The following is a 1,153,433-nucleotide window of genomic DNA, read 5'->3' on the forward strand; positions in this document are numbered from 1 at the left end:
TTTATTTTTATTTTATTTCCCTTTTAAAATATGGCAGTGTTCATTTCAATGCAAAGAAAGAAAAAAGACAAAACAAACTCTGACAAATTCCCTTAATAATTTAAAAAAAATTATGTGTTTTTAAAATATACTGTTTATACTTTCTGTTGTTTTTCTCAATTGACAAGATGCATTTTGTCTTCAGATGTATTTTTGAAGTTGATCATCTTGGCTTAGGCAACCCCGGGGGAGCACCAACTTCAAATACATAGTCACAACCACAGGGACTACCAAAGACAAAAATGCACAGTGTTGCTTTTATAGGTTTGGAATAAAAGAAATGTATTTTCTCAGAATACACTTGTCAGCACAGAACACTATAAAACAACATGATGTAAAGTTTTGCCAAGCATTTGAATGAAAAAGAACCTAAAGACTTCTTACCAACTATCCATTTTCTGTATGATAATGTATATATGTTGATGCTACTTTCTCCATTTGTCCCACTCCCTCCCTCCACCACTGTGTCCACAAGTTCATTATCTACATCTGTGTTTCCATTCCTTCCTTTCAAATAGGCTCGTCAATACCATTTTTCTAGACTCTGTGTCTATGTGCTAATACACTAGTTTTTCTCTTGAGGGATGGGATGGGGAGAAGGGAGGGAGGCTTCAGAGGGAGGGCATATATGTATAATTGTGACTGATTCTCATTGTTGTATGGCAGAAACCAACTCAACATTGTGAAAATTAAATATATATACATATACATATATATATATATATAGCATTACAAAAAAAGAACCTAAAGAAACTAAGGGGAAATACCTACCTTCAATATTATGTTAAATACATTGTGGGTCACCAACAATTTGAGACCTTCTTAAAGACTTTGAACTTCATATTTCATACAATCTTAAACAATAACGTGCTTTTTAAGTTGATTTAACTAATATTCTTGCTCATTTAAAGGCCCAGTTCTCTCTTAGCCCTCAGAAATGCCTCACTGAAAGAGGCACCAAGGTTTTCATGAAAAGGTCATTTCATGTGCAAAAAGCTGGATTTCCTACTTACTAAGTACATCATCTCATGCAGGTTATTTCACTTTTAAGTGCTTCAGTTTTCTTCTGTATAAATGTTTGCATTGGAATGCCCATCACATGAAAAGTGTTGGTTGCTCAGTCGTGTCTGACTCTTTGCGACTCCATGGGCTGTAGCCCACTTGGCTCCTCTGTCTATGGAGTTCTGCAGACAAGAATACAGGAGTGGGTCTCCATTCCCTTCTCAAAGGGATTTTTCCAATCCAGGGATTGAACCCAGGTCTCCTGCACTGAAGGCAGATTGTTTACCATCTGAGCCACCAGGGAAGCCCATCACATAGGTATTGCTATTGTAAAATAAGCTTAAATGATGATGTAAAGCAAAGAATTTTGTCCATGTTCCATAGTAGATGCTTAGTAAGTGTTAACTCTTGTAGCCTCCCTTGTATGTCTTTGACTTGGAACACCTTAGAATTCAGCTCAGATAGCAAAGAGAGCAATCCCATGCTATTAATATGTATTTACGAGATGTTGAAGATAGCTCAGATAAGGAGAGACCTACAGTTACAAAACTGTGGTTATATTTTAATAATTAATGTTGGGAATGAACATGTCCTTCGAATTTTCTCAGTGCATTTCTGTGACTGTATGTCAGATTTGATTTGAAGATAACTGTGGAAATCTAAATTTGAGGTCTTTCATGAGTGAGCATCCTGGTCTAAATGACCCTCTCACTTAATGATAGACCTTGATTACAAAGATCCTTTATGTTAGTTTTAAAAGACTGATTATAAAAATAGCTTTATTGGGCTTTAATTTGTATCTGAAATTCATCCATTGAAGTGAACAGTCTGATGATTTTTAGTAAATTTATGGACCCATCATCACAATCCAGTGTTAAAACACACTCTACTCCCAAAACACCCCTCTATGCCTGTTTGCAGTCAATCCCTGCTCCCACCTCCATGCCAGGGTAACACTAATCTACTCTATGTCTTTTTCAATTTGCTATTCTTCAGATGTCTTTTCCTGAAGATTTTAGTCACACCAATTCACACAAGGGTTAGGAGAATGCATGAGATTAGATTTCTCAATGTATTAATACACAGTGGCTGCTGGCTTCCCACTGAGGAAAACCAGCTTCTCAGCAGCAATTTTGAGAACTTCCATTCCTATTGGAGAGAAACAGGGCCAGCAGGCAATTATCTGGGGAACTGTATCCGTCAGGGTCCAGTCAGGAGACAGAGCCACTCCCATTATTTTAATAGTGAGAATTTAATGTCAACAATTGTTAGAGAGTATTAGAAAATTGAAAAAGCCAACAAAGAGCACTAAGATAGCACAGAAGGAAAACCCAATTTCCTAAATAAACAATGTCTCCAAAGAAAGCATACAGATGACCAACAGGCACATGAAAAGATGCTCAGTGTTGCCAATTATTAGAGGCACGCAAATCAAAACTACGATGCGGTATCACCTCACACTGATAAGAATGGCATCATAAATGCTGAGAGGGTGTGGAGAAAAGGGAACCCTGCTACACTGTTGCTGGGAATGTGCACTGGTACAAACACTATGGAAAACAGTATAGAGTTTCCTTCAAAAACTAAAACTAGAGTTTTTGATCCAGGAATCATGTAATCCAGGAATCCCACTCCTGGACATATATCCAGAAAAGATGAAAACTCTAATTTGAAAAGACACATGCACTCCAGTGTTCATTGCAACACTATTTATGATAGCCAAGACATGGAATCTGCCTAAATAAATAAATCAACAGATGAATGGATAAAGAAGATGTGGTGGATATACACAATGGAATATTAGTGACTCACAAAAAAAGAATGAAATAATGCCATTGGCAGCAACATTAATGAACCTCGAGCTTATCATACAAAGTGAAATAAGTCTGACAGAGAAAGATAAATATCGTATTACTTACATGTGAAATCTGCAAAAGTGATATAAATGAACTTATTTACAAAACATAAATAGACTTACAGACATATAAAGCAAATTTATGGTTGCCAAAGGGAGAAGAGGGAGAGAGATAAGTTGAGAATTGGGGATTAACAGATACACACCACTATACATGAAATAAACAATAAGATCTTATAGCACAGGGAGCTATATAAGTATCTTGAAATAATCTATAATGGAAAAGAATATGAAAAAATATATATGAATCCATGTATATATATGTGAATCTCTCTCTATATATGAATTCATATGTGAATCCATAAATATATATGAATATATATAGGGCTGTATGTACATATATATATATATATATATATGGCTTCCCTCGTGGCTCAGACGGTAAAGAATCTGCTTGCAATACAGGACATCTGAGTTCAATCCCTGGGTTGGGAAGATCTCCTGGAGAAAGGTATGGCAACCCATTCCAGTGTTGTTGCCTGGAAAATCCCATTGACAGAGGAGCCTGGAGGGCTACAGTCCATGGGGTTGCAAAGAGTTGGACACGACTGAGCAACTAACACCCACACATATATATGTACATACATACTTCAGTAAAACAAGATATCACAGAAAGGAGCACTAGCAAGAATCTATCAGTTCTTGGGTTGGGAAATGAAGGAAAATCTTGGAATTACTAAAACTGAGAAATTTAGAGGAGGAACTTTCTTGGGCTGGGACCCACACCTTTGAGGAGTGAGGAGAGACAGAGCGTCCTTTTGTCTTCCAGAAAATTTGATAGGACTAGTCTGCAAGCATTTAAAAAAAAAAAAAAAAAAAAGCCCTGCAAACTGGATTCAATTGAATTCAGCTTCTCCTGGTACAAAAAATATACTGCTTCTGAGGTTCAAAGGTGTTGGTAGGATGGTGCTGGGAAAAACAGGAAATCAAAAGAAAACAGGAATGAACGAGTTTCTTTCTTTTTTTTCCTCCAGATTTTCAGTCTTCTTCTAGTGCCCCTTTTTGGTGGAGTTTCACAGATTTGGTGGGGAGTTCTGGAAGCTGGTTCACAGACTCCCAGCCCCAGCATCACAAATGTCCAGCAACCAGGCAGTGGATAAACAAATGTGGTATATCCATACAGTGGAATATTATTCAGCCACAGAAAAGTACTGATAGATGGGTACATCTAGCAAACATTATGTCCAATGAAAGAAGCCAGACATAAAAGGCTGTTTCTTGTATCATTTCATTGATATGAAATGTCCAGAATGGGCAAATCTGTAGAGGCAGAAAGCAAGTTAGTGGTTTATAAGGTCTGGGAGTAGGGAGAGGGAAATGGGTAGTGACTGCTTCATGGGTATAAGATTTCTTTTTGGAATGATCAAAACATTTTGAAATTAGATAGAGATGCACGCACATCATGAGTACAGTAAACACCACTGAATTGTACAGTTTAAAATCATTAAGATGGTGAATTTTATGTTATGTGAACTTCACCTTAAGAAAAAACAAGTGATTAATAGGAAACAGATTCAGATAAAAGAGACATGTAAGATGAAGAAAGGATAACGTGAGGAATGAGAGAACAAGCCAGAGACACAATGTTAGACTCATTAATTATAGGAAGTAAAAACTATATTTCTTTAGTTGTAATCCTTTCTGAAATTTTCAAATAAGACTTTTATTAAAAATGAAAATCTACAAAGGAAAAAAGAGGAAGAATTACTGTGTAATAGAAAATATAAAATATAGAAGTCTATTGAAGGGAATCTGCTTTTTCTTAAAATAATTAAACAAGACAGTATCTCTTGGTCATTGTGATTGGTGTCACCCATAAGCCTGTCTTTCTGTTGTGTTTTTTCCCCTCTTAATAATTTTATAATCTTATTCACACACATTCACAAGTGAAAATTAAAGTGACACTGATTTAAATGTGCAGGTTGAAGACATTAGAGCATATTCCAATCTAATTTATCCATCCAGAGGAGACCAGGGTATAATCAGAAAAGGACATGATTAAAGTCAGAGTGGCTCAGACAGTAAAGAATCTGCCTGCAATGCAGGAGATCCAGGTTTATTCCCTGGATTGGGAGGATCTCTGGAGAAGAGAATGGCTACCCACTCCAGTATTCTTGCCTGGAGAATTCCATGGACAGAGGAGCTAGAGTGCATGGGTTGCAAGCCATCAGACATAACTGAACATGCACAGAATTTGTTGTATTGAAAAAAAGGAGCTAAAGAGTTAATGCCTGGCTCGTCAGACAGCTTGTTGGTCCCAGAGTTAGTGCTTTGGCCGTGCAATTTCTAATAGGCTGTTGCCTGTGCGATGCCACTTGCTAAGTACATTGAATACTATCCTTGGATGGGATTCATCTTTTAAGACCCTGCTCCCCATCCTGACCCTGTGAGTGTACATATTCTCAAATTAGGAAGTCCATCATTCCTGTCATTCCACTCAAACACCCTAGTATTTAGGATAGCAAGTTTTGACCTTTAATGTAGAGCAGAGAGCTTTGTCAGTCTCTTATGGTTTTATAATCTTTATAGTGGAGTGGTGTTAGTGGTAAAAATCCAGCTTTCCAAGGCAGGAGATGCAAGAGACTCAGCTTTAATCCCTGGATTGGGAAGATACCCTGGAGTAGGAAATGGCAATCCATTCCAGTATTCTCACCTGAAGAATCCCGTGGACGGAGAAACCTGTCAGCTTACAGTCCATAGCGTGGCAAAGAGTTGGACATGACTGATGAGCCTTGGCATGCACACATAGTGGGAGTTGAGGGGAGACATTTGATTGGCCACTAGAATGTCAGTTTTCCCCTTGTAACTAGATTGAGGATGAGGATGAGGAGTTTGAAGAACGTCACTTAAAATTTTGCTCTTCCTGTCCTGGTCACCAGGTATCACCAGGAAAATTCAAAGATGGTATCTCTGACCAATCTTTTTTATTTTTCGAATCCTTTCAGTTCTCTTTGATTCAGGACTTCACATTTCAAATTTCTCTCAGATATTTATTAAAATTTTCAGACTTGAGATATAGCCTCAATGTTTTTTCTTTGTAGTGGTTTTGGTTTCTAAGAAATATTCAGCTGGATACCATCAGCTAAAATCATGTGTGGAAAAACAAATAAAAAAACAAATAAATGGTAGTAGGGACCTGTTACGATTTCTGGGCCAGTTTTATTTTTACTACAATGATTGGTTTGGTCTATTACTGGTCAGTAGTAAATGTGGCTGGAGAAGGCAATGGCACCCCACTCCAGTACTCTTGCCTGGAAAATCCCATGGTTGGAGGAACCTGGAAGGCTGCAGTCCATGGGGTCGCTAAGAGTCGGACACGACCGAGCGACTTCCCTTTCACTTTTCACTTTCATGCATTGGAGAAGGCAATGGCAACCCACTCCAGTGTTCTTGCCTGGAGAATCCCAGGGACGGGGGAGCCTGGTGGGCTGCCGTCTCAGGGGTCGCACAGAGTCGGACACGACTGAAGTGACTTAGCAGCAGCAGCAGCTGTAAATGTGGCATTCAAGAATGCCCACCTTATTGTGAGCTGGAATTATCATTTTTCCCCTCTGGAGGCAGTGGAAAAACATCTTGAGCTGTAGGCAAGTTGCATCATTTGGAAGAGGTTGGTGATAGGCAAGGACTGGCAGGGTCAAAGAATAGTCTGGTTCAAGCTCCCACCAATCTGACAGATCCCAGCATCACTGGAACAAAAAACATGGAGATGGCTGATTTCCTGAGCTCAAGCAGTCCTTGCTGAGATTTTTTTTTTTTTTAATGGAACAAAGGGGGAAAAATCTACTCCTTTTCTTCCATCTTTTGTTAGCTGAGAGGTCTGTCAATTGGATAGTTATTTTTGCACTCCTTAAGTATATTTCAAGGGAATTTGCTTTTCAGAAATACTGGAAGAAACAAAGGAGAAATATTGGAAGAAACAGAGAAGAAACAAAGGAGTAATGAGTCTTGTGTATCCTCAGATGCCCACTCATTCCAAATCTTTGCAACCCCATGCACTGTAGTCTGCCAGACTCCTCTGTCCATGGAGTTCTCCAGGCAAGAAGACTGCAGTGGGTTGCCATTCCTTTCTCCAGGGGATCTTCCTGACCCAGGAATTTCTATTTTCTCTCCTTTCTTTCTGGAGAAGATTTTAATTAATACTCAAATTATAGTGGAAAATGCCCTGTGTCTATTATCCCTCTTTTTTTTTTTTTTTTTTTCATAAAAGATTTTAAACTGGAATACTGCTTTCTGGCTAAAAGGCTGAATATCCCAGTCTCCCTTTGTAGTTATGTGTGAGTAAGTTTTGATTAATCAGTGTAATTGAAAGCATGGTTTAGGTTCTCAAGTAATGTGCTATTTTTGTTCCTTCTCTCCCTTCTTCCTTCTGCCTCTGTATGGAATGAGGATGTAGTGGCAGGAACTCTAACAAACATATTGGACCTTGAGGAGAAGGGCCAGACCTAGTGGCTAGCAGAGGATGGGGTGGCAGTGGTCCCTGCACACTTTGTGGAGACAGGATACCTGCCCTAACATTGTGTTCACCCAGACATCCCTAAAGATGTGGATGCGAAAGAAAATTCTATCTTGTTTGAGCCACTCGGATTTTGGATTTCTGTTTTACTCAGAGCCAAACTAATTCTAACTGATTCACCCTCCAGTATTATTTCTACCTTGAAGGACTGAGGTTTTTATCATGTCCTCCTGTTGTATGTAACATTACATCCTTATTTATTTAATAAGGATCCACTGAAAACCTACTATGCATCAGGCGTTGTGTTAGGCACTATATATTCAGTGTTCAGCAGAATGAACATTGTCTCTGCCATCTGGAGCTTAGAGTTTAGTGAGGGAGACATGGTAAGATGTGAGAAATAATCTCTCATTTCTTCCTTTCGTTGCTTTTTTTTTCGTCTCCTGTCTCCACTGAATTTCATTCAATGTGTCTTAAAGTCAGAGGAAGGGGTCATATAGCTTCATCATTTCTTGAGATAGAAGCATATTGGCACATATGATTTTCAAAATAAGAACTCCTCTGACTCAGGCTACTTTCTTTCCTCAGAAGATTTTAGAAAATCTTACAGGAAAAGTCAGTTTTAGCAAGCAGTAGGTCTTCAACTTGAGGGCTTTCTGTCTTAGTGGACCGAGGGGTTTGTGTGTGTGTGTACACAGACACGCATAAATTTGGGTTTCTTTGGTCCCATTGTGATTCATCAGATGTTAGCATTTATTTCTATCTTCATCCTGCCTCTATGAAAATCCATCTTTTAAATGGTCCTCAGTCATGTTATGGTGTTCCTAGTTAGGTATCATCAGCCCACATGTTGTCAGAGTGATGGTCAAGACTACTCTCTCACGCAAGGTCCTAACCCATAGCTAGGACCATAGCAGAAGCCATGTACCCTGTCCTTCTTACTGACTCTGTTGGCCATGTGGGTCTTCAGAGCCATTGGGAATTCACGAAAGAGAGTTGTGCCTGACACTTTGATGTGTTCCCTTGTTCTCTCTACCGATGCTATAATTTGTGGTGTGTATAGCTTCCATTCCCATAACTCCTCATGCTTTTGGCCTACTCCTTCCTTTGTTGATCTGCCCTTTGATTTCAAGCTTTCTTGATCATCCCTTCCTCCAATATGTTGCAGCCCTTGTTCCACTGGTGCTGTCAAAGACTTTGCAGCTGAGCTGGATAGCAGACAAGTGTCAAAGGCCTGATTTCCTTTGACTGTCTGTTCCTCAGAAGAGTGATACATTAATAGACGCTGCATATTTGTATGGCATCTTTCATTTAGCCAAAGAGTATTTTTGTCATTGTGTCCTTATTTTTGGAGTCATAGCTTTAGTAATTATTTTATCACACTTTGGACCATTTCAGAGACTCAGTTAGGCCTCAGTGAGTAAAATCCGAAGTATAGTCCTTTTCCAAAAAGCACATTGCAAGAGGTGAAGAACAATAATTTGGCCAGGGAGACAACCTGAGAGAGAATGGTTGAAGTTTATTTTCAAGACAGGAAATGGTTTATTGACTTCAAAAAGTTTAGTCCTGCTGAAACAATCTGAAAGAAGCAATGGCACTGAGTCCATTAAATTCAAGAAATGATAAATTTCAGTTATTGGCACAAACATTAAGTATCTTGATATGTAGAGACACAGGCTGATAATATTGCTAAATTTGGGTTCATCATGACAAGATATTGAGAAATCCTTGAAATTTATGACATGTTAGGGCAACATGATATGTCACTTAACTGATGAAAAATCCATCCTCTTTGAATCATGTTATGAAAGCTGCTAGCAAAGGAAAAAAAAAGTCCAAAATTCAGGACTGATGGGTGGAAGCTTTGGAGGCAAATACTGATTAGACTGTAGCCATTCTTTCCAAATACCAGCCTCTTCTTTCTGTGTAGTGGGAGTTGTTCGTTTTTGTTTTCTTGAGGGATGTTAGATGCGCTGATGGCTTGATCATCCGAAATAGAAAACCTCCTGTTGCCTTTATTTAAGCATTCTCTATGTACACACATCTGAATTCTTTCAATCCTTAGAAGAGCATAAGTAAACATAAGAAGAACCAATGGTTATAAAAGTAAGTTTTTGTCATAGATTTATCTAGGAAACGGTGGAGAAAGTTTACAAATCTGGACGTTTGCTCTAGTGTTTAATGCCGTATTTTCTCTCTAATGGTGGTGTTAGATGGTCTGTCATGATTTCACGTTGTTTCCTCCCTTGGATACTGTCTCTCCCAATGCTGTTTTCTCCTCCTGTATTCCTGCTTCTTTAGAAGCCTAATCATCATTTATTGGATGCTACCTACTGTGAATTTTCCCTTGTTGGGTGCTGGATTTGTATTCCTATAAATACAATGGAACTTTATTATAGTACACAGTCACGTTACTTGAATGGGTTGAGCCTGGTAGGGCCGGAACACACTGTGGACTAGGGCCCTTTTTTGGTCACTATCCTTTAATATTCTACCCATTCCCTGTGAATTACAATGATTTTCCACCTTGACCCTTGAGGACAGGAGTGATCCCTAGTCCTGTGTGAGCACTCTGAATTATTCCTTCTGATCCCTCTAGGTGATTCTTCCCACGTGTGTGTGTGGTAGCTGCTAATTCATGTCTGACTCTTTGTGACCCCCTGAACTGTAGCCTGCCAGGCTCCTCTGTCCATGGGGATTCTCCAGGCAAGAATACTGGAGTGGGTAGCCGTTCCCTTCTCCAGGGGATTCTTCCCATATCCTCAGGTAATTTTTTCACTTACATGGACTCAGCTGAAGACTTGAGGGGGACCCTCTGCAGATCTCTGGAGTTCTCTCTGCATCCCTCTCCTTCTCTGGTATTCTGCCGTGTGATCACTGGCTGTCATGACTTTCCAAGATTAATGAGTCATCCCCTTCACTCTGTTGGAAGAGGTCATTGAGAGGACCTGACTGCCTCTTGATCTGCCAGCGGGACCAGGCATTTGGAGACTTGTCCCTGGAGTGTGTGGTCCATGCCCTGCTCCGGAACTGGAGTCACTTCAAGGAGCAGCTTCGGGAGAGCCCTGTGTTGTTGAGACCATCTAGACTGCGGATGTAAAGCCTCTGTGTAAACTGTTAAGATTTTTGAGAGCTGTGTGGATGTCTACTCACTTGCAGCCTCCCAAGACAAGCGTCATATGTAAATTCTTTTGCTTATTAAAAGTGCCATCTACCAATCAGAACTGGTCTGCCTCTTTCTTTGTTTTTTCTTGTTCTTCATGTGCAGGAGCCAATTTTTAATTTCACTTGGGCAACTCTGTAGGTTGTGAACGAAGAAACTCAGGGAGAACATCAGTGCCTCTTAGGTTGTTCTTTCCTGAGTTGTAGCCTGGAAACTCTGGAGGCAATAAGGTGGGGCATTCATAGGGCTCACGGTACCTGTCTTCTTATCTCAGGAATTGCTATCTTATGCTGCCTGCCCAGTGTCTGAAAATCATACATCATCTTTTTTTTCTTGTAGTTGTTTCAAGTAGAAAGGTAAATTCAGTCCCTGTGACTCCATCTTGTTCAGAACCGAAGTCCCACTGCTTCATGGATTACAGCAGGCAAGTTCCCTGGGCAGAGTCTCCACACTAAACAGAGATCTTTCCTCAGAGTCCTGGTGTCTGAGAAGGAGGACCAAAGAGGTATAAACTCATCCCAGTATAAACTCAGCTCTTTTTCATACAATTACAGTCCACACAAGTGTCATCTCTTCAATCAGTCTTGGTCCAGGATTACATCCCTAGAAGGTTTGTTCCTTGGTTCATTGATTCATTGGTTCATCCATCCACCCCATCCATTAACTATTAGCTAAATCTCTTTTACATAAAAACACTCTCTTAACTGTTGGAGAATCAGAGAAGAATTAGACAGACTTGGTGACATCCTTCTGAGTACCTCGTCTCTAGTTGGGGAAAATAGCTGAAATGCTCCAGATGGTTAAGTGTGATAGATGCTATGAGAGAAAAACAAAGGGCGTTATGGGAGCACATAAATGGGGGCTTAACCTGATCTGGAGAGTTAGAAAGGTTTCTCAGTGGAGGTGACATATAAATTGGGACTTGCAAAGAGGTGATTATAAAATAGAGGCTGTTTTTTCTCTAAGGGGCTTGTACTATTCCAAAAATATTTTATTGAGCATGTAGCATAAACTCTAGTGTCTTATATAAAAACAATTCCGATTTATTACCCAAAAGACCAACCTCAATTGCAGAGGAAGATAGTAAAATGGAAAATGGAGATCAAAACTTTGCTAAATCATTAGACATAGATTATAAATTAATGGTTAAAATGTTAATAGTGATTCATTTAGACTGTGGGACTCTGGGTGATTTTTCTTTTTTCTTTGTTTCTGTTTTCTTCAAATTTTCTGACACGAACCTACATGACTTTTGTTGTTAGAAAAAAGAAAGCAAGGAGGGGGATGTGATAAAAGAGACATATGGATGGAGTAAACTACAGGTGCTATTCTTTAACAGGTGTATTGTGAACTGTGTTTTAGTACCACATTGTGGCTTTATGTGTCATGTGGCAAAACCTAGATGCTGTTTACAAAGGCATCACAAGCTGATCAAATGAACCATTTGACTGAGCATTTAGAAAACAGTTCGAACAAGGATTTGTCTTCAATTTCTATAAAGTGTGAAGCTTGCCTTTGCTATTGGTCCTGAAAGTCCTGGGCAGGTGTGCTGGGTAAGCTGGTGGTGAGCCTAATGGTGGATGCCTGTCCCTACACACCAGTGTAGTTTCTTGGCATGTGGAAATCATCGCTGCTCTGCTCCTGGGACTGTGTGGCAATGTCAAAGGAAAGGAGAATGGGAGAAAGCTCTTAAAAATAGTACACTGCTATTTTTAAGCAAAACTCTTTTCACAGCAGAGGCATAGCTTTTCTAAGTTTGGAATGTTTAAACTACATGTACTTCTATAGAGCTTGACATGCACAGCCCTTGCGTGTCTAAAGAGAGGAATATGGGGCCAATATGGAGTTTTAAATGAGTTGTATATTGTGTTTGTGAAGAAAGTAAGGGGTTTCTGAGACCATTTTAATTTAGTGTTCAATTTTATATCAATACTAGCCACATTCACAGAACATAACACTTGTAATTTGTGGAGGAGAGTTAACAGAAATTATTCAGCCCTGGACAGGTTTTCTAAACTCATGCATATAAGTACATGATAAATATTAGTAGTAGTAGATTTGAATATTTTAGGTTATCATCATGGGTAGAAGATTGCTAATCTGCTTTCTATCTCTATGGATTTAGCTATTCTGGATATCCTATCCAACCACAATCACACAACATGTGATCTTGTGTGTATGGCTATTTTCACTTAGCATGTTTCTGAGGCTCATCCATCCATGTGTTAGCATGTACCAGTACTTTATCCCTTTTTATCACTGAATAATATGCCATTGTATGGATATAACCACATTTAGTCTATCCATTCATCATTTGGATTGCTTTCTCATCTGTCAGTTGTGAATAATGCTACTTTGAACATTTATGTAGAAGTTTTTGTTTGAATACTGACTTTCAATTCTTTTGGGTATATACCTAGGAGTAGAATGTCATATGGGTCATATGATCCAATTTCTGGGTCATATGCTAGTTATTCTATGTTTAATTTTTTTTTTTGGAAAAGTCAAACTGTCTTCCACAGTGGCTGCTCCATTTATATTACTGCCAGGAGAATCCACTGGATTTTGGGTTTTTTTTTGTTTGTTTGTTTGGTGAACCAGATGTTTGACATCTTCTCCACTCATAATAACATTGTGTGATGGAAGTTTTAGTCCTAAATAATAGTCATTGAACACACATACACAGAAAGAGGGAAAGAAAGGTGTAGCTTTAAGGAACCTCTTCTTGAACTATTTTGACTTGACGGCATAGCACCCAAATAGCAGCATGTCTTAGAGAATATCTGTTCATGCTGCACATGAGGAAATAAGATCACAGGAGTTGGAATGACTCAGGAGATAAAAATAGGTCACTCAACCAGCTAGTTATTGACAGAGTTAAGGCTCAGACTATGGTCTTGCAGTTCTGAGCCCATTGTTCTTTTCCATGCATTATGCACTTGACCCATTTATCTTTTCATGGGCCCAATTCTTAGGTTATGGTTTCCTTCTTTAGCTCAGAAATCTTCATAGGAAGGTAATGGGTATATCATTAATTCATAGATTATTTGTTCAGTTGCTCAGTTGTGTCCAAATCTTTGCAACCCTATGGACTGCAGCATGCCAGACTTCCTTGTCTTTCACCATCTCCTGGAGTTTGCTCAAACTCATGTTCATTGAGTTGGTGATGCTGTCCAACCCTCTCATCATCTGTTGTTCCCTTCTCCTCCTGCCTTCAATCTTTCCAAGCCTCAGGTGGCCAAAGTATTGGAACTTCAGCATCAGTCCTTCCAGTGAATATTCAGGATTGGTTTCCTTTAGGATTGACTGATTTGATCTCTTTGCTGTCCAAGGGACTCTCAAGAGTCTTCTCCAGCACCACAGTTTGAAGGCATCAATTCTTCTAATGTTTTAATAGATTATGGTTTCCTTCTTTTGCTCAGAAATCTTAAGATGGTGATGTGTCTATCATCTAATTAGGGTCAGCTTTACTTGCTTATTTATTTCTTCATGCATTTATTCTACAAACTCCCAAAGAAAGCTTATATATGAGAGAATGTACAAGAGCTAAGGATACAATAGGAGGCAAGCAGTCATAGGACCATTTTCAGAGTGAAGAGTCTGGTAGTAAAGATGGCCACTTGACAAACAGTTACACAAAGAATGGGCTGTAATTGGGCTAAGTGCTGAGAATTTCATGGTGCTGAGACTTTATGGAAGGAGACCTGCACTATTTCAGTGGTTAAATGTGTCAGAGAAAGCACTTAGGTTTATAAAATCTAATGTGGTTTGATTTCAAGGTCACCTGGAAAACTCTCTTCAGCATCTGAATTCTTCCTCCATCTGCTCATTTATGTCAGAATGTAAAGATTTGATGTGCCAGTTCTATTTTTTTCTAATGTACATTTAGATTTAAAAAGCTATTAAATTTAAAAATTTATTTGTGGACTCCCGAAAATGACCTCGTATGCCACCACTGGTCCATAGACCACGCTGTGAGCACTACTGCTCTAGATACTGATGACTTTTCTGTCATTTTGAATCCAAGAAACAGAGCATTCCAACTCCAACAGAGGCATGTCATCCAGACAGAAACAGGGAAGGAAAAGGCTGTGATAAAGTTGGAGGAAAGGAATGGGAATGAGGTAGGGGACTCAGTGAGCAGAAGCGATGCAAACAGACAAGGGGGAAGACAGGAGGTAAAAGGATGAGCCTGAATGGAGAGAAGTAAGCTGGTTCTCAGGAAATCTGTGCTCTGATCATGGGCAGTCTCTTAGAAGAGAATGAAATAAACACTCTCCTTTTCCATGTCATTCCATTTATTCATTCATCAGTAATTTGGATACAACTCATACACCATGGAATAAGAAGCAGTGACATGAATCAGCTCCAGCTCTTTCCTGGTGGGTCAAATGTGAGCATAGTTGGTATTTTGAAGTTCTAAGCTGTTTTTCTCTTTGTTGAAAGGTGGAGATTTGAATTCTTCTTTGGAGCATATCATTCCTTTGTTACATTTTACACATTTATAAAAGTACTTGGGGAAAATCATGAGGTAGATTTTTTTACACTGAGAAGCTTAGTATTTTGTCTGTAAACATAAATGGCTATTTATAGTTGAGCCAGCAACCTGTTTTGGAGATTCTGCTGGCTTTTATTTTTTTTCAGGGAGGTGGGGAATGATTAGGAAAATGATTTTTTTCTATATATAAGTTTTGCATTTAGAATGTTTTGTGCCTATGAACTATTTTTTTGTGGAAAATATCATTTTTCTTTTAGTAGTCATTGGCAAAACCTGTGAAACTAAGAAGACTCAAAGTTTTATCTTTTATCTACCAATGGGAGGAAGACCAAAAAGAAACTGGACTTGGTTTGACACAATTCAAACTTGGCATCTATATTTGTTTGCTAGGATTGCTCTAACAAAGTACCACAAAGTGGGTGGCCAAAACAACAAAAATGTATTTTCTCACAATTCTGGAAGCTACAGGCTAAGATCTAGGTGTTAGGAGGGTTGGTTCCTTCTGAAGACCTTGAGGGAAGAATCTGTTCTTGGCTTGTTGATGGCTGTCTCCTCTCTTTGCCTTTCCACCGTATCTGTGTGTGTGTGTGTGTGTGTGTGTGTGTCTGTATGCAAATTTCTTCTTGTCAGGACATCAGTGGTATTGGGTGATGATCTGCCCTAATGACTCAACTTAATTGATTCTTTAAAGACTCTTCCTCTCAGGCTTCCCTGGTGGTCCAGTGGTTGAGAATCCGCCTGCCAATGCAGTTAGGGGACACTAATTTGATCCCCAATCCAGAAAGATCCCACATGCTGTGAGGCAACTAAGCCCGTGTACCACAACGACTGAGCTTGCTCTCTAAAGCCCATGAGCAGCAGCTACTGAAGCCCACGTTCCCTAGAGCCTGTGCTCCACAACAAGGGAAGCCTCCACAATGAGAAACCCGTGCACTGCATTAGAGAGTAGCCCCCACTCTCCACAATGAGAGAAAGTCCATGTCCAGCAACAAAGACCTAGTGCACCCAAAAATAAAAATAAATACTTTTTTTTAAAAGGCTCTTTCTCAAAAATATAGCCACATTCTGAGATACTGTGGTATAGGACTTCAACATATGAATATTTGAGGTGGGAGGGATACAATTCAGTCCTTAACAATGTTCTCCGTATTATTTAAATTATGTTAACCTGGAATTGATGAGTATTTCAGTGCATATTATTTTGCAACTACTCTGTTGGGGCCATAGTTTAAGTCTATGACTTAAGTCTCACAGTAAGTCCTACTATTTAGGAAAAGACTGATCCAGAGACAGAAAAGAAAATTGAGAAGTCAGGCCAAGGATTGGAGGGAGGGAAAATCCTGTTTCTCTTTGGGCAGCTGGACCTGGATTCTGAGTTGTTGGACTGTATGGAGCACATCCGTCAGTTCAGTTCAGTAGCTCGGTCATGTCCGACTCTTTGCGACTCCATGAATTGCAGCACGCCAGGCCTCCCTGTCCATCACCAACTCCTGGAGTTCACTCAAACTCACGTCCATCAAGTCGGTGATGCCATCCAGCCATCTCATCCTCTGTCATCCCCTTTTCCTCCTGCCCCCAATCCCCCCCAGCATCAGAGTCTTTTCCAACGCGTCAACTCTTTGCATGAGGTGGCCAAAGTACTGGAGTTTCAGCTTTAGCATCATTCCTTCCAAAGTACACCCAGGGCTGATCTCCTTTAGGATGGACTGGTTAATATCACAGTAATCCAAGTCTATGCCCCAACCAGTAACGCTGAAGTTGAACAGTTCTATGAATACCTACAAGACCTTTTAGAACTAACACCCAAAAAAAAGATGGAGTAAATAGTGGTGAGCATAAGGAAAAGTCAGCCTTCTGGAAGCAGGCTGGGAGGTCAGCAGCATGATTCTTTAGGGGATACATCAAGCGTATGTGTGGGGCCCATGGGCTCCTGGAGTATCACATCTAGCAGCAAGAATACATTACTAGGTATAATGTTATTTCCTTCTTATGCTTAAACTTCCAATATTTTTAAAGAAATTCAAGACAGGTCTAAGTGATGCTGTAGAGAATCAAGGGAGAGTTCACTCCCAGACCTGGGTTTGAGACTTACAGGTTTCCCTGGTGGCTCAGGGGTAAAGAATCTGCCTGCCAGTGCAGGAGACAGGGAGACATGGGTTTGATCCTGGGTCAGGAAGATCCCCTGGAGAAGGAAATGGCAACCCACTCCCGTATTCTTGCCTGGAAACTTCCATGGACAGAGGAGCCTGGCGGGCTACAGTCCATGGGGTCACAAAAGAGTCGGACACGACTTGGCAACTAAACAACAACAACAGCGGGACCAACACAACTCCCCAGACCTCCTGGGTGTCCTGTGTGCTGCAGCAGATCATGTCCAGGGACCGGAGCCTGGAAGCTTGATGAAGAACTGGAGCTAGATGAGCACAGACTCAGAAGTAAAGGTGGCTTTGTGTGTGCTTTGAGTTGCAATGTAGTTGGTAGAGGTGCTAAGCCATTGTGGTTTGAGTGTTAATATAAATGTAACTTCATTTTATTGTCATTAGCAGTGAACCTTGGGGATAATGTTCACTGAGGAATCTTTTTAAAATCAGATGTGTCAATTAAATTTTCTTTAATGAGTATTCATCGCTATGAAGGCAGCAAAATATCTGAGGAAAAATGAAAGCTTTGTAACTAACTAGACTTTTGCAAGTGCTAAAAGCAGTGGAGGCAATAGTCTCATTGTTTTGAATCTTTAAATAGCAACTCAGAGGCACTTATTAAGTTCTAACTTTAGCCTACATCAACTGTCCCAGGAATGCTTCTTGTTATTTTCTGGTCCAAAATTCTATCCAAGAGCATGTTTGCATTTAGTTGTTACATCTCATCAGTTTCCTCCAATTTGAAACTGTTCTTCAGTCAGTCTTTTCCCATCTCCCACATCCTTAACAGTCTTAAAGAATATAGACCTTTCATTTTATATTGACTCTTATTTGGGTCTGCCTGATATTTCCCCATGACCAGACTATAGTAGAGGATGTCATTTAGAAACCATCTAGGGGTTCAGCGTGATCATTGCTACTAGTGACCCCTGCATCTAGACGCTCTCAGAGGATAGCATTAAGGTATACATGTATATATCTGCATACACATTTGCACACATTGACATCAGCCACTATTTCCATATTTATCTGAATGTGTTTAATGTATACTTAGTCACCCTGTCATATCTGACTGTTTGAGATGCCATGGACTATAGGCCACCAGGATCCTCTGTCCACGAAGTTTTCCAGGCAGTTTATCTGAATATATACATTAAAAACCCTCTAAGATCACACTGAGGCTTAAAACCCCAGCCTAATACTTCAAGATTCTTTCTAGTCTCCTCTTTTCCATGTTCGTACAATACCTTCTCAGACAGTGACTTCTGTTGTCCTCAATATATTTACTTATTTGCTCTACTAATTAACTTATTTACTCAGTTTCCAAGCACTCCAGTCATATATTTCCTCTGCCACTTCCATGCCACACCTTCTCAGCCAGCTGTTTCGGATGTCAGCATCTCTTTCCCAGTGTGGGAAGTGAAAGGAATGTGAGAGAAAAAGGAGTTGGAAAGGGAAGTAAAGATGGAAAGGGCAGGGAAATTTCTTTTTATTAAAGTCAGTTTGAGTTGACTTTTCTGTTACTTGCCACCTAAACCATGCGAAATGATGCAACCCATAATTGTTCAGTCACTAAGTTGAGTCCAACTCTCTGCAAGCCCATGGACTGCAGCACACCAGCACACAACCCATAATACATTATTGCAATTATTTGTTTGCAAATATGTCTGCCCACTGGATTATGAGCTATGAAAAAGACTCATCTCTTTACCTCTATTTTTTCCAGTGGTTTCCACAGTGCCTGTCACATGGTGGGTGCTTGGTAACTGCGTCTGGTGCAAGTGACACAAAAACAATTGAGACATAATTGTTCTCTGAGAGCTAGTAGGAATAATCAATACAATCAGATAATCTCTAAAATAGATACAAGTGGAAAGAGTTGTGAGCATATAGGAAGAAAGCGTAAGTAGGGCTTCCTGGGTAGTTCAAATGGTAAAGAATCTGCTTGCAATGCGGGAGGCCTGGGTTCGACCCCTGGATTGGGAAGGTTCCCTGGAGGAGGGCATGGTAACCCACTCCAGTATTCTTGCCTGGAGAATTCCATGGACAGAACAGCCTGATTACAGTCCATGGGGTCGCAAAGAATCAGACACGATTGAGCGATTTCACTCACTTACTCAAATGGGACTTTACCAGAATAAACAAATCAGAGCTGTCTTCAGATAATTGTATATGTTTTAAATATATTTCTATAATTTCCATAGAATGTAAGATTGAGAAGCTGACTGAATGGTCATATGTTCTGAATGAGTGGGTTAGAATTAAAACTAGGAGCTGAATGAATACTTGAATTAAAGTCCCTGAAAACTATAAGGTGCTACCTTCCCAGTGGTAAAACCTATTTTAGTAGCATTTACTTAAAAACCTCAAAATCATTTAGTCTTTTCTAGCAGGAGAAGTCAGGACTGATCTCATTTCAACAACACTAACCACAGTGGTGACACCCTGTGTCTCCATAGTCCTTCCCTTTACATTAAAATGTCTCTGACTCTGTGCTCTGAGAGGGCAGGATATGTGTCTGCCGTGTTCATCAAGGCATCCTCGGCACCCAGCTAAACACTTAATGAAAATGCCATCCTGTGTAACTTTGATCCAGTTTTCTGAATGCACTGAGAATGGCAAACATAATACCCAGAATCATAGATATCTATTCTCTCTAAAGAGAGCTAAGGACCTACGTGGCTGGATGGAGTCACCTCCTGCTTTCCTGCTCCTACCTCCGGTTTCTTGTTGCCCTTTCCTGGATTTTAAAGACTCCCTATTCTTGGCTCCACATGTCTCCCTTTCTACTCCACTCAATCCCCCTCCTTGTGGATTGATCAATTTCTCTGGATTCACCTTTCTGGCAGATGACAGTGAAACTTCTCTTTAGGAAGCAGTTGTTGGGTGTTCCAGGCTCAGGCAATAGACAGAAAAGTCAGAGACTAGAGCCTACAGTCACAGACTATGTGGGTAGCAGAGCCTGAATTAGATTTTTCAACTCCAGGACAGTTCCAATAAGCTATACTGAAAAGGAAGCCAAAAAGGGCAGTTTTCACATTTCTGCAGAATTCTTGCAGCATCTGGGACCAAGGTCAGTTCAATTAACTCACATTTATGTGCCTTTAACAACAAGCTCATATCCCATAGTTAGACTGTACCGTCTGCAAGTAAATCAGTTCACGTGGGTCATTCTTTCTGTCCTTATAACTTAAACAATATGGTAGGTGGCCGTGATCAGGGATAACAGCAAACATGGAAGAGATCACTCCAAATAAAATATTAACTAAAGCAGGTCTGCGGTGTAAGTGGCTTGATGCATGGTAAATTGCGTTTGCACTTGGCCAAATGGTAAGTGATGTATGTTGGGCACAAGAATAATAAATACAAGGAACAATCAATTGAATTGAACTAAAGTGGTGTGGTTTTGAAGGACGGCTTAGAGTTATATCTTCCAAACATAGCTAAAAAAAAGGACTCAATTAAAAAGTAAATTGGAAAACTATAAAGTAGCTGACACAAATACAAGGTTAAGTTTATGGAAGTTATAAATGCTAAACAGTTTCCCTCTACGATTCCAATTTCTGCCCACTCTGATTCTTCTTGTGCCTTCCATTTTTTTTTATGAGTATTATTACTCAACAGGAGAACAATCAGTTATATCAGAGCCGTTCACTGTAAAGTTTGTGTCAATAATTTTTATTGAAATAGGACAAAAACAAAGGAGTTTGTAGAGAGAGGCAAATTATTATGCTACCAGGGTACCATGAGGAGTCTTTGAGCTGCAGGGGAAAAAAGGAAAAACTCTCCCTGTGGAGAGAATAGAATGTGTTTCATTTCAATATCTATTACAATTATGAAAGAGCCAGAGCATTCCATGGCTTTGAACAGTCTTTGTGGACAGAGCTTTGTGTCAGGGCTGTGGGTATGATTTTCAGGCCCTGAGGCTGGTAGTTCAATAACCAGCAGAAATAGTCAGGGCTTTGGGGATGGGGAGCAAAATGAGGGGTAGGAATCAGGATGCTTTAGCCTGAGTGATCATAAGAAACCCTTCAGGGGATTTTCATTTTAAATATGGATTTTTTTTTGGTACCCTTATGGAATCTCAATCTCCTGGGGCACTGTAGGGAGGTACATTCCTAAATTAACTATCTTTCTAGTTTCAGGACTTGAAAATTACTAACATGTAATTGATGCCAGGCTTGGTGTCATGGAATGTTCTAATGGGAGGGACATGGCAACTGTGGGAAGAATGAGGTGGGAGATGGGAATCTCTCTTGCACATTTACATGGATGCTCTGCCTCTAGGATGTGAGCTCTTTCAGACAAGGGAGTGTCCTCGTTATTTTTGGGTCTCCAGCTATCCAGTGTCTAGTACATCCTGGCACCTGGTGGATGGATCCTTTTATGCTGGTATGATCACTTCCAGATTCACAGGCAGGTAAATTAACAGCAAGCACATGTTGGTGAAGCTGGTTAAGACCTATTTTAAGTATCCAGCTGAAGGGTTGGGATTAATAGCCAATAAGAGAAATATTGAATGACTGATAATACCCATGGCCTAAAGGATCACCATGAAGTGAAGCACAAGGGAGAAACAAGGCAGAAGGCTTGGGCTCTGTTCGTGTGGCTCTGGGCTCCTCAGGACACCACTCTGCCCTCCGCTCTGCCACCTCCTTGTTTAACTGCTCAGGAAGAAGTTAGGTCTTGGTATGCGAGGCCGGGGCCACTGTCTGCTCTCTTTCCTAGAAGGCACACACAGGAGTTCAATCAGAAGAGCCCTTTGGATGACCCATCAAGGTGGCAAGTTGCATTTTTTTTTAAATAAGTCTTTGGGCTTGTTTGTGTCATATGCAAATAAGCCAGCCCCAGTGTGTTGATCTCAATAGAGATAACTGTTTACATAAAAATAAATGCCAAACCCGACTTGAAGCAAAACCTATTTATAGGTTAATTTCCTTATCTGTCTAGTACTTCTTATTTCTTATCAGGCATATTTCTAACACTGTCCTTGTTTCTCTGTCTTTTATCATCTATGCTTGAAGTCCTCTTGCTCTTGCTAACAGCCTTGACTTGCCTTTTTAGTTCTGATATCAAAAGTCACACTGATGCTAATATATTTTGTGGCTAATTCTTTTCAACGAGGGCTTTGTTAGTGGCTCAGAGGGCAAAGAATCTGCCTACAGTGCAGGAGACCGAGGTTTGATCCATGGGTCGGGAAGATCCCCTGAAGAAGGGAGTGGCTACCCACTGCAGTATTCTTGCCTGGAGAATTCCATGGACAGAAGAGCCTGGTGGGCTATAATCCACGGGTTTGCAAAGAGTCAGACACAACTGAGCGATTAACACTTTCACTTTTCAACAAATATAACATAAACCAGTAGCAGTCAAAGATTTAAAGACCACAAGTTAGAAATCACTGATCCAAAGCTAAGTCATACTACTTGGCCAGGTAAGCAAAAGACTGATTAGCTCTAGATAGGAGTCCTTAGGTGAATTTCATTGTCTCTGCATACAGGTATGTGTGTATGAATGTGTGTGTATGTACGTGTTGGTGTGTATGTGTATTTAGTGGATTCATTGCTAACTTAAAAAGTGAGTAATTTCATATAAAGGGCTTTCCTCATAGCTCAGTTGGTAAAGAATCCGCCTGCAATACAGGAGACCCGGGTTTGATTCCTGGGTCGGGAAGATCCCCTGGAGAAGGGGTAGGCTACCCACTCTGGTATTCTTGGGCTTCCCTTGTAGCTCAGTTGGTAAAGAATCCACCTGCAATGTGGGAGACCTGGGTTTGATCCCTGGATTTGGAAGATCCCCTGGAGAAGGGAAAGGCTACCCACTCTAGTATTTCATATAAAACTGATCTCTGCATCCAAATGCTTTAAAAACTGAGAAGACATGTGGATTGAATTGTAGGGTTTCACAAACACTGGGGGTGTGCTTTCCATTCCCAGGGTTGGCTGCTTCATTGGTTTATATGTCCTGCCTGGCTCTGGTAGGCTTTTCAGTTTGCCACCCCCAACTAGAAAAGAGCAGCCCTGGCCTCTTGCCTCACTTTGAAGATTCTTTGCTATGCGGTCTTCCCTCCAGCCCCTAGCCCATTAGTTATGATCAAAGCTCTTTAACAGCAATGGGCCCTTGAAGGCAGTGCAGGTTCAGATTCAACAGCAATTATCAAATGCCTTCTAGGGCATCAGTTTCTGTGTTTTCATATACACTGACTTTTCCAAACTTGAGCTTACTGTACAACCAGTTAATCATCTGGGAGAGATTAAATCTTATCTGATATCCCTAAGAAGGTTAACCGAGACCCTCCATGACCACTGCCAGAAGGTGTCAAACACCCCCACCCCTGAAACCCCCCACAAAGCTTTTATTTACAAGGAAAGGCTATGGCCAGAGTTGGTAAAGGTCAGGTTAAAGTTACTCTTGAACGCCCTGAATTAACTGCTTGAAATGCCCTAAACTAATGGAGGAGGAGAGGCTTTTCCACACACAGGCCTCTCCTCTCTCCTCTCTCAAGACATTTCTGGAGTTCCTTGGGAGCTGTGAGCAGTGGTGAAGTGGAGAAGTAAGATGCTGATGAGGGAAGAACTGATTTGGTATTGGCCAGCCTGTAGGGGATGGTTGAACTTTGGGGCCAGAGAGGTAGTGCCCACCATGGGGAAATGACTGTGCACTCATGGGCTTCTGGGTAGGGAGGGAGCGCGCAGCAGCGTGAGGGGATGCCACGAGCTACATTGTGTATCTGTCTTCAGTGCTTCCCCATACTTGCCTTTCTTTCCTAAAGGGATACAGTCTTCCATTCTACAATCAAACAGCAATGACAACACCTGAAATCCTTAGCAAATGGCCTGGTATATGTTATACTAGGATAAGACCTTTCCCAGGAGGATAAAGTGAAGGGAGGAGGTGCTGCACAGGGATGGGAAGAGGATGGGAAGGAGGCAGGCTCCAAAGTTGTGGTGGGGTTGCCTGAGGCATGTGGAATCTTCCAGATCAGGGATGGAACCTGTGGCCCCCGCATTGTCAGGGGGATTCTTAACCACTATACCACTAAGAAGTTGGCCTAAAGCTCAACATTCAGAAAACGAAGATCATGGCATCTGGTCCCATCATGGGAAATAGATGGGGAAACAGTGGAAACAGTGTCAGGCTTTATTTTTCTGGGCTCCAGAATCACTGCAGATGGTGACTGCAGCCATGAAATTAAAAGACGCTTACTCCTTGGAAGGAAAGTTATGACCAACCTAGATAGCATATTGAAAAGCAGAGTCATTACTTTGCCAACAAAGGTCCATCTAGTCAAGGCTATGGCTTTTCCTGTGGTCATGTATGGATGTGAGAGTTGGACTGTGAAGAAAGCTGAGCGCTGAAGAATTGATGCTTTTGAAGTGTGGTGTTGGAGAAGACTCTTGAGAGTCCCTTGGACTGCAAGGAGATCCAACCAGTCCATTCTGAAGGAGATCAGCCCTGGGATTTCTTTGGAAGGAATGATGCTAAAGCTGAAACTCCAGTACTTTAGCCACCTCATGCGAAGAGTTGACTCATTGGAAAAGACTCTGATGCTGGGAGGGATTGGGGGCAGGAGGAGAAGGGGACGACAGAGCATGAGATGGCTGGATGGCATCACTGAGTCGATGGATGTGAGTCTCAGTGAACTCCGGGAGTTGGTGAGGGACAGGGAGGCCTGGCATGCTGCGATTCATGGGGTCGCAAAGAGTCGGACGTGACTGAGCGACTGAACTGAACTGATACCACTAAGAAAGTCCTTACATACTTTTTATATAAAAGTTTTTCAAAATATTTGGTGTGTGTTTTATACTTGCAGCATCTCTCTATTCAAACTAACAGTATTTGAAATACAAGCTTGGCTCATGGTGTTAGTGGCTAACATGTGGGCCACCACAGCCTTAGATGGTTTCCCATTGCTTTTAGGAGAAAATCCAAAATCTTTGGTCTGATTCAGTAGGCCCTTGATATGACTATCCCTTTTGTTTTATCTCATGCCGTGGCCTCCTTTGCTTTGGTGCTAGATATAATAATTTTTTTGTTGAACTATTTTCCTCTCTCAGACTTCTGGGGTCTGCACATATAAATTCCATTGCTGGATAACTCTCTCACACACACACATTTGCCTGAATAACTCTTACTTATCCTTATGTATTTATATGTATTTTGGATCCGTTTTGAGCTTTCTGTTTATTTATCTTAATCTGTTTTATTTAGTTATCAGTCCCATTCTGTATGACTTACTATACTTTTCAGTGCATTTTAATATAGATTCTAGAGGCTTGAATCTATATTAATTCTGGGGCTTCTCTGGTGGCTCAGACAGTAAAGAGTCTGCTTGCAATGCAGGAGATCTGGGTTCGATCCCTGGGTTCTGATGATCCCCTGGAGGAGGACATGGCAAACTACTCCAGTATTCTTGCCCGGAGAACCCCATGGATAGAGAAGCCTGGCAGGCTACAGTCCATGGGGTCGCAAAGAGTTGGACACAATTGAGCGACTAAGCATACTAGAGGCATGAAGATCCTTTTTTTCCTTTTCAAAGATTTTCAAAAAATGTTTCTCACTTCTCTATTTCCTGTTGGATCTGAAATTCATTTTCCCTCTTCCAAATAATACCACTGGATCATAGAGAAAGCAAGGGAATCCAGAAAAACATCTACTTCTGCTTCATGTACTATTGTAAAACCTTTGACCATGTGGATCACAACAAACTGTGGAAAATTCTTAAAGAGATGAGACTACCAGACCACCTTATCTGTCTCCTGAGAATCCTGTATGCAGGTCAAGAAGCAGCAGTTAGAACCGGACATGAAACAACAGACTGGTTCAAAACTGGGAAAGAAGCACATCAAGTCTTCATATTGTCATCCTGCTTATTTAACTTCTATGCAGAGTACATCATGCAAAATGCCAGGCTGGATGGATCATAAGCTGAAATGAAGATTGCTTGGAGAAATAACTACCTCAGATGTGCAGGTGATACCACTTTAATGGCAAAAAAGAGGAACTAAAGAGACTCTTGACAGTGAAAGAGAAGAGTGAAAAAGCTGGCTTAAAACTCAACATTCAAAAAAACTTAAGATCATGGCATCCAGTCCCATCCTGGCAAATAGAAGGAGAAAAAGTGGAAACAATGACAGATTTTCTTTTCTTGGGCTTCAAAATCACTGCAGATGGTGACTGCAGTCATGAAATTAAAAGATGGTTGCTCCTTGGAAGAAAAGCTATGGCAAACCTAGACAGCATATTAAAAAACAGAGACATTACCTTGCTGACATTACCATCTAGTCAAGGCTATGGTTTTTAAGTAGTCATGTTTGGATGTGAGAGTTGGACCATAAAGAAAGTTGAATGTAAAAGAATTGATGCTTTTGAATTGTGGTGTTGGAGAAGACTCTTGAGAGTCCCTTGGACTTCAAGGAGATCAAACCAGTCAATCCTAAAGGAAATCAATCCTGAATATTCTTTGGAAGGACTGATGCTGAAGTTGAAGCTCCAATATTTTGGCCACCTGATGCAAAGAACTGAGTCATTGGAAAAGATCCTGCTGCTGAGAAAGACTGACGGCAAAAGGAGGAGGGGGAGGCAAAGGATGAGATAGTTGTATAGTGTCACCAACTCAATGGATATGAATTTGAGCAAATTCCGAGAGATGGTGAAGCTCAGGGGAGTCTGGTGTGCTGCACTTCATGAGGTCACAAAAAAGTAGGAGATGACTTAGTGACTGAACAACAACAAACGATACCCACATTTAATTTGGTAAAAATGTATACTTTGCAATTATTGAGACTTCCCACAAAAATGAGGTTATAACTTCTTACTTGACTTTTCAATATCCTTATATTTTTCCTTGAAGCATGCTTTTTTATTACCTTCTGAGGTATCACAAGATGAAGGATGCATTTACCAGGAAGATGACTTTGAGATCAGCGTGCAGGAAATTGATTAGGGAGTGCTCTTGGAATTGTTATCTGTGAAGAAGGGAAGGAAACAGGATGGGGTGGAAAATATTAGGCCTCACAAATACTCTGACCAACCTTGTGAGAGTTATAAAAGCCTTTAGAGTTGTCTCAAATTGAGCTGATGGGCATAGTCTTTAGAACCTCTGGGTAACCTGGATATGACTATCATGAGATGTGTCTGCCCCCTGAGGAGGAGGTGTAACCCCTGAGAAGGTAGTTCTCTCCAGATGATGACAATTTCCTGAGTGGAAGGAGTAAGTCCTCCAGTCCTAAAGGGGGCTCTAGATAGCACATTACACTCCACTCTTCTGATGTACTCCCCTCATCTCTGGATGCTCAATCTTTGCACATGTTTTGCAGATTTCTTTCCCCTGGACCACAACTCTAAATATTCAAGTATAAGAGAACCTCCTAGGTTCTCTAGTACCTCCTCTCAACATTTCTTCTTCTTCAGTCAATATTTCCTGAATTACGCATTCTCCTTCAGTAATTAAAGTTAATTTTAGATGCATGTTCAACTGGAATGTAACTATCATATTAAACAAGAGATTTTACAGGTATAACAGCTTTGAAAGAGATTAAAGTGTGCATTTAAGTGAATGTTTCGGTTGATTTCTAGAAAAAGTATTAAGTAAATAAAATACATAGATGTGCTGCTACACAGATGTGGCAAAGAGCATGACTCAGTTTAGAACCATTCTCCAAGGCAATTCTATTCTCTTCCTGGCTAAATATGCCATGCTGACAGCCTCCCTTGTGTCTTGAGCTTAAATCTCTCTTTGGAGTTCAGGCTCTTCTAACTGACTGCCTACTTGACAGCTCCTCCTGGACATCTCACAGCCTCCTTAAAGTTATGATGTTCAAAAGTAAACTCTGGGGCTTTCTTCCCCTAAACGCTTCCTTGTCTTCTCTTTGCCACTTCACCAAGACCTGGGTTGTTCAATCCAGAAGGCTGGAAGTCTTCCTTGATTTCTTTTCCTCTTTCATCTTGCACATATAATCCCAAAGAATTCCTTTTGATTCTATTTCTGGGATATTGCATGCAATTATTCTCATCTTTCTAGCTCCATCGCTGGCACTTTATTTTAGGCCATAATCATTTTCCTCTTGTATTCTAATCCTGCCGTCCTTAATGGTCTCTGATCCATTGTGCCTGCTGAGCCAAAGTAATTTTTTTAAACCAAAAACCTGGTAATCTGACTCTTCTGTGTATTAACCACCAATGACTTCCCACTGCACATGAAATAAAATCCAACTTGTTTAATATGGTCTCCTAGGCCACATGGGCTCAGAGGTAAAGAATCCACCTACAAGTGCAGGAGATGCGAGTTTGATCCTTGGGTTGGGAAGATCCCCTGGAGAAGGAAATGTCACCCCTCTCCAGTATTCTTGTCTGGAAAATTCCATGGACAGAGGTGCCTAGAGGGCTACCAGTCAGTGGACTCGCAAAGGGTGGGACACGACTTAGTGACTGAGCATGGCAAAACCACACTCATTTATTTCTCCATTTTCGTCTCACACCACTATTCTTCTTGCCCACTGATCTCTGAAGAAATTGGCCTTCCAGCCCCCTGTTCTTTGAACACCTCTAGCTCTTCTTGAACTCAGGACCTTGCTCATGATACCGCTTCTTCTTAAGATACTGTTTTTCTGGCTCTTTAGTGATGGACTCTTTCTAATGCATCAAGTCCCACTATAAATGTTCTTTTCTCTTACTGTCTTATCAGAGTGTCTAAAGTAGCCTACCTCCCTGTCCCATTGTCTGGGTTATTCTTTAGTACTGCCCTCTATTTGATTTCTAATGTTTATCATAATTTTAATTATAAAGTTTATTTCTTTGCTTACTTGTGCATTAACTCTCTTTCCCACTGAACCTCAAGCTCCCCGAGACTTCTCCATTAGATATCTAGCACTTGTGACAGCAGCCAGCAGAGTAGAGCCTCAAAATATTTTTTTTCTCAGTGAATGGATGAGTAAATAGAATGAAAATATTACCAAAATCTATAATACTTCAGAGAATTTTTTTTCTTCTCCTTATTGGAGACATTGCTATTTACTTGTAAGGAGGGACAAAAGTTTTGTCTCCTGTGTGGCCTCGGAGGCAGTGGCATCCCCCTGTTTGGTAGCTTCGCTGTGAGCTAACAGAGGTCTGTGCGGGCTTGGCTGTAGGACAGCAACATCTCTGACTGATCCAGACAGTAGGCCGAGCTCGGGGTGCCTCAACGTTACTTTTTATAAGAAGGCTCTTTCTTAAAACACAGTTAACTCACATTTAGGGCTTCCCAAGTGGCGCTAGTGGAATGGATAAGAAAGCTGTGGTACATATACCCAATGGAGTATTACTCAGCCATTAAAAAGAATACATTTGAATCAGTTCTAATGAGGTGGATGAAACTGGAGCCTATGATACAGAGTGAAGTAAGCCAGAAAGAAAAACACCAATACAGTATACTAACGCATATATATGGAATTTAGAAAGATGGCAACAATAACCCTGTGTACGAGACAGCAAAAGAAACACTGATGTATAGAACAGTCTTATGGACTCTGTGGGAGAGGGAGAGGGTGGGAAGATTTGGGAGAATGGCATTGAAACATGTGAAATATCATGTATGAAACGCGTTGCCAGTCCAGGTTCGATGCACGATACTGGATGCTTGGGGCTGGTGCACTGGGACGACCCAGAGGGATGGAATGGGGAGGGAGGAGGGAAGAGGGTTCAGGATGGGGAACACATGTATACCTGTGGCGGATTCATTTTGATATTTGGCAAAACTAATACAATTATGTAAAGTTTAAAAATAAAATAAAATTTAAAAAAATAAATTAAAAAAAATAAAACATTGATAAATGGGAAAAAAAAAAAAAAAAGAAGATGCCTGCCAATGCAGGAGACTTAAGAGATGAGACTTTGCTCCCTGGGTTGGGAGGATCGCCTGAAGGAGAGCATGACATCAGCTGAAGTGACTTAGCACACATTGCAAAGACAGTTGGTATTTCCCTCTGCCCCTCCTCCCCCACATAAATAAGTGACGGGCTATGGGGCCAGGGCTTTCTCCTGGGGCCCAGCTCAGCCTAGGTCTGGTGCTCATCATGATAATGAGAGCTTGGGAATCAGATGGATTCTGCTCACTCTGCTTCTGTGCCCCTGCATTTAGAACAGCAAACTGTGAGGTGTATTACAAGAAATTGATATTTGTCATTCCATTACTAATGGGATCCTTTCCCACTACATATTCTAATTCATCACTACTGATATATAGGCAAGCTATTGGTAGTCTACATTTTTTCCTACTTGGCTATCCTCCTAAAATGTTATTTGTGCAAATAGCTTTTCAGTTGATTTGCTTGAGATTTCTGAGTAAAACTATAAATTGTACCATCGGCAAGTAATTAATTTTTTTGTCATTTCCTTTCCAGTGATTATGCACCTTATTTCTTTTATTGTTGTATTTCAGTCTCTAGAATTTACAGAATAATGTCAAAGTGTCAACAATAAGCATCATTGTTTAGTTTCTGATTGGAATGGAAATGCCTCTAGTGTTTTATTGTTGCTGTGTAGTCTTTCCTACATCAGACATGCCCTCCTATTCTCTTACTTTACTAAAGAAATTTTTTTAAGTAAGTTATTTTCAAATGTTAGGCTGTCTACCTTTAGGCTCAGTCTACTTCCTCAGAACTTCTTCCTTTTGGTTCCATTTTATAGATAAGTGTGTTTCTTGCCCATGTTTCTGATATTGAAATCTTAAAATCCTGCTCAGCTTCCCGCCTTCTCAAGATTTCTCAAACTATCCCATGTGTACTTGATTTTCAGGCCTTTCACCATATGAGTTGTTCACAGAAATATATGAGGAGTCCCTTAGGAATACAAGGTGAAATTGGGGACAGTATTGACTGACCTTGATCTGAGGGTGTCACACGTGGGGACAGGGAGAGGATACTCATGCTTTCCAGGTATCATGAAATCTAGGAATTCTGTCTCTCAAATTCTGTCATTTTAGAGCCATGAAAATAAATGTTGTTCCTGACACAGCATAAACACTGGGATATGAAGTTTGTTTTAAAGAAGTTGCTATAAGGGATTTCAAATGATCATAGCCTCAAACTCAAGAAGCAAACGTCAGCTCCAAAGTCCAACATGGGAAAAATATGAGCAGCCCATAGGCATCAATAGCAGAGCTATGGAGCAGTCCTGGGAGAAGATTCTTACCTATAAACCGTGTGAATTACTGTGTGTTGTTGACCATCATAATATAATAATTTTTGCTTTGGGTTTATTGTCATGCCAACAAATTCCTCTATGGATGGAATAAATCGGCTACTTTTGGTACCTCAGAGGTTTATTTCACAACAGCTGGAAGCAGGAGCAAAGGAATGTAAGCTTCTTATCTATGTCTTCACACCGCTCTCCTAATCTCTAGAGGCATGTCACCAACTACCTCCTTGGTGCTTTTCATTAACTGTCCCCATAGATACCTTCATCTCAATTTTTATTTTGCCCTCAGTTGAGCTTGCTTCCCTGCCCTATTCCTTGTCTGGTTATGGCAGAGATTGCTTCTTCTTTCCCCAGGATCTCCTGTATCCTTCCAGCATAGCATAGTGATAGAATCTCTAGCTATTAGCTTGGCACTCCAAGTAAATCTACTGATTTTCCTCCCTTGCTTATTCTTTCTAATATGATGCTAGTGAAAGGGTCACGTGACAGCTTCTCAGAACCTCCTTTAAATAAATGTCATTGAAAGCATTTTTCCCTTTTCATTTGTTTCTTTTTTCTTAATGACTGGAATGAGGAAATAGTGGTTGAAGCTAGAGCTGGTGCAGCAATTTGAATCATGAGGTGACTTTGGGAAGAGGGTCCTTACATGGGATCAACAGATCTAAGGAGCCTTGGTCCCTGACACTGTTGGGCACCCTGCCAGTCAAAAATTGCCTAGCTGTGGACTATGCTTGAGACAGAAACAGACTTCGATGTTTCTAATCTCTGCTTTTTTTTTTTTTTTGCTATTTGTAGCTGCCTCCTAAGCCTGGCTTTGACACATGATGAGATGTTTCACCGTTGTTCTTCTCATCCCACACAGACACTCAGAGCCATCCTGTTACTTAATTGCTCACTGAAACCTAGGAGTTCACATTCAGAGCTGACTCTTGATTCTGGCCATCCCCCTGTTCATCATTAACATTAATTTGACCATCATCTCTTGTCAAATTTGCTGCTGGACACTCTGAATAGTTCACTGTGTTTCTAGGCTCTTCTTGTTTTATTACATCTTTTATGCTTCCTAAGGAGAAGGCAATGGCACCCCACTCCAGTACTGTTGCCTGGAAAATCCCATGGATGGAGGAGCCTGGTAGGCTGCAGTCCATGGGGTCGCTAAGAGTTGGACACGACTGAGCAACTTCACTTTCACTTTTCACTTTTCACTTTCATGCATTGGAGAAGGAAATGGCAGCCCACTCCAGTGTTCTTGCCTGGAGAATCCCAGGGACGGGGGAGCCTGGTGGGCTGCCGTCTCAGGGGTCGCACAGAGTCAGACATGACTGAAGCGACTTAGCAGCAGCAGCAGCAGCAGCAGCAGCATGCTTCCTAACACATGAACACCATCACATTACTCTTTTGCATCCATACCCAGGATCCTCAAGGGAAAATGTAAGCTCCTGAGAGTCTCATTCCAGGCTTTGTTCCCTATTTCCCAAATTTCTTCTTCCAGCGCCTTCCCCTGCCTGTGCACAGACACTCTCTACCAGAAATTATATTCAGCTTTTCTCTCTCTAGAAAACACTGTCTTATCATTCAAGATTCAGCTCATATATTGTAGTCATAAAAGGTATCATTTTTTTTAAGTGCTTACCAGATTCTGGGCACTGTGTTATAAACCTGACATGTCTTGTTTAGTCTTTGGGACAACCCTGTAAGATGGGCTGCTTATTATCATCCCCAATATAAAGATGAAACAAAGATTAAATACTTTGCAGAAGGAAGATCCCCTGGAGAAGGAAATGGCACCCCACTCCAGTACTCTTGCCTGGAAAATCCCATGGACAGAGAAGCCTGGTGGGCTACAGTCCATGGGGTCGCAAAGAGTCGGACACGACTGAGTGACTTCACTTCACTTAGAAGACAGTATGCAACCCTGAATATTCATTGGAAGGACTGATGCTGAAGCTGAAGTTTTAATATTTTTGGCCGCTTGCTGGAATGAGCTGATTCATTGGAAAAGACCTTGATGCTGGGAAAGATTGAAGGCAAAAGAAGAAGAGGGTGGCAGAGGGTGAGATGGTTAGATAGCATCACTGTCTCAATGGATATGAATTTGCGCAAACTCTGGGAGACAGTGAAGGAAAAGGAAGCCTGGTGTGCTGCAGTCCATGGGGTCAAAAAGAGTCAGACGTGACTTAGTGATTGAACAACAGTAGCAACAATAAGATTGTGTAGGGCTGGTCTGTATAGATGGTTTATTCAGCCTAAGCAAGTACCTGTAGATGGTTTATTGAAACCTAAACAGTCTGGCTCCAGAACTCATGCTCTGAGCCATGATGTTATATTGCCTTCATTATTGTGTTTTATTCAGTTGCCCATATGTAACCTCCTCTGTGAAGCTTTCTCCTATTGGCTCGGTCACGATTTAGTAATTCTTGCCCACCTCTGTGATTCTACAGTTTCTGTTCAAATCTAATAGATGGTCTGCTAATGATTTTTTTTGTCTGCCTTCTCCTCTAAGAGCATAAACTTTCCTGACTGGGGTTGTGGCTTCTCTATTTTTGTTACCCAACAGTTAAATACAGTTCCTCATCATAGTAACGATCTCAATAAAGGCTATAAAATTAAAATGTTTAAATCTAAAGAATAATCGAACATGAATATAAAAAAACTTCTACTCTCTTAATTATACACTGAAGCTTTTCTTCTTTTTGAAATGTCTCCCCCACCACCACAAATGCAATTGTGTTAATTCAACTTTTTAAACAGTTTCTGAATTAATCTTTACCTGTAGACTCCCCCTTCCCAGCCCTGTCGCCTCAGCCCTCCAAGTGATCTTTCTACAACATGTGTGACCGTGTTGCTCTCCTGCGTGTACCATTCTCCTTGAACCCTCACAGCCTTCACGTACATGACAAAATTCACACTCCCAGGATGACAGGTAGCGCCTCAAGATCTGCCCATCCCTACCTTTCCAGTCTCAGTTTTACCCACTTCCAAATTTGTGCTCTTTCTCCAGCTGTGTGGAACGACTTATGGGGCCCAACTGAAAAGCCACGTGTGAGCATCCTTTCTTACTTTTCCCCACGCTGTCTCACTGCCTCCATCAATGTTTGTCAAGCTGTAATGTGCTTATGGCATTGGAGAAGGAAATGGCAACCCCCGCCAATATTCTTGCCTTGAAAATCCCATGGACAGAGGAGGCTGGCGGGCTATGGTCCATGGGGTCGCGAAAGAGTCAGACATGACTTAGCGACTAAACGGCAACAATGTGCCTGCTTGTCGTGCCTGGCGCGCGCCTAGGGGCCTGGTCACATTGCAGCATCTGATTTTGTAGGTCTCAAGTGAGGTTTGACCTTCTGCATTTCTAACAAATTCCCCAGTGGTGCTCTTGCTGCTGATTTTCAGCCCACACTTTGAGAGGCATAGATCTAGACTCGTCTTTTCCTCTTCTTCCTCTTGGCAGGTATCACCTCTTCTAGGAATCATAGACGGCTCTCTCTCTCGTGAGGAGAGACAGTGAAGTTTGTCTTTGTATTCTCAGCTTCTAGCTCCCTACCTGCAGCAGAGTATTCAATAGTTCTCACCAAGTGAATGCTGACTGTTCATTTCATGGGCATAGTGTTTATGCAGTGGCAACCTAGGCTAAAGAAATGTGCATGGTGCAATGAGACACAGTCTAACCCACAAACTAACTGCTCGGAAGCCTCTGTTACATTCAAAGAACTGGGGTTGGTGTTTGGGGTACAGAAAGGAGAAAGGTACAGTCTCTGCTCACAGGGTCCTGCAGAGAAGCTGGGGAGAGAGACCAGCATCCGGATTGCTATACAACATGGCAAAAATAATTTATCAGTGACGAGCAGAATGAAGAGGGAGCTGTTTGTTCTTCACTGGCATTTGAGGATGTTTTTTGTGGTTCTATGAATTGAGACTGGAGGAAATAGTAGACACCTGACAGCAAATTGGTGGAGGAAGATGTTTCAGAAAAATGGAATAGGATGCCCACACTTCTCAGCCTTTTCCCCCACTGACACTTACATGGCTCAGTGGTGCTCCCATACACGCTACCATGGATATGTCCATTGTCGTTGCAACTCTTCTTTCTTGTGTTACTCAGCTCTCAAGGGAGTGAGTGCCGTGTTGCTGTTGTTTAGCCACTAAGTCGTGTCCGTCCATTTTGTGGAGTCCCACTTCCATTCTGTGTTTCCCAAGTGCACTGTGCTCAGGATAGCATCGTTTGCTATTATATATTATTAATATATAAATTAATATTAATATAATATATTAATATATTAAATATTAATATATTAAAATATTAATATAAACAATATTATATTATATCATTTGCCTCTCTCTATTATATATATATTCTGGTTTGCTTAGTTTCCCTATCAGGCTGAGAGATTGCTAGGATATGGAAACTGTGCCTGGCATATACATGTTGGTTGAATTAAATAATATATTGTTTATTCTCGCTGCCCAGCATGAGAATAAAAAAAGTACAAAATAAATATTTTCTGAAGAAGAGAGTGAATCAACCAGAGAGATAGGGTAACAGCATGTAGAGGAACTCGTTTAGGAAAAATTGAAAACGGAGGATGATAGGAAACACCATGAACAGAGTGAACTATATGGAGGAACACAACAAGAATACTCAGTTCTGGTTGTATTCTTGTAGCTGCCAGTTTACCTGCAGACTCACAGCACAGAAAAGTAGGTATTTCTCAGCGGAGGGATGTCTAAGTGACCCTAAAAAGGCGAGCCAGGTGGCAAAGAGTGAAGGACTCTTTTTTATTGGAAATGTAGGTGAGTATTCTTGCCTGGAGAATCCCAGGGATGGGGGAGCCTGGTGGGCTGCTGACTATGGGGTCACACAGAGTTGGACACGATTGAAGTGATTTAGCAGCAGCAGCAGCAACCTTGCCTAGAGAGGAGGCTGAACTGCACGAGATCTCTCTCTCAAAGCTGCAGCAAAAGTCCTCGGAAGAGGCTTGTGTGTGATGTAAGCCTGTGAGAAAGGGCACTTCTTCTGAACTTTGAGACTGTCAAAAAGTATGAGTACCAGAATTATGTTTTCCCATTTCCTTCTTCTTTCTATCCCTGTCTCCATGCAGAGCAGCTCAGAGCACAGAGACTGAACTTACTAAATGGTAACTTCAGTGTGTCCTTGTCCTGGGTTGCGGACACAAATGGCATGACTCCTTGGGGCTCAGTCAGCGGGCTAAGTGAGCGAGCACAGGAACTCCTGCAGATTCTTCACCTCCCGTCCCTGGGAGTTGGTGGCTGGACAGCTGCTTCCTTCACTGTCAGGATGATCTTCTTGGAAGACTACACCAAATGAATGACTAGTGAGGAAAAGCTAAAGAAGATGCTTCAAGTCCTCTGATAGCCCACATGTCTCTGTCAGTTTGATAATATTTACAGCGTTCTAGCAAATAATACTGAGGCTGCACTTGTTACAAGAAATCTTACCTCCAAATAAATATTCATATCTGTGCCAAAGATGTCTTGGGAATCTTCCACTTACTCCTATGAGGCTTCCATTGTTCAAGAACATTGGCTTCCCTGGTGGTGCTAGTGGTAAAGAGCCTGCTTGCCAATGCAGGAGACAAAAGTGACGCAAGTGTGATCCCTGGAGTGGGCAGATCCTCTGGAGGAGGACGTGGCAACCCACTTCAGTATTCTTCCCTGGAGAATCCAATGGACAGAGGATCCTGACGGGCTACAGTCCACGGGGTCACAGGAGTCGGACATGACTGAGCGACTAAACCCCCACCAAACTGACTGCTCTTCATGGCTTACATTCTACTGGCTATCAACCGGCAGTAACAGCCTGCTTCTCATTTGGGGCATCACTGCTTCCCCACTGCACATGGTCCTTCAAAAGACTCCTCCACCTAGGCTGGCCAGTCAGAGAATCTTCTTTCCCTGACCACAGTGATTCAGTGATGGCAAGGCTGTATCAACACCCAGTACTGCACAAAGGTGAACACCAAAATCTGTGAGGTTGTAACATGCTATATGATCAGAAATAAACATTAGAACTGGGATGAAGACAGAAAAAGCAGTCAGTTCAGAAAATTATCTATCTAGGGAGAAACCCATCGATTTCAAATCGAGACTCCTATATGGCCTGCTTTGCCTATGGGAGGGTTTGATCCAAACTAAACAGAGCAAATCCCTAGGATACTGGCAGACACCTTTTACAGTTTATTCTTAATCCTTTAAGTCAGTGGTTGATAACATCCTGGTAAAAGGGGTACTTTTGCTTCACCCCTTAGGAAAAAGTTAATTGTCTGGTAGGTTGGAAGGAACGTGGAGGCAATAGGATTCAGTTTATAAAACAGGATTGGAAAGAAATGCACAGTTTGATTTTTTATTCGCTACAGTTGCTACTGGGTTAACAGTTGCTTCTTGGCAGAACATAAGGGGTATAAAGAAAGCCGAAGGTTTGTTTCTCAAGAAATCATACAAGAAACAAAAGAAAGCTGTTTCCATAGTCTAGAGTGGTTTTGCCAGCAATTATGTTTTGTAGAAAATAAATAATGCATTCTGTTTCCAAAAGGCCCTGACAAACCATGATAGAAAAAAAAAAAAAATAAAATCTTTTCTTTTGGTTTTAGGGTGGCGAGTTTCATGATGGAAATAAAGTGAGTCTGTGTTCTCTAAGTAATTTATTACTGCATCTTACCACAGCAGCTCTAATGGGCTGGCTGCCAGGTATTCCGGGCTGCAGTTTGTCATGTCTGACTCTTTAGTTCTTCCAAGCAATTGAAGAAATGGCCTTCTGCAGGCTGTCAGTGACAGATTCTAGCCCACTCACATAGATAAAGCTCAATTAGCTCCTGGAAAAAACATCTTTTAAAAATGCAATGAGCTGCACCGTGAAAGATAGGTAGACAACAGTCCAGAAACAAAATAAAATGTTACTGTGGAGGGGAGGACGTGCACACTATGATCAAGTGTACTGCTGTTTTATGGGACAGTTCCCAGCACTGAAAACAATGTGGTGGTCATTTTTAATTTCTTCAGGAGATAGGATAGCACTTTGCTTCAGCTGCAAGGTAAGGGCAGCAGTCCTAAAGAGTTGGCATACCATTCATTCATGGCAAAGGCCCATACTCTATAACCTGCAAGGAGTTCTAGCCTAGAAGAGAGGTTCTAGAATAGCCTTTCACTGATTAAGTGTAGCCTGCCAGTGCGTTGTTTCATCTATATAGTATTTTAAATGTTGAGCAAACATTTGAAAATCAGAATATTTTACACACAAATACAGCTTTGACATCTCTTAAAATACTGAAACACCTGGAAACTGCGTATTTATTTCTTTGGGGGGAAAAGTGACTTATGCCAAGTACCTACTGCATCCCATAGAAGAGAAAAAGCATCCTCTGTTACCGCGATCCCTGTTGAGCTTGCTTTACTCATTTCTGCTGCCTCCCTTGCCCTGGTCTAAATAGGAGACTAGTTTGAGTTTGCATACCTCTGATCTCCAGCAGTGATTTTGGGGACCTCCTACATCAAAAGTACTTGAGATTCTTATTAACAATGGAGAATCCCTGGTCCTGCCCTGGGCTAAAAAATAAAATGCATGGATATAAAACATAGTGATACTTTTGCTTACTAAAGTTATTGGAATAATTGATGTTGTTGAGTTGCTAAGTCATGTCTGACTCTTTGTGACCCCATAGACTGCACCACGCCAGGCTTCCCTGTCCTTCACTATCTCCTGGAATTTGCTCAAATTCATGTCCATTGAGTTGGTGATGCTATCTAACCATCTCATCTTCTGTCACCCTCGTCTCCTTTTGCTTTCAATCTTTCCCAGCATCAGGGTCTTTTCCCATGAGTTGGCTCTTTGCATCAGGTGACCAAAGTCTCGGAGCTTTGGTCAGTCCTTCTAATGAATATTTAGGGCTGATTTCCCTTAGGCTTCCCCTGTGGCTAAGCTGGTAAAGAATCTGTCTGCAATGTGGGAGACCTGGGTTCAGTCCCTGGGTTGGGAAGATCCCCTGGAGAAGGGAAAGGCTACCCATTCCAGTGTTCTGGCCTGGAGAATTCCATGGACTGTATAGTCCATGGGATCAAAAAAAGTCAGACACGACCGAGTGACTTTCACTCACTCCCTTAGGATTGACTGGTTTGATCTCCTTGCTGTCCAAGGGACTCTCAAGAGTCTTCTCCAGCACCAAAATTCAAAAGCATCAGTTCTTCAGTGCTCAGCCTTCTTTATGGTCTAACTCTCACATCCTTACATGACTACGGGAAAAACCATAGCTTTGACTCTACAGACCTTGGTCGGCAAAGCGATGTCTCTACTTTTTAATACACTGTCTAGTTTTGTCATAGCTTTCCTTCCAAGGAGCAAGCATCTTTTAATTTCATTGCTGCAGCCACCTTCATTGATCCCACTGACCAGATAGAATTATAATCCTTAAAAAAATGGATCAAAATACTAATATCATGAATGGACCCTTTTTTGAACATTACATGGGAATATATTTTTCTTCTAATTACATTAACTTTTAATGGCTCCTTTTTCCCCCCCTGAAAATACCACCTAGCCAAACTTACCCTACTGAGAACAAAATCAAATGACTTAGTGTCTGTTACTGACTTAGGCCAAATTTTCAATTTGGAGATAAAATCCACTACGTTTTATGAACTAATTTGTTCTCCAGGCAAGTGGTTGAACTTGACAGCTATATTTGTTTCTAGCACTACTAAATCATAATTACAGGAAATAGTTCTAGAGTTAGATTCAATTGGCACAAAGCCTAAATGAATTAATAAAAACTCTGTATTTTTCCCCCCAGGCATTCTTCTCTGACTTCTGAAGGTCTTTAGTTGGGAAGAGTCTTGAATATCTACTGTAATAAAGATGATGATGATTCCTCACATTTGTGCGGTGTTTCAGAGCACCCTCAGATACATTATCCCCTTTGATTATCTCAGTCACCCTGTGAGATGGTGGCAGATGAAGGAGTGAAGACTAAATTCAAGGTGCAGATGCTTGTAGAGTGAGGAGAAGATTCTTAGCTTTTTACAAATTCAGGGTTGCTTTTGTTCTATGATCTCAGATCCAAATTTGTAATACAAAAATCTGTCCCCTATTGAAATATCCTTGTAGGTTTATCCCATGTTGGTAACTTACATTGTGCAATTAACCCCTAAGGATCATCAACTGAATCCAGTTGCCTCAAAGAGCCCCAGAATTATGTCTTGCTCACTGACATAATCCTGCAGACATCATCATTATCATGTTCTTTGGGGAGGGGCACAATTTGCACAGCAACTTTAAGGTTGGAACCACTTTCTGTGTAATTTTGTCAAGAGATTGCCTTATCTTCTTATTTCCTTCATATAGGCAATGAATCCCCTATAAAAATTATAACATATCTGATAAATTTCGTGTGATGCCATCATTCAACATGGTAAAGAATCCGCCTGCCAATTCAGGAGATGCAGGCAACATGGGTTTGAACCCTGGGTTGGGGAGATCCCCTGGAATAGGAAATGGCAACCCACTCCAGTATTCTTGCCTGGAGAATTCCATGGACAGAGGAACCTGGCAGGCTACAATCCAAGGGGCCTCAGACTTGGACACAACTGAGCAACTGACCACACACACACCATGCAATATTCTTCCAACATCCTCCCACCATTACAGGGACATATGGCCCTCTTAAAGCCACTGGATAAGCCTTTTAAATTGTCAGAGGTTCTTGGTGGTTTTGACTCTTCTCCAAGTCTTCAGGAGTGGGCTTATCCTTAAAAATGCATATTTGGGGAGCTTAATGCTTGAGTTAATATTTGAGACTGGAAAGGAAATAACTAAGTGGAAACTTGAGTATTAGTCATAATAAAACCTTAACTTTTAAAACTTCCCAAACTGTTGACTGTGTAGACTATAACATGGACCAAGAAATCATCCCTCTTTCCTTTCTCCCCTTCTAAACAACACCGGCCCCTCTCCACACTTTGACTGGGACCTCAACAATTAAGAGTGAAATGCTCTTTAAGTTTGGCTTTTGGAGTCAGGCGGTCCTGGACCACTTCTGGACAGCCAATTGCAAATGCTGTGACTTGCAGTCAGTTAAGTAACCTTAGTTTCATCATCTGTAAAACGGTTTGGTGAGAATTGAAATCACAAATAATAAGCTTTGTGAATATGCAAATTCACAAAGTACACAGCACATTAAAAGCATTTATTTATTTTTAATTGAAGAATAATTGCTTCACAGGATTTTGTGGTTTTCTGTCAAACATCAACAAGAATCAGCTATAGGTACACCCATGTCCTCTCCCTCCCAAACCTCCCTCCCATCTCCCTGTCCATCCCACCCTGCTAGATTGTCACAGAGCCTCTATTTGAGTTCCAGGAGTCATACAGCAAATCCACATTGGCTGTCTATTTTACGTATGGCATTGTAAATTATTCATATTGCCCTCTCCTCCTGTTGCCCTGTGTCAAAGTCTGTTCTCTATGTCTGTGTCTCCATTGCTGCCCTGCAAATAAATTCATCAGTACCATCTTTCTTGATTCCATATATATGCATCTGTATATGATATTTATATTTCTCTTTCTGACTTACTTCACTCTGTATAGGTTCGTCCACCTCATTAGAACTGACTCAAATGCATTCCTTTTTATGGCTGACTAATATTCCATTGTGGGCTTCCCAGGCGGTCCTAGTGGTAAAGAACCTGCCTGCCAATGCAGGAGACACAAGAGATGCGTGTTCAATCCCTTGGTTGGGAAGATTCCCTGGAGAAGGGCATGGCAACCCACACCAGTATTCTTGCCTGGATAATCCCATGGACAAAGGAGCCTGGCAGGCCACAGTCTATAGGGTTGCACAGAGTCAGACACGACTGAAGTGACTTAGCATAGGACAGTACTCCATTGTGTATATGTACCACAGCTTCTTTAGCCATTCATCTGTCGATGGACATCTAGGTTGCTTCCATGTTCTAGCTATTGTAAATAGCACTGCAATGAACACTGGGGTACATGTGTCTTTTTCAATTTTGGTTTCCTCAGGGTATATGCCTAGGAGTGGGATTGCTGGGTCATATGGTGATTTTATTCCTAGTTTTTTAGGGAATCTCTATACTGTCTCCCATAGTGGCTGTATCAATTTACATTCCCAACAACAGTGCAAGCAGGTTCCCTTTTCTCAGTACCCTCTCCAGCATTTATTGTTTGTAGACTTTTTGATGATGGCCATTCTGATGGGTGTAAGGTGGTATCTCACTGTAGTTTTGATTTGCATTTCTCTAATAATGAGCGATGTTGAGCATCTTTTCATGTGTTTGTTAGTCATCTGTATCTCTTCTTTGAAGAAATGTCTGTTTAGGTCTTTTTCCTACTTTTTGATCGGGTTGTTTGTTTTTCTGGTATTGAGTTGTATGAGCTGCTTGTATATTTTGGAAATTGGTTCTTTGTCAGTTGTTTCCTTTGCGATTATTTTCTCCCATTCTGAGGGTTGTCTTTTCACCTGTTTGTAGTTTCCTTTGCTGTACAAAATCTTTTAAGTTTTATTAGGTCCCACTTCTTTGTTTTTATTTCCATTACTCTAGGAGGTGGGTCATAGAGGATCTTGCTTTCATTTATGTCATTAAGTGTTTTGCCTATGTTTTCCTTCAAAGAATTTTATAGTTTCTGGTCTTACATTTAGGTCTTTAATCCATTTTGAGTTTATCCTTGTGTATGGCATTAGGAAGTGTTCTAACTTCATTCTTGTATACGTAGCTACCTACACAGCACGTTTTAAGTACAAGACCATGTTAGTTATTATTCTTGCTATTCCAGGAGGGTTAAAATTAGGTTGTTAATGTCTGTTAATACCCTAGTGAAAATTAATTTATTTTTTCATCAAGAAAGAATGTGAAATGAAGAACAGAATACTGGACAGAGAAGTTTAGATGGGTTGTAAGGGGACTTTCTTGGTGGATCAGTGATAAAGAATCTGCCTGCAATGCAGGAGAAGTGGATTCAGTCCCTCAGTTGAGAAGATCCCCTGGAGAAGGGCAGGGCAACCCACTCCAGTATTCTTGCCTGGAGAATCCATGGACAGAGGATCCTGGCGGGCTACAGTCCATGGGGTGGCAAAGAGTCAGACAGGACTGAAGAGACTTAGCACAGCACAGCACACATGTGTACACATAATACATAATGATGATGGCGTTTACTGGATGCCTGCTCTGTGCCTAGAAACAAGTTAATTAGGTTATATGCATTATTTTCATTTAAGCCTCATAATAGTCCTAGCCCTGGAGGAGGACAGACACAGAGAGTTTTCCTCAATTGTCCAAGCTCACATCACACAGATTGTAAATGGCAGAAGTAGAATTTAAAACTGGGCAGCCATTACTCTAGAGGCGCCTCTCTAAACTGTGTTTGGTAAGAAAGGCATTTTAGCCAAAGAGAACTACCCTTTGCTTTGTTAGGATTCTGGCTGAACTGCTTGAGTCAGCAAACTTTTTGCCAGGAAAAGCTGCTCAGTGGATGTCAGGAAGAAAATGAGGTTATAGATCTTTTCCTGTCTGGGGTGTGTATTTATTGTACAGTAGGATGTAATCTAAATTATTCACATTTTATATTTTATGGAAATTTTAGCCTCTGTAAATCTGAGATTTCAGGACTAGAATTATGTGTAATAAAGTTCTTATAAAATCCATTTAAAAGATTAATGATAGATGTATTTGTAGAAAATTAAATCTGGGTATTTTATTTTCTCCAGTTTCCTGGATCTTCCAATTTCATTTGCAGAGACTATCTTTGTGACAGAATCTTCTCTTAATGCCTCTTGGGCAAAACCAAGTGCAAGGCTGGTCCTGCGAGTATAGAACTTTCTCTCGGGCAGAAGAGATCAGTGAGTTTTTGGAATAGCTTTCTTCTAAGACTTCTTCATAAGTTGTCCTTTGCAAACTGGGAATCAAAAACATTCCACAGTGAAATCCAGTCTCCAGCCCTTATTAGCTGAGTGAATTGATGGAGATCATAAAACTATTAATATTTCTGAGCCTTTGTTGTTTCCTCAGCTGCAAAATGAGGATAATGTATCTTATTTTGTAGGTGGTCATTAGAATTAAATAAATAACAATTGAATGGAAATGGAAAAGGTGGGTGTTGAAATATAAACAAGTCAATATGCAGAGAAACAAATAACCACCACCAATATCATGGCAACTGGGGCTTCCCAGGTGGTACAGTGGTGAAGAAGCTGTCTGCTACTGTAGGAGACGCAAAAGGCTTGGATTCAGGTCTCTTGAATCCAAGAGGTCTTGGTGAGGAAGACCCCCTGGAGGAGGAAATGACAATAGATTCCAGGATTCTTGCTGGGAAAATCCCATGGACCGAGGAGCCTGGTGGGCTACAGTCCGTGGGGTCACAAAGAGTCGGACCCAACTGACAAGTGAGCGCATCCTAGCACATGGTGCAGTCTCATTATTGGTTGATGGGTTTGACATGTGGAGAGTTTGCCATATAGAACAGCTTCTTCTGCCTAATTTAATCAGCCCATTCACTGAAAACAAAGTTCAGTTGCTAAGTCATGTTCAACTCTTTCGACCCCATGGACATGTCAGCCTTCCCTGTCCTTCACTATCTCCCAGAGTTGACTCAAACTCATGTTCATTGAGTCGGTGATGCCATCCAGCCATCTCATCCTCTGTCACTGCCTTTTCCTCCTGCTTTCAATCTTCCCCAGCATCAGGGTCTTTTCCAATGAATCAGTTCTTCGCATCAGGTGGCCAATCTATTGGAGCTTCAGCTTCAGTCCTTCCAGTGAATATTCAGGGTTGATTTCATTTTGGATTTCCTGGTTTGATCTCCTTGCAGTCCAAGGGACTCTCAAGAGTCTTCTCCAACACCATAGTTCAAAAGCATCAATTCTTTGTAAAGCACAAAGCAAAGGGAATATTTGATTATTCAGTCATTTCATCTCAATTAGCATTAATTAGATTGTTCCTTTGCATTAGGCTCTGGGTTAAGTTCTGAAGATCCTCAGATGAGTAACGCATGGATGCCTTGAAGTTTCTTGAAGCCACATGATAGCTCTGGTGGGAATGAGGCTCTAGAGTGACCTTTTCAGTTTAAATTGGTTATCTCTGGTTCTGATAAATGGAAACCTGTCAAAGTTTAAAAGAGAATATATATTCTTTCAGTACACATTTGCTACTGTGATAAACATTACTTAGAAGTATGTAATTATTCTTTAAAAGAGTTTTGATTACTCATCAACTGAGTGCAGGTGAGTTGAAAGATTCAGGGAAAGTGAGGCAGGAAAAAAATGATGACAAAAAAGATCAATGAAGAGGCAGTCTGGTGCTGAGGATGGAACGTGAACTTTGGACTCAGACAAACCTAGATTCAAATCCTGGCTTTGCCCTTTATGAAGGAAATGTCTTTGAGTAAGTTATTCTCCTTCCTAGAGATTTCCCACCCCCATCTGTTAAGTGGTGGCAATAGTACTTGATTTGTGAGATTATTATGACAATTAAATGAAACGTATCTGAAAGACATATGTACTTTATTTTAAGATGCATAGGCTATCATGGTCTGTGATATACAAAGATCATCACTATGTTATTAAACAGAATACTCCTGTTGTCAGCTCACACCACCTCCATCTGTTGAACACCTCATCATCCTCATTTTTCTGGTTAGCTAGGTCAAAAATGATCTCCTCTGTGTCCACGCAGTGTCTATTTTCTTTCCCATGCCTTACGGGTTTTCTCGCCGGCTGTCTGAATTGTAGCCTTGAATCTGCTGGTTTCACTGTTTCAGCTGAATTGCAAGTTCCCAAGGGATGCTGCCCATGTCCGTCATCACCGTGCACAATGTCTGGCACAGGGTAGGTAGTTGATGAATGTGGGATGAATGGAGAACAATTTATAAAGGAGATCACAGCCACCAGGCAGGACTCCTCTCATATTCTGAGTTCCTCCTCTCTCTATTTACTCTCCCCACCCCCATACCACAAAGCCATTTGTGTCTTTTGTTTCATTGTGGACAAGGCTTTCCTCCTGCAGCTGACGCTAGTCCGTTTTCTTGTGCTCAAGATCACACTCATCCTTCTCAAGAACGGCACTCCTATCCGTTAATTTCCATTTTTTCCCTCCTCCTTCTCTCCTGTATTTTTAACTTCTTTATGCCCATTATAGTGAAAAGATCCTACTCTTGTGCGTGGAAGATGCTCAATAAATGTCTGCACAAGAAATGAAAACAAGGATTTAGTTTAAGGAAGGATTTGCGGAAGGATTCCCTTCCATTGTGTGTTCCTTTGGTGCAGTGATTTTCAAAATTCTCAGATGTAAAGTCCTTTGCTCAAATGTATTCTTACCTGAAGATTCTATTTGTAACACGTAAAAAACCCACTGTTTTAGTTGGGTGGAGTCAGGCAGAGAGAATGCAGGCCTGAAGCTTTGCCACCTCGCTCTCTGCCTTTCCCCACTTTGGTGATGGAGTTTTCATGCAGTGTATTTGGCATACAGTGGGCACATTAAAGGGGCTTCCCAGGTGGTGCTAGTGGTAAAGAACCCTCCTGCTCACCCTCCTGCTAATGCAGGAGATGTAAGAGACAGGGATTCAATCCCTGGGTCAGGAAGAGCCCCTAGAGAGGGGTATGGCAACTCACTCCAGCATTCTTGCCTGGAGAATCCCATGGACAGAGGAGCCTGGTGGGCCTGGTGGGCTACAGTCTTTGGGGTCGCAAAGAGTCAGACATGACTGAATCGACTTTGCACACACACAGAGGCACATTAAAAATGAGATTTACTTACAGAAATTATTAGCCACAACTTTTGAAGCTTACATCACTTGCATTTAGATAGCTTGATTATCATGGCTGTTTCTCATTTCTAAAACTTGTTTACAGTGTTGACATTTACTGCCATTAGTGGGTAGCTTTTCTATTCAGGTCAGCTTCAATAGGAGGAATATAACAATCAAACACAAAGTGGTGTCTGAACTCTCCTCTTACTTGAGAAGGGTTGGCAGGGCAACCGGATGGAGCTGTTCTTATCCAGTCTCAGAGTAAAGTAAAGAATGATAAATACATTGTCATACATGAGAAAGAAGAGCCGCATCCATTAATCCTATGCCTTTGATGATGAAGGAACACAGAATGCTCTGTATATGTTGTTTCCTCAATCCTCAAAGATGTTTTATTAAGACACAAAGCCTCATCAAACCTGCTTTTCTTTGCTTCCCTGTTAAAGCGCCAGTGACTGCATAGGATGAATTTGGACGGTGTTATTTGCTGGTTGCTAGGTTTTTTTCCCTCTGGTTGCTCTCACTTATTCTCTCGCTTTTGCGCCTGCTGCATTTCCTTTGTTGGGATGCCTGATGAATATTTGTAATCCTTGTGTCAGATTTACATGAGCCTGGGTTACCTTTAGAGCATCACAGCCATAGAAGCCAACAGAAATTCATATGATTCATCACAGCCATCCAGAAAGCTAAGGAAACTTGTTTGTTGGACACTTGAGTGGCTGTCCCCTGCTCACCCCCACTGATGGTGGGTTAGCTACTATGAACCAAAAGAGATGATTTACTTAAAGTAAAACAAACCACTTCCAATGCCCACAGTTTATTCCAAAATTTACCAGTTTTATCCAGCCTCCAGCCTCACCCTTCACACTTCCCTGCCTCCAAGGGAAACCCTGTTACTCCTGCTGTAGAAGGGAAGAAAAACAGACAAGAATGATCGCTTGAAACATCCACCCATCTCAAGTCCAGATTTGTTCTGATCTTCTTTTACCTTTATTTTTTTGACTTCTTTTCAGAAGAGAAAGGTTCTTACTTCATTATCTTGATTCTGTCTCTTCCTGCTACCTTGCGGACCCCTCATCTATCAGTTATTCTTTTTGACACTTCAATTTGCAATCTCTTCTCTGGCTTGATCTCTTTCTCTATCAAACCCTAAACTGGAAATGTGCGTGTGTGTGTGTGCTGGCTTTACCATCTCAAAACACTAGAAAATTGCTTCCTTTAATGCCAGACTTCTCCAGAGAAATATCTCCTTATATTGACTCTGTTGTCCCAGTCGCTAATTCCCTAGATGCGGCTTCTAACCCCACTGTTATGCACAAGCTTTCCCTACTAATGAAGGTCACTGGTTGCCTGTTTATTGTCATGTCTGTTCTTTCCTTCTTAGCCTTAAAGTTATACAATCTCTATAGTATTTGGCTCTTTTAACCACTCTTCTTTCTTTCTTTTTTTTAAAAATTAATTTTAATTGGCCATTAGTTGATTTACAATGTTATGTCAGTTTTTGCCGTACAGAAAAATGACTCAGTTATACATGTACGTATATCTACTCTTTAGATTCTTTTCTCACATAGGTCATTACAGAGCATTGAGTAGAGTTCCCTGTGCTGTACAGTAGGCCCTTATTAGTTATTTTATGTATAGTAATTTGTATATGTCATTCCCAGTCTCTCAATTTATCATTTCTCCCACTTTTCCCCCATGGGCTTCCCAGGTGGCACTAGAGAATCCACTTGCCAATGCAGGAGACACAAGAGACATAGATTCTATCCTGGACTGGGGTATCTCCTGGAGAAGGGCATGGTAACCCACTCCAGTATTCTCATCTGGAGAATCCCATGGACAGAGGAGCCCAGTGGGCTACAGTCCATAGGGTCAGAAAGAGTCAAACACCACTAAGCGACTTAGTACACACCACCTTTCCCTCATACGTTTGTTTCCTTTGTCTTCTTTATCTTTCTATAAACAATTTCTCCTCTAAATACTGTATAGCTACATTGATCAGGGGCCTGCAAGGGGCTTACCCTCTTGCAGTAGGTAACTAATCAAGTAGGGTAACTAATGATGGTTAATGTGAGACTGTTTACAAAGGTGTGAACAGGGCTAAAAGAATAACAATAAAGGGTGCTGACATTCCCTGGGACTACCACATCCTTAAACCATTACTGGAATGGAAAAGTAGGAAGTCAAGAGATACCTGGAGTAACAGGCAAATTTGGCTTTGGGGTACAAAATGAAGCAGGGCAAAGGCTAAGAGAGTTTTGCCAAGAGAACCCACAGGTCATAGCAAACACCCTCTTCCAACAACACAAGAAAAGACTCTATACATGGACATCACTAGATGGTCAATACCAAAATCAGATTGATTATATTCTTTGTAGCCAAAGTTGGAGAAGCTCTATACAGTCAGCAAAAAACACTGGGAGCTGACTGTGGCTCAGATCATGAATTCCTTATTGCCAAATTCAAAATTAAATTGAAGAAAGTAGAGAAAACCACCAGACTATTCAGGTATGACCTAAATTAAATCCCTTACAATTATACAGTGGAAGTGACAAATAGATTCAAGGGATTAGATATGGTAGACAGAGTGCCTGATGAACTATGGACAGAGGTTTGTGACATTGTACAAGAGGCAGTCATCAAGACCATCCCCAAGGGAAAAAAATGCAAAAAGGAAAAATGGTTGCCTGAGGACGCCTTACAAATAGCTGAGAAAAGAAGAGAAGCAAAAGGCTAAGGAGAAAAGGAAAGATATACCCATTTGAATGCAGAGTTCCAAAGAATAGCAAGGAGAGATAAGAAAGCCTTCCTCAGTGATCAATGCAAAGAAATAGAGGAAAAAATAGAATGAGAAAGACTAGAGATCTCTTCAAGAAAATTAGAGATACCAAGGGAACATTTCATGCAAAGATGTGCACAATATAGGATAGAAATGGTATGTCCCTACCAGAAGCAGAGATATTAAGAAGAGGTGGCAAGAATACACAGAAGAACTATACAAGAAAGATCTTCATGACCCAGATAGCCACAATGGTATTATCACTCACCTAGAGCCAGACATCCTGGAATGTGAAGTCAAGTGGGTCTTAGGAAGCATCACTACGAACAAAGCTAGTAGAGGGGATGGAATTCAGCTGAGCTATTTCAAATCCTAAAAGATGATACTGTGAAAGGGCTGCGCTCAATATGCCAGCAAATTTGGAAGACTCAGCAGTGGCCACCGGGCTGGAAAAAGTCAGTTTTCATTCTAATCCCAAAGAAAGGCAATGCAAAAGAATGTTTAAACTACCGCACAATTGCACTCATCTCACATGCTAGCAAAGTAATGCTCAAAATTCTCCAAGCCAGGCTTCAATGGTATATGAACCGAGAACTTCCAGATGTCCAAACTGGATTTAGTAAAGGCAGAGGAACCAGAGATCAAATTACCAACATCTGCTGGATCATTGAAAAAACAAGAAAATTCCAGAAAAACATCTATTTCTGCTTTATTGACTATGCCAAAGCCTTTGACTGTGTGGATCACAACAAACTGTGGAAAATTCTTAAAGAGATGGGAATACCAGACCACCTGACCGTCCTCATGAGAAATCTGTATGCAGGTCCAGAAACAACAGTTGCAACTGGACATGGAACAACAGACTGGTTCCAGATCGGGAAAAGAGTATGTCAGTGCTGCATATTGTCACCTTGCTTATTTAACTTATATGCAGAGTACATCATGAGAAATGCCAGGCTGGATGAAGCACAAGCTGAAATCAAGATTGCCAGGAGAAATATCAATAACCTGAGAAACACAGATGACACAACCCTTATGGCAGAAAGTGAAGAAGAACTAAAGAGTTTCTTGATGAAAGTGAAAGAGGAGAGTGAAAAAGTTGGCTTAAAACTCAACATTCAGAACACTAAGATCATGACATCCAGTCCAATCACTTCATGGCAAATAGGTGGCAAAACAATGGAAACAGTGACAGACTTTATTTTTTGGGCTCCAAAGTCACTGCAGATGATGACTGCAGCTGTGAAATTAAAAGATGCTTGCTCCTTGGAAGGAAAGCTATGATCAGCCTACACAGCATATGAAAAGGCAGAGACATTACTTTGCCAACAAAGGTCCATCTAGTCAAAGCTATGGTTTTTCCAGTAGTCATGTGTGGATGTGAGATTTGGACTATAAAGAAACCTGAGTGCTGAAGAACTGATGCTTTTGAACTGTGGTGTTGGAGAAGACTCTTGAGAGTCCCTTGGAGTGCAAGGAGATCCAATCAGTCCATCCTAAAGGAAATCAGTCCTGAATATTCATTGGAAGGATTGATGCAGAAACTGAAACTCCAATACTTTGGCCACCTGATGTGAAGAACTGACTCACTGGAAAAGACCCTGATGCTGGGAAAGATTGAAGGCAGGAGGAGAAGGGGCTGACAAAGGATGAGATGTTTGGATGGCATCAGTGACTCAATGGACATGAGTTTGAGTAGGCTCCGGGAGTTGGTGATGGACAGGGAAGCCTGGCGTGGTGATGTCCATGTGGTCACAAGGGTCTGGACACATTGAGTGACTGAACTGAACTGCCACACCCAGGCCTGTAGGGGCCACAGGGAACTGTCTTCGAAGTTGAGTAGTTGACAGGAGTCATGTTCTGTTGGAGTTCCTTTGGCAAAGGAACATGGCTAACCTTGGCTCCCTGGGAGGGAAAGATCCGGGAGAGTATATAGTCTGCTCCCGTCATCTGCTATCTGTGGTCATGGCCAGACTCAGCTGGAAGCTAGAGGGGTGGCGTGGGTTTGATGCAGTCCCTAAAGACCAGCTTTCTCAGGGCACAGAACACATCAGAGAAACAGGGTAACTGACGTGACACATTCAGCAGTGGAAACATGAATGCATATTTACAAAATTAGTGCAGAATATATAGAATAACAACACAACACCCACCTCTATACCGTTTCTCTTACCCTCAGAGTGAAGGCTGGCTTCAGGTATCTGCTTACCCGGATGTCCTCTTTCAGTTCACCACTGGCCCCTGAGAATTTCTTAATTGTCTGCTAGCTCATTGATATACATTATTTATTTTTTGCCCAGCATTCTTTGCTCTTTTCAGTAGAAGAGTTCCTCAGTGCGTCTCGTCTGAGAATCTGCTAGATACGGAAGCTCCTTGTTCCTTTTCAGACTGTTTTTATCCTTGGCTTCTTACTGTGGCAGGGTGGAATTTTCACCTGGCTGCTTATTGCACTTTTTATTCTCACAGGTAGAAGTCAACTTTGGCTTTTGGTAAGACAGAGTAAGAGACAGAGATTTTCGTAAATGTGTAACATATCAAAATTACACTTATGATTTGTTAATTCTCAATGTGAGCAGAAGAACCGTTACTTTGTCCTCAGACCTCTTCATTCTCCTGAGCTTCCTTCTGTGCTTTCACTCACCTAATGGGCAGTGTTATGTAATTAGAATGCTCCAAACTAAACTCTTCTCTCCATCCAATTCTGCTTCTTGTCCTGTCTTTTCTTCTTTGTGTAGGGATTGCACTGTCCAGTCATTAAACTAGACACCTGTGTTAGTAATGGGACTCTTTTTACATGTACTGGTTATTTCCTGGAGCTTCTGAAGAGTAAATTGCCATTTTTAAGATGCAGCATGGCGTGTTTCTTCTTTTCTGCCAGGCTGGTTGTGGGCACATTGACGGTAGAGGCTGTTGGGTTTCTCAGAAGTCAAGTTAGACCTTATGGACTTAAAGGTCCTCCCATCTTTCTTTAAATTGTTTTCATTTTGCTTCCCACTCAGTACTGGCACAGCTAATTTATTTGGTCTGTAGTCAGTTTCCTAGCATGTACAGAGGAATGCGGTTATCTAAGAGAGAATCTGGGTATGTGTATTCACAGGAATATTACGACACTGTGTTCATTTCGTGGTCATGCCTTTTCTGTGAACTCTGTATAAGTCACCTCCCATTCTCTTCCAGCCTTGTTTACCCCAGTGATGGTGTCTCACACTGTGAAATGAACCATGCTTCACCTGTGTAGCCTTATTTTGTCTATTTGCATTCATTGATTTTCCTGATATTTAAACATCTTAGTTTTCCTTTATTTTCTTGTATCCCTCACCCTCATCTCACATCCAGTTGGAAATCAGTTCTTGTCAATTCTTTCCCCTAAATATGCCTCAGATTATATCTCCTTTTCACTTCTGCCCCAACTCCCTTACATAGGCTCTCATGATTTTCTACAACAGACTCCCAGTGATGCATGCTGCATCTACAGTAATCATTTCAGCCTGTGAATCAGACCACAGTGGAGGTCTGTGTGAGAACGTGGGCTAGACCTATAAGTGGGGTAGATGGTGTCTCCTCCTCCCGCAACTGCCATCTAATGTTGGCATCTGTACTCTTGGAGAGAGTTACTAGGAACATCTCAATCTACCCAAGTGATCTCCACGTCCATTGGGATTCTTGGGTTACCTTGTAGTTTTCATGGGCCTGTGCATACATGGCCTAGTATTGGAGGACCTCGTTGCTGTTTAGTTGCTAAGTTGTATCTGACTCTTTTGGGACCTCATGGACTTTTGCCTGCCAGGCTCCCCTGTCCATGGGGTTTTGCAGGCAAGAATACTAGAGTGGGTTGCCATTTCCTTCTCCAGGGGAATCTTCCTGACCGAGGGATCAGACCCACGTCTCCTGCATTGGCAAGTGGATTCTTTAGCACTGAACCACCAGGGAAGCCAGGTCCTTATTACTCCTCAAATCTTTACTGTGGCATTGAGTTGCAGTTTTAACCAATCCGATTATTGCTGTATTTCTGTAAGAGCCAATACACAGAGGAATGAGTCCTGAGGAGGAACATTCCTTCTCCTTTATGCAGAGACATCTCCCTTTATGCCAGACATTTTTCTCTCCTCCACTACAGAGTCAGAGTCATATTTAGATTTATTAATACTGATCTATTTCACTTCAAAGCCAGTAAACCTGTGTTGTCTTTACTTCTGTTTTTTTTTTTTTTTTTCACAAAGGTAGAGCAAATTGGGGGCTTCCCAGGTAGCACAGTTGTAAAGAATCTGCCTGCCAGTGCAGGAGATGCAGGAGACACAAGTTCAATCCCTGAGTCGGGAAGATCCCCTGGAGTAAGAAATGGCTACCCACTCCAGTATCCTTGCCTTGGAAATCCCATGGACAGAGGAGTTCAGCGGGCTACAGACCATGGGGTCACAGAGAGTCGGACACGACTCAGCACCAGCACCAGCACCACCAGAGAGAATCGAAGGGTAAGTCCTGGAAAGCTTGAAGAGTACCCCTTCCCTTAGCCAGCCTTGAGCCGAACTACTCCCACTCTTGAATCCAGAAGCTGAGGATTGTTTTTTCAAACCCAGTAAACGTGGGAGTCATTTCTTTTCTTGTTATTCCAAATCTCCTTCAAATTTTCCTTCTCAGAACTGCTTCATTGTCTCATATTTCTAACCCAGTTTCATCCTCAAACCAAAGGCTTCCTGTCAGCATACTCTAACTTCTCTCTTTCTCAAACAACTCTGAGCTCATTGAGACTTATTTCACCCCCAGAACAACTCCAGGTGGTAGGCAGAAGACAGGATGGCAGTATTAGCTTTGTGTAAGAAGACAGCGAAAAGGAAAGCACTGAATGCCTGTGTACCCAAGGTTAAAGAGACGTCTAAGTGAATTTTAAATATTTTGACTAAGAGGGAGTGGAAAAGCTGTCCATACAATTAAACCATTTTTCAATTAAAAATAAAAAGCAGCAGCAGTCTCCAAATCAAGTGAATAGAAAACAAATTTAAATGCCATGATTATGTTCTTCTAAAACAACCAAGCAAATCTGTGAATTTAGGTAAACACGCAAAGGTCTCCTAATGCCTTTGTTAGTCTTCTGTGCTTTAAGCCATTTGTTTTCCCTTTGTAAACCCAAATTGTCAATCTGATCATGTCTTAAAAACATCAGATATACTTTAAGTGAAAAAAAAAAAAAGCTCACAAAAATTTTACTTTCGAATTCCAAGCCAGGGTGAAATTTAATTGCAGTTATAAACCCTCTGAGCAAGGGTTTATCTGGAATTGCCAACATAACCCCAAGTTCAGCAATGCAAATGACACTGCTATAATAAAAGAAATAAAAAAGCTTTCAATATGTTGTCTAAGAACTTGAGCACATTGAAAGTGATTTATAAGCAGGCAGACTAAACATTTAAATGCCTTTCCTAGCAATGGTATATTTTTCAATACAGCAAGCACTCTCATATATGATTCTGTATTCCAAGACAGCGCTGCTTCTGACAATATAAGTCCTTTCTGATAGGGTAACATTTCCAATCCAAGATTAAAATCTTGGAAACTTGTCAACAGAAAAGGATGATAATATGAGCGAAACTGCAGCTATCAAAGAAAAATGCCTCGCAAGTAATTTCTGTAATGGTCAACTTCTAGTAATTTTCCCTTCCCCTTTTACTCTTAAGTAAAGGGGTTGGCCTGAAGGTCATTTTAATATTTTGGATAAGTACAGTTACAAACCAGAAATTCATGAACACAGGAAAAAGTGAGTCATTTAATACCACAAAAATCAACTTTTTACATTGCCTTTCTTATTTCCATTTCTAATGCAGACCATAGGGAATATTTTTCTTCTGATGAATAGGGGTTTAAGCAATGAGTTGACAATAAACCCTTGAACTTCATGAGGCACTAAAAATTAAAGGATCAGAGACTCTTACGTTTTCTTTAGTATATTTCCATAATTTTTTTCTGTTACTTTATTTAATCTTTCACTACTCCAGAGACTAGAACTGAGTGACCTACTAGGTCTTTTCCATTTTTTTCATATAATTCTCTTTTTCTGTTTAGGATGTGGGTGATCTCTTTAATATCTGGTGTGCCCTTGGCTATACCCAGGTAAATTGGGGTGATTCTCAGTTTTACTAGCTACACAGGATGGAGTATTATGGGCCAAAGAGTATGTCTGAAAAAGTTCAAAACATTTATACACTTTTATTACTGTGATATTTCCAAATTATTTTATTCCCATCACACACTATGGTAGCTAAAGTGAATTTCAAAGTCTAATTTCTTATTTTTCCTTTGGTTGGATATATCTTGCCTCTATAATATTCTTTTTTTCCCTGAATACTCAGCATTTTCCTTATCATGGTTCTGAGTATTTCAAGTCACATATACACACACATACACAGACATTCTGTTTCTTCCTCAAAACTTATGGTTTCATTTATTTGATGATAAATCAAGTATAATTCAACACTAAATTATTAACTATGTACTAGTCTCTGTCCTTCGGGCCCTGTGCTGTCCCTGGGGGATGCACTACCAAAGTAGATGTACACTTGTTTCAGGTAGCTCAAGGTCTGATAAAGGAGCTGGATGTGTTTGTTAGTCATCAGGTTTCAGGGTAATGGTCCTAGGGGAGGGATAAACAGACAGGCTCATAAAGGACCAACGTACCCAGTGTCAGGGGTCAGGGAAGTCTCCCTACAGCAGCGCTTTTCAAAGTGTGTCCTTGAATTATAGCATCATATCACCTGAGAACCTGTCAGAAAGAAACTCTGAGGCTCCATCCCACGCGTACTAAATAAAAAACTCTAGGGAGGGTCTTTTGTCTGTTTTGCAATAAGCCCTCTGGATGGTTCTGATACATGCTCAGGTTTAATAACCACTGCTTCTGGGTCAGTAACAACTTTGTAAGGAAAAGATGCTTTCTTTACTATCAGGCTTATTTACATAATTGATACCTCTTGATAATTAAGTCATCTAAGATCTCCTATTCTTTTCCTTGTCTTTAAACTATACTGAAAAAGTGCAACAGCTTCCATTTTAAACAACTGTTATTTACATATACTTTCCCTGTCCACACACATTTAAATGGTTTAAAGGTAGAAGACAAATAATTAATTACATTAGAGTTACACAATGCAAAACATCATTAACAACAACAACCTGATTCTTTTGAAAACAAAATAGGCCCAATAGTCCAAATTAATCAAATGAGTCTTCCTAGAAATCTAGTTTGGTTTGTGAATGTGAGAATATTTGTGTCCTAGTACTCAATATTTTGAAGCACCATTCTGTTTCTTAGAGATGATGAAGCAGCTGAGAGTCCATTCTTATCCCTATGCAACAAGAGTAGAATTCATATCTTCTTGCCCCACACCCTCTTCTCCATGGGAGTGAAGGCAAATGGAAGAAATGAAATAAACTAGGCAAGAGCTGAACTAAATTGAGTGGTGCTTTAATTATATGCCTTCCTTCTGAGTTGCTTTGGTTGTGTCCCACTTTTTAAATTATAGTTTTACATTATAAGTAAAATGATTTGCTGTTGTTCAGTTGCTAAGTCGGGTCCAACTCTTTGCGACCCCATGGACTGCAGCTCGCCAGGCTTCCATGTCCTTCTCTATGTTCCAAAGTGTGCTCAAACTCGTGTCCATTGAGTCAATGATGCCGTCCATCTAACTCAAGTAAATGGAGGGTCGCAAGAGTCGGACACAACTTAGCAACTGAACAACAACAACAGTTTGAAAATTAAATGGGCATCTTAAAAAACAAAACTCAAAAGTTGTCCATGGGCAGCGGCGGTGGCGGCGGGGCGTTGCGACTGACTGCGCGGGTTGTCTCCGGAGCGCACTCTGCCGGCCACCCTTGCAGCCCTGGCAGACAGTTGTGAGGCTGGCAGCAAGTCCGTGAGTGAGATCTTAGTGGGCTGCAGGGCTTTTTAGCTGCAGGACATCCGAGAGGAAATCCGAAAAGTTGTACAGAGTCTAGAACAAACAGCTCGAGAGATTTTAACTCTACTGCAAGGGGTCCATCAGGGTGCTGGGTTTCAGGACATTCCCGAGGCATTTGAAAGCTCGAGAACATTTTGGTACAGTAAAAACACATCTAACGTCTTTGAGGAGAAGGCAATGGCACCCCACTCCAGTACTCTTGCCTGGAAAATCCCATGGGCGGAGGAGCCTGGTAGGCTGCAGTCCATGGGGTCGCGAAGAGTCGGACACTACTGAGCGACTTCACTTTCACTTTTCACTTTCATGCACTGGAGAAGGAAATGGCAACCCACTCCAGTGTTCTTGCCTGGAGAATCCCTGGGACGGCGGAGCCTGGTGGGCTGCCGTCTATGGGGTCGCACAGAGTCGGACACGACTGAAGCGACTTAGCAGCAGCAGCAGCAGCAACGTCTTTGAAGACCAAGTTTCCGGCGGAACAGTATTACAGGTTTCACGAGCACTGAAGGTTTGTGCTGCAGTGCCTGGTCTTCTTGGCAGCATTTGTTGTGTACTTGGAGACCGAAACCACAGTGAACCGAGAAGCAGTTACCGAGATCCTTGGCACTGAGCCTGATCAGGAGAAGGGATTTCACTTGGATGTGGATGATTATCTCTCGGGGGTTCTCATTCTCGCTAGTGAACTGTTGAGGTTGTCCATCAACAGAGTGGCCGCCGGAGACTACTCCCGGCCCCTGCACATCTCCACCTTCATCAAACGAGCTGGATTCCGGCTTCTGCCTCCTCAACCTCAAAAATGATTTCCTGAGGAAGCGCTACGAGGGCCTGAAGTACGATGTGAAGAAAGTGAAGGAGGTGGTCTATGATCTCTCCATCCAGGGCTGCAACAGGGAGCCGGCAGCTGCCTGCGTGAAGCAGGGGGCTGCCCTCCGGCCCTGCTGACTCCAGTGGTGCCCACCAGGCCCAGCCCAGCGCCTCCCATGGTAGTTAGGATACCCCGTCAGTTTTTAACTGGTTGTGTGGTATTTCAGAGTTGAAACACTTTTTAGGGGGTGACAGAATAGCCTTTACAAGAACAGGTTTTTCTTTGTTGTTTTCAGTGAATTTGCTCTGTAACTCACTATATACTTCAGTTTTGTCAGCAAACGTATGTGTCGATCTCTTGCTAAAGTTCTTTTCTTGCTTACCGCACCCCCCCACCCCCCAAAAAGAAATTGTCCATTGTACAATGCTAATACAAGAGTTTTCATAACTTTGTAAACATTATGCTATGTATTTTATTTAATAATGTTATTAATAATCCAATATACTATTACAATGATTCAGATATGTCATGTCATGAATTGTTCCCTGAAATATAATTACGAATCTAATGGGTCACTAAGTTCTTTAAATATCTCTCATCATTCTTAAAAATATATCTTTGCACATACAGCAGTATAAAAGATATTCTTACTCTGTTCACTTCATTCTGATTTAAGTTCCATCATCTTTTCTAAAAATTTTTTGTTGAAATAGCATTGATTTACAATGTTGTGATAGTTTCAGATGTACAGAAAGTGTTTCAATTATAGATACATATATATGTTCTTCTTAATATTACTTTCCATTATAGGTTATTATAAAATATCAAGTATAGTTCCCTATGTTATATAGTAGGTCCTTGTTGGTTACCTTAACAATAACCTTGTTGGTTATTTATATATGGTAGTGTGTGTGTTTTAATCCCAAACACCTAATTTATGCCTCCCCTCCCTTCTCCTTGGTAATAAGTTTGTTCTCTGTGTCTATAAGTCTATTTCTGTTTTGTAAATAAGTTCATTTGTATCATGTTTTTAAATTCCACATATATGTGATATCATATGATATTTGTCTTTCTCTATTAATATAATATCATATTATATATTAACTGTCTATTAATATGATATCATATTATATCATCAGATCAGATCAGATCAGTCACTCAGTCGTGTCCGACTCTTTGTGACCCCATGAATCGCAGCACGCCAGGCCTCCCTGTCCATCACCAACTCCCAGAGTTCACTCAGACTCACGTCCATCGAGTCAGTGATGCCATCCAGCCATCTTATCCTCTGTCGTCCCCTTCTCCTCCTGCCCCCAATCCCTCCCAGCATCAGAGTCTTTTCCAGTGAGTCAACTCTTCGCATGAGGTGGCCAAAGTACTGGAGTTTCAGCTTTAGCATCATTCCTTCCAAAGAAATCCCAGGGCTGATCTCCTTCAGAATGGACTGGTTGGATCTCCTTGCAGTCCAAGGGACTCTCAAGAGTCTTCTCCAACTTAACTGATATCAGTTAATATGATAATCTCTAGGTCCATCCATGGTACTACAAATGGCCGTATTTCATTCACTTTTATAGCTGAGTAATATTCCATTGCATGTATATATATATATATACCACATCTTCTTTATCCAGTCATCTCTTGATGGACACTTAAGTTGCATCCATGTCTTGGCCATTGTAAATAGTGCTGCTATGAACATTGGGGTGCATGTATCTTTGTGAAGTATGGTTTTCTCTGGATACATACCCAGGAGTGGGATTGAAGAATACTATGGTAGCTCTATTTTTAGTTTTTTAGGGAGCTTCCACAGTGTTTTCCATAGTGATTGTAGTATCTGACACTCCCACCAACAGAGTAGAAGGGTTCCTTTTTCTACACACCCCCTCCAGAATTTATTAATATTATTTGTAGGCTTTTTGATGTCAGCCATTCTGACTGGTATGAGGTACTTTTGATTTGCATTTCTTTAATAATGATGTTTGGCATATTTTCTTGTGCCTTTTGAATGTCTGAATGCTTCTTTGGAGAAATGTCTATTTAGATCTTCAGCCTATTTTGATTGGGTTGTTTGTTTTTTTGATATTGAGTTGTATGAGCTGTTTGTATATTTTGGAGATTAATCATTGTCAGTTACATCATTTGCAAATATTTTCTCTCATTCTGTAAGATTTTTTTTGTTTTATTCATGGTTTTCTTTGATATGCATTTCTATACACTACTGATGAAAGATCTAAAAGAGAAATTAAGGAAACAATCCCATTTACTATTGCATTAAAAAGAATAAAATACCTAGGAATAAACCTACCTGAGGAGAGAAAAGACCTGTACACCACAAACTATAATACATTGATGAAAGAAATCAAAGATGACACAAACAAATGGAGAGATACACTGTGTTCTTGGATTAGAAAAATTAATATTGTCAACATGACTACCCAAGGCATCTACAGATTCAATGCAATTCCTATCAAATTGTCAATGGCATTTTCCACAGAATTAGAACAAAAACTTTTAAATTTTACGAAAACACAAAAGGCCCCGAATAGCCAAAGCAATTTTGAGAAAGAAAAACAAGCTGGAGGAATCAGGCTTCCTGACTTCAGTGAAAAGTGAAAATGAAAGTATCTGACTCTTTGCAACTGCATGGACTGTAGCCCACCAGGCTTCTCTGTCCATGGAATTCTCCAGGCAAGAATACTGGAGTGGGGAGCCATTCTCTTCTCCAGGGGATCTTCCCGACCCAGGTACTGAACCTGGATCTCCTGCATTGCCAGCAGAATCTTTACTGTCTGAGCCACCAGAGAAGCCTATACTGCAAAGCTACAGTTATCAAAACTATATGGTACTGGCACAAAAACAGACATATAGATAAACAGAAGAGGATAGAAAGTTCAAAAATAAAGCCATGTACCTATGGTCAGTTAGTTTATGACAAAGGAGTCAAGAATATAGGAGGGGTAAAAGAATCTCTGCAATAAGTGATGCTTGGAAAACTGGACAGCTACATGTAAAAGAATGAAATTAGAACATTCTCTAATCCTATACATCATCTCTTTATTGGACTTTTTTCAGTATTTGCCAACCTGGCTCCCAGACCACTGTACTTACCCTCCACTCCATTCTAAGCACATCAGACAAGATTTATCTAAAATACATATATTATTCCCCTTATGAATATGCTTAACTGTCCTCTGCCATAAAGGCTTTTGTAATCAGGTCCTTGTTGATTTCTCAATTTTCACATTTTCACACTTCCAACTTACCACTTATTTAAAGCAATATATAAACTTATTTGCAGTTTTTTAAAATTTCAAACTCTTTTCTTGTTTCTGTGAGAGCAAGACTGCTGTTTCCTCTATCTGGAACACCCTCCTTTTCCTGGAAAGCCTGGATAATTCATACCCTTCATTCAACACTGAGCATTATGTCTTTTGTGAAAGTTTCCCACCTCCTCTGCTAAACTGGATTCCTTCATATTGTTTCCTTACAACAAGACAAAATTATTTATTTATTATTATTATTATATGTACACATGGCATGTAAATAAAACATGTAGTAGCTATGGTATACATAGTGCAAACTATCTTTAAGATGATGCTCTCTCTGGGTGGGGAAGAAGAAAGCACAACTATATGTATAATAATTTATTTCTTAAAAATGAAGCAAATGACAAAATATTCAAGTTAGATAAACTTAGGTAGTAGGTATAAGGATGTTGGTTCAGTTGTCTCTGTACTTTAGAATAGTTTTAATGTTTTCTTGATTTAAAATAAGTTGAAAAAATATGGTAGCTTATAGTTAAATCATGGGATAAATAACCAAGCAGATTGTAGAATCTTTGCTTTGGGAGATTACAAAATCTTTGTGTGTGTGGGTGTGTGTGTGTTTTGAAAACCAAAACTCTAAGATTGCAAGTTATGGGTTCCAACCACTCGATACTTGTGTTCCAGTTCACACTTAAACAGCTCCATTTATAGAAAACTCAACATCTTTTCAGGTAGCCCATCGAGAATGCCTGTTCTGTCCTGCTTCTACTTCTTGGAATGCATTGAGGTAGTTGTGAGTTTTCTCTTTTTAATGTTGCATTCTTTCTCAATATGATTTTATTGATGTCTTTTCATCATCCTGATCATCCTTTTTAGGATACAACCCAGAGTTTTTCTTAGTGTATGAAGGAATACAGTCTACATAGACAAGAGCAGAGGTATTCATTGCCTCACTCATTTTAGACACTTTATTTGTCCGACATAATCTCAGGTTTATATGGTACTTTTGAAAGTCAAATCACACAAATGGAGCATTTGAAGGTTGCTGCTGGAGAAGGCAATGGCACCCCACTCCAGTACTCTTGCCTGGAAAATCCCATGGACGGAGCAGCCTGGTGGGCTGCAGTCCATGAGGTCGCTAGGAGTCGGACACAACTGAGCGACTTCACTTTGACTTTTCAGTTTCATGCATTGGAGAAGGAAATGGCAACCCACTCCAGTGTTCTTGCCTGGAGAATCCCAGGGATGGGGGAGCCTGGTCGGCTGCCGTCTCTGGGGTCGCACAGAGTCGGACACGACTGCAGTGACTTAGCAGCAGCAGAAGCAGCAGCTGCCAAGTCTGATTTCCTCTGCTCTCTGTCTGTACACTTGAATCACTAGCCCTTGACATGGGTCAGGAAAACATTGTTAATTGCATTAAAACATTTTGTTGAACTTATGAGGAATCACTATTTCCTTTTGGATACTAACGTTGGATACATCGGTACAACTGTAATATCATTGAGGCTTCTTTTCCTGCATCTTGCCCTTAAGGGTATCAGGAGAGAACTTGTCAAAAGCGTCTCTGAAATCCAGCTACACTATTTCTACTCTATTTCTCTGATCTGCCAGTGTAGTAACTCTGTCACTAGAAAATGAGGTTAGTGTGACAGGATATTCTTAGTGAGCTCACGCTGAGTTTACCACTTCTTTTTCTAAGTGCTCAGAAGCCATTGTTTAGGAAAAAAAAGTGTTCTAGAATCTTGCCCTGAATAGATGTCAAGCTCAGTGCTCTCTAGTTCATGAATACGCATTCTTCCTCTTTTTTATAAATCCAAATGACACTTGCCTGTATCCAATTTCCCAGGAGCTCTTTTCCTCTGTGGGGTTTCTCAGGTGCATTGACAATGATTCAGCCATTTCTACAAGTTCTCTGAGGATGTTGAAACATACTCCTGGGCCAAGAGACTAGGATTCATTTGCCATAGCACCTTTTCATCTCCTTGTTTATTTAAGAATACATCTATCACCTGTTTGAGAAAGGAATAGGAAATCGATGAACCCAAACGGTAGTTAAGGTCATGTTTGGTTTGATGGTCAATGTGAAAGTGAATCAAGTTAAGAGGAAAAACTATTAAAGGGCTTGAAGCACATGCAGCAGTATGCTAGGTGCTAAGAGATGAGAATAAGATAAAGCCAAAGCCCTGGTCTTAAAAATCTGATAGTCAAGTTGGGGGAAATAAAACTTGTAATACCATAACCCATATAGTCTAATTTGGGAACAAAGCAGGACTTCAAAGAACACAATCCTTGCCATCAAAAGGATTTTAAAAATAGCTCAAATTGTTTCCTTATATTCCTTAATACTATCAAAAAGGTATATTAAAAATATTTTAAATGTTCCAATATAACTATGCTGTCTACTGACTGCTTCAGTGGCCAGAGGTTGTTAGTAAATTCTAAACCTAGGTGTGTGCTAAAATGAACCTTCATTTGTGGAGAAATCTGTTTCTGAGTTGAAATGTTGATACATTAATAGGAGAAGGAAGGGGGTAATGGTTCTGCTGCTAAGCCAACCTCTCATGCTACCAGGCTTGTTGGGAGAGGGGAGGGTAGGCGCAGAGAGCAGGACAGCAGGTAGAATGGCTGAGGAAGAGCAACAATGCCTGGTCCTCAGGGTCTTTCCTACATGCTATCTCCTATGCAAGGGGATTCCCATTTATTGAACACCTTGTTATGCCAGGAATGCTGTTAGGTGCTTTGAATGCCATATTACGTTTCTTCCTCCACAAGCCTGCAGGATAGTGCGTGCATCTGTGTGTGCCCAGTTGTGGCCAAGTCTTTGCAACCGGATGGACGGTAGCCCACAGACTCCTCTGTCCAGGGGATTTTCCAGGCAAGAAGATTGGGGCAGGTTGCCATTTCTTTCTTCAAGGGATCTTCCTGGCCCAGGGATTGAACCCACATCTCCCTCCTCTCCTGTATTGGCAGGTGGATTCTTTACCACTACGCCACCTGGGAAGGCCAAAACAGTCAGTGTATCCTTATTTTACAAGTGAGGAAACTGAGCTCAGAGAGCTGAAGTCATTTGCTCAAAGGTCACATTAATGCTAAGTGGTAGACCTGGGATGTAACCTCAGATGCATCTGATTTCAGTGCTATTTTCTTTTTATTACATGACACTCTCTGGATAGAAACAAATTGGGATTTGAAGAGACTTTTCTTCTTGTCCTTACAAAATGTCTTGTCACCTAGAGAAAGGCAAAATTTCACCCATGTTTCAAGCTGATTGTCATATTCTGCTAGTTTTATTAAATGTACTTTAACTTTTTATATCATAGAATAAATACAATATATTTCAATGAAGTAATGTCATTATGTTACCATATATAGATGAATGTATTTTCATAGAGATTCTCTCTATTTGGGACTTGATATCAAGAACATGAAATTTGCAAAGATAACTCCTTGCTACCTGATTATTTACTGCATGAGGACAGCGTTTGGTGAATGGCCCTTGTCTGAACTGAGTTTCCTAGTTATCAATGCAACAGATGCTGCAAAATGAGGTCTGTGAACTGAAGGCCAATTTTTGTGCAGAGGATAAAATGTGAAACAAGAGAAAGCTCAGGAGAGGACATGGTGTATGGGAATACAGTATCCCTGCAAGGGACAGATGCATATTGCTGAGCAAGGGCTGTTCCAAAGAGCCCTGACCGTTAATGCAATCAGAACCCTGAGCTCTAAATTAAAGCAGAAGAAAAACAGCAGAAAGATGCAGCACCTGTAACTGTAACCTAGAGCCTAAAGGTGCTGGGGGAGAACTGCAGGATCAGTAAACCTCTTTTGCTGTTCATTTCTGTTGGTTTCTTTACAGGAATTTGGAATGCCTGGTTGTAAAGAGTTGGGTTAAAAATGCAGATGTGTGAGTGGGGATTAGATTTCGGGAGGGCAACCGACTGGAGACAACAAGAGATGCCAGGATATTCCTCTGTGTGTGTATGTGTGTGTGTGTGTGTGTGTTGAGGCAGATATTAGCAAAGAGGCAGCCATTGTCAGAGAGCCCTGACCATCTCCTGCCTGGGGGGATTTTTCATAGGAATTGGCAGTGGCTGCCTGGACCACCTCTCAACAGCAGAGTGATGCTACAGCCTTTGCACTGGACTTTGTCCACTCTTTTGCCCAATTCTTCCCCTGGCCTCCATGAATGCCTATTTCCTGCGTGTGACATGGACCTTCATAGTTCATTCTCTGACAACATACCTGGCAGTGACCTATGTGGAGTTTCACAGAGTGGGTCTTCCACAGATGTTTTATTCTTCTATCCATCCATCCATCATTCATTCATTCACAAATATTGACTGAATTTCTACTGTGTATCTGTAGCAGTTGTTGGCACTAGGGATCGATAACAAGTTAATACCACTCTTAAGACCTCATGATGTCATGGAGCCATAGGGCCCATTAAAGTGATTACAAGCCTGAGATTCGTGCTATAACACAGATGCATAAAGATTCAGAGTTGCTCCCAAAGAGGGTATGGTTGACTGTACTTGCATGAGGCAGGAAAGGCTACAGCCAGGCTTCATACTTAAGATACCGGGTTGTCGTCACAATCTGGCTCAATGAGTTCAAATCCTGGTTTTGCCACTTTTGAGCTAACAAAACATGAAAAAATCACTCAACTAATTTTGCGTGGCCTCATAAGATACATGACCATTATCTCGTGGATTCTTGTGATTATTACATGAGATGATGTGGGTAGATTCGTTGGTAAATGCCTGGCATGTAGAAATCGGTCAGTAAATTTTCATGATTATTATTGTTGTTATTTCTGTTCTCATTTTTTGTGAAAGTAATAAGGCTTCCCTAAGAACATATTTCAGCTGAGACTGGAAGGGTAAACTGTGGTCACTAGGCCAGCGGTGGGAGGGTAGTGACTGGGGTGGGGAAGGAGAGCACTTTGCAGAAGAGGAACTAGGGTATGCAATGTCCAGGGGCCGCAAGAGCATAATACATTTGGAGGGAGTCAGTCAGGTAGAGTTAGTTGAGCTCTTAGCACTTTCGTTCTCCATCTTCTTATGTATCATACAACCTTGTAGTTGTTTGGACATAATCTGTCTTTCTTGTTCCTCACCTGGTGACATGCTCATTCTTCTGATTCATCTGTTTCGATCAAAGCCATCTTTCCTGTAATGTCTCTGGATTCCTGTCTCGCTCTCTGTCCTTGCTCATCATGCTGCAGTGTAATTACTTGGCAGATGTGTATTTCCTCCTCACTGGGATCCTAGAAGGTCTTATTCAGCTTTGTCTATTCTGCATCGACTGGATGGACATGAGTTTGAGCAAACTCTGGGAGATAGTAAATGACAGGGAAGCCTGGTGTGCTGTAGTCCTTAGGGTTGCAAAGAGTCAGACATCCCTGGCATTCTGCAATCCATGGGGTCACGAAGAGTTGGACACGACTTAGTGACTGACCAATTCTACACTGAGCTGGTACCTGGGATTGTGGACTTGTGCAGACTGTGAATTAAAAATAAAGCAGAATGATGAGGAATCATCCGTAAGAACAGAATATCTTATTCTCTCCTGAAAGATCCAAGGAGTCATTTTGAAACAGAGAAATGGTCTGTTTTCTAAACCAAGTGCAGAGCTTCAGATGTGCTTTTTAAAGACATAGCTCTCTATATTTATTTGAACTTTGCAGTATGTAAGGAAATAGAACCCTGAATCCAATCTGGAATCCAGGCCTTAGGTTAATCATTTATACATAGTCCTGCTTGGTCCTGAGCCTATCAGAATTACTTCATTTTTACTTGCCTTGCATTCTCTCCTCAAATCCTATAATAGCTTTATCTTTTCATTTGGCTGATAAGGTGCCAAATGGTTCTTCTTCATGTGTGGTCTTCTTGCAGCAGTTAGTTAATGAGGAGTGTCCCTGATGACTTTTATCAGATGAGAATTAACAGTCTGATGGACACAGCAATCACCTCTATGCTAACTGAGAGACCCAGAGCCAGAGAGCTGATGGTTGAAAATGCGGGTTCTGTTCTAGGCTGTTCCACATGGATGCTTCCTAGTGCTATAACCTAGATGTGTCCCCTGAGATCTCTGAACCCTCAATTTTCTCCTTTATAAAATGTAGGCAATACTAATGTTAATTTCATAATAAGATAAAAGAAAAACGATGGTTATATCATGTGCCGATTTGAAAAGGCTATGGTGCCCAGTGGACTTCCCTGGTGGCTCAGACAGTAAAGCATCTGTCTACAATGCAGGAGACCCGGGTTCAAGCCCTGGGTTGGGAAGATCCCCTGGAGAAGGCAGTCATTTGGTCAAATGCTAGTTTCCATGTTGCTGAGAAGATACTCTTTAGGTTCATGTTCTTTGAGTAAAGCAAATTACTCTTCATAATGTGAGTGGGCCTCCTCTAATCAGGTGAGGATCTCAAAAGCAAAGACTGAGATTTTCTGAAGCAAAAGCAATTCTGCCTTCAGACTGCAACATAGAAAGTCTGCTTTCCTTTCCAGCATGTAGATTTCAGACTCAAAACTGTAACATCAATTCACCTGAATTCCAGTTTGCCAGCCTGCCCTGTAGGTTTCAGTCTTGCTAATTCCTTAGGTGTCAATTCCTTAAAGCCTCTTCTCTTACTCTGTGCCTCTCTCTGTCTCTCTGTTATATGTACGTTTCCCAGGTGGCTCAGTAGTAAGAAATCCACCTGCCAATGCAGGACACACCAGTTCAGGAAGATCCCCTGGAGAAGGAAATGGCAACCCACTCCAGTATTCTTGCCAGGAAAAATCCCATGAACAGAGAAATCTGGTTGGCTACAGTCCACGGGGTTGCAAAGAGTCAGACATTACTGAGCAACTGAGCATGCACACAAAATATATATTCATATACACACATATTTTCTATGGTTTTAAATGGCAACCCACTCCAGTGTTCTTGCCTGGAGAATCCCAGGGACGGGGGAGCCTGGTGGGCTGCCATCTCTGGGGTCGCACAGAGACGGACACGACCGAAGTGACTTAGCAGCAGCAGCATACACATATATTTTCTATGGTTTTATTTCTCTGGAGAACTTTGATTAATACAGGGAATAAAGCTTAACAGACTTCCAGGCACATAGGCCTCCAATAGTATGAGCAACCTCCGTCCATAGTTCATCAGGCACTCTGTCTATCAGATCTAGTCCCTTAAATCTATTTCTTACTTCCACTGTATAATCATAAGGGATTTGATTTAGGTCATACTTGAATGGTCTAGTGGTTTTCCCTCCTTTCTTCAATTTAAGTCTGAATTTGGCAATAAGGAGTTCATGATCTGAGCCACAGTCAGCTTCCGGTCTTGTTTTTGCTGATGTATAGAGCTTCTCCATCTTTGGCTGCAAAGAATATAATCAATCTGATTTCGGTGTTGACCATCTGGTGATGTCCATGTGTAGAGTCTTCTCTTGTGTTGTTGGAAAAGGGTGTTTGCTATGACCAGTGTGTTCTCTTGGCAAAACTCTATTAGTCTTTGCCGTGCTTCATTCTCTACTCCAAGGCCAAATTTGCCTGTTACTCCAGGTGTTTCTTGACTTGCTACTTTTGTGTTCCAGTCCCCTATAATGAAAAGGACATCTTTTTTGGGGGTTAATTCTAAAAGGTCTTGTAGGTTTTCATAGAACTGTTCAACTTCAGCTTCTTCAGCATTACTGGTTGGGGCATAGACTTGGATTACTGTGCTATTGAATGGTTTGCCTTGGAAATGAACAGAGATTTTAGAAAAGGCAGAGGAACCAGAGATCAAATTGCCAACATCCTCTGGATCATGGAAAAAGCAAGAGAGTTCCAGAAAAACATCTATTTCTGCTTCATTGACTATGCCAAAGATTTTGACTGTGTGGATCACAATAAACTGTGGAAAATTCTTCAAAAGATGGGAATAGCAGACCACCTGACCTGCCTCTTGAGAAACCTATATGCAGATCAGGAAGCAACAGTTAGAACTGGACATAGAACAACAGACTGGTTCCAAATAGGAAAAAGAGTATGTCAAGGCTGTATATTGTCACTCTGCTTATTTAACTTATATGCAGAGTACATCATGAGAAATGCTGGGCTGGAAGAAGCACAAGCTGGAATCAAGATTGCCGGGAGAAATATGCAGATGACACCACCCTTATGGCAGAAAGTGAAGAGGAACTAAAAAGCCTCTTGATGAAAGTGAAAGAGGAGTGTGAAAACGTTGGGTTAAAGCTCAACATTCAGAAAACGAAGATCATGGCATCTGGTCCCATCACTTCATGGCAAATAGATGGGGAAACAGTGGAAACAGTGTCAAACTTTATTTTTTGGGGCTCCAAAATCACGGCAGATGGTGATTGCAGCCATGAAATTAAAAGACGCTTACTCCTTGGAAGGAAAGTTATGACCAACCTAGATAGCATATTCAAAAGCAGAGACATTATTTTGCCAACAAAAGTCCGTCTAGTCAAGGCTATGGTTTTTCCAGTGGTCATGTATGGATGTGAGAGTTGGACTGTGAAGAAAGCTGAGTGTCAATTAATTGATGCTTTTGAACTGTGGTGTTGGAGAAGACTCTTGAGAGTCCCTTGGACTGCGCGGAGATCCAACCAGTCCATCCTAAAGGAGATCAGTCCTGGGTGTTCTTTGGAAGGAATGATGCTAAAGCTGAAACTCCAGTACTTTGGCCACCTCATGCGAAGAGTTGACTCACTGGAAAAGACTCTGATGCTGGGAGGGATTGGGGGCAGGAGGAAAAGGGGATGACAGAGGATGAGATGGCTGGATAGCATCACCGACTCAATGGACGTGAGTTTGAGTGAACTCCGGCAGTTGGTGATGGACAGGGAAGCCTGGTGTGCTGCAGTTCATGTGGTTGCAAAGAGTCGGACACAACTGAGTGACTGAACTGAACTGAACTGAGTATGAGCAACTATTCTTACTAAACTCTCTGGACCCCAGATCCTCACTTATATGATGGGTGAGTTGAGTCAGTAATCTCTGCTGTATTATCTAACTTCATACTCAGAAATCTCAATGGAGAGTCCTGCTTCATCAAAGCTATCCTTCTGGGGCAGGAAAACAAATTAAAGTGGCCAAGTCCTTTTCTATTGATTTTTCTGACTTGATTGCAGTACTGTTTATGCATTGCTACTGCTTAAGTTTCTAGATGTGCTTAAAGGTATGTCTAAAGTGTTCTTGATAAGTTGAGTATAAGACAAATTTTGCAACATCCCCAAAGATTTTCACATTCAAAGAGAGCTGTGCTCTTGTTCTTATTATATCAGAGGCTGAGAATTGCTGGCCCAGAGGGAGAGTTCAGATGAAGAGGAGGTTGGGAAGGAAGCCTCATTTTCTGGGAGCCTCTGTGTCCTGTGCTGATAGATTTCACAGGGGAAAAGGGGAAAAGGGGCAAGGGGAATTATGAAAGTAAAGGCAGGGTCTCAATTTCTGAGCTTTTTTTTTGTTTGTTTATTTTGTTGCTATTTTTCTTTAGAAGGGAATAAAGCAGTACTTTTTTTTTGGAAACAATATCAATGTCCATTTATCAGTGATGTCAACTATATCAGTCCATTGCCCTGCCTCACTCTATTCTGTTATATTCCCCCCCTTTTCTGCTTTATTTTTATTAGTTGAATTCATTCCCTCCTGATGTGTGTTTATTTGTCACTGTTTCTATTGTTGATTATTCCCACTAGAATGTCAGGTCCTTGAGAGTGGCTATTTTGCCTGCTGCATTCTGTGTGATATCCTGAAAGAATTATCCTGAAGACATAATAGATGTTCAATAAATGCTTTTTGAATATATAAAGAGATCTGAAAACAAATTTTCTATTCTCTGACACTCTAACAATGTTATTGTCATGCCCTGAGGCCTTGGTTGCATGATTTACCTCTTTCTCTTTACGAGGCACCGAGTGAACTCGGTGGAGAACGTGGCATATCTGGTCTCATCCTCCGTCCATGGAGACTGGAGAACTTCCAAACTGCAAATCAAATGGAGAGTGGTTTTATTTCTAGGTTCATGTGATGATTATAGCAACGTAGCTCCTCTTGTGTCTTCTTGTCATGTGGTATCACAATTTTAGTAACTCCAGCCTGAAGCAACAGGACAGTCCTGAGATTTACAATCAGATGACCGAGACTTTGGTCGTATCCTAGGTAAACCATCAACATATATCTCTTTGTCTCCATTTGTCCTGTGCTTCAGGACCGTTAGGTGAGATAGGTGTGTAAATAGTCAACACCTTTCGGGTTTCTATGTCTAGTATCGCGTCATCTTCAAACAGTGATCGTTTTACTTCTTTTCCCATTTGGGTTCCTTTTATTTCTTTTTCTTCTCTGATTGCCATGGCAAGGACTTCCAAAACCATGTTGAATAAAAGTGGTGAGAGTGGGCATACCTGTCTGATTCCTGGCCTTAGCAGAAATACTTTCAGCTTTTTTCACCGTTGGGTATGATGTTGGCTGTGGGTTTGTCACATATGATCTTTATTATGTTGAGATGTGTTCTATGTTCTGGAGACTTTTTATCATAAATGGGTGTTGAATTTTATTGAAAACTTTTTCTGCTTCTATAGACATGATCATAAGATTTTTATTCTTCAATTTGTTAATGTGGTATATCACACTGACTGATTTGCAGATACTAAAAAATCCTTGCATCCCTGGAATAAATCCATTTGATCGTGGTGTATGATCTTTTTAATATATTGTTGGATTCAGTTTGCTAGTATTTTGTTAAGAATGTTTTACTATGTTTATCAGTGATATTGGCTATAGTTTTTTTTGGGGGGGTATCTACAGAAATAGACCCACAGACATAGAAAACAAACTTATGGTACTGAAGAGGAAAGAGCAAAAGGGAGTATGGATAAATTAGGAATTTGGGATTAGCATGTACACACTGCTGCTGCTGCTGCTAAGTCGCTTCAGTAGTGTCCGACTCTATGCGACCCCATAGACGGCAGCCCAGCAGGCTCCCCCGTCCCTGGGATTCTCCAGGCAAGAACACTGGAGTGGGTTGCCATTTCCTTCTCCAATGCATGAAAGTGAAAAGTGAAAGTGAAGTCGCTCAGTCGTGTCCGACTCTTAGCGACCCCATGGACTGCAGCCTACCAGGCTCCTCTGTCCATGGGATTTTCCAGACACTACTCTATATAAAATAGATAACCAACAGGGACCTATCATATAGCACAGGAAACTATATTCAATATTTTGTAATAACCTATAAAGGAAAAGAACCTTAAAAGAATATATATGTATAAAATATATGTATGTATATCTATAGTCTCAGGTATATGTATGTGTATATATACATATATCTGAAACTAACAAGACATTTTAAATCAACTATACTTCAATAATGGAGAAGGCTTGGCACCCCACTCCAGTACTCTTGCCTGGAAAATCCCATGGACAGAGGAGCCTGGTAGGCTGCAGTCCATGGGGTCGCTAAGAGTCGGACACGACTGAGCGACTTCACTTTCACTTTTCACTTTCATGCATTAGAGAAGGAAATGGCAACCCACTCCAGTGTTCTTGCCTGGAGAATCCCAGGGATGGGGGAGCCTGGTGGGCTGCCGTCTCTGGAGTCACACAGAGTCGGACACAACTGAAGCGACTTAGCAGCAGCAGCATACTTTAATAAAATAAAAAAAAAGATCCAAGATAGAATGAAGAAAAGTCAGCACCTAGTAAGCTTACTATACAAATGTTCATTACTGTAATACAAAACCAGAAAGAGTCTGAAAAGAAAGGGAATGTTAAATTTCCTAAACATCTATTATATACTTACATGCTATTTAACTTAGTCTTCATGTCAGTCTTGCAAGTTTTACAATATTATCCCTGTTTTAAAAGTGAGGAAACTAGCTCAGAGCTGTACTGAAGTTTCTCAAGGTCAGATGATGGTATAGGTGGCTCATGGGATCAGCTGAAGGTTTTGAAGACTCTCAAGCAGGTGCTTTATTCCCTGTCACAGTAACCAACACGAAGAGCGCTACACCTGGCTTTCAGGAGCATCTGTGTGAATTGGAGAGAGGAGCCCCTTCTGGGTGCTTACAGCCCTGCATGTGGAAGGCGTGGTCAGCACAGGGAAGCTGCTGGGAGGAAAAAGTTGTGCCTCCATCTAGGTGTAGGTGATCATGCACCAGGGCAGGGGTTCTGCAAGGAGAGCATGACCTCTTTTCAGTCCCATTTTCCTCTCAGCTACAGAACCATCAAGTGTAGCATTCAACATGGAAAGGCTTCTCCTAACAACCTAAGACCACCTAGCAACAGCTGACACAGCAAAATTAAACATTCATCTTCCCAAGTGTCACTTCTTGAGAAGTTATGATGTAATTGAACTCAGTTGTATCTACCACACTTTAGAGGAGAGGACCTAGAATTGTTCCTCTAATCATCATTTGGGTGGAAGCCTGTTCTGAAAACCCAACAGGAAGTTGGGGTGTGTAGGCAAGAGCCCTGTCATTTTTGGACTCTGTGACCTTAGCAATTCGGGCATCACTGTATTATTTCTCACTGATCAGACACCTTCAAGTCGGCATCAGCTTTCAGACCCATTATGACTGCAGAGAATTACCCAGGTGTGAATACAATATTGAGGAACCTGTCTCACTGCCGGCACCCATGACCTTGCAGAGGTGCCCTTGCTTAATTTTCAGGAAGTGCAGCAACATGGAGGGGCGTGTAAGGCACCCACTCCAAAAGAGGCCATGCAGATCTGCATTTTGAGATGCATTACTTTGGTCCTTTTTTGACATTGGTCAAATAATGCAAAGGAGGAATTGAAGACTAGTAAATACCACAGGAAGTCATTTAAGAGAGTTCTAGTGTCTGAAGTTAAGCAGCGTACCTGAAACGTGCTCTTCAGGCCACAGGATGAAATTGGGTTTTGGACCGCATCTGGCTGCAGACCTTTCGCCACTGAAGGGTGTTTTCTTCCACTTAATGGGGCCCCATAGTGGTGAATAGATTCCCGGGGTATGAGGAACCCCTTTCCCATCTGACCTTCAGATCTGCTTTGAGGGTCTTCATGCTCTGAGAGTGCTTCCAGCCACAGCACCCTGTTAACAGTTACTGAGCTTATCTTTATATCTCATTAAAAAAAAAAAACCAGAATTGATGACATTTTGAACACACACCTGAGATAGAGCTAAATATCTGGTTGATTAGCCATGCCTTTACTGTGGCTATATTTACTGTGCTTATATTCAGCAGGGACTTTATTTGTGTATCTGTCGTCATGGCACATGAAAAGTGTCCACCCTGTACTCCTGAAGGGTGAAGACCATTCCCAGTCTCTAGAATGTTTGTTTCTCCAGCTTCTCCACTAACACAAGTATTACCATAATGCTTTCACTGAACTCTTCTGAAAAATCTAAAAATCATTTCAGTTTTTACTGTTACAGCTTTTGGTGGGCTTGTTCACCAAACTAGGTAGAGTGCTGGTTTTGAGAGACAAATTATGTGTTTCATTTTAATCTGTTTTTTTAAAGTATTAAGTTGATACAAAAACATTTAAAAATGTATGTGAGATATAAAAAGTAGGCACATAATGAACACCTCTATACCAGTTACCTGGTTTAAGAAAAGGAATATTAGCACTACTTTTGAGGTTTCCTGAGTGCCTCCCATCACTTTTTTAATTTATTTTATCGCTTATTTATCACTTATCACTTATTTTATCACTTATTTATCATTTATCTCATGCCCCCTTTATGTATCTGGCTATTCCAAATTTTGTTTTAACTTTCTCTTGCCTTTAATAATCAGTTCAAATATGTGTACTTGTAATCTTAAAATATATTGCTTTTTTAATGTAAAGGGCTTCCCAGGTGGTGCCAGTGGTAAAGAACCCACCTGCCAATGCAGGAGACTTAAGAGAGAGGATGCAGGCTTGATTCCTGGGTTGGGAAAATCCCCTGCAGAAGGAAATGGCAACCCATTCCAGTATTCTTGCCTGGAGAATTCCACAGACAGAGGAGCCTGGCCAGCTACAGTCCATAGGGTTGCAAAGATTCGAAAGCAAATTGATTATGGGAGATGTATTTTAGTAACTTTATTATTAAAATTTTTTGCTCAACAGCATGTTCTTAAGCTTCATCCATGCAGTAATTAAGTAGTTTTCACTGTGTAGACTATGTGACTATTTACTCATGTGAGTGGATGGGCATTTACTTTGTGTTCCGTGTTTTGATATGGCGCACATTGCCATGATGGATTCTTGTTCATGGCTCTTGGAGTTTATGTGCAAAAGTTTCTCTGAGGTACATGCCCAGGAGCAGAATTGCTGCATCAAATTTGCATCCTTCTTGCTTCATCACCTAGATAATACCTAGTTAGTAGCTAAGGTGTTACTTAACAACTGATATTTTAAGCTGCTGCTGCTGCTGCTAAGTCACTTCAGTCGTGTCCGACTCTGTGCGACCCCATAGATGACAGTCCACCAGGCTCCGCCATCCCTGGGACTCTCCAGGCAAGAACACTGGGGTGGGTTGCCATTTCCTTCTCCAATGCATGAAAGTGAAAAGTGAAAGTGAAGTCGCTCAGTCGTGTCTGACTCTTAGCGACCCCATGGACTGCAGCCCACCAGGTGTTACTAAGGTGTTACTTAACAACTGATATTTTAAACTGCTGCTGCTAAGTCGCTTCAGTCGTGTCCGACTCTGTGTGACCCCATAGACGGCAGCCCATCAGGCTCCCCAGTCCCTGGGATTCTCCAGGCAAGAACACTGGAATGGGTTGCCATTTCCTTCTCCAATGCACCCAGGAGCAGAATTGCTGCATCAAATTTGCATCCTTCTTGCTCCATCACCTAGATAATACCTAGTTAGTAGCTAAGGTGTTACTTAACAACTGATATTTTATTTTATTTATTTATTTTTTTATATTTTAATTTTATTTTATTTTTAAACTTTATATTTTAAACAGTAGCATATAAATGTCTCCTTGCTCCCAGATGTTTGCAAACCCTTGATTTATCAGTTTTCCCAGTCTGATGAACATCAGTTATCATTCATATTGATATTGATTTGTTTTTCCACAATTGTATGACATGAAAGTATTAAAATATATTTACTAACCATTTTTGTTTCCTTTTCTGTGATATATATGTTTTAATGTTTTGCCTAAATTTTTAATTTGCTTGTTTAAGGAATCCTTTATATATTAGAGGTATTAATGTGAAGTTGCTCAGTCGTGTCCGACTCTTTGTGACCCCATGGACTATAGCCTACCAGGCTCCTCTGTCCATGGGATTTTCCAGGGAAAAGTACTGGAGTGGGTTGCTATTTCCTTCTCCAGGGAATCTTCCCGAGACGGGGCTCGAACCCAGGTCTTCCACATTGCAGGCCCACGCTTTACCGTCTGAGCCACCAGGGAAATCTATGTTGGAAACGTCTTCTTCCATTCATAATTTGTTGGCCTGTTTTTCTTTTAACTTTTTAAAATGATGTATTTTGGAGAACAGATGTTTTTGATTTAAAATATGCAAGCTTATAAATTTTTCCCTTATAGTTTGCCTTATAATCCTTGTTTGTAACTTTGTTTCTAACACTAGTCTAAAAAATATTCTCCTGTATTTTGTTTCCAAAGGAGTAGTCGTCTAGCCTTTTGTATTTAAGTCTGTTCAGATTTTTGAGCACATGGTGAGGCCAAGATAGTTTTTTTTTTTTTTTTTTATATGGTTGTCTACTTGTCTCAGTGACTCTGAAAAGGCTGTTACTTCTCTGGTAATCTACATTTTGCGACACCAAAAATCAAGTAAGTGAATATGTGTGGATCTGTTTCTGAACTGCTCTTTTCCACTGATCACTTTGTTTCTGCATATGCTAATCCCATACTGTTTTTATTCTGTAGTTTGCATCAGTTTTGATATCCATTATGCTTCTTTGGGAGTTTTTCTTTGCTTTTGCATATAAATTTTAGCATGAAGTTTTCACCAAAAAAGTGGCATTTTCTTAGAACTACTTTGGATTTATAGTTTAATTTCAGGAGAATTGACATTTTAAATATTGAATGTTTAAATCAATGAAAACAATCTACTCCTTCATTTTTAGTCTTTATTATCTTTCAACAAAGTTTTATAATGTTCTTCAGGAAGATCTTGAATATCCTTTGTTAAGAGTTAGTCAAAATTTATTCTATATATATTTTTATATTACCAAGTGGAATCTTTTAAAACTACATTTTGAGTCTTCTAATAGATCAAATAAATGCAATTTATTTTGGTGCATTGATCCTGAGTTCAGCAAACTTGCTATGCTCATTTATTTTTCTGTTTTCATTATGAAAATAACAGTCTGTTTCCCCTTCAAATTCTTATATCTTTATTTGCCATAATATACTGTCTAGGCTTTGGATGCTGTGATAAATAGAAGCAGTCATAGCAGACAATCTTTCTGGTCTTCAAAGCAAAACTTTCAACATTTTACCATTTAAGATGATGTTAACTGTCAGTATTTTGTCGGTATTCATAATTCAGTTATGAATTGATATTGAATTATATTGAATGTATTTTCTTTATCTATGGAGATAATAATTTATCACCTTAAACTTTTAATATAGTGAATTATATTACTAATTTATTTTCTAATGTTAAAATAGCATAAACATTTCTGAGATAAATCCAAGTTGGTTAAAATGTATCATTGATGTACTGATGGATTTAGTTTGTTGATATTAGGTGCATGAATGACACTCATTTATAATTTTACTGTCCTCTATGGTTCTTGTCAGATTTTAGTATCAAAGTTATATTCGCTTCGTAAATTGAGTTAGAGAATATTTCTTTTACCTACTTGGAGTTTTTTAAAGTGATTGGAATTCCTTGATTATTATGTATAACTCATGGGCAAATCCTTTAGTGCTGGTAATTTCTTTTTGGTAAGACTTTTAAGTACTGTTTCAGTTATTGCTTAATGGCTATTAAATTTTTTTTTAATTATCTCTTCTCATTTAGTTGGTATGCTTTATTTTCTCAGAATTTCTCTATCTCATCAAATTTTCAAATATTTATTGGCATTAAGTAGTTTCATATTTATTGATTAATAATGTGGCTTATTTGTTCGTTCTTTCTCTTTTTTGCTATGATTTTCAGAAGTTGGGGTATTGTATTAATCTTCTCAGTTAACAGTGTTTCAATTTATTGTTTTTTATTTCATTATTCCTGCTTCTATCTTTATTATTTTCTATTTTTTTTGTTTCTGTTTTCCTCCTAATATAATAGGTTTGATACTTGAGTTATTTATTGTTAGGCTTTCTTCTTTTTTAGTATAAGTATTTAAATGCATATCTTTCTTTCTTAGTAACCCATAAATATTTGTGCATAGTATTTTTTTACCATTCAGTTGTGAATGTTATTTGATTTCACTAATTTTTTCTTTGACCTAGGAGTTATAAATAAATGTATTTCCTATATTCCCTAAACTTTAGATTTTTCTAGTAATATTTTTGTTATTAATTTCTAGCTGAAAGGGTTACCAGAGAATGTGATCTTTGATTTCAACATTTGAAATTTGCTAAAATTTACTTATTGGCCAGGTATGGGTTCATATTTGGTAAATTTTCTGTACATGCTTGAAAAGAATATGTGTTTTGCAGTTTTCTGTGTATATCCAGTGATCCAACAATTCTATTTTTCAAAACTGCTATATTCCTACTTATTTTTGTCTACTTGACAAAATTACTCAGGTTGTTTATATTAAAATTTGTCACTCAGATGCAGGATTTGTGTATTTTTGTAATCCTTTCACTTTCATGCATTGGAGAAGGAAATGGCAACCCACTCCAGTGTTCTTGCCCGGAGAATCCCAGGGACGGTGGAGTCTGGTGGACTGCCGTCTATGGGGTTGCACAGAGTCGGACACGACTGAAGTGACTTACCAGCAGCAGCAGCAGCAGCAGGGTTATTTTATCAATGTATACACATTTAGAATTGTTATATTTTCTTGGTCAACTGAAACTTGTATCATTATGCGGCTACATGTTTTTTATCTGTAGTAATAATGCCTTTTGTTCAGTGTCTGCTTTGTCTGATATGAGTACAGGTATACCAACCTTGTTTTGGTTTAGTTTCATATCTTTTTACTTTCATTCTTTTTGGAACATACACGTTGTTTATATGTCTCAGCAACAGCTACACCCAGGTGACAATCTGTCTAACAGCTTTGCTAACTAGAATATTGAATCTATTACATTTATTGTAATTACTGATTGAATATTTTTTCTAGCAATTTATTTGATGACGGTCTCATTTATGTTTCTTTTTCTCCCTCTTCTTGACTCCTTCAGGACTGATTCGTTTTCTTCTCATTCCTTTTTTGCTGTCTGCACACTATTGGTATAAATGCTGTTTGCTTATGTGATGTGGTTAGTCACTCAGCTGTGTCCAAGTCTTTGTGACCCCATGGACTGTACCCCACCAGGTTTCTCTGTCCTTGGAGATTCTCCAGGCACGAATACTGGAGTGGGTAGCCTTTCCCTTCTCCAGGGGATCTCCCCAAACCAAGGATTGAAACCAGGTCTCCCACATTGCAGGCGGATTCTTTACCATCTGAGCCACAGGGAAGTTGTGTCTGACTCTTTTGTGCTGTATTCTTTCGCTATATTTCTTTACATTTAGTTGCTGTCCTATAAACATCACTATGATTACTTCTCAAAGGCTGAAGTAGCTCAGTATTTCTGCCTTTCCCCCAATAATATTAAGACCGTCCCACACTTCAGCTCCATCACTGGCCTCCCTCATCATCTCTTGTGGTTTCTGTGCTATTGCTGCCTCATATATTAGTGCCATTTGTATTTTTTTCCCCTAGCCACACAGACCTTCATTACTTTTGTTTTATATACTCTGTGTTTGGATTATCCCACGTATTTATTTCGGCCTTTGTCCATCACTCCTTCTTGAATCTCAGAATTTTTGTTTGGAATCACTTTCCCTCTGCCGGCACTTCTTCTTTTGGAATTTTACTGTTGTCTGGTATCACTATTGCTGTTGGGTTTCATCTCTTCCTCTTTCAGTAGTAAACTGCCTCTATTCTTTATCTGTTTATAAGATTTATTGTCTTTGGTGCTTTTCAATTAAATCTTGGTATGTCTAGGAATGGTTTTCTTGTTGTTTATTCTGCTTAGGATTTGTTGACCTTCCTGAGTCTGTGGTTTGATGATTTTATCCATTCTTAAAAATTATAGCCATATTTGTTTTTAGTATATTCTCTCTCTTTTCCTCTGAAATTTGAATTAGATATTTATTAAACCATCTCAATCTATCCTCAATGTTTCTTATCTTTCCAGTTTTCAATATCTCTGTCCTTATGTCCAGTATCCTGAATTTTTTTTCTCTGTGTTCTAACTCTTTCTGTTTTCAGTTACGTCTAAGTTATCCATTAGTTATCCATTTCTATGTAAACAGTTACTCTAAGATTTGGCAGTATAAAATAACAAGTCATTATCTCTCAGAGTTTCTGAGCATCAGGGGTCCAGAAGCTGTTTACCTCTGTGATTTGGCTCAGGGTCTCTAATGAAACTGTGTTCAACCTGCAGGCTAGCCATGCAGCCATGTGAAAGTGAGGGAGGACCTACTTCCAGGCTTCCCCGTGGGGATGTTGGTAGGAGGCCTCCTCATTGTATGGTGGTTGGCTTCTGCTAGTGTGATGAGGTCATGAGGATGGTGATGATAATGATGTGTGAGGACCACAGCACACAGCATCTTTTTTCTTTTAATGAACTCTGGTTTATTTTCCTTATGAGCTTATAAGCTACACAGGAAACAGTCATGAATACTTGGCCAGAACAATGTTTTGTGATACAAATTTTGTCATCTATCTTAACAGGAGTACTTACTCCTGAGTTCTGGGGTGCTGAGGTGTCCTTAGCTCTGCTATTACTGACCTTGACCAGCATTCTTTCCTGAGACCTCCCTGCAGGGGGTTGTGTTCCTGTGGCCTTAAATGCTGCAGATCTGGTACAACATCTTTTAAAACCTAATCTCAAAACAAACAAACAAAAACCTAATCTCGGAAGTGCATACCATCTCTTGTGCCATATTCTGTTGGTCACAGAGACCACTTCTGGCGCATTGTAGGAGTGTATCATACAGGGGTGTGAATATCAGTAGGGATTATTTGTGGTCATTTCAGAGGCTGGCTACCATAAAGTGAAATCTACTCATTGAATTTTTAATGGGAATGATTATATTTTTCATTTCTGGATATCTACTGTTTTAAAATATGCTTTTCTCTTCATATTTTTAATCTCTTTTTAAAAGTACATCAAATACATTCATATTTTATCTCTGGTAACTTCAGTATCTGAAGATTTTGCTGGTCTGCTTTTGCTGACTATAATTTCTTCTGGCAGCCATTCAAGGTGTCTTGCCCAGGTCCCTTTTTATTTTATTTTAGTACCATTTCCCGCTGCCCCGCCCCTGCCTCGCCCCCCAGAACTTCATTAGTAGGCATTCTTTGAGAACATATTTGGGGCATGCTCTTTCAGAGAAAATTTACATTTGACTCTGTCAGTTGCCTGAGGACACTGTTAGCCCAGAATCACTTTAAAATAAAGTCTTGGTTTGTTTATTTATTTAATTTTTTTAATGTCACTCAGGTAGTGTAAAGTGAAGCTACAAAACTTCATGAGGATTAGTTTATGTTTATAAACTCCGAGGGAAATCTCCCTTTCAATCAGTATCAAATTTAAGATGAATAATTATTCTTGCATCCTCTTGAACTAGGTTTATTTCTGGTTTGCCTTTACACTAAGGTCAAGTGCAGTCTTCTGTTATTATTCCATTATCTCTCTGCCTTTCATGGTATAAAACTGAAGTTCAAGTTCGCCTGCAGCATATGTGCTCAGAGTTCTATTTCACCTCACTTCCTAATTTGCCTAGTTTTTTGACCTCTGAGTGTAACTTACTAACTCATCAGTGCATTTTTAGAAACATATTCTTAATAGCTTATTTTAGTCAGTATTTTAATTATTTTTCAGTTGGGAGGGTTGGTCAGGGTGTCTCTTCCCCTATTTTGTTGGAAGTAAATTTTCTGCTCTTCATCACTTTCCAAGTTCTGTTGGACTTCACTGTATACAGTCCAGAATTGGAATATAGTGATAGTTTACATGATGTCTTTTGACTATTTTTACAAGATTATATTCCAGAACAGTATGCAAAGAGTAGTCTCTGGCTTTCTGGTCTTCTCAATAGATATTCAAAAAGAATGTCCGCATTTCCTGGGATTTAGTAAGATTTCTAAAGCAGAATCTGCTGGCCTTGGAGAAATGTAACTTCTTTAATTTAGTAAGTGTATATTCTGAATGTTCAAAATATGTAGAATATACAGTGATCTGAATAGGAACACAAAGCATCATTCTTTCCAAACGCAGAAGGATGGGCTAGTGATAATGGAGAACCTTTTAAAACTATGATTTCTCATTTATTCTTGATATGTATTTTCTCTTTTCTGGTTCCATCTTTCACATTAAATATCCAATTTTAAATTCTATTGTCTAATTGATTTAATGATTAAGGAAATTTTCCTGATATTCAGCTTAAATTTTTCTTCCTAATTTATTCCCATTACTCCTGGTTAAATCTTGAATAACTAGGATTGATGAGGTGCTGAGGACTAATTAATTGATCGCTAAAGCATCATGGTGTTTTCCAGTTCCACAGTGAATTCTCTTAGTTTTAGAAACACTTTTAACAGTAAACTTCATCGTAAGGCTGTTTGCTTGTTGTTATTTCTGTTATTTTCCCCAAAGATGTCACATGAAGGCATAAAGTAGTCAAAGACTCAATTTTTACTTAGACGTACTTATTCACTTGTTTTTTATGTAGCGGAGTTTATCTTATTTGTGGAAAAGGCTTTCAAATTTAAGTGACCCTCAAGGAACCACAGTCTTGATGATGCCTTGTAGGTACCCTTGGGACATCAAATGACTCTTACTAAACATGCTGTCCGCTACTGGGTCCAAAACTTGCTGTTTCTTTTTACTCTGAACTCTTCTTACACTCTGCATTGTACCATTAAGTACAGCCTTATGTGGTTTTCTTTGGTGAATTTTCTACCCCAAGGTGTCTGAAGCTCCTTGAAGGAGAGTCTTCCCATCTCTTTCAGAATTTTCCACAGTTTATTGTGATCTACACAGTCAAAGGCTTTGGCATAGTCAATAAAGCAGAAATAGATGTTTTTCTGGAACTCTCTTGCTTTTTCTATGATCCAGAGGATGTTGGCAATTTGATCTCTGGTTCCTCTGCCTTTTTGAAAACCAGCTTGAACATCTGGAAGCTTGCAGTTCACGTATTGCTGAAGCCTGGCTTGGAGAGTTTTGAGCATTACTTTACTAGTGTGTGAGATGAGTGCAATTGTGTGGTAGTTTGATCACTCTTTGGCATTGCCTTTCTTTGGGATTGGAATGAAAACTGACCTTTTCCAGTACTGTGCCCACTGCTGAATTTTCGAAATTTGCTGGCATGTTGAGTGCAGTACTTTCACAGCATCATCTTCCAGGTTTTGAAATAGCTCAATTGGAATTCCATCACCTCCACTAGCTTTGTTCGTAGTGATACTTCCTAAGGCCCACTTGACTTCCCATTCCAGGATGTCTTGCTCTAGGTGAGTGATCACACCATTGTGATTATCTGGGTTGTGAAGCTCTTTTTTGTACAGTTCTGTGTATTCTTGCCACCTCTTCTTAATATCTTCTGCTTCTGTTAGGTCCATACCATTTCTGTCCTTTATCAAGCCCATCTTTGCATGAAATGTTCCCTTGGTATCTCTAATTTTCCTGAAGAGATCTCTAGTCTTTCCCATTCTGTTGTTTTCCTCTATTTCTTTGCATTGATCTCTGAGGAAGGCTTTCTTATCTCTCCTTGCTATTCTTTGGAACTCTGCATTCAGATGCTTATATCTTTCCTTTTCTCCTTTGCTTTTCGCTTCTCTTCTTTTCACAGCTATTTGTAAGGCCTTCCCAGACAGCCATTTTTCTTTTTTGCATTTCTTTTCCATGGGGATGGTCTTGATCCCTGTCTCCTGTACAATGTCACGAACCTCCGTCCATAGTTCATCAGGCACTCTATCTTTCAGATCTAGTCCCTTAAATCTATTTCTCACTTCCACTGTATAATCATAAGGGATTTGATTTAGGTCATACCTGAATGGTCTAGTGGTTTTCCCTACTTTCTTCAATTTAAGTCTGAATTTGGCAATAAGGAGCTCATGATCTGAGCCACAGTCAGCTTCCGGTCTTGTTTTTGCTGACTGTATAGAGCTTCTCCATCTTTGGCTGCAAAGAATATAATCAATCTGATTTCAGTGTTGACCATCTGGTGATGTCCATGTGTAGAGTCTTCTCTTGTGTTGTTAGAAAAGGGTGTTTGCTATGACCAGTGCCTTCTCTTGGCAAAACTCTATTAGCCTTTGTCCTGCTTCATTCTGTACTCCAAGGCCAAATTTGCCTGTTACGCCAAGTGTTTCTTGACTTCCTACTTTTGCATTCCAGTCCCCTATAACGAAAAGGACATCTTTTTTGGGCATTAGTTCTAAAAGGTCTTATAGGTCTTCATAGAACCATTCAACTTCAGCTTCTTCAGCGTTACTGGTTGGGGCATAGACTTGGATTACTGTGATATTGAATGGTTTGCTTTGGAAATGAACTGAGATCATTCTGTTGTTTTTGAGATTGCCTCCAAGTACTGCATTTCGGACTCTTCTGTTGACCATGATGGGTACTCCATTTCTTCTAAGGGATTCCTGTCCACAGTAGTAGATATAATGGTCATCTGAGTTAAATTCACCCATTCCAGTCCATCTTAGTTTGCTGATTACTAGAATGTCAACGTTCACTCTTGCCATCTCCTGTTTGACCACTTCCAATTTGCCTTGATTCATGGACCTAACATTCCAGGTTCCTATGCAATATTGCTCTTTACAGCATTGGACCTTGCTTCTATCACCAGTCACATCCACAACTGGGTATTGTTTTGCTTTGGCTTCATCCCTTCATTCTTTCTGGAGTTATTTCTCCACTGATCTCCAGTAGCATATTGGGTACCTACTTACCTGGGGAGTTCCCCTTTCAGTATCCTATCATTTTTCCTTTTCATACTGTTCATGGGGTTCTCAAGGCAAGAATACTGAAGTGGTTTGTCATTCCCTTCTCCAGTGGACCACATTCTGTCAGCCCTCTCCACCATGATCCGTCCGTCTTGGGTGGCCCCACACAGCATGGCTTAGTTTCATGGAGTTAGACAAGGCTGTGGTCCATGTGATCAGATTGGCTAGTTTTCTGTGATTATAGTTTCAGTGTGTCTGCCCTCTGATGCCCTCTCCCAACACCTACCGTCTTACTTGGGTTTCTCTTACCTTGGACGTGGGGCATCTCTTCATGGCTTCTCCAGCAAAGCGCAGCCGCTGCTCCTTACCTTGGACGAGGGGTATCTCCTCACTGCTGCCCCTCCTGACCTTGAACATGGAGTAGCTCCTCTTGGCCTCCTGCACACGCACAGCCACTGCTCCTGAGATGGGAATACTAGACCGCCTGACCTGCCTCTTGAAAAACCTATATGCAGGTCACGAAACAACAGTTAGAACTGGACATGGAACAACAGACTGGTTCCAATAGGAAAAGGAGTGTGTCAAGGCTGTATATTGTCACCGTGCTTATTTAACTTCTATGCAGAGTACATCATGAGAAATGCTGGGCTGGAAGAAGCAAAAGCTGGAATCAAGATTGCTGGGAGAAATATCAACAACCTCATATATGCAGATGATACCACCATTATGGCAGAAAGTGAAGAGGAACTAAAAAAAGCCTCTTGATGAAAGTGAAAGAGGAGAGTGAAAAAGTTGGCTTAAAGCTCAACATTCAGAAAACTAAGATCATGGCATCTGGTCCCATCACTGCATGGGAAATAGATGGGGAAACAGTGGAGACAGTGTCAGACTTTATTTTTCTGGGCTCCAAAATCACTGCAGATGGTGATTGCAGCCACGAAATTAAAAGACGCTTACTCCTTGGAAGGAAAGTTATGACCAACCTAGTAGCATATTGAAAAGCAGAGACTACTTTGCCAACAAAGGTCCATCTAGTCAAGGCTATGGTTTTTCCAGTAGTCATGTATGGATGTGAGAGTTCGACTGTGAAGAAAGCTGAGCACCAAAGAATTGATGCTTTTGAACTGTGGTGTTGGAGAAGACTCTTGAGAGTCACTTGGACTGCAAGGAGATCCAGCCAGTTCATCCTAAAGGAGATCAGTCCTAGGTGTTCATTGGAAGGAATGATGCTAAAGCTGAAACTCCAGTACTTTGGCCACCTCATGTGAAGAGTTGACTCATTGGAAAAGACCCTGATGCTGGGAGGGATTGGGGGCAGAAGGAGAAGGGGACGACAGAGGATGAGATGGCTGGATGGCATCACCGACTCGATGGACATGAGTTTGAGTGAAGTCTGGGAGTTGGTGAGTTGGTGATGGACAGGGAGGGCTGGTGTGCTGCAATTCATGGGGTTGCGAAGAGTTGGAAATGATGAGCAACTGAACTGAACTGAAAGGAGAATCTTAATGCCACCTTCCATTTCCTAAGGACAATGCTGAAAAATGCAACAGTAAGTTCTTGTGAAAATGTTAGTTGCTCAGTTGTGGCTGACTCTTTGCGTCCAATGAACTGTAACTTGCCAGGCTTCTCTGTCCATAGAATTTTCCCAGGCAAGAATACTGGAGTGGGTTACCATTCCCTTTCCAGGGGATCTCCCTGATTTAGGGATTGAACCTGGATCTCCCACATTACAGGCAGATTCTTTACCTGGTGAGGCACCAGAGGCTCTAGTACGTTCTTAGTTAGGGGCAAAATGTGCCCTTAATAATCCGAATAATGATAGTAACTTAGGTTTTAAAATCAAGAAAGACTCTCAAAAGAAGTTAGGTGTGACCTGAATGTAGATGGTTGTGTAGGTTTCAGGCAAATGGGGAGGTGAAGACAGCCTTTTTCAATAAAGGTCACTGACTGTGGAAATTCTATGCTGTTTGGGAAGTTGCTGGTGGTGGAACAAGGGGTACGTGGGTGAGGCAGATGAAGTCAGGTCTCAGAGCACCTGTGTGTCATGATTAGAACTTAGAATGAATGAGAGGGGAATTTTCATCATAGGGCACTTCATAAGTATTGGTGTTTATGATGATAATGATTTTTTAATATATTTTTTTTTGTTGTTCAAAAAGAGTGGGTTGAATAGGAGAAAAACCACTGAATCTTTTATTTGCCGCATGTATTCGGTGCAAGCTGCTGCAAGATTTCACATCAAAACACTGCTTTGCTTTTCCCTGTTCAGATGCTTTTAACATCCTATTCATGAGAGAAGTTCTTGTGGAAAATTCACCCCTCTCCTCCCCTCCCTCCCACCCCATGCAGCAGGTCTTGGGGAAGAAAAACGAGCCAACAAACAAACAAAAAACAGACACCTGACACTTCTGGTGTGTTCAGTTCTTAGATACTGAGCTGACCTGGAGGGCTGTTAGACATTTCTTTTCTCATCTGCTTGACAGACAGGTGAAGCATATCATTGCATCTAAGGAAAGAGCATGAAAAGGATAGACTTTAGCTTTATAATTTGAATATTATTAGCAGTAGGATGGAAATGGCATATATTTTTATTGATTTATCAATTTCTTTTAAAATTTTCTTTATTAGCCTTTCGAAAAAATAGCTTTTTATGTTCTTTTAAAATATGGCATGGCATTGAAGTCTGTCTTTTTAGTAGTCTTCTAGAATTTTAGGCTTCTGTCTTCATTCTGATGAGATCTGGGAAATGTTGCCTTGTAAGTGCCTCATCTTGGTGGTGTATTAAAAACATGACGGTGACATTATAAAATTATTTCAGCACAGCCCAAAGGATCCTTCTGGAGTTCACCTTTTCCTGCTAATGAGCAGTGTGTGGAAAGCAAACAGGGTCAAGTCTATTCAACTATATTTTGTGTATAGCTTTTGTTGGCCAATGTGGGATTCATCTTGATACAGTCAGAATTTATTGGTTGGTAACTATATTAATAAGGAAAAATATTTTTTTCTTTTCTAGGAGCTCTGTTAGAATCACTGTGAGATCCTTTATATGTTGTTAATCTAGTTTTGGATGAGAAGCTCATGGATGCTCCACACCTTCTTCCCTTCAGACCTTCCTGACTGCTCACTCAGGTATGTTGAGAAGGAAAGAAAGAAGGTGTTCATGGAATAAGAAGCTGGAAGATGAGAGATAGAGGGAGGTGGAGGAGAGGAGAGTAGAGATGGGAGGAAGGAGAGGGAGGCCAGAAAGGAGGGGAAACATGAAAAAAAAAAAAGGGAGGATAAAGGGAAAGAGAAAATGAAAAAAGAGATTCTCTTTTCCATCTTTGAGCATTTCAGTTTACTCAACACATATTCATGGAACAGTGCCTTGGGAGCATGGAGGAAGAAAGAGAGACTTACTGGGTACTAAGCAAGAAAATTCAGAGGAACTCATGGCCTCTGAAACCGTTTGAGACAGTAGCTGTAAAGAAAAGTAATAAAACTAAAATACATTGGACACGTGGTTGTAACTTTCATTTGTATGAAGGCAAAATGCATTCGTGATTTATGTCCTTTTTGATTAATGCCTTGAAATGTAAATGTTTACACGCAGAGGCACAGCTTATTTACAGCTTTGTTTTGTCAGTCATCTGGCATCTAAACCACGTATTGAAATATTGCATGGGGTCAAAGAAACAATTCTTAAAATTGGTAATAATGGAAATTAAAAAGGTAAAGGAAATGGAGGAAGGCAGTTTGCCACGGAGACATCAAGTTTTATTTTAATTTTTCAGCCTGAAGTTTAACGCAAAAGATAAATCTTTCCTGACAGGATAGGCTAAGGAATATATCATATCAACTTGCAAGTTGGTAACTGGGTTTTTGGAGACAGATATCACCTTGGTAACTGTTGCAAATGCATTTACTTTATTTTAAAGGTTGTTCTTTCCATTATTAATGCCATACTGAATCACAGAGCCGTTTATGATGAAATGTGCTACTCTAAAAATCCCGTAAATGCATTTGCTATGGTAGCTAATGTTTCAACTCATCCTAAGATATACTGTAAATTTTTGGAAGATGTTTTTATCTTATTGCATATTCTCTGAAGACTGTTAGAATCCAATTTATTAACTCTCTGGAAGTTGAAAGCCACGCTTGAATAAAGTGATACCAATATTTGTCAGGATTGGCTCAAATAATGTATTTTATGGGGTAACAGCACAATTCCAGGCTTTGAATGCCTTACGTCCATAATGATGCTGGTGTTGGGAGCGTAGACAGTTTTTAATGAGTTTCAGAAGGTATTACTTTGCTCATTAAAGTAAAAAAAAAAAAAATATATATATATATATATATATATATATATATATATATATATATATATATATATCTTCCCTGTAGTACTTTTGGTGTCCCCACTAAAATTGGGACATTTTACTGAAGAAAAAAAGAAAGGCTTTACTCAACTCAATAAATGGTTTTAAAACTTACTCAGCTGTAAAGATACACAGAGAAGTTGCATGGGAAACTTTAGCCAGGATCCCGGAGGTTTAAGGATCCTGAGTTTAAGTAAGATTTTTTTTCTCATGCTGGCTGGACAACTTTGGCTAGTCACGTAACCTCTCTAAGACTCACTTACATCAACTATAAAAAGGGAAAGCTGAACATGCTGGTCTTTATTTCAGGACATTTAGTCTAGACTAGTTATTCGATCCCTGGGTTGGAAAGATCCCCTGGAGAAGGGCATGACAACACACTCCAGTATTCTTGCCTGGAGAATTCCATGGCCGGAGGAGCTTTTTGGGCTACAGTCCATGGGTTGCAAGGAGTCAGACACAGTTGAGTGACTAACACACATACGGTCATCTCTCTAGATCAGATGGGGTTTTCCAAAGCTCTCAAGCAAGAGAATGTGTAGATGTTCATTTACTGAGGTGTGTGTGCCTGTGTGATGCCAAAGCTACTTAAGGAAAAGAGAGGTGAATAATGTTAATCTAGATTCCACATTTGGATTCTAGGGCCATAGAAAACAAAATGGCTGATCTATGGGCTCTTGTTGAGATCACCAAGGTCAATTTGATCCATGCCTCTCACTTCACAGGTGAGGAAGCTGAGACCTAGAAAGAATGAGGGAGTTTGGAAGTTTCACTCCTTCATCCAATGTGGGCAAGGCCTGAAATCAAGACTCCTAAGCCCTTGGACTGGATGGTATTTGGTAACCCATTTCCCTTTTTCTACTCTATTTTCAAAGTCTGTTCTCCAGAAAGGACAGTATAACCTCATTGTAGGTACAGATGTAAATGACTCATAAGTCTTCAGTTCTTTTCCTGTGGGGGGCTGTAATAAAACTTGATTATTGACTGCAGTCAACTGAGAGAGATCTGGTATTTGGAGGGTACATGAACATTATTTTTAATGTCTCTCAAATCAGTCTTTCAGACTTTCTTATTACCCGCATCATCATCATCATCATTATTTTTTTTTTTCTTCTCTTGCTGTTCAAGTAAAAGCAGATTGCTACTCAAGCATTAGCTGAAAATTCAAAAACTTGGTCCACATGTTTGCAGAGCAAGAAAACCGATTTTTCGCTTATTTAACAAGCATTTATTGAGGGTCTGTTATCTCCAGGTACTGTCTGGGTCCTGGGGATAATAGCAATGAGCAAGACTCAGAAATTGAGCTGGGAAGTTTTTAGTCCAGGGTCAGATGTCTGTCTCTTGGGCCAGCAGAAGAGGAATCAGCTGTGATGTACATGTTCAGGAGTTCCTGACTGAGTCTATACCATCCTGTTTTCCCTCACCTGCTCTTTCAGAGACAGAAATGCCTTTAGAAGAGATAAAATGACAGAATTCTTTCTCACCATCATTTTTCTTGGTATCCATTCTAAATATCAGATTTTCTTAAAAGAAATGCCTTAATGTCAGTTCATCCTTCCTGACTTTTTTGCAACCTATGTTGAACCCAACCTGGGGAGCACAAAGGTGGCCATCTTCAGACTCTCAAGATTCAGAATGGGTCAATAAATATACAGTTTGCAGAGGGAAGCACAAGACAGACTGCATCTAGTATATTTTCAAAACCCGTAGCCCGCAGTCTTTGTCACGGCAATATTTTGGTTCTGCATCAAACAATTTCTTCCACCTTGTATAATCATGGCAGTGAATAAATGTTCAACATTAAAACAGTTACTGCTTTTCAGCTCCAGGATGGCTGTGTTTCAGAAGCGAGGGAAGCCTGTGCTTTCTGGATGAAAGGTGTAGTATAAATGCAACTTATTACCATTTTAGGCAGGATTCCCAGGCTGGCATTTAGCAATTAAAAAAGCAAAGCTAAACAAGCCCAGGAGATCAACATTCCCTTTTCTTCCAGCCCAAGATGCTCAGTTATTGTGGACAAAGAATGAGAAGGCCCCACTGTCCTTTGTCAACTCTCCTCGGCGCCTCTAGAGCAGCGCCGGTGGGAGGGGCGAGAAGTATGTTTTCATTTCCATTAATCAGTGGAGAGTCTAAATGAAGAGGTACAAATGGCTCTTTCAAGAATTTGTCAAAGCAGAATTCACGTTATAAAAGATGTACTGATTTTCTCTTCTCAGTTGAATAATCTCTCTTGATATTTCCAGCCTTTATCTTCTCTTCAAAGAATGCTCTGTCCTAGGCTTAACTTTGCAAGGTACATGGTTGAGTGGGAGAGATTAACCTTCATAGGACAATGTAGATTTAGAAAAATTTACTTCTGGGAGATCATGGTTTAATAAAATAGATGTTTTTCCTAACTCAAAGAAAAGAAACTCAGCATTTTCAAAACCTCATATACTAGTGATTCTGGAGTGATGGATAAAGTATTTTCCTCAGAGATATACATTCTTCTCTGTTTGGATTCAGGACTTTGCTGTGAGACTAAGTTTTTCACCCAAAAGTTGTTACCTTTAAGTATTCATATTGATTTCTGCCTATTCTCTCTCCCCAGTGCAAGGTGATGAGTTCCTTGATTAGTGTGTTAGGCATCTGTACTTAAAAGGAAAATGAGGGACCTTCATAATGTCTCTAATTCTGCTGATATAATAAATCTGGGAAATCTAATGTTAAGGCCAACTAATTTACCATTTGTGACCCATATTTGGGGAAAACACACCATCAGAAGGTTTGATGATAATTTTCATCATCAAAGCAAGTGTATTGGTTACAAGTTTATGAACCTAAATTTCTCTTGAACATATTTTAAAATCTTTTATCTGTGAATTTCCTCAGGAATAAGCAACAATAGCATAGAAATATATATTAAACTGAAGAAAAAAATCTTTCAAATGGAGCCCTAGCTGCTATCTTTTTAACATTTTTGTTCTGTTTGCTATTTACTGGGCACCATGATTGTGAACTGAGTTTCAGTTCTTCCTTAAATCTCAAGCTCTGATGCTTTATTTGATGTTTTTCCTGGAGAGCAGCATCCCATTACACCGCACACTTAAGGACAAGTCGGAGTGTTACATGCCCAGACAAAGGCCCATACAAGTGTTTGGTTACAATCAACTTCAGAGTTAATGCTTGGTATTTGCTCTAGGACTAATGGTAATTAGATTGAGCAAAGCAGGCATGAGGAGGACAATGCATTCACTAAAGCAATGACATCATGCGAGAGCACAGTATTCTAAGTCCAGCCGAAACTGTCCTGCATGACACTGTAATGATGGACATAAGACCTCGCACATTTTTCAAAAGCCCATTGAACTTTACAGCCCAGAGAATGAGCCTTAATGTATGTATTTCTTAAATCTGAGACAGTCATTTAGGAGGTCAGAGGATCCTTGAGTGGAAAGAAATCTATGACAAAAGAATCTAACTGCATTACAAATGTGTGACATATCACTAAAGGAGCTGAAGAAAAACCATCTGAAAATACCCAAGAAAAGTGTTTCTCCTGAGAGGACCAGGGAACCAGTGATATACACGAATACAGCCTGTATCAGAATCACGTGTGTAGCTTTTAAATTCTGTGTTTAAATACACGTGAAGCCATCCCCACAGCTCAGATATTCCGTGTCAGTAGGTGTTGGGTGGATCATTTTTTAAAGAGGTCAATGATGGTTAATAAAACAAGAACCTAATATTAATCACAGAGAGGCTTAATATTCATACAGAATTGGGATGAATTATGCAGAAAGATTTTATATATCTTTCTTCTCCCTTTTCATCTGGGTTTCGACCAAAAAGCTCTGCAAGTTACACATTCCCTGAGGCTGAATTGACTTGTTTATGTAATTGCCCTTTTTCTTCTCCAAGTTAAAATTTTTATGATGGAAAATATATTTCTTTCTTTATCTTCTGTATCTTTCATTCTATCAAAGGCAAATTTATGCATTAGACTTCAGTGGTTATGGCACAGGAAAATAATATATATATATATATTTTCAAGTTTTGTTATAAGAGCTATGTGAAAAAAGATTTTTCATGTATTTGGATACTGGTCCTTAAAGAATAATACATAAGACATTAAAATACACATGCCAGGAATTTGGAAATATTTAGAAATGTAAAATAGGCAGGGCTTATGTAATGCTTTTGCAGTGGTAGAAAGAAAGTCATAAAGAAGATAAGACCCCCGATGATGCAAATTTCACTAACCTCCCTCTCCTGGTACTGGTGTTAGCAATGGTTTGAGTTGTTTTCAGTGGAATTTAGGTGATTTTAGTGATGAGTTAAGGGGGAATTGGGAGATGACAGTCAAAAATACTGTAACATTGGGCAGTGGCTCTTCATAAAATCTTACTGAAGTGTTATTTTTCCTGTCCTTGTTACTCTTGAGATGGGGCTCAAGGGTTTTGATTGGGGCCATAGGTATGGCATCATATGGTCAATTAAACCTCCTACAGCTGTGTGTCCATCTGGCCTATGCTCACTCCTGTGCTCTATGGTAGCCCCAAGAGGCCAGAGGAGATGCGGTCTGGTGTTACCCTCAAATCCCCTCAAATCCATCTCTGGATTTGCTCCAGGAGATACTGAAGTAAACAGCAGTTTGAAAACCTTCTGAGAACCTTCCATTCATTGATGCCTTGGTGTATTATGTGAAATGGCATTTTATATGGTAGTATCTATCTCCATGAAACTTTTATATATAGCAATGATTTTAGAAATCATTTATGAAATCTGATTTTACAAAGAGGAAATCGAGATGCCATAAAGAAGCACAATGGCAATTCTTATACCCATTAGGATACGGGAAGGCAGGGCTTGAACCCAGCCCAGTGCTCTTTCTGCCATGATAACAAGAAGAAGTGGATCTGAAGATATAGATATACCCATATCATAAAATTAGTTGGAAACAAATAATTTCCAAACAATCTAGTATGAAACAAAACCTACTTATTCTAGCTTGAGTCTGAGTATTTTTTATTAATTTTTTTAATGGAACACATACATCCCATAGAGAAAATTACTTAAAAGCCCCAATAATCTTGATTACTTAATGTCATAACTGATGCATACAGGCTTCAATAAATGCCTTAGTTTTGTAGATTCTGTGTAATCAGACTTTGTAACATTTATAATACCTACTACTGAGTTTTGACTATTAGTAGTTCTAAGTAAATCTATATTAATTAATTGAAGGGATGAAAGGCAGGCATCTCTCAATTTATTGTTAATGAGTGACAACTTTATCTCATCTCATCACAGACTTCTGTGGCGCTTCCCTGTGGATGACTACCTCTGCAGGTACACTGTAATGAACCCCTGCTCAGTGTTGCTGCTGTTGTTCAGTCACTAAGTTGTGTCTGGCTCTTTGCGACCCCGTGGACTGTGGCATGCCAGGCTTTCCTATCCTTCACTATGTCCCGGAGTCTGCTCAGATTCATGTCCATTGAGTCAGTGATGCTATCTAACCATCTCATCCTTGCTGCCCTCTTCTCCTCTTGCCGTCAGCCTTTCCCAATGTTAGGGTCGATTTTTTACTGTCTGAGCCACCAGAGAAGCCCTGCCTACTAAGTGGTAATCACTTTATATCTATTGTCTTATTTAGTCCTTAGCACATCCTTATGCCATAAGAATATAATCTCTATTTACAGGTGAGAAAGTACATCAAACAACAAGAGAGAATATTTTCAGGATTGGAAACAAATGATCTCTGACCACAAAATCCATCCATTTCTCATACTCAGTCAAATCCATGATATAGTATAAAGGCTTCATAATATGCTTTTTCAATAGTTCTTTTCAAATGCCTATGTGCCCAGGTGGATCATAAAAAGAAAAAGAAAGCAGAGTCAAGAATTTCAACCCAAATGGTATACACTTTCTTTGTATGGTTTCTCAGAGCATCCCAATACTGTGCAACTCTATTCATCTCAAGACATATGGAAAGAGTTTTATGTTTTAAACAATTAGACTTGACAGCACCATTGTTTCTTTCCTATCTAATATCCTTCATCCCTGGAGCCAAGCTGGAATCTGTATTCTCTCTCCAAATTTAATTCTGATTCCTTGTACATATCACTTGGTTGTCAGGAGACAGCAACTTAATGGCATTTGTTCCTGTGGCTTAGGAGCATCTGGGTTATGTCACTTTTTTAGCTGACCTCTTAGCTCAGAGGGAATTAAATTCTTTGTCTAATGGTCTTTCAGAGGCCCTTATCATTGGTGATTTGGCTTTCTAGATCCTATGTTGTTCTATAAATGTCATGAGATGACAAGATTTCTAGATATTAATTTGTTTCTGTTCAAAGGAGGATGGCAGTTATAAATGTAGAAGAAGCAGTGAACAAGGAAGGATATTATAGAGGAGAAACTAACAAAGTCATAGTTGCTGGTGTATAACTTGATGGATTGACAAGTCTAAAATTCCAGAGGACGTGGAGACAAAGGCTGTGTAATGGGGAAAAAAAAATGCATCTCTAAATTTTGTGTCCTTTCAACGCAATTCAGTTCACTTTCAGATCGGTTCAATTCAACATATATTTCTTTGAGCCTTCAGTGAAGAGCAGGTACTATCCTAGATGGTGAAAGAACTGTTGTTTCCTTAAGATTTCTTGCGGTTAAGCAAAACAGAACTATCCTGTGGATAACTTTGAGAAAGTCATTTCACCTCCATGGGTCTCAGTTTCCTCATCTCTTAAACGGTGATCTCTTCTAGTCATTCACATTTGGTGACATTCCTTATGGGAAGGCTGTATTATAATTGAAAGAGAGCACTTGCTTTAAAATTGGTGATTCACATTTTTGTCCAACTCTGCTACTGTTTAGCTCTTTGCACTTGGTAAGTCACTTGGTTTTTCTGGGTCTCTTCTGAGAGATCAAAGAAAGTGATTTTGAAGGTTCCCTTTTTGCTATACAAGAAAATTTATATATTTCTGTGACTGGCTATAACCTCACATGTCCACATTCATATTGCATGGCATAAGTAAGCAAACTAATGGAGATTTTTTTGTTGTTGAGCTTAATTGTTATTCTTTACTGACAGGTGGTGTACATACTGGTATGATTTGTGAGACTGTAACCACACAGACATGCAGCTAATAGCTATGGCAGAAAACATGATTTTGTGAAAAAAGTCAAAAATTTCTAAAATGTACTCAATATTCTGTGATAACCTATATGAGAAAAGGGTCTGAAAAAGAATATATGTATATATAAAACTGAATCACTTTACTGTGTACCCAAAACTAACACAACATTGTAAATCAACTCTATTCCAAAAAAATTTTTTTAAATTCCAAAATGGATATCTCTTTGAATAACAGCGAACTTTTTGGCCAGATGGTAATTGGTGTGGGGTTTATGTTTGTCAACTTGCAGCAAAGAAATATTTTATTATTTCTTTGCAATCTGTTGTATCTATTGTAGTAGGTGTTGTTCAGTTGCCCAGTCGAGTCCAACTTTTTGCACCTTACGGATTGCGGCATGCCAGGCCTCCCTGTCCCTCACCATCTCCCTGAGTTTGCCCACGTTCATGTCCATTGCATTGGTGATGCCCTCCAACCATCTCATTCCCTGTCGCCCTCTTCTCCTTGTGCCCTTGATGTTCTCCAGCATCAGAGATTTTTCCAGTGAGTCAGCTGTTCATATCAGGTGACCAGAATGCTGGAGCTTCAGCTTCAGCATCAGTCCTTCCAATGAGTATTCAGGATTGATTTCCTTTGAGACTGGCTGATTTGATCTCCTCACTGTCCAAGGGACTCTCAGGAGTCTTCTCCAGCACCACAGTTCGAAGGCATCAATTCTTTGGTGCTCTGCCTTCTTTACGGTCCAGTTCTCAGAGCTGTATGTATCCCCTGGAAGACCATAACCTTGAATATATGGACCTTTGTCGGCAGAGTGATGTCTCTGCTTTTCAACACACTATTGTATCTACTACAAGTCACTAAATATTGTAGTTTCCCTGTTTGTAGCAACCTTTCTGCATAGGGATTTCCTATCAGATTGACATCAGGTTTTGCCATGTAACTTGCCTGAGCCAATTAAATGTGAAGTGAAATTATATGTCCCACTTCTGAATGGAAGTTTTACAAGAGGCAATGAAAAGTTACCAAGTTTCCTTTCTTTCTACCATAAGATAAGCAACATTTTAGGACTTGGGGCAACCATCAGCCTGAGACTTGGCATGAAAACACTGTGGAGACATCCTATGATTACTGTAGTAGAATCAAGTGTGAAAGTTACTCAGTTGTGTCTGACTCTTTGCGACCCCATGGACTATACAGTCCATGGCATTCTCTAGGCCAGAATACTGGAGTGGGTAGCCTTTCCCTTCTCCAGGGGATCTTCCCAACCCAGGGATCGAATCCAGGTCTCCTACATTGCAGGCAGATTCTTTATCAGCTGAGCCATAGGGAAGCCCTGTGTGATCAAGGACTAATCTTAAAGAAAAAGGCTTTGCTGAAACCCATCTGGGAGTTTGGGCTTTTTGAGCACTAGCTGTGCCAGACTCCTTGTTTGGCACCTTTCCATAAACACTGCACTTTCCTTCGCCACACACTCAAACACGCACACACACAAAGACTAATCTTTTGTCCCTGTAATCTGCTAAGATTTCTTTCTCAGTTGTGTTATAATCCAGTCTACCCTGAGTACCTGTACTTGCTACTGAGAAATACAGTTATGAGCAAGGCATATCTAATCTTGGATCCTTTATGGACATTTCAGTTAAGAAGATTATAGTAATGTATGATGCATCTTACAGTAGAGGAATTGCAATTGGGGGAAGCAAACCTTGATAATAGGCATTTGAGCTAACAGTTTATGTATTAATAGGAGAGAAAGTGACCAAAGGCAGGAGGAAGAAGAGAGTGTTAAAAACAGAAAAAAAAAAAATCACAAGCCGAAACATAAAGACAAGAAAGATCATGGAAAAGTGAGGAACTCATTGCCGAGTGTGGCTGCAAGATAGAGTCCAGGAGAACAGAGAAGAAACAGGGCTGGCGAGATACCATCAATAATAATAATATTGAATGTTGATTAGCTTTGTGCTAAGTGCTTCACTTATATTTCCTCACGATTATTATCACCATTTTATAAAAGAGGAAATTGAGCCAGAGAGAGGTTTAATAACTTGCCTGTAGGCACACAGCAGGAATGTGATTTTATCTGAAGGGCAGTAGGAAATCGCTGAATGGTGTTACACAGAGGAGGCTTGTGAACAGATTCACGTTCTAGACAGATCATGCGGCTGCAGTAGGTTCCCAACTCCAATTCCCAGTCTGGTTGGAGGAGGCGTGGGCCTCAGCTTCTGTCTCTCTTATCCATGTGACTCTGTTGACTAAGACCATTGGCAGGAGGGAAGCTGGTAGCTACAGCTGCAGAAAAGGTCACTCTTAATTTTTGTTCTTTAAATTTATAAACTTTATTATTTTTTAAGTTTTAAAAATAGGGAGTGTGTCACAGATTTTCATGTCATCCTCGCACTGGGCCATGCTTGTCTTCTCTATAATGTTCTGATTTTAGTATGTGTGCTGCAGAAGTGAACACTGAAAAGGTCATGATTTGAAGGAATAAGGGGTGTTCTATGGGCTTCCCAGGTGGTGCTAGTGGTGAAGAGCCTGTCTGCCAAGGCAGGAGACATGAGAGATGCGGGTTTGATCCCTGGGTCAGGAAGATCCCTTGGAGGAGGTCATGGCAACCCATTCCAATATGCTTGCCTGGATAATCCCATGGACAGAGGAGCCTGGAAGGCTATGGTCCATGGGGTAACAAAGAATTAGAGACACGACTGAGCGACTTCCCTTTCACTTTTCACTTTCATGCATTGGAGAAAGAAATGGCAACCCACTCCAGTGTTCTTGCCTGGAGAATCCCAGGGACGGTGGAGCCTGGTGGGCTGCCATCTCTGGGGTCGCACAGAGTTGGACACGACTGAGCGACTTAGCGGCAGCAGCAGCAGCAGCAGCGACTTAGCACATGTGCAGAGGTGTTCTATGAAGGAAAATATGTTGTGGGTCTCACGAACATTTAGATTTGGGTAATAGTTTTAATAACAATATAAAAATAATGAATTGATTTGCCCCAATGAGCACTAGTACCTAATTCAAATAATGAATGTGATGTTACTTTAATATTTTGAGCATTCAGTTTACTTTTGACTATAAAGTAGGTAATATAGTGCATGAGTTAAAGACAGAGCTAAAAGTCTTTAAAGCAGATTTAGTGGTCCACGTGTTATGCCCTTGTTGTTGACTGAGGTTGAATGATAGCAGTCATGATTTGCACTTCTCTTTGTCATAAATAGGAGGTGTATAGACCTTGCAGGGAGAGGGCCTGTGTGAAAGACAGTGACGTCCCTGACAGTTGTTATCTGTCACTTGTTTGGTATCTGTCAAAAGCTTCCTGCGACTTGAGCTTGACTGAAGAGGTCTCCAAGTCAAGATGCTAGGGACTGTGATTCATATGTATGCTATTCAGGTTTTTGCAGTATCTCTTCTGTTTCAACAGAATTCAGTTAGAATTGTAGGTACTTTTGACAGTTTGGGTTTGTTTCTTGTAACCTCCTCTATACATCATTCCTGGAATCCAGACTCTTGCTCTTTCCCTTTTCTCCCTCCTGTTTTATTTTTCTTCTGCTCTTCCCTCCTTGCTCCTTTGACTACTCTCTTTCTTTTTTTAAAACAACCAGAAAAAAAATCCAGTGTCTGCGGAAAATGACATACTAGAAATGAGCTGACTGCCAATATGCAGAGGAAGATTTATTGCAGCAGAGAAAGGGTGCTATGAGACATCAAACATATTAATCTTTTGCTTTTGCTCTATAAAGATCCAAGTTTGGCTCCTTTCACTTACTTACTCTTAAGGAGATGCTGTTAGGTCACAACAGGAGGTTTGGGGGTGGGGTTGAGAGGCAGAGATTTTTCAGCTCAAGTGTCTGGGAACACAGGTTGGCTCTGTGATCGTGGCCTAACAGTCCCAGGCACTGCATCCTTTGAGGTACCATTTCTAGGGCCAGGCTTGGCAGAGGTTTTTAATGCCTGCTCTTTTCAAACCAACTGTCTGACCAGGGAGATTGTCTGAAAAGATCAGTGCAGGTTTGGGGATGGTTTTTTGAAGTTTTCTTGAAATAACCAATAATGAGTTGCCAGCTTTGATAGCTCTTTTTATAGATCTTGCAGCAGCTGGATCAAAATCTAATGAAGATGTTTGCATCTGACAATGGCAGGCCTGCACGTTCCTATCCTACTTCTTGAGTGCGCGAATGCATTTCATTTGGGAACATGAAAGGCATATTTAGTGACAACTGATGGCTCTTTGTTTTTTAATTCTCAATAATGTCTCCAGTAAGTGCTTTTGTTAACATTTTTGCATTATACAATAGGTGACATAGAAAGATAATCGGTGTGCTGAAAGCAATTAAAGAGTTTATATCCAACTTGTTCTGCTTATTAAATGGATCCATTCTGCATAGAGGCACATTAACATCTTCACAGTGGAATGACTGTGGAAATAGGTTATTCACGGGGCCTGCGCATCCTCCTCCTGCAGCCAGAAGACCTGTCTTCAAGACTGGAGCAAAGGAATGAGCCATTTTTCTCCCCTTGGAACTGTAAACAGAAGTAAAACTATTAATAGATGCTGTAGCTAATCCTAAGAAGCTGCAAGTGAGAGATTAAATAATGTTGTGAAGAGAGAAAACCGAAGTGAACGGAGGGGAAGGGAGGGAGGGAGGGGGACGAGGCGGGGCGGGAGCCGGGGAGAGTTCGCTGACGACAGAGCTGAGTCAGATAAGGACAAACTGAAGGGCTCCAGCTGATCCAAGGATTGCCAGTTGGTGTAAGAGGGGATTCCTGGTTGCAGCAAAGTAAATATCACTTCGTCTGTTTCCTGAAAACTGTGCTCTAAGGGGGAAGATTTATGTTTTATTTTTTAAGTAGTAGTCAAGATGATTTTAAATGGGGTTTCCATGCAATGCTGATGCAGCTGAGCCTAAGAAGAACGCATGGACATTGTGAGCAAAAAATTGTATTCTGTGATTAAAGAGAACCGGGAGGCCTTTCGGTGTATTCACAATTTGAGACTGGGATCCCATTTTAATTGCTATGGAGAATGCATTATAACAAGGGGGATTGAAATGTAATTAAGTCTTGTACCTGGCATATTAGAAATGATTGAACGTCCCCAACTTTTCTTCGTACTAATACACTTGGACTTTTGTTCTTCTTTTCAAAGAATACATGTTAATTGAGAGGTGCTCTGAGTCAGCAGCTCTGCTAAGCATCCTCCCATCGTTTCAGATCTTTACTCGAATTGTGACATTGAAGTTACTGGGACAGTTTGGGACTATTCAGAGTATGCTCCATGGACAACATGATCATTATCATGACTTGGAAACTTACAAGACATGCAAGTCCTCTGGCTCTTTACTAGACCTAGTAAATCAGAATCTCTGAGCTCAGGCACCAGGAATATGTTTTAATAGGCTCTATGGGAAAAGCTGGAGAAGCAACATTTTATAGTTGAAGAATCTGAAGCTTAGAGTGTTTGAGTAATTTTGATATTAAGACTACACACTGTCAGAAACACAGGGTTGAATTTTGGCTTATGTCCCCAGTGGGATCTTTTACAGGATCACTGAAATATCTGCTCAGGGACACACTTGGTCTCTGAAGATGGTTTTTCATTAGGGAATGGTGACTAAGGATGCTTGGAATCTATGACTGATTTGAGCTGTTGTTTCTTTACCAGAATATAAACTCTCTTGTCTCTGCCAGTGTGCCTTGCGTTTGATGGAGGCCCAGCTGGCCCCACTCCTGTTGTGTAAAGAGACTAGGAAAACTCAAACAGTAATTGGCAGGTGGGCTAAAGGATGAAAGTGTGTGGTCCCCTTTGAGTTCACCCACTGAAACATCATGGAGCGGACTGAATGTTGATCATCTCTCAACCTTCTTACACTTATTAAGCTCTTGAGAAAAGAATAGCTCCCAGCATGTTATAGAAGTAAAGGAGATTTATTTGAGATTGCAGATCACTGAAAATCAGCAGTAAATTGACCTAGATGTGGGAGTTTATTGGGTGCATGAGAATATAGACCAGCACATGGGGAAAGATGCTTGTTGAGGCCTGGCCCTATTGACTGTCATTCTCCACACTTGAATAAGCATTAATTCAGGCTTGTAGTATTCGGGCAGCACTGAGTCCTTAGAAAGAGCCAGATATTAGCTAGCATGTGATGCCTTTACTGGCCTCATTTGGCTTTTACTTCACCCTTTTCCTCCCTATTTCTTGATAGCATTTGAAAATCATAACTCAGAGCTTGAAATGTGTTACTCACTCAAGGCAGGCTATCAAAACAAAATTAATGCTCTTGTTTGGCAGGTGATATCATGACTGATGAATTCCAAGAAGGGAGGTAGGTTAGAGGAAAGAAGCTTTTGTGTCTTACACACTGAGGTTCAACCCTGAGTCTGCCACTCACTAGTTTGTAGGTCGTTGGGCTCATTTCCTTTAACCTCTCTGAATCATAGTTTCCTCCTGTAGAACAGGGATTGTTTCATATCTCATTCATGAGTGATTTCATGAATTAAACAGGGGGGAGCCATGCAGTTTGCCCATCCAAGACCATCTTGCCAATCCTGGTTATCTAAGATGACACCTGCTGTCTTGAAGGAAGTGTAGCATCCCCTTTCACTCTGAAAGTGTCCTTATTTAAGTGATAAATTAGATAGTCATGTTAATTAAATAAGGTACTGTTTACAATATGTCACGTCTCCTTGGTATTCAGTAAACGAGAGCTATTATTTGGAATATTCCCTCTGGGAATGAGTTGTACCTTCTCACTAAGCCGGACTTAGTTTTCTTCCCTTAAAATGGAGTGTGGAAACAGTCCCATGCCTATCTGTGCTAGAGGGTCTGATGAGGCCATACTTCCATTTGCCCCTCCTTCAGCAAAGGAGGCAAAACTCACTGGTCACTTCTGCAGGATCAAATGTTGCCATGGCCTGTGGATAATTGGGCCATTGCTATGGTGTTTTGGAGCTTTTACATGGCAACTCATGATTCAGCATGGAAGTATATTACATTTATGAGTATACATTTAATGTACATTTACACTCAATGCCAGCTGCTATAAACCTCTGAACTCAATATGGGCATTATTAATTCTATCTCACACAAGGAGCCAGATTCTGACATGTTAATAAATGTTTTTAAGGTCACCCATTTACTTAGAGGAGAAAATAGAAGTCAAACTTTTGTCTCTCTGTTTCCTGAGCTCTTTCCACAACAGTGCTCAAATGCCATTTTGTTGTTCAGTCACTCAGGCATGTCCGACTCTTTGTGACCCCAGGGACTGCAGCATGCCAGACTTCTCTGTCCTTTGCCATCTCTTGGAGTTTGCTCAAATTCATGTCCATTGAGTCGGTGATGCCATCCAACTATCTCATCCTCTGTTGTCCTCTTCTCCTCCTGCCTTCTATCTTTCCCAGCATCAGGATCTTTTCCAGTGAGTTGGCTCTTCACATCAGGTGGCCAAAGTATTAGAGATTCAGCTTCAGCATCAGTCCTTCCAATGAATATTCAGAGTTGATTTCCTTTAGGATTGACCGATCTCCTTGCAGTCCAAGGGACTCTCAAGAGTCTTCTCCAGCACCAGAGTTTGAAAGCACCAATTCTTCGGCATTTGGCCTTCTTTATGGTCCAACTCTCACATCCATACGTGACTACTGGAAAACACATAGCTTTGACTAGATGGACCTTTGTTGGCAAAGTGATGTCTCTGCTTTTTCATTCACTGTCTAGGTTGGTCATGGCTTTTCTTCCAAGGAGTGAGTGTCTTTTAATTTCATGACTGCAGTCACCATCCACAGTGATTTTGGAGCCCAAGAAAATAAAGTCTCTCACTGTTGCTGTTGTTTCCCCATCTATTTTCCATGAAGTGATGGGACTGGATGCCATGATCTTAGCTTTTTGAGTGTTGAGTTTTATGCCAGCTTTTTCACTCTCCTCTTTCAGCTTCATCAGTGCCATTAATGAGGAATAATGATAACACCACACAAAATGATGAGTAATACTAATCCGCTTAATATATCCTTGGCTTCCTGTCTTTGGCAGGTGGAGTAGACACTCTGTGTCTCAAGGAGGGAGGATATTTCTAAAATCAACCTACTACTTCTTTGATCTTTCTCCCCCACATGCCCATCATGGATACAATTGTTCAAAGATCATTGAGCACCCTGGGTATAAATTGCTGCTATCCTGTTGCCTCTGCCAAACATCCTAAAGTTAGGATTATTCAAAAGCAGAAGGTTTCATTTGGGCTTGACGTGGGAGACATGAATGGATGAAATGAGAGCAAGAGGACAAAGAGGAAGAAAGGCAGGCTGGCGGTCAGATCAGACCCATCTATGCATAAACAGATGGAGACTTTTTGGAGAAATCTATTTCTTCCCAGTTCTCTAGCCATTTTAGGCTCATTCTGACCTGCACTAGGTAGATAAAGATAAATGTGAATTTTAAATTATATTTAATCTTCATTAAAGTAATTATCTCTCTTAATGAAGAATTTGCTGGGTTGTGGTTGTGCAATGAAGTATAAAATCCTAAGTGAATAAAATCAATTTCATTTTCAGGCTAGCTTTTCTGTCCATTAATAAACAAGGCACAGAAAATATATTTGCTCAGAGTCATGCAGCCTGCTCATAGCTCACACAAAGCCAACACCACTTTCAAAATCAAGGAAGTTGGCTCTCTATTTCTTACCCTTCATTTTTCACCCTGAAGGAGATTTTTCGCCCTAAGGAAGTTCCATGTGTTTCCATACAGGGGCTCCTGACTGGGCCAACTGTGGGTGATATCTCACCCCCAAATGACCACTCTAATGGGATAGTGTTTGTGTGATATAGTGTATTTCATCTAAGTGCTCTGGTTTATTAATCACATAAGTATGAATTAGACTCTGGCATGCTTATGTTTCCTAATGTATGAAAATTGCTTATTTATTTCCATGCTGTTACAATGGAAAGAAACAGACTGGCTCTGAATAGCAGTGTACTGTAGTGTGAAGCAATTAAGTGAGTTCCGCATGCCCTTCAGGAGGATGATAATGGGGAAGTGGCACCAGCTAGTCCTCATGGCTGCTGGTGAAAGGGAGAAAAGGACGTGGCACAAAGGGACAGAGACTTGTCCATATTTTGATGCAAACATATGAGCCTATTATCATAGTTTAATCTCAAGATCTAGCTCTTTTAAACTTGATGGGCTTAGTTGCAACTTGGAAAAAAAATACAGTAGAGATGAAAATTACATCACCCATGAGACAGTAAGAATTAACAATGTTGATAACAAACTTCACCTTTATCTTTACTTTTCTCTCTTTCAGGCACCACTTTCCCCCTAAACTTTGACAAAAAGAGACACAAACCGCAACCTCCCCAGCCACACACACCCAAGACATAGTGTCTGCCCGCCATCATCCCTGCTGGATGGCAGCTGGAATTCCACGTAAGGAGAAGCTCTATGCCTCCTTCCATGGAGTATGCATTTCCATATACTGGGTTAACTTATTAATTAAATTATGCAGTACTTATTCTATGCCAGGCTGTTTGAAGTACTTATTTATATAACATTAATAACAAGCATATGAAAGAGTTTCCCTTACTGTTCTTGTGTTACATATGTGGAAACTAAGGCACAGAGAGTTAATCAACTTGCCTGAGGTCACGTAGCTGGGATTAGAGCCCCGCCAGCCTGGCTCCAGAGTACAGGCTCTTCACTGCCACGCCTCTTTGATTCTGTCATTTTTGTGACCAGCATCACATCCCTGAGCTCTTCAGGACTTCCATCCCTTCGACTATAAAAAGGAGGTGGTAACGTTCACTGAAGTCTTTCTTGGGTCCATGTTAGACAGTTTTTAGACGTCATCTTATTTGACCTTTACCTTAACTTGTAAGGTAAGCAATTTCTCCCCATTTTACACATGAGAAAATTGATTTAGAGATATTTTGTAACTTTAAGGTCACATGGTTTGTAAAGGACACAACAAAATTTCAGGTTCAAGTTTACCTATTTTAAAGCCTCTGTTTTCTCTACTATATTACACTATAGGGCTCTGAAGGGTCATATGAGACAATATATGTGAAAGCACCTAACACCTCCATTAAACAAACCAGTAAAAGTTGACCTTGCAAGTTCTTGGCAAATATATAGAAAGGTTTGTTATTATTATCACTTTCTTGGTCTGATGGTTGCAGAGCACTGTTGCTTATGGGAGGATAAGCTCTATAGAAGGGCTTCCCATGTGGTGCTGCAGTGGTAAAGAAGCCACCTACCAATGCAGGAGACATAAGAGACTCGGGTTTGATCCCTGGGTCAGGCAGATCCCCTGAAGGAGGAGTACTGGCAACCACTCCAATACTCTTGCCTGGAAAATTCCATGAATAGAGGAGCTTGGTGGTTATAGTCTGTAGGGTCGTAAAGAGTTGGATGTGCCTGAAGTGACTTAGCATGCACACCCTGTAGAAGGCTGATCTGTTAATAGCCAACAGTGATGTTTACTGCACTTGTCATTATGAGACTTTAGAAAGTTATGAGATAGAGAAGGCTGGTCGAAATTGCTTAATCACAAAATGATAGACCACATTTTCTCCTGAGTTCTTTCCTAAAGACGTGGCCTCTGTGGCTATCCAGGAGATGGATAGGCAAATTGCTTTTTGAAATCTTTGTTTTGGGTTGAGAGAATAAAAGAATGTAAAAGCACACTGGATCAAGCACCAAGTACTCACTGCCCAAGTTGTTGCTGTTGTTCCATCGCTCAGTTTTGTCTGACTCGTTGCGATCTCATGGACAGCATGCCAGGCTCCCCTGTCCTTCACCATCTCCCAGAGTTTGCTCACATTCATGTCCATTGAGTCAGTTCATTTCATTTTCTGCCACCTTCTTCTCCTTTTGCCTTTGTTGTTGTTCCCAGTTATCAGGGTCTTTCCCAATGAGTTGGCTTTGTGCGTCAGGTGGCCAAAATATTGGAGCTTTAGCTTGAGCATCAGTCATTCCAATGAATATTCAAGTTGATTTCCCTTAGGATTGACTAGTTTGATCTCCTTGCAGTCCAGGGAACTCTCAAGAATCTTCTCTAGCACCACAATTCAAAGGCATCAATTCTTTGGCCCTCAGCCTTTTTTTGTGTGGTCCAACTCTCACATCCATACATGACTACTGGAAAAACTGTAACTTTGACTTTATGGACCTTTGTCAGCAAAGTGGTGTCTTTGATTTTTAATACACTGTCTAGGTTTGTCATAGCTTTCCTTTCCAGGAGCAAGCATCTGTAGATGAGCATATTATTAGTAATATTGATTTCAGATCATTAAAAAAATAATAAGTAACTACAGATAGATTAAATTCCCCTATATTCCTGTTATATAAATCATATTACTCTCCTCTTTCCTTCCTTTTTTCTTTCTGTTCAACCACCATCATAAATTGTATGAATATACAATCCATATCATTTACTTAAAAATTCTTTTTATTGATGTGTAGTTGATTTACAATCTTGTGTTAGTTTCTGCTGTACAGCAAAGTGATTCATCTATGAACCAGAAACAGACTCAGGGACATAGAGAAGAGACTTGTGATTCCAAATGAGAGTGGGGTGGGGAGAGAAAGATTGGGAGTTTAGGATTAGCATATTATTTACTTTTTAACTAATATGTATGTAAACACAAACACAGAATGGCATTGTTTTTGTTTAAAGTGGTATTTCCATAAATAGTAACATAGTTCAACTTGATATTTCATTATCAATTTCATGTAAGTGAAATTTAACCATGTAAATACACATATCTCTGGTTTAATCTGCTGATTTCTGGATAGCCTTTTATTCTCTGAATATGCCAAAATTTATCAATATCCCCCTTTTTTTGGACAGCTGAATTGTTTACAGTTTTGATCATACAAAACTGATTACTGATTTTTCACTTTCATAATTACTATTGTGTTAGTATTGCTCACAGCTGCACGATTAGATTCCCATTTCTTTTTCTTTTGGTAATATTCCTGGATTCTTTGGCCCTCTTGCTTTGATTTCTACAAGATCTGGTATTTTATAGTCCTCCCAGACTTCTCTTCACCATCATTCTGGGAATCTCTTTCCTTTCTCTCTGGTTGGCCTGTTTCTGGGTCCCACATCTTGCTGTTGCTGTGAAAGATTGTCTGTTGTATATGTTATTGTTGTTTAGTCGCTCAGTCATGCCCACTCTTTTGAGACCCCATATTGCCCACCAGGGTACATGGGATTTTTCCCAGCAAGAATACTGGAGTGGATTGCCATTTCCTTCTCCAGTGGATCTTCCCGATGCAGGGATCAAACTTACGTCTCCCATGTCTCCTGCATTGGCAGGAAGATTCATTACCTCTGAGCCACCTGGGAAGCCCCCATATTACTCTAGATTATTGCATTAATGCTATTAATGCATTTTCCTTTAATTTTGTTTTACCTAACAGAAATAGTGCTCTGCCAGTTCATTTATTCTTTCATTGACTAACAATTTCATTGAGGCAAAATGCATAAAGATAACTGCATCTGTTTATTGGAGAAGGCAGTGGCACCCCACTCCAGTACTCTTGCCTGGAAAATCCCATGGATGGAGGAGCCTGGTAGGCTGCAGTCCATGGGGTCGCAAAGAGTCGGACATAACTGAGCGACTTCACTTTCCCTTTTCACTTTCATGCATTGGAGAAGGAAATGGCAACCCACTCCAGTGTTCTTGCTGGAGAATCCCGGATGGAGGAGCCTGGTGGGCTGCTGTCTATTGGGTCACACAGAGTTGGACACGACTGAAGCGACTTAGCAGCAGCAGCAGCATCTATTTATAATGCACAATTTGCATACATCTCTGAAATCCTTATAAAGTGAACATATATAACATCTCAGAATTCCCTTGTGCACTTCTGGAATCATCCCTTCCTGGATTTTCCTGCCCTCTACCCTGGCAACTGTGATTTACTCTCACTATAGATTAGCTTGTAGTTTTCAGAATTTTATCTAAATGTTATTATACATTGTATACTCTAGTTTGAATGGCTTCTTCCACAGTACAATTACTTTAAGATTCTTATTGCTTGCATTCTTCTTGTTGACATCTATCTTGGTTTTGTTTTTCTATTCAGTCTTACAGTATCTGTCTTACTTGAGGTGTGTACACCATATACATTAAAAAAAAACATTTTTATTGGAGTATAGTTGATTTCCAATGTTGTGTTAGTTTCAGGTGTACAACAAAGTGAATCAGTTATACATATATCCACTCTTTTTTAGATTCTTTCCCCATATAGGTTATTGCAGAATACTGAGTAGTATTCTCTGTGCTATACAGTAGGTCCTTATTAAGTATCTGTTTTATATATAATAGTGTGTATATGTCAAGACCCTGATGTTGAGAAAGATTGAAGGCGAAAGGAGAAAGGAGTGGTAGTGGTAGATAAGCAAAGCATCACTGACTCAATGGGTATGAATCTGAACAGACTCCAGGAGATGGTGAGGGACAGGGAAGCCTGGTGTGCTGCAGCCCATCTGTCACAAAGAGTCGGACATGCTTTAGCAACTGAACAACAGCAACAACAAATATGTCAACCCCAGTATCCCAACTTACCCCTCCTCTCTTTTTTACCCTGGTAACCAGAAGTTCGTGTTTTGCATCTGTGACTCTATTTCTGATTTGTAAATAAGTTCATTTGTACCATTTTTTTTTTAATATTCCACATATAAGCAACATCATATGATATTTATCTTTCTCTGTCTGACTTGCTTCACTTAGTATGACAATCTCTAGGTCTATTCATGTTGCTGCAAATATTCCATCGTATGTACATGCCACATATTCTTTATCTATTTCTCTGTTGAAGAATAGATTTAGGCAACTTAAATGTCCATCAATATACAGTTTACATTTAATGTCAATTTGTAAGTCTACCAACTGACTATTTATTTTCTCTTTGTCTCACCTATTATTTGGTTCTTATTTCTCTTTGGTTCTTTTTTCACTGTCTTCTTCGGATTAACTGAATATTTAATCCAAAATAGTTTCATTTTATCTGTTCGTTTGGCTTATCAGTTTTAATTATTATTTTAATATTTGCTTTTGGGTTCAAAATATATGTACTAAACTTTTCAGTCTACCTTGAAGTGATAAACTTCTTCATATATAGTATCTAGAATTTCTTTCCCCTATTATGTTTTAGAAATACCCATATTAATAGTGGGACTTCTAATGGTCTAATTTTCATATCTCTCTAAACTTGGTTAATATCTGCCTATCTTTAGCTTACAATTTTTGTAATTTTTGTATACAATATTCTTTGTTTGAAGACATTAAACCTATTTTATGTCAAAGTGTTTCTGAGAGTTTTCCATTATTTCCATTGTCTTGGGGCTAAATTTATCTCATTTATTATTGTTTGTGGTAATCTTTCTACATGTTATGAGCATTTCTTAAACATTTTCTTTACTATCTAGCAGATAGACATTTGTATCCACCTAGTTTTCAGCTCCCCTAGCCTCATATTAATGGCCCAGGCTCCTATTGGGTTTTAATTTTAATCTTTCTTAAGGAAGATGCAGGCCCCTGGACTAGAAAGCAACTTGGCTCTGTTATTCTTCATATCTGTTCATGTGTGTGTGTGCGTATGTGTTTTAACACAGTGGTTTTCAACCACACTTAGTTCTAGAAGCACTTGGAACTTTTATTCAGCCTTCTTCTTCAGAGGTAAGCTTGTACCAGTCCTCAATTCAGTTAGTGATTCTATATCCATTTTGTGTAATGAAAAGTACTGTTTTCCCCTGTTACTGTGCAGCAGGGCAGGAATTAAATGTATAGTTACTTCTGTCTGCTTGCAGACCTGCAGCCCAGGAGGCTCTTGGCTTCAGCCCTGTTTATCATTTTGAGTTTCCATTCCATTTCTTGTGCACTGTACTACATATCTAATTTATGGGCCTAAATATGTCTTTAATTTTAGTGTTAAATATTTTATTTTCCATGCTTATTTTGGAGTAATATATGGAGAAACTCACAGAGTCATAGTTACTTGGTGTTTCCTCTCCTTTTCTTTCTGAAGACATTGATGATAAATAGACATTGATGATAGTTTCATTCTTATGTGTTTACACAGCAACAACAAAAGTATATTAAAAAAGTCACCCAAAAGTGAGGAGAACCCACTTTACTTTGTTCCCAGAGACTCTTATTTGTGATACAAATATTCTTAGTCCTTTCCTTAACTCTATATGAATTTGCCTTTTGGTGTAAGAATTTGAGAAGAAGTAGAAAATCAGTTATAGGTCTAGTAAGACCTATACTGTAGGTTAAGGATGATTTGTAGTTTTTTTTTAATAGTTATATTTCAAATTTCAAATTGAATTGAACTAGAAAAATAATTTACAGAGACATGCCATTTTCTCCAAGCAAGATAAGCCTGTTCAATAGAGTGAGAAACAAATGCAAGTCTTCTTGGGGTGTTCTGGGCCTCTCTCTAGAATCAACACTTTACATCTTATATTTCCCATCACCAGCCTCTGCTCTCCACTTCCAGTAGGGGCCGTCACAATTATGGAAATTCTTCACTTAGAAGAAGCAGTTCATTGTCTGTTTCCATCACACGAGTGCTTCGATGTGTCCCTTTTCTCCCAAAGATAAGCTGGAGATGGAGGGAAAGAAACACCTCATTTTTGCTATTCTCTTTCCCAGCAAACTCGCACATCCTCATTAAAGCTCCACAAACTTGACAACACCTGCATCGGGGCACCTGCTTCTGTTTGTGTGACACAAATAGATTCCTCTCCGAGGTGACATTGGAGCTGCTACAATGCATCTGAAGATAGGAGGGATTCTTGATCCACCTTCCTTTAGAAAGGAGGTTCTTGCCTTGGTAGAATTTAGGCTTATGTTTGAATTTCTAATACTTTAATAGAAAAGCTTAGATGAAAGGTAAAAATAAAATCTTCACTAAAACACTGAACTATGTAGCAATGATTCATAAGTGATTTTCTGAGATGATCTGCATATTTAGCTGTTTATTTTTGAGGAGTTTCCAAGAGCCTGGATTCTGAAGACAGGCTATCTGTGCTCAAATGGTTCTGCCATTTATTTCCTGTGTGGCCTTGAGCAGTTTACTTAACCTCTCTGTGCCTTGCTTTCCTCATCTGTAATATATGAGATTGTAGCTGCATCATAGGATGTGGCATGTATTTAAAGAAATGCTTATAACAATGCCTAGAGTATGGTTCAGTTCAGTTCAGTCGCTCAGTTGTGTCCGACTCTTTGTGACCCCATGAATCGCAGCATGCCAGGCCTCCCTGTTGATCACCAACTCCCAGAGTTCACTCAGACTCACGTCCATTGAGTATGGTTAACACTTAGTAAATGAAAATTTTTTTATCATCTATGATGTATTAAGCTTTGGACACTAGGCATACATTGATAAGCATGATACAGAAATTCTCCGGTGTCAAAGAGCTTCCATTCTGATGGGAAAAAACGTAGTAAATCAAGATGATTTCAAGTAGTAATATGTGCCATGAAGAAAATAAAGTAATATTTGTAATTCCTAATACAGGAATTGAAATTGCTAACTGGAATTGAGTGTTTCCTATGAAGCTGAGCAAAATATAAGCCCTCTGCTCAGATCGTGTCAGATTCTCAGAATGGTTTGACCTGAGGCCATATAAAAGGTATGGATAGTAGGTCCAGAACTTGAACTGCCACACTCTATGTTGGAGAATTTTGTGTTCATTTTTTGCCACCCTCTTCTATTGTCATAGACCACTCTTCTTTAAGGATTTCCCCTTAGATCACTGATCTTGACTATTCTCAATTTAATAACTTACATATAAGTGAGATCACTTGCTTCCAAACTCACCATTGCAGTGGGCTGCAGTTCAGATGAGGGCTGAATCAATATAAAGTTTTATCTTATGTTTATTCTTTTATATGCTTGATTCCAATAAATATATATCATAACCCATGAGCTCGTGCAATAGAAATGGAATTACTTCAGAAATAAAAATATAAGCATATAAAACTTTGCAACTAAAAATGATGGGGCAATTTATTTTGCCTATGGTGCAAATGGTGAATTCACAAGACCCCAAATGATAATGCTTCTGAACCTACAGTTTATTTTCAGAAAAGGACACGCAGGAGAAACAGAATGTTGTGGCAGAATAGCAGTAAAGATGTTTTGGGCAGCCAGAGGCTCCTTCACAGAGAAGGGTTTGAAGAAGCCAGAAGTCAGCTCCATTGCCCTTCCTCTGCTGGGCCATATCAGATGTGTCTTCCCTCTCAGATCAGGAACAAGTCACGTATGTGTGTGGAAAGCCTCAGAACCAGAAAGCCCAAGATGGCTTCTCAAGTGAGGCTCTTACCTGGTTGGGTATGTTGGTATATTATTGCTGTATGACCAGACCCAATGGCAGAGTCCTCTGGGAGTTTTGCTGAAATTGCCTGCAAACCATCAATCGTGCTCTAATTAATAAACTAGGCTAATGGGCTGGTAGAGATAACCCCCAAATTTGCTCCAGAACAATGCTATTAAAAACTACACTTCATGCCTTGACCAGATGTCAGTACCATGCAGGTATTTCAGAAAAACAGATCAGACCAATTCCAGGCCTGCTGAAGTTAACTCAGTACACCTATTTTAATGATGAGTTAACCTAATCCCTTTAAGGTTTCCACAGTTGTCTCTATATTTAGCACAGAGACAATTACTACAGATTCCTGAGTTAGAGTATTGTATAGACTATAAATGTAGCTCTGCTCTGGGAAATACAGATAGTAGAAATACAGAGTGATGGAATTTAACTGATTTCTGTTAAAATTCTTGCAGTATTAAGCGATTTGGGAAGACTTAAAAGAGAAAGCACTGATCTTTAGACATCACTGAGAGTTCATTAGAACATGTCACACTATAGAAATTAATTTTATTTCTGATGTCTAAATAATACACCCATCTGATACATTTTTTTAAATTATGAAAATATGATAGCACATTTACAGAAGGCTTAGAAAATGCAGAATAAACTTACATATAGCTCCACTATACAATCTGGTGCATTTCTAATTTGCAAAGCATTTGACAAAGGACATTCTGATATTTTTGTGGATAAGATGAAGTAATATAGTATAGACAGATATATATCTGCTAGAAAAATTGTGCCCAATTTGTTTTTTTTTTGTTAATGAATTCATGCTAATGTGGGAAAAGATCTTTAAGAGGCATGCTCCAAAGATGCAGAGATGGTGATAAATTGTAAATCTGGGCCAAAATGATTAAAACTGAATTTCATTGGCATCTATCTCTCATTTATTGGGCTTCCCTGGTTTCTCAGATGGTAAAGAACCTGCCTGCAATGTGGGAGACCCGGTGCAATCTCTGGGTCAGGAAGATCCCCTGGAGAAGGGAATAGCAACTCACTCCAGTATTCTTGCCTAGTGAATTGCATGGATGGAGGCTACCGTACACGCAGTCACAAAGAGTCAGACATGACTAGGCGACTAAAAATTGTCTCATTTATTAATAACACTGCCTGCCTCCCTGCTAAGTCACTCCAGTCATATAGGACTTTGTGCGACCCTATGGACAGTAGCCCGCCAGGCTCCTCTGTCCATGGGGTTCTCCAGGCAAGAATACTGGAATTGGTTGCCATGCCCTCCTCCAGGGTATCTTTCTGATGGGATTGAACCCATGTCTCTTATGTCTCCTGCATTGGCAGGTGGTTTCTTTACCACTAGCATCACCTGGGAAGCTCCATTAATAGCACTAACTACTATTTATCAAATACTTACCAAATGCCAGGCATTCTGTTAGGCCTTTGTAAGTGTTAACTCACTGTGTCTTTATAACCTGATGAGGTAGGTATTACTGCCTCTGACATCTAGATGTGATCATCAAGGCCCAGAAACGTTAAATAACTTGCTTGAGTTTATAGAGTCTGTACTGGAGGCAATTTACTCCAGTTGCATTTACTAATGGCAACCCATTCCGGTATTCTTGCCTGGAAAAGTCCCATGGACAGAGGAACTTGGTGGGCTACACACAGTCCATGGTGTCTCAAAAGAGGCAGACATGGCTGAGTGACTGAGCACACACCCATACAGCCTCTAAGTGGTGAAGACATATTTCAGTTTGTTTCTAAATCTCATAGGTCTCAGTTGGATTCAAGAAAAGGATTAGGAAAACTTGACTGATAATCTTAACAAAATATTTGAAATATACAACATGCTTAATGTAAACATTATGAAATACCCTCTACAGCTACTGAAAAACAAGCTGCATTCATTTTCCTCCTGTTTTTTTCCCTGTTCATTCATGTTGCTTTACGAGTAGGTAATAAAGTCTGGTTTTATGTTATCACTTTGCTGAAAAACTTTGGATAACTCTCCATTGCTCACTGAAATCCTTTTGTTCAACGTTCATTCTAGCCTCATCTCCCATTCCCCTTCCTACACTACACACTAGTCCCTTGAGGCTATTTCTGTTTGCACAAATCTGTCCTGGAAGTTCCTATCCCCTTGCAAATTAAACTGTTGAAACCTTATCTTCTTCAATGTTCCAGGTCAAATACTCTCTTCCCCAGGGGTAGCTGAGAGGCTGACAGAACTATGTAAGAGTAGAAATTATTCTTATGTTTATGATGTGTTAATATTAATTATTCGTGTGCCAAGGACACCACATACTTGTTTTTAGTTCAACCGCCCATGGAGCCTTAGTCCTGCTTACTCTCGAGAGAAACTGGACTCAAATATGCTGGCCTTTTATACACATACAGGTAAAGCTGAAGCACAGCCTACCTAAGGCTATCACAAGACACAAAATGTCCCCAGACTGCTATAGCCATGTAGTGGACCTCAGCTATGTAATCCTCAGCTGTGTAGCCCTATATGATGTCCTCAGGGTTTTAGAAGTGGGATGTACTATGTATCTCATCAGCCTATCAGAGTTGTCAGTAACCTGTACCTGAACATTTTCTACATGCATTTTCCCCCAAGAAGTTTCTTAATCTTGCTCCTAATGCCCCAGCTCTATGAATTACTTTTGCCTTCTGTTTCTTATATGATTCAAAATACATAGTTATTATTAAAGAAACATTTGACACTTGAAAAAAACTTAAGAAAACATTCCATCTCAATTCCAGATATGAGTTTTCTTTTTCTTACTGCTATACCCACCAGGAATTATCTTAGATTAAAACAGACATTTATTTTTATTTTTAAATTGAAGAATAGTTGACAAACAATATTGTATTAATTTCCGGTGTACAACATAGTCCTTCAGCATCCATATATATTATCAATATTATAAGCATCATGATAAGTTTAGAAACCGTCTGTCATTGTACAAAGTTACTGCAGTATTATTGATTATATTTCCTATGCTGAACATTATATATCTGTGACTTATTTATTTTGTAATTAGAGCTAAGAGTCGGACACGACTGAACGACTTCACTATGACTTTTCACTTTCATGCATTGGAGAAGGAAATGTCAACCCACTCCAGTGTTCTTGCTTGGAGAATCCCGGGGATGGGGGAGTCTGGTGGGCTGCTGTCTATGGGGTCGCACAGAGTCGGACACGACTGAAGCGATTTAGCAGTAGCAGCAGCAGAGTTTGTGCCTCTTAATTCCCTTCACCTGTTTTGCCCAACTCCCTAAAGTAATGCTCAAAATTCTCCAAGCCAGGCTTCAGCAATACGTGAACCGTGAACTTCCAGATGTTCAAGCTGGTTTCAGAAAAGGCAGAGGAACTAGAGATCAAATTGCCAACATCCACTGGATCATCGAAAAAGCAAGAGAGTTCCAGAAAAACATCTATTTCTGCTTTATTGCCGATGCCAAAGCCTTTGACTGTGTGGATCACAATAAACTGTGGAAAATTCTGAAAGAGATGGGAATACCAGACCACCTGACCTGCCTCTTGAGAAACCTATATGCAGGTCAGGAAGCAACAGTTAGAACTGGACATGGGACAACAAACTGGTTCCAAATAGGAAAAGGAGTACGTCAAGGCTGTATATTGTCACCCTGCTTATTTAACTTCTATGCAGAGTACATCATGAGAAATGCTGGGCTGGAGGAAGCACAAGCTGGAATCAAGATTGCAGGGAGAAATATCAATAACCTCAGATATGCAGATGACACCACCCTTATGGCAGAAAGTGAAGAGGAACTCAAAAGCCTCTTGATGAAAGTGAAAGTGGAGAGTGAAAAAGTTGGCTTAAAGCTCAACATTCAGAAAATGAAGATCATGGCATCTGGTCCCATCACTTCATGGGAAATAGATAGGGAAACAGTGGAAACAGTGTCAGACTTTATTTTTGGGGGCTCCAAAATCACTGCAGATGGTGATTGCAGCCATGAAATTAAAAGATGCTTACTCCTTGGAAGGAGAGTTATAACCAACCTAGATAGCATATTGAAAAGCAGAGACATTACTTTGCCAACAAAGGTCCGTCTAGTCAAGGCTATGGTTTTTCCAGTGGTCATGTATGGACGTGAGGGTTGGACTGTGAAGAAAGCTGAGCACGGAAGAATTGATGCTTTTGAACTGTGGTGTTGGAGAAGATTCTTGAGAGTTCCTTGGACTGCAAGGAGATCCAACCCGTCCATCCTAAAGGAGATCAGTCCTGGGTGTTCTTTGGAAGGACTGATGCTGAAGCTGAAACTCCAATACTTTGGCCACCTCATGCAAAGAGTTGACTCATTGGAAAAGACCCTGATGCTGGGAGAGATTGGGGGCAGGAGGAGAAGGGGACGACAGAGGACGAGATGGCTGGATGGCATCACCAACTCGATGGACATGAGTTTAAGTAAACTCTGGGAGTTGGTGATGGGCAGGGAGGCCTGGCGTACTGCGATTCATGGGGTCGCAAAGAATCAGACACGACTGACTGAACTGAACTGAACTGAACCACCCCTTACTCCCTTAATGACCAACATTTTGTTCTCTGTGTCTATCAGTTTCTGTTTTGTTCTATTCATTGTTTGTTTTGTTTTTTTTTAGATCCCACAAATAAGTTAAATCACATGGTATTTGTCCTTCTCTGTCTGATTTCTTTCACTTAATGTAATACCTCCAGGTCCATCCATTTTGTAGCAAAATGTACAGCAAATAGTACATTCATTCCTTTTATGGCTCCATTGCATGTTTTTACCACATCTTCTTTATTCATTCATCTATCTATGGACACTTAGGTTGCTTCCTTATCCTGACTATTATGTGATGTGATGAACATAGGGTTGCAGAATTTTCCCAATTAGTGTTTTTGCTTTCCTAGGATAAATAACCAACAGTCACATTGCTGGATTGTATGGTAGTTCAATTTTAAGTTTTTTGAAGTATCTTCATAGGGGTTGTTGTTTTTGTTGTTGTTCAGTCACTCAGTCATGTCCTTTGTGACTCTTTGTGACCCCATGGACTGCAGTACGCCAGGCTTCCCTGTCCTTCACCATCTCCTGGAGCTTGCTCAAACCCATGTCCATTGAGTCGGTGATACCATCCAACAATCTCATCCTCTGTCATCCCCTTCTCCTCCTGCTTTCGATCTTTCCCAGCATCAGAGTCTTTTTCAATGAGTTGGCTCTTCGCATGAGGTGGCCAAAGTATTGGAGCTTCAGCCTAAGCATCAGTATGAGGTGATATCTCATGGTGGTTATAATTTGTGTTTCCCTGATTATTAGTTATATTGAGCAGCTTTACATGTGTCTGTTGGCCATCTGTATGTCTCCCTTGGAAAAATGTCCATTCATGTCCTCTGTCCATTTTTGAATTGGGTTGAATTGAGTTGTTTGTTTTTTTGATATTGAGTTGTGTGTATTCTTTTTATGTTTTGGACAGTAACACTTTAATAGATACATGATTTGCAAATATCTTCTCTCATTCAGTAGGTTGCCTTTTTGTTTTTTTGCTAGTTTCCTTTACTGTGCAAAAGATCTTTAGTTTGATGTTGTCTCACTTGCTTATTTTTGTATTTGTTGCCTTTGCCTGAGGGGACAGAACCATAAAGTATTGCTAAGGCTGATGTCACAGAGTGTAGTGCCTAAATTTTCTTTCAGGAGTTCTATGGTTTCAGATATTACATTTACTTCTTAAATCTGTTCTGAGTTTATTTTTGTATATGATACAAGAAAAAGGTTCCCTTTTATTCTTTGGCATGTAACTGTTTGGTTTTCCCAACACCATTTGTTGAAGAGACTGTCATTTTCCCCCTGTATGTTCTTGGCTGCTTTACTATAAATTAATTGACCATATAAGCATATGTTTATGTCTGGACTCTCTATTCTGTTCTGTTGATTTGTGGGTCTATTTTGTGCCAAAGTCACGCTGTTTTGATTACTGTAACTTTGCCATATAGTCTGAAGTCAAGGAGCATCATACCTCCCCCCTTCTTTTTTTAAGATTTCTTTGGCTCTTTGGGGGTCTTTTGGGTTTTGTACAAATTTTAGGATCATTGTTCTAGTTTTGTGAAAAATTCCATTGGTATTTTGATAGAAATTGCATTGAATCTGTATGCTTTTGCTTTAGGTAGTATGGACATTTTAACAATGTTAATTCTGAGTACAGATCTTTTACCTCTTTGGTTAAATTTTTTCTTAGTTACTTTATTCTTTTTGATAAAATTGCAAATGGGACTGCTTTCTCAACTTCTCTTTCTGATAGTTGGTTATTAATATAGGAATGCAGTAGATTTCTATATATTGATTTTATATCCTGCAACTTTATACTTCTCTCAGGTTAGATTCAGTTTATCTCTCATTTTTTTGGTCATAATTATTGTTACCCAATAATGTAGCTGACACATATGATCTTTATTCATTTCCAAGGAAGCAACTAGGGAGTGAATGAAAAAATCAGACCTTTCCATAGAGGGGGTGACTTTTTGACCCTTTGTCCAAACTTAGGAACTTCTATAACTGCTAAATTTCTGAATTTTTTAGGGGGAAATTTGATTTTGGGAAATTTGAAGCTTTGTGAGTAGAAGGCAAGGTACAAAGTGAAAGACTTATGGTCACCTATCATTAATCTCCTTAGATAGTATTTGGATGATTATCATTGTCACAACTTTTTGAGATAGGATAAAAATAGTAGTTTCACAATTTTAAGGAACTGTTTGAAAGATAAATACTATAATTTCTGTAATTACAACAATGATTATGAGCCAAATCTCTATAATTATGTTGTCACATGGAATCTTCACAATGATAGGAAGTAACTCCATTTTATTAATGTGACATTAGGACTCAGGAAGATTAAACTATTTGTTAATTTCCTGTAGATAAACCTCATTAGTGTTATTAATCAGATTATTTAAGGTAGTGCTTGTACTTACGATGAGTATATACGATGTTCAAAAGTTACAAAATTTTACCATAAACATTGCCAATAAATTTTCCTAGCCTTAATGATCTTCATTTATAAATTCAGACATGAAAGTGAAAGTGAAGTCGCTCAGTCATGTCCGACTCTTTATGATCCCATGGACTGTAGCCTGCCAGGCTTCTCTGTCCATGGGATTTTCCAGGCAAGAGTACTGGAGTGGGTTGCCATTTCCTTCTCCAGGGGATCTTCCCTACCCAGGGATCAAACCCAGGTCTCCTACATTTTAGGCAAACGCTTTACAGTCTGAGCCACCAGGGAAGTCCAGAAAATTCACGCATACTCTCCTAAAAATATTAAAATAAAATAAGTTACTTAACGATACCCTGTTTTCACATGTATGTTTTGTTTTCAATATTTATTTACATGGTTAGTGTTTCTAGAACATCTTCTTGAGTGTAATTTCTTTTTATTTTGGGGGGGAGCAGCTTATTAGTTATTCCTTTCACAATTTCTTTTGTTGTAATGCAAAAAGAATGATCATCTCTTCTGATATCTGATAAAGCACATTGGATTATGCTAATTTTACCATGATTTGACTTTTTTATATTTAAATTTTTTATTGCATATGAGATACTTCATTTTTCAGATAAAGATATGGATTACTTTGTTCTTTTTCATATTGCTATTCCAAAATTTCAGTTCATATTTAAAATAATCATTTTCAGCTTATTTTTAAAAGTGTAATTATAATAGAGAATGTTCTTATATGTATTTGGGCCAATTCTAATCTTTCTCTCCTCTAATCCACTATAGAATATATCCATTTCAGTAGTAGTGACATGGAGTTTTCTTGTTTATTTCTATGTAACACATTCTATTACCAGCTAAAGTAGTCCTTCCTTTTCCCCTACACACTGTTGATGTTATTTTTAGGTATTATGTGATATTTTCCTTGTTTATAAATAAATTTCAGAATCATTTGGCTTCAATTTCTCACACACATAGACAAAAGTCTTGATCAGATTTTAACTGAATTCCATTAACTCTATAAATTTACTAGATTAGACCTGATTGGAGAAGGAAATGGCAACCCACCCCAGTATTCTTGCCTGGAGAATCCCATGGACAGAGGAGCCTGGCGGGCTACAGTCCATGGGGTCACAAAAGTGTCAGGCACAACTTAATGACTAAATAACAGACCTGATGGCAGCATTTACTTTTCCTTTTCTAAAATAAGCACACTTATCTACATGTTTCTGTCTACCTCTCTATCTGTATCCTAAACTATGGGTTATACATTCCTTTTTCTTTTCTTTTTTTTTTAAAAAAAAATTTTGTTTAATTTCAGGTTAAACTAATGAACTGAGTACAATTTTTTGGTGTAATTATGTTCCATTCATATATTTATTATTATCTCAAAACTTTAAAGTTTTAGAATAATTTTAGATATGTTATAATAATTTAAAAATAACTATTTTTTAACTTTCCAAAACTTGATAATATTAGTTTTCATCCTTACTAAATTTCCCAGAACTCTTCAAGTAACACCATAGAATAATACTTGATTTAAAATTGTTTTAAAAGTAAATGGTGGGATATGTATTCTTCATTTTATAAAAAAATAATTTCTAAATAATGTAGATAATATTTTATCACTGAGTTGGTGTTGTTTTAGGCAAAGAGATTCCTTAACAATTAAAGATAAGTTAAATGCCCTGGAGAAGGGAATGGCAACCCACTCCAGTATTCTTGCCTGGAAAATCCCATGGACAGAGGAACTGGTGGGCTACAATCCATGAGGTCACAGAGTCAGACACGGCTGAGCGACGTTCCCTCTACTGCTATTCTATTGTATTTCTCATATATTTATTGAGAAGGCTAAAGTTATCAAATAAGTTTTTTGAATCTATTGAAGAAGTCACATGATTTATTTTATTTAGCTTTCTTGTATTGTACATTACATTTACAGATTTGATGATAAACTACTCTGATTTATACACTGAATTACTATTCCTAATATAATATACTTGGTCAAGGTGTAAGAGCCATGTTTTTAAGATTTTTTTTTTAATAAGAGGGAATAAATTCAGGTGGGTGACCAAGATGGTAAAAGATGTGGGAATGACATCATATGAAAACTAGAATATTTAGTCTGAGGTAGAGTGCACTTAGATTATCCCTCTTTGGGGAAAGAATGGTGGTTGATAGGTAAGTTTAAAAATCTTTCATGTTAAAAAATTATTTTTGATTCAAAATTTTCCTAGAGGGAAGACCTCAATAAGTTACAGAAATAAAGATTCAGTAACATTTTTAAAATTAAGTACAAAGTTTTAAAATCTAAATGTCCTGATTCATAAACAAGTGAGTCTTCTTATCAGTATAAATGTTGAAGCAGAGACCAGATGAACTGTGATCTATAGAAAAGCACCTGCATCTCTCTAGGTCGTCCCAGTGCGGGGAGGGAGGAGGGAGGAGGGTTCAGGTTGGGGAGCACATGTATACCTGTGGCGGATTCGTTTTGATGTTTGGCAAAACTAATACAGTGTTTGAAGTTTAAAAATAAAATAAAATTAAAAAAAAAAAAAAGAAAACACCTGCATTGGTTAGGGGGTTGGTCTGGATAAACATTAAGGTCCTTTCCAATTGAAAAATTATAAATCTGTAGTTCTTTGGGGAAAAAAACACATTTGCTACATTATCTCTGCTCTGTAAATGATTTTTTTAAACTGATGTGATAGGCAGAGTTCTAACAGGGCCCCCTGATTCTTTACTCTTGGTGTAGTTAGATAGGAGGGTAGAAAACCAAGCCGTCACAGACATATCACTAGTTAGGCAGTACAGAGTGCCTCAAAAGACCAGGGGGAGAGAAGAGTCTCAAGAACATAGATATCTGGATAGAGCAAATAATTTAAACTGTGGAGAAAAAGCACTAGTCTTCGAGTCTTAAAGAGACTAGAAGAGTTGGCCAAAAGGTAATTTTCAAAAGGGTATTAAAACTAATGATAACTATATTTTAACCAGAAGTAAAAGTTTGAATAGAAATGGGGGAGGGATAAAAGTTAAGTTCATTTCAGAACACTGGACCAGAGACTAAAATGTTGGAGGGCAGCTCCTGAGTAGAAAGGCAGGGATGACCAATGGCCAAAGACTTCTGACTCCTAAATTTGTGAAGAAGGCCTTCATTATATTTTAGGAAGCATTATTTTGCTTCCTAAATTAATAGGATTGTTGTGGTTTACAAATAGCAAGTGGAGCCAAGTACTATATATACTGTTTTTGTTAATATTTATTCATGTACCTTTTATTATAGGTTTCCCAGGGGGCGCTAGTGGTAAAGAACCCTCCTGCCAAGGCAGGTAGACATAAGAGACACAAACAGGTTCAATCCCTAGGTCGGGAAGATCCCTTGGAGGGTAGCATGGCAACCCACTCCAGTATTCTTACCTGGAGAATCCCATGGACAGAGGAGCCTAGCAGTCCATAGGGTTGCACAGAGTTGGACACGACTGAAGTGACTTAGCATGCACGCACATCTTTTGTTATGGGTACAATGTAAAAATAAAATATGTATACATTTTACTTTTTAAAGAGTACTAGGGAAAGTATCAAGTAGTATAACACTGCTTTCTTCAGTAACTGCCTGTTGCATGAATAACCATAGTAGCTTAAGATGAGGCACTTAAATCATCTAATAAAAACGTTCTCTGAAGAAGGCTTGATGTCTTGGAGGTAACTAGGAAAATGTATTTATAATTTGCTATGAAATCTTGTTGGTTCACACTCTTGGGCATTCCCCTGGGTAAAATCTGAAACTGGCCCCTGTACCCAGAGGGCAAGGAGAAATTAAAGAAAGGGGCAGACCACTTCAGATTGGTAGGTGATGGTTCTAATAAGCAAGGAAACTTATGCATGAGGCTTGTCTTGGGCAGCCTCAAGACAGATAGATCTCTGAACCTGCTCACCAGAATCTTAGAAGTTTCTAGAGAGGCCTTAACAGGATTCGTTCCCTGGAGGTTGCATCCCTGTGATGGCTCTGGCTAGAGAATGATGAGCTTCCTAGGTGGAGTTAGTGGTAAAGAATCTGCCTGCCAACGAGGGTAGACATAAGAGACACGGGTTCGATTCCTGGGTTGGGAAGATCCTCTGGAGGAGGGCACGGCGACCCACACCAGTATTCTTGCCTGGATAATCCCATGGAGAGAGAAGCCTGGGGTCCATAGGGTCTCACAGAGTCGGACACAACTGAAGTGACTTAGCATTCATTCATGGAATGATGGGGAGAATGTATATTCCCAGGACAGGGAAGGAGGAGAGGAGCCTCAGATTGCCTGTGTCCAGTTCATCTGGTGACATCCTCTCAATTACTTCCTTGGTCAGATCTCAGGATGTTTTCAGAGATAGAACCAACACCATGTCCTACAATAGCTAATTATTGATACCACAGTTAGTCCCCTACATACCAATGAACTCCATTCCCAGAGTATTCATAAGTTCACTTTGTAAGTCCAGCAAAGTTAACCTAGGCACCCAACTAGCACAACTGGCTATGTAGTACTGTACTGTAATAGGTTTATAATACTTTTCACACAAAAAATCATTAAAAAGACACAAAAAATAAAGAATTTTAAATCTTACAGTAGAGTACCTTGAAAAGTACAGTAGCGTAGTACAGTACAACAGCTGGCATACAGGGTCTGGCGTTGAGTGAACAGGCAAGAAGAGTTACTGACTGGAAGAGGGAGGGGAGGTGGGAGATGGTAGAGCTGAAGGACTGTCAGCAGTTGGAGACAGGGGGCGAGCTGCAGTTTCTCATGCCTGACCTCGATGGAACACGTGTTCCCATCTTTGAAAGTTTGTATCTTGAAGGTTCGTATGTAGCAGACTTACTGCACCATGAACTGAATTGCGTGGTGGTGAGCGTTCACTCATAGTTGTTCCTTTTTTTCCGCCTCGGGATGAATTCCCTGTAGACAGAACACACTTCCTTGCCACACTGACTTTGGGGTTGCCCACGTGGCTCACTATGAGCAATAACAAGTGTGTAGAAGTAATAGTGTGTGAGGTGTGAGCAAATACCCTCCAGCTTTCTCATACTTCTGCTATCCACAATGAGAAGAGCATGCCTGAGATGTTCATTTGTCCTGAACCCCAGAAAGAAAGACTTACGGAGCAAATCTGAACCCAAACTGCTACATGTAGGAGCCGAGTGCAGTTGAACTGGACAAGTGGGCTCTAACTGACTCAGTGCAGTTCAGTTCAGTTCAGTCGCTCAGTCGTGTCCGACTCTTTGCGACCCCATGAATTGCAGCACGCCAGGCCTCCCTGTCCATCACCAACACCTGGAGTTCACTCAGACTCACGTCCATCGAGTCAGCGATGCCATCCAGCCATCTCATCCTCTGTCGTCCCCTTCTCCTCCTGCCCCCAACCCCTCCCAGCATCAGAGTCTTTTCCAATGAGTCAACTCTTCGCATGAGGTGGCCAGAGTTTCAGCTTCAGCATCATTCCTTCCAAAGAAATCCCAGGGCTGATCTCCTTCAGAATGGACTGGTTGGATCTCCTTGCAGTCCAAGGGACTCTCAAGAGTCTTCTCCAACACCACAGTTCAAAAACATCAATTCTTTTTTTTTTTTTTTTTTCAAAAACATCAATTCTTTGGCGCTCAGCCTTCTTCACAGTCCAACTCTCACATCCATACATGACCACTGGAAAAACCATAGCCTTGACTAGACGGACCTTTGTTGGCAAAGTAATGTCTCTGCTTTTGAATATGCTATCTAGGTTGGTCATAACTTTCCTTCCAAGGAGTAAGCGTCTTTTAATTTCATGGCTGAAATCACCATCTGCAGTGATTTTGGAGCCCCAAAAAATAAAGTCTGACACTGTTTCCACTGTTTCCCCATCTATTTCCCATGAAGTGATGGGACCGGACTCAGCAGAGCCACAGATAACAGGAAGATTTCTGAGTAAGAGGCAAACATTTGCTGTCATAAACCACTGAGATTTCAAGATAGTTATAGCTTCTTTATTTGAGCAAAACCTGACTCATACAAATATTCAATTTTCTAGGTGTGAGGGAGCTCTATTTTTGTTATTTTGACTCTACAAAGCTATTATAATAAACTATTATAACAATATAATAATTATTAAAATAAAGTAGTATTAATCTCTCAGTGTTATAAATGAAAATACAGCCTCTGAAAGATTAAAAAATTTAACTTATGTCATGCAGATAATCTGTGGTTTAATCTGAATTGTGTCTGAATCTAACAGCTATTTTTTAAAAAATTCTTGCGGTGTATTTAAGAAGGGGTCCTTCGTTATTTTCCTGCTGCTGCTGCTGCTAAGTCACTTCAGTCGTGTCCGACTCTGTGCAACCCCATAGACGGCAGCCCACCAGGCTCCCCTGACCTGGTGCCTGTTAAATACACTTCATGTTCTGACAGTCAGAAGTTTTTCTTTATTTGAAAAAGAGATGTTAGCTTTTCAAATTAAATAGCACTTTTTGAGTATGACTATACATAGGAAGGTATTTGCAAATGCATAAATTTTGGCTCTTAATGAATTATAACATAAAAACGTACATTGAAGTTACTTTAAAAGTGCAATGCACGTGAAAGGATAATATGTGGCAACCATATGCAGTAAGTGGAGATGAGATGAGAACGTCATTCTGTTACACTTACATGAACTCTAATCACATTTTGTAGCTGATGCTCTTATGAGGGCTGCCAACTAACATTTTAGGTAAATGAAGAGCTAGGATATATAGCCTCCAGAAAGCAGGCACCTCTCCTGTCAAATAGGTAATTACAGAGGCTATGACTCCATTAGGAAAATGGTGGCCAATCAATGTAAACTCTAAGAGCTCAGATCCTTTGTAATTGATTGAGAGATTCCGTGACTTCAATGCAATTGAGTTTCAAATGTAAGAAGCCAGTATTTGGCTGGATGGCTGACGTGAATTCCAGAGGGAGTGTGTGAATTTTGATGAGAGTGACAGCTACACAATTTGAGTCACATGTGCTAATACTGAATGAAATATGCAGATCAATATTGAAGCTGCAGCCTGGGGTAGCCACGCTTTCATTTTTCATGTCCTAATACTCATGTTTATTTCTGCAGGTATGCAATTGCTATCATACAAGTTCTGGAGGAACTTGTTAATGCAAATCACAATTGATATTTGGGATTATAGCCTACTTCTTATTTCTGCTGAGATTTCTCATTATATAGTTTAGGATAATTTAGAGGTTCTATTTCAGAAGTGTCCAGTTTATGCAAACAAGAAGCATCTGGGTTCATTCATTCACTTAACAGTTCCTGCAAGGTTAATGTGAGTAAGATGCAGGATACGGAGGTAATCCATAGTTGATTCAGACATGATTATGGATTCTGTCCTAAAAGAGCTTCAAAATCTAATAAAGGCAGAGAGAGAAATATAAATATTTTTAAAAATCATTACAATACTAGTTTGCAACTGATGAGTATTGTAGGAGAGGTGGACATAAAGCAGTAGTTCTGTTTAGTAACTGGGTCAACTTACGGTGAGTAATTAACAAATACGAATAAGGGAGAAACCTGCACTTCTGGTAATAGCATTTGAGGTAATTCTAACCAACATTCTCAACAAAAATAATAAGAATAACTGGAGAACATTCTGTACTTGAGGGTACAAATGTGTTGAAGGATTGCGGAGCCAAGAACTGGGTGAAGGCAAATATTTAGAGAGATAAGGGCAGCATTAAGGTTGCTTTACATTTGCAGATTATTGAAGAGATGATCAAAATCAGTCAGTTCAGTCACTTAGTCATGTCTGACTTTTTGTGACCCCGTGGACTACAGCATACCAGGCCGCCTTGTCTATTGCCATCTCCCGGAATTTACTCAAACTCATGTCCATTGAGTCGGTGATGCCATCCAACCATCTCATCCTCTGTCGTCCCTTTCTCTTCCTGCCTTCAATCTTTCCCAGCATCAGGGTCTTTTCCAATGAGCCCGTTCTTCATATCAGGTGGCCAAAGTATTGGAGTTTCAGCTTCAACGTCAGTCCTTCCAATGAACACCCAGGACTGATCTCCTTTAGGATGGACTGGTTGGATCTCCTTGCAGTCTAAGGGACTCTCAAGAGTCTTCTCCAACACCACAGTTAAAAATCATCAATTCTTTGGCACTCAGCTTTCTTTATAGTTCAACTCTCACATCCATACATGACCACTGGAAAAACCATAGCTTTAACTAGATGCACATCTGTTGGCAAAGTAATGTCTCTGCTTTTTAATATACTGTCTAGATTGGTCATAACTTTTCTCCCAAGGAGTAAGCGTCTTTTAATTTCATGGCTGCAGTCACCATCTGCAGTGATTTTGGAGCCCCCCCAAATAAAGTCTGTCACTGTTTCCATTGTTTCCCCGTCTATTTGCCATTAAGTGATGGGACCGGATGCCATGATCTTAGTTTTCTGAATGTTGAGTTTTAAGCCAACTTTTTCACTCTCCTCTTTCATCAGGAGGCTTTTTAGTTCTTCGCTTTCTGCCATAAGGGTGGTGGCATCTGCATATCTGAGGTTATTGATATTTCTCCTGGCAATCTTGATTCCAGCTTGTGCTTCATCCAGTCCAGTGTTTCTCATAATATACTCTGCATATAAGTTAAATAAGCAGGGTGCTAATATACAGCCTTGATGTACTCCTTTCCTGATTTGGAATCAGTCTGTTATTCCACATGTAGTTCTAACTGTTGCTTCCTGACCTGCATACAGATTTCTCAAAAGGCAGGTCAGGTGGTGTGATATTCCTATCTCTTTAAGAATTTTCCACAGTTTGTTGTGATCTCACAGTCAAAGGCTTTGGTGTAATTAATAAAGCAGAAGTAGATGTTTTTCTGGAATTCTCTTGCTTTTTCGATGATCCAGCAGATGTTGGCAATTTAATCTCTGATTCCTCTGCCTTTTTAAATCCAGCTTGAACATCTGGAAGTTCATGGTTCACATACTTTGAAGCCTGGCTTGACAGACTCACAAGGCTAAGAGGACAGAAGTTGGAGTCTAGGGTCTGTCAGAAAACCTCGCTTTGTGCTTTAAGTTTGGACCCTGAAGGGCCACACTGAGCAGTAAGGAAGACTGGAAAGCTTAGAGTCAGATTTGTGGTTCAGAAAAGCTCAATCCTTACAGGTGATTTCTGGTTCCTCAGGGTGCCTGACTTAAGCAACAAAATAAATCCTTTCTGTAAGAAGATAGTATCATTGGAGGCTTAAAATTATTTCTAGGAATACAATGTCCATTACATGATATAAAAATTTCCTGGAACACTGAGACACAAGCTGATAAAAATGAGACTATACAGAATTATTAAAGATTTAAAAATAACTTGACTTAGTAGATTCAAGGAAATAAAAGCAAAGCTTAAAAATTTTAGCAGAGTTGGAGATGATTAAAAAAAACAAGAAATTCTAAAAAGAAGGAAAAATTAAAAAAAAGTTAAGAATCTGAGTAGTAGTCGTTGCTTTAAAATAATTTATTTCAGCTGTGCATTTAAGTGTCCTTTTCTCTATATGTAATATTGTTGCTGTTTAGTCGTTTCCGACTCTTTGCAACCCATGGACTGCCGCCACTAGGCTCCTTTGTCCATGGGATTTCCCAGGCAAGAATATCGGAGTGGTTTGCCATTTCCTTCTCCAGGGAATCTTCCTGACTCAAGGGCTGAACCTGTGTCTCTTGCATCTCCTACATTGATAGGCGGGTTCTTTACCACTAGCATCACCAAGTATATTGCCTAATAAAAATGTGTAAAAGATATACAAAAGCTAAATTATATGTTTTTTGTCAGATTCTAAAGAATATTTTAAATCTGTGAACCTATTATTTTCTATAAATTTTTGTAGCAGTTTAAAGAGATAAGTGATGTTATTATTTCACCATGAAAAGTGAAAGTATTAAAAGGTTTTCTGGGCACGGAGTGAATTTCTGCAAGCTGTATAAAGGTCATAATGCTCACTTTGCTGCTACTGCTGCTAAGTTGCTTCAGTAGTGTCTGACTCTGTGCAACCCCATAGACGGAAGCCCACCAGGCTCCCCTGTCCCTGGGATTCTCCAAGCAAGAACACTGGAGTGGTTTGCCATGTCCTTCTCCAACGCATGAAAGTGAAAAGTGAAAGTGAAGTAGCTCAGTCGTGTCTGACTCTTAGAGACCCCATGGACTGTGGCCTACCAGGCTCCTCTGTCCATGGGATTTTCCAGGCAAGAGTACTGGAGTGGGGTGCCATTGCCTTCTCTGTAATGCTCACTTTAGAGGGCGATAAATTGAGGGTACAAGCTGCTAACCAAACCTGTTAGCCATTCCTGCTGCTCCCCTAACAGAAAGGAAAGGGGCTCCTCATAGCTGCCCAGGCAGACTAAGGCTCTACAGACACGCAGGGACAAGTGGCAGCACCTCTGGTTAGGAGTACATTACTCCACGAATTGGTCATCGCCCGCTTCTCCATTCCGACTCACCCATCATTTCTCGTCGGCCTCTCAAGGGCTTTCCACCTCCAAGGTTCTCAAATCGCATTGTAATTGCCCTGAGAGTTTTTTAAAAAAATGGCTCCAGAGACTCGAGTTAATTGGTGCAGCCTGGGCAAGGGGAGTTTTACGAGCTCCCCAGGCGCCTCTAATGTGCAGCCACGTTTGAGCGTCAGCACTCCACCGCGGCAGCGCAGGTCTGCTTGCTCTTTCCTGAGTGAACACACCCAGCGTGCTCACTCACACCTGTGCCTTCTTCGTTTCCTTCAGTGTCCCACTCCCACCTGGAAAACTTCTCATTCTACGACACTCAATCAGAAGAAGCTCTGCCAGAAACATCGCCCCATTTGGAGATGGCAGATCACCTCATATATCCCTTTAATAGAGCTAACAGAGACCATGTAATCTATGATCCCAACCAACACACTGTTGAATGTAAACGAGGACACTACTAATAATTATGCTGGGTGACAGGTGTCAACTAGGACTACCCCAGGCAAACTGGAACGTCAGACCCTTCTGATGATAGCTCCTATGATATCAATCAGGAATCACAAACTTGTCTTCTTGTCGTCCACTCTTGTGTGAAAGTCATTAAGGCAGGGACAGCCCTTCCTCATCTCTCTAACCTCAGTACCCAACACACGTTAAATATTGAACTGATGTTTCTTTAAGAAGTCCTCTATTTTATAATGATTAAATGCATGGGCTGTGTTACCAAAGAAAGTGAAAGTGAAAGTTGCTCAGTTGTGTCCGACTCTGCGACTCCATGAACTATACAGTCTGTGGAATTCTCCAAGCCAGAACACTAGAGTGGGTAGCCTTTCCCTTCTCTAGGGGATCTTCCCAACCTAGGGATTGAACCCAGGTCTCCCTCATTGCAGGTGGATTCTTTACCAGTTGAGCCAGAAGGGAAACCCCAAAATACAGAGTGGGTAGCCTATCCCTTCTCCAGCAGATGTTCCTGACCCAGGAATCAAACCAGGGTTTCCTGCATTGCAGGCGAATTCTTTACCAACTGAGCTATCAGGGAAGCCCATATTTCACCATCCAGATGGGAAAATAAGACAGCAAAGAAAAGTTTATGGTCACACAGCTGGGAAATTGCAGAGCTAGGTCCCCTAGATTTGCCTGACCTTACTCCAGCTTTCAACTCTAAGTTAAAGAGTAAAGGGCTAAGTTCTTTTGAGGAGGAATTGTTTCTGGTGGTGGTATCAGTGATGTTGCAATGGTTAAATCTTCTGCTCCAGTTAGTCATTCTTAAAGGTATAGATGATCTTATTTGCAAACCAGAAATAGAGATACAGACATAGAGAACAAAGGTATGAACACCAAGCGGGTAAGGGGAGGTTGAGGTGAATTAACAGATTGGGACTGACATATATACACTATTGATACTATGTATAAAATATAAGATAGATAACTAATGTGAACCTACAAATAGCTCAGGGAACCCTACTCAGTGCTCTGTGGTGAACTAAATGGGAAGGAAATCTGAAAAAGAGGGGCAGGGTATATAGGTACAGCTGATTCACATTGCTGTACTGTAGAAATTAATGCAACATTATAAAGCAACTGTAATCCAATAAAAAATTTTTAAAAAGAGATGATGATCCTACTGCTGCTACTGCTAAGTCACTTCAGTCGTGTCCGACTCTGTGCGACCCCATAGACGGCAGCCCACCAGGCTCCGCCGTCCCTGGGATTCTCCAGGCAAGAACACTGGAGTGGGTTGCCATTTCCTTCTCCAATGCATGAAAGTGAAAATGGAAAGTGAAGTCGCTCAGTCCTGTCTGACCCCTAGCTCCTGCATCCATGGGATTTTCCAGGCAAGATTACTGGAGTGGGGGGCCATTGCCTTCTCTGGATGATGATCCTATTCTATTGCTATTGGGCCTCTTGGTTCTCATGCAAGGGATTTCCATGACAACTGACTGGGGCCTCTAAGCTGACGGCTTCCTGGGTTTATCCACAGTCTCCTCTTTAGAGCCTAAGGGTATGTCCCTGGGGTTGGAATGGGGAGCATGGGGTCCCAAGTTTTGAAAACTTCCAGTTCTGTTTTCCTCCTTTAACTGCAAGGAGAAAGCAGCTGTCTTCTCATATTGCTTGGTAGTTCCATGCTAGTGTGCTCAGACGTGGCTGAGTCTTGGTGATGCCATGGACTGCAGCCCTCCAGGTTTCTCTGTCTGTGGAATTTTCCAGGCAAGGATACTGGAGTGGGTTGCCATTTCCTTCTCAATTTCAGGAGCTTGGTTGCTTTTTCCTACCACTTGGTCCTTTCTCTCTCAGAAGGTGCCCTCCTCCACACACACACACACACACACACACACACACACTCTCTCTCTCTCTCTCTCTCTGGGCAACTTGCACTTTTCCTGTTCCACACCAGAGCTTGGAGCAGCAGAGGTTGTTGGGAGAAACAGACTTGGCCAAACTATAGAGACAAAGATTCTCCATGATGCTGGGCAAAAATTTGCCTTACGATTTTATTCCCAAGGCCATCCAAATGATTCTTCTGGAAATTAAGGACTTATTTTGAGGTTATTTTCTGGTTTTATTTCTAGATATAAAAGTGGCTGGTGTTTTCGGTTCTCAGCCCTCTGGTTTAAAAAAAAATAAGTTTCCCTCACTTAGGCATTCTGCCACACAAGATATACAATGAGGCAACCTAAAAAAGGCCCATCAACAGCTGTTTGGACTTCCCAAGTGGTCCTAGTAAATAATCCACCTGCTAATACAAGAAACTCAAGAGATGCTGGTTCAATCCTTGGGTTGGGAAGACCCCCTGGGGGAGGAAATGGCAACACTTTCCAGTGTTCTTGCCTGGAAAATTCCATGGACAGAGAAGCCTGGCAGCCTATAGTCCATGGGGTCACAAAGAGTCGGACACGACTGAGCGACTGAGGGTGCACACACACACACACACACACACACACCGGCTGTTTGTGTCCTTCAGTGACTTCATATTCAGTAAAACAAAATAAAACCCCACTGTCTGGGCTGCGGTAATCAGTGCCCTACTGTGCTAGCCACACATATCCAGTTCTCTCCAGCTGTGCACATCACATTACAGAAATGGCATTCGAAATGAGACGGAGCATATTCAGGGGCATGGGCGCCGGAAGCCCTGTCAGGAGAAGTAATTCAAGGAATGGGGCACGTGCACAGTGGAGAAGTGGAGATGAAACTAGCAGACGGCTCCCTGAGTCGTGATAGGAGGATCTGCCAGGTGGCAGGGAGACTGTAGCTGAATGTGAGTAGTTTTTAGCTCATGTACCAAGAGAGATGTCCAACAAAAGAAATGGCCTGCCTTAGGAGCCATGAGTGCATCAGTAAAGTCCTTTAAACACTGGGGGTTCAACCATCTGTTATGGAGCTTAGATACAAAGTTTTCTTATTGATACAATATGCTGCTGCTGCTAAGTCGCTTCAGTCATGTCGGACTTTATGCGACCCCATAGACGGCAGCCCACCAGGCTCCCCCGTCCCTGGGATTCTCCAGGCAAGAACACTGGAGTGGGTTGTCATTTCCTTCTCCAATGCATGGAAGTGAAATGTGAAAGTGAAGTCGCTCAGTCATGTCCGACTCTTAGTGACCCCATGGACCGCAGCCTACCAGGCTCCTCCATCCGTGGGATTTTCCAGGCAAGAGTACTGGAGTGGGGTGCCATTGCCTTCTCCAACTGATACAATATGGGTATAATAATATGTGGACTCGCCTCCGAAGTCAACAGGTATAGTTTCTGTGGGAAATATGTTCTGAGTTTTAGTCAGCTAATGTACAACTTTGAGATGATGGCCCTCTTGAAAGTGGGAGTTTCTTATATAAAATGTTATGCTTTCCATGATTCGGAAAAAGTGGGAAGAATTATAAGTCAGTGACTATATCAATGACCTTAGATGCTATATCACTGACCTAGGAAAGAAATTTAAGGTTGCGTTGGTATTCAGGAGTTTTCAGGCATTATAAAACTTGAGGCTCAGAAGAGAGCATTAGGGTTTTATTTATTTCCTTCCATGTCTTTATTTTTTAACTCTCTTGATAAATTGTATAGCTGCCATGATGCCAGGTGGAGTCCGTAGAAGTCACTTTGCAGTTGAATCAATAAGTGGCGTGGCGTTCACCAGTTTAACCCAGAATTGGATCAAGAATCTGTGCTCTGAGTGTTGTGTGTGGCAACAGAGATAGATGTGTTGAGGCATTGCTTTTTGAAACCTGGTATAGAGCTAATACAGCTTTCACTTACCAGGGGGAAGTCTTTTAATAATAGAAAAGTGGGAGAGCTCCAAGCACTCTGCTCCCTGCTTCTCTGACCCATTTGGTACTGGGAGTTAGAGAGGCTTGGTTTTCTAATCAGTTTTATCTCAATAATCCTGACTTCAGAAGCAGCAGTAACAGAACTAACTGGGCAGAAAAAAATTCCCTTGAGAACCATTTCAATTTGTAAACCCTTGGTAAGCAGTTTAGCACGAGGATCTTCAACCCTGGAGGAATCATATCAAGGTTTAATAAACCTAAGCCACAAAAGAGACTTTTAGATCTGTGAGATTTTATTTGAAGGCAAAAGTGAAGACAGTAAGGGGGAAAGTAGACTTCTGGTTTCAACATAGAACAAAAGCCATTGATGGTTTTATTTTTAAACTTAATCACAGCTTAAAAGAATGATAATTCACCTTAAGTTTTAGATTTTTTTTTCCATGTTGTGCCTGAAGACCTGAGCTCCTTACCATCTTAATCATATGCCTCTGAGTAGGTGGATTTGCACAATGGAAGAATAATTCCCTTTTTCCAGGACAGGAAAAAAAGTTAGATATGGAAATGTGTTTCTTTGACTCTATTACCCAATACCTGTACTTCTCCTGATTGAAAGAGCCATATTTTACATTTGTAATGTGCAAAACACAAAGGTTTCACATCAAAGTTTCTGGTGGTTTAAAATATTTCTTGAGTCTGATCACGAGGGTTTCCTCCCACTTTGAAATTTCCACCATTTACAATCTAGCTCCAAATATTACAACTCTGGAATGGCTGCTTTTATACTCAGTTTTTAGATATGTCCTTTTCTCCTTGTATATGCATTATGCATTACAAGTGATTCAGAATGTTGGTGAAGTTTCCTTCTGAAAATGATTCCCTGGGAGTAAGGTATAAATGAAGGGAGAGTGGAGGATGGGTGGGAGGGTGAGCTGGGTGATGGATAATTCCAAGGAAAAAGATTGGAGTTTTAAAAAATAAATTGCAACTTAATTGCATTTTTTAAGATTAATTCTGTACTGTTAAACTTCTTCTTGACCGTAGGCATTTTACCCAAGCCTGTGGCTGTATCATTGTCTTACTTGCCAGCAAGTCTGTCAGCTAGGATCCTGCATTTTATAAACAATTTATAGAAGTAACCATTTCCTTTGTGATGGTTTTTCAGACCCCAGTAGTGATTAGATTCAGGGTATTTTTTTTTTTTTAAGGCACATTTATATAAATGAGGCAAGTCAAAGTGACAGGAATATATGGAGAGCAATATGAAAAACGATCCTCTGTTTTAAGCACTGGATGGTCCTTTACAAAAGAAGTTTCTCTTACGTGAGTGAATTTAATCTTACATGAGTGAATTTACAGCTGGCCTCAAAACGGCTAGTCAGTCCCATCTAATCACTTTAATGATTTCAAAACGTTTCCTACTTTCTATGTTTCAGAATAATTTCTGGTTTAAGTTGAATAGTTCTGGGACTACTCTTCAGTTCTTACGATATGTCAGCCAATATGCTAAGCACTTTTGTATGAATTATATCACTTAATCCTCATAAGAGGATTAAATCATAAGAGGATCACTATTTAATCACATGTGGTGGGTTCTATTATTATTTTGATTTTATAGATGGAGAAGTCGCTGAGGCTTGGAGAGGTTAAGTTGCTTACAATCATAGGGAAAATGTTTATTCAGCTGGTACATTGAGGAACCAGGCTGGAGGGCCAGGCAGTCTAACTTTGGGGGATGTATACTTAGTCACTCTGCTCCCCTGCCTTGTGATCAGTTATTTCATTCATAGAGAATGGGAAGGTTAAAGTATATATTATATATCTTTATATATGTATATAGTATATGTACATACATATACATTTATTCCTAGTTTTTTTTTCATGATATTTACTGTTAAATTTTATGACTTCTTATGGGCATAGTTCTCCTCTCTAGTAGTAGGCTATGTGCACTTTTTAATGAAACCAGACAGATAAATGCTGTCTAGATCTCCGTTCTGGCAAGTGTACTTTATAAGCTTAGTTCAGGGTCAACAGGAAGTATTGTTTTTTATCCTTTTATGGCCTCCGCGTTTCTCCAGGGCCTATGTCAGCTTGTTCCTATCAGGGGCAGAGACTAAGAGGAAGACTGAGCTGACAGCTTTTAACCAGTTAACAAACAAAAACAACTGTGGATTTTGAGACCACTTATGAAGTTGAACTAGGATAAGATCATACTTTGGCAGATGTTTTTGTGTTCACGTGTGCACGGCATATATATTTTTCACAGAGCAAACATTTTGAATGCTTCTTGGGTTTCCATGTACATTAAAGTAGTGTAGAGCATGCTCTGGGGCTTGCCTGCTGGCTCAGTGGTAAAGCATCTACCTGCAGCTGCAGGAGACGCAGGTTCTGTCACTGAGTCAGGAAGATCCCCTGGAGAATGAAATGGTGATCTGCTCTGGCACTCTTGCCTGGGAAGTCCTGTGGACAGAGGAACCTGGCAGGCTACAGTCCATACTGAAGCAAGTCAGACACAACTTAGCGGCTAAACCACCAAAACATGCTATATGCCTTTGTTTCAGAAGTTCATTAATAAATATGCAATATCTTTATTATCTGGAATTCTCTTGAACAATATAAATAACAATAGCAAAAAAAAAAAATGATCATTTCCCTTTCCAGGCTTCTAAGTATTTCCTTTCAGAGGATTTTGTCTCCCTAATATGATCCCAGTTTTCCCATCCTTCATCTCTTACAATTTTGATTCTCTTTCTTTTGAAATCCTCAGTCTTTATATCTTTTAATTTAACACCTACTCCCTCCCTTTCCCATACAGTTGTACTGCTCTTGAGGCCTTTTCTTCCTTTTCTCCCCCTTTGTAACTCTTCTTGATTCTTTAAGACTCAACTTGAGCAATCTCTTTTCTAGAAACGCTTCTACCATCTTGCTCCCATCAGCTTTGACCAGTCTAGTTTGAGTAAATGACCTTCTCTGGGCTCCAGAGTATATCAGACAGAGAATAGCTTCTCTGCCATAATGATTCACATGACACTTGGGTTCTCTGTTCACAGGTCTTATTCCCTTTCAGGACATTCAGCATCTTGAGTGCACCACTCTAGACGACTTTTTTGTCTCCACAGTTCCGGTGTGCTGGAGAGGGACTATTGATGGGTGTCGGTGAAAGACTGTTCAAGTGACGTTTAAAGACACAACTCTCATATCCTCTCAGTCTCTTTTCTTCAGAAGTCCTTTCTTTCCTGACCTTCTGTGGCAGGTACCAACTGCACCATTTCCTGGGGAATTAATGGTGTTGCTTTGAGACTCTCCTTTACATATGTGTACGTGCATGCTAAGTCGCTTCAGTTGTGTCTGACTCTGTGTGACCCTATGAACTGTAGCCCACCAGGCTTCTCTGTCCACGGGACTCTCCAGGCAAGAATACTGGAATGGGTTGCAATGCCCTTCTCCAGGGAATCTTTCTGATCCAGAGATCGAACCCATGTCTCTTACGTCCCCCATGTTGGCAGGTGGGTTCTTTACCATTAGTACCACTGCTGCTATTTAAATCCTATAGTGTTATTGAATGTTTTCTCCATGTTCTCAACTAGATTTTGAACTCCTTGGGAGTACGAGGAAGATTTTATAATTTGGGGTGTAAGCTAAGTACCCCTAATACTGCCTTGTACATATTACCTTCTTGATAATGTTAGTTCATGAATTGTTAAAGCACTTCAAAAAGCAACAAACATGAGATCCTTCAAAAGCACATCTTTCAGGGCAATTGCCTTTTCACTCTCCATTTCCTCAAACAGTGGGTACATTGTGTGATTACAGAGACTTCAGACAAGTCCTTTTATTTCTCAAAGGACTCACAGGAAGCTCACAGTGCGAATAGATTTTAGTTGCTTTTTTTCTTATAGAAAGATAAAACCCGGTGACCGTGGATATCTTCTTCATTTTTGAGCTTTACTTTCCTTATCTGTAAGCTTGGTGTAATAGATAACATACTGTCCTGCTAGGAGTCGTGATGAAGGGTAAATGGAATAATGTATGCAAAGCATGTGATGGTGCCTGAAACTAGTGACTCATCAGTGTATGTTATGATGAGCATTCACTACGGGCATGGTCATTTAGAGGAGTTCCATGGGAAAACTCATTCAATTTGCTTATCCATTCTTTTTACAAATATTAAGAAAGACTCATACAGTGCTTCAGAAATTTAAGTACTATCCTCTAAACACTTTGCATATATCAACTCACTTAAACTTTTAAACAGTCCTATTAAGAACATTCATTCCATTATTATCTACATTTGAGAGATGAAGTCACTAAATCACAAGAAATGGTCCAGTCACACAGCTAATAATAAGTGGCAGAGCTGGAATTTGAGCCCAAAGACTCTGCCTGCAATGTAGGAGACTCCGGTTTGATTACTGGGTGGGGGAGATCCCCTGGAGAAGGGATAGGCTACCCACTCCATATTCTTGGGCTTCCCTTGTGGCTCAGCTGGTAAACAGTCCACCTGCAATGCAGGAGACCTGGGTTTGATCCCTGGGTTGGGAAGATCCCCTAGAGAAGGGAAAGGCTACCCACTCCGGTATTCTGGCCTGGAGAATTCCACGGACTGTATAGTCCATGGAGTTGCAGAGTCGGACACAGCTGAGCGACTTTCACTTTCACGTTTTACTTTCTTTGATAACACAGTCCATGCATTTAATCGTTATAAAATAGAGGACTTCAATTCTCATTGTCTGATAATTCTCTGTCCAGTAACAAGTAAATTATCACTGTATTTGAGGTTATATAAGTTTGAGTTTTAAAAAGCAATCTGGAAGTCCCTTTAATTGAAGAAGTATATGCAAATCCATTTCTTCCAGTCTCTCTCACTGTGAAAAACAAAATCTAGAAGCATATTGTACAAGATTCAGAATTTTCATATTTTTCATTAGCAAGTCATTTGCAAGTTTCGAAGAAGGAAGGGATATATTTTCAGTGTGTCTTCCACAGAGAGTTTCATAAGGAAAATAAGTAGTTGATTTAATTTTTATTGTATCCAATTTAAAATTTTTAATGGTATTTAAAATCTAATGTTAAAAATTTAAAAGTGTTGCTTTAAAAAATGAAGTATAATGTATAATATTATTATACGTTACAGGTGTACAGTAGAGTGATTCACAATTTTTAAAGGTTACATTCCATTTATAGTTATTATGAAATATTGGTTATATTCCCCGTGTTGTACTGTATATCCTTGTGACTTATTTTATACCTTATGGTTTGTACCTTGTAATCCCTTGCCCTGCATATTGCCTGTCCCTTCCTTCTCCCCACTGGTAACTACTAGTTTGTTCTCTGTATCTGTGCGTCTGCTTCTTTTCTGTTACATTCATTAGTTTGTTAATTCTGCATGCCATACCATACAGGGTTTGTCTTTCTCTGTCTGACTTCTTAGCATAGTGCTCTCACAGTCTATTCATGTTGCTGCAAATGGCAACATTTCATTATTTTTTTTTATAGCTGAGTAGTATTGCATTGTGTAATGGAATACCACTTCTTTGTTCATTCATCTGTTGATAGACATAAAAGTGTAGTTTTAATATGATGTCTTCAAATGGTGGTGATATTGGGTGGAGAATAGACTTAGCATAGGGAACATGTTTATTAATCAATTACTGTTTTAATATTCATAAGATGAATAGCATTGAGTTCTCCACTGGAGTAAAAAAGTTAACTTATTAATAAAGATAACGGATAAAGTGCAATGGAAAAAAAAATAGAGGACTTCTTAAAGAAACATCAACTCAACAGTTAACGTGTGTTGGGTACTGAGGTTAGAGAGATGAGGAAGGGCTGTCCCTGCCTTAATGACTTTCACACAAGAGTGGACGACAAGAAGACAAGTTTGTGATTCCTGATTGATATCATAGGAGCTATCATCAGAAGGGTCTGACGTTCCAGTTTGCCTGGGGTAGTCCTAGTTGACACCTGTCACCCAGCATAATTATTAGTAGTGTTCTCATTTACATTCAACAGTGTGTTGGTTGGGATCATAGATTACATGGTCTCTGTTAGCTCTATTAAAGGGATATATGAGGTGATCTGCCATCTCCAAATGGGGCGATGTTTCTGGCAGAGCTTCTTCTGATTGAGTGTCGTAGAATGAGAAGTTTTCCAGGTGGGAGTGGGACACTGAAGGAAACGAAGAAGGCACAGGTGTGAGTGAGCACGCTGGGTGTGTTCAGGAAAGAGCAAGCAGACCTGCGCTGCCGCGGTGGAGTGCTGACGCTCAAACGTGGCTGCACATTAGAGGCGCCTGGGGAGCTCGTAAAACTCCCCTTGCCCAGGCTGCACCAATTAACTCGAGTCTCTGGAGCCATTTTTTAAAAAAACTCTCAGGGCAATTACAATGCGATTTGAGAACCTTGGAGGTGGAAAGCCCTTGAGAGGCCGACGAGAAATGATGGGTGAGTCGGAATGGAGAAGTGGGCGAGGACCAATTCGTGGAGTAATGTACTTCTAACCAGAGGTGCTGCCACTTGTCCCTGAGTGTACTTCTGTAGAGCTCTATTTCTGTAGAGCCTTAGTCTGCCTGGGGCAGCTATGAGGAGCCTCTTTCCTTTCTGTTAGGGCAGCAGCAGGAATGGCTAACAGGCTGTACCCTCGATTTACCGCCCTCTAAAATGAGCATTCTTCTGGCCTTTATACAGCTTGCAGAAATTCACTCCGTGCCCAGAAAACCTTTTAGCAATACTAAGTGTACCAAGGATGATTAGACATGTGAGGCAGACTGCGCTTTTATATCATAAGGGTGGGCATAAAAACCCCTTAGAACAATTCTTTCTGTGAAAACAAAATCCCTAAAGTACGTTATGTATAAAACAACATTCTCTGTAGATTCCTGGGAAGTAAATCGAAGGTTAATTAGCTTGTCCTGTCTCTTGCTTATTTACCAGTCTAGCTAATTGTTTAGAAGGTGGAACCTGCTAATTATCAAGACTGATGTGATTCAGAAGGTGAAATTACCAGGGTTAATAATAATAGCCACATTTTCTATCGCAGAAGGACGGTCTGCTCTGGGGCCACTTTAAGGGTACTATCCAGCTCCCTTGCAGCGAATTTATTAACACCCTGCCCTTCAGGATGGCAACTGGACTGAGTAGATAAATTCACTCTACTGAATAAATGGGTTTTACTGAGCTAGGGGAAAGCGACCCCTGCACGGGCTCTGTGTATCGGCTTCCTCTTCTTTAGCTCTCCACTGGTTCTTCCCACCTTTCTCCATGTGCCGTGTGTCCTCCATGGCCACTTGGAGCCTGCCTCCCCCACTTCTGGACAGATCTTTGGATATTTGGGACCCCGAACTTTCCAGCCTAGGTAGTACTGAGCCTGCTTCCAGAGCCCACATGGGCCTCATTCCTAGAATTTTCTCTTGAGGGAGGAACAACCAAGCTGTTGGTGGGCACACCAGTGGGCTTGAAAGATGGTCTTAGGTGGCTGTTTGGGACAGCAGGGAGTGGAGGTGGAATTTGGACGTGAGGATTGGAAGGTCCACATGCATGCAAGTTGCCTCGCAGTGTAGGACAGAGCCAGGGTGGGAGTGAAGGAGGAAGAGTTGGCTCTCCCCATGTGCCATGGCTCAGCACAGAACTCCTAGGGGTCTGAGAATTATGGTGCTTTTGTTTAGGTAAGAGGAGTGTGTGCCTGTATGAGTGTGCTAAGTCACTTCAGTCGTGTCCTACCCTTTGTGACCCTATGGACTGCAGCCTGCCAGGCTCCTCTGTCCATGGGATTCTCCAGGCAAGAATACTGGACTCGGTTGCCACTTCCTCCTCCAGGGGATCTTTCCGACCCAGGGATTGAACCCATGTCTCATGTCTCCTGAATTGGCAGGTGGATTCTCTATCACTAATGCCACCTGGGAAGCCCAGATAAGAAGATAGAAAATATTTAAATTTTGTTAACTGTTTTATAAATTTTAAATATATAAGTATATGGTTTTCCATTTGGTTTCTTGCTCTGGGCCTTTAAAAACTTAAGGATGTCACCTGAAGCCTGGAGCTGGATCACATCAATGATACGTAAAGAAACATGGAGGGCTGGGTGTCAGACTGTATACCGTTTCTTTGAATGGGTTTTATCATTCCCATTTCAAAATGTAGGAACCTTTGTTTGGAAGATTAACAACTTGCCTCACATCCTATAACAAATAACAGGATTTATTTGTTGGTCTTCAACAAAGACTCAGCTTCTTGAAGTCAAGCTTTTTTTCTAACCCTGATTCTCCCGCCGCCCCCCGCCCTCCCCCCGCTCCCCCATCAGAGATATCTATTGTGGTGAAATTATCCTAAGATGTTAAGTTTAACTCTTTCAAATTGACTTTTGTTTTCTTTTTCTCCTGTCAACCCCTACCCAGCTGTCTCCCTTCCTCTTCCTCTACTTCCCTTGCCTTTTGAGTAAATCACCCTAATTATTAACATTGTAAGTGAAGTTCTAAATAAGCTATTTAAGTTTATTCCTATTAGATGGGACAACAGATTAGAAATCCAGTGCCACCTGGGGTGGGAACGTGTTAGATTTCCATGCTAATGCCTCATGCATGTTTTATGCCTTAGATTAGCAGCTAATGTGGTCATTGATCATCTCATGTCATATGAACTACAAACCTGCTGCTTTGAGCTAATTCTTTCAAAAGCTTGTTTCCAAATCAGTATTCAAAGTCCAGACAAAGATTTCTGGTTGACAAACAAGGTCATATTTGCTTTGGGTAGCACTCAAAAACATTTTTCTAACTATTTATGCTCTTTGTAGATAATAAACAGGGTGTAATATATCATTGAAGCAAGTTAGGTTTGAGAAATTGCCAAAGAAAAAATATATCCTAAAATGTAGTCCTAGGAATCCTTTTTGTACCCTATATAGTTTCTTTCTATGCTATGTATAAGTAAAAAGTATGTTAAAAGTTATCATTTGAAAGCCTATTCAATTTGTACTTAAATTAGCTAAGGATTTACCCCATTAAGTCGGAAATTGAGGACATTTTTATTTAAAGTTATATGGCTCTTCCATTACTGAGGTCTAGTTCAAATTCTGGTCTGTTCACTTAGCAACTGGGTGACCTCAAGGAAAATCCTTATCATCTCTGAGTGTGTTTCTTCATTGAAAACATGAGACTCATGAAAGCACTTATCTCACTGGGCGATTATAGGGTTGACCAAGGCATTGCATGGAAAGCTTTTACTTACATGTTTGGCACTTAGTAGATACTCATATAAACATTTGTGATTACTTGATTCCTCTTCCATGTAGAAAGTCATCTTGGCTAAAATATATGATGAATGAAAATTTCACTGATGAAGCGGGGCAGTAATTGTTTGCCTTTTCTTTTTTCTGAGCAAGTGTAGAAACCAGCCATATGTCAGTAATATGCATTGGAAAACTGGTAATGGGTTAATATGGAATTATGTTTATGCTTCAAGAAGGACCTTTCTATCTCTTTGGAATCTGAGCTGGACCTCCAGCTAAGTCAGAGGTAGAAGAAGGAATAGAGGACCCCAACCAAACCCAGGCAATGGGGGAGCCATCTCAACACTGAGCAGGAACACCACCCCTTCAGCCTAGAAAGAGGGCAAGTTCAAATTGTGATTTACACAGTTGGTCATGGAGGGTATGGGTCATCACTTGGCTATGACCACTATAGGGGGAGAAGCTAAAAGTTGACTGATGTCAACTCCTCTCCTTAATACCATCCTACCTCCCCCTCTCTCTGTGCATACATCTCTGTAAACCTTGAAATTAATGCAGCCCTATGGAAAATGGGCAGGGAGAGCAGGGTGGTTTTGTTGTTGTTGTTGTTGATTTCTGGGGAATTTCTCCAGGAGCACCCATGGGTGCCAGGGCTGCTCTGGCGCTGGCAGAGAGCAGGCAAGGCAATCTGAGCCCTGGGTTGGGCTTTCAGTTCTCTCTCTCGCAGCTGCATCACAAGAGCCTGGGGAGCATTAGGCAGCTGTATGAGGCTCTGGATGATTCTCTGGCTGCCAATAACCTCATGCATTTGAGATGGAAGAATAGAAGTTTTGGCGATTAGGGAAGATTTGATTCAACAGTAACATCCCTGAAGTATAGAGGAACCAGCCACTGCCAGTGACAGTGGGGCGTGGTCTGCATGAGACAGTTCTTTCTGAAAGTGTTTGCTGGGCAAAATTTCCTGCATAATCTTTTTTTTTTTTTTTTTTTTTTTGCTTGGTGGTTGAGGGGATTGGGATGGAGCTGTGTCACCAAATCAACAAAACTATTGCAGAATTCACTTATTTAGATTTGTTCTTTCCCTTTGTAGAACCTCTGCCATGTGCTTTAAATTATAAGGAATTGTTTCAGAGACAATTACTGGATAATGTCTTCACAGGAAACCTGAACTTTTCTTGATCCATTTGACTTCTATATATGGAAAGAGTGACTTTAAACATACGACTATATATATATATATATGAGTTAGGCTTTTCTAAGTAGAGACCAGATGTATAATTTCATAATTCATTGAAAACAACTTTCTTTAGATATGTTATCCTCACTATTGGGTGTATAATTAGGACCTTTGTTAACAAATCAAAATAGTGTTCCCATTTAGAAATGCTATCCAAGCTCTTAGCATAATGCTGAGAACATGATATGTACTTAGCTCATTGATTAATGAACTAGGTTGGATTCAGTAAAGAAAAATGCAAGGTATTAAACATGATAAGGAAGAAATATTCAGAGACTCAAGATGGTAATGGGCTTCCTAGGTCACAGAGTTGAAGAATATTAGACTGCAAAAATAAATCAGAATAAAACTGTGATTGTAATTGTTATGAAAAGTATGGAGGCTAGAAATTGCCTCTTGTATTAAAAGATGGACTGACAGACAGTGACTGCAGCCATGAAATTAAAAGATGTTTGTTCCTTAAAGGAAAGCTATGACAAACCTAGACAGCAAATTAAAAAGCAGAGACATCACTTTGCCAACAAAAATCTGTATAGTCAAAGCTATGATTTTGCCAGTAGTCATGTGCAGATGTGAGAGATGGACCATAAAGAGGGCTGAGAGCCAAAAGATTGATGCTTTCAAATTTTAATGCTGGAGAAAAATCTTGAGAGTCCCTTGGACAGCAAGGAGATCAAACTAATCAATCCTGAAGGAAAGCAACCCTGAATATTCATTGGAAGGACTGATGCTGAAGCTGAAGCTCCAATTCTTTGGCCACGTGATAGGAAGAGCCAATTCATTGGAAAAGACCCTGATGCTGGGAAAGAATGAGGGCAGGAGGAGAAGAGGGGGACAGAGGATGAGATGGTTGGATAACATCACTGACTCAATGGACACGAGTTTGAGCAAATTCTGGGAGATGGTGAAAGAAAGAGAAGCCTGGCGAGAGGCAGTCCATGGGGTTGCAAAGAGTCAGACACAACTGAGCAACTGAATAACAACAACACTAGCAGGCTGGTGGATGTCCTAGATTACAGATTCTGAAGACAGACTGCTGGTTATAGATCCCGAGAATGCTCTTTCCATCTATGGGATCCTAGGCAAGTAGCTTAGCTGCTTCTCTGTAAAATAACCATAGTAATAATATCTGCTTTAGAAGATTGTTGGGAGTATTAAGAAGTCACATAAAAGGGACTGGGTCATAGTAAATAGTTACTAACCAGGGCCATTATTATATCCATTCTTTGAGAGCATGATAAACCTTTCAATAAAGTTGTCTTGATGAGACTTGTATATTCTTCTGGGCTGCTGCATCAGATTTCTGACTTGAAATCTGATTTCTTTACAGATGCCAGAGTCAGAGTATAGGCTGGGCTTATAGACTCTATAGTGGCATAATAGGGTGTTGGGTATCCGATAGATACAGATCTCTGAATCCTGTACGGGCACTGCTGCACTTTCTCTTTTCCCTTTTGATGCTGCTCCTCCCTGGAGCGACTTCCCGGGGTTCAGCTACTGCCTTAGGGGCATAGCCAGGTTGGTTCCTCTTCCTCCCTTTCTATCATGCTTGAAAATTATAAAGGTAGTATGCTTATAAAATCTGAGGCTAACACTGCTCTGAGAGGAAAAGCTAATGTCCTGGATAACCAAACAAGTATTCAGAGGTTAACAGCTAATCTGAAAGATAATATTCGCTGAAGATAAATACATAGTCTATCATTTATATTAAGATTAAAACAATAAATTATCCAAGCTTGAGCTTGAGAAGAATGACTCAGTAATCCAGAGAATTTTCTTGATTTCAAGGTCAGGATGAGACAGAAATATGCCTTGGTATGTTCCATACTACAGTTGACTGTTGGCATTCATTAAAGAGTTGGTCTGCACGTCTCATGTCCCCAGATCTAAAATGACAATCGCTGATGTAGGAAGACTAATCAGCCAGCTAGGCTGATGCATTATGGAAGCAGCTTACTACTAAACACTTGTCTTGAAGTGCATGTGCTGTAATTTGAGCCACCCGTTTTATCTTCATTATCTAATTTAATTGATGTGTCCTGTAAAATACATGTCATTTCCTCGTTAGTGTACGTGTGCCATGGAACTGCTGGTTTGCCTTCAAAAATTCAGAAGAATCAACATTCCATCAGAAATGCTAAGTCCTCTGGTCCACCACTCAGGACAAGGAAGGGCAGAGTCCAAGGACAATCTCAAGGTCAGTTCATACCTATAATATTGCTCTTCAGTTTTGATGCCCCCACTTAAATGGTTGTTGGCAAACAGTTGTAGTGATGGAAGAGCAATCAGTGTTTTCTGAAGACTATGTTGTATGAAAAAAGTTGAAGGAACTTAGAAGTATTTCACTTAGAAATAAAGGAGGTTTGGAGGAAATGTAACTGCCTTCTTCATAAACATGAATGTCTTTTATGGATTGATATGGCTTATTTTGTGCTGTTCCAAGGAATTAAGTCAGGACAAAGAGGTGTATCAGTTACACAGATTCAATATAAGGGAGGACTTCTTAAACTGGAGATGTCCAAAATACTATGGGTTGCCTAGAGAGAAAATGAGCGTCCCTTCTTCAGAATTGCTTAAGCAGTTACTGAAAGGCTGTGCCTAACCACAGAGGTGGAAAGGCTGTCAAGTGTAATGGATAAACACAGGAAACCTGCCACCAGAGGGTCTGAATGCTCTTCCTGGCTCTGTCTGCCCCTTACTAGCTGGGAGATGATGGGAAAGTTACTCTCTTTCTTAGTAAAGTGAAAGTTGCTCTATCGTGTCTGACTCTTTGCAAAACCATGGACTATACAGTCCATGGAACTCTCCAGGCCAGAATACTGAAGTAGGTAGCCACTCCCTTCTCCAGGGAATCTTCCCAACCCAGGGATTGAACCCAGGTCTCCCACATTACAGGTGGATTCTTTACCAGCTGAGCCACAAGGGAAGGCCAAGAATACCGGAGTGGGTAGCCTATCCCTTCTCCAGCAGATCTTCCTGACCCAGAAATTGAACTGGAGTCTCCTGCATTATAGGCAGATCCTATACCAGCTGAGCTACCAGGGAAGCCCTCTGTCTCAGTATCCACCTCGTAAATCCTTATGGATGTTCATGGATGTAAAGTGGCATTTATTAAAAACATAGATAGTATTTCTTATGATTATTTTCTAAAATGCTGTAGAGAGATTTCTGTAAAAAGCAAAAGGTTCACTAGAGCTCTTTCCCACTCTAAAACAACTACTTATAATAATATGGTCAGACTCTTAATTTTATGGATGCACCATTGAGTCTATAAAACACCATCTATCCTTAGACAGGGTCAATATGACATATTTTACTTCATCACTATAAATACAACCTGAATACAAATGGAGACATACAAATAAAAGAAAAGAGATGGGCATGCATTTTATAAGGCTGGTACACTGATAGCTTTTCCGAAGAGACTGGCTTAAATGTTAACTTTGTTAATTTCATTTGCCCATTCCACCAATGAGTTATAGTGTACATAAGTAGCATAAGGTGTTTTATGTTAATTCTTGTGGATGGTTTTTTAAATTTCATGTGAGTAAACCAGGCATATTGTTAACAATATAATTTGGGCTAAATTGAGCTCTTAGTAAATTGTGAATGGTTTATCATTATTCACTGGAATGCATTTACTCTGCTAATGCAATATTGCAGCTTTTTAATTATATGTTAATAGTTTAACAGCCAAAGTTAAGTGCTATTAATAAAATGGTATAACTAAAAGATCCCATTTGTAGTGTTCTATGCTTTTCTTCAGTGTTTTATTAGAAAAGTTGAAAAATGAGATGTGACAAAAAGAATACAAACAAAAGCAATTATTACACTCAATGTAATGATGGAAAATTTGGGTTGTGTGCTCTCAGCTAAAGCAAAGCAAGATGTAACACAGTGCCTGGTCCATTGCTCTACAATGGCTGAATTAATGGTGGTTGATCAAGAAACAATTCTATTGACAGTTTCATTCCCTTAATTTAGAATTCTTGTTCCAACTGTGTCTCTACAGGTAAAACGAAGCAGAGAATTGATATTTGTTTGGTAAATTAAGCAAGAAGAAAAAGAATGCAAACAACACATTCCCTCTCTCCATTTTCTCCTGGAATGAAAGATCTGTGTCCAATAGTTAGATGTGTTCTACTGTTTTTCCATTTTATCTGTGAAGAAGAGGATGGTGTGATCACCATATGTAATGGAGAAGGAGTGTGGCAGTTTTCAGGTTTTTTTTTTCTGTCATAAGCTGGTTGTTCTTGAGTAATAAGTATATCCATGTTAAATAAATATCTGGGATAAATCTAGAATCCTGTGAAGTGAAGTGAAGTTGCTCAGTCATGTCCGACTCTTTGTGACCCCATGGACTGTAGCCTACCAGGCTTCTCCGTCCATGGGATTCTCTAGGCAAGAATACTGGAGTGGGTTACCATTTCTTCTCCAGGGGATCTTCCTGACCCAGGGATCGAACCCAGGTCTCCCGCATTGGAGGCAGATGCTTTAACCTCTAAGCCACCAGGGAAGCCCTGTACTTATACCTAAGAATATAGTGATGTAATTACAGAGAGGAGATAGGACTTCATGAAAATAAATTAAAAACATCATGGGATTTGCTCTGCTCAACTCAGTGTCAGTAAAGGATGCAATTAAAACTCCAGGAAGATGAACATTCTTCTATTGCCCTGGTACCCAGAGGAAGAGCCATGAGTCCTGCTCTCTCAGCACTAATCAGTGCAACTGGGAGTACTGAGTGCTATAGTAGAAATTGCAGCTTATGAAAGCTGGAGATGAATGGCGATGATTGAGCAGAATGGAGAGAAAACCCAAACTGTGTCAAATGAGTTGTTATGGGGAAAACCTAATAATGGGGGGACAATCAGGGGGACAGTGATAGCCGTGCTCAAATATTTTAAGGGCTATAATGAAGAAGATGGAATAGATTCATTTGGTATCAAGGGTAGCCAGTAATGCATATGTGTGAAAACCATAACAAGAAAATGCATTAATAGTATATTGTGATGTGCTACTTTTCTAGTGCTAATTCCACTATTTAGGGTTCTTTTATCAAAACCTTTTCAAAACTTGAAAAGGATGCTATGGAAGGTTTTCAATCCTAAATTGAGTGATTGACAAGATTATCTTGTGATTTGGGGAGTTTGCAAGTTAAATAATCAAATTTTTATCCCTCTGCCATAATCTTGATATGAAAATGAAAGTCACTCAGTTGTGTCTGACTCCTTGTGAGTCTATGGACTATACAGTCCATGGAATTCTCAAGGCCAGAATACTGGAGTGGGTAACCTTTCCCTTCTTCAGGGGGTCTTCCCAACCCAGGAATTGAACCCAGGTCTCCCATATTGCAGGCAGATTTTTCACCAGCTGAGCCACAAGGGAAGCCCAAGAATACTGGAGTGGGTAGCTTATCCCTTCTCCAGGGGATCTTCCCAGCCCAGGAATCAAACTGGGGTCTCCTTCATTGCAGATGGATTCTTTACCAGCTGAGCTATCAGGGAATATAATAGTTGTTAAATAGTTTGAATTTCCTAAGTGAAAAATTCTATAAATATAGAGATTATTTTTTCATAAGGAGTTCAATGAAAAAAAGATAAACAAAGCTATAACTAATATTGTTTTCCTCTTTTCAACATGGTAAATTATAAAAATTATGAACTATTTTTAAGTAGCAATAGGTTTTAACTAAAATATGTGAGGGTAATATTAATATTATGAAAGTAAAAATGCATTTACTAATTAAAACTCAAAGGAACTGTTTTCATGGGATTTTCTGTCCTTTTCCACCACACATTTCTCAGGAGAGGTCACATGATCACTGATATTGTTGTTCAGTTGCCCAGTCTTGTCTGACTCTTTGCAGCCCCATGGACTGCTTGCAGCATGCCAGGCCTCCCTGACCCTCACAGTCTTCCAAAGTTTGTCCAAGTTCATGTCCATTGCATTGGTGATGCCATCCAGCCATCTCATCCTCTGATGTCCTCTTCTGCTTCTGCCCTCAATCTTTTCTCAGCATCAGGGACTTTTCCCGTGAGTCAGCTGTTCCCATCAGATGACCAAAATACTGGAGTTTCAGCTTCAGCATCAGTCCTTGCAACGAGTATTCAGGGTTGATTTCCAATAGTATTCAAGGTTTATTTCCCTTAAGATTGACTGGTTTGATTTCCTTGCTATCTAAGGGACTCTCAGGAGTCTTCTCTAGCACCACAATTCAAAGGCATCAATTCTGCCTTCTTTATATCACTGATATAAACACCATCTAAAATAGTGAACTTTGTGCACATAAAACTAGCATTGATTTATATAGTTTTGGAGATAAAAAGGGAGATAAGTAGAGGATAATGAAACTCATTTAAACATTTTCATAAAAATAATTGCAATTATATCTATCTATCTCTATATATGCACATATATATGTGGCTTCCCAGGTGTCTCAGAGGTTAAAAATCAGCCTACAATGCAGGAGACCTGGGTTTGATCCCTGGGTCAGGAAGATTCCCTCGAGAAGGAAATGGCAACCCACTCCAGTATTCTTGTTTGGAGAATCTAATGGACAAATGAGCCTGGTAAACTACATTCCATGGGTTTGCAGAGTTGAACATGACTTAGCAACCAAGCAATAACATATATATATATATAAACAACTATATATATATATATATTAAACAGGTATATGATGTTTAGCAACTAAGCAACATATATGTATATGCAACATATATATATATATATATGTAAAATGATGTGGATATCATCATTGGATAGTGAATATGAAAAATCAGTTAGATAACAGCAGTTGGTATGAATTTCTGCCATATAAACTAGTGGTAGAATATAATGCTGTTCTTATGGTTGTTATTGTGCTTTTCTTTAGAATTGCTTCTGTTCTTGCATCCGTGTTTATATAAAAGAGGTTTCAGGCATGAAGTGCATTTTAATATCATATAAGGCCTGTATGTAAAATATTTTTTCAGTGAGAATTTGAGTTGAATTCTCTTTCATCTTCACACCATTGACCTGAAAGGCTAAGACTTTACTTAAAATTGTTGTAGTAAACAGAAAGCTTTCAATCTTCATTGGCCATTTATTAGAGATACTCTGCCTCTCTTGGGCTTCCCTGGTGGCTTGGATGGTAAAGAATCCACCTGCAATGTGGGAGACCTGGGTTCAATCCACGGGTTAGGAAGACCCCCTGGAGAAGGGAAAGGCTACCCACTCCAGCATCCTTGCCTAGAGAATCCCGTGGACAGAGAGCCTGGCGGGCTATAGTCATGGGGTCCGAAAGAGTCAGACATGACTGAGGGACTTTCACTTTCACTTTCTTTCACAGCCTCTCTTATGTAGCCTAGCATTTGTTTCTCAGCTCTCATAATTTATCAGAGAGTTTGCATTACCTACTGGACGTTTATATTAAGATGAAAATTTTAGCTATGGACAAGTCCAAAGAAAATGTAGGTTTTAACAACTTTCTGATATGGGGTATATATAGTCATGACCTCAGGAAGCTACTGTCTAGACTATGATTATATAGCAAGTAAAACCATGGAAATAAGCAGATCCCTATGTAACATTTTATTTTTTAAAGAAATTCACGGTGATGTATTTGTTTCTTTTTATAATTTTTATTTGTGTGCTTATGTTTTGGCTGTGCTGGGTCTTCGAGGCTGTGTGAGCTTTTCTCTAGTCGCCTCGAGCCAGGACTACTCTCTAGTTGAGATGCGTGGACTTATTGTGGTGACTTCTCTTGTTGCTGAGCACAAGGCGCTCAGGCTTCAGTAGTTGTGGCTCTCAGGCTCTGGAGCACAAACTCCATGGTTGTGGTGCATGGGCTTAGTTGTTCTGCAGCATGTGGGATATTCCTGGACAGGGATTGAACCACGTCTCCTGCATTGGCAGGCAGAGTCTTGACCACTGAGCCACCAGAGAAGCCCAGGACAGTGTATTTATTACCTTGAGCAAGGTTTCCACATAACATTAATCATAGCTCTTGCCTTTGTTGTTGTTCTAGGATCGTGTTATCAAAGTTTTAAAAGAAAGATTATTGGATAATAACATTAAATTAACATAATTTAAATAACTATACATTTCATAATAGATATCTGTATATTACATGCATCATATAGCTATGTTTAGAAATTACTTAATTTTAGACATTCATACATATTTTAAAATATCTCAGTTGAGAAAAAAATCCAAAGACATAAAGAGGCATCTGAAAAGAGAATTGTTACCATATATTAAGAAAATTATAATTTAAATGTAAAGTTAACTGCGTCAGAGATAAATTTAATTAAAAACAGGAAACTCACTTGCCTGTATTCATGCAATATTGAGACTTGGCAATTTGATTTTTATGGCATTTTATTTTTTCTGATTTTGTGTATTTTTCTTTATTTTTAATCAGAAAAAAGTTTCATTTTTTTCTCTTTTCAGTCAACCTTGCTAGAGGCTTACCAATTTTTAAAAAATCTTTAAAATATTTATCTTTTAATTTTGTTGATTATCTCTGTTGTACTGATATTTCCTATTCATTTCCTTTTGCCCTTCCTCTTCTTTCTGGTACTTTCTTTACATATGATATATTCTTAGATTATGTTTTATACTCTCTTATTTCCTACTATACCTATTTTAAAGCTATATGTTTTCCTTTAAACGCTGCTTTAGTGCATTCTCCTGAATATTGATCTGTTCCATCTTCATTATTATTCAATTCAAAATATTTTCTAATTTCTATTGTTATTTATTCTTTGACCCATTGTATAGAGAAATATTGACTAAGTTTCAGGGAATTAGGGTTTTATAGTTGTTTTTTTGTTTAGCTAATTTCACTGTGATCAGAAAATATATTGAGTAATTAACTCTTTGAGCATTGTTGAGGCTTTCTATAAGGATTCTTTGTGGTTGATATGGTAAATATTCCACGGGAACTTGAATGAGATGTGAATTCTACTGTTGTTGTGTGCAAAGTCTTCTCTCTGTTTCTATATGATATTTGGGTACTGTGTTAATTGTGTGATTTTTAAGACAATTTCATTGAGGTATAATTGACATATGACAATGTAAAGTATACATAAAGTGTACAATTTCATCAGATCAGATCAGATCAGTCGCTCAGTCATGTCCGACTCTTTGCGACCCCATGAATCACAGCACGCCAGGCCTCCCTGTCCATCACCAACTCCCAGAGTTCACTTAAACTCACATCCATCGAGTCAGCGATGCCATCCAGCCATCTCATCCTCTGTCGTCCCCTTCTCCTCCTGCCCCCAATCCCTCCCAGCATCAGAGTCTTTTCCAATGAGTCAACTCTTCGCATGAGGTGGCCAAAGTACTGGAGTTTCAGCTTTAGCATCATTCCTTCCAAAGAACACCCAGGACTGATCTCCTTTAGAACGGACTGGTTGGATCTCCTTGCAGTCCAAGGGACTCTCAAGAGTCCTCTATAACACCACAGTTCAAAAGCATCAGTTCTTTGGTGCTCAGCTCCAGTTGAGCTATTTCAAATCCTGAAAGATGATGCTGTGAAAGTGCGGCACTCAATATGCCAGCAAATTTGGAAAACTCAGCAGTGGCCACAGGGCTGGAAAGGGTCAGTTTTCATTCCAATCCCAAAGAAAGGCAGTTACCTTAGAGATTACTAAAAGTATTTTTGACTTGTTACTGTCCAGTGCAGGGCTCGGAGAAGGCAACGGCACCCCACTCCAGTACTCTTGCCTGGAAAATCCCATGGATGGAGGAGCCTGGTAGGCTGCAGTCCATGGGGTCGCTGAGGGTTGGACACGACTGAGCGACTTCACTTTCACTTTTCACTTTCATGCATTGGAGATGGAAATGGCAACCCACTCCGGTGTTCTTTCCTGGAGAATCCCAGGGATGGGGGAGCCTGGTGGGCTGCCGTCTATGGGGTCGCACAGAGTCGGACATCACTGAAGCGACTCAGCAGCAGCAGCAGTGCAGGGCTTCCCGGGTGGTGCTAGTGGTAAAGACTCTGCCTGCCAGTGCAGGAGACTCAAGAGACGTGGGTTTGATCCCTGGGTTGGGAAGATCCTCTGGAGGAGGGCATGGCAACCCACTCTAACATTCTTGCCTGGAGAATCCCATGGACAGAGGAACTTTTGGGCTATCGTTCATGGGGTCACAAAGACTGGGATAGTTCTGAAGTGTCCTAGCATGCATGCATGCAAAGTCCAATGTATATTATTTCTTTCCAATGCCCTGATAATAGTGGAAACTTACCACCCTCTAGTTCCATTTGCCCTCTATTTTTAAAATGTGTTTAATGACATTACCAGTATAGTTTTTAAATGTGTTTTAATTTCACCTATCTTTTAATTTTAAACATTGGTACTATTATTTTATGTTGAACATTAATTTATATATGTATACACATTTAGCTTTTTCATCATCTTAATTGCTTTTACTTCCATGTTTCCATTTGGTATCATTTTTGTTCTACCTCAAAAACTCCTTTTAGTATTTCTTATATGTCAGGTCTACCAGTGATGAATTCTCTCAGTATTTTTCTTTGATAATGTATTTGTTTCAGTATAAATTTTGAAAGGTTATTTTGCTAGGCATAGAATTCTAGCTTGGCAGTAATTTCCTTTTTGTGTTATAGAGATGTTGATTTTGCTGTTTTTTGGATTATACTATTTCCTTTGAGAAGTTGGTTGCCAGATTTATTGTTATTCCTTTCAAGATAACAAAGGTCTGGTGTCATAAAAATTTTCTGTTTGTTCTGGGTTTTAGTAGTTTGACTCTGATGTGCCTAGATGCACTTTAAAAAATTCTACTTAAGCTGCACTGAGTTTTTTGAGTTTGTGTGTTGGAGTTTTTTCTTTTTTTATCAATTTTGGAAAATTCTGGGCCATTATTTGTTCATATAATCACTTTATTTCTATGTCCTCTCACTCCTCTCCTTCTAGGACTCCAATGATATAATTTATATTATCTGAAATTTTCTTTCTTTTCTGTCTAAGCTTCAGTTACACATTTTCTATTAACCTTTCAGTTCATACCTCTTGTCTATTTCTCTCAGTATGCTCTTAGACACATTCCTTGAATTCTTAATTTCAGTTATTATATTTTTCAGTTCTAGAGTGCCTGCTTGGGTATTTTAAAAAACTAATTCTCTTTTGAAATCCTTTTTCCTTTAATTTATTCTACGTATCTTTTTTTTTATTTTTTTTTACTATTTTGAACAAATTAATCATAACCATTTTGAAATCGTTAATTTCTCTCTGTGGATTATCTGTGGGTTGGCTTCTGATCTTTGCTTATACTTCCTTTTAGTTACTGATTGTATATTCCTATCTTTCACGTCCCTTGTAATTTTTTGATTACATATTGGAAACTGTAAAATCTGTAGAGGTACTAGATGATGCTCTTTCTCACTAGAGATGATTTGTCTTTTCTTTTGCCAGGCAGGAGAGTAGGGAGGGAGACAGCCATAACTTTAATCTAATCAGATACTGCACTATGTTGGAAAAGAAATTTCTGTTCTGCTTCTCAGGGATTTTCAACTTAGTTCTTTAATCTCGAGTTATGTGTAGTTTCACAATTTGACAAGAGTTTAAAGGGGAGACGGGAAGTGTGTTTGAGACACCTGAAGTCTCCAATGTTGCCATTCCAGGCCTGTGCAGTCACCAAATTGCTAGGGTCTCTTGGTCCTTCTGCAGTGGCTGTGGTCAGGGCAAAGTATAGATTTCAAACCCCTAGGCCATGCCTGGGATTGGTAAATGGACCCAAGAAGAGAGGCAGCTTCAGAAATTCAGTTCACCTCTGAAGGCTTAGAATTTATTCAATCTCAAAAGTTTTGGTCTTAGAGATGTTATTTTCCTATTCTTTCTTGTTTTTACATTTTATGGTGTAATACCATAATTCTTGCTCTTTACCTGCCTTTTCTAGTTGTCGTCATTGGAGTAAATTACTTCATCATATCTAAAAGCAGAAATTTGTATCCCTTTTTATTCCAAAATAAAAATATAGGGATGCATGTACCCCACTGTACCAAATATGCAAAATTATAAAGTAAGTCCAGATTTTTGCTTATGTCATGCTGAAGCTAGACATACTTATGCGTTACTTTCAGCATTATTCTTTTTACCGTCTTCCTTTCATGCTCTTTTTCTCATTATCCCATAAAATTCTAATTTCAGGACTTAAGTATATATACATATGTGTATACATATGCCAGAGATTCCCATTGTTTGTCTTTATAGATATACTACACTTCTTCTGCCTTGCATCCTTTCCCATGTTTATTCTTTCAGGATCCTCTAAAGGAACCAGTTGATTATTTGCATAAATTCATTACAACCAAAGAGTTCATGACTTATAAACTGTTATGTTAAAATGGCATTTCTAATGTTTTCTCACATTACAGTAGAAACAATGGGTGAGATATACGGAAAAGTGTGTTCCTTCTAGCCATTCATGTATTGTAAACATTAGAAAGTTCAACTTCTTTTATTCATTGACCTATTTATTCATGCAGCAAGTATTTCTTAGACTGCTACTATTTACAAGTCATTTTGATTCCTGGGTAGCTCAAACAGTAAAGAATCTGCCAGCAAGGTGGGAAACCTGGGTTTGATCCCTAGGTTGGGAAGATCCCCTGGAGTAGGGCATGACAGCCCACTCCAGTATTCTCGTCTAGACAATCCCAGACAGAGGAGCCTAGCAGGCTACAGTCCATGGGGCACAAAGAATTGGAAACAACTGAGCGACTAGCACATACACATACACAGAGAGTATAGAGATGAGTAAGACTGATCTCTTTTCTTAAGAATATTATAGTCTAACAAAAGAGATAAAACAAATACACAACTAATAATAGTATATAAGGTATAATGGGATAAGCACCAGAGGAGGAAGAAAATAAAATAGTGTGGGTGGACAGAGAAAGAGATCTTCTGTCAGTCAATCATACTAGAGTTTCAAACTTGCTTCTCAGTGGGTTTTAATAAGACGGTTGAGATTTCTAATTCAGATATGTGTGGAGGTTTGGAAGGGAATTTCAGATAGAGAGAACATGATGAACAAACATGGGAAATGTGAGAAGTATAGGGAGAAGCGCTGTCACAGGGTCTTGCTTGCTCTAAGGAAAGAGAGGAAGATCAGTGACCTTTAAATGGCTTCTTCTAGCATACTGAAGATTGAATCCTTGTTATCTGTACTAATTAGCTTACCGCGCACTGCTGTTGAATATCAACAGGCCCTGTGCTATCAGAACCTGACATTTCTAAGCTCATTGCATAGTGAGATTCTATTAAGGTATTTTATTTACTACAAAGAGAAGAGAGAAAAGTGCTAATAGACGTGTGAACAAAGTTTTATTTCAGCAAAAGAGGCCACCTTGCCCAGGGGTTTTTCTCTTATTTCTAAACACAGAAATCATCGTTAATTTTTTTCAGTGTTATACAAGTATTTATACCATCTGTCTTATTTTATCAATGCTTCCAGCCAAACTTAATCCTTTAGATGAATATATTCGTTTTGTATGTCTCAACTTTTATCACTTTATCCATTTATTTACCCTTTCCCTTGACCCTTTCTGCCTTCCCACCCTCTTTTCCTTTCTTCCACTAATATTTTCTGGGTGAACCTGTAAGACAGATACTGTAATGGAGGCAGAAGATGCGGTTATGTATGAGCCATGGTCCCAGGTTTCTGGTGACATGGTCCCAGACCAAGCTGATGGGTGCTGTGAACTCCGGAGAGCAGCAAATATCCAAGGACAAACATTTATTTTCCCCAAGTATCAGAAGCCTGATTCCAGAGCTTGTGTAGCATATACATAGTTTTGCTGAATTTGGACCTCTGGAAGGGCTTCCTCGAGTATCAATTAACCCCTCTTTCCATCTTTCTGCTTCTGCTAAGTCGCTTCAGTCATGTCCGACTCTGTGCGACCCCATAGACAGCTGCCCACCTTTCCATCCTTAGATCTGCTTATTCCTGTAACTGCCAACAACAAGGAGAATGTTAACGAACAAAACCCTCAAACCTCATATCCGAGTGCAAGGCTTATCCCAAAGTACAACCACCTCTCATCTGAATTTCTTTTCTCCTCACATTCACTTACAACCCAGATATAATGAAATGCCAGGCTTTGTCACTGAAGCTTTATTTTTAATGGCTGCAAATGGAAACAATTTAAATATCGATCATAGACAAATAAAAGAACAAATTGTGATATATTCAGACAATGGAGTACTACTTAACAATGAAAGAACAGAGTATGTACACACATGATGAATAATTCTTAAAATAATAATGCTGAGCAAAAGAGGCTACATAAGTAAGAAAATATACTGTGTGACCTCACCTACACAAAACTCGAGACAACGCAAGCTTGTGACAGAGACCAGATCGGTGGATACCAGGGAAGGAGGCATGTGGGGAGGGTCAGGAGGGAAAGATTACAAAGATGTACAATACAAGAAGACCTTGGGGAGGGTTATGTATATGGAGTTTAGGTGTGGTGATGTTTTCATTAATGTATACATATGTCAAAACTTATCAAATGATATACTTTAAATATGTGCAGTTTATTGAATGTCAGCTATTTCTCACTAAAAGTTACTCTTGTATTAAGACAAGCACAGGCTCCTATTTAATTATTTGTTTAAATAGACTAAATGACCTGATGAGAGTGACCAGGGCTTTTTCATTCAATATCTCTGCCAGTGACTGGTCCAAGGTGGATTTTCAGAAGATACAGGATAGATGACTATAGCAGGAGTTACGATATACTGCAGTTGAATGATGTACTATTTTGGCCTTGCTTTGGTTCACACATTAAAATGCTGATCAGGCTGTAGTTAGCTGTTAACCACATTATTTCCCTTGTTGTAAAGCCAACTATAGTATAAATGTCCTTGAAGAATGTTTTTATCTTTAAAAGCAACTAAAATAAGCCCAAACTCAGCTACCAATTTTAATAGAAATTTATGTTAGAAATGAAAGCCACGAAAGGTTAGTAAACATCAAGAGACAGTGAAACATCTTGCTTGTAATATTTAGAGATAAGTTAGCTGCTAACAGCATCCCATGGTGTGTAATCCCATCTGGATAGGTGAATTAGTGTCATGATGAAATGACTAACTTCTGCTTTGCCAAATGTTTATGACACAGATGATGTCCATCACAACAGTGGGGAGACTTACTGCACTTTCCTCTGTCTACGATGATCGTCTCAGAACGGTGTTGTGAATGGACACTCAGTAAAGAGTCTCTGTGCAGCCCTTTCAATGGCTCCCACTGTCATCAGATTTAAATTCTGATTTTTTTTTTTTAAGGCTTAGAGGTTGTTAGTTATTTAGGCATCCCCGTACAAAAATTTCAACTCTGAGCCATCGGAGAAATTGTGAGGGAGTTAAACCTGGAGTCTATCTTGGAAACTGATCTATGGTTTTCTTCCCCATAGTCTCAACAGTGACACTGTCATGCATTAAAATGGTTAAAACATACTTTACGACAATCCCATCAACCATCTTCTCCATAAATGCAAACACAGAGGCCGAATTACCTTAGAAGTCGCAGCCCTTCCTTTTTTCACCCTGTTTTATATTCTCCATCCTGATTCATTTTATCCTGACTCCCTCTGCCTGCCAGCTTCCCTCGCCTTAAAATAGTTGTTTGAGCAGCTGCGAATGTGCTCGATGACAATTGCTTTTGTGATTTACTTGAAATTCTGCCAATTTTTAGGCCTGGAAAAAAAAAAGCCTAAGATCTCTGGGGATATCACTGTTCGAGACACTATTTAATCTTCCTGTAGTATCCTCTCTTAGCCCTTTCCTGGTGCAGTGTGCTGCTGTGGGAGTTGTGGAAACACCCTCTACTGTTTTCTTTCTTCTGACAGGTAGTATTTTGAAGCCCGTTCTTTTATTTCATTTGTTTTATTTCATTTGTATGCTAAGTCGCTTCAGTCAAGTCCAACTCTTTGAGACCCTATAGACTGTAGCCTGCCAGGCTCCTCTGTCCATGGGATTCTTCAGGCAAGAATAATGAAATGGGTTGCCATTTCTTCCTCCAGGGGATCTTCCCGACCCAGGGATCAAACCCGTATCTCTTATGTCTCCTGAATTGGCAGGCGGGTTCTTTACCACTAGCACCCCCAACAATGTCTGAAAATTGTCTTTGGCTCTGTTCACCTAAAATAATACTCCTCAGCTTGCAGGGTATAATCTGTCCTTTTACATTCTTGTTCTAAGGTCCATGAGGATTAAAAAAAGAAAAAAGTGGTCACTGTTACTGGCCCATCTTTGACTGACAGCTGGAAACTGAGAAAATGAAGCAGGAATAGTCGGTTTTGTATCTAAAAATTCTAAATTCATTATAAATAGAGACCTCTAATTCACGGAGTTTGCCAATGTAATCTTATAATATCTTGACAAGAAGTAATTGCATTGTCTAACTTTCCGAAGTTGTCACTTTTCCATGGGCAAATTAGTGAAGAAAAAAGGTTTTTGTAATTTGGTGAAAAGTCCAGATAAACATGGCTCCCCTGGTGGCCCAGCAGTAAAGAATCTGCCTGCAATGCAGGAGACGCAGGTTTGATCTCTAGGTCAGGAAGATCCTCTGGAAAAGGAAGTGGCTACCCACTCCGGTATTCCTACCTGGGAAATACCATGGACAGAGGAACTTGCAGGCTGTAGTTGATGGGGTTGCAAAGAGTCAGATATGACTTTGAGTCTAAACAGCAACTATGACCACAAGTATACAAGGATCAAAACAAGTCAAATGTGTGTTTCCCCATTTGAATAATAATAATTCCTTCTATTTTTCAAATTGTTTATGTAAGTTTCTTATGAGTTATGAGGGTTTTGCAAATCTTTTAGAATATTTCTCTGTTCACTGTTATAAAAACATTTTACACTGGGTATCATTGTCCTAAAAAAACTGGAAGAAATAATACTTTGTTCTAACAGCTTACATATTTCATTTTATTACCATAAACAAAACAAAACCTACTGAGCTTATACTTTGATGATTCTAATTTTACAGATGAGAAGATGAGAAAAAATGAATCTTGGAAAACTTATAAAGTTTTCCCAAGGATCCATGTCCAATAGCTGAATATAGTACCAAGGCCTGTATCCATCCATTTTAGCTACAATGCCCCACTGATACACTGAATTTCCTCTAGAATTCTGAAGAAAGAGGAATTAGTGGGTTCCCTTGCCATTTTCCCCTGAAAGAGGAAATGGCAACCCACTCCAGTATTCTTGCCTGGAAAATCCCATGAACAGAGGAGCCTGGCTAGGTACAGTCCCTAGGGTTGTGAAGAGTCAGACAGGACTAAGCACATAGGCGCTCCATTTTGGACGCTTGCTATGAAGCAAGCCATGCAATACTTGTCATTGTTCAATCTCTCAGTCATGTCTGACTCTTTGCAACCCCTTTTTGGACTGCAACACACCAGGCTTCCCTGTCCTTTACCATCTTCTGGAGTTTGCTCAAACTCATGTCCATTGAGTTAGTGATGTCATCCAACCATCTCATCCTCTGTCATCCCCTTTTCCTCCTGCCTTCAATCTTTCCCAGCATCAGGATCTTTTCCAATGAAAATTGTGAGTTTAAGTATGGAATTGAAGTGTAAGAGGTGTAGTGAACTACTATTGCATGACTATGAATAAGAATAACTTGGACATCTTGGGAAAAATCTTACTCAGCCTCATGTTTAAAATAACAATTCATTAGGCCTTAGGGTTCAGAGGGTGAGGGGCGATTTAAAATTTTTCCCAGGTGATTCTCATGCTCACTCAACTTTGGGAGACATCAGATTTGATGTGTTCTGAAGGGGGCAACAGAGGATGAGGTGGTTTGATGATACCAGCAAATCAAGGAACATGAGTTTGAGCAAACTCTGGGAGATAGTGAATGACAGGGAAGCCTGGTGTGTTGCAGTCCATGGGGTCGCAATGAGTTGGACTCGACAGAGAAACCAAATGACAATGGGACCACTTAACTTCCGATTTTGTTTATGTGACTTTAAGGATTCTAGGAGTTCATCTCACCTCCCTAATCTAGACCCTCACTATTATTTCCCAATCTCAGAAAAGCATTCCTTTGTTATATGGAAATTTCTCTTGTTCTAATATAGAAATTATTGGGATGGTCATACTTTAAACTAGGTCTCCCACATTGTAGGCAGATTCTTTACCATCTGAGCCACAAGAAAAGCCCAAGAATACTGGGGTGGGTAGCCTATCCCTTCTCCAGCAGATCTTCCCAACCCAGGAATCAAACCGGGGTCTCCTGTATTGCAGGCAGATTCTTTACCAGCTGAGCTATCAGGGAAGCCCCCTGAGCCTGATCAATCATGTATCATTTGGAGAGACAATGTGGTATCTGAAGGCCAACACTAGAAGTGAAAGCTTTTCTTTCCCCACCGCAAGATGACCTTATTTTATTCAACCTTTTATATCCAGTGCCTCTCAAACAACCTGAGGAACAGGTTTTCAGTATTGTTTTTCTATGCAGTTGGCACATTTTAAACCAACTGTCATCAAAGTTCATTCAACCATCTTTTTTTTTTTTTTTTTTTTGACAGCTATCTGTATCTTGTATCTAGCACCAGGCAACGTGCCAAGTGTTGAGGATAATTTGGTGAGCAAAGTTGGTTCAGTTCTTGCTCTGACACTGTGCATTATCCAGTGAAGCTAACAGACCAAAAAAAATCATCTAGAAATAGAGACTTACAAACAGTTAATTTCACTGTCAAGCGTTGGACTTGTGTAAGAGGCTGCTAGTCTCAGAGAAATCCTCCAAACCTCCACACTCCCAGAGGAGCCTGGTGAGGGGAGAAACCCCCAAGCGCTGGATCAAGCCAAGGGGCCCTGCAGAACCTCCTGCCCATGATCAGATCCCAGGCGAGCCCCAGGTTTGTTAGCAAAGTTCTGACTTACTGTGCACCAATGCCAAACAGAAATACAGAGCCAATCACTGTAGAAAGCTGTGTTCTCCAGGCAAAGGAGGAACACAATAGGCTAGCACTTCAAAAGCTGTGTCTGAACCACCCTCCTGAAAAGAAATGCAAGAAGGCAGAGTGGCTCTGAGGAGGCCTTGCAAATAGCTGAGAAAAGAAGAGAATCAAAAGGCAAAGGAGAAAGGGAAAGATATACCCAACTGAATGCAGAGTCCAGAGAATAGCAAGGAGAGATAAGAAGGGCTTTGTAAGTGAACAATGCAAAGAAATAGAGGAAAGCAATACAATGGGAAAGACCAGAAATCTCTCCAAGAAAATTGGAGATATCAAGGGAACATTTCATGCAAGAATGGGCACAATAAAGACAGAAACCATAAGGATCTAACAGAAGCAGAAGATAATAAGAAGTGGTGGCAAGAATACACAGGAGAACTATACAAAGAGGTCTTCATGGCCTGGATAACCACAGTGGTGTAGTCACTTACCTAGAGGAAGACATCCTGGAGTGTGAAGTCAAGTGGGCCTTAGGAAGCATTACAATGAACAAAGCTATGGAGATGATGGAATTCTAGCTGAGCTATTTAAACTCATAAAATGTAATGCTTTTAAAGTGCTGCACTCAATAAAGTGCTACTCAGTTTCAGCAAATTTGAAAAACTCAGCAGTGGCCACAGGACTGGACAAGGGCAGTGATAAAGAATGTTCAAACTACTATACAATTGCAGTCATTTTACACGCAAGCAAGGTTATATTTAAAATCATTCAAGCTAGGCTTCCTCAGTGTGTGAACCAAGAAATTCCAGATGTACAAAATGGATTTCAAAGAGGCAGAGGACCCAGAGATCAAATTTCCAACATTTGTTGGATCATGAAGAAAGCATGGGAATTCCAGAAAAGCATTTGGTTCTGTTTCATTGACTATGCTAAAGCCTTTGACTGTTTGGATCACAAGAAACTTAAAAATTCTTAAAGAGATGGGAATACCATGCCACCTTACCTGTCTCCTGAGAAATATGTATGCAGGACAAGAAGCAACACTTAGAACCAGACATGGAAAAATGAACTGGTTCCAAATTGGGAAAGGAGTACATCAAGGCTGTATATTTTCATCCGACTTATTTAACTTCTATGCTGAGTATATCATGCAAAATGCCAGGTTGTATGAAGTACAAGCTGGAATCAAGATTGCCAGGAGAAATATCAAGATTGCCAGATGACACCACCCTTATGGCAGAAAGCAAAGAGGAGTTAAAGAGCCTCTTGATGAAGGTGAAAGAGGAGAGTGAAAAAGCTGGCTTAAAATTCAACGTTCAAAAAACTAAGATCATGACATCCAGTCCCATCACTACCTGGCAAATAGATGGGAAAAAAGTGGAAACAGTGACAGACTTTATTTTCTTGAGCTCCAAAATCACTGCAGATGGTGAGTGCAGCCATGAAATTAAAAGACACTTGCTCCTTAGAAGAAAAGCTATGGCAAACCTAGACAGTGTATTATAAAGCAGAGACATCACTTTGCTGACAAAGTCAGCATAGTCCGTATAGTCCGTATAGTCAAAGCTATGGTTTTTCCAATAGTCATTTATGAATATAAGAGTTGGATCATAAAGAAGGCTGAGTGCTGAAGAATTGGTGACTTCAAACTGTGGCATTGGAGAAGACTCTTGAGGGTCCCTTGGACAGCAAGGAGATCAAAGCAGTCAGTCCTAAAGGAAATCAACCTTGAATATTCATTGGAAGGACTGATGTTGAAGCTGAAGCTCCAATACTTGGTCCACTTAATATGAAGAGCTAACTCATTGGAAAAGACCCTGGTGCTGGGAAAAATTGAGGGCAGGAGGAAAAGGGGATGAAAAAGGATGAGCTGGTTTGATGGTTGGATGGCATCACTGACTCAATGGTCATGAGTTTGAGCAAACTCCAGGAGATAGTGAAGGCCAGGGAAGCCTGGTATGCTGCAGTCCACGGGGTTGCAAAGAGTTGGACACGACTTAGTGACTGAGCAACAACAACAAGAGACAGCCAGTTGTCCTCTAATATTTTTTTTCCTTATATTCCAGAGTAGCAGAATTTGTAGCTGTCAATATGGTGTTTTTTTTTTTTTTTTAATCGAAGTGTAGTTGATTTATAATGTGTTAGTTGCAGGTGTACAATAGGTGATTTACTTGTACATACATATATCTAGTTTTTTCAGATTCTTTCTTTTCCCCTATACGTTGTTATGAAATATTGAGTATAGTTCCCTGTACTATGCAGAAGGTCCTTGTTGGTTATCTGTTTTATATATAGTAATGTGTATACATTAATTCCAAGTTTCTAATTTATCCCTCCCTTTTCTCTTTCCACTTTGGTAACCATAATTTTGTTTTCTATGTCTGTGGGTCTATTTCTGTTTTGTATATAAATTCATTTGAATCATTAAACCTTTTTTTTAGATTCTACATGTAAGTGATATCACATAGTATTTGTCATTCTCTGTCTGGCTTACTTCACTTAGTATGACCATCTCTAGGTCCACCCATTGCTACCAACCTTTTTTTTTTTCAATGAAGGAGGTCATGTAACTAAGTTCTGATGAATAGGATAAATGTGAAAATATCATGGGGCACTTTCCAGCAGCCATCCCCAGGAGCACCTGATGGGTATCCTGTGGCCCTTGTTTTTGTCCTCTCCTCTGTTTTTGCTGATTGGAATGTAGTATTGGTCACAGCTGCATCTTGGATCATGAGAATATGGGTAACTTCTTTGGGTCTTGGAGTAAAAGACCAGAGTGGGCTTGAGTTCCTGAAAAGTTTGGGGAATGGCACAACCATACCATCTCTAGGTTACCTTCCTTAGAAGTTTCACAGAATAAGTGAAGGGAAAATGGAGATCAGATCTAGTCTGGGAGTCAAGGAAACCTTCCCCAAAAGACGTTTCATTTCAGCATATGTTTAGAGGTTAGATGGGTGATGTGTTGAAGATAAGGTGAAGCAGAGAGGACGAAGGATAATAGAGGATTTCAATCTACAGAAATTAGGTTACTGGGAGGAAATAATGCACGCGAACATTATTTGCAAAGCAACACTGCTCTAACCATAAGATATTCTTATTATGAAACCTGTGCTTCTCAGCACATGTTTCCAGGCCTGCTGGAGTTAATCTCATATGCATAATCTCTTAATGCCCATATCTCACTGCTTCCATCTCTCGTTACACCCTGCCATGGATTTCAGACCAGGCACCTCAGTTTGCAGTTGCCTTCTAGCATCCTTCTCTGCCAAGCTACACCATTTTAGACCCTTTAAACTTTGCCTCCTTCATGGAGAATATTTTCTTAATAACTCTGCCTCCTCTCCAGAGCTCTGATAATGAGAGTCCTTCCACTCTTTTCCATTTACCATCATTCTTAGGCGGAGTAATTTTCCCTGTATCTTTCTTCTTAATCCATTTCCCCTATGGGTTACCCAAGAGCAAGGTCTAGGCTCTGTATTTTCGTTTATTTCTGGGAATACCTGTCTCCAACCTCTGCTCCAATACATTTTGGTGACTGAATGTCTGGAGTCCAGGTTGAAAGTCCCGTCCATTTGTGTCTTGCCCCTAGATGTGGTCCTGTTCTGTGATGAGATTCTTTGAGGACCAGTCAAATATAATCATTTCTCATCTTGAAAGCTCCAATATTAAGAGTGGCCCTGAAAAATTCATCAGGGGAATAAAGTTTTACTTGTCACTTCTGCTTCCCTGCAGGCTTTTGGGTAAATAATGGTGAATGTATAGGAGCTCTGATGGCCAAATGCAATATTAAATCTACTTTCTGTCTCTCTCTCTGGTCTGCCTGGTGGAATTTGATGTATTGAATTTTACATTTAGGAACCAATTTCCTTGTGATAAATTCGTGCTCCAGGCTATACAGTGGTGACCACTGCATTAGGGGCTTTCTGACAAATGAACAGGTATGTAGGTTGCTTGTGTCACCCGTGATGTGGGTGACTTCCCCTGAGTCCTTGATCCTAAAGAGATTTAGACTCTTCGTACTCACTGCTGGCTGTCAAAATGGATACAGAAAGTCTGTCATATTTGGGAACTTTTCTTTCTCATCTTCACTGAACCATCACACTCGAGTCCTTCTATAAGCATACAATGTCAGGACTTCCCTGGTCCAGTGGTTAAGACTTTGCCTTCTGATACAGAGGGTGTGGGTCAGGAAGCTAAGATCCACATGCCTCACAGCCAAAATCCAAAACATAAAACAGAAGCAATATTGTAACAAATTCAATAAAGACTTTTAAAAACTGGTCCACATCAAAAGAATCTTAAAAAAATTATTCAGTGTCAGCCCTGAGAAGGAAAACCTCAACTATACAGAGTCAGGGGCAGAAGGAACTATTGTGGATAATTGAGATGGTTCCATATTAATCAAAAAACTGACCAAGCTAATATAATTTTTTAAAATATAAGCTCTATTGAAGAGCCTTTCTCTAATTTTTTTCATTTGTCTCCTTGCCTTCTTTCCTAGAAAATGTGTGACATAGTTACCTTTTCTCATTCATTTATTCAACTAACAGTTGCTGAGTATCAATTAAATGCTAAGTACTAAGAACAAGACTGTAAAAAAAGAATTTTTCTGTGACCTACAAGGGCTCATAGCCAAGAAAGAAATAGGCAGACATTTTCTGTTAAGGGGCAGATGGTAAATGTTTGTGGTTTTGCAAGCCACAGAATGTCTGTCACAACTACGGTGGCGTTTGTCGTACAAAAGCAGCTTGAAACCCTAAGTCCCGTTTTGTCTGTCTGCGAAACACCTACTCATCATTAAGACTCGGCTCAAAGGAACAACTTTATATGAAACCTTTTCTGACCATGACAAATGGAAGAAATTGCTCCCTCTTTTGTGTCCTGCCGTATTCTGTCCAGCTCTTTCTCAGGGCACCTCTTAATACTTGATTGCACCCATTTGTTCCTTATTTGTGAAAGGCCATCCAAGCGGAGGGAGCAGTGTCAGCAAAGGCGTACAGGCATGTCCTGGGATGTTTGTTACACTGACTGGCTGGATCCGGAGTCCTGAAGGTGGGAGGTGCTGGTACAGTGAAGAAAAGTGCTGCAAGTGGGTGCAATCGCTAGTGTTAGGCGTTGGCCAAGCCGTTTCTAAAATAAGGTCTACTCAGGCCTTCTGATGCTGGGAGGGATTGGGGGCAGGAGGAGAAGGGGACGACGAGGATGAGATGGATGGATGGCATCACTGACTCGATGGACGTGAGTCTGAGTGAACTCCGGGAGTTGGTGATGAGAGGGAGGCCTGGGGTGCTGCGATTCATGGGGTCGCAAAGAGTCGGACACGACTGAGTGACTGAACTGAACTGAACAGGGCTTTCTGAAGGAAAATGTGTGATCAGATGAATGTTCAGAAACAGCATTCCAGTAGTCTTGTGAAGTGGGTTAGGGCTCGAGGAAAGGAGATGAGATGGATGGATGCCGGCCTGTTAGGATGACAGCCGCGGAAACCAGAGCATCATTTTTGGTGTAGAAGTCTTGGTTGCCACCACTGTGCAAACGTAAATTGCACAATAGAACCCTGGCTTTAGTTGGCTCTGAATCAGAACTCAGAAAAAGCCCTTCTAGGTCTAGTGTCAGCTTTCTTAAATGTATGACCCTGGAAAAGCCATTCACCCTCTCTTGAGTTTATAGCCTCAGCAGCAATATGAGGAAGGTAGTTTAAGTGATTTCTAGGCTATTTTCTAGCTCTACATGCCTGTGAGTTAATTGCTTGATTCCTGGTATCATTTTTCATATGAGAATTAGTCTATGTCTTCCTGATCCCTTTTTGCTAAATTTGGACAGCCTTAATTGAATCCTAATATTTTTAAAGAGCATAGTTTAGAGTTTAATTTTATGAAAGCTGTGTTGAGGAAATTTCAGAGATAACTTAGAGTGCTTTTGTTTTCTTCTCGTTCCCCCTCCCCTCCCAGTGATTCTCCTGTGAAATATTTCATGACTCTACCCTGCCTTTTTTTAAATCTCCAATTCCACATTTAGCTCCTGAGTCTAGTTCATTATCCTATAGCTTTTGTGGCTCTTTACTCTGGCACTAATTGCTCTTTCCATGCTTATCATCTCTTCTTCCCCATGCTCCAGTTTAAAAAAAAAAATATTCCCCACTTTGAACCTATTTTTTTGTCCTATTTCACATCACCTTTTAGTAATTTGTTTACTTGTCTGTCTCCTGCCTGAGGGTGTGACTGTGTCTTATTGATCCGTATCTCCAGAGACCAGCAGAGTGCCTGATATACACAATGAACCCAATGAGTGAGTGAACCTGGAGACGGTTTAGGTTTATGCCAGTTCTTCCCTCTTCCTAGGGTATCTTTCTCATCTCCCAATCCCAGCCCATGCCCAGGCTTCTCAAATACAACCCTCTTCTGCAGAATGTTTTTTCTGTCTCAGCAGGTCAGTTCTCTTTTCTTAGAGTTTCTTGTAGCATAGTTTTTTATTTCTCTTCGGCATCTCTCATTGTTGCTTATATTTACTTATTATGTAGGGATCTCTGCCCTCTGTGGGACTGGATTACCTGGGATACACAGAACCTGTGTCTTACTTTGCTTCTTCTGAAGTATCTATGGCAATGCTTTCAATTAATGGGTGTTCAATTAAGGTGCTCAAGCATAGATAAATCCAACTTCCTGTGGCAAAGACTCAACAAACATCAGACTGTCTGTTTTATGCCAAACAAATGTGATTTTTGTAGAAATGAACAGCACCACTGCCCTCTTCCCTTGTGGTCTGGTTCTGATAACCTGGGAGCAGTTGAAAGTAGGCTTTCTCGAGAAAAAAATAAGAGCACCCACAATCTCTGCATTCTAAATGCTGGAAGGATTTACCTATGGGGTCTACAAGCAACAATTTACATCTTGGTTTATGTGAAGGATAGAAAGCATAAGCTTGTGAGTGGGGTTGCTGACACAGCGGGGAGGCAGGAGGCAGCAGAGGGAGCAGGATCTGGGGCTCAGGGCCAGGATGAAGAAATTAATAATCCACTTATTATTCAGAACAGCAAATGGCTGCAGGCTATTGGCAAGAGGTTCAGCAATTATCTGATTAACTGCTAATGTTACACCAAGAAACCTCTTCAAGACTGCACTTTTTTTTTTTTTTTTGGCCAATAGCAGAATGGCAAGAAGCTGCTATTTTGTGTGAAAAGCTGAGAGCTGCAGGTAGGTGGGCTGTACCGAGACCCTGGTGGGCCGTCATTCTTTCAAAGTTGGAAGCAAATGGCCCTTTTTGCTGCAGTTATAACTCTTCCTGGAAATATCAGCTTCTCTGTAGCACCATAACTCAAATTTAATATGAGGCTGAAGTTGTTGTCCTTTTCATTTTGAGCTCCTGCTTAGGATAGGAGATCCAGGTATCTATCTATCTGAAAACAGTGGGAACTTAGAAAACAGCTTGCATATCTCTCCTGGTGACACCCACGCCACACCAGGGCAGGAAGATACCTCCCCTTGCTTTGTAATGTTGATTCAAAGCTCACCAGCCTCTGCACTCTGTTGTAGTTGCTCCTAAGAAATTACCCTTATTTTAAAGTCAGATGCCACCACTAGAGCATACAGATCCTTTATTCACCGCCATGCCTGCCTTTCTTTAGGACACTGACTTTTGAAGTAGTCACCAAAAGACTTGGAAAGCCCACTCTGTCTTGAGATTATGCTATGCTATGCTATGCTATGCGAAGTCACTTCAGTCGTGTCTGACTCTGTGCGACCCCATAGACAGCAGCCCACCAGGCTCCCCTGTCCCTGGGATTCTCCAGGCAAGAACACTGGAGTGGGTTGCCATTTCCTTCTTCAATGCATGAAAGTGAAAAGTGAAAGTGAAGTCGCTCAGTCGTGTCCGACTCTTAGCGACCCCAAGGACTGCAGCCCACCAGACTCCTCCGTCCATGGGATTTTCCAGGCAAGAGTACTGGAGTGGGGTGCCAATTGCCTTCTCCTGTCTTGAGATTAGAGCTTGATTAAGATTCATTGAGACTGGACTGTGTGAGTTGATTGTAAGCTACCTTTGCCAACATTTAAAAATAAACTCAGTTCTCAATTATTTAAAAATAAATGTGAAAGTGCTTATTTCAAACTGGCAATGATCACCAGAAACATAATCACAATTGATCCCCCCCTTAGTTTGTGTTCCTGATGATTCAAGAATCTGTAGGAAGTCTGTAATAATGTTCAAAAGCAATTTTCTATTTCTACTGATAATATCCTGAGTATTCTCAGTGAGGCCTACTCTACCCTTCAGTTCTCTGCTGCAAATTCTTCCCACTCTCTCCTAGAATCTGTGGGGGGAAAAGTGACTTCTCAAATGCAAACATGTGGTGTGGTTTTCAGCAGGATAATCACTGAAGCCAGTATCAGGCAAAAGTTAACCAGGAGAACGTTCATGTAGAAACCTTTCACTTGGTCACAGTTCATGAAACAGAGGTGCTTTGAAAGCAAAGGCATTTTTGCAGCTGAAAAGGCCTTTAAGTAAGAAAAATCAAATTCTGTATAGACGTATTACAGTAGCTTTATTTCCAGAATTGGTTAATGGAAAGTCTTTTATGTGGATATCAATTATACCACGGCTAAAAAGTCAATTATGTAGTAATTGGAGGATAAAATAATGGATTTACCTCAGGTAAATTCAAAGTCGTGTTTGAAATGTAACTCTTCATTATTGCATTCTTGATGTATGAAATTACTTTTATCTATATAATGGTATTCATTAAATGTAAAAGTTTAGTGATAAATGTCTTATACAAATTTGAAAAACACAGTATAAAAACAAAGAGGGTGTTGAATTTTTAACTGATATTTTTTTCCAATTACTAACCTCACTTGCTAACTTACTCCTTAGGTTAAGAGTTTATATTTTCTTAATGGAGTACATTAAGGGTGAACTCCCAATTCCTATTTGGTAATTACTCAAGCTTTGTTTTAGTCTTGGTGAGCCTTCAGTAAGAACAACAATAAGGAACAAACTTTATTGAATATAGTTCTCTGTGTTGTACAGTAGATCTTGTTTATCTGTTCTACATATGAACGCTTGCATCTTGGTAAGCCATAGATGGAAAAGAATATGTATTTGAAAGTATATATATATATATATATATATATATGTATGTATATTCAGTTATACATATTTGTGTATCTGAATTTCATATATATGTATAACTGAATCACTTTGCTGTATAGCAGTAATTCATATAACATCGTAAATCAACTGTACTTCAATAAAAATAGAAGATCAATAAAAAATGGTCATAGAGACAAAAAGGAGTGAGATTTAGCTGAGAACTCATGTTGTTCTACACACATCATTTCTGCAGTCTTGCCCTGACACTTCACTCCCTTCCCTGTGTGAGCACACTGCCTTGTTACAAAGCAGCAGTGATCTTGTTAGAAGAACAGCAGGCTCAGCCTGGGCTGTGTCCTGCAACATTTCAGAGGGAAGACAGCTCTTGTAGGTCTCGAGAATAACAGGTATTTCCAGAAAACCAGGAGGAAATACCTAGAATTCTCTAATGTTTTGCACAAACTAAACTGACTGAAGGTCAAACACATTTTCCTCTGAGATGTAATCAACTTGTGTTCTGTCTCTAGTTAATCCCTGAAACCTAGAACCTAGAACTGATTAAAGCTGTCTATTCATTATCCTTAAAGATTTAATTTAACTTTAAAGTTAAGTTTAAAGTTAACTTAAAGTTAAAATTCTCCTTTAAGTTAAAATCTACTTCCAGGTTTGGAGTTATAATCCCAAATGCTGTTTCATATTCAATTATTCATTCATTAAACAAATCACTGTTCAGTGTCTACCTAATATGTTCCAGACATGGTTGCCTTTGGGAAAATAACTTCTTAATGTAGAATATTAAGATGTAACTATTTGAAATCTTCTCTATTATAGTTATCTGATATCATTGTTGTTCAGTTGCTCAGTTGTGTCTGACTCTTTGCTACCCCACGGACTGCAGCATGTCAGGCTTCCCTGTCCTTCACTATCTCCCAGAGTTTGCTCAAACTCATGTCCTTTGAGTTGATCATGCCACCCAATCATCTGATCCTCTGTCACCCCCTTCTCCTCCTGCTCTCAATCTGTCCCAGCGTCAGAGCCTTTTCCAGTGAGTCAACTTTTTGCATCGGATGGCCAAAGTATTGGAGCTTCAGCTTCTGATATTATTAACTAACCTTTAAAAAGAGATTAAAAATAGGGAAAAGAAACCCACCCTAAATATTTTAGATATTAACTGCTGCTGCTGCTAAGTCACTTCAGTCGTGTCTGACTCTGTGCGACCCCATGGACTGCAGCCTACCAGGCTTCTCTGTCCATGGGATTCTCCAGGCAAGAACACTGGAGTGGGTTGCCATTTCCTTCTCCAGTGCATGAAAGTGGAAAGTGAAAGTGAAGTTGCTTCAGTCGTGTCTGACTCTTAGCGACCCCATGGACTGCAGCCTACCAGGCTCCTCCATCCATGGGATTTTCCGGGCAACAGTACTGGAGTGGGGTGCCATTGCCTTCTCCTAGATATTAACTAGATAATCAATTTATAATGTCTGAGTTGCAATTCCAATTATAAAACATATCACAGCCAGTGTCATAATAGAGCTCTTTTTGTCTGTTTCCCCTTCTAGGCTGTAGATGCCTTCATTCATGTCAGAGGGCTTGTTAGTCGTGGTCATCATAAGTTTTGAGGTACCTCAGGAAGTTCTTTGCACATGGTAGGAAGAATATAATGCTGATTGAGCTGAGTGGCAAGGATTTTACAGAGGTGCCACTGGGCTTTAGTTCCCTTCAGGATAGCCTTTTGGGAGCTTATGTGCCAAGACCCTGCCTAGTGTATCTGCTAAAGAGAGGCAATAGGAAAGGCTCTGTGCATGGAAAATGCGAGCTGGGGTTAGAGGAACAAGACTCACAGCATGGAACGATTAAAAACACGTACTGGTCACCTTGTGAGTAAATGTAGAGGATAGAGTGATGTCCTGTAATGTTGCCCAAACTTGAAATGTCATGGATCCTGAGAAAGGCTCTTTGAATTGTGTGACATCTGTCAATTGCTTAGATGTTGTTTAATTTTTCTGGTTATGAAAACAAAGCATTTTTGTAGTTATTATAAATGTATAATTTGTAAAGATGCTGTTAAAATAAAACTTAACATTCTCAAGAGAAAATTTTTCACAGTGGAAAACTCTCAGACTTGGAGAATATGACTGAAAAATCCTGGAGTGTAGAAAGACTACTGGACTCTGTTCCCGCTCAGTTCTTCTATTGATTGGCTTCAGGATCTATTGGCCAAAGCCCTGATACCTCTGCAGTTGCTCTACCTGTGAAATAAATGTCTCAGATCTGGAGAAAGTCAGTCTGTTTTAAATGGACTGGTTCTTCCCATTTGTGTTTTTGGATTGATGATTCATTAAGGCAAGCTGAGGCTGGTATGGGAAATCATTTATCTGTTCTCCAGAATACTTTTCCAAAAAATCAATAAAGGGCAATATTCCACACAGGAATCTGAATCTTTAAGGACAGCCGAATGCTGCAAGTGTTTTGTGTGTCTGTGCTAATAATTTGAGCTTTTATTTCCTCTGTTATCCTGACAAACAGAATTAATACCAGGTTCAGGGGTGTGTCCCTACACGTATTTCTGTGTATAAATGTTTAAAGGCTGAGGAACTCTTTAATGCTGAATGTTAGAGAACCAAAATGTAGCAAATTAGCCATATGGGTTACCCTCAGTTGTCTTATATAGATCTGAAAAATAGTGTTGCTTTGTAATCATAGAAGTCATATTTGGTGCTAAACAGATTATGCTTATCTTCCTTGTCCAGAAATGCCTCCAGTTTTTCAAAATGATGCTTTGGCCACCTGCTGTGAAGAACTGACTCATTGGAAAAGACCCTGATGCTGGGAAAGATTGAAGGTGGGAGGAGAAGGGGACGACAGAGGATGAGATGGTTGGATGGCATCACTGACTCAAGGGACATGAGTTTGAGTAAGCTCCAGGAGTTGGTGATGGACAGGGAGGCCTGGCGTGCTGCAGTCCATGGGGTCACAAAGAGTTAGACACGACTGAGCGACTGAACTAAGCTGAACTAAACTGATGCATTTGGCTAAAAAGTTGTTGATAGAAAATCTGGTGTTTCTTATTATAAATTTTGTGAGCCAATATTCAGTAATTGATGACTCATTACATAATTGTTTCATTCAATAAAAATTGGATAAATATTCTAGAAATTTAAATATCCAGTATAATTGGTGGTGCTAGTGGTAAAGAACCCACCTGCCAATGCAGGAGACATAAGAGATGCAGGTTTGATCCCTGGGTTGGGAAGATGCCCTGGAGGAGGGCATGGCAACCCAGTCCAGTATTCCTGCTTGGAGAATCCCATGGACATAGGAGCCTGGTGGGCTACAGTCCATAGAGTCACAAAGAGCCAGACATGACTGAAGCAACTTAGCACACACACACGCACACACAATCTAATCAGAATGCTGAGTTAATGATAAAATACTCAAACTCAAAATATTTGCAAAAATACACATTATTCTGAATAATAAGAATGCCCAACTGCTATATAGTTGCACATTTGACCTGCTTATTTGGTTGGAGACTTGGGTATTTTTCTTATTCATTCATTTTTTCAGTGAATCATGCCTGGGAACTCACTTTATGTCAGACAGTGTTCTAGGTGCTGAAGACAGAGCAGTAAAAAAAGAAAAAAAAATCATAAAATTCATAGAGGAAGGAGAAGAAAAATAGGAAATATAAAAAGAATTACATAATGTGCCAAATGGTGAAAAGTACTGTAGTTCAAAATAAATAAGCATAACAGGGGATACTGCAGGGTGATCAGGGAAAATCCTCCTGGATGTGATGACATTAGAGTCATAAAGAAGGTGAGGAATAATATATGCAGATGGCTGAGCAAAGAGTCAGAGAAAAGAACAGCAATTGCAAAGGTCTTGAGATAGAGCCTTGAGAGAGTTCTCGTCTCACTAGCTGTGCTTTCTTAGTGAAATAAGAAGCCAAACGTCATTAGGATGTGGGTGCAGAAGAAAGTATTAAGAGATTTGAGAAGAGAGGAGTAGATATGAAATGGTCTTCTAAGACCTTGGGATAAATAATGGAACATGGAATGGTAGTAGCATTTCTTGACTTTGGGAAAGACTTGCTTGAAATCGGTGGTCATAAACCAAAACCTGTTGGCATAGTCATGTATTTTCCTTCAGTTATAATGACCTGTTCGGGGGCTGCTGTGAATAAACAGAGTAGGATTTATCTAGGCTTCCCAGGTGGCTCAGTGGTAAAGAATCCGCCTGCCAATGCAGAAGTCAGAGAAGATGTGAGTTTGATCCCTGGGTTGGGAAGATCTCCTGGAGGAGGAAATAGCAACCCACTCTGGGATTCTTGCCTGGGAAATTTCTTGGACAGAGGAGCGTGGTGGGCTACAGTCCATGGGGTTTCAAAGAGTCGGACAGAACTGAACAACTGAGCATGCATGCATGCAGGATTTGTCTAGGGTTAGTTTTGTCAGATGTATAGGACTGAGGAGAGAGAGATGAGGGAATTGAAGATGTAAGAGGGCAGTCAAAAGCAGGTTGGAGCAAGGGAGTTTACATGACATGGTTACATGGTTGGTTGTCTCAAATACTACTATTGATCACTGTTTCCCCTCCCACTCATCCGTGAAGTTGCTCAAGTCATGAACCTATGAGTCATTGACTCCTTGTCTTGGATTAGGTGGCCTAGAAGCATATCTCAAGAGTCCTTGCAAATGACTTATTAGAAAGGGCTCACGGGGGAAGGGAGTAAAGAAGTTGGGGATTCGAGGATGATAGGAAAAGACACCTAGCAGGAATGAAATGTCAGGCAAAATTCCATAGAATCTCTCAAGGAAGCTCAGGTCTGTAATTTAAGTCTCAGGGTTGTCTTGACCCTAGGAAGGGAGTTGGAGCTTTCATACTCCTTGGCTTGTTAGTCATTGGTTAAATTCTCTCCCAGCAGCATGTGCATTCCCAGGATCTAAGCTTTCTATGCCTGTAAGTCAAGTTGGTACCAATAGCTGGAGATCAACACTTCCCCCCAAATCAGAAGTACTGGCTGTTGGAAGCAGAAGTACACACAAAAAAGAGGTGTGAAGTGCACGAAAATTGTTAAAAAAGGATCCAAGGGGTTCTAATCTTTCCTCTTTTTCATCTTTAGTATCTAATTTATCGTTTAAAAACTGTCAATTTTAACTTTAAATATATATTAATTCTCAACTCAGCCAAACAATGTTTTCAGAATATAAGTCATAATGTGTCATTCCTTGACTTAGAATACGATCTAAATTCTTCTGGAACTCTTCACATTCTGCCCCTATCTCTTCCATCTAACTTGTTTCACTCACTCCCTTCCTATTTTCTCTAGCAGAGTTTTAGTTTAAGTCCTTTGAACGCCCCAAGCTACTTGCTGCCTTGGGCTTTCTTTGCCTGGGGAACTCTTCCCATGCCCTCCTGCACAGATGCGCCTCAGCTACCACTAATGCATTCCAGCCACGGCACTGTGTGCACCATGTAAAATCAGACAGTGGCTATTCCGTCACAGTGCTTACTGCAGTCCCGGGGACTCATCTGACAGTAAATAATTGCCAAACTGAGTTGATGCCAGGGTGGACTGGTTGTTGGCTGCTGTTTCCTTGTCCTTAGCATAGCTAAATAGGAAGATCACTTCCTGTTAAATATTTTTGACATGCATTCCTGTGCATTTCTGGTGTTGACTGACTCTGAGCCTAAATCCTGATGCCTTCTAGACGTGCAAAACCCTCTAAACCTAAACCTGCCAGTTACTGTGATCTTTGTATGAATGCATGCTAAGTCCTTTCAGTCCTGTCCCACTCTTGTTGACCATATGAACTGTATCCTGCCAGACTTCTCTGTCCATGGGATTCTCCAGGCAAGAATACTGGAGTGTGTTGCCGTGTTCTTCTCCAGGGCATCTTATCGAGGGATTGAGAGCTTCCCAGGGATCGAGCTTGTATCTCCTACAGCTTCTGCACAACAGGCAGATTCTTTACTGCTGAGCCACCAGGGGAAGCCCAGTCTTTGTATAACTGGTCATAAATTGATAAGGCTGTAGATAGTTGAGGATTTTGATACATTTTATTATTATGTTAATTATCTTGTTACTACTCAACAGACAATATTTGTAGCTGTTACAATAAACAAGTCAATTATTTATTTGCATATATGCATTTGAATATTTTTATTGTAGGGTTGTTATTATTACACAAATGATTTAAGTGCTGGGAATTTTGAAGTACAACCTCTACCATGGAATCTGAGCTCATGAATAGATGCTAAGAGAAAATTCTTTGAGGACCAAATTACAATTTACTCACATTCATTTAGATGGATTCCTTTAGATGATAGCCTAACAATGGAAATAGACAAAATTGTTTTAAAATATAAATTAAAATAATTAGAAATATTATGTGTATTAAAAAATTCCAAGTCTTGAGTGGAATTTCAAGATCTCTAGTAAGGAATGAATTGTGTCTATTCTTTTACATTATATATATATATATATATATATATACACACACACACACACACACACATATATGCATATCTTTGTGTGCGCTTCAGTCGTTTCCAACTCTGTGACCTTATAAACTGTAGCCGACAGGTTCCTCTGTCTATGGGATTCTCTAGGCAAGAATACTGGAGTGGGTTGCCATTTCCTACTACAGGGAGTCTTCCTGACCCAGGGATCCAACCAGCCTGCATCTCTCATGTCTCCTCCATTGGTCGGAGGGTTCTTTACCACTAGTGCCTCCTGGGAAGCCCATATATACATATAAAGCTATGATCAACCTAGACAGCATATTAAAAAGCAGAGACATTACTTGACCAACAAAGGTCTGTCTAGTCAAAGCTATGGTTTTTCCAATAGTCATGTATGGATGTGAGAGTTGGACTATAAAGAAGGCTGAGTGCTGAAGAATTGATGCTTTTGAACTGTGGTATTACAGAAGACTCTTGAGAGTCCCTTGGACTGCAAGGAGATCCAACTAGTCTATCCTAAAGGAAATCAGCCCTGAATATTCATTGGAAGGACTGATGCTGAAGCTGAAGCTCCAATACTTTGGCCACCTGCTACAAAGAACTGACTCACTAGAAAAGACCCTGATGCTGGGAAAGATTTAAGGTGGGAGGAGAAGGGAATGACAGAGGATGAGATGGTTGGATGGCATCACTGACCTGATGGTCATGAGTTTCAGTAAGCTCCAGGAATTGGTGTTGGACAGGGAAGCCTGGCATGCTGCAGTCTATAGGGTTGCAGAGAGTAGAACACGACTGAGTGACTGAACTGAACTGAATATATATATGTACATATATATCTTTACTGTTGGCTAAAATATAGACAATTATTAAAGCATGATTTTATTTTAAATATCCAGAGGGAAACATTAATCCCACATTTGTCATTTTACACTCATGAAGCCTATTGATTTATAAACTGCTTGGCTACAATGATACAATTTAGAATTTAAAATCCCACAAAGATGAGATTGTCAAGTTATGAGGAAATTTAGATGCTCAGTACCCAAGTCACTTTTTATTATTAAGCTAGACACTTGGGGAGCCCATCAGCTCTTTTCAACTGCAAGAAAACCATCAATGCATTAGAGCTGCACTTAATCTCACTGTGGTCTGACCTCGCATGAAATTTCAAGAATCCTGGCTTTTGATATGGAAGCAATATGTTTGTTTATGACTCTGTGAACAAAGCATAGACCCAGAGGGCCTGTTCTCTCCTATTTTGAACTGTTCAAGGCTTCAGCAGTATTAACACCTACAAGAAGCTGACATCAAAGGAAAAAAACCTGAATTCCACTGAGCAAGCAGGTTTCTGAAAACTTTTATTGAGGCATAATTTACATATCATAAAATTCACTCACTTTTAGTGTACAATTCAATGATTTTTAGCAAATTGACTGAGTTATGTAACATTTTTATCACTCCTGTAAGATCCCTCATGCCCATTTACAGTTACTCCCCATTCCCACCCCAGTCCAGACAACAGCTAATCTAGTTTTTATCTCTATAGGTTTGGTTTTTCTGAGCATTTAATATGAATGGAATCGTACAGTGCATCATCTTTTATGGATCTGACTTCCCTTACTCAACATAGCATTTGTGAGGTTTGTCTGTGTTGTAGCGTATGTCAGTGCTTTAGTTCTTTTTATTGTTGAATAGCATTTCATTCATTGCATGGGTATGCTACACTTTGGTTATCCATTCACAAGCTGATGAGCAGTTGGGTTGTTTTCAGTTCTCGACTATGAAGAAAGGTGTTTCTCTGAACATGCATGTGCAACTCTTTGTGCAGACATTTGTAGTCATTTCTCTAGGAGTGAAGTTTGGGGTCGAATGTTAGGTCTTACAGTAGCTGAACTTTTAAGAAACTAAAAAAAGAAGTTTTTGAGTACATGGATTGGTGAACTGCAAGGTTTACAAAGATAAGTGTGAATAAACAATTATTTCCTTCAAGAAGCTTATGATTCATAAAAAGATAAAATAATTTTACAAGTTGATAGACTCCTAGAAATGATTAGACTATGAGATAGAGTGTGAATACTATAGAAAGGGTATACGAGTTTCTAAAAAACAGGTCTCCTTAATTTGTGAGTAGAGAGAGAATGTGGTCTGAAAAGTCCCTTTGAGATCTATCTTTAAAGATAGGAAATGGTTTAAAGAACTTAGGTTGATGACAATATAAGCAAAGAAAAGAAGAAAGGAAAATACTGAATGTGCTGAGCAACCTGCAGGTGGCCTAGGAGAGCAGGATGTTCAAACAGGACTCTTCGATCTCTTTGGTTGAGACCAAAAGACCTGGAATTTTCAATAGGCACTAAGTCACCAACATTCTAAGTGGAGTTGCCATGGACATATACAGAAAGTGCAAAGAAATTAAGAAAGCTATTTTGGCAGCAACCACTTATCAACGGGTATGATCAGAGACGTGGAGAAAATAAATATTCGGGCACGAGAGAGTTTTCTACACTGTGATTGTCTTTGAGCTTTCCATTTCTCAGTCAGTTCTGTTCAGTTTAGTCACTCAGTCGTGTCCAACTCTTTGTGACCCCATGAATCACAGCACGCCAGGCCTCGCTGTCCATCATTAATTCCCGGAGTTCACTCAGACTCATGTCCATCGAGTCCATGATGCCATCCAGCCATCTCATCCTCTGTCGTCCCCTTCTCCTCCTGCCCCCAATCCCTCCCAGCATCAGAGTCTTTTCCAATGAGTCAACTCTTCACATGAGGTGGACAAAGTACTGGAGTTTCAGCTTTAGCATCATTTCCTCCAAAGAAATCCCAGGGCTGATCTCCTTCAGAATGGACTGGTTGGATCTCCTTGCAGTCCAAGGGAGTCTCAAGAGTCTTCTCCAACACCACAGTTCAAAAGCGTCAATTCTTCAGCACTCAGCCTTCTTCACAGTCCAACTCTCACATCCATACATGACCATAGGAAAAACCATAGCCTTGACTAGACGGACCTTTGTTGGCAAAGTAATGTCTCTGCTTTTCAATATGTTATCTAGGTTGGTCATAACTTTTCTTCCAAGGAGCAAGTGTCTTTTAATTTCATGGCTGCAGTCACCATCTGCAGTGATTTTGGAGCCTAGAAAAATAAAGTCTGACACTGTTTCCACTGTTTCCCCATCTATTTGCCATGAGGTGATGGGACCAGATGCCATGATCTTCGTTTTCGGAATGTTGAGTTTTAAGCCAACTTTTTCACTCTCCTCTTTCACCTTCATCAAGAGGCTTTTTAGTTCCTCTTCACTTTCTACCAAAGGGTGGTGTCATCTGCATATCTGAGGTTATTGATATTTCTCCTGGCAATCTTGATTCCAGCTTGTGCTTCTTCCGGTCCAGCATTTCTCATGAAGTACTCTGCATAGAAATTAAATAAACAGGGTGACAATATACAGCCTTGACGTACTCCTTTTCCTATTTGGAACCAGTCTGTTGTTCCATGTCCAGTTCTAACTGTTGCTTCCTGACCTGCATACAGATTTCTCAAGAGGCAGGTCAGGTGGTCTGGTATTGCCATCTCTTTCAGAATTTCCCACAGTTTATTGTGATCCACACAGTCAAAGGCTTTGGCATAGTCAATAAAGCAGAAATAGATGTTTTTCTGGAACTCTCTTGCTGTTTCGATGATCCAGTGGATGTTGGCAATTTGGTCTCTGGTTCCTCTGCCTTTTCTAAATCCAGCTTGAACAACTGGAAGTTCGTGGTTCACGTGTTGCTGAAGCCTGGCTTGGAGAATTTTGAGCATTCCATTTCTCACACTGACTCTATCAGAGAGGAAAGTGGTAATGATCTTTTTCAGATACAGGTAAATTAGAGGTGCTTCAAGGAGGCCACGTGATTCAGCTGATGTATGACTCCTGTGATTTCAGCTTGAGGGAGCAGAGCTAGCATAAAGAGGCTGCTTTGGGCACCAGCAGGACGTGTGCTGCCTGTGAGTGGGTAATATGTGTGAGATTTCCGTGGGCTAAGTATGTAGATAGGATGGCCAGGGGTTATTTTAAGAAGGACTTGCCTAAGAGGACTGTGTGATGGAGCAGAAGACTGTAATACCGATTCTCGATGGGGTGAACTGCCTGAATCCCAAAGGAAGAGGGTTGGGTTCTTAGATAGCCAGCAAGAGAAGGCCTTACTCCATCATAGGTTCTCCCCCAAAGCTGTAGAGCCCCTGCAAGGGAAAGAATATTTCCCTTTCATCAAATATTTCCTTTCATCACCTTCAAAGGGAGCCTGATCAATATCACCCATGCAAGACTGAATTGAGCTCTCTTCTGTGAACCCCTTACCTACTCCCTCAACCCCAGGGTTGTAAGAAGCCATGACTCCTTAGATGGGAGTAGATAGAACAGAATGGTCCACAGTGCCCTTTCCTCACTGTAAGTTCTGAACTTGAAACCCACATGGCCTGGAAAGAGAAGAGAGAAGTTTTAGGTTGAATGGAGGGGCTGGATGGAAGTTTTGTTATCACAGTGGATGCCACTTTTAATTACAAAAGTACCATTGTTCTTAAGATGGAAGGAAACTAGAGGATCCTTTATTATCCACAGATGACTAGGTGAGCTATGAGACTTGCCTGAGCTTTTCAACAAGAGTAGAGAAAGAACGATTGGCAGTGTATTAATTAATGGTGGAAAGATGGGAAAGAAGTGATTTCCTTTGCTTGCACTGTGTCCCTACCAGCTTATTCAAGACAATGATTGAGGACTTGTGTAGAGTGTTGGGGAAGCTGAACACACAAAGGTAAATTGGAACCAATCTTTGAAAGATGTTTTAGGCCACTCGGAGCAATTTACATGGGAAAAGAGAAGATATATGACAATAATTCTGTGTTTTGAAGATCAATCTGGAAGTTATCTGTGCAGTGGTTAGATAAGGTAAAATTCAAAATCCAAAAAATCCCGAAGACTGTGGATTAGTCAAAAACACATGATGAGATTACAGGGGTGGTAATAAAAAAATTAAGATGGCTTCTTTTAAAAGAGATATTTACAAGAAAACTGCCTTTCAAAGTAAGCAGGGAGTTTCACAGCCATTTTTTTCCTCACTCTATTTAACATCTTGGGCTTCTCCACTGGCTCAGAAGTAAAGAATCCATCTGCCAACTCAGGAGATGTAGGTTTGACCTCTGAATCAGGAAGATCCTCTGGAGAAGGAAATGGCAAGCCACTCCAGAATTCTTGCCCGGGAAATCCCATGGACAGAGGAGCCTGGCAGGTTACATCCAAAGGGTCGGAAAAGACAGGATTTAGCGACTAAGAACAACAACAATTTAACATCTTAGTTCCCCTAGACTATCCCCTGGAGGCTTGGAAGAGTTAATATTCCAGCCTTAGAACAAGGGACTTCTTAGAATGGGTGGCAAAGGAGAGAATTTAGTCTGTTTATTCACTGAGCTCTCACAGGACTATGAATAAACTTATCAGAAAAAATCCAAGAAAGGGAGTAAGATCAGTGTCTATCACCTCACTGCCAAAATTTTAAACCAAACAGCATGTTTCTACACATCTCTACTCCCCCAAAGACCAAGAGGAAATGAGAAAGTTCAGACTGTAAATGTCAGTGAACTGCTTGAGTTACTGGGAAAATATATTTGCAATCCTTCATGTGGTTAAGCAGAGCTTCAGGGAAAATCTGGGATTTTCTAATAGAAGCTTTGATTTGTAATCAGTGTGCTCTGTCTATTGTTAGAATAGGCTTGATGTAGTGCAAGGGTGGGGCAAGTAGTGTCCCAATTTCCATTTAAATACAGTGTTCACTTTTACTTTTTAAGAACAGTCAGACCTATTCAAAATCTATTCCACTTTTGTGGAGGGACTTTTGGATATTCCGAATGACCAGGCTCATGTGATTTGTAGGTCCATGTCTCCTGCGATCCTTTCATTTCACAATTTAACAAACCTCAAACACAGCAATCTCTCCCCTCCGGTTCTTTATTTGAAGAATTAAGTCCTTGTATTAGGTTGGTGCAAAAGTAATTGCGGTTTTGCATTGTTGAACTTTGCTATTTGATACTGGAATACATTCTTAAATAGATGTAGTTATGTTGTACATCATTTTGATGCACATTTATCGCTTAATGGTTTTTTTTTTTTTTTTTTGCTAATGATATTACTTGCTGTGTATTTTAAATTTATTTTAGACTAGGGAAATGATGTCAGACAAAGAGCAAATTCAAGCGATTTTCTTATTTGGGTTCAAAATGGGTCACAAAGCAGTGAAGACAACTCACTACATCAGCAATGCATTTGGCCCAGGAACTGCTGACAAATGTCCAGTGCAGTGATGGTTCAAGAAGTTTTGCAAAAGAGATGAGCGCCTTGGAGATAAGGAGCACAGGGGCCAACTCTCAGAAGTCGACAACGACAAATTGAGAACCATCATCAAAACCGATCCTCTTACAACTACATGAGAAGTTGCTGCAGAACTCAATGTCGACCATTCTATGGTCATGCAGCATTTGAAGCAAATTGGAAAGGTGAAAAAGCATGATAAATGGGTGCCTCATGAGCTGACCGAAAAAAAAAAAATTGTTGTGAAGTGTTGTCTTTTTTTATTCTATGCAACAACAAACAATTTCTCGATCCAATTGTGATGTGTGACATAATGTGGATTTTATATGACAACCAACTCAGTGGTTGGACCAAGAAGAAGCTCCAAAGCTCTTCCCAAAGCCAAACTGGCACCAAAAAAAGAAAAAAAAGGTCATGGTCACACATGGTTTAGTGGTCCGCTGCCCATCTGATCCACTACAATTTTCTGAATTCTGGTGAACCCATTACATCTGAGAATTATGTTCAGCAAATTGGTGAGATGCACCGAAAACTGCAATTCCTGCAGCTGCCATCAGTCAACAGGAAGGGCCCAATTCTTCTCCACGACAACGTCTGACTTTACGTCCTACAACCAACGCTTCAAAAATTGAATGCATTCGGCTACGAAGTTTTGCCTCATCCACCATATTCACCTGACCTCTTGCCAACTGACTAACTCTTCTTCAAGCATCTTGACAGCTTTTTGCAGGAAAACCAGCTGGAGGCAGAAAATGCTTCCCAAGAGTTCATAGAATCCCTAAGCATGGATTTTTACTCTACAGGAATAATCAAACATTTCTCGTTAGCAAAAATGTGTTGATTGTAATGGTTCTTATTTTGCTTAATAAAGATGTGTTTGAGCCTAGTTATAATGATTTAAAATTCACGGTCTGAAACTCCAATTATGTTTTTACCCACCTAATAGTCCCGACATGAGGTTGTTAATAGTAGTTGTTACTGTTTATTGAGCACATGACTAAACAGCATACACCATCTCATTTAATTGTAGTAGAATCTGCAAGAAGTGTGTTTTTACAGCTTAAGGACTCTGAGACTTGCCTGTAAACACTCAAGTTAAAGAAATGATAAATCAGGATTAAAAGTAGGTCTGTTTTACTCCAGTCTGTTCTTTCTCCAGTGAGTCACTGCCAGAAGCAAAACTGTAAGGACCACAGGGATCCAGAAGTGATGTCCACACCTGGAGAAGAAGGTCATTGCCATGCTGACCTAATACCCAAAGCTTTATGTGCTGGAGAATGAGCCCTGTCATTTGACAGGCATTGTCATATAGGCCTTTTCATGAAATAATCTACATGTACCTGTTTAAATCCTACCTCTGTTTCCAGTAATACATAGTAACAGTAATATATCAATTTTTTCCCTTTTCCTTTTTCTAAAACATGATCTTTAATTCCTAAGGCATTACTTTGATCTTCCATGTCCTGAAGTTACGTCCTGTGTGCTTATTTCAAGCATGTTGAACTCATGCCTTTTGAGGTTAAATTTCCCCCTTTTGGTCTTTCCTCATTTCCTCTTTTTCTGCCTCTTATACCGCTGGTCCTTTTTTTCTATTTCTTGTGATTTTGCTTAAACTTTGTTCTTTATCTATGTTAATGGAATAGCCACTTCTCTCTTCCCTTTATTTTTCCTTTATGGACTTCCTAGGTGGCACAAGTGGTAAAGAACCTGCCCACCAATGCAGGTGATGTAAGAGATGCAGGTTTGATCCCAAAGTCAGCAAGACGCCCTGGAGGAGGGCATGGCATCCCACTCCAGTATTCTTGTCTGGAGAACCCCATGGACAGAGGAGCCTGGCGGGCTACAGTCTATAGCGTTGAAAAGAGTTGGACATGACTGAATCAACTTAGCCTGCAGGCACGGAGTTCCCATAATCTCACTGTTTATGAAAGGAGCGCTTCCTATCTCCTTTCTCTTTCTTTTCTACTTCTTTGGCTTTCAGAATAAATCAAGTCTGGAGTCAAATAACTATTACGAGAATTGAAATCCTACTAACTGTAGGGTATTGGACAGTTACCTAATGTGTTTAGCCAAAGTTGTTCTGTGACTAAAATAAGAATATTCACTTCACAGTGTTGCTGGGAATAATAAAACACATCACACATGTGATGTTTCTAGGTTTTAGTAGGTTTTCTTCTTTATGCTTTCTTTTTCTTATCCTTGTTTTACAGTCTTAAACCACTATTTTAACTTCTTTCTGTAGTACTTCCTCTTGCCTCCAATGATAGTCTACTCTGATCATGGTCTAAGAAATAGCTCTAAGTGTTGCATTGATGCACTGAACCTGACCTTTCTATTATCTCCTATTGCTGTTTTTATAGGTTTAAAACTAATTAAAATAGTTTTTAAAATATGTGCCAGGCAGCAAGGATACAGCACTGAACCAAACAGGCAAAAATCCTTACCCTCCTAAAGCTTGGGCTTCCCTGCTAGCTCAGATGGTAAAGAATCTGCCTGCAGTGCGAGAGACTTGAGTTCAGTCCCTGGGTTGGAAGATCCCCTGGAGAAGGGAATGGCAACCCACTCCAGTGTTCTTGCCTGGAGAATTCCACCGACAGAGGAGCCTGGTGAGCTATAGTTCATGGAGTCACTGGGAATTGGACATGACTGAGCAACTAACACATAAAACTTATATTCTCTTGGGATTGGGTAAGGAAAGACGGACAATTTAAAAAGAGTTAAAAAAAAAGTGTAGAACGAACTTCTGGATTGGACACATTGAGGTGCTGAAAGGGTGGTGTACATTGAAGAGGGCACGGAAGCTCCATGCCTCATTCCATCCCCATAATGCACCGCTTCCATTTGGCTTTGCTGGCCTGCTGCGATTCATGGGGTCGCAAAGAGTTGGACACGACTGAGCGACTGAACTGAACTGAACTGAACTGAGTTACATCCACACACACACAAAGTGAGTCTAGACAGAGTTTACACCCTTCACAAAAATTAGTTCATAATGGATCATAGATCTGAATGTAAAATGCAATAGTATAAAATTCCTGGAAAATAACAATGGTAAAAATCTAGATTACTTTGGGTTTATTGATGATTTTTTTGGATAGAACACCAAAGGCGTAATCCATGAAAGAATAAAAATTTGAACTTTATTATAATTGAAAACTTCTGTTATATAAAAGATACTGTCAAGGCAGTAATAAGACACCTACAGACTGGGAGAAAATATTTGGAAAAGTCATATCTGGTAAAGAGCAATTTTCCAAACTATTCAAAGAACACTTAAATGTCTACAGTAAGAAAATAAATCTCTTGATTAAGAAATGGGCAAAGGTTCTAAACAGAAACCTCAACAAAAGAGATATATAGATGATAAATAAGCAAATGAGAAGCTGCTCAATACCTTATGCTTCAGGAAACTGCAAATTAAAATGATAATAAGATACCACTACACACCTATTCGAATAGCAAAATCCAAAACAATGACAACACCAACTACTGGCAAACATGTGGATCAACAAGAACTCTCTTTCATTGCTAGTGAGAATACCAAATGTACAGTACGTCATGCTAAATGCCAGGCTGGAAGAAGCACAAGCCAAAATGAAGATTGCCGGGAGAAGTAACAATAACCTCAGATATGCAGATGAAACCACCCTTATGGCAGAAAGGAAAGAGGAACTAAAGAGCCTTTTGATAAAGGTGAAAGAGTGAAAAAAAATTGGCTTAAAATTCAACATTCAAGAAACTAAGATCATGGCATCTGGTCCCATCTCTTTATGGCATATTGATGGGGAAACAATGGAAACGGTTGACAGACTTAATTTTCTTGGGCTCCAAAATCACTGCAGATGGTGACTGCAACCAGGAAATTAAAAGACGCTTGCTCCTTGGAATAAAAGCTGTGACCAACCTAGACAGCATATTAAAAAGCAGAGACATTACTTGACCAACAAAGGTCCGTGTAGTCAAAGCTATGGTTTTTCCAGTAGTCATGTATGGATGTCAGAGTTGGACTATAAAGAAGGCTGAGCACCAAAGAATTGATCCTTTTGAATCGTGGTGTTGGAGAAGACTCTTGAGAGTCCCTTGGACTGCAAGGAGATGAAACCAGTCAATCCTAAAGGAAATCAGTCCTGAATATTCATTGGAAGGACTGATACTGAAGCTGAAGCTCCAGTACTTTGGCTACCTGAAGCCAAGAACTGACTTATTGGAAAAGCCCCTGATGCTGGCAAAGATTGAAGGCAGGAGGAGAAGGGGATGACAGAGGACAAGATGGTTGGATGGCATCACCGACTTGATGGACATGAGTTTGAGCAAGCTGCAGGAGATGGTGAAGGACAGGGAAGCCTGGCGTGCTGCAGACCATGGGGTCTCAAAGAGACGGACATGACAGAACAATACAACAGTCACTTTGGAAGACAGTTTGGCAGTTTCTTACAAAAGTAAACATATTCTTACTCTATGATCCAATATTCTCACTCCTTGGTATTTGCTCAAATGAGTTGAAAACATGTCCACAAAAACCACATCTGTACCCAGATGTTTATAGCAGCTTAATTCATAACTGCCAAAACTTGGAATCAACCTTTCACTGGATAAATGAACTGAATAAACTGTTATATTCATTCAGTGAAATATTATTCAATGTTAAAAAGAAATAAGCTATCCAGGCAGGAAGAGATATGAAGGAAAAAAATGGCATGTTGCTTAGTGAAAGAAGACAGTGAAAAGGCTACATATTATATAATTCCAACTATAAAAAAGCTTTGAAAAGGCAAGACTATGGTGACTGTAAAAAGATCAATGGTTGCCAGGGGTTATGAGGGAGGGAGAGATGAATTGGCTGAGCACAGAGGATTTTTAGGGCAGTAAAACTATTCTGTTTGATACTCTAATGGTAGATTCATGTCATTATGCATTTGTCTAAAAACACACAGACTGTACAACACCAAGAATGAACTCTAATGTAAACTTTGTGCTGTCAGTGATAATGATGTATCAATGTAGGCTTATCAATTGTAATTAACATGCCACTCTGCTATGAAATGTTGATGGTGGGGGAGGTTGTGCATCTCACGGCTGGAGGTGGAGGAGGTGTGGGCAAGTGGTGTATGGTGTGAAGTGAAGTGTTAGTTGCTTAGTCGTGTCTGACTCTTTGTGACCCAATGGACTGTAGCCCGCCAGGCTGCTCTGTCCATGGAATTCTCCAAGCAAGAATACCGGAGTGGGTAGCCATTCCCTTTTCTAAGGGATCTTCCCAACCCAGGGATTGACCCAGTGTCTCCTGCATTTCAGGCAGAATCTTTACTGTCCGAGCCACCAAGGAAGCCCTTTATGTGGTATACAAGATATTATCCACTCAGTTTTGCTGTGAACCTAAAACTGCTCTAAAATAAAGTAAAACAGAGAATGAATATTCTTCTGAGTATATTTTAACTTCACTTGTTTTCTGACCTGTTGGCATGAGTGACTATGTAGTGTCCAAATCCTACCATTTTTTTTTTGGTGCCAATAACATTGATACTCTAATGGTAGATTCATGTCATTATGCATTTGTCTAAAAATACACAGACTGTACAACACCAAGAATGAACTCTAATGTAAACTTTGTGCTGTCAGTGATAATGATGTATCAATGTAGGTTTATCAATTGTAATGAACATACCACTCTGCTATGAAAAATGGCAAGCTGTTTTCCTTCTTTATGGTAAGTATTCTCTCAAGTAACTCAGTGAGTAAAATGTATCTAGGTTCCTAATAACTCTACGAGGCAGGAAGAACATCTAATATATTTCTGTTTGATGACAGAACTGGTTTGCAGGGAAGTTAAGTGACTTGTTATGGCAACTTAGATTGTTCAGGGCACAGTAAAATTAGAGTTCTAGTCCTTTAAATCCCAATCTTGCATCCTCTTCCTTCTTTCTATAGCTTGTGATGGGCTTCTCAGGTGGCTCAGTGGTAAAGAATCCATTTTTCAATGTAGGAGACATAGGTTTGATCCCTGGGTCAGGAAGATCCCCTAAGAAGGAAATGGTGACCCACTCGTATTCTTGCCTGGGAAATCCATGGACAGAAGAGCCTGGTGGACTACAATAGTCCATGGGGTCCCAGCAAAGTCGGACATGACTTAGCGAGTAAACTACAACATAGCTTGTGGTATAATTTATAAATAGTACTTTTATTATACACTAGAGAGTTGGACTCATCTCATACGCTAGTACAGTAATGCTCAAAATTCTCCAAGCCAGGCTTCAGGAACATGTGAACTGTGAACTTCCAGATGTTCAAGCTGGTTTTAGAAAAGGCAGAGGAACCAGAGATCAAATTGCCAACATCCGCTGGATCATCGAAACAGCAAGAGAGTTCCAGAAAAACATCTCTTTCTGCCTTATTGATATGCCAAAGCTGTTGACTGTGTGGATCACAATAAACTGTGGGGAATTCTGAAAGAGATGGCAATACCAGACCACCTGACCTGCCTCTTGAGAAACCTATATGCAGGTCAGGAAGCAACAGTTAGAACTGGACACGGAACAACAGACTGGTTCCAAATAGGAAAAGGAGTACGTCAAGGCTGTATATTGTCACCCTGTTTATTTAACTTATATGCAGAGTACCTCATGAGAAACGCTGGGCTGGAAGAAGCACAAGCTGGAATCAAGATTGCCAGGAGAAATATCAAGAACCTCATATATGCAGATGACATCACCCTTATGGCAGAAAGTGAAGAGGAACTAAAAAGCCTCTTGATGAAAGTGAAAGAGAAGAGTGAAAAAGTTGGCTTAAAGCTCAACATTCAGAAAATGAAGATCATGGCATCTGGTCCCATCACTTCATGGGAAATAGATGGGGAAACAGTGGAAACAGTGTCAGACTTTATTTTTTGGGGCTCCAAAATCACTGCAGATGGTGATTGCAGCCATGAATTTAAAAGACACTTACTCCTTGGAAGGAAAGTTATGACCAACCTAGATAACATATCAAAAAGCAGAGACATTACTTTGCCAACAACGGTCCATCTAGTAAAGGCTATGATTTTTCCAGTGGTCATGTATGGATGTGAGAGTTGGACTGTGAAGAAAGCTGAGCGCTGAAGAATTGATGCTTTTGGACTGTGATGTTGGAGAAGGCTCTTGAGAGTCCCTTGGACTGCAAGGAGATCCAACCAGTCCATCCTAAAAGAGATCAGCCCTGGGTGTTCATTGGAAGGACTAATGCTAAAGCTGAAACTCCAATACTTTGGCCACCTCATGCAGAATTGACTCATTGGAAAAGACTCTGATGCTTGGAGGGATTAGGGGCAGGAGGATGGACTTGATGGACTCGATGGACATGAGTTTGAGTGAACTCTGGGAGCTGGTGATGGACAGGGAGGCCTGGCATGCTGCGATTCATGGGGTCGCAGAGTTGGACACAACTGAGCAACTGAACTGAACTGAACTGAACTGAAGAAGTTGGAATATTTGACAACTGCATTCAGAGTGACTGGTTGATAGTAGTATTAAAACCCCTGTGATTTTTATGCAAGAGGTGAGTCTTTTCAGGTCAGATCTAAGATGTATATTGCATTCTATGATAAGCTACTAAAATTTCCTGCTCTTGAAGGGCATCAGAAGTTCTTAGAGAACTGAAAACAGAAAATATAGCAAATACATTGTAGAGGACATTCTCATATAACCCTGCATAAAGACACAGATAACAATTTAAAGCCTGAATTTTGGGTATTTGCTGAAAATGGAAGGGTTTCTTATGCAACCATCAAATGAAATATTAGGAAGTGACATTTTAATGCCCAACTTTAAACCAAAGGTACAACAGGAGTACAATTGGATCAAACAAGAAACCAATTCCCTTAGCAACACCTGCTAAGGATCTTCATCACTTTTTATTTTTTCAGTTGCAGCAGAACATCCATTCTTCCTTAGTCATAAGGTACTGGGCACAGAGGAACCTGATTAAACACTGCATTTCTCAGCCTTGTTGCAAGGTTTACATGACCATGTGACTAAGGTCTGGCCAGTGGGTTATTATTGAAAGTGATATGTTCAAGTTCCCTGTTGTATCTGAAAAGGTAGGGGTTTCACTTCTCCCAGACTAGAATGGGTATGTGATCATGGGATCTGGAGCACCCTTGCTGGACCACAAGATGGAGCCAGATGTTGAGGATGGCAAAGCAGCAGGATGGAAGTCTGCCTACCTACATTTTAGTGAGAGAGAGTAAACTATTCTCTTCTTTAGGCAAGTGTCATTTTGGTTTCTCCATTCCAGCAACTGAAGCAGTTCCTAACACAGAAGTCAATGTAAAAACTATATTTTATTCAGTTTATAATTTGTTACATATTATTGTTCTAAAACTAACAAGAGTAACCATGCATATTGTTCTCTCTCCAGAGTGTTACCTTAGGCATTTTCATTCTTGTTGATGTCCTTTTGAATGTTACAGTTAACGGGGCCTTCTGTGTGTTATTATAGTTCATTATTTGGGTTGAGTGGACCTCCAAATGGGAAAGAAAGTGAGAGCAGGTGAGAGAGCACATTCAAATGATAAGAGTAAAGATCTGGTGCCTCGTGTGGGCACATCACTTCCAGTGCTGCACACAGCGTGGGGTGTTGCCCTGACCTCTTTTAGCTAAGTGATCCAAATGCAGCACTATTGTAAATTTCCTGAATTAATTAATCTTTGCTGTGTTAGGCCGATAGTTTCAAATTGAAGCAACATGTCTAAGATTTTTTCCTTTATGTTTAAAATGCAGATAATACCTTTCCAGTTTCCCTCAAGCCCCGTTTGGTGGTCCAATAATGTTAGTGTCTTGTGATGAGTATACAAACATTTAGCACCCAATGATAATGCCGTATACATAGAATAATAATAATAAAGCATATATATAGGGCTTTCCAGGTGGTACAGTGGTAAAGAATCTACCTGCCAATGCAGGAGATGCAAGTTCGATCCCTGGGTCAGGAAGATCTCCTGGAGAAGGAAATGACAACCCACTCGAATATTCTTGCCTGGAAAATTCCATGGACAGAGGAGCTTGGCAGGCTATAGTCCATGGGGTTGCAAAGAGATGGACACGTATATATATATATATATATATATATATATATATATATATATAATACCATACACACACACACACACACACATATATATATATATAAACTTTTTTTTTCTATTAAGTAGTAGAGTTGATTTACAGGAAAAAAATGACAGGGGAAGGAGAGCAATGTTGGCTGCTAATGCACAGACCCATTCACTTTCACACTTCGGGGTTAGTACCTTGATCCAGGTATCCTTAGTACAATAGGCTTTAATTTAGGCTGGCAGTTCCACGAAAAGAAAGTAGGCACATTGTGGAGAGACTTTTCGATTTAATCTGCATCTATTTTGGATGTGTTAGTTAGAGCTGAAAGGAATAAGTACATAAGCTGAGAATCTATTGATTCAAGCAGGACCATTCTCATATGTTCTTTTTCTTCCCACTGCTTTCTCATTATTCTTGCCTTTTTACTTGCTCTTCAGACCTCTGTTGCTTAATGAGTTCACATCTTCATTGAATTCTCCACCAGGATGCTTATTTCCTGATCCAGGAAAGTTCATTAACATGTACAAATAATAGAGACTCAAGGTAGAAACGTCCAAAGCAATGGATTGGCTCCTTGTCACAATTTTGTAGTCTTTCCTATCCCTTGACCTGTGGACTTCTTTTGTCTATAGAGAAAGTTCAAGAACTAGTCTGGGATAGTTTTCATATGTCAGAAATCAGTTCTAGGAATAGACTGAACTAAGAAAAACTGCATGTGAAAGATTGGACTTTAGTACAAATTTATAAAATTCGCCTACGGAAAGAAACTAAAAAAAAAAAAAAAAAAGAACTAGTCTGGAAAGAAAATAGAAGGAAAGACCTGGAAGGTATTGTGTGAAGGTATAGGATTCAGTTGACTTGTTTTTGTCTGTTTTTTAGTTGCTCTGTTGTGTCTGACTGTTTTGTGACCCCCATGGACTGTAGCCCACCAGGCTCTTCTGTCCATGGGATTTTCCAGGCAAGAATATTGGAGTGGGTTGCAGTTTCCTCCTCCAGAGGATCTTCCCAACCCGGGAATTGAACCTGCGTCTCCGTGTCTCTTGTATTGCAGGCAGATTCTTTGCCGCTGAGTCACCGTTTATGAATAGAATTAAAGTTGCAGCTTGAAAAACTTCATACATGTAACATTTTCTAAAGGAGTACGTTTCCCAAACTTTGAGCTTTAGTGTGTTAGTCAAATTAAAAAGAAATGTGAAGACTGGCACATAATCATGAACTCCTTTTCTCTTTCCCTGAATGGCTATAAGTTGTGATGGGAACACAGAATAAACTTATATCATCTTAAACACATAAATTTCATGTTAGTTACAGCAGAAAGGAGAGAACATTAGAATATACTTACCCTAATATAACCAACCAAAAAATTAAGAGATATAATTTTAATGTTAAGAAATGAAAGTCCTTTGGGGGTGAATATACTTGTCTCTATTAAAAACTCCATATGTGGGTCTTGTTATATTTTTCTGAATTTTAATCAGGGTAGGGAATGGTGAGATATCCCTTTTAACCTATAACTAGATTGCCTGCATGCATGCTATGTCACTTCAGTTGTGTCCTACTCTCTGTGACACCTGCCAGGCCCCTCTGTTCATGAGATTCTTCAGGCAAGAATACTGGAGTGTGTTGCCATGCCCTCCTCCAGGGGATCTTCCTAACCCAGGGATCAAACCTACATCTCTCACATTTCCTGCATCAGCGGGCGGGTTTTTACCACTAGTAACTGGTGGCTCAGACAGTTAAGAATCTGCCTGCAGTGCAGGAGACCTGGGTTCAATCCCTGGGTTGGGAAGATCTCTGGAGGAGGGCATGGCAACCCACTCCAATATTCTTGCCTGGAGAATCCCCATGGACAGAGGAGCCTGGTGGCTACAGCCCATGGGGTCACAAAGAGTCGGACATGACTGAGCAACTAAGCACAGCAACACCACATGGGAAGCCCTATAACTAGATTATGGATACACATTATTGAGTGCACATACAAACAACTCCGTTTATTGAGAGTTACCTGAATCTGCTTCTTGTGCGAATCCTTTTTGCCCAATTACCCACATTTGCATTCCTTCTGAGGCCTCATGCTTCTTCTTGGTCTGGACCTGATCTTCCATTGTTGGCATATTTTGCCTTCTTGCTTTCCTGGCTCCTTTTGGTCCTTGGGATGTTAATAACAATATTGAACACCATCACATGGTAGTTATCCATCAGTTTAACCTTGTATCTCCCAAGAACCTTTCCTGAGATACAGCCCCACTGAGCTGGAGCTTAAAGTCAGTTTGCACAAATCACTGTGACTGGCTTCTTGCTAAGGTAGGGGAAGCTTGAGAGCTGTGACAGAATGCTTCTGGATAAAATGCAGTGAGGGAAATGGCTGAAACCATCGTTTTAAATAGAATCAATGTTTGTCAGCTGCCTCGCCATCTTGTACCAACATGACATTGGTAGCTAGAATATAGGTAACAAATGAAAAATACCTCTCCTAGGAACCCTCTCCTCAAACAAATATTGTAAAGTAACCTAAGTGAAGTGAAGTGAAGTGAAGTGAAGTGAACTCGCTCAGTCATGTCCGACTGTTTGCGACCCTGTGGACTATAGCCCGCCAGGCTCCTCTGTCCATGAGATTCTCCAGGCAAGAATACTGGAGTGGGTTGCCATTTCCTTCTCCAGGGGATCTTCCCAACCCAGAGATCAAACCTGGGTCTCCCTCATGGCAGGCAGATGCTTTATCCTCTGAGCCACCAGGGAATGCCTACCCGAAGAACAGAGTTAACCAACAATAGAAATGACATTTTGAAACTCCTTTTTCAAATGTTTATCTCTATTAGTTAACTGAAATTCCTTATGAGAGAGCTATAATAAGCAAAATGTAAGAAAATATTTGTCAGACTTCTGTTGCTCAGTAAGTTAAGATCACAGGCTTATGGTTATTATATGATTTCTGTGTATTTTATGTGCAATGCATCTTTTTAGAATTTAAACAAATGTCATTGCACCTGCTTTCCTTGGGGTCCCTTTCTTGATATTAACCATGTGAATACCATAAAGCCCGAATAGTAAGGGTTTTGCTTCTTTCCATTATAAGAGTTCTAATAATTAAAGCAGAAGGATAATTGTGACATGGCGGCCAAAAACAACAAGAAAAATCTCAAGATGAATTCCAGAAACACTAGGGAACAGCTGTATTATCACACCTAGAAAATTAATTCAGATGAAAATTAATTCAGAAATAAGTCCCCCTTCAATCTCTCTTCTTGAAAAGAAAACGTGGTGAAAATTATGGCTTGGGAAAACCCAGAAAAAATTTCCTTCATGTGCCCAACTTAGAAATTTCTCATGCTTTTGCTTGCTGTTTCACATCTAATGACAAGGAAGTAATTAACTATCTTATTTCAAAGAAAGGACTTTAAACATTGTTCTTTCCAAACTACTGGCTTATAAAATTGAAGTAGCAGTGGCAGCAAAGGTATTATTTAAGGAGAATGAGATAAAGTTAAAACTTTTTTATATTAATTTAGCTAATAATTATTTATTGAGAAACTCACATGGTAGTCATTTTCATGGTTATTGGAGAGACAGAGATATGAAATATGCTACCACAGCCTTCAGTGAACTTGAATTCTTTACAGTGAATGATATTTTGCTTTATATGTAGCAGTTGACACATTTATTGACTATAGTACCTAAATTCTAGATTTTATAGGAGTGGCTATGTTTGGGTTTACTTGAAAGCAGAACTCGAAACACAAGCCTTTTATGCAGGTAGTTTAGCTGGGGGATGATCTCAAAGGTCAGGAGTGCCTGGGATAAGAGAGGAGGGACCAGTATAAGGATGGCTACTGCTGCAGGCAACCGCTATGGTAGCCAGTACAAAAGATGCAGAGAAATGTGTCATTTATAATCAAGAACTGAATACATAAAATTACCGTTCTAAAACTACAGTGAATAATGTGGACAACATATAAATGAGGACAAAACTGTTTCATTATAGATCAGTGGCTCTCAATTGAGATTGACTTGTCACCCCTGAAGGTGATACTTGGCATTGTCCGGAGATACATTTTGTGGTCAAGAAGGTGACAGGGGTGGGTATAGAGAGATGAGGGATGGAAATGGGGAGGGATGAGACGGTAGCTACTGGTATATTGTGGGTAGAGGCCAGGGATGCTGGCCTTCTATAATCACCTTATAATGTACAGGATAGCCCTCCCCTTCCCCAGTACAAAGAAATATCTGGCAAAAATGCCGGTTATACTGCTGTTGAGAAACCCCCCCCTCAAACATTACTATATAGCAAAGGGAACTCTACTCGGTGCACTGTGGTGACCTAAATGAGAATCGAAAAGAGAGAGGCTATATTAATATGCGTCTGTTCAGTTCAGTCACTCAATCGTGTCCAACTCTTTGTGACCCCATGGACTGCAGCATGCCAGGCTTCCCTGTCCATCACCAACTCCTGGAGCTTACTCAAACTCATGTCCATTGAGTCGGTGATGCCATCCAACCATCTCATCCTCTTTTGCCCCCTTCTCTTTCCGCCTTCATTAATATGTATGCATATAGCTAATTCATTTTGCTGTACCACAGAAACTAATACAACTTTGTAAAACAACTATACTCCAATAAAAATTAAAAAAAAAAAACATGGAAATGATCATGCTATCAGGGCATCTAGTTGAAATGTAGACTCTATTTGGTAGGTCCAGGGTAGAACCTGACATCTTATTTCTTATAACATTTCTCAGGACTTTTCTAAATTGATTGCTCTTTACCTGAAATTTTCAGTTTTATAGAGGTCAATATAGGTATCTACAACCTATCCTCAATGTTTCAAAATGCCTAATATACACCATATATTTATGTCATGATAATAGGACACTGGTCTACAAAAAATATCAAAGTGGTAGGTTTTTTAATGGAATTATACAACTCATTGTCTCAGAATATATATCTCATACTAATCATAAAGTAATAATAAAATTTCTTACAGAAAGTGTGGGAATCTTTGATCTATAATATTGTCCATCCTTGTCAGGACAAGATCAAGCCAATTTACATATAAAATGCTTTTTGTCTATGAAAATCTGCACTCTCATCAAACAGAATCACCAGTTTTCCTGACTCTTAGGGACATTTTTGACTCATCTGAGGAAGGCACCTGGGTTGAAACCTCTTTGACTCCGACCATTTCTGAACATGTCACATAGTCCCTTGTCTCCCTTGGAAAGGAGAAATAACATGGTTTTCTTTCAGCAGCAGAGACTGTGCTTGGGCAAAATGTGTCATCCCTGGTTTTCCATTCTTGATATTCTCTGAGGGGGATGTAGGTGGGACAAGAACATACTTGGGATTTTTAAAAAAATAAATGTGTCATAAAATCTATTGTGACAGGTTTTAAAGAAGTCCCTGTAACTGGGCAAAAATGAGAAGACAACACTGGGAGACTGGACAGAAATACAACAGCCCTGCAAATTTCTTTATTTCCTTTGTCTTTGTCTCTCCTGCTGAGTTGAAATGTTCCTTCCACGGAGTCTGTGATGCTTGCAGAGTGGAAGGTCTCTGGCACTCCAAAGCAAAAACCCTCCAACAGCCTCCAGTTCCTAAAGAAGAGGCAATTACAACCCCTCTTTCCTGGGAAGTGTCAGTCATGAAGGCAAAGGAGCCTTTGGAAATGGGTTGGAGTGTGCCAGTCATTCAAAGGGTAAATCCGATAGTGAGCGAATGGTGCAGTCCTGCGTGCAGTGCCAGCAGGCAGCTTCTGGCTACAAACTCTTTTGCAGGGATAAAAGCCTTCCAAGTGGAGTTTGAGCAATCCTAAATATTTCATGCCTGTGTTTGAACAAAAAGTTGCCATGGGAAGGCTGGCATGAAGATGTATTTTATCAGCTTGGTATTTTCTAAGTTAGTTTCTCATTAACTTGTCCTTCTCTGCCCCATTTCCACCCAAGTCAGAAACTGATGGCAAGCATTCTTTAGAAATTACTGTTCCTATCTTAGGTATCTTCTGTTGAAACCTGTCAGCTCTACTTTGTGAGTCTTGCTAAAGCTATTGCCCCTGCTCATAGGAGAGGAAGCAGAAGCTGCTGTTAGGGTATGTTTAGAAACATTTGTGAAAATCAAGTTATATTAGTGATCAATTGTTTAACAACCCTAAAACTGAATAGCTTAAAAAATATATATAGCATCTCTCTTGGTTCCTGAGGGTTGGGATTTCAGATAGGGCTCCATGGGGCTATCTTTGTCCACGTGTTCTACCTCAGATGGAATATTTGAAGGCTGGGCCTGACATCATCTCAAGGCCCATTTGCTCACATGTCCAGTAGCTCATATTGGCTTTTAGCTGAAAGGCTATGTAGGCTGACCATGTGGCTTCACCTTCCTGAGTCCAAGGAGGCTGGATTTCGAGAGCAAGTCTCTTGAGAGACATACTGACTTTTATGGCCTGTGGAAGTTATGCAAGGTCATTTCTGTCACCTACTTTTGGTTAATACAGTTATAACATCCCAAATTCAAGGGAACCTCTCCATGAAGGCATGTTAACATTACATTGTAAGAGAATGTGGGATGGGATACATATATATGTAATATTCCATGGAAAATGCAATCTATTTCTCAAATGCAGTTGAGAAAAGTGTGTAGCTAGGACTTTGGGAGTATTGCTTATGTTTACTAATTTTGGGCCAGGTAACTTACAAACTGATGAAAACTGTACAGTTGTTATAATCTATCATATCTAGATAATGTTTTATAAGATCTCAGTTGTCTTTTTATTTGGTATTTAAGTATCACTTGAAGTTGGTAAGTCAAGGACTGTCACTTCTGCATTATGAATAAAGTTGCTGGAACTCAGATATAACATCTTAAAATCACCCAGGTATTTAATGATGGATTTGGGACTAGAACACAGCTTCTCTAACTCCTAGACCATTGTTCTTTTCATCAGAATTTGTAACGTCTACAAGCTGTAACACCCTCAACGCATGAACAGCTTACTGAATACTTTTCATAATGGAGTTACAGTGGTAGACGCTGAATTTATATGCTGATGAATATGACACAGTCTCTCCCTTTAAAGAGCTCATGGACAGATGGAGAAAGTAAACACATAAACTCAGATATTCAAGTGTAGAGATGAAAGTAGAATGTAGAGATGAGCATAGAAAGCCACTTAGTTCATTGGGGTTCAGGAGTGACTTTTGGAGGGGTAATAAAATATTTGAGCTTAAATTTTCATTGCTCAGCTCTCTAAACTAGACAGCTGTCTGAAAAAGGGCACATTGGGTGCTTAAATTTCAATATACCGTGTGTATATTTAAATAATATATGTTTTACTTGATATATGGTAAGGCAAATTCCCTTTCCTTTTGTCCTTCAATAATTGTGTACTTTTGTAGTATTTTTGATTGTGTGTAAGTTTTACTTTTTTTTTTTTTTTTTTTGCTATTTTAGATATAGCAGTTTCTAATTGGTTGTTACTGGTTCATAAATTTCCAGTGCTTCACTTGTATGGATCCTGCTGACTTCTACCTACCCGAGCAGGATGCTTAGCTTATTAATTTTCGGCTTCTCTTCTTTCCTATTGTGTGCATTTAATGCTATGTGTTTCCCTTTTATTATATGTTACTTCCTGCAAGAAAGGTATTTAGTGATTTAGGTTTTCTTCATTTCTGTGTATTATAATTATCATTATAAATTCTTCTTGAAATCAATGCATTTTTAAGAACAGTTTCTTTTACTATATATTTAATAAATCTTAAATATATATTTCTGTACACACACACACACACACACATTATTTTACTGTTGGTCTTGTTTATCTGAAGAACCCTAATTAACACACTTGGAGATAATGTATTAGTCTTTTTCTATAATGCTGGACCCATACTCCTAATATTTTGGTGACAATTTCTATGTTTGTATTCATATGGGAGGGTGGTCTATACTTTTTTTGTTATTTTGATGCTTTTGTTAGGTTTGATATTCAGGTTATACTGGTCTCATAAAATTATTTGGAAAATATTTCTTCCCTCAGTATTGCCTGAAAAGGTACTCATGCCTTACATAAGTAAGGTTGCTGCTGCTACGTCGCTTCAGTCGTGTCCGACTCTGGGCGACCCCATAGATGGCAGTCCACCAGGCTCCCCCGTCCCTGGGATTCTCCAGGCAAGAACACTGGAGTGGGTTGCCATTTCCTTCTCCAACGCATGAAAGTGAAAAGTGAAAGTGAAGTCGCTTAGTCGTGTTGGACTCTTTGCGACCCCATGGACTGCAGCCTACCAGGCTCCTCTGTCCATGGGATTTTCCAGGCAAGAGTACTGGAGTGGGGTGCCATTGCCTTCTCCTAAGTAAGGTTAGTAGTTCTTAAAATATTTGATAGCACTCACCAATAAAGCCACCTGGACATGGAGATTCTCTTATGACAAGTTTCTGACCAACTCTTTGTTTTTTATTTATATATTAAAAAAATTATTTATATATTTTTTTATTTTTGCCTTGCTGGGTCTTCACTGCTGCATGGGCTTTTCTCTAGTTGTGGTAAGGAGGGGCTGTTCTCAGTTCTGGGGCACAGGCTTCTCATTGAAGTGGCTTCCTTTCTGGTGGGGCATGGATTGTAGAGCGCCTGGACTTCAGTATGTGCATGTGGGCTCAGTAGCTGAAGCTCCCAGGCTCTAGGGCACAGGCTCAATTGTTGTGGCGCTGGGCTTAGTTGCTCTGTGGCATGTGGGATTGTCCCGGTTCAGGCATCCAACCCGTCTCCTGCATTGGCAGGTGGATTCTTTACCACTGAGCCACCAGGGAAGTCCAGCTTTTGTTTTTTAAAAGCACATGTAATGACTGTTCATAATTTTTATTTGTTATTGTATCAGTTTTGGTAAGTTTAATCTTTCAAGGAGATGCTTCCTTTTTATCTAAATTCTTCCATATAGTGTCATAAAGTTGGTCATATTATCCTTTTATTTTCCTTTTAATGACCATTGGTTCAGTGTGTATAATCTCTAATCTTTATTCCTCATATTGATAGTTTGTGTTTTCTCCACCTTTACCTTGATTATCCTTTCTTAGGGTTTACTAGTTTTGCTAATCATTTTCAGAGGACCAACTTGTGTGATCCTGTTACTATCTATTTTTCACCTTCTTTTCTTTTTTCTTTGTTGTTAGTGTTGCACTTCTTTTTCTGCCTGAGATATAAGTTTAGATGATTAATCTTCAACTCTTCTCACTTCTAATACAAGCATTTAAAGGCATAAACTTTCCTCTAATAATTTTAGCCATATTCCCTAAATTTGGATACATTTTATTTTCATTACGTTTCAGATTGAAATATTTTCTAATTTCCTTTATACTTTCTTCCTCACCTATGAATATTTAGAAAGGTATTGCTTAATGTCTAAACAGTTAGATATTTTATTGTTTGGGCTTATAGTTGAATTAGTATGATTGGAAAATGTATTCTGAATGCTTTAATTTTTTAAGAAAAATTTTGGGGGACTTCTCTATGGCCCCAAATATGGTCTTGGGAACATTTTTGTTTGCTTGAAAACAATATATATTCTTTAGTTTTTTGAATGCAATGTTCTATAAATCTCAGTTACACCTGGTTGGTTGAATGTGTTTAGATACTTTATATTATTCGGATTTTTTTCTATTTGTTTTTTTTTTCAATTACTGAGAGAAGAAGGTTAAAATCTCTGATTATGAATATGAGTCTCTCTGTTTCTCTCTTTTATTCTTTCAATTTTCCTAGTTTAAGTTTCTGTTAGTATTTTGCCAGTGATAATGCAGGCTGCTGTGTTTCTTGCCTCTGAAATGAATTTCATTCCTTTAACCATCCTATTACTAAACAAACACCACATAATCTAAATTTCATTATGAAATCATTACATGTCAAGGTACTGATTTCTCTGTTAGCCTAAGTAGGCTAAAGGTTAGTCCAAAAATTGCAGTGATTTAAAGTTTACTTCATGCTCATGTCACAGTTTAATGTGTGTTGCCAAGAAAAAGGCTCTTGTTCACACAGTCGCTCAGGAATTCTTCTTCGAGTGGCTACGCACTTCCCTATGGCACCAGAGTTACCAATGGATTCCTTGAATCTGGCTAACAGAAGAAGAAAGAAAGTGGACCTGGAGAGGGGGGATTTCTCTTTGCCTATATTCCGTGGTATATAATGCAGTTTCCCAGCCATTCCTATTAAAGCAGAAAGCTAAGAAGTGTAGACTGGCTATGTGACCAGTTCAGTTCAGTTCAGTCACTCAGTCGTGTCCAACTGTTTGCGACCCCATGGACTGCAGCACACCAGGCTTCCCTGTCCATTACCAACTCCTGGAGCTTACTCAAACTCATGACCATAGATTCAGTGATGCCATCCAACCATCTCATCCTCTGTCATCCCCTTCCCCTCCTGCCTTCAATCTTGCCCAGCTTCAGGGTCTTTTCCAGTGAGTCAGTTCTTTGCATCAGGTGGCCAAAGTATTGGAGGTTCAGCATCAGTCCTTCCAATGAACACTCAGGACTGATTTCCTTTAGTATGGACTGGTTGGATCTCCTTGCAGTCCAAGGGACTCTCAAGAGTCTTCTCCAACATTTCAGTTCAAAAGCATCAATTTTTTGGCACTCAGCTTTCTTTGTAGTCCAACTCTCACATCCATACATGACTACTGGCTGTGTGGGTAGCAGAAGGAAATGTATTTTGGTGCCGTGTAGCATTCTTTCTACAACATTCTCTATTTCCATCAAGATCAGCTCGGCATTATGCTTAAGTTATATTATATAACTAACATTTCATTTCATTCTAAGCACTGAAGCAAAAGTAAAGTTTAGTATAGTGGGTTGCATATAATAAATTGAATTCCTTATCACATAAAATGCCAGTCTTCTAGTACCTGGACTGAAATTAATTATTCTGGCTTCTGTCGTTTTATGGCTTTTGCTTAGAAACTTGGTTGAAATATTTACCATGGTCCTTCTTGCATTAAAGGTAGTTGTAGATTCATTTTTGTTTTTTCCTCTAGATGGTGAACCCCTTGAGGTAAAGAAATTATGAATTATTAATCTTTGTATCTCCCAGATGCCTAGCACAGAGTTTCAACCTCTGGTTCATAGGCAACCAACAGATGTTTGCTGAACCAATTTGAGGGAAGACTATAATTCAAGGAGCTATCAAACAGTTTGTAGACTTTCCATTTTTTATCATTTGATTGCTCCACAAACTGAGGACCAGAGAAATTACATACCATACCCATGCTTATATAGCTAGTTAAATGTTCAGACTGGAAGTCAAACCCAGGTGTTCTGATTGGTATTTGGGTTTTTTTTTTTTTTTTTAAGTTTTATTTTATTTTTAAACTTTACATAATTGTATTAGTTTTGCCAAATATCAAAATGAATCCGCCACAGGTATACATGTGTTCCCCCTCCTGAACCCTCCTCCCTCCTCCCTCCCCATTCCATCCCTCTGGGTCGTCCCAGTGCACCAGCCCCAAGCATCCAGTATCATGCATCGAACCTGGACTGGCAACTCGTTTCATACATGCTATTTTACATGTTTCAATGCCATTCTCCCAAATCTTCCCACCCTCTCCCTCTCCCACAGAGTCCATAAGACTGTTCTATACATCAGTGTCTCTTTTGCTGTCTCGTACACAGGGTTATTGTTGCCATCTTTCTAAATTCCATATATATGCGTTAGTATACTATATTGGTATTTTTCTTTCTGGCTTACTTCACTCTGTATAATAGGCTCCAGTTTCATCCACCTCATTAGAACTGATCAAATGTATTCTTTTTAATGGCTGAGTAATACTCCATTGTGTATATGTACCACAGCTTTCTTATCCATTCATCTGCTGATGGACATCTAGGTTGCTTCCATGTCCTGGCTATTATAAACAGTGCTGCGATGAACATTGGGGTACACGTGTCTCTTTCCCTTCTGGTTTCCTCAGTGTGTATGCCCAGCAGTGGGATTGCTGGATCATAAGGCAGTTCTATTTCCAGTTTTTTAAGGAATCTCCACACTGTTCTCCATGGTGGCTGTAGTAGTTTGCATTCCCACCAACAGTGTAAGAGGGTTACCTTTTCTCCACATCCTCTCCAGCAGTTATTACTTGTAGACTTTTGGATCGCAGCCATTCTGACTGGCGTGAAATGATACCTCATAGTGGTTTTGATTTGCATTTCTCTGATAATGAGTGATGTTGAGCATCTTTTCATGTGTTTGTTAGCCATCTGTATGTCTTCTTTGGAGAAATGTCTATTTAGTTCTTTGGCCCGTTTTTTGATTGGGTCATTTATTTTTCTGGAATTGAGCTGTAGGAGTTGCTTGTATATTCTCGAGATTAGTTGTTTGTCAGTTGCTTCATTTGCTATTATCTTCTCCCATTCTGAAGGCTGTCTTTTCACCTTGCTAATAGTTTCCTTTGATGTGCAGAAGCTCTTAAGGTTAATTAGGTCCCATTTGTTTATTTTTGCTTTTATTTCCAATATTCTGGGAGGTGGGTCATAGAGGATCCTGCTGTGATGTATGTCAGAGAGTGTTTTGCCTATGTTCTCCTCTAGGAGTTTTATAGTTTCTGGTCTTACATTTAGATCTTTAATCCATTTTGAGTTTATTTTTGTGTATGGTGTTAGAAAGTGTTCTAGTTTCATTCTTTGACAAGTGGTTGACCAGATTTCCCAGCACCACTTGTTAAAGAGATTGTCTTTAATCCATTGTATATTCTTGCCTCCTTTGTCAAAGATAAGGTGTCCATATGAGCATGGATTTATCTCTGGGCTTTCTATTTTGTTCCATTGATCTATATTTCTGTCTTTGTGCCAGTACCATACTGTCTTGATAACTGTGGCTTTGTAGTAGAGCCTGAAGTCAGGTAGGTTGATTCCTCCAGTTCCATTCTTCTTTCTCAAGATAGCTTTGGCTATTCGAGGTTTTTTGTATTTCCATACAAATTGTGAAATTATTTGTTCTAGCTCTGTGAAGAATGCTGTTGGTAGCTTGATAGGGATTGCATTGAATCTATAGATTGCTTTGGGTAGTATACTCATTTTCACTATATTGATTCTTCCAATCCATGAACATGGTATATTTCTCCATCTGTTAGTGTCCTCTTTGATTTCTTTCACCAGTGTTTTATAATTTTCTATATATAGGTTTTTAGTTTCTTTAGGTAGATATATTCCTAAGTATTTTATTCTTTCCGTTGCAATGGTGAATGGAATTGTTTCCTTAATTTCTCTTTATGTTTTCTCATTATTAGTGTATAGGAATGCAAGGGATTTCTGTGTGTTGATTTTATATCCTGCAACTTTACTATAGTCATTGATTAGTTCTAGTAATTTTCTGGTGGAGTCTTTAGGGTTTTCTATGTAGAGGATCATGTCATCTGCAAACAGTGAGAGCTTTACTTCTTCTTTTCCAATTTGGATTCCTTTTATTTCTTTTTCTGCTCTGATTGCTGTGGCCAAAACTTCCAAAACTATGTTGAATAGTAATGGTGAAAGTGGGCACCCTTGTCTTGTTCCTGACTTTAGAGGAAATGCTTTCAATTTTTCACCATTGAGGATAATGTTTGCTGTGGGTTTGTCATATATAGCTTTGATTATGTTGAGGTATGTTCCTTCTATTCCTGCTTTCTGGAGAGTTTTGATCATAAATGGATGTTGAATTTTGTCAAAGGCTTTCTCTGCATCTATTGATAATCATATGGTTTTTATTTTTCAATTTGTTAATGTGGTGTATTACATTGATTGATTTGTGGATATTGAAGAATCCTTGCATCCCTGGGATAAAGCCCACTTGGTCATGGTGTATGATCTTTTTAATGTGTTGTTGGATTCTGACTGCTAGAATTTTGTTAAGGATTTTTGCATCTATGTTCATCAGTGATATTGGCCTGTAGTTTTCTTTTTTTGTGGGATCTTTGTCAGGTTTTGGTATTAGGGTGATGGTGGCCTCATAGAATGAGTTTGGAAGTTTACCATCCTCTGCAATTTTCTGGAAGAGTTTGAGCAGGATAGGTGTTAGCTCTTCTCTAAATTTTTGGTAGAATTCAGCTGTGAAGCCATCTGGACCATGATTATTGCTTCTCAGTTGACATATAACTATAAAAGTGACATGTTTAAAAAAAGCTTTTGTTGAAAACACCTCTGTTCAGAGCTATTGCATTTTCATGATAATGTTTGTTAATATCACCTGTGCATCTCCAAAATATGTTTCCCTGCAGCTTTTTGAAGATTGTTTTCATTTTGGTAGTTGACAGATAGGAATGATATATGTCAAAAAGGAGCAACAGTGTATCATCTTTGCAACAAAGAAGCATAAATCGTATACATCAGACATAAACTATGCTTAATTTTTACAGTTGAGAAAAACAGATCATCATGAATTATTATTTCCTTTTCTGGTTATTAGAGTTAAAACTGAATCTCGTGTTCTTTTTGAGACTATGTAAAATGGAAAGAAATTTCTAACATAATTTAGCCCATGTCACTTTCACCACAAGGCGCCCAGACATTTGATCCAATATTATTCTGGATATGTCTTCTGTGAGGGTGTTTCTGAATAAGATTAACATTTGAATCTGTAGACCAAATGAAGCAGATTGCCCTTCCAAGTGTGGGCGGGCTCCTTCCAATCAGTTGAAGGACAGAATACAATGAAAAGGCTAACCCTACAGTGAGTAAAAGGGAATTCCTTCTGTTTGACTGTCTTCAAGGGGAGATATCACTTCTTTCCCATTTTGGACTTGGAGTGAAGCATTGGCTCTTCTTAGATCTTAAGCCTGCTGACTTTTGGACTAGTGCTGTATCTTTATTATTGTTCAGTGGCTAAGTCATGTCTGACTCTTTGCAGCCCAATGAACTGCAGCAAGCCAGGCTTCCTGATCCTTCACTATCTCCTTGAGTTTGCTCAAACTCAGTGGCCAAAGTATTGGAGCTTCAGCTTCAGCATCAGTCCTTTCAGTGAATATTCAGAGTTGATTTCCTCTAGGATTGACTGTTTTAATCTTCTTGTTGTCCAAAGGACTCTCAAGAGCTAATGCTTTGGCCTTCCTGTTTCTCAGGCCATTGGACTAGGACCACAATGACACCATCATTTCTCCTAGGTCTCCAGAATGCCTTGCCAACTGCAGATCTTGGGACTTGTCAGCCTCCATAATCACATGAATCTAACCCTTATAATAAACAAACAAACAAGTAAATAATACATTTTCCTTTGTTAGTCAGCATTCTCCAGAGAAACAGAACCAATAGAATGTGTGTGTACACGTAATGATTAAACTTGGGTTCTATAACATTTCTATCCAGCCAACAGTGCTACAAGAGGGGCAATACAACTAGGTTTGCCCAGATAACAAAGAGTTAATTGAGCCTCTTCAGATAAATACATGAAAAAAAATTATGCTTGGGGTGCTTCCCAAAATAGCAATGCTTACGTTTAAAATTCTAAATAAAAATGTAATTACTGAGTAATTCCTCTTGATTAGCACCTCTGTTCTCATGATGAGCTAGGATTCTATAATAATGTTAGAAGAATGACACTTAGTCAAAAGTTCAAGTGATATGCCACTGTATTAGCAGTACAATGTGGATCTCTTCAATTAAGTATATTTAACAGCAAGGGAGAAGTTATTTTTCTCTACAGAAATAGAAGGAAATCTTTTCCTGATGTTCAAACCGATTGTTTTGTTAACAGTCTATCTAAAACAAAAACTCTTCCTTGACGGCTCAAATGTCCAGTATTTTATTATTCCATATATCATCTTGAGGAAATTATTGACAAATAACCTCTTTCTAATGAGAATACTGGATTATTCTTTCATTTATGGCAAGGAGTTATGCTGCTACTGATGAGAAACGAATACCATCTGGAAATGGCAACCCACTCCAGTCCTCTTGCCTGGAGAATCCCATGGATGGAAGAGCATGGTAGGCTATAGTCCATGGGATCGCAAACAGTTGGACACGACTGAGTGACTTCCTCATTCACTCACTCATTGAGAGAAAATGTCCCTGTGCAGGTCTGAGTTGTTGAGTTTGTGTGTGTGTGTGTGTGTGTGTGTGTGTGTTTTCCATCTCCAAGTGATTGTGACTTGGATTAACACTGACATTATCATTTTAGCATAAATACACTTGACCTTCAAGGAGAGTCTGTTGATTAGTACCCTGAGGATACAGCTGGAATTTTCTTCAAAGGTTTGTTCAGCTCCACATTTATTGTGTCATATTATAGACAGAATGGTTTCCCAGGTGGCACTAGTGGTAAAGAACCCGCCTGCCAATGCAGGAGACATTAGAGACTCAGGTTCCATCCCTGGAGAAGAAATGGCAACCCACTCCAGTATTCTTGCCTGGAGAATCCCATGGACAGAGGAACCTGCAGAGTTATGTCCATGGAGTCGCAAAGAGTTGGACACAACTGAAACGACTTAGCACACAGAAGACAGAATATGGAGACTCAGGGTGCTGTCTGAAGATCAAGGCTCATCTGATTGTGGAACTTCTTTACCACTGACAGATAACAGAATCTTAATAGAAGAAAGCTTTTTCTCTTTTCCTCCTTTGCCTGGAAAATTTCCTTCTGTGAAATGTATGCCTCCCAAGTTATTAGCTACCTTCTGAGACTCAAATTCCATCTTCTGAGCTCTCCTGAGACTCAGACACAGTGTTATTTTTCTTATTTCTTCTTGAAAATCTCAAACGGTGCCTATGTAAATATTTATAAATGGCTTATTACACATTTGAACAAATGTATTGGTGGTGGATTTTTGTGATTGCTGCTTTACATAATGGTAGACTAATTTGGTTAGAAACTTTTTCTCACAGATGAAAATTACAAAATCTATAATATGTGTGTCTGTGTCTGGGCTTCCCTGTTGGCTCAGCAGTGAAGAATCTGCCTGCCAATGCAGGACACCCGGGTTTGACCCCTGGGTTGGGAAGATCCCCTGATGAAAGAAATGGCTACCCACTGCAGTATTCTTGCCTGGAAAATCCCATGGACAAAGGAGTCTGGCAGGCTACAGTCCATGGGGTTACAAAGAGCTGGACATGACTTAACGACTAAACAACAACATTTATCTATCTATCTGTCTGTCTGTCTATCTATCTACCAGGCAACCTGAAGGCAGCAGATAATGACCAAAAGTAGGTAAAAAATTGCAGAGGATGTTATGCTTGAAAGATGAAGTTTAACAGGTGAGATTTGCTATTTTGAAGCTCTCTTTTTTTTTTCTTTTTTTTCGGTACATGTCCAAATCTCCCGAAGGCTCTGAAGGCAGAAAGCCACTGTCTTACTGGCTTGAGGCATCAGAGAACAGTGTGGATCTAAAAAAAAAAAAAAATAGCCACAAGGTTAGGAAGAAGTCCTGAAAAGAAGAAACACAAAGTAATTCAGGTCCCAAACCTGCTTATAAAATCCGCTCAAATCTTTAGCTGGGTGCTGAACTGGCTGGCATGCTTGGAGAGAACCATATGGGGCCCAGCAAAAAAAATAAAAAATAAAAATAAATAAAACACAACAGCAGCATTTCATCTGGAAGTTGAGAGAACTGTGCAGAAGTTTTAGAGAATGTGATCTCTGCAAGGGGAGAAATTTGGAGTTTAAATCCAGCCAAATTATCTGGTTCTAGAAGAAAAAATTCTCTCATCTTACTAACATAACAATGCCTAGTCTGTATAGTGTATTATCCATAATATCTAGTATATGAACACAATTCATATGAAGAAGTAGAAAAATGTGACCCATAATCAAGAAAAAATGCAGTAAATATAAATTGTTCTTGCAATAACCCAGATGTTACAGTTAGCTGAAAAGGATTTAAAAGCAGCTATTGTAAGTATTTTTAAGGACATAAAGGAAGATATATGTATGATGAATAAAATGATGAAGAATCTCAGCAGAGGAATAGAAACTAAATTAAAAAAGGAGCTTAAACATACAATAACTATAATATACAGAAACTGCTCATTGAAGGTGACAAGAAAAAGACTATATTTGAAGATGGATTAATAGAAATTAGCAGTGTGAAGAACAGAGATAAAAAAAGATTGAGGTAAAATAAATAGAACCTTATAGATATGTGAACAATATTAAGTGGCTTTAACATACCAAAAAGTATGGTCCCCAGAAGGAGAGGAGAAAGAGAATGGTGTAGAAAAAATAAAAATCCAAGCTCTACAGCATACAGCCAGAGTCAGTCTTGTTCTCAGTTGTATGCCCAGCGCCTAGGATAATATACATATTGTGCAAGTACACATTTGATGATTATTAAAACTTTGATGAATAAAAATATAGAGCTTCACAGATTGAGCAAACACATTGTCTAAGTATTTGCTCTATAAAACCATGGTGAATAATTTAGTGAGTGTATGTAGAGATTCTAGTAAACTGAGGTGGTAGGTGAGGTCCAGTAATCTGACTCTTTAGACTACAGAGGAAATACTGGTAGCTATGGAGAATTCTTAATTTTATGATTTCACAAAATTGATTTCTCTGAGTTTTTTCTGATTCCAGTGACTAGCTTTATTTTCCTCTCATGTTCTGTTTTTGAGGTCTTAACCTAGGAACCAAAATAGAAGTGTACCATTGCTTACTGAGTAGTATTGGCTGTCTGGTCAATAGAATGGCATCAAATTGCATTATTTTGACATACTTTACACTTGGGTGAAGGACTTACAAAACAAAGTGAGTTAAATATGGAGGAGGGAGACTGCATCAGAACATAGGCTGGTAGGAACAGGGACCAGCTATGATAACTTACCATTCCCACAGTGAAGACCTAGTATCCTTTTTTGAGTTGATTTCAAGAGGTATTGTTAAGCTGTGGACATTGCAAAGCACATGCATGGGAACCCTGAAAAGATACTGTAAATCTGAGATCTTGGTTCCTCCAATTCTAATTTTGGGTTAAAATAAAGCCAGATATCCTGAAGTATATTTTGTATGCAGGGAAGAAAGTGATGAAAAGAAAAATTTCACCCTTCGTACAGTGAAAATAACACTTTGCCTAAAACCAAGTGACCTAGCCACATACCTGTTTTTCCCCTCTCAGTTGTATGATTTGGGTAACCATGTCATCTCTCTGAACTTAAATTCCTCATGTATAACCTATGAGTTTTTTAGTCCCTTTCAGTATTATGAAAGAGACAAAAAAATGTATTATAAGTGTTTGTAATTATTTTCTATAATGAGAACCACTTAATTACTCCAAAACTGCTTCTGCTGTTGTGTGCCCATGAGTATCACTATTGTTATATTTAAGCAAAAGCATAAAAGGGTATGGGGGATAAAATGGTTGGACAGCATCATCAACTCAATGGACACGAGTTTGAGCAAACTCTGGGACATAGTGAAGGACAGGGAAGCCTGGTGTGCTGCAGTCCATGGGATCATAAAGATTCAGACATGACTTAGCAACTGAACAGCAACTACAGAAGGCGAGGGCATAGACTTCTTTGAGTAATCTTGTGATATATTTGGTAAATTGAATATTTGAGGGAAGAAATATAAATAAGTAACAAAACGCTTAATGAGTTTGAGGAAATAGCCCGGAGTCTCTCTTCATCTTCATTCTACTTCTATGGTGTTCTTTGGAGGAATGAATTCTTGTTTATTCAACAAATGTTCAATGTTCAACTACATAGTAGAGACTGTTTTAGAAACTGTAAATGGAGCAGAAATCCCTGCCTTCATGGCACATGTAGTTTGGGGCTTATTCCTTTTTGTGACCTGTCCTTGTATATGCCACTTATGTTTTTAAAGAAAAATAAGTTTCAGTATAAACACAAACAGAGGAAAATGTTTAGTATTGAATAAAAAATTGTTCTGGGAAATTAAATAATTGGAGACAAATTTTCCTGCAAGAGATCTGAGAGGACAGAATTCAACAAAACTTGACTCACATTTCATGCTTATAAATGGAAAGAGCCAACAAATGGCTCTTTGGATGGATCAAAGCCAGATCTATCCAAAGTCACCCATCTTTATATAAAGCCATCTAGCACAAATGCCAGAGAAGGCAATGGCACCCCACTCCAGTACTCTTGCCTGGAAAATCCCATGGATGGAGGAACCTGGCAGGCTGCAGTCCATGGGGTCACTAGGAGCCGGACACGACTGAGCGACTTCTCTTTTCACTTTCCTGCATTGGAGAAGGAAATGGCAACCCACTCCAGTGTTCTTGCCTGGAGAGTCCCAGGGACGGGGCAGCCTGGTGGGCTGCCGTCTATGGGGTCACACAGAGTCGGACACGACTGAAATGTCGCAGGGGCAGCAGCAGCAGCAGCAGCAGCACAAATGCAGCCGTCATCTGTTACAGTTTTCCCTGCCAAAAAATTAATTGGCTCAATCTGACTTTGAATTCATCCCAGATGCGTAAAACTTGCTGAAAGGTTTGTCTACCTCAAGAAAACTTTTGATAAACCAGTTCCAAGTTTCTGAATTTTACAAAAACCTGAAATCAAGCAAGATTTTCTTGGTTTCCTGTTTGGTACAGCAAACTCTAATTATGAGGCCTCAAGGGAACATAGGGAAAGACAGATACACAAAAATGTCTGAAACAGGTAATTAAGGAGGAAAAACACATCAGGAAAACAAATAAGAATCAGGAGTTTAGCTGAAATCATAAAATTATTAATAATATATTTACATTGAAAAAGTTTATGTGGCATAATGGAGCCTATGAGATATGCATTTCTGGATGCATTGTGTTGTTAAAAGTTAAGAATTTTCAGAATGTATGCCAAACCTGTACAGAGGATGATCAGTAATAGATAATACAGTTATTATAGCACTTTCTTTCTTACCCTCAACATTGTAAAGTTTTACATTTTTTCTTCTTATTTGCTGACATTCAAAGATCAATTAGCATAAAATAGAAAAATGATTCAATTGGAGATGATATTTGAATCATATTCAGGACATACCGCACAGTTGGGATTTAAATGATCAAATTAATTTGCCTTTGGGTGACTTAACAAAATTGGTCCCAATATTTGATTTCAGTGTTTTTATTCAAAATGGTGCCAGATAATCAAATTGTGTTATTATGTTTCCCCATCCATCCTCAGTTTTAGGTCAAGATGTATCAAGGGAGTCAACTCAGATTGTTTTTTCTTTGACTCTCTTAAATTTGGAGACAGTTGAACTGTTTTTATTTTTGTTTAAATTTTTATTTTTGTATTGGAGTATAGCTGATTAAAAATGTTGTGATAGTTTCAGGTGGCCAGCAAAGTGACTCAGCCATAAACATACATACTTTCATTTTTGAGTCAGGGAGTATTATTTCCTATAAGTATTAGTCTGATATGTAAGATGTGTTGGGTTTCTCATTGAAATGGAAACATCTGTGAATATGTTGTAATTTCATTAATGAAGTAGATTTTTGAAAACTAACTATATGCTCAATCTCAGGAGGAATAGAAACTCAAGGATTTATTCACCAGACACAACAGAACTGTGCTAGAGTACAAAACCAGACAACAAATTATGTTGAACATTTACAGTGTTTAAACAAATATTAGAGTGGGAAAGGAAGGGTAGCATAGCTGAGGATATAATTTAGCTGGATAGTTAAGGACACAGAAGTCTTGAAAAGAAGTAATTAAGATATTAAGACAAGAAATTGGTAAGATTAAAGACAAGGAGGAGGAAGACTAAGTGACTGATAAAGACATATTTACTAAAGTTATTTTTCCTACTTAGGAAGTGTCTGAATTGCCCAAAAGATTACACTTGGGGAGCCATTGTGGGTCTGGAATTCTTTTCTTTACTAGATTTTTGAGTCCCCCTGGTAGCAGGGGCTTATGAATAACTGTCCTCTTGAATAATGGGATTATTTGAAGCATCCTAACCTCAAATCCCATCTTGAAGACAAATCTCATCTTGAAGACAAATATCATTAGTTTTCTCTAGTCAAAGGTGCAGACAGTCACTGGTGAGTTTGGCTACTGTTGTTGCTGTGTTGTTTTTACCTGGTTTTTATTTTCCATGTATAACAATAATACAAAATATGCAGGTAGTGCTTACTCTTTGTTTGCCACTGTTTTGATCACATATATTTACTCATTTGCACTTCATAACAACCTCACCATAAAGATACTCTTAACAGTCGCATTTTTCAGCTTGTTGTTCAGTCGCTCAGTCGTGTCCAACTCTTTGCAATCCCATGGACTGCAGGCCTCCCTGTCCTTCAGTACCTCCCAGAGTTTGCTCAAATTCCTGTCCATTGAGTCAGTGATGCCATCCAACCATCTCATTGCCTATTGTCCCCTTCTCCTCCTGCCCTCAATCTTTCCCAGCATCAGGGTCTTTTCCAATTAGTTGGCTCTTCATATTGGTGGCAAAGTATTGGAGCTTCAGCTTCAGTAACAGCCCTTCCAATGAATTTTCAGGGTTGATTTCCCTTAGCATTGACTGGTTTTATCTGCTTGTTGTCCAAGAGAGTATCAAGAGTCTTCTCCAGCACCACAGTTCAAAAGCATAAGCTAAGAGAAGATAATAATTTGCCTAAGATCACATAGTAAGTGGTGGAGCTGGAATCAGAACCCATGTAGCCCCATTTAAGAATCTGTGCTCTTCCTCATTATGGGAATCTGCAGTTTCAGAATCCCAAGTCAAAATGGATGAATCATCATGTATTAATTTACTTACAGGTGCAATTGGGAAGTAAATGTGCAGTCAGGACAGCCCCCTCAATTTAGAAATACAAGGTCACTAAATCTAGAAAGTACCTTCTTCCTCAAAGCCAAGTCTCAATTCCAAGACTGCCCAAGTTATTAGTTTCCTAATTCAACAGACAAAAATGGTAAAAGATAGATCAAGAGTCATTGCTAAGATTAGGAAAAATTGTTTCAACTTTCTGATCATATTAGGTACACAGAGATTTTGAAAGATAGAACATATATTTCAAATAAAAGAAATTATCAAGAGATTTTTAAAAAAACAGCTAAGAGGACAGGTACTGTTACTATATGAGAACAATGGATTTTAGATGTGAGGTACTCTCAGTTGGGAATTAAATAATTCAAAGAACTTCCCTCTGTGGTGCTTAATATTTACTTGTTTATGCCAATTTACTAAGCAGAGATAAGCAACTCTTCATTTACATAGGAAGTTAAAATTTCAACAAAATAAAGCACTAAAATGTGGTTCATCCGTGATGACACCCTGGAGTCAGATGTTTCTTATCAGTGTCTACCGGAAAGCCTCAGGGAATTGAGACAGCATATTAAAAAGCAAAGACATCACTTTACTGACAAAGGTCCATATAGTCAAAGCTATGGTTTTTCTAGTAGTCATGTATGGATGTGAGAGTCAGACCATAAAGAAGGCTGAGTGATGAAGAACTGATGCTTTCAAATTGTGGTGCTGAAGAAGACTTGAGAGTTCCTTGGACTGCAAGATCAAACCAGTCAATCTGAAAGTGAAAGTGAAGTTGCTCAGTCATGTCTGACTCTCTGCAACCCCATGGACTGTAGCCTACCAGGCTCCACCGTCCATGGGATTCTCCAGGCAAGAGCATTGGAGTGGGTTGCCATTTCCTTCTCCAGGGGATCTTCACAACCCAGGGATCAAACCTGGGTCTCCTGCATTGAAGGCAGACGCTTTAACCTCTGAGCCACCAGGGAAGCCCAGTCAATCTGAAAAAGAAATCAACTGTGAATATTCATTGGAAGACTGATGCTGGAGCTGAAGCTCCAATACTTTTGCCACCAGATATGAAGAGCCAACTCATTGAAAAAGATCCTGATGCTGGGAAAGAGTGAAGGCAAAAGGGAAAGAGGGCAGCAGAAGATGAGATGGTTAGGTAGCATCAGTGACTCCGTGGACATGACTCTGAGCAAACTCAGGGAGATAGTGAAGGACAGGGAAGCCTGACATGTTGCAGTATATGGTGTTGCAAAGAGTCAGACACGACTTAGGGACTGAACAACAAATATTTATATTTTCTAGTATCCTGTACAATATTTTTTCTTTATTTTTTTCCCTTTTGCCTACAAATAACTTTTTGTTCTCAATATAATTAAACACACAAAAAATTAAGTGATAGCCTAATAAGAGCGTATTGAGGGCAAAAGCATTCAAAACAGAATAAATAACATAGAAAGAGAGTAGGCTCAATTTAAGGTGAATATACCTGAATGAATAAGCACATTGGAAATCTAACTTGTTTTCTAAACTGAATTGACTTTCTAAGGGATATGGGTTTGTTTCTTCTCTTCGGTGCACGTACAAGCTTAGTGGTATGGAATGAAGGACATGAAAGGTGTTCGGGTTGTGGCCAATGCTTTGGTTTCCCATCTTTACTGGCTCACTTCTGCTTGTCCTTTAAATGTTTGCATCAAGCATTGTCTCCAGCAAGGCATTCTTTCTTTGATTGCTTGTTTTGTCACTTTCCTCCAAGCTATTAAAGCACCTTGACATCTCCATTTTGTATTTATCTAGTTGATCTGGAATTGTCCATTTATGCATATCACATATACTTGACCCTCTTTAAGGACACAGGTTATATCTTGTTAATATTTGTAGCATAATGTTTAGTTTGATGTAGATATTTCATAAATGTTGAAACAAACTGAAAACTAATACATCAAACTATTACATTGATATTATTGGTGATGCAGCAATGATCAAAAGCAAGTTGTACTATTTTTTTAGACTTCTTTTTATTTAACAAATAGTTTATTATTTATCAAACTTTTTAGAATATAATTGAACTTGTTTAGCCTGGTTCCATGGTGTGAAGTTCAGAGCTTGTACAATTTAAGCATATCTTTGCTTAAGCTTATTTGCATAAGTTTATCTAATAAATGACAAATGGCCTTGGATGGTAAAAGTGAAAAAATTCACTTCACCTATTTACTTTTGACCCCGACTAGACATTAAATAAAACTTTTAAAAAATGAAGATGTATACAAGTATTATCATACTTGTTTTATATAAGTTCATGTGTAATATATATAAATAAAGTATTTGTAAAATGCACAGTTATATAATTTTAACATAGTGACGTAAGGAAGTCATCAATTTAACCAAGAATAATATAATAGACCCATTTTTTTAATGCATAGGGTTTACATTTCAACAGCTATAGAACTTGAATTGTCAGTCTTTAACTTACGAGCTTTGTGATTTTGGACAAGTTATTTAAGCTGTTTCATTCTCAATATTCCTCACATATAATGTGGGGCCAACTATATAATATGTGTCTTGTAAAATTCTGATTAGGATTAAATTAGATTATTTAAAATGCTTATGATAATTCCTGCCATCTGGCGTATAGTCAGTAAATGGTGGGCTTTGTGTCTTTGTGGCTGTTGTTACAGCATGTGTGTGTGCACTTGGCACTCACATCCGACTCTTTGTCACAGCACAAGGACAAGAAGCTGAAGTCAAATGGCTCTATGAAGACCTGCAAAACCTTCTAGAACTGATGCTCAAAACAGATGTCCTCTTCATTATGGGTGTCTGAGGAGGCCTTACAAATAGCTGAGAAAAGAAGAGAAGCTAAAGGCAAAGGAGAAAAGGAAAGATGCCCATTTGAATGCAGAGTTCCAAAGAACAGCAAGACAAGATAAGAAAGCCTTCCTCAGTGATCAGTGCAAAGAAATAGAGGAAAACAATAGACTGGGAAAGACTAGAGAGCTCTTCAAGAAAATTAGAGATACCAAGAGAACATTTCATGCAAAGATGAGCATGATAAAGGATAGAAATGGTAGGCACCTAATAGAAGCTGAAGATATTAAGACAAGGTGACTAGAATACACAGAAGAACTATACAAAAAAGATCTTCATGATCCAGATAACCACGATGGTGTGATCACTCACCTAGAGCCAGATATCCTGGAATGTGACGTCAAGTGGGCCTTAGGAAGCATCACTACTAACAAAGCTAGAGGAGGTGATGGAATTCCAGTTGAGCTATTTCAAATCCTAAAAGATGGTGCTCCTAAAGTGCTACACTCAATATGCCAGCCAGTTTGGAAAACTCAGCAGTGGCCACAGGACTGGAAAAGTTCCATTTTCATTCCAATCCCAAAGAAAGTCAATGCCAAAGAATGCTCAAACGACCACACAGTTGCACTCATCTCACACGCTAGCAAAGTAATGCTCAACATTCTCCAAGTCAGGCTTCAACAGTATGTGAACCATGAACTTCCAGATGTTCAAGCTGGATTTAGAAAAGGCAGAGGAAGCAGAGATCAAATTGCCAACATCTGTTGGATCATTGAAAAAGCAAGAGAGTTCCAGAAAAACACCTACTTTTGCTTTATTGACTATGCCAAAGCCTTTGATTGTGTGGATCACAATAAACAGTGGCACATTCTTAAAGAGATGTGAATACCAGACTACCTTAGCTGCCTCCTAAGAAATCTGTATGCAGGTCAAGAAGCAACAGTTAGAACTGGACATGAAACAACAGACTGGTTCCAAATCGAGAAAGGAGTACATCAAGGCTGAATATTGTCACCCTGCTTATTTAACTTCTATGCAGAGTACATCATGTGAAACGCTGGGCTGGATGAAGCACAAGATGCAATCAAGATTGCCAGGAGAAATATCAATAACTTCAGAAACACAGATGATACGACCCTTATAGCAGAAAGTAAAGAAGAAGTAAAGAGCCTCTTGATGAAAGTGAAAGAGGAGAGTGAAAAAGTTGGCTTAGAACTCAACATTCAGAAAACTAAGATCATGGCATCCTGTCCCATCACTTCATGGCAAATAGATGGGGAAACAATGGAATCAGTGACAGACTTTAGTTTTTTGGGCTCCAAAATCACAGCAGATGGTAACTGCCATGATGAAATTAAAAGATGCTTGCTCCTTGGGAAAAAAGTTATGACCAAACTAGACAGTATATTAAAAAGCAGAGACGTTACTTGACCAACAAAGGTCTGTCTAGTCAAAGCTATGTTTTTTCCAGTAGTCATTTATGGTTGTGAGAGTTGGGCTATAAAAAAAGCTGAGCATTGAAGAATTGATGCTTTTTAACTGTGATGCTGGAGAAGACTCTTGAGATTCCCTTCGACTGCAAGGAGATGAAACCAGTAAATCCTAAAGGAAATCAGTCCTGAATATTCATTGGAAGGAATGATGCTGAAGCTGAAACTCCAATACTTTGGCCACCTGATGCAAAGAACCGACTCATTGGAAAAGACCCTAATGCTGGAAAATATTGAGGGAGGAGAAGGGGACGACGGAAGATGAAATGGTTGGATGGCGTAACTGATGCGATGGATGTGAGTTTGAGTAGGCTCTGGGAGTTGGTGATGGACAGGGAAGCCTGGTGTGCTGCAGTCCATGGGGTTGTAAATAGTCAGACACAACTGAGCAACTGAACTGAACTGAAGAACAAGTAATTTCATACTTTTGTTTTCTTACCTGACTTTAGTTTCCTCATCTGTCCAATGGTAATCATACTTTTCACCTCACTGATGGTTACAAAAGTCAAATGCGATAATGTCTCAGAAAGTACTTTCTAAAATGTAAATTTTTGTCACATATAATAAAGTAACAGTTAAAGCTCATTTCTTTTTATTTTAAAGCATAGAATACCGGCTAGAGACGACACACTTTTAAAATGTTTCTGAAGTGTAGTTTTATAAGCTACAAAACAATCTCTCTAAATTTCCTGCTTCACTTCATTTTCATTTTCTAGTATTTGGTCACCAGGAGGTTTTTTTTTTTTATTTCCTTCACGTCTCACTGTGCGGGAGACCTAATCAGTATTGAAGCAGGCTCTGCCAATTAATTGGAGGATGCACTTGTCTCTTTTTTTGATTGTGTACAAAACCCTGGGCTCTGTTTTATCAGTTTAAACAGGTTTGCTACATGACTGCATCTTCAGAAATGTCAATAAGTGTATTTAGACTTCTTGAAAAAATTGAGGTCCATGTAAAAGTTTATTTCTTCCTGGTAAACATTCTTTCCAAGTGAAGGTTTATTTATTCCTGTTAAACATTCTTTCCAAGTCTGCAGGGGTCACTTTTTTTTTTCATATTTCTAATGTTTCAGTTAAACTTGGTTTCGTTCTTTAAGCTTTTTTTCAAATTCATTCTTATTTCTAGTTTTGGTATTTATGTAATCACAGTAAGTCTGAGTGTTTCAACTTGACAAAATTCTGCCCCGAAACACTCCAGCCCTAGTTATTTTTGAGAGCTATATTTTCCCTTCTTGGAATTCAATAGCAATTTAGTGTCCTTTAAAGTTTTGAAAATATTGTATGGCAAAAAGTCAACATGTTATATTTATACTTGTTTCTGAGCAAGAATATTATCAGAAACTTGATAGAAGCTTTAAAATTATTTTGTGTTAGTAATGCACTTCCAGAGGGCTCAAGATACCACACCATAGTTTTTATTTTCCAGTTTTTATATGCCTCCCTTTGCTATCTGTTTATAAATGAGGCATAAAAAGAATAAGATCTTGACTTGACTTCCTTGACTACCACTGAATACTCCTCTTTGGAACTGCCAGGCTGTTCTTATGCTCTCACTGTTCAATACTAGGTCTTCCATTGGTCAAAATTTCATACCTTTCTAGAATACGATGTGCAAATAGGTGGACCATGGAATTCCAAGTATGAATTCCAAGATATTTGACAAAATGTTCAAGAAATGTCTTTTAATCTTAGAGATGCCATGGTTAAGAGCATGGACTTTCTAGTTAGATAAATGTAGGTCCAATGAAATACTACTATGCCATAAAAAATAATGAAATATTGCCATTTGCAACAACATGGATGCAACGAGAGATTATCATACTAAGTGAAGTAAGTCAAAAAGAGAAAGACATATACCAAATGATCTCATTTAGTGTGCAATCTAAAATATGACACAGATGAACCTATATATGGAACAGAAACAGGCTCATGGGCACAGGGAACAGACTTGCGGTTGCCAAGGGGGAAAGGTTTGGGGGAGGAATGAAGTGGGGTGTTGGAGTTAGCAGATGTAAGCTATTATATATTGCGTGGATAAATAACAATGTTCTACTGTATAGCACAGAGAAGTATATTCATTATCCTACCATACACCATGATGGAAAAGAATATTAAAAAATAACATGCATATATGTATAACTGAATCACTTTGCTGTACAGCAGATATTATCACAACATTGTAAATCAACTGTACTTCAGTTTACAAAAAAGTAGGTTCAAAATCTAGTGTTACGCCTTAAAAACTGGCTGATATGGTGCAAATGACTTACTTTCTATGAGTTTCAGTTTCACTTTCTGTGAAATAAGAATAGAAGTACCCCTTTTATGAGGTAAATTTATGTGAAAATAAAATAAGACAATTGATGAAGCACTACTGCTATAATTACTGTTTATTCATAACATATAAAAATATCAAATCACCATGTTATATACCTGAAGTCAATACAATTGTAAAAAAATAATGCAAAAAATGTTGAAGTGAAATTCCCCTATATTCTTGAGTAGTTGTAAAATATGCCATTCCCCACATTGCACTTAAATCAGATAGGGATGCTTTTTACTGCTAGTGAGAGGAATCCCAACTGTTCTGGCTTATACAAACAGGGATTTAATTTTGTTTTAAAAAACATTCCAGAGGTAGACAGTTGTTGGCCTTGGTCTCAAAGTTTAATAATGTTGGAATGAATATCTCTGAAAATCTCTTGTACTTTATAATTGCAAAAATGTTGCTGCAGCCCTGGCTATGATATAGATGCAAAAATCCTTAACAGAATATTACCAGGTTGAATCATGTAATATATAAGAAGGAGAAAACATCATGACTAAGTGAAAAACATCATGACTAAGTGATATTTTTCCCAGCAAGACTTCAATATGATGTATAATGCTAATCAGGCTTCTCTGGTGGCTCAGACAGTAAAGAATCCACCTGCAGTGCAGGAGACCTGGGTTCGATCCCTGGATTGCGAAGATCCCCTAGAGGAGGGCCTGGCAACCCACTCCAGTATTCTTGCCTGGAGATTCCCCATGGACAGAGGAGCCTGGCGGGCCATAGTTCACGGGGTCGCAAAGAGTCGGACACAACTGAGCACTCACACCAAGCACACACACATAATGATAATCAATGGAAGCAATTGGATTAATGTTTTTAACAACAGTAAAAATCAGTTGTTATTGTTCAGTTGCTAGGTCATCTGACTGTGACCCCATGGACTGTAGCATGCCAGGCTCCCTTATCCTCCATTCTCTCTCAGAGTTTGCTCAAATTCATGTCCTTTTTTTTTTTTTTTTTTCATTTCTTTCCAGGCTTCTTTTTTTTTTTTTTTTTATTTTTTTTTTTAAATTTTATTTTATTTTTAAACTTTACATAACTGTATTAGATTTGCCAAATATCAAAATGAATCCGCCACAGGTTTACATGTGTTCCCCATCCTGAACCCTCCTCCCTCCTCCCTCCCCATTCCATCCCTCTGGGTCGTCCCAGTGCACCAGCCCCAAGCATCCAGTATCGTGCATCGAACCTGGACTGGCAACTCGTTTCATACATGATATTTTACATGTTTCAATGCCATTCTCCCAAATCTTCCCACCCTCTCCCTCTCCCACAGAGTCCATAAGATTGTTCTATACATCAGTGTCTCTTTTGCTGTCTCGTACACAGGGTTATTGTTACCATCTTTCTAAATTCCATATATATGCGTTAGTATACTGTATTGGTGTTTTTCTTTCTGGCTTACTTCACTCTGTATAATAGGCTCCAGTTTCATCCACCTCATTAGAACTGCTTCAAATGTATTCTTTTTAATGGCTGAATAATACTCCATTGTGTATATGTACCACAGCTTTCTTATCCATTCATCTGCTGATGGGCATCTAGGTTGCTTCCATGTCCTGGCTATTATAAACAGTGCTGCGATGAACATTGGGGTACTCGTGTCTCTTTCCCTTCTGGTTTTCTCAGTGTGTATGCCCAGCAGTGGGATTGCTGGATCATAAGGCATGTCTATTTCCAGTTTTTAAGGAATCTCCACACTGTTCTCCATAGTGGCTGTACTAGTTTGCATTCCCACCAACAGTGTAAGAGGGTTCCCTTTTCTCCACACCCTCTCCAGCATTTATTACTTGTAGACTTTTGGATTGCAGCCATTCCGACTGGCGTGAAATGGTACCTCATAGTGGTTTTGATTTGCATTTCTCTGATAATGAGTGATGCTGAGTATCTTTTCATGTGTTTGTTAGCCATCTGTATGTCTTCTTTGGAGAAATGTCTATTTAGTTCTTTGGCCCATTTTTTGATTGGGTCATTTATTTTTCTGGAGTTGAGCTGTAGGAGTTGCTTGTATATTCTCGAGATTAGTTGTTTGTCAGTTGCTTCATTTGCTATTATCTTCTCCCATTCTGAAGGTTGTCTTTTCACCTTGCTAATAGTTTCCTTTGATGTGCAGAAGCTTTTAAGGTTAATTAGGTCCCATTTGTTTATTTTTGCTTTTATTTCCAATATTCTGGGAGGTGGGTCATAGAGGATCCTGCTGTGATGTATGTCAGAGAGTGTTTTGCCTATGTTCTCCTCTAGGAGTTTTATAGTTTCTGGTCTTACGTTTAGATCTTTAATCCATTTTGAGTTTATTTTTGTGTATGGTGTTAGAAAGTGTTCTAGTTTCATTCTTTTACAAGTGGTTGACCAGAGTTCCCAGCACCACTTGTTAAAGAGATTGTCTTTAATCCATTGTATATTCTTGCCTCCTTTGTCGAAGATAAGGTGTCCATATGTGCGTGGATTTATCTCTGGGCTTTCTATTTTGTTCCATTGATCTATATTTCTGTCTTTGTGCCAGTACCATACTGTCTTGATAACTGTGGCTTTGTAGTGGAGCCTGAAGTCAGGTAGGTTGATTCCTCCCGTTCCATTCTTCTTTCTCAAGATCGCTTTGGCTATTCGAGGTTTTTTGTTTTTCCATACAAATTGTGAAATTATTTGTTCTAGCTCTGTGAAGAATGCTGTTGGTAGCTTGATAGGGATTGCATTGAATCTATAGATTGCTTTGGGTAGTATACTCATTTTCACTACATTGATTCTTCCAATCCATGAACATGGTATATTTCTCCATCTGTTAGTGTCCTCTTTGATTTCTTTCACCAGTGTTTTATAGTTTTCTATATATAGGTCTTTAGTTTCTTTAGGTAGATATATTCCTAAGTATTTTATTCTTTCCGTTGCAATGGTGAATGGAATTGTTTCCTTAATTTCTCTTTCTGTTTTCTCATTATTAGTGTATAGGAATGCAAGGGATTTCTGTGTGTTGATTTTATATCCTGCAACTTTACTAATAGTCATTGATTAGTTCTAGTAATTTTCTGGTGGAGTCTTTAGGGTTTTCTATGTAGAGGATCATGTCATCTGCAAACAGTGAGAGCTTTACTTCTTCTTTTCCAATTTGGATTCCTTTTATTTCTTTTTCTGCTCTGATTGCTGTGGCCAAAACTTCCAAAACTATGTTGAATAGTAATGGTGAAAGTGGGCACCCTTGTCTTGTTCCTGACTTTAGAGGAAATGCTTTCAATTTTTCACCATTGAGGATAATGTTTGCTGTGGGTTTGTCATATATAGCTTTGATTATGTTGAGGTATGTTCCTTCTATTCCTGCTTTCTGGAGAGTTTTTATCATAAATGGATGTTGAATTTTGTCAAAGGCTTTCTCTGCATCTATTGATAATCATATGGTTTTTATTTTTCAATTTGTTAATGTGGTGTATTACATTGATTGATTTGCGGATATTGAAGAATCCTTGCATCCCTGGGATAAAGCCCACTTGGTCATGGTGTATGATCTTTTTAATGTGTTGTTGGATTCTGTTTGCTAGAATTTTGTTAAGGATTTTTGCATCTATGTTCATCAGTGATATTGGCCTGTAGTTTTCTTTTTTGTGGGATCTTTGTCAGGTTTTGGTATTAGGGTGATGGTGGCCTCATAGAATGAGTTTGGAAGTTTACCATCCTCTGCAATTTTCTGGAAGAGTTTGAGCAGGATAGGTGTTAGCTCTTCTCTAAATTTTTGGTAGAATTCAGCTGTGAAGCCGTCTGGACCTGGGCTTTTGTTTGCTGGAAGATTTTTTATTACAGTTTCAATTTCCGTGCTTGTGATGGGTCTGTTAAGATTTTCTATTTCTTCCTGATCGAGTTTTGGAAAGTTGTACTTTTCTAAGAATTTGTCCATTTCTTCCTCGTTGTCCATTTTATTGGCATATAATTGTTGATAGTAGTCTCTTATGATCCTTTGTATTTCTGTGTTGTCTGTTGTGATCTCTCCATTTTCATTTCTAATTTTATTGATTTGATTTTTCTCCCTTTGTTTCTTGATGAGTCTGGCTAATGGTTTGTCAATTTTATTTATCCTTTCAAAGAACCAGCTTTTGGTTTGTTGATTTTTGCTATGGTCTCTTTTGTTTCTTTTGCATTTATTTCTGCTCTAATTTTTAAGATTTCTTTCCTTCTACTAACCCTGGGGTTCTTCATTTCTTCCTTTTCTAGTTGCTTTAGGTGTAGAGTTAGGTTATTTATTTGACTTTTTTCTTGTTTCTTGAGGTGTGCCTGTATTGCTATGAACTTTCCCCTTAGGACTGCCTTTACCGTGTCCCACAGGTTTTGGGTTGTTGTGTTTTCATTTTCATTCGTTTCTATGCAAATTTTGATTTCTTTTTTGATTTCTTCTGTGATTTGTTGGTTATTCAGCAGCGTGTTGTTCAGCCTCCATATGTTGGATTTTTTAATAGTTTTTCTCCTGTAATTGAGATCTAATCTTACTGCATTGTGGTCAGAAAAGATGCTTGGAATGATTTCTATTTTTTTGAATTTACCAAGGCTAGCTTTATGGCCCAGGATGTGATCTATCCTGGAGAAGGTTCCATGTGCACTTGAGAAGAAGGTGAAATTCATTGTTTTGGGATGAAATGTCCTATAGATATCAATTAGGTCTAACTGGTCTATTGTATCGTTTAAAGTTTGTGTTTCCTTGTTAATTTTCTGTTTAGTTGATCTATCCATAGGTGTGAGTGGGGTATTAAAGTCTCCCACTATTATTGTGTTATTGTTAATTTCTCCTTTCATACTTGTTAGCATTTGTCTTACATACTGCGGTGCTCCCGTGTTGGGTGCATATATATTTATAATTGTTATATCTTCTTCTTGGATTGATCCTTTGATCATTATGTAGTGACCATCTTTGTCTCTTTTCACAGTCTTTGTTTTAAAGTCTATTTTATCTGATATGAGTATTGCTACTCCTGCTTTCTTTTGGTCCCTATTTGCATGGAAAATCTTTTTCTAGCCCTTCACTTTCAGTCTGTATGTGTCCCCTGTTTTGAGGTGGGTCTCTTGTAGACAACATATGCAGGGGTCTTGTTTTTGTATCCATTCAGCCAGTCTTTGTCTTTTGGTTGGGGCATTCAACCCATTTACGTTTAAGGTAATTACTGATAAGTATGACCCCGTTGCCATTTACTTTATTGTTTTGGGTTCGAATTTATACACCATTTTTGTGTTTCCTGTCTAGAGAATATCCTTTAGTATTTGTTGGAGAGCTGGTTTGGTGGTGCAGAATTCTCTCAGCTTTTGCTTGTCTGAAAAGCTTTTGATTTCTCCTTCATACTTGAATGAGATCCTTGCTGGGTACAATAATCTGGGCTGTAGGTTATTTTCTTTCATCATTTTAAGTATGTCTTGCCATTCCCTCCTGGCTTGAAGAGTTTCTATTGAAAGATCAGCTGTTATCCTTATGGGAATTCCCTTGTGTGTTATTTGTTGTTTTTCCCTTGCTGCTTTTAATATTTGTTCTTTGTGTTTGATCTTTGTTAATTTGATTACTATGTGTCTTGGGGTGTTTCGCCTTGGGTTTATCCTGTTTGGGACTCTCTGGGTTTCTTGGACTTGGGTGATTATTTCCTTCCCCATTTTAGGGAAGTTTTCAACTATTATCTCCTCAAGTATTTTCTCATGGTCTTTCTTTTTGTCTTCTTCTTCTGGGACCCCTATGATTCGAATGTTGTAGCGTTTAATATTGTCCTGGAGGTCTCTGAGATTGTCCTCATTTCTTTTAATTCGTTTTTCTTTTATCCTCTCTGATTCATTTATTTCTACCATTCTATCTTCTAATTCACTAATCCTATCTTCTGCCTCTGTTATTCTACTATTTGTTGCCTCCAGAGTGTTTTTAATTTCACTTATTGCATTATTCATTATATATTGACTCTTTTTTATTTCTTCTAAGTCCTTGTTAAACCTTTCTTGCATCTTCTCAATCCTTGCCTCCAGGCTATTTATCTGTGATTCCATTTTAATTTCAAGATTTTGGATCAATTTCACTATCATTATTCGGAATTCTTTATCAGGTAGATTCCCTATCTCTTCCTCTTTTGTTTGGTTTGGTGGGCATTTATCCTGTTCCTTTATCTGCTGGCTATTTCTCTGTCTCTTCATCTTGTTTAAATTGCTGAGTTTGGGGTGTCCTTTCTGTATTCTGGCAGCTTGTGGAGTTCTCTTTATTGTGGCGTTTCCTCGCTGTGTGTGGGTTTGTACAGGTGGCTTGTCAAGGTTTCCTGGTTAGGGAAGCTTGTGTTGATGTTCTGGTTGATGGAGCTGTATTTCTTCTCTCTGGAGTGTAATGAAATGTCCAGTAATGAGTTATGAGATGTCTATGGTTTTGGGGTGACTTTGGGCAGCCTGTATCTTGAAGCTCAGGGCTGTGTTCCTTTGTTGCTGGAGAATTTGCTTGGTATGTCTTTCCCTGGAACTTGTTGGCCCTTGTGTGGTGCTTGGTTTCAGTGTCGGTATGGAGGCGTTTGATGAGCTCCTGTCAATTAATGTTCCTTGGAGTCAGGAGTTCCCTGGAGTCAGGGATTGGACTTAAGCCTCCTACTTCCAGTTATCGGTCTTAATTTTACAGTAGTTTCAAAACTTCTCCTTCTATACAGCACCACTGATAAAACATCTACGTTAAAGATGAAAAGTTTCTCTACTGTGAGGGTCACTCAGAGAGGTTCACAGCGTTACATGGAGAAGAGAAGAGGGAGGAGGGAGTTAGAGGTGACCCAAATGAGATGAGGTGGAATCAATAGTGGAGAGAGTGGGCTAGCCAGTAGTCACTTCCTTATGTGCACTCCACAACTGGACCACTCAGAGATGTTCACGGAGTTATACAGGGAAGAGAAGAAGGAGGCAGGAGACAGAGGTGGCCAGAAGGATAAAAGGGGGAAATGAAAAGGCGGGAGACAGATCCAGCCAGTAATCAGTTCCTTAAGTGTTCTCCACCATCTGGAACACACAGAAATTCACAGAGTTGGGTAGAGTAGAGAGGGGTTAGGGAGGAGATACAGGTGACCTGGTGGAGAAAATGGAGAGTCCAAAGGGAGAGAGAGCAGTCAAGCCAGTAATCTCGTACACTAGTGAAAAATGGGTCCTGAAGATTGGGTTCTTAAAGGTACAAAATTGGTAACAAATACATAAAAACAAAAATTAGAAATCTAGAGTAGAGTTTGGAATTTCAAAAATGCGATGTTAATGAAAAGGAGAAGGAAAAGAAAGAGAGAAAAAACGAACAAAGAAAAACAAACAAGGTCGTGAAAGTAATAAAGAAACTACAGGTACAAAATTGATAACTAATACCAAACAGCAAAAATTAAAAATCTAGAGTAGAGTTTGGAATTTCAAAAATACAACGTTAAAAAAAAAAAAAAAAAAGAAGAAGAAGAAGAAAAATAAAGAGAGAAAACAAACAAACCAACAAAAACAATGTCGCAAAAATTATAAAGAAAATACAGGTACAAAATTGATATCAAATACCAAAAAGCATAAATTAAAAATCTTGAGTAGAGTTTGGAATTGCAGATATACGATGTTATATAAAAGAAGAAGAGAAAGAAACAGAGGAAAAAAAAAGTCACAGCAATTATGAAAAAAACTATAGGTACAAAATTGATAACATATATCAAAAGGCTAAAATTAAAAATCTAGAGTAGAGTTTGGAATTTCAAAAATGCAATGTTAAAGAAAAGAAGAAAAAGAAGAAAAAAAAAAAACCACGGTCAAAAAATTATAAAATATATATATGAAGTTTGCTGAAGAAGAAGAAAAAAAAAAAATAGGGTCTTTTTTTTTTTTTTTTTTGCAAAGTAATAGTTATAAAAGTGAAAATTAAAGGACAATAGAGGACTTAAAAAAATTTTTTTTTTAATTAAAAAAAAAAGAAAGAAAGAAAGATTGATCGTAAAAATAGTAAAAATATATCTAGGTCTTTCTCTGGTTTTGTTGTGAGTATTGTGGGTTCAGTTCATTTTTGGCAGTTCCTTAGTCCGACTTATATTTCTCAAGATCTATAGGCCCCTTCCTATGTAATCCGTAGTAACCACAGGGTTTTAATCTATGGCCTGTAGCTTCCAAGGCGTTTCCCTCTGTTATAGCTTCTTCTGTTTGCTGGTCTCTTCAGTGTCTGGTTCCCGCCCTGACACAAAGGGGACGGTGGAGGACCCTATTTTTTTTTTTTTTTTTTAAATTTAGGCTCACTTGTTCAGCCGCGCTGTGGGGAGGGAGGGAGGGATGCTGCAAACAGATAACACTGGCGTGCGCTCGCAGTGCCTCAGCCACACTGGGTCTGCCCCCACTCACGGTGTGTGTAGCCTCCCTGCCCACACTGCTTGGGCTCTAGGTTGTTCCGCCGGGAACAATCAGAGGCCGGCCCTGGACTGAGCTCCCAGGTCCAAGCCGCTCAGGTTCAGGCACTCGGGTAGTCCTCAGAGGCGCAGACTCGGTTGGGCCTGCGTTTTGTGTTCTTCCCAGGTCGAGCAGCTCAGGTGATGAGGTGTTTGGCGGGCGCCAATGCTGCGACTTATCACCTCCCCGCCACTCGGTTATCTCCTTTCGTAGAGTTGGGCTGCTTTTCTGGGTGCCTGATGTCCTCTGCCGGCATTCAGAAGTTGTTTTGTGGAATTTACTCGACGTTTAAATGCTCTTTTGATGAATTTGTGGGGGAGAAAGTGTTCTCCCCGTCCTACTCCTCCGCCATCTTGGCTCCTCCCCTCCAAATTCATGTCCTTTGAGTTGGAGTGATTCTATCTAACCATCTCATCCTCTGCACCCGCCCCCCTTCTCCTTTTGCCTTCAATCTTCCCTGGCATCAGGGTCTTTTACAGTGAGTCAGTTCTTTGCATCAGATGGCCAAAGTATTGGAGCTTCAGTTTCAGCAACAGTCCTTTCAAGGAATATTCAGGATTGATTTCCTAAGTTTATATAATAATCTTAATAGGTGTAGGAAAAGCATTTGATAAAATGCAACAGTTACTACCTAGGAAATAAAAGGGAAATTCCTCAACCAAATAAACAACATCCATGGAAATCTACAACTGGTATCATGCTTAATGATAAACCATTGAAGGTTCTTTCCCTAATATTGAGAATAAGACAAGGACTTTTATTCTTACGATTCATTAAACATTGTAATGGAAGTCCTAGCTGGTGCAATGATGGAAGAAAAATAAAAAGGCATAATGATTGGAAAGAAGGAGTAAAGTGTCCCTCTTCACAGATGATACAATTCTTTACGTAGAAAGTCCTAAGAAATTAACCAAAAGGCTGCTAGAATAACTGAATTTACAAATATCACAAGATACAGTCATAAAAAATTTAATTGGATTTCTGTATACTGGTGATGAACAACTAGAAAAACAGCACCATCTACCATAGCATTAAAACATAAAATACTCAGAGATAAAGTTTAGAAAATATGAATCCAAGAAAAATGAAAATATATATCCACACAAAGACTAACATATTAATAATAGTCCCAAACTAGAAACACCGCAAATGTTCATCCAAGATGAGTAGGTAAAAAATCGTTGTATATCCAAACAATGTGATGCTACTTGGCAATTAAAAAAAATAGACCACTGATATATCCAACATCATGGATGAATCTCACAGGCTTTATGCTAAATGAAAGAAGTCATGTAAACAGAAGGCTTATTGTACATATCCTTGTCTATACAAGGCAGATCAATAACTATTTTATTTTTGATTTCTAAATAAATTTTTATTGGAGTATAGTTGATTTACAAAGTTGTATTAGTTTCTGCTCTACAGTAAAGTGAATCAATTGTACATATACATATATTTATTCCTTTTTAGATTCTTATCTGGTATGGATCATTAGAGAACACTGAATAGAGTTCTTGTGCTATGCAGCAGGTTCTTATTAGTTATCTACTATATATATCAGTTCAGTTCAGTTGCTCAGTCATATCTGACTCTTTGTGACCCCATGGACTGCAGCATGCCAGGTTTCCCTGTCCATCACCAACTCCCAGAGCTTACTCAAACTCAGGTTTGTTGCGTTGGTGATGCCATCCAACCATCTCATCCTCTGTTGTCACTTTATCCTCCCACCTTTAATCTTTTCCAGCATCAGGGTCTTTTCCAATGAGTCACTTCTTCGCATCAGGTGGCCAAACTATTGGAGTTTCAGCTTCAGATACATTCCTTCGAATGAATGTTCAGGACTGATTTCCTTTAGGATTGACTGGTTGGATCTCCTTTCAGTCCAAGGGACTCTCAAGAGTCTTCACCACCACAGTGCAAAAGCATCAATTCTTCAGTGCTCAGCTTTCTTTATAGTCCAACTCTCACATCTATACATGACTGCTGGAAAAACCATAGCTTTGACTAGACAGACCTTTGTTGGTCAAGTAATGTCTCTGCTTTTTAATATGCTCTCTAGGTTTGTCATAGCTTTTATTCCAAGGAACAAGCATCTTTTCATTTCCTGGCTGCAGTCACCATCTGCAGAAATTTTGGAGCCCAAAAAAGTAGAGTCTGCCACTGTTTCCATTGTTTCCCTATCTCTGTGCCATGAAGTGATGGCACCAGATGCCATGATCTTAGTTTTCTGAATGTTGAGTTTTAAGTCAACTTTTTCACTCTCCTCTTTCGCTTTCATCAAGAGTCTCTTTAGTTCTTCTTTGCTTTCTGCCATAAGGGTAGTGTGAACTGCATTTCTGAGGTTATTGATATTTCTCCCAGCAATCTTGATTGCAGCTTGTACTTCATCCAGTCCGGCATTTTGCATGATGTACTCTGCATAGAAGTTAAATAAGCAGGGTGACAATATATAGCCTTGATGTACTCCTTTCCCGATTTGGAACCAGTCTGTTGTTCCATGTCCAGAACAACTATTTACATATAGTAGTATGAATATGTCAATCCCAATCTCCCAAATTTATTCCTCCCCCATACACCTTTCCTCTGGTAACCATAAATTTGCTTTCTACATCTGTGACTCTATTTCTGCCTTGCAAATAAGCTCATTTGTTCTAGATGACTAGTATGAAGAATATTTACATAGAGCGGTACAAGAAAACTTGGGGCAGGTGCTAGAAATGTTCTATTATTTTAATTATGATTATATTTTGTCAAAATACTTTGTCAAAGCCTTTGATTGTGTGGATCATAACAAACTATGGACATTTCTTAAAGAGATGGGAATAGCAGACCACCTGACCTGCCTCCTGAGAAATCTGTAAGCAGGTCAAGAAGCAACAGTTTGAACTGTACATGGAGTAACAGACTGGTTCCAAATCAGGAAAGGAGTACATCAAAGCTGTGTATTGTCACCCTGCTTACTTAACTTATATGCAGAGTACATCATGCGAAATGCTGGGCTGGATGAAGCACAAGCTGGAATCAAGATTGCCGGGAGAAATATCAATCACCTCAGATATGCAGATGACACCACCCTTATGGCAGAAAGTGAAGAGGAAATAAAGAGCCTCTTGATGAACGTGAAAGAGGAGAGTGAAAACGTTTGCTTAAAACTCAACATTCAGAAAACTAAGATCATGGCATCTGGTCCCATTACTTCTTGGGAAGTAGATGGGGAAACTGACAGATTTTATTTTGAGGGGCTCCCAAATTACTGCAGATGGTGACTACAGCCGTGAAATGAAAAGACGCTTGCTCCTTGGAAGGAAAGCTATGACCAATCTCAACAGCATATTAAAGAGCAGAAACATCACTTTGCTGACAAAGGTCTGTCTAGTCAAAGCTATGGTTTTTCCAGTAGTCATGTATGGATGTGAGAGCTGGACTATAGAGAAAGCTGAGCGCCAAAGAATTTGATGCTTTTGAACTGTGGTGTTGGAGAAGACTCTTGAGAGTCCCTTGGACTGCAAGAAGATCCAACCGGTCAATCCTAAAGGAAATCAGTCCTGAATATTCATTGGAAGGACTGATGCTGAAGTTGAAACTCCAATAGTTTGGCCACCTGATTCAAAGAACTGACTCATTGGAAAAGACCCTGATGCTAGGGAAGATTGAAGGTGGGAGGAAAAGGGGACGATAGGGGATGGGATTGTTGGATGGCATCACTGATTCGATGGACATGAGTTTGAGCAGACTCCGGGTGCTGGTGATGGATAGGGTAGCCTGGCATGCTGTAGTCCATGGGGTTGCACAGAATCAGACATGACTGAGTGACTGAACTGAACTAAACTTATATTTTGACAAAATTCACTTAAACATTGATTCTGGGCATATTTTTCTGTGTGCAAACCATACCTCAGTAAGATTGACTTATTAAAAAAATAAACATTATCCTTTCTAGTCACAGTTATTCTTAGAAAATGTTCTAGGTAGAAAGGGCAAGGATGGTGGTGCATCATTGACTGGAAATGATACAAGTGTCCTCAAAAGTCGGGGAGTTAACTCTGGTGCCTCTATGCTAATCAGAGCCTGTTGAGCCTCTTAAGGGGAAAAATTTACTGAGTCGCAAGATTCTAAACTGAATGAAAATATGTCCAATTTACAATCAAATGAAAATGCTATGGGCATAGAGCCAAAGAATATTCTTAGATTGGACTTTGTTTAGCAGTCTAAATTTAACCAGCAAGAATTTTTTAAGGACATTTTTATTCAACATTTTGAAGTGGAGTATTTACTTTTCATGTGAAAAATTATACTTCCTCTGAAAGACAGAACAAAGTGCTTGTTTTTTTTTTTTTTGTAATAAAGAATGGGCTAACATATTATAGGTTTAGTATATAGTGAGCACAAATTGCAAGCATTTCCTTCCCCTACTCCCAACCCTGGGACAAATTTGAGGCAAGAGTAGTGAAAATGTAGAAAAAGTAAGTTGAGCTGCTCTACTTGTGGGAGTGACGTTGTTAACCTTCACCTCATGAATAGAGATGTATGTAGGTCAAATGGATGGAACAAGGAAAGAGCTCTGTGATATGTGATATTATAATTGTTGATAGTGAACAAATGTATAGGATATGGGAAATTCCCCAGCACCATAATACTATACCTCTTAGATAAATAAAGTTGAAAGGCTCTTTTATTATTTTTCTATTTTTTAAAATAAGCTTTTTTCCCAACCCAAATGAATGAAATATACATTTAAAATTATGAACTTCTTTAATACTTCTCAATACTCATTGGTGTGCGTTGGTTCATAGATGATCTGTGACAATGAAAATTCTTTTCATTGTAGTGCTTCATATAACGAAGCCAACTATTGAACTAGTTTTAACGAATTTGGGGAAGCATTTTAGTTTCTCTGTCAAGAGTTATTATTTCCTTTAGGGAATTGAAAATTATATCTGAGATAGTAATTTCCTCATAAAGAGATTTGGAGGGATTATTTTTCCCATAGAGCCAATATTCCAATTAATTCATCCAAAGAAGGAGGTTTCTCATGTTGAGCCAAACTCAAAGCACCAGAGTATGATGTCATGAATTTTAAAAAGGCAGCCACTCTGCCAGATACTTGAGGTGCCAGTGCACACGCTCGGTGATTCACAATTAGGCTGGTTGACTACGTGATTTGTCAAATAGTCATTCTGCTAGGTAAACATCTTCCAATGGTGAAACCTTATTATTTTTTCTTTTCTTAAAAATTTTTTATGACAACATTGAATGAAATTCTCATTCTTTAAAATGTTCAGCCTTTTTGAAAAGGCTTCTAAATATTCTTTGCCTCAAAGGAGTGGCTTCCCTGGTGGCACGGTCGGTAAAGAATATGCTTTCAATGCAAGAGACTGCCTGCAATGCAGGAGATCCGGGTTTGATCTCTGGGTCAAGAAGAACCCCTGGAGAAGAAAATGGCTACCCACTCCAGTATTCTTGCCTGGAGAATCCCACGGACAGAGGAGCTATGGGCTATAGTCCATGGGGTCGCAAGGAGTCAGACACAACTTAGTGACTAAACCACAAATCACCACAAAGGAATAAAGAGAAATATAAGACAAAAGGAAAGATAGATACTATTGATGACTCACCTGATTCATGTACTTATAAACACTTCCACTAACATAGATCTGATATTTGGTTGTGTGTAGTTCTCATCAATTCAGGCAAACTGATTACTGGTCTGAGTGTGGCTCTGTGGTATAGAACCCTCTGTATGGAGAACTATGAAGTTTCAAGGCGTCTCATGTCCCTGGCTGAAATGGAGCAAGGATCTATGCATCTAAGTGTCAGGGACAGAAATTAACAAAAACATGAAGGCAATGATATTCCCACTTGATATGTTGAGTATTTTCCCACTTTGCTTCCAGGTAGAAATATGAGCTATGAAGCTATCTGGCTCAAAATTTGGTGTCAAGGGATACTAAGTGAGATAGTGTTAGTCACTCAGTTGTATCCAGTCCTTTGTGACCCTATGGGCTGTAGCCCACCAGTCTCCTCTGTCCACGGGATTCTCCAGGCAAGAATACTGGAGTGAGTTACCATTCCCTTCTCCAGGGGATCTTCCCTACCCAGGCATCAAACCCAGGTCTCCTGCATTGCAGGAAGATTCTTTTCTATTTGAGCCACCGGGGAAGCCCAGTAGTACCTTGATGAAAAGTCTGTTATTCTACTTAAGCAATATTAAACAGGAAGAAGTAAAATAATTTATTTTTAAAACAAGGATGAACAGTTTTAATAAGAAGTTTGTGAGACATGTTTTCAAGAGGCTTTCATGTCACAATACAAAAGCAGGATTATGTTTATTCACAAATACTCAGAAATACTTCATAGAACATTCAGAGCAACAAATGAATGTAAAGTTAGAGAAACACACAGAGAGGTACCCTGAGCAGCACTGCCTGGAATTTTACAAAGTTTATCAGAAGCATAGTGGACTTCCTAAATTAGTTACAATTAAGAATAGATTTCAGTTATGGAATGTGCTATCGAGCCTTTGCTTCCTGATATTTAAATGTGAACTAGTTTCATAGGGCTGCTGCTGCCGCTTCAGTCGTGTCCGACTCTGTGCGACCCCATAGACGGCAGACCACCAGGCTCCGCCATCCCTGGGATTCTCCAGGCAGGAACACTGGAGTGGGTTTCCATTTCCTTCTCCAAAGCATGAAAGTGAAAAGTGAAAGTGAAATCGCTCAGTCGTGTCCGACTCTTCACGACCCAATGGACTGCAGCCCACCAGGCTCCTCCGCCCATGGGATTTTCCAGGCTAGAGTACTGGAGTGGGGTGCCATCGCCTTCTCCGTCAGGCCACTAGGACAAGCTTATTATACACAAGTCCCCTCCTGAAAGTGTTAGTTGCCTAGTCGTGTCCGACTCTTCGTGACCCCATGGACTGCAGCCCACCAGGCGCCTCCATCCAAGGGATTTTCCAGGCAAGAGTACAGGAGTGGGGTGCCATTGCCTTCTCCGGTTTCATAGGGAGAGAATGAAAATTCTCTCAGTATTAATAGACTTTACATGAGGAAGTATGTATGTAAACATACACTCAATATTAAATCACTTTGTTGTGGTAACTCATAGTCTCTACATTTCAGTGACTTAAAACAGTAAATATTCATTTTTTTGTTGCCAAGTCTGCAGACTGGCTGCAATCCCATTTGGTTTTGATCATGTCTATTTTATATATCTTCTCATTCTCGAATCTACGGTGATGACATTGTAGTTTCTGTCTGGACTGTATTGTAATTGTTCTCATGGCCTAGGGAGACCACACAGACACGCAAAAGCAAGTCCACTTGGAGCTTCTTTGGATATGGCATGCATCATGGCTGCCCGCATTCCAGGCCAAAGAAAGTTGCATGATCAGACCTAAAATTGACATAGAGGAGTATCTGCCACTTACTTTGGAAGAGTAACACGTGGGAAACAACATGTGAATCTCATCCTTAAGGATTAAGCAGCGAGTTGGAGAATTTCAATACACCAACCATGGTTACATGTGCTGTTTATTAAGCCCCCAGTAAAGTGTGAACTTCCCTTGTGCAAGGGCAAGTGTCAGTTCCTCAGCTGTGTGTGGCTCTTTGTGACCCTGTGGACCATAGCCTGCCAGGATCCTCCGTCCATGGAATTCTCCAGGCGAGAATACTGGAGTGGGTTGCCATTCCCTTCTCCAGAATGTCCCATTACAACATGTGATTTTAGTTATTAAAATTTTTGACTTTTTTCCTTATAATTCCCCTGTTAAAAACCTGTCAAACATTTAACTATCTGCCTAGGACTTTGGTGGATGTGATAAAATTTTCTGTGCTCAGTCTGGGTAAGTTAGACCCCTTTGAGAAGATTTCCTTAAGAAATTCTGGGTATGATGGACTATACATAGAGATTTTTTTAAAGGGAGTTTTAAAAATGTGTTAACTATGATACCAAGTTGAAATTTCTGAATCCTGCTCAAAATTTGTTTTAATACAAACAACAGCACCTTGTTATAGAATTCGTCCATCTAAATTCTAGACATTTTTCACAAATAAATTTCCATATTTATTTCCATAGGCCTGATATTATTTTACTACTCTTTTTAGCCTAGAGAATAAGCATGATATGAAAATCAAACTGGAAAATTTGAATGTCAAAGACATTATTAAAGCAACAGATATATGCTGTAAAGGAAAAAAAAAAAGTAAATAGGAAAACATGTGTTTAATTTTTTTACCTCATTGTTGAAGCAACCACTGAACAACTTCAAATGCAGTCACCTCAAGGGTTTCTATACTGAGGACAAGTTTTTCCCAATGAAATTTCTATTTTCCTAGGTTAGGGGGTATGCCCTTCGGTGGAGGTATCAGTCCTTTTATGGTTTGTTGGTGTGAATCTCCTTTGCACGCTCTGGTCCTTTCTGACACTTTCAGGGTAACTTGGAAGAGTGTTGGAGCATTGGTCAAGCAGCTGACTAGGAGTCAATGGAAGAAACAGAGGAAGCATGTGGGGAATTACAAGCTCTGTAGAGAATTGAATTCATATGTGAAATATGCTGTGATGGAAAACATAAAATGCGGAGATTTGCAAATTATATATTGATTGCAAAGTGTGAAGACAAATAGTGACTATTTGCCTGAAAAGGTGTTTATACATCTTCCATCTGGGTTGCAGTAGAAAGATATTACATCAAAAATATATATTTAAAAATGTAATCCAATCAAAGCATATGCACATGAGGTGTATGGAGTGACTTATTTTCTCTCCTGTGAATCTGGGCTTTCATCTGGCATTCTTTCCCTGCAGCCTGAATAAATTCTTTCATCACTTTTTGTCCTGCAGGTCTACTAGTGATGTATTATCTCCATTTTTGTCTCTGGAAAAATATTCTTTACTTTTTGCCTTAACTTTGAAAGATATTTTAGCCATTGTGGAATTACATTTGATTGGTTTTTTCTTTCTGTTCTTTAAGTTTGTTCTTTCATTGTCTTTGTCTTCAATTGCTTCTGATACATCAGCCATGATTCTTTTTTTTTTTAATTGATAGATAATTGCTTTACAGAATTTTGTTGTTTTCTGTCAAACCTCAGCATGAATCAGCCATAGGTATACATATGTCCCTCCATCATGAACCTCCCTCCCATTTTCCTCCCCATCCCAACCCACCTAGGTTGGTGCAGAGCCCCTGTTTGAGTTCCCTGAAACATGCAGCAAGTTCCCATTGGCTATCTATTTTACATATGGTAATGTAAATTTCCGTGTTACTTTATCTATACATCTCCACCTCTCCTTCCCTCTCCCTGTGTCCATAGGTCTGTTCTCTATGACTGTTTCTCCATTGCTGCCCCGCAAATAAATTCTTCAGTACCATCTTTCTAGAGTCCGTATATATGTGTTAGTATATAATACTTATCTTTCTCTTTCTGACTTACTTCGCTGTGTATAATAGGCTCAAGATTCATCTACTTTCTCAGAACTGACTCAAATGTGTTCCTTTTTATGGCTGAGTAATATTCCATTGTGTATATGTACCACAGCTTCTTTATCCATTCATTTGTCGATGGACATCTAGGTTGCTTCCATGTTCTAGCTTTTTTAAATAGTGCTGTAATGAACACTGGAATACATGTGTCTTTTTCAATTTTGGTTTCTTCAGGGTATATGCCTGGAAGTGGGAATCCTGGGTCATATGGTGGTTTTATTCTTACTTTTTAAAGGAATCTCCATACTGTCTTCCATAGTGGCTGTATCAACTTACATTCTCACCAACAGTGCAAGAAGTTTCCCTTTTCTCCACACCCTCTCCAGCATTTATTGCTTGCAGACTTTTTGATGATGGCCATTCTGATGGGACAGAGGACAGAGGATGAGATGATTGGATGGCATCACTGTCTCGATGGACATGAGTTTGAGCAAGCTCTGGGAGTTGGTAATGGACAGGGAAGCCTGGCATACTACCAGTGCATGGGGTCGCAAAGAATTGGACATGACTAAGTGACTGAACTATCACTAACTATTCTGATGGGTGTGAGGTGATATCTCATTATAGTTTTGATTTGCATTTCTCTAATAATTAGTGATATTGAGCATCTTTTCATGTGTTTGTTCGCCATCTGTATGTTTTCCTTGGAGAAATGTCTGTTAGGTCTTTTTCCCACTTTTTGATTGGGTTGTTTATTTTTCTGGTATTGAGTTGTACGAGCTGCTTGTATATTTTGGAAATTAATCCTTTGTCAGTTGTTTCATTTGCTATTACTTTCTTCCATGCTGAGGGTTGTCTTTTCACCTTGTTTATAGTTTATTGTTGCCATTCTCTACAGAGTATGTCTATGTCCATTTTAGCTTTAAGTTTTCCTCTTTATTTTTGATTTTAGCATTTTGGCTAAGACATGATTGTATGTGATTTTAGTTGTAGCATATTTATGCTGCTTGGGGTTCATGACATATTTGGCCTGTAGTTTTGATTTTTTTGACAATTTTGGAACTTCTCAGCCATTATTTCTTCAGGTAGTTCTTCTGTTTTATTCTCTTTCTCTTCTTCTTTGGGGACTATAATACCTAAGCATGAGTCAAGAGCATTAGATATTGCTTTCCTGCTCTCATGTGGTGTTTATTTTCCCATTCTTTGTCACTTTATTTTTTAATTTATATAATTTCTGTTGAAATGTATTAATGTCCACCGAGCCCTTCTCTTAAGATTTCCGGTCTTCTCTGAAGTCTACTGAGTGAATTTTTAAAATTTCTGTGTCATATTTTTCATTTCTAGCATTGGCACTTAGTTGTATTCTTGATGCCTCAGTTTTCCTCTTTGTAAAATTAAGTTGAGTTAGATGATTGTTTTTAATTTTCTCAACTCATAGTATACTACAGTTAAAGCTCAACTTTTCAGCCAGGCATTTTGTAAGGAGACAGTCTAGGTCCGAGCCTAGCTGATTAGCCTCTTCCCTGAACAGGTGAGTGTACATTTTTTTACGGTTGCCAATCACAGGTTGGATCATGAAGAGAGCTTCTGTGGATAAACTGACAGAGGTAGAGGCTAAGAATTTAAACCACTTACTTTGCTGCTTACTTTTTGAATGCAAATTATAGTTTAGCCTAGCGAAGGAGAAAGTGAAGAAAAATGTAAAGCCTTGCAGCAGATTGACAAGCTTAGTCATTGGTACTCTGTGAAATGGATAATTAACCCTTAGACTTTGGAAAGTAGTTTATAAATAGACAGCTGCCTACATTTCAAAGACTGGTAAAAGAAGACCATATGTGAGCTTTAAAAACTTTTGTTGCTTAACACAGAGTGAATATGTATAGACAAAACAACTGAATGAGTTACGCATCTCAAGTAGAGTCAAAATCATGGAAAGAACCTGAAAAGCTATAGTTGTTTTTGCTTTCAGCTACTCCTTGGCTGAATTGACTGTGAGGCTCAGCCAAATCTCTATAGTTGCTGAATAGTTTTTATAGTAAACAGCCTCTGAGATGGCCCCAACGGTCTACTTCCTGGCATCCACACACTTGTGTAATCTGTCTTGAGTGTAGGCTGGACTGAATGACTTGCTTCTAACAAAAGTATGCAGCCAAGATGATGGGAAGCTCCTTCTGAAATTAGATTATAAAAAAGATTGTGGTTTTCCCTCGGGCATTCTTTCTTGCTTTCTCTTGGGTACCTCATCCTGGGAGAACCTAATTGCTATTCATGTTAGTGAGGCAGCCCTGGAGGAAGGCCCATGTAAATGAATATGAAAACAAGTCTTCTGAGGCCTGCAAATAGCACATGAGTGAGTGTGGAAGTGGATCTTCTGCCAGCTTCCACATGAGTGAGCTTGGAAACAGATCCTGCCCTAGTTGAGCCTTGAGCATACCCTAGTTAATACCTTGACTGCAGCCTCCTTGAGGGTCCCTGAGCCAGAGCCTTTCAATGAGGCCACTCCCAGATTCCTGATCCCTAGAAAGTGTGAGATAAGAAATGTTTGCTGTTTGTAGCTGCTAGATTTTAAACTAATTTGTTACATAGCAATAGATAATTAATAGTTTTAAGTAATGTTGATTCTCTGTATTACTTCTCTTTTCATAGTTTACACATGCCTTCCATCAAGTAAATTGCACAATGACTCTGTGTTATTGTCACACTTTATGATAAAAGAACTGAGGTTTGGAATCTTGTTTAAGTTTTCAAAGCTAAAATAAATTGAATCAATGTGTGAATTTATACCTTCTGACTCTAAATATAATGTTTTTTCATCTATGACCCTGTTCTTCATTCCTCTTTTTACTAAATGCTGACCAAAAAAGGACACCCATTAATTTAATTAATGAGTTTGGTGAATATACTAATGGGTTGTGATTTTCTATCTTCAGTGTCCAGTGGTTCTTATAAGATCAAATAGTGGCACACATATCATACTAAGCAGTTAAATTCTTGGTTTAGAGGTTATTGTCATGTATGACAGTGGAATCTAGAGTTGAATCCCTAATTTCCTTGGGAGATATGTGAGCCTTTTGATTTCATTAAATTAGTTCTTTCTGCTCCATTTCAATGAGTTATGTGGCCCCATTTTAAAGGACTGCAGTTTGCCTTATCAGTATTAAAATAGTATCTGCATGAAGGTGACATTTTGTGCCATCTCTTTGGGTTCCTCTGCCATTGACTTCCATCATAATGTCCCCAGTGCTTTTCATCTCCTCATTCTAATTGCTGTACTCTTGGATGCTGGTCCTGATTGGGACAGGCAGTTGAAATGACATGCACTGGGTGATTGACACCGCCTGTATAAATACCTATTCTCTTAAGCCCACACCATGTCACAGGCTGTCAGAGCTAGTCTACTGCTAAGGCCTTTTCAAAATCATAATTAAAGCATGATGCTCACTAGTCAATTATAAGTTCATAAATTAGGTTCTATGAAAAAAATCTACAGAGAAAAGTTGAATACTCTTTTCCTTTCCCTCTGTTTTTGAACAGACTTGGTATTTCAGTCCATGGTTCTGGATAAAATTGTTATTTGAATTCATCATATTTGAGTAGCTGTAAAATCTGCTAGAGTGTCAAGTACTCTGTTCCGTCCCCAGTAAAGATTGTTGATGGGTGGACAGCTGTTTTATATGAAAAAGAGGAAGCTTATGTGGCTTATAAGAGAGTTTTACTGGGTAGGGAGGAAGACAGAGGATATGGGGTGTCATACAAATGTGGGAATGATTCTGAAATAATTCTCAGAATAAATCATGGTTATTAGAGTCCAAGAAGTCAGTAGTAAAAGGAAAGAACATATTTCTAAATGCAAAGCAATCAATCAGACACAAGTTGAATAAATTGCTTAATTTTCAGAATCTTTAAATAGAAATTTCTAGAAAGTCTTGTGGTTAGAATTTTATTTCCTACTCCCTGTTATTTCTTATTGTCTTTCATCCTTTACTTTGTGGTCTAGGATTAACTAACTTAAGCCTCAGTTTCCACCTTTGTAACATTGGTAGTCTCACAACTTTAAGGTTGTGAGAGTTAAAAGAGCTATATAGGTAATGCAACTGCCACAGAGCCACAGAAAGGGCTCAGTAAGTAAGAGTTATAAACACCAATTCTATCTCAGAGCCTCCATGCTAACTATGAGTCTGGACTTACATGTCTATGAGAAACTATGGTAGAAATCAAGTGCTGCTGTTCCTGATAAGATCCCTGACCCCACCCCTTGAGGTGGATGAGGGTGCCCATCACAGGAAGAAGGAGTTTAGGAGATTCTCCTTACAGACTTTGTCCCCTCTACATAGTGTCCTCACTTGTCCCTGGCAGCACCTGTGTGGTCCTGGCCCCCCTGGTTCCCTCTGCTGATGTCTAGTGGTTTTATTTCTCCATCTTTCTGTCTAACGTGGATACAAGGACCTCAAGTCCTATTGCTTCCTACATTTGATATTGGGTTTAAATACTGTGCATTGTGGTGTGAAGTGAAAATTGCTCAGTTGTGTCTGACTCTTTGCGACCCCATGGACTATACAGTCCATGGAATTCTCCAGGCCAGAATACTGGAGTGGGTAGCCTTTCCCTTCTCCAGGGGATCTTCCCAACCCAGGGATAGAACCCAGGTCTCCCACATTGCTGGTGGATTATTTACCAGCTGAGCCATAAGGGAAGCCCAAGAATTTTGGAATGGGTAGCCTATCCCTTATCCAGGGATCTTTCTGACCCAGAAATCTAACTGTGGTCTCCTGAATTGTAGTCAGATTCTTTTCCATCTAAGCTATCAGGGATTGTGTTCTGAAATTAAAGTGCCAAAAATAAAAATGTAGTTTTAAACAAACAAACAAAAAATGTAACTACCATACAATCCAGTAATCCACATCTAGGAATTTATCCTAAAGAATTGAAATCAGGTTTTGAAGAGATATTAGTACAATCATATTAATTGCAGCATTATTCACAGTAGTCAAGACATGAAAACAAGCTAGATGTCCATCCATAGATTAATGGATACAGAAAATATGGTATATACACACAATGGAATATTATTTACTCTTTGAGAAAAGAAAAGGAAATCCCACCATGTGTGACAACATGGATGAACCTGGAGAACTGTATCTGAAGTGAAATAGACCAGTCACAGAAGGACAAATACTGCTGGGGGATGAGTTTGCTGCCTGGGAAAGGGGATCTGGCTTGGGCAGGACTAGGAACCCCTGCAGTTGCCGTGCTCAACTCGCTGTGTTAAGTCAGTGGGGCAAAGAGACTGGAGAAGGTGGTACTGAGTGCATATACTCTTCAGAGTGGACTAATGAACTTTGGAAAAACTGGGCCCTTGAAGGGAAGAGTCTGATAATTTATTCAGGCAGATTTTTAGACACTGAAGCATCCAGCAACAAACAGTTCAGTTGTGGAATGGGTTCTGTTACTGTGAGATCCCTTTTCCCTTAACAAATCCACAGTGTTGTCAGATGAAATAGACCCTATCAGACAGACAGCATCTTTTCTGCTTCTTCTTTCAGCAGCTTTCCCTCTCATTCCTTGAGGCATGTCATGCAGCAGTGAGGAAGATGGCTGGGAGCTGGAAGATGAAATCAGGGAGAATAACTCCTGATCCCTAACAGATGATGATGTAAATAAAAATGCTAGTTGTTTTCTTGGATATAAACCATCAACACCTCTGTTTATGTTTTTTATTTGAAATTGTATTTACGAAATTACCCTGCTGGGCAGAGAACATCTAATGTAGGGTTGGATGTGTTAAGTATTAAATAATACTCATTATCATCATAATAGACTTGTTATTAGGGTGTTTCAATACAGAATGAGAAGGCCAAAGCACTGTATGTTAATGATGCAGGCAATGATTTCTAATTGTCTTGCACTCCAATAAAAATATTATTTCTGTCAATCATAGTCCAAAAGATGTAATCATCTGCCCAAATAACTATTTTTACCCAAAATTTTCAAAGAAAATTATATTTGATTGAAAATTATCCTCTAGGCTCCTGTAGCTACTGTACTGGATAATAAAAGGTTTAAACCACAGATTAAGATAAGTGATCAGGGAAAACAGCAGCATTCATAGGAGGGATACCTTCAAAGTTCAGTCTCATGTGTGTCCTGCCCTCTAATTAATGAGCTCATTTCCAAAGGATAATTCTTATGTCCGAATTTCAGGGTATGATCTACCCCACCTCTCCTACCCTTTCCAGAGTGTCCCTTGGAGGCTTTCGGCTTTCAGTTTCTTGAGGGTACGTGTGTAGAGGTGATTAGCTAGTAGATGGAGAGCCTATTGTCAAGGTGTCTATCCTTTTCCTCACATGACCTCTGACCTTGTTTTGAGTAAACCTGTCTCTTCCATCGTATTCTGCAGTTATGCGGTAGGGCAAGACGTGACTTAAGTGTTACTTTACTGACCGACCCAGGAATCTTTTATCTTCTGCTCACATTGGGAACAGAAGAAACCTTTGAGAAATATATTAGAAAGCAGTGTTTCCTAGAGCGTGTTCTGTCGGTGTCCCCCTTCTGTAGGTGCGGACACCTACAGAACACCCCCACTCCCCAAGGTTCCTGGTCAAAATATTTGAGGACCACTATTTGACCCCTAAAGACATCACAATGCACAGAAGCCTATTAAATCCTTTATCTGATCTAGTGTCATCCCAACATATTTAACAATGAAGTCCTGTTTACCTTGAGACTCTCATTCATCCTTGAAAGGACTCATGTATTTTCTAGAAAAGTGTTTCTAGCAATGAGAAGTGACAACAAATAGTCTTTGTCAAAAGGACAAATGGTTGGGATTACCGTTTGGATACCCTGTGATTTTTCCCATTTCATTTGTCTATCCCCTCTGACCTCTATTGCCCCTTGCCTTTGTAGCACCTCCATCCTTTCAAATGAAAAACAAAGCAGGAAACATTGTGGTCTTTTCAGAAACACATCATGGTCCTGTTTTGAGATCCAAATAAGAGGACATCAGTGTTTTCTATATCTGAGATTCTATCTGTACATCTTTGCTTTTCACAAGTGAAAATTCTTGGGTACCAACAGGGATAGAGGAAGAGAAAGAAAAATCATAGTTAGCATATTTCTTTCCTCTAGTACCTAACCATTTAAACAATATACATGCATATAGATATATTAAAAGCCAAACAGCCCTAGCAGAGATGAAATAGTATATTTAAACATTTGAACATCAAAATCTATTAAATGAAGGCTGTGATGGAGAAATACCCAAAACATTCAATAAAGCTTTTCAACCTGAATATAGGGTTACCATGACAACGGAACTCAGAAATCCCTCTTCTTCATATAAAGTTGTGAAAAAATGCCCATGGTGGAAGCAGCATGGAGTCCTCAAATTTATAACTATTGAACAGAGGTACAAAGAATCTCCAAAACATTTGATAAAGCTTCAGGGTGAACATTTTAATATCCTCCTTTTAAAAATAATAGTAATAAAAAGACCCAAGCCATTTCCGCACTACCTCATTCCTCTTTCATCTAAACCATTTTGAGGATTTCATGCTATTTCAAAATAATTTTCTATGAAAGAAAACTGTCAATTACAGCGGCCTAATGAGGAATATTAATAATATTGATCTTAAATATGTTTGGAGAATACCAAGCATGACATGGAAGGAGTTTCTACACAAATCAAGCAGCAGCTGTCAGATTGATGCTGACTCAGCACCATCAGTGTGGCCTCATATGTCCCATGTAGTCCTGGGAAGCCTTTAAAGATGCAAAAGACACTTGGTCATCTCTGTCTGCTACAGCAAATAGAAGCAAGACACTTGGCTATTGTTTTTCCAACACTCAAAGAACTTTTTAGGAGGATAATATGTATGCGAACATGCAGGTGTATGCGTGTTTTCATCTCATGTACTTATCTGTGTGAATTTTATGTATGCAGCTGTGTGCATTGTTTGTGAATATCTTGGGTCAACACAAAGGAATGGTTGTATACAGGAAGGGTGGACTTACTGGTAGTTCAAATTTCCTCTCAATAAGGGGTGTCAGGAAGGAAATTGAGATAATGCATTTACCATCACGGATGCAATGGACATGAACTTGGGCAAACTTCGGGAGATGGTGAAGGACAGGGAGGTGTGGCATGCTGCAGTCCAGGGGGTCGCAAAGAGTCAGACACGACTGGGCAATTGAACAACAATAATAAGTAGTTTCCCCTGTCTTTTTACTCCAAGTGGAAAAAGGTAGAATTTAGAGAGGAAAAATTTCATCCCAATGTTCTCACTAAGAAAGCTTTAGAGTCAGGTAACTGGTATCCAGATGTTCTGAAAAATACACATCAAGGAGAAAGGCATCAGAACTTAGATATCATTTCTCATTTTCTGGAAGAAATTTATGACTAAATGGTCTGAGAAGGTGTTCTTTAAGTTAACCTGCACTGCTCTTGGATTGATTTTGTTTGTATGTTAGCTTGATTGTTTATGCTTTTCCCAGCTCAAGCCTGGTAAGTTAGTTCATCAAACTGAGGGGAATGGTGCTTCTTTTCAGACTGTTTTTATTTGGCATAAAGGAGCTGACCTTATACTCTCTTCTTACAGTTGGTACCATATTGCATGCCAGGAATGGAAAGCAATGACGTTTTCCTCCAAGTGCATTGATCTACAAGGTAGGTCAGGCAGAGTTTTCTAAAAACACACGTGTAAAAACTCCTTAATATCCCTTAGGCAGTGCACTTTTGGAGTTAAGTGCCCATTTTTCTCCCACATGTAATGCTAGTATTCTAATTTTGCTTTTGTGAATGCATTGAGCGGTAGTTTGCAAACTGTGGGCTGGACCACCAACACCATCATTATCATCATCACCTGGGAACTTAGACATGTCAATTCTCAGGCCCTACTCCACACTTAACGTACCACACATGCAGGGGATGAGGCTCAGAACCTGCATTCCAATAAGCCATACTGGTTCTTTGGATATATACTAACGTTTGAAAATAACTGCTCCACAGGAGAGATTTTGAGAGGATGACGATGTTGAGGACATGGATAAAGATAATGGAGGGTGGGAAAAGGCGAGGTGGAAAAGAAGGGGAGAAACTTAAATCTTGAGACTTGAAAGGGAGGTGGGGACCACTTGAGGGATGATTTGGTCACAACCTTACAGAATCTGCCTGCCAATGCAGGAGACACAAGAGATGCAGGTTCGGGTCCTGAATCGGAAAGGTCCCCTGGGGTAGGAAATGGCACCCCACTCCGGTATGCTTGCTTGGACAGTTCCATGGACATAGGAGCCTGGCGGGCTACAGTCCCTAAGGTCACAAAGAGTAGAACGTGGCTGAGCATGAGGACTGTCTCACTGTTAGACTGTTTCATTTCCTATATGATCCACAGAAAGATTAAGTGGCTTCCCAAGGTCAGAAGCACAGTTAGTAAAAGAAATAACATTTGCTGACTCCTGACTCCAAGATGAATAAAAGTGGAATATTAAATAAGAAATATAGAAAGGACTTTTCCTATCTGCGAAGCACATGTCTTCTTTGACACCGCAGTCCTTTCACGCAGTGAGTTCAGCATCCAATCAAACCCAATAACTCACAGACTTTACTCCAAAAGAGCCATTTTCAACCCACAGCTGTGAATGTTGATGTTGCTTTCCTATTTCTGGAGAAATCAAAATCGATCACTGTGGGAGAAACATGCAATCTTTAGGTCTGTACTACAAAGGCTAATGTCTTACCATTGCAAAGAGCATCAAAATTATGTGAGAATCGCCTACAAAATGTATGCTTTCTGTATAAAAATATGAGCAGACCTTTTGGGACCCAAACTTCTGTGTCAGCGCTTCTCCAAATTGGAAGCTCATTAGTATCACCTGAGGAGTTTTAAAAGTCCTGAGACTCAGCCCAGACTAATTAAATTGAAACCTCTGGTAGTGGGACCCACGGATGTGTGTTTTAAAAAACTCTCCAAATGATTTTGGGGTACAGCCACATTGGAGAGCTAGAGTTCTACGCCCTTAACCCTAAAGTTGTTGTTGTTTTTTAGCTGCTAAAATTTTACTCATGTCTGACTCTGTAACTCCATGCACCTCTAGCCCACCAGGCTCCTCTGTCCATGGAATTTCCCAGGCAAGAATACTGGAGCTGGTTGCCATTTCCTAGTCCAGGGGATCTTCCTAACCCAGGGATTGAACCCATGCCTCCTGATTGGCAAGCATTCTAACCCTAAGTGGGGTCCTTGAATTGGTAACACTGGCATCACCTGGGTTCTTTTTAGAAATGCAGAGTCCCAGATCCCCTGCAAACTAGTAAATCAGATTCTGCATTTTAAAAAGATCAGTAGTTGATTTATAAGCATATTAAACTTTGAGAAGTCCCGGCTTCTCAAAAGAAAAAGAATTCTCTGCTGATTAGGTAATTTTTTAACAGACTGAAATTAAGAGAGGGAAGTAAAAATTATCCAAAATCTCACCATTGTTATTTCTAGCCTGTCTCTATAAATATACTATTTACATTATACTTTTGTACTTTGTATTTCATATGCATTATTCATGCATTTCATACAGTTCATATCTTCATTTTAGTTGTTGCTACATCATGGGACACTGCTTTGGGAGAATTTTTCCACAACCAATTGAAAAAGTATTTGTAGAAAGTCCTACAATGTGTTTATTATTTACATGTAATAAAATTCAATTATGATTTGAAATTCATTTTTGACATCACCAATATTAAATTAATTTTTTAAAGTCCCACTCATATCTGATCCTAGGGCTTCATGCTACTGGTCTTAGCCTCTAGCTTCAGTGGATATAAAAAAAGTGAGAAAAAAATATTTTTTAATGATGAATCAAGACAGAACAACCTCAACCTGCAAATAACACTTAGAGAGATATAATTTCCCTTTGTTTATTTTGTTATTCCCAGGTATCTTCATGCTTCCCAAAATTCTTAAAACAAATCCATTCATTAAATTTGCTTTAAAGAACACTCAAACTTTTATGGAATGAAAGTGAAGGGGGGTGGTGGTTAATACTGAGCAGTTGTAGTAAAAAGAGAGTTTTATGAAATCAAGCTGTCTATTTTTATGGGCTGTTGACTTTTATGGACTTATAATATGCATCCAAGGAATTATGAAATGAAAGAAAATTGTTTGAATAACACTTTAGACTGACTCTCACTACTTCACTGTGCTCAGTAGAATGTGGGCTCCTGGGCAGTGTGGTATAGAGATAGGGCTAGTCAACAGAAAAGAGGTCAGACCATCAAGGGACTGGGGGCTTTGAAAGCACCACTAAGTCCCAGTTTGCTAAAGACAGTTCAGGTTGTTACTTGTCGTCATGGAATAACCTTAACACTGCTGTCTTTCACTTTTAAAAGTGCCCTGATTTAGAAATAAATTATATGATTTTACACAGAGAACACAAAATCCAGCTCCATTAATTTATGGGAGAGGAGTTTCTGAGTGGCTGACTGTACTCAGCAATAACAAACACATCTCTTGTCCTCTGGATGGAGTCCAAACTCTTTAGGGCACAATACAGAATCCTGCAGGATTGAGCCCTGGTTCCCACTGAGTCTCTCTTCCTCTCTCTCTCTGCTTCCCCATATTTCTCTTTCACTTTTGCACTTGTTCACCTCTCATTATTTTATGTCATATATTTGTGGGGACACACCAAAGTAGTATTAGTATTATTTTCTCAATATTTTCAGCTACTCTCTTTCTTTTAGATACCGAAGAAGATTGAACCTACCAGCTTCTAGGTGATACCAGTTGATCACACTGAGTAGCAAGCGGGTAGGCATTTTCTTCTTGAGCCATGTATCAGAAGCTGAAAATAATTCCATTTTGGAGGTCATCCATTTTTATATGCTCTAGTTTCTGTGGGTCTATCAGATTGTCTTATTCCCATTTTCCTTTAATTTCACTTGTTTTTGTGGCTTGCTTTTCAAAGGTGAGGCATAAACGAATATTGAAATGCCAGGCATAGTGCTGGATGCTGGAGATCCAAGAGTCAATAAAACAGGGACCCTGCCCTGGGAGACTTCATCATCAGTGGGGAGAGTTGCACCAGTCCCAAGCAAGGAAAGAGGTGTGATATTTATGGGGACCTCTTGGAGACTCCAGCACTGGGTGCATGGACCAGAATGGTGAACACTAAAAATCAAAGGCTTGAAATAAGGGGAATCAAAATACACCCTGGAAAAACTTTTGGTAAGCCAGGCTGTTGTGACCTTGACAGTTTGCGGAGGCTTCTATTAGGCCAGGGGGAGTGTTATAGTTGGGTTGTTTGCTTTTAACTGCTGTGGCCTGGGCAAGAGGCTTTAAACCAGTCACATGGTCTTCTGACCTTGGCGATTGACTATATGGAAGTGCCTATTATAAAAGTACTTGGCTGTGGTCAAACTGTGCAGAAGGCCCACATGAGTGCTGTGAGAATGGGCCCGGCTGAGCCAGAGAGCCTCGCTGGGGGACAGTGGGCCATAGAGTTCTTAGTGAAGAGGCACAGTGGAGGCAAGGATCCAATCAAACCATGCGTTTCTGATCTCCACGTGCAGGCAAGGGAGCAAAGGCATGGGCCTGAGAGCCTCATCACGAAAGGATTGCAGGCTGGAGCTACAGCTGGGGCTGAGGCAAAGAGTTATTAGAGGAAAAGAGAACCTTCCAGCCTGTTAAGCATGAGTGAACAGAAACGATATTTGCTGTTTTGAGACGGTAAGGCACCCAGCTTCCGCAGGGACCTCTGAACACTAAGCCGGTTTTGAATTTAAATTGTCAGTGGAAGCCTAGAGAGGCAGGGCCTTGATGGGCTGCCCGGAGTTCCATTCTGTACTTGGGACCAGGGATAAAAATGGGGAGACTGCAGGGACTTTACTGACGGTCCAGTGGTTAAGACTCCGCTCTCCCAATGCAGGGGGCACAGGTTCCATCCCTGGTTGGAGAACTAAGATCCTGCATGCCTGCAGGGTGTGGCCCAAAATAAAAAACAATAAAAAAAAGTGACTGTAGTTATATTGAAGTGGATTCACCTGGCAAGAGGCCCCACCCATATGCTGTATCGCGTTGGCTCTGGCTTGGTTAATTACTCAGAACACAAGGAAACTCTGGATTGGTTAATACTGAAAACACGAGGACTCTTCCTCAGGTGTCCCGTTTCTGACCTGCAGAGAGCCCTGGTGGAAAGAGACGCTGCCGGTGCCCGCTCACATGGGAGTAAGGATGCTATACCACGACAAAGAACCTTTGTTCAACTTGGAATTATCAAAGCTGGAAACCAAGAGGTTTTAATAAACTCCGTGGGAGAAAAAAAAAGATACGACCTGGTGAGTAAGACGGCTACAGTTGTAGATTTCTAAAGCATTCTAGCTAAAGGGGCTGTTTCTGAAAAGTGATGAGGCATGCATTATAGACCTTCTTCCCCAAAATTATAAATGGAAGGGTACCAACATTAATCTGTAAAGGAGAGATTTCTGGAGTCAAGTTCACAGGCTAAGAATTCTGAATAACTAGCATTGGCTGACAGTCAGTGAGGCTGAAGCCAGGATGTTCTCCATTTATCCTCTTTCCTCTAGATACTATTGAGTTTCTGTTGTGGTCTTTGCAAATAATACTGAAGTTTGGGAACATAATTTTGAAGTTGTTCAGATTTGGTCATAAGATGAATTATAAGATTCTATATATGGTGTTGTGGCTTCCCTGGTGGCTCAGTGGTAAATAACCTGCCTGCCAATGTAGGAGATGCGGGTTCCATCCCTGGGTCAGGAAGATCTGCTGGAGAAGAAAATGGCAACCTACTCCGGTATACTTGCCTGGGAAATCTCATGGACAGAGGAGCCTTGTGGGTTGCAGTCCATGGGGTCGCAAAGAGTCTGACAGGACTTAGTGACTGAGCACACACACATATATGATGTTTAATGTAAATTCTCAATTCTGGTTGTTAGCTAAGACGTCCATGTGGACTTATTGGAATAGCTAAAAGGTACTATAACTCAGTGGCTACAATTGCATTATGCGTTGAAGGCTGTTCTCTGCTTTGGAAATCTGGCTTGCTCTTCTTGGAATCAAAGCAATTGAACAAACTGAGAAGACATCCACATTACCATTACACATACAGTATAATAAAAAGCATGCTGTGAGTTTATTTTAAAATTGAGTCTATGACTGCAGTCAGATTGCTCGCTAAGGATTTTTAACACAGCTGAAATCCATTCTCTAGAGAGATTCTTTTGTGTTTCTCTTGATTCTACATCCACTTCTTTGAGTATCTGGATAATATCTGTGTGCATTCTGTTACGTTTATATCTTGCATTGTATACCAAATGTCTTCATTCATTAATCTGTGCATTAATATTGTTCCTTTACTAGTTGGTTAAATGTTTTTCCATTTGTTTCTTTGTATTTAAAAACATGTGTTTCCATTTGCCCCTTGGTGTTGATAAAAGGTTGGAGTTGGAACTGAAACTGGGTGGATTTAGTTTTGCTTGAGTAGTAATAAGAATCAAGAGTTTACAATGATTTGAAATTGTAATATTTAAGTCACTAGAGTGGCAGCAGTAGACAATGTTGTGGCAAATATAAATGTTACTGTTCTTTGCTTTCTCTCTTTAATCAGAGGTTTTTTAGTCCTTAAAAGCCAGCTGCTGAGCAGGTTATTTCTGTGTTACTGCAAGCAGGAAGTGACCATTTTCAATCTCAGAGGCAGTGGAGTGAGCTACCTCAGACACTTCCAGAGATCTCACCCAGTAAGGGTTAAAGGTGCAAACCAAAATGTTTTCAATGAAAGGCTTTTTGGTTTTAAGAAAATATTCTGCTTTTGTTTCCTTAAAAAAAAAATCTCCCCAAAGGATTGTATCTAGGATACACTTTGTAGCATAGACTTTGTGTAAGATGCTTTTGTTATCTCTCTTCTCTTGTTCTGATTAGTAGGGCTAAGCCCCTGTAAATTTCAGACAGGAAACTTCCCTTTGCACTGCAGTTAATCCTTTAGATCGGTCTTGTCAGCAGAGTGGACGTGCACCACTTTTCCAACAGAGGGCAGTATGTATTTGCTGAACAACGGAGCTCTCCCTGAGTCCCAAGGTGTGGAAAACTGTCCTCGGCAAAGAACAGAAAGGACACCAGGAAACAATTTCTTTCTTTCAATTCTGCTTCTTCTGTAACTTTGACTACAGATGCCATTTTTTTTCTTTTTTTTTTTTTGGTGAAATTTATTAGAAGAAAAACCCGAGACCCGTTTCCTTTCATGGGGGGATGCCCAAAGAAAAAGTGGAGAAAATAAAAGACAAAATGCACAGAGTCCTAGGCACCCTGTTTGGCATGCCACCCAGATTTGCCCCCTGCTGTGCCTGCCCTCTGGTCCTTTTACAGATACTTCTTGTCTGGAGATAAGAGAGTCCACGATGGGCTCTCTCAATGCTGGGATTCCTTTTGTACCTTTTCTGTGCATTTTGAGTATTTCCTTGACAGCAAAGCAGCTTGGAGTAAATTGTGAAATAAAATTTGTAGGTAAGCTTAAATGTTAGTCACTTAAAAGATGTTCAATTTGTCCACATAATGAGCTCTGAACTACCTTCTTGGTCAGGAATCCTCATGAAATTGCAGTTGATTAATGTAAGAAAATGAATATTTATTGAATGTTGTAGTGGCTGGAATTAAAACCTTATATAGTTTATCCCATTTAGCTTTCATGACATCTTTAAGAAGTGGGCATTGTGAATATTATTTTATAGGGGAAGAGAGAGAGAGGCAAGATGACCTCTTTAAATCTTGGCCAGCAAATGGCAGAACTAGGAATTGAACTTGGGACTGTCTGATGTCAAACGCCAGTTCATTCCCAGTTTCTCATCTTTATTACCCTTCTGTTAAAGGACTGGTTCTGGGAATTCTTGAGTACTAATGCTATTGCAATTTGAAATCATAGAAAACCTTGACTCAGTGTGTTGGAAACCTACCGTATGCATGTAGGGTGCTCAGTCTTTCTCTTCTTCTCAATGTATTTTTTAATTTTTTCTCTGCCCTTAAAAAATATGCTTTTTTCTATGGCTTCTTTTCTGCTATGTGTGGATGAAAAGGACCTATAGGCAAAAAAAAAAAAAAAAAAAAAAAAAAAAATTAATATGTGGAAACTGAAGCTCAGCAAATGGATCCAGAAGTTCTCTGTATTTATACAGATCTTCCTCAAATTTTGTAACTTGAAAATACCCAAAGTGGAAAATGCATTTAATACACCTAACTTACTGAACATCAGAGTTCAGTCTAGTCTATATAAAATGTGCTCAGAACACTTGTCAGCCTCCAGTCAGGCAAAATCATCTCACACAAAGCCTATTTTATAATGAAGTGTTGAATAGCTCATGTAGTTGACTGAAAACTGTACTGAAAATGAAAAACAGCATGGTTGTCTGGGTACAGAATGATTGTAAAGGCATCAGCTGTTTACCCTTGAGATCATGTGGCTGGCTGGGAGCCACTGCCCAACATCACAAAAAATCCCTAGGAAAAAAATCTTAAAGCTTTTTCTGTCATTAAAATTTCATGTATAGTTAGAGAAGGGATCCCCAGGTGGCACAGTGGTAAAGAATCTGCCTGCCGATGCAGGAGATGTGGGTTTAGTCTCTGGGTTGGGAAGATCCCTGGAGAAGGGAACGGCAACCCATTCCAGTGTTCTTGCCTGGAGAATCCCATGGACAGAGGAGTCTAGAGAGCTTCAGTTCACAGGGTCACTTTTGGAGTCTGACACGACTGATCTGACCACACACACACACATAGTTAGAGAAGCAATGGTATATACTAAAGGAAAGGGAAGAGATTTTCTAAAGCACCACTTATAAAGGAATATTATCTCAACCTCCTGGAAGAAACAGCCAAAGAGGAGGCCAGTAGCAGAACCACTGAAAATTCTTGAGCAGAAAGCAAGTGAGCAACTGAGCACAGACCAGAGGGACTCAGGCTTCAGAAAGAAATCAATATGATCTCAGACATCCTCATCAGCCACCAGACCACCAGACAGAGTGGGCGCAGATTGCATTAGCCTCTCCATTATTTGAATTTCTTTCCCCTAAACACGGCAGTCTGCCTTTTGAAGGGTATTCCTATTGTCACAGAGAGCCTCTTGCCTTTTCCTTCCCCCGCTTTTTTTCCCATAATGAGTAAACACAGAGGTCCAGGCAGTCAGAGGTGGAAGCCAACTGAACACAAGTGTTTTCAAAAAGCCTCTGGAATAAACATTGAAGTGCTGTATTTCATAACCCTACACAAAACTGACAGTAGCCAGCTGTTGTCTGAACTAAACACCATCCTAAAGAGCCAAGAGCCACGAGGCAAAATGGGAGAAAGTGAAAATAACTCCTCTTCTACTGAACCATAGATGACAGATCAGCCAAAAAGGATCCTGGAGGGAGCAAAAGTCAATGAGGCGAAAGTCCTTGCAAATGACCCCTGCCTGCTTCCCTTTACCTTTCTAGAAATCATGCACCCACATGGCCTTTGATTTGTGTAGCATCCGAATGCAGTCTCTTCCTTTAGGATTCTATGTATTTATTCATGGAATCTTGCAATAACTAGATCTCCTATCTCTAACTTTCCCCCAGTTTGGGGATTTTACTTATGGTTTTTCCCTTATCCTGTTTTCTGTCTTTCCATCTCTTCACCTCTTTGGCTTCCTCAAAGCACAAAAAGTAAGAAAAACTTGAGAATGCTTGTTATTCTCACTTTTATGTACTCAGTGATCAGAAAAATTTTCTCAGCTGCTGAAAGGCTTTCTAAACTAACCCTGTAAGTAGCTCTTCTCAGAAAACAGAAATTAACAATTATTTAAAATAGAAGTCCTGGTTGGTAATAGACGGAACTCTGAGAGTTTTGTTTGGCCTAAGGTGAGAAATGATGAATTTCAAGGCTCTTTTTAAAAATCCTAGTTTGTAGTAAGAGTAGAGGTGTGTGCTTGTCGTTGTTCAGTCGCTCAGTTGTGTCCGACTCTTTGTGACCCACTGTGTGACTGCAGCACGCCAGGCTTCCCTGTTCTTCATCCTCTCCCAGAGTTTCCTCAAATTCATGTCCATTGACTTGGTGATGCCATCCAACCATCTCATCCTCTGTTGTCGCCTTCTCCTGCTGCCTTCAGTCTTTCCCACCGTCAGGGTATTTTCCAGTGAGTCACTTCACATCAGGTGGCCAAAGTATTGGAGCTTCAGCCTCAGCATCAGTCCCTTCAGTGAATATTCAGGATTGATTTCTTTACGATTGACTGGTCCTTTGCAGTCAATCCTAAAGGATGTGTTGTAGGCAGCTATTTTACTAAAACACCATAAAGTTTATTTTCTGAGTATGTGTGTGGTTATATGTGAAGGTGTACATCTGGGAGCTATGCATTAATAGGAAAAGGTTTGAAAGTTGAATTTTCATTTATAAAAAAAGGTAGCATCATTTTTCGATATCCCTGGTGGTCCAGTGGCTAAGAGTACATGCCCAACACAGGGGGCCTGGGTTCAATATCTGCTCAGAGAATTAGATCCCATATGCCATAACTAACAATAGAACAATAGAATGGGGAAGACTAGAGATTTCTTCAAGAAAATTAGAGATACCAGGGGAACATTTCATGCAAAGATGGACAAATAAAGGACAGAAATGGTATGGACTTAACAGAAGCAGAATATATTAAGAAGAGGTGGCAAGAATATACAGAAGAAATACACAAAAAAGATCTTCATGACTCAGATAATCACAATGGTGTGGTCACTCACCTAGAGCTAGACATCCTGGAATGTGAAGTCAAGTGGGCCTTAGGAAGCATCACTACAAACAAAGCTAATGGAAGTGATGGAATTCCAGTTGAGCTGTTTCAAATCCTAAAATATGATGCTGTGAAAGTACTGCACTCAATATGCCAACAAATTTGGAAAACTCAGCAGTGGCCACAGGACTGGAAAAGGTCAGGTTTCATTCTAATCCCTAAGAAAGGCAATGCCAAAGAGTGTTCAAACTACCGCACAATTGCACTCATCTCACATGCTAGCTCAACATTCTCCAAGTCAGTCTTCAACAGTACGTGAACCGAGAACTTTCAGATGTTCAAGCTGGATTTAGAAAAGACAGAGGAACCAGAGATTAAATTGCCAACATCCGTTGGATCATTGAAAAAGCAAGAGAGTTCCAGAAAAACATCTACTTCTGCTTTATTGACTATGCCAAAGCCTTTGACTGTGTGGATAACAACAAACTGTGGAAAATTCTTAAAGAGATGGGAATATCAGACCACCTGACCTGCCTCCTGAGAAATCTGTATGCAGGTCAAGAAGCAACAGTTAGAACTGGACATGGAACAACAGACTGGTTCCAAATTGGGAAAGGAGTACGTGAAGGCTGTATATTGTCACCCTGCTTATTTAACTTATATGCAGAGTACATCATGCAAAATGCCAGGCTGGAGGAAGCACAAGCTGGAATCAAGATTGCCAGGAGAAATATCAATAACCTCAGATATGCAGATGCCACCACCCTTATGGCAGAAAGCAAAAAAGAACTAAAAAGCCTCTTGATGAAAGAGGAAAGTGGAAAAGTTGACTTAAAACTCAACATTCAGAAAACTAAGATCATGGCATCTGGTCTCATCACTTCATGGGAAACAGATGGGCAAACAATGTAAACAGTGACAGACTTTATTTTTTTGGGCTCCAAAATCACTGCAGATGGTGACTGAAGCCATGAAATTAAAAAATGCTTGCTCCTTGGAAGAAAAGCTATGACCAACGTAGACAGCATACTAAAAAGCAGAGTGATTACTTTGCCAAAAATGTCCGTCTAGTCAAAGCCATGTTTTTTTTCCAGTGGTCATGTATGGATGTGAGAGTTGGACTATAAAGAAAGCTGAATGCCAAAGAATTGATGCTTTTGAACGTGTGTTGTTGGAGAAGACTCTTGAGAATCCCTTGGACTGCAAGGAGATCCAACCAGTCCATCCTAAAGGATATCAGTCCTGCATATTCATTGGAAGGACTGATGCTGAAGCTTAAACTCCAATACTTTGGCCACCTGATGCGAAGAACTGACTCCTTAGAAAAGACCCTGATGCTGGGAAAGATTGAAAGTGGGAGAAGAAGGGGATTACAGAGGATGAGATGGTTGGATGGCATAACCGACTCGATGGACATGAATTTGAGTAACCTCTGGGAGTTGATGATGGACAGGGAAGCCTGGCGTGCTGCAGTCCATGGGGTTGCAAAGAGTCAGACATGACTTAGTAACTGAACTGAACCAAAAAACATAGCATGTCTTTGAATCCATTCTTGTTAAGAGGAGACAGGGACTTATGAGGCCATGAAGTGTAAAGGAGAAGGGGTGTGTCTTTAAAAATGTGGTCTACAACATGGTAAGATACTGGGGCTTAGTAAAAAGCGTATCTGTTAAGCCATAATCCTGTGTTGACTCTGTCCAAGAAAGAGTCCATGTTACCTGCTGTTGACTTTCAAGTTGGCTACTCTTCTGTGCTCTGGTCCAGTCACCCTGTGATGTCTTTAAAAGCACCGATACAAGTTCACTGTGTGCAGCTGCCTTATAGTGGTGATACTTTGATGGATGCAGAGGAGGGACAGTAGCCAAGTGTAAGTTACACTGAAGGACTTTCTAGAGGGTCCAAAAGAGGAAGACAGACACAAAAATAGGGACAATGGAAAAGTTCTGAGAGATCATTGAAAGCAGAAGTTCATAAAGGGAAGTAATGAGAACAAAGAACACCACCCTCACCTCAATCTACAGGTGCTCCAGGAGAGTACAGACCGTACTACAGTACATGGAATGGGGGGCCTAATTCATTTTGTTTCATCATTAAGGATAAAAAAGGGAGAGAGAGCTGTGTATCCCTGAGAGCTGTGGATACCTAATTATATTTGTTTCTTTATAAATTTTTCCTTTTTTTAGCTTGGTGTGAAGTTGTTTATCAGCTTTGAATTTCCTCTGCTGAATGTTGTCCTAAATTAAATTGGAGCTTAAACTTAAGGTGATTTTTAGTTTGATTATCATTTAATTTTCAGGTGGAATTTAGCCCTGGTTTTGCATTTTAATAGAGAAATGTTGAGTTTTTTTAAGGTCAGTAATATCCACTTAAAAGTTTTAATATGCTCCAGTTTATCTTTTAACACCTGGTATTATGGGAAACATACGCATCCTAGAAAAGAAGTGGGTGAGAGGACAGGGATGGAAGTCTATAAATTATCATTATATGACTATTAACAACTCATTTTTTTAAATTCAGAAAGTATATAAAAGTAAATTTAAGAGTCTATTTGAGGAAACATCGGTTCAAATTGAGCAGCATCCCATCTAGCAGATAGAAAGGAGTTCCAAGGAGCTGTACAAAATGCAAGACTTTATAGGCTGAAAGAAGCAAGAGCAAGGAAGTTATACCAGGCAAAAATCAGGTTGGTTATTACAAGATTGTTTTTGGTGACAGAGGACTTAGCATAAGCAACTCTCTTTTAGCATCCCCCCTTTTAAATTCTGGTATACATCATTCTTTATTGCTGTGAAAAACAAAAGACAAGCTTGTCATTTCTCACACCAGATATTGTTAAAACACATGATATAAGAATGGACACATGATACAAGAATGGAAAAAGTACTATTAATAAATTAATTAAAAAAAAAAAGAATGGAAAAAGTAAAGTCTTTTTCTGCTCCCTAGGTCCTGCTATGATGCTCTAACATAGAATTTTTTATTCAGAAAAAACATTTTGATGAGCTAACTCTGTTTTTGTTCATTCAATATGCCCAAACTCTTTCCTCATCATCATGCTTGAGGACATACTTCTTTTCCCTTCCCAGTTATGATCATGGTGCTGATGGTTTAGTTGCTCAGTCATATCTGACTCTCTGAGACCCCACTAGGCTCCTCTGTCCATGGGATTTTTCCAAGGCAAGAATACTGGAATGGGTTGCCATTTCCTTCTCCAGGGGATCTTCCCAACCCAGGGATCGAACCTGGCTCTCCTGCATTGCAGTCGGATTCTTCCCTGACTGAGCCACCACAGAATCAGTCATTGACACCTTTGATTGTTTCCACCTGGAGATATTCTACAAGTTGGCAAAGAAAGTTTCCTGATTTATTACTGTTTGTTTTATTTTACAGTGAAACATTTACTTCCTCCAATTTTATTTACTTAATCTTTCTTTAGGGATTTATACTTTGAGTTTGAACCCCCCTGGTACTTCCTCCTTGTCATTTGTCTGACTGTCACCGTAGACCTTTCTGTCTTCCAGTTCTGCTTTGGGTTGGCAGAACAGTTACATTGTGGTGATTACTTACCCCATACTTTGCATAGTTCTCAGGGTATCCTGTTCCTGGCACATCTACTTGAACAGTTTCACTATTTTCTTCCATGTGTTTGTTCTTTAGGTGAATGTGCCAGATTGAAGACTCCTCTTTGGCAGAGGTCGATCTCATTCCTGCCCGTTGGCATTTCTTACTGGTACATTACCCATCTCTCTGGCTTTGGGTTCTCTGTCTGGTGCATGGCAGGGTTGTTCCTGGGCACTTCTGATGACTGCACCTGCCACTGGTCTCTGGTTCAGAACATTGAGATTGCTTGAGCAGTGCTAGCCATGACCTCCTATCTCATAGTGGACGGAGTTGCCTATTGTAAAAAAGGTCAAGTTTGGCCTTCAGTTCTCTCTCTGTGGTGTGTTTGGGTAACTTCTTTTCAGAACAAACAGATACAGAGTTCCCTTGAATTAAGTTGTGTATCTTACTGGTGTAAGTGACTGTAATTCTGGGTGGATAGTGCTGGGTTGGGGGTTATGTATTGCAAGAAGGAATGAATGAAGCAGATTCAAAGATGAGCCCTTTTAACTCTATATTCTTTGCAGGATCAGTTTGATTAATAAGTAGAATGTGACTTTCAGAGCTTCAATTGGTAGAAACCTTTCATCTGCTCCATAGTTAAGCTGAGTACATATTCTGATTTGCTCAGGTTTTCACCCCTTATCCTGGCATTTTGGCCATTTATCTCAGATTTTCTACTTTCAAATAAAATTTTTATTATTCATAGCTGCATTAAAATAAGCCATGATACAAAATCCAAAATTACTAGGTATACAAAGAAAAGGAAATTGTAACCCTAAAAGGAGTCCATTACAGGTGGCGCTAATGGTTAAGAACCCACCTGCCAATGCAGGAGCCATAAGAGATGTGGATTCAATCCCTGGGTTGGGAAGATCCTTTGGAGAAGAGAATGTCAACCCACTCCAGGTTTCTTACCTGGAGAATCCCGTGGACAGAAGAGCCCAGTGGGCTACAGTTCATAGGGTCTCAAAGAGTTGGACACGACTGAAGTGACTTAGCATGAGCATGCAGAGACCAGCACCCTTTTCCAAAGGAGCTAGGACACTTGTAGCAATAACACAAATTTAAAATGAAGTGCCTGAGAAGAATTTTACAAATTTTTTTTATTGGAGTAAGATATGCTTATACTCTAAAAATGAAATACTCTGTGAAGCACCAGAAAGCACAGCAGTTCGTAAACACCCTCTGCACACTCCAGCACTTTTCTCAGAAGACAATTTCTTCTTTTAGGCATTCTTTCATTATTTAGAAATTTGATCTCATATTTACCTGTCATTTTTCTGAACTGATACTGTGTTTCTAGAATTTTAAAATGTAAATGTAGACATCCTTAGCTAAGCCATTGTTTAAGTCAATTGTTATAAAACATAGTTAATGATTATCACTAAATGTGGAATTAATGAATATATTTAAATCTATACCTACTTCTAAGTACTATAATCAAAAGAGGTAAGATAGGAAAAATAATTACCAGCCATCACTATATTTGCAGAGTTGAATTTCTTGCTAGGAGGCAAAATTTACAAATTTCTCTTCCAATACCAGATTTTTTTTTTAATTTTATTTTATTTTTAAACTTTACAATATTGTATTAGTTTTGTCAAATATCAAAATGAATCTGCCACAGGTATACCTGTGTTCCCCATCCTGAACCCTCCTCCCTCCCCATACTCTCCCTCTGGGTTGTCCCAGTGCACCAGCCCCAAGCATCCAGTATCGTGCATCGAACCTGGACTGGCGACTCGTTTCATACATGATATTATACATGTTTCAATGCCATTCTCCCAAATATCCCCACCCTCTCCCTCTCCCACAGAGTCCATAAGACTGATCTATACATCAGTGTCTCTTTTGCTGTCTCGTACACAGGGTTATTGTTACCATCTTCCTAAATTCCATATATATGTGTTAGTATACTGTATTGGTGTTTTTCTTTCTGGCTTACTTCACTCTGTATAATAGGCTCCAGTTTCATCCACCTCATTAGAACTGATTCAAATGTGTTCTTTTTAATGGCTGAGTAATACTCCATTGTGTATATGTACCACAGCTTTCTTATCCATTCATCTGCTGATGGACATCTAGGTTGCTTCCATGTCCTGGCTATTATAAACAGTGCTGCGATGAACATTGGGGTACACGTGTCTCTTTCCCTTCTGGTTTCCTCAGTGTGTATGTCCAGCAGTGGGATTGCTGGATCATAAGGCAGTTCTATTTCCAGTTTTTTAAGGAATCTCCACACTGTTCTCCATGGTGGCTGTAGTAGTTTGCATTCCCACCAACAGTGTAAGAGGGTTCCCTTTTCTCCACACCCTCTCCAGCATTTATTACTTGTAGACTTTTGGATCGCAGCCATTCTGACTGGCGTGAAATGGTACCTCATAGTGGTTTTGATTTGCATTTCTCTGATAATGAGTGATGTTGAGGATCTTTTCATGTGTTTGTTAGCCATCTGGATGTCTTCTTTGGAGAAATGTCTGTTTAGTTCTTTGGCCCATTTTTTGATTGGGTCATTTATTTTTCTGGAGTTGAGCTGTAGGAGTTGCTTGTATATTTTTGATATTAGCTGTTTGTCAGTTGCTTCATTTGCTATTATTTTCTCCCATTCTGAAGGCTGTCTTTTCACCTTGCTAATAGTTTCCTTTGTTGTGCAGAAGCTTTTCATTTTAATTAGGTCCCATTTGTTTATTTTTGCTTTTATTTCCAATATTCTGGGAGGTGGGTCATAGAGCATCCTGCTGTGATGTATGTCAGAGAGTGTTTTGCCTATGTTCTCCTCTAGGAGTTTTATAGTTTCTGGTCTTACCTTGAGATCTTTAATCCATTTTGAGTTTATTTTTGTGTATGGTGTTAGAAAGTGTTCTAGTTTCATTCTTTTCCAAGTGGTTGACCAGATTTCCCAGCACCACTTGTTAAAGAGATTGTCTTTAATCCATTGTATATTCTTGCCTCCTTTGTCAAAGATAAGGTGTCCATATGTGCGTGGATTTATCTCTGGGCTTTCTATTTTGTTCTATTGATCAATATTTCTGTCTTTGTGCCAGTACCATACTGTCTTGATAACTGTGGCTTTGTAGTAGAGCCTGAAGTCAGGTAGGTTGATTCCTCCAGTTCCATTCTTATTTCTCAAGATAGTTTTGGCTATTCAAGGTTTTTTGTATTTCCATACAAATTGTGAAATTATTTGTTCTAGCTCTGTGAAGAATGCTGTTGGTAGCTTGATAGGGATTGCATTGACTCTATAAATTGCTTTGGGTAGTATACTCATTTTCACTATATTGAGTCTTCCAATCCATGAACATGGTATATTTCTCCATCTATTAGTGTCCTCTTTGATTTCTTTCACCAGTGTTTTATAGTTTTCTATATATAGGTCTTTAGTTTCTTTAGGTAGATATATTCCTAAGTATTTTATTCTTTCCGTTGCAATGGTGAATGGAATTGTTTCCTTAATTTCTCTTTATGTTTTCTCATTATTAGTGTATAGGAATGCAAGGGATTTCTGTGTGTTGATTTTATATCCTGCAACTTTACTATAGTCATTGATTAGTTCTAGTAATTTTCTGGTGGAGTCTTTAGGGTTTTCTATGTAGAGGATCATGTCATCTGCAAACAGTGAGAGTTTTACTTCTTCTTTTCCAATTTGGATTCCTTTTATTTCTTTTTCTGCTCTGATTGCTGTGGCCAAAACGTCCAAAACTATGTTGAATAGTAATGGTGAAAGTGGGCACCCTTGTCTTGTTCCTGACTTTAGAGGAAATGCTTTCAATTTTTCACCATTGAGGATAATGTTTGCTGTGGGTTTGTCATATATAGCTTTGATTATGTTGAGGTATGTTCCTTCTATTCCTGCTTTCTGGAGAGTTTTGATCATAAATGGATGTTGAATTTTGTCAAAGGCTTTCTCTGCATCTATTGAGATAATCATATGGTTGTTATTTTTCAATTTGTTAATGTGGTGTATTACATTGATTGATTTGTGGATATTGAAGATTCCTTGCATCCCTGGGATAAAGCCCACTTGGTCATGGTGTATGATCTTTTTAATGTGTTGTTGGATTCTGATTGCTAGAATTTTGTTAAGGATTTTTGCATTTATGTTCATCAGTGATATTGGCCTGCAGTTTTCTTTTTTTGTGGGATCTTTGTCAGGTTTTGGTATTAGGGTGATGGTGGCCTCATAGAATGAATTTGGAAGTTTACCTTCCTCTGCAATTTTCTGGAAGAGTTTGAGCAGGATAGGTGTTAGCTCTTCTCTAAATTTTTGGTAGAATTCAGCTGTGAAGCTGTCTGGACCTGGGCTTTTGTTTGCTGGAAGATTTTTGATTACAGTTTTCAATTTCCGTGCTTGTGATGGGTCTGTTAAGATTTTCTATTTCTTCCTGGTCGAGTTTTGAAAAGTTGTACTTTTCTAAGAATTTGTCCATTTCTTCCACGTTTTTTTATTGGCATATAATTGTTGATAGTACTCTCTTATGATCCTTTGTATTTCTGTGTTGTCTGTTGTGATCTCTCCATTTTCATTTCTAATTTTATTGATTTGGTTTTTCTCCCTTTGTTTCTTGATGAGTCTGGCTAATGGTTTGTCAATTTTATTTATCCTTTCAAAGAACCAGCTTTTGGCTTTGTTGATTTTTGCTATGGTCTCTTTTGTTTCTTTTGCATATATTTCTGCCCTAATTTTTAAGATTTCTTTCCTTCTACTAACCCTGGGGTTCTTCATTTCTTCTTTTTCTAGTTGCTTTAGGTGTAGGGTTAGGTTATTTATTTGACTTTTTTCTTGTTTCTTGAGGTATGCCTGTATTGCTATGAACTTTCCCCTTAGGACTGCTTTTAAAGTGTCCCACAGGTTTTGGGTTGTTGTGTTTTCATTTTCATTCGTTTCTATGCAAATTTTGATTTCTTTTTTTATTTCTTCTGTGATTTGTTGGTTATTCAGCAGTGTGTTGTTCAGCCTCCATATGTTGGAATTTTTAATAGTTTTTCTCCTGTAACTGAGATCTAATCTTACTGCATTGTGGTCAGAAAAGATGCTTGGAATGATTTCTATTTTTTTGAATTTACCAAGACTAGCTTTATGGCCCAGGATGTGATCTATCCTGGAGAAGGTTCCATGTGTGCTTGAGAAAAAGGTGAAATTCATTGTTTTGGGATGAAATGTCCTATAGATATCAATTAGGTCTAACTGGTCTATTGTATCATTTAAAGTTTGTGTTTCCTTGTTAATTTTCTGTTTAGTTGATCTATCCATAGGTATGAGTGGGGTATTAAAGTCTCCCACTATTATTGTGTTATTGTTAATTTCTCCTTTCATACTTGTTAGCATTTGTCTTACATATTGCGGCGCTCCCGTGTTGGGTGCATATATATTTATAATTGTTATATCTTCTTCTTGGATTGATCCTTTGATCATTATGTAGTGACCATTTTAGTCTCTTTTCACAGCCTTTGTTTTAAAGTCTATTTTATCTGATATGAGTATTGCTACTCCTGCTTTCTTTTGGTCCCTATTTGCATGGAAAATCTTTTTCCAGCCCTTCACTTTCAGTCTGTATGTGTCCCCTGTTTTGAGGTGGGTCTCTTGTAGACAACATATGTAGGGGTCTTGTTTTTGTATCCATTCAGCCAGTTTTTGTCTTTTGGTTGGGGCATTCAACCCATTTACGTTTAAGGTAATTACTGATAAGTATGATCCCGTTGCCATTTACTTTATTGTTTTGGGTTCGAATTTATACACCATTTTTGTGTTTCCTGTCTAGAGAATATCCTTCAGTATTTGTTGGAGAGCTGGTTTGATGGTGCTGAATTCTCTCAGCTTTTGCTTGTCTGAAAAGCTTCTGATTTCCCCATCATATTTGAATGAGATCCTTGCTGGGTACAATAATCTGGGCTGTAGGTTATTTTCTTTCATCACTTTAAGTATGTCTTGCCATTCCCTCCTGGCTTGAAGAGTTTCTATTGAAAGATCAGCTGTTATCCTTATGGGAATTCCCTTGTGTGTTATTTGTTGTTTTTCCCTTGCTGCTTTTAATATTTGTTCTTTGTGTTTGATCCTTGTTAATTTGATTAATATGTGTCTTGGGGTGTTTCGCTTTGGGTTTATCCTGTTGGGGACTCTCTGGGTTTCTTGGACTTGGGTGATTATTTCCTTCCCCATTTTAGGGAAGTTTTCAACTATTATCTCCTCAAGTATTTTCTCGTGGTCTTTCTTTTTGTCTTCTTCTTCTGGGACCCCTATGATTCGAATGTTGTAGCGTTTAATATTGTCCTGGAGGTCTCTGAGATTGTCCTCATTTCTTTTAATTCGTTTTTCTTTTATCCTCTCTGATTCATTTATTTCTACCATTCTATCTTTTAATTCACTAATCCTATCTTCTGCCTCTGTTATTCTACTATTTGTTGCCTCCAGAGTGTTTTTAATTTCATTTATTGCATTATTCATTATATATTGACTCTCTTTTATTTCTTCTAGGTCCTTGTTAAACCTTTCTTGCATCTTCTCAAGCTTTGTCTCCAGGCTATTTATCTGTGATTCCATTTTGATTTCAAGATTTTGGATCAATTTCACTATCATTATTCGGAATTCTTTATCAGATAGATTCCCTTTCTCTTCCTCTTTTGTTTGGTTTGGTGGGCATTTATCCTGTTCCTTTATCTGCTGGGTATTCCTCTGTCTCTTCATCTTGTTTAAATTGCTGAGTTTGGGGTGTCCTTTCTGTATTCTGGCAGTTTGTGGGGTTCTCTTTATTGTGGCATTTCCTCGCTCTGTGTGGGTTTGTACAGGTGGCTTGTCAAGGTTTCTTGGTTAGGGAAGATTGTGTCCATGTTCTGGTGGGTGGAGCTGTATTTCTTCTCTCTGGAGTGTAATGAAATGTCCAGTAATGAGTTATGGGATGTCTATGGTTTTGGGGTGACTTTGGGCTGCCTGTATCTTGGAGCTCAGGGCTGTGTTCCTTGTTGCTGGAGAATTTGCTTGGTATGTCTTGCCCTGAAACTTGTTGGCCCTTGTGTGGTGCTTGGTTTCAGTGCAGGTATGGAGGCATTTGATGAGATCCTGTCAATTAATGTTCCTAGGAGTCAGGAGCTCCCTGGAGTCAGGGTTTGGACTTAAGCCTCCTGCTTCCAGTTATCGGTCTTATTTTTACAGTAGTTTCAAAGCTTCTCCTTCTATACAGCACCCTTGATAAAACATCTACGTTAAAGATGAAAAGTTTCTCTACCGTGAGGGTCACCCAGAGATGTTCACAGCATTACATGGAGAAGAGAAGAGGGAGGAGGGAGTTAGAGGTGACCCGAATGAGATGAGGTAGAATCAATAGAGGAGAGAGTGGGCTAGCCAGTAATCTGTTCCTTATGTGCACTCCACAACTGGACCACTCAGAGTTGTTCACAGAGTTATACACAGAAGAGAAGAAGGAGGAAGGTGACAGAGGTGGCCAGGAGGGTAAAAGGGGGGAATCAAAAGGAGGGAGACAGATCCAGCCAGTAATCAGTTCCCTAAGTGTTCTCCACCGTCTGGAACACACAGAAATTCACAGAGTTGGGTAGAGTAGAGAGGGGTTAGGGAGGAGACACAGGCGACCTGGTGGAGAAAAAGGAGAGTCCAAAGGGAGAGAGAGCAGTCAAGCCAGTAATCTCGCTCCCTAGTGAAAAATGGGTCCTGAAGATTGGGTTCTTAAAGGTACAAAATTGGTAACAAATACATAAAAGCAAAAATTAAAAATCTAGAGTCGAGTTTGGAATTTCAAAAATACGATGTTAAGGAAAAGAAGAAGGAAAAGAAAGAGAGAAAAAATGAACAAACAAAAACAAACAAGGTCACGAAAATTATAAAGAAAATATAGGTACAAAATTGATAACTAATATCAAAAAGCAAAAGTTAAAAATCTAGAGTAGAGTTTGGAATTTCAAAAATACAATGCTAAAAAAGGAAGAAGAAAAAGAAAGAGAAAAAAAAACCAAACAAGAACAAAGTCGCATACATTATAAACAAAATACAGGTACAAAATTGATAACAAATACCAAAAAGCATAAATTAAAAATCTAGAGTAGAGTTTGGAATTTCAGATATACAATGTTATTTAAAAGAAGAAGAGAAAGAGACAGAGAAAAAGAAAAAGAAAAAATAAAAAAGGGTCACAGAAATTATATAAAAAAAGTATAGGTACAAAATTGATAACAAATACCAAAAAGCTAAAATTAAAAATCTAGAGTAGAGTTTGGAATTTCAAAAATACAATGTTAGAGAAAAGATGAAAAAAAAAAAAAAAAAAACCAAGGTCAAAAAAATTATAAAAATATATATATATGAAGTTTGCTTTAAAAAAAAAATAGGGTCTTCTCTCCCTTTTTTTTTGGCAAAGTAATTGGTTATAAAAGTGATAATTAAAGGAATAATAGAGGACTTAAAATTTTTTAAAAAAAATTTAAAAAAATTAAAAAAAAGGAAAGAAAGAATGATCGTAAAAATAGTAGAAATATATCTAGGACTTTCTTCTGTTTTGTTTTGAGTATTGTGGGTTCAGTTCATTTTTGGCTAGTTCCTTGGTCCAACGTATATTTCTCAAGATCTATAGGCCCCTTCCTATGTAGTTGGTACTAACCACAGGGTTTTAATCTATTGCCTGTAGCTTCCAAGGCATTTCCCTCTGTTTTAGCTTCTTCTGTTTGCTGGACTCTTCAGTGTCTGGTTTCCGCCCTGACACAAAGGGGACGGTGGAGGACACTTTTTTTTTTTTTTTTTTAGGCTCACTTGTTCAGTCGCGCTGTAGGGAGGTAGGGAGGGATGCTGCAAACAGATAACACTGGCGTGTGCTCGCAGTACCTCAGCCACACTGGGTCTGCCCCCCCCCGTTCATGGTGGGCGTGTAGCCTCCCTGCCCACGCTGCTCAGGCTCTAGGTTGCTCCACCAGGAACCATCCGTGGCCAGCCCTGGGCTGCCTGCACTTCCCAGGTGCAAGCTGCTCAGATTCAGGCACTCGGGTAGTCCTCAGAGGCGCAGACTCTCAGTTGGGCCTGCATTTTGTGCCCTTCCCAGATCCGAGCAGCTCAGGTGATGAGGTGTTTGGCGTGCACGATTGCTGTGACTTATCGCCTCCCCGCTGCTCGGTTATCTAGGTGTGCACTGGCGCACCTTCTCAGGCAGATGTTGACCGTCCAGACCCCCAAGAAGTTTTAGTCAGCAAAGAAGCCTGCTTACAGTTTTATAGATAATGTCTCTCTGGGGCTGCGATTGTCCCCTTCCGGCTCTGGCTGCCTGTCACCGGAGGGGGATGGTCTGCTGCCGGCTATCTCTGTTCAGTCCTTTGTTCCGTGCGCAGGCCTGCCGGTGTCTTAGGTTAGGGCTGGCTTTTCGCGTGGTAGATATCCCACAGTCTGGTTTGCTAGCCCAAATTATTTCACTCAGATAGCGCTCGGGGTATTCAGGCCAGATCCTTGTGATGCAGCCTGCGCTGTGCCTCCCTGCCCAGCCCCCGCTTGCTAATGGCGGATGCAGGTGTCTGTGCTGCTTCTCCGCTGGGGGAGTTACTGTAGGGCTCGCAATGTGCGGGTTTTAGTTGTTTGTTTATTTTTCCTCCCTGTTATGTTGCCCTCTGTGCTTCCAAGGCTCGGCACAAATTCGGCAGTGAGAAGGTTTCCTGGTGTTTGGAAACTTCTCTCTTTTTAAGACTCCCTTCCCGGGACGGAACTCTGTCCCTCCCTCTTTTGTTTCTTTTTTTGTCTTTTATATTTTTTCCTACCTCCTTTTGAAGACTTTGGTTGCTTTTCTGGGTGCCTGATGTCCTCTGCCGGCATTCAGAAGTTGTTTTGTGGAATTTACTTGGCGTTTAAATGTTCTTTTGATGAATTTGTGGGGCAGAAAGTGTTCTCCCCATCCTACTCTTCCGCCATCTTAGCTCCTCCCCCAGATTTTCATTTTAGTTGCACAGTATTATAATTAGTTAAAGCAATGATAATCTGAGTATTACATATTTTTTTATCAGGTCAGCTTCTTGATCATAGGAATTATCAATGGATCATGATTTTAACTTCAGGGGCTTTGAAAAATTTAATGGCTTTTCATTCCTTCTCTCTTCCATCTGAAATCACTCAAACCTAATGTGTTATACGGTAAAGAATTCTGAGCTTAAGGAATGAGATTTAAGTTTCAGTTTTGTTATTGATTGAGTCAATGATTTTGGCAAAATAATGAATGGTATTTTCTTCAATGAATAAAACAATGCAAGCCTATTGTAAAGATTAGATGGGAAAGCACATCTGAATGAAAATATCATTATATCTTGCTTAATGTAATAATTCATTATATATACATATTATACTCAGAATTGCTAGTATGGCAATGTGAGATAATCCTGTTTTTAATTTAAACCATATTGTTTAAATGTTGAGAAACTTCTCATTTTTTGAGTTCCAACTGTAATTAAGAATTGGAAGATTTCCCTTTGAGGGAATGCTTGTTTCTGGAGGGTACTGTGGCAGGCAGGAGACTACACTTTGATGTAATTCCTAGATGAATTGACAGAACTGTCATTACAGAAATGTTCATAAGTGCCCTGCTGTTGCTGCTAAGTAGCTTCAGTCGTGTCCAACTCTGTGCGACCCCATAGACGGCAGTCTACCAGGCTCCCCGTACCTGGGATTCTCCAGGCAAGAACACTGGAGTGGGTTGCCATTTCCTTCTCTAAGGCATGAAAGTGAAGTCGCTCAATCGTGTCCGACTCTTCACGACCCCATGGACTGCAGCCTACCAGGCTCCTCTGCCCATGGGACTTCCCAGGCAAGAGTACTGGAGTGGGGTGCCATTGCCATAAGTACCAAATGGTTCACACCTCCATGAAGTAGGTGGAGCATATGGAAAGGGCAGAGTTGTAGATGCTCAATATTTCTGAATGAAAATCGGGGATTCCATCCATCCATAATCCACATTCACTGTTAACACTTTAGGGCAGGATTTAGCTAAGCAGATTAGTAATAAAGTTGAATGTGAAAATAGAAGCCTTGTAACCTATTGTTAAGGAAATTTGTTTTCAAAGCTATTTGATAATCCTCTGGTCAGACTGATATAAGACTGTATGTTTTTATAAACAGAATATTTTATTTTCTCTTTATTCCTTAAATTATAGGAGTAACTTATCACATTATTGAAGCAGAATATTCAAATAACAGGACAGCATATAGAATAAAATGTATGCCATAGGCTGAATGTTTATGTCTCTTCAAAATTCATGTGTGGAAGCCTAACCCCTTATGTAACAGTGTTTGGAGATAAGGCCCTTGGGAGTTTAACAGGTCATAAGGGTGGAGCCCTCACATGTAGGATCAGTGACCTTATGAAGAAGGACTCTTGAGAAACCTATATGCAGGTCAGGAAGCAACAGTTAGAACTGGACATGGAACAACAGACTGGTTCCAAATAGGAAAAGGAGTACATCAAGGCTGTATATTGTCACCCTGCTTATTTAACTTATATGCAGAGTACCTCATGAGAAACACTGGGCTGGAAGAAGTACAAGCTGGAATCAAGATTGCTGGGAGAAATATCAATCACCTCAGATATGCAGATGACACCACCCTTATGGCAGAAAGTGAAGAGGAACTAAAAACAGCCTCTTGATGAAAGTGAGAGAGGAGAGTGAAAAAGTTGGCTTAAAGCTCAACTTTCAGAAAACTAAGATCATGGCATCTGGTCCCATCACTTCATGGCAAATAGATGGGGAAACAGTGGAAACAGTGTCAGACTTTATTTTGGGGGCTCCAAAATCACCACAGATGGTGACTGCAGCCATGAAATTAAAAGACGCTTACTCCTTGGAAGGAAAGTTATGACCAAAACTAGACAGCATATTCAAAAGCAGAGACATTACTTTGCCAACAAAGGTCCATCTAGTCAAGGCTATGGTTTTTCTAGCAGTCATGTATGGATGTGAGAGTTGGACTGTGAAGAAAGCTGAGCATGGAAGAATTGATGCTTTTGAACTGTGGTGTTGGAGAAGACTCTTGAGAGTCCCTTGGACTGCAAGGAGATCCAACCAGTCCATTCTAAAGGAGATCAGCCCTGGGTGTTCTTTGGAAGGACTGATGCTAAAGCTGAAACTCCAATACTTTGGCCACCTCATGCGAAGACCTGACTCATTGGAAAAGACTCGGATGCTGGGAGGGATTAGGGGCAGGAGGAGAAGAGGGCGACAGAGGATGAGATGGCTGGATGGCATCACCGGCATCGATTTCACATGTACATCATGTACATGTACATCATATTATTTGTAGACATTGGTACTTCCAAGTAAAGGAAGGCTGCTCTAAGGTTTCTTCCTATCCTCCTCATCTTCCCTCCTCTCTACTCAAAGGAAAGCAAATTGTCAAATCAGAGCATCCTTAAATTCATTGCTGATCTACACCATACCACCATACTTGCTATGTGAACTTTAGCATATTTCTTCAATTTTCCAATCTCACAGTTTACTCACCTTTGGAATCAAAGTGAGAATACTGTGCAAAGTTTTGTAAAGAATACATTAGGGAGGAGTTGTGGGTTGTTGGAAAATAAAAATAAAATACTGTACACATAACTGCTAGCATAATGCAGAAACAGTATGTTTCTATCTTTCCTTCTTTGTCTTAATCAGTTTTCTTTTCTTCCTTTGCTAATTACTATTGTGTTAAGGATGGATTAAAAAAAGAGAACAGATTGCTTTCTCCTTGAGAAAGATATTGTGTCTGTAGTGTTAAAAATTATCAGGGCAAAGTGAAGAGGGACATCTCTAACCTTTTAATTCATAGAAATTTAAAATTGGACAGATGCAAATAGAAGATCATTTAGTCTAATATTTCTCTCTCTCTCTTTTTCATTTCCTCTTCTGAGTAGTGTTGTTTAAATGAGATTTGACTGGAGCTGCTGGTGGGGAGGTGGTGTGTGTGGACAGAATAGAGTCTCACAGCTTAGCTTCTACTTTATTTGCTGAAGAATCTAAGGTCCCAAATTCTATATTAATCTGAAAGATGACCCATCTGGTCCAAACTCTCTCATCTGTCAGATGAGGAAAGTCCTGTAGACTTTTTATTTCAGTCAGTGATCACCAAAATTTAGGGCATTCAGCCTGCTTGGAAATTATCATTTTTGACCTTTCAAACTTGCATACCCCACACCTTGAAAAATCGCATCAATGATGCTGGATCTGCAGGTGTTCATGTTCATGTCCAGTTTCCAGGACAGCAGAGGGGAGCCAGTGACCTCTTCAGTGGTTTATCAAAGACCCCTCAATTTTATTCTGGCATTCATTTTATCTGCCACAGAAACCATTTATTGCTTCATCTTCCTGAGTAACGTGGACACTGTCACTTAATTAACTTACCATTTGAGTGCATGTTTAAAACTGTCAGGTGGGAAGTAAATTTAGTGCTGTCTTATGATTAATAAAATGTTAAAAGTCTTTTTTTGTGAGAGCCAAGTAGCTGGCACCTCAACAAAAACGGCTAGGTTTGTTGATTGTTATTTTGGTTACTGTAATTATGTGGACTGGCAGGAAAAACGCTGTATTTATTCGTGCTTTTTATATATTTGTTTTTAAGACAAGTCAGTATGTGTGTGTTGATGGTGTGTGCAGTTGATTAAACATAGGATTACATCATATCTTAACAGGTGAAATGAATTATTGTGCTCTTTATAGGACGGGGGAGCCTGGTGGGCTGCCATCTATGGGGTTGAACAAGTCAGACATGACTGAAGTGACTTAGCAGCAGCATAGGTATGCTTTGAAAAGAAATGCCTCAGGTCCTAGAATTGATAATTGTATATTTATTGAGTGATTATTTATGCTAAGTGCAGACCTAGGCTCATTTACTTATGTTGTTCCAACTAAACTTCCAAGAAATCTGGGAAATAAGCATTATTTTACCCATATTACAGATAAGGAAACAAAGCTCTGAGATGTTCAGTTGTTTGCACAAGGTCACATACCTAATATTGACTGAAATAATATCAAAATAGTTTTATGTCTAAAATCAGTACTTCTAAAAAATAAGTAAAATCAGTACTTCTTTTTATTCCACTGGGAAAATTGCTTTGATTAAACCCAGTGAAATTGTTATGCTTCAAATATACTTGAAGGCCTTGGTCATTGTTTATTTTTCCTCCTGCTTCATGCTCCACTCACAAAGGGATTTGGACTGGGGATTCCCAAGATCACTTCTGTGTTTGGTGATTTGCTAAAAAGAAACACAAGACTCAGCATATAGTTGCACACATGGCTAAGATATATTATAATGAAAGGATAAAAAAGCAAGATAAGCAAAGCTCATGGCTCATGGGCAGTCTGGAGAAAACCCGACACTTTCAAAACTCCTCTCCTAGTGGAGGCACGGTAGATGCGCTTAATTCCTCCAGCAATGAGTTGCGACAGTGTGTGAGTCTGGTCTACAGAAAAGCTCATTAAAGACTCAGCACTCAATGCTTTTTGGTAATAGTTACAAAGGTACTCTGATTAGCACGCACCAAAATTCCACAAGGACAGTAAGTGTTCCGCGTAACCACATTGTTTGCATAATTTAGGCACAGTGAGATGTTCTTATCCTTTAAAGAAAGTTTTACAACAGAGTAGGGAAATTTAACCAATCAAGCTTCCAGATGTTGGTTAGGGGCCATGTTTATAAGAAGGCCTTGTAAAGTATAGCAATCTCAGGGCTAGTATGTTAATTCTCACACAGGATTCGAATAATGTTATTGAATGACCCCAAATTAAGCTATTATGTCATTTGTAATTCTTGAAATTAAATCAAAAAAGGAGTAAGGCTCATGCCTTGGAGTGCTGAAAGGGACTTGAAACATGTGAGAAATATATCAAAATGTCATTCATTTAGAGATTTTATTCCTTCCTTTATGTATTTATTCTCAAAGTATTTACTGAACACTTACTGTGTTAGGTAAGTTCCCCACAGCAAAGGAAAAGGACAGTTCTCTTTCCAATCCCAAAGAAAGGCAATATCAAAGAATGTTCAAACTACCATGCAAATGCACTCATCTCACACACTAGCAAGGTAATGCTCAACATTCTCCAAGCCAGGCTTCAACAGTACATGACCCGTGAACTTCCAGATGTTCAAGCTGGATTTAGAAAAGGCAGAGGAACCAGAGATCAAATCGCCAACATCCGTTGGATCATTGAAAAAGCAACAGAGTTCCAAAATAATATCTACTTCCACTTTATTAACCTTATCAAAGCCTTTGACTGTGTGGATCACAGCAAACTGTGGAACATTCTTAAAGAGATGGGAATAGCAGACACCTGATCTGCCTGCTGAGAAATCTGTATGCAGGTCAAGAAGCAGCAGTTAGAACTGGACATGGAACAACAGACTGGTTCCAAATCAGGCAAGGAGTACATCAAGTCGGTATATTGTCACCTTGCTTATTTAACTTCCATGCAGAGTACATCATGTGAAATGCTGGGCTGGATGAAGCACAAACTGGAATCAAGATTGCTGGAAGAAATATCAATAACCTCAGATATGCAGATGCTACCACCCTTATGGCAGAAAGCAAAGAGGAACTAAAAAGCCTCCTGATGAAAGAGGAGAGTGAAAAAGTTGGCTTAAAGCTCAACATTCAGAAAACGAAGATCATGGCATCTGGTCCCATCACTTCATGGGAAATAGATGGGGAAACAGTGTCAGACTTTATTTTGGGGGGCTCCAAAATCACTGCAGATGGTGACTGCAGCCAAGAAATTAAAAGACGTTTGCTCCTTGGGAGAAAAGTTATGACAAACCTAGATAGCATAATCAAAAACAGAAACATTACTTGACCAACAAAGGTCTGTCTAGTCAAAGCTATGATTTTTCCAGGAGTCATGTATGGATGTGAGAGTTGGACTATACAGAAAGCTGAGTGCCAAAGCATTGATGCTTTTGAACTGTGGTGTTGGAGAAAACTCTTGAGAGTCCCTTGGACGGCAAGAAGATCCAACCAGTTCATCCTAAAGGAAATCAGTCCTGAATATTCATTGGAAGGACTGATGCTGAAGTTGAAACTCTAATACTTTGGCCACCTGATGCAAAGAACTGACTCATTGGAAAAAACCCTGATTCTACAAAGATGGAAGGTGGGAGGAGGAGACAGCAGTGGATGAGATGGTTGGATGGTATCACCGACTCGATGGACATGAGTTTGAGGAAAATCCGGGAGTTGGTGATGGACAAGGAGGCCTGGCATGCTGTAATCCATGGAGTTGCAAAGAGTCAGACACGACTGAGCAACTGAACTGAACTGTGTTAGGTGACATCAGAGAATAGTGATGAAGATCATAGGCTCTGTATCCAGATGCCTGGGTTTAAATTCTAGCACTGCCATTCATAAGTTACATGACCTTTGGCAAGTTTCTTAACTTTTCTGTGGTCGGGTTTTCTTATCTGTATCCTAGGTGCCACCTTGTAAGATTAGGGAAGGTAAGAAGCTGTCTGGTACTTGGTAACTAAAGAGAACAACATAGATGGTAGAGGCAAACAAGTATGGGATTATCTTAAAGAGTGATCGCTGCTTCAGTGGGTGAAATTTGACATGCTTTGAGAGCACATGGGAGAAACTGTGTACAGTTTGGAGGAAGGTCTTAGCTTAAGTGAAGGTCTTAGCTTAAGGCCTGTTTCATAGCAGGTCAAAGGAACATCACAGTTAGAAGGCATTGGGTAGAGAGATTGGTCTGTTTGAATAAAAAATAATAAGTGGTATGTCTGGAAGATAGATGAACTTGTAGAGACAAGCAGAGACCATATAGTGAAGAGTCTTACCAGTCCTGTTAGGAAATTTTTACTTGGCATGAGGATAATGAGACATCCTAGGAGAACCAGTGCCTTTTGGAAACAAGTCAGCATGACCCTCATAGAACTTTCTTCTAGAACTTTCTTACATAGTGCTTTCTTACTAAAGATTGCATTGGCAGCTTCTCTTTTCAAAAGACAGTCCTGACTCCTCTTTCTCTGCACTTCTCTCTGGGTAGAGGTCAGGAACATTCTGGGCTGAGTTGAGACAATTTTAGGGACTGCCAACAATAGATCAGATCAGTTTCAATCTGCCTCATCCTATGAGAAGTATGCATGTGAAAATAACAGAAGGACAGAATGGGGAAGTTTTATTTTATTCATGTCTAGCAAAGGAAGCCAAGGAAGCCACCTCTAAGCACTAATACATTAGTGCTCACTGAACTGAGGCAGAGTGCAGCCCTAGACTGAAGCCCAGTGGAAGGTCATTTCCATGTGTTATGGGAAGGTGCTCATTCTGCAGTTTCTTGGCTTCCTACATTTTTTGACTGATGGTTTATTCCTCCCAGTTATTAGTATCTCTTAAAACTTTATGTTATTTGCTTTTTCAATCTTTTTTTCACACACAAATGCATACAGGAAATGATTTATAATGAGAGCACCAGCTATAATAATGGGTCTGTCGTTGTTTGTGGGGTAAAGGGAAATGGAAATTAGTAATTTCCTGCTGCTTTTGCTGATTTTACTTTGGTAATAATGCCACTTTATGTGAGATACATGTTTCCATTTGGCTCTAAGTGAAAATATCATCTTAAGCTAATTTTATACAACATATAACCATTAAACTAAATTTTCTGATTGCTTTTTAGTGTGAGGCCACTGTAGTACTTCTTAGACAAAAGGGTTCTCAGCCAAACCCCCACATTTTACAGAGGTCCTTTATGTTTTTCTGTCTCTCACATTTATGGAGGGATATACAAGCACCTCTGTCACAAGCAGTTGGCATAGAGAAGCCTACTGTGCCAAGCATTTCATCTCATGTTCAGCACTGGCCAGCCAGGGTAAATCGTCTCCGTACCTTTTGCCCCATGTCTTTGAAATAAAAGGTAGTTGAGTAAATACAGTGAATGTTCGTGAGTTGGTCTGCTGCCGACAGTGCAGATGGACCTTGCTTCAAAGACTGGAGCGATGGAAGCACTTTAATAGATAAAAGGCAAATCAATTTAAGTGTCAGCTTTCCCTCTGTTTTCATGAACATGAAAGATCTTGCATAGTGAAGAAAGTTTCCCATACAAATGTCTGTATTCCGGTTGCTTATTCTAATGCGTGTTTCTCATGAATAGCACAGTTTTGGCAACCATTGCATATGGCATCTGAGGAACATTTTGTAGGTCTATACCTCGCTGCCTGATGTGGAAACCAATAGCTATAGAAGACTATTGAAATAAAGTAACGTTAACATTTAGTTCCTCAGTTGTACTAGCCGCATTTCAGGTGCTCATTCTGCACACATGGCTAGTGGCTAGGATACGGATGACGCACTTATGGGACAGTTCCATCATGGCAGTTGTGTTGAACCACACTTGCCTAGATGTAATGTGTATTTCAGTTCTTTATCAGTGCTGTATGCTGGCACCTGTATAGACACTGCATGCTAGAATCATTAATATGAATAGTTAGAATTAAGTATTTAATTTTCTTGTAAGTTTTAAATATCTAGGCATGTGTTATGTTGGCCTCCCTCTGTGCTTTTCCCCAGAGCCTCACAAATAGCAGCTGAGGTCCAGAGGCCCTTGTCCTTTCTTAAGATGACCTGTATATTAGGAATACTGATTTCTGTGGGTCTTTTGCTAATTGCACTATTCTGAAATCTTTGGCCATGTGTGAACTGGATCCACGATGACAGTGAGTGGAAACATAACCACTTGAAACTGTAATTTTGTTGTACAACTCACCTGATAAATAATTTCAATGCTACAGATAATCTTTCATTAAATATATGTTAGTAATCGGTGTGCTAAGACATTCTGGCATGGCTTGGTGAGATCCGTGTTATGTTAGTGCCTCTTGGGTTTGCTAATCATATTCCATATTGTGACCATTGAAGATGGCAGAATATAATTTCCACTTGACTTTGATTTTAGGGCGGTGAGTATTGCAGGAACTTAGAGATGGATTCCATTTTATTTCATGATTAATTCTCTCACTTTCTTTCCAACACCACGCAAACACACACACGAAATTGCACTTTTTCTGTAAAGGAAGAAAAGATATTTGGCTGTAGGAATGACTGACTGACAATGTCATGGTCTCTGCGGTGTGTCTGTCACGTGATCTTTAGCTTGCTTTAAATCCTATTGTATGGTTTTTACCCTAAGAGAACATCTCAGCATGCAAGTTTCATAGAGGGGTTTGTTTGGGGGAAATAATACCAACAAGTCTGAAATCTTTACATCAAGTGATGAATTTTTTCCCTTCCACTAAGACCATGAGGACCTATCAAATAGGAAAAATTTTTTGTTCTTGTTGTTTTGTTAGAGACCTAAACACCCTCCGTGTATTTAAGGAAACCTATAGAAAGACTCTGATGCCGGGAGGGATTGGGGGCAGGAGGAGAAGGGGATGACAGAGGATGAGATGGTTGGATGGCATCATCGACTCAATGGACATGGGTTTGGGTGAACTCCGGGAGTTGGTGATGGACAGGGAGGCCTGGCGTGCTGTGATTCATGGGGTCGCAAAGAGTCGGATGCGACTGAACTGAACTGATAGAATGTGATACTTCTTTAGATTTTTAAATCTTCCCCTGCAAGTATACTTAATTTTTTTTTCCAAAATGAAAGGGAAGAATTAAAACTCTTTTAATTTTTAGTAAAAATAAAGATGTTCAGCTTTTCAAAAGAACCATGGAAAGGACTAGAAGCAAAGGTGGTCAATATTTTAGGGGAAATTGCATTACATTGTTTACATTTATAACACAGGCTTTTGGTTTTGTTTATGGAACATTTCCATACAAGGCTCATTGATTCTCAGACTGCTGAATCACAAAGCAGCTTCTTCTATTAGAAGCACAGTTATTTAACTTACTACTGATTACCTCATAAGTACATAATTTCTCAGTCACAGTCTCTGGTATATATTTCTTTCTCTTCAGGTCATCTTTAATGGGGCAGAAAAGCTCTTCCCATAACTTGCCCATCAATGTGGCGATATTTTGATGTCATTTGTCCCTGTTTATCATCTCTGTTAGGAGGCTTCTTTTCTAAGAGAGAAGAGGTATTTGTTGTGCCAGTTCAAATCATCTCTGGGCCAACATTCTCTTAATTTTTAAAATTTGGAAAAACAGAATTAGAACTGCCATAGCATTTGTTTTGGTGTTGAAGTGGGGATGGGATAGGAGACTACTAGCAAATTGCTTTGTAAGTGCTTAATGATAACACTAATAAAAATTTTAACAATATTGCAAACACTCATTAACTAGACAGGGCAATGCTTCTGTAAAACTATGATTCATCTCCTTGTTCTGAAATGATTCACGATGGCAATGATTTTGGGTGAATTGTCCATTGTGATACAAATTTTGGATCCATGACTTCATTAATTTTAAGTTTCTATGTAGATTGTCTGGCATCATTACACTAATTTGCGTAGACTGAAGAACACCTTCAAAAGTTTGCTTGCATTTCCTCTAATGTGGCAGGTAGGTCATTCTCTGTCCCAATGGAAAAGATGAATCCACTGCAATGGCAGAAAGCCCTGGAGTGGCTAAGGTACCATTTGGGGGTAGAAGGCAATGGCACCCCACTCCAGTACTCTTGCCTTGAAAATCCCATGGACGGAGGAGCTTGGTGGGCTGCAGTCCATGGGGTCACTAAGAGTCAGACACGACTGAGAGACTTCACTTTCACCTTTCACTTTCCTGCATTGGAGAAGGAAATGGCAACCCACTCCGGTGTTCTTGCCTGGAGAATCCCAGGGACGGGGAGCCTGGTGGGCTGCCGTCTATGGGGTCACACAGAGTCGGACACAACTGAGGCAACTTAGCAGCAGCAGCAGGATATTTTTTGGAGAAGGCAATGGCACCCCACTGCAGTACTCTTGCCTGGCAAATCCCATGGATGGAAGAGCCTGGTAGACTGCAGTCCATGGGGTCGCTAAGAGTCAGACACAACTGAGAGACTTCACTTTGACTTTCCACTTTCATGCGTTGGAGAAGGAAATGGCAACCCACTCCAGTGTTCTTGCCTGGAGAATCCCAGGACAGCAGAGCCTGGTGGGCTGCTGTCTATGGGGTCGCACAGAGTTGGACACGACTGAGGCAGCTTAGCAGCAGGATATGAAGGCTTTGGACATGAAGGCTAGGCTCTGAATGATGAGGGGATTGAGATGTTCCAACTCTACTTTCAGAGGAAATTGTTAGGGAGAACATTAGCTTTGAAACCAGGGGAATCTAAGTTTCAGTCTCAGCTCTGTCATTCAGGAGCCTGTGGATTATTAGAGCACACAGCATGTGTAAGATAGCGATTGGTGGTGGTGATGGTGAGGGTGGTTGTAATTATAGTGTGATGTGCTGTGCTTAGTCACTTCAGTTGTGTCCAACTCTTTGTAACCCAGTGGACTATAGCTCGCCAGGCTCCTCTGTCCATGAGATTATCCAGGCAAGAATACTAGAGTGGGTTGCCATGCCTCTTCCAGGGGATTTTTCTGACCCAGGGATTGAACTCACGTCTCTTATGTCTCCTGTATTGGCAGGTGGGTTCATTAAGACTAGCACCACCTGTGAAGCCCATTATTTCTGGCACCATCTTCTCTTCCATAATATGCTGTATCCCTTCTGACTTAATCTTTTAAACTTTTTACTTCCTTATTGGAGGACAGTAACATCTACTCGATAGGGTCAAATTAAAGTGAGAATTGAAATTTGGAACCTAGTAGGGGACAGTCAGTGGCTGGAGGGCATTGCACTAGATTCAGCTGTGTGCTTCTGCTCACTGTCAGTTCTTGACTCCAGCCTGTACTTGTGAGCATCTCCTCCCCTAAACTTCCTGATATGTATACACGTATATCCATGTGTTGTTCAGCTACAGCCTATGGAGACTTTGTGAAAAGGACATTCTTGATAACATATGAATTCAAAATCCCCTGGAGGAGGCATGGCAACCCACTCTAGATCAAAGAATCCATTGACTGATTCTGCAAAACCGTTATTCCTTTTTATAATTCCGTTGGGATGTGGTAAGTAAAGGCTAGAATTTGAAATATGAAAGAGAAGAGCTAAACACCTTAACTCTTCAAAATTCGTAAGTGAAACACAAAGACAGAGTGTTTCATTGTTATCAATTATTCATTGATTCTTAAAAGTAATAATAAACATCCTCGAGGCTGCTGTGCAGCATGAGCTCAGGGCTAGGGCAGTGGCAACATAAAGACGTAATAAATAGAATTGATACTCAATTCTATGTAACTATAGATTCTATGTAACTAATAAAACAATGTAAAAAATATGTAACTAATAAAACAAACTACATAACTGAGCAGAAAAGATGCCTTTTAAAAGGGACTAAAATTGTCTCCTTTGGGTTTGAAAAAGTGTATTTCTCCCCATGGAAATTGTTGTGAACCAAAATAGCACATACTAATAGTTATCATTTACAGAGGACCCACTATGTAATGATGCTTTTTATTTCTAATCCCTATGGCAACCTTGCAAAGCAGATTTCATTATCCCTATGTTCCTGATGAGGAAATTGAGCTTGGGAAGGGTCATATACTTGTCTGAGGAAAATTTTACAAAGCTACTAGGAAAACAATTATGTTTGGAATGTCTCAGATGTCACTCTTACTAGATCCTTTGTCATTCTATCCATAATGACATAGTAATATATCCTCTTATTAATCAAGTAATGCAGATGATATTCAGGTACTTAAGTATTTATCTTTCAAGAACCAGAAAAGAATGATTATGGATTCTTATATGTGGTGTTATGGATTAGGATGTGTGGTTCTTGATGTTTGTGCTGGGCACTGTGGCAGGCATTGAAATGAAAAAATAAAACACATTTCATTACCTTCCAGGATTCACAATCTAGGGCAAAGATGCCAGACAGTGGGTCCAAAGACAGTTCTTCTCCCTTCTGGTTCCAATAGTAGACAGAGCTTGAATGCAGGTCAAGTAAGCTTCTCAACAGTTCTCTCTCAATATTGATTCCAGGCAACCTCTAACCATTGATTAAAATTAGCATACAACAGAAACAAAACGAGCTTGTCACTCTTCTCTTAGAGAATACGTATAATTGGTCACTTGCAACATACTGTGACAGGCTTAGTGAAGAGCTGTGAATAGTTGTGTCTCTAGAACTGTGGGTCACTATGGATTCCCAAAGGACAGGATGATCACTTCTCACTCTAGACATTGGGAGAGAGCAAACAGAGAAAGCTTCACACAGATTATCTTCAGGGATGGTAGAGTTATCACAAGGAATGAGATGAGTGATTTAGGCAGTGGTCAAAGAATGGAGGGATTTATAGATTACTCTAAGGGGTTTTGATTCTATCTTGTAAGTAAAGGGTTTTCTAGAAGATTTTATAAAAGGAGTAAACCAATCAGGAAAACCTTATAAAAAAAAGGGCAAGATTCACAGGAATATGACTGAGTGATGACCCTCGAAATACTGCAATCCATCTTGGGAAAAGTAGGTGAAGACCTAGATTAGAACAATAAAGTCAGTAATAGAGACTGGAGGCATGATTGGAAAGCAATCTACAGAGTTTATATATGTATAGATATGATAAACATTAGTGATTTAGATATAGTGAAGGATGATGTGATTGAGAAAGTAATACCTAGGATAACTTTTGATTTCTGATTTGGGCTAATGAGTTGACAGGAAGAACAGTGAGGTTTAGGAGAGAGTCAGTGATTTCAATGGGAAAAACTACAAAAGTATTACTTTCTGTTATACAGGAATATTTTTTTTTTTGGGGGGGTGTTAAAAGACAGGTAACTGTAAGGCAAACTTTAGAATATTCTCATTGATATATTCAAAATTTAATTTTGATGGCAAACATAAGTAAATTTTGCATGCTACTCATCTTTATTTTTATATCCTTTATTTATTGGTAAAAGTTAAAATCTGTAGAGACTTGAAGTTTATTGATTCAAGACTGAGTATGGAACTCCTTAGAGGCAATGATTATTACAGAATCAGGTGTGTTTTTTTCATGAATACCAGGGATCATTGTGTTCTTCCCTGTGGATATCCATTTCCACTCTGGTTTAGGTCGCCTTTAGCTTTCTGGGTTATCATGACTCCAAGTAGACAACTCAATAAGTTTTTCTTACTGGGGCATTCAGTCATGCCAAATTCATCAAGGAGAGTTTACAGAAATCTTTTATTCTTTGCTTTTATTTGAAAAACACTGAACACGCAAATAGAAATCACCAAAACTCTAATCAAAAGTGGAAATATTATGAAATTGGTGATCCTCATTTATTATGGTCTGACCACAGTGGATGTTCCAAGTAGCTCCTAGAAAAAATCCATTATATGGAATATCTTGTGTGTAGCGAGGGATGTTGGCTAGAACAGTCTGCATTTGAGTTGTATGGTAGCTCTTGATTGTATCTGAATCTTTTTACCTCTTGTGATGGTAAAACTGTGTGTTTGTGTGTATACCCATGAGCACATGCACATTGGAACTTGATTTTTTTCAGAGAACTTCATCTATGTGTTTATGGAGAGGAAGGACCACTGAAAATTCCTACTATTTAGAAAACATTTCCACTATTTTCCTGACTTGAAGATAAAGATGACATTGAGTAGTTTTACTAATCCTTTGCTTTTGTGAAGACTCGTGTTAGAATTCCTTGATTTACTTATTTATATTAATTTTGTTTATTTAGACTGTATTATACAACACAGAGACAATTTAACTATTGGAGAGAGTCATTAGTTCTGCTCAACCTATACGAGAATTACTGAGTGTCTGCTTTTCAAATAATATTCTTCCACTTGCCTGGTGGTCTGAATAAGCCTTTTTTGTTTGTTTGTTTGTTTTTTGTTTGTTTGTTTTTTAAACAGCCTAAGCTCAGAGAGCTTTGGATCCAATTGTTAAGACAAGAGACGTAGTGTTAATGCTATAAGAAATCTTATATTGGTCTTCAACTTATTGTAGATGTAGACAAGGTTTTTTTTTTTTTAATCATCTAAGTTAAAGGCTATGGTTTTTCCAGTGGTCGTGTACGGATGTGAAAGTTGGACTGTGAAGAAGGCTGAGCGCTGAAGAATTGATGCTTTTGAACTATGGTGTTGGAGAAGACTCTTGAGAGTTCCTTGGACTGCAAGGAGAGCCAACCAGTCCATTCTAAAGGAGATCAGTCCTGGGTGTTCTTTGGAAGGAATGATGCTAAAGCTGAAACTCCAGTACTTTGGCCACCTCATGTGTAGAGTTGACTCATTGGAAAAGACTCTGATGCTGGGAGGGATTGGAGACAGGAGGAGAAGGGGACGACAGAGGATGAGATGGCTGGATGGCATCACTAACTCAATGGATGTTGAGTTTGGGTGAACTCCGAGAGTTGGTGAGGGACAGGGAGGCCTGGCGTTCTGCAATTAATGGGGTCGCAAAGAGTTGGACAAGACTGAGCGACTGAACTGAACTGAAGTTTTATCATCTTCAAAATGAGAGAGTTAGGCGAAGTAATTTTGGACCAAGTGTTCTGAAATGTTTTCCCAATGATAATAATCACAATTTTCAACCTTATTGATTGTGAAGTGGATGAAAGAGAAAAATGCAGTTTCAGAAATTGAAGAGAACCCTGGTTGGACTTGAAAAACCATTCATCAGATTTGGTTGCTTTTAATAAAGGAAGAAACCATGTGAGTTGATAGAATTCTGTACCAGAGGATAGCTTCTGAGTTTGGGCTTTGATTTCCTTCCCTCCACTTCTACTCTCACATGGAACTCATGAGTATCAGTTTGATGTAGTGATCTTCCAGACTGAGTGTGCTTCAGGACAATCTCAGCTCTAATGGACCCTTACCCAACTAACTTTGTCATGGTGGGGGAGGGGGGAGGAGTATGGGGCACGTTGTAAGAAGTTGTAGAAGTTTTGGAAGAGGGAGGGGATAGAATTTTTGTTTAGAGGACAGAACTAGAATTTCATGCAATTTCTGTTCTATCATCAACTATTAATAAACACAGTGAAAAGAGATTAAAGATGAGGGAAAATGATAGTGAGGATGAATAAACGAATGAATATGAATTTATCAGCTATTTTTTTGCAGTTTGTGGCATTATGTTTATCAGCTGGGTTTGGTTTTCTTTTATTATTATTCTTTTCTCAATACTTAAATGGTTTCCCTGGAAGAATTGTATGATAAATAGCAACAGATACATGGTCTAGAATTTGGATCTGTTGTAAAAGCATCTCCCAAATTGGTTGAGTTACTTACTTGTCTATGACCTGTTTCTCTTGAGTATCCTTTTAGTTATTGTTTTCTTTTCTGCCTTATTATGACCATGGGTAAGAGTGAATTTAGACTTGCAACGTATGGTTGTTTACACCAGAAGATTATAAGGACCGGTTCTGAATAGAACATGTTTTATTTCCATTAAGTGCATGTTCTTTTTGTTTGCTGAGTTTTGTATTTGTGTTTAAACTGTCCTTAAAAATCTGCTGTGCATTTCCAGGGGTGGAAAACATGCTTTTATATGTAGTAAGTCTGGCTAAGGTTTGGGGATGAGTTTTGTTCTTCATTTTTTGCTCTCTGTCTCAGAAATAACAAAACCTAACTGTTATTCTCCCCAGTTCTATCATATTGTTGCACTTAGTAGACAAGAAGGTGTTCCTATGTTTTAAATAGAATTGAAATCTACATGGCTGTGTAATTTTACACAGCCAATCCACTTCATAATGTCAAAACACTTTTATTTCTGCATGGAAGATTTTTCTACCTTGGTCTCATTAATGTTGCACCTGTTTCTTTAACTGATGGAGTGCTAAATAGAATCCAGAGAGAATCTTTATAAGTATAGTGAATTTGGTTTGAACTAATTGAGAAATTATGAATTATTTTTAAGATTTGACCTAGACTTAAGGTAACTTTTGCACTATTGACACTAAAAAGCTCTGTGAAGCAATTTAAAATAAATCAAAAGATTGCAGACAAGCAAATACTTTCTTTTGATTTTTTCATTTATAACTTTAAAGTTTTCTGGGTATATAAGTAAATCATACTACTTATAAATTCTTAAATAAAAAGCAAGAATAAATAATTGTGTATAATCCTACCAAAGAGGAAAAGCCACTCTTAAATGTTTAAACTCAAGTCCTTTTGTTTAAAAATAATATACTTCATACTTCATATTATTTTTAAGTGCTATGTTGTTACATAAAATATTCCATACAACACTTTAAATGTCTACATAATTGTATATATAAAAGTTTATTAGATCAGCTTATTATAAGATCTTTAAGCTGATATTGAATTGTTTATAGTTATTAATTTTAGATGAATGATTATATGTAAGAAAAGTAATGCTGAGCACTTATTAAAGTCCATGCTCTATTCTTTATTCCACTAATTTTAGCCTCCTAATAATCCCATGAAGGAGATGATATAATTGTCCCCCTTTTAAAAAGGAAATGACTTAGGGTTAGAGATTTTTTGTAACTTGATAAAAGTAGCTCAGCTAAGTGTGAATTTAACCCTTGTGCTGCCAGACTCCAAAGTCCATGTCTCCAATTACTGCACCCTGTGCCTGCCAGTGCAGGAGACATAAGAGATTCAGGTTCGATCTCTGGGTCAGGAAGATCCTCTGAAGAAGGATATGGCAACCCCTCCAGTATTCTTGCCTGGAGAATCCCATGGACAGAGGAGCCTGGTGGTCTGCAGCCATGGGGTCACAAAGAGTCAGACACGAGTGGTCATCTGAGCATGCAACACATCTGACTTCACAATCTGTAGTCCTAACCAATAGGGAAAATTGGGATGACAACTGTTCCTTTATATTTCAGTGCAACTTATCTGGACAAATGTTATATAAAGGAAAAGAAACCTCAGAGTTAGAGGTCCATTTTTTTTTTTTTTCATTATGTGTAACTGTGGGCATTTGAAAATTAATTATTTTTGCAGTATAGTTGCTTTATAATGTAGATTGTTTCTACTGTACAGCAACATGAATCAGCCATGCATATACATATAACCCCTCCCTTCTGGACTTTATTCCTGCACAGGTCACCAATCATGGACATTTGTTAATCTCTGAAATTCAATGCCATTGCTTATCACATTGGACTCATAATTCCTGCTTCCTGGTCATTTTGTGAGAATGCCTCTTGTTCACTACTTCAGCCCTCAGAGGCTGGGGACAGAGTTCAATGTTCATGAAGCAATAATGAATACAGATGTACTTGATGCTTGGATCTACACAGGTTAATTATTTGTTTCATATCAGCCCACTTCATATTTGTGCTCTAAATTTCTGAAATCTTTACAAAACTTTTACCCCTAAACTATTTCAAGAAAATCTTTTTGTTCCTTTGGTATCAGAATCTAGCAATCTTTCCTGTAGAGAAAATAGTTTTGATTGCCCAGGGTCTGGTCCCTTGTCAATATTAATGACTTTTGAATTATTTTCTCTTTAGCTCAACAAACTCATTGGACTCAGTTTTCTGCTTAAAAAGATTTGGAAATGCCTACCATTGAGTCAGTGTGATCTTGCTTATTAATCTTATCATTTCTAAGTTAGAAATGTTGAATCAAGGCTAATCTTCATAATTCATAGTCTTAAAATTTCCTATCCTTTGGGAACATCTGTTTATGTTCTTTTGCAGCTTTAACAATATCCTTCCCATTTGTATAGTGAGGCTTAGCATGAAGTGATCAGGTCTAAAAAGTATTAGGCAGAGGGTGTTAGCCATAGGTGTGCTTTTTTGACATTTATCTTGAATGTGAACTCTAGAAAAATAGAATGTGAATTCTAAAGATTCAGTGGAGCTTTTTAACAGACATGTATCTAGGCTTGATAGAGCATAAAGCAGACTGGACAAAAGATGAATTTTCATTAAGAGAAAATAGCTTTTTTATTGGGCTGACCAGGTGGCATTTGTGGTGAAGAACCTGCCTGCCAATGCAGGAGATGCAAGAGACATGGGTTCGATTCCTGGGTTGGGAAGCTCCCCTGGAGAAGATAAGTTACAAGATTTACTTGTATTGAAAGTAAATAAGATAGCAAAATCACAAAGCAAGAACAATGGAGAAAAAGTGTGTATGTGCCTATGCAGTAATTCCAATATTTGATTTCATTCAAAAAGGATAGGTATGCAAAGTTAAATAGAGGTAGATGAAGATTTATATACATTAAAGATTAACTGCAATGGGAAAAGAACAGTAGGAAAGGCAAGCAAAGAAATAAATGTAGAAAAAATATAATAGGTTTAAAAAAGTTAAAAATTAAAATTATAAAAAAGTGAAAAAAAAGGGGGAAGAAGAAAGAAAAAAGGGAAAAAAAAGGAAAACTCCTCAGAACTGCAAAAGTCCAATGTAGAGGCAGGGGTTTATAACAACAATAGAAAATGTGACTGAATAGACACATATACATATACACCCATGAGCATACTGAAGAAATTATTTACAGGGCAACAATGGAGAAACAGACATAGAGAATAGACTTATGGACATGGGGAGAGGGCAGGAGAGGGTGAGATATATGGAAAGAGTAACAAGGAAACTTACATTGCCATATGTAAAATAGATAGCCAACAGGAATTTGCTCTATGGCTCAGGAAACTCAAACAGGGACTCTGTATCAACCTAGAGGGGTGGGGTGGGGAGAGAGATGGGAGGCAGGTTCAAAAGGGAGGGGACATATGTATACCTATGGCTGATTCATGTTGAGATTTGACAGAAAACAGCAAAATTCTGTAAAGCAATTAGCCTTCAATAAAAAATAATTTAAAAAAAGATAGGTAACTATTAAACATTTTCTTGATCATACTCAAAAATAAGCCCAAAGAAGAAGGGAAGACTAGGTCATGCAAATCAAACAGCATCCTATAGTTTCTTTATAAATCATTGCTGAGGTCACAGTTGATCCAAATGTTAAAAGGTTCTTTTCATGGTTCAGAAGCTAATAAACTGAATAGATTCTTAACAGTTAACCTAGGAATCCAACTTCCCCTTTATAAAATTAACCTGAGGATTCATCTTTTTAACCAAAAAGAACACATTGAAAAATGAACTCTAGTAGCAAAATAAACTCTGAAGCTGGAGTTTGCATTTGAGTAAGTGTAAATGTATAACTTTGAGCCATATAAAAATAAATGATTATGTGTATTTCATTTATGTAGAATTTCATAAATACTGAGCATGACCTGCATGTCTGACACATGCTAGACTGAATAGATTTTAAAATGATTAAACCGTGATTTCTGTAGATGCTGCTTTGGGATTGCCTTTAGAATATAAAATAGAGAGATTTCAGAATAAAACTCTAAAACATACTTTAAAAGAATATGTGGGAATGTGGAGGTAAAACCCATATTTATTCAATTACTTATCCAAAAATCATCCGTTGAATACCTACTATATGCCAGGTACTGTATTAGACACTAGGAATATTGCGGGAAGTGAAATAGGCAAGGTTTCTTACCTCCTGGGACTTACATAGTGTGAGAAAAGAGAGAGGATAAACACATAATTCAGAATGTACCAGATAATCTTAAGAACTGTTAAGAACAAAATAGAGGTGATAGAGAGTATCTTGGGTGGCTCCTCTGGATCTCATGCTAATAGGCTTTTAGAGGCAGTGTCTGTGGAGCTAAGTGAGCCGAATAAAGATTGAGAAGCAGAGCGTTTCATGCTGAAAGGATGGTTGGCTAAATGTCCTAACCTGAAAATTAGCTGTGTGTTCTGGGATCACTGTGGTTGAGGTACAGTGAGTAAAAGGGAACAGGAAGCAGGTGAGATTGGGGACATGTGCAGGAACATTCTTCTTAATAGAAATCATATCACCAAGGCCAGGAAAGGGAGTTTGAATTTAATTCTAAGTGCTGGTGAAAAACCATTGGAATAATTGACTCTGGGAAAGGCCACATTCTAATTTATGCTCTAAGAAGATCAGTCTAGCTGCTGTACAGAGAATGGACTTGAGGGGTTTGTTAGTACAGAATGGAAGCAGTTAGTATGGGCATTAAGTAAGGGAGCAATGAAAACACCATTTCTAAGCAGGATAGACCCAGGCTTCACTGTCTTAATTCTAAGTAGTGGAGGGCTCTGCAGAAGAGAGAAATCCAAATGTTTATTTCTTAATGAACTTTTATGTACTGCTGCTATATTGACAATACTGGTCAACACATTCAGTTCAGCTCAGTTGCTCAGTCGTGTCTTACTCCTTGCAACCCCATGAATTGCAGCACGCCAGGCCTTCCTGTCCATCACCAACTCCCGGAGTTCACTCAAACTCATGTCCCTTGAGTCGGTGATGCCATCCAGCCATCTCATCCTCTGTTGTCCCCTTCTCCTCCTGACCCCAATCCCTCCCAGCATCAGGGTCTTTTCCAACGAGTCAACTCTTCGCATGAGGTGGCCAGAGTATTGGAGTTTCAGCTTTAGCATCAGTCTTTCCAATGAACACTCAGGGCTGATCTCCTTCGGAATGGACTGGTTGGATCTCCTTGCAGTCCAAGGGACTCTCAAGAGTCTTCTCTAACACCACAGTTCAAAAGCATCAATTCTTCGGTGCTCAGCCTTCTTCACAGTCCAACTCTCACATCCATACATGACCACTGGAAAAACCATAGCCTTGACTAGACGGACCTTGGTTGGCAAAGTAATGTCTCTGCTTTTTAGTATGCTATCTAGGTTGGTCATAACTTTCCTTCCAAGGAGTAAGCGTCTTTTAATTTCATGGCTGCAGTCACCATCTGCAGTGATTTTGGAGCCCAAAATAATAAAGTCTGACACTGTTTCCCCATCTATTTCCCATGAAGTGATGCAACCAGATGCCATGATCTTCGTTTTCTCCATGTTGAGCTTTAAGCCAAATTTTTCACTCTCCGCTTTCACTTTCATCAAGAGGCTTTTTAGTTCCTCTTCACTTTCTTCCATATGGGTGGTGTCATCTGCATATCTGAGGTTCTTGATATTTCTCCTGGCAATCTTGATTCCAGCTTGTGCTTCTTCCAGTCCAGTGTTTCTCATGATGTACTCTGCACATAAGTTAAAAAAGCAGGGTGACAATATACAGCCTTGATGTACTCCTTTTCCTATTTGGAACTAGTCTGTGGTCCAGTTCTAACTGTTGCTTCCTGACCAGCATATAGATCTCTCAAGAGGCAGGTCAGGTGGTCTGGTATTCCCAGCTCTTTCAGAATCTTCTGCAGTTTATTATGATCCACACAGTCAAAGGCTTTGGCATAGTCAATAAAGCAGAAATAGATGTTTTTCTGGAACTCTCTTGCTTTTTCGATGATCTGGCGGATGTTGGTAATCTGATCTCTGTTTCCTCTGCCTTTTCTAAAACCAGCTTCAATATCTGGAAGTTCACAGTTCACATATTGCTGAAGCCTGGCTTGGAGAATTTTGAGCATTACTTTACTAGTGTGTGAGATCAGTGCAATTGTGAGGTAGTTTGAGCATTCTTTGGCATTGCTTTTCTTTGGGATTTGAATGAAAATATAAACACAAAAAAGAAAAAGTGACCTTCATTGCCCTCAAGGAATTGACGGGACAGCAAGAGACAAATATCATTTGAACAAGTTTTTCTATTACAGATAGAGAAATAGGAAGTGTGAGAGAATTTCCTCTAAGATGGGCAACCAAGGGAATGGCTTTGCTGCTACTTAAATGATGGAAGAAAGGGGACGAAGGAGAGAAGGAATGAGGCAGTGTCTGCTGTCAGACTGGAATTTAGATTTTTAGAGGGTTTTGATCACTCCAAAATACTGCAGATAGTGATTGCAGCCATGAAATTAAAAGATGCTTACTCCTTGGAAGGAAAGTTATGACCAACCTAGATAGCATATTCAAAAGCAGAGACATTACTTTGCCAACTAAGGTCCGTCTAGTCAAGGCTATGGTTTTTCCTGTGGGCATGTATGGATGTGAGAGTTGGGTGAAGAAGGCTGAGCGTCAAAGAATTGATGCTTTTGAACTGTGGTGTTGGAGAAGACTCTTGAGAGTCCCTTGGACTGCAAGGACATCCAACCAGTCCATTCTGAAGGAGATCAGCCCTGGGATTTCTTTGGAAGGAATGATGCTAAAGCTGAAACTCCAGTACTTTGGCCACCTCATGCGAAGAGTTGACTCATTGGAAAAGACTCTGATGCTGGGAGGGATTGAGGGCAAGAGGAGAAGGGGACGACAGAGGATGAGATGGCTGGATGGCATCACTGACTCGATGGACATGAGTCTGAGTGAACTCCAGGAGTTTGTGATGGACAGAGAGGCCTGGCGTGCTGCGATTCATGGGGTCGCAAGGAGTTGGACACGACTGAGCAACTGAACTGAACTGAACTGATCACTCCACATCTAGTGGCGGAAGGACATAAGGGAGGGAGGCAGGAGTCCTGACTTCCTGATGAGGGATTGTGACCTGGAGACTGGGATCTGACCTGATAGATTAGTACATGAACAACATGGATGATTTATTATTAGAAACAATAATAATTCTCAGGTATTTGAAGGTGGCTGTTTAAGGTGGCATAGAAATTCATGCATAATCCTTTTATACATTTTCAGAACACTTAGAGGTAATTGTAATCCTTAAAACAGCCCATGAGGAAGGTAGAAAATCATCCCCATTCTAGAGCTGAGAAATAAGCTGTAGAAAGTTTCTCTGCCAACAAGCTAGTGGTTGACAGAAGAATAGAGTTTGGACTCCTACTCTATTTCCAAAATACATTACAGGTGCTTATAAATGTGATTAACCTGTAGACAGTATATCACATGGGGCAGATTACATTTATGATCTTCACAATTTTATGCCATTTTGGTAATATACAAATCTTTTAAGGATATTTGATTAAAAAATGATATTTTCGCCCTTGCTATTTTCTACTAAACTATAATCCATAAATGTTTGCATCTGTCAATGACTTCTACCTTTATTCTGTAACTGAAATCAGTTGCTATTGTTTTCTTAGCTCTTTTTATAAAAAGCAGGATTGAATTAAGCCCTTTGGAGGGTACTTACACAAGATGGTTAAAGTGTTAAAGCATGGGGTAGCATTAGCCTCAGCTCTATTCTCACTAAGAAAATATAAACCATTTAGGATTTAAACCTTTATTTACTTTTTAATACAGAAACTCTTGTCTGATATTCTGTTCTTCTGGAGTGATAAATTGCTTTCAGTTAAGCTCACCGGGTAAGAGAAGTTTCTAACCATTTCTGACCTTCCACTTTCAACTGTCTTCTAATTTCTGAGCCTAGTCATCTAAACATCGGTTTGCCTGATATCTTCAAGACGTCCCGTGTTTGTGGTTGCATCAACAATTCAAAGACTTACTGCTTCAGCAAACTTGTCAGTATTTTTGTTCTGTGTCTCCTTTACCGTGACACACCATGGTTCTAGATGATAGTTGGAAAACCTCTGCTGTGTCCCCTGTGTATGTATTTGAAATGTAGCATGTATCATCACTATTCAGTGCGTTGCAGAAAATGAAGAAGGTGTTTCAAGGTATTAATACTAAAGCTACCATGGCTTTCCAGAAAATGGGATCAGCATGCACAAGTGGCGCCAGTGGTAAAGAACCTGCCTGCCGAGGCAGGAGACATGAGAGACCCGGGTTCAATCCCTGGGTCTGGAAGATCCCCTGGAGGAGGGCATGGCAGCCCACTCCAGTATTCTTGCCTGGAGAATCCCAAGAACAGAGGAGCCTGGTGGGCTTACAGTCCATAGGATTGCAGAGAGTAGGGCATGACTGTAGCGACTTAGCAGACATGCACACATACAATGGCACAGAGTAATAAAAGGGCCAGTGATGTTGCATGCAATTCTGTATAACTACTAGAATGTTCATTATTGTGGATCCTTCCAGACAGTGTCTGTGACATTTGTCTTTGGTGCTCTAAAATCTTAAAACAACTGTTAAATGGTAAGTGCTTAAAAAATCAGGTCAATTTACAAAAGAAGGAATAAATGTGTTTTATATATTAAAAGATAATAAAAATGCAAATTTTATCTGATATTGTTTGTTGAAGCTCAGAGTTACTATACCAGAAATATGACCCATATAGAAGAGCTGCATAATCCATTTTCTGATCTAAAAATATTCTTTCAAATATTTATGATGCATTGTCTAGTTATTAGGGTCTGTGATAAACACAGTCCTTGTTCTCATTGAGGTTCCATTTAAATGGAGCAGATAAACAACTAACAAATGATTATATTTGCAAAGAAAACAAAGAGGTTTTAAAGGATATAGCCCAAGCCAGATGCTGGAAGTTGGTGGCCTTAATATTTGAGTCCTAAAGGATGATGAGGAGTTAATCATGGGAAAAGCTAAAGGAAGAGCATTCCAGGCTGGGTGTATGTTATTTTAATTAGTTGAATTTTACAGTTAATAGAAAATAAAAACTTATTGATATTTTGTTTTCTTCTTCCTTATTTGATTTGCAACTTCTGATACGTTTAAATTTCAAATGCAGCACTAAATCCACTATGTCTTACTGGAAAATGTTCTTTAAGAACATGCAATGCTCAGTTGCTTTCCAGTATTAGAACTGTGAATGAAAGATTAGAGTTTCAGTACAAGTCAAAAGCCTGCCTGGGGACCAGGTAGGCTTCAGACTAAGCTGGATTTCTGGCTTCTTTATGATACAGAGCAGAAAAACTGTGTTTACTAGATTGTCTAAAAGATTGACAATAAGACACAGTTCTGCTTCCTAAACAGCAGTGAGAGAAGCTTGCCCCTAACTGATTTCCCACATGATCAGATTCAGCTTACATTTCCCAGTGATCTCTTTATTGAAGCCTTTCTATATTGAAGTCTTTGCAGTGTGGCTCCTCCCAAGACATAGAAATTCCTTCCTCACCTCTTTTCTGGTCCTGCTACTCTACAGTCATCTTTTCCTGTCTTCACTCCCTTGGTTTTCATGGTTCTTGTATCTCCAGAGAGTAGTTCTCCTGTGGGTTTTAACAGCCTCAGATGCTCTTATGGAAGGAGTGTGCTTCCACATCGCATAGAAACCTAGAGGAAAATGTGTTCACCTTAAGCATATATGTAGGTGGATATAGCCATGCTGCTGCTGTATTTTGCCTTCACAGTCAAGTTGCTTAAAACAGTCACAATCATATAGAATTTAAATCTCAGGATGCTCAATTTGACTTTATTAGGTGGAAGTGCAAAAGCAAAATGATAAACTGCTGGCAGGGTCTCTTTCAAACCACACCGTCTCAGTGCTGCGATTTATAGCAGCAGCAATGGGAACATACTAAAATTGTGGAAGTTTTATGCCTCTTCCCTTACTACCATTTTCTTCAGAAGCTATTTTCTTGCTTACTTGACTTTATTTTAAAAAGACACCACTTGGAGCAGTAACTTTTTCTGTTGCCAGCTGTAGAGGGAAATGCGGGCGCTAGGACCTGAGGAAGTCTACCAGACCCACTGAAGTATGGACTCCTCGAGATAACAAGGCATTTCTCTTCCTGCCCAAATGCTCTTTGGTGCCTTTCCACCTAATCAGTTACAGTGTGATGCATTGGGAAGGGCAAAAACTCCAGTGCCAGATTGCAACGGCAGCCCTCCATATCCCATTTTTATGCCCATCCTCTCTGGAGATGATCACAGCAAGAGTTGCAAGTGGAACAGACAGCTGCTGCGACTGGGTGATTGAAATGATAGCCAGTGGGTTAAATACAGAAAGATGGGTGTTTCTGGTATTTAAAGTATACGGACCAGTGCCCAAATGGAAGAGTTAGACTACTTTAGAATATAGGGCACCCGAGTCACTCTGAAACGCTGACATTGTCCTTACTGTAGGAACAACTAAGATTCTGTTGCAGCATGTTCAGTCCTGGATAACTCACAGAAATGCTTTTGTAGAAGTTCTATTCCTTTGCAATGAGTCAGTCTCTATAGACTCTTTTTTAAGCATTAAAAAAAAAATTTATTTGGCTGTACTGGGTCTTAGTTGTAGCACACGGGATCTTCCATCTTCCTTGTGGCATGTGGAATGTTTGGTTGTGCATGTGGGATCTAGTTCCCTGACCAGGGATCAAACCCATGCCTCGTGCATTTAAGCTGCAGAATCTTAGCCACTGGACCACCAGAGAAGTCCCTGTGTGTAGATGGCACTTCCTTGCTTGTTTGTTGTAAGCTTTGTTTGAAATGTGGATATTTTGAATGATATATTGTAGCACCAATGAATTCTGATCTCTTACTCAGGGTTGGTAGTTGCTGCTGGTGCTTTTTGTTCAATTATTTAATGACTTGATTGGACAAAATTTTGTAGATGTCTTTCATGGATTCTATGGCCACTGATATTTCAGATCATCATTTTTATTCTTGACTGGCTTCTTAGCTATTGCTTCCTTCCTAGGATAGCTTTGTTGTTGTTAAGTGGCTAAGTCGTGTCTGACTCTGTGACCCCAGTGACTGAAGCAAGCTAGGCTTCCCTGTCCTTCGCTATTTTCTGGGGTTTGCTCAAACTCATGTCCATTGAGTCGATGCCGTCCATCTTCTGTTGCACCCTTTTCCTCCTGTCCTCAATCTTTCCCATCATATCACATCATGCAGTTGCTCAGTCATATCTGACTCTTTGGGACCCCATGGTCCACCAGGCTTCTCTGTCCATGGGATTCTCCAGACAAGAATACTGAAGTGGGTTGCCAATTCCTTCTCCAGGGGATCTTCCTGACCCAGGGATTGAACCTGGGTCTCCCATCTTGCAGGTGGATTCTTTATACTAGCATAGTTTAAAGGTCAGCCAGTGATTGGTTAGAGGTTATACATAGACATTTTGAGCCAATGGCTTTCCAGTTGTTGCTGAGGGGTTCTATGTGTGGGGTGGGGCATACGTTCAAAGTTCAGTTTACAAGTCTTCCCCAGCTTTCACTTCTTGCTTGTGCGAGTCTCAGATTTAACTAGCAATAGATATATAAGTGGGAACTTTTCCAGTCCCTTTTAAACTTCCATGTAACTTTTCCAACCTCTGCCCCTGGGAAGTTTATCAGAGTTTATTTGGGAGCTTATCAAAGCCCACTACGACTATCTCATTCCCCTAGAATTAATTTTTTTGCTGGTTACTTACTTTCCCCAACCAGTATTGAAGTCTCAGGCAGTGGTAATGTTCACCTTCCTTGATTGTTTGCCACTGAGATTGAGATCCTTTCATTTTCAAAAAAGCACTTAGGCTTTTACATAGTGTTCCAGGTCAGATCATACCAATACACAGCTGGGGGTGCACCTCTGGAATAGTGAAGTAAAGATTTCTGAAAAAAAAAAAAAAAAAGGAAAAAAAAATCTTCATAAAAGCAACAAGAGCACTAGCAAGTGTCAAAGTCAACTATTTCAGAATTCTGAAAATTAATGAAAGGCTTGAAACAGTCTGAGGAGCATTTATCCCAAAAAAAATGCTGTTTTGAGATTATGTGATTTTGAAAACATATGAGATCTTTAGAAAAAAATTAATTTTGCCATTATTTTTTGAATAATTGAAGTTATATGACAATCAACTCATCTTAGAGGTTTAATTATTCTGTTTTTAACTACATTTTTAGCTCTAAATCTGTGGTTCTTAAAAATTTCTTGGTCATAGACAGCTTTGAAAATTGATAAGAACTGTCAAACTTTTCGTTAACAAAATGTAGAATTTGCAAAATTTTGTATATAATTTCCTGAACTTCATGGAGTTCTAAAAGTCCATCAGTGACTCCCTCCCACCACCCAGGGTTTAAGAAAACCTACTGTTATGAAAAAGTTCATAATGTATACTGCTTTCTATCCTTTTAATATTTAACATTAAACATTTTAAATTCTCAGTATATAAGTATTTTTTAAAATTATTTTCAGTGGAGATAGCTGAATATTTCCAGTTAAATAATTACTCAACTGGGATGGGATAAAAGTATTTTAATATTAATTAATTTTGCTGTGTGACCTTGAGAAAATCTTCCAACCTCAGTTGAACCCTGTTTTTGTCTACCTCCTATAATCATTGTTATGGTCACATGAAATGATTGAAGGAATTCTCAAAATGATACATTATGTACACATGAGGCACTGCAATCATTTCCTGCTTAATTAGGTTTCCTATAAATTGTGAAAGATGTACCAGAGGCTTTCTTTGCTTTAAGCCTGAATGAATCATATCTGTCCTTGGCTACACAAGTTAAAAAGAAAAAGAAAGTGGGATTCTCTGGCATCTATTTGTCCCTGGATTCTGCTAACTGAAGTTCTCAATTTTAAGTAGCGATGCAAGGAGAAAACAAGTTGATGTAACTGATTTGCATAGTTTGGGCAGCAAGTACTTGCGTGCCTGTGATAATGTTTCATGTAGGAAGGACATATGAGGAAGGACGTAGAATTAGGAAGCTGTGCACAAGACATGGAGGAAAAGAACCAGGATGTGGAGGTAATAAGATATGAACAAATGTTTTCAGAAAGCAAGAAGAGCTAGTAGCCCACCCAGGCCAAGACTAAATCTCTTTTTAGTGGTTTACATTACAATTTCTCTTTGTGGAAGGACAAATTAAACTAAGAAGCAGTGTGATAATACAAGGAAAATACAAGTTTTAAAGCCAAACATCACTTTGAATACAGATTCCCTGACTTAATAGCTATATGAACTTGGATAGGTTATTTGAACCTCTGTAAAGCAGTTGCCTCATACCTAAACTTACAGAAACATAAACAGGTCTTGCTAGATTTCTGTGAGGAGAATAATGCTCTGGCAATTGATCTGGATTCATGATTGGTGCTCCGTAAATGTAAGCTATTGTTTTTACCAAAGGTTGGATAAGAATGGATTAGAAGACAACGAGAGGTTTAACTAGTAAATAAGAGCAAGCAAGGTCTTGGGTGGTGTTGTGTTGTATATGAAGTTGAGAGTGTGTTCATCAATAATGAGTAAAAATCATTTCCAGTAAGAGTGAATATATCAGGTAATTAGAAGTTGATAAAATGAACCATCTTAGTTGTCACATATTTTTCATCCACTTTGAAAGTAGATTTTGATTATAGTATGGTAATTACTTTGAGACCTGAGTGAACCTCTGGATCACTGAGTTCATGGGACTCATTTTAAGTCACAGTGGAGTGTACAAGAATAAATCTAAGCAGTGGCATACCACTAGTTATCTATTATCCCAGGAGATCTTAGTGTGGCCTTTAAGTAAGAGATGGCACTGGGCTAAAACTGGTGTCTTGGTGAAATTTTTCACATAGGAAGAAATGTCTATAGTATGGGATGAACTAGGTACTTGCATGTAGGTGATAACATGCTACTTAAATATTGTAGAAAAGGATTTAGTTGGATTACAAAGTCTCCCCAGATGGGAAGAATCTTCAGAAAAATGACTATTGGAGAATTTAGGGTCATGTATCATAGGAACTGTAAACTGATTTTCAAGTAGATATTAAAAAATGTGTTGGGTTGGCCAAAATGTTCATTTGGGAAAAACTGAATGGCCTTTCTGGCCAACTGATACTTTCCCCCTCCACCTTACTAATCATGTCTATGCTTAGGAAAGCAACCCTCTTGAGTCTAGCATGCTCCGGGATGTTCATGCAGCCTCCTTTCTGGATGTAGACTAGCATTGCTCCCCATTAGGCCATCCTCTCATTCTCCTGTTGGTTTCTAAGATTGATGCTCTTGTCCATGTTTTAGTGTTGTGAGAGTTGACTCTTAAATGAGACTCCTTTCCCCACTTGTGGCCTTTTCTGCTCTAGAGACAACAAAGCTATGCTTTCTTGGACTTTTAATATCTTTAGGTTCAGTTCTGTATTTTTTCCTGTTTTCTTTGCCTGGCTTTTGACAAAAGTTTCCATCAGAAAAGTTCAGACCAGAGACCAGGTGGAGAACAGTGCTACCACTCCGATCACCTCTTCTCTTTTTTTGTGGATTTAATTCCCTCATCAGTCTTGGTCTTCTACATCCTAGTCTTTTATGGTGATTTTCCTTGCAGACAACATTTTTCCCTAAATAAATTATTCCAGGATAAATTATCCTTTGTTTCAGCAAATATTTTCAACTTTGAGAATAATATTCCAAGTAATATTTAATGGAACTTGGGTGAGAGAGAAAGAGGAGGCTCTTTCTGAAGGTGCAGAAAGTAAATTAAATCTGTCAATTAAAAACTTAGTGGAAGACTGGCATGTTTATAAAAGTTCTTACATGTAATAAGCCAAATGATGTCTAGCTGTGAGATTAAGTTTGAATTTCACATTGCTCACTTTCAAATAGCAATTTCTGCATTGTGTTTTGGAAAGCTCAGGTTTGCTGCCGGCCACTTCATTAATAAATGCTCTTCAGTTTTCCCTTCAATGAGAAAGGAAGACATTAAGTGTCTGTGGCATGCATAGAAATGAACAAACCTCCAAATTTTAATGGGAACAATGCCATATTTCTAGAATCATTCATTCCTTATCTTGTGGCTGCATGCCTGCTAAGTAGGCCTCTGTATTTGCTTCAAATTCATCAGTTTGAGATGGCTGCTGTATTCCATTCTTGCAGATGGAAAAAAAAAAATGGATCCTTTACTGAGAGGAGAAACACATATTTTTAGTTTCACACCATGCCACATCGTTGTTGAATAGGTTTTTATGTTCAGTGCTTCAACTCTTGTAGGTGATCAATTCAAAATTTACTCAGAAATCATTGAGATGATTATGAAGCCATAAAAACCAGAGAGCTTGTTTTGTTTTTTTAAGCACTAAACTTTCACGTTAACGCTGGGCTGTTGCACGTGGCATCCTTTTCACAGTATCCTCAATTTGTCTCACAAATGGATAGGCCCAGTGGCCCCAACTTCACTAGACAGCTTTACCATAGGTTAGTTAGGAATGTAAATGAAACGGGCATTAGGATTTTTTTTTTTTCTTTTCCTGGAGATAGTTTTCTAGGAGAGAGTGATAATTTCTTATATCATGTTCAATTAGAGCTGAAACAAAGATCTTTTCTTTCCTCCTCTTTAGTTGTCACATACTCCTGTCCTCTCATTCACAAAGGTGATAAACAAGGCTCAGAGACCCACACAGGGTCACCTAACCATAATGTGTCAAAAGCAAGCCTAGGACCAGATTTTCTGGTCCCAGTTGAGGGCTATATCATCAATAATTCTGAAATAGCTGGTTTAATATAGCCCCACAGTAGATTCAAAGAGCCAACACATTGGAAAAAGGGAGAAGGAAATGGCAACCCACTCCAGTATTTGTGCCTGGAGAATCCCATGGATGGAGGAGCCTGGTGGGCTACAGTCCATGAGGTCGCTAAGAGTCAGACATGACTGAGCGACTTCACTTTCACTTTTCACTTTCATGCATTGGAGAAGGAAATAGCAACTCACTCCAGTGTTCTTGCCTGGAGAATCCCAGGAACAGAGGAGCCTGGTGGGCTACAGTCCACAGGGTCACACAGAGTCAGACACGACTGAAGTGGCTTAGTAGCATTGGAAAAGACTCTGATGCTAGGAAAGTTTGGGGGCAAGAGGAGAAGGGGTGATAGAAGATAAGATGGTTGGATGGCATTACTGACTCAATGGATATGAGTTTGAGCAAACTCTGGGAGTTAATGAAGGATAGGGAAGCCTGGCGTGCAGTTCAGTGGGGTGGAAAAAGAGTCCAATACAACTTAGCAACTGAACAACAATGGTAGATTAAACAATATTTAATACATTTGATGTAAAATTAAGAAAGGATTCTTACTATAATTGTAATATGAACTAAAGTAAATAATGGTGATAAGAAGCCCAATACTGAGATGGATAAGGACTTGGAATAAATGAACTAACAATTCCAATTAAGGACATTTAGACCACCAGGTGGCTCAGTGGTAAAAACCCACTTGCTGATGCAGGAGACATGTCACTGTCGGTTCAATCCGTGGGTTGAGAAGATCCCCGGAGGAGGGCGTGGCCGCCCACTTCAGTTTTCCTGCCTGGAGAATCCCATGGACAGAGGAACCTGGTGGCCTACCATCCATGGGGTCACAAAGAGTTGGACATGATTGAAGCGACTTAGCTCACATAGCACACATGCATGTATTTATAAAAGCAGCAGTTATTGAAAGTATCCATATGTTGAAAATGGATACTTGGGCAAAATAATACTTCTTGACAACTATAGTGGTTGATCTTGAGGAATCCATTCAGATCTACATATTAAGGTTCTTCTACCCAATGGGCACTTGGCATGACTATGCTCTGATGCTACCAGGTAAAAGTCAAAGTCTTCTCTTTTCTTGAGTTCTCCCATTGGTATATCATGGTCATTTTTTTTTTTTTTTTTTTTTGTTAATCCTAAAGTCCACCAACTGACTCTAAGCTCCTTCTTTTGTTGACATTTTGCTTATTTGAAACAGTAACGTAAGTCCTACCATCTGTGATCCTACCAGCCCATATGTGTTTTGGAACGTCTGCACAAAAGAACATTTTTAAAAAAGACGACTACTCCTCCATAGTACTTGGTCCATCACATACTTTAGAGACTGCATGACATAACAAAGCTTTGTCCACCTACTCAGCCACCTGTGATCTCCTCCCTCAACACTTTGCAGGAAGCAATGAAGCAGTCTGATGGATGGCCACAATTTTGGTTCCCTGGCTGGCTAACATAGGATGATATGTCCATACTGATGAGGCAAGATCTGAAAAAGGATGAGCTGATGAGTGGGCTGTAATACTCAGAACTTATGTTCTTAATGTTTATGCCAAATTTTAATCTTCTTTTCATTTAATTTTTTTATGCCTACATTTTTAGATTTGATATTTATATTTTTAATAATCAAATAATTTATTGTTTACATTTCAACTGAGATTGAGGAGGCCAAGTCTACATTAGGTAACAGGAGTGATTCATTCCAGGGTATGCAACTCTTATTTTCCACAAGGCTGTGGTTAAAATTATTAACCTGTTTTAGATTTCAGAGTCGCTAAGTATATAACTGATATTATGTCTATAAAAATGAGGTAAATAATATTTACACAAATCAAGTAAGATGCTGCAAATCAAAGCCTTATTACAGTGCCTGGCACATAGTGAGGCATTCGATGAATTTAGCTATAATAATATTAATAGTAGTAATGATAATAGTAATGTCTTTTGCAGTTAGAAGAGGATTGAGGTAATTAAGTTTAATTGTCACTAAGTGAATCTGTGTGTGACTAGGAAGTAAAATTCAATTTGTAGAGAGTATTTTTAATAACTGCTAAGATATTTTATTCTTTATAATTTTATATGCTGTTTTAAACTTATAAAATCATGCTCTCTTGACCAAAGAATTTAAGGAGGATTGTAATAAAAACAAGATGTTTTGTATATGGTAGGAAGTCAGAACTAAGAAATAGAAAAGAATAGTATACCCAGCACAGGATCCTTCATTGTTCCTCTGTTGAACATCAGATTGGTTTAAAATTTGATGCAGCTAGGACAAAAGGGTCATTTCATTCAGGCCTCATAAGCATGAAAGGCCTTGAATTTAGAATAGTAGCATTATCTACTAATTCATGTATATCTGAAGACCCAGAAATACTCTGAGGCCAACATCTCTATAATAGAAGTTTAGTTCTGTGTCCTTTTGCTGAACCCACTGTCTTAAATATTTTAATTTATTAATTTTTATAAATCCTGCAAGTATCTTGGATAGCCTAATTAAATTTTACTGAATCTGTGTATATGCCCAAGACAAATCATAATTTCTAAAATATAAACATTTTAGGTATACCACCATTTTTATAACTCTGTTTTATTATTTCTTTTTTTTTTTTCTTTAATATAAATCGGGCCTCCAAAAGTAGAAATGAGCCAGGCTTCTCCTGACCTTTGGGATTGTTTAGCCAAAAGATCCATATAGGATTTTATCAGTATTTACTGGGAGAGGAGGGAGCAGGAAACCAGAGAAATTGTGGGGTAGCCCACTTTCATGCGTTGGAGAAGCAAATGGCAGCCCACTCCAGTATTCTTGCCTGGAGAATCCCAGGGACGGTGGAGCTTGTTGGGCTGCCGTCTATGGGGTCGCACAGAGTCGGACACGACTGAAGCGACTTAGCAGCAGCAGCAGCTTGAAGGCTTGTTAAAAATTGCTGCAGAAATGGAGATGGTTAGTTCTACTCTGTAGGAAATAAGAGTTAGGCTCCTACAGAATGTAGCAGTAAATACTGCATCCCTCAACAAAAATTATTGAAAACCCTTTCCCTGGAGTTTTAAGTCATTAAGCCAAACATTTAACCTTCTGTCTCAATGTGCCTAGTTGATATATACTGCTAAGACACAAAATACATAAAAAGTGTAAAAATATCAAAGTGATAGATTTGCAGTTGAGATGTATGAATAACTTGAGTTATTCCTATTTGCAACACAAACAAACAGCCCATTACCTGATCCTGAGTATGACCAGATAGGATGCATAAATAGCAGCAAAATTTATGTTAATTTTAGAATATGTAAATTCTGTTTATGAATGCATCGCACTGAAGGTGAAATGTGTGCTCCACCACTGCAGACCTTTCATAAAAAAGAGCAACAGAAAACCCATCGTTTATATGATGGACATAAAATACAAATTAAAAATCAAACAGAGTAGGGGAAAAAGAAAATTGTTAGATGCTGAAAAGGAATCTGTTTATTCAAATATATTTGTCCTTTAGCACTGATAAATTTTGTATCTGCATCAAAGAACAGAAAATATTTTTATTATTTTGCTTTGGGTTAATACAGCCATATGTAGGTCTCAAACAAATTTATTACTAGAAATTGCATTCAAATTGATTCCAGTATATTGATTGAAGTTACAGAAAAAAAGATATTACTTAACACTTGAATTTTTTATTGCGTTGTTGTCCTAAGCTCAGGTAAGGTCATTTTTGTAATCTAGAAGTAAAACTCTCATTTATAAAGCCTTAATTTTAATACAGGCTTATTGCAAGAACTCTTCTAGTTTATAAATTATATACATATATATACACACACATATTTATGCTACATATATATAGATCCTGATTATTAAAGTATGGGCACTTGGTATATTTCTACTTAAACAAAGGTGACATGATCAAATGTCTTATAATAAGTGGAGGCAGAAACATATCTTTTTATAATAAATACTCAGTAATTACTCCTTAAATCAATGCATGCATAAAGTGAAGGATTAGAAAACTGAAGCAGAATGGCAGTAGTCCGCATATGAATTGGTAAGGTGCTATATGTAAAAGCACTATTATGGGTAAGCAAAAATGTAAAGAAAAGTAGTTACCCAGGTTGTATGGAAACTGTGGATTCTGCCTCACTATTACTATAAAAATACTTCCCTGGTTCAGTTCAGTCCAGTCGCTCAGTCGTGTCCGACTCTTTGCAACCCCATGGACTGCAGTACGCCAGGCTTCCCTGTCCATCACCAACTCCCAGGGCTTGCTCAAACTTATGTCCATCGAGTCGATGATGCCATCCAACCATCTCATCCTCAGTCGTCCCATTCTCCTCCCTCTTCAATCCTTCCCCAAATCTGGGTGTTTTTCAATGAGTCAGTTCTTCACATCAGGTGACCAAAGTATTGGAGCTTCAGCATCAGTCCTTCCAGTGAATATTCAGGACTGATTTCCTTTAGGATGGACTGGTTGGATCTCCTTGCCGTCCAAGGGGCTCTCAAGAGTCTTCACCAACACCACAGTTCAAAAGCATCAATTCTTCAGCTTTCTTTATAGTCCAGCTCTCACATCCTGCATGACTACTGGAAAAACCATAGCTTTGAGTAGTCAGACCTTTGTTGGCAAAGTCGTGTCTCTGCTTTTTAGTGTGCTGTCTAGGTTGGTCATAACTTTTCTTCCAAGGAGTAAGCATCTTTTAATTTCATGGCTTCAGTCACCATCTGCAGTGATTTTGGAACCCCCCAAAATAAAATCTGATACCGTTTCCACCGTTTCCCCATCTATTTCCCATGAAGTGATGGGACCGGATGCCATGATCTTCGTTTTCTGAATGTTGAGTTTTAAGCCAACTTTTTCACTCTCCTCTTTCACTTTCATCAAGAGGCTTTTTAGTTCCTCTTCACTGTCTGCCATAAGGGTGGTGTCATCTGCATGTCTGAGGTTATTGATATGTCTCCCAGCAATCTTGATTCCAGCTTGTGCTTCATCCAGCCCAGCCTTTCTCATGATGTACTCTGCATATAAGTTAAATAATTAGGGTGACAATATATAGCCTTGATGTACTCCTTTCCTGATTTGTAAAGTGGTAAAGAATCCACCTTCCAATGCATTTTCAGTCCCTGGTGGGAGAACTAAGATCCCATGTGCCCTGGAGCACTAAGCCCACATGCCACAACTAGGGAAGACTATGCTCCTCAAGAAAGACCCAGCACAGCCAAAGAAAAAAAAAATAACAAAATCCCCAAAACATAAAGACAAACACTGTAATAATGTGTAATAATGCTTAATTTCAACTTCCTAGATAATTGCTAGAACTTTATTTTCTAAAAAAAGGCATTGGGTAAAATTATGATTAGTCTCTGAAACAGTTTTATCTGTTAGTAAGTAAAGAAAGTGATGACATCTTAGAAGGCACATGGATGTATTTGAATTCTGACTCAATCATTACAATCGTGAATTCTGATCCCAGATCCCCCCACCTTTAAAAGGAACTGTAGTAATGTTCAGTCTAGATTAATTTTGTGTCAATTAAACAAAACAGTGCTTTTTTCCCCCTAGTTCATAGCATGACATATAATATTGAAGTAAATGTTAACTATTTTTCTTCCTAAATCAGAGAAAGAAAAACAGTGAGTTCTATGAACAACAGAAACCTTAGGAAACGTGAAAGTTGACAGTATCATTTGAGATTCTATTATGGACATATTTGTACATGTATCATACATTTTAGGAGAGTCAATAAAAATATGCAAATGTCAGTGTAATTTCATGGCAAGTGTCACTAAAGTAATTGCTTCTTCTTTTCTCCATCTTTTCTCTGTTTTCTTTCGACAGACTGACCCAGTCAGTGCATACCTGTTGGCTTAGCTTAAAGCCACTTCTATCTCTGTGTGTCTGAATCATTGGATTCCTTTGTCACATTGCAGTTTTCTGTTTTATTCTCCAAGTGACTTATACTTTGGCTTTTATTAATCCTAATAACTGAGTTTTCCATAACCTATTTTAAGTCTTTAAGTCTTACTGAACATCAGTTCGCTTGGTCTCTACTCATTTTTAGATATTAATTCAGTCATGTTTCTCTTTCTTACCCAACATGGTTTTCTGGTATTCATCTAACTTGATTCTTTCTTTGCAGATTGGCATTCTTTTCTCTTGTTGCCAGAATAATAGCACCTTGAACTCTTTGCCAAACATTCTTGGCATGATTTGAGTTTGCATGGACCTAACATCTCATGTGTTGTTGTTCAGTCACTAAGTCACATCAGACTCTTTGTGACCCCATGGGCTGCAGCACTCCAGGCTTCCCTGTGCTTCTCTATCTCTCTGAGTTTGCTAAAATTCATGTCCAATGAGTCAGTGATGCCATTCAAGGATCTCATCCTCTGTTGCCCCTTCTCTTCCCATCCTCAACCTTTCCCAGCATCAGGACTCATCTTTTCCAATAAGTATTTGTTGTAATACGGTATTAACATTGTTACCTAAATCCAATTATGACCAGAAGCTGAGGCACCTAAGGCCTCAGACTTAGAACCAATAGCCTGAAGGTGGCAGGAAATCAGTATACCAGATTTGTAAAGAGAGATCAAAAGTCAGTTTTAGATGGTGGACTTCTTTACCTTCTTAAGCTACTTTGCCTGGGAGCGCTTTCCTCTGGTGACTCCTGATTATAAAAAATGATACTTCCTTCCTACTCCTTCCAGTAATTTGTTTACTACCAAGAAAGTTCTTCCTTTCTACCCTATTTTTTGGAGAAGGCAATGGCACCCCACTCCAGTACTCTTGCCTGGAAAATCCCATGGGCGGAGGAGCCTGGTAGGCTGCAGTCCATGGGGTCGCTAAGAGTCGGACACGGTCGGACACAACTGAGCAACTTCACTTTCACTTTTCACTTTCATGCATTGGAGAAGGAAATGGCAACCCACTCCAGTGTTCTTGCCTGGAGAATCCCAGGGATGGGGGAGCCTGGTGGGCTGCCGTCTCTGGGGTTGCACAGAGTCGGACACGACTGAAGAGACTTGGCCGTACTTAGCCGTACCCTCTTTTTGCCCAAGAATTTGGAAATAACAATTTTCTTTTAGAATTAAACTAAAATATTATTATATTACTATATCATAGATCACAGTAAAAATACATATTACCTTGTAGCAATTTAGGACTCATTATTTAATAATAAAAAAAGTAATAACAAAGGAATTCAAAGTAATAACATAAAGAGGAATTATTAGCTGTGTAGATTAGGCATTCCAGAGGTTGGATCGCATATTATTCTTCTAATATTGAACAAATTATGCCAAAATTTAGCAGATTAAGACAATAAACTTTTTCCCCCCCATAGTTTCTGTGGTTCAGGGATTATGGAAGGACTTTCCTGGGTGATTCTAGCTCAGTTTCTCATGAGATGGCAGTCAAATGTTAGCTAGGGCTTCCATTATTTCAATACATGCCTAAGCTTGGAGAGAATCCCCTTCCTCATTACTCATGTCATGGTTAGGAAAAGGCATCGGCTTCTTCCTGGCTTTTAGTAGGAGGTCCCAGTTCCATACCATGTGGGCCATTCTATAGGCCACTTTGGGTGTCCCCTTGGCATGGCAGCTGTCTTCCCCAAGAAACAGGGAGAGGATGGGAGAGAGGGGAAGAGGGGAGGAGGGAGAGAAAGAATGACAGAGAGAACAAGAAGATGCTGCAGTGTCGTCTCTGGCCTAATCTTGGAAGTTACGGTTACTCTGCCACACTAATTGTTACAGGTGAGTTACTAGATTCAGTTAAAGTGAAAGGAGTTAATTTTAGATTTTAAAGGAAGATGTATCTGACACTTAGTGGACAGATTTTAAATCTTCCACAGTTTGTCTTCGTATATTTGTCTTAATCAAATATGATTTGATTAAGCATATCAGTGATGTTACCTTAGAGCAATTCCTGCCTTTGGGTTCTGCCTTTGCAGAATGAGCAAAGCCATCCAAGCCTGGTTCTCTATGTGATAATAAAATGACCTTAGTATCTCACGTTACACTTTCCAGAAGAGAATGTGTAGTTTTCTGAGTGGAACAAGACATCATCTTTCGCAAAGGTTACTAGCACACCATGCTTCATTTTTCATTTGCTTGAGCTCGTTCACATGCTTTTTTATAAATCAGGTTGATGGGAATGAGGCATTTTGATCATTGCCTTTGGGATGGGTTATCTGCACCAATCAATATGGCAGAGGTTTTGGGAGTATCCTGATTGTTTTGGAAACTCTAGGGTTGACCCTGAACTCAGGTGGAGTAATCTCTGTCTACCCCTTCCATATTCCTACCCAAACAGTGTGGCTGCTCTGCTGGGGGGAAAGAACTGAATGGATATTAGTTGGGCAAAAAAAAAATCTGTCTCATGCCGTAAAAAGATCAGATTTTGGGCTGGTAAGAATAGACTAAATAACTAAAAGAAATAGTATATTTCACATTTTCTTTTTTAGTTTTCTAAGGGCAGGCATAAACAAAAATTAAGAGATGTAGGCAGTGGCGATTAACCTGTTATCAAGGCCAAATTAAAAAGACCATCCCTACTGGGGAGGTGGATATAGAAAGCCTTATCCAAAAGATTTTTAACATTCCAGTGGGGGAAGCTTCTATGAGGGAATAGCTTGAGGCCAATAAAATTCAATTAATATAAATCCTGTTCTGAGGCCAAGCACCTACCAAATGACTCTTTGGCTCAGAGAATGGAGATTAAGAATTTACTAGTCTGTATTACCTTCATATTTTTCATCATGCCTTAGCAAATTAGAATTCTGCTTTACATGTTAGGTTTATGAACTAAACTAGTTAAGACAAGTCTACAGGATTTTACATTCACTTGATGTACTGTCAGAATCTGAGCCTAAAAGGCAAACTGGCCTCAGATAAATTTGGCTATAGAATATCAGGCTTATTACCAATATTTCTGAGACAGTTAAATATTAACCTTCAAATAAATCTCAGTATCTGCATTGACCATATTTTACTCATTTTTTTTTTTTTAATTTGACTTCTGTCGGATCTTAGTTGCAGCACAGGGTGTTCTAGTTGTGGCAGGAGGGCCCAGTTGCCCCATGACACGTGGGACCCCAGTTCCCCAAACAGGGATTGAAGCCATGTCACCCACATTGCAAGGCAGATTCTTAACCACTAGAAGCGGCTTGTCCCACTTCAGATGGAAAGGAAAGTCCCAACTTTACTCATTTTGATAAGGATCTAGAACCCCCTCTAATACTTACTGCTCTACCCCCTCTAACTTACAAACATTATATCTAGTTGTTAGTAAAGAAAAATAAGTGTAAGCACTTCTCATGGTTTCAGTTTTTAATTATTCTTTGTTGAGGAAAACTTTTTGCTGTGTGTCAAGAAATGCTTATTTTTTTCTTTTTCAGAGTAACTTTTTCCATGATTTCTCATGACTTGAGGCTATTATATTTTTATTTTTTTCCATTGGCTCCTTTAGATTCAATAATGGAAGCAAGCAGTTTGGCATTATGGGAAAAAATTTAAATGACTGTACCACATCATCTCATAGTTGAAATATTAAATGATTTTTACTTTCTAATGAAGAGTGCCTAATCTATCATACTTAATAGTGTTAGATGTAGAATTCTGTGCTGCTCAGAATGAATAATGCTATAGGATAAATAAGTTAATATCTTGATGAATCCACTTTGGTGGTTATTTAACCAAATCCATATGATTTTGAGAAGAGGACTTGGAGTATGAATTTTGTACATGAATGACTGATTTGTTCCTAATGTGGACTACTCCTTATGTTCAGATTTTAAGTCTAACAAAATGCTGTTTATGTTACTAAGGAAGTAATATACTACTATTTTTGCAACTTTTCCCTTATAATACTAGAGTGTCTAAAGTTCTGCCTGAACAAAGTCCATATGTATATATATAATTTAAATTTATATTTGGCTGCACTGGGTCTTCATTGCTCACATGGGCTTTCTCTAGTTGCAGGGGGTGGGTAGTGGTGGCGGGGTGTGGGGAGGGCGGCTACCTTTCATTTTAATGCAGCAGCTGCTCATTGTGGTGACTCCTCATTGCTCAGCATGGGTTCTGGGTATGTGGGCTTAATAACTGTTGTGCACCAGCCTAGCTGCTCTGCAGCATTTGGATCTTCCCAAACAAGGGATTGAACCCATATCCCCTGCATTGGCAGGTGGATTCTTCACCATTGGACCATCAGGGAAGTCCCCTAATATGGTTTTAAAGACATTTGATAACTGTACATCATACCAAGAATATAAACTATGATTTATATGTAGATAGATTTGTATATTTATGTGTGTGTATGTATATTTTGATTATACCTATTGATAGTTTTATATAAATACCCTAAATCCTGGATATCTTCCACCAACAAACATAGATTTCAAGATTTCTGACTTACTATAAGTGCTTTTATTTAAATTTTTCTTGTCAATGAATCCATAAGGGTAACATAAATTTGTAGATAATATTACTGAATTATGTAAACAGAAAATAATTTTTATAAGTGTTCTTAGGTAAATATTCTGTGTAAACTCATCTTTTACCCACTTCACCTTTGATCTGTGTAGACAATAATGTGATCAGTGTTAAAGGTCATGAGTACAAAAAAAGTGAATTAATCCTCTCCCCTCCACACAATATAGTTAAGTGGAATATATGAAAAGATTAAACTCTGTTCTCAACAATAGAGGAGGAGGAAAATTGAAAAGAATTTAGAAAATTAAAAATTCATTGAAACATCTAAAATATTTTCTTAAAGGGCAAGTACAAAATACTTGAAAATATAGCTCTACATATGATTGGAAATAATCTACTTAGAGGGGAAGAATCAATATTCAAACACACACACAAAAAGTAAAAAACAGCTTGACTTAGTTTCTGAACATACATATTTGGGATTTGTCTTTTATGCCCCTCCCCCCCTTACACATAAATTGTATTGTTAAGAAAGAACTAAATTTAAATTGAGCAGTCATTACTTATTGGGCACCTGCTGTCTGCTAGACCCTGGACTTGCGTTATATATGCCTGATAGCTGTTCTTATGTCACTCAGTGGTGTCCTACTCTTTGCAACCCCGTTGACCGCATCACGCCAGACCTCTCTGTCCTCTACTATTTCCCAGAGTTTGCTCAAGTTCATGTCCATTGAGTCAGTGATACTCTCTAACCATCCCATCCTCTGTTGTCCCCTCTCCTCCTGCCTTCAATCTTTCCCAGCATCAGAGTCTTTTCCAAACAGTTGGCTCTTCACATCAGGTAGCCAAAGTATTGGTGCTTCAGCATCAGCCCTTCCAATGAATATTCACAGTTGCTTTTTAGGTTTGACTGGTTTGATCTCCTTGCTGTCCAAGAGACTCTCAAGAGTCTTCTCCAGTACCACAGTTTGAAAGCATCAATTATCTGTGCTCAGCCTTTTTTTATGCCTAATAGTATTACTTCTATATAAGAATGTATCATTGAAACACATACTCTTTTGACACCACTTTCTAAATAGCAAACTCGTGTTTAGAGAGGGTAGTAAATTGGTGTAAGATTAAAAGCTGATAATTGTTGGATCTGAGGTGTAACCCTATATCCATTGTGTTTTACTATTTTAATTTTTTTAAATTGACTTTATTTTGTAAGAGCAGTTTTAGGTTTACAGCAAAATTGAAGGCAAGGTACAGAGATTTCTTTGATATCTCTTGGCCTCACCTATGCATAGCTTCCCCTATTATGAACATTCCCTACCAGAACAGAACATCTGCTACAACTGATGAACCTACTTTGACTCATTATAATTACCCAAAGTCCACAGATTATATTATTGGTTCACTTTTGCAGTTGTATATTCTGTTGGTTTGAACAAATGTATAATGGAGATGTATCCATCATTGTGGTCTCATACAGGGTATTTTTGCTGCAAATCCTGTGTTCCGCCTATCCATGCTTCCCTCCACCATTAACCTCTGGCAACCACTGACCTTTTTGTTGTCCTCTTAGTTTAGCCTTTTTCAGAATGTCATTTTGGTGACATTGTATAGTTTGTAGCCTTTTCAGATTGACTTATGTTTTTTAAAAAGTTGTAAAATTGTCAAGGCTTTTGACATTTCTAGAAAATCATTGAGCTTGTTTCTAAAGTTCAAAGACTACAAAAGAAGACATGTTAGATAGGTGGTTATCTGTGTCTGGCAGACCCACTAAGTGTGGATTTTAAGTACCAAAGCAGCTAGAAAATAAAAAAGATAAGTCTGCTTCCTCTCATTCCTATATATCAGATCATTTTCTTAACCCATGCAGTAAAGTCATGTATTAGAAATGCCTCTGAACCTGGATGGTTGGCTGCAAAGGAGGAGAAACAATTGTTTGGTTCTTGACTTTGACACTGAGTTGGAATTTAGGTACCTTTTTTCTACTCTTCCCTACCCGCCTTTCTTTTATTTTTTGTCTCTTCTTCCTCTTTTTAAAATTTCCTTTTCACAAACACTTAGATATTTATTATAGCCCCAGAGATCCTGCTTTAAAGGCTGGCCAGCCTAGGTGGGCTGAGGATGGGGCAGGGGTCCTTCTCGGGGCACAGCTCAGCTCAGTGTCCAAGCTGCAGCAGAGCTGGGACAAGGTCCTGCTCAGAGCTGTCCCCGATTTCCTCTGCAGACGTCAGCACTTGATGGAGCTCCTCGGTGTCCAGGGTCCCTTGAGGGCAGCACAGATGTCCCAGATGGCCTGGAGGCTGGGAGTAGGGTACTGGAGCCATCTGCCCAGCTGCTGTCTTTTCTCCACTCATTCTTCACGCTTGTTTCACCCTCAGGGCAATAGCTCCCGCACAGATGGGCTTATTCTAGACAGCTCCCGCACAGAGGGTGAGGAGAGAGCAGAGAGCCTGGTGGTCCCTGATTCAGGGTCCCCTGGGATTCTGCAGGGGTGACTCCATGGGGTGTGGCCCTGGTAGAGTCCCACCAGACCCCTCAAGAGGGCCAAGTGGGGAGCAGACTCCTTATTGTCCTCTGCGCCCTCCGCAAGGAAGCCGTGGACCACGTGGGAAATGGAGACAGCTGGCAGCAGCCAGGCTCTGCCACCCTTGCACTCACTCAGTGCCAGGGGATGCTGTGTGGCAGCAGGAATAGCACTCCCAGAGGTGGCCTTGGCTGCCACCTCCTGCACTCGACCATGTGGTCCTGGACTAGCTCCCTAGGCTTCGATGCTGGGGCACTGGGCCTGGTCTCCTGTACCACCCACATGAAGTCCCCAAGTGCCGCTTGCATAGCCTGTGGGTGCCATGCAGCCACTCGACTCCTAGGCCTGTGTGTGGCAATATTGGTTTTGCTGAGGTCCACTCTGCACACAGCGGAATCTGTGCTTCAGGCCTGGCCCCATGGTGAGTTCTTTGCAGTCAAATGTAGGATGGCTTTGATGATGCATCATTTCGTAACCTAGTTACAGCTCATAGAGATGAAGGATCTCTCAAAGTTTCTTCACAAGTGATGGCTTTAAATATATATGTGTATATATATGTCACACATTATGAACAAAATAACAAGCATAATATTTAAGGGTCAGTGCCATTGGTGGTTTTGTAATTTATTCTGTAGAGGTGGGCAGAGAACTTAGGGATTACTGTTTTTCACCAGAGCATATGACTGCCACACCCAGTTATTACTGAAGTAAATTTGACTTTCTTTTCTAGATAACATTAAGTAGAAGGTGTGTTTTTACCCCTTCAAGCATGGCTTTTCATTGAAAGTTTTTTTTTTTTTTTTAAATCAGTTTGGAACTCTATAGCTAATATTGACTACATCTGATTGTCTAATAGATGAGTCATAACTGTTAGTTTAGGATAATCTACGTTTTTAATTCAACTTAGTCTGAATAAATGCTTTTTTGTCTGCCCATGGTCAGAAATTGATTAACTGAACTCTGGGAAAATTATGCATCTTTTGTGCTTTGGGGGTCGTTTAGATGTCACATATCATCACATTTCTCTATAGAGGAAAAAAATTACAGCATTTTTGAGATTATTTCTTTTGATTTAGGACTTCTTCCAATTCTTTAGTGTAAATTGAATTTATTTTGGTAATGAAGTACAAGACAATATGATTAGCCAAGAGAAACTTGAGACCAAAATGATCTTTCAGTTTTTAACCTGATGATCAAAAATCTGAGCAAAAATGGTACAGAAGTCCTAGGAATTATTTCTGATAAAAATAGTCCTGTTCATTGCAGTAGAACCACAAGCAAGGGATCTCTCACTAGGCACACATGCTCCCAATGATTGTTTAATACAAAGACATCAATGTAACACGCAGAAAGTTTACTTTCTAACTTTTGATGACTTTCTAAAATAATATGAAATAAAAAAGTAGCACAAAAATACTTAGATATTCCCTAGAGTATCTAAGGGGTTTTTGGCTACTTACTTAACTTCTCTCATTATCATACTTCCAGTTGTGAAATGAAAATAATAAATTCTACCTTGTTGAGTTGTTGGATCTAATGAAATGTTGTAGGTGAAACACCAAACACTTGGCAAAATATGTTATTTGTCTTCCTTGCGTTCCCTTAATCCTATGAAGTTATTGCAATTAGTGTGGACAATTTCTGGTATTAGCATATAATGAACATTTTCTTGTAGAACTAAGAAGAAAACAGCAAGCTATATGCATTTTAATATTTGGATATTTTGAATGGAAGCATTTTACAGATTTTACTCTAAGAAATTATTTGAAGAATCTTGATATTTGTAACAGCAAATGCCTTTTCTTAAAATGGCCTTTCTAGAGCATAGGATAAGCACTAGATATTTGCAATCTCCCAAATTTCTGTCAGATAAGTCTTATTCATTGTCCTTTTGGAAAATACTAAAGGGCTACAACTTGTTCATAAATATGTTCCAGGAAAGTGTTCTTTGTCACTTTCAAAACTTCAACATTTTTTCCCCTCAGGTATATCTCATAGGTATTTCATTTCTATTTTTTATTTCCTATCCTTATGATTTAACTTTTGTCTGGCATAAGTCTAGTTTACATTTTCTTTTTTGGCAAATATTTATTTAACTAAATGAAGCTATTGTTAGCTCATTATATCTGAATCAGATAATTTTTTACACTTATCAATGGTCCTTAAGTATATGTTTGAAAGTTTTGCCTTGAAAAGAAATATGAGCAACATGCTTGCAGATTATGCTAAAATGAGTTGACTCCTGATGAAAAAGATAAGGTGGTAGTTTTGAACTTTCAGAGTTCAAAATACAGCATTTCCCTCAGTAATTAACTAGAATTTTTAAAAAAATTAAAAGAGGAATCAATTTAAGCTCAAAATATTATATATTTTAAGGATTTTTTTCACCACAGGTATTTTTTTTTCCTGATATAATAAGAGCTTGACTATCTCTGAGACAGTCTGCCTCAGTCATCAAGTTGGGGAGAGCTCTGACGTTATCGCCAAGGCATATGGACAGCAGATAAATATGTTTTTGATGACGGTGGTATTTTATATATTAGGAACAAGACACATCTAAAACTTTCTATTATACTCGGGGGGTTTCTTACTAGGTAGATTATGAAGAAGCTGAAAGTGAAAGAGGGAAGTGGAAGTATGATGGCCACCAGGTCTCATCAATACCCCAAAGCCCAACAAAGGAAAGACAGAGATGCAGTTCTACTATAATTTAACTGAACAATGTGTCTCCAAGGGGAATGTAGATTGTAATCTGAATAGATGGTGCCAGTATTTTTGGCTCGAAAGAACTCCTGAGATAGAGATTTTATGTCTTTTACTCAGGTACATAAACACAAGGACTTAACAGCATTTACTATACAAGTGATTTATCCTCAATCTCTCTGGATTTAATATCATTCTATATGTTCCCTCCAGAAATGGGAAAGAGATGGCTTAGCTCTTTTTGTAAAATCTCATATGTTTCAATTATGAGGCCCATGGAATTCCTGAATGTCCATATGATAGCTCTCCAAGGGATTCTTTTACTTTAGCTGAAGTCTCCATATTAGCAAAGAGAGGGAAGCTTGCATCATATTCTGAATTTAAAAAGTTCTGGTAGAAATTTTACTGTTCTTTGTGATGTGTTATCCTGGGTAAAGAAAATGTCAAGTTACTTTCCTTTTAGCTAGAAGGATATGAATTCAGTGTTGAAATGGTACTTAACCTTAATCTTAATGATTAGAGGGCCCAATTGACAGAATACTATTTAAAAAAAAAAGAGATGAATTATCTTTAACAAATAAAATGTTGAAGTGGATATATTTAATACCTACAGTTACTGAGCATAATGCATGAAGGATGGACATGTACCTGGGGCCTGAAGAGGGTAGGTATAAACAAATTTTGTAGGAATAATCTGGGCTACTGACATACAGAATATTCTGGAGTCATGGAATTTTTTGGATGAACTGAAGTGTTTTATGAGTTAAAGAGTCTTCAACTTCATGAAAGTGAAACCCCCGGTGATGTATTGATTCAAAACTCAAACTGAGGGAAAATTTTAAGAAGGGATGGAGTCTAGAAGGAGCTATGTGATGATGAAGCATTTGATGAGGAGAGAGTAGTGGTGGGCTGTGAGGACTATTAGGACACACCCTGGAGGAATGAACAGGATGATATGATACTGCGGGGAAATTCTGGAAGGTCTTCCTACATCATCACATTGCTCACCATTCATCATGTTGTATCCTAAAGACAAAACCATTAGGTGCTGTGGGAGCCTAGGGAGGATTAACTCCAAGGAGAGTTGTCGTTAAAAGAAATCAGTTTCTGTGACCAAGTCCATAAGAACACTATTGGCACTAGTAACAAAGAACCTACATGGAGTCCAGGAAAGTGGGACCCAGGACCGTTAGCTGCAAGTAAGCACTTGGAGTTCTATGGAAGTGTGGGTGAGGATGGAACCATAGAATGTGCAAGTCTTTGGTAAACATAATCACAGTGGAATCTCTCAGTAAAAACACATATAGAGAACAGTAGTGGGTATTTTATATTTGTTAATGGGATGAAATTTTCTTTTAAGAAAAAGAATTGCCAAGACAGTCTCATTTATCACAATTGTTAATGGTCTTCTCTCAAACTGTATATTCTAGCCATGTTGATCTATTTATAGTCCCTTGTTCTTGCCTGGTTCTCTCACCACACTTGGTACTGTGAGCTTGCTATACCTCCAGCCAAAAACTCTTTCCTTGTAATCTTTGCTTCTTTCTCTTAAACCTCGATGGAGACTCCTCTGCAGTAGGCCTTCCTTGAGTCATCCTGGCCAAGCCTGTTTTTCATACTCTCTTGGTTCTCTGTGCTTCCATCTATCATAGCATCGGACACATTGTCTTGTTTTTAGTGAAGTGTGAGTGCTGTCAGATCAGAGGCTGTTTCCATTCTATTGTTTACATCATGATGCTGGGTCCTGAGTAGGTGTGCTCAATAAATATTTGTTGAGTAAATGAATAAATTAATGAATGAAAGTAAGCAGCACCAAGTACTTTCTGGCACTATGTGTACTTAGAATTCCATAGTCTTTGAACCATGAGACTAAAGTTTTTGCAGACAGAATTTTTTTCTGAAGTTTGAACACGGGCTTTTCTTCTCACTGAACAGGGGAAAGATTTCTCCTGACTTTATGCAAATTACATAGAGATAGAAGGTTATCTGACAGATGAATCAGTGTATCAACTGTCCCAAACTGCTGTGTTTGTGTGCTTTTCTCCTCAGTTACACACCAAAGTCTCTAACCTAATTAGTGTCTAAGGATATGTGGGTTTTAATATTAGGTTAAGCACCAAACCTAGATAGCACATTCAAAAGCAGAGACATTACTTTGCCAACAAAGGTCTGTCTAGACAAGGCTATGGTTTTTCCAGTAGTCATGTATGGATGTGAAAGTTGGACTGTGAAGAAAGCTGAGCACCAAAGAATTGTTGCTTTTGAACTGTGATGTTGGAGAAGACTCTTGAGAGTCCCTTGGACTGCAAGGAGATCCAACCAGTCCATCCTAAAGGAGAACAGTCCTGGGTGTTCTTTGGAAGGACTGATGCTGAAGCTGAACTCCAATACTTTGGCCACCTCATGTGAAGAGCTGACTCATTGGAAAAGACTCTAATGCTGGGAGGGATTGGGAGCAGAAGGAGAAGGGGACGACAGAGGATGAGATGGCTGGATGGCATCACTGACTCAGTGGACGTGAGTTTGAGTGAACTCCGGGAATTGGTGATGGACAGGGAGGCCTGGCATGCTGCAATTCATGGGGTCGCAGAGTTGGATGCAAGTGGCCACCTCATGCAAAGAGTTGACTCATTGGAAAAGACTCTGATGCTGGGAGGGGTGGGGGACAGGAGGAGAAGGGGACGACAGAGGATGAGATGGCTGGATGGCATAACTGACTCGATAGACATGAGTCTGAGTGAACTCCGGGAATTGGTGATGGACAGGGAGGCCTGGCATGCTGCAATTCATGGGGTCGCAAAGAGTCGGACACGACTGAGCGACTGAACTGAATTGAACTGAGCAACTGAACAGAACTGAACTAAGCACCAAAACTGAGAATAAATGTAGATACATTCTTTTAGTGTTCTATAGCCATATTCACATTAAGATAATCATATTTCTTCTTTTTTTTTGTATGCTGCCTCAAAGCCTTTGTAGAATGGAAAAGGAAAAGTGAAGTCACTCAGTTGTGTCTGACTGCGACCCCATGGACTGTAGCCTATCAGGCTCCTCCATCCATGGGATTTTCCAGGCAAGAGTGCTGGAGTGGATTGCCATTTCCTTCTCCAGGGGATCTTCCCAACCCCAGAATCAAACCTGGGTCTCCTGCATTGCAGGCAGATGCTTTACCATCTGAGCCACCAGGGAAGCCTCAAAATAAGGATGTAAATAAATTCAGTACAGCTGCCACATGAATATTACTCTCTAGGGATAGTGTTGGAGAAGACTCTTGAGAGTGCCTTGGACTGCAAGGAGATCCAACCAGTCCATTCTAAAGGAGATCAGCCCTGGGTGTTCTTTGGAAGGAATGATGCTAAAGCTGAAACTCCAGTACTTTGGCCACCTCATGCGAAGAGTTGACTCATTGGAAAAGACTCTGATGCTGGGAGGGATTGGGGGCAGGAGGAGAAGGGGACGACAGAGGATGAGATGGCTGGATGGCATCACTGACTCAATGGACGTGAGTCTGTGTGAACTCTAGGAGTTGCTGATGGACAGGGAGGCCTGGCATGCTGCGGTTCATGGGGTCGCAAAGAGTCGGACACGACTGAGCAACTGAACTGAACTGAACTGAGGGATGGTTTGGGAAATTGTGTTTCAGCCTATCCAGTTGGGTAATAAAATCTTTCTGTTGGAGTCTTCTGAAGGAGAAAGTACACAAACAGATAGACTCATGAAGTATCCAGATTTCACTGGAGAATATTGACACACCTAGTGTGAACCCCAGTTGAGTTGTGTCTCTAGCTGTCAGCATTCCCCTCATCTCTAGCACTATCTCCTCCTGTCTATAACTCACTTGATTATAAGAATAGCAGTCTGGCTTCCCAGTATGATCTTGGCTCAAGAGTAGCCAATGGTATGGAATTGAGTCTAAGAGATTCTATTGTCTAAATACATCTTAGTGACTTGGTATGGAGGAGACGTACATAAGCTAGAGAAATGTTGGCAGTAGTTGTTTGCCTTATGTAAACCAGGAAACAATGGAATCTGCTCTTCACAGAGGGAGAAGAATGAAGTAGAAATGAATGAATAAAGCAGAGAGGCATATGGAGAACTTGCTGGGTTATCTGTATTCGTGAGGTATTGGTTCATTTTTCCTAAGGATATCCCCAGATACTCTGTATTCCTATAACAATTAAATCCCAATTATGAGTTCCAGCTCAAGGACATTTCCGTTACTTGCAGCCTAAAGAATCTAATTCTTAGGTTACTCTTGACTCACTCATCACAGAGACACAAACCTGTGCTTCCTATCACGGCTGCAGGCACAATCAGGAGTGGTAATGGGTGTTAAGACTTGAACACTACAATCAGAACACTGTGGAAAATGTGCCCTAGTTTTCAAAATTTGCTCTCAGGAAAGAGAACATGACTGATAATATCTCAGAACCCAGTCTACCTCTAATCAAACATCTTAATTTGTTAAGGAATTCAGAATTTGATCTAAAGAAATGGCACTTCGTGAGAAAATTTAGGAATCATGGGTTGTTTCCTTCCTCCTTTCTTCCCTCTCTTCTAAGCTTCCTCCATTTTTCATTGAAAGAATTAGTGGAGAGAGAATGCTGGACCTCTTAACTCATGGCAGCAAGTAGATTTCTATTTTGTCTGAGGGTAGAATACACTTGAAAATCTTGAGCCCCTCATTGGCAAAGCAGCTTCAATCCCTGTTTCTCCACATTTGTGAGTTTTAATAATGCAGTATGGTGGAGTGATTAAGATAGAAACTCAAGGGTCAAGCCAGGGATCCATTATAGGAGATGTTGTAAGTTACACTTCTGATTCTCAGTATCTTTCTCAGCATACCAGACACAATGTTACCTACAGTTAGGACTGTTGTGAAATTAAATGTGATAAAGCATGTAATACAGCTTTATCACACTCATAGACGGCACTGCTTCATCCTAATGCACTCTTGTTCATAGCTCATCTCTATTCATCTTCCACTTCCAGCTTGAGACCAGATGTCTTCATCTCTCCCTCAAGCAGCATGAAGAGGTGCCTCTTCTGGTAGCTTTCCATTCCCTAACTCTGCCCATGCATATCATGGATTGGTGTTGAAAGGTAACTTAGAAGCCTAACCTGGTCACCCTGTTTCTCTGTTGAGGAATATGAGTATCAGAGAGAAAACTTGGCCTGAATTCCTAACAGTCACTAGTACAAGGTCTCTAATAAGTGATATTTTCCTGTTGGTGTGACTGGATGACAGAAAGCTCCGAGATAAACACCTCCTGTCTAGTTGGATTTCTCAAGAACCCCTTAGCCCAGTGCTCCCCCAACTTTTGCCCTGGGACACTTCTGAAAGTGGATGGGAGATAAATCATCCTTAGCAACCTGACAGAAGAAATTTCCCAATCACTTAAAAAAGTTTTTTTTTATTTTATGTTGGAGTATAGTTTATTAATAATGTTTCTGCTCGTTTTATGTGTTCAGTAAAGTGATTCAGTTCTATGTATGCATGTATCTATTCTTTCTCAGATTCTTTCCCCCATTTAGGTTATTACACAGTATTGAGCAGAGTTCCATGTACTATATAGTGGGTCTTTGTTGGTTATCCATCTTAAATATTTTTTGAAGTCATGTGTTATCTCTAAAATTCCTATACATTTTGCATTTTCTTTAGAATCTGGCCATGTCTGTTTTAATATAAAAGATAAATTGTAAGTAACATACTATTGAATAACATTGTTCCACATAGTTAAGATTATCCCATGGCTTCTATGTTCCCAGAACACTACTGTGTACTCAGATTTCTACAACTTGAAATAAGAAGGCATTTGGATGTCATGTTTTAATAAGATGGCTATTTTCTCCCTGGCCCTCTATGTATTCAGACTAGAAAGGCTGACGCTAACAGTAGCTTGCCTTACAGGAATAACAGCAATAAAACAACAGTTATAAGTAGATTGCTGTTTATGCGGTGCTTATATTTTGCAATGTTAGTGATGTAATCTCACATTTCTTGACTCTGGTGCTTTGGAAATATCATTGGGCTAAACGAGCTACTTTCTGGCTCTAATTTATTCCTATTTTAATACCTTTAATATTTATCTATATTATAAGCATAATACAGCAGTTGGTTTACAAGTGGAAACTAAATTCATACTTTTTGAACCATGGAGTTAATATGTTGGGTATTGAAAAATGAGGGGGAGGGGTGGATATTGGTTCCATAACCAGACAGAAAAGGAATAAATTTATTCATAAACTCAATGAATTGCAAAGGGTAGCTTCCAGGAAGGCATTATGGGCTTCTATGCATGGATTCTTCATTACATAGAGGGCAAGTGTAATTAGCAGAATATGTTTTTAAAGTACACATCAACCCCAAGGATGAAATGCAGCTATGAAATAGGCTTCTCAAGTTCTGGAAGCCATAAATTACCAATGCTGTAACTTAATCTTCCGGATATTCTCCTCATGGCAGCCCTGAGTTCCCCGGAGTGATAGGCTCTCCTTTTCTCCCCATGTGCATTCAACTCTATTCTTTATTGAATTAAACAAAAAGGATTTTAAAAATGTGCTTGGTTTATTGCTCCTAATAAAATAAATGTAATCTGAATACTCAAGGATATAATCAGGTCATAGCATTTCAATTGTATTACTAACAGGGCCGTAAAATAAGTTGTACACTAAAAAAGCCCACCGTGCAAGCTCATCTTGTCGCGGTGCCCCATCCATCTTTTCTTACCGTTTCCAGTCTGTCAGCATTTTCCTTCCACTCTTAGGTTGCACCTAGTGATTTTTCACACATCTTTCACTGACATCTTATTACCTTCTAGTTTAATATATAGAGATAGAAAGAGTCTGTTGTACTCCATCTGTGCATCCTTAGGCTTCTCAGTTGCTCAGTTGTGTCTGCCTCTTTGCAACCCCTTGTGCTGTAGTCCGCCAGGCTCCTCTGTCCATGGGATTTTTAAGGCAAGAATACTGAATATCATGTATGAAACGAGTTGCCAGTCCAGGTTCGATGCACGATACTGGATGCTTGGGGCTGGTGCACTGGGACGACCCAGAGGGATGGAATAGGGAGGGAGGAGGGAGGAGGGAGGAGGGTTCAGGATGGGGAACACATGTATACCTGTGGCGGATTCATTTTGACATTTGGCAAAACTAATACAGTTATGTAAAGTTTAAAAATAAAATAAAATTAAAAAAAAAAAGAATACTGGAGTGGGTTGTCATTTCCTTCTCCAGGGGATCTTCCTGACCCAGGAATCGCACCCGCATCTCTTGTATCTCCTGAATTAGCAGGTGGATTCTTCACCACGGCACCACCTGGGAAACTCCTGGATCCTTAGGCTTTGGACTCCAAATTCATCACCTGACCACTACACCTGTTCATTTCTGTCTTTGCTCATCAAATCAGATGCTAATGCAGGAAAATGGATATTTTTCATATTCATATTTCTCAGTGACAAACCTTTAAATTCTTTAGAAAATGAAGCAATAGGAAATGTTTCTTTAACTTCCTAAGTAAAATTTGAAATCACAGACAATATAAAAGAATTTCTATATAAAGTTTTTAAATAAATCTTTATAAGAAACAACTTAACTGGTACTTTAATTTTTGGAGGAGAGAGGCTAACTAGTATTTTTCCTCTTAGCTTTGTAAGCTTTAATTTACATGGGGCAGTTTATTTAAAAATATTCTTATTAGAGCATCTTAATTTTGACCATTACTAAACCCAATTCCCAGATTTAGTACAGCATAATTCATTTGAATCTGTAGATCCTTACTCAGTAAAAATTTGAGCAATGTTATATAAATTCTATTAAAAGAGAGATTAAGTTCTAAAGTGGTCAACAGCATTCACTGATGGACATTCCTATTGCTCAGGTGAGAAATATTATTTAATAAAGAAAATACTTCAGATAAATGAATATTTTATTTTTATACTCAATTCTGGAATGATACTCTACTTTCCCCTGCCATGTGGGTACTAGAAGGGAGCCATATGACAACACAGTTGAGTTTCAGCTCTAGTTATTGACCCCTGGTAGTAAAGGAGATGCCCCTGGAGTTGACTGACTCCTATGAGAGCCTTCCCAGACAGAGAGATTTAGGACAGATCTTTCTTTCCTCTATTCTAGTTGAAAAACCATCAAGTTACAATAGTATCTCAAATATACCACATCATTGAGATTTGTTCTCGGAAGCAGTCTCCTTGTAATGTTCTTTTGTGCAAAAAGCTTTGTGTTACCTTTGGAACTGAGTGTGTTCTCTAGGGGAAAAAAACAAAGCAAAAACGAAAAACTCTCCATGTCTGCTAAGGATTATGGGTAGAACTCTTGTTACTAAAGTATTCAGTCCAATAAGTCACTGAATTGACGCCTCCTTCCCACATTAGGATTGGTTTGTAGCTTGCCTGATTTGAATAGATAGTTGCTGTGCCTTATATGGGCAAAGTCACTGCCACCATAGGAAAGTACCTTTAGAAAACATGGCTGTGGTAGTCAAAAGAGAAAAGAGCGTTTCACATTCACAGGCCTGCTTTGAATCTCACAGTATTAAGTCTCCACAAGTCCTTCAAATCAGCCAGCATTTTAAAGTGGTAGACAGTCTGAAATGGCTCACCAAAGCCATCCTTTCTGGTGTTCCAAAGAGCATGCATGTGACAGATACTTAGTTGGAGAAATGTCAGCTGTCCTACAGATCCTTAGTCTTTGAATTCCCTGACTGCAGATTTCCAGACTTCCTACTCTTGCCACTGCTCCTCTGCTGAACAGTCATAATCCCCCATACTCAGGGTTACACTGTCCTTTAGTGATTATATTATTGTGTTATATTGTTTCGGCCAGAGAATCTCTACAAAAGATAGGCACTTTGAATGTGGGCATAACTGACCTTTGATAAAGCAAAAACATCAAACCTAAACAAAAGCAACACACCAAAGGAGATTTCCTGGATTCCAGGAGGTAAAAAGGACAGAAAAAGATTATGTCAAATAGTATTGAAAAATCAAAGTAAGTGAATAAAGATATTGCAACGTAAGTTGAGAAGGTGGATACAGGAATAAAAAGAGGACAACTAGAGGGGCGATTCATATTCTGGTCTCTCTATCTGGTACTTTAGCTTGACCTTGATTAAAATGACTTGAAAAGTTAATTGATGGGGAGGGGGGCAATAGGAAAATACATTGAGCACTGGCAAACTTGACACTGGATGTTGAAATTCCTTTACATGTTATGGAAAGGATAGCCCAGTTGGAACACATTTTAATTTACTAAAAGCTCTGCTTGTCATTTTCTGGGTCTACTTTCTGTATATATCATATGCAAAAGCTGTAGAGGTAAAAGCATTCTTAATTTTAGTGTTACTGATATTATTCATTTCAAATAAACTTGAAATAATTGTTTTTGTATATATTTTGGATCTCTGAATGTTGTACACTTTATTTGAAAAATGTGCATTACTCACATACTAATTTATAAACTTCAGTGTATAGTTCCGGGCTTCACTTCTTTGTAAAACAGAGTATCTCAAACTTTGAGAGGATAACTTATTTGATCTTTGGGTCTTTCAGTTCAGTTCAGTTGCTCAATTGTGTCTGAGTCTTTGCCAGCCCATGGCTTCCCTTCACCAACTCTTCACCTTCCTTTACCAACTCTCAGAGCTTGCTCAAACTCACGTCCAGAGAGTTGGTAATGTCATCCAGCCATCTTATCCTCTCTCATCCCTTTTTCCTCCTGCCTTCAGTCTTTCCCAGCATCAGGGTCTTTTCCAATGAGGCAGTTCTTTGCATCAGGTGGCCAAAGTATTGGAGTTTCAGCTTCAGCATCAGTCCTTCCAATGAATATTCAGGACTGATTTCCTTTAGGATGGACTGGTTGAATCTCCTTGCAGTCCAAGGGACTCTCAAGAGTCTTCTCCAACACCACAGTTCAAAAGTATCAATTCTTTGGTGCTCAGTTTTCTTTATAGTCCAGCTTTCACATCCATACATGCTGCTGCTACTGCTGCTAAGTGGCTTCAGTTGTGTCCAACTCTTCACAACCCCATGGACTGCAGCCCACCAGGCTCCTCCGTCCATGGGATTTTAAAGGCAAGAGTACTGGAGTGGGTTGCCATTGCCTTCTCCAATGCATACATGACTACTGGAAAAATCATAGCTTTGACTAGATGGAACTTTGTCAGCAAAGTAATGGTCTCTGCTTTTCAATATGCTGTCTAGGTTGGTCATAGCTTTTCTTCCAAGGAGTAAGTGTCTTTTAATTTCATGGCTGCAGTTATCATCTGCAGTGACTTTGGAGCCCCCCAAAATAAACTCTGTCACTGTTTCCATTGTTTCCCCATCTATTTGCCATGAAGTGAGACCAGATTCCATGATCAGCCTTGACGAACTCCTTTTCCTATTTGGAACCAGTCTGTTGCTCCATGTCCAGTTCTAACTGTTGCTTCCTGACCTGCATACAGATTTCTCAAGAGGCAGGTCAGGTGGTCTGGTATTTCCATCTCTTTCAGAATTTTCCACAGTTTATTGTGATGCACACAGTCAAAGGCTTTGGCATAGTCAATAAAGCAGAAATAGATGTTTTTCTGGAACTCTCTTGTTTTTTCCAGGATCCAGCGGATGTTGGCAATTTGATCTCTGGTTCCTCTGCCTTTTCTAAAACCAGCAAATAAATAAATTGAACAAATCAGAAACAGATTCATAGATATAGAGAACAAACTAGTTTACCACTGGGGAGAGGAAAGGGGAAAAGGGTAAGATATAGTTAGGAGATTAAGAAATACAAACTATTGAAAAAGCAAGAGAGTTCTAGAAAAACATCTATTTCTGCTTTATTGACTATGCCAAAGCCTTTGACTGTGTGGATCACAAAAAACTGTGGAAAATCCTGAAAGAGATGGGAATACCAGACCACCTGACCTGCCTTTTGAGAAACCTATATGCAGGTCAGGAAGCAACAGTTAGAAGTGGACATGGAACAACAGACTGGTTCCAAATAGGAAAAGGAGTACGTCAAGGCTGTATATTGTCACCCTGCTTATTTATCTTCTATGCAGAGTACATCATGAGAAACACCAGACTGGAAGCAGCACAAGCTGGAATCAAGATTGCCAAGAGAAATATCAATCACCTCAGATATGCAGATGACACCACCCTTATGGCAGAAAGTGAAGAGGAACTCAAAAGCCTCTTGATGAAAGTGAAAGAGGAGAGTGAAAAAGTTGGCTTAAAGCTCAACTAAGATCATGGCATCTGGTCCCATCACTTCATGGGAAATAGATGGGGAAACAGTGGAAACAGTGTCAGACTTTATTTTTTTGGGTTCCAAAATCACTGCAGATGGTGACTGCAGCCATGAAATTAAAAGATGCTTACTCCTTGGAAGGAAAGTTATGACCAACCTAGATAGCATATTCAAAAGCAGAGACATTACTTTGCCAACAAAGGTCCGTCTAGTCAAGGCTATGGTTTTTCCTGTGGTCATGTATGGATGTGAGAGTTGGACTGTGAAGAAGGCTGAGCGCTGAAGAATTGATGCTTTTGAACTGTGGTGTTGGAGAAGACTCTTGAGAGTCCCTTGGACTGCAAGGAGATCCAACCAGTCCATTCTGAAGGAGATCAGCCCTGGGATTTCTTTGGAAGGAATGATATTAAAGCTGAAACTCCAGTACTTTGGCCACCTCATGTGAAGAGTTGACTCATTGGAAAAGACCCTGATGCTGGGAGAGATTGGGGGCAGGAGGAGAAGGGGACGACAGAGGATGAGATGGCTGGATGGCATCACTGACTCGATGGACGTGAGTCTGGGTGAACTCCGGGAGTTGGTGATGAACAGGGAGGCCTGGCGTGCTGCGATTCATGGGATTGCAGAGAGTCGGACACGACTGAGTGTTGAACTGAACTGAACATATAAGTGATAGTGTGTTTGTCTTTCTCTGACTTATTTCACTAAGCATAATACCCTCCATGTCCATCTATATTTTTGAAAATTGCAAAATCTCATAATTTTTATGAATGAGTCATATCCCATTGCATATAAATATGCCACAACTTCTTTATCCATTTGTTGGACACTTAGGCTGCTTTCATGTGTTGACTACTTTAAGTAATGCTACTGTGAACATTGATTTTTTTTTTTTTTTAATTAGTGTTTGTGTTTACTTCAAATATATACCCTGGAGTGGAAATGCTGGATCATGTGGTAGTTCTGTTTTCAGTTTTATGAGGTATCTCCATACTGTTTTCCATAGTGGCTCCAGTGTTTTCCATAGCTGTGCCAGTTACAGTCCCATCAATAGTGTACAAGGGTTTCCTTTTCTCTGCATCTTCCAACATTTGTTATTTGTTGTTATCTTGATGACAACCATTCTGACAGGTGTGAGATGGTATCTCATTGTGGTTTGATTTGAATTTCTAGTTAGTGATGTTGAACATTTTTTTAATGTGCCTATTGGCCATCTGTATGTCTTTTTTGGGGAAAAAAAAGTCTATTCAGGTCTTATACCCAGTTTTAGTTGTTGTTTTTTTTTTTTTTGATATTGAGTTATATGAGCTGTTTATGTATTTTGGCCATTAATCCCTTATCAGTCATATGATTTGCAAATACTTTCTCCCATCCAGTAGGTTATCTTTTCATTTTGTCAGTGGTTTCCTTTGTGCACAAAAGCTTTTTAACTTCAGTTAGGTCCCGTTTGTTTAGTTTTGCTTGTGTTTTCCTTCCCAGAAAAGATAGATCCCAAAAGATACCGCTAAGAACTATGTTAAAGAGTGTACTGCCTGTGTTTCTACCCTGGAGTTTTATGGTTTCAGGTCTTACACTTAGGTCTTTAATTCGTTTTCTGTTTGTTTTTGTATATGGTGTGAGAAAATGTTCTAATTTCATTCTCCTACATGTCGCTGCCCAGTTTTCTCAGCACCACTTACTGAAGAGGCTGGCTTTTCTGTTTTGTATATTCTTGCCTCATTTGTTGTAGATTAATTGACCATAGGTGCATGCGTTTATTTTTTGATTCTCTATTCTGTTCTCTTGATCTTTGAACAGTACCATAATGTTTGATTGCTGTTGTTTTGTAGTATAAAGTCAGGAAGCATAATATCTCCACCTTTGTTCTTTTTTCTCAAGGTTGCTTTGACTATTGTGTCTCTCTTGGTTCTATATAAATTTTAGGTTTATGCTTTCTAGTTCTGTGGAAAATGTCATGGGTATTTTGATAGGGACTGCATTAAATCTGTAGATTGCTTTGGGTAGTATGGACATTTTAACAAGATTAATTCCTCGAGTCCTTGAATCCAATTGTCTTTCATTTCTTTGATCAATGTTTTATGCTTTGCAGGGTATAGATCTTTTACCTCCTTAGTGATGTTTATTCTTAAGTATACATTGTGATTTAATTTTAAATGGAATCACTTTTTTGCTTTCTCTTTCTGTTAGTTATTACTGTATAGAAAAACAAATTTTGGTATGTTTTGTATTCTGCCACTTTGCTGAATTCATATATTAGTTATAATAATTTTTGGTGGATACATTAGGATTTTCTATGCATAGTATGATGTCTTCTGCAAACACTTATAGTTTTACTTCTCTCTTTCCCATTTCAATTCCTTTTAATTTTCTTGTCTGATTCCTGTGGCTAGGACATCTAACACTATGTTGAATAAACATGGAAAAGGTGGGCCTTGTTGTCTTGTCCTATTTTTAGAGGAAAAGCTTTCAGCTTTTAACCTTTGAGTAGGATGTTAGCTATAGATTCATTATAAATGAACTTTGTTATGTTGACATATGTTCATTTTCTCCCAGCTTTGGGAGATTTATCATGTTAGATGTTGTATTTTTGTGAAATACTCTATCTATTGAGATGATCATGTGATTTTTATTCTTTTGTTAATATGGTATATTGCTTCTTGGCCTTTTGCTCAGATCAAGTGTTAATGTCATTTATCACATTGATTTGTAGATACTCGACCATCTTTGCATCCCTGAAGTAAATCCCACTTGATCATGGTGTATAATCCCACTTATATATTGTTGGATTCAGTTTGTTAATATATTCTTGAGGATAATTGCACCTGTGTTCATCAGTGATATTGGCCTGCAATTTTCTTTCTTTCTTTTTTTTTTTTTTTGTGGTATCTTTGTGTGGTGTTGGTATCAGAATAATGCTGGCCTCATAGAATGAATTAAGGAGTATTCCTTCCTCTTCAATATTTTGGCATAGTTTGAGAGGATAGGTACTAGTTCTTTTTTATATGTTTGGTTAAACTTTTCTATGAAACTGTGTGGTCCTCAACATTACTTTGCTGGGAGTTTTTATTGTTGCTATTTTAATTATGGTATTTCTTCATGTGACTCTTTTTAAGTTCATCTTGTCTGGGACTCTTTGTGCTTTCTGTACTTGAATATCTCTTTCCTTCATCAGATTTGAAGTTTTCAGCCATAATTTCATCAAATATATTTTCAACCCTTTACTCTCTCCTCATTCTGGGACCTTGCTAATGAGAATGTTGGTATGCTTGTTGTTTTCATAGAACTCCCTTTAAACTGTTCTCATTTTTCAGAATTTTTTTTACTGAGTTCTGTTTGGGCAGTTTCCATTTTTCTGTCTTCTACATCACTTGCATATTTTTCTGTATTACCTAACTCTGTTGTTAATTCCTTCTGTTTTTTTTTTTTTTATTTCAGTTATTGTATTCCTCAGTTTAGACTGGTTCTTTTTCATATTTTATATTTCCTCATTAGAATTATTATTGTCTTTATCTATTATTACCCATAGTTTAGTTAGTGTTCTTATTACTAATCCTTTGAATGATTTATCTGGTAAATTATCTCTGTTAAATTAGCTATTTTTTCAGTTTTCTTTCTTTGTTACTCCATTAGAAACAAAATCATGTGTCTTCTCATTTTGCTTAACTTTCACTTTCTCTGTGAAATTTAGGGGAAACACTTACCTACCTTGATCTGGAAGGGGTGTTTTTATGTAAAGTCTGCATGTTTACAGTGGCTTGGGTGGGAGAGCTGGACTTGAAGTAAGCACGGATCTTGTCTTCCCCCACAGTGTCCTGCAGCTATTGTCTTGGTAACTGGTGGGGCTGGAGATGGAAGGGCTATAACTAGAGTCAGGTGTGAGCCAACACTTCTGCTCTTCTCAGGGGTTAAACCCCCACCCTACCTGAGGTAGGCTCAGATTCCGCACTGCTGGAGCAGAAGCCCTGAGTGTTGGGTCTGATCAGGCTCAAATCCTAGGAATGTGTACTCTTCTCAGCTGTACTGTGCAGCAAGAAGGGCCTGAAGAGATGCTTGGTGTCGGCTGGGGCAACTGCTGAGCTGTTCCCAGCACCAGTCAGAGCACCAGACTAGTCTTTGACCTTTGTGTTGGCCTTTATGAGTATCAATGATGGCTGCCTTTGCCCTGTTTGGATGCTATGCCGTGTCTAAGCTGTCTCCAGGCCCTGTAGTTACACATTCCTCTTGGCTGGGACAACCTTTGCCCTTCTTTGGATCTGTACTATAGGGCAAGAGGCGCCAGAGCAGAAATTCGGCTTGGGCTAGGATACTCACTGGTTCAGGTCCCAGCAGTGTCAGTTTGCTTCCTTGGCATTGTTTCAGGAGTAAGCAAGAATGTACCTGTTTGTCATGGGTGGAGTCTAAGTTTCTTATATCCTTGATGTCATACCCATTGGTTTTCAAACCAGTTAAGAGCACTCAGCCTTCTGTGTGGGACTTCACAGTTTGGGATCCCAGTATGTGTTTCAAACTGCTCACTCCCCAGGGAGCATCTCTGAGCACGTGTAATCACCCTCCTGTGTGTCCTCTTCTAACTGTGCAGATTCTGACCTGATTGCTTCACTTCCATCCCTACTGGGTTCTGTGTGGATATTTCTTATAGATTTGGTTGTATAAGAATTTTTCTGTTCTATACATCATTGTCTCTTTTGCTGTCTCATATACAGGGTTATTGTTACATCTTTCTAGGGAGAGGGTGGGATCATTTGGGAGAATGGCATTGAAACATGTATAATATCATATGTGAAATGAGTCGCCAGTCCAGGTTCAATGCACGATACTGGATGCTTGGGGCTGGTGCACTGGGATGACCCAGATGGATGGTACCGGGAGGGAGGAGGGTTCAGGATGGGGAACACGTGTATACCTGTGGTGGATTCATTTTGATATATGGCAAAACCAATACAATATTATAAAATTAAAAAATAAAAATTAAAAAAAAATAAACTTTCTGATTTTTTGGCAAAGAAAGAAAAAAAGAATTTTTCTGCCAGTCTTCATTTTGTTTTCAGTGAAAATACTCCACACTTGGATATATTTTTGCTGTGTTCATGGTGGGAGGGGATGTGAGCTCTGCATCCCATTATTCTAACATCTTGATTTCCTCCTCTGTAATTCTTGAACTAAAAAATTCAGTGCCTATTGTCTGAGCACCTGCTATGTGATAGTCTTATATTGATTCATTTATGTACCCAGCAAAACTGTGAAGACCTTAAAGTTCTACATGAAATTCAAGTAATCAATAACATAAATAACCTAAAATACTTTTTAGTTTGAATCTTCAGCCATATTTATATTTACTGCTCCCTTTGTCTTTGAAAAGTATTGTAATAAATATTTTGCTCAGTTAGCTTACTTTTTGGATAAGAAGATACATCCAATGAGATTTATTGAATATTTTCAGGAGGTGATTGTATAAATAAAGGCTTTAAAGGTGGGCAACCAAGAAATATCCAATTTTCTTCATAGAAGACAATATAATAGAAAAATTAATTTCATACCTGTCAGTTACTGAATCCATATCATGGGATGGAACTGATTTCCTGTTTAAGAGAGACAGGCTTTTGTAGCATGCTCACTATAGCTGTTGAATTTGATTTGGAAACTGTTCAGACAAAAGAGTTCCTGTTAGATTCTCTCAGAATTGACCTGAGTCCCAAGGCTATTCTGAACAAAGTGTATCTGCCTTCTTTAATACTGAATGGTTTCTGGTTTGGAAATTGTGACTGAGTGTGACCAAACCTCCTGGCCAAATCAGTCTAAACTCTGAATGCCCTAATTCTTGAATATTTCTGTAGGGATGCAGGGAGACCATTCTTGAGGTCAGTTGGCTTATACAAGATGTCCATAAACCAGAGTACAGCTTGCCAAGACATCTGCTCAGTTTCACCTCTAAGCATGTGTATGCCAGGGTAGAGTTGAATTAAAAAGGGGAGCAGCCACTCCTGAGATATTTTGAGGAAAAAAGTACTGGTACATTGGCATTCATCTCAGGTTACAGCTGTTCTCCAAAACAGACACTGTTCCAAATCACAGACTTTTGAGGAGAACCAGTTATATGTTTCCTGACATATAGTTGTATCTTATTTTTCTAGACCACATCATCGGTATTGTACATAAGTAACATAAATGAGTAAATTAGCAGTTTTATATTGATCATGTAAAGAGTACCTCTCCAATGTTAATATATTATTCATGGTCTTAGTGCTTTATTTTTTGCCTAAACCGTATTCAGTCATATTTTACAGAAATTAGGGATGATAACTTTTTTGAAAAAAATTTAAGTTTTTTTAAAACTTTTGTTAAACTTTTATTTCATATGGGGGTCTCGCTGATTCACATGGTTGTGATAGTTTCAGGCGAGCAGAGAAGGGACTCGGCCATGCATATATATGTATCCATTCTTGAGGAGTGATAACGCTTGAGGTTCAATTGTCCACGAGCAGTTAGGAGCATCTCATGTGTCAGAAATCGCCTTATTTCTTCGCAGATCAGTAATGGTTTTATGCTTTTTCATCTCAATGTCAAAATTCTAGCCGTGGCTAGCAGTTGAAGACTTGTCAACATTCCTGCTCATTTTCAATCCCTGTAATAGCTCAGCAATTATACAGCAGGTACATTGGTATTTTTCTTCCAGATAGTAGTCTCCTCCAAAGCAAAGGTGTCATTTTCAGAAGAGCTAAACACAGGAGCTTCAAATAAGACCTTAAATATACAAATATTTTCTTCATGTGCTCTTTTACTCTCTTTCCCTGAATGGAAAATAACCTGAAGAGAAATGGTGAGACAGATGATTCAGAAAAAAACACAAAAACTAATAAAAGATGAAATAATTATACACACACACATATCTCTATGTGACTTCATAACATTTTAGTTGCTTTAAAATAAAAATGAGCTATGTAAAAGGAGAACTGTGTTTGTAGCTTGGTAGGAAATGGAGAAGACGAAAGAAAGGATGCAGAAATAAGAAAATGGGATAAAATACTGTCATGAGTAAAGAGAAAGAGAACAAAAATATGCCCTTTACACCTGTTCCTCTAACATATTTGCTATCCTAGAACCTCTGGATTATATTGAGAAGTTTTTTAAAGTCAGGAATACTAAAGCTGGCCAAGATTTTAGATATCATTTAGGAGTTATACATTTAGAGACATTATATTCATCATAATATGCCAAAATAAATGATTGACATTTTAATTAGATGAAAAAAATATAATTATATTTTTAACTTTGAAAGGTGCCCTTGTAAGAAACATGGACATTAAATAAATTTAAAAAGAGCACCTCATCTTAGGGAGAAAGTAGACAATGAGGATAGAGAAAAGAAGTAGAAAATCAGAACTGGTAAAAATGATAATAATAATTGAGAATAGAGGAAGAAGAAAAGAGTCTAATAGACAATCTTCCAGTATGCATTTCTGGAACTTTTTAATTCTGAAACTCAATATACAAAATTACAAGGGGTGGTAGAGAAGAAAGTTTATATGCATTTATTTCCCTGCCAGTGTATAACATTTTGGTTTCCAGCTGTTTATTATCCAAATCATTTCATGCACTAGATAAAGCACTACCAGCAGGACTCTAAGATGTTTTATGCTAATGAGGGGAAAAAATCTTGGACAAGTTGCAAAGCATAGATTTTTGAGTGACATGACAAAATAATCAGAATCTAAATGAAAAGAAAACTTGGGTAACAGCCATTATACTTAATATGCCAAAATAAATGATTGACATTTTAATTAGCTGGGAAAATATGATTATATTTTTAACTTTGAAAGGACCCCTTGCAAGAAAGATGGACATTAAATAAATTAAAAAACACTTGCAGGAACACAAAGGAGTACAAAAATGTAAAGATGCACTCCATTTTCAGTGTTCATGACATGAGTTATTAATTCCATGGATCATGAAGCAAAACTTTTTAAAAAGTTAACTTGCATTTACCCTTTTGACAACAGTTTGCATCATAGTGATTGAATTTTATTAAGAGAATTGTTTGCTAGAGCTATTTGTCTTCATTTTGGCCACTCTGGCATAAATATTTAATTTATGTTCCCAAATTTAAAAAATGTCTCATAAAAACTGAGTGGCTGTGTGGTACCTGTTCACTATAAAAAAAAAAAATGAGGCTTACATATTGCTGCACATGATGTAAAGTACATCTACGTGAAAGAAGGCTTCATTTGACTTGAGGATATTCCCTATTTCTAGCGTCTGTGGAAAAGAAGAGCTGGAAAGCGACTTCCCCAGACAAACCTTGCTTTTAAATTTTACCTCTTGTCATGTACTTCTGATTCCTACTTAACACAGATACTCTCCTGAAAATAATTAAGTAGAAAATTTATATACGGGAGGATGGTAATGATTATTGTTGTTGTTTAGTTGCTAATTTGTGTCTGACTCTTTGTGACCCAGTGGACTCTAGCCCAACAGACTCCTCTGTCCATGAGATTTCTCAGGCAAGAATACTGGAGTGGGTTGCCATTTTTTTTTACCAGGGGGCTCTTTCTGACCCAGAGATTGAACCCAGGGCTCCTGCACTGGCAAATGGATTCTTTACCACTGAGTCACTAGGGAAGCCTTTTCCAAACAATGAGCTTGCTTGCATTTTAAAATTTCTTCTTGTATTCTCAGTTACCTGTTTATTTGCATTTTCCCTTAGTCTACATGCCGATTGTAATTTGGATCTTCAAAGTGGGAATATGTAGCAAATACTTCTGGGAGTCTTGAAGGTTTTAGATGGTAATGCTGTATGTTCACTTCTAAAGTATAGGTTGTAGTTTCCATTACCGAAAAGGGGATATTACGACCATACAATGATTTTGTTCTGTGTGCAACAGAATTCATAAGGGAGGATTCAGGCAGTCAGAAATACAGAAGAAACCTGACTGTACGATGTTATCATAGTCTTGTGTGCAAGTACTGACCTGTGTATATCTATATGCATATATACTTTGTGGATCATAGAAGGGTTCTGGCAGACTGAGTTTGCAAAGGTGGCCACCACAGTATCTCCCATCTCACATGGTCCAGTGTAATGTGAGCAACAAGACATGGAGTCTGATTATCTTGCCTTTGAATTTACAAGGTTGATTTCTGTGACTCACTTGTTATGATCAAAATACAGTGAAGTAATACTGGGTGAACTTTGGAGTTTGTTGAAGAGGAACCATACAGGTTTCTCCTCATACTTTTGGAACGCTTGCTGTCAGGACACTCCATCTCAACTCAGCTACGGGGCTGTGAAAAACCCAAGCCACCTAGAGAGATTCTGTGTAGATGCTTTGGTTCAGTCTCAACTGAATCTAGCCTTTCGGTTGTCCCAGTCTAGGTGCTAAACATGATGCTGTAAACATTTCCAGGTTAGGGCTTGGCCGACTTACCGTGTGAACCAAATCCAGACTGCAGGCTGCTCTTGTGACACCTGTGAGCTAAAATTTATTGTAAAATGAATTATAAGTAGAAAAATACAAAATGCAGCAGGCATTGTTTGTGAACCACAAGGCTGTAAATATTTATCATCTGGCATTTTAAAGAGAGACGTTTACTGACTTTTGTTCCAGAAGATTCTAGTCCTAAATGCCATGGAGCAGGATCAAGTCATCTCGCCTGTGGGTTGTGCACATGCCTGAATCATAGACTCTCTGAGAATGATAAACTGGTAGTGTTCTACTGCAGGAAATTTTGAGTGATTTGTTACACATTAGTTGGTAACCCAGAGAAGAATTAGGTGCTTATTACTAAAAATTGAAAAGCTATAATAAGCATGGCCTCCATGCAGTAGATACCTAGTGACCAAGTGTTAGCTGCTTAGTCATGTCCGACTCTTTGGGCTTTCATGGACTGTAGCCCACCAGGCTCCTCTGTCCATGGGATTCTGCAGACAAGAATACTGGAGTGGGTTGCCAGTTCCTTCTCCGGGGTATCTTCCCTACCCAGGGATCTCTTATGCTGCAGGCTGAGTCTTTACCGTCTGAGCCACCAGGGAAGCCGGTGGAAACCTAGAGATGACTATAATAACAAATTGTCCATGACCGATGATGCCCAAGTTACTTGGTTGATATGATCTTGCTATCATGAATCTGGATTGCTCTTAGCTGAATTTGTAGTTTTAGAATATTTGCCCACATTAGCTTCTTAGTTAAAAGTAAATTTTTTGTTCTATATTGTCTTAAATGTTTAAATGGACAATAATGAAGACGGTCTCCTAACAGTGTCCTTAATTACAATAATTGAGAGTTACACGATGCAGAAAAATCTGTCTTGTTGGCTGTATTATTCTAAAGCTATACAAATTCAGATGGTGTGCATGTGCCATGCAGCCATTCTTCTCTGCAGTGTCTTCATGTCCAATATTGAACTTCCAATATATGAGCTTTCCAGGTAGTAGCAGTTAAAGCATTACCATAGATTAAAAAGTCCTTTTTAGTAACACACTGAAAAGTCAAAGTGAAGTCGCTCAGTCGTGCCCTACTCTTCGCGACCCCATGGACTGCAGCCCACCAGGCTCCTCCATCCATGGGATTTTCCATGAAGAGTACTGGAGTGGGGTGCCATCGCCTTCTCCGAGTAACACACTATGCTATGCCATGCTACGTCGCTTCAGTCGTGTCTGACTCTGTGCGACCCCATAGACAGCAGCCCACCAGGCTCCGTCATCCCTGGGATTGTCCAGGCAAGAACACTGGAGCGGGTTGCCATTTCCTTCTCCAATGCATGAAAGTGAAAAGTGAAAGTCAAGTCGCTCAGTCGTGCCCGACTCTTCGCGACCCCATGGACTGCAGCCCACCAGGCTCCTCCGTCCATGGGATTTTCCAGGCAAGAGTACTGGAGTGGGGTGCCATTGTCTTCTCCAGTAACTGCATTTAGGCTAGTAACACACTGCTGCTGCTGCTGCTAAGTTGCTTCAGTCGTGTCCAACTCTGTGCAACCCCATAGACGGCAGCCCACCAGGCTCCCCCGTCCCTGGGATTCTCCAGGCAGGAACACCAGAGTGGGTTGCCATTCCCTCCTCCAATGAAAGAAAGTGAAAAGTGAAAGTGAAGTCGCTCAGTCATGTCCGACTGTCAGCAACCCCATGGACTGCAACCCACCAGGCTCCTCCATCCATGGGATTTTCCAGGAAGAGTACTGGAGTGGGGTGCCATCGCCTTCTCCGAGTAACACACTATGCTATGCCATGCTACGTCGCTTCAGTCATGTCCGACTCTGTGCGACCCCATAGACGGCAGCCCACCAGGCTCCGCCATCCCTGGGATTCTCCAGGCAAGAATACTGGAGTGGGTTGCCATCTCCTTCTCCAATGCATGAAAGTGAAAAGTGAAAGTCAAGTCGCTCAGTCGTGTCTGACTCTTAGCAACCCCATGGACTGCAGCCTACCAGGCTCCTCTGTCCATGTATTTTCCAGGCAAGAGTACTGGAGTGGGGTGCCATTGCCTTCTCTGGAGTAACACACTAACCTTTCCTTATTATTCTAGCTCTTTGAGGGATTAGATGGACCTCTCTTAGACTAATACTCTAGTTTAGCCTTTTATATTTTCATAAGAAAATGTCACTTTTGCTACTTTATGAATCTAAAATCTAAACTGTTGGACATTGTTTAATCAACCTCTGACTGGTTACACTGCTGATGTTTGTAAGTAAATCCTTAATTGGTCTTTTTTTTGTCCATTGCTAAAGAGGTGACATTTTAACCATTTCTATTTTTGGGGAAATTTTATGCATATATATAAACATATATTAATATATAATCTTTTTCTCTTACACAGTTGGGCATACTGTGTATCTCATCCTCAAATTTGCAACCTTTTAAGAATATCTTTTCATAGTAACACACATAGATATATATTATTCTTTTTGATGATTATGTACTTTTCCAGAATATAATTTTATCAAAATGTATTTAACTAACTAATGGGCTTCACAGGTGGTTCAGTGGTAAAAAGTCCCTCTGTAAATGCAGGAGATGCAGGAGAAAGGGGTTCAATCCTGGGTTGGGACGATCCTTTGTAGAAGGAAATGGAAACCCACTCCAGTATTCATGCCTGGAAAATGCTATGGATGGAGGAGTCTGGTGGGCTATAGCCCATGGGGTCTCAAAGAGTCGGACACGACTGAGGGACTGAGCACATGTACTCATTTCACTAATCCTGTATTGTTTTTCACGTTAGACAGTTTTCATGAGCAGCTTTTAGAGTAACCTTGCCCAGGCCCTAATGAGATGTTTGATTTTGTGCCAAAGACTTCTGGTCTGAGTTCTAAATGTCACATTTAATTATTCACATGAATTAAACAGGTACATCAGTCTCCACATGGAATAAGCAGAGTGGACCAAGTTCAAGGCAGTATCGAAAAAAGTAAAATACTCAATGATTTGGTTGTTGTAGCCACGGGTCTTAGAGAAGATCCTCAGGTTGACTGAACATTTGATTTAGTGCTAACAGTAGCCCAAATGTTGTATCCTTTCTTTTACCAAAACTTGGGAACTGTTAGGAAAATGTCTTATGCAGGTATAAACAAGAGTAGCAGCAGAGTCAATTTATTTCCAGTTCATAGTGGATGACTCTAGACACGTGATCCAGAGTTGGTCACACGTCTGTCTCCAGACCGTGCTCTTCTCTTTTCAACCTTTCACCAATGTGTAACACAAAGAGAAAAATAAAGGTGGTGTAGTGGGTTTCTGTGAGACTAGATTTAACTGTTCAACCTAACTGTTCAATTTAAGGGACTGTTTTTATTCTAAGATTGTCTTTTCTCATTTTGGCAGTTAAAGTGTACTTAATCATGAACTAATCATAAATAATAAGTTATTGTAGGCCTTTCCCCCTCCAAATGTGCTTCTGAAATATGTAAATGCCAGGAACCAATGGTTTGATCATCTCTTATTCACCTTGTTGATGAATTCACCTTTTTTCCACCATAGTCTGAGATGGCTGAATATATGATGCCTGGCATTTGACAGGTGAACTTTACAGTAGTTTATTAGGCACTCTCATGGCGTGGGTGGGGGGAGAGTACACTGCACACCATGCTGAGCCATACAAAGAGAGAAGAAAGGGCTGTTGGAGACACTCTTTGTAGTAACAGGAGGGTGGGGTACCCTCTGATCCCTGCACGAGTGTGTAATTGAATTATTGGAACAACTCCATGGGTTGGCAGCAGATTGAAACTTATTGGGTTGAGGACCAGGTGGAGTAAAGCTAATCTGGCTGGTGGGTTAAGTTGCCAGATGAGAAACCTTCCCCATTGGGTATGGGGTCAGGGTATAGATCTATTGAGAGTAGAGGGAATACATGGTGAGGCCCTTGTGGTCCTGTGAGGCTCAAAGATGTGAAGGCAACACTTGAAATTTTAGGTCTTAAAACCATTCATTTTAATTACGACCAATTCAATGTGCAGCCTTAGGTTGGCTGCTTTTTAACTTCTAACCAATTGTATACATTTTGACTTGTGGAGTTCACATCGATGCCTCAGGCGTTGCCTCAGGCATTGCCTCTGGAGGATGAGATAAGGAACTTAATAAGAATCATGTGGGGGGATCAGAGCATCCCTTCAACGGAACAGACAGCTGGAAGTGACTTGGTGAGAATAAGATGCTGAGTGGTAATGAGCAAAAAGGCTAGGACAGTCTCCAAGGCTGCAGGCAGTTTTGGAGTTGGTTCTGATTTAATAACCAATGTTCCATGAAGCTAAGGAAAATGTTTTCTTACCACATATACACAGTAAATGGACCTACTATCCACTGCCAAGCCTGGAGGAGATGAGTGGCAGGAAGAGAGATCTCCAGATAGGAAAACACAGACTCACACTGTTAGTGATAGAGTGGAAAGGGCGGTTTTGCGGTGACAGCGGATGCATACCAAACATATCTGTTATCTCTGTGCTCATTATTGACAAGACTCACTTAGACCAGAAAACTCTTGGGCTTTAGGGTCAAGAGCAGTGATTGAACCTCTTTTAAGTCCAGTTTTCTCCTGTGCAGTGTAGTGATTGATGTTGCTATCAGCCTCATAGGGTTGTCACGGGGAGTGTATAAAATAGCACATGCAGAGTTCTCCACAAGATTGGTTCACAGTAGGCGTGCAGTAAAAGGGAGACTCAAACAATGAGAGCCAGTGGCAAAGTGACACTGATTCTTGGTTTTTAAAGTTGTGTCCAGATTTTCAGGAACATTTCTATTCTGAATGCAGAGGTCACAGCCATAAAGCTTTTGCAAGTAACCCTGTAAAAAGACTTGAATTAATGTCAGGAAGCCAACAAATATATCTATATGTATAAAACTCCTCAGATGCTCATTTCAAAGTGTGAAATGTGCACAGGGTAATTCAAAACAAATTTTAGGGAGTTTCGGATCATAAATTCCCTTAGCCTAGATCAATGTCTTCACTCCACCACTGCTTACCCCCCCCCCCCCCACACACACTTTAACATGGGTTTTGCTAAAGAGGAATTAAAAAAAAAAAAGACCAGAGCATCCTGATTTATTTTGGAATCACCTCACACATTTTAATAGCAATTAAGTTATCAACAGGCATTCTGCTGTCCCCCTCATTTTCTGTAGGTGCAAGAGGGCAGTGTCTACTTGGCTGTCCCTTGCATACTTTGTTACAGTTACACAAACTTTCTGTGAGTCATAGATTTGTCCTAATGCACCCCCAAATAATTTCATGTTAGGGTTTAAATATTATGGCATACATTCAAATGACATTGTATATCACATTATTTCCCCAAACCATATTTCAAGCTATCTGTATATGTAAAAAAGTGTTGGATGAAAAGGTAAAAAGAAGTGATGATTTTAATAATAGAAAATAGCCTTTAAGAAACAACTGTACACTATCACTGTGAAGTTAATTAGTATCCGCAGAAGGTATTTATTTATTTACACATAATTGGAAAAGGATCAAGAATCCATAGGGTCAGTTAAGTTCAGTCTCTGAGTCATGTCAAACTCTTTGTGACCCCATGAACTGCAGCATTCCAGGTCTCCCTGTCCATCACCAACTCCCAGAGTCCACCCAAACCCATGTCCATTGAGTCAGCGATGCCATCCAACCATCTCATCCTCTGTCGTCCCCTTCTCTCCTCCTGCCCTAAATCTTTCCCAGCATCAGGGTCTTTTCAAATGAGTCACCTCTTTGCATCAGGTGGTCAAAGTATTAGAGTTTCAGCTTCAGCATTAGTCCCTCCAATGGACACCCAGGACTGATCTCCTTTAGGATGGACTGGTTGGATCTCCTTGCAGTCCAAGGGACTCTCAAGACTCTTCTCCAACACCACAGTTCAAAAGCATCAATTCTTCAGCACTCAGCTTTCTTTATAGTCCAACTCTAACATCCATACATGACCACTGGAAAGGCCATAGCCTTGACTAGATGGACCTTTGTTGGCAAAGTAATGTCTCTGCTTTTGAATATGCTACCTAGGTTGGTCATAACTTTCCTTCCAAAGAGTAAGCATCTTTTAATTTCATGGCTGCAATCACCATCTGCAGTGATTTTGGAGCCCCAAAAAATAAAGTCTGACACTGTTTCCCCATCTATTTGCCATGAAGTGATGGGACTAGATGCCATGATCTTCGTTTTCTGAATGTTGAGCTTTAAGCCAACTTTTTCCACTCTCCTCTTTCACTTTCATCAAGAGGCTTTTTAGTTTCTCTTCACTTTCTGCCATAAGGGTGGTGTCATCTGCATATCTGAGGTTTTTGATATTTCTCCCGGCAACCTTGATTCCAGCTTGTGCTTCTTCCAGCCCAGCGTTTCTCATGATGCACTCTGCATATAAGTTAAATAAGCAGGGTGACAATATACAGCCTTGACGTACTCCTTTTCCTATTTAGAACCAGTCTGTTGTTCCATGTCAACTTCTAACTGTTGCTTCCTGACCTGTATACAGGTTTCTCAAGAGGCAGGTCAGGTGGTCTGGTATGCCCATCTCTTTCAAAATTTTTCACAGTTTATTGTGATCCACACAGTTAAAGGCTTTGGCATAGTCAATAAAGCAGAAATGGATGTTTTTCTGGAACCCTCTTGCTTTTTCGATGATCCATCGGATGTTGGCAATTTGATCTCTGGTTCCTCTGCCTTTTCTAAAACCAGTTTGAACATCTTGAAATTCATGGTTCACGTATTGCTGAAGCCTGGCTTGGAGAATTTTGAGCATTACTTTACTAGCTTGTGAGATGAGTGCAGAATCCATAGGCTAAAAAAAAAAAAATGAAATGTAGAGTCTGGATGTGTTTGGATCACCCTGCTAAACAGACGAAGGAGAACTGACCTCATAGTAAGTTCCAGATACTCTATTAAACTGCCTTAAGGTGGAGCTCAGTTGGTAAAGAATCTGCCTGCAGTGGAGGAGACTGGGTTCAGTCCCTGGGCTGGGAATATCCCCTGGAGAAGGAACCCACCCCAGTATTCTTGCCTGGGAAATCAATCCCATGGACAGAGGAGTCTGGCACGGTACAGTCCTGGGTTCATGAGAGTCAGACACGACTTAGTGACTAAACCACCACCATCAAGTTTCTTACAGTCATCAATTTATTTTACCCCTCACTTGCTCTTTAAAATAGATTTTTGTATTAGTTAGAGTAGGCTTACTGCCGTAATAAATCTTCACAGTGTATTAGTGGGTCAACTCAGTAAAATATCCTTACTCACGTCACAGTCCAGTATAGGTCAGTGGGGGTTGGCCTGATGTGGAGGCCTGAACAAGCACATTCTATTCATTAGAATTATTCAGAATCCAGGCTTCTTCTATCTTATGATTCTACCACCCTCAATGACCTTGAGGTCTATACAAGAAGACTGATTAGCAGGTGAAAGGAGTATGTGCTGTGCTGTGCTGTGCTAAGTCACTTCAGTCATGCCCGACTCTTTTCGACCCCATAGACTGTAGCCTGCCAGGCTCCTCTCTCCATGGGATTCTCCAGGCAAGAAGACTGGAGTGGGTTGCCATGCCCTCCTCCAGGGGAATTTTCTTGACTCAGGGATCCAACCCTCATCTGTTTTGTCTCCTCCATTGGCAGGCAGGTTCTTTTCCACTAGTGCTGCATATGAAACATTAAAAAGGATGTTTTAGGAAATCAGTTCAGTTCAGCTGCTCAGTCATGTTCAACTCTTCACAACCCCATGGACTGCAGCATGCCAGGCCTCTCTGTCCATCAGCAACTCCCGGAGTTTATTCAAACTCATGTCCATTGTGTTGGTGATGCCATCCAACCATGTCATCCTCTGTCGTCCCCTTCTCCTCCTGCCTTCAATCTTTTCCAGCATCAAGGTCTTTCCAAATGAGTCAGTTCTTTGCATCAGGTAGCCAAAGTATCGGAGTTTCAGCTTCAGCATCAGTCCTTCCAATGAATTTTAGGAAATAAGACCAGGCTTATTAATGGCTTATTTACTTTTCCCCAATGTTTCATTGACCAGTTGAGTCTCATACCCCAAACTTACCATAATGGAGGCTGAGAAATTTAGGCAGCCAGTCTTCGCAAGATAAAAATGACTCTGGTTTCGGTGAACATACTGCCCTGTTTTGGCTGCAGTGTAATTATGCCAATTTTATGTACTGAGAAAAATGAACTTCAGAGAAATTAATTTACCTAGGGTGACATTTTAAGTCCGGTTTGTCTGTCTTGAAAGCCAGTGTAGTATCGCTGCATCTGAAATTCTCTTTAGAAAAATTTGGAAAAGATAAATTTTCAAACTTAGTAACTTTAATAAAACTGTGTAAAGATGTCTTGACAGCAGAAAAAATCAGAACATTTTAGCTTTTAGTGGACAATTCTAGACAAATCTAATACAGTGCTTGAGTTTCAAGACTTAAATATGTATGATACATATATTTCTTAAATTATATATATCTTTATCTGGCATTCATTATTTCCCCTAAATCATCGTATGGCTTTTTAGAGACATTATGAATTAGGTTATCAAGGTGTTCAGCCACCTTTCTTACAGTGTTTCCGTTTATGTAGCAATTGGATGGATATATTATCACCATACTTTCTTTTTGATGTCTCGTGATAACTCAGGCTAGGTTGTGGTTTTTACGCTGGCATGAAATTCGGCTATTATAAATCTGAGCTGTTCACTCAGTAACCTTAATGCGTAGGCAAAGATGCTGACTGATCGCTTGTGTAATGATCTACTGCATTCATTCTCCATGATCCATTTGTTTCACTCCCGAAACCAAAATCTTAAAAACATATTGGAATCCTTTGATACTAACTGATGTAGAATTTAAGCTATGCATTTTTCTGTGCCCTAAAATTATATAAAATACAGGATGAGGACATGCTAAGAAAAAATCTGACATCTTAATCTGGTATAACATTTTTTCCTTTCAAACCTAACAATAGTATATTCAGACACCTATAGTCTGTTTTGATATTTAATTTGGATAAGTGGAAAGTACTGTGAAGTTGGTCTGAGAAATCTTGAATTTAGGTTCTGGCTTTGTGAATATTTGTTATAGATTTTGATGGATTGATTCATTCATTCATTTATGCAATATGCTTTGTGCATTAATTTATTCAACACACATCTAACAGGGCCTGCAATGTGCTGCCGGTATACAAATACCCTAGAGAGAAAAGGGAGAGAGCGTTCCGTGATAGTAATACCTTGTGCTTAGTCACTCAGTCGTGTCTGACTCTTTGTGACCCCATGGACTCTAGCCCTCCAGTCTCCTCTGTCCATGGAATGTCCAGGCAAGTTATTGGAGTGGGTTTCCATTTTCTACTCCTGGTAAACACTTTAAGACCTACAAATCCATGAAGGATCAGGGTAGAGATACATACAGTTATCATGTAAAGACAAATTAGTCTCCAAATACCCTGACTAATCCTCGCATGCTGCGATTCACAGGGTCGCAAAGAGTTGGACACGACTGAGCAACTGAACTGAACTGAACTTAATAGTAAGAATGAAATATATAAATCATAAAAGGGCATAATATAAAATTTTATATATTTATCCTTACTTTAATGATAGTGGAAGAATTACAGGGACATACTAGGTGGTTGTACTAAAGGTCAAAGCTATAAAAATAAATCCTTATGGTGGAGTGCATTAGAAGAGGAGAGGGCAGCATGAATAAATTACTGAGACCACCTCTGTTATCTAGATGGATTTGGATTGTCCAAAGTTTCAGTGACTTTCCTTGCAGTGACTTTCAATTGGTAAAGAATCTGCCTCCAATGCAGGAGACCTGGGTTCGATTCCTGAATTGGGAAGATCCCCTGGAGAAGGAAATGGCAACCCACTCCGGTATTATTGCCTGGGAAATCCCATGGACAGAGAAGCCTGGCGGGCTACAGTCCATGGGGTCTCTTAAGAGTCAGACACGACTTAGTGGCTAAACCAGCACCACCAAATTTGTAGTAAAGCAGAAAGACCTAGAGAGGCACTGAGACTACAAGAGAGTGATGCGCACCAAACTTCAAAGAGGGTCTCCTGGTAAATTAGTCTAGTTTAAAGGGATGATGAGTTGAACTTTAGCTCTACTGGTAATCCCAGGTGGTGCTAGTGGTAAAGAATCTGTCTGCCAATGCAGGAGACATGGGTTTGATCCCTGGGTCAGGAAGATGCCCTGTAGAAGGAAATGGTTACCCATTCCAGGATTCTCGCCTGAGAAGTCCGATGGACACAGAAGCTTAGGGGGCTACAGTCCATGGGATCACAAAAGAGTTGAACATGACTGAGCACCAAAAAGGATACCTCAATACAAGACACCAAATTTTTATCCACTGTTCAAAAGCAGTGGACAGGATATATATTGATTTATTGTGTTTTTTTTTTTAACTGTGCAGATGTGAAATTTTTCTTAAATTAGAAGAGGTTTTTAGTAACAATTGGTCATAAAAGAAACTAGAATGTTAACCTCTTTTTATTATCTATGGGTCCAAAGCATGTTTTAGGCATTCAGCCAGCCTAAACTTTACTGAAAATGGGCATAACATGAAATGTTTGCAAAATAGATGGTGTACAGTTTACCCTTGAACAACATAGCTTTGAACTTTGTGGGTTCACTTATATGTGAATTTTTCTTTAATAAATATGTAACTGGACTAACGATCTGTGGTTGGTTGAATCTGTGCGTGTGAGACTGGGTACAGAGTGCTGACTGCAGAGTTAATTTCCGATGTGTATAGATTAGCGGTCACCTACACAGGTGTAAGCCACCTCTAACTCCTCCATTGTTCCAGGGTCAACTGTATTTTGAAATAACATTTAAGGATGGGCATTTAATGAAGACTCATAGTATTATTCAAAGATGCCAAGTGTATTTTGTTACTATCTGGTGGTGTTTTCCTTTGTCTTGTCCTTTCTCCACCTTTCTTTTTCCAGCCTGTTTTTCTTTCTATTCCATATTTTTTTTCCTCCTGCCCCTCCTCCCTTTCTTGCCTTACCCTTTTCTATCACTGTTCTTGCCCTCATCTTCACTCTACAAGGTCCTGAAACCTGTATTGACTCTACGTTTAATATTGGACTTTAACCTTTACCTAATATTCAGTGGAACTACAAAATACAGGCATATAGTGTTTTGTTGCCCTTTTTTTTATTGTACTTTGCAGATCTAACTTTTTTTTTTTTTTAAAGAATTTGGTGGTTCATGGCAATTCTGTGCCAAGCAAGTCTATTGGTACCATTTTTCCAACAACATTTGCTCACTTTGTGCCTCTGTGTCATGCTTTGGTAATTCTTGCAATATTTCAAACTCTTTCATTATTTTATTTGTCGTATTGATCTATTATCAGTTAAATTTGATGTTACTATTGCAAAAAAAATGATGATTTGCTGAAGGCTCATATGATGATTAGCAGTTTTTTAGCAGTCAAGTATTTATAAATTAAGGTATGTACATTTTCTTTAGATATAATAAAATTGGGTCCTTAATAAACTATAGTCTAAATGTAACTCATATGCACTTGGAAAACCAAAAAGATTGTGTGGCTCACTTTATTGCGATATTCACTTTATTGAGATATTTACTTTATTGCTGTGGGCCAAGATGGAACCTGCAATATCTCAGAGGTATGCTTGTCCTGTGAACTGTGCTATGAGAACAGGAGGAGTCAATATTTTCACCAAGGAAGAAAAACGAAATTATGATGCAGCTGGGTCTCTTTTCCCTGTGAAACATTTGGACACTTTTTGTTTTTTGTTTAAATCCAAAATCAGAGAGACGCTATGTTATTTTTCTTCCCCACACTAAGCTATCCTAGGAGAATGAAGTGAGGGTGTCAAAGAAATGTTATCTAAATAACTTTCCGTGTGGGGAAAACTTCAGGTAGGAAAAGAGTTTCTTAAGGCAGCTGTGTCATAAATGTACCACCACAAGGCAGATTGTAAACACTGACTTAGTTCTATAAAGATTTTTTTGAAAATTTAGGTATTATGTCCATTGTGACCTTCTAAAGAAGCGATGTATATTTTTTCTTTATAATTTTAAACTCTCTCTTTTTCCCTCACCCATAGTCAAGTAGGGTCATCACTCAGTATCTAAGGGGGGATTGGTTCCAGGATCTGCCACCAATACCAAAATCTCTGAATGTTCAAATCCCATAGTTGGTCCTTTGTACCCAAGGATTCCACATCCTTGGATTCAGCCAACTCCAGTCATAAGCATACTAAATGATGAAAGGTTGGTTAAATCCCTGGATGTAGAGACCCTGGATATGGATGGATGACTGCAAATAGATTACTATACTATACTTATTGAAAAAGTGAGAATTTTTCTTCCTCAAAAGACACTTGAATAGAGTACAAACCTACTTTTTAGAGTCAGATAAAATGTTTGAAGTGCACATAACCAACACAATATTGATATTCAAAATGTTAAGTTTTCTGTGAATCAATAAGAAAAAGTGATACCCCCTTTCTCAGCGGGCAAAATATTGAACAAGACTTTCAGGAAAGAGGAAATTCAGTTGATTGATTAACGTATGAAACGGTACTCCACCTCATTAGTATCATGAAAAGTTTAGTACAGCTATTGAAGTGTATACACTAGAGTGTCTCAAGTGAAAATGATTTAGAACGTTATTTCAGGTTGAGGTTTCTCCTCCTAACTGCACAGGAGCGAGAAGCTAGAGGGTGGAAGAAGAACCACTGGGGAAAGGAGGATGTATCTGACTCACCCACGGTTGCAAATGAATTCCCCGGTTGCCATTAGAATTCCCAGACGGTGCTGGCGGGATTATAAATTGGCCCAGCTACTTTGAAAAACTATTTGTCAGGGTCTAGCTTAATGGAACATGTGTATTCTCCTATTAGCATAGTGAGGTAAGTTTCTTGCTTGTGTGTGTGTGTAAGTGACTGGATTATTTCACTTAATAAAAGGGGAGTTGCTGTCTAATGATTATAGACTTAGAGATTTGTAAGATGAAAAAGTTCTGGAGGCCTATTTCACAATAATGTGAAATGTGCTTAACACTGCTGAGTTGTCCACTTCAAATGGGTAAGATGATAAAATTTATGTTTCTGTGTTTTACCACAATTAGAAATATTTCCTGCTCTGTGTTGCCAGGCTGCCTTAGGGTTAGCTGATCTAAGCTGAACTCAGCATGACTCTGCTTTATGCAGCGTGTCTCTTGGGTTTGGCCCCTTTGGGTAGGTTGGGATCAGATGTGTACTAGCTGTTTTCATTCTGGAGCCCAAGTTTAAAAAGACATTAGCTACTCAGAGAGCACTCATTTCATAGTGATAGTAGAAAATCTGCAGTGCTTCTTGGCCTGGGCGTGCAACTGGCAAACTATCACTTCTGCTTGCATTTCATTGGCCAACACAAATTCCAATACCAAGCCCAAAGGTTAAGGCTGGGAAATTATATTCTGCCTTTAATGCAAGCAACTACAAAGTCACATTGCAGAGGAGACAGAATGGGCTAAAGAGCTTCAGCTAAAATTTCAATCTACGACAGTTAACTATGACCCAGCAATTCCACTGGGTAGACCGGATAAAAAATCATATGTTAGTAGAAGGCATATATGAAAGTATATTCTTAGCCCGAACCTGGAAATAACCTAAATATCTAACAGCAGTGGAATTGAAGTACATCGTATAATTTGTTAGCAGTGAAAATTTATTACAGCAGTTAACATCATGGGTAGATCTCATAAACATAATTTGAGTGAAAGAAGCCCAAATGAAAACAATATACATTTTGTTCTCTGTCCATACATTTTAAAAACTGGTCAAGTCAATTCATGGCGATGGAAGTTAGAACAATGGCTCTTCAGGCAAGGAGGTGAGCAATGTTCCACTTCTAAATATGGTTGTGGACACATAGGTGTGTCACTTGTAAATTCAAGTATAGATATTCACTTACTTTAAATAGCATATCTTTGACAATTTTGTCCCTTCCTCATCTGGGAAGAGGTGGGAGATGGAAGGAAAACAGATATGCAGAAAAGAAAGATCAAAGAAAATGTAAGATGTCCTTTCTATTAATACATAGAAAACTATTTAATATAGTGAGAGAAACGTGGTGAATGAAATCAGAAAGTTTGGATTCAAACCTCTTCTCCCGCCCTTTGAGATTGTACAAATAGCTTCTCGTTCCTTATTTTGCATATATCCTTTTATAGAGGTGTTTAATCGTTCCCATCTCTTGCATTGCAGTGAGAAGCACCTATCATAGGTATTGGTTCATTGTGGTGATTAAACTATGTTAGTGTCTTCTCCTCTTCCTTTGCAAATTCTCAGTTTAGCCCAGATATTGTTGCTGCCAATGGAGGTTTACAAAAAAATCCATATTTAGAAACTTATTTTGGGATTGTGTGTTGCATTGTCTTTGGTCACATTCTTTTTATAGGACCAATGATGATTTTGGTACTTATTCATTTGGTTTCTGATTGTAGTAAACAATAAGAATTTTAAATGGATTTCTCATTTTACAAAGCCCCCAGTAATAAACTACACATCATGGTATATTAGAATTGTAGGAAATATTAGATATCATCCATTCATCCATCTCATCTTGAAATAGAAAAGTTGAGTCCTAACACTTATAAGTCACACTTAACATAGCTAGTTAGGAAAGAGTTGAGGTATGCATTCAATTCTGATTTTAGTTATGCTGGCTTTCCATCACATCATACTACCTGCTTAATATAGGAGCCTGAGTATCAAATGTTTCTGATGCTGATCCATGAGGGTATGGATCCTTGTTGTACTTCTAGTGCCCAATATAGTAAATGACATGCTGTACACATTCAATGCAGAGAAGGCAATGGCACCTCACTCCAGTACTCTTGCCTGGAAAATCCCATGGACGGAACAGCCTGGTAGGCTTCAGTCCATGGGGTCGCTACGAGTTGGACACGACTGAGCGACTTCACTTTCACTTTTCACTTTCATGCATTGGAGAAGGAAATGGCAACCCACTCCAGTGTTCTTGCCTGGAGAATCCCAGGGATGGGGGAGTCTGGTCGGCTGCCATCTATGGGGTCGCTAAGAGTCGGACATGACTGAGCGACAAGCACACACATACTCCCATCAATTCCATGGTGTATAAAGGTACAAAACCCTTTAAAATATTTCTGCAAATTCAAGGGGTCATTTTCATGTCTTCTTTGGCCTTTGTACTCTTGTTTCTACCCTTGCAAACTTTACTCTTAATTCTATTCATCCTGATGGAAAATTTCACATTTGCTTTGACTTATACACAAACATAGGCTTAGAAATGTTACTCAGAAAAAATTTATACATGAAGTATAAATTCATACATTTATATGTGAAATAGCCTTATTTAAAATTTGGAAAGGGAGAAATATCTCAATAATACAAGTAACTTTAAACATTTTCATCACTGTTCTTAAAAATCTTTTAGTCATACTGCTGCTGCTGCTGCTGCTGCTGCTAAGTCGCTTCAGTCGTGTCTGACTCTGTGCGACCCTATAGACGGCAGCCCACCAGGCTCCTCCGTCCCTGGGATTCTCCAGGCAAGAACACTGGAGTGGGTTGCCATTTCCTTCTCCAATGCATGAAAGTGAAAAGTGAAAGTGAAGTCACTCAGTTGTGCCTGACTCGTAGCGACCCCATGGACTGCAGCCTACCAGGCTCCTCCACCCATGGGATTTTCCAGGCAAGAGTACTGGAGTGGGGTGCCATTGCCTTTTCCTTAATCACCCTACACCATGGAATTTCACTGGTCCTCCTTCCCAATCAGTTTAGCCACTGTTCATCTTGGTGAGCTTGCCTGTCACTTCTGGCTTTTACATCCCCTCTGTTTCTAGAGTCAAAAATATCAGGGTTCTTGTGTCATGCAAATCAAGTTTTTTCTTTCAGTTGACATCTTGAGTAGACTACAGTCCTGATTCCTTGGGTTATGGAGAGGGCTGAGAGGAGCGGAGGTGCTAACTCTTGTCTTCTACCTCAAGTCTAAGATATTTTCCCTTCTCATGTGTCTGTGTCACCCCTATTCATTCTATCTCTTTGAAAAGGAGTGACTTACCTGATTGATAAGATATGTCTCAAAGATAAACTGAATGTGACAGGCTCAGTTTATTTCCCCTGTGTATCTTAGACTTGTCTGCACAGAGAGACCCATTTTGGAACAGAATTATGAGTATATTGCACACTAGTTAATATCCTGCTTTTTTTCACTTAACATTAGGTGGTGGGCATTTTCTAAATAGTTCTTTTAAACTTTGAGCTTTTTAAAAGCAACAAAGCATGAATTGTGTGGAACCAGTAATATATCAATCATCATCATACCTGCAGAAGCTGATAAAAATATTCTGTTGGCTTCTCTATAGGATTTAACATGTTTTCTTTCCTATTATACATTGATAACATATCCTATGTATAAATTGATACACACTCACTTCCTTCTTTGAAAAGGAAATAAATATATTTATCCTCTACTTATTGATATCTTTTCAAATTTCTACTGTTTCTAGTCTATTTCTCCTGTTTTTGCCTTCTTCGTCTAATGTGATATTTCTGTGAAGTCGGACAAAGAACACACAGAGAAAGACAGGGTGTTTGCTGTGGGTTGGAAAAAAGTAACCACCCTTGAAATGATTGACATACCAAAGACCTGGAGCCAAGAAAAACCTGGAGATAGGGTATCAAATAATCTACTGTATCAAGACCTAGACAAGCTTTGCCTATGGGCACATTGGGGAACTCAGCAAGGACTAAGCAATGGGAGTGGGAAGAAAGAATATTTGCAAAGCGAGCTCTGCACAAGACCAAGATCAGAAAACTCATTGGATTATGGAGCTGGCCACAGGAAGGATAGTCAGCAGTTCTGACTACACTGTGGGAAGAAAGGGATAAGCTCAAAATTGATCTGTCATCTAGAAGTGTCCAATGGGATGAGTCACATTTTTAGAGGTCTCCAGATGGTGATAACTGAAGCCAGAAGGTGATAGGGATCTTTGTGGTCTACCACGTTTAAGACTTCTTAGTGGCTAATAATGAAGGGTTTGGGATCAAGATCTAGTTTCTAAGAATTCCAGAATGGGACAGGCTAAGAGGTTGTCACAATTCCTGTTGAGAGGGCTCCAGTTAGCCAGGGCACAAATCAAATACTGAGATTGAAGTCCAAGTGCCTCTTGGAGCACCTACTCCAAGGTGCTCACCTTGGAGCACCTACTTTAGCCCATGAAATGTAGGGGCGAGGGTAAGGCCCAGAGACCTTGACGTACACACCTAGGATTCACCCCAGGCACAGGACATTTTGTGGTTGAAGAAACATTTTTCTTTGAAGTTTAACTTCTTTGCTTATCTCCATACATTTTAGTATTTCTGTTTCATACCTCCTCAGTTTATCTTGGATATTGATTACTTTTCTTCCAGCTTAAACTTATAAAAGCTGGGTATGGAGGTGTATACTAATTTGTATATGTTAAAGGTAAATATATACACCCAGACAAAGAAAACCCACCTTCAAAGAAAAGCTCCCAGGGTTCAAAGAACCACTTTGTGTGACAGTGCAATGAACGCTTGTGTGATCACATTGGTAGAGAGGAGGCTACAGTGAAGTAGCTATTTCTGTATCTTAGCTGCAGAAGTCAATGTTCAAACTGTAGTCTGAACACTATTGGGGAAAAAAAATACCCACAGTGGGTTAATTTTTAAATATTTGATGCCCATCAGAATAAATATTCATTAATTTTTTCCTACGTCTTTGAGGAATACACCATTTGACCATTCACATCATCCATAGATCCTGTAGACCTTCTAACTGTTGCCACTCATTCCTGAGAATTTCAGACAACTGGCTCACTGTCTCTTGCAAACATTTCTTCTTCATAAATCTTGAACATTCCAATTTTCACAGAAGAGATGCTCCCAGTAAGTTGTCCTCTGAGTTTTTGAAGCACCTCATCTCCAGTGATGTTCTCCTGCACTCCACCCTAGCTGTCTAACTCCATTTTTTCCAAACCCCTATTTCAGACACACAATTTCCAACTGCAACCCCCAACTTGCCATCTTACTTCCTCTAATGTCCTCACAGCCAACAGTTCTTCAATCCCTCTACTGTTTCCAACCCACTGGACTATTTTCATCTTTCACTCTCTCTGACCACAACCTAGCCTCTCCTCCCTCTTAGCTGGCTGGCATCATAAGGCCTATCATTACACTCTTTTTCTTGCATACACTCTCAATTCCTCTGCCCCTCATTCTCTCCCTCTGTCATCATCACCTGGCTACATGTAAATACCAGTCTTCTCTCAGCTGTACTGACAGATAATATAAGTAAAAAAAAATCACGCAACCACACTGTCTGGTCTCACTTTAAATTCATGGCAGATATGTGTTGTCCTGTTATCCAATTATATTCCCCTTGTTTCATCCTGTCTTAGGCAAATATTTTAAAATGTCTCCTATGCCTTCAAGTCACCAATAACTCCTTCCTCCTCATTATTTTTCCTTGATTTTTTTTAATGTTTGACTAAGAAAATAGAGACAAATGCAAGAGAACTTTTATATATTTCTACAACAAGTATGCCAGTTTATCTGAATTTGAACCTGTGTTTTGTCTTTCTTCTTTATAATATTGTGTTAATATTTCTTTTTATGGCTGATTCTTCTGTTTACACTGAAATCCACCCTCTCTTCTATGGCTATGACATCTGCTTTTTCCTTCTTCCCCATATTATCAAGTTTTCTTTTTCCTGGATCATTTCATCTAATACACATATGTGCTAATATCTCATTAAAGTAGTTCTCTTGGTCTTATATCTGCATGTTGCCCCCCACCCCCATTTCTCAGATCTCTTGCTTAGCAGAACATCCTTTCTTCACTCAAAAAAAAACTGGAAATAGAACTGCCTTATGATCTAGCAATTCCACTGCTGGGCATGCATACTGAGGAAACCAGAATTGAAAGAGACATGTGTACCCCAATGTTCATCACAGCACTGTTTATAATAGCCAGGACATGGAAGCAACCTAGATGTCCATCAGCAGATGAATGGATAAGAAAGCTGTGGTACATACACACAATGGAGTATTACTCAGCCATTAAAAAGAATACATTTGAATCAGTTCTAATGAGGTGGATAAAACTGAAGCCTATTATACAGAGTGAAGTAAGCCAGAAAGAAAAACACCAATACAGTATACTAACGCATATATATGGAATTTAGAAAGATGGTAACAATAACCCTGTATACGAGACAGCAAAAGAGACAGTGATGTATAGAACAGTCTTTTGGACTCTGTGGGAGAGGGAGAGGGTGGGATGATTTGGGAGAATGGCATTGCTGCTGCTGCTAAGTCACCTCAGTCGTGTCCGACTCTGTGCAACCCCATAGATGGCAGCCCACCAGGCTCCCCCATCCCTGGGATTCTCCAGGCAAGAACACTGGAGTGGGTTGCCATTTCCACAAGTCGCCAGTCCAGGTTCAATGCACGATACTGGATGCTTGGGGCTGGTGCAATGGGACGACCCAGAGGGATGGTATGGGGAGGGAGGAGGGAGGAGGGTTCAGGATGGGGAACACATGTATACCTGTGGTGGATTCATTTCGATATATGGCAAAACCAATACAATATTGTAAATTTAAAAAAAGAAATTCACTTTGACAGCTCTCTGCCACATGGTCTTAATAAGGCATTGATGACATTACCTTTGCCAAATTTGATCAAATCTCAGTCCTCATCTTACTTTTCCTGTGAGCAGCAATGAGCAGAGCTGATGACGTTTTTTCTTGAAATACTTCTTTACTTGATCTCTTAATACTTCTAATAGTGATCCTCTCAGTTTACTCATCTTTAAAGTCTCTTACTGATATCTTAAACTTCGGGACTTCTGAGCAAGGGAATATTACAAGCTCCAACTTTCTTCCTCTCTATTTTCACTCACTGCATGGTTGATCACATCCAATATCATGGCGATAAATAATTTAAGTACTTTGTGTATTCTGACTCAACCTTTCCTCTGAATTCTAGACTCATATGTATCATTGTCTATTTATATCCCCACCTGGATGTCTAATGAACAAACTTAAAATGTCTGGAGGTGGACTCTGGATTCACATCCATCTCCTGATATACTTCTTCCTTCTATAATCAATTTATCTCTACAAGTAGAAACTCACATCTCTTAGTTTCTTAGGACAGAAAAATTAGTCACCTCCTCTCTCATGCCTTACATCTGAATCTTCATCAAGTACAGCAAATCTTATTAGCTCTAGATTTGAAATAATTCTGCAACTTGGCTTCTTGAATAATCATTGTTACTATTACACTTTTCTAAGACAAATACCCACTAAACACAGATATTCAGACACATGTATTATATATCTATCTCTCCATCCATCTACACAACTTGAATTTACACACAAACACACACTTTCAATGGCTTCAAGATGTACAGCTGAGTTTAAGAAAATATTTAATTTATTGGGGCTGGTTAGAGTCCATATTGGTATAAATCAATAATTGTAGAGTGCCTATAATTCATACTTGAGGACTAGTTATTTTTTCCCCTTTGGGCTTACCCATTTTGCTATTAAGTCAAAACCAGAATATTTCTGGGCTGGGAATCAGAATAATGATTTGTAGCAATGCTATTAACAAGTTGTATTATACAGATATATTTGCTTTACCACTTTGCTTCAGTTTTCTCAGCCATAAAATAGGCCCTGAAATATATTCATCATTAGTGTTTTAAAAAAAAATGTGGCTCCTTGGAATAACAAGAGGAAAATATTTTGAGAATCTGAAAGAAGAAAATCAAGATACAGTTTAAAATATTATATACCCACTGGGGATCTTGGAGGAAAGCAATTCCATTTCTCACCTCTTTTTCCCCAGCTCTGCTTCCCTGTGACTGGGCAATTTAACATCACAATCTGATGCCCAGGAAGTAAACTTGTGCACTGTCTATTCATCCTGCCAATCAAAAGCAGGGTGAAATGCAATCCCACCCTGGAAACGAGACCAAAAAAAAAAAAAAAAGATTCAGTTTAGAGAGCTGGGGGAGGAAGAGAACTATTTGAAGATTATTAATATCAAAGACTTAATTTTGTCATTTTACAGAGTTGACTTAATGGATTGAACTTGTGGCTGTTTAATGTAGTTTTGTCAGAAAGTGATGTGTCAGAATTTTTACATCTGAGATACTTGCTGTTTTAAGCTGACTGGAAGCATCAATCATAGGTAAAAATTTCCTGCTGATAGTTCTCTTTTTCTCTCGTTATCAGAAAAGAGGAATTTATATGTGATTTTTTCAATGGAAATAGGAGGAGAAGAAAGCCAGCTTGTTTCAAAGACACTTTAAAGCTGCCTGCATTTCTATTTAACTTTGAAAACAAACTTAAAACTGATATTCTGAATTCTATTAGCAATCATGACTGCCCAAGACCCTATTATCATTCCTTACATCTTGACTTAGGTGTTGTAACATGAAACCCTCCAAAGTATGATGTTATATTTTTGGGGGATTGGAGTCTGCAGACTCTGAGTGAGAGAAAGGAAGTTAACTTTTTTATGGACTTAGTAGGTTCTGAACTCTGTTCTAATTTGGCTCTTTGCATTCAGAGTTTATCTCATATATAATCATCACGGTAATTATTTGAGATAGGTGTTAACATTTCCCATTTAACAAATGAGGTTACAGAGGCTCTGAGAAATTGAATGACTTGCCCAAGGTTATTCAGCTAATAAATAGCAGATTCAAGAATGAAGCTCAGATCTTTTTCTTTCAAAGCCTGAACTCTGGCATAATCTATTTATAGTTAGGATTACTTTCTAAAAATTATGAAGTGAATATAGCCCAATTTTAGATATACATTTGCAGTCATTAATTTTAAAATGAAATATGCAAACAGAAAAAGAATAGAAATCTACCCAAATTAGTGTGATTTAATACCAAATGGATTAACATGGAATTCAGGAGAGATTCTTTTTGGTCTCAACTGTCATACTAACTAGCTTTGTGACCGGGGGCATCACTTGGGACCTTAGATTTCTCATCTGTAAAATGAGGATATTGAACTCAATGATCTTTATATCATTGCTAGCATAAAAATATTCTGTGTTTCTGAGTGGGAATTAGTTGCAATGCATTTTCCTTGTCTCAGAATCACATTAGTAAAGCAACTGAAGGGGAGAAAAAAATGGACAGGGGAACAAAACCACTTGCCACACTTCTATGCCATTGCATAATCTCTTTAAATTCCTATAACCAACTTGGGTGTTCAGTTTCACTGAAGGAAAAAGACTCAGAAGTAAAGCAGTTTACCCAAGTTCACTAGCAAGATACAATACTGGAGTGTTTGAAAATAGCTGGAGGGAAAAAAAAAAAAAAAAAAAAAAAAGCCCTGTTACCATTCTGTGAAACAAAGTGCTTTGAAAGTCTTATTTACTTGGAGTAGACTCATGTGATCATATAAAGTTAGGTAAATATGGGTTCTAATATGCAAGGCACCTCTTTATTGTATAGTTTCCATGTGAGTAGAGCATGTTTGGAGAAGACTCTTGAGAGTCCCTTGGACTGTAAGGAGATCCAACCAGTCCATTGTGAAGGACATCAGCCCTGGGATTTCTTGGGAAGGAATGATGCTAAAGCTGAAACTCCAGTACTTTGGCCACCTCATGCGAAGAATTGACTCATTGGAAAAGACTCTGATGCTGGGAGGGATTGGGGGCAGGAGGAGAAGGGGATGACAGAGGATGAGATGGCTGGATGGCATCACTGACTCGATGGACGTGAGTCTGGGTGAACTCCAGGAGTTGGTGATGGACAGGGAGGCCTGGCGTGCTGCGATTCATGGGGTCACAAAGAGTCAGACACGACTGAACGACTGGACTGAACTGAGAGCATGTTTACACAGTGAAGGAAAGAAAATTTGATCCTGCATGTTTCCAAATGTTTATGAATGCCCAGATCTTAGTTCTTAATGTGGTGAACCAAGTTTATTATTTTGAATGTTTCTTTAAAATATGTATATTAATTATCTCTTTGCAAAGTAATATGGAGGAGAGCAACTATTGTACAATACAGTTTTAAGCATCTGTTCTTGTTGAGATCAGTACGGAAAGGTAGGAGGAAAATAAAGCCCAGTGGAGATTGGTGAGGTAGGGAGAGAGGCTGGGGCAGGCCTCACAGGGCTTATTGGCCAACCTGTGGATTTTTATTTTTTCCTTAAGGAAAATAAGACATTTTTTAAGTATTGCGTGATCCAGATTGAAATCCAAAAAGGTAATTCAAGCTGCACTAAGAATAATGGTGTTGGAGAAGACTCTTGAGAGTCCTTTGGACTGCAAGGAGATACAACCTGTGCATCCTAAAGGAACTCAGTTCTGAATATTCATTAGAAGGACTGATGTTGAAGCTGAAACTCTAATACTTTGACCACCTGATGCAAAGAAGTGACTCATTGGAAAAGACCCTGATGCTGGGAAAGATTGAAGGCGGGAGGGGAAGCGGGTGACAGAGGATGAGATGGTTGGATGGCATTACCGACTCAATGGACATGAGTTTGAGTAGGCTTGGAGAGTTGGTGATGGACAGGGAAGCCTGGTGTGCTGCAGTCCATGGGGTCACAAAGAGTCGGACACAACTGAGCAATTGAACTGAACTGAAGAATAATGGTGAGTTTAAGTGAAAGTCGGTTGGTCGTGTCCGACTCTTTGCAACCTCATGGACTGTGTCCATGGAATTCTTCAGGCCAGAATACTGGAGTGGGTAGACTTTCCCTTCTCCTGAAGATCTTCCCAACCCAGAGATTGAACCCAGGTCTGGTTTTAGAGTCTCTAGAGAGGGTCAGATGAACTAGTTATGATGGTATTGCTATAAACCATGGTAAGAAAAACCAGGTAAGAAAAAAAGATGACATACGTTCAGATAGGTGTGTCATATAGATAGAGTGAGGTGGATTGACTTGATTGACAAATATATGGGAAATGAAGCTGACAGGACTTGCATATAGTTGTTGAAGCAGAATAACTCCTACATTTCTCTCTCATGCAACTGTATGACAGTTCTGGAAAGGCACCAGGTTGAAAGGTTGATCATAGTGGGAAATGGATATTCCAATAAATACATTACAGAGTGTGGTGCTCTGCAGCTGAAATTTCTTCTAAAGAATGCTTTCTGATATAGCCTCTTGTTAATGCCACTATCCTCCTTAGAACACAAAATTCTCAAGAAGAGAATGAGTATAATAAACATAATGATGTATATTTGAGAGAAAAAAGTCTTGATAACTTATTATTCTCTATTTCAGTCTAGCATTTGTACTTTCCCCTTAATAGGCTTGTCACAAAATGTGAAATCCCATTTATTGTGGATAACTAACAGCTGGCATTTCTGAAGAATGAGAGAAATACAGGTGCATTTGGCTTGATGAGAAGCATTAAACATACATGATTATCAACTTTTTTTTTTTATCATAGACGTAGTTAGGTATTCAGGGGCTTAAATGTATTCAGGGTTATTGACTCTGTAGTTTCTCAGTGGTCAAGGAGGTGTATCCTCTTCATTTGTTGTATTGCTTAACTCTTGATGTCTTTTGGATGGAATGCTCATTTAACATTTTTGTAGTGGGCTTTAGAAATTATTTATTTAATTCTGGCATGGTCCTGGCATTGGCTCTCAGCAATTTCCATTTGAAATTGGGACTCCTAGAAATTGACCTGGAGAAGGAAATGGCAACCCACTCCAGTGTTCTTGCCTGGAGAATCCCAGGGACGGGGGAGCCTGGTAGGCTGCCGTCTATGGGGTCGCACAGAGTCAGACATGGCTGAAGCGACTTAGCAGTAGCAGTAGAAGCAGAAATTGACCTAAACTTGTAGAAGCTCTTATTGGAAACACTTCCAAACTCATTTTATATGCTCTAGGTGCACGGTTAGTATAGTGACTATTTTCTAAGCTCTCCTGCATTTTAGATCTTATGCTGTTGTAACTGGGAAGGGTCAATTCTGAATTTATACTGGACCTGATTATGTGACTTTAACCCTTATTTTGCTGCTTTTGTTATTATAAGCATACACAATGGCCTGCCTCAGGGGAGATAACCTGAGCCCCAGGTGTGAAGGACTGACTGTAAGGAACTAAAACTAACACATTCCCCTGACTGAAGCTTGCCATTCTAGGGGACATTTGCAAGGATTGAATAGTCTTTTTTCTTTGTTTCCTTACCTCCCCCCCATCTCTGATCTAGAAAAGAACCTGGCAACCAGGCACCCACAAGATGGTTATTTTGAGTCACTAGCCTGCCATCTTCTTGGTCAGCAGGCTCCTGAATAAAGTCCCTTTCTGACCCTAACACCTTGTCTCAGATTCACTGACTTACCTTGCTTGCATTGAGTAGAGCGAGCTTGGACTTGGTAACACTATGTACTTTCAGATGTTATCCTGTTTATTTCCTAATGAAACGCTCTGAGGCAGGTACCATTTTTCTAGCCATTTGACACAAAAATGACAACTCTGGATCTCTATTTTTGTACCTTGTTACCGCCAAAGCATTTGTGTAAGAGAGAAAAGTAAGAGGTGGAGGAAAGAGAGAAAAGGGAAAAGGAAGGGGATTACCTCAGTTATTTCAGAATAAGGAAGTGCTTTCTGTTATAAACACCTGCCAAGAATCATAGCTCTTTGTATATTCGGTCATGTTGATTCTCCTCATGACAGCTGTTTGGAATGTTCATTCTGTTCTTCTGAGGCTGTTGGAAGAGTGGACTCCACAAGTGGCCAGAGACAGCCAGAGAACATAGGACCCAGAAATCTGTCAGAGGTGACTCACTCAAGTCAATCTACAGGGGAACCTACTTAACTAAGAAAATCTGCCCCATGGAGTCATAGAAATACAGCATTCTTCTGGGGACACAGAAATGTGGTTGAAATATCACCTAAATACAAGACTTCTTCCTAGAGTTCTCCCCAGAGTAATGAGAACTTTTAATAGTCTCCTTTCACAGCGCCACTCCTCTGGCCTCTTAATCTTCAGATACTAGTTAACCCTGGTGAAATGCCTACTTCATTCTCCATACTGTGCTGCATATGAAGGATCCCAGATGAAAAGCATTTTGAAGCAAAAATTAAATGTAGACCTCGAATAAGTAGAGGGACAAAAGAAACAGGTAGAAAGGAGAAAAGATAGGGTACAGAGGATGTGGGGAAGACTTCATCCAAGCTTAGAATTGTCTAACTTTGCCAGTCTGTGATGTTTAAAATCAGCAAACCAAAATATTTTATATTTCTTATTCAAGCCCTGTTGTATTCTAGAGATTAGATTTCATTTTTTTTTTTTTGAAATACCACTAACATTCTGATTTGGGGAATATGGAATAGGGCCCACAGATCTGCATTTTAAATACAGCCTTCCAAGTAATTCCACTAAAGGAGGAGCATCAGTTGTCTACAGAAGTCAGTTTTTGTCTACACTGTGTCTTTATTAAGGAACAATAGTCAGCCAAGTCACAAAAGTAAAAGGGATTTAAGTAGAAGAAAATACACTTGTCTAGATGAGTAGTCATTGGGGGCATAAATTTCCAGTGAGTTGTACTTGAGAATTGACTTGCTGCCCATTTTTAGTTTGGATGAAATGCTGCATTTCAAAAAAGAAAAAAAAGCCCCAGTCTTTTTGCTGTAGCTATTAACAATCAGAAGCATATGCTGTCCCCTGGAAGTTAAAATTTACAAGGAGATCAGAAAGTGGGGTTGGTGAGTAAGGTGGGAAGTGAAAGCACTTTCATCGAGCAGCTCAAGATTGGAAATGTTAGAAGGTCATTCACTCAGGTACAACACTTTATTTTTATCTCCTCCCTGGAATATTTAGATCTGACCGTTGTGCCTGACGGCTTCTCTCCCAGAGCTGCCGTGGGCTGCCTTAAAAGGAAAATGCTTATGTAAAGAAGACAAGTGTGGGAAGGCAGGCATCAGCTTAACAGACCAAGGAGCTCAGCAATTCCACCCACTGCTTCTTTCCTGGAGCATACTCCCGAGAGATGCTCTTCTAGCGAGATGTCTGGTGCTTTACAATGCTTCCCCAGCCCTGATGCGATGATTTCCCCCTGATAGCTTAATTTTATTAGATCATAGGAGCACAGCCTGGAAATGTGAAAACACTTAAAGGGAAAGAGAAACTTTCAAAGCAGCTGTTTAATGTAGGGTTTAAGGGAAAAGAAAGAATCTGGGAGGGGAGGGGAAAAAAAAAAAGAAAACACCTAAATCTGAAACCTTACAAAATAAAAGCTATTTAGGCAGGCTCCTTTTCCCTGTATGAGTAAAATATTCATGAATTTCGCTGCTATGGTATTGTATGCTAGAGGCAATCAAGACTCTTCTGCAGAGCAAAAATCACTGAAAAGCATACTGTTACCTTAGAATGCTTCATGGAAAATCCATGAAATCTGCATTGCAAGGCACTGTCTCTTACTGTAGCAATGTTGCTTCCTAAGTTTCCAGGAGAAGGAGCAATGATCTTTACTTTCTGTTATGCTATTCATAACAAGATGCCTGGGGGAGGTAACTGGCTGCTGATGGGAAGATAAAACATAGAAAAGGGTGAATGATCTCACGCATAGCCTAGTCAATATCAGTGCCCTGTGATTCAAGCCAGAGAAACATTTGATGATTTAGAAAGCAGGTATACTTCTTTACGGGGTAGAAAGACAACTCCAAAGGCAGTCTATGTCAAAAGAGAGCTCTTTTTTTCTCCATAGGTGATAGTTCACACAGTCTCTTTGAGCCACGAAGAAGTTGCTGTCTCTTGTGTCCATCCATCTACCCATCCATCCATCCTTCTTCCATTGATCTGTATGTTCTTGTATTTATCTGTTCATTTAGTGACTGTTTTAGAGTGCCTGTCCTGTTTGATGCACTGTGCACTAGAATCAAAAGGATGGATAAGATCCCTCCATCTCACTGCTGACTAGGAAAAAAAAAAAAAATATATATATATATATATATATATATATATACACCACCTAAAAGTTGTTTTTTATTTTTATCTGGGGAATGCACTTAGAGCTATAGCCTGGGAGACAACCTCTCTGCTCTGAGATGCTGTTCCAAAGAGGTAAGAGAGGAACCAGGTTTACAGGAATTTTTCCTGGGGGGAAAAACCCCACATAAGGGAACATCAAAATATAACTACTAATCACAAAAACCAGGCGTCTCAAGTAAATGAGTTTAGTGCTTTTCTATGTATGCTTCTGCTGCTGCTAAGTCGCTTCAGTCGTGTCTGACTCTGTGTGACCCCATAGACAGCAGCCCAACAGATCCTCTGTCCCTGAGATTCTCCAGGCAAGAACATTGGAGTGGGTTGCCATTTCCTTCTCCAATGCATGAAAGTGAAAAGTGAAAGTGAAGTCGCTCAGTCGTGTCCAACTCCGAGCGACCCCATGGATTATAGCCCACCAGGCTCCTCCGTCCATGGGATTCTCCAGGCAAGAGTACTGGAGTGGGTTGCCATTGCCTTCTATGTATGAGAAGACCCCAAAATCTGAACTCATTAAGATAAATCCTTTGTGCATCTCAGGTATCTAGGACTGGTATCCTGTTTTTCTCCATCCCGTCAGGGTGCACTGTCCTTGTGGGCTGCTGTGGCTAATGGCTTGATGGTGAGCAACATTTGTTGTTTACTGAAGTTGCAGGCAGTGTTCTTTGTCTACTAAAACCCCTCACATTTAAATAGAAAGGTGTATTGACGTATTTCTGGTTAAAAATAATAGACTGAACACATAGTTACCTCAGCTCAACCTTATCAGAAAGATGGTCAGAACAGGAGAGGATGAGTAGTAATTTAATTTGATTTATTTTTGGCTGTGCTAGGTCTTTGTTGCTGCGTGAGGGCTTTCTCTAGTTGCAGCAAATGGGGGCCATTCTCTAGATGTGGTGCTCAGGCTTTTCATTTGGGTGGCTCTTGTTGCACAGCATGGGCTCTAGGGTGTGCAGGCTTTAGTAGATGTGGCCCATGGGCTTAGTTGCTCCATGGCATGTGAAACCTTTCTGGACCAGGGATCGAACCCATGTCCCCTGCATTGGCAGGCAGATTCTTCAGAATAGTAACTCATCTAGAAGTCTCTAGAAAGCAGACTAATACATGGACAGCAGGGAGGTCTAAAAAACCCCCCAGTTTATTTGTGGTGACCTTTGAAGGGCTCAGGTGATACTTAAATCTTAAGAAATGGCTGAAAGTTTGCTTAAGAAGCATTTAGAACACCAAAAGTTTCTCCATCCCATCCTGCAGACAGGCAATGGTCTTTCTATCTCTAGATAGAACACATAGGGGTTTCATTCTCTGGCGAGTAATACCAGAGGATCTGTGTACTGTAAATGCAGGAACAGTCTTCCCTATTGAAAACAGGCCACATTAGTACTAAATTATATGCTGAAGGTTGAGACCTGCGTTCTACTGTTGTCCTCTGTCAGCTTTTTGGACACCTAGAGCTGGATATGCACAGACCAGCCAGATGCTGAGAAATGTTTTCTGTTGCATCTAACAACCTGAATGAGTTGACATGGGGGATTCACTAACTGTAAAAATAAACAAGTCAACATTATTTGTCACTTCCATGTGCAAAAAAGACCACCATCCACAAGCCCTATCCACAAACATGTACTTCTATTCGGATGTTAATTTTCACACTTTCATGTTGTGGGGAGATCCAAAGATCAGGTTAGAAGGAAATCTCTAATATGAAAAGGACCAAAGCAAATAAAGAATAGAAAAAGCGTCTTGAGAAAGTAGCCTCTTGAGAAAATAGCATCTCTATGGGAGAAAAAGAATACTAAAACAAAACTATTCTTGAGCAAACTGAGATAGGAGAGAAGGTATTGAAGTTACTGGAAAAATAAAGTTTCTCAGGTGGTGCTGGAAACAGGGGTGTCATTCTAAATCTATACTGTAGAGTGCAATGTAGCTGCCCTCTACAGTAATCACTGGCCACGTGTTGCTATTTAAATTTGATGACATTAAAAATTTCCTTTCTAAATATTTGCTGAATGGGATCATGTCAGTGCTAACAGAGTGGTGGAGGAATACTGAAGAAGGTATTAGTATCTTTGGCTCAGGAAGCTGAAAAGGAGCCATTTCACCTGAGTCATGCTTTGACAAATTGGAAATGGGTAGAGAACATCCTCAGAGAAGGCAATGGCACCCCACTCCAGTACTCTTGCCTGGAAAATCCCATGGACGAAGGGGCCTGGTGGGCTGCAGTCCATGGGGTCGCTAGGAGTCGGACATGACTGAGCGACTTCACTTTCACTTTTCACTTTCCTGCATTGGAGAAGGCAATGGCACCCCACTCCAGTGTTCTTGCCTGGAGAATCCCATGGACGGGGGAGCCTGGTGGGCTGCCGTCTATGGGGTCGCACAGAGTCGGACACGACTGATGCAACTTAGCAGCAGCAGCAGCAGTAGCAGCAGAGAATGTCCTGAGTTTGAGACCAGCCAAGTCTTATGTCCTGTCAGGCTTTGGTCCTCCCTGTGCCCTTTCCTGTGACTTGAGAGTTTGAAGAGGCTGTGAAAGCAGAAATGAGTGCTCTAGGGAGGGATGCAGACGTAGGAAGCCTGAGAAGACCAGAGGACATAATGTTAAAAAAAATTCTGAGTTGTTGGTTAGTTGGAAACAGAAGTGAAATATTGTCGGATAAGCCTTGGGTAAGAGTATAAAAGACCACAAAGAACATGGGTAGTGTGACCAATGTTGTAAAGGTGGAGCAAAATCTGGTTTAGTTACTGTTCACAGAATCATGTTCTAACTCTGGCTATTATATGTTTAGCACTCCATTCAAGTATAAGGTTTGCACCTGCATGATGGAAAATAGTGTTAAAATACAGATTAAAAAAAAAACACACAAGAAAACGTTGCTCCCTCTAATTACATTCAAAACTGTTTATGACGTCTCACATGTGTTCTGTTGAGAGCCACTGTTTTCTGGCCAGTGATCCACAAAATAAGAAGATAGAAAGGACCAGAAGGGCAGTTGTCAGATGAATTCAAATCAACTTTAAGGTAGGGAAAGAATGAGAAGATGAGACACATGAGTCAGCAACAAGTTTCTGAAGTAAAACAGACAAAACTTGGGGCTTTCTGAAGTCTTTTTTAATAGAGATAGGTGTAATTTATTATTCATAACTGTTATGAGTAAGAGCAAGTTAAAAACTGAAAGCAGAAAGGTATTCATGATTTTATTTCTAACACAACAGAAATATTATTGATAATAGCAGGGGTTTAATTTTAAGACTGCTTATTTATGATATTAATAAATTTACATATTTGCAATTCATATTAGCACCTTTCAGGATTTAGGCATTGGATTAACTATACAAGGTATCATTGGTCCTGTTAGAGAATGTCTATTGCAGGATTCATTAATTTATTAAGCATGCTTTGAGTAATTATTAAGAGTTATGTTTCTATACTTTAAAGACAAATGTGCCTAAGACAAGGTGTTTGTCCATCATTGAAGATAAATAGGGAGATATTTTACCATTAAAGTATGTATGTGTACATGTGTGATGGGAGAGAATTCAACTATTTCTGGTAGTTGATAAACAAAATTTACTAAACTACTTTTCAGTCGCAGACACTATGCTATATTATTTAGTCATTTAAACCATTTTGATAAGGAACTATGATGTTTTTCCTTTGAGCATCAGATGAAGTTCAGGCTTTTTAATAGGCACCATATTCTGCAAAGTGAAATGTAAAGGGATTGAAATGCATCTTGAACAATTAGTAAATTATTTAATTTAGTTATCTAGAAATAATACATTTATTCAACAATTATTCATGATCACTTGCCAAGAGACCAGCTCCATTCTAGAAGCTGCAAAACAAAACAGGCTGAATAGGTTTTCTCGTATTCTAACGGGAGAAATAAGATAACAAATAAGCAAATAAATGGATATTATGCCAGGTGGTGATAAGTGTGCTGATGGAAAATGAAGCACGCCTGGGCACTTTCTAAGGGAATTAGAAAAAGAAAGCAGAGTGAGCCTCCACCCACTTTCTGTATTTCAAGCCTATGAAGGTATCCAGAGGAAAGTGTCACTGGCTTTCTAGCAACATTCCTGCGCTGATGGGCTGACCAGCATTACTCTCCTCCTGCCTCTAGAGGGCAGTTCACATCAGTGTGACAGCTGCTTCTCTGAAAATGAGTCTTCTTAGGGATAAAGTTATATTTACACATAGTAAGTTCCAGATATGTGCTGTACATCATAGTTCCTATAGTTAACATAAGATGTTGCACACTTAGCATGAGATTTGCTCTCTGCTAGCAAATTGCTCTCTACACACATTAATTGCTAATTGCTCCACACACACACACACACACACACACACACACACACAGAAAATAAAAACCGACAGAGGTACACAGGAAAACTTTTGGAGGTGATACATCTATTACCTTGATAGTGGTGATGGTAAGGTGAGTGTATACATGTGTCCAAATTATGTACATTAATTATGTGTATTTTTGGCATACTGTTTATACTTCAATATAGCTGGAAAAATAAAATGTTTAAAAAGGAATCTCTTTGAGCTGGATTGACCAAACTCCTGGGTGATAGCCAGTAACATCACACCTTTGGTCGCCCTCCTCAGTTGTCTTCTGCCCTGTCCTGGATAGGGGCTTCTCCTAAAACCATGAGATCCTGAATCCCCCCAGTAAAACCTGTTGGGGGCACTTCCCTGGGTCTGTTGATTTCATCAGTTCTTGGATCTTCACGATTCCCCTGTAGCCATGGAGACACCTGTATACACTGGGTCAGACAACTACACAGGGTAGGTTATATTTCCCCAAGATAGAAATGTGAATGTATGTCAGATGTGTACTCTTGTGATTTTTCGTGTGGGTTTTAGTCTCTCCAGAGGTAGAAGTAAGTCCCTTGGGGAGTGGGGCCACGGTTTTTACATTTTTTTTTATTACCTCCATTCCCTTTCCTCCCTCTCTTGTGCTTTGAGTACAGTCTGTTGCCATTCAAAGAGGTCTACTTAATTATTCAACAAAACTTCCTGAGTATGTACTGCAATACCTCCCCCATAGTTCATAGCTTTAGGGTTGCAAAGGTGTGGGCAGATTGGTTGCTGCCTTTGAAATGCTCGTAAACTGTGAACATAAAAACAATAAATGTATGGATAGCTATAGGGCATCTAAAGGCAACCTATGGACAGGAAAATTATTGTGGTGAGAGCTTAAAAGGTCAGTGTGGGCTTAGGCTCAGGGCAAAGTTAATTTGTGAATCATGAACTATGACAATGAAGATCAAGAATTGAAATTGAGGAGGCTATTCACAATGTGTGGAATGTCATAAACAAAGGCGTAGCTTCTGGAAAGTCTTAAACACACGTGGAACATCGAATGTGCATCAGCCTGGCTAAGCCACAGTACTAGGAATGAGGAGACACGAGATCGGATAGGCTATTTGTTAATAGAAGGTGAAAGTGAAGTCAGTCAGTCATGTCCAACTCTTTGTGACCCCATGGACTGTAGCCCACCAGGCTCCTCCATCCATGGAATTTTCTAGGCAAGAGTACTGGAGTGGGTTGCCATTTCCTTCTCCAGGGCATCTTCCCGACCCAGGGATCGAACTTGGGTCTCCCACATTGTGAGCAGACGCTTTACCGTCTGAGCCTGGAAGCCCAAAAGAAGGATCTTTTATGCTAAGTAGTTTTATGCTAAGTAGAAGGAGCTGATATCCATTTGTAAGTTGAATATTCATTTAGGGAAATGAGAACATTAAAAACATCTTAGCATTTACAACTGGTGGTCATTTATATGTTGTTCTAAAATAATAGTAATAAACACTCTGGCATATGGAACAAAAATGCTAACTATGGCCCATCTGCAACTTAGTTCCTGGTGAGGATGGCTCAAGCACCTAGAACACATCTGTACTATGGCAGTCTACCTCCCACTCCTGTGTGTGTGAAAACGCACACCCACACACACTTGATTCTGCTCATATAGGACCTTCTTTATGTGAAGGAGATCTCTTTCAAGTGTGAGCAGATGAAGAGCCTTAGTTCATAGACAAACTTAGTGTCGAATGTTAATCTTTCTTAAAAATTCTTGTTTAATAATCCTCTTATATATCCCCTCCCTTCTTGCAACCCTTCTTTGCTCTTTCCTTGGAAACAAAAATTAACTATAAGTAAAAAATTAGTACAAAAACTGTCATGACTCTCTGACCTCATGAACAGAGATACTCAACTTCTCCACGCCTGTCTCCTGGCCACTTTTAGAACTATGGGTTCCCCTGCAGTGAGGAGACCACTTAACTGGGAAACGAGGGAGGAAGATTCTGAGGTCTGTAAGTTGCTCTCTCCCTGACCCTGTAGCTCTCCAGGTTTTCCTACCAAGTTGCTGTACCTAGTAAATACAGTAAAGGGAGGCATGCCTGTCCCACAAATTATTCTGAAGACAGATTTACAGAAATAAAGAGCCTGTTAAACATGCAGCTCTGGAGGCCACCAGGTAACAGCAGATTCTTTGCTTCATTCCTTTTGCTGGCAAAGCCATCACTTCATCTCTTCCTCCCTGCACAGACTTTTGTTTATCTCTAAGGGTAGCCTTTGCCCGTGTTTTTATTTTTGAATGTCATAATGGGAAATGAAAACCTCTTTGGGTATCTTAATGAAGTGGATGATTCAAACACAGTATCTCTATTTCAGAATCACAAATCCTGCCTCCTGGTTCAGGAAATTTCTAGACTTCTCTCTGGACACTCGACAGTGCTTAATTTCAAGAACCCAGTATCTCTGTAGAAGGGCTTTTGTGTGCTTTCAGAGCAACGCTTGTGGCTGTTCAATTCAGTTACACCCATTTGTCTGCTCATTTTCTCCGTCTCTGATTTGTAGAACTCAGCATTCTCCAAAACACGGACGTTGGCACAGGGCTTGAGGCTAGTCTGTCCTGTCTACTGTGGCTGGGCTGATGCCCTCCGTGAGGAGGGCTGGGAGAGTTCTTTTTTCTCCACCAAGGGCTGGGTCTGAATGTTCACTGCTGCCTATGCAGAACTCAGCCTAAATGATATAGGACGTGAAGGGGCGGCAGCCAGTACAAAGCAGTGAAATAAATTACCATATAGATCATGTTCTGGTGGCTAAGATAGAAGTGATGTGTGTAATGAATCAAAGCTGGAAGGGGTCCTGGTGCGTGGTGATAGTGAGGGAGACAGAGTCCTCTGTGGCTCAGCCTGCGCATCAGAGGGCCCTGTGAGGAATGTGTGAGTAAGCAGAAAGTGCTCTGTCATGTGACAAGGGAAGGCGTTTGTGAGGGCCTGGGAGGCTTCTCGTTACCATAGTGGGGATCCGTTATTTCACCAGCCCAGCACTTTGACTCTCTGGTGGGGACGTCTCCTCCCCTGGCATGCGCAGCCTTGCATAGATTCAATTTTTGAGCCCTCCTCTCTCCTGCCGGCCTCAGCCCATCACCCAGGTGGGCGCACGGCCTCCCTCTCTCCCTCGACCTGAATCTTGAGTGGGGATATCTCATGATGCAAACAGTCAGCGGCTCATTTGTCCTGATAGCAGAGCCCTGAGGACATGGCCCATTTGCTTCTACTCCCCAGAGTTAACCTGGTTGCTCTCTATGCTTGAGCCCTGGCTCTTCTGGTTCCTTTTGATTATGTAAGCTAACATGTATGCCGAGAATACCTTTTGTGCTCAAGTTAGCCTGGGTCGGTTTCTTTTGTTTGCAACAAACTCTTCCAATTGTTGAAATTTTCAGAATATCAGGGTCATCAGTTTCCTTTCTTTTAATTTTTATTCAATTAATATTTTTTAATTGGGAATGATTGCTTTACAATATTGTGTTGGTTTCTGCCATATGTCAACGTGAATCAACCATGTGTCCTATGGACTAAGTTGCTTCAGTCGTGTCCCACTCTGTGCGACCCCCCACGGACTGTAGCCTGCCAGGCTCCTTTGCCCATGGAATTCTCCAGGCAGGAACACACTGGAATGGGTTGCCATTTCCTCCTACAGTACAGATGTCCTCCCTGTCTTGAACCTCCCTTCCACCTCCCACCCGTCCCATTGCTCTAGATTGTCACAGAGCACCGGGTTTGAGCTCCCTGAGTCATCGAGTCCCACTGGCTCCTCAGTTTCTTAGTGGTGTGTTGTGCCAGCAGGTAGGCTGTTAGCGTAAAGGTTATCTGCATGCATCTCTTGTGCTCAGACTGGAAGAGAGACATGGGAAGATAGGGTTATGGTTAGACTTAGGGTATTGTTCTGACAACTTTCATAAAGAAAAGAGACAAAACATGGCCTCCTGTGGATGATGTCACAGAGGGTTTTCTAAGGCTAATTGTAGGACAAGTGTATGAACTGAATTCTGCTTCCTCCGAATTTGTCTATGGCAGAGTGATCATTAATCCTTCTTCTAGCTGATGTAAGAGTTAGGTGGTATCGTTAAATGTCTGACACAGGTCTTGGTATATTTAAGGTGCTTCATTAACAGTTAATCCTTAATCTCCCAACTTCCCTTGGACGAGTCTACTGCAGCTGGCACATTAAACAATGCATTGGGATCAGATATGTCTTGTTTCCAGCTTCTTCTTCACCTGGGCTGCTTTCCACAGTGGGTGACGATGGGGAGTGTTCAGATACATGAAATATATTGCCGGCAATCATCACAGCAAAAGTCTTTTAAGAAACTGTTTGGTTTAAAGATGATATATATACAACATGTTATATAAATTTCATGGCCAAGGTCTGACTGGATGTAGGTATGAATTATATTCCATTAACATGATTATCTTCATTTCATTTTACCTCTAAAATCCATTTGCTAATGAACAACCCCCCAATCATGTCTCCATCAGGGCCCAGTGAGAGATCTGCACTGGGCCTGCCATTAGTTGCAGTAAGTGAGCACTGCTGCTGTTGTGTTTCTACGTTGCAGGCATAATTCAGTTCTGCTGCTGTCCTTGGTCCTGATGTGAGGAGGCACACTGTATCCTCCCATTGCCCAACACCCACCTTATCCTGAATTCATGTATTATTTGGTTTTCGTGCTCCAAGGCAGTCCTGATTGTCTTGAGTCAGCCTGTTCAGTTTTGAACTCTCTCCCTCCTCTTTGAGGCTTCCCTGATAGCTCAGTGGGTAAAGAATCTGCCTGCAATGTGCGAGACCCTGATTCGATTCCTGGGTCAGGAAGATCCCCTGCAGAAGGGATAGGCTACCTACTCCAGTCTTCTTGGGCTTCCCTTGTGGCTCAGCTGGTAAAGAATCCGCCTGCAATATGGGAGACCTGGGTTCGATCCCTGGGTTGGGAAGACCCCCTGGAAAAGGGAAAGGCTACCCACTCCAGTATTCTGGCCTGGAGAATTCCATGGACACAGTCCATGGGGTTGCAAAGAGTCAGACACGACTGAGTAATGTTCACTTTCAGTGGCTCAGTGGTAAAGAATCTGCCTGGCAATGATGGAGATGCAGGTCCCTGGGTTGGGAAGATCCCCTGGGGAAGGAAATGATAACCCACTCCAGTATTCTTGTCTGGGAAATCCCATGAACAGAGGAACCTGCTGGGCTATAGTCCATAGTGTCACAAAAAATTGGATATGACTTAGCAATTAAACAACAGCAGCCTCCTCTCTGAGACTCAAAACTAGCCTGGTAGGCCAAACTGAGGATAAGAGTATAGCTGGACAGAGGCTATATCATGATGACAACCAATGGCATTTTACCATTTTCTCACATTCATGGCTTAATTATTTCATTCTTTGTGTGTGTGTATATGTAAAATTGAGCAAATGGATATGTTAAGAGGATGGTTAAGTTAGATGGTTAAGCATTTAATTCCATGCTCCACATTCTAGACCTGTCCAGTTTCAAACCTAGACCGGTTAGGATACCATGCTACATCTCTTAGAGAAAGCTAAATCAGGGGATACTGTTTCAGTGACTAAACTATTTTTGTGCTCAATCATTATTTGATGGAAATTCTATACTGTTAGCAAAGAGGACTATTTTAACTATTGAATATAATCTTTGAAAGAGTAATAATGTAAGTATTGATGGTGCATTTTCCCATCTATTGCAAAGAGGTTACATTAATGATTAACAAACAATCTGCAGGTACTGAAAAGAGAACATTATATTAGCCAAAAAAAAAAAAAGGTGGTTTTCTTCAGAGAAAGGTAAAGAAGCTCTGGCTGCTTTGACTAACTTCTGCTTCTGTTCAACATAAATTATGTGATTTGATATTACTGTAAAAATTTTTAAGAAATTAAAAGCCAATTTTTGCTGTTATATTGAAATTAATTGTTAATTATAAATTTTAGCATTTCACCTTTTTTTTTTTTTTTTTGGCTAATATACAGAGAGCATCTGACCATTGCCAAAACTCTGGAAAACAAATTGAGTTTACGGAGGTGCAATTTGTGAAATTATTGTCAATTTATTAAAATTTATGCTGACTTGGAGGACTTCTTTTCTGAGACTGAATTATGGCAAATAATGCTGGCTGTTTTGCTCATCGGTAAGGCTTTATCTTATTTCCTTTCTTTGTATACTGAATTGAGATTCCAAAATTCTGTATGAATTCTTTTTAAAGTCTGCTGCCATATATTTGTTCAGTTGCAAGTTCTTGGATTTTACACTGTGCCTTCCTTTTTGCTAGTGGTTATTAAATTACAGTTAATTTGACATACAGATACTTTGCAAGGGAAGGAGTAGAAACTTTCTTGTGGTTACTGCATCCTACTATAATGCAGAAAAGAGGAATTTTGAAATCTGGTGGCAATCAGTTCAAACTGTGGATTTCCCATTTGTTTGCTGTATGACCCACTTCCCCCAGCACCTCATTGCCTTTAGGTATAAAATGACAGTGAGTCTACTTACCTCAAAAGGAAAAAAAATATTTTGGAAAAGTTAAAGATGTTTTGACTCAGCATTATCTCCAAAATAGAAAAGTAAAATGTTTTTCTCTGTCTTCTTCTTGAAGGCAAACTCACTTTTCCAAACCACCCAACTGCCATTTGAAAAATGATTTTTTTCCCATTATCAGAGGAGCTAATGACCATTAAAATGGAAGGTGCTTAATATTTTTACAGAAGGAGCAGTTCTGAGAGACACAAGATGGGTCATAAATGCTCCTTGTTTGCATAGATTGAACAATGGGCCAGTTGATGGATGTTCTTAAGGAACTCATCTTCAACTCAGGATTTTGATGGTTAGGATCTGAATAGTACCTTTTCTAAGCACTTAATGCATTGTTGAGTACATGCAGCTGGTTACTGAATATACTTGCTGAATGCATTTTAAATTATCAGAAGTACACTAACTGTGTGTGTGTGTCTAAGCATGCGTATATTTTAATGCGATATTTAATATTTTTCTGTTTGTCCCAAAGAGAACACTGTAATATTTCATGCGGTCTTTGAAAATAAAAGTGATTGAAAGCCTTATTCGTAAGAAAGACAAATATCATATGATATCACTTATATGTGGAAACTAAAAAAAAGGTACAAATGAAACTGTTTACAAAACAAAATAGAGTCACAGATGTAGAAAACAAACTTACACTTACCAAGGGAGAAAAGGGTAAGGAGGGATAAACGGGGAGGTTGGGATTGACATATATACACTACTATATATAAGATAGATAATGATTAAGAGCCTACTGTATAGCACAAGAAACTCTACTCAGTACTCTGTAATAACCTATATGGGAATAGAATCTAAGAAATAGTAGATATATGTATATGTATAACTGATTGATGTTGCCATACAGCAGAAATTAATACAACATGGTAAGTCAACTATACTCCAATAAAAATTAGTTTAAAAAAATTTAAATGAAAAAAATGTATGTTGCAAAATTATTTAAAATTGGGTTAGTTAATAATTAGTAGACAATGCTTAGGTTAATTACTCTTTACCTTTATAACAGGAAATGAAAATATTTTTAAAATTTTGTGTATATTGTAAAGACAAATAGGAAGAAAAAAGAAGATGTTTGTGCCTTGAGGATGTTGCAAAAGTGCTTCCTGTCATAAAGATAGGAGACGTTTGTTTTTTCTTTGGTAAAGCCCATTAGCTAACAGATGGTCACCTCAATTGCCAGGTAAAGTTAGGAACAGTTTGTGACAAATGGTGCTGTCAAGTCATCTTATTTGAGGACTAGTTATTATTTATCTTGAAAACATGTGTGTGATGGGTTGTATCTGCTTGGCTGTATAAAAGGGTGAGATGTCTTTCTGTCTTTGCAATCCCTTGGCAGATTGCTTGCAATGCAGATCACATTTTGGTTAAATGGTTATTCAATAATACAAGTGTCTTCTTTCTCTTCTGTCTTTGTTGGAGAGGATTTTGGGGTTAGGAGAAGATATTGTTCTTAATTGTATTACCCCAACAAATGTCAAGGTCTCAGTAATGTAGAAAATATGTATGAAAGTGTAAGTTAAAATCCATATAAAATTATATATACATGTATTTTTTCATATATATCCCCTACATCTTCAATATATATAAAAAGACTAGAAAGGCATGCACACATTTTTTAAAAGGTGGTATTATGGGTGATTCTTATGTTCTTATAACTGTTTTCAATATTTTCCTATAATTGCACACAGTACTTCGAAGGCTAGGAAATTATTATTTTTTTAAATTTGATCTTTTTAAATGATATACTAGAACTTGAGTGTAATCATCAAATTCGTGAGAATAAATTGCATCTCTGTTTTTTTTTTTCCTTCTAAACATTGCACATGTCTCAGAGAGCTGTTATTCATGCATTGTGGAAGAGGCCTTGTCTTCAGAACTGAGGAAAAGAAGTCGTGGGTGGGAAACGTCAGTAAGCTTTTAGACGAATGGTCTCATCTGACGGTTGAGCACGTAGAGTAGACATCGTCCATACACTCTGGCAAAGGAGAACAGAAGACAAAAAGTTGTAAGGAAGTAGGCAGAAAATATCTTTCAGCTATTGGGTATCATGTTACCTCGGCCCCCCTGTTGAGCTTCTCTCCTAGTGACCACATCAAAGGTAAAATAATAGATGATTAAAAAGAGGGGACTCCTATGACTGTGCCAATGACAGCGATGAGTTAAAAGCAGAAAAGAGCACATGGATTCTGGCACAGGAGAAAATCCAGTAGCAACCCTCCACAGGCAGCAAATAATTTGTTTGAGTGCATAATTAATAGATTTGTCAGAAAGTACTTAGATTGTGAAATATTGCACGTAGCCCTCTTTCCAGATGGATTAAGATGAATGGGTCCTCCAGCAGCGTATGAAACCTCATTGCTCAGCGGCTGGAGAATTGCTGCATCTAGAGTTGTTTGAATCTCTGCCTCTCTGCACTCTACTTTCTCTTTCCCTGGCTGCAGGGGGAGAAATGAATAGAATGCTTCTAATTCTGATATTGAATGGTGTCCTTTACCTAAAGGGCATCCAAGCAGACAAAATTAAATCAGATGCTCAATGGGGGAAACTTTCCACTAAGCAGGAATTTAAAATAGGGAAATGTATTAACATGTTGAAAAATGGGTAAATTAAGCCGATCTGTGGATCAGAGGTGTGACTTTTCAGCAACAAGCCACAGAGGTATTTTATGTGCAGTTGCCTGCACATTGAGAGGTGACACATGCCTTCTTTACCCTTGGAAATATCCGTGTAATACATACCTGGGGGACTCATATAAATTGGCTGGTTTAAAACAGTAGGATGAGAATCCAGATTCTGTTTCTTTTTAGACTAGAGTCGATGTGATGGAATTACCTATCAGCATTTTCCATCTGAGAATTCTTGCAAAGGATGATGATTCTTGCCTTAATGAGTGGAGGAAAAGTTCTGTTATTTTTGGTCCCCAGAATGGTTAAATGAAATTGTTTCATTTTCCAAGCTTTCATTTATGGTAAAAATTATGCTATGTTTTAAGGAAAATGGACAGTGTTTTTAGGCTTTTGTGTTTGTTTCGTTTTTCTCTTTTAGTAAACAGAGGAGATGGAGACAAGGGCCAGCATCTCTCCAGGGACCTGAGGCCACGCTCTCATGTTACTCTTTAGTCTTTTCTCCTGAGCAGGTACATAGCAGAGCCAAGGTCAAAGCAACTTCTCATCTCAAGGGGAGGGGCTTTTAAAAATGATTGGTCCTTAGTGGCTTGTACAGATTATTTGCTAGGGCAAACCACTGTGAATAGTACTGCTGCTGCTGCTAAGTCGCTGCAGTCGGGTCCAACTCTGTGCAACCCCATAGACAGCAGCCCACCAGGCTCCCCCGTCCCTGGGATTCTCCAGGCAAGAACACTGGAGTGGGCTGCCATTGCCTTCTCCGTGAGTAGTACTAGTAAGCACTTAATAAATTGTTAACTGTTATTTTATCTTCCATTAGAAAGTATTGACTTATCTCCTAAATCACTGAATTAGATTCTTTGAACGTGTGGACTTAAAACATAGTTACAACTTAAAAGTTGAGAGTTATATTTTATTCAGTGGGAATTTTTAGGATTTCAAGCTTGGGAGACAGCATGTCAAGTGACCCTGAGAAAACTGCTCTGAGGAGGTGAGGTGAGGAGCCATGTTACCTAGAAGTTTTACAACAAAGGGCAGGTAGTCTAGACATCATAAGATTACTGTTAATTAAAGAAGACCAGATAACCCAAGTTAAGGAATTTAGCACTTTTTATGTATGGGAAGAGTCTGGGCTCACTGAAATCGTTCCTTTGATATGTACCTCAGCTATCTAGGGCCAGTATCCTGTTTTCCCATCCTGAGCTTCCTCAGGGGTCACCATGGAGAGTGGCTGTGGTCTGATTGCTGCTAGATGGCAGGTATTCTTCTTTCTGAGTTCCCTCAGGGCTCACCAAGTCACCGTCCATGGTGGCTGCAATCGCTGATGGCTGTCACATCCTTGTTTACTGAAACGGCAGGAGATAGTCCCTTTCTCAACTGTTAGGCCTGAGAATCAGCATTCACCAAACTTGTTTGGGAGTACTTTTACATACTAAGACCTTAGCATCTTTGGCTATATGAGAAGTGGAATGTTTTATCCCTTCAGCCATTTCTGGACCACTGCTTGGAACCTGAGCCAGGAGATCTCTGATAAAAAGAAAAGAGATGGATAGACATGGTTTCAGAATTTAGAGAGACTTTTCAGTTATGTGTGGTTTGCTGCATTAATTTTTATTTATTTACCCATTTAGTTATTTTTTCTGGTTTTCAATAAATATTTCTTGAGAATCTGTTCTGTATCAGATACTTGGTAAATTCTGGAGATATGAAGGAAATAAGATGTTGCTTTCACCATTTGCTCTGGAATCCATCCAGGTACAAGTTCTCTAAGGCTCAGAAAGCATAGTTGACTCTCAAGTCTGATGGGGTTCCTGTCTCAGGACTCCTGCTTTTACTTATTTTAGAAATTTCTCTACATTGACCTTCTGAAGTTTCTGAGCCTCAGCTTTCCTATACGTCTTTGCTTTTTTTATTTTTCCTTTGGTTTCTCAGGCCTAACAGTTGAGAAAGGGAATATCTCCTGCCATATCAGTAAACAAGGATGTAACAGCCATCAGCGATTGCAGCCACCATGGACGGTGACTTGGTGACTTTTTTTTTTAATTTTGATTGCTTCATTATCTCAGAGGTTGGGCAGTTGGGAATTGACATGAGGGAGGAGAAGAAATTATATAATGTTACCAGAAAATTCAATAAATGAAACTAAGCCTTCATTTAAGAAAATGTGTTTTAGATCAGAGAAATCTAATAACTAGGGATCTCAATAGCTTGGGATATACTTTAAGAGCAAATTAGTATTAAAATAAAAAATGGACACCTGTGATATTTTGACATCACTTCAGTGTAAGGAAAAATGCAGGAACTTACTTCATGATAAATTAGATTTATTAAATATCACCATTTTCTGTTTTCCCATAATTTGCTGGTTAGAATCAGATAGAACTCTGGATTTATTCAAATAAATATAACCATGATGCTGAAATCCTAGAAGTCTAGTCAAATAAATTACCTTGACACAGGGGTTTCTGATAGATGAAATAAAAATATTCTGGAAATAGAAGAATTGTGGGCATTAGATGACCTTTTTAAGTCACTTTGGGAGAAAAATTAAATGGCAAATGAATTCTAATTCTTATCTCTCTCAATATATCACAGCAAACTATATGGAAATATATTCCCATGGTAAGCTAGAGGGAATGGCTTAATGATTTAAAACATCAGGTTTGCAATGATTAGAAACCATGGAACAGTCGGTTTGAATATCAAAACACTTAGCTTAATCTTCCCTCCTTCCAAAACATGTCAATAGAATATCTAATTCAGGCTGGGGGTGTGTGCGTGTGTGTGTGTGTGCATATGTTATAAATGAAGTGATACCCTGACAGAGCAAAAGATAAGGAGTTTTAGAGAAGTAAAAGTTTCAAAGGATTATTTTCTTTGGAAACAATTGTTCTCCTTTTATGATTTCTGTAAAGCACTTGATAAAGCTGGGAAAATTCAATGTTATTTCTCCATTCCAGGAGAGGAAGCTTAGATGTCTTTGCATAATGTTACAGTGTCCATTTTTAATTAACCTCAAAGAATCGTGAGAATATGTGATCGTCTAAAGGGCTTGCTTGATGCCTAAGCCCATTGCACATGATAAAATCATATATTCTCAGTCTAGGGAAAGAGATGCTGAGGGTGACAGTTCCTCTCAAAAACATCAAGGTTTTGAAAGACCTTGAAAAAAATCAATAATCATCTAGTGGTATATTAAATGCCTGTGCAGCAAATGTAATTTTTAGATATAACTATTGCAAAAAATTCCTAAAATATAACCAATTTAGGTGTAAATTGTGTCAAATAGGCATGACTGGGTGCTAGAGAAGATATGGATGCACACTATGCTTTCTGCAGATCAGAAATCCATTTTCTCCTTCGATGTGTGAAGTTTGGTGTTTTACTCGGTACAAAAGTCCTACCAGTTTTAAAAATCAGAATATATCAATTTAAGAGCCTAGTATCATGAGGAACACTTATAAAAGTCCTCCCTGTAACTCCAGGCAAACAAGTATCAGTCAAAAACCAGGCAGGAGACATTGATCTTACTTTAGCAAAGCAAACTGCCTGAATTATATAGTCCAAGTCATCCTTAGAAATAGAAAAAATAGAGGCTTAATTTGATCATTTGCATTCTTTGGTGAAGTTTTCATCCTTGAGGACCTAAATTTCAGTGCCAGGAATAAATCATCCTGCCCCACTGATTCAGATGATAATAAATCTCAGCATCCATGTCAGTAGTTAACAAAGTAAAGGCAACTCTTTTAATGGTTTTGAAAGGAATCCAAAGTAAACTTCTGTTAACTCTTCAAAGAAATGATACCTTCTCTAACCGAATCACCTTTAGTGTGATAGCAGCCTAGTTTAAGAAGGAATCTTCGGAGGAGAGCCCTAGATATGTTTTTAAAAAAGTAAGTAAAGTGAAGTGAAAGTCACTCAGCTGTGTCTGACTCTTTGCGTTCCCGTGGACCATGGAACTCTCCAAACCAGAATACTGGAGTGGGTAGCCTTTCCCTTCTCCAGGGGATCTTTCCAACCCAGAGATTGAACCCAGATCTCCCACATTGCAGGTGGATTCTTTACCAGCTAAGCCACAAGTAAGATAAATTTTATTCTAAAAATAAAATAAAAATATTCTTATTGAAGAAAAATTAGGAAAAGTTAGATGTAGAAAGAAGTATGCAACAAAAGTGCAATTCCTTCACCAAGAAACAACTCTTAGTAATATTTTGGTATACATCCTGTTACCCAAGGAATTTTTCTTGAAATTCTGGATTATTTCTATGTGTAAAACACTATAAATAACACACAAAAAATACTATGTATTCACAACTCAGATTTACTAAAAATGAACAGTTTGCCATAACTGCTTCAGGTGTTATTTTTAATTTCAAATTTTCCAATCTATTATTGAAACAAAGTATAACTCTCTCTTTGCTATCCCTCTCCATGGAGATGTAGCTACTGCCTTGACCTGAATATAATTTTACGAGAGACACATGTATCCATGACCAAACAATATAGAGTTCTTATTTGCATGTATTTACATTTTACATAAATATATTGTATATGTTTCCACATCTTTTTTTCACTCATAATTATTTCCCATATTCATCTGTTTAATTAGGTAATATAGCCCTTTCATTTGAACTGTTTTAAAATGTTACACTGTATAAATATTAGTCACTTAGCTATTCCCCTATTGATGAGTACTTAGGCTGTTTCTTTTACCTTTTTAATATACTATAAATAATGTTTTAATGCCTATATTTGTGCAAGCATGCACACATTGCCTATATTTAATAATACCAACTTGTTCTCAGTAGTGGTTATAGAGTAGATAATCCCTCTGGTTATGGAAGCTGGTTCATCCTCTACCTCCTTGTCAGCAGGTGGTATATTCAGGTTTTATTTATTTCCCTATAGCTCTCTGCAGTAATGTGTTACCTTAATGTCATTTTAATTTTTTGTGTCTCAGACTACTAGTGAGGTCAAGTGTCCCTTCATAAATATAATGACCATTTTTATTTCCCCTTTTATTGCCTGTCATATTCCTACAGTTTTCTTCTACAGAAGTCTTTGATTTCTGTATTGATTTCAATGTACATATTAACCAATTAATTTTGACAATTTTATGCCTTGAAAATATCTCTCAATCTGTTATTGATTTTTAAACTTGGCACATAGTTTCTTTGGGTACATTAAAAATAATATATCCATATTTACAAGTGTTTTTAATTTATGGTATGCACTTTTTATGTCTAAGAAATCCAACTCCATCCCATTATCATAAAGATTTTCTCCAGTATTTTCTTCCAAGAATTTAAAAGTTGTTCTTTTTCTTTTCACACTAATTAATGTATTTTGTTTATATTATTTTATTTGTTGTGAAGTAGAGATTTGCTTTACCATATATACAAATATTAGCCTAAAGCCACTTCATGATTAGAGTATCACTGTGTGTATGTTTTTAAGAAAGTTAATTTTGCTATAAATACTTAATTACTAGATACACAGAGTTTTCATTATTTTAAATAAGTTCTGATCTCAATGGTGAATTCTTTAAAACATTAACTACTGGAAAGTACTCTTTAATTTCTAAGGTTTTTGTTAACCCTCCATTTTTTTTTGTTAATTTCTAGTTTATAACATGATCATCAAATAACCTATTCTGTAAGACAGTTGTTTACTATTGTTAAGACTTCCTTTGTTGCATAGTTTATACTCAATTTTTAGGGATTATTTTTCTATGCTTAAAAAGAATAAAACTGCTTTTAATGATGCACAAAGTTCTGTAATTCAGGCTTAACATTTTATAAAAATTTGATGCTATACACCAAATCCATGCTATTACAGTTAGAACAGCTATCTCCTAGAAACTAATGGAAGCAGCAGATAACAAAAGTAATAAGAATACAGGCTTTTTGCATGTCAGTATAAAAAGCTTGATCCTATGGATGTATCTAAAATCCTCTGACCTTTAGATTTGTTCTTACCAAGAATAAGTGACATTCACAAAATGTCCATATACAAGGCCAAAATGAAGATACTGTGTATCCTGAATAGCAGGTTTCATACAGCTGTAGATGTGATGCAGAAGTTCTGTAGGTACTGGAGGGAGCAGAATAACATAAAGTAAATATTGTGCCTTTACCATGAGAAGGGAATGCTGTCGCTTCCTCCCATGAGGCTTGATCTAATCAAGTGGGAGACTGGGAGAAGATAAGCAGTTACGGTGATTCAGGACATGCTTGCTGCTGCTGCTGCTGCTAAGTCGCTTCAGTCGTGTCCGACTCTGTGCGACCTCATAGACGGCAGCCCACCAGGCTCCGCCGTCCCTGGGATTCTCCAGGCAAGAACACTGGAGTGGGTTGCCATTGCCTTCTCCGCAGGACACACTTACCTCACAAAATAACACCTGGGTTAGGGATAGAGCAGCCTATGGAACTAGAAACGGACGGTGGAAGATTTCAGCAGCCACGTTGCTCCCTGGATGTTCTCAAACCAGTAGAAAGGAGGAAATGGTCAAGAGAGCAGAGGTGGGGACCATCACGGAAAGGAGACTTGGGTAGGTACCTCTCCTCTGCAAAGACAGCTGTTCAGTGTTTTGCAGCTGAGAGGGTGGAGCTGTGACAGAATGATCTTGTGTTGCCATTTGAGTTGTAATTATGTTGCCTTTATCACTGATTCCTCCTGGAACCTCATTTGTGAGTCACACATTAATTCCATTCTTTCTGTACTTAATTAAGCATGCCAAAGGAAATATTTGTCACCTTTACCTATGACAGTGCTCCTTTTACAAATACAACTTCCAGCTTAATATAGAATACATTTCTTAATATCTATGGTTTTATATATGAAACTGAGAACCAAGCAGGAGACCCTGAGCCCCCTCAGAATGGATTCCCTGTAACGTTATTAGTTCTACAATGATGTTATATTGATTGTCATTGTTCTCTTGACTTCTGATGGTATGTTTTTGTGTCCATCTTAGTTCAGGATATTATATCATCATGGTGAATGGTTCCTTTAATGATTATGAAACATTTCATCTCTTCCTTAATAATATATTTTGCCTTAAAGTCTTGTTCATCATTTTCCATCCATTATTTTCTGTCATTTTTTCATTGTGCCTAAAGTGGGAATCTTGATTTTTATATTCAAGGCAAGTGTGGATTTATCCACAGATTTATCAGCTTCTGTATACCTATTAATTCTTTTATCTCACATGTTCCTTACGTGTTGAATTTCCTCTTTTCATTGTGTACTTTATAGTAATTATCAGTCATTGGTAGGTTTTTCCTGAAAATTTTGCCCTCACTCTTGAGTGATAGTTGAGCAGGTCATAGACTTTTAAGCTTGTGTTTCTTTCCTCTTAGTTACTAGAAGACATAAGTCTCCTGTCTCAAGGCTTCTGAATTTGATCTGGAATACCTTTGTCTTCAATTGTCCTTCAATTTTAGGTAATTTGTCTTTTTTCTTTGACAGCATTTGTTTGCCTTATTCTTCTATGGTATTCTGCATACAATATATGATATATATGACCCAGCATGATTTTTTTCTATCAGTTATTCTTGGGAATTCAAACTTCACACGTTTCTTAATTTCATTATTTCATTAAGTGTATTAATATATTTTCTCATCCAGATTTTCCTTTCTCTTTCTGGAGATGCCATTTACATGATTTTGAACCTTTTAAATTTAATACTTCATGCCTATTAAGAACTTCAGTATATATTTTTGATCTTATCTTCCTGGACTGCATTTTAGGTGATTTCTTTAAACCTGCCCCAAAGCCCACTAATTACATCTAGTATTTTTTTAACCGTCTTACATGTCTTCTAAAATTCCTATTTGTACTTGTACAGATCTACTCAATATTCTTTTAAGAGCATGGTTTTGCTTCCTGATGGCTTTTAGATTTCTTTTAATCCTTTTAGTAGCTTTCATACTACTTTTACTGTCTATGTTATATTATTTCTTATACTTTGAGTGTCAGTTCAGTTTCTGTATCTATATTTGTGGACTCTTCTGTATGGATTTGTTTGTTTTGTGTGTTGTTGGTAACCTTTTATTGTAGACTCAACTTCAGCTGGAGTTGTCTTCTGTCTACAAAGTCCTGTGTACTGGAAGCAATAGAATTCCCTTCTGCTGGGGCCCAAGTGTATCTTTGGTTTTAGATCCTACTTTCAAGGTTATATACCTTTGTATTCCACGTATGAGCATGGCAAAGGTTTGAAGGAAATGCCTTCACCTCCTTCTACCCACCTAGAGCCCAGAGCAGTTACCAGGTTTCTTTCCTATTGCTATGGGTCTGTGTACAGCTCTTTAATCTTCCTCACACAGAGGAATTAAGAGTCCTAGATTTATGGAGCATTGATCATTTCATCTAACTTACTTATCTTTGTTATATATTTTTATCCAACTTTCTTAAGTGTAGCAGAGGAAATGGTCAATATTAAAATATTCATCACTTTGTTGGCAGAGCTATACTATTTTTTCCTATTCAGTTTTCCTCATAGTTGAAATCATATTTTGTATGCAGCTTCAGGCCTTGGTTTTCCACTTAATAGTATAACAGTTAATATTATATATGTTATTACAAACTGTGAATACAGCTTAATTGGTTACCCAGTTTTTCCTTGCATGCGTGTCTCATAAGTTATTAGCCAGTTTACTATGTTTTGACAGTTAGATTGTTTGTAAGTTATGTACTCTCATAAATAAATCTACAGTGAGCATTTTTGTGCTCCCATTTTTTCAGATTATTTCTTGAGGATTATGTAGGATTCTAAAAATTCTAAGCATTTAATAGCAATTTTTTAAAAGTAGTATTGATGGATGATTCAGATATGTGTTTATATAAATATGCTTAAATTGTGCCTTTTAAAATCACTAAAATTTAAAGTAATCTGAAGAGGATATTCTAGATAAATATCCACAGATGATAACCAGAAGATGTAATTAGCTCTAAACCATCATTTCCCAACAGGTGGCCATTTCTTCTTTGAATACCTCTAGTGACAGTCATTATGCAACCTTTCTTAGCAGTTTGTTCCCTTACTTAATTTTCTAATATTACTGTTATAAAGATTTTCATAATATTTAATCTAAATTACTGCAAGCTTTCATTTGAGCTATAAATATGTATCTGTGCCCTCTCACCTACACATTTAATAATTAGCAGCTAATCGGTATTTATGTAAAAATGTGTAGCTCATAGTAAAAAAAAAAAAAAAAAGATCATGTGTTCAAATTTCTTCACATAAAGAAATGTAAGCATCAAGAAATAAAACAGAAAATGGAGCTCAGAGGTAGTATCAGAGAACCTCAAAGAGAAATAAATTATCTAGCTGCCCAGCTACAAGCCAAAGCTGGCCAAAGATCAATAGTAGTTACAAAACATTAAGTCTTCTGCCTTCAGGCAAGCAACTGAAATCTCTACCAGCAATTAAATAGCCCAAAGCAAGAATGTGAACCAATTGATCAAAGTTATAGGAAGGCAGATTTTGGCTTAGTGGGAGACAAACTTTCTAAAAGTTGAAGCTATCCAAGCCCATAATGAGGTGGTGAATTCTTAGCGTTTAAGGTTCTCTTGCAGAAGTTGGATTGTTTCTTATCAGCATGTTATAGAGGAGATTCTCACATAGGTGGCCTTCGAAGATATTTTAGAATCGTTACTTTGGACAAAAACTTTAACAAGGAAAAGCTATATAAAACAGAGGGGCTTTCGTTGAAGCATGAGCTAATCTTATCCATATGGCTGCCTTCTTCTATCCCCAGTTGATGCTAAGGCAGCATAGAACAGTTTTTTATTTAAGTGAAATATAGTTGATTTACACTGTTATGTAAGTTACTTGGGCCATTAAACCAGATGACCTCCAGAGTTTCTCCATGAGCCGAGATGCTGTGAAATTCCCTCTTTCTCATTGCCTGTGTATTTTGTAGTGAAATGAGGGATCTGTGTGGTGAAAATCTGATAATATTTTTGAAATCATAATCTGTGTTATCTGGGACTTGTGGTTTCAGGGAGTGGCTCAAAATGACAAGGAGACCAATCGCATGAGCTTTATTTCTTCATGAACTAACCAACTTTACTGTATGCTATGTTCAGTGTTCTTGGGACCTAGCCTTGATAAGCAGAGGGGCAATGGCACCCCACTCCAGTACTCTTGCCTGGAAAATCCCATGGACGGAGGAGCTTGGTGGGCTGCAGTCCATGGGGTGGCGAAGAGTCAGACACGACTAAGCGACTTCACTTTCACTTTTCACTTTAATGCACTGGAGAAGGAAATGGCAACCCACTCCGGTGTTCTTGCCTGGAGAATCCTGGGGATGGGGGAGCCTGGTGGGCTGCCGTCTGTGGGGTTGCACAGAGTCGGACACGACTGAAGAGACTTAGCAGCAGCAGCCTTGATCAGAGGCATTTAAAAAGAAGTATTTTAGTGACTATTTACCTTTAGCAGAAAATTCATCCACATAGTACAATAATAAACATATATAGATGCGTATAAACAGAAAAATAATTCTGTATCTAAACCATTGTGAGCTATCTAGTTCTCCTTCATAGTCTACCACGCTTACCAGTTTCTTATACTTACTGTTGATCCTTGAACAGTGGGGCTCAGAGGCACTGACCCTCCACACAGTAGAAATCCCGCTCTAATTCATAGCCAGCCCTATGTATACTCTACACACTCATTTCCTCTGTATCCATGCTACTGTGTCAGTGGATTCAACCAACCATGGATCATGTAGTACTGCTGTTTTTACTATGGAAAAAGAAGCTGCAATAAATTGACTCATGCAATTCAAACCCACTGTCCAAGAGTCAGCTGTATACTTACATAGGTATTCTGTGCCTTAGCAAACATACACACGTTTTCTTATTTTCCTGTAATCATCGTACACATTGTTTCATCATAGAATTATGAAAATGACATTCTTCAGTGAATTGTCACCGAGGACACCATGATTTCAAAAACAGCTCTGTAGTGGATATGTTGAACAGAAACAAGAAATCCTGAGAGGTTCAAAATAGTGATTGTTTAATCATCCTCAGAGCAAAGCTCCCAGCTGATCCAGGATGGATATGAAGAAGGAACAATGGCATTTTTTTTTAGAATTTTACTGAGATTTGGAGATTATTATTATAATTATTATTACAGCATAACCTAGTATAGCTTTACTGTACTATTGATTCTAAAGTCACTCTACCCCTGAAGGAATTTACTGAACATTAAAATCACCATTCAATACAACTTAAAAAAAAAAAAAATCAGTAAAGCTTCCCAATAAGTAGAAAGGAAAAAAAGGTAAGAAATCCCTCTTTATTCCATCAACTGAAAAGACTATACTGGCTTCTACAATTTTAATGTGATCTCTGATTAATAATAAATAATGGGCAAAGTAAATATTATTTTCTCTGAATAGATTATATCAAAATTTGTAGCAAGAATGATAATTTTTTTGGCTTGGCTTTTGACTTTATCCATTTTAACTCTCAAATTTTAAAGAAATAGGCTCTTAACTGTCCTTAATAAGAGATTAATAAGTATTTCTATTTTGTTATTGCAATTTGAGAATTTGTAAACTTTTGCTGTGACTTAAATTAAGATTATATTGAAGAGGGTATTCAAGAAGCTCTTATCAGAAAGTTTCTTTCTGTGAGCTCTCCTCATCTTAGCTGAGGGTTCCCAACTGTCTCCTTCTGTAAAGCCTCAGGCCAGTTACACCTGGGAGTTATGGGTCCTTCAGAAAAAATGATAAAAACTAGGATAAAATAATCCTTTGTTTTAAATCCTTTCTCTTTACCATTGTCTCAATTATGTTCTTTCCAAATGTTTATTTCTCAATAACCTAATACCATTTTGACGTTCCCATCTGTGCCAGTTATTTCTGAAATCTGTACATTCAAACAGGTAAAGGCTTAAGTGATTTCTCCCCTGCTTCCCCCAACCATATCTTGATTGAAAATGACACTTCCTTCCTCCCACAGAGCCCCAGAAGATACTCTGTTCTCTGACTGCCTTTGCTTGGTCATTTCATTGTAAGATAAACGCTGATTCTGAAATTGAAACATAGAAACTTCTGAAATTGAAACTCAGAGGGTAATATGCCAAACCATGTCAGACTGAAAAGAAAGCTAGCAAGAATTTTGGATAGAGAAGGAATTCTAAATAAGCCAGTTTATAAAGAAGAAAATGAAACAGGCTCAGAAAGAAAAACAGAGGTGACAGGGTGGAAGGGAGGGCAAGGGAGGAAGAGACGGCAAGGGAAACCAGGCAAACAAGGAAAATGAGAGAGCATGGCGATTTCCCTTGAATGTAGGGAAAAAGGGAACAATTTAGGGGAAAGCCAAGAAAGCAAGCTCTATCTAACCAGACATTTGAAACTTTGGGGTGAGGGGTAAAGCATTTTCTAAAAATGGCATAAAGAATACCCCCAAATAATTGTGTATGCTGTGAATTTCTATCTGTAGTTAGCTATGTGGTTGAGAGTTTGAATACTTGAAATATTTTCTAACACAGTGGTTCCTTCATTAGGTGTTGATTTAGTACCTTCAATCACTTTGGAGAAAAATATGTATACACACACACACACACATATATATATATATTTACAGTCCGTGGGTATATGTATACACACATATATATATTATTATATGTATTAAGTGTATCTACCAGATGGTGCTAGTGGTAAAGAACCTGCCTGCCAATGCAGGAGACATAAGAGACACTGGTTCAATCCCTGGGTCAGGAAGATCCCCTGGAGAAGGAAATGGCAATTCACTCCAGTATTCTTGCCTGGGAAATCCCATGGAGAGAGGAGCCTGGCAGGCTACAGTCCATGGAGGTGCAAAAAGTCAGACACGACTGAAGCGACTGAGTACACATATGTATTATTAAGAATATACTATATATATATATAAAAATATACACTAAGTTTCTAAGAGTTTAGTAACTTCTCCAAGATCTCTTACAGTAAATTTCCAGTTGGACCTGAGTTAGAGCCAGGTCTGTGTTTGAAGTTCAAACCATTTTTCATCACACTGTGCTTCCTTTTTCTGTGGAATTACGATAGCAGTGACAGAATTATCAAAAGAAGCAATGTTTTATTCCATGTATTTGCTTTACTAAGTAACTGCTGATGAGTTATATTTTCATCCCAAAGTTTATATCCGGAAATACTTTTATAAGATCTGTAGAAACATTGGAAAATTTGCATCAACTGTAGAATGGGAATGGCCACTGATTTGCATAAACCTACTTTTCTCAGATCAATGATTTTTAAGGAGATAGTCTTTTTTTTCTTAACTATCAAATTTTGCTTCTGATCTAACATTTGTAAGAATTGCTTTTTGATTAGAATCTGTCTACCTTAAACATTTCCATGCAGGTTTTAGAAAAACAGACAAAAACATTTATAGAGCAGACTTTTACAAAGGAAATCTACACTGAGACGCCTGTCTCAGCAGCCTGCACCCAGCTTCTCCATCCCCATCAAAGTGTTGAAGGACAGACTTCACCACATTTTAGATTTGTGTAGATTACGATGTGATTAAGTCCACAGTCTCAGAGATAGCTAGATCCTAAAGAGATTTGAGAGCGGAGTTACTCACCTAAACACCTTGAAAGTAGACTCAGTATTGAACTTTCTTGCCCAAGGCTAGGCAGCTAGTTAATCATAGAACAAAATGAACTGTATTTTATCACCGCATGGATTTGTAAAATTTCCTTTCCACCACTAAAATAAGTGAAAATACAAAAAACAAAGGGAGAGAGATCATTTACTGAGCTGTAGTTCTCATGAAGTAATGTAACTCTGGCACGGTCAGTTGTTGTTCAGTTGCTAAGTCGTGTCTGACTCTGCGACCCCATGGTCTGTAGCCCGCCAGGCTCCTCTGTCCATGGGATTTCCCTGGTGAGAATACTGGAGTCGGTTGCCATTTTCTACTCCTGACCCAGGGGTTGAACTTGTGTCTTCCTTATCTCCTGCACTGACAGGCAGATTCTTTACCACTGAGCCACCAGGGAAGCCCAGCATGGTCAATTACCACTGCAGTATTTCCACGTTGGCGGGGGGAGGCTAAAGATTTCCTGACTCAGGATGAGCAAAATCATACTTTCTAAATGCCAAAATGTGTTCTAAAGGTGCTGATGACTCAGGCCGACCCCCTTCTGAGGATCTCTGAACCACAGTCTTGGGCTAAGAAGACTCTGCAAGATTGAAATTAGATATTCGGGTCAAGGCACATACACATTTGAATTCACAAACGCAATGAAGGGATCCACTATAGATTTGCTTTAGACTATGTGTTCCTCTACTAAATTCAAAATCTGATTTTTTTTGGGGGGAAGAGGTATTTCCCTCAGTTTTTAGAAACATTGCTGTGTTTAGAGTGTCGTTACTTCTTTGAGTATATACTGCCTTGAGCACAAGGATGAATGTGTGGAAGGAGCGTGAGCCTGAGATTCAGGGTCCCTGGGTTCCCATTAGGTGTGTCTACTTACTGTGTGTGTGTTAGTCACTCAGTCGTGTCTGACTCTTTGCAACCCCATGGACTGTAGCCTGCCAGGCTCCTGTGTCCATGGAATTCTCCAGGCAAGAATACTGGAGTGGGCTGCCATTCCTTTCTCAAGGATGGTCTTCCCCACCCAGAGTTTGACCCTAGGTCACCTGAATTGCAGGCAGATTCTTTACCATCTGAGCCACCAGCAAAGCCCTTAGTTTGTAAAGAGGAGAAAACAAAATTATAAACAAAAACAGGTGTTTGTCATATACCCGAAACTCCGGGGACAGGGCTGGCTTTGCACAAAGCAGCACACAGGAGCTCTTTGTCCTGAGTTGGACACCACTGTCCAGAAGGTATCTTCCAGTAAGTAACTCCAGGCTCAGCCCCATCCTGTCAGTAATTCTAATGGATTAACCTACCTCTAACCTGAAGGCTTGCTTAAAAGCCCTGGACTGAGTCTTTTGGGCTCTGATCTGCCTTAAGTCATAAAAATTTTTTTCTAACGAGTTACTGTGGCCAGAGAGGTTGAATAAAACTAATTAGCCAAATATCTGCTACTGCAACCAATTTGATAAGGACAGTGAGGGAACTGTGGCATCTTCAGGCAGTTCAGGGACCCAAAGAGGCAAAAATAAATGCTGGGAAAGCAGAGCAACAGATTTCCGTCTCAAATGATTAATCATTTTCTTAAAAGGCCTTCAAGTTTTACTATTGATGGACTTAACATAGAGTTGTTGTTGTTTTTTAATACAGTATGTGAAATAAGGTAGGGACTTCCCATGTGGCTCAGTGGTAAATAATCCTGCCAATGCAGGGGACTCGGGTTTGATTCCTGGGTCAGGAAGATTCCCTGCTGAAGGAAATGGCAAGCCACTCCAGGATTATTGCCTGGGAAATCCCATGGACAGAGGAGCCTGGCAGGCTACATATAGTCCATGGGGTTTCAAAGAGTCAGACACGACTGAGCACACATGAGATAAAGAAGAGCTGCTCTGTTTAAAGCTGGAGAGGGTGCTAGAGACTTTTCTTTTGAACTCATCTTCCTTCCTTTCCTATGGTAGGACTTACAGGAGGACAATTTGAAAGCTACCAGACCTGATAAACTCTTTAGGAGACTTTTAAGTAGCACATTCTGTTATTGCATCTCTTCTTGACTCAGTCCTAATCTCCTGGGGGAGAGTACTCTGTCTTTGCCCTTCAGCTCTCATATGCTCTTATCCTCTGGTCTGGGTATGTACTTATAAAAGTATAAGTTGTTTGATGTGTAGATACCTGTTCTTCTGCAGTATCAGCCTCTAAATACTTTGCCCAGTTTACTCTGCCTATTTTGGTTCTTTAGGACCCAGAGTGCTCATAAAACTGTAAGATAAATGGAATGGTACCCTCCCCCCACCCATTCAGACAGAAATTGCTCCTTGCTGGGGAGGTAAATGCTACTTACCAGTCTGGCTCTACAGAGGTAGCTTTCTTTTTTTTTTTTTCCCCCTCCAAATGGTAAAGACATTAAATCTTTCTGCCTAGATGCTCCATTCCATTTTAGCACAATGTGGAGTGAAGACTAGGGAGAGTTTTAGTCAGATCTGGCCCTTGAGATAGCAATAAAAGTCAGCTGCCTAAGCATTAAACTGCCTTGTGAAACTCTCTGTAAATCTCCACCAAACTCGTGCAATGATTTCCTCTTCCCATCTCACCATTCAGATTTAATACTGCCATTGTGCTACTAATAATGCCTATTTTTAATGGTGCTGGTGTCTTGATTTTTTCCCAAACCTTTTGGGATATTTTAATGCTTAACCTGCATAAACTACTTGTTTTCCTTCAATTTTCTAGTAAGCAAGACTCTGATTTAGTTCTGTATGAGCTATAGGCTATAAACATTTCACACTGCAATGCATTGTGAAAAAGGAAAGAAAAGTACATACAGATAACTCCCATAGTAATATTAGCTTTTTGTTTGCCAGAATTTCATACATCATTGCATGCTTTTATGTATTCTATTATGCATTCTAACATAGCATAAACAAATCACATTGTCATTCTTTTGAGTCTGAACTGTGAAAGGAAATTAATTTGGTTTCTTTATATAAGGACCCTTGCCTCAGACGTGCTCTCAGAACACAGAAGTATGGTATATCTGCATGATACCGTGTGCCACATAGGTGATACTATGGCATTATACTATACTTAGGCATTGAGAAGAAAAATAAGCTTTTTTAACCTTCAAGAGTTCCTATTATTGTAGAGAAAGGGAAAAAATATTAGAGGTGCGTCTTTGGACCGGTTTTCTTGGCCTTATATGTTTGTATGACTGACACAAGTTTTGAAATTATGTTCTTATTCATTGAGAAAAGGTTGAAGAAACATTAAATGAAATGTGATTTAGTGTCAGGGTAACTGTAGAGATATTGTTGAAATCAGGGTATCCTGATGTCAGTCTTTGAAGAAATATATTTTTCAAAATTCTCTGACAGAATAACTTTGTTTCTCCTTTGCATTGAAAATGTTTTCACTTTCTTTAAGAAGCACACATGGTTATTTCCTTTTGCCCTTTAGTTGTCTGGAAGCTCAGAATAAAATTCAGTTCATCAACTATTTAGCATTAATTTGACTATTCATAATTTGTTACTTTTATTCTGCTTAAATTTTCTCTGATGCTGGACTTATGTACATATTTTATTTTTCATAGAGTGTGAATTGTCTTGCTTTTGAACCATTTTAAATATTTGATGGAAGAAGGAGATTTATCTATAAAAGAATGCATAGTATTAGATTTGTATCTTCCTCATTTAACACTTACTCAGAACTTTGTATCAGGAGTGTTCTGCCTTGTATGAATCCTTTTTGTTTGAAAGGATATGATAAAGACATATCTTAGGTCAAATTGAAGCCTGAGGTAAGAAGTTTATTCTTGAAAATCCCTTAGGGAGATACCACCTTACAAACAAAAATGCCTTTCTCAGTCACAATACAAGAAGGAGTGAATACAGCTTAGTTAGATATCCCCCCAGAATTAAATATCCATTTTGGTCACCCATCACGTAAAGTCATTGATTTGTGTTAGTGAGCATGATGCAACTGTACGTATAATCTTTTTTTTTTTTAATTTTATTTTATTTTTAAACCTGAAACACTGTATTAGTTTTGCCAAACATCAAAATGAATCCGCCTTGAAACATTCGAATAACACTGAGCAGGTGAAGTGCTCCAGTATTAAAAGGTGGATTTATACCAGGCGTTTTATTCTCATTCTAGAGGTTCACAATTTCAGATGTTTTTCTTCTCTTGTTCCCTCACTACACCTTTTTCCCGTTCCAGTTATTCACTATTATGTAATAAATGTGGAACATTAGTCCAGATTCAAGGGTATGGGAATTCAATTTCACCTCTTTGTTGGAACAGTGTCAAGGACTTGTCATCATCTTTAATCTTATCTTCTCACCTCTTTACTTGGCTCAGATGGTAGAGGAGGCATCTGTAATGCAGGAAACTCACGTTTAGCCCCTGGGATGGGAAGATCTCTTGGATGAGGGAATGGCAACCCACTCCAGTATTCTTGCCTGGAGAATACTCTGGACAGAGTAGCCTGGTGGACTACAGTCTATGGGGTTGCAGTCGGATTAGTGAATAATCTTAATCTATCACACTCCTCTTTCTTGTTCTCCTACCTTCTTTCTTCTGTTTTTCTATTCCTAGACCCTGTAGCTTGAAATTTATTTATTTTGCTGATTTTTGCATTAGTCAGAAATTTGAAAAAGATTTTTCTGGGGCAGTTGGTAATTTACACCTTATGTCTAGAAATCTCTTCAGGCAAATCCAAGGGTTCATTATCTGACAGGCATCCAGGTTGCCAGTTCATAATTATGACATCCTTTTTGGAATATGATGTTTTCTTTCCTGATTGTTCTTCAAGCCATCACCAGCAGATTCCCCAAAGTCCCTCCAGTTTCTGCCTGCTACCTGGCCCAAAGCCAAGGCTATATATTTTAGGTTTTTATCATGTAACCCACCTTTAGGTACTGGACTAAGCTCCATTTGTTTATTACCATGTAACAAATTACCAGGAAACTTAATAGCTAGAAACACTTTTATTTTGCAGATCAGGAATTCTAGATGGAGTTGCTTAGGCAGATTATCTCAGAGTCACAGTGTCAGCTTCCACAATGACTTCTTCCACCTGCACCCTGTTGCTTCAGCAGGGATTTCCCAGTGGTTGATTCTCCCTGTTGACTGGAAGCTCAGCTAGGGCTGTGGATGGATGTCCACATGTAGTTTTTCCATATCGCTTGTGATTCTCATTATATGGATGGGTTGTAGGTTCCCATGGGGAGCATTCCGAGACCAGATGTTTCTGTTTCTTGGGGATGAGTGGCTTAAAACAGCAAAAAAATTATTCTCTCATAGCTTTGGAGGCTAGAAGTCCAAAATCAAAGTGTTGGGGGTATGGGGGGGGGTGGGGTGCTCCCTCTGAAGGCTCCAGAGAGGAATCCTTCCTCACCTGTTTGTAACTTTTGGTGGTTGCCTTCCTAGCCTGTTTGTAACTTTTGGTGGTTGTCAGCAGTGCTCCACATTCCTTGGCTTTTAGCCGGGTCAATCCATTTTCTTCCTTTGTTTCGAGGTGTCTGTGTTCCCTTTCTGTCCTTCTGTCTCCTGATAGCTCTTTCCATATAAGGATATCATTACATTTAGGGCCCACACGCATCCACTATAATCTCATTTCAGCTTTATTACAACCACAAAGACTCTATTTCCATATAATATCACTTTCACAACCACAAAGACTCTATTTCCATATAATATCACTTTCACAGTTGAACTTCAACAAATTCATTGGGGGGAGGGGGAGAATGATTCAATCCACAGTACTAAGTGTTCCAAATAGCCGGGGCTAATGCGGCAAGGCTAAAAGGTATAGTCGTCTGCCCTCACAAGTCCTAGAACGTCCCTGAGACTGCATTCTATATATTGATCAAGAAAATCACTAGGACCAGTTCAAAGGTCGAGGGCAGGAAAACTAGACTTCGTGTCTCAGTGGGAGGAGGGTCAAGGATTTGCCACTGTGTGTAATCTATCGGGCTCCTCTTTTCTCTTTTTCCAACCCTCCTTCCTTCTACTTCTCTTCCCTGTCCCTTTCCTTCCAAGGATATGTGTGAGTGTGTGCTAAGTCTCTTCAGTTGTATCTGACTCTGTGCAACGCTATGGACTGTAGCCCGCCAGGCTCCTCTGTCCATGGGATTCTTCAGACAAGAATACTGGAGTGGGTTGCCATGCTCTCCTCCGGGGATCTTCCTGACCGAGAATACTTGAAATTAAATATACATATTATGTAGCTCCACTAAATGATCCTTAAAGCATTTGGTAAAAAACCAAATGTTTTTTACCAGTGTTGTTTTATAGTGACTTCTGTGATTTTTATAATGTTAAATTTTCCTGAGAGAATGTAGGGGTATATTTGTGTGTGTGTGTGTGTGTGTGTTTGAAAGAGAGAGGGAGGGAGGGAGAGAGAGATGATAAAGAGAAGGTGAGGATGAGAGTTGGAAGTGAGAGGCAATGGTGGCAGAGGGGAGAAGGGAGAGGAGGTTTGTGCGGTGAAAGCATTACAATGAGTAACTTTCATTGTAATGTACACATTGTGATGAATACTCTTACAGACACCCATAACTGATGCAGTATTTTCTCACAAAATAGCAAACACAAGCACCCTTTATTTTTTTCCAGTTTTACTGAGACATAATAGACATATACAGCATTGTTTATGTTTAAGGTGTACAAAGTGATGATTTGATATACCTGTACCTTGTGAAATTATACCACAATAAGGTTAGTAACACATTCACCACTTCATATAGTTACCTTTTTATGTGTAGGGTGAGAACTTTTTAAGATTTACTTTCTTAGCAACTTTCAAATATGCAATTCAGTAGTGCTGACTGTGGTCCCCATGCTGTATGCACATTACATCTCTAGAAAGTGTTCGTCTTATAAATGGAGTTTGTACCCTTTGACCACTCATTTCCCCCACTGTCTCGCCCTGGTGCTGACCAATTTACTCTTTCTATTTTCAGAAGATTACCTTCTTCTTACTTAGAATATCCTAGGACTCAGGCAGAAGTCGAATAGCTTTTTTAGAGCTTCTATTTAAGAGACGATGGAATGGGTTCAGAGAAAAGGAAAGAAATTTGTTGAGTCTCTCAAAGGAAGGTGGTGAAAAAAAGAATCAGAAGATCCACTTTCTTTGGGGACATCTCTGCTGTTTTACTGTTTTGAGATTCTAAAATATGGAACATGTCCATTTCTGGCATTTAGATGCCACATCAGAAATGCTTTCTCCAACAGAAACCACTAGGAAACATACAGATATGGGCATTTTGAATAATAAACAAGTTGTTTTTTAAATGACATTACCTCTTATCACTTTTCAGTGTATTTGTATGAAGGCTGTATTATTTTTCAAAAATTTTATTCTTTCCTGCTAAGAATGCTCTTCACCTGGCCTCTCCCTAATGCCTAGCCTCCACCCCTCAAGGGAAGGTACAATTTCCTGCCCACTGTCTTTACACTTGACCGCCTGGTTGGCTTTGACCATGATCTGTGCCACTTCTGAGCAGAAACATTGCCTCTCCAGATAGTTTATCACCTTGCGAGAGACTGATCTGTCCCCTGAAAGTCCTCATCCTTGACTCACATCCCAGGACGATGGAGGAAAGACATTCAGGCCACGTGAGAGTGACAGTATATTAATAACTGGAGCCAGAAACAAACTTTTGATGCTCTAAGCCACTAAAACTTTTACCTTCCTTGTGTCTGCGGCATAACTCAGTGACTCATACATTGTACATGTAAATAAAAATTTTGCAGGGAACTGATATGTGCCCCTTTCTGAAGGAGTCTCTCCATTTCACTGTGGCTGGGAAGATGTCTGTGGATACATAGAACTTGATTTTATGTTCATCTGGGTCCTTGAGTGAGGTTGTCTCATCCAGTGATTAAATTATGGGCCATTTGCCAATGATTGGATTTCCACTTTCTGTCTGTGTGACCTTGGGCAAATTGCTAAACTCCTTGTTTCTCTCATTTCATCTACAAAATGGAGACAATAATATATACCTCATGGGATTATTGAGAGAATTCAATTATTGAAAGCAGTGGTTCTCAACAGGAGTAATTTTGCCACCCAGGAGATATGTGGCAATGTCTGGAAGCATTTCAGTTAGAGGGCTGGCTTCTAGAAGGTCAAGGCTATGGATACTGCAAAACATCCTATAATGCACAGGACAGCTCCCTACAAAAGATAATGCCCCAATCCCAAGTGTCAGAAACGCTAAAATGGAGAAATCCTGAGCTACAGTGATTATTTAACACAATTCTTGGCACACAGTAAGAGAAAATGAATTTTTGTCATGTATGGGCTTCCCAGGTGGCTCAGTGGATTCAGTGGTAAAGAATCCACCTAACAATGCAGGAGATATAGGTTTGGTCCCTGGGTCTGGAAGCTCCCCTGGAGAAGGAAATGTCAAACCCTCTCCAGTATTCTTTCCTGGAGAAGCCCATGGACAGAGAAGCCTGACAGGCTACAGTCCATGGGATTGCAAAGAGTCGGACATGACTGAGCAACTAAACAGCAGCAAGAACACAGCCTGGTGTTATTCTTATGCTCATACTAAGAGCATAAGCATTATACTCAGTTGTGTCCAAGTCTTTGTGGCCCCACGGACTGTTTCCCCCATGATATTATCACATGGGCTTAATAACAACCTGGGAATGCTTGCAATGATTTGTTATAAATCAGTCCTAGTTTTGCAGATTTATTCTGAAGATCTGTGTTCAAATGTAAATATGTAAGTAGAGGAAAATCATTGTTCTTTCAGATGAGTTGGCGATGACATTCTGTGAATTCCACAGTGGGTATATCAATAGTAAAATAAAAAAGGCTAGAAATTCTCTGAATTTCTTACAGTGTTTCATGATATGCTTCAATTTCTAATAATTATTGTCAGCCTATAGTGTACATTAGACAGGGTTTATGAAACTATGTGCATTTAAAATGTTATAAAAATATGTAATGCATGAAAGTAAACTGCCTGAATGATATATTTACCCAAAGTATAAGTAAAACAGCTCATAAGAAGCTGTTCCAATTATTCAGGTAAACACTACCCTTTATGCTTGACTTTCTTTCATTGCTTTGAGTCATGAGAATAAAACCTGGAAATAACGTCTTGCAGTGGAATTGGGAAATGACACCATCTAGAGCATCCTCAAATCTGATATAAATCGTCCTGACTCTTTCTTTTTGTCAGTGTTCAAGGGCAATCCAGGATTGCTTTAGAGATCTACTCTTCCTCACAAGAAACTTTGCTGATAATTAAAGCCAGGAATGAACAGTATGGAAAGCTGTTGGTCTCAATGGAAAGACTGGCAGACACTCGGCTTGCAGTGTTAGTGACCAACCATCTGGTAACCTTGGGGGAGACATTTTCTAGGCGTGAATTTATTCATCTTTAAGATGAATATGTTAAGTGAGTTAGATCTCTGCCTTCCTCTCCAGTTTATATATAAATTACATAAATCATATAAATTTGTGTCTTTGCGTGCCCATTTTATATACACACAGCTTTCAGGTTCATGGAAGGACCGCCCTTGTTTTGAGTGTCTTTTCAATGCGAAGGCAACTGAATTAAGTATCTTAAGATCATTGCTGATCGACTGTTTTCTTCTATGTTTGGCTACTGTTTTGCTTTTAGGCTGTGGCTGACTTTTTCTTTTTCTTTTAATTTGAAAATGTAGTGGGAGATTAACCTCTAGCATTGAAGGATAGGAAAGCACAGTAAAAGTTCCTCTTAGATACTTCCGTAGCAAATAATAATAGTAATGATAGCTATCACAGTTCTGATACAGGGTTCTATGCTGTAGTTTACATACATTATCTAAGTAAATTGTAACAATAACCATGAGATGGAGACATTATTATCCATTTTTCCTTGTGTGTAAATGGAAACTTAATGAACTTTCAAAGCCAAGTAGCATGTGTGAGTCTAACCAAGGCTGTCAGTACATATCTTAACCATTGTGCCTTCATAGCTAAATGCCCCTGCTTGATTCCTTTCACAAAAAGCGATAACAACATGGACTTCTTAGAAAGTGAGGACATATTTCTTTTCTCTGAATATGTGGTTTACTTTTGCTTCTCTGAGGCCATTAATTTTTCTTTCCATGTATATGCTTGCATTTATCTGTACACTTGCGTTGCTACCCTGGAGGAGGAAATGGCAACCCACTCCAGTATTCTTGCCTGGAAAACCCCATGGATGGAGGAGCCTCGCAGGCTACAGTCCATGGGGTCGCTAAGAGTCGGACACGACTGAACGACTTCACTTTACTTCCTTTCGCATTGCTAACTTTGCAGTCATAATTCTTGCTCTCAGGCCAGCTGAATGGCAGTGAAGAGGAACCATAGACCAGCCCAAAGGTTGCGGCAGTACAGAAAGTTGATGAAACACTAGCTATTTACCAATCACGATAGCTCATGTCTTTGAATATCCTTTCTCTCTACATGGAAGAAGATGAGTTTTGAGCATTTTGGGGGAAAGATAAGACTATGGTCTCCAGATGACATTACTGTGGACTTCAAGACCCAAGACCTCTGTGTCCTGTTCAGGAAGATGGCTCAAACTATGAGAATGCCTATTTAATTTTTTCAGATATATAAATTGTCGGTCAACTATCGGATATATAAATTGTCTATAAACTATCAACTTCTTGGGGAAAACATAAATAGTATTTCATTTCTGTTAGTTATTTGATATTAAAAATCTCTAATGTCTAGACCACCAAAAATATATATTCTAGGATTTTTTATTTCCACCTTTACAGACTGCTTACTGTGTGCCACTTTCTCATGCATTATGTTGTTTAATCAACATAACTCTCTGGGTTAATTGCTGTTGTTATCATCATTTTACAGATGAGAATACTGAGGCTTAGAGAGTTAATAACTTTATCAGCGATCCACAGCTAAGAGATGGTAATTCCAGGACTCAAACCCAGGCCTGTGCCCTTAAGCATTATATCACTCTACTGGGCAGAAAGAAATCAGATTCAACCAGCTCCCGAATTCTTCCATCCTAAATTTTTAGAAGTCTTGCTGAGGAGGCATTTGTTATTCAAAAAAATCAAGCATTTTTTCAGAGTTCAAATCTGAGAAACTTATAGAAAATTACTTGAGGAATTGATATTTGTGAAGGGTGGATTCATGAAAATGTTTGTATCATTTCATACAAAGGTCTCTCTGACTTCCATGAACACTTTTTGCTAAGGAGTAAATATATTCTAGTTTACTGCCCTAGTGGCATTGCTTTCTGTTAATTACTTTGGCTCTGAAAGTCAAATTGTGATCTGAGTTTCATTATTATGACTGATAATAATTCTGAGCTTCCCTAGTGGCTCAGACGGTAAAGAATCTGCCTGCACTGTGGGAGACCTGGGTTCTATCCCTGGATTGGGAAAATCCCCTGGAGGAGGGCACGACAACCCACTGCAGTAGTCTTGCCTGGAGAATTCCATAGACAGAGGAGCCTGGTGAGCTATAGTCCATAGGGTTACAAGTCGGACGTGACTGAGCGACTAAGCACAGCATAATAATTTTGAAGTTAGAAATAGATTTGGTAGACTGCCCATTAGGCTAACAAAAGTTGTCACATGTTTATAGGCTGGCTTGGAGCTTGAACGGGCTGTAATCCGTAGCTCAACTTAGATGTCAGAAGTTCTATTGGTGTGTACATTGATCTTGCTTAGTATCTTAAATTGCATCAAGAAACAATTTGTTGCACGGTTCTTTAAAAGTTAAAGAAGAAATCTCATGGGGCAAAATAAAATTGTTTACTCCACAGTAGTTTTGTAGATTCAATTTCATAATTTGTATGCTTATCTGTTATTGAATTTATAGAAGAGTCCTCGGATTTTTTTTTTTTTCATTTTATGGTGTCTGCATTTGTTTATTTGTATAATTAATATAAAATGTTTTCTTTTGGCTTCTATTATTTGATTTAGAAAATTCCTTGAGATATGGTTGTATCCTTCAAAAATGGGAAAGCTTCTGTTTAATCTTAGTACATTCTTACTTCCACTCTTATGGAACATTTGTTTCTGGCATGCTCCATTCCTTTTAACTCTTACTCAGTTTCACTATTTCTTTTTCACTCAGTCATTCCTGGAATCAGCACATTCCCTGGAAATTTTGTAAAGAGAAGATTTGTTTGAAAAAGTAGGGACGGGTTCTTCAGAATTTTCCTAAAATCGAATTTAGGAACATTCCCTGAACATAGCTAGAAGGAGGAGCCTTAAAATGTAAAGCCTGTCTTGTTTTGAGGTGCTCTGTTTATGATTCAGGCCTATCCTGAGAAAAATTTACAGGTAGTGAAAGCATTGTCTTAGGGAGTCCTGTTTTTTTCTGTCTGTGTTTTACACCCACTTCTATTTCCCATCCTCTTCCACTCTAACCCCAATACCTTGACAGGTTCTCAGAATCCACACGAAGTCCTACTCATGCTTCAAGGGGAACTCACTTCAAGGGAAATGATACTGTTCCGTGTGTGTGTGTGTGTGTGTGTGTGTGTGTGTGTGTTTGTATTCTTTTAAACAACCAGTGAATACATTGATTTTCAATCTGGATATTGGGATTAAATTCTGGAATAGAATATGAATAAAATAGAGTCCCAGAGTTCCAGGATATTAACAAGAGAGTTGAATGGGAGAGATAAATCAGGGTACTATTTAACTGTGTGAGTTCTGTGATATGCTCAAATAAGATGTAAGCATTTATACATTTCTGCAGTATACATTATAGATAGAAATTTTGTCTTTCCCAGGAATATGTTAAATATAGTCTATATTCAAGGCATCAGTGCTCTTAAAGTTAGCCTTTAACAGATTAATCAGTCCTGAGAGCGTTAACAAAAATCTACTGTGGCTAAACAGAGTAAACTAAAACTACCCTTAAAGCTTTATGGTATAACTCTCAGTAGTAAGACAGATTTTTGAAGAACTAGAATTAACGTGTTGTTCAAATGCTGGTTTGAACAGATTCACTCACATATTTTTGGTGGCAAATAGGGACACATGAGGTTACTTATCCTGAAGACATTAATTATGTAAATCATCCAGGCCACTCTCTTGTCTTTGAATCCCTATTCTCGAAGTGGTTATAGTTTAGTATCCAATGCAAATCTGCTCAAGAGATACAGAATATTCTGGTTGTATATTCTACATGATTATTGCAGTTTTCATTTTGATTAATAAAGTGATAGTTTGTTTTACATGTCAATCTCTATAAGCTTGGCTAATGTGGAGGGCCCTCTTCTCTCCAGATCTGATAAATTAGGTTTCTGTGCAGCACTGGAATGACTTTGAGGAGATACCCCCTGTCCAAGGGTGAAGGAAAAACCCCAGAAAGATGATAAGAGGGGTGAAATCACATTTAGAATCAAGCCCCATACCCACCAGAGATGCTCAGAGGGCTCAAACAAACCTTGTGGACACCAGGACCCAGAGACCCCACAGAGAGTGAGACAGAACTGTGTGTGAGTGTCTTCTGTGGAGGTATGGGTCAGCAATGGACTGCCGCAGGGGCAGGGGCTCTGGGTGCAGTAGACTTGTGTATGGCAAAAGTCCTCTTGGAGGAGGCCTCCATTAACCCCACCATAGAGCCGCTGGAACTTACACAACACTGGGAAACAGACTCTTGGAGGGCACAGATAAAACCTTGTGTGCACCAGGACCCAGGAGAAAGGAGCAGTGACCCCACAAGAGATGGACCCAGACTTGCCCATGAGTGTCCAGGAGTTTCTCTGGTGGATGCGTGGGTCAGCAGTGGCCTGCTGCGGGTTGGGGGCACTGCATGCAGCAGTGTATGCATGGGACCTTTTGAAGGAGGTAGCTATTATCTTCATTACCTCCACCATAGCTTGGCCCTCAGGTCAAATAGCAGAGAGGGAACACAGTCATCAACAGAAAATTGGATTAAAGATTTACTAAGCATGGCCCTGCCCAGTTTCCCCCTCAGTTAGTCTCTCCCATCAGGGAGCTTCCATAAGCCTCTTATACTTCTCCATCAGAGGGAAGACAAACTGAAAACCACAATCACAGAAAATTAATCAATCTGAACACATGGACCACAGCCTTGTCTAACTCAATAAAACTATGAGACATGCCGTGTAGGGCCAACCAAGACGGATGGGTCATGGTGGAGAGTTCTGACAAAATGTGGTCCATTGGAGAGGGGAATGGCAAACCAATTCAGTATTATTGCCTTGAGAACCCCATGAACAGTATGAAAAGGCAAAAAGATAGGACACTGAAAGATGAACTCCCCAGGTCAGTAGGTGATCAATATGCTACTGGAGATCAGTGGAGAAATAACTCCAGAAAGAATGAAGGGATGGAGCCAAAGCAAAAACAATACCCAGTTGTGGATGTAACTGGTGATGGAAGTCAAGTCTTATACTGTAAAGAGCAATATTGCATAGGAAACTGGAATGATAGGTCCATGAATCAAGCAAGGCAAATTGGAAGTGGTCAAACAGGAGATGGCAAGAGTGAACATCGGCATTTTAGGAAACAGCAAACTAAAATGGACTGGAATGAGTAAATTTAACTCAGATGACCATTATATCTACTACTGTGGGCAGGAATCCCTTAGAAGAAATGGAGTAGCCATCATGGTCAACAAGAGAGTCTGAAATGCAGTACTTGGATGCAATCTCAAAAACGACAGAATGATCCCTGTTCATTTCCAAGGCAACCATTCAATATCACAGTAATCCAAGTCTATGCCATGAACAGTAATGCTGAAGGAGTTGAAGTTGAATGGTTCTATGAAGACCTACAAGACCTTTTAGAACTAATACCCAAAAAAGGTGTCCTTTTCATTATAGAGGACTGGAATGCAAAAATAGGAACTCAAGAGATGCCTGGAGTAACAGGCAAATTTGGCCTTGGAGTAGAGAATGAAGCAGGGCAAAGGCTAATAGACTTCTGCCAAGAGAACACACTGGTCATAGCAAACACCCTCTTCCAACAACACAAGAGAAGACTCTACACATGGACATCACCAGATGGTCAGTACCGAAATCAGATTGATTATATTCTTTGCAGCCAAAGAAGGAGAAGCTCTATACAGTTAACAAAAACAAGACCAGGAGCTGACTGTGGCTCAGATCATGAACTCCTTGTTACCAAATTCAGACTAAAATTGAAGAAAGTAAGGAAAACCACTAGACCATTCAAGTAAGACCTAAATCAAATCCCTTATGATTATACAGTGGAAGTGAGAAAAAGATTCAAGGGACTAGATCTGATAGACAGAATGCCTGAAGAACTATGGACAGAGGTTCCTGACATTGTTCAGGAGGCAGGGATCAATACCATCCCCAAGAAAAAGAAATATGGAAAAAGGCAAAATGGTTGTCTGAGGAGGCCTTATAAATAGCTGAGAAGGAAGAGGAGAAGTGAAAGGCAAAGGAACAAAGGAAAGATATAAGTATATGAATTCAGAGTTCCAAAGAATAGCAAGGAGAGATAAGAAAGCCTTCCTCAGTGATCAGTACAAAGAAATAGAGGAAAACAATAGAATGGGGATGACTAGAGATCTCTTCAAGAAAATTAGAGATACCAAGAGAATATTTCATGTAAAGATGGGTACAATAAAGGACAGAAATTGTATGGACCTAACAGAAGCAGAAGATATTAAGAAAAGGTGGCAAGAATGCACAGAAGAACTATACAAAAAGATCTTCATGACCCAGATAACCACGATGGTGTGATCACTCACCTAGAGCCAGACATCCTGGAATGCTAAGTAAAATGAGCCTTAGGAAGCATCACTACAAACAAAGCTAGTGGAGGTGATGGAATTCCAGTTGAGCTATTCCAAATCCTAAAAGATGATGCTGTGTAAGTGCTGCACTCAATATGCCAACAAATTTGGAAAACTCAGCAGTGGCCACAGGACTGGGAAAGGTCTGTTGTCATTCCAATCCCAAAGAAAGGCAATGCCAAAGAATGCTCAAACTACCACACAATTGCACTCATCTCACACACTAGTAAAGTAATGCTCAAAATTCTCCAAGCCAGGCTTCAACAGTATGTGAACCATGAACTTCTAGATGTTTAAGCTGGATTTAGACAAGGTAGAGGAACCAGAGATCAAATTGCCAGCATTCACTGGATCATCGAAAAAGCAAGAGAGTTCGAGAAAAATATCTACTTTTGCTTTATTGACAATGCCAAAGCCTTTGACTGTGTGGATCACAACAAACTGTGGAAAATTCTTAAACAGGCAGGAATATCAGACCACCTGACCTGCCTCCTGAGAAATATGCTTGCAGGTCAAGAAGGAACAGTAAGAACTGGACATGGAACAACAGACTGGTTCCAAATCGGGAAAGGAGTACCTCAAGGCTGTATATGGTCACCCTGCTTATTTAACTTATAGGCAGAGTACATCATGTGAAATGCCAGGCTGGATGAAGCACAAGTTGAAATCAAGATTGCCAGGAGAAATATCAATAACCTCAGATATGCAGATGACACCACCCTTATGGCAGAAAGTGAGGAAGAACTAAAGAGCCTCTTGATGAAAGTGAAAGAGGAGAGTGAAAAAGTCGGCTTAAAGCTCCACATTCAGAAATCTAAGATCATTATGTTTGGTCCCATCACTTCATGGCAAAGTGGTGGTGAAATAATGGAAACAGTGACAGACTTTATTCTGGGGGGCTCCAAAATCACTGCAGATGGTGACTGCAGCTATGAAACTAAAAGACGCTTGCTCCTTGGAAGAAAAGCTATGACCAACCTAGACAGCATATTCAAAAGCAGAGACATTACTTTGCCAACAAAGGTCCATCTAGTCAAAGCTATAGTTTTTCCAATTGTCATGTATGGATGTGAGAGTTGGACTGTAAAGAAGCTGAGCGCTAAAGAATTGATGCTTCTCCATCACATCTATGGTATTCGAGATGACTCTTGAGAGTCCCTTGACTGGCAAGGAGATTCATCCAGTCCATCCTAAAGGAAATCAGTCCTGAAAGTTCATTGGAAGGACTGATGCTGAAGCTGAAACTCCAGTACTTGGGCCACTTGATGCAAAGAAGTGACTCATTTGAAAAGACCCTGATGCTGGGAATAATGATTCAAGGCAGGAGGAGAAGGGGACAACAGAGGATGAGATGGTTGGATGGCATCACCGACTCGATGGACATGAATTTGAGTATGCTCCGGGAGTTGGTGATGGACAGAGAAGCCTGGTGTACTGCAGTCCATGGGGTCGCAAAGAGTCGGACATGACTGAGCAACTGAACTGAACTGAGCCTATATAAGCTGAAGGGCAGACCTTTGACTATGATGAATTCAGTAAAAGAAATGTCCTCTTTTAGCCTCTTGGTAGTTAGCCTGCCTGCCTCTCTGGAGACATTGTCATTTTACTGTGTCCCTTTATTTTGAAATTCCACATTTATAATTAGAGGAGAGAGCTCAACACGTAAAATGGGTTTTGTTGCAGGGCATTTGTCTCCTTCCAGCTAAATGTGTAGAGAGAGGATTTTTTCCTTTCTTTCTCCTCCTTTCATTGTTATGAATTTTACTTGGATCTTGCCTCTAGAATTAACTGAGATTAAGAAATATTTATACCAATACCTTGAAAACCCTAAGAAGAGTTTGTAGGGCTGTTGATGGTAGGAAGAGTAGGAGGAGAAAGAAGTTTCAGCATCATGTTTTCATATTTTATGAAATAGTTCTTTTCTGTGCAGCTGAAAGATGTATAATGTATATTGTAGCTGTTTATGCTGGTGTCAAAGAGGGCAAAGACAACTTAAGTACTTGGTTAGTTTGTAAGTATGTTTGATGCAAAGGACAAATAAACATAACTTCATGAATATATAATGTTGCTGATGGCAGCTGAAATTATTTCTGACCATCGTTATGGCTTTTCTCCAAGGTCAGTGCTGCCTGTTTGCTGGTAAAATTGTCGAATGGTTTTGTTATCCTATTTGAACTGTGTCAAAGCAGCCACTTGATTTCTGGATAACTTATTTGGGATTCTGTGCTTTGAGTTACTTCTTTTCCTGGAGTCTCACAGGATTCCAGGACTTTGAAGGACTGACTAGGAAACAGTATGTCTTGTCCTTCTCCTGTCTTTAGATTGGAGAAGAATTACTCTGTCAAATTCTAAGTGAAAGTGGCTTCATTTCCATATTAAAAAGGAGCCTTCATTGTGGTACTGTGGGGACATTTCTCAAGGCACTGATCAGTTTTATGAATAAAATACAGGGACGTGAGTTAATACATAGAGACAATAATGGTGTGGTCACAATAATCTAAGTAGCATGCTCTTTTTTTTTTTAAGTTAATTCTTCTCCCTCACTGTAAATGCAAACCCATATATCCTAGAGAAAATTTGAAAATATTTTTGTCCAGCATTTTTTCTAGACACAAAAATATTCAAATATATGCATTTTGAATGAGTATTAAAGGAAACATAAATGCATACTTGCAAGGTAAACATTCTTAATTTCAACATTATCATTGACAACCCCCTAGCTTTTTGTAACATTTTAGGATTTATCAAACATTTTCACATATTTGCCATTAGGGAAAGGCAACATTATAATTTTTGGATTGAAATGAAGGAACTAAAATCAATTAAATGTCTAATGTCCAAAACCAATATCACATATCTTGTGAATACTATGATCAGTGTAGGGTTATACAGAATAACATGGAAAAAGGCTCTCAATTTTTTCTTATTTGTCTCATACTGTTTTCATTACACTGTACTTTATATTAATGTAAGAATACAAAAATATAAGCTTAAGTGAGAAAAGTGTAAAGTTCATTATACTGTACTGAAATATGAAAAATTAATGAACTTGTAACAATAGCTCGTAGAATACAGGGAAGGTGTGAAAACAGTATCCAACAGTTATATTCATTCATTCATTTAACCATTCAACAAGTACCTAAGTTGTATTTGCCAGTTGTTATTATTCTAGGTTCTAAGACATCATCATAAACAAAATAGACATGATCCCAGCTCTCAGTGTTTAGTCTCCGGGGGTATGCTGCTGCTGCTAAGTCACTTAAGTTGTGTCCAACTGTGCGACCCCATAGATGGCAGCCCATCAGGCTCCTCTGTCCCTGGGATTCTCCAGGCAAGAACACTGAGTGGGTTGCCATTCCCTTCTCCAATGCATGCATACATGCTAAGTCGCTTCAGTCATGTCCAACTCTGTGCAACCCTATGGACAGACATTGATTATATGAATACATAGTTACTAACTCACACAAAAGCAAAGGAAGGAAATCAATGGAGAGCTATGAAAGTAAAGAGCAGAGGCAGCTGTTTTGGTTAGAGTTATCAGGGTAGGTAGCTTTGACCTACTGGGCTTCTTGGTGAATTCTATAAAAAATTCAAGCAAAGAAAAATGACCAGTCTTTGACAAATGGTTTCAGAAAAAAAGAGGAAGAGGAAACATTCTCCATTTTGTTTTTTGAAGCCTGCATAATTTCTGTGTCCATATGTTCATTACAAGAAAACTATAAATACTGGCCAATTTGGAAAACTCAGCAGTGGTCACAGGACTGGAAAAGGTCAGTTTTCATTCCAATCCCAAAGAAAGGCAATGCCAACAAACACTCAAACTACTGCACAATTGTACTCATCTCACATGCTAGGAAAGTAATGCTCAAAATTCTCCAAGCCAGGCTTCAGCAATATGTGAACCATGAACTACCAGATGTTCAAGCTGGTTTTAGAAAAGGCAGAGGAACCAGAGATCAAATTGCCAACATCCGCTGGATCATGGAAAAAGCAAGAGAGTTCCAGAAAAACATCTATTTCTGCTTTATTGACTATGCCAAAGCCTTTGACTGTGGATCACAATAAACCGTGGAAAATTCTGAAAGAGATGGGAATACCAGACCACCTGACCTGCCTTTTGAGAAACCTATGTGCTGGTCAGGAAGAAACAGTTAGAACTGGACATGGAAAAACAGACTGGGTTCCAAATAGGAAAAGGAGTATGTCAAGGCTGTATATTGTCACCCTGCTTATTTAACTTCTATGCAGAGTACATCATGAGAAACGCTGGGCTGGAAGAAGCACAAGCTGGAATCAAGATTGCCGGGAGAAATATCAGTCACCTCAGATATGCAGATGACACCACCCTTATGGAAGAAAGTGAAAAGGAACTAAAAAGCCTCTTGATGAAAGTGAAAGAGGAGAGTGGAAAAAGTTGGCTTAAAGCTCAACATTCAGAAAACGAAGATCATGGCTTCTGGTCCCATCCCTTCATGGGAAATAGATGGGGAAACAGTGTCAGACTTTATTTTTTGGGGCTCCAAAATCACTGCACATGGTGACTGCAGCCATGAAATTAAAAGATGCTTACTCCTTGCAAGGAAAGTTATGACCAACCTAAGCAGCATATTCAAAAGCAGAGACATTACTTTGCCAACAAAGGTTCGTCTAGTCAAGGCTATGGTTTTTCCAGTGGTCATGTATGGATGTGAGAGTTGGACTGTGAAGAAGGCTGAGCACCGAAGAATTGATGCTTTTGAACTGTGGTGTTGGAGAAGACTCTTGAGAGTCCCTTGGACTGCAAGGAGATCCAACCAGTCCATTCTAAAGGAGATCAGTCCTCGGTGTTCTTTGGAAGGAATGATGCTAAAGCTGAAACTCCAATACTTTGGCCACCTCATGTGAAGAGTTGACTCATTGGAAAAGACTCTGATGCTGGGAGGGATTGGGAGCAGGAGGAGAAGGGGACAACAGAGGATGAGATGGCTGGGTGGCATCACTGACTTGACGGATGGTGGTTTGGGTGGACTTCAGGAGTTGTTGATGGACAGGGAGGCCTGGCGTGCTGCAATTCATGTGGTCGCAAAGAGTTGGACATGACTGAGCGACTGAAGTGAACAGAACTGAATATACCTAAAAAATATAGGTATAAAAATCTTTAACAAGATGTAAGCAAGTGAAATAAAGGCATATATAAAGAGTAATACATCATGCCATGTGAGGATTATCTGAGGAATGCAAGGTTGTTTATTTACTTTTAATTAATTTATTTTTGGCCACATCCTGTGAGATGTGGAACTTCCCTGACCAGGAACTGAACTCATGCCACTTGCATAGGAAGAGTTGGAATCTTAACCACTGGGCTACCAGGGAAGTTACCTGCAAAGTTGTTTCAGTATTTTACGTACAATCAATCTAATAAGTCATAAAAGGTAAAGGAGAAAAAGTCATGATTATCTTAATCAATTCAGAAGAAGCATTAGATAAAAGTCAACACCCATTCATAAATAAGACCTATCAAAATTTAGAAATAAAGGAGGGAAATTCCTTATCCTGATAAAGGGTATTTTAAAAATCCATAAGTTACCTTATATGCACTCTTTCATTTAATACTATCATCACTGCTAAGAGCCAGAAGATGTGAATGCTCTTTTCAAGTCTTTCACTCACTAGCACGATAGTTTTATCAGTAACTCATTAAACCTCTGGCGGAGTCTTCAGTTCATATATTAATATTGAAATGTGTATGTTGTGTGTGTGAGTCGCTCAGTCGTGTCCTATTCTTTGAGACCCCATGGACTGCAGCCCACCAGGCTCCTCTGTCTGTGAGATTTTCCAGGCAAGGATACTGCAGTGGGTTGCCATTTCCTTCTCCAGGGGATCTTCCCAACCCAGGGGATCGAACCTGGGTCTCCTGCATTGCAGGCAGATCCTTTACTGACTGAGCTATAAGGGAAGCCCCCAATATTAAAATGGGGCCACTGAAAATACTTCATACAGTTTTTTGGAGGCTCAAATAATTTAAGTATTTAGAATTGCTCTAAATCTTATAAAGTACTAAATAAGCATGGTTTGTTGGTGATAATGATTATGAACCTAGAGAATTAAAATTCTAAAACTTTCTCTAACCAATACCTGGAAGGCCCTAGAATAGGATTTACTCACTGTATATTACTTCAAAGTGGTTCCATTCTTTATAGCCTAGAAAGCAGTCTAGATATTCAAAATTCTTGCTTGTCCACTGTCTCCTTTTGAGTTATTTGACTTGTCATTAGCTCTTTCATCATAGCCAGATAGACACTTTCTAACCAGGAAGATTGTTCCATAATGAGGCCACTTCCTTGACCCCCTCGTATAGAGCTATTAAAAGGAAGTAGAGAAATAACATTTAAATTATTATTTGTTAATTTGTTGATAGATCTTAATTTTTTTAGATTTTTCTCTAGCCCCCACCAGCAAGGACCATTTGTAGTCACTCCATCTCTTTTTCTTGCAAAATAAGTCATATTCTTCTTTTTCTGTATATGGGGTGGGGAAGGGAAGGAAGAGAGAGAGAGAGATTTCCTAAAAAGATCTGCAAAATATAGAAAATGACCTTAATATTTTTTAATATTCCTCACTTCTTGCACTATATTGATTGTAAAAGTATGCCTTTGGTACTTGGCAAAAGTTTATAGCAGAAGAAACTGGAAAGTGCATGATATTTATGCAGAAATTAGCATGTCATTATTTTTTAAACCTATTTCTATTATTGATAACATAAATCTTAATGAGATTTCACCCCTTAGGGCTCAGGTACTTTAATTCAGATGTCAAAATGTAAGAAATTATAATTCCATAACAATAATTCTTTTTTCACATGGCTCAAAGAAATTCACAAATCTTACATTAATCCATTGATTGTCACAAGTCCTGCCTTGCAATTCAGAGACATTTCTCCATTTTTATTATCATTTGGTCTGAGTCAGCCAAAGGGAGGTCTAGATCAGAGACTTTAATGATGAACCAGACATTTGATAGACCCAAATGTAATAGGCTTTGGGATTGGCAAGGGCTTTAGGAATCACTTCTTTATAACCTCTTATTTTAGACACAATTAAAGAGTATTTATCTGGAAATAGGGCCTCAGAGGTCAGTGGCTTGACTTTGGACTCCCAAAGAATGTATGGGTTAGGTTGGGAAGAGCCTAAGATTCAGAGATACTGTCATATGGGGTAAGAATCATTAAGCTTGGATTCAGTTGGCTTGAACTATAACCTAGGAACTGGAGGTGAGTTTTAAAGCAAGATATTAGCCTCATCTTGCCAGGCTAGAACACAGGTACTTGTTCATTCACTCAGTTGTCTCTGATTCTTTGTGACCCACTGACTGCAGCATGCCAGGCTTCCCTGTCCTTCACTATCTCCTGGAGTTTGCTCACACTCATATCCATTGAGTTGATGGTACCATCCCAGGTACTGGGATTAGTATTTAACCTCAAAACACTCACAGCAAGAGTGGTCTCAAGTGAGCCAGAATGTGGTAGACTGAAAATTTCTTCTCCTTCTCCTCTGGTGAAGGAATGCTCCCAGGTTCTGACTCCACACTGGGACATAAACCTTCTGAAGGGGAGATTTGAAGCCTGGGGGTCAGTTTCTAAGGAGTGAGCTTCTAACTATAGTTGGTTGGGCCAAGAATGAAGAATACTCTGGCTGTTGTTTCCCTGCCTGTACCCTACCTCAACCCCCTGTTCTTCTACTTTGCCCCTGTCCCACTAACCTCATTAATACCTCAAGGACCATTCCTTTGGAATGACATCACCTTGGTTATATCCACTGAGTTAGTTCACAGTGTGGACTATTTCATTAGACCTAAAGAATTTAATCACTAATACCATGTGATTGTCACAGTGGTGACTTCTCTATTTTGGGCAATCACAAGGACTGAATATAGCCAGTGAAGTGAAAGTCACTCAGTCGTGTCCAACTCTTTGCAACCCTATGGACTGTAGCCCATCAGGCTTCTCTGTCCATGGGATTCTCCAGGCAAGAATATTGAAGTGGGTTGCCATGCCCTCCTTCAGGGGTTCTTCCCGACCCAGGGATCGAACTTGCATCTCTTATGTCTCCTGCATTGGCAGGCAGGTTCTTTCCCACTAGTGCCACCTGTATCTCTTAAAGCACATGAAAGATCTGAATTATAATCCGTAGCATGAAATTCTCCAGGCAAGAATACTGGAGTGGGTAGCCATTCCCTTCTCCAGGGCATCTTCCCAACCCAGGGGTTAAACCCAGGTCTCCCTCATTGCAGGCAGATTCTTTACTGTCTGAGCCACCAGGAAGCCCATAACACATAGCACTAATTCTTAAAGTCTATGGTTTTTCCTTCCCAGTTCGGTTATACTATAAAGCCTCCCGAGAGGTGCTCATCCTTTGAATGCTGACTGTCTCACTCTTAACACTGTAGACACTGCTCCCACCTCACTTACTGTTTCTCCACTGTGCACCACAGCTCTGGCTTCTTGCCTGGGAGAGGCTGCAGGATTTCTTAATACTGAACTACTGAAAATATTGAATGGCTCCAGAATGACAGAAGGACACAGGAAATTCTATTGCTTCCCTAATCATAATCCCTGGGTTGGAAAGATCCCCTGGAGGATGAAATGGCAACCCATTCCAGTAACCTTGCTTGGAAAATTCATGGAAGAGGAGCTACAGTCTACAGGGTTGTAAGAATTGGACATGACTGAGCATGCCCAAGAGAGAGCCATAATACACAGAATCCACGGTGCAGGTTTTTACAGTCTGACTCTTTCTCACAAAATGTCTAGGAAGTATTTCTAGGTAATTAAAATTCTTCACTTCATTGATAATAAAGTGAAAGTCAGGGACTGTGAGACTGCTTCTAAATTTGAAATTGAGTGTGAGTGGACACAGAATGGAAATTTATATGTGAGTTTAAATTTGAAATATCAAGGAATGATCCCTTAAGTTATGGTTTAATTCATCAAAATTAGCAGATACAATCACTGGGTGGTTCTATTCTAAGAATGTTCTAGCCTTAATTCTTTCTAAAATACTAAGTAAATCCATGACCTTCAGTAATTTACTTAAACTCTGGTCTGCATTTGTGTCATAAGTTGCCAGGAGCCGGCGAGAGACATTCCACTCATGACAAAGGTCATGAGGAAGGAGGCTCGGCATATGCAAAGGTGGGATGGAGCCTCAGGAGTCCCCCTGGATATTCTCGAGCATCTATCCCCCAAAAACCAGAGTCTGCCTACTTTATTGCTTTGTGCTCTCACCTCTGACTTTACTGGGGGCTGCCCCCCACCACCATCTCACTCTCTCTGTCAAAGAGTTAACTTACAGCTCCAATTAATAAAGTTTCTGGGCAACTAGGAATGTTTAAATCCAAACCCCTCAGATAGCTCTCTAACTCGCCTGACAAGTTTACCCGGACTCCTACAGCTATGCATACGATTGTTTACAGTCTCCCAGCCTCGAGAGGCACGGGAAGCTTAAGATATTCAAATAGCTTAGAGCCTCTCAGAGAGTTAGAAACTGTCAGAATAAAACTAGTAAAAGATTTCATTGATGAGCCAATGCTTGTTGCCAAGTTTTCACATCCCCTGTATTGTATCCTTGAATATGTATTAATTAATAGTTGGTATGTAGAAAAAATAAGTAGTGGCCTTGGTGTTAGCAACTTTAGACCCTTAAGGTAATAAATTCTTTCCTTTGTTGTAAATGCATTACACATCTGCCCTATAGGAATGCAATTTTATCTAACACCTTCAGAAGATGGCGCCAAACCTTAAAATAATTACTCTTAGAGAAAATAAGTCTTTGTTGATAAGTCTTTGTCAAGAGTCATAAAATGTTAATAGGCCTTCTGGCCAGAAGATGATGTAAATCACCTAAACCATTTGTATACCATAAATTTGCAGGAAAGAAACCCTGGTTTTTGATAAGGATCAAAGACTGCTGACTTTGCATCCCCTATTATCCTCTATGTGTAACTTAAGGTATAAAAACCCCTGTTGAAAATACAGCTACGGGCCTTGCTCACCAAAGCTTGGTCTCCCCATGTCATTCTTCCCCTCAATTTCCAGCTGAGTCTCCACCTGGAGCGCGGAGGTCCTCTGCGACCATTTATTTGCCTGGGCTTCTAAGACCCACTCGAGAAGGTGTCTAAGGTAGGGCACCTTCCGCTATTCGAGAGGGCGCCTGCGGCCTCCGTGGTCAGAGCTAACCTGGTGTCACAGGTTATACTGATTTTCCACATAAACCAAGCTACTCAGCTTCTTTTCTCCACTGAACTTTCCTACTGAGCTATCCTCATTCTATTACTCTTTATATCTCTAATTAACATTTAAATAGGTCGCCGAAGCTGTCTCTCCTTCGAATACCCTGGATCAGCCGGGGCTGGACCTCGGCAATAAGTAAATGTAGGGAATTAGTCTACATTTCGGAGAAGGCAATGGCACCCCACTCCAGTACTCTTGCCTGGCAAATCCCATAGACGGAGGAGCCTGGAAGGCTGCAGTCCATGGGGTCGCTAAGAGTCGGACACGACTGAGCGACTTCACTTTCACTTTTCACTTGCATGCATTGGAGAAGTAAATGGCAACCCACTCCAGTGTTCTTGCCTGGAGAATCCCAGGGATGGGGGAGCCTGGTGGGCTGCCGTCTATGGGGTCACATAGAGTCGGACACAACTGAAGTGACTTAGTAGTAGTAGTAGTAGTAGTCTACATTAATTTCTCATTTTCCTATGAGCTATAGAAGTGTACAAAACAATAACCAGGGATGGAATAAATTTCTAGGATAGCTGCTATTTACATGTAGCATTTTCTCTTTGAGTTTCCTATAACTTTACCATTCATCACCTTTTACTTGACATCATTCATGCTAAGTCACTTCAGTCGTGTCTGACTCTGTGCAACCCCACAGACGGTAGCCACCAGGCCCCCCCCGTCCCCAGGATTCTCCAGGCAAGAACACTGGAGTGGGTTGCCATTTCCTTCTCCAGTGCATGAAAGTGAAAGGTGAAAGTGAAGTCGCTCAGTCACGTCCGACTCTTAGCGACTCCATGGACTGCAGCCCATCAGGCTCCTCTGTCCATGGGATTTTCCAGGCAAGAGTACTGGAGTTGGGTGCCATTGCCTTCTCCGGACATCATTCATACTTAACTGAAATAAGTTCTCAAAATTTCTTTTAAATACTTTTGAAACACAAAATGTTTTTAAAATGTCTTTTTATGTGATGATTATCAAATTTGGAAATTATCATTAAATTACTTTTAGGTAATTAATTAAAATGAATTATGCACATCTTTCTCCTTAAAATTACAAGGAAATATGTATCCTTCTATTTTGAGTCTTGGTGATATTTCTTTTGGTTCCAGTGTGTTATTTTTAAACACTTACTCTTATTCTTTTCCATGGAAATCAGCCTCATATGACATGTTGGATTTTAATGCAATTCAAGTGTTTTGCATAAAATAACATTCATTTTGACTTATTGTTTTCAATTTAAGGCCTAATACAAAAATAACATCTTCCAACTAAAGCTAGTTATTAGCGCCAGAAGAAAATGGAAAGGAACTAGGTGTGTGTGTGTGTGTGTGTGTGTGTGTATATGTATTCATTTATTTATTTATTTTTAATGAGAAGTTGCTGTTGCCTCCAGAGTAGTAGACTTTTATTTCTTAAGGACTAAAAAACTAGACCTTTGGAAACACATGTTTACAACAAAGAAACATCATAATAGGAAACTGTCTCAAGTGTCAAGTTCATTTACTAGGTATATGATCTTAGGAAGATTTCTTAAGCTCTCTAGTTTATTCACCTAGTAAAATGTGAACTATATTGGCTATCTCCGTATATAAAGAATAAAGATAATACATATAGAGTATTAGTACCTAGTGAAATACTCAATGGCTAATAATTCTGTTCCTTTAAAGGGGTTTCTTATGGGTTATTAAGAATAAGTAAAGATAGGATGATTCTCAGAAAGAGAGATGGACGAATGGGGCTTGTGTAAGGTGATATAAGAATCATCTTTATTGAATCATCAGTATTTTACTTATACCTGTGTTGTCTTTTCAGATATTACAGATAAAACTGAGTTAATGTAGGCATAAATCATTGTTTCATAAACTGAGTCGTCTAAAAGTTGTTCAGTTGATGTGAATTGCCTTACTCTGTAAAAACTGATGTATGCAATAGGCCCAGATATCCAAACTGACATGCACTTAGTATTTGATGGCCTATTTTTCTGTCTCTGTAGAGGTAAGGATATTGGAGTTTGCTGAGGTATTGAGTTGGGTAGGGGGGAGGCAGCATTTGCCTAGAAGTTAGCAAACCTGACTTCTGCTCTCATCTTCAGCCAAAACTCTATTCATTCTTCCATTTATTCAAGGGCTTCCCATGTTCAAAGCACATAATGAGGTGCTTTCAGAGAGTTTCCTAATATGAAGCCTAGCACAGAATGCATGCTTATTTGATATTACATAAATGATGTCACAAGGAAGATGATATGGACAATCAAAGGAAAACATGATTCTTAAGAAGTACTAAGGTGGTCCAGAGGAATGAGAGAGCAAATCTTGTTGTAATCACGAAGGCTCAGTAAGGAGGTGATATTGATGGATGCAATCAGATATGAGTAGGATTCAAAAGGGAGGAATGGAAGTAAAGAGACACTGGATTCTGGAAGAGAGGATCTGAAATGGTGCTTAAACCATCACTGGGTCACTGTGTTGTCAACAGGCAGAGTTATATGGACCCACACTAGTTTCCAAGGAGGTGGGCCTGACTCATTTCCTCTGTCACTGCATTTGGCGTCATGTTGCCCCAGACAGAGGATTAGTGTCACTGTCAATTTCTGCTGGACTTTTCACTCCAGACCTTCAGGCAGTATCTTTACCTTGTTCTCTGCGATGGAGAAACACTTTGCCCAAGCCACCATCACGCTCTATCTTGAACACTGCAATAGTTGCATTAATAAGCTGGTGTCTCTACATCCTCTCTTGGCTGCTTTCCTTTGTTTATTATCAACCTAGCAAATAGAGATTGTGTGTGTGTATGTGTGTGTTTGTGTGCTAACTCACCGCAGTCATGTCCAACTCTTTGTGACCCTATGTACTGTAGCATACCAGGCTCCTCTGTCTGTGGGATTCTCCAGGCAAGACTACTGGAGTGGGTTGCTGTGTTCATATTTAAGTCATAACATCTCTTGCTGTTGTTCAACCCTCCAATAGATAAGGTAGATTCAGGATCTACAAAGCCCTATGGATGTGACTTTTTATTACCTCTTAGACTATTAAAACAATTTCACCCTAAGGACCTCGTACCATCAAGGCTGGTCATATCCATCAAGACTGGTGACTGTTTCTTGGTAAATTCATTTGATCTCTCTAAATTTTTATTATCAAAGTATCAATGGACTTTTCAGTAGAACTTTTCATGAAAGATAGCATTTACCATTGGCTTTCAATTGTGTATTGTTAGTCTCCAGTAGGGAGTAGCTGAGTGGAAATGACACGAGTGGATGAAGTGATGGGGTGAGAACACTTTAGAGTGTGTAAGGTAGGGAAGAATCATAAGTATGTACTGAGGCATAAGATATTGCTTCTTGTTGATGTCAAATTGGGTTATGCATTTAACTACTCTGAATATGCTCAACTAAATTTAGCAAGGTAGAAAAAGCATTATTAAGAAAGTAAGGAAAATATAAATACTGCGTCAAGAAAAATAGTCTTTAGATGAGAACTTCTGCTTTCTTTCTGTAAGACAAAAGGAGAGAATTGCGCTTTTTTTTTTTTTTTTTTTTTTTTTTTTTGATCCAAGGCATACCCACAGGTCATTCTCAGCCACTGAAATCATAATATAGTTTAAATGTGGAGAAATGGCATAAATCAGACACCTCACATGAAATATATTACTATTTCATGCTTCCCTCATTGCCTTTGACTCACATACCTTATTTAATGAAATAAACCATCTAGATTTTTACATCTTTCACTTCTAAAGCAGTCTGCTTTTCACTGACTCCTGGAGATCTTTGCCTCCTTACTGGACTTCACACGCAGCTCTTTAACTTTATGTTGAGATCACTCTTGGCTGTCAGTGCTAAAAATCTTGTTTTCCCCTCTTACTCACCATGTATCTGTGTGAATCCCAATATCCAAAATAATAGTAGAAGCAAATATGGAAGGTGTTGTCTCCTTCCCTGAAATCTACCTTTATCACCATCAACCTCAACCAACATCTTTTTCACAAATATGCTGTTTTACTTTATTTCCTCATTTCCTCTGTGTTGTAGGTAATATTGTGTAGTAGGTGGAAAGAGAAAGATGGATTCAGACACATTTTGACTGGAGTTTTGCCTCTGGCACTTAATATCTGGGCATCTTGGAACAATTTGCCTAGCTACCTTTTCTTCATTGATAATAGAGAAATAATTATGTCTGTCTTTAGGTTGTATTACGAATATTTAACAAGAATATGTTAATATTCAATAAAAAGCTAAGAAGCCATATATTCGTAAAAGATGTTGATTTATTTTCTCTCCCCATTCCCACCTTCCTTTCTTCAATGAACGATGACAAAGTGATTGTTAAGATCTCACAATTTAGTTCAATGTATGGCTGCTGGTGGGGGTGGGAGTAATCTTATTTTCCTTTTATAAACAATATTGCTTATTTACTAAAGGTTTTTTCCTGGCTGGCTTATAACTGTTTCACTCCTCTTCTAAGCAAGATACTGCTTTTCCTCTGGCTTAGACTATTTCCAGGAAGAGCAGGGTGCATTGTTTGGGAGCAGCAGGCTTCTTTATTCTCTCCACTAAAACCATGAACACAAAATAGAAAACTGATAAATAATTTTTATGAATTCAGTTCAGTTGCTCAGTCATATCTGACTCTTTGCAACCCCATGGACTGCAGCACACCAGGCCTGCCTGTCCATCACCAAGTCCTAGAGTATACTCAAACTCATGTCCATTGAGTCGGTGATGCCATCCAACCATCTCATCCTCTGTCATCCCCTTCTTCTCCCGCCATCAATCATTTCTAGCATCAAGGTCTTTTCAAATGAGTCAGTTCTTCGCATCAGGTGGCCAAAGTATTGGAGTTTCATCTGCAGCATCAGTCCTTCCAGTGAATATTCAGGACTGATTTCCCATAGGATGGACTGGATGGATCTGCTTGCTGTCCAAGGGACTCTCAAGAGTCTTCTCCAGCACCACAGTTCAAAAGCATTAATTCTTTGGCACTCAGCTTTCTTTATAGTCCCACTCTCACATCCATACATGACAACTGGAAAAACCATACCTTTGACTAGATGGACCTTTGTTGACAAAGTAATGTCTCTGTTTTTTAATAAGCTGTCTAGGTTGGTCATAACTTTTCTTCCAAGGAGAAAGTGTCTTTTAAATTCATGATTTCAGTCACCATCTGCAGTGATTTTGGAGACCCCCCAAAAAGTTTCTCACTGTTTCCCCATCTATTTGCCATGAAGTGATGGGACCAGATACCATAATCTTAGCTTTCTGAATGTTGAGTTCTAAGCCAACATTTTCACTCTCCTTGTTCACTTTCATCAAGAGGCTCTTTAGTTCTTCTTCACTTTCTGCCATAAGGGTGGTGTCATCTGCATGTCTGAGATTATTGATATTTCTCCTAGCAATCTTGATTCCAGCTTGTGCTTCATCCAGTCCAGCATTTCTCATGATGTACTCTGCATATAAGTTAAATAAGCAGGGTGACAATGTATAGCCTTTGATGTACTCCTTTCCCAATTCGGAACCAGTCTGTTGTTCCATGTCCAGTTCTAACTGTTGCTTCTTGACCTGAATACAGATTTCTCAGGAGGCAGCTAAGGTGGTCTGGTACTTCCATCTCTTGAAGAATTTTCTAAAGTTTGTTGTGATCCACACAGTCAAGGCTTTGGCATGGCCAATAAAGCAGAAGTAGATATTTTTCTGGAACTCTCTTGCTTTTTTAATGATAAATGGATGTTGGAAATTTGATTTCTGGTTCCTCTGCCTTTTCTAAATCCAGCTTGAACATCTGAAAGTTCACAGTTCATGTACTGTTGAAGCCTGGTTTGGGGAATGTTGAGCATTACTTTGCTAGCATGTCAGATGAGTGCTATTGTGCAGTAGTTTGAGTATTCTTTGTCATTGCCTTTCTTTGGGATTAGAATGAAAACTGACCTTTTCCAGTCCTGTGGCCACTGTTGAGTTTTTCAAATTTGATGACATAATGAGTACAGCACTTTCACAGCATCATCTTTTAGGATTTGAAATAGCTCAACTGGTTCCATCACCTCTGCTAGCTTTGTTTGTAGTGATGCTTCCTAAGGCGCACTTGACTTCTCATTCCAGGATGTCTGGCTCTAGGTGAGTGATCACACCATCATGATTATTTGGGTCATGAAGATCTTTTTTGTATAGTTCTTCTGTGTATTCTTGCCACCTCTTCTTAATATATTCTGCTTTTGTTAGGTCCATACCATTTCTGTCCTTTATTGTGCCCTTCTTTGCATGAAATGTTCCCTTGATATCTCTAATTTTCTTGAAGAGATCTCTAGTCTTCCTCATTCTATTGTTTTCCTCTATGTCTTTGCATTGATCACTGAAGAAGGCTTTCTTATCTCTCCTTGTTATTCTTTGGAACTCTGCATTCAAATGGCTGTATCTTTCCTTTTCTCCTTTGCCTTTTGCTTCTCTTCTTTTCATACCTGTTTGTAAGGTCTCCTCAGGCAACCATTTTTTTTTTTTGCATTTTTTTTTTCTAATGAATTAGCTGATTGTTTTTCTAGGAAACTTCACATTTATGTATGCTGTTTCCCTTGGGTCCATTCCCAAATCAATAATTCATATTTAACTCTCCTTAAAGCTTCATATGGAGAAGGCAATGGCAAGCCACTCCAGTACTCTTGCCTAGAAAATCCCATGGATGGAGGAGCCTGGTGGGCTACCGTCTATGGGGTTGCACAGAGTTGGACACAACTGAAGCGACTTAGAAGCAGCAGTAGCAACAGCAAAGCTTCATATAGTTTTTTCTTTTATCACTCCTGCTCTATTTTCTTCCACATTAGAAAGTCTTCAATCTGGTTTGATGATTCTTGCTAAAATTGTACAAATTTCAGCAATGTCTTCTGACATTTTCCCCAGAATGTGTAAAAGTATTTTTTTTCTGTATTTTTTATTTTAGGCTAATTGCTTTACAGAATTTTGCTGTTTTCTGTCAAAGCTCAACATGAATCACCCATAGGTTTACATATATTCCCTCCCTTTAGAATCTGCCTCCAGTATCCCTCCCATCCCACCCTCTCCTCCCCTCTCTCATGTCCTTAAGTCTATTCTCTGTGTCTGTTTCTCCATTGTCCCTGTTTTCAGGAAGCTTTTAGATACTGGAGCTTTATATGCAAATAAGGGTTAGTCATTCAGTCGTGTCTGACTCTTTGAGACCCCATGGACTGTAGCTTACCAGGTTCCTCTGTCCATGGAATTCTCCAGGTACGAATACTGAAGTGGGTAGCCATTCCCTTCTCCAGGGGATCTTCCTGACCTAGGATCAAACTCATGTCTCCTCCATTGCAGGCAGATTCTTTATCATCTGAGCTACCAGGGAAGCCCATATGCAAATAAGGTTACAGTAATTCAGTAGATACTCAGGGAGATGTCTTTTTAGGCTATAAACAAATACACAAAGAAAGAAGAGACCCTTTGTCATCCCGGCTGAAATGAAAAATAATTAAGATAAACTAATGCTAATGGTTACTGCTGTGAAAATTCAGGAGGATTGATAAATATATTTTATAACTTGATATAATCCTTAAGCCGTAAGATAGTATTTTAAAAATTAAGAAAATTTGAGAAGAGCTCCATGCAGATGAATTTTCAGTTCACAATATTTCTGTATTTTAAGTTGATGTGTGGCAGAAGTTCTCAATTACTGAGTATCTATAAATTCCTTGAAAAGATAGGTCCCGGTATGTGTAGGAGTTCAAGTGCATTCTTGTGAGTAAAGAGTCAGTAGCTTGTATTAGAGTCCCAAAGGGGTTTCTGACTCAAAAATGATTAAACACCTTTTTGAATATTTAAAATAATTTGGTAATTCAAGTTTCACCAATGGAAGTTAAGTATTAATTTCAATGATTAAAGTTTAAAGCCCAAATACCGTGAAGTGCAGAGTATATGGAGTTGTAGCAAGTGATAGATTTCCAATAAGTAAATGTATCTGCTATTCCTAAACAGATTAGGAAATCTCTAAATCCCTAAACATAGCAGAATTAGGCCATTTTCATTTTTATATTTTGACTTCTATAATTCTAGTTAAAAATAATAAGACAGATATCTGTAGCCTGATTTACTGTTTAGCAGATATGAGACTAACAAGCATTTGTCTTGTATTGATGTTTCAAGAACTTAAGAAAATAGTCTTTCCATGTATCTACCTTGAAAATAGCATTACTGTATTATATAGTAATAAATTAATTCTATATTACCTTGATTTACATTGAATGTTGTATGTACTGTTTCCTTCTCTTTATATCATTAAAATGATAGGTTATGTAAAATTAACCTTCATTTAAAGTTATGATAGAAGCATTTTTACAATTGTGTTAACATACATCTTTATCATTAAATTCAACCCCAGCCATAACACATCAGACTTTCCTGGTAGCTCTGTTGGTTAAGAATCTGCCACCAATGGAGGAGACCTGGGTTTGATCCCTGGCTTGGGAAGATCCCTTGGAGAAGGTAATGGCTGCCCACTTCAGTATTCTGGCTTAGAGAATTCCACGGACTGTATATCCATGGGGTTGCAAAGAGCTGGACAAGACTGAGTGACTTTCATTTCACATAACACTTCAGGCAATCACAGGATAAAGTTATTAATGTTTTGAGAAACATTTGTAAACTATGGTATACCTGGATATTAAAAAAAAAAAAAAACACAAAACTTCCAGTTTTGGAAGTTAGTTCACTGTTAATTTGGTTCACTGTTTTAAAATAACAGTAATATTAGTCATGGAAATAGTGCAGCAATGTGTTGAAGCAAATGATAGTTTCACTTGCTTCTGTGACTAAACTTGAGTTCATGTTATGAAAAACTTGACAGGTACGGTTTTTATTTCCCCTTCTCAATTATGTTGGGTCAGATGATATAGCCAGTCTCAGGGGGACCCAGAATCGCACAGCGTAACTGTACAGACTTCGATGGTCTCATCCTGCCATTTATTGGCTATGTGGCCCAAAACAGGGAGTTCAGTTCTGTTTCTGAGAATCAGACTATTCATGTATAAAAATAACACTAGCCCTGCTATGATAATTGATAATGCACATATGTTTTACATATGTAAGTGATTAGTAATATTATCATTATTAATTGTCATGTAGAAAGAAACAAATTCAGATGATTAAAAAAATAGTATGTACTGAAAAATGAATGAAAAATCATGCATTTTTCTCTAAACTTCAGGTTTTCATCTACAAAATGAAATTGTTGAGGCATTCTAACATCCCATCCAACTTGAATTTCCCTACTTTTATGAAAAAGAACCGAATGTGTGTCTGTATTAGAAATAAACCTATTCACTTCTTTTAGCTCAGTGATTTGGGCCAATGGAGTAGATCTGATCAGAGAGTAAGAAGGTGCATTGTTCACAGAGATGAAAATAGATGATGTGACACCAGAAATCATTGTTATCTAACTGGATGTGTTTTTAAAAATAAATTGTTTAGAGATATCTTGATCCAATTTTATGGTAGAGCCCGTAGAAAAATAGTATTATTTCTTCATTGTGCCACTTTCTAAAAATGTTTTCGGCATTTAGGCTGTTCTGTGTCTTACAATGCTCCCAAGTCTTGGGAGCATTATCTTGACAAAATATGATAGATATTATACGTCAGAAGCCACAAGAGAGAAGTAAGTCTTACTTTTAAGCAACTCTTCAGTATTAGATATGTTTGATTTTTGCCATTATTCTTTATTCTGTCCTCCGCAACTTATTCTTGTAGGTTGCTTTATTTAGCACGACTCCCTCAAGGAAATGAACTGAGCCTCATTTAATGTTTGGCTGTATAGGTGGGTGAATAGCAACCTTATCAAATCAATTTGACAGGGTGGTGTTTCTCATCTCAGGGGACTTCCAGGTGAAGAGAAATCTATAAATAAAGTAATGGGGATCAAAATAGTGCACTCATTTCAATCAGTATGACTGACAGAAAGAAAACTTTATTAATGATTATTTTGTAACTAATTTGGTTACTGAATTTATTAACACAGGGCGAAATAATACTGCATTTCCTGAGCAATAAGCGACTGTTGCAGGAAAAAAACATTTCTCCTGCCACAATTCTGATTTTTTCCTTATAACTCCATTTCCAAATACACACTACCAATAATTTTCTTTGAAAATGAATGGTTTAAATGGGAAGAACTATAGGAAAGTTAAAACTACTAAATATATGTGAATCTATGTTTGCTGAGGGAAATTTGGGGGTCTAAAAAGCTAATGAGTCAGTTTATAAAAGTTATTTATTATAGTCTATGTTGATTTATTTCATGATGTAAATACATTTGAAAAATATGTCAATAAGAGAAGGATTTTCATTTGAGGAAAGAGTGGTTAATTTAGATGTTAGCTACATTATCAATAAAAATTGAACTTAACTAACTTATTTCAAATCAAGGTCATACACGTCTAAGATTTTGAGTTAAATAGACCTATGAGGCAGATGAAGAAAACGCTCAGAAACTTGGTCAAATTCATAGGGTAGCTGTCTTTGTCCTTTGCTTTCTTTTTTTTAACTGTAGACAGTTTCTCTGAGTTCTCTACCCCATCTTCCAGTCTTGTTTTACTGATTTTTAAGCCCTCTGAACAGCATTTTCCAAGAACACCCATTTACTGATCCTGAGAATGCCTTTCACCTCTCAAGACTGTCTTAATCCTTATTCCACCATGCCCCCAACCACCCCCAGGTCTGAGATCTTTTCTTTTTTGGTTTACTCTCTTGATTTGGTGACTTAATCCCCAGTAGCTTCCTAAGACATAAAACTTTGATGTTAAATATTGAGTTTACCCTGCTACATATGATTGCTGTTTTATCTGGGAATAGAGTTCTGGGTTAAAGATCATTTTCATATAATTTTAATGGCATACTTCACTGACTTCTGACCTCCAGTATTGCAGTTGAAAGTCAGACAGTGTTTTAATATCTGGTCTTTGGTTTGTGATGGGACTCTTTTCTTTCTGGAAATTTTGATTATCTCTTTCATCTTGGTGTTCTGAAATATCATTATGATATCACTTAATGTCATTATATTTTTGTTTTTATTCATTTTATTATCCTCAGTGGGTCTTTTCAACCTGAAAATTCTATGTTTTAGTTTTAAGAAAGTCTCATGCTACTTCTTTATCTCCATTTTCTGTGATCTTTCTTTCAAGGCCTTTAATTACTCTGATATTGGCATTCCTGCATAGACATTCTTATGTTTACCCATACTCTATTACCTTTTTTATCTCCTATTGCTCTTCTCTTCACCTTTTTGTTTTTCATCTTGCTGGAGATTTCCCAACTGTATCTTCTAATACTTAATGGGGTTAAAAAATAATTATTCTGCAATCCTATTTTTAATTTCTTAAAATTCTTTCTTGTTTTTCTAAAAATTCATATAGCATCCTGCTCTTATTTTGCACACATGCAAATATATTTTCATGTCTTATCTCTCTGATAACATACATGAAAGTTTTTAATATTCTTTTCTTCTCTCTGACTTAACTCCACTTTCCCCACTTCTAGTTGTTCAAGTTGGTCTTTGTTTTCCATGTAAGAGCTATTCCTCAAAGGTTTAAGGAATATTAGTTGTGTATTCTGACTCAAGATGGAAGGACTAAAAAACTGAGTTTTCTTTTTCTGCATGGGGAGAATTAATGGACTGGTGGTCCTCAGGATTGTATAGTTAATGTAGAGCTTTTCTATCCCATTGGGAAGATTCCAGAAGTCAGCTCCTGAAGCTTTCTTTCTCTAGAAGGGTTAATTTTATTGGAAAGAAATTATGAAAAAATACTACTTTTGACAGGTTCAATTGTCAGTTTCCTGAAAGCCAAGAATAGAAAAACAATTTTAAACTTCAGTGTACAGAGTTTCACTTGCTCTACCACTGCCCTCATCTGTGCCAGATATCCCCAAACCCAGTGTTTGTTGGTTCAGGGTCTCCAGAGAGTAACCTTCTATTATTCTACCTGGGCAGGCTCCTAACTTCATGGGCTTAGGAAGAATTCTGGAAGATTAATCTATTCTACTTTAAACCTCCACCATTAGAGTCTCCTGGTGCTTCTGATTCCTGAGCTTTTATGGGTTACATGGTCTGAATCCATTTTTGTAGTTGTCTTGTGACTTAATCACTTGGGTTTCAGCTTTTTCTTGTCACTTGTCTGTATCACTTATTCTATCTTTCTGTCATCTAAAATTTTAAGACTCACTGTTTTATTTTTTTATCCGTGTGGTTTAAATTTGGCTATTATTATTATTTTTACTATTTTTTAGTGAGCTTTCGAGAGAGCCGAAATAAACAGGAGTATTGAATCCACCCTGTTTAATCTTCATTCTATAGAAATGTTGAAGGAAGGAATTAGAATATTTGCATTGCATAAATTTAGGCTTATCTAAATTCAGATTTTGTGGGGCTTGGGGGCAGGGGATACTTTCTTTGTTAGGGGTCTCTTTTGCTGTTCTTCAATAGTAATTGGAGAAGGCAATGGCACCCCACTCCAGTACTCTTGCCTGGAAAATCCCATGGATGGAGGAGCCTGGTAGGCTGCAGTCCATGGGGTCGTGAAGATTCGGACACGACCGAGTGACTTCACTTTCACATTTCACTTTCATGCATTGGAGAAGGAAATGGCAACCCACTCCGGTGTTCTTGCCTGGAGAATCCCAGGGACAGGGGAGCCTGGTGGGAGGCTGTCTATGGGGTCACACAAAGTCGGACATTACTGAAGTGACTTAGCAGCAGCAGCAGCAATAGTAATTGTTAGATGTTACAACAATTGATGTTGTTTATGCTCAGACAGTAAAAAAAATCTGCCTGTAATGCAGGAGACCCAGATTCGATCCCTGAATTAGGAAGATTTCCTGGAGAAGGAAATGGTAACTCACTGTAGTATTCTTGCCTGGAGAACTCATGGATAGACTATGAGGTTTCAAAGAATCAGACACAACTGAGCACCTAACACTTTCACTAACACTTCAAGCAGTTGTAGGATTGAGGTCTCCATTCCTTTGCTGTTTGTCGATGTAAGGCCATCTTGGCTTCTAAAGGCCACACTCTTGTGCTTGGCCATGGTCCATATATCTCAGAACTCACTATATACACTGAACTGTCCTCGCGCTTGGAATCTCTTTGATTTACTTACCTGCTGCTGCTCTCCTGTTTTCCTCTTCTGCCTCCTCTCTGATTGATTCTTATGCTTTTAAGTGAAAGAAAGGGCTTCCCTGGTGGCTCAGGGGTTAAAGCCTCTGACTGCAATGCAGGAGACCTGGGTTTGATCCCTGGGTTGGGAAGATCCCCTGGAGAAGATCTTCCTTTCTGCCTCCTCTCTGATTGATTCTTATGCTTTTAATGCTTTTAAAGGCTCATGTAATTACATTGGGTTTACCTAAATAATCCAGAATAATCTCTTTATTTTTAGGTCAGAAGATTAGTAATCTTAATTCTGCCTGCAAAGTCCCTTCATCATGGTACCCAGTTAAGTGTTTTATTGAATAACCAAAATAATGAGAATTTTGGAGAAGGGGATGTGTTTTTGGAATTTTGCTCCCCACAGGGCCCATAGACACATCTCATCTATATTCATTTTCTGGCCAATGGAAACTTCCAGACCTCCTAAAATAGGATTTCTCTAGACTAGCTGCTCTCAAGTTTTAGTGTGTTTATTAGAAACACCTGAAGAACTGATATGGAGTTCAGAAGCCCCGAATTCTAAAGGAGTATAGAGCCTCAGTCTTCATATTTTTGCCAAGTTCCTTGGTGATCCCAGTATGCACCAAAGTTTACTTAATTTGGGCTACAGCATTACTTGTGGAGCCTTTTAAAAGCCCAAAACATAGGATGTACCCCCATCAATTAAGTCAGAACCTCTGAGGGTGGTGGTCTATGTGTCAGTATCATTTTTCTTCTCATTTTACAAAATTAGGCATAAGTGACATATGATGTTATTAGTTCCAGTGTGCAGTATAATGGTTTGATATCATGGAATGATCATCACAAGAAGTCTAGTTGTCATCTGTTACCACACATAGTAACAGAACTTTATCATGTGGTAAGAACTTTTAAGATTCACCCTTTTATGACTTTTAAACATGCAATAAATTATTATTAGCTATAATCCCAGGCTGTATATCACGTCATCGTGACTTATTTTAGAATTGGAAATTTGTACCTTTTTACTCCCTTCACCCATCTTGCCTACCTCCACTCTACTACCTCGGTCAACCACCATCTGTTCATTACATTTTCATTCTGCTTTTTCCAAGATTCCATGTATGAGTGAGATAATTCAGCATTTGCTTTCTCCGGCTGATCTACTTCACTGAACATAATGCCCTAAAGGTTCATCTGTGTTGTTGCGAATGGAGAGATTTCTCTCTTTTGATGGCTGAATAATATCTACTGCACTGAATAATATACCACATCATCTTTATCATTTCATTTACTGATGGACATTTCGGTTGTTTCCATATCTTGTTGTGGTGGTTGTTTACTCGCTCCGTCATGTCTGACTCTTTGCGACCCCATGGACTGTAACCTGCCAGGCTCCTCTGTCCATGGGATTTCCCAGGCAAGAATACTGCAGTGGGTTGCCATTTCCTTCTCTGGGGGATCTTCCCAACCCAGGGATTGAACCCGTGTCTCCTACATTGTAGGCAGGCTCTTTAATACCGAGCCACCTGGGAAGCCCTTATATCTTGGATATTGTAAATAGTGCTTCAGTGAACAAGGGTCTGAATGTACCTTTTCTTGTTAGTTATTTGGATAGATACCCAGAAGTGAAGTTGCTGGATCACTGGCTAATTTTATTTTTAATTTTTTTTAAGGAATCGTAGTTTTTCTGTAGTGGCTGTTCTAATTCACATCCCTGCCATCAGTGCACGAGAGTCCTCTTTCTTCCATATCCTTGCTGACACTTGTTATTTCTTCTCTTTTTGATGCTAGGCATACCAGCAGATGTGAGTTGACATCCCATTGTGGTTTTGATTTGCATTTCCCAAACTATTAGTGATGTCAACCATCTTTTCATGTATCTATTGGCCATCTGTATGTTTTCTTTGAAAAATGACTATTCAGGTCCTCTGCCCATTAAAAAAAATCTTTTTTGGCCACACTGCATGGCTTGTGGGATATTAGTTCCCCGACCAGGGATTAAACCCAGGCCATGGCAGTAAAGGGAGTAAGTCCTAATCACTGCACCACCAGGGAGTTCCCACTCTGTTCATTTTTAATTAGATTGTTAATTTTTTTTCTAACTAAGGTTTTCCAGAGCAGTGCTTCTCAAATGTTAATCCACATAGGAATGACATAGGGATCTTGTTAAAGTACAGATTCAGATTCAGTCCGACTGTGGTGCGGAATGAGATGATGTGTTTCCAACAAGTTCCTTGACCCTGGCATGCTGCTGGTCCATCAACACACACTGATTAGCAAGAGTGTCAAACATTTTTGTTATCTCATCTTGGAAGTACATCAGAAACAATGCCAAAGTCTCCACATATATATCTGTTTTAGTTAGATTGAATGTTTCATGTACCAAATTATAGCCCAAGCATTAAGATAGTTAAGAAGAATTGGCTTAAAAAATGGGCTTAAAATTCAGGCAAGAGTTAGTGGTGGCAGTAAATTGAAGTGTGTGTGTCTGCACACACATGGATACTTCTTTGTTTTTGTTTTGTTCTTGGTTTTCCATTCAAATGCATTCTGACATCTGGAAAGCACACTATGGGATTTGACATAAAACAACCATATACTCTAATATCTACTGTAAGTGAAAACATAGAGATTAATCCATTACTCTGTACACCTTTGACCATAGTGTTACTCAGTGTGGTATCTCAAACTTAACTGTTGCAGCTGTTAAAAATTATACTATTTATACAAAGGCAAGAGCAACAATATAAAAAAAAACTGTGCTATGTTGCTAAAGTTATAAATACATGTGGACTAAAACGGTCTTATGGATTCCTCATTATAATCCGTTATTAAACCAAGAGTTACTGAATCCCTATTATGTTGAAGCACCCTAAGTCTAAGGGGTTATGAAGATGAGAAAGCCATATTCCTCAAAATGCTGAATAACGGTTGCAGAAAGAGATGTGTGCTGGGAAAGAAGTTTTAAAGGCTGTGAGAAGGCTGAAGAGGGACTTCTCAGAAGTGCCTGAAAATATTCCAGAAAGGCAAATAGAGAAAATGGCGTTTGTACTGGCCTTTGATATAGGAGTGTAATTGGGGCCAATGCAACAGTATATAAGAAAGACTAGTTCAATTAAACATAAGAGAGATAGAGTATAATAGAAGTGGTAAGGAATGTTTGCACTGGGAAACTTTGAATGGTAGCATTCAAAACTCTCAGAATTTATTTGCCAGGCAGTTGAGAACAGAAAATATTAGAGCAGAGAGATGATATGATCTGAATTATACTCTAAAAATTCACTCTCACATTGCACCTTGATTAAAAAAGTCACTGTGACAGTGATGGAGAAGATAGATTAGGGCAATGCCAAAGGGCTGACTTCACTAATTCAACATAGAACTCCTTCCTACTGGGGCTAAATGTGTTCTTAGAATCTTTCTCAAGGTGGCACTCTGGGCTTCCATTCCCAATCAATTGGAGTTGGCACAGGGAACAAAAACAGTTTGCCATTCTGGGTTAGGAGGCAGGGGAGATACATTGGGATATTATGATGAGAGTAAGGATGTAAGTAGGACATGAAATAGCTATTAATAGTGGGAGGGTATTATATAAGAAGAGAAAGATTCTTGGGCTCTTGAGGTAATAGGTTTGGCAGGACTTGGTGACTACTTTTAACTGGTGCTTGGGGAGAAGAAGGCTGGACTATTTCTTTCATGAAAGAGTAAAGCTAGAGTTACATAATTGGTTGCCAGTAAATAGAGATGATATTTGAAGAAACAAGACAAGTTTACAGTATCGGGTACAGAGAGGAAAGAGAAGAGTGGAGATAAAATCCCTGGAGAAATCTAGATTTCAGAGGCAGAAGCAGGCATAAAAGTTAAAGTAACAGAATTAGTAAGTGAACTAGCGTGTACTAGATACCAACCGAGAAGAAAACTTGAGAATAAATAAATGGTTACACACTGTCAAATGGCCACAAGGTTGAGAAGGATGCTGCCTGAATAAATGTCATTGGTAAAAACGAAAGACCACTATAGCTCCAAAATAAAAAGCAAGGGCAGATTTATAAGAATGTCCTTAGACATGAAGACCTATAATACTACCTAGATGAAAGATCTGTAAATCAAGATTCTGTTGTGTTTGCAGTTTGGATGAAATTGAATTAAAATCAATAATCAAAGAAATAGTCTGACCAACCACATGTACTGAAATTGAAACTGCAATTTAAAGACTTGAAACAAAAGACCAAGACCAGATGGCTTACACAGGTAAATTCTATCAAGCATTTAGAGAAGAGTTAGCACCTATCCTTCTGAAATCCTTCAGAAAATTGAAAGGAAGGAGTAACCCCAAGCTCATTCTATGAGGCCACCATCACTCTGATACCAAAATTAGACAAGGATAGCACAAAAAAGAAAATTTGTAGGTCAATATCACTGATGAACATAGATGCAGAAACCTTCAATAAAATACTACCAAACCAAATCTAGCAATACACTGACAGGATCATATACCATGATCGAGTGGGTTTTATCCCATGCATGCAAAGAGTCTTCAATCTTTGCATCTGGTGCAAAGACTCAGTCTGATCTGGTGATCAGATAGCAAACTGAGAAAAAAACATATGATCATCTCAATAGATTCAGGAAAAATAAACACACACACACACACACAACTGTTGACAAAATTCAACACCCATTTATGATTAAAAACTCTCCAGAAAGTGGGCATAGAGAGAACCTGCCTCAACATGTGCTGTGCTGAGTTGCTCCATTATGTCTGACACTCTGCAACCCTGTGGACTGTAGCCCACCAGGCTCCTCTTTCCATGGGAATGCTCCAGGCAAGAATACTGGAGTGGGTTGCCATGGCTTCCTCCAGGGGTCTTCCCTACCCAGGGATCGAACCCAGGTCTCCTGCATTGCAGGCAGATTCTTTACCATCTGAGTCACCAGGGAAGCCAGTAAAGGCCATATATAACAAACCCACAGCTAACATAATTCTCAATGGTGAGAAACTGCAAGCATTTCCTCTAAGATCAGGAACAAGGCAAGGTTGTTCACTCTGGCCAGTTTTATTCAGCATAGTTTCAGAAGTTTTAATGACAATCAGAGAAAAACAACAAAAAATAATCCAAATTGGAAAAAAAGAAATAAAACTGTAACTGTTTGCAGATGACACAATACTGTACACAGAAAGTCCTAAATATGCTACCAGAAAACCACTGGAGCTCATCAGTGAATTTGGTAACAGATACAAGACAGATACACAGTAATCTCTTGCTTTCCTATACCCTAACAGCAAAATATCAGAAAGAAAATTAAGGAAATAATCCCATTTACCACTGAATCAGAAAGAATAAAATACCTAGGGAAAAAATATAGCTAAGTAAACAAAAGACCTGTACTCAAAACATGATAAGATGATGATGGAAGAAATCAAAGATGAGACAAACAGATGGAGAGATATGCTGTGTTCTTGGCTTGGAAGAATCAATGTTGTGAGAAAAAACTATCCAAACCAATCTATATTGTGAAAATGACCACACTACCCAAAGCAACCTACCAATTCAAACCAAGCCCTATCAAATTACCAATGGCATTTTTCATGGAACTAGAACAAAATATCCTACAATTTTTGCTGCTGCTGCTGCCAAGTCGCTTCAGTCGTGTCCGACTCTGTGCGACCCCATAGACGGCAGCCCACCAGGCCCCGCCATCCCTGGGATTCTTCAGGCAAGAACACTGGAGTGGGTTGCCATTTCCTTCTCCAATGCATGAAAGTGAAAAGGGAAAGTCAAGTCACTCAGTCGTGTCCGACTCTTAGCGACCCCATGGACTGCAGCCTACCAGGCTCCTGCGTCCATGGGATCTTCCAGGCAAGAACACTGGAGTGGGTTGCCATTTCCTTCTCCAATGCATGAAAGTGAAAAGGGAAAGTCAAGTCACTCAGTCGTGTCCGACTCTTAGCGACCCCATTGACTGCAGCCTACCAGGCTCCTCCATCCATGGGATTTTCCAGGCAAGAGTACCGGAGTGGTGTGCCATTGCCTACAATTTTTATGGAAATACAAAACCCTGAGAAACCAAAGCAATCTTGAGAAAGAAAAATGGAGCTGGAGGGTCCCTAATTTCAGATTATTTTACAAAGCTACAGTCATCAAAACATCATGGTACTAACACAAAAACAGACATATAGATCAAACAGAACAGAATACAAAGTCCAGAGATAAACCCACACATCTATGGACAACTAATCTATAATAAAGGAGGCAAGACTATACATGGAGAATATAAATGGAGAAAAGATAGTCTCTTCAATAAGCACTGCTAGGAAAACTGGACAGCTACATGCAAAAGAATGAAAATAGAACACTAACACCATACACAAAAATAAACTCAAAATGGATTAAAGACCTAATTGTAGGCTGGATACTATAAAACAGGAAAACATAGGCACAACCATCACTGATATCAATCACAGCAATATCTTTTTTAATCCACCATGTTGGGTAATGAAAATAAAAACAAAAATAAACAAATGGGACCTAATTAAACTTAAAAACTTTTGCACAACAAAGAAAACTGTAAGTAAACCAGATAACAATCCACAGAATGGGAGAAAACATTTGCCAGTGAAGTGGCTGACAAGGGATTAATCTCCAAAACATACAAACAACTCACGCAGTTCAATATAAAAAAAAAATCAAAAAATGATTGGAAAATATAAATAGACATTTCTCCACTGAAGACATACAGACGGCCAAAAAGACAGATGGCCAAAAAATATGTGAAAAGATGCTCAGCATCACTGACTTTTAGAAAAATGAATTGTTCTTTTATTGAGTCACTTTCAAAGATGTGTTAGTAAAAAATCATTAGTTTAATCTTTAATCAATAATAGAGTAAAATGGTATAGTGTCTGATGAAGCAAAATCTAAAAGTAGTTGGCAGTTTCACACATGTGTTTTTGATATAGTTGATATATTCAGCTTTAAGTTTTTGATGTCATTGATTAAAGATTACTGATCTTTTACTGAAAACTCATCTTTGGAAATAACTCAATAAAAAAAATTCAGTGTAGTCAATACTTCTGACCAATTTTGACTTGAGTCTGGTGCTGCTTTTTGTACTTTCCCAATTTTTGTTGAATTTTCAAAAATCTATGTATGGCTTTTTCAACCATATATAACAACTGCTAAGTGAGGTTTCTCATGGGGAAAAAAAAAGGGGGGGTTTACCTCAGAAATAATTTTGTCAGCTTTCAGGGAGCACTCAGGAGAGATTACTTGCTGTGTTTTGATGCTGTATAAATTCAACTGAGACATATATTTGAAACAACAAGATGTTAACACTTTTAGATTTTAAATGACATACAGAGATTATGTTATTTTATGCAATATTTTAAATTGATCTTTGAATTTCATGGCGAGTTTGATTCCTCTAGTCTGACGTGCCACTGCCTTAGATGAATACCTTTTATTTGCCATTAGAGGCAAACTATTTTTCTCTATGATTTTAATTGAAATATTTGAGAGTAAAGTTTTGTTTTTTTCAGGCACACTCAGCTCAACCATCAATTACATCAGCTCCTGTAATGCAGAAAGGAAGCGATAATATAATCCATCTTGTATTTAACTGAAGCAACTGTAGAAAAATGAAAACATTTAATATCATATGTTTTGAGAACTCATATTTTACCTAAAAACTTTTCTTTCAACTAACAAAAAGTAAAAAATATGTTCAGTTCAGTTCAATCGCTCAGTCATGTCCAACTCTTCGTGACCCCATGGACTGCAGCATGCCAGACTTCCCTGTCCATCACCAATTCCTGGAGCTTACTCAAATTTATGTCCATTGAGTTGCTGATGTCATCTAATTCTCCTCTGTTGTCCTCTTCTCCTCTTGCCTTCAGTCTTTCCCAGCATCAGGGTCTTTTCTAATGAGTCAGTTCTTTGCATCAGGTGGCCACAGTATTGAATCAGTCCATCCAGTGAAAATTCAGGACTGATTTCCTCTAGGATTGACTGGTTAGATCTCCTTGCAGTCCAAGGGATACTCAAGAGTCTTCTCCAACACCACAATTCAAAAGCATCAATTCTTTGGTGCTCAGCCTTCTTTATGATCCAACTCTACACCCCTACATGACTACTGGAAAAACCATAGCTTTGACTATATGGACCTTTGTCAGTAAACCTAATGTCTCTGCTTTTTAATATGCTGTCTAGGTTGGTCATAGTTTTCTTTCAATGAGCAAGCAATTTTAATTGCACAGCTGCAGTCACCATCTGCAGTGATTTTGGAGCGCAAGAAAATAGAATCTGTCACTTTTCCCATTGTTTCCCCTTCTATCTGCCATGAAGTGATGGGATTGGATGCCATGATCTTATTTTTTTGAGTGTTGAGTTTTAAGCCAGGTTTTTCACTCTCCTCATTCACTTTCATCAAGACGCTCTCTAGTTCCTCTTTGCTTTCGGCCATAAAGGTCGTGTCATCTGCATATGGGGTTACTGATATTTTTCCCGGCAATCTTGATTCCAGCTTGTGCTTCATCCAGTCTGGCATTTCACATGATGTACTCTGCATATAAGTAAGATTAGCAAGATGGCAATATACAGGCTTGATGTACTCCTTTCCCAATTTGGAACCAGTCTGTTCTATCTGGTTCTAACTGTTGCTTCTCGACCTGCATACAGATCTCTCAGGAGGCAAGTAAGGTGGTCTGGTATTCCCATCTCTTTCAGAGTTTTCCACAGTTTGTTGTGATCCCCACAGTCAAAGACTTTAGCATAGTCAGTAAAGCAGAAGTAGATTTTTTTTCTGGAATTCTCTTGCTTTTTCTATGATCTAATAGATGTTGTCTATTTGATGTCTGGTTCCTCTGCCTTTTCTAAATCCAGCTTGAACAACTGAAATTCTCAGTTCATGAACTGTTGAAGCCTAGCTTGGAGAATGTTGAGCATTACTTTGCTACGTGTGTGAAATGAGTGCAATTGTGCGGTAGTTTGAACATTCTTTGGCATTGCCTTTCTTTGGGATTGGAATGAAAACTGACCTTTTCCAGTCCTGTGGCCACTGCTGAGTTTTCCAAATTTGCTGGCATATTGAATGCAGCTCTTTCACAGTATCATCTTTTGGGATTTGAAATAGCTCAACTGGAATTCTATCACCTCCACTAGCTTTGTTCATACTGATACTTCCTAAGCCCCACTTGACCTCTCACTCTAGGATGTCTGGATCTAGGTGAGTGATTACACCATCATGGTTATCAAGTCATTAAAATCTTTTATATATATATTCTTCTGTGTGTTCTTGCTACCTCTTCTTAATATCTTCTGCTTTTGTTAGGTCCATACCATTTCTGTCCTTTATTGTGCCCATCTTTGCATGAAATGTTCCCTTGGTATCTCTCATTTTTTGAAGAGATCTCTAGTCTTTCCCAGTCTATTTTTTTTCCCTCTATTTCTTTGCATTGATTACTGAGGAAGGCTTTTTTTTTTTTAATCTCTTCTTGCTATTCTTGGGAACTCTGCAATCAGATGGATATATCTTCCCTTTTCTCCTAGGCCTTGCACTTCTCTTCTTTTCTCAGCTATTTGTAAGGTCTCCTCAGACAACCATTTTGCCTTTTTGCATTTATTTTTCTTGGGGATGGTTGTGATCACTGTCTCCTATACAATATCACAAACCTCTGCCCATAGGACTTCAGGCACTCTATCAGATCTAATCCCTTGGACCTATTTGTCATTTCCACTGTATAATCATAAGGGGTTTGATTTAGGTCTTACCCGGATGACCTAGTGGTTTTTCCTACTTTTTTCAATCTAAGTCTAACTTTTGCAATAAGAAGTTCATGATCTGAGCCAGAGTCAGATCCTGGTCTTGTTTTTGCTGACTTTATAGAGCATCTCCATTTTTGGTTGCAAAGAATGTAATCAATGTGGTTTCAATATTGACCAACTCTTGATGTCTACGTGTAGAGTTTTCTCTTGTGTTGTTGGAAGAGGGTGTTTGCTATGACCAGTGCATTCTCTTCACAAAACTCTGTTAGTATTTGCCCTGCTTCATTTTGTATTCCAAGGCCAAGTTGGTTCAGTTCAGTTCGGTTCAGTCTCTCAGTCGGGTCTGACTCTTTGCGACCCCATGAACTGCAGCATGCCAGGCCTCCCTGTCTATCACCAACTCTCAGAGTTTACCCAAACTCATGTCCATTGAGTCGGTGATGCCAGCCAACCATCTCATCCTCTGTCATCCCCTTCTCCTCCTGCCCTCAATCTTTCCCAGCATCAGGATCTTTTCAAATGAGTCAGCTCTTTGCATCAGGTGGCCAAAGTATTGGAGTTTCAGCTTCAACATATTCCAAGGCCATACTTGCCTGTTATTTCAGGTATCTCTTGACTTCCTACTTTTGCATTCCAATCGCCTATGATGAAAAAGACATCTTTTTTTTGGTGTTAGTACTAGAAGGTCTTGTAGGTCTTCATAGAACTATTGAAGGTACTAAAAATACAAAGAAATGACTGTGGTACGATCTTATACCACAGGTGTTTGGAATTATGTCTTAAAGGATATTTTTCTTAGTGACAACATGATCTGAAGGTTTTTTTTTACTGGAGAGGTGAAATATGCATATAAAATATGATTTATACATATCTTCATTTTCTGAAAGTAAAACAAAGCTGGATGATGGTCAGAAGTAAAAAAATTCAAAACTGTATTTGATTTTTGTAGTTAACATTTTGGCTTCCTGGAAGTAACCATTTGCAACCAAAGATACAATTATTTTTAGAAGAAGAAAGTTTTAATTTCTTCATTTTACATTTTGATTTTGTTTACAGACAAAACATGGTTAAACTGATTTCAGTTCCTCATATTTAGTTTTAAAAAAACTATTTATTATGATTGAGGGAGGTTTGCAATATTTTTCATATGGTTGTTTATAAGTTTAAAATATGAGTTACTGTTTTCATCAGGCAATCACAGTCCTGAATCAAGTCATCAGGAAACGTGAAAATATATAAATACTTCAGATGGGTTTAATAGAAAAAGTGAAATGACTTATCTTAATATAAGCTTTCAGTTCAGGTCAGTCGCTCAGTCTTGTCCGACCCTTTGAGACCCCATGAATTACAGCACCCCAGTCCTCCCTGTCCATCAACAACTCCCAGAGTTCACTCAAACTCACGTCCATCGAGTCCGTGATGCCATCCAGCCATCTCATCCTCTGTTGTCCCCTTCTCCTCCTGCCCCCAATCCCTCCCAGCATCAGAGTCTTTTCCAATGAGTCAACTCTTCACATGAGGTGGCCAAAGTACTGGAGTTTCAGCTTTAGCATCATTCCTTCCAAAGAACACCCAGGGCTGATCTCCTTTAGAATGGATTGGTTGGATCTCCTTGCAGTCCAAGGGACTCTCAAGAGTCTTCTCCAACACCACAGTTCAAAAGCATCAGTTCTTTGGTGCTCAGCCTTCTTCACAGTCCAACTCTCACATCCGTACATGACCACTGGAAAAACCATAGCCTTGACTAGACGGACCTTTGTTGGCAAAGTAATGTCTCTGCTTTTGAATATGCTATCTAGGTTGGTCATAACTTTCCTTCCAAGGAGTAAGCGTCTTTTAATTTCATGGCTGCGGTCACCATCTGCAGTGATTTTGGAACCCCAAAAAAGAAAGTCTGGCACTGTTTCCACTGTTTCCCCATCTGTTTCCCATGAAGTGATGGGACCAGATGCCATGATCTTTGTTTTCTGAATGTTGAGCTTTGAGCCAACTTTTTCACTCTCCTCTTTCACTTTCAACAAGAGGGTTTTTAGTTTCTCTTCACTTTCTGCCATAAGGGTGGTGTCATCTGCATATCTGAGGTGATTGATATTTCTCCCAGCAATCTTGATTCCAGCTTGTGCTTCTTCCAGCCCAGCGTTTCTCATGATGTACTCTGCATATAAGTTAAATAAGCAGGGTGACAATATACAGCCTTGACGTACTCCTTTTCCTATTTGGAACCAGTCCGTTGTTCCATGTCCAGTTCTAACTGTTGCTTCTTGACCTGCAGACAGATATCTCAAGAGACAGGTCAGGTGGTCTGGTATTCCCATCTCTTGAAGAATTTTCCACAGTTCATTGTGATCCACACAGTCAAAGGCTTTGGCATAGTCAATAAAGCAGAAATAGATGTTTTTCTGGAACTCTCTTGGTTTTTCCATGATCCAGAGCATGTTGGCAATTTGATCTCTGGTTCCTCTGCCTTTTCTAGGAATTTAAAAATAATCTTTGCCATTAAGATGCTAGGAGAGTCACTTTCTGTTGAGGATCTTAACCTATAAGTTCTGTCTCCAACTTTTTATTTTGCTTTAGTTTATACGATTCACTGTATATACTATCTCTTCTGAGATGAAAATTCAGCAAAGCAATTTGAATTTGAATATTAGTTTAAGAGCACATACTATCTCATAATTAGGTATGGTGTTGCCAGTTTCCTTCCAACCTTTTCATAATCTATCTAATGGATATTTTAACTCTGTTTCTAACACTTGCAGCCCTTTCTTAAGCTTCCCCTTTGCTTATCCCTCTTCTTGACCTCCGCCTTTCAAATTTGCTCTGAGAGGGCAATGACCAGCCTGATGAGTGGGGAGACTGGCCTTTACTGACTCCATTTAATGTTGGGTGATTATCGTATCTAAAAAGATGGACTCAAGTTCAGACCCATAAGGGCATGTTTCATTTCAAGTCTCAGCTTTTAAGTTAAGCAACCTGGCCATTTTTGTTCTGGCACAAGTACACAGGAATCTTTGTACCTAAAGCATGTTCTTCAGTAGAGCTTTCATTTAAGCAGTTTGGACTGGATGCTGAGGGGTGGAGGGGGTTGCTGTTAGAGATCTCTAAACATGTATTATTAATAAATTTATGAACTACTTCTGAGTAGGCATTTTTTCTCACATTTCCAGTGAGATGGTAAACAGTAGGATTCAGGTACCAAAAGCCCACCAGAAACATTTTAACAGACACATAAATGTAAGTGCTCATATTCCCTAGGTAATTAGAGTCAAGGCACATTTTTGAGATGTTGTGTCCCATGTCAGAAATGGACAAAGAACCCTCCTTTTATTTGCCATTCCCTTTAAAAAGCCCCTCCTTTTTAAATAAGACTAATACTGCTAAGAATATACTGCCATTTAAAACATCTTTAATATCAAATAATAGCAGATAATAATTCAGAGCAAACATTTGAAAAAATATTAGCAAGGCACGGCTAGAAAGAAGGTCAGTTCATTCAAGATTATCTCATTCCATTAAGAGTTAGAAGGTAAACTGAAATTCTCTGAATGGAAAATGTTGTTCATTCGCTAAGTCATATCTGAACTTTGCCCCCTGTAGACTGCAGCATGCGAGGTTTCCCTATCCTTCAGTCGCCCGGAGTTTGCTCCAACTCATGTCCATTGAGTCAGCGCTGCCATCCAACCATCTCATCCTCTGCCACCCTCATCTCCTTTTGCTCTCAATATATCCCAGCATCAGGGTCTTTTCCAATGAGTTGGCTCTTCCCATCAGGTGGCCAAAGTATTGGAGCTTCAGCTGCAGCATCAGTCCTTCCAAAGAATATTTAGGGATGCTTTCATTTAGGATTGATTGGTTGGATCTCCTTGCAGTCCAAGAGACTCTCAAGAGTCTTCTCCAACAGCACAGTTCAAAAGCATCAATTCTTTGGCACTCAGCCTCCTTTTGGTCCAAATTTCACATCTGTACATGATTACTAGAAAACCCATAGCTTCAACTGCATACACCTTTGTTGGCAAAGTAATGTCTCTGATTTTTAATGGGCTGTCTAGGTTTGTCATAGCTTTTCTTCCAAGAAGCAAGCGTCTTTTATTTTCATGGCTGTAATCACCATCAGCAGTGATTTTGGAGCCCAAGAAAATAAAGTATGTCACTGTTTCCATTTTCCCCCATTCTGTTCGCAGTGATGGGACTGGATGCCATGATCTTAGTTTTTTGAATGTTGAGTTTTAAGCCAGCTTTTTCACTCTCCTCTTTCACTCACCTGTGGTGGATTCATTTTGATGTTTGGCAAAACTAATACAGTGTTTCAGGTTTAAAACTAAAATAAAATTAAATTAAAAAAAAAAGAAAATAAGAACAGGAAAAAAAAAAAAAAAGAGGCTCTTTAGTTCCTCTTGGCTTTCTGTCATTAAAGTGCTATCATCTGCATATGTAAGGTTGTTGATATTTCTCCTGGCATTCTTGATTCCAGCTTATGATTCATCCAGCCTGGCATTTCTCATGATGTACTCTGCATATAAATTAAATAAGCAGGGTGACAATATACAGCCTTGATGTACTTATTTCCCAATTATACACCTTAAACTTATCCAATGTTGTCCAAAAACTGGGAAAAAAAAGACCAAAACTTTGTGTTTTGTTGCAAAAAAGTGAAGTCCTGCAAGTTAGTGAAAAGATGAACTAAAGAGGGAGTTGTTTGAGAGACTTTGTAAAAGTGAAATAGTTAATCCCATTTTACTTAAAATCGTAAGGCATGCCCTGTGAGATTTAAAGAGAGATACATTTCAAACATGTGTGAGCTTCTTTAATAAGAGTGATTTCTTAAACAGGGTCTCTAAAAGGCACTTGCATTTGCTTATCTCTTGGAAACAGACACTAATCTATGAATTTAAGGCAATTGTTTCTCCAAAAATGCTGTTGAAATCACCAGCATTCTAACTTGTCATTTTCTGCTGAGGAAGTAGGTGGTTAAGGCAACAGAACTCTAAAGTAGTAGCTGCCACGTTTCATGATGGTCTTCCTACAGAAATCACAGGCACCTCAAAGTTTAAAAGATTCACTTCCTACATGGTAATTTCTGGTACTGCCCACCAGTCTATGGTATCTGAAAATTAGGGCAGTGTAAATATATATCATTGTCTATTTATGCAAATGCCTTTCAGAAAAATGGGAAATCTAGATATTCTGGTACAAATTTTGTGCTAATGCATAAATTTAGGTAATGCACTTTATCTGTTTGAATCAACTTTTCCTTCAGACTAAATTGAGAAACTTGATTATATCATTTCCTGCTGCTGCTGCTGCTGCTAAGTCACTTCAGTTGTGTCCGACTCTGTGCAACCCCATAGATGGCAGCCCACCAGGCTTCCCCATCCCTGGGATTCTCCAGGCAGGAACACTGGAGTGGGTTGCCATTTCCTTCTCCATATCATTTCCTAGGTCACTTTATATTTAGACTGTTGTTATTTTTCTATGACTGCATAAGAGTGATAAAATTATTCTTATTTCTTCCTCTGAAAGATATATTGATCCAAAGCACATCATTTAATGATGTGTTATCCTCCTTTGAGCTTGATGGGGAGTTAAGTATAAGAATGTTGCTGTATTTAAAAAAAATGTATATGCCTGACAGTGGTAAAGAAGCAATTGAAGAAATTTAGATACAAGAAAGTAAAAATAGGAAAATAATAAAGCCAACAATAAAGTTAGTAGAAATTAATATCATACAATCATACATTATTGTCACAGGTGGGAGCAAATTTGGTTCTAATCTTTCTGCAGCCAAAGAAATAGAGAAAAACAATAATTTAAAAAATTTATTGAATAAAGAAGTATGACTTTTCCTGAGAAAGTGCATTTTTTTCTTCTCTGTTCTCAAAGGGAACAGTGTTTGGTGTGGTAGATTACATCTTCAATATCTCAAAATTCTGTAACAGCTGAGTCTCATAATATTTTCAATAGCTTGAGGGTGAACGTCAAAGCACACATTCAGAGTAGCTCTAATGCCATCAAGCTAGGCAGAGCTTCTGAATGTTGGCTGTAATGTCATTTGGGGCTTGGATGACTTTTTGTTCTGAGGGGTTGTCCTATGTGTTATAGGTTATTGGGGAGCATCCCTGACATCCCTCCACTAAATGCCAATGGAAGCCTTCCATCTACTCTTGCTGTGACCACCAAATGTGTCCTGTGGGGACAAAATTCCCACAGCTGAGAACCCCTGAGCAGTGGTAATTAACTAATTACCAATTATTCAGCTACAATGGTAGAAAATGCTGTAATAGGGCTGGGGCTTAAGAAATGCTTTCTGAAGGAAATAAGATCTAATTGGAGAACTGAAGCCTAAGGCATTCAGTTCAGTTTCAGTTGCTCAGTCATGGCTGACTCTTTGCGACCCCATCGACTGCTGCATGCCAGGATTCCTTGTCTATCACCAACTCCCGAAGCTTGCTCAAACTCATGTCCATTGAGTTGGTGATGCCATCCAACCATCTAATCCTCTGTTGTCCAGTTCTCGTCCTACCTTCAATCTTTCCCAGCATCAGGGTCTTTTCCAATGAGTCAGTTCTTTTTGCATCAGGTGGCCAAAGTATTGGAGCTTCAGCATCAGTCCTTCCAATGAATATTCAGGATTGATTTCCTTTTAGATTTACCGGTTTGATCTCCTTGCAGTCCAAGGGACTCTCATGGGTCTTCTCTAACACCACAGGTCAGAAGCGTTAGTTACACAAAAAGTGGGATGAAGTATATTCCAAAAAGGGGAAGAACGTGTGTGCTGGCCTTGAATTAGTAGGGCAGGCATAACTTGCCATTGAATCAATACCAATGACCAAGATGACAAAATCAATTTCTTGTCATTGTCCAACCAAGAAATGTTGACTGAGTAGTGGTCTCCTGGCACTCTGGAAGGTGAGGTCAAGATTTTTTAACTAGTAACTTTCAATCTGGTCAAGAAAGCTAAAATAACAGACAATCAGATCAGATAAGATCAGTCGCTCAGTTGTGTCCGACTCTTTGAGACCCCATGAATCGCAGCACGCCAGGCCTCCCTGTCCAGCACCAACTCCCGGAGTTCACTGAGACTTACGCCCATCGAGTCGGTGATGCCATCCAGCCATCTCATCCTCTGTCATCCCCTTCTCCTCTTGACCCCAATCCCTCCTAGCATCAGAGTCTTTTCCAATGAGTCAACTCTTCGCATGAGGTGGCCAAAGTACTGGAGTTTCAGCTTTAGCATCATTCCTTCCAAAGAAATCCCAGGGCTGATCTCCCTCAGAATGGACTGGTTGGATCTCCTTGCAGTCCAAGGGACTCTCAAGAGTCTTCTCCAACACCACAGTTCAAAAGCATCAATTCTTCGGTGCTCAGCCTTCTTCACAGTCCAACTCTCACATCCATACATGACCACTGGAAAAACCATAGCCTTGACTAGACGGACCTTTGTTGGCAAAGTAATGTCTCTGCTTTTGAATATGCTATCTAGGTTGGTCATAACTTTCCTTCCAAGGAGTAAGCATCTTTTAATTTCATGGCTACAGTCACCATCTGCAGTGATTTTGGAGCCCAGAAAAAATAAAGTCTGACAGTGTTTCCACTGTTTCCCCATCTATTTGCCATGAAGTGATGGGACCAGATGCCATGATCTTCGTTTTCTGAATGTTGAGCTTTAAGCCAACTTTTTCACTCTCCACTTTCACTTTCATCAAGAGGCTTTTGAGTTCCTCTTCACTTTCTGCCATAAAGGTGGTGTCATCTGCATATCTGAGGTTATTGATATTTATACTGGATAATAATTAAAGATTATTTGGGAAGTAATTACTCTAAGTTAAACAGGACAACAGAAGAGGAAGAGGTCAGTATGAGCTGGGGAAATTCCAAAGAGCTGTGATGGAAATTGCCATTTGCAGGGGTGGTCTGATTGTGAAAACTAAATAGTAAAATTAGGCACCTATTAGGATATGTGCATGCGAAGTTGCTTCAGTTTGTCTGACTCAGTGAGATCCTGTGGACTGTAGGCCATCAGGCTCCTCCATCCTTGAAATTCTCCAGTCATGAATACTGGTGTGGGTTGCTATGCCCTTCTCCAGGGGTTCTTCCTTACCCAGGGATTGAACCCATGTCTCCTACATCTCTTGCATCAGCAGCCAACCTCTTTACCACTAGCAACACCTGAGAAGTTCACCTCTTAGGATGGGAATAGCTTAAAGTGGCTGGAGATAGAAGTGAATTTGAGTACTAGTCAAGGACATACTGAGTTTCACAGTCCTTGGTTAGGGATTCAGGAAATTTTGGACTCCCAAAGCCAGTCCTATCTTTTCCAGGGCCAGGAGATTCTAGCCTGGTTTGCAACATTATTTTAGGAGCAGGTTAAAACTGACATGAAGGTTAGCAGTGAATAGGAAAAAAGAACCTCAAAAACAGCTGCTATGATAGAGGCTTCCCAATGGTAGAATCTCTGCAGAACTGTCATGGTGATTTTGATAGGTTAGTGGCTTAATTAACACAGAAAAGATTTTTACTTTGGGGGGGGCATAATTGTAACATGAAATAGCCTTGAAATTTTGGAGTCCAGGGCAATTGCCCCAATTATTTTTCCTCTCTTAGAGATTAAACAGGATTGACTGTACTAGGATGTGTGTGTACTATCTCACTTCAGTCATGTCTGACTCTTTGAGACCCTATGGACTGTAGTGCACCGGGCTTCTCTGTCTGTGGAATTATCCAGGCATGAATACTGGAGTGCGTTGCTATGCTGTCCTCCAGGCTTTATAGGAAAATAGATTAGAAGTTGACATCACACACGAAGTTTCACAAACCATCAAACCTCCCATCTACATCCCATCAAACCTCCTACATCCCACTCCTCTTTTCCTATTGAGATGGCTTTCATTCCTGAATTCTAAGCTATGTTGAAGAGATAGTAATTTTTCCTGGGCATCTCTCATGTATGGGAGGTTTACATGCTAATAAACTTCTTTTTTTCTCTTGCAAATCTTCCTTTTGTTACAGGGATCTCAGCTATGAACTCAAAAGGGTAGAAAAGTTATTTTTATTCCCTACCAAAAATAAAAAAATAGGTGATGGGAGTACCAGCAGGGAGGTCAGTCTTAAAAATGATTTGATGGGCAAGAAGAAAAAATTTATGTTTTCTAGCTAAAATGATGAATATAATGTTATGATAAGGTGAGTTTGCAGTGATGCTCTGGAAGAGAGGGAAAATGGGGCCAGGAACACCTGCCAGTAGGTATTTAAAATAATAAGTTGGATACCTGTGGATGCAGGATCACTGGAAACTGGGAATGGGAGTCAGAACAGTTTGAATTGCTGCATCAATACAAGTACTTTTCTACTCTACATTTCCTGGTTTGATTTCTTAAATTTTGTTTAATCAGTGGTTTGCTAAATACAATTTATGTTGTATACCTTTCCTTCCGACTCACTGAATCTTAATTAAAGCTAATTGCATTCTTTTGGTTTGTGAGTAGTAGAAACCAATTCTGGCTGGCTTACTCAGAAAAAAGAATATTGAGAGATTGAATTTATTGAATTCAGTGGGTTTATTTATTAATCTTTGCTATTTATTGAATAGCAAAGTAAAGCCTTAAGAAGTAGGAAACCAGGTCGACTCTGGGATGCTCAAGAATATTGTTTGGTAGTCAATTTTCTAACGTGCTTCTATTCCAAACACTAAGCTGTCAAGAATCTCCTTTTTCTCTATCACAGATCCTCAAATTCAGGGAGAGAAAATCTTCCCAATCCAGGGTAGTCCATGAAACTATATTACAGCATTGGAATGTGACTGCTGAATGTCTATACCCTGTTCAGAAGGGAAAGAAATTCTCGGAGAAGGAATCATTCTGAGCTGTGAAGATGAGCGTCACATCCTAGAGTTGATGGGGTGGTAAGCAGGAAGGGAATGCCATAGCAGTCTGCTCCAGATACACATTCCCTTTGGGCTTAGCAGCACAGAAGAAAGAATGCAGAAGTGCTAAAGAGCACATACCAGCTACCCTTTAAGATTTCCCCAAACTGTCATATGTTTCTGCTTACGTATCACATCACTCTGTGTGTGATATGTACAAGGCCTGCACTTGTGCTTGGTCTGTCTGACTCTCTGCTATCCCCTCCATGAGGTTTCCCAAGCAAGAATACTGGAGTGGGTTGCCATTTCTTCCTCCAGAGTATCTTCTCAAACCAAGGAGTCAAACCTGTGTCTCCTGTGGCTGCTGCATTGGCAGGTGGATTCTTTAACACTGAAAGCGCATGGGAAGTGCATTCTTTAACACTGGGAAGCACATGATATGCATGAATACAAGGGAGATTGTGAATGAAGGCTTTGTTCTTGGTTGCAATTTGCCTAGCTAAAAACTGGAATCGTTACCAGAAAAGAAGTGTAGAGTGGATATTGAGATAAAGAGCTAGCAACTTTTTGCTACTCTTGGGGAAGTACATTATACATGTACACATATGCATATATACACATATAAATATATATGGATGCGTATGTAGAGTATTATGTAAATGTGTGTATATGTATGTGTATATACATATATACACACATATATGTAATCTTTAATATTTTACCTGGTGTTTCCAGGAAATGTAAACACTGAAAGAAGTTATTTCATGATTTTTAATTCAGCCATTATTTATGACGATCTTGTAAATTGTAGTGTGGAGATGCTTCATAAAAACAAGTAACTGATGATGAACTATTCTTAGGAAATGCTTTATGCGGTTCTGGAGGATACAGACTCGGGATGCACATCAGCATGTTAAAAGTCATAGAAAGGTCCAACAGTAAACAAGCTTAATAATGTTAACTCGTAGTAGTTTGAACCTAAGCACATTTTTATTTTTGTAAATGTCTATCTATAGTACATGTTTCCATTTTGAGAAAACTTGAGCTAGCACAACCCAACTAGAAATTAGATTAAAGAATAAATGATTGAGTTAATAAATTAAGAAACATAGTTTAAAAACCATAGATAGGGAACATGTTTTGTGTTTAATTTTATAAATTATATTGATATAATATTTTATTGTTGAAAGTACAGGGAATTATAAAGCAGAAAATGCCTGCTTTAATTTTTGTCAAACAGATTTTATTTAAAAAAATTAACTTTGAAATGAATATTTAATATTTTGTTTTCAAATTATTTCAAAATTAAAATTTAGGATATCACATCTATACTTTTACTTACAATAAGTTGAAATATTCAGATATAATGTTGTATGACCTATACAAATTACCTGAAAACTAGTTGTCATGGTGTTTATAGAGACAGCTCTATGAATTCAAAGATTGTCACTTTTATGCAGCATCCTTTGGGCAAATCATTTGATTTTAGTAGTCCAACATTTTAAAAGTAAAAATCTCATTGAAGTAGTTGTCCTTTAATTTTCTTTAATAAGATGGAAAGGTCATTAATTTTAATAGGTCTTAAATGTCCCTGTATCTCACACCTTTGAAACTGACAAGGGAAACAGTTTAACTGTCTGAAAATTCCAAAGGCAGTATTACATTAAATGTATGTTATGTAATTGCTTGTGGCAAATTTTCCTATTGATAGAGAAATATGTACTCAAGTTTCATGTGGTTATTATTTCTTTGAACATCAGAAATGATTTTAAATGAATGTCTTCAAAGTAATCTTTTGAAATGAGTTAGCTGTCTTTAGTTTGTAAATTACACAATATGTACTATTTTCAATCAAATAGTGACCACTAGAAATCAAAGAATTTGTATATTAGAGAGATGACTTTCAAAGCTCACTGCTTGAAAACTCACCTAGAAATTAGTTTTATTTTATCTCCCAGATGCAGAGGTTTAAAAAGATGTGATGCTATTGAAATTATGTTTCAGTTTTTTAAATCAGCTTTTCATTTTAATTCCTGTAACAGTGAAGAGAGACTTGAGAACAGACTTTACTAGAGCTTGAAATTTTCCCCCAAAATGCTTTGTAAATAAACTCATTGATTAAAGTTTTGAGGAAATGTTATATTTTTGGTTAAGTAAACATTAAGAAAAAAACTTTTCTTGTTATAACTCCTATTTTCAAAAAATGTCCATTGTCATGAATATAAAAGTTGGAGTAAGATTTATGTAACTTTTTATGTTTAACTGAGATTTTCCTTGTCTCAGTACGTGTAATTTCATAAGCACAATTAAATCTTTTCCTTGATATACACTGATTTTGAAAATGTTTCAGAGGCATAATTGAAGAATTCATTTATGGTGTATGCTGCTGCTGCTTCTAAGTTGCTTCAGTCATGTCTGACTCTGTGCGACCCCATAGATGGCAGCCCACCAGGCTCCCCATCCCTGGGATTCTCCAGGCAAGAACACTGGAGTGGGTTGCCATTTCCGTCTCCAATGCATGAAAGTGAAAAGTGAAAGTGAAGTCGCTCAGTCATGTCCGACTCTTAGCGACCCCATGGACTACAGCCCACCAGGCTCCTCCGTCCATGGGATTTTCCAGGCAAGAGTACTAGAGTGGGGTGCCATTGCCTTCTCCGTTATGAGAACTGTATTTATGTATGAGAACTGTTATTAACTTGAAATTGAGTATAATATTTGAATTTGTGTAGATCACTTAATCTCTTTGATCCTCTATTTGTTTATTTGTAAAATTATTAATCTCTGAAGTCCATTCTAGAGTTCACATTTCTTTAGATCTAAAAACTATGACACTTCACATTGTAAGTTTTCAAGATGTCAAAGATTTGAAAGATGATCATTCAGTCTTGAATATACTGTAGAAAACTCTTTTAAACAAATTGTTGTTATTGTTCAGTCGCAAAGTCCTGTCTGACTCTTTGCGACCCCATGGACTGCAGGGTGCCAAACTTCCCTGTCCTTCACTATGTTAGGTAGTTAGAATAGGAGACAGGAGTCCAAAATGGCAGTGGCTAAAAACAAGGAAGGGAAAACCTGCGAAAATAGAACAAAGGAAGGTCAAAAGAAGATCTGAGGACCGGAGTGAGGACCTCAGGTAGAACAAACAGCATGGGGCAGGCCCAGGGGGAGGAAAAAACATATGAAAAGAGGAGCCAAAGGGCTCGCTCACTCTCTCTCTCTCCCCCTCTCCTTCCCGCTTGCTGGGGTGCTGTTCTTTTCATGTCTTTGGGTCAGCATGCCCTCACTCCTTGAGGATGGATTCTCCTGCTATTTTCTAAATAAAATAGAGCTGTAACGCGGAGCTGTAATACTGATTTATCTAAGAACTATAACACGGTCTGTTCAAGACCTGAGAGCTGTGATGCACCGAGGGCTTTAATGTCCGTCACTCCAAATCTTTGTTGTGACGAGACAGAACCAAGGAGAATACACTCGCTTGACAACTATCTCCCAGGGTTTGCTCAAATTCATGTCCATTGAGTCTATGATGCTATCTAACCATCCAATCCTCTGTCACCCCCTTCTCCTTTAGCCTTCGATCTTTCCCAGTATCAGAGTCTTTTCCCATGAGTCAGTTCTTTGACTATATGGACCTTTGTTGTCAAAGTGGTGTCTTTGCTTTTTAGTACACTGTCTAAGTTTGTCATAACTTTCCTTCCAAGGAGCAAGCATCGTTTATTTTCATGGCTGCAGTCACCATCCACAGTGATTTTGGAGTCCAAGAAAATAAAGTATGTCACTGTTTCCACTTTTCCCCCTTCTATTTCCCATGAAGTGATGGGACTGGTTGCCATGACCTTAGTTTTTTGAATGTTGAGTTTTAAGCCAGCTTTTCCACGCTCCTCTTTCACTTTCATCAAGAGGCTCTTTAGTTCCTCTTCACTTTCTGCCATTAGAGTGGTGTCATCTGCATATCTGAGGTTTTGTATAACAAGAGAAGCCTCAAAGCTATCCTCTAACTTTTTTGAATTGCTAAAAATAAAAGAACAGCAAAGAAGACTTTTGTCAGGAAAATACCTGTAATTTGACCATTCTAAATCAACAACCTTTCATGTATATGGATTTTTTATGGTAGCTATACATGCTTATATGTATTTTATATATTTATTAATATAGCATGCTGCTAAGTCACTTCAGTCGTGTCCGACTCTGTGCAACCCCATAGACGGCAGCCCTCAGGCTGCCCCGTCCCTGGGATTCTCCAGGCAAGAACACTGGAGTGCGTTGCCATTTCCTTCTCCAATGCATGAAAGTGAAAAGTGAAAGTGAAGTCGCTCAGTCGTGTCTGACTCTTCACGACCCCATGGACTTCAGCCTACCAGGCTCCTCCATCCATGGGGTTTTCCAGGCAAGAGTACTGGAGTGGGTTGCCATTGCCTTCTCCGTAATATAGCATAATTGGGTATTTTTAATGCTACTGCTGTTACCAAATGTTTTGTAAAATATTGCAATAAAGTCTCTCTAGTTATTTCTTTTAGGTAGACATAATATCACTTTATAAAATGTCATAATCTACTCAAACAATTCTATTGTGCTAAATATTTACACTTTTCAAATAATATCGCCCAGCACAAAACAGCATTATGGGTAGAGCTATTTTTCTGTTGAATTATTTCCCAGGAGTAAATTACAGGATCCTAGAGTATGAACATTTTAATTTCTCTTGTTGTAGAGTCTCCATTGTTTTCCAGAGATTCGGAGACAATATCCTGTGCCATTATAATTGTATATTTACCTTATTTTGAATAATTTACTCCTTTTATTCAACAAACATTTATTGGATACTCAGTGCATCCAAAGTCTTGAGTTGAACATGTGAGTAAGATTTAAAGCTAATCTTATCTTCGGGATTATCCGAAGGGCTGGGACAAGATACAAGCCATTTGGTGCCATAAAAAGAAACCCAGGGGATGCAGGGGAAGAGTTTGTTTTAGAAAAGCATTTCACAAACTCTATCACAGTGAAGCATTGAAACATGATCTCTTTCAAGTCTGGTTTCAGCCAACATTGACCTCTGTGCAGCTTCCTGGTGATCCATCCAGCTCACTCTGCTTCTCCCTGTAGACTGCTTATGGTACAATCAGCTTTTCCAAGTGGTCTTCCTGCTTATTGATGTCCTGTCTAAAAAAATTCAACAGATAAACACAGTGCTGGCCTGAACAGCGATAGCAAGGTAGCACAGCTGTAGCTTAGCCAGAAGATTATTTTAAAATAGTCAGGCATTATTAAGGCTTCATATTTTCATCTCTATTTGAGGAAGAATCACCAAGTCAACAGAGCTTCTTTCATATTCCATCAACAGCTGCTGCATCCCAGCCTACATACAAATGCTGCACTATTTAACCCTTTTATGCTTCCTCTCCTATTTATTAAATTTCAGAGCCTTACTTATGCTATTTCCCTTAATCCTCACCACCTCTAGGTCATTTGTTATTAACTCCTTTTTAGAGATAAGGAAATGGAGGCTTAGAGAAATTAAGAAGTCTGTTTAATTTCATACAGTTTGTAAATTGTGGGTCTGGGAATCAGACCCAGAACCGATTGACTCTGAAAACTTTCCACTCGGTGCCACTGCTCAATTTTTCTTTTGATGTCCTCTTAGATGAGAACAGTCTATAAATGGGACTTTATTTCTCACTTATTTTCCCTCTTCTTGGTGACGCAATCAATTTCTAATGTTTATTGATCAACAGTTACCGTCTTTGCCCTAACCAATTGTCTCATTTAATTCTCACAACAACCCTAAGAAGTAAATACTATTGTTATTACTATTTTGTTAATCCTCAGAACAACCCTAAGAAGTAAATGCTATTGTTATTACTATTTTGTAGTTGAGGAATTTGAAACGTTAGAAAAGTATAATAAAATACCAGGATTCCTTAGTAATTAGGTGGAAAAACTGGGAATAAATTATCTCAATAGGGGTTCAAACTTATTGTTACAGAATCAAATCATTATATTGATCACGAGTTAGATCAATAGTTTTAAGGTTTTAGTCTTGAATATATCTTTGGCCCCTGACTAGGGTTGAATTGGAGGGGCAGCCAGGCAACAACCTTAGACCTAAATCTACAAGCAACAATAAAACATCACTGAGGTGAATCAGAAAAATAACTATTGCCAATTAACTCAGGTTTCCACCTTTGGCTGCTAGAGGTTGAACCACCAAATTTATAGCAGATACATGAGTCTCTTGATAATTGTGTGAGATGAAATTTTGTAACTGAAAAGTGCATGGTATAATGCTATTTATCTATAATGGAATTTTAGAATCTTATTGTTACCTTTATTCTGAGAGTTGGCTAATGACATATATTAATAATTAGGAATTAATAAATACTGAAATAAAAGACATCTTCAAGTAATTAAAAATGTTATGTTGAACGTTTAGCACATCTATCATATTTTAGACATGATGAGATTCAACCTTTTTTTTTTTTGAAACAGTTAACTTCTTTGTACTTAAACAAGTAAATTTTGAATAAGACATTTAAAGCAGTTATTTTGTAGGACAGTACAGTGTACTCTTGTCCACTGTACCTCAATATTTTCTCCAGCTCCTGCTCCTGGTAACAGTAGACTTGTTCTACCATCTCTGATTCCTTAGGCATGTTCTGTGTTGGCCACTGTCTACAAGATACATGGAGTCCAGTTCACATTTTTTTTGTTCAAAGGGAACTTAGAATTTTTCTGTGTTTGGAAAGGTTCAGCAAGTATGATATACTAGATTCATGTAAGTTAAATTATGTGTAAATAGAATCAGAATAGATCTCTGTAGATATAACACATTAAAAACCTTTAGGAAGCTATACTATCCACTGGCTTAAATATTTTATCCTGGGGATTCATTTCAGTCCTACCAAAAAATTCTTGCTGTAAAGTACAAGGCTCTGAGCCAGGCATCACAATGGACACAGGTAATAGAACATACTTCTTTCTCTCTGGGATTTTATATTCTAGAGGGCTTGACAGAAACAAGTAACTCATGGATCTGAAAGAACTTTTTAATTGCCATTTCGAACCACAGGCAATGTGCTGTTTGAGGATGGAACTTCTAGAGACCATTGACATTAGTCTGGTTAGGGAAGACAGTAGAAACAGCCTTTAGATGGTATTTTAAAGAGCATGGGATTTACCAAGGCTCAGGTTGGGGTGGGGGGAGAGGAGTAGGAGTAGAAAGTGAAGGAATGCTTCAGTTGAAACACTTACACAAATAGTGGAAAGGGGATAGCATTGCCTAGGAAAAGACTTGTAGGTGAAATGTAGCCAGGAGTGGAGCTAGTGCTTAGTAGAGGAAGGTACAGCTTAAAGACCGTGGAAGTAGTGTCTTCAGATGGTACTGTTGCCGGAAGACTACAGAGTGGTAGCATGTTCAGGGCATTTGCTCTTGTATGTTCCTCCAGCAGTGAGAGTGCAGCACATTATGAACTGTTTTCCAGATGGTTGGCTAAGGCCAGATGAGAAATATGCAGACAGATAATATACTCTCCATTCTTTTCCTTATTGATATACTTTTATTTATTGAATCATTGACCTTTTTTCCTATTGTCCTCCAGTTCCAGACTCCAAGGGCTGAATCACAAACACCATCTCCCCATCCTTTTGTTCACCCAGCAGATATTGAGTACCTGCTGTGTTCTACTTTCCGCACTAGACATTGGAGTTACAAGCGAAGGCTCTGACCTCAAGAAGTTTGTGGTAGTCTAGTGGGGGAAAATAAATGCTCCCAAGTAATTAATGCTCCCAAATGCATGTTGTTCCATGAGGCAATAGAAGGGAAATGCATAGCTATGACTTTATATTAAAAAAAAGGTGATCTTTTAATTTGAGTTACAAAGGATAAATAGATGTTGTTCATATGGAGAAGGAGGAGAAGGAATGACAGCCATTGAGTGAACTCTGCTATGTAGCAGGTGCCAGATTGGGTTTTATTTTATTTCAGTAATATCGGTTAACCATGGGACGAGTTGTCTTATCTCTATTTTACAGATAAAGAATGGGATCAGAGAGATGAAGTGACTCTCAAGATTAATGGGCAGGGTTGAAACCAAAACTGAAGCTTAATCTGCAAAATCAAGACTCATGGTAGTTCCACTCTGACATTGTGAAAAAGTGAAGATGTTAATTGCTTAACAATGAGAGAGAGGGAGAAATAGGGAAAAGGCCAACCCCAGCTGTGGAGGAAGCAGTTTATCTCATCTATGTCACTGTCTGCTGCGACTTACCATGGCAGCTGTCTTTCATACTAAAGAAGTGTTCAATGATCTGGACTTTCAGTCATCTTCTCAATAGCAACATTCACCTGTCATATTTTCCCTATTCTCAAAGCCTCTTGTTCTGCCAATATGGCAATGAAACTAATGGTTTTAAATAGGTTGATGGATAAAAAAAAAATCAATAAAATTTCCCAATCCATTGTCTTTAGCACATCAAAATTATTTTCCTAGCATAGCAATTTTCAATAAAACGTTGAGTCACAAATATAAATTTCTATAAACTACAATAAAAAGCGAAAGTGTTATTACTCAGTTGTATCGTCTCTTTGCAACCCCATGGACTATAGCTCATCAGCCTCCTCTGTCCATGGAATTTTCCAGGCAAGTAGACTGGAGTGGGTAGACATTCCCTTTTCCAAGAGATCTTTCCGACTAAGGATCAAACCTGGGTCTCCTGCATTGCAGGCAGATTCTTTACTGTCTGAGTCACCAGGGAAGTTGACAATAAAAAGTGAACACAAGTGAAATTATTTTTATTAGTATATTTTTCCATCCATGGTCAAACTATTTCAATAAGTATTCAACATTATCATTTTTGTGTTATCTCTTATTCAGTCTTTGAAATCTGGTGTCTAGTTTACTCTGAGAGTATCTCAGTTTGGACTACCTACATTTTAAGCACTCAATAGTCCATGTGGCTAATTGCTGTTGTATTTATTGGACAGTGTAGCCCATGGGAGATGTACAATGAATTATTTTAGTAATGGACTATCGCATACTGCAGCAAGTTAGCAGAAAGGATACTTCTGTTCTGGAATGGTTTTCTTCTCACACCACAACAAATTAGTATGTGAGGATTCTCAACCTTACTTGTACTTTAGAATTACTTGGGGAACTTAATAGCTCAGTGTTTCACCAGAGTTTTGATTTGGTTGCCTACTGTAGGGTGTAAACATCAGTGTTTTGTTTTGTTTTGTTTGTTAAGTATCCTGGATAATTCTAGTATGTAGCCAGGGTGGGAATCACTAATGTGTATAGTGATATGTATTTTTCCTCTTGCTATGACTAGTGCCCAAAAAGGATCAAGGCAAACATATGAATAGAAAGTGCTTTCTTGTTCTTTACCTTAGTGAGAAATAGACTGAAAACAGACTTTCCTTGGGAATTTCTTTCTTTTTTTTTTTTTCCAGCTTTAATTCTTTTTTTTTTTTTTTTTAGTATTTTTTTTTTTTATTTTTAAACTTTACATAATTGTATTAGTTTTGCCAAATATCAAAATGAATCTGCCACAGGTATACATGTGTGCCCCACCCTGAACCCTCCTCCCTCCTCCCTCCCCATACCCTCCCTCTGGGTCTTCCCAGTGCACTAGCCCCAAGCATCCAGTATTGTGCATCGAACCTGGACTGGCAACTTGTTTCATACATGATATTTTACATGTTTCAATGCCATTCTCCCAAATCTTCCCACCCTCTCCCTCTCCCACAGAGTCCATAAGACTGTTCTATACTACTAACCTAGTAATGCATATACTCCTTTGGTTTGAAGATGCTGAATCCCGAGTAGGAATTATGTACTTGAAAGTATGGAATGGGATTGGTAATCCCACCCTTATCAACATTTTATTGATTTTGGCTCTTTTTTGAAAAGTTAGATTTGACTCACCGATGCAATGGACACGAAATTGGGCAAACTCTGGGAGATGGCAAGGGACAGGGAGGCCTGGTGTGCTGCAGTCCATGAGGTCGTGAAAAGTTGGATAGGACTGGGTGAACAACAACAGAATTGACTCAGATCTTAAAGATTTGTTTTAAGCATATGATAAATTATTTAACTAAAAGGCTTTAGTTAAATAATTTATATTATATTTATATTAAATAATATTAATTTAATTAATATATCAAATATTAAATAATATGTATTACTTTATTTAACTAAAGGCTTTAACTAAAATACTATTTACATAGTGAAAAGTTAGGAGTATATAGCTTTATGTAGGAACTGAGTTCTGTAACATTGGGGGAATAATGATGCTTTAGACCTTTGCATTATGTGAAACAATTTAGACCTCTGCATTTGCATCTCTCTGCTTGATCGTCATGGTCTTGATCTTTGTGATGTGACGAGGATCAGGAAAAAGACAGAGTGTAAATATTTGCTGTCTGTGCCATAGGCCTGATCCTTTGTCAGCCATAATAGAGCATAAAAATTCATGATTGTCCTCCACTCCTCCTTAGCTAATGTCCCATTTGTATCTAACGTTATAGACACCATTGTAAATTACCCTTAAATTAAGAATTTCAATCTCTCAATAACAGGGTCAAGTTAATAACTCGAGTTTAAAAGGAAGCCATCAGGCCTTCCTAATGCTGAAGCAAATACCATTCAAATGTGTAGACCAATATGACTTTGTCTTCATTAATATAATAAAATTATTAGCACCTGGTTACCCAGAGACTATCTAATACCAGTATGCAATTGCTTTTTTTATGATTATTACAATGGTGATTTATTCTCTTTTAACTCCTAAGCATTCTCTTTGGAGAGTACTTTTTTCTAATGTTTATGAAGAAGCCTTAGGCTCATGAAACGATATTTACAACTCTCAGTATTAGGATGTTTCTCTATTTTGTATCCGCTTACAACATTCATAAAACATCTGCCAAAGTGCTGAAATCAGCTTTGGGAAAGTAAACTGATGGTGCCCTGTGAAATGAGGAGGTTTGAGAGCTTAGGATTTGGAAGGCTGTAATTACTCCCGTACTCACACTGTAATCTGTATGTTGAGCGCTGGGACACATGGTGACTCATGAAAAAACACTGATGTCCACATAAGCCTCCTGTAAATGAAGCTACTGTGCTAAATGGAAGCACGACCTGAACCTATGCACACACACATGCAGAGACTCACCAACTCCAGAAGCAGAATTGGAAAATGCTTCCAAGAGAGTTTAAGAACTTAGAAGCTTCATGACCTGTATTCATTGTTTAAATGGCGAAGTAAGGTATCATTAGTGATAGCCTTTATTTCCACTTTTGTACCCTCCTGATATTTGCTAGTGATATGGCCATATCCTCAGATTTGAAATTAGAAATCAAAGCTTTAAGAAAAGAGCTAACTTTCCTGAACACAGGGAACCAAATGTAGAATCCAAGTATAGAATCTATAGTCTATAATATTATGATATAGTCAATCAGATTAGGGACAATTTAATATAGCAGGAAACCAGTCAGCTGCATTGAATCAGACCCCAAGGGTTCCATTAAAATCAGATGAATCAGAGCAATATGGCTGCTAATCTTGTGCTCATCCAAATTATATATGAATAGGCTGAGCCTGCAGATTTGGGTTGAGAAAACTAAATGCAGTCTCCCCTTAGATATTTAGTACACAAGCTGATTGGCACATTTCTAAATGGGCTTCAGTTAGATTCACTGAACAAAGTTTGTCAGGAACTTCCAGTTCCTCTCAGACATACATTTAGAGATCGATCTGTCATTTTTAATTTTTTTTTTGTTGTTTGTTTGTTTTTGATTCACTTGGTAGGAAGCCTGATGTAAAGAGTGTACAAAGATTGAGTCTATTTATTCAGTCTGTAGGGGTATGCCTGAGTTCATCAAAGGTGACACACATCTCCAAAATGTTTTGCTTTGGTTAAATACTTCCTACCCAAGTTTTTTGACATAGACTTCATCAAGTCTCTCTGGATTAATCTTCTCTCAGCTAACAACTGTAAATCATGGCAGTATGATCATTAAAAAAGATTTTTTTCCTGGTTGAGATGAATACCTATTTGAAGATGCTACAGCATGTAGTGGGGAGCATTCTTATCAGCAAGGATAATGGAAGATTTCTGTATAAATCATTTCATGGGAGACAAGCAGAGTTTAGGTTCATTATGAGTTGGAGGAATTGTAGCAGCACTTAGCAAAGAGTATCTAAGACACATGGGACACTTAAAAATATACCACTGAATTATTAGGCACCTTTTCTTGTTGAAATTACTCATGCAAAATTCCTATTAGTTTCAGACTGTCTGCTGTGACTAGTGCGTAGAATTATATTTGACCCAGGTCCGCAGCTGGCATTTTTAACCACTTAGAAGTGATACTATTGATAAAAGAAAAAACAAGTTAAGAGATTTCCAGGCAAAAATACTTGTCAGATTCACAATGGAAATTCTAAAAGTACCTTTGCAGTCAAATTTGAAACAGAATACTTTATTTTACCAATAATGTGTCAGCGATACTTTAAGGGGAAAGACATTTGATGTATGTTAATTTTATGAAAACTCATCATGTCTTCAGTTTTTCAGTCTTGTGTTCCAGCATTGTAGAAGCAAATCAATATCTTGGTTTCCATATATAGTTTAGAATTTATCCACACTGGAATGTGGAGAGAGGCAAAAAACTGTGATTCTGGGAGAAAATTAGCATTTTGTTGATCACCTGTTTTGAACCAAGGTTATGATGAATATTTTTATATATTCATCATTTCAGTTTAGCTCGTGAAGGATTTGATGCCCATTGTAATTAAGGAACACATGTACAACTCCCCAGTTATACAGTATAACAGAGCCAAGAATTTGTCCAGAACCAAGTTCTGGTTAACAGGCACTGCAGAAAAGCGCTGAAGTTGAATCTCTCAAGCCACAGTTTTATTTCTGACTCATCCAAATTAAACCAACATTTACTGGGCAAATGGACTGTGCAAAGTACTGTGTTCTCATAGTTTACAATTGAGTAGGTGATAAGGAAAAACATCATGCATGCTCATGTATATACAAGGAATCGTTTCCTGCCCCACCCTAGCTTGGATTAAATATGCTTTCTGTATGCCCCATGTGGCATCCACACAAATCTGGATGATTTCGGTTATGGTATAGTAACAAACAAAACCCAAGATCTCAGAGGTTTGATAAATTATATGCTCATGTCTTACGTATTCTACATGTTTATCAAAGCTCTGCTAGGAGACCTGTTCTGCGTTGTTTGCACTGCATGACCCAGGTTTCCAGGTCAAGCTCCCTTGGGAATGTCAGTACTATGGGAAGGAAAAAATCAAAGGCATGGTAAATTGTATCCTGGTTCCTAAAGATTTCATCCAGTAAGCGGTTCATACGACTTCCACTCCATGTCATTGGTCAAAGTAAGTCACTCAGCCACCACTGACTTTAATAGGGCAGGATGTACAAGATACCATGTGCATGGGAGGAGAGACAGAAGAACTTTTTGATGATGCTAACCACCGTGGCACTGTGTTTTTCCTCTGGTATAGGACTCATTAGCCTTTACTGTAATTGTTATTTAGCAGAAATTCCGCCACGGTTTTATTCTTTTTTTTTTTTTTTTTAAAGAATTATTTATTGCAACAATTCTCAGTTGTGGCACACGAGATCTTCATTGCATCATGTGGGGTCTTTTGCTATGGCTCACGGACTCTAATTGCAGCACCCAGGCTTTATAGCAGGCACGGTAGTTGTGGCAACATTCTATCTCAGGAAATTTTATCTCATATCTTTGTCCAAGTGTGATTCCTTTCCCCTTTTCATTTTGAGATGAAACTGCAATCAGTGGAGCCTGTATCAGTGTTTTTACTTGACATAAAACCATTTACTATCTTGTCCTTATCCTCTTGTTGTATGAATTAGGGGATTTATAATTTTTGAAACTTTAGTTTCTGAAAACCATAGATTTTAGGCCCTTTGCGGCACTTGGGATCTTAGTTTCCCAACCAAGGATTGAACCCATGCCCCTTGAATTGCAAGGCAGACTCTTAACCACCGGACCACCAGGAAAGTCCCTCATTATGTTCTTTATTATGTCTCCAACACCTACCACAGCGTTTGGTGTCGTCAATATTTGTTGAATGAATGGCAATGCTGTTGTGTTTGCATATTCACAATAGTTTTAGGTCTATGGTCAGGTGGAAAATTTAGAAAATCCTTCAGTATCTGGATTAAGATCTCAAGAGAAATCCTTGGGCTATTCCGACATATGATACCACAAAGGATATTTCAAGGGGAAAAAAAAATCAAGTGAAGATTCCAATGCTCTAGAGAGCCTGAGTTTAACTTCAGAAAATGATTGGAAAATGTCCACCCATCTTTCATGAAATGAGGGCTTATTTTTCCTGCTTGTCAAGTTTTGTTGCACCAATCACATATAAACAGTCACATCCAAGAGACATGTTCATCAATTATACAGTGCTCTAGCAGCATTCTATCTCAGGAAACTTCATAGCTTTTTCCAAGTGTGATTCCTTTCCCCTTTTCATTTTGAGATGAAACTCCAATCAGTATAGCCTGTATCAGTGTTTATACTTGGCACAGAACCATTTACTAACTTGTCCTTATCCTAAAAAAACATCTTCTTGTTGTATGAATTAGGGGACTTATCATTTCTGAAACTTTAGTCTCTGAAAACCATATTTGGGGTAGATTTTAGTACTACAGAACCTCTTCAATATATTTAAAAACTTAAATTTACCTGACATAACGTTAAGCATGCTAACAAAAGAACCAAAATTCCTTTGCTTTGAGTCATATAAACAACCTCAAAAACCTAGTTATTTGGTCAGAAGCTCTGATTAGAAGTTATAAATAGGAGTAAGCAAGATTTAATAAAAAATTAAATTCTTAAAGATTTCAGGTTGTTTGGAAGACACATTTTTTAAAAAGTTGGGCTTGTTGGTTATTATATATGTGGTAGATGGGTAACTGCTCCACTGAGACTACTTTTGATGTATTTATAGGGACAAAAGTGCTTACCAGGCAAGGGATGGAATGCTTGAAGACACTTGTGTTACTTGAAGTCCTTCTTACATGCATTCCCCTGCCATCCATCTTTGTTTCTTTGTTGAGTGGGAAATGGACTGTCTAACCCAATGTTATTGATCATGGATTATTGAAAAGTGAGTGAAAGGAAGGGGGAGACAACAAGAACAGAACAGAGAAGGTAGAAGCTGTAGAGGCTGGGGGTGGGGGGAGGGGTGGAGATAAAGAGGAGGGTGAGGGAGAAGGAAATTGTGTTCTCTGGAGCTGCCCAATTCCTTCACTCCTAGAGCTAGGATTCCTAATTTTTAAATAAGTATTGTTTCCATAAATTGTTTGTTTTTCATTGGTAACCTGAGCAAGACTGTGGTTTTTGCAAACAGTGACCAAAAATAACCTTATTAGAATCATTTGTGTAAACAGTGAGCTCTCCTAGGACATCTAAAAAGGAACTGATGTGCACTGAACATTTTAGGAAACACAGCTCGTAGACAGTTGTTTCTGGACTGGACTTTTGTTTTCTCACCTTCTGGCATGCCCCGGTGGTGGCCCTCTTGTCACTCATGAGGCAGTGAGGATTGTTATGAACTGTCCCTTCTTTTGATATATTCAGATGCTTTAAAAAGAAAATGAAACAAAAACAATCGAAAACATCAACACACTCTCCCCAACCATAAACCACTGCCTTTGCTTGACTTGACATGAATATGGCCTTATGAGTTCTATTAGTCACATCTTCAGGTATTTATTTTCTTTATGCAGTTTTATTTTTTATTAGTAATGCCTTAGAAGCTTTTAATAACTTAAAATAGACAAAGTGCTAATAATAGCTTGGATTAGACGCCAGGTCGTCTGATTTTAGAGCCACTTTACCCATCAAGCAGCTATGGTTACCAGGATCTTTGATCATACCTGGCTGTAAGGATCTTTAGAGAATGCTAAGGTTCAAACTTTGAATTTTTTTGTGCATATGTTAACCCTTTAAATATCATTATTAGGAGGTTCACATGTGTATTGTGTTCTCTCAAGAATAACCTCACTCTCAATTTATTTTCTCCTAAAAGCATAAGCTTTTCATGTTCTGCTTGCAGACTACTAATCTTGTTTTTTAAGAGAAGCTCATCTACTGTTCATAGAAAACATACTGCCTTTTTCCCTCTTTAATCCATTGTTCCAGACACGTATTACCCTATTAAATTCCTACTTGAGCACCCTGGATGGAAAAATAATTCAGAGTGTATTGTACTTAAAGAGAAGCTTGGATGAATTTAGTTACCAGACTAGCCATGCCCTCTTCTTCACAACTGACCTTCTTCTCAAGGCTTATATCTATCTGTCTTTTTTTTCAACCTGTGTCTAATTTTTGTTCTATACTTATAGAAAGCAATGGCATCAGTTCTTATGGATCCAAGTGTAAGCATTTATAATTCCTAGGGAAGGTTTGAAACCATTGCTTTCGCTTCTGTTGGAGCAGAGAAGAAAATGAAGGGGTTTCCGTGGTGGCTCAGATGGTCAAGAATCTGGCTGCAATGAGGGAGACCTGGGTTGGATCCCTGGGTTGGGATGATCCCCTGGACGAGGGCATGACAACCGACTCCAGTATTCTTGCCTGGAGAATCCCCATGGACAGAGAAGCCTGGCGGGGTACAGTCCATGGGGTCCCAAAGTCAGACGCGACTGAGCAACTGAGCACAGCGCAGAAAGTGAAGGCTATTTTTTTCTAGGTGTGTTGTGATATACATGACAAAAATTATATATATATAAAGTGTACAACACGATGACTTGATGTGTAATACAATATGAAACGGTTACCACAACCAAGCTAGTTAACAGATCCATCACCTTACACAGTCACCACCCCTTTGCATGTTGCCTGTGTTGAGAACTTTTAAGACTTTTAAGAACAGCACACTTCAGGTACACAATACAGTATTGTTAACAGAACGTGAAGCTTAATTGCTTGAGTAACTGGTCCTACTACCCAAAGGAAATGCCAAAATTCTTCCTTCCCATTAAAACTGTAAATGCAAGGCCAATGCCTTCATAACTCATTAAATCTAAGTAACTGGCAGTTTGCAAGTCACTGAGAATAAATTTGAATGTTCTCAGTAATACATGTAATGCATTATGTTTGCATCACTGGATTATTCAAAGGATAAAGAAATATTTAAATTTTAGTCTTTGGTCTTTTTATGTAAGGAATTTTTTTGTCTGTTAGAAAATATAATCACCTGCCTATAATATGCTTCATCTTAGAGTTGCTGCTGCTACTGCTGCTGCTAAGTCGCTTCAGTCGTGTCCGACTCTGTGACCCCATAGACGGCAGCCCACCAGGCTCCCCTGTCCCTGGGATTCTCCAGGCAAGAACACTGGAGTGGGTTGCCCTTTCCTTCTCCAATGCATGAAAGTGAAAAGTGAAAGTGAAGTCGCTCAGTCGTGTCCGACTCGAGTGAACTCATGGACTGCAGCCCACCAGGCTCCTCTGTCCATGGGATTTTCTAGGCAAAAGTACTGCAGTGGGGTGCCATTGCCTTCTCCGATAGTGCCTGCAGAGGTGGTCAACAGCGTGAGATCTGGAGAAGGAAGAACCAAGTGAAATGTTTCCATTCTGGGATCTTAGGTCCATGGCTCACAATCTCTAAGCCCCAGCCTCCTAACCTACAAAAATACATGTGTCATATTGGGACCTACTCAGGGTAGTTTTGAGACTTGAATGAGATAATGTCCCTTAAACCTTGATAAAGGGATTTGTGATTTGAGTCTTAAGATTTGTGGCAAAAGGAGAGCAGTTAGTAAATGTAACTGATTCTGATATCCATGTCTAAAACACACTGGAGGCTTAATGCTGGGGGTGGGGGGCAGAATTTATGCATGTCCAGGAGTTTGTGTTGAGATCTGTGTAGGACAGATGCCCGAAAAGGTAGCCCTTGCTCTTTAGAATCCTTTGTAGTAAAAAATGACAGCAGTAGAGATAGAGATAAAGATAAGAAACAGGCAGAAGTAATAAAATCCTATATGACTTTACAAATGTAGAACCAGTTTACATGTAGGTGAAGGCATCAGGGAAACTTTTATGGAGGAGGTGACTTTGGATAGAAACAGAAAAACTGAACATTTAGATTTATGGAGGTACCATGATTTTGGAGATAAAGCTCTGAGAATATAAAGATGTATTTTTCCCTGAGGGTTCTGTCCTCAGCAGAGGATGTGGAGAGTAATGGTATTATATTTGGAAAGAGAAAATACCATTTCTTTCTAAGAACTGGCATGAATTCCTCTCCTAAATGAATAGTTGTGGTAATTGCATAGGACTTAGGAAATTGGCTAGATTTCTCTTGGACTTGTTAGGAAAATTAAAACCAAACTGGGTTTAAATTTTTAAATGTTCTTTCCTTTCAAGTTCTCTAGCTTATTAAATACTTTTATAAAATTGTTGCTGTATTATAATTTTATAATATTGTCTCGGAAAGAGTAAACAGACCCCATTCCTATGTACTAAGGTCTTGGCTGTATTTAAACTTCTTCATCTCCTTTCCACTTGATTGTGCTTATAAAACACAAGCCTGTCCTTGCAGCAGAGAGAAGGTTGGTAACAAGTACCTGGCACCTGAAATGCAATTAAATAGGAGGTGCAATTTAATCACACAGCCTATGCTGTGATTTATCTGCATCTGACTTAATCATTAGAGCCTTTTGAAAAACCAGCACTTTATTTGAGGTCAATCTCCACGCTTGTTGCAGAGTCTAAAGCGACCATTAGTGCCTCGTGCTGGATTTCCAAATGGCATTTGGGACAGAAACAATTTATTGAGCATGTTTCCTATGTTAGCCACTGTGCTAACTGGATTATTTCAGTGCTCTTCTCGGTGATTCTGTGAGGTAGGTAATAGCATCATCCTTTTCTCCCTAATGGGACCATGAAAAAGGCTTAGGAAAAGGAACTGGTGCTAATCTCATACCCAGGTCCTGGCAGGGTAGCCTGGAAACTTAGTTCTGATTTTAAGGACTGTGTTCTTAATTACTGTCTGAACTGAGGTTGCCCGAGGAGAAATTACTCTTGAAGAAGTTACATTTGTACATGCATAAATATATTTCACACAATATATAAGATTTTCTCTGTTTATGTTTCATTGTAATCTAGCTGCCTGCTGGTTAAGGGATCAAAAAAAAGACATTTCTTATAATAAATTGAGTTTTAATACTTGTGTGTTTTTGCTAATGTTCAGTCAGAATGCATTGAGATGGATTTGGAAATGAAAGGAAACCTCATCATTTTCTGAGGAATGCAACTAGATATAAACCAATTGTGACGTACTATAATCAGCAAAATCGTTGGACCATTGATACTCCTTGTCAAAATTTATTCAGTGATTATGCTTTGCTTTCTCTTCTTGTGTTTGCTCAGTTCCCTGGTGCCTCAGCTTCCCTTGGGGAACCACGTGTGTGATGGGAAGAGTGTATCTCCAACAACCAGGATTCGGTCCCTGGTAGTTGTGTTAGCTTCAGCAAATCATTAAACCTCTTAATGCTCCAGTTTTCTTATTTTAGAAGATGGACTAAAAATATATGCCTTCCAGGGTTAGTCTAAAACGGGAGCAGATGATGCATGTGAAAGTACTTACCAGTAGATCTGGGACATAATAATCTACTTAAAAAGTGGAAATATTGTTTTATTTTTAACCTCAAACTTCTGTTTCACTTTTTTTTTTTTTTTTGGTAGCAAGTGAATGATGCCTACTTTCCAGGTGTGTGTGTGTGTTTCTGTTTGTGTGTGTATGAGATGACTAAATATAAATATAGACAGCATAGCACCAGGTAGGGTCTCAGTCACTGCATCTCCTCTATTCCCATTAATTCACATTAAAAACAAATTCCAGTCATCTTTATTTTCTTTTCCTTACTGGTGTTCCTATCTCTTTATTGTCCTCCACAATGTGGTCGGCTTGTATGAACCTTGCGGTTTCCAAGTTTTAACTTTAATAATCAAGGAAGAGGAAAGCCCACACAAAATGCAATTTCAACAGGAAGAGAATAAGCCACTTTTCAAGCAAAGAGAGATGATGAACTTAAAATGTAGGCTCCTTTTCAATATTTCAGGGAAACACTTTACATACAGTTCTGGGAATGTAGCCAAAATGAAAAAGCCAAGAGTTATATCCAGCAGATATTATGAGAGGGTAAGAGGAGTCGCAGATATCCAATTACTTCGATAATAAAAGTACAACATCCCATACCTTTCTATCCACATCTTTAATTTAGAAGGAAGGGTGGCGGTTATGAAGCACATCTTTAAAGCTTCTTTGAAAAGCTTCTCTCTTTTCCTCTCACACTCTCTGTCTGCTGGTGCAGGTGTAAGCTCAAAGCCAGACGAACTCCTGTACACAGCATTATTCTTAGGGAATTCTCTGGAATCAGATTTAATAGTGTACACAGATCCATTCAGTAAATTTTTTGAACACCTACTATATGCCGGGCACTGTGGATGATGTTAAGAATTCAATTAAGGAATTGGAGGAAACTTTCTATATGCTCACAGGCCAAATCTACCGATGTTTTACCAATGTCCCTGCATCTGTGCCCAAAACACTCCCTTTTTTCTTCTCCCCCACTGCCCTCCCCGCCAGCTCCTGATCATGGCCTGTTCCTTCTGTTGAATAGTGTGTCTCTTGCCTGCTCGTCTACTCAAACTGCAGTCTTGCAATTGCCCCCGCCCATCAGTTTTCTTCACTTTCAGTAAGCAAGATTATCCTTTTTGATAAAGTAGGATCCCACTAGCAAAATCTCTCCCCATGACTCACATTACTCTCCATTTTTCTAATTCCTTCTCTTTGTGGGGGGGGCAAAATCCCTTGAAAGTGTTGTCTATACCTGGTTTCCTTTCCTTCCAGGCTTTCTTGTAACTGCTTCATCTAAGCATTCATCCCTGTTAATTCCTAAGACTGCACATGTCAAGGCTGTCTGGCACTGGCCATATTGCTCCGTTCTCAGTCCTCACATTACAAACCCAGAAGCAGAAATAGACCCTTGGTTTCCAGGATGCCAGCTTCTCCTGGCTTTTCATCTACCCCATAGGTGAATCCCTCTCAGTCATCTTTGTTCTTTCCTCTTCATTTCCCCAAGCACTAAATGCCTGAGTACCCTGAAAGTCAGCACTCACAACTTTACTTTGTTTTCTTCATAACTGAATTCATCTATTCCAGTGTCTTCAAGCACCATCTATATTCCAGTAACTTCCAAATACATATCTCCAGTCTCAAAACTCTTTTCTTAATCCCACAATTGTGTAGACAACTCTTTACTTGATATTCCCACAGCTGAAACTTCACCCAACTCAAACTTAACTCATCATTTCTACCTTTGAGATTTCTCTCCAAGCATTTCCTGTTTTGATCAGTGCAACTCTAATCTTTGAACTGTGGATGCCAAAAATGTCACCCTTGATTCCTTCCATTCTGTCCTCCTCCCATCCATTTTGTCAGCAAATCGAATCATCTCTATTTTACAAATAAATACAGAATCTGACCAGTGTCCATCACTGCCACACCGATCACTGTATAATTCTATCATAATCACTTAATGCCGTCATGATCTTTCACTTTCCTGCAATAATCTCTTAACTGTTCACCCTTGACCAATCTTTGCCAGGGTATTCTCCACACAACAGGCAAAAGCAGTTCTTTTAAAACATAAATCAGACGCTATCATTCTCTACTCAGAACTCTCCAATTTTGTCCCCACCCCAGCCAGAATAAAGTGAAAAGCCTTATCAATAGGGCTTCAGAGTGCTATGTGCTGTTCTGTGCTTAGTCACTCAGTTGCATCTTACTCTGTGCAGCTCCATGGACTTCAGCTCACCAGGCTCCTCTGTCCATGGGGATTCTTCAGGCAAGAATACTGGAGTGGGTTGCCATGCCCTCCTTCAGGGGATCTTCCCAACCCAGGGATCAAACCCAGGTCTCCTGCATTGCAGGAGGATTCTTTAATGTCTAAGCCAGCAAGAAAGCCCTTGTAGTGCTCTATATCCTTGCAATATCACCTCTTCCTTCTCTTCTCCTTTTCCGTCTTGCTGTAGCTACAATGCCTGATTCCTAGATCCTATGCTCCCAGTTTTTGCACCTACTGTTTCCTCTATCTGGAATGCTCTTCATCCTCTTTTCATCATGGGTCCACTTATCAGGAAATTGAAAAAGTGAAATTGTTAGTCAGTCAGTCATGTCCAGCTCTTTAGCAACCCCATGGACTATACAGCCCGCCAGGCTCCTCTGTCCTTGGAATTCTCTAGGCAAGAACACTGGAGTGGGTAGCCGTTCCCTTCTCCAGGGGATCTTTCCAACCAAGGGATCAAACCCAGGTCTCCTGCATTGCAGACAGATTCTTTACTGTTTCAGCCACCAAGGAAGCCATTCCTTAATCACCTTTGATGAAAAAGACTCCACCGTGTCAACAACTTCTCATTGCTGCAATGCAGGAGCCATCTTTAGCCCCTTCTACTGTCGATTCTTCATAACATCATTGGCTATCATTTTTTTTTGCCCTTTGTTTGTTTCTCACAGCTGGAACATCAGTTCAGTGCTGTGTCCCAGTGCCTGGAAACAACCCCTGGCACTGTATGAACTGAGTAAATATTTCTGAACGCTGATGAAGATGAATGTGGTCCCTTGCCCTCATAGAATTTACATTGTAGTTGGTGCTAATGACAAATATAAAATAAGCAGACAGAATAGCATATAAATTTTGAGAAATAATTTTGATAAGTATTTCAAAAGCAATTGCCAAGGCATTGAGATGGAAATTTATAGGGGAAACTTAATTTAGATTGACTGGTTGAGGAGGCTTTTCTGAGGAGGTGGCAATTCATGATGAAAAGGGGCTAGACATTCTGAAATTAAAGGGAGAACACTTTATTTCTTACACATGCTAAAAAGTGTAATGATTATCAACAATTAGTCTATAACCTTCTGACAGCGCAAGTACACACACCTTTTAGTAAAAATGTGTGTAGGATTGGAATAGTAAAGAGCATGTTTTTACTTAGTGAATAGTAGGAAGAAAATCTTATATGGACATCAGTGAGATGACTGTGTACATAAATGGGAAATCCTAACTCAGGGTATATAACAGGTATGAATTTAGCCTAATGCAAGGTACTTGTAGTCAGTCTAAATGTTTTGGATCTCCTTGAGAAGGAGTATTTGTCTTAAATTTAGGCTAGAATTAGAATCAAAATCCTTCATTCCAATTTTGTCTGGCATTAGGGTAGTGATAGATATGTGTTAAGAATATCTTTGAGGTTAGGGACTAACTAGGTAAAAAGAATAATTTCAATGCCAGTATTAATGGTAGCCACAATTTATTGAGCAACTAACTAAAGGAGCTCAGTGGTAAAGAATCCACCTGCCAAGCAGAAGATGCAAGTTCAATACCTGGGTTGGGAAGGGAAGGAAATGGCAATTTACCGCAGTATTCTTGCTGGGAAATCCCATGGACAGAGGGCCTAGTGGGCTACAGTCCACGGGGTTGCAAAAGAGTCCATCATAACTTAGCAACTAAATGGCAACACAAAATAGGAGTCTAGCACCTTAAAACAGAACTTCAACTCTGGTACCTCATTCAGTTTTGAGAATTGTTTAAGAGAATTGATTTAATATGCTTGTGCATATATAGAGTGCCAATTCAATCTTAGCTTTTAATAGTAATAATAAAACCATCGTTTCTTTGTTATACATAAACCAATTACATATGAGAAAATTAATAATTTAAAATTGGTTACAGTAGAGCCAAGTCATTCATTTTAAAAGCATCAGATCTTAGATTACTCAGATTAGTCTGCTTTTTAATATGTATCTGTGTACTATCTTTCTCTTTTTTACATAATGATCTTGTTTTCCTGTCCTTCTTTTCTTTGGTGGTGGTTTAGTCACTAAGTCTTGTCTGACTCTTGCAACCCCATGGCCTGTAGTCTGCCAGGCTCCTCTGTCCATGAGATTTCCCCAGGCAAGAATACTGGGTGGGTTGCCATTTGCTTCTCTAGGGGATCTTCCTGACCCAGGAATCAAAACTGTGTCTCCTGCATTGCAGCTGTCTCCTGTATGGGCAGGCAGATTCTTTACTGCTAAATTACCAGGGAAGGAATTGAGTGGTGATTCAGACAAGAAAGAAACTGTCTGCAATGCAGGAGACCTGAGTTCAGTCCTTGGGTTTAGAAGATCCCCTGGAGAAGGAAGTGGATACATACTCCAGTATTCTTGCCTGGAGAATTCTATGGACAAAGGACCTGGTGGGCTACAGTTCATAGGGTCAGAGTCAGACATGACTAAGTGACTAAAATTTCCTTTCTTTACCCAATGATTTAATGTAACTGGTACCAAATGAACTAGACCAGGCTCCCTTTATGGAATATGCTAACTGGCTAGGTTTCTTAAGTTCACGGAAGCTGACCTCTTTCTGTCCATTCCTTCCAGCTGTCCATTTTGCTTGATTGTGTTACTGTCCTGCATCTGTTTCTGGTCCCCCATATCCACACATCAGCCTTCTTTGCACATTTCAGGAGTGAGTGTTCCGTACCCTCCATGTGCACTGGTCTCCATCCTCTCACTGGGCACCACGGTTCCAGTTGGCACACGACCTTGCAGCTTGTTTCCCCCCTTGGTTTCAGTACACAAGTGCCAATATCTCCTGGCAGCTCTTTGAGCAGCCACTCGTTGTCAGCCTCCTTCTGATGCACGTGGCGCTCCCCTGAGTAGCCGTAAACTATTCCCAGCTGCCTCCTCTACTTCTGGGTCTTGCCAAAGTTTTCTTTATACCAGCCAAGTGTCTAATCTTCAGAAAATTACTTGATGACTGCAGATGGATCTTTATCCCTCATGAGCTTTGTCCTTTCTGAACCACCACCAAGCCCACACATGTGGAAAATTTAGGATGTAAAATGCCTATGAGGAATCTAGGTAGTGTTTTAAAATTGTAAGTGCAGCTATTAAAGGCAAACACACATGTTTCTGAAGTATGTCATTCAGGAGTATTGACTTTTATGACCCCAAACCCCAGAATTTCTTTTTACTTTGTACTAATATGAAGGGGCAGGTATGCATTACAGGCTCACATTTCCTTTGAGAAGAATCAGCAGTGTAATTGCCAACACTGAATTTCACCCAGCCTACTCAAGCTCATGGTATAGATGCTACAGAACTGAAGATGAGATAGCTCTGGAGTCAGAAAAACTTGGGACTGAAGCTAGAACCATCATAAACTAGCTAGGCTATCTTGAGAAGTGACTTAAATATCTTTATCTAGGTTTTCTCATCTATAACAAGGGAAGGAGTAATTTGTAATTCATAATGCTGTCATAGGGATTAATTGAAGCTTTAAACATGTAGTGTGAATGAATCTGGACTCATAAATCCAGGGGTGGAAGAAAACAAGCTTTTTTCATTTGCTGTAACTGGTCATTTCTGATTCTGAACCCTTCTTCTCTTGGGCTAGGAGAGAGACAAAGATAAAAACTCAGTATCCTCTGTACCTGAAATACTCACTTTCCTTGAGCAGCAATATGCGCTCTTTGAGAATATCGTGCAGTGGTAAGATTTTGGCTCTTTGGTCTTGGGGGGAATGTTAGGTGTCTTGTCTAAGGTCATAGATTAACCCATACGGCCTCCGAGATGTCCATTGCCTCAGTACATGTGACCCCTTCAGATAACAGGATTCTCAAATTCTCTCTTCATTGCTCAGCTTGAGTGCTGAGTATTTGATGATATCCTTTAGAAGTTCATATCCAGCCCTTTTGCCCAGGGGGTAGGTTTTCTCTGCTCTCAGGATCCATAGAATTTTCTTTCTTTGTTTCTTACCCAAAACAAAGAAAACATTTTACTAATATAGGTATGGAGAGTTCCCTGCCTCTCCTAGTTGTTTAGTCTATATATACCAGTACCTTTTCCCCATGTTTCTCTAGGGAGCATCCAGCTTTATTTGCTTAGTAGGTGTGGAAATTCTGAACACAATCACTCTTCCCTGAACTTCTTTGAAGAAAGCAAACAAATTCTGTCATCAACCCTTGAATGAAAGTTGGGAGAAGTGTGCATTTGTTGTTGTTCTTGTTGCTTATTCACTCAGTTATGTCCCAACTCTTTTGCGATCCCAGGGACTGTCACCTGTCAGGCTTCTCTGTCCATGAGACTTTGCAGGCAAGAATACTGGAGTGTGTTGCCATTTCCTTTTCCAGGGGATCAAGTCCATCCGGACACTAGCATCTCGTCCAAGGCCATGGGAATCATGAACTCCTCTGTCAATGACATTTTCGAGCGCTTCGCTGGCGAGGCATCGCACCTGGCACATTACAACAAGCGCTCGACTATCACATCCAGGGAGATCCAGACCGCCATGCGCTTGCTGCTACCTGGGGAGCTGGCCAAGCACACCGTGTCCGAGGGCACGAAGGCTGTCACCAAGTATACCAGCTCCAAGTAAATATAATATGCCTAGCTGCTGTTAACAGAGAAGGCAATGGCACCCTACTCTAGTACTCTTGCCTGGAAAATCCCATGGACGGAGGGCCTGGTGGGCTGTAGTCCATGGGATCGCTAAGAGTCAGACAGGACTGAGCGACTTCACTTTTACTTTCCCAACCCAGGGATCAAAACTGCATCTCTTGCATAGGCAGGTGGATCCTTTACCACTGTGCCACTTGAAAAGCCTGAAGTGGGCATTAAAAGGGGCAAAATGTCAGAAAAGAAACACCTAAATTAATACTCTAAATTATTATCCTGCCTCACATGTGAAAGCACAGTGACTGGTCCATAGTAGGTGCTCAAGAAACCAGAGCTGCTATTGACATTGAAAATGGGTTCTCTAATTCTTCTTTCTTTCCTCACAGAAATTGAATTTTCTTGTACCTCTCTGCAGAATATCTGATTCTGGGCAGTCATTTTGAGACAGTTGACTGGGGTCAGAAGAGCAGTCTGTGACTGTGGAACTGAGCAGATTTCATTGGAACAAAGTGATGGAGGGATGGAGAAGGATCCAACTCAAACTTTAGGTTTCCTGTATCCCATGGAGTCCAGCCACCTACAAGTCACAGTCTCTAAGACACCAGAGACGAGATCACTCTCCAGGGGACACTTAAGCCACTCACATAATCACCTGCTGGTACATTTTGGCTTGCTAAGCCTAATTCATTTGTGAAGAGTGCTAATGAGGATGGGCATTTGCTTGTGTGGACAGGCTAAGGATGGTCCAGCATCCTTAAGTGGTCAAAGGATAAGACGGTGATGGTTAGAAGAACCAAGATGTCATAGGGGCCAGACTGCTAAATATTATTGAGGAATGCCAACAGCAAGAATTCTGCAGAACACAGAAAATGTGATTGTCTCCTCGGGTAAGTAGCAGCAATTCATATTTATGTAGTGCTTTTCAGTTTTATAGCACTTTTATATACTTTAATTTTCTCTTACACCCTTACGATATTTGTCTAAAAATATGTTAGTGGTTCTGATAATTTCTGCCTTATGGGTGAAAAAAAACCCACAAAAAAAAAACAAAAAAAAAACCAAAACCAAAAATACAATGTTCAGAAGAAGTTACCTAAGCTCCACCAACTAAGAAACAGTTCAGAGGTCAAAAGAAGAGTGCTTTTTCCATGACACTCCACAGTCTCTTGAAATAAGTGGAAAAGATTCCTCTGCATCTAGTTTTTGATCTGCAATCTTAAGGTTGACAGGAGCTTTATATGCAATGGTGGCTTCTCAGAATTACTCCTTTATGAGACTTCTTAGTTGTTATATGGGACAATTACTGCTTTACAGAATTCTAAAAATTCAGATGAAAGGCTTTGTTTGATTCTTTAATGTTATTTGATATCTGGATCAATTTGTGTGCTTGACCATAGCGCACTCTCTCTCTCTCTCTTTTTTTCCCCACTGTTTGATGTTTTATCATGCCTAGACTAGTATCTTAACCTTGTCATGTTTTATTCATTATTTTCTATTTTGTATATTACTTTTAAATGAGAATCAGAAAGCATGGAGAAAAAATGATGTGGTTTTAAAAATAAGTCTTGCCACAAGCAAGTGAAACTGACTGGATTCTGATTGTATTATCTAGGATCTTTTTATTCAGTTCCTTAAAGACCCTTAAAGAATCTCAGAGCAGATATTCCATGTAATTCCCACTAAATACCTTGATCCTAAGTTGAGTCAGCTAGAACACCCTGTATTTCAACATAAAAAAGTCACTGAAGATGGTATGCCACGTTAACCACAGACACCATTTTTTAATTTTAAGAGATGCTCTGGAAAAGCAGTGAAGCAATGTACACTCACTTCTAGAGTATAGATCACTGATTAGTGACCTTATGATCACGCTTTGTTCCAACCCTGGGATAGTATTAATGCTAACAGGTTGTCTTCAAACTGGACTTAGAAAATTTAGTTTGCACTTCTATCTCTGTGATTCCTACGGGGTGATAGAGTGAAATGATAAAGTCACTCTGTTAATGAAAGATATCCAATAGCTTCACTTTCTTATACTTCAGGTTTTGTCTTTGACCTTGGCACTTTAAGTTTGAAATTTGTACTTCTCCCTAGCTAACTCGGACATGTTCTTCCATGTCCTACTACTCCAGGAGTACCTGAGCAACCTGACTGATGTTAGCATGGATGCCTTGGCATTCTGTTCTGATTCTCACTATCTGGCTGGTACTCTGCCTTCTCTGTGGGGAGAGCAGTGAGAAAGATTTCACTCAGGTCAGCCTTACCATGGGTGGAAGGTGCCGGTTAGAAATACTTCACCTTCAGTTGATACTGAATACTATCTTTGGACAAAAAGCCTAATGGAAATTGCCATGGAGTATCGTATCTATCAGGTAAAAGAAAAACAGCCCTAGCTAAGATGGGGTTTGAATCAAAGCATTCTCTAAAAGAGAAATATAAGTAAAGTGAGGCTGGGTTAAAAGAACACACTGCTTTTCTTCGATTAAATCATATACCTTGATCTGTGAGTCTGCTCAGTCTTATATTAGGAGATATGGGCCAATTTATGTTTATTTTATTTTTAATACTTTGGTATCTTTTACTCAATTGCAACTGTGATATAATCGTATAAACTACTGGGATTATACATTGGTATAATCTTCTCCAATGTAGCTAATGCTTCTTCCTTTTCCACCAAGTTCCAGAGTTGGAGCAAATTTCTATCTTTTATTGAGAAGCAAGGTAGGGAATGCACATTCATGTTCTTTAACAAAAGAATCAGTTCCACTGGAGGAGCCACAAAACATAGAGGCATTATCAACATGCCTACTCCATATATTTTTTTAAGTATAGTCAGTACAATGAAAACTCTATTGATTTGTTTATGAGCTCTGTCATCATAATAAAAAGTCAGGCTATTGGTTTGTATAATTGATGAAGTCCTGCCACTCAGTTTGCAGAACTATAATTATTACTTGCTCTTCAGCTAAAGAAGAATGGTTTCATATGTTACATTATGAAGCATTTTTGCTTTTTCAGTTAAAAGAGTAAAACAACACAAGTTAAACTGTCTTACAGGATAATCGCTATCATTAAAAACATCTTGAGATAGGAAGAGACTGGAGAGGCCATCAGTCAGTCCTTTTCCTTGCCTTATATTTACACCAAAACCTTCAGGAATGCTTTGATTGTACAAAACATTATTTTTATTTTTGCCTCACATATAATTTAATTGTTAATCTGTTACCCTTGGATGTGCCCCATCATTCTATTTGCTGTCTTGGATCGAGATATAGTGTATATCCTTAGAATGACACACTTAATATTAACCTCTTGTGTAGATGGAAGGCTACTTATATCCAAATAATATTGAATGATTATTAAAATAGTCCCTGAGCCTAGAAGTTTGCCTTCTAATAATCACACCAGAAAATTTCACTGTGACTTTGAAGATCCGCTAGTAAAACTATTTGTGTATGACCCCAAAGGTGCTTGTCGTATAGTTAAATATAATTCATTACTTCCCCAAGTCACTAATTAGAGCCAAGGGTCCTAGATTTAGGGTATGTGTCCTTAGTGAATGAAGAAGGGGATGTGGCTACTCTCTTCATCTCAGAGTGCCATTTGCTCTTTAGACATGAACTCTGCAGAAGCCTTGTTTCACTGCATTTTATGAGAAAGTTACATGCTTTTTGAATGTTTGAGATGTTCTCAGGACCCTCATCAGTATCAAGATCCTGCCATTTTGTAACTTAAAATGCCTTAAAAAATATGTTTTGGCTAATTTTTCCCCTGGTTTCTTCTTCACAGTCTTTACACTCCCTCTAGAGATTGTAGCTTGTGTGTGGCATGGTTACCTACACATATAGAAAGGGTTCACATGTATGATTCCATGATGATTTTTTATTCCATCTGTTAGCTAATGGTACCTTTCTATTATTTGCTAATATCACCTTATCGTTCTTATTCGATTCAATGTACATTTGGTACCTAATCTTTTTTTTTCTTTCATGCAACTTTTCGTTGATCCTTCTCCAGCTGAATAGGTTTGTATTCGTGATCATTTTTATACATTACTTGAACCTTTTCAAGTTTATCTCATCTTGTTATTTCTTTTTTTTTTTAATTTTATTTTATTTTTTAAACTTTACATAATTGTATTAGTTTTGCCAAATATCAAAATGAATCCACCACAGGTATACATGTGTTCCCCATCCTGAACCCTCCTCCCTCCTCCTTCCCCATTCCATCCCTCCGGGTCATCCCAGTGCACCAGCCACAAGCATCCAGTATCATGCATTGAACCTGGACTGGCAACTCGTTTCATACATGATATTTTACATGTTTCAATGCCATTCTCCCAAATCCTCCCACCCTCTCCCTCTCTCTCAGAGTCCATAAGACTGTTCTATACATCAGTGTCTCTTTTGCTGTCTCGTACACAGGGTTATTGTTACCATCTTTCTAAATTCCATATATATGCATTAGTATACTGTATTGGTGTTTTTCTTTCTAAAGAAGACATACAGATGGCTAACAAACACATGAAAAGATGCTCAACATCACTCATTATCAGAGAAATGCAAATCAAAACCACTGTGAGGTACCATTTCACACCAGTCAGAATGGCTGCGATCCAAAAGTCTACAAGCAATAAATGCTGGAGAGGGTGTGGAGAAAAGGGAACCCTCTTACATTGTTGGTGGGAATGCAAACTAGTACAGCCACTATGGAGAACAGTGTGGAGAGTCCTTAAAAAACTGGAAATAGACCTGCCTTATGATGCAGCAATCCCACTGCTGGGCATACACACTGAGGAAACCAGAAGGGAAAGACACACGTGTACTCCAATGTTCATCGCAGCACTGTTTATAATAGCCAGGACATGGAAGCAACCTAGATGTCCATCAGCAGATGAATGGATAAGAAAGCTGTGGTACATATACACAATGGAGTATTACTCAGACATTAAAAAGAATACATTTGATCAGTTCTAATGAGGTGGATGAAACTGGAGCCTATTATACAGAGTGAAGTAAGCCAGAAAGAAAAACATCTTGTTATTTCTTGCCCTATAAGTCAAATCTTTCTTTTTCCTTTTATATGTTTGCTCTGTCCTGCTTGGTACTGACTCTTAATTGATTATGTCCCGTGATTTAAAGCATTTCTTTCCACCTCTTCATGTAGATCATTATTAACTGCTTAAAAATTAGGACAGGTTAATTTTTGCTTCCATTATTTTTCCAGCCACTTAAGATTTTGCAAGTCATTGCTTCTCTAGGTTTCTTGTCCTTCTTATGAGTTATCCTATGAAGCAAATTTTTACACTAACGATGCACAAAATGTGTTAGCTAGAACTCACTGGTTAAATTGAGTCCAGCCTTTAGATTTAATATATATCTAAGGAAATCAGTTTAGCTTGCTCAGACTTACCTATGTAGAACATTTATGACTTATTTGTTAATGCAATCTTTTAGTAAGATTTTAAAAGCCACGTGTGTATACGTGTGTGACAGAGATAGAACTTTATTGATTCCCCTGCTCAGTGATGATTGCCGTTATCATCCTTGTCCTTTTTAGAAAAGGTCATATCAACAAATAATAGTCCTTGGAAAACAAACAAAATGCTTGATAGGGATGATCAATGCCCAAATAGAGCAAATACTTAACTAGTTCCGAAATAACTGCTCTTCTAAGGTCTTGTCATCATCCTGAGATGACAGGTACAGCCTGGCTTGCATTTATTCTATGTGAGTGTGAAGTCACAGACATCTATCAAGTCTGAATAGTTACGGCTTCATTAGCGATAAGTGAACGAAGGACAATATGCAGAGCCACGTGTTCAATGAGGAACAGAATCCTCCTTTTTATTTATCCTATTTTGATTAAGTTATAAATATAGAAAAATCTCTATTGTTCAATCGATCCAATGTAACATTTACAGTACCTACTAAGTGCAGAGCATTATGCTAAGCCTGGAATAATACAAATATTGTTCATGTTAATGATCACGTGGAATTTTACCTCTTTCCTCAGCAATGTTACCCTCGTTGTAATCATCACCTGATAAAATACGACACGTTACTGTTTCTTCTATTCTCACCACCTCACTGAGTATTTCAGTATTCATTCCTAATGGCTTGTAAGAGTGCCTGGTATACACTATATGTTTAACAAATATTAGTTAAATAAGCACATCAGTTCCACCATATTCTGTTGGTCACGAGGGTGCAGGAGGGACTATACAAGTGTTATACAAGGGTCTGAAGGTCTTTGTGGGAAATCCTGGCTATGGCAAACAGCATCCATATACTCATAAAATTATCTACCACATCACATTTTCCACACGTGTGACCTCTCCACCTAGTGGAAAAAACTAAAGGGCAGTCTACCAGAGCCATGCCCTCCTTGTTTACATGTACTTTCTTTTATTCCCTCTCAGGAAGGATTTCTTAGAAGAACCAGTACATGTAGAAGTCAGAATGTGATACCTATCATAGTACATCATAGTACTTCATACTTAGGGTAACTTTTTCTCTCTCCCTTCTGACCCCGATCAATGCTTAGCTGTCACTCACCATCTCTTATCTCCCATATCTAGTCCACCAACAAATTTAAGCAAATAAACCCGCTTCACAGCTCTGGAATCCATTTACTGCCTAGTTTAAGCTACCACATCTCTTTATTGAACCAGCTGCATGAGCCTCAGCATTGTTTTCCTGGCCACAAGTTGTTTCTCCCTCCAGTTCATTGTTTGGGAATAGTCAGAGTTAGTGTTTCACAATGCAATTTCATTAATGTCTTTCCTATGTAAAGTCCTTCAGTAATTAATATAAGGAACAAAATCTTTGCCAAAATCTGTATGCTTTAAATTTTCTAGCTTCTTTCTTCATTCCCTAGATGGTATTTTGCCCCCTTGCCCTTCCGTTTCTGTGTTTCAGCCCAACTGTCACTTCTGTGGTTTTTGAATGTTCCCATGTTCTTTCTTAACTTGAGCCCCCAGTACAGGATTTTTCTCCCCACCTTTTGACCTAGTTAATCCCTCTCCATCTCTCAGATGTTGGCCAATTTGTCTTCTCTTCGTGTGAGTTGTTCTGATCCTTGGACTTAGATTTTCCGTGAGTATTCTCTCAACATTTAGTATATTTTTTCTTCATGTGACTCAATACATTATAATTTTTACATATATATATATAAATAAATATATATATAACTCATTTATATACTCGAATATGTAACTCATTTATAATTATGTATTTGTGTGATTTATTTTGATTATTTTATTTGTCTTTACTGGACTGTAAGCTTCATAAGTCAGGTATGCATCTAGATTTTATTGGATTTCCAAAGTACATAGTAGTGCTTCAAACTATTATATAAATAACTGACTGAATAAAATTTGTTTCATTTTCTTCTCTTAGGAGGAAAGCAGATCTATCACTGGAGAAATGTGTTTTTTATTTTCCCTTTCATTTATAAATTCTCGTGATTGTGAATCATGAAAATGCCCTTTCTGTGGTTTGACTCCATCCATCAGATAAGAACTATACCCTTAGGGAAACAATAAGGAACAAGTCAAAACCAATTAATGTGCAAAATATTACCATGGCAAATCTCCACTATAGTCTTCATCTTATCTTTTTCCTTTCTTGATAATACTTTTTCATCTATTATTTTCAGAATGAAAGCTATTCATGATTTCCCTTCTTTTTTGTCTAAGCAAGAGAAGAGTTGGTATACTAAAAGAGATTGGATTATGTTGAACATTAGAAGCAAAATACCTGCATACAGATCCTTTGAGTGAGATTAAAACAACTTCTTCACAGTAACATTGTTTTGTAAAATTTCTATTCTATTCCAGCCACTGTTTTAGGGACTTCATCTCATATATCTCAATAAATGTCATAAGAAATCTTTGAAAACCTTATCAAATATTTCTGTTGTAGAGAGAAAGAAAGAAAGACTCAGAACATTAGGTAACTTCCTTAACATCACTCTAGTTTAATATAGGGCCTCCCAGGTGACTCAGTGGTAAAAAATAAATAAATAAATAAAAATCCTCTTGCCAGCGCAAGTTCAATCTCTGGGCCCTATGTTGGAAAGATCTCCTGGAGAAGGAAATGACAGCTCACTCCAGTATTCTTGCCTGAGAAATCTCATGGACAGAGGAACCTAGAGGGCTACAATCCATGGGGTCACAAAAGAGTTGGCCACGACTGAGCAACTAAACAACAATCATTTGGGGAAGGGATCAGAGTCTTCATCCTTTTCCACTGTGTGCAGACTAGCTGGCTGCATTGTTCTCCTTTTCTGATATTGTCTTGTTTGGGTAGCCTAGTCACAAGTCTGATGTGGAGAAAGGGTCTTGATATCCTTTAATCACATACTCATCATTTCCCTACCCTTAATCCAAGAAAAGGATGAACATGTTAAGCAAGGTTGCTGCTGCTGCTAAGTTGCTTCAGTCGTGTCTGACTCTGTGCGACCCCATAGACGGCAGCCCACCAGGCTCCCCTGTCCCTGGGATTCTCCAGGCAAGAACACTGGAGTGGGTTGCCATTTCCTTCTCCAATGCAGGAAGATGAAAAGTGAAAGTGAAGTCGCTCCGTTGTGTCTGACTCTTAGCGACCCCATGGACTGCAGCCTACCAGGTTAGGGGTTAACATATAACTCGGTTCTAAGGTCAAGAGGCTGCTTATTTCCATGACTTTCCCCCACATGGCCAAAATGTTATCCTGTAATCTTACCTACTTGAGATCTTCAGGTTAAATGATTGACCTTGAATTTCTCTTTCCAATCCAAATTCTGTTGCAAATCATCCACTTCAAGTGGTGAGATCCTTGAGTGTTACTTAGTAGATCCCAAATAATTTCTAAACTGTATCTTACACTGTTCTCCATAGTGGCTGTACTAGTTTGCATTCCCACCAACAGTTTAAGAGGGTTCCCTTTTCTCCACACCCTCTGCCTTATTATCCAGCAATCCCACTGCTGGGCATACACACTGAGGAAACCAGAAGGGAAAGAGACACGTGTACCCCAATGTTCATCGCAGCACTGTTTATAATAGCCAGGACATGGAAGCAACCTAGATGTCCATCAGCAGATGAATGGATAAGAAAGGTGTGGTACATATACACAATGGAGTATTACTCAGCCATTAAAAAGAATACATTTGAATCAGTTCTAATGAGGTGGATGAAACTGGAGCCTATTATACAGAGTGAAGTAAGCCAGAAAGAAAAACACCAGTACAGTATACTAACGCATATATATGGAATTTAGAAAGATGGTAACAATAACCCTGTGTACAAGACAGCAAAAGAGACACTGATGTATAGATCAGTCTTATGGACTCTGTTGGAGAGTGAGAGGGTGGGGAGATTTGGGAGAATGGCATTGAAACATGTATAATATCATGTATGAAACGAGTTGCCAGTCCAGGTTCGACGCACGATACTGGATGCTTGGGGCTGGTGCACTGGGATGACCCAGAGGGATGGTATGGGGAGGGAGGAGGGAGGAAGGTTCAGGATGGGGAGCACATGTATACCTGTGGCGGATTCATTTCGATGTTTGGCAAAACTAATACAATATTGTAAAGTTTAAAAATAAAATAAAATTAAACTTAAAAAAAAAACTGTATCTCATTACTGAAGTCTTTGTGTGTGTGTGTGTGTGTGTGCTTAGTCGGTTAGTCATGTCTGACTCTTTGCCACCCCATGGACTGTAGCCTGCAAGGCTCCTCTGTCCATGGGGATTCTCCAGGCAAGAATTCTGGAGTGGGTTGCCATGCCCTCCTCCAGGGGATCTTCCCAACCCAGGAATCGAATTCAGGTCTCCTGCATTGCAGGCAGATTCTTTACCGTCTGAGAAGTCTCTGCTGCTGCTGCTAAGTCACTTCAGTCGTGTCCGACTCTGTGCGACCCCATAGATGGCAGCCCACCAGGCTCCCCTGTCCCTGGGATTCTCCAGGCAAGAACACTGGAGTGGGTTGCCATTTCCTTCTCCAATGCATGAAAGTGAAAAGTGAAAGTGAAGTTGCTCAGTCGTGTCAGACTCCTTGCGACCCCATGGACTGCAACCTACCAGGCTCCTCCATCCATGGGGTTTTCCAGGCAAGAGTACTGGAGTGGGGTGCCTGTCTCTAGGGGTTATTAAACCTTTTGTACTAGTTCATTTGATTGTTGTTTTTCTGTTGTGAAAAACTGGGTATATTTACCTTATATGACATTGTGCAAAGGACTTGTACCAATATTCACAGTCTCAAGACATTATAGAGTTTTCTTCCTTAAAAGATGTAACAAGGGACAGAGAAGTCAACTTTCTCCAGTGTTACAGTTTCTTTAGAGTAATTATAGTACTCTGAATCACTAAAGATTCCTTTTATCCCTAACAGACTCTCTTTTGTCTTTCCCCAGAGACTTAGTTCATACATCTACTAGGCAGTCACCAGGAAAAGTTGTTTTTCAAATGACAGAAATAAGCAGAACTCTCAAATTCATGGATATGGCACAAGAGAGAATTTGGGTAGCCCCTAGCAATGCTTCTTGTTGTAATTGAAAATCTGGCACCGTACTTTTTCAGGGAATCATACTAAAGGATGAAATAAAGGGATATTTCTAAACTACTGATGAACTGGCAAAGTGTCTAGTTAGCCACAAGTGCAAGAAGAGGAATCGAATGTGTCTGTACAGATGTAGAGTGTAAGGACTTTGATGAAACTAATTAAAATGAATTTTCCCTTGGCATGGATATCCATATAAGATATTTATCTTCCATTTTGGAGGAAGCTAAACAAAGTCAAGTCAAATAATTTACAGCTTTTTCCCTGTGTGAGCTTGCAAAACTTGGCAGTAAGAACAGATCAAGAGGCCACTCCAAGCTTCTCTCACCTAGTAAGAAGAGTGGTGTCCTGAGAAAATATGTGAATCCTAGAGACTTGCATCTCTGGATTCAGGTCTTATCTATGCAACTTGGATCTATTATCCTGGAAATATTAAATGGCTTCATTACCCTTCATTACCTTTTCTGACTCTTCCAAGATGGTTACATGATTTGAGCTAGGTCGGTACACATATTATCATAATTATACATTAATTTGCCCATTTTTCTTTCAAGTTTCTAAATTCTATGAAAGAAAGGATAATGCCCATCTTTTCATATTGCACTTGAAGGTTCTTTTCTGTGACTGGAAATAGTATGTGTCCAGCAAATACTGGTTGAATGATTAATATTTTAGAACATAAAATGGTGTCTGATGCTTAATAGATATTTGAAAATTCAGAGGTCTTTTTCCTTTTTGTATCCTTCCCTTGCACCTGAACTATGTTAAAAGAAAAAAAAAAAATTACATCCAAATTGGCCATATTGATTACTTTCCTATAGTCTTAAAATCCAAACCTACATTTCTCTACCCTGAGTTTGGATGCTGGGGTTGGGACCCTGAAAACTACATTTCTTAAGACTTCTTGCCAAACGGCCTCTGGTAGTTTCAGTTACTAAGAGGCACCAGATGGAGACTGAAAGGCGGGACAAGGGCAGCAGGTACCTTCTCACTGTTGCCTTCCTCTTGTCAGTAATTCTTTGGCAGAAGTAATTACCTGCAGGTTCTTTCGGGCTCATGTCCTCTCAAAGGTAGTACCTCCTACTCATAGGTCTAAACAGCAGTTGTCTCTAGATTTTCTTCCTTGAGCTTTTAAATTTTAGCAGTTTCACTTCTTCCTTTTTGTTTCCCAAGCAATGTAGATGATAGCCACTTTCTGAAATTACTGTCTGTGGTTTTATCAGTGCTGCTTTTAGACTCTTAACTTTTCACCACCTATGGGATCAATTTTCCATAAATTAAATTTCTTTCTGCTGAAAGATCTGATAAGGCTTTGGTTTCCCTGAATGGATCCTGATTGAGATAATGTGCTACTGTGACTACATACACACAAAATTTAACAATGTCCACAAATAAGTGCTCATGTATTGAATGTATTGAATTCTGCCAATTTGTCTGACAACAGGTCCATATTTGGAAAATCTAAAGATGAATAGGTATAGCCTGTGTCCAAAGGAAGTAAGAGCCTAGTGGGAGAGCAAAAAAGTCTGATCAAACCAGTTTATCACAGAGTTTACAGATGTATGTACAGAGTGCTAAGGACAAATAGAACATTGAAAATTAGCAGAATCATGGCAGATAAGAAAGATAATGTTATTAGAAATTTTGAAGGAGTTAGTGGAAAGTGGTTAAAGGATTTTGAATGGAATTTACAGAAAATATTGACATATATACATGAGACTACAGATAGATTTATTAAATAATATTTTTATTTTGCCATGGTCAACAAATAAATATCAAAAAGTTAATATGTTGAGACTTAGAATGTTCCCTTTAAATAAAGAAAGTAGATAAACTCTTTCCTTTTAGTAAATGCTTCCATATTTTACTTCAGAGCTCTACTTCACTAAACAAGATTTATTAGAGTTTTTAAAAAAATAACAGACTAGTCTGAGAAGTGAATAAACTAATTTTAAATGAATTATGACTTCTGTACAATCTTTGGATAAGAAGGACCACTGGTAAGCATAGCCTCTTTATGAAGACAGAAACACAACAAAACCTGTATGGACCAACTGAGCAATAATCATAGGCTTGACTTGAAGGTTGTATGTCCTGCGCTTTAATTCATGCCCTGAAAATGGACTTAACTCCTTGGAGTCATCCCCTTGACCAAGCTACAAGAGGTAGAGAGGCTAAGTGATATTCAAGATGTTGTCCAAGAGAAAGTGCTGATATCCTTTGCCAAGTGGAGTCTTCTGTAGCATATTACGTGCATGCTCAGCTGTGTCCAACTCTTTGCGAACCTTTGGACTCTAGCCCACCATGCTCCTTTGTCCATGGAATTTTCCAGGCAAAAATACTGGAGTGGGTTGCCATTTCCTTCTCCAGGGGAGGGATTGGACCCACATCTCTTGCATCTCCTGCTGTTTCTTTACCACTGAGCCACCTGGGAAGCCATCCTGTAGTATTAAAAATGTCTGGATTTTGGAACTGAGGTGGAACAATATGAGTGATGGATGCTATTACTTTCTACTTTCCCATTGAATCTCCTAATAACTAAGACTCTGCTTTTAAACATCTAACTATGATGAATAACAAATTTAGCTAACCAATGGTTAAGGATACAAACAACAAGTTTATTTCCACCGCTGAAATCATTAAGTCACATAAGCTCGGCTTTTGGTCTGAAGATATACATCATGACATAATTTGGAGAGGCTGAGGTTTTGGGTCTTTAGCCCAGAAAAAACAAAGGCCAATATTATTTATTAAGTCACCCATCCTGATGACCTCTTCTGAAGCTGATCATCTGCAAAGACCTATTTCAGAAAAGAGTCACATTCATAGGTACTGGAAGTTAGGACTTCAGCATCTTTTGGGAGACACAGTTCAGCACACAACATGGAATAAATCTAAAAGAATAAGCACAAAAGTTTAATTGTCTCTTTAAGATAAAAAGAGAATCCTCAGTGCGAAAAAGTATATAAGAGCCAGCATAAGAAAAATATTTTGTTCCAAGTCTTGATTAAGTTAAGTCCATTTTCAGGGCATGAATTAAAGCGCAGGACATACAACCTTCAAGTCAAGTCAAGATATCAGTTTAATATCAACTGTGTTTTGGTGGGCAGGGGGTGGGGTACATGCACACTAGCTTTTTCCACTGAGAAGACCTAGAAACAGTATGAATCCATAGCCCAAGTATATACAGCATATTTAGCATATTATATTTACCTCCCAAAGCATATGTACATCTGCAAATGAAGCAGTTATCAAAGAAAATTTAAGCGTAAATAGTGTGGTTCAACTGCAGAAAACTCTCTAATAGGCACCATCTGTCTTTATTTTTCAAACGCATTTGACTGGGCTCCTTAGCTTTACAGTACTTTTCTCATTTGGTACTTGACATCAGTCCTGTTTAAATACCTCAACTCAGTAAAGTCTGGAAACAGATTTAATTGGATGCGCAGATCAATATCAGGGACAGAACAGAAAACTTTCAGGGCCTAAAGCAGGCATTGCACTAGGCTATGGTAAAGAATTCACAAGTTTAGATCAAAAAGTGTTAGCTTTCTCAGTATTTAAAAGCTACCCTCCCCAAATGCTATTTGAAAAAATAATAGAAAATGTGGGGGAAATAATTTAACTTTTAAAAAGTCAATGTACCTTTGAATAGATTTGCAAAATATTGCCTGGGTTTTTCTTCACATAGTAACCCTCAGGAATAAATAAGTGTAAACTTTGAACCCTTGTGAGTCATTCAGTCTAAACAGCTTCAAGAAAATGTCTGATTGCATTTATGCACATAGTTTGATAATAAATTATTTGTTACTTGCAACAGTCTATGCCCCAGTTGACCACAAATACATAGAAAAAGTTGTGAATGACAAAATCAAATACATTTTAATCAGCTGCTGAGGGAAGAGAATAGTGCTGGAACAGGCGTAGTTCTTTATTGCAATGATGAATATGGTAACTTATTTTACATGTTAAAGAAACAAGAATAACAAAGCTTGCTGGGCAAACAGTAAGTTAGCCTATCCCAGTGTGCTTCAATAAAAGAACTGAAGAAGCAATTCAAGAAATGTATTCAAGAGGGAAACAGTCTTTTAATATTAACTAATGCTAATTATAGGTAGCTCACATTATCATATGCAGCAATAGAACCTTTACTGATTACTGATTAGTATAGTCTTTTCTCACATCTGAATCATCATTGTAATTATTTTGCACCTTTATTTTGTACAGTTAACATTTTCCCTTAAAATGTCTTTGCAATACTTTTCAGTCAGTTCAGTGCTCAGTCACGTCCGACTCTTTGCGACCCATGGACTGCAGCACGCCACGATTACCTCCATCACCAATTCCCGGAGCTTGCTCAAACTCATGTCCAGTCAGTCAGTGATGCCATCCAACCATCTCATCCTCTGTAGTCCCCTTCTCCTCCTGCCTTCAATCTTTCCCAGCATCAGGGTCTTTTCCAATAGGTCAGTTCTTTGCATCAGGTGGCCAAAGTATTAGAGTTTCAGCTTCAGCATCAGTCCTCCAAAGAATATTTGGGACTGATTTCCTTTAGGATTGACTGGTTGGATCTTGCAGTCCAAGGGACTCTTGAGTCTTCTCCAACACCACAGTTCGAAAGCATCAATTCTTCAGTGCTCAACTTTCTTTATGGGCCAATTCTCACATCCATACATGACTACTGAAAAAACCATAGCATTGACTAGATGGACCTTTGTTGACAAAATGATGTCTCTGCTTTTTAATATGCTGTCTGGGTTGGTCAAGCTTTTCTTCCAAGGAATGAGCATCTTTTAATTTCATGGATCCTATCATCATCTGAAGTGATTTTGGAGCCCAAGAAAATAAATTCTGTCACTGTTTCCATTGTTTCCCCATCCATTTGCCATGAAGTGATGGGACCAGATGCCATGATCTTAGTTTTCTGAATGTTGAGTTTTAAGCTAGCTTTTCCACTCTCCTCTTTCACTTTCATCAAGAGGCCCTTCAGTTCCCCTTCACTTTCTGCCATGTGGGTGGTGTCATTTGCATATCTGAGGTTATTGATATTTCTCCTGGCAATCTTGATTCCAGCTTGCGCTTCCTCCAGTCCAGCATTTTGCATGATGTACTCTGCATATAAGTTAAATAAGCAGGATGTCAATATATAAACTTGACATACACCTTTCCCAATTTGGAACCAGTCTGTTGTTCCATGTCCAGTTCTAACTGTTACTTCTTGACCTGCATACAGATTTCTCAGGAGGTAGCTAAGGTGGTCTGGTATTCCCATCTCTTTAAAAATGTTCCACAGTTTGCTGTGATCCACAGTCAAAAACTTTAGCATAGTCAATAAAGCAGAAGTAGATGTTTTTCTGGAACTCTCTTGCTTTTTCTATGACCCAACAGATGTTGGCAATTTGATTTCTGGTTCCTCTCTCTTTTCTGAATACAGCTTGAACATCTGGAAGTTCTCAGTTCATGTACTGTTGAAGCCTGGCTTAGAGAATTTTGAGCATTTCTTTGCTAGCATGTGAGATGAGTGCAGTTGTGTGGTAGTTTGAACTTTCTTTGGGATTGCCCTTCTTTGGTATTGGAATGAAAACTGACCTTTTCCAGTCCTGTGGCCACTGCTGAGTTTTCCCAATTTGCTGGCATATTGAGTGCAGCACTTTCACAGCATCATCTTTTAGGATTTGAAATAGCTCAACTGGAATTCCATCACCTCCACTAACTTTGTAATGATGCTTCCTAAGGCCCACTTGACTTTGAATTCCAGGATGTCTGGCTCTAGGTGAATGATCACACCACTGTGGTTATCTGAGTTATCAGGATCTTTTTTGTATAGTTCTTCTGTGTATTCTTGTCACCTTTTCTTAATATCTTCTGCTTCTGTTAGGTCCAAATCATTCCTGCCCTTTATTGTGCCCATATTTGCATGAAATGTTCTCTTGGTATCTCTCATTTTTTGAAGAGATGTCTAGTCTTTCCCATTCTATTGTTTTCCTTTATTTGTTTGCATAGATCACTGAGTAAGGCTTATTCAGTTCAGTTCAGTTCAGTTCAGTCACTCAGTCGTGTCTGACTCTTTGCGACCCCATGAATCTCAGCACACCAGGCCTCCCTTTCCATCACCAACTCCCGGAGTTCACTCAGACTCACGTCCATCGAGTCAGTGATGCCATCCAGCCATCTCATCCTCTGTCGTCCCCTTCTCCTGCTGCTCCCAATCCCTCCCAGCATCAGAGTCTTTTCCAATGAGTCAACTCTTCACATGAGGTGGCCAAAGTACTGGAGTTTCAGCTTCAGCATTATTCCTTCCAAAGAAATCCCAGGGCTGATCTCCTTTAGAATGGACTGGTTGGATCTCCTTGCAGTCCAAGGGACTCTCAAGAGTCTTCTCCAACACCACAGTTCAAAAGCATCAATTCTTCAGCACTCAGCCTTCTTCACAGTCCAACTCTCACATCCATACATGACCACTGGAAAAACCATAGCCTTGATTAGATGGACCTTAGCAAAGTAATGTCTCTGCTTTTCAATATGCTATCTAGGTTGGTCATAACTTTCCTTCCAAGGAGTAAGCATCTTTTAATTTCATGGCTACAGTCACCATCTGCAGTGATTTTGGAGCCCAAAAATATAAAGTCTGACACTGTTTCCACTGTTTCCCCATCTATTTCCCATGAAGTGATGGGACCAGATGCTATGATCTTCGTTTTCTGAATGTTGAGCTTTAAGCCAACTTTTTCACTCTCCACTTTCACTTTCATCAAGAGCTTATTAATATCCAACATTTATTGAGCTTACGGAAATGGCAACCTACTCCAATGTTCTTGCTTGGGAAACCCCATGGACAGAGGGACCCAGAGGGTTACAGTCTATGGGGTCGCAAAAATGTCAGACACAACTAAGCTACTAAACAACAGCATCATGTATCAAGCCTTCCTTAAAATGATTTACATATATTCTTTTTTTATGATATTATTCATGTTTTAATGCCATTCTCCCAAATCATCCCCCACTCCCTCTCCCATAGAGTCCAAAAGACTGTTCTATACACCTGTGTCTCTTTTGCTGTCTCGCATACAGGGTTGTCGTTACCATCTTTCTAAATTCCATATATATGCCTTAGTATACTGTATTGGTGTTTTTCTTTCTGGCTTACTTCACTCTGTATAATCGGCTCCAGTTTCATCCACCTCATTAGAACTGATTCAAATATATTCTTTTTAATGGCTGAGTAATACTCCATTGTGTATATGTACCACAGCTTTCTTATCCATTCATCTGCTGATGGACATCTAGGTTGCTTCCATGTCCTGGCTATTATAAACAGTGCTGCGATGGACATTGGGGTACACGTGTCTCTTTCCCTTCTGGTTTCCTCAGTGTGTATGCCCAGCAGTGGGATTGCTGGATCATAAGGCAGTTCTATTTCCAGTTTTTTAAGGAATCTCCACACTGTTCTCCATAGTGGCTGTACTAGTTTGCATTCCCACCAACAGTGTAAGAGGGTTCCCTTTTCTCCACACCTTCTCCAGCATTTATTGCTTGTAGACTTTTGGATCGCAGCCATTCTGAGTGGCATGAAATGGTACCTCATTGTGGTTTTGATTTGCATTTCTCTGATAATGAGTGATGTTGAGCATCTTTTCATGTTTTTGTTAGCCATCTGTATGTCTTCTTTGGAGAAATGTCTATTTAGTTCTTTGGCCCTGATGAACATAGATGCAAAAATCCTTAATAAAAATCTAGCAATCAGAATCCAACAACAGATTAAAAAGATCATACACCATGACCAAGTGGGCTTTATCCCAGGGTTGCAAGAATTCTTCAATATCTGCAAATCAATCAATGTAATACACCACATTAACAAATTGAAAAATAAAATCCATATGATTATCTCAATCGATGCAGAGAAAGCCTTTGATAAAATTCAACATCCATTTATGATAAAAACTTTCCAGAGAGCAGGAATAGAAGGAACATACCTCTACATATATTCTTAAGTTGTCTCCAAATCAATCTTCTATAAGAGGTGCTATTTTGTTTACCTTATAAATTGAGGACGCTGAAGTATGGAAAATATAAGTAACTTGTTGAAGTTCATCCAAACTCAGGCAATGTGAGGTGACCTACTAAGAGCAAGACTGGAATTTAACAAATCTATGAATACCTTGTACATATCACCTACAGCACTTCCCAGAGCAAGTGACCCCAAAACTGTGGTAGGTGAGCTGTTTCTTGACAGATAAGGAGATGTTTTCCAAGTTGATAGTTTGGGTGAAGACTCTTCAGGCACAAGTAATCAAAGAGACCAAGCAGAAGAAAACTGACAGCGACTTTATTTTATTGATGTCAATTCATAAGATATACATTTCTATTAAATATTAAAATTTTTATATGAAACAGTAATATTGTAACTGTATATAACTCTTTGTTCATTTTCTACTAAGGAAAGACACAGAGGAGAGTTTTAACTGTACTATGTTTATGCACATCGTATAGTTAACCTTTCAACAATGTAAAATTTGAACAGTATTGGTTCACTTATATGTGGATTTTTTCCAAGAGTAAATATTGCAGTCCTATGCAGTCTGTGGTTGGTTGAATTGGAAGATGTGGAACCACAGATACTGAGAGCTGACTGTAAATAATATGGGGATTTTTCGCTGTTCAGGAGTCAGTGCCCCAAACCTCATATTGTTCAATGGTTAGTTGTATACTGAGTGTAGAATATTTAGACTGTAGTTTATTTGGAATAGAATCACAGTTACATTATGATTTTAATGATCTTGGTTGTTATGTATGGTGACAGCTGATTAGTTGAAGGCTTAGACTTGGAGAAATCCTAGAGCTTTGGAATTAATTCCGTGACATTATTATGAGACCTTTACCCTTATATTGCACAATGTGTAAACTTACCAAACCAGTAGATTATTATGAGTCAGTAGTGCTCGGACTGCTGTAAATGCATAGGCCAGAGGCTAGGATTCATTTGGGTGATGAAAGGCATAATTGACAATCTAAATAATAGAGACTACATTGATTTTTAGCCCTATGCTGAAATGAGTCTGCATGATTGCAGTGGGTAAAAAGCCAAAACTAATTGCCGTTGATCAAGTTGTCTACTTTTACTACTAGGACTGATTAGCATGGTGGTCGTTATTAATGCTATCATCTAAAATAACTTCCTTCTGATTTTTAGGGCTAATTAGGGCCAATATGATTGAAGTAGTTACTAATTACTGGTGTCCAGTAAATTTCTGATCATTATTGAAACCACTGTAAAACAAGAAATCCATTACTTGAGGAATGGAAAAATGAAAAAAGAACTTCTCTGTGTAATGAGGCCCAAAATAATTAATAATCGCATTAATGTCAAAATGCTTTGGGAGGAATTTGGAAGTATTGACAATTGGTTCATCAGCAACATGTCTACATATTCTCTAGACTATCATGCAATTAACACAATGATTTCAATGTCCTCATAACCACAGATAAATATGGAATAGTTTTAGTGTGCATTTAATAGAGAAAATATTAGTTTAAATCAAAAAATCTGCTAATACCTTGCTTAACTGATAACATAATTAAGAAACAAGTATTCAAACATTATTTCCAATCTTTTCAAATACTTTTTTATATTTCAAATAGAAATATAATACTCCAAGGATTTTAAGGCAATTTGGAGAATTATTATCTTTGTGTGTGTGTAGTCAAACACACATGCACATCTATTGTTCATATTTAAGAAGGGGAATTGGCATGTCTGAGCTTACAAGTCATCCAATGAGGAATAATAAAGTAAAGTAAATTTGTTTTATGGGGCTATAATCAAGTCTTAAAACTGAATCATATTCTTTCCACAGATAGAACATCATGGGAATTATTAAAGGACCCCAAACTAATAGCCATCCTAGTAAGACTTATAAAATAATAGCAATACATAATTTCATCCTCTTTCAATATTGTGCTATAGTAATTGAAATGTCACTGAGCATTGATTTCCCCAAAAGCACCAAGAAATATATGAAGAAAAGGCTCAGAGTAAATGTTCTTCCCAAATGGAAGGTAAATGAGAAGGCTAGAAGTGGTAATGGGTATTTCAGAAATTAAGACAAGTTTAAAGCACTGGTTTGAGGGCAATGTGAAGTTTGAGTGATTACAACAAGCCTTATTCTATGTATATAAAATCTTCTTTCATATAATAATCATACTGGTATTGGGGGAATTTTCTGCACAGGTATTTAGCATATAACTGTGGTGGTCAAACTAAGGCATACACCATTTGAACTTGTATATTTTAATGCACATGAGTGTGTGCTAAATCGCTTCAGTCATATCTGACTCTTTACGACTCTATGGGCTGTAGCCCAGCAGTCTCCTTGGTCCATGGGATTTTCCAGGCAAGAATACTGAAGTGGGTTGCCACGCCCTCCTCCTGGGGATCTTCCTGATCTGCATCTCATTGTCAGGTGGGTTCTTTACCACCAGTGTGCCACCTGGAAAATCCATTTTAATGCACACTTAAGCCTTAATGTGGTAATGATATGGCATCCTATTTGATAATTTTGTTCTTTATTTATTAAACAACACTCAAGTGGATTAAAAGAGTTAATATTGCTTCTTTCTTCTGATATATAGTCTCAGTTCAGTTCATTTCAGTCGCTCAGTCTTGTCCGACTCTTTGCGACCCCATGAAACGCAGCACGCCTGGCCTCTGTGTCCATCACCAACTCCCGGAGTTCACTCAGACTCATGTCCATCGAGTCGGTGATGCCATCCAGCCATCTCATCCTCTGTTGTCCCCTTCTCCTCCTGCCCCCAATCCCTCCCAGCATCAGAGTCTTTTCCAATGAGTCAACTCTTCGCATGAGATGGCCAAAGTACTGGAGTTTCAGCTTCAGCATCATTCCTTCCAAAGAACACCCAGGACTGATCTCCTTTTAGAATGGACTGGTTGGATCTCATTGCTATATTGTTTTCAGGTATACAACATAGTGATTCCATTTTAAGTTATTGTATAGTAAAACATTGGCTATATGCTCTGTACTATACAATATATCCTTGTAGCTAATTTATTTTATACACTGTAATTTGTACTCTCAGTCTTCTTCCTTTTTCATGCCCTTCCACTTGCCCTCTCCCACTGGTAACCACTAGTTTGTACTCTATAACTGTAAGTCTGTTTCTGTTTGTTATAATCATTTATTTTAAAGATTCTACATATAAGTGATAGAGTATTTGTCCGTATCTCTCTTTCTCACTAAGGATAATGCCCTATAGGCCTATCCATGTTTTTGAAAATGGAAGAATTTCATTCTTTTTGATGGCTGAGTAGTGCTCATTGTATATCTTCTTTACTCAATCATCTGTTGATGGACACTTGTATTGTTTCAATATTTAAGCTATTTTAATGATGATATGAACACTGGAGTGTATTTATCTTTTGAATGTTGTGCTTTCATTTTATTTTAGACATATACCCAGGACCAGAATGGATTTGTCATATATGGCCTTTATTGTGTTGGATTGTATTCCCTCTGTACTCACCTTGTTGAGAGTTTCTATTATAAGTGGATGGTATATTTCATCAAATGCTTTTTATGTATCTTTTGGAATGGTCACGTGATTTTATTTTTATCCTTCACTTTAAGTTGTATCACATTGCAGTTGTTGAACTATTCTGATATCCCTGGAATAAATCCCACTTGATTGGGTATATGATCCTCTTAATGTATTGTTGAGTTTGGTTTGTCAATTTTATTGAAGATTTTTACATCTACTTTCACCAAAATTGTTAGCCTGTAATTTTTTTTTTTTTTTTTGGTGGTGTGTTTGTATGAGAAGAGTTAACACTGGTCTCATAAAGTAAATTTGGGTTCTTTTTTCCTTCAGTTTTTTGAAAGAGTTTGAAATGAATAGACATTAGATCTTTGAATGTTTGGTGGAACTCATAAGTGAAGCTCTTTGGTCTTGGAGTTTCATTTGTTAGGAGTTTTTGGATTACTGATTCAGTCTCTTCACAAATGATGGGTCTGTTCTGATTTTCTAATACTTCATGATTCAGTCGTATAAGATTGTATATTTTCAGGAATGTATCCATTTCTTCTAGGTTGCCAGTTTGTTGGTACATGATTGTTCATAGTCATCTCTTTTGTATTTCCATGGTGTTAATTGTAACTTCTTTCACTTCTAATATTAATTATTTAAGTCCATTCCCTTTTTTCTTGGTTAGTCTGTTTAAAGGTTTGTTAGCTTTATTTTTTCAAAGAAAAATATATTGAACTTTTTATCTTTTCTATTACTTTATTCTCTGTTTTACATACTTTCATTGTGATTTTTATTATTTCCTGCTTTCTCTTAACTTAGGGCTTAATTTGTTTTTCTAGTTCCTTTATGCAGAAAGTTAGGTTGATTATTTGGGACTTTGTTTATTGAGAAAGGCCTGTTTTGCTAAGAACTTTCTTCTTTTTTTTTTAAATTTTATTTTATTTTTAAACTTTACAAAATTGTATTAGTTATGCCAAATATCATAATGAATCTGCCACAGGTATACATGTGTTCCCCATCCTGAACCCTCCTCCCTCCTCCCTCCCCATACCATCCCTCTGGGTCGTCCCAGTGCACTAGAACTTTCTTCTTAAAACTGCTTTTGCTGCATTCTATAGATTCGGAATGTTTTATTTTAATTATTATTTGTTTTGATGTATTTTTATTTTTTTAAATTTCATTATTGACCCTTTGGTTGTTGACTATCATGTTTAATCTCCATGTATTTGTATTTTTTCCAGTTTCTTTCTTATAATTTTTAGTTGCATACTATTGTGGTCAAAAACATATTTGATATGATTTCAGTCCTCTTAGATTTATTGATACTTCTTTTGTGGCTTAATATGTGATCTGTTCTGGAGAATGTTTATGGGCATTTCAGAAGAATGTGATTCTGCTGTTCCCCAGTATTTTTAAAGAGTTGTGTGTGTTTTAATATATTTTTAGAGCTTATAATTGCTATCTGTTAATAGATTGTCTAAGGCTGCTTACACCGTATTTGGAACCAGACCCCCAAAACACGGGGTTTTAATTATCTCAGTTAAGTAAAAGTCAAAGTATAAGCTTACTGATGTTTGCTTTCTTCAGAGCATCTGATTTTACCCTATGTGCTAAAGGCATCAATGGTTGGTTGATTGATGATTAATTTAATCTGAGCTACTGAGCCATATTAGAGAAAATGACACCACAAAGCAGATTGATATCACTATAAATTCATGATCACTAGCTTCAGGTCCAAACATTGCCTCACAGTTCCACTATATTTCTGTTTTCAACTTGTTCTCATTTTTATGACTGTTTTAAAGTTTGTCATTTTTCTTAGATTTCTGGCAACCTCTTCCCATCAAACCCAATATGCCATTGCTATTAGTATATGACCTCACTTTTTACTGTATAAAGAATAGAAAGCCATCAGAAGGAAATGCTTTCAATGTTTTGTTATCAAGCCTACAGTCTACCAATATCCCCATCTAACGTGTAAAGGGATTGAAATAGTGACTGGCACATAGTAATCACTAAACAGAAACCATCATCATCACTATCATCTTATCATTTTTATTATACTAGTCAGTGTTTTATTATGTATATATTATTATTTTTCATCTTGTTATTAAGTTTTTCTTAATCACTTAACTTGTCCTTCCAACCATATTCTTTATTGAGTTTTCAAAAATATTATGTTATTATTTGATCCCTATCCTCTTTTTCCTTTTCAATTGGATTGTTAAATACAATTCTAAACTTAAGCTCTATTGATCTATTTTTAAAGAAGATTTATTCTGTTAAAAAAAAAAAACTTTCTTCTGTTCATGCATTTCTTCAAATTTCACCCATTTCCCCCCTATTCTCTGTTTCCCAATGAAATTTCTTTAGTAAATCATCTTTACTTAAAATCTCTATTTTCTCCCAGTTTACTTCATCCATGCATCACCACCTCAGTGGACTGAGTTTGAGTAAACTCGAGGAGCTGAAGGACAGGAAATCCTGATGCAGTGCAGTCCTGGGGCTCACAAAGAGTTGAACATGACTTAGCAACTAAACAACAACTTAATCCATAAGCCAGTCTCCTAGATTGGGTAAATCAAAATAGCTCTCTTTATGCTGAAACATGACCTAAATTAACCATATTCAATAACTTTTATAATCCTCATCTTACTTAATCTTGCTGCAAATTTTGACATAATTTACCACTCTATCCTCTGAAAAGTTAGTTTTCTTTAGGCTTCTTCACTTGTCATGTACTTCATAATGATCCCTACCAAAACATACATCTATATATCTAATTCTGTGTCAGACCTCAACTCTCAGTTCCTGATGTGGTCATTTGGCTGTATATTCAACATTTCCATTTCGATGTCTGAAATGAAACTCAAACTTCTCATGTCCAAAATTGATTTTATATTTTCCAAATAACATTTTCCAGTCACTTCTGACTTCTTTCTTTCCTTAATATCCAAAGTTAATCCATTATTATATGCGTAACCTAAATGCTTCTCGAGTCTACCACCACTACCATCCAGCAATGTCCATTACCACTGTTACCATCACTGAAGTAGCTCATGTTCTTCATCTTTCACAGTAACTATTACAGTAGTCCACTTAACTGAATTTCACATTTCTTACCCCAACGATCAAATATATTGCATCCACAGTGATACAATAGAAAATGCACAAATATGTAAGACATGCACTAGCTATAAAACTTTTAAGACCTTTCCATCACTTTTAAGATTAAATATGGCTCTGAAGACCCCAGATATTCTGGTCTCTGTGTATATTTCTTATCAGAGTTAATCCAGTCATATTGACTTTCTCTCACTTGCTCACATGTTTTATTTCCCATTACTTTGTATCTACTGTTCACTGTCAAAAATTGATTGTATGGAGCTAGACTTGAAATAGTATCTAGTTGCTCAATTTTTATAAACAGAAGTATTATTGCAGTGTGTATTATCTGATTAATTCAATTTATCCTTAAATTTTCAACTTTAGAGTCACTTTCTCAGGGAAGCCATAATTGACCCTCTCCTTTGTAGGACTGATTCTATTATCATGCATTCTCATAATACAATATTCCTTTTTTCAGTGTACAACTCTATATAATTTGATTGTTTTACTGATGTCTGTATCTAAGTAGGTTAAAGGTTACATTAGAACTTGAACCACATTCAATGGTGTTCAAAATTTTATCCCTAGAGCCTAGCACAGTCCCTGTTTCAAATATGCTCAGTAAATATTTTTTTAATGACTAATTCACTGAATAAAAGAACAAAACTTAATTACAGCATATTCCTAGAATAGGATTCAAGTAGAAATAAGAAAGAGCTTAAGTGGAAGAAAAAAGAAAAGCTAAAAATTGAATACTTTCATCAATATTGAAATCTGCCCCAACTGAATGAAGAGGTAGAAATTAGGTCTATAACTGGCATTTGCTCATAAGTTGAATTTTTTTTATCTTTGTCCTTTTTTTTTTAACTACAAAAACTCGATTTCATATGAGTCAACCTAATAAAATTCACTGGTTCATTAATTTATTAAGTGATACTCTAAATAGTTATTAATAACTATTCTTGAGGCATTTTACTAAGTACCTGGCATAAGCACAAACAAATCATGGGCCCTGGCTTCATGTTGCTGAGACTTAGAAGAAGATAGACATGGGCAGACGACAGAAGTGTGATAAAGGCCATTTTGATTCAGTAGGAATGGAAAAGTAAGTATGTATAAGAAGATGATGACTTCAGAGTACAGATTGACTGGGAGTCGTGCACCCCATATTATCTACAAAGGAAATGAAGAACGCTGACAGTGGCATCCATTAACTGCTGAATTGAGCTGACAAGGAAATCTGTGACATCCTGGCAGAAGTAAAAGTGATAACTAAATGATTAGTTTGAAACTCCAATTTTGCTTTTGATAACAAATAAGGGTAGTACTTGGAGAAGACAATGGCACCCCACTCCAGTGCTCTTTCCTGGAAAATCCCATGGATGGAGGAACCTGTGGGATGTATAGTCCATGGGGTCGCAAAGAGTCAGACACAACTGAGCGACTTCACTTTCCCTTTTCACTTTCATGCATTGGAGAAGGAAATGGAAACCCACTCCAGTGTTCTTGCCTGGAGAATCCCAGGGACGGAGGAACCTGGTAGACTTCCATCTATGGGGTTGCACGGAGTCAGAAACGACTGATGCAACTTGGCAGCAGCAGCAAGGGTAATACTCCATGTTTAGAAGTATGTATCAAAGCCGGTGAATCAAGGATTGTGGAGAATGCAAATGAACAGTAGGGAATTCTTTATGGGTCACTTGGCTGATCAGTGCTGTATTTCCTTACCTATTCTTAGGTTTGGTTAGCTATGAGATAATTGTTAAAGTCTTGTACAGCTAGGAAATGGTATGATTCTAAGGCAACTGTGTCTCAATGTCTGTCCCTATAACTGTATAATATCAGGCCTGGACATGGGATTATAGACCATCCAGTAGCCGGTGTAGTCATGTTACACATGAAAGATTGGAAGCTCAGTTGAGAAATCCAAATCTAAAATTGCATAATTAGACAATTCTAAAACTGAGACAGAAACACAGCTCTCTTATTTCAGTTGTCATTTGAAAGACAACACAATTTGGATGAGCAAAAGCAATGTATAAAAATAAATACTTATTAGATGCTTACTATGTGTCTGTCACTGTGCTGAGTGCTATACATGTGTTATCTCATTTAAAGCTCTAGACTCTGTGAGGTTAGTATCAATACTATTCTTATGGCCATTTGGCACCTTAGGACACCAAGATTTATGAATATTAATTCAGTTGCCCTATATCAGCCAGTAAGGACTGAGACTCTCACATAAATTTATTATATGTAAAGTTATCTCTCTCACTTTCTCATCTACATATCAAAAAATCTATTGTGGTTTTTTCTACTTCATGTTTCAGGTAAATCCACTTACAAACATGTTATCTTTTATTTTTAAATCTCTTGCATAGTGTTCACAATTTCAGGGAGTGTGAGCTATGTGTGCGCAATGAATCTGCCTTCAGAAACTGTATCCTGATCAATGTAGGGCAAATGATATTTCCTTGCTGAAATAAAAATGATAGGTACTACCAGAGTAAAGGCAACCAGGTTTGATTATGGTTTTTACCTCTGTGATACACACTTTAGAGTCCACAGGATTCCTGCAAAATTATAGTTCTCCAGCCTTCAGTGTTTCTAATATGTTTTTATTTTTACATTGGCAGCATGTCCAGTGAAAGACAGTTTCTCTATTGATATATTCTTGCCCAATGCATCCCAGAGAGTTTTTTCCATCTTCATTATACAGGTAACACATATAAATCTCAGATCACAAATGAACATTGCCACAAAATAATATAGTGTTTTGTTTCGTTGAAGACAGGACTCTTTTTCTTGCATCTCTCATTTCTTCTAGTGTGAAAATATTTAATCTTAGTCCATCTGAGGTAAAATCATTCATTTGATTCGGTGCTTCTCAGTCAATTCAGGTGTTTTTCGTTTCCAGTTTATCTTTGGGGTACATCTGATATGTATTTTCAAAAGGTTTCAAGTAGCATCAAGGCTTCAATGGGAGAAGAGTAGATGACTGCGGTTCTCAGTCACCTATTCATCTTGATATCCTCTTAAATTTATATCACTCCATATAATCATGTGCCTTATTATCTATACTCTTCCATTTGCTGGGAAATTCATGTTTCTCTAATGATGTCTGAGCACATAAAAGGCCATCACATGTGCTTTCTCCTGATGATGAGTCCCCCAAAATTCTAGCACTCTCTCTCATCATTTACATATCACTCTTGGAGGGTATGTAAATAATTGATTGGTTTCCAGTTCCCCTCCAGGGTACTAAAAGCTCTCTGTGATTGTCTGACTTTCATATAAACATATTGTTGTCGTTTAGTCGCTAAAGCACGTGTAACTCTTTGTCACTCTATGGACTGTAGCCCACCAGGCTCCTCTGTCCATGGGTTTTCCCAGGCAAGAATACTTCAGTGGGTTGCCATTTCCTTCTCCAGGGGATCTTCCTGACCCAGGGATCAAACCCACATCTCCTGCTTGGCAGATGGATGGCCTTTTATGGGCTAAATTTTGTATCCCAACAAAAGATGTGTTGAAGTCCCAAACTCTCTTATGAATGTGATCTTATTTAGAAATAGAATCTATATAATAAATACATAAATTTATAAATATATAAATTAAATAAATCTAATTAAGTTGAATTCATTAGTTTGGGGCGTAATTCAGTATGACTGATGTCTTTGTAAGATAATGTGGAAACAGACACACACAAGGAACCAACAGGCATGTCACGACAGAGGTAAAGGTTGCAAAGATGTATCTACAAAGTCAGGGCACATCAAAGATTGCTGTCCACCATCAGACACCAAGAAGAGGAAATGAAGGATTCTACTCAGAGTCTCAGAAAGAGGAAAAAGCCCTGCTGACACCTCGATTTGAGATTTCTAGCCCCTCAAACATGTGAGGTAGTAAATTTTTTTTAAGTTATTAAACCTGTAGGTGGTATTACAGCAGCCCTAGGAAACGCATATAGGTCCTTATGCCATGCTGGCAGAGACATTTATCAACTCCACAAGTCCCAAGAATTTGCCCAGCTTGAGGTGTGCAAGTTCTTGTATTTTTGGATCCTAAAGCTCATTTATGAACCTTATTATATATCTAATCCTGGAAATTAGTCTGAGGAAGAAGTTATTAGAAAGACTTGGTATGAGTCCCTTTCTTTGGGCAAATATGTAGTTCTAATTCTCTTGCCTTTGGCTGCATCTCCATTCCAGTTTCATTTAGAATGGGTTTATGAAAAAAAATATTAAATGGATCACTTATTCTTCTATGTCTACTGTTTGGTATAGGCATTATTTCTTGAACTGTTAGGATTTTGGTCTTCTTATACAAAGTCGAGTTTCTAACAACTTTAGCGTTTTGTTCCCTCAAGAATTTGTCTCTGTCAGGTATTTCCAAAGCATATTTTGAAACCTAATGGCTGAGAATTTACCTTTTCCACTGTGCTCTTCTATTTAATCATCCTTCTCCCAAGTGGCATGGATTGAATGCAGGAAGACAAAGAGGAACAGAAACTTCCAGCAAAAGAATCACTTTGATTAATCTTGCAAAACATCCTATCATTATTTGGAAAAATCTTCTGAAGTTAAATCATTAGATTTGGTAATTTTGTTTATTAACAGTGTATATGGTTTCACAAAATTCACTCTTTGGTTCTGTTATAACTGAGAATATCCTCCCAGATGGTAGTGGAATTGCACTTGAAAATGTTAAAGGGAATTAAAATGTATCACTTTCTTCTTTATAAAGAGAACTGAGAAATCTTAAGGGAAAGTGTGGGTTTAGGAGTGAAATTTTAGATTGTGCTTTACATCTTACTGGGGGATTTTGTATATGCTGGTTCTGTTTAGGACTTTAAGTTGGTATTAACCCTAGGATCAAGGATTACCTGATTCTTGATATTGACCCATTTTTACATGGGCCCTGAAGGAGAGAGATGAACATAAGAGGGAAATCAACACAAATGAATATGAAAGCTTTTGACCTCAAGCCACAAGCATAATTCTGATGAGCTAGACTGAACCTTGTGGAGAGGTCTGTGTGAAAGACTTATATTATTTGGCATTTATGCTAGACTTTCTGTTGGCTTCTTGACACAATTCCATGATGTATTTTATTCTGTAGAGGATAGAACTATAGATTCTATATTTCAGATATCTTGACAGTTTAACTTTTTACCAAGGTGGGATATTTTGGCTCAGGCAGCCTATCGTGAACATTTACTTTTTGGGTGGCCAAGGGAAGTTCAAGTCTATCTTCTTCTCCTATACTTGGAGGAATGTGTTTGACTTTCAGAATGTCAAGTGACATATGATAGGGCTCTGATCTTAGAGTAAAATGATAGACAATTCAGTCTTAACCTTCTTGGTAATTTATTATTAATTTGGGTATGTCTGGGCCTAAACATAATTATCTTTTTCTGTAAAGTGGAAGAGTCAGGACAGTTGACTTGGAATTTATTCTGGTTAGTCCTTAAACTTTCTCACGAATAATGCATTTGTTAGAATAAACATTGCCTTTAAACTCCTATTCAGTTTTAATTCCTTAAACTTTCCCAAAAGTTCTTATATAGTGAGAAAAGATACTTGGTATAGACATCTTATTTTAACAGAGAGACTCCATACTTTTGAGTACACCCAGATCCTGATTAGAAGCTGAATTAGTCTTATACATTTATGGATGTTAATCTCATAAATCCTTGGGAAGTGTCATCTGCTTCGATTGAGCCCTGTATTGACTTCCTCTTCTTGATCGCTTCAGATGAGCACTGCTCCTTGCAGGAAGAATTGGCAAGAAGAGGAGGAACCATGATTTCCTTATCACTTCTCCACTATATCAAACATATATATTCCCATTTATTCATTTCCACAGTGCTAGAAAGTGAGTGCTATTATTTCCAACTCATAGATAGTATAGATGGTATAAGTAACCTGCCCAAATTTTGGTCTTCATGAGTTGGAAGACACTTTATTTAAGTGTTATGGTTTCACATCCAACTTTCTGTCTACCATGCTCCAGCCAGTTTGCTCGTTTACTATCTACATGCAGAGAAAAAGGCATTCTCTACTCATCGCTTTCAGGGTTTGTTCTTAAGTGTTACTGATTTGATTATATACTTAAACTGCCTCACCTCTCAGACACTGTGTTCTTTTATTCAAAAATGGGGATAATTATTGCTGGCTCCTAGACACTTCACAAGAATAGTTTCAGGTTTAATTAGAAAATGAGCAATAGTTTTAGAAACCTCAGTGCATCCTTGGTTATTAATGGACTGAACTATTTTCAGCCAATTAATAAGACACTCTTTTTCTATTCCAATTTAAATCTTCAGTTGTCTCTAATTGTGAACTTGCATCACTCCTTTTACAGGGACTCTATGTAGATGCTTCTCTTTTTCTTATATAAACTTATTCTTCGCAAGAAAACTGAACATAATCATTCATACCTTTATTTGAATTTCTCAGTGAACTAACTCCTCCAGAATAGTCTCTATTCCTTGTAAAATTATCTGAGTATTGAATTTACCTGTCAAAAGGAATTCAGATGTTAGTAAGGAAACATTTGGAAAAGTAAAATTGTCATCTCCATGCCCTTGAAATTGGGCATGTTTCTAGAAATAACCATCTATACTTTTTTCCATTTATCATATAAAACAGAGAAAAGTATTTGATAACAAACACGAAGTTTGATATCCATGCTTCACCCCAATTATAATTTTCCAAGTTCTAATAAGGAGATAGCAGAGTATGGTTCCTATTAGAAAATCTGTTACTTGATTCAAGTTAAGCATGTTTTCTCTTTGGTCCTCAACAAGGATTGCAATTAGTCCCTTCTAGCATATACAGGAATACCTGACAGTTTTGTTTGCACAGTGCAATGTACCATGACTATTATGGTAAAAAAAACTCCACTTAGAGTAAAAAAAAAAAAAAATCAGAAGAGGAAAATAACTGTTTCAGCCAAGATCACACAGCTTGGAAGTATTGTGGCAGAGCAAGAACTAGATTGTAGGTATATATGACAAACCCAAGTTTTGCCGATTACACCTCAAAATTCTCCAAATGAGTCTTCAACAGTACTTGAACCAAGAACTTCCAGATGTTCAAGCTGGATTTAGAAAAGGGAGAGGAACCAGAGATCAAATTGCCAGCATCTGTTGGATCATAGAAAAAGCAAGAGAGTTCCAGAAAAACATCTACTTCTGCTTTATTGACTACAACAGAGCCTTTGTCTGTGTGGATCACAACAAACTGTGGAATATTCTTAAAGAGATAGGAATACTAGACCACCTTAGCTGCCTCCTGAGAAATCTGTATGCAGGTCAAGAAGCAACAGTTACAACCAGAAGTGGAACAATGGACTGGTTCCAAATTGGTAAAGGAATACATCAAGGCTGTATATTCTCACCCTGCTTATTTAACTTATATGCAGAGTACATCATGAGAAACGCTGGGCCTGATGAAGTACAAGCTGGGATCAAGATTGCCGGGAGAAATCTCAATAACCTCAGATATGCAGATGACACCACCCTTATGGAGGAAGTGAATAGGAACTGAAGAGCCTCTTGATGAAAGTGAAAGAGGAGAGTAAAAAAGCTGGCTTAAAACTCAACATTCAAAACTAAGATCATTGCATCAGGTCCCATCATTTCATGGCAAATAGATGGGAAAACAATGGAAACACTGATAGTTTTTTTTTTTTTTTTTGGCTCCAAAATCATTGCAGATGGTGACTGCAGCCATGAAATTAAAAGACACTTGCTCCTTGGAAGAAAAGCTATGACTAACTGAGACAGCATATTAAAAAGCAGAGACATCACTTTGCCAACAAAGGTCTGTCTAGTCAAAGCTATGATTTTTCCAGGAGTCATGTATGGATGTGAGAGCTGAACCATAAAGAAAGCTGACTACCGAAGAATTGATGCTTTTGAACTGTGGTGTTGGAAAAGACTTCTGAGAGTCTGTTGGACTGCAAGATCAAACCAGTCCATCCTAAAGGAAATCAGTCCTGAATATTGATTGGAAGGACTGATGCTAAAGCTGAAACTCCAATACTTTGGCCACCAAAGTGGCCAAAGCAAAGAGCTGACTTATTTGAAAAGAGCCTGATGCTGGGAATGACTGAAGGCAGAAGGAGAAGTGGATGTCAGGGGATGAGATGGTTGGATGGCATCACCGACTTGAAGGACATGAGTCTGAGTAAGCTCCGGAAGTTGTTGATGGACAGGGAAGGCTGGTGTGCTGCAGTCCATGGGGGTCACAAAGAGTCAGACATGACTGAGCGACTGAACTGAATAGGGAGGATGATGATCAATTCTAAATGAAGATACTCTAAATCTTGTTCAGAGTTCTGTCATCAGAAGATGTTAAACATGGAAAAGAGATTTACAACAATTTATTCTGGTGCTCTTCTGTCAAGAAGAGAAACACAGACTGAGAAAGTTTAGTGGACTTACCTCAAATTCAGTAACCCATTATTGGAGTGGGTTCATGCATAGATGGAGTCTCAAGGCCCCTGACAATCTCTCTGGCGAATCTTTGTGGTGTTCTGATTTCACAGCATGAGAATGCTTTATGTCTTCCCACATACAGATATGCCAGTGAAACTGCAAGAAGGGAGGCTTTAAAATGAACCTTTTAAATTTCATTCTTTAGTACGTGTATGAGCAGAATGCAAATAGTGTCAATTTCATTATCTTTCGCACAAAATGTTCCCTTCTCAGGGCCAAATCAGGGGTAGGAGATATGGAACTGTGCCCCAAGTACCTCAAGGGCAGCTGGCCACTTCTATTTCCAGATCCCAAACACCTGCATTTCTCAAAAGCTGGGGCTGTTTCTGAAGAGACGTTTGGAAGTCATCAATATACTGCTTACTTACTGTGGATTTGAGAACCTTGAAATGTCAAGTTTTAGCTTCAGGCCACGTTGGATTTGTGAGCCCTCATACTGATGGGTGATGAGATCATTTACATTGGATTATACCTCTGGTGTGTGAGCAATTCAGTAAGTGATGAATACACTGGAATTACTGCAGTGCGTCTGCTGGACACTTTTATAAAATAGCTCTCTCATCTCACCTCCTAGGTGTGCAGTCTTCAATCAGGAAACATATTTGAAGCAAGAAATCAGTTCTCAACCTGGGGCTGTATCATCTGCTCCTGTCTCTTCTGCAGACTGTAATCTTGTCTACTGACACGCTGCAGAGTAGACAACTATAGAACAGGGATTCCTGTCCATCAAATAATGCCATCTGGAAAACACCTCCAAAGTTATGACTGACCGTTTGCTGACAGTTGTTAGGAAATTATGATTAACATGCCGAGAGAGAGACGGAGACAGATCCCTTTCTTTCTTAAATACACAGACATGTCAGGCACTGAGCTAGATTCTTGCAATTCAGTCAGTTGTAATATGAACATGTCCCTGGTTCTCACTGAGTTTTCAAACTACCTGTGATACAGGCGATTTTAATGTGATAAATTCTGCCACAAATTAAATAGAGTGTTAAAGTAGTGAATAGTAAAATAACTTAAGTCAGGAATACCTTTGCAACTTGTTCCTGAAGAAGATACATTTCAATGGACTGTTGAATTGGTCAGGTGAGTATTGGGGTAGAAACATTGAATGTTTCTAAAGAAAAATGCATGCGTGTAGGATTAGGGTAGAAATAAAACCATAACTGCAAGGGAAATGTAAATAGGACAGTAAAAATGGAAATATTCATTCAGGCAATAGTTATGTAGAGTCCTATCCTCTATCAGCTGCTCGCTGTGTAATAAGGATCATTTTGAGTTCAGTTCTACTGGCTTCTACTGGTTCAGTTCTTCGTTCATTCATCAATCCTGTATTCAGTGTTTGGTGTGTTTCTAGCACTATAACGGTCATTGGTCCTTTGAGCTGAAAGCTGGAGATTCATCTAAATTCTTGATATGTTTAAAGTCAACCATTGAGTCAACTAATAGTTTTGATTTGATACCAGTAATAAAAATGTAATTACAGTGGTTTAAACACATAAGGGTTTATTCTCCTTTGTAGGAATCTAAATGTAGCCTGTTGTGGAGAAATAAAAGTTTTCTTTAGTATTTAGTACTCTTGAAAAGCATCTGCCTGCAATGCAGGAGACCTGGGTTTCTATCCCTAGATAGGGAAGATCCCCTGGAGAAGGGAATGACAACCCACTCCAGTATTCTTGCCTGGAAAATTCCATGGGCTGAGGAGCCAGGTGGGCTACTGTCTGTGGGGTCTCAAAGAGACATGACAGAACAACTAACCTTCTTGTAAAAAGCCCTGGCCTCCCCAGTCACAGGTATTGATGTCATATGAAGGTAGGAAATGCTTGCTTTCACTTTCCCTAGGAATATTTTACTCTTTATTACCATGAAGATTTGATTTATAACTATTTGTCTAGTTAATTGCTCTGATCTGAGGGAACCAGCCTGGACTAGGTCTCTAAGTTAAGACCTGAGATGTTAGGAAGACTGGAGGCAATACCTTCTTAGGCATTGTCATTTTAAAGTGGAAATGAGATGAAGAGGAAGAGATGAAGCTCAGAACTTGAAGACATCGTTCTTGCTTAAAAGTCACTAAAGATACCCAGTGGTTTCTCTGACACCTGGAAAGATGTATTTACCTTCTAAAAAGGTTCCCATCCTTTTTCAGAGAGATTATTATCCTATCGGCATAATTTTTCTCCTCCCCTTTCTGGAGGAGTAATGGCTATCTCTTTTCTGAATATAAGTGGAGAAAATCTATTGTCTGTCCCTCTGTGCAGTGTCCAACTACCAACATTGGATGGTTTGACCTGGCTTTCACCAGGTCACTCCAGGGTTAAGGCCTGGGTAAGTAGAGGTAGGGTGACAGACTTAACTACTACAGAGTAATTAAGAAGAAACCAGTCTGATGATCCACAGAACCTCATGTTACACATTCAAGACAAAATTAATAAACAGTAATATTAAAAACGGAGAAGGCAAGGGCAACCCACTCCAGTACTCTTGCCTGGAAAATCCCATGGATGGAGGGGCCTGGTAGGCTGCAGTCCATGGGGTCGCTAGGAGTCGGATACAATTGAGCGACTTCACTTTCACTTTTCACTTTCATGCATTGGAGAAGGAAATGGCAACCCATTCCAGTGTTCTTGCCTGGAGAATCCCAGGGACGGGGGAACCTGGTGGGCTGCCGTCTATGGGGTCGCACAGAGTCGGATACGACTGAAGCGACTTAGCAGCAGCAATATTAAAAACTTAACATTGGTTCAGCCCAGGTATGGTAATACCAGGAAGCCATTAAGAATCCAGGGTTCTTCAATAATTTCTTAGCTTGTGGTTCCTGTTTTCAAGATTATGATATAGCTTCTGGGTCTCTCACTATTATAGTCATATTTCAGGCAAGAATTAAGAGTCCAGAGGTTCAAAATGATTATTTTAGAAATCTTTCCATGAAACTACTCAGATTTAATTCCTCATCCCCATCTGCAAAGGACACTAAGGAACACAGCATTAGTTTCCCTTGGACAGTATTTAGGGGATCAGTTAATAAAGGAGTATATGGTTGAAAGAGATAAAGCATTTCCTGCCTCCAGTACTCGTGCCTGGAAAATTCCATGGACTGAGGAAATCTGAGGAAATCTAAGGTAATCTGTGATTACCTTAATCACAGATAACATTAGTCTCTCTTTCAACTGTATACTTTAAGAGAGAAGAAAACTGATGGAAAATTGAGTCATTTAGCACAAACACGTTACTTTCCTGGAAATTTTAAGGCCACAGGTAGGTACAGTGGGTTGATTAAGGACATAACATTTCATGACAATGAATGATTGCTATCCCAACTGATTTTTCTGTAACAATCTTTGTTTTCCCTGCAGATTTCCATATTTTCAAGTATTGGCTAGTTTAGTAGAAAAAGTAGTGTTTCCACAAGACTACCTGTGAACATGTATTTTAACATGCCAATACACATCACAGTAAATAAAAAATGGGGGAGTGGAAGTATTTTTCATATTTCACTGTTTCCAGAAAAGTTAGTATTCTTAACATAGTTTTCTTCTGGATCTCTTATTTCAATAATAGTAAATGTGTTAAGGACAGTTTTGACATCTTCGAAAGCATGAGCTGGCCAGATTGCAGCTAAAGTCAGAACATTCCACTTAATCAGTCTTTTTTGAACTATAGTTATTAATTCTTTTATGCATTGAGCATTTTGTTGGGGACTCCTCTGTGTCAGGCATTGTGTTAGATATCTGCTTTAACTAGGTGACTCGTAGCTCTTGTTAACAAGGGTAATGCCAGATGCTCATGAACACTTTGTCTTCAGACAGTTAGTGTTATTTATTAACCTAAGTTCAACCATCTCCACAAAACTGTATTATTAAATGATGAGTGAAATCTCAGATCTTATTTGCAATCTGCATCGTGGGCCGTGTACCCCTGATATTATACTGGCCTTTCCAGTCCAGCATTTGAATTAGGTCGTGGTAGAGTGTTGATGCAATGATCATGTTAGATATTTAAAAGTGAAAATATGATAACCTGCCTTGGTTAATAGATTTATTATTAGCAGTCCACTTTTCATGCCTACTAAAAACAAGCTTAATATTAAGTGGTGTAGAAAGAAAAGCATGATGGTATAAACTTGATTTCAACTGTTCTGAAGCTATGCAGTATTGGATGTTACTTGAACTTTCTGATCTTTTGCTCCTCAAAAAAAAATAGAGAAAAGAGAGACAGAAAAGAGAGTGAAAGACACAGATTTAGAGAACAAACTAGAGGTTCCTAGTGGGGAAAGGCAAGGGGAGTGAGGGGTATGGGATTAAGAGAGACAAACTGCTATGTATACAATATTAATAAGTGGCAGGGTATTATTGTACAGTACAAGGAAATATAGCCATTATTTTGTAATAATTTTAAATAAAGTATAAACCTAAAAATATTGAGTCACTATTTTATATACTAAAACTATAATAATATTGTCAGTTGACTATATTTCAATTAAAAAAAGGAAAGAGGGAGAAGAGGGAAGGGGAGACTAACTTTCTCATGAGCTATTATTGAGAATTAATATGAGGTTTTATGAAAATTGAAAATAAGATTTAGAAAATGTTTATTAGATTATGAAACAAATTTTAGACCCTCAATTAATGGTAGCATTTATTCTAGCACTTTCTAACCCTCCCCTCCTTCCTTCCCTCCCCCATTCCTTCCCTCTCCCACTTCCTTCCTTCCCTACCTCTTTCCTTTTTTCCCCCACTCTTCTTCCTTAAAAGAAATACTACACATGTAGTTTTATTTCCTCTTTCATCTTTTAATGGAGTTACGATGTATAGTATCAAAATCTTAACTGAAAAGGCATATGGAAGGACAGGGAAGTTTCATAAATTACAGAGTCAGACTTGGTAAAACAATGACGCCTCTCCATCTCTCTGCACATGCAGTCAACCTCCTATAACTGTTCTCAGTTCTTTGTTTCCCTACTTCACTTCTTTTCTCTTTTCTTTCTCCCTTTTCACTTTTCTTAGTTGCACTAACTATTTCTTTCAAAGGCATGCCATTTATCTTTGTCTTAATGGTGTTAAAGTTATTAACAAAGGAAGCAGTAAAAGTTGGGTAGTTTGTATGTATTACATTGAAAATCTTTGTTCTGTCTGCCAAGGCTGAACAATCCTAACTGATCTTAATCTGGAAATCAAATTGCCTCCCATTCCTTCTGCATGTGAAGAAGTGTTGTCTTTGGCATGGTTTGTAATCCCACTGAAGTCTTTAGAACCAAATAAAAGTCAATTCAGGCAGACAATTATCTATTATTTCTGTCTCTTTCACACCCTATCTGGTATCTTTGCTTAAGACTGCATAGTCTAAAGATTAGACGGATATCTTAATGGCAAAGAATAATATGATTTTGAGCTCTCCTGGAAAATGACCAGAAAACAAATTAAGGATTTGGTGGTAGTCTTAGTTTGTCCTGCTCTTTCCTGTTTTGCTGTTTCACTTCAGCTGAGGCAGCTCAACAGTTCTGTCTTCACCTCTTCTCAACAGTGGAGAGTAAATAAATAGCAAAAGCTCACAGGGTTGTTAAAAGGAATGTATCAACTTATTTTTAATAAGGGTTTTTAGGCAAGAGAATTGAGTTCACTGACTTTTACAGTTGTTCTGGGATAAAAATTCATTACTCCCAGTGATACATTTAAGCTACTACGATGCATATTTCAAATGATTCTCCTTCTGAGGAGCCTGATTCTTTCCAAACATTCTACCTTTGTATTTATTCTTTGTATAAGAGTGTTTTTAAATGATGAATAGTTACGACTTCTCTTTCTGCAGAAATTTGAATTTGATAATGAAGATAGGCCTCGTGATTTGCTGTCTGTGGACAGAGACTCCTTTAGACTGAAATAAATTCCCTCAGATCTGAATTTTGCTTTCCTTGGCAGAGGTACCCATGTTCAGGTAGAAATATCTTGGGGAAAAAATAATTAAAATATTTTCTTTTCTTTATATGAGCAAAGGGGAAGGTGGAAAGTCAAATAAAATCATAGACTGTATTGTCAAAGAGTGTTTTTATTCAAAGAAAAATAGTTTGTGGTAGTTTGCTTCTCTATGGTAGAGTATTTGATGATTCTTTTACACTGAGTTCAGTTAGTAACTTCAAAAGTTTTATCATATATTATGCAACAATCCTTTTCACTTAAAGTCTAAACTAATTTGTGGATCTTTACACTGGTGGTAGAAAAGGGGTTGGTCAAATTTAAATTCCGTGTGTGTGTATGTATATGATTAATTTAACCTTCAAACCTTTTCTTTCTAATCACAAGTACTTCTTGACTCTTTCAACTGAACTAAATTTGTTGAAATGTTTTGCAAGATAATAACAATGTAATTTGACAAATCAAGACCTTGTATCTGATGCCTCAGGCTTACTAAATTAATGGGATAGTGTCTCTTAAAGTCAGTAACTTTCATCTCAACTCCTGGGGCCTTTTGTAGATCTTTTCCAGCAGTCCTGGAAAGAAGAAGTTCACTTTCTTTTTTAAGGCTCTTGGGGCCAACAGTCTATTTAAGCACTGCCTCTAAGTAACAACTCTCCCATCATAATATTACAGTCATGTATTAGAGGGTGATTTCTCTAATGATGTATTACTCAAAATGTGGTGTCAGTCAGGGTATCAGCAAGGGAGATCATAAAATTTTATTTAACTTTTTGTTAATTCAAAGGTTCCAATACGCTCTAATTTCTTTATTATGCATGGGGAGGGGGGAATGACAGCAACCTCAAAAGCTACAAAAGCTACAGGCTATTGTTTTCACTGTGTTCAGAAAATATACCTCACCAATGGAGCAAGGAAAAGATTTAAAACCCCCAATTAAAAATGCTTGTAAGACTCACAAGAACAAAATCACTGAGTGGAGACCATGTAGAATATATCTGAGAGGCAAACAAAGCTTACTGGTCTGGACATTAGGGGAGAAAAACTCAATAATACTATTTTTAGTCTTTCTAATTAAAGCATTTTCAAATAAATTATACTTTTTCATCTGTATACCAAGGAAAATAAATCATTTCTTAATTCCAGAAAGATTCCAAGATGCCATTTTACTAGTGACCCATGGGCTGCATTCTGGGCCCGTTATGGAAGGATGAGCACCAAGCTCTGCCTTCTGTGCAGACCTTTCTGAGACAGGTGGGAATAGCACTTAACATTGCCATCATGGCGATTTACGAATATGCAAGAATGCACATAAAGCTATTAGCACAGTGCTTGGCATGGAGTAGTAATTCCTCAAAAAATGTTAGCTATTCTTTTTGGTTAATTGCTACTTAGTGTTAAATTAAATCATGAATGACATTCTGCAATAATAATGCATTTGTTAGACTAAACACTACCTTTAAATTCCAATTCAGTTTTAATTCAAAAAGTGTAAGTCACTTCATATTAGTAAAGGTTCTTTTACAATATTATTCCTTAGAATGTAAATGGAAACTCATGACACTCAATTATTCCAAAAATTCAATACTAAAATGTTATTCATGCTTAAATTATCTGGCTTCATCTGACAGGAATGCATTTTATCTGAATTATCAGATCAATTATCTTGATTTCTGCACTCAACTCTGCAAGCACACACATACTCTGTGTCCTCTGTGTGGTGCGATTGGATTTCTTCAGGTTGAAGTGTGACCCAGTTAGCTTCCAACCAGGCACTTAAGGCCTGTTCTGAGAGGAGGCCTTTGAAGCCTGTTGTCCATTTCTGAAATAGTTCTAGCCTTTTAGAAATGTGACAATTAGTGATTGCAGAGACAGAACTCAATTATTGAAATATGCTTAGGAAAACTTCCTCTAAACCAAAAGAAATGTATACTCACAGTGCTCCCATTGTGAGTTAATCTGCAAACTCTGTTTTGTAACTTTCGTTGTTTGAAATTTTATTTAGTTTAAAGAAAACCTCTTTTCATCCAAGCAGTAATATTTATTTCCCTGTTTTCTAGGTGATAGCTCAAGGGGAAATTGAATTGGCCATTCAGTCCCAGGTGAGCAGTGAGCCAGACCTTGAAAGTATGGCATATTTTAGGGTAGACTCAAGAAGAAAGGAACATAACAAGCAAATCTTCTCAATAGGAGTTTAAATATTCATGATTTGCTTATTAAAACATTTTTAAAATTGTGTCTCTGAGCATCAGGTTCTTAATATGCAGAACAAAAGAGCAAAGTACTGAAAACAACAAGCATATTGTCATGGAATGTGCTTAAAATATCTCAAAGCTAAAGCTTAGTGTTTTTAGTATGTATTTGATACATCAAAACTTTCTTCAGAAACTAGAATATAAATATATATATATATATATATATGCTGTGCTTAGTCACTCAGTTCTGTCTGACTCTTAGTGACCCCATGGACTGTAACCCGCCAAGCTTCTCTGTCCATGGGGAGAACTGAAGTGGGTTGCCATGCCTTCCTCCAAGGGTCTTCGCAACCCAGGGATCAAATCCAGGTCTCCTGCATTACAGGCAGATTCTTTACTGTCTGAGCCACCAGGGAAGCCCATATAAATTGTGTGTATGTGTGTGTGTATATATATATATATATATACACACACATATATAATTATGCTTTGAGACTTAATCTTTAAAAATCAACATGTGTTGGGAGAGAGAAAAGTCATGCAATTTGTAATAACAATGGATAAAAGGCCTCAGGCTGTGGTCATAAATTTTATGGGTCATCTTGACTCGCCAAGGGGTGCCCAGATTAGATATGACTTGTGGGTGTGTCTGTGAGAGTGTTTCTGCTGGAGATTAGCATCTGAATTGCTGGACTCACTAAAGTAGACTGCCCTCTCCAACATGAGTGATCATCATCTAACTCATTGAAAGTCTGAATAGACCAAAAGGCTGAGGAAGGAAGAATTTGCCCTGTTTTCCTGCCTCACTGCTTGAACTGAGCCATCTCATCTCTGGTGCTTTAATTCAGATCACTCTATTGGCTCCTCTGGTTCTCAAACCTTTGAACTCAGACTGAATTACACACCCCCCCCCCCCCCAGCTTTCCTGGATCTCCAGTTTGCAGATGGCAGACTGATTATATATATCTCTATATCTCTATATATCTATATCTTTGCTGGTTCTTTGGGGAACCCTGACTAATGCACAGATTTATTACATTAACATGTATAATTATAGATTCAATTAGAAGAGGTTACTCAACCATGGGAAAAGAGAGTAAATGCAAACCTTGGTGATGCCCAATGAACCTTCAGTCAAGAGATTTGCAATATTCTACTTCCATGTGGTCATGTATGGATGTGAGAGTTGGACTGTGAAGAAAGCTGAACGCCGAAGAATTGATGCTTTTGAACTGTGGTGTTGGAGAAGACTCTTGAGAGTCCCTTGGACTGCAAGGAGATCCAACCAGTGCATTCTGAAGGAGATCAGTCCTGGGATTTCTTTGGAAGGAATGATGCTAAAGCTGAAGCTCCAATACTTTGGCCACCTCATGTGAAGAGTTGACTCATTGGAAAAGACCTTGATACTGGGAGGGATTGGGGGGCAGCAGGAGAAGGGGACCACAGAGGATGAGATGGCTGGATGGTATCACCAACTCGATGGACGTGAGTCTGAGTGAACTCTGGGAGTTGGTGATGGACAGGGAGGCCTGGCGTGCTGCGATTCATGGGGTCAAAAAGAGTCGGACACGACTGAGTGACTGAACTGAACTTCCATTATAAAGTCATTTACAATATGGGGTAGATTTAATAACTCAGGTTAATACCAATGATCCCAGTGTGTTAAACCAACCTCAGCAGAAAGTAGCTAGAAGTAACTAACAGGATGTCACAGGGCTGTCTAAGGATTTAAATGCACCCAACTATTTATTTAACTTATATGCAGAGTACATCATGAGAAACGCTGGACTGGAAGAAACACAAGCTGGAATCAAGATTGCCGGGAGAAATATCAATAACCTCAGATATGCAGATGACACCACCCTTATGGCAGAAAGTGAAGAGGAACTAAAAAGCCTCTTGATGAAAGTGAAAGTGGAGAGTGAAAAAGTTGGCTTAAAGCTCAACATTCAGAAAACGAAGATCATGGCATGTGGTACCATCACATCATGGGAAATAGATGGGGAAACAGTGGAAACAGTGTCAGACTTTATTTTTCTGGGCTCCAAAATCACTACAGATGGTGACTGCAGCCATGAAATTAAAAGACGCTTACTCCTTGGAAGGAAAGTTATGACCAACCTAGATAGCATACTGAAAAGCAGAGACATTACTTTGCCAACAAAGGTTCGTCTAGTCCAGGCTATGGTTTTTCCTGTGGTCATGTATGGATGTGAGAGTTGGACTGTGAAGAAGGCTGAGTGCTGAAGAATTGATGCTTTTGAACTGTGGTGTTGGAGGAGACTCTTGAGAGTCCCTTGGACTGCAAGGAGATCCAACCAGTCCATTCTGAAGGAGATCAGCCCTGGGATTTCTTTGGAAGGAATGATGCTAAAGCTGAAGCTCCAGTACTTTGGCCACCTCATGTGAAGAGTTGACTCATTGGAAAAGACCCTGATGCTGGGAGGGATTGGGGGCAGGAGGAGAAGGGGATGACAGAGGATGAGATGGCTGGATGGCATCACTGACTCGATGGACGTGAGTCTGAGTGAACTCTGGGAGTTGGTGATGGACAGGGAGGCCTGGTGTGCTGCGATTCATGGGGTCACAAAGAGTCGGACACAACTGAGCGACTGATCTGATCTGATCTGATCTGAACTGTATTTATCCATGTCAAGGGAACCCATCAACTAAAGAAAGACCCTCAACTCTGGGTGAGAGGAACAGATATGGTTCTGAAGGACCCACAAAGGTGGTAAGAAAGGAAGAAGCAATTTTAAATACCTGACTCCCAGAAATGTCAATGCTTGATCATCACAAGCATCTGGTAAAAATTTCCTGCCCTTCTTCTCATCTCTCTTTATACTTTGCTTTTACCCTAGAGATACAAAGCAAAACAAAACTGTGGTTAGGAAGATTGGAAATAAGAGTTTGATATGGTTGGGGTTTTCCTGGCTGCGTGCTTCCTACATAGAGCAGGAAGAAGAGATTTGGAGTTTTGATTATTACATGAGACTAAACATTTCAATAACAGAAGCATGGGTAGATTTGCAACCTGAAAGACTGAAGACCTGCAAACTGAAAGACTATAGAATGACTAAGGAAGTCAGGGAGCTAGTTGAATTTATTTTCAGGCCAGAGAAAGAATACTCTATAAATAAATGTGAAGGCATAGTAGAAGGCAAAATAAAGTTGCTTTCTATTTGACATAATACACACAGAAGGTGATGGAAGTATATTGAAAGGAAACAGGGTGATGAAGGGAGGTAGGACATTTTTCATAAACTATGTGCCAGGCCTAATGGATAACTGAAATGGTATTTTAGACGGTACTGCATCTTCACTGGCCAACTGATGTTTTGAGTAGCCTTCTGTTACCTCCATTCAACTTCTTTGTTTAGATTTGGTGCTAGTGTTTTTACTAGTCACTGATGGCTTCTCTGTATCTGTTTGTTTACTTGATGGCTTCTGCTTATTCATAATTCCACCTCCCTACTACTTCCTTTGTGTCTCTTGACTGCTGTTAACCTTTCTGCCTATGCCCCACTCTTTCTTTTTTATTGCGCAAATGCCCAAAGAGGTAGCTGAGTGGCCTTGTTTATGAGCACAGAGCCTTCTTTTTGAGCTTAGTTCTTGTGACAGAGTACTTCATAGACCACTGTCAATACCATAGAGGTGCAATGTTCAGTACGACAGCCACTAGCCACAGGCGATCACTGAGTAGTTGAAATATGGCTAGTGTGAGCCGAGATGTGGTGGAATTATAAAATGTACACATGACTTTTAAGACTTCCAGTGGGCAAAATGCTGTCAGTATCTCATTAATAAATTTTATATTGACCACATAAAAGCATACATTTGATTACATAAAGTGATATTATAAAATTTTGAAACAAAATATATATTAAATTAATTTCACTTATTTATTTTTATTTTTTAATGCAGCTATTAGAAATTCTAAAATAACGTATATGATTTGCATGTGTGATTTATACCACATGTATCTGTTGTACTGATGTCTTTCCTTTTAATCCTAGACCAGTTATCAAATCGTAATAGTGCAGAACAGGTCACACTTTGATTAAGGAATTACTTCTAGACACATTTTTTGAAAACTAATCCATATTTCATGGATTCCTCTCAAGAGAGAATAAAGTTTATTTTTTACCATTAATACATATAATGCAACATATTTTCTATATTAGATGCTATTTTATGCATGTGTGCTAATGCTCATTCACGTCTCTTTGGGACCCCATGGTCTGTAGCCCACCAGGCCCCTCTGGGTATGGAATTCTCCAGGCAAGAATACTGGAGTTGTTTTCCATTTCTTTCTCCAGGGGATCTTCCTAACCCAGTGATCAAACTCACATCTCCTGAGTCTCTAGCACTGGGAGGCAGGTTCTTTACCACTTTACCACCTGGGAATCCCAGATTCTATTTTATAGTACTTTCAAAGTTTTTTCACAGATATTTTCCTTTTATCTTTACAAATGACTCTGTCCTTTTGCAGATGAGAGAACTGGAATTCAGAGAGGAAAAAAACAAAAAAATGTTACCCCATGGACAGATGTATATGGTGGAACCTGGTGGCTCAGACATTAAAGAATCTGCCTGCAATGTCGGAGACTTGAGTTTGATCCTTGCAGAAGGGAATGACAACACAGTTCAGTATTCTTGCCTGGAGAATTCTATGGACAGAAGAGTCAGATGGGCTGCACTCCATGATGGTTGCAACGAGTCAAACAACTGAGCAACCAACATTTTCAATTGTCGTATATATAGTAGAACCAAAAATACATCCCCAGTTCACTAGCATTATGGAGTTTGTCTTTTGAGACAGGCCAGTCTGGATTTGTGTAGTGTATCTGCTGCTTACTAGCTTGTGACCTTGGAGGAAGTTACTAATTTGTTTGTTTGTTTTTTTAATCACATAGTGGTAGTAGAAGGAGTGAAAAATACTGGCAAACAGTTGCTGCCTAACAATGATCATTTACAGCCAATTCCAAACCTGTGTTTCTCAACAGAGATAGCTAAACAAAACTTATTAGAGATAAAAGCGTTAGATTTTTAAAATACATTCGTTTCTACATAGTGGCATAACATGTTCATCCATCTGTTAAGGGATATTCTCTGAATATTCAATTTTTAAACATTTTAGTTTGTATTATGAAAACATAAAAGTAAGTCATCAGTTTTGATGTGTGATAATTTGGAGGTAGAAATTGAAAAATTTATCTTTCATATTTTAGTCTGGATTAGTGATATGGCATTATTGTCTGGGGAAAAGGGAAATATTTTCATGAAAACTAAAACCACCCTAAAAAGATGCAAATATGTCTATTACTTAATCTGAACCAGTTTATTTAACCTGTGTGTGTATCTATCTGCTGCATCGTCACCACTGTTTCCTTTAAATTTCTTTAAGTTTCCTTTAAATTTCCTTCCTAAACATTTCTTAGGACTTGCCTTGTTTCAGTGAATGATACCATAATTGTGCTAGTCACTCCTGAACAAAATGCTTGTCATCTGATTTTCTCTTCTTTTTTTTTTCACTCATTGGGTTTAATTAATTGTGAGGTTCTGCAGTCTCTGTCTCAGCAATATCTACCAAATTTGTCTTACCACATTAACTCTCAGACAGCTTTTGAGCTGCCTTAATTCAAGTTTCCAACATTCCTCATCTGGATTATGGCAGTAGTTTTCTAAATCTACTTTCAGCTTCCCTTCATATCCACCTCCAAATATCCTTTTCACTGAGCCTATGGCACTATTACTAAAACCCAATACTAGTTTTATAAAATACAGTTCTCTCCTTCATCTATGTATTCTCAAACATTCATCTTTATCTATAGGAATAAGGCCAAGTTTCTTAACATGTCAGGGATGCAGCATGAATGCCCCTTTCTTGTTGTTTAGTCCCTAAGTTGTATCCAACCATTTATGACCCCATGGACTGTAGGCCACCAGGCTCCTCTGTCCATGGGATTTCCCAGACAAGAATACTGGAGTGGGTTACCATTTACTTCTCTAGGGGATCTTCTCAATCCAGGAATTGAACCCAAGTCTCCTGCATTCCAGGTGAGTTCTTCATCACTGAGCTGCCAGGGAAACCCTTATATTTATTTATTTTTCTTGGGGTATAATTGCTTTACAATGTTGTGTTAATTTCTGCTGTACAGTGAAGTGAATCAACTATATGTATACATGTATCCCCTGCCTTGTGGACCTCCCTCTGCCCTATCCCACCTCTCTAGGTTACTGCAGCGCACTGAGCTGAGCTCCCTGTGTGACACAATAGGTTCTGACTAGCTGGTGGCTAAGAGTCAGACACGACTCAGCGACTTCACTTTCACTTTTCACTTTCATGCATTGGAGAAGGAAATGGCAACCCACTCCAGTGTTCTTGCCTGGAGAATCCCAGGGACAGCGGAGCCTGGTGGGCTGCCGTCTATGGGGTCATACACAGTCGGACACGACTGAAGCGACTTAGCAGCAGCAGCAGCAGTGTATATATTGGGCTTTCTAGGTGGCGCTAGTGATAAAGAACTTCCTTGCCAACGCAGGAGACACGTAAGAGACGTGAGTTCTATCCCTGGGTCAGGAAGATCCCCTGGAGGAGGGCATGGCAACCCACTCCAGTATTTTTGACTGGAAAATCCCTTGGACAAAGGAGCCCGGTGGGTTGTGGTCCATGGCATCGCAAAGAATTAGACACGACTGAAGCAACTTAGAATGCAGTGCATATATGCCATTTCCAATCTCCCAATCATCCCACCCCTCCTGCTCATCCTTGTATCTACAAGTCTGTTCTCCACGTTCTCTGTGTCTCTCTATTCCTGCCCTGCTAATAGGTTCATCTGAACCATTTTTCTAGATTTCACATATACATGTTAATATACGATATTTGTTTTTCTAACTTACCTCACTCTGTATGACACAGTCTAGGTCCATCCACGTCTCTATGTATCACCTGGTTTTGTAATTTCACGGCTGAGTAATATTCCATTGTGTATATGTACCGCATCTCATCTCATCTTCCAACATATTCTCACACATACCTTCTGCTTTTACTCGAGTTGTTCCATTAGGTGGAGTAGTTTCCTGACTCTCATATCTCTTAGTCCTGCCTTGTAAACCCTGTTTTAACACTGTTTGTTCTCTATCATTGATATTCTTGTATTTTTGAGTTCCTTTAGTTTTTAACCCAGCAAACCAAATTTTGTACTAATTGAATTATGGATTATTCAGGTGTGGCTCCAGTACTGGCACAATGCATGCTGTACACATTAAATATTTTTTTGAAATTAATACAAGAATGAATAAATGAATGAATATCAGAGTCTAGTGCTTAAAATTGATTTCACTAGAAAATGAGTCCAAAACAGTATGCTCTGCTTAGCTACCTATAGGAAACCAGTCAAAACAATTATTTTGGTCCCTTAATTAATTTACTCAAGGTTTGTAAAAAATATCTAAATCATAGGAATTTGGAATGTCTTAAATATTTAAGTTTTATTTTACTTAATCATTGCAGAGACCAGATAGGGGATTTATACTGTGATACTAATGGGGAAATTATATTTATTGTTTTCTTCTTACTCACATGATAGGAAAATGCTAGAAAAGAAAAATGCATGTACTTGGTGTATTCCAGATAAGAAAAATTATTTTTAATCCTTGCGTAATAAATTTATCACTGTCTAGATGATTCCCAAATGATTAGAGGAATAACATAAGAGATCTCTGTGTAATAGGAAATATGGTTTAGTGAAGATCTGGAAGATTTTCCTAGATTGTGATAAGCTACTTGAGCAAGTCGGGAGTCTAACAGCTGCCTTTGCCATGATCTAGTTCAAGTTGGGGAATGAAGTCTTACCCTCTAATCCTAGCACCCTCGGGACTACAGGAAATTACAATGATAGAGTGCTCTCTGTTAAGCTAAGGACAACGTGCCTTGGCCTCAGCTCAAGTGATTAACTCATGCTTATTCCTTTAGCTTTAAAAACACCTTATTCTACCTTTCTTCCTATCCCAGTAAACTAAATTTACTATTTATTAAACAAAAGTTCTTAAAGCAGCTTCTATTTTTTAAAAAGATATCACAGGGCTTGTGGACAGAAAGGAAGAACTGGCACTCATTGTACATCCCTTTCAAGTCACTCATCACTATCAGAAGGCAGGATGCAATTGTGGAGTGTGCATTTTCCCTTACTTAGGATGGGCATTGTTAGGGATAGTATTATACTAGAGAAGGGTTGGACCAAAGCATTACTTGAACCATAGTGTTTCTTCTGTTGAGTATCTTTATGCAATACATGAATCAAAGGGCGGGGGGGTGGGGGGAGGGAACAGTGAAGTTTATCAGGTCTCAGGGAATCATCTGAAGGATTAGCAAGAATATTTTAATGCTTCCAGTCCAAAAACAGTCTTAGCTTATGGTCAGAAATGGAATTAAGCATACAGGAGGCAACAGTTAGAACTGGACATGGAATAACAGACTGGTTCCAAATAGGAAAAGGAGTACATCAAGCCTGTATACTGTCACCCTGCTTGTTTAACTTATATGCAGAGTACATCATGAGAAACACTGGGCTGGAAGAAGCACAAGCTGGAATCAAGATTGCTGGGAGAAATATCAATCACCTCAGATTTGCAGATGACACCACCCTTATGGCAGAAAGTGAAGAGGAACTCAAAAGCCTCTTGATGAAAGTGAAAGAGGAGAGTGAAAAAGTTGGCTTAAAGCTCAACATTCAGAAAACGAAGATCATGGTATCTGGTCCTATGACTTCATGGGAAATAGACGGGGAAACAGTGGAAACAGTGTCAGACTTTATTTTTTGAGGCTCCAAAATCACTGGAGATGGTGACTGCAGCCATGAAATTAAAAGACGCTTACTCCTTGGAAGGAAAGTTATGACCAACCTAGATAGCACATTGAAAAGCAGAGACATTACTTTGCCAACAAAGGTTCGTCTAGTCAAGGCTATGGTTTTTCCTGTGGTCATGTATGGATGTGAGAGTTGGACTGTGAAGAAAGCTGAGTGCCAAAGAATTGATGCTTTTGAACTGTGGTGTTGGAGAAGACTCTTGAGAGTCCCTTGGACTGCAAGGAGATCCTACCAGTCCATTCTAAAGGAGATCAGCCCTGGGTGTTCTTTGGAAGGAATGATGCTAAAGCTGAAACTCTTAATACTTTGGCCACCTCATGCAAAGAGTTGACTCATTGGAAATCCCTCCCTCCTGGGAGGGATTGGGGGCAGGAGGAGAAGGGGACAACAGAGGATAAGATGGCTGGATGGCATCACCGACTCAGTGGGTGTGAGTTTGAGTGAACTCTGGGAGTTGGTGATGGACAGGGAGGCCTGGCGTGTTACAATTCAGGGGGCTGCAAAGTGTCAGACACGACTGAGCGATTGAACTGAACTGAACCCTAAAAAAAAAAAAATTTGTTAGTAGTAGGAGTCTTTTTTAAAAAAAATTAGTTCAATTGCTTCATCTATTAAAGTAATCAAAGATTAGCAACATAGGGGGAAAAAGAAAAAAAGATATGGAGCCGTACCTAATGATGAGTATGTGAGTTTAGCTAGCTCTTTGATTCAGAAGAGTACATTCCGAACATAAATGTTCTTTCCTTTCTCATCATCTTCACTTTCCCTATGCCTCATGTGAGACAAACTAAATAATTTTGTTAAGAAACTTTATTTTCAATCAAAAGCAAATATTAGCCTTGATTCTAGTTTTAGTTATGCCCTTTGACTAGATGAGCCTGGGACCATCTTTTGTTGCCTCTGTTTAAATATTCATAATAAGAGGTTCCCCAAATAACTGAGATCCCTAGCATTGAGAACAAGCTCCTGTCTGACATCTAGCCTAATCTGACGGTTCATTTTGGTGGGGTGGGTGGAGTCTGGACTGCTGCTGAGAATCCTGAGAGGCAACATGTTGCAGGGAAATGAGTTCCCTATTAGCACCAGGGGAATTTCAGTGACTCCATTAGTGTCATTGTCATTTAAAACATGCCCACAACCTTGGATTTGGTCCTTGAGCAAGGCTTTACACATTTATAAAGAATCTCATTTGAGGAATTCTCTCAGGCAACTGACTTCTGCAGCCATTAAAGTCCTAGCTTTCTTAGTACAGAGAACTCATTTTGTTTAGTCCTAGCTTTCTTAGTGCAGAGAACTAATTTTGTTTTACATCAACCAAAGTACTATGGCTGAAGCAACGCCTGTCATGATTCGTCCAGCAGTGGCTTGAACACTGGGCTTCCCATGTGGTGCTGGTGATAGAGAACCTGCCTGCCAGTGCAGGAGACATGAGAGATGAAGGTTGAATCCCAGGGTCAGGAAGATCCCCTGGAGGAGGGCATGCAACCCACTCCAGTATTCTTGCTTGGAGAATCCCATGGGCAGAGGACCCTGGTGGGCTGCAGTCCACTGGATCACAAAGAGTCGGACACGACTAACGCAACTTAGCTCCTACGCATGCCTTAAACACTGATGCCCCTTTTACAGCCCTGTTAGTAGAAGCGTTTTCTGGAGAAAAGCTGGGCCTGGGAGGTTGGTATAACCAACTTTTCCTTTTGATATTACAACTCAGATTCCCATTCCTGCACAGTTTTTATTTAACCAAAAGTATTTCCTCTCCAATGGACACTGAGTGAATGAAGTCGCTCAGTCGTGTCCCACTCTTTGTGACCCCCTGGTCACTCATGTGACCAGGCTCCTCCATCTGTGGGATTTTCCAGGCAAGAGTTCTGGAGTGGGTTGCCATTGCCTTCTCCAGAGGATCTTCCTGACCCAGGGATTGAACCCACGTCTTCTGCATTGTAGGCAGACACTTTACTGTCTGAGCCACCAGGGAAGTCCAAGTAAGATTTAATTTGAAATCAGTCTAATGGTGTATAATCAACTGCTTTGATTAATCATGGCTGTTATTCCCACTAAAAGTTTATTATAATAGCAGCAAGTCACAGTCTAAAAGGGATAATAAAAAAAAAAAGCTTTCACAAATCTGGGATTTAAATGACAAGCTCCTGATTTGTAGTTTCAAGAACTATTTCAGCCTAATTTAAAATAATGTAACAGAAGGAATGTCTCCTACTTTGGGAAAGTTTAAGAGTTAAGCTTTTGAAAAAAGTTTGAGTAATTAGGCTCCTGATTTTCTGAAACATTTCTGCATTCTTTTTGCTTTTTTTTTTGGAAACTTTTCAACCCTGCAAAAACCTAATCTTTGCCCAGCATCCCCACATTCTTTTTCACTTCGCACTAAAAATAAGATCTTTATCTCTATATTAGAAACAGTGAGATACCCATCTCTCTTGGCTTGGCTGTTTCATCTTTCTGGAGGAAAAGCAACCACGCAATTATACACAGCCATAAATTAACTTGACAAGCTGCATGCTGGAACCGCCACCCTCACCGGAGGTGTTTAAGTTGCTCCTGAGTTCCGAGTCTCTTTTTTGCTTCCCGAAGAGCCTTATATGCCCCTGCGGAAATTGTTTTCTTTCTGTTTCAGAGGTACAAACAGTCCGCTCCCTGCCATAGGTTCAGCAGTTACATGCTTCCCTTTCTCAGTGGACTCATTATGCAAAAGACATCACCTCTCTCCTTCTCACAACTCTATCCCCAGTAAGTGGGTGGAGGTCCCCAGTGGGCCATTCATCATCCATTGCAGAGGGCTTGGATACCCAAGTCTGAGAGCTGACTAATTTCATGGGTTTGCAATTTGGGAATGTCTCACTCCTCTCCCAAGTCTCTTCACTACACTTTCATTGTGAATATTATTCTGAAGTCTTGTGATATCCAGAGAGGCTACTCAGGGAATCTAACATATAAGTTAAGTGATAATCCAGTTCATCTGGAAAAAAGTGAAACTATGATTGCCTTTGAGTATGCCTCTGTGTTAAATTTATTATTTGCTTGCTCTCCTAATTAAAGGAAAATGCAATGTGTAATAGCTTTACACTTATTTTACAGTAAGAGTTTGCATACACCTCATACATAATGATATAGATTTTAAAATAAATAAAAGTGAATTTTCATGCCCATTTGATGGTCAGTAATGCCATTTCTTTTACCCACCATCAACTACTCTCACTTCAGCACCTTGCTTGATGTTCCTTCTACTGGTTACAAAGTCCTAAAATGGAAAAAAAAAAAAAAAAAATCAGAAGAGAAGCCATCTTGTGATGCCTGGAAGGGCTGTTTCCATTTCACCCATTCTCCACCCAGACTCTGTGATTAAAGATAGCAGTTCAGTTCTTCTCCTATTTAGATGGACTTTAAGGAGGATGGAGGGAGAATTTTAGCTCCATTGGGCTGCATTAGTGGTGAAAATTGCCCTCAGAAACTGTTTGCTCTGCTCTGAGAGCCCAACAGCCATTCCCAGTATGCCTTCCTCTTTGTGTCCTCCTCCTGTGCAAAACTTTCTCCTTGCCTGGTACACCAGTTCATCAACAGCATCTCCCACTTTTCATTCTTCTCTTTGCTATCTAAGTCTCAATTCTGCAACCTTTGGGGGGAATTTATTATACTCCCCTGTCATCACGGTGCAAATAAAAATGTCAAGGTTGTTAGCAAATGTTTGGGGTAGTAAAACCCATTACAATAAAGGCGCATGTTCTATGGCAAACATCTCAGCCTACACTGCATGAATATGAAACAGCTTAGAAAGGACTATTAGAGAGACTAGTTGGAAACCCTATATCAGTAGGAATGTGTTCTACCTGAAGGGAGTTTTCATAAACTCTCTGGGAACATTTGGTTCTTCCTTCTCTGATACTGAAAAAAATCTGAGTATCTCTTTACTTTTTCCCTTCCTAAATTAAGATCTTCTCTTGTGTCAAAGTATCCCAAATTATCTCTTCTGACTCATCTTTCCTCCTGATCCTTTTATTCCTTGAACATTTGTCGTGAGGGTGAAAAAAGTTTGTTTCTCGCTAGGTTATATCTTCCTGGATTACTACAGCATAGTTGATATTAAACTCTTAGTTATTCTTCAACACTGAGTCCCAAAATAAATTGATATTCAGCTGTCCAAGTTCAAATTGCAGCTATAATACAATTAATATTTCTTCAGAGAAGGTATTTATATCTTAAAATGAGACACTGAAAGAACCACCAAGTGGTTCTTAGGGCTGCCCTGTTGGCTTTTCCAGACAAGTTTAAGATAGCCTGGTGTATGACCTCGGCAGGTGCTAGCCTAGTTAGAACCACCCAGATTCAGCTCATGTGAATATGGTCATTCCTTTAAGGGCTTCTCGCCTTTGCCTTTGTTATCCTTGGATACCTGCTAGTCTAAGATCTTCCTGCCCTCCTCCCTCCCTACTCCTCCATCAAAATTGGAAAATGACTAACACTATTCATTTATACTTTATTGATTACATTTTATCTGAAACTTACTAAAAATTTTACCCTCCAGACAGGCGTTTTCTTTTTTCATCCTCTTCTCTTTAATTTTGGACTAAAGGCTGCCCCACTTTTGCATATGAAAGCAATCTCAAGCATCAGCAAATAGATTTTTCTCTCACTCAGGGACAGTACAGAAGTGTCTCTGAAATCACTCAGCACCTGGTTCCGCAGAAACATCTGATTTTGTCTTTGTAGGATTATTTAGGTGGTGATCAATGAGTTAAAGGAGCTGGTCTCAGTTTTCTTACTCTGATATCTTGATCCAGTCTTCCTTGGGGGTAAGGGTGATGACTCAACAGGAATAGTTATGCTGGGGCAGGTGGAAATACCGACTGAGAACGTCACCCAGAAAGTCCCCATCTCTGATCCCTTTCTAAGTATTTGTCCTTATAAACCAGTAGTTGTGCCAGTTACAGACCTGACTCTTCATTTCTCCCATCAGCATATTGAGGCCCTACCCTTCCCTCTCTTTCTTTGTTCTATTCCTTATTATCCTGGGCTTCCCCTCTGAGTGAAAACAATATATTTTAACTGCAGGTCTAAAATACATCTGTATCCACTCTCTATAATTTCTACCTGTGGCAAAAATGCTTCCAACAAGATAAGCTTTATTATAACATTGAGTAACTGTAACAAAACATTTAAGGTAATAATTATTGTTGTAGTTTTTTTTTTACTGAAACCTCATTGTAGGTCAGGTATGCTGATAAAGAGTTAATGTGTATAATTCCTACCTCACAGGTAATTGTACACATCAAATAAAATATATATATTTAGCTCCGTATTGGGCATACAGTAATGCTACAAAATTTGGTTAGTGAATTACCATTATACTCATTCTTATAAAGTTATTAGAATCTGCCTGCAATGAAGGAGACCCCAGTTAGATTCTTGGGTCAGGAAGATCCCCTGGAGAAGGGATAGGCTGCTACCCGCTCCAGTATTCTTGGGCTTCCCTGGTGACTCAGACAGTAAAGAATCCACCTGCAATGAGGGAGACCTGGGTTCAATCCCTGGGTTGGGAAGATCCCCTGGAGGAGGGAGATGACAACCCACTTTAGTATTTTTGCCTGGAGAATCTCCATGACAGAGGAGCCTGGTGGGCTACAGTCCATGTGGTGTCAAAGAGTAGGACACGACTAAGGACATCAAGTTATTAATTACCATCATTGATATAGTTGACCCTGGAACAAGATGAGTTGGAACTATGCAGATTCACTTATATGTAGATTTAAAAAAATCAATACAGACTATAGGATCTGCAGTTGGTGGAACCCTTGAATGTGGAACCACAGATACACAGAAGAACTGAAGATATGGAAGGCCGACTGTAAAATTATATGCAGATTTTTTTTTGGGGAACATATTTTGAGAACTTTATTCAGTCTAGTATAGCCAGATAAAGTGTGTAAAGAGAGTTTTGTGAGTTTTGTTTACATGTGGTCTGTAAGAGTCTTCTGCTGCTGCTGCTAAGTCGCTTCAGTCGTGTCTGACTCTGTGTGACCCCATCGACCGCAGCCCACCAGGCTCCTCTGTCCCTGGGATTCTCCAGGCAAGAACACTGGGGTGGGTTATATGCAGATTTTTGATTGAGCAGGGTTTGATGCCCCTAGTCCCAGTGTTGTTCAAGGTCAGCTGTATTGTTCCCGCATTTGACATCATCCCTATGTAGTATGAATCATTATTATTCCTCCACTTTAGAGATGAGGATGCAGCAGTGCCCATTAGTGAGGTGAGCTAGAAATAACCCTGTCCACTCACAGCCTGTGTTTCACAAATGTAGTGGTTAAAATTATGTGTGTATAGTTTTCGTCTATCCTGGGGTGTGTGTGTGTGTGTGTGTGCGTGCGTGCACGTATATGTATGTATGCATGCTCAGTTATGTCCGACTCTTTGCAGCCCCATGGACTATAGCCCATCAGGCTCCTCTGTCCATGCAATTTTCCAGACAAGAAATACTGGAGTAGGTTGTCATTTCCTTCTCCAGGGGATCTTCCCCACTCAGGAAGATCCTTGTGTTTCACACAAGATACACAAGATCCTTGTGTTTCACACAAGATACACAAACCTGCATCCCTTGTGTTTCCTGCATTGGCAGGTGGGTTCACATAATCTTTATTTAGTTTTGAATCAAATCTTTTTTTCCCCATTTTATTGATCTCATTGATATTAGCACAAATGGTACATATCCAATGAATACAATTTGATGAGTTTGACATATACATATACTTGTGGCACCAAAATGGCAAACCGGGTAGTAAACATACCCATCACGTCCAAAAGTTCCCTTACATCCATTGTTTCTTATTTTTGCGGAGGGTCACTTAACACGAAGACTTACCCTCTGAACAAATATGGGCCACTTATGTCGTTTCCTTTGGCAAGTGAGCCAGAAACCTTGATTCTCGAAGCATGCCAATCATAGATCACCAGTGGTGTTTCTTCAGCACAGAAATAATCTAGAAAGGAAGAAAATCAAAACTATAAACAGGTGCACATACCATATATTATTACCTATGAGCACCGTGGTGTATTGTGTATCTTCAGAACTTATCTTGTATGGCTGTAACCTCATACCCAATGAACAACTCCCATCTCCAGTTCCATGGGAACCACCATTCTATTTTCTGCTTCTGTTAAGTTTGCCTGTATTAGATACCTCATATAAATGGAATTATGCAGTGTTTGCCCTCTGTGACTGACTTATTTTGTAAGTAGCATAATGCCTTTCAGGTTCATCTGTGTTGTTAAATATCATCCTTATCCATGTTCTTTCATTTCTACCTCCAAAAAGTAAACCTTCTGTAAAGGATAAAATGTTCTTGAAACAGCTATTAAAAATAAAAAAAATGTTCCACTTGTAATTGTGTTCCGTTCAAGTGCAAGGTCATTTCGTATTGACACTGCCAGAAATATTCCTCCTGAACATACCACAGTATAGAATTCATTGTCATGTGTTCCCCTTTTCCTCTGCCCCGTTCTCTTTACCTTATTTTCTCTCCAACAAAGGACAACCATAAAAGCAATGAAGGCAACTACTCTCCAGAAAGCAATCAGAGCAGAAAAAGAACTTCGAGCCCAGGGGTGTTTTCACGGCACACAGAGGTGATGTGTGGGGAGCAGGTTATAAAACACTAAATAAGCTGGCCCAGAACAGAGAGAAGGCCACAGGACCCAAGCAAGGGAGGGTGAGCGAGAGGAGCAGGGGAAGGCTCTTGAGAGTTTCAGAGGGTGAACTGTTCCTGGACTAGCTTTGGTTTTGTTTCACTTTTTGTTTGAGGAAGTTTTAGGAAGAGCATATAATCCTGTGAGCCAGATTCCTTTCAATGCGGTATAGTCTGAATCAGGAATGGGTTTGTAATGAGTGTGTAAGTGGGTGAATTTTAGGCGGTGTCATGGATTTATAATCATCATAGACAGAAAACCAAAGTATCACATTTACAGGTAATGTGGGTATAGAGTAGTTTAGGAGTATTCCAAATTCACTCTCTGGTTTTGGAAAACCATAGGTAAGTTATATTATCTTGATGCTTATAGGGTTTGAAAGAAGACATTAGTTTAGTGAGAGATTTGAAGAAATAATATTTATAAAGTGTCTAACAATATCTGATATGTAGTGTGTACTAACTAGATGTTAACTTCTGTTGTTATATGAATGCATAATAGACATGTGTATGTATTTGTGGAAATTGAAACTTAAAGACTTACAAAATTACATTTATTTGTGATATTAACTAATACTTAAAACTTTGTTTCCCCTTGGTTGTACAAGATCCTCTGTACTTCTGTCCTCTACACATTCAGTTCTTGCAGTCCCAAATTACAACACTGTTTACATGTATTTAATATTCTCAAGTTTCCAGAACACTTCCCACACAAATATGTTTTTTAAAGTAGAGTGCCTGAAATTTCACCCCTAGGAATATGTGCGTGCGTGTGTGTGTGTGTGTGTGTATATATATATGTATGTGTATATATATATATATATATATATATATATATATATATTTGAGCTTGGGAGAGGCTTTGTGGGAAAAAAGTAAGACGTAAGTTCAGAAATGCTTATCTAGAGGAGAGGAGAGGGTGAGATATATGGAGAGAGTAACATGGAAACTTACATTTCCATATGTAAAATAGACAATGAACGGGGAATTTGTTGTATGGCTCAGGAAACTCAAATAGGGTCTCTGTATCAACCTAGAGGGGTGGGATGGGGAGGAACATGGGAGGGAGGCTCAAAAGGGAGGGGATATATGTATACCTGTGGCTGATTCATGTTGAGGTTTCACAGAAAACAACAAAATTCTGTAAAACAATTAACCTTCAATTTAAAAATAAATAAAAGAAATGCTTATCTAATATTTTGCCTCATTGATCACGTCAAGAAGCACATAGGGAAGTGATTACCTAAGAAACTGAGCCAGACGTGAATGTAGCGCTTCCCCAGCCCCTTGGCTTTGTCTTACCCATGGAGAAAACATGGGGATGAGCATTGAGTTCTGTTCTGGGCTCATCTTGGGGAGAGGAGAATTAGGCAAATACCTGAGCCCCCTGGTAACAACTCCACATGAAATGGTCTCCAAGATGCATGGTCAAGAGCAGAATTCTAACCAATTAAATTTTCTTAGACTGACTTCACCATTTGACTACTTGATATACTTTGGACTCTCTAGCTATTCTTTCCTAAGATATCATGGGAGGAGATCTTCATGGATCCTTTTGTTTGTTCCTGGGGACCTATGAAAAGTAGCCTTTCTTGTGTGTCTCTTATGCCTGCCATTGGTCTTGGGATGGCAGGTGGAAATTATCCTTTCATGGAACATAGGTCCTGCAGCCCCTTCATGTTTCTGTTTCAGGGCTATAATGCAGAGGAGATTCCAGATTGTGGTCTGCATGCTGCAACTTAGGCATACACAAGTTTACACAAAAGATGTTAATAATCCTTCAACAAAGTGAAGTTACCTGCAATGGGAACTATCTAGATTATATTTACAATCATTTTAAATAAGTTCTATTACCAAACAGCTTATTGTAGTATAATTGTTTTGGTCATTATTAATTTTATTAACCTCTGATAAATCAATATTGATCTATAGTGTGGATAATTAAGTTCATATATGTGTGTGTGTGTGTTTATATATGTATGTATGCATGCTCAGTCATGTCCAACCCCTTGGACTGCAGCCCGCCAGGCTCCTCTATCCATGGGATTTTCCTAGGCAAGAATACTGGACTGGGGTGTGATTTCCTTTTACAGGGTATCTTCCCAAGCCAGGGGTCAAACTCACATCTCCCACCTCTTCTGCATTGGCAGGTGGATTCTTTACCACTAAACTACCTGGAAATCCCATATGTGTGTGTGTGTGTGTGTGTGTATATGTGTGTGTGTGTGTGTATATATGTGTGTATATATATATATATATATATATATATTTTCTCTTAAGAAAGGACATTGTCAAAGAATTTAACACAACAAGGAAATTTCTTAATCAGTAATGCATTAAATCAACCATATCTCAGCCAAGTTTATTTAAATTGCAAATAGTAAAACCACTTCAAAGCAGCTTAAGAAAGAGAGTCCTGGGCCAAGGATGCTTCCAGTTCTCACAAGAAGTAAAAGCCATCAGATGTCAGATAGTAATATCTCTTGCTCTCTCTGCACATAAAAAACAAACAAACTAAAAAAAAAAAAAACAACAACCACCTTTTACTCCTCTGCTGTCTCATTTTGCTCTCTTTTGACTGGCATTGCTTATGTACGCAATCGGTAGTTTTCCAGTTTGTATTTCTCGGTTTACAAGAAGAGCATAGGGCGATCTTATTTGTTGTTCAGTCCATAAGTTGTATCTGACTCTTAGCACACCAGGCTTCCCTGTCCTTCACTGTCTCCTGGAGTTTTCTCAGATTCATGTCCATTGAGTCAATGATGCCATCTAACCATCTCATCTTCTGCCACCCTCTTTTGCCTTCCGTCTTCCCCAGCATCAGAGTCTTTTTCAATGAGTTGGCTTTTTGCATCAGGTGGCCAAAATTTTGGAGCTTCAGTTTCAGTCCTTTCAATGAATATTCAGGGTTGATTTCCTTTAAGATTGATTGGTTTGATCTTCCTGCTGTCCATGGGACTCTGATGAGTCTTATCTAATCCTCACTTCTAAATTTTCAAGAAAGAGTCCTGTTTGTTCCAGCCTGGTCCAGTGTCCATTCGGATCCAGCCAGCCCTGCAGGACCCCTGCATCGAAAACTGTTTCCAGCAGAGTCCCTGTAACTGTCATCTATGCAAAGGGCTGCACTTACAGCCAAGCAAGACTGTTATGGTGATGTCTCCCGGGGTTTTGAAAGTGAAAGTCTCACCGTTGTGGCCAAGGGTACAAGGTCATATGGAAGAAATGTGGAAACAGGGAACATATCCCATTTTTAAGGGATAATGGGAGACCCAAATTTGTATCCTATTACAATCAATGAAAAAAGATTCCAAAGATTGTGTTCTAACTTTAGAAACCATGCTGCTGCTGCTGCTGCTAAGTCGCTTCAGTTGTGTCCGACTCTGTGTGATCCCATAGATGGCAGCCCACCAGGCTCCACCATCCCTGGGATTCTCCAGGCAAGAACACTGGAGTGGGTTGCCATTCCCTTCTCCAATGCATGAAAGTGAAAAGTGAAAGGGAAGTCGCTCAGTCGTGTTCAACCCTTCGCGACCCCATGGACTGCAGCCTACCAGGCTCCTCCGTCCATGGGATTTTCCAGGCAAGAGTACTGGAGTGGGGTGCCATTGCCTTCTCCATGCATGCATGCATACTAAGTTGCTTCAGTCGTGTCCAACTCTGTGTGACCCCATGGACAGCAGCCCACCAGGCTCCTCTGTCCACAGGATTCTCTAGGCAAGAGTACTGGAGTGGGTTGCCATTTCGTGTATATAAATAGGTTCGAACAATTTTAAAAGGCGGTCTAGCTCATGTCCTAATAACTAGGTTGGGCATTTTGCATTTATAACATAGAGATCATAAATCACAGCCCATTAGAGGTGGAAGGAGACTTAAAAATATTCTGGTCTATTTCCCTCATTTGACAAAAGAGGGAAGTGAGGCTCAATTAGACAGAGGACATGCCCAAGTTTACATGGCTCATTAGTTGCAAAGCTAGAATTAGGAGCTGGTTCTCCTGAATCCTGAAGAATGAGTGGATGGCTGCCTTTGGAACTTTGGCCCAAAAGTCTGGTATCACACTTACTTGCTTGGTTTGCTTTTTGGAGATAATCCAAACCTGGTTATAAACAAGAATTGCTTTTTAATTGGAGTATTTTGGTAAGCCTGTTGCCTTTTAAAACGGTCTGCCTTTCAGGGTTCCTTGGCAAGCTCTTGGCAAGAAATGCCACTCTCTCTACATTCTCTACAGTTGATATCTTCTGATATGCTGGGTTGAATACTGTCCCTCAAAAGTTCATGCTTACTTAGAACCTGTGAATATGACCTTACTTGGAGAGTCTTTGTAGATGTAAACAAGTTAAGACAAAGTCATACAGGATAAGTGTGGGCCCTATATCCAGTATGACTGGTGTTTTTATAAGAAGAGAGAAATGTGGACAAAAATAACAGACGCACAGGGAAAGCATCATGTGACAATACAGGTAGAGATTGAAGTGATGTGTCTGTAAGACAAGTGAGGAAGGATGAGGATTAAAGGCAATCATCAGAAACGAGGAGAAGGACCTCAGAGCACCAAGGAGACATCAACCCTGCTGACACCTTGATTTCAGATTTCTAGTCTCTAGAACTGTGAGATAGTAAGTTTTTGTTTAAGTCACCTTGTTCATGGCAGCTTGTTGCAGCCACCCTGGGAAGTTAATTTGCCATGTGATACACATCTATATATAACTTTCTTAACAGATTGGTATTTGGAAGTTGTACAAAATAAACAACAGAATAATGTTAATTATAGATACATGCAAGGCCAGTTCTGGGTTTTCTTAAGCAGCAGTTCTGAGTGAGATGTGGGCAGGTCTTTACTTCTTTTCAGCCTTTTGTTTTCAATGGCAGGGAAAATTATGCAAAATAGCAGAATGAAAAAGACACTGTCTTTAGTAGAAAACTAGGCATTATCTAGGGTACCTTTTCAGGTTGTCTCTGCCTTTCACTTTCCACCTCTGAGTTGTAGAAAATTAATACTGATGTAGATGATTCTTGTCCACAGCAGTGCATATTAATTGTATTCAGGGAAGTGCAGTTATCTAGTTTTTCATCATCTCTTTGCAAATTCACTTAGCATTCCTGATTGCCTATATGTGTGTTGTTCTTTGAATCCTCTTTTGAATTCCTTGTAACATCCTACTGTTTCCTCATTAACTGAGTTAAATATTAATAAAATCTTTGACATATGCTTATTTTGTATTTTCATAAAGGTCATGGCTTTACTCTTTATAGAAATGTATCCTTTAATAAGAATCTAGTCTGAATTCAGCATGTAATTCTTAATTTTGATAGTCTCCTTCAGAACCTAAGGGAGAAAAAAAAAAATCACAAGGACAAAACTTCCATTTTTTTCCCTACTACCCTGTGTTGAAAGCCTTTCGAAATTTCCAAAAGCATTTTTGTAAGATTCTGACTTCCTGAGTACTTTAACAGCTAATATCTATTATGGATGACAAAAGTAATCGAAGAAATCTTGAGAGACACATTCTGGATTATTAATCCAAGACATGCCCATGGTCTTTTGAGCAGTGCCAATCTAAAAAACAAAGTTCAAAGTTATTCTGCTCCTTTTCATACCTTGGCTAAAAACCAGCTTCCATGACCTAACACAACCCTGAGATAAGTTGACAACAGGAACTTAAATCTAATTTTCAAAGCTTCTCCAGTGATGTGAAGCAGCTTTGAAAGGATAATTGATATCGCCCTTTAAATTCTTAAAAGCTGTGATGAGGCTCACACAAGCATGAAAAGCGATATAGTGATGAAGTTGTATCGGCGTGACAATTTCATGTCCAATTGGGATAAGAGAAACAAGAGTATTCAGGGGGCTTAGGGGGGAAAGGCAGCATGCCAGATGTGTCCTGGGCAGGATGCAGGCTATTTTGCAGAACATAAGGAGAAGTAATGACCCATAAAAACTCCTGGTTGCTGCTCTAACACGAGAGTGGACTGGGAAAAAGGCAGAACATTTCCTTGCAGCTTGGGCTACCCCAGAGGTTTTTTTTTTTTAATAGTTTTTTTCACATGCTGAGCTGCAGAATCAAGAGTCTGGCTGAGAAACTGACTCAATTTTTAGGCCCTGGACATGTTTGATGCTTAAGTTTCTTTTTATTCTTCTTATATATTTTCTTAAGGGGGGAAGTACGAGAATCCTAGAGAAGAGTCAGACACGACTTAGCAACTGAACAAGAGACCTATAACCTAATGGCTTAGGGTGGCTAACATCCTACATTTGTATAGTCAGTTTTTGAATATGGTTGAGTTTATTTTCATGTCTTAAGTTTTTTCATTCCTGCTGACTTTGTTACTCAATTCAAAAATGCATGGAGTTTTTTCTTTTCGGCTGACATAAGGGCCTAGGATGTTTGCATCTCCTCTGGATATTCCTGCAGCTCCTGTCTCTGCAGCTCATACCAGCTCTGGCTTTCACAGCTCCTCAGGTGGCTGAAATTTTCACAGCTTGTTAGGTGGCTCTGGCTTTCACAGTTTGTGGACCCAATGACTGCTTGGGGAACAGTGTTTGCACTCCCTCCTTCCCAAAGCCAAGCTTCACAGTGGAAATGTGTGAGTCGTGCCAATAGCCTCCCTGAAATCCTGTGGTTGTGGCAGATGCAAGCTAACTCAGCATGGAGATGAGAATTCTTCCAGATTGGGAATTGATGTCCCAGACAGAAAGTGAATGTATTACTGACTTTATTCTCAAGTAAGTTGTCACGAGTGGAAAGAAGAGCATCACCACATAAAATGGCTGGCAGAATAAACAGCACACAGCATTATCTGTAGAGTACTGGTCCCTGTGTATCTTTTTTCTTTTAATAGTTGTTAATATGGCCAAGATGGTAAAATGTATTTAATAGAGGTTTCCCTTGATATAGCACCATTTTCAGGAGCCAGGGAAAAGTAGTGTTTTATCAGGAAGAAGGTAATAAGCAGGAATTAAAATGTTTTCATTTGGATCCTAAGTGGTGCCTGAGGTAAAATTGCATAATGTTAAAGCAACAATAATTGGTTCCTCCTGGCTTTCTCCATTGAAGGAAATTGAAATTCAATTGACTTTCAATGGAATAGTCATGGAGTTCCAATTGTCATTGCTCTGACTTTGTGCTTGTCTATCCCAAGAATGGTATGGGAGCCAAAAAGAAAAGATCTGAAACAGCTGGGAGAATAGTACAATTACATTAGGACAGATTGGAAGGGAATGGGGTATTCTAAATATATGAATAAATTTCAGTGTTTCTCAAGCCTATAGCTGATTTGTTGCCAATGTCTATATTAATTTGGAAACATTGGAAGTGGGATGCAATTTTTGTCTTGTAATTTTTATTGATGGTAAAGCAAAATTTAATAAGAGGTTAAATTATGACAAAAGAGGATTGGAGACAAAATGAAAGAGCTGCGTTGAGTCTGTTCCTGGAAAACACCAATCTGCTTTCTGTTATGATGTTATTGTTTTCTAGTTGATTTCCTTTTTTGCTCTTAATATTCTGTAAAATTTATTTTAGCTTAATTTTCTCTTATTTCTAGCTTCCTATGGTAAAAGTTTGATAACTGATTTAAATATTTTTTGCCAAATGTAAGTTTGTAAAACTAAATTTCCTTCTAAGCACAACTTTTGTTGCATCCTATAAACTTTGCTATATTGCATTTTAATTTTTTCAAAATATTTTAAAATTTCTTTTTTTCCTTTAACCCATATGTTATTTAGAATCTTGTAGTTTAATTTCCAAATATTTAAGGTTTTTTTCCATAAATTGTTTACATAACTTACTTCTAATTATTCTATGTACATCTATTTTAAATTGCTATGTCCTCTTGAGGCATTGATACATTTATCTTTTATTCTTTTTCTGATATATATTTTACCTCATATTTATATAGCTGATCCACTTTTTTAACCTTTTATTTTTATGTGATATATCTTTTCTCATTTTTTAATTTTCTGCAAATGGTCTTCAGAATTTAGTGGTTGTCTTGTAGAGAATTTATAATTGAGTCCTGTTTATGTTGTTTGACACTTTTTGCTACTTAATTGAAGTATTTAAAACATTTACATTTAATGTAACTATTGATACGGTTGAATTTTAATTTGTTACCTGTTATTGTATATTCTATTTTTCCTATTCTTTTTTTTTCTTTTTAGCCTTGTGTATTATATTTAAAATAATTCTACTCATTTATTTTATTCTTTTCAACTGTTGCTTTAGGATTTAATTTGTTGTAGTCCACTTTCAAATAATAGAATACTGCTTGACGTATAAGGTCTTTAAAATTCTCTACTGTCTCCATTTTTCCTTTTTGTGCATTTGTTATGCATTTTAGTACCACATATAACTCAAAAATGATACATTGTTAGTATTTTTCATTGAAACTGTCAATTATCTTTAAAGTAAGTTTAGACTGAGTAAAATAGTTATAGTCATACATATATAAGTTTATCTGTCGCAAGTTTTAACCAGTAGTTTTTCTAAGAGATAATAGTTTGTTTTAGTGAGAAATTAAAAATCTAAAGTCTGGGTGCCAAGGTGCTTATTGCTACTACATTGTTCATTGTACATTTTCTCCTAATAATGAGATGTTTTAGTTGTCTACTCTTTCATAATGATTTTCACAATCCTAGCAAATTTAAACAATACACATATATATATGTGTATTGTATTTCATATATACAGTTTCTATTCTTTAATTACTTTGGATGGATACAATTGCCAGTCTTTCTTTTTTCTTCTTTATTTCTCTACTTTTCAGAGCTTCTCTTTTTCACTGGTTTTGAGTTATTTGTTAGTATTCCATATCTTGATATTGTTTTCTTTGTGTTCATCCCTTTTAATGTCTGATGGGCTTCTCACATGTGTTGGTTTCTTATTTTCATCAAACATGGAAAATTCTTATCAGTTATTTCTAAAAAACTTATTTCTATATCTATTTGGGGGATTAAAATTACATATATATTAAACCATTTGATATTAGCTCACATGTGAAAAAAAGTCTCTATTTACTTTTTTCAGTCTTTTATTTATCTCTGCTTCCTTTGGATGGATTCTGTTGTATGTCTTAAAGTTCATTTGTCTTTTATTCTGCAATGTCTGATCTGCCATTAAGCCCATATATTGCATTTTTCATTTTAGATATGCTATTTTTCACCTCTTTTCTTTTTGGTTCTTAGGGTACCATTTCTCTCCATTTCTCGTATTTACATTTTCTTTTCTGTAGACCTAGACTAAGGTGTGAATCTTCTGAGATCTCTACTGAGTGTAGGCTCTAGTCATGTATTGCTTATTCTAAATGTATAATCAGTTATTTCTCTAAGAAGCATTAGCTTATTCAGGAAAAAATTGAGTCTGCCCTGGTTGTTAGAGTGTTTGTTACTTCTGAGTTAGGCATTGTAAGTTTTTTAAAAAAAAAAAGTTATATGTATACTTTTTTATTTCTACATAATAAATTATCACAAACTTGGCTTAAAACAATATATATTTCTTATTTCATAGTTTCCACAGACCTGGTTTCTGAGCATGACTTGGCCTTGTGCTTTGCAGTGAAAGTAGTAACCCACCTGTATTGTCATCTGGAGGCTAGGTGGAGAATATACTTCCAGGCCCAGTGTACATTCGTGTTTTGGAATCCATCTTTTGCAGTGTATGACTGAAAGCCCCAACTTTTTGTTGGCAATTTACTGGAAGCTGCTTTTATGTTCTCCCACTCCAGTACTCTTGCCTGGAAAATCCCATGGACGGAGGAGCCTGGTAGGCTGCAGTCCATGGGGTCACTAGGAGTCAGACACAACTCAGCGACTTCACTTTCACTTTTCACTTTCATGCATTGGAGAAGGAAATGGCAACCCACTCCAGTGTTCTTGCCTGGAGAATCCAGGGACGGAGGAGCCTGGTGGGCTGCCGTCTCTGGGGTCGCACAGAGTCGGACATGACTGATGCAACTTAGCAGCAGCAGCAGCAGCAGCAGCAGCTTTTATGTTCTAGTAAGTGTCAGTTTCTTGCCTTAAGAACTTTTCCATCATGGCTACTCACTTCATCACACTGATAAGAAAAATCTCTCACTCTGCTAAGATGGAGTATGATATATTCACAGGAGTAACCCTATCACATTTGCCAAATAAAACACTCTAATCAAGACAGTGTATCCAGCAACCTTGGCCATATTCTCTTACTGAGAAACAACGCAGATCTCACTGCTACTTGGGGAGGATATTTTACAGAAGTGTAAACATCAGAAGTGGAAAATCATTGTGGTCTGTCTAGGAAATTAGAATTTTTGTTAAAATAATCCATGAATTCATAGTAATCAGTCTTATATAAATTCAGGAGTATAAGATTTTTACTTTATTAATATATCTTATATGTATACATCCTCTTTCCTATGTCCATAATCCTAGTTCTCAACAACATAATTTTCCATTGTCTTTATATCAAAATCTACATACAGCAAATTGATGATAACAGTATCATCATCATGTTCAAGAAATAGCTTCTAAGATTTTTCCTGCATTGCTTAATTCTTAAAATAGGTTAAAATAAACCACTAGATTTATTATAAAAATGTATTAAGTAGACAAATTGTCTTTTTTTTATTGAGATGTAATTGGCATATAACATTCTGTTAGTTGGAGGCTTCCCATATAGTGATTCAATATATGAATATAATATGAAATGATCATCACAGCTGTGAAAGTGCTGCACTCAATATGTCAGCAAGTTTGGAAAACTCAGCAGTGGCCACAGGATGGGAAAAGGTCAGTTTTCCTTCCAGTCCCCCAAAACAGCAATACCAAAGAATGCTCAAACTACCGCACAATTGCACTCATCTCACACGCTAGTAAAGTAATGCTCAAAATTCTCCAAGCCAGGCTTCAGCAGTATGTGAACAATGAACTACCAGATGTTCAAGCTGGTTTTAGAAAAGGCAGAGGAACCAGAGATCAAATTGCCAACATTCACTGGATCATCAAAAAAGCAAGAGAATTCCAGAAAAACATCTATTTCTGCTTTATTGACTATGCCAAAGCCTTTGACTGTGTGGATCACAATAAACTGTGGAAAATTCTGAAAGAGATGGGAATACCAGACCACCTGACCTGATTCTTGAGAAACCTGTATGCAGGTCAGGAAGCAACAGTTAGAACTGGACATGGAAGAACAGACTGGTTCCAAATAGGAAAAGGAGTATGTCAAGGCTGTATATTGTCACCCTGATTATTTAACTTATATGTAGAGTACATCATGAAAACGCTGGGCTGGAAGAAGCAGAAGCTGGAATCAAGATTGCTGGGAGAAATATCAATAACCTCAGATATGCAGATGACACCACCCTTATGGCAGAAAGTGAAGAAGAACTAAAAACCCTCCTGATGAAAGTGAAAGAGGAGAGTGAAAAAGTTGGCTTAAAGCTCAACATTCAGAAAACTAAGATCATGGCATCTGGTCCCATTAGTTCATGGTAAATAGATGGGGAAACAGTGGAAATAGTGACATACTTTTTATTTTGGGGGCTCCAAAATCACTGCAGATGGTGACTGCAGCCATGAAATTAAAAGATGCTTACTCCTTGGACGGAAAGTTATGACCAATCTAGAGAGCAGATTCAAAAGCAGAGACATTACTTTGCCAACAAAGGTCCGTCTAGTCAAGGCTATGGTTTTTCCAGTAGTCATGTATGGATATGAGAGTTGGACTATAAAGAAAGCTGAGCAGCGAAGAATTGATGCTTTTGAACTGTGGTGTTGGAGAAGACTCTTGAGAGTCCCTTGGACTGCAAAGAGATCCAGCCAGTCCATCCTAAAGGAAATCAGTCCTGAATATCCATTGAAAGGACTGATGTTGAAGCTGAAACTCTAATCCTTTGGCCACCTGATGTGAATAACTGACTCCTTAGAAAAGACCATGATTCTGGGAAAGATTGAAGGCAGGAGGAGAAGGGCATGACAGAGGATGAGATGGTTGGATGGCATCACCGACTCAATAGACATGAGTTTGAGTAAACACCAGGTTTTGGTGATGGACAGGGAGGCCTGGCGTGCTACAGTCTAGGGGGTCACAAAGAGTCAGACGGGACTGAACGACTGAATTGAACTGAACTGATCATCACAGTATGTCTAGTTAACATCCATCACCACATAGAGTTAGAACCTTTTTTTCTTCTGATGAGCACTTTTCCCTTAGCAACTTTCAAAATAGAATACAGTGTTATTAACTATAGCCACAAATCATTCTTTTTTAACTACATTGGTGTAGTTTCTGCGAGTGAGTATATAATACAGCCTTTTTGTTTCACTTTAACTTTTAGGATTTACTTTTTTATTTTTATTTTATATTGAAGTATGGTTGACATAAAATATTATTGGGCCTGTGAGTACAGCATATTAGTTTGACATTTATGTACAGTAAAAAATCATGATGTCTAGTAACTATCTTTTACCATACAAAGTATTGCAATATTGTTGACCTATGCTATACTTTCTACCCCATGACTTATTTAATGACTGGAATCTTGTACACTTAATACCCTTGCCTATTTCATTTATTCCCCAACACACTCTCCCCTCTGACAATTACTAGGTTGCTCTCTGTATCTGCAAATGTGTTTCTCTCTCTCTTTTTTAGATTCCACATACATGTAAAAATATGCAGTATTTGTCTTTCTCTGTCTGATTTATTTTTTTCACTTAGCATAATGCCCTCTAGATCCAGTCATATTGTCACAGGTGGCAATATGTCATTCTTTTTATGGCTAATGTTCTATTAAGTATGTATACCACTGCTTTATCCATTCATCTATACATGGGCACTTAATGTTGCTTCCATATCTTGGCTATTGTTAATAACACTGCAGTGAACATAGGAGTGGCTGTATCTTTTAGAATTAATGTTTTTGTTTTCTTTGGAAAAATACACAGAAATCAAATTGCTAGATGATATGGTAGCTCTATTTTTAATTTTTTGAGGAACTTCCATACAATTTTCCATAGTATCTACATTATTTCAGATTTCCACCAATAGTGCACAAGGGTTCCCTTTTTTCCTTATCCTCATCAACACTTGTTATTCCTTTATTTTCCTTTTTGATAATAGTCATTCTGATAGGCGTGAGGTGATATGTCATTACAGTTTTGATTTGAATTTCCTGATAACTGGTTTTCAAAATTGTTCCAACAGGCAAAGTCCAGGACCAGACACTTTCACAGGTGAATTCTACCAAACGTTTAAACAGTTACTACCTATCCTTGTCAAACTATTCCAAAAAATTGAAAAGGAATGATCATTTCCATTATTTTTTTCTATGAGGCAGGTATTACATTAGTATTTAAATCAAAGATACTATGAAAAAAAAAAGAACTAAAGGCCATTGTCCCTGATGAACGTCGATACAAAAACTCTCAACAAAAAATTCAGTACTCGCAAACCAAATTCAACAATACATTGAAAGGATCATACACCAAGATCAAATGAGATTCGTCTCAAGGGTATAAGGATACTTTGATATTTACAAATCAGTCAAAGAGCTATATCACGTTAACAAGACAAAGGATGAAAAATCATATTATCATCTCCATAGATACACAAAGAATATTTGACAAAATCCAATATCCGGTTATGATATAAACTCAACATAGTGGGTTTAGAGGGAATGTACCTCAACATAATAAAGACCATGAATGGCAAATGAAACTTGCTCAGTCGTGTCTGACTCTTTGTGGCCCCATGGACTATACAGTCCATGGAATTCTCCAGGCCAGAATACTGGAGTGGGTAGCCGTTTCCTTCTCCAGGGGATCTTGCCAACCTAGGGATCAAACCCAGGTCTCGCACATTGCAGGTGGATTCTATACCAGATGAGCCAGGTATGGGAAGCCATTCCAGGGAAGCATGGCAAACTGATCGCTTAACATCATACTCAATGGTGAAAAGCTGAAAGCTTTTCCTCTTGGGATCAGGAATAAGACGAGTTTGCCTACTCTCACCACTTTTACTCATCACTGTTCTAGAAGTCTTAGCCACAACAATCAGACAAAAAAAAAAATAAAAGGAATCAATATTGTTTAGGAAAAATTAAAACTGACACTATTTGCAGATGATTTGATACTGTATATGAAGAATGCTAAAGATTCCACCAAAAAATGTTAGCGCTTTTCAAGCTAATTTTAGAAAAGGCAGAGGAACAAGAGATCAAATTGCCAACATCTGCTGGATCATTGAAAAAGCAAGAGTTCCAGAAAAACATCTATTTCTGCTTTATTGACTATGCCAAAGCCTTTGACCGTGTGGATCATAACAAACTGTGGAAAATTCTGAAAGAGACAGGAATACCAGACCACCTGACCTGCCTCTTGAGAAACCTATATGCAGGTCAGGAAGTAACAGTTAGAACTGGACATGGAACAACAGACTGGTTCCAAATAGGAAAATATGTACATCAAAGCTGTATACTGTCACCCTGCTTATTTAACTTATATGCAGAGTACATCATGAGAAACACTGGGCTGGAAGAAGCACAAGCTGGAATCAAGATTGCCGGGAGAAATATCAATCACCTCAGATATGCAGATGACACCACCCTTATGGCAGAAAGTGAAGAGGAACTAAAAAGCCTCTTGATGAAAGTGAAAGTGGAGAGTGAAAAAGTTGGCTTAAAGCTCAACATTCAGAAAACAGAGATCATGGCAACCGATTCCATAACTTCATGACAAATAGATGGAGAAACAGTGGAAACAGTGTCAGACTTTATTTTTTTGGGCTCCAAAATCACTGCAGATGGTGACTGCAGCCATGAAATTAAAAGATGTTTACTCCTTGGAAGGAAAGTTATGACCAACCTAGATAGTATATTCAAAAACAGAGACATTTCTTTGCCAAGAAAGGTCCGTCTAGTCAAGGCTATGGTTTTTCCAGTAGTCATGTATGGAAGTGAGAGTTGGACTGTGAAGAAAGCTGAGCGCCAAAGAATTGATGCTTTTGAACTGTGATGTTGGAGAAGACTCTTGAGAGTCCCTTGGACTGCAAGGAGATCCAACCAGTCCATTCTGAAGGAGATCAGCCCTGGGATTTCTTTGGAAGGACTGATGCTAAAGCTGAAACTCCAGTACTTTGTCCACCTCATGCGAAGAGCTGACTCTTTGGAAAAGACTCTGTTGCTGGGAGTGATTGGGGGCAGCAGGAAAAGGGGATGACAGAGGTTTAGATGGCTGGATTGGCATCACCGACTTGATGGACGTGAGTCTGAGTGAACTCCGGGAGTTGGTGATGGACAAGGAGGCCTGGCGTGCTGCGATTCATGGAGTCGCAAAGAGTAAGACACGATTGAGTGACTGAACTGAACTGAATAGATGAATTAGAGTATACTTTCAAATATTTATATTGTTTTATAAAGATATACAATTTACATGACTCCAATGTCAAGTCTATAAAACATGGTACATTGAAAGCTTTAGTCTATATTCTATCCCTTTGCATCTACATGGCCTCAATCTAACTGCAAAAGAAGTGAAATAAAGAGGAGTACATTGACATTTGATTTGTCCATAGGGATGAATCATAAAAGCCTTTTCTTCACCGAAGGTCAGGAATCTGAGGATTGCCTTATGGCAGTTGAGAAGAAATAGATTTGGGAAATATGGGAAAGAGCAGAAGAAGGAAGTGTCTGGAGAGAGAGAAAGAGAGCCCCACCATCCCCAATATTGTAGCAGTCCAGCTTATATTGAAGTCACAAAGCAAATGAAAAATTCCCTGTTTTTGCGATTACATGATACAGTTTTGGGAACAGTTATATCTGGCATCTGTTTTAAAGTTGTATTTTGCTTTATGCTATAATTATTTTTAATTACCCACAAATATGCCATGACGATACTACAGAGAAACAGCCTTGTGTGCTAGTAGATGATCATTTAGGGAAAACACATGGAGAAAGATTTCTTCAAGTATGGCATAAAATGGGGTTGAGAGAAACATTCTCAGAAATTGAGACAAGCTAAGGAAGATAATTAAAATTAAGTTTTCAGCAGAACAGAGTGAGAAATTACAGGAGATCATAAACCAGGTCTTCCCTCACTCTGTAATCCTGGCAGAAAAGTATGGTGCTGAAGCTTCTGCCTCTTTGCAAACATGACATGGTTCTAACCATTGAAAGGTGAGAGTGACCCTGTAAAGGTGCAAGATTTAGGATTTTTGTGTTTAAACAAATTATACTCTATTTACTGATTTCTTAGTATTCAGTAAAAATTGTTATGTAATTTGCAAATTATCTCATTTAGATCTAACATAGTAGATATCAGCTTTTCTATTTTATAGATTAGATAACTGAAAGTTGAAATAACTTGCCCAGAATATATATGCAGTAAAGGAAAAAAGGAGGATTCAAATCAAGATGAATGCTTTGGCTCTGTTCTTATTTAAAGTATATGCTGATTTGCAGAGTTTTTGCCATCAGTAGAGTCTGCACTTACAGGAACTTGGTATTTGTGAAGCACTTATTTTGGTTGGGCTTCCCTGGTGGCTCAGGCAGTAAAGAATCTGCCTGCAATGCAGGGGACCTGGGTTTTATCCCTGGGTCAGGAAGATCCCCTAAAGAAGGGAATGGCAACCCACTCCAGTGTTCTTGCCTGAGAAATTCCATGGACAGAGATATAGTCCATGGGGTCACAAAGAGTCAGACACAACTGAGAGACTAACACTTTCACTTAATTTTGATTAAGAAATTTAAAGGACTACTACTGTACTTTCCAAAGGGTTGATCAGATCATTTCTAGATTTATTTTGAACCTGTAGATTTTGAGGCAGCTTTTTTCTTGCTAACTAAGTTATAATGGTAACTAAACACATCCTAGGTTCATGATGCATCTAATTAGGTAAACACACAGGTGGCTGTCAAAGGGGAATAATTAAATGTCACTAAATAATTAAATGTCACTAAAAATATTTAATGGCCGAAGTTAGGATAATATAGAATGCTTGTTCCAAGGCTTTAGGAGCCAGATTGTCCTCATTCTTCACAAGAATTCACTCTTGAAAAAAGTTAATCTATGGAGAAATCCTTTTACAAATTGCTTGATTCCAACCAGCTACCAGTGGAATAAGCAATCTGTTCTTGCATTAACAGGCTGCTACCTAGAGGAAACACTTAGGCAAGACTGCAAGCTGTCTTTTAAAATTCTGGATAGCAAAAATATCAAAGAGGCCTGATTTCTCCAAGTTGGCTGCTGAATCCTAAACTGCTTATTAACACTTGTGTGTTTGGAACACATGTAGAGTGAACAACCCATTTATTTCATGTAGGACAATTAGCCAAAACCGAAATCACTAACTGCTTAGTCCTTTGGTTAGGAAACAGAAGTTCATATGTTGTTTACTCATTTTGTAAAATTTTGTTAGGCTTGAATAACATTTTTGTTTGCTCTTGACTTCTTTATGTTGAATATTAATCTCTTCTTTAAGTAAGAAGGCTTCTAAAAATACATATAAGTTTACATATCCAGAACCACTTCCTAAAATCCCAGTTAGCTCCATCCTGTTTCATAGCTCATCCCTGGTGCTGATCAAAACTTGTACTTCTTAACTACATTATATATTTTAGTACCTATATATTCATTTAAGAAATATGCTGGGATAATTCAATTCCAAAAACATATATGGTTATCTTCCATTTCCACTGAGGCCTGCTCTGTAACACATAAGAAAAACTGATTACAGAAACCACACAATGCTCTCCTAAGTAACTAAATCCTCTTGAGGTAAAATTATCTTTTTTCTTCATGAGCAGAAATAACAGGTTTATATAAGCAATATTAAATGTGTTGCTAAATATTAGTTAAAAAAATTCAATTGGAAAAAAAAATAGGTAAGGCTGAACAATCGATTTATATCTGGTTCTGAACATGTTACAAATACCAAGAGATTTCAAAGTGTTGAAATGAATCACAGCAGCATTCATGACTGAGCAGCAACAGGAAATGATATAAAATAAGTTCCCAGCTTGGGGTTTTCTGTAGGTTTCTCTGTTTGCCATGTAATCAATCATGTGCAGTATTGCATTCTTCCTATTTCTGCATTCATCACTGTACTAGCAATTGCACTGGGGAAATTGTACAGAGCAGAGGAGGAAAGGAGTATGCTGGATTGCTTACTGACATAGGTGTCAGGCCTTTTCCTTTGAACTTGAGGTTGGGAGTTCCATTTGGTTTCAAGACGAATTTATAGGCATGGAAACTTGAATATTGGGAATATTCATTCTTGCTAAAAAGCAGAGTGCAAACACTTAATAAGGGAATTCTGATCTGGTATAATAAAGACAATTGTGTCCCAACATGGAGTTTTAAGGACATTTGTGTTTAGGATCTAAAACTTAAGTTGGGTTAAAGATTTACTGAGCATGTCCCCGTCCATTAGAACAAGACCTCGTTTCCCCCACAGTCAGTCTCTTCCATCAGGAAGCTTCCATAAGCTTCTTATCCTTATCCGTCAGAGGGCAGACAGACTGAAAACTGCAATCAGAAAAAAATTAATCAAACTGATCACATGGACCACAGCCTTGCCTAACTCAATGAAACTATGATCCATGCCAAGTAGGGCCACCCAAGATGGGTGGGTCATGGTCAAGAGCTCTGACCAAACGTGGTCCATTGGAGAAAGGAATGGCAAACCACTTCAGTATTCCTGCCTTAAGATCCCCATGAACAGTATGAAAAGGCAAAAAGACAGGACACTGAAAGATGAACTCCCCAGGTTGGTAGGCGCCACATATGCTAATGGAGAAGAGTGGAGAAATAATGAAAAAACAGAGCCAAAGCAAAAAAAAAAACCCAAAACGCCCAGTTGTGGATGTGACTAGTAATGGAAGTGAAGTCTGATGCTGTAAAGAGCAATATTGCACAGGAACTTGGAATGTTAGGTCCATGAATCAAGGCCAATTGGCAGTCAAACAGGAGATGGCAAGAGTGAACATTGACATTTTAGGAATCAGTGAAATTAAATGGACTGGAATGGGCGATTTTAATTCAGATGACCATCGTATCTACTGCTGTGGGCAAGAATCCCTTAAAAGAAATGGGAGTAGCCCTCATAGTCAAAAAAGAGTCTGAAATGCAGTACTTGGATGCAATCACAAAAAGGACAGAATGATCTCTGTTTGTTTCCAAGACAACCATTCAGTATCACAGTAATTCAAATCTATGCCCCAACCAGTAATGCTGAATAGCCTGAAACTGAATGGTTCTATGAAGACCTACAAGACCTTCTAGAACTAATACCCCGAAAAACCCCTTTTCATCATAGGGGACAGGAATGCAAAAATAGGAAGTCAAGAAATACCTGGAGTAACTGGCAAATTTGGCCTTGGAGTACAGAATCAAGTAGGGCAAAGGCTAATAGACTTTTGCCAAGAGAACACACTGGTCATAGCAAACACCCTCTTCCAACAGCACAAGAGAAGAATCTACACATAGACATCACCAGATGGTCAACACCGAAATCAGACTGATGATATTCTTTGCAGCCAAAGATGGAGAAGCTCTATACAGTCAGCAAAAACAAGACTGGGAGCTGACTGTGGCTAAGATCATGAACTCCTTATGACCAAATTCAGACTTAAAGAAAGTAGGGAAAACCACTAGACCATTCAGATATGACCTAAATCAAATACCTTATGGCTATATAGTGTAAGTGACAAATAGATTCAAGGGATTGGATCTGATAGACACTGTGCTTGAAGAACTGTGGATGGAGGTTTGTGACATTGTACAGGAGGCATGGATCAAGACTATCCCCAAGAAAAAAAGACGCAAAAAGGCAAAATGGTCATCTGAGGATGCCTTACAAATAACTGAGAAAAAAATAAAAGATAAGTGAAAGGCAAAGGAGTAAAGGAAAGATATAGTCATTTGAGTGCAGAGTTCCAAAGAATAGCAAGGAGAGATAAGAAAGCCTTCCTCAGTGATCAATGCAAACAAATAGAGGAAAACAATAGAATGGGAAAGACTAGACATTTCTTCAAGAAAATGAAAGATACCAAGAGAACTTTTCATGCAAAGATGGACACAATAAAGGACAGAAATGGTATGGACCTAACAGAAGCAGAATGTGTTAAGAAGAGGTGGCAAAAATACATAGAAGAACTATACAAGAAAGATCTTCATGACCCAGAAAACCACGATGGTGTGATCAGTCACTGAGAGCCAGACATCCTGGAATACGAAGTCAAGTGGGCCTTAGGAAGCATCACTTTGAACAAAGCTAATGGAGGTGATGGAATTCCAGTAGAATTATTTCAAATCCTAAAAGATGATGCTGTGAAAGTGCTACACTCAATATGCTAGCAAATTTGGAAAACTCAGCAATGGCCATGGGACTGGAAAAGGTCAGTTTTCATTCCAATCCCAAAGAAGGGCAATCTCAAAGAAAGTTCAAACTACTACCCAGTTGCACTCATTTCACATGCTAGCAAAGTAATGCTCAAAATTCTCCGAGCCAGGCTTCAACAGTACGTGAACCATGAACTTCCAGATGTTCAAGCTGGTTTTAGAAGAGGCAGAGGAACCAGAGATCAAATCACCAACATCTGCTGGATCATCAAAAAAGCAAGAGAATTCCAGAAAAACATCTGCTTTATTGACTATGCCAAAGCCTTTGACCGTGTGGATCACAACAAACTGTGAAACGTTCTTAAAGAGATGGGAATACCAGACCACCTGACTGTCTCTTGAGATATCTGTCTGCAGGTCAAGAAGCAACAATTAGAACCGGATGTAGAACAACAGACTGGTTCCTAATTGAGACAGTACATAAAGGCTGTATATCGTTACCCTGCTTTTTTAACTTATATGCAGAGTACATCATGTGAAATGCTGGACTGGATGAAGCACAAGCTGGAATCAAGATTCAGTTCAGTTCAGTTGCTCAGTCATGTCCTACTCTTTTCGACCCCATGAACTGCAGCACGCCAGGCCTCCCCATCCATCACCAAGTCCCGGAGTCCGCACAAAACCCATGTTCATTGAGTCGGTGATGCCATCCAACCATCTCATCCTGTATCGTCCCCTTCTCCTCCTGCCCTCAATCTTTCCCAGCATCAGGGTCTTTTCAAATGAGTCAGCTCTTTGCATCAAGATTGCCAGAAGAAATATCAATAACCTCAGATATGCAGTGGACACCACCTTTATGGACAAAGTGAGGAGGAACTAAAGAGCCTCTTGATGAAAGGGAATGAGAAGAGTGAATAAGCTGACTTAAAACTCAACATTCAAAAAACTAAGATCATGGTATATGGTCCCATCACTTCATAACAAATAGATGGGGAAACAATGTAAACAGTGAAAGATTTTATTTTCTTGGGCTCCAAAATCACTGCAGATGGTGACTGCAGCCATGAAATTAAAAGACACTTGCTTCTTGGAAGAAAAGCTATGACCAACTTAGTATTTTAAAAAGCAGAAACATCACTTTGCCAATAAAGGTCCATCTAGTCAAAGCTGTAGTTTTTCCAGGAGTCCTGTATGGATGTGAGAGTTGTACCATAAAGAAAATTGAGTGCCAAAGATTTGATGGTTTTGAATTGTGGTGTTCAAGAAGACTCTTGAGAGTCCTTTGGACTTCAAGGAGATCAAAGAAGTCAATTCTAAAGGAAATCAGTCCTGAATATTCTTTGGAAGGACTGACGCTGAAGCTGAAACTTCAATCCTTTGGCTACCTGATGTGAAGAACTAACTCATTGGAAAAGACCCTGGTTCTGGGAAAGATTGTAGGGAGAAGGAGAAGGGGATGACAGAGTTGGTTGGTTGGCATCATTGACTTGATGGACATGAGTTTGAGGGAGCTCCAGGTGTTGGTGATGGACATGGAAGCCTGGCATGCTGCAGTCCATGGAATCACAAAGAGTTGTACATAACTGAGTGACTGAACTGAACTGAAGATTATCAAAGCTCAGACATAGTAGATTAAATTTATTTGGCTTCTACCAAGTGCAAAGCTCCATGGTGGATATTTAAGAGGATACAAACTGTCTCTTTTAAGGAGTAGGAATTCTTCAAGACGATTGTGAAAAGCTATTTTGTGACTCAGCTGAGTCCATGGCAAGGGCTAGATAAAGCTCCAGAAAGATCAATGTCATCAGTCCTTGAAAGAATTTGGAATAGGGAAGCCTACGAACATTTGATGGAAAGTGTGAGAAAAGTGGTTCAAAAATGAGCATAGGGCAAAGGAACAGAGGAAGGTGTGACAATGTTCATGTCCAGGACAGAGTAGGAACCAACCCATCTGGAATGGGGGCCTATTACAGTCCTGCTTTTTTAGTATCTTATTGGTCACAGGGACCAGAGGAAGACAACAACATGTAACATAGACAATTTTTATCCTTTGAAAAAAAGTGTCATGAACAATGGTAAAAGTTTTTGCAGGAAAACTGAAAATACCTGACCTTCCGCCTACCAGATAGTCAACATATCTCATGTATTCATACTAGTAATAGGGGACATATGATGTGAGAACAGAGAGCCTAGATTTAGGTCTGTTATTTACTCCTACATGAAGTGTTTGCTTATGTTTATTTTACATGTGAGACATTGATCTGTCAATTAATTTTGATATATTCTAGCCATTCAGTTTTGTAGCAATTTAATGTTCACTCTTGGATGACAGATTGTATTTTATGAAAGTTGTTTGGTACAAAAAATGGTGTTCTTTTGAAAGTATATTTGAGGAATCAGTGGCTCAAGGCTATGTCTCTAAAATCTGCTAATTTGAAGTGGGATTATAAACTTGTGTTAAAGGGCCAGTAGATTCTTATATTACTAACTATGGTTTAAAGTTTGGAGTTTCCACTATGAATTCTGTTCACAAGATTTATACCTGGTCTCTTCTAGAAGTACCTGGATATGGTGTTTCTTTACAGAGGAGTCCATTTAGAATCTGGTTTCTGAAAAAACAAACTTATACTTAACCAAACAACTCCGAATTAATATATTCCAGAATGATTTTCTGTCATATTCTTGTTTTTATGTTTGGAACAACTTGCACAGAAGTTGGAACAAAGATGTCACGCCTGGGTTTCTGAGTTCTTGAGTTTCTCAAATAGGTACACCATAATTAGGAACTCACTTTCTTTATACAGACATCCTAGTTCAACCTGATAGTAAGGAACTTTCAGTCATTTTCTATTCATCAAGAAAAGGTATAGGCAATTGGCCAGAGAAGGAGTTAACTTGGCTTTATGCACACTGTTGGCCGGTAGACATGATATTTTCCCTTAATTTTTATTCAGTATTGATAATGAAAGTTATACAAGCAAATTTTTCTTTACATTAAAAAAGCCATCTAATTTATCTGGTTCCTCTATGTCTAAAAGACCCGTGCTGCTGCTGCTAAGTCGCTTCAGTCGTGTCCGACTCTGTGTGACACCATAGACAGCAGCCCACCAGGCTCCGCTGCCCCTGGGATTCTCCAGGCAAGACCACTGGAGTGGGTTGCCATTTCCTTCTCCAATGCATGAAAGTGAAAAGTGAAAGTGAAGTCACTAAAGTCGTGTCCGTCTCTCCGTGACCCTGTGGACTGCAGCCTACCAGGCTCCTCCATCCATGGGATTTTCCAGGCAAGAGTACTGGAGTGGGTTGCCATTGCCTTTTCCACTAAAAGACCCATAGTATATTTTTAAAATAAACGAATTTAATACTAAACACATTACTTTCATAATCTTCTTAGAAAAGTAGGAAGAAGGCTACGGTCAATTCTGTGTTATTTTTGTGTGTATCTAAAATGACATTAGAATTTCACTGATATGATATGACTCATCTAGGTATGTATCTTAGAGAAAAAATAAGTGAGAAGAATGCCACCCAATTTGGGATTTTTGGCAGCACAGGGATACTTGAATTTCTATATGAATTACCAGTTTATGGTATTCATATATTATTCCTCTTGGTTAATATCAATTTAGATAATTTCTTTTTTTAAAATTTTATTTTATTTTTAAACTTTACAATATTGTATTCGTTTTGCCAAACATCGAAATGAATCCGCCACAGGTATACCCATGCTCCCCATCCTGAACCCTCCTCCCTCCCCATACCCTCCCTCTGGGTTGTCCCAGTGCACCAGCCCCAAGCATCCAGTATCGTGCATCGAACCTGGACTGGTGACTCGTTTCATACATGATATTATACATGTTTCAATGCCATTCTCCAAAATCTCCCCACCCTCTCCCTCTCCCTTATACAGAGAACTTGTTCTGATTTTCAGAAAGGCTCAGGAGTAATAAGACAGATAAAAAGAGTATTATGTGATAATAATACTCCAAACATAAATTTCTTTGGGAATTTGTGAGAGTGTTCTAGATATGAGCTGATGTAGAGGCATTTAGGTTATTAATTTTTTATAGATTTTTCCTGTGGTTTAAGATTAGATATTTAACAAGAAATAAAAAGTATATAAACTTTAAAGTCTTAATTTTGATTTCCTCAAGTTCTAATTATTCTTAAGGACGATTCCTAGGACACATCTATACAAAGGTTAAATGTGAAATATATTATTAAGGAAATCAATTATCTGAGTAATATTTTGGTTGAGTGAAACTTTGTTTCTAATATCACTGATCTAAGGGAAATAAATTGATGCGTGTAGAGTGAGATGGAAAATTAGGTGGTTTTACAGGCAGTTTGGGTCAAATCGATATTGATATTTCCTTAAATTACATAAACAATGTTTTTTTTATATTATCAACATCATTCTAGAGTAGATGTTCCCAAGTGTCTCTGGGATATCCCATTTATGAGAGATCCATAACAGTATAGGAGATATCTTCTAAAAATCTCATAGTTAAGTGACTTTCGGAACACAACTTACATAGTTAAAGAATTTTATTTTCCTTAAAACTTCTCAGGTATCTCAATATAGGCAAGTACTTTGGGATTCTCTGAGTAAGAAAGAGTGTATATTAGATACAATGGTTGGTTTTGGTAGCATTAGGAGTTTATGGCCAGGAGACACAAGAGTGTCCTAACTTGGTCTTGTAATAATCACATCTTCTTTCTGTGAGATCCCCAGAGGAAACTGTATATAGGGTAAGCAATAATAATAATAAATAGGAACTCAAAGCAACATCTTAATGTATGCATGCCTGACAATCCAATGAAGTCTCTTAAGTATACTAGTAAGATACACAGGAATAAATGATTGCTGTTTGTTTACACAAACTTACCAGTCTGATTCTATTCATTTTAAGACCAATACGGCCAGCTGAGCCAGGCTGCAAGTCCATTACCATCCATTTCAGTGAAAATAGGAAGTAAATGACAGAATATGGGGACTTCCTCTGAGTGAACACTAACACATTTCCCAACACAGTCCTTGAAGGGAATGTATACAAGAAAGAAAAGGAGAAAAGCCAGAGTCAGACAGCCTAACTCACCAAGCTGCCTGGCAGCTGGAAGAAAAGTGTGAAAAACACACTTACCAGCCCCAAACCAAGAGATGAATTTGGAGACACGGAGCACAGCAAAAGTGAGACTTTTAATGATGATCTTGCAAGATTGGGTGCCTGGTGGGCAGGCATACCCAGAGCAGTTACAAAAAGCGAATTATTCCCTAACACGCAGGTCCCTCCCGCAGTTCCTTATTGGCTGAGTGCTAAGGGGGTGAACAGTCTTCCCTGAGGTCACCTAAGTTTCATTATTTCCTTATTGCATATCTTCTTTCTCCCTTCCCAACTTACATCTGCATTTTTCAACAAAGGCTTTCTTGCTAGTTTATCCCTTCCCCCAGCATCTTGTTTGCTTAGGCACTGTCCATGTGCACGAGCTTTGTGTCAGGTTCCCAAGTCCTTAGGCAAGTTTAGAGCCAGGGCACAGGCAATGGGTGAATTCCTATCTCTTTAGAATCCAGTCTGATGTGCCTCCCTCAATGCTGACTTGATCTAAAGTGTCCAGGCTTCAGCTTTGCCTTGAAAATGGACCACTTCAAGTTTCTATATCTTACAAAAGAACACACAGAAAGAGAAAGGTCCAAAGAAAGGAGCCAGGTTGGTGGACTGGCTCAGCTATACCCAAATAGGTGTTAAAGTGCATGGTGCCACAGGTATACCCTTTGGAGCGTCATTTACCCAACCCAATAATCAAATAGATTCAAAGACGTGTTCTGAAATATGTTCAGTCAGAACAACAAATCATCATCTTTGGAGGAACAGGGAGGGATAAGAGACATTAAGAAAAAGGAGCATCCTCCATTCATACAGATTTATCATTGGTCAAATTTATTGACCAGTCTTTTTAAAATAGAGAATCTCATTAGGATCAGCTCTTAGAGAATATACTTGAGAAAACAATGCATTACACTGTACACATATCCTTAAAGCCACAGCTAAAATGAGTGAATCTAAAATACAGAAGTTGCCCTCCTTTCCTTTAGTAGTATTATAATTATACATCTCAACTAACTGGGGATTTTGAGACCTGAAATTTGAAATATTATAGATCAGGAAAAGCTCTCATCTTTCTAGCAATGGATAGTAGTAGAACCTTTCCTGGATCAGTTACCTTGATGCTGAGTATATGGAGGATTATGAAGCTGGACAGAGGGAGGAATTCATAAATCTCGAAGAGCATCTGGCCACTTCTGATACTTCACAGCCTATTGAAGTTAACTTGAATAGAAAGAAAACACAATGCATGGTTTGGGCCGGATGACTTTGTGCTTTACTTTCTACCTAGGATGCTGTTTTATCACAGGGCAGTTATTTATAATGGTAAAACCTACTGCTTTTGTGATTAATTTAGGGTGCTGTTTTGAGTGTTCCTGCTAGGGTAACAAAAAATCAGCCTCCTAAAGCCATCATCATTTCCTTTGTTATATATTACTGTTTTTACTATTCATAGTAAAGAATATATTAGTACAATTGCCCAGTCAATTCTTAACGTTCTTGAAGAATTGAAAAATAGCTACAGTGGGCGACACACTGGTTGTTTTCTATGCACCAAAAAGCAAGTTCACCTTGTATTTTGTTTGCACTGTTTTCATTTCCTTGCAGTTCTGGATAACCTTCCATCAGCATATTCCTTGAAATGAGCCTGAAGTATTTGTTCTATATTTTATATTGAACTTGGGCTCCTGTCTTTTGCAGACAAATGACTTGTTAACATATTGTTTTTGAAGCACAATTAGCATTTCTGTGAACCAGGGATTAGGTGTTGTGTGTAGATTAGGAATAATTTATGTCTAATTAATAATTGATGTTTTCGCTACTCTGACTGAGATTTTGTTCTGCATAATATGAGAAGAGCAGAGTACTCCCTAGTGATGACAAGAGAAAGCATTTTTCAAGTGCAAAGAACACTAAAACATTGAAATCTGCTTCAATGGGATTTTTAACCTCTTGACTGCTAAATAATGGAAATTATTGGATCCCAGATTTTTTGGTCACTGTTTTGCCTTTTGAAATTAGAAAATGTGTGCATGTAATAATGCCAGAGTTCAAAATTCAAAAACTCAGTGACCTCACATATGTAGAGGGTACCGATAAAGTGAAAAGGACACTAAGAAGACCTGGGGGCAGTCTGAAAAAGGAGCCACAAAGCTTATACATTAACATTCACTAATTTTTGTTGGGAGAAAGTCCCTCAGATGCTCATAAAAGTAATCAATCTACATATATTTTTTTCAAATAGGCTTTTTAAATTTAAAAGGAATTATAGACTTATTATAATAATTCCAATAATACAGAAGTATTTACAGTAAAACATAACTCTGCTGCCTCCCCTACTCCCATTCAGCTTCCCAGCAAAAGTAAGTGTTATTTCTAGTGTGTAAAATTCAACAAGCCTGAGTATTTTATTTCTTAGATTAAAGCAAGCAATTAGTATTGCTGAGAAAGGCACCTGGAAGGAGCTGCTGCTGCTGCTAAGTCACTTCAGTCGTGTCCGACTCAGTGCGACCCCATAGACAGCAGCCCACGAGGCTCCCCCGTCCCTGGGATTCTCCAGGCAAGAACACTGGAGTGGGTTGCCATTCCCTCCTCCAATGCAGGAAAGTGAAGAGTGAAAGGGAAGTCGCTCAGTCGTGCCCGACTCTTAGTGACCCCATGGACTGCAGCCTACCAGGCTCCTCTGTCCATGGGATTTTCCAGGCAAGAGTACTGGAGTGGAGTGCCATTGCCTTCTCCATGGAAGGAGCTAGAAACCCTAATAGTCTGTCTATGAGAAAGGAAACAAAATAACAAGGTAAAAAGAAAACAACCAAAACACATTTACACAGTTGCAAATACTCCAGAATCATGACACTCCGTAACATTTAGTTTGCACCAGGCTTCAAGCAGTAAATGAAGCATTGCAAGAATGTGTTCAAATGTGACAAAAATCTTCCAACAGCTTTTTCCAAAGTGTGGGATTAGAGTTTGTTACATGCAATATGTTTAGCACAGAGAATATCCCTCCTCAAAAAAAATCTCATTAGTGTTACAATAGATCACCCTAGCCTCAGTTTTACTTTTAATATTTTCACCCACCTGTCATTGTCAGAAACCCACTTTCATGGTCCATGTCAAAATGCATTCCAAAATGTTAAATTGAAATATAGAAGCATATTAATATTTACTGCCATCTCCTGTACATTCACCTGTCTGTCATGTTCTATACTTTGTTCTTAAACTCATGAAAACACTCCATGTCTTAACATTTTTATTACCTTTCAATCTACCACTTAGATTTGACTCTGCGTATAGCAGAAGTCACTGTCTTCCCATTGACCAAGAGGACCTTAATATTCCTCCCATTTTGACTAAAGCTGGCTCCCTGAGTCTAGGTCTCTGACTTTCCTTTTTCTAGAACATTTACATAAGAAAACTTAAAATTGTAAATTCTCTTTGTCCCCCTTTGAGATTGAGAGCTTTTAAAATGGTTTTTGCCTATTGTGCTACTTGGTAATGTGTTTCTCTGTCTTGGGAGGCATTCCAGTGATAATTAATCTTCAAGGAATATGGTGCCCCTATTACCCAGTCTGTGGGAGAGTATACCTGAATTTCAGTGGGTACTTTGCTCCAAGATGTAAATCTGCCTCCTGTTATGAAAATATGAAGTATCCTTTTCCTTTGGATAGTATCACCGATTCAATGGACATGAACTTGGGCAAACTCTGGGAGATAGTGAGAGACAGGAAGGCCTGGTGCGCTGCAGTCCATGGGGTCACAAAGAGTCGGACACAACTTAGTGACTGAACAACAACATCCTTTTTCTTTGGCTACAGCTGATTAGCAAGCAAAGGTGGTCTAAGGGTTTCCACTTTTCTCAGAGGAGTTGAGTGGATTAAGACTGAGCTCTCGTCTTTCTCCCCATGTTACTGCAATAGTCTTGAAGAAAGTGTTTCTTGTCTGTTTAAATATGTCTAGTGCTGTTTTTGATTTCATATTGTCAATATATTGATCCACTTTACCTTCTACTTTTCTAGTCTTAACCCTCATATCAAGTCAATACTTCACCTTCTCTACTGTCACATCATGCTTGCTTTGTATGACTGTAGAGAATTAAACAAGCTTTTTCACATTTACATGGGAGTTTTCCCAAAATTTTAACATTTTATTCAATCTAGATAGTTATCAGCTATGCTAATACTAGGTATTTACACTTATTAAAGAAAACTTTATCAATTTGATAGCATGAATGACATTTCAAATTAACTTCATTTATTTCTTCCTTACTCATTGCTACAGTTGTAATCTCAAATATATATGTATATCAGTTCAGTCACTCAGTTGTGTCTGACTCTTTGTGACCCCATGAATCGCAGCATGCCAGGCCTCCCTGTCCATCACCAACTCCCAGAATTCACTCAGACTCATGTCCATCAAGTCAGTGATGCCATCCAGCCATCTCATCCTCTGTCATCCCCTTCTCCTCCTGCCCCAAATCCCTCTCAGCATCAGAGTCTTTTCCAACAAGTCAACTTTTCGCATGAGGTGGCCAAAGTACTGGAGTTTCAGCTTTAGCATCATTCCTTCCAAAGAACATCCAGGACTGATCTCCTTTAGAATGGACTGGTTGGATCTCCTTGCAGTCCAAGGGACTATCAAGAGTCTTCTCCAACACCACAGTTCAAAAGCATCAATTTTTCGGCGCTCAGCTCTCTTCACAGTCCAACTCTCACATCCATACATGACCACTGGAAAAACCATAGCCTTGACTAGATGGACCTTTGTTGGTAAAGTAATGTCTCTGCTTTTGAATATGCTATCTAGGTTGGTCATAACTTTCCTTCCAAGCAGTAAGCGTCTTTTAATTTCATGGCTGCAGTCACCATCTGTAGTGATTTTAGAGCCCAGAAAAATAAAGTCTGACACTGTTTCCACTGTCTCTCCATCTATTTGCCATGAAGTGATGGAATCGGTTGCCATGATCTTTGTTTTCTGAATGTTGAGCTTTAAGCCAACTTCTTCAGTCTCCTCTTTCACTTTCATCAAGAGCCTTTTTAGTTCTTCTTCACTTTCTGCCATAAGGGTGGTGTCGTCTGCATAACTGAGGTGATTGATATTTCTCGCGGCAATCTTGATTCCAGCTTGTGCTTCTTCCAGCCCAGTGTTTCTCATGATGTACTCTGCATATAAGTTAAATAAGCAGGGTGACAATATACAGGCTTGACATACTCCTTTTCCTATTTAGAACCAATCTGTTGTTCCATGTACAGTTCTAACTGTTGCTTCCTGACCTACATATAGGTTTCTCAAGAGGCAGGTCAGGTGGTCTGGTATTCCCATCTCTTTCAGAATTTTCCACAGTTTATTGTGATCCACACAGTTAAAGGCTTTGGCATAGTCAATAAAGCAGAAATAGATGTTTCTGGAACTCTCTTGTATTTCAATGATCCATTGGATGTTGGCAATTTGATCTCTGGTTCCTCTGCCTTTTCTAAAACCAGCTTGAACATCAGGACGTTCACGGTTCACATATTGCTGATGCCTGGCTTGGAGAATTTTGCTCATTACTTTACTAGCGTGTAAGATGAGTGCAATTGTGCGGTAGTTTGAAAATTCTTTGGCATTGCCTTTCTTTGGGATTGGAATGAAAACTGCCCTTTTCCAGTCCTGTGGCCACTGCTGAGTTTTCCAAATTTGCTGGCATATTGAGTGCAGCACTTTCATAGCCTCATCTTTCAGGATTTGGAATAGCTCAACTGGAATTCCATCACCTCCAGTAGCTTTGTTCGTAGTGATGCTTTCTAAGGCCCACTTGACTTCACATTCCAGGATGTCTGGCTCTAGGTCAGTGATCACACCATCATGATTATCTGGGTCATGAAGATCTTTTTTGTACAGGTCTTCTGTGTATTCTTGCCACCTCTTCTTAATGTCTTCTACTTTTGTTACGTCCATACCATTTCTGTCCTTTATTGAACCCATCTTTGCATGAAATGTTCCCTTGGTAGCTCTAATTTTCTTGAAGAGATCTCTAGTCTTTCCCATTCTGTTGTTTTCCTCTATTTCTTTGCATTGATCACCGAGGAAGGCTTTCTTATCTCTCCTTGCTATTCTTTGGAACTCTTCATTCAGATGCTTATAGCTTTCCTTTTCTCCTTTGCTTTTTGCTTCTCTTCTTTTCACAGCTATTTGTAAGGCCTCCCCAGACAGCCATTTTGCTTTTTTGCATTATATATGACAGTGATAGTCCTCTGTCAAGACCTAAATTATTCCCACTGCCTTTACTGCTAAAAATTTACTTTTAGTTTAGAACAGGGGTTTTATCATCTAACCCTGCCTGTATCACAGTCTTTATATGCCCTACAGTGTAATCTGTGTTCCTGTCATACTGACTGACTGACAACTTACTAATGTTTCAGAGTGTTTTCTCTATCTTTGACTTTGCTGACACAATTCTGTCCCATCATACTACTACTACTACTACTAAGTTGCTTCAGTTGTATCCGACTCTGTGAGACCCCATGGACTGCAGCCCACCAGGCTTCTCCATCCATGGGATTCTCCAGGCAAGAACACTGGAGTGGGTTGCCATTTCCTTCTCCAATGCATGAAAGTGGAAAGTGAAAGGGAGGTCACTCAGTCGTGTCCGACTCTTAGTGACCCCATGGACTGCAGCCTACCAGGCTCCTCCATCCATGGGATTTTCCGGGCAACAGTACTGGAGTGGGGTGCCATTGCCTTCTCCCATCCTATCAGAGGTATACCCATTTATTCACCCATTCATTCAAAGGTTCTCTGAAATATTTATTAGCCACATATTAAAGATCTGTCAGAAATTTTCCTTCCGTTTGTGCCTCATGACGTGATCTCCTTTTCAAGACTCAGGTTAGTGCATATTCTATAAAGCATTTTTAATGCCTCCTATAATGTTGGATTAACCTCTCTCCCTTTTGCCCAACTTTGTTACCTTCTACCGTCATATAACCTATAGCAATTTTGGGCACATTTAGCTTATATGCAGAGTACATCTTGAGAAACGCTGGGGTGGAAGAAGCACGAGCTGGAATCAAGATTGTCGGGAGAAATATCAATAACCTCAGATATGCAGATGACACCACCCCTATGGCAGAAAGTGAAGAGAAACTAAAAAGCCTCTTGATGAAAGTAAAAGAGGAAAGTGAAAAACTTGGCTTAAAGCTCAACATCCAGAACACAAAGGTCATGGCATCTGGTCCCATCACTTCATGGGAAATAGATAGGGAAATAGTGGAAACAGTGTCAGACTATATTTTTTTGGGGGCTCCATAATCACTGCAGATGGTGACTACAGCCATGAAATTAAAAGACGCTTACTCCTTGGAAGGAAAGTTATGACCAACCTAGACAGCATATTGAAAAGCAGAGACATTACTTTGCCAACAAAGGTCCATCTAGTCAAGGCTATGGTTTTTCCAGTGGTCATGTATGGATGTGAGAGTTGGACTGTGAAGAGAGCTGAGCGCCGAAGAATTGATGCTTTTGAGCTGTGGTGTTGGAGAAGACTCTTGAGAGTCTCTTGGACTGCAAGGAGATCCAATCAGTCCATTCTAAAGGAGATCAGCCCTGGGATTTCTTTGGAAGGAATGATGCTAAAGCTGAAACTCCAGTACTTTGGCCACCTCATGCGAAGAGTTGACTCATTGGAAAAGACTCTGATGCTGAGAGGGATTTGGGACAGGAGGAAAAGGGGATGGCAGAGGATGAGATGGCTGGATGACATCACCGACTCGATGGATGTGAGTTTGAGTGAACTCTGGGAGTTGGTGACGGACAGGGAGGCCTGGCATGCTGTGATTCATGGGGTCGCAAAGAGTCAGACACGACTGAGCGACTGAACTGAACTGAACTGAACCGAACATATTTAAGGACTGACAGGCCAGAAACTGCTTTGATTCTAGTAAACAATGAGTGTTTTAATGGGTGGAGGGCCAACCTTGTCTATTTTGACTAAATTTTAGTTATTTTTGTTTCTTTTTGACTGAATTAGTTTGGCTGCCTCTACCTGTTGGTTTAGTGCTGTGAATGCAACATCTCCTACAGGTACTGCTTGCATAAGTTGGGTTTTGATCCTTGGTCAATGACCTCTTTTAATGGTCTATTCCTTATTTAAAAATATGATGCAAGTTCTTCATAAGATAGTCTGTTGAGGAAAAAAGTCCTTGAACCTGTTTAATCTTTGAAATGATTATACTTCACAAAAATAATTACAGAAACATCTTGTCTAACAAGAGCCCTCCATGCATGAATCATTCTGGGTATATAATTTTTTTCCCCAGTAGCTTAGCACTTTAAATACCCAAATGTTAAAATGTTCTAGTGAAAGAAAATATTTCATATATTTATGATATATGCCATTTATTTTAATTAGAATTTATGGGATTGAATTAATATCTTCTAATATTTTCTTTACCATATAGGGTCATCAGTTTGGACAGCCTGTGACTTCAAGTTATGGTACTTTCAGGAGCTAGTCAGTGTTCTAGAACTGTGAGCCCTCTGGCTGCTCTTCACATATCCTGCCTTTCATAGAATTTCTCTATTCAATAATACACTGCTTTTTGGAAGCTTGAAAACCATTCTCTAGTTTGTAAAAGTTTTATGTCAAACAATAGAAAGGACACACTAACCTTTTGGCCAGTAGAATTTCTTATAATGTTATTACCTCTTAAAAAGTTAAAAAAAAAGATCATTTTATGATTATCATTTGAGATTGCAGATGGTTCCATTTCTTGGACAGTTGAGTTCTTGGTAGGTAAATTAATTTTGATAGGTTCTGATATTGAGATATTAGCAATGGAAACAATTCCTTACTACACAGTAATGTTTTATGATAGCTAAGTAAGATTAGAAACACCCTTTTTGGTCATTGTGAATCTAACCTGGTACACTATGATGATTAGGGATTAATAATTATAATGCAATTGGAATTTTCAGAGACACTTAAAAAGAGCATGTCCTTAACCTCCTCTAAACTTGCTAATAATCTGAAATTACAGGCTAACCATCAGTTTGCATATTGCACATAATTCTTGTCAAACTTGGCAATATCCATAATTTGAAATCTTAAGTATTTGCAATTTTGTGCCAATAAAACTGAATTGATTTGGAAAGCTGGAAATTTTACACTATCACTGCCTCTTATTTGCTGTCATTTATTCAACAAATCTATAAGGAAAATGGTGCAATGGATAGTATGATCAATTTTATGAATTTCAAAATCTAAAATGAGCATATAATTAAATTGCCTGTTTCCTGGCTTTTCTTGAGTGAATTGTGTATGGGGCTAAGAAGGACATCCAACAGACTTGCATTTCCTTAGGCATGCAGTTTTATAATGAGATGCTTTCTTGAGCAAATGTATCTGTGTAAGGGGAGAGTGTTAGGGATGGCAAGGGCTTTAGGACGTTCTGTAGAAGTGCTCATGGACAGATTCTATGCATGTCATGAACTCCTTCTAAAAATGGAGGTGCACACTTGAAGGGAAGCATCCTGCTCTGTGAAATGTTTTAACTGACAGGGGTCAGTAGGGACAAATCACATTTTTGACTTGCTGTTACTGGAGAGGAACATTTGAATTTAAAAGTCAAATGTGAATTAGTGGCGGGATAGGATCAACATGGCATCCCCTTTCCAACCTAAACTCTAAAAATGACAGATGATATTGACACAATTATGGAAAGAAAGTAAGCTGATATTGAATAATGCATGGGGGTTAGGGATGTCAACTCCCCATGAAGTCAAAAATCCACAGCATAACTTTATAGTGGGCCCTTATTGGGTCCTATAGTGTCTGCAGTTTCCTATCCTCGGGTTGTGTAGTACTCTAGCTTGTATTTGTTGAATCCATCTTGTTCAAGGGGCACCTGTGTAGATATATATATATATATATATGAGCATAAAGGTAGAAATATAGATATAAATGTCAGCCTTGAAGAACAAGTGTACTATCAATGGAAATACCCTAAAAGAAACCTCCTACTTATGGCTACCCATGCCAGTATTCTTGCCTGGAGAATCCATGGACAGAGAAGCCTGGCAGGCTACAGGCCATGGGATCTCAAAGAGCCAGACATGACTGAGTATTTAACCCACGCATCTGTTACTTTTTTCTCCCTCATAACCGCCCCATCTCTGGACCTAAGCAACTACTTATCTACTTTCTGTCTCTCGAATTTACCTATTCTGGACATTTCATATAATCTTTGAACTATTTTTGCAACTCTTTAGGAAGTTAAAAGTTACCTCAGAAAAGAAAAACAGTATTCATTTTTCTATTATCTTTTTGGATGAATATTTGTCCTTGTATAGAACATTAAATATGTTATATAACTAATATGAAAATAGAAGGTGCAGAAACATAGACTAATGTCTAGTTTGACTCTGGATATTAAAAAAACAAAAATCCAAGTGTGACTCAACACCCTGCATTTTAAGCACTACACTGCATCGCTACATATTGCACAAACCTTGTCCTTCTCTACATCTGCTCCTGCATGTAGCAGTTCTGGCATACTCTAGGTAATTAATAAATTCTTGTTGAATAAATGCCAGCATTATGGCATATATTAATAAATGAATAAGTGAATTAATCATTTCATTTTATATAAGCAAAAAATACTGGTTTAATTGAATGGACTTTCAAAATGAGTTCTTTTAAAAACCATTTGCATATCATCAATCCTTTGTATTGTTTTTAATCAGAACATGTAAAACTTTAATCCTGATTCTGCCCTTTACCATCTTGATCAAATGATCTAATCTTGTAAATGTGCTTTAGTTAATTTACCTAAAAATGACCAAGGTAATATGTCCCCATAACATTGTTATTCAAAATTTCTGTAATGATGTAATTTTTTGAAGAATCATGTGAGGAATTACTGTATGAAGAGCTGTGAACTGGAAGATACATTTTCATATGATGGTATGAAATGTTTTTAAACATATCTGATGCATTCCTATATGAATTCGCTAGAGTACCTCACAGTAATAAATGGTTGAATTTTCTTGAGCAACATAAAACCATTCTTAGACTTATCTGGCTGGCCCAGATGGGTCCTAGAGAAGATTCTTTCCATAGAAGAGTTTTCATTTACACATGTGAGTTCCCATTGATGTCAAAGCAAATATCAACCAAGAAAGGATGCTCTTAAGCTGTCTAGCTGCTCAGATGTCTGACACAGGGATTCAGAGGGAAGAAGGATAAAATATAAAAATAGGTCTCATGGTGTTTGAGAAACAAGTAGATATAAGTTAAAATGCAAAAAAAAAAAAAAAGGTTTTTGCCATGAGTCAGAATTAAAGGTGCAAGACGAGCAAATGAACAACAAATACAGATCAATTTAATTATAATTGGTATCTAAAATGTACATAAGGAATAGAATAGAGAGTTCTTTCATAGTTTTAATCACACAACAAAGCACATTTTAGCCAATATGAGTATGCTTATATGTTCTGAGAAAGGAAAGGCAAGCAAGTGTCAAAGAAGATGACGTAGGACACCAAGTGACTCTCCGTATTAAAATAGCATAACAGTAGAAAGATGAAGATTATCATGGGCCTAACATAGTCTCAGTGGAGAAGGAAATGGCAAGCTACTCTAGTATCCCAAGAGTTGGACGTGACTTATGAGACCAACAGAGTCTCAGTGTGTCCCGAATGAAAACCTGGAAAGGGAACAACAGGGAAAAAAGGAAAGCAGTTTTAGTATTGTGCCTGTTTATTATGTAATGTTGTCAAACCCTTGTACTCAAACTTGAAAACTTAACTGCTTCAGATTTGTTTTCCTGATTGAAAGTCAGTATTGCTTGCAAATCATGTGTTTACAAATTCACATCACTTTGCCTGAGAAGGGGGAACGGTTTTTATTTAGTCGAAGCTTTCAGGTAATTTTGAACTCCTATTTAGCCTATCAAGCATCATAAGAAACAGAGAAAGAGAAATAAGTTTGAAGTCAGTCAATTCAGTTCAGTTCAGTCGCTCAGTCATGTCCAACTCTTTGACTAGACAGCCCTTTGTTGGCAAAGTAATGTCTCTGCTTTTTAATATGCTGTCTAGGTTGGTCATAACTTTTCTTCCAAGGAGCAAGCGCCTTTTAATTTCATGGCTGCAGTCACCATCTGCAGTGATTTTGGAGGCCCCCAAAATGAAGTCTATCACTGTTTCCACTGTTTCTTCATCTATTCACCATGAAGTGATGGGACCAGATGCCATTATCTTCGTTTTCTGAATGTTGAGCTTTAAGCCAACTTTTTCACTCTCCTGTTTCACTTTTATTAAGAGGCTCTTTAGTTCTTTGCTTTCTGCCATAAGGGTGATGTCATCTGCATATCTGAGGTTATTGGTATTTCTCCCAGCAATCTTGAAGTCAGTGGTGACTTCAGATAATCTACATAGGAGTGGCTTGGATTATGGCTGATTCACATTGCTATAGGGTAGACACCAGCACAACATTGTAAAGCAATTATCCTTCAATTAAAAGAAGAGATTAAAAAGTGGCTTAGAAGAGGCAGCATTCTGGTTGGAAATATTTGTTTAGGGAGGAGGTTAGGGATTTTGTCTGGAAACCATATTTGCATAGTAATCACAACCTTTTAATTTAGTTTGAATGTTTGTTTTGGGTGACTTTGGGTACTTGATTTCAACATAGAGTCCACGAACTCTCCCCACCACTAACACAAGTACTGCTGTTTGCAGTACAAAAAGTTGGAAAGAAAACAGTAACAAAAAATAGTAGGTAACTCTGTAAGGTAATGTATGAGTGAGTGGTGGATAATCCAGTATGAATATTCTGTGCTAAAAAGGAATTGAGAGGTAAGAGATATCTTTGTGCCTTAGAGCAACTAGGGGGCTTAACATAGGAGGTAAGAAGAGCTCGAAATAGAAGTTGAAACTGGTGGCATTGGAAGAAGATAGAAGAGGGAGGACTTGTTACTGATCAGCATTTGGAAAAATAATTATATAAGAAGTAATAGGAAATGTACCATCTCTTTAGAAGTGGGGCTTAGCCATGTCTTTGAATTTCAGAACATACCTCTATAATGTTTGAACATTGTTCTAATTCTATGCAGGATGGAGGACCTTGTAGACTTCTTTTAAAGTTTGCAATGTGTGTGTGTATGTATTATCTAGCATGTAAAGCTTAGTGCAGAAATGACAGTTTTTATCTAATTTATCAGATCTGGTCCAGTAGTGACTTATTGAAGTACTCTCTGGGCCTTGGCCCAGTTCAGCAAGAAAAACATCCCTGGAGGGTATTAACTTTATGCCCTGAGGAGAGATGAGACAGTGGACAATAATACTATGTATACCAAAACCCAGATGTAATACAGTGAGCTTCACACTTTAAAAATGAGATATTTGATTGAAAATTCTAACTCCTTCACTTTTACCTGGGTGACCCTTGATCCAACATTCAATAATTTTAGACCAAAGATTCTGCGTGAGTGAGATGAAGTTACTAGTTACATTACAGAAGTTGTATAGAAATTAAATGAGATCACAAGTACTAAACCTCAAGTAGTTCCTGAAAGTACAGAAGCACTCAATATGTGTTAGATTTCTTTCTAGTTTTTCATCAGAAACATTACAGAAGCTGTTAAAGAGAACGTGAAACTGTATTTCAAGATGTGACATATATAATCATCATAAAAAGAGTAAATTTTAATCTTTTCATGTAAGCATCGTGGGACATGGCTACCATTTTCTCCCACAAGTGTTTATTTGTATATATCAGACATATATCACTTAGCTGGTGTATCATTCATCTGAACAAGTATGTTATTTTTTAATGCTTTATAGAAGACATGGATTGACTTCAGTGCTAGTCAATTTACCATAAGCCTATTGTAATATTGCCAAAACATCACAATATGTTTTTATTTGGACCTATTCAATATTTCCTGCTTTTTCTTCTCCTTATTGAAATTCTAAGATTCATCAAATGTGATCAGTTGTCTCAGTCTCCTGAAGAACTGTTTAGGTTTTTATTTTTAATCCTTCTATTTGATTTTTTAAATTAATTTATTTTAATTGGAGAATGATTACAGTATTGTGATGGTTTTTGCCATCCATCAACATGAATTGGTCACAGGTATACATGTGTTCCCCCCCATCCTGAACCTCCCCCATCTCTCTTTCCCCCCCATCCTTCTGTATTGTCCCCGAGCACTGGCTTTGGGTGCCCTGTTTCATGCATCAAGCTTGCACTGGTCATCTGTTTTACATGTGGTAATGTACATGTTTCAATGCTATTCTCTTATGCTAAGGCATCAGTCTTACATTGAAGCTTCGCTCTTCTCATGATTTAATGTTTGATCTGGGGCAACTTGCTTAATACTCATGGGCTTGATTTCCCTGTCTGTAATGTAATGTCCATATTTGCCCATCATAGTGTGAGGCTTATAAAAGATTAATAGCCTAAAATATTTTCAGAATATCAGGAGCTGCTCCTTTATCATTGACATTATCCTCTTTGATGGGGTGGGGATGGGATTTACATTTACATTTTAGTAGCTGGATCTCAGTGACTATTAGTATCAAAGATCCAGTGAGTTTAAAATTGGAAAAAAAACAAATAGGCAAACCTCTAAAGATCCAGAAATGTCTGGAATATGTTGTATTTATATAGGGATTAAAACTGAGCAAACCAGTTTTAGTGTCTGATTTTGTCTTTTTTTTTTTTTAAATGTGAACAATGAATTGATGATTGCTTTTGTTCTTTTTAAACTTGGGTGTAGCCAAGTTTCTAATCTTGGGTAGAAATTATTTTGAATGTTTCTTAATGTTACTCATCGTCTCTGGAGAATCTAAAGAAGGTTCATCAATTTTGACTTTAAATAGTTAAGAGTCACAATTCAGTGGAAGAGCCTGGAAATTATGAGGAGAGCCAGAGGAAGGAAAAGAGCTATGGACTGGTTTGACGATAAACATGTCCCAATTCTGGTGTGAATGGAAGATAGATCACATTCCCCTGGCTTGCCTTACCTCTTACATGGAGGGGGAATGTTTCCTCTAGTTGCTGAAGTGACAGTATTTTGGTAGGTTGTTTCCAATAGAAACTGGAAAGGAAGCTCCTTTTCAGTAAAATCAAAGTGCTATTGTTTATCATCTGGGTATCACAATGAAATATGAAGGTGTTTGGGAAGTTAGCCTTTTCTGAGAGTCCTGAAATACCAGAAGAGCTGATAGGCTTCAACTCTTGTAGATTTGTTTGCTTTAACCAGATAGGAGTCTTTGACTTGTGGATAAAGTCAATAGAAAAGGATCAGTGGAACTCAGTGGAAAACCATTAGCTATTGGGAGAAGAAGGTATAGGATATTTACTGAAGAAATACCAATTTAATATACCAACCATTGAATTTGCATATTATTAATTATGCTTCCTATTATAACTTGTCACCAAAAACTGCTGGCAAAATACAGTGATGTTTGGGGGTGGGGTGATTATGAAAAACTACCTTATATAGCTTAATAACTATCTCGAGTATAATTCAAACCAAACAGGGTGAGGTGTTAGCAAAGAATACTTATACATTTGTGACTTCAAGAATTTTCAAAGATGTTATATTCAAATAGGGTTCTCTGGTGTCTAGGTAAGATTATTTTGTAGATGCTGTATTGTTTCTAAAGGTATGAACCGTGATTCACATGGTTCAACATTTTCTGTAATGTCTTACAGCTGGATGTGTCACAGTTGATGGTCAATAAGTGCTAGTAATTAATGGATGAGTTCTTCATTTCTTTAAGACTCCAATTTCCTTCTCATTTTGATTCAGATACGGTATTCCTGGCATCTCCTTGGGACATTATTTCATTTGACTTTACATGGGAATAGAGGAATTCTTGGGAAGAGGAAAAACTCTACACTTTTTGTCTTGCTGTGTTGACTCTGTGGGAGCTGGAGGGGTTCATAAAAACATGGAATATGCAATAATTAAATATTTGAATGAAGATAGTCACAAGATCATAAGATACTGTTTCCTGGTTTTAAAGATAAAGTGAGGCCAACTAGTAGGACTTCCCTAGTGGCTCAGCTGTAAAGAATCTGCCTGCAATGCAGGAGAGGCGGGTTCAATCCCTGGGTCAGGAAGATCCCCTGGAGAAGGAGATGGAAACCTGCTCCAGTATTCTTGCCTGGGAAATTCCCTGGATAGGGGAGCCTGGAGGGCTACAGACCATGGGATGGCAAAAGAGCTGCACGTGAGTTAGCGACTAAAACAACAACAGAGAGAGGAGAGGATTTGTGGCAGGCAGCATTAGTGTTTCAAATACTTCAGTATTTTAATTTAGCACTGATTCTTTTTTTTTTTTTTTTTTTTTGCTGTGGGAATCATGTTTTTTATTCTGGAACAATTACAGACTCTTAAGATGATAGTAAAAATTCAAATTGTAGTGTAATAAGTATATATATCATTTAAAGTACTTAAGCTTTGTCAGCACTCTTGTGCTCTATCTGTGAAATGGGAGAGATCACTTTAATCCTTTTACTGGCTGGAATCACTGTTTGAAGATGTGAAGCATCTTCATTTTTCTGAAAGTAAAGCAGAGTGCTTTCTACTAAGTCTTAAAAGCAGAGTTTAGAGAGGGTGGTCATTCTTCACACCTATGGTCTGTCTTTGTAAATGGGCCTCCTACTGAATCAAAGATTGTGTGGGTGCAGTATGATGAGAGCCTCTTTCAATTTCCTCCTGTGCTGCCAACTGTTTAATCTGAGGCTGTTTACACTTCCTTGGATATAAATGATTTTATCTCCATTGCTGACAATGTTGAATTCAATGTCCTTCTTTTTGATACAGTATTTGCTGAAGAAATTGTATTGATTTACAGAGTCTCTCTTCTGTAATTCCCCCAACATCTCAAGGCCTTTTAGGTTAACCAGTTTCTTTCAAACACCCTTCAAGACAAAAACATATTGGTTTTCAAAATCTCAGCAGGATCTGGCACTATGGGAATCAGTGTTGGCCCTCGCAATTAATAATTTAAGTTTATACAGCTATCTTTACAGATCCAGTTCTAGCAGCATTTAACTTTTTATACCTCAGTTTTTTAAACCACCAATGGTTCTTTTTTTCATGATGTGTTTCCTTCAGATGTATAGGTTGAAAGCAATGATTTATATGTGTGAAGTAAGGAAGAAGCAAGGGAAATTAACTGCCCCCACCCAGTCCCCCTTTAGACAATCAATAATTCTTGTTCTCATCCCAGGTTTAATCATTGCCTGTGTGGGTTATTGCAGACTACTTCTTGGTCTTCGTATCTATGACCTCCCTTCTCACTAGAGAGTTCAAAAACTTTGGCTAAATTCGTCTTCTTCTCCCTGAAACCGTATTACTAGTCTTCAAGTGTTTCTCTCACTTTTGCAGTTAAGTTTGAATTTCTTGATTGTGGTCAACCTAGTGGAAACCAATTTAATTTTCTTCTACCCTGAAGTCAGAGTGCTTTTTAGTTCATCTGTTTTCTTTAAGTCATCAAAAGTTCCTTAAGAGAGTTTTCTAAATGGTCTGTTGAATGTGAGAAGTGATTTTTAAATCACACTCTTTTGATAAAATCTGAATCTTAAGTGTGAGGTTAGCCCAGAATCTATATAATATCTTACATATTGTTGCCAATAATGCACGTGACTCTAAGCAAGCATTTCATTAGTGTTGTAAGATGCTTTTTCACACCTGTCATTCAAATTGGGATAACTCATATGGTTCTGGTGATGGCTTGCTGGCCATAATAAATTCACCAGAGCTTCCTTGTTCTTACCCCCTGTTTTGTACTCCTTTGGGATTGCTTTTGAATAAAAACTCTTTGTTCAAAATCAAGGGGCAGGGGCATAGGTGACTGGAAAAATGAATTAGGAAAGGTAAAAATGAAAGAAAGTGTGGAAGCGATGAGTCATATACCAGATCCACAGAAGCTATCTTTTCAGGTGGTGGGTGACCAACTAGAATCTTATAGGATGTATTAGAATTGTTCTGGGCTATTTGACCTACACCCACTGATATTTCCTCTACTTTTTATTGATGGAGCTACCTTTTGTTTAACCCATTTTCACTTCGTTGATTAACAAAGTGAGAGATTGCTATGCTCTTTGCATTATTCTGAGAACCTGGGCATGGACAAGGCAGACAAGCCCTTCTAATGGTGTTTATTTTCTAGAGAAAATTGGGGATAAGATAGAAACATGAGAAATAATAAATATGTGATGATTGAAATTGCACTAAATGCAAGAAAAAAAGAAAAATATAGGAGGGTGAGGCGTCCTAGAGCGACAAGAGAAATCTCTCTTAGTTGATGTAGACAGAGGAGGCCTCTAGGAATGGGAGAAATTTTGAATAAATCCTGATGATAAAGGGTCCTGCTATATGAAGAGCTAGAAACAAAGCATTTCAGGCCAAAGGAGAGCAGAGAAAAAAGGCTAAATCATGCATTGTGTTTGAAGAAAAAAAAGACATTGTGGCTAGGTCAGGTTGAGTGGGCAGGTTCCTTCATGGCTCAGACACTAAAGTGATCTCTCCCATTTCACAGATAGAGCACAAGAGTGCTGACAAAGCTTAAGTACTTTAAATGATATATATACTTATTACACTACAATTTGAATTTTTACTATCATCTTAAGAGCCTGTAATTGTTCCAGAATTGAAAACACGATTCCCACAGCAAAAAAAGAAAAAAAAAAAAGAATCAGTGCTAAATTAAAATACTGAAGTATTTGAAACACTAATGCTGCCTGCCACAAATCCTCTCCTCTCTCTGTTGTTTTAGTCGCTAACTCACGTGCAGCTCTTTTGCCATCCCATGGTCTGTAGCCCTCCAGGCTCCCCTATCCAGTGAATTTCCCAGGCAAGACTACTGGAGCAGGTTTCCATCTCCTTCTCCAGGGGATCTTCCTGACCCAGGGATTGAACCCGCCTCTCCTGCATTGCAGGCAGATTCTTTACAGCTGAGCCACTAGGGAAGTCCTACTAGTTGGCCTCACTTTATCTTTAAAACCAGGAAACAGTATCTTATGATCTTGTGACTATCTTCATTCAAATATTTAATTATTGCATATTCCATGTTTTTATGAACCCCTCCAGCTCCCACAGAGTCAACACAGCAAGACAAAAAGTGTAGAGTTTTTCCTCTTCCCAAGAATTCCTCTATTCCCATGTAAAGTCAAATGAAATAATGTCCCAAGGAGATGCCAGGAATACAGTATCTGAATCAAAATGAGAAGGAAATTGGAGTCTTAAAGAGAATGAAGAACTCATCCATTAATTACTAGCACTTATTGACCATCAACTGTGACATATCCAGCTGTAAGACATTACAGAAAATGTTGAACCATGTGAATCACGGTTCATACCTTTAGAAACAATACAGCATCTACAAAAAATCTTACCTAGAACACCAGAGAACCCTATTTGAATATAACATCTTTGAAAATTCTTGAAGTCACAAATGTATAAGTATTCTTTGCTAACACCTCACCCTGTTTGGTTTGAATTACACTCAAGATAGTTATTAAGCTAAATAAGGTAGTTTTTCATAATCACCCCACCCCCAAACATCACTGTATTTTGCCAGCAGTTTTTGGTGACAAGTTATAATAGGAAGCATAATTAATAATATGCAAATTCAATGGTTGGCATATTAAATTGGTATTTCTTCAGTAAATATCCTATACCTTCTTCTCCCAATAGCTAATGGTTTTCCATTGAGTTCCACTGATCCTTTTCCATTGAGTTTATCCACAAGTCAAAGACTCCTATCTGGTTAAAGCAAACAAATCTACAAGAGTTGATGCCTATCAGCTCTTCTGGTATTTCAGGACTCTCAGAAAAGGCTAACTTCCCAAACACCTTCATATTTCATTGTGATACCCAGATGATAAACAATAGCACTTTGATTTCACTGAAAAGGAGCTTCCTTTCCAGTTTCTATTGGAAAAAACCTACCAAAATACTGTCACTTCAGCTACTAGAGGAAACATTCCCCTTCCATGTAAGAGGTCACCATCTGCAGTGATTTTGTCCCTCATACTCAACCTGAAAATGAAAGTGTTGGTTTCTCAGCCGTGTTCGACTCTTTGCAATCCCATGGACTGCAGCTCACCAGACTCCTCTGTCCACAGAATTCTCCAGGTAAGAATACTGGAGCGGGTAGCCATTCCCTTTTTTAGGAGACCTTCCCAACCCAGAGATTGAACCCCATTCTCCCACATTGCCTGCAGATGGTGACTGCAGCCAGGAAATTAAAAGATGCTTACTCCTTGGAAGAAAAGTTATGACCAACCTAGATAGCATATTGAAAAGCAGAGACATTACTTTGCCAACAAAGGTCTGTCTTCTCAAGGCTATGGTTTTTCCAGTGGCCATGCATGGATGTGAGAGTTGGACTGTGAAGAAAGCTGAGTGCTGAAGAATCAATGCTTTTGAACTGTGGTGTTGGAGAAGACTCTTGAGAGTCCCTTGGACTGCAAGGAGATCCAACCAGTCCATTCTAAAGGAGATCAGCCCTGGGATTTCTTTGGAAGGAATGATGCTAAAGCTGAAACTCCAGTACTTTGGCCACCTCATGCGAAGAGTTGACTCATTGGAAAAGACTCTGATGCTGGGAGGGATTGGGGACAGGAGGAGAAGGGGGCGACAGAGGATGAGATGGCTGGATGGCATCACTGACTCAATGGACGCGGGTCTGAGTGAACTCCGGGAGTTGGTGATGGACAGGGAGGCCTGGCATGCTGCGATTCATGGGGTCGCAAAGAGTCGGACACGACTGAGCGACTGAACTGAACTGAACTGATGAGGGACAATGGTAGGAGAATGAAGATGGAGAGACAAGCAAGGAGTTCAGACTACAGAAAGGAGTCTGGATCTTATTTAGATGCAGTTGCAAGAATTTCAACCAAAGACTGGTTACCTGATTTTCAAGGAAATGACTGGCATTTATATGGAGGAGTATCAAAGAGGAGCATGTGTAAAATCAGTGTGTGTATTTCCTAGTCCATTTTACAAACCTGAAACCATTCCTAGTCTAATAAGCTGACTTTCTGTATAATCAGCAAGAATTAAATTATTTTCTTTTGATTCCAAATATTTGTAGAATATTGTACAGTTTCTCATGTGAACAACAGTGGTTTTCCAAACTCTTTTATGAATGTTGACTAATTAAAAGTTGTGAAAAAAAAAAAAAAAAAGTTGTGAGGTAACTGGGGAGGCCTTGCAGTCTTCTCTCTTTTATTCATTTTATTTGTGTATAAATTGCTCTGCTCATGTTTTGGATACAAAGAAGTATGTGACTAAACTCTGTATGGAAACCACTGATTGGTAGACTGCTGTCCGTGGTGTAATACCTGGGTGTCTTTTAAAACTCATCTCTTGGCACTCTTTCCCTGGCGCCTCATACTCAACTCCTTCTCTGTATACAATCACACAGAATTCTCAAAATATAACTTCCTGCTTTACACTTCACTGCTTTGTATATTCTGTCCTAGCTGCTTAAAATGCCTTCTCACAGGCAAATGCCTTTTTCAGTCATTAAAACTTGAAAATCTTTCTTTTATTCTGTTACTTTATTCCAACCTAACACTTCACAAGAATCATTGTACTAGAGCTTACTTCTTATAATCCTATATTGTATTGTTTATACTTGTTTCCCAAATTTATTCAGTTCTTTGAGGACAGGAACAATGTATTTTTCACTTTTCCATCACTGGTGCCTATAATAATGTCCAACACTTAGAAGGTCAAAAATGTCATTGGATAAAATAATCATTTAGCATGCAAGTGAATGAAAAGTGATTATTTAAGCATGTTCAAACCACTTACTGATATTATTCCATTAAATTAATAATACTTGATACCATTGGAATATTTCTTTTTTCAAGCCTAGGATCATACATAGAGGAGAAGCAAGAATAGAAAATATAGTCAGGCTGAATTTTGAAGCAGCATTAATGGTTACTGGTAGATGTACAAGCAATAAAATGTTAAGATTTCGGAGTATATTGTCAGTCTTAAATAAAAGCCTCTGTCCCAGTCCAAATAGACCTATTCACTTCAGTTCACTTAGTTCAGTCACTCAGTTGTGTCTGACTCTTTGCAACCCCATGAACTGCAGCACACCAGGCCTCCCTGTCCATCACCATCTCCCAGAGTTCACTCAAACTCACATCCATCAAGTCGGTGATGCCATCCAGCCATCTTATCCTCTGTCGTCCCCTTCTCCTCCTGCCCCCAATCCCTCCCAGCATCAGAGTCTTTTCCAATGAGTCAACGCTTTGCAGACAAATAAGTAAAAGGGAGTTAGGATTTGGCTTTTAATTGTATCTTCATCACTGTACTGACTGCATCTGATAAGTTTGATAAATATTAATTGAATAATAAATTTAAGCAAAAGAGTATAAAGCTTGTACACTAAGGAGTACCAATCATTGCTGAAAGAAATTAAAGAACTAAATAAATAGAAAGATATCCATTGATCCTGGATTGGAAAAATTAATACTATTAAAATGACAAACTCCCTAAATTGATATACAGATTTAATGTAATTCCTGTCAAAATTCTAAAAGACTTCTCTTTCAGAAATGGAAAAGCTGATCTGAAAAGTCATGTGGAACTTCATAAAAATCAGAGTAGTCAAAATAATCTTCAAAACAAAAAACAAAGTTGGAGGCGTTAGACTTTCCAGTTTCAAAACTTACTGCCAAACTACAGTAATCAAAACAGCTGGTAGTGGTATAGGACAGGTGTATCAATCAATAGAATACAATTGAGAGTCCACAAATAAACCTATACATCTCTGGTCAATTGGTTTTCATCAAGGATATGAAAATTGTTTAGTGTAGAAAGAATTGTCCTTTTAATGAATGGTCCTTGGACAACCGCATGCAAAGGAATTAGCTTCGACCCAAACTTCACTGTGGACAAAAATTAAAAATGGATCAAACGCCTAAACTAAGAGCTAAAACTAAAAACCTCTTACAAACATACATAGGGGTAAATCTCAATGACCTTGGATTTGGCAGTGTGTTCTTAACATGACATCAAAATTGTAAGCAACAACAAAAATAAATAAATTTGATTTCATCAAAATTAAGACTATTGTACATCAAAAAACACTATCAAGAAAGTGAAAAGATAACCTGAAGAATGGGGGAAAATATTTGCAGGCCATATATCTGATAAGTGTTTAATATCTAGAACATGTAAAGATCTAAAACTCAACAACTCAATTTTTAAAATGAGCAAAAGACTTAAAATCTGCATTTCTCCAAAGAACATGTGCAAATTGCCAAGAAATAATGAAAAGATGCTTAATGTTATTGCTTATTAGGGAAATACAAATCAAAATTATGAAATATCAATTCACACCCCTTTAGGATGGCTATAACTTAAAAATGGAGTGAAAAATGTGAGTGATGACAGGGAAAAATTGCACTCCTCATACATTGCTGAGGGTCAGACAGGACTGAGCGACTTCACTTTCACTTTTCCCTTTCATGCATTAGAGAAGGAAATGGCAACTCACTCCAGTGTTCTTGCCTGGAGAATCCCAGGGATGGGGGAGCCTGGTGGGCTGCCATCTATGGGGTCGCACAGAGTCGGACAGGACTGAAGCGACTTAGCAGCAGTAGCAGCATACATTGCTAATGCATTTGCTCTAAAAAAACAGTTTGATGACTCATCACAAAGTTGAGCATAAAGTCATCAGGTGAACCTGCAGTCCCACTCCTAAGTAAATATCCCAAAGAACTGAAAGTAAGTGTTCAAACAAAAGCCTGTACATGAATGTTCACAGTAACATTATTCGTAATAGTAAAAAGTAGAAGCAGTTCAAATGCCCATCAACTGAGAATTGGATAAACAAATCATGGGATATCCATACAGTGCGATTGAGTTCAGCCTTAAAAAGGGAAGAAATATGGATTCATGGTGCAACATGGGTGGAGCTTGCAAGCATTATGCTAAGTAATGGCCTCTTGTGTCTGGCTTGTTTTACTTAGCATAATGTAGATTAGTGGTTTCCAGGAACTAGGGGAAAAGGGGGATGGAGAGTGTTTAATGAGTACAAGATGATTTTTAGGATGATGAAAATGTTCTGGGATTAGGTAGTGTTGATGGCTGCACAACATTTTAAATGTACTAAAAGCCATAGTTTCGTGTACTTAGAAGTTAAAATGATGGATTTCATGTTATATAAATTTTATCTCAATTTAAAAAGCAACCAACTAGGTTAAAATATTATTGTAATAAAAAAATTAAAATTATATTTTATATAAGTATACTAAATTAAATTATAATTATATTTCATTACTTTATTCATATAATCAATAAGAAATTATTTGAGGACCTTCTACTAGCCACTGAACTTAAATCATGGATATAGATGTATAGACAGATGAGGGGATGATATAAAAGTAAAGAAAGTATAAAAGGAGAGAAAGATAGATGGACTGGTGAATGAATGAATGAGTTACCTACTAAGAATCATTGGGTTAATAATGTTGTAGATCTTTAATCACATTTAATTATCTCAATGTTTTTCCTGTTCCATTTGGCTTCCCCAAATGCTTGATCTGACCAATGCAGAGACTCCTGTCTTTTAATGCTTGTGTGTATTTTTATAGGGAATTTTCTGAAAATACTATGAACTCTGATCTGCATCTTTTTGATATTCCACACTTCACCACTCACTCAATAACTTTTTTTTTCTTTCCTATTTGAACTCAGTTTAGTGACAGGGACAATTTTAAAATTCTCTGTTGCCTTATGATTATTCTTAATATACATGATATATGTTTATTATTTTCAAATGTGAAAGACGTTTCAACATTTAAGAAAACTTTATAGTTAAACCTTTAAAGTTATCAGTATCTTACTACATTTGGATTTTGGTGTTATAGATGTTCCCAATTGGAGTTATCCTGAAATAAGAGAATCAGTGGAGAGAATAAAGGAAAAAAAAAAACATGTTTGAGAATTGATTAAACATTGTTTTAAAACAAGTGTAAAAGTGTTTAAATTGAACTTAGTTGGTCCAGTATTTTCATTTCAGAGAGAAAAGGGAGAAAGGACCAAAACTTTCAAATAAAACATAAGGGGGCTGATCCTAACAATCAGATGGGAGTGAGCTGTTCTCTTTTTGGAGGATCGTTAACGCTTCCCAGTCACTGGAATGTCATTTAGTGCATTGAAACTGACAGGTGATACACACAATCTGAGTACAAGGCGTGGTGATGGGCAAGCCCTGGCTGATTTCCAGGAATGTGGGAACTCAAAGATGGGCTGGCAAACCTGATCTCAGCTCTGTCATAGAAGTTTTGACAGGTGGGCAGATCTGCTCCACCCATGTGAAAACCAACTCTATGTATTTATCAGGTTTGCCTGTGATGACTTGAAGCTGGCCAGTATTAAGAAGATAAGATAAAATATGAACATTTCCATTTGTTACCAGTTTTGTTTAAAAAGAAAAGTTTGGGCACCATTCCGTTCCCATTGTGTGTGTGTGTGTGTGTGTGTGTGTGTGTTTTCATTTATTCTTTTATTTTTTAACTTAGCAGACATACTTTGAGCATTTACTCTTGATGACACTGTGCTAGACCTATTTTGGGAATTGAGGATGGATACTTCAAGGGCCCTTTATTCAAAGTGTTTTAAATGTAGTTGGAGCAATAAACCGATATAATTGTTGTTCAGTCACTAAATCGTGTCCGACTCTTTGAGACCCCCATGAACTGCAGCAAGCCAGGCTTCCCTGTCCTTGACCATCTCCTGGAGTTTGCTCAAACTCATGTCCACTGAGTCGATGATACCTTCCAACAATCTCATCCTCTGTTGCCCCCTTTTCCTCTTGCCTTCAATCTTTCCCAGCATCAGAGTCTTTTCCAATGAGTTGACTCTTTGCATTACGTGGCCACAGTATTAGTTTCAGCATCATTCCTTTCAGTGAATATTCAGTGTTGATTTCTTTAGGATTGACTGGTTTGATCTCCTTGCTGTCCAAGGGATCCTCAAGAGCCTTCTCCAGCACTACAATTTGAAAGCATCAGTTCTTCTTCATTAAGCCTTCTCTTTGATTCAACTCTTATATCTGAACATGACTATGGGAAAAACCGTAACTTTGACTATATGGACCTTTGTCAGCAAAGTGAGTCTCTGCTTTTTGATATGCTCACTAGGTTTGTCATAGCTTTTCTTCCAAGGAGCAAGTGTCTTTTTATTTTGTGGCTGCAGTCAACAGCCAATATACAAAAAACTAAAATAGAAAGGAATTATATTTTTAACTGACATTTCAGGATGCCAGACATGGTTCCCAAGTAGAGATGGAGATCATAGAACTGCTAGAAAGATAAATATTGATAAGAAGCAAAAATAACTGTCTTTCTCAGCAAGACAGAAAGATGTGACTTGCTCAGAAATACCAAGTTGGCATTACAGAGAAAAGGAAAGACTTTGCTCTTCTTATCTTTAGAAAGCTATGACATCTCTTGGACTGACATCAAAATAACACAGGAAACCAAACATTTTAGTGATATATGTGGGATTTGACCTAGAAAAGAGTGCTGCATCTCCTCCAGACATGTGACAGGAGTCAAAACAAATCTACAAATGGAAATTTTGATAGAATATGTTATTTTCAAACCTTTGTGAAAATTCTGGATCATAATTTTTTGGCATGCTATTTGGAAACAACAATTCATTTTTCATTCCAAAAACATCCCATATTTACAAAATCCCCAGGAGGCAGAAAAGGAGGTAATTAAGCCAACATGGCAAAATTCCATTAAATAATTATCTGAGGGGATTAATGGAATAACATACTGAGATGACTGCTACATTTGTAGGAGACACACAAAAACAATGCACTCAGGACTAGGGGTCTTGCATCGCAGAAGACTGGAGCTGGGGTGCAGAAAACCTCACTGCCGTTACCAGCATGTTTGTTTCCCTGCCTCCAGCCCTAACATTACTCATTCTGTCCTCTATTTTTAGAAAATGTTTGGAAAAGTGGCTGCAATATCTACCAACCTCGGAAAATAACATTTGTAGGAGTTAGGTTGGACACCAGTTTTATGAATGCTTTTTCCCCATTATGGGGCTTTGGAGGATCTGAGATGCTTTTTTCCTTCTCCCTGATAATGGAGTTCCTGGGTGCATGCGTGTATGCTTAGTCGTGTCCAGCTCTCTGTGACCCTTTGGACTGTAGCCTGCCAGAGTTCCTGTGTAGCATTAGATAAATCACAAAAGCTCAGTTTTCTTTTTCTTAAATCTGTAGTTGCACAGTACTCTCAATACTTCAGTCATGTAGAAAAACTTACTTAATATACCAAGAGAACTTTGATATTCTTAGATTAAAGGCCTATGTATAAGAGGGAAGAAAAGGATTATCAGAAATTATCCATCTAATCAAAATTAAGTGATTGAAACAAATAAGCCATTGGGATATTAAAATACCATTTGGAAAAGTTATATTTGTGTTTGTTTCCAGAGTGGTATTTATGCTATCTATTTTTCCCTCTTGCTAAGTATGCCATTATAAAAATCATTCCGAGTTATGAGCCATTTCTAGGGGAATATGAATTCACTGTATCATCAGAGGGGTTTATTTTGTTGTTACAGCCAGGAGTTCAATAAAGACTTCATAGAGGAATTGGCATTGAGCTGGGTTCAGAAGAATGAGTGACAGGCAGGCAGAGTAAAAAGTGCGTGTGAAGAGCCACAGTTATGACAAAGTTTGGAATGTTTGAAGAATGATAAGTTCAAAATTGCTGAGATTTGTAAGTAAATAGCAAGAGATGGGAGCTTGGAAATATGAAGTAGATTGATAGCCAAGACTGCAAGTATTCCACGCCTCACTAATACAGTAGGGGTTTATTTTACAGGTAACTGACATACTGAAGAAGTTCTAGGTACAGGGTCAGGTTTTAATTTGAAAATCTTAAGTATAGTGCCAGGAAAATGTGGGGATTGAAATGCCCACTCAAGAAAGAAATTAGAAGGCTTTTACTGTAATCAGGGAGAGTTTCATGATGATCCTGGTAACTAGAGAGGAGGAAATCTAGAGATATTTACAAATACCCCAATCTGACCAGATTGGATGACCTTTTGAATATGGGATGGAAAGATGCCAGCTTTGAGATGTAATGCAAAGATCAGTCAGTTCAATTTCCACCAAATTCTCTTGTTGAGCTATGGAAATGTTAATAAAAGCAAAAGAGACATACGGCTCATGTCTGTTGCCAACAGAATATCAACAAACAACACAGTTGGACCAGATGTAAAATCAACTGGAAATAAATCTAGGGAGCCAGTTGTGACTGTTATCATATTTTCGTAGTTCTCTTTCTTTTTTTCCCCCACACATCTGTCATTCTGCACTGTTGTTAAACAAAACAAAACAACAACAGAAAGAAAAAAAATAGGAGAAAGACACAGATTTTAATAGGGTAGAAGCCAGTGCAATTTTTGCCTTTTCAAATAATTTCAATAATTGAAAGCACTTTTCATCCTAACAAAGTGAAGCATTTTAAATTTATTCATATAATCTTTTAAAAGAGTGATTCACTCAATTCCTTAAGAAGTGGCATTTTAGGAGGAGCTGGTTCAGAGAACATAACATTCATTTCTCTTATAGCCTCACTTTTATTTGATTTTATGTATCTCCTTGAAGAATTCATGCTTTTGAACTGTGGTGCTGGAGAAGACTTTTGAGAGTCCCTTGGACAGCACAGAGATCAAAGCAGTCAATCCTAAGGGAAATCAGTCTGAATATTCACTGTAAGGACTAAGGCTGAAGCTGAATCTCCAGTACCGTGGCCACATGATGTGAAGAGCCAACTCATTGGAAAAGACCCTAATGCTGGGAAAAATTGAGGGCAGGAGGAAAAGGGGGCAACAGGTTGAGATGGTTGAATGGCATCACCAACTCAATGAAAGTGAGTTTGAGCAAACTCTAGGAGATAGTGAAGGAGAGGGAGGTCTGGTGTGCTGCAGTCCACGGGCTTGCAAAGAATTGGACATGACTTAGCAACTGAACAACAATCTAGGAAAAATACTTTTTCTTCTAGCCTAAATGTTTGTTCATTGTCTCTGCTTTTAAATTTGCTTTTGTATTATTTCAAAAATTCTATTAAAACCTTGTGATGTAGTGAAAGAAGGTAGAGGCCCCTTTCCCAAAGCTCAGAGAACAGTGAAGAGAAGTAACTGATGTCATGTAACAATTTAGACTTGGAAGAAGAATTCAACTTTACAGACTCCTAGACCTTTCATTAACAGACTGCTAGTGACTATATAGGAGAAGGTGATGGCACCCCACTCCAGTACTCTTGCCTAGAAAATCCCATGGATGCAGGAGCCTGGTGGCTGCAGCCCATGGGGTTGCTTAGAGTCGGACACGACTGAGCGACTTCACTTTCACTTTTCCCTTTCATGCATTGGAGAAGGAAATGGCAACCCACTCCATTGTTCTTGCCTGGAGAATCCCAGGGATGGGGGACCCTGGTGGGCTGCCACCTATGTGGTCGCACAGTCGGACACGACTGAGGTGACTTAGCAGCAGCAGCAGACCATATTAAATGATAATACCTGAGATAAAAAATGGTGTGCACTTTCAGTAGATGAGTCTGTTTAAATCTACTAACATTTGGAATATTTGAATGAAAAGAGAACCAGAAGATGAATTTTACTTTTCCTTCTTTCTCTACGTGTTGATTAGTCATAGAAACATTTCAATGCTCTGTCTGTCAGGAACATGTCTGGAGCTTATAACAATGCTTTCTAAACTTGTTTACCAAAATAACTAGTGGCATTGCAGAATCATGTTATTTCCTTGGTCTAATAAGTTAGATGAATTGACCATTTGTAAGACACTTTTAGCTGAAACTCCAGTACTTTGGCCACCTCATGGGAAGAGTTGACTCATTGGAAAAGACTCTGATGCTGGAGGGATTGGGGGCAGGAGGAGAAGGGGACGACAGAGGATGAGATGGCTGGATGGCATCACCGACTCGATGGACATGAGTTTGAGTGAACTCCAGGAGATGGTGATGGACAGGGAGGCCTGGCATGCTGCGATTCATGGGGCCGCAAAGAGTCGGACATGACTGAGTGACTGAACTGAAGACACTTTTATTTGGGGAGGGGAGTGTTCACTTACTTGTCAAAATCTCTGTGATTTGAATTCTGCCCTATAATTTATTTATACATTTTTTTCATTATCTATAATTTATTTATACTTATCTAAACATACAGATGGTAGTTTTCACTAGACTTTGAATATAATCTAAGCTCCAGAAAGATAGGTATATTATTCTGTAGCTTCACCTATTCCTTGAGAAACTTAAGACTTCTCATCTGTAGTACATAAACTCCAGTTTGAAAATAATGATACTGTTCCACTGCATGGCAGTGTTTGGTAAAGTACCCAGAAGCAGTGGGGATCTGGTAAACACTGCCCAGCCACTGCTGTGTTAGCCTGCCCAGGTTAACCTACTCATACAATTATGTACTTCTGGGACTCAGGCTATGATTTAAACCACTTAAAAGAGATAACTTGATTATATCACTCTTTACTGACACATCATGAAAAAAAATAAACAGACAAAAAGAAAAGAAAAAAAAGAATACCTCCACAACAAGCAGAGGATGGAAAGAAAGTAAGAGAAACATGACAGCCCTCCCATGGCTGCCTGATACCTGGAGACAATTGTATAGACCCGCTCACTTATACCTCAGCACTCGCACCATAATCTTCCTAATGATTATCCCCTTCAGGAATTTGATGAGGGGTCAAATCCTGTCCTGTGTAGTGAGCACTGCTGAGCAGCTGATAAGCCATCTTAGAACATAATGTTATTGGTACATATTCATAAGTGACTCCTGTGTTAAAGACTCAATTCCCTTGACTAAGTAGCAATGGCAGTCTTCAGAATAGACTGAGTATGGTGGCGGATTGTATCACATGTAAGTCTGGCTGATGCAACGGAGGCTTAGCATTGGATCACACTGAAATTTCAGAACTGTACTGAATTTTCCACTTTTGTTTATGGTAGAACAAAAAAGATTCTTTAAAGTACAGAAACTACAGGTGATTCCTTTGATTACCCAGTCTTTTTTAACCTGTGATATAATCCCATGGATGGAGGAGCCTGGTGGCTGCAGTCCATGGGGTCGCGAAGAGTCAGACACGACTGAGTGAGTTCACTTTCACTTTTCACTTTCATGCATTGGAGAAGGAAATGGCAACCCACTCCAGTGTTCTTGCCTGGAGAATCCCAGGGACGGGGGAGCCTGGTGGGCTGCCGTCTCTGGAGTCACATAGAGTCGGACATGACTGAAGCGACTTAGCAGCAACAGCAGCAGCATGTAGATAAGCTAAGATTATGAATGAATTTGAGTTAAAAAGGATATGTGTAAATGTGAAGTTGCTCAGTCATGTCCAACTCTTTGTGACCCCATGGATTGTAGCCTACCATGCTCCTCCATCCATGGAATTTCCCAGACAAGAGTACTGGAGTGGGTTGCTATTTCCTTCTCCAGGGGATCTTCCCAACCCAGGGATCAAACCTGGGTCTCCCACATTGCAGACAGATGCTTTACTATCTGAGCCACCAGATAAGCTAGATTATGATTGAATTTGATTTAAAAAGGGTAGTTGGGTACTTTTATTTTGGAATCTGATGACTTTTTCTGGCCTTTGAAAAATAAGGACTAGGTGCCTCTCTTTTAAAGCTCTCAGTTTGCTGATAAAGAAAATGGATGAGTCTTAGGCTCAGGTATCTCAGTATTTGGAGATGATAGTCTGCCTCCAACGGGACATCTGTTTTTGAAAGTGAGATAGAGGAGTACTTGTGCAGACCCAGTGTTCTCAGACTGAGACCTGTGTACCAAACCCACTCACTGCCTTCTTTCAATTCTCCATGGACTGTAGCCCAATGGGGTCCTCTGTCCATGGAATTCTCCAGGCAAGGATACTGGAGTGGATTGCTGTTCCCTTCTCCAGGGTATCTTCCTGACCCAGAGATTTGAACCTGGGTTTCCTATACTTCAAGAAGATTCTTAACCATCTGAGCTACCAGGAAGCCCTTTGAAATGTTTGGAACATATCAAAAGAAGAATAATACTTTGTGACATGTAAAAATTATATACAATTCAAAATTCTTTGTTACTGATCATGTTTTTTTTTTTTTTTGAACGAAGTCATTCCCAGTCATTCCCATGTTGTCTAAACCTGCTTTCACCTCCTTGACAGAGTTTGCAGTTGTGACAGAGACGATATGGTTCACAAAGCCCAAAGTGTTTACATAACCCTTTATAGAAAAAGTGTGTTGACCCCTTATGTACACTGATGAGAGAGGAATGCAAAGGGGTATGAGGGCTTCAATCATGAGGCCTCTGAAGTGGAATTCACAAGATCCTTTTATTTGCAGAAACAGCTTTTAAATGGAACATAACAATGGTCTGAGCAGGTCCAAAAGGCCTTCCTTGTCAATAAGAGAAGAGAACCTTCTTTTCTAATGTAACTGAAAGTTCTACATTTGACAGGTGTTTTTCCTTCCCCTCTCTCCACACCATGGATTTAGTACATTATTTGTTTTCTCAGCATCCGAATACAGATGCAAAACACAAAAATATAAAGCCTATCGATAGACAGCTTTCTTAAAAGAGGTGGGAGAACAGAGCACATAGGAAGCCTCAATTTAGCATCCACAGCTGTCTCTATCAAAAAACGATGCCCCAGGCATCAAATCTGACAGTTGTTGTGTCTGACATTGCTATTTTTATCTGAGCACATGCAGCAAGAATATGCTACTGATATGGCGCATAAGGAGTTATGCCATTACGGAGCGTGCTGGAAAATAATTTTGGCTTAATGAACCTTTCAAATGTTGTCAGAATAGGATAAACCAAAAGCAAGATATCACTGTGACTATAGGGCATTCCATTTACTGGTTGTTTTAGTTAATGTAGTAGAAATATCACCAAACTAAGGAAAACAATCAGTCACAGTGGCTATTTGATTCCATGTACAGCAGCTTATCTAAGTAGCTTTTCTACTTTTAACTAATCATGTTATCTATTCAAATTTTACTACTACTAAGTAACTATGGAGAAGTTTCAGTGGGGAAATAGTCTAGGTGTGTATAGTTGCATGGAGTAAGTAGAACTCCTGCTATGCCTTGAAGAATGTTTGTAGATACTGATCTGAAATAGAGGAGTCCATGGGGGAAAAAGACAGAAACATGCATACCGTCGGCACTGCAAGGAGCTCGATGTAGGTAGAGAGTAATAAGGCAACTTGACTCTGGTGTAAAACTAGTTTGTCAAGAGAACTAGAAGAAAATATTAGATAAAAAGTTTGAAGTCAGGTAATAGGAGGCCTGGAAAGTCAGCAGGGAAGTTTATCATGTCTAAAATTATAATAGGGAATCATTGTATATATCTGAGCAAAAGTAATATCTGATAAAAGCATTTTTTTAAGCCAGCAGGATCTGAAGAACAGAGCACAGAACATTAAAGATGGGGAGGGAAGCCTGACATTTCAGAGGACTAGCATTTGGGAATCACGTATGATGGTGTTTTCTGTATTGCATTTGTTATCTAAGCATGGGAATTGCCAGCAACAGATTAAAACCCGCAACTGAGTGACATAAGAAACACATTTCCCCCCACGGCAGCACTGGGTCAAGTTTGAGTCTGAATGTCAGTGATTCCCTTTGCTTGTCTGTATGCTCACCAAGTCTTTACCTACTCACCCTCATCTCTTTTTCCTTTCTTCCGTTTCCACATCAGTAAAGCATCATTCTGACTAAGCTCTTCTTTCTTATGCTTTTTTATTTTCTCACTTCTGTGATCATCAGTAGAGTTTTGGGGTTGTTTTTTACACTTTATTTATTTTTAAGCTTTTTTCTTTGTATTGGAGTATAGCTTATTAAAAATGCTGTGATAGTTTCAGGTGGACAGTGACCGGACTCAGCCATACATATACCTGTGTCCATTCTCCCATCCAAGCTACCGCAAAACATTGAACAGAGTTCCGTATGCTATACAGTAGGTTCTTGTTGGTTATCCATTGTAAATATAGAAGAGTGTACATGTAGAGTTTTAAAGAATGTATTAGTTTGCACCCTGTTTTGAGTTATTATCTGATTGGCTTTTGAAAATTCCCAGGAAGCCTTGGAATACTGGGCTAGTTTGATTGTAATTAGGATCGAGTCAAGTTTCAGTTCTGTGGACATTTCAGAGGCACATCCGGAAAAACTTACAGACAGATGAGACTGAAAACATGGAGGAAAAATGAAAGCTCAAGGTGAAATAAAAGGTATATGAAAGGCTCACTATAAATTTGAGGTTCCACTGGCAGAAAAGCTAGGATATTTGAGATACAAAGTGTATTTCTCAGGAAGAGAGAGAGTGGTTTATTTGAGTGTACTCTTTTTTGAAGTGTCAGGAGGAGATTGTCCAGATGGAGATGCCCCCTCTGAAATGATTAAATCAGAAGGAAGGGTGAGACTTATCATTTGGTGAATACTCATTTTGGAATTTATCAACTTGGTGGCAGAGGTTGAAACCACAATTAGATGACAACTTTAAGATGATGAAGATTCTAAGTGGTAGATGGCAAAGCAGAAAACACTGAGGGAGAGCAGTATCTAGAAAATGCAGATGGGAAAAAGTAAAAGCAATCAGAAAAGGAAAGTGAAAGGGAGTGATAAAAAGTGTATGGAACAATTTGAAAGATACTGTATCCACTTCCTGGATATGGAGTGGTAGGTGAATAGCAAGATACTTCTATAGATATTTGTTTGATTTTTTTTTTTCAAAATGTAGAACTAAATGTATTGTAGCTCAAGGATGCCATGTGTGGCTTCCCTCATGATGTTTGTATTTTTTTCAAACCCTTGGCAGATTACTCTGAAGGCAAGAGCTTCCAATTTCTTAAATGCCTACCAAGGAGAAAGTAGTAATGGCTTACATTAATATGTTCCTACCCAATGTAAATATGTTTGAATTTATTTTATAACTTTTAGTGCACATAATAATCCCATTAGATAGATCTTCTAGTCAACATTTCACAAATGAGGAAAATGAGATTAAGAAATGTGAATTTGGAATAAATATTTTCCAAATGCTCAGATTCAATCTTAAAATCAAAAGGCAAGAACTACACACACACACACACACACACACTCATTCTTGCACACACTCCAACCAGGGATATTTTCAAGACTTACTAATGAAACTTCTATAAGTTACTTGCTATTGAATAATCCTTTTAATAATTCTGTCTGCAAAGTAACTCATATGTAAACATCTGATGTTTTCCTGTGAAATGAACTCTCTGTTTTCTAAAAGTTACAGAAAGATATACCTGTGTCCTTGTGTAGTTATTGTAGCTACATGACTCTTTGGTCAATTTAATGATTTTATTGCCTTAGCCTTTTTATTTTTTGTGTTCAGCATTTTAATGGCCCCAATATATCAGTATGCAGTATACATCTGAAAGTTAAATTGCCATCTTTCTTATCTTTTATTTTTTGCCCTTCTTTGTACAAAAGGCTTATTTTATGGTCAAATCAATTAGAAATCTTTGAGTATGAAACTGTTATCTCACTGACATGAACATAAAAGATATTATGGAAATATTCACTGATTCTATTATAGCTGCTTGGAGAACAGAAATTAGATTTGAACTGTAATGAATATTTTTGCAAGCATCTGGTAACAATAGTTCTCATTAGTTTAAGAATGTGGATTGAATTTGACCTATTTTAGAAGTACTTTTTTTTTTTTTTTTTAAATCTAATGGAGTTCTGTTGTTTCTGCCTTTGTTCATTTCGTGAGAGGTACTTTTTGTGAATAAGAAACATTTAATTTGGTCTTTGTTCTTGCGTTTGTATGTATATTTGTGATTTTCACTCAAGGGATTGTTAACAATGTAAAAAAAAAAAAGTAACTTGAAACATACATTATGAAAACTGAGAAGGGAAATTGATTTTGGAGAGAGTGTTGTCCAAATTGCTTACTTTACAAATGAGGCTATTGAGACATGGACTAAGAGGTAGAATTCATTCATAAAAGCAGGAGGCAAGCTGGAACACAATACCTTCTAATTTCCAGCTAATCAGTATTTTTCATAAAAACTTCATTTTTGACCATTAATAATTATTCCCACGCTACAGAGATACTTTTAAAGGCATATTTTTGTCCAGCTTTTTTTTTTTTTTCTTCCTTTTTCCAGTTATGTTCGTATACAAGTAATTTTCTCGGTTTAACTTCTGAGGAGAACATCAACCTGAAAAATAAATAAATGAAACATAGACAGATGAAAAACACAGAGAATGTAGGAGCATAGAACATAAAGGAGGAAGATCCAAGATAGTTCGAGTCTCAAAAGGAGACGAAAGAAAAACTGGGAAAGAAGAAATACTGGGTTGTGAATAAGAATTTCCCTAATCTAATGAAAAACGTCTGTCCAATAAACCCCTGGGATTATAAAAACAAATCAATAAATAATTCCTGTCTGTAGTATCACAATAAAATAAAGAATACCAAGTATCTTATAAGTAGCTAATGAAAAAAAACCATGTGACTTTTGGAGGAAGCAAAACTTAGATTACAGTGGACTTTTCAAAAGAAATAATGAACACGAATGAGAGTGTAGCTTCAATGTGTTGAGAGAAAATAAATCCTAAGCATGAATTTTATATTCATTAAAATAAACTTTAGGTATAGAACCAAAATAAATGTATGTTTACAAAATCCATCTGAAATACTTTGTCACCAGCATGCTTATATTAAAGAATATTTTTCAGGTATGTAAAAAAGTTTCTAAATGGAACTCTGGAGATCCAGGAAGAAGTAAAGATTAATATTTTGCCTTCCTATCTGGTTCATGATTCACATATTCTAATTAATACTTGAAGTATTAACTATCTTATTTGGATACATGGTAAACATGTTGTTTATTAATCTCATAGAATATGCTCTATTATCTAAAAAAACAATTAGCAAATTAAACAATAGTGTAAAGTATTTATCCTTCAAAAAATCAATGTATATTTCTTATTAAAAATAGATAACATGTCAAATTTGTATGGATAGTTGTATAACAATAATTATTTCAGCAGTTTTTACTTTGCCAGAGTATCACATGTTCTTTAAAATTTCTTGAAAAGTATTTGAATGACCATAATATAAAGTTTAATCATTTTATGAAATTTAGATTCTATACTTTGGGTCTTCAAAGGGTAACCTGAATTATACCTGTATAGTTAAATTGATAATAGATAACAAATATTGGGTTGGCCCTTAAGATGTTACAGAAAAATCCAAATGAACTTTTTGGCCAATCTGATATTATCTGAGGGAATAGAAATATTTTTCATTAAAAAAAATTATGTATTTTATTTTCATCGCGCAGGCTTTTCTCTAGTTGCAGGGAACAAGGGCTATGGTCTAGTTGCGGTGCGTAGGCTTCTTGCAATGGCTTAGCTTGTTGCAGAGCATGGGCTCTAGAGCACGCAAGCTTCAGTAATCACAGCTCGTGGGTTCCATAGCTGTGGCTTTCAGGCTCTAAAGCGCTGGCTCAGTGGTTATGGGGCATAGGCCTAGCTGCTCCGGGGCATGTGGGATCATCCCATGCCACGGATAGAGCTCCCATCTCCTGCACTGGCAGGTGGATTCTTTACCACTGAGCTACCAAGGAAGCCCTGTTTTTCATTTTTGAGTAGCCTAGGGAATGGAAGTTTATAAGCTAGAATAAACTGATATCAATTTGAACAAATAAAAATCAAGTAATTTAGGAGATTCAAATTTTAGCTGAATTAAAAATATCAAAAAATATTTAACCTGATTGTTGTTGCCCATTGTGGAAACGCAGCAAAGTATAGGTATGTCATATTTTAATTTTTTTAATCATGTGTCTCTCTTTCTCTGTGGCTATAGCCTTTAAATGACTACTTTAGAATGAATTGATTGAAAATATGAATACCCCAAATGAAAGTCAATTTGTCTCTTAGGTCAAACATATGTTAAGGATTAAAAATAATATCTAGAAGCTATCATTGGTTATTTAGTGGATGGAAATAAATAGACGCACACAATTTGTGTATATATATTTGAGACATGCCAACAATTGTTGGCTGTTTATCTAAAATATAGTCTTAATTAGGAAACCTGTATTTTATGTGGTAATTCTATTTTTCAGTCTTATGAAATCCCTGGAACTGATTTGATAAAGCCTACCCCTAACGATTAGCAGCCTCTAGACAGCTACATCTAATTTGACTGAAGTAAAATTGCATTTGCCCAGAACTTTTTGTATTTCTGCAGAGACATCAGAACATTTTGGATAGATGTACTGACTCTGATTTCATTTGTCTAAGTAGATAAATCTTTGGTATTGAACTTGTCTCCATCAGTATGGCAGTACTTCTCCCTCATTTAATTTTCAGCCCCCCTCCCACTCCTAAGGAAAATAAATGTTTAAACACAATAAACATGAAGGTAATCCAGGTCATTCTGTTTTATTAAGGACTTCCAGGTCAAATTTTAGCAAAAATATGTCCCCCAATTGATCATTTTCTCTCTTCCCTAAGTCATTCATTTGATTTAACTTCTGGAGACACAGAAGAATTGGAGAAGAAAATGACCTCTTATGTGAGAATACACTGGCAGCATTATTTTATTTGCTGCATTTTTCCTTTAATAATACTGTAATTTTGTTGTTTTTGTTTTTTAATTTTCATAAAATAGCTTAATAGAGTCTAACAAGGAGAAGGAAATGACAACCTACTCCAGTATTCTTGCCTAGAGAATCCTGTGGACAGAGGAGTCTGGTGGGCTGCTGTCCACAGGGTCACATAGAATCAGACACAACTCAAGCGACTTAGCATGTATGCATGCATTGGAGAAGGAAATGGCAACCCACTCCAGTATTCTTGCCTGGAGAATCCCAGGGACGGAGAAGCCTGGAGGGCTGCTGTCTGTGGGGTCGCACAGAGTCAGACATGACTGAAGCGACTTAGCAGCAGCAGCAGCAGCGTCTAATAAAGAGACATCACTGAAAAGGATCAAGAATTATAGGCCGCATGTAATTGACCACCCAATTACTTTGTTATTACCATTTGCCTCAAGTCAGTACTATTAATAACATCTGAAAAAAAAAAATCAGATGTTACTAATTGGAATTTTGGACTTAATTAAACTCAATACTCTATTATGAACCAAAGCTTACACATTTAAGTTGTGGATTTCCACAGTTCCACTGGCTGGGACTAGAATCAAATAGTTGTTACTGTTTAGGCGCATTTTCTTAATAATCATTATAATGACTGAAGAAACTGAAGAGTGATGACGATGCTTTATTCTGGTGTTGAATGCTCACACCACCATATTGGATATTAACACCAGTGAGAGTTTATTTAGCACTGTAGGCGACACTAGTCGTAAAGAATCCATCTGCAATGCAGGACACACAGGAGATGTGGGTTTGATCCCTGGGTTGGGAAGATCCCCTGGAGTAACCCCTTCAGTATTCTTGCCTGGGGAATCCCACGGACAGATGAACCTGACAGACTGCAGTCCATGAGGTTGCAGAGAGTCAAAAAGGACTGAGAGGCTCAGCTAAGCTAAGCACCTAAAATGTGTTTTCTGTATCATGATTAAAGCAGTAGAAAGTTAGGGATTATTACCTATGATTTTCCTAATGAGGAAGGGAGACTTTGCAAAGCTAAGCATCTCAGCCAAATTCATAACTGTAATTTAATGCCCCAAGTCACCTTCTAACTAAAGAATTATTCATGTTAATATAAGTTAACTGGATCAAGTCACTATTTGTACTGATGCTCCTGGCTTCTATTTATGACTTTGTCGTACATTTTTCGATGCTAAATTTATAATCCTCTACATAGTTATGCAGCATTTAGGAAAATATGCATTCAAGTAAATAAAATAACACAACTAATGGCTAATAAATGTTCCCAAACAAAGGCCCTGAATAAAAATTATTACTAATTTGCATATGAATTGGTTGCATGCAAATGATTGCTCCTCAGGCACTTGAAGATCATTTGTCCTTTAGAGTAGGTTAATCATCCCTTCATGTTTTTCTTATATTGCCCAGTTGACATTGTCTTCTTTAATGATACAAAAATAACATCTAGAGAACACTGAAGTGGCCTTCCAGGGCTCTAAAGCTGCTTGTTCCTCACAGTGGGATCTTGGGCTATCTGGTGAATAACTTTCCTTGAGACTTGTGTTATCTCACTTGAAAAATGAAATAGTTTTCCTAAAGTGTTTCTAAATGTATTTTTAAAAATACAGTTTTAGGGAAAAAAAAATCAACATATAAAACAGATTAAAGACAGAATACTTTGAGGAAGATGTGGATGGGGTAGGCGTGACCTGTAGGTCCCCTGGGAGACTCTCTCTCTCTCTCTCTCTCTCTCTATATATATATATATATACACACACACACACACACACACACACACACACACACAAATTCAGTCAGAAAAATTATATCAGATGGAATTCAGTAGATAATAAAGACTTTATTTATGACTATTTCTATAAGAGTCAAGACTATTGTAATGGGGAAGAGAGATTCAGCTCAACTCTCCTGAGAAAGAAAGGTGGGAGGAGTTTCCATCCCTGGGTAAACTAGTGGCAAAATTCTGGGGCACATTAGCCGTTAGTGGGGAAGTTGGTCAGTGTGGTCAGGCCATGAGTGTTTGCTAATTGGTGCCCGTTGCAGTTCATTGATATTAGGCTCCTCCCTACCCACAGAGTCTGTGAGGGGGCCCGACAGTCATTATCCGTTTCAAAGGGGTGGCTTGCAGTTCCTGGAGTACAACAATTCCCAGGCTGAAGATTTATATCTCTAAGGGACAAAGTAAGAATTTACAACTGTAAGTTTTCTAAGACAAAAGCTATAAGATACAAATCAGGGGACTTCAGTCAGGGAGAAAGCCGTCTAAAGTTGAGTCAAGTCCAGGGAAATCTTAAGACTGTCTTAATCAGCACACACACAAACCCCAGCACAGTGGTCAAGCATTCAGCCTTGACGTTCTCTAAGAACTCTTCCACTGCCAGCAACCTAAGAGCCTGTGAGTCCTCATCCACATTACCATAAATTCTAAGTTAATGAGTCAAAATTAATGAGTTTGTATGTCGTGTGTACTTAGATGCCCTATAATTCTATGTATAGTTATAGTGATTGGTTTTTATGCATTATATAAAACTTGCAGGCTTCCTTATTTGAATTTGTAATTGACTATTCTTTTAGTTAAATTGTCTAGATGATATAAAATAAATATCATGAGCTGTTTGTTGTTGATATGACCTCCTCATATTTTTGATCACACACCCTGTGGTACCTGGATGTCTTGGTCTTATTTCAGTGCTTCAGAAAAATTTAAATTCTAAGCAGTAAGAGATTCCAAATCTATGATTCCCACGTCAATTATAATTTAGTCTCTTGGCACATCTCATTGGTAGTATTTTCTATTACTATATAGACTCTTATATTTATGCTTTAATATATATTTGCCTTACAGCCAAGTTATGATTCCTTTGAGGACCATAGCTTTACATTTCATGATGCTTGTTTCAAAATTCTCAGCCATAAAATTACATTAATATATTTTCTGTTGCTCTTTCCTCCCTTTGTTTTAAAGAATATGTAATGTTTATGTGTTCATCTTTTCCTTCTGCATACCAAAATGTATTCCAGAATGTGATTCAGGGTTATATTTGAAATTCTCACCTTTATAAATAAATGAATGTGATTAATCCTGAGCAACATAAGGGCCAATGTGCAAGAATAATTTTACATAGGTCACACATAGGGCAACACTTTCATTCACTCAGAAAATCTGTTGTCAAAGCAAATATTTAGAGAGGGAAAAAAAAAAGTCCTTCCCTTTGAAGAGCTGCTGTGTAGGAAGTATTGTAAATGATCAAAACCAATGCAAGGAAGTGGTGAGAAAAGGTTATTTGCAGAGGCGTGATTTCAACCATGCTTCTCAAACTTTAATGTGTCCTTATATCCTTTTGAAATCTTGTTAAAACGCGACTCCTGGTTCATTTATTCTGGGTGGGACCTGAGGCCCTGCATTGGTAATAGGACAGAGCAGATACTCTGAAATTTACCACAGCCCCTCAAAGTCCTTGGTTTCTCACAGCTGGCTATCTACACTCATTTATCTATCTGGGTCTGCTTATTAGAATTTGACATCACCAAGAGGATTTCTAGATAATCTACATTCTACCGTCATGTCAGTTGTCAGCCTGTCTGCCTCCACTTACTCTGATCGGTGCAGTTCTTTTGTTCTTTATCATAGTTATACCTTTTCTCTCACTCATAAACAGTCACTTTACACTCTCCCACCTCTAAAGACACATCTGACTCTCATTTTTCTATCCCATCTGCAAGGGGCTATATCTCTTTTTTTCCTTCATTTTTATTTTTTAAATTACAAAAGTATAACACATTTACAGGAGACTTGGAAAATACAGAACAAAGTTACATATAGTCCCACTATATATTACAATTATATTTCATATATTTTAATTGTTAAGTGAATTAAGAGTTCTAGTTGGAGTTTCAACATCAACTCTCAAAAATTAATAGAATGAATAGACAGAAAAGTAGAAGGATATAGTAGACCTGAAAAGCACTATCAACCAAGTCAACATAATTTGGATTTATACAACTTCCAGACAACAGGATACAAATCCTATTCAGGTTCAGGACTATGTCTCCTTTACAAACTATCTTAGGAACTTAGCCCTTTGAATACTGACCAAAGTGACTTTGACTTTCCCCTCACTTGTCTGAAATTTAGACAGACTTTTCCTGACCATAGCCCCTGATCTCCCTTTTCTTAGAGCTTTTCTTTAGAAAACTTGAAATTGTAAATTCTTTCTCTGCTCATTTAAGATAGGATATGATGTTCTATTACCCAGGAATGTCTTTCTCAAGAAACTGGGAACCATCCTAGGACCCCTGACTGCCATTTTCTCTTGGATGGTAGGAACCTAACTTCTATAAGCACCAGTTAACAAATGCCAATGACCTCTCATGTTAAAAGGTAGCACTCCTGTGAATATTTTGCAGTCTTGCTTTTCCCCTCCTGACTTCATCTTGGCCCCCTCCTCATGATGTAGATGGTAAAAGGAGAGGAATCCAAGGACAGTGTTGGCTGAGTGGGCACAGAAGCAACAGTGAGGCTGGGATCTAAAGATATAGTTTTAATATATCATATGTTAAGTTACCAGTAAACAAAATCTGTGAATTCTGGTGTCAACTAAAAAGCACAACCTAAAAGTTGAGAATAATGTTTTACTCCTAAAGATTTATGTCCAGGAGACTGTCTCTCATATAGCTCTGAGGGGCTGTTCTGAAGAGGAAAGAAAGGAGCCAGGATAAATAGGAGTTTTTGGAAAACAAAACAAAACAAACAAACAAAACCCCCAGATAACCAGAACATCAAAAGATTGTGTGTCTGTGTGTGTAGCTCAGTGGTGTCTAACTCTTTATGATATCATGGACCCATGGACTGTAGCCTGCCTGGTCCTCTGTCCATGGAGTTCTCCAGGCAAGAGCACTGCAGTGGGTTGCCATGCCCTTACTGTTAATTAAGGAAAACCAGAAGCTTTCTTTGTGGTTCAGTGGCAAAGAATCCACCTTCCAATGCAGAAGACATGGGTAAGATCCCTGGGTCGGGAAGATCCCCTGGAGAAGATCCCCACTCCAGTATTCTTGCCTGGAGAATTCCATGGACAGAGGAGCCTGACAGGCTACAGTCCTTGGGTTGCAGAGTCGGACATGATTGAGTGATTAACCAACAACAAAAAAATCAAACATCTCAACTTAAGTGAATTTAGTGCTTTTCTGTGTATGCTGCTGCTGCTGCTACTGCTAAGTCACTTCAGTCGTGTCTGACTCTGTGCGACGCCGTAGACGGCAGCCCACCAGCCTCCCCCGTCCCTGGGATTCTCCAGGCAAGAATTCTGGAGTGGGTTGCCATTTCCTCCTCCAATACATGAAAGTGAAAAGTGAAAGTGAAGTCGCTCAGTCGTGTCTGACTTGTAGCGACCCCATGGACTGCAGCCTACCAGGCTCCTCCATCCATGGGATTTTCCAGGCAAGAGTACTGGAGTGGGGTGCCATTGCTTTCTGTGTATGGGAAGATGCAAAAGTATAGTCTTACTGAAATCATTCCATTGATATACAGCTTAACTATCTAAGGCCAGTAGTATCCTGTTTTTCTCCTTCCTAAATCCCCTGATGATTAAAATAATGACTCCTATATCTTAACATAAATATAACCTTTCTTATTGTTAGAATTATATTTTGGATGGTAATATCTGATGTAGTAAAGCTATATTTCCCTGTCTGTTCTTTCTTCAGTTCTATGTGAATTTACTTAAGTTAAAATAGAGTAAATTAATTTTGCTATAAAATTCAACTTTATGAATATATTTATCAGCTAGTTATCTATTCCATTAGTGTTCCAAGGTGGAGTGTCATTGGGAGGAATCTATTCTGATGGGAGGAGTGTTGTAATTATAGTTATTGTTTAGAATTGCTGGTATAGAGTGATAATAAAAAGCAAATTTTAATTTTATTAATATTTCCAAATTATCTATAGTCAATATACTCTCTTATTGACTGTATCCAGAATGGAGCACTCCCATTGCCCTCCACTTCATGCCACAGATGATCTATGACATCATCTTTTTAACTCCATTAATACTCAGAAACGTGTTATCAGACATTAATTTTTTCTGGGTAATTCAATTTGGAGATTCATTTTTAATTTCTTTGTTGTTCTCTATATAACTTTGCCTTTAAAATGATCTCTACCATATTTCCAATAAAATAAAATTGTGATTTTTTTTTTAATTAAGGGAAATTAAATACCATATTTTCAAGTGTCACAAATGGGAATTGATGGGGTATTTTCTTTGATGAACATTCAATTAAAATAAGCTCTACTTTGATCTATTACTGCATGCAACTACATGACCTCAGTTTATTAAAAAAATACATGTTGGAAACAAATGTATTCTTCCTCATATATTTTGATTATGCATACCACCTTTCACTATTTTAGAAGTATGCTTAGAGGAGCTACATTTGTTTTGGGACTTCCCTGGTGGTCCAGTAGTTAAGAGTGATAATAAGTATGCTTATATAAGTTACATTTATTAAGAAGGCAATTTATTATTGCCTTCCAGTGCAGGAGCACAGGTTCGACCCCTGGTCGGGCATCTAAGATCCCACATGCCTTGTGGCCAATAAAAGAAAACATAAACAATAGGTGCAATGTTGTTAACAAATTCAATAAAGACTTTGAAAACAGTCCACATTAAAAAAAAAAATCTTTAAAAAAAGTTTCATTTGTGTCTATCTGACCTCTAAAGTGGAGTGTATTTATGACACAGTACAGTAAAGCTACTAAGATCTGAGAGAAAAATGTTTCTATTTATACTCTGTCATTTCTGAATTTCTACTTTGGAGTATGCCTTGAAATGTTAACTCCATATTAATGCAGAAATGTGTGTGTGTGTGTGTGTGTGTGTATGCATATGCGTATATATACATGTATGTGTATATAAGCACAATCATAATCAGTTGTGTGCACACACATGGATGCATGCATCTATGTATCTAAGCATAGACTGGAGTGCTAATAATTATTTTAGAAACAGAGTACATCATTGGAAACATTTTGAAAACTAGCATTTCTGTTATAAATTGCATTATTATATTAAGAAAAGCATAGTCTTTGCCTTCAATAAAGCTCTATTTTTAGAAAAAATAATCGTATCATTTTATTTACTTATTTTTGGCTGTGCTGGGTCTTTGTTGCTGTGTGGTCTTTCCTCTAGCTGCAGCAGGTGCAGGCTTCTCATTTGGTGGCTTCTCTTGCTGAGCAGGGGTCCTCAGGCATGCTGGCTTCGGCAGTTGCAGTGCGTGGGCTCAGTAGTAGCTGTTTTGGGCTCTGGAGTTGCTGTTTTGGGCTCAGTAGTCGCTGTTTTGGGCTCTGGAGTGCAGCTTCACTAGTTGTGGTGCAGGAGCTCAGTTGCTCCGAGGCACATGGGGTCTTCCCAGATCAGAGATCAAACCTGGGTCTCCCGCGTTGATTGTCAGGTGGATTCTTTACCACGGAGCCACCAGGGAAGCCCTCTATATTTTAAACTCTATTTTTGTCCACATTTCCTTTTTACCTTTAAGTCCTAAATTTGTGATATTTGAAAGCCATGTATGGTATTAGCTCAGTAAATCACTCATCCAGAAAACAGGGTCATTCACATTCGAGTTAAAAACTGGTATATCTTAAGTTGCTACTCTCAAGCCTAGACATCTGAACTTTCTGGAAAATTTCTTTGAAATATTAAATTACCTGGAAATTTTATTCCTACATCCTATTACATAAATGCAGGTTATATTTTCAACATTTGTCCTCATGCTCTCCAAAATGTAAAGAAAATGGGATTTCTCAGATCCTAGATCTGGGAAATCATGTGAAATTTAGTTTGTCTTGTTTTAGATTTAATCTGTATTCTCAGTTTGGGTCTTACCTGGGTCTCTTCTTGGATTTTATTGTACTTTCCTCTCTGATGTCCTGGGTGGATCCTCATGAATTCTATTGTCTCTATTTCAATAATATTTTGCATACTTTCTTCTTTTAAGTCATACTGCACTGGGTCCTATGATATTGTAATGCCTTAGAATATGAGATACCTTATTTTCTAACTTTAATCTCAGTGATTTGAAAGCATAGCAATACTGGGATGCAATTGTAATTAAACTACTACTAATTATAATAATTCATGTGGTAGTACTTTGTTACCCTAAGTAATAATTCTCTCAAAAAGATGCCAAAATATTCCTTTATAATATCCTTGTATAATTCTACGATTGAATATTTGAAGTTGAACAGAAATGTATCAAATAGAACTACTTTTTAAAAAAAGAAGTGAAAACCCAGCAAGAACCTTTTTCCTTTGAAGAAAGTTCAAAGTCCTGATAAAGGTGATTTCTGATGATTCTAATTGCTGGATGTGATCCTGCTGCTTCACATGCTGGCTACTAAAGGCCTTTGAAGTCTTCTCCAATCTAAGAAACAAAAATATCTACAAAATTTTCATTAATTGAATGAGGAAACAGACATTTACATTTATTTTTATTTAAAAAAAGTCATCTCAGAGAAAGTAAAATGACTTTATCTCATCCAGAGGACAATTTAACCTATATGCAAATGAATGTGTGCTTTTGTAGTTTTCTCTTAAAACAATTTGGAAAAGAATTATTGTTATCTGAAAACAAAGCCTCTCAAAGGAGACAAAGGAGGAATGTTTAGGGTTTTTTGCAAATTAAAATTAAGTTCTAAATTTTCATGATCGATGGAAAATCTACAAAATCTATAGAATTTTATAAAAGGAAATACCTTTTTAAAAATACCTAAAACAAAGGTTTTGTCAAATTGAATTCTTTAAGCTACCATTTTCTTCATGGAGACTCAAAGAGTTCAATTCATTTGAAATGAAGGATTTCAGAGTGTTTTAACAAGACAGATACATGATAGACTTTTGCTTTTTGACATACCTGATTGGTCAAAGAAACCAATTCTTAAACTAATTGTGTGTGTGTGTGTGTGTATGTGTGTGTGTGTGTGTGTGTGTGTGTATATATATAACATATGTGTATATATATAAAATATATGTATGTGTGTGTGTGTATACATATATATATATATATGTATATGCTGCTGCTAAGTCACTTCAGTCGTGTCCAACTCTGTGCAACCCCATAGAGGGCAGCCCACCAGGCTTCTCTGTCCCTGGGATTCTCCAGGCAAGAACACTGGAGTGGAGTGGGTTGCCATTTCCTTCTCCTATATATATATATACATATATATATATATACACACACACATATATATATATACACACACACATATATATATATATATATACATACAGTAAATGATATAGCCTGACAGTTTTTTGTAGCCAGTGGCCTAAAATTGAATATGAACTGGTATATATCCTTGAGTCAAGAATGCTATCAACTTGACAGTATTGTAGCTTAGATCTTAGGCTGGAGTTGTGTGAACCTGAGTTTAAAATATGACTCTGGTCCTTCCTAACTCTGACCTTAAAAAAGTTACTCATTTAAACAAAGTGAAAGTCACTCAGTCATGTCCGACTCTTTGTGACCCCATGGACTGTAGTCCATGGGATTCTCCAGGCCAGAATACTAGTATGGGTAGCCTTTCCCTTCTCCAGGGGATCTTCCCAACCCTGGGATGGTCTCCCTCATTGCAGGCAGATTCTTTACCAGCTGAGCCACAAGAGAAGCACTCATTTAACTAGGTATCTTCCTAAAAGGGTTGTTATCAGGATTTCAGGATTGCTTTTTCTATAGGTTGAATTATTTTTGCAGATTCACAGTGCCCTCCCTGTGCTCCACACATTTGAATGTGGGCAGAAGTGACCATGGTCTCTTCTGGGCAAACATCTTCGCAGACTAGATGCTTTGTCACTTACTCTTGTATTCCTGCTATTCACCTTAAGAAAAACATGGTCCAGGTAGCATTTGGTCCAAGTAAAATGAGAGTTATATAGAGCAGACCTAAACCCAATCTTCAGCCTTGAGACTGGAACATAAAATACAGCTTATGCCTGCTGAGTGGCTGATAACTCACAAACCTGTAAGTCAGAGTTAAATACTTCTTGCTGTAAGTCAGTGAATTTTAGTGCTGTTTAGTATGTAACCACATTGCAGTGATAGCTGACCAATGTACTTTTAAAATGCATATATGTATTTGACAGTCCCTGGTACATGCTAAGAGCACAATAATTATTAACAATAAAATTTTTAATGAATATTCTCTATCGCCTAGTTTATAGTAATAAATGCAACTTAAAATCAGGAAATAACCCATTCTTTAATTGGCTTACTGATGAATATGACTTCAGAATATTTTTTTCAACATTTCTGTTCCTTGTAGTTGATAAAATATAAATATAATCATTGCTTTGAGATAAACTTGAGTTCACTTCTGTGATTTGTGACTTTGTACATGTGGTCATTCAGCTAATTATAGACAATTTATTGTGTTTCTTTGGCTGTTGGACTTTTAGCTTCTCTTTATATAAATGGGGAGGTTAAACACTTTTTATGTCATAATGAGATTTATCATAAAGTAAATAAAGAACAGCACAGATTATGGCACATGAAAAATGCTGAGATTGTTGTAGTGCTGTTATTTTTAAGCAACCCATTAACATGTTGTGTTTGTGAGCCATCTGATACCTTTGCTAAAAGATAAATCACCTTTATGTTTGCCATCAGGCTAAAATTGTCCCTTATTTTCCTTGCGTCAGATTTAATTTGCAACAGGTTACCAAAGAGATACTTTGTTAATGTCGTATTGTCTCTCTATTTTCTAGAAAACAGAATGACCAAAATTTAGGACAATTAATTTTCATTAAAAAATATTTGAAATTCAGTTGATCCCATAGGAACATGAATTTTGGAATCAGAGATGGTAGGCTTCAGTGTCTGACATTTGTAGCATCTTGGTTTTAGTTCCATGCTGAATGACGGCAGGCAGGGTTTCTCACTTGAATCTCCATATGCCAAGTCTTGTATTCATTCATGCATAGTTGGAAACTAGACTTTATTGGTTCATTCAAGAAAAAGAATCTCAAAGGACAGACTCATTCTAGCTTAATCCACATGAGACAGGTTGTGACAGAGGTTATTTATCTGCTTAATTGTCTTGTCTTCTCTCCCTGGGAACACAGGAAGGCTATTTGCCAAGATTCCCTTTTATTAATTTTGGTCCCATGTGCTTGGTTTCTGATCAGTATTATCTGGAGGTAAGCAATGTGTATTATCCCCATGACTGGTTCATATAATGTCACATGCAACTGTCCATCAGTTCAGTCCAGTTTAGTCGCTCAGTCGTGTCCAACTCTTTGCGACCCTATGAACTGCAGCATGCCAGGTCTCCCTGTCCATCACCAACTCCTGGAGCTTACCCAAACTCATGTCCATTGAGTTGGTGATGCCATCCAACCATCTTATCCTCTGTTGTCCCCTTCTCCTTCTGCCTTCAATCTTTCCCAACATCAGGGTCTTTTCAAATGAGTCAGATCTTTGCATCAGGTGGCCAAAATACTGGAGTTTCAGCTTTAACGTCAGTCCTTCCAATGAACACCCAGGACTGACTTCCCCTAGGATGGACTGGTTGGATCTCCTTGCAGTCCAAGGGACTCTCAAGAGTCCTCTCCAACAGCACAGTTCAAAAGCATCAATTCTTCAGTGCTCAGCTTTTTTTATAGTCCAACTCTCACATCCATACATGACCACTGGAAAAACCATAGCTTTGACAAGACGGACCTTTGTTGGCAAAGTAATGTCTCTGGCTTTTTATTATGCTGTCTAGGTTGGTCATAACTTTTCTTCCAAGGAGTAAGCGTCTTTTAATTTCATGGCTGCAGTCACCATCTACAGTGATTTTGGAGCCCCCCAAAATAAAGTCAGCCACTGTTTCCACTGTTTCCCCATCTATTTCCCATGAAGTGATGGGACCGGATGCCATGATCTTAGTTTTCTGAATGTTGAGCTTTAAGCCAACTTTTTCACTCTCCTCTTTCACTTTCATCAAGAGGCTCTTTAGTTCTTCTTCACTTTCTGCCACAAGGTCTTAACACACCAGCTAGGTCAATGGACCCAGAGGATGACTCTAAAGAGGGCCCGCATCCGACAGAGCCACAGAGTAATTGCAGAAGGAACCCTTCAGTCATTGCTTAGAAAGAAGTCACAATACTTTCTTTTTTAAAATTGCTTTTTATTTTTATTAACTGGGACAGAATGGCTTTACAATGTGTTAGTTTCTGCTGTACAACTTCACGAATCAGCCATATGTGTGGAGAGTTGTATTGACATATATACACTACCATGTGTGAAATAGTTAGCTGGTGGGAAGCTGCTGTGTAGCACAGGGAGCTCAGCATGGTGCTCTGTGATGACCTAGGAGGTCATCCGCCTGTGGATGAGGAGGTGGGAGGGAGACTCCAGAGGGTAGGAAAGTATGTATACATGAGCTGCTCAGTTATGAAATGAACAAGAAATAAACCTTTCTTGTTTTAGGCCACTAAGATTTGCGTTGTTATATAAAGTTGGTGGCATTAGTAACCCTGGCTAATTCCGTGATATATTGATCAGGATGTATATTTGTCTCTAATCTAGATATCTTTCTGTCTAGGGGGTATAATACTTTGATTTCCTATTCAGAGAATACCCAGTTGCATTGTATGGAGTGGAATATGGCCAGAACTATGAAATATGAAGAGAAGAAAGGCTGCTTCAGGAAATTTCCATGGGCAGAGGCTAGGAAGAAGAGTTAATTTGGGATTCAAATGACTTTAAGAATATCAAGCTGGAGGGCTAGATTAAATACGTAATATCCAGAGAACCAGAAGACATATCTCCAAGTCTGCAGATGTATATGTCGTAGCACTTCCACATACATAACTTTCTTTGAAACAGTATGATGCAAAAGATCCAGAGTAAGTAAAATACTAACTAGTACCTACTTGTTGTTCAGTCTCTCAGTCATGTCTGACTCTCTGTGACCCCATGGACTTCAGCACACCATGCTCGTCTCCCAGACCTACCTAGACCAAACTCATGTCCATTGAGTTGGTGATGCCATCCTACTGTTTTGTCTTCTGTTGTCCCCTTCTCCTGCCTTAAATCTTTCCCAGAATCAAAGTTCTTTCTAATGAGTCGGCTCTTCACATCCGGTGGCCAAAGTGTTGGAGCTTCAGCATCAATCCTTCCAATGAATATTCAGGACTGATTTCCTTTAGGATTGACTGGTTTGATCGTATTGGTTATATTTAAAAAACTGCTGGATAAATATTCATTTCTTTCCACTCTCCCTTGTTCTTCCCAGAAGAAAAAAGGCCATTGCTATACCTACCACCTCATGTGGTGAAAGCCAGGATATGGGAGATAGAAATGGGTTAAAAAACCAAAACCTCAACAATAAACTGAGTAACTTGGGTTATTGCCTAATCTCTCCGAACTACGAAATGTGACCAATAATGCTTTTTTATATCGTTGCTATGCACATTAAATGCAAAAATTATTTAAAAGTAGTCCATTCATTCACAAATAATTTTAGAGATTCAATAAAGAGTGAGTATGATCTGGTCCCATCACTTCATGGGAAATAGATGGGGAAACAGTGTCAGACTTTATTTTTTGGGGCTCCAAAATCACTTCATATGGTGATTGCAGCCATGAAATTAAAAGACGCTGACTCCTCAGAAGAAAAGTTATGCCAACCTAGATAGCATATTGAAAAGCAGAGACATTACTTTGCCAACAGAGGTCCATCTAGTCAAGGCTATGGTTTTTCCAGTGGTCATGTATGGATGTGAAAGTTGGACTGTGAAGAAAGCTGAGCGCTGACAAATTGATGCTTTTGAACTGTGGTGTTGGAAAAGACTCTTGAGAGTCCCTTGGACTGCAAGGAGATCCAACCAGTCCATTCTAAAGGAGATCAGTCCTGGGTGTTCTTTGGAAGGAATGATGCTAAAGCTGAAACTCCAGTACTTTGGCCACCTCATGCGAAGAGTTGACTCATTGGAAAAGACTCTGATGCTGGGAGGGATTGGGAGCAGGAGGTGAAGGGGATGACAAAGAATGAGATGGCTGGATGGCATCACCCACTCAATGGACATGAGTTTGAGTGAACTCTGGGAGTTGGTGATGGACAGGGAGGCCTTGCATGCTGCGATTCATGGGGTCACAGAGTTGGACATGACTGACCAACTGAACTGAACTGAACTGATGATAGGAGTGTTGATTTTGAGCAGAATAAAAATTATAACATAAGGAAATGGCACTAATGGTAAATAATCTACCCTCCAATGCAGGAGATGCAAGAGATGTTGGTTTGATCCCTGGCTTGGGAAGATCCCCTAGGGTAGGAAATGGCAATCCACTCCAGTATTCTTCTCTGGAAAATTCCATGGACAGAGGATCCTGGTGGGCTAGAGTCCATGAGGAGGCAAAGAGCTGGACATGACTAAGCGACTGAGTACACAAATGTAGTTGGAGCTTTCCTTTTAAATTCCCCTAAAGGATATCTCTATGAGTCTAGGTCTAGTTCATTTATTTATATAGTATTCCAGGTTCTAAGACAATTACTTATAACTCACAGTCTCTTGGAAGTCTTTAGCGAAATAGACTCACCCTCCCTCCTATGACGAAGAATCAGGAAAGCACTGGGAGAACCACTTACCTCCAAATTTCAAGCACCTAGTCTACACAGAAATATGTTAAGGTTTATTTTTAAAAGTTTACCTGTCCCTTGGAAGCAACCTAGATGTCCATCAGCAGATGAATGGATAAGAAAGCTATGGTACATATACACAATGGAGTATTATTCAGCCATTAAAAAGAATACATTTGAATCAGTTCTAATGAGGTGGATGAAACTGGAGCCTATTATACAGAGTGAAGTAAGCCAGAAAGAAAAACACCAATACAGTATACTAACGCATATATATGGAATTTAGAAAGATGGTAACAATAACCCTGTGTACGAGACAGCAAAAGAGACACGGATGTATAGATCAGTCTTATGGACTCTGTGGGAGAGGGAGAGGGTGGGAAGATTTGGGAGAATGGCATTGAAACATGTAAAATTTCATGTATGAAATGAGTTGCCAGTCCAGGTTTGATGCACGATACTGGATGCTTGGGGCTGGTGCACTGGGACGACCCAGAGGGATGGAATGGGGAGGGAGGAGGGAGGAGGGTTCAGGATGGGGAACACATGTAAACCTGTGGCGGATTCATTTTGATATTTGGCAAATCTAATACAGTTATGTAAAGTTTAAAAATAAAATAAAATTTATAAAAAAAAAAAAAAAAAAAAAAAAAAAATAAAAGTTTACCTGTCCTTAAATAAATGTGTTTCATGTATTTGTTTAAACTCTGTGTTCGTCTTTTATTTTCAATATTTTCCCACTGTCCATGATAATATTTTACACAATGGATTATTTAAAATCTCTGTGAAATTTGCCTGGAGGCAAGCTTGCAGTTCAAGAATAATTAAAGTGACAGTTTAAGAGCAACTTATGCAAGCCAGAGATGTACAGTGGGTTTGCCACTCTCATCTCTGTACTCTGTAAAAAGAAAGTGATTCAACTTAATTTTTCATCAAGTAGCATCTTCCCAGGAGGCATTATGGAAAAGTGGGGTATGAAAGAATATATCAACTTTCACAAAGTGATGACATGAATAGCATATGGTATTCATATTTGTATGTGTGTGAGTACACGTGCAAAAAAGAATGGACATAGCTCAATTTTACTTCCTCTTTGACATAATTTGAAAAAAAAAAAATCACATGGCCTGTGTTAACAGCAAAACAGGCCATGTGTTATATTTGTTAAATAAACTGTTTTCTTCTATTTATACTAAGAACATTCTTAAAGCTCTTGAAGATTATAATCTTTAATCTTGTTTACAATTTGATGATTAGACTGATTAAAATCCTTCTTTAAAAGCTAGACCTGTAGTCTCATCCTCAGATATTTCAGTTTTTCTAAAATTTTATTCTGGGTGAGTTACATATTCAGCTAAATGATATACTTTAAATATTTTCTGTATGGAAATTTTTTAATGAAAATAAATTATTCTCCTGAAAACATTGGGAGAATGTTTAATTTCAGTCAAAAGATCATGACCATATTTGTTGTTAATCTGAACAGTCCAGTATGATAATCTTCATGATGGTCAGTCTTAATCATGGACAGATGTTTTGTAATAATTTATTTTTTCCTTCTATACTTTTTATGCATTCAGGAACTGGGATGTAAATGTAGTATCATTCAAAGACTATGACTTTCATAGGAATGACATCTTTTTTGGTTATTAGTTCTAGAAGGTTTTGTAGGTCTTCGTAGAACCATTCAACTTCAGCTTCTTCAGCATTGCTGATTGGGCATAGACATGGATTATTGTGATGTTGAATGGTTTGCCTTGGAAACGAACAGGGATCATCCTGTCGTTTTTGAGACTGCATCCAAGTACTGCATTTCGAACTCTTTTGGTGACCGTGATGGCTACTCCATTTCTTCTAAGGCATTCTTGCCCACGGTAGTAGATATAATGGTCATCTGAGTTACATTCACCCATTCCAGTCCATTTCAGTTCACTGATTCCTAAAATGTCAACGTTCACTCTTGCCATCTCCTGTTTGACCACTTCCAATTTACCTTAATTCATGGACCTAACATTCCAGGTTCCTATGCAATATTGCTCTTTACAGCATCAGACTTTACTTCCATCACCAGTTACATCCACAACTGGGTGTTATTTTTGCTTTGGCTCCGTCCCTTCATTCTTTCTGGAGTTATTTCTCCAGTGATCTCCAGTAGCATATTGGGCACCTACTGACCAGGAGAGTTCATCTTTCACTGTCCTGTATTTTTGCATTTTCATACTGTTCATGGGGTTCTCAAGGCAAGAATACTGAAGTGGTTTACTATTCATTTCTCCGGTGGACCACGTTCTGTCAGAACTCTCCACCATGACACGTCCATTTTGGGTGGCCCTACATGGCTTGGCTCGTAGTTTCATTGAGTTAGACATGGCCATGGTCCTTTACCTTTATCATTTATTAATTTTTATAGTGCCTACTCTGTAACATACATGATACTAAGTATTTTATTCATAATCACACATTGAATCTCAACTATATAAAGTTGATAAAATTATTACCTATAATAATAATTTCATTATTATTATTACATATGGGGAAACTAAGGCAGAAAGATTGTTTTTCCTGTGCTTCTACAGCTGGTAATGTAGAAATCCAAACTCAGGAATTTTTTTTTTTCTAACAGTAGACTCTTAATCATTAAGATCCATATGCATAAAGTATACATTTTTCAAGGGAAGCAAGACCTAGTTCTTTATCTCTCCTAAAATTAAAAAAAAAAAAAGATTAAAAAAAAAAACAACATTGTCTCAAGATATTTGGGGGAAAATATTCTCCATGCTAATATTATTTCCTTATTCTGACATCCTTTTAAAAATAAATATACCACTTTTGATAGTTTTGAGTGTCTTGACCTGTGAAACACATGTGTTTCATACATGTGAATATCTAAGTACTAGGAAAGTAACTTCTCTGTCTCTGGTTGCCTGTATGCATTATCAGTTATCAGTATCCAGGAGAATTCCTTTGGAGGAAGAGAAGACCTAGACAATTACTTTAGAACAGGAAAATTGCCTTTAAAATAGAAATAAGCTAGAAGAATGTGCAGAGCCTACATATAATTAGTTTTAATAGTAAATTCAACTTATATATTTTAAACCTACAATTTTCTTGTCCTCAGAGTATCTTTATGATCACTCTTTTTAGACAGCTCAAAGAATAGAAAGGCAAAGTTTAAAATACAGAGTTTCATGTATTCCTGAAAATTGACAAAAAGTGAAGCTTTAGTAGGAGAGATTTAAGTTTAGCCCTTATTCTAGAAAAGTATTTTCTATTAGCATTGAGTGTGGGGTTAGATTTACCATGAATTATGCCACAGATTGGGTTTAGATTTGGAAATAATCTCTTCCAAAAATAGAATCCAATAAAAACTTTTCTTCTGTATAACATTTTTCTATTGGGAAAATGCTCAAGTCCAGTGAATGTTTTTCTCAGGAGAATCTAAGCAGAGAATTTTGTCCATTTTACAGATGGTCATGAGAAAGAAATGCTATAGTCTAACCTATTTTCTCAATTTTATAACTTGAAATGGTGTGAAAACTTGGGCTTTGATGAATTTACTTCTTTCCTGTTTCTGAGGAAGAAGGAGGCATCTGTATAACATCCGGAGAAGGATTCACTGGTTTCTCCTCCTTTATGGGTTTCCCAGGCAGTGCAGTTCACCTGCCCATGCAGGAGCTGAAAGAGATTTAGGTTAGATTCCCGGGTCAGGAAGATCCCCTGGAGGAGGGCGTGGCAACCCTCTCCAGTTTATTGCCTGGAGAATCCCTTAGATAGAAGAGCCTGGTATGCTATAGTCCATGGCGTTCCAAGGAATGGAATACAATTGAGCATGCGCACACACACACACACCCTCCCTCAGAGGAGGCTTAAGCTTGACCAGTTGGGGTATAGACCTGATCTTACTGTGACATAGATTTTATTTTTCCTACATTACACATTAACTAGAATAGATATAGACTATGTAATGTAACAAATTTCACACAGTATAAACAGGGGATTTTTATTCAGGTCAGTCTCCAAATTCTTTCTCCCACTGAATCAAGCTGACTTTCATCATCCTGCTTAGGAAAATGTTTGTCATGAAGCTATAGCTAAATAAAACACTAGCTTCCCTGGTGGCTCAGATGGTAAAGGAATTATCTGCCATGAGGGAGGCCTGGGTTTGATCCCTGGGTTTGGAAGATCCCCTGGATGAGAGCATGTCAACGCACTCCAGTATTCTTGCCTGGAAAATCCCATGTACAGAGGAGCCTGGTGGGCTAGAGTCCATGGGGTCACAAGGAGTCAGACGTGACTGAGGGAGTACACACATTGATCATCCACTTTAACATCGAATGTGTTATCAGGAAATAATTTAGGCAAGCCCTTGAAATGAATTCTGAGACTCAATATATCAGCAAATTTGGAAAACCCAGTGGTGGCCACAGGACAGAAAAAGTTCAGTTTTCATTCCAATCACAAAGAAAGGCAATGTCAAAGAATGCTCAAACTACCACACAATTGCACTCATCTCACACGCTAGTAAAGTAATGCTCAAAATTCTCCAAGCCAGGCTTCAGCAATATGTGAACCATGAACTTCCAGATGTTCAATCTGGTTTTAGAAAAGGCAGAGGAACCAGAGATCAAATTGCCAACATCCGCTGGATCATGGAAAAAGCAGGAGAGTTCCAGAAAAACATCATCTATTTCTGCTTTATTGACTATGCCAAAGCCTTTGACTGTGTGGATCACAATAAACTGTGGAAAATTCTGAAAGAGATGGGAATACCAGACCACCTGACCTGCCTCTTGAGAAACCTGTATGCAGGTCAGGAAGCAACAGTTAGAACTGGACATGGAACAACAGACTGGTTCCAAATAGGAAAAGGAGTGCGTCAAGGCTGTATATTGTCACCCTGCTTATTTAACTTATGTAACTTATATGCAGAGTACATTAAAGAAACTAAGGGCTGGAAGAAGCACAAGCTGGAATCAAGATTGCCATGAGAAATATAAATAAACTCAGATATGCAGATGACACCACCCTTATGGCAGAAAGTGAAGAAGAACTAAAGAGCCTCTTGATGAAAGTGAAAGAGGAGAGTGAAAAAGTTGGCTTAAAGCTCAACATTCAGAAAATGAAGATCATGGCATCTGGTCCCATCACTTCATGGGAAATAGATGGGGAAACAGTGGAAACAGTGGCTTTTTAGTTTTTTGGGCTCCAAAATCACTGCAGATGGTGACTGCAGCCATGAAATTAAATGACACTTACTCCTTGAAAGAAAAGTTATGACCAACCTAGACAGCATTTTAAAAAGCAGAGACATTACTTTGCCAACAAAGGTCTATCTAGTCAAGGCTATGGTTTTTCCAGTAGTCATGTATGGATGTGAGAGTTGAACTATAAAGAAAGCTGAGTGCCAAAGAACTGATGCTTTTGAACTATGTTGTTGGAGAAGACTTTTGAGAGTCCCTTGGACTGCAAGGAGATCCAACCAGTCCATCCTAAAGGAGATCAGTCCTGGGTAGACCGATGCTGAAGCTGAAATTTCAATACTTTGGCCACCTGATGTGAAGAACTGACACATTTGAAAAGACTCTGATGCTGGGAAGGATAGAGGGCAGGAGGAGAAGGGGAGGGCAGAGGATGAGAAGGTTGGATGGCATCACTGACTCAATGGACATGAGTTTGGGTAAACTCTGGGAGGACAGGTAAACTCTGGGAGGACAAGTGAACTCTGGTGATGGACAGGGAGGCCTGGCGTGCTCAGTCCATGGGGTCGCAAAGAGTCGGATACAACTGAGTGACTGAACTGAACTGAATAATGCCATGTTTACTTAGTTGTACTACTTTTGTCCTGTAAACATGTATGACCACGTTAATGCATGTAGTGATGAAGGGAGGATCAAGAGGACTGGAATCTTCTGTGTATAATACTATTAATATGTTTTCCAGCAAAGTCTGCTTCCCATGGATTTTTCTGTTTACCTTGTGTGCCTCTTAATGACAACTGCATGTGGCCTTTGGATAGATCAACTGATAAAAGCCTTACCCTATGTGGGCTCATGTCTGCCTTTTGTTTTATAACATTGTATAATGTTATAGATCATGCACTGTTATAACATTGTCACTCATCAGATAATCAAAGATGAAAAACATAATATTTTTCATCAGTCAGGGTATGAATATGAGAGCTACAAATCCTTGGCCTTCTAATGGACTGAAATTCAGTCCAGTTGTTTTGAAATTTGGCAGTATGTATCAAGAACTTTAAAGAGTTCGTAACCTTCAACTTTGTAAATTCTTCTAGAAGTTTGACCTAAGTGATCAAAGATATTAACCAATATTCTATACACAAAGATGTTTCATAGTCATTTTTATTTTTGTGAAAAACACTGTAAATATCCTGTGTCTAGGAGTTTGGGATTGGTTAATTAAATGTATTTATGTCTTGAAAAGACTGTAGGGGAATTAGAAAATATTAATCAATTTTTTTCTTGATGGTGCGATTACAGGTGTTTCAATCTTTGTTCCATTCTGTATTTTTATCTGGTGTTTCAACCTTTTTTCTCTGTTCCATTCTGTACTTTTATCTAAGGTAAACAGTTGCTATTTTAATTTATTAGTGAACAAGTTATTTTTAAGACAGAATTGGTCAAGGTTACTTCTGATTCTCCTAGTTTTCTGTGTTTTGGAAATTGCTTCAGCAAATGTATTTGTTAATGTTGTTTTCAAGCATTCACACTAACACATGCACACGTGCATGCATGCAGGCACACCATGCACACACCAACACTCCAGTCCTGTTGTTTACCCTCGCCTTCCACAATCAATAGCCAATGTGTTTTTATAACTTTATGTGATCATATCCAGAACTTGACTGATCCTCCCACTGGAAGGAAGTATACTAGAGCATCTGTTCTGTCTTCACTGGCCTAATAGTTAACATACTAATAAGAGTTGGTAGAAATTTGATTTCTGAAGATTAGGTTAATATGCTTGAGAGAATATCCCAGGGTTTTCATGTATGCTGGTGTATGAACAGAGAATGTTGCTGTTAATTAAGTTTATAATTGAAATAGCTGTCTACTTTGAAATATTTCAGCTGTATTTTTGTGCATGAATCATAGGATAGATTTGGTTGTGTTTTGGAAGGTGATATTTTTGTCTGGTTTTTGTATCAGGGTAATATTGAAAAGTGTTTTCTCTTTTTAACCAATTCTCTGAAAGAGTTTGTGTAACACTGACGTTATTCTTAAGATTTTTGAGAGAACCAACAGGGAATTTAACTGTATCAGCATTGTCTTCATGGAAAGTTTTATAGTATCCAATTGAATGTCTTTACCAATATTAAGATATTTATATTTTCTCTTATACTTTGTGTCAACTCTAGTATTTTGTGATTTTGAGGGAGGTCTGGTATTAATGTAGGCACTTCAGCTTTCTAGACTTAACCTCTTTTGTGATTTATGTTTTCTAATCTTTTTACTTTTTCTGTGTATTTACATTTAGGATATTTCTCCTAGGTACCATAAAGGTGGTCTTATATTTTTATCCCTCTGATTAAGTAATTGGATTGTTAAATCCATGTAATTTCAATATAATACTTGATATGTTAGTATTAGCTTTATAATTTTGCTATTTGTTTTCTTTTAATTTTTCCCTTATTGTCCCTTTCCACTTGATCTTTATTAACTATTTTTATTCAATTGTATTTCTTCCATTGACATTTTTGGGTAGAAGTTTGGTTTTTTAAAAATGATGGTTTAGGTTTGGGATTTTTTTTTTTTGGTATAATCAACTTACAATATTGTGTTGGTTCATCTGTGACTTTTATAGATTATCCTCATATGAAACATTGACTTGAATCTCTATACATTACATCCATTTATTTTATATCTAATAGTGTGTGCCTCTCTGTCCCCTTTCCTTATATTACGTCTTCCATAATCCCTCTCCCTGCTGGTAGGTAACCGCTAGTTTCTCCTCTTTGAGTCTGATTCTATTTTGTTATATTTATTCATTCTATTTTTTTAGATTCCACATATAAGTAAAGACATATGGTATTTGTATTTCTTTGTCTGACTTATTTCACTGGTCATAATATCCTCCAGGTCCATCCATGTTGTTGCAGATGGCAAAATTTTAGGGCTATTTTTTAAATTTTATTTATTTAGTTAGTTAGTTTTGGTTCCACTGGGTCTTCTTTGCAGCATACGGGCTTTTTTGAATTGCAGCAAGGAGGGGCTGCTCTTCATTGCAGTCCTTGGGTTTCTCATTGTGTTGACTTCTTTTGTTGCAGAGCATAGGCTCTAGAGCACAGGCTCAGTAATTGTGGCATGTGGGCTTAGCTGCCCTGCAGCATGATAGGATCCTGCCAGACCAGGGATCAAACCTGTGAGCCCCACACTGTCAAGCAGATTTCCAACCACTGGACCACCAGGGAAATCCATGTCTATTTTTAATGACTCAGTAATACTCCATTGTGTGTGTGTGTGGTGTCGTATTTTTCCATTAAACTGTTGATGGACACTCAGGTCGCTTACATATCTTGAGTATTGTAAATAATGTTACTTTAAACATTGAGGTCCATGTATATTTTTGAATAATATTTTTGTTTTCTATAGGTATATACACAGAGGAAGAACTGCTGGATTGTATGGTAGTTCTATTTTTTATTTTTTTGGAAACCATATTGTTTTTCATAGTTCAGTTCAGTTCAGTCACTCAGTCGTGTCCGACTCTTTGCGACCCCATGAATCGCAGCACGCCAGGCCTCCCTGTCCATCACCAACTCCCGCAGTTCACTCAGACTCACGTCCATCGAGTCACTGATGCCATCCAGCCATCTCATCCTCTGTTGTCCCCTTCTCCTCCTGCCCCCAATCCCTCCCAGCATCAGAGTTTTTCATAGAAGTTGTACCAATTTACATTCCCATCATCAGTATTCTTGGGTTCCCTTTTCTCCACTTCCTTGCCAACACTAATTATTTTTTATCTTTTGGATGATAGCCATTCTGATACGTACAACATGATATCTCATTGTGGCTTTGATTTACATGTCCCTGGTGAAGCAGCATCTTTCCATATGCCTATTGATGATCTACATGTCTTCTTTGGAAAAAGGACTATTTGCATCTTCTGCAATTTTATAATTGTGGTGTTTTTGTTTGTTATGTTACATGAATTTGTATATTTTGGCTATTAACCCCTTATCAGATATGTCATTTGAAAAATATCTTCTCCCACCTTGTAGGTTTTCTTTTCATTTTGTTTATGGCTTCTTTCACTGTGCAAAAGCTTTTTAGTTTAATGTAGTTCCATTTGTATATTTTTGCATCAGTTCCCCTTGCCTGAGGAGGGAGATTCAAAATATATTGCCAAGTTCTATATCAAAGAGAGTATTGTCCATGCTTCTGTCCAGGAATTCTATAGTTTCAGGTCTTATATCTTTAATATATTTTGAGTTTATTTTTGCATATGGTGTAGGGAATATTTTAATTTCATTTTTTAAAGATACTATCTTTTCCCCATTGTTTATTCTTGCCTTCCTTGCCATAGATTAATTGACCATATGCATGTAGATATGTTTTTGGTTCTCTATGTTGTTCTGTTGATCTATACGTCTGCTTTTGAGTCAGTACTATTCTGCTTGTATACTTACTGTAGCTTAGTTGTATAGTCTAGTTGGGGGACATGATACCTACAACTTTTTTTTTTTAAGATGGCTTTGGCTTTTTGGAGTGTTTTGTGATTGCATGCAAGGGCTTCCCAGGTAGCTCAAACAGTAAAGAATCTGCCTGCGGTGCAGGATACCCAGGTTCAATCCCTGGGTCAAGAAGATCCCCTGCAGAAAGGAATGGCAACTCACCTCAGTATTCTTGCCTGGAGAATTAAATGGAGAGAGGAGCCTGGTGGGCTACAGTCCATGGGGTCACAAAGAGTTGGAGATGACTGAGCAACTAACAGATACACACATAACAAGGATTATTTGTTCTAATTCTATGAAAAATATCCTGGGTATTTGAATAAGAATTGCATTGAGTCTATAGATTGCTTTGGGTAGTGTAGACATTTAACAAAACCAGTTTTTTTCAATCCACGAACACAGGGTACCTTATTTGTATGTTACATAGTTTTTATAGTATAGATCACTCACCTCTGTGGTAAATGGGACTATTTATTTCTCTTTCTGAAAGTTTATCATTAGTGTATAGAAAGACAACAGATTTCTATATATAAGTCTTGTATTCTGCAGCTTCAATGAATTCACTTATTCTAATTGTTTTATACTGGAGTCTTTAAGGTTTTCTATTTTATATATATTTTATATATATTATATATATATAAAATATCATGGCATCTGCAAACAGTGACACTTTTACTTCTTCCCTTCAAATCTGGAGGTCTTTATTTCTTATTCTGGTCTGATTACTGTGAGTAGCATTTTCAATGCTGTGTTTAAATGGAAATGGTGAAGATCGACATGCTTGTAATGTTTCTAATCTTAGAGGAGAAATGTCCAGCTTTTCACCATTAAGTATAATATCATCTGTGGGTTTATCAAAATGGCTTTTGATATGTTTTAATTTTCCTCTTTTTTTTGCAGTTGTCATTATCTTTCAGTTCAGTTCAGTCGCTCAGTCGTGTCTGACTGTTTGCGACCCCATGAATCGCAGCACACCAGGCCTCCCTGTCCATCACCAGCTGCCGGAGTTCACTCAAATTCATGTCCATCAAGTCGGTGATGCCATCCAGCATCTCATCCTCTGTCGTCCCCTTCTCCTCCCGCCCCCAATCCCTCCCAGCATCAGAGTCTTTTCCAATGAGTCAACTTTTTGCATGAGGTGGCCAAAGTATTGGAGTTTCAGCTTTAGCATCGGTCCTTCCAATGAACACCCAGGACTGATCTCCTTTAGAATGCACTGGTTGGACCTCCTTGCAGTCCATGGGACTCTCAAGAGTCTTCTCCAACACCACAGTTCAAAGGCATCAATTCTTCGGCACTCAGCTTTCTTCACAGTCCAACTCTCACATCCGTACATGACCACTGGAAAAACCATAGCCTTGACTAGACGGACCTTGGTTGGCAAAGTAATGTCTCTGCTTTTGAATATGCTATCTCAGTTGGTCTTAACTTTCCTTCCAAGGAGTAAGCGTCTTTTAATTTCATGGCTGCAATCACCATATGCAGTGATTTTGGAGCCCCAAGAAATAAAGTCTGACACTGTTTCCACTGTTTCCCCATCTATCTCCCATGAAGTGATGGGACCAGATGCCATGATCTTAGTTTTCTGAATGTTGAGCTTTAAGCCAACTTTTTCACTCTCCTCTTTCACTTTCATCAAGAGGCTCTTTAGTTCTTCTTCACTTTCTGCCATAAGGGTGGTGTCATCTGCATATCTGAGGTTGTTGATATTTCTCCTGGAAATCTTGATTCTAGCTTGTGTTTCATCCAGCCTAGTGTTTCTCATGATGTACTCTGCATATAAGTTGACTAAGCAGGGTGACAATATACAGCCTTGACATACTCCTTTTCCTATTTGGAACCAGTCCACGTCCATTTCTCAGTGTTGCCTGCTGACCTACATACAGATTTCTCTAAAGGCAGGTCCGGTGGTCTGGTATTCCCATATCTTGAAGAACTTTCCACAGTTTGTTGTGATCCACACAGTCAAAGGCTTTGGCGTGGTCAATAAAGCCCAAGTAGATGTTTTTCTGGAACTCTCTTGCTTTTTTGATGATCTACCAGATGTTGGCAGTTTGATCTCTGCTTCCTCTGGCTTTTCTAAATCCAGCTTGAACATCTGGAAGTTCATGGTTCATATACTGTTGAAGCCTGGCTTGGAGAATTTTGAACGTTACTTTACTAGTGTGTGAGATAAGGGCAGTTGTGCAGAAGTTTGAGCATTCTTTGGCATTGCCTTTCTTTGGGATTGGAATGAAAACTGAACTTTTCCTGTCCTGTGGCCACTGCTGAGTTTTCCAAATTTGCTGGCATATTGAGTGCAGCACTTTCACAGCATCATCTTTTAGTATTTGAAATAGCTCAACTGGAATTCCATCACCTCCACTAGGTTGTTTGTAATAATGATTCCTAATGCCCACTTGATTTCACATTGCAGGATGTCTGACTCTCGGTGAGTGATTATCTGGGTCATGAAGATCTTTTTTGTATAATTCTTTTGTGTATTTTTGCCATCTCTTCTTAATATTTTATGCTTCTGTTAGATCCATACCATTTCTGTCCTTTTATTGTGCCCATCTTTGCATGAAATATTCCCTTGGTTTCTATAATTTTCTTGAAGAAATCTCTAGTCTTTCCTATTCTATTTTTTCCCTCTATTTCTTTGCATCGTTCACTGAGGAAGGCTTTCTTATCTCTCCTTGCTGTTCTTTGGAACTCTGCATTCAAATGGGTATATCATTCCTCTTCTCCTTTGCCTTTGCTTCTCTTCTTTTCATAGCTATTTGTAAGGCCTCCTCAGATAACCATTTTGCCTTTTTGCTTTTCTTTTTATTGAAGATGGTGTTGATCACTGCCTCCTGTACAATGTCATGAACCTCAGTCCATAGTTCATCAGGCACTCTATCTATCAGATCTAGGTCCTTAAATCTATTTCTCACTTCCACTGTATAATCGTAAGGGATTTGATTTAGGTCATACCTGAATGGTCTAGTGGTTTTCCCTACTTTCTTCAATTTCAGCCTGAATTTGGCAATAAGGAGTTCATGGTCTGAGCCACAGTAAGGTCCCTGTCCTGTTTTTGCTGACTGTATAGAGCTTCTCCATCTTTGACTGCAAAGAATATAATCAATCTGATTTCAACGGTATGGACAGTATGAAAAGGCAAAAAAAAAATAAGACACTGAAAGATGAACTCCCCAGGTCAGTAGGTGCCCAGTTAGCTACTGGAGATCAGTGGAGAAAAACTCCAGAAATACTGAAGAGATGGAGCCAAAGCAAAAACAACACCCAATTGTGGATGTGACTGGTGATGGAAGTGAAGTCTGATGCTATAAAGAGCAATATTGCATAGGAACCTGGAATGTTAGGTCCATGAATCAAGGCAAATTGGAAGTGCTCAAACAGAAGATGGCAAGAGTGAACAACTTTTTAGAAATCAGCATACTAAAATGGACTTGAATGGGTGAATTTAACTCAGATGACCCTTGTATCTACTATTGTGGGCAAGAATCCCTTAGAAGAAATGGATTAGCCATCACAGTCAACAAAAAAGTTAAAAATGCAGTACTTGGATGCACTCTCAAAAATGACAGAATGATCTCTGTTAATTTCCAAGGCAAACCATTCAATATCACAGTAATCCATGTCTATGCCCAACCAGTAACGCTGAAGAAGCTGAAGTTGAATGGTTCTATGAAGGCCTACAAGACCTTCTAGAACTAACACCCCCCAAAAAGTTGTCCTTTTCATTATGGGGGACTGGAATGCAAAAGTAGGAAGTCAAGAAATATTTGGAGTAACAGGTAAATTTGGCCCTGGAGTACAGAATGAAGTAGGGCAAAGGCTAATAGAGTTCTGCCAAGAGAATGCACTGGTCATAGCAAACACTTTCCTCCAACAACACACGAGTAGAACATACACATGGACAGCACCAGATGGTCAATATCAAAATTTGGTTATTTTCTTATTTCACGTTACATCGTTTTACTTTTCACTTGAAGGAGACTCTTTGTCTTCTCTTATAAGGTTGGCTTCATGGTGGCTTGTCTGGGAAAATCTTTCTTTCTCTTTCAGTGATCATCTTGCCAAGTAGGGTATTCTAGATTGTAGGTTCTTTTCCTTTTAGCACTTTGGTGTGTATCATCCCACTCTCCTCTGGCCTGGAAAGTTTCTGTCGAAATCAGTTGATATTCTTATGAGAGTTCCTATGTGACTCTTTCCACTTTTAAAATTCTCTTTTTAATTTTTGCCATTTTAATTATGATATGTCTTTGTATTGTTCTCTTTGGGTTCACTTTATTTGGGACTCTGTGCTTTCTGGATGTGGAGATATGTTTCCTTTATCAGGTTAGGAAAGTTTTAGTCATAATTGTAGCAAATACCTTTTCTATGAGTTTCTCTCTTCTCCTTCTGAAACCCCTATAATGTGAATATTAGTATGCTTGATATTCTCCCAGAGGTCCCTTAAGTTCTCTTTATGTTTTACTATTCAAAAAATAGTAATAGAAATAGCATTTCTGTTACTATTTTTTTAACTCTTTATCATGTCCATTTTTTTTCCCCAACTGTGTGCATGTTTGTGGGCTTCCCTGCTGGCTCAGACGGTAGAGAGTCTGCCTGCAATGTAGGAGACCCAGGTCAATCCTTCGGTTGTGAAGACTCCCTGGAAAAGGAAATGGCTACCCACTCCAAGGCTGTGGTGGTTTCTGTGCCTACTCCTTCCCTGGAGTATGCATGTGCACATAGGCGTTTCTTGTGACAACCTTCACCTTGGCTGTGACAGGAGCCTGGTGCAAGCTGAGGGCACACTGGGGTGGTCCTGGCAGGCCATCCAGAGCAGGAGGCTGTTTTCAGTCTGTTGCTTCTGTGCTGGTACTAGGAGTAAGCAAGTCTTTGCTTATGCCTTTCATTAGCAGAGTCTCAGCTTCTCATAGCCCTCTGGTAACCTCCATTGGTTTTCAAGTTAGCTAAGGGGGCTTGTCTTCCTGGTGTCATACCCCTGGGATGCGGTGTCTATACATGGCTCAAATCCCTCACATTCCTCAGGGAGGATCTCTGTGCCTGTGATATGCCCTTCTTTTCTGGGTGACCTTCTAGGGATGTGGACCTCAACTAGGAGAAGGGATGTCTTCTCCTTCCCTTCTACCAGAGTCCATGTCCCATGTGTTTTTATATATATATATATAGCCTTGGTTGAAGATTTATTTTGCTCATCTTCAGTCCATTTACCATGAGGTTGCTCTATATATAGTTGTAGTACTGATGTAATTGGTGATGGAGGTATGGGGAGAGAGAAGCTTCGATTCTTCCCTCTACCATATTGATCCTGCCTCTTAGGGGTCTATATTATGCTTTATTAACTCATTTTCATCAACTTTGAATTAGTATGATGCTACTTCAAGTACAATGCAAAAGTCACATGAGATATATATATATATATATATATATATATTTACCCATCACATTATCTGTGCTATTATCATACATTTTATTTCTACAAATGTATTAAACCATACAAAACATTTTTATTACTTTTGCTTTAGTCATTTTTGTTGCTTAGAATTTTGCATTTATTAAAATAGGTATTATAAATAGATTTTTTTGACATGTACCACTCTTGAGAAAACAAGAAAAGAAAACAGAAGTAAAAGAAATTGGCTGAAGAATGTCTTAAGGTAATGACAACTACATCCTGGCTGCCATCTGTCTGGCTACAGTGTTAAGACCATGCTGATTTCAGAGATGTGAAAATGTGAAATAATACAAACATAAACTTCCATGTACCTATCACATTGCTTAAAAAATAGAACAAGTCCCCATGCTGTTTGAAGCCGTGTAAATATCTACTTTATCACATCTCCTTCTCTTTCTTTTCATTCAAGAGATAACCACTAATTGAATTTTATATTTGTTTATCCTTTTTTTCTGTAGTTTTAATAAATATGTACTCAAAAATACATTGGTCTTATTCTTGAACTGTTCTATAAATGTAATTTTATCTCATATATTTTGTGATTTGCTTTTGTAAACTCAACACTATGTCAAATCCATTCATGCTTATTTTCATATCTGCTATTCATTTTCATTGTTTTATAGTTTTCCACTGTATATACACACCCAAATGTATTCATGTTTCTGTTCATGGAAATTGGGGTTTTGTTATTACAGATGATTTTCTTGCAAATATCTTTTTGTCCCCTATAACACATTTAAAACTTATTCAAATTATATATTAAGGGTGAGATTGTTAGGTCTAAATAATAGATTAGCCTATTCCAATTGCCAGCAGAAGCTGCTGAACAACTGCCATTCCCCATTCTTCCTCTGAATGTCCTCTTAGGACATGAGTCTTTTCCTTCCTTGATCTGTGTACATGCTCAGTTGCTCAGTGATGCCAATTCTTTATGACCCCATGGACTGTAGCCTGCCATGCACCTCTGTCTATGGGATTTTCCAGGCAAGAATGCTGGAGTGGTTTTCCATTTTCTCCTGCAGGAGATCTTCCTGACCCAGGGATTGAATCCATGTTTCCTGTGTCTCCTGCATTGGCAGGTGGATTCTTTACCAATAAATCACCTAGGAAGCCTTTCCTTGGTCTATGGATACAGCTAAATATCTGTATTCAGAGAACTTCAGGAAGAAGAAGAGGAAATGGAAGAGATTTATTTTTTCTACCCTGAAATCTGTGACTTTTTGAAAGCCATATCTTTGGAGAACAGAAGCCAGAAAGAAAATAAGATAAATCACTAATAATATCTCTGCTGGGCATGAGTGTGAGACAGGGGCTGCAGATAGAGGAGGGTGTTTCAGGCTATACTAGAGTTAAAAATCACAAAATCTACTGTGAAGTTACTACTAGACTGTGGTATATAAAAATTCAAACAGAAGTGAACATTTCATTTTTACGAAATTTAAGCTGTGTAAGGAAAGCTGGAACTAGCTCTCTTGGAATACATCTCTGAATCTGTCTTCATTACAGCTCCCTGCTTTATTTCCTATTTAACCGGCTTCAAAGGTTACTGACTCCTTGCTCTAAGATGTGTCATTACCGAGGAATTCAGCCTTTCATGTCTCTTGTCCTCCTAATTGCCTATGTTGCTCCCCCAACAGTCTGAGATGCAATGCACAGTTCTCTATCAGAGTTTGAATCAATGATTTTGTAGTAAGGTTGACTGAAAATGTTCTCAAAAAAAAATCTTATCCCACCAGGTTACTCACTTGAAGAACCTGGACTAGTTGTAGATTAGTTGTTCCCTCACTTGTGAAACAATTTGTCGGTCTCCAGCCGGCGCTTTTGTAAGGAGAAGAGCTGTGTCTGGTGGCCTGGGATGCAAAGCCTTTTTCCTCCGTGTCAACTCCAGTAGTTCCATGGCTAGCTATGGGCCAGTTGCAGGATGCAACTTGTCCTCCTGTATCTTGTAGTGACTTTGACCCCTCCTGTAGTATCGAGAACTCCTTCTGCTGTGAATTCTGTCTTTCTTTTCTTTTCTCCCTTTTTTACAGGCTTCAGCATTGAGCCATGATTCTTTCTGACTCCCATCCCATTAAATCGTGTAGTCTTCATTCTGAAAGTTTGAGACAAGGGGTCCTACTATAGAACCTTTAACTGTTTCTGCAGTATGCCCTGCACAGTGATCTCTCCCTTTGTTGGGAAAAGACTGACAACTTCACCAACATGCTGGATGTACTTACCAAGGATATGCTTGCAGTACCCACCATGAATGTGTTACAGCCACTGATGACACAGTAACAGCACGCACCGGGGTCATACCAGCTGTTTCCTCCTGCACGTCCACTAGCTTGCTGTTGTTGTTCAGTCACTAAGTCATGTCCGACTCTTTGTGACCCAATGGACTGCAGCACAACAGGCTTCCTTGTCCTTCACCATCTCCCAGATCCTGCTCAAAACCATCCTTTGAGTCAGTGATGCCATCTGACCATCCCATCCTCTGTCATCCCCTTCTCCTCCTGCCTTCAATCTGTTCCAGCATCAGGGTCTTTTCTTTTCCAGTGAGTCAGCTCTTTGCATCAAGTGGCCAAAGTATTGGAGCTTCAGCTTCAGCATCAGTCCTTCCAATGAATATTTGGGTTTGATTTCCTTTCAGAGTGACTGGTTGGATCTCCTTGCAGTCCAAGGGACTCTCAAGAGTCTTCTCCAACACCACAGTTCAAAAGCATCAATTCTTCAGCACTCAGCCTTCTGTGTGGTTCAACTCTCACATCCATACATGACTACTGGAAAAACCATAATTTTGATTATACAGAACTTAGTTGGCAAAGTGATGTCTCTGCTTTTTAATACCATGTTCTTGCCGTTGCTCCTGAGTGTGTCTGTCCTGGTTCTGCAGACTTGCTTGCTGCCATGCTCACAGTACTTTCTTCTGGGATTGTGGATTTCCCCACTGCTGCTACCTTTACTGCTCCTCCCCACTCTTCTACTGCTGAGAAAATAAACAGTTTATGATTATGATTGGGAGAAACTTTGAAATTATCAAGTGTAATCTCCCATTTGATTCAGGAATCTCACTATAGTACCCTTGTCAGATGATAATCTCTGTTGTGTGTGAACAGCTTCAGTGCCAAAGTGTTATTACAGTTAAGTATGCAAGAGGAGAAGGGGGTGACGGAGGATAAGATGGTTGGATGGCATCATCCACTCAATGGACATGAGTTTGAGCAAGTTCCAGGAGACAGTGAAGGACAGGGAAACCTGGCATGCTGCAGTCCATGGGGTAGCAAAGAGTCGGACACAACTTAGCGACTAAACAACAATTCACGTATACTTATATTCTGCATACTTGCACTAATATTTTTATAGAAAGATTCCTATAAGAATGGGTTCAAGGGATATGTACACTTTACATTTTGACAGCTACTAGCAAATTATAGGTGGGTACCCCTACACATTGCTGCTGTTTTGTTACCATAATTAATGCATTTCCAAGTTACTATAGAGGCTTAACACTGGCACGCACTTGGCTATGTCTATTCAGTGCACAGATGAGATGGCCTCAATACACCCATCACCCTCCACTCGTGGTCTCAGAGATAAGTGAGTTTTTCCAAGTTCTCAAATAGTCTTTCCCATGTTTCTGAAGTGGGATGCAACTGTGAATAAAATGTTTGACAACTGACAAGCTATTTCTTATGATCACAAACAGAAGTCTTTATAAAATTCAAGAGAAATTGCCAGATCAGCCCTAAGATCTTTGTAGGCTTGTACTTCTTCTCTAGATGACCCAGCTCTATCCAACATGCTTTTTCACAGCCTGTTGTTGTTTAAACCAGAAGCCTGACTTTGTATAATAGGAGAGGCTGGTGAATATGATACCCACAGTAATCATTTGGATATAGTTATAGAAGTCAATTGCTTCTTTTTGCTGACCTGGATAAAAATAGTTTCAAATATCTGTTTCTTGAATATACCATTCCTTCTGTTGTGTAGTTGTTACTGTGGATCCACTGTTGAGGTACAGAATATATCCAGCAAACCATTGCTATGGACAGAGCAGGGCAATAACATAAATGTTCATGGCTGCCTTTATCTTTCATCAAAATAGCTCTGTTTCTGGTTTTTGATTGTATAAATCCCAGCATCCATTGGAGGAGAGACCTCAACCACCTACTGCTCTACTCTTGTTATTTAGTCTCTCAGTTGTGTTTGACTCTTTGCATCCCCGTGGTCTGCAGCATGCCAGGCTTCTCTGTCCTTCACTATCTCCTGGAGTTTGCTCAAAGTCACATCCGTTGAGTTGATGATGCCATCCAACCATCTCATCCTCCGTCATCCCCTTCTCCTCATGCCCTAAATCTTTCCCAGCATCAGGGTCTTTTCCAATGAGTCGGCTACCCTATGGGTCTGCTTTTATGTTCTACTGTTTTCTGTTATGTGTTGCCGTAATAAGTCATCTTTGTCTTTATTTCTGTAGCCAACTGCTCAGGGTGGGACTAACACAGCCTCCACTGGGCACAGGTAGATCCTGCCATAAACATGAGCAGGCAGGAGTGAGACATATATGTATCTATTGATAGTTATGTTATAACCTCATTACAAAAGGCGAAACCTTTTAAATTATTCATATGTTTACCTTGGAGCTGTTATTTGTTTTGTGTAGTTGTAATAGCATATTGAAAAGCAGAGACATTACTTTGCAACCAAAGGTCCGTCTAGTCAAGGCTATGGTTTTTCCAGTGATCATGTATGGATGTGAGAGTTGGACTGTGAAGAAAGCTGAGCACCGAAGAATTGATGCTTTTGAGCTGTGGTGTTGGAGAAGACTCTTGAGAGTCCCTTGGACTGCAAGGAGATCCAACCAGTCCATCCTAAAGGAGATCAGCCCTGGATGTTCTTTGGAAGGAATGATGCTAAAGCTGAAATTCCAGTACTTTGGCCACCTCATGCGAAGAGTTGACTCATTGGAAAAGACTCTGATGCTGGGAGGGATTGGGGGCAGGAGGAGAAGGGGACGACAGCGGATGAGATGGCTGGATGGCATCACCGACTTGATGGACGTGAGTCTGAGTGAATTCCAGGAGATGGTGATGGACAGGGAGGCCTGGCGTGCTGCGATTCATGGGGTCGCGAAGAGTGGGACACGACTGAGAGACTAAACTGAACTGACTGAACTGAAGTTTTCATCTGGTATCATTTGCCTTTGGGCTAAAGCATTTTCTTTGACATTTCTTATGATTCATAAGAATCTGGTGATAGATTCCCCCAGCTGTTTATCTGAAAACAAATAGATCTTGTTTCTCTAGAAATGTTTGATTTTGCCTTTATCCTTGAAGGACACTTTTGTAGGATATAGAATTGTAGGTGATTTTGTTTCTAGTACTGTAATGTCTTTATTCTTTTGTCTTCTAATTTACATTATTTCTGATAAGAAGTGAGTAATAATATTTGTTCCCCTATGTGTAAAGTGTCACCGTTTGTGTGGATACTTTTAAGATTGTTTTTTCCCCTTAACTTTGGCTTTGATTTTTAGCAATTTGACCAGAATAATCCTAGATGTGATTTTATTTGTGTCTATCCTGCTTCATATTTGTTAACTTTCTTGGATTTGTGGGTTGGTATGTCTTCATTAAATTTGAAATATTTCTAATGATTCATTTTTCAACATCCTTTAATTTTTCCTGCCCCAATCTTTTTCCTGTTTCCTGTTAGATCACTTGATATCTTCACTAGTATTTGAACAGGGACACTTTGTTTGTTGCTGCCTGTCTGTTTAGTTTTTACCTCCTCAGTGTGCTTTAATTTCCATTAACCTGTCTTCAAGTTTATTGCATTCCCTTAGTCTGCTGTTAAACCCATTCAGTACAGGTATTGTAGGTTTACATTTAGAATTACATTTAGTTCTTCTTAATAATTTTTCTCTGTTGAAATCCTCTGTTTGCATATTTGTAAATTCTTTTAGTATCTTTAATGTATTTATTATAGTACCTTTATAATCCTTTCATCCTAAGTCCAGCATCAGTGTCAGTCATCTCTTGATCTGTTTCTCTTAACTGTTTATTTTTCCTGGTTATGAGTCACATGTCTTCTGCTCCTTTGCAACATTTTTTTTAAAATTATATACTATACATTATGGATGATACGTGAAGTGTAGATTTTCTTTAAAGAATATTGAGCCTTGTTATGGAGAGCAGTTAATGTTTTCATGGTTAGAACTCATGCTTTGTGGAGACGTTTAGAATTTGTTGGGGGCTCATCTAATGAAGTTTCTCAAAGACAGTGGAAAACCTATGCTTATACTGTAGCCTTTCTGGGATCTTAACTAAATGCCTTGGTTTTCTCAGCATTTCTGACTGGTTCTAATTCTAATGCTTCCCAGTACTACATATCCTTCAAAGTTTTATTTTAGTTTCTAGTCTCCAGTAGCTGTTCTCTGCAAAACCTCACAGAGTCTTGTTTTCAGCTTGCATAGCTTAGTCTTTGGCCAAAGACTAAAGTAACTCCTATGCAGTTTTTTTTTACTTAGCTCTTTCCTCTCTGGGACCTGGACATGTAATTTTAAGCCACCTCAGCACCTCCATATTGTTATTTTGGTTTCCTTTTCTTAGTGAGATTGCTGCTCTATTTGTCCTCTAATTCCCTGTGATGTTATTTAGAAAGTGCCCCAAAGCCAATGTGAATGTTTAGAAAGTGCCCCAAAGCCAATGTGAAGGTAGAGCTCTCTATCTGTTTCTCATCTCTCAAGGATAATAGTCTTGTGCTCTTAAGGTCCAATGACTGAAGACTGTTGTGTTACCTGTTTTGTAATACACCTTGTATTACAAGTTGATGGTTGCTTATGGTTAGATGATCAATTGTCTATTACTCTGTCATGCTGTATCTTCAAACCTGATTTTGAGTCCAAACTCTACAAATTTTAAATGTTGTGACCTTAGACAAATTTCTCAGACTTTTTGCATTGTGGTTTTTTCATCTCTTAAAATAGGGTAGTAATTCCCAATTAACTATAAACCATGTAACATAGATTTGCCACCATGGTTCACTAATCACTGTTATGTTCATATCATCTTTCTCCATCCCTTTATTACTTTCATCTTGGCTTAAGAGCACTGTGGCTAATTCAAATAACTAACCCTTTCAGTTTATTCTAAATATTTCAGGACAGAGATGTAAAGAAAAGAAGGAAGCTGCTCGGGGAAGACACTCCTAAGAACTGTGTGTTCCAAGACCTAGAGTACTTAAAATCCCATGTTTTACATGTCACTGTAATACTGAGGTCATATTACCACCCATAATTTTGCTCTATGTGTATGGAGGGTTATTATCGTCTTGTGGCTTTTGGAATAACCAGTACCATGCCCTAGGCTTAAAGGGAAGTTTTGCCTAACTATGTTTCTATGTGGAAGTCTTCCAGAAGAGCTCAGGGATTGTTCAGTGGAGCAAGACAGGAATGATTCAAAAACTCTTATTTATACTCCACAGCTTTGACAACAATTTTATTTTAAGGTTTTTTTTTTTTTTTTTTTAAACTTGAAGAACAGTTCTAAGAATGAACATATTTAGAAATACACTATATCGAGACAACATTAACGCCATGTATAAATGCTTTACAAATGATTTATGATGTATTTTAAGTGATGTTCAGTTATAACACAGCAACAGCCATTGCAAATACATTTACTTTAAGTCACCCTATTGATTATAAATAGCTCACTTGAAAATGCTAAGCAATTATATTGAAATGTGACATCCTTTTTGAACAACAAAAGAGAATATAGTTCTTATTGATGTTAAAAGTGTTCTACCCTGTAAATAGATTGTTCTTAGTATTCACAGATTGCTATATACTATACACAGTGGAAAAACAAAGGAAAAAAATGATCATCCATGTTTTTTTAGAGTCATCCTAGGATTTGAGAAGAAATCCAGTTTATTCTTAATACAATAACAAGAGGAGTTTGTTTTTCTGACAACTCTAATGACTCCTAAAATGTCTGCATTGTTTATCCATTGCATCCACTCTCCCTTCCACCTGCTCATCCATCTAGCCATCCCATTATTAATATTAATTAAATAATAAATATTTATTAAGAGTTTACTAGGTGCCAGGACCTATGCTCAGCTTGGAAGATAAAATTGTTGCCAACATAAGGTTACTACTCACTTGCAGTTTACAGTTCAGCCAGTAATACAGAAACACAGGGTAACAATGCACTGTGCAAAGACTGCAGGCAGGCGTGCAGAATGTTCTAAGAACACATAGTAATGAAACATCCTGGTCTTTAGGGATTAAGGGAGAATATATTATTTAAACCAAAATATCCAAGGGAAGAGAAATGCTAAGGGTCCTCCAGGCTGAGCGAATAGCATATGCACAAGCCTGGAGGCAGGAAAACGTGGGATTGAAAAAAACATTTGGAAGTTGGTCAATGTGGAAGGTGATGTAAAAAGTGATACAGGCTAAGGCTAGAGAAGCAGATAAGGATGAGGCCTGGGGAGTCTTTTAAGGAGGGTGGACCTAATTCTGAAAGTAACATTAAGATGATGAAGCATTTCGAGCACGGAAGGAATTAATGTGATCTGATTTTAAGTGAACTATTCTGACTGGTCAGCATTTGCAAACATCTATTCTATTAAAGCAGAGATTTATCCCTACCCAGTTGCTGAATCCAGACTAACCTAGAAAGATCCACTGTCACTGGGAGAGGAGATTAGAATCTGTTTTGTGGCTTTAGATTAGCTGTCCACTCTACCTATCAGATTCTCAACCGCGTTCTTGCCATGTTCTTACCTTAATGATCTACTCAGTCAAAACGGCAGGGCTTCTACCTTGATTGCTAATTAGCCTTCCTGCTTCACTGCCCCCAAACCATTGCAGCCTCCTTGAAGAGAGTGCCTGTTACTCATGTCCTTCTAACTTTTTTTGGTACTGTATGAGATGATTTGTCTTTATTTCCTATGACTAGCTAGGACTTTGAGCAAAACCAGGGACTCTCGTAAAAAGTAAAATGCATATCCACATATTCCGATCTGGGTTTCCCAAATGTTTGGACCTAAGCCTCAGAATACTTTCTTGTTTTCTTCTGTGGATCCGTGTCAGTCAAAATAATGTTTCTGATCTTTATTGTCTGGAGCTTGGATTTTTAAAAAGTAAAGTTACACTGGATATACTTTTCACATGACTCCTGCTTTTCCCTTCTGGCTGATTGTGGTATTATCCAAAACGTTGATCCCTTTTTCTTTTCAAATGCACATACTACAGACTCATGGTATATGCATGCTAAGTCCCTTTAGTCATGTCTGACTCTTTGTGACCCTGTGGACTGTAGCCTTCCAGGCTCCTTTATCCATGGGATTCTCCAGGCAAGAATACTGGAGTGGGTTGCCATCCCCTTCTCCAGGGGATCTTCCCGACCTAAGGATTGAACCCGTGTCTCCTGCATTGCAACTGGATTCTTTACTGTTGAGTCGCCAACTCACGTTAAATCTGACCCTGTTGAATACTTATTTCAGACAGATAAGGCCCTAATTTATTACATATTCTTGGATACTATAATCTGGATAATTTAATAATATACCAAAACTGTAAAACCCTTAGCCCTTTAACAGTCTAGTCCTGTGTTTCTTTTTCTTTCTTTTTTTATCTTGTTGTGATACAAGTTGCTTTAAATTTAAACTTATTTGAGTCATTGAACTGTGATCTCAGACACATGAAAAGATCCTCTGAGTAGCAATGATGTACAGCTGAGTCCAAATGACTTATTTCATGGGAGATTAAAATCATTCTAAAACACTCATCAGGTTCTCATAATTTGAGTCAAAATAAAGCAACAGATTAGAAACAATGGAGCATACTAGTATAAAAGAGAAAAAATGACAGCCATCCATAGAGGATGAAGTCCAATTTACTTAATGCAAGCCCAGAAAGTATAAAGCATTATCAAGGTATATAAAACAAAACACTTACGCAGTTTAGTAATACATCTTAACAATAAGACTGAATCACCAAGAAATAATAATATTTTGACTTATGTACTCTGTGGAAGAAACTGTAGAAATGCTGGTGCATTTTAAAATGTTTTTCATCATAAGTAGCTAAAATATAAATAGATGGCACTTAAATAAGTGTTTGTAATAACTGAGTAGAAAATGCTTTAAGGTTTGAACTATTGTTTCTAATGGCAGCAACATGTCATGTTCAACTTTGTTTCTCATATAATATTTGAATGCTGTAAATAAGACATAATTCAGTGGAAAATAATAGACATAGGCAATATCCAAGAGACTTGGGTATTCTGACTCTGTTTCTTATCAATTGAATGATCTATGGCAAGATATTAAACCTGAGCCTCAATTTCTTCATTGGTAAAATGAGAGTAATTAATAATCAATTTCCATAATGCTCTAAGAATTACACACTGTAAGTAAAGTACCAAATTCAATATCTTATATATGATTACTGAGTAAATGTGCCATCATAAAGGGGGGTAAAAATTGTACAAGGCTATATTTATTCTTAAGATAGCATTTCCCATCTGGGAACTTATTGCATGGATATTAGAATAAGATTTATATAAACACCACATGGTATCTCCTTAATTTCGGATGCTCTGTATGTGAAGTGTTGCCAGACTTCACTTACTAGAGGCTTTCTTAATACAACAGGAGTCGGACAGTCTTTTGAGAGTTCCAAGGTCTAGGAAGGGTAAAGAGAATTGGCTGAGATCATACAGAAGACAGCAAGTCTCTGTCCTCTGCCAAGAATATTTACTCAACCTCCAGCCCTCCAAGGTTCTCATTGGCCTCTTAAACATCTTGCTGAGCATTTCTACTTTGTGTTCTGACATTATTTGAAATTAGCCCAGAGGTAGCCCTCTTGTTTCTATGTCTGTGGCTTATAAAGAAGCATTTGATAGGGGGTATACCAGACCACCTGACCTTCCTCTTGAGAAACCTATATGCAGGTCAGGAAACAACAGTTAGAACTGGACATGGAACAACAGACTGGTTCCAAATAGGAAAAGGAGTACGTCAAGTCTGTATATTGTCACCCTGCTTATTTAACTTATATGCAGAGTACATCATATGAAACGCTGGGCTGGAAGAAACACAAGCTGGAATCAAGATTGCCGGGAGAAATATCAATAACCTCAGATATGCAGATGACACCACCCTTATGGCAGAAAGTGAAGAGGAACTAAAAAGCCTCTTGATGAAAGTGAAAGAGGAGAGTGGAAAAGTGGGCTTAACGCTCAACATTCAGAAAACGAAGATCATGGCATCTGGTCCCATCACTTCATGGGAAATAGATGGGGGAAACAGTGGAAACAGTGTCAGACTTTATTTTTTTGGGCTCCAAAATCACTGCAGATGGTGATTGCACCCATGAAATGAAAAGACGCTTACTCCTTGGAAGGAAAGTTATGACCAACCTAGATAGCATATTCAAAAGCAGAGACATTACTTTGCCAACAAAGGTCTGTCTTCTCAAGGCTATGGTTTTTCCAGTAGTCATGTATGGATGTGAGAGTTGGACTGTGAAGAAAGCTGAGTGCCGAAGAATTGATGCTTTTGAACTGTGGTGTTGGAGAAGACTCTTGAGAGTCCCTTGGACTGCAAGGAGATCCAACCAGTCTATTCTAAAGGAGATCAGTCCTGGGTGTTCTTTGGAAGGAATAATGCTAAAGCCGAAACTCCAGTACTTTGGTCATCTCATGCGAAGAGTTGACTCATTGGAAAAGACTCTGATGCTGGAACGGGTTGCGGGGAGGAGGAGAAGGGGACGACAGAGGATGAGATGGCTGGATGGCATCACGGACTCGATAGACATGAGTTTTTGTGAACTTGGTGAGTTGGTGATAGACAGGGAGGCCTGATGTGCTGCAATTCATGGTGTCGCAAAGAGTCAGACACGAATGAGTGACTGAACTCAACTGAACTGATGTAAGAAAAATATCTTTAACATTGGATTTATATACCCAACAGATAGCATACTTAGATTAAAATTGAAGTTGTATTTTCAAGGAGTAGAATGTGAAAGTCAGTGCTAAAATCTCTCCCAGCTACCCTTATCAATGCTACTTACTAAATTTGGCCATTATTTTGTCAAAATAAATCAAAACTTGGTCATCCACATTTTTTTCAGTGAGTGAACGTGCAGTGCTTTGCCTTAAGTTGACTTTTCAGAGTCATCCTTTTCTTTACCTTTTTTTCTTCTCATTCTCTGCGTCCTTTTAGCCATTGTTTGCTGCTGTCTCTCTGAAAATATCTGTTTTTTTTTTTTTTTTTTTTTATTTAACTTTGTGTTCTTGCCCGTATGGCTCTAGTCCAGGTGCTACATGTTTGCCAATTAGACTTGTGCAAAATATTTTAATTGGTGCCCTGTCGCACATGCTCTCACTTTGTTATTTTCTGTATTGTTTTCAGACTGCTTGTATGAAAACACCTCTTTCCTTTTGTTAGTGTCTTGTTGAGAGCCCTTTGCTGGATCCTCCAGGACTAGAAAACAAAAGACAGTCTGCCTGGACCAACACACATTCTGTTTTCTGATTTCTTTGTTTCATGTATTTTGTTCTTTTTCTATTTCTTACCTCAAATACTTAGTTTCTTCATTTTCTAAACTTTCTTCTTACATGAATGAGGGGGTGTTTCCAAGACTGCCACCTGTGATTATGAATCTGGACAATATTATTTTAATGACTGTATTCAGCATATCATGCTGTATTATTACATTATTTAAATTCACATGTATAAAAGATATTTCTAAGAGTGTTATTTATTCATTGCATGAGGGTAGATTTGTTTTTTATTGTGGTAAAAAAATCTCATCATATGGTATCTAAACACTAAAACAAATTTAAGTGTATAGTATATTGTTAAGTATTTGCACGATGTTGTACCGATATCTAGAACTTCTCCATCTTATGACTGAAACTCTATACCCTGTGAACAGCAGCTCTCCATTTCTCCCCTACTCAGCACCTAGCAACTACCATTCTACTTCTTGAAAATGAAAGTCATTTGGTTGTGTCCAACACTTTGTGAGCCCATGGACTATATGGTCCATGGAATTGTCCAGGCCAGAATATTGGAGTGAGTAGCCTTTCCCTTCTCCAGGGGATCTTTCCAACCCAGGGATGGAACTCAGGTCTCCCACATTGCAGGCAGAATCTTTACCATCGGAGCCGCCAGGGAAGTCCATAAATACTGGAGTGGGTAGCCTATCCCTTCTCCAGCGGATCTTCCTGACCCAGGAATAGAACTGGGGTCTCCTGCATTGCAGGGGAATTCTTTACTAGCTAAGCTACCAGGGAAGCCCAATTCTACTTCTTAATCTTATGAATTTGACTACTTTGGATGTCTCATGTAAGTAGAATCATATTTGGCCTTCTGTGACTGGTTTATTTTACTTAGCATAGTATCCTCAAGTTTCTTTCATGTTAAAGCATATGGCAGGGTTTCTTTTTTTATGACTGAATAACATCCCATTGTATGCATATACCACATTTTCTTTATCCTTGATTTGGCTGATAGACATTTAAGTTGCTTTCATCTCTTGGCTTTTTTAAGTAATGCTGCAATAAACATGGGAGTGCACATATTTCTTTAACATCTTGATTTCAATTCTACAAAATTAAACATCCTATTTGTTGTTCATTCTCTCAGTCGTGTCATGTCCAACTCTTTGCTACCCCATGGACTGCAGCATGCCAGGCTTCCCTTTCCTTCACTATCTCCTGGAGTTTGCTCAAACTCATGTCCAGTGAGTCGATGATGCCATCCAATATCTCATCCTGTGTTGCCCCTTTCTCCTCCTGCCCTCAGTCTTTCCCAGCATCAGGGAAAGTTGGCTCTTTGCATCAGGTGGAATGCGATCTAGAAATCCTACATCTCGGTATTTACCCAAAGGAGTTGAAAACTTATGTCTACAAAAACCTAAACGTGGATGTTTATAGCAGCGTTGTGCATAATTTACAGAGCTTTGACGCAATCAAGCTGTCCTTCAGTTAGTGAATGGATAAAAAAAAAAATGGTATATCCATACAGTGCAATATTATTCAGTAACAAAAAGAAAGAAGCCATCAAGCCATGAAAAGACACAAGGAAATGTTAAATGCATATTAGGAAGTGAAACAAGTCAGTCTGAAAAGGCTATATATTGCATTATTCCAACTATATAACATTATGAAAAAGGCAAAACTATGAAGACTGTTAAAAGATCAGTGGCTTTCAGGGGCTGGGGAAGGGAAGGATGACTAGGTAGGCACATAGGCTTTTTAGGGTGGTGAGACTACTCTGCTGCTACTGTTGCTAAGTCGCTTCAGTCGTGTTCAGCTCTGTGCGACCCCATAGACGGCAGCCCACCAGGCTCCCCCGTCCCTGGGATTCTCCAGCTTCTTGCCTGGAAACTACTCTATATGATCCTAAAATGGTGAACACATCAGTAAATTTATCTAAATCCATAGACTGTACAGCACTGAGTGATATATCTGTGATATCAAATGTATATTATTAAATTTCAATTTTATTTTTTTCTACTACTGTCCAATTACTGAGCGATTTTCACTTTCGCTTACTACTTTTTTTCAAATCCATAAACAGTATAGCACTTATAGTGATATATCTGTGATGTCAAATGTACTGACATTATTTCAATTTCAATTTCATTTATTTTTTGCCTACTATTCTGTGCTACTATTAGAGAAGTATACTGAAAATATCACTTCAACTTAAATTTTTACCAAAATTTCCTTATAAATCTGATAATTTTATTTTGTGTATTTGGATGTATTGCTTGGTACATATGAATTTGTAACCTGATATACTTTCCTTATCACTTTCGCCTTTTCTTTGTTATAGCCTTTTTATTCCATCTAGTACTTTTAACCAAAAATTCTTCCTTTTGATAAAAAAAAATCACGTCTGATTTTTTTCTCTTAATTGTTTTTTGGTTTGCATTTGTCTGTCTCCTTCCTTGTAGCCTTCATATTCAGTATTTCACATTTCTTTTAAATGCATAATTTTAAGTAAGATAACTGAGTTTTCTTTTATATTTGACCTGTTTGCCTGATGATCTTTCTTTTAATGAGAAAAGTCAGTTCTTTCATGTATTGTGTAGATTGATAAAATTTATTTTACTTACATATTTTACTTGATGTCTATTAATTTTTAAAGTTATTGTTTGCCTTTTTCCTTTTATGTTTTCTTTTTCCTTTTTAGATCAGCTTATTCTCATTTTTCCTTTATAACTCTAAAACTGTTATTAAGGTTACTATATTCAAATTAAGAACATATCATGTAAAAAGGAATATTAATAGCAATCTCAACAGAGGAAAGAAGACAGGAAAAGCAGTATAAGGAGGCTATGTATAAAGAGGAAATAGTAGCCCAAGCCACCTAGTTTAAGTAGCTGAGAATGTGGCATATATTACACATAAGAATTCAGGTTTGCCTTAAATCTAAATACAGTTTCTTCCCACTCCACTATGAGCTGCCTCTCAGAATCTCTGCCCAGTCAGTCAGCATCTGGAGTGCTCCTGGTGTGGAGCCTGGCTTCAAGGGCCATTCACTGGGTACAAGGCTGGTGGATTTTATAGCTGTTGAACTAAATTTCCCCTCAACTCCTTCCAGCTCAAGAAACTTTGATTCTATTAATACAACTAGCCTCATCTTCTCTGGAACAATTAAAATTCTTTATCTACTACCTTTTTCTAAAACCTTAGTGAGAAAAATTCAGAGAAAAGATATAGCGATGTCCTTTAACTCAATGATTACTCAAGATCTTTTACCTTTATTACTTTTCTTCCAACGTGTACCTTTCCCTCTTATTGTCTGGCAACTCTTCCTGATCCATGGAGCATGCCCCCCTGGAATCAGAACATAGATTTTTACTATGAGCCTTGGGCAGCAAAGTCAAGTGGAGAGCTGGAAATTTCCAAATGAATAAACTGCAATGGTAGGAAAACAAAACCAGTATGAAAAATTATTTTTAAAATATCAATTTTAATGCAGTAGTATGAGTTGAACACATTTTGATTTCTTTAATATTTTTATTTGGATAGGTAAAGAATATATTTGTAATAGTAAGAGAGTTAAGGTCGCATCTTATGATTCGCAAACCAGCTGTACATCACAGTCTCCTGGGCAGGTTACTTTTAAATGTGAATTTTTAGACTGTACTCTAGAGAGTCTGACTTAGAAGATTTCATGCAGGCCCCATGAATCTGTAGTTTGAAATTTCTCCTTAAATGACTCTCTTTGTAGAAAGTTTAAAGAACTACTAAGAAAAAGGCAAAACCCAGTTTGCTGTTTCTTTCTCTAAGATTCTAATGCATGAAACTTTACTCAAAAATGTTGATATTTTTGAATGAACTGTACAGCCAGTATGAATAGGTCAGAGTAGTGGTAGTCACTCAGTTGTATCCGACTCTGTGACCCCACGGACTGCAGCTTGCCAGACTCCTCTGTCCATGGGCTTCTCCAGGCAAGAATATTGAAGTGGATTGCCATTCCCATCTCCAAAGGATCTTCCCAACCCAGGGATTGAACCCAGGTCTCCTGCACTGCAGGCAGATTCTTTACCATTTGAGCTATAGGGAAGTCTATGAATATGTCAAATGCAATCAAAACAAATAATTATGTAGTCCAAGTGTCACATTTAAAGCAGTTGTGAAAATTTACTGGAAATTTTCACAATTGGCTGTCCATCTAGTGACAGTCTAAAACCCAACAGAGTTTCTATCTTAATTTAATTCATCTTAGCAGATTTAGCATGATCCTTTTTTCAGTCAGATCACATATTTAGAGTACATAAGAATGTACTCTAAACATATTATAACACCAAAAAGGTAAAAAAGTGAAGGCTATGTTAAAGTGGAATAGCAAATCACCATTTACTATATACATATCAATCCTGTAAGAACCAAAACATGTACCTCCGGCTTTGATTCAAATATGTTATTGGTCACAGAGCATATACTTCTTCCAGTTTTTTACATGCCAAAATGCAGTGACTTTTTAAAAAGGAACTGGTGATAATTGATATTGCAAATTTGTATGGCCACCAAGAACATGGAAATACAAGCTAAGGTAGATTGTTGATTACTGTGGATGAGCAAGCCGTTCTTTCCATTTTGGTCTCATGTTTAGAGATTTAGAATGAATATATATATATATATGTATATAGAAAAATCCAATGTAGCATCAGAGATTAATGTTTGCAACTGGATTTGAACCTGCCTTTTTACTTTTAACATGTATCATGTATTCATATTTAGTTCACAATTAGCATCTACTAGTACTCTTGCCTGGAAAATCCCATGGATGAAGGAACCTGGTAGGCTGCAGTCCATGAGGTCACTAAGAGTCAGACATGACTGAGCGACTTCACTTTGACTTTTCACTTTCATTCATTGGAGAAGGAAATAGCAACCCACTCCAGTATTCTTGCCTGGAGAATCCCAGGGATGGGGGAGCCTGGTGGGCTGCCATCTCTGGGGTCACACAGAGTCGGACACGACTGAAGTGACTTAGCAGCAGCAGCAGCAGTACATAAATAGTAATAATCCAAAATTGAAATTATATGCAAATAAAAACCATCGTTTCACCCAAAACGCATCTTTACTTTAGTTTCAGACATGAGCTTTCTATCCTGTATCCCTGAGCTGGTTCAAGGATACTTAGAATATTTAAGAATGTGAAGAGCAGCTATTAAGCCAGAAGAATAATTATTATCAAAGAAGGAAAACTAATCAAGTTGTTTGGAGAACTTGGACTTAAAAGATTTCATTGTTGTTCAGCATATCCCCACTCCTCTTACTGAGTGAAGTATTGTAACACATAAATGAGCTGTCTTGAATGGTATTTTTAGTGTTTAATATACAGGGCAGCAACTTTATAGCTTATCTTCCTGATTATTCACATCTCTGAAGTGAGTTACTCATGATTTTCATTGGCACTTGACAAGTAAGTTGATTGAAAATTAATGCTATGTATATCATATGTTGCTCTTTAGCTTTTCAATATTGCAGTTGCTTCTTTGGAGAAACTAAAGTACCTTGGATGATATATTGATATTTTAATCTACATGAGTTTCATGGAAAGTATTCCATGTTAATAAGAGGACCCGTAGTCTGAGAGTGCCAGTGGTCCACTTCAGCATCAAGTACTCTCATGTTGCCCATTCAGGGTACAGCTGGAGTAGCAGATATCTAAGAAGTATTTGATCTGATGAGAATTGCAATGATTCTCATGCTCCAGACACTACAGGCAGCAGCACAACCTGCTAAGCAAATGATGCACCAGGTCCCAGGCACCCTTTATTGTCTCATCTCTTAGACTGTATTATCGTTAATCTCTTTATGTTTTAATTAATTTATTTTTTAATTGAAGGATAACTGCTTTACAGAATTTTATTGTTTTCTGTCAAACATCAACATAAATCAGCCATGGACTTCCATGGTGGCTCCAACAGTAGAGAATCTGCCCGCAATGCAGGAGACGTGGGTTCTATCCCTGGGTTGGGAAGATCTCCTGGAGAAGGGAATGGCTACCTACTCCAGTATTCTTGCCTGGAGAATTCCATGGACAGAGGAGCATGGTGGCCTATGTACAGTCCATGGGGTTTCAAAGAGTCAGACACAACTGAGCCACTGACACCTTCACTTTCACTTTTCAGTCTTTGCTTTGACCTGTCATTTCTCCAGCCAAACAGAGCAGAAATTCACTTTGCAAGGTTGTTTACGGGGAAAAACAGGAAATTTCCAGTTCTCCTAGGGAATCAGAATATTTATGAAATAATAAATAGCAAGTGAGAGTTGTATAGACTAAGCACCAAGAGGATGATACAGAAAATTCATGGAAAGAAAGGCTTGTGAGCACAGGAATGTTTAAGAGAGGATGTGGCTCTAGTTCATCCTTTAATAGTGAAAGTGTATACGTGCTAAGCTGTTTCAGTCGTGCTTGACTTTTTGTGACCCCATGGACTGTAGCATGTCCACAGGTTCTCCAGGCAAGGGTACTGGAGTGGGTTGCCATTTCCTCCTTCAGGGGATTATCCTGACCCAGGGATCAACCCCATGTCTCCTGTATTGCCGGTGGATTCTTTATTGCTAAACCACCAGCTGCTGCTACTGCTGCTGCTGCTGCTAAGTCACTTCAGTCGTGTCCGACTCTGTGCGACCCTAGAGATGGCAGCCCACCAGGCTCCCCCGTCCCTGGGATTCTCCAGGCAAGAATACTGGAGTAGGTTGCCATTCCCTTCTCCAATGCATGAAAGTGAAAAGTGAAGTTGCTTAGTCATGTCCGACTCTCAGTGACTCCATGGACTGCGGCCTACCAGGCTCCTCCATCCATGGGATTTTCCAGGCAAGAGTACTGGAGTGGGGTGCCATTGAAGCCCCTTAATAGTGAAAGGGACTTAGGTCAATGTGTGAGAGAGAGAAGTGAAGGAAAGTCTATGGACGATTGACAGGATAAGCACAAGCACAGCAATGTTAGAACCCTTGACATATTTAGAGACAATTAAAAATCTGTTTGGGTAACTATAGGTTTTTATGACAGAAAAAATGAAAAAGCTGCAAAGGGAGGTTAATGCCAGAAAATAAAGATACGAATAGACAATTCATAGAACAAATTGACTGGAGAAGGCAATGGAAACCTACTCCAGCACTCTTGCCTGGAAGATCCCATGGATGGAGGAGCCTTGTGGGCTGCAGTCCATGGGGTCGCTAAGAGTCGGACATGACTGAGCGACTTCACTTTCACTTTTCACTTTCCTGCACTGGAGAAGGAAATGGCAACCCACTCCAGTGTTCTTGCCTGGAGAATCCCAGGGACGGGGGAGCCTGGTGGGCTGCCGTCTATGGAGTTGCACAGAGTCGGACACAACTGAAGTGACTTAGCAGCAACAACAGCAGAACAAATTGAAAATGTCAATTAGCATATGAAAAATGTTCAAAGTCATGTTGGTTAGGGAAATGCTAATTAAGTTATCAAGGTTACCATTTAAACCCTTCAGTGAGGCAACAATTTGAAAGATTAAAGTACCTGTTCTAGAGAGGATATGGAGTAAATGGGGCTGTAATAGAAACACCTAGTGTACACTGGTGTCTGGTCTTCCTTGCTGGGCACACAGGATTGCACCCCCCACCCCACCCCTCTGGAGTCCAGATGTGGCAATTTTCCTAGTTCTGACTAATCACTGGGCAATATGGACATGTGTGAATTCTGTGTCCGAGCACTCACTTGTCCTTGCTATTAGCCTGTCTCTCTTTTCACTTGCCATCATAATTGTGGATGAGACTTCACATGATTGAGGCTTCAAGATGACTATTGAGTTGATAGCCCCAAATTCAAAGAAATCAGAGTTACTTCATAAGGGCAGTTGGCTTGGAGAACTGTCTGGGCTTATCTATGATTTTTAATAAGTGAAAGTAAACATTTTTGTATTACCCCCAGAAATTTCAGAATTGTCGTCACCAGAGCACTGTCGAGTCTCCTCAGATGGATACAGTTGTTTTCTCACATTGATGGAAGAAATGTGAAGGGGTAAGCCTCTTCAGAAGGCAATCTAGCAGCACCTACTTTAAAAAAAAAATACATAAACCCTTTGATTGATCAAATTCACTGTTGGGAATTTATCCCATAGAAATAAAATGCCAGTTAGTAAAGCCATTACAAGGATACTTATTGTAGCATTGTTTCTTAATGGCCAATAATAGAAAATGCCCCTAAATCAGGGAATGTTTCCATAATTGTGCTTTTCAAACCCAGCTACATATCACAGTCTCCTAGGCAGATTATTTCTAGATGTTAATACACATACCTCTTAGAATGAGTTTGAGTCCTGGAAGAGATTTATGCAAGGTTTAACTATGTATATATTATGATCCTATTTTTGGAAATAATAACAAACAACTGATTAAAATACTTATACATATATCTCTATGGGATTATGTAAGTATGGATAAAAATAGGGAAAAAGGCATCTTATATTGTTGACATTGCTCACCTCGGTAGGGATAGAGAATGGAGTAATAATACAAGAGAAGAAGGAAGAAAACAAGTTGAGCCTATCCTGATCTCTCTCTGTCTCTTACAGACAACACTCATGCACACACATATATTCATATATATTTTACACATATGAAACATTCATATATATGAATACTATTTTAAAATTTAGGAAAGGTTAACTCCCCTGTGGGAATGAGTTAGTAACTGAAGGAAAACAGTCAACTGATCACAAAGGATACATTGATCACAGCAGGTCATGCTTCCATGAGTCCCATTCTTCCTGAAACAACCCTGCAAATAACTCAAGGCTGTGAATTGTATAGACCCTGAGAAAAGACCCTGATGCTAGGAAAGATTGAAGGCAGGAGAAGGGGACAACAGAGGACAAGATGGTTAGACGGCATCACTGACTCTATTGACTCAGCTCTGGGAGATGAAGGACAGAGAAGCCCGGAGTGCTGCAGTCCATGGGGATGCAGAGAGTCAGACATGAGTTAGCGACTAAACAACAACATGGAGAGTGTAAATTGAAGGAAATCTGGAGGAAAAGATATTTTGGCTTCAGGGGCTTCTCCCACATGTTGTCTCTCTAGAGCTCCTATTTAACATCAATTTAATGTCAATATCCTATTTTAATATCAATGTATATTAATATAATTTTAATATTAATTTTGATATTTTTGCTTAATTTTCACTTAAGATAGTTCTTGCTTCTTCTATACTTTGAATCTTAAAAAAAAATTTGGTCTCAAATTCTGAACTATTGCATTTTTACATTTTTAGTCATTTTTATTCTTTGACTTCTTTCCGTTTGCATTTCAAAAATATAAATTTTTACCTGTTGTCTTCTTTTATTAAAGGATAAACATTTGATCCCTTTACCTTTATTTTAGAGGCATGATAAGAGGATTTTCTAAGTCAGAATTCTGTGTGTGGTCTCTCACAATATTCTGACAACTTACTTTGTCCTGGAACTTCTGAAGAATGCAAATGCCATATTCCCAGGACACACTCACATGGATTATTTTCCACATCTCTTTGATTTTCAAAAGGCCTCCTAATTACTTATTTTGATATGTCCCTTTCTTAAATTCACATAATAAAGGAAAACAATAAGTTTTAATTTTCAAAGATTTACATTGCTTTAGTGTTTTTGGCCAATGCCAACTATTTGGATTTGATGAGACTTCTGTTTGATCCATTATTTTTGACTTTCCAGAATAAATAGATGGAATAAGAAACAACTAACAAAATGATTCATTATGATTAGTACATCAAGGTTTAACAGGCCCATTGTCTGAAATTATTTGACATGCATGAGTTAATTTCTGTATCTTTCTTAAGAAGCTGACCAAGAATTTTGGTTGGTTTAGTAAATTCCAAAAAGACTGTAAGAATAGGTTACTTGGTAGCATGTGGCCTGCTGATCTACTGTTACTTGACTGAGATTTTGTCTTATAACACTCATATTGACTGTATTTGAATACATATTAACGTGTTGCTAGAGATGGAGATTGTTATGTCCATAAGAAAGTAATTTTTTTTTTTTACTGTTTGGTTTACTATTCCATACAGAAGCTAAAGCAATGCCAGGCACATAGTAGGAACTCAATAATTTTTTTTCAAGGACATTAATACTAATTTAGGAAACACTGAAAAATGAATGTGATGAATCTGGAGTAGGGTTTAAATAAGACAAGCTCTGTGGTGGTCACTGTGTCCTGGTTTCAGTGGTTAAGTGGGATAGAGCCTTTAGAAAGTGACAGTCAGATGGCTTGAGAAAATATCCCAACTTCCAAATTGGGGATACAGTAAAAGGTTTTTTGTTTGTTTGTTTTTTAAACTGTGGTAGAGTACATATAACATAAAATTTACCATTTTAAACAATTTTGTGTGCACAGTTTAGTGTCAATAAGTACATTCACAATGTTGTACAACCATCAGCACTAGCCATCTCTAGAACTCTGTCATCTTCCCAAAGTGGAGCTCTGCTGCTGCTGCTGCTAAGTCGCTTCAGTTGTGTCCGACTCTGTGCGACCCCATAGACGGCAGCGCACCAGGCCCCGCCGTCCCTGGGATTCTCCAGGCAAGAACACTGGAGTGGGTTGCCATTTCCTTCTCCAATGCAGGAAAGTGAAAAGTGAAAGTGAAGTCCCTCAGTCATGTTTGACTCTTAGCGACCCCATGGACTGCAGCCTACCAGGCTCCTCCCTCCGTGGGATTTTCCAGGCAAGAGTACTGGAGTGGGGTGCCCTGCCTTCTCCGAAACTGGAGCTCTGTACCCATTAAAAAATGCCCTTTCCACCCTCCTCCAAACCTCTGGTAACCAGTATTCTACTTTCTGTTTCCACAGAAAGTAGAGTATTTGAGTATTTCAGGTAGCTTGTATAAGTGAAATCATACAACCTTTGTTTGTCCTTTTGTGTCTGGTTTATTTCATTTGGTAAAACATTTGTTCTTCAACCTAGACATGATATACTTAATAGGTAATTTGTACCAGTGGAATAGTAGATCATCAGATTTTTATAAATAGAGCCCCTTAGTCCCTTCTTGGAGAAGGCGATGGCAACCCACTCCAGTGTTCTTGCCTGGAGAATCCCAGGGGCGGGGGAGCCTGGTTGGCTGCCGTCTATGGGGTCGCACAGAGTCAGACACGACTGAAGCGACTTGGCAGCAACTTAGCAGTAGCAGTCCCTTCTTAGAGTTTTCCATCAGGTGTGAGTTAAGTGGGCACTATAATTGGAATTTCTTTATTGGAGTTTATGATAAATGCCTTGTTCCTATATTACTTGAAGCATAGTAATGGCTTATCCCTCGAGGGTGATATTGGATGTTGGTATTACTAGAACAAGGCCTTTTGGATATATTTGTCATGTCAAGAAGTTGTTTACTATGTTTAAGAACGGAAAGTTTATCAGACCTACTGACCTTTTGGAGTATTTCCCAATAAGAAAAGTTGCTCACAGTTCTTGGTAGCATTAATGTAAATTTAATTACTTGGTATGCCTGTGGTATAATTTTTCTTCCTTATAAAGGTAGGTCAGCACATTAGAAAGGTTAAGAATCTCATTCTAATTGGAGCCACAAAGTATCATTAATTAAATCCCCACAGGAGTCCCTCCAGATTGAACTATGTATATATATTGAACTCATAGAAGATTAAACAGTGTAATCCTTTTATTTCTCTAAAGGAGTATAGCATATTTTCTTTTTCAATTATGATCTTTAAAATGCACACTTACATCCTTTTCCTAGCTGACTGGAAGACTTGTAAATCTCTTTCACGAGAAAAATGTCTCTTTAAGTGCATATTCCATTAATAATACTAATACTATTAAGAGACCATGCAATGCCTTTCACCCAAACCAAGATCCCCTATGAGTAGGTTCTCATTTTCTATTTTCTGATGGGACAAAATCATAACCAGGTTATCTTTATATATTTCAAGTCCTTTTACAATAAATCCTTGTGTAGAATATAATAAAAGAATTTCAGGGTCCCATCAGAGAAATTAGCTGATCTTATCCTGTTCCTTCTAGCAAAATTGTGCTCACAATGCCATATACCCAACTTCCCAAGTGTACTTTGAAACATTTTTACTGTAGGTAAATTCAAAGTGTAATTTTACCCTTCTTTATAGCTCCATTTGCCCTCCGGTAATCTGTATGAAGTTCAGGCAATTCTATACAGTTGTTTTAAAGTTTATATGATTTTCCCTGGAAAGAGTTTGATGTGTCAATAACTTGCCTATGGAGTTTTTTTTTTTTTTTTTTTTTAACTGTAAATTGTAGACAGAATCATCGATAGAACTCCCCTACAATTGCTGGCCACCTGTGAAAGGTGCATGTCCAAACTCGCTTGATAATACCAATAAAGCTGCTGAAGACCTTTTCAGAATGACTCAGACTGTTCCCTGGGGGTTCTGAGCCAACCAGGACACAGGCATAAAATTCAGGTTCAAAATATAAGCTTATCCCATCCCCCATCCCCTGAAAAAAATCTGTTTTGAAGGAAATGGCTTCTATTTATGATCAGAATTGCCATCTTACTCCCTGAATCATCCAGTTACTGAGCTGAGAAACCTTGTTCCCAGCCAATCTCTGGGTCCTTACCTATCACCCCAAGATAGGAAAGCAGAAAACAGTTACTAAGGGTGCTAAAGCTTGAGCGAGAGGTGGGCTGAGTCACTCAACATGTTGCTGCTGCTGCTGCTAAGTCACTTCAGTTGTGTCCGACTCTGTGTGACCCCATAGACGGCAGCCCACCAGGCTCCCCCGTCCCTGGGATTCTCCAGGCAAGAAAACTGGAATGGGTTGACATTTCCTTCTCCAATGCATGAAAGTGGAAAGTGAAAGGTAAGTCGTTCAGTCGTGTCCGACTCTCAGTGACCCCATGGACTGCAGCCTACCAGGCTCCTCAGTCCACGGGATTTTCCAGGCAAGAGTACTGGAGTGGGGTGCCATTGCCTTCTCCGACTCAACACGTTAATCCTGCCCAAAAGGGAGTATGAGCCAGCAGATCCCAGAGTCGTTCCCTCTTGGCAATCAGATACAGGATTAGGCATGTGTTAGTTACAAAGAGTGGAAAAGGAGAAAGGCAACCCACTCCAGTATTCTTGCCTAGAGGAGACTGGTGGGCTGCCGTCTATGGGGTTGCACAGAGTCAGACACAACTGAAGTGACTTAGCATGCTTGCATGCATTGGAGAAGGAAATGGCAACCCACTCCAGTGTTCTTGCCTGGAGAATCCCAGAGACAGAGGAGCCTGTTGAGCTGCCGCCTATGGGGTCGCACAGAGTTGGACACGACTGAAGCGACTTAGCAGTAGCAGTTACAAAGAGATTAGCTAAAAAGAGATGTTCTCCAATACCTCTAAGAAAGCAATAGTTGTTATTTTATGTGCCAGTCACAATTCAGGAAGAAGAAAGCAATGATGACCCCTAATGAGGCCATCAATAAACTTGACTTTGCTTTTATTTTTAATTTTTTGTTGATTCTCTTGCCCCAGTATTATCTATGTAATGGTGTGAATTAACTCAGGCATTTTCCTTTGCCTCTTATCCTATGCTCTCTTATTCTTTGCCTGCTGAACTGGTTATTATGTGTCCTTTATGACCCAGTTCAAGCACCAGTTTCTACAAGAAGCCTTTCTTGACTCCATCAAATAGACAGGACTGTTTCATATGTCCTTGTGGTACCTTTATCCTTACCTCACTCTACTTCACTAAACCAACCTGCAAATGTTTTTTATTGTCTGTCTCCCTAAATTGATTGTGAAAATAGAAAATATCTAGCATGTAATAAATGAATAAATTATAATAAATGAATGAATGAATAAGGAGTGAAAAGCTGTAAGTCCAGGGCCCTAATATTAGTTTTGCCACTAACTGTGTTATATCTACTCTTTTGTCAAATGAATGTATAAATAACCCTTTATATAATTTTCATTGTTATCTGCATCTGCCATGGATAACATTATTTAACCAATCTAATTGACACATAGTTAATGGGCACCTTGGTGTGTGTGTGTGTGTGTGCCATTGTGCTTTATGTTACATAAAATTAGTTAAGGGGGCAAGCATGGTCTTATTCACTTGAGCTTACATACTAACAAAGAATGCTAAGAAAGCAAGAATATTTCTATCAGGATAAATATAATAACTGTGAACACTAAACTGAATATGGAAGAACATTGCATATTAATACATGCTAGACTGCCGAGGTGTGGGGAACCAGGCTGTGTGAAATTCATCGTGGCAGAAGGGTAGCTCTTCTGTGAGGTAGATTATAATAGCTAGTAATCATGGATGGGCAAGGGACTCATGTGATAATCACTAGAATTCCATTTCATAGGTGAGAGCTAAAATGAGGTTGGATGTAAAATAAGGGAATGGCTGACATATAACCTTGTATCTTAAGTTAAGTGGCTTGAATTTTAGTCTGTGATAGTGGGGAGCCATTGTTTGAATTTTTTAAAGCATTATCATATTTGTTTTTTTAGAAAGAGTGGTGGCTGTGAGGAAAACACATTAGGCAGGAGAGGGCAAAAAGTGAAGTGAAGTCGCTCAGTCATATCCGACCCTTTGCGACTCCATGGACTGTAGCCTATCAGGCTTTTCCATCTATGGGATTTTCCAGGCAAGAGTGCTTGAGTGGACTGCCATTTCCTTCTCCAGGGGATCTTTCCAGCCCAGGAATCGAACCCGGGTCTCCCACATTGCAGGCAGATGCTTTACTGTCTGAGCCACCAGGGAAGCCGCCAGGAGAGGGCAAGACCTTAGCAACTCAGCAACTTACTGCCATCTTGGTAGCTGTCAGTTTAACAAAGTAGAGAGTGTTGACTGGAGTAAAGTGAAATATCAAAGAGACTGTAAGGAAGAAATACCAGGTTGGATGATTCACTGGGTGTGTGGTGTGAAAAGTAAATGTTAGCAAAATGCCTAATGTGATAGATTTGGAAGCAAATGTTACCTTTTACTGCTGCTGCTAAGTCGCTTCAGTCATGTCCGACTCTATGTGACCCCATAGACTGCAGCCCACCAGGCTCCCCCGTCCCTGGGATTCTCCAGGCAAGAACACTGGAGTGGGTTGTCATTTCCTTCTCCAATGCTTGAAAAGTAAAAGTGAAGTTGCTCAGTCGTGTCCGACTCTTAGGGACCCCATGGACTGCATCCTACCAGGCTCCTCCATCCATGGGATTTTCCAGGCAAGAGTACTGGAGTGGGTTTACCTTTTACTAGGGAATGCATAAAATAAGAAATATGGAAAATCAGGAGGTTTGAGCAGGGGAGACATATGTTTCGAAATGTTGAACTTGAGGCTCAGTGCATCACAAGTAGGAGTGTCCAGTTTGTATTTGTCTGTACAGATCTCACTACCTGCAAATGCAGGAGACTTAGGAGACCCAGGTTCAATCCCTAGGTTGGGAAGATCCCCAGAAGGGAGTGGCAACCCACTCCAGTATTCTTGCCTGAAGAATCCCATGGATAGGGGAGCCTGGCAGGCTTAGTCCATGGAGTTGCCAAGAGTCAGACACAGCTGAGCACGCACACACATATAGACCTAGAGAGACAAATGAGGAAAGAACAGTGTGACCAGTACTAGGGAACCAGTACTGTGAGAGCTCATAGAAAGAATTCCTAAGCTGTCATGGCTGGTGGCTAAACAAGGCTTTTCTGAGAACATGATCTTAAGTGAGATACAGAACGTCTCAACAGAGTGGATTTTTTTTTTTTTCCCCAAATTTAAATCAAAACACTTGAAATTTAAACTTTTCACAAGTTTTTTGATACTACAATAGGCACGCCTCAGAAATGTAATAAGAATTGACATCTGGTAGTCAGTGAAAATGACTTTGAAATGCTCTCGTACTCAAGATGCCTTCTAAAACACATAAGAAAAATCATTATATGCTTGGCATCAGTTCAGTTCAGTTCAGTCGCTCAGTCATGTCTGACTCTTTGCGACCCCATGAACTGCAGCACGCCAGGCCTCCCTGTCCATCACCAACTCCCGGAGTTCACGCAAACTCACGTCCATCAAGTCAGTGATGCCATCCAGCCATCTCATCCTCTGTCGTCCCCTTCTCCTCCTGCCCCCAATCCCTCCCAGCATCAGAGTCTTTTCCAATGAGTCAACTCTTCGCATGAGGTGGCCAAAGTACTGGAGTTTCAGCTTTAGCGTCATTCCTTCCAAAGAAATCCCAGGGCTGATCTTCAGAATGGACTGGTTGGATCTCCTTGCAGTCCAAGGGTGTAACATTAAATATATTCCAATATCCTTGAGACTAAAATCTAATTTCTGACAGATATGGAAACTTTTCATCAAAATATTTGCTTAATAAGTATTATAATAGCTAGTATTTATTGAGTGCTCACAATATGCCAGTCAGTTTTATACGTTTCTTACATGGATACACTTGTGTAAGTCTCACATCAACCTCCTTTACAGGTAAAAAAGTTGAGGCACATGAAGGTTAAGAGTTAGTGGAAGGAATCCCATCAGCACTTAGGCAGATTGGCTGCAGAAACTGCACTGATATTGATGATTCTGTGGCAGGCCTCTCCCCAGTCTCTCCAAGTAAACAGCAGATCACACTCTCGGCTACCTTAAGCACTGATAAAAGTATATTAATAGTGAAATTTGAAGGCATTAATTTTTAAACATTAGCTTATCTGCCCCAAAACAAAATGGAAGGTATTTTAGTGCTTTATTCAGCACATCTAAAATAACTGGACAGTCATAATGGCTTCGTGTTCTGCTGTGATTAGACTCTGGGAATCCCACAAAGGGCTGAGTTTGGGGGCACCTTTAATCACAGCAAGAAGAGTGTATACCAGAAGAGTTCAAGAAAATGTAAAGGTAATTGAAATCCCACATTAATTTTTCTGCTAAATAAATGCTTTTGTAGCAAATAACGGCAAAAAAACAAAAACAAAACAAAACAAAAAGACAGGGAAGAAAAAATGTGTTCGATCAAACATTATATATGCAGAGATGTGTTGTTGGGAACCTGAAATTTATCAGTAAGCCTCAATTGTTTTTAAACATCTTTGTGATTACATAACATAATAATGGGGACTTCCTGGGCATTCCAGTGGTTACGATTCTGCACTTCCAGTGCTGGGGTCATGGGTTCAATCACTGGTTGGGAAATTAAGATCCCACATGTCATGTGGCAAAAAAAAAAAAAAAATGTTATTTGTTTCATTACTAGTCGCAAGAGAATTATTTGTCTGCAGCAAATGTGCTGAGTTTCAACTTCACTATAGGCTAAATAAGCTTTTATGTGTGGGCTATGGGAGCCACCCTACCACCATTTATAACACATTTTATGGGAGAAAATGCTGTGAGTTCCACACAGTCAGTTTTCAAATGAACCACAGGAGCATCACCTGTTTGTCATTTGGGAACTGCCTTTAGGAGTCTGACTGTCCTGCCTGGTCCTGGGTCTGTAATGAAAAGTCCATGTGTTTGGCTGACAACCCTCAACCTCAGTTCACAGAATGCAGTTTCACTCTTCTCCCTCAGCATATCATGCCTGAAAGCTTCTGACCAGAGCAGGAGTTTACAGGCCCTCTGCACATGACTTTAACACGAGCAGTATGGAACTGGATATGCCAATTTTTCATCTTTTAGTTGATAGATGCTTTACAGCTTCCTCTTCCTAATTTGTCAAGATCCTTAATAATTGATTGGCGTTGTCTGTATATATATGTATAAATGTGTGTGTATATATATATTTATTTATACACATACACATATTTATTGTTTGTTGTTCAGTCTCTAAGTTGTGTCAACTCTTTGCGACCCCTTGGACTGCAGCACATCAGGCTTCTCTGTCCTCCACTATCTCCTGGTGTTTGCTCAGATTCATGTCCATTGTGTTGGAGATGCTATCTGACTATCTCATCCTCTGCTGCACTCTTCTCATTTTGCCTTCAACCTTTCCCAGCATTGTGGTCTTTTCCAGTGAGTCGGCTCTTTGCATCAGGTGGCCAAAGTATTGGAGCTTCAGTATTGATGCTTCAGCATCAGTTCTTCCAACGAATATTCAGTGTTGATTTCCTTTAGGATTCACTGGTTTGATCTCCTTGCAGTCGAAGGAACTCTCAAGAGTCTTGTCCAGCACCACGGTTTGAAAGCATCGAATTGTGCTGGAGAGGCACCAGCCATTGGCGCTCAGCCTTCTTTAAGGTCCAGCTCTCACATCTGTACATGACCACTGGAAAAACCATAACTTTGACTATATGGACCTTGCCAGCAAAGTGATGTCTCTGCTTTTTAATATGCTATCTAGATTTGTCATAGACTTCCTTTCAAGGAGCAAGCATCTTTTAATTTCATGGCTGCAGTCACTGTCCGCAGTGATTTTAGAGCCCCCCCAAAATAAAATCTGTCATTGCTTCCCTTTTTTCACCTTCTGTTTGCCATGAAATATTGGAACTGGATGCTGTGATATTAGTTTTTTTAATGCTGAGTTTCAAGACAACTTTTTCACTCTCCCCTTTCACCCTCATCAAGAAGCTCTTTAGTTCCTTTTCACTTTCTGCCATTAGGGTGGTATCATCTGCATACCTGAGTTGGTTGATATTTATATACATGCACACATATATATGTATATAAATTTGTGTGTAATTCATGTGTGTGTATGTGTAGATGTATACACATATATACAGTTGACCCTTGAAAAACATGGGTTTGAACAGTATGGGTCCCTCTATATGCAAATTTTTCTGTAATGTGTACTACAGAAATATGCAATTTGCATTTGGTTGCATTTACAGATGCAGAGGTTTGATTGTAAAGTTATATTTGAATTTTCAATTGTGCCAGATTGTGCCTCTAACCCTTGAGATGTTCGAGTTTCAGCTGTATAGAAGCGTGTATTGGTGTGTGTATACACATTATTTCTGCCTTTTGTATTTTGTTCACTGTTTAATTCCAGAGCATAATCAGATATTTCTGTACTATTCAGTAAGCATTCTTAGAAAAAGTCACAAATAGGCCTTAACTCAGTTGTTCGATTTATTTTTCCATATGTAGAGAGAAGTGTTGATAAAATAAGCTGTAGTAAATTGATCCACTTGCATTAACAGAGGCATTTAACATGTTTCTTTTTCTGTCATGAGAAACACACTGTAGTCAAGCAGGGGTAGAGACCAGAGGAACCATAAGGAGGACGTTCAGCTGTAATCCATGTGCAAGATGTCAGTAGCTTGAATGAAGATGGAAGTGGCAAAAATAAGTGGTTGAATTCTAGATAGATTCTGAAGGCACAGCTGTCAGGATATGGAATATGAGAGAAGAGTCAAATATTTATTCAAAAGTTTTTCCTTTAGTTCAGTTCAGTTCAGTCGCTCAGTCGTGTCCGACTCTTGCAGAACGCCAGGCCTCCCTGTCCATCACCATCTCCCAGAGTTCACTCAAACTCATGTCCTGGATTTTACCTTTACTAACTGGGAAATCAAATTGCTGAAATTCTTCATGAAGAGTAAGTGGGGTGAGACGAGCTACCAAGAAATCACTGTTAGGTATGTTTCAGTCAGTTCAGTTCATTAGCTCATTCCTGTCCCACTCTTTGCAACCCCATGAATCGCAGCACGCCAGGCCTCCCTGTCCATCACCAACTCCCAGAGTTCACCCAAACTCTTGTCCATCGAGTTGGTGATGCCATCCAGCCATCTCATCCTCTGTCGTCCCCTTCTCCTCCTGCCCCCAATCCCTCCCAGCATCAGAGTCTTTTCCAATGAGTCAACTCTTTGCATGAGGTGGCCAAAATATTGGAGTTTCAGCTTCAGCATCAGTCCTTCCAAACAACACCCAGGACTGATCTCCTTTAGAATAGATTGGTTGGATCTCCTTGCAATCCAAGTGACTCTCAAGAGTCTTCTCCAACACCACAGTTCAAAAGCGTCAATTCTTCGGTGCTCAGCTTTCTTCACAGTCCAACTTTCACATCCATACATGACCACTGGAAAAACCATAGCCTTGCCTAGACGGACCTTTGTTGGCAAAGTAATGTCTCTACTTTGAATATGCTATCTCGGTTGGTCATAACTTTCCTTCCAAGGAGTAAGTGTCTTTTAATTTCATGACTGCAATCACCATCTGCAGTGATTTTGGGGCCCAAAAAAATAAAGTCTGACACTGTTTCCACTGTTTCCCCATCTATTTCCCTTGAAGTGATGGGACCAGATGCCATGATCTTAGTTTTCTGAATGTTGAGCTTTAAGCCAACTTTTTCATTCTCCTCTTTCACTTTCATCAGGAGGCTTTTTGAGTTCCTCTTCACTTTCTGCCATAAGGGTGGTGTCATCTGCATATCTGAGGTTATTGATATTTCTCCCAGCAATCTTGATTCCAGCTTGTGCTTCTTCCAGTCCAGTGTTTCTCATGATGTACTCTGCATATAAGTTAAATAAGCAGGGTGACGGTATACAGCCTTGACGTACTCCTTATCCTATTTGGAACCAGTCTGTTGTTCCATGTCCAGTTCTTTTTTTTTTTTTTTTTTTGGGGGTTTAACTGAATATAATTTTATTTTATTTTTAAACTTTACATAACTGTATTAGATTTGCCAAATATCAAAATGAATCCGCCACAGGTATACATGTGTTCCCCATCCTGAACCCTCCTCCCTCCTCCCTCCCCATTCCATCCCTCTGGGTCGTCCCAGTGCACCAGCCCCAAGCATGCAGTATCGTGCATCGAACCTGGACTGGCAACTCATTTCATACATGATATTTTACATGTTTCAATGCCATTCTCCCAAATCTTCCCACCCTCTCCCTCTCCCACAGAGTCCATAAGACTGTTCTATACATCAGTGTCTCTTTTGCTGTCTCGTACACAGGGTTATTGTTACCATCTTTCTAAATTCCATATATATGCGTTAGTATACTGTATTGGTGTTTTTCTTTCTGGCTTACTTCACTCTGTATAATAGGCTCCAGTTTCATCCACCTCATTAGAACTGATTCAAATGTATTCTTTTTAATGGCAGAGTAATACTCCATTGTGTATATGTACCACAGCTTTCTTATCCATTCATCTGCTGATGGACATCTAGGTTGCTTCCATGTCCTGGCTATTATAAACAGTGCTGCGATGAACATTGGGGTACTCGTGTCTCTTTCCCTTCTGGTTTTCTCAGTGTGTATGCCCAGCAGTGGGATTGCTGGATCATAAGGCATGTCTATTTCCAGTTTTTTAAGGAATCTCCACACTGTTCTCCATAGTGGCTGTACTAGTTTGCATTCCCACCAACAGTGTAAGAGGGTTCCCTTTTCTCCACACCCTCTCCAGCATTTATTACTTGTAGACTTTTGGATCGCAGCCATTCTGACTGGTGTGAAATGGTACCTCATAGTGGTTTTGATTTGCATTTCTCTGATAATAAGTGATGTTGAGCATCTTTTCATGTGTTTGTTAGCCATCTGTATGTCTTCTTTGGAGAAATGTCTATTTAGTTCTTTGGCCCATTTTTTGATTGGGTCATTGATTTTTCTGGAGTTGAGCTGTAGGAGTTGCTTGTGTATTCTCGAGATTAGTTGTTTGTCAGTTGCTTCATTTGCTATTATCTTCTCCCACTCTGAAGGCTGTCTTTTCACCTTGCTAATAGTTTCCTTTGATGTGCAGAAGCTTTTAAGGTTAATTAGGTCGCATTTGTTTATTTTTGCTTTTATTTCCAATATTCTGGGAGGTGGGTCATAGAGGATCCTGCTGTGATGTATGTCAGAGAGTGTTTTGCCTATGTTCTCCTCTAGGAGTTTTATAGTTTCTGTTCTTACATTTAGATCTTTAATCCATTTTGAGTTTATTTTTGTGTATGGTGTTAGAAAGTGTTCTAGTTTCATTCTTTTACAAGTGGTTGACCAGAGTTCCCAGCACCACTTGTTAAAGAGATTGTCTTTAATCCATTGTATATTCTTGCCTCATGTCCAGTTCTAACTGTTGCTTCCTGACCTGCATATAGGTTTCTCAAGAGGCAGGTCAGGTGGTCTGGCATTCCCATCTCTTTCAGAATTTTCCACAGTTTATTGTGATCCACATAGTCAAAGGCGTTGGCATAGTCAATAAAGCAGAAATAGATGTTTTTCTGGAACTCTCTTGCTTTTTTGATGATCCAGTGGATGTTGGCAATCTGATCTCTGGTTTCTCTGCCTTTTCAAAAACCAGCCTGAACATCTGGAAGTTCACGGTTCACGTATTGCTGAAGCCTGGCTTGGAGAATTTTGATCATTACTTTACTAGCATGTGAGATGGGTGCAATTGTGCGGTAGTTTGAGCATTCTTTGGCATTGCCTTTCTTTGGGATTGGAATGAAAACTGACCTTTTCCAATCCTGTGGCCACTGCTGAGTTTTCCAAATTTGCTGACATATTGAGTGCAGCACTTTCACAGCATCATCTTCCAGGATTTGAAATAGCTCAACTGGAATTCCATCACCTCCACTGGATATGTTTAGAGATTCCTAGAAGTCTTCCAGGGAAGACATTGAGACAGAAATTGGATATATGGTTATTTAAAGTTCAGTATTATGAGGTCAAAGTAGCAGAGATTCAGGACAAAGGCTAACTCTGGTAATGAAGAATGTATACTAGCATGGTATATATCCAAGACCTGAGAACAATGATAGGTTGCTGGGCAGGGAAACTAAACAGCAAAAAAGAGAAATCTCATATTTAGGAAAGTCAAAATGATTTGTTCACAAAGAATGGTAAAGTCAAGATCAAGGCCTAGATGTGATGAGCTTGGCAATCTGTTCTTACCCACTAGAGTGGTATATGTCATAACATTTAGTTTGTTTTTCTAACATTTCTCCAGTGAAGAATTCTGCTGTCTTTTTCAAGGCATTTAACAATTATTTTGAACACATATGCCCAACAGATCCATCATACATTTTTACTGTGTTACATCATGGATTCACCAAACATTTGCTTGGTACTGGTTTTGGAAGGCTTTCCTTTCTCCCCATATTCAACCAGTATTGAACCCTATCCAACATAAACACATTTTTTTTTTTAACCCAGGGCTAATTACTGAACTGTTGTTGTTTAGTTGCTAAGTTGTGGTCAGCTCTTTTGTGACCCCATGGACAGTAGACTACCAGGCTCTCCTGTCCATGGGATTTCCCAGGCAAGAATATTGGACTGGGTTACATTTGTTTCTTTAGGGGATCTTCCCAACCCAAGAACCGAACCTATCAACGTTGTTTTGACAGGTGGATTCTTTACCACTGAGTCACCAGGGCAGCCCATTTATTGAATTGAGTTCCTTCAAATTCATATATTGAAGCCCTAATCCCTGCGATGGCAGTTGGAGATGAGACTTTTGGGAGATGAGATTTAGATGAGGTCATGAGAGTGGAGTCCTCATGATGGGATTAGTGCCCTTACAGAAAGAGCCACCAGAGGGCTTTTTCCTTTTCTGTCTCTTTCTGCAACATTTGAACACAGTGCAGAAAGCAGCTATCTTCTAGCCAGGAAAATAATTCTCACCAGGTCCTTACTATGCTGGTGCCTTGGTCTCAGACTTTTAACATCCAGAACTGTGAGAAAATACATATATGTTGTTTAAATCATCCAGTCTATGCTGTGCTGTGCTTAGTCACTCAGTCATGTCCAACTCTTTGTGACCCCCTGGACTGTAGTCCACCAGGATCCTTGTTGATAGGGATTCTTTATACAAGAATACTAGAATGGGTTGCCATCTAGAGGGATGGATCTTCCAGAGGATCTTCCCAAACCAGGGATCAAACCCAGGTCTCCTGCATTACAGATGGATTTTTTACCAGCTGAGCTACCAGAGATACCCTATAGTACTTTGTAAAGCCAATATGCTGATTCTCCCAGGAAATGAGATGGAGTGCTTTGAATGCTCATCTATGTACTATGCTATGTCCTGGATTTAATTTCTCATATGTATAATGGAGTTAGCAGTTTGTAAAGCATATTCTATGTCTTTCCTTTGCATGTTTGGTTATAACAACAACCCTAGACAGTAGATTGTAGATCATGTATGTCTTAGTAGGAAAAGAACACACTTTCCCTGGTCTCAACCTTGGTAAGTGATGGAAGTGGATGGAAATGAAATGCTGCTTTTTTGGTTTTAAGCCTCATGCTCTGTCCATGATTACAGGACCTCATTACCACCTGCCCATCAGGTAGTGATGTGAGAGAGAAGTAGCAAGCAAAGCAGTTAATAGCACAGGCTGTGGAGCTAGACCCTTGGTTTAAGTCCTGCCTCTACTTCTTTCTATATTTATGATTTTAGGCAAGATGTTAAAGTTTCTGTGTATCAGTTTCTTCTTTTGAAAAAATGAGATAATAATAACAATATCATGTGGATTTAAGGATCAAGTGAGCTAATTCCTGTAGAACATCTCAAACATCTTAAAACATGGAAAGTACCCTATAATCATTAATGATGGTTAATATTATTTTTTGTTTTGATACGTTTCTTAAAGCTGTGTACAGTGCCCTCACAACATCCTTAATACAAAAAAGCAAGAAATGACTGTTAAATTTCCTCTTTCTCATCTTTTGTTTTATTTCACAATTATAGTTACATATGGTATTTATCATCCTCTATTTTAATGCCAAAGAATAATTTTCTAATTCCTCTGATGTCCAGTTTGAGAGATATTAGTAATCAATTATGGTCTCCTCTAATCATCCTCATTATGGACTGTTTGGCAGAAAACAACTAATCTCTCCCTCTCCACCTTTGCCCTCTTTCTTTCCGTAGATACGTTTTTCTATTGCTTACCATTTAATCATCATAAAATAAATCCTTCTCTCATTAAAAAATAAATTTATCTTCCCTAGCGATCATTATTTACTATTAATAACTTTCTAAAAATGAGGCCAGTTTTTCCTCTGGTTTACTTTTACCTGTCTGTTTTATTCTATAGAATATTGTCATAAAAATTGAAATCATTTTCTCTTACTCTTATCATTCAGTTGAGCTCTGTGTTTCATTTGTTATCTGCAGCATACTAAAGGTAGGATCTTTCTAATTATGATGCCAGTATTTCTGTACTATTTTCCTCAATTTTTTTCAAGTGTGCCATGATAGAAAGTGTTGACAGAAGATGGAGCAAAGCAGAGTCCAGTTTATGGCTCAGTGGAATTGCATTATAGCAGTAATTTCTCATATTGGAATGTAAAAGCAAAGTATGACTCAGAATGGACTGAGAAGCAGCTGTCTAGCACAGGGAACTCAGCTTGGTGCTCTGTGATGACCTAGAGGGTTGGGATTGGTGGGGAGGGAGGGAGGCTCAAGAGAGAATTGATCTATGTATACGTATAGCTTATTCGTGATGTTGTACAGCAGAAACTAACACATTGTAAAGCAATTATTCTCCAATTAAAAAAAATTTAAAAAGAATATTCCAATAGAAAAAAAAAATGAACTGAGTAACTTTAATACTGCACGTCAGTATGTACTGTCCTTGTGACTGTAGACATCAGTGGGCAGGTGGTAGGTAAGAACACAGTCTCTGGAGTGGGCCTGCCTGACTTTGCATCTGGCATTCCCATGCCCTGTCTCTGTGACCTGCCATTGTCTCTGGGCGTCCCTTTTCTTATCTGGCAGTTCTAAGATGATTGGAAAGATTAGTGTGTGTTACATATGTGTTACAGGAGGTGTTGCCGTACTCTGAGAAACAACTTAAAAATCTGTGTGTCTTAGTGCAACAAAGATTTATTTCTCTTTATACGAAGTCATTTATGGAATGGGGTAGGCCTTGGGGGCAGTGAACATGCAGCTGCTCAGCCATCCAGCCTGCTTGAATCCTGTCCCTTGGCCATCTGGACAAGAGAAAGGTGGTCCAGGCTCTTCCCTGGCAGAGCTGAGCCGTGACGCCTGTGCCACTTCATGCCTCTCTGGCTAACTGAAAGAACCTCCAAAATGAGAACAGGAAAGGAATGTTTGATAAACATCACTGGTTCTGCCCCAAGATATAAAACCCTTAGAACACAGATTCTGGCCACAGAATCAAAGCCCAGCTCACACTCGCTGTTGCTATTTTCCATGAAAAAGAATATGGTGCTCAGGAGTTAAGAAGCAGGCTGTGACTGAAGGGCTCTTTTTAGATTTCAGTGAAAGGGGACTAGGAAATGAATTTGCATGTTTAGAGCAAGTGTTATAGGAAAATTATGTAGGTCCAACTTGGGGTTCTCATCCTCATCTGCTGTAAATTAAATTTTCCTTTCCCATTTCTACTACCTAAAAATCGTATATCATTAGAATAGCCTTGTAACCTTTCCATAATTCAGTTATATTATCTGCAAAAGGGAGATAATTCTAGCTCCTTCCTCAGAGAATGAGTATAAATGGCTATTTGTTCTAATGTTTTAGATCACACATTGTAGGAGCTCATTTCAGTTGTTATTACTCTATGGTGTACAAATTTGGATAGGCTCTCGGTCATCTTTGTTCTCAGCTTCAAACATCTGTATCTTGAAGGTATGATTGATATTATCTCTAAGAATGCCTCTATTTACAAACTACTGAGTAAATAATTATTTTTCTAAATTGGAAAGTCTTTAGGCAGCAAGGTCCGTTTCTGTTGGGATTAAACTCACAGGATACCCAGTCTCCTGCCTTTCCCTTCACACTGAGTCACCCCCAATTCCCAGGATAAAATCTGACTGAAGAAATATGTCACTCCCTCTAGCCCTGATTCCCATCCCATCCCCATTCATGATATTAATTCTGATTACTGGGACCTACCTTTTTCTAAAATCACACCCCCGTATGTCCCATTGCTTCATCTTTCAGATGAAGCCCATTAGGTCTTGAGCACCTGTCACTAGCGTAAAAGCTGAAACTCAATCCAGTGGCCAGAGCCTGCTGCTCACTGGTAGCCATTATTATCAGAAACGGATGCCTACATGTCTCTACATCTGAAGATTACTACTTTGAATTCTTTAGAGATATGTTCAGCCTATTTGTTGAGACATGCTGACACTTCACTAACCACTGAGGACCTGGTCCATGGCAACAGTTACATGTATACTAGAGTGCCGTGCAAATCCACCAGAGTTAACTGAGGGTGTGATGCAGGGTGTCTCTTCTGGTCATTTCTTCGTGATAAGACACCCACACTGCACTGAGGCCCAAGAGGTCACATGCATGGTAACTATCAGAATATTACTGACAGCATGCGTGTGCTCTGTGCTCAGTCATGTCCAACTTTCTGCGAGCCCATTGATTATAACCTTGCAGGCTCCTCTGTCCATGGAATTTTCTAGGCAAGAATATTGGAATCAGTTGCCATTTCCTACTCCAGGGGATCTTCTGGACCCAGCAATTGAACTTGTGTCTCCTGCATAGGCAGGCACATTCTTTACCACTGCGTCCCCTACAGTCCCTTAATAAACATGCTCTATTCTCTGGGATGAGTTTATTTCTGAATCTTTGTGGCTTTAAAATTGACTAAATTCTAATGCATACAAGCTCATGTCTCATTATTTGTCATACATTTTAAGAAATAATTTTTAAAACCATGTTTTTGCAAAAGTTTTAAGTATGGAAGATTAGCCTAGATACTTACAAATTAGATGCAAATTTATATGCATAAAATAGTAGATAGAAATCTATTTAAGTCTATTTGTTTTTATTAATTCAATTTCTATCATGCAGAAATATTCATGAATTTCACATTTTAGCTTTTTCTATTCTTCTGTATTTTAAATAATTTTTTAATGTTTCTTTTTTCTCTTGTGAACTTCCTTTCACCTTTATCCTTCTCTCTACATAAAACAGATGTTCTAATATTCAGGCATAAATTTATATTGCTTGATGACGGTGGAGAAGAAGAGAAAACAGCAGGAATCCTGATTTATTTCACTGGGCTTTTAGGAAGTTTTGAAGTATTATTTGAGTTGCCTTCTGAAAGAGGTAGTTGTGGTCAAATGTTGTTAACTGTGTTTCCTTATAATATTACAGTTCAGACGCTTAGAAAAAGGCTCTGTTCTTATTATTTTTGTTTTTGTCATTGAAAGTTTTTCAGACGCTACACAAAGAACCCTGAAAATCTAAATGGGACAGAGTTAAACATTATACATTTTAAAGCCCAATACTACAATTATTCTAATGTAATTAAGCATCATGAATATGGTATGCAAATAAAATTGTCAAGAACTATACCAAAAAGAATTGTTCTTGAACACAGAATAGCTTGGTTCTGAAATTCTTATAAGGATCACTGTTTTATGAATTCCTAAGCAGAATATCGTTTTGTACAATGGAAAAAATACTTTAAGCACATCATCAATATTTAACCTGCACATTTTTCTTGAAAGTGGCATGTTTTGATATAAACAGGAGAAAAATTTTGTCTGTGTGCAATGGAAAGGTTTGAAGTATCAATATCTAGAAAGGGTTTAGATGTTAATCCTTTTCCCAGGTTTATGAAGATATAATTAGCAAGTAATATTATATAATTAAGTATACCTTGTGATGATCTGATATATGTATATATTATGAAATGATTACAACAACAAGGTAAGTTAACACATCCACATAACCACTACCTCACATAGGTAGCCTTTGTGTGTGTGTGTGTGTGTGTGGTGAGAAGTTTTAAAATTCACTCTCTTTGCAACTTAAAAGTATACCGTATAATGTTTTTAGTTATAGTCACTGCATTGTACATTACATACCCAGGACTTAGTCATCTTATAACTGCAAGTTTCTGCCTTCTGACCACTTTCCCCTATTTCCCCCATCCCCTAAACCCTTCCTCTGGTAACCACCAATCTGTTCTCTTTCTGTGACTTAGGGGTTTTTGTTTAGATTTCACATATATGTGAGATCATACAGGATTTATCTTTCTCTGTCAGATTTATTTCACTTAAAAAACACCCTTCGGTTCCATCCATGTTCTTACAAATGGCAGGGTTTCTTTATTTGTTTAATGTCTGAATAATATTCTATTATATATACACCACATTTTCTTTATCCATCCGTAAGTTGATGGACACTTAGGTTGTTCCTATGTTTTGACTATTGTAAACAATATTACTATGAACATTTCTTGGCAGTTTAATTTACTTCGGATACATATGCAGAAGTGGAGTTGTTGGATCACCTGGTAGTTCTATTTTAAAATGTTTGAGGAATTTCCACCCTGTTTTCTATACTGACTGCACCGATTAACATTCCTACTAACAGTAGAGAAGGATTCCCTTTTCTCTGCATCCTGACCAGCACTTGTTAACTCCTGTCTTTTTGATAATAGCCATTCTGACAGATGTTATATCTTAAATGTAAAGTTTTTTTTCTTCAGGTGGAATATAACCCAATACACTGTGCTTCTTGAAAAATAGCTTCAACAGAGATGTTTTATGTGGTGTTGATTTCTACCCTGTAAATATAATAACAAAAAGTCAGGCTTGTGCCATCAGAGTGACCTGAAATCCTCCAGCAGTTATTTCGTGAAGGTTATGAGGAGCCATTTGGCACGCTCAGCGAGGAGGCAGTTGACAGCAACCTGGGTTGCTTCCTCTACCGTGGCGCTTCTTGCCTCTCACGTTGGCCCAGGCCTCGTGGCTGGCGCTTCTTGCCTCTCACGTTGACCCAGGCCTCGTGGCTGGCTGCTTGCTGTGACCCCTTCTCTGTTGATCACCCCTTGAACCTTCCAGTGTCTTTAGCCTGCAGAGAATTAGCCCAGAACAGAATCACATGGAAATCAATAAAAAAAAAGAGCTGGTTTGTTTGTGATCTTCTCAATTTTGTGATTATAAAATTAATTTTAGAACAAAGAAAAAGCTTTCCCAAATCCTATAACTCTATCACCATGAAATTATCTTTGATATCATTCTAATATTCTGTCCAAAGTTTATTGTTATCTTTTTAGTATAATGCAGACATGTCTTTTTCTTTGGTAGTTTTGGTTTTTTAAACTGAAAATCAAATCCTATGTATGTATATTCTTGTGTTCTTAAACATGGTTTTTCATATCAGCATACCATTGGCCATATGGGAATAGCTTTATGTAACTGCTCCCCTGGCATTGGCGGGGTCTGAGGGCAGCGGCAAACTGCTCCTAGGCTTCACCTTTGGATGTAGAAAAGGAAAGCAAATGAAAAATTGATCTCCTGTCATATTTTTACATTTTTTTCCCACATCACAGTGAAATAGTCTATGAATTGACTACATCTAAACAAATTAAGAGTAAAAGTAGTTCAGTTCTTTAGGCACCAGAAATTGGATTATACCATGCACAACCTGTGCTTTCTACTAATGTTTTAAAAAATTACGTATTTCACTTTGAGAAGAACGAAACTCATTATTGATAGTGTTATCTGCTCAACCAAAAATGATGATTGATTGATGGCAGTGGGTGGTGTTTGAATTAGTTACTCTACATTAGCTTAATTAAATAAATGGGTGTACTGATACAGAGCTTATGTCAATTCATTTCCACCAGAGAATCACTAGGCTGCATACCTTGACATCTCTTCCCCAACCTTCAGTTTTGCAATAAGATTTTTAAGATGAGTCAGGCACTGGGTAGGAATCTGTACCCATTCACAGCAGCCTGACCTTTGCATGAGAAGACAACATCTCAAGTGGAGACTCCTTTGCAGCGTAGCAACTCTTTTGTCCACAGATCCCCAGAGGTTTCCTTCAGTAGTTTCTGTTAAAACTTTTATTTTCATTTCGTATTGGCTCTTTGTGGTTGATAATCAAAGGATAGTTTCCTTTCCAAATGGTCTATAATGTAATACTAAGAGTATTAAAGCCTACCGCTGTTATTGTAGAAATTAGCCTCACACGGTGAAGGATGCAATAAGCAGGTGACCGGGGTGGGGACTGTTTCCTTCTTCCTCTGCATTCCATCCCCAGCCCCATTTCTCTCCTGAGATCATGCCTGTTGCTGCCCATTTTCTCTGGGTTGACCCCCTGAAGCCTAAAAACTAGCAGCTGCAAACTGAGATATATCATCAGCACCACTTAAACCAACTGTTGTTAGTTACTGTTTTCTTTTTTCCTCTCTTTCACTTGTTGGCTTCACCATCTTACCAGTCACCCAGACTGGAAACCTGGGGGTCACATGGGTTCCTTAACCCCCTTATTCCTTGCACTTAATGAGCTGGAAAGTCCTGACATTTCCATCTCTACGTGTGTCTCAAGTTTGTCCCCTCCTTTGAATGCTCTGTTTTACCTCATCACTCAATTGTGCTATTTTCTCGGCTCCTAACTACTATCCATATTTCCAGACTTTTCTACTTTAAACCAATGGCTCCACAGTTCAGTTCAGTTCAGTTCAGTTGCTCAGTCGTGTCCGACTCTTAAGGACTTTCCAAAAAAAACACCTCATTTCTCAGGATACAACTCCTCACTCCTGCACCGTCTGTGTCTTTTTTCCCAAGGGGTAGATTGCTAATCACCTACTTCACTATTGCCTGAGGAGGGCATTGTTTAAAAATGTAGATTCCTGTACCAAAGGCTTTAGAATCTGAATCTAGTGGGGGTTAAAGTCCAGTAATCTGGATCCTAAAGAAGCTCTCAAGGTGATTTTAAGTATTCAAAGCATATGAATCACTCACCTACCTCTACAATAAAACTCAAGTTCTTGCTCAGGACTGGTTCCTGCCTACCTGTTTAGATTCTTTCAGTCTCATGCCTGTTCCTATAAGAGGGATCTGTTTTCCACCTTCCCCCACAGATCATTGGATGGTTCACGTATGCTTGCCTTCCCTCAGCTCTTGCTCAGGAAAGCACCAGTTCCCAGCTTCTTGGTGCAACTAGTCATGAAGTCAGTGGGCTGGCGTGGTGGTCTCCTCTCACGTGGACATTCGGGATGTAGTCCTCAGACTTGCAGCTACTACTTACATGGGAACTTGTTAGAAATGTGCACTCTTGGGTCCCACCCCTGATGTACAGAATACGAATCTACAAATTGACAATCCTCACGTTATCTGTATCTACAAATACCTGTAAGAAAGCCTGCTTTGGAAAAAGTTACTAGAGCTCTCCAGCTGGACACAGCTGACCTTTTGCAGAGCACTTGAGTACACTCTCTGTACATGTCTGTCTCTGCTACTAGACTGTGGGCTCCCAGAGGGCAAGGACTCTTCCTGATCATCTCTCTACTTTCAGTCCCTCTTATTGCCCCTGGCCCATGGAATGGCTCAACAAATGTTTGTTTATTTAAACTGAACTGACCTGCGTGTCAGCCTGGAACTAAAAACCTGGATCCCTGATGCAATGTTCTTTTGCACAGATTGGTTGTACTTTCATTTTTGGATACTCTCGCTTTTGGCTGAGCTGATGCTGTTTTTGCCTCATCTTTCTAAATTCACAGATGGTCTAGAGCATTTGCTTTCACAGAGTGGATTGCTGCCCGATGTGGATTGCTGTGGGCCAGGCAGCTGGGATTCCCTGTTGGTTACCAGCCAGGCCCTGCTGATTGAAACTTCCTTTAGGGACCAGGTATCTGTTCTGCTTCCAGGACGAGTTTCATTTGAGTTCAGGTGTTTGTGTGTGTGTGTTGTTGGGGGGTGGGGGGTGGACTGGTGGCTCTTGGTTATGAGGATATTGTTTACCTTCACATACATCTAGGTTATTCAAGTTGCTAAAGCTGTTTTCAGTTCAAAACACTTTAGCATGAAACCTCCATGATTTGACTCAAAATAGCTTCATAGTAAATTTCCATTTTCTCTTTCCTATACCATTAGACTGCAAACTGCATAAAAGCTGAGTCTATTTTTGTGATCATTTTAGCATGATGCTTGGGAAACGTGTGGAATGAATGAATAAATGAATGTCATCTATCAAGTTGCTAATCTAGGTTATAATCTCAGGTACTCTTATATAGCCTTATATTCCTCTTTATGTATATATTTATTTAAAATAAAAATAATGTTTTGGGGATATATTATACTTGAGAAGATATTATGCTTTAGAAGAACAATCTGATTACTATTCTTAATACCAGTCAATATATATATAACCCTTTTTAATCCAAGAAATGTTTCTCTTGATTTAAATTGTACTGCCTTCATCCAGCCCCTAGCAGCCAATGATCTGTTTAATTTCTTCATAAATTTACCTTTTCCAGGAAATTCTATAGTTGGAATTATACAATATTTAGCCTTTTCACATTGATTTCTTTCACTTAGTAATATGCATTTAAGTTTCCTCTATGTCTTTTCATGGCTTGATAGCTCATTAATAAATAGCTGCAAATATTAATTAATTCAGTCATTTAAAACTCTAAAGAAAAATCATAGAATGCAGATGCTATAATATAAAATTTAAGGGACTGGATTTGGTTCACACATACTTTTTTAATCTTACATAGTTTATTTCGAGATTGAACATTTAAGTGTTTTGGATAGGCCCATACTCTGTAGTTTGATGCAGGACCAACATCCCTGACTGTCTCAAATGCAGCCTGCTTATTCCACCATTTTTTGAACTCTAAGAATGTTTGGATTTGCAATCCATGATGTAGAGGAAAACACATTTGTTTTGGAGTGTTTCTAATACTAGCTCTGGCTTTCACTAATCTTAAGGTCTCAGTAAATCACCAATACGTATTTTATATATAAAACAGATAGAATATCAGTGCCTACCTTCTTAACAGCTGTAAGAAATTAGTAAATTTATCACAGACAACACTTAGACATTCTCCAAATAGTTCCTGAGCTCCTATAATTCCTTTGCCTTTATAAAACATCTAGTGTATCTGCCTGAAATGTCCTTGCTATCTTTTTTGTGTAGCCTTCCTAGATCACCAGAGTCAGAATTCATCAATCCTAAATCTGTACTCCCAATTTATATAGAATCCCTAGTGCAAAGTTATATGTAGAACTTGTAAGTAGAGTTGAAAAACAGTATGGTGAAAAGCAGGCTTCCCTGATGACTCAGATGGTAAAGAATCGGCCTGCAATGTGAGGGACCTAGGTTCAATTCCTGGGTTGGAAAGATTCTCCTGGAGATGGGTATGGCTCTTCCCTGGGGAATTCCATGGAGAGACAAGACTGGTGGGCTACAGTCTGCTGCTACTGCTAAGTCACTTCAGTCGTGTCCAACTCTGTGCGACCCCAGAGACAGCAGCCCACCAGGCTCCCCCCATCCCTGGGATTCTCCAGGCAAGAACACTGGAGTGGGTTGCCATTTCCTTCTCCAATATGTGAAAAGTGAAAGTGAAGTCGCTCAGTCGTGTCCAACTCGTAACGACCCCATGGACTGCAGCCCACCAGGCTCCTCTGTCCATGGGATTTTCCAGGCAAGAGTACTGGAGTAGGGTGCCATTGCCTTCTCCAGGCTACAGTCTATGCGGTCGCAAAGAGACAGACACGACTGAGCAACTAACACTTTCACTTTCATGGTTAAAAGCATGGAACTTGGGAGTCTCGGGTTTTCTATGGGCTCCATCAGTTATTGACTGTGTGATGTTGGCCATCTTACTGTGAAATTGTGAAATGGGGTAGAAATAAAACCGATCTCCTAAAGAAGTCATAAGCATTAAATGAATTAATCTATGTAAAAAGTTAGCACTGGGCTTCCCTGATAGCTCAGTTGGTAAAGAATCCACCTGCAATGAATCAGACCCCAGCTCAATTTCTGGGTCAGAAAGATCCATTGGAAAAGGCATAGGCTACCCACTCCAGTATTCTTGGGCTTCCCTTGTACTCAGCTGGTAAAGAATCCGCCTGCAATGTGGGAGACCTGGATTTGATCCCTGGGTTGGGAAGATGCCCTGGAGAAGGGAAAGGACACCCACTCCAGTATTCTGGCCAAGAGAATTCCATGAACTGTATAGTCCATGGGGTTGCAAAGAGTCATACACGATTGAGTGATTTTCACTTTCACACAGTCTCATGATTTTATATATTCCTTTTGATCTTCATATTTTCTTTGTGTATGGTTACAGACTGCCAAATAAGCCACCATTGAGAAACTTGGCATTGGTGATTACCAATCCTCCCTAACGATTCCATTTCAGTAGGACTTATAACTGATATCAGAGAAGAATCGTTGTTGAAGGCAAAGCTTTAATTCAAAAACCATAAAAACATTTTTGATGGGGAGTTTAAGATGCAGAAGGTCACTTAACCATCAGGGTATTTTGGCTGCAGTTCATGACAAATAAACCTGTAATGGATAATTTATGTTGAAGCTGTTCATGTCGCATGTAAGAGGGTTCAATTTGCGCAGCACATACTTTATTACCAGATGATTCATTGAAAATCACAATTTGCAATGATCTGCCTAGTGGAAGGGTTGCTGGTCATAAAAACATCATAGAAGAAAATTCAATGATGGATATTATTTATGCCAAAGACATACATTTGTATTAGCTACACACATCCCAATGTGTGTGCATTAAAATGATAACAGCATTGACAATTCAGATGAGACTTGGGGAAGGGTGAGTGTCAGCATTTCTGATAAGCTGTACAAGATAATAGCTTTTTATATAAAAAGGAGTGTAGCAATACATATACCAAAGGATACCTTTCTTAATAACAAAGTAACATTTTCTTATATACTACTAGTAGCAAAATAACTAAATACATAAATAACTAGGAAGAGGTAAAGGAAAGAAAGAAGTAAAGGATGATCTTCTATGCCAGATTTCTTGGTTTCTTGAAGGATTCCATTGTACTTACATCTACACAAGAGAGCCTATTAACTCATTCAAGCCCCAAGGCTACCATTGAGTCCCTTCTAAGAAGCAGTGGTGTGAAAAGAGGTGATAATACTTGCTAAGTAATAGTATTTACTTTGCAATTAGATTGCTGGTATAAAATATCTTCTACAGATAAAAATCTTTTTATTTTTAAACTTTAGAAAATCCCATTTTATTTTGATATGCAGCGTTTTCTCCTTGTTAATTTTATTTTTTATTGTAGTTTTGAGTTCTTCACACCTATAGAAGAAATTAGACCCATCTTAACCTGTTCTAATATGCTCAGGTGGATCCCAATATGGCAGGGGCACATGGTGGTTTTGTGAGACACAAATATATCCTGATGCACCTGAGTCACTCCACATTGTAAATTCTTTATTAGCAAGTCACTTTGTTCCCTATAGGTACAATCAGAAGTTCTGACAACTTCAGATTATAGGAAGTATTACAGCTTTATACTAGGTTAATTGTATATATTGTAGTTACATGACACTTTTTAAATTCATGTGATTATGAAAACATGGAATAATAAAACAAAAATGCAAATCAAGAAAAAAATTATAATACGTAATATTTTTTTTCTAGCTGATGTACTAGTTTAAAGCTTGTCAACATTCTCTCATTTAGTCCTCAAAAAAGTCCTCTAAAACAAATCTTACATTTTTGTTTTACTAGAAATGTGTAGTTTTTTTCTTTAAATAAAGCAAGTGCAAGAAATATGAAGTGAAATTATTTCTCTAATTCTGCTCTTTGATTTTCCAGATAGAATTAACACTTTTATATAAAAGTCCTTTCTTTTTAGCATAGGTATCATTTTGCAAAAGAATATTATATGTTCTGTGATGTACCTTTTTTTTTTTTTTCATTTAGCAGTAGCTCACAAGCATTTTTTTTATGCTGGAAATATATATATATCTTATATACTTTTGGGCTTCCCAGGTGGCATTGGTGGTAAAGAACCCACCTGTCAATGCAGGAGACCTTAGATACATGAGTTCAATCCCTGGGTTGGGAAGATCCCCTGGAGGGAGGGCATGGCAACCCACTCCAGTATTCTTGCCTGGAGAATCCCATGGACAGAGGAGCCTGGCCAGCCATGGTCAATAGGATCATAAAGAGTCGGGCATGACTGAAGCTACTTAGCAGGCACATAGCATGCATGCATATACTTTTGGTATTATATACCAGATTTATAGGCAGAAAACTGATGCTTTGAAAGAATTAATTTTCCAGTAAATGGTATAGCCGAGATTGCAGCTTGCACAGTCTGATTCTAAGTCTGATTCTAGACCCATGCTTATAATCACTACATAACTGCCTCTTGGAATATACTGGAAACACCTAATTATGGATATTCTGAACACTAGAAAATTCTTTTTCAAATGTTTTTGTAAATTATTTAAATTTTCCTGATCTCTCCAATTCAAGGTTATTAATGGCTCAAAATATATAACTTTCAGTTCAGTTCAGTTCAGTTCAGTGGCTCAGTCGCATCTGACTCGTTGCGACCCCATGAATCACAGCACACCAGGCCTCCCTGTCCATCGCCAACTCCCGGAGTTCACTCAGACTCATGTCCATCGAGTCAGTGATGCCATCCAGCCATCTCATCCTCTGTCGTCCTCTTCTCCTCCTGCCCCCAATCCCTCCCAGCATCAGAGTCTTTTCCAATGAGTCAACTCTTCCGCATGAGGTGGCCAAAGTACTGGAGTTTCAGCTTTAGCATCATTCCCTCCAAAAAACACCCAGGGCTGATCTCCTTCTGAATGGACTGGTTGGATCTCCCTGCAGTCCAAGGGGCTCTCAGGAGTCTTCTCCAACACCACAGTTAAAAATTATTTATAATGTGATAATAAGTCTATCAGGAATGGCACTGAACTACTCAAGACAAAATGAAATTGCTTTATCCATCTTAAGAACTGCATCTTTTTTTGAAAAAAAAAAAAATATTTTTAACAGCCTATTCTATAACTAAAATTGGTGGTGTTAAATGAGAACATTTTATTTCATGAAATAATTCTACCCTTTCCTTTATGCTTTGTCTGGATGGGATGGAGAGGAGATTGACAAGGAAGCCTTTATAGAGAGCTTTCATAAGGCCTGTTAGAATATTCATTCATCTAGTAGTATTCATTGGTTACTTCCTGTTTTCTAGGCACCAAGCTAGGCTCATGCATTTAAACTGAGAACAGTGAGGATAATCCTGGTTTCCACATTCTACTGGACAGTTACATTCCACTGGCAGTAGTTGGAGACTGGCTAAGAGCTACCTACCGCTCATTTTGAAGTTTGGTGTAAATTAATTAAATACAAATTTTGACTGATACTAATCACTTTTTCTTCAGTTCTGTTTTTTTTTGCCAGATACCAAAAATTTTATGTAATATGTTAGATTAATAAATAAATTATGTCTTTAAATAACCTGAATATCTTCTCCTCATTTGTGCCAGTGAGTTGACTAAGGTCCTCTGTTAACCTAATGCTTGGTATCACTAAGTGATAAGTCTAATTTGGTATCAGTAGCCAACAGAGATTAGAGTTTTCTGGCTTAATTCTGGATCAGAAGGCCAGGAGACCCTCATAATTTATTATTTTTAAAATTTTTCTCTTAAACTTCCACTTTGGAAACAAAATGATTGAGAGGCATATTCTTAGAGGAACTCATCAGGATGGGCTCAGCCTCCCTGGCGATAATTTGGAAGTTGATGTTATTTTTGGAGGGCAGATTAAGATCTGGCATTTTGCCAAGCCAAATCCTCTGTTTAATTACAGAAGTGAAATAATTATCAGGGGAGCAGTTCGGTTAATAGTTATAGAAATCCTAATTTAGCAAGGAAAACAGGATAGAATAAAAGCTGATTTCAGCTTAACTGATTGTCAAAAACGGGAGGTTTTGAAAATTCCTTATCCATTGGAATCAAATTGAGTCACTTAATGGCAATGGCAGTGCTATTGTGGAAAATCTTCACTCGGTTTCTCCTCCTCTATTAAAACTGAGTTTGATTTGTAAAACAGTTGTAAAGACAAAGACCAGAGAGGAGGAAAACTGTATTGGCAGGTTTTCTTTATAATGAAGGTGGGTCATGTTTTACTGAAAAAAATAGAAATAATATTTTACTCTAATAGTTTACACTACTGAGCAAATTCTAGACATATATCTAAAGAGAAGATAAGGCAGGAGTCCACAAAACTATTCAAGATACTGATTTTTTTTCCCCAAATCAGTTAATTCTTTGTAGAGTTGACTTGCCAGGATCCATGTTTTCATTTCATAGTTAACATTCTTAACATTTTTGTGATTATACTGTATAATAATACCTTTGATAAGTTTTGTTTCTTAGTTTCTAAGTTCTGCCCAGTTCTTTTATGACCCCTTGAGCTGTAGCCCACCAGGCTCCTCTGTCCATGAAATTTCCCAGGCAAGAATACTGAAGTGGGTTGGCATTTTCTTCTCCCGGGGATCTTCCTGACCCAGGGACTGAAGCCACATCTCCTGCTTGGCAGGTGGATCCTTTACCAGTGAGCCACCTGGATAAGTTTAGGTTTATTTTAAACCTAAATTCTGTCTTTAGTTCAGTGGTTGTTAAATGTAGCACTTTAAAGAATAGCAAAAAGTCATGTCTAAATAGGAAAATGCCCATTTGTACTTAAAGTGTTTTGCATACTTAATTATTATATATACACATTATATGTAACTGTGTATAATAATATAGCATTTCCATAGGTAATTAGAAATATGTTATTAACTTCTGTCTTAAATTAAGGAAATTAAAAATTTTAAAACAAAATTTTAAAATATTTCCTCCTACTTTTAGGATACAGTTAATTGTAGCAACTTTTTTTTCTATTTTCTTAATTAGAGAAAACATTATATCACTTCACAGTTTTATTGTTTTTGAATATTTAAAAAGTCAGAGTCAATTTGAAAGAATTATATATAACTACCTATGGTAGTTAGGGATCCATTTAAAAAAGATATTAAAGCTGAGCCAGAAAAGAAAAAAAAGAATAAAAGAGATTCTTCAAACCTTCTCTACAATATTATATAGAATATTTGAAATAGGGGTTATGAGGGAGGGACACAGCTCTGGCATTGTGCAATATAATTTTATTGTAATGTACCCTTCCAAAGAAAAATATAAGTCACTTCTGGTCATTTCTCCTCAAAATCATTTAATGGCTTCATGTTGGTTTGGGTTATCAGTTCAGTTCAGTTCAGTTCAATTGCTCAGTTGTGTCCGACTCTTTGCAACCCCATGAATTGCAGCATTCCAGGCCTCCCTGTCCATCACCAACTCCCGGAGTTCACCCAAACTGACATCCATTGAGTTGGTGATGCCATCCAGCCATCTCATCCTCTGTCGTCCCCTTCTCCTTCTGCCCCCAATCCCTCCCAGCATCAGTCTTTTCCAAAGAGTCAACTCTTCTGCATGAGGTGGCCAAAGTACTGGAGTTTCAGCTTCAGCATCATTCCTTCCAAAGAACACCCAGGGCTGATCTCCTTCAGAATGGACTGACTGGATCTCCTTGCAGTCCAAGGGACTCACAAGAATCTTTTCCAACACCACAGTTCAAAAGCATCATTTTGATATTTGGCAAAACTAATACAGTTATGTAAAGTTTAAAAATAAAATAAAATTAAAAAAAAAAAAAAAGCATCAATTCTTTGGCCCTCAGCTTTCTTCACAGTCCAACTCTCACATCCATACATGACTACTGGAAAAACCATAGCCTTGACTAGACAGGCATTTTGGGTTATAGGAGATGCTTATAATGGGAAATGCTTATAAGGCTGTTGCGATGGGCCTTGTGTGACTTGTGCACACCCACTTTTCTCTTCATACTTTGGATGTCATTTTAGCTTTTGAATGTGCCAGCTTTATCTCATTGTCAACTGTTCAGATCCTCTGTCTCAAACATTCCCGGCCTGCCTCTGTACAGAGCTAATTCATACATATTCTTCAGAATTGAGCTTTACTCACTGTCAATACTTTGTGGGACCTCTTCTGAAATCTTATCTCCCTCTTTCCTGCCCCTTTACTTGCACAAATAGAACAGCAATGAAAAGCTGGGGTAGGTACTTTTATTTGGAGCTGTCAGAGCATATGTACTTCTTTAACATAGGAACTTACAGTAATTGTTCATTTAATGATCTACCTTCTCTAGTTTAGACAGTAATTATAGTTTAAAATTAGAGTGTATTTCTATTAGGTGTATCAATGTATACTAACAGTGTGTTGAAAATACTTCCACAGTGCCTGACAGAAAATGGGTGTTCAACAATATTTGTTGAATGGTATTATATGGGTCTTGTTCATAAATATATAAAAGCTAAAGGGGATAATTCCTAGCTCAAAGGCTACTTTGAAGTATAAAACAGACAATGCCTAACACAGTGCCTGACTCCCTCAAAATGTTACTTCCATAGCTTTTTCTTTCCTTCATGGAAAATACTGTTCACTCTACCAGATGATATGTTAATTTGGTTGACGTAGATCTCCAACAAATGCCAGTTACCATCTATGGAAAAGAAATGGGGTGTTTAATTTTTACTTGAAACATATTTAGAATTTTGGATATGGCTAGATAAAACCAGATGATAGGATCTTTACAAAGGAAAAAAAGAAATCTTGGACTGATTTTATGTCTTAATGTTTTATCAGTTTGACTAGTTATATAGTAATGGACTTGGGGGAAAACTCCATTTTAAATAGCCTATTTCTGTTTTCAACCAACTCTAAAGACCTCATTTATATGCATCCTTTGTCCTTAGGCTGCATAGTTACTGAAAGGAAATGGGAAACTCTTATAGGAAAGGAATTTGATAGTGATATTGATGGAATTAGAAATAGGGGAGGTTTTCATCTATTGGCATTAACTATCATTAGTCTTGCTACAGCACCAATTCTTAAAAAGATATATATTTATTTTAGATTTTATTTATCTTACATTTTCTGAATGTAGAATAAGCCTACTATTTAATGATAATTATAAAATCAATAAAAGATGCTGCATTCTTACAAACAGGTTAAAGAAATGGCAAACTCAGCTAGTGCTGTTGTGTCATAAGAAGAGTGAAAGTTTTCCTCTTCACTACACAAAAGCCCTTAAAGATTCACTGGACAGTTAAGACACTCTAAATTTTTTCTCATCAGAAAAATGACCAGCAAACCCAAATGATTTGAAATGTTTAGGACCAGATTTATAGAGTGGCAAAAAATCTTGCTAAGAAAGACAAACTGTGCACACATGGTAGGTAATCTTAATTGCCACATAAACTGAAGCTTTGATTTCATACAGATACTTTTTAGTGGCATGTCCATAGTAGGCAGGGGATTCTTTCCTTACTTTTGTAGGAATGATCCATGATGGATGAGTATTGAAGACTGAGATCCTCTCTGGCTTTAAAAAGTATTCTGTTTAAGTCATATGCAAATTATTTTAAATTATGTGGCATTTAAACTTAAAGGTGAAAATATAACACTGATTACCTGCCTGCTTTTCCCCACATTCCCTACCTCAATAAATGGCATCACATTTCAGTATGTGATGAAATACTGAAATAATGAAATACTGAAAATATGTTTTCTTGTCTTTAGTTTCCTAACGTTTAATTATAAGGTGTCTTGGTATAAATTTCTTTGGGCTTATTTTATTTGGAGTTTGACCATCTTCTTGATTCGGTAGTTTTGTGCTTTCCATAAAATTTGGAATGCTTTTAGTTATTAATGCTTTGAATATTCTTTTAGTCCCCTCTCTTTCTCTTCTTCTTCTGAGATTCTGATGATATGAATGTTGGATCCTTTGTTAGTCTCATTCAAATCTCTAAGGTTCTGTTTAATTTTTTTTTTTGTCTTTTTTTTTTTAAAGTCTATTTAGATTGTTTGATTCTCTTTATCTGTTCTCCAGTTCACCCATGTATCCTCTTTCATTTCTACTCTCTACTATTGAGTGTATCCAACAATTTTTTATTTCTATTGTTGTCTATTTTAGTTCTGTAATACCATTTGGTTCTGTTTTGATGACTTTTTTGGGGGGGTTGTGCTGGGTCTTTGTTGCCGCACAGACTTTTCTGTAGTTGTGGCGAGTTGGGGCTACTCTTCCTTATGATGTGCAGGCTTCTCATTGCAGTAGCTTCTCTTATTCTGGAGCACAGGCTCTAGACTGTTTGGGCATCGGTCGTTTCAGCATGCGGGCTCCGTAGTTGTGGCTCCCTGGCTCTAGAGCACAGTCTCAATGGTTGTGGTCGTGGGCTTAGTTGTCCCACGGCATGACATGTGGGATCTTCCTGGACCAGAAATTGAACCAGTGTCTCCTGCATTGACAGGCAGGTATTCTTTGCCGCTGAACCACCATGGAAGTCCAACTTCTTCTTCTTTTTTTTATTTTTTACACAGGATTTTCTACTTTCCCATCTATATCAGAACATGTAATTGGTTGCTGAATCATTTCTGGGAAAGCTGCTTTAAAATTCTTGTCAAATAATTAAAACATCTGCTCCATCTCAGTGTTGGCATCAGTTAACTGTCTTTTTTTTTTTTCATGCAAGTTATGTTTTTTTGGTACTTCTGTATCACAGATAATTTAGTGGTTTTCTGTTATATCCTGGACATTTGTTCATTATGTTTGGAGACTCTGAGGTGTATTTAAGTTTTTTTTTTTTTTTAATTTAAGCTTTATTTACGTTGTTTAGTTTTAGCAAGCAGGTCCTGGCCTAGTTTTTTGTGATTCCAATGAGGGTTTAATTTTAGAGAACTTGCATTATTATTTTGATCTGCTTTGCTGTTGCTGGGGCTCTTACTGGTCCCTATTGTTGCTGCTTGGGGTGATGGAAGATGTTTCCCCAGGAAGGGCTCATGGAAGATCAAACTGTAGGAGAGGGGACTCCCAGGCAAGTAATGGCATGTGGCTCCTGGGGCCACATGCTCATTGTGGCTGAGTCCCTCTTGATGATGCTGCCTGCCAGCCACAGATTTCTTGAAGGAGGTGGCGTATCCCAGGCTCTCATGGTTTCTTGTTGGTTGGGCTGCCAGTTTATCCCCGGCACCAGTGGTGTCAGGAAGCTGATTTCAGAGGAGTTCCTTTTCTTTCCCCAGAACTGGGCTGCTTTCTGTTGTTTTGCTGGAGTCCAGGAAACACTGTTCTTGGTTCACCTTCTATTGGGCTGGGCGACAAGACACTCTGCTGCTGTGTTGTTCTTTTAGACTTGGAGTCAAAACTAGTTTGGCTTCTCCTTTCATTGTTCTTTTCTGATTGTCTCTTGCACAACTTACAGGGTTCATAGTCATTCTTAGAGTGGAGGAGGAAAGATCAGTGGAGGAGAAAAGATGGGAGGGAAGACCCCATTTTATCTAAACTGGAATTCTTATCCTGTGTTTTTATTTGCTAAATACAGCAGCCTTAACTAGGCCACAGGTAACCTGGATATAAGGAGTTATATCCAGGTTTCCTTACTTTTTTTGGTTTACTTATGCTTCGTGATGAAAGCTGATTCAATGAACTTAAAACAATCACTAATATAGGACTGGGGTCCCAAACTATATCCCCTGCCCAAGGGCCATACTTGCCCTATAGGCTGTTTTGGAATGGCCTTCAAGTTAAGAATGGCTTTCCATTTTTTAGGATTAAAAAAAAAATGTAAATACTCCATATGTGGTCAGTAAGACTTAAACCATTACTCTCAAACATTATAAAGAAAAAAAAAATTGCTGACACCTAGTCCAGGAAAATGGGGGGAAAAAAATTAAAAAACACTAAACTTGGGATTCAGAAAAGGAATGTTTGGTTCTTATCTTTGAAACTGATAAGCTCTGTAATGTTGAGCAAGTCATGAAAATTCCCTGGGCTACATTTTTCTCTTTATAAAATAAAGCTTTATATAAAGTAATTCCTGAAATTCCTCCAGTATGAAGTTTTCAATTACGCTGTCATAGAACTGTCAGGTAAATTTCTAAGTGAGGCTTATTTTTACCCCCCCTCTATGTTTTTATTTTGAAAAAATTCAAATCTGTGAAAAAGATGAACAAATACTACAATGAGTATTCATACACCTTTCACAAATATTCAGCAATTTAAAATATTTTGCCACATAAGATTTTTTCCTAATAATTTGTGCATTTATTTGTCTATGTATAAATCTTATTTTTTCTGAAACATTGAAAATACACTGCAGTCATCATAATGCTTTGCCACTAAGTACTTTAGTGTGTATTGTCTAAGAGCAACTTGAAAGGAGGTGGTATCTCTTAAATCTTGGTGGTATGGAAAGAGAGCAACAGTGTAAATTTTTGGCCCTCTAGAAATGAAGGAGAGTAAAAACAGAATGCATATAAAACAAATTCCAAGAATTAAGAGTGTAATCTTAATTCCACTAGAATTAAGAGTACAATTGCTAGAATTAAGAATGGAATCTATATATTGAAACTGACAAAATATCATACATCAGAAAAAGCTGACGTAGAAGCAACATCTCCAAGACATATCTTAGTTAAGCAATTAGACTTTGAAGATTAAAGTCAAAATACCATGTTCATTACTAAGTAAAGAATACATTGCCATCAAATTTCTCAGTTGCAAGATACAAAGCAAAACGGTATTTCAGCAATGGGTCTGAAAAATCAAGCAATGGAAGTATGAGACAAGAATTTCATATACTATCAGGCTACCCATCAAGTACTGAAACTATAAGGGAAAAAAATGGAAAAATGGAGTTTTAAATATGCATGCTGTAGGGTAAGGGAGTTAGAGAAGGCGAGGTTTAGAAAAAGAATGAGACTGGCACTTTATAGGAACAGATCACCTTTAATGAGGCGAGAAGGGCCAGCAGTCAGATTAGTGAGCTTCTACACTAACCCAAGAACAGAGTAAATAATATAGGTATATATGTGGAAATCTACTGTCTTAAGGGGGCCTGTTCTTCTCCAAGGTTGTTCGGAGTAGTTATCTCTTAAACGGCTGGGGCAAGGAATTCTGGAGATCAGCCAGAGGCTGGGACCAGCTGGGCCCAGCTGGGAGCTGGGCAAAATCAACCTTAATGTCCATTTTTTTTTCCCTTCTGGTGAGAGAGTTCTTTGTTTTGCATAGAATGGTGCGGAGGACCCGGAGGGGAGTTTAACTCCAGGCTATTTTGAGCCGTGTAATTTTCCTTCACATGGAATTGAAGTTGGCATGTTAGTTATTTACTTTTTATTTTACATATTATTTTTAGTGGAAGAGATTTTCAAAGTCTTAGATAGGAGGGAAAAGACACTACTTTTTTGAGTATTTATTATAAAATGGATGTATATAAATTTGAATTAGGTCTAATTACCTTTATTTTACAATGAAGAAACTGGGACTCAAAGAAATCAGCTACTGTGACTCAGTGAAAGTGAAAGTGTTAGTCGCTCAGTCATGTTCAACTCTTTGCAACCCCATGGGATGTAGCCCTCCAGGCTCCTTTGTCCATGGGATTCTCCAGGCAAGAATACTGGAGTGGTTTGCCATTCCCTTCCCCAGGAGATCTTCCTGAACCAGGGATCAAACTCACATGCATTGCAGGAGGATTCTTTACCATCTGAGCCACTGGGAAAGTGATTCAGTAAATATCTGTCAAAGCCAGGATTCAAACCCTTTTTACTTTCACTCTAAAACTTTGATCTTTCTTCTGTATCATGCTCATTGATGTTTAGTTGTTGTTGTTACAGTTAAAAGAGAGAGTGATCCTCCTTACTACTCTATTTAGCACATTTTTCTCTAGCTGGTGAAGCTATTCATAATCTTGCTCAGTTGACAAGTAGTACTACTATTTTTGCAGGAGTTTGAGCTCCAAAGATTATAAAGAACAGAATGATTTAATTAAAGGTTTGAAAACAGTTGATTTGAAAATGTGACGGTTTTACATGCTCAAATTTCCTCCCCCAGAACCAATCGCATCTGAAAATAAAGACTAGAACTGAAAATCCTAACTTAGCTTTTCAAACATTCACTGAGTCTGTTTTTGAATACATGTATAATAAGCAACACTTTTGTTACAAGTATATCCCCAAGAGAAAATTAGCAGAGCATATTAGATTATAAATGTTAATAAACTGGTATTAGTATTATCACTTTCAAGCAAAGCACAGGGATCCTTTGGTGCTGTTTCTGAGGCTATAGTGTCTTATCAGCTTCTGTGACAAACCACTCTTAATATCTACTGTCCATGGTAATTAGTTTATAGCCTACCAGCCATGTGTCTACACAGAAGACAACAGAGTCTATTCAAAAATGCTCCCTCCTTCTTATAAAATGCAAAAACAAGCAATTCTTATTTAACATATATGCTAATGCAGGGAAATATAATAGCGTCTGGCTTCCAGAAGACAATAAAAATATATTACTAAATTAAATTGCACACATTTTTCGAAAGTTGGTATAAGATTTGTATCTAGCTTCAGAACTTCTAAAACACAGCCTTACCTTAATAATCCAATGAATGGGGGGAAAAAATCTCTGAGAAAGAGAATTAGAATGCTTCAAAATGCCCCAGTCAGCTGCAGGCTTTGTACCAGTGATACCATAGCAGGACCTAGCCTGGTCAATATGTATTTTTAGCTGAACTGCCATTTCCATTACTAGAACATTTTTTTTAGCACTTTATAACTAGGACATTTTCATTCTCACCATCCTGAAACTTGACAGAAAGTGTCAGACCACATGTGTTTTGAAGAATACAACAGATCTACTTTGACTCATAGCCAGGTCATTTATGAGAACTCTTTACTCCAAAAACAAAGGACAGGTATTAAGATGATTTGGGTAAAAGTCTTCTTTTTTCAAAATAGTAATCATACCATATATTGCATTGCTGCCTTCTCTGATTTTGGCAAAATATCAAAGTCACCTTGTAAAGATAGGAAAATTTATAGGGGTTTGTGACACCAGCTTCATCAATTTGTTATAAGACTAATGGGAAATGACATAGGTCAGGTGCCCAGAACCGGGTCCGGCAGACAGCAGCCATCCCATTCATATGAGTTTATCTTCGCCTCTGAAAAAATAGAAGGCCACTGCTTCAGGTTATTAAAAGAAAGTAAAAGGCAATACAGCAAACCCGCATTTCAAAGGAATTCACACTTAATATGAAGTATAGTGCTTGGTAAAGATTCTGTCACATTTTAGTTAAACTAGAAAAAATATTAGAGCGATTTAGAGACAGAAGCAAATGCTAATAGCCTGGACACTTACTTTTAGCCACTCCTTAACTAAAATTACGAATTTTATTTATTAATAAGTAATAAAATCACTAGAATTTCTCAGTATGGTTTGCTTCCTGTGAAAGAGCTGCCAAAAGTTCGTGAATAGCTAACTAAAGCAATCACATGTAAAAACAAGTGCAATAAAAAGGAGTCATAATCTCTTAGGATGTATATTTCTAGACTGCTTCTGGGAATTTGAATTAACTCTTTCACCACAAGATGATATAGCTCTATGTGATACAGTATCAGAGTAACAGAGAGCATTCTACCCAGCAACTTTGTAGAGGTGTCAGCTGAGAAGCAGGAAATAGCATAGGCTCTGGTGGAGACTTATCCAGTGTTCTTAGATGACCTATGTCATCTCTTGTCAGTCTTACTGGATAACTGAGATTGGTTTTAATTTTTTTTTTTTTTTTGGTAGATCTAGAAAGGATGTTACATGATTTTTCTGGGGTATCTGATCATGAAGAAAACTAAGGACAATATGACCTTTTTAGAATTGACTGCCACTGCTTAAATTCTGCCCCATAGGGCAAAAGTCAAATTTATTTATTTACTTATTTTCCTTTGGTGGAAAACCAGTAGATGTAATAATCTGCAATGAATCACCCCATTTCCAATGTAGAATTAGCCAAAGTTGACTGTATCCTTGGATCCCAAAGAGAACCAGCATGGGCTCATTTTCTATGACAGTGTCTGTCACTTCAAAATTAAAGTGGAAAATTGAGGCAACAAGTCGTGGAATATAAATTCATCAATACTTGCTCTTACCTCAGTTTACCAGGCTATTTTAAATGAAAGATTAAAGTGTAAACATGAATATTAGTGATTCTAATTAGAATTAGAGATTACAACATGGGGTATCATAATTCTGTGTAAATAAGATATTAAGGTAACCCCCTAAAGTAAGAGTAGATAGATCAATGAATTTGGTGTTTTTCCTCCATGATACCAAGTAAGTGATATGATAAATGACTGAACTGTAAGTCAAGCCATAGTCACACATGAATGGTGTAAAATTTGTTGAGATTAGAAGAGTGAACTAGAAAACCTTTAATGGCTTTTATGACTCAAATCATTTTTATCTTGAATATAGAATGATCAACTAATGATCATTATGCCAAAACTAAGAATAAACCAAATATAAGTGAGAATATACCAAAATTAAGTAGATGGTGGTTAAGGAAACAGAAGAGTCTCATAAATATACTTAATTTTCAGAATGCATTTGTTATTGTTGTTCAGTCACTCAGTTGTGTCTGACTCTTTGCAACCCCATAGAATGCAGCATACTCCCTGTCCTTCACCATCTCCTGGATCCTGCTGAAACTCATGTTCATTGAGTCAGTGATGCCATCCGACCATCTCATCCTCTGTCATCTCCTTCTCCTCCTGCCTTCAATCTCTCCCAGCATCAAAGTCTTTTCCACTGAGTCAATTCTTCACATCAGGTGGCCAAAGTATTGGTTCTTCAGCTTCAGCATCAATCCTGCCAATGAATATTCAGCTTGATTTCCTTTAGGACTGACTGGTTTGATCTCCTTGCTGTCCATGGGACTCTCAAGAGTCCAATAGTGCAGTTTGAAAGCATCAGTTCTTCAGTGCGCAGCCTTCTTTATAGTCCAACTCTCACATCTGTACAGAATTAATGGAAAAACCATAGCTTTGACTATATGGACCTTTGTTGGCAAAGTGATGTCTCTGCTTTTTAATATGCTGTCTCGGTTGGTCATAGCTTTTCTTCCAAGGAGCAAGAGTCTTTAATTTCACGGCGGCAGTCACCATCTGCAGTGATTTTGGAGCCCAAGAAAATAAAGTCTGTCACTATTTCCCCATCTATTTGCCATGAAGTGATGGGACCAGATGCCATGATCTTCATTTTTTGAATGTTGATTTTAAGCCAGCTTTTTCATGCTCCTCTTTCACCTTCATCAAGAGGCTCTATAGTTCCTCTTTGCTTTCTGCCATAAGAGTGGTGTTATCTGCATATCTGAGGCTATTGATATTTCTCCTAGCAGTCTTGATTCCAGCTTGTGCTTCATCTAGCCTGTCATTTTGCATGATGTACTCTGCATATAAAGTTAAATAAGCAGAGTTACAATATATGGCCTTGACAAACTCCTTTCCCAATTTTGAACCAGTCCATTGATCCATGTTCAGTTCTAACTCTTTTATTAACCTGCATGTAGGTTTCTCAGGAGGCAGGTAGGGTTATCTGGTATTCCCATCTCTTGAAGAATTTTCCACAGTTTGTTGTGATCCACAAAGTCAAAGGCTTTAGCAGTCAATGAAGCAGAAATAGTTTTTCTGGCATTCTCTTGCTTTCTCTATGATCCAACAGTTTATGGCAATTTGATCTCTGGTTCCTCTGCCTTTTCTAAAACCAGCTTGTACATCTGCAAGTTCTCTTAAAAAATGCATAAATATCCTCTTAAGAACACTGTTATGTCTTTATATTTTTAAAAACATAGTAAACTATCTCTGTTACATTGCCAGCTTTCTGTAAAGATTACTTCTATGCAATAGCAACAAAATTTTTTTAATGTTTCATAGTTAAATAAAACCTATAAATATGGTTCATGAATTTATAGTGATGGCAAAATTCTCTCAGTTCCTCAAAGATTTAGATCAGCTCTAAGAAGTTCTGAAAAGAGCACTGAAGAGACATTTACATCAGATAACTCATTTTGAATCTGGTATCCTTTTTAGCACACAGACCAACTCTGGCTGTTCAGAATGTAAATTTTTAAAAATTTTCCTGGCCTTCTGTTTGCTTATTTTCCTTTGTTTGGTCTGTGAATATTTTAGTGAGGATTCACTTTAAAAGCAATCTCAGTCCTTGTTGTTGCTTTGCAATGTTTGAGAAAATGACTAGAGGAGCTTTAATGCTGTCTTGTTCATCAGCGTGAATCAGATAAAAGATTAAAAACAATACCTAGAGAGCAGCTCTTAACTTGGGTTTCTGTCTGTTGAATTTTAATTACATAATAAGATTCTTGTTCAGACAGAAGGTAAATAAATAAATAAGTTCATAAATTCCACTGATTTCAGCAGGCTATGTCACAGGGGATGCAGTATTTTTAAGCCAAAATATCATCAGTGTTTTACATGACTGCATTTGAGACTCCAGCCCTCCATGATTCCTTTCCAAGGCCAGCACCACCTGCGTACCACACAACCACACAAAGTCTTTGAACATTAACGGAGGAAGCAAACAGAGAAGGCAGTAAGCAGTCTCCACAGACGGCTGGTAAGGATGTGACACAGACAAGTCACAGTTTATCTTCTTGGGCCTCTCAGACATTTTAGCAAGTACCACTGGTTTCCACTGCCTTCTCTTCCGTTGTGTCTCCTACTTAGGGAGACAGAGAACAGTGGGTGTCAGAATTGAGGTGGAGGCCATGGAACGTGAAAACAGGCAGCCTTCGGTCCCTGAGTGCCAATCATTTTGCCTCTAGAGCATGTCAGAATTCCTGAAGAGACTGTATTTACTTCTCACCTGGCTGGAGAGGAAAGGAGTGTGGCACGAACATCTGTCAAGGAAATTACATATGCAAGCAATTATTGGGGCTGGGGGCATTAAGGAAAAACAATTATATGCATTTTCAGTCTAATTTGATGAGAGAGCCTTAGGTTTCTGGAGCCTTGCCAGGCCAATTGCTTGAGCTGTAAAACCTGAGGCACCTGGCTTTTCAAAGTTAAGGCACTCTCCGTTTTTAAGTCTATCGATTGGTTCACTGCAAAAGGAATGTAAAGGATGCTGCCTTTTTTAGAAGGGAGTTTGATAGAATTTGCTACAAAAACTTACATTGTAAAACAGTGCTGCAGCAGGTTTCTAGCCTTTACTCTGGTTTGCACTTGGAAATCTGTTTATATCTTCAAGATTTATGTATTTCAGTCACCTGCAAATGTTTGCTGAGTATATCCCCTCATGTCACAGTACAACGATCAACAGCAACAAAAGAAGCATAGCCCCCTTCCTCTTGGATCTCACAGTTGTGAAAGGACTGCATTGCTATACCAGTGATATATACGATAAAAGTTATTAAGGATGTCGTAGAATTATGCAACTGGGGATACAGTTTGGTTGGGGGGGAGTAGCAGAGAAAAGTTTCCTAGAGTAGTGGCTTTTAAAGTGAAAATTAAGAGATGAGTTTGAAAGGTTGTTGTTGAATCATGAGAATACACCGGGATTCTTGGCCCCCGGAGGAGAAGAATTCAATCCGGGGCCAGAGACGAGGCTTGATCGCTCAGAGCTTTTGTGTAATAAAGTTTTATTAAAGTATAAAGGAGACAGAGAAAGCTTCTGACATAGGCATCAGAAGGGGGCAGCAAGAATACCCCCCTGCTAGTCTTCAGCTGGATGTTATATAGTCACTAGCAGTCTGTTAATGAAAGAAAGGAATGTCTTAAAATTCAGAATAGCACCAGGCCCCTCACCCATAAGATGCATTTTGGGATAATCTTGGCACCAAATGGTTTATCCTGGGCCATAAAATGATTAACTTGAATCTTAAAGAAGGGCAGACCACCATACAAATAGTTTCATTTACATAGATTAGGGGAACAATATCTGAGTATAACATACTGGTTTGTCAAGTAGGTTCTGGGCCAAGAGGTGGAACCTACTTGGAGGCAGAGTTTGGGGTAAAGGCATAGTACATTAGCATAGCTTAAGACAAACATTTCCATAAGAAAAAGGCATTGGTTATCTCTAGGCTCAAGAATAGCTAACTTCAGGTGAAACCAGGTGTCATTATGGCAACACAGTATTTTAAGAGAAACCTCCCTTTAAATTTGTATAGAGAAGGAAAAAAATATTGCTAGTTTGTTTCCTCCTGCAGCTTAAGAGAGATAAAAATGTCTGACACTTGCAGGCTATTTCCTCCATTTGGAGACCCCTCTCTCCTTGGGGACCCCTAGATTTCCTATCAAGCTGCCTAGGAAATGACTCTCTCAAGTTGACCAGGGGAAGAGTGATAAAGAATATTTCAAGCATTGACATGACGGTGTACATAGGCCCCTCGATAAGGAGTAATTTGGGGAGCAAGTAAAATGGGGAGGTTGGCTCAACAAGAAGCTCAAGATGAGGTCAGAGACCAGCTTGCCTGCCTAGGACTTTGTAGCCCAGAGTAAGGAGCTGGGCTTGATTTTAAGACAAAGAGTAACTGCTGAGAGATTTGAGCATAGTCATTTGAAGAGCAAGTTAATGCAGTAACAGATCTGAGCACCTACTGGATACGTCATTATGCTCAAAATTGGGATATGGTGACCGTGAGTTGGTCCCTGTCTTCAAGGAGCTCACCACTTTACATGGAAAACAGATAAGAAAAACTCTCAGTACAATGAGAGGATTTAGATTTGCATAAAGGCGTGAGCCAGTCTTCCCTTGTGTCTTAGTGGGTAAAGAATTCAAATCCTCCAGTCAATGCAAGAGATGTGGCTTGGATCCCTAGGTCAAGGAGATCCACTGGAGAAGGAAATAGCAACCCACTCCAGTGTTCTTGCCTGGAGAATCCCATGGAGCCTGTCAGGATACAGTCCATAGGGTCAGAAAAGAGTCAGGCACGACTTAGTGACTAAACAACAACAAAGGCATGAATCAAGTGCTATGTGAACTCAGAGAAGAAACCCAGAAGAGACTTTAACTCAGGATTCAAGTATCAGAATGTGTCCAGGGGAGATGGTATTTGATTCAAGTCTGGAAGAACTTGTAAAAATTGACCACATGGATCAAGGGTCAGAAGGGCCTTCCAGATATAAGGAAAAACATACCCAGTGCCCTGTTTGGCACACTTAGAGAACTGCCTGTAGATTAGGATAACTAGAGAAGGTATGAGTAGGAATGAGGCAGGAAATGTGGCTGGAGAAGTTTATGTAACATACTCTTGCCCTGTTAAGGAAAGAGATATTAAGGAATTTATATGTCGTATCACTGTCCAATTTTAGTGAGCAGTCACCAAAGAAAAATTGCAAATTTTACCTTTGAAGAGAAAAAAAGCCATTAAGTGGGCCAACTTTTAGTAATAGAAGTTACTGTCTTAACCATTTCTGTCACTTTTCAAAAGTCTACAGAAATTTATACCTATTCAACAAAATGTTAATTTATGCTTCAGGAAAAAGATCAGTGGAATGTGCATATATGTTAAGGTGATCGCTTTTTCATTTTGGATCTGAGTTCTGCATCAACCTGAAAAACGGAATAAATTCCCAAAAAAAGACATCAAATACTCAACAGAGAGAAAGAAAAAGGTCCCTATTTATCATGTTGCTCCAATCACCACTGAGTGATGTATTGTGATTACAACTTTTTTTAATTGGCAGGCTTCTGGGATGCTGTGGGAATTGGTGACACGATGATGAATCAGTTTCTCCATATTGTCTGGTTGACCCAACAAACCTAAAGCAGATATTGACATTTGTCATTCAGCAGTGGAGTCCTACAGACTTCTCTGCTGATTAGTCAAATACTTCACCTCCCTTTAATTAATGTCTTAAGAGCAGAGCCTTACAGGGATGCTCAAGGGAGCAAAGTTTTACAATATAATGGAAAAGAAAGGTTACACAGTACCAGATGAATCAGAAGAAGTGAGCATGGCGGGGGAAGGAAGAAATCAATGACAATGTTTAAACAGCTTAACCCTGTTAGCCCTGCATGTTAATAGATTATTTATGCATCACTTTGCCAGTGAGAAGTAATTAGTATGATTAGCATTTTCTGTTTATTGACTGCTCATCACAAATTGGAAAAAATGTTTATATGTATTTTTGTTTATTACCTTGAAAAATCATTGACAAGAAAGGTCAGGAGAAGAACTCATCCTCTCATAAAAACTCAAAGAATTTTATACTAAAGAAAAAAAAGAGTGCAAATGAACAGAAATATATTTCTCATTGTGCTGTGAAGAAAAAGGAAACTATTTTATTTCCAGAGAAAAGCCTTTTGAAATAGGTGGTTAAAGAAGGAGCTTTGAAGTTTGACATGAGTCTAATCTCATTCTTTAGTTAATAGTCAAGGATTTTCAAAGAGTCTTTATGATGTTTGCAGAAAATTTTCACCTCTTCTCTGTCTCCCTCCACCCTGATCATTTGGAAAGTTTCTTTTACCATACCACTTCAATCATGCCCTTTTTGGAAGACAGCTGCAAGCTAATCCCATAATAAAAGCAGTGAAACAAAGATACTTAAGGAAGGATCCAGAAAGGGTTTAGATTTCTACCTTAAGTACCTTAAAAATTCACAGATGTAGGTTAGGTATTATTTAGGGAAAATGAATGTTGGCATCTAGAGTCCTGTGAATAACAAGTCCGCAAAGATCTCTGCTGTATTTAGAAACCATAGAAGCAGGACCCAGATGTAGGATCCCAGACTTGGGAGAGATTTCCAGTTGTCCTGTCTTGGTTTTTGGCAAACTAGAAATGTAGACTCTGGAGAAAGATTTGATACAGAGTCTCAAGTACCTTAATTTCCAGTAAGTAACCTTGGACAAGACTTACAAAGTCGAAGCACCCTAGAGACGAGTTTTATTTTGTTTTGCTTTTTTAAATCTCTCCGTGCCTCCATCTACCTACCTACCCATCATCTGTATAAATACAAGTAAATTGTCCTTCCCTTCACGTTTCCATCCACCTGGCCCAACTATTCATTGTTTAAATGAGACTGGTAGAGCAAAGAAGGGTCATAACACTTCCTGTTGCTGCTAAGCCTCCAACTTGCTAGGAATATGATGATTTTCTTTACTCTTACTGAAGCAACCGCTGAATTCAGGATAGGATTATGCATTTGGAAGTCATATTGTTGAAAAATAAGTGCTTAGGATTCACATGACTTTAAAAGGCAGTGTTACCTTTTAGGAAAATATTTAGGAAGAGTTTCTTGTGATATAAAATCACATTTTCTTCCTAGGAATAAAACAAAGAACTGTCTCATCTATTTTTAGAATATGTTCTTCTGAAATCTAGTCCTGATCATCAGATTGAATACTAATGTCTGAAATCTATGGTTCTCTAAAGTTAAAGGAGATAACTGCCAAAACAAAAATTATGCTGCAAAACCAATATGAAAAGAAAAATCAACATGAGAAAGGTTTATACAGATTTTATTCTTTAAAACATCCTGAAAAAAGCTCTAACATCAATTGTATCTAGTTATAGTTAAATGTGATTTTCATTTTATCAAAGAAATATATGATATACATAGATTATAAAAGGCAAGTAATAGTACAAACCTTATAAAAATCACCACAAATCCCATTTTCAAAAGCAACCCCTTTCATTTTTTATTCCCTCTCCCTCTTATTTCTAATTCTATTATTAAATAACAAAATAACATAAAATTTATTGGTTTTTAATTTTAGCCATTATTTTCTTTTTGTTTTCTATTATAAAGGATTAGCATTTAGATATTTTTTTGTGTGTGTTAATACACATTTAAGCATTTCCCCTTGTCTATAGTATCCAAACCATTTTTGGCTCAATCAATATTCAGTGTTTATCTTATTTTAACTAAGGAAATCTTATACACAGAGGAGTTACATGGTATATTATGATTATATGTTTTAAACATTTGTTTTTCCCTGAAGTTAACAGTTTTGCACATATACACACACACACACATACATACAATTTTCTATTACTGGCTGCCGATTCTGGCAACTTTACCTCTCACTTATCTTTCAAGACCCATTTTTTTTTTTTTTCATTAACACTTTCATCTTTTTCAAATAAATAGAAAGGTTGCCCACATCAAGTATATTTTCTACCCCAAACATACCATTTTTATAGAAAACATGTAAGCTCTGTATGCATATTTTGATTATCGACTCCAGATTTATTTATCTTTGCGGCTAAGGAGACCATATCTTTTCCAGCTTACTGTGAAGAGGCCTTTTCTAATCAGTGTGGATTTCTTTTTTTTTTTTATTTTAAATCAATTTATTCATTTTAATTGGAGGATAATTACTTTCCAGAATTGTGATGGTTTTTGCCACACATCAGCGTAAATCGGCCATAGGCATACCCGTGTCCCCCCCTCATCCTGAACCCTCCTTCCACCTCCCTCCCCACCCTGTCCCTCTATGTTGCCCCAGAGCACCGGCTTTGAGTGCCCTGCTTCATGCATCGAACTTGCACTGGTCATCTATGTAGATAGCTCTTTACTGGTAGAATACTTTGCAGATGCAAGTTTAAAAATGAAGAAGGCTAACTTAAAGACTTACCTGGAAATATACTATTTTTTATTTAAACTAGTATTTCACAGTGGTGGCATCAAATCCAGTCTGAGATGAGATGAGAGTTTTTCCAGACCCTGAGCAGTTCCCTACTTGTTCTTTAATAGGGAAACACAGTATTTCTTTTTTGTCTGCATTAATATTGAAAAAAATCTTCAACACTGTCCTCCAGTGATCCATCTCCTTAAACCAGATGACTACTCTAGAAATTCTAGAACTCTTGCTGATATTTCATAGTTTGAATGTATTCTGTTTCCTTTTGTGATTCATTTTGCAGTTTAGACTTGAGGACAAGACAATAATTTTCTGTCACAATTTAAAGGCAGACATGAATGGAGAGGAATTCGAGATGTGACTAAGTGGGAGCCCAGGACCTCAGCAACAGCTGATACAGAAGGAGTCAAAGGTCATAGCAGGAAAAGCCAAGTTTTATTATGCCAAAATCTGAATCTTTTATTAACATCCTCACTGTTTACATGTAACCCATCAGCTAGAAGAATCTGCTGTTAGGTGACTCAGACATCCTGAGTCAGACCTACTGAAATTTGAGAAGCACTGGTCCAGGTCAGTTACTGACATTGAACTTGGTAGAGAGTGAAAATTATTCAAGTATTTTTCTTTATCTAGGTTAGTCAGAGAAAGGTTGGGATTTGAAATTAAGGGAAAGAAAAGAAAGTTGCTAAAACAAACTGGGAAATGTACATGCAAAAGGAAAATAGAAGCATATTAAACCAGCATTTGACATTACTTTGCCAACAAAGGTTCATCTAGTCAAGGCTATGGTTTTTCCTGTGGTCATGTATGGATGTGAGAGTTGGACTGTGAAGAAGGCTGAGCGCTGAAGAATTGATGCTTTTGAACTGTGGTGTTGGAGAAGACTCTTGAGAGTCCCTTGGACTGCAAGGAGATCCAACCAGTCCATTCTGAAGGAGATCAACCCTGGGATTTCTTTGGAAGGAATGATGCTAAAGCTGAAACTCCAGTACTTTGGCTACCTCATGCGAAGAGTTGACTCATTGGAAAAGACTCTGATGCTGGGAGGGATTGGGGGCAGGAGGAGAAGGGGACGACAGAGGATGAGATGGCTGGATGGCATCACTGACTCGATGGACGTGGGTCTGGGTGAACTCCGGGAGTTGGTGATGGACAGGGAGGCCTGGAATGCTGCAATTCATGGGGTCTCAAAGAGTTGGACACGACTGAGCGACTGAACTGAAAGCAGCATAGTTTTGGAATGAAAAGGAGCACATTATGACTTAAGAATAGAGTGCAGGTTTAAGCTAAGACTGAAGGTGTAGCAGGGAGAATTGATGGACTTCCTCACATGTTTTACTAAGGACTTTAAACTTTCTCCTGTAGAAAATTTGGAATCCTTTGGAGAGTATTAAGAAGCAGAGCTTTGATTATGTTTTAGGCAGGTTAATTTGTCTACACTGTGGAGGATATTTGAGACTTGGAAAAGAGGCTGGAGAAAGAGACTATTTGAGAGAGATTACCATTGCCCAAAAAATGTTGATGATTTGAATTAAAAGAACAATAATGAGAATTGATAAGATGAGATACATTGGGGCCAAGTTAAGGTTGTAGAATATTAGATTTGTGTGGCTTGATGATAGAAGTAGTTGGGCAATAGAATGGATTGCAGAAAAAAGTAACTCATATGATTCTAGTTTAGTTCTCTTGTTGGTAGAGTAAGTTAAATTTTTTCATAGTATTAGTAGACTTAATTGTATCCTCACAAAATATGTGTTCAGCAAGATACTACAAAAATTACTGGAACTACCAGGGACATCATAAGGATAGAGAAATGTCATAAAATATTATAGTTTTGTAGGGGACTCTTGTCCATTGGCTACTCAGCATCCAACGCCTTCTTTCTCCTTTCTAAAGAAATTCTGATTCTGTTCATCTATTAATCTCCTGTGCAGCCCTTTTGACTCAACAGATGCTTACCTCCTTACCAACTCTGGATGGGAATTTTGGTTAATAATATAAGTGCTTGGCACTCGGTGACTCTTTTATTCATCAGGGTGTGGACAAGTGGCCTAAGTTGGTCCGGACTTTATGTTTCATGTTTGAGATAGCCAGCTCTGTTGCCTTCTCCATTTATTCATTAGCCTGTCCTTTTCTCTCTCACCTAATATGAAAGCAAGGTAGAGTTTCCATTCTCTGTTGGCCAGCTAGGGCCATGAGGAGAACTCATGTGAAGATGAAATGATATATGAATGAGAGATCATAGATATGAGCACAGCATAGCTCCTTGTTGATATTTCTGAGCTAGTGAGTCAAACAGCTCTGAAGTTGGCCCTACTTACCAACTTACTGTTATATGAGATGGTAAATGTCCTGTTTAAGCAAAAAGAGAGAAAGATGCTTAAGCCCTCAATTCTGGTACGTGTGACCTTTTTGGAAATGGGGTATTTGTAGACGCAAGTAGTTGAGATGAGGTCATACTAGATGAGGGTGGGTCCTGATTCAATGGATGGCATCCTTAAGAGAAGAAGCGAGTGCAAAAAGAAATGCAGAAACAAGAAGGTCATGTAAAGACCGAGGCAGAGATTGGGATTGTGCTGCTATGTGCCAGGGAGCACCAGAAGCTGCCAGATGTTGGGAGAGAAGGCAAAAACAAAATCCTCCTTTGGAGCCTTAGGAGGGAACCTGGCCCAGCCAACACTTTGATTTCTAGTCACCAGAACTGTGAGAGAATAAATTTCTGTTGTTTTAAGCCACCCAGTTTGTGGCAATTGTTATGGCCACCATAGATAGTTCTACTCATAATTTTGGAAGGATCTTTTTATAAATTTGTCTCATAAATGTAATAACAAATTGTCTAGAGCTTGTGATTAATACTCTGTCTCCCCTTTTTGGCTGAGAAAAAGGAGCAAGATGAGGTTTTTCTATTTTAAACTAATCTATCATTGTGACTGAGGAGGAAAGTGGGTAGTTTTAGTTTTCTGTTCTCAGGATAGAAGTTTGCAATGGTTGGAGCACAAACAAAACAGCATGATGTTTGAGGTACAGGTTTAAAAAGATAAGGAAATGTTTTGTTTTACCAAGTATAAGTTTTCCTCTAAGGTTAATGAGGAGAAAATTAATTAATTAAAAATAATCAACCTTCTGTAAGGTTGATAAGATTATCAAGAGTTTCATCTATAAGCTGAATTGAATAACTTTAGAAATATTAAAAGTTTACGTTATATAGTTTGCTTGATTGATCTGTAAAGCTTATTAAAGAATTAGATTGTTATTAATACCTCTTATATTCATAGACTCCATACACTGTGCAGTGTTTGATTCTTTAGGTTAAATTTATCTGGTCAGTAAAGAATGACCTCTGGAATGTCTTTAAATTGCTGGAATTTGCATAGGCTTACACTTTTGCTTTCTAATTTAAAGCCCCTGAGTTCCTTCTTTATCTCGTCTTATTTTTACTCATTACAGTCTCCCTTCATTTCCTTGAAATATGCAAATAGCCACTTTCTTATCACTTTTATAGGGAGGGAGAGCTATGATTCTTGAACACTGTTATTGATTTCTCTGTGAATCTGTACTATTCTATTTAGATGTAATTGTTTATTATTGCTTTGGGATTTAATTTTCTTGCCTTTGGAATGAAAAAACCTAGAAGTACTCCCTGGTTAGTCAAAATATTTATATTGAAAGGATGAGATACTAGCACATATGCAGTGAATTAAGCAGGCCATTTATATAATATATGTATGCATAGGCATAAACACATTTGAATCCTGAGGTACTTTTATGCTAAGGATGAACAAATGCGTATTTTAGGTTTATGTAATTATTTAAGTGTGGAGTTGGAATACACAAATTTTGATTTCTGCTCAGAGAAGGAACAAGCTAGGGTTGCTATCATCACTGCTGCATGGAAATTAACCTGAAAAAACTATAGAAGTGTTACAGGAAAACATATATTTCAGGAACCAACTTCAAAATAGAAAGCTGTAGGGGTAACAGAAGACCATCTTGAGTTGGCATGTATTGGGAAGGGATATTTAGGTACGTCCTAGGATGAAAGCCACTGAGGCAATAGTGAGAACAGGTTGGAAGAAAATGTTTAAAATTTTGTTCTTTCCTTCTCCCCTTATGGAATTGTGACAGTCGCCTTCCCCATCAGGGCAGAGTACAACAGTAACATCTGCAGTTGGCCTAGAGTAGCATCAGTGTATATGTACTGCTGACCTGAAGCTGTAATGAAAACAGGACCTACTGATCAGATCTCCTCTACCCTTCTCCTCTTGTAAGCCCATCATGGCTTATGGATTATAACCTAGTCTTTCTTTCCTAACACTGCTTCTTCCAAAGAGTTTTAGAGTAAATACTGACCGGGTAAGTTGCCAGGAGCTGTGACCACAGAGTCTGTGGTCAGCAGTTGCTCTGTGGTTCATTATTTGTGATACCTGAGGCTTTTCCCTTCTCCTCTGCTTAGATCCAGTGGGACTGAAAAAAGCAGGGGACATGGCCTTTCTCTAACAGATACTACTGGACAGGGTAGCTAAACTTCACAGAGAATGTGAGCTTATAAGCTGCAATAACTGCACATCTGGAAAGGAACCATACCTTCATAAGAGAGACAATGAGCTGGGCAATATATACCAATTGTGATGGAATTAACAATAATTTGCACTAAGGAAGATAAGTATTTTTACATAAATGGAGAAGACAGCTGGACTGTGAAAGCACGCTGCTGCTGCTGCTAAGTCACTTCAGTCGTGTCCAACTCTGTGTGACCCCATAGACGGCAGCCCACCAGGCTCCCCCGTCCCTGGGATTCTCCAGGCAAGAACACTGGAGTGGGTTGCCATTTCCTTCTCCAATGCATGAAAGTGAAAAGTGAAAGTGAAGTCGCTCAGTCGTGCCCGACTCTTCGGGACCCCATGGACTGCAGCCCACCAGGCTCCTCTGTCCATGGGACTTTCCAGGCAAGAGTACTGGAGTGGGTTGCCATTGCCTTTTCCATGTGAAAGCATGAGAAACTATGAAAAAACAAGTAGAAGTAGTAGATAAGAAAATATAATAGTTGAAATAAAGGACACGACCAAGAGCAATAAAATAATGGATTCAGCTAAATAGTGAATTAGGGAGCTAGAAGATAAGGTTGAAGAATTTTTTCAGACATAACAAGAAAAGATAAACTGGAAAAATCTATTGGGGAGCTATGAAATGTGAAAGATATATGTAGAAGTGCCAAGAAATATTTGAAGTAATAGTGACAAATTTTGCAGAGTTAAAGATAGAAGACTTCATTCTGAAAAAACATTGAATTACTTAAACCAGACACATTATAATAAAATTCAAGAATATAAAAAATGAAGAATTCCAGATGTTTTCACAGAATCAGAGAAAGTCCTGCCATAGAGATTTAAAAACAGAAAAAGAAAAAAGTTATCTACTAAAAGAAAAAAAAATGATTGGAATCAGATTTCTCAAAGCATTACTAGATATTAGAATAAAATAGAGTAATTTTTATTGTGGTAAAATGTACATAACAAAATTTACCATTTAACCACTTTTAGGTGTACAGTTCAGTGACATTAATGTCATTCACACTGTTGTACACCAATAGAGTATTTTTAAAATAACAAGGGGAAATGATTTTAAGCTAGAATTTTATATCTTACTAAAACTTTCTATATACCCTGATGCAAAAGGGATGATGAATAGGATGGTCAAGTTACAAATACATTGATAAAAGTTATTGTGGTCTTTAAATTATGACTAAATTTGTGAAACAAAAACAATTCCAGCATAATATTAAATCAGGTGTTTTTGTTTTCCATGATTCAGTGTCTGAGCCTTGGATTTCTCTTGCTTAGTTGTTACTTTTTTCTTAAAAGGCTAAAATACTGAAAGCTGTTTATTTTTCTCTGCCTCTACCAGCACATAATGCCATTTTTTGGTCACTTTCTCTCCATTAGATGGTGAGAACTAGAAAAGAGAGACTGTGTTTTGGCATAGAACACAAGTATAGGAAGGCAGGAAATCAACGGGCACATGTGTCTTTGTTTGAGTTTGCTAAGGCTGCCACAACATTCAGATGGTAAAGAATCTGCCTGCAATGGAGGAGACCTGGGTTCGGTCCCTGCAGGGGAAGATCCCCTGGAGAAGGGCATGGCAAGCCACTCCAATATTCTTGCCTGGCGAATTCCTTGGACAGAGGAGTCTGGTGGGCTACAGTTCATGGGGTCATAAAGAGTTGGACACAACTGAGCAACTAACACTATACCATATACAAACACAATACCAGACTGGATGGCTTGAATAACAAACTTTCATTTTCTCACGGTTCTGAAGGCTTGAGGCCCAAGATCATAGTGTGAACAGGTTTGTTTTCTCGGAGCCTCTCTCCTGTCTGGCAGGCAGCCACAGTCTCCCTGTGCCCTGACATGGCCTTTTCTCTTTCTGTTCCTCTGAGGACACTAGTCCTATTGGATTAGGGCCTTACCCTATGACCTTGTTTAACCTTAAGAACCTCTATAAAGACTTTGTCTACCAATCAGGTTACATTTTGAGGTAGTGGGGGTTGGAACTTAAACATATGAAATTTAAGGGAGTATAACTCAGCCCATAACAGTCCTGCTTTAAAAACTTTTGCCCAAAGGACTTAAATGCTAGTATCAAGGTAACAATCCTGAGAGTCTGTGTCAGTAAGTATCAGGCACATATGCTTCTGAAAGCTTCAGGTAAATCTTCTCATTTAATGCTTACAACAAGGCTGCGAAGTAGGTGCTGCCCTCCCCCTCCCTTTTTAAAATTTTTATTGGAGTATAGTTGCATTGGCTTCCCTGGTGGCCCAGAGGGTAAAGATTCTGCTGGCACTGCAGGAGACCCAGGTTCGATCCCTGGGTCGGGAAGATTGCCCTGGAGGAGAGCCTCACAATCTACTCCAATATTCTTGCCTGGATCCCATGGACAGAGGAGCCTGGCGGGTTACAGTCTTTGGGGTCACAAAGAGTCAGACACGACTGAGTGTTCACACAACTGTAGCCAACCAGGCTCCTCTGCCCATGGGATCCTCCAGGCAAGAATACTAGAGTGGGTTGCCAGGCTCTCTTCCAGGGGATCTTCTTGACCCAGGGATCAAACCCACACCTCTTACAAGGCATCTTCTGTCTTGACAGGTGGGTTCTTCAACACTAGCACCACCTGGGAAGCCATAGTTTACAATAGTGTCAGTTTCTACTGTACAGCAAAGTGAATCAGCTACACATGTGTCTTTTCTTTTTGTGGATTCTTTCCCATTTAGGTCACCACAGAGCACTGAGTAGCATTCTCTGAACTATACTCATTAGTTCTCATTAGTTATCTATTTTATACAAAGTATCAATAGTGTATATGTCAATCTCACTCTCCAAATTCATCCAACTGCCCTTCCCCACCCCCAACCTTGGTGGCCATGCATTTATTCTCTACATCTGTGTCTATTTCTGTTTTATAAATAGATCATCTATCCTAGTTTTCTAGATTCCACATATATGTGTTAACATATGATATTTCTTTTTCTGACTTACTTCACTCCATATGACAGTCTCTAGGGCTACCCATGTCTCTTTTTTAATCTTCATTTTACAGTAGACAAAGCAGAATCTTTAGGTACCTCTCTAAAATCAAAAAGGTAGGAAAGGTGGGAACCAGGATTCAAAGCCAGGCAACCCACCTCCAGCACCTCTCCTCTCATTCCTTGATCTTGTTCTGCTCTCTTCTCAAGTTGAGGAAACTGACATACATTTATTTATTTGACTTCACAAGCAGTGTTGTTGTGGATGTTCTCTGTCAGAGCTGAGATGCTAGTTCAAAGAGCACTGGCTCACGATTCTTTGCTCACCTGACCCAAGGGCTTGTTTTGAAAGACCTTAAAGATGAGCTTAATTGAGGAGCACAGTTCTCCATGCAATATATTTTATACCAAGCAAAATAAACTCTGGAGTGTCAGTGGGAGAAGAGTTGAGAGGAAGTTTTTCCTGTTTTTATCTTTAAGAAAATGAAAAATGTGCATCAGAACACAAGCTCAGAAGCAGATCAAGGATGAGAGCTTTGAGGACAGAGGTAAATAGTTACTTCCTTGCTCCTGCAACTCCTTCTGGGTCTAGGAGTTCAGTGATGTTTTTGTAAAACCACAGAGTTCAGCGAGGCGCAATGTTAAGGTATATGTCTTGGGAGAAAAGATCTGAGAGAATTAATTTGTTGTTTAGAGGTAAAGATCAGATCCCGTAGGTTAGCTGTTCTATTTTGGGCCTGGGGAGAAGTGATTAACATTTCTATCTGTTCTAGCAGGCTGTGGAATAAGACTTGGAGTATAAACAGAAGGAAATATCACACTTCTTGCAGACAGAAATCAAAAGCAAATGGGAGCTAATCAAAGTCCAATAAAGACAATTCAGGCATTCTTCTGACCAGTTCAGGAAAGAAAAAAAAAAAAAGAAAAATGCTGGGATTTAATTCAGTTTAAATAGGTAAAGCACATTTCGGGAAAACATACTTCAGTCTTCAACTACTTTGTAAGAATTACTTAAATTGCTTAATGTATTATATGAGGAATCTGAATTAGAATGCCAGTGAGTGATTTCTTCCTTAACTTAATCTCAAAATCCAACGTTAGACCTTTGTGAATGTATGTAGCTTTATATTCTCTAAAATATTCAACTAGCCTGTGTAAGCAAAAGAAAACTCCACTGAATTGTCTGGCTCATTCCTAAAGAATGAGATCCATGAAATAAATAGCATGAATGGCTTTATACTTATTAAGTATCATAAGTTATTTATGAAAACATTTTATTTGTAATAGAATTAAGATAAACATATATTGAAAACGTGAGTTTCTTTCCACTCTTTCATATGATGCCTCCAGAGGTATCTACAATTATTAATTTCATGTTTTATTTCCTAATTATTTTTCATATACTTGGTATATACTCACATATACAACCATCTCATCCTCTGTCATCCCCTTCTCCTCCCACCTTCAGGCTTTCCCAGGATCAGGGTCTTTTCAAGTGAGTCAGTTCTTTGTATCATGTGGCCAGAGTATTGGAGTTTCAGCTTCAGCATCAGTCCTTCCAATGAATATTCAGAACTGATTTCCTTTGGATAGACTGGTTGGATCTCCTTGCAGTCCAAGGGACTCTCAAGAGTCTTTTCCAACACCACAGTTCAAAAGCATCAATTCTTCAGTGCTCAGCTTTCTTTATAGTCCAACTCTCACATCCATACATGACCACTGGAAAAACCATAGCCTTGACTAGACAGACCTTTGTTGGGAAAGTAATGTCTCTGCTTTTTAATATGCTATCTAGGTTGGTCATAACTTTTCTCCCAAGGATCAAATGTCTTTTAATTTCATGGCTGCAGTCACCATCTGCAGTGATGTTGGAACCCCCCCCAAAATAAAGTCTGTCACTGTTTCCATTGGAGGTGATGGAATTCCAGTTGAACTATTTCAAATCCTAAAAGATGATGCTGTGAAAGTGCTGCACTCAATATGCCAGCAAATTTAGAAGACTCAACAGTGGCCACAGGACTGGAAAAGGTCAGTTTTCATTACAATCCCAAAGAAAGGCAATGCCAAAGAATGCTCAAACTACCGCACAATTGCACTCATCTCACATGCTAGCACAGTAATGCTCAAAATTCTCCAAGCCAGGCTTCAATAGTACGTGAACTGTGAACTTCCAGATGTTGACGCTGGATTTAGAAAAGGCAGAGGAACCAGAGATCAAATTGCCAGCATCTGTTGGATCATCGAAAAAGCGAGAGAGTTCCAGAAAAACATCTACTTCTACTTTATTGACTATGCCAAAGCCTTTGACGGTATAGATCACAACAAACTTTCGAAAATTCTTAATGCACAGTACTATATTTTAACTATTGGCACTTTAGAACTTACTCATCTTGTCTAACTTTACACCCAGTGAACAACTCCTCTCCATATTCTCCCTCCTCCACCCACCACCATTCTCATTTGCTTCTGTAAGTTTGACTTTTAGATGCCTCATACAAGAGGAGCCAAGCAGTATTTCTCCTTCTGTGATTTATTTCACCTTTAGTATAATGTTTTCCAGATGCATCCATGTTGTTGCAAATGATACGACTTCCTTTTCTTTTAAGATTGATTGATATTCAATTGTATGCATATACTCAACAAAAGTGATTTATAGATTCAATGCTGCTGCTGCTGCTAAGTCGCTTCAGTCGTGTCCAGCTCTGTGCAACCCCATAGACGGCAGCCCACCAGACTCCACTGTCCCTGGGATTCTCCAGGCAAAAACACTGGAGTGGGTTGCTATTTCCTTCTCCAATGCGTGAAACTGAAAAGTGAAAGTGAAGTCGCTCAGTCGTATCAGACTCTTCGCGACCCCATGGACCACAGCCTACCAGGCTCCTCCATCCATGGGATTTCCCAGGCAAGAGTACTGGAGTGGGGTGCCATTGCCTTCTCCAGATTCAATGCTACACCTATCAAAATGGCATCTTTTAAGGAATATCAATGGCGTACTTTATAGAAATAGAAAAAAACAACCTTAAAATTCATGTGGAACCACAACAGACAGAGCCAAAATGATCTTGAGAAAAATGAATAAAGCTGGAGATGTTATACTTCCTGATTTCAAAATACATTGCAAAGCTACAGTAATTAAAATAGTATGGAACTACTCCAGTACTCTTGCCTGGAGAATCCCATGGACGGAGGAGCCTGGTGGGCTGCAGTCCATGGGGTTGCAAAAAAGTCAGACACGACTGACCAACTTCACTTTCATTTTTCACTTTCATGCATTGGAGAAGGAAATGGCAACCCACTCCAGTGTTCTTGCCTGGAGAATCCCAGGGACAGGGGAGGCTGGTGGGCTGCCGTCTATGGGGTCGCACAGAGTTGGACACAACTGAAGCGACTTAGCAGCAACAGCCTAAACTTAAACCAATAGATCAGTGGAATAGAATATACAGCCCAGAAATACTCATGAATATATAATCAGCTTATCTTAATAAGGGTGCCAAGAATACACAATGGGAAAATGATAGTTTCTTCAACAAACAGTGCTGGTAAATTGCGTATCCACAGGCCAAAGAATGAAATTGAATTCCTATCTTATACCATACACAAAAATCCACTCAAAATTGAATGAATCATTAAGCATAAGATCTAAAATTGTAACAATCTAGCAGAAAATACAGAGAGAAATCATCATGATATTGGTTCTGACAATGATCTCATTGATAGGAAACCAAAGGCAAAAACAAAAAGTAGACAAGAGAGACTGCATCAAATTCAAAAGCTTTTGCTCAGGAAATATAATGAGCAGGATAAAAGACCACCTAAGGGATGGGAAGAAATATCTGCAAATTATATATCTGATAAGTTGTAAATATCCAAAATGTATAAGGAAATCCTACAATTCAATAGCAGAAAACAAAAAACAAAAATTCCCAAGGCAACCTGATTTTTAAAAGGCCTAATGACACAATTAGACATTTCTCCAAAGATGACTCACAAATGGCCAACAGTTATATGAAGAGGTCCTCAAAACACTAATCATCAAGGCAATACAAATCAAAACTACAATGAGCCGTCACCTCATAACTGTCAGAATGACTATTATCAAAAAAGCAAAAGGTAGGTGTTAGTAAGGTTGTAGAGAAATATGAATACTTTACACGTTGTTGGTAGGAATGTAAAAAACTATTTGGTAGTTGTATGATCTTGGCAAGTTATTTAACCTTTCTGTGACTTGATTTCATCACTTGGAAACAGAGGCTAAAATGAGTACTTGTCTTATAAGGTTGTTAAGAATATACATGTTTATATTCTATAGATGTGCACACCAACAATACTTCCAAAGTGATTACTAAAAATCAGGTGATGATTTATATATAGCTAGATAGTTAGGTATCTGTATAGATATGTATTTGTATTTATTTTAGCTGATATATGTCTATATATGTATATTTATATCTATATATGTCTATATATGTGGGTGTGTGTACATATACACACTCAAAACATTTCCTGGTATATACTAGTCAATTTGAAAATATTGTTCTTTTGTATTAGTGCTTAGAACATGTGCATTTTTCTGTATTCTAAATCACACTGAATATCTCAAACTTAAAGAATTTTAAACATGATAATACATGGGAAAAAATGCTATTTTTAAAGATTTCTAATTTTCTGCTCCTGATAAGGGAGTACTGTTTTATCTATGTGGGTTATTGTAATCTTCCTTTTAAGTATTGCTTGCTAATATTTTAGCCATTTTCATTGTTTTATTTACATATTATTATTCTATTTCAGTTTTTCAATATATTCTCTTTTTTGCCAACAAATCATCATATATTTTATTTTTAAAATTTATTTTCATTGAATTATAATTGATTTACAATACTATATTAGTTTCAGATGTACAACATACAGTTTCAATCTTTTTATAGGTTATATTCCAATGAACTGATTCCAATTTTAAGTTATAAAAATAGCTGTTTTTACCTGTTTTGTATATTTTTGTTTTTTTAATTTATATATAGTATGTTATGCCTCTTAATCCCATACCCTTATCTTGCCCCTCCTATCTGGTAACCAGTAATTTGTTCTCTGTATCTGTGAGTCTCTTTCTGTTTTGTTATATATTCCTTTATTTGTTTTATATTTTTATATTCCACATTTAAGTGATATCATATTTGTCTTTGACTAATTTCACTAAGTATGCTGCTGCTGCTGCTAAGTCACTTCAGTTGTGTCCGACTCTGTGCGACCCCATGGACGGCAGCCCACCAGGATCCGCCGTCCCTGGGATTCTCCAGGCAAGAACACTAGAGTGGGTTGCCATTTCCTTCTCCGATGCATGAAAGTGAAAAGTGAAAGTAAAGTCACTCAGTCATTCCCGACTTTTAGAGACCCCATGGACTGCAGTCTACCAGGCTCCTCCGTCCATGGGATTTTCCAGGCAACAGTACTGGAGTGGGGCGCCATTGCCTTCTCCGAAGCATAATACACTCTAATTCAGGCAACATTATGGCAATGGCAGAATTTTATTTTTCTTTGTGGACGAGTAGTATTCTATTGTATATATGTATATCATATCTTCATTATTCATTCATCTGTTGATGGGCACTTGGGTTACTTTACTGACGTTTTTTGTAGTTAGCTGCAATTATTTTTAAACTTTATTTTATATTAGAACATAATTGATTAACAATATTGCATTAGTTTCAGGTATACAGCAAAGTGATGCATTTATACATATAAATGTATCTAATTTTTTTCATATTATTTTCCCATTTAGGTTATTACAGAATATTGAGCTGCATTCTCGGTGCTATATAATAGGTCCCTGTTAATTATCTATTTTAAGTATAAAAATGCATACATGTCAAACCCTAACTACCAGTCTGAATTTTGATGAGAGCCATTTTAACAGGTGTGAGGTAGTATCTCAATGGTTTTGATTTATACTTCTCTAATGATAAGTGAGGTTGGACATTTTTTATGTGCTTGATGGCTATCTGTACGTCTTCTTCAGAAAAGTGTCTATTTGAGTCTTCTGTCCATTTTTGAGTTTTTTAATATTAAATTGTATGAGCTGTTTATATACTTTATATATTAACCCCTGGATCACAATAAACTGTGGAAAATTCTGAAAGAGATGGGAATACCAGACCACCTGACCTGCCTCTCGAGAAACCTATATGCAGGTCAGGAAGCAACACCTAGAACTGGACATGGAACAACAAACTGGTTCCAAATAGGAAAAGGAGTACGTCAAGGCTGTATATTGTCAGCCTGCTTATTTAACGTCTATGCAGAGTACATCATGAGAAACGCTGGGCTGGAAGAAGCACAAGCTGGAATCAAGATTGCTGGGAGAAAACATCAATAACCTTAGATATGCAGATGACACCACCCTTATGGCAGAAAGTGAAGAGGAACTAAAAAGCCTCTTGATGAAAGTGAAAGAGGAGAGTAGAAAAGTTGCCTTAAAGCTAAACATTCAGAAAATGAAGATCATGACATCTGGTCCCATTACTTCATGGGAAATAGATGGGGAAACAGTGGAAACAGTGTCAGACTTTACTTTGGGGGGCTCCAAAATCACTGCAGATGGTGACTGCAGCCATGAAATTAAAAACACTTATTCCTTGGAAGGAAAGTTATGACCAACCTAGATAGCATATTCAAAAGCAGAGACATTACTTTGCCAACAGAGATTCGTCTAGTCAAGGCTATGGTTTTTCCACTGGTCATGTATGGATGTGAAAGTTGGACTGTGAAGAAAGCTGAGCACTGAAGAATTGATGCTTTTGAACTGTGCTGTTGGAGAAGACTCTTGAGAGTCTCTTGGACTGCAAGGAGATCCAACCAGTCCATTCTAAAGGAGATCAGTCCTGGGTGTTCATTGGAAGGACTGATGCTGAAGCTGAAACTCCAATACTTTGGCCACATCATGCGAAGAGTTGACTCATTGGAAAAGACACTGATGATGGGAGGGATTGGGGGCAGGAGGAGAAGAGGACGACAGAGGATGAGATGGCTGGATGGCATCACCAACTCAAAGGACATGAGTTTGAGTGAACTCCGGGAGTTGGTGATGGACAGGGAGGCCTGGCATGCTGCAATTCATGGGGTCACAAAGAGTCGGACACGACTAAAGCAACTTAGCAGCAGCAGCAGCAATGGTTATATAATTTGCAAATATTTTCTCCCTCTCCGTAGGTTGTCTTTTTATTTTGTTTATCCTTTCCTTTTCTGTGCAAAAAGCTTTTACGTTTAATTAGGTCACATTTATTTATTTTTACTTTTGTTTCTTTTGCCTTAGAAGACATATTCAAAAAATATTGTTACAGTTTATGTCAAAGAATGTTCTGCATGTGATCTCTTCTAGGAGTTTTATGGTTTCAGATCTTACATTCAATATATTTTGAATATATTGTTGTATATGATGCATGTAGTGTTCTACTCTTTCTTTTACATGTAGCTGTCCTATTTTCCCAGCTCCAGTTATTGAAAATACTCTGTTTCTCTATTATATGTTCCTGCCTTCTTTGTCATATTTTAATCTAACATAGTGCATGGGTTTACTTCTGGGTTTATTGTCTGTGTGTCTGTTTATGTGCCAGTCCCACATGGTTTTAATCACTGTAGCTTTGTAGTATAGTGTAAAGGCTTGGAAGATGATGCCTCTAACTTTGTTCTTTTTCCTCAAGATAGTTTTGGCAATTCCAGGTCTTTTGTGGCTCCACATAAGTTTTAGGATAATTTATTCTAGTTCTACGGAAAATGTCATAGGTTTTTTGAAAGGAATTGTATTAAATCTATAGATTGCTTTAAGTAATATGGACAGTACACCAATATTAATTCTTCCTATCTAAGAACAAGGTATAGCTTTCCATTTTTGGTATGATTTTCAAATCCCTTCATTAATATTTTATGATTTCACAGTGTAGGTCTTCCACCTCCTTGGTTAAGTTTCTTTCTAGTATTATTTCTGGTGTGATTGTAAATGGAACTTTAAAATAGTTTCTCTAATAATTTATTATTAGTGTATAGAAAAACAATAGACTTCTAGATATTAATCATGTAACTTTGTTTAATTCATTTATTCAACTTATGTTGAATTCTTTGTTTTATGGTGGAGACCTTAGGGTTTTCTATATATAGTATCATATCATCTTTAAATAGCAACAGTTTTACTTCTTCCTGTCTAATTTGGAGGCCTTTTATATTTCTTTCATGTGTATTTGTTTTATGTTGTGTGGCTAGGACTTCAAATACTATGTTAAATAAAGAAGGTAAGAGTGAGTATCCATGTCTTTTTCCTAATTTTAGAGTAAAACCTATTATACAGAGTGAAGTAAGCCAGAAAGAAAAACACCAATACAGTATACTAACGCATATATATGGAATTTAGAAAGATGGTAACAATAACCCTGTGTACGAGACAGCAAAAGAGACACTGATGTATAGATCAGTCTTATGGACTCTGTGGGAGAGGGAGAGGGTGGGGAGATTTGGGAGAATGGCCTTGAAACATGTATAATATCATGTATGAAATGAGTCGCCAGTCCAGATTCGATGCACGATACTGGATGCTTGGGGCTGGTGCACTGGGATGACCCAGAGGGAGGGTATGGGGAGGGAGGAGGGAGGAGGGTTCAGGATGAGGAACACATGTATACCTGTGGCGGTTTCATTTTGATGTTTGGCAAAACTAATATGATATTGTAAAGTTTAAAAATAAAATAAAATTAAAAAAAAAAGAGTAAAAGATTTCAGCTTTTCAGTTTCGAGTATGATGTTAGCTATGGGTTTGTCATAAATGACTTTAATTATATTGGGTTTTATTCCCACTATACCAGCTTTAATGAGAGTTTCAATCATGAATGGATATTAAATTTTGTCAAATACTTTCTCTGAGTCTATTGTCATTATCACATGATTTTATTCTTCCTTATGTTAATATGGTGTATCACTTTAATTAATTTGCAGATTGAACTATCTTTGCGTCCCTAGAATAAATCTCACTTACATGGAGCATAATCTTTTATATATATAGTGTTCGATTCAGTTTGCTGGTATTTGTTAAGGATTATTGCCTGTAATTAGAGAAGGAAATGGCAACCCACTCCAGTGTTCTTGCCTGGAGAATCCCAGGGACAGGGGAGCCCATTGGGCTGCCATCTATGGGGTCGCACAGAGTTGGACACGACTGACGTGACTTAGCAGCAGCAGCATTGCCTGTAAATTCATCAGAAATATTGTCTTATAGTTTTCTTTTTTGTAGTGTCTTTATCTGGTTTTGGTATCAGGGTAATAATAGCATCATGGAATGAATTTGCAAGTGTTTCTTCCTCTGCAGTTTTTTTAATTAATCACTATAGCTCTTTATATGATTGGTGGAATTCACCTGTGAAATCATCTGGTTCTGAACTTTTGTTTGCTGAGAAATTTTTTTTTTTTTAATTAAAATTTTTCTTTCACTCCTAGTGATTCATCTTTATAGATTGTCTAATTTTTCTTGATTCAGCCTTGAGTGTTTATATGCTTCTAGAAATTTATCCATTTCTTCTAGGTTGTCCTGTTTATTGGCTTGTAACTCTTCATAGTTTTATCTTATCATTTTTTGTAACTCTGTGCAATCAGTTGTTATTTTCCCTCTTTAATTTCTTATTTTATTTGAGGCCTCTCTGTTTACTTATTGGTAAGCCTGGCTTCAGGTTTATCAATTTTGTTTATCTTTTCAAAGAACAAGTTCTTGGTTTCATTAATACTTTCTATTGCATTTTTTATCTGTATTTTATATTTTCCGGATCTTTATTGTTTCCTTCTTTCTGCGGACTTTTGGCTTTTTTTTTGTTTTCTACTTCTTTAGATAGAAAGTTAGATTGTTCATTTTAGATTTTTTTGTTTCTTGACATACGACTGTAAAGCTGTATACTTATCTTGTAGAACTGCTTTTGCTGTATCTCATATATTTTGGAAAGCTGTGTTTTACATTTTCATTTGTCTTGTCTTTCTTCATGTATTTTCTGATTTCATCTTTGATTTCTTTACTGACCTTTTTTTTTTTTTTTTTTTAGTAATATTTTGTTGTCTCCATGTATCTGTGCTTTTCCCGTTTTTCTTCCTGTAATTGATTTCTAATTTTATACCATAGTAGTCAGATAGAATGCCTGATAAAAGTTCTATTCAACTAAATTTCTTGAGACTTGTTTTTGTGTCAAGTATATGATCTCTTCTGGAAAACGTTCCATGTGCAGTTGAAAAGAATGTGAAATTTGTTCTTTTGGGATGGGATGTCCATATCCATTAAGTCCTACTCATCTGTTGTGTAATTTAAGGTCACCGTTGCCTTATTTATGTTCTATATGGATGAACTGTTCACTGATATAAGTGAGGAACTAATATCCCTATTTTTGTTGTATTGTTGTATATTGTCTTCTGTATATATTTATGTGTGCCTGTATTTGATGCATCTAAGTTAATGACTGTAATATCCTCTTCTTGTATGAGTTCCTTTATCATTATATAATGCCTTTATTTGTCTATTTTTCGTTTTAAAGTGTATTTTGACTGATATGAGTACTAATGCCACCTCCTTTCTTATTATTTATGTTTGCATGAAATATCTTTTTCCATCCCCTCTCTTTCAGTCTGTGTGTGTCTTTAGTTCTTATATGAATCTCATAATTAGCATGTAAATGTGTTTTATTTTATTACCCAATCAGCCACCCCGTGTCTTTTGATTTAGTTGCTCAGTCATGTTCAACTCTTTGTGACCCCATGGACTGCAGCAAGCCAGGCTTCCTTGTCCTTACTATCTCCTGGAGTTTTCTCAAACTCATGTCCATTGAGTTGGTGATACCATCCAACCATCTCATTCTCTGTCACTCCCTTCTCCTCCTGCCTTCAATCTTTCTCAGCATCAGGGTCTTTTCCAATAAGTTGGCTCTTCACATCAGGTGGCCAAAGTATTATAGCTTTAGCTTCAGCTTCAGCTTCACTCTGATGAATATTCAGGGTTGATTTCCTTTAGGATTTACTGGTTTGATCTCCTTGAAGCCCAAGGAACTCTTAAGAGTCTTCTCCAGCACCATGGTTTGAAATTATCAATTCTTTGGTACTCAGCCTTCTTTATGGTTCAGCTCTCACATCTGTATATGACTACCAGAAAAACCATAGCTTTGACTATACGGACCTTTGTTGGCAAAGTGATATCTCTGCTTTTTTTTTTTTTTTTAATTTTATTTTATTTTTAAACTTTACATAATTGTATTAGATTTGCCAAATATCAAAATGAACCCACCACAGGTATACATGTGTTCCCCATCCTGAACCCTCCTCCCTCCTCCCTCCCCATTCCATCCCTCTGGGTCATCCCAGTGCACCAGCCCCAAGCATCCAGTATCATGCATCGAACCTGGACTGGCAACTCATTTCATACATGATATTTTACATGTTTCAATGCCATTCTCCCAAATCTTCCCACCCTCTCCCTCTCTCATAGAGTCCATAAGACTGTTCTATACATCAGTGTCTCTTTTGCTGTCTCGTACACAGGGTTATTGTTACCATCTTTCTAAATTCCATATATATGCGTTAGTATACTGTATTGGTGTTTTTCTTTCTGGCTTACTTCACTCTGTATAATAGGCTCCAGTTTCATCCACCTCATTAGAACTGATTCAAATGTATTCTTTTTAATGGCTGAGTAATACTCCATTGTGTATATGTACCACAGCTTTCTTATCCATTCATCTGCTGATGGACACCATACACAAAAATAAACTCAAAATGGATTAAAGATCTAAACGTAAGACCAGAAACTATAAAACTCCTAGAGGAGAACATAGGCAAAACACTCTCTGACATACATCACAGCAGGATCCTCTATGACCCACCTCCCAGAATATTGGAAATAAAAGCAAAAATAAACAAATGGGACCTAATTAACCTTAAAAGCTTCTGCACATTCAAGGAAACTATTAGCAAGGTGAAAAGACAGCTTTCAGAATGGGAGAAGATAATAGCAAATGAAGCAACTGACAAACAACTAATCTCAAGAATATACAAGCAACTCCTACAGCTCAACTCCAGAAAAATAAATGACCCAATCAACAAATGGGCCAAAGAACTAAATAGACATTTCTCCAAAGAAGACATACAGATGGCTAACAAACACATGAAAAGATGCTCAACATCACTCATTATCAGAGAAATGCAAATCAAAACCACTATGAGGTACCATTTCACACCAGTCAGAATGGCTGTGATCCAAAAGTCAACAAGTAATAAATGCTGGAGAGGGTGTGGAGAAAAGGGAACCCTCTTACACTGTTGGTGAGAATGCAAACTAGTACAGCCACTATGGAGAACAGTGTGGAGATTCCTTAAAAAACTGGAAATAGACCTGCCTTATGATCCAGCAATCCCACTGCTGGGCATACACACTGAGGAAACCAGAAGGGAAAGAGACACGAGTACCCCAACGTTCATCGCAGCACTGTTTATAATAGCCAGGACATGGAAGCAACCTAGATGCCCATCAGCAGATGAATGGATAAGAAATCGGTGGTACATATACACAATGGAGTATTACTCAGCCATTAAAAAGAATACATTTGAATCAGTTCTAATGAGGTGGATGAAACTGGAGCCTATTATACAGAGTGAAGTAAGCCAGAAAGAAAAACACCAATACAGTATACTAATGCATATATATGGAATTTAGAAAGATGGTAACAATAACCCTGTGTACGAGACAGCAAAAGAGACACTGATGTATAGAACAGTCTTATGGACTCTGTGGGAGAGGGAGAGGGTGGGAAGATTTGGGAGAATGGCATTGAAACATGTAAAATATCATGTATGAAATGAGTTGCCAGTCCAGGTTCGATGCATGATACTGGATGCTTGGGGCTGGTGCACTGGGACGACCCAGAGGGATGGAATGGGGAGGGAGGAGGGAGGAGGGTTCAGGATGGGGAACACATGTATACCTGTGGTGGATTCATTTTGATATTTGGCAAAACTAATACAGTTATGTAAAGTTTAAAAATAAAATAAAATTAACAAAAAAAATAAAGAACTACAAAAAAAAAATAAATAAATAAAAAAAAATAAAAATTTCCAAACATTATAGTTTATCTTTAATGTTCAACCATCTCTATGACATCCACAGTAAAAATGTCTTTATTAAAATGAAAACACCAATACAGTATACTAATGCATATATATGGAATTTAGAAAGATGGTAACAATAACCCTGTATACGAGACAGCAAAAGAGACACTGATGTATAGAACAGTCTTTTGGACTCTGTGGGAGAGGGAGAGGGTGAGATGATTTGGGAGAATGGCATTTAAATATGTATAATATCTTATATGAAATGAGTCACCAGTCAAGATTCGATGCACAATACTGGATGCTTGGGACTGGTGCACTGGGACGACCCAGAAAGATGGTATGGGGAGGAAGGAGGGAGGAGGGTTCAGGATGGGGAACACATGTATGCCTGTGGCGGATTCATTTCAATATATGGCAGAACCAATAAAATATTGTAAAGTTTAAAAATAAAATAAAATTAAAAAAAAAAAAAATAGAACTGCCTTATGATCCAGCAATCCCACTGCTGGGCATACACACTGAGGAAACCAGAAGGGAAAGAGACACGTGTACCCCAATGTTCATCTCAGCACTGTTTATAATAGCCAGGACATGGAAGCAACCTAGATGTCCATCAGCAGATGAATGGATAAGAAAGCTGTGGTACGTATCTCTGCTTTTTAATACGTGGTCTAGACTTGTCATAGCTTTTCTTCCAAGGAGCAAACATCTTTTAATTTCATGGCTGCAGTCATCATCCATGGTGATTTTGGAGTCCAAGAAAACATGGTCTGTCACTGTTTCTATTTTCTTTTCCTATCTATTTGCCATGAAGTGATGGGACTGGATGCTATGATCTTAGTTTTCTGAATATTGAGTTTTAAGTCAGCTTTTTCACACTCCTCTTTCACTTTCATCAAGAGGCTCTTTAGTTTCTCTTTGCTTTCTACCGTTAGGGTGGTGTTATCTGCAAGTCTGAGGTTATTGATATTTCTCCCAGCAATCTTGATTCCAGCTTGTGCTTTATCCATCCCAGCATTTTGCATGAGAGAAGGGGATGGCAGAGGTTTGGTGGTGTCAACTAAAAAAGATGTACAACTTGAAAGCTGTGAATTAAGTTTTATTTGGGGGCAAATGAGGACTGTAGTCCAGGAGGCAGCATCTCAGATAGCTGTGAGAGACTGGTCCAAAATGGCAATGGGAGAAAATGAATATATAAGGTTTTGGTGAAGGGGGAGTTCAATACCATGAAGCACTCATTTTACAAAAGGCTTTTTTTGTTAGTCATGAAGATCTGATGTCATCATGAAGCAATTTAGTGCTTCTATAAATATGAGGTACTCATAGTCAATAAGTATGTCTCAAAAACGACAGAATGATCTCTGTTCATTTCCAAGGCAAACTAGTCAATCTAATCACACTAGGACACAGCCTTGTCTAACTCAATGAAACTAAGCCATGCCTGTGGGGCAACCCAAGATGGGCGGGTCATGGTGGAGAGATTTGACAGAATGTGGCCCACTGGAGAAGGGAATGGCAAACCACTTCAGTATTCTTGCCTTGAGAACCCCATGAACAGTAGGAAAAGGCAAAATTATAGGATACTGAAAGAGGAACTCCCCAGGTCAGTAGGTGCCCAATATGCTACTGGAGATCAGTGGAGAAATAACTCCAGAAAGAATGAAGGGATGGAGCCAAAGCAAAAACAATACCCAGCAATGGACGTGACTGGTGATAGAAGCAAGGTCTGATGCTGTAAAGAGCAATATTGCATAGGAACCTGGAATGTCAGGTCCATGAATCAAGGCAAATTGGAAGTGGTCAAGCAAGAGATGGCAAGAGTGAATGTTGACATTCTAGGAATCAGCGAACTGAAATGGACTGGAATGGGTGAATTTAACTCAGATGACCATTATATCTACTATAGCGAGCAGGAATCCCTCAGAAGAGATGGAGTGGCCATCATGGTCAACAAAAGAGTCCGAAATGCAGTACTTGGATGCAATCTCAAAAACGACAGAATGATCTCTGTTCGTTTCCAAGGCAAACCTTTCAATATCACAGTAATCCAAGTCTGCGCTCCAACCAGTAATGCTGAAGAAGCTGAAGTTGAACGGTTCTATGAAGACCTACAAGACCTTTTAGAACTAACACCCCAAAAAGATGTCCTTTTCATTATAGGGGACTGGAATGCAAAAGTACGAAGTCAAGAAACACCTGGAGTAACAGGCAAATTTGGCCTTGGAACACGGAATGAAGCAGGGCAAAGACTAATAGAGTTTTGCCAAGAAAATGCACTGCTCATAACAAACACCCTCTTCCAACAACACAAGAGAAGAATCTATACATGAACATCACCAGATGGTCAACACTGAAATCAGATTGATTATATTCTTTGCAGCCAAAGATGGAGAAGCTCTATACAGTCAGCAAAACCAGGACCAGGAGCTGACTGTGGCTCAGACCATGAACTCCTTATTGCCAAATTCAGACTTAAACAGAAGAAAGTAGGGAAAGCCACTAGACCATTCAGGTATGACCTAAATCAAATCCCTTAAGATTATACAGTGGAAGTGAGAAATAGATGTAAGGGCCTAGATCTGATAGATAGAGTGCCTGATGAACTATGGAATGAGGTTCATGACATTGCACAGGAGACAGGGATCAAGACCATTCCCATAGAAAAGAAATGCAAAAAAGCAAATGGCCATCTGGGGAGGCCTTACAAATAGCTGTGAAAAGAAGAGAAGCGAAAAGCAAATGAGAAAAGGAAAGATATAAGCACCTGAATGCAGAGTTCCAAAGAATAGCAAGGAGAGATAAGAAAGCCTTCCTGAGCGATCAATGCAAAGAAATAGAGGAAAACAACAGAATGGGAAAGACTAGAGATCTCTTCAGGAAACTTAGAGATACCAAGGGAACATTTCATGCAAAGATGGGCTCGATAAAGGACAGAAATGGTATGGACCTAACAGAAGCAGAAGATATTAAGAAGAGGTGGCAAGAATACACAGAAGAACTGTACAAAAAAGATCTTCATGACCCAGATAATCACGATGGTGTGATCACTGACCTAGAGCCAGACATCGTGGAATGTGAAGTCAAGTGAGCCTTAGAAAGCATCACTACGAACAAAGCTAGTGGAGGTGATGGAATTGCAGTTGAGCTATTCCAAATCCTGAAAGATGATGCTGTGAAAGTGCTGCACTCAATATGCCAGCAAATTTGGAAAACTCAGCAGTGGCCACAGGACTGGAAAAGGTCAGTTTTCATTCCAATCCCAAAGAAAGGCAATGCCAAAGAATGCTCAAACTACTGCACAATTGCACTCATCTCACACGCTAGTAAAGTAATGCTCAAAATTCTCCAAGCCAGGCTTCAGCAGTACGTGAACCATGGACTTCCAGATGTTCAAGCTGGTTTTAGAAAAGAGAGAGGAATGAGAGATTAAATTGCCAACATCCGCTGGATCATCAAAAAAGCAAGAGAGTTCCAGAAAAGCATCTCTTTCTGCTTTATTGACTATGCCAAAGCCTTTGACTGTGTGGATCACAATAAACTGTGGAAAACTCTGAAAGAGATGGGAATACCAGACCACCTGACCTGCCTCTTGAGAAACCTATATGCAGGTCAGGAAGCAACAGTTAGAACTGGACAGGGAACAACAGACTGGTTCCAAATAGGAAAAGGAGGACATCAAGGCTGTGTATTGTCACCCTGCTTATTTAACTTCTATGCACAGTACATCATGAGAAACGCTGGGCTGGAAGAAGCACAAGCTGGAATCAAGATTGCTGGGAGAAATATCAATAACCTCAGATATGCAGATGACACCACCCTGATGGCAGAAAGTGAAGAGGAACTAAAAAGCCTCCTGATAAAAGTGAAAGAGGAGACTGAAAAAGTTGGCTTAAAGCTCAACATTCAGAAAACGAAGATCATGGTATCTGGTCCCATCATTTCATGGGAAATAGATGGGGAAACAGTGGAAACAGTGTCAGACTTTATTTTTGGGAGCTCCAAAATCACTGCAGATGGTGATTGCAGCCATAAAATTAAAGACGCTTACTCCTTGGAAGGTTAGTTATGAACAACCTAGATAGCATATTCAAAAGCAAAGACATTACTTTACCAACAAAGATCTATCTAGTCAAGGCTATGTTTTTTCCAGTAGTCATGTATGGATGTGAGAGTTGGACTATGAAGAAATCTGAGCACCGAAGAATTGATGCTTTTGAACTGTGGTGTTGGAGAAGACTCTTGAAAGTCCCTTGGACTGCAAGGAGATCCAACCAGTCCCTTCTAAAGGAGATCAGTCCTGGGTGTTCTTTGGAAAGACTGATGATGAAGCTGAAACTCCAATAGTTTGGCCACCTCATGTGAAGAGTTGACTCATTGGAAGAGACCCTGATGCTGGGAGGGATTGGGGGCAGGAGGAGTAGGGGATGACAGAGGATGAGATGGCTGGATGGCATCACCGACTCGGTGGATGTGAGTTTTAGTGAACTCCGGGAGTTGGTGATGGACAGGGAGGCCTGCCGTGCTGCAATTCATGGGGTTGCAAATAGTCGGACACGACTGAGCTACTGCACTGAACTGAACTGAACTGCGCAGTAGTTTGAACATTCTTTAGCATTGCCTTTCTTTGGGATTGGAATTAAAACTGATCTTTTCTAGTTCTGTGGCTACTGCTGAATTTTCAAATATGCTGGCATATTGAGTAGAGCACTTTAACAACACCATCTTTTAGGATTTGAAATAGCTCAGCTGGAATTCCATCACCTCCACTGGTTTTGTTTGTAGTAATGCTTCCTAGAGCCCACTTGAGTTCGTACTCCAGGATGTCTGGCTCTAGGTGAATCACCACACCATCGTGGTTATCTGGGTCATTAAGACTTTTTTGGATAGGTGTTCCGTGTATTCTTGCCACCTCTTCTTAATATCTTTTCCTTCTGTTAGGTCTGTCCTATTTCTGTCCTTTATTGTGACTATCTTTGCGTGAAATGTTCCTTTAATATTTCTAATTTTCTTGAAGAGATATCTAGTCAGTCTTTCCCATTTTATTGTTTTCCTCTATTTCTTTGAATTGTTCACTTAAGAGGCTTTCTTAACTCTCCTTGCTATTCTTCGGAGCTCTGCTTTCAAATGGATGTATCTTTCCTTTTCTCCTTTGCCTTTCACTTTTCTTCTTGTCGTCTAGTTGTTAAGGCCTCCTCAGACAATCGTCTTGCCTTTTTGCATTTGTTTTTCTTTGGAGTGGTTTTGATCACCACCTCCTACACAATGTTGTGAACCTCCATGCATAGTTCTTAGGCACTCTGTCTATTTGGTCTAATCTCTTGAATCTGTTTGTCAGTTCCACTGTATAATTGTAAAGGATTTTATTTAGGTCATACCCAAATGGTCTAGTGGTTTTCCATACTCTCTTCAATTTTTATTTATTTTTTTTACTTTCTTCAATTTAAGTCTGAATTTTATAATAAGAAGTTCATGATCTGAGCCAGAGTCAGCTCCTGGTCTTGTTTTTGCTGACTGTATAGAGCTTCTCCATCTTCGGCTGCAAATAATATAATCAATCTGACCATCTGTTGATATCCATGTATACAGTTGTCTTTTCTATCGTTGGAGTTGGGTGTTTGCCATGAACAGTACGTTCTCTTGGCAAAACTCTGTCTTTTGATTGGTGCATTTAATTCATTGTTATTTAAATTAATTATTGATAGGTATATTTCTTTTGGTTTGGTTATTTTATTTAGCAGTATGGTTATATTCTCATTTTTGTGTATCTGCTATAGTTTTTTGATTTGTGTTTATCATAGGATTTATGTATGTTGACATATTTGTTTGTTTTCTACAAGTATTCATTTAGATTCAAACACTTTCTAAAAGATCTACATTTTTTTGTACTCTTTTCCCCCACACTTTGCATTTTGGGTGTCATATTTTATACCTTCATGATTATCCTTTATTGATTTTTATAATTTTACTTGATTTTCCAATTTTTTGTCTTTTAATGTTTATGTGGGGCATTCAAACGGTTGATTGTCAGCATTTGCTATATATTCACCTCTACTATTTTAATTTTTTCTTTCCTATAGACATTTACTTCTTGTTAGTGTTTTCCATTTAAAGAAGATCCTTTAACATTTATATTAGGATCAGTCTAGTATCAATAAACTCTTTTAGTTCTTGCTTGTCTGAGATGCTCTTTATCTCTTCTCTACTTCTAAATGATAATCTTGCTGTATAATATGTCCTACAGAGCAGGTTTTTTCTTTTTGGTCCTTGTTGTTGTTGTCAATTTTAAATATATCATGCTATTCTCCTCTGGCCTGTAAAGTTTCTGCAGAAAGATCCGCTGATAGACTTATAAGGATTTCCTTGAATATGATCTTTTGGTTTTCTCTTGCTGCAAATGGGATTTTCAGTTTATTTTACTTTTATCCATTTTAACTGCAGTATGTCTTAGTGTGTGTCTATTTGGGTTCATGTTGTTTGGGACCCTCTGTGGTTATTTTCCTGGATATCTGTTTCCTTTTTTAGGATTGGGAACTTTAATTATCATTTCATATGTTTTCAACCTCCTTCTCTCTTTTCTACTTTTGTAACCTATAAAGTGAATAAGTAAGTAAGTAAGTTTGATGTTATCTCAAAGATATCTTAAAATGTTCTCATTTTAAAATTTGTCTTTTTGCTGTTCTGATCAGATAATTTCCATTATTTTATCTTCTAGATAGCTTATGGGTCCTGTATCACCTACCCTACTGTTCATTATTTCTAGCCTGTTTTTCATTTTAGCCATTGTATCTTTCAGTTCTGACTAGTTCTTTTTTATATTTTCCAGTTTCTTGTTAAAATTCTCACTGTATTCATCTATTCTTTTACCTAATTTCAGTTAGCATTCCCATTGCCAATTGTTTGAATTATTTTACTGGTAAATTATTTATTTCTGTTTTATTTATTTGTTTTTAGGTTTTTTCTCTTGGGTTAATTGAGACAGATTTCTCGATCTCCTTATTTGGCTTAACTTTCTGTCTGTATAAATAAGCCTAAACAGTTACCTGTTGCAGCCTTGAATGGGTATCCTCCTATGGGAATATCCCTATATAGTCTGTATGTTCCCAGTGGCTTTGGTGGGAGAGCTAAACTTGACATGAGCATAAGTCCCATCTTTGTTCAGGATGTTCTGGCAGCTCTGTCTTGGCAGCAAGAGGAGTTAGGGCCAGAGCCATGTATGAGCTGGGCCTTCCCCTCTCCTCAGTGGTCATCACTGCTGTATCAGGGGTCGGGTCATTTCTTAACCTGTGGGCCAAGGAGCCCTGAGCGTTGGGTCTTAGCAGGCTCAGTTCGCTGTAAGTGTTACTCATCCCTCTCCAGCACCAGCACACTTGCCCCAGAGAACAGTGCTAGAGCAAGAGGGGTTGGTGTGGGTATTTGCCAAAAGCTGGGGCATAGGCTGTGGGGGTCTGGCAACCCTTTGAGGGCTGGACTGTCTCTGATATGCCACCTGTGCAGTATGCCACCTGGGGCCAACCACTCCTTGCTCAGATGCTGCTGAGGGGTTCAGTTGCCTCAGCACTTCATGGCCAAGGTCTTTCCCCATTTGTGGCAGCTCACACTTCAGTGTGAAGCTGCCATGTACAGCAAGCAGTGCTGGAACGTCCACTCTGCTCAGACTGGGGTATGCACTGAGGTGGTTGTAGAAAGCCCGTCAGCCACCCATGTAATTTAAATCCGCCCTCTCCACTCTGCTTTGGGTGAACACAAGCATTTGTGCACTATTCATGTCAGGAGTCCAGGCTTCCCACAGTAATTCTCTTAGTCCCACTGGCCCTTCAACCCTGTCAAGGGGACTCTTCTTCCATTTGTCAGAACCCAGAGCTAGGGCACACAATATGTGTCTCCCTTTCCTCACTCCTCACGGAGGGTTTCCACCCATGTAACGTCCCTTTTCCTTCTAGTTCCATCCCAGGACACAGATTCCAACCTGATCATGTTCCCTCCCTTCCTGCCTGATTCCATGTGGGTCTCTCTTACAGCCTTGGTTATACTGGAGTTTTTCTGCTAGTCTCCAGCTAGTTTTCAGTGAGAATTATCCCACCTGTAAATGTATTTTTGATGTCTTCATGAGGGTGAGTTCCATGTCCTTTTACTTCAACATCTTGATTTGAGTCCCACCTTTTTCAATATATTCTTGACCTTAAACTTTTGTGGTTTGTACATATTCCAAATAATTTCCTCTGTTACATAACTTATCCTTTAATTTTACTTGGAATTTTTGTAGTTGCATGTAAGGATTCAGTTTTCATTCAAACAGATATGTTACCTCTTTCTTTTATTGTTCTGGAGGGTTTTATTTCCTTTGGAAGGTCCTCCATATTCTCATATAAATATACATTGTATTTTATTCTAATGCTTTTTGTTATTTTATTATTAAAACAATAACTCTTTAACCCACATGGAATTTAGTTTTATGTACGTAATGAGTTTGGTATATAACTTTATTTTTTCTCCAAGGGGTTAGTCATTTGTCAGCAGTCCCTTTATTGTATGCCCAGTTTTTCTTATTGATCTGAACACACACACACACACACACACACACACACACTTACTGTTTCTCTTCCATTAAACCATTTATCTATTCTTATTGCAATACTGCACCTTTTTAATTTCAGTTATTTTTCTGATGTTTTTATAGAGAAAGCCTGCCTTCTAGTTCCTTTTGATACTTGATATTTTGACATTGGAACCAGGTTAATTCCCTAACTTCAAATCCAAGGGCCTTTGTAACAAAGCAGTTGGACTCCTGTTTGATAGATTTATTAGGTTGTTACTGTTATTACTGTTATTATTAAGGACTGCAGAAGATTAGGAGCCAACATGGAAACATTCACCTTTACTTTTAGATGGGGACTTTGAAACAGCTTGTCAGTTCCTACTTCTTTAATACCATTGGAGAGAGGCCAGAAAGTGAAGTTTAACTAACTAGCTGGTCTTATGAAACCATAAAACATATTTATTGAACACATTACCAACCAGGCGCTCCAAATATGTTATTTCATTTTATCCTCCTGACAATGCTATGAAATGAACATTTTCATCCCTATTTTCTGAAAAAGAAAATGGATTCTTAGAAGTTAAGCCCCAGATCTCACTACTCACACATCTCATACTCAGAACTGTATGAATTCAGAATTTTTTAATATGACTGTTGTATGCTTTTGACTATTTTTTCCATCCATATCTTGTCCCATTAGCCCATTGGTATTTTTTAAGGTCACATAAGTTTTATAATATAAACCAAACTGAAACTGATGATGCTGGGAAGATTTTTATTGGAAGATCAAGGCAATTCTATTCATTTCACAATTAATATATAGGGCAGGGATTGGTCCTATAAAGGACCAAATAGTATGCATTTTCTTGTAACGAACAGAGAGTAAAGGACCAGAAGTAAGTACTGTAGACTGGGCCACAGGGTAGTGTGAAAGCAGATGCAGCTCACACACAAACATGCATGACTCTGTTCCAGTATGTTCCAATAAAACTTTATTTACAAAAGAAGTGGTAGGCATGATTTGGCCCATGTTCTCTAATTTTGGAGCACTCACATAAAGGACTAACAGTGCCTTTTGAGGGTAGTCCCCCTTCTTTTCCTTCTGTGATTTCCAGTTCTGTTCAATAAGCAATTCAATCCAGTCAGCGTATATTGAGCATCTCCTAAATGCCTTGCTGAACTTAGAATAGATATTGTGAAGACAATACTTTCCCTATTCTCAAGGAGCTCAAATTCATTTTCTTTTCCTGTTCTTTCCACCTTAAACTTGTTGCTCAGATTCTTTCCGTTTGTAGTTTAGCTGCAAGGTTTTTATTTAGTTGCACTTTGCTGGTCTTTTATGAATAGTCGTGTTTATTAAGTAATAGCTTTTTCTTTTCTGCATACAACACCTTTTATACAACCTTTTAAAACACTGCATTATCATGAGACATAAATGTGTATTAAATGAAGAAAATATTTTAGTAAAGACAAAGTAATTAATTGCTAAGATTACTTACCTTCGCTCTAGTTTTAATCTTGCCTTGTGAGTGATGATAAAAAAGATTAAATTCTTTCTACTCACGAATTCATCTACAATTCAACCTGGTAGTTTGCTGCTATCAAAGTCTTTTTTAAAGTCTTGGTTAATACATATGTATGATCTCTCCAAGGACAAGTTTATTTGATTCATCCTGCAAGCAGCTCCTGTTGCATATGTAACTTCAATAAGCTTCAGAGGATAATGAGGTTGTGTGGTCCACTGTGTAGAGCAATTACTGGGCTTCCAGAGCTTCTTAATCCTTGCTGAGGTTCCAGGAAAACTCTCCCCGGGCCCGTGGACACGGGTGACAGTGTGTGCTATCCTCAAAGTAATCAAGAGGTTGGAATTCCATAGTGATTCTTTACCATGTCACAAGGCTTGGCTCAAAGACTTTATAGAATTCCACAGGTGGTCTTCCCACTCAGTCTTTTATAGATTTTTATTTTACTGTGTTACCTCTTGTGGGATTCACAACAAAATATACCATCCAAATTTCCTTTAGCCATGAAAAATAAATGGCAGCGCTTCAGCCAGACATCAAGGGGTTTGCTCCACTGACCAACATCAGGTTGATTAGTCAGCTATCACATTGTTCATCCACATAAAAGAGGCTTTTGTGTGTGTGTGTGTGTGTGTGGGAATTGATAGGATTGCTTTGTACTTTATTATTCAAATATGAGATCTTTGGACTGCCTAAGAGAGAAGGAAGCTCCGAAAGAGACAGGAGTGGTGAAGAAGAAAGGCAACTGAAAGGGGGCCAGTATTTATTGGATACAATACTGGCATTGTAAAACTTAGATTCTGTGGATAGGTAGACCCGAGTTCAAACCTTGGCTTCACCACTAACTCACATATGTCTTGTGCAATATCTTTACCACTCTGTGCCTCAGTGCTATATCATTCCTATATCATTCATAAAATGGAAATAATAAGAATACTACCTAACAGAAAGGGTGCGTGGGGTGTCTTTAAAACACACCTGATTGAGAGTAATTGTTATTTTAAGGTAGTCTATTATCATTAGCTATTGATCCTCAGTTATAATCATCATTAATAAAAGTCATCACAAACCTACTTATTTTTATTCAACAGATGTTAATAAATTGTTGCAATTTGCTAAAATCTGTGCTGTAGCTATTTTGTTACAACAATAATATAATTCCTGCCCTGTAGAATTTTAAAGTCTATCAGGAGATGTACACACACAAACTCAATATTGCAAACCTGCAAAAAATGTTAATTATACGAGTTTGCACAGGGTTTTAAAGTTAGTACACAGGAGAGGTGTTTAATCTAAAGATGGATGGGTGTTAGGAGAGGCATACAGGAAATAGTGACACATAAATTGAGAACAGGAATATGGATAGGAAGTAGGTGTGTGATGGATTAAAGAGAGAAGTATTTTAGGCAAAAGGATATGCTGGGAGAACATTGCTTATTTTGGAAAAACAAATATTTTACCTTGACCAGATGAAGAATGGGAGTAGGGAACTGATGCTAGATGTATATAAAGAGGAAATCAGAAAGAAAAAAAAAATCAAGGTTCTTAATTTAGGACTATGGAATTTGATGCTTATTTTGAGAGCAGTGGAAGTTTCAACCAGGGGAGCTGTCTCCCATAAGACAGGTATTATACCCATTTTACAAGTGGCAAAACTGAAGTTCAGAGATGATACATAATATTACAAAATTATAGGAGACTCTAATCTGCCACTTTTACCATGGAAGGAGACAAATGAATGCCAAGAACACTTCTGGGTCTGTATTGTGGTGTTGGAGAAGACTCTTGAGAGTCCCTTAGACTGCAACGAGATCCAACCAGTCCATCCTAAAGAAATTAGTCCTGAATATTCATTGGAAGGACTGATGTTGAAGCTGAAACTACAATGCTTTGGCCACCTGATGCGAAGAGCTGACTCATTTGAAAAAACCCTGATGCTGGGAAAGATTGAAGGCGGGAGAAGAAGGGGACAACAGAGGATGAGATCGTTGGATGGCATCACTGACTTATGGACATGACTTTGAGTGAACTCCGGGAGTTGGTGATGGACAGGGAGGCCCGGCGTACTGCAGTCCATGGGGTCGCAAAGAGTCGGACACGACTGAACTGATACTAACTAGGTGTTTTATGTTCTTGTGTCATATCTCAGTTGAATAGTCATGTCTCACTCTTTGATACCCCATGAACTGTAGGCCACCAGGCTTCTGTCCATGGGATTCTCCAGGCAAGAATACTGAAGTGGGTTGCCATTTCCTCCTCCAGGGGATTATCCAGATACAGGGATTGAACCTATGTCTCTTGCATCTCCCGCTATGGCAGGCAGATTCTTTACCACTGCATCTGCTGGGTGTTTTATGTGATATTATCTAATTTAAACCTACCATTCCATTTGAGAAATGTTCACAAAAAAGCCAATAAAACACATTCTTTAGGAGTACCTCCTGATGTGGCTTAATGTGGGGAGGAATGGGGTCTCAGTCCTCTGGTGGAGACAGAGAGGAAGGAAAAATGATATAATTGCTGATACACAGATAATTACCCATGAGGATGACCATAGCTGTCCTTTAAACTTACATCATAGCATTTAGATGGCTCCAAATGATCTGACTTCACTGGCACCTACATCAGGGGCAATTCAAGAGAGAATGGCTCTGATGTATGGGCAGGCACCTAGGCATGGCTTTTCATCCATAAACAGGGTGTATTATCACTTTATCATGTGGAAGATCAAACGAAGAGGCCTAGGACGTAAAACCCTAAGGTACATACTTATGAGGATCCCACAGGATCCTATACAAAGCAGAAACATTTAATCTATGGTGACTTTAGGAATTTTGTTATCATGTATCAAGAGACTCCTCCTGGGAGGAAAGCAACTGTGATTTTCTCAATCTTACCTCAGAAAAGCATACTTTGATCAACATTTATATAGATTACAGAAACCCCTTTTTGTGTATGTGTGTAAGGTGTCATTATACAGGTGGTCTTTTATCTTTTTGGTGACTTTTAAAATCTCTTTCTTTTTGATGATTGGCCACTTTAATCTGATATGTCTACATGTATTTGCCCCGTTTAGAATTCATTCTTCTAGCTGAGTCTGCATAGTCACATGTTTCATCAATTATAGAAAGTTATCAGCTGGTATCTTTTCTCCCCCTAGGCTTTCCATTCTTCTTTAACTCAAATGAGATTTATCTGCCTTTATGTGTCTTTCATATTTTCCATCCCTTTGTTCCTCTGAGATAGTTTGTGAATTTCTACTATCTATATTACAATTCAGTATTTATCTCTTAGTTCTATCTAATATGCACATTCTGTTTTAATTGTGTTTTTTTTATATTTTTATGCCTAGAACATCTGGTTAATTTTTCTCATATGAGCCTGGTTGTCATTTTTAATATTCTATTCCTCTGGCAAGTTTTGATAACTTATACTAACCCAAACATTTAAATATACATAGACATTGTTTTAGGTTTTTTTTTTTTTTTCCTGGTGATTATATTATCTGCATTTCTTTGAGATCTAACTGTGCTCTTTATTTTTCTGCTCATCCTCTTGGGGTGGCTTCTTTCCTCATGTGTGTTTCGGTTTTATGGTATTGTGAGTTCATATATGCTGAAGATCTAATGGGAACCCTCACAAGGCCTGAAATGAAGATGGGCATTCCAGAAAGAACTTAGTTTCTGCCAGTTGCCCCAAGAAACTACCAACTAAAGACTAACCTAACATGTGCTACTTTTTAATGTTCACTTTCCATAAAAATAGCCAAATCTGCCAGGTGGCACTAGTGGTAAAGGATCCACCTGCCAAAGCAGGAGAGGTAAGAGACTGAGGTTCCATCCCTGATTCAGGAATGTCCTCTGGAGGAGGAAATGGCAACCCATTCCAGTATTCTTGCCTGGAGAGTCCCATGGATAGAGGAGCCTAGTGGGCTACAGTTCACAGGATCACAAGTCAGGCATGAGTGAAGAAATTTAGCATGCATGAGTCGGGGAATTTCTGAAATGTTAAATTCTCAGGGTAGACCTTTAACTTTTCTTAGCAGACTAGAGGCTAAGATAGACAAGTTTTCCTGTCAACTAATCCCTTTTCTCATGAGTCTTTTCTAGTCTATCTTTGAATAGGGGAACAGTGCAACTCCATTCCTGCCCTTTTGATGTAAACTCTGTTCTCACACATCACCTTGCTTGGGCTCAAGGTCATTTCTGCTGGTCTGGGCACAACCATTAAAACCTAAACTTCTTGGTTACTGACATTGACAAGCTCCCTTAGGGCATCCTTGGCATCAGCATCAGCCTGCCATTCTGATTCCTATCTCTCTTTTGAATTCTACTCTCTGGAGACTCTCCTTACTTTCTAGTTAGTTCAGTTATGCATTTGGAAGGATATTTGTTATATTTTATCTAGCATTTCTAGATATGTTAGCATTGGGATGTTTTTGAGAATTTAGTTGAAAAGTGGTGCCAGAAACAAACTTGGAAAGTAGGAATTAGAGGTTTTTGATGACTTCTGTTCTAGAGTCTTTGTGGCATCCATAATTAATTCCACATCTAGATATTTTCCAGCCAGCTCAGATTGGAGTTGGGGTAACAATTCTCTTTTTAATGTCTCAGTTTTTATGAATTTCAGAGATCTGAAGGACCATCACAAGAATATTGGACACAAGCAAGTTTTTTTTTTTTTTTTTCTCTCCACAATTACCTAGTTAACCAAAGTTAACCAAAAGTAATAAAGTCAAGTCTAGAGGTGGAAAGCTGAGCATTAAAATGTTTAAGCTTTAAGGTAATTATTTCCTTATAGTGGGGAAGAATGTGAATGTTAATGTGTTTTTACTTGTCTGCATATCTTATTACATTGTTTTAATATTAATTTGTGTAGATTGATATTTATAATAGTAAGAATATTGATGAGAAAGTTTGTGTTTCTAGAGAGAAGGGGAAGAGGAAGAAGTAAAAAACTGGCATGAGATTCATGCCAGTCATCGTTTCCCCATAACAATTGGTAATCACAAGCTGGAATAGGAGTGTTGGAAATATAGCAGGATCAACATGTGTCCCCTTTATCAATCAGTATAGTCCATATTTTGTTTATAATATAGTAAACATAATATAAAAGTAAAACATTTTAAAATGCATATGAGTTGATTGATAGCAATATAAATATGGATATAAATGTGGTTTAGTTTGTAAAATCATAATATATCCAGACTGACAAACACCAAGCACAATGCAAGTACAAGAAAATCTTAGTAGACAAAGCAGTTCTTTGAAACTTTATCTTATTGAGAGTTGAACAAGTACAGTTATGGAATACAATTCACTGAACATCTCCTCTATTTCAACATGATAAGTCATCTGGCTGGGAGTCAGGACTCCCCCTTCTTAATTAACTTAAGCTATGGCAAAGGTTCTTTTTATACAGTTCATGAGATTTCTACGGCAGGTATACTGGGGTGGTTTGCCATTCTCTCCTCCAGTCAGTCTTAAGAGAAATCAACCCTGAATACTCATTGGAAGGACTGATGCTGAAGCTAAAACTCCAGTATTTTGGTCACCTGATGTGAACAGCTGACTCATTGGAAAAGTCCGTGATGCTGGGAAAAATTGAGGGCAGAAGGAGAAGAGGGCATCAAAGGATGAGATGGCAGGATGGCAAGACCAATGCAAAGGACATGAACTTGGGCACACTTCAGGCCTGGTTTCCTGAGGTCCACGGGGTCACAAAGAGTCGGACATGACTGGGTGACTGAACAACAACAGCAGAAGTTGAGATAGGCAGATAGTAAATTTTGGCTAAATCAAAATATATTAATCCTTATTCATATAAATTAGAATACTCAGTGTTTTCTTTGTGCATCTAGATTCTATAGTTCATCAATCTGGAGCTAGTCTGATACATTGCACAAGTTAAAGGGCATCGTTCACATTTTCCAAACCTGGACTCCTGTATGTGATGGTCCTGCCTGCATAAGAAGATTAATATCATGTTTCTTTATCATATTTTTGCCAGTATAGGGAAATCTTTTTGTTCTGTTCCAGAATTCCTTCTCCCATCATTATTCCAAAATGGCTGTCTCTTTTTTTCTTTCCGTCTCTTCCTTCCTTCTTTTCTTTTTCTTTTTTTGTCTTTTCTTTGTCAGAATCAACCTGGACTTAATGCTTGTCCTTTTGTGGTCAGACTCAAGCCTGTACAATGAAGCTGCCACCGCTGCTGTCTGAGAGCCAATGGTAGGCAGCAAAATGAGGTGCTGCGGCTGAAGCTTAAGGCAACCACAAGCTGGAACGTGAGCAGACGTGTCTGATCCACTGGTGGTGCAGCAGGCACTGCCCTTTCTGCCATGGTTGCTGGTTTTCCACAGCCAGGCCATACTCAAAGCCAAATCAGTGTTCCTCCATTTGACTTGTTCTAGGACTTGGGTGCATCTTCTGAATGCAGGGATCCTGCCATCACTATGATTAGGAGCTTGTCACAGCCTAACATGTGCAAGGGACAGTCCTTTGCTAAAAGCTCAAAGAGAGGAATTCTGCAGTTGCTGCCACTGCTGCTAAATTAATGTTTGCACAATTTGATGTTGGTGCCTTTTTCCTGAAGACACTGTGAGGGCACATTGCTGTTGAAGATCTAGAGAAGGAGCAAGAAGAGACCTTGCTCAGTGTTAGTATAGCTACTGCTGTCTCTTGCCTCTATTAGAGTGGGATCTTATAATTGCATATTTTCTTTTATTTCCATGTGCATAGTCACAGCTAGAGTGTTCCTGCGGTGCTAATGTTCTTCAGTCAGAAAAAAAGTCTCAGTTTCACCAGATATAAAAGTATATCTGTCCTTACTGTTCTCATGATGAGTACCTTCTTGAAGATAGCAGCTTTCGTTAGATATTATCTCATTTCACCAGAAGTATGCTTTCTATGAGAGAACAGATGGGCCTTTTCCCCTGCCTCTTCAAGATAATTAATGTATCTTGACTAACTTACCCCAATGCCGTTAAAAAAAAAGCCAAAACAAACAAACAAACAAACAAAAAAACGCCAAATAAGTTTCCTTATATCTATTACTCAGAACATTGTTATCTACTTTCATTTTAGTTTCACTGTCGGATAGACCATTCAGATAATTCTCACAAGAACAAAGGAAATTGGCTCCGAAGTGACTTGTAAATGAAATTGCCTGGCATAAATATGGCTGGCAACTTTTGAATAGCATATTTCTGGGAAAGAGAGAAAGATAGCAATAACAGGAGGAATAAAAAAAGGACTTGTACATTACTAAATACCCTGTGGGAGGAAGGTATTATAGTAGGTACCCTGCTATAAATTCACTCTTTACCAGAGAGACACCCTTAGAAAGAAAAGGATGTGAGTGGGTCTAATCTCATTGACTGGACTCCTGGGTAAATAAATGCTTTAAGGAAGGACTATTATATGCAGAATGCCCTTAGCAGGGTGTTCATGATTAAAGAATTACTTACTGTGGTGTTGGAGAAGACTCTTGAGAGTCCCTTGGACTGCAAGGAGATCCAACCAGTCCATTCTAAAGAAGATCAGTCCTTGGTGTTCTTTGGAAGGAATGATGCTAAAGCCAAAACTCCAATACTTTGGCCACCTCATGCGAAGAGTTGACTCATTGGAAAAGACTGATGCTGGGAGGGATTGGGGGCAGGAGGAGAAGGGGACGACATAGGATGAGATGGCTGGGTGGCATCACTGACTCGATGGATGTGAGTTTGAGTGAACTCCAGGAGTTGGTGATGGACAGGGAGGCCTGGTGTGCTGCAATTCATGGGGTTGCAAAGAGTCTAACACAACTGAGTGACTGAACTGAACGGAACAGTAAATAAACCCATAGTTTATATGACATTGCTCCCTTGAGAATGTCACTTAAGCTATATAGCTCTGTGTGTGAAATGAAAGTTTTTTGTTTTTTCTTTTCATATCACTTTGTTTCGTATTGCACCAGGTGGTACAGTGGTGAAGAATCTGCCTGCCAATGCAGGAGAACTCTCTAGGGATGAGAGTTTGATCCCTGTGTTGGGTAGATCCCCTGGAGGAGGAAATGGCAACCCACTCCAGTATTCTTGCCTTGAAAATTCCATGGACAGAAGAGCCTGGTGGGCTATAGTCCACAGAGTCTCAAAGAGTCGGACATGACTGAGCGACTGAGCACATACACACAAATACTCCTATTGTAGAAGAAATATCACAAAACCTCACTAGGAGAGTGTGGCTGTTATTCTGTGCCAGAGAGTACGTGACCAATGTAAAAAGGAAGGGCCTGGGGAAATACCCTTGGATGTTTTCACATGTTAGAAATATTTAAAAGAAAACTGAGCAAAATTCCAAAGTCTCTGAAGATAGGTGGAATAAATATATGTGGACTCCCCTCTTCCACATCAATTTCTCTAATAGCTTGTGAGTTATAAGTGTAATGGGATAAGAACTTTTTTTCTGATGCAATAAATTAATTATAAAAGTATATGATTGATATGAATGGAAGCCATCCTAATGAGATGGTGATGAGAATTGCATGAAGTATAATGCATGACAAGTGTACCATTATAAGGTTGTATTTCTATTGAGGGATTTAAGAATTTTATACTTATTATTTATAAGATATTAAAAAAAACCCCATTATAAATACAGCTATAAATTTATGCATTTCCCTTGAATTATCCTGTATAGTGTATTGTGTGGAATTTTAAAGCTGGTTAATATGTATTATGTTGAAGTTAATAGTGACTTGAACACTACTTGATGCATTTCTCCAGATGCTGTGACATACTCAACAGGGATAACTCATTTCATTTCATATTTGAAGGCTAACACGCAAAGAATACAAGGACTTTTTTAGTTTTCAAAGCCATTTCTACTCTGTAATGTTTTCCTGAATTAGATAATTATTTAACTATTTAAATGCCATGCATGCTTTTTTCAAAATGAGGTACAGATGATATAGACATAACAGATAAATGAGCATGTGGTCTATGTTCTTTAAGAGCACACTGATCTCAATGAAATCATAAGGTTATAACATTAAAATATAGCAAAGTAATGTTTGGGGGTAATATGAGAGACTTGACCCTTTCCTAATGAGATTTTGTGAGATTTCTCCTACAATAGGAATTATTTGTATGTATGCGCTCAGTCGCTCAGTTGTGTCCGACTCTTTGTGACCCCGTGGACTATAGCCCACCAGGCTCTTCTGTCCACGGAATTTTCAAGGCAAGAATACTGGAGTGGGTTGCCATTTCCTCCTCCAAGGGATCTTCCCAACACAGAGATCGAATTCTTGTCCCTTGAGTCTCCTCCTAAATTTAAAACTGTAGTAGGTTTTATAGGGCTTTTGCTTGTAGAATATCTTAAAATAACGAAAATCTTTATTATAATGTTTATTGTGAAATGCCTATGAGAGAGCAATGCTTCATAGATAAGATCAGAGTCTTTCTTTATTGAGAAAAGAAAGTATAGTTTTTCTAGTGAGGAATGGCAGTACACCCCATGGGCTCCACATACTATTTCATTCAGTCGAGAAGTGAGGTGCAGCAAGATCTCAGGATTAGCCCAGAGATGATGTGTGAGCAGTACACCGGACTAGGGATCAGAGGATCTGGGCACTAATCCTCCCTGTGCTGTTGCTGAAGGAGGAGAATTCTCGGCTGTGAAGGAGGGGATTGCAGTAAAACTTAGCAGCCTGATTCATCAACCTAACTCTGCGGGGTCAGATGAGAGCAGCCCTATGGAGGGAAACTTCCTCAAGGGTTGACGTGGGGGCCAAGTAATCAGATGTCCCCTATGTTCTGTCTTTTCTTCCTTAAAGGAACAAAAAGGATTTTTCTCTTCGGTGAATAAAAACCACCAAATTCACCAACTTATATTATCAATCGTTGATGAGTTAAAGCAAGTAAAAATCTTTCATGAGAAGGTCAAGGATAGACTAGGGCATTACAGTAACAATACATGAAGCAAGACAGATTGCAGGAAGGACTACTACAGAATATCTGTCTACCTAAAAGACATTCTGAGACGCTGTGACCTCTCAAGGTCCCTCACAGGTCTATTATTCTAAGAATTTTATCTTCCTTTCCATTTTAATACTGTCCTAGGTCTGCTTTTCTTTCCAGTTTATTTTCTCTCACTTTCTTCATCTTAGCTGCGTTTTGATCTCTATCTCCACTTTCTTGGGGGAGATCGATAGCTTGTTAAAAAAAAAAAAAAAAATAGATAGTGACACCTGAAAGGGCAGGGCTAATAGTCCTACTCAAGAAATCATTGTGCTAACTGGATTTATAAACCGTATCTAGTCTCTTCCTTTCCGAAAGGACCAGGGATTCAAATGAATGATAAAAAGAAGAATTATTTTGGTGGGTGGGAGAGGGACAAGAGAGGAAAGATGAAAATTTTTACAGTAGTTTTTAAAAATACTGGAAGAGACTTTTTAAGCAGTTAAGAAAAACTTGTTTTTAAAGAATTAAAATATAGTAAGGGAGCATAGTCCTCTAAAACAAGGGCTATAGGAACACTATACAAAAAATTATTGAAAATGCCTCCTTTTGAATGAACTATATTTCTAAGATGTTGCTTTCAGAAACAGGAATATAAAATTAGATGATTTGAAAATAACAATATTATGTTTTTACTTTATTACAAAAGCAGTAGAAAACTAAGGAAATAATCAGAAAATCAGAAGTATCTATCTCCTCAGAGATGACTGTTAGATTACCATTTTAGACATTTTCCAGATAGATGACAGATGTTTGATCAACAACTCTTACTTGTAAATTTTTATTTTTCACTTCATAGAGCCAGAATGTTCTTCCATATCTTAAATGTGATTCTACAAAATGTAGCTCATTGCTACATAGTCTTACCTGTGCTGCACCAACCTTTATGTATGTGTTTCTTCATGATTGCAAAAAGAAGAAGACAGTGGTGGGGAAAGAGAGCAAATGGAATAGAGGCTGGTGAAGGCAGAGGAGTAGAGATAAGCAGATTGTAGAGAACAGAAACAGAGAAGATAATTAGGACGTAAATCCTGTGGATTTTGGGTTTGGGTCTCCATTTACTAGGTCTCCTGATCCAAACCATCTTCTGTTTGTTATCTAATTTCCTAGTGGGCTTCCCGGGTGGCTCAGTGTAAAGAATGCAGCTGCCCATGCAGGAGAGGCAGGTTCATCCCTGGGTCAGGAAGATCCCCTGGAGAAGGAGGTGGCAACACACTCCAGTATTCTTGCCTGAGAAATTCCATGGACAGAGGAGCCTGGTGGAATGTACAATCCATGGGGTAGCAAAGAGTCAGACATGACTTAGCGACTAAGCAACAACATTTCAGAGTGGCTATTTTCTGCTTAATTGCTCAATGTATAGATTAAGACTCTTGCAAAATTCTCCAGCTTTGCAACCAGAGAGGTTATAATTTATTAGTAGCTTTCTCTCCTGCGGTATTCACCCAGACCCTTAGATCTCTGGTTTCCTCCCTGTAGATCTGAGATTTAGCTTGTAAATTTTAAATTGCATTTGGTAATGTCTTTAGAGTCTTCAGGCTTCCCCTGTGGCTTAGTTGGTAAAGAATCCACCTGCAATGCGGGAGACCTGGGTTTGATCCCTGGGTTGAGAAGATCCCCTGGAGAAGGGAAAGGCTACCCACTCCAGTATTCCGGCCTGGAGAATTCCATGGACTGTGTAGTTCATGGGGTCTCAAAGAGTCAGACATGACTGAGTGACTTTCACTTCACTTAGAGTCTTCAGGAGACTGATAGATCCTAGGTGAGCACTTTGCAAATATTAGACTCAGTTCAGTTCAGTTCAGTCGCTTAGTCGTGTCCAACTCTTTGCGACCCCATGAATCGCAGCATGCCAGGCCTCCCTGTCCATCACCAACTCCCAGAGTTCACTCAGACTCATGTCTATTGAGTCAGTGATGCCATCCAGCCATCTCATCCTCTGTCGTCCCCTTCTCCTCCTCTTGCCCCCAATCCCTCCCAGCATCAAAGTCTTTTCCAATGAGTCAACTCTTTGCATGAGGTGGCCAAAGTACTGGAGTTTCAGCTTCAGCATCATTCCTTCCAAAGAACACCCAGGACTGATCTCCTTTAGAATGGACTGGTTGGATCTCCTTGCAGTCCAAGGGACTCTCAAGAGTCTTCTCCAACACCACAGTTCAAAAGCATCTATATTAAATTTCTATGTTTCAGGTCACAAAGATCATATACTGGCAATTTTGTGTAGTTCAACCTTACATTGACTGTGTCCTTTTAAACAGCTAGGAAGACATAGACCAGCACTCAAGACACCTAACAGTACAGTCCTGTTCGACAGTCTGCTCGGACCCTGCTCCTGCTCTCTTGCCCATGAACCAGATCCAGTTTTGCACTCCTGAAAGTAGTGAAGTGTTGCACTACCAGATGTGAAGTGTGGCCTGCTAGTCACCCTACCTGTGTGTATTTCTTCCTCTTGCCAGAATGTTGGGCCTCTCACTGAGACCTAGGACCGGGTCAACTTCCACTGGACCCATTCTACCACTAATGGAGCTATAGCTCTATTTTCCCCCTTGATGGCTATCTGGATTTCATTTCAGTTGAGCTCAATTTAAACTTATCATGGCTCAGGAGCACTATGCTTTCAGGAACTAAATAGTCTACCCTTCAAGTGGCAATAATTAAAAACTGAGCATTGTTTAAATGGAGCCTGGGCTCACATCATAGCAAACATCTTATAGTTTCTTGAACTCAGCATGCTGTGTCTGTGGTTTTGCCTGTTCCTCTGCGGGCAGTGCCTTTTTTTTTTTTTTCCCCCTCTCTTGACTTAACAAACTCCTCCTCCTTCAAGTGATAGTTCATATGTCCTGTACTCCGTAAAGGCTTCTCCAAATTCCATAGGCCGACAACTTGCACTGCCCCCTTATGCTAATGACCCCTGTGTATAGCAGTCTTGGCAATCACCATGCTATATTTGGGTCTGCCTCCCTATTAACTGTGAGCTCCTGGAGATCAGGAATAGTATCTTTACAATGAATTATTCCCAGTGTTTGGCACTTTAACTGAAACACAGTGGGCACCCTCTTAAAATATTTTCTCAAAATATAAATGAATGAACCAACCTCTTCTAAGGGCCCAAGAGAAGATCACTTGTGTGCGTGTATCTGTGTGTGTGTATGTGTATGTGTGTGTGTTAGCTATGTCTTCTTTCCTCCTCCCTACCTCCCTCCCTCCTTGGCTCCTGTTTTTCCTTTCTTTTTAATTCAGGGTTAAAAATTCCCAGATTATTTCACTGTTCAGAAGCTTATGGGAGTTTTGAAGGTTCTGAATTGCCCAGGTTTACAGAATGAAAAAAAAAAATCACACACAAAAATTAAGTGATTCCTTGGCATCTTTCAACTGATGGCTGTATTATCTCCTTTAATAAGATGACTTAGAGTCTGCACATTTCCCTGATAAGAATAACTGCTGTCATATTTTTTGTTTCAATTTGAACATTTTTAAGGCATTTGCTATTAGCACTAATTAGATGTAAAAGAGCCTTCCTGAGCAAAGTAGATAGTCACAGCTAATTCATAAAAAATTAATAATGGTAGCTAAATTGCCACATAGATTTGCACTTTGAGTAGGGTTAAATTACCAAATAATGTGAATACTGTTTAAAATAAATGTAATGTTTAATGCAAGTCTAGTTTTACCAAGTTCATGGTAATTTTGAAATTTTCTCAGTATTGTTCCCAATGAGCATCTGTATAAAATATCTTTAAAGTAAATAAGCTGCTGATGTGAAAACACTAGTATTGGAGATAATAACATTAGTGATTTGTAGAACACATTATTACTATTATTATTACTCTCATAGTTTTGATTTTCTATTTGTTTAAATGTCATAGATACAGTTCAAACCAAGGTCCTCAGTATATATGTTCAACATTTCAGACTATTCTTAACTTTTTTGAGTCATTAGAATATTGATAGCTGAAGCCAAATATGATTTCTTACTAGCCTGAGAATGATCGGCATACTTGTGTGCATGTCTCAAAAGTTATGCAGCTTTCTCTTAAAGTAGTCTATATACTGAAATAATATAAGTATTTACTTACCTTTTATTAAATACAAATTGAGTTGTGGTCCCATTTATTAAAAAGGAAAGCTAGAGAGAGTTTTAAAGCAAGAGTGACACCCAAAGTTAAGCTGCTGACTGAAAGAGCGCTCAAAGAGTAATAGAAACAGGATCCTTACAAACAGGATTTGAGCACTCGTCTACAGTTACTTCCTGCACTGGAGATCATTTCTTGGTTTAGAGAAGGCAGCCATTTCAGCAAAGCAGACCCACAGCCCACTTTTTGCATATGGATCCTACTTTTCTGCTGATATATACAAGTGGGGAATAGGATAAAAGGGAATTGAATTCACCCTTGTGTCTGCCTACTGTCAGCCAAGTTTTGTTCCAATGCTTTACCGTGTTACTGGGCTCATCTCAGCGTTGGTTGCCTAGTGGGGGGAAAAGAAGGATCTCTGAGAGCATTCACATTTCCATCTTTCATTCTGACCATTCTCATAATGATGGCCCCACATTCTACCAGGTTGAAATTGTTCTTAACACATGGTTTTGAGTCTAGTCCAGAGTATCCCGTAGACAGAAGGAAACAAGAAGACTGCTAGAGGTCAATCCACCTGGCCAATGGATCAGGTTTTCTCTCTATCCACTTTGCTAGGGACCTGGGCAGTACTTGGAACACAGTAAATTATGCTTAGTAATTGTTGAGTGAGAGAATAAGAACATCAAATATAAGCATTTGGGTTTGGTTCAATGATTAGAAGGTTGTAATTGACACCATTGCTTTGCTATTGGAAAAATTAAGTTTTGGTAGTCAATGGCATGCAGTAGCAAAACCAATTACTTATCAATTGTAGCTACTGGGATTAAATACTTATGATAGGGAAGCCTGAGAAAGACCAATTTTTTTTTCTTTTTTACAATAGAATGTTGTTCAGTTTCCCGGTTGTGTCTAACTCTTTGCAACCCCATGGACTGCAGCACTCCAGGCCTCCCTGTCCCTCACTGTCTTCTGGAGTTTGCTCAAGTTCATGTTCATTGCATGGGTGATGCCATCTCACCTCATCTTCAGACTCTTTCTTCTCCTTCTGCCCTCTATCTTTCCCAGCATCAGGGACTTTTCCAATGAGTCATCTGTATGCATCATACTGTGTAAATACTGGTTTCAGCTTTAGCATCAGTCCTTCCAGTGAATATTCATGGTTGATCTCCCTTGACAGTGACTGGTTTGATTTCTGTGCTGTTCAAGGGACATTCAGGAGTCTTCTCCAGCACCACAGATTGAAGGCATAAATTCTTTGGCATTCTGCCTTGTTTATGGTCCAGCTCACAAGCACATATGACCACTGGGAAGACCATAGCCTTGACTATGCAGACTTTTGTCAGCAGAGTAATTTCTCTGCTTTTCAATAGAATATCAGGGTGAAATTAACTGGAGTACCTTCTTCTGACTGTCCTATAAAGCTTAAATTTAGCCCTCAGATAGTGACACAGAGAACTAGTCCTAAAATATACTTTATTTTATGTATCTAGGAAGGTTGAGGCTTTTGAAAATTATATCGTGTTTGATCATGTAATTGGCTCGGTTACAATGTAAATTGGATTCATAGCCTTATCTGTTCTCTTATTTAAAATATCAGGGCATTTATCAGAATTAAGTAGAATTCTGAGAATTAAATAACATGTTCACTAAGTTTATATGACTATATAAAGTTTTTATCCCAACAAGTTTATAAGAATAGTTTTTTGTTTACTTGGGATAATATGGTGCACTATATTAATATTTAAGTTCCTTGAATTCTGTGAACTCCTCAAACGTATCTGAATGAATGACTGAGCCTTTGTAAATTAAGGGACACTTGTGTGAATAAAGTGATTTTATGGTTTTAACTAAGGTCAGGTCTAAGTAGGTCTTGAAATAGGATAAGACTTTGCAAGCTGTCCAGGTTGCTGTTAAAATCTCGCATTAGGACAGTATCATATAACAGATCTGATAGTGTCTGAACTAGTTTATGGACACTGTATGGTGCATTTGATAAATATTAATAAAATTACAGCACAAGGCAGCACCCTAAGGTTTTGGAGCCAAGTCCTGCTGTCTTATACATATAAATATTATCCTTTTGAGAATTACTTCCTGGCTGCTACCAAACCCTGGAATTAACTGAATTCTTGACAATGGGATGCATTCAATCCAAGCTGCTCATAATGTAGTGGATGGACCTGGGTCATAAAACAGGGCATGTAAAGCAGCATTCAGTCATCAAGGGTGACTTCCCTGGTGGCTCAGACAGTAAAAGCATCTGTTTACAATGCAGGAGACCCAGGTTTGATCCCTGGGTCAGGAAGATCCCCTGGAGAAGGAAATGGCAATCCACTCCAGTACTCTTGCCGGGAAAATCCCATGGACATAGGAGCCTGGTAGGCTACAGTCCATGGAGTCACAAAGAAGTGGACATGACTGAGCAACTTCACTTTTAGTCATCAAGTGTAGGTGACATATGTGAGATTTGAGTCAAGTGGGAAATGAAGACATAAGTAAACATCATGTACATGTGTCTCAGGCTTCCACGACATGTATTCCTGCTCCATTAGCATCTCTCCCTCAACTCATACACTATGGCCTCTTGAGTAACTCCCTATCACTTGCTGAATGTGAAAGGGAAAAAAGTGGCCTCCTATATAGATGACTGTGCATGATATGCTGATGTAACCCTAAAGTGTGTGATTGTGTTACTAAAGCTTCTTTTAGGGGTGGTATTGAAGATCAGAACGAGAGGGCGTTCCATCAGATGGGCAGAGTTTTGTGCCATGCATCTGTTGTTCACTTACATGAAAGAAGAGATGGCTAGAGATAGAGATCTAAATCAATTTGTGGGCAATGATAAGCGTTTGGAAGAAACACCACTGGAAAACTGATGAAGGCTTAGGTCAATAGATCTCTCAAAATGGCAATGAATGGAGATAGCTGTATCCTGTAGGAATATTCACCAAAAGACATCCCATCCCAAGGAGATTTTCAATAGATGAAAAAACAGCAGGCTCTGTGTATTCTCAGTGGATTTATGGACAATGTGATTGACTGTAGTAATAGGGGTGGAAGTTTATCCGCAGGACCAGTAGACATAGGTTATCCTTGCTGCTAAGTCACTTCAGTCATGTCCGACTCTGTGAGACCCCATAGACGGCAGCCCACCAGGCTCCCCTGTCCCTGGGATTCTCCAGGCAAGAACACTGGAGTGGGTTGCCATTTCCTTCTCCAATGCATGAAAGTGAAAAGTGAAAGGGAAGTCGCTCAGTCGTGTCTGACTCTTAGCGACCCCATGGACTGCAGCCTAGTAGGCTCCTCCATCCATGGGATTTTCCAGGCAAGAGTACTGGAGTGGGGTGCCTTGCCTATACTTAGGTAGGGATTTTCCAGCTGCCATCACAATTGCATCTCTAATCTCAGAAACCCATGCTGGGCCTCTGATACAGTATCTTTTCTCAGAGCAGAACAGAACCAGCCATAGGGGGACAAGATAGTTGGATCTCTGCCGTCATAAAAATGGCAGCAATTTGTCCTCACTGGAATAGATTCTTCTTCCAGGTATAGAGTTGCCTTCTCTGTTCAAATCACTTATTCTCACATTTCCTTGAATTGTTTAAGATCAAACTGTCCCAAATAACAATTTGCTGTTAAATGAGTACACATTTAACAGCAAAATAAGGGAGGGAGGCCATTGACATCCCTGGAATTCACTCGCTAACTCTATCAGACCTTAACCAGTAGCCTGGTGAAAACAGTGAAATGGTGTGATGAAGTCTCATTTGTGGCAATTCTTGAGTAACAACATGAAGAGCTGAAGTATTGTGCTACAAATGAGGTGTGTTCTTTGATTCTCTAATACATGGTGCTGAAAACTCGGCCTCTGTGTACTGGTGCCAAATCGAATCTCACGGGCAGAGTTTTGGGTGAAGTGGTAAAGAGTAGCTTTATTGTTTGCTCTGCGAGGGGGGACACAGGGGACTTATGCCCTCAAACACTGCGTGCGTGTCCCAGCCTGGAGGATCTGATGGGTTTTGTAGCAATGGTTCAAGGACAGGCTTGCTGATAAGATTAGTGCAGGGCCTGCTCTCCTTTAATTTGGTCTTAATTAGTCTTCTGATGAGTTTTTCTGGTTCCTTTAATCTTGCCTCAGGTGGTCCTCTCTGGAATGAACAATGCTAACATCTTCCATTTGTTGGGAGTTCTAGAAGGAGCTCAAAGATATTGTTCCCTGTATCCCTTGAGGGGAACCAGGATTCTGCCCCAAGGCTGCACTATTGTTTCTTGACTGCTTCTCCCTCATCTCTGCATCCCCTACCCTCCCTGATTAGCAGCTGTTTGAAACTGTCCTTTGAAACTCAGGGAAGGTCATAGAGGCTGGAATCTGTTCCTTAAAAAGAAGAAACAGGGGACACAGAAAGATGTCTGTACCCAGGAGCCCCATAGGGTCCTGCTCAGTTTCATATGTGGCTCCATTTCTCCCCTATGGAGGAGGGAAAAAACACATAATTTGAGAACAAAGGATGAAAATGGAGGTGGTTTCTCTTTTTATTGCCACAAAAGTCTCAGTACAAATTTTTGCTTTCTGTCCCTACAACTTTGAGTTTGCTTGTTTAGGGGATATAGTAACAGTGGTGTACCTGTCAGGATGCAGAGCATCACTACTCTACTGACTGAGATGATTGCCCCAACAGGCCATGGAGGAAATAGTCTGGAAGTCAGGAGGTTTCTTAGAACACTTCATAGTACTTCCTCTCCAATAGTAGCATTTAATGAAAGGCTATCATCAGTTATAGGCAGAATCCCAGATGTTTCATGAATGACAGTATGCTGCTGCTGCTAAGTCACGTCAGGCGTGTCCGAGTCTGTGCGACCCCATAGACGGCAGCCCACCAGGCTCCCCCGTCCCTGGGATTCTCCAGGCAAGAACACTGGAGTGGGTTGCCATTTCCTTCTCCAATGCATGACAGTTTAGGTCACCATAAATAGTAATCAACAGAGGTACAAGCACAGGACAAGGGAAATGTGGAGTGGGCAGCAGAGGCAGGAATTATGGCAATATTTCTACTTGCAGAAATGAACATGGTAGTTATTATTAATATTTTTCTTATTTCATTATGTATTTTTTTATATATCAACCATTTTCCCTCTCCATATTATTTGTTATAAGCTGTGTTAATAATGTTGCTGCCGCTAAGTTGATTCAGTCGTGTCTGACTCTGTGCGACCCCATAGACAGCCTCCCACCAGGCTCGCCCGTCCCTGGGATTCTTCAGGCAAGAACACTGGAGTGGGTTGCCATTTCCTTCTCCAGTGCATGAAAGTGAAAAGTGAAAGTGAAGTCGCTCAGTCGTGTCCGACTCTTAGAGACCCCATGGACTGCAGCCTTCCAAGCTCCTCCATCCATGGGATTTTCCAGGCAAGAGTACTGGAGTGGGGTGCCATTGCCTTCTCTGGTTAATAATGTTAACAGTGATTAATTTTAGAAATTTAATATTAAGTTACAAGATAACAAAGGGAGATCTTGACTGTGCTAGAAAAATAATTATAGCCAAATATGAATATAGGAACATAGTGGAATGTCCATCTCAATCTTTTGGGAAGAGGAAGGGCAAGTCATCATTTGATCAAGGAATAGTTCCATCATGCTAGATAAAGGAAAGGTATTGTTTTTGTTGTTATTTGAAAGTTTAATTGTATCTTAAAGGGTCAATATGGATGTTGCATGGGCCAAACTGCATTGCAGAAGAGATCCTGTGAACTACACTTCCCAGAATCCATTTCCTTATACTCTCACAGATTCTTGTCTGTTAATAAGAGGCACTAGTGAGATTTAGAAGACAGAAGTGGAAAAGCACCAGAGGGAGTAGGAGATAGGTGACTGGGGAAGACAACGGGTGTCAGGTTCAAAGTAATGGTGTATACTCAGGATACATAGAATGACGTTTTTCTTGCTGAAGCCAGGCTGATTCAGTGCAGGAGGGGGGAAAAAAATCCCTCCTCTGGATTAAAAATAAAATGAATATTCCTCATCAGCTTACTTTCCTCCAGTTCAAACCCTGGAGGCATTTAAATTTGTGACCCTAGAATGCATGATAATTTATCATGGGTGATAAAAATGACTCTGAACTAGTTCTCTGCTCTCAAGCACCTTTGGGAACAGAACATATACATTAAGAGAGAATAAAAGTATTAAATACAATGACTTAAGAATGAAATGAAGGTACAGAGGAAATCCCTCTAAACTTTCAGGAGGTAGACTCAATTTCTCCTCACTTCAGAGCCTTTTCAGGAACTTTTTCTACTGCCTGGAGACAACTTCATTCAAAGGTCAGTCCTCTTGCATCCTTAAGGTCTCAGCTTCAGTGTCAGTTCTTCTAGACTGACCACTCAATCTGAATATAGTTTTCTTTTTCTTTTTTTGAAGCACCTAGTGTCTTTGCTGGAGAAGGCAATGGCACCCCACTCCAGTGCTCTTGCCTGGAAAATCCCATGGACGGAGGAGCCTGGTGGGCTGCAGTCCATGGGGTCGCTAAGAGTTGGACACGTCTGAGCGACTTCCCTTTCACTTTTCACTTTCATGCATTGGAGAAGGAAATGGCAACCCACTCCAGTGTTCTTGCTTGGAGAATCCCAGGGACGGGGGAGCCTGGTGGGCTGCCGGCTAAGGGGTCGCACAGAGTCAGACACGACTGAAGCGACTTAGCAGCAGCAGTGTCTTTGCCTTCACAGTGTTAATTACTTTATCTCCCTATCTATGTTCTTAGCATGTGTCTATCTCCTCTATTAGACTGTAAACTGAAAGAACTAAGGTCATTCACATCTTTTTATGAACCGCTTCATATCCATTGTGTAGGGCTTCCCGGGTGGTGCTAGTGGTAAAGAACCTGCCTGCGTAGGAGATGAGTGTTCTATCCCTCAGTCGGGAAGATTCCCTGGAGTAGGAAATGGCAATCCACTCCAGTATTCTTGCCTGGAGAATCCCTTGGACAGAGGAGCCTGGTGGGCTATGGTCCATGGGGTCACACAGAGTCAGACACAACTGAAGTGACTTAGCACAGCACAGGGAACAGTCAGGTGTTCAGTAAATATTTGTTGAATAAATAAGTGAATGAATAAGTTTTTATTGAAGTAGAAATAGTAAGGGATGGTGAAAACGAAGCATCTTCTCAAAAAAGAAAGACATTGGTATTTGGTTCAAGGATATCAGTCAATAATGTGAAATAATGATAAGGCTTGTTCCTTCATTCCCTATGTGCTGAGAAAACAGAATAGTGGCCTTCTAAAAGATAGACTTTCTAGGAAGTAGTCCATATAGTGTTCAATTTCTATTGCAGTTTAATTCCAACTGATTTTTTTTATTCATAAGCCTTCATTTTGCATAGTATCTGTAAAATAAAAGTGTTTTATATGATATTTATAGAAGAAAAGTTCTCAGGTACACTTAAAATAAATATATCTGGGGTTACACATGGAATTATATAACAGTTGCTATTTTTCAGAAGGTTTTTAAAATAGAAAAATTTTGCTTGATAAAAAAAGAGAAAAAGTAAAACAGTGTTTTGATAATTTCAAGATATATTGTTTACACCATGAAAAGACCTGCCTCCTTGTTTGAAGCTGTGCTGATCAATGCATTGACCTCTGTCTGGAACTGCATTAACCTCTTTCTACAGTGAAGAAATTTGAGAGCTCTGCTATTTTTCTTCTGTAGAAGCTTTCACAAAGATACAAAGCATTTTTTGGCAGGTTGTGTTATTTCCATTTTCTCTTAGACAAGAGTGAGCCTTGTCTATGTCTGCATGTAATACATAAAGCTACAGTTTGTCTAATCCAAACTACATTGTGAACATGTGTACACCCGTGGCAGATTCATGTTGATGTATGGCAAAACCAATACAATATTGTAAAGTAATTAGCCTCTAATTAAAATAAATAAATTTCTAAAAAAATAAAATAAAATAAATAAAAATTGAAAATTGGCATTATTTCAAAAAGCCTTTACAAAAATGTGAATTCATCAAAAATAACCATAAAAATTCCAAGGTGATAAAGGCACAGTGGAGCAATGGTCCCAGCCCTAGGAAATTGTTTTGTTGAAAAGAATAAAACTCTTTTCTGTCACAAAAAAAAAAAAAAAAAAAAGAAAGGACTCTTTGACGTCTTCAGACCCAAAGCAAGTTTGCACAGTTCTCACAAGCAGGGTGTGTTTAAATTGTGTGCATCATCATTACATTATTTGTAATAAACTGCATCCACTTCATATTTACAGACAGAATCTTCTACTTACTTGTTCCCTATTAATCAGTTGAGTTCAGTCACTCAGTCATGTCCGACTCTTTGCAACCTCATGAACTGCAGCACGCCAGGCTTCCCTGTCCATCATCAACTCCTGGAGCTTGTTCAAAATCAGGTTTTCAGAATGAAAACCATAATCCCTACTAATGGACTCTCCCAAGGACATGACATTTTATTTTGATTAGATCAAATTTAAGAATATTTAAGCTAGGAAGTCCTCTGTAATTACTGGATTCTAATGGCCCTCTCTTTTTAAACTTGGACATGTCTTTTGAGAATGAGGTAATAGTATTTATATTACCTTAAAAAAGTAACAATACAGACAATGCAATACAGATGAAGTATTACATGTTTGGTTAACTTAGTTTTAAGTGTAGATTAAAACTAATTAAATAATTTTAAAATTGCTGTTTTAATTCTCTTTATTTATGCTTTCCTGGTGGCTCAGACAGTAGAGTCCATCTACACTGCAGGAGATCTGGGTTTGATCCCTGGGTTGGAAAGACCCTCTGGAGAAGGGAATGGCTACCCACTCCACTCTTCTGGCCTGGAGAATTCCATGGACAGAGGAGCCTGGCGGCTGCAGTCCATGGAATCACAAAGAGTTGCACACAGCTGAATGACTAAAGCTTTCACTTCACTTTCATTTATAGTCAACCAAAGGTTATCTTTACTGATGCTGTTCTGGCCCCTTAAGAAGTTTTACATTTTCATGATTTGAGCAGAGAGCAACACTGGCAAGACTATATTACCTTAAGTCCACTTCCAGTGTGTCAGTCAACTACTGACAAATTTTGTCATGTAACAAGCAATTGCAAATGCTTCCAGGTCATTTAACACTAAGCATTCCTTTCTCTCAGATCTAAGTGAGCTGGAGTGGCCCTCCAAGCTGCATTTGGCTGCACAGGGGTTCTGCTCCCAGCCTGTTTAGGCTGGGTCCTGAGACGAAGGGAGAGCAACCATCCAGAGAAGTTGCTTTCATGACAGTGATGGGAGTGTGTGTGTGTACGTGTGTGTGTGTGTGTTAGTTGCTCAGTCATGTCCAACTCTTTGCAACTCCATGGACTGTTGCCTACCAGGCTCTTCTGTCAGTGGGATTCTCCAGGCAAGAATACTGGAGTGAGTAACCATTTCCTTCTCTAGAGGTCTTCCCAACCCAACAATCTAACCCTGGTCTCCTGCATTGCAGACAGGTTCTTTACTATCTAAACCACCAGGGAAGCTCAACGATGGTAGATCAAGAAGCAAACTGGAAACAGACAAAGCCTGTCAATGCCAAAGTTTGGATCTAGCACTCTGTCACTTATGCCCAAATTCCTCTGAGCAAAGCAGTTCTTTGGCTGAGCTCCAGGGTTACTGTAGCCCAGTTTGTATTTTTGTAAGAGGAACTGCAAAGTTGCCTGGAAAAGAGGACATGGAAAAGCAATAATAGTTCAGTATAACTGCCAAAAACTACTGACTTTCATTGTCTTCAACCACCTGTTAGGCCTTAGGTAAATAGTGTTCAAGATAATGTTCTCTGTTAAAATCATGGCAACCCCAAATCCTTTGGATATGATGACAGGAACAGCGGCAGGGACAGTATTAACTTCACTCTACAGAAAAGAAAAAGTTCAAAGGTTAAAATTAATAATGACTTAACCCAAAATTAAAAGAAAACAATTAGCAGAATTCTTAACATATAATTAGCTCTTATATTTTGGTGTCTTTTTTGTGTTAAATTGGAGACAGTAGGACCCAGAAGAAATAATCCTCAGTTTTATTCCCTTAGTCTGAAATGGCCATTTACCAGCGAGTTCCTATAAGATAAATATTTACTGCTGGGCATTTAATATTTTATTACCTAGGAATCTCTGAAGGACAAATAGCATTTTCATTATTTTATTTAAAGATATTTCATAGTTAATTTACCTGTTTTTAGTTTTGTTTATAGTTTCATAGCTAAGTAATCAGGTATATTTTTGAGCATGGGTCCCCAGCCTTCAGGCCACAGACCAGTACCTCCTATCAGATCAGTGGTGGCATTAGGTTAGAAATGAAGTACACGATAAATATACTGAGCTTGAATCATCTCCAAACCATCCCCCCGACCCCGGGTCTGTAGAAAGATTGTCTTCCACAAAATTGGCCCCTGGTGACACAAAGGTTGGGGACTGCTGTTTTTGAGGATATTTCTAAAGGTACATCAGATATAATAAAAAATTTTTGAGGATAGTACTAATGATATCGAACTTTTAAAATGCGTTGTTCAAGGAAATATACCCATTCAGTTTCCTCATATTCCTTGTGAATGGTGCTCATTTATCTGAGATTGAGTTAGCTTCAGAAACTTTCCTCAGTGCATTTCTCTGCACTCCTCTGGAATATTTGTCCCCTCTTTTCCTTCTTCTCCTATGATTGCCAGCTATCTCAAATGAAATATCATGCTACTCTTTGCACACTAGGGAATATCATGACAAAAATGACCAGATATTTTTTGAACCAGTTAAGCAGTATACTAATATACCTAAAGTATAAACTCATTTTAAGAGACCAAATTCTGTTCATTTTCTAAATTTTCTTCCATGAACAATTTATTTTCCAAAATATAAGGAAAGAAACCAACAAAGAATATTAGCTTATTTATAAATTTATAGTAGTCATTATTCAATGCAGATTTTTTTCAGCTCTGAGAGAACTGAGATTCTCTGCTGCTGCTGAGTCACTTCAGTCATGTCCGACTCTGTGTGACCTCATACATGGCAGCCCACCAGGCTCCCCGTCCCTGGGATTCTCCAGGCAAGAACACTGGAGTGGGTTACCATTTCCTTCTCCTATGCATGAAAGTGAAAAGTGAAAGTGAAGTCGCTCAGTCATGTCCGACCCTCAGCGACCCCATGGACTGCAGCCTACCAAGCTCCTCCGTCCATGGGATTTTCCAGGCAAGAGTACTGGAGTGGGTTGCCATTGCCTTCTCCGAACTAAAGGGCTAACCTCTGTCATTTCAGGGACTTGTGGGACCCTTCTCTGCACTAACCCTATGAGGCATATATGCTGACTAGTCAACTCCCAAGCCATACTGTTTTTTTAAAAATAATTTGATTGGAGTTTAATTGCTTAACAATGTTGCATAGAAAGTGTCATGCAGAATGAAAGAAAAAAACAAATATTGTATATTAATGCATACATATGGACTCTATAAAAATGGTATAGATCTTATGCAAAGCCATACCGGGTTTTAAATATTTTTAGTATCATCGTTGTAGAGATGGGGAGAAAATGTTTCATAATAAATGATATTTTATGAAGGAAATAGGAAGAGAGAGACTTGACTCCTGGGCAGGAAGTGGTAAGGTGACTGTGAGAAAAATCACAGTGTGTAGGACCTGACTGGTGAAGTCAGTTAGTGTTTGGCATGTACCAAGGTCGTGTCACATAATAGTTATATGTTCTTGGTGAGAATTCAACCACACACTGAACCTCAAGTTTCTCATCTTTTCTTTTTTCCACTAGGCCAATTTTATTTATTTTATTAGGGGATCATGTTGTTGTAATCTCTACTGTGCATCAGTGCGAATCAGTCATGTTGCTCTTCAGTTGCTCAGTCATGTCCAACTCTTTGTGACCACATGGACTGTGATGTGCCACACTCCCCTGTCCTTCACTAACTCCTGGAGTTTGCTCAGATTCTTGTCCATTGAGTCAGTGATGCTATCTAGCCATCTCACCCTCTGCTGCCCTCTTCTTTTTCTTTCAATCTTTCCCAGCATCAGGGTCTTTTCCGATGAGTTGGCTCTTCGCATCTGATGTTCAAAGTATTGGAGCTTCACCATCAGTCCATCCAATGAATATTCAGGGTAGATTTCCTTTAAGATTGACTGGTTTGATCTCCCTGCTGTCCATGGGACTCTCAAGAGTCTTCTCCAACACCACAGTTCAAAAGCATCAATTCTTAGGCGCTCAGCCTTCTTTATGATCCAACTCTCACATCTATATATGACTACTGGAAAAACCATAGCTTTGACTATAAGGATGTTTGTCAGTAAAGTGATGTCTCTACTTTTTAATACATTGTCTAGGTTTGCAATAGCTTTCTTTCCAAAGAGCAAGTGTCTTTTCATTTCATGGCTGCAGTTACCATCCTCAGTGATTTTGGAGCCCAGGAAAATAAGATCTGTCACTGTTTCCATTGTTTCCCCATCAATTTGCCATGAAGTGAAGGGACTGATGTCATGATCTTAATTTTTTGAATGTTGAGTTTTAAGCCAGCTTTTTCACTCTTCTTTAACCTTCATCAAGAGGCTATTTAGTTCCTCTTTGCTTTCTCCCATTAGGGTGGTATCATCTGCATATCTGAAGTTAATATTTCTCCTGGCAATCTTGATTCTAGCTTGTGTTTCATCCCGCCCAACATTTTGCATGATGTACTCTACATATAAGTTAAATAAGCAGGTGACAATATATAGCCTTGTCATACTCCTTTCCCAATTTTGAACCCATCAGTTATTCCATGTCCAGTTCTGTTACTTCTTGACCTGCATACAGGTTTCTCAGGAGGCAGATAAGGTGGTCTGGTCTTCCCATCTCTTCAAGAATTTTCTACAGTTTGTTGTGATACACACAGTCAAAGGCTTTTTGCATAGTCAATTAAGCAGAAATACATGCTCTTTTCTGGAATTCCCTTGCTTTCTCTATGATCCAACAAATCAGTCATAATTATATCCCCTCCCCCATGCACTTCCGTCCTCTCTGCATTCCACCCCTCTTTTTCATCACAGAGCAGCATGCTAGGTGCCCTGTGTTACACAGCAGCTTCCCACTAGCTAGCTATTTTACACGATAATGTATATATGTCAATGTTACTTTCTCAATATGTCCCATCCTCACCTTCCCCCACTGTGTCCGCAAATCGGTTCTCTATGTCTATGTCTCCATTTCTTCTCTGTAAATAGGTTAATCAGTACTATATTAATGCATATATATATATGCATATATATATGTACACATATGTATACATATATGTACACACATATATACATATATATGTACACATATATATATATGGAATCTAGAAAAAAAGTTTCTCATCTTTAAACTGAGCATGATGAAACCTATTTTGCCTAAGATAATATTTGAAACATGAGATAACATTTAAAAGGGCTGATCCCATTGTAAACAGTTAAGAAATAACATCTATAATCATCACTGTGCTCAATATAAAAAAGCAAGTAGAATTTGCATCCTTAGGTTCCTGATACCTCTCCTTCAGGCAGTGCCCTGAACACAGCTGTTGTAACAAGCATTGACAGCAGAGGGGGCTTCTGTTTGGCTCTGAAGAATCTGGCATCTAAGGTTTGATGGAAGACAAAGAAAACCCTATTTACTTCTCCTGACTTGCTGCAGGGTATTGGCAGTCTGGTTGTCTGTGGGTAAACTTAATATCTTGATTGGCTCTCCTGAGAATGCCTCTGGAAATTGTTACATGAAGTGGGAGGTGGAAGACTAGCTAATACCTATGGTGGCTTCAAAATAGTCTGCAGAGATCTGTTTGCTTGGAATTGTAAGATGTTTGTTACCTTGACAACCACAGGCAGCACAAGGCTGGGTTTTGAGTGACTTTAGATGCTTTTGCAATTCCTTATAGGGATGAATGATTTGTATGTCTAATCAATGAATGGCAAAGACATGTTATTTAACAAGATTAATAAAGCATTCTGTATGCTATGCCCAAAGGCATGGCTTCCTTAGAAACTCAGTTAACATTTCTGGAACATTGGCTCCAGGGAAAACCAAAACCATCTTTAATTCCAGGTGAAATTCCAGATTGGGGGCATAAGTATATTTTTCAGTTCTCTCTGATATATAATCTCAGAATTTGGATTACTCTCAAACACTGTGAATAAGATTTTTTCCCTCTTTTTTGTTTCTTTTAATTGTTGATGATTTGGATAAGACTTGGATGACTTCTACACCTAGTACCTCACCTTAATAAATTGATTTTGACCCCATGCTTTTACATTTGACTAACAAACAATGAAAACACGCTTGATGTCTTTTCTCTGGGGAAATTCTGGACTCTCACTTTCCTTGTCCTGGTCTTGACTTTCTGTTCTTTTTGTGTGTGTGTCTGTGTTCAGTCCTGTCTGACTCTTTGGGACCCTCATGGACAATTCTGTCCATGGAGTTTTCAGTCAAGAATACTGTAGTGGGCTGCGATTGCCTGCTCAGTTGTCTATCATGGTCTGGTTTTTATCTTCTTTTCTCAGGCTCAGTCTTTTCAGTCTGACTGTGACAAACACAAATCTCAGTCTATAAGCACAGAAATGTACTCCCATTTATCCATAATTTAAATTATTTTCTTGGATGTTGTGTAAGTTATTTCTTGCTGTGCAGCAAATTATCCAAAATCTTAACAGTCAAACAGCTGACACTGGTTATCTCATACAGTGTCTGAGGATCAGAAACCTGGGGGGCCCATAAACTGGGGGATTCTGCCTCAAGGTCTCCCATGAGGTTGCAGTTAATCTGTCAGCTGGACTTGTGATCCCTAAGACTTGACCAGCATGGGAGGATCCACTTCTAAGGTTAATCATGAGGCTGTTGACAAGAGTCAGTTTCTCCCCACAAAATAGGTCTCTCTGCAGGGCTGTTCTTTGGCATGGCAGCCAGCTTCCCCCTAGAGGAAACAATGAGAGAGATAGCAAGAAGGTCTCTTTTATAGCCTGATCTCAGAAGTGGTGTACCATCACTTATGCTTTATTCTGTTGGTCACACAGACCAACCCTAATACACTGTGGAAGAATACCAGACAAATGATGGAGGTGGATCATGGGGAAACCACACGTATTTTCCCTCCCCAATTTGCTAGATATAGAAACTTAATTACAGTCAATGGAAGATTCCCCCAGACTCCATTCCTGGAGCTGTGTGTAAATCTTTACATAGCAAGAAATCTATTTTTTTTTTTTTTCCTTTAAGAGAATGGGGTAAGGGGCAGGTATATGTGGCCTTTAGTATTATTATATATCTACTCTGTAAACCAATGACAAACTATTATAAACATTGGTAGCACACCTCCCACTTAATATTCTAGGAGTGTGAATTGTTTATGCCCTTGTAGATTTACTCATCTCACTTTTAATGTAGTAAGACAGTGCTAAGCACTCCTTGTTGAAGATGGAGGCTGGGGAAGCTCCAAATCTGTCCTGTCCAATATGGTAACTACTAGCCACATATAACTGTTGACTGCTGGAAGTATAAAATATGCATCTATTTGGAAGACTTTACCTGAGAAAAAGCAAAATATCCCATTACTAGTTGTATATTAATTACATGTTGAAATAATATTTTAGTTACATAGAGTAAAAATAAAATGCAAAATTCATTTCATGTTTTTTTAATTGAAAAACATAACATTACTTACATGGCTTGCATTTGTGGCTCACCTTACGTTTCTCCTGAACAATGCTACTCTAGAGACTCGGGTAGAAGATGGCGACATGAAGGAAATGCCTTTTTCTTCAATACAAGAGCCTAAAGTATCCCTTCAAAGGTCATATTTGGTAGAATAGGCATAGGAAGGATCAGACTCAAGTAAGAAAAATCAGAAGTCAACATCATAGAGTCTGAGGACAATGGTATGGCTAGAAGATACTGTCAGCTTCTTGCCCATATGCCTCCCCACTCATCATCCCATAGACGCTGACTACTGCTTCCTAAAAACACTCAGACACTTCCTGAAGGGTGTCCTGATTGCAGGAATATCCTCAACGTGTAGGGACAGACAATGGAGGGGCTATGCATTAATATCCTTGAGATCAGCCTTCAGCCATGATGAATGGAGACTAATGGATGCATGTCCCAGTTTCTTTGCCCCTCTGGTGGGATTACACTGTGGTGGGTTCTGCACCTCTCCCAGCGTTGTCCCTGACGTGGACTCCCCGTAGCCTGGAGCGGCAACCAGCCCACTTACACACCTTGTCTAGGTTTTCTTCTGTTCCTGCTCCCCCACTGGTAATTCCTGAGGTCACTACCCAGCAAAACTTGCTCAGTCCTCTTTGTAGGGTCAATTTATGGAGAAATTTAACCTAAGACAGAATGTATATAATATGTATAGGTCTTCATGTAAGTGTATACAGGCATGAAGACAGTCAGATGCATTTCCAGTTAGTACTCGTGTTCATGGGTAAACTCAACATCATCGTTCTCAGGAATGTTTTCTTAGTGTACTTGCTTTCTTGTCTTCTGGTTCTGCATTCATGTCTCACTGTTCTGTCCCTGGTGATGCCTCACCTCCTCCTCTCAAAACCACATCTCATGGATGGCTGTGTTCACAAAGCCCTTATGGTTGCTAAGTTGGACCAGGTTCTAGAAATACACACTGTATGTGACAGCCTAAAAGTTTTCCTTGACATCTGTTGAAAGGAAAATCAGCTTCCTTCCTCTGAAGGTAGCATGAAATGACACTTTCCCTTCTAGCATCCTCATATTGTGACGAGTTGATAAGCACTCTATTTTCACCCTCCAATTTTCTCCATCATAAATAGGCTTCCATTTGTAACCCATGTGTGCAGTTTCACCTAGAAGCAGGAAAGAAAGCACACTGCCCTATTTTAGCTCCGCAGGAACAGAGCCTTGGAGAAGATGAAAGGTCAGAGGTACCCACCACAAGAGTGTGTGAATGATGGTGCCGACAAAATCAAAGTGTGCTTTCCTGGGGAGTGTGGCCCTTGTGACGTACACGTCAGGCTGCCTCAGCATCTAGGTTGCCTTAATGCAAGCACAGTAATAATAACAATAGAGAGTAATAACAATATTCAGGATTGGCAGAGCAAGTAAAACTGTATGCAAGAATCATGTGACATGTCAACATTCAATATTTGCAGCATTAATTTCCAACAGGAATTTGACCAACTTAGCTCACTTTACCCCAGCCCATAACCATTTTCTTTATCTTGCTTTTGTTCATAAACTGTACGAATGTGAACCACTCACTTTAATTCTTGATCAGTACACTAATCCTTCCCATTAGCATAGAACTTGACTTAGGAAGTACTCTGGGTCATAGACTCCTTGGTTCGAAAGTAGCTTGTCAGAAGGCTAAGTTTTATGGTAGGAAAATGCTAAGTAAATGACTGAATAAATGGACAAAAGTGAAAAAGACCTCCACATGCCATATAAGGTGGGATTAGTGTGCCATAAAATGATGCCGTGATACCAAGCAAGGTGGGTTCATGGCAGTTACCTGAATATCCCGGTGTTGGTCAGCATTCCCGGTGGACATATTTGGTTTCCATTTATCCAGAGGGCATAGAGCTCTGCTAGAATCTGCAGAAGGACCAGACTTTGCGTCTCTTGTTTCCCACTGTATCTCCAGCTTCCAAACAGTGTTTGGCAAATAGAGAGCATGCACATGTTTTTAAAAATAAATGTGTACCTGAATGATTAAGGAAACTCAGCATCTAGTCTGTACTTGTTGCATTTCCATTCTGAAACCACTGGTATCTCATGGTGTCCTAGAAAGAAAAATACAGGCTTGTTTTAAGGAAGAAAGTTGAACAGCCCCTTTAGATTTTCTTAAGCCTCCACTACTGAAGCAAAGGAAAATTCAGTTACACTTTGTATTTTCCAGTCAAGAATGGTCTGGCTACAGGGCAGAATGATGTTTTTAACATGCAAGGGAAATAATCCCCCAGTTTAATCTGTACAATATTTAGCCCAAATATCCCCTCTATTAACAATATGGTGCAAGCGAGAGTCCGGGGGTCATTAGAGGACCTGAAAACACCCTGCAATGTGTTTGTACGAGATTAGCCCTTTGTCGAAAAGATGCATTCATTCCCGATGTGGCCTATGTCAGGGTCGCTGGCCTCAATGTGTGGAACTTTTCCAGCTCATCAAGGCAAGCGTGCCCAGAGCTATTTTCTAGGTTTGAAATAAAAGAACAAGCTGTGGTTAGCCTGAAACCTTTGTCACTATTCCTATTCCCTTTTTCTCTCTCTTATTTCCTGCTTGCTTTTTGACCCACCTGTTTTTTCCCTTGCTCAGTAAACAGAGCTGCCCATATGGCAAGTCATGATAATCTTCCTCGCCCCACTCCCCATCTGTGCATTTGGTTTTGGTTTTAATACCAGCGAGTTTCAAATTTTGAAACAGAGGCAGCCATTCTTCTCTGTTCACTACAGGCTCCACTCAGAGCTGTTTCCTCAAAGATCTGAATGAAGCCAATATCTACCCAGTGTGCCTCTAGTGTGGCTTGTATACCTGCCTTCTCCTGCTTGTCTCTGGCTGGTCTTGACTTTATTTTCCTGTCAATGTGAATCTTTGATTCTGGTGCTTTAAAAAAAAAAAAAAAATGTGTGCTAGTTGAAAATATTCACAAATGTTTTGATTTTCATTTGACACTGTGTATTTTATGATTTTATATATATATTAGTTTTTGGTTGCCCCATCTTCATTGCTGCACGGGTTTTCTCTAGGTATGGCAAGTAGGGGTTCCTCTCCAGTTGTGGTATGTGGGCTTTTCATTGTGGTGGCTTCTCTTGTTGTGGAGCGAGTGTGTGCTAGGTTCTTGGAGTGTGCTAGGTTCTGGGGTTTCAGCAGCTGTGGCACATGGGCTCAATAGTTGCGGCTCGTGAACTCTAGAATGCAGGTTCAGTAGTTGTGCGGGGGCTTAGTTGCTCCGTGGCATGTAGGATATTCCCAGATCAGAAACTGAACCCATGTCTCCTATATTAGCAAGCGGATTCTTTACCACTGAGCTGCCAGGGAAGCCCCAACTTTGTGTTCTAATTGAAATTATTCACAGATGTTTTGATTTTAATTTGACACTGTATATCTTATAACTGAGTACAGAGAGAAGGAGTTCAAGAAAATAAATACATCCTAAAGCTATCTAAAGCTAAAGTCAGTATGGGACATGTTATGCTGCAGAGTCCAGCCACACAAACATCTTAAAAGACAAAAGTTTAGCTCATGCTACATGTTTCTCCCCAGTTGGCCTGGAGCTCTGCCCATCAGAGTCATTCAGTGTTCCAGGCTGGCAAATGGGCCACCATTTCTACCACGGGTACTCCAGCCAGTATCTCAGTCCAAGAAAGCTTGAACTCGAGAGCAGTGTTTTTCAAACTTTAATCTGAATGAGTTCACCTGGGGATCTTGTGCAAATGCTAGTTTTATTTCAGTGCATCTAAGCAGGGTCTGAGAATTGATGTGGTCTAAGAAGAGCTCACAGAGAAGGCAATGAGAACCCACTCCAGTACTCTTTCCTGGAAAATCCCATGGACGGAGGAGCCTGGTAGGCTGCAGTCCATGGGGTCGCTAACAGTTGGACACGACTGAGCGACTTCACTTTCACTTTTCACTTTCATGCATTGGAGAAGGAAACGGCAACCCACTCCAGTGTTCTTGCCTGGAGAATCCCAGGGACGGGGGAGCCTGGTGGGAGGCCATCTATGGGGTCACACAGTGTCGGACATGACTGAAGCGACTTAGCAGCAGCAGCAGCAGCAGCAGTAGGAAGAGCTCAGATGATACTCCTGCTGCTGCTGGTCCATCCACCATTTTTTCAGTAGCAGACTTTGAACTAACCAGACAATGATATGTTCAGGCCCAGAAGTGCAGTTTCATTGGCACATGGATCCTCCCAGCCACAAGGGAGCTGAGAAGTACAAGCCCATCACATCCCCAGATGTGAGAACTGAGAATATTTGTTGAAATCCAGAAACCTTAATATGGTTATTTACATAGCACAGAAGTAAAGTGAATACTTTTTCACAGTTTGTAAGCTCAATTGGTCAATGTGTTAAAATGTTCATCAAAAACAAACAAACAAACAAAAAAAACAGCAGGAATTCTTAATACTAGGCTGTATATCAGATTTAGTCATGGGGATTTTATATTTTTAAGACACAACTCACATACATCTGATAATTCTAGGATAGGTGTGGGGTAGGGCTTGGATATTTAGAATTTTTATTTTCATAAACTTCTCTGGTAAGTTTTTGAGGCAGGATTGAAAAACACTGAAACACTAAGCATTTTTTGAAGGTGTAAAAGTACAATATGAAGAATGCTTTTGATCATTGATATCCCCCCTTATAGATCAATGAAGTGTATTATAAAATCTGCTGTATTTTAATTGTAATTGAATATTAATGTATGTCTATGACAACAGAAACATTTCTTTAATTTTTCCTCAATTAAAAAAGTCTTACATTTTTTTTTGTGTTTTAATTATTATTAGTACCTAAGGGAAATTGTCCCATTTAGGGAGTCACCTGTATCACAGTATTCAAATTGCTCCAGTGTGAAAATGTGTTACCCTAAATGCTGATCTATTTACGTTTGTGAGATAGTTGAAAGAAAGAAAGGTTGTTGAGCAAAGATGGAAGGAAGGCAGTGAAGGAAGGAAGAGGGGAGGGAGGGAAAGAGGATGGGAGGAAGGATGGAAGGAGAGAAATGGAAGGAGCTGACATGTGGCCCAGAACCACAGCACTTGAGGAAAGACATTGAGCACAAACACTGGGATCAGCAAATAGAAAACTCAATCTCAGATTCAAGTTTTAATGGTTTATAAATATCATTAGAGTGAATCTCCTTGTGCAAGTTACTTAGCCTCTCCAACACTCAGTTTTCTAATATCTAAAATGAAGAATGTAACTACTTCACAGACTGTTGTTAATTAAGCTAAGTGAGAAAAAAATGCAAATCTCTTAGTACGGAGGTTGACACATAGTTATCCATCAAAATGTATAGTTATTGTTTTTGTTAGTGTGATAGGAAGGGTCTGGCTTTTGCTCATCATCTATTGCTCTGATGGCACAGGTAATAGAAAAATACCAATCTCCCTAATTTTCTTTGGCGTCATATAGGATATATACAAAGGATTTACTGTCATCCCTTGGTGTCTCTGAGGGATTGGCTCCAAAACCTGCAGATGCTCAAGTCCTTGACATAAATGGCATAGCACCATGAATACAGTTGGCCCTCCATATCCACGGATTTCCCATCCCGTGCATGCTGTCACTTCAGTTGTGTCTGACTCTTTGTGACCTCATGGACTGTAGCCCACCAGACTCCTCTGTCCCTTGGATTCTCCAGGCAAGAATACTAGAGTGGATTGCCATGTCCTCCTCCAGGAGATCTTCCCAACCCAGGGATCAAACCCGAGTCTCTTATGTCTCCTGTATTCGCAAGTGGTTTGTTTACCACTAGCACCACCTTTGGATTCAACCAATTTCAGACTAAAGTTCCGCAGCTGAGAATCTGCAGTTGGTCTAAAGCATATATACAGAATCTAGAAAAATGGTACTGAAGAACGTATTTACAGGGCAGCAATGGAGAAACAGATATAGCGAATAGACTTATGGACATGGGGAGGGGGGAAGAGAGGGTGGGACGTATGGAAAGAGTAATATGGAAACTTACATTAGCATATGTAAAATAGATAGACAATGGGAATTTGCTGTATGGCTAAGGAAACTCAAACAGGGGCTCTGTATCAACCTAGAGGGGTGGGATGGGGAGGGAGGAGGGAGGGAGGTTCAAAAGCGAGGGGATATATGTATACTTATGGCTGATTCGTGTTGACATTTGACAGAAAACAACAAAATTCTGTAAAGCAATTATCCTTCAATAAAAAATCATTTTAAAAAAGAAAATCTGCAGTTGGTTGAATCTGCAGATATGAAACTTAGGATACAGAGGGACAATGGCATAGTTTCTTTTAGTAGTCTTTATCATTGAATTCTGGTGATGTTTGGGGTTAAAGATTGCTATTAACATGTACAAAATTTTTGAAACGTAGGTTAGTTTGGTCGCTCTTCCCAACATGATGATATGGATGAAGGCCATACAAGATACACAAACAAACAAAACAAACAAACAAACAAAAAAACGGTATAAAAGTGGGAAATTATGTGATGAGATCTATTTCATCTCTGACATGGTGGTTAGGAAAACAGGCTTTTATATCTTGATGATAGACATCAGCCACTTCCTAGTTACATGAACAAAGTCAAGGAACTTGCCTTATCTACGTAAGGGTTTCTTCTTCCATAAAGTGGGTATGAAAATATGACTACCATAGAGATGTTATGTTGTTGTTATTTCCCTCAGTACTGGCTGAAGGGAGAAAAAGAGAGAGATTGAAAGAGGTTCTGCATGATATCACACAGGTTTTGAGCTAGGCTGTGACTGGTGTGCTAGTCGTTCAGTTGTGTCCAACTCTTTGGGACCCCATGGTGTGTCCATGGAATTCTCCAGGCAAAAATACTGGAGTGGGGATTCAATAGGGATCTTCCTTCTACAGGGAACTTCTACAGAGATCTTCCCGACCCAGGGATCAAACCCTGGTCTCCTGCCTTGCAGGCAGATGTTTTATCATCTGATCCACCAAAGCAGCACCCCTCAACTTGATTAAAGTTTAAATGAGCTTCTTTTTATTCTAGCCCCTGACTTCCCTTTTCATAGAGCATTTACATTAGAAAGCCTCACATTGTAAATTATTTTGAGGGAGCGACTCATGGCAAACCAGTACCTCTGTTGAAACAATCAGAAAAGCTGGATACAGTTTTTTAAAATCTGACTGGAAAGGTCAGATGGCTGGAATTTAGGCAAAAATCACCAGACATGTCACATGAAAGAGGAGCACATGAAAGGAGAGAAATGGACAATAGAAGCTTCTGTGGGCTGAATTGTGTTTCCCCAAATTTATATGTTAAAACACTGACTCCCAATTTTGTGACTGTGTTTGGACATAGGGCCAAAGGAGCTAATAAAGGTTAATTGAAGTCATGAAGGTGGACCCTTGATCCCACAGGGTTGTGTTCTTATAGAAAGAGATACTGAAGAGCTTGCTCTCTCTGAGCTGTGTGAGGGCACGAAGAAGGAGCCATCTATAATTTGGGGTGAGAGCACACATCAGGAATCCAGTCAATGGGCACTTTGATTTTAAACTGCCCAGCATCCAGAACCATGAGAAATACATTTTTGTTGTTGCAACTATCCAGTCTGTGGTGTTTTGTTATAGCAGCTTGAATAGACTAATACAGAAGCACAGAAAAACATCTATTTCTGCTTTATTGACTATGCCAAAGCCTTTAACTGTGTGGATCACAATAAACTGTGGAAAATTCTGAAAGAGATGGGAATACCAGACCACCTGACCTGCCTCTTGAGAAACCTATATGCAGGTCAGGAAGCAACAGTTAGAACTGGACATGGAACAACAGACTGGTTCCAAATAGGAAAAGGAGTACGTCAAGGCTATATATTGTCACCCTGCTTATTTAACTTCTATGCACAGTAGTACATCCTGAGAAATGCTGGACTGGAAGAAGCACAAGCTGGAATCAAGATTGCTGGGAGAAAGATCAATAACCTCAGATATGCAGATGACACCACCCTTATGGCAGAAAGTGAAGAGGAACTAAAAAGCCTCTTGATGAAAGTGAAAGAGGAGAGTGAAAAAGTTGGCTTACAGCTCAACAATCAGAAAAATAAGACCATGGCATCTGGTCCCATCACTTCATGGGAAATAATTGGGGAAACAGTGGAAACAGTGTCAGACTTTGTTTTGTGGGGCTCCAAAATCACTGCAGATGGTGACTGCAGCCATGAAATTAAAAGGCGCTTACTCCTTGGAAGGAAAGTTATGACCAACCTAGATAGCATATTGAAAAGCAGAGACATTACTTTGCCAACAAAGGTCCGTCTAATCAAGACTATGGTTTTTCTAGTGGTCACGCAGGGAACTGAGAGTTGGACTGTGAAGAAAGCTGAGTGCCGAAGAATTGATGCTTTTGAACTGTGGTGTTGGAGAAGACTCTTGAGAGTCCCTTGGACTGCAAGGAGATACCACCAGTCCATTCTAAAGGAGATAAGTCCTGGGTGTTCATTGGAAGGATTGATGCTGAAGCTGAAACTCCAGTACTTTGGCCACCTCATGCAAAGAGTTGACTCATTGGAAAAGACTCTGATGCTGGGAGGTATTGGGGGCAGGAGGAGAAGGGGATGACAGAGGATTAGATGGCTAGATGGCATCACTGACTTGATGGACATGAGTTTGAGTGAACTCCGGGAGTTGGTGATGGACAGGGAGGCCTGGCATGCTGTGATTCATGGGGTTGCAAAGAGTCGGACATGACTGAGTGACTGAACTGAACCCACAAATAATTCAGTTTTACTTTTGATTCACAGTTTACTATCAACAGTAGACTACAGGGTACTACAGAAATCTTGTTCCGATCCCAAGAGCTTTTGGTATGTCATCTTTGATGACATATCTTACGTATCCCAGCTGCTTCAGCCTAGTCAAACTTTGATATCAGGCTCTTCAATAAGATGGCAATGTTCTCCTTGAGTTTCTTTTGTTTGCACTGTAGTCTAGAAATGTTTTTAAGAGGAAAGCTAGAAACTCATAGGTACTTTATTCATTTCCCTTTTATCAGGAATTGAAACCCCACACTACTTGTCTCAATGGCTAAAAACAGTTGTTTCATTAATGTGACCAGTTTTTAAGTTGTTTACGCTGGGAACACAACTTCTATACTCCTTCATGGTCAGAAGATAATTACTCCTTATTCATGTTAAAGACTTTTATCAAACCATAGGTAGTAATTTTAAAAAGATGATAAAACATCTACAGAACATCTCCAGCAAAAATAATTAGACTTACTATGGTTATCATTTCCCAATATGTTCAAATATTGAATCATTATGTTGTATACTGAAATTAACATGTCAGTTGCATTCAAAGTTTTTAAAAATCATCTTGATGATATAATATTGAAGAGATTGAGAAAGAGAGGACAAAGATTCCTTCTATAATTGTTTAAATCAATATCATTAGGAAGTTCTTGCTGGTCCAAAAAGACAAGAAAAGAAAGTAAATTCAAACATCTAGGAAGAACACTAAGGAAAGAGATACAAGACTTCCACATAGAAAGTGACAGAGCAATTCTGACAAAGAAACACTTTAAGACCTTTATAAATAGATGAAATATACTGTATTTGTAGATTAGAAAACTCAAAATTTTAAAAATACTAATTTTCCTAAATTAATATGTAATAGGTTTAATGTATTAATGTATTCCTAACTATAACACTATCAATTAATTGACAAGAATTGCAGAGAAAATCTAGATGAAGGAAAAAGTTGGTAGATTTACCACACCAGACATTCAGATTTATTATAAAGTTATAGTAATTGTGACAGGGTGGTATTTGGTACAAGAAACCACTCAACAGAATGGAAAGTTCAGAAACAGAAGCACATATATACAGTCTCGTCCAATTCAGGTGGAGAAAACATAGTTGTATCCCCTTCATAAATCTAAGTATCTGGAAATACATATACATTGTTACTCAGAAATTCCCTGGTTAAGTATATTACTTGACAGCAATGTATCCAGAGTGCCCCCAAACACATATACAAAAATCTTTATACTAATGTTATCCATAACAGCAAAAAAAAATTAGAAGCAGATTGAATGGTTATCTTTAGTAAAATGTATAAAAATTGAAGTATATTTATCAAAAAGAAATACTAAATTCATAAAAGGGAATACATTACTGATATATGAACAATATGATTATGACTCATAGGTATATGCTAAGCAAAAGAAGCCAGTCACAAAATAATGCATAATGAATGATAACATTTATAGGTAATTCAGAGATAGGCAAAACTCATGTGCGTTTATGGAAATCAGAGGCACAGTTACTTTTGGCTTGGGGTGGCCAGTGAAGAGAGGTATGAAAAAGGTTTCTGGGTGCGGGTGATGTTCTATACATTTATTTAAGTGGTAGGTATATAAAAGTGTGCATGGTCCTAGAAATTTATCAAAACGTCTATACTTATAATTTGTATACCTTTCTGTATGTAGATTATAAATTTCTGTGTGTATTAGGTTCAGTAGAGTTTATGCAAGCACAGATAAATATTACTGCAAAGATATTAGAATAAATAAGACCTATACATAGAACCTTATACTATTCAGCAGGATATGTAAGCTACTAGAAAATTACAAGTACATATCTATTATAGTTGAGAATAGAAGATTGGTTCTACCTCAGTGGGGCTGGATGGAACTGGGGACTGAATAAAGCCTTTTGAGAGGCGATGAAATGTGAGATGGAACTGAAAAGCAGATGATTGACAGTCAAAATGAGGAGCAGCAGGTCATTCTAGTAGGAGAAATAATATCTCGTCCCCAAAACTGGTTAGATATGCAAGAAGAGTTGAAAGCAGTTTTATTTATTTGGATTATAATCAATAATGTGAAATTAGGTTGGAGAGGAATATTAGGGTTAGATTTTTGAATGATTTCAAATAACAGAGTAAGGAATTTGGATATCTGAAGACACCTGGGAGCCATTTAGCATTTATGAGCAGAAGAAAGTCATGATCAAAATTATGCTCCAGAAAAATAAATCCATTGACCTCAAGATTATTGGAAGGAGAAGAGAATTGATGTAGCAAGAAAACATAAACTGATATTACAAAAATCTAATTCATTTTCATTTAGCAAACATTTATTAAAGGTCTATTGACTAACTCAGGCAAAAATTAGTGAACCCCTAAATTAGATCACTCAAGTGGGAGGGTAAGTGTCATACATGACATTGTTGTTAAAGAACAATTTGAAAAATTGTTGAGTATAACCAATAAAAACTTATAGCAGTATATGAGTTAAGAGTATATTCGGCTGCCTTAAACTAATATCTCAATTAATAGTGTCCTAGGAAACCCACACCAGTGTTCTTGCCTGAAAAATCTCATGAACAGAGGAGCCTGGTGAGGGTTGCAGTCCTGCAAAAGAGTCAGTCGTGACTGAGTAAATAAACAACAAAACATAGACGTTTTTCTCTCCTAATAAGACCACAGGGAGATATTACTAGTGTTGTTTCCATTTCTGAGCAATACCATCACACCCAGAATTGCTAAATTTCCTCCAGCATTTTGTTGAATTCCATTCTTTTGTACGATACCTTTTCTACAGTCACAAAATATTGGATTGGCCAAAATATTTGTTCCAGTTTTTCATGAGATGGTATGAGAAAACCTGAGTAAACTTGTTGTCCAACCCAATGTCTTGTCATATCTTCAACCCGACTCCTTGATCAAGAAAAGTAAGAGAAGGGAATTCTGTAAGATTTTTATAAGAAAGATTAAGTTTTCTGAGAAACTCTTATTGGATGCTTGGTTTTCTTTGCTGTGACTGATTACATGTCTGACCCCAGCCAAGACTATGAAAGTGAAGAATGAGAACAGGGTCACATGACACATTGCCCTGGACTGGACACACTGCTCTTCAAACAATAATGATTCTCATATGCAACATCTTTGTGAACCCCTGGACTAGACAGTCCATGGAATTCTCCAGGCCAGAATACTGGAGTGGGTAGCCTTTTCCTTTTCCAGGGGATCTTCCCAACCCAGGGATTGAACCCAGGTCTCCCTCATTGCAGGAGAATTCTTTACCAGCTGAGCCACCAGGGAAGCCCAAGAATAGTGGAGTGGGTAGCCTATCCCTTCACGAGTGGATCTTCCTGACCCAGGAATTGAACTGCATTGCAGGCAGATTCTTTACCAACTGAGATAGCAGGGAAGCCTGATAAATTGGACTATACCAAGCTAAGAAAACTTCCACAAAGAAACAACAGACTGAAACTATGAAAGAAAAATCTACAAAATGAAAAAGAAACCTATAGAATGGGAAAAAATGTTTGCAAACCACATACCTGGTGAGGTTATGTCTAAAATTCATAAATGATTCATACAACTTAACAGCAAAAAATAAGAATGAATTTTAAAATGGACAGAGGATTGGAGAAGACACTTTTCCAGAGAAGACACACAAATGGCCAACAAGTACATGAAAATGTGCTCAACATCACTAATCATGAAGGAAACACAGGTCAAAACTACAATGAGATAACACCTCACACCAGCAGAATAGCTGTTATCAAAAAGACGGGGGATAAAAAATGTTGGTGGGCAAGGATGTGGAGAGAAGGGAGCCTTTGTATACTGTTGTCACGAATATAAACTGGTACAGCTACTATGGAAAACAGCGTGGAGGTTCCTCAAAAAATTAAAAATAGAGCAACTATATGAAGCAGCAATTACACTTCTGAGCACATATTCAAAGGAAATGATAACAGAATCTCAAAGAGTTATCTACATTCTGATGTTCATTGCAGTATTATTCAGAGTAGCCAGTATATGAAATCTGCCTATGTACTATCAACAGATGAGCTAATAAAGAAAATTTGGTATATAAACAAAATGGAATATTATTCAGCCATCAGAAATAAAGAAATCCTGCCATTTTGCTACCACATGGCTGAATCTGGAGAGCATTATGCTAAGTGAATAATGTCAGAGACAGACAAATGCTGTTGGATGTCATTTATATGTGGAATCTTAAAAAGCCAAACTCAGTGAAACAGAGTAAAGTAGTGGTTACCAGGGGATGAAGAATGGAGGAAATGGAGAGATGTTAGTCAAACGGTACAAACTTGCAGTTTATGAGATGAGAAAGTTCTGAGGATTTAGTGTACAGCATCATGATTATAGCTAATCATACTGTTTTATATACGTCAAAGTTGTTGAGAGAACTTTAATATTCTTATCATAAAAAAAATGGTAATTACATATGTGATGGAAGTGTTAGCTAACTCTATGGTAGTGAGAAATCTGTATGCAGGTCAGAAAGCAACAGTTAGAACTGGACATGGAACAACAGACTAGTTCCAAATAGGAAAAGGAGTACGTCAAGGCTGTATATTGTCACTCTGCTTATTTAACTTCTATGCAGAGTACATCATGAGAAATGCTAGGCTGGAAGAAGCACAAGCTGGAATCAAGATTGCCAGGAGAAATCTCAATAACCTCAGATATGCAGATGACACCACCCTTATGGCAGAAAGTGAAGAGGAACTAAAAAGCCTCTTGATGAAAGTGAAAGTGGAGAGTGAAAAAGTTGGCTTAAAGCTCAACATTCAGAAAATGAAGATCATGGCATCCGGTCCCATCAATTCATGGGAAATAGATGGAGAAACAGTGGAAACAGTGTCAGACTTTATTTTGGGGGGGCTCCAAAATCACTGCAGATGGTGACTGCAGCCATGAAATTAAAAGACGCTTACTCCTTGGAAGGAAAGTTATGACCAACCTAGACAGCATGTTCAAAAGTAGAGACATTACTTTGCCAACAAAGGTCCGTCTAGTCAAGGCTATGGTTTTTCCAGTGGTCATGTATGGATGTGAGAGTTGGATGGTGAAGAAGGCTGAGCACCGAAGAATTGATGCTTTTGAACTGTGGTGTTGGAGAAGACTCTTGAGAGTCCCTTGGACTGCAAGGAAATCCAACCAGTCCATTCTGAAGGAGATCAGCCCTGGGATTTCTTTGGAGGGAATGATGCTGAAGCTGAAATTCCAGTACTTTGGCCACCTCATGTGAAGAGTTGACTCATTGGAAAAGACTCTGATGCTGGAAGGGATTGGGAGCAGGAGGGGAAGGGGACGACAGAGGATGAGATGGCTGGATGGTGTCACTGACTCGATGGACATGAGTCTGAGTGAACTCTGGTAGTTGGTGAGGGACAGGGAGGCCTGGCGTGCTGCGATTCATGGGGTCACAAAGAGTGGGACACAACTGAGTGACTGAACTGAACTGAACTGAATCATTTGAAAGTACATATGTATCAAATCAACTCATACACTTTAAATTTGCAGAATGATTTATGTCTATTTTATGTCAATTAAGCTGGAAATAATTATTATCTTGTTATCAAATGAAAAGTGGAAAATTGATAATGATCCTAACAGTTTTTCACGAATGGAACACAAAAAAAGTGTATATAAGGGATAGTGACTGCTCTTAAAGAGTTTATGACAACTTTGAGAACTCTGTATGTGTCCGTAAGAAATAACTACATTTAATATGAAATTGAGGCTTTCCACCTAATGTGTGAGACATATTTTCCATTTGTTTGCTTATTTTTAATTAAGTTGGCCATAAAAAATTATCTTTGATCAGATACCATGCAAAACTTAATATGAAATTGGACAATAAATCATTATAAAAGATAGTGACCTAATGAGAGAAGTTATGTGACATGTGTTCTGCATTTCATGACAGTTTAGCCAAATAGGTTTAGTAAAAAACAAATTAGGAGTAACCTTCCCACTACTGAAAACATTAAGGATTGTTATGAATCCTTTTTTTTTCTGAGAAATATTAATAGCAAGAAGCTGAGGCAAGTTGCGATCTAAATAAGAGTAATTTCTTATAGACTGCGGAAGGAGTTAGATTAAGTTTTCAGGTGTAATAAATTTTGCTTTCTTTCCCTTGGGCTTCATTGCCTAAATTCAATTATTTTACATTTGTGTTAATGGCCGTGAGGTTTTAGTATGGCTACATCCTTAATTGCCATGTTTCTGTGACTTAAGTGCATTTTTCCTTAAAGTAGGAGCTAAGTCTGCCCCAGTTTTTACTATATTTCTGATGCACATGAAAGGTGATCAATAAATATTTATTGACTAGATAAATATGTAAGATAACAATAATAATAAGGGATACTGTGTTTTCCCCCAGTAGCAGTAAAGATATTAGTATGTTAATATTCCACGTATGCACATTTTTGCTGTTAACCCTAAGAGTTTCAGTACACGTTTAATGTTAGTCATGCGTGTCTCTTTTTCATCTGATGTTCCAGATCACTCAGTAGAGTATATGCTACATCTTGGGTCAATAGTTCTCATTTTGTTGTTCTTTAGTTGCTAGGTCGTGTCTGACTTTTTGCAACCCCATGGATTGTAGCCCGCCAGACTCCTCTCTCCATGGGATTTCCCAGGCCAGAATACTGGAGTGGATTGCCATTTCCTTCTTCAGGGGAATCTTCCTGACCCAACAGCTGGCTCAGTGGTAAATAATCCACCTGCCAATTGTTCTCATGAACAGAGGCATTTCTGAGGACAGTTAAAATATTATTACAATGGCATATAATTTCAGATTCCCTCAATGTCAAAGTAGAGTTTATTGAACTAGAGAAATAAAAGATTAACATATCCATGAGGCTACTTTTCCTAAGTATTAGATGCTCCAGGCAGCCTTTAGAAAATGCTGCATCATAGCTAATTCATAGTTTGTTCTGAAATTAGTACCTAAATAGTGTTATATATTATAAAGGGATATATATATATATATATATATATATATATGTATTATATATGTTATATTATAAAGGGATACATGTGCTTCCAAATGGTGCCAATATTGAGGAGGTTGACTTCCTTTCTTGCCCAGATATATAACGTTCACCTTTCTTTACAGAGACAGCCCATAAGAATATTTGCAACCTTGTGGCTCAACTGGTAAAGAATCCACCTACAGTGCAGAAGACCTGAGTTCAATTCCTGGGTTGGGAAGATCCCCTGGAGAAGGGAAAGGCTACCCACTCCAGTATTCTGGCCTAGAGAATTCCATGGACAGTCCATGGGGTTGCAAAGAGTCAGACACAACTGAGCGACTTTCACTTTCCAGTGTTTCTCTACAATAGAGCATTGAATCTACTAAAATATTTGGAAAGTAAACAAATTGAAATGTCAGATTTCTGTACAGCATTTTATGCAAAAGGCTATTTGGGCATAAACAACTTTAATGATGGGTGGTCACTGCTCCCCTAACTTGACCGTGGGAGAGCTCAGCTGCAGTGCCTGGATACCATAACTGTGCATGCCTACGTGTCATACAGTCTTCAGTGCATTGTATTCAACTTTTAAGTATAACATATCTCACCATTTTTTAATGGATTGGGAAAGTAAGGTTTGGTTAATAGAAAGAGAATTGAAGACTGTAATTCTGAAATTTTGATCCCAGGTGTAAGTACAGTAAGTATGCTTCTGATAGAAGACATAGGAAAGTAAGGAAGGAAAGTTTAGTCCATTTCAGGATTTCTAATTGGCAATGCAGTATGAAATTCTTCTTAAAGAATTATTTCAGAGGGTGTGATGAATTGAGAGTATAGCATTGACATATATATACTACCATGTGTGAAATAAATAGCTAGTGAGAAGCTAGGGAGCTCAGCTCAGTGTTCAGTGATGACCTAAAGGAGTGAGATGGGGGAGTGGGAGGCAGGGTCAAGAGGGAGGGGATATATATATATATATATATATATATATATATATATATATATATCTTCCCTATTTGGGCTTCCCAGGTAGCCCAGTGGGTAAAGAATCCACCTGCAATGCAGGAGATGTTGGTTCAATCCCAGTGTCCACGAGATCCCCTAGAGGAGGGCCTGGCAACCCACTTCAGTATTCTTGCCTGGAGAATTCCATGGACAGAGGAGCCTGACAGGCTACAGTCCATAGAACTGCAGAGTCAGACACGACTGCAGTGGCGGGGTGTACACGCACACACAGCTGATTCACGAGTAGTGCAGCAGAAACCAACACAACATTGTAAAACAATTATACTCGTGAAAGTTGCTCAGCCGTGTCCGACTCTTTGTGACCCCATGGACAGCACAGTCCATGGAATTCTCCAGGCCAGAATACTGGAGTGGGTAGCCTTTCCCTTCTCCAGGGGATCTTCCCAACCCTGGGATCAAACCCAGGTCTCCCGCATTGCAGGCAGATTCTTTACCAGCTGAAATCTAAATAAGTGGATCCACCACACACACACATAAATTAAATTAAATTATAAAAAAAACAAAAACCAATTATTTCAAGCCTGAATTAAACAGAAGTAGAAGAACATGTGCACCAGATCCTAAGCAAAGCATTTAGTGAAAAACAGTCATTGAGAAGGAGTTGTGGGCAGACAGGAGAGAGATCCAGGCGGTTCAACTAATCCGACTATCCCAGCTTGGTCCTGCTTTCCTCTATTTCCTTCATTTGTCTCAGACCTCTGGCTTCATATTCCATTTCCAATCCTGAACTTGCATCCCTTTACCTGACAGCCGATTTAACATTTCTGGCCATCCAGACCTTGTCTCAACATTATGCTCTTCTTATGTGTGTCTAATCCAGACCATCTAAGGGGAATATGGACACATAATATTTATCTTTCATCTTTTTGGAGGAAGAAAACACAGTGTTTAATAATACCTCTACAGAAAGGCCATATTTACTCCAAAATAACACTTTATTAGGGCTGTAAACAATGCAGTTAATCATGCGCTACTTTTTATGGTATGCAAATACACATACCTAAAAAAGAGATTACTTAGAGCACTAGCTATGAATCACACAGTGCCTCTGTGATATACTTCAGAGTATACCAAGGAAGAGAGTGGGAAGTGCTTCTGAAATAAGTTATATTTGCTAATATGTATTGAATTGGGGTTTCCAGGTGGCCCAACGGTCAAGACTCAGCCTGCCAATGCAGGAGATACAGGTTCAATCCCTGGGTTGAGAATAGCCTCTGGAAAAGGAAATGACAACCCACTCCAGTATTCTTGCCTAGGAAATCTTATGGACAGAGGAGCCTGGCAGCCTATAATCCATGAGACTGCAAAAGAGTCAGACATGAATTAGTGACTAAACGATGAGAACAATGTACTGAATGCTTATTATGTATCAGGGATTGCCCTACACTCTTGTAGGAAATGCTAAAGCAATAAAACTATCTAGAACACTGCATTTCTGATAGGTCCCTAGTCTCAAATTAATTATGATTAATTATGAGTAACTGCTACTTGAATTTACACATTTCAATATTATAAAACATTTCTGAAATGTGAGGTTTCATAGCATGATATTTGGCTTTTTCTGTCTACCTGAGGTAAAAATTATAGAAGGAAAACAATTTTCACTTGAATTTCCTGGTTAGAAAGTGGCATTTGGTAATGCTCAGGGTGTCTCTGCTGAGTAGTAAAGATAATATAAATAGCCCAAACACATTATATGGTAAAGAACTTATTTGCATGTTATTTCGATCCAATTCCTTTTCACATGTTTCTCTTCTCTGAAGTTTTTTTTTTTTTTTTTTTTCCCCACTCTGTTCTCCATCTCGAAACTTCCATTCATTCTCTGAGACCTAGCAGCTAAGGCAACAGTAGAGTACTGAAATACTCTCTAGGACTTACAGACTAGACCACCTGCTCTTAAACCTGAACTTATAAAATTCACCTACAGGGCTTGTTAAAAGAGATAGCTGGTCTTACCCCTGGGGCTGCCGATTCAGTAGGCCTGAGGTGGGGCCACAAACCTGTATTGTTAACAAATTCCTAGGTCATGTAAACTCATTTGGATGTCACGGTTTGAGAGTCCTGGATAACATAAAGAAAGGAAAAAGGCAAAGAATATTCTCCTTCTGTTACGTCTATTGATTGGTCTTCTTCAGTTGAATAACGCATGTTGTGTATGTGTGTTAAATCACTTGGTTGCATTATCAAGATAAATAATATATATCCTCTCACTGATCTCTTCCCTGAACTCCAGATGTACATAATTTATTTCTCCACTTGACTAATAAACACTGTAAACTTAACATATCCAAAAGCAAACACATGATTTCTACCATCCCTCTGATCCCAGGCTGAGCATTGCTCTGAATTTCTGACAGATCCTAAGAGCAAGTCCCAAAGGATCACATATTTTATGGGTAACTTAACTGTGTCTCAGAATAAAAAAAGCTTAAGAATATTTATAGAGACATAAAAATATCCAGGCCCAATGAAGAAAAATTTGTTTGATAACTAATTAGAAATTACCAGGCTTACAAAGCAGCAGGAGAACACAAGATCCAATCATGAAAATAATTAGTCAAAACTGACTATGAACGATCACATATGTTAGAACTAGTAGACGACACATTACGGCAGTATTTATAACTGTATTCCATATATTTATAAAAGTAGATACAAATTAAAAGACATTTAAAACTTCTAGAAGTGAAATTACAATGTGTGTGGAATACACTGGGTAGAATTAACAGAAGGTAGAAGAATAGGATAGTTAACTTGGTCGCTGCTGCTTCTGCTAAGTCGCTTCAGTTGTGTTCAACTCTGTGTGACCCCATAGATGGCAGCCTACTAGGCTCCTCTGTCCCTGGGATTCTCCAGGCAAGAACACTGGAGTGGGTTGCCATTTCCTTCTCCAATGCATGAAAGTGAAAGTGAAGTCTCTCAGTCGTGTCCAACTCTTTGCCACCCCATGGATTGCAGCCTACCATGCTCCTCCGTCCATGGGATTTTCCAGGCAAGAGTACTAGAGTGGGTTGCCATTGCCTTCTCCGAGTTAACTTGGTTACATAGCAGTAAAAATAACTGAAAATTAACAGAAAATAGACTAAAAAATGAGCAGGACATGAGTGAGCTATAGGACAGTTTCAGAGACCTAATATATATATGTGTTCAAATTCCCCAAATGAATGAAGGAGAACAGAAAATGTATTTGGATAAAGTGATAGGGAGACTTTTAACATAGTCCAAGATTTCCCAAGCCCTGGTGTATTTACCCAGGGAAATGATGCTGTAGATTTCATTCTCTTGAGTATATGGCACAATTAACCTTAAAATGGGGTGATTATTCAGGTGGGTCTGACTAATCATCTGAAGACCTTGAAAGAAACTTTCTCCAGAAAGAAGAAAAAAGATCTGAAGCACAGGAACGGTTCAGTACACCGCTGCTGGCTTGAAGATGGAAGAGGCCATGTGACATAGAATACAGGTAGCGTCTAGGAGCTAAAAGCATTCCCTAGCTGACAGCCAGCAAGTAAATGAGAACTCCATCCTAAAACCACCAATTCTACTGACAAAAAGAATAATTTGGGAAGAGGATTTTGTCCCCAGAGCCTCTAGAAGAGAACTTAGACTCTTTATAGTTAAATTAGTTATAATTTAATTTCAAGGGTATAGAGGAACTGAAACCTTCATACACTATTGGTGGGGATGTTAAATGATCCTAGCATTTTGAAAAATATCTTCATTCCTTAAACAGTTAAACTTGTACTACTATTTGATCCAACCATCCCATTCCTAAGTATCAGCCCAAGATAATTGAAAGTGTATTTTATAGCAATATTTGGTATGTTCTGGAAGCTTTATTTGTAATAGTCATAAGCTATAGACAACACAGATTAGTGAAGAGATAAGCAACAAACTCCGTCATATCCACAGCATGGAATGATTCACGGAATAAAATAGTAAAGAACTATTGATATGTGCTTCAGCCTGGGTCAGTCTTGAAGCAATCATGCTGTGTGAAAGTCAGACCCAAAGAAGTGCATATTACATGATTTAATTTGTACAAAACTCAAAAAAAGTGCAGTTCTAATCCATAATGACTGAAAACAGGTCAATGGTTTTATGGGAATGGGAGTAGGACAGACACTAGCAGGGGAAAGTACTCACAAATGTGCATAAGAACACTTGGGAGTGATGAGTTTATTGTTTTGATTTTGATGATAGTTTAACAGGTGTGAACATACGTTAAAATATAGCCGATTGTGCACTCTGAATATATGCAGCTCATTATCTTCAGTTATACTTTAATAATGCTGTTTTATAAGTAACCTCATGTATATTGTTTAAATAAATGCATCTATTTCATATATGGAAATATACTTTTGCATAATATGGACACAAACCCTAACTTGCAAAAGTATAGCAGTAGACATTACTCTTCAGATCCTAGATCCCTACTCAGTTCAGTTCAGTCGCTCAGTTGTGTCCGACTCTTTGTGACCCCATGAACTGCCGAATGCCAGGCCTCTGTCCATCACCAACTCCCGGAGTTCACTCAAACTCATGTCCATTGAGTCCATCCAACCATTGCATCCTCTGTCGTCCCCTTCTCCTCCGCCTTCAATCTTTCCCCAAATCGGGGTCTTTTCAAATGAGTCCCTTCTTTGCATCAGGTGGCCAAAGTATTGGAGTTTCAGCTTCAGCATCAGTCCTTCCAATGAATATTTGGGACTGATTTCCTTTAGGATGGACTGGTTGGATCTCCTTGCAGTCCAAGGGACTCTCAAGAGTCTTCTCCAACACCACAGTTCAAAAGCATCAATTCTTCAGTGCTCAGCTTTCTTCATAGTCTAACTCTCACATCCGTATGTAACTACTGGAAAAAACCATAGCTTTGACTAAATGGACCTTTGTTGGGAAAGTAATGTCTCTGCTTTTTCTAGACTAGGAGTGTACAAAGGTATGCTTGATTACTTAATGGGATGAATGCAATTTTTTTCTGCAATGTAAAATTTACTCGATTTTTAAAATATTTATGATACTAGCATCTATATATAAGTATATTTATTATAATGTTTATTGTTCTATAACAAACAGAACTTGAGGTGGCAGAGAAGTGTGACAGTTGTTTTAGAGTGTTTCTGCTATCCACAAAACTACATCAATAGAAAAATTTAGTAATCCCCTCATTTGAACATCCTATAGCTGTATTCGAAGATCATGGCATCCGGTCCCATCACTTCATGGGAAATAGATGGGGAAACAGTGGAAACAGTTTCAGACATTATTTTTCTGGGCTCCAAAATCACTATAGGTGGTGACTGTAGCCATGAAATTAAAAGGCGCTTACTCCTTGGAAGGAAAGTTATGACCAACCTAGATAGCATATTCAAAAGCAGAGACATTACTTTGCCAACAAAGGTTCGTCTAGTCAAGGCTATGGTTTTTCCTGTGGTCATGTATGGATGTGAGAGTTGGACGGTGAAGGCTGAGTGCCAAAGAATTGATGCTTTTGAACTGTGGTGTTGGAGAAGACTCTTGAGAGTCCCTTGGACTGCAAAGAGATGCAACCAGTCCATTCTGAAGGAGATCAGCCCTGGGATTTCTTTGGAAGGAATGATGCTGAAGCTGAAACTCCAGTACTTTGGCCACCTCATGCGAAGAGTTGACTCATTGGAAAAGACTCTGATGCTGGGAGAGATTGGGAGCAGGAGGAGAAGGGGACGACAGAGGATGAGATGGCTGGATGGCATCACCGACTCGATGGACATGAGTCTGAGTGAACTCCGGGAGTTGGTGATGGACAGGGAGGCCTGGCGTGCTGGGATTCATGGGGTCGCAAAGAGTCGGACACGACTGAGTGACTGATCTGATCTGATCTGATCTCTGATAGCTGTATTGACGGGAACTAAAAATACACTGTTGTTAAAAATGTAAGCACTAAGTTTTGAACATATCCACTTATTCAGCTATTTTTCAGCTATTTTTTTAAACAATGATGCCAAAAGATGCAATTATGCAATGTCACATTTAAAACAAAATGCACTCGGTTTCCTTCTCTTCCTCCTATTCTTCCTTTTTCTCCTCCTGTCCTTCCTTCTACTCTTTTGTAAGTGTGGCATCAAGTTCCCCTTAAATTCAAAAGAAAATTTAGTGTTTGGACTAATGGATCAAGAGACAAAGAAAGGATTGAGTATAATTGACTTATAATACTGTGTTAGTTACAGATATATAGCGATGTGGGGCTTCCCTGGTGGCTCAGACAATAAAGAATCTGCTTGCAATACAGGAGACACGGGTTCAATCCCTGGGTCAGGAAGATCTCCTGGAGAAGGGAATGGCTACCTACTTCACTATTCTTGCATGGAGAATTCCATGGACTAAGGAGCCTGGCAAGCTACAGTCTATGGGGTCTCAAAGAGTCAGACATTACTGAACTGCTGATGGAATGATGCTAAAGCTGAAACTCCAGTACTTTGGCCACCTCATGCGAAGAGTTGGCTCATTGGAAAAGATTCTGATGCTGGGAGGGATTGGGGGCAGGACAAAATGGGGACGACAGAGGATGAGATGGCTGGATGGCATCACCGACTCGACGGACATGAGTTTGAGTGAACTCCGGGAGTTGGTGATGGACAGGGAGGCCTGGTGTGCTGCGGTTCATGGGATCACAAAGAGTCAGACACGACTGAGCGACTGAACTGAACTGAACTGAATACAACACAAATATAGCAAAGTGATTCAGTTATATATTTTTCAGATGGTTTTCCATTATAGGTTATATATTGAATATAGTTCCCTGTGTTATACAGTAAATCCTCTTTCCTTATCTATTTTTATGTATGTAATTTGTATACGTCAATCCCATGTTTCTAACTTACCCTCTTGTCCTCCCTTTCACCTTTAGTAAACTTGTTTGTTTTCTATTTCTATAACTCCATTTCTGCTTCATATTTAGATTTATTTGTATTATTTTTTAGCTTCCACATGTAAATGATATCATGCAATATTTGTTTTGACTGACTTAGTATGGTATTCTCTAGGTCCATCCATATTGCTGCAAATGGAAATATTTCATTCTTTCTTATGGCTGAGGAATATTCCATTGTGTACGTGTGTGTGTGTATAGTATGTCATCTTAAACTACTCAGTTCTGGATGGACCTTTGAGTCGTTCCCATGTCTTTTTTTTTCTTTTTCTCTCTTTATTTTATTTTTTTTTTAACTTTACAATATTGTATTGGTTTTGCCATATATCAACATGAATCTGCCACAGGTATACACGTGTTCCCCATCCTGAACCCTCCTCCCACCTCCCTCCCTGTACCATCCCTCTGGGTTGTCCAGTGCACCAGCCCCAAGCATCCAGTATCGTGCATCGAACCTAGACTGGCGACTCATTTCATATATGATATTATACATGTTTCAATGCCATTTTCCCAAATCATCCCACCCTTGATTGCTGTATATAGTACTACTATGAACATTGGGGTGCAGGTATCATTTTAAAAAACTTTTTATTTTGTATTGGAGTATAGCTATGAAAAATGTTCTGATAGTTTCAGGTAAACAGTGAAGAGACTCAGCCATTCATATACATGTATCCATTCTCCCCCAAACTTCCCTCCCATGCAGGCTGCCACGTATTATAACATTTAGCCGAGTTCCATGTGCTATACTGTAGGTCTTTGTTGGTTATCCATTTTAAACATTAATATAGCAGTGTGTACATGTCCATCTCAAAACTCCCTAACTATCCCTTCCCCACATCCTTTTCCCCATCCCGCCACAACCCATAAGTGATCTTTTTGAAGTAGAATTTTCATCTTTTCTGGATCCAGACCTAGGAATGGGATTGTTGGATTACCTAGGAATGGTAATTCTATTTTTAGGTTTTTAAGTAATCTCCATACTATTTTCCATACTGGCTGTACCACCCACAGTGTAGAATGGTTCCCTTTTCTGCACACTGAGATGTTGTAATTTTAACATATGTGAATAATAATTACAAATTACCAATATACTTTAAGCAGACTTCAAACCTACTGTGACTTTATGGCATAGATCAGCACCCATAGGGAAGACATTAGGACTAGATGAAGCTAGAAAGAGATGGACTACCAGGGGGAGGTTATCAGTGGTACCGTATGGTCCCGAGGGCCATCATGACCATAGAGTTGAATTGGGTTGGTGTCTCTCTTGTACTGACTTCATGTATATATAGACTGAAGATATGAAAGAAGATTTCTGGCCTTTGGGGGGCTGGACATGAGCTAATCATGTTAGCTCCAGTGGGCAGCAAAACCTGAAGCTGAGGCCCCCTATGATAGCTAAGGCAATATAGACAAACACTATGGCTCCATTGGCCTCTGAATTCTTGTAATCTCATCCATGTATTAGGTCCACTGCAACCAAATTAATTCTAAACTACTCACTCTGGGGCTGAAATTTTCTTCCTTGATATAAATTTGTTAAACAACTTAGAAACACTGTTTGACCTCTCAGTAAAGTCATCATGGCAAGAAATGTAACGACTATCATCAGTTGGCAGTTTGGAGAATAATAATGCAGGAGAGATGGAGAGATTCCTTCTTTTCCTAATTAATTGTTCTTTTGTTCCAAAAAACATCCTTTTCTTGAAAGAAAGAAGGAAATTGTAAGAAAGGGAAACACAGAAGAAAGCAATCAAAATCTCAAGGATACAGATTTATTTCTTATTATCACTAGTCAAAAGAATGATATACCACTCTGTGACTTTTGCTTGAGAGAGACCATTAATAAAACTAATAAAAATGAGAGTTAACACTGAAGACTTAGCCATGAATTAGCTACTAGACAGAGACATGTTTAAATTGCAAATTACTTTTAAAGTCATTAACCACCCCAAACTTAATAAAGTGAAATCTTCACACTATTAAAGGGAGTAACAGATGTTGTTTTTAATGTTTAATGAAAAATATTTATCTGTTGCTATAATGAAATCCTGTTTCCCTGACCCTCTTTTTTCCTCTTGTTAGGTTTCTTATGTTACATTAGAAAGCTCTTTTGCAGGATGATCAGTACATTGTTTTTCACAGTTACTAAGGCTCAATCTTAAATATCAATAAATGCGATTTTTCATGGAGCTCTCCGTGATGCATATCTGTGAGAGTGAAATGGAGAAATGGCATTTTTTCTGTAGCCAACATGGCAGATGAAGATCTGTAACCACAGAGAAGCATGTCTAATTAGTGCAGCTTCAAGCTAGGAGAGAGACTTTATTGGCAACTATGCTTTCTCTTGGATAATCTTTTCTTTTTCTTGGATTATTTAAAGGAGACAAATTTCTCAAAGCCCTAGGCAACAGAGGGGTCACAAGCAGTAAGCAAATTCTGTATCAAAAGAATAATGGTATTTCAATGTTGGGGGAAAAAGACCCTCATGCTAGGAGGAAAGCCATCAGAGCCTAAAGTGCTGCCATCTGGAAGATTCGCTTCAGGACCTGTTCACGGCTGGTTCACTGTTCTCTTGAGCAGCATCATGTGCCAAAAAAGAGGCAGGTGGGAAGGTTATGTAAAAAACTGTCTACTTGACTGAAGTGACTGTGCAGGTGCAAAAGGCAGATGCAGAGAATAACCCCCCTGAAATAAAAATAAACATGTTGATAATCCCCTCAACTAAGAGACAGCTCTGACCCTATGGACTGTAGCCCACCAGACTCCTCTGTCCGTGGGATTCTCTAGGCAGGAACACTGGAGTGGGTTGCCATGCCCTCCTCCAGAGGACCTTTCTGACTTAGGGATCGAATCTGCATCTCTTATGCAGGTTCTTTACCACTAGTGCCACTTGGGAAGCCCAAGGTATTAGTCACTCTGTCATGTCTGGCTCTTTGCAACCCCATAACTGTAGCAGGCTCTTCTGTTCATGGAATTCTCCAAGCAAGAATACTGGAGTGGGTTGCCATTTGCTTCTCTAGGGGATCTTCCTGACTTAGGGATCAAACCCAGGTCTCCTGCATTTGCAGCAGATTCTTTACCATCTGAGTCACCTGGGAAGTCCAGCAGAAATGAATAGTGTGTATTATTTTGTTAGTCAATGCAGAAATAGCTCCTTCTGACTTCAAAGTGTGTGATAACTTCCCCAGTTTTGTGGAATAACACAGAGAATACACCTTGACTTTACTTTCTAGCTCCTAATTCTTTTATTTCCAGCTCTAAAAAAGAAAAATAGCAATCAAGGGGGTAAACATGAGAGAAAAGTATAAAATGTCATTTTAGCCTCCCTGGAACATCTGCTCCCATAAGAAAAGAATGCTTTTTTCTTCTTTTAGATCCTTACAGATTGAAATATTAAACAATCAAAGTTTGCTCTTATCAGTTACATTGTGATAAAGTACCCAAAGTAATCTTCTCCTTGACCATAGATGAAAAGATCGTTACCTTTCAAGAAACTGCAAAGATGACCTAGAAGGTGGTGTGGAATATGAAGATATTATAGTTAAAATGCTATGAGTAACAATTTAATTCTATAAACATTTACAAGATATAGCACTTATCATAGACCAAGCACTATGCCGAGTACTTCAGGGAGGAAACACGAAGATGGAGAAAGCACAGCCTCTGATTCAAGAAATCTTAACGTTTAAAAGGAAGGTTAGAAACAAGCACATAAACTGCGATAGGCAGCAACATTAAAAACAAAAAGTTCTTTTTGAGCTGCTCGGAGTTGTTCAGGTACAGAGCTCTGTGGTTTAGAGAGACCAATTAGTCCCTCACAATGGGCTTTGTGGACTGAGTGGGGTTTCTTCTGGTCAGGGTGAAGGCAGATGACCCCGGTTGGGGGAGTACATGAGCCATCACATCAAATATGAAGCATGAGGATACGTGGAGATGGCAAATTGTTCGCTGAAGTGTGGAGCACGCTGGTTGGAATGTCAAACGTGAGAGTTGTTGACAAGAGAATTATTGTCAGATATTTCTTCTACATATGACGTTCATGGTTAGTATGTGTGTTTGTTTTAAACTCTTCCCTCAGATGAATCACATATATAACTAAAAAAATGAACTAGTCATATAGGTGGATAAAATTTCCCAAAGTGATTACATTCTTGTAACTAGCATGCATGTGTGTGTGCCAACTCGCTTCAGTCGTGTTCGACTCTTTGTGACCCTATGGACTGTAACCCTCCAGGATCCTCTGTCCATGGCATTCCTCAGATAAGAATTCTGGAGTAGATTTCCATGCCCTCCTCCAGGTGATCTGCCCAACCCAGGGATCTAACCCACGTCCCTTATGTCTCCTTCATTGGCAAATGGGTTCTTTTGAGCCACCTGCAAAGACCCTTATAACTAGCATCTAATTCAATAAATGATGTTACTAGCATGTAGAGGCACCCCCATCCCTAGTATCCTTTAGTCACCTACCTCCAATGATAACAATTATCCTTTTCTACTATTTTATCACCATAGATTAGTTTGGCTTGGGGTAGTACTTGGTATAAATGAAATAATATAGTAGATACATGTGTTTATTCTTTTACTCAAACTTTTTGTTCAGTGTAACTATAGTTTATTCTTTTTTAAAATATATATACACACATATAAATAAACACACCAGATTTTGGTTGCAACATGCAGGATCTTTAGTTGCAACATGGAAACACTTAGTTGTGGCATGTGGGATCTAGTTTCTTGACCAGGGATTGAACCTGAGCCCCCCTGCATAGGAAGCATGGAGTCTTAGGCACTGGACCACTATTGAATAGTATTCAAATTGTATGGAGTTATAGGGATGTCTATTGTTGATGTACATTTGAGTAATTGAATTTTTTATTTGTTTTTAATCTTAACTTTCCAATCAAGTAAATGGATTGGAAACAACTCAATTTCAAAATGGGTAAACAAATACAGCCACTGATGAACTTAAATATGTACGCAATCATCTACTTACTGTATTCAAGTATGAATATTGACTTCCTTTTCAGAGATAAGTATCAACTTCAGTAAGAAGAGTAGGGGATGAATTGGGTCACTTCTGCATTCTCCTTGATTCTTTCAAGTTGGTTTCATACTCCAGCCTGTGTTAACTTTTCTTTTGAGTTCTGTGTTACTGTCCCTGATTGGTTCGGTGAGCTGCCATCTATGGGGTCGCACAGAGTCGGACACGACTGAAGTGAGTTAGCAGCAGCAGCAGCAGACATACTATACATGTTGTATTCTGTGGCAAAAGTTTTTTTGTCGCACTGCAGAGCATTGGACATATGTACCAACTGTATTATGTAAAAAAAAAAAAAAAAAAGGAAAGAAATTCATTGCACTAGGTTTGTTTTCCATTTCCACAGTAGCTCTGTTGAAAACTCTCTGTCTCTCTGATGAAAGTAAGTGTTATCTTCCTCTTGAGGAAACTCTGTGTTTGAGCAGGAAAAAACTTAACTTTCAGGGATGTCATCTGGAAGGTTTCTCACTCAGGAAACTTGCACAAATCCTCTCCCTATTGTCCTCAGAAGGATCGTCCATCCCTGGATCTGTGACTCTTATTGTGTCTTGCGCTGTTAATGTTTATCTAGGGGAAAATAGAATTTCTTAGGATCATAGGTAGAGATTCCCATCTCAGTTGCCAATCCTGAGCATTACCTCCTTCAGTCCCTGATCTCTCTCCTATATGCTTTTGAGGGGAATAAAAAGCTAGAACCAAGAAAATGGGGAAGGTAAAAGGTAGTGCTTTCATAGTACATCACATACACATTCAGAAATTCAATAAGAGAGTGAGCACTACTGGACAAGCTGTTCCGAATACCACTTGTACCTGTAGAGTGAGATCATTTAATTATTTTTTCAATTTTGGAGAACAAAAAAGTAAAGGTTAGCAGAGGGAGAAACTTTCCTCTTTTAATCTTTCTTGCTATTGTATAGCTATGAATTTCTGGGAAGCATTAAAGTTTATTTATACCATCCATTCAAGCTGCAGTTCCATTTGGTGTAAACACACTCAGTACCTTATATGACTAGTGTGTAAAGAGATGCATTAATCACTTGAGTACAACTACACGTGGTTTGGAACTGAAATAACACTAACACTATTTCCATAAGATACAGACACAGGACAAATATCTTAAGGAAAATTAGTGTTGTGCTTTTCAAGCCTTTAGCAGGATTTTTTTTTTAATGGAATTTTATTTTACTATTCAGTTTATTACAGAAAAACACTTTCCCTAAATAAAGTATCTCTCATTATATTAATAATACTCAATATAGTAATGTCAATGTTAGAAGGGTCTATTTTATTATTTCTAAACAATGGAGAAAGTGTTGAATTTTAATATGTGATAATTATAATAGAATTTTCTCTATACTCAGCATCACTTGGATGCCCAGTATTGAGCTATCTAGTTTAACTCTACAAGAACTTATTGAGTACTATCTAACAATTGTCTCGTGTTGTGAATATAAAGTTAATTAAATCCAAAAGATGTGGTCAAGATGATAGAGTAGAAGGACCCTGAACTCACTTCCTCCATAGACGTACAAAATTATAGCTGCTTACAGAGCAACTCTCTGTACACGTGTCCTGAAGACTAGCAGAAAAGGTTTCTCACAGCTAAAGACATAAGAAAGAATCACAATGAGATGTGTTGCAAGCGGGGAGATGAGGTATAATTGGATCCACTCCCTTGGGTAAGTTTTATGATAGAACAATCCTGCTCCTAAGCCAGAGAAGAGATGTTTATGTGTTGTTTATTTGTTTTTGTCAAGCATTTATGTGTAAAACTTTTAAAAGCTTTGAGTTGGACAGGTTTGGAAGACAGAATGAGTTTTAGGCAGTGGAAGCTGGAGGGAGAGACAGTTCAAAGATAAACATTATCTCATTAATTCTCACAGCATTCCTAACTGTTTGATGTTATTCACCATTTCACAGAAGACATATGTAAATTTTGATACTGCTTTTTGGTATAGATCTGTTGTACATAATAACTTGTTCACTCTTCCATTCTATAAAACTGAAATCTAAAATCGGTCTAAAGAATACTTATTTTAAAACCACCATTTTTCCTATACTTCACAGTTTCAAAGCATCTTCACATTAGCTACCTTTTTTTTCTTTTTAAAATTCATAGTAATGTCCTAAAGCAGAGGGTAGACATTTTTATTCTGATTTTCCTGTGAGGGAATAGAGGCTGAGAGTGATACAAAAACTGGCTCAATATATCACTTCAGATTGACGAGAGTACAATCTAAGTCATCCTGACTCCCTATTTGTATTATTTTTGTACTCAGTTTCTCAGTCTGGTAAAGAAAGAAGGTGAAGTTGCTCAGTTGTGTCTAACTCTTTCTGACCCCATGAACTGTAGCCTATGAGGTTCCTCCATTCATGAAATTTTCTAGGCAAGAGTACTGGAGTGAGTTGCCATTTACTTCTCCAGGTGATCTTCCAGACCCAGTGTTCGAACCTGGGTCTCCTGCATTGCAAGAAGACACTTTAACATATGAGCCACCAGGGAAGCCCCTCTCAGTCTGGTAGTTATTGTGATAAAATGGAACATCACTGTGGCATATTCATTCTTACATGAAGTTTATGATCTCTTTAAATTAAGAGTTTAGTTCAGTTGCTCAGTTGTGTCCGACTCTTTGTGACCCCGTGAACCGCAGCACGCCAGGCCTCCCTGTCAATCACCAACTCCCAGAGTCCACCCAAACCCACGTCCATCGAGTCAGTCGTGCCATCCAACCATCTCATCCTCTGTTGTCCTCTTTCCCTCCTGCCCTCAATCCTTCCCAGCATCAGGGTCTTTTCAAATGAGTCAGCTCCTTGCATCAGGTGGCCAAAGTATTGGAGTTTCAGCTTCAACATCAGTCCCTCCAGTGAACACCCAGGACTGATCTCCCTTAGGATAGACTGGTTGGATCTCCTTGCAGTCCAGGGGACTCTCAAGAGTCTTCTCCAACACCACAGTTCAAAAGCATCAATTCTTCAGTGCTCAGCTTTCTTCACAGTCCAACTCTCACATCCATATATGACCACGGGAAAAACCATAGCCTTGACTAGATGGACCTTTGTTGGCAAAGTAATATCTCTGCTTTTTAATATGCTGTCTAAGTTGATCATAACTTTCCTTCCAAGGAGGAAGCATCTTTTAATTTCATGGCTGCAATCACCATCTGCAGTGATATTAGAGCCCAGAAAAATAAAGTCAGCCACTGTTTCCAATGTTTCCCCATCTATTTGCCATGAAGTGATGGGACCAGATGCCATGATCTTCATTTTCTGAATGTTGAGCCTTAAGCCAACTTTTTCACTCTTCTCTTTCACTTTCATCAAGAGACTCTGTAGTTCTTCACTTTCTGTCATAAGGGTGGTATCATCTGCATATCTGAGGCTATTGATATTTCTCCTGGCAATCTTGATTCCAGCTTGTGCTTCCTCCAGCCCAGCGTTTCTCATGATGTACTCTGCATAGAAGTTAAATAAGCAGGGTGACAATACACAGCCTTGACGTACTCCTTTTCCTATTTGGAACCAGTCTGTTGTTCCATATCCAGTTCTAACTGTTTCTTCCTGACCAGCACACAGGTTTCTCAAGAGGCAGGTCAGGTGGTCTGGTATTCCCATCTCTTTCAGAATTTTCCACAGTTTATTGTGATCCACACAGTCAAAGCCTTTGGCATAGTCAGTAAAGCAGAAATAGATGTTTTTCTGGAACTCTCTTGCTTTTTTAATGATCCAGTGGATGTTGGCAATTTGATCTCTGGTTCCTCTGTCTTTTCCTAAACCAGCTTGAACATCTGGAAGTTCATGGTTCATAAAATCTGAAAAAACACAAAGTTTTAACTGGATCAATTCAGAAAGGAATAAGAGGAGATGTTTGCATGCATACTGAAACATGTTAGAATGCATAAAAAGAGGCAAGTATCTTGGGGTAGGGGATATCAAAATGATTGTCACATAGTTTTACTTTTGTAACCAGGGAAACAGCTTTTTCAAGCAGCTTTGTGAACCATTTCCTACAAAACAAGCTGAATAGAATATACTCACATGTCTCAATGATGTTTGGTTCCTCTCATGGGACTGCTGTTAGTTGGTCCTTCTTCCAGTTCAGGTAGGATTTGTCCAGTTAATTATTTGAAAAAAAGAAAAAGAGTCCATGGGAATTTGTCTTGAAAGGAGGGATGCTCCTAGAATCCTAGAGAACATGGAGTCAGCTAGCCAAATTTAATATAGAGGACCACATTATATGCATTAGAAAGAATTCCATACATTCTATAGTCCTCTCAGATATACCCAAGGAGTTATGCAGAATACTGTAAAGCTATTTCAAATCACCTGTGTTCTGAGACCGACAGTCATGAGGCAGGGCTAACGAGTTGATCCAAAAGATGTTTAAAAACCATAGTTAAATTAGTTTAAATGAGGCTGTAATTCTCATTTTCATCATGGATTTTATTTTCCTCTGTCAGAGATGTAATAATACTAAATAGACTTTAAATGATTTAAGGCTTCATAATAGTTTCACTCTTCATATCTCATTAATTACTTAACATTATAGTGATGACTAAGTCGATCATGGAAATACAAAAGTAGGCTACAGTGATGGACTATAAACCTTGATTTTTTCTGAGATAAATTCAAATGAAGCACAGTATTTAAGATGCTTTGATAAGATCTAAGAGGAAAAAATTTTTCAAAAAATTAAATTCAGTGATTTTTGCATGAGGTAATGAAAAGTCTGTAAAATAGCATAGAATCTTTTTTCTCCAATTAACAATTTTTCTGGCATTATCTTCCAATTGTGGTGAAAGGAAATACAGTACTTCCTACATTTTATCATGTGAAGGGCCATACTGTCTCTTTCTTAGAGACATGTACATGAATATATCAGAAGAGAGAAAAACTAAAAAAACTAAAAAATGAAAAATGTCTTTTCACTACAAAGTCATATTAAGTTTAAATACAGGAACTGCTATAGAACTGTAATTCCCATACCCGATTATGTATCAGACAGTAATTTTCAAAATGTAGATTTGGGAGTCCTACCATTTCATGCTGATTCAGAACACCAGGGCTGAGTTACCTGTGAACATAGAAGGTGATATTAAGCACAGTTAGATTTGAGAACTGTTGTGATAAGATACTCATATCAAATATTAAGTGGGTATACTTGGGCTTCCCTTGTGGCTCAGCTGGTAAAGAATCTGTCTGCAATGCAGGAAACCTGGGTTCAATCCCTGGGTTGGGAAGATCCCCTGGAGAAGGGAAAGGCTACCCATTCCAGTACTCTGGCCTGGAGAATTTCATGGACTGTATGCAAAGAGTTGGACATGACTGAGTAACTTACACTTTCACTTTCATACATACTTAACCCTGGAAATATGCATAAAGTTTCCTTTTAAGTTGTAAAGTATATAAAAGAATGATTTTATAACTACTCTCAATCCAGCATCACCATGTTAAATGCTGAAAAGTACTGTATAATGCTTCTCAATAGTGAGTTGTGTTGGTCTAGTTGATAGGTGATAGTTAGCAAGAGGGTTTCCAAAAACAAACTTGATGAACTCTTCTGCACAACATTGAAATAAAGAATGGTGACTTCCAAGGATTAAGAGCTTAGGTCATCAGCTCAGCAGTAGCCTAAGGAACTCTCTTCAGAGGTTTTCACATTTGTTATTGTTTAGTCGCTAAGTCATGTCCTAGTCTTTCGATTGCAGTCACGACCCCATGGACTGCAGCATGCTAGGCTTCCCTGTCATTCACCATCTCTCAGAGTTTGCCCAAACTCATGTCCATTGAGTCAGTGATGCTATCCATCCATCTCATCCTCTGTCATCCCCTTCTCCTCCTGCCCTCAATCTTTCCCAGCATCAGAAACCCATGAACAGTATGAAAAGGCTTTCACAGATCTGCATATAATTATAGAATTCATTGATTATGGGCTTCCCTGGTGGTGCAAGTGATAAAGAATCCGGTTGCCAATGCAGGAGACGCAAGAGATATGGGTTCAGTCCCTGGCTTGGGAAGATCCCCTGGAGGAAGAAATGGCAACCCACTCTAGTATTCTTGCCTAGAAAATTGCACAGACAGATGAGCCTGGTGAGCTACAGTCCATGGGATTACAAAGAGTAGGATTCCACTGAGCACACACAACGCAATGCATCATTGATTGATTCTTAAGGTTTTTCTAGGTACTCTTAAATATTTGCATGAATTATTTAACATAAGCTTCACAAAATGATCATGAATTATTTGTTATTGAAACTGCATTTCAGTCTGTGAAAAGAATTCCACAGGGACATCTGACTCTACTCTAACTCTATTTTTAAGCCAGCAAGATAAAAAACAAACACAAATATAGTCACTTCACTGGTAACAATATCAAAATATTGTCTTCTTAAATACTGATGAAACCACTAAGAGGAAAATATGGCAGAGTACAAGGGACCCTTCCCTCACACTCCCTCCCGTGGCTCTGATGTGCTTGGTTTCATGAAGGTAGCCTACTTAGTCTGGGACTACATCAATCAGCTACTGGAGAGCCAGTGGGCATTAGAGACCTTCTATTAAGTTTTCTTATGAGTCACTAGTGAAGCATAGTAGTTTTCTGCCTCTGGCACTCTTTAGGAAAAAATAGAAACAAAAGAAAACAGGCAATTTGCCCCTGTCACATAGATTAATCAAGAAAGGCATAACCTTTGTATCTTTGGCTGGTCTCTGATAAGGGGAAAAGGGCATTATGATAGATACAGGCAGAAATCACTTCAGTCATTTTGTACAGTCCTGAGACATAAGGCAAGGGGTTTAAAGCTTTCATTTAAAACATGTATTTTTTTTCTTCTGTTGAAGTTTCTGTAATTATTACCTGTGCTCCTTCTATCATGCCCTATTGTGGACAACTTCAAAGAAAAGAAGCAAGTTCTTTAGATCAAAGAAAAAAAATTGACTGGGGGAAAAATGGATTGTCTTTCTACTAAACACACGCACATATTCTGTTGTTATGGCAACGTAAGATCTAAGAATGACACACCAAATAATATGGTACCAAGGCACATTACTATCATCAGCTCAGTTCAGTTTAGTTGCTCAGTCATGTCCGAATCAGATGTCACAATAAATGTGCTTCAGCTTCTAAATATGACATATCAGGCTGTTTCCTCTTTTTCTCAGTTCTTTCACTTGAGGCAAAAACAGTTTACTCTAATGGGGACCAAATAGCATCCACCACCCATCTTTAGTGGATTTTTCTTGCATGAATAGATCTCAGTAATTCCACTGAAGGGATATGCAGTGGGATGAAAACTGAGCTAGTTCCTAGGGGAACAGCTGCTTAACCTTTGAAATTACATATCTGTATGACAGTATGTCCAACTGAGGGGTTTGTTTGCATATGTATTATGTGTGCGTGTGCTCAGTCGCTCAGTTGTGTCTGACTCTTTGCGACTCCAGGGACTATAGACAGCCAGGCTCCTCTGTCCATGAAATTTTCCAAGCAAGAATACTGGACTGGGTTGCCATTTCCTCCTCCTGATTATTTGTGTGTACGTATGTAAAATAAAACTTTGAATGGGCTGAATATGTGTAGATGAGCTAAATCATACTCTTTGAGATGAAACAGACAGAAATAGCATATCCTCCCACATACTTTATTTTTGTGTAGTAAAGAAGTGGAGGGAATTTTACCATTTTGGAGGGGTGCTGCTTTTCATATAGTAACTTTATTCCTCATATTTTCTGTAATATTCTGTAATATGCTCATAATTATATTTCATTATTGGTATTGACATCCATATTGTGTAACTTTGCTGATGGAAAGACAAAAAAAATAAAGAAAGGGTGGGTTATAAGTCAACATCAGTTTTTTGTAAAAGAATATGAAGAGATCACAACAGTGAGAAGGTCAGACATCTAGGCGATCTTAGAGATGCTAGAAAAAGATCACACGTTTTAAAGAAGCGTGTGTAGTACTGAGCACTAAGCTTCGGTGCTGAAATTGGCTCCAGGGACTGTTCTTCTTTCACATGGGAGCAGAAGCAGACTATAAAGGAAGGGCTGTCATGAAGTGGAACCTGTCCTTGGGTGTATGTCATCACCATGCCCCCTGCCTGCCCTTCTGCCTCTGATATTTCACACTTACGCTGCACCTGGGGATGGGGGTGGAGTTTTAGACCAAGAATTTGTCTCTAAGATGTGTTAATATAGATTTCTGAATCACGGCAGTCCATTTCCCAAGAGTCTTCTACATTTATTCTTAGGAGTTCATTTAAACAGAAAAAAAAAAAAAAAATCCATAAAATAGCTATTCAGTTGGTGTCAGCTAATTCCACTCTCTGGTCCCTATTTATCTGAAAAATGTACTATCACACAGTATATTTGTGATGGGACTGAATTAAGGGTGATAATACTAAACATACTAATTTAAAATATATGCTAGAGCTCTTAGCTTAGTCAAACACATTTAAATGTTTCTCTTCTCAATATTATTCTCACCAGCTAACTATTTCAAGACATAATTTAACACAGAATGGTGAGCTGTATGCTGATAAAAGAGTTCTATCATCCCCAAAGCCAGTTTACTTAGACTATCTTAAAATGCCGAAGAAAATGAAATTCTAACCCAGCAATTTAGCCATTGTGCTAAATGTATTTTCTGATGAGATCACTGCATATTACTAAAGACCAAATTAAAAAGTCGGTGAAAATGGATTTGAAAGTAGAAGGATTGTATAAGAAAGACAAAGGCAATAAGCACAGTGAACATGGATTTCTGTGCATGTTGAAACAATACTCAGAACTGTCTTTTTTATTCAGAAGTCCGGAGCAGTACGGAACATGTGTGACTTTCCCATAAAAACCAGGCAAAGGGGACATAAAACCATCTTAAAAACTCCTACAACATCTCTCTAAATGGAGTTTACCTATCACTGATAAAAAAATGAAATGTTGATTCAGGAAGGCTCCTAGGCTCCACCAGGAAAGAATGCTGTTTTGAATGGGACTTGGACTTAGCACCAGACATTGAGGTCCCCACTAACTTCTGAAAGGTTTTCCTCTTCTATAGAAAGACAGAGGAGGAAAAGGCAACACTCTTCTTATTTTTCATTTGTAGTTAGGACCAGAGCAGATGTGCTCTTGTTCCCTGAGGTTGCTAGTTTAGCAATCCTGAAGAACCTTGGATTTCAAAACACTGTCCCTTATTAATCATCAATTCCTCATGCTGTTACATGGAATCCACAGTGAGTTCCCCTAACAGAGCTAGAAAGGACGGTGTATGGAGAGACAGCCATGTACACACACACACACACACAGAAACACACAAACAATTGATTTTGCCATCCCTTCCATTTATTTATTAGTCTACTCATGATGAAAGTGAAAGTGGAGAGTACAAAAGTTGGCTTAAAGATCAACATTCAGAAAACAAAGATCATGGCATCCAGTCCCATCAATTCATGGGAAATAGATGGGGAAACAGTGGAAACAGTGTCAGACTTTATTTTTTTGGGCTCCAAAATCACTACAGATGGTGACTGAGCCATGAAATTAAAAGACGCTTACTCCTTGGAAGGAAAGTTATGACCAACCTAGACAGCATGTTCAAAAGCAGAGACATTACTTTGCCAACAAAGGTCCATCTAGTCAAGGTTATGGTTTTCCCTGTGGTCATGTATGGATGTGAGAGTTGGACTGTGAAGAAGGCTGAGCGCCGAAGAATTGATGCTTTTGAACTGTGGTGTTGGAGAAGACTCTTGAGAGTCCCTTGGACTGCAAGGAGATCCAACCAGTCCATTCTGAACGAGATCAGCCCTGGGATTTCTTTGGAGGCAATGATGCTGAAGCTGAAACTCGAGTACTTTGGCCACCTCATGCGAAGAGTTGACTCATTGGAAAAGACTCTGATGCTGGGAGGGATTGGGGGCAGGAGGAGAAGGGGATGACAGAGGATGAGATGGCTGGATGGCATCACTGACTCGATGGACGTGAGTCTGAGTGAACTCCGGCAGTTGGTGATGTACCGGGAGGCCTGGCGTGCTGCAATTCATGGGGTCTCAAAGAGTGGGACACGACTGAGCGATTGAACTGAACTGAACTCTACATAAATGATGTCAATGACTAAATATAGCGAGGATTAATGCTACTGTGTACCTGATATGTAAAAGGAATTGTAACAGGATTGTGATCATTTTGAGGGGTTACATCCTTGAGGTTTTTGACCACATAAACACCTATTACCTCTAGTAGGAAGAGTGTCATGAAAATGTTGATTTGCTTCCATATAATTGCTTGGAAATATCAACCCCATTTATATTCTTACATTCCCTCCTGTGTTTCATATTCATCCACTTTCATTTTTCTTCTCACTTTCTTTCTCTCCCATAATGACTCATTCTCCTCTGGCCCTTCTCACTCTCAGTGTTTCTCCTTCTCTCAGTCTCTGTCTCTCGTGTATTTCCCTCTAATTCCTACACAATAATTTTCTTCTAACTATCCATTCTACTTTCTAAGTAAGTTACTTCCTTTCCTTCTTGATAATCACTTCTCTATTGCCAGTATATTTATACTTATCATCTATCTTTTTTCCCTCTGATCTTTTCCTCCCATCTATGACAAATTTATGTTCCTCATGTAATGGGTATTTTACTTTTTCCTCACCTTTAGAGGTTTCCTTTCTCCTCCTTTCCATGTTTAATCTATTTATCTCCTGTGTTTTTCTCCCTGATATTTTTGTTTTCATTTCCTTTGTTCTTTCCTTCATTTGGCCTTAACCTTCTCTCTCTTTTTATGAGAAGACATCCCACTCACACAGTACACTGTTTCTTGTCTTTCCCCATGTTTTTAAGAAATTTTCTGGTTCATTAGCTCTACCCTCTGTAGTCCCCTCCACAGGTATTGGAAGTGGTATTACTAATCCCTCCATCCTTACAAAGGACATTTTCCTTAATAAAATGTCCTAGGCATGATTTTTCTCCTGTGTGTGTCATTAAAAGCATTATTACCCAATATCTGATAGTCTACTTTAGATTTGAATGGCTTATTTCTGTATTTCCTTATCTCTATTTAGAAGTTAATCAAATTTGATCACAATTTCTTTTTTGCCACATTGTCTTTATGTAGTTATCAATTAAATAATGTGAGATAATTTGGAAACTAAGTTGGTAATAAGACAATGCAGAAATGCACACATTTGCATACACATACATTTGAATAGTCTATCTTTACCTTCATCTTGTGTAGATTTTTTTTTTCCTAAATGATGAAGTGTCTCTGTTGAAGGTCACCTGTACTATTTAATGACTGATACTCTTTTGAACTTATAAACTAATTTAGGAATAATTGATATCATTTGTAAACATTCATCACATAATTTTTGCAGGCTAAACTCACAGACACACTGGAGAAAAACAATGATCAAAAAAAAATGATTATGTCCTTTATTGGGGGAAGTAGATAATAATGAAAGAGCAAATCATATAAAGATACCATTTTTAACACCATAACTAGTAATAAGGGTACATGGAGCACTTATAGCATGTCAAGATTGAGTCCAATTTAATAAACCTTAGGGAGGCTTTCTAATCAAATGGAAATGAAGGGATTGTAGAAAGCTTAGAGGGTGCTGGATTAAGAAATTTCTCACACATTTGTTAAGATCTAGACCCACAGTTTATTTTTAAATTAGCTTATTTTTGTTTCCAAAATTTATCACTACCAAGAATTGGGTCCTTTTTCTAACATTATTTTCCATATCTATAAATAAATTCATATTCAAATAATTTTCACTTGATTATCACCGAGTTTCTCTTAAAATGCTATTTTTCTTATATTGCAGTAGTGATATTGTGAAATCTATTTTAGTTTCCTACTTCTGCATAACACATTTCTCGAAAATAGTGGCTTAACACAGCAGATATTTGTTATGCCAGTAGGTGAGAGGTTTTACTGACCAGTCACACCAGGATAATCTCGCTTTAATAAAGTGAAAGGAAAATGAAGTCGCTCAGTCGTGTCCGACTCTTTGCGACCCCATGGACTGTAGCCTACCAGGCTTCTCTGTCCATGGGATTTTCCAGGCTATACTACTGGAGTGGATTGCTATTTCCTTCTCCAGAGGATCTTCCCGACCCAGGGATGGAAGCCAGGTCTCCTGCATTGTAGACAGACGCTTTACCGTCTGAGTCACCAGGGAACTTCTCTCTTTAATAATCTAAGGTCAATTGATTAATAATCCAGTCATTAGAGTGATACCCCATTTTAGACCTAGGTTCTGCCTTCACTCAAAGATGTGTATACCAGGGGGCAGGAAAAACTTGGAGGTCATTTTAGAATATCACAGATTTTTACCTCATTCTGGTCTTAATGGGAAAGCCACAAGTTATAGCATTGAGTTTTGGGCTTAAAATCAATATCCTTCATTATGTTTGGGAAATCCATATTTATATTCATCTTTTTTGTAAAGGATTTATTAAACAAAAATATATTTGCATTTTATTACATGCATTTTGGCATCTTTGAAAATGATGACATAGTTATTACTTATTTGACCTTTTAATTTTATGTGTTATATTAATAGACTTTTTTAAAGTTTTAATAAATTATTTTTACTGTATTGGATAATAGCTTTGTTAGTTTTAGGAATTTGGATCAACATATATAAATATTAGTCTGTAGTTTTACTCTGTAGGGCTTCCCTAGTGGCTTAGATGGTAAAGAATCTGCCTGCAATGCAGGAGACTAGGGATTGATTCCTGGGTCAGAAATAGCCCCTGCAGAAGGGAGTGGCAACCCACTCCAGTATTCTTACCTGGAAAATTTCATGGAGAGAGGAACCTGGCAGGCTACAGATCCTATCATTAGGATCACAAAGAGTCAGACACAACTGAGCAACTAACACTTTCACTTTCTATAGTTTTCTGGATTTTGTTATACTTTGTGCTTTTTGGTTATTCTTGTTGATAAAATAATTGAGAAACTTATTTTTTCTCCTATTTACAAACAGATTATACACTATTCCTATATATCTGCACATGATCTCCTTTTCAAATGTTAAGTATCTTTTTTTAATCTTTTATTATACCCTCTTATTTTATTTTGGTTATGTGCATTTTCCTTCTTTTAATTAAAGTTTTTGACATACGCATGATACCCTTACCATATGTGCTCTACAACAAACAACCAAAAATCTCAGGGGCATTTGTTTAGTCAATAAATCTGTATCCTTCAACAGATCTGGGATTGGCTCATGTGATCCCATATGTATGGGCTCATGAATCTGTGTTTGGCCATGGGTCACATACACAGGTTTTTTGGCTTTGACTAGATTTATACACATGTCCGGAGAAGGCAATGGCACCCCACTCCAGTACTCTTGCCTGGAAAATCCCATGGACAGAGGAGCCTGGTAGGCTGCAGTCCATGGAGTCACGAAGAGTCGGACATGACTGAGTAACTTCACTTTCACTTTTCACTTGCATGCATTGGAGGAGGAAATGGCAACCCACTCCAGTGTTCTTGCCTGGAGAATCCCAGGGATGGGGGAGCCTGGTAGGCTGCCCTCTATGGGGTCACACAGAGTTGGACATGACTGAAGCAACTTAGCAGCAGCAGCAGCATGGAGATTAGTTGGCTGTTGGGTGATCTAGGATGGCTTCTTCTAGAGAAACAGGCAATTGAGCTGTATTCCACATGTCACTTATTCTCTTATGGGCTACACAAGGTATGTTTTTATGGCCCTGATAGAGGGCAGGAGCAAGAAACTGCAATTGTGCAAGTATATTAAGACTCTGCATACATTACACTATAACTCCCAGTGGCCAGAAGGAGACGCAGTGATAGAGTGGGAAGCCCTGATAGTTCCCGTGACTAAGGGCTCAGATGTGAGCAGGGTTGAAGATCTGACACCATTAATGCAATTAATAGTTCACAGCATACGAATTTGTTGACAGTAGTAGAAGCTCAACTTCAAACAGGCATAGTAGCAGCTGTGGCTGGATACTTACATTAATTTATTCCACTAAGATTCACAAACCTATCTAATTCCTATTAGAAGTTGACATGAACTCAGGTAAAAGGAGTTCTTCTTGAGGTTTTTCTTTGCTACTCAAGATCCTCATTGGTTTCCATCTCACTCAAAGTCAAAGTTCTTTTAATGGTCTCTAAGTTTCTTATATTATCTATTCATCTGTCATCCATCTTATCTTCTTCTTCTCATCCCTACCCACACTCTGCTTTTGTCAAAATAGTCTTCTTTTAGTTCCTTTAAAAAAAAATGGGGCACCACATGACTTGTGTACTTTCTGTTTGTTCTGTTGGGAATACTCTTCCTCCACCATGAACAGGTTCAGGTTTTACTCAAAATGCCTTTTCAGAAACACTTTTATCAGTACTTGCCCTGCATTATTTTTCTCCATAACTTCCATGAAAATCCAATACGCTATGCATTTTATTGATTGTGTGTGTGTGTGTGGGTGTGTGTGTGTGTTTCTACCACCACTACTATATACACTTATTAGGGAAGGGCTTTCTTCCTATTTTGTTCATGCCATCTACCTAAAACATGTAGGTACTGGAACATAGTGCTCAGTATATCTTTTTTGCATGGATTCCTGTGTCCATAATAATATAAATCAGTCTGAATTCTTTTAGTTTTGTTCATTGTTTTAGAAAACCTTCATCCTTCCTTTATGCGAGATATAAGATGCTACCTCAAATTCTGGCTGTAATTATCAAACAGAGCATAGTTTTTGAGCAATTTCAGAAGCAATATACAATGTTTGGCAAATGAAAGACTCATGTAAACATCACCATATTTCCCTGGGCATGGGGTCCTTTTCCAAATATAGTCTGTGTTGTGTTTTAATAAACTGTCTGAATAACTCTGCAGATGCCAGACTCCTATTTCACAAATTTTCTGAATTAAAATTACTAAATTGGTATTATGACCCTCAATTATATTAAATCAAGAAGACAGTAAGGCCTTTGAGCAATAGCAATTGAATTATGTTTCAGGCACTCTGCTAGGCAGTGAAAGTAAAAAAATGAACAAAACATGTTTTCTACCCTCAGGTCTACATCATATTACAGAATCTGTTTTCAGTAGCTTTATCTTATATAAAAAGACAAACTTATAAGAGCTCATTAAGATTATTATTAAGATATTATTTTGCTTATTTAATCAAATTTCTCATCTTCTGTATTAATTATAGTCTGTTGGTTATTCTCCACCATTATGTCCATTTCATTATCTTAAGGAATTTTGCTCTTGCCCCCCAGTTTGGATCCATTCTTTCCCTTCTTGATCTTTGTCATCATTCTTGTTCAGTATGAGAGTTGATTGGAACATTATTGTAATGCTTTACTACCTCTTCTGGAGTGTTTCAAATTCTTCAACATTACTCACCCCCTTGTGCACTCTTTAACCCTTTACACTTTGACTTCCAGTCACATGTGCTTATTTTTGCTTCCTCCCAAATGGCTACTAAAACGATACTAAGAAATATAAAATGATGTAAACTCACAAGGACAAAGATTATTGGACCGCTGCTGCTGCTAAGTTGCTTCAGTCGGGTCTGACTCTGTGCGACCCCATAGACGGCAGCCCACCAGGCTCCCCCGTCCCTGGGATTCTCCAGGCGAGAACACTGGAGTGGGTTGCCATTTCCTTCTCCAGTGCATGACAGTGAAAAGTGAAAGGTAAGTCGCTCAGTCGGATTATGGGACAGAGGCAGATAAATGGAAAAACCAGTAGAAGAGCAATAATGAACTCAACTGGGTGAATGCCTGAAACCAAGATGCAGATGCATGGGTAGGAGAAAACTAGATGAAGTGAGTCACTCCTTGGCCCTGGGCTTGTAGAAAGTTTAGGACTTGGAGAAATCAATTCCTAAATTAGTGAGAGGAATGAGTTGAAGGCTGAAATCAGCGCAATTTTTGCAAGTCTGTGTATGATCATGCCATAGTCCCACCTAGCCAAATGAATACCACCAGGCAGGGGGCCACAGGGTTATACTCTGGAGAAACTTAATAGAACAGAACTGGCAACTATAGATGCAAGTGGACTAATAAACAGACAAGTTATGTGACTAAAAGTGGTTTCACTGAAAGCCCCATTCCTAGTCCTCTTTGTTCATAGAATGGCTGTAGCTAAGCTGAATTCTCCCAAGCAGAAGTCTATCAATTCTTCTCTGAAAAGACTGGATAACCACAAGTGAAAAAAACACTACATGTTAAACTGAGGGTGTCCCCTTGTTAAATAGGTGGCCCTTCCCCACCCCAGTCTATCACTAGACAGTGAAGCTCACCTATCAGCAACCTAACAGGCACTTTAAGTATGAAATGGATTATTACTCAAGTATTCACTGGCTCTCCCCATGAGACCCTTGGAGGATAATTTATTTTATCCATTGACAAAAACTGTTCATGTGATTCGATTTGGCTAATGAAATGCAAACAAAAGGAATGTATACTCCCTCTGAACTAAATAAAGCTTAAAGGCCTGTCATGTGGGTTTTTTAATTTGTATTTACCTTTTGCAGTCACTGGAGAAGGAAATGGCAACCCACTCCAGTGTTCTTGCCTAGAGAATCCCATGGACGGAGAAGCCTGGTAGGCTGCAGTCCATGGGGTCGCACAGAGTCGGACACGACTGAAGCGACTTAGCGGCAGTAGCAGTTTGCAGTCACACCAATAATGTCTTCATAGAGGACTGAGAAAATCGAGAGAAGTAGTATAAGAAAATTTTGATAATCAAAGTGCATGAAATACTATATTGAAAATGTCTCTCCAATTCCCAGGACAGTAGATAAAAGTAGACTCACACAAAGACGTATCTTTATATTTCAGAACACCACAAATTGAGATAATCCGGTAACATGCTAGATTAAAATAAACCATGGCTGCCATCACCATGTCACTTAACAGCATTGGGAAGCAGGATGGAGTTAGACTTCCAAACAGCAGTGCTGAAAGCTAGGCGACTACGGTGAAATGCCCTTTAATCCTTGGGGAAAATCTATGCTAGAATCCTGTACATAACCAAAATATCAATCATTTATGGGATTAAATATTCATTTCTCAGGCCTGCAGGCACTCAGAAAATAGATCATATACATACTTTTTCCTTAGAAAATTAGTGAGGGATATTCAGCAAAATGAGGCTTTAAACCAAAATATTAGATTCAATAAAAAAATAGATCTAAGGTGGGAGCCAAGTAAATGGTAAAAGAACCCACCTGCAATGCAGGAGATGTGAGTTCAATCCCTGGGTCAGAAAGATTCCCTGAAGAAGATAATGGCAACCCACTCCAGTATTCTTGCCTGGGAAATCCCATGGACAGAAGAGCCTAGCAGGCTAAAGTCCATGGGTTCGCAAAAGAGTCAGACATGATTTAGTGACTAAACAATAATTTCTGATAAAGCACTTAGGAAAAATTTAACAATAGAGAGCCATTTATTGAAGCCTAGCAGATAAAAAACAAACATGAATATTTATACACACACACATGCACATCCCCACAGACAATTACTAAAAATTACCAGAAAAAATATAATAAGGGTATTTATATATACATGAATATTTGGCTTTATAGTACAAACAATGAATATAGCTCATAATGAACACTGACTTTTTTAACTAAAAATCTCACATAACTATATCGGAAAGATAAAAATATTTAAATCTTATCTATAATTAAAATCAGTTTATAATATGTAAAATTTTTAAGTCAATTAAAGTGGAAGTACTTCACTTAGAATTTGAGACAAATACCTGAAGAACTAGACAAAGCAATTAAGAAGGATTACCTTCAGAGAGCAGAATTTAGAACTTGAAATAGAAGTGGCTTTATTTTATTATAACACTTTCAGTACTGTTTGATTTTTAAACCATCTACATTTATTTAAAAAATATCCAGTAAGAGACAAAATACCTTTTAAAACTGACAGTATGAAAAAGTAATGCTTCTTATAACTTACATGCATATATTAAGTGCAAAATAATTGACATATGTTTAGCATCATGTGACGTAGAAAGTCCAAATTTGTTTTTCTTAATAATAGACAAATGCTTCAAAATGCATACAATTTTTATGAGCAAACACTACTACTTGTCAATTACAAGTGAATAAACTTGTAAATTGACTATAAAGTTGTTTACTATTATATGATTTTGATCACAAAAAAACCACACCTACCTGAAACATAAGGAAATATGCCCAAGCTTTTTTGACATATAATTGAAAATATTAATAAAGCCAGATGTGCTGTACACAAATATACTAGGAAAAAGTATGGCACAATGGAGAAGCCAACATTTCAAATATATTTTGATCTAATTTAGTGAGACACTATGAATTTTATCAGAAATAATAATAATAACATACATGCTATATGACTAATAACCATTGTACTCTCAGTGAGAGTAATTCTGAAAGAAGTCTCAACTGATTATTTGTAAGGAGAACACAAAAGGAATTTACAATTGAGAATAAACTAGTCATGGGATATGTTACTGTACCAGCAATTAAGCATACAGAGGAGTAAAATCAGAAGGAAGCATGTAGAAATTAACACCCAGCCTATTCAGATGATATGAACCTTAGGCATGTGTTAAGAGCTATTTAGGGAGCTCTAGGGGAACCAACAGAGAAGGCAATGGCACCCCACTCCAGTACTCTTGCCTGGAAAATCCCATGGACGGAGGAGCCTGGTGGGCTACAGTCCATGGGGTTGCTAAGAGTCGGACACGACTGAGCGACTTCACTTTCACTTTTCACTTTCATGCATTGGGGAAGGAAATGGCAACCCACTCCAGTGTTCTTGCCTGGAGAATCCCAGGGACGGGGGAGCCTGGTGGGCTGCCGTCTATGGGGTCGCACAGAGTTGGACACGACTGAAGCGACTTAGCAGCAGCAGCAGGGGAACCAAATTATCCTTTTGCTTCATTGATGACATTTAGCTCCCACTACAGTACTCTTCTCACCACACAACTGAGCCTGCAGGATGGCATAGTACTTAAAATTAATTCCTTGTTCCTTAGTATCTAAAGAAAACCAGCAACCAGTATCAAATTTGAGCAGCCAGGGGAACGTTTCACTGTTAGGACCATTTACAAAACTTAGGCTGGCAAAAAAGGGAATTCTGAAAATTGAAAAACAAAGCAAAACAAACTCTTTACCTTTCTTTGTTAGAGATATTAAACAAATTCAGTCCAATCCAGTGATTTCTTTGTCAGATTTGTATTTGATTAACTGATTCTCAGATCAAACTTCCAGCTCAGCATTCCTCTTCATTTTCGTATAGGTTTTTTGAAAGTGTGAAGGAAGGGGATAGAAGATGTAGCTACTTCCTAGGTTCCATCAGCTTCCGGGTCCTACCCTGTGCAGCTCCCATAATCCCTCATGTCTGTTCTCACAACACATGGAGTACTCAGTGTTGACTTTAACAGATTTCACCTTCAGCTGAATTACAAGAGTGCCTTGTGACGATGCCGCTGGTCCCTGCTCTGCCAGGAGGGCATTCACACACACTCATCTATAGCCACCCACCTTGTCTATCAGTAATTCTTCACGGGTGTGTTAGCTCAAGCTCCTTGTAATCTTTGTACACCAGTTTCGAGTCACAAGCATGCCAATGTGATCACTGTCTTTCACACACTGCTGCTGCTGCTGCTAAGTCGCTTCAGTCGTGTCCGGCTCTGCACGACCCCATAGACGGGAGCCCACCAGGATCCCCCGTTCCCGGGATTCTCCAGGCAAGAACACTGCAGCAGGCTGCCATTTCTTTCTCCAATGCGTGAAAGTGAAGTCGCTTGTGTCCGACTCTTAGCGACCCCCTGGATTGCAGCCTATCAGGCTCCTCTGTCCATGGGATTTTCCAGGCAAGAGTACTGGAGTGGGTTGCCATTGCCTTCGCTGCTTTCACCCACTATTTCCCATCAAAACATTACAACTAAAGTTAACTAGGCAAAAATGCTATTTGCTGAGTACCCACTATAAACCAAATCTTCAAAAAAGTGACTTAAATACTTTTGATTGCTGAATACTCTTCTTTGGTATGCATGGGTCATGATTTGTTTCACCCTGGGTTGTTCACTGTAGAGTATGTTAGTTTCATGTACAGATTTTAAGGTGTACATAAATTTTCATTTTTCTAGGATAAATTTTCAGAGGCTCAATATCTGGGTAATAGGGAAGTGGCAAAGACTATTAAAAGCATTCTTAATAAATATTTTAAAATTAATAAACTGGTTCACATATGCTTCCTGAATGAGAGATCCAGTTTCTCTGCATCCTCTGCAGCATATGTTGTTAGGACTATATTTTATTTTGACTATTCTCATGTGTGTATAGTGACATTTCATTGTGGTTCTCATGGTTCTCATTTGCATTTTCTTAATGGCTAATGATATTGGAAACATTTTCAGGTACTTGCTTAATATCTGTGTAACTGCTTTGGTGTTGCTCATAGTATTTCCTTATCCTTTTGACGTCTGAAATGTCTAGAGATAATCCTTGTTTTATTCTTGGTATTGGTGCTTTGTGCCTACTCTCTTTTCTTTGTCAGTCTAGTTGTGTTTGTTAATATTATTACTCTTTCCAAAAATGAGCTTTTTGTTTCATTGATTTTTATTATCTTTTAAATTTATTTTTTGTCATTTTCATCAATATTTGTATTAGCTCTCTTTTTCCGTCCTTTACTTTTAACCTACCTGTAATGTTATATATGAAATGAGATTCTTGAATTTGGGTTGAGTTTATTAATCCACTTGCTAATACCAGACTTTTAAGTGATATGTTTATGCCATTTGCATTTAATTTAATTACTGATATATTAGAGTTTATCTTCCTTTTTATTTTTTATTTCTTGGTTCTTCTCTTTCTTTTTTATCTTTTATCTCTTTCCTATCTTCCTGTGGGTTACATGAAGAGTTTGTTAGAATTCTGTTGTGATTTATGTACAATGTTTTTGAGCTTATCTCTTTATATACTTATTGTTGTTTTTGTGCTTGGTATTATATACATGACTTATCACAGTTTGTGGGTGTCAGTATTTTACCAATTCAAGTGAAGCTCAGAAGTGTACCTCCCTTTAAATTCCTTTATCCTCTTAATAATTATTTTAAATATATCTACTGTATTCACTTACCACTACTTCAGACAATGTTAAAATTTTTGCACAACTGTCACATATAATTTCAAAAAGTCAAGGGGGAAAGTAAAATGTCTTGTATTTGCTCATGTTTTTACTATTTTCTGGTTCTTTCTTCATTGATAATGCTGTGAGAATCCTTTATCATTTTCCTTCTGTTTAGATAATTTCCTTTGCCCATTCCATTAAAGTAGGCTGTTTGGTGACATACTCTTTTAATTCAGGTTTGTTTTTTTTTTTTTTTTTTTAATGATATTTACTTTACCTCTTTTTTCTTCAAGGATATTTTCACTGCATATAAAAATTTGGATTGGCAGTTCTTTTCATGTGGCCCTTGAAAAATACCATGTCTCTTCCTTCTGACCTCCATGAGTTCTGTAAACTTACACCTCTTGCCAGATTTGGAAATTTTCAGCCAAGTAATTTTTAAGACTAGCTCTTTCTTAAAGGCTTGTTCATTTTTTTTTCCCAGTCTATTTTTACTCTGTTGTTCAGACTGGATAATTTTTATTGTTCTCTCTTTAAGTTCACTATTTCCTCTGAGTCTTTATTTTGGTCCTGGGCCCTTACATTGTTTATTTCAGTTATATTTTCAGTACCAAAATTTCATTTGGTTTTTATTTGCAGAGTCATTTTTTTTTTTTCATTTTTTCAACCATTTTTATAATTGATTTTTGAAATACTTTTATGACAACCTCTTTAAAATATTTGTCAGAGGGTTCTAGAATTTCTATATTCTTAGTGTTGGCATTTATTTGTTGTCTTTTATATTTTATTGACATTTTCCAGTGATAAGTCATTTTTATTATTGAATCATTATGAAACTTATGAAATAATTCTTGTGGAATTGTTATGAGTGATGTTTATAATATTTATTGTTTTTATGTTATGACGTTTTGGATGTTATTTAAGCCTTCAGTTTTATGTGATTGACTATGACACTAATCTGATAAAGGAAATGGAAACACTGCCTACTGTGAGGTACTGGTAGAAATATATGTTCCACACTAGACCAGTGTTGATAGCTGAAGAGGCGAGGGGTTTTCCTTTACTGCTGGGCAGGGGTAGGAGTTTTGGCTCCCTCCTAGACCTCTGCTGAGACCACTTTGGCTGGCAATGGTATCCACTGCTTCCATCAGTGTATGTTTTTTTTTTACCACTGGGTGGTGTTGAGTGTCTTAACTGTCCACTTGGCTTCCTTTGACATCACATCAACAGCAGAGGGAGATGAGTAGATATACCTTTTTAGAGCTTGGAATGAATATCTTGTCACCCCACTCAGTCTTATTAAAATTTGGTGAAGGTGGATGAGGTGGATGAACCTAGAGCCTGTTATTCAGAGTGAAGTAAATCATAAAGAGGAAGACAAATATCATATGTTAACACAAATATGGAATCTAGAAAGATGGTACTGATGAACCTACTTGCAGGGCGGCAGCAGATACACAGATGTAGAGAACATACTTGTGGAAACAGTAGGGGAAGAGAGAGTGGGACGAATTGAGAGAGTAGCATGGACACATATACATTACCGTATGTAAAATATATAGCCAGTGGGAATTTTCTGCATGATGCCGGGAGCTCAACTCAGTGCTGTGTGACAACCTAGATGGGTGGGATAGGGTGGGAGGTGGGAATGAGATTCAAGAGGAATGGGACATATGTATACCTATGACTGATTCATGTTGATGTATAGCAGAAATCAATACACTGTTATAAGGCAATTATCCTCCAATTAAAAATAAATTAAAAAAAAAAAAAAAAAAAAAACCTTTGAGAAGGTGGACATCTGTTTTCCTGCCTTTGCTAGTGGGAGTGTGAGTAGAGCAAGTGTTTTCTGTGTCATTGGCAGGAGAAAAACAGTTATTGTCTAAAGTTTTCTATCTTTAGAAAGAGGCCCAGATTTCACCTTTCTGTTACCATTGGCTAGAGAGGATAGGCTTTTATTGAGGCTTGTTTTATCATTATCCATTGGCATTTCTGGGTTACCAGTTTTGCCATGTGGTTCCTTGAGTCCCAAGGTTCCTATTGAGAGTACCTTCTTTTCTCCACCTTTCAGGATTTATTAGTCTTCTAGGGCTGCCTTAACAAAACACTGCAGACTGACTGGCTTATACAAGAGAAATTTATTTCCTCAGAGTTCTGGAGGCTGGAAATCTAAGATCAAGGTGTTGGCATGTTTGGTTTCTCTTGAGGCTTTTCTTCTTGGCTTGCAGATGACTGCCTTCTTACTACGTCCTCACATGGCCTTTTCTTTTTGTGTGTGAAGCACATACCTTTACTGATAAGGACATCAGTCTTAATAGTTTAGGACTTCACCCTTATAATCTCATTCAATCTTCATTACCTCTTTAAAGGCTCTGTCTCCAGTTATAGTCACATTGCATGGTTAGAGCTTCAAAATATGAATTGGAGGGGATAAATTCAGTTAAAAACACTCTGCCTTCTGAAATTACAAGATTCATGTTCTTCTCACCTGCAAAATACATCCATTTCAATACTAACAGTCCCAAAAGTCTTAACCCATTTGAGCAACAGTTTTAAGATCAGACAGAGTCTTATCTAAATACCATCAAAATCCAGATATGGGTGAGATTTAAAGTATGATTCTTCATGAGGCAAAATTCCTCTCAACCTGTGAACCTATGGAGCCAGACAAATTATGTACTTCCAAAATACAGTGGTGGAACAGGTGTAGAATAGACGTTTCCATTTTAAAAGGACCAGTGAGAAAATGGTCACAAGTTCCAAGCAAGTCCAAAAGCTAGCACGGCAAATTCTGTCAAATTTCAAGGCAAGAGAATAAGCCATTCTGGCTCTATGTTCTGTCCTTTGGGCCCTACAGAGTGGCTGCCATGCCTTCTGTAGGTCCTATAATCAAATAGAAATGGGTGTGCAATAAAGACACATTGGATAGATTTGATGCATGTTCCTTGGAATGTCTCACTTTCTACCAAAGGAAGGCTACAGAGAAACTTGAAGCTATAGTTTGGAATGGGTTGTGTTGCTTTTTCTTCATATGTTTGTCAAACAAATGATTGCTTTTACTTTCCTTCTAAAGTTTATTACTGTTGAAATACATCTGTCAGATTAGGAGAAGAGAAGGATGCACCATCTTTGTGAATAATGATATTTCAACTTCAAAAATATCTTAATGACCTTTTGCAAAATATTGTTCTTAGGGCAATAAAAGAAGAAAGGAATGGAGGGAGGGGACAAAAAGAAGAAAAAAAAGAAAATAGGAGAAAAGTGACTACAAACTTTGATGTTTCTTTTATGACATAAAGGAAAACCAGTATGAGATAAACCATTATTCTAGCTCTTGCTACAGACAGCCTCAACAAAGTTTTGTAATCCTGCATGTCAACATTAGGATCTGTCCTGAATTTGTGGCTGAAAATCTGTTAGCACTTAAAGAAGAAGGAAACTTGGGATTTAAATCTAAGTCATTTTTCATCAGCACAGCTGGTCAAAGACCATGGTTAGAAATGTGTTGTTTTCTTTCTTAGGAGACAATTTAGAAAGTTCAAGTTTCAATATTTTGGAACATTTTTATCATTTTTTAAGTGTAAAAATTAAATATTTCTGGATTATAGATTTTACAGTGCATCTGGATAAAAGATTTTCCGAGTGGGCTCTAGCTACAGAACTCTATTCCATTCCCTGAAAACTGTGTCTATTTAATATCCCCAGTGACCATTCCCTCTTCCTTATACCAGTTTGAATCCACGGCCCTCCTGGCATATCTCTTTCTTACTTCCAATAGTGATTTTCTTTCACAACTCAAAATCTGAAATGTTTTATAAAAGGACATAGGTGGAGGCTTCTGCTGTGGCATCAGGAATTCAGTTATACAATATATGACATCTGTGTCAGACATGACTAGCTTCTCGTTTGTTTCACAATTGATTGATATTGATTTGAGCACTATGGCCTCAAACCCTGGTGCCACTTCACCTACTGAACATGTTGTCATGCCTCTTCTCTTAGACCTGCAGCACTTCTGACTTCAGCTGTGGGGATATCTGATTGTAAAGATAATGTTAGATATTGACTTAGAGCGATTGGTGCTGATGGAGCTCTCTGATTGTTAGCATTGCTATAGTTGTGTCAGTCTTTCCCATTATATCCCAAAAAGGGATGTAAAGTTTCGACCTTCATCTTTCATTGAAAGAGTCAAAGTAGGGGGAAATATAAAATTCTGCTTATTTTTTCACTTCCTTAGTAACAGCCACCTGTACAGTTTTTTTCTGGGAGTTTATTTTTTGAGTTGTTAGTTTAGTAAAATCATCCACCTTTCAATACTATAATCCCAACAAGTCCAAAAACTCAATTTCATCAGTGTCATTGTTTTGTTTAGCTTTAATGGGGAATTGTAATTCCTGGGGCTATCTCTATCCCTAGTAGCTCTCTTTTATTCATTTCTTTAGGCTCTTGAAAAGCACAAATGTGATTGTACTGTGAAAATGTTAAACATGATTTATACATGCATACCTGCTATAATTATACCCCAGTCAAGCCATTAGAGATTTGAGAGCTCCCTCTCTTCTCTGATTCCTATATTCCTAGCCCAATCTAGCTTTCAGCAAGGCAGACAGAGCCAGCGCTACCTATGTTAATAGCTGGGGTTCATCAGCATAAATTGCTAATTGGGTGCTCCTCAGTGTGCCTGATGCTGTATTTGATGTTATGATTTGTAGCAAACAACAGAGGCACTCAATGATTTAGCAGCCTGTGCTCAGTTGTTGCTGCAAGGGAGCTGAGGGGCTTTTAAATAAACTGTGTATTATTTGCTCACATGAGATGCTATTTAAGTGCTACACATGACAGAAAAGCACATTTAAAGGAAGCCCAAAACCATCAGTTGAGATTTCCAGAACCAATCCAAGAATCAGCTGCACAGTGTGGCCTGCTGAATCAGTGATGGACTTAGGAAAGCCGCTGAATGAATTAAGCAGTGGGCAGAGGGCAGGAGCTGACTGTGGCTCAGACCATGAACTCCTTATTGCCAAATTCAGACTTAAATTGAAGAAAGTAGGGAAAACCACTAGACCATTCAGGCATGACCTAAATCAAATCCCTTATGATTATACAGTGGAATTATGATTATACAGAGAAATAGATTTAAGGGCCTAGATCTGATAGATAGAGTGCCTGATGAACTATGGAATGAGGTTCGTGACATTGTACAGGAGACAGGGTTCAAGACCATCCCCATGGAAAAGAAATGCAAAAAAGCAAAGCGACTGTCTGGGGAGGCCTTACAAATAGCTGTGAAAAGAAGAGAAGTGAAAAGCAAAGGAGAAAAGGAAAGATATAAACATCTGAATGCAGAGTTCCAAAGAATAGCAAGAAGAGATAAGAAAGCCTTCCTCAGCGATCAATGCAAAGAAATAGAGGAAAACAACAGAATGGGAAAGACTAGAGATCTCTTCAAGAAAATTAGAGATACCAAGGGAACATTTCATGCAAAGATGGGCTTGATAAAGGACAGAAATGGTATGGACCTAACAGAAGCAGAAGATATTAAGAAGAGATGGCAAGAATACACAGAAGAATTGTACAAAAAAGATCTTCATGACCCAGATAATCACGATGGTGTGATCACTGACCTAGAGCCAGACATCCTGGAATGTGAAGTCAAGTGGGCCTTAGGAAGCATCACTATGAACAAAGCTAGTGGAGGTGATAGAATTCCAGTTGAGCTATTCCAAATCCTGAAAGATGATGCTGTGAAAGTGCTGCACTCAATATGCCAGCAAATTTGGAAAGCTCAGCAGTGGCCACAGGACTGGAAAAGGTCAGTTTTCATTCCAATCCCAAAGAAAGGCAATGCCAAAGAATGCTCAAACTACCGCACAATTGCACTCATCTCACACGCGAGTAAAGTAATGCTTAAAATTCTCCAAGTCAGGCTTCAGCAATACGTGAACCATGAACTTCCTGATGTTCAAGCTGGCTTTAGAAAAGGCAGAGGAACCGGAGATCAAATTGCCAACATCCACTGGATCATGGAAAAAGCCAGAGAGTTCCAGAAAGACATCTATTTCTGCTTTATTGACAACACCAAAGCCTTTGACTGTGTGGATCACAATAAACTGTGGAAAATTCTGAAAGAGGTGGGAATACCAGACCACCTGACCTGCCTCTTGAGAAATTTGTATGCAGGTCAGGAAGCAACAGTAAGAACTGGACATGGAACAACATACTGGTTCCAAATAGGAAAAGGAGTACGTCAAGGCTGTATATTGTCACTCTGTTTATTTAACTTTTTGCAGAGTACATCATGAGAAACGCTGGACTGGAAGAAACACAAGCTGGAATCAAGATTGCAGGGAGAAATATCAATAACCTCAGATATGCAGATGAACCACCCTTATGGCAGAAAGTGAAGAGGAACTAAAAAGCCTCTTGATGAAGGGGAAAGTGGAAAGTGAAAAAGTTGGCTTAAACCTCAACATTCAGAAAACGAAGATCATGACATCCAGTCCCATCACCTTATGGGAAATAGATTAAGACTTTATTTTTCTGGGCTCCAAAATCACTGCAGATGGTGACTGCAGCCATGAAATTAAAAGACGCTTACTCCTTGGAAGGAAAGTTATGACCAACCTAGATGGCATATTCAAAAGCAGAGACATTACTTTGCCAACAAAGTTTCGTCTAGTCAAGGCTATGGTTTTTCCTGTGGTCATGTATGGATGTGAGAGTTGGACTGTGAAGAAGGCTGAGTGCCGAAGAATTGATGCTTTTGAACTGTGGTGTTGGAGAAGACTCTTGAGAATCCCTTGGACTGCAAGGAGATCCAACCCGTCCATTCTGAAGGAGATCAGCCCTGGGATTTCTTTGGAAGGAATGATGCTAACACTGAAATTCCAGTACTTTGGCCACCTCATGCAAAGAGTTGACTCATTAGAAAAGACTCTGATGCCAGGAGGGATTGGGGGCAGGAGGAGAAGGGGACGACAGAGGATGAGATGGCTGGATGGCATCACTGACTCGATGGACATGAGTGTGAGTGAACTCCAGGAGTTGATGATAGACAGGGAGTCCTGGCGTGCTGAATTCATGGGGTCGCAAAGAGTCGGACATGACTGAGCAACTGATCTGAGAGGGCAGGGAATCAAAGGAAAAAAATGTGTGACAGATACAAAGATTTTGCAAGGATTTTAATGTTAGTCGTAGGATGAGACAAGGGGAAAATACAGAGTTTCCATGGAAGAATGTGAATGTTATACAAAGTGAGATTGTTGCTGTTCAGTTGCTAACTCATGGCTGACTCTTTGAGACCCCTTGGCCTGAAACAAGCCAGGCTCCTCTGTTCTCCACTATCTCTAGGAGTTTGCTCAAATTCATGTTGTTTGAGTCAGTGATGCTGTTGAACCATCTCATCCTCTTCTATCCCCTTCTTCTTTCACCTTCAATCTTTCCCACCATCAGGGTCTTTTCCAGTGAGTTGGCTCTTCGCATCAGGTGGCCAAAGTATTGGAGCTTCAGCTTCAGCATCAGTCTTTCCAATGAATATTCAGGGTTGATTTCCTTTAGGACTGACTTGTTTGATCTCCTTGCTGTCCAAGGGACTCTCAAGAGTTTTCTCCAGCACCACAATTCAAAAGCATCAATTTTTTGCCACTCTGCCTTCTTTATGGTCCAACTTTTACACCCAATATATGGCTACTGGAAAACCATAGTTTTGACTATATGGACCTTTGTCAGCAAAGCAGTGTCTGTGCTTTTTGATATGCTATCTAGGTTTGCCATAGCTTTCCTTCCAAGGATTAAGTATCTTTTAATTTCCTGACTGCAGTCAATGTCAATAGTGATTTTGGAGCCAAAAAGATAAAATATATCACTGCTTCCATTTGTTTTGGAAAACCAAAGTGAGACAGAGGTGACCAAAGCATGCTGAGATGTAGCCTTCACTGTGTGCAGTCCATATAAAAATTGTCACATAATTACAACTGAACAATGGGAGAAATTCCCATAAGTTATCATGAAGGATGTTGATTCTATCAAGAAAAAAGCATACAACACTTATTTTAAAAACCCCAATATTTTCTTTGCATTTGCAATATTACGTAAAACTTGCTCTATAAATGCTAGTAAATGCATATCCCACCAAAGTGTTCATAAAATTGGACTATCTACCTAAAAATGGAAATATCAATGATTTCTTCTGTTTCTTGCTACCTAAATTAAAATTTTGAATTTCTGTCATCAAACTTCCATACCACATTTTTGGGTGTTTTACAAGCATTAATATATTTAATATATTAGGTAGGTATAATAATATATGGTAAATATATAATATATTTAAAATATAAATTTTTCATTTCTCATTTATTCAGTTTTTTTAGTTTTAATATCTCCCTCACTACACACTCATAAATAGCTTATTTTTTCTTATTTCTTAGTCATTTATCTCTTTTTAGAAACATGTTTTGTTCTAAGAAGTACATTCTGTTGTGTATCTGTTGATACCATATGATTTCAAATTCTAAAGCCACTCAATTTATGTGTCTATATTTTAGCCCTTGACCATATACTCTGTAGATAGATATAGATGTGTAGCTATATAAGTATATATCTTGCCATTAGAAAGTGATTCCTTTGATTCTCAGATCTTATCTTGGCATCCCAGCACCTAGTACAATACCTGGTTATAATAGCTACTCAATGAAAGTACAGACAACATTTTAAAATTGTAGCTTTGTAAACATCTTCATATCTAAACCCGGCATCCTAATTCAATTCCTGTGTGATGTAAGTAACTATGTATCTGTGGACTTCGGCCCCAGGTATGCATGGCCAAAGGTTAAGTTAAATCCCCTCCAGGAGATCAGTGTTGGACAATGGAGGAGTAAAGGAAGAGGGGGTCATGGTATCCCATGGCATGTATTTCTGTCCAATGTGGGGGATTCATCATCTGCCTGGAACCCACTGAAAATATCTTCCTTCTATCAGAGAATTTTCAATTCTCCTGATTATCTTACAGTTCATTAGATGACATTGAAGGCATTCAGAGGTCAGAAAACAGGGTATTCAGGAAGATGAAAGGTAGCAAGGCACAGGATTGAAAAGAAAAGAAAAAAAAAAAAAGGAAAATCATCTTTTGGATAATATGCAAAGCAGGCATCCAGCTTCTTCAAAGGAAATAGGAAAATATTTTTATGCAAATTTATTGAGAACATTTTATTTTTTTAATGTATACAAAAATATAGTATTGGTTTAAATTTATTTTTAATTTAAGTATATTTGCTTTACAATGTTAAGTAAACTTTGAGAAATCATGTAAACAAACACAACAACAAGGGCTATACCTACAAGAGAATTTCCACTAAATAATGAATTATATAAACAGCACAGGGTATCCACAAGAGGATGAAGAAGGATAGAAAATGCTAGAAAATCAGAGCCATATTTAACTGACAATGGATTTTACCAATTTTTAGGGGACAGCTATCCTATTGAATATAATTTTTATAAATATATTTTCCTAAAAATATGTCTCCTCACTATGGGAAATCCTTGGTAGAATAGTTGTAGGCTTATTTCAGAATAGCAATTAAATCATTGTTATGAAGTACTTTTTGTTATCTTTGGAAGATTCTTTTTAAAGAACCCTCTTCAGAACTACTGGGCTTTCTGGGTGGCTCAGTAGTAAAGAATCTACCTGCCGGTGCAGGAGACGCCAGAGACGCGGGCTTGATCCCTGGGTTGGGAAGATCCCCTGGAGAAGGGAATGGCAACCCACTCTATACTCTTGCTGGGAAAATCCCATGGTTAGAGGAGCCTGACTGACTACAGTCCATAGCATTACAAAGAGTCAGACATGACTGAGGGACTAAGCACAGCATACTTCAGAACTATTAGAGATAACCATCGAAACTATTTTGGCCAGAGTTCCAGAGCACAGAGTAGACAGAATTAAACAGCCTCATCCATGAAGAAAGTTGCCTCAATGAAGATTATTAGTAGATTGGTGTTCAATATGCTTTACATGCTTTATATCTACCAGGGGCTCTACGATTCCACCTCTTCTCTTTCATACCTCCTGGGAAGTATTGTGCCCTACACCCACTTTATTGGCCAATGAACTGAAAGATTAGGAGATATATATCGGAGAAGGCAATGGCACCCCACTCCAGCACTCTTGCCTGGAAAATCCCATGGGCAGAGGAGCCTAGCAGGCTGCAGTCCATGGGGTCGCTAAGAGTCGGACACGACTGAGTGACTTCACTTTCACTTTTCACTTTCATGCAATTGGAGAAGGAAATGGCAATCCACTCCAGTGTTCTTGCCTGGAGAATCCCAGGGACGGGGGAGCCTGGTGGGCTGCCATCTCTGGGGTCGCACAGAGTCGGACACAACTGAAGCTACTTAGCAGCAGCAGCAGCATATATATATGTATACACACACACACAACTCCTGCCAAGCTGCTGCAAACACAAGGCACTGTAGCTTAAGGAATCTCTTGGGGAAATACAAATCATTGCACTTAATAGCCTGACTAAACAAACAGGCACCAAATGGTGTTTATTTCTGGATCCAAGGCCATAAAATTTGTCAGTGGCCTTCCGTGAAGGAATAGCCTGCTAGGACATTTCATTATGCGATCTAACTCCCCCAATTTCCAATGCTTCACATGAAAATGAACCCAGTATTTTGTAAATGGTGGAAAGCAGCCTGAGTCTGACATCCAATGAAGACTTTATTTTCTCCATTTACATTTTTAAGAAATAGCACAGCTGTGTGGTATGTTCATTTTATGATAATCAGACATAAAAGAGAGAAGGACAAAGTGACAGAGGGAAAGAGTAGCAGAGGAGGGAAAAAATAGGTGGACTCAAGATAGCAAATGCGTTAAGAGTTAGCAAGTTGGCAAACTGGTATCACTCAATGGAGCATAAAACTAGACCACTTATCTGATTTGGCTCCCAATGAATATTTTTCTGAGATTTTAAAGGCAGTTTTATAGTGCAATTTTTTTTTAATTCTAGAATCAAATATCTAGGGATTTATTTTTTCTTTCCGAAATATTATGATTAGAGTTGGATACACATGTATTTGTTTATGCTTGGCTTCTAAAGAGTATTATGAAGCTGCTTGAAAAACATGCTGTGGTGAATTGCTCAGGTGTTTACACTTTTGTGATCAATCTTATCCATTCACTCTTACGACTCTGGCCAAGCTTACAATCAGTGGCCATATAATTACATAACTAGACTGCCAAGAATTCTAAACTACTGTCTCTATATGTGTAATGGGTACCTTTTAAAACCAGTCAATAATAACATTATGACACTTTCCTCACTAACATCTGATTACTACCCTCATCCCCTTGGTTCGTTTGATTCTAAGTGTATTGCTGTTGACTACCTGTGCAACCTTAGTTTCTTATCTTTAAAATAAGCATAATAATAACTATTTCACAAGGATATTGAAAGGTTGTTGTTGAATCACGCGACATCAGGATTCTTGGCCCCCGGAGGAGAAGAATTCAATCCGGGGCCAGAGACGAGGCTTGATCGCTCAGAGCTTTTGTGTAATAAAGTTTTATTAAAGTATAAAGGAGATAGAGAAAGCTTCTGACATAGGCATCAGAAGGGGGCAGAAAGAGTACCCCCCTGCTAGTCTTCAGCTGGATGTTATATAGTCACTAGCAGTCTGTTAATGAAAGAAAGGAATGTCTTATAATTCAGAATAGCACCAGGCCCCTGGCCCATAAGATGCATTTTGGGATAATCTTGGCACCAAATGGTTTATCTTGGGCCATAAAATAATTAACTTGAATCTTAATGAGGGCAGACCACCATACAAATAGTTTCATTTACATAGATTAGGGGAACAATATCTGAGTATAACATACTGGTTTGTCAAGTAGGTTTTGGGCCCAGAGGCGGAACCGACTTGGAGACCGAGTTTGGGGTAAAGGTGTAGTACATTAGCATAGCTTAAGACAAACATTTCCATAAGAAAAAGGCATTGGTTATCTCTAGGCTCAAGAATAGCTAACTTCAGGTGAAACCAGGTGTCATTATGGCAACACAGTATTTTAAGAGAAACCTCTCTTTAAATTTGTATAGAGAAGGAAAAAAATACTGCTAGTTTGTTTCCTCCTGCTGCTTAAGAGAGATAAAAATGTCTGACACTTGCAGGCTATTTCCTCCATTTGGAGACCCTTGGCCTTCCTGCCTGTTACCCTCTCAATATTATGAAGTTAGATGAGCTAATATAGAGTCCTGTATATAATAGGGACTCCATAAGTGTTCATCCTCTTTTCCTCATATCTTCCTATATAAATATCCCCTTCCTGATTGTATTTTTATTGCTCTTGTTGAGGAAGAAACATTTTTCCTCTGCCCTTCTCTTGGTCTTCCCTTGTGGCTTAGCTGGTAAGAATCTGCCTGCAATGCAGGAGACCTGTGTTCGAACCCTGGGTTGGTAAGATTCCCCTGGAGAAGGGAATGGCTACCCACTACAGTATTCTGGCCTGGAGAATTCCATGGGCTGTATAGTCCATTGGGTCACAAATAGTTGGACATGACTGAGTGACTTTCACTTTCATTTTTCTAGGTTCTTTGGCTGGTCTAATAATTAAATTGACATAAGACAGATTAACAAGAGAATGATACATTTAATTACCTACCTACCAGGACTCCACCAGGACAATGAGACCCAAGAACAAGTCAGACAGTTGAGACTTTAATGCTGTTTTGAACTAAAGAATGGGACAGTGTCCTGGGTCTTGAAAGGGGAAGAGGGTGTGTCACCCAATGATAAGAAGAGCAGACACTTGGTAATTACATATTCGTCCTGCCACACAGGTAGGTCATTAAAATAAAACGTTATCTCTGGGTAATAATGCTCTTTCTGGGCCGTACCTCCTATCTAAATTCTTCCAGGTAGTGAAGGAAGAGGTAAAAGTTTGTCTTGGGTCTGCTGAATCTGATTTGTGTTGCCTAAAACCTGGTCTTCGTTCACCAATGCCAGTGGAAATATGGCAACAGAGTTTTGGAGAAGTAGAAAGGTGTAGCTTTATTACTTTGCCAGGTAAAGAGTACCACTACAAACAAAGCTAGTGGAGGTGATGGAATTCCAGTTGAGCTATTCCAAATCCTGAAAGATGATGCTGTGAAAGTGCTGTACTCAATATGCCAGCAAATTTGGAAAACTCAGCAGTGGCCACAGGACTGGAAAAGGTCAGTTTTCATTCCAATCCCAAAGAAAAGCAATGCCAAAGAATGCTCAAACTAGCACACAGTTTGTACTCATCTCACACTAGTAAAATAATGCTCAAAATTCTCCAAGCCAGGCTTCAACAGTACTTGAACTGTGAACTTCCAGATGTTGAAGCTGGATTTAGAAAAGGCAGAGGAACCAGAGATCAATTTACCAATACCTGTTGTATCACTGAAAAAGCAAGAGAGTTCCAGAAAATCATCTACTTCTGCTTTATTGACTACACTGAAGCCTTTGACTGTGTTGGTCACAACAAACTGGAAAATTCTTCGAGATGGGAATACCAGACCACCTGAGCCGTCTCCTGAGAAATCTGTATGCGGGTCAAGAAGTCACAGTTAGAACTGGGTATGGAACAACAGACTCGTTCCAAATAGGGAAAGGAGTACATCAAGGCTGTATATTGTCACTCTGCTTATTTAACTTATATGCAGAGTACATCATGAGAAACGCTGGGCTGGATGAAGCACAATCTAGAATCAAGATTCCTGGGAGAAATATCAATCACCTCAGATATGCAGATGACACCACCCTTATGGCAGAAAGCGAAGAAGAACTGAAGAGCCTCTTGATGAAAGTGAAAGAGGAGAGTGAAACAGTTGGCTTAAGCTCAACATGCAGAAAACTAAGATCATGGCATCTGGTCCCATCAATTCATGGCAAATAGATGGGGAAACAGTGGAAACAGTGGCTGATTTTATTTTCTTGTGCTCCAAAATCACTGCAGATGGTGACTGCAGCCATGAAATGAAAGACGCTTGCTCCTTGGAAGGAAAGTTATGACCAACCTAGACAGCATATTAAAAAGCAGAGACATTGCCAAGTGCCATCTAGTCAAAGCTATGGTTTTTCCAGTAGTCAAGTATAGATGTAAGAGTTGGACTATAAAGAAGATTGAGTTCCGAAGAATCAATACTTTTGAACTGTGGTGTTGGAGAAGGCTCTTGAGAGTCCCATGGACAGCAAGGAGATCAATGGAAATCAGCCCTGAATATTCATTGGAAGGACTGATGCTAAAGCTGAAACTCCAATACTTTGGCCACCTGATGCAAAGAACTGACTCATTTGAAAAGACCCTGATGCTGGGAAAGATTAAAGATGGGAGGAGAAGGGGATGACAGAAGATGAGATGCTTGGATGGCATCACAGACTCAATGGACATGAGTTTGAGTAAACTGTGGGATTTGCTGAAGGACAAGGAAGCCTGACGTGGTGCAGTCCATGGGGTCACAAAGAGTCAGGCATGACTGAGCGACTGAACTGAACTGAAAGAGTGCCACAGCCAGCTAATGCTCTCAAGACTCTTCCTGCCTTCCTGGGAAGTTGGAAGAAGTCTAATCCTTTTAGGGTGGAAAAGAGGGCAGAAGATTCAGATGTGGTCTTGTATTCTCCTCTCCCTGGGGGCATTGAGATCATCAGGACTGGAGTCAGGTGACTCCAGAACAGGTCCCAGTGGTCCTTGAGGTCATCCTCAGGTGACATTCTTTCTGGAATGAAGGATGCTCCCAAAGGAAAGGGGTATTAGGAAGTGTTTTCTTGGAGGGGTGAGCATCAAGTGTATAGTATGATCTTAGCTAGAGAGCAGTCATTTTCAGAGTGCAATTAAGCCAGAAACAGAAGGAAAACAAAGATCTGTAGGTTGAATGGGTAGGATGAATAAGGGCTGAATAAAGGCTAATATGGGGCTTCCCTGGTGGCTCAGCTGGTAAAGAATCTCCCTGCAATGTGGGAGACCTGGGTTCGATCCCTGGGTTGGGAAGGTCCCTTGGAGGAAGGCATGGCAACCCACTCCAGTATTCTTGCCTGGAGAATCTCTATGGACAGAGGAGCATGGTGGGCTACAGTCCATGGGGTCACAGAGTCAGACATGATTGAGCAACTGTGCACAGCACAAGGGCTAACATAATGGGGTGCCTCCAGTAGTTTCTGTGATAACAGTTGCCTTCAGCTTAAAATACCATGCCAAAGTGATTCATTTTGGGGAGGCTCATTCAGAACCTCTTCACTCGTAGGAGTCATTTTGTTTGAATAGAGTGAGATGTGTCTGTGATCTGGAATGGACTTAGTTGATACTGAAATCCTATCAACATCAACAAATTCAAATCTAGTTGTGAACTGTTAATAGATTTCCACAACATGATGAATGTAAAAACTCACATCTTTGTTTAAGAACACCATTTTAGATGTTTTAGTTCTTAATTACAAAGCCATTGTTTTTACTTATATAATTTGTTGCATGAGATATTAGTAACCTAATTATAATATCTTATGTTTATATGTGGGCTTCCCATGGGGCACTAGTGGTAAAGAATCAGCCTCCCAGTGCAGGAGACACAAGAGATGCTAGTTTGATCCCTGAGTTGGAAAGATCCCCTCAAGTAGGAAGTGGCAACCTACTCATACTCTACTGAAAAATTATTTCATAATGATATTTGAAATAAACTGTAGTTTTGTATAACAGTGGAATAACAGCAATATGATTCTTGAGAATAATATTGATGAGATTAGTTACAGAATTGTTTCTGTGAGAGCTGGTTATGTCTTTTTTTGGAGGAGGAAATGGCAACCCACTCCAGTATTGTTGCCTGGTTATGTCTTTACAAGGGTATGTGCCTGGAAATCAAATTATTATAATTTTTCTAATATGCTTGAGAACACTACAGTAAACACTCTACAAACACCCTGAATTTTGCTTGTGGGATAAATGCATTTCTCTTACAACAATCAAATGCTACCTGGTTATTTTATTTTTTTAATTTATGTTTTACAGATACAGATAGGTTTTTAGAGTTTTTTACTGTTTCATGATATGCTTTGCTATTTTAAATCCATATGCACTAAGAACCACTATTTTTAATTTTCTGCATCAAGTATCATTCTAAGATCTACTTCAGTGTCCTCTATGTGGCTTAAGATCCTAAAATCATTTGAAAAAAATCTATTTGAGTAAACAAACATTTATTTCCCTTGGATTGAATGTTCTTGCTTTCAGTAGATTCTCAAAGAGATACTGTAACTTTTTCTACACCTATCACATAATAAGAAACCTCAGTCCAATTAAGTACCTAAATAGATACCAGGCAGACTGTTAGAAGCTTTCATGTTATTTTATTGTTTCATCCTTGTAGCAGTCATGTGACATGGCTGTTATTAATATTTTCATTTGTGTAGTTTGTGAATGATCTCTCTGAATTCATAGTTTCTTTCTGCCATACTTGACACATCATTTTTCCTTATCTGGATTATTAATTATGGACCTGTTAGACATTTTTATGTCCCCCACAGTGATAAACACACAGCTACTAAGCCAAAATGCAGGACTGCTGCTGCTGCTAAGTTTGCAGCTGCAACAATTTAAAGGTTGGAATATCAGTGATCTAGGGTCCCACACTCAAATCTCCACGATTCCAGCTCATACTATAAATAAGCAGATGAAGCCAAGTTTAAAAACTGAAGGACATTGAAAGGACTAAGGCAAATTGTTGAGTGGGCGGCTCTGTTCACTTCTGGCCAACTAGAAGGAATACAGCCTGAAGGAATACAGAGACACTGTTTCTAGACCTTCAGACCTTAATTTCTCTTTAAAACCACCAGATGGGTTAGATAAAACCAGCCTATCAACAGGATCTTGCCCTTGTACTTTTGTTTCTTGGCTTTGTGCAAGCTGATTCCATCTTATCTTATAGGGATGACTATCATCCTATTTTTTTAAGGCATATAATTAAAAGTTTTATTAATTATTAAAGGGGTCAGTTGTTCTAGTTGTGGCTTGGTATTTGTCAGGCAAGCTGGTCTAACAGAAGTTTTCTTCATTTACAAAGTGAGACTGGCTGGTTAATTACAATCATTGAAGGCTTTAAGAAAGAGATGGGATTTGATTTGTGTGTTTGGAAAATCATCTTTGTGGTTTGAAGATAGCACAGAAGGTGTGGTGTGTTAGGGTCCCCTTCAGTAGAGGCTGGAGAGACACAGTGTACTGATGCTAATGGGAAGGAATAAAGTAGGCTCACTTGGCAGGTTCTGAGACGGGGCCATTAGGATTTGCCAAACAACTGGATGGGGTAGTGAGTGAGTGAGAGGTGAGAATTTATGGGGTATATATTCTCTCATCAGATTATCTGTTCCAATCCCAGCTTTGCTACTGAACAACTGTAGAAACAGAAAAAGATATTTAACGTTTCCATGCTTCCTCATCAGATTGTTAAAATGATTTAATGAACTGTTAAAAAAATGCAGACACATGAGCCTAGCCAAGTGTGAGTTTCCAAATCAATGTGCCCTATGAGCAGGGGCTTGCAGGACTCCAAGCTTCCTGTCTTCGCTCAGTGATGCAGTGGTTGGCTGTGCTTTAGCCAACCAGTAGTTTAGCCAGGGGTCAATGTTTGCAAGTCTTTTGACTTTCCCTCAAGGCAACAAGATGTCTGCTGTGGTTTCTTCCTTTACATCAGTACTCCAGATAGAAGAAAATATGTAAAAGGAGACTTTTGCCCCTCTTGTCAGGAAAGAAAATGCTTTTGCAAGAGTGTCTAGGAGATATCTGCTCACTTATTTTACTAGAGGTTTATCAGATGGTCGGTCTTAACAACAGATGTGGCTGAGATGTTAAAAATTTATTTAGATATCTTTGCAATCCTGTCAAACTGAAGATTCTGATAATGAGGAGAACAGATTTGGAGCTTGGATAGAGGATTTGCCACAGACAGAAAGAACAGGAAACCCCTTTATGCAGTGTTTTAAAAGGGATTTTGCTACTGGGAGACAAGAATGACTAGTTCATCTATGAGATAATTTTTCAGCTATTGGGTTCTATCATTTTATCTGGCTCATCTTCAAGAGCAGCATCATGTAGTTAATTCAACATTGTCATTGGGCAATAACATTTTATTAGCAAACAAATCAGCAAAATAATAAATACAGAGTAACTGCATTAGTCCTCTGCTGGTTAAATGTTGTAAGATGTCTTAGCATACATTTAAGCATTTATTAATGCAAGGCTTTATTCCCTCCCCTCTTTACCACCGCCTCTCCTACCCCCACCCAATAACATAGATACCTATGGCTGGTCATTTATGTAATTTTTTTTTATTCACTTACTTACAAATTATTCAGAGACATTAATGCATTATGTTTCATTTCCTAAGCAAATTGTAAGTGTAATGACTTCACAGTACCATTTTCCTCCAGTCTAATAGCCATGTGTTAGAATGTTTTTTTGTTAAGATGTCAGCTTATTTTGTAATATGTACTATTATCACTTATTATACTATACCATATAATTTATGTATTACAGAAGTAATTATTACAAATTAAATTTGTATTAACTTGGTAGATTGCTGTGCACAAGAGCTAGGGACTAAGAGTCTTAATTTTTATTGTAGTTTTTCATAATAATTAATATTTATCATTCAGCAAAAGTTACAAACACTGCACAATATTCAATATAACCCTTGCCTCATTCAGCAAACTTCTGAGAGAAAATTGAACAAAAAAAAAAAAAGAGAGAGAGAGAGAGAAACTTTTCTACACAAATCCTTTTAGAAATGGAGAGAGAATAGTTGAAATCCAGCTAAGAACTTTCAATAAGAGAATAATTTCCCAAAATCATTTGACAAATAGTCAACATGTAGACTGAACTGATATTAATGTGACTTTAAACTGTATTTGGGCCATGTTTCACTATTATTTATTGGCTAGAAACATATGTAGGAAGTGTGTATATTATTGGCAATTGCTATAAATTTATATGAAACAAAATTATATAATAAAGGGATTAGCTATCTAATGTAAGTTGTATCAAAATTCCAAATTATTTGATTAAGATTACATTTCTGGTGAAGGTTGAAATTGAAGTTAGGCTACGTATAGTATATTGTAATGTACTGTTATATAAAATGGGACAGTGCAATGCATTTATTAGTTTCTCCATTGTTAGTTGAGCAAGTGACCATCCTCACATACATGGGGATAATACAATAACTTTCTTCTCCTACATAGTTTATTCCAAAGGAGACTTAAAAAAAAAGAGAGGAGAGGAAAAGCCTAACTGGGAGATCAAAGGAAGCCTTGAAAGGGAGAAACTAGAGTATAGGCTTTTGTTTTCTTTAGTCAGAGAACTGGAGGAAAAATTGGTGTCTTTTTGAGTAGAACCTGAAGATTTTGCTGAACTCTTTGGGGATCACCTGAGAGAAATTGTGGCTTGGTGAAACGTGTAGCTATACAATCAATGAAAAATGAAGGCCAAAATATTGTCAGACTAATTTAAGTTATAGGAAAGGGCGGGGGGTTTCACTTTTACTATAAATTTTCATAAGATGTTGGGAAGAGTATTGTTTGACTAGACTTAGGATGTACAAGGGCATTTGAGCAAGAGTCTAGAAAAGACCTACACAAAAACATAAAGTAAATGATTGCTTTAAAAAAAAAAATCAACCAAATACACTTAAAGATCTAATGTTTATTCAGCAATTCATGACTTGGGCAGCATGCCTTCTTGCAACTAGAAGCATGCTCCAAGGAGTTATACAAAATGGAAGGCTTTTGTTGAAAGGAGGAGGGGGCAAGAAAGTCATTAGCAAAAGAAAAGAAAGGGTTATTGGTGGTTGTGGCATCTTTTTGGAGGGGAAGGGAATGGCATGGGTTTATTACTTAGGTTGCTTCTTCATCTGGGGAGTTGGGGAGTGAATGAAGAGGGCCCGTGTTACAGATAACCTCATTGGTGCTGACAAGAAAATTTCAAACTGTTTGATTAAGATTACATTTCTGGTGAGGGTTGAGACTGCAGTTAGGTTATGTATCTAGTTGAGGTACCATAGCCTCTAGCACAAGTTATGCCTTTTGGAGCCTGTGGTTTTTCTCTTTAACAAGGGAAAGAAACAGAAGTTTAAATATGTGTTTCCTCTACTGCTTTGAGGTCCTCAGGATCTAGAAACTCTTATCCTTGGAGAAAACCACAACTTAGGTCTGCATAAGAACCATGCCCTGTTTACAGAGCTTTACGTGGTGAGCTCTGGAAACTGGCCTCCCCTTCTCACCACCCTCCCTCCGTTTCTCTTTTGTCATTAGCTGAAGGCTATTAGCTGAAAGTATTTATGGTAATAGTTTGGTCCATTTTGAGGAGTTACTCAGTTTTTCTGGGTGCCACTTGTGTACACAGGAGGTATATATGGTACACTTTCAATTTTTCTCCTGTTAATCTCTTCTTATGTAAGTGGCAGGGAGGAGGAAGGTGGTTTCAGCCAAGAACCTAGAAAGACAGAGGTAAAATTATTTCTCCTCCTCTACAGTACATAGTGTAAGCTTTCATTTATAAAAATGTTAGAATCATACCAAACAATATAATCTGCTGTTTATGGATGGGTTGTTTGGGGAAAATGAACATTAAATTCAGTATAATCATTTGCTCTGGAGGGAAGGGAGAATAAGCAATTGAGGTAAGAGGGTTCAACTTCATTTTAATTGTTATTTACCCTAGGCCGTGGTAAATGAGTCTTTTTACATTACATTTTACATTTTTTGGTATGTCTGAAGTATTTTATATTGGAAAAAGGCACATTCATATTGAAAAACTAAACAGAAAACATAAAGTGGAAAATGAATCCACTTGTGAAAAATAGCCCCAATATGAAATGGAAGAGGAACAATCTGAATAGAACTAGACAAAGATAAATGAGGGTAGACAATAAAATATATTGGAACCTATTTCAAAATCTGTTCACAGAAACAACTCTGTTACTATAATGTAGACAACAGACAAAAGAGAAAACCAAAACAAAACCGTGACAGAATCAAATAGAGCATTACAGAAAAAAGAGGGTAGGAGAAGGTGGGCAAGGAATATTTGAAATAGTGGGAACTTGCCTGCTGAGTCATGTCTGACTCTTTGCGAGCCCATGATCTGTAGCTTGCCCGCCTTCTCTGTTTATGAAATTTTCCAGGCAAGAATACTGGAGTGGGTTACCGTTTTCTATTCCAAGTGTGAACTTACTGAGCTGTAATCAAAACTGTCAATTGAGCTGATCATATAAGTTATTGCTTTCTTGGGAGGATATGAATATACTTGTATTTGTTGGTGGCATTTGACAATATCCATCTCCCTTTCCCTCAAGTTGCAAGCAGTTAACAAGGTGCCCACTTCTTCTTCGATTGCCCAAGAGTTCTCTAGTTTTTGCAGTGAAAAATCCTACTCCCCCCCAGATTCCTTAGTCTCAGACAAACTGAGATGCTTGGTCACTGTTTAGGTGGATTTGAACAGCATAACATTTTTAATGGAAACCAAATTGTTCTTCCTTAGAATGGTTTCATACTCTTCCCAGAAATACAAATTTGAGCATCATTCAGCAATTTCCAATACTTATGACTTTACTTACTAATTGCATTCAAATGACTTGCATTAATGTGAGAAGTCTAGACAGACCCTCTATATAATAATTTCATACCTAAGGCTGTAGAAAGCATGTGTTTAACATTGTTTCAGTCTTACTTTCTTGTGGGTATTTTAGCTTTAAATTGGCTTGCACCTTGTATCTTTCAAATATAGACTTTGATGATGTTTTCTCCTAACTACAGAAATAACTACCTGCTTCAAAAGGAAGGAGGTGCTTTCAGGTACTGGTGTTATATAAAAGTAGTCCTGATAATTCTAATGTGTGCAGGAAGATATCTGCATGTTTAGAGGATGAAGGAATAACTTTTATGAATGGTGACATCTTGAAGGTTTCTTTTGGTGCTTTATTCATGTTTGTTAGATGAACATAAATTTTACATTCCAGAACTATCTTTCCATATTGATTTGGAGATAACAATTCCTGTGTATATGTGTTTAGTTGGGACCTCATCAGAATTAGAATATTCCATTTATCATGAGAGTATTAATCTAAGAATTTTACATTTGATTTCTAGAATTAGAATTTTGCAGTATTGGATTATAAATTGGCAGCATTATTTGACTATAAACCTTTTGGGCCATCTTAGAGCAAAAGAAAGTTTTGATCGATGTCTGCTTAACATCTCTTTTACCAGAACTATATCAAAGAAAATATACAAGAATTTATTATTTTCATTGACAAAAGCAGTGATGTATAGAAATCTCATCCCTTTATCTTCCATATTCTATGGTACCCAATAAAACCGGCTTTGCTAAATGATTAATTCCTAAATTTAAAATGGAATGTCTGCTACAAAACTAAATCATGACCAGAAGACTGCATGGCATAAATCCTTCACAGGGTGCTATAACCTTTATCGTTTTTGAAATGTGCCCCCATGCAGGAGCCCTCAGGCAAATGTACAAGGAACCCAGATGACATTTACATAGCCATTGTGTCAGATTAGACTCTGTGATCCTCCCACATCATCAGGTAAGGCCTGAACAGAGCAGATGCATGACAGACTGCCCAAGCCTGATGCAGAGCAAATTACTAATACTAGAGAAACAACAGAGTTTTGTTTACACTTAGGCCCCTTGTCCAAGGGGGTCCATAATCAGAGGCAATCTTCAAGTTCAAGCCCTTCAAAACTAAAAGGTGCAGGACATGCATTCAATACCAGTTCTTTCCTTTTCTGTAGCACATGATTACCTAGTAACAAGCACAATCGTCTCCTTCCCAGGGCTAAAGAGCAGGCAGCAAGTATTTTGCATCTGGCATATTCCTGAGTCACTGGAAGAGCCCATTTATTTGATAACTGATGGATTTCTGTATGGTGAAACAAATGATACTGCCCTTGGTGCCTAGCGACTAAAGAGCATTCACTTATATTTAAGGAAAAAAAGCAGTTTTTGGTGTCAGCATATCATTCTAAAAATCCCCTGTATAAAATAATAATATACAGTAATGTATAAGAAGGTAAGTTGAAAACATTTTAGTTCCTTTTAGGTAGAGATGGTTGAGTGTTGTAGGAGAAATTGTCTACTTCTTATAATGAGATTTAGCCTTTCTGCCTCTGTTTAAAAATCATTCATGAATTGCAATGACTAAGAAGAAAAAGTGGTAGGAACCCTGGGTATAGTGACTAGAAACTTAGGAAAAGAGTCGGCAGGTCCAAGTTCTGGCCCTAAAGGCAGAGGTAAATAATTATTCAGATTTGAGCAAGTCCCTTGACTTTTAATCTTTGATTTTCCATGCCTGCAGGGTGACTGTAATTTATCATCCAAACCAGGACAGGCTTAAGAGCGAACAAGGGTGCTAACAATAATTACAACACTATAACAAGCCTAAACCTGGATTGTGTTAGACGAACCAGGGTTTGTGATCACCTTGTTTATCTGTAAAATGAAATTTGTTATTAAATGATCCCTGCTAACTAGTATAAAAGACTGTGATTTTAGGTAAGCTTCTCTTTAAAAATAAAATATTATGAGAGATAGAATCTAAAAGTAAAAAGGGATAAATGAAGCAATAGTTAAGTAATCAAAAGTCAATTAAAAAAGCCCTCCTTTAGCATTTTTATGTCATCCATTTATCATTAGAGTGAAGAGAGCATAGTTTCTTATAAGCCTTTAAAAAGTATTGTGTGTCTATGTCATAAACAGTCATATTTTATTCATCATATCTTGCCAATTTATTGAAAGGCTGGATTTTTGACAGTTTAGTGACTAAAATTATCCTTTAATTCTCCATTTTCCCTTCCAATATCACACTTTCAATATACTATCTTTACAGTAATTGTTCTCCACCTCTCCCCTGTCCTACCATGCCTACACTGCACACACACACACACACACATATCTGAGAGTGGGAAAAGTTAGGTATGAAAATCAACCACTCCAGTATTCTTGCCTGGAAAATTCCATGGACAGAGAAGCCTGGAGGGCTACGGTCCATGGGGTCACAAAGAGTTGGAAATGATTGAGCATTCATGCACACACAAATAAATCCTAGAGCCTAGAATATTTATATCCCAGCTCTGGGTATTTCCATTTCCCAATAGAAAAGTTGGCATTGGAATAGCCTTCCGAAAAAGTGTCTTTCATGGCTAGAAAGTAATTGAGATAGAAAAGTCTCATGCTGCATCAAGGTTTAGTGGCAGAATATGTAACCTTGAAGAAAGCAACTTTATAATAAGTAAATAAGTTACAATATTAATTTTTTAACACTGGAATTGTGCTTCACATTTGAAATGGCAATTTGACATAAATTATCTTACTTACAGCCCCACAAATTTGTAAATATTTATTATCATTGTCCTTTTAACATCTAAGAAAACTGAAGCTTGGGAGGTTAAGTGACTTGCCTAAGCATATTTAACAAATACATGGGAATTCCAAATGTGATTGCAAATCTTCTTACTCAGCTAAAAGTAGGATTTCTAGAGTTGTTGTTTTTCAGTTATTCAGTCAAGTCCAACACTTTGTGACCCCATGGACTGCAGCACACCAGGCTTCCCCGTCCTTCACCAAATCCCAGAGCTTGCTTAGACTCATATCCATTGAGTTGGTGGTGCCATCCAACCATCTCATCCTCTATTGTCCCCTTTTCCTCTTGCCTTCAATATTTCCCAGCATCAGGGTCTTTTCTAATGAGTTGGCTCTTTGCATCAGGTGGCCAAAGTATTGGAGCTTCAGCATCAGTCCTTCCAATGAATAGTCAGGACTGATTTCCTTTAGAATGGACAGGTTTGATCTTCTTGTAGTCCAAGGGACTCTCAAGAGTCTTCTCCAACACCACAATGCAAAAACATCCATTGTTCAGCACTCAGCTTTCTTTATGGTCCAACTTTCACATTGATACATGACTACTGGAAAAACCATAGTTTTGACTATATGGAACTTTGTAGGCAAAGTAATATCTCTGCTTTTTAATACATTGTCTAGATTTGTCATAGCTTTTCTTTTAAGCAGCAAGTGTCTTTTAATTTCATGGCTGCAGTCACCATCTGCAGTGATTTTGGATCCCAAGCGAATAAAGTTTCTCACAATTTCAATTGTTTTCCTATTTATTTGCCATGAAGTGATGGGACTGGATGCCATGATCTTAGTTTTTTGAATGTTGAGTTTTAAGCCAGGTTTTTCACTCTCCTCTTTCAGCTTCATCAAGAGGCTCTTTAGTTCCTCTTCGCTTTCTGACATAAGCATGGTGTTATCTGCATATCTGAAGATATTGATATTTCTTCCGGCAATCTTGATTCTGACTTATACTTCATCCAGTCCAGCATTTTGCATGATGTACTCTGCATATAAGTTAAATAAGCAGGGTGACGATATACAGCCTTGATGTACTCCTTTTCCAGTTTGGAAGCAGTCTGTTGTTTCATGTCCAGTTCTAACTGATGCTTCTTGACCTGCATATAGGTTTTGCAGGAGGCAGGTAAGGTGGTCTTGTATCTCCATCTCTTGAAGAATTCTCCACAGTTTGTTGTGAATCACACAGTCAAAGGCTTTAGTATAGGCAATGAGCAAAAGTAGATGTTTTTCTTTAATTCACTTGCTTTTTCTATGGTCCAACAGATACTGGCAATTTGATCTCTGGTTCCTCTGCCTTTTCTAAATCTAGCTTGAATATCTGGAAGTTCTTGGCTCTAGAAGTTTTTGGCCTTCCCCACCAGAGCAAGACCCAGTTTTCCCCACGGCCAGTCCCTCCCATCACAAAGGGCTTCTGGAGACCTTGAAAAAAAAAAAAATATTGCTCAACAAGATAAGGTCAGCCATGTGTGAATTTAGGGTAATGGACAAGATGACCACAGAAAGCTTCTAAAGAAAGTTAAAGCATGCTATTTTAAGATCCACATTTTTTTCCTTATGTCAAATAGCTTAATTCTGGATAGGAAGAATTATAATTTCCCTAACATTAAAAAATGCCTAAAGCTTAATTCAAGAATGGAGAATTCAGTCCTTCCAAAATAGCACTTACTAGAGCAAAAGATTGCAAAATACTTGACCATGTGCAAGAACATAGTTCCTTTACTTCTCTGTTCTAGTGCAACCAAGCCTTCTTCACTTTCTTTGTGTTATTATCTCAGTAGGATCTCTAATGAGGGTCTAGTTTACTGACAGTCCTCACTAAACTCCAAATGTGATAAAATAGACTTCCTAGAGGAAGTGAAAACATGTGTGAAGAGGTGCAGGTGATGTAAAATAGAACCCAAAAGTCATTCCTTCATGGAATGAAGACAGATACTCACCACAGTTATGAGTTTTATTTTAGAACTATATGGTGAAACCCTAATTAAGAAAAATGCTTGGATTAAATTTTTATTTCTTGAAACGTATTTTTTGTCTCAATTCTTAGCAATTATTCTAAAATGTGATTCATACAATTTTCTGAAATAGTAGTAGAGTGTCTAAAAAAGTAAATACATTTTTTTCCTTGATGACTTTAGACCTTATTATGCTGCAGGGTCATATTTCAGAACTTTGTTTTTCCTGTTTAAGATCCTGATGTAGACATTTTAAACAACTGGCCTCAGGGCATAGTCTGGACATTTCTTTTAGCAAAGAAAGCCCAAATATTAGCTTGTCAACTGCTGACATTTCCCTTGCTCCAAAAAAAAAAAATAGAATGAGTAGTTCCAAATTCCTATTACTGGGATCTTTGGCAGGGGTCGGGGGCGGGGGGGGGGGGGTCTTACTATTGTGAATAATCAAAGACCTGAGACAACTTCTCTTGAGGAGACCATCTAAAGACATCATGAATATGCTTTTGGATTTAAACAGTGACTGACACTATATTTAAGGTTTTTTTTTTAATAATTTCTTTCATTGGAAACAGAATTTCACTACTAGGTGGCCAAGATGGCCTGAATGTTTCCCTCAGGTTGACTAAACAGGCTTCTTTCAGGCTCAAAACCCTGATCTTCCTTTACTTAGAGGATTTACTTTAGAAAACCTGAAATTGTGAATTCTCGCTCTGCCCTGTAGATGTACATTTTAAAAAAGCTTCTTGCCATTTTTATAACCCAGGAATACCTTCTTCAAGGATCTGGGAAACATGTCTGAAATGTATTAATCAAGATAGAGCCCATATTTCCTGGTCTCTGGTGGGAGGAATGGAGAGCTTAACTTCGTTGGGCTCCTTGGTTCAAGTTGTATGTAGGTTACCATGTGTGTGCAAGCCCCAGACAGCGCCTCTGCTCATTGGATTGGCTACTTTTAATTCTACCTGCTAACAGTCTTGTTTAATAGGAGAGGTTCAGACCTCTTCTATTCAGTCCTCAAAAAAGTTCAGGCCCAAAAAGGGGGGTTATAACTTGCGCTGAACAGAATAACTTAAACAAACAAACAAACTTGGAGCTCTCAGAACAAAGATCCCTAGGGGAATTTGGGCCCTTCAGAACTGATCCGGGAGACTGAAATCCCCTAGGTACACATGTCATCATTTTGTCTTTCAAACTACATCTTAGTAGCTTGAGCTTAATTTTTCTCCTTTAATTGTTAAAGCAAATTAATACCCAAGTGGATCATTCTCTTGTATCTTATCTCCTTGCTAAGTGGTATAATGTAATAATCCATTGTACATTGCATGTAGACATGTAGAGGAGAATGAAAAATTGAAAATAATTTTTTTAATGGTATGTATGCTCACTATTGTCCCTTATTTCCTTAAGTTAAAGAGAACTAGAAAAATATAAACAGGTGGCAGAGCTGTACAGAGGGAACATAAAGAAATTCAGTTGTCTCATCTAAAGGAGAGTCAATGTAATTCATCTCTTTCCTCTGCATCTGGCTCTACACTTCCTCTGAGAGTAATAAAAACCAGGAAACAAACAAAATCCCTCCAAGTAGGCAAAGACAAGTGCTGAGGTTCCTGTCCCTCATGCAACATACAGATTACTAGGAATAAATGTAACTTGTACAATATTGAACCAGAAGTGGGTAATGACCATTACCTGCTGTTTTCAGGGGTGTTAAATAAATTATTAGAGGAAGTTACATGGTGTTTCTAGGAAGGAAGTGACTTACTCTGCTGAAAAAAAAAATTAAACAGTCCTTCTATCACTCTAATTCACTGGAGAACATTAATCTCACAGGGAACAGATATCCAGAAGAAAAATAAACACAAGTTTCAGGTTTATGTACAGAGAGATTCAGAGACATGGATTACCCTGAAGCATTTTTTCTTAATGAATAATACAGTGATCCTTACCTTTGTCAACTCAAATAATAAACATATTTAATGAGTGTAGTTTAAGAAAAGTTACAAAACGTAAAATTAACTGTGATTAAAAATATGAACACAGTTTAAAACAAAAATCTTTGCACCAATAATAAGGGAAAAGAATAGAATGGGACAAACAGAAAATATCCTGATTTGATCTGAACCTTTCCCCCTGACAAACTGATAGGATGGACAGATTTCCCAAAGCCAAGTTCTCTTGCAGAAAAATCAGAGGAACCACTTTTATAAACTTCCTCCATCCGCTGCTGCTGCTGCTGCTTCTGCTAAGTCGCTTCAGTCATGTCCAACTCTGTGCAACCCCACAGACGGCAGCCCACCAGGCTCCCCCATCCCTGGGGTTTTCCAGGCAAGAACACTGGGGTGGGTTGCCATTTCCTTCTCCAATGCATAAAAGTGAAAATGAAAGTAAAGTCGCTCAGTCATGTACAACTCTTCGTGACCCCATGGACTGCAGCCCACCAGGCTCCTCCATCCAAGGGATTTTCCAGGCAAGAGTACTGGAGTGGGGTGCCATCGCCTTCTCCACCTCCATCCGCTACCCCTTGCCAAACCAATCTTGTGGGGTAGTGCTAAGATCCTCAGATGACCTTTAGATACATCAGAATGTCATTGGACTAAATGTTTTATCTACCATGCTTCTTGGTTTTCACATATCCTTTTGTATTGATTTTCATCCAAGTTTCTGAGGAAGAGAATAGGAATGTAGTTTTCTTTATTTTTTATTTTTATACCTTCCCTTCCTTTTTGTTTTTGTTCATTCTTCCTTCTTCTTTGTTTTAACTTGTTCTGAAAAAATTTATGAAAGCTTTAACAATACTAATGAAAGAATTAAGATACCTACTATATAGCTGTTACAGTAGCTATAACATTTTCAACAAATATAGTTTCCAAAGTTATTGAATAAATGCTCCAAAGATAGACTGTGGATTTTACTTTATACCACTGAGAAAAGTTCCCTCTTCAGATAAAAAAGCTGCTATAATATGAGAAAGCTGAGTTCTATTGTCTTAGTGCCTCATGACAGAACATAGCATAGGTAATTCTGAAATATTTTATGAGAAGAAGTGAGTTCACATTTATTACTTTGCTTTTCATTGCCATACTACTTACAGATTAGTTTCAGAAATGTGTAGGAACAGGACCTCAGCAGCTGTATGACTCTGAATCAATTGCTTTCTGGAGATGAGTGTCAAGGCAAGTGAGGGCAGATGTTAGCAAAGAATAAAGAGATGTGAGTCACATGACATTCTGCAGTTGTATACACAAATCAACCCCGTGAATATTGACTTGTTTGCTAGTTGTTAATATATATAGTACCAGATAAGGTCCTTTTCAATATAACTGTTTTTCTCTCACCTCTTCAAGTAGACCCAAGTTTCTAGATTTTAAGTCATACAAATTTTTTTTTGCAAGGTTGGGAAACGGCCTTCTATAAGCTTTGATGGTAATATTGTCTGTATCCCATATGTCCTCTACATTAGGGGTCCCCAGCCTCCAGGATCTACTGCTGACCATCTAAGGTGGAGCTGATGTAATAATAATAGAAATAAAGTACACACTGAATGTAAAATGCTTAAACCATCCCCAAACCATCCCACCTCCCACCCCATCCCCTGCCCGTGGAAAAATTGTCTTCCTTGAAGCTGGTCCCTGGTGCCAAAAAGTGGGGTGGGGAACAACTGCTTTATATTATTTAGTCATATTTTCTTGCCAAAATACAAAAAATCTAGGATTAGAGATGGTAGTCCTAGCTATATAATTCTACTAATGTACTAAAGACTTACTGGGCTTCCCTGGTGACTCAGGCGGTAAAAAAAATCTCAGGTGGTAAAGAAAAAAAAAATCTGCCTTCAATACAGGAGACTGGGGTTTGATCCTTGGAGCAGGAAGATGCCCTGGAGAGGGAATGGCAACCCACTCAAGTATTATGGCCTAAGAAATCCCATGGATAGAAGAGCCTGGTGGGTTACAATCCATGGGGTTGCAAAGAGTTAGACATGATTGAGCAACTAACACTTTGACTAATGACTTACTGGGCTTGGTAGGCAGCACTAATGGTAAAGAACCCACCTGCCAATGCAGACTATGTAAGAGACCCAGGTTTGATCCCTGGGTGGGGAAGATGCCCTGGAGAAGGTGGATCCAGTATTTCCCACTCTAGTATTCTTTCCTGGGAAATCTCATGGACAGAGGAGTCTGGCCGACTGTAGTTCACAGGGTCGCAGAGAGTCGGATATGACTGAAGCAACTTAGTACTCAATGATTTACTGGGCTTCCCAGGTGGCACTAATGGTAAAAAATGCACCTACCTATTCAGGAGAGGCAGGTTCAATCCCTGAGTCTGGAAGATCCCCTGGAGTAGTATTCTTACCAGGAATATTCCAGGGGCAGAAGAACCTGGCAGGCTACAGTCCATGAGGCCACAAAGAATCAGACATGTCTGAGAATATGCACATTCACAATGACTTAACTTATAAAAGCAGAACTGGTGAACCTCCAAAAGAAGCTTTCTTATTATTACAAAGTTAGAAGGAATAAACTAAGGGAAGTTTATGTCTTTCTCAAAGTTTTGGCTAATTTGAGAGTCTGATTTGTCCTTTCTTCTTTGCCTAAAGATCAGATTGTGTGCACAGCAGTTTTTGAGCAAACTGTAATGCCTTGCAGAGCTCTTTAATGACATTCCAGGTTCCTATGCAATATTGCTCTTTACAGCATCGGACCTTGCTTCTATCACCAGTCACATCCACAACTGGGTATTGTTTTTGCTTTTGCTCCATCCCTTCTTTCTTTCCGGAGTTATTTCTCCACTGATCTCCAGTAGCATATTGGGCACCTACTGACCTGGGGAGTTCCTCTTTCAGTATCCTATCATTTTGCCTTTTCATACTGTTCATGGGGTTCTCAAGGCAAGAATACTGAAGTGGTTTGCCATTCCCTTCTCCAGTGGACCACATTCTGTCAGACCTCTCCACCATGACCCGCCCATCTTGGGTGGCCCCACGGGCATGGCTTAGTTTCATGACTTAGACAAGGCTGTGGTCCTAGTCTGATTAGATTGACTAGTTTTCTGTGAGTATGGTTTCAGTGTGTCTGCCCTCTGATGCCCTCTTGCAACACCTACCGTCTTACTTGGGTTTCTCTTACCTTGGACGTGGGGTATCTCTTCACGGCTGCTCCAGCAAAATGCAGCTGCTGCTCCTCACGTTGTACAAGGGGTATCTCCTCACCACTGCCCCTCCTGACCTACATGGAATAGCTCCTCTAGGCCCTCCTGTGCCTGCGCAGCCACTGCTCCTTGGATATGGGGTTGCTCCATTTAGAGTTATTCAAATAGGCTGAGGATTCAGCCATGTCCATGCCCTCCCTTTAAAAGTTTGTCAGTGTTATGTTTTTGGCAGGTGAGAAGTGTGCCAAAGACAGCGTGTCCTTGTGACTTGGGGAGATCTCATCTGGATTGTTGCATGTTTCCACTTGAGATCTTTGGGCATTACTAGGTGCCCTCCTGGGAAGCCTGGATTATCTTTATGTAAATTTTATCCAGATTCCTCCTAACATTTTTTTCTTTAATTTTAGGATAGAATTTGATTTAAATATTGGCTTCTATATACCCATTATAGAGGCATAACACAATTGCAGAGGCAAGAAACTTTGTAAGAAATGTCTTCTTGACATCATCCATTTCTTTTAGTTTCTGGATCAGATGTTTGTTTTAGTGAGCTTCTGCCTTAAAAATAGCAACTTCCTTTTTGCTGCATTAAGGCATCTAGAATATTTTTCCACCTGTTGTTCAAAAGTTAGTTCATAGCCAGTTTGTTAATTTCTCATTTCTGATGACTAATCAGCTAACAGGTTCAAGTCTGAATTACCCCAGAAACTTTCTAATAACTCTTCCTCATTGAACACTGGCAAGCTTCAAAGGTTAAATAGTCAACTGTTTCCTCATTTTGGGTGAAGGGGTCAGGAAAGAAATTTGTCCCAGTTCAAAGTATCATAATGATGGATAAAATCATGAGGAGAAAGAAACAATACCTCATAATATATGTCAGCTAACTGAGAAATACTCTGTATTTGCAGTAAGTAGGGAGGATTTTACAGCTTTGAGACTCCTAGAATCAATGAAGAACTCAAGACCTTCATCAGAATCCTCCACAAGTTTGGTGGTGGCCAGTGGTTGGCAGTCCTCTCTTTTTTGAGAATCATCAAATTTTTGATTCATCACAGATTCTTTTTCTTAATTTCTATCATGGCTACATTATTATTTTCATTTTAAGATGTATTTGTGATTGCATCTAAAATGTCCAAAATCAGATCATAAGGGAAGTTTCAACACTTCTACAAGAATTCTCCTCTATTCAGGTATATGCTTATTTTTCCTGCTCAGTCTTTCAGGTGAATATCACTTTCACCCCAGTTAATCTATTTGATGATGTATAAAGATCTGTTTTACTGATAATGTTAAATAACTAGACTTCAAGTACCTTCCAGGAGATATAATCTTGACATTACTAATTTTCAATAACTTTCATAAAATTGGTTGAAGTAAGCAATATTTATGCAGCATTTTTGTAGCATATATAACCTATTTATTAATTTTAATTCTCAGAAAGAGAATTGGCAAACTACTGAACAAATCTTTTTTTTTTTAATCTCTAGACTTGCTTTGTTGTGTTTACACAGTTTATTTCTTTTTCATTGCATTGAAATCCCTTTAGTTTAGACATGCCATCATAGATCTTCCATCCCTACCTGTCTTACTCTAATTTTCCTTATTTTCATGACTTTGAGTGAATTTTATCTTGTACTCTTCTCTGTAAAACATTCCTTTTGTGGAGCTATATACATGGAATGATATTACACAGGGACCATATAAACTGATCTGTCTAAACAAGTGACTTTTAACTTTGGCATAAAATATCAAGCTATATTGGAAAACATATCAAAAGCAGTTTCATAGCATTCAGCATTGTACTTAACTCTGTGTTGTTGACTTTTTTTTTCTTTCCATTGTATAGTGTCCTTTCTAGGAAAACCTGTAGATAAATGTATGTCAGTGTTTATAGGAATAAATCTTCTTCTCTAAACAATCAACTTGTTTCTATACTATAGATGCTATGATTTAATATTACTGATTTTATTTTCTTTTGCAGCTCTAGAGAACTTAGAACAATTTAATTGTTTTCTTTGAGCAAGTATTCAGGGCGTGTTGCCTAGATTTTGAGTTTTCAACACTTTCCTGCCTCTTTGTTGGTTTTCTATACTTAATTGGTCTTGGCTCCATTTTCCTTACTTGTTATAGATGCATTTCACCATGCAGCATTTACATAGCTATGCAATTCCCCATAAACCCTGTTTATGTGTAGTAAAATACCTACATAAATTAACAAGTAAACATTATATTTTCCAATGATATATTATGGCTTCAAACTTGATATGCTTTTTGAGTCAATATCCTATTACTATATATTTATACCTGGAAAGTGGACATCACTTTTTCATCAGAATCAAAAATCTGCTGCCGCAACTGGGCAAAACCTATAAACAGAGTGCCTATCAAATTTGATCTTGAGAAACTTGTCTTTGAATATGCTACACATGACAATAACTAGGGATCTCAAGTCCAATAAATAGTTTTCATTTCTACCTGGCCTATTTTAAGATCTAGGGTATCTGAATATGACAGCCTGTAAGGAAATCTGTATGGTTATCTCTAGATTTATTCCTTTAAAAATAAATATTTGTGTTTTTTAATGCTCTCAACTAGTATATAAAGTATATATAGAGAATTTCATGAGTTTTGAGATTATAGATAATTTTGATTAATTTGGTTAAACAAGTAATTTAGTGAAGAATGAATACATTTAGTGAAATGACTAACTTGACATGTTCTTCCCTTTTTTCTTCCATCAAATTGGCCTATAGTTTTATATAACTGACTAAACCCATAAAATTGTTTGAATATCAGATTGACAGCCCAATATACATACCATTCAGTTGCAATTCTCTTTTTATATATATTCTACCTGTCTGCCTTATCTGTCAGTTACCATATTTAAACTCAGCTATGAAAATCCATGCATATACAGCACACAGTCTTCTTAGGAGAGTGGGAGGAGAAGCTCCCAGTTGTGTGATTCTGAATATGTTACCCACGCCTCTGGGCCTTTATTTTCTCATCTGAAGCTTGAAATAATGCTTACCTTGCAGCATCATCTCCACAGCAGGAAAAAAAGCTAAAAGGCAGATAGGGTACAGAAATACGATGGTCCAACTGATTGTGGGGATCGAAATTTACCCAAAATTGACTAATTTACAATTTAAAATTACAATTTATAATCTCAATTTACAATTGAGACAACTGGTGAATTTTAAGCACAATAATGGTATTTAAAAAAATCATTGCAATGGAAGAGTGAAGATAGATTTAGGGGGAGAAGTGTATAAAGGCTGCTGTCATTGTAGTTATCATCTCCCAAAATAAGAATGGCTCCATGTAGACAATGGAAGTGGACTGGAGAGAAGAAAGCAGATTTGAGAGACAGATGGTAGAATCAATAGACATCTATAATTGAGTAGAGATATATGAGGGAAAATGATGAGTCTAGAATGCTTTGACATTATTAACCTGGGGAACTGAGTCAATAGTGGTATAATTAACTTATATAAAGAAATGGAAAAGCAGCTTTGGAGGAAAGATGGGAATTGAGACTGAAGTGCTTGGGGAGGTACAAGAGGCATTTTAAGATTATGATTTGGAGCTTATGAGAGAGGGCTCAACAGGGGTGTGCATGGAATTTCTATCATAATCAGATGAAAGAATAAGTGAGGGTAAGGTCTTCAGAAGTTTGTATGGAGTGAGAGCAGAGGACAGTCATGGGAACCGACAGATAAAGGTCAAGGTGGAAAAAATAGGAAGGAGGTTAAAAGAACAGTCATTTTAGGAAGGAGAAAATCAGGAAGATACATCATAGAAACAAAAGAAAAACTTTCAAGGAAAAGTAATCACCAGGGTTCAATGGCAGAGAAAGGCCCAGAAAAATAGGATTTGAAATATATGCATAATATTTAGCCTTTGGGAAGTTATTGATCATTTTTTTGATTAATTTCAATGGGGAAATAGAATCAAAATCCAGTTTCAGATTTGGGCTAGTGTATATAATGAGGACAAAGAATAAGGAGCAAGAGAGGTTAAAGATGCAGAAGAGTAGAGGAAAAGTTGATAAAACAAGGACCAAGAGGAAAGAGGGGATAAGATGCAGGGCACAGGTTAAAGGATTAACTGAATACAAGAGGAATATCATCTGTGAAAAAGTTGGCATAAAGCTTAACATTCAGAAAACTAAGATCATGGAATACAGTCCCATCACTTCATGGCAAATAGATGTGGAAAGAGTGGCTGACTTTATTTTTGGGGGCTCCAAAATCACTGCAGATGGTGATTGCAGCCATAAAATTAAAAGACACTTACTCCTTAGAAGAAAAGTTATGACCAACCTAGACAGCATATTAAAAAGCAGAGACATCACTTTGTCAACAAAGGTTTGTCTAGTCAAGGCTATGGTTTTTCCAGTGGTCATGTACGGATGTGAGAGTTGGACTGTGAAGAAAGCTGACCACCGAAGAATTGATGCTCGTGAACTATGGTGTTGGAGAAGACTCTTGAGAGTCCTTTGGTCTGCAAGGAGATCCAACCAGTCCATCCTAAAGGAGATCAGTCCTGGGTGTTCATTGGAAGGACTGATGTTGAAGTTGAAATTCCAATACTTTGGCCACCTGATGTGAAGAGCTGACTCATTTGAAAAGACCCTAATGCTGGGAAAGATTGAGGGCAGAAGGATAAGGGGACAACAGAGGATGAGATAGTTGGATGGCATTACCGACTCAATGGACATGGGTTTGGGTAGACTCTGGCAATTGGTGATGGGCAGGGAGGCCTGGTGTGCTGCGGTTCATGGGGTTGCAAGGAGTTGGACACAACTGAGCAACTGAACTGAACTGAAACCGGAGTGGAAGAGGTAGATGGGGATTATTGCAGATGAATTTATAGGTGGGCTGCAAGAAATTGAAGAAATGTATATAATCAGAGAGCAAAGCTGTGAAATAATTATATGATAAATAATAATGAATATTTATGTTTTATTTTGCCTTAAAGTAACCTTCGTCAAATAGTAAAGCATAGTCCCTCAACTTGAGCTCAAGTATTTTCAAAATACAGTGAGAAAATTCTCACATATTTTATCCACATTCTTCAAGACTTACTCACATAAAAGCCTCACTCCTTTTAATTGGTTTTGGAGACATTTAGTAAAAATTCAAATGCAGCTCCTTCTCTCCACATTTACTGTAGTAATTTAAAAGATACAATCTGTTATATTTCAAAATTGAAAGTAAAATTTATATTTCACAGAAAATTGGAAAGCAGTGTTATATGCTACAATGATGAGCTTTATTCTTTTGATCTTCCCTTTTCAGGATGTATTACATTGCAACATATATTGCAATTTTAACTTAGATTTTTAAAAATAAATAGTTTGATCAATTACAGAAAGATGAGCAATGGTCTTAAACACACAGAGAAAACAAATAAGTTACTGTAAATAGAAGGCCTTTGTATTTATATCAAACTCAGTGAGCTCATTTATGCAGAATGTAGGCTATCAAAAAGCTCTGAAAAGATTTTAATCCCTCAACCATATTCAGTAGAATTGAGAGAGGATGAGGAAGAGGGAATAAAGTCACAGGTCAGATATAGGCTGCTAATCAACAGAGCAAATCTGGAGGAAGCAGATTTTATTTTAGGCTTCATGTGCTAAAGGATAGAAATTAACCAAATTATTCGTATCTTAAAAATCATTTTTTCTTGGAACAATGAGTCTCAAGTATATAGCTCCAGTATTAAATATAACTCTGGCTCGTGGAGTCTTATGTTAGGTTTTAGTAAAGGGAAAGATGTATTGCATGCCCTTGTTAGAAGACAGTAGAGAAGAGAAGGGAAAATTATAACAATAACAACAAAAACTCAGTGAAGACAAATGAAATGTTTGACTCAATAATGACGCTAAGAATTCAGTTGTATTGATAATACTTAAAAAATTGTTTAATCTCTTTTCCAAACTATTAGCTGAAAGAAATGGAAAATAAACTCTAGTAATTTATTGTGGTAATACAGGGACACTGTGAAAATATCCATACGTACCCCTTACATATTTAAGGCCAATGACTTTCCAAATGCTTTACCTGTCAAAGTTATTCCGCAGAAATAAATAACATGACTAATATATTTAAATTTCCCTGTCTCTTCCTGTGGTTTTTGCCATCTCTTAAATTCATTATTCAATAAGGGGCTATGAAACCAAAATTATTGAAAAGATGTGCATTCATATTTGCAATGCTGTTCATGTTTCATCTGTAAAAGTGTCAAAGAGTAACAAATCTGGGATGTTCTTTTTGCGTAGGAAAAAGCTAATGGGACAAAATAGAAGTGACTCCCAGGAGATTACATAACATTGTGAGGGTTCTGTCACTAGTGTAGTGTCCTAATTAGTTTTGCTCTAGGAGATGCAGTGTGAGAGAGCGGAATCTTTATTGAAGACTGTAGCCAACTTACTTCGAGTATAAAATTTATATTGTCTTAGGTAATAGCATCAAGCAGCAATATGAACACTGGATGTAATTTATGTCACCATTTAGAGGCTATGTGTATTCTGCTAAAGTCATATTAACAACATTGTAGCCATTCTTAACATGACAGCTCCTGTATATATTAGTAATAACATTCTAGACACATTATTTTTCTCTCCAAACCCTTCCCCAGATGCATTTACAGAAATTCAGTAAATAAAAATAAAGTTTATGGGGTTAGGACAATATTGGCTTTCAGGATTAAATGACAGGAAAATCAAAGGATACAGAAATTGAGATGTCTACTCCAGCAATCAATTAACTCTTACAATAGGCTTTCCTTGCATTGCAGGAAAAACAACAACAACAAAAAAGTGCTGTGGTTTTGTTTGTGTTTGTTGTTGTTGTTAACTGATGCCTTGATCAAATATAATAGGAAATAAAACATTAAAATACTTAAAATTATGCATGTGTATGTTTCCATATTTATATAGCCATATATAATATATAGCCATATATATGTATATGTATGCAAATTTCTAGATATCTCAGATATAAATTCATTTACTAGGTAGAAAAGAGGGAAGAGAGGTATTAATATAAAAGCAAATTAAATTTTAATACACTTTCAAACAGAAGATCCATTTCTGTAGGGATCTATTTGGTTTTGCTTTTGTTTTTAATTTTAGGTCAACAGATATATTTTTTTTCCCTGTGCTTATCTACTGTTGGGTAAAATTAATTAGGTTTTGGGGATATAAGATTGACTGAGTCAGGTTCCTATTCTTAAAGAATTCCTTATGTAATTAAGAGAAGTGCTATAAAGACAGTCTTAGGTAATCTTTTCTTAATATTGATAGAAGTATATAAGGCCAATGGTGATTTTTACTGTATTTCTAGTGTTTCTCTTACTTTATTACATCACTAACTTTTAGTTGGTACACCATGATATTTGGTATCATATCATCCTTAGGGCAGTTTCATATTCTAACTTCCCTTTTTCTTCACCTCCATTTTTTCCAGCAGGAGAATTAAGGTGTTTGGAACTAGGATGCTAGGACAGAGAACAATAGATGGTATATTTGTAAGAACATATGGGTGAAGTTGGGAGGCTGAGTGAACAGATGCCAAAGACTGATGGCTCCCTGTGAGGTGAAGAGCCGGGTGGGGATGAATGCAGCATAAAGAGGAGAGATGCAAGCTTTCTTCTCTCCCCTGTCTTCTTTCCTGTATTCTTTGACACCCCCAATGTTAGAACAAGGTACTATATCACATAACTTCTTATAAGAGTAAGTTGGAAGCAACCAATTTCTCTAAGATAGAATGACTTCCAAATGGAATTCTGGATGTTTCTTTAGCTGGTAATCTGTATGGAAGAGAGTGACCAGTGTTGTGCCTTGAACCTTTCCCTTTTTGACTGAAAGCATCACTATCCATCTGAATAGGGTTCTCTCAGAGGATGGACCCTCTAGAACACCACCAAGTACAAAGCAAAATACTCTTTTTTACCCCTCCAATGCTATTCTTAAGGAAAACTAAACCAAACAAAAAGCTAAGATGATCTACTAATCATTATAACTAGAAGAAGCGTAGTCACTGTTCAAAATAGTCCATTTGTTTTTGCAGTAGAAGCTGATATATTGGGTGGCTTTTAGCCACAAAGGTTGAGTTCATGCTCTACTTACATGTCCATTTCAGGTTTGCTGAAGTTCAGTTCCAAATCACCTCTCCTCTGAGAACTGGCTGATAGAGCTATGGATCCAGAAAAAGGGAAATGAGAATATGGTGACCCATGTGCTAGGTGTTAAAGCTTCTGTCTGAAGGGACACAGACTGTGTGTGCTCACAGCACTAATTAGAGCAAGTCACACTGCCCCACACATGGCGTTAAGGAGGAAGAAAGTAAATTGTCCTCCAGGGAGAGGTGGCAGATACTCAGGAACAAGAATAGGACCCGTTATAGTGAATTTCTTCAGAGGAGGCAATGGCAACCCACTCCAGTTCTCTTGCCTGGAAAATCCCATGGACAGCGGAGCCTGGTAGGCTTCAGTCCATGGGGTCACGAAGAGTCGGACACGACTGAGCAACTTCACTTTCACTTTTCACTTTCATGCATTGGAGAAGGAAATGGCAACCCACTCCAGTGTTCTTGCCTGGAGAATCCCAGGGATGACGGAGCCTGGTGGGCTGCCATCTATGGGGATGCACAGAGTCGGACACGACTGAGGTGACTTAGCAGCAGCAGCAGCAGTGAATTTCTTCAAACAAGGCTCTACATGAACAGCTCCTCTGTTATTTCTCTACTGCTCGTTCCTGCTGCTTCTGCTACTCTCCTTTTTTTTTCATTCTCTCTCTTCTGACAGTCTTCCATGAGGACTTTTCTAGCCACCCTGCAGAGAAATGCCTCCACTTCTGTGATCCTTATCTTTGCCCCTTGCTTTACTTTTCTGTACTCTCTAACCTACTGTCTATGCCATCCACATGTGTGTGCTTAGTCATTCATTTAGACGCTTTGTAGTCCCATGGACTGTAGCCCACCAGGCTCCTCTGTCCATAGAATTCTTCAGGCAAGAATACTGGAATGGGTAGCCATTTCCTTCTTCCAGGGATTTTCTGGATCCAGGGATTGGACCTGCATTTCCTGTGTCTCCTGCAGTGCAGTCAGATTCTTTACCCACTGAGCTATCAGGGAAGCCCTATACATATTTACTGTCTTGCTTCCTTATTATATTGTTAACTGCTTGAAAGGAAGAATTTTTATTCAAATCTGAGCCACCATCATCTAAAATAGTGTCTGGAATGAGGCAGACATGCGATAACTGTTTGTTGAATGAATCAGCTCATAAATGGATGATTCTCTCAGTTTTCACATTTCCCCTGCTAGCTTAGCTCTTTCTCCCTAAAAGCTGCAAATTTGAAATTCTCCTCTCTTCCAAACCTGGACTACTCCTTTCTCCTAAGCATGATCTCTCCTCTTCTCTAGGAGGCATTTTTGAGTTAGTCTGATATACAGAAAAAATGATAAATTGGATATTTCAAAAGAAGTAGTTTTTTTTTTTTAAGGTTTTGTCTGTGAAGTGGTATGTGATTCTGGGTTATTTCACTTGTTTGGGCTTCAGGAAATGTGGTATAGTGAAAAGAGCATGACATTTATAATCAAGATAAAGTGTGAAAGTTGTTCAGTCGTGTCCAACTCTTTGTGACCCCATGGACTGTAGCCTGCCAGGCTTCTTTGTCCATGAAGTTCTCCAGGCAAGAATACTGAAGTGAGTTGCCACGCCCTCCTCAGGGCTTCTTCCCAGCCCAGGGATTGAACCTAGGTCTCCTGCATTGCAGGTAGATTCTTTACCACTGAGCCACCAGGCAAGCCCAAGAAAACTGGAGTGCGGTAGGCTATCCCTTCTCCAGGAGATCTTCCCAACCCAGGGGTCAAACCGGGGTCTCCTGCATTGCAGGCAGATTCTTTACCAGCTGAGCTTCCAGGGAAGCCCTATAATCAAGATATATAAATGTAAATCTCAGTGCTATCACTGGTGCTTTATTAACTTAGAAAGATATTTTACACTGGCTACATTCTCTTAAGCCTTATTTTCCTTCTTTTGTTTCCTTGTTTTATTTTGTAAAGTCAGGTTAGGAAGATCATCTGTTCCACTTGTTAAGTTCTCCGCCTTAACCTCCACACCCTCCGCTTTGTGACTTGGGCTGGGATCGGCTCTGCTGGCTAATGCTGGGCTCTAACAGTAGCGAACGCTAGGGGGAGATCACGCGCCTGGAGGAAGAAGCGCGGGACCAGCTTCCTCCCGCCCGCGGGCACCTCTGAGTCACGCTGGCGGGACTTCATCAGCAACTACTTACATCAGCAGCGATTCCTTCCCGCAGCAGCCACTGAATCCTGAATTCTGTTTGCTGTTTTCCCAAAGTTCGCAAAACCGGCTTCACGCTGCCTTTCCCTGCTCCAAACATCAGCACCAGCCGGAGCTTCCACCTCTGAGGTCTGGCTCCCGGCCCCCAAAGATCCCTCCTTCCATCTCAGAGATGCCAGCATGATCAGGGCTCCAGGGTCTCCTGAACTTCAGTTCCTCAGGACCCCTCTTTCAAGCTCCTAAATTGTAGTTGTTGTTCAGCCTCTCAGTCGTGTCCTACCCTTTGCGACCCCACGGACTGCAGGACGCCAGACTCCCCTGTCCTTCACTATCTCCCTGAATTTGCTCAAACTCATGTCCATTGATGCCATCCAACCATCTCATTCTCGGTCATCCCCTTCTGCCTTCAATCTTTCCAAGCATCAGGGGCTTTGCCAGTGGGTCAGCTCTTAGCATCAGGTGAATTGTAGTACTTGCCACCTATTCTCTTTGCTGCCTCTGTCCTAAGGGCTTTATAGTTACTTTTATGACACTTAGTTCTTTTTTGACCACTTTGCAATAGTTAACTGAAAGTTAACTACTAGTTAAGCCTTCACATTAAATTCTCTCTTGTTCTCTAGCCCCTGAGACAATCCTGACTGATACACTACCTGTCCTGTCCAAGTCACAGGGTTACTGGGAGCCTCAGATGAGATCATGTCTAGGAAAAACACTCTGTATAACTCAGTGTTGTCTGGGGTTAAAAAAAAAAAAGAGTGAATGAACTGGGGTCAGCCCTGCAGTGTGTGGGTTCCATGCATTTCTGAGTTTCATCCAAACAGCCTATAATCAAATATCAAGTCTGAGAGTGAAAAATATTTAAGTCACCAAATAATAACCCCACTCATTCATCTGTATGAATCAGAAAAAACAAAGGAAGACTTGCCACTTGCCACTCTTGAAGTGTGGGTGGAGGGGATGGCACAGGTTATCCCCGTGGGAAGGAGATGTGTGAGGTCCAAAGTAGAGGGAATTGCCTCAACAGAACCCATTAATCAGCATCTGGGTTTTAAAAAGTTAAAAAATAGATCTGTAGTTAAGTTTCAGCCTGGAGCTCAGTTCAGGTAACTGAATTGTGGAGTGAATGAGTCTGGGATTGCTGGCGGGCAGTGATGAGAAGTTGGGCTAAGCAATAGAAAGATAAAGTTAGAAACAGTGAAACTGAAATGAGTTGGAATATACCACTGCAAAAGCAAAGCAAGCTCAGGTTTCAGTTTGTGTAATTTGTGTTGCTGCAGCAAAAAAAAAAAAAAAATCCTGTCAACACTACCTTCAGTGAAGTCTGCCAAATGCATACACCTTGTATGAAAGGTTCTCAGTGTTGTTCTCTTTGTTCAGAAATCAAGGTAAAGGAGCTGAAGGCCAGTTCAGAGGAGATGGATGGAACTACCCATGAGAAGTGATAGCTCAGAAGAATGAGAATCCCAGGGAGGCAGGAGTTCTGGGCCTAAAAGAACCAAGTAGAACTTAAAGTTCATGAAAGGACAGTTGAAGCTGTTAGCACTGAGGCGTGGAAAGAAGCTGCCATCGAGAATGAGTCATTTGAAACCGCCTACATATCTCATATGACACAATTGTTGTTGTTTAGTTGCTAAGTCATATTTGATTCTTTCGTGACCCCATGGACTGTAGCCTGCCAGGCTCCTCTGTTCATGGGATTTCCCAGGCAAGAATACTAGAGTGGGTTGTCATTTCCTTCTCCCTGGGATCTTCCCAACCCAGGGATCAAACCCATGTCTCCTGCTTTGCAGGGGGATTCTTTACCACTGAACCCACCTGTGAAGCTCCCGTATGTCACAATAGGCATAAACTAAAGAAAGTTGTGTAAAAATCATAACTAAGTTTTATTTGTAAAACATACAGAATCCCCCTTTGCCTTCCCAGCCCTGCCTTTGACCCCAGTCATCTCTTGGAGAAGTATTCAAAAAGATCTCAACTTTCTGATGGCTGTGTAGTTTGGAAATAGAAAATGAATTTGTGGGCTGTTTTTTTCCATCCTCTTTCTTCATGACAACTGCCCAGACAAACTTACATATTCTCCAGAGCACCTCTGCTCTCCTCCCACTCCCATGCCTGCCACATGCATGCCGTGATGTCTGTCTGTCTTCAACTTTTATAGAGCCATGTTATCCTCTAAGAGAGGGCTCCCCAACCTCCAGAATCGAATGCCTGATGATCTGAGGTGGAACTGATGTAACATAAATAAAACGCACAAAAAACATAATGCAATTGAATCATCCCCAAACCACACCACCTCCCCGGTCAGTGGAAAAATTGTCTTCTGTGAAACTGGTGCCTGGTGCCAAAAATATTGGGGACTGCTACTCTAGGAGTACTGTGTATTTTCTCCCCAGACTAGCTGAATGCTGACACCTATTATCAATTCCTATATGTCCTTTCCTGTTCTACCACCAAGTCTTGTCACATACACATGCATATACACAAACATTTAAAAAATATTGCTTTACAGTAGCCATTCTAGCAGGTGTGAGGTGATAGCTCATCATGGTTTTGACTTGCATTATACTGATAAATGGGGCTTCCCTGGTGGCTCAGACGGCAAAGTGTCTGCCTGCAGTGCGGGAGACCTGGGTTCAATCCCTGGGTGGGGAAGATCCCCTGCAGAAGGCAAAGGCAATCCACTCTAGTACTCTTGCCTGGAAAAATTCCACGGACGGAGGAGCCTGATAGGCTACAGCCATGGGGTCGCAAAGAGTCGGACATGGCTGAGCGACTTCACTTTCACTTTCACTTTCTTTCATACTGATAAATAGTGACGTTGAGCATGTTTTCATGTAACAGTTGGCCATATGTATGACTTCTTGTTGAAATGTCTGTACAAGTCCTTTGCCCATTTTTCAATCAGATTATTTGTGGATCTTACTATGGAATTATAAGAGTCCGTTACAGTTTTTAAATACTAAGCCATGAACTGTTTATCAGATAGATGGTCTGCAAGCATTTTCTCCCATTCTATCAGTTGCCTTTTTATTGGTGAGGATGTGAAGAAAAGGGAACCCTTTACACTGTTAATTTATATGAGTAACAGTTAACTTTAAATTAATTAAAATTATTTAGATTAATTGATGTAGACACTATGGAACTCAGTATGAAGTTTCCTCAAAAAATTAAAAGTACAATTACCATTTGATCCTGGAATAGGAAATGGCAACCCACTCCAGTAATGTTGCCTGGAAAATTCCATGGACAGAGGAGCTTGGCCTTGGGGGTCACAAAGAGTGAGACATGACTGAGCACACACATGCACCATTTGATCCAGCAATCCCACTTCATGATATATATCCCAAGGAATTGGAATTGTGGACTTGAAGAGATATCGGAACTCCCATCTTCCCTGCAACATTATTCACAATAGGCAAGATTGGGAAGCAAACTAGCTGTCTATTGACAGCTGAATGGATAAAGAAAATGTGGGGAATATGCATATATGTATATATATACGTATATATGTGGATATATCTCTACATATATATAATCTCCTGGAGGAAGGCATGGCAACCCACTCTAGTATTCTTGTCTGGAGAATCCCATGGACAGAGGAGTCTGGTGGGCTACAGGCCATAGGGTCATACTGAGTCAGACACAGTGAGTATGTCTAGAGTGACCTAGCACACACACACACACACACACACACACACACACACATATATATATATATATTAATACACACAACAGAATACTACTGAGCCTTAAAAAAGAAAGAAATCTTGTCGTTTACAACAACATGGATGAACCTGAAGGAGATTATGCTAATTGAAAGAATAAGTCAAGACTCAGAAACACAGATACTGCATCATCTCATTTGTATGTGAAATCTAAAATAGTCAAGCCAGGAACGAGGTGAAAGGTGGGAACAAGGAGGTGTTGGTCAAAGGGGTACAGTGTTTACTCTATAAGATCTTTAAGTTTTGGATGTCCAGTGTATAAATAAGGTCTATGGTTAACAATACCATATGATATAATTAAAAATTTGCTAAAAGGGTGTATCTTATGTTCAGTGATCTTATCACAGAGGGGAAAAACAAAACAAACAAACAAAAAACAAAGAGGGCCTGAGGGAACATTTAGAGGTCATGGATAAATTTATGACGTTGATGGTAATGATGGTTTCACAAGTATATAGTGGCTTCCCTAGTGGGAAGCTTCACAAGTATATACTTGTCTCCAAATACATCATTTTACATTATCAGTTATCTTCAGCTTCTTAAAAAAAGAAAAAAGAACAGCTCTCAGTTCTGTATGAGCAGATTTCAGGAATTTTAACCTCCTCCCTAAGGAAAAGGAAATTCTTCTGTGACTAGGGGAAAAAAAAAAAAAAAAAAAAAAACTATCCACAGTGGCAGATACTGCATTGCCTGAATAAAAATTGCAATCAAGCTGCCAACAAGGGCTGCAGTCCTGTGAAGCCTTGGCTGGGTTGGAGGATTGACTTCAGTGCTCCCGCCTTTGGCTGTCAGTAGGGGGCTTCCATTTCTCACCTTCTGGCTCTTCTACCACCCTGCTTCTCACAGCATGACAGTTCTGTTTCCCCAGAGTGCAAGATCCAAGAGAGAGGAGGAGTGCCTAAGTGGAAGTACACTGTATTTTTTTTTTTTTGTAAATTAGTTTATTTATTTTAGTGGAGGCTAATTACTTTACAATATCATAGTGGTTTTTGCCATACATTCACATGAATCAGCCATGGGTGTACATGTATCCCCCATCCTGAGCACTCTGTCTCATGCATCAAACCTGAACTGGCGATCTATTTCACAGATGGTGATATACATGTTTCAATGCTATTCTCTCAAATCATCCCACCCTCACCTTCTCCCAAAGAGTCCAAAAGTCTGTTCTTTACATCTGTGTCTCTTTTGCTGTCTCACATATAGGGTCATCGTTACCATCTTTCTAAATTCCATATATATGTGTTACTATACTGTATTGGTGTTTTGTTTTGTTTTTTTTTCCTGACTTACTTCACTATGTATAATAGGCTCCAGTTTCATCCACCTCATTAGAACTGATTCAAATGCATTCTTTTAATAGCTGAGTAATATTCCATTGTGTATATGTACCACAGCTTTCTTATCCATTCATCTGCCGATGGACACCTAAGTTGCTTCCATGTCCTGGCTATTCTAAACAGTGTATGCCAGTGTTCATTGCAGCACTGTTTTCACTGTCTTTTCTAATAATCTTGCAAGTAAAATACTGTTACTGTCACTGTGAATAGCAGGAGACGGGGCCCCTGGGCCATCTTGCCGCTGGCACCACTGGGAAGACTCTAGTGCATTCCTTTTCTTTAAATTATAGAGCACCCTCTAACCTCAGCCCAGGGTGAGTGAACCAGTGGAGGGAGGGCAGATAGCTTCCTCTTATTTTTCTCAATGCTGGAGAGTCTGCCTGCCCTGTGTTACTTCTCCCTTAATTAGAGAAAAAACAGTGGCTTTTGGTTCTAAATTTAGAACTGTAAAATAATGTTTACTTCTTAAACGCCTGTCCTTCAAGTCCTGACCTACAACAATGCATATTTTCAGAGATTATTGTAAGGATTAAATATATTACATGTGATAAGAGTACTTAAAAACTGTTCCCCTTTACTTTTTTCCCTCTATGTGCAATGAGAGAAAAGGAGGGATGAAGGAAACCATTAGTGTTCCTGGACCTGGATATGTTGAGCTTCTCTGGTGTCTCAGCTGGTAAAGAATCCACCTGCAATGTGGGAGACCTGGGTTTGATCCCTGGGTTGGGAAGATCCCCTGGAGAAGGGAAAGGCTACTCACTCCAGTATTCTGGCCTGGAGAATTCCACGGACCGTATAGTCCATGGGGTTGCAAAGAGTCCAACATGACTAAGCAACTTTCACACACACACACACACACACACCCATAGACACAGATATAGACAAAGATTTGTTTAAAATAAAACTTTTAAATGTAAACAAAACAATGCTATAATGTGGTTGTATATTGTTTGTATTCTTTTCAAGGAGGGATGGTTACTGCTGGGGAAGGTGTCAAAACTACTTAAGCTGAAAAAGAAAAATTTTAACAAGAAGCAATCTTGCTTTTTTTTTTTCCCTGGAGGAATCTGGAAATGAGGGGGTCTGTACACAGAATATGGACTGATGTCATTCCTAAGAGATAAATCTAAGAAGTGGCTGTGTTTTCAGAATCTGGAATGCATGCCCTGGAGAGCAATGTGAAGCTCTTTACACTTCTCTTCACTAAAGGGGCAGAGGGTGGAAGTGATGCCATGGAGGTAATCATTGTAAATAGTCACCAAAACCAATAATACAGCAAGTGAGTGAAGATGCCTGCACAGAACTGGCTTCTCTGCAGCTATAACACTTAGATTGCTGGGCCATGACCTTCCGCGATTGGCATTTCTAGTCTCCAAATCATATCATTAAGGACCATGCAAATTACCAGTTAAAGGCTTCAAATTTAAATTGTTGCCCTCTTTAATTTTAATTGAAACCCAAGTACATCATGCTTTTCATTATGTGCTTAGTCAACAAAATTTATGAGCATTTTAGAAAATTTCACCTTATTTGCCTATGTCGTTAGTCAGAGAATATTAGAAACAATTGAAGCCATGTTTCAGTACTGCCTTACGTGAAACTGACCACTTATGTTTTGTACTGCTGTAAGCTTATTTCCTGCAAACACGGGTATTGAACAATTCTACTTTGTCTGATTCCTATAAAAATTATGCTTTTATAATTATATATTCTGCCTTGGAAAGTATATTTCTGACAGGAGGTGGCCTCCATCTTAATGAAACACCCCAAATAAATACATCTTCAACTTACATTTTACATATGTATTTCTTGGAAGGATTTTTATAGAATAGTTTTTGGTCTCTGCATTTGAAAAGTATTTCTCATCTATTTACCTAATATTTCCAGTGCTGAGGGTTGTGGACACTTTGTTTTATCTGTATTCTCTCACACACCAAAGGACCCTCAGAGAATTCCTAGAAGTCATTCCTCTACAAGGACAGCAACCGATAATGTAACCTCTATAGAAGTGGTTGCAAACTACATAATCTATCCTATTATCGAATGCAGAATGAATTAATAGATGCAACTCAACTTCCTTTTAGCTGGATCCTCAAAATGTCCTAAAAGATTAAAATTAATTTTTTTTTTCAAATACATACCCATGAGTATGGTATATATTCAGTTTAAGCACATTACTAGATCCCTTCCAGGCATACGTCCTCATCTGGGCACTTATAACAATTACTTTTCAATGTAAAGTTTTTATTGAAGATAGCTTTCCTTCTTCCCAAATCATAAGTGTATGCATAAATTTTCAGGTGCACACACTCTTATTACTAGTACTCAGATAAAAAAACAGAACAGCACACCAGAAGACCTCTTGTGCCTCCTCCCATCACTGTCCCTGACAGGGTTAACTACTTTTTGACTTGTAAAATCACAGATTAGGCTTACTTGGTTTTATAAGCTTTATATAATGGATTCATGTAGACACTCCTATGTCTGACCTCTTTAGCTGAACGTCATCTGTGAAATCCACTTACATTGGTGTATGCTGTAGTTCCTTCATTTTCATTGCTGTACGCCCTTTCCCCATATGAATATGCCACTATTGGATACACTTGTTCTATGATTGACAGGTGTTTTGGCAGATTCCAGTTGAGACATTTACTAACAGTGCTGCTTTGAATTTTTTTTAAATGTTTTTGTATGTAGAATGAAGTTCTGATCATTTTACATCTAGAGTGATAATTGCTGGGTCATAGAGTGTTGTTGTTCAGCTTTAGAAGGTACTGCCAAAAAGTTTCCCAAAATGTTGTACTCATTTACGCATATCTTGGCTGAAACTTGGTGATATCTGTCTTTTTCATTTTAGACATTCTGGAAGGTTTATATATAGTTATACCAAAATGTTATAATTGGCATTTCAGTGATTACTAATGAAATTTACCACCTTTTTATTTGATCATTAGCCTTTTGTATATTTTCTTTTGTAAAGTATCTACTTGAGACTTTAGGCCATTTTTTCCACTTTTTTGTTCCATTGTGTCATATCTTCATTACAGCGCTTGGATGTCCTTAGATTGTCTGCATCATTTAAAGAAATATCTAAATGAAGTAAGTGTAGAAGTTTTAAATGCATTTGTGAAAAGAGTGAAAAGTATGACTTAGATGGAAAGAAAGTAACTATGTTTAGTACTATAATCTGGGAGATAATTTGCATTTTCATATATTTTAAGAACTATTTTTTTTCTCATTTTTGTTTATAATCATTTAAAAATGTATAAGTCATGAAAGATTATATATAATTCTCTATAAAGAGCTTACTCCAATTAGAACATTGAGGGCTGTAAGGTTTTGTTTTCTAAGTTAAGTATGTTGAAAGGAGCTTATTGTGAACGCACTGTTTTGGTTTCTTTTTGTTTTTTTTTTGAGACAGGATATAATTCGTTTTCTTAAAGTGTGGTCTTTTACTCTACCAACATTTCTTAATAGTTCACTTTTTTTGGTCAGATTTGAAAAAAAAAATCAGTGTGATATTTGCAATGTCCATTATGTTTATAAATCAGTAAAATTCTAAAACTAAAACATATTCCAGATTTCATTATGAGTTTTTCTTCATGCTCTCTATAAGAACTCTAATACTGTCCAGTGTATTAGAATGCTTTCTGGCACAATGCTAACAAAACTAATATTGCCAAAGTGTTAAAGTTTCTCAAGTTTCTTACTTTTGTTATGTTTCTCCTTTCTCAAGAATTCTTACTCTATTCTACTTAAAAATATTCATTCCATTAATTGTCACTAGACATAACCAAAAGTGAAAGAAGATATGTTAAGTACACTTCTCTCTGGGTAGAATAATTCAAACATGCTCTCCTCGAAAGGAGAATATGAGCAGAGTATGGGAGAAGAAGACACACTTGTTTACAGCCCTGGTCTCCTAAGAATTATAAAAGGAATAAATTGGCAAAGTTTTGCCGTAAGTGATGAATCATCAACAACATTGTCCTTTTGTTTCCCCAAATTAAAAAATCACACACATTAGTCATATCCACATATCTCAAAGATAATTTCCAGCTGGATATAATGAAATCCATGCTAAGAATATTAATCAAATTAAGGCCAAGATTTGGGGAATAATTTATTTTTTAATTTTTTTGGGGAAGGGATCATTTCATTCAGGTAGAAGTTTGAATTGATGGTTTCTGCCCTTACAGTTTTATACAAAGCAGGAACAAAAAAAAAAAAAAAAAGAGGAAAGACTACAGATGCTATAAAGATATGATTGCAGTTAATTTTTGTCTCATGTCTGAGTCCTAGGAATGGGGGGATGGGGTGGGAAAGACACCTCCTAGAGCTAAAAATGGTTAACATTTAGATTATGTATTCCTTCTTCTTAAGCTCATTTATAAGATGGTCAGAGGCAAATGGCATTTTGTTAACTGTACAGGTTGAGTTGTCCTAGGCTTTGAAAATGTGTTTTAAATAGAGAAGAAATCATTATGGATGAGCATATTGGATTTTGCGAGTAATTTACTGTTTTGGTTCTTCAAGCCTGAATGTTTTCCAACTCTCTGTACCATAGCTGTTTCCCACACATTGAAATGTCTTACTGTTGTATTCAGAGTGAAAGAAACCAGGCACGGAAGTCTATCTTCCAAAGAGAGTCCCTCTATATATAACATTCATTTAGCTGTCAAAACAGAAGAAGACTGCCTGACAAATGTCTAAATATCAGAGTGTTCATGTAGACTCATTGTCTGAGGTTTGTGTTTTACATTTACATTTAAGCATGTTTATTATATTTATTGCTCATATAAAGATTTTCTCATTTTATTTTTAAATGATGTATATACTATTTTCTTTTGCCATTATGAGAAGTCACATTTTATGTCATAAAGATGGATTTGCTGTCTTTAGTGAAGTGGAGTTTTATATATTCAGGAGGCAGAAAAATATATGAAAAAGAGGTTCTATATTATTTGACTCATAGGCTTTAGTTAGACTTCATAAAAAATACAAATATGGCAAAATATTGTTTCTTTTTTCCAGATTATTATCACAAATAGAACCATTAAAGGTCTGTCTTCTTCTGCTCCAAATAAAATTAAATAGTGTACTTTTAAGTCAGTAAACTTTGCTTGGAATAGAATTGGGGCTTAAAAGATATGCTAATATCTTCTAAAGGCTTTGGGTGCATTCAAATTCTGCACATATATAAACTCAAGGGAAAAAATGTATGATAAGGAAAGTTAGGTTTTGGAGTCCTTCTATCTCTCTCTCTGTGTCTTTTTCATTTCTCTTCTAGGGTCTCTTACTTCCTGGATGCCCAGTTATCTATTCCCATGTTAGTTGCTTTCTTCCTTGAAAGGAATCTCTGTGACTGATAGTTTCTTTGAAATAAAGATATAATTTTTTGTTTGTTAATTTTTGTTTTTGTATTTTTTTCATCTTCAAGATTCCTTGTGCTGTTTAGATTTAAACAAACTTTCTGGAGAATGTGTGCTTAACTCAGAGAAGTACATTTTGATGTCTAGATTCTAATGTCATGTTTTTATTCTCACTTTATTTTTATTTTTTGGGCTGGCAAAGTCCCAGGGCCTAGGAAGCCTTCCAGAGTACTCTGTAGCTTTTGGAGTTGTGGGGGGTGGCGGGAGGGTTCCTCCTGAAAAGGAAGAGGCTGTGACTGAGGGAGTGGATGCTGCTCTCTGGATTCCAATGTCTCTCCTTCCTTCCTAAGTCAGAATCAGTTGGGCTCTTGTGTGGGCTAAGGATATAGAGTATAGGTTAAAGGATCTTAGTGAGGGCTAAGTTGAAAGTATTGAACATGAATAAGGTGAGAACTTGATTGGGTAGTGATAGCTTGGGCTCTGACCAAAAAAGTAATAACAGTGGGAGCTTGTGTACAGTTTTAAGATGCAGTTTCCAAGACAGTTTCAAAGACTGGAGTCAAACAGTGAACACTGTAGATGGAGTTCTCTTGTCCTTGGGCGAGCAGCATCTGGAAAGAATCCATTGTTGTACTGTGTAGACAAATGCTTTGTAGATTGGCAGAATTAAAATTGCAGGGAGCTCTCAGTCCTGGCCCACATAGTGTGAACAGCTTCTGCTTATAGCTTTCAAAGCTCCAGACTAAATGTGGGTCTTCTGGCTTGCATTCATGCTAAGTTGCCTCAGTCATGTCTGACTCTTTGAGACTCTATGGACTCAGAGACAGAGACTCCTCTGTCCATGGGATTCTCCAGGCAAGAATGCTGGAGTGGGTTGCCATGCCCTCCTCCAGGGGATCTTTCCGACTGTGGGATCAAAGCTGTGCATCTTTTAAGTCTCTTGCATCGGCAAGTGGGTTCTTTACCACCAGTACCATCTGGGGTCTTCTGGAAGTGAAACCTATTTGGGCACAGGAGAACATTGAGGAGATTCTAAAAACTCTCCTAATTTTTCCCATGTCTACCAGGGGTGGTTAAGGAACTGAATTAAGAACTCATGAAAATCTCAGGTGCCTTTCCATTTATCTTAGGTACCTTTCCATTTATAGTAACTGTTATTGAATGTAAATTCATGTGCTCAATGCACAATGAAGCGAAACACACCCAAATGTCAGAGGTGGCTCAAACTCCAAAATACCCCAGACTCCCTAAAGGGTTTCAGCAAAACATTTTAAAAGCCAGGTGAGAGAGGAGAATCACAGTCCTCTGATTGGTTATGTTGAGGTAACAGGGTGGTTAATATTTTCAATCCTTAGGTGCCAATAGGTCTGGGGGCTCATGATCATCAAGTAGTTATAATAACTTCTTCCATGTGATGGCTCAGACAGTAAAGAATCCTCCTGTAATACAGGAGACGCAGGTTTGATCCCTAGGTCAGGAAGATCCCCAAGAGGAGAGCATGGTGACCCACTCCAGAATTCTTGCCTGGAAGATCCAATGGACAGAGGAGCCTGGCGGGCTACATTCCATAGGGTTGCAAAGTCAGACATGACTGAATGACTAACACTTTAGTATCTATAAAATGAGTCAGGACATGTGCGTCAGAGACTATTATCTAGATATTGCAGAGAGGAGCTATAGCAGAGGATATGGGAGATATCTGACCCAGGATGGCCCTGTAGGGTCCTGCTAAGTTACATTTTACCTACTTACATTTTTTAGGTATACAGATATTTCCTTGGTGCAACTTATTATTTGTTCATTCATTTATACATTGAAGTGGTATTTATTTTACGTGTACCCTAGGAGATGGAATTCAGTGTCGAACAAGACAAACAAAGATCCCTGTTCTCATAGAAGGATCTGGACAATGACAAGTAAGTAATTTATACCACTCATTTCTCACTTTTAATGAAAAGTCCTTATCTCGACAGGTTTGTTTATTGATAATGAAGGACCTAAGATTTGTGAAAGGGCATATACAAAATAATTGATGAAAAAATATTCAATAATATCTTGTAGTTGATAATACTAGATACATCATCAAGAATTACAGAGAATCCTCAATAAATTCATGCAGTTTTTAAAAGGGTCAAAGGAAATCGTTCTGTAGATTACCTACCCTTTGTTGAATGCAATCAGATGTAATATTTAGGAATTTATATCTGTATGTAGGTACCTGAGTTAAGAATTCAAGAGTAAAGAAGACAACTGGACTCTTTTATCAATTTGTGCTTGTATCAATACCACTTAATATGTGGAGATTTTTTATCTTCTCATGACACTGCATTTAAAAATAAAAGGTTATTGTGAAATCTGACATCATAAGGCAAATATCAAAGTATCTTCAAGGAAATTCCAAGTCATTTGTGAATCAAATTGAGTCTTCTCATAAGTGTAGTGGCAGCTTGATGCAGCATTGAATTTTGATGCAGAGGACTTTCATATTTTATCAAAAAGGTGATATTCTTTAAGAAAAAGAAAACTAATCTAAATATGAATACATGGCATGATTATGTGATTAGGCATTAGACATCGGTATCTTTAAACCATGTTCTATCTAGGTAAAGATAGTTACTTACTGAAAGAGATAATACACTCTTCCACAGTGCATTTATTGTGTGGTAATGTAATACAGAGATGGGTTAGATATGGATCATGTGCTTAAGAAGACTTTAACAAAGTTTATATTGGCTCCCTTTATTCTAGGTAAGTTGATATAAGTGTTCCCACCTTCCATATTACAATGCTTGTCATAGCGCCTTGCTTCTGTGATCTTGCTTAGCCAGTATTTTTGACTGAGTGGAAAGTGAGTGCAGGGAGTGGTGACAGTCATAACTTAATGGGCTAGTTCTTCCTCAGGAGGAAGATATTCATATATGCTCTTTGAGACAGGTGGGGATGATATATTGTACCCTCTACCATCTCAGCCAAGTTTTCATCTCTGAAGGCAGAATTCTAGGATAAGCATAACAGTCTGACTGGGTCTCACTTCAGGTTGCTAAAGAAAGTGTGCAATCTCTTCTAAGAGGGCCCTAATGATTTTCCTGCAAAGGCACATCCATTGCGTCACTGCAGATGGAATGTTTACTAGTGCCTGCTCTCTAGTTTGAGCTAGCCCATGCTATCTCTGAGGGTCATACAGGTCAGGCTAGTTGGTTAATTAACAAACGCTTAATAAACACCTACTGTGTGTGGAGCACTCTGTGCGGTTCTGCTTGCTACCTGTGCAAAGCCTACTCACACATCACAGCTCAGCACCAGTCTCTGCTCCTTTGCCTCCTCTATTGATCCTAACCTATGTGATATTCACTGTGGAAATGACCATCTGAACCACTGGGCATTTTAGGATTGTTTTATTATTTGATTCTTTATCGCTATGTAAGTGTACACTTTAATTTCCTAGCACAACTCTAAGCACAAAGACTTTATTTATCTCTTGATACTTCTTAGAGTTGAAGATGACTTTGTGATTAATTTATGGTTCCTTAAAATCCTGTATCCTGAGAGTGTTGCACAAAATGCTAGTTCTTAAAATATTCCAGGAAAAAGGGTAGATAACAGGATAATGAGGTCAAAAACGTTTGTGAAAAAGCTGCACACTATTTTTTCCCTCTTGAAAATACATAATTTAATTCGAAGACAATTCAAACTTTGACAATTCATGTGTTAAAGATACAACTTAACTCACTTTTTCCTAAATGTAACCAATTCTTTGTTTAATGTGGTCAGATATAATCTTCAGGAATTACATCTTAACTTATGTATCTAAAGTAAGAACTCACTAGTAGAGAGAGCAATTTAAATTGGTTTGGTTTGTTTTTACAGTAACAGTCAAATACCTTTTGTCTGTTAGTATGGGTATATTTTCAAATTTCCTCCCCTCTCCCTTTATTGAACACCATTTAACATCCCTTAAAACTGGTACTCTGCAGAATAATTTGGGGGAAATACATTTGGCTTATGGCTATGGAGAGGAGTATCCTAGAAGATGTCCCAAAACTCTGTGCAGGTAGAGGTTAGGTTCTCTTACTTAGCCATTGAAGTTGTGATAGGAGTGATACAATAAAAACAGCTGGTAACATCTGTCACCCTAATAGTAGTCAAGGTCCATTCAGTGATCAGATTATCTCTTTCACTAAACAGAGAAGGACTGTCATTTAGTCAAAACTGTCTAAATCACAGCTTCTAGTCTAGATTCTACCAGTAAACACAGAAGATGTTAAACCAGAGCATTTCTTTATTGTCAGACTGAAACTGTAAGCAAGTCCATAACATTATTTCGTTTCACAGGACACATTCTATGGAATGCTGTGCCTCAAAAGTCAAAAGGAGGAAAATCACTACTAATGGAAGTGGTGTTTCTGTTTCTAACATAGGAAGTGACGCTTTCTAAGTTTTCAGATAAATGGCTACAGAGTTTAAGAAAATGTTCAGGAATTGAGGCTATGTCTTATTTCTGATGATGTCAGTTAGAGATTTTTGCCAGGTTTCTCCACTGCAAAATTTCTAATTTTTTTTTTTTTTTGTAAGTAGTAAATATGTTGTGGAGAGATACTTTCAGACTATGCAAATATTGTGTTTCTCATCATACTTTCACTCAGTAATTTTAGCATTAATTGATGACTCCTACCTATCATACCTATGACTAAAATGTTCACCAAATGGCAAATTTCTATCATTCCTCCTGCAGCTTCAGCTTCAGTTTAGCTTCATTTCAGTTGCTCAGTCATGTCCAATTCTTTGCGACCCCATGGACTACAGCATGCCAGGCTTCCCTGTCCATCACCAATCACCATTACCACCTCTACATTCAGTAATTGTAAACCCAGTATAAGAAATAGATACCCCTTTTACCCCATTTATTTGTTTATACATCTTTTTATATAATATAGTCTCATGGTGATTTATTTTATTTGATATGCTATTATCCATTACTTATTACTATTTAGTTTTTCTTTTTTTCCTTAAATTATTTCAGCATTAGCTGTTGGAAACAATTTAAGTTGGCTTCTGTGACCTTCATCTTTTTTTTTTAACACTTCCTTACTTTTCAGAACTATAAGGTGTTCCAAGCTCATCTTATACTTCCCCAGGAATTTCCTAGTCCTAGAATCAGTAATTTTTCAAGTGCTTTTGCTTCTTTTGGATAATTGCTTGTAGAAACCAAGATCTAGGCATAGTGTCCTTATTGCTCTAGGGATGTCATTGCTATTACATCATCTCAGTGAATATAGAAAATATTTGTATGTGCAGTAACCCATGTATATGTACATCTACATCTATTTTTTTATCAATTCACATTATTTCTAATAAAATCCATCGGTTCCAATCAACAGTTCCACTTTAATTTAAAATCACATAGTTGATTCTAGGAGAAGGCAATGGCACCCCACTTCAGTACTCTTGCCTGGAAACTTCCATGGATGGAGGAGCCTGGTAGGCTGCAGTCCATGGGGTCACTAAGAGTCAGACATGACTGAGCAACTTTACTTTCACTTTTCACTTTCCTGCATTGGAGAAGGAAATGGCAGCCCACTCCAGTGTTCTTGCCTGGAGAATCCCAGGGTCGGGGGAGCCTGATGGGCTGCCGTCTATGGGGTCGCACAGAGTCGGACACGACTGAAGCGACTTAGCAGCAGCAGCAGCAGCAGTTGATTCTAGCCTTCCCCTTCCTTGTTTGTAATGCCTTTCTCTGATAGTGAGAAACTTGAGTCTTATAACCTACAATCTATTACTATCAGATATATTGACATATGATAGTTGCAGAATTTCTAATTCATACTCCAATGAAATCAAATTTAGCAACTGAAGTATTGTATTTGTATATAGTTCTCTTTTTTCCTTGAGCATTACAGTGGCTTGTGAAAATATGTTTTTAATGAAGTTAGTTGTTTTTTCTTTTCCTCTGACCCCTGCAGTGAGGCTATTTATTATTTTATAATAGGATTAGGTTCATTTGTTATTTTTGTATTTCATTTTCAGTCCTTCCCCTATATCCAGTTTGTATTTAAATTATTTATTGGTTCTGTTTATGAAATATTGCTATGACTCTAATATACAGAACTATACATACAAGGATACTCAAAGAAGTTTCTCTTCCTTTCTTTCTTTTCTAATTCGTTCCCATTCTCATCCCCTCACCCCATCTCAATTGTTTCTTAGTTTTATTTCCTGAATTACTGTTTGTACAAATGAGCAGATATATTGATATTGTCTTACCTCTTTCTGTAAGAAAGGCTATATGCTATATTCTTTTGTACTTTGCCTTTTGCACTTAAAAATCAATCTGGACAATTATTCCATGCCAGTAATAGAGATCTTCATTTTTGCAGCTGTATATATGGCACCCCACTCCAGTACTCTTGCCTGGAAAATCCAATGGACAGAGGAGCTTGATAGGCTACAGTCCATGGTGTCGCGAAGAGTCAGACACGACTGAGTGAGGTCACTTTCACTTTTCACTTTCATGCATTGGAGAAGGAAATGGCAACCCACTCCAGTGTTCTTGCCTGGAGAATCCCAGGGACGAGGGAGCCCGGTGGACTGCCGTCTATGGGGTCACACAGAGTCGGACATGACTGAAGTGACTTAGCAGCAGCAGCAGCGTGGAGCACCTAACACGTTTAAGAGGCTGTGCATACAAACTGATGAGAACGACTAATTGTATTCATTGATTGTGATGACAGCTTATATTCAAATCAAAATACAATTCCCCATGACTTGCTGCTGAGTTTTCTCTCCTTCCTGTCTTCATGAATCAGAAGACACACACATCTCTGACTTAATTACATGCACATGTCCTGCCTGGTGCTTATCACTCTCTTCCTGCCTGTTTCTTCTTGCTCAAGTTGGTTTTGGTTTCATCTTGTGATCTCATGTTTGAACCTGAGTCATTAGTTTCTGATTCTTCCATTCTCTGTCTTGCCCCAAGGCACCTTTTATCAATACTGGTTCTACCTAGGCAATAGCATAACTCCTGGCCTATGTGTCAGTTTCATTGAAAACTCCACTGGCCTTGGTGGTCTTGCTTTTATAACCAAACCTAGGCTAGCTGGATCTAATCCAGCTGAATCCACTCCAGATTTATCTTTTGTTTCTGACTTCTCTGCTGCACTCATTCACTCAGCAAAATACCTGGGATACTGTCCAATTTGCAGAATAAGGCTGGGCTTTAAATTCTAGCACTTTTCTTTGAAAAGAGGCTAACTTCTTTTTACTGTATTTTTGCAGTACTTTTTACTCTGTTCATTTAGAACACTGTTAAAGCAGTCTGATGAAATTCATCCATTATGGTAAATGTTTTCACTTCATGGAAACCTACTGAAATGGAAAATATTTGGAAAATAAATGAAACATAACCTATTTTTGAAGACTATTCATCACCAGATTTAGCAAATGTCAACAGCTTGGGAATTCGTGATACTTTAAAAGGAAGAGGGGAAAAAACATACAGTTCTGTGCTAGAAAGTTCTTAGCCTCCACATCTAACTTTACTTTTACAAATGTAGTGATTAAGATCTTGATTAATTGTTCCAGAAAGTCTAACTCATAAAAAGTAAACTTTCTGATTATTCATATAACCCTGCACATACAGATCAAAATGCAGGAATATTTCTGAGTTTAACTCTCTTCTCACTAAAATGTTCTGAGATTCTGTTCATTCCCTCTTTCTGTTGGTACACATAACAGTTTAGACATCAGGATTTGAGCTATATGAAAAGCAGGGGACAGCCATTAGAAGAAATAAGAAGAAAACTTGTGCAGTGAATATTTGTGATAAAATAAGCCATTTCATTATCCCTATGCAGTTTAAGCCTTTTTACTACTTTCTCATCTTTGGCAGAAATCAATCTGACTCTCTTTCACATCAATAGAACATCTTCTCGATGAACCCCTGAGGTGGGTCTATAAAAGGTATCTGATTTTTTCATTAATGCAAAGCTATTAAAGCCATAAATAGGGCTTAACAGCATTCAACATTCATTTCAGAAGGGCTCCTCTAGCCAAATAGTATATAGAAAAAAAAAGAAGAACAATTTCCTATTAATTCTGGCATTTAAAGGTGGGAAGTGATCTGAAAATTGTACAATGGAAACTTGGGTTCTAAGGATGAAAATAGGACAATAGTGGTCAGAGCTGAAGAATTTATTTTTTTTTTTCCAGATCAGGTTTAATTTTGCATACACACATATTTGCTACTCTAAAAATACACTGCATATTTACTTGCCACAGATGTCTGATGAGTCACTGTACAATATGTTTGAGATAGGTGAAAATGATTTGAACATCTAATGGAATAGCAACTAAAATAAATATAGTATTTTAAAATAAATTACAGAGGTTAAACATCCCGAGCCATTTTAAGATTAGCTCTTCCTGGTTGATAAACAAGGTATTCATTTGTCTTTTTTCTCATTTTTTGAGATCAGATTGCTTGTTCTAGCAAATAGTTTCTGAGACATTCCATCTTCTTTCTAAATGATCCTTGTTTTCTAAGACAAACAATATGAGAGTAGTAACAGGCTAGTGTGAAAATATCTATGTTAACATATTAGCTAACTAGTAAAACCTAGACATTATGTTACATGTCAGAAATAGAACAATAAAAAAAAGGTAGCGGGGGGAGGGGGGTGGGTCTAGGTACAGGTTGTTAGAGCTGTGACGAGGAACAGTAGAATGCCAAGAAGATAATGAGTGGAGGATGCGGTCAACTCCCATAGGTAGGAGGTCATGAAAAATTCCTCCTGAAATTTGCAGAGAAAGCTATATGAAAGCTGACAGAAGAATGCTCTAGATAGAGAAAGGAGCTTGTCAGGTCCAGGGATCTGAAAAGGGGCCAGTGTAGCTAGAGTATTTGTTGTTCAATCACTCAGTCGTGTCTGACTCTTTGCGACCCCCTGGACTGCAGCACGCCAGGCTTCCCTGTCCTTCACCATCTCCCAGAGCTCGCTCAAACTCATGTCCATTGAGTCGGTGACACCATCCAACCATTTCGTCCTCTGTTATCCCCTTCTCTTCCTGCCTTCAATCTTTCCCAGCATCAGGGGCTTTTCTTTCCTATAGCTAGAGTATAGTGCAGAGACGTTCGGATGGGAAACAAAACAATGGGAGTTGAGAAATTGGAGTTTTCAGTGACTAAGCTGTATGGAAAAAGTAGATGGCATCTGGAAAGATGGGGATACATAGTTAGAGGTAGGAACAGGAAAGGGTCAACTTTCAGATGTATAGCATCTATGGATGATTGCAGAGTTTGCTGTGTGACTTAGTACACTTGGGGCTTAAGTGGCAACATTGTGTGAGTTATCAAATGAAAAGATGTCAAGGAATGATAAGAAAAGGCTGTTTAGGGGTCCTCATGGTCTATGAGACCAGGCTAAGTATAGACGTTTTGTTATTACACTAAATTCAAATCTCAAATGTATGATAAGGACATCTTTGTTGTTGCTATTTAGTTGCTAAGTTGTGTCCAACTCTTTGAGACCCCATGAGCTGTAGCCCACCATGTTCCTCTGTCCATGGGGTTTTCCAGTACATCTTATTAATTTCTAAATGGGTAAAAGTTATTTAAAACAGAAAGGATTTTTTTTTTCCCACATATAGCATCTGGTCCCATCACTTCATGGGAAATAGATGGGGGAACAGTGGAAACAGTGTCAGACTTTATTTTTTGGGGCTCCAAAATCACTGTAGATGGTGACCGCAGCCATGAAATTAAAAGACTCTTACTCTTTGGAAGGAAAGTTATGACCAACCTAGATAGCATATTGAAAAGCAGAGATATTACTTTGCCAACAAAGGTCCATCTAGTCAAGGCTATGGTTTTTCCTGTGGTCATATTTGAATGTGAGAGTTGAACTGTGAAGAAGGCTGAGCGCCGAAGAATTGATGCTTTTGAACTGTGGTGTTGGAGAAGACTCTTGAGAGTCCCTTGGACTGCAAGGAGATCCAACCATTCCATTCTGAAGGAGATCAGCCCTGGGATTCTTTGGAAGGAATGATGCTAAAGCTGAACTCCAGTACCTTGGCCACCTCATGCGAAAAGTTGACTCATTGGAAAAGACTCTGATGCTGGGAGGGATTGGGGGCAGGAGGAGAAGGGGATGACAGAGGATGAGATGGCTGGATGGCATCACTGACTCGATGGACGTGAGTCTGAGTGAACTCTGGGAGTTGGTGATGGACAGGGAGGCCTGGCATGCTGCGATTCATGGGGTGGCAAAGAGTCGGACATGACTGAGCTACTGAACTGAACTGATGGGAGTAGTGAGAGAGTTGTTGTACTTTGATTGAAATTGTCACTTTTTTTTTTTCAGCAACAAATCATCCATATTGTAGCAGAAGCAAATAATATAGTCATTAAAATAATCAAAGGCAATGATCTTCAAATTTGCCTGAATGTAAGAATCACTCAGGATGCTTGTGAAAAACGAAAACTCCTAAGGCTCATCCTAGATTTACTGACTCACAGTCTTCTGGAACAGTGTTTGGAAATTTTTGTTTTTAAATTTTCATTTTTAGGTAAGTACCCTAAACAATTCTTAAGATCAAGAAAGACTGGGAAAAAATCTGCTGTGGTGGAAATACAAACAAGGAAAGAGCAAATGAGAATTCCAGGCCCATTTATCTGCTAATCAGCTTGTGATAAAGATACTTAATCTTATTGATCCTTAGCTTCCTTTTCTATAAAATGATTATTTTGAGACCCATCCATAAAAATGTCCTATCATCAGCACTTCCATGTATGGAATGTGTAGGAAATTTTTCATATACATTAATAAAGTCTTGTAACTTCAGGCAACATTTAAGAAGACAGCACATTACAAGTGATTTGCTAAAGATACCATGAAATTAATAAGAAGGCATTTTTCTTATTTTCTGATATCTTCAAGTACTGGCCACTTTACCATATTTTTGTGGAAATAATCTAAGAGATTTTTCTAGCTTTCTCCTTTTGAATCTCCTTAAAAGTTTCCATTGAAATAGCTAACCAAAAGGAAAAAAACAAAACAAAACAAACAAAAAAAAAAACCAGCTCAGTTAAAATTAACAGTCTTAAACCCCAAATATATGTATTAAAATACTCTTACAATCAAAGGAAACTGACAGACAGCAAAAGAAATATGATTTTTAACAATATCACTTTATATTAAAACACATTTATGTTTTAGACTTAAAAGCCAGGTTTACCACTAGTAATATAATATGGCTCCTTCAATGACTAGTACAGTGTTTTTAAAGCTCTGAGTTGCAGTATGTTAGTGTATAAGATCCAAAAATATTTCTCTGGATTAAACTAAAAAAAATTTTTTTAAATCAAACGCATATAGTAAGTTAAGTACTATTTTAGAACATTCTTTTTCAGTTATCTATTCATGTCTATAGACACATTTGTTTATATCTATAAACACATGAGATTTTATATAAAATGAATTCCTCACTGTGATCATACTATACTATATAATGTGCATTATTTACTGCTGTATTATAAATAATGGTTAGATATTGTTACACCTGTGAATACTGTGCATGAAAACATGAGAAAAAGAATATAGCTCAGATACCAGTGAAACATGAGCACTAACTCAGTGAACTCTGACTTATATCCCGTTTCTAAGTACTCACTTCACACAGTGGTCAGCCTCCAACTACCCAGATAGGAAGATTCAATAGCACTGATTCTTGGCACCAGAATCTAAATGAAGCACAGTGTTACAAGGCAAAGTTAACTGTGTTCAAAATCATCCTCAGTGCTGTTTACTGCCTACCTCATAGGTAGATTGAAATGTCCATGTCCACTATTTGCTGTGAACATCTTAAAGACACAGACCCTGAGTTCTGTTCAAGACAAAATCAGTATATTTTCATTGGTACACGGAAAGCCTGAGGATTTTGACTAGATTTATTAATTTTCTTTTGATAAGTTGTGATATTTTAAAAATAATTGATTAGAGCATTTGAATTCAGCATTTATAAGTGTTTATGCCTTTGAGGTGGAGAAGGCAATGGCACCCCACTCCAGTACTGTTGCCTGGAAAATCCCATGGATGGAGGAGCCTGGTAGGCTGCAGTCCATGGGGTTGCTAAGAGTCGGAAACGACTGAGCGACTTCACTTTCACTTTTCACTTTCATGCAATGGAGAAGGAAATGGCAGCCCACTCCAGTGTTCTTGCCTGGAGAATCCCAGGGACGGTGGAGCTTGGTGGGCTGCCGTCTATGGGGTCGCACAGAGTCGGACATGACTGAAGTGACTTAGCAGTAGCAGCAGCATGCCTTTGAGGACTATATTTAGATGAAAAAAGATTTGGTTTCCTTGCCATGTCATTTCCCTGATCCTAAAGCACACAGACCTATGTCAGGTCCAGAACACAGGGCAAAGAAGCAAGATGTTGTGCCTCCAGTGAGAACATGGACTTTGAAGTTCTAAGAACTAGATGTTCATTGAAAAATTGAATGGCAACTTGCCAAGGTCAGAGAGTGACATTTTCATAAATTAATGCTATCAGAAGCTTCTGGAATTTTCACAATTGTCTTATTTGAAACTAGCAGAAGTCCCATAGAGGTCATACTGATTACGCTGGGAGTAAATCTGAAGACTTCCAATGCATGTAAGAATTTTCTCTGAATACATAGTGATAAAACTCAACTATATTTTTTTATTCTTAAGAGAAAAAAAAAAACCTCTGTTTGTATGTTTAGTGCCCCTTCAGTTGCTCTAAAATATGTTTCTCATTTTATGTACTTAACTACCAAAAGTGATGTGTAAGTTTTTTATCTAGAGGTAACAAAAATCTTAAATTAGAAGTCTCAGTTTGATATACATATGTTTGAATTGCAGCTGGGCATTGGAATAAGAAATGGTAAAACTACAGTGAGGAATTGACAGAGGATAAAGGAAAGAGAAGAGAACTAATTTCCCACTTACTTTGAATATATAAGGATCTCTGAAGGGTTCATACCTGGGTGAACCCTGAACATAGAATTGATTGGGAATTATTAAATATTTATTTGACATTTTTCATTTGCCATTAGGTCCCACATGAAGAATATTATGAAACCGTAATAAGGATTATGATTCTAAAGATCCTATTAAACCTTTCATTATGTTAAAAAAAAAATAGGAAAACCATGACAACTCCTCTGAGATATGAGATGAAGCATCTAAGTGGGAAATAAGAGCAAGAAATCTTAATATCCCTGTAATTTCTCTAATCATGTCTTTATCTGCCAGAACTCATATCATCTCACTTAACTCACTTCCCTGGGCTTCCCAGGTTGCTCAGACAGTAAAGAATCAGCTTGCATGCAGGAGACCCACGTTCAGCCCCTGGGTCAGGAAGATCTCATGGAGAAGGGAATGGCTACCCACTTCAGTATTTCTGCGTGGAGAATTCCATGGACAGAAGAACCTGCAGGGCTACAGTCCATGCACAGAGTCAGACACATCTGAGCTACTAACACCACACACACACACACACACACACACAATTCACTTCCCTGTCCTTTAATTTTAAAGAAAACTGTCAATAGGTTAATGGGGCTAAAGTTTCCTTTGGCGAGAAGAATTGAGGGTAGTAGTTAACAGTCTTTCAGGCAGCAAACCTACTGTCTGTTTCCCTGAAATGCAAAGCAATATTGGGAACAGTGTTAGAGTCCACTTGAGCAGAGCTCAATGCCTTCTGACCTGGAAGAGGACAGACTGCTGGGTGGCTCCCAGCCCTGGCCAGGAAGCCCCGAATGGCTGCCACAAGGACCCTCGGCCCTGCTAGAGCCACGAACAACGTGCCTTTCACTTTCTTGGGCAGTAGCGCTATCTATACACTGAAACAGAAAATAACAGACTAAAATGATAACCACCAAACTGTCAGAAAGTAAATTAGATTTAAAAATAAGCAAACAAACAAATCAGACAGCACATTCCCTGGGAATGGAATGTGAAGCACATTTGCGCTCTCAGCTACTCCCCATCGAGTCCTGTTATCCCTGTTAGCAAGTATAATGTCTCTCCTAGCCTGCATTCTATGGACTTCAATTATTATATTTTTCTAAATGTGAATAGTCTTTTCCCTTCAGTCATATTCTGATGGATAGCTCTGTTCTGACGCCCCTTTGTCTTATCCCTAGACAGATGCCTCTTGCTTGTGAGGTGGCTGAAAAAAAACCTATTTTTTCAAGTCAGTACTGTTAAAGCAGACAGTGTTCCTTCTCCTAGACTCTCCCCTGAAACCTCTAAATCTCTTACCTACAATAGGCTCTGCTGACAGTCCTGATCTGAGACGTTAAAGAGGATTTTAGAAAAGATTTGGCTTTTGTTTGTTGTTTGTTGATATCTGGAATAATGGAAGAGTATTATTTCTAGCCTTTCAAACAAAAGGTTTCAGAGCTTGCTTTGAGAGTAGAACTGGTGATTGGAATTCTTACATCTCACCCCACTCATTGGATCATCATTCATGTTATACTGTGGAGCTTGCCAAATGGTGGTTTATCTCTCAGTAGCAAGTAAATAAAAGGAAGTAAATGACCAATAATTTACCCTGTACTTGTTATAAGTAACTCAAATTACCTAGAACAAACAAACATGTCTCTATTATTACCACATGCTGCAAAAAGATAAAAGTATATGGGAATAATTATTTTTGATTATATAAAGAAGAATTCATATATCATTGCCTTTATATTTCATACATGTGTAATATTTCATCTTTTGAAAAGCAGTAACAGAGCTAAAACTTAAAGTCTCCTGTGGGTTATGAGGTAGTTCAAGAGATTATGGATCTGGAGGAGTATATTCAATGATATATCTGAGGTTAGAATTTGTAGTGTAAGCAGAGAGAGATTGTTATCTCTTTCATTTAGGTACAGCTAAAATACTGAGTAATAACACTCAAACAATTTAGGGGATCTGAAGAGTGTTGTCCTTGAAAGATGAGGACTAATCTCTACTCTTTGCTTTCTCAGTTGCTTGTGGAGGAAATTGAAATTAGATCTTCCACACTTTAGTAAGGGAGCATTGTGTTAAGAAAGTTTTAAAATCTGAGTCCAAATCCAAGCTTAGCAAGAAAGAAGAATGTGATTAGTGATATCTGCATAGGCGAGGGAGAACCAGCCCTTGTGTCACTGATTTGCCATCCCTTATTGTCATGGACCTCCCTAGTAGCTCAGTGGGTAAAGAATCCACCTGCCAATGCAGGAGACACAGGTTCGATCCCTGGGTCAGGAAGACTTCCTGGAAAAGGAAATGGCAACCCACTCCAGTATTCTTGCCTGGGAAATCCCATGGGCTGAGGAGCCTGCTGGGGTACAGCCCACGGGGTCGCAAGAGTCAGAGATGACTAAACCACCACCAACACTGTCATGAGGTCACAAAGGGCTGAACACAACTGAGCAACTGAGCACACTCACACACGTGCACATGCGCGCGCACACACACACACACACACACATATGTTGTCATATTATTGCCAGTCTGTTGCTCATCCATTTTATCATCAACTACCTATCCATATGTTTTACAATGGGTATATTGTATTTCAACTATATAAACTTCTGAACAATAGCCTAGGAAATCAGAATCTATGTTCTAGCCAAAATACACTCAAGAAAAATTTAGAGGACTAGCCTCTAATTTTCTTTGTTCTCTGTGTGACTACCATTTCAGATGCACGGTTTTCAGATACCCTCTTTCCACTCCATTGTTCTCTTTTGAGGAATACAGTCTTCTCCCACTTCTTATTCTTTGCTTCTCCACAATCTCGTACAAATACTTTTCTCTCAGTCTATACATAATTACTGGTGAGGTCTTTGATATGGTTTTCATTTAACTATAAAGTGATGACATTTTTTGTTTGTTGTCTGGTTTTTTTTTGTTCATTTGCTTAAGACTGCAGTGCTTTTAAACTATAAAAACACTGTGTAAAATCAGTTCCTTAAACTCAAGCATTCCTTAAATTGCTTAGTCAGCACTATCGTATTTTCTCCCAGTCTTGTTTTATTCTAACCTAAAAATCTACTGATTAGGTGGATTGCTGTATTTTCTTGGTGAATTTCTCCCTATATCTGGATATTTCCTGCATGTATAATCAAACTTAGCCAATTTTATCAAGATTTGAACTCCAAAGTTCTATTTTCCTAATATTTGAAAATTTAGGTTTACTAAAAATTAATTTAATATTAACTTTATATTTAATAATCAAGATTTTTAAAATAAATTAACAGCTGAAAAAGAACTATAGGTCACCTCTATATTCATTCATTTATTCAACAAATGTTTATTGTATGCCTATATTAGGCTAGATAGTATAAAGGGATAAACAAATATGATGTGGGTTCTGTTTCTTTGTTTCTTACAGACTGGCAGAATAGGTGAATAAAATATTGTATTAAAATTGAACTTACAGATTAATGGGAAAAATTAATAAAATATAGCCATTTTTCAGTATTCTGAAGCAAGTGAATAAGGTGAAGTGATAGACAGCAGAGATGGTTGTTATCTAGGAAAACTTTGATGGAAAGAATATTTAACTTGAGATGTAAATGATTCTTTTAAAGGCAAGTCACAAGAGTAGAGGAAAAATACATTCCAATTAGATAGAAATGGACGTTCAAAATCTCCAAAGCAGGAAACAATTTGACAAGCTCTAAGAATTAAAAGAAGCCAACATGTCTGCTAGGGTGTAGCAGACAAGTAGGTAATAAAAGTAGAGGAGTCTTAAGAAGTAACCAGGAGCCAGAGATTATTCAGGAATTTGTAGGCTATGATAAAGGTTTTAAATTTTATTGGCGTTATAATGGGAAGCAACTGGAAGGTTTTCTGTAGAGAAGCAGCATTCTTATATTTATGTTTGCAAAAAATCACACTGATCACTCTATGCAGAATGAATTTGAGAGAGTAAATACTGAGACCAACAAAGTAGTTGCTTCATAGGCCACATAATAGGTGATAGTACTTTGGTCTAATCTGAAGTCAGAGGAGATGCTAAGAAAAATCAAGTTTTTTTTTTCTTTTTTAAGAAGAAGAAATTAATAACTGAAAATGGATCCCAAGAGGGTGGAAATGGTAAGGAAGAAAGATGATAACTGGTTTATACCACCAAATGCATGATGATACTAATTGTTAAGAAGGGAAAGTCTAAAATCAAAATGGGTTAGGAGAGCAGGGCAGTGTATTAAGTTTCATTTTGAAAATATTGTTTAAAACACCTGCAAGATAGTCAAGAAGACATGTCAGGTGAGATTCAGTGTATGAAGCTGGAACTCAGAGTAGAATTTTTGGACTGAGACATAAATTTGCAGAACACTAGCATAGTATATAAAAATAAAAATAAGGTCATTGGATTAAATGAAATATTTAATGAAAACATAAAGAAAAAGAAAGGATATAGGAATCCAGCATATTCTCAGAGTTTGCAATTTTGGAGTTTACAACTGTAATGGCATTACTTGTTCAAGTTCCTACAGTGTTCTGGGCACTTTATACATTTTAAGTTTTTTAAATACTGATTCATAGTTGAATTTATTAAATACTACTTGATTGGATGAATGTACAGCCTTCAATGAGACATGTTTTCTTTCTTTGAAATATGGTAGGACTTGCTCTCATCTCAGCTAAAGTGTTAAAACTACACATTGATTATAGGTGCCTACCTAAGAGAGTCCAAACCATATCCAGAATCTTCACCAAGGGGTCTGAACTGGGAAACTGGCTCAGTGACCTAGGTATAAGAGGGCAGCATGATCAGTGAGAAGACTGAGGCTGTGAAGTTCTTGGAAGAGTCTAACAGAGAGTGTTTTCCACTCCTACATAATCTAAGTACAAGTACCTCAGAAGACACACAGCCAGATCACGTGAGCAGTCCACAGAATGGAAACTGACATTCAGCCTGAAGCAGGACGCTCTCTCAGCTACAGAAACTGGTATCCTTGGCACACGCTTCCACAAGGTGGATTGTGGGGAAAGTGGCCTTCACACACTATGATGTTTGTGGGATGTTGTTCCCTGGATAAATCTTAAAGGTTAACTGAGGATGATTTTGATGATAGGAAAAATGACAAGGCTGCAGTGGGAGTGACCTGCACTTTCTGAATTTGGACTGAGGTGGGAAAGAAGGAATGTAACTGGCTTTAACCTTCACCAGACAGCTTCTCCAAAGGGATTACCTGTGGGAAGGAAGGCAACCTCACAGAAAGAGTCTGTGCAGTTTACCACCAGAGGAAAGGCTGAGGAAAGAGTCATTAGAAGTTAAGAAAGGGGAATGAGCTGTGTCAGAGGATCAGTGTGTGGTGGTCAAAAAACCCCACATGGCCCACAATCTACGTGTGCATCTCTATTCCTGCCTATAAATAGGTTCATCAGTACCATCTTTCTAGATTCCATATATATGCATCCATATACAGTATTTGTTTTTCTAACTTCACTCTGTATAACAGGCTCTAGGTTTATCTACTTCAACTGACTCAAATTTGTTCCTTTTTTATGGCTAAGTATTATTCCATTACTTTTTAATTATTCCATTCCATTTGGAATAATTATTATTGGAATAATTACTGGAATAATTGTTATTCCATTACTATTTCAATTATTCCATTCCATTTCAATAAGTAATTTCATTACTTATTGAAATATGGTAGGGCTTGCTTCTTTATCCATTTATCTGTCAATGGACATCTAGGTTGCTTCCATGTCCTGAGCAAAGGAAGGAGAGGGTGGGAAAAACTGAAAGAGTAGCCTTAGAATATTTACACTACCGTGTTTAAAATAGTCAGCTAGTGGGAAGTTGCTGGGAGCACAGGGAGCTCAGCCTCATGCTCTGTTTTAACCTAGATGAGTAGGATAGGGATGCAGAAGGAAGGCTCTAGAGGGAGGGGCTATATATATACTTATGGCTGATTCATGTAGTTGTATGGCAGAAACCAACACAGTATTATAAAGCAATTATCCTCCAATTAAAAAAAAAAAAAAGAAACCACTAAGATGCCCTGTGAGAGAACAGGTTTGCGACGCAAGGGGGCGTCAAGTCGTCTAACACCCGAGGACCCGACGCCAGAAAATGGCGGCACCAGATACCTGTGATTTTTTTTTTTTTTCCTTTTTTTCTAATTCCACATTCACCTTACCCTTGCTCCTGACCCTGAAGGAACTAGAGGTAGTTGTTAGAGGAGGGTGAGAAGATGAGGCATGGAAGAGAATAAACATCTGTTTTACCCTCCTTTTCCATTAAGGCTGGTTGGTCTCAATCTGAGGGGAAGCGTGGCAACAGTGCTCTGGGGAGATGAGAAACAAGGAATTGACTGAGCATTTGACATTTTGAATTATATTGAAATGGACTTTTAATATCTGAAAATGAAGACTGTTGATTAACATTCAGAAGTAATGGTACAGTAATGGTTCTTCTCGAGCTACTATACAAAGGAAGGGAGGGGAGGGTGACAGAATGAGTTTGAGGGACAGTGCTAAGAGAAAAATTAAAAATATATATATATATTTTTGCACCCTTCTGAAAATAGCTCATAAATAACCTGGTAGTTCTAATTAGAAATTATTCCTAAACTTTTATTACTACCTTCAATTATGTGTATGTGACAGGAAAACTCAAACTGAGACAGAACAACTATATTTGGTTACATATGCTTAAGAATAAGACAGCCCTAAATGTTCAAGGTTGACTTAAAACAAAGGAAAACTGTTTCATTCACGTGAAATCAAACACAGAGAAAATACTAGAAATACGCAGAGCGATCTCTTGCATTTTTTTTCCCAGTATCAGTTTCACCACGGCTTTCTGAAGATTGAGACCAATAATTAGAGTAAGAAGTGAGGTATACTAATTGTCCCAGTGCAGTCCAATAGACCTCTCTGTGATAATGGAAATGCTCTATTACCTGCTCAATCCATCATGACAGACACTAAGCCACACGGGACTGCAGAGAACCTGAAATGGAGCTAGTGTAATGTAGGAACCAATTTTTAAATTTTAACTTTAGATTCATTTAAACTAAAATTCAAATAGCTGCTTATAGCTGGTGTACAGGCCAGTCTCTTTAAGGAACAATACTAATCTGCAAGCATGTAGGATGGAAACACTAGTTTTAGAACTAACAAAAACATTTCCCACCTTAAAAAGTCTTGGACTTGTTTTGGTTAAGGATCCTGTGGGCACACCTTTTGCTCTTACTATGTTATTTTCTGCTTAATCTGTATTGCTCTTGGCCTCTTGTATTAGTCTGGCTAGTGCTTTTATAATGTTTAAAGGAAGGAGAGTCTCTCTCTCATGTAGAAAGTATCCTAATTAAGACAAATAAGTCATGCTGCTTTTGTTTATGTCACAATTTTCCCTGTAGCTAGAATTAAGTGATGCTGTCAAAGGGCAGTGCTAATGTTTGATGGTTTTTAATATTTTTGTCCATATCAAAAGACTAAATAAATGTAATCAATATTCTCAATTCCTAACTTTCTAGTAATTATTCCAATAAAGAGATATTCATGCTACCAAGCATCGATACATGCTCTTCATAGCCCTAATAAATCTGCTCCCAGAAAATAAACCGTGTTCATCTAGGATTTTAGAGAGAATATTAGTAAACACCAAGCTCAGAATGTGATTAACCAAGTTTTTCAGCACATGGACCTCACAAAATATGGATTTTCAAATCCATATTTTTGGATTTTCAAACCCAAACATTTAATGAAAACTATCTAAAAATAAGAATCATATCTGCAAAGGAGCTGCATGTTATATTTGGGTCAGCTCCTTAAGCAAATAACTCATGTGGAGAGTTTAAATAGCACTGGCTGTTTATAAGAACTTTCTCTAAATCCCATCTTATAAAAAGAACAAAATAATAATAATATCAAGAGTTAATATGTAATACTTGCTGGCTGACTCTGTTTTAAGATTTTTAAGAGTTCCTCACAAGAACCCCATAAAGTAAACACTACTTTATTCCCATTGTACAAATTAAGAAAGTGGTTTAAGAAGGCTGCCCAAGGCTATATAACTGGGGTAGAAGGGTTGTGGTGTTGATGACAAGATCTGCGTATGTCTTACTACAGAAATTTTACCTCTTATTTATTTTATAGTCAAAAACATACTTTCAAGATAAACCTTTTATATATTAATATGCTAAGATAAGCCTTTAACAAGGCTTGTCATTGACAAGGCAGTGCCAACCTCCTTCCCAATTCAGTCTGAAATTTTTCAGCATGCTAAAACCCTTTTTTTGTGAGTTGCAGTTAGGTCAGCTACTGGGTATATAGGTTGACTTTGGTGGTTGAGTCCCTAAGTCGTGTCTAACTCTTGCAAACCCATGGGCTGTGGCCTGCTAGGCTCCTTTGTCCATGGGATTCTCCAGGCAAGAATACTGGAGTGGGTTGCCATTTCCTTCTTCAAAAGGTTGACTTTATTGAATATTAAATAATTACAGTTTTACTTGGTAAAGTCTTCAAGATTATACAAGAGAATGAGGAATAAATGCTTTTAATATCCTAGTCATTCTAGAAATATTTGTATCACACACACATTTATACAATATAAGCAGATCCAGGAACTCACATCTTATTTGCAGATCTACTTGTACAAGAATACTAACACAGGAAAGGACCCCAGCAGCAAATTATTGGAACAGGTATTACATTATGTTATCAATGTCAAAAAGAGAAAAAAGCACCTTGAGTTCAGGGGGTCTAAGACAAATGTATGAAATGGTAGGGTATAAACTTTGCCTTTGATTCTTTACAATCCAGATAAGTGAGGCAAAAAAAATGAAAGGTGCTGTACAAACAACAGGAATATATTTTTCACAGTTCAGAGGTTGGGATGTCCAAGATCAAGGTGCTGGTTGACTCAGCTCCCCAGCGAGGGTACTCTTCCGGGCTTGCAGATGGCCATCTTTTGGCTGTCTCTTCACAAGGTGGACAGAGAGCGGGGGCGGGAAGCTTTCTGATGTCTTTTCTTAATGGGCACTAATTACATCAGGAGGGAGCCTCACCCTCATGACCTCCTCTAAACCTGATTCCCAAAGAAAGGCAATGCCATAGAATGGTCAAGCTACCACATATTGCACTCATCTCACACCCAGCAAAATGATGCTCAAAATTCTCCAGGTCAGGCTCAACATTTTGTGAACCATGAACTTCCAGATGTTCAAGCTAGATTTAGAAAAGGCAGAGGAAGCAGAGATAAAATTCCCAACACCTGTTGGGTCATCAAAAAAGCAAGAGTTCGAGAAAAATACCTACTTCTGCCTTATTGACTACACCAAAGCCTTTAACTGTGTTCGGTTCACTTCAGTTGCTCAGTTTTGTCTGACTCTTTGCAACCCCACAGACTGCAGCACACTGGGCCTCCCTGTCCATCACCAACTCCCTGAGTTTACTCAAACTCATGTCCATTGAGTCAGTGATGCCATCCAACCATATCATCCTGTCATCCCCTTTCCTCCCACCTTCAATCTTTCCCAGCATCAGGGTCCTTTCTAATGAGTCAGTTCTTCATATCAGGTGGCCAAAGTATTGCAGCTTCATCTTCAGCATCAGTCCTTCCAATGAATATTCAGGACTGATTTCTTTTAGGATGGATTGGTTGGATCTCCTTGCAGTCCAAGGGACTCTCAAGAGTCTTCTCCAACACCACAGCTCAAAGCATCGATTCTTCGGTGCTCAGTTTTCTTTATAGTCCAACTCTCACATCCATACATGACTACTGGACAAACCATAGCTTTGACTAGATGAACCTTTGTTAGCAAAGTAATGTCTCTGCTTTTTAATATGCTGTCTAGGTTTGTCATAACTTTTCTTCCAAGAAGCAAGTGGCTTTTAATTTCATGGCTGCAGTCACCATCTGCAGTGATTTTGGAGCCCCCCCAAATAAACTCTGTCACTATTTCCATGGTTTCCCCATCTATTTGCCATGAAGTGATAGGACCAGATGTCATGATCTTAGTTTTCTGAATGTTGAGTTTTAAGCTAACTTTTTCACTCTCCTCTTGAATGTGTGGATCACAACAAACTGTGGAAAATTCTTGAAGAGATGGGGATACCAGACCATCTGACCTACCTCCTGAGAAATCTGTATGCAGGTCAAGAAGTTAGAACTGGACATGGAACAACAGACTGGTTCCAAATTTGGAAAGGAGTACATCAAGGCTATATATTGTCACCCTGCTTATTTAACTTATATGCAGAGTACATCATGTGAAATGCTGGACTGTATGAAGCACAAGCTGGAATCAAGACTGCCAGGAACAATATCAATAACTTCAGATATGCAGATGACACCACCCTTATGGTGGCAAAAAGTGAAGAGGAACTAAAAAGCTTCTTGATGAAAGTGAAAGAGGAGAGTGAAAAAGTTGGCTTAAAGCTCAACATTCAGAAAACTAAGATGGGGAAACAGTGGAAACAGTGACAGACTTTATTTTTGAGGGCTCCAAAATCACTGCAGATGGTGACTGCAGCCATGAAATTAAAAGATGCTTGCTCCTTGGGAGAAAAGTCATGACCAACCTAGACAGTATTAAAAAGCAGAGACATTACTTGCCATCAAAGGTCCATCTAGTCAAAGCTATGGTTTTTCCATATGTATGGATGTGAGAATTGGACTATGAAGAAAGCTGAGTGCTGAAGAATTGATGCTTTTGAACAGTGGTGTTGGAGAAGATTCTTGAGAGCCCCTTAGACAGCAAGGAGATCCAACCAGTCCATCCTAAAGGAAATCAGTCCTGAATATTCATTGGAAGGACTGATGCTGAAGCTGAAACTCCAGTAGTTTGGCCAATGACTGATGTGAAGAACTGACGCATTTGAAAAGATCCTGATGCTGGGAAAGACTGTAGGTGAGAGAAGGTGACAACAGAGGATGAGATGGTTGCATGGCATCACCGACTCAATGGACATGAATTTGAGTAAACTCTGGGAGTTGGTGATGAAAGGGAAGCCTGGCATGCTGCAGTTCATGGGGTTTCAAACAGTTGGAAATGACTGAGCGACTGAACTGAACTTAACTAAAACCTGATTACCTCCCACAAGCCCCATCTCCTAATACCATCACATTAGCAGTTAGGGCTTCAACATACGAATTTTTGAGGGGACATAATTCAGCCTACATAATACATAATTCAGCCTATGGTGTTGGAGAAGACTCTTGAGAGTCCCTTGGACTGCAAGGAGATCCAACCAGTCCATTCTAAAGGAGATCAGCCCTGGGATTTCTTTGGAAGGAATGATGCTAAAGCTGAAACTCCAGTACTTTGGCCATCTCATGCGAAGAGCTGACTCATTGGAAAAGACTCTGATGCTGGGAGGGATTGGGGGCAGGAGGAGAAGGGGATGACAGTGGATGAGATGGCTGGATGGCATCCCCGATAGATGGACATGAGTTTGAGTGAACTCCGGGAGTTGGTGATGGACAGGGAGGCCTGGTGTGCTGCGATTCATGGGGTCTCAAAGAGTCGGACATGACTGAGCGACTGAACTGAACTGAATTCAGCCTACAGATAGTCCATTACATTCAAACTCCAGGGCAAAAGACCTCAGTGACTCTTGGTAGCAGAGGGGCTACAGCATCAGAGGAGAAGTGGAAGATAAGCACAGAAATGTCCAGGGCATCCAGATTATGGTCAGCTGCAACTGCCAGAGTAAGGAGTTTGATATTATATACAACTGACCTTGCTCAAAGTTGTTAATCAAAGATCATTGGATGAGATATTATAGGATGTCTTAACAATAGAGGCAACACAGAGATATTTGATATGGGATGGCTTTTTCCAATGTGAATGTGCCATAAATTACCTTAATATAAGATTAATTTTATAAGAAATGTGTTTTTTAAAGTGAGAGTCAAATAAGTCTGACAACAAAAGAATCTTAGAAATCAGCTAGGGACACAGGACCTCTTTCTCAAGCTAACACCTAGAAATATACACCAGATAGTGTATATGGCAGAGAAGGCAATGGCACCCCACTCCAGTACTCTTGCCTGGAAAATCCCAGGGATGGAGGAGCCTGGTAGGCTGCAGTCCATGGGGTCGCTAAGAGTCGGACCCGACTGAGCGACTTCACTTTCACTTTTCACTTTCCTGCATTGGAGAAGGAAATGGCAACCCACTCCAGTGTTCTTGCCTGGAGAATCCCAGGGACAGGGGAGCCTGGTGGGCTGCCATCTATGGGGTCACACAGAGTTGGACACGACTGAAGTGACTTAGCAGCAGCAGCAGCAGCAGTATATATGGTGGGGGTAGTGGGGGGAACTTGTATGGAGGATGAGAGAAAAGGGATAAAGAACTCAGCTGTCATTCAAATTTGGCTTTGAGAAATACTAAAGTTGAGGCAAAAAAGCAGTGCCACTCCAATTTGCTAACACAGCTTTTCTCAGCTCTGTATTTACAAAAATGCTGATTTATGGCATTATATTAAGAAGCACAGTGACTATAACCTCATCTATTCATCTTTTTTTTTTCTCTAACATAAAATGAAATATAAGTTTTCAAATAATTAGAGAATGGGTATTGAAGGTGTGGAGGGAGGGAAAAAAAATTACAAAAAGTCCCCTTAACAAAAAACTAAGAAGTTGTTGTTTCAGGGAAACAGCAAAATCAAGTACTCTAAATTACTTATTTGAATTTTTTTCTGCTCTTTTACTCCAAATTTTATAACCTTAGTCAAAGGATAATCTTTGGAGTTAGTTTCCTATACACACAGTGCCAATAGTCCACTGAAGTTTTTATTTAGGAAACTGTAGCATTTATCATAGGAGAATTCTTATCTCTTTCTTGAGTAAGAGTAGCTTAACAGGACAATAATGACAAGGTCAGGAAAGATAAATCTGTGTCCTTTGAGCATTTTTCTGTTTAGTAAGCAAATAATTTTACTGTTTACAAGCCCTCATTTTTAAAAGAAAGCACAGATATTTATATATGTTTTCTAATTAAGAGCTTTTATGTTTTTCTGTATTCTCCTCTTTTAAGAATAATTTATCTTAAACTTTATCATTTCCATAATTGTTTTCTCTAAGATTTTTCATTTTATTTTTGTATATGTCTTTTATTATTTATGCAATACTATTTTCATATGTAGGCTACTAATAAATAATAGTTGGAAGAACCATTTTTACTAACTTTTGTGCTACTATATTTAGAAATGATGTAATATTCATCTTCAGGTATACAGTTCTTGACATATGCTAAGTAAATTTATTTAAATACAAGAAATAATTTGGGCAGTGATCATTTTGGTAATTCCGTTCCAAATTCTCTTTCAACTTAGAGATTACTGTCTCTACCTCCTATTTGGGAGGATGATGGAATCTCCATTAATCCTAGGTGAATGTTCATTGCTATCCACAGATAACCTTCATGATTATGAGTGATAATTTTTGCTGGATCAATTTTCTCTTTTTTTTCCCCTTTTCTTCTTCCCTTCCTTCCTTTCTTTTAGTAAAATAAAGATGGTTATATATGCCATGTGACTGACCAGAGTTGTAGAATTTTAATGGAGTCTCTCTTTTGGGAGGATACACATATATCTAGATCAGTTACTGTAAACTACATGAAACAGACAATTTCTGCCTAAGCAGTTTTACCTGATTTTCATAATATTTTATATTACTTCAATAACTTATGAAGGGCAAAAGAGTACTTTGGGGTTAAAACAGGGGTAGAGAGTAGGACATAGAGGCCTTCTCATGTAACTAGTGTCAGTATTCTTTAGAAAACTCAGTACAGTTCATTTACAGTGGTTAGGAACAAAAATTTAGGAGATATTTTTACAAAGGATACAAGGCAGTTTAAATCTGAGATGTAAAATGAGAATACTAGTAGGTTTACTAATGCAAGGATGAGGAAAGTGAAGCCAACAAAAAATAAAACACCAGTACTCAAGTAATAACATCCAAGGGGTGACTGAATCTTTCTTATGCAGATTTTTTCTCTAACTCCTATGGCATATCTAACTTCTCACCTCATGGGTTCCTAGGGCTCCTGTCTAAAACTGAGAACTAATCATCTTTCCTTGCACACCAGCATTTTTTCCTGCACTCTGTACTTTGGCCACCTCATGCGAAGAGCTGACTCATTGGAAAAGACTCTGATGCTGGGAGGGATTGGGGGCAGGAGGAGAAGGGGACGACAGAGGATGAGATGGCTGGATGGCGTTACTGATAGATGGACATGAGTCTGAGTGAACTCTGGGAGTTGGTGATGGACAGGGAGGCCTGGCGTGCTGCGATTCATGGGGTCGCAAAGAGTCGGACACGACTGAGCGACTGAACTGAACTATACACTCTATGGAGGGGGGGGGATATATATATATAGGTTAACTGAAGTCTTCAAGCCACAAGTAAATGAACTAGAAAAGTATTTGAGAAACCTAGTTCACAGTTGGGGTTTTCACTGAAAAAAAAAAAAAATATATATATATATATATATATAGTTATATAGTTCAATAATCCATAGAGTAGCTGATGTATGTCTGCAACAAAGTTTTTGTCATCAATTTTCAACGGAAATTAAGAATATCGCCTTTCTTTCATAAAATTTAATTTCTATTTCTTAAAATTCTTGTTATTCTTTCCTACTTTTTTGATTTTATGAAATGACGATTGAGAGATTGTGTTTGTAGTATTTTAGGATAAAAATTGTATAATCCTATCTTTTCCTCTAGCTACCTTTCTTTGTATTTTTCAGTGAAAACCCCAACTGTGAACTAGGTTTCTCAAATGCTTTTCTAGTTCATTTACTTGTGGCTTGAAGACTTCAGTTAACCTAAGAATTACCTGGGACCTGTTAAAGTGTAGAATCTTGCTACCACCAGTCTGGCCCGTGAGATTCTGGCATTCTTATCTTATCCTTAATTTACTTTGCATTTGTCCAGTTACTGTGTAAGTTGATTCCCTTAGAAGCAAAGAATGCCATCATTCAATGAGTTGTATCCACCCTGAACATTTGAAATTTACTGAGTATTTCAATTTTCCTGAATGAGTTGGACTCATTTTGAATTTCATAGGTTTTGGCCTGAGCAAATCTAATTACAATTTCGTTTCTATAAAACTGCAGTTTGTCGAGTGAAACGCTGGCTGTTCACAAACTGGGAATTGCCTATATTCTTCTGAGAGCTACCCGTTCCTGCTTGAGGGAGGCCTCAAGTGACAAGTGCTCAGCTCTTCTGTTGCCTCTAAGCTTAATGTTTTATTAAGCTTAGAGGTGGTTTAAACCGTTGTGTTCTAAATGAACCCGTTAAGCTTTTCAACCTGCCCCATAAAGCTATTCCGTAACTTCTCACTGTATTATTATTTGCTTTGAGATTGCCCTGTAAAAGGCAAGGTAACTGGTGGCTGGGCTAGGGACCGGGTGAGGCAGGCGGGTTCCTTCAGTGCCCCGGGCCTCGCGAAGTGCCCTGGCAGAGCCTGGGATACAGTTTTCCCCACCTCGCGCGCAGCTGAAAAGGGCTGAGCAGCAGAGCGCTCCCCGGGGGCATTGTGTGTGAGCCGGCCTGGAGATCCCAGGCCCAGGGGGCAGCTCCACCCGAGAAGACTAGACACGCCTCAGACCGGGCAAACTCCCGGCCTCCTCTGGCCTCAAGCCAGCAGCCGCCGCCCGCCACCTCCTTTCCTCCTCCGCAGCTGCCCTGGCCGCCCCGCCGGGCCCCGAACTCGCTGGCGCCTGAGAGCGCGGCCCCTCGGCCCACGGCGCTGGCAGCGCGGCTGGGACGGGACCGATGTGGCGCATGCGTGGTGGCGCCACTAGGCGCGGGAGCTGTGGCGGCGGGGAAGGCGGCGGGGACAGCCGCGGGCAAGGCCGCCCAGGCCGCGTTCGTGGGGGTGGCGGCAGCGTGGGCTGGCGAGGCCGTGCGGGCGGCGCCCGACAGCAGCTGGAGGAGCGGTTCGCCGACTTGGCGGCGAGCCATCTGGAGGCCATCTGCGCGCGGGACGAGCGGGACCGGCAGAACGCGAGGCTGCGCGAGGAGAACGCCCGGCTGAGGCTCGAGAACCGGCGGCTGAAGCGCGAGAACCGCAGCCTCTTTCGTCAGGCCTTGCGGTTCCCTGGCGAGGGCAGCGACGGGGCGTCCGCGGACTCGGCGAGGGCGACCCCGGTCCCGGAGGAGGCCAGCATGAACCGGAGGGCGAGGGGCGGCGGCCCCGAGGACGACCCGGGGAGCCCCAGGGCCCTTAGAGCCCGGCTCGAGAAGCTGGAAGCCATGTACCGCCGGGCCTTGCTGCAGCTGCACCTCGAACAGAGGGGGCCGCGACCGCGTGGGGACAAGGAGGAGCCCTCTCCGGGCAGCCCAAATTCAGGCCTCCAAGTCCCAGAGCCAGAGCCATCCGAGCCCTGGCCATAGCCCGAGGCCGCAGCCTGCAGAGGCGGAGCCTCGTGCAGGCTCCTCCTCCGTTCAGTGCTGCCCCCACCTGGCGCACGCGTGAGCCGCGCGCTCCCGCCTCCGGCCTGGCCCTGACACTTCCCCGGGGCGAGCTTTCTACCCGCAGAGGTTGTGGAGAGGTTGGGGAGGGCGTGGGGCTGAGTCCTGCCATGTACAGAGCACATGTCTCTGGCGCCTGCTAGTTCAGTGGAGACCTAGTTCCGGAGGGGCGGGCTTTAAAACAGCGTGAAGTGAGTGGCAGTCGACCCTTCCTAATGCCTGAACTTTTATGGGTGTTGTAAGGACCTGTGGTATTTTTTCCTCTGTTTTGGTTCTTCCAGGGATGATAGTACATTTTGATTTGGCTGGGTTTGTTTTTCATCGTCTCCTAAAGCCTCCAGCTAGTCTCTCTCATGTGGCCAACATTTTAAGTGTTTGGTTTGTTTTTATAAGTCGGTGTTACTTTGGTATCCTGTGAAATATCACCGTTTAATGCACAAAGTGATGTTTATAATTTAGAAACTCATGTCTGCCCTGGTTCTAGTCCTTATGCATCTAATATATACTGATTTGTTAATCCCACTCCCCCATCATCCCCCTGCCTTGGGAAATTTTAAACTATCTTCCTATAAGTAATCCTTCGAATTGATAAATAAATCTGGTGCACGGAAACTAACCTAAAGCTATCCCATGACTGTTATTTAAAGTGTGTTAAGTGTTTATACGTTTCCTTAATATCTGAACTTGATTATCCTTTGTAAGCTATCATTCTCTTTTCACTTTATGTAACAATGATCTTTTAAAATAATCAAAAAAATTAGATAATCTAAACATTTTGTAATTTGTGCACATTTTAGACTTGACAGAATATAGAACACAGCTATTTTGTCTAATACTGCTAATGTTTAAAATTTTTTAAGAAATAATGAATTATATGTTCATCAAAAGCCCCAAAACAACATGATTTAAGTCTCAGTTGTAATTTCAATTCCAAAAAAATGAGATTAATCCTAACAAATATTCTAAGATCAGTTGATTGTACTTTGTCAGTGAATAACCCTTTTGCCTATTAATGAAGAGGGTGACGTTGTACCTGGTAGAGATCATACGTGTAAAAGAGTGTTTAAGTGGTGGAAAACACTTCAGTTTAAGAAGAATAAAAAGAGTTTTTGTTACAGTTAGAAAAAAATCATAGATTAGAGTTTTTGTTTTATTTGTGGCATACTCCAAAAGTTTCATAGCCAATTTTATGAAACAAGTTGCCAAGGAAAATAATTTCGAGATTTTTCTAATCCTGGGTATTGAAAACACTGTACATTTCACTTAAAGATAGTTGATAGTTGTGAACATTAAGATCTTCTATGATCAAGAAATGTTAGAAGAAACTTGGTGAGAATAAGTTGGTATGTGAAAAGTATTTCTATCTTTCTAATAGGGAAAGAATTAAAACATTTTTAGGAGGCACTAAGAATTGAAGAATAGGCAAAAAGCAGATTGTCCCTATTCCTACTTTGCATATAAATTAGTTAATCTCACTAAGCCTTATTTTTCACACCATTAAAAATTTCTCACCATTAAAATTTTTCTAACTACCTCAGAATGTTATAAAAATTTTATTGAGATGCTATATGCAGAATGCCTGCTTCAGAATAAAGGCTGTGTCAATTTAAAATCTAAAATGTACAAGTTCAAAGTAAATGTTTTACTTATACTTTCCTTCTGTATTTTGCTCCCATACGAATTTATGGGTTTTAGCAGATATGTAGATTTCGAATGCATTGACATTTTTCTCTCCTTTTAAGCAAATGGGAGTTAAAGGTTTTATAATAAGGAAATAATATAAAAAATTAAAAATAATTCCCAATTGTGTCAATTGGCAATTCAAGAACTAAGCAAAATATTCAATTTACCTAGTTTTAAACACCTTTTGTATTAAAATAATGTACAGTGTAAATATGGTGAAAAAAATTTTTGTAAAATAGGTACACACACTAATGAGGAAGTTTTTTGAGCATAATTCCTGAAAGGTCTTAAAAATTCTGAAACCCAAATGTCCCATAACATGAGTTAAGGCTAGTATATATTTCAACTTTTGAATTTCGCCTCTGTTAACTGATAAGGCATCATGTAGTTTATAAAAGATATTTTGTTATATCAAAATAAGTACTGGTTTAAGAAATGGATAAAGCTGATTTTAGAAAAGTTTTATCTGGGTTCTAGTTTGATCAAAAAAATAACCTAAAAGTGCAGATTATCTTCCTTGTTACAATGACACTTTATTTTCATAACTTCAGATTTGTTGTGCAATGAAAAGAGGGCTTATAATTTATAGAAACCAGCAACAAAAATATGTCATAATTCAGTGAAGAGCACTGGCATTTTTTTAATCAGAAATTTTTATTGGTACTACTCACAAATACATGCTATCTTTATGTTTTTATCTATAAAAATTAGGGTGTAAATCAAAGTAATATAAAGTATTTTGTAGATCATAGACCAAGGTATCTTTGCTAAACTTCTTCAACATTATGAATATTTGAAAAATACTTGAAAATATCTTTTGTTATTTAATAGCCTTAGACATAGATTTGCCAATTTATGAGTGTTACCATGATTAAACTAATTCCAAATTATTCATTAAATCATTAATATTCTAAATAATTATTAGCAGAATGATTTTATCTTCAGTGCCAAAACAGCATTTTCTGTTTTGATTAAAGGAACAGATTTTTCACTGAGAATTTGTCATAAAATCTTCATGAGTGAATGATAAAATTTATTAGTATTTCTGTTCAGTGATTAAGTGATCAATTATAAATTCCAGCTTTTCTACTATAAACTTGCTTTCCTGATACATATTTTACGTATCTGATATAGAGTGAAGAGTGTGAGGAGTGAAGTCGCTTAGTCATGTCCGACTCTTTGCGACCCCATGGACTATAGCCTACCAGGCTTCTCCATTCCTGGGATTTTCCAGGCAAGAATACTGGAGTGGGTTGCTATTTCCTTCTCCAGTGGATCTTCCCAACTCAGGAATTGAACCCGGGTTTCCTGCATTGCAGGCAGATGCTTTACCCTCTGAGCCACCAACGAAGCCCAGTTATCTGATATAGACAGTATAAATATATTTATGAAATGGAAATAAGAACCAAGGAAAATATTTAGATAATATCTACATCTGACTTTATGAAGTTATTCTGCTCAAATTTCATGCTAACATTAACATCTCTTAAAGATCAGAATTAAACTATGTTGGTGTAATAAATAGGGGATTTTGCTTATTTAAAAATCATATTCAGAATCTGTTCATGCTTGTGAGTATAGTGTTGACCTTATTCATGTTAATTTATTAAATCCAGGTTCTCAAATACCTGCCAAAGTTTAGAGAAAATTTGAGAAAGGACATTAGTGAGTTTGTTGGTGCTTAAACCTTCTTGTCTGAGTGGTAGGCATTCTACTCTAAAAATTGAATTCTTAGAGAAATTGAACAGCAATCTACTTGATATTTCATACATGGTTCTGATCAAAGTCTTCCTTGGCCTTTCATTTTTCCAAATATCCTCACTTTACTTTTGATTCTATCATTTTAAACTTAAAACCTCCATTGTATTTTAAACTTAATGGATCTGCCTTTAGTTATGGTGAAGACTGTTGCTAGTAACTGATCACTCCTATTACCCGAGCCAGCAGCCAACCAACTATCTTCAGCGGGCCAGTTTCCAAACAACTAGTCAGCTAATCACATAGATGTTCCCTGTATAGGTCAACCCAGCCAGGCCAAGATCAGCAAAACCACCACCAAGTAAACCTATGATCAACAATTAATGGTGGTTTTAATTCATTAGGTTTTGGGGGCAAACTGTTATGTTATAAATTGTTGAGCAGCTACAAGGAATTGGGTATGGAATGTTTTTAAATAAGTATCTTGTTAAAGAGAAGAATAGAGTTGGAAATTTTGCTGAGGGTAGTAGTATTTATATCATGTGTATAGAATGGATTTGACTATATTTCAGGAGAGATGTGAATAAAAGAACATGTGATGAACAGGGCAATGGAAGATGATATAATTGAAGTAACACATTTTCATGAATGGATGATCTCAAAAGCACAGAGGGTTAGAACAGTCTGGTAAAGGAATAGATTAAATTCTTAAAGAGGAGCTAGCGAGAAAAGGACATGTGATGATATAGGGAAAGAATGAGATTGGAGACAGGTAGATTGGGTGAGGTCATATATTTTCCATAAAACAGTAAAATCATTTGTTGAATTAAGTTAGCTGTTGTAAAAGTAGAGAAAAGTTTCAAACATTGATTAAAGGTATTTCAAAGGTAGTCAGTGGGGAGATAAAAGGATGGCTGAGTGATTCTGAGAGCCCAGGTGACTATCAAGAAACACACCACAAGTATAGAAATCATATTGGACTTTAGGAGGAAAAAAAACATACAAGAGACAACTCTGAAAAATAACCTGAAGATGCACAAGAGAACTTTTTATTTTAAAAGTTGAATTTCACTAAACAGTCTTACTGGCAACTGAGTTCTGATATCTTTCTATATGCTATATATGTTGAATTAATTCTACTAGGATAAGTAGAATTAATTAATCATGCATGTGAAGATTTGAAAATTTTGTAATTTTGGAGTCTTGGCAGTGTGCATTGGGTATAAGAAAGAGACAAAGTAGAGACTTGGAATCAGAACTAGTCTTAGAGGAGAAATATATCATTTTCATAAGAAATGTAAGGAAAACAGTGCCCTCTCTTTATCAGGCTTAACACCAGGATTGTGAAGTTGATGAGAAAGAGTTCTTGGGTCCTTTGTGTACAGATGGCGTACTATCTCTGTGTCTCTATAATATGGATTGGAGGAGGATGTTGATCAAGTCAAAGAATGAGAGGCATTTATACAAGAAGGGAAGACTGGATTTTTATAGCAGTCTCTCGAGATTTTCTTTCTTGAACCTGAAGTCAGAAAAGTCGATTGAATTCAGTATCTTTACTTTTGGCATAGTAATATCAATTCAGAACTGTTGAGAAAAATCAAAAGAGATGAGTTTACATGAAAATGCATTGAAAATCTAAAACCTGATACAAATGAAAAAGATTTGCTAAAGCTAATGGCCATGATATTTAAGATAACTTTTATAAAAATCGATTTTTAAATGATACAAAGAATGAGCTTTCTCGTATTGCTTAAAAGTAACTGGTTCTGTCTCAAAATGATCAAGGCAATTAATCTAAAACATTTGTCATAAGAGATTAAGATAATACTCTGAGTGTTACATGTTATAAACTTGGAGATATAGTGTTTTAATATATGTACTCAATATTCATCAAAGAAACCTAAATTTAGTTACTTCTAACTCCACTAGCACTGCACATCTTACTGCTTCTCTCATGCAATGTGTATATGAACTATTTTATTAGCATTTTATACCACTTGAAAATCCTTCATGATGAGAATTATTTGCTTTGTTGGTCTACATGGATTTCGATAGAGTTTAAAACCAGTGACGCATCATTTTTGAGCGTTGATATGTTTTCCCTGCTATCTTAAAATAGGGAAAGACACAGTATCATCCACCTACTAATTTGTATTTTAGCATTCTAAAGATCAAATCTCAAACATATATACAAGGTGAGAAATTTAGAAATAATCCATTCTTGTATTGATGAAACTAACAGTCATTCACTTTTGAAATGTATGTTGAATCCCTGCTCTGTGGACAGGCACTGTCCTTAGTCACTACCTTGGAAAGCTTACAAAGAATTGAAGGGGAATAAATAACAAATATTTCTCAATCCAAAATAATTTACCATTTTTCATTTAACAATTTTTTTTTCAATTTTTGGTACATAAATTGGGACAACAAGATGTACAAAGTTTACTCTGAGTGAGGCAGGTGGTTTTGAGTCAGCCATTATGGAGCCTTCTACTTTTCATACACAAAGCTTTCTTTCCATTTTAATTCTCCTTATGTGTATAACTTCTCATCAATTCATTTAATTTTAGATACAATTTAAAAGTGAATATTCCACACAATGTGGAAAAGATAGTCTCTGTGGTAAATGGTGCCATGAAAACTGGATAGTCATGTGTGGAAGAATGAAACTGAACTCTTAGCGGCATGCCCCGCTAAGCTAAGGAAAAACATAGTGTGGACCTTGGAACGCCAGGTCAACCAATACGAAGAGTAACTCAAAGTGGTTTTAAAGACTTAAATGTAAGATTGAGACCTTAGAAACTCCCGGAAGAAAATATAGAAAGAAAGCTTCTTAACATTGGTCGTGGCAGTAATTTCTTGGCAATGATACCAAAAGCAAAAGTAGATGAGTAAGATTACATCTAGTTTAAAAGCTTCTGCATAACAAAAGAAACCATCAACAAAATTAAAAAGCAGCCTCTGGAATGGGAGAAAATATTTGCAAACCATGTATCTGATAAAGGGCTAATATGCAAAATATTTAAGGAAATTCTATCTATAATTCAATAGCAAGCAGGAAGGAAGAGAAGGGAAAGAGAGAGGGAGAGAGAGAAAGGATAGAAGGAAGGAGGGAGGGAGGAACTAAGGAAGAAAATTATCTGAATAAAAAGTATACAAAGACCTTGAATAGACATTTCTCTAAACAAGACATACAAGTGATCAATAGGTATATGACAAGATGTGCAATATCTCTATTCCTCAGAGAAATGAAAATCACAACCACAATGAGCTATCACCTCATACATAGGATGGCTATTATATATATATTTTTTAAGATAGGTGTTGATGAAGATATAGAGAATAGGAAACCTTTGCATACTATTGGTAGAATGCAAATTGGTGCAGCCACTATGGGAAATAGTATGGAAGTCTTCAAAAAATTAAATACAGTACTACCATATGACTCAGGAATCCCACTTTGTACGTATATCCAAAGGAATTGTAATCATGATGTCAAAGACATTTGTGAACTCATTCATTGCAACATTAGAATAGTATCCTAAGTGAAGCAGAACACAGAAGTACAAATACTACATATTTTCACTTATATGAGGAGTCTAAGAGAGTCAAACTCACAGCAGCAGTGAGTGGAATGCTTGTTGCCAGAGGCTGGGAGGAGGAAATTGGGGGCTATTAGTCAAAGGGTACAAAGTTTCAGTTATACAGGATAAGTAAGTCCTAGAGACCTTACTGGTCTATAGTTAGATAGTTAATGGCACTATATTGCACATTTAAAATTTTGCTAAGAGGGTAGATCTTATGTTAAGTGTTATTATTACACAAAAAATAAGGATGTCAGGAAACTTGTGGAAATGAGGGCTATGTTTATGGCATAGCTTGTGATGCCAGTTCACAGATGTATATTGTTGTTGTTCAATCGCCTAGTCGTATCCGACTCTTTGTGACCCCATAGACTGCATCATAGACTGCGTCCCTGTCCCTTACCATCACCCGAAATTTGTCCAAGTTCATGTCCATTGCATCAGTGATGCCATCCAGCCATCTCATCCTCTGACACCCTGTATTCCTTCTGCCCTCAATCTTTCCCAGCATCAAGGATTTTTCTAATGAGTCAGCTGTTCACATCAGGTGACCAAAATACTGAAACTTCAGCATCAGTTCTTCCAATGAGTATTCAGAGTTGATTTCCTTAAGATTGACTGGTTTGATCTCCTTGCTGTCCAAGGGACACTCAGGAGTCTTCTCCAGCACCACAGTTTGAAAGCATCAGTTCTTTGGTGTTCTGCCTTCTTTACAATTCAGCTCTCACAACCATATGTAACTGCAGGGGTTAATAGTCAGCCGCCTGTTGCTCTGGCTAAGCCATGAGAAAATCACCATGGGAAAAGAATAAAAGCAAAACATAGCAATACAGCATAACCCAAGTAAAAGTACATCGGGTTGATTAGCTGGGGTCGGCATACCCTGCTAAGCTAAGGAAAAATATAGTGTGGACCTTGGAACGCCGGGTCGGCGCAAGTTCAGAACGCTGCTTGTGCACACACTAAGATGTTTTCCCAAGGCATATGCAGATCTATGACCTCCAGCTGGGTGATAGCGCTTGTAGAAGAAAGATAGTTTAAAGTAATCAGTAAAATGGGAGACGTGATTGGGGACACAGGAGGCGGATTTCATCGTAGCACTACAGATGCTTTCTGCTTGCCAAGACACTAAATAAAAGTGATGTGACTCCGAGGAACAGGGCTCTGGATCCAAGAGATCTGGAGTTCCCCAGTCCCATCTTTGAAACTTTAACTCTGTCTCTAGTTTCTTTTCCCCAAACTGTTGAGTCGACCACTTTCGACCCCTACCTGCTGCACTCACTGCAGCATGTAATCACTGGGAAGACCATTGACTATTTGGGCCTTTGTTGACAGAGTAATGTCTCTGCTTTTCAAAACACTGTCTAGGTTTGTCATCACAGATGTATAGTTATCTCCAAGCCCATCGAGTTGTATACATTAAATATTTAAAAAACACTTTAAATAGAAAGCCTTGCTCTTAGAAGTTTCACTGAAGTGGATATGTATCTTAAAATGTGATATCACATAAAGGTACATCATTTGATTGTGAATTCTTAAAGGCAGCCATACTATCTTATTCACCATTTATCCCTAATAAATACCTAGAATATTAGAGGTAACAAATAATTATATTTTACTTTTGAAAAAAGTGATTCCCAAAATTAATGCAAAGAGATTACTTTTCTCTTTCTGCAAAAATGTATTTTGAAAGCCAAGAGATTAGTTTTCCTAGAGATGTATCTAATTGTATGGCAATAATTTGTGGTCCTTCAAAAATAGGACTAATTATCATCTTGTAGGCAGGGGTTCTTAGGTGGGAATTTGTAATTTTTAGTAGTTTTTTGCTTGCAGCAATTTGAAGTTGCTGCAGCAGGAGGTAAAACATAATCATGTTTATTTGAAAAGAAATATTTTAAATGCTATGTCAGTTCTGTTCAGTTCAGTTGCTCAGTTGTGTCCGACTCTGTGACCCCATGGACTGAGGCACCAATTTCTGGAGCCTATTCAAACTCGTGTCCATTGCATCGGTGATGCTATCCCATCATCTCATTCTCTGTCATCCTCTTCTCCTCCAACCTTCAATCTTTCCCAGCATCAGGGTCTTTTCAAATGACTCAGCTCTTTGCATCAGGTGGCCAAAGTATGGGAGTTTCAGCTTAAGCATCAGTCCTTCCAATGAATATTCAGGACTGATTTCCTTTAGGATGGACTGGTTGGATCTCCTTGCAGTCCAAGGGACTCTCAAGAGTCTTCTCCAATACCACAGTTCAAAACCATCAATTCTTTGGCGCTCAGCTTTCTTTATAGTTCAACTCTCACATCAATACATGACTACTAGAAAAACCACAGCTTTGACTAGATGGACCTTTGTTGGCAAAGTATTGTTTCTGTTTTCAATATGCTGTCTAGGTTGGTCATAGCTTTTCTTCCAAGGAGCAAGCATCTTTTAATTTCATGGTTGCAGTCATCATCTACAGTGATTTTGGAGCCCAAGAAAATAAAGTCTGCTACTGTTTCTGTTGTTTTCCCATCTATTTGCCATGAGGTGATGGGACCAGATGCCATGATCTTAGTTTTCTGACAGTTGAGTTTTAAGCCAACTTTTCAGTCTCCTCTTTCACTTTCATCAAGAGTCTCTTTAGTTCTTCTTCGCTTTCTGCCATAAAAGTGGTGTCATCTGCATATCTGAGGTTATTGATATTTCTCCCAGCAATCTTGATTCCAGCTTGTGCTTCATCCTGCCCAGCATTTCACATGGTGAACTCTGCATATAAGTTAAATAAACAGGGTGATAATATACAGCCTTCATGTGCTCCTTTCCCAATTTGAAACCAGTCTGTTGTTCCATGTCCAGTTCTAACTGTGGCTTCTTGACCTGCATACAGATTTCTCAGGAGGCAAATCAAGTGGTCTGGTATTCACATCTCTTGAAGAATTTTCCACAGTTTGTGGTGATCCACACAGTTAAAGGCTTTGGCATAGTCAATAAAGCAAAAGTAGATGATTTTCTGGAACTCTCTTGCTTTTTTGATGATCCAGCAGATGTTGGCAATTTGATCTCTGGTTCCTCTGCCTTTTCTAAATCCAGCTTGAATATCTGGAAGTTCATGGTTCATGCACTGTTGAAGCCTGGCTTGGAGAATTTTGAGCATTACTTTACTAGTATGTGAGATGAGTGCAATTGTGTGGTAGTTTGAACATTCTTTGGCATTGCTTTTCTTTGGGGTTCGAATGAAAACTGACCTTTTCCAGTCCTATGGCCACTGTTGTTTTCCAAATTTGCTGGCATATTGAGTGCAGCGCTTTCACAGCACCATCTTTTAGGGTTTGAAATAGCTCAACTGGAATTCCATCACCTCCACTAGCTTTGTAGTGATGCTTCCTAAGGCCCACTTGACTTCACATTCCAGGATGTCTGGCTCTAGGTGAGTGATCACACCATCATGTTTAGCTGGGTCGTGAACATCTTTTTTGTATAGTTCTTCTGTGTGTTCTTGCAAACTCTTGGTAATATCTTCTACTTCTGTTAGGTCCATATCATTTCTGTCCTTTATCGAGCCCTTCCTTGCATGAAATGTTCTCTTGGTATCTCTAATTTTCTTGAAGACATCTCTAGTTTTTCTTTGCATTGATCACTGAGGAAGGCTTTCTTTCTTATCTCTCCTTGCTATTCCTTATGGAATCAATAAAGCAGAGTTCAGGAGAAGTGAATGTATCTCTCCTCTTGTTTATTTGTAGAAAGTTCCTGTGGGCTTCTCTGGTGGCTCAGAGGGTAAAGACTTCACCTACAGTGCAGGAGACCCAGGTTCATTCCCTCGCTTGAGAAGATGCCCTGGAGAAAGGAATGGCTACCCACTCCAGTATCTTTGCCTGGATAATTCCATGGACAGAGGAGCCTGGCAGGCTACAGTCTGTGAAGCTGCAAAGAGTAGGACATGACTGAGCGACTAACACTTTCACTTTCCTATAATAGCTTCTTAGGCGTGTCTTAAATTGGTATTCACTTTCAGATAGAGTCTAATACACTGGCCAATCGGTAGCCCATAGCCAGAGGTGGCTGTTGAGTATTTGAGTAGTCTGACTTGAGATGCATAAATAAATGTGAAATACACACTGGATTTAACATGCTTAGTCAGAAAATCTCAAAATATTACATTAATAATTTTATATTAATTACATGTTAGAATTATAACATTTGATATATTAGGCTAAATAAAATATGTTAATAAAGTTATTTTATCTGTTTATTTTACTTTCTTAATATGGCTTCAAGAAAATTTTAAAGTACTCATGTAGCTTGACTTACGTTTCTTTTAACAGTATTGTCTAATAAGTATAGAATAGTGGGATTATATTTTTCTCCATGACAACATCTTCATCTATTGCTAGATAACAACTTTTATATCACACAGCTCAGATTTATATTCAAGTTCTCATCCACTAAAACCATGAGCTCCATTATAAGAGAGCTGCTGGTAAGTAGCTCAACACTCTCCTGCAGTTTATTTCATGTATCAAAATTTTTTATATCCCATTTACTTGTGAAAAGATTTTTTCAAGTTTTCACAAAATATATCTAAACACAGCAGTTACAAATGAAATCCAATAGAAACAAAACAAGATAGAGGAAGAATACATATCATTCTAAAGTAAGCTGTTTACTGTACTTGACTAGTCAAGTACACACTTAGATCAAGTTTCGTTACAAAAGAAAAAGGCAGACTTAGCTATTGTCTTCTTGGCCTTGTGGTAAACTAAAACAATCATTTGTAATCATCCATTATTAGAAACAGAATTTTTTATAGGGTAGCCTCTAAAGCTTTCTGAATGATGGAAAAATAAGATCAAAAGGCAGCAAACTCACTGGGAAGTGAGAAAATCACAACACCTTAAGAATCTATTGCCCCTGGGTCTTCTTATCCCGCTGCTGACTCTACTTGCTGCTGCTGCTAAGTCGCTTCAGTTGTGTCCGACTCTGTGCGGCCCCAGAGACGGCAGCCCACCAGGCTCCCCCGTCCCTGGGATTCTCCAGGCAGGAACACTGGAGTGGGTTGCCATTTCCTTCTCCAATGCATGAAAGTGAACAGTGAAAGTGAAGTTGCTCAGTTGTGTCCGACTCTTAGCAACCCCATAGACTGCAGCCCACCAGGCTCCTCCATCCATGGAATTTTCCAGGCAAGAGTACTGGAGTGGGGTGCCATTGCCTTTTCTGCTGACTCTACTTATGTGACCTCAATTATACATATGCATCGTTTTTCTGAAATAGCAATAAAATCAATAGAAGTGGTAAGAGTCCTTTCCATCAAGTTCCGTAGAGTATTTGAAAACCCAGTAGTAAAAACTTTTAGCCCTACTATGAGGGATCAAAAAATGTAAGGGCTTATTTACTCAAAACACAGCTTGAGGTCAATTAAAAAGTTGTGCAGTGCAAATGGAGAAAAATATTTTCGCTTTTTAAAGGAACCTTGAAAAATCTATTCAAATGTGTCACATATAAAAAATTTCTTTTAATTACATACTAGTTTTAGTCAAGTCTGAAAGAGAAAATTGAAGTAAACAGAAGGAATTAAGGAGAATGTAGTAGAAATGAGAAGTAGGAAACGTAGTGAGACCCAGTACTTTCTTGTAAACTCTGAAAAAAAAATGCACTTTGCTCTAAATGTAATGTTAAGCCATTGACTTTGAGCACTAGAAATATAGAATATCATTTTAGTTCTAAATCATCAGTCTGACTATCTGAGGGCCCAGAGAGAAATCAGGGTAATGCTTTTTTTGGAAATAGACATGAAGATGTATTATAATTACTTGGATATAAGAATTTAAATCTCAGGGACTTGATCAGGGCTGAATATGTACATTTGGGCATCAATACATAGAGAGTCGAAGAAATCTCATGGGAGTAAATATAGACAGAAAAATTTGGGCCCTGAACTCCTAAATATTTGGTATCACCTAAAAATGCTGACGCCAGAAAAGAAAACTTAGAAGGAGTAGCTTGTGGGATAGAACAAAATTCAGGAGCATGAGACTTTGTGGATGCCAAAGGGCCTATGAGAGGGATTGGGGATTACCAAGTGTGCCAAATACCCTGACTGGTAGAGCAAGGAGAGAACACAAAAGCATCCGGGAGGTGTGTCTTCACCAAGGCCGTGTTTGACATTGACCAGAGGGGTTTCAGTGGTGCAGGTTAAAAGAAACATTGGAAGGTGACAAAGTCACTTGTAGATGCCCAATTATTAACAGATTTTTCAAGACTTTTCCATTTAAAAGAATAGTGATAACAACAAAATGAAATGACAGTGAGCCAATACAGGCTTAAGAGAAACTTGTCTATTTATTATTTTCAATTATAGGAAGATACATTGGAGAAGGAAATGGCAACCCACTCCAGTACTCTTGCCTGAAAAAATTCCATGGACAGAGGAGCCCCTGTGGAGTTACAGTCCATAAGGTTGCAAAGAGTCAGACACAACTGAGCGACTGAGCACACACTTAGAAATGATACAATGGAAAGGGAAAGATCGATGTTCCTGGAGCAGATGAATAGCAGTGTCCTCCAAAAGAGGAGATAGGGACAAGAGGATAGGAGTCTGAGACTATATGAAAAGACTGGCCTTCGAAGAGAGCAGGGACACTTCATTTTTTGTCATAAGAGTGAAAGCAGATAGTAGATGAGATATTGGTGGAACAGCAGATTTATTGGAGGGACTCTAAAGGCATTACTTTCTTCTTTTCCTATTTTCTTAACAAAGTGTGAAGGAAGGTCATCAGCTGCAATGGAAGGAAGGAGTTGTCTTATTGCAAAAAGAATAAAGCAGTTGACTCTAATAGAGATGCCATCTAAACCTGTTTTCAAGGTTGCATACTACATTTTCTTTCTAAGCCAACCCACTGCCGTCTACATGATTCTAAATGACTGGGAAATTATCTGCAACCCAGATGTCTGATAATTCTATGTTACTTCTTACACTGTGGGGTTTATGAGTGAGTTACAGAGGCTCTAATACACACGACTTCACTCACATTTTCTTTGATTTGAGTCACCAGTACTTAGAGAAAATTTGGAGGAGACCCAAGAGATTATTCATACAAAGGCAAGCTGAGGTTTAAAATAAAAGGAGTTAACATCTATGTCCCTGCAATAATATTTATACAGAAATTGAACATAGGTTTTATTTTTTCATCACCCTGAAAGATACACAAACATGTCACGACTAGAGGAGGCCAGATAAATTCATCTATTTTCTCAGAGCTACAGAAAGTCTGATATCAAAAGAACATGAAGATTAAGACTTGAATTGTGATTATCAGATATTACTGCAATTTACTTTTAGGGTAGTACCATTTCTATGTGACAGTTTTAGGCTGAGCTATAACCTATGTACTAGGGGTGGTTGTTCCCCACCTGTTGAAACTTATGGTAGTAAGGGAGCTTTTGTCTTGAGGATACTGATGGATCTTTAAAGATCAGTGGATGCAAGGATAAGTAAAAATACTACTTTAAAAACATAGAAACTTTAATTTTATTATCTTTTGGCAATAGCTCCTACTGTTGTCCTACGGGGTTAATTAGTGTTACGAATCCTTTCTTTATTAATTAGATGAAGTATTTATAGATGTGTTGTGGAACAGTCCCTAACTTTACTGATTTTTAATGTCGTGGGCTTTCTTAAAAAGTGTTTCTGTAATACATTTATAAAGTGTTCAGTTTAGAGACCAGTAAGCCAGTTGACTCCTAAAAATCAGTGACAGCATCTAGGTACAGCATGATAAATCTTAGGCGTTGGAATCAGGCAGTCCTGAATTACTGCTCTGCCATCTCCACTGAGTTGAATGTCCTTGAGTAAATTATCTTCTAAATTTTCTAATGTGTAAAATAGGGAAAATAAGAGAATCACCACAGTTCAATCAGTTCAGTTCAGTCGCTCAGTCGTGTCTGACTCTTTGCGAGCCCATGAATTGCAGCATGCCAGGCCTCCCTGTCCATCACCAACTCCTGGAGTTCACTCAAACTCATGTCCATCGAGTCGGTGATGCCATCAAGCCATCTCATCCTCTGTCATCCCCTTCTCCTCTTGCCCCCAATCCCTCCCAGCATCAGGGTCTTTTCCAATGAGTCAGCTCTTCGCATGAGGTGGCCAAAGTACTGGAGTTTCAGCTTTAGCATCATTCCTTCCAAAGAACACCCAGGACTGATCTCCTTTAGAATGGACTGGTTAGACCTCCTTGCAGTCCAAGGGACTCTCAAGAGTCTTCTCCAACACCACAGTTCAAAAGCATCAATTCTTCAGTGCTCAGCTTTCTTCACAGTCCAACTCTCACATCCATACATGACTACTGGAAAAACCATAGCCTTGACTAAACGGACCTTTGTTGGCAAAGTAATGTCTCTGCTTTTGAATATGCTATCTAGGTTGGTCATAACTTTCCTTCCAAGGAGTAAGCGTCTTTTAATTTCATGGCTTCAGTCACCATCTGCAGTGATTTTGGAGCCCCCAAAAATAAAGTCTGACACTGTTTCCACTGTTTCCCCATCTATTTCCCATGAAGTGATGGGACCAGATGCCATAATCTTTATTTTCTGACTGTTGAGCTTTAAGCCAACTTTTTCACTCTCCTCTTTCACTTTCATCAGGAGGCATTTTAGTTCCTCTTCACTTTCTGCCATAAGGGTGGTGTCATCTGCATATCTGAGGTTATTGATATTTCTCCTGGCAATCTTGATTCCACCCTGTGCTTCTTCCAGCCCAGCGTTTCTCATGATGTATTCTGCATATAAGTTAAATAAGCAGGGTGACATGATACAGCCTTGACGTACTCCTTTTCCTGTTTGGAACCAGTCTGTTGTTCCATGTCCAGTTCTAACTGTTGCTTCCTGACCTGCATATAGGTTTCTCAAGAGGCAGGTCAGGTGGTCTGGTATTCCTATCTCTTTCAGAATTTTCCACAGTTTATTGTGATCCACACAGTCAAAGGCTTTGGCATAGTCAATAAAGCAGAAATAGATGTTTTTCTGGAACTCTCTTGCTTTTTCAATGATCCAGCAGATGTTGGCAATTTGATCTCCGTTCCTCTGCCTTTTCTAAAACCAGCTTGAACATTTGGAAGTTCATGGTTCATGTATTGCTGAAGCCTGGCTTGGAGAATTTTGAGCATTACTTTACTAGCGTGTGAGATGAGTTCAATTGTGCGGTAGTTTGAGCTTTCTTTGGCATCGCCTCGTTGTAAGCAAAATGGAGAACGTGAATACTTAAACATGCATGCAAAGTACTAAAATATGTGTGTGCAGTGATACCAATGACAAAAACATATGTGGGAAGCAACCTATGTGAGCATATCTTTAGAGAGAGGGAGGTTCCCAAATATTTAATGTTTTCATCTCTCTTGTTAGACTTTTCATTTTTAATTATCAATATGTACATTTTGTAGATAAATGTAGTTTGCGTTTTATCTCCTAATATTTGATGCCTAAAATATATACATATATTTAATATTCTGTGTATGGAAGATTTGTTGTTCAGTTGCTCAATCATGTCCGACTCTTTGCGACCCCATGGACTGTAGCACACCAGGTTTCCCTGTCCTTCACTATCTCCCAGAGCTTGCTCAAACTCATGTCCATTGAGTCGGTGATGCCATCCAACCCTCTCATTCTCTGTCGCCCCCTTCTCCTCCTGCCTTCAATCTTTCCGAGTGTCAGAGTCTTTTCTAATGAGTCTGTTTTTGCAGCAGGTGGCCAAAGAATTGGAGCTTCAGCATCAGCCCTTTCAATGAATATTCAGGACTGTTTTACATTTAGGATTGACTAGTTTGATCTTCTTGTAGTCCAAGGGACTCTGGAGAGTCTCCTCCAACACCCCAGTTAAGAAGAATCAATTCTTTAGCATTCAGCTTTCTTTATGGTCCAACTCTCACATCCACATATGACTACTGGAAAAACAATAGATTTGACTATAAAGACCTTTGTTGGCAACATAATGCCTCTGCTTTTTAATATGTTCTCTAGGTTGGTCATAGCTTTTCTTCCAAGGAGCAAGCATCTTTTAATTTCATGGCTGCAATCACCATCTGCAGTGATTTTGGAGCCCAATATAATGAAGTCTGTCACTGTTTCCATTGTTTCCTCATCTATTTGCCATGAAGTGATGGGACCAGATGCAATGATCTTAGTTTTTTTAACATTAAGTTTTAAGCTGTTTTTTTTTTCACTCTTCTTTTTCACCTTCATCAAGAGGCTTTTCAACTTCTCTTGGCTTTCTGCCGTAAGGGTGGTGTCATCTGCATATCTGAGGTTATTGATATTTCTCCCAGCAATCTTGATTCCAGATTGTGCTTCATCAAGCCTGATATTTTGCATGATGTACTTGGCATATAAAGTAAATTAACAGGATGACAATATACAGCCTTGATGTACTCCTTTCCCAATTTGAACCCAGTCTGTTGCCCCATGTCTGGTTCTAACTGTGCTTCTTGACCTGCATACATATTTCTCAGGAGGCAGGTCGGTCTGGTAGTCCTATCTCTTTCAGAATTTTCCACAGTTTGTTGTGATCCACACTGTCAAAGGCTTTAGCATAGTCAGTGAAGCAGAAGTAGACGTTTTTCTGGTACTCTTTTGCTTTTTCTATGATCCAACAGATGCTGGTAATTTGATCTCTGGTTCCTCTGCTTTTTCTAAATCCAGCTTGAACATCTGGAAGCTCTCAGTTCACCTACTGTTGAAGAAATATGCTTGGAGAATTTTGAACATTACTTTGCTAGCATGTGAAATGAATGCAATTATGTGGTAGTGTGAACATTCTTTGGCATTGCCTTTCTTTGGGATTGGAATGAAAACTTCTCCAGTTCTGTGGCCACCGCTGAATTTTCCAAATTCAGTATAGAAGATAGGAACTATAATAGTAACATTTATACCTATAAACTCATCACACAATTTAAGAATGGAGATAAAAGAAACAGTGAATCAACTAGACGGTCCTTTACTGTCCCATCCCCCTGACTCAAGGTCAGGGATAGCTATCATTTTCAAGTTTGGATTTATCATTTTCTCTTTTAAAAAATATACTTTCAATGGTCAGTGAAGTCTTTCTCACATTCTATCACTCTGATACTTATTCTCCTGCTTCCGTTTTCCTTTTAAGGACACTTTGATTACATTGAAAGTGTTAGTCATTCAGTTGTGTCTGACTCGGTGACCCCATGGACTGTAGTCCACCAGGTCCCTCTGTCCATGGGATTCTGCAGGTTCATTCCCTTCTCCAGAGGATCTTCCCCGCCCAGGGATCGAACCCAGATCTCCCGTATTGCGGGCATGTTCTTTACTGTCTGAGCCACCAAGGAAGCCTGATGATTACATTGGGCTAGGATAATCTCCATATCTGTTATTCAAGCTGGTTTCCTTATTTTCAGGTAATTTTGTTAGTAACTTTAATTCCAACAGCAACCTTAACTTCCCCTTTCCATGTAACATAAAATGTTCATAGTTTCCAAAGAATAAAATGAGCCTATCCTAGGGGCCAGAGTCGGGGGCAACATTATTCTGCCTGCTGTAGTGTAGTACTCTGGAAGTCAAAGTACCATGCCAAGATTCAGGCCTCTAAAGTAAAAACTCAAAGTTTCACTTGTAAAATTTAATCTTTTTCTTTATTCATTACATACAAGTGCTGCAAAACTTTGTTTTTGGTTGATTTATTTGGATAATTATCCTCAGTTCTCCAGTTGATTTTGCATAAGGTAAAATAGCATAGATTTAAGCTCTTAACCAAACACAAGAGTTCCAGTTTTAGAATTGTATTAATTTCAGCAACAAAGGACAGTAAGAGATACTTATGAATATTAATTAAGTAGGTTCTAAAAATAAATTATAAGGAATAACATTTCAGAATGTAAGGACTCAGCTTCTGTGTAAGACAAATTTAAAATGACACCATGATTTGCCACGACTATTTTTTTTTTAATTCCTCTGACCTTATTCATTTAACTTTTCAGGGTCAAAAGCAAAGTATTAGGTATCTGATTTCAGTATATATATTTTTAAAGATTGCTGACTTCAACTTTGTCAAGACCTCCTGACCTTCTAGCTTGAGATAATCTGATTTAGTAAGCAGACATGATGGTCATTGTTTCATGTATAAACAAAAGCCACTTTCTGTCTTTCAAACTAGATTTAAAATTCACTAATAGGTAGAAATAGAATTTAGAGTTCACATCATGGAATAATTAATATTATATTCATATTATAATAAACATTACCATTTTCACAGATGCTGAGACAAAATAGATTGTAGCAGGAGTTCCTAAAAGATCTGGGAGTCTCATCTTGTTCATCTTCAAGATTTCAGAGTATGTTTTTGCTAACTCATTGGTCTGGAGAATGCATTTGATGAGGCCTGATCGCTGAAGTGCATAGATCAATTATGACTTTCACCTCCTGGTGAAGGAGTCTTTAGATGTTTAACATAAATTTGGAGCAAGAATAACCATAATAAAAGTTCCTTTTAATTGTTAAGCACATAATGAAATTTTGGGGCATCAATAGTTTGTATCCTCCCCAGGGCTGTAATGACTGCAATTTCTGATAGGATATTTAACTGACATTTACATTTCTCAATTCATCCTGTTTCAGGAGATTTTAGGCATCTTGTTTTAAATAAAACTGCATGACTGACTACTGATCTCCAAACATCTGTTGCTGTATATAGGTTTTGTATACTCAGTGAACATCCTTTGACTGAGAAATAGCTTCATACCTCTGTTTTGGAAGGGATATATTTGGTCATCAAATTATACCTCCCATTTTGCATGTTTAGCCAACCCAAGCTTTGCCAAAAGGTTAAAAAAAATCCAGACTTTCTTTATATTTTGTATTAATTATGTGAATTTAAAAAAAATTATCAATTATCTATCATTTTGTCTTCCTTAAAATTTGTTCTTTGAATCCTGCATGGGTTACAGAATTAAAAACCAAACTTCAATTTGAATCTTAGCTCGACTGTTTTAAGATTTTTGATTTATCATTTCCTTGGATATAAACAGAAAATAACAACACTTATCTTTCTAAATTATAATGATTGAAAGAGATATGTTTAACAGGTATCTTGTTCATAGCAGATATGCAAGAACCCTACTTTCCTTGTTCTTTGGTGTTATCTCCTCCTCCCTTATCTCCTTTTTAGCTATTACAGTGGTAAATCCAGGTTAATTTTTTGAGTTGAATTTTGTAATTTTCTGCTTAGACCTTGTGGTTACATAGCGTGAAAAACTGGTTATTGATATTTATTGTGATGAAATAAAAGCTAAAAGTAGGTTTGAGGCTTTGAATATACAATATCCCACAGGAGAAAGGAAAATTAGAGGCCTGAAATCCTTGTAGGCCAGTGAGATAAATTTTTAATATAGTAACTCTAAAATATATCCTTAAATCTAGAGAAATAAATAAAACAATCTTTCAAATTGTGTTAATTGCTTGTTTAGTAGCAGTGCCTACTTAGTAGTTAATATTTCCACCTACTCATAGACTTTTCTCTTGAGAATTGAACTTTTGTTGTCTTTTATTCCTGAAGCACTGGTGTTCCTGAAGTATGATAGTGTCGGGTAAGGAATCTTTTGCTAACAGAGGTTCAGTGCGGGTACTTGAGACCAAAAAAAGAAAGAAAGAAAAAAATAAGCCTATAAGGATGCTTACAGACTTTCCTCATATTATTACTTCTGGATTAGCATACATTCAGCTTCATTTACTTGTTAAAGAAGGAAATTTTAGAAGAAAAAAAACTTATGCATTTCAGGGAGTAAAGAATTACTCAAATTCAAGACATAGCCCCCAGACCCTAGTTGAAGGCTCTCAAGTATATATTATTTGTTATGTATTTGCTGTGAAATTTAAACTTCTTAAGTTCAGGGAGCACTTTTATTATTAATCTCCAAGTGTTTTCAGGTTATTATCCTGGAAAATTAGGAAAATGATTTTGAAATGTTATGCTGTCCTTTTAGACAAATAAGCTTATGAAAATCCTTTGAAATGAAAATCTATGAACAAATAAATATAAAACACTGTAAGAATAATGATGAATATGATGGTGATGATGATGATGATAATGATAATTATATTATGAAAAAGATGATAAAAATCAAGGCTATAGAATTTGAAGTGAAGCAGAAATGAGCACCTGTTAGTGAAGAGGTGTGATGCCTCTGGTTAAGAAGTTAGTGTGTCAAGTAGTCTGGTATAAGTACAGTATAATAATGAGAGGAATAATGTATTGGCAAATACAAAAATTTATAAATTAGTGTTTGGTGTTGCTGTTATAGATACTACTCATGAAGTAGAGATATCACTATGAAGAAGTTATTCCCAGTATAATAATTATATGTCATTGTTGTCTCCAGTATAACAACAATTAAGGATAAAATCAGTTCAGTTCAGTCGCTCAGTCGTGTCCAACTCTTTCTGACCCAATAGACTACAGCACACCAGGCTTCCCTGTCTGTCACCAACTCCTGGAGCTTAGTCAAACTCATGTCCATTGCATTGGTGATGCCATCCAACCATCTCATCCTCTGTTGTCCCCTTCTCCTCCCACCTTCAATCTTTCCCAGCATCAGGATCTTTTCCAATGACTCAGTTCTTTGCATCAGGTGGCCAAAGTATTGGAGTTTCAGCTTCAGCATCAGTCCTTCCAATGAATATTCAGGACTGATTTCTTTTAGGATGGACTGGTTGGATCTCCTTGCAGTCCAAGGGACTCTCAAGAATCTTCTCCAACACCACAGTTCAAAAACATCAGTTCTTTGGTGCTCAGCTTTATAGTCCAACTCTCACATCCATACATGACTACTGGAAAAACCATAGCTTTGACTAGATGGACCTTTGTTGGCAAAGTAATGTCTCTGCTTTTTAATATGCTGTCTAGATTCATTATAACTTTTCTTCCAAGGAGCAAGCATCTTTTAATTTCATGGCTGCAGTCACCTTCCTCAGTGATTTTGGAGCTCCAAAAAGTTCTGTCACTGTTTCCATTGTTTTCCCATCTATTTGCCATGAAGTGATGGGACCAGATGTCATGATCTTAGGGAAGGAAGAAGGTAAATGTTTAGATTTAAAGTTTGGGAGAGGACTCAGAGCTGAAAATATAGGATTTGAGCCATGTGAGGAGAGATGATACTTAAAGATTTAAGATTGGGCTTAATGAATAGTTCATAGATAGAACGACAAAATATAAGAAAAGGACTCCAGAGCCTTAGAGATGGTGTACACTGAAGGGCTGTTGAGCCATGGGCATGTTGGAGCATCAAGACAAATTTTTGGAATAAATGCATGTGACTGGGCTAGGAGTAATGATCAGATCAGATCAGATCAGTCGCTCAGTTGTGTCCAACTCTTAGCGACCCCATGAATTGCAGCACGCCAGGCCTCCCTGTCCATCACCAACTCCCGGAGTTCACTCAGACTCACGTCCATTGAGTCAGGAGTAATGATACCTATGTGCAAATATTGCCACTCATAGGCTTGGTCTCTGTTTTACCAATAAGGTTCTGGTCTGCAAATATCTTTTTGTTTATTTGTATACCTCCCTCCCTGTCATGTATGATTATTTCAGAAAAGAATTCCAGAGCATATGTGTGCCTTTTTAATTTCATGTATCTTTGTACATACTTTCTCAAGTGTCTTGTACATGATTTTATATTCTGTTGTAACAACAGTTTCTCTTTGCACAAAAGATTTGCTAACAAGAACTCTGATTTCTCAAGTGAACCCAAACATTTCTAATTAAATGTATGTTTAGTAACTTTCAGAGAAAAATTCTTAATGCTTCCATTAAAATTAGTAAGCAGTACATGTCTACAATAGTAACAGGAGAGTTTGCTGGTGGCTTTTAGCTTTTGGGTAGAAAACTGCTTTTGATAATTAACTCAGGATGTCAAATTCTTTCTCTTTAATTTCACTAATACTATTTTTGATGATTTGTTAAGATTAAGGATAGTAAAACAATTGTTTTCATGGCCTTAAAGGAAAAGTCAGGAACAAAATTTATCTCTAAATTACTTAGTTTTTTTTTCTTTCTATTTTTAAATGCTTTTGTTGATTCTCTGCTTCTGTGCATAAGTTATATTTACCAATTCTACTGTAGATTATTGTGGACACAGACCATTTTTTACAAAATTAGTCTTATAGTAGGACAATATCTTACACATGAAATACAATAGTAAATTGAATATCTGTTGAAAAGATCCAAAAGAATCGTCTACATTTACATATCTTGCAGTTTCTCTTAATTATCTATCATTTAAGTGTAATTCAAAATTCATCCCAATTCATTTTTATGATATCTTATAAGAAAATCTTCAGAAATGTTTTTAATTGAATAAAATGAATGAACTTTTATTATATAAGTACCCAAAAGAAACTTTTTACCATGTTATGGACAAGATACATATTGGCTTGGCCAAAAAAGTTTGTTTGGGATTAAAACCCTGGACAAACATTTTTGACCAATCCAATATTTTGACAGAGAAAAACTCAAAATTAGAAATTAGGTAAAAGGGGACTACTGTAACTTAGAACGACATCGATACAAAAGAAATGTATCCTATAGAATAAAAAGTAAAAGGTTAAGACACTGCTAATTAGAAGTGGGATATGCGAACACCTTTTATTTCTTGTTTATTTTTCATAACTAACAAATAAATCATTCTTTTTACCTCTGACAGTAACATTTGTGCAGAAAGGTCATTTTCATTAACCTTAGGTTTGTAATTTCCAGCCTCTCTGCCCAAAGGCATTGCTGTTATTTACAATTTTTCTTATCCTATGTAAAACCAAACAACCATCATTGTAAGGTTAATATATATTAAGTGCCTTAGGCACATTTCAATTAAGTATTAACACAGATTGGAAAATTTCCAAAACATTTAGTGAATATTACTTTCAATCATTTTCATTAAAATTAATAGCAAGTATTAAGAAGTAATATACCAGGGAGCTGGGGGAATTAACTTCCTAACTTCTAAAAGGCTACTTGTGTTAATGTAAAAAGAATTTTAGTACAACTCAGCTACATATTAACCTAGTCTCATTCAATCTTGCATTGTGTTTTGGAAGAGAATGGGAGTTATGTGCAAATTGTTTTAATATTTTTAAATATTGACTCCAGATTTTAATGAGTCTTTACTTGATAACAAAAATAATGAACTGGCCTTTGAACATAGTTAAAATCTCAAACCCATATTTTTCAAAGATACTTAAAGATGAGCTTTGAAAAATCAGTCTACAGAATTAAGAAGAGTAACTCTCCAAGTTAAAGAGTATATCAATTCAGTGGTACTAAAATCATTATAAGAGGAACCAATGATTGAGATTTGTGTCTGTGAGAGCTTTTTTTTTTTTTTTAAGTAAAAATAATGAATGAATTAAATGAAATAAATTGTTGAAATATATAGGCTTCCCAGGTGACATTAGTGGTAAAGAATCCACCTTCCAATGCAGGAGATGCAGGAGATGAGGTTTAATCACTGGGTCGGGAAGATCCCCTGGAGAAGGAAATGGCCACCTACTTCAGTCCATGGTGTCGCAGTCAGACATGACTTAGTGACTGAACAACAGCCAGTATTCTTGGATCCCATGGACAGCAGAGCCTGGTGGGCTGCAGCCCATGGGGTCACAGAGAGTCGGAAACAAGTGAGCGACTGAACACACACATTGCTGAAATATCAGAATAAATCAGAAATCATAATGGCCAAAATTTATCTCTATAAATAGTGTTATAAAGAATTTGATAAAAGTCATTTGCCTTCCTCACTTAGTAACCCTTTATTTTCTTAAAAATGTAAAGCTCTCAAATTCACAATACTATCAGTATTACATGCAGCATTTAAAAAAGTGATATCTTATCAGTTTTGGGGCTTCCCCTGTGGCTCAGCTGGTAAAGAATCTGCCTGCAATGTGGGAGACCTGAGTTCAATCCCTGGGTTGGGAAGATCCCCGGAGAAGGGAAAGGCTACTCACTGTAGTATTCTGGCCTGGAGAATCCCATGGACTGTATAGTTCATGGGGTCGCAAAGAGTCAGACACGACTGAGTAACTTTCACTTTCAGTTTCATTTTACCAGTTTAGTTTGTGAGATATATATATATATACACATATATAATATTATACATGTGCATGCATACACACACACACATATATGATTTCCAATTTTAGGTAGTAAGTTTTCAACCTTTATGGATAGTACACATTAAAACTGATTTTCCTTCATGTCTTCCATTCAAGTCAATGCTATACGAGGACCATACAGTGGAACGTGAACAAGATAAAGAATTTAAATATATTTTTGCTGCAAGAATAAGAGCAGCATTTTGAATTTTAATATCATTAAAAAGTATTTAATCACTTTCTTCTCAATTTCCTTCAAATGTAAGAGAAGCAAAAAGGTTATATACAGAGGACATAATGTAATGAGCATGTGTGCTCAGCTGTGTCCAACTCTTTGGGACCCCGTGGACTGTAGCCCACCAGGGGATCTTCCCAATCTGGGATCAAATCCCCATCTCCTGTGTCTCTGATTCTCAGGCATATTCTTTACCACTGAGTCACCTGGGAAGCCCAAAGGAGAGCATAAAGATAAAACTCTAACCTTTGCAATGGAGGATGGCATTCCTTTTTGTCAGTTTTCTAAATAGATGCTCACCTTTTCAAAAAAGTCATTGAATACAATTAAACAACCACTTAAAGAGGGGGGAATACTGAGACCAGAAGAATAGTCGGCTGAGAAAAGTTAGTAAGGATAATTATGTCTTATGCTTGTGTAAGGTGTGATGGTCAAGGTGAGGCACCACTGGCCATGAATCCAGGGAGTAATGTGATGTCTGCTTTGTGGAATCAGCAGGGTCACCAAAGCCAAATAGTAGCTCAGTAACTCAGATGACCAGTGTGGGTCTAAGAATGTGAACTCTCAGACAGGTCCTTAGGAGAATATGGCTTTGAGAACATCCTTGAGAAACTACTAAGAAGTGGGGCCTGTGAAAAGCATACACATTCATGTTTCCCACTGTTCATATTTCATGAGAAAACTAGGGCTTATTACAGGCTGTGTGTAGGAGAGACTCAGAAGATGCCATTCCTTGTGTCTGGGGAAACTTTTTTCTTATCCCCATTGTCCACCATAAAGACTCATTTTTATCCTTCAAATCTGAGGGAAAGTGTCATTTTGCTTCCCTTGTTTTCGTTCCCCCAATTCTTAAGCAGAGTCATTCCTTCCTTTGCCTCTGCTATATTAACCAAAATTTTAGAAATGAAGACTTGATTTAAGTAAAAAGGTGTCTATTTGGGGTTTGAACAGACTTTTCTATGGGAGATAAGTGTTCAAGAAGCACTCAAATTGTGTTCCAAGGAACAGCAAAATTTGATTTTTCAATAACCTTAGATATGCCATCACACAACACTTCATACACACATGCCTGCACACACACACACACACACACAAACACACACACACTTTCTCTCTCTCACCACAGATTAAGGATCTTAAAGAAAGGGCTCACATCTTTTTGACTTTGTATTCTTGGTCCCTAGCACACTGATTGATACATAATGGATGCTGAAATATATTAATGGATTAAATTAATAATATAAGGCTGCAGACAAGTTGAGTACGATTAAAGGGTAATAAGAGCAGAACAATATCAAGAATTTTTAAGGAAAAATGACTCTCATATTTGAAAGTGATTCTAAGTAAATGCCAACAGAATTTCAAAAGCTTCTAGATTCAGTATGCTTCAAGCACTATTACTATGGACAGAAGAAAAAAAATGACTGATTCATGTGAGGCTAAGTGGGGAACTCTTAGAAATGATTTGCCATTTGCTAGTATTTTACTAATTCTTAGTAGGGAGGGGTTAACAAATAAAGAGGAATTAATTTGCACCAAATATGTTGCTATAAGTTATAAAGGCTTGTAAGTTGTAGTTTGATACATCATTATAAATTCTTTCACTCTAGTTTGGTTGTTCTCAATTATGTTGTCTGCCTAGTTTCAAATTTGAAATCAGATTTTTTCAACTGTTGTCTAATTATGATCTCTGGATGAATTCTATAGAATCTGAATCTCCTAGCATGATTTATTCTCTATAGATGACTGAATAGACACAGTTTTCAAATTGATTATTTGCAAAGAGACACATGTAATGGTATATTATATTTTTTATTGTTTGAAATCAATAACTTTGAAATATTAGATGGTTATTAATAAACAGCATATGTAGCATAAACTAAGTGTATTTCATCTAAGGTTGCATATTGATAACAGATCAAGTAAAACCATTCTTCTTCATATAAGTAGATGGTGAGAGCTTGAGCACTGTGTTTTGTGCTTTTTCCCTACTCTTGTGTCTAGTTTGATCTCTCTAAGGCTTTGATTTCTATTTCTATGAAAGCTTTTTCCTATGTGAATTAGGCCAATTTTTACTGATGAAGACAAGACCTCTGTATCATTTTTTTCCTGGAAGCTAGCATCAAATTGTTGACTTCTTTCTAGTGACCTTCAAAGTATAATGATAATGCATCATTATTAATCTGTATTGGAGTTGAACTTGTAACCTTTAGAACAAGACTTGTATAATGGACATCTATATTCTTGATTCCTAGATTTTAGCAGAGTATCTATCTTCTGGGTCATGTGTGAGCAAACATGGGGAATTCATATGAACAGAGTTGTAAGCTGGTTAGGATTTTTAGGATAAAGATTGTATATGATTCAATTACTTTAAGATTGATGATGCTCATGAGATAATGTGTTTCATACAAGGGTGGTCTCTGGCTCTTTTACTGAGTAATTATGTAGTATAGCCTGTGAGAACAATTCTTTGTATTAAAAATTTCAGTTTTTTTTTTTAATTTTATTTTATTTTTAAACTTTACATAATTGTATTAGTTTTGCCAAATATCAAAATGAATCTGCCACAGGTATACATGTGTTCCCCATCCTGAACCCTCCTCCCTCCTCCCTCCCCATACCATCCCTCTGGGTCGTCCCAGTGCACTAGCCCCAAGCATCTAGTATCATGCATCGAACCTGGCAACTCGTTTCATACATGATATTTTACATGTTTCAATGCCATTCTCCCAAATCTTCCCACCCTCTCCCTCTCCCACAGAGTCCATAAGACTGTTCTATACATCAGTGTCTCTTTTGCTGTCTCATACACAGGGTTATTGTTACCATCTTTCTAAATTCCGTATATATGCGTTAGTATACTGTATTGGTGTTTTTCTTTCTGGCTTACTTCACTCTGTATAATAGGCTCCAGTTTCATCCACCTCATTAGAATTGATTCAAATGTATTCTTTTTAATGGCTGAGTAATACTCCATTGTGTATATGTACCATAGCTTTCTTATCCATTCATCTGCTGATGGACATCTAGGTTGCTTCCATGTCCTGGGTATTATAAACAGTGCTGCGATGAACATTGGGGTACATGTGTCTCTTTCCCTTCTGGTTTCCTCAGTGTGTATGCCCAGCAGTGGGATTGCTGGATCATAAGGCAGTTCTATTTCCAGTTTTATTTTTGATTCTTAGTAACTTAAATCAACTAGGTAAATATCCAATTGAGTGGAAGAGGATTTGCTATGGTTCACTTAGCAGTAAATTTATGTTAATAATGACTTAAAGTTTTGAAAATATAAAATAGATAATATAGCTTGCTGCTAAGTTGCTGCTAAGTCACTTCAGTCGTGTCCGACTCTGTGCGACCCCATAGACAGCAGCCCACCAGGCTCCCCCATCCCTGGGATTCTCCAGGCAAGAACACTGGAGTGGGTTGCCATTTCCTTCTCCAATGCATAAAAGTGAAAAGTGAAAGTGAAGTCGCTCAGTTGTGTCCGACACTCAGCGACCCCATGGACTGCAGTCTTCCAGGCTCCTCCGTCCATGGGATTTTCCAGGCAAGAGTACTGGAGTGGGGTGCCATTGCCTTCTCCAATAATATAGCTTAGATTCTATATAACTTTATAAATGAAACCTAGCTACTATATTACACGTAGCTATACAGGTATGTAGAACCCAGTGATGCCAATTCTCCTGCCTATTTTATCTTTGCCAACTGGTGGTGGTTTTATGACAGACCTGATAGACACATCCATGGATTTTGTTTGGATGAAGTCTATTTGTCCATTAAAACTGAACACATTATTCTGAATCATACAGACTTGGTCCCTGAATCTCATCTTCACTTCTGGGTCGATGAGTAAAGGAAATGCCTTCATTCCCAAATTCCTGTGAAACTCTGCTATTATATCTCTAGCACTCAGCAGGATGAGCTTTCTAATTGATTTCAGTTAAACAAAGGTTTAAACCAAACACAACAGAAAATCATGTACAAACAAGTGGTTGTTTTCCCTTCATCTTCAGATGTAAAACATGCAAGAGATTCACTGGGATACTCTTTGTCAGGACCTTCACAACGGATGGCTTGGGGAATGGATATAAGTGGTATGTAGTTATTATATCTAAGTTGACTAACCAACTTTTCTCTTTTGATTGGAAGTATTTTTTCCCTTGGAAAAGATTACTCTCCCTACTACAACAATGAACTAAAAACTGCCAATTATAGTATCTAATTCCAGTAATTAAAAATATGACCCAGGTAAGGGTCCTAACCTCTAAAGACTTATTTTCTTTGAAGTAATATGCTTTGTCCAAAGCATGCTAATTCTGATGTACAAAGCTAACTCAACTCCATTAACAATTATAGAAACACACATTAGCAATCAAATAGTAAAGAAAATAATATATCACAATGTTCCATGTTTGAGAAAGTATAAGAAATGAACACTTTTATATTCTTGGGGCATTGTATGTTTTGATCAGCTTTCATGGATGTGTGATAGTCTATATAAAACATTGAAAATGTATGTACCTTTTGACCTGATAATTCTGCTTCATGGTATCTATTCTAACAATGAGGAGTGTACAGAAAGATCTTTACAAAAGCTTGCTTGTCAGAGCATTGTTTGTAATAATGGTAATATATAAACAATGTGAGAGCCAGTTATTACTCTTTATTACATCACAAATAGTGTATTTTTGATGTAAATTATAATGTATCATTAATATAGGCTTATAGTGTAGAAAAATATTAAATACCATAGAAAGGTATTCATGGTGTTTTGTGGGGTATATAGGAAACATTATTTCATATGATTTTATTTTTGTTTAAATGAAATTGTATGTTAAAAAAGACTAAAAAGATATATGTTTTACAATATTATTAGAAATCATCTCTAACTAATGGGCTATTTAGGTAACTGTCACTAATGATCTTTATTTTCTAATTTCTTTCATCACAAATGTTTTAAATAAGAGAATACCAAAAAATAATATTTTGAACAACACAAAGTCATTTCACAGATAAGTGGTGCATTATTGATTGTATAGAGCCTTGGGACATTGACATCACTTTGAATGATATGCTTGGAGATTTCCTTATTTGCCTTTATGTTAGGCTGAGAGACATGACTGGCATTTATTTTTTTTATTTGGCAAAACTAATACAATTATGTAAAGTTTAAAAATAAAATAAAATTTAAAAAAAGGAATAAAATATATATATATATATAATTGGGGAAAAAATAAATAAAAGCAACTGGACTATAAAAAAATAAATAAATAAAAACAAGAAAAAAATAAACTGCATACAAAATATGTTTGTCTCTAAGTTTTCAGGAAGGCAGAATGAAAAGGAAAACACACATAAGATGCATAACTCAAGCTATTAGAAAGTAAAAACCATAACTGTTCTTCATGGGGAAGAAATACATAAATAACTTAAAACTCAATTGTAAATAGGATGCATTGAGTGACAGACAATGCCTCAATAAGATGTTAATACAAATGCAACAGTTAATCAAGGTGCTAAAGAAGCATACTGACTTTGTCAAGTCTTTTTTTGTTCCCCTACAATCATTTAGCATTATGGTGAATATACAAAATACTGTATTCCCAAAATTAAGTAGCCTGCAAACATTTCACATCTTCTCATCATCATGAATGGTTTATTTAAATTTAGTAAATATCTCTTATATGCTTATTACTACTTCACTACCTTGTTTTATGCTGTGAAGCATGGCAAGCAGCTTAAGTTGGGAGTTCATCATTTACGGAACTTTCAATTTTATTTAATATTATGCTCTCAGTAATAGAAAATAAGATTTGTATATACTTTATTGACTGGGAATTAGTGGTGTAAGAGATGAAACAGGGCAAGATTTAATTTTTTGTATTTGAAGGATTTGATCTTCAGGATTGAAGGATTATATAAGTTTATTTAGAGACTCTATCCTAAATAACCTTCCTTAATAACCACATCTTAAAATAGAGATATTGTAGAGGTATATCATATACCCATGTCATAGAGGTATAAGAAGCTCTAGATGAGAAAAGGCATGCAAAAGATTTAGAAGAGTACCTATTATATGGAAAAAACATAATAAACGTTGGAGGTAATTTATTATTATTACTATTATTATTATTACCATTTTAGTGTCTAAGGCAAAATTCAAACTCATTTCTGTCATGTACAGCTCCCACAGCCACTATCTACTACTTCAGTTTTATCTTGCTCTGTTCTATTCACACCTCACAGTCCTGAAGCCCGATGAACCATTGCATGTCTCATACATCGGTGCTTTTCCTCAGCTACCCTTCCTGCCTGGAGTCCTAGCTTAGAGACCTAACAGAATGTTTCTCATATTTTAGGATTTGATTCAAGAGGCATATATCCCAAAGTCTATCCTGATTCTTCCTCTTCATTCTACTCAGGATTGAATATTTTTTCTCTGATGTCCTATCTGTGAACCACAAATTTCTCTCATGGTGCTCTTAGTATTTAAGTGCTGCATTTACACACACACACACACACACACACACACACATCCTTATTCTTCTTTTACACCCTATACTCTTTAAGATCACAAAGTTTGATTGCCCTTTGTATCCTCAGTACAGAGCACAATGCCTGGAATATAATAGACATAAATTATGTGAGGAACACAGGGAGAATGGCCACGTTCCTCCACATGAGGTCTAGGCCACTAGCCAACCTACCAGCTCCTCGAGGACATATGAATAAGCCCACTCCAGAACAGCAGCACTGTTGAGTTGAACTGCAGACTTGTAAGAAATAATATTCAGCCATGTGGTGTTTTGGGGCCTCTCAGGTGGCGCTAGTGGTAAACAAGTCCCCCTGCCAATGCAGGAAACACATGAAATAAGGGTTCAATCCCTGGGTCAGGAAGATCCCCTGGAATGGACAATGGCAACCTACTCCAGTATTCTTGCCTGGAAAACCCCATGGACAGAGCCTAGCAGGCTACAGTCCATAGGGTCACAAACAGTTGGACACGAACAAGCGTGCACACGCACGTGTGCGCACACACACACAGACACACACACACACACGGTGTTCTAAGCCCAAGATTTGGTATATTTTGTTTCATGACCATCAGTAACTGATACAGATGTAAATAAAAACCAGGAAAAGAAAGTCATTTAATTTCAATTCTAGATTTTCCATAAGAACAATATAAAAAGAGACCTGAAAAGAAATAGTTTGTTTGCGGAATAAAAATATTTCATGAAATGAAAACTCACAAGATTAGGGGCTTTTTCATTCCAATTAAAAAAGTTCAAGCTTCAGCTCATCACTCCCTCCTACTCAATTTTCTTAGCAGGCTACTGATGAGAGTCATCAGAGATGCAGAGGCATCCCGTTATTTTGTAATAGTGCAGAGCAACTGTGTGTGATGAGTGTCTAGGGCACAATGGAAGTCAGTATAGCTACATGTACGATGTCAGGATTTTTCACAACGCTTCCCAATTAACTTCCAGAGAGCCTGACTACAATATCACCAGCTGCTCACTCAATCAATTTCTACACATTTTCCTGAGCTAAATGGGGCTTGCATGACTGAATTTGCATAGGAGTTTTCTCCAGTTACAATGTCATAACTAGCGGGTGAGGTATTTGGAAATGACTTTTTTTCTGCTTTGTGGGACATTCTCTTTGATTATATATCTTCCTCATCTCTTTCTCCAACATAGATTTTGCATCTGTAAGATATGTAAATTTGGAACGAGAGTCAAAAGCCAGTGTTGAGAGGAATAAGGTGAACTCTCTCCCTTTCATAATTTATGCGTCTATTAATTCATCTTTTTGCCAGATACAGATTGGTTACCTATTATGTATAAGGTGCTATGAAGAGTGCTGGGGATATAATAAAAATAAGAAAGAGCTCTTGAAATCATGGAATCATCATTTTAGGGAAGATTGTGGAGATATGCAAGTAATCCACAGATAATGATAGGAAGGCTCTAATTTAGGGAGGGTAGTCAGAGAAATATTCTGTAAGATGATACTTTTAAGTGAAGACCTGAAGCACAGGAGCTAACAATGGAAAGACTTTGGGGAAGATAAGACAGCTAGAAAAACAGTGGCAAATCTCCTGAGCAGAAGCGCTCACTGGGCCCAGAACTGGCTAGTGTGGCTGTCATTTCCAGCTCTTTACGACCCCATGGACTAGCCCACCAGGCTGCTCTGTCCATGGGATTTTCAAGGCAAGAATACTGGAGTGGGTTGCCATTTCCTTCTCCAGGGGATTTTCCCAAGCCAGGGATCGAACCCGCATCTCCTGCATTGGCAGGTAGATTCTTTACCACTGGGCCACCTGGGAGGCCCAATATATATATAATTAATATATATAGTAATTATATATATAGTTTATGAATACATAGTCCATATATACTCTTTATGATAAAGGTACTTTAAAGTGTAGTTTCCTGAACATGAAAAGAAATACTAAAGTCAACCACCATACTTGTTTAATGTGGTTTCTTGTGTGTTGTTTAATTTTGTTTTTAGAACACTGTTCAGTGGTGTTATGGTTTGGTCCTATGATAATAAATTCAGAAGTAGCTTGAAATCTATGAAGAAAGAATTTCTAATGGAAAATTTCAGACAAATATTTTATAAGCCACAATTATCCCCACTGCAACCATAGTCTGCTTAGCCAACAGTGTGAAATAATAACTCTTTTCAAAACAATTACATGATTTTCTATTTCCCTAGTTCTTTTTAATTTCAGCCTTCCTGAAATAAAATGTTGAAAATATACCTTTGTGTTTTCCAAGAAATGGGGAGGAAGAAAGAGGGTCTTTCATCAACAGTTATCAGCAATGGCAATACAGATACCTCAAAGCCAGGGCCAACATCTGATTAATAAGATTGGATCATTTGTAAATCAGTGGTGAAGTGTCAGGTCCTTGAATAGGTTGGAGGATTTATTCTAATGAAAGAATGGCAATAAAGAAGCATTTACAACTGAAATGGGAATGGAAGTAATTAAGAGCTCCTTTGAAAACAGAAGGATAAATGAAGGAGTTGGATAAGGCTAGAGTGTTAATAGGAGTTAAAAAAAACTGCTGCAGACCATTTGTCTTCTTGATTGGCTAACTTATGGATTTTTTTTTTTTTAAGGAGGCATTCTGTTGAAAACACCATGGTAAACATAAATATTTCTCCAAATGGTATGATAATTACTCCTGGAATCAGATGTCAAATATAAAAGTAAAACTACATTAAAAGTCAATGAAAAAAATTGCTTTTTTCCCTGATGCCAGATTAAATATAATCCTAAATGTTACAATACAGAGACAAAGTATGTCAGCTTATTTAAACCAAGTTTACAAAAACTGAAAAGTTTGAGGGTAGATTTAAATATCTATTGGATCACATATTAATAATATTTAGTGATTTTAGCTTAAATCTTACTATATTTTTGTGGCCCATCTCAAATCTTTGCCCTAACCATCTTTGATGCTTTGCCACAACTCCTTATTTGGACTTATAAATTGTATTGTATTCTTAGTATACTTTTAATTTGTATATAGCATGTATTGCAAAAGAGATGCAAGCTTCCTATAAGCAGGAAAGAAATTGTTACCGAGTCCAAGCTTGCTCTGCTCGCCATAAGATAGGCCAATACATCTGAGAGTCATGGTGTGGAGGCAAGGAATATGACTTTATTTGGAGAGCCAGCTGACAGAGAAGATGAGCAGACTAATGTCTCAAAATCACCATCTTATCTAGTGTCTGGATGCCATGTTCTTTTATGGATCAGATATGGGGGTGGGGTGAGGAAACAAAGTATAAAGACCACTTTCTTCTTACAAATATCTCCTAGAATGGCAAACCTCATGTAGGGGGATGTGCTAGTTTCACTTCCTTACAGCCATTTCACAGATGGAATATCTCCTACTATATCAATAAAGTAGGATGCCATAGCTATCTGATATCCCCTCACCGACAGCCCCTCCCCGCTCCCCTGCCAAATGTGAATTTCTGATTCACATCAGCAAGTAGCAGACAAATGGTTCCATTCTCCACACAAGGAACTTAGGAATGTCACAGTCTTTCACAGGTGGGCAGGGTCAGGTTATCTTCCTGTGAGTTTAAAAAAAGGCACTTTAGGAGAGGGGAGCAGGGTTCCCTGAGGCAGGCCATTTTGTATGTTAAAATAACAAAACCCGCAAAAAACAAGGATTAAAATCACAAAAAACAAATGCAGTATGGAGTCAGCATTATCCCTTCCTGGTTACATAAACAGAAAAAAGAAAGCGGGGGTTGGGGGGGAGCAATAAACATATTGGCTTATTTAATAATCAAAGGTAGACTTTTCAGGTATTAAATTAATTAAACAAGAAGGCCATTAGACTGAGGTAGGTCTTGAAGAGGAGTAAAATATATCTCCCCAAAATATGCCTCTTTGACATACTGATTTCAGACTGATTATTTTTTTAAGAAACAGCTGGCACAGGTGAAGCTCTGAAAACTGAAAACTCTTATAAACCTTTTATAAGAGACATTTACTATTATAGATCTTCTTTGACTTATGATGGGTTTAATTGTCCTAATATACCTGTTGTAAAAATAAAATTAAAAAAAAAAATAGCAACCAGAAAAAAAAAGAAAAATAAATACATATGTAAGAAAAAAAAAAAAAAAAAGAAAATATTGCAAGTTGAAAATGTATTTAATATACCTAACCTAAGGGAACATCATAGCCTAGCCTACCTTAAACCTACAACAGAAGATCTACATTGTCCTACCATTGGGTAATATCATCTTTTTGCCTATTTTATATAATAAAGCATTGAATATATTGTGTAATTTATTGAATACAGTGTAAGTACTAAAAGTGAAACACAGAATGGTTGTATGAATACAGAATGCTTTTTAGTTTATGGCTGTTTACCCTTGCGGTCCTGTGGCTGGCTGGCAGCTTTGGTGCTCTGTTGCTGCTCCACACCACTAGAGAGTATCTTACTGAAAATTGCTGGCCCATGAAAAGATCAAAATGCAAAGTATGATTTCTACTGAATGCTTATCACTTTCATACAATAATACGGTTAAAAATTATATGTCAAACCATAAACTGGGGACTATTGGTATAAAGGAAATCTCCATTTGTAAGTGTATCTCTCTTTATGCCAGGAAGAGGATAACTCTAAATCTTGAGAAATGCTTTTTTTTTGAGAAATTCTTATCCAGGAGAATTTGTTTACCTATTTATTTGTTCAGAAAAAAAAAAAAGAGAGATTTCTTGGAGGAGAATTTCAAAATCTGCAAGAGAGTATGTTTTGTAGGGGAAGTGAAAGATGAAAAAAATAGGTTTGGGTCAAACTGATTTGAATGCTAGACTCAAGATTTGAGATGTTATACTCTTCTCAGTGGGCAGCCATTGATGAGGATTTTGAGAAGCATATTATGTATATTAGGTGGTGGTTGTTGTTTAGTTGCTAAGTCATGTCTGACTCATGTGTGACCCTAAGGACCTTAGCCCACCAGACACCACTGTCCATGGGATTTCCCAGGCAAGAATATTGAAGTGAGTTGCCATTTCCTTCTTCAGGGGATCTTCCCAACCCAGGGATCAAACCCCTCCTGCATCAGCAGGAGGATTCTTTACTACTGAGTCACCAGGGAAGTCTGGGAAATAGTTCAGTTCAGTCCAGTCACTCAGTTGTGTTCGACTCTTTGTGACCCCATGAATCACAGCATGCCAGGCCTCCCTGTCCATCACCAACTCCTGGAGTTCACTCAAACTCATGTCCATCGAGTCGGTGATGCCATCCAGCCATCTCATCCTCTGTCGTCCCCTTCTCCTCCTGCCCTCAATCCCTCCCAGCATCAGGGTCTTTTCCAATGAGTCAACTCTTCACATGAAGTGGCCAAAGTAATGCAGTTTCAGCTTCAGCATCAGTCCTTCCAAAGAACACACAGAACTGATTTCCTTTAGGATGGAATATTTTAGAATAGTCATTTTAAAGAAACTGAGTCTCAGATAAATTACATTAACTTGCTTATTAGTTCATATAAATAGGGAGGTTAGCCATTCCTTACTCCGTGCTCCCAAAGCACCCTGAAGGGACCACCCATGGAGAACTCAACCATTTTTAACTCACACTCTTCAGAATATAGTCTTAAGGCATAGGGAACAGAGACTTGTAAGTCTTCTTTGGGGGAATGTCTATTTAATTCCTCTACCAATTTTCTAATCAGTTTGTTTGTTTGATACTGATTTTTATAAATTTTTATGCATTTTGGATATTAACCCCTCATTAGATATTTGGTTTGCAAATATTTTCTCCCATTCAATAGGTTGCCTTTTTATTTTGTTGAGTGTTTCTTTTGCAGTGCAGAAGCTTTTTAGTTTGACGTATGCCCAAATGTTAATTGTTACTTTTGTTGCTTGTGCTTTTAGTGTCGTATCCAAAAAAATCATTGCCAAGATAAATGTTAAGGACACCTATCTCAATATAATAAAAAACATATGACAGACTCATATCTAACATCAAAATGGTAAACGGTTGAAAGCTTTCCCTTTAAGGTCAGGAATAAGACAAGTGTATCAACTCTCACCACTCCTATTCAACCCAGTAAGAGACTTCCTAAGGAGAGTAACTAAGCAAGAAAAAAGGAAATAAAGGTCATCCAAATCAGAAAGGAAGAAGTATAATTGTCTTTAGTACTGGTGACATGATATTGTATATAGAAAATTCTAAAGATTTCACTCTAAAACTGTTAGTTATAATGAAGAACTTCTGCAGTTTCATGATATAAAATCAGCATACAAACATCAGTTTAATATCTATACACTAACACTGAACTATCTGAAAAACAAAAAAAGTGATACTATTAAAAACAAAGCAAAACAAAACAAAATCCTTAGAAATAAAACTAACCAATAAAGTGAAATATCCACACACCAAAAAAACCCTAAGACATTGAAGGAAATGAAAAAAGACCCATAACGATGAGAAAATATCCCATGTTCACGAATTGCAAGAGTTAATTTTGTTAGGATGCCCATTATACCCTGAGCTATCTGTAAATTTAACACATTCTCTATCAAAATTCCAATGTTATGTTTTGCAGAAACAGAAAAAAAAATCCCAAAATTCATATGAAACGTCAAAAGACTCTTAATAGCCAAAATAATCTTGAGAAAGAACAAAGCTGGAGGCACTACACTTCCTAGTTTCAACAAAGTAAGCCAAAGTGTATGGTACTAGCAGTAAGAATAGACATATAGACTGATGGAACAAAATTGAGAGCCCAGAAAAAGTTATACTCTCAACTAATATTTGACGAGGGAGCCAAGAATACTCAGTGGAGAAAAGATAGTCACTACAATAAATTGTGTTGGGGAAACTGGATATACCCATTGAAAAGAATGAAATCATACCCCTTTCTTTTACCACTAACAAGAATTTACATGAAATGGGTTGTGGACTTCAGTGTTAGACCTGAAATAGCAAAACACTTAGATGAACTCAAGAATCTGCCTCTAGACACCACTAAGAATGAAATAATTTCTCACTCAGTACTCAGTAGTACAGAAATCAGGATATTCTCTTTGTTCCAACCAAGGCAGTGACAACAGTTCACAATCACAACAGCCCCCAGATTTTCTCTTGTATCATAAACGTTCCTAGTTGCAGTGCATTAGGATCAACATTTCAGAGAAAGTATGTTTTAGAAATCTATCATCAGTTTTTAAGTGCCAGTCCCCAAAGTTGCCTTCCTTTAACATAACAGAGCCGTTAATATCTCAGTTTGCAGAATTATGTTCAGAAATGGCCCACCCAATCTATCTGCAGGAGCACGCAGTAGGGGCTTGCCTTTGTAGTTAATAACCCATCCTGGTGAATTTCCAAAAAAAAAAAAAAAAACTGAAACTCTCTGGATCTAAACACAATAGTAATAATAGTAATTTCCCAAAGATGGCCAGCTAGGATCCTCTGCTATAAAATAGCATAAAAATGATAACCAAACAAAAATAAATATTTGTCTTACTAGTCAACCACATACACATGCTTAAGGAATAAAAACAGTTTTCAAATCAGGTATAATACTATATATAGATCACAAAACAATGTGTTAAAAATATAAGGCAAAATGTCAAATAACCATACTTTTAAAGATTAGAAAAAATTGATTCCATCATGTATTCAAGTTCTGGCTCCTAAACAGGTTACCATTGGGCGAGCTATTTGTCCTTCCTATTTTTATTCCCTCATCTGCAAAATGGTTCTTTTAATCACTCTTTACAATGCCACAGTGAAAATTATTCTCTTCAATCCAGATTTTGTAGTTCTCATTTTCAAAATTAATACTGTTAGTGTGAGAATTTACCTTATCTCTTGAAAACTATCTCTGGAGTCCAAAGATCTTGAAAAGATAGATTCAGTGATATAGGCGGAAATTTAGGAGCAAAGCATTTTGGGCAAAGAAAGAATTAATGGATCAAGGGAAGCATGTTTGCAAGAGATTCTTAAACCACAAGAGCTGAAGATATCCTCTGAGGACCTATTTAGGATACTTTCTTGAAACGGGACATAAAAGGAACCAGTTTGAAATGAAGGGAGAATAAGAGCCTGTTGTGTGTCTCTGAGTCTTGGCATTCATGAAATATTTTCAATAGCTGTGTTACAACAGATTGTGTCTTTAAAAAATATATTTTTATAATTGAGGTATAATTAATGGGTAACAGTTTCAGGTGTACAACATAATAATTTGATATTTGTATGTATTTTGAATTTGGTTAACATCTGTATTTATACAAGTTGCAATGTTTTTCTTGTAATAAGAACTTTTAAGATCTGCTCTTAGCAACTTTCAAGTATACCATACAGTATTATTAACTCTAATTATCATGCTGTACATCACAGTAAGTCATCAGTTTTCTAATTCAATAAGTTTTGTATTCTGACACAATTCTTATTTTTAGCATAAAATAATTTACCTTTGAGACACTTTCTTCTGAAAACTATTCTTAATGGAAATGAACAAGTTTCAAGAGTAAAGTGAGATTATACATTAAGATAAATATAAGGAGGAGTAAGACTTTTGTCCTCTAAGATTTGTATATTTAAAAACAGAATTGAACTTCCTCAGTGTCACCACAAAATTTTATCTGAGAATTTTGTGAAATGGAACATCAGCATATATTTAAATCCATGTCAAAAATTGTCACATGTGATAAGCAAAAACAATTGGCATAAATGATACCACAAGATGTATAGAAAAATACAATAAATAATACTGTTGGTTTTCTTGGATTCAAAACATCAATAAGTTTACAATATTGGGCAAAATATCTTAAAACATTTAGGAAAAGACATAAACCTCAACATTACTGAAAGGTAAAATTCCAAGGCTTGCAAGTATAGCAGTTGCTCCAATTTCATAATTATCCTGAACTCACTAAAAATATATTCATTTTCATGCTCTGGAGGTTCCATTTTCTCATTAAACTTTAAAAATATCAGCTCTACAGTACACATTTCCTGTACAAAGGCCAGCCTGCAAAAACAATTAAGGGACAGGAGTTTTGTACTGTGCCAAATGAACAACAGGTGAAATAATCAGATAATGAGAATATTCAGGTAGTGAAAGGGAAAAGAAGTATGAAATGAACAACCAACAAAATAACTGCTGTCACTCTTGACATTCCAATTCTTAGACATAAGGGGGGCACCAATTCATACTTGAAAATAAAATTCAAAAACCCACTTAAAAGATATTACATGGTAATGAAAAGACTTGTTATAGAGCCCAGGGTACCAGTAACCTTAGAACCCAAAATAAGATGATTGCCATTATCCTGATATTGTACCTCCTGCAATTAGCACAGGCACCAATTAGTTCCTAGAAATGGCAAATCAGGTATACTTTCAGCTTTTAAATGACTGAATGAATTGGAAAAGACAGACAAAGAAGTGACAAGTTGCAGCATAAAGAAGCAGGTTTGGACAGAAAGTAGATTCTTATTACAATTTCATAAAAAGAGAGCCTGAAAAGGACTGTTTTAACAAGTTTTTTTTTTTTTTTTAAGTCTTTAGTAATCTCCTCTGTGATCCTACATTTCTGTGATTTCCTTTTTCATCTGAAGTTTAGCTTCATTTTAGAGAATGACATTTCATTTCCATTACAAGACTATGACTTCAGTTTATAAGTTCTAATACAGGAACTATTCTAAAACTAACAGAAGGGCAAAACAATGCAAGACATTGTCACACAGCATTATAACCCTACTAGATTATAATTTTGTGAGGGTATATAAATAAAGGTAGGTCAGCTGCTCTGAAAGCAATCACACATTTCAGTGGCTTAATATAATGAAAGTTTACTTCTTACTCACATCATAGTCCAAGGTAAAGAGAGAAATGTGGGAGAAACCATTCTATGCTATCATCAGGAATGAAGCCTGTTTTTAAATTTAGCTTCTGAGTTATCTTGATTACCCAGGCATAAAGAAAGAGAGACAGGGGAAGATTGTGTTGGTGAATTTTATGGGCTAGGCCTGGAATGGCATATTTCACCTCTATATGTATCCAGTTTTTCAGAACTCAGTTTCATAAGAGTTCTGATTATATGGGAGACTGAAAAGTACACTGTAGCTAACTGCCAGGAAATGAATGAAGGATTTGGTGAATACATAGCCATCTCTACCGTAGCTCTTTCTTGTATTCACCAAATGCATATTTTACTCTGCTCACCATAGCCCATCCAATGCTTAGTGTATGTATATATCACTGTGTAACTGATAGATATGCAAAATATGCATGCTATCATTTGTTGAGGACTTCTACATGGTTAGATGTTTGAGTTATCAATTTGTTAATTACTTGATTCAAAATATTTATTTGGCATTTATGTGTGCTGTGTGACCAAGCTAATGTGATCTGCTAAATCCCTTGGTGCTTCTAGTCTGATGAGGAAGATACGCTTTGGAACGTGTTTTTAAATAAATAAATGTAGATTTTTAGTTCTAAAGAAAATTTTTAAGGTCCTGATAGAATCATTGGGTGGAAAAGCCAGTAGATGAGAAATTTCAGATAAGGTTTCGGTGGAGATGATGTTTAAACAAAGACCATGAAAGATAAGAAGCAGTTTTATAAAGAGCCAGGGGAAGGGCACAGAAGATAAAGCAATGGTCCTAATGTGGGAGTATGAGTTCTGTGTGACAGAGGACAAGGAAAAGACCCCTAATTGCTGAATTGAAATTAACAAGGAGAAAACTACCAGGTGAGGGTGGAGATATTAAAGGCCAAGCCAGGTTAAAATAAGGGGATTGGATTTTATTCCAAGTATGCAAAGACACAATACAAGATTTTAGGCAAGGGGTTAATCTGATTCATATATATTTTTTCAAGTCTCTTCAGGAGATTGTATAATAGCAAATACTTGATAGAGAGACACAGTGGAAGTTAAGAGGTTTCAGTTCAGTCGCTCAGTTGTGTCTGACTTTTTGAGACCCCATGGACTGCAGCACGCCAGGCCTCCCTGTCCATCACCAACTCCTGGAGTTTACTCAAACTCATGTCCATTGAGTCGGTGATGCCATCCAACCATCTCATCCTCTGTCATCCCCTTCTCCTCCTGCCCTCAATCTTCCCCAGCATCAGGGTCTTTAGCAGTACTTAAAGTAAATTATGACAAGCATGACTAGGAGTGGAGAAATAAACAAACTGAGATATATTTTTAAAAACATAAAATTAAAAAGACTTAATAGTTCATTCATAAGGAATCAAAAGGATAGTGGTGTCCCTTAGTGGGATAGAGAAGAATGAAGGGAGACAAGGATTCTGACATGTACCCTGGGAATCAAGGCCGTGTGGTTGGAGAATTAACAAAAGACTTTGCCAGGGGACACTGGTGACCAATAATATCCTCAATAAGAGAAAGACTTATGGGGCATTTCTCTTTAATAGACAAGTCCTGGAATCACGTAAGGAATGACTTATTAGGGGGATTCCCAAGGAAACTGCATGATCCTTAATGGTGTAGGAAGTAACCTTTCTATATCCCTGGTGGCCCAAGAGATAATCCTACCTCAAGCTCAAAGCTGGCAATTTCCTTTCCATCTTATGAAGAGCTCAGATTTAGACTAGGAAACAAATGTGTTATTAACCAACAATATGGACAATGACAAAACTGAAGAAAGTGCTGAATTCAAAGAGAGTTGCAATGAGTACCTTCAATACACAAATGCCTTTGAATTGGGCGTTCAGTGAGGGTTCATTAGGGAGGAATACAATAGGAGCTATTCATACTTTAATAAAACTTTTAAAAACTAAGAATTATATAACTTAAAGAGTCATTCTATTACATTTGTTACTTTTCTGTCAACTTATTTTCCTCACTATTTTAAATAATAATCTTTTTTTTTTTCAGTTAGTAGTCTAAGAATTGTCCATAGATGTGAGCAGTTGTTAATTATATTGTTCAAATACTATACTTACTGATTTTTAGTCAGCCTGATCTTTCAATTGTTAGGGAGGTGTTAAATCCTTCACTATTATGATCATCTAATTTTCTCTTTGCACTGAAGCCACTTTTCTGTTGGTATTTTGAATCCATATTGTTAAGTATGTATTTACTTCATATTATGTTATCTTCCTAGTCAATTAAAACATCTTTGTATTTTCTAGATCACTTTTATAAGGAACATATACTTGGATTTTTAAAGTTCTGTTTGCCTGATCTATTTTGTAATTAGAAAATTTATTTCATTCATGCATGCTATGACTGAACTGAACTGAACCGAATAACTAATATATTTGAATTTAATTGCACCATCTAATTTTGTAGTTTTCTTTTTCTTGCACTTAGCTTCTTTTGGATTGGTTATCATTTATTATACCATAATTTACTCTTATGTGTCAGAAGGCTGTGTGCATGATTTTCTACTGATAACTTAGAAATTTCATGATAGTTCCTTAATATAATTCAAATGTTAATAAATATCTCTGCCCATCTTAAGAATAAAATGTCTTTAATAACTTTAAATTCAACTACTCCCACCCACTTTGTTGCTATTTTCTTGAAGATTTAATTCATTTTTTAAAAGAGATGGACTTTTTATCATTAATTAATATAGTCAACATTTGTTTAGATTTATATAAAATATTATCTTAGCTTTCATTCATTTTTGCATCTCAGGCCTCCATTCTGTGTTTCATTTACTTCTAATGGAATTAAATCTCTTAGAAATCCTTCTCATGAGAAAATATGGCAACACTCAATTTTTGTTTTTCTGAAAAATCACTTTGAAAGATATTTTTACTCTGTGTGGTATTCTGGGTTGACAGTTGTCCTAACAGATAGAATATCTTTAATAACATTAAATGTAAACTATATTTAATAACATTAACAGCATTAGCAATAGTACTATCTTCTGATTTTGAAGTTAGCTAACAGTCATTACTTTTGAGGTAGTATAACTTTCATATCTGCCATATTTTCTTTCACTGTGCAGCATTCTTAATAGTCCAGATCTGTCTTCCAAGGTATTAACTTCTCTTTTATATTTTTCATGATATGTTGTTCAATATCACACTGTGTTTATCATTTTATTTGTAATATTTTTAATATCCAGAAGTCATATATAGACATTTTTCAAATCTGAGTGAACATTTTTATGCTCTCTTTCTCTATTATCCTACTTTTGTTTTCCATCTTTAGCTCTTTAAAATAAATGAAACTTCTTTTAAAAAATTCTGAACCTGGTAATTCTGATACCTGAAGTCTTTGTGGATCTGACTTGATTTTCAGTTGTTTCTGCCTGTTTGACTCATGGTGCCTTGTTTTCTTCTGCATTTATAAGATTGATTCCATGAACCCTTATATTTGAAGTATGAGTTGAGTGCTGTGGAGCCCTCAAAAGACCTGTATTTTCTCCTGCCAGACCCCTGGGGACACTTTCAGTCTAGGACTTCTTTTGAATACTAATTTTAAATTAGTTTACGCAACAAATGTAAATTCAAGCTGCAAATCCTTATAAGGCCTCGATTTGATGTGTGAATTCTAAAAACAGGTTTTTTGAAAGGTGCAGTTTTTCTTTCCTCAGCCTTCTCTTTGCTCTCTTTCTTTTCCTTCTTGCATTGCTGCTGCTCCTACAGTCTCCTGTTTTGGGAGGGCAGGATTATTTTCAGTTTCCTCAGTGGGATTTTATGCTTGTATCTCCTATTATTCACTCTGTACTGAATAAACTCAAGGTTTTCTACTATTCATGCTCCATGGAGCTTTAAAAATAGACTCAGAGTTAGAGGACATTGGAAATATCCTCAAGATGAAAGCCAGCTTGAATAATTCTCTTATCGCCCTTGTTTCCTTGTCTCATTTTGATTGGGGCTATAAAGATTCCTTCCTATATTGTCTGCTTAGCAATTAATTTTCAAAAGATCATTTTTATATATTCACCAGGATTTTTAGATATTTTCTTCAGGAAGGTCAGTCAGAAGATATAATCTACAATACTACCAAAAATAATGTGAAGGATAAAGCCTTCATGGTAAATTTGAATTGGTTTTTTAAGCAGGAGGTTTAAAGTATAGAAACTCCTCTTCTACTTTGAATTTTAGGATTCCTACAAAGTGGAGGAAACTATGCTTAATTAGGAAAGATTATTATTATTATTATTTGTTAACAATAAACTATGTATTAATGTGGTAGAAAAAGAAGTGGATTCAAATAGCTAAAAACAAATTTCAACTAACATCCAGGAACTTGAATATTTAAAATCAGCTGAGCCTCTGTTGCTTTTTGTTGTTGTTTTTTCTGTTGTGATTTTTGCTGAACTGTAGGGAAAAAAAAATGCAGGACCAGGCCAGCAGCTTGAAAAATTATCAATTAAATTTTCTCATTAGCTATATTTGGTTCCTTAATTGGCCTTTTTGACTGTGTAATTTCAAGTGATAATTATTTGTGGCACTAGCCCATTCCTATATCAATGTTATCTCTTAATTAATTCGAGAAATTGACAACATTTTTTTTTCTATCTTCAGTCACAAAAGTAATTTGTGAGTTACCATTCCTTATATAGCACAGACAGCAGCACTTTGAAAAATGACAGTAAGAAAGTCCAATCTCACAGACTCACACCACAATATCATTGATAATAATCTTGGAGAGGCACTGCCAAAGAAGAATTGTACATATTTGGTGTGAGATAGAAAAGCATGGAATTACAGGCTAGAGGATGAGAGAAACATGAAAAAAAGAAAGAAGTTAATTGGTTCGATGCACGATACTGGATGCTTGGGGCTGGTGCACTGGGACAACCCAGAGGGAGGGTCTGGGGAGGGAGGAGGGAGGAGGGTTCAGGATGGGGAACACAGGTATACCTGTGGCGGATTCATTTCGATGTTTGGCAAAACTAATACAATATTGTAAAGTTTAAAAATAAAATAAAATTAAAAAAAAGAAAAGAAAATATTAGTCTAAGTGGAATAAACCAGTCAAAAAAGGAAAAAAAAAAGAGAAATGTTGATGTGGAATTATATTTAGATGAAAATTATATATATATATATATATTATTTGGTTTTAGCAAAGAAATCAACAATGTTAGCTTTGCATCCATACCTTTCCCATGGAGTTGCTGAGTTGCTCAGGCCAACACAAAGCTTCAGGGGTCAGTGATTTTCCATACCTCAGTAGGAATTTCCATTCCTTAAAGTGAGAATGAACTACTGAGGAGAAAAAGTATGGTCATCCAAAAAAAAAGAAGGTAGGAAATTGCTATTCAATCACTGTAACTTTGGATTCTTACCTCAGATGCTACTTTCCTTACTAATACACTTCCTAAGGGCCCTTATCCTCGTCCTCTATTGAAATCTAAAACTTCTTATATCCACTCAATACTACAAAGGGCAGCGATGCTTATGCAGTTGCTAAATTGGCAGTGAAGAAAGATGAATCCAGAAGTTTCGTCAGAGCCATGTCTTGCAGATTGATGTTTCAGAGTCACTCTGTAAAGGGAGAAACTTGGGCTTCCCAGGTGGAGCCAGTAGTAAAGAACCCACCTGCCGATTCAGGAGGCACAAAACACAGTGGACTTGATCCCTGGGTTGGGAAGATCCCCTGGAGGAGGGCAGGGCAACCCACTCCAGTATTCTTGCCTGAAGAATCCCATGGACAGAGCAGCCTGGCCGGCTACCGTCCACAGAGTCACGAAGACTTGGACATGATGGAAGAGACTTAGCATACATGCAGGCAAGGGAAGAAACTCACACTTCTGTGGACCATCCAGAAAAAAAAAATCTTTTCAGGGCAAGGTAAGGGGTGAAGGAGACTTCAGATTCCCTCCTTAGGCTAGTGAACCTAAAACATAAGATAATAGATAAGAAAAACAACAATATGCTTATAAGTCTCCAACAAACTCTAACATAATATATAAAGGTGATATTCTAGACAAGTTCTCATAAAATCAGGACTAAGATAAAAGTTGAACATTGAACTTTTATTATTAAATAAGAAAATGACTTTATAATAAGGATAATACAATAAAATTGATAAAAAATTTATTGTAAGGTTTAGCAAGGGTATTGGTGTATGCAAAAATAAAAATAGCTAATCTATATGCCTACATATTATATATGTTTATCATGACCAGTTAGAATATTTAATTCTGACAAATTAAATTTATAAGAAATGTACAGGACCAATATGAAGAGCTTGACTAAATGGAAATAAATGCCATGTTTGGGATTTAAAATTATGCCATCATGTCAATTCTTCATAAATTAATTTTAAGTTAAATTCAATTCTAATAAGTAGGATTTTTCTTATTTCTTTCATTTTTTATGAATCTGAACATAATTTAGTGTTTAGTCTAATGTATCAGTCTATTATTTAGTAAGTATACATAGTCTAAAAGAGACAAATATATTTTGAAAAAATAATACTAATAGAAATAATTAAAGCTAATTATAAATTTCCAGTAACTTAACTGTATGAAAGGAAATGCACAGGAATAGATATATCAGTCAAGAAAAGTTTTTTAGAAGTTAGAAAAAAATCTATGTATGAAAATCTTATTTCAATTTAATGAAAACATGAAAAGTTAAATAATAGCTATCTGACAATTGGTTAGTTAGGTGAAGAGAGGAAGAGAGAGATTTACATTACCTGACCTTAGTATATTCTACATGTATTGAAACTTCAAATGTGAAGATGATAAAACATAAATATCTCAGAAGATAGAAGAAAATGTTTATCTGATTTTAGAACAATGAAGCCTTTTTCAAGAGTAAAGTATTAAGTGAGTAATCATAAAGACAATTTCAAGGCTTTTAACAATATAAAAATGCAAACTCTAAAGAAAAAATGCACACTAAAAACAAAAGTCATTACATGCATACTTTATGTATATTATATACATAGCTACAGTTCTATATGTTATATATATTACATGTATATATATAATGTGTGAAAGTCACTCAGTCATGTCCGACTCTTTTTAATCCCATGGGCTGTAACCTGCCAGGCTCCTCTGTCCATGGAACTCTCCAGGCGGAATACAGGAGTGGGTACCCATTCTTTTCTCCAGGGGATCTTCCCAACCCAGAGATCAAATCCAGGTCTCCCACATTTCAGGCAGATCCTTTACCGTCTGAGCCACCAGGCTGTATACAGCCAACAGCCCTGTGTATATATAATATATTACCTCAATAGGGGAAAAAAAAGGTCAAAGACACAGGCAACTTGTAATTGAAAATAATTAAACAGAGAGTTGCTTTTTAGTGCTCAAACTCAGTATTAACCAATTCAAATTCAAATAACAATTAAAGACTGCTTTTTACTAATTAAATTGAGAAAATATTTATAAATATTTTATTAAGTAATTATCCCACTTTAGTTGAGAATAAAACATGATATTTGCTACATGGCTGTTAGAATTAAAAACTGGTAAGTCTTTCCTGAAAGCTGATGTGGCAGTGTGAAGAAGGCTTAGTGTGTAGGAGCTCTGATCTTTGAATAACTATTTGCTTTGCTATTTACTAGTTTTGTGATATTGGGTAAGTTACTTAATCTTCCTTTTCATTGTTTTCACTTATGTAAAATGATGAAAAGGAAGATTAAATGAGTTAATACAGGTAAAGTGCTTAGAATAAAGCTGGTAACATCACTGACATCATTATATTTTTTGTAATAAGTAGACCTTTCTGGCATTGAAGCTAAGGTTTTCCTATTTATGTGTTTTTCTTTAATTATAAACATTAATTCCTTAGTATAAGTAGGTACCAGTGTAATAAAATTTCAGATCTACAAAAAGCCTTATTCTAAAACTGGAATTCATAGGCTTTCTAAAGAAATGTTGCTTATCTATATTAAGTTTCCTTCTTTCCTGGGAGAGTTAATATTTTTAGTTAATTTTTCTGTCACTAACATACAGAGAAAGATTGGTCCTAAGTGACTATATAGAGACCTAATGGGAGCCTTCCTCTAAATACTTTAATGTGTTTGGTTACTCTAATAATGGGGTCTTATCCATGGCATCAAATCTGAGGGTTTAAATGCACTATATCGCGATACATGGAGAAGGAAATGGCAAACTACTCCAGTATTCATGCCTGGAGAATCCCATGGACAGAGGAGCCTGGTGGGCTACAGTCCATGGGGTCACAAGACTTGGTCACCACCACCACCACCACATCCCAAAACAAAATAAAAAGTTCTGGATTTTGTTTAAATAAAAAAAAAAAACACACTTTTTTTTTTTTTTAAATGTAAGGGTTTACAGTGATTGTACCGATAAGATGTATGAGAAACAATGGTAACTTTGGGATCGAAGTCAATGCTAAAGATCTCAGTGATAAATGGACATTGTTCCAAATAGATAAAATTCTATAAGTTATGTGTACATCCTGGAATATACAGAAAGTAAAACACTGAAGTTCAGAGTCATGATCTTATCCAACCATTGAGAGAATTGTTATTGTGTAGTCCCTAAGTCCTGTCTGACTCTTTTGTGACCCCCCTGGACTGTAGCCCCCACCAGGGTGCTCTATCTATGGGATTTTCCAGGCAAGAATAATGGAGTGAGTTGTCATTTCCTCCTCTAGCGTATCTTACCCACCCAAGGATCAAACCCTTGTCTCCAGCCTTGGCAAGCAGATTCTTTGCCACTGAGCCAGCTGGGAAGCTCCATTAAGAGAATCCAGGAAGTTTTTTGATTGATCTGATACTCTGAAACTATTTTAATTGATGAAGAGGTCAGGCAACAATACGTTTGCAGAAGACATCTGAGGCTTAAAAGGAAATAACCTGAAGTTTTTTCTTTTTTTTTTTTTTCTTTTCTTGTATGTCTGTTAGGGAAAAAGGAGTGTGTTACAGAAACATTATTTCCCCTAGTGCTTATTTTACTTGCCATTTGATTACAGTTGTTGTTCATTCACTAAGTCACGTCCAACTCTTTTGACCCCATGGATTGCAGGGCATTGGGCTTCCCTGTCCTTCATTATCTCCCAGAGTTTGCTCAAACTCATGCCCATTGAATCTGTGATGATGCCCAATCATCTCATCCTCTGTCGCCCCCTTCTCTTTCTGCCCTTGATCTTTTCCAGCATCAGAGTCTTTTCTAGTGAGTCAGCTCTTCACTTCAAGTGGTCAAAGTATTGGAACTTCAGCTTCAGCATCAGTCCTTCTGATGAATATTCAGGGTTGATTTCCTTTAGGATTGATTAGTTTGATCTCCTTGCAGTCCAAGGGATTCTCAGGAGTCTTCTCCAGCACTGTAATTCAAAAGCATCAATTCGTTGGTGCTCAGCCTTCATTATGGTCCATCTCTCATATCCCTACATGACTACTGGAAAAACCATAGATTTGACTATATGGACCTTGGTCAGCAAAGTGATGTCTCTGCTTTTTAATATACTGTCTAGGTTTGTCATAGCTTTTCTTCCAAGGAGCAAGTGTCTTTTAATTTTGTGGCTGCAGTCACCATCAGCAGTGATTTTGGAACCCAAGAAAGTAAAATCTGTTATTGCTTCTACTTTTTCCCCTTTTATTAAGTGATGGGACCAGATGCCATAATCTTAGTTTTTTGAATGCTGAGTTTCAAGTCAACTTTTTCACTCTCCTCTTTCATCTTCATCAAGGCTCTTTAGTTCCTCTGCACCTTCTGCCATTAAAGTGGTATTATCTGTATATCTGAGGCTGTTGATATTTCTCCTGATGATCTTGATTCCAGCTTGTGATTCATCCAGACTGGCATTTTGCATGATGTGCTCTGCATAGAAGTTAAATAAGCAGGGTAACAATATACATCCTTGACATACTCCTTTCCCAATTTAGAACCAGTCCATTGTTTCATTTCCAGTTCTAACAGTTGCATCTTGACCTGCATGAATGTTTCTCTGGAGACAGGTAAGGTAGTCTGGTATTCCCATTTCTTTAAGAATTTCCCAAAGCTTTAGGATAGTCAGTTAAGCAGAAGCCAGTGTTTATTTTTCTGGAATTCTCTTGCTTTCTCTATGTTCCAATGATTGTTGGCAATTTAATCTCTGGTTCCTTTGCCTATTCTAGGAAAGGCAAGTTCTTAATTCACACATTGCTGGAAGTTCTCATTTCACATGCTGCTGAAGCTTAGCTTGAAGGATTTTGAGCATTACCTTGCTAGCATGTGAAATGAGTGCAATTGTATGGTAGTTTGGACATCCTTTGACACTGCCCACCTTTGGAATTGGAATGAAAACTGACCTTTTCCAGGCCTGTGACCATTGCTGAATTTTCCAAATTTGCTGACGCATTGAGTGAGGTTCTTTAACATCATTATCTTGTAGGATTGTAAGTACATTAGCTGAAATTCCATCACCTCCACTAGCTTTGTTCATAGTAATGCTTCCTAAGGTCCACTTGACTTCACACTCCAGGATGCCTGGCTCTAGGTGAGTGACCACACCATTGTGATTATCCAGGTCATTAAGACCTTTTTTTTCTTTTTTGTGTAGTTTGCTGTGTATTTTGGACTTTGGTGGCACTAGTGGTAAAGAATCTACATGTTAATGCAGGAGACACAGGTTTGATACCTGGGTCAGGAAGATCCACTGGAGTAGGAAATGGCAACCCAGAATTCTTGCCTGGGAAATTCCATGGACAGAGGAGCCTAGACACAACTGAGCAAAGACTTTGGAACTCTGTGTATTCTTGCCACCTCTTCTTAATCTCTTCTTTTCTGTTAAGTCCTTACCTTTTCTGTACTTTATCATGCCCTTCCTTGCATGAAATGTTCCCTTGATATCTCTAATTTTCTTGAAGAGATCTCTAGTCTTTCCCATTCTGTTGTTTTCCTTTATTTCTTTGGGTTGTTCACTTAAGAAGGCTTTCTTATATCTCCTTTAGAGAAGGAGTTAATCACTCAAAATTTATCCCAGGATATTAGGGTACATATTTTTCAGTTGAAAAGAGCAGTAAATGAGATGATCAGAGTTATAAATATTTCTGTAAAGACCACACATAGACTTCTATAATACACAACCTGGAAGAGACTTGAAACGATCACCGAGGCCAGGCCTTTCTAAGTTTCATAGATGGGATAATAAAATCAGAGAAAGAAAATGACTTTACTTTTATGAAGTCTTTTAGCTAGTAAGTGGGCTTCCTTAGTGGCTCAGAGGTAAAGAATCTGCCTGCAATGCAGGAGATTTGTAGGAGACGTGGGTTCAATTCCAGGGTTGGGAAGATGCCCTGGAAAAGGAAATGGCAACCCACTCCAGTATTCTTGCCTGGGAAATCTCATGGACATATGAGGTTGGTGGGCTATAGTCCCTAGGGTAGAAAAAAATTGGACACAACTGAATGACTAAACAACAACAAATTGTCACTTTTATACCTAGGAGTACTTATTCAACGGCCTGGGAGACAACCCTTTGGTATGCAGTCATCAAGGCTTCTATCTCCTGACCTCTGTGGGAGTGAAAGCGCTTAACTTTAGTGAGCACCTTGCTTCAAATTATAAAACTGCCTCCTGTCATGAAGGCAAAGTTTACTTTTCCTTTGAGTAAAACCAGCTGAAAAACACAGGTGATCTAAACATCTCCCCATTCTGCTCATGGTTTCAGTTGAGTAAAAAGATCTCTTTGCTCTATTAAAATAGCTTTGAATAAAGTCTTCTCCACCTGTTTAATAGTCATGGACATTTTATAACGATCATAACACCTCTTATTTCTACAAAACATCCTGCTGATTTTTATATAAATGATTAAATCTATTATTTGATCCTACCTTAATATTTTTAATAGGAAAGTGATTGTTACCACTGAACATTTCTTTATTACTATTTCATTAGTCTTCCTCTTGATTCTCATACAAGTTCTCTAAATCCTGCTGCAGTTGCTAATTGCAAAGACTAAATAAAATCTGATTTGCACAGTTTTGCATCTAAAAAAAAACACTGTCAAATTGTCAAATTCTTTAACAGACTATTGTATCTCCTGTCTCATGTTCCTTTATTAAAGGTCTGCACAATTTCAGCCTTCTCAGAGCCTTAATTTTCCTCTCGGATTTGGATGTGAAGAAAAGTGGTATGAAATTAGGGAGTGGGCCAACATCTTGCAAGATTAGTCAGACCACTCTATGCACATAATTAGAACTAATTGAATTAGTCCCACTCCTAGCAAAGAAGCAAAATCAATATTATAATTAAAACTGCATTTCTGTATAATTGGATTTTCAAATGAAACCTGGAAAAGGGGGAGGAGTGTAGAGTGTTTCTTATGTGCAAAAGTAATTAATATTTGTATTAAGTTTATAGGAATTTGTGGCAATATCCTCAATTTCATTAGCCAGAGCTGATTATAGGAGTTCTTCACTCTAATCCTTGGGGAAAAAAAAGAAAAGCATCCTACAACTAAAGGCTTCCTCTCTGTTGTCACTGAACTGTCTTTCTTTCCTATCTCAAATATTACAGTCAGATTCAGCATTCACATTCTCAGGGACCATTCTACTCAGTGTGTTTGTTAAATCATATCTAGGACTTTCACCTCTCCCCTGCCCCACCTAGATCAAAAGAAATCAATCTGATATAGAGAATAGCTTGTGGTTGCCAAAGGGGAGGCCGGGGGAGAGGGAAGGACACAGTGTTCAGGATTGGCAGATGCCAAGTATTATGTATATATATTACATATAGGATGGATCAACAAGTCCTGCTATGTAGTGTAGGGAAATATATTTAATATCCTGTGAAAAACCATAATGAAAAAGAACTTGAGAAAGAATATATATACACACACATATATATGTATATATATGGTTGAAAAAAAGTTCATTTGGGTTTTTCCATACTATCCTACAGAAAAACCCAAATGAACTTTTTGGCCAACCCAATATATAACTGAGTCATTTGCTGTTCAGTGGAAATTAAAAGACAACATTGTAAATCAACAATAATCCAAGAAAGTGTTTTAAAAAAAGAAATAAATCTGAAAGAACTAAGCAGATTAGGAGTCAATCTACTAGTACTTTCCCTGGAATTCACTGCCTTTGCTGAAAATGTTTTTGCCACAATTTCAAATCTGATGGAATTCCTTTTTAGAATGTGACATTAGTAGAGACATACAATCTTTTATTTTTTTTCCTTTCTTTTATTTTTTACAATCTATTTTTTAAAAGTGACATGATCAAGTCACTTGCAGAACACTACTTGAAATGGCTCTTATCTCAGAACTTAGTGATCGAGAAAAGTTAGAAAGAGTAATATTTGTAGTCATGTTTCTGTATCAGGAAGACAGTGAGGTGTCCTAGGTTTGCAGAGAGAAGAATACATAGATACATTAGACACAGTCCTTAGACTCAAAAGTTCTCTTCAGTAGTGAAAATCATAAACTTTACACACAAAGAGTTAAAAACAACACAGTGTAGGTCATGTGCCAAATGAGTGGCACAGACATGTATGCAGACATGATACCAGTGAAAAATCTTGAAAAAGGTTAGAAGACTTGGTTCAAGTCATGTACATACAACTTGATATATACAACCTGAGCATTTAAATCACTTGATTGGTATAGGCCACAATAGGCTCATCTAAATTGAAAATGTTGAACTAGATTAGGATGTTTCAGCCATTTGTGAAATTCAGTGAAATTAAGAAGAGAGTGATCATACCTTGGGATGGAGTGGCCATGATGATTTTATGAGGCACCTGAAATATTAACAGGACGCTGTTAGACAAGGGATGAAAACAGGGGACAAAACGTGATAAAAGCAGAGAGTTACTATGTTTCTTTTGTTTACTTTTGTATTCTCAGGGTCCACAGTACCTGATGCAGGGGTGAAAGTGAAAGTGAAGTTGCTCAGTCATGTCCAACTCTTTGCTACCCCGTGGACGGTAGCCTACCAGGCTCTGCGGTCCATGGGATTTTCCAGTCAAGAATACTGGAGTGGGCTGCCATTTCCTTCTCCAGGGGATCTTCCCAACCCAGGGATCGAACCCAGGTCTCCTGCATTGCAGACAGACGCTTTACCGTCTGAGCCACTAGGGAAGCACGGGTAGATAGTCTACAAATACATGCTAACTGAATTAATGAATTAACTGGGAGATGTTCCCATTGCTTACACACATAGTGACATCTAAAAGATCACATTTTTTTTTTAATGGAAGAAGAAAGGACTTTAGTATTACTACTTTATACATTTGTAAATATTCTGAACACTTTTACAAGGAACATATGTTACATTTAAAAACTTCTATACACATGTGAGAGAGGGAAGAAGAATGAAAATCTTAGCATTCTAGTACATGTTTTCAGACACCTCTCTCATTATTTCCTTAGCATATATATTTTAGTAGAATTCCTGGGAGCAGAATTGCTGATTTTAAAGGCTCTTGGTGTATATTGCAAAATTAATCCTCAGAATGTCTGTACCTCCCTAAACTTTGATTACCAGTAAATGAGTAGCAACTAAAAGATCATGTTCTGTATTTGCTTAAAGACTCTCAAGCAAAGAAACAAAACAACCACAGACAAATTTGTTCAGACACCTCCTTTAGTGATTTGAAATGGATGCAAGTGAGAAATTTCCATCTCTATCCTAAATTTCTCTTTCTAATTTAAATGTCAAAAGATTATTTCAAAATTTCCAAGGTCGTGTGAATAATAAATAGAAAAGTTCTGAATCAACCTATAAAATTCCCTCCTCTGTGTCAGTTTATCAACCAGGGAGGATTCCCTAAACTGCCTCTGAAGTTGACCTGTGACAGGCACTTTGTGCTCACCTGTTCTGGACTTGGACTATGCATTCCGTTGCAGTTTTTGAGCTCTTCGGCCTTCAGAGCAAATTTTCACTTATATTATATATGGATCATCTTCTGAAATTCCTTCTATGCCTCTATTTTTTACCCTAGGCCACCTTTAAATCTTTGGTACTCAAAGAGCCTTCTATCCTCTGATGATGCCCTGAGAGTGCTTTTAACCACTTATCTCCAGGATTAATTTTGGTTGCTGGAAGAATGGGCACATTGTTTTGATTTCCCCTGAGCCTGCTAAAGTTGTAATGCTCAAAACAGAAGTGCCCTGAGAAGACATCTTTGCTTGCATATCACTTCTTGGCAACAGATAAATTGTTTCTGTATAGTTTTCTCTTTGAATTTTATGTTGAATCAGTTTTTAACTTGAAGACCATTCTCTTTTGAGTAATACTTTTTCAGCGTGTCATATCTGTAGATTTATTGCACCAATACATCATCAGAGTGACTGTTGGCTCTGATGATGTATAGCTTAATACATCATCAAAGCAATTTCTCATTCAAGTTATATTTTACATAGGAATGTTAGTGCTTGTATTTTTAAATATATATATGTATTTAGCACTGACATATATATTTTTATGTACTTACATATAAAATAAGCACTAACATTATATGTACTTTATGTGCTTTATATAACATTATATATATATATATTTATGTGCCTATATATATATATTTATGTGCTTACAACAAATTAAGGGCGCTTTCAGAGAGTTTGCAAAACTCTTAGATCTGTCCCAAACCTAGATAGGCTATACCATTAGCATTGACTCTCAATAATGATGAGTGCCAGACCTTTTCTGAATACTGACAATCATCTTCATTATAAATTTTTAGTTTTCAATAGTAAATACATGCACTTAATAATTAAAAAAAAAATAAAGACGTGTATACAAGATTGAAGGCAAAAGGCAAGGAGGATGGCAGAGGATGAGATGGTTAGATAGCATCACTGACTCAATGAACACAAAATTGAGCAAACTCTGGGAGAGAGTGAAGGACAAGAGGAGCCTGGCATGCTGCAGTCCATGGTGTCGCAAAGAGTTGGACATAACTTAGTGAATAAATAACAGCAACATCATATACAACACAGACTATGTCTTCCTTCTATTCATATCTGGCAATTGTCTAGTACTGTTCTCTAGAAGGAAATAACTTATAAACTCTTTCGGAAATAATATAAGAAATCACAGATGCCTACGTATATATCTTCATTTCCCTTTATTTGCAGTCAGTAGCATATCTGTCTGCATCTATTTTTGCTCCATTTAACAGTATAAGTTAGAAATTGCTCCATGTGTCTACACACAGATTTCCTTATTCTTTTTGGTGATAGCATTTATCCTACTATTTCCTCCTTATTGTTATCTCTGTGTGATATTATCACTTTTATATAGAATGTCGACTTTTCCTTATTTCATGAAAAGAGTCCAAACTAGAACAAGATTATTTTTGAATGACTAGAAAGACGATGGAGTTACTTTCAGTTTGCCTTCATTATGTAATAGATAGCTGTCTTGTTCTTTTTATGACAGTATACTCTTCTCCTGGATTTCTTCCAGGATTTTGACTCAAGGAGAACTCATTTTCGTCAGTAAGGATTTAAATTTTTATTTTTATTTTTTTTACTGAAACATTAAATTCAGTGAATCTTCCAAAGTTAAAGTATCTACATTCTTTTTTTTTTTTAGGAACAAACTAGAACTAGGGAGAATGAATGAACTATGACTAAGTATAATACACTTTAAACAATAAATGGCAACTTTTAACAGAAATGTCCCAAATCTTTACATCACATTCATTGCCTTCTTTATTTTTATTTATGATCATAACTTTAGTTTGTGTCATGGACAGTCAAATTAACTATTACAGGGAAAATGTAATTTTTAATATTCTTTCAAATGCAGAAAGGTAGTAAAAATATGAGACATTCTGTTGTGGAAAGTCTCGCTCTCTAATCCAAGTTATGAAAGTAATTACAATTAAGGGCAATTAAAGAGCCATTTATAAAAGAATAAATCTCTCCTCAAAATCAGAGTTTTTAAATTTTGTAGTGTGGTTATTATGATTTTATTATAAACAATTTAACTATTATCCATCAGTCCTTCGTTTAGTTTTTGCTTTGCAACTTGCATGATTTATTCTTTATCATGTATTATTAATTCATCAGTTTTCTTTTTTTTAATTTTATTTTATTTTTAAACTTTACATAATTGTATTAGTTTTGATAGCTATAAATGTAAGTCCCCAAGAGAAGAAATTTTGAAACTATGAGATTATTTTTATTATTATTTGGCAAAACACCCACATTTTATTTTCTCCTTTCTTTTTCCCCTGACCTTCTTTACTTAACCAACTTACGAATGTGATAAGGGACAGATAATTAAATTGAAGATTTTATAAAATCTCCTCTTAGGAAGAAACTATCAAATATTGTAGCAGGGCAAATATATGTCAATGTGTGTATGCATACTCTAATTTCAACTTTCAACTGTCTTTTCTCCTCCCTAAATAGCCTGGAAAAGATAAATTTGTGAGTAAAGCATTGTAAAAATCTAAAGAGCTAATGGGAAGAGGTTAGTTTGAAGAGGATAAGAAAGTAAGGATTTCATCTCTAAAGTGGGGAGCGTCACTCTTGAGAGTATAAGGTGATACAGGTTTCTAGTGAACAGAGAGAGGGAAGGGTGTGGATAGAGTGAGGGAGGAAAAGGAGAGAGGGAGAGAGAGATTGAGGAATGAGATCAGAAAAAGTGGTGACTGACCATTGATGATATTTTGTAATCTTTATATTTTTTTATAAACTCATTAAAATCAACTGATTATTCTGGCTATGAAGTGGAATGAGTTAAGATTAAAAGTCATCATTAGGGCCCAGTGACACAGCATTTTTTTGAAAATGTATATATATATTTAATGACAGAATCATCTCACATGCTAGGAAAGTAATGCTCAGAATTCTCCAAGCCAGGCTTCAGCAATACGTGAACCGTGAACTTCCAGATGTTCAAGCTGGTTTTAGAAAAGGCAGAGGAACCAGAGATAAAATTGCCAACATCCACTGGATCATGGAAAAAGCAAGAGAGTTCCAGAAAAACATCTATTTCTGCTTTATTGACTATGCCAAAGCCTTTGACTGTGTGGATCACAATAAACTGTGGAAAATTCTGAAAGAGATGGGAATACCAGACTGCCTGACCTGCCTCTTGAGAAATCTGTATGCAGGTCAGGAAGCAACAGTTAGAACTGGACATGAAACAACAGACTGGTTCCAAATAGGAAAAGGAGTACGTCAAGGCTGTATATTGTCACCCTGCTTATTTAACTTATATGCAGAATACATCATGAGAAACGCTGGACTGGAAGAAACACAAGCTAGAATCAAGATTGCCGGGAGAGATATCAATCACCTCAGATATGCAGATGACACCACCCTTATGGCAGAAAGTGAAGAGGAACTAAAAAGCCTCTTGATGCAAGTGAAAGAGGAGAGTGAAAAAGTTGGCTTAAATCTCAACATTCAGAAAACAAAGATCATGGCATCTGGTCCAATCACTTCATGGCAAATAGATGGGGAAAAGTGGAAACAGTGTCAGACTTTCTTTTTTGGGGCTCTAAAATCACTGCAGATGGTGACTTCAGCCATGAAATTAAAAGACGCTTACTCCTTGGAAGGAAAGTTATGACCAACCTGGATAGCATATTCAAAAGCAGAGACATTACTTTGCCAACAAAGGTCCGTCTAGTCAAGGCTATGGTTTTTCCTGTGGTCATGTATGGATGTGAGAGTTGGACTGTGAAGAAGGCTGAGCACCAAAGAATTGATGCTTTTGAACTGTGATGTTGGAGAAGACTCTTGAGAGTCCCTTGGACTGCAAGGAGGTCCAATCAGTCCATTCTGAAGGAGATCAGCCCTGGGATTTCTTTGGAAGGAATGATACTAAAGCTGAAACTCCAGTACTTTGGCCACCTCATGCGAAGAGTTGACTCATTGGAAAAGACTCTGATGCTGGGAGGGATTGGGGACAGGAGGAGAAGGGGACGACAGAGGATGAGATGACTGGATGGCATCACTGACTCGATGGACATGAGTCTGAGTGAACTCCAGGAGTTGGTGATGGACAGGGAGGCCTGGTGTGCTGCGATTCATGGGGTCGCAAAGAGTTGGACACGACTGAGCAACTGAACTGAACTGAACTAGTACTTTAAGAAGCTAAGGTCTATTCTTTCCTAATATAATCAGATAATCCTCAGAAACAGAATGTGTGAGACCCAGTTATCTTATTTTTCCATCTCTGCTCATTTTATAGTCAAACAGTTCATAGCCAAGCTGGAATAGCAGTAGACCAGAATGTTTGATAACTAGGATTCTGGGGTTCAAATTCAGGACTTACAATCATGGACAAATGATCTAATCCCAAGAATCTCAGTTTTCTTCTCTAATCTGTAATCAAATTGCTATTTTTTTTTTTAAGGATTAAGTAGTTAATAAAGTTAATTAAGTTAAAATTAATTTGTTGTAAAATCTTCTTTGTACTTTGACAATTCATAACTGGCCAAGTAGGAAGATGACAACTGGATAGAAGACCTTATCTGGAGTTGAGTTCATTGAGTATTAAGCAGTACTTATTATAGAGGGAAATGCTAATGCTAATGCTAAGTCGCTTCAGTCGTGTCCGACTCTGCGTGACCCCATAGACGGCAGCCCACCAGTCTCCCCCGTCCCTGGGATTCTCCAGGCAAGAACACTGGAGTGGGTTGCCATTTCCTTCTCCAATGCACGAAAGTGAAAAGTGAAAGTGAAGTCGTTCAGTCGTGTCCGACTCTTAGCGACCCCATGGACTGCAGCCTACCAGGCTCCTCCATCTATGGGATTTTCCAGGCAAGAGTACTGGATTGGGGTGCCATTGCCTTCTCCGTATAGAGGGGGAAAAAGTGCTAAATCAAATTCTGTAGATTCTGAGAAACATTATTTGCTTATTATACCTGCCTGTCATGTTTTTGTTTATATACTGGGGTTTATCAACAAAAATTGGACTCAGATATTTTGTCAAGAGGGAAGACTGGAATCAAGTTATCATATATGCTGATCTTTCTCCATAGTCTATTTCAATTCAGTGTAAAAGGTATAATTAGATTTATCAGATAGTATATCTTGATTTTTGTTTTGAAAACATAACCATGAAAGTGACATCACACACATGTTTTATATAATATGTGACAAAAAGAACAAGGAATGTCATTTTAAAAGTCACTGTTCAATACATTGATTAAGATATTCATATATAGGTGTAAGTTGAAATTTATAAAATAGTTATAATTTTAATTGACCCATAGTTCAAATTTTGGCATTATAATGATTATTTACAAAAATTTGAAAATCTGATAATATAATGTGTCTTAAATATTTTAACATACTTAAAAATAGTGTCTGTTTGTAATAAAAAGCACATAACATACTTTCTATATTTTGACTGAACGAGAGAAAACATTTCTAAGTATTAATACAAATACAAATAAATGGTTCTTTTAGAAATAGAAGACATTTCATTTTATTTTATTCGGTTCATTCATCCTTTGCTTTTAAGTGCCTATCATAACCTGACAAGTCATACAAATTGACGTAACTTTCATTTAATTAACTGATCAGTTATCAGTTTATCTTTATCAAAGCTTATCTATTAAAAAAAGGAGGAGAAATATTGTAGATAATACTGAATCCTCTCCTTTTATTGGCCATCTATGAACACGAAACACATGAAAGTATTATGCGACATTAATGGCAAATTTTTATTGAGTCATTATTGTTTATTAGGCAGACACAGTTTTCAGTGCTTTGCATGTATTATTGAATCCTCCCAACAAGTTTATGAGGAGAGTACTGTTGCCCTTATTTTTATGTTAGAAAAAGAGATGTTAATACTTCATCCAAAAATATGTAACTAGCAGGTGACATATCAGATTTCATTATGAAATCAGTCTCATGAGGACTGGTAATTAACCACCAGGATCTCAAAAATACCATCTCTGCATGTATCATGTCAGATTTATTATAGGACATATTTTTGAGTAAATATGAGATATTTTAATATATGTGATTTTATTCATATTTTCAAAAAAATAATATTTTTGAAAAATGAGAATAAGGTACTTAAAATATTCCAAAGACTTGTCTAAAATATATTTGCTTGATTTATATTAATATTTTTACTCACTAAAAGAAAAAAAAACACGCGAACTTTTCAGTGACTCATCATCAGTTTCAATTTGGTTCTAACTTAAGAAAAAAATAAAATGGATAGAGGAGAACTGTTTTCATTTCTGCAATTGCTATAAATTCTGTAAATATATCTGAAATGTCACTGCACACCATTTACCAACTTGTTGGTACCAAGTGAGTCAGAATTATTAATGAGAGAACTTTGCCAACAAATGCTAGGGGCAGTGAACAATACTTTTCTGTAAGTACAAATGAATGTGCATCACTGGAATCTCAGATGAGATGATGAATGTCCTGCAAAGCTGATAGGAAGGGTAAAGTAAGGAAGATGGTGGAGAATAACATAGTGCTGGACTACTTTCTATTTGAAAGAATTTTGGAAAAGGAGAAAAAAGTAGAAACAATGGGGATCAAAGATTGAGAGGTTGAGAAAAGAAAGACAGAAATTAAATGGAAAAGTAGGGGGAAGTACAAAGAACAAGAGACAAACTCGAGGAAAGAAATAGAGAGGGTAAGGAAAAGTAAAGAAAAAAGTACAAAGAATTCCGTATCCTCAGCTTCTTGCCTCACTTTATCTGAGTGGACACTCCCAGAATCATTTTTTGGTTCTCTTCTCTACAGTCTGTAAGGTTTGCCATTAGGATTTCATTGGAAAGTGTCTTTAAAACCTTTTCAGTGTATTAGGGGTTTTATTTTTCTATCAAAATGATAGACAATTGGATTTGAAAAAATTTGTTAGATAACTTTAAGCTTATAAGGAAACATTTTTCTGGGCAATGACTGTGGAAAATGCAAAAAAAAAAAAAAAAGTCAATTTTCCCCAAACAAAAGCAACTTTATACCAAAGCAAAATCATAAATACCAAAAATGGAACAACAAGATAGCAATATGAAAATGAAATATGTTTACAATTTTCAATATGAAAATGAAATATGTTTGCAATTTTCAAAATAGTGCACTTTTCATCATCAGCAAAATCCTCTCTATATTATTTTAATCTCAGAAAGAATTTCCCTTTCACTTTATTGCTGGTAATAACCTGGATCCCCTTAGGACATGTTGTAATTTTGTTATGTGGTGAAGTGTTTTCCCTCCCAGACCCCTTCTTACCATGTGGCCTAGAGCTGGATTAGGTCTCCTAGTTCACCCCTGCTGCTTCCAGTCCATGTCTCCTCTCTCTCTCTCCTGAAGCACTGCAGTGTGACTCTCAAGTCATCACATCAGATAAGACCACCTGTGAATCCCTCTTTGTTGGATCATTCACCTCTCTACTCCAAAGTGATCTTCTCACTCTGAAGATTTTTAACTCCTGTGCCAATTGCCAAAATCACTCTTGCCTTAGTTATTGATGATTGTCTAATTCACAAATAAGATCCTTCCTGTGCCCTCGCTTCTCAGTTCCCTGACCTATAGGAAAGCTACTTAGACTCTGTTATGAGTTACTGAACCTTTCTACAACCTCAAGTGTAAAATCCTCTAGGATTTTCTTGAACACTTTGACCCTGGAGTCCCCAAGTCCAGTGATTCTGATACCTTTACACTGCCTGTCTTCCTCTTCATGTCCTCTCAGCTCTTCTCACCCAACTTGAATTTATTTACCATTGCTAAAACCATTCTATCTTAGACACATTCTTCTCTGCCTCCCTCTCACTTTATTGAAAAACACTTGACAAAACCCCAGCCCTGGAAAAATACAGCTGCCTATTGCATACATTTGGATTCCTGAAATTGACTGGAGAAAGATTTAGAACCAAATTGATTGTTTTAATCTGAAATTAATAGCTAGTAACTTCAAATGAATGTTTAACACATCCACCATCATACAATTACTTCATTCACTGTCTCATTGTAATTTGAGATAATTCCAAACATCTCCTCTCTCAAGTTTCCACATATTTTTAGGCAGCGACTGAACTCCCAGTTCACTAAGAAATTGAAAGTAGTGAGAGAAATCCTACAAGCTCAAATCCCCTGTCTGAATCTGTGTGCGTGTGTTCTCTCTCCCCTACTGTTCCTATAGATGAACCCACCCCACACCCCTATTTAAGGCTTATCGGCTTAGCTATACTAGATTCATTCTTTCTTGCCTACTAAAGAATATCACTCTATTCAGTCTCTTCTCTGATCCCCATCATCAAATTTACCCTTTCTAACGTCTCAGATGGCTCAGTGGTAAAGAATCCACCTGCCAATGCAGGAGATGCAGGAAGCATAGGTTTGATCTCTGTGTCAGGAAGATCCCCTGGAGAAGGGAGTGGCAACCCACTCCGGTATTCTTACGTGAAGAACCCCATGGACAGAGGAGCCTGGTGAGCTACACAATCCATGGGGTCACAAAAAGCTGAACACAACTGAATACCTAAGTGTGCATGCTACCCCATCTGGGTTTCTAGTCCTCCTTCCCTGCTTTATTTTCTCATTAGCAGCATTTCCTTTCTAAGTTACTGTATAGATTTATTGACTTTTAAATTTTCTTTTCTGTAGAAGCTCCATGAAAACAGATTTCTATTTTATTTACCGATGAGTTCCGGGTACCTAGAAAATAGCTCACTTAGTGGATGTTCAGTACATATTTTTAGCTATTGAATAAATGTGTGTTTGAATAAATTAAAACTTTTAATTAAAATCTGTCTTAATTTATAATATATGCTATACTGACCTTTCATCTCTAACTTGTGTCTCTTGGCACTACCCATGAGCAGATAGGTGAGCACATTGCTTTTACTTAACTGCCTAGTTGCTTGTACACTCTAAGACTTTGGGTAATAACATATTTTAAAGAATTACAGTTTCAGATTATGAATCACTCTCTTCAGTATAGATGCTGATGTAGCAGAACTTTCTTAGTCTGTTCATATCCTAACATTATTTGAAATGGACTCAAAACTCAATGGCGAAACATAATGGCACTACATATAGACACACACACATACACTCCTACACACTCAGTGGCATTCTTTCAATTCACTTTCATCTATGCTGTTAGAGGTCCATAAGTGCTATTTACTACCACTCCTTTTATACTTGCTAGGACACTTGAATATAGGCAGCCATGATACTTAGTTGCAGCATTTTTTTTTTTTTTGGTTGGGGTATTTCTCTTCTCTCCATGCTTCTTCAGACATCTGAAATACACTCAAAGCATATATATATATATATATATATATATATTTTTTTTTTTTTTTTAATGTAGATCATTATCAGTGGTATGTAAGGCCTTGAAGTTGGGCTATGTTTTTTCATTTATACAAAACAATGTTTTTCAGAATTCCTACTGAGGATCTCCCCCTTTATTAGAAAATATGGAAACCAAAAATAAATATCATAGAAGAGAAAGACAAAGAAAATTAAGACATGCTTGGATAGCCTGAACACAGATTCCTGAGTCAGAGAATATGTGCTATATACACAAGAGGTCTAGACCACATCCAATTAATCACTGTTTCTGAAAAGAGTAAAACTTTCAGAAGAGTTTCCCTTTGTAGGGGAAGCTTGTTACTTCTGATGCCATTGAGAGTTCAATTATTAGGGAGAAAAATCTGTTTGAAAAATATTCACTGAACTTAGAGTTGTCCAAAGTTCTGTCACCTAGCCCAAGTACTTTTGAGTCCCTGATCAAGACCCTACTGCTCCAGATCTATTTCCTGAATTCCTTCACCATTTCCTCCCACCAGCTCTTCTGGGGATAGCCCTGAGCCATTTTGCACTTGTGGAGATACTCAAGTTTCATCCAGCTCAGCAGCCCCCAGCGTTTCATGGAGGGCAATTTTTTCACAGTCCTAGGTGGGGGAAGATGGTTTCAGAATGATTCAAGCACATTGCATTTATTATACTTTTTGTTTCTAATCTAATGCCACTGCTGATCTGACAGAAGGTGTGGTCTGAGGCCCAGAGGTTGGGAAGCCCCAATCTAGTTCACAACATTTCTGGCTATTATAATGCATATTTATAGAAACGTTTAATTATTAAATATCTTCTCTATACTTGACTCTTATTGGAGACCCCACTGTTCATATAAAGTGGCTTTTATGTTTGGTTTATGAGTTAATAACTAAATGTGCCTTTTCCAGCTTGGGGATCATCATTCATTTTGGTTCAAAATCTTGTCTTGACCACACTGAACAGTCAATATAATTAATTACTGATACAGATTTGCATTTCTTCAAACCAAGAGAGTGTTACAAGATAGACATAGTGACTTGGTAAGAAAAGCTGCATGTTAGCAAGTGGCAGCCCTGCAGGTAGGGAGAGTATTTTTAAACTTCTATTATGATATTTTCAGCTGAAAAAATTTGCAATCCGTGGCTCTGATGGAAATCCAATGATGAAATAGGGCCATTCTTTTCAATTATTACAGCTACATGGTCTGCTTGACTTTATAGTTCTGAACTTGACTTATTCTAGCCTTAAAACAAACAAAAAATAAAAAACAAGATAAATAGCCCTTTATTCATGTACGAGATACATTGTAAGGATAAATTAAACTATTTCTATTCATAACATTACTGAGTTTTTGGACATACGGTGCTATATAAATGCAAAGTGCTGTCGTTCCCTTTACAGAGACTGAGGATACGATATAGAGGGATGAGGTGTAGGGACAGTTGAAATGTTTGTGTTAGCTTTATTTCTTAAGAAAAATACTTTGGAAATATCTAAGCTTAATCACACTTCGTTTTTCCTCTTCATAATTCGGAACACATTTATCTTTGTTCATCCACAAAGCAAAATAGTTATTTCTCGCCCTTGCTCAGATCTTGAGCTCAAGCTCATGAAAATGCTTCAGCTCTTTGTGCCAACAGAAGGAGCCATTTGACAAATTGCGCGTTTGAGTTATCACAATCTTATGTGATCTCCCCACAATGCCACACGCCTCTTATCTGATTCCGATAGCTCAGGGACAACTTAACACATTGCATTAATCTTTATTGTGATTTAATTTTGCGCAGTCAAGATCCAGAGTGGAAGGTGAAACTGCTCGGATTTCAAAATCAGGTTGCTCTGCTTGCAAATCACTTATTCTGTTAAATATTGGGAAAGATACCCACCAGGAAGTTTTGACACTCAATCCATCAGTCTACTTTCAGCCCTCCTGACTTCAGCTGTTGTTAGATTCTTTGTCCTGTTTCTTCTGGCAAGTGATGCCAGTGCTTAAAACAAAGAACTGATCATGATGTCAAAGTCCTGTAAACCAAGAGTAGTAAACAGCTGTGGAAATAATCTGGCTTGATTTCTCAAGGTCTTCTGTGCTCACCATTACAAGTTCTCAATTTAGGTTCTCTTGCTCCCACATTTGAGGTACAGAAGAGTAAGAAGTGTGCATAGCTATTGACAGGTTCTTCTTAGGTTGAAACAGCCTTCATATAATATAAAATCAAACACTGAAGAATAAAGGATCCATTTATTGGAGGTGAATGTAAACTGTAGTGATGAGCAGTAGAAAGGGCAGCAGGTTAAAACTAAAGATATGTCGTCTTATAGTGATACCATCATCAAAAGTGAAAGTGTTGCTTTTTGTGACTCCATGGGCTGTAGTCCACCAGACTCCTCTGTCCATGGAATTCTCCAGGCAAGAATATTATAATGGGTAGCCATGCCCTTCTCCAGGGGATCTTCCCAACCCAGTGATTGAACTCAGGTCTCCTGCATTCCAGGCAGATTCTTTACCATGTGAGCCACCAGGGAAGCCTGATAACTACCATAAGAAGCCTAAATTATCCTCTAGAATCCTTGAAATAATATGGAGGGTTCAGTTCAGTTCAGTTCAGTCATTCAGTCGTGTCCAACTCTTTGCGACCCCATGAATCACAGCACGCCAGGCCTCCCTGTCCATCACCAACTCCTGGAGTTCACTGAGACTCACGTCCATCAAGTCAGTGATGCCATCCAGCCATCTCATCTTCTGTTGTCCCCTTTTCCTCCTGCCCCCAATCCCTCCCAGCATCAGAGCCTTTTCCAATGAGTCAACTCTTCGCATGAGGTGGCCCAAGTACTGGAGTTTCAGCTTTAGCAGTAGACTAGGTAATTTCTCAGGTAGTAGTCTTTGATATCTTGCATATAATAAAATAAATGCCATATTTGTTGTAAAAGATTGTAAAAGATATGAATGTTTAATGATCAAAGTAAATCTTTTTACTTTAAAACCCCCAGAGATAAATGAATTCATATCTTATTCAGATTTACATTTTAAAGTTATAAATTTAAATGTGATAAATGTTCATTCCTCAAATTAGCTTTAATAATGCTGTTAAATTGCTCATTCTCAAAAAGTGCAGTGCACAGGAATTTATGTAAATACAAGCCAGTGGATTGTATTTAAGACTTCTGTGGTAAAAAAAGGGGAAGTAATTTAATATGAGTCACATTTAGCTTAGCAAAATACTCACATCATGCAAGAAATAAGATCAGGGTTACTATCTTGCATTTCATGATCATTCAGAAGCAAGTGGGCTCAGTGATATAAAGTTGCTGATATGTGATATTTTTTAAACTATAAAAAATATTGATTTCATATAGTTCAACTTAGTTACATTGTTCACACTCATTTTATGGTTGTGTGTAGTTGAATAAACATAAGCTAAGTGCAGAGAAGGCAATGGCACCCCACTCCAGTACTCTTGCCTGGAAAATCCCATGGATGGAGGAGCCTGGTAGGCTGCAGTCCATGGGGTGGCTAAGAGTCAGACACGACTGAGAGACTTGACTTTCACTTTTCACTTTCACTCATTGGAGAAGGAAATGGCAACCCACTCCAGTGTTCTTGCCTGGAGAATCCCAGGGACAGGGGAGCCTGGTGGGCTGCCGGTCTATGGGGTCGCACAGAGTCAGACACGACTGAAGCGACTTAGCAGCAGCAGCACAAGTGTGGATATGAGGCAAATTCCTCTGTAATGGTTTTTACCAGTTTGATGGTTGCTTCCAGTTTTAAAAATGACATCTAATGCATTTTCTTTCTATGAAATTATTACATGCAAAAAAATTCATCTTAAGTGTGCCTTTACAAAAATTATGCAAGATATTAGACTTTTCAAAAGCAAATTCATTTTTAGGAATAGCTTAATTTTGATTATCGTATTTGAGAATTTTGTTTGGAAAGTGAGAGTGGATCTTTCACATGATGCACACTGATTAGATGGGATTAAATGTTCTTATGTGCTTCATTGCCAGCCTTAGATTCTGAGTTTAACACTTCAGAGAAAATTGAAGGGTATTTGATGCCAGTAATTGACAGACAATGCAGGTTCACAATTTTATAGAAAAAGCCTAACAACTAAATTTCAGTTATAGATCTGTTAGTATCTCTCTGTATGACATTGAGCAAATCACTTCAACTTTTTGGTCTTCGTTTTCCTATTTGTAAACTAAGGGAGTGGTATTTGGTGAATATATATTTTCTTAGCTCTGGAGTTCTCTGGAAGTATGAGTCTTTGAGATAGACATGACTTTTCCATCACTCATAACTATGTAGTCAAATTCTCTCAAGAAAACTCCGTCTACTTTCTTTTGTCTCTAACATTTGTTGTTCTGCCAAGAAAGAGAGAGATCAATTTAAGACCCTCAGAATGAACTGAATTCAGTCTTTGGAAAAAACCCATAAATTAGAATGAAAATATATTTTTCAATTTATCCTTCGTGTTCTTGTGTTGATGTTAACAACCACCCATTCTCTTCTACAGAACTAGTGCGGCCATTCACAGCTGTGAAATGCAACTGAGCAGGTTTCTATCCATTTAAAATAATTTTGAACAGACTGACTCAAAGATTGTAAAAGTATAACGAGAAAGATTTGTGAATATGTTTCACTGGAGAGAGATGTTGCTTCTCTGTGAGTCTCTACCTGACAAAGATATTATTCAATACACTTCTAAGGGCTGCTATCCTTTGCTTAGCTTTACTATATTATTCTCTTTCTGTATCTCTTTTGTCCTTTTCCTGTTTTCTCTTTTGATTAAGTTGACTATGTGTCAACTTAGCTTGATCATAGTTATTGCTTGATGAGGTGAGGATGAATTTTGGAAAGGCAATATAATCCTATATGCTTACCTTTTCTTACATAACACTTCATCTGGAAACACATTTAATTCTTAAAGAAGTTACATATTTCTTGCATGTGTGTGCACACACACACACAACACCAATTTATTACCAATGTGAATTTTTCTTAAGAGTATATTCACTTGAGTAAGGTAAACTATGATAATCTTTCATAGTGGTTGGATTTAATAAAGTATAAGTCCATAAGTTCATTTAATTGTATGCTTATTTTCAGTCTGATTTCCCTTGTTTGCTCGTATTGTGTCTTAATACAAGGACACCTTTAATATCAAGTAGGTTTCTAAAGTGAACTATCCATATTCTCCCATATTTAAAATATATATTTTAATTTTAGTGAGCATGTAAATCATTCACTAAGAATAATAGTGGATAATAGCAAATTATGCCAAATCTATCAACACATAAAACGGAAGGGCCTGGTGGGAACCATTACCTGTGCATAATTCCTTTAGAACCGAATGTGCTTGCTCATTTCCAAATATGAGCTTCAGGTCCAAAAGTCATTAGCATTAGTGTAGTTACACTCAGAAATTGATATAAACCCCAAAATAAAACTTATGCTCTTGAGTTTTTTCAAATGATTTAATATTACCTTGATATTTCTTTATTACATCCAGTTAAGAGAAAAATATATTAGGGTCAAATGTGGCATTATATTAGCTTACCAGGATTATCTGGCAGGGTCTCTGGTTTTATATTAAGAATCATAGGTAATAGGAGGCTGAGTGACAGAAAATGATAAGCCTGCTAATACTGACCTGTAATATGCCTATGGATTCAAAGTTGGAACACACACACACACATACACATACAATAGGTATCTATTTTCTTAAGAAAAACAACTGAGAAGGAGCTTCTAGTATATTTAGAGTGTTCAGGTTAAAAAAAGTAAAAAAATAATAATAAGTGATAGAGAACTATTCCAAAATATCTTACAGGAAAAATGGAGAGAGGAATGTATTTTCTCATGTAACTAGCAGGTTTGGTGGTATAATTGTCTAATGAGACTCAACTATTTCCAGGAACTCAGAAATTTCCTTTCTTGACCTTGACTCCTTTTTATTCTGCAGATACATTCTGTTCATTTCTTACCCCCAGATTAATATTCTTTCTTCTTAAGAAATACAGGAAAACATTTTCATTCTATCCAAAATATTTATGTGGGCTTGATTTATGTTTTTCTTTGTTTATTTGCCCATTCTTATTTTCTGATAAAAGACCACTGAGACAGGGAAAGAGGGTGAAATTCTCCCACAGAATCAAAAGAAGAGGATGGAAAGGTGTCTTGGGCAAATAAAAATTATAGTTATCTTGTTTATTACATCTGACCTCAGATGACTACAGATTCATGTCACCCAAACTCTGTTACATGGATCATCATTGTCCCATGAAATAGTAATCAGTGTTCTGTGGGGGAAAATATCTTCTGTAAACAAATAATTTTAGAAAATATTTGAATAACAGGATATTAAAACTGCTTCCTTGTTTCCTTATTATTTAGTAAGGTGCAAACATGACAGATGTCAGATGCTAGGAGATGAGGCAGACAGATTTCCACATGCAGAATTTACAAAGGAAATGTCCACAAACAAGTTCAGTGACCTTTGAACTCTCTGACACAATGAAAGAATATCAACTAGTAAAGAGGGAGGACTTTGAATGCATAACTTTGACAATATCTGTTTGCTGTGTTGACAGCCTCCCCCATCGAAGTTTTCCATGTTGCACAATCCCAGAGGGTGCTGTACTTCCTCTGAAAAACACGCTCATTCCAACCCTCAGTTGTTCACACAGAATATAGGTCGTTTCGCTTCCTGTTAAAAGTGAAGGTGCTAGTTGCTCAGTCATGTCCGACTCTTTGTGACTCCATGGACTGTAGCCTGCCAGGCTCCTCTGTCCATGGGATCCATCGGGCAAGAATACTGGAGTGGGTTGCCATGCCCTTCTCCAGGGCATCTTCCCAACCCAGGGATGGAACCTGGGTCTCCACACTGCAGGCAGATTCTTCTTACCACCTGAGCCATCAGGGAAGCCCTGTTGTTGTGCAGTACAGTGCCTCTAGCAGTCCTGTGCTCACCAAGAGGGAGTGGTGGGCTGTGCAACCTTCTTACGGCAAATCTAGTGAGGAGGGCTCTTATGAAACTCTCAGAGAGCTTAAAATGTGCTCCTTGAAATCTAGGGACTCTGAAGATTGGATCCTGACTCCTGTGAGAAAGTGAAAGTGGCCTGTGAGAGGAAGCTGTGTTGAGACTGACTTGTACAATCAGAGTTTATTGGGGCAGGGAGTGCCTGAGAGTTTCGTGTAGACAGATGTGACCATGTAGGAGAGAGGGTCAGGGTAGAGTATTCTTGAGTCCTGGCTAGTAGAGCCACTTGAGTGGGCAGAAGGAGCCCAGCAGTGAAGATGGATGTGATTATGGGATATCTAGAAACAACAGGAAATGTCCTTAAGTGAGCACCTGGAAGTTAGTGCGTCTGATAAACTTTTAGCAAAGATTGCCACCACCACCACCAACAAAAAATGCTCATGAGATCAACAGCTATAAACTTCTGCCAGTCTTAAGGAACAGGAACTGGCCTTTGATTAAGTCCTTTCTTAAGCCCTTATCACTCTTCTTTCCACCCCTAAATCCCTGGAGGAGTTGGACCTCCTGGGAAGGAGAAGTAGGAGAATTGTAAGTTGATGGAAATAATCTTTCCTTTCAGCCTGAAACAGACTCAGTCTGGTGTTAGGAAGAAGATATATGTTAAATTAAGCTCTTTGTTTTGATTCATCTTGGAATAGACAATCTGATTATATATTGATATTTTGTTTTTAACTGAAAGTAACTTTAGGGCTGGACTTTCCAGGTGGCTGCTGCTCTGCTGCTAAGTCGCTTCAGTCGTATCCGACTCTGTGCGACCCAGTAGACGGCAGCCCATCAGGCTCCCCTGTCCCTGGGATTCTCCAGGCAAGAACCCTGGAGTGGGTTGCCATTTCCTTCTCCAATGCATGAAAGTGAAAAGTGAAAGTGAAGTCGCTCAGTCGTGTCCGACCCTTTGCAACCCCATGGACTGCAGCCTACCAGACTCCTCTGTCCATGGGATTTTCCAGGCAAGAGTACTGGAGTGGGGTGCCATTGCCTTCTCCGTCCACGTGGCACTAGTGGGAAAAAATCTGTCTGCCAGTGAAGGAGATGCAAGAGATACAGTTTCAGTCCCAGGGTCGGGAAGATCCTCTGGAGAAGGGAATGACTACCCACTCCATTACTCTTGCCTGGTTAATTCCATGGGCAGAGGAACCTGGTGGGCTATAGACCATTGGACTTTAAAGAGTCCGACACGACTGAGCTACTGAGCAGAGCACAGCAACTTTAGGGTTACTCTGCTGCTGCTGTTGCTGCTGCTAAGTTGCTTCACTCATGTCCGACTCTGTGTGACCCCATAGACGGCAGCCCAGGAGGCTCCCCCATCCCTGGGATTCTCCAGGGTTACTCTAATAATCACTTAATAGTAATTAACAGACAGGGCTTGTGGACGTGCTGAAGTTTTCACTTAGGACCAGGATAAGGTTAAATTCATTGCATAAATTTTAAAGGGGAGAACAATTCTGTATTTGTGTTTTATCTGGATCTTGAATGGTGCATGCTTAACATTTAAGATTTACAAAATTAAGCAAGTTTTTAGCTTTTTGTTGTTTTTAATGTGGTATTTTTCTGGGCTGTTCACTTGTTATTCAGCTTGGGAATTGCTAAGAAGTTATGGGAGATGATGCTTCCCAAAGTATTTGACCTTGACACCATTTTTTCACAATATATCCACTTATATCTTAAAATATATATTACCTAGCACTAAGCTTGAGAAACTGTAGACTCCTGAAATGTAAAGAATGAATGATAAGTAGTGCAAATCTGAAATTATAGAATACAATAGCAAATAACGTCTTTTACTATTCTCCAAAACTTGGTGGGATAAGATAAGAATACCCTAATGGAAAATTATGCCCTATTCAAAAGAAACATCTGTTATATCAGAAGACAGAGAAAATCTCAAACTCAAAACAATATATACATTCTCAGAAATCCATGAAAATTCAAACAAGCATAGAGGATGAAACAGAAGTGATGCCATTATGAAAGATTAGATTAATCTGCTGTATAGAGGGAGGAGAGACCACTTTTTGTGCATGTAGCTCACATTGGCTAAGATGCAAATTATAATAGTTATTTGAGGCTTCAACCATCTGGACATTTACTGAAAGTCTCATTCAAATACAAAAAAAGAAAGATTCTTAACTTGACTTTTAAAAAGTCAGTCTCACAGAGGTGAAAGGGAAAAACTCATCAAATATTTAGAATGGATCTAATTCTTTTGGGCAGGGCAGAATTGATTGCTAAAGAGAGACAATGGGAAATTTAGGACGAAGAAATTATGTCATCTTATAGTCTATATGGCACTGAAAGAATAGGCTGCAGAGTGTAGTCAGATATACATCTTAGATGTTGAGAAGACAGTTTTAAAAATATTGAAACAAATAAGCACAATTCTATGGCATGAAATTCTGCAATGGATGATGACTTAAAAGCATAGGAAATTTTAAAAACAATTAATTTTGACTTATTCCTCTGGGAAAATCGGTGGTACTTAAAGAAACTTGTTGGCTACTGTAAAAGTTCTCTAATGACCTCTAAGGTACAGGAGTCATAGATGGAATATAAGTAGCAAACATAACTGGATATGTGTGATGCTCATGCACTGGCAGAAGTGGACCCAAGGGGCAAAGTACAAAATGAACCAAGGTGATCACTAAAACTAACTTGTGAAGTTATTGTCAAGGATGTGAAATCTAAATACAACCCACAGTTTAGGATTTTATTTTGTTATGAAGAACACTAATGTGACAGTTAAGTCTAGATAGACCCTATAGATTGATAACAGTATTATAAAAGAGTTAATTTAAAAATTTTTATAATTATACTGGGATTATATCTGAAAATATCCTTCTTACAGCCTGTTGAGCTATGTCATATGGAAAAGAAAGTGTGATTTCATTTTGCTATGTCCATGCCTCTCAAATGAAAAGGTTTCAAACATCAAGTCAAGTAAATTATCATCACTTATATCATTGTCTCAAAACCCATGGTTTATATTAGTCTAGTTCATATTTAACTAATTTATATACTTTTATCCCCTGAAGTTTCTCATTTCCTTACCATTTCCTCCTTGAATAAAGTAACATGTTATCCTTTAATTGCTAATATCATAGAGATTCTTAAATAGACAATTTGTTTGGAACAAAATCTGTGACTCTTTTCAAGTTAGTCTTCATAGAGCCTTTGACTTAACTTTTCAATATAGTCCAGTTGTATTCTAAGGATTTTGTAGAGCTGACAACTTGGAATTTACTTACATTGTTTCCCTAAATTAAATAGATTATTTCTTTGAATCTATATCTTCCTCTTTGGGTTTCTGTTCCTTTTATGAAGTACATTAATATTTCCTCCTTTGAAAGTGGTCATGAAAGGTTGATCTATATGTGTTTTATGTTTGAAATTATATTTACTCTCATTCTTGGTTATTAGTTTTTCTTGGTAAGGGATTCTAGGTTCAAAATCACATTTCCCTTATAATTGTGAAGATATAGCTCCATTGCTTTTGAGTACACAGTCTAATACCAATCTGATTCTTATTCTAGTATAACTAAGTCTTCCAGCATCCTTTACTTGACCTTACCTAAAAGTTTTATTAAGACTTTTCCTCCCTCTTGAAACACTGAAGTTTTATAAGACTATGCCTTAAACTTATGAAGTGTTCTTGTTTTATTCATTTATAGCAAATAGTGCTTGGAAAATATTTTCAGCCTGAATTAAGTCTTTCTTAATCCCAAGAGAGCTTGAGATATTTATGCATATTTTCCTCCCCTTCTAGTGTCTCTTTGCTTTTCTTCTCAAATTATTATTAACTACAAATATTCTGAATTTAGTCCCTGTGTCTCACTTTTTCTCTCCTTTTTAAAAAAATTCCTTTTAATTTTCTTAAATTTACCTTCCAGTTTATTTAAAAAATATCTAGATTATGTTCTAATAACATTTTCATAAATATTATTTAGAAGCATTCAAATCACCTATGTTATCAATAATAAAGTATTTTCTTAAATTTCCTTTATGATATTTGTAGCTTTTAAGATGCAGTTCCATTTTTTTTTATTCCTGAGTATCAAACATTGCAGGTCAGGTGCTCCAATTTCTTTGGTAGAAAGGTTCTAAATTGATCTAAGGACAACCAAGGTAGAGAGAAAAAGTGCATAGAAAGTACAGTGTATTGAAGCATTAATACCATGTACAAAAAGAATTACCAGTCACTGAAGCATCATTAGAGTTGAGAAACCAGAAAATTTGTCTTACTCATTCACTGGATGTCAATTGGGAATAAAAGTAGATGTAAAACATAAGATTACTTCTGAAATAATGACTACATTACAAAGAGCTAAAAGAAAAAAAAATTGACAACACAGTAAGGTACAGAGCAGATCAAATGCATAGAAGTAAGAAAACAAAACTGAAATAAAAGAAAATATAAAGGGGCCATAGGACCAAGTGATAAATATCGAAGTTACATCAATCTTCAAAGCAAACATGGTCAACAATCATATAATTGGAGCTCTGAAAGAAGAGCAAAACAGTGGATTGAGCAAGTATTTAAAATTATAATTCAGGAGATGTCCTTAAAAGAAGATTAGAATCTTCATTTTGAAAAGACATACGCTGTACCAAGGAGAATTTATCTCTGGTACAGGAGATTCATACATACCAAAGTATTTACTGATAAAATTATGGAAACTATAAAAAAGAAGAAAGAATATTGTCAGTTGCAAGCCAAAAATACATTAATTCAGAATTTTCTAAGTAATACTATAGTAGCAAAGTACCCTAAAAGATGATGCCATTGTATCAGATAGTTAAGTCAGAGAAAGTGTAGAAAGGAGGATGGTGAGGAAAGGATATATTCTAATTTTATTATCAGTTTAGGGAACTGAAAGATACTGTCTAAAAAAAGGAAGCTCAGAGTATCTTATTTTGGTATTAATATAAAGGCTATTAAGAGGATAGAATGATCGAATATCCTGTATATCGTAATAGTAAAAGAAAAATAAGAAAATTGTCTACATAGTGAAAGATATCTAAAACAGCATAACCTAAAATAATGACAAAAATGATCAAGAATTTGTCATGTAAAGCAATTTAAATAAGATTAAATTGTTCAGCAGAACAAGAAAAGATCTTCAGATTACTCAAAGAAAAATTCAATTACCTGATGTGTACAGGGGACGTAGTAAACAAATTGAAAAAGTTTGAAGGTTGTGGACATAGTAGATATATGAAAAGGAGGATACAATATTGGCAAGAGGCAAAGTATAGAATTCAGCCATAGAAATATTAAACCAACAAAAGGCAGTTTATAATTTTAAAGGCTACAGCTTATAATGATAATATGACAGTTATAAATATTTATCCATCAAATAACAAAGCATAAACTGTCATAAAGCAAAATGTATCAGAAATCTGAAGTAAATAAGCTGAAACACAAATATAATAGACTATTTTAACATACTATCTTTGCCAAAGATAGATTAAATAGTCAAAACAGCAGGGATGTAGAAGACCTAAACAACATAAGAAATAAAAGTAAATCTTACAGGTCTATGATGAACTTGGTCCCCTAAAAAGGAGATAATAAATTATTTTAAGATAAAAATAAATAAGGGAGTAAATCCTGAGTTCTCATCCAAGGTGAAAAATTATGTTTTTATTTTGTATCTATATGAGATGAAGGATGCTCACTAAACTTATCATGGCAATTATTTCATTATGTATGTAGCTCAAATCATTAAAAATAAAGAAATAAAATCAGAATTTAATCTAGAAAGCAGTAGAACTAATAGTATAAACTATCCTATTATATTTATTTTTTATTGGAGAAAATAAAATAAGGTAACTAGGAATAATCTATTCAAGAAAGCAAAGAAGAATACACAGAAACAAAACAGTGAGTGACAAAAAGGATATAGCCCCCAAATCCCAAAAGCTTTAAATATTTTACAAAACTGTGCAATAAGTTCTATGAATTTTTTATAGAAAATATAATTTATGGAAACTTACCCCCACATAATCAGGGATTATTAAAATAATCAAGGTAATTCTACAAATGTAAATAATCACAATGTTACTGAAAATGTTTCAAAGGATATATAATGAGAGAAAGCATCCAAATTCTTCATAAAAACAAGTAAAGTACTTATAATAAATGTCATAATCTTATACTATAAAGAAAACTAAAGACCAATCTTAATTTCCCACACTACAAAGTCTAATACCTAAGTAAAATACTAACAGAATTCAATATCGCCTTCATCATATTAAAGCAGTAACACATGAATGTTTTCCTTTAAAATGGGATGAGATAGGATCAGCTGGCATGTAGAAAATCACATTTGCCATCAATTAATATACACATTCAGAAATTAATGGATCTGTGAATGCTAGAAATAAGAGATGGTGCAAAGATAATATTGCTAATATTTTTAAGTTAAAAGCCTATATAAGAAGGATTATCAGTAATCAAATTTATAATTTTTAAACTAAGTAGATGATTTGCAAATATTAAAATGTCCTTTTATATTGTTATTATAAAAGCAACAAATTGTTGTTTAGTTTGCTAAGTTGTGTCCAACTCTTTGTAGCCCCATGGACTGTAACCCTCCAGGCTCCTCTGCCCATGGGATTTCCCAGGTAAGAATACTGGAGTGAGTTGCCATTTCTTTCTCCAGGGGATCTTCCTGACCCAGGAATCAAACCCAGGTCTCCTGCATTGGCAGATGGATTCTTTACCACTGATCCACCAGGGAAGCCCAAATATAAGAAACATATATCATATTCCTACCACCAAAGGTTGCTACTATTGACATTTATGTATATCTTTCCAGATCTTTACTGATATGCATGTACATGGGTTGGTGTGTATCTGTGTGTGTTTTGTATGCATACAAATGCCTGTCTAAACTATTTTACTTGAAAATAAATATATGACCACTTTATGTGAAATTGTACACCTTGGTACTGTGTTTCTGGATTTCTAACAGTTAATATTACATTGTTGTTTTTTCATTGCTAAGTAGTGTCCTACTCTTTGCAACCCCATAGCCTGTAGCCCGCCAAGCTCCTCTGTCCATGGGATTTCCCAGGAAAGAATACTGGAGTGGGGTGCAATTTCCTTCTTCCAACCCAGGGATCGAACTTTCATCTCTTGCATCTCTTGCATTGGCAGGCAGATTCTTTACCACTGAGCCACATTAGATCAAATCATTTTGGTTCAGTAGAGAAATATATATATAATGAATTAATGAGGGGCTTCCTTAGTGGCTCAAATGTAAAGAATCTGACTGCATTCTGGGAGAACTCAGTTCAATCCCTGGGTGGGGAAGATTCCCTGGAGAAGGGAATGGCTTCCCACTCCAGTATTCTTGCCTGGAGAATTTCATGGACAGAGAAACCTAGCAGGCTGCAGTCCATGGGATCTCAAAGAGCTGGACACAACTGAGCAACTAACACTTCACAAGAAATATTTATGCCTGTTTTATGCTAGTCACTGAATAGTTAAATAAGAACCATCTCATTTAGTCAAAAACAATAATAGGAAGAAAATAAACACAGTATCAACAGGTATATAGTATTATCCCTGCTTCCTAGAAAATGGTGTCCATGGGATTCTCCAGGCAAGAATATTGGAGTGGGTAGTCATTCCGTTCTTGAGAGGATCTTCCTAAACCAAGGATCAAACCTGGGTCACCCACACTGAAGGCAGTGAGCCTTCTGAGCCACCAGGGAAGCACAGAATTGGCATGTAGACCTAACCAATCCTAGGACCATGGTGCGTCTGCTGTTGCTTTTTGCCTCATATGTCTTTTCTCCTGCACTTTCCTCATTACTTCCTGATAAAACATGAGATAATATCTTGGAGTATACATGTGGAACTTACACCCACTAACAAATTGTCACTTTGCAGGACATGTCAGAATTATGGCACACCTGTTTTCCCTAGTGTGAAAGCCTCTCTGCTGCTGCTGCTGCTAAGTTGCTTCAGTCGTGTCCAACTCTGTGTGACCCCATAGACGGCAGCCCACGAGGCCCCCCCCCACCGTCCCTGGGATTCTCCAGGCAAGAACACTGGAGTGGGTTGCCATTTCCTTCTCCAATGCATGAAAGTGAAAAGTGAAAGTAAAGTCGCTCAGTCGTGTCCGACTCTTAGCGACCCCATGGACTGCAGCCTACCAGGCTCCTCCTTCCGTAGGATTTTCCAGGCAAGAGTACTGGAGTGGGGTGCCATTGCCTTCTCCGGAAAGCCTCTCTGAGTGATCACCAAAGCCTATTACTAGCTCTGATGTATTTAACTTCTCTAAAAAAAAAAAAAGCTGCTGTTCTTCCATATGAAGAAAGTACTCTCTGTTTCTCTTCTATTTACAAAATAAGTTCACATTAAATAAAATGATATGACTATTCAAGTCAGCAACCTTCTGTGCCTTTGGCATCTATCTGTCCTGTCCAGCCAGTTAGCAGCAAGAACATCACCCTCAGTAACCAGAAAGTGTAATGTGAATTGTTCTGTTGTGAGATACCTTAATACACAGGTCTTAGGGTCAGAAAGAAAATAAATGATACAGCTTATATTTTTGTTTCTATTTTCTTTTACTTTACTGACCATAACTTTAATGTCAGTGTGCCAAGTGAATAGGGGTTATGGTTCCTTTGAAAGCCCCTTGGAATTTATTTGGAAGGCTTGCATTGGCCAAACATGCATATTGACCCATTCTTTGTCTTATTTCCTGTTTTAATTGAGTGTCAAAGGTTACGCGTTGCTGTTAGAGTAAGACATGACTGGCAGCAGAGGTCAGGGACTCTCTGGTATTCTATTAGAGCCATAAAAACAAAACAGAATGATAATTTCACCTGTTCTAACCTCAATTTTTCCAGGATGGGACAGACATTGACCTTATTGTTTGTCAGCCATTGACTCTATAAACTTCAGCTACCCTAATTCTGCTTACTAAACAGTAAGAGTGCTTTTACAAGGATGAAAAATAAAACAATGAAAAAGACTCAAAGATGACTCAAAGGAGAGATGTTTCCAGGTGACAGAAAAGAGAAAATGACTTCTTTTTTTATTCCTAGGTCACATCCCTCGTTTGTATAGTTTACAACAATAACAGTTTCTACCAACAACCTTCAATTTTATCTTCTTTTGTGGAATACCTTATAACTTCCTTCATGTGAGCAAGTACAAGCAATAAATCTAATAAATTGCTCATGCTACCTAAAACCCATCTGTGGCACTTGAAGGGTTTATGAATTTCTCTGAAAGTTTTCTCCACTTTCCCTACCCTTTAAAGTTTTGGGCTGAAATGTAGGTAGATATTTAAGGGCATAATTAATCTTTTCTCATCTCTTTTCTGAAAGGCAAAAATAGCAATAATGAAGAAAGCATATGTTAAATATTTCTTTTGAAAGTATTTAAAAACTGACTTCTTATCAAAAATTTAATGAAGAAAATAAAGGTTATAATCTGAAGCTAATTATCTTTCAATTTCAGGGTCCAATTTAATGTAGGTTTCTGATGAGCAATTAAGTAAAGTTTTAAAAGCTGTAATTTTTTGTTGTTGGTAATCGAAGTTTAGTTTATTTACAATATTGTGTTAGTTTCAGGTATACAGTAAAGTGATTCATGGGTGTGTGTGTGTGTGTGTGTTTGTGTGTGTGTATATATATATATATATATATTCATATTCTTTCCCATTATAGGTTTTTACAATATATTGAATTTAGTTCTCTGTCTACTTACCTATGCAATAAAACCTTGTTGTTTCTATATTTTACTTATGGTAGTTTGTATCCATAAATTCCATACTTCTAATTTATCCCTCTCCCCTCTTTCCCCTTTGGTAACCATAAATTTGCTTTCTATGTCTATGAGTCTATTTCTGTTTTATCAATAAATTCTCTGGTATTATTTTTTTAAATTACATATATAAGTTATATCCTATATATTTGTATTTCTTTGTCTAACTTACTCCACTTAGTATGATATTCTCTAGGTCCATCCATGTTATTGCAAATGACAATATTTCATTCTCTTTTATGACATACATACACACACACATACATACATAGGCTTCCCTGGAGGCTCAGTGGTAAAGAATCCACCTGCCAATACAAAAGTACATTTGTGCTAAGTCCCTTCTGTCATGTCCAACTCTTTGGACCTTACAGAAGGTAGCCCACCGGGCTCCTCTGTCTGTGGGGATTCCCCAGGCAAGAATGCTGGAATGAGTTGCCATGCCCTCTTCTAGGGGAATCTTCTCAATCCAGGGATAGAACCCACATCTCTTATATCTCCTGCACTGGCAAGTGGTTTCTTTACCACCAGCGCCACCTTGGAAGCCCCCAGTGCAAAAGTTGTGGATTCAATTCCTGGGTCGGAAAGATCCCCTGGAGGAGGGAATGGCAACCCACTCCAGTATTCTTGCTTGGGAAATCCCATGGACGGGTGGGGCTGTCCTGGTGGGCTACAGTCCACGGGGTTGCAAAGAGTCAAATATGACTTAGTGACTAAACATCAAAACAACATATATACATATATATTATGTATTTTATATATATATACAAAAATATATATATATATATATATATATATTCCACATCTTCTTTATCCATTTATCTGTTGTTAGACCCTTAAGTTGCTTCCATGACTTGGCTGTTGTAAATAGTGCTGCTATGAACTTGGGTGTACATGTATCTTTTAAAATTAAATTTCTTGCCTTTTCTAGGTTTATGCAGACGAGTGGATTTGCTGGGTCAGTATGATCATATGACTGGATCAAATTTAAAACTATTTTTAGTTTTTTAAAGTACCTCCATACTATTTTCCACAGTGGCTGCACCAATTTACATTCCTACCAACAGTGTAGGAATGTTCCTTTTCTCCATACCCTCTCCAGCATTTATTATTTGTATACTATTTGATGATCACTGTACTGACTGCTGTTCAGATGATACTTCACTGAAGTTTTGACTTGTGCCTCTTTAATAATTAGCACTGTTGAGCATCTTTTCACGTGCTTTTTAGCCATCTGTATTTGCATACTTTGGAAATTAACTCCATGTCAGTTGCCTGGTTTGATGATATTTTTCTCCCAGTCACTAGATTGTCTTTTCATTTTGTTTATGATTTCCTTTGTTTTGCAAAAGCTTTTAAGTTTGTGGATCTTTCTGATAACAATAAATATTTGTTGGTGGTTTTCTGTAGTTTGAAGGGAAATGATTTGAAATTTAAATAGTGTTATTTAGTTACATTTTTTTGTTAAGGATGACTACTATTCTTCAAAGGCCATTTGGAAATCATAAGTTATCCTTTTGTCTTCACTTTAAAAAAAGTAATATTTTTCTCTCAATCTGCCCATTGTTTTGAAGTTATAATTTGAAGGTTAACATTGAATTTTTGATTACAGGTATGACAATAAGCCTTCTTTAACATGAACTTGAATTTTCAGCTTTTTCAATGCCAAGGTAGAAAACAAAATAAAAATACCATATATAATTTTTCTATGGAAATTACTGGTGTTTGTGGTTAAACTGAGAGTAATTAACAAATTAATAAGATTACATTGAATTTCTAGGTTACTTGTTAGAAGTTAGATGCATATTTTTAGGGGCATATGTTTTAATATGGGGGCATCAGTACTTACAGGAAAACTAATGATGTTTTAATTCCTTGATTTTTTCTTAAGCACCAAATGAAATAAAGTGATTTGACACACATTTAACTAAAAAAGAGACCAGAAGATTATTGGAAGATGAAAAAAGTGAAATTTTCTCACTTTACAAATTGATTTAAAGTTTTACACCAATTAACAATATCAGCTTATTATTATAAGAAACTTAAAAAACATGGTACCATGAGAAATATGGTTTATCCTATATTCGTTTGACCAAAAGCCAATGTAATAGGAACAAAAGCCAATAAACAACCTTAAATTTCCTTGAAACTCAGTGGATTCAGCTGAATTTTTGATCAACTTGGTCAGCATTACCTTTTAAGATGAGGCTGACTTTTCCCCCTCAGTTATTGAGGGGTTATTAAATAACTGATGCTGCTGACCTGAATTTGGAAAATTGGTACACGATGAAGAACCATTTCTCAATTGAAAAGTTACCCAATAGCTTATTTTCATAATTCTGTCCTTATTTCAGGGATTTCTCCTCCTCCTTTCCATATGAGAACTTCCTGAACCATAGATTTATGACAAATTGCTCAGATAGTATGTAACCATCTTCTTGAGTCTGGGAACACTTACTGGTAGGTCTTACAACTCCATGAAGAGGTGATGGTATGACTCCTTTGTGAGATCTTCAGAGAAAGTTAATACCTTTTCATTGTAGAAGTCCCAATGACAAGAATATTACCTTACACATTTCAGTATTCAACAAATGAACCTGTTTGGCCACACTGGGCATGTAACTGTATCTTGGTAAAGAGAATTTGATGTTCTTTAGCCATAATATTCCTGAAATGGGTAACTATAAGGGCATTGTATACACTTAAAATCACTCAAAATACAAAAAGAAGGGGAAGGGGGACTTGGTAGTGTCGTGATGCAACTTCAAATTCACATTATTTTAGGAGCATTTGACAAATTCTGTATTACTTCAAAGAAATGGATGGTGTCTCTTATTAGTGTATATTCTCTAGAGTTATATATAAAAGAGCCATATCAAAACTCACACTCAATAAAGTCTTTAGTAATTAGCTGCCCTCTTCTCCATGCAATGTTACACCATCTCTCATAAATATCTTGTTTGAACCTACACACTTAAAAAGGCATTAATTACTATTGACAGTGCTCTACAAATAAGCTAGCCATAAAAAATGTGAATAAAAGGAGTGACATGATCTTGGTTTTGTGAATATTTGGAGCAACAATGAGTCTGAGAAGAGGACAATCCTATTTCATTCCCACTGACGTTCGTGTCCATGTAAATTCCCTTTTAATAGCATCCACATTACACTGGAAAATATGTATGTTACCTTTTGAAAGTGAGTGCATTAAAAGAATCCAGCCCTTTGCTAAAAAGGTCTGCTCTTGAAAGCCTTCAAGAGCTTTGGTAGCTGAGAAACCTGGAGGGCTGTAAATCCTTCATTTCGTTGCTAAGAAGCTTGGCTCCTGAGAATCACATCAGTGTTCTCTAACACAGAGAGTGGCATGCGAATCCTTTGTACTCAGCCTATGATGCTGCACTCCTGAGTACTTGTTTCCTTGGCTAAGAGAACATGCAGGAGAGGTCTATGAGGTGAACTTAGAGATTAATTATGAATAGACACAAACTGAGAAAGATAGGCAAAAAACATACAGTGTGTTAAGAAAGAAGACTTACTTGCAAGAATGCAAGATGGCAAATGCCATTACACAGAAATACATGCACTGAAATGATAGTCACATGGTAACATTTGAAAATATTTTGTAATCTGTAAAATATGCTGATATTTTTTTACTATGAAAATATCTGTCAAGGAAATTGCCTTCCCCATTGGCTTATTTTAACACACTGATTGAAAATTAAGAAAAAATACAAAAGGTCATTGTACCTTTCAATCAAACTGTGATATACCAGAACCAGTCTTTACTTATTATATAGTAAGAGGAACACTTTAAACAACTGGATAATAAATAATTATTGTTGTTCAGCAAAAAATAAGTACAGCACATTTTGGATACATGTTGAAGGCATTGTATCAACTTTTTTCTATTTGCATAATTAAAAACAGCACAAATATTGATTATGTGATGAAGTGTTACATTTAGGAAATCATTATACATATCTTTAAATATTTCAATACCTGTGAAAATTGTTATATTTATCTGTGTACATATTAAATTAGTGAAATCCAAATGACCATGATAACCCATAAGAACAGCATTATATGGTTGAACAAAAAAAATAATAATGATGTTAGTATTAATAATAATAATGACTGTTATTGATCTAGTATGTATTTCAGGTAAAACTATAAGCACTTTACATGCACTGATTGTATCACAGATGTTTGATACAATCTTTTGAGTTGTATACTACTATGTATTCCATTTACACAGTGGGCACAGAATTTGAGAAATCTGTTCAAGATCTCAAAACATGAGGTTAAGTGGTAGAGCTGAGATATGAACCCATGCCACCATCAAGAATAGTATTTACAGATAGTGCAACAAGGGTGTGTATAATCTAAGAGTAGGGATTTCAACATAGAAATAATGATAATCTTTTTTCTTCTCCTCTGCCTGTTACAAAGCCATACCCTATATATGAGATGTTGTGATCTTTATAGCCCTTATATAAGTTCAGGTTGCGTATTACATAGCAATGTTCAGGAATATTTAGTGATTTAGCTAGTGTCATGTTTAGGGAATCTCAGGATATGGAACAAAAACTGGTTTCTAACAGTCATTCCTCTCTAATGCCTTCCTCTACTCTTTTTTTTTTTTTAATTGGGGTATAATTGCTTTATACTGTTGTGTCAGTTTCTGCTGTACAACAAAGGGAATCAGCTATATGTCCACATATATCCTCTCCCTCCCACCCCGTCTCCTCATTTTACCTTTCTCGGTCACGAAAGAGCACCAAGCTGAGCTCTCTCCACTATTGCAGATTCCCACTAGCTATCTGTTTTACAGATGTTAGTGTATCAATGTCAGTCTCAATCTCCCAAATCATCGCATCCACCATCCTCCCCATGTCCTTTATATAGACAGTAAATATTGCACAAGCTTCAAATCAACTTAAGTGATGACATAGAAACAAAATAAGTTGATTAATATAGATATTAATTACCAATGCATTATTTTCTCAAAAACTTGCCTGTTACCATATGCCAATGCCAGCAGCATAACTCCAAAACTTTTGGTCACTTTCACTGGCTTCTCAAACTGGGTTCATAAATTGTGATTGTTCTTTAATTTATAATATACATATATTACTTTTCTTTCAGTTTTCACTATAATGAAAATAGTTATTTGCAGCCTCATGCTTGGATAACCGCAAAAGCCTTTTACGTGGTTTTCACTGAGTTGAAATCTCCACATTTAAAGCACATCTCTGTATTATGGTTAATCTCTAAATTCTTGACAGTGAATATGTCCTGAAGCTTCTTGCTGCCCTATTGTCCAAAGCTTAGATATAAAAATTAATATTATATAAGAACTCTACAGTCCAAGATTTGAGCCCTAATGCTCCACTTATCAGCTATATGATCTTTAGCAAGTAAGAGAGTTAAAATCTCTGTAAAAATGAGTGTTAATCGCTCAATCGTGTCTAACTCTTTGTGACCCTGTGGACTGTAGCCAGTCCCTTCTCCAAGGGATTGTACCAATGCAGGCATCGAACCCAGGTCTCCTGCATTATAGACAGACTCTTTCCCATCTGAGCCACCTCTGTGCTTTGTTACACTTTCCTTTTTAATTGGATGGGTAATGCTATTCACTCATAGATTGTTATGACACCTAAATGGGCTATCACATGTAAAGTGAAATGAAGATTGTCTAGCCTAACAGTAAGTGCTCAATAAACATTACCCATTATTAGAACAACTTATTTTGTCCCTTCATAGGATCCATAGAAGAGACATCTGGTTAAATGCATCTTCCAGTCTGCTAGTCGTAGTCTTATTAGTTTTGAATTCTGCCTGCTTCTCCTAGTTACTGTGTGATGTTAAGAAAATTGCTTGATCTAAGCCTCAGTTTCCTTGTCTGTAAAGTATAATTTAGTAACAATTCTTCGTAGGAAAATTAGGTGAGATAGTAAAGGTATACTATTTAACACTAGATGTGGCTTGTAACAAATACTCAATAGTTGTTAATGGTTGTATTTTTTACTGAAATCGTTGGAGAGATTGCTAGAAGAAAAAAAATCATATGAAATCATTACTGAGAAATTTTTTTTTCAAAATTATGCTATTTTTTATTACTTAGAAATCCTGTCTACAAAACATAACCAGTTTTGTAAATTATCATATTTATCTTTTTAATTTGTTTGTTATAACACAAACAACAGCAAAAAGCTAAATAGTTTTGAAATCTGAATTCAGCAAACAAAAAGGATACATTATTTTTCTAAATTTTTAGTATTGCCTTCTATTTCTTAACAATATCATTTTTCCCCAAATTGATGTCTATTGATAAAGTAGGGAGATAAGATATTGCTTCTTTGTGTTCTCTCTTAAGCTACCATAAGATCAGAATACAGTCAATTCCCATTTGTAAATAGTTTGAATTCTAAAGTTTCTTTGATAACTCAAAATACATTGCTTTCTATGTATTCATTTGGAAGTCAAATATATTTTTCCCTCTATGAAAAAGTTGAATATGCTGATTACTGCCCCAGGCAAGTTCAAAAAACTTAATTTAATACTTACTATTCAAATATAACATATGCTACATTTGCAGTTGATATATATGGAAAGGTTTATGGTACTGATGAAGTGAAAAATGAATGCCATGTACGTCATTTTCATGGGCTTTTCCAGCCTTGATGCCATTTTCTCCAGTCACTGGTAGCAAAATCCCCCTTTTTTCTTAAACATGCCTCATTATAGATGCATGTACAGTTATTGTACTTCAACATGAATAACACAATTTTGTTAAATGAATTTGATAAAAATCAGACAATGTGTTAAGTGATAACTCACATGTCTTCTTTGTTTTGGATGTAAAAAATCGTATACTCTGGAAAGTGCAGCAATTGACCCCCCCAGAAAGCTTGTTTTCTTGCTAGGTGGGAAATTTGACTCATGCTTTTTTTTTTTAAAAAAAAGATAGTTTTTATTTCTTGTGATTAGCTTAACTAATTATTATTCTCATTTCTGACAACATAGCTAGCATGCAATTTTTTTTTTTCCTGACTTTGGCCAGTTTAGGGAAAAAAAATTATTGCTGTTCATTACAATTTTTTTTTTGCCATCATATTCTAATCTGTTCTTACTAAAAGCCAAATATTTTCATTCATGATAATTGGAGCTATTACTGCTCATATTTTTCTTTGGTTTTTGGTCTTTATCCTTAAATGAAACTTAAACTTTCTTACTCTGTAGGGGAAAAAAAAAAGTACTCGGTTACTGCACTTGATGAAACAGATAAGTTAATTTCATTTCAACCAGATGTTGATGGAAGAACAAAGGCCATCAGTCAGTTCAGTTCAGTCACTCAGTCATGTCTGACTCTTTGGACCCCATGGATTGCAGCACACCAGGCTTCCCTGTTGGTCACCAACTCCTGGAGCTTGCTCCTGGAGATAATTTCTTGAACATGGAAGATGGCAATTCAGTTAGCCTTTCTGATTATTTTAAAATTCATCAGCAAGGACTATGTTAAAAGTGTTTATCTTGAAAGGGTGTAGTCTTTGATACTTAAAATTCTAATATAATACATAAGAATAATGTTGAGAATCTCAGCTAGAATTGTAGAACCTGTATATAACAAATGACATTTACCCAGTTTTAAATCAAACAGGAGTGGTTATTATCCCATCTGACTAATGAACAAAATGAATTTCATAGAGATATACTCAAGGCCAAAGATTTGACTGGCTTCAATACATGACACCCTAAGCAGACAGCAAGGATGAATTTCAAGGCCCATATTTTTGAGGAAAGAAAGTACATGTGTAAAATGCCTGCAGTACTGAATAGGTAAAGCTGTTTTGGTTGCTTCACAGTGGACTAATGGACACAATGCAGGAAGAAGGTTTTGGGTAAAAGCAATGGAAGGGAAGAAAAAAATGTATACCATATTTTGACATTCTCAGAACCTGAGGATATATCTTTTTAATGTAGAAAATATACCTTAGCCAGTCAGGATTAAATAGGTTTATAGAATTATTTTTTCCAGTGCTCAAACTAGATCAATTTCATTATCAAGGCTCAAATTATATAGTTGGTGTTCCATTTTTCTAGGCTGAAGAATCTGAAAGCCATTGCCTTTCAAGTTACCCCAGTGCTTCTGGCATTTGCAAATGTCTGGCTCCAGGTTATAAGAAAAGAAACCTGCTATTGATAAGTAGCTGGCAAAAGAAGTCTGGAATTGTCTTCCCTAATATAAATAGGTATTTCAGCATAACTTAGGAAAGTGTAAGGCCTTTCTGTTAGAATGTTCCACACTTGCCCTTCAGACCAAGATGGAGTAACAGGAGCTGGATACACTTTCCCTCCTGAAACCAAACAGATAAAATGTGAGAAACAGTGATTTTTAAGAAACTGACCATGGCCTTTAGACAGTGAAGAACAGTGTGAAAATCACGCGTCATGTCTGACTTGTTGTGACCCCATGGACTGTGGAATTCTCCAGGCCAGAATACTGGAATGGATAGCCGTTCCCTTCTCCAAGAGATCTTCCCAAGCCAGGGATCGAATCCAGGTCTCTTGTGTTGCAGGTGGATTCTTTACCAGCTGAACGACCAGGGAAGCCCAATGAAAAGCAGGGGACCCTAAATATTTAAAACCTGCAAAATGAGTTCAATAATTGCCCCAGGTTAGGGCCTAGAGAGTATTTCCCTGAGGCTGCATCGGAAGGGGGAACTCAGGTGAAGCTTGAAGTTCTTCCTGAGTTGAGGTGGAGCTGAGAGCTGAGGAAGATCAAAGTGGCTGGGGCTTGGAGGACAGAAGACAGGGGAAATGAAAGCTGTGCAAATAGAGAATCAAGAGTTAGACACAACTGAGGTGACTGAGCGTGCACGCACTATCAAGTATTTGCAGAATACTACTAGTTCATAGAGGTAAAGAAAGTATAATATACATACACACACACACATATACATGCGTGCGTGGTCAGTCACTTTAGTCGTGTCTGACCCTTTGCAACCCTATAAACCATAATCCCCCAGGCTCCTCTGTCCATGGGATTCTCCAGGCAAGAATACTGGAGTGTATTGTCATGCCCTCCTCCAGGGGATCTTCCTGACCTTGGGATGGAACCCAAGTCTCCTGTGTCGCCTCCATACCAGGCAGATCCTTTACTGCTGAGCCACCGGGAAAGCCCTGGTAGTGAACCTTGCAAAATAATTAAGCGAAATATTGTCCAGAGGTCACACAATGCTAAAGTAGTGCTTGTTCCTAAGACTTAAATTTGAAAAACTTCACTGGGCATTGGTGAAGTACTCAAAGGGGTCTTGCCTAAGCAGTGAGGAACAACTATATTTGGTGGTGCCTAACAAGTTTAAAAAACAAGACTCAAAGGATCATATTTTTCCAAGTAATTTAACTGAATTCCAGAAAACCCCTGAAGCAGATTTATAAGAAAGAATACAAAATATTAAGCACAAAAAACAGTAAAAATTTTTGTTTAGACAATCAAATATCTTTTAGAGAGATTTGAATTATATTTCCAACCATATATGCCTTTTAGTTTCCATGTAGAGGGCTTTCCTGGTGACTCAGATGGTAAAGAATGTGCCTCCAATGTGAGAGACTCAGGTTTGATCCCTGGGTTGGGAAGATCCCCTGGAGAAGGAAATGGCAACCCACTTCAATACTCTTGCCTGGAGAATTCCATGGACAGAAGAACCTAGCAGACTACAGTCCATGGGGGTCTCAAAGAGTCAGATATAACTGAGCGACTAATACTTTACCGTGTAGAATTCATTTCTTTGCAATGTTTAATCTCATTAATCCCTTCCAAGATATTTTTTACAGCAGACATTGTGGTGTTTATCTCTAGAAGATCTATTTGTGTCTTTTTATGTTTTTCTTGCCTCTACTTAACTTTATGAACATAAGAAATGCACTTATAGTAACCATATGATTTACAAAATAAATATGAAATAGAAAGCTACAGATCATGAACATTTAAAAATTCATTAATGACCAAATATCTTGTTAAAAAATTAGCAAAATGTAAGACATTTCCCCGCAAATGTATACTTTGGGGAAAAAAGCACATAAAAGATATTCTATATCAGTTATTAGAAAAATCAAAAGCACAAGGCAACATCAATACACATTTTTTTTAGAATGGATAAAATTTAAAAGATTGACAATACTAAATGTTATTGAGAATTTGAAACAAAATTCCCATGCACTGTTGATAGAAATATCAAAAGATACAATCAGTTTGGCAGGAAAAAAATAGAATTTTTAAAGAAAGATTAATTACACACCTACCATATGATCCAGCCATTCCACTAAGTTTTTACCCAAAGGAAAAGTATATGTCAAAATGGCTATGTAAATGTTGGTAGCAAGTTTATGTGAAATAGTAAAAAATGGAAACAATATGAATGAACATCAGCAGACAAATGGATACACTGTGGAGTTTTCATATAATGAAATACTTGTTTAGTCACTATGTCCAACTCTTTTGGGACCCCATGGACTGTGTAGCCCATCAAGCTCCTCCATGGGATTTCCCAGGCAAGAATACTGGAGTGGGTTGTCAGTTCCTTCTCCAAGGGATCTTCCTGACCCAGAGATCAAACCTGTGTCTCCTGCATTGGCAGGCAGATTCTTTACCACTGAGCCACTAGGGAAGCTTAATAATCAGTAGTAAAAAGAACTAAACTCTTGATATAAGCAACAGCATGGATGAATCTCAAAAGATAGCTATGCTGAGTGGAAGAAACAGGTATAAAGGAGTACACGGTGTATAATTCCATTCTTACAAATTTCTAGAAAATGAAAACTAATTGACAGGGTCATAAAATATGTCAGTAGTTACTAGGGCTTAGAGGGCTGACTATCAAGGGACAGAAATTACAGAGTCATGAGGAAACTTTTAGGAGTGATGGGCACATTTATTCTCTTGTGTATGATGTTCATTTCACAGTGGTACACCTGTGTCAAACTTATTACACTGCACAATTCAAAATGTGTGATTTATAATGCATCAATTATGTCTCAAAATATAATTTAAAAATAAATTCATAAGATTTCAAAGTCAAATTAAAAAAAAAAGATCTTTCAGTGATGTTTTCATGATTTACTACCACAATATTTACAGAAATACAGAAGATAATTATTATTCACAATGGTTCTGTGTGCCTTTGTTTCTACTTCTCCCTACATTTGACACAGCCCCCTTTTTCTTCAAGCTTTCTAGAAGCTCCCTTCAAAAGCCACTTCTCCCATGTAGGCTTCACTGTTCTCACAAACTGAAAATTACTTCTTGTTCTTTTGAATCTCTGTAAGCCGCTAATATGCATCTTTCTGATGATATTTATATTCTTTCCCAGTTCACAGTATTAAAAATCACTTTTTTTTTTCTCAAAAGACAGGATTCTCTGAGTCACTGAGATAATTTAAAAGACATCAGTTCAACTTACAGAAGCAGAGTACATTTTTTTGATGTCTTGACGCTGAGAACCCTGGGGAGTGAGACTTCTGATGTTCCTGGCTTTCAAAATAGATGGTCTGACCTAGGTGTTTTCCCATAGTACCTTCATCCTAACTTCAGCCTCCTCTACACATCACATGACAGAGAGTTGAAAGTACATATAATGAGAAATCAGTGCTACTTTAACATTTGCTCAAAATTCAAAGATAGTTCTGTTGAGATGTTCCTCCTAATTTGTTTCTTCTAAGCTGTTTGCCTTGTGTGACACCCTCTAATTAAATCCTCTCCACAGTCCCACAAGGGATAAACTGATTTACAGATGGTAAGAATGAGACCTCTAGAGGTTTCTTGAGTAACTTGGTCCAAGTTAGCCATCTGATAAGTAGGAAGCCAACACTGGCAGCAATTGCCCTCTGACTCCAAAGCCCACACTCTCCATCAACACGTTATGTCACCTCTCTGACATTCAAATGCAAAGAAAAGGCCAAATAATCTAAAGCCAAAGGGATCGGAGGACATTTCTGTAGGGGAGGGGTGCAGGTGTATTCTGTCTTCATTGACAACAAAGTTCATGTTGGTATTTGTAACACTATCTGATACTTTGACTTAGATCATTGTTAATTTTAATGGGGAATTCTGGGCTTCCCTGGTGGCTCAGACAGTAAAGGATCTGCCAGCAATGCAGGAGACTGGGTTCAATCCCTGGGTTGGGAGAATCCCCTGGAGAAGGGAATGGCTACCCACTCCAGTATTCTTGCCTGGAGAATCCCATGGACAGAGGACCTGCTGGGCTACAGTCCACATAATGTTTCTTTTCAATATCTTTTAATACTGAGTTTGTGTTTACTTTTTTTGGATTGTCTTAATATCTGCTCATAGTTGGTTTGTTAGAATGAAAACAAACTCCACACATATTTTTTATGTTTTTTAATGTCTTCTAGTTATCCTAACAATTTCTCCATTTGTATAACACTTATTTTTAAGAAAATGTGTCTGGAGTATTGTCCTTTTAAAGTCTCCCCAGCATTTCCTAAATTTCATAACATGACTGTTCTAATATGTGTGTGCGTTATGCATGTGTGTATGTGTATTGAGAGTGTGTATGAATTATATGCAAAGGCTATATCTTATACAGCTGAACATATCCTAGGACTCACTTAGGAGTTTTTCACATAATAGGAACCAGTTTCTTGAGGTGCACTGAACTGGAATGTAAAGAATCACTGAAACCTTGTCCATACAATCCAAGTGTAGACACACCTCTTCCTGTCCCCACCTAAACATGGGCTTGTGGTGTCATCTCTGTGTCCCTGTGTAGTTAAGACCTTCCGCTCCACCCTCAGCCTGCTGTCCATTCAATGCTGACGTCTTTGGGAGGCCTGGAAGTTTCCTGAGTGACTATAGGCATGCACATGCCTGCGTACACACTGACAAACAATACACACAAAATCCTGAACACAGAGCACATTTTTTTACCTCATTGAAGTTTATAACTAATTGGTCCATCTGTTAGAGAGTATTTAATTTCCTTTTAATTTATTTTTTCCTGTGTTCAGCACTTTTCCATTTCAGAGCATTTAATAGCAAATGCTGCTATTGACTAGATGAGAGGCTATGAATTAGATGTGGTCTGTGGTAAGTAAACTAGTTTCTTTTATCCCAAAGGAAACTGAAGACATTAATGTTGCTCAACCAGTTGGTAGAGACCATTATTTAAATTTAAATGAAAGAAAAACAAGTTTGCTTTACAATGGAAATGAACAATTCAGATCTGAGAAGCTATTGCATATCTCTGCCAACCACCTCAATGTCTGTCTTTCAGATAGCAAAGATGTAGTTAATATGGTACCCTAGATTTTTACAATAATAAAGCATATCAGCTCTGATATGGAGACTGACTTCCTAATTATTCAGGCCCTAAATAATGCAAGCCGTGTTCTCCTTTATTAGCTAATATCTTTCAGAGGTTAGAAAGACGATTATAAAGACCAATTAAAGATACAGTTTTCTGACATGCTGGCCCAGTTCATAATCTGCACAATATGAAATGCATGTAAGAAGGTCATTATCAGAATATTCTCCCCTAGTTTATATTAGGTTTTTTTTTTCCTTCTTTTTGTATCACATCTAGTATAAAGACTTTGCTGTTGCTGTAACTCTTGTTCAATAGCCAGAAATTCTAACTTCATAAAATTTCTTGATACCACATTAACCCTACATCAGATAAATAAGTACATTCGGAACTATGGCTAATACAGCTGAACATGAAAATAATATATTGTATTTGTATAGAAAAAAGAGTGCAGAAGCAATCTAAGTAATATATAACCTTGTTATATGAAATGCTATTATTTTAATACATCCGTTCCACTAACAAGAAATCTGTTGGAGGGAAATCTGTTATTTTATGTACAGAGAAATGCTATGCATTAAGCAACCCTGCTTTATTAATTTAGTGCTTCTCTGTCACTCAATACTTTGGAAGATATTTTTCCCATTTGGCAGATAATAAATCACAAAATTCCTGTTATGGTTCAAAGACTGTGACACTGGTTTCGAAGATCATATTTAATTCCAGTATAAATTTCTCCAAATAAATTTCCTATTCATGTAATTGTAGGGAGTTAATATAAGTGAAGATGTATGTTACTGACCAAATAATGGCCCTCCAGGGTACTCAAGTGCTTCCCTGGTGCCTCAGGGTTAGAGAATCTGCCCACCAATGTGGGAAGCGCGGGTTCAATCCTTGATAGCATCCGAGTACGATAAATGTAACTCACCTAGTGATTATGGACATTACCTGTCATGGGTATTTTAAAGCAGATGAATTCTAAAGTTGAATGCAGGGTCTCTAAAATAAGGTATTCAACTTTCCACTATAACAATTCTCTATTCTCTACTCCTGGACACTCTCCCAGGAGTTTCACTCTGTGATGATCCAGGATATAAATATAGACATAGATAATAGATATAGATAGGGCTTCCCTGGTGGCTCAGATGGTTATAAAAAATCTTCCTTCAATGCAGGAGACCCGGGTTCAATCCCTGGGTCAGGAAGTTCCCCTGGAGAAGGGATCGGCTACCCACTCTAGTATTCTTGGGCTTCCCTTGTGGCTCAGCTGGTAAAGAATTTGCCTGCAATGCAGAAAACCTGGGTTCAGTCCCTGGGTTGGGAAGATTCAGTGGAGAAAGGAAGGGCTACCCACTCCAGTATTCTGGCCTGGAGAATTCCATGGACTATATAGTCCATGGGGTTGCAAAGAGTCAGAAACGACTGAGCAACTTTCACTTTCACCAGTATTCTTGCCTGGAGAATTCCATGGACACAGGAGCCTGGTGGGTTACAGTCCGTGTGGTCACAAAGAGTCAGACATGACTGAGCAACTAACACACATACATACACATAGATATAGATAATATATAGATATATAGAGAGATACACACACACACATGTTCTTGTGTTTTCTTGGTTTTCAACAAAATTGACCATATTTGAATTACAGAATTACGGCACTGCATTTTTGTCATCCCATTGTTTTTATCATTTTATGGAAAAAGAAAGACAAAACTATGCTGCAAACTTTCCATCTAGTTAAAACTTGCCTATTCCATATCCTTGTGGATATCATGAAACCAACATCTGTTAGAGATTTGTATAATTCTATTAATACATTCTTTATTATTTCCCCTGCATTTGATTTAGTAGGCAGTGATTTTCATGGTGCTTTTCTGTTCCTTTTTAAAAATCTGAGCATCTACCCTAAGGCTCTGAGGTGAACAAATGAAGCTGTAAAAGTGTTTCTACTTCTTGTGTAACAAGGCCATCTTTCCCCAGTCTCTTAGAAAATAAACTTTAGGGTCAACCTTGTCATTTGTTTCTATCCTTAATTATCTTAGTGTGGCCAGTCCTATAATGAGAGTGACAGTCAAAGGTACTATTTATCCAAACTCTTAATATAAGTCAGGAACTCTCCTAGGTGGTAGGAGTGTATTAAAACAATTGATGTTCACAACAGCCTAATAATGTCGGTACTGTGACCATCTTTGTTTCATGTATAAGGGAGCTAAGGGGGGAACTTAAATAGCTTATCCATGATCTTATCACATTATATTCATCCTGAAGAATCAGTCAATACTTACCTAGTACTTACTGCATCAGTTCTTTCTTTCTTTTTTCTTTTTTTGATATGCATTTGGCTGTGCCTGGTCTTTCTTAGTTGTGGTGTGCAGGGTCTCTGTAGTTGCAGCATCAGAATCTTTAGCTGTGGTATGCGGGCTCTAGTTCACTGACCTGGGATGGAACTCAGGCCCCTTGCGTTGGGAGCTCAGAGTCTTAGCCACGGGACCCCTAGAGAAGTCCCTACATCAATTCTTATTATCAGCCCATCTTTAAGGCTCTGTGTCATCTCCTTCATTGTACAGCAACCTCTTTGGCTCCTCAATGTCCCAGTCCTCTTTCCTTCTCTTCCTCCCAATACAATTAAAAGTTCGTAAGCCCTCACCCAGAAAAGTGGTGTCAAATGTATAAAAGAATTTGAATATTTTAGACCTAAGAGAGATTACTAATGGCAGCATATCTGTATATTATATAACAAGTCCCGCTGGATATGAGCAACATCTTTAAACAAAAACAGCACAACATTAATATTTCTGCAACAAAATATATAAAGATTCACACCAAGTGGAATCCATAAAGGTTATTAAAATCCTTACATCAGTTTAGGCCCTGTTTTACCAATAAATAAGTTATAAAAACTTTTCCTTTTCACAACTTTTTGGATTTCAGAATTGAAGACTGGAAATGATGGAATTGTACAAGTTTCATCATCTCAATATCATCTTGTTATGTAAAAATCTAACCCTATTCCCACTCTCATATACATAAATCTTATTCTTGCTTTAAAACACAGCTTGAATCCTGTGAAGGCATATACCCAATGAATCGCTTTCTTCTGTACTTAAAAGCTGACCCACATTTTTTAACATTAAATGATTTTGTATTACCCGCATACTTATTTTTTCCAACTTGACTCTAAGCATATAGGAATTAGAGATCATGTCTCATTATGTCACTCTGCAACAAGCTGAACTCATGCTTGGATTCAAATTGTTGTCTAAACATTTTTGTTAAGTACTCCAGGAAATTATTGCATTGACTGTGTTTAACAAGGCAAATCAAGTTTATGTGGAATATTGATAAAGCTATGAGAGTTCCTGAAATGTCTAGTTATAGTTTCTTTCTTCAAAACATGTTAGAAAAACTTTAATTTTTCTTTATTATATGCAGAGGTATTAAATTAATTATGGTGGAATATTTTAGTATGGTGGCTATCATGTACAAAGCTCCTAGGCATTAAAAGTGAGGAAAGGTTATAGTTTGACTATTGATAAGCAAATTAACTTTTCTGAGCCTAGACTTCCCCATCTGTAAAAAAAGATGTTAATAATTCCTACATTCAAAATATTCTCTTTTTGGGTTTTTTTTGGAAGACACTTAACTGCACAATTCTACACCCCTCCCACTTGCCCAAGAAAAGAGAAAAGGGTCTTTCTACTTGCAAACACTTGTAACTTTGCTGGCATTGCTTGTTGATCTTTATAGCAATTAACTGATTTCTCCTTCATCTTCCTCTTGAATTCCTCTTCCTGACTGAATGTACAATCATTCCTAGAGAGATAACAAACTTTCAGAGAGTGACCAGAGAGGCTCAATATTTGCAACAGGAGGAATAGAAAATGATCTGTTACCATTGTGAATGAAGAACAGTAGGAAACCTTAATTTGTGAACATTTTGGCAAACTTCTAATGAGAAGAGAAAACTTTTAGCATTTAAATTTGTAGATATAATGAACTAACCCCTGCAATGAACTGTTGTGTTGATTTCTACCAATTTATTTCTAATTTATAGGCATTCTAAAATTATATCCAGGCCCTCTTTTTTATACTGTCTAGCATGAAAAATATTGTTAAAATTAAATGAGCAGCATTTTTCTCAGTTCTGTTCAAACCACAGATGCTAGTTTTGATTTTATTTCTACAGTGAGATTGAAATTCCATTTTAATATGCAGAACTGCAGCCCAGGGAGCCATAAAATACAGAGTGTTTTCATTAGATGATGGCCCTGTACCTCTAGTTAACTGGAAAGCTGATTCATCAAACAGCAACCATCAAGACAGCATTAACTAAGACCTGGAATGAAAACTTGAGATTGGGGTGAAAATTACCTGTTTTGAATCGCATAATTGTAACTTTGGAGAAATTCCTAGTTTGTGGCATAAAACTGTTTCCAGGGATGCAGGAGTGTTTGCTGAATATTTGCTGCAGATGGTTTAAAGATTGAAGACTTTCTACATTTCAAAGGGATCTTCAGTTTTATTTCAGTTGCCACTAATTTACAGGAATGAACATTCACCCTTATTCTCTTCTTCCCCCTAACCCCAGGAAAAAGAAATGATCAGAACTAATTTTGCCTTTGAATTGTCTCTAAAATATTTGCATACACAAAATAAAGCATTGGAATCTGGGCTCATTTTATGCCAGGGCAGTTCAAAGGTAAGGGATTCTAGCTAACAGTTAAAATGTCCCCCTGGACTTGAGGCAATGAATTGACATCTCTTCTGGTCATAGGCAAAAGGAGAAGGTGGCATCAAAGGATTAGACGGTTAGATAGCATCACTGACTCAATGGACATGAATTTGAGCAAACTCTGGGAGAGAGTGGAGGACCATGGACTCACAAAGAGTTGGACAGAACTTAGCAACTGAACAACAACAACAACTGGTCATATAATTGATTAGAGGAAAAAAAGAATAGCTTCCCTTCTCCTAATGAATTGTAAGTTGGACACGACTGAGTGACTGATCTGATCTGATTTACAAGTAAAGGAAATAAAAAATAAATTTTAAAAAGTAAAGCAAATAGCTGATAAAAATAAGTCTCTGCAATACATGTATTAATGGTTGTTGCAGTTTATCCTAAAATGTTAGATAGAAGAAACTTTAAAGAGCCTTTCATTTAAACTGTATTCCATGGAGTTGCTTTGAAGCCTGTTTTAAGAGAAAGGTGGGCCTTGAAGAAAGAGTAGGTGGACATACCACTTTGTAGGCCTCCAGGCCCCCAGATCTCCCTCTTCACTTCAATTGGATTACCTATTTAATGCATTTTATTGAAAGATTTTTTTAAGTGATTTCACTGTTTAAAATGTTTGAAAACTACATGAAACTAGTCATATTATAAATAACCTAAAACTGCCGAAAGTAGCAAAGCCAAGACTAGGACCAGGTTGCATATCTCCTAATATTGTGTTTTATTTTTTTGTGTGTGTGTGTGTTTTTTTAACCTGTTATGGAATTGTGTTATTACAGTGGGGTCAGTCTTTGGTTCCCATAATGTATATCCCTTCTGTACATTAAAACGCAAGTGCACTATTTAACATCCCCACTCCAGTACTCTTGCCTGGAAAATCCTATGGACGGAGGAGCCTGGTAGGCTGCAGTCCATGGGGTCGCTAAGAGTTGGACACGACTGAGCGACTTCACTTTCACTTTTCACTTTCATGCATTGGAGAAGGAAATGGCAACGCATTCCAATGTTCTTGCCTGGAGAATCCCAGAGACAGGGGAGCCTGGTGGGCTGCCGTCTATGGGGTCGCACAGAGTCGGACATGACTGAAGCGACTTAGCAGCAGCAGCAGCAGCTTTTTTATGGGAAAAGCAACATTAATGGGGGAAAAAAAAGACTACATTTTTTACAGCGAGTAGAACTCAAAAATGACTTTCTAAGTAAATAACTGAATAGTGAAAAATCAAATGTGAGAATTTAGGATAATAGAGAAGAAAAGTAGAAAGACATAATTTCATTTGTTGACAGTTTAAATTGAGTAACATTTATCAAAGTATTATAAAAAGTCAAGTAATTTGGCTGAACAATGAATAACAAACAGAAAAATATGCTTGTGCATATGCAACACCTTTATAATTTAAATAATCAAAGACTGGATTGAGGAGACAGAATGCTGACTCAGGCAATAAGAATCTAGCTGCAGTGCAGAAGACCAGTATTTGATTCCTGAGTTGAGATGATCCCCTGTAGAAGGGAATGCCTACCAACTCTAATATTCTTGCCTGGAGAATTCCATGGGCAGAGGAGACTGGCAGGCTACAGTCCATGGGGTTACAAAGTGTGAGACACTACTGAGCAACTTTCACTTTTCGCCAGGAAAACTCAATGGACTACAGTCAGTATGAGATTTTTAGGTATACTGTTTAATGCAGGAGTAGGAAAAATTATTCAGCAACAGTTTGGAAGGGGAATAGAAAGTATTGACTTGAAATAATTAGACTCCAAGGTATTTTTCCAGCAAAGATGGGTTTATTTGGGATCAGCAGAGAATTGCAGTTTGGGGTCTGCAATCATGGCAAGCCACAAGCAAGCATCCACATGTCAAGGAAAAACAAATGCTTTTATAGAGAAGAAAAGGAAGTTGGGAGGGCTGCAATAAACAAAAGAGTTCATGACTTTTCATAGGCTTGCTCCTTCCGGGTAAAAAGAGGTGTCTTTCTTCTTCCTGTTAGGCTCTGCTTCTCATTGTAGGATATGAGAACTCCTTCTTTTATTCCCCCAACTCTATTTAATTGAGGTTTCTGTTTATTATTATGGTTATTATTTTTACAAAAGAGAATGAGTACAAGTGCAAAGGAATTGAATAGAATAAATATGTATTGAATATTCCTATATATGGGAAACTTTCTTGGTATTGAGGACAGAATCATGAACAGAATGGTAAAGAGAATATAGCCTAAGATTCCAGCAAAAATAAATAATCTAATAAAAAAAAGCAGAAGTGCAGATAGTGATGAATACCAAGAACACAATAAATTTCAACAAAAATCATCCATCATTTTACAATTGCAGGATATGTAAAATATCCTGCGATTGTAAAATATCCATAATTTTACAATAGATGTGGGGCCTTATACCATTTTTGATGCTATTATTGCTACTCTTGTTTCATCAAGAGTAGTGAAAAGAGTATTTTAAAGAGAAGAGGCCTTCCTATTTAAAGTTTGAGCTTCCAGTAGTTTCAAGTGAGATTTGAAAAAGGCCTTTTTGGGGGAAATGTGGGCCTATTGAAATGACAAAGTTGAATTGTTCAAGAAATGGGGATAGAGGTAGGTGATCCATGTGAAAGAAAAATATAAATGGACTTCAGGGGGTATGATGGAATTCTGCAAAATTCTAGTTTCCTATGACAACTGGGCTGTGGTAGTTCTTTATTCTGCTCACACTTAGTGACCTAGGACTTCTACTGTGGAATGGCTGTGTAAATGTTTCTGGAAGCATACCTTTTGCTTCTCAGGATTAGAAACTCAGGGAGAATCTCTAAAGTCAGAATTACGAAGGGTTGAGAGTATCTTGTGAGGACATCTCTGTGTCTTGCCCACAGTGATCATCTATGATTATTGGTAGAAACCGTTGCCACACAGTGGTTTTATGTAGCAGAAATAATAAGGCAAACGAGTGGTTTACAGACCAGGTCCCTTTTTATATTTCTAATCCAAAGAAGCCTCTGAGTCCTTTTGTTATATAAGAGATGATGGTCAGTCTGAAAGCTGATATATATTAGAATTTTCATCTATCCTGACAATAAGCCTTTTGATAAAAATATTAGAATACTACATTTATTGTACACTGAGTCATAGAATAATTCATTATTATTTAAACATTCATGATTTCTTCCTCTTGTTCCATCTCTCTTTCTCAACAAAGTTGAGCTTGCTTTGGACTCTGGTTTCTAGGAAGCTTGTAATGTATGTAGATATATTTTTAAAGTTGTTTAAGATTATAATGTGTCATTTGGGGTATCATCGTAGGGGAATATCAACCCGTTCAGAAATTGTTCCCGCTGGAGTAGAGTTTCATCCATGAGGTAGAGGACATAGAATCTAGTTCCGTGGAAACAATCAAGAACCTCTTAAGGAGTCAGTGCCCTAGAAAAATGGATGGAGGCTCAGCACAGTGCTCTGATTGCAGTTGGAAACTGGATAGCTAGATGGGGAACCAGACACCAAGGATGTCCGGGATTTTGTGCAGACACATTAGATCCCAGGAAGACACATGCTATACTCTACCCACAGCTGGTGGGACTGAAGCCCGGAGTCTGGTCTTAGCTAAACTCTGCAATAGGGGAAAAAATAAAAATAATAATAAAAAAAAAAAAAACAGAGAGTCTAGGTGGAAGTTGCTACAGAAGGCAATAACTGACAGGGAATAAAATAAAAGGTAATTTAATGTATTAAATCTGGAAAGTTGCTAAGACATATAACACAACAAAAACTCAATTCTGTACTGAAATACTGGCTTCAAAGTACATTAGAATAACTTAGCTCTGGACCATTTTGCTCTGGGTTCATAAAACCTAGCATTTCTTGAGTTTGCAGTTACCTGTATTCAATCAGTTCTATGCTTAGCAAAATGGTCAAGTTTTTGAAATCTTTTGAAAATCTGCTCTCATTTTGACACTCCATGGGCAGTACATTTCCTTTTGCTTCATCTCTTTTCATTATTTTTCCTTAGTTTCTCAATGTATTCTCTTTTCTAAATGACATTGTATTTTGCTATTGGAGCATCTGATGAATAAATTTTAAGAATATGTCATTTAAAAATAACTTTTACCAGAAGGTTCAAAATTATTTGAAATCAGACCTGGAGCATCTCACTCTACACATGCAAAGTTTAGTATTCAGGCAATAACTCAATGGAACACATGCATAGATCTTAGGTGCTTTTAATCTGTATAGTTCCCTTCTGTATAATACTGCTGCGTCGCTTCGGTCGTGTCCGACTCTGTGTGACCCCATGGACTGCAGCCTACCAGGCTTCTCTGCCCCTGGGATTCTCCATGCAAGAACACTGGAGTGGGTTGCCATTTCCTTCTCCAATGCATGAAAGTGGAAAGTGAAAGTGAAGTCGCTCAGTTGTGTCCAACCCTCAGCAACCTCATGGACTGCAGCCTACCAGGCTCCTCCATCCATGGGATTTTCCAGGCAACAGTACTGGAGTGGGGTGCCATTGCCTTTTCCAGACTATGCCCAGCAAATTCTAGATGTCTCTGATTCCCTCACCTCCGATATCTGTCTCTCTTGCTTAGTGAAACTGCTTTGCTTTGGTTCTCTCTCCTGTGTGTTAAAAGCTGGTAGATGCCTCCAGACAGAAAGCCTGCATGATCATAGGAATCATCTCCTTTGTCTTCTCCTCTTATGAATAACAATCCTGTATGGTGTTTTGTCCAATATATGGATATATTTTTCATATATTTTATCCAGTTTCCTAGGGCTTTTTTTTTGGGGGGGGGGTGGGGACCAGTTGGATTTTGTTTGTTTTCTGTTTTGTGTTTTGTTTGTTTTTATGGCAGAAATGCTAGTCTGGTGTCAGTTACCTGATCATGCCCCAAAGTGCAACTCCTTGTTTCATTTGAAACTTGCATTTTTGTTTATATGTATAGGCACTAGGAGAACCCAAACTGTTTAAAAGCTGGATGCAACATCTCTTACTTGTTTACAGTCCTTGAATGTCAGGATTTATAAAGTTCCTTTGTTATGGCTTTTACATCAGTATATCCCACACATTTAATTTGACCTATATAATTTCATATTTAATACTACTACTTTATATTTTCTTGAAACAGTAATTTAGTTTCCATAAAGAAGCAAGAACAAATCCTCTGTTCAGATGATAACAAAATAATCCATTCATTTTTACTAAAATTTATTAAAACAAACCATTTTAGAAACTACTGCTTTATATGGCTTCTTATTTTTAGGTATTATTATATATCAGGACAAAAACAGTGTAATCTTGCCCTGAATAGCAGTTTTGTATCAAATGTGTATTATGCTCTTATACAGACAAATGTGCCTTAATTTATTTCATTTATTCTCTTATATTCCACAGAAACACAAAGCTGTTCTAACCATAGCCATATTTGCAATTATTTTGTTTAGGAGTTGTAGACTAACAGAGTCCATCTTCAGCATTTCCCTGAAGCCATTTATAAGTGATTATTGCTTAATTGTTCCCATAGGATAAACCAATTTAGGAGTATCAGCCAAGTGACATCATTTCACGAGCCTTTGAAGTAAAGAAGCAAGGGCCGCTGTCCTCTATTTCTTGGTGAAATTGCTTTAAAAAGTGGAATAATTATTTTTTCTTGCAATTTCAAAGCACTGTAACCACTACAGCCAGAAAAAAGTTTAGTCCTTCATAGTAGACATGTGAGTTTGGGCAAATCATTCCTCCTTTATGAGTCTCACGTTTTGCTTGTATAAAGTAAAAATAATTATATACCTAGTTCACAGTGTTGTTGTGAAGACCAAAGGTAGATTCTTTGGCATATAGCTATGTCATAATAAATAGAATTATTAACCCGGCTTCAAAAGAGAAGTTATTAGTTTAATGAGAAATCAAAAGATGCTGAGCAAAACACATTTGGGTTGTGCTCTTTGGAAAAATAAGCCAAAATTATCAGAGGTTCAGTGTGATATTTTCTGGTCTTATGTGCCCTGATTAGCATAGATTAAAGAGTTGAGGTTGAGAAAGAAAGCGAGACCTTCTTAAGAGACCCTCTCTTAGACTCATAAATGAGATTATTTCAACAGAGAACTTATTTCCCCAAAGTTTTTAGTCTCCTTCTACCTATAAAACTCAAGTGACCTTTCTGAATTAACTTTATTTCTGTAAACTTGTATATGTTGTTGAGTTAAAATGAAGAAAGAACTGATGTTTATTAAAAGTTGCCAGGAGGTAGATACTTTATATATTATATATATATTATATATATATATATTATATATATGTATATGTATTATGTATATATAATATTATATATTAATTTCATTAAACTGTCATAAAAATCCTGTGAAAGATGAATTGATGACTCATTCTACCAGTGTGGGGCTGAGAGCTTAAAAAAATTATGCCATATTCAAGGTCATATGTGTAATACATGGTTCAGTCACTCAGTCATGTCTGACTCTTAGTGACTCCATGGATTGCAGCATGCCAGGCCTCCCTGTCCATCACCAACTCCCAGAGCTTACTCAAACTCATGTCCATCAAGTCAGTGATGCCATCCAACCAAATCATTCTCTGTTGTCCCCTTCTCCTCCTGTCTCCAGTCTTTCCCAGCATCAGGGTCTTTTCCAATGAGTCAGTTCTTTGAATTAGGTAGCCAAAGTATTGGACCTTCAGCTTCAGCATCACTCCTCCCAGTGAATATTCAGGACTGATTTCCTTTAGGATTGACTGGTCCAAGGGACTCTCAAGAGTCTTCAACTGATTTTAAAAGCATCAATGCTTCGGTACTCAGCTTTCTTTATGGTCCAACTATAACATCCATACATTCCTGCTGAAAAAACCAGAGCTTTGACTAGATGGAAATTTGATAGCAAAGTAATGTCTCTGCTTTTTAAGATGCTGTCTAGGTTTGTCATAGCTTTTCTTCCCAGGAGCAAGTATCTTTTAATTTCATGGCTGCAGTCACCATCTGCAGTGATTTTGGAGCCCAAGAAAATAAAGTCTGTCATTGTTTCCATTGTTTCCCCATCTATTTGCCATGAAGTGATGGGACCATCATGCTGCAGTCCACGGGGTCACAAAGAGTCAGACACAACTGAGTGACTGAACCAAACTGAACTGATGGGACTGGATGCCATGATCTTTGTTTTTTGAATGCTGAGTTTTAAGCCAGCTTTTTCACTCTTCTCTTTCACTTTCATCAAGAGGGTCTTTAGTTCCTCTTTGCTTTTGGCCATTAGGGTAGTGTCATCTGCATGTGTGAGGTTGTTGATATTTCTCCCAGCAATCTTGATTCCAGCTTGTGCTTCATCCAGTTCTGCATTTCACATGTTGTATTCTGTATATAAGTTAAATAAGCAAAGTGATTATATACAGCCTTGACCTACTCCTTTCCCAATTTGGAACTAGCCCTTTTTTCCATGTCCAGTTCTAACTATTGCTTCTTGAGTTACATACAGATTTCTCAGGAAGCAGGTCAGGTGGTCTGGTATTCCTGTCTCTTAAATAATTTTTCACAGTTTTTTGTGATCCACGCAATCAAAGGCTTTAGCATAGTCAATGAAGCTTCATAGTCAATGAAGTCAATGAAGAAGTAGATGTTTTTCTTGAATTTTCTTGCTTTTTCTGTGATCCAACGGATGTTGCCAATTTGATCTCTGATTCCCCTGCCTTTTCTAAATCCAGCTTCAAATTCTGGATGTTCTCAGTTCACATAATGTTGAAGCCTAGCTTGACAAATTTTGAGCATTACTTTGCCAGCTTGTGACATAACTGCAGTTGTGCAGTAGTTTGAATATTCATTGGCATTGCCTTTCTTTGGGATTGGAATGAAAACTGACCTTTTCTAGTCCTGTGGCCACTGCTGAGTTTTCCAAGTTTGACAGCATATTCAGTGCAACACTTTAACAGCATCATCTTTTAGGACCTGAAATAGCTCAGCTGGAATTCCATTACCTCCACTAGCTTTGTTCGTAGTGATGCTTCATAAGGCCCGCTTGACTTTGAACTTCAGGATGCTTGGCTCTAGGTGATTGATCACACCATTATTATTATTTGGGTCAGGAAGGTCTTTTTTTGTATAGTTCTGTGTATTCTTGCCATCGTTTCTTAATATCTTCTGCTTCCGTTTGGTCCATATTGTTCATGTCCTTTATTGTGCTCATCTTTGCATTAAATGTTCCCTTGGTACCTCTGATATTCTTGAAGAGATCTCTAGTCTTTCCCATTCTATTGTTTGCCTCTATTTCTTTGCATTTATCACTTAGGAAGGCTTTCTTATCTCTCCTTGCTCTTCTTTGGAACTCTGCACTGAGATGGATATAGCTTACCTTTTGTCCTTTGCCTTTCACTGTCAGAGAATGTTTAACAGGAGAATTCCTACATGCTGTTTCTCATAAATCCTCTCTTCCTTATCAGTTTCTGGCAACAGAAATGAGTGGAATGGCATGCCCCTCCCAGGACTGAGGTCAGAGGATGAGACATGCATGAATCTCCTTCAGTAAACATTCTTCTTACGACAAAACTGCTTAGTCTCGATCTTCTTTCTTGAGATATGGATTGTCTCCTGACCTTATGACCATTGTTAATCCCTTATTCCCTTGGTAATGGTTGCTGTACATTTGGTTTTCTGATCTTTATCATTGTCGAAAGAAATTCCTTGTACAACAGCCTATATATACTCACAGAAAGATCATTAAAGCACCTTTGCTCCATCAGAGCTTGGGTCCCCATGTCTTTCTTTCTTTCTCTCTCTCTCTTTCTCCCCCTCCCTGAGGCTAATTCTCTGGAGCATGGAAACCCACCGAGCTCATTCTCCTGCCCGGGCTTTCAAGACCCCCTTGAGAGGGCACCCTGTGCCTTCATGAGCAGTGCAAGCCCTGTTCTAGGGTTTTATTGTTTCTCTGCCTAAACCAGGGAGTATTAGCCTCTTTCTCTCTTTCAATTTCTTATTGTTGACTCTGGACCACCAGGTTCCGGTCCATTAAAGGACCACAACATTTCACCTCTCTCCTTTTCTCAGCTATTTGTAAGGCCTCCTGAGACAGCCATTTTGCCTTTTGTATTTCTTCTTCTTGGGGATGATTTTGATCACTGCATCCTGTACAGTGTTATGAACCTCCTTCTGTAGTTCTTCAGGCACTCTGTCTATCAGATCTAATCCCTTGAATCTATTTGTCACTTCCACTGTCTGTATAAATATAAGGGATTTGATTTAAGTCATACCTGAATGGTATATTGGTGTTTCCTATTCTTTTTATTTTAAGTCTGAATTTTGCAATAAGGAATTCATGATCTGAGCCAGTCAGCTCCTGGTCTTGTTTTTGCTGACTGTATAGAACTTACCCATCTTCTGCTGAAAAGAATATAATTAATTTTGGTATTGACGATCTGGTGATATCCGTGTGTAGAAATTAATGTGTAGAGTCATCTCTTGTGTTGTTGGAAGAGGGTGTTTTGCTATGACCAGTGCATTCTCTTGACAAAATTCTGTTAGCCTTTACCCTGCTTCATTTTGTACTCCAAGGCTAAACTTGCCAGTTACTCCAGGTATCTTGACTTCCTGTTTTTGCATTCCAGCCCCTTATGATGAAAAGAACATCTATTTTGGTGTTATTTCTAGAAGGTCTTGTAGGTCTTCACAGAACCATTCAACTTTAGCTTCTTCAGCATTACTGGTTGGGGCATAGACTTGGATTACTGTGATATTGAATGGTTTTCCTTGGAAATGAACAGAGATAATTCTGTCGTTTTTGAGATTGCACCCAAGAACTGCATTTTGGACTCTTGTTGACTATGAGGATTACTCCATTTCTTCTAAGGGTTTCTTGCCCACAGTAGTAGATATAATGGTCATCTGAATTAAATTTGCCCATTCTGGTCCATTTTAGTTCACTGATTCTTAAAATGTCAATGTTAAGTATAGCTATCTCCTGTTTCACCACTTCCAATTTACTTTGATTCATGGACCTAACGTTTCAGGTTCCTATGCAACATTGTTCTTTACAGCATTGGACTTTACTTCCATCACCAGTCACATCCATAAGTGGGTGTTGTTTTTGCTTTGGCTCAGCCTCTTTATTCTTTCTGGAGTTATTTCTCCACTCTTCTTCAGTAGCATATTGGGTACCTACTGACCTGGGCATTTCATATTTCAGTGTCATATTTTTATATTGTTCATGGGGTTCTCAAGGCAAGAATACTGAAGAGGTTTGCCATTCCCTTCTCCAGTGGACCAAGTTTTGTCAGAACTCTCCACCATGACCCATCCATCTTGGGTGGCCCTACACGTCATGGCTCGTAGTTTTATTGAGTTAGACAAGGCAGTGATTCAAGTGATCAGTTTGGTTAGTTTGCTGTAAAACAAGGTAGGCCAAAGATTCAAATTCAAGTCACAGCCACTCAGTAAATCACTTCCATTTTATATCCTCATAAGTCAACTGATTTTCTGCTACCATTCCTACACCATGTCCTACTCAAGATTGAATATCTTGGACTTAGCATATGCCTAATACATAATTGAAAGCATATGCTTGCAGAATGGATGAATGAACATTCATCAAACCCTCATAGTCTTTGCAGCAATATATACAGACTCTTAACTTTATTTTGATGGACAAATAGAGGAATAGGAGAATGAAAGACAGTCCTGTAGAAATGGGATAAAACCCATTACTTTTTCTGAAAATTTACAATTCCCTGGACATTGTTGGAAACATACAAGGCACTCAACAACCATCATTGGCTGAGTAAATTTACTACTTTCCCTTTGTATTGAATATTTAGATTCTAGAGATATTTTTACTAATACTCTTCTTTGAAAGAAAATTCTAGGAAATGATCTTTGTTAAAATTTATGAAATTACTACCTGAAGTATTGCAAACCAAACTCTGGATACAAAAACAATTCGCAGTTGAACATGCTGTGGAAGTGAAAGTGTTAATCTCTCAGTCATATCTGACTCTTGTGCGACTCCTTGGACTGTAGCCCATCAGGCTCCTCTGTCCATGAAATCTCCAGGCAAGAATACTGGAGTGTGTAGCCCTTCTTTTGTCCAAGGCATCTTCCCAACCCAGGGATCTGAACAATCTGAGGTAAGACCAAAAAACATGCCTGCCAAAGGAAATTAATGAAACAAAGGACAAATATATGGGGAAATACTATTTTGAGATTAAAATTTAGGAGACAGAATAAAAAGGTTCCTGGGTACATTTTCATTTATGTGGATCTTTATCAGAGAAGGAAAATACTATCCTTTAACTCCTTCTTCCTGGCATTTACATCTCCCCTGTCTACCAGCAAGATGAATGCTCCAAAGTCTCAGTGCTCTGATTCTTACCAGGGAAGAAAAAGCCAGTGACACACGATTACAAAGAGAGCATGGTTATGACATACTATGAGTTCTCAACGGTTCTGCCTTCCCCAACTTCTTCCCATGTGCCATCTTGTCCCAGAGATGAGTCTACAGGTATGCATGCATGGGTGGCTTCACTGTAATAGGAAAGAGAAAAGAGCTCAGTACCTCCTGAATTAGCACCTCCTGCAAATGCTGCAAGGCAGAAGGGACTGTATTTTGAAATCAGATATTCAAGTTTGACATAGAGTTATATTTGATTACATATCCCAAATGCTACTTTATTCTTCTTAACAGTGTCACATTAAATATTAATATCGATGGCATATTAAATTCATAAAGTAAATTGTATCTTTTTTATCATAATCCTTACTCTTCAATGGAATTTCATGACTGCCTAGAGTCAGTTTGCAGTCCATTTACTTCTTGTTTTGATAGAGTAAATTCTTCAACATCTCTGCACCTCAGTTTTTGTCTCTGTCACATGGATAGAATGATACTTTCTAATGTAACACTATGAAGATTAAATGAAATACTATACATGGAACTCTTAATATAATACCTAATACAAGGTAACTATTCAATAATTAGATATTATTTTTGGTAACCTAGATGCTTCCAAATCTAGACGTGCTTTTTTCTGAGGAGCCATCAATAAATTATTTTTACTCCACATCTTAATAGGGAGCAAATAGAATTAAGGACTGCCATTTGCACTAATGATTCTTTTGAAATGGACAGAGCTGCACTAGATTTTCCCTGTTTTGATCTCTGTCCATCAAAAGGAGATAATATTTGCTCAATGTTGTTCCTTTCTATGAGGGAAATTTTGAAGAAAATAATGTTGGCATCTTTATATTCACCAGGCCACATTTTGCTAGTGACTGGAGTCACAGTATTTTAAAAAGTCAACCAAGCAAGCAAACAATCCAAATAAACTGAACATGGATCCACGTGTTCTTCTAGTTTTGTTGTTCAGCAGCGGTTTCATTCATGTACTTCCTGATTCTCTACACAAAACAGACCTAAGATCTTCCTATGCTAGGTGAGGTTCACTTTTCCTCTGCTCCAGTTTCTTCATCTGGACCTGCTGGTCCCAGTGTCTTTGGAGGTAAATTGTGATTGTGAGAGCCCACAGTGGCCCACAGTGACCCAAAGTCAAAGATTATAGGTTGCTGTAAACCCTGTGTTGTGACATTGACGGGTGCTTGCTCATCAAGTAGAAAAGTTACTGTCAGTCAGAACCCTGGGCTGGGAAATAAGGGTGAATTATATCTAACAAGTGTTGTGACATGAGGATTAAAAATAGGTACTTAAATTTGGCCATTGTGCAAAAATATTCTGTCCTTCTGCTTGTGACTTACAAATAACATCTGAACCTAGAGGACTTTTACATATGTGTCTCACTATTCGAATAGGCTATTAACTGGTTCTCGCAAACCTCTTGTGAACCCTCATTTATTTTAAAACTGTTTTACTTACAAAACATCCATCTGTTCTTCATCACTACTTCAATATTCTTGCCACATTTTTTCATATAGATTTTCCCCCTCATTTACCATGTGCTAACTATTTGGAGGATGGCATTATGATGAGAAAGAATATACTTAAAGAATGGGGAAATGGCACATTTCCTAGCATCAGCTTGCTAGGCATTTAAGAAAATTTGAGAAAGACACTTGTCTTTTTTTTTTTTTAAGTTGAGTTATTCTCCACAATGTATATTTAAATAGCAGAGCTATAGGAGAATTTCATTTGCTTTTCTGCTTTATTGTCTTTCAGCAGGCTGTCAGTTCTTTGTGCCAGCCCAGATCACCTATAAATCGTATAACTTTTGGTCTTGGATATGGGGCAAATGGTCGCTGGAGACGCTGTATTGTAATGTCTGAGAACTTTGACTTCTTGATCTAGAAATTCCTGAGTTCAAATCCAGCCTCTGTCAGTCACTTTTTAGTTAAGTGACCTTGGGGAAATTATTTTGCCGCCATAGCTTATTCTTTATCCTCTGGAAAATGATCATAGATACTATTCTAATTTGTTATAAGAATTTAATTGAGATGGCTTATGTAAAACCTTAGGATACTGGCAAAAATTGGCAGGAAAATGCTCAAAAATGTTAATTTTTAAAATTATCACTGAAAAATCAACAGACTCCAGAAAGTCTGACTCTACTTCCACCAAGACTTTTCTAAACTCCTGCATTTGTTACCTAGGCTGATGCCTTTGTTTCTTTCTGTCTTGCACACACGTGTGCACACCTGCCCTCTGACTTTATCAGCCTAGAATATCCTCTTCCTTCCTGTGACAATTCAGTGTTCAATTACTGAGCAGTCTAAATTCTCTTTTAGGATGACCACTTGCCAAAGCCTACTCATACCATTAAAAAATAGCAAAAAAGTATCCCAAACATTCAAATGTTGCCGGGTCTCCGCTGACAAGGGCTTCCCAGGTGGTGCAGTGGTAAAGAATCCACCCGCCAATGCAGGAGACGCAAGAGATGTGAATTCAATCCCTGCATCAGGAAGATCCCCTGGATGGAAACCTACTCCAGTATTCTTGAGTGGAAAATTCTATGGACAGAGAAGTCTGGTGGGCTAGAGTCCATGGGGTCACAAAGAGTCAGACACAACTGAGGGACTGAGCACACAAAACTAGTCCAATGACAAGACAAATAAGATGTAGACATGTACCTCCTATCCATACATCCACATCCAATCTCCTTTTGTCCTAATGATTTGGATAATTAGCTGTCATCAAACTGAAGAAAACATAGCAGCTATCTCCTCACTAAAAAACAGAATATACTTATAAATGAGAATTCGCCTTCCTTCATTGTTCTTCCTCAATCATGAGGATTCAAGATATGGATACTCTTTTGAAATTAAATTTGAGCAGAATAGAATCTTAAAATCTCCTCACTTTTAACACATGTCCAATTCCTCAGCCCATGAGTTACATATTGTATTCCTATGGTGCATTTTTATAGAGAAAGAGTAGAAGATAATCAAGACTGAAGCTTTCTTTACTCTGATTTCCAAGAATGGCACTGTAGTTTTAAGGAAAGGCTACTGAATGAAGGGCCAGGGACTTAGATTTTATCCCCAGTTCAGTCACCAAATAACTACTGTTTGGGTTCTCACTTAGCATTTGTGTACCTCAGTATCCTCTACTGTATGATTTGTTGTTCAGTCATGTCTGACTCTGCAACCCTATGGGCTGTAGCATACCAGGCTTTCCTGTCCTTCACCATCTCCTTGAGCTTGCTCAAACTCATATCCTTAAGTCAATGATGCCATCAAACCATATCTATCATCCTCTGTTGTCCCCTTCTCCACCTGTCTTCAGTCTTTCTCAGGATCAGGGGCTTTTTCAATGAGTTGGAGCTCACATCAGGTGGCCAAAGTGTTGGAGCTTCCGCCTCAGCATCAGTCCCTCCAATGAACATTCAAAACTGATTTCCTTTAGAATTGACTGGTTTGATATCCTTGCAGTCCAAAGGACTCTCAAGAGTCTTCGCCAACACCACAGTTCAAAAGCATCTATTCTTTAGTGTTCAGCCTTCTTTATGATCCAACTCTCACATCCATTCATGACTACCGGAAAAATCAAAGCTTTGACTATACAGACGTTTGTCAGCAAAATAATGTCTCTGCTTTTTAATATGCTTTCTAGGTTTGTCATAGCTTTTCTTCCAAAGAGCAAGTAACCCTACTATATGATAGGGTTGGGTAAATTGAGGTATTTGTCTAATCCATCTTGTCTATCCAGTGAGCCATGATACTTGATGAGAAATACTTACCTATGATTCATACATGGTACCATTTATAAAATAATCTACAGTAATGTCTTTATATCTGTCTGTCTGTCTAGATAGGTAGATTTGGATATAGATAGATATGTTCCATCTGATTTGGCTAGTCTTAATTTGAAATGATGTTACGGTTAACTTCCTTTTATGTTTTTGTACAAAACAATGGCAGCATATCCTGTCTCATATCTCTTATCACCACTGAGTAAATTTTCCTCAAAGAATTTTAAGCTGTCTTTGCTTTGTGGTCAGAATTTTTAAATACATATATATATATACATATTTCCTTAATTTTCCTTTGAATCCATTTCTAGCTCCTTCTACCAAAGAAGGAGAGCAAAGAAATTAATCTTGAAGGTTCTCATCAAAATTCTTAACATCAGTCTTGCAAAGCAAGAAAAGACCAAAGAAGAAAAGACCAAAGAAATTAATCTTAAAGGGTCTCATCAAATTCTTAACATCAGTCTTGCAAAGCAGAAAATATTTTAATTCACATTATGGTTATTATTTATTAATCCTTCATTAATACCTTAAAATAGTAAACTTTCTGTAAAACATCAAAGAAGAAATAATAATAGACTACATGTGTATATCAAATAATTCTACAGTTACTAAACAGTGGACATTTATGTTTGGAATACCTGGAATAGCTTTTCAAATGACCTTAAGCTCTCCTGCATACAAATACAAGATAATTGCATTTAAAAAAGTTGTTTCTTTTTTTATTGGAGAGCAAATGGAAAATAAATATAATGTCGAACAAACAAATCCCTTTTCTGGGCTTTGTTTAAGGCTGAAACATTGGATATGTTAATTCTGATCATTGCTTAGAAAAGGGAAAAGTAGGGCTTTCAAGAGTTTTAGATGAGTTTAGAGATCAGAGGGATAAATGTGTGCCCTGCATTTATTCATATAACCCCAAAGGTATAAACCACCCATAAACATACACTCATCATTCACTGAAAATAAAATAAAATAAAAGTAACATAAAATTGTTACTTAAAGAGAAGGAAAATAACCACCAAAGGATGGGGAAGTAAAGTACAAGTAACGCTATCATTACTCAAACTATGTAGGACTTGGAAGGAGCAAAAGAAGCAGCTAAATCAAACACTTAGCTGGAAAGGAGAAACAGAAAGCAAACAAAAAAGAATCCAATTACTTTATGTTTGTTTTTGTAAGTGGTTTTTCTGTAAGAGGAAAAAAGAAAACTATTTTGACTTGTTTTCCTCTGTACTTTACTGCTGAGAGCAGCCGGTACCTTATGAGTGAGTCCAAGCAACTGCTGATACTTCTGTTAATGCTAATTAACCTCCTGCTACAAATATCAACAAACCCACATCTGAGCTTTGTCTGCACATCATGCCCCTCTCCTCCTTTTAATCTGAATTGCAATAGTCACCATTGGTTGCTACTTATTAGGTGGAATCAGATCAGCAGTTGAAAAACAAGATGACAGCCAGGGTCACACTGTCTGTTATTTTCCAGACAGAAAAGAAACACAGGCTTATGATGGCTTCAAGAAGTCAAAACATAGTTTCTGTAAGGAAAGACAAGTGAGAAAGTCATATCTGGGATGTGGGGGCTGAGATTTTTCCTGAGAATACTTGGACTTAATGGTTAGAATCCTACTGGGTATCAACAATATCAATGCTATTAGAAAGTCACACATCTGAGTATTTCAAATGCAATGTGTGTACTTTTGAGAAGTATGGTGAGGGCTCTCTCAAACTCTAGTACTTTTTCATATATTCTCTTGAATTCATTGCTAATTTAGATAAATTTGATTGTGCAGGCTAAAGAGAAAATAAGTCTTCAATTTTTCCTTCCCTTAACTGTCTTCTAGGTTCGAACAAAGTCAGCACTGAGTCTGCAGCTACTGTAGTCGCTTAAAGCTAAGGATACATGGGGAGAGTGATCCTGACATTTAAACTCTGCTCCTTGGCCTTTGTTTCCTCTCAGCTATGCTTCCCATACTGTGCCCCCTCTTCCTTATAAATTTTCAGTCTTCCCAGAACAGATAGATTTTAGTCCAGAAACCAGGAAACCATCCCATCCCATCTAGGAACAGGATTTTTATTGGGGAAAGCACTACAGAGCTCTTCGTTTAAATACATATTTGCCTACCCTAGGTGTCTAATAATATTTTGCATCAGTACCCTGCCTGTGATGTCCTTTCAGTGGGTTGACATATACTTGTAGAATCTGACATACACTGTGTTACTCTTCTGCCAAATTCTCACTAAACATTCCAGTACTCCGCCCCCTACCCCCACCCCACTCCTTTCTATACACCTTCGATATGATCTAATTCCTAATCATGTGTCTGTGCTATTATCACCCACAACATAATATTATAGTGTGGTTGATGATAATGAAGAAATTTTTGGTTAAATTGTATTACTTAGGGCATATTTTACTCCCATGAAACGCTTACCTTGCTTTGAGTGACCGTTTTCTACAAACGATTTATCCTAGGAGTATAGCAGCATTAATAGCATTGGTTTCCCAAGGTAAAAGGTGTTTTTATCCATTAAATCATCTGTTTTTTCTGTGACTTTGGAAATCTCAGAACTCTGATTCATTATCTGCAAAATGGATGTGATAGTATCTGCTCTGCCTGACATGTGGGTTGGATACTATGAAGTTATGAAATGACTTAATGAAGTCTAAAGATCACAAAAGCCACTCAGGCCCCTGTTGTTTGTAATCATGTAAAGGAATTTATGGACTCAGTCCAGAATGGATCAAGCACCTTTCAAGTTAAAATAGGAAAATATTAGAAACTTCTTTCCACCAGTCTTTGTCAAAACTCTGCCTGCTCCTAAGACATGTCTTTAATGCTCTTAAAAAGTTTTCTGAATCTTTAAAATGGATGCATATTCTTCTTGCACTGAACATGTGGCAGATAGTCCCCCTCTTTGTTGAGGCCTTGGTTATCAGTGACCTTCTCCTACCCATCTGACTTGACTGTGAAATTTTTGAGGGCAGATACTATTTCTTCCCAATTCCATTGTCCCCACATCTAGAACCAGGCAGAGGCATATAATGACACTCATTGAAACTTCGTTTATCTAAATTATACTGATTCAAGGGAAGTCTCATAAAACATTGTTAGATGGGTATCATTTTTAAAATGTTAGTATTGATAATGATATAAGTGTGAGCTTAGAAAACAGTAGTTTGGTAGTTGAAATGTTGACAGGAATTCATGGTCCAAAATGAACTACTATTATGAATTCATTGACTCATTTGTTTGTTCAAGAAATATTCACTATGTTCTTTTTATGTGAAAGGGTTGCTTTAAGTTCTATTATATAAAATAAAAGTCAAGTACCTTTGTAAACTAAGGAAAGTGTATCATATTCTGTTTCACAAAATGGAGAGAAAGGATGGCATTTGGTTATGTTTTGGGAGTTCTCTGGCATCATATGTCCTGAATAGTTGCACCAAAAGTACTGTCAGAGAAAACATGAGGTCACATAAGATGTCAGGCCTGATAAATGTCTGCAAAAGAGCTAGTCCAGCTCCCTTGTTCCATGCAAGAACACAGGATCTCAGTTAATTGCCCAACATGGTCAATGGCCATAGTGGGTGGTCGTGATTGACCTCTCTTTTATGCAGAAACTCTACAGTTATAGGCAGTATTTTTGCACATATATAGACTATGAAGCTATGCCTTGTACAGAATATAGAAATTATCTGGTGGTTGTCCTTTTGTCTGATAAAGCTGTAACTTATTCAAAAGGAACTTAGAGCAGCAAAGAAATATATGGTTCTTCAGAAAGAAAGAGAATCAAGTCCAAAGGGATTTTATGCAACATTGGACATATTACTGCTTTCCTTTAAGTAAATATTTTTTATTTCCAAAGAAGTAAAACAGTAACTTGAGTTTCAAAGTGGGAAATCTTTTCCATTTCAAGATTCTTTATCATTTTCATGTAGATGTATTAGGTTGGTGCAAATGTAATTGTGGTTTGGGACTGAATTTTGAATCATTATAACTAGGCTCAAACACATCTTTATTAATCAAAATAAAAACTAACAATCAACACACTTTCGCCAATAAGAAATAAGTTTGTTTAGCCTCATGGTGTAGAAATCTGTGCCTAGGGATTCAATGAGCTCTTGGAAATCATTTTCTGCCTCCTGCTCATTGTGGAGACGTTTTCCCTGCAAAAAGCTGTCGAGATGCTTAAGGGGTAGTTGGTTGGCGAGAGTCGGGTGAAAATGGTGGATGAGGCAAAATTTTGTTGCCCAACTTGTTCAACTTTTGATTTGAAGTGTTGGTTGTGTGAAGTGTGGTTAGGTGTTGTGGAAAAGAATTGGGCCCACTATGTTGACCAATGCAGCTGCAGGTGTTACTGTTTTTGGTGCATTGCATCAATTTGCTGAGCATACTTCTCATGTAATGATTTAGCTGGGATTCAGAAAGCTGTGGTGGATCAGACAGGCCGTAAACCACCAAATGGTGACCATGACCTTTTTTTGGTGCAAGTTTGGCTTTGGGAAGTGCTTTGGAGCTTCTTTTTGGTCCAACCACTAAGCTGATTATCAGCTGTTGTCGTATAAAATCCACTTTTCATCCTATGTCACAATTTGGCTATCAGGAAATGATTTCTTTTTGTTGCCTAGAGTAAGAGAAGTGTTAATTTCTCAGTCTGTCTGACTCTTTGAGACCCCATAGACTGTAGCCCACCAGGCTCCTCTGTCCATGGGCTTCTCCAGGCAAGAATACTGGGGTAGGTTGCCAGTCCCTCCTCCAGGGATCTTCCTGACCCAGGGATTGAATGCATGTCTCCTACAGGGAAGCTCAATAAAAATAAAAGATGAAACTTCAAAATGACAATTTTTTTGATTTGCAGTCAATTCATGAGGCACCCATTTATCCAGCTTTTTCACCTTTCCAATTTGCTTCAAATGCTGAATGACCATAGGATGGTTGACAATGAGTTCTTATTTCTTGTGCAGTTGCAAGAGGATCAACTTCGATGATTGCTCTCAATTGATCATTGTCAACTTCTGGTGGCCGGCCACTGCACTCTCATCTTTAAAGGTCTAATCTCTTGCAAAAGTTTTTGAATCACCACTGAACTGTACGTTTGTTAGCAGTTCCTGGGTGGAATGTGTTGATGTTGCAAGTTGTTTCTGCTGCTTTATGACCCACTTTGAAGGAGAATAAGAAAACCGCTCGAATTTGCTTTTTATCTAACATCATTTCCCTAGTGTAAAATAAAGATAAATAGCAAGTACTAAGTCATTAGCAGAAAAACATAAAGTGAGAAATGCATATTAAAATGATGTATAAAATAACCACATATATTTAAGAATGTATTCTAATATTAAATGGCAAATTTCAACAATTCAAAATCACAATTACTTTTGCATCAACCTAATACCATCATTAAAACAATATATTTTTTTCTTTTATTTTTCTCAGGCTCATATATGATTGAAGCATTACGTTTAGTTAGACTCTGATCTTTTCAACCTGGAGTCTACAAAAAGTAGAACATGTCATAAGTAGATAAGACTCTGTTCTAAGGTTTTAGTGGCCAAAGTTTAAAAACCTGGCATATATGTTTTCTGTGTTTTCACTAGGTTTCTTCTTTTCCAGAAAACATGAATTGTGGTAAAATTGATATCAAAAGTTATGCAACTATTTCAGAAGTTCTGAAAACTTGTATTTTCACAGTTCTTAACATGGAGTGCCAAAAAAAGCCTGAAGACTTCCTTTTTATTCCTATGGTGCTACTTTCCCAGAATCCCTGCGGCCTAATGCTAATTGTTTTGGGGTTGTTTGTATTCTTGTGCCTAAAAATGGCACATCTTTACAGGGAGTAGATTTGTGCAATTAAGGACTAGAACTGTGAGAGCTCACTCATTTCTTGTCTGTGTATTTCCACCCTCCTCAGTGGGGAGAAAATAAGAGGGTACAATTATGGATGCCAACTCTTTCTAACACCAGTCTGTACTCTGTGCCTTGGAGTCAGCCTCTCTTCATAGCTGAACTTCTCTCCATTTCCTTATCTGTGAAATTAGCTAGCCACACCTACTCTCCCAAACTGGTATGAGGACCAAATGCCATAGTAAATGGGAAAGAGGGACTCATAGTTTAGAACTTAAGTAGGGACTTATGTGATGGTAATGCCCTTCCTTTGTTTACCTCTATCTTTTAGCCAGTTTTCAGAGAAAGAAGATAAGATTCTTTGAAAGACAGAACAGTGGAAGTCAGTGCAGATCTACTCTAAGATATTTTTAGTGTAAGCATGCAGCACTCTGCTCCAGCAACTGAGAAGACCCTGCATTTAATAAAAAAGAAAAAAAAAAAGTTATCTTTGGAGTCATATTAAAAGAGTCAGTGTGAACCACTGAAATGGTCAATCCCCCTACACTACTTTAAATATTTTTCTAGCATAGGGACAATATTTGTCAAGGAATGTAATGATGTACAGAGGAATAGTGGGGTCCCTGTTTCTGTCATAGAAGTTAAAGAGCTACATTTAAAAAAATATATCTTTAAAAATTGAACTAAGACTTAAGTGTATAGGAGGCAGAGAACAGAAGACACACTGGAATATAAAAGTTTCATGCAGGCAGAGGCTGCTGTTCCCCAAGGAGTCCAGGTCTGCTTCAAAGGCCTGTGCTGTCCATGGTGTTGAGTTGCTATAGATTTACTAACAGCCATCTTTTTTCTCTAGCACCTTCCCTGTTGTTTAGTCGCTCAGTAGTGTCCAACTCTTTGCGACCCCATGAATTGTAGCATGCCAGACTTCCCTGTCCTTCACTGTCTCCCTGAGTTTGCTCAGAATCATGTCCAGTGAGTCAAAGATGCCATCTAACCATTTCATCCCCTTCTCTTCCTGCCCTCAATCTTTCCCAGCATCAGGGTTTTTTCCAGTGAGTTGGCTCTTCTCATCAGGTGGCCAAAGTATTGGAGCTTCAGCTTCAGCATTTGTCCTTCCAGTGAATATTCAGGGTTGATTTCCTTTAGGATTGAACAGTTTGATCTTGTTGCTGTCCAAGGTACTCTCAAGAGTCTTCTCCGGCACCACTGAAAGCATCAGTTCTTTAGTGCTCAGCCTTCTTTAGGGTCTAACTCTCATATCCATATATGACTACTGGAAAAACCATAGGTTTGACTCTACAGACTTTTGTGGGTAAAGTGATGTCTCTGCTTTGTTATATGCTATCTGAGTTTGTCATAGCTTTTCTTCTAAGGAGAAACCTTCCTTTCTGACCTCAATTTTTAGAAACAGACAAACAAAAGGGTGGCAAGGGAAATAACTTTAACTTTTCATAGTTTGAAGGGAATCTTCATTAGCATAAAATCCAACACCACAGTTTACCCTTAAATCCCTCTATAACTATAGAGAAAGTCTTATGCTTGGATGTTCATAAGGTGTTTCTTAGCTCTGAATATTTCAAGATACTTCTTTCTGTTCATAAACTTGTCTTATGATTTTGCTTCCATACTTTTCCCCCCAAGGTAACTCTTGGGAGACTAGAATATTTGTAAAATACATTTTTCAGAAAAAAAGAGTTTTTAATATTTAAGTTCAAACATATTTCCATTTCTCTATCATGCAAACATCTATACCTTCTTCAGGCACTCTCATGTTACATGACATCCTTCACCAAATTTTGGTTTACCCAAAAAAATATGCCCATGGTATTCACACTGTCATTCAAGTGTAGTTATTGATAAACAGTAAAAAAAAAAAAAAAAAAAAGCAAATCTATGGTTTGATGAGAACTGAGCAGTGCGGCATTAGCCTTTCTTTCATAGTACTGTCCTATTTTCTCCATACTCATACTCAGATTATCTGATAGCTCAGATGGTAAAGAATTCACCTGCAGTGTGGGAGATCTGCATTTGATCCCTGGGTTGGGACAATGCCCTGGAGAAGGGAACAGCTACTCATTTCAGTATTCTGGCTTGGAGAATTCCATGGACATAGGAGCCTGGCAGGCTACAGTTCATGAGGTCACAAAGAGTCAGACATGACTGAGTGACTTTCACTTTCACATAGCAAATTGGCGATTCACATGGGCCTGATTTGTTGATGTGATGTCTCTAAACCATTTCCGTGGATGCTGCTACTTGTCCACACCTCCAATATGTAAACTTATGCTTAGCTGCTTTGAACATCTAAGGAAAGTACAAAATCTTAGGTTTTTTTTCCTGGTTTAATGTTATCTTTTAATATTCAGCCCTTTGCTGCAGTCTATCAAGATATTTTTGGTACAGAAATTCAAAGCATTTACTCTTTCTTCCAGTTTCATCTCATCTGTAAGTCTGATCATTGTGTTTTGCATATGTAAACATAAGTCGTTAATAAATATGCTTAACTGTTGAGATTGAAATGAATTTTATGGCATAACAGAACATTTCCCTCCAGATTAGCATTGATCCTTTAATCCTAAAACCAGGTACAAATCTACTTGATTAAATAAGTATTCAGCCCATCATGCTTCTCCATTTCAAAAAGAGATGAAAAATATTTCCATGGCATATCATCAAATGCTATATTGAATTCTAGATAGACTACACTATCACATTCTCTGAATTACTAGATTAGTAACCCTGTTAAAAACTTACTTTGAAAAGCTATTGAAATATAGTGCATATGAGTTTAGACTCAGAAGTCAAAACACCTATATTTAAATCCTGACCATCAATTTCTTACTATGCTGGCTTATAGAATGTCTATAAACTCTGTGCTTTGGTGTCCTCATATGATAAAAATGAATATTTGCACTAATCTCAATCAGTTGTAAGGTTTAAAAAAGTGTGTGTGTATGAAAAGTGCCTAGCACACTTAATGACAATTTTAATACATTGGCATTAATAGAGATGTATAAAGACATTCCAAGACTCTGAACTCATAGACCAGTTATAAATTTTGTTTGATGCACAACAATATAAGTAATGAAAGAAATAAAAGACTCTTAACTAGGAAGAAAAAAAAGAAGAAACAATGGAGTAGATCTGACCCATGGAGTAGTTCTACTAAGTGGGAGAGGTATGGTATTTATACAGTCCAGAAGTTTCTACATCATGGCAGAAGTCACAGTTTAAGGTGTAGAAGCAGCATGTTTCTATAGGTGAACTGACTATTGTAAGTGGAGATCAATTGCAAGAAATTAATCAGGGGAATCACAGGTCTTAGCTAGCAAATACTGGTCATGTGAGTGGTCTCTATATAGATAAGTGAGTTCCCAGTCATCAAGAGGCCATTTAGAAGGTAGAGAGAGATGCAGGCATTCAGATAAGGAAAGGCCAACCGAGGGCAGCCAATGGATAACCAGAAGTTTGAACAATTTCTTAGGCTAATAGGCATCATTCAGGCTTCCTTGGTGGCTCAGGTGGTAAAGAATCTGCCTGCAATATAGGAGACACTAGTTTGGTCCCTGAGTTGGGAAGATCCCCTGGAGAAGGGAATGGCTACCCACTCCAGTATTCTTTCCTGGAGAATTCCATGGATAGAGGAGACTGGTGGACTACAGTCCACGGGGTCACAGAGTCAGACACAACCAAGCAACTAAGCATGCACACTAGGCATTAATGTACTGTGGCCTTCATGTGAGTTGGTTCTCCAAAGGAATTCTAATATGTGAAGTATAAATAACTGCTAACATCCATGCTGAGCATTATCCAGAAGACTGATTTGTGAAATGCATTCCTATGACAGATAGAAACTTGTGAGAGAATATCAGTCCTTACTTACTGTAAGTTTTATTACTGAGTATTTGAAGGGAACTACTCTTAAAACTCAACATTCAGAAAACTAAGATCATGGCACCTGGTCCCATCACTTCATGGCAAATAGATGGGGAAGCCGTGGAAACAGTGGCTGACTTTACTTTTCTGGGCTCCAAAATCACTGCAGATGGTGACTGCAGCCATGAAATTAAAAGACGCTTACTCCTTGGAAGTAAAGTTAGGACCAACTTAGACAGCATATTAAAAAGCAGAGACATTACTTTGTCAACAAAGGTCTGTCTAGTCAAGGCTATGGTTTTTCCAGTGGTCATGTATGGATGTGAGAATTGGACTGTGAAGAAAGCTGAGCACCGAAGAATTGATGCTTTTGAACTGTGGTGTTGAAGACACTTGAGAGTCCCCTGCACTGCAAGGAGATCCAACCAGTCCATCCTACAGGAGATCAGTCCTGGGTGTTCATTGGAAGGACTGATGTTGAAGCTGAAACTCCAATACTTGGCCACCTGATGCAAAGAGCTGACTCATTTGAAAAGACCCTGATGCTGGGAAAGATTGAGGGCAGGAGAATAAGGAGACAACAGAGGATGAGATGGTTGGATGGCATCCGACTCAATGGACATGGGTTTGGGTGGACTCCGGGATTTGCTGGACAGGAAGGCCTGACGTGCTGCGGTTCATGGGGTCGCAAAGAGTCAGACATGACTGAGCGACTGAACTGAACTGAATATATTAATATAACTAATATTTGTTTTCATTGTAATAGAATTTCAATTTTTTATTTAAATTATGGATGATTTTCTGTCACCTCTCAATATTTTACTTTTAATTTTAATAGCTCTTACTTTACTTGGGAATCAATGAAAAAAAACTATTGCAACTCCTATATCAATGCCCTATTTCTTTTCTTAAGCCACATTTATAGACAGATCAAGATGTTCTTTTTTTTCTGATAATGCTATCAAATACATATCAAATTTTATGACAAGATCTAGATTGAGTTTTGAAGTTGAAAATATGAATTCCTTAATGTTTATTCACTTAAAGATATTATATATATGTATATATATATATCATTGCCTATGATCTAAACATAAATTAATTTCTCTTGATTTTAATATTGTGTATCAAGAAACAGCAATCAAAGGTGAAGCTGGGATGAAAATCCGGGAATACAACCCTCAACCCTGCATTCCTCAGTGAATATTCCACCCCTTCATCTGTATGCCCTACATAACCACCTTGCTAAGAAAACTCAGGGCAACTGCTTGCTTGCTTGTCTGGTCTCCCTTTGAGAGTGTACTTTTGTGTACATAAATCCTTGCTTTACTTTTTTGAGGAAAAAAACACCACCAATCACTGCTGATTAATATAAGCAAAAACTAATCATCTCTATTAATTTCTCTGCCTTTATTTCAAGTAGCTTCCCTCACAATTTTACAGGTAGAGGATTTTCTTTTAACTAGCATTCTCCAGGAAATTACATAGAATTCTGTTTATAGTTAAAAACCGAAAGGTAAAATTCTTAATGTTAAATGGAACTATTCATTTTTCCCTTATTAAAGTATTAGTAAAATTTCAAAATAAAATAATTCACACTGTTCTGGGAACAGTTTCATCTCTTTAAGTCTGATAACATAAATGTGTAAAGGGAAAACTTTGGACTGAGAACTTCAGTTCCCCTTGAGGAACTTTCAGCCACCTACATCAGATGCAGTAAACCAATAGCACTTACCCACAGCTTTGCTTTCCAAAGTTTCAGTTACCCATGGTCAACTGTGGTCTGAAAATATTACTGGAAAATTCTAGAAAGAAATAATTCATACATTTAAATTGCAGATCATTTTGAGTAGCAGTGATGCAATCTTGCACTGTCCTGCTGCATCCAACCGGGGACATGAACCATCCCTTTGCCCAATGCATCCTCCTTATTAGTCACTTAGTAGTCTCTAGGTTATCAGATCAGCGGCCATGGTATCACAATGCTTATGTTTAAGTCATCCTTATTTTACTTAATAATGGCCCCAAAGGATAAGAGTAGTGATGCTGGCAATTTGATATGCCAAAGAGAAGCCATTAAGTCCTTCCTTTAAGTGAAATGGTGAAAGATACTGACTTAATAAAGAAGTAAAATGCTGAAGTTGCTAAGTTCTACAATAATAAATCTTATACCCAAGAAATTGTAAAGAAGGAAAAAAATTGCATTTGCTGCTGCACCTCAAACTACAATAGTTATGGCCACTGTGTGTGGTAAGTGCTTAGGTAAGATGGAAAAGGCATTAAATTTGTACAGTATGATATTTTAAGAGAGTGAGAGGTACATGACATTTACATAACTTTTAATACTTTATATTGTTTTAATTGTTCTATATTATTATTGTTGTTAGTTTATTACTGTGCCTGATTTATAAATTAAACTTTATCACAAGTGTGTATGCATAGGAAAAAGAAATAGTGTATAAGGAGTTTAGTATTATCCAAGGTATCAAGCATCTGGGGGTCTTGGAAAGTATCCCCTGCAGATAAGGAGTGGGGGTTACTGTAAACTTGATTTCTTAAAGCATCTCCTGCTATCCTTCCATAACAATGTTAATGATTTGGTATATTCTATAAAGTTTTTTTAAAAAGTGTACTACTGAGAAGTTCAACATTTTTAAAAGGACTGAAATTTCTAGAATTTACACCTGCTTAAATTATAGCTTTTTTGGTGAGATGGTCAAGAAAATTTGAATAGTGACTGGATGACTAAGGGTTCAAACTCTTCTAGGTTAAGTTGTCCAATGGGCAATGGTCAAGACAAATCTTTCCAATGGAACATAGAAATGAAAAAAAGGAAAAAAAAAAAAAGAAAGAAAGCAGCAAAAGTGGAAAGTTTGAAGAGGTAGATCAGATCAGTCGCTCAGTCATGTCTGACTCTTTGCGACCCCATGAATCACAGCACGCCAGGCCTCCCTGTCCATCACCAACTCCTGGAGTTCACTCAGACTCATGTCCATTGAGTCAGTGATTCCATCCAGCCATCTCATCCTCTGTCGTCCCCTTCTCCTCTTGCCCCCAATCCCTCCCAGCATTAGGGTCTTTTCCAATGAGTCAACTTTTCGCATGAGGTGGCCAAAGTACTGGAGTTTCAGCTTTAGCATCATTCCTTCCAAAGAAATCCCAGGGTTGATGTCCTTCAGAATGGACTGGTTGGATCTCCTTGCAGTCCAAGGGACTCTCAAGAGTCTTCTCCAGCACCACAGTTCAAAAGCATCAATTCTTCGGTGCTCAGCCTTCTTCACAGTCCAACTCTCACATCCATACATGACCACAGGAAAAACCATAGCCTTGACTAGACGAATCTTTGTTGGTAAAGTAATGTCTCTGCTTTTGAATATGCTATCTAGGTTGGTCATAACTTTCCCTCCAAGGAGTAAGCGTCTTTTAATTTCATGGCTGCAGTCACCATCTGCAGTGATTTTGGAGCCCCAAAAAAGAAAGTCTGACACTGTTTCCACTGTTTCCCCATCTATTTCCCATGAAATGATGGGACTGGATGACATGATCTTCGTTTTCTGAATGTTGAGCTTTAAGCCAACTTTTTCACTCTCCACTTTTACTTTCATCAAGAGGCTTTTTAGTTCCTCTTCACTTCCTGCCATAAGGGTGGTGTCATCTGCATATCTGAGGTTATTGATATTTCTCCCCGCAATCTTGATTCCAGCTTGTGTTTCTTCCAGTCCAGCGTTTCTCATGATGTACTCTGTATATAAGCTAAATAAGCACAGTGACAATATACAGCCTTGAAGAACTCCTTTTCCTATTTGGAACCAGTCTCTTGTTCCATGTCCAGTTCTAACTGTTGCTTCCTGACCTGCATACAAATTTCTCAAGAGGCAGGTCAGGCGGTCTGGTATTCCCATCTCTTTCAGAATTTTCCACAGTTTATTGTGATCCACACAGGCAAAGGCTTTGGCATAGTCAATAAAGCAGAAATAGATGCCTTTCTGGAACTCTCTTGCTTTTTCCATGACCCAGCGGATGTTGGCAATTTGATCTCTGGTTCCTCTGCCTTTTCTAAAACCAGCTTGAACATCAGGAAGTTCACAGTTCACATGTTTCTGAAGCCTGGCTTGGAGAATTTTGAGCATTACTTTACTAGCGTGTGAGATGAGTGCAATTGTGCGATAGTTTGAGCATTCTTTGGCATTGCCTTTCTTTGGGATTGGAATGAAAACTGACCTTTTCCAGTCCTGTGGCCACTGCTGAGTTTTCCAAATTTGCTGGCAATTGAGTGCAGCACTTTCACAGCATCATCTTTCAGGATTTGGAATAGCTCAACTGGAATTCCATCACCTCCACTAGCTTTGTTCATATTAATGCTTTCTAAGGCCCACTTAACTTCACATTCCAGGATATCTGGCTCTAGATGAGTGATCACACCATCGTGATTATCTGGGTCATGAAGATCTTTTTTGTACAGTTCTTCTGTGTATTCTTGCCATCTCTTCTTAATATCTTCTGCTTCTGTTAGGTCCATACCATTTCTGTTCTTTATCGAGCTCATCTTTGCGTGAAATGTTCCTTTGGTATCTCTGATTTTCTTGAAGAGATCCCTAGTCTTTCCCAATCTGTTGTTTTCCTCTATTTCTTTGCATTGATCGCTGAAGAAGGCTTTCTTAGCTCTTCTTACTATTCTTTGGAACTCTGCATTCAGATGTTTATATCTTTCCTTTTTTCCTTTGCTTTTTGCTTCTCTTCTTTTCACAGCTATTTATAAGGCCTCCCCAGACAGCCATTTTGCTTTTTTGCCTTTCTTTTCCATGGGGATGGCCTTGATCCCTGTCTCCTGTACAATGTCACGAACCTCATTCCATAGTTCATCAGGCACACTATCTATCTGATCTAGGCCCTTAAATCTATTTCTCACTTCCACAGTATAATCATAAGGGATTTGATTTAGCTCATACCTGAATGGCCTAGTGGTTTTCCCTACTTTCTTCAATTTAAGTCTAATTTGGCAATAAGGAGTTCATGGTCTGAGCCACAGTCAGCTCCTGGTCTTGTTTTTGCCGACTGTATAGAGCTTCTCCATCTTTGGCTGCAAAGAATATAATCAGTCTGATTTTGGTGTTGACCATCTGGTGATGTCCATGTATAGAGTCTTCTCTTGTGTTGTTGGAAGACGGTGTTTGTTATGACCAGTGCATTTTCTTGGCAAAACTCTATTAGTCTTTGCCCTGCTTCATTCTGTATTCCAAGGCCAAATTTGCCTGTTACTCCAGGTGTTTCTTGACTTCCTACTTTTGCATTCCAGTCCCCTATAATGAAAAGGACATCTTTTTTGGGTGTTAGTTCTAAAAGGTCTTGTAGGTCTTCATAGAACCGTTCAACTTCAGCTTCTTCAGCGTTACTGGTTGGGGCATAGACTTGGATTACTGTGATATTGAATGATTTGCCTTGGAAACGAACAGAGATCATTCTGTTGTTTTTGAGATTGCATCCAAGTACTGCGTTTTGGACTCTTTTGTTGACCATGATGACCATGATGAAGAGGTAAGGTCAGCTCATTACACTGTAGGTGAACTCACAAATGTGGGTTGTAAATGCAGATTAATTCCCAGAAATGTCTCATGAATGTTGGAACTGGTAATTTTAGTTTCCTATAGTATATGATGGTTAAAAAAAAAAAAGAAGCATTAGTTGCAGTTGTGTCTGACTCTTTGCAACCCCATGGACTGTAATTTGCCAGGGTCTTCGGTCCAGGGGATTCCCCAGGCAAGAGTACTGGAGTGGGTAGCCATTCCCTTCTCCAGGGGATCTTCCCAACCCAGGGATCAAACTAGTGTCTCCTGTATTGCAGGCAGATTCTTTACCATCTGAGCCACCAGAAAGCCCATCTTATGGTCAGGTAGCTGGTATCACAGAGAGATATTGTGACCCCTTTAACTGAACACTCAGGTGAGCTAAAGGATCCCAAGAGGCAATGAGTTCAGAGATTAAATAGGTTTCAGATTGAGAGACTTCATTTTTTCTGTGCACTATCATTGGCCAGCATTTTCTTATGGTCAAAATATTTAACCTATCTATGGTCCTGCTTTCTTATTTAGAAAAGGAAGTTAGTACTAAGAGGTAGGAAATACTTAATGTTTGTTAAATGAAAGCATCTTTTAGAATCATCTGTTTTCTCTAACTTATCATGGGAAAGCCAATAGGAATTGGAGAATAAGGAAAAGATTACTGCCTCTCTCCATCAGTTTAATCTCCACTTCTCTTAGACCCAAGGCAGCACATGTAAAGTTTGCTCTTTCATTGGCTTTTTCATCTGCTTTACCTAATTGTTTTTTTTTTTTAATTTTTTTGTTATTTTTATTTTTTTTTTACTTTGCAATATTGTATTGGTTTTGCCATACATCAACATGCATCCAACACGAGTGTACATGTGTTCCCCATCCTGAACCCCCCTCCCACCTCCTTCCCCATACCATCCCTCTGGGTCATCCCAGTGCACCAGCCCCAAGCTTCCTGTATCCTGCATCGAACCTAGACTGGCGATTCGTTTCTTATATGATATTGTACATGTTTTAATGCCATTCTTCCAAATCATCCTCCCCCTCCCTCTCCCACAGAGTCCAAAAGACTGTTCTATATATCTGTGTCTCTTTTGCTGTCTCGCATACAGGGTTGTCATTACCATCTTTCTAAATTCCATATATATGCATTAATTGTTTTTTAAAATGTAACTCATGATATTTCCTACAACTGAAAGAATTATGATGGTAATTTAAAATATCAGTAATGGGACTAAAAATTTCAAATGTATAAGCATTTTAATTTTGATATATATATATATACAGTTTGAGGATGTTAGGTATGAAATTTACTCAGATATCTTGTTTCATATCTCTGGTAACATTCATCAGTGTGGTGTTAAGTCACTCAGTTGTGTCCGACTCTGTGTGACCCATGGACTGTAGTCCACCAGGCTCCTCTGTCCATGGGATTTCCCAGGCAAGAATCCTGGAGTGGGTTGCCAATTCCTCCTCTAAGGGATTTTTCTGACCCACGGATTGAACCTGAGTCTCCCGCATTGCAGGCAGACTCTTCACCATCTGAGCCACCAGGGAAGCGTGCATAACTCTATGCTAAAAGCTACTGGTATGTGAACTCAATAAAGCTGTTAAAAACTGTATCATCATCAAACACACTTTTCATCTGCTTCTAAAAAAGTTAAACGTTAGAGCACTGATTTTCAAGATTAATTGAGATGATGTGCAGGGAAGCTGGAGTAAACTTGAGTGGCAGGGCTAGCACTAAGGCAGGCTGCCAGATGTCAGGCTTGCAGTTCAACTGCCCGTGGCAAGGCCAAAACCTCTGGGCGCTGGTGAGCCCCACCTACAAGATTCAGTCCTGTGGACACAGGAGCTTCACACTTCCATTTCCCAGCTCTATAGCCCACCACTTATCCCTACACTTCACACTTCTGCTTCACATGCCCTCTTTCCCTGTATACATATACTCCAGCCACAGTGACTTCCGCTGCTGTTCCACCTCTCAAGGTTGGTCCCTGGACTAGGACCTCAATGCCTGGCTGCTCCTTCTCTCTGGAATGCTCAAAACTCCTGGCACAATTCTCTCCTTCACATATTTCAGGTTTCTATTGATACTTACCCATCAGCTCCTCAGAGACCATCCTGTCTACAAATATCCCTGTCTAAAAACCCCAACCCAGGGATTGAACCCAGGTCTCCTGCATTGCAGACAGATTCTTTACCAGCTGAGCTACCAGGAAAGCCAACATTTGATAGTAGCATGTTTGAAAAAAACAAAATTATTTTTCTATAGAGGTCTGAGTAAGATATATTTGACTTATCTTACCCGAAGAACAAAAGGTGACTATTTGGGAGGAAACACATATTCTGAAACTAAAAGGTACAAAAAGTATGAGTGGAGATATCAATGCATGTTATGGAAAATAGCCACATCAGTAAGATGTTAAATTTTGTGACTCAGGGAAGACAAAACTAAGAATTTTTACCAAGAGTAATGACTGAATCTATGCTCATTTCCTTTAGAATCTAGGTTTAACATACTTGTGTGTATGTTAGTTAGTTGTGTCTGACTCTTTGCAACCCCAAGCTCTGTCCATGGAATTCTCTAGGCAAGAATACTGGAGTGGGTTGCCATTCCCTTCTCCAGGGGATCTTCCCAACCCAGGGACTAAACCCAGATCACTTTCATTACAGGCAGATTCTTTGTTATCTGAGCTACAAGGGAAGCCCGTATTTAAAATATTAGCCAACTATATGATAGACACTGTGGAGAGAAAAATGCAGTGTTTTAAAGAAGCAAGTTTTTCCTTTGACTGACATTTGAAAGCGAAAGTGAAAGTCGCTCAGTCACGTCTGACTCTTTGAGACCCCATGGACTATACAGTCCATGAATTTCTCCAGGCCAGAATACTGGAGTGGATAGCCTTTCTCTTCTCCAGGGAATCTTTCCAATCCAGGGATCGAACCCAGGTCTCCCGCATTGCAGGCAAATTCCTTACCAGCTGAGCCACCAGGGTGTGTGTGTGCAGTGTGCAAAGTTGCTTCAGTCATGTCCGACTCTTTGCGACCCTATGAACTGCAGCCTGCCAGATTCCTCTGTCTATGGGATTCTCCAGGCAAGAATACTGGGGTGGGCTGCCATGCCCTCCTCCAGGGGATCCTCCTAACTCAGGGATGAAACCTGTGACTCCTGCACTGCAGGCGGATTCTTAACCGCTGAGCCCATCCCCCTACCAGGGAAGCCCATTTAAAAGATCCACGCTAAAAATTCAACTCTAATAAGAATTTCTTTGATCTGGGAATAAGAAGGAAAATAGATATGTATGCAAAGCAGTATCAGAAGTTCACCTTACCACAATGAGAGTACACTCAACAGCTAATTTGTTGGGTACATCCATCTTTCCTATTGACCAATAATCAGCTATTTCTTCATGAAACAACTTACTATCCTGTAACAATACATCTGTTTATTTAGCTTAACTTAAAAAAAACAGGCAAATAAATTTTTTTTCCTTCTGTTTGTCTTTTATAATCCAAAGGAGTCATTTTTGCTTTTAAGACAGTTCCCTTCCATCTGAAATCAGAGCAGATGATAAGTCTTTCACTCATTGCTTTGTATCCCTTGCTCTCCAGTATACGGTACCTGTCAGTGGTTGCCAAGCAACCATGACAATTGTGTGGTTCACATACACTGGGCAAGCATTCATTGCCATTATGCTCTATTGTTATGTGCATGCCTGTGCGTTTGTGTTTAAATAAGAATACAACTATGGAATCTGAATTACAGACTTATAATAAACAAGGATAAGTGGAGACATATGAAACCATTACTAAGCATCTGTCACCAACATTAGGTAATATAGAGGCCTTTTGATGTTGATTCTTTATGAATGAAGATTCCAAGAAAATTGATCTTTTTATGAAATTTATGAAATTGTATTTTTATATCTATAGTCAACTTAATAAGTATGTGTATTCATGCATTTGATAGGCTTAGAGGATGAAGGATTTTGAAGGATAGTGAACATGCAGGAAAGTGTTGCAAGAGAGGCCTGTCAAGATTGTAGCTATAGAGGTAAGGGTCTATAGATTCTCTCATCCTAGACCCTCACATCACTGCAGGCTTATTCACAGGCTCTTCAGTAGACATCTTCATTGCAAGCTTAGGAAGAAAAAAGTTACAGTGTGAAGTGAATGTGCTGAAAATCTGTCCATCTGAAATGAGCCTAACTGGCCAGGAGCCATTGTTCTGTAAGTGCCATTTCTTAAAAAATAATAATAATCATAATTAGAAAAAAGATATTTTGGAATAGGGACTGAAATAGGAAGGAAAGAAAAAGATCTGAGATCTTAAACATGTTCCTTGTTTATGAGACTAGCTCATGAGTAGCATTTTGCAAAAAATGTACTCTTTTTACAGTGTTGTAAAAGTTATCAAGGCTTTCTTACTGAGTGTGATACCAAACTTTAGTTATTCATTCCAAAAGCTATGCCACTCTGTGACCAATTCTGTCACCAATCAGCTTGATCTTTGATCCCTGGCTAGAGACAATGCTTTTATGTTTACTTGAGTATACCTTTTCATAGCTTACCCACAAATGAATTTGTTTTAAACAATCTTATAATTTTCTAAGACTCCATTTAAATCTATATTTAAAAGATATTACCTGGAAGAAATATTTAACCTCCTCTATTTAGCCTCATAGACCTATGATCAATAAATAAATCCTATAGGGATACAGGTATTTGCTTCTATTTGTTCTCAGAGATGTCCTACTATGGAGGACAGGATGAGAGGTTTTCGAGAAAATCACTGAGTAGTTTTCAAGAAAATTACTATTTGAAGTGTGAATATCCTACTGCTACAACAAAGATGACTTACAGAGTTTGTATATGTATATAGGTATATATACATATATATATATAAACTAGTTTAATTTTATATACATATATAGTTTATTTTAATGTTGATTTATCTTAAGTGAGTTAAAATTTTATTATATCTTTGATATAGTTATTTTAATTATGTATATATATATTCATTCATTTAAAATAAATAATTTATCAAAAAATATTTGTACACAGTGGTAAAGACGATTCAGGGATAAAGGGGAAATCCCAAAGGGAGTATGGGAAACATTAAACTTTGACGCATTGATAGACAAGGTGATGTTTATATAATTCCCTAAGAATCTAAAATTCTATGATTCTATGAATGGTATTTAAGTAGCACCTAACCTGGGCCTTCAAACTCATGCATCATCAGAAATCGGAATATCAAGAGAATCTTGAAAGGGACTGTGACTAATTTCTCTGGGACTGAAGGAGGAAAGGAACAGGCCAAGCTGACTCCATCCTGAAAAAGAAGGATACTCCACTTTACATTCACAGTGAACTTTGGACTATACGCCTGCTTGCCTTTTCAGTGAAATTTGGACTGTGCCTGGTAGCCATGAAGATATCATACCTAAGGCAGAACAGGCCTCCCGGACTGATAAACACCAGATTCCATACCAAGATTTCCCATTGCCAGAAAGAATGTAATAATCCCCTATGTAGTCAATCACTGGAGAAGGCAATGGCACCCCACTCCAGTACTCTTGCCTGGAAAATCCCATGGACGGAGGAGCCTGGTAGGCTGCAGTCCGTGGGGTCGTGAAGAGTCAGACACGACTGAGCGATTTCACTTTCACTTTTCACTTTCATGCACTGGAGAAGGAAATGGCAACCCACTCCAGTGTTCTTGCCTGGAGAATCCCAGAGACAGAGGGGCCTGGTGGGCTGCCGTCTCTGGGGTCGCACAGAGTGGGACATGACTGAAGTGACTTAGCAGCGGCAGCAGCAGTAGGCAATCACCTTTGTAATCTTTATGGCACCCACTGGTGTAGGCTACAAAGTATAACCCACTGACCCTTCTAGTTATGAATCATGGCTATAACCTGATTGTATCTCTCTTTAACATTTTCCAGGCTAGGTTTAAGGAATTTGGGGATGGGGGCTTGAGCATGTACACTTAAGGTATATAAGGTTTTCACAAAAGTCAGTCGGGGTCCCTGACTAAAGAGGAAACCTTCCTCAGACCTGCCGGTGTAATAAACTGCACTCCACTATCCACGCTGTCCTTCTGACTGAGTTTGTTTTCCAGAGCATTTGGCTATAACAGGACTAAGTACTTATTACACATAGGCATGAGACTCACTTTAGGATATATACCTAAAAGGGGGTTCTGGTACCAGTTCCAATGCAGGGGAGGTTCCCCCCCACTACCCACAACAAAGTTCTGACCACCTGCTGGATGTCCTACAATTTAACTCAATTCTGCCACTGTCTACCCAGAGATAGCATCCGATGACATAGGTTAAGGGCACAGACCTACAAGACTGCCCTCCTTCTTCCTCTAGGCACAAGTCCAGGTTATCACCTATGCTTATGATACCCAGCTAAAAATCAGAGGTTTTCAGTACCCTCTCCTTGGATTCAATTAATTTGCCAGAGCAGCTCACAGAACTCAGAGAAACAGTATACTTGCTGGATCACTGGTTATTACAAAGGAATATAATTCAGGACGAGCCTGTTGGAAGAAATGCATGGGCCAGGGATGTGGGAAAGGGCACAGAGCTTCCATTCGTTTTCTCTTGTGCCATTCTCCCCACATCTCTACATGCTCACCAATCCAGAAGCTCTCTGAACAAAGTCCTTTTGGGTTTTTATAGAGACTTCATTACATAGGCATGGTTGATTCCATCACTGGCCATTGGCTGCTGATCCAACCTCTAGCCCCTCACCCATACCTAGAGGTCAGGAGGGGTGGGACTGAAAGTTCCAATCTTCTCATCATTTGTTTGTCTCCCCCATCCTTCAGGGCTTTCTGAAATTCACCTTATTAACATAACTGAAGCTGTTAATACCTTGATTGCTCCTAGCACTTAGGAAATTCCAAGAGTTAGGTGCTTTGTGTCAGATATCATGGACAAAAAAAACAAATATTTCTTACAATCACAATAAAGTAGAGGAAAATGAGTGCAGACAGCCCAGTCACATCAACCTGAACCACTAAGTACTTATCAAAGCTCCAAGAATGCAACAGTAATTAGGACATTTCCTTTACTTCAACTTAACCAAAAGAAATAGGAAATATTTTTGAAATATCCGAAAGAAAAATAACTCTCCTGATAAGTAAATATCCTGTCTTAGTATCAGCGAGTACACAGGAAAGCAGTGCTACTTGCTATTTTATTCTGAGATTAGTAAGAACTTCCAAATGTATTTATGGGCAAGGGTGTGTTTTTATATGGCAAGCTTTCCTTGAGATTTCATGTATACAAGATGTTGCCTACTGAACTTGTACATTTTTTTTTTGCCACTTAGTGTACTTAACTATCACATTAATCACCATAATAAGCCCAAATTCAGGAAAATATATTGTCCTAGAGAACAATAAGTGGATATTTTAATAACCATATATTTAATCTTTCATCTGTTTCCAAAGATTGCAAGTATATCTTGTTGCTATCATACATTAAAGTTTAGTGCCTGGAAAACAAACAAACAAGCATACAATTGTGCAGTTACTTATATGTTCTCAGACATTTTCTGTTTTTCTAATGCCAGGGCTGAACCTGTTTGTAAAACCTAAGATTTACGTGACTAAATAAAACTACTTTAAAAGATACTGATCAGGTTACAAAATCATGTCACATCCAAAATAGGACATTTTCAAAGGGCTTATGTACGTGAATTACTAGTTGAAGCTAGAAGATGAGTCAACAGGAATGGCAATTATGAATTTCAGAAAAAGAAGAAAAAAATAACCTCCCCCCTTCTTACATTCTAGAATGATATAGAATCACTTTTTAGCTTTACCGCAAATGATGGCCAAGTCAGATTGTGTTTTCACATGTGCTAAATGAGAGGTGAGGAGACAGAGAAGCCAAGTGTGTTAGTATGCTGGCTCTCTTTCCACTGTGGGTAAATTCACTGAAAGTTATAAATAAGTTACATTGCATAGTGCTTCTCTTTGTTAAAAATACCTTATCTCAGTATTATCAAAACAATTCTTAAAGCTCCCAGGTCAGTTGTCATCATGTGTGTGTGCTCTGTCATGTCTGACTCTGCAACCCCGTAGACTGTAGCCTGCCAGGCTCCTCTGTTCATGGGATTAACCTGGCAAGAATACTCGAGTCGGTTGCCATTTCCTCCTCCAGGGGATCTTCCCCACCCAGGGATTGAACCTGCATCTCCTATGGTTCCTGCATTGGCCGATGGATTCTTTACCATTGAGGTACCTGGGAAACCCCAGGTCAGTAGCCATTAGCTAAATACATAATACTATTACAACAATGTAATATAACAATAAATAGTATTATCTAAATATAACAGAAGAGAAAACCAGAGTATAGACCTCGGGAATGTAACTCACAGAAGTTCATGGAGCTCATTAGCTGCAGAAGCAGGAAGAGTTTGGAACCTGGCATAAGACAGGCATGCATTTATTGGCACAGCAACAGGACAGCTGTGTGATGTCTGGTAGTTTCCATCATCTCTCCAAACCTGTTTCCTATTTTTTAAGGTGAACTACATTTGTCTCTAGGTTATTGGGAGGAATTAAGTTGAATTAGATAACATTTGTCATGGTGCTTGACATGTGGCCAGTTATTAAACAAATTTTAGTTCTGTTCCTTCTTCCTACCTCCAAGTCTTTATTCCCAATCCTGGTTTTTCCATTGTTATACAGTATCTCTCTTTAGCAAAACTATTTCTAACTTGAAATAGATTGGACAGGATACTTACTAGATCCATTAAAAGGAAAATACTAGCTCAGGCTTAGACACTAGCAGGCATTGTACATTGCATCAGAGCTTCATAGCAATGTTTTCTGGTTCTGCCTTGCAATATCTGCTATCTCAGTCACCTACCATTATAATATTCACTATGCTTCTGCCTATGACCTGCTTTATAAAAGTATTTCAACATATGGACCTTTATGGACTTTATGGAAGACAGAGCAATATCTCTCTCTCTTTTTTTTTTTTGTAAGTAAAAATTTTCCAACTTCCACAGGTGTTTCTCCCTTCTCTGGAGACAATAAATATATTAGCTTGGAAATAAACAAAAATAGGATATTAGAAACCACTTTTGTGCTACCTTAAAAAAGTGTCATGCTATTGAATTATTCAAGCTGCCATGGCCCATTAGTATTATGTTCCTGGTACAGTATTTTTTAATAAATACTTCATAAGAGCTAAATTATACTTCTCCCACTTTTCTACTATATGAATTTCAAGAGTGGTCATAATTATACTAGTTGAACTCACATAAAAAATTATTCATAGAAGCAAAATATATTAGGGAAATACCTCAAAATATACTCACTACTCTAAAGTTCAATGCTTCAATAACAGTTAAAGAGAAAATGAAGAAGCAGCTTCCTTGGGTTAATATGTGTATCTTACTTACAGAAGGGTGATCAAGGCAAGATTATTGAGCTTTGTTTACTCTTAAGTTCATCAATTCAGTCATGCAGCATTTGCTATATGTATATACATATGTATTATATGTTTATATGTACTTCATGCAACCCCCTCTGTTCTAGAAATAGTGCTGTATTGTAACATAAAAAATAAATAAATAAAAAAGGCATAACACTTGGCCTGATAGGGCTCATGCTCTAATAGGAAGAAAGATAGCATTAAATTAAAAGATAAATTATCAACATATTCAATACTTTGCCAATTTCTTTTATCTAAACACCTATTTTTCTGTTTGTTTTCTTAGCAAATGTTATGTTATGGTATGAAGTATATGAATTGGAAAATTTAGGTTAAAATGTATTGTTGCTCAATACACAGTGTTTCAAAATAAATTTGCATTAAAAAAATAACTACTTCACATGTTTTGGGAATAGCCACTTTTTAGTAAATTATCAACTTTGGGGAAATTGTCATGCATATATAAGTCAGTTTCTATGATGACTAAACATTACACATTCCTTATTACCAGTTTCAGAAAGGTGTGATGAAAATTCAAGTGCTAATCTTTGAGTTCCTTTCTTCCTTGTAAGTGGGCAACTATGATGATCAGTTCTCATGCAGTGGAAGAATAAAGATTTTAAAGATTATCATCTTTATTGTGTTTTTTTTTCCCAGTAGTTTCTCAATGTTGACCTAAATCAGCAGGCTTTATTCACAAAATTCTTAGTGACTCAATGTCATTCCTACAGAATCTCAGCATGTTACCAATGTCTATTGACTTTTCCTACTTAGAACTCATCTTAACAATTTGCAATTTACTTTAAAAATGGTTTTGTTGCCTCCTAGAATACTATCCTTGATTACTGTTCCTCAATCCTTTTAGGAAATTAGTCCCATTTTGACACTTTACTCTTCCTCTGAGTGTTAAATAGGAGATCATTAACTCTAAGATTGTGTACTTGATACCTTAGTTTTGTCCTAAACTCTTAAGCACTTCACAGAAGCCTTCAGTTCAGTTCAGTTCAGTCGCTCAGTCGTGTCCGACTCTTTGAGACCCCATGAATCGCAGCACGCCAGGCCTCCCTGTCCATCACCAACTCCTGGAGTTCACTCAGACTCATGTCCATCGAGTCAGTGATGCCATCCAGCCATCTCATCCTCTGTCATCCCCTTCTCCTCCTGTCCCCAATCCTTCCCAGCATCAGAGTCTTTTCAGACATTTATTGATCTGGATACACTGTCATGTACCATTCAGGAAAATATAAGAAATACTACTGAACACTTATGGTCCCCCATGGAAGCTTCTAATCTGAAAGTATTTAAAGTTCAATAAAGATTCATAGATTAAGAAATATATCAGGGATAAAAAGCACTATGTGTGCTTGGGATTAAAATTGTTAGATTTCTCCAATTTGCTAGTATATAAAGATTATAGACTCTCTAATACTTTTTCATACTCTGGGTTGAAAGTGATGCCAATTTTATTCAGTCAGCCGTCTTTCAGGGAGTCTTTTTGTATTCTAGGATCCAGCTGAATCTGGACATGCTCTTTTAGGAGACATGAAGTGAAATGCAGAAGGGCTAGAAGGATCACAAGATGGATCTTGCTGCTGCTGCTGCTGCTAAGTCGCATCAGTCATGTCCAACTTTGTGCGACCCCATAGACGGCGGCCCAACAGGCTCCTCTGTCCCTGGGATTCTCCAGGCAAGAATACTGGAGTGGGTTGCCATTTCCTTCTCCAATGCATGAAAGTGAAAAGTGAAAGTAAAGTCGCTTAGTCATGTCTGACTCTTCGCGACCCCATGGACTGTAGCCTACCAGGCTCCTCCGTCCATGGGATTTTCCAGGCAAGAGTACTGGGGTGGGGTGCCATTGCCTTCTCTGACAAGATGGATCTTAAAGTTTCTAATTAGAATGACTTTTGTCACCTCTTCTATTTCACTGGTCAAAGCAAGTCACATGACTGAAACTTATGACAATGGGACAGGGAAAAAATAGTAATATTCCTTTTACAGATGGCTAATAGAAGCAACATGATATTAGGGGGAGATATATAATCCTATTACAATTAAGTAACAAATAACTGGAAATAATAATACAATTTGTTATAGATTAACCTTTGGTTACAAGTGTCATTTTCCTCCATTTAAAGCATATATAATATATTTATTCCTGTACTAGGAAGGTTTGCAAAAGACTCAAAATTTAGGATTAGGTTATTTGACTTTCACCTAATTGCTATAAATGCTTCCATTAAGAAAGAGTAAAGTAGGAGGCATACAGTAGTCATTTGTCCATAATTATTCTAAAGTCTTGTTGTATGAATGTAATGAAGTTCCAGCAATGTTCCCCCATAGTTGTTTTTCCATTGATCCATCTCTTTTCTCCTGGTCCCACCTACTGCCTGACCTTTTCTATATATTATCTTTGTTGGAATAAACTAATATGGAGAGAGCTGTTGCCTCCCTATAGAAACGGGAATCGGGGTAAAACCTGTCTTGAACAATCACAAACCTGTTTAATCCCCTTGAGCTCTTTGACTAGTACAAGTTTCTCAAGAAAGCTAGTTGGTTTTATATGTTTTTAATCCCAGTAAATTCTGTATGCCAATAATGACACCCACCCTTCTTTTTGATAGATGCCTCTTTCTCCAGACTTAGTTACAAGATACTGGTGTTTCAGGTTTCAATGGCAGATTTTCTTGCCTTTAATATTATTTCCTTGACCATATTTAATTAAGCACATTTTAAAGAATTTTTGAAGATTGTGCTCTTGATTTGAACTTAAAGTTGACTCTAATTAGCTCATTTTTTATTACAAATTTCTGTCACATCTATGTTGACTATCTCAATTTGGGTTATGAGTTTCCTGGCATTCCTATATTTTTGTATTTGGTAGGATAAGAACCGGAGAAGGCAATGGCACCCCACTCCAGTACTCTTGCCTGGAAAATCCCATGGACGGAGGAGCCTGGTAGGCTGCAGTCCATGGGGTCGCTAAGAGTCGGACACGACTGAGCGACTTCACTTTCACTTTTCACTTTCATGAATTGGAGAAGGAAATGGCAACCCACTCCAGTGTTCTTGCCTGGAGAATCCCAGGGATGGGGGAGCCTGATGGGCTGCCATCTATGGGGTCACACAGAGTTGGACATGACTGAAGTGACTTAGCAGCAGCAGCAGCAGGATAAGAACACGGCATAGACTCTTATCAGAGACCCACTAGACTCAAAGCTTACATCTTTCCCTGGACAGTTGTCCCTCTAGTTTCTGCAGGAGGTTAGTTCCTGCTCATTCCTAAGGATACCAAAATCCAAAGATGCTCAGCCTCTTGTAAAATGATGTGGTACACTCTCTGTATCCATGGGTTTCACATCCACAAATACAGAGGTATAACTCTGTATTTGTATAACTCTCTTTTCCCCCGTTTGCCAGTACAGGAAATTTCTATCTAGTTTTCCAGCTTGGAAGTATAATAGTATTAATGAGGAATACTGATTTGAATAATCACATATTATTCCAAGTCTGTTATTTTATGCCTGAAAAAAATGTTTTAAAATATATAGTCCATTTTTCTTTGTGTTTTGTTTTGTCCCCTTAAGATACTGATGGCGGATTTGTTTTTTGTTTTTTGTTTTTTTTAAAGAAGAACATGGGCACAGGAAACTAAGGAAAAAATACAGCAATTGTTTTTCTAAATATCATCCTCCTACATATGATCTTATTAAATTTTCTTTCCTCCCTCTGTTACTATTGCCATTTTTCTTTGCCACAGAGCTGAATCAGAAGCTATTTAGATGAAGTTAGGTATGACACAACTATATTATACTATTTTTTTTGCAACGAGGATTTTTATGAAATATCTCAATATTAAAAGTTTGTTTCAGTGAGAAGCAAGATGTTGTATAAGTATAGTTATTTTTTTTATCCACTTGGGTGTTCTTGTAATGTCCTAATTTGAATGTTAGTAAGACTAGTTGCATTGACAGAATATAAGTGTTAAGTTTCTACACCTTTGCATTCAAAATTTTTACCTTTTATACCTTTGGTTAATTTGGATTAAACTTTTTAAAACATAGGGAAAACACCCACTTATATACAAAGAGAAGAATACACACACACACCATATATATATATATATATATATATACATGAACTTGGATATTTTAGAGAATTAAACTTTCAGTTGTACATAATGTAGTTAAATATTGGGCAGTGCTTTCAGTCTTTCTTTCACTTAATACATATTTATTAGGCACTTTCTATGAAGTAGCTAGCATAGTATGGGGAAGACAGACTTCAAAATGAACTTAAAATACAAAGTTATGAGTAAATTGAGACAAAAATATCTTATGAGAAGATATTAGATGGTGAATCAGTCTGAGTCCCATCAGGAGTGGGATTTGTAAGTTTAATGTAAACAATAATTAAGCATAACAGAGGACTGGAGTGAAGAGGGGCTGGTTACATTCTTAAAATGTAAGAGAAGGTACACACACACACACAAGGAATTATTGGGGGCATAAATTAAGAAATAATATTTGAGTAGTAACAGGAAGGAATTCTGGGCTCTCTGATGTTATTTGCTAATAGCTGTCAACTTTAAAAAAAAATGTGTGAGTTGTGTGTTAAGTTTTATTTGGGGCCAAAATGAGGACTGTAGTTCAGAAGACAGCATCTCAGATAGCTCTGATAAATTGCTTCAAAGAGGCAGTAGGGAAGGACAGTATATATGTGATTTTGGTAAAAGGAGAGTACATGCATTACTTTCTCTCTCCTTTTTTTTTTTTTTTGGTAGAAAGTTTCTGCTGGTCTCATGAAACTTCTGCTAGTCATGAGAAACAGTCATCGCCATGAAGGATTTTAGTGCTTTTCTAGATATGAGGTGATACAGAATTGGGCTCATAAAATCAGCGACTGAGAACATCTAACTCTCTGAAGAGCTGTCCTACCAGTTTTCCTAGAGTGCCTTATTTCCACTCTCCACCGTGAACTCCTCCTGTGGGTGCTCAAAATCAGTAGCATAAGTACATGATTTATTCCTTGTAGAGAGGTAGATGGCAAGCACCATGGCAAGTGCTAATTTGTAGTTGACCTGGCAGGAAGCCAAGAGTCGTTTTAAAAGCTACTTTCCTGATGGCTCAGATGGTAAAGAATCTGCCTAATACAGGAGACTGGGGTTCAATCTCTGGGTCAGGAAGGTCCCTTGGAGGAGGAAATGGAAACCCACTCCAGCTTTCTTGCCTGGAGATTTTCATGGACAGAGGAGCCTGGCAGGCTAAAGCCCATGGGGTCAACAAAGAGTTGGACACAACTGAGTGACTAACTTTCATTTTTCACTACTATGAAAGGTGACAATGTCTTAAGCAGGTACAAGATAAAAGGCACAGAGCAGATTCTCATATTTAGCTTTGAATCTTAGGAGAAAAATGTTAATCAGGAAAAAATTTAGTCCAACACAGAAACATGATCATAATAACTTTTTTTTAGCCACAGCACTGGATAGGAAAAATAAAATAATAATAATAACTTGAGAGAGTTTGTAACTTAGTCTCTTTACCAACAATGTTTTGGGCTTAAATTTACATTACAAAGGCATCTCAGAGAGCCTAAAGTCAATAAAATTAACTAAATATATCCCGAGATAGGAACTCCTTGGACACTTGGCATGAGCCAATGCAAATCCTCACTAGAGGAATTCACCATCAACAAAGACCCTCAGCATTTTCTCTGCTTGAGATGAAACAAATATTAGCTCAAAATCCAAAGTTAAAGTAAAATAAGTTACTGTAAGAGACAATGATCAGACAGATATAAACTGATATTTCCTAAAGCCCAAGGGCATAGACAATGTGTAAAATATTTAAGAAGATAGAAAAGGACAGTTAATATATAAACAATGAATCAAAGTCCTTTAAAAACATAGACAAAATGTGAAAAGAAAATTTTAAAAATAGAAAAAATCATTACAAACTGAAAATTTAATGGACAAGTTATCACACGAGAAAATAAACTGGTATAGAAATCTGAAGAAGTTAATGGAGAAGAGACAAAAAGATGAAATATGACAGATGATGAGGTATAGACAGTAAAATTAAGAGATCTAAATTAAATTTAATTAGAGTTTTAGAGGAAATATTAGGAATTGGTGGCAATGATATATTGGAAAAATAACTGAGAAGAGGTTAGTTAGGCAAAGGAAAAGTAGAACTGGGACAGAGGTGTGTTACAGATTGGTTTGTGACTCCCTACCTAAAGTGTATATATTGAAACTTGTGCTCCCAATGTGATGGTATTTGAAGATGTGGCCTCTGGGATGGCACTTGGGTAAGATTAGGTCCTAAGAGTGGGGCCCTCATGATAAGATTAGTGATCTTACAAGAAAGAAGGGTATCTCTCTCTTTCTCTCCATGTGCACACACTAAAGACACACCATATGAAGAGGTGGGGAGAAGATGGCGATCTGCAATGTAAGAAGAGGGTCCTCCCTGGAAACTGATTAGCTGGCACTTTGATCCTGGTTTCTCCAGAACTTTAAGAAACTCCAAACAGTATGTTGGTTAAAACTTCCATCTTGACTATATTGCAGAGTTCAAGTTCAAGAAAGAAATGGACCTGGAATTCTATGTGGAGGCTAGATCATGAACAGCCCCATCATCTCTACTTGAATAGTTTATATCCAAAAGGCAGGAGGAGCCCTTAAAGAATTTTGAGATATAGACTTTATCCTAGGTAATATTGAAGTGTTTAGGTAAATATTACATTAAAACCGATTGTGACTTAAAAAGTGAGTTGCTCAATGTCAGCAGGATGGCAGACTAGGGCATTCCAGGCCCTCCTTCCCACACAGACACCCTGAAAGTGAAGTGTTAGTCACTCAGTCATGACTGACTTTGTGACCCCATGGGCTGTAGCCCACCAGGCTCCTCTGTCCATAGGATTTCTCAGACAAGAATACTGGAGTGGGTTGCCATTCCTTTCTCCAGTGGATCTTCTCCACCCAGGGAATGAACCTGGATCTCCTGCATTGCAGGCAGATTCTTTACCATCTGAGCTACCAGAGAAGTCACACAGTCTGTGCTCATTCCAGACTCTGACTGCTGTGCACCCACACTTCCTTTCTGCAGTGAATCTATGATGTCTGTTAAATAAGTGCCTAGTCTCTTACTTTTAAATTCTAAATTTGAGGTGGTTGTTGTTATTTTTGTTAAACAACCACCCTCCTCAGAGCTTATAATTTCTCTGCTTAGAAGCTTTTGATACTTCCTAATGGATTAAATCTAAATTCCTTGGTGAAACACTTTAGGGCTTTCATAATAAACCATAAGTAACATCTAGTCTCATCACCATCAGCTCCCAAATATCTCAGATTGTATGACCCAGGATGACCCATTAGATTTCATGTTACCACTAATTTGCAGTGCTATCTAGAATGTATGTAGATTCTGAAGTTAAATTACCTGAGTTCCAGTTCGAAGTCTTCCACTCACCAGCTGTGTAAAATTGCTGTGTTACCTGCCTCTCTACTCCTCAGTTTTACTGCACATATAAATGTATATTGGATGCTCAATAAGTATTAGCTAGTATTTTGCTTAGACTGGTCTTCTCATTCTTTACTCAATTTCAAAAACTCAATGTTCCCCAATTATATTTTTCTGGATTTTCCCCAGGGAAAAAAGAAAAATTCACCAGCTTTTTCTTTCAAAAGTGCTTCCTATACAGCTTTACTATCTATTATCGATCCATTTGTCTATTACTCATCTACTTATTTCTTTAATTTATTAATCTGCCTAAGTAGATGGGAGACCTGAAAACAGGGATCATATGGTATTCTCTGTGTTCTCAATAGCTAGCTACTTAATGAATATTTGTTGAATAAATGTTTGTTAAAACATAAAGGGACTGAATTATCAAGAAAATCATGCAAATTATTAAGAAATGATTATAAGTAATTAGTAAATTTTTAACAGAGTACTTTATTTTTCAATGTTTTACTTACTATTTCCTTTTATTAAAAAAATACAGATTATCAGTCAGAATGATAAAGTATAAATGTTACCGTTAAAGAAAAGAGAGACTAAGGATTCTTGCTGCTTGATTATAAAGATGTAATACAATTAGATTTGGTTTCTTCCCAGTTTAATTTAGTTTGTCCCCTTAGGAGATATTCATTCACCATATTTAATATAGCTGTAACTCAGCATAGTAAATATTTTCCAAAATAGAAATCCTAATGAGTTGAAGACATGTACCAAAATATTCTGATTTCTCTATAAAAATACCTTGTTTTTATTGTACTAATAATGCTTAAGAGGCAAATCTAATTTCCTAAAGTGATTCTGCTTAACCATTTTCCTAAACAAACAAACTCAGTTTTGATGCCAACAGACCAAATTTAGATAGGATTTAGAACCTGTTTTTAAATAAATCACAAAAATGAGTGAAATAGGTATTATTTTTATAATTCAGTTCAGTACAGTAGCTCGGTCATGTCCGACTCTTTGTGACCCCATGAATCACAGCACGCCAGGCCTCCCTGTCCATCACCAACTCCCGGAGTTTACCCAAACTCATGTCCATCGAGTCGGTGATGCCATCCAGCCATCTCATCCTCTGTCGTCCCCTTCTCCTTCTGCCCCCAATCCCTCCCACCATCAGGGTCTTTTCCAATGAGTCAACTCTTTGTATGAGGTGTCCAAAGTACTGGAGTTTCAGCTTCAGCATCAGTCCTTCCAATGAACACCCAGGACTGATTTCCTTTAGGATGGACTGGTTGGATCTCCTTGCAGTCCAAGGGACTCTCAAGAGTCTTCTCCAACACCTGAGTTCAAAAGCATCAATTCTTCAGCACTCAGCTTTCTTTATAGTCCAACTCTCACATCCATACATGACCACTGGAAAAACCATAGCCTTGCTTTAGGAGATAGCAGAAAAATAAATTGTCCTGTTAGAGTAAAAGATTCTTTGAAAGAATAACAAATTTGATAATAAATTTGGATGTCATAGGGGCCACCTATTAAAGATCATGTAGAATAATTAAAATTATTTTTTCTCAAATTATTAATATCTGAATCTTTTGTCAAACACAGGTATAATCATGGAGTGACTAATCCTAGAGAAAGGCTTTGCAATGAATTCTGCTTGTACTGTTTGTCATAATAGGCTAGTCATGTGGCAATAACAAATTACCCTCCAAATTCAATGGCTAAATTCAATGAAAATCTCTTTCCACCAGCATAGATCTAAGGTGTATTAGCTAAGGTCTCTGAATATTATGGCCACCCAGAGACACAACACTGATGAAGACTCAGTTTCTACACATGCTTCCATTAATGTGAAGGCAAAAAAGAGTACAAACCACACTCTGGTTTATAATATTATAGCCTTGAGCTGAATCAAGTCATTTTTGTCACAGTTGGAGACTCATTCAAAGAGACATGACTGCCTAAGTCAAAGAGAGAAAATAAGTACAGTTCTACACATAGGGAGAACAGAATATTTTTGAGCCAACCTTTATTACTCCATAATTGTAAATATTAATTTTGAATCACTGCTGCCTATTATACTAAAGCAAATTTAGAATTTGAATATATCTTTTAATCTGGGGAAATTTTTGCTATCTATGTTGTATGTTATGTACCTTCTTTCCATCCTATGTAACTTTCTTTCTTAATCCTGTGGACTATTATTATCATATGAATTACATTTTTGTACATAAGCCAATCAGCACAGTTTTATAATTATTGCTCTGAAGATGGTATTAAAAATAAAAACCACAGGAAAAGAAAGCTTTACAAACAAAAAACACATACATAATATCCTTTATATTTACCTATGTATAACTTTATATTATCTTCACTATTGTTCTTTATTTCTTTGGAGGAATCAGATTATTGTCTAGTGGTCTTTCATGGCAGCCCAGGGCTTATTTTAGTATTTCATGTAGGACAGGTCTGCTACAGACAGATTCACTTAATCTTTGTTTATTTGAGTGTGTCTTAATTTTGTCTTAATTGAAGGGTGGTTTGGCCGAATATAAAATTACTGATTGACAGCACGTTGAATATGTAATACCACTGCCTTCTAGTCCCATGGCTTCTGATGATACATCAGCTGTTAATCTTATTGTGGCTCACAGCATTTGTCGAGTCCTCTCTTTTGCTGCTTTCAGGATTCTCTTTGTCTTTTCAGGTTTTATTTTGCAGTATCTAGGTATATATTTCTAAATTTTTCCATTTCACAGTTGAGCTTTTTCAATATTTTTCTTATACTTCAAATGCTCTTTCTTGCCTCCCACTTCTATTCTCTGTCACCCTTCTTTGCTCTATTATAAGCATATCTGATTGCTTAATGGTGTCCTATAGGCCCTTGAGGTTCTGTTCTCTTCTCCTTTTTTCTTTCTTTTCCTCAGGCTATATAATGTCAATTAATTTATCTTCAGGTTCTCTGATTCTTCTGCCAGCTCGAATTCGCTTTTGAGCCTATCTAATGAATTTTCCATTTCAATAAGTATACTTCTTAATGCCATAGTTTCCTGTTGCTTATTTTCTAAAATAATGTCTCTTTACTGATAATCTCTGTTTAGTGATATATCACTCTGATGTTTCCTTGTATTGATATAGATATTTCTTTTGTTCTTTGAATATATTTACAAAAGTTGATTTAAAGTATTTGTTAGTAGATCTAATGTCAGGGCCACCTCAGGAAGTTTTTATGGACTATTTATTTTCCCCCTGTACACCAGCCAGGCTTTCCTACTTCTTTGTATGTGTCATAGTTTTTTTGAAAATGAGATCTTTTAAATAATACATATGTTAAATGCTAAATTTTCTATAACTAAGAGTGAAAGGCTCAAAATAGATGTCCAGTATTTCTTGCAAGAATCAATGTATGAATACAAATCTGAGTGATATTTAAAAATTTTCTTCTAGCTCCCTCTATGTCTTTTGTACTCCCTTTTATTTCACAGTTCTGAACCTGACAGCACAGCTTCCAATAAACCATTCCAGGGCTGAAATAGAATTATTCAAGAGGAGAAACAGAACTGAGCCAAGAGTCACATAATCTAAGTTCTAGACCCAGCTCTGCCCTTCTCTGTTTCATGACCCTGGAAAGTTACTTTCAAATCTCTGAGTCTCTTTCCCTCACTTACACAAAATAAAGTGGCAATTTATTTAGGTTACAGAGTTGTAGTAAGGCTAAATATAGTTTCAGATAACCAGTGTGTAAAACACAAAATGGACACAATTGAAGGGTGCCTCTGAGCCCAGAGTTTCTAGTTTTTCAATCTCTGGTGAAACTTTGATGACTCATAGCAAGCAGTAACTGTTAGGGTACTCATTCCTGCTCATTTTGCAACAGCTAACCAGGGCATTTTCACATTGTACCATTGGTAAATTAAATTTTATTCAGATAATGCTGATACTCATGAAGCATTTAGGTTTGCTGAATTTTGCTGTTATATAATAAAATAAAATTGCATTAATAAAATTATTTATATGCTTTAATCTTCAAAAGCAGCTCCTAGGAGAAATTCTCTGTACTCTATAATTGGATGAAAATTGGACTGTGTTAGCTTGTCACAACCACAAAGGAAGGCCATATGTAATAAAATAAAAATGCCTTCAATGTGCAAACTAAGGGAAGTGACTTCCTTTAAAAATATAATTCACATTAGGTGAAGTCTATATGGATTAGACTGGTAATACTAACATTTCCAAACATGTTACCATATTCCTGTGGATTTTTTAAATGAATCTACTAATTAGATAGCATATTCAAAAGCAGAGACATTACTTTGACAACAAAGGTCCGTCTAGTCAAGGCTATGGTTTTTCCAGTGGTCATGTATGGATGTGAGAGTTGGACTGTGAAGAAGGCTGAGTGCCGAAGAATTGATGCTTTTGAACTGTGGTGTTGGAGAAGACTCTTGAGAGTCCCGTGGACTGCAAGGAGCTCCAACCAGTCCATTCTGAAGGAGATCAGCCCTGGGATTTCTTTGGAAGGAATGATGCTGAAGCTGAAACTCCAGTACTTTGGCCACCTCATGCAAAGAGTTGACTCATTGGAAAAGACTCTGATGCTGGGAGGGATTGGGGGCAGGAGGAGAAGGGGACGACAGAGGATGAGATGGCTGGATGGCATCACCGACTCGATGGATGTGAGTCTGAGTGAACTCCGGGAGTTGGTGATGGACAGGGAGGCCTGGCGTGCTGAGACTCATGGGGTCCAAAGAGTTGGACACGACTGAGTGACTGAACTGAACTGAACTGAACTAATTATGAGATTAATTCAGATTAAGGAAATATTTTTATAAGGTTATTTTTCTAAAATCATGATTTTCTTTGAGGTGTTGTAGCAATCAGTTCTCACATGAATCTGTCTCTCTCCTATTTGGCTTTTCTCTTCATTGATTCTCACCCACTTGTACTGTGAGCTCCATCATTAAGCTAATATAAAGGAGCCCACAATTTACTCTGTATCTGTTACTCACAAAATATTCATTTATAAAGTGCTCCTAGTTGAGATTATAGAACTTAACCAGATATATTCTCTGTATCTCAGTCTGTTAAAGCTAATAAGCATCCAAAAATTACTACAAGGGTTTTGAGAAGAACTATCTTAGAGATTTGTTTAAAATTCTGATGATCTACAGAAGATAGGGTTGATCACACTAATCTGTTCTGTGGTCTGAGGAAAGTCTTCAGAGGGAGCGAACACTAAGGTTGATTTGAAATGTTGTATGGAACATCACCAAAAAAAAGAGAAGAGTTTGAGATGGGCTTTCCAAGCAGAGATACAGAGACAGAAGTGCAAGAACATGACATGGAGGGAAATCAAGAGACATTCTGGGTAACCATACCATACTGCACATAAAAGAATAGTAAAGATGTTACTTAAAAAAGCGTGGACACTATGACATAAAAGGTTTTTTATGCCATGAAGATTTTTAGTAGGAAATTTTTATATGAATTGTATAAAACTAATAACCACTGGACTGGAAAAGGTCAGTCTTCATTCTAATCCCAAAGAAAGGCAATGCCTAAGAATGTTCAAACTACAGCACAATTGCACACATCTCACACGCCTGTAAATTAATGCTCAAAATTCTCCAAGCCAGGCTTCAACAGTATGTGAACCGTGAACATCCATATATTCAAGCTGGATTTAGAAAAGGCAGAGGAACCAGAGATCAAATTGCCAGCATCAGGTGGATCATTGAAAAAGCAAGAGAGTTCCAGAAAAGCATCTATTTCTGCTTTATTGACTATGCCAAAGCCTTTGACTGTGTGGATCACAATAAACTGTGGAAAATTCTGAAAGAGATGGGAATACCAGACCACCTGACCTTCCTCATGAGACATCTGTATGCAGGTCAGGAAGCAACAGTTAGAACTGGACATGGAACAACAGACTGTTTCCAAATCGGGAAAGGAGTACATCAAGGCTGTGTATTGTCAGCTTGCTTATTTAACTTCTATGCAGAATACATCATGAGAAATGTGGGGCTGGATGAAGCACAAGCTGGAGTCAAGATTGCCAGGAGAAATATCAATGACCTCAGATATGCAGATGGAAGAAAGTGAAGAAGAACTAAAGAGTCTCTTGATGAAAGTGAAAGAGTAGAGTGAAAAAGTTGGCATAAAACTCAACATCCAGAAAACTAAGATCATGGCATCTGGTCCCATCACATCATGACAAATAGTTGGGAAAACAATGGAAACAGTGACAAGCTTTATTTTTTGGGCTCCAAAATCGCTGCAGATGGTGACTGCAGCCATGAAATTAAAAGACACTTGCTCCTTGGAAGAAAAGCTATGTTTAACCTAGAAAGCATATTAAAAAGCAGAGACATTACTTTGCCAAAAAAAGTCCATCTAGTCAAAGCTATGGTTTTTCCAATAGTCATGTATGGGTGTGAGAGTTGGACTATAAATAAAGCTGAGCACTGAAGAATTGATGCTTTTGAACGGTGGTGTTGGAGAAGACTCTCAAGGGGCCCTTGGACTGCAAGGAGATCCAACCAGTCAATCCTAAAGGAGATCAGTCCTGAATATTCATTGGAAGGACTGAATCTGAAGCTGAAACTCCAGTAATTTGGCCACCTGATGCAAAGAACTCTGTCATTGGAAAAGACCCTGATGCTGGGAAAGAATGAGGGCAGGAGGAGAAAAGGATGACAGAGGATGAGATGGTTAGATGGCATCACTGATGAGATGGACATGAGTTTGAGTAAGCTCTGGGAGTTCATGATGGACAGGGAAGCCTGGCGTGCTGCAGTCCATGGTGTCACAGAGAGTCAGACACAACTGAGCAACTGAACTGAACTGAATAGTTACAATAAAAATATATTTTACTAAGTCATACTTGTTTTCGTTTATTTACTCTGATAATTTTCAAAGTGTATGGGAAACATGTGACTTGTGGTTAAGATGCTAATTTTCCTTATGAGTTTATATTATTTTCATTGGATATTTATTTCTACGTGTTCTTCTACTTACCTGTTTAATTATTTTTTTTATTTTTGGCTCTGCTGTTCTTTATTGCTGTGCAGGCTTTCCTGAGTTGCAGCAAGTGGGGGTTACCCTCTAGTTGTGGAGTGTGGGCTTTTTGTTGTGTGGCTTCTCATTTTGTGGCTCATAGATCTAGAACACAGGCTCAGTAGCCCATGTGACACAGGGACTTCGTTGCTCCATGACAAGTGGAATCTTCCCAGACTAAGGATCAAACCTATGTATACTGAATTTGAAGGCAGATTCTCTAACACTGAACCACCAGGGAAGTCCCAAGGAAATAAAATCTGTCACTGTTTCTATCGTTTCCCAATCTATTTGCCATGAAGTGATGCGACTAGATGCCATAATCTTAGTTTTTTGAATGCTTAATTGTTAAGCCAGTTTTTTCACTCTCCTCTTTCACCTTCATCAAGAGACTTGATGGCTCTTTGTTTTCTGCCATATAGTAGTATCATGCATATCTGAGGTTGTTGATATTTCTCCTGGCAATCTTGATTCCAGCTTATGATTCATCCTGCCCAGTATTTCTCATGATGTACTCTGCATATAAGTTAAATAAGCAGGGTGACAATATACAGCCTTGATGTTCTCCTTTCCCAATTTTGAACCAGTCTGTTGTCCCATGTCCAGTTTTAGCTGTTGCTTCTTGACCTGCATACAGATTTCTCAGGAGTCACGTAAAGTGGTCTGGTATCCTGATCTCTTTAAGAATTTTCCAGTTTGTTGTGATCCACACAGTCAAAGGCTTTAGTATAATCAGGGAAGCAGAAGTAGATTTTTAAAAATTCCCTTGCTTTTTTTATGATTCAGCAGATGTTGGCAATTTGATCCAGCGTTTCTCTTTGCATTGTGGCTACAATCAATGAAATATTTTCATGAGCCATGTGTCATCTTGGCTCAATATATTCTGTCTATCCAATGCTTTGTGGTGACCTAAATGTGTTGAAAAGCAGAGACATTACTCTGCCAACAAAGGTCTGTATAGTTACGGCTATGCTCTTCCCAGTGGTCATGTACAGTTGTGAGAGCTGGACCCGTAAAGAAGGCCAAGCACCAAAGAATTGATGCCTTTGATCTATGGTGTTAGAGAAGACTCCTGAGAGTCCTTTGGACAACAAGGAGATTGAAGCAGTCAATCTTAAGGGAAATCAACTGTGAATACACATTGGAAGGACTGATGCTAAAGCTGAAGCGCCAGCATTTTGGTCATCTGATGGCAACAGCGAACTCATTAGAAAAGCCCCTGATGCTGGGAAAGATTAAGGGCAGAAGGAGAAGAGGGCAGCAGTGGATGAGATGGTATATTGTGGTTTTGGAGAATATATTGTGGTTTTGGAATCCTGTTCCTTAGCAGTCAACTTCATTCATACTTTCAGTATTTGAAACATTTAAATCAATCAAGCTGGATCAAAATGTCTAAGTAAATAAGAAATCATATTAACTGTACTGTCCTCATAAAACCATAATCATGACTATACGGACCTTTGTCAACATACTATCTCTATTAGTCTTAAACAAACTTGAATACGTGGAGGAAATTCAGTTAGATTTCAAAGAGATTTTTTCAAAATATACATGAATTCTCAGAGTATGATTTTAAAAAGTTGGCTACCTGTGAATGGCTCCCTCATATAGACCAAATGTGTTCATAACGGCTGATGGATGATTTAGTTTGCATTCATCACTATTGGTGGTGTTTTCTTTTTTTGTTATTATTATTTTATTTTCATTGGAGTACAGTTGCTTTACAATGTTGTGCTAGCTTCTACTGTACTGCAAAGTGCCTCCTCTCTATATACACATGTATCCCCCCTTTTTTTGGATTTCCTTCCCATTTGTTGCTGCTGTTCAATCACCCAGTTGTGTCCGACTCTTTTAGATCCCATGGACTGCAGTATGTATGCCAGGCTTTCCTGTCCTTCACTATCTTCCAGAGTTTACTCAAACTCAACGTCCGTTGCATCAGTGATGGCATGTAGCCATCTCATCCTCTAATGCCCCCTTCTCCTTCTGCCCTTAATCTTTCCCAGCATCAGGGACTTTTCTAATGAGTTCGCTGTTCGTATCAGGTGACTAAAATATGGAGCTTCAGCATCAGTCCTTCCAATGAGTATTCACAGTTGATTTCCCTTAAGATTGACTGTTTTGATCTCCTTGCTGTTCAAGGGACTCTCAGGAGTCTTCTCCAGCACCACAGTTCAAAGGCATCAATTCTTTGGCACTTGACCTTCTTTATGATCCAGCTCTGATAACTGTACATGACCATTGGGAAGACCATAGCCGTGACTATACCGACCTTTGTCAGTAGAGTAATGCCTCTTCTTTTAAACACATTAGTTTACCACAAAGCACTGGATAGAGATCCCTGTGATATACAGCAGGGTCTCATTAGTTATTTTATGCATAGTATCAGTAGTGTATATATGTCAATCCCAGTCTCCCAATTTATTCTACCACACCCATTTCCCCCTTGGTGTTGGTATGCTTGTTTTCTGTCTGTGTCTCTGTTTCTGCATTGTAAATAATATTGTCTATACCAGTTTTTTCAGATTCCACGTATAAAATTAATATAGGATATTTGTTTTTCTCTTTCTGATTTACTTCACTCACTCTGTATGATAGTCTCTAGGTCCATCCATGTCTCTACCTAATTTGTTTGTTTGTTATATTCTCATACTACAGTTTTTTATATATATGATGCTTATTGTAATCTTCCCAAGTTTCCATAAGTACCTTTGTGCCAAAAAATAAGTTCCCTAAATACTTAAGCTAGAACAAATGATATTTTAGATGTTTTTATTATTATGGTCTTTATTTATTCTTAGTTTGAATTCCTTTGTTTGAATTGAAATATTTCAGTTGTGTCAGGCAAGAATTGTTATTCTATGGACAATATAAAATTATAATCATTCTAAAAAAAACTTAATGTAAATGGCCCATTAAAAGATTTATTAAGAAAAAAAATTGGGTGGTGTAAGGCAAAGAATCTAGAATGAGAATCAGTAGGCTGGCTGCTGCTGCTGCTGCTAAGTCGCTTCAGTCGTGTCCGACTCTGTGTGACCCCATAGATAGCAGCCCACCAGGCTCCGCCGTCCCTGGGATTATCCAGGCAAGAACACTAGAGTGGGTTGCCATTTCCTTCTCCAATGCATGAAAGCGAAAGGTAAAAGTGAAGATGCTCAGTCGTGTCTGACTCTTCACGACAGCAAATACTTTAAATTCCCTTTTCCCATTATTTTGAAGCTTATCCCTCAAATTATCTTATTTGCTATAAGACATTCTAACTTCTTTTCTTCCTGAATTCTCTCACTACTTCCACTTTCTAATAATCCTTCTTCTTCATTCACCAATTGCTTATATGCCAGGTACAGTGACATTTACATACTTGTAATAAATTTTAATTGTGAATTTACCTCTTATTTCAGGCATCTCAAGCTTTCCAAGTTGTTAACCAAGTCAATACAGGAATCATTTGCAAACAACTAGAAAGAATGGCAAGACTTTTCTGAAATATAAGTAAAAAGTAAGGCTCTTTAAAGAGAAATATATTTCCTGATCACTAATGCATTTAATTTTTATTTATTTATTTTTTATTTATTTATTTTTTAAATTTTATTTTATTTTAAACTTTACAAAATTGTATTAGTTTTGCCAAATATCAAAATGAATCCGCCACAGGTATACATGTGTTCCAAATATAAACATTTCAGTGAGCTTTACTCTGGACAATGGTCACCCTTGTACATTGCTCAAGACATATTTGGGCTGTGGCCATTATGGAACAACAGGGATCAGATTTACTAACCCCTCCTCCTGCCAACACACACATACTTTATAAAAAAGAAAACCAGACAATATGTAAGAACTATCAGTTTTCAGGTATTGTACAGACAGAGCAGGAAGTATATCTCTACGTAATTGGATATAAGCAAGATGAACTCTACTTGTTTACTTCCTGGAGGCAGTTTTCAGGCATCTGTAGGGTAAGGAAATACAGATTCCAGAGGTCTCTTGATTGAAGAGAAGTCTCAGAGTATGAGGAGTCCAGGAAGCTAGAATTCGCAAAGCAGAATACCAGAGAGAAGGTACTTTCACAGGGAGAAAGTGTATCTTCAGTTCTTGAGATCCAAAGAGATGTCTCTTCCAGCCTTTGCTTGACTATTAATTTTTGCATATATAACATGGAGGTACTTGAGGCCAGGGCAAAGATGGCAAAGAATTTCCAAAGGTTACAGAGGGCTCAGAACAGTTAGTTTTCCTACTTGACAGTTACTTGGAATCAATTGGATCATTTTGAGGTTTGTTTTAAAGTGTTGTTGTTGTTGTTGTTGTTGTTGAGAGTATGTTTAAAATGGACTTCTTAGAACTCAGCTCTCTGACTAAGGCAGTATCCCTCTGGAGTCTACTCCTACTCTACAGGAGTCTACCTGATTCCTGTATTATGAGGCCTTTTTACTTGCTGAAGTCTGCAAAAATAAATGAGTCTTTCCCTTCGTCTCATAATATATATAAAAATTGACATGAAATGGATTATTGACCCTAATAAGAACTAAAGCTATAAGACTTTTTGAATAAAACTAGAGAAAATCTTTGTGATTGGGTTAGGCAAAGATTTTTTCAAAATAAGACAAAAACCATAAATAATAAAAGAAAAGTTTGTTGAATTTCATTTCATCAAGATTAAAGATGTTTGTTCTTCATAAGACACAATTAGCAAATAAAAAGTCAAGATAGAGATTGGATGAAAGTGTTTGCAAACATGGACCTAACATAACTTATACGCACAATATATAAGGAACTCTGACCATATGATAATAAGGGGACAATTGATTTAAAAATGGATAAAGCAGAAAGTTGGAGAAGGAAATGGGAAGCCACTCCAGTATTCTTGCCTGGGATATCCCATGGACGGAGGAGCCTGGTGGGCTACAATCCACAGGGTGGCAAAAGAGTCTGACATGACTTAGCAACTAAACAAACAGAAAGTAAGAAAAAGTTACAAGGAAAGGATGAGGCCATATTAAAAGGATACAGTAAATATTATAAAATAATATGATCAGAATAAGACAATATCTCAACTACAATGAACATGTTAAATACCTGTTAAAATAAATAATTTCAGATTGGGTTTTAAAAATCCAGCTATGTGTTACTAGCAAGCAGTAAAATTCAGATCTGATGGACCTAATGCTTATAAAAGTTTGTGGCTGACTTTAAGAAAATGACTGTACCATTATAAATACAATCTGTCACACAGCTTTGGAAGGTTCCTGAAATTGACATTTTATAGTTTGCTATTAAAGCTGTCTCTGGTCACAAGATATGCATATAAAACAGAATGAATAGGAAAACTAAAAGTAGAGATTAACACAGGCAAACTTAAAAAGAATAACACTAATAGATAAATAAAATTTAGTACAGAAATAATTAACAGAAAGTAGAGCCTGGTAGGCTGCAGTCATGGGGTTGCTAAGAGTCGGACACGACTGAGCGACTTCACTTTCACTTTTTACTTTCATGCATTGGAGAAGGAAATGGCAACCCACTCCAGTGTTCTTGCCTGGAGAATCCCAGGGGTGGGGAAGTCTGGTGGGCTGCTGTCTATGGGGTCACACAGAGTTGGACACGACTGAAGCAACTTAGCATCAGCAGCATCAGAAGAGCCTGGTAGGCCGCAGTCCATGGGGTCGCTAAGAGTCGGACACAACTGAGCGACTTCACTTTCACTTTTCACTTTCATGCATGGAGAAGGAAATGGCAACCCACTTCAGTGTTCTTACCTGGAGAATCCCATGGACGGGGAACCTGGTGGGCTACAATCCACAGGGTGGCAAAAGAGTCTGACATGACTTAGCAACTAAACAAACAGAAAGTAAGAAAAAGTTACAAGGAAAGGATGAGGCCATATTAAAAGGATACAGTAAATATTATAAAATAATATGATCAGAATAAGACAATATCTCAACTACAATGAACATGTTAAATACCTGTTAAAATAAATAATTTCAGATTGGGTTTTAAAAATCCAGCTATGTGTTACTAGCAAGCAGTAAAATTCAGATCTGATGGACCTAATGCTTATAAAAGTTTGTGGCTGACTTTAAGAAAATGACTGTACCATTATAAATACAATCTGTCACACAGCTTTGGAAGGTTCCTGAAATTGACATTTTATAGTTTGCTATTAAAGCTGTCTCTGGTCACAAGATATGCATATAAAACAGAATGAATAGGAAAACTAAAAGTAGAGATTAACACAGGCAAACTTAAAAAGAATAACACTAATAGATAAATAAAATTTAGTACAGAAATAATTAACAGAAAGTAGAGCCTGGTAGGCTGCAGTCATGGGGTTGCTAAGAGTCGGACACGACTGAGCGACTTCACTTTCACTTTTTACTTTCATGCATTGGAGAAGGAAATGGCAACCCACTCCAGTGTTCTTGCCTGGAGAATCCCAGGGGTGGGGAAGTCTGGTGGGCTGCTGTCTATGGGGTCACACAGAGTTGGACACGACTGAAGCAACTTAGCATCAGCAGCAGCAGAAGAGCCTGGTAGGCCGCAGTCCATGGGGTCGCTAAGAGTCGGACACAACTGAGCGACTTCACTTTCACTTTTCACTTTCATGCATGGAGAAGGAAATGGCAACCCACTTCAGTGTTCTTACCTGGAGAATCCCATGGACGGGGAACCTGGTGGGCTGCCGTCTATGGGGTCGCACAGAGTTGGACACGACTGAAGCGATTCAGCAGCAGCAGCAGCAGCAGAGGGTCAGTTTGTATTCACAAAGTTGCCCTCAAAGCCGAACAGTCATGAAGAGTCTTGTACTGAATGAGACAACATATATTTGGCAAAATGTGTCTGGAATACAGAAATTTGAGATTAAAATTATTTCACTATGGAAATATCAATCTGTTAGAGTTTAAGGATTGTAAAATACTACTAAGAGCCTTAAATTTGAATGATATAATTTGGTTTACATATATTGTTGAATAATATATCACTTGTATAGATGTTAATTAAAAAAAATAAGTATAATATTAAGTACATACAAGCCTAACATATTATGGACACAGCAATTAGAATTTGGTTAAGAAATATTATATCTTTATTTTAAATAATCCATAGGGTATTTACTAGACATGGAGCAATGCTAGGTCATACTTCAGAAGAACTGTCAGTTAAATACTCTTTGGAAGATTTCCATAGGAACTTAGTTATTCAACAAAATTATTTATAGAGCTAAAAGTTTTATCTATAGTGGTTACCTGCTTTATTATTTTTTCTTTACTCATTTCTCCTTTACACTCACAGTTTTGCTAACTTTACAGGAGACATTTTCCAATGTGCTTTTGTGATGGATTAGAAATGACTGCTCCCCTCTTCAATTTTAGACCACTGCAAAGTGACTTTTTCCAATACTTATTACTAGGCTTAAGTAGAGTTATTTGACAGAAATCTACCAACATGTGCCCTTGGGTAAGATGTATCAGAGAATTGAATGTAATGGTACTTTTTCAACACAATACACAAAACCCTTGAGAGTTAAATTAGGAGAGTCTGAGAATTTTAATAATTCAGAAAGTGCTATTCAAGTAGTATGAGTCTGTATTTGTTACTATTTCATTCATTGCTATTATACTCATTTTTTCCTGATATACATTGAAAAGAATTCTTTTCTTTCTTTTCTGACTTATTCATGAGATGATACATTTTAACCTGTATGTCTCACTTCACTGCTTGACATATAAATGAGGTCTCATCTCATTTCGAAATTTGAATCAGTTGTTTAAACACTCAACGGTCTCTTAAATATCTCTTGGTTCCATTTTTTTTTCACCAAATATTGTTTTAGAATCCTACAGACTTAAGCATTACACAGGTATTCATGCTTTCAGATGCCTCATTTTTGAAGAAAAAAAAAGAAAACACATCAATTCTAATAACAGTTCAAAAATAGAAACTGCATTTTGTACTATAGTTACTTTTATTCTGCCACACAAATGCCCCTCAAATCTAATACAGTTATGTAAAGTTTAAAAATAAAATAAAATTTAAAAAAATAAATAAATAAATAAAACCAAAAAAAAAAAAAAAAAGAAAACAGATACAGTAAGACTATACTTGTTGATTGCTGAGTTGATTCCATTACTGGTCCAGATTCCCACAAAGGCACTGGGGTAGTACTTTTAAGAGAGAATAACACCATTACTTTAGAGTTATACTCAGGTTTTGCAAATACTCTTATCTTTTTATCTCCCAGTGGGCTGATCAGAAAAAAATATTTGATATTGGGAAGGATAACCTTCTTGAATATACAGAAAAAATTTTGATGTGCCCTGACTCCAGGGTAATTACTGGCCTTGAAAAGTGAAAGTGTTAGTCAGTCATGTCCAATTCTGTGATCCCATGGACTGTAGTCTGCCTAGTTCTTCTGTCCATGGAATCCTCCAGGCAAGAACACTGGAGTGGGTAGCCATTCCTTTCTCCAGGGTATCTTCCCAACTTACATATCAAACTCAGCTTCCCACATTGCAGGCAGATTCTATACCATCTGAGCCACCAGGGAAGCCTGATTAGTGACCTTACAGTTACATAACTAAAGATGTCACAAATGTGTTTGTGAAAGAAGCTGAATTGATCTCTGGCATCTTCTTCCCCTGAAATTTGAAGTTCTATATAATTAGATGCTGAACTGCATATGTTCTTTTAGAAGACACCTGAGTTATTTGGCCCCAGTATCTCTCTCGACAAAACAACTCAGGAACATGTAGATTTATCAAGTAATGAATGATATATTTCATCAAGAGGAATAAACTTGCTTTTTATTGATTAATAAATAATTAAATAAATATAAAACCATTAAGCTTATCAACAAGTGATAGAGATGAGGCTTTCATTTATGAAGTATGTTGAACTAGATATGTGAAAAATTGCCTTTTTTTTTTTTTCCTGATGTGGACCAATTTTAAAGACCTTATTGAGCTTGTTATCATATTGCTTATGTTTTATGTGTTTTTGTTTTGATTTTGGCCATGAGGCCTGTGGGATTTTAGCTCCCCAACCAAGAAAGCTAAGATCTGCACCCCTGGAATCAAAAAGTAAAATCTTAATCACTGGACCATTAGGGAAGCTCCAAAATTGCCTTTTTCAAAACACTGAATATGCTTTTAAAATGCAACAAACATTAATTAAAATATGTAGGAAATTAGGGAAAATCCGCAGAAGGAAGAGAAAATAGAAATCATATAGTAATAATAATGTACTTTGCACCTGCTCAGGTATATGTATCAGTCTCAATAACCTATAGTTTTGAACTTTAGCCAAAAAAAGGACAGGGGTAAAAGCATTAGGTCTACAAAAGTCAGAGAGTTAGAATGAGGTATATAAATAAATCTGGGACTCTTAAAGTAAAGAATAGACAAGATAAAATATGTCCTGCAAATGAAGACTATAGAGAACTTTCTAAGCCTCAGCTTAAGCTCTGGGTGAAAAATTAAAGAAAATTTTGTTTCCTTGAGAATTCTTACACCAGGTGTGCCCTCATATGAATTTGACAATTGCATTTAGATTAACTTTTTGACCTGGGAAATTAATATAAAAGTGGTTTCTAGCTGGGTTACCTGGAAAAAACAAATACAAGAACTTTCTGATGAGATTCCCACAGATAAAGTTGTCCTAAATGATTTTTAAGTAAAAATATAGTAGAAAACAATTTATCTTGGTCAAGCATGATTTGAAACCACAAACAAGAGCATAAAAATCCTTGAAATATAAACCTCCTTAAATTGAAAATGGATAACCAGGAAACAAAAAAAGAGAGAGAAATGTCGTACTTAGTAGGGATATTATAGAATTTCCCTTATAATCATTACCAAGATAAGTTTTCCTACTATTACCCTTAATATTTTCCCTAAAAATCACACTAAATAGTGTAAGTCTAAAAACAGTAGTAAGAGGCATAAGAATCAATAAGAAATATCTTTCATTTCTTAGATGAAAGATAACTAAAAGTTTGTCATTATTTACATAGAATATATGAAATTTGTTTTCAGAGTACGAGAAGTCAATTTCACTAGATACAAATATAAAAAGTGTTTTCATAATCTTGCAATAACCAATAAAAATTAAAAAGAAAACTTAAATTGCTTCAAAAATGTAAAAATGCATGCAACAAAAATCATAAGGTACTTAGAAATAAATGTGTCAAGATAGAGAGCAAAATTATGGAAATAATTAAAAACATTTTTGAATAATACAAAGTAAAATTTAATCTGAATATGTGGGGAGAAACATGATGTTTCTAGTTTTTAAAAAAAATCAGAAAGATAACACATCTTTCTAAATTAATCTGCAAACACAGTATAACTCTAAAAGTAGTTCCCATAGGATGTTTCATAAAACTTGACAAATTAATTCTCAAATGCACTTGGAAGGAATTGTGTTGAAATTCTTAAAAAGAAGATGGAAAAAGAAACTGCCTTACCATATATAAATGATTTTTTCAAGGTGATAGCAATGAAAATGTAGAATATGCAAGAATATAGTATTTGATCTGGCAGCACACTTGAGAGCCTCCAAATCTATATACATTATAAACAGAACTTTAAGTCAAAGGTTGCATATGACAAGTCACTGAGGAAAGGAGTTGCTTTGTAATAAGTAACATTAAAAAACTCAGATATCTATGAAAAAATTAGATCTATTCCTCACACGTTACGTGAGTTAAATTCAAGCTGATTTCAAAGTACGACCCAAGGAAGAAAATTTACACCTTTTAGAGAAATTATCTCTGTGGTAGAAATTTGCAAATAAGGCCAAGATAAAGTACAAATCACAGGGAGAAAGATTGGTGTATTTATAAAATTAGAATATAAAACCTTTATGACAAAGATACCAAAAATACACTGACAAGCCTCAAACAGAAATAAAAGGGAGACACATAATCTATTTGCCCTTAGATCAGCACTGTGTAGGTCTGCAAAGTTGTCAGGGAGTTGGAAGCTGGCAAAGGCATTTTATATTGGTCAGAGGTGCTAGTTATACATCTTGATATACACCTTTTGCTTGATAATAGCCAAGCAAAAGATGGAAGAAATTTGAGTTCCTGATGATGATGTGAGCTGCAATGTATACTCAATATTATGGAATCTTGTATTGAGTGATATAAGAATGGGTGAATTTAACTCAAATGACCATTATATCTACTACTGTGTGCAGGAATCCCTTAGAAGAAATGGAGTAGCCCTCATAGCCAACGAAAGAGTCCAAAATGCAGTACTTGGACACAATCTCAAATATGACACAATGATCTCTGTTCATTTCCAAGGCAAACCATTCATTATCATAATAAGACAAGTCTATGCCCTGACCAGTAATGCTGAAGAAGCTGAAGTTGAATGGACCTACAAGACCTTCTAGAACTAACACCCAAAAAAGATGTCCTTTTCATTATGGGGGACTGGAAAACAGAAGTAGGAACTCAAGAAATACCTGGAGTAACAGCTAAATTTGGCCTAGGAGTACAAAATGAAGCAGGGCAAAGGCTAGCAGAGTTTTGCCAAGAGAATGCACTGGTCATAGCAAACACTCTCTTCCAACAACACAAGAGAAGACTGAACACATGGACATGACCAGATGGTCTATACCAAAATCTGATTGATTATATTGTTTGCAGCCAGAAGGAGAAGTTCTATACAGTCAGCAAAAATAAGACCCAGAGCTGAATGTGGCTCAGATCACTGTAGCTTCTTATTGCCAAATTCAGACTGAAATTGAAGAAAGTAGGGAAAACCACTAGACTATTCAGGTATCACCTAAATCAAATCCCTTATGACTCTACAGTGGTAGTGACCGATAGATTCAAGGGATTAGATCTGATTGTCAAGACAGAGTTCCTGAAGAACTATGGACGGAGGTTTGTGATGTTGTACAGGATGCAGGGATCAAGACCATCCCCAAGGAAAAGAAATGCAAAAAGGCGAAATGGTTGTCTGATAAGGCCTTACAAACAGCTATGAAAAGAAGACAAGCAAAAGGCAAAGGAGAAAAGGAAAGATATAGCCATTTGAATGCAGGGTTCCAAAGAATAGCAAAGAGAGATAAAAAGACTTCCTCAGTGATCAATGCAAATAAATAGAGGAAAACAATAGAAAGGCAAAGACTAGAGATCTCTTCAAGAAAATTAGAGATACCAAAGGAACTTTTCATGCAAAGATGGACTCAATGAAGGACAGAAATGGTATGGACCTAACAGAAGCAGAAGATATTAAGAAGAAGTGGTGAGAATGCACAGAAGAACTGTACAGTAAAGATCTTCATGACCCAGATAATCACAATGCTGTGATCACTAACCTAGACATCCTGGGATGTGAAGTCAAGTGGGCCTAAGGAAGAATCAATATGAACAAAGCTAGTGGAGGTGATGGAATTCCACTTGAGCAATTTCAAATCCTAACAGATGATGCTGTGAAGGTGCTGCACTCAATATGCTAACAAATTTGGAAAACTCAGCAGTGGCCATAGGACTGGAAAAAGTCAGTCTTCATTCCAATCCCAAAGAAAGGCAATGCCAAAGAATGCTTAAACTATGCACAGTTGTATTCATCTCACATGCTAGTAAAGTAATGATCAACATTCTCCAAGCCAGGCTTCAACAGTACGTGAACTGTAACTTCCAGATGTTCAAGCTGGATATAAAAAAGGCAGAGGAACCAGAGATCAAATTGCCAACATCTTCTAGATCATCAAAAAAGCAAGAGAGTTCCAGAAAAACAAGTGACTTCTGCTTTATTTACTATGTCAAAACTTTTGACTGTGTGGATCACAATAAACTGTGGAAAATTCTTCAAGAGATGGGAATACCAGACCACCTGACCTGCCTCCTGAGAAATCTGTATGCAGGTCAAGAAGCAATAGTTAGAACTGTTCATGGAACAACAGACTGGTTCCAAATCGGGAAAGGAGTATGTCAAGGCTGTGTACTGTCACCCTGCTTATTTAACTTATATGCAGAGTAATCTGGAGAAGGCAATGGCACCCCACTCCAGTACTCTGGCCTGGAAAATCCCATGGATGGAGGAGCCTGGTAGGCTGCAGTCCATGGAGTCGCTAAGAGTCAGACATGACTGAGTGACTTCACTTTCACTTTTCACTTTCATGCATTGGAGAAAGAAATGGCAACCCACTCCAGGGTTCTTGCCTGGAGCATCCCAGGGACGGGGGAGCCTGGTGGGCTGCTGTCTATGGGGTTGCACAGAGTCGGATACAACTGAAGCAGCAGCAGCAGAGTAATCATGAGAAATGCTGGGCTGGATGAAGCAAAAGCTGGGATCAAGATTGCCAGGAGAAATATCAATAACCTCAGATACACAGATGATATGACCTTTATGGCAGAAAGCAAAGAAGAACTAAAGAGCCTTTTGATGAAAGTGAAAAAGGAGAATGAAAAAGTTGGCGTAAAACTCAAGATTCAGAAAACTAAGATCCTGGCATTTGGTCCCATCACTTCATTGCAAATAGATGGGAAAACAGTGGAAAGATGGGAGATTTTATTTGGGGGGGCTCCAAAATTACTGCAGATGGTGACTGCAGTCATGAAATGAAAAGACGCTTGCTCCTTGGAAGAAAAGTTATGACCAACCTAGAAAACTTATTAAGAAGCAGAGAGATTACTTTGCCAACAAAGGTCCATGTAGTCAAAGCAATGATTTTTCCAGTAGTCATGTATGGATGTGAGAGTTAGAGTATAAAGAAAGCTGAACACTGAAGAATTGATGCTTTTGAACTGTGGTGTCAGAGAAGACTCTTGCAAGTCCCTTGGACTGCAAGGAGATCCAACCAGTCTCTCCAAAAGGAAATCAGTCCTGAATATTCATTGGAAGGACTGATGCTGAAACTCCAATACTTTGGCCACCTGATCTGAAGAACTGAGTCACTGGAAAAGACCCTGATGCTGGAAAAGATTGAAGGCTGGAGGAGAAGGTGATGACAGAGGATGAGATGGTTGGATTGCATCACTGACTCAATTTACTTGAGTTTGAGTAAATTCCAGGAGTTGGTGAGGGACAGGGAAGCCTGGCATACTCCAGTCCCTGGGGTTGAAAAGAGTGGGACACGACTGAATGCCTGAAATGATCTTAACTGAAGAGTTTCCTATGGTGGTTGTAAGAAATGATCACCCATTTAATGGCTTAATACAACAAAGTTTATTATCCTGCAATTTTGGAGCTCAGATGTCCAAAATCTGTCTCAGTGGACTAAAATCAAGCAGTTGGCCAGGCCCCGTTACTTTCTCAAATTTCTAGGGCAGAATCTATTTACTTACTTTTTCCAGTGTCTTGAGGGTCTACCGTATTTTCTGACTGCTGGCTGTTTTTCATCTTCAAAGTCAGCAATCACATCATTCTAACTTCTATTGCTTTTTTCACTTTTCTTTAACTGTGACTCCCCTGATTCATTCTTTCACTTAAAAGGGTGTTTGTATTAAAAATAAGCCTACCTGGATACTCCAGACTATCTCTTCATCTCAAGGACAGCTGATGAACAACTGTAATTATTCTGTCTGCAATATTAATTCCCTTTGCCATATTCATAGGTTCCTATGGTTAGAAAAAGCATCTTTGGGGAGCAGTTAAGTTGGCTGACACAATAGTAAGAAATCATCCTGTCGTTTAAGCTAGATGGTTAAGGCTCTCTGTTATGTGTACTTACGTCGTCTTAACATATTACTTTTTATTTTCTTGTAGCTGCTACTACCAATTGGCATCACTTGAGTTCTCTACAGAAATAATCACTATAATTCATTTAACACACTTAACTCGTAATGACCCCATGATTTAGGCATTAATATCAAATTTTTTTTTACAGAGGGATAGATATAGACTAGGCGCCTTGTGGAAGGTCCTCAGAATTTAGGGTTTTGACTACTATGCTAAACTGCTTTTCTGTATGTTTGACGTTTACATAAAGACAAAGGCACAGAAATGAATTTTAAAACCTAAAATTAAAATTTAAAGAAACTTTAAAGTATGATTTCAGTGACATGAATCACTCTTGTCATTTTAATAATATGGCCTGAACTTATCATCACAGGAACCCCTACGTGCAGTCTGAAATGTGAACATACATGTTTCTCTTTGTTTTCTTTTCTGAATTGTCAGAATAGACCCCTAATTTTCAGTACAATTGTTGAGAAGAGTGCTTGTTTGAAGATCCCATTCCTTTGCACTTCCAGTGTGCTGCTCTGGTTCTGGTTGTCTGGGCATCCTGACTGATGCGTTATGTTTTGCATTTAGTCAACAGTATGTTTCATTTGCTATGTGTCAAGTTCTGTGCCTTAGAAGATCCATTTTTTAAAAAAAACCTCAACTTGTGGTTGTTTTTCAGTCTCTGTGATCATTCATTCATTTTAGGTTTTTATAAAATGTATTCTCAGGTATCTGTTATTTAATTAATATATTAGAAGAGGTAAGTTTATAATTGGGTGCTTTTTGACTATTATCAAAGATCAAGAAAAACTTGTAAAAAATGATTGAACACTAGAAAAGTTTACTTAGTATATCAGGCTTTAAAATGTTTATAACAAAATATCATTGGGATTCAATTTATATTAAGCATTATGTTGTTTTTATATATTAGAAATAAAAATATGAATTTACCCTACACATTTAAAATCTGTCTTTTAAGAAAATCTGTTTGAGTTGAGTTCGGAGAGATGACTTTGCAGAGAGTCCATGCAATGATTCAACTCAACAGATATTTAGATTTTGCAAAGCACTATGCTCACCTACAGAGAATTCAAAATTTGACTCAAACAAGTTTCTAACTCTGAAAGGGGAGCAGTTTATTGCAGACTTAAATTATACATATAAAAGTATATTTTAAAGTAGAATGTTAAATGTATTCTGAAGAAGGTATAAAACTATTGGAGAGAATGTTTCTCACTGGCATTTACAGATTTCATGTGATTCAACTTTTCCCAAAAGTGCTTGGTCATGACTCATTTGAAGTGTTTATTAAAAATGCCTGCCTTTTGGTGTTCTGATTAGAGGACTTGAGATTTTTTTTTTTTCCCACGGTGTAACCTTGTAACTCTTACGTTCAGTCAAGATAGGAAATTACTGATAATGAAGAAAACCTTTGTATTAACCTTGAAAGATGGGCAGTTATTCAAGAAGGTTATTGAGAGGGAAAGCATTTCAAGCACAAAGCTTCTTGAGCAAATGAGGCCAAAATGACAAGATCACTTTAAGTTTTTTTTCTCCATTTATCTATTCATGAAGCAAAACAGGGTAGAGAAAGTATAAACATCAGTAAGAGCTAGAAACTCCCCCTCTAAGAATCCTTGTAAATATTGAGAAATCGGTATTTACATAACTAGTTATGCAAATATTCATTCAAGTTTATAGACATCTATGAGAGCTAAATGATCCCTTAGGTTTGGAACATGAGAGACTAAGTGATGGATAAAGTTTTGTTAATGAACTTCAAAGCAACGGATATCCTGCAGTGTCAGATTTCAAAGGTGAGCCGCCAGCACTTGGTGAAATTTAGTTTCAAAAGGCTGACTTGAAAATTCAGGATATGAGATAATTTAAACACACACATCTCGCTACCCCTGCTGCAGACTCTCATAGGAATGAATATTGTAAGGTCGAAATAGCTGTAGCCAGGACAAGAAGAAAAAGCGACTGTAAAAGCTGGTGCAGTCACTCCCCACATTCTTCGTGGCTGCAGTTGGGACTGCAATCTTTGATTATTGGGTGAGAGAGATTTCTATCTTCATGGGACAACTGGGGTTGGAACAGGAAAGATAGATATTTTCCTCTTTTTTAGAAAATTGTTCTTCTGAACATTTTGGTTATGAAAAGCAAACTAGGTCTGGTTCTGGAATGGGAAGCTTAAGACAGAGGGAGCCGCTATATAAATGGTGTACCTAGGAGGTTATGGGAGATGGGCTTTGATATCCTAGAAGTTGTTACCAGATAGGACTATAGGAATTCTGCAACACAGAAGGGACAGGTTTTTCTGCTGGGATTGTTCATCACTTTGTTTTCCTATTCACTAGACTTCTAAAGAATGCAATGGGTAATGTACCTCTTCATTATGAGGTCTTCCAAGGAAATGACAGCATGTCAAAAAAAACACCAAAACACATGGATTATGACAAACGGCCTGAGGTCCAGTCCTACCTCTGATGTAGTCTCAAGGTGTAAAGCTTTAAATCAATCTCTTGATGTTGTGTGCATCAGTTTCCCCATCTAATAAAAAAGGAGAATAATGACACTTTCAGTACTCAGTTTACTGAGTTTGTTGAGAAAATTGAATGATTGTACTGTATGATGTATTTAGAAAGTTGACGATGGCTTTTGGCAATAAAATGAGGGACCCATGAAAAATTCATACAAGCTGTTCAGAGCCAAATAGGAAGCATAGGTACCTTTTTGCCCTTTATTCAAAGACAATGAACAGAATAAAACATTAGTGGAAACTAATAAATGATTTTGAAATATAAAATAAGGTGGTGACCACAGAAATGCAAAAGCCAGATAAAGAATATATCTTTGAGTAAAAAGTTTTGCCATGGAAAAATGAAAAAATTTTAGACATGGTGCTTAGTACTCTCAAAAAATTTAACAGAAAAAGAAAATAGCATGTGATCATGGATAAGACAGGTTTTTCAGTGGCTCAGTGGTAGAGAATCTGTCTGCCAAGGCAGGAGACATAGGTTAGATCCCTGGGTTGGGACGATCTCCTGGAGAAGGAAATGGCAATCCACTCCAGTATTCTTGCCTGGAGAATCCCATGGACAGAGGAAACTGGTGGGCTACTACTGTCCATGGGATCACAGAGAGTCAAACAGCTCTGCACAACTGAGCAACTATCATTTTACTTTTCATTTTATCTGGAGGACACTGAAGCTTGTATATTATAAAATCAAGGAAATTAAAAAGCAAATAAACTGAAGAAAATGATCCCATCATGTATGAGGTTGAGATTTCTTGGCATGCTCCTAAAATTTTCTAGGCAAATTCATAGTCACACCAATCAATTGACAACATGATTGGTTCATACAGGCTCACTCCACTGTGTAGTGAAAAGACAAAATTTTGTCACATGTATTAGCTTCCTGATGCTGCTGCTAAGTCGCTTCAGTCGCATCCGACTCTGTGCGACCCCATAGACGGCAGCCCACCAGGCTCCTCTGTCCACAGGATTCTCTAGGCAAGAACACTGGAGTGGGTTGCCATTTCCTTCTCCAATGCATGCATGCACGCTAAGTCACTTCAGTCGCGTCCGACTCTGTGCGACCCCATAAACGGCAGCCCACCAGGCTCCTCTGTCCACAGGATTCTCTAGGCAAGAACACTGGAGTGGGTTGCCATTTCCTCCTCCTAGGACTGTCATAACAAGTTATCACATACTTGGTAGTTTGGAGACAAGATAAATTTATTCTCATAGAGTTCTGGAGGACAGATGTCTAGAGTCAGAGTACCCGCAATGCCACATTCTCTAGGGGAGATTCTTCTTTGACTTTTCCAGCCTCAGGGAGCTCCAGACATTCCTTGGCTTCTGACTGCATCACTCCAACCCCTGTTCTTCCTTCTCCACATGGCCTTCTCTTCTTTCTCCCTGTGAGTTTCTGCTCTGTGTATCTCTTATAAGGACACTTTGTTATTTAATTTAGAGTTCACCCAGATAATTCATCATCTCATCTAGAGATCTTTAACTTAATTACATCTGCAAAAACTTTCTTGAAATGAGGTCACATTTGCAAGTTCCAGGGATAGGAGAATATATTTTTGGCAGCTACCATTCAATCCAGCAAACCAGAACTGTTATTAATCTAATTAGAGGTAGTTTTTCCATTATGGTGGATTATTCTGGTCAATGGAACATGTGTTTTTGTATCTTAAGCTTATTCTATTTCTTTTCATTCTATTTTATGTTAACTAAATTATGTGTGTGTGTGGGGGTGGTGTATTTAGGGGAGGGGATGGGTACTATCAGTTTTAAGTACTGTATTTTAAAGTTCAGCATTAATTATAGGAAAAGTTTGTTGTTACTAATCTGGCCCTGACATTTATATAACTCTATGAACTTCCTTGTGCAGTGGTATTTTAGTAAATCACAGCTGATCACTGTATTCGTAGCATAAAATATAACACAATACTACATAGTCAAAAATTTTGTGAATTTTCCCTTGAAAATATACATAAATTAATGTTCAAAGGTTCTTTCTTTCTCTAATGATCACATTATCTACATCCTGTATTTCATATCTATATTTTATAATTAGTCTCTGATGTCAAAAACAATAAAATCTGATGTCAATTGTGCCAGAAATATAGTAAATGTTTAGTAAGCAGATGTTGAATGACTCGCTCAGTTGTATCTGACTCATTGCAAACCCATGGACTATACAGTCCATGTAATTCTCCAGGCCAGAATACTGGAGTGGGTAATCTTTCCATTCTCCAGGGGATCTTCCTAACCCAGGGATCAAACCCAGGTCTCCCTCATTGTAGGTGGATTCTTTACAAACTGAGGCACTAGGGAAGTCCAAAAATACTGAAGTGGGTAGCCTATCCTTTCTCCAGCAGATCTTCCTGACCCAGGAATCAAAACAGGGTCTCCCACATTGCAGGCAGATGCTTTACCAACTGAGTTACTAGCACAATAAAGGACAGAAATGGCATGGACCTAACAGAAGCAGAAGATATTAAGAAGAGGTGGCAAGAATACACAGAAGAACTATACAGAAAAGGTCTTCATGACCCAGATAATCATGATGCTGTGATCACTCACCTAGAGCCAGACATCCTGGAATGCGAAGTCAAGAGGGCCTTTGGAGCATCACTACAAACAAAGCTAGTGGAGGTGATGGAATTCCAGATGAGCTATTTCAAATCCTGAAAGATGATGCTGTGAAAGTACTGCACTCAATATGCCAGCAAATTTGGAAAACTCAGCAGTGGCCACAGGACTGGAAAAGGTCAGTCTTCATTCCAATCCCAAAGAAAGGCAATGCCAAAGAATGCTCAAACTACCGCACAATTGCACTCATCTCAAACACTAGTAAAGTCAGGCTTCAACAGTACATGAACCATGAACTTTCTGGATTTAGAAAAGGCAGAAGAACCAGAGATCAAATTGCCAACATCTGCTGGATCATCAAAAAAGCAAGAGAGTTCCAGAAAAACATCTGCTTTATTGACTACGCCAAAACATTTGACTGTGTGGATCACAACAAACTATGGGAAATTCTTCAAGAGATGGGAATACCAGACCACCTGATCTGCCTCCTGAGAAATCTGTATGCAGGTCAAGAAGCAATAGTTAGAACTGGACATGGAACAACAGACTGGTTGCAAATCAGGAAAGGAGTATGTCAAGGCTGTATATTGTCACCCTGCTTATTTAACTTATATGCAGAATACATCATGAGAAATGCTGGGCTGGATGAAGCACAAGCTGTAATGAAGATTGCCAGGAGAAATATCAATAACCTCAGATATACAGATGACACAACCCTTATGGCACAAAGCGAAGAACTGAAAAGTCTCTTCATGAAAGTGAAAGAGCAGAGTGAAACAGATGGCTTAAAACTCAACATTCAGAAAACTAAGATCATAGCATCTGGTCCCATCACTTCATGGCAAATAGACTGGGAAACAATGGAAACAGTGAGAGACTTTATTTTTGGGGGGCTCCTAAATCACTGCAGATGGTGACTACAGCCATGAAATTAAAAGACGCTTGCTCCTTGGAAGAAAAGTTATGACCAACCTAGACAGCATATTAAAAACCAGAGACATTGCTTTGCCAATAAAGGTCCATCTAGTCAAATCTATAGTTTTTCCAGAAGTCATATATGGATGTGAGAGTTGGACTATAAAGAAAGCTAAGCACCGAAGTATTGATGCTTTTTAACTGTGGTGTTGGAGAAGACTCTTGAGAGTCCCTTGGACAGCAAGGAGATCCAACTAATTCATCCTAAAGAAAATCAGTCCTGAATATTCATTGGAAAGAGTGATGCTGAAGCTGAAACTCCAATACTTTGGCCACCTGATCCAAAGAACTGACTCACTGGAAAAGACCCTGATGCTGAGAAAGATTGAGGGTTGCAGAAGGGAACAACAGAGGATGAGGTGGTTGGATGGCATCACTGACTCAATGGACATGAATTTGAGTAAACACCAGGAGTTGGTGATAGTCAGGCATGTCTGGCATGTTGAAGTCCATGGAGTTGCAAAAAGTCAGATAGGACTGAGTGACTGAATTGACTGATTGAATGAGTATCCAGTGAATGACTGAATGCTATGTTTTAGGTTTGGAACAAAAGTCAAAGTAAGAAGAATTTCTAAAAAGTCCCCCAATTTTTCACTCCCATAGGAGAAACAAGGCAGATTGTGGCATAGACCTTTAAGAGCCTGGAAATTCTAACGTGATTGTGACTGTAAGGAAGAAAAATATCAGTGGCCGGTCAGACCAGCACTGTTGCAAGAGTCTATGGTGAGCTGCTTAGTCATTTCAGAAGTTTCTGGCAATTGCCATGCAGATGCTGCCCACTGGTACTGCAAGCACCTTTTTTCCTGTACAGACCTTCTCAAGTTCTGCACTCTATCCTTTCTCTCTCTAAGAGTCATAGATCACAATCACACAAAAAAGCTTATTTTACATATCTCCAGGGAAGAAGTCCATTTTATTTAGAAAAGGGAAATAAGCATAGATAAATTAAATGATTTAATTGAGACCATACAACATGCCTGCCAGTGAATTAGGATTCAAAAGTGTCTCTTAGTTTCCCAATTACTTCTACTGAAAATAATAGGTAAACTAACTACAAATGCAATATAGAATTATGCCTAATGGCAACCGCTGCTTTATTGAAAAGTCCTTTTCTTTCATAACATACAAAGTTGGTGAATATACAGTCAGACCACAAAATATAATATGGTCTGCAATTCATTAAATGATGTAGTAGATTCAAGGAAAGATCACATTAAGGTTTATGAGACGCTGAGGTCCAAGAAGATGGACACATCTAAATTCTGATGGTGCTGAATTAATCTGATGGTGCCTTATTAATCTGCCCAGTCTACACTGTCTTTAAGACTGCAGCCAAGACAAAATATGATTGATTTGCAGCAGGATATGTGTTTTTTGCATTTCCATTAACTATAAAACAAGCACCATTTTAATTAAGCTGCTTCCAAGCAATTCAGGTGCTCTATAAAAATATAATGAAGCAATTAAGATGTGTTACAAGTGACTGAGAGATCTTTTTCACTTGAAAATGTGAAAGTGGAAGGATTTTTTGTTGTTGTTTAATCTTTCCCTACCCTCGAAGCAGGGAGGCTATTTAATGTCAAGAAAAAGACCACTAGATTTAAGTGAAATACAAATTGACTTAATGTATATAATTAACTTTTCCAAAATTTAATATAAATCAAATTAATTATTTTTACTATTATTTGAGTATGAAGAAATGTATAGGCACTGTACATTATATTAGGGTCATAAAACACCCTTATATACCTCTCAAGGAAATATTAATTGTGGGACCTTAATAGAGCACGGTGAATTTCTCTAAATTATGTGTAGAATGAATTTTAGGCAATGATCTAGAAATTATATTTGCTTGAATATTTGAAATTTTGAGAGACCTAGGAGAGTTGGGACCTTTCTTACTTGGTACATTAATTTGCTTTGGGTGTATCAGTATGATCTATACGCAAAATGGTATACTCTTTACTTCCATAAGAACAATGAACTTTCGATTTCCATCAAAAAATGATCATTTATTAGATTCTCTTCTTCTTCCCTTCAGTCAACTAGCAGTTATTATTACCAGGAATGATAATAAGTTCTGGGGATATAAAGATGATCATTACACACTTAAATTGCCCAGGCAGAAGTTAATATTCTAGTGTGTAATAGCTACCAAAAAGAATAAAAAGGAGAAACAAGAACATAATATAATAGCACACTGTGGTGAGCATTAACAGACAAAATAATATGAACCTCGACACCAACACTAGGAAACTGGTAAGAACTGGTTACTCTGAGGAGCTGATGTTATCTAATTGTGGAGGAAATATCTTTGTAGAAAGCCTTGGAGAAGGGTAGAAAAAAACCTGATATTTAGAATGGCTGTAGAGAAAGGAACCAATAAATTCATTAATATATAGAGAATTATTTCTAAGAATTCTAGAGAGATTTGATAATTCTCTGTTTCCTTCTATGAAGAGAGTAATCCTTACTTTATTTTTAAATGTTTACTGTTGTAAAATTCACCCACTTACCTAGCCTAAATATCTTAGGCTGCAGGTTTTGGCTATTTCCGTCCGAACGGAAGTAGACAATTATATGTGATTTTCAAAGTATGCCATTTTTATTACAAGTCAGAGGAAATGGGAACCGAAACAAAGATAGAGAACAATATACAGACAGAAGTTAGCAACACTGCTATTGTACATTAGACATCATCCTTATAGAGAATATAGAAAATTGGAGAATTTAAATTAATTGCATAGCGTTTCAGAGGTAGAAAGTTGCAGAATCAGGATTAAAAAAACAACCCTGAAGTACTATAACTAAGATTGTAGGTAGGGAGATAGAAGACATCCAGACAGACAGACAGACAATTTATTGGTTATACTGTCTTCTCTCATTCCTGTTACTTTTTTTTATTAGTGGCTCAGCATGATTAATAGCACTAAAAAACTAGTTTGAACTGTTAATTGCTGTTGTTCTATAATGCTTTATTTATAATTAATGTGCTAATTCTTGGTTTATTCCTGGGGCATTTTCATCATGGGTGTGATATAAAGTAACTGAAAGACTAAACAAATGTTACACCTGCCTTCCAGCTATCAGGCTGGTCCAAATGGAATTGAATGCTGTGTTCCTGAGTAACCTCTCTCTGCCCAATGTCAAGAACTTACACAAAGCCAAATGAGATTTTAGTAATTCCGTTTCAAGAATTCTCTGAAGGACCATTAGCTGCAGAGATATCCAGGTCAGGGTAGCCACCAGTGGAAAGCAACAAGGTGGGTGTCTCCTGGAGATGTAAAATGCTTGAACTCCTTAAGACTTGAGCTTCCCAGCCTGGATTAATGAAAACAGTGTAGAATGGACTGTTGAAGGGGCTGTGTGAATTGTGGCGGATACAAATGCTCTCTTTCTCAAAGCCCACTACTTTGGGTTTTCTCCTGCTGTGATAATTTTTAGTGACTGGATGGGAGGGTCTGAGGAAAGAGGAAAAATAGCTGGCAAAGAATGGTGTGTGTATAAGAGAGAGAGAGAGACCCTGAGAAAAACAAGGGGGCCCTTCATCAAGAATAATGGGAAACAAGACTATAATATTATGCTGCTTCTGCTTTATTTGTATTATAGGAAATCTGAAACACTGAGATTTTCACACTCAGCTTCCTGCCTTCCTATCTTTCTATACTACACTCCTTCTTGCTGGCTTCTTTTATTGCTTACCACTGATTATTGACTGTGTACATGGAACTATGCTAGTAAGTGTAAGTGTGTGTATATGAGCCAGCTCCTAAAGCTATCAAGAGTCAATTTTCCAACGTTAAGACATTTTGTGAACTGCTTGTTAAACCACTGGCAGCTTGACATTGAGCACGGAGGAGTATTTACGTCACTAAAATAGGCAAGCACAGCACATTACTGATTTTCTTGTTTTTCTTTCTGGAGAGCCAGTTTTCCCCCCTTGTGTATGTATTTATGTGAGGATAAGTATATGGTGAGAGGGGCAGGGCATATATGTCTCTCCTAACCTTGGAGAGACTTAGAACTTTGTAGGCAAACAACATTGACAAAAGGGAAAACTACACCACGAGGCAGTTTGAGGTCACCTCTGTTAGGGGCAAACTGTGGTCTTGAGTCTGTAGCACATGGAAAATTCACCTTCAACTGGTAAAACAAGATACCCAAGAGTAGTTAGTATTTGAATTTGATCCTTCAGGGCTAGTAGGACTTCAATCTGTGGAGGTATATGAAGGAAGGAGGGGTGGGAGCAATGACCCTCAATAAGAGGAGAGACAAATGAACAGTCCCTGGGGCAGGAAAAGAAGCCTGGAGTTGGACACTGTCATTTGGCTTGAGCAGACATGATATATGGATTTATGGTAGGATTGGGGAATAGGTAGAGGACTCTGCACTGTAACTGAGTGGTAAGTAAGTAGGTGAAGTCGCTCAGTTGTGTCTGACTCTTTGCGACCCCATGGACTGTAGCCTCTGTCCATGGGACTTTCCAGGCAATAGTACTGGAGTGGATCGCCATTTCCTTCTCCAGCGGATCTTCCCAACCCAGGAATCGAACCCGGGTCTCCCGCATTGTAGGCAGACGCTTTACCGTCTGAGCCACCAGGGAACTGAGTGGTACTCTTGGCTATATCTTTCATCTTAAAAGGGAGGCAAAGTGGAAATTCATACACTCCAATAAATAGCTGACCCCAGTCACATTTTTTTGAAATTTCTGATAATTTCTTAAACTGCAAAATACAGGTTATAGCACTGGCCTTGTAGTATTCTTAAATAATTACAATAAGATACTAGTTTTAGTATGGAAAACAACTGGCAAGCTTTAAGTGACACGATGACTATGCCATTCATTGAGCACCCCATGAGTTCTTCTAACTCTCAGGAAGGAACCATGTGGAAATGTTAACAGTATAGAGAAGGCCGAAGGCCTGCTTTTTTGCACTTATTGAGGGTATGTGATAACATCTAAGAGTTTAGGGTTATTGAGTTCAAATTCCTGTCCCCTCAAAAATAAAACAACAGCACATAAGGATGAGAAACTTATGTATAGTTTTTTGAAGGAAAAAAAAAGATAAGTAATCAATAGAAATGGTGTTCTTCAACAACTTAGAAGGAAATATTCGCTTGATAGCATTTCTGTGACTTTATGTCAGTTTGATGCTTTCATCCTGTCATAAGATTATTCAGATTTATATAGACACAGCCCAATTAGATTAAGAGATGCATGAACTGGTAAATACTGTTAAATGAGGGAAGGTTTAATGCAGGAAATTAGCTTCAATCTTGGATTTAAAGCTCAAGTGATGTAACTTGGATGACAGAATGTGAGACAAATTAACTGTTGATAAAACCAGTGATGTGGGAATGATATTCCTTCAAGTGAAGTCGCTAGCTCTCATTGACCCAAGTTGGTTTCATTAAAAAGTTGAAATTCTCATATATATATATATATATATATATACACATACATACATATATATAACACTATATAATATATTGTAATTTATATCATGGATCTGAATGATGAGGGCAGAGTACAAAAAGTGCTGTCATGAATGTGCAAAGCTCCCCAAGTAGGTTAATTCCAGATGCCTTTATTGTGGATAAGCTCCTGCATATGATTGAACTTCCTAAGTAAGGGCAGGGACAAACAACAGCGTACATAACTGCTCAAAGAGCAGGCTTTGGAACCACTCTCTCTGACTTCAAGACATGGTTGGCCATTATTAGTTCCATGAACTTGCAAAAACGATTCAACCTATTCGTTTTCCTCATGTGGAACGAGGAGAAATAACAGTATCTGGCAAGGGCACGTTTAGATGAGAGCAGACATGTGAAGCACTCATTGAGCACCGTCCACAATGTTCGGGCTCCTAATAGGTTTCAGATGCATTTTAGGTACTTGAAATATATACATGTGTCTAGTAGGTCTTGTAAGTCTCGTATTTAGTCGCATTTTAGCTAACATTATTGTGGTTTCCAGTGGTATCTTTGTTTGTATGAAACCCAGCAGAGTGACTGACTAGTAAGCCCTCAAAAGAAGTTGCTGAATGAACGTTCAACTAAAGCTTGGTTGATGGCAAATAAACAGCACCCATGAGTGAACAGAATAAAGGAAAGTGCTTTAAAAAGCCAGGAAATTCTAGGAAAGAGATTGGACACCACGCAGAATGGAGTTCTTGACTGTAAAATGTACCAGAAGAATCTCTTTGTTTGAATGGAAATTCTAGTTGTACCAACAGGCAAATCTTACCTTCAAATCTTTCTTTTTCTACTGGCAAAAGAATATCCAAAGGAAATTTTTATTATCTATGAATAAGTATAAAAGTAAGTTATTCTTTGAGCTTTACTGGTCTTTGAAATTAATCCAGACTATTAGAGAATTAGAGGTAATAATTCAAGTGTCTGATAGAGTAACGGATGAGACACTGATTTACGTTTCACCCAATCATAGCTGCTAGAAATAGCTAAATATATGAAAACCCCAAATTTAAATATATTGGTGTTAGTCATCTCAAAGCAGGTATTTTGGGCTATATTAAGGAACTGTAGCTCATAGAGTTAAGTATGTCTAATACTATTAAGTGAAAGAGAGAAGCACTGCTTAATGGATCAATTCCATTAGGAGGAAAAAAAAAAGGAAAAATTGCAAGTGGTTTCACTTTAAAAAGATGGCTATAAAAGTCAGTTACCTGCTTGCTGAAGCTCTCTTCCGCTTTTCAAATGCTGTTTCTGTTCTGTCAGCATTGTCAGTGTATGCAGCTACTGTACTGTGGAAAGTAATTACATTATATGGCAGATAAAACAAGGGGGTATGCATCAGATTATAAATAACTTAATTTTGCAAAGGAATTTTACATCTTAATCTGCTGGACTATCACTTTCACTTAGGCTCTGAAACCAAATTATGTTATTGTGCTCTGTGATATAATTTAATAACTCACCCATAAGGAAATGTCAGGTCGCATTTGCAACAATCCAGGGGCCATTAAGCCAGATGGAAGGTCATTCTGTTTGAGGATTGTAAATGAACCTGTCCAGCAAAGTTTTGGTTAGGGACAGCCAAGGACTCATTATGTAGTCAATTGATCCAACTGCTTGAGAGAACCACGCCAACGCCAAGGCTGTTCTGTCCTTTGAAGTTTGAAATACATTTGAACATATAGGAATTTTTGCTTTCATCCAGCCAAAAAGGAAATTGCTTTTTCAAAAAGCTGTCATTTCCATATATTGCTTAGAACATTAGAATAAAAATTAAATGTTTTAGTGAAATGCCACTTGTGGAATTTTTGCTTCTTTTCTTATTCATTTTCCTCTTTCCTTTCTAAATGTCACCTTTCTTTGTTAGTGGAAGACACACACATAGACACATACACACAGATACACACATTCACAAAAATATAAACCATTGAAACAACATATCAGGAATGTATGAAGAATTCTATATGCCAAAAATAAAAATATTCATTGAAATACTTACAGTATCTTTCTTCATTTACTTTTTGAGTTCCTTCTGTATAACATAAACTTAACAATTTTTGGTTATCAACACTATGTGATTAAATGTGAATACTCTAAAATGGATAGTTCAATACCAATTTTCATTTATATTTTAAAAATACCTTAAAATGTTAGATGCCTGTAATGACATTTAAGTTATTGTCTTCACCAAAGAACACAGAATTCATTATTTGTTAAAACATTAGTTTGAAACTAGTGTGTTTCCAGTTTAGCAAATGAAGGATAAAATAGTTAACATTTATCCACAATCTGATATCTATGATAAATTTTGACATTTGTGTGTGTTATATCTTGCAAAGTCTATTTTACTGACTTAGGTTTACTGAACATGTATAGAGTCGACCCTAAAAATTTGTGAATTCTGTATTTGTGAATTTGTCTACTTGCTAAAATTTATTGATAACCTCCAAATCAATACCAGTGGGGTTTTTGCAGTCTTTTGTGGACACATGCAGAATGGTGAAACATTTGAATCAGCCATTGTACGAGTTCCCAGCAGAGGGGGAAAAGAGCCTCCTTGTCTGTACTGTCATACAAACACGACCAGAGGATGCAGAATGTAGAAGGCAGTTCTGTGTAGTGCAAGGAGTTTATTTACTATGTGTGTGTGTGTGTGTGTGTGTGTGTGTGTGTATAGATAGATAGATAGATAATATATTTGAACATATACATGGGGCTTTCCAGGTGACACTACTGGTAAAGAACCCACCTGCCAGTGCAAGAGACATAAGAGATGTGGGTTCGATCCCTGGGTCAGGGATGATCCCCTGGAGGCGGGTATGGCAACCCACTCCAGTATTCTTGACTGGAGAATCCCATGGACAAAGGAACCTGGTGAGCTCCAGTCCATGGGGTCACAAAGAGTTGGACATGACTTAACAGCCGGGCACAAGCACTGTGTGTATGTATGCATGTGTATATATATATATATATATATAATATATGGGCTTCCCTTGTAGCTCAGCTAGTAAAGAAGCCACCTGCAACGTGGGAGACTTGGGTTTGATCCCTGGGTTGGGAAGATCCCCTGGAGAAAGGAACAGCTATCCACTCCAGCATTCTGGCCTGGAGAATTCCATGGACTGTATAGTCCATGGGGTTGCAAAGAGTCAGACACAACTGAGCAACTTTCACTTCACTTCATATATATATATATTTGCAACTGATACAGTTTTCTGATTCTCTGGTTGAAGCCTGACTGATATAAGCAACATTTGGAAATGTTTCTAGTCAAGTAGTTTCTTTGCTGTTATGTTGATGACAAAGTCAACAGCAGTGATGCTCCACCTATTCAAACACTATTTACTAATAAAAATGCACTTCAATTTGTTGCCATACTGTTTGCCACATACTATTTTAACCATTTTTACCTTGCCGGGAATGATATGAATTTCTCATGCTATGTGATTTTCAGCCTTTTGCTTTAAAGAAGCCCTCAAAAAGGCTTTAAAAAACTTATCATTAGCTCCAGTGTCATTTATAAAGTATTGGATTCAGTATCTATTGACTTAAAACTTTAATGATGGGTGAACCTAGAACCTATTATACAGAGTGAAGTGAGTCAGAAAGAGAGAGATAAATATCATATTCTAACACACATATATGAAATCTAGAAAATGGTTCTGAAGAATTTATTTAGAGGGCAACAATGGAGAAACAGACATAGAGAATAGACTTATTGACATGGGGAGAGGGGAGGAGAGGGTGAGATATGTGGAAAGAGTAATATGGAAACTTACATTACCATATGTAAAATAGATAGCTAAAGGAAATTTGCTGTATGGCTCAGGAAACTCAAACAGAGACTCTGTATCAACCTAGAGGGGTGGGATGGGGAGGGAGATGGGAGGGAGGTTCAAATGGGAGGGGATATATGTATACCTATGGCTGATTCATGTTGAGGTTTGACAGAAAACAAAATTTTGTAAAGCAATTATCCTTCAATAAAAAAATAAAAAAATTGGAGAAGTCTCCTCTTACTGATGCTTGGCCAAAAAAAAAAAAAAAAAAGAAAAGAAAAAAAATCCAGTGTAGTAACCACTATTTTACAATTTTGATATTTTGGGGGTCCTTCTTTAAAAATATGACTAGTCATTGCTGCTATATTAATTGTGGATAAACAGGTTTCTGCATAATTTATAAAGCAAATCATCTTACAAATACATGAATTTAAAAATAAGTGTGTATATGACAAGAACATTTGGATATATCTTTGCTTCATATCAAGTTATTTATTAAAACAGACGTCCACAAATAAAATGTTTTTGTCTCAGTATAAAAATATTTTTTAATCCTGAAAAAATAGGAAAATAAAGTTTTCCTACTGTCACCTTACTCATTTTTAAAATGATCCATTTCATGAATTAAATTTTTTTGGACTTAGCTGGATTTTGCTTTTTTGTTTGTTTGTTTTAAATTATGCTTTTCAATTAGATCATATTCTCTATCCACTTTATTGTGAGTCATTCAAGAACAAGAATTTTGTCTTCCTCATTTATCTTTATATTCCCATATGTATGGTGTATGAGAGCTAACCAGGAAAATTTAATTCAATTCAGTTCTAATTTTAACCCTGATATCATTGAGTTGCAAATTCAGTGACATGAATTATTTCCCACAGCTCAGCCTGATTGCCTCTTTCTCTGTCATCTTGATAAATCATTAACTTTAAAACTTAAGGCAAGTAATCTCCTATACTATAGCCTTCTTTCCATCCACATACTTCATACTCAGTCTCTGCCTCTGGAATACGGAAATTTTGAATGATCATTGTTTCAAACATTTTAAAAATTATTGGTTAAGACTGTGTTTGTCTGCAGTTATTCAGAACTATCCCAAAGTCCTTTCTCAGAATTCTTTGCCACTTAAGCTTATATTATACCTATACTCTCGCCAGAGGTCTGTACTTTTAAATATGGTAGCCATTAGGCACACATGTCAGTTAAGCTTTTTAAATGAGACTAGTCTTCATTGAGATGTTCTAAAACTCTAAAATACACTTTTTTTAAAAAACTTTTTTGAAATATGACTACTATAAAATTTTGAATTACGTGGTTCATATTATACTTTTATTCAACAGTACTATTCTAGGTGAACAAATTTCTTTGATTATACTAATTGTGCTCCTTACTAACATTTCCTATCAGTTTTTAGACTGTTAACCTTGTGTAGAAGATCAAATTAACTCATGGTTATAGACACAGCCTAAATATTTATATTATAAATATTTCTTCCCAGTTATTTAATTTTTAAATAAAGTCCAGATGTGAAAAATAAAAAGGCAAAGAGGATTTTAATTAGACTAGCTAATGAAAAAATTAAGTCTCTTTGCCAGAAGCACAGCCGGAAGTGGTACACCGGAAATGAGGTGATGGTTCCTGGTGTCTTAGCACGGAGTCAGGGCGAGGCCTCTCCATGAAGTTCTGGAGGGAGGCAGCTGCCTACCCTGGCAGAGCACACTTTTTTCTCAGAGCAGTAATAAAGTCCTGGTTGACAATTTTCCCAGGACGTTTCTGACAAATAGCACACACTGTTGTTTATATTTTTGTGATTTAATGTCTCGCTTGAATTACACACGTGCACATAAATGTGTTCATTTGATCACGGTAATTCCACTGCCACTAACATTAGTAAGTAACTCAATATGAAAAACAAGTTAGTACTAAATTTATTACACTCCTCTGTGGCTAATGTACTTGAATGAAGCTGTATGATTGGTAGTTATGGTTAATATCACATTTCAGCCTGGTGAGGAACAACAGTTAGAGAATGCTTCTTTAAGTGGTTTCTTTTTATTTATCTTTTTTGTTTATTAACTTTATTCAGTTTTTTCCTCTACCTTTATCATTTTTTTACACTAAGGGCAATCCTTGCTACATTTAGTAGCTATGCAACTATTTATTTTGCTTCTTTCTCCCAACACAGCAAAGAGGTCATGTAGTTTGTTTTAGACAATGATATCCTTTTGTACAATATCGTTACTCATTAATAAAAAAAGATTATGACAATGAATTTTGAAAACTGCTGTGGTGGAAATACATAAAAACATAAAACATCATATATCCTGATTTCTTTTGCTTGACAGTGAAAGTGTTAGAGTCTAAGTCATGTCTGACTCTTTGGGATGCCATGGACTATAGCTTGCCAGGTTCCTCTGTCCGTGGGATTTCCCAGGCAAGAATATTGGAGTGGGTAGACATTTCCTTCTCCAGGGGATCTTCCCAATGCAGGGACTGAACCCTGGTCGCCCACATTGCAGGCAGATTCTTTACCATCTAAGCTACCAGGGAAGCCTCCTTTGCATGTATCTATGTAATAATATATAAAAAGTACTGGTACCTCACTCTAGCACCATGGAATTAAAAAATACCATAAACATGTATTTCTAAGCTATAAATCCATGACTATCAGTTATTGAATTACTAAACTAAATTCATATGTTGAAATTTTACCTGTACAGATCTATCCCCTTGTGGCAATATTTAAAAAAAAAAAGAAAGAGGTTTGTTAGAATGTTATGATCCTTATGGGTATTTATTAGGATCAGTCTTGTCTTAATTAATCCACATAATATCCCATTGTTCTCTTTTACACACAGGAAGAGTAAAGCTAATAGAGGTGAGGTCACTGGCCTATGTTTTCATCATTAGCAGTATAAACACTTGGCTATCAGGCACTCAAGTACTGCTCCTTTGCAGTCTGCTGCCAACATGGTGATTTGGGAGGGGGCCGTAAAATTAAAAAAAAAAAAAATATATATATATATATACACACACTAAAAAGTATAGGTAGGGAAAATTGTTTGGAGAAGCAAGAATACCCCAAATAATGAAGTCAAACCACTGTGATTGGTTAGAATCTCTGTTGAGAAGATGACAAGAAGACTGGAGCATTCAATGATATTAATTACAGGTTAGTTGGTCTGTTCAGTACTTCTAAATATCATTTATTTCATCCTCACAAAAATTATTTGCTATTGATATTATCACCAATTTATTCATGAAACAGATGCTTCTAAATTTTGAATAGTTTGTTTAAAATGCAAACAAATGTAAATGTCATGGCAAGAAGTGCTTGTCTGACTTCAAAAATTGTTCTTTAAACCACTATGCTATGCTGTTTCCTAATTAGCTGGTTGCTGGCATAAAGAATGGCAAGAATAAGCCCAAAGAATTAAACACATTTAAATCATTGCCTGACTGCTTTAGTCAAGAAATTCAAAGAAGATACTTGGTATTTAGGAGTAGGAACTATAAAAATTGTTTTTCTGAAAAACAAAGGCAGATAGAAGTTAACTGCCAAAACTTTTTTTTTTTTTTGAGGGGAGTAGTGTTCAATCTCCGGAGAAGGCAATGGCAACCCACTCCAGTATTCTTGCCTAGAGAATCCCGTGGACAGAGGAGCCTGGTGGGCTGCTGTCCATGGGGTCGCACAGAATCTGAAATGACTGAAGTGACTTAGCATGCATTCATGCATTGGAGAAGGAAATGGCAACCCACTCCAGTGTTCTTGCCTGGAAAATCCCAGGGACGGGGGAATCTGGTGGGCTGCTGTCTATGGGGTCGCACAGAGTCGGACACGATTGAAGCGATTTAGTAGCAGCAGCAGTGTTCAATCTCAGTGCAGCAAGAATAAAGAAGGTAAGAAAACGAGGCAGGGAAGGAGAGTAGACAAAACAAGAAAATATCCTACCACAACAGCCACTGTTTTATAAACCACATGTAGATTTGAGCAATCTCCTAGGTGGACTAAAAAACTTTATATGCCTAGGTCTCTCCTGTTCGGCCCTGCTGCCTATGAGAGGCAACTCGTCCACATTTCAGGGTGGCATCAAGCAGTGTACCATTTCATCGGAGTCCAGAAGTGGCAGGACAAAGGGCCAAGACTCTGGTCACGTGATCAGTGAACTTAGAAGAGGAATTTAGCTGGTTGACTGTAGATGCAGCAAGACAGACCATGGGTTGAAAATCTGGATAGTAGTTAAGACTGAAAAAACACCCAAAACCTGTAGAGTACCACAAGTGGTCAGAAACATTTGTCTAAGAAAAACAGGGAGATGTATGGGGCAAGAAGGGAAAAATTCAAATGGGAGAAAAGCATCAAGAAAATGAAAATCATGAAGACAAAGTTAATCCACTTCATGTGTGTCTGTGAAAGTCTCTCAGTCATGTCTGACTCTTTGCAACCTCATGGACTGTAGCCTGCCAAGCTCCTCTGTCCATGGAATTCTCCAGGCCAGAATACTAGAGTGGGTTGCCATTCCCTTCTCCAGGGGATCTTTCCAACCCAGGGATTGAACCCATGTCTCTTGCATTGCAGGTGGATTCTTCACCATCTGAGCCACTAGGGTAGCCCAATCCACTTCATAGCATTCTATATACATATATATATATATTTTTTTTTGCATTAAACTTTGAGATAACTGTAGATATACATGCAGTTGTAAGAAATAATACACAGAGATCTCATTTACCCTTTAAGCTAGAATCAAGATTGCAGGGAGAAATATCAATAACCTCACATATGCAGATGACACCAACCTTATGGCAGAAAGTGAAGAACTAAAGAGCCTCTTGATGAAAGTGAAAGGGGAGAGTGAAAAAGTTGGCTGAAGGCTCAACATTCAGAAAACGAAGATCATGGTATCTTGTCCCATCACTTCATGGGAAATAGATGGGGAAACGGTGGAAACAGTGTCAGATTTTATTTTTCTGGGCTCCAAAATCACTGCAGATGGTGACTGCAGCCATGAAATTAAAAGACGCTTACTCCTTGGAAGGAAAGTTATGACCAACATAGATAGCATATTCAAAAGCAGAGATATTACTTTGCCAACAAAGGTCCATCTAGTCAAGGCTATGGTTTTTCCAGTGGTCATGTATGGATGTGAGAGTTGACTGTGAAGAAAGCTGAGCACTGAAGAATTGATGCTTTTGTACACTAGTGCTGGAGAAGACTCTTGAGAGTCCCCTGGACTGCAAGGAGATCCAACCAGTCCATCCTAAAGGAGATCAGTCCTGGGTGTTCTTTGGAAGAACTGATGCTGAAGCTGAAACTCCAATACTTTGGCCACCTCATGCGAAGAGTTGACTCATTTGAAAAGACTCTGATGCTGGGAGGGATTGGGGGCAGAAGGAGAAGGGGACGACAGAGGATGAGATGGCTGGATGGCATCACTGACTCGATGGATATGAGTCTGAGTGAACTCCGGGAGTTGGTGATGGACAGGGAGGCCTGGAGTGCTGCAATTCATGGGGTTGCTAAGAGTCAGACACGACTGAGCAACTGAACTGAACTGAAGATAGAATCTTGTGAAAGTATTGTACTGTATCACAGTGAGCACACTGACATTGATACAGTCATGACAGAAAGTATTTCCATCACCACAGGGATCTCCCATGATGTTCTTTCATAGCCACCCTCACTGCCTACTTCCCTCTGCTGCTGCTGCTGCTAAGTCACTTCAGTCGTGTCCGACTCTGCGACCCCATGGATGGCAGCCCACCAGGCTTCCCGTCCCTGGGATTCTCCAGGCAAGAACACTGGAGTGGGTTGCCATTTCCTTCTCCAATGCATGAAAGTGAAAAGTGAAAGTGAAGTTGTGCAGTCGTGTCTGACTGTTAGCGACCCCATGGACTGCAGCCCAACAGGCTCCTCTGTCCATGGGATTTTTCTAGGCAAAAGTACTGGAGTGGGGTGCCATTGCCTACTTCCCTCATTCCCTCCTTAATGCCTGGTCATCGCTAATCTGTTCTCCATGTTTATAATTTGTCCATTTTAAGAATGTTTTTAAAATGGGATCTTGCAATATGTAACCTTTTAGGACGGACTTTTCACTCAGCATAATTCAAGATTCATCCAGCTTGTGTGTGTTAATAGTTTTTTTTTTTTTTTTTTCTGTTGACCCAAAAATGTCATTTGCAGAATAATCAGATTACTTATAGTTTTTAGCTATTAAGAATAAAGGTGTTTTAAAGCTTCATGTAAAGATTTTTGTGTGAACACAAACTTTCATTTCCCTGAAGTGAGTGTCCAAGAGTGAAACTGCTGAATTATAGAGTAGCTTCATTTAGTTTTTGTTGTTGTTGTTGTTGTTAAAGTAATTGCCTGCTATAATGAACTGACTCTTAATTGGGTGGATGGAGTCTTGAATGGATACAGTTTTCAAAGCAAACTTCCAGCACTGTCAGTTGCAAACTGTGTGACCTTGGTTTAGTAAGTTTACTTCTCTGAGCTTCAGCTTGCATATTTGTAAAAAAGGTACATTTTTAGTATAGGGATATTAATAATACCCTCCTCTTCCTGACACTGTTAGTGTTAAATGAGATAGTGCATATGAAGATGTTAGCATAAGTATCTAGCACTTAGGTATTTTATTCCAAGATGTATAATTTAAACTGCCACTGGACTTACCGTCTATTTTCTCTACCAGCATCAAACATTTTTAAAAAGGGGGAAGAAACTGCCAGATAATTCTCCAGGGTGGCTGTACTACTTGCATTCCTACCAGCAACAGCAACGGATGAGTGATTCAGTGTCTTTATGTCATCACTGGCAATTGTTCTCTCACACTTTTAAAATTTAGTCATTATGATAAGTATGTAATGGTATCTCATGGTTTTAATTTTCATTTTCCTTCTAGCAAATGATGTTGAACATCTCCTTATGTGTTTATTTGGGATCTGTGCATTCACTTCAGTCACTGTTCGTATCTTTAGCTTATTTTTCTAAATGGATTTTTTAAATGTTGAGTTTGGAGAATGCTTTATATATTGTAGATACTAGTTCTTTGCTGTATTTGTGGTTTGCAAATATTTTCTCTTGGTCTTTGGTTTGTCTTTCATTCTCTTAACAGGGTTTCACATAACAAAGTTAACTTGATAAAGTCCAAATGATCACTGTTTCATTTCTTGGGCTGCGCTATTGGTACCAAGTCCGAGCACTTTTTGCTAGCTCTAGATCCTGAAGATTTTTTTCCTATAGAGTTTTTCTAAACATTTTATAGTTTTATATTTCATATTTAAATCCAAAATCCATTTTGAATTAATTGACTTTTGTAAAAGGTCTGATATTTAGGTTCAGACAGTTTGGGGCTTATGGGTGTCCAATAAAATTTGGCAGCAGTTTTCATAAGGCTACTTTCCTTTTTGACAAACATTAGTTGGGCATATGTGTCCAGGACCAGTCCTGGGTTCTCTATTCTGTTCCTTCAATCTATTTGTCCATCCCTCTGCCAACACCACACAATCTTGCTACTATGACTATATATGTCTTAAAGTCAGATAAATGAATTTCTCCTACTTTATTCCTGATTGTATCTCCCAAATAGTTTTAACTGTTTTAGTTCCTTTGCATTTCCATATAAATTTTTGAAAAATGTTATATAAATCCACAAAAATCTTGCTTGTGTTTTTATATGAATCATTTAAAACTTATATATCAATTTAGGAAGAAATTGATTATTTCTCAAAGGCTCCACCTCCTATCACAATAGACGTTAGGATTTCTACATATGAATTTGGAGAAGACACAAATATTCAAGTCATTGCACCACTGTATATATATTTTTTTTAATGCTCCTTGATTTTATTTTATTTTATTTTATTTTTGGAACACATGTATACCTGTGGCGGATTCATTTTGATATTTGGCAAAACTAATACAATTTTGTAAAGTTTGCACCACCATATTAACAAACTAAATTGTAAAAATCATTTTTTGAGACTTTGTTGGATCTTCCAGTACACAAACGTGAAATGTCTCTCCATTTATTTAGATCTCCTATGATTTTTTTTATCAGTACATTGTAGTTTTTATCATATAAATCCTGTAGAAACTTTGCTAGATTTATACCTAAATATTTCATATCTTATTGAAGGATTATAAATAGTACTGTATTTTAATTGCGATGCCCACATATTTTGTGGTAGTTCACAGAACTACAATTGATTCTGTATGTTTATCTTTTATCCTGTGATATAGCTTTAATCACCTTTTCATTTTAGGTTTATTTTGTAGATTCCTTGATATGTTCTACGAAGACTATCATAAATAAGGACAGTTTATTCCACCATTAGTAACAGTGTTAGCAGGAGGTGCTTTGTAGATATACTTTATCAGTTTAGAAAGTTCTCTAATCCTACTTTTCTGAAAGCTTTTATCATGAATGTCTGTTATTTTTTCACATGCTTCTACTTTGATTTGTGTGATCATATGATTTTTCCAATTTAGTTTGTTAATACGGTGGTACAATGACTTGAATATTTGTGTCTTCTCCAAATTCATATGTAGAAATCCTAACCTCTATTGCGATAGGGGTTGGAGCCTTTAAGAAATAATCAGGTCATATGGGTGGAGCCCTCCTCTATGAGATTAGTTCCCTTATAAAAGAGACCCCCAGAAAGCTGTCTGACCTTTCTGCCATGTGAAGATACAAGGAGAGATGGTGGTCTGCAGCCTAGAAGAGGGCTGTCACCAGAACTTTACCACACGGGCACCCTGATCTCAGACTTCCAGCCCCCAAAACTGTGAGAAATAAGTGTTTGTTGTCTAAGCCACCTAGGCTCTGGTATTTTTCTTACAGCAGCCTGAACTGAGACTTTACTGATTGGTTTTCAAATATGAAGTAGACTTTCATGCTTAGAAAAAAAATCCCACTTGGTGGGGATAAATCCCACTTTTTTATTTGCTGATATTTGTTAAGAATATTTGCATCTATATTGAAGAAAGACATTGGCCTGTAGTTCTCTTTTTTATGGTGTGTTTTGTTGTTTTGTTGCTTTTGATATCAGGATATTACTAGCTTCATAAAATGAAATTGGAAGTAGCCGCTCTTCTATTTTCTGAAAGAGATTGTAGTATTGATACTAATCCTTTTAAAAATATTTAGAATTCTCTACTGTAATCATTTGAGCCCGTATATTTCCTTTTGGGGAGTATTTGAGTTATGAATTAACTTAATAATTACAGAGCTATTAAAATGATCTGTTTCATGCTGGGTAGTTGTGGTAATATGTTCTTCAAGGAATGGGCTCAATTCATCTGATTCTTCAAATTTATATAGAATTTCCCATAATATTATGAATTGATCCTTTAGATGTCTGCAGGGTCTATAGCAATATCTCTTATTTCCTTCCTGATATGACAGACTTCTATTTTCTCTTTTTTGTCACTCTTGTAGGTACATCAACTTTATGGATCCTTTCAAAGAACTAACTCTTTGTTTCATTGATTTTCTTTGTGTGTGTGTGTGTGTGTGTGTGTTCATCTTCAACTGCTTCTTTACTATTCCATTCCAGTTAATTTGGATTTATTTAACTCTTAATATCCCAGAATCTTGAGGTTAAAAACTTGGATTACTGATGAGAAATATTTTCTCTATTCTAATGTATACTTAGTGCTATAAATGTATTTTTCAGCATCGCTTTCACACTATCCCACAAATTTTGATATAGCATACTTTTATTTTCATTCCATTCAATGTATTTTGTGTTTTCCATGAGATTTTCTCTGTGACCTATGAATTATTTACAGATGAGTTGTTAGTTTCCAAGGGTTTGGAAATTTTCTTGGTATATGTTACTTTTTAGTTTGATTCCATTGTAATCAGAAAATAAATTTTGTATGATTTCAGTTTTTTAAATTTGTTTAGGTTTATTTTATGACTTGGGATATGATCTTATCTTGGTTAATGTTCATAAACCCTTTAAAAATATATTTATTCTGCTGTTGTTGGGTGAAGTGTTATAGTTGATTGGACATTGATGGTTGATGGTATTGCTGATTTCTTCTAGATCCTTGCTGATTTCTGTCTAGTTCTCTCTATTGTTTAGAGAGAGATGTTGAACTTTCCAACTTTAATTTTAGATCTATCTATTTCTCCTTTCAGTTTTACCAGTTCCTGCATCAAATAATTTGTAACTCTGTCATTTGGTATATAAGCACTTAGAATTGCCATGTCTTTTTAATGGATTGATTCATCAATATATAATGTTTCTCTGTGTCTCTGGTAATTTTCTTTGATATGAAATCAATTTTACTTGATATTAATATAGACACCATTTTTTTGGGGGGGGGGTTACTCTTTGTGTATCTTTTCCAATCCTTTTACTTCCAACTTGACTATTTTATTTCATTTTCAGTAAGGTTCTAGTAGATAGTTCATGTTTTTTCATACTCTGTGTTTTAATTATGTGTTTAGATCATCCCCATATAATTTAATTATTGATGTTAGTACTTCTGCCTGTTTTTTCTTTTTTTGTTTTCCCCTTGTTCTCTTTCTCTCTCTTATTTCTCTGTTCTAATCTTTGTGCCTTCCTGAACATGGTTTAGATTTCTATTTTAAATATCATGTGTTTTGGTATATTTCTTTGGGTTTTGTGTGCTTGGGGGCTTCCCAGGTGGCTCAGTGGTGAGGAACCCGCCTACCAATGCGGGAGCCACAGGAGATGCAGGTTTGACCCCTGGGTTGGGAAGATTCCCTGGAGGAGGAAATGGCAACCCACTCCAGTATTCTTGCCTGGGAAATCCCACAGACAGAGAAGCCTGGTGGGCGTTTGTCCATGGGGTCACAAAAAGTCAGACATGACAGCACACACGTGTGCAGCCTGCTTGGTATTGGTTCAGCAATAGGGTTATAATTTTACCAAATGCACCACATCCATTTCTTTGTTCAGTGATTTTTCAGCACTGGACTCTTTCCCCTCTCCTTCTGAGATTCCAATGATTTGAATGTCATACTTTTATTTTTCTTAATAGTCTCACGTGTCCCTGATATTTTGTTCATTTTTCTCCCTGCTGTTTACTTTGAGTCCTTTCTATTGTTCTACATTCAAGTCTACTGTCTCTTCCCTCTGTCCTCTATAACCCACTGCCAAGCCCATCCATTGAGCTTCTGTTCTGATTAGTGTATTTTTCACTAAAATCTCCATCTGATTCTTTTGCATATATTCTACTTCTCCACTATGATTTTCTAATTCTATACTAATATTTTCTATTTCTTCATTTGCTTCAAGTGTATTGTTTCTTGATGTATTTTTATAATGCTTATTTAAACATTATTGTCAGATATTCTAATACCTCTGTCATCCTAGTGTTGACATCTTTTTCATTCATTTTGAGATCTTTTTGATAAGTACATTTTTAAATTGAAACTTGATATTCTGGGTTTTATAAGACTCTGAATCTTATTTAAACCTTCCATTTTAGCTGGATTCCTCTGATGCTGCTCTAGCAAGAGGAGGTGGGGGTTGCCGTACGGGCCTCTGCTGCTGCTGCTGCTAAGTCGCTTCAGTCGTGTCCAACTCTGTGCAAGCCCATAGATGGCAGCCCACCAGGCTCCCCCATCCCTGGGATTCTCCAGGCAAGAACACTGGAGTGGGTTGCCATTTCCTTCTCCAATGCATGCAAGTGAAAAGTGAAAGTGAAATAGCTAAGTCGTGTCTGACTCTAGCGACCCCATGGACTGCAGCCCACCAGGCTCCTCTGTCCATGGGATTTTCCAAGCAAAAGTACTGGAGTGGGGTGCCATTGCCTTTTCCGACAGGCCCCCTACTAGGTCTCAATTGACACCTGAGGTGGGAGCTTTGTGTTACTCCTGGGTAAGGGTGGAAGTTCCAGTTCCCACTCAACTAGGCACTACTAATATCTCCATTTCTAGGAAGTGTAGGAATGCCACCTCACTGTCTCTACTTGGCCTCTGCTGCCAGTAGAGGAATGGGATGTGGGAGGAAGGTGGTTTCATTATCACCGGGCAGTCATCAAAATCCTGACATTTCACTGGACCTCAGCCAATAACACCCCAATGGGGAGTAAGAGGAGGGCCTCATTACTGCTGGGTAGGGATGTAAGTCCAATCTCATTATGGGTCTCAACTGACATTGCAGGACTGGAGGCATCATTACTGCCTAGTGGGGCTGGATGTTCCAGGCTTTTACTTGTCCTTCTCTCGTACAGATGTCAGGGGTGGTGGATGAGGGCTGTGAGGGGCAGATCCACCTCAGAAGGAGAGTGATTAGGGCTTTTTGAAGGTTGAAGGTCCAGGATCCTCACTTGGCCTTTGCTGTCACAGGTGGAGGAGGCATCAGTGTTTTCTGTGATATTTGACTGGATAAAAGCAAGGAGTATCTTAAATGCTTTCCATCTCACTAGGCTGCCCCCTTCCAAGTCTCAGCGAGAGCAGCCCCCTTCTGGGACTTTCTCTGTCTCTATCCATTGGTGTTTCCAGTTTTCTGGCTTCTCCTGCTCGAAGTCTAGGATATATAAAGCAAAAAGCAAACTAAAGGAAAGCTCACTCTTGTGTAGTTTCTTGGGTCCTAGAGTCTCTAGCTGGTTGCTTTCTTGTCTCTGTCTTTCAGTATTCTTATGTTTACTTTATGTAATCCAAAGTTTCTAGTTGCACTTGGGTTTAGGGACAAGGAAAAGATTTACTCAATCTTCTCTGAAGCCAAAGTCATCTTCAATATTTTAATTTTTAGAAAATTGTATGTTCACAAATGAAACATAACTATTAACTAGAATATTTAACCAGAATTTCCACTTACCATACTAGACAGTGTGCTTATTAAATAATGAAAGCATAGCTACAGTGTATTGTAAAATAATATTAGCTAATATTTAATGAGTGTTCTTTCTGGGTTAGGTAGTCTGAAAAATACTTTTACATGAATTATTTAATTTACTTTGCACAGTAGCCCTATGTGGTAGGAACCATGATGTTTTTCATTTTAGAGATAATGAAACTGAGACTGATGGAAGCTGAGCAGATTTCTTATGGTCTTTCAGCCACAGAGAGGCAGAAACACCCTTGAACCATAACTGGTTGTGCACATCTGTTTCCTATGCCCTCCACTTAAAAATCCCATCCTTTATATTCTAGCTCAAACGTTGTCCCATTTGCAAAATCTTCCTGAAAGTCATACTTGGCTCTTTTCCATTCTCTTTTCTCCTATATCTCTTTATCCACACCATTTCTATGTTCAGATATTTCCATTATTTGCTTTGTTTGTGTTTTTCCCATGCTACTATGGACTCCTTGAGGGGAAATATTGTGATTCATTCATTTTTACATAACCTCACTACTTGACAATATTACAGTACTTGCATGCATGCTAAGTCACTTCAGTCTTCGGTCTGACTCTTTGCAACCCTATGGACTGTAGACCCTCAGTCTTCCTCTGTCCATGAGATTCTCCAGGCAAAAATACTGTAGTGGGTTGCCATGCCAAGCTCTCCTCCAGGGGATCTTTTCGACCCAGGGTTCGAATCCGTGTCTATGTCTCCTGCATTGGCAGGTGGATTCTTTAGCACTACTGCCACCTGGAAACCTATTTGAATATAATTAAGTGAGTGAATGAATGGATAGATTCATTAATCAAAATTTAATGCAGTACACAATAGACTTGTATTATAGGAAAGCGACCTATGACCTGTGAACCCTGATCTGACAGTAGAGTATAATTAGTGTAAATAAAACAATAAACATTATTATAATATTTAAAATATTAAATAATATTAAATTTATTAATGTTAAATAATATTAAAATAATAAATAAAAATATTAAAAATTGTCATTGCATATTAAAAAAGACATTGAAAATTGAGGCAATATAGAAAATAAAATCTACTTTGTTCAGTGAATTTGAGATTCACATGAGAAGAATTACAGTATGGGGGAAACATGACAAAGTTTTCAAGTCAAATATTCCTGAGTTCAAATCCTTACCTCTTCATATTCTAGTTCTGTGAATGTGGCATTGTCATTTAAGATCTCTGTTCCTCATCTATGAAATGAGAGTAATTTCTACCTCAAGTTAGATATAAGAATTAAATGTCATGTATTTAAAATGATTAATGAAAAATAAATTTTTGTCTGTTTCCCCAGTGACGACCTTCCAACCCTGATTTGTTAGGTTAAAAGGGATTTGCTCTGAAACCTAATAAAAACAATAGCAGCAGCAGCAACAGTGCAATAATGATAATAATTTGCAGCATTAGTAGTAATAGTGGCAGTATAGCGTTCTCAGTGAGGTAATCTAATGAGATCAACAATTGGTCTCATTATTTCTCAGATCTGTTAATGCCCTTCTAGTCTTTAACCATTTTGATTTGGATCACATGTTTTTTTATTTTTCAAAGTTTCTTTCTTGGGATATTTCATGTTTTCAGGATTAGGTCTCTTTGGGAAAGATGGAAACTGGGAAGGCCAACAAGCATGTGCAGACAGCTATTTATATGATTCTAGCTTCTATTTATAAGGGTGATACCATAATCCCTCTAAAACTAATTGACATTTATGATTTAAGCATATCTGTTGAAAGGACTGGCAGAAATGCTATTATACAACTGTTTGTTTTTCCTTTTGTATTGATTTCAGAAAGATGCTTCTTTCTTGAGGTGTCTTCCTGAATGGATAATTACCATGAAAGTGTGAAAGTAGAGAGTTCAAACTTCAAGGCATTTTATTAACATTGTTCCTCTCTAAAATAAAATAAAACTTGTTAGAGCGAATGGTAACCTATGCTTGTGTGCCAGCAAATGGGAGAAAGATCAAGAATAAAATAACAGGGAGCTCTTAAGTAAAGAGAAATGTATTTTCTAGAATAATTTCCAGGGCCGAAGGACAAATGAGTTCAGATACTCAAATTGTACTATTATATTTCAAAGAGTGTGTGTTCTGTGGTTTACATTCTTTTTTTTTAAAAGCAATATAATATAAAAATAAAGATTTCTTCTAGATATTGATTTTCATAAAGAATTTCAAATTCCTCCTGATATTTCTCCCAGCAATCTTGATTCCAGCTTGTGCTCCCTCCAGCCCAGCATTTCTCATGATGTGCTCTGCATATTAATTAAATAAGCAGGGTGACAATATGCAGCCTTGACGTACTCCTTTTCCTATTTGGAACTAGTCTGTTGTTCCATGTCCAGTTCTAACTGTTGCTTCCTGACCTGCATACAGATTTATCAAGAGGCAGGTCAGGTGGTCTGGTATTCCCATCTCTTTTAGAATTTTCCACAGTTTGTTGTGATCCACACAGTCAAAGGTTTTGGCATAGTCAATAAAGCAGAAGTAGATGTTTTTCTGGAACTCTCTTGCTTCTTGATGATCCAGCAGATGTTGGCAATTTGGTCTCTGGTTCCTCTGCCTTTTCTAAATCCAGCTTGAACATCTGGAAGTTCATGGTTCACGTATTGCTGAAGCCTGGCTTGGAGAATTTTGAGCATTACTTTACTAGCGTGTGAGATAAGTACAATTGTGTGGTAGTTTGAGCATTCTTTGGCATTACCTTTCTTTGGGATTGGAATGAAACTGACATTTTTCCAGTCCTATGGCCACTGCTGAGTTTTCCAAATTTGCTGGCATATTGAGTGCTGCACTTTCACAGCATCATCTGTTAGGATTTGAAATTGCTCAAGTGGAATTCCATCACCTCCACTAGCTTTGTTTGTAGTGATGCTTTCTAAGGCCCACTTGCCTTCACATTCCAGGATGTCTGGCTCTAGGTGAGTGATCACACCATTGTGATTATCTGGGTCATGAAGATCTTTTTTGTATAGTTCTTCTGTGTATTCCTGCCACCTCTTCTTAATATCTTCTGTTTCTGTTAGGTCCATACCATTTTTGTCCTTTATTGTGCCCATCTTTGAATGAAATATTCTCTTGGTATCTCTAATTTTCTTGAAGAGATCTCTAGTGTTTCCCATTCTTTTGTTTTCCTCTATTTCTTTGCACTGATCACTGAGGGAGGCTTTCTTATTTCTGCTTGCTATTCTTTGAAACTCTACATTCAAATGGCTATATCTTTCCTTTCCTCCTTTGCTTTTCACTTCTCTTCTTTGTGTGTGTTAATTTGATACAGAAAGCATATGAGTGAAGTGCTTAGGATGTTTAAATCAGGAATCATTCATCAAGGATGCTTTATTTCTAGAGGAACAAACTTTGTTCAGAGTAATTATGTACAAACAATTGAAGAGAAAGGAAAACTAGTTAAAAATACATAGTATAGAATGCATACAGGAACAGACCTAGATAAAAACAAAGGAAAACAAATACTACTACTACTACTACTAAGTCACTTCAGTTGTGTCCGACTCTGTGCGACCCCAGAGATGGCAGCCCACCAGGCTCCCCCATCCCTGGGATTCTCCAGGCAAGAACACTGGAGTGGGTTGCCATTTCCTTCTCCAATGCATGAAGGTGAAAAGTGAAAGTGAAGTCACTCAGTCGTGTCTGAGCCTTAGCGACCCCATGGACTGCAGCCCACCAGGCTCCTCCGTCCATGGGATTTTCCAGGCAAGAGTACTGGAGTGGGGTGCCATTGCCTTCTCCGAAAACATATACTACAGAGACATAACTGGAAAGAATTAGAGACCTCTTCTTTCTTTTTTCCCTTCCCTCATACTACTATTAAGCAGCATATTTTTGTTCAAATTTACAATTATTCCAAAAAAACAGATTATACTTTCATATTTGCTCTTTATTATTCTTTTTTCATTCAAATACCACACATTCCTTGAATGTCTTTTTCCTTTCCTTTTGTTTTTTTTTTAACTTCCTGAAATCAAGACCAAAGATTTACATTTACAGCCATAAGTGATCCAAGTGCTACATTAGCATCTATTTATTAAAGGTGATCTTTCCTGTGCAGTACAACTAGGATATCTGGCCTAATTTACTGTACTAACATTTCCAATTTGGCTCTGAGTAGGGAGTTGTGCCAACAGCACTGTGTCCTACGGTGAAATAGTGCCTAATCAGTATTTATGAATAGGGTTTTAGAAGTCACTAAAGAGCACAGGAAAAGATTTTACCTTCTTAAAGCACAAATATTGCTGAGCTCTGGGAATCTGTACAGCACATTAGAATGGAATAGCTTTCCTTTTTTTTTTTTTTAAGTGCGGTTAAAAATGTGTCATGCAATACTGTCAGTAATTTAAATGGAGTGTACCTCTTTCTTTCAGACATTAATGCTATTTGTGAAACTTTGTAATTACTATGCAAATGAAGTGCTGTACTTAAAAAATGGCAGTGCCAAGAGTACAACAGAGAAAAACAGTTTGAAATTCAAACTAATACAAAATAACCTTCAAGTCTTGTAGAGCTCAAATATTGTGTATATATATTTTTGCATTCCTTTGAATGCAGCATTTGGGTGAAAGCAGGACTTGTCTTTGTTCTTAGGCATAGATAGCAAAAGGCTTAGAGCCAGAGATTTGAAAGCTTCTGAGACATATTAGCTCCCTGATCTTCCCAACAGGTGACTGGTATTTTTATCTGTCTTTTAGAGATGAAGAAACCAAGTCCCAGAGATGCTTAACTCATTTGCTCAGGGTCACTTAAACAAGCCAGTGACAGCCAGGAAAGGAGCTGAGCTCTCCCAAACTCCAGGCTGCTGCAAGAATCCCCAGACAGCAATTGTTTGAAAGGAACAGAATTTATGGCTCAAATTATGATTTCAGAATATTAAATACAGGCTGAACTAGTGCCATCTAGTTTCATTTCATGCCAGGTAGATTTTTAGAAGAAAATGATCATGTTTGAGTTCCTGAGAATTAGCCCTTGTATCTGTGAGCTACTGAGCACCCTCAACAGGAAGAAAGCAAGCAGTGTGGGGGAAAAAAAAGTGAGCAGATTTTACACATTTTTTTGTATTCCTAATACTTAGTGATGTACCTGGCAGTTTAGACACTGAAAAATATTTATTGGATCAAAGAATGAATGAATGCATGCCCATGTGTTGTTTAAGTAATTTCTAGTCATGGTGCCTCCTTTTTCCTCTCAGTCACTTCCTAGAATCACCTCCCAGGTCTGTAAAACAATGACAACAGAAACAGCAAACTCGTTTTGCCTTTCTCTATTAGCTTTTCTTTTCCTGTACTCTCTTCTTACCCTTGAACCTAAATCAATGTGATCTTTTTATATCCCACCTTTTTAGAACTTTGAATTTTACTTGAAATATTCATTTAAACCAGAAGGCTCTAAAGGTCTGGCTTATTGATAGAAACGTCTGTCCTCTTTTGTGTCGGTTCAGTTGCTCAGTTGTGTCTGACTCTTTGCGACCCCGTGGACTGCAGCACGCCGGGCTTCCCTGTCCTTCTCTATCTCCCAGAGTTTGCTCAAACTCACGTCCACTGAGTCTTCTTTAAGTGATTCATTTTCTATTTTAACAGGAAACTGTTAAATTCTGAAGGCAAATGGATGAGAAACAGAAACTCAGATGTCTAGTTGACATTTATCAGGGATGGTGGGAATGCAGGAGAGCTGTCCTCTCTTAATGCTAATGGGAGGGTAGCATTTTTTGAATTTTGGTGAAAGGCAATTGTTGGATGGCATCACTGACTAAATAGACATGAACTTGAGCAAACTCAGGGGGATAGTGAAGGACAGAGAAGCCTGGCATGCTGCAGTTCATGGGGTCGCAAAGAGTCAGACACGACTTAGCAACTGAACTGCAATAGCCTATCATGAAAGAATCTGAGAATATCAGGTACTTGATTTTGTAGTACCCCATGTGACTAAATTATAGGAATGAAACGTGGGCTCAACTAATCAGACACTCCTGACCACACTTTAACTTTGAACCAAGAAATGTCAGGCAAAGAACAGAGGCATTGAAGAACCCATGTGGATATATGCTGCAGTGGAAGAGGCAACAGCTCGAATTTTCAGGGCAAGAGGGGCTATGGGCAAAGGTGGTGTCTAGTGTTGAGCAGCTAGTGCCAGGAGTGGTGGTGGAGGTTCAAGCTGGGTCATCAGGTGGATAATGGTGGCAGCCATGGTATCTTTTGTTTGTTGTTATTTTAGTCACTAAGTTGTGTCTGACTCTTTGCAACCCCATGGACTATAGCTGGCCAGACTCCTCTGACCATGGGCAAGAATACTGGAGTGGGTTAGACTAGTTCTGTAGGATGATTGTGGATATGGTTTTAGGAGCTGTTCTTGTTCCTGTTGTTTTCCCATGTCTCAGTCTGCAGTCCTGCTAGTGATCCCTCCGGATATCTAACACCCTTTAAAGTAAATCAATCAGAGTCAGTTTCTGTTGATTACAACTAATCCATGTACCATTCAAGGCCAGCAAGGGAAGTAAGATCCTGGCAGTAGCATTGTGCTTGAGATTTTCTGGGGAATATAAGGAATACTGGTGTATTTGAAAAAGACTTTAGAAAATCTATATCAGAATCTTGGCTCAAACAATTCACTAGCAGTGTGCTCTTGGGCAAATTAATACACCTTTATCTTCTCAGAAAGCACAAATGGGAATAACAGTATCTATCATGAAGGCCAGTTGTAAAGACTAAAATAAATGTGTAATGAGTCCAGAACCATGCCTGGTATATGTTACCCACTAGAATTCTTGTTGCCTTTACCGTTTCATCATGTATGTAATCTACCTAAACTCTCACTTCATCAGAGCGATCTGGCCTAGATAGCAAAAGACGTTAAAACAAAAGGAGTATCCAGAAATTGAAATACAAATTAACTGTGTTTTTAAGAAGGCAAGTAGAAAACAAGCATCCATTATGGGTCATGAGGTCACAGGCTAAACTTATCATTATAAACATTTACCACTGGCACATGTTCTAAGACATGGTATCCACAATAAAGTATCCAAAGATAAGGTCATATACATGGTATGCTTTTTTTCACCTCAGGAATGTTAACTTAAGGGGTTTGAAAAACAAAATGGGGTGTCAACATCTGCTAGATTGATTAGAAAAGCTTTTATTCTTAAAGGCTAACTAATTAATCAACTGAAGCAGATAATATGAAGGCCTTGGACCAAAGACCCAATGACATGACTGTGGATCTATGGAGGAAAAGGTGTTTCTATTTGTTTTGCTATATTGTCTACATAATCCTAGCTACACTGTCTTCAGAGATTAAATGAAACTGTAGAAGGTTGCAGTACTTTCTAGTAAGCTTGGGTGCCACCGGGAAAGTCACTAACTCTTTCAGGGCCCCATCCTCCTTACTAATAAGATGGAGATTATGTTTTCTCTCTCTTGGGTTGTTGTGAGAATTAAATGACACCATGCATGCATATTTTTGACCACAATGTCTGGTTCACTCTTTTTAAAACAGCTGTGTTCAGAGAGAGGCTACCTCCACTTTCAGTTTAATAAAATACATATTCATAGAGAATCAGGTCACATTATTTCTGAACGACAGGTTTCTGCGGGGATGTAGATTTGCCAGATCCACCAGCTGTCTTCACATCTTTCTGTTCTCATGAGATTTCTGCACATTTTTCCTGCCCTTTCAGTTGCTCCCCAGAGGCAGGCTCCCTAAGGAAGGAATCAGGGTGTATGTGGACGCTCCATTAATTTTCTTTTTGGCATTTTACAGCCACTGGTGTGGATGACCTAAGGGCAGCCAGGAGAGGATCAGCTAGACAGATCTTGCGGGCCCCTCTAGAGTGCTCACAGTGAACTATGAGAACACTGTGAATGATAAACCTTTAAAGAGTCCTGTGAATTACAGAGAGAGCTTCCAGGGATGATAGTAGTGTTGGCTAAGTCTAGAGAATGCAAACAAGGAAAAACAGGATGGCAAGAGCAAAAAAGTGAGTGTTCCCTCGTAGGTCTTTCCTTTTACAGTCCTAAGTTAAATATTTTAAAACATTTTAAATCTTATATAACATTAGAGGATGTTTAATAAATGTGAAAATAGATAAATACATGTCATTCAGACCTTTACCCAAACACAGCATTCATGTTAAAGTGTGTCTATCTCATATCCAGTTTTAATCCACATGAAAAACATACTTGAATATTAGTAACAAATTCCATGTAATACTATGTAATTTTTAATGGTGCCACATAGACCTCATTATCATTTCTTTTAATGAAAGTATTCATCAATTAAACACATTTCTATTATTTATTATATATAATCAAATATCAACAGTTGGGAAGATTTGTTTTCATATATTTCTTATTACATCTCTGAAAAAGGAAATGTTAACCCACTCCAGTATTCTTGCCTGGAAAATCCCATGAACAGAGGAGACTGGCAGGCTATAGTCCATGAGATCGCAAAGAGTTGGACACAACTGAGTGACTGAGCTCATTTCTTATTACATGTAATACTCAAAAGAATATCTTTGTTCTTTGACCATAGGATGTTTTGTCTTTTGGATAATTCCTTAAGATAAATTCCTCAGAATGATATTAGTCAACGTAAGGATAGGAATATTTTTTTAATTTATATAGAATATGGCATGAAAAGATTATATTAAATATTTCCTATACTTTTATTATTTTATTTTCATGCTTATCTCATACATTTCTATAACTTTTCTTTTGGAATTCCTTAAAAACCAAAAGAAATCTTACAAGGCTCTAAGGTGCTCTTGGATTTTAGGTAAAGACATGGCAGATATATAGTATCTGTCATACAAATGGAGAGATTCAAGTACAAAATATTTAAGTCATTTGCTTCAAGAGACACCTCCAAGCCATTCAGGGTAATGTTCCAGGACCTAAGCCAAACTGCCATTAGTTTCAGATCAATTCATTTGCCTTGATCCCAAAGGCAACTTTGCAAACAACTTAATTTCACTGCTCACATGTCATTCAGAGGATGCTCAATGCTGTCCTATACTGCACTGCAAGATCCACAACAGAAGGTGATGCTTATTCTGGAAATAATTTCAGTTGAGAATTGTGATCAGAAAACTCAACACTTTCTTCTTAGCTCAATAAAATATGAACTAGCAAAGCCTAGAAACATTAGTTCAACAATGACTGCTACTTAGCATCTCACATCTGCTAACTGATTCATATTTGTTTCTACTTCAAATAACATTTTTCTTCCTGTCAACGAATTAACTTAAATTTGCCAAACAAGAGAAGCAATTTAAGAATTAATAAAACATGTTTTTATTTGGCATACTCACAATTTGATCAATATCACAGAGATTATTTGAAATGAAACGGTTTCAGTCAACGTCTTATTTCCTATTATCTGATAGAGACATGCAAATTATTACAGATTTTAGTTCTTTGTGACCTCCAGCAGCTCCCCAAGCTCTCTGTGATTTGGTTTTCTAAAGCTTGCTGCAGGATTTTCAACAGGAGAGGAGCATTTATTATTAAGATACAGGACAGTCCTTTACAGAATTTTCTCTGTGCTACACAAAAACACTTCTGTCTTAGGTAGAATCTTTCAATCAGGCCTGATTTATCTTGCTATGTATTTTTTTACTTCAAATTTTGGGTGATTTGCTATTAGTTGTCCAGTAAGCTCTTGTGGAATATGAAAATTAGTTGGTTTTAGGCTTCCAGGATAGCATCGAGTTCCCAGTGGATGGTTTTTAGTTCAGGATGATGAAACTGTAAGAACTGTAACAAAGAAAAGGTGTTGCTGACTGAGATTAGTTGGGTATAATGCTCTTCATAGGTATTTTAGGGATGGTTTGGGCTTCCCTTGTGGCTCAGCTAGTAAAGAATCAGCCTGCAATGTGGGAGACCTGGATTTGATCCCTGGGTTGGGAAGATTCCCCTGGAGAAGGGAATGGCTACCCACTCCAGTATTCTGACCTGGAGAATTCCATGGACTGTATAGTCCATGGGTTGGGGGTCGGCGGGGGGTGGGGTGGGGAGGTTACAAAGAGTCAGAAATGACTGAGTGACTTTCACTTTCTTAATCAAATAAAAACCTCTATTTTTATCCCCTCCAAGTGCTTCCCAGGTGGCACAGTGATAAAGGATCTGTCTGCCAATTCAGGAGATATGGGTTCAATCCCTGGGTGGGGAAGATCCCCTGGAGTAGGAAATGGCAATTCACTCCAGTATTCTTGTCTGGAGAAGTCCATGGACAGAGAAACCTGGAAGGCTATAGTCCATGCAGTCACAAAGAGTCAGATATGACTGAGCATGCATGCAGTCTTCTAGCCAAGGTATTAAAACATGTTTCACCCAATCCCCATGCTTTTGTTGACACAGAGTACAGCTGGAGACATGGTGACATCTGGACTAAGAAACTGTTATAACGTTACTCTTGGTGTTGCCAGGGTAACAGAAGGCCACCAAAGGTATCCAAGTGCCAGAACCTGTGAATATGTGAATTTGTGTGGCAAAAGGGACTTAGCAGAGATGATTTAAGTTAAGGATCTTTAAATGGTGAGTTTATCCTGATTGTCAAGGTTGAATCAATGTTATCATGAGGTTTCTTACAAGAGAGAAGGAGGAACAAAACAGGAGAGAGCATTATGACAGTGGAAGCAGAGATGAAAGTGCTGCAGCCATAAGCCAAAGCTTCCCAGCAGCCTCTAGAAACTGGAAGAGGTGAGGAATGGATTCTCCTCTGGAGTCTCCAGAAAGAATCAGCTGTTCCAACACCCTGAGTGTAGCTTTGTAAAAAGGTTCATTCTGGAATTATGATCTCCAGAAATGTAAGATAAAACATTTACGTGCTTTTCAGCCACTAAGTTTGTCGTCATTTGTTACAGCAGCAGTGGGAATCTAATACAGTAGTTTTCCAAAGACTCTGTTCAGTAACTATATGGTGCTCTCCCGCAGATTATAAAGTGGTATGCACCTTGGGAATTCTCTTACTGGATCTTTGTGAACATCACTTGCTCTCAGAAGTAGCAAAAATAATATATTTTAAGTTGTGTACCACTCTGCCCTGTTTTCAATGTTGGGGAAGAAATAATTGAGAAAAATTGAGTACAGATTCAAAAGTCAGGTTGCCAGTTTTCAAATCCCAGCTATTCCATATACAGTTTTATAACCTGGGTAAGTTATTTAACTTTTCTGTACCCAAGTTTTACTCATCTATAAAACAGAGGTAATAATAATAACTTCATGGTAGGGTTGTTATGAAAATTAAATGAGTCAATATCTATAAATTAATGAAGTCAATTAATGGAGTGAAATAATTTAACCCAGCAGTCACTCTATGTTTTGTTGTAACTATTATTATACTTTACCTTCTAAATTAGTATTTACCAACTTTCCCCAGTATTATATATTACCTAGGAGTGCCTGTTAGAAATACAAATTACTTAGTGATATTCCAGACTGGAAAATTGCCATCATTAAGGCAAAGATCTGGAAAGCTGTATATTTAATAAATACCCAAGTAATTCATATCATTGAGGAGTTTGGGGAAGTTGCTTAGAGGGTTCATTTTCATCCTTTGCTGCACATTATTTGCATCTTTGTTCTTTAAAATGCTGCACAGGTGAGAGGAGCCAGTGACCCTCTTTAATGACTCATCAAAAATTTTGTTTACAGTTATTAATTGTACAGCTCATTTCATGTACTCATTCATTTACTTATTAGTTCTATACATTATATATACTTTCATTTTGCAAACATTTACTGATCATCTCCTATACATCATGCTCTGTAATAGTGTGGGATGTAGAAATTAATAAATAGTTTTGTCCTCAGGTAAGTTGCAAAGGGAAGTATACTGACAAATCAGGAGAGAATTTCAACTCACTGCAGGATATAAAATGCCACAGAATGCTGAAGGACCACAGACAAAAGATGAAGAGAGATAAGAGAGAGAGAGACACAGAAATACTCTTCTAGGTTTAAATGCAGAGGGTGCTAAGTTATTTTCCAAGTATTACATATCTGCTTGCTCATAACACATTTAAAATGTAGATATATCATCTCCCATTTTGTAGGCTAGGAAACCAAGCTTGGGGCACACAGAGACTTGCCAAAATTCGCATAGAGAATCAAAAGTGAGAGCTGGCATTGGAAACAGATTCTAAGTTCAGAACTCTTTCCACTGTATCATGTTGCCTGTCATACAATTATTTCTTAGGAAATGTGCCTAGCCTCTTAGGGTTAAAAGAAGGCCCAGCTCGTCTTCAGCATCTATGCTCCTTTTGATAAAGAAGCTTCAGGTGCTGCTGCTGCTGCCAAGCACAGAGTTTTGTATGCAGTGTAAGCACAATACATGCCACAAGAACGAATGGGGTTGACCTTCATTCCCTCGTTAAAACTCTTTATTGTACGTTCATACAATATGCTATGTGTTAGGAGGTAAAAACAGTCTGTCTTCATGCTTTGAAGATATGGAAAAGAATGAAATTTGAGAAACAGTCAAATATGTTATTCTCTTGTAGACAAGGTTTTCTTTCTGAAGTTCTTCAATTCTTATGAAGTGATGTCTTTCAAACCATATTCAGGAGAAACTGTGAGCCTCTCCGTAGAGTACTCTCTGTCTCTCTCATGCTAGGGAAACAAGTGAATTAGGAAACAATGAACCCTGGATAAAACATGGGGTCATGTGGCAGTGAGTCTGTATATATTTTAATTGTTTACCTTGCTAATTCTATGACTATCATTTTCTTCATAAATTATTATAAGTTCCACACATGCTTGCCTTCTTTTCTATATTCCAGTCGTTCATTTAACAAATGTGAAACAACTATCATATGCCAAGGCTTGGAACTTATTCAGACTTGTATTTCAAATGCCTATGGCAACACCTGACATATAAATACTATGATTACCATTAGTGCAGTTCAGTGATATTTGGTTTCCTGTCTCCTTCCAGGTGTGGAGGAGGCCTGTGTCAAATAATTACTCCTCAAAAAGGCCAATATAAAAATCTAGTGATTTAGCAAGGCAAGTTTCTTTGACCAGCTGCAGTAAGAGAAAACACTTCTGAAAGACTTTTAATATTGTGTGAGATAGGGGAAGAGAGTGGAGTATTTTTATGGCGTTTTGGGCTCCATTTTAAGTTTCATCTTGCAAAATGGGAATTAGTTGAGATCAGGAAACATTTATATTACAATGGCTTTGTATGGTGCCCACAACAAAGTGAAAGTCTTGAAGCCATTCTTAACAATGGGCTGTTAGTTTTGGTCAACAAGTTATTTGATTAACATGCATATCAAGTGTTCTCTGGAACAAGTAACAGTGATTTTTGCTCATTTTCTGTATTTAGTTAGGGACAAGAAATCATGCCTAAATATAGGAATAGGAAATTTGGTTTATTGCATTTCTCATACTGCACTTCAGACTCAAAATTATGGGCCTTGCTTTGGCCAATGAAAGGTGAGTCATGGTTATATGTGTCATTTCTAAGTAGAAGATTTAAGAGACAGTGCAGGCTTCAACATATTTTTTTTTCCATTCTACCACATTGTTTGGCATGATGTGGCTAATGAATGCTTCATCGGGCTGGGTCCCAGAGAGAAGGCAACATGATAATGAACAGAGGACCTAGGTGTCATGTCACCAACATGTAACTAGCATACTATACTACAACCTAGACAACATATTAAAAAGCAGAGACATTACTTTGCCAACAAAGGTCCATCCAGTCAAGGCTATGGTTTTTCCAGTAGTCACGTATGGATGTGAGAGTTGGACTATAAAGAAAGCTGAGCACCGAAGAATTGATGCTTTTGAACTGTGGTGTTGGAGAAGACTCTTGAGAGTCCCTTGGACTGCAAGGATATCCATCCAGTCCATCCTAAAGGAGATCAGTCCTGGGTGTTCATTGGAAGGTCTGATGTTGAAGCTGAAACTCCAGTACTTTGGCCACCTAATGTGAAGAGCTGACTCATTTGAAAAGACCCTGATGCTGGGAAAGATTGAAGGCAGGAGAAGGGGACGACAGAGGATGTGATGGTTAGATGGCATCACTGACTCAATGCACATGAGTTTGAGTGAATTCCAAGTGTTGGTGATGGACAGGGAGGCCTGGTGTGCTGCAGTCCATGGGATCACAAAGAGTCGGACATGATTAAGCGACTGAACTGAATTGACCTGAACTGATAGCTAGTATGATATAGGAGGTAAACCTTTTATTTTTGGTCTGTTTCAAGTCAGTTATGGTGGTTATTTGTTCCTGCAGTAAGATCTAATCTACTCAGAACAACATAGATTCTAGGTAAATGATGGTTAATATGCAATATACAAATGAATCATTCATTCACTAAATCATCACTACATTAAGCATAAACTCTTCTCAGTTTTTCCATTTATATCTCATAAAGATGTGCTCTATTTAATAAAACTTGACATATGGGAATTTGAACTTAAGTAAGGCCATAATTATTTACAAAATAAAACACACCTCTTCACTTGGATTCACTTAAAATAGTAAATCATTGACCTTCCATTTACATGTTTATAATATACAGCAAAATCTCTAGATTTAGCTCCTTTACTATATTCATCAGGAGAAGGAAACGGTAACTCACTCTAGTGTTCTTTCCTGGAGAATCCCAGGGACGGGGGAGCCTGGTGGGCTACAGTTCATGGGGTTGGGGACAGTGGGACATAACTGAGCAACTTCACTTTCATTTTTACTGTCTTATCAAGAATATGCTGCAAATCTCCTGGATAAGTCCTCTTATTTACAAGAAGGATATTTTCAAGCCAAATAACTTTAGCTGCTATGTAGGACATGTGTTTTCTAGTTCAATTCCATAGCTAGACTTTGGGGAAGGCAATAGTGTTAACTCATTCACAGATGATTAAGTTCAGAATAATGGAAACTTTTATCTTCCCTCTTCTGGAAAAGCAATCCTAACATTTATATGACATTATAACATTAAAGAAAATTACTACCATAATTATGAACCTTGCTAATGTCTGTATAATTCCAGAATGAATTAATAGTAATACTCCACTTAAAGATTGAGTGAAAAATTCTGAGCATTATTCACGTCCCTGCCAACATATTCTTTAGCTATTCATGACATAACTAGTACAATAGTTTGTCATCTATAATTGTTTGCTGAATGGCTAAGCACACCTCATAATGGAAAAGAAAAGTTAGAGGAAAAGCAAAGGTAGAAGGAAAGCGATATGTTCAGTATTGATTTGTACTGAGCTTGGTACATACACTGTTTAGGAGTCTTGTTGGGGCCAATATGACTAAAAGAATGAGCCCTCATGGGCTTATTTCTCTATGGTTCTATATTTCTGGCTCTGAAAAGTTATGACTATATGACCTTAATTTAATTTCCAGTGAGCAATGGTCACTCAGTAAACCAAAGAATGCATCTCTTATACAACATGGCCCATGATGCCACTGTGTCCCTTACCCTATCTCCACATTGAGCAGCGACAAATCATACATTTTCACTCAAATACTTTGATTCGGTGGTAAAGATAGATGTTAAAACTCCTGAAAGAAATAGAGCCTATGCATTTATTGCATACAAAATGTAAGTTTCAGGCTTTATTACAGCCAAAATAAACTACACAGAAGTCAAGACTTCTTATAACATTAACAGGCCATGATATGCATGCTTCTTGCATTAAAACCTTAAATATCCAGAAGACACTTGCTGTCTGGAAAATGCAGACTTAGTAAGTTTACTGTAAGGAGCTTAACTTTTGCAGGACCCTCACATCCATGTTTAACCCTATGACCACATCCACATGACCTCTATAAGGTGTTGTAATTATCTTTGTTATTTATAATTTGCTTTGAATTATAATTTGTTATGAAGTTCTTTGGATAATCAATCTGATAGGTTTTCCCTTTTCATCCTTCATTATTTTGAACTTGGCCCTTGAGCATAACTTCATAACTGTTGTTGTTTAGTCTCTAAGTCATGTCCTACTCTTTGTGACCCCATGAACTGCAGCACGCCAGGCTTCTCTGCCATGTCATATAGTTACTTGGCGTTCAATGAGCCCTCTCAGCATAACATGTAGCCCAGAACTACTAAGGCACTTTAAAAGGGATTCAGTTCAGTTCAGTCGTTCAGTCGTGTCCGACTCTTTGCGACCCCATTAATTGCAGCACCCCAGGCCTCCCTGTCCATCACCAACTCCCAGAGTTCACTCAAACTCATGTCCATTGAGTTGGTCATGCCATCCAGCCATCTCATCCTGTCATCCCCTTCTCCTCCTGCCCCCATTCCCTACCAGCATCAGAGTCTTTTCCAATGAGTCAACTCTTCGCATGAGGTGGCCAAAGCACTGGAGTTTCAGCTTTAGCATCAGTCCTTCCAAAGAACACCCAGGACTGATTTCCTTTAGAATGGAATGGGTGGATTTCCTTGTAGTCCAAGGGACTCTCAAGAGTCTTCTCCAACACCACAGTTCAAAAGCATCAATTCTTTGGTGCTAAGCTTTCTTCACGGTCCAACTCTCACATCCATACATGACCACTGGAAAAAATATAGCCTTGACTAGGCAGACCTTTGTTGGCAAAGTAATGTCTCTGCTTTTCAATATGCTATCTAGGTTGGTCATAACTTTCCTTCCAAGGAGTAAGCGTCTTTTAATTTCATGGCTGCAATCACCATCTGCAGTGGTTTTGGAGCCCCCAAAATTAAAGTCTGACACTGTTTCCACTGTTTCCCCATCTATTTCCCATGAAGTGATGAGACCATATGCCATGATCTTCGTTTTCTGAATGTTGAGCTTTAAGCCAACTTTTTCACTCTCCTTTTTCACTTTCATCAAGAGACTTTTTAGTTCCTCTTCAATTTCTGCCATGAGGGTGGTGTCATCTGCATATCTGAGGTTATTGATATTTCTCCCGGCAATCTTGATTCCAGCTTGTGCTTCTTCCAGCCCAGCGTTTCTCATGATGTACTCTGCATGTAAGTTCAATAAGCAGGGTGACAATATACAGTCTTGACATACTCTTTTTGCTATTTGGAACCAGTCTGTTGGTCCATGTCCACTTCTAACTGTTGCTTCCTGACCTGCATCCAGATTTCTCAAGAGGCAGGTCAGGTGCTCTGATATTCCCATCTCTTTCAGAATTTTCCACACTTTATTGTGATCCACATAGTCAAAGGCTTTGGCATAGTCAATAAAGCAGAAATAGATGTTTTTCTGGAACTCTCTTCCTTTTTCCATGATCCAGCAGATGTTGGCAATTCGATCTCTGGTTGCTCTGCCTTTTCTAAAACCAGCTTAACATCTGGAAGTTCATGATTCACGTATTGCTGAAGCCTGGCTTGGAGAATTTTGAGCATTACTTTACTAGTGTGTAAGATGAGTTCAACTATGTGGTAGTTTGAGCATTCTTTGGCATTGCCTTTCTTTGGGATTGGAATGAAAACTGACCTTTTCCAGTCAGCTATCTTTAAACCAAAAAACATTCCAAAGAAGCCTCTATCTTCTCCGACATTCTGTGAAAACTGATAGATTTCCTTATATTAGTTTTCTATGCTATGTAACAAATCATCACAGACTTGGTGACCTAAAACAATATGCATTTACTATCTCAAAAATTCTCTGGGTGAGGTACCTTGGCACAGATTAGGTACACAGCTTAGCTGGGCCTTCTGAAAAGCTGCAATCAATATATCAGCCAGGACTGGAATACCATTGGGAGGATTGACAGGGATGAACTTTGGAAGATGAACTTCCAAGATTACTCATATTGCTTGTAGAATTCATTTCCCTGTGACCATACAACCCATATAAGCTTGATGATTCTTCAAAATTGGTAAGTAAAGCAGTTGGGTAGCAAGATAAAAATCTTATACACACACACATATATAGAAAGATAGATAGATACAGCATGACTTAATCAGGGCAGTGACATAACTTTTGTCATATTCTATTGATAGAAGCAAATCATAAGTTTTGTTCACAATCAAGGGGATGAAAAGACAAAGACTGGCTGAATGGATACAAAAACAAGACTCCTATAAATGCTGTCTACAAGAGATACTCCTCAAAACAAGGGACACATACAGATTGAAAGTGAAGGGCTGGAAAAAGATATTCCATGCAAATAGAGACCAAAAGAAAGCAGGAGTAGCAATACTCATATCAGATAAAATAGACTTTAAAACAAAGGCTGTGAAAAGAGACAAAGAAGGACACTACATCATGATCAAAGGATCAATCCAAGAAGAAGATATAACAATTATAAATATACATGCACCCAACATAGGAGCACCGCAATATGTAAGACAAATGCTAACAAGTATGAAAGGGGAAATTAAAATAACACAATAATAGTGGGAGACTTTAATACCCCACTCACATGTATGGATAGGTCAACTAAACAGAAGATTAACAAGGAAACACAAACTTTAAATGATACAATAGACCAGTTAAACCTAATTGATATCTATAGGACATTTCACCCCAAAACAATGAATTTCACCTTTTTCTCAAGCACACATAGAACCTTCTCCATGATAGATTTTTACCATAAATCTAGCCTTGGTAAATTCAAAAAAATTGAAATCATTCCAAGCATCTTTTCTGACCACAATGCAGTAAGATTAGATCTCAATTACAGGAGAAAAACTATTAAAAATTCCAACATATGGAGGCTGAACAACATGCTGCTGAATAACCAACAAATCACAGAAGAAATAAAAAAATAAAAATATGCATAGAAAAAATGAAAGTGAAAACACAACAACCCCAAATCTGTGGGACACTGTAAAAATCAGTGCTAAGGGGATGGTTCATAGCAATACAGGCATACCTCAAGAAACAAGAAAAAAGTCAAATAAATAACCTAACTCTACACTTAAAGCAACTAGAAAAGGAAGAAATGAAGAACCCCAGGGTTAGTAGAAGGAAAGTAATCTTACAAATTAGGGCAGAAATAAACGCAAAAGAAACAAAAGAGACCATAGCAAAAAACAACAAAGCCAAAAGCTGGTTCTTTGAAAGGATAAATAAAATTGACAAACCATTAGCCAGACTCATCAAGAAACAAAGGGAGAAAAATCAAATCAACAAAATTAGAAATGAAAATGGAGAGATCACAACAGACAACACAGAAATACAAAGGATCATAAGAGACTACTATCAACAATTATATGCCAATAAAATGGACAACTTGGAAGAAATGGACAAATTCTTAGAAAAGTACAACTTTCCAAAACTGAACAAGAAGAAATAGATAATCTTAACAGACCCAACACAAGCACAGAAATTGAAACTGTAATCAGAAATCTTCCAGCAAACAAAAGCCCAGGTCCAGACAGCTTCACAGTTGAATTCTACCAAAAATTTAGAGAAGAGCTAACACCTATCCTACTCAAACTCTTCCAGAAAATTGCAGAGGAAGGTAAACTTCCAAACTCATTCTATGAGGCCACCATCACCCTAATACCAAAACCTGACAAAGATGCCACAAAAAAAGAAAACTACAGGCCAATATCACTGATGAACATAGTTGTAAAAATCCTTAACAAAATTCTAGCAATCAGAATCCAACAGCACATTAAAAAGATCATACATCATGACCAAGTGGGCTTTATCCCAGGGTTGTAAGGATTCTTCAATATCTGCAAATCAATCAATGTAATACACCACATTAACAAATTGAAAAATATAAGCCATATGATTATCTCAATAGATACAGAGAAAGCCTTTGACAAAATTCAACATCCATTTATGATTAAAAAAAATTCTCCAGAAAGCAGGAATAATAGGAAAATACCTCAACATAATAAAAGCTATATATGACAAACCCACAGCAAACATTACCCTCAATGGTGAAAAATTGAAAACATTTCCCCTAAAGTCAGGAACAAGACAAGGGTGCCCACTTTCACCATTACTATTCAACATAGTTTTGGAAGTTTTGGCCATAGCAATCAAAGCAGAAAAAGAAATAAAAGGAATCCAAATTGGAAAAGAAGAAGTAAAACTCTCACTGTTTGCAGATGACATGATCCTCTACATAGAAAACCCTAAAGACTCCACCAGAAAATTACTAGAGCTAATCAATGACTATAGTAAAGTTGCAGGATACAAAATCAACACACAGAAATCCCTTCCATTCCTATACACTAATAATGAGAAAACATAAAGAGAAATAAAGGAAACTATTCCATTCACCATTGCAACGAAAAGAGTAAAATACTTAGGAATATATCTACCTAAAGAAACTAGGGACCTATATACAGAAAATTATAAAACACTGGTGAAAGAAATCAAAGAGGACACTAATAGATGGAGAAATATACCATGTTCATGGATCGGAAGAATAAATATAGTGAAAATGAGTATACTACCCAAAGCAATCTATAGATTCAATGCAATCCCTATCAAGCTACCAACAGTATTTTTCACAGAGCTAGAACAAATAATTTCACAATTTGTATGGAAATACAAAAAATCTCGAATAGCCAAAGCAATCTTGAAAAAGAAGAATGGAACTGGAGGAATCAACCTGCCTGACTTTAGGCTCTACTACAAAGCCACAGTCACCAAGACAGTATGGTACTGGCACAAAGACAGAAATATAGATCAATGGAACAAAATAGAAAGCCCAGAGATAAATCCACGCACCTATGAACACCTTATCTTTGACAAAGGAGACAAGAATATACAATGGAGAAAAGACAATCTCTTTAACAAGTGGTGCTGGGAAAACTGGTCAACCACTTGTAATAGAATGAAACTAGAACACTTTCTAACACCATACACAAAAATAAACTCAAAATGGATTAAAGATCTAAATGTAAGACCAGAAACTGTACAACTCCTAGAGGAGAACATAGGCAAAACACTCTCTGACATACATCATAGCAGGATCCTCTATGACCCACCTCCCAGAATATTGGAAATGAAAGCAAAAGTAAACAAATGGGACCTAATTAAAATTAAAAGCTTCTGCAAAACAAAGGAAACTATAAGCAAGGTGAAAAGACAGCCTTCAGAATGGGAGAAAATAATAGCAAAGGAAGCAACTGACAAACAATTAATCTCAAAAATATACAAGCAACTCCTGCAGCTCAATTCCAGAAAAATAAACGACCCAATCAGAAAATGGGCCAAAGAACTAAATAGACATTTCTCCAAAGAAGACATACAGATGGCTAACAAACACATGAAAAGATGCTCAACATCACTCATTATCAGACCAATGCAAATCAAAACCACAATGAGGTACCATTTCACACCAGTCAGAATGGCTGCTATGCAAAAGTCTACAAGCAATAAATGCTGGAGAGGGTGTGGAGAAAAGGGAACCCTCTTACACTGTTGGTGGGAATGCAAACTAGTACAGCCACTATGGAGAACAGTGTGGAGATTCCTTAAAAAACTGGAAGTAGAACTGTGATATGACCCAGCAATCCCACTGCTGGGCATACACACCAAGGAAACCAGAACCGAAAGAGAAACATGTACCCCAATGTTCATCGCAGCACTGTTTATAATAGCCAGGACATGGAAGCAACCTAGATGTCCATCAGCAGATGAATGGATAAGAAATCGGTGGTACATATACACAATGGAGTATTACTCAGCCATTAAAAAGAATATATTTGAATTAGTTCTAATGAGGTGGATGAAACTGGAGCCTATTATACAGAGTGAAGTAAGCCAGAAAGAAAAACACCAATACAGTATACTAATGCATATATATATTGGATTTAGAAAGATGGTAACAATAACCCTGTATGTGAGACAGCAAAAGAGACACAGATGTATAGAACGGTCGTTTGAACTCTGCAGGAGAGGGCGAGGGTGGGTTGATTTGGGAGAATGGCATTGAAACATGTATAATATCATATGTGAAATGAAAAAAAACAAATCAAGGGGATGGTAGTAGAGGAATAATACAAGGACAAGAACACAGCAGATGGGGTGGTAAAGTCTGTTCATCACATTTCTCTACCCATATTTTACTCTCATTTATATTAACATAGTGTAAGTATTCCTATAAATAACCCACTTTGGTTAAATTGAAATATGCCTACAACTGCCTCTTGCTGACGTTGGAGATTTAAGTGTGTCTATTTCCTTGTTTCTACTTCCAGTGTACAACATTTTAAAACTCTCATTCTGATGTTGGGCCTTTGAATAAACTTCAAACCTGCTGATTATTTTCTTTAGCATTCTATATTAACACAGAACACTGTGTTAGAAAAATAGAAAAATAAATAATATTAGAAAAATAATAATCTGTTGTCCTCCCTTTCAGTTTTCCATATCAAATGACAAATTTCAATCTCTAAATTCATTAATGATTTAGACTCAAATTTTCTTTTGGAAATAATTAGGGATTTTTTTTTAAATCTTTGTTTAAAATTTCATTTTCTTGTTATAATGTATCACCAGCAGTACTTCAATTCCTTGGAGCCAAATGTGTATTTTGTTTGTATGTGTACAAAATGTGTATTTATGACAACTTTTTGGTAAGCTCAGAATAGGTCTGCCTTTGTTTTCTCCGGTATTCTCAATAAGTTCTCTTGGCAAAGTTCAAGTCTTTATGTTTCTTTTCTCATACATATTCACTACACTTTCTACTTAACAGACATTTCTGGACCATTTGAAATGCAATGGTTAAGGTAACTATCTGTATATCTTTTTGCAGCTCTAACTCAAAAGATTAGTTCTGATATATTTGCTCTCAGAATATCTTTTATAAAGACATCCTATCTATTTCTAGCTAGACTGTCACCAGAAACAAACGCTTTTAAAACAACTTCAAACAAATTATATTAGGATTTTAAAAGAGACTGATGAAAGGAAACTTACCTTGTCATCAAAATAATTAATACTGAAGACCACACTCTCACTAGAAGTGAGTGTTTCCTTGACTCAGAAATTAATCTGTTCTATTTTCATAGTAGAACCAGATGTGAAATTTGTCAATTACTGATTCTCTTCTATTTCTTAATTCCAAAGGACATCTAATAAAATTTTCACATGGACCTTCAACATAATGTTTGCCTCAGGTTTATATTCAACTTTTTTTCTAAAGAGATGTAGCTAAAATGCTAATATTAGCTATTTTCTATTGAGTGACTACTGAAGATTGGCTATACTACATCACAGACACATATTATTTCATTTTATTGGGGAAGAGGTGTGGATTTCATGAGCTGGATTTTTTTTAATATATTTAATAGCTAAAGAAGGGGATTTCTAAGATTTTAGGAAATCTATACAAGATCCAAAGAAGGCAATGGCACCCCACTCCAGTACTCTTGCCTGGAAAATCCCATGGACGGAGGAGCCTGGTGGGCTGCAGTCCATGGGGTCGCTAAGAGTCAGACACGACTGAGCGACTTCACTTTGACTTTTCCCTTTCATGCATTGGAGAAGGAAATGGCAACCCACTCCAGTGCTCTTGCCAGGAGAATCCCAGGGACGGGGGAGCCTGGTGGGCTGCCGTCTATGGGGTCGCACAGAGTTGGACATGACTGAAGCGACTTAGCAGCAGCAGCAGCATACAAGATCATACGATTATTTGGATAGTGGTGTTGGGAGTTGAATCTAAATCAATCTAACCCCATTCTCCAGTGAGATAGATCCAGATGTAGAGAGCAACAGATTGAGAAGGCAGGGCAGCAAAGCAGGTCCTGCATAGGATAGAGGATGAAAAAGTAGAATGAGTCAAGTTCCCTGAGTCCTTCCAACCAAAGAGATGTCACCTCAGGATTATCAGTCATTTCAGACAGACCACTAGTCCTTTTATAGGCATCACTGCATGAGCTAAGCCTTATATCTACCCTCCTCATACCATCTCCAGCCTAATGTGGCAACTAGCTACCACAAAACACAAGGGGAGTGATCTGAAGATATAACCAGTAGATAGGATTTTGACAAGGTTTAGATCAGCTGACATCTCTTTGCTCAGCGACTTACATTCTCCTGGGCTTCCCTGGTGGCTCAGAGGTTAAATCGTCTGCCTGCAATGCGGGAGGCCTGGGTATGATCCCTGGGTCTTAAGATCCCCTGGGTTGGGAAGATCCCCTGGAGAAGGAAATGGCAACCCACTCCAGTATTCTTGTCTGGAGAATCCCGTGGACGGAGGAGCCTGGTAGGCTACAGTCCAGGGGGTTGCAAAGAGTCAGATAGGACTGAGCGACTTCACTTTCACTTTTACATTCTCTTAAATCTAAAGGTAGACAAACCTAAAGCCTGTTACACAGAGTGAAGTAAGGCAGAAAGAGAAAGCAAATATCATATATTAAATGCAGATACATGGAATCTAGAAAAAAATGGTACTGATGAACCTATTTTCAGGGCAGGAATAGAGAAACAGACATGAAGAACAGACTTATGGACACAGCAGGAGATGGAGAAGGTGGGATGAATTGAGAGAATAGCACTGAATTATATACATTATCATATGTAAAATAACAGCTAGTGGGAAGTTGCTGTATAACACAAGGAGCTCTGCCTGGTGCTCTGTGACTCCCTAGAGGGATGGGATGGTGAGGTGGGGGGAGGTTCAAGAGGGAGGGCATATATGTTTATGACTGATTCACATTGTTGTATGGCAGAAAGAAACCAACACAACAGTGTAAAGCACTTATCCTCCAATTAAAACTAAAAACTTTGCTCCCAATGGATGCAAACACACACACACACAAAGTCTCTTTATTTTCAAATAACTTACTGTTTTATTCAGTTAATTTGATTTTCTAATTTCTTGATCTTCTAAGCCACCATGGTATAGAAGAGAAGTAGCCATAAAATAGAACAACTAGTTCTGATATGACTGACCAGCACTGTGAAAAGGACAGGCTGAAAATTAAGAGTGAATGGAGTGAGTATTTTGTGTCCCAAGCCCACAGATTGATTTAAAAATTCCAACTTTGTATTTCATGTCAGATAAACAATTTCTTATGCACTGAGGAAAGAGTGTGTGTGGGTGTTCATAGGGGGGCAGGTGTGAAATTAAATTTCTGAGAGTTTACTGTTCAATAGAAACTTGACATATACTATAGCAATTAATTTCACACTAACTCTACAATACATTTAATATCAGCCCTGTGTAATAGAAAATGATACTGATGTTCAGGGAAGTTAAATACATGTCAGGCCACAAAGGTGGTAAGTAGCACATCTCATTCCAAATTCAGTACTCTTTTCCTTACAGATATTAACCAGTTGTGATGGGCACAATATCTGCAATATTAAAATCTGATTTTAACACAGTTTATTTAAAACATGCAGGGAGATAAATCTATTTAAAATATTGTGTAAAATTAAATGTACATTTCCAAGGAGACGCTACTCAACTTAGATTTACCAATTGGTATGCAATCACAACTTAATTAAAATATGTTGTCATGGAAGTAGGATAACATTTTAAATCATTTATTAACAATTAGCATGTAAATATCTACTTTATCTCTTTGAGGATTTTGTTACTTACTGAGTAAATAAGTTTTAAGTGAATTGCCAGTCACTCAGTTGTGTCTGACTCTTTGCCACCCCATGGACTATATAGCCTGCCAGGCTCCTCTGTCCATGGAATTCTCCAGGCAAGAATATTGGAGTGGGTAGCCATTCCCTTCTCCAGGGGATCTTCCTGACCCAGGGATTGAATCCAGGCCTCCTGCATTGTAGGCAGATTCTTTAGTGTCTGAGCCACCAGGGAAGCTCCTTTAGATGTTGTTAAGAAATACAAAACTTGAACTACTTCAATACCCCTGAGCTCCTCTGACTGGGAGGGAGGAGGTCATAAACCTATTTCAAGCAGACCACCAGTCATTTCATAGTCATCTGCATATAATCCAGCATCACATTCACCCTCCCCACAATCAGGAGATTAGAATGGGATGTCTGTATTGTGGCTACTACTTGAGCTTCATTTCGGTCAAAAATATTTATTCACTTCATTTCCCCATGTGGAAAAAAGAACTCAATTTCTCTCCAAAATATCCCCATAGGCCCATTTTTTGCATGGCATCAGGCTCAACCAGGTCCAGGGGCAACAGCATCTGTAAAGCTAGATAGTCTGCACCCCTCCCAGCCCATGCACCCAACATATGATGGTGGAACAAGGGCAGGATAATCCCTAACTCAAAATGCAAAGAAGAAGAGGCAAATAGTTATGAGTCTGCAATTCTGAGATCTTAATGAGCAAATATTGCCGGAATCTTGTACCTTGGGGATAGGAAATGTTCTCTGACTAAGCTTCAGTTCAGTCCAGTCAATTGCTTATAGCTCTTGACTCCACTCTCTGGGAATTTCTCCTTGGCATCACTTTCCTTGATGCCTTTGAAAAGGGTATTGAGCAGATTTCTTGGTCAGCTTCCTGGTGAATGTCTTTTAATATCTCAAAAATCTCATAGTGTAGGCAGGAGGCACTTTTGCCAGTACAACTTTCTTAAAACATTCTGAATTTCTATGTATTTGATTCTGGTCAACTCCATGTGCTGAATGTTACTTCTAAAATTATTTTATAAAATACTTCTCTCTCCTTAGTTACTAGTAGTTTGTTTATATCAGGATTCAATGTGCTTATGACCCTAAGTTTTCTAGGAGCCTTATTTGGCTTAGAAGATCCATTAGATGTATCTTACTCCTTTTAGAGGTTTTAGCAAAGAATGTCACAGCCACAGGCTTGATTTGGTCTTTGCTCTGAGGTCATGTCTTACTGTAACACTTAGAGTAATTGTCCTTTATCTGAGCCTATTGTTCAATGGACTGTCAAAGAAAAATTACACTGGACAAAGTTAGACAAGAAAGGCTTAGTTAAGATTATTGCAACAGAGGAAAGAGATTGAACTCAAGGTGAATGTATTTTTAAGTGCTGAGGTGAGTGATCTAGTGGAAAAGTACTGAAGGACATTAGGGAAGGAGATTAGTCAGAAGGACCTGTCATCACATTGAGCTGTTCCTGAGTTTGCAAATGTTTTTCTCTATGATGAGGCCATCTGTGTTTGCTTACTGATGCTCATTGAAGAATCTAGGCTCCTACCTTTCCACAGGAACTGGAGAGGTAGGAACACTATCTTCCTCGATGACTATATTTCAAAGGGATGGCTACAAGTCTTAAAAACATTCCTTTTTAAATTTTTATTGGACTATGGTTGATTTACAATGTAGTGTTAGTTTCAGGCATACAGAAAACTGAATCAGTTACACATATACATATATCTACTCTTTTTTAGATTCTTTTCCTATATAGGTCATTACAGTATATCTACTCTTTTTTAGATTCATTTCCCATATAGGTCATTACAGAGTATTGACTAGAATTCCCTGTGTGATACAGTAGGTCCTTATTATAGTTACCTATTTTATTTATAGTAGTGTGTATATGTCAATCCCAATCTCCAAATTTCTCCCTTCCCACTCTTTTTCCTGGTAACCATAAGCTTGTTTTCTACATCTGTGACTCTGTTTCTTTTGTAAATAAGTTCATTTGTACCTTTTTTTTTTTTTTAAGATTCCATAAGAAAAATCTTTCTGGACTGTAAAACTGGGAAGAAACTGGGAGAATATTTACATTTCAAAAGGGCAGAGAAAGAATTTACAGTAGAAAGTTTTCTAAAGTAAAAGCCCTAAGGAAATGGAGGCAAGAGGCCTAAAATCAGGAAGACACCTCTATAAAGTTTAGTCAAGCTGAAGATGAAGGCCATCTTTGTTAGGGTACACCATTGATCCGAAGACAGACAGTTCTTTTTCCAGCCATGCAATCTCTGAGCTCTCTAAGTTTTGCTAGCTAACTGGCCAGTTTTTAATTTTGTTTTTTTTTTTTTTCCTCAATGAGCTCATCACTTTCTTGTAGTAGTTTAAGTAGTTGACTCATGCATTCAACATTTCACCTCAAAACTGTTTTCTCTCTTTTACATAACTCTCGAATGTCTTACCACTACCCCATGGATCATTCTTCCAGCTTTCTGTAGAGTCTCTTGGTGGCCACCCATGCAATTTTACCTAAAATTGCACATATTTTACTTCATGCAAAATGAGTTTTTTGCAAAACTCATGCAAAAAAATGAGTTTTTCTCATTTGTGTCTTTTGTTCTGTCTTATAGCTTCATCCCATAACCAATTTTTAATAGTCATATTTTCTACATAAAAGTCTTACATAAACTCTCAGTGGCACACAACATTAAGCATCTTTCTTGCCCATGGTCTGTGGGTCAGCCTGGGTCAGCTCATGGGCTCAGCTGAAGGGTATTAAGATGCCAGGGAAAACTTCTCATGAGAAGGGAACAAGCACAAGAGAGAAAGCCAAAACTGAAGCATATTTTAAGTCTCCTGTGTCATCAGTTCACTAATGCGGTATTCCGTTTGCCAAAGCAAGTTTCATGGACAAACCTAAAGTCAAGGGAAAAGGATGAACACTATCCAGTATCTAAGTGCCATACACTCAGTCATACCCGACTCTTTGCGACCCCTTGGACTGTAGCCCTCGAGTATGAATAAAGGGAAAAGGAAATGAATAATGATCATGAAGTGAAGTGAAGTGAAGTTGCTCAGTCATGTCTGACTCTTTGCGACCCCATGGGCTGTAGCCTACCAGGCTTCTCTGTCCATGGGATTTTCCAGGCAAGGGTACTGGAGTGGGTTGCCATTTCCTTCTCCAGGGGATCTTCCTGACCCAGGAATCGAACCTGAGGGTCTCCTGAATTGCAGGCAGATGCTTTACCCTCTGAGCCACCAGGGAAGCCCATAATGATCATGAGCAAGGACTTAATCTACAACAACTATGTTTGTTTAATCTTTCTTTTTTTTTTTAGATCAATTTTTAAATGAGAGAAAAATGTATGTTTCACTGGGCTGCTATAGGAATTATACAAAATAGCATATGTGAAACATCTAATAAAGACACTGGGATATGTAGAAGTTTCTTAAATTTTAGCTTTGTTGTACCAAGTTAAATGTCATTTATGAAGGAAAAAATGGAGACTTTACATCTTAGATTTATACATGTGACATTATTTTTTTTTCTTTGTGTCTCCCTTTTCCCTTTCAAAATAAAATCACTTTAATAAAGTGTCACAAATTGTTTTAGTCTCAAATAATGTACAGTTTTATAGGTTAAAATTTTATTAAAACCTCTTCAAGTATTCTAATTCTATTGAGTCATTTACAGCCCAAGATCCAGATGGAGACTTTTTCCCACAGGAACATATTTAAAAGAATGGCTGGGGAAGAGGCTTCTGTGGGTCCAAATGTCAGGACAGCCTTTTTTTCTTTTTTTTAAATAGATTTATTTAGTTTTGGTTGCGCTGGGTCTTCGTTGCTGTGGTGGGTGTTCTCTAGTTGAAGCGAGTGGGGCTGCTCTTGGTTGTGGTGCACAGGTTTCTCACTGCAGTGGCTTCTGTTGTTGCGGAGCACAGGCTCTGGGGTGTGTGGGCTCAGCAGCTGTGATGCATGGGCTTAGTTCTGTGACAAGCGGGATCTTCTTGGACCATGTCCCCTGCACTGGCAGGTGGATTCTTTACCACTGAGCCACCAGGGAAGTCCTCAGGACAGTCTGGACAAATATTCCCTCCAGTAATTAATTCCTGATTCACAGAATTAGGAGGGTTATGAATCCCCACTGGGTACAATATAATCATTCAAACAGAATCTGCAAATTGAATGGGACAAAAACTGGAGTAATTTCAGATTGGTAAGCAGATGGCCAGTTTTCCTCTGCTTTCTACTCCCTCAGTTCCCCTCCTTCTTCAGTTTGTATCCCCTAACTCACCAGTGTTTTCATGAGTATTCACTGGAGGTTTATAAAATGAAGGATATTCCGTGTGCCTACTCACTCCACTAAGATAGAAAATATTCCAGGAGACAAAGATTAAAAAAATATATTGGCCCTCTATGAAACTGCCTTTTGTCTGCATTAGCAGGCTCTGTCTAGCAACATTAGATGTGTTACTTATTACAGTTCTGAAGAAAGATTTTCTTGAAACAGTAAAAGATGTATTTAAATTGAAATTAAAACAAATGAGTTACAAAAGTGCTTTAGCCTTTGATGTGTTAGTCAGTGTTTAAGTGTGTATAAATTTTTATTTGTATAAATATGTAAGTAAATATAAACATTGGGTTGGCCAAAAGGTTTGTTCAGATTTTTCTGCACTCTCATATATGCGAAAGCTTGAACAAACTTTTTGGCCAACCCAGTATTAACAGTGAATGAGAGTATGATATTTTGGAGTTAGGCTAAATGGGGCTTGAGTTCCAGCTGTGTGACTCTGGAAATCAGGTAGTCTATGTAAACTTCAATTTGTTAAATAGGTTTAATTCTAGCACATCCTTGCATGACTATTTCAAGAGTTAAGTGAAATAACTCAAATATTGCATATACTGCATGGGAGAACTAAATGAGATACGCATGTGACATGCACAGTATATGACAATAGTAAGGGGTAATATATATATACACACATATATAAATACACATATATATATATTTACACACTCATGTTTATACTATATGCCATGCATATTTTATATGCATAATATTCTATTAGGCATTTTACTAAAACTTAACTAACATGATATAAGAAAGAAAAGTGAGGTCACTCAGTCATGTCCAACTCTTTGTGACCCTAGGTCTCCCACACTACAGACAGACTCTTTACCCTCTGAGCCACCAGGGAAGGCCTCAGGATAGAAACATAAATGTATTAACATTTTTATTAAATATTTTACCATAATTTTACATGGTAACATGATAGAAACATATACATTAATATTCAAACAGGTAATGAATTAAAAACAGAACAGATGAATTTGTTCTGTGAAGACCCAGTCAGTATATATGTCCTGCTTTGTGGGCTATAAGGTCTCTATTACAGCGTCTCAATTCTGCTGTGGTAGCAGCCTAGAAACCATGGACCATACGTAAATGAAGGAGCTCTGCTGTGTTCCAATTCAGGTTTATGAACACTGAAATATAAGTTTTATCTATTTTTCACATCATGAAGTTGTTGTTTTTTTATATATTTTTCCAACCATTTAAAAATGTAAAAACCATTTCTGGCTCCATGTTGTTGCTGTTGTCCTTCAGTCATTGAGGTATGTCCGACTCTTTGCGATGCCATGGGCTGTAGCACTCCAGACTCTTCCTCTATCATCGACTATCTCCCAGAGTTTGCTCAAATTAATATCCATTGAGTTGGTGATGTTATCTAACCATCTCATCCTCTGCTGCCCACATCTCCTTTGGCATTCAATCCTTCCCAGTATCAGGGCTTTTCCAACGAAGCACCATGTCTGTACAAAAAGAGGTGGTTGGTCAGATTTGGCCATTGTGCCATTTACCTGAATTAAGACATTGTGCCAGTGTTAACATCCCTGCTCTCCTTCTTACAGTTTTTTTTTTTTTTTTCATTTAAGTTTGTATTTAAATTTCAGTTTAGTTTGATGATAAATCACAGAACTAAGGAATTTCTCACAGGAAGACCATTCTGATTCTGTTTACTGAATGGATTTTGCCTATATGTGCTCTTTTCCATCAAATTATTTTTTAATATTAGTTTGACATGGAAGTCAGTCAGTCAGTCAGTTCAGTCTCTCAGTCATGTCTGATTCTTTGGGACCTGATGTACTGCAGCATGACAGGCTTCCCTGTCCATCACCCAGAGCCTACTCAAACTCATGTCTATTGAATCAGTGATGCCATCCAACCAGCTCATCCTCTCTTGTCCCCTTTTCCTCCTGCCCTCAATCTTTCCCACCATCAGGGTCTTTTCCAAGGAGTCAGTTCTTCGCATCAGGTGGCCAAAGTATTGGAATTTCAGCCTCAGCATCAGTCCTTCCAATGAATAATCAGGACTAATTTCCTTTAGGATTGACTGGTGGGATCTCCTTGCAGTCCAAGGGACTCCAAAGAGTCTTCTCCAACACCAGTTCAAAAGCATCAATTCTTTGGTGCTCAGCTTTCTTTATAATCCAACTCTCACATCCATGCATAACTACTGGAAAAACCATAGCTTTGACTAGATGGACCTTGGATGATATGGAAATGAAGTCACTCAGTCATGTTTGACTCTTTGCAACCCCATGGACTGTAGCCCCCCAGGCTCCTCTATACATGGGATTTTCCAGGCAAGAATACTGGAGTGGGATGCCATTTCCTTCTCCAAGGGATCTTCCCAACCCAGGGATCAAACTTGGGTCTCCTGCATTGTAGGCAGACCCTTTACCATCTGAGCCACGAGGGAATCCCAATTGACATGGAGAGCAATTATTAATTGGACAAAAATAGATCTTTAACAATTACATATGTGCTTATGCTTATACTTGATAAATCTTCCTGTTATTTCTAATATAGTTTCTGGTTTTCAGTGTTTCTACTACCTTGTTTTTTTTAAACTAAGTAAGAATAACTATATTATCACTGAAGGGAGAGATTTAAATAAGTAGAGCACAAAACCAAAAGGCCTAAGAAATCAAATAAATCATTATGAAATTACTCTAAAATGTTTACTATCATGATTTATCATGTAATGGCATAACCATTGTTTGAGAGGCTTACTTGGGTCTGCAAAACTCAAGTGATGTTTTATTTTAGTTGAATAAAGTTAATAATCTCACAGGCCACTTACACTTGACCTAAAATAGCACAACTCCCCAAGTTTTACCATGGATCACAGAAAAGTCAAAGCACCATTTAACCATCTTCAATTTACATGTGCCATTCCTGTGGTGGTTAATGTTATGTCAGCTGGACTGGGCTAAGGGATGCCCAGATGATACTTTATTTCTTAGTATGTCTGTGAGGATATTTCCAGAAGAGAGTGGCATTTGGTTCAGTAGGGTGAATAAAGTAGATCTGCTCTCACCATTGTGTGTGGCAGCATCAGTCCGTTGAGGGCCTGAATAGAAAAAATTAAGGAAGGAGTGGCGAATCCTCTCTCTTTTCCCTTGTTCTGCCCCTGAAGATCTTCTCCTGCTTCTCAGGTCTTCAGACTTAGACTCAGTTATTCCACCAACTGTTCTGGTTATCTAGCTTGTAAACAGCGGATCCTGGTACGTCTCCGTCTCTGTAGCCCTGTGAGTCAATAGCTATGCTAAATCTACACGCCTCCCCACCCTATCCACCCCTCCTATCAGTTATTTTTTTCCTCTGGAGAACCCTAACTAATACTCTTGCTGATGCTTCAGAGGGGTTTCTTCTTTTTATCCAAAAACCTTCTTCCTGGAGACAACAGTTTTCAACTATGTGGGTAAATATTCTGATCGTTAAATATGACTCTTCTATGGCAGAAATACTGTTGTTTGCATTACAGCAAAAAACTGTAATGATTGACCCTTCTAACATTAAGTATTGTACTAAGATTTATGAACTTCAATGTTCAGAAGGATCATTTGACAGGGTTGTTAAAATATAGATACCTTGGTCCTAGTACCAGATAATCTGATTTTATTAAGCCTATAAAGAGATCAAAGGATATTAATTTTAAGCAGGAACACTCAGTGTTTGTGATGCAGATATTCATGGGAACACACTGAGAGACTTTTTAGTGTCGTTAGGTCATTTTACATACCCTGGCTTAGCTGTCAATTCTCTGAGATATTTTTTACATTTTAATGTAGGATCCTTTGCTGTTTGTGAAACCTGGGCTTTATTAGTTAATTTGTGATTTTACAAATATTTTTTTATTCACTTGTTTGATATTTGCTGGATTAGATTGTAATTTTTGCAAAAGTAGGGAACCAGCCTGTTGCTTTTTTTTTTTTTTTACCAATTTGCATCCAATATCCAGAATCATATCTACTACAAAATAGTATCTCAATGATATTTGTTCAGTGGCTATAAAACAAGGTTTCCAGGAATATCCAGTTCCTGTTCTTTCCAAGGAATCTTCCTTCTTCCCACGTGTTTCCCCAAGAAAATTTTTACCTAAAACAGTGTCAGGCACTGTGTACAAGTGTTAATCCTCTTTGCAACTACATAGACTGTAGCCGGCTAGGACCTCTGTCCATGGAATTCTCCAAGCAAGAATACTGGAGTGGGTTGCCATTCTCTTCAGGGGACCTTCCCAACCCAGGGACCGAACCCAGGTCTCCTGCATTGCAGGCAGATTCTTTACCAACTGAGCCACCGGCACTGAGTAGACATTTAGTAAGTATATGTTTGATGAATTAACCTATGGTGCAGATGTTAGCATAGCTCACATTTCATTTTGAGCTTTCTAGAGAACCAGATGATCATGTACCTTTATTCAGTGTTTAATTTTAACAGGCATGTGTGGTGGGCAGAATATTGCCCCCCTCTCAAGATGCCCATATATTAACCCTCAGAGTCTGTGAATATATTACATAGCAAGGAAGGAGTAGGTTGCAAATGGAATTACGGTGGAATTTATTTTTAAAATAAAAAAATTATTTAAAAAAGAAAATACTACACTTTAATTCAGTCAAGATGAGTCTTTAAGAGGCTAAACAGATATGCAGTCCAAGGAGGAGGCCACATCATGGTCAAATTTTATTTAAAATAGAAGGTAAGATGTCAAGGCTATAATCAAGATGAAGTGCCTGCCATCTTGATAATCTTTGCCAATGTAGTTTCTTCTAGTTAGGCACTTATTTAGAGCAAGTCCATATTTACATCCTCTTAGATGACTAGTTTAGGTTTTCTTTCTCAGTTCTCACATGACACTATTTATCCTTCTTTCATACTATAAAGTTTTGATTACTATCTACATGTCTGATTTCTTCATGAAGACAACCATTTCTTTGAATAAAGCATAATGCATCTGATCTGTATATCTGATTGTATTGCTAGTGATAAATGCCTAGTGAGTGGATGAATCCACTTTAATAAGATAATTGAAAAACTCGAGTCAAACAAACTTACAGAAAGTAGAAAGGTAATACAATATGTACAACAGTGTTTTTTATTTAATTGTTATTGTTTAATTTGGCTTCCCTGGTGGCTCAGTGGTAAAGAATCTACCTGCGAATACAAGAGAGATGCAGGTTTAATCCCTGGGTTGGGAAGATGCTCTGGAGAAGGGAATGGCAACCAATTCTTGCCTGGGAAATCCCATGGACGGAGGAACCTGGTGGGCTACCGTCCATGCGGTCTTAAAAGAGTTGGATACAACTTAGTGACAAAACAACTTAATGACACATCAAATACTTTCGTATGTACTTAAGAGTCAGGAAGCAATTTTTTTTAACAAGAATTTTTGAATGATGAAGTTACAACATTTAGATTATCGTTTCCCCTCACAGTTTATTTTATGGAGATCATTAGCTATTTTAGCATATATTGTGCCTACCTCTTTAGAAAAGTTCCTAGAATTTCCTTTTTATTCTAAATGTGAAACATTCTCCAACTAATTATTATTAAATTAAATGCCATTTTCCCCCAATATGTCTCAGTGGAAGCTAGAAATATTTTCACCACTGGCTTAAAAAGTTAGTGAATCAGGGCTTTAAAAGGGCAGAAAATGCACAGATGCACAATAAAAGTTTAAAGAGCAGGACCTGACATTTTTGGAATACCCTTAGTGAATATTAAATAGAATTCCAAAGCTAGTACTAACTCAGGTTCAGTGCTTTCTTCTCTGTTGTGACTGGTGACTCAGCATAACTCCCAGCTTTTCTCTATTCTGAGCAATGCTGAAACATGATGTTACTGACATTGACACTTCCTGTTTACTCTTTAAATTGTTTCAAATATTTTAAAGGCTCAGTTGGATTCTCCATGCAGTATTCTCATCGCTACATTCTCTTGCATATCCAAAGCACAGGTAAACAACCACAAACATGATGAAAAGTGTTTTGTTTAATTTTATAAATTGCAGGTACGGCAAAGGTTGGAGAAAAGTTAAGGGAACTGAGCAAAGTATACAGAAATTTTCTTTATCTCCAAACTAAATGATTGTTTTATACTTAGACTAAAATATACAGAATAGCGGGCTTCCTTGGTAGCTCAAATGGTAAAGAATTGGCCTTCAATGTGGAAGACTTGGGTTCAATCCCTGGGTCAGGAAGATTCCCTAGAGGAAGATTCCCAATATTCTTGCCTAGAGAATCCCATGGACAGAGGAACCTGGCAGGCTACAGCCTATGAGGTAGCAGAGTCAGACATGACTGAGTGATAACATACGTACAGAATAAAATTCAGACTGAGTATAGTTAAACATTTTTGGTCTTCTTTTGTCTAAAATATTTCATAAGATCTGGAAATTTGAACACTTGATACTCAAATCTTTTCTTAACAAAATATGAAAATGTCTTAGTGCTTTACCTTGTTAGATTTCATATTGCTTTGGGAACAACTTGGAATTAGTTTTGATATTTGCTATGAACACATTTTGAATTATATACTTCTGTCTCTGATTAAAGACCCTCATGAAAAATTTCGCTCAGTGTCTTGAGTCAGGAATGTATATATGTATATATATACATACAAATATAAAATATATATTTTATATAAGTATATAGTTATAATATATAATAAATTATATGTATAACTTATTTTTATCTGGTGGATTAGTCCATGAAATTATAGAATTTATGGTGACTCAGTCAGTAAAGAAGCCACCTGCAATGCAGGAGACTTGGGTTTGATCCCTGTGTCAGGAAGATCCCCTGGAGAAGGAAATAGAAACCACTCCAGTATTCTTGCCTGAGAAAACCCATGGATAGAGGAGCCTGGCAGGTTAGAGTCCACAGGATCACATGAGTTGGATACAAATTAGCAACTAAACCACCACCATCTGTCTCTGATTAAAGACCCTTGGGAAAAATTTTTCCCAGTGTCATGAGTCAGGAATGCATATATATATATATGTGTGTGTATCATATATGTATATATATATATTGCATATATCATACATATATATGTAATATAATATATATAACTATATACTTATATAAAATAGTTTAAATTATATAATGAATTATATATAATTTTAATCTGGTGGATTAGTCCATGGAATTATGGAATTTATAAATCATGTTAGACTGTGTTTTTCATGTTTGCTGCAAGAAAGAGAAAAGTTTGCTGTTCATCTTCATTAATATGCTACATTTCATAGGATGAGGTTTCTTGCCTCTTTCCCTTCCATAGAGAAGTGAACTGGTCAAGTTTTTCCTTATCTGTACACTGATAAATAGAGATAAAAAAGTAGACTCCTTCCAACCAGTGAAGAAATATCCTCCAATGTTCCTTTGGCAGATGCTTACCAAGTCTTTACTTCCCAGTGATGGGAATTCAAGAGTTTAGGGAAAAATTCATTATGCAACAAAATTTAGCTCATTTTAGTTTTTACATTAAAATCCATTGAAAACTCAAGACAAAAAAAAAAAGAAAGAAAACTCAAGACACGTCATTTAAAGTTTTGAGTATTTGGGATATCTTTTCTTTTCCCCAGTTAATCAATTAAGATTATTTTTGAGATTTAAGTGGTGCTTTCCAAAGATAGACATTATTAAGTTGTGCTACCTATTTTTGGATACATGAGCATCCAGAAAGTTAAAGAAAAGACAAAGAAATAGAAATTAATAAACACAGGAAATTTTCTAATGAATTATAATTTTCCAAGGAAAAAAATAGCTATCAAAGCAGGTACATATAGTCTTAGTAAAATGCAGAAGATTGTCACAAGTCAAGCACAGTGAAAGGAATGCTATATATATGGTAGATAGCAGGTGTATTTGTGAGAATTGGGCTCAACTCTGTTTCTTGGCTAAAATAGTAAAAAAAAAAAAAAAATAAAAAATTCCATATAGGCATATATGGCTTGCAAAACTGATTTAAGATTTACCTATTAGTTTACAAGGACTTTATTTTACATACTTAGAATTTTATTTTTTACTGAAATACAGGTGATTTACAATGTTGTGTTAATTTCTGCTATGCAGCAAAGTGATTCAGTTGTACATACATAAACTTTTTATTAAATATTCTTTTCCATTTTGGCTTATCTCAGGAACCAAATATAGCTCCCTGTGCTACATATAGCAGGACCTTGTTTATTCATTCTATATTTAATAATTTGCATTTACTAACTCCAAACTCTTAGTCCATCCCTCCCCTAATTCCCTCCCCCACGGCAACCACAATTCTGTTTTCTATGTCAGTGAGTCTGTTTCTGTCTTATAACTAGATCATATTTTATATTTCACATATCTCTTTCTGACTTGCTTCACTTAGTATGATAATCTCTAGTTGTATCCATGTTGCTAGAAATGGCATTATTTCTTTTCTATGGTTGAGTAACATTCCATTGTGTATATACACCACATCATCTTTATCCACTCTTATGCTGATGGACATTAAGGTGTTTCCATGTCTTGGCAATGTGACTATTGCTCCTATGAACATAGGGGTGTATGTATCTTTTTGAATTTGAGTTTTGTCTGGATGTATACCCAAGAGTGGGATTGCTAATCATTTGGTAATTCTATTTTTAGTTTTTGAAGAGCCTCCATACTTTTTCTATCATGGCTGCACCAACTTATATTCCCACCAATAGTGTAGGAGGGTTCCCTTTTCTACACATCCTCTCCAGCCTTTTATTTTAGAGTTTTTAATGATGGCCATTCTGACTGGTGTAGGGTGGTACCTCATTGTAACTTTGATTTGCATTTCTCTAATAATTAGTGATGTTGATCATCTTTTTATGTGCTCTTGGACATCTGTGTTTCTTCTTTGAAGAAATCTCAGCTTAGGTCTTCTGCCCATTTTTGGATAGGGTTGTTTTTTGTTGTTGTTGTTGATGAGTTCAACGAGCTGTTTGTATATTTTGGACATTAAGCACTTCTTGGCCACACTGTTTGCAAATATTTCTCCCATTCTGTAGGCTGTCTTTTTGTTTTGTTTATGCTATCATTTTCCGTGCAAAAGCTTGGAAGTTTTATTAGGTCTCATTAATTTATTTTTGTTTGTATTTCTATTGCTTTGGGAGATAGACCTAAGAACACATTGGTATGATTTATGTCAAAGGATGTTTTGCTTATGATCTTTCCTAGGAGTTTTATGGTGGCATTCTTATGTTTCTGTCTTTCAGCCATTTTGAGTACATTTTTGTGCATAGTGTGAGGGTGTGTTCTAATATCACTGATTTACATGCAGCCGCCCAACTTTCCCAGCACCATTTGCTGAAGAGACTTTTTCCCATTGTGTATTCTTAGCTGCTTTGTTGAAGGTTAATTGACCATAGGTGTGCGGGCTTATTTATGGGCTCTTTATTCTGTTCCATTGATCCCTATGTCGGTTTGTTTTTTGTTTGTTTGCTTGTTTTTGGTGCCAGTACCACATTGCTTTGATTACTGAAGATGTGTAGTACTGTACAGACTTAGAATTTTAGTCAGAACTCAGCGTTCAAAACCAGAGGTTGGTTGTATGTAGGATACGTAGATCTTTCCAGATGTTCACATTTTCAAACAATAATTTCTATTTTGCTTCTAATGGCATATTTCATCAGCTGATGATCAAGCTGCTTACACAACCTGATCTTTCAACAGAGGACTCTGGTATAGGCATGATGCTTTGGATCTGTTTTCAAAATTAACATCTGGACAATTGTATCCTTGATAAAAAAAATTATGTATATCTCAAGAGATTTGCAAATGTAAGAATCCTGAAATAGTAATATATATTTTACAATATGTTCTCTGTACAATTGAAGTCTGTAGTGTATGTCAGACTATTACTGACTTCTGGCATGGATGTTCAAGTCTTAGTGCAAGGAAAGTTTGCCTAATTCTCGAGCTTTTATGCGTGTATTCTTCAAGGAACCAGTAAAGGCTAGGATACTTGCTGAGAGAACAATTGGAATCAAGGGAGTCAATTACAGGTGACAATGATTATGGAAACTTGACGAGGTTGTTCTCTAAAAAAGAAACAAAAGAATAATAATGATTGTCATCAAGGTGGTTTGCTGTTTAATCTCATCTTCTTGTCTCTACATAATTTGTCCGTAGATTTTGTCAGTGGATCATTGAGTTATCTCTCTTTTCAGCTATGTGCCCCTCATTAGGGAAAATGTGTGCAAGATGGAGGAATTTTAGAATAAGCCAGGACTGAAAGGAAGAGAGTTAGCTAGGATATGGCTAAAGCTCATCAAAGTAAAACAGAGACCAAAACATTTAGGCTGTGGTGTGTTTTGTCCGTGGAGGATAGAAAAGTAGGAAAGATTTAAGATATTCTGTCAACATCAAATGCAAAGCAAAAATGTGAGACGTCAGTGCCATAAAGAGAGATCTAGGACTTTTACTCTTTTGTCACCCTCTGTCCTTGGTGATATCATGCATTCTCAAGGCTCTCGATGCTTTTGATGTCCCTTTAACTCCCTGGCATGATCCTCCAGGCTATATAAGTGGGATATTTAAAATGTACCTCAGATTTAGCATGTTCAAAACTGCACTATTTCTTCCTCCACTCCTGTCACCAGCTCTCTGTTACTGCTTCTTCCTCTAGTTTAATGGTCATTGTAAATTGTACCATCAGACACACATGGCTCAAGCCAGAATATTAGTCATCTGGCTCAAGCCAGAATATTAGTACATCCAGGATGTACTATTAATGTACATTTTCTCAGAACTCTCTTTCTCAAGTCTGACAACAATATTTATCCTATTTTTAATTTTTCTCTTTGCCTTATTGAGATGAGCATACTATAATAAAACCCCTCCAACTTTCTCCATTGTTTCTCTCAAGTCTTTTCTCTGCTTATCTTAAAAAAGCACCCCCCCAAAAAAAATAAGCAGACAAAACAAAGTTTAATTATGCCACTGCCTTGCTAAACTTATTTCTTATTTCAATTAGATATTTTAAAAATCTATATTTTCATATTTCAATTAGATTATTTGGTGATCAATGTTAAGCAACCAAATCTCTGGAGCTAAAAAAAAACAAACAAACAAAAACCCAACAACTATATTTTGTATGGATTAGCATAATTATTTTCTTTGTTTCAAAACTCCCACCAATTTCAAGCTAGCATCATGAGTGATGTCAGAGAATGTGGAGTTGGAAAGAGATGGGTATTAGCATTTCATTGCATTGCATGCTTGGCATGTAGATGACATAATTTTCAAATGTCTACTGTGATAATAGGAAACTAGCAAAATAATTTAGGAAGTGGTAAGCTTTGTTTCCAAAACAATTCATTTAGTTATAAATTTAAATAACTAATTTAATCTTTGATATGGATGATGTTTAAAAAACAAGCTCACAATGTTAATGAAAGTTAGTGATCAATTCTCACAAACCAGTTTGAGCATCTCCATCACCCTACTGAATGAAATCCAAGACCTTTTGTCTGATTAACAAAATCCTTCATAACCTATCTTCTATACTTCTCTCTATGATCATCTCAAGTCTTTGAGTCCCTCTTTTCCAGCTCAACTTATTTCCTTTCTGAAGCTGGAGCACAACAAATCTTTGTCTTCTTGGAAATTTTGTATCCAGAGTAACTTGTGTGGTTGCATTTTTGTTGCAACTGAAAAGAGCTTAAGGGAAATGATTAATCCATTTATATTTATCTCAAACTTGGGATATTTTATAAATATATATAGATATAAAACATTTATAATTTAATATTTCATTTAACCAGTTATCAGTAAAGATAGGGACAACAAATGCAGGAAATTACAAATCCACATATTTTTTAGTTCATTATGAGACACTCAATAATCCACAAATCCACATATTATTACAAATATCTGACATCAAGGGGACCTATTTTATTTCCATTATCTCAATTTATTTCCCTACTTTCTTCCATATAACCCTGAAATTTGTAATAAGGAGCCGATGATTTGAGCCACAGGCAGCTCCAGTTCTTGTTTTTTTCCTGACTATATAGAGCTTCTCCAATCTTCAGCTGCAAAGAATATAATCAGTGTGATTTTGGTATTGGCCATCTGGTGATGTCCATGTGTAGAGTAATCTCTTGTGTTGCTGGAAGAGGGTGTTTGCTACGGCCAGTGCATTCTCTTGGCAAAACTCTGTTAGCCTTTGCCCTGCTTCATTTTGTAATCCAAGGCCAAACTTGCCTGTTACTCCAAGTATCTTGATTTTCTACTTTTGCATTCCAGTCACTTATGAAAAAAAAGACATCTTTTTTTGGTGTTAGTTCTAGAAGATCTTGTAGGTCATCATAGAAATGGGCAACTTCATCTTCCTCAGCATTAGTGGTTGTGGCCTAGACTTGGATTACTGTGATGTTGAATGGTTTGCCTTGGAATCAAACTGAGATTATTCTGTCATTTTTGAGATTGCACCCAAGTACTGCGTTTCAGACTCTAGTTGACTATGAGGGCTACTCCATTTCTTCTAAGGGATTCTTGCCCAGTGTAGTAGATATAATGACCATCTGAATTAAATTCACCCATTCCCTTCCATTTTACTGATTCCTAAGATGTCAGTGTTCACTATTGCCATGTCCTGTTTGACCACGTCCAATTTAGCTTGATTCAGGACCTAACAGTCCAGGTTCCTATGCAGTGCTGTTCTTTACAACATCAGACTTCACTTTTACCACTAGACACATCCTCAGTTGAAGTGTTGTTTCTGCTTTGGCCCAGCTGCTTTATTCTTTCTGGAGATATTAGTAATGGCCTTCTGCTCTTCCCCAATAGCATATTGGACATCTTCCAACTGTGGGGGGCTCATTTTCTGGTGTCATGTATTTTTGCCTTTTTGTACTATTAATGGGGTTTTTTTGCGGCAATGATACTGGAGTAGTTTGTCATTTCTCCTCCAGTGGAACACATTTTCTCAGAACTCTCCACTATGACATGTCCATCTTGAGTGGCCCTGCATGGCTTGGCTCACAGCTTCAACTGAGTTATGCGAGCCCCTTCACCAAGACAAGGCTGTGATCCATGAAGGGCTTATTTCTATTATATTTTTTATACATATTTCATATATTTCATCTGAGTCTTCTTAAATAATGTTAACTTCAGCTATTTCTTACCATTTTCTCAAGTCCTTTATATAACTTAACAGTTCTCTTTCTTGCTCTTAAATATTTTGTGGTAAATATCTGAAAATTTCATTTGGGTTAAGAATTATTTTTTTTTTCACTTTTTTACAGTAGGAAATCTACCCTCTGTAGAAAATATTGGGCTGTAATATCCTGTACCCATCCCTGGGGGCAAGGCTGTAGTCAGTGGCTGGTCTCCACTGAGGAACAAAGGCCCTGTCCCCATGCTCCATTTGGGGGTCATCCCAACTAGACTCGACAAATTTAGGAATTTGTTGCAAATGCATCTCAGTTCTGTTAATTCCTTCACCTAATTTTTACTCTTCCCAGGGAATTTGACCTAAGAAATGGACTGTATTTTCCTTTACCGACACTCTACAGTGAAAACAAAGGAGGTTTATTTGGATAAGTTAGTGAAATTGCAACCACCTACACACTCTCCTTTCCAGCATGTGTACTTAGTTCTCAGTTGTGTCTGACTCTGCAGCCCCCATGGACTGAAGCCCATAGGGCCCTTTGTGCATGGGACTTCCCAGGCAAGAATACTGGAGTGGGTAGCCATTCCCTTCTCCAGTGGATCTTTCCGACCCAGGGATCAAACCTCTGTCTCCTTGAAAGTGGCTTCTTTACTGCTGAACCATCAGGGAAGCCCATTTCCAGCAACCTTCTACAGACTTCTTCAAAAATAATTGTTTTACTATTTCATACTACTCATTATTTGCCAAATTCAGCATTTCCATGATCACAATCCAGGGAGGTTCAAAGCAAATCCTGTTTGTTTAGAAGCACTTCTGTTTCTTTTCCTAACCACATAGTGTGAATGAAACTCTAGCTAGAAATCCCTAAAATACCTTTAACCTGCTAGGTGCTTATTCTGTATTTAATATCTCTCTTTTGTCTCATTCTGACCCTCTCAGCTTTTTAGAAACCCCCACTATATATGAACTGCTTATCTTACATGGTTCGTTAGCTTCTTCATAATTATAAATTTAAATGAAATAATTAGATAAAGCACAAGGCAAAATTGTTCTTGGGTGTTTGATAAGGGGTGCTTTATTAATATTATCATACCTTGGGCACGTAAGTTAATCTATAAGAGGCTCATAATTCAGCAACCAGAGTCTGACAGTAAAGCAATAATCCTGGGAAAACAGTAGAGAAATACTCAATTTCAGAATGCTATACTTGAAACTGGCTGTGTGCTGTGCTTAGTTGCTCAGTCATGTCTGACTCTTTGTGATCCCATGGACTGTAGCCACCAGGCTCCTCTGTCCATTGGGATTCCCCAGGCAAGAATACTGGAGTGGGTTGCCATTTCCTCCTCCAGGGGATCTTCCCAACCCAGGGATCGAACCCAGGTTTCCTACATTGTAGGTGGATTCTTTAGCATCTGAGCCACCAGGGAAGCCTATTTTTCTTAAAAATAGATTGTATGTATTTGGGGGGAAGGCCATTTCTATTATTTTCTCTCACCTTCATTTATGTTTTCTTAAATTGAGATGTAACTTACATATAGGGCTTCCCAGGTGGCTCAGTAGTAAAGACTCCACCTGCAATGCAGAAGACACAGGTTCAACTGCTGAGTGGGGAAGATCCCCTGGAGAAGGAAATGGCAACCCACACCAGCATTCTTGCCTGGGAAGTCCCATGAACAGAGGAGTCTGGCAGGCTACCGTCCTTGGGATCACGACTAAACCAACAAATAAAAAAAAAAATTACGTACAGCATTGTGTATGTTTAAGGTGGACAATCTTGATCTGATACATTTATAGATTGCATATGATTAACACTCTGCTGCTGCTGCTAAGTCACTTCAGTTGTGTCCGACTCTGTGCGACCCCATAGACAGCAGCCCACCAGGGTCCCCTGTCCCTGGGATTATCCAGGCAAGAACACTGGAGTGGGTTGCCATTTCCTTCTCCAATGCATCAAAGTGAAAAGTGAAAGTGAAGTCGCTTAGTCGTGTCCAAGCCTCAGCAACCCCATGGACTGCAGCCTACCAGGCTCCTCCGTCCATGGGATTTTCCAGGCAAGAGTACTGGAGTGGGGTGCCATTGCCTTCTCCAGATTAACACTCTGGGGCTAGCTAAACCTCCATTATGTCACACAGTTAATTCTTTTTGTGATGAGAATATTTAAGATCTAACTTCTTAGCAACTTTGAAATATTCATTACAGCATCGTTAACTATAACCATAGTGCTGTACATAGATCTCCAGAGCTTACTTATCTTCTAACAGCACATCTGTACCATTTAGTTCAGATCTGCTCATTCCCCCAACCCCCAGCCCTGGTAACCACCAACCATTCTACTCTCTGTGTCTATGAATTCAGCTTTTCTAGATTCCACATGTAAGTGATAACATACAATATTCATTTACTCAGTCCTATAGCATACATAAATTAGTGTCAAAATTATTATATAAACTATATTCACGGATTTTTGATAGTATGGAATTTAACTTTGACACATTCTTGAAATATTTATTGAGAATTAACTTTGTGGCAGAAAACATTCTAAGCCCATTAAAATTTGTTTTCTCCTATAAAATGTATGACCATCTTGTATAGTGCAGAAAGAAAGTGAAGTGTTAGTTGCTCAGTTGTGTCTTGCTCTTTGCAACCCCATAGACTGTAGCCCACCAATCTCCTCTACCCATGGAATTCTCCAGGCAGGAATGCTGGGGTGGGTTGCCATTCCCTTCTCCAGCAGATCTTTCTGACCCAGAGATCAAACACAGGTCTCCCACACTGCAGGCAGATTCTTTACCATCCGAGCCACCAGGGAAGCCCTCTGTATCATGCAGAATTAATATTATTTTCCCTACTTTTCAGGTACATGTATACATTTAGATTCTGAGTTTCAATTAATTTAAGTGTTTCTTAAAGTAGATGTAAGATTCAAACTCATGCTGTGCTTAGTTGCTCAGTCGTGTCTGACTCTTCAACCCTATGGACTGTAGCCTGCCAGGCTCCTCTGTCCGTGGGGATTCTCTAGGCAAGAATACTGGGGTAGGCTGCCATGCCGTCTTCCAGGGGAACTTCCCAACCTAGGGATCAAACGCAGGTTTCCCACATTGAGGATTCTTTACTGTCTAAGCCACCAGGGAAGCCCAAGATTCAAACTTAAGTCTTGCTAACTCTAAATCTTGTTATGTTTTCGGTAATCTTTATATACACTTATATTTAATTAAGAGTAATCATAATTCTTACAAGTATATAAAATCACAAAAACTTACATAAACATCAGTAATTGAGTCAGTATCCATGTACTAATCACACTACTATTATAAGGAAGATAAGTATAGGCCACAGTGACAGCCCTCATTTTTCACATCATGAAAACATAAGAGTTTCAAAAGTTGGAAATACCTAGCACATAAAACATAAGATAATAAACAAACTGAGTCCTAGACTTCGAATTTCTAATTACCAAAGTGGTAATTTTTTCAAATTTTATTTTGGTATGTTTCAAAAAACTTGAGAACAATGCATTTAAAACAGATTATAATTTAGGATTTAAAAATGAAACAAGTGTAAATATTTAATATGCCTTTGAGCAACTTTTATGTCATGGTTGTCATCCAGGTATGTACATAATAAAAAAAAATTAAATCATGCTGAGATACAATACACAGAATATGTGCTGAGAGAATTAAATGTGGCAGAAAATTATTAACAAATCAAAGACAAACATATTTTCGGTTCTGAAATGACTGTAAAGGTCAGTGAGTTTTGAACTCCTTCCTTTTCAATGATTTTATATTCCAAACGGCATAATCTATTTGTTTTCAGTTTTATTTAGTCTATTGTCTTTTCGCTATGCTTTCTTCCCCACCAATGGTTACAAAAATAGCTATCCTAAGTAGAACCAAATAGTAATAACAAAGGTTTATACTTATTAGTCGTTTAATATTAAAGGGATGAGTAAAATAAAAAAGAAATGCATATGAGATATTGAGCTTATTATAAGCATTATATTATTTGATTTTTCCAATAGAAGTGAAAGGAACTGTACCAGATTACTGGTCTTGTTTCCTCCTTTTTCTATACATTCACCTAGTCTACATTTTCCAGTCTCTCTTGTAGTTAGGCTCAGTCATATAGCCTACTGAGTAGTGGATCTCTACTAAGTTAGCCTCATAAACCTCTCATATGCTGACACTTTTGTTACTTTTTCTTGGAAGTTTTATATTAAACAATCTTAAAAGATCTATGTATTAAAAATAGAGAAGCCCCAAGATGACAAAAATGAAGATCTCTCAATCTTAGCAGAGGATAAGGTTAACTCCCCACTGTTTTGAGTTTGACTCTATGTGAAAAATCAATTTCTACTTTATTAAGCCTCTGAAATTTAGAGAATTATTATAGCAACTAGTGTTATCGTAATACTCTCATCCTCATTTTAACAATTATGGAAATTAAAAACTAGATAGCTTTCTTCCCTTGGCATGTTAGTTGCTCAGTCATGTCCGACTCTTTGCTAATCCATGGACTGTAGCCTGCCAGGCTCCTCTGTCCATGGAACTCTCCAGGCAAGAATACTGGAGTGGGTAGCCATGCTCTTCTCCAAGGTATCTTTCTGACTGAGGAATTGAACCCAGGTCTTCTGCATTACAGGCAGATTCTTTACCATCTGAACCACCAGAGGTAGATTCTACCAAATTTTTGCCCTGGACTAAGGAGTGAGATGGAGAAGGCAATGGCACCCCACTCCAGTACTCTTGCCTGGAAAATCCCATGGACAGAGGAGCCTGGGCTGCAGTCCATAGGGTCGCTAGGAGTCGGACACGACTGAGCGACTTCACTTTCACTTTTCACTTTGATGCATTGGAGAAGGAAATGGCAACCCACTCCAGTGTTCTTGCCTGGAGAATCCCAGGGATGGCGGAGCCTGGTGGGCTGCTGTCTCTGGGGTCACACAGAGTCGGACACGACTGAAGCAACTTAGCAGCAGCACCAGCAAGGAGTGAGAAAATATCCTTCTTTATACTTCCATTCACCATTCTAGATAAAGTAAGCATTAACTTACCTTCTGTAGATCTATATATTTTTAAGCTTCTCTCTGTGTGTGAGTATTGAGTCACTGTGTGGTTATTTTTATTTATTTGGTTAGTGTAGATGTACATAGCTTATAACTGCATTACCTGCATTCCATTATTTTTGCTTAGTTTTCACTTACTTCCTTATTTTATTTCAGTGCTAGTCCATTTTGTATATTTCGCCCTTTTACCGCTATCAACAGACTCTCTGATTATGTAGAGTTTTATCTCCTTCCATATCCTGGCTTTTTTTTTGGTCTGCCATTTTCAATTCCCTTTAATGATCTTCAGTGGCCATTGCTCACAGATTATGAAGTTTTTATGAGTGGAATAAATTAAAAGGCTTAAAACCATTCTCAGGATAGGTTTTATAGTTGGGATTCTGGTAATGAAGGAACAAAAGAACAGATAAAGAAATAGGATAATTGGTTACAGAGGTTGATGATTTTATTTCCCTTTGATAGACTAATAGATTGAAAACAATTGTATAAAGTATATACAAGGAAATGCCTTCATAAAATCATGTAACTTGACAATAATTTAGAATGGAGGTATAATAAAGCCACACATCCTCAATCTGCTTATTTATAAACTTTACCCCATCAGCATCTTTCTCTATCCTCCATCCCGTCAGTGGTATAGCTACTTCCTGAGTTAGAAAACCATAATGGATCTCTATATCATACAGAGTTTGGAGGACTTATTCATTTTTCCTGCAAAAGTTAAATAAAGTGCAAAACTTTCAGCCCATCAATCCTTTAGCAAGCTGTCCAAGGTGACATTTCATTAGCACATTTTGTCAGTGGATAAATCGTACAGCATGCTCTGAAGGGAAGGTGGAAAACATCTAGTCCTTTTTCATTAGATCCATCTGAACTTGAACCACTGGAGATTACACACAAAAAGCACATGAGACAGAAGAAGCGCTAGCCTGTCTATAAACTGCATTAATCATTCATTCCCTTCAGAGTGTCTTAAGTCAGTGCCATGTCTCTGGTTAAGCCCCAAACTGGCTATTCAATTTTGAGCTGCACGACAGATACATTTCAAGGAAAATCAGAGACATAATGACTCCTGCCAGGCTTGATAAAGTCCTCATTCATCAATTAAGAGGTTCCAATAAGCTAAGATGGATATGGAAAAATAAGGAAACTTGTATGACAACACTTGCTGATTTTCTCTCTTTCTCTGTTTGCTGAATTCTGGGAATAGGGATCACAAAGGCTTCCTAAAAAACCTGGATTCAGAAGAAGTCCTACCATCTGAGGAAAGAGGGTTCCCTTCATATTCTGCCAAGAGCAGGCTCTATTTAGAATCAACTGACAAAGAAAAGTTTTATGGGCACCTTTATAATTCTCGAATGAAGTGGTTTTAATTCACTTAAAGTTCTCACTCTTTTTTGTCCTGTTGAGCATGAAAGTCTATGGAAACAGGAGTTCACCCTTTATTCTCATGATTTCAATTTTTTTGGATCAAACCAGAGTGCTAGGAATGTTTCCCAGGTTTAAATAGCTGTAATGTCAAAATGTTTCTGAAACATATGCTCAAATACAAAATTTTGCTCTACAATTCCATCCAGAGTATATTTCAAATCAAGAGTGTTTTGTTTGTTTGAATGGGGAGAATATATCTTCTTTATAAAATGTACAGCATTTTCATTAAAGAAATTATCAAAGTGAATGAAAACTGATTGTAACTGGAAGCTATACCAAAAAACTAATAAGCCCAATATCTGGTTAGTTCCTACATGTACTGTAGGGAGTAGCCAGTACTATTAAAAAGTATCCAATATCACTGAGGTCAGGATTTTTAAATCAATGAGAAGTGTGAGGAAAGAAAATATAATTTATATTGTTTACTTACATGAACCCACAGAGCTAGTCAGTCAACAGATAAATACCCAAGATCTCATGGAGCCAAAGGTAACATTTGGCATTATTGTGAGACTGCGTCATGATTAAACTGTATTTCAAATTCTTCAAAGTGCTTTGTTACAATTTTAAAAAAAATTGTTTTCAAACTGTGCTCCTAGGAGCATCATATAGCTATTCCCCAAGTGTTCTAGAGCAAAGAGGACAGGTGGAAGCTTGGGTGGGGTTTGTGGGAAGCCCTCTGAAAACAACTGAAATGGTCATGCTGCTAAGTCGCTTCAGTCGAGTCCAACTCTATGCGACCCCATAGACGGCAGCCTACCAGGCTCCGCTGTCCCTGGGATTCTCCAGGCAAGAATACTGGAATGGGTTGCCATTTCCTCCTCCAATGCATGAAAGTGAAAAGTGAAAATGAAGTTGCTTTACTGGTACATAAAGGGCTTCCTACTAAGGTTTTCTTTGGATAAAAATTTTGTACCTAAGATCCATTAGAAAATCACTGTACTAATTAAATTGAGGATGTCTTGTTTCCTTTTTACTGCCACAAGACACAATGTATTTTAAAACACAAGCAGAAATGTCCATATCTGAATGTAAGCCAACCACTGGCTGAGAAAATTTGGATGGAATATCTTTATTGCATAATGGAATTACTGAAATTGGTTTGATGATCAGTAGCATAGCCAACATCAACCCATTTGTTAAAGTGATTAATCACAGTCTGTTATTAAGCACTTTCCAATTTTTTTTTCCTCTTAGCATTTTGTCTTATTAAATCGAACTTAAATATCTTCTTGATCTTTTTTAATTGTGAGAGTAAGTAAACATTTACTTATCTTGATATGAGTTGTTTCCTGGGGCCTATACCTTATATTTATTAAGTAATTTTTATTTTTATAAAGTGTCTTCATGGCAATTTCATTTGATTTTCACAACTGTGAGTTTAACATAGAGTCTAGTCAAGCTTTAAAATCGTACTGCCCAAGTCCATTGGCTAAATCAAGTGGCAGAGCTAGAAACTGGTCTGGACCATCTCTCTCAGATCTTGAACTCTCCACACATGAACTTTCTGTTTCTAAATAGGTCTAGTTCCAGAAGACTTAGGTGTGCTTATATTGCAAATAACGATATTCCATCACCACATAGATATGGATTAAAAAGAGTGGTAGAATAGTGGCCAAAACAGAAGGCCTAGGAAACTTCAGCCACATGCATACCCAGACTCTTTTATTATACTTTGTAAAGTCATTACAAACAACAACACCTTCAACAGGGACACTTTACATATTCTTCATGTCTCATATGTACAAATAGAAATCTCCTTACTTGACACCTGAGGCAAAGATAGTCCCAAAACAAGATCAGTTCAGTTCAGTTCAGTCATTCAGTCATGTTTGACTCTCTGTGACCACATGGACTGCAGCATGCCAGGCTTCCCTGTCCATTACTAATTCCTGGAGCCTACTCAAACTCATGTCCATGATGCCATCCAACCATCCCATCTCTGTTGTGCTCTTCTCCTCCTGCCTTCAATCTTTCTGAGCATCAGGGTCTTTTCCGGTGAGTCAGTTCTTTGCATCAGGTGACCAAAGGATTGGAGTTTCAGCTTCTGCATCAGTCCTTCCAATGAATATTCAGGACCTATTTCCTTTGGGATGGACTGGTTGCATCTCCTTGCAGTCCAAGGGACTCTCAAGAGTCTTGTCTAACACCACAGTTCGAAAGCATCAATTCTTCAGTGCTCAGCTTTCTTTATAGCTCAACTCTCACATCCATACATGACTACTGGAAAGCCATAGCTTTGACTAGACAGACCTTTGTTGGCAAAGTAATGTCTCTGCTTTTTAATATGCTGTCTCGGTTGGTCATAGCTTTTCTTCCAAGGAGCACGCGTCTTTTAACTTCATGGCTGCAGCCACCATCTGCAGTGATTTTGGAGCCCCCTAAAATAAAGTCTGTTTCTGTTTCCACTGTTTCCCCATCCCTTTGCCAAGAAGTGATGGGATCAGATGCCATGATCTTAGTTTTTCTGAATGTTGATTTTTAAGCCAACTTTTTAACTCTCCTCTTTCACTTGCATCAAGAAGCTTTTTATTTCTTCTTCGCTTTATGCCATAAGGGTCGTGTCACTGCATATCTGAAGTTATTGATATTTCTCCTGGAAATCTTGATTAGAGCTTGTGCTTCATCCAACCCAATTTTCTCATGATGTACTCTGCATATAAGTTAAATAAGCATGGTGACAATATACAGCTTTGATGTACTCTTTTCCTGATTTGGAACCAGTCTGTTGTTCCATGTCCAGTTCTAACTGTTGCTTCCTGACCTGCATACAGATTTCTCAAGAGGCAGGTCAAGTGGTCTGGTATTCCCATCTCTTTGACAATTTTCCACAGTTCGTTGTGATCCACACAGTCAAAGGCTTTGTCATAGTCAATAAAGCAGATGTTTTTCTAGAACTCTCTTACTTTTTTGACGATCCAACGGATGTTGGCAATTTTCTCTCTTGTTCCTCTGCCTTTTCTAAATCCAGCTTGAACATCTGGAAGTTCATGATTGACACACTGTTGAAGCCTGGCTTGGGGAATGTTGAGCATTACTAGGGTTTGGGATGTTGCAATTGTACAGTTGTTTAAGCATTCTTTGGCATTGCCTCTCTTTGGGATTGGAATGAAAACTGGCCTTTTCCAGTCCTGTGGCCACTTTTGAGTTCTCCAAATTTGCTGGCATATTGAGTGCAGCACTTTCACAGCATCATCTTTTAGGATTTAAAATAGCTCAGCTGGAATTCTTTCACCTCCACTAGCTTTGTTCGTAGTGATGCTTCCTAAGGCCCACTTGACTTTGCATTCCAGGCTGTCTGGCTGTGAGTGAGTGATCACATCATTGTGATTATCTGGGTCATGAAGATCTTTTTTTGTATATTTCTTCTGTGCATTCTTGCCACTTCTTAATATCTTCTGCTTCTGTTAGGTCCATACCATTTCTGTCCTTTATTAAGGCCATCTTTGCATGAAATGTTCCCTTGGTATCTCTAATTTTCTTGAAGAAATCTCTAGTCTTTCTCATTCTATTGTTTTCCTCTATTTCTTTGCACTGTTCACTGAGGAAGGCTTTCTTATCTCTCCTCGCTCTTCTTTGAAACTCTGATTGAAATGGGTATATCTTTCATTTTCTCCTTTGCCTTTTGCTTCTCTTCTTTTCACAGCTATTTGTAAGGCCTCATCAGACAACCATTTTGCCTTTTTGCATTTCTTTTCCTTGGGGATGGTCTTGATCCCTGCATCCTGTACAATGTCATGAACCTCCATTCATAGTTCTTCAGGCACTCTGTCTGTCAGATCTAATCCCTTGAATCTATTTCTCATTTCTGCTGTATAATCATAAGGGATTTGATTTAGGTCATACCTGAATGGTATAGTGGTTTTCCCTACTTTCTTCAATATAAGCCTGAATTTGGCAATAAGGAGATCCTGATCTGAGCCACTGTCAGCTTCCAGTTTTGTTTTTGCTGACTGTATAAAGCTTCTTCATCTTTGGCTACAAAGAATATAATCAATCTGATTTCAGTATTGAGTATCTGGTGATGTCCATGTGTAGAATCTTCTCTTGTGTTGTTGGAAGAGGGTGTTTCCTATGACCAGTGCATTTTCTTGGCCAAACTCTGCTAGCCTTTGCCCTGCTTCATTCTGTACTCTAAGGCCAAATTTACCTGTTATTCAAGGTATTTCTTGACTTCCTACTTTTGCCTTCCAGTCCCCTATAATGAAAAGGACATCTTTTTTGGGTGTTAGTTCTAGAAGGTCTTGTAGGTCCTCATAGAACAAAACAAGATAGTAATTGAATACTATAAGTATGTTGGGCTTGGAAACACCTTGGAATGCTCCATGTTTTTAGTCAGATTGATGCTTTGAATGTTTAAAGGAATTAATCTGAGACATGTTAGAAAAGAAAATCTTATGTCACTTGGGAGGTTATTCACATTGATAAAAAATATTGAGGGTTTTAGTCATATTATTTAGTATTAGTTGCATTGTTGTTATTGTTTTGAAGTGAAAGTGAAGTCGCTCAGTCGTGTCTGACTCTTTGCGACTCCATGGACTATCGCCTGAGGGACTGTCACCTACACCAGGCTCCTCAGGCGACAGTCCATGGAGTTTTTCAGGCAAGAGTAGTACTGGAGTGGGTTGCCATTTCCTTCTCCAGGGGATCTTCCCGACCCAGGGATTGAACCTGAGTCTCCCGCATTGCAGGCAAACACGTTATAGCCAGTGGAGTCAGGTTGGTTAGTGTCAGAGTGTGGGCAGTGTGTTAGCTGTTCCTGCACCTAGATGTCTTGGTTCAGATACTGTTATTTTAAATGACCCGGTCACCTATACATTGTTTTAGAAGAATACTTTCCATCCACAAATATTTTTTTTTCCCATTAATAAATAAATTTGCTGCTACTGCTGCTAAGTCACTTCAGTCATGTCTGACTCTGTGTGACCCCATAGATGGTAGCCCGTCAGGCTTCATTATCCCTGGGATTCTCCAGGCAAGAACACTGGAGTGGGTTGCCATTTCCTTCTCCAGTGCATGAAAGTGAAAAGTGAAAGTGAAGTCGCTCAGTCGTGTCCAACTCTCAGCGACGCCATGGACTGCAGCCTACCAGGCTCCTCCATCCATGGGATTTTCCAGGCAAGAGTATTGGAGTGTGGTGCCATTGCCTTCTCGGAAATAAATTTGATATTTGTCTAATTGTTATACCTGAAATAACCTCACTGAGGTAGGAAGATTACTAAACAGGAAATCAGAACCTCCACAACCTGTTCACTGGTAGTTTTCAAGTAACTTTTAATCTTGGGTTGGTCTCTGGTCCTCAGTTTCCTCACTTATGAGTTGAGTGTACTCAATGCATCTAAGGTAACTAAAACTTTAAAAATTTTGCATGAATAATTTATGAAATCATGAAAAAACACAGATCCGATATTCTTCCTCTCTATTGTCAATTCACTGTTTTCTTTGATTATGTCATGCTGTTTATAACAGAATCCTCACAGGGGAGCAGGGACACATATCTTTCCTTTGGTCACACTGCAAAGATCAGCACAAAGCATGCATGAACACCAGAATGAACAGAAATTTACTTGTAAAGAAATATCCTGAGTGAGAGTATCAGGGCAAGTGTAGGAGTTACTGAGGGTTGGGATCTATATGTGAAAGCCTCAGTTTGCTTCCAAAACATCTATCACCACTTGTTGCTTCTTACTGGCCACTTGCCCAAATCACAGATGTCAGCAGTAAAAAGGGCTCCTAAGATGTGGTTTGGGACATCATGTAATCGATAAAACAAGCTCAGTGCTAAGATACCAACTTGTCTCTATCTGTTCAGTTCAGTTCAGTCGCTCAGTCGTGTCCGACTCTTTGTGACCCCGTGAATCACAGCACACCAGGCCTCCCTGTCCATCACCAACTCCCAGCGTTCACTAAACTCACATCCATCGAGTTGGTGATGCCATCCAGCCAGCTCATCCTCTGTCGTCCCCTTCTCCTCCTGCCCCCAACCCCTCCCAGCATCAGAGTCTTTTCCAACAGGAATATCATTTTTTTAAAGTTCGTACTCTAAAGAGTGCCTATCTTATGGCTTGAAGTTAAATTTGGCTGTGTAAACAAATAAGTTGATTTTTATGTAAATGACAAAAAGATTAAGGAAGATACTAAACAAACAATCCCAACCTCTCTTTTTTAGCAGAATGAGGTTTAACTGAGATTTAACTGTGCTATAGCAATGCCCATGATAAATCCACTTACTATATGATCTTCTGGCAATGTAGATAAATGGGGGAAAACCATTTGGTTTGAAAAATACAGCTTCTTAATTGCTGACACTTCAAGCTAAAAGTTATGTTATGATACATTAGATAAAATACTTCATTACTTGTAATAAAACCATTTTGATTAAACCAAACAGGCAAATCATTAAAAAGAGGAAGTGCTTCATTGAACCCAGGGGCAGGAATACATATGATCTCAAGGTGGGACTGTGCTGGTTTATTAATATGTGAACATACTGGGTCACAGAGTGCCCAGATTAAGCATTATTTATAGGTGTGTCTGTGAGGCCATTTCTGGATGATAAAAGCATTTGAATTGGTGGACACAGTAAAGTAGACTGCCCTCGCTGGTGTAAGTGGGCAGTCTTACTGCCCACTTTTTCTCCTCAGGCCCTAATCTATTGAGGACCCAAGTAGAAAAAAGGAAGATATATCCAATTCTGGCCTACCAAACTGAGATGGGACATCTCATTTTATCTCCTCTTGCCCTTGGACTAAAATTTACACTATCATCTCTCCTCCTTTTCAGGTCTTCAAACTTGGACAGGAATTATACCACCAGCTCTCCTGGGTCTCCAGCTTGTACTCTGCATACCACAGGACTTCTCAGCCTCTATTATCATGTGAACCAATGTTTTATAATAAACCTCTCTCAGTTGATAGATAGATGAGAAATTGGTTCCTTTTTTTCTGGA

General features: G+C 38.4%; 2 protein-coding genes, 1 non-coding gene and 1 pseudogene across 18 annotated transcripts; 3 read left to right on the plus strand and 1 right to left on the minus strand.

Annotated features, from left to right (window-relative positions):
- Positions 1-52,777: 52,777 nt before the first annotated feature.
- LOC102414998 lies at positions 52,778-58,810 on the plus strand (annotated as a pseudogene).
- A 41,003-nt stretch (positions 58,811-99,813) lies between these two features.
- LOC112584081 lies at positions 99,814-99,919 on the minus strand. Its single transcript, XR_003108435.1, has one exon. It is a non-coding gene; the product is annotated as a U6 spliceosomal RNA (small nuclear RNA).
- Positions 99,920-252,499: 152,580 nt separating this feature from the next.
- On the plus strand, positions 252,500-880,051 carry LOC112583539 (histone H2B 1/2-like). 16 transcript variants are annotated; one of them, XR_006640847.1, is made up of 6 exons: positions 252,500-252,568; positions 255,856-256,115; positions 256,460-256,616; positions 257,069-257,224; positions 382,951-383,108; positions 386,561-387,809. XR_006640847.1 is itself a non-coding variant. In XM_045165023.1 (2 exons), the coding sequence occupies exons 1-2, from the start codon at positions 256,952-256,954 to the stop codon at positions 484,826-484,828; spliced, it is 327 nt and encodes a 108-aa protein (XP_045020958.1). In that variant the 5' UTR covers positions 256,634-256,951; the 3' UTR covers positions 484,829-484,879. The 16 variants fall into 16 exon arrangements, 6 of the variants coding, with proteins under 6 accessions (XP_045020958.1, XP_045020957.1, XP_044795690.2 ...); XR_006640853.1 differs by lacking the exons at positions 252,500-252,568; positions 382,951-383,108; positions 386,561-387,809 and adding exons at positions 485,455-485,926; positions 871,341-871,411; positions 879,851-880,051 and having other exon boundaries at positions 255,225-256,115; XR_006640851.1 differs by lacking the exons at positions 252,500-252,568; positions 382,951-383,108; positions 386,561-387,809 and adding exons at positions 485,455-485,926; positions 492,076-492,136; positions 492,440-492,967 and having other exon boundaries at positions 255,225-256,115.
- An 18,053-nt stretch (positions 880,052-898,104) lies between these two features.
- TUSC1 (tumor suppressor candidate 1) lies at positions 898,105-899,555 on the plus strand. Its single transcript, XM_025279140.3, has one exon. The coding sequence runs from the start codon at positions 898,241-898,243 to the stop codon at positions 898,859-898,861; it is 621 nt and encodes a 206-aa protein (XP_025134925.2). The 5' UTR covers positions 898,105-898,240; the 3' UTR covers positions 898,862-899,555.
- The last annotated feature ends 253,878 nt before the right edge of the window (positions 899,556-1,153,433 follow it).

The sequence above is a fragment of the Bubalus bubalis genome, chromosome 3 (assembly GCF_019923935.1).
Source record: "Bubalus bubalis isolate 160015118507 breed Murrah chromosome 3, NDDB_SH_1, whole genome shotgun sequence".
Taxonomy (NCBI): domain Eukaryota; kingdom Metazoa; phylum Chordata; class Mammalia; order Artiodactyla; family Bovidae; genus Bubalus; species Bubalus bubalis.

Bases quoted from the DNA above. Each gene is read 5' to 3' on its own strand.
- LOC112583539 (XM_045165022.1), top strand. From the start codon at position 256,952: ATGCTGTATCGCGTTGGCTCTGGCTTGGTTAATTACTCAGAACACAAG. The intron at 257,225-382,950 runs GTGAGTAAGACG...GCTAATATACAG, and splicing joins AAAAAAAAAGATACGACCTG to AGAGCATCTGACCATTGCCA.
- TUSC1 (XM_025279140.3), top strand. From the start codon at position 898,241: ATGTGGCGCATGCGTGGTGGCGCCACTAGGCGCGGGAGCTGTGGCGGC.